This window comes from Bos grunniens, chromosome 20, assembly GCF_055505025.1.
Source record: "Bos grunniens cultivar Pamir isolate PY7600 chromosome 20, Bosgru_T2T1.0, whole genome shotgun sequence".
NCBI lineage: Eukaryota > Metazoa > Chordata > Mammalia > Artiodactyla > Bovidae > Bos > Bos grunniens.
The window spans coordinates 58,808,993-59,962,425 of NC_141184.1; the positions used below are offsets into that span (position 1 = coordinate 58,808,993).

General features: G+C 40.9%; 3 protein-coding genes, 4 long non-coding RNA genes and 1 pseudogene across 39 annotated transcripts; 5 read left to right on the plus strand and 3 right to left on the minus strand.

The window, feature by feature from the left end:
- Positions 1 to 64,474: 64,474 nt before the first annotated feature.
- On the plus strand, positions 64,475 to 680,877 carry MAST4 (microtubule associated serine/threonine kinase family member 4). Of its 22 annotated transcripts, XM_086362014.1 has the most exons (32): positions 73,566 to 73,700; positions 94,760 to 94,834; positions 241,682 to 241,835; positions 269,302 to 269,426; positions 354,130 to 354,204; positions 383,865 to 383,896; positions 397,914 to 397,949; positions 558,082 to 558,170; positions 600,513 to 600,582; positions 605,825 to 605,903; positions 612,355 to 612,512; positions 614,617 to 614,692; positions 616,550 to 616,759; positions 618,758 to 618,859; positions 621,555 to 621,687; positions 625,583 to 625,650; positions 628,022 to 628,107; positions 635,284 to 635,492; positions 637,232 to 637,370; positions 638,662 to 638,794; positions 639,762 to 639,927; positions 641,776 to 641,877; positions 649,583 to 649,705; positions 649,910 to 650,022; positions 651,994 to 652,121; positions 652,765 to 653,000; positions 657,230 to 657,430; positions 659,393 to 659,622; positions 660,145 to 660,267; positions 669,334 to 669,470; positions 672,188 to 672,369; positions 672,701 to 680,877. In XM_086362014.1, the coding sequence occupies exons 3-32, from the start codon at positions 241,709 to 241,711 to the stop codon at positions 678,352 to 678,354; spliced, it is 9,342 nt and encodes a 3,113-aa protein (XP_086218140.1). In that variant the 5' UTR covers positions 73,566 to 73,700; positions 94,760 to 94,834; positions 241,682 to 241,708; the 3' UTR covers positions 678,355 to 680,877. The 22 variants fall into 22 exon arrangements, with proteins under 22 accessions (XP_086218133.1, XP_086218134.1, XP_086218135.1 ...); XM_086362007.1 differs by lacking the exons at positions 73,566 to 73,700; positions 94,760 to 94,834 and adding an exon at positions 64,475 to 65,121; XM_086362012.1 differs by lacking the exon at positions 94,760 to 94,834 and having other exon boundaries at positions 73,496 to 73,700.
- Positions 493,056 to 503,039, minus strand: LOC147350464 (uncharacterized). The gene is made up of 3 exons (XR_015148928.1): positions 502,640 to 503,039; positions 500,945 to 501,013; positions 493,056 to 500,638 (listed from the first exon to the last, which is right to left on the minus strand). It is a non-coding gene; the product is annotated as an uncharacterized LOC147350464 (long non-coding RNA).
- A 10,063-nt stretch (positions 680,878 to 690,940) lies between the features above and the next one.
- On the minus strand, positions 690,941 to 705,527 carry CD180 (CD180 molecule). The gene is made up of 3 exons (XM_086362031.1): positions 705,262 to 705,527; positions 696,889 to 697,055; positions 690,941 to 692,713 (listed from the first exon to the last, which is right to left on the minus strand). The coding sequence occupies exons 1-3, from the start codon at positions 705,349 to 705,351 to the stop codon at positions 690,985 to 690,987; spliced, it is 1,986 nt and encodes a 661-aa protein (XP_086218157.1). The 5' UTR covers positions 705,352 to 705,527; the 3' UTR covers positions 690,941 to 690,984.
- Positions 705,528 to 759,001: 53,474 nt separating this feature from the next.
- LOC147350466 (uncharacterized) lies at positions 759,002 to 766,787 on the minus strand. Of its 2 annotated transcripts, none has more exons than XR_015148932.1 (3): positions 766,519 to 766,785; positions 766,300 to 766,407; positions 759,002 to 765,454 (listed from the first exon to the last, which is right to left on the minus strand). It is a non-coding gene; the product is annotated as an uncharacterized LOC147350466 (long non-coding RNA). The 2 variants fall into 2 exon arrangements; XR_015148931.1 differs by having other exon boundaries at positions 760,225 to 761,665; positions 766,519 to 766,787.
- Positions 766,788 to 769,423: 2,636 nt separating this feature from the next.
- LOC147350467 (uncharacterized) lies at positions 769,424 to 1,048,279 on the plus strand. Of its 5 annotated transcripts, none has more exons than XM_086362032.1 (5): positions 769,424 to 772,423; positions 779,099 to 779,200; positions 984,780 to 984,887; positions 1,044,938 to 1,045,013; positions 1,048,099 to 1,048,279. In XM_086362032.1, the coding sequence occupies exons 1-5, from the start codon at positions 772,413 to 772,415 to the stop codon at positions 1,048,111 to 1,048,113; spliced, it is 312 nt and encodes a 103-aa protein (XP_086218158.1). In that variant the 5' UTR covers positions 769,424 to 772,412; the 3' UTR covers positions 1,048,114 to 1,048,279. The 5 variants fall into 5 exon arrangements, 3 of the variants coding, with proteins under 3 accessions (XP_086218158.1, XP_086218159.1, XP_086218160.1); XM_086362033.1 differs by having other exon boundaries at positions 779,120 to 779,200; XR_015148930.1 differs by lacking the exon at positions 984,780 to 984,887 and having other exon boundaries at positions 779,120 to 779,200.
- LOC147350468 (uncharacterized) lies at positions 793,163 to 797,127 on the plus strand. The gene is made up of 2 exons (XR_015148933.1): positions 793,163 to 796,356; positions 796,454 to 797,127. It is a non-coding gene; the product is annotated as an uncharacterized LOC147350468 (long non-coding RNA).
- Positions 915,383 to 915,785, plus strand: LOC147350469 (cytochrome c oxidase subunit 7B, mitochondrial pseudogene; annotated as a pseudogene).
- A 22,950-nt stretch (positions 1,048,280 to 1,071,229) lies between the features above and the next one.
- LOC147350470 (uncharacterized) lies at positions 1,071,230 to 1,132,355 on the plus strand. Of its 7 annotated transcripts, none has more exons than XR_015149276.1 (5): positions 1,071,243 to 1,071,609; positions 1,072,614 to 1,072,801; positions 1,075,730 to 1,075,864; positions 1,089,237 to 1,089,307; positions 1,132,324 to 1,132,355. It is a non-coding gene; the product is annotated as an uncharacterized LOC147350470 (long non-coding RNA). The 7 variants fall into 7 exon arrangements; XR_015149274.1 differs by lacking the exon at positions 1,132,324 to 1,132,355 and adding an exon at positions 1,102,233 to 1,103,666; XR_015149273.1 differs by lacking the exon at positions 1,132,324 to 1,132,355 and adding an exon at positions 1,124,527 to 1,125,331 and having other exon boundaries at positions 1,071,244 to 1,071,609.
- Positions 1,132,356 to 1,153,433: the final 21,078 nt, after the last annotated feature.

The following is a 1,153,433-nucleotide window of genomic DNA, read 5'->3' on the forward strand; positions in this document are numbered from 1 at the left end:
GGGGGGGCTGTGCCACTCAGTACAGGATATTGTAGTTCTCCAGCCAGGGATTGAACCTGCATCCCCTTCAGTAGAAGCATGGAGTCTTAACCACTGGAGCACTGTGGAAGTCCTAAAATTGCATTCTTTTTTTAATCTTTTTTTTTAATTATGATTCTTTTTAATTGGAGGATAATTGCTTTTTAATATTGTGTTGGCCTCTGCCATATATCAACATGAATCAGCCACAGGTATACATATGTCCCCTCCCCCCCGCCCCTATCTCCTACCCCATCTAGGTTAAAAGCCCCTGATGGCATTTGCTTCAGGCCCCATAAACTGAATCTGTCCCCACAGCACACGAAGCTCTCTCCTTACTGGATGTTCGTTTCCGCTGACAGCACAATGGAAAGGGCGTCCCCTCGGACAGAACTGATGTCCCCTTTCCTGGACCGACACTGTGCTTCCTGCAGGCGCCTTTCCCGCTGCCCATCGCACAGCGGTCAGAACTCACTGTTACCTCCTCTGTGGGCGTCCTCAGGCCAGGAGGCTGGTCTGATCCATCTTTGTATTCCCTGCACCTCGTATTGTGTCTGTCCTGTAACCGCTGCTTCATAACGCTTCTTAACTACAAGAATGAAGGAATAAATGGGTGAATATCTGGATAGACCAGATAGGGCAAAATCAGAGATTCACAGAGACATGGAGTTTGCATGATATCTTGACAGATGAGTTTTGTAGTTTTTTTTGAAAGAGCAGAGAAGTAGGGGACGCTCAAGGTAGTTATATCAGCAGAAAAGGTCTGTCAGGGGTTATGGTGGGATGAAGGGGTGACTAAAGGCAGAGCGCTGTAGATGGAGCTTTTGGGGAAAGTGGAATTGTTCTATATTTTCTTTTGTATCAGTAGCAATGAGACCATAACTCTGAGTCTGAGTCTTGAGGCTCCTCAATTTCATCTGTCTTTTTCATCCATAATTTATTTTTGATTATTCTATATTTTGATTATGGTGGTGGTTGCATGAATCTACACATGTATTGACATGGAGTGTACAACCACACATCAAAAGAAAAAAGTAAATTTTACTGTATTTTAAAAAATAAAATTTCTGTAAAAGAAAATTAGGGCCAGACAAATTGTTTGGTATTTGTGACAGACTATAAAAAATTAATTTGATGAAAATAAAGGATTAAGTCTTTTACTTGCATAATATTAATATAATTTTTAAAATAAAATAGTGCAAATAATTCTTATTGGGAAATGGTGGCAGATAAAAGTGAACTGGCTAAATATTGGGCCTTAAGTTAGAATTGATATTTAGCTTTGATTCAATGCATAACAGTGTGTTTCCTTACAAAGATAGGCAGGTTAGGAGATCAATCAGGGTTTAGAATGGGTGTAAATTATTCATACAGAGATGGCAATAGCAATATATACAGTGAAAGTCAGAGAGCCAAGACAGATTGAAGGGAAGAGTTGACAACAGATAAAACATTTTTTTGGATACAGGAAGTGGAGAGAGTCAAAGATAATTTCAGGATTTCAAATCTGACAGAGGAACAATGAGGCTGAGAGAAATGGTAAGACTGGAAGGAGAAGGTGATTATGGGAAGAATGAAAGGAAGTTCCCAGAAAGCACAAGGTGCCCCCTAGGAGATGGAGGCCCACATGGGAGGAAGACTGGACTTCCTGGTATAGGAAGTACTGGGAGGAGGCACTTCCCGGACCTCCAGACGCCCTATCCACCAAAGGAGAACTGTCACCCAAAAGAGCTGGTTTCTCAGGTAAGCAGAAAATGTCAGTCAGGCTATCAGGGGTTATGGTAGGATGAAGGGGTGACTCTAAAAACATGGCTCTATAGATGGGGTTTTTGGGGAGAACTCCATCTATAGAGCTCTTACTGTATGTCAGGCTCCATGCAAAGCATTTTAGCTACACTCCACCTTCTTTAATTTTCTCAGCAACTCTGTGATGTTAATGCTATTTTATCCTCATATTATAAATAAGGAAATCAATGCTTAAAGGGCTTAAGTAATTTTCCCAAACTTATAACTAGGAAAAAGAGGTGCTAGAGTTAAAAAAAAAAACAAAAACGCTTGAAATCAACTAGTACATTATATTACTTCTCTCCAATAACCTAAAATCACTTTTGGATTCTATTTATTTTACGATATCATTAAGAAAATATGCCCCAAATTGTATTTAACGTTAAGGATATCACAATTTCTACCAAAGTGGCAGGGAGTCTTCATCTATTCTTTTTACTTCATGTTGCACAAAGTGTTGCTTAGTGTAATAAGCTAAGGTTTGAGTCTTTTGGACACACAGCAGACCACAGTTACATCTTGGTGTGTGGTGGAGGCTTTTTTAAGCGCCACGTTACTTCCACTTGAAGTCTCTCTAGAACTGTTGACATTTCTTTTGGAAGGATCCATTTCACTGAGTTCTCTGTAGTTGGTTCTGGAGATGCTGAGCACGCATGCTCTGTTCAAAGTATGAGAGTGAACTGTTTCTCTCTGGTCAAAGTGGACTCACCTGTAACTATGTCTTGCTTGGCTTCATTTCCCCAAGAATGTAGCTCTCTGTCCTCGCCAAACCAAAGATGAGTGAAGCAGTGAGTCACATGCATGATCATCACTGTTTTCTCAGTATTGTACAAGGGAACCTACAGACACTTGTATGTTTTCATTCTTTCAGCTGATCCTTCTTATGTACAGCAAGAGATCAGAGCAAAGGGATGTGAATCACTGGAAATGATGAACAATGGCCTCAGGCAGAGAAAAGTGTATGTCAGGTATGTGGTTTTGCCAACCCTAAAATATTTGCTTTCAATGCACTTAGCAGGGTTATAATTATAGGGTGTTAAACTCTTTGAAGTGCTGTGCCTACACAGCAGTACATTTGAGCATTAAAAAAAAAAATAGCAGCTTTATTGAAATGTAGTTTGTACATGTACCATCACCAATATCTAATTTCAGAACATTTTCATACCTGATGAGAGGTTGTGTACCTGTGAGCTTTTGTTTCCTATTCCTCCCACCCCTAGCTCCTGGGAAATGCTTATCCACTTTTTGTCTCTAGGGATTTGCCTGATCTGGACATTCCATACAAACAGAATCATACAGCGTGTGACTCTCTGTGTCTGGCTTCTTTTACTTAGCACAGTATTTTCAAAGTTTGTCCATTCTGTAGTATGCATTACTTTTCATGGCTGAGTAATATTCCATTACGTGAATTTACAACATTTTGTTTATCAGTTCATCAGTTGATTTACATTTGAATTGTTTCCACTTTTTGGCTATTATGAATAATGGTTCATTGAACATTCACATACAGGTTTTTGTGTGGAAATGGGTTGTAAATTCTCCTGGGTATAAACTTTTGGATTATATGGTAACTCTATGTTTGGCTGTTTGAGAAACTACTAGCCTGTTTTCCAAAGTGGCTGCACCATTTTACACTTCTACCAACAGTATATGAGGGTTCTGATTCTTCCATGTCTTTCCCGATACTTGTTATCTTTTGTCATTTTGATTATAGCTATCCAGTAGGCATAAAATAGCACTTCCTTGTAGTTTCTAATTTTATCATATAAAATATAAATAACATGACATTTACCATTTTAACCACTTTAAGCGTATAATTCAGTGACATTAAGGACATTCTCATATTGGGCAATCATCATCACCATCCACTTCCAGAAGTTTTTCATCATCTCAAACTCCCTGTTAAACAATAACTCGCTACTCTCCTCTCTTTCTTAATTGTGGTTTGTGTTTTTCTAATGGCTAATATTTTTCTAATGGCTGAGCATCTTTTCATATACTTGTTGGCCATGTGTACATCTTCTTTGAAAATGCGTCTGTTCAAATCCTTTGCCTGTTTTTAAATTGGGTTGTCTTTTTATCATTGAGTTATAAGAGCGATTTGTATTTCCTGGATACAAGTCCACTATTAGCTGTATAACTTGCAAATATTTTCTCGGATTCTGTGGAATGTCTTTTGCTTTCTTGAAGAAAGCACAGAAATTTTAAATTTTGATTGTTTCGTTTACCTACTTTTTCTTTTGTTGTTTGTGTTTTTGATGTAATATCTAAGAAACCATTGCCTAATCCAAGATCACAAAGATCTGCCTCTATATTTTCTTCTCATTATTGGATAGTTTTAGCTCTTACATTTAGTCTCTGATTTTCTTTTTTGTACTTTTTTGTAGATGATGTAAAATAAGGATATGTCTTTTGGATATGTTCACCAGGATATGTCTTCCTGGTGAATGTCCTGCTGTCCCAGCGCCATTTGTTGAAAAGACTCTTTTTCCCCACTGAGTTGTCTGGCACATTATAAAAACTTAATTGGCCATAAATGAACATTTACATCTATTCCATTGATCTATATATCTGTCCTTATGCCAGTACCACACTGTCTTAATTACTGCAGCTGTAGTAAGTTTTGAAATTGGGAACCATGAGTCTTCCAACTTTGTCCTTTTTTCAGATTGATTTGGCTCTTCTGGGTTCCTTGTATTTCCCATTAATTTTGTCATAGCATGTCAATTTCTGCAAAAAAGTCTGTTGAGATTTTTGACGAGAATTGCATTGAATCTGTAGATCATTTTAGAGGGTATTGACCTCCTTAATAACATTGTCTTTAGATTCATAAATACAATACCTTTCTCTTTATTGAGGTCTTTAACTTTTTCAGCATTGTTTTATACATTTTCTTTTGTCAAGTTTGTGTGTGTGTGTTGGTTGCTCAATCGTATCCGACTCTTTGCGACTCCATGAACTGTAGCCCTCCAGGCTCCTCTGTCCTTGGAATTTGCCAGGCAAGAATACTAGAGTGGGTAGCCAGTCTCTTCTCCAAGGATCTTCCTGACCCAGGAATCGAAATTGGGTCTCCTGCATTGCAGGCAGATTCTTTACCATCTGAGGCACCAGGGAAGCCCTTTTGTTAAGTTTATTTCTAAGTATATTAATTCATTTTGGTGCTATTATAGCTATAGTTGTGATCTTAATTTCATTTCTGGATAGTTCACTCTAATTGATATAAATACAATTGATTTTTGAATATCAATATTTAACACTACAACCTTGTTGAACTTGTTTATAAGTTCTAATCATGTTTTTAGTGGACTCTTCAGGATTGTCCATAGATAAGATCATGTTATCTGCCAAGAGAAATAGATATACTTCTTCCTTTCCAATCTGGATGCCTTTTATTTCTTTTTATTGCTGGATTTCCCTGACTCTTTGAGTATTTTAAATCCAATTTAAGATGAGTTTGAGAATTTAGAATTTCTTTTGTCAGAAGAGAAAAAGTTCAGAAGGGCTAGGCCCAAGAATATCTAGGAATCCAGTATCTTGCACATAAATCCATTTGTTGGTTTTCTTTTTCCTCATTCCCAATTAAGCCATCTAGAGAGATTCTTCTCTGATCCCTTATTTAGAAAAGAATATGTATTTGAAGCAGAGTACTTTTTTTCCTTTATAAAACTGTATCCTTTGATATTCTCCAGTGTTCCAGAAAACAGCATTCATCTAGTTCTCTTTCACCCCAACCTTCTGTATTATCTTATACCACCATACTGGATACAAAGTTTGGCAAATGTAAACTTTAAACAATAGAAAACATACAAGTAACCAACTTAGTTTACTTTTCATTTATATACCTGGACTGGCACCCTCAAATAACCAGATTAGTGACTATCAGTTTTCCTTTCCTGGCTTCCTTACCCTGGCTTGGGATATCTGATTTTTAAAAAAAAATATTCCCATCTATGTCCATGTTGGGAAATAAACATCTCAACTTAGAGGCTATGTGTATTATCTGGTCTTTGCTGAACATGTGTTATTTAAGCCTCCTGATTACCTGGCCAATGCAGAGAATTTAAACATAAATCTAATTTTAATTTTCTCCCAATAAGAACTGAAAAATATGTCTAATTATAAGAATGCTACATACTACAATGCGAGAATATTCAGTTCCTACTGATAACCTTGACACATCTGAAATCATGTGTTATTTTTGGAATTCCTATATTGCTGTTTGAGCTGTTAGGGCTATTTTTCAGGGAAGCAGCTGTAAAGCAACGGAAAGAACACCGTGCTGAGCCCCAGCCTGGGCTCAGGTTCTTCTTCTACAGTTAGCTAGGTGTGTGGCTTTGACTAAGTTAAGTCACTTAAGATCTCAGGGCCTGAAATGAAAGGATTAGACTAAAGAATCCTTGCAAGCTCGACTATTCTGTGGATGAGAAGTGCTATTCACAAGCTGAGTACTGTGTCATTTCGAGAGCTATGTACGTTCAGCAAGAACATTGCAGATGCAGTGAAATCACAGCTGTTGGTAACAGAACCTCTTAAAGGAGGGCACATATGTGAGATTTTGTTTTTACATTTCCACCTACGATCTTGTATGTATAGTCTTTCCTTTCAAAGACCAAAGAGGGGTGGGTGGGTGATGATATGACAAGAGGGGGTACTGGAGAATGAGTTCTAGGATTGGTTTTCCCAATAGTTAATAAATAAATAATCCTTAAGAACAGAGTTCATCTAAACAGAAGGCAGTATAAACCCACAGTCTCTTTCACCGGCTAATGTACAGGCTAAAGACTTTCCTCTCTGGTGCTCCCCCCTCCTCATCCTTGTGACCAATCCTGAAGTAGGGGCTGGCGGGCCAGGTGCAGAACCAGGAAAGGTCCTCCAGCTGCGGGTTCAGAACCCAGTTCACCAGCATATGACTCCTCATCCTGGTTCTCCCAGGACAGAGTCTGCTTATACCTGTTATTTCAGAATAATTGCTGATAGAACCCTTTTCCTCTCTAAAGTCTCCTAGTTTAAGTAATAAATTATATAGTCACCATAAAAGCATATTTATTCCTGGATTCATGTATTCATTTACTTTTTAAAGTAGTAAAGTCGCTTAAAACATTATCCGGTTAAGCCCCTTCACTTGCTTCATTTTCTTGCCTAAGTATCATTATTAGCTTCCATTTATTCTGTACCCACTTGCAGCACATTCTAGGCCAAAGTTTTATACGTGGAATCTTATCCTCAGCCACTCGACACAATGAGTGGTATTAGTTCTCTTGACAGATGAGAAAACGGAGGCTCTGAGAGGAAAATCAAAGCCAGAACTTGAACCTAGGTCTGTTGGCATCAGTAGTCTTTTGTCATTATTATCATTATTGATCATTGTATGTGTTCAGAAACAAAACCGGTGACAGCAATCTCCTTTGCATTTCTAGATTTAGAGTGCTGATAATAAAAGGAATGAAGCATTTCAAATGGCGTCCACACTTATTGTGTAGGCTTTCTGTTCCTCAGTCTCCTCTTCAGAGAAGCGGGAAGGTTAATAGTTTCTACCCCATAGAGGTGTGGTGAGGATTAAGAGCTGATACATGTAAAGTGCTTAGAACAGTCCCTGGTACATTGTAATCTCTCAGTAAGTGTTAGTGTTACCATCACCATCGATTTAGAGTTGAATTAAGCGCTGCCAGTGCCCACGATGCCTGAAGAAGTTACGAGCCTGGCTGCTGTCATCCTCAGCTGACGCATCCTCAATGACCACACCGTACCCTCTTACCTTGCCATCTGCCTCTGGTGATAGTCATTTTACGGGGAATCTTAGTTCCCTATGGAATCAGGAATTGAACCTGCACGCCTTGCAGTGGCAGCATGACATCTTCACCAGTGGACCCCCAGGCAAGTCCCCTATATTACCTTTTCATTAACATCTCTTTGCTGTTATAATTTCAATGAGTACAAAACATGTAAGAATTTTATGTTTTCGCTATCGGCACATATGGTTTTCCTCTGGCTACCAACTCATTTACCCAGCTTGAAAAAACTAAAGGCCTCTGCAGTAACATTTGAAACATAATTTGAAAAGGAAACTATTTAAAACATCGGTGGTAATTTCTCAGTTTTGCAGCAATTGACAGTATTATTTCATCCCTCAGTTTCTTTACCTCTGAAAGGGATAACTAACAACTAGTTTTGAGATTCTTATTAAAGTTTAGTCTTAAGATGAAGGATTGGTAGTTAACTTGATTTAGGCATCATAATGGTTGAAAATTGTAATATGTTGGGAATCATGTAGCAAGCATACTTTTAAAGTTAAAAATAATTTCTTCCCTATTACCAGAAAGAATAACATGTTCATTGCTGTATAAATTCCTGGTGTGTTCTTTTTTTAAAAAAACTTATTTATTTTAACTGGAGGCTAATTACTTTATAATATTGTAGTGGGTTTTGCCATACATTGACATGAATCAGCCATGGATGTACATGTGTTCCCCATCCTGAACCCCCCTCCCACCTCTCTCCCCATCCCATCCCTCAGGATCATCCCAGTGCACCAGCCCTGAGCACCCTGTCTCTTGCATCAAATCTGGACTGGTGATCTGTTTCACATATGATAATATACATGTTTTAATACTATTCTCTCAAATCATCCCACCCTCGCCCTCTCCCACAGAGGCCAATAGACTGTTCTATACATCTGTGTCTCTTTTGCTGTCCTGCATACAGGGTTATCCTTACTGTCTTTCTAAATTCCATATATATGCATTAGTATACTGTATTGGTGTTTTTCTTTCTGACTTACTTCACTCTGTATAATAGGCTCCAGTTTCATCCACCTCATTAGAACTGATTCAAGTGTATTCTTTTTAATGGCTGAGTAATATTCCATTGTATACCATAGCTTTCTTATCCATTCATCTGCTGATGGACATCTAGGTTGCTTCCATGTCCTGGCTATTATAAACAGTGCTGTGATGAACATTGGGGTACACGTGTCTCTTTCCCTTCTGGTTTACTCAGTGTGTATGCCCAGCAGTGGGATTGCTGGGTCATATGGCAGTTCTATTTCCAGTTTTTTAAGGAATCTCCACACTGTTCTCCATAGTGGCTGTACTAGTCTGCATTCCCACCAACAGTGTAAGAGGGTTCCCTTTTCTCCACACCCTCTCCAGCATTTATTGTTTGTAGATTTTTTGGATAGCAGCCATTCTGACCAGCGTGAGATTGTACCTCATTGTGATTTTGATTTGCATTTCTCTGATAATGAGTGATGTTGAACATCTTTTCATGTGTTTGTTAGCCATCTGTATGTCTTCCTTGGAGAAATGTCTGTTTAGTTCTTTGGCCCATATTTTGATTGGGTCGTTTATTTTTCTGGAATTGAGCTGCAGGAGTTGCTTATTTATTTTTGAGATTAATTCTTTGTCAATTGCTTCCTTTGCTATTATTTTCTCCCATTATTAAGGCTGTCTTTTCACCTTGCTTATAGTTTCCTTTGTTGTGCAGAAGCTTTTAAGTTTAATTAGGTCCCATTTGTTTATTTTTGCTTTTATTTCCATTACTCTGGGAGGTGGGTCATAGAGGATCCTGCTGTGATTTATGTCGGAGAGTGTTTTGCTTATGTTTTCCTCTAGGAGTTTCATAGTTTCTGGTCTTACATTTAGATCTTTAATCCATTTTGAGTTTATTTTTGTGTATGGTGTTAGAAAGTGTTCTAGTTTCATTCTTTTACAAGTGGTTGACCAGTTTTCCCAGCACCACTTGTTAAAGAGATTGTCTTTTCTCCATTGTATATTTTTGCCTCCTTTGTCAAAGATAAGGTGTCCATAGGTGCATGGATTTATCTCTGGGCTTTCTATCTTGTTCCATTGATCTATATTTCTGTCTTTGTGCCAGTACCATACTGTCTTGGTACCATACTGTCTTGATGACTGTAGCTTTGTAGTATAGCCTGAAGTCAGGCAGGTTGATTCTTCCAGTTCCATTCTTAAAAAAACTGGCATGGGTAGCCATTCTCTTCTCCAGGGGATCTTCCTGACCCAGGGATCAAACCCAGCTCTCCTGCATTGCAGGCAGATTGTTTACCATCTGAGCCACCAAGGAAGCCTTATCTAATATATATATAAAGGATTTATATATATATATATATATATATATATATATATATATATGAAGTGAAGTGAAGTGAAAGTTGCTCATTTGTGTCTGACTCTTTGCAACTCCATGGACTATACAGTCCATGGAATTCTCTAGGCCAGAATATTGGAGTGGATAGCCTTTCCCTTCTCCAGGGGGTATATATATATATATATATGTATATGTGTGCATGTGTCTATGAATAAATGTACATATACATACATATGCATGTATACACACATACACACGCGTATGTATACATACGTATGTATACATACATATACATACACACATACATATACATACAACTGTATATACATACGTGAAGTTGCTCAGTCGTGTCCGACTCTTTGCGACCCTATGGACTATAGCCTACCAGGCTCCTCTGTCCATGGGATTTTCCAGGCAAGAGTACTAGAGTGGGTTGCCATTTCCTTCTCCAGGGATCATCCTGACCCAGGGAACGAACGCGGGCCTCCCACATTGTAGGCAGACGTTTTACCATCTGAGCCACAAGGGAAGACACACATACATACATGCACACATATATACATATATGTACACACACGTGTGTGTACGCATGTATGTATATACGTGTATGTGATTGCATGTATATAAGTATATGTGCGTGTATGGATATACACATACATATATGTATACATACATATATAATGTGTATGTATATACATATGTATGTGTGTGTGTATGTATGTGTATATATACACACATTTTTATATATTCTCATATATATATCTTATACATGCATAGTAATAAATAATGAGATGAAACTAGTTTTACAGTATATTTTATTTCACTTCATGAAATATTATAGATATCTTTGTATTTCAGTCATATTCAGACAATCATATTCTACTATTTTTGGCCGCAGAACTAGTTTTTCAAAAGAAGCCGCCCTACATAAAACATAAAATTCAAGCTTTTGAGGGAAAGACACGAATGGGAGATCAGGGCCCCACGCACTCAGGCTCCCACTGGCTTTCTTCCTTCCATGCCTACCCTCCATCCTGTGGGCCCTAAGGCACAAGAAAGGCACCCGTGGACCCAAGAGTCATTAGAAATATGTCATAATGTATCTAGCCAATCTCTCTTCATTTAGGTTATTTCCAAAGGCTTCCTACTATAATCAATACTGCAGTAAACATCTTTATAGTTAATCTTGGCACATATGCTTATTTATATATTTAATTATTTCCTTGGATACTTTATTTAGAAATAGAAAATCTGGATCAAAGGTTATGCCTATTTTAAGGGTCTTTGTTTTTTTTTTTAATCAATGTTGCAAAAGTTGTCTTTCAGAAAGTCTGTACAAATTAACCTGCTAACCCTGGGTATTTTCATTAAAAATAAAATCCTGGCCAAGTATGTTGGTTAATAGCAAAACTTTAAATAAAATTTAGAACCTATACCAGATCCTATTAACTTAATAGAGAAACAGAGACAAGCTCTCCTCCCACCCCCCCATCCAAAGAATTCTATTCTTTAATACTTGAGAGAATTTCAAAGCAAAGACCCTATCCTCAAAGAGCTTATATTTTACAGTAAAAATAAAACAGAGAGAGATAAATAAATGTGGAAAAACTCTTGTTCATGCCTATAAACTGAGCTTAGAATAGGACTAACAAAGCAAATACTCTTGGAGTAGGAAGAACCAAGAGTCAAACTGGCCTCAATAGTAGGAAGCCACAAGAGTTAAACTGGCATTAATACTGTGGGCACTTCTGCAGGCATTGCTGTAAGAGAAGATTCAACCCAACCACACAGTATAGCTTTGTCTGCCACCATGATCGTACATTTTGCCCCCTGGGCACTGGGATTATGAATTTAATGGTCATCAGTGTAAGGGAGAGTTCTTGAAAAAGCCATCTAGAAATCGTTCCATGAAATCAGTTCCAGATACCTGAAAGTGCTGTCTTGCTCCTGATCATCTGCCACTAGACCTCTAACCCTAAAATATTAAGGTGTAAGGAGGTCACCCTGGGTGGGAGCTACAGCCTTGGGTGAAATAGCAGTGAAACATCATCTCCTTCAAATTGGGTAGAATTTCTTTTCCCTTTTTTTCCTTTCAAAGAAGACATTGGCTTAATTTTCCCAGGAGGTTCTTGTGTTCTTGCACTGACTATCGTTAGAAGTCAAAGTTGGCTTAAAGCTCAACATTCAGAAAACGAAGATTATGGCATCTGGTCCCATCACTTCATGGGAAATAGATGGGGAAACAGTGGAAACAGTGTCAGACTTTATTTTGGGGGGCTCCAAAATCACTTCAGGTGGTGACTGCAGCCATGAAATTAAAAGACACTTACTCCTTGGAAGGAAATTTATGATAGCATATTAAAAATCTGAGAAATTACTTTGCCAACAAAGGTCTATCTAGTCAAGGCTATGATTTTTCCAGTGGTCATGTATGGATGTGAGAGTTGGACTGTGAAGAAGGCTGAGCACCGAAGAATTGATGCTTTTGAACTGTGGTGTTGGAGAAGACTCTTGAGAGTCCCTTGGACTGCAAGGAGATCCAACCAGTCCATTCTAAAGAGATCAGTCCTGGGTGTTCATTGGAAGGACTGATGCTAAAGCTGAAACTCCAACACTTTGGCCACTTCATGTGAAGAGTTGACTCATTGGAAAAGACTCTGATTCTGGGAGGGATTGGGGGCAGGAGGAGAAGGGGACGACAGAAGATGAGACGGCTGGATAGCATCACTGACTCGATGGAGGTGAGTTTGAGTGAATTGCAGGAGTTGGTGATGGCCAGGGAGGCCTGGTGTGCTGCGATTCATGGGGTCCCAAAGAGTCGGACATGACTGAGCGACTGAACTGAACTGAACTGAACTGAACGTCTTTGCAGATCTTTCTGCAAAGAAAAGCTAACTAAAAATTTTGGTGTTGGGAACCTTAAGTATATAGCAATGCTTTCCTTTTGTACTGGATGCCTCCTTTTATGGTAGGTTGCTAAAGTGAAGTGAATTGAAGTCGCTTAGTCGTGTCTGACTCTTTTCGATCCCATGGACTGTAGCCTACCACACTTCTCTGTCCATGGGATTTTCCAGGCAAGAGTACTGGAGTGGGTTGCCATTTCCTTCTCCAGAGGATCTTCCCAACCCAGGGATTGAACCTGGGTCTCCGCACTGTAGGCAGACGCTTTACCATCTGAGACACCAGGGAAGTCCTAGCATAGTGCATGAATTTGAAGTCTTTTAAACTAAACCAAGTAAAAGTCTTTTCATAGATAATTTCCTAGATATAAATCATCCCTCAGGTTATTTTACGTCATAGGTTGCTAGAACATTTCCAGGCCCAATGCTGCATGTGAGCAGAGTACTAAACTGACTGCCTTTTTGATGATTTGAAGCACATGTCATCAATGTGACTCAACTCTCCTAAAGATTCTCAGTGGTGGCAATACACTGGAACCTCTTGGAGAACTTTGGAAACAGATCTCTGGATCCAGTCCGACAGACAGTCGCAGATCTTCTGACATAATTGGCCTGGGGTGTCAACTGGGCATGGAACTATCTTAAGAGCTCCCTTGTGATTCCAATGTGCAGCCAGGATTAAAAATCTGGATTTAACCCAGTACTTCTCTGGTTTCTTATTTTTGTCTAAGAGTTGAGTTGAATGGAAAGTAGTCATTTTAAGGAGACTAGAGAAAAAGAGATTAGAGAAGTAATTTCTCTATTTTAAGAATGTCCCACTCTCCAAAGAAAGTGTTAGCCATTCAGTTGTGTCCAACTCTTTGTGACCCCATGGGCTGTAGCACACCAGGCTCCTCTGTCCATGAAATTCTCCAGGCAAGAATACTGGAGTGGATAGCCATTCCCTTCTCCAAGGGATCTTCCTAACCCAGGGATCGAACCTGGGTCTCCCGCATAGCAGGCAGATTCTTTACTGTCTGAGCCACCAGGGACGCCCACTCTCCTGAAATAATGCATAAATATTGGGACAGAATTATTGTTCTCTGACCTTAATTGGCCTGGAAGGAGGTCAGTATCAGGGCAAGACCATGGGCAGTGTGAAAGGAGACAGCATGAAATTAATATTGGTTTAACATAAGTAGCATCTTCTTATGGTGTGTGTGTGTGTGCTAGGCCGTTTCATTCGTGTCTGACTCTCTGTGATGCTATGCACTATAGCCTGCCAGAGCTACAGCGGGGATTCTCCAGGCAAGAATATGGGAATGGGTTGCCATGACCTCCCCTAGGGGATCTTCCCAACCCAGGGATTGAATTCATGTCTTTTACATTTCCTGCTTTGGCAGGCAGGTTCTTTACTCCTAGCACCACATAGGAAGCCCGCCTTCTTAAGGCCTCACTGCTGAATGACCTTTGTGGTTCTAGCCATCATTCCAAACTAAGTTCTTGGCACTTCGGAATAAGGCCACACTTTTTCCTCAGGATCAAGCATTTCATTACTTAATTTGTCTGGGATCTTATTGTGAAACTCATTACTAAATCCATCAGGGCCCAACGGGTGTCAGAATGATTTAGCAGTCTTATAAATTTCTCTATATTCTTTTATAGTTCTCATTGTATGTTAAATGCTTTGGAATGACAGGAAGATGTAACTTATAAAAATGATTTTTAAAATATCTTTTTTTAAAAAAAAGAGGAGAAGAGAATTATGGAAAGAATCTTTTAAATCCCCAAGTTAATATTTAACTACTGCTGCTACTGCTAAGTCACTTCAGTCGTGTCCGACTCTGAGCAACCCCATAGACGGCAGCCACCAGGCTCCCCATCCCTGGGATTCTCCAGGCAAGAACACTGGAGTGGGTTGCCATTTCCTTCTCCAATGCATGAAAGTGAAGTCGCTCAGTCGTGTCCGACTCTTAGCGACCCCATGGACTGCAGCCTACCAGGCTCCTCCATCCACGGGATTTTCCAGGCAAGAGTACTGGAGTGGGGTGCCATCGCCTTCTCCAAATATTTAACTAAGTTAGCATTAAACCTGTTCTCATTCAAGTCCTTGATTGCTTTATTAGAAGTAATTACTTACTTTAGTTTAAGAGGATTGGCTAGGGCAGGTTACTCACTTTCATGTCTCCTTCATACCAACTTTATATTAAGTATTTTAAATGCGTTTTAACTTTTAAAGTTTTGCAAATTAGACAAGAACCTGCAGAAATAAGAGGTATGCTATTTTTTCCATCGATATATTACTCCTATTAAGAATATCATTCCCACTAATGTCAAATGGACTTTGGTACCTAATGATCTTGACAAGAACAAATACAGCCATGCGGATTTGGAATCAGGAGAGAATAGGGTCATTTATCTGTGGTGCTGTGGGAGACACATTTTCTTTTTCCATTTTCTTCCTCCGTTTTCTTATTACAATTACTGTTTGGGTTCATTATGACAACTTTCATCATTATGACTTTTCGAGCTCTCAAGCTGGAGAAAGATTAATGGTAGAAGGAAATACGGTCTTTGGCATTAGAGCTACATCTAGCTGTTAATATAACATAGCAGAAGTACATGAAATCCATTTATTAGATTTATGCTTGTGATGGAGAAAGTTGTATAAGGTATAAAATGTTAAGATGTAGAGCCTGAAATATTGGCAGGTGGCATGTATATTTAATCCATTCATTCACTTTTTCATTCAACAAATCTTAAGCATCAATTATGTGTGCATGCCATTCACTGAGCTAAAAAATAGGCTTTCATAAGACCTAATCTGAAAGGGATGTTGGACAGGAAGGGTGCACAGGGGCAGGGGAATGGGGGGAGCTACTTACCTGGTTTTGCTCATTCTGAAGACTGTTTTGATTCTGAATATTTGGCAAGAGCTCCTGGATCTAGGTGTCTATAAAATTGAGAACTAGAGGTTGTTTAAGACAAGCTTTGTTAAAGATCAGTGAATCTAGATATGAAAACTGTATCTTTACCAATTCATCCTGTAGTATACGGGCAATAAATGTTCCAACAGTGAGTCTGATACAAGCCTCTAATTTTTCCTCACCAGAGAAATTGGTAATCCTTTTTTAATGATCACAACAAAGAGAAAAGTTCTGGTCCTGAACTGGGTTGTTTTCTTCCAGTGTAGCTGTGTATCTATGTGATGTCCTCCTGTGATAGGTTTAGAGATACCTTCCTTGCCACAGACCTCTTATTACTAGCCCTAGAGAGTGATTAATTAGACTTTGTTGCTTAATATTGGCAAGGACTACTCTAGGTCTGTTTACAAGAGCTCTCCAAGTGTTCTCTCTGTGGGATTTTGTTTCTCAGCCCTATGGCTTTGGGTAGGGCATTTAAAAGACGCTTTGAAGCAAAAAGAGTCATTTCCTGCTTGGAGGTCTAACTGTAAAGACCTTTGTCATAGCTCAGAATTAGGGAATCGTGACCAATTGCTGTGCAACTCCATTTGACACTCTCCCTGGTAGAAATAGGTAAGGAGTAGCTCGGGGGTGTTTCCCTTAAATCTCTTATTACTCAGTATCATGTAGGTTAAAGTCAACACTGCTTGGCACAGAAGATACAATTGAAGAGCAGTGTCCCTGTCCCCCTGGAGCTCAGAGTCTGGTGAGGGACTGACACAATTATAAAATGATGTGATTAGTGCCATGATAGAAGAGTGTAGGAGTGTGGGGCAGGGTGGGTAGAGGGCAACGTGTTGTAGGATTATCCAGAAAGTTGACTTAACCCAGAAAGTCTATAAACATTTACAACTTTGCTAAGTATCACAATTTTTAGAATATTGATCACTCCAAAATAGCCTGGGTAGCTCAGTTGGTAAAAAATCTGCTTGCAAGGCAGGAGACCAGGGTTTGATTCCTGGGTTGGGAAGATCCCCTGGAGAAGGGAATGGCAACCCACTCCAGTATTCTTGCCTGGAGAACCTCATGGACAGAGGAACCTGGCAGACTACTGTCCATGGGGTTGCAAGAGTCGGACACGACTTAGCGACTAAACCACCACCATCACCATATGAAAATATAAACTGGTGAATCCTGTACAATGTTTGTCAAGGTAGCATTGTGTTGCTGTTTAATTTTATCAGCTCTTAAATTGTGAGATGTATTAAGGAGTGGTCAGGGTAGATTTTCCACTAAGATCCTACCAGAGCTAGGGTTTAAAGTCAAATAACAGTAAGTCAGAGAAAATCAAGAAGGGAAACAATCTTCTTTGCAGAGGAAATAGCACTCGGAAAGGGCTGACAGCAAGAGGCAGTGGGTTAGGAGAGCTAGGTCTATACTTTCCATGGCAGTGGGGAGGGGTGCCTAGGACTACAGAGGAATGGTGCTGAATGGGTCAGCAGGGGTATGATCATGGAGAACCTTAGGTGCTGAATAATGAGTGAGTTAAAGCTTATCTTGAATGAAGGCAGTGGATGAAAGGGGGATAACCAAAGCCTTTGAACAGGAACGGGACAAAATCAGATTTGTATTTTAAAGAGAACACTATGGCTGTACTTGGATCATGAACTGGAGAGATGAGACTGGAGACACAGAAGACCCTGGAAAGGCTGAGGCAATAAATTAGGGAAAGTAAGCTGGTAGCCTGAACTTGGGCAAGGAAGACTGGAGGATAGAAAGAAACAATGGACTAGATAGGTAATTACTTGGACTGGATTTGGTGAGGAAGGGATAATTGCAGGGGGAACCCTATTCAGCCTGGGTATCAGCCAGTGGGTACTGAATCTGTCTCAACCAATAGTAAGTGTTCAATGAAAGGAAAGAAACTATAACAAACCAAATAAATAGATCATTCCCTTCCTTTATCATCAACACCATATTTTAAGTATTTTTATGTTATCTTCTGTCTTTTAAATTTTTACTATTTGTTTTGAATAAGAAATACATTCATATGTTTCAAAATTCAAAAGCTTCTTAACAAAGTAAACATGAAGCAGTCTCTTTCCCTCTCATCTACTTATTTCTTATGTTTCCTTGCAGGGGTCTTTGTGCAGATACCAGCAAATACAAATACCTATTATCCCTTTCTTCCACAAAAGGCAGAAGCCTACTTGATACTGTGACCTTTACCTCAATCTTTTTTGTTGTTTTGTTTTGCTTTATTTTGTTTTTTTCAACCTAATAGTATATCCTGCGTAACTTTCCCTATCAATATCAGTTCAGTTCAGTTGCTCAGTTGTGTCCAACTCTTTGTGACCCCATGGATTGTATCGTGCCAAGCTTCCTTGTCCATCATCAACTCCTGAACCTTGCTCAAACTCATGTCCATTGAGTCAGTGATGCCATCCAACCATCTCATGCTCTGTTGTCCCCTTCTCCTCCTGCCTTCAATCTTTCCCAGCATCTGGGTCTTTTCCAATGAGTCAGTTCTTCCCATCAATTGGCCAAAGTATTGTAGTTTTACCTTCAGCATCAGTCTTTCCAATGACTATTCAAGACTAATTTCCTTAGGATTGACTGGTTTGTTCTCCTTACAGTCCAAGGGATTCTCAAGAATCTTCTCCAACACCACATCCAAAGACATCAATTTTTCAGCACTCAGCTTTCTTCACAGTCCAACTCTTACATCCATACATGACTACTGGAAAAACTATAGCTTTGACTAGACAGACCTTTGTCAGCAAAGTAATGTCTCTGCTTTTTAATATGCTGTCTAGGTTGGTCATAGCTTTTCTTTCAAGGAACAAGCGTCTTTTAATTTCATGGCTGCAGTCACCATCCGCAGTGACTTTGGAGCCCTTCAAAAAATAAAGTCTCTCACTGTTTTCATTGTTTCCAACCTATTTGCCATGAGGTGATGGGACAAGATACCATGATGTTAGTTTTTTGAATGTTGAAGTTTTAAGCCAACTTTTTCATTCTCCTCTTTCACTTTCATCAAGAGGCTCTTCAGTTCCTCTTCTCTTTCTACCATAAGGGTGGTGTCATCTGCATATCTGAGGTTATTGATATTTGTGCTTCATCCAGCCTGACATTTCGCATGGTAATCTCTGCATAGAAGTTAAATAAACAGGGTGACAATAGACAACCTTGACATACTTCTTTCCCAATTTGGAACCAGTCTGTTGTTCCATGTCTTGTTGTAACTGTTGCTTCTTGACCTGCATACAGATTTCTCAGGAGGCAGGTGAGGTGGTCTGGTCTTCCTATCTCTTTAAGAATTTCCACAGTTGTGATCCACACAATCAAAGGCTTTGGCATAGTCAATAAAGCAGAAGTAGATGTTTTTCTGGAAGTCTTTTGCTTTTTCGATAATCCAGTGGATGTTGGCAATTTGATCTCTTGTTTTTTTGCCTTTTCTAAATCCAGCTTGAACATCTGGAAGTTCAGAGTTCATGTACTGTTGGAGCCTGGCTTGGAGAATTTTGAGCATTGCTTTACTAGTGTGACATGAGTGCAATTGTATGGTAGTTTGAACACTCTTTGGCATTGACTTTCTTTAGGATTGGAATGAAAACTGACATTTTCCAGTCCTGTGGCCACTGCTGAGTTTTCTAAATTTGCTGGCATATTGAGGGCAGCACTTTCACAGCATCATCTTTCAGGATTTGAAATAGCTCAACTGGAATTCTATCACCTCCACTAGCTTTGTTCATAGTGATGCTTCCTAAGGCCTGCTTGACTTCACACTCCAGGATATCTGGCTCTAGGTGAGTGATCATACCATTGTGGTTATCTGGGTTATGAAGATCTTTTTTGTATAGTTCTGTGTATTCTTGCCACCTCTTCTTAATATCTTTTGATTCTGTTAGGTCCATACAATTTCTGTCCTTTATTGTGCCCGTCTTTGCATGAAATGTTCCCTTGGTATCTCTAATTTTCTTGAAGAGATCTCTAGTCTTTCCCATTTTATTGTTTTCCTCTATTTCTTTGCATTATTCATAGACAGTGACTTCCTTCTATTTTGCTTACAGCTGCATAATATTCAATGGTGCGGATATACTGGAGTTTAGTAAACTGGTTACTCACTTAGATTCTTTCCAGTCTGCTGGTATTATTTTAAAAAATGCTTCAAATAAGCATCTTATATTTTCATCATTTTGTATGTGGGTATGTGTATCTGTCAAAATATTTTTGACATATCAAAAGGAAAAACATTTATAAGTTTGATACATAGCAGTATGTTTTAAACATTGATCACTCTACTCAGGAAATTTTCTTGAAGATACCTTGGGTTTACATATTAAAATATGATCTGATTTGGCATGGTATCACCCTATTATTATTCAGTTGTATTAACCTTTAAAGTAGCAGCTGTGCTATACTGATATTTTTGTGTTACCTGAGAGGATAACTTCCAAAGCACCACAAAAACAAGGCTTGGAGTCACTAAGCCTCTATTTGTTAGTAATAATAAATAGGAAATTTAAGTGATCATTTTATAATTTTTCTCCTCATATTTCTTAAATCACTCATCTTTCTAAGAGATGACAGATCCCTGATGCTAGCTGGTCATGGGCAGGCAAGAGGAGATACATTTATTACATGTTTAACATCTCAAGACTGTCTGTGCTCATACTTTTAAAATCAGGTGTTGATCAGAACAAACAAGTCTTTCTTGGATCTGGGCTATTTTATAGGTAAAACTGAGTTTTAGATAAATGTGTCCAATTATACATGTTTTAGGTAAATTTGCAGTAGAAACAAGACAGCTTTTCCGTTTAAATCTCTGCTGCAAGAAACCAGCTTCTAGCTTAGAGCTGACAATACGATTTCCAAGAGGCTTACTACCCATGGAGGCACATCTATTCTTCCTATCCAGAGGTGTGGGCTTTGGACATTGGCAACTTGTGAAACATTTACAGCCCCCCTGCTGCCTGGGAGCACATGATATTTCATTTCTGGCACTCTCAGAGTCAGGGAGTCCTCCCTAATGCTAACTCTAGGTCTGTAAGGTAGAGCCCATTGAGTCTGTTGTAGTTCCATTTACATTAAAGTTTTTGTCAGTAAGGAAGTTGAGATGATATTGAATTTCTCCAAGTCTTACTGAGAGGCAGAGATGCTGCTTAGATCTTGAATACCCTTAAGCCTTCAGCAAGAGAGAAAAAAGAAAATGTTATGGTAAAAGGGTGGGGTTGTCTTGGCTTTTCCTCTGTTTGTAATGTAAGCCCACCTTGCGTGGGGTGCCTGCACACCCACCCAGCATCTGGTATCCATCAACCTTCATTATGCCCAAACTGCCTTCCCCAGATGTTCCTTTATCTGTTCTCTCAACTTTGGACTGAGACTGTTCCCTCCCTCCCTTTTTTTCCCTGCCATAATTCTGCAAGAGAAGGACTCTGACCTGTCCCTACAGTTCTTAAACCTTGCTGTGCTTCAGAATCCCTGGGGGTATTTGTTAAAATCCTGGGCCACTCGTCCTGTGTTTCTGAACTTGGGAATCTGCATTTTAACCAGCAGGCTCCATCTCCCACCCTAGGTCATTCTGACTTGGTGAGGAGATGACACTTTGAACAACCCTGTGCTATTCATCTCGGGGGAGGGTTGCCAGGGAAGGGGAGCGGTATTAGTTTCAGCTCTGCCCACCCACCCCCAGCAGTCCCTGGCCTGGCTTCAAATAAGTCACTCTAACTGTCAGTGCTTCTCTTTCCTTCTCTAAAGCACATGAGAGCAGAGAGGGAATTGCACTGTGTGCTGTGCTTAGTCACTCAGTTGTGTCCTACTCTTTGCGACCCCATGGACTGTAGCCCTTCAGGGTCCTCTGTCCATGGGGATTCTCTAGGCAAGAATACTGGAGTGGGTTGCCATGCCCTTCTCCAAGGGATCTTCCTAACTTATAAATTGAACCCAGGTCTCCCACATTGCAGGTGGATTCTTTACCATCTGAGCCACCAGGGAAGTCCACTTAACTTAAACTCACTTGTCCCCTTGTCTTTCCTTCTTGTCTGGCTGGAAAACTCCAACTCCAAATGGTGCTACTATCTGGCTTCTCTTCCCTGCATCCTGGCTGTTGAGTGTGACTGGAGAAAACCAGGGACTCAGGCCAATCAACCCTGCTTAACCAAGCTCTCAACCCTGCAAATACCACAGTGCCTCTCCAGACAGCTCACTGTCTCATTCTGCATAAGGACAGTCCCGAACGTTCTCTCTCCTCAAACTTCAGACCCAGCCTCTTCCCCTACATCTTAACTGATGAACTTATTTTCCAATTCACAGATAAAATAGAAGCCATTAGAAACCCACCACCAAACCTACAGATGCACCTCTTTCCACATCCGCTTCCTTCTATTGAGTTGCCTCTCCTAGCTAAGCCAGGACCTTCCCAGATGCTTTGGCTCTCATTCCTCAATGTGTCCCTCATCTCCTCCATCTCTTCTCAACCTCTTCCTCTCTGCCATTACTGGGTCGGCCAAAACATTCCTTTTGTTTTTAAGTAAAAATAAAAGACATTTTTCGCTTTCACTGAGAACTTTATTGAACAACATATTCACTGTTTTGTTCCACTATCTTCTGCCATTTTTCAGGCAACTTCATAATTCTGTCTTCCCAAAACTTTTGATCTTTTTGAGCAAAGAACTGTTTCAGGTGCATTTTACAGTCTTTCAGGGAATTGAAATTTTTCCATTAAGAGAATTTTGGAAAGATGTAAATAAATGGAAATCTGAAGGTACAATGTCTGGTGAAGACGGTGGATGACTCAGAACTTCCTAGCCAAGCTGTAAGTTTTTGCCTGGTCAGCAAAGAGACTTGTAGTCTTTCATTATCCTGATGAAAGAGTATGCATTTGTTCTCTATTGACTAATTTTGGATGCTTTTCATCGAGTGCGTCTTTCAGTTGGTCTAATTGGGAGCAGTACTTGTTGGAATTAATCATCTGGTTTTCCAGAAGGAGCTCATAATAGAGGACTCCCTTCCAATTCTACCATATATACAGCATCACCTTCTTTGGATGAAGACTGGCCTTTGGTGTGGTTGCTGGTGGTTCATTTCACTTGTCCCATGATCTCTTCTGTTCCACATTATTGTACAGCATCCACTTTTCATTGCCAGTCACAATTTGTTTTAAAAACAGAATGGTTTCATTACATTTATGTAGAGAATCACATGTAGAGATATGGTCAAGAAGGTTTTATTTTCACTTAAATTATGTAGAACCCAAACATAAAAGCAATTAACATAGCCAAGCTGGTGCAAATGATTTTCAAAGCTTGATTGGATATTTGGGGTATGTTGGCTATTTCCTGTGTGGCATAATACTGATTTTTCTAGTTAATGTCTCAATTTGATCACTGTCAACTTCAGTTGGTCTACCCAACCATGGAGCATTGTCTAGTGAGAAATATCCTGCACAGAACTTTGCAAACCACTTTTGACATGTTTGACCAGTCACAGCACCTTCTCCATACACTGCACTAATCTTTTCTAGCATTTCAGTTGCATTTTTACCTTTCTTGAAATAATAAAGCATATTATGCCCCAAATGTTGCTTTTTTCTTCCATCTCCAATATTAAAATGGCTACACAAAAATTCACCAATTTTGATACTTTTTTTAAATGACAGCTGTCACAATCCAACAAAATTGTTTTGAATGAAGTTTAAGGCAACTAAATGCTACTGGAGCCCTTGAATGAACCTTTTGGCGAACCCAATATATTCCTACCACCCAGAAATTATACTGTTAACATATTGCTATATTTCCTTTTAGTCTCTTTATACATATATAAGCATACATTTTGTACATCATTGGGCTTTTACTCTGTTACAGTTCAAACAGGGGAGCACAGTCACCATGCTATGGGATTTATCATATGAGTTGGACCTTCCACAGTTGTAAGGAGGAGAGAAGTAAAAGTCCATGATGGGGATGTTGGGGACGCAGTGGAGTTGTTAACCAGAAAATGAAGAAGCCAAACACATTATCCTGACTATCCAGGTGGGCCCAATATCATGTGTCCTTATATGAGGGGAAGTAGGAGATTTAACCACAGCAGTCGGAAATGTGATGACAGTTGGAGCCGTGTGAGGAAGGGTCCTGAGCCAAGGAGAGCAGGTGGCCTCCAGAAGCTAGAAAAGGCAGGAAACAGATTCTCCCATTGAGCTTCCGGAAGAAACCCGTCCTGCTGACACTGGGGCTTCAGCTGAGTGAAACAGATTTTGGACATCTGGTTTCCAGAATTGCGAGAAAGTAAAGTTGTGTTGTCTTAAGCCACTAAGTTTGTGGTTCATTACAGGAGCAAGACATAAAGTGAGATCACTAAGGAAATGGGTCTAAAGAAACCTATCCAAAGCTGTTACCTCTGTGTAGCTGAGTTCTCTATGGACCTGCGGATGCATCTAGTGCTGGGCCTGAGACCAATGTTGTTTGGTCAGCAAGATCAGAAGCAAGACATACTGGACACAGAGCAGAGAAGAGCTGGAACCATCCTGGTCACCTCTTGATCTATCCTGTACTCCATCTGGCCACAAAGGCCTTCGGAAAGCAATTGTGGCCTCGTCAGTTTTGCCTTCTGAATCTTACACGAGTTTCTCTCTGGGCCAGATCTAACCCAGGTAGGGAACAGAATTCAGAGTTCAAGGACCTGTGGTTCCCAGCTAAACTAAGGCCACACAGCATATTCCAACCCAGGATCATACAATTCATAGGTTTCGTCTGGCTTTCCCACTCTTCCCACTTAACATAGCAAGAGCATTGTCCAATATCACTGAATACGCCTCTTAAACTAATTTGTAAGAAATTCTGATAAACCATTATTTATTTCACCATCCCTGTATTATTGGTAACTTAGAATGTTTTATGTTTCTCTATATTCCAAACAGCACTGCAGTAACTCTGTGCATGTAAATCTTTGTTGGTATCTCTGACATTTCTTGGGAATGGATTCCTAGAAAGACGGTTACTGGGTTAAAGGAAATAAATTTCTACAGATCATGGTGATTCCTGCCAAGCTGCTTTCCAGAAATGATGTATCAACTTTCGTTTCTACTAATACCGGGCCTTGGCCTGCAGTGAATACTATGTTTTCAGTCCTTTCAGTGAGGCATTTCTTGACCTTTTCTGATGCTGGTGATCATTATTGCTTGAGATTTGGATGTGAGCTGAGCAGGCTGCAACACACACGTCCAACTGGCTGGTTGGGCTGGAGACACCTTCCTCCTTCCCCCTCCATGGACTTTTGTACTTTCAGAAGCTGCACTCATGGGAAAGGGGAAACCTGTCCTGATAGGGAATCCAGCATTTTTCAGTCAATGACTTGGGCGAATATATTACTTAAAATGAAACATGTACTCAGTAAACACTGTGTACAAAGGAAACTGTCACTCTTGTTTCACAAATAAAGAGACAAAAATAATAGGAAAGCAAATGACATCTCCAACTATAGCTGGCAAGTCTCTAGCTGAGTCACAATTAGTACTTACATTCCTAAAGTTTTCATGATTTAAGACATTTCAAAGTCTTATAGTTATTGGAACAAAAACTAGATTCTGTATCAGATATAGGAAAGGAATGATCTTTGATTTAGTGTTAAAACACTAAAGCATTGGGTGATTCCTACTGAAAAGATTTAAATTAATAAGGAATGGTTTCATGGCACACTATTTTAAATAATCTTTTTGATTCTCAGCTTTACTGCAATAGAAATAAAAAAAATAAAATATGATTGTTTCATGGAAGTGGCCCAAGGAGAAAAGCTGCCACTCCAGAGGATGTTGTGTAGGGAGTGATTAGGTAGTCTGCTGCATGTTTTTCCAGATTTATATTTCAGCTGAAATGTAGTGGTTATGTGGAGAAGCAGTAATTGGTACATTGAGAAAAGAAATTAATACTGACTTATCTTTTTCCAAACTGCAAAGTGTGTTTTTTATCTACCACCTCAGAATGTTAATAAAAGAATCTAGTTTCCATTTATCAAAATTAGAGATGTTGACATTTCTGATGACTGGTTTGTATGAAATCCTATTTTAGAGTTATCAGACTGTCTGAGATCTTTAGGGAATTTTGGTGTCAAGTGAGACAACCAACAAACAAACATCCACTTAACATGTACAGAATTATAGAAGGCTGAGCTATGAGGGGCGCAGCAGAGATGATCAGCCGTTCTCAGAGTGGTCTGCAAACCAGCAGTATCAGCATCCCTTTGGAGACGATCAGAAGTGCACATTCTCAGGGCCCACTTAGTCCTGCTGGATCCGAATCTCTGGGGGTTGCGCCGGGCAATTCGTGTTTTAACAACTCCTCTGATGCATGCTGAATTTTATTCAAGAACTACTGATTTAGAATGATGTCTTCATTCTGCAGGTGAGGATGCTGAAGCCCAGCGAGGTTGGGTTTCACTCCCTAAATCATATGAGATGCTAACGGCATATCGGGACCAGACTCCCTAGTCTCTAGACAATTTCAATAGTCTTTATACAACAAGTAGTTTCTCTGAGGTATGCAGTGAGGATGAAAAGTGTGTTAAGCATGTTCTGCCAGTGTAGCCAGGCCAGCAACGGGTGATGTGCTTGGGGAGGAAAATTTAGTGCTATGAGAAGTAACATGTGCAAAGCTTGCTACTGTTGTTTAGTTGCTAAGTCATGTACGATTCTTTTGAAATCCCATGAACTGTAGCCTTGCCAGGCTCCTCTGTCCATGAGATTTCCCAGGCAAGAATACTGGCGTGGGTTGCCTTTTATTTCTCCAGGGGATCTTCCCGACCCAGGGATTGAACTTGCATCTCCTGCATTGGCAGGCAAGTTCTTCACCACTGAGCCACCAGGGAAGCCCATGCAAAGCTTAGCCACTAAGAAAATTCATCTCAGTGAAATAGCCAACCAGCGCTTCAATGACCTAGATGAATAATCTATTACTACAGGGTTGGCTATTTTAATAATAAGCATTAGGGAGAACTCTATATTTAGAGATCACAAAAGTTCTCACAGAATTCTGTATAAAAATCTGCTCAGTATCTGCCTTATAAAATGTAAAAAAGCTGTGTAGCTCTACCTCTTTGTGGGTATTACCTTGTTCAAAAGATCTTATTCATTGGGGGCAGGGGAAAATGTGGGGAAATTACACAAAATTGCATCCACACAGTTTATGATCTCAAATCAAAGAGAATTTTTTTTTTATTATTTTGAAAGAGAAACTCTTATCAAAATACCAACGGGAACAGAATTTGATATAACTGATTTTTGTGGTATGTTAGAATCTCAGAGATGATAAAGAAAAAAATCAAGTAGTTTCTCACTCATACTGTGACCTTACTTAAATAATTAAGTTTCTCTTCATTTAATCAAGTTGCCTTTCACCAGATGGAAGAAGGGATTTATTTGATCGAATTTTTTTCATAGTCAGCAAGAACATCTTAAGTCTTCCAATCATCTAGGGTAGGATACCTGAATTTTAACACTTTCACAGTTCAACAACGATCAGATGACCCACATGGCCTTGTCTTAACTAAGATGTAGGTCTATCGCACATGTATCCAAAAATACCCAAGACATTGACTGGCACTTTTCTTTTAAGTTGTGCCCATGATCTATGCCTTTAGAAAGACTTGTAGCAGATATGTACGGAATTCTCATATAAATTCATAGGTACATATATATGCTACAATGGCATTTAATGAAAATCAGGATGGGACTGTGGGCAGAATATAAAAAACCAGCCCAATAGAAATAGAAATGGAATATGAACCACATATGCAATTTGAAATTTTCTAGAAGCCACATTTAAAAACTACAAAGGAACAGATGAAATTAATTTTAATAATAGTTTTATTTAACCCAGTATATCCAAATATTTTTAATATGTGATCATATAAAAATTATGAGAATTTACATTCTTCCTTGTATTTTTTGAAATCCACTATGCCTTTTATACATATCTCAATTTGATAAGCCATATTTCAAGTGCTCCACCAGCCACAGGTGGCAGGTGACGACAGTGGAGGACAGGACAGGTAGGTATAGACTCACTAATCCACTGACTGTATTTCCAGATGCTTCCCATAGCCTGCCTTCCCCCTAATCCCAATTTTCAAATCGTCAGGCTTACTCTCTGATCTCTATAAGCAACTCTGAAATGCCCCTGGGATTTCATTCTCCACCCTATTCTCCTTTTCTCTCCTTTTTCTCCTTAGCCCCTATGACTTTAAATACTGGCCTTGTGCTGATGACTCTCAAATTTGTCTCCAGCCCAGACCTCTCCTATGAGCTGCAGACAGTCATATCCAACTACGTATTCAACATTTCCTCTCGGATGTATAATTAACACAGAAAATGTAACATGACCAACATAAGTACTGATTACCAACCCCCAGTATAATCACCATATTTGCTGCCCCATAAACCTTTCTTAAGGCAATAAATGGTACCACTGTCTATACAGGGGTTCAGCTAATTTCTTCTCTTTCCCACACACTTAAAACCTACATCCAATCCAACAGCCAACTCTGTTGTCTCTGCCTCCATAATGTATCTGTATTCTAGCTCCTCTTTACTTTGACTAGTATAAGCTGAGTCCAGGACACTATCACCCGCCTCTGGATCATTGCTGCTGTCTCCTAACTAGTCTCCTATCTATAGTTGAGCTGCCATTTAGTGACCAGATTGAGCTTTAATGCATAAGCTACATCATATCTCCTTTTTGCTTACAACTTGTCCATTGGTAATAAGGACAGAAAAAATTCTCAGATTCATTAGTCATTAAGGAAATGTAAATTAAGTCCCCAGTGAGATATCATTTCATACTTATTTAGAATGACTATCATAAAGAAGACATACAACAACAAATGTTGGTGAATATGCTGAGAAATGGGAGCCTCATACATTGCTGGTGGGAATGTAAGATGGTGCAGCCACTTTGGAAAACAATTTGGCAGTTTCTCAAAATGTTAAATATAAAACCATCCCGCAAACCAGAAATTCTGCTTTTAGGTATCTACGCAAGAGGAATGAGAACATCTGTCCACACACAGACTTGCATGCAACTGTTTATAGCAACATCATTCATATCAGCCCCAAACTGGAACGACCTGCGTGTTCGTCAGCAGGTAAATGGACAAACAAACCCTGGTGTATCCAAATAGTGGAACATGTTCAGCAATAAAAAGGCATTAACTATTGACACATGCCATGGAAACTTACAAACATTATGCCAAGTGAAAGAAGCTGGACACAAGAATATACTATGTATTATATGACTCCATTTACATGAAATGCTAGAAAAGGCACATTTCAAAAAGCAGATATTAGATGAGCAGCTGCATGGGGCTAAGTGGGAACAGGTGATAACTGTAAGTGGGCATGAGAGGTTTCACTGAGAGGATAAAAGTATCCTAAAACTAATTTATGGTGATCGTTGCACCCTTTAGTTGAACTACTTAAAAAAATAATAATTGAATTGCACACCTGAAATAGGTAAATTCTACGATATATAAAATGTAGCTTAATAACAATGTTTTACAAATAGCTTCCTATTGAAGTTGGAATAAAACCCAAACTCCTTACCATAGTGCACAAAGCTCTATACCCCTACCTACCTTTCAGAACTTGTTTCTTACTGGCCCCCTCTTGGCTCACAGTATCCCAACTCCACTGGTCCTGGTTTTATCCCTCTAACATGCCAAGTTCATTACTGTCTTAAGATGTTTGTTCCTCTGCTAGGGATACTTTACATACCTGTCATCATCAGATCTTTACATACCTGTCTCCTTCTCAACTTTGGAAATTCAGTCCAGAGAACTTCCCCAACTCCATCAGAGCCGAAGCAGAGATCCCCAACCCGCCATAGCCCATGTCATCTTTTGCAACTTGTTTATCATCCTTGTGGCAGTTACCAGCACCTTGAAATTATATGCACTGCTGTGGTCTGAATGTTTGTGCCCCTTTCCCAAATGTATATGTTAAAATTTTGACCCCTAAAGGTGATGGTATGAAGAAATGGTAACTTTGGGAGGTAAAAGTTACTAGTGTCTTTACAAAAGAGGCTGCAGAGAGATCCCTCACCCCTTCCGCCTTGAGAAGATTCAGAGAGGAATCAGCGACCTGGAACAGGTTCCTTCACCCAATCATGCTGGCACCCTGACCTCAAACTTCCAACCTCTAGAACTGTGAGAAATCCATCTTTGTTGTTTGTAAGCCACTCAGTCTGTGGTATTTCGTTATAGAAGCCCAAAAGGACTAAGACATGCACTTAAGACATGTGTTTGTTTTTCATTTATGAATCTTTATTTTGTATTGAGATATAGCCCATTAACCAGAGAAGGCAATGGCACCCTACTCCAGTACTCTTGCCTGGAAAATCCCATGGATGGAGGAGCCTAGTAGGCTGCAGTCCCTGGGGTCGATAGGAGTCGGACACGACTGAGCGACTTCACTTTCACTTTTCACTTTCACGCATTGGAGAAGGAAATGGCAACCCACTCCAGTGTTCTTGCCTTGAGAATCCCAGGGACAGCGGAGCCTGGTGGGCTGCCGTCTATGGGGTCACACAGAGTCGGACACAACTGAAGTAACTTAGCAACAGCAGCATAGACCATTAACAATGTTGTGATAGCTTCAGGTGAACAGCAAAGGAACTCAGCCATACATATACATGTATCCATTCTCCCCCAAACTCCCCTCCCATCCCGGCTGCTGCATAACATTTAGCAGAAATCCATGAGCTTTATGTGGAACCTAAAAAGACATGATACAAAGGAACTTACAAAATAGAAAGAGACTCACAGACTTAGAGAACAAACCTATGATTGCCAGGGGTGGGTAGTGGGGGAAATAAGGGGGGAAGGGATAGACAGGGAATTTGAGATGGGCGTGTACACACTGCTACATTTTAAAATGACACATGTTTGCTCTCTGCCTCCCGCTGCTAGCCCCCAGGTTCGGTGTTGAAACTTTCCAGCTTTTGGCCTGTGTTCAGAACAGTAATTGCCGACACATAGGAGGTACTTATGAAGCCAGCCTGAGTGACTTGCTGAATGTTCTTTGACGTTTCATTAAATGCTCTGGGCTGAAAATTATCCTTCTCTAAAATAACAGATAATAATTATATCTGTCCTTCCCACCTAACAGGGCTCTTTGTGAGGGCTGAAACAGAATTATGCAAGAGCCCTGTGGACACAAACCTAGCTCTTATTATTTTACGAGAGGCTTACCTTGTGATTCCCTTGGATCACCCTCCTGTTTACGTATTTTGGGGTCGGGAAAATACCGTAAGCGAATGATACTTTATATACACCAGGCTAAGGGAGACATTGTACAAACCGCCATTCTATCTATGTGGTTATTTGAGGAAACTGCTCTATTGCTATGCAGGGCAAACAGTGCTCTTTCTGGGCACCTAATTCCATAAGTAAAAGAGGATCTCATGCAGCCTCATAGGAAGCCAGCTATTCTTCCGGTGACGATGAGGAATCTGTATGGAAGTAGATCTGTGTGCCCTTTTCCTTGCCATGGAAAGGGGACAAGGAGAGAGCACTTGGCATGTCTGCTGAGAATGTAAAACCCCAAATTCCAGATATAGAAAATTGAACTTCAGAACAAGCTCATTTCACATGAGTCACTAAATGGATGTTGGAGGGTGATGACTTTTCACGGCTCTTTATCCAAGCTGCTGAAGAAAGTTGTTATCAACCTTCCCCGTCTTTCTTCCCTCCTTCCCTCCCATCCTTCCTTCTTCTTTCTCCCCTCTCCCCTTTTCTTCCTTTCATTTGCAGTAATCTTTCTTTTAACACTTGATTTTTTAAAGAGTAGTTTTAGGTTCACAACAAGATTAAAAGGAAGGTTCAAGAGTTCTCAGTTGGTAAAGAATCTGCCTGCAATGCAGGAGACCCCAGTTTGATTCCTGGGTCAGGAAGATCCTCTGGAGAAGGGATAGGCTACACACTCCAGTATTCTTGGGCTTCCCTTGTGGCTCAGCTGGTAAAGAATCCACCCGCAATGTATAGTCCATGGATTCACAAAGAGTCGGACATGACTGACTTTCACTTTCAGAGAGTTCTCACATACTCCCTGCCCCGACTCATGCATAGCCTCCCCCATTACCAACACACCGCCTCGCCCCTCCCCCCACCCAGTACTAATTTTTGTTACAACTGATGGACCTACATGAGCACGTCATTATCACCCAAAGTCCACAGTTTACATTACTCTTGGTGAAGATTCTGTAGGTTTGGACAAATGTATATTGACATGTAACATCTTTATAGTATCATACCGAGCATTTTCAGTTCCCTAAAAATCCTCTATGCTCTGCTTATTCATCCCCTCTGATCCTGATCTTTTTACTGTCTCCATAGATTTGTCTTTTCCAGAATTTCATATAGCTGGAACCATGATATATGTAGTCTTCTCAGATTGGCTTCTTCAGTTCAGTTCAGTTCAGTCGCTCAGTCGTGTCTGACTCTTACCCCATGAATCGCAGCACGCCAGGCCTCCCTGTCCATCACCATCTCCCGGAGTTCACTCAGACTCACATCCATTGAGTCAGTGATGCCATCCAGCCATCTCATCCTCTGTCATCCCCTTCTCCTCCTGCCCCCAATCCCTCCCAGCATCAGAGTCTTTTCCAATGAGTCAACTCTTCACATGAGGTGGCCAAAGTACTGGAGTTTCAGCTTTAGCATCATTCCTTCCAAAGAAATCCCAGGGCTTATCTCCTTCAGAATGGACTGGTTGGATCTCCTTGCAGTCCAAGGGACTCTCAAGAGTCTTCTCCAACACCACAGTTCAAAAGCATCAATTCTTCGGCACTCAGCTTTCTTCACAGTCCAACTCTCATGTCCATACATGACTCCTGGAAAAACTATAGCCTTGACTAGACGGACCTTTGTTGGCAAAGTAATGTCTCTGCTTTTTAATATGCTGTCTAGGTTGGATCATATGGTAGGAGTATGTTTAATTTTGTAAGAAACTGCCAAGCTGTCTTGCAAGTTGGCCATATCATTTTGCACTCCTCCTGGCCATGAATAAGAGTTCCCGTGCCTCCACATTCCCACCAGCATTTGGTGTTGTCAGTGCTCCAGATTTTGGCCATTCTAATGCATGCCTATTATGTGTGTAGTGGTGCCTTATTGTTATTTTTATTTGTGCTTCCCTGATGATGTATGAGATGAAGCATCTTTTCAAATGCTTATTTGCATCTGTGTATCCTCATTAGTGAGAGTTAGACTGTGAAGAAAGCTGAGTGCCAAAGAATTGATGCTTTTGAACTGTGGTATTGGAGAAGACTCCTGAGAGTCCCTTGGACTGCAAGGAGATGCAACCAGTCCATTCTAAAGGAGATCAGCCCTGGGTGTTCTTTGGAAGGAATGATGCTAAAGCTGAAACTCCAGTACTTTGGCCACCTCATGCGAAGAGTTGACTCATTGGAAAAGACTCTGATGCTGGGAGGGATTGGGGGCAGGAGGAGAAGGGGATGACAGAGGATGAGATGGCTTGGATGGCATCACTGACTCGATGGACGTGAGTCTGAGTGAACTCCGGGAGTTGGTGATGGACAGGGAGGCCTGGCGTGCTGCGATTCATGGGGTCGCAAAGACTCGGACATGACTGAGCGACTGAACTGAACTGAACTGATCCTCATTAGTGAGGTATCTTTGGCCCAGTTTTTTTTTCGGTTGTTTGTTTTCTTATTGTTGACTGTTAAGAGTTACTTGTATGTTTTGGATAATAGTCCTTTATTAGTTGTGTCTTTTTTCCCCCAGTTTGTGGCTTATCTTCTAATTTCTTGATACCATATTTTGAGGAGCAATAAATTTAATTTTAATGAAGTCGAGCCTACTAATTTTATTTCATGAATTATGTCTTTGATGTATCTTAAAAATTATCACCATATCCAAAGTCATCTAGGTTTTTCCCTATGTTTCAATTTTAGATTTTACATTGAGGTCTGTGATTCATTTTGAGTTAATTTTTGTAAAGGGAATAAGGTCTGTGGGTAGAGTCACTTTCTTTTTTAAAAATTTTTCTTCTTTTTTAGATTCATTTTCTTGAATGTAGATGTCCAGTTGTACTCGCCCTATTTGTTGAGAAGACTACCTTTGCTCCATTCTTTTTCTTCTTTCAGTGTACATCTTTACAAATTTTGCTGGATATTCTTGGGAGTTACTTTAAAGGCTATCAAAATCATGCTTCCTCTCAAAAAAGGAAATACAATTTCCCAACTGCCTTATCATTTAAAAAATTTAATCCCCTTGTAAATTCTTTATTGCAACATTTCTCATACTTAAAGTCATTTTTTTGTTGTTGTTGCTCTTTAACTCGAACGTTAGTTTTTCTAGGATAAAATATTCTGTTCAGAATACTTTTCTCTAAAAACTTTGAGTAGATTTCCTAATGTCAGTTAGCAACCAGTGTTTCTGCTGAGAAGGGTGATACCATATTGACTCTGTTCCAAGTAATCTTTTCTTTCTGTCTCTCTCTTTGGGAACTTTCTCCTGGTATTAGGAAATTTCATCAAGATGTGTCTATTTAAATCTATTTAACATTCTATGGGACCTTTAAATCTAAAAACTAGTGTCACTGTTGAGTTTGGGGAAATTTCTTTGATTTTTATTTTTTTATTCTGTGAGTTTTAGTATTCTTCCATTCTGAAGTTCCTATTAAACTATTCCCACTCCCTTAGTTGTATTTTTCTACATGATTTGGTCATGGTTTCCTGTAGCCAGTATGATTATATTATCCTGAATTTTTCAGGATTTCTTCAAAATTCCTGGATTGATGGTAACACACAATTCTACTTTTCTAGGGCTAACATTTTGTGTGTGTTAGTTTGGGATCTGAGGCTTGGAGTTAAAAATCTGTAATGAATTTGCCATACTGATCCAGGTTATCAAGTGATCATTTTTATAAGACTGGATCCTGCTTATATTACATGTAGAGGTTCCTAGTCTGGGATTTCATAACGCTTTCCTCAGACAAACTTTTGGAAGAAGAATGTTTTTTGTGGATGTTGTTGCTGTTCAGTCATTCAGTTATGTCTGACTATTTTCGACCCCATGGACTGCAGCATGCAGGCTTTTCTGTCCTTCACCATCTCCCAGAGCTAGCTCAAACTCATGTCCAATGAGTTAATTATGCCATCCAACCATCTCATCTTCTGTCGTCCCCTTCTCCTCCTGCCTTCACTCTTTCCCAGAATCAGCGTCTTTTCCAATGCATCAGCTCTTCACATCAGGTGGCCAAAGTATTGGAACTTCAGTTTCATAATCAGTCATTCTAATGAATATTCAGGATTGATTTCCTCTAGGATTGATTGGTTGACGTCCTTGCAGTGCAAGGGACTCTCAAGAGTCTTCTCCAACACCACAGTTCAAAAGCATCAATTCTTCGGCGCTCAGCCTTCTTCACAGTCCAACTCTCACACCCATACGTGACGAATGGAAAAACCATAGCTTTGACAATATGGACCTTTGTCAGCAAAGTAATGTCTCTGCTTTTTAATATGCTGTCTAGATTTGTCATAGCTTTTCTTCCAAGGAGCAAACGTCTTTTAATTTTGTGACCGCAGTCACCATTTGCAATGATTTTGGAGCCCAAGAACATAAAGTCTACCACTGTTTCCACTTTTTACTCATCTGTTTGCCATGAAGTGATGGGACTGGATACCATGATCTTAGTTTTTTGAATGTTGAGTTTTAAGCCAGCTTTTTCACTCTCCTCTTTCACCTTCATCAAAAGACTCTTTAGTTCCTCTTTACTTTCTGCCATAACGGTGGTGTCATCTGCATATTTGAGGTTATTGATATTTCTCCCAGCAATCTTGATTCCAGCTTGTGCTTCAGCCAGCCTGGCATTTTGCATGATGCACTCTTCATATAAGTTAAATAAGCAGAGTGACAATATACAGCCTTGATGTACTCCTTTCCCAATTTGGAACCAATCTGTTGTTCCATGTCCAGTTCTAACTGTTGCTTCTTGACCTGCACACAGGTTTCTCAGGAGGCAGGTAAGGTAGTCGGATATTCCCATCTCTTTAAGAATTTTCCACAGTTTCTTGAGATACACACGGTCAAAGGCTTTAGCACAGTCAATGAAGCAGAAGTAGATGTTTTTCTGGAATTCTCTTGCTTTTGCTATGATGCTGAATTCTATGATGTTGAATTTCTATGATTTTGGCAATTTGATCTCTGGTTCCTTTGCCTTTTCTAAATCCAGCTTGAACATCTGGAAGTTCTCAGTTCATGTACTTTTGAAGCCTGACTTGGAGAATTTTGAGCATTACTTTGCCAGCATGTGAAATGAGCATAATTGTGTGGTAGCTTGAACATTCTTTGACATTGCCCTTATTTGGGATTGGAATGAAAGCTGATCTTTTCCAGTCCTGTGGTCACTGCTGAGTTTTCCAAATTTGCTGGCATATTGAGTGTGGCATCATCACTTAGGATTTGAAATAGCTTAGCTGGAATTCCATCACCTCCATTAGCTTTGTTCATAGTGATGCGTCTTAAAGCCCACTTGACTTTGCACTCCAAGATGTCTGGCTCTAGGTGAGTGATCTGGGTCATGAGGATCTTTTTTTTATAGTTCTGTGTATTCTTGCCACCTCTTCTTTGTATCTTCTGCTTCTGTTAGATCCATACTGTTTCTGTCCTTTATTGTGCCCATCTTTGCATGAAATATTCCCCTGGTATCTCTAATTTTTTTGAAGAGATCTCTAGTCTTTCCCATTCTGTTGTTTTCCTCTATTTCTTTGCATTGATCACTGAAGAAGGCTTTCTTATCTCTTCTTGCTATTCTTTGGAACTCTGCATTCAAATGGGTATATCTTTCCTTTTCTCCTTTGCCTTTAGCGTCTCTTCTTTTCTCAGCTATTTGTAAGGCCTCCTCAGAGAGCCATTTTGCCTTTTTGCATTTCTTTTTTCTTGAGGATGGTTTTGATCACCGCCTCCTGTACCATGTCATGAACCTCCATCCATAGTTCTTCAGGCATCATGTCTATCAGATCTAATTCCTTGAATCTATCTGTCACTTCCACTGTATAATCATAAGGGGTTTGATTTAGGTCATACCTGAATGGTCTAGTGGTTTTCTCTACTTTCTTCAATTTAAGTCTGAATTGTGGATGTGGAAAACAAAAATTATTCCATTATTGCTCCCGTTCCATATAAATCAACTTTTGCCATTCTAGCTTATATATTCCTTTTATCTGTAAATATTTGTGATTGTTCTTAATACTGTATTATTCTATACGGAATATAAATGTAGTCTTCACAGGGAAGAAAGGAAAACTTTGTCCTGTATTTCTTGAGAAGAGATAGTTCTTTTATGTGGTTAAGGGCTGGAGGTAGAGGGCTTTTTAAAACATGCTGCTTGGTGAATTAACCTTATGTCAGTAACACCTTTATAAGTTCTAGACATTTGAAGGGAAGAAAGATCATTAGAGAAAGAAAGTGGTCATGCTTCTCAACTCTGTAGTCTGGGAACCAGTCAAAGGAATAATAATGTTCCAGCCAGAGTAATCAGAGCAGATATGGCTAATAGGTTTCAACTTGAGTTGAAATAAATGATTGATAGGGTCTGCCTGGAGCACAGCTGTGTTGGAAAGGATTTTGAGGCCACATCTGGGTTCACAGGACAAAGTGTGATTAATGATGTCTGCCAAGGTTGTGAGAGGATGTGGTGGTGGTGGTAGCCATGCCATGTATTTTTAATACCTGAATAAGAATCTTCTGATGAATAGAACTATTCATCCATGAGGTTGCCAGATTGCAGTTGGAAGATTATGGGCATTTCTGACAGCGTGGAGATAAGATGCTAATGCTGTTTTACTAATTTGTTTAACTTATAGTCAGGATGATTTCCTGACACCCCAACGCTTGTAAGTTGAAGAATAAAATATGTCATATCTGTATACCCACTGCTTGGTTCAAACTCAAGCCAGGATAACAATGCATCCTCATGCAGACACAAGCATGACGTTACACAGAAAAATGGGATATTAAGCTATTCAAATGACCATTCTAATAAAAATCTTTCTGTGTCCCAGAAAATAGGGGTGGATTATTTTTTTTACTTGCTCTATATTACTACATTCAGTAAGTATAGAAAGATAGAGTATAGAAAGAAGAGACTGATATTTACTGACAATACTTCTGAGATAAATATTGCAAATATTTTGGTTTAGAACCCTCTAAACTGTTTTCTATGTATATGTTTAATAGATCATAACTTTTAATTTGATGAAGTCTAGACCTCTTTCTAAGTTAATAATAAAGATGACTACATTATAGTATCTAATGGACCAAAAATATTTTAGTGTGTGTGTGTGTGTGTGTATACACACCATCATTTATTTAATCAAGCTTCATAGATTGTTTCTCATAGTTTGGTATTATAATAACACTTTGATGAATAACCTTGTATATAAGTATTAGTGAACTGATTATTTCCTTAGAGTAATTTTCTAGAATATTTGCTAGGTCAAATTCATAAATCTTCATTTTCATTTTAAGAGTTTTGATAATGTCTTCCAAAAGGTATTAACAATATACATACTAAATTTTAAAGAGAGTGACACAGAAAACACAATAAATTGTTAGGATCCCTACTACTGAACTATTTTCCACCCACATATTCACATACTCTCTTTTCTTAACTCATAATATTATGTATATTGACTGTGGAGACCATTATAATTCAAAACTGCATCATCGAATTCAGAAGTTGGCACTCGGGCCTGTGGAGTGAAGCCAGATATGCTCAAAGGGGTTTTCTTTATTCTACAGAAAAAATGCTCTATGGTTCCACCTGTCTTGACAGTCTGAGCTCTTGGGAGGCACCAAGCATTCTTCCCTTGTACTTCCTAGGACATGCTGGGCTTGTGTGGACAGATTTTGCAGGCCCTCGGTTCCATTATACTGGTTCATCTCTGAGGTTACCTGCAGGTCTGCAGAGCTTGGGAGACTGGGGACTAGAGAGAGCTGGTGAAGTCTGGAGGAGGAAGAGGCTGCACTTCCCTCGAGGAGGGGCAAGGTGGGATATTGCTCAGAGTGAATGTGATGAGGAGTTTTCAGTTACTGACTTCCTCTTGTACCTAAATGCACTTTCTCTGTTCACGCCCAGACTCCTCTTATCCCATTCCATTGCTTTCTTTGTCCTTGAAGTACTTTTCTACCTTCAGAATGTTTCCTTTGTCATCTGTGGCACTTGAACAAGTATTTGGTGCTGCATATAAATTGTCATTATTGTTCAGTCGCTAAGTCGTGTCCAGCTCTTTGTGACCTCATGGACTGTAGCCCACCGGATACTGGAACAAATAAATCACAGTTAATAGTATCCTATATCATAGGTAACAGTATCTATAAAAAGTAGGAAACTAAACATCACAGAATCATTTTGGAGGAAAATAAGCATTTTAGAGAAGTTGTCTTTATTTAATTTTCAAATAATAGCATGAATATTTAGTGATTCCATCTTCAAAGTTTAATTCTTTTCATAAAATATTGTGTTGTTTAAAAACACAACATTTAAAAACTGGTAACCAGAGTAACTAGGATAACTACCTCTGCTTGTAGGAATGCACAGTGAGTGAGAAAACATGATGGGAAACTGTTAGCTTATCCGATTTGCAGGGCAAGGTTCCAAACACACCCAGTCTGAGTAGGTGTCATGAACAGTCATTATCAGTAATAACAGTTTAGTTTCAGACCTAGAAAATCCTGTTGGCAAACACACACATACACACACGCACACACACATATATTTCCCAGGAGACTAGGAAAAAGTACAATTTTCACATGTCATTTGTTTTCTAAGATGATGTTAATAGAAAATTTTTTCTTTTTGTTTACAAGAAGAGTTACAGAATTTAAGGGTAGGGAAAAAAAACTACAAATGATGGAGAAATTAGATATGTACTGAAACTTAGTTCTGGAAAATTTTCACTCAGTTTTGTATGGGGAATTTGTAATTTTTTTTCTTTGTTTACAAAAGTGATACATATATGCCCATTGCAGAAAATGTATATATGAAAGTTTGAAAAGGGGATAACAATGACTTAAATTCCTACCACCCAGATATCACTCAAATATAAGCAGTTTTGTTTCTTCTTCAGTATGGAGAAGGAAATGGCAACCCGCTCCAGTGTTCTTGCCTGGAGAATCCCAGGGACGGTGGAGCCTGATGGGCTGCCATCTATGGGGTCTCACAGAGTCGGACACGACTGAAGCGACTTAGCAGCAGGAGCAGCAGCAGTATATATATATACATACATATGTATGTATGTATGTATATATATATATATATACACATATGTATGTATGTATATATATATAAAACCAATATATATATATATTGGTATTCTTGCCTGGGAAAGCTCATGGACAGAGGAGCCTGGAGACTTAGCGACTAAACAACAACAATATAATAATTGTTTAGTCACTGAGTCTCCAGGCTCCTCTGTCCACGAGCCTTCCCAGGCAAGAATACTGGAGTGGGCTGCCATTTCCTTCTCCAGGGGCTCTTCCTGACCCAGGGATCAAAGCCATGTCTCCTGCATTGGCAGGTGGATTCTTTACCACTGAGCCACCTGGGAAGCCTTCATGTGATTATATACACACACATAATATCTCTTCTTTATCTTCTTCTCAGTTTGGATCAGATTTTATACATATTTTTGTATTTTGTTTTCTTTATCAGAAGTTTTATCATGACCGTTCCCTCAAATTGTTGATATTTACTTAGCAACTATTGTTTTAGTGCTTACAATGTGTCAGGTATTTTTCCAGGCACTTGGGATATTAATTAAAAATCAGACATGGCCCTTGGTGTTTGTGGTTGATTAAGAAGACATGCGATTAAAAAGCAACTACAATGAAATGAGGTAAGTAGTATAACATGGAATAGAAAATGAGAGAGTAGCACCTATCTGAAGAGATTTTCTAGAAGTGAGCAGGTAGTCAAAAGATTAGTAGAGGCTAGCCTAAAAATATGATTGTTTTTATGGCTGTATAATATTTCATAGTATGCTGCTGCTGCTGCGTCACTTCAGTCGTGTCTGACTCTGTGTGACCCCATAGACAGCAGCCCACCAGGCTCCCCTGTCCCTGGGATTCTCCAGGCAAGAACACTGGAGTGGGTTGCCATTTCCTTCTCCAATGCATGAAAGTGAAAAGTGAAAGTGAAGTCGCTCAGTCTCCTCTGTCCTGGATTTTCCAGGCAAGAGTACTGGAGTGGGGTGCCACTGCCTTCTCCAATTTCATAGTATAAGTATGCCCAATTTAACTAGTCTCATTACTGAGCAGTAAGAGTGTATCTGATTCCTTACCACTATAAATACTATTGTAACAAACAAACTTATACTAAAATCTTTGTCATCATTGCTGATTCTTGTATCAGATTCCTAGAAATTATTAATAAACCACTAGATGAAAGAAAAAAAACCTCTTGATATTTCTTGATGCATATTGCTGAATTACTTTCCAGTTACATTGACTTTAAACCAACACCTGAGAACATGATGGTACCCATAATGCTACTCTCTTGCTATTAAATATTATCATTTAATAAAAGATACAAAAATGATAAAAAAGCAACATATTTAACTGTGGATTAATTGATCTGTATTTAATTACCAGAGAGACTGAATATTCTTTTTTGCATGTATTGGTCTTTGGGGTTCTTCTTTAGTATAATTAAGGGCTTCCTTGGTGGCTCAGATGGTAAAGAATCTGCCTGCAATACAGGAGACCCAGGTTCAATCTCTGGGTTGGGAAGATCCCCTGGAAAAGGAAATGGCAGCCCACTCCAGTATTCTTGCCTGGAAAATTTCATAGCAGAGGAGCCTAGTGGACTACATCCAAATTACCCCTTTATGCCTCTTACCCAATTTTCTTTTGGAAGTTAATGGATTTTTTGTGAAAAATTTTAAGAGCTATTTTTATATTAGGGATTATTTGAGGGGTGTGTGTGTGTGTGTGTGTGTTTAGAAGGGTGGTTTTAGGAATGATTTTCCCTCTAGAGGTATCACATTAGTTGAATTATTTGTTTCCTGTCACCATACCTTGCTATGAACAAGAATGGAAGGTTACTGAATGAACACAGATGCTGAGCAATGTTGATAAAAGGGCAAGCATTCAGGGCATAATCTTGCTTTAGCTTCTCCTGTTCCAAATGAATGAGCATGGGAAGCACTCTAAAAAGAATGTCAAAAGTCTTGTGCTGGACAAATATGAAGGCAGATAGGGATTTAAGATGAAGTAACTCTTAATGTACTGACCCGTTTAGGTCTATTTCCTAACTACACAAAGCCAGGAACAGGAAATGCCCACTGAGAGTAGCTCCCATCTCCAGCAGAGAAGAGGTGTGGGAGTTAAGACCCAGGGCCACATCTGTAGGTCTCTCGTATCAACCATAGAGATGAAGGTTGGGAAGGTAACTTACCTGGGAGGAGTTGCTGTGGGGTTCAAGAAAGAAGTGGAAGTTTCATTGGTCATCAAAATATCTATCACAAGACACGAAGCTTCAGCCTAGGGTTGAGGGCTTTTAGGGACAAAAGAGCTTTTACCAGAAATGCTTCATCTACCTTATTGCCCAAGAGAGAGTGTGCTGTAAAACCTGGACCAGAGAGTCTAATTTGATTGGTCTCATGTGTTTTAGAAAAGACCTTGGAAATCTGTAGGAGTGCTGTTTTTATCTGTGACTTAGTTCTAACCCAAGGCTAAGTCTAACCCAGAAAATTACCTTCTGCTTCAATTGTTGGTCCTACACTTAAATATTTAAAATTCCTTATTACCAAGCTATAAATTGATTTTACTTCTTTTTCAATAAATGTGAATAATGCTATCTATGGAGAAGGCAATGGCACCCCACTCCACTACTCTTGCCTGGAAAATCCCATGGATGGAGGAGCCTGGTAGGCTGCAGTCCATGGGGTCACTAAGAGTCGGACACGACTGAGCGACTTCACTTTCACTTTTCATTTTCATGCATTGGAGAAGGAAATGGCAACCCACTCCAGTGTTCTTGCCTGGAGAATCCCAGGGACGGGGGAGCCTGGTGGGCTGCCCTCTGTGGGGTCGTACAGAGGTGGACACGACTGAAGCGACTTAGCAGCAGCAATGCTATCTATATAGAGTTTGGTATTGTGCTATTTAACTTGATATCATTTCCCGATTTCATTAAATATCTTCAAAAACATCATTTAATGACTGTACATTGTTGTTGTTTAGTTGCTGAGTCATGTCTGACTCTTTTTTGACCCCATGGACTGTAGCCTACCAGGCTTTTCTGTCCATGGATTTCCCAGGCAAGAATACTGGAATGGGTTGTGTTTTCTTCTCCAGGGGATCTTCCCAACCCAGGGATCAAACCCATGTCTCCTGTATTGGCAGGCAGATTCTTTACCACTGAGCCACCAGGGAAGCTAATGTTTGAAACAGGCATATCACATTAAATTGACCAGTTTCTAAATTATCTATTATTTTAAAAATTATAATAAACTCTATAATGAGCACCTGTATACACAACTCTTTTTTATGCATTTCTTATTACCTTTTTAGGATGAAAGTTAGAATTGGGCCAGCCTGGGGAATTTCATCCCAAGCATTTATATGTTAAAAAATGGGTATCATACTGTACATATGGATTTCTACTCAGATTTTTCACTTAGCAGATTGTGAGCATTATTCCATGTCATTAAATATTCATTGAAAACATGATTTTTCTTTAGTGGCTATATGTTAATTTTATGATAATTTAATTTTTTAAAAATATAATCTATCATTTTTTAGCCATTCTCTTAAATAATCCAGTTTTTTCTACCTTTTTGGTGTTATAAATATTATTACTGTGAACATCTTTATGTACACATTTAATTACAAAACCAGAATAGAATAATGAACTTCCCCATCCTATTATCCTGTGTCAACAATTATCAACGGATGCCAATCTCATCTTGCTTATAACCTCCAAATCTCCATTCCCCAGAGGATTATTTTGAAGCAAATAGCCCAGAACATTTTTTGTCTCATAAGACATAATAGGAAAATGACCATTGTGAGGCAGATATCATTTCATGGTTTTTTTGTTGGACATATCTGACATTTTTAGGTTAGTAATTTATTAGAAAAAATATTCAAAGATTCATAAGAAGTAGAAAAGAACACTGTTGAAAATGTGGTTCTCAAACACATCATTTTTCATTAGTAAAATTAAGTAAATTAGTTAAAATTAAGTAAAGCTTAGGTTATGCCTGGCTGTCTGAGAACAAGGAGTCATCACTGATACTTTCCGGCCAAAGACTCTCTGAAATAGAGGAAGTAGGTGCCACCCTTCCTGGATAAACAAATGTTACCTCTAATCTCCACAAATGGTAAAGACAGAAAAGGTTGAAAATAACTAGGAGACATACTTTATAAATCATATACAATTTTCTGTCACTTCATTTGTGCCTTTAGCACTGAAGCTAAAAAGCAGAAGGGTGATGGTTCATATGAGGAACAGATTGTTCAGTGTGGCCCTTCTAAAGTCAGTGAAGGGGCTTTTTAGAGTGTGGTGCACCACTTACCCACCCACTGGGAGCCATGGGAAGGAGACCACAGAGATAAACACATCACTAAAATATTTAAGTACATCATAGATCAGGTACCAGCAGCAGATGTTCCCCTTTTTGTAATCCAGCTGAATTTTCTCTGCACAGAAAATTGTTAGCCACTTCCTCACTCAAGCACTCCAGCTTCCTCCATGAACCTCCTACCCTAGCTTGTGTCAAGCAAGTATGTACAAATAACTCGCAGGGGACCGAATGAGGTATTAGACACTACTTTTTTGTTGTTGTTGCTATAATTCTTTTTTTTTTAAATTTTATTATTATTATTATTTTTTGCTTTATAATATTGTAATGGTTTTGCCATACATCGACATGAATCCACCATGGGTGTACACATGTTTCCAATCCTGAACCCCCGCTCCCACCTCCCTCCCCATACCATCCCTCTGGGTCATCCCAGTGCACCAGTCCCAAGCTTCCTGTATCCTGCATCGAACCTGGACTGGCGATTTGTTTCTTATATGATATTATACATGTTTTAATGCCATTCTCCCAAATCATCCCCCCCCCCCTCCCACGGAGTCCAAAAGACTGTTCCATACATCTGTGTCTCTTTTGCTGCCTCGCATACAGGGTTGTTGTTACCATCTTTCTAAATTCCATATATATGTGTTAGTATACTGTATTGGTGTTTTTCCTTCTGGCTTACTTCACTCTGTATAATAGGCTCCAGTTTCATCCACCTCATTAGAACTGATTCAAATGTATTCTTTTTAATGGCTGAGTAATACTCCATTGTGTATATGTACCACAGCTTTCTTATCCATTCATCTGCTGATGGGCATCTAGGTTGCTTCATGTCCTGGCTATTAGACACTACTTTTAAATTGCTTCACTCACTGTAAATACTACAACAAAAATTTTTTTTTTCCAACCATAGGACCAATATTTCCTTCATTCTGTTTTTGAAATCATCTGTATGTTTCCTCTTTTTCCCTCATTGACTTTATTTACTTTTTGAGGAGATAGTTAAGAATTTTATTAGGATTTATGTTCCCAGATTTTTAAAATATTAATTTAATTTCTTTATTTTGGTTGCCCTAAGCAGAGACTCTAGTCAAAGCTATGGTTTTTCCAGTAGTCATGTATGGATGTGAGAGTTGGGTTATAAAGAAAGCTGAGCACCAAAGAAGTGATGCTTTTGAACTGTGGTATTGGAGAAGACTCTTGAGAGTCCCTTGGACTGCAAGGAGATCCAACCAGTCCATCCTTAAAGGAAATCAGTCATGAATATTCATTTTTGGAAGGACTGATGCTGAAGCTGAAACTCCAATAGTTTGGCCACCAGATGCAAAGAACCAACTCGTTCGAAAAGCCCCTGATGCTGGGAAAGGTAGAAGGCAGGAGGAGAAGCGGGTGACAGAGGATGAGATGGTTGGATGGCATCACTGACTCGATGAACATGAGTTTAAGTAGGCTCTGGGGGTTGGTGATGGGCAGGGAAGCCTGGTGAGCTGCAGTCCTTGGGGTTGCAAAGAGTAGGACACGACTGAGTGACTAAACTGAACTGGGCCTTCATTGCTTTGTACAGGCTTTCTCTAGTTGCAGCAAGGAGGGGCTACTCTGGTTGCAGTGTGTGGGCTTCTCACTGTGATGGCTTTTCTTGTTGTGGAGCATGGGCTTTAGGTGCTGAGGCTTTAATAGCTGTGGCACATGGGCTTAGTAGTGTGACCAGATTTTTAAAACAAATTTTATTGAAATATAGTTGATTTGCAATGTTGTGTTAGTTTCAGGTGTACAGCAAAGTGAATCTGTTATACAAATAAATATATCCACTCACTTTTAGGTTCTTTTCCCCTATAGGTCATTACAGAGTGTGGAGTAGGGTTCCCTGTGCTACAGAGTAGGTCCTGATTAGTTATCTGTGTTATATATAGTAGCATGCATATGTCAGTCCCAATATCCTGATTTATCCGTTCCCTCCAACTCCCTTAATAACATTAACACTTCAACCTCTCCTTAAAGCAATCTGATTCAGTCTTTTTTTCTTTAATAACATTTTGTTTTCTTATTATTTTTTCCCACCATTGTTTTATTTTCAGTAACTTTATTTCCCCAACTTTGCTATATTTGCAGGTCACTACCTAAGATTTGATTGACTCTTACCTCCTCAGTCACCTCTCCATCCTCTTCCTTGTGTTAAACAAAAACAAAAACACTGTCAAGGGCATGTATTCACCCCTAAAATTATTGCCTTGCTTTTCTGCTAGTGGAAAGTTAGCCCAACTAGGATAACATTATTTTTTATCTCTTTTTTAAAAATCCAAGACTCTAACTAGAAAAAGTAACTTTTGATAACCTTTGCTTTGTAAACGTAGCCTATTTTGAAAGCAGTTTTACATATGAAGTCACCATTCAGGATTGATTACTAGATGAAACAGTTAGGTTTCCTCAGGTACTACATGTCTCTATACACATTTCTCTCTCTCAATTTCTGTTAAGATTCCAGAAAAAAAGAGAAAAAGGATGAGGATATATGCTTAAAAGAAGAAAATTAGAATTTATGGGAAATTGCTTGAATAGTACCCTGAAAAAACAAACAGTTACAAAAACATTCCTTAATCAGAAATAGTCAAAGGGGTATCAGTTGGGGAAAGTGGTCCAGAAAATTGAGGTTTGATTTAGGGGAAGATAAAGGGTATGTTATTTCTCTTTAAATTCAGGATAAACCCAGGATTAAATTAAGCAATGATTAACAACACGATTATGAGAAAGGAGGATGTAGTTTTATATTTATTTAGTCTTATATTTATTTAAATTATCTCTTAATTATATGTCCCATTTAAGCAGAGCAATTATGTAGGAATATTAATAAGTATTTGTGTTTGTCTGTTTTAATAAAGAGTTTTACTTTCATGCAAAGAAGGATAATTACAGGGGAAAACACACTAATCTTTATTTCTTATTTAATAATGCCTACGGGACATCATTTTTGGGGACAGCAAACCCATAACCACCAGCAACACTATGATAGTTGATACTATTTATAGATTAAATGTTTATAGTTTAAGTCCTAGTACTGGAATAGGATCCTTTAAAGATTGACCAATGAAATACCAAATTTATAAAAAAGACAGCAAATGTTAGGCTAATTCCGTTGCCTTTCTCATAACAAATAACCATCAACAAATATTTTAAATTACATAATTTAATCACTTACTATTTGCGTAACCAATAGAATTGGGTAATATTTGAAAAAAAATATTATATGTATTTTTTTGTTCCTGGAAAAATCTTAGTTGTCCTATTTTCTCTCTATTGTGTCAATGACATTCATCAGTCAAGACATGGTGAATAATACAGTCTAGAATAAGGCAATTTTTACTTTCAAAACAGGTATTAAAATCCAGAGCAGAGAAAGTCATCTGATAGCCAAAACGTTTTGATTTTCAAGAGCTCTTCAGGGTCTTAAGAGAGAATAGGTTTTGAGAGAGATTTTGAAAACTTGGCTTCATGTATGAAATTCTATGCCCTAAATTGGTATTGTGACATAACATTAATAAGAAATATATAACAGAAGTGGGGGTTTTTTAAAGGTGTAAATTTAAGAGAATGTCTGCCATGAACTCTCAGGAAGCTCCATGTTCATGGGTTCTTGGGAGGTGGAGGAGGAATGACTGAGGGAGATGTCCAGGGCTCCCGGGACTGTGGTTGCTGTAGTGGAGGACAAGGTAACTGCTAAGTAGCAGACTTGAGAGAGAACAGAGATGATTCAGGTTGTCTTGATCAACAAAAGTAGGCTATGATGGGGCCTCAGACATTAGCAGTGGATACAATGAAGAAACAGTTGTGTTTTTTTTTTTTTTTCTATAATGTTTTTTATTTTTGGCTATGCTGGGTCTTTGTTTCTGAGTGGGCTTTTTATATAGTTGCAGCAAGCAGGGGCTACTCTCTAGATGCGGTGCAAGGGCTTCTCACTGAGGTGGCTTCCCTTGCTGTGGGGCTTGGGCTCTAGGCTTTGCAGTTTTCAGTAGCTGCAGAGCCATGGCTCAACAGTTGTGGCCCTGGGGCTCCAGAACACAGGCTCAGTAGTCGTGGCACCCAGGCTTAGCTGCTCCACAGCACGTGGGAACTTCTCCAACCAGGGACTGAATCCATATCTCCTGCACTGGCAGGCAGATTCTCTACCACTGAGCCTCAGGAAAGCCCCAAATGAAGACATAGATTGATGTTCAAAATCTGAGGGGCGGAGTGTCACCCAAGCAGAGGCCAGCACATTCAGTGGACGCTAATGGGAAACAGGCTCTCTGCCAGGACCAAACATCAGTACCCCTGAGAACCCAGATATTCTTGGCTTTGAACATGTAGTAAGAAAAAGGAATGTGTTTCAAAATAGAAATAAATACATTGCAAGGATGATGGCAAGATTAAATCTGCCATCAGCAGGAATGGGAACCAGATAGTTCCTTTCAGTTAACAAAAAATTGTTTTCATTTTATACATCTGAGTCTTGTAACTATGTGAAATTTACAACAGAAACACTTCCTGTCCACAGAGACCATGAAGCTTTAGAGAGACCATAATACCTGAAAGCGTTTTCATGTAATTATCCTAGACCACAATGAAATGAATATCAGAGACATTCTGATTGTCTACATCAACATTACGCTTCTCGGGCCTAATTTAAGTGGCCCTCACAGCATTTTGCATAGTTGACCACCCCCACGCCCAACGCCGATCCTTGAAATACCCATTGACCTTGATCTGAGGGACTCACAGACTTCAGTTCCCTTGCCTTTTCTCTGACCCTTCTTTTCCTTTGAAGGACACTCTTCCTTTGTGTTAAAGTCCTTGCCTGGGTGGGGCTTCCCACTCCAGTTTCTGGGGAACCTCATCCATGCTTATGCTTTCGCCATCATTAATTGTTGGTGACTCCCAAATCTAACTCTCTAGCCCACTTCTCTCTGCAGAACCTCAGGTTCACATACTCAGTTATTTCCAGGATAATTCTGCATCAATGTCTCATAGCCTATAAAAATTAGCATTTTCAAACTCATCTCTTTGTGGTACACTGCCCTGCACAAAATAGATGCTCAAATATTTATCATAGGCGTAAGGTATTACTGCCTGTTTTCTCATCTTTCTCCATCAGACTCTAAATACCTATGAGCAGGAATTGGTGTCTTCCTCAAAATCTGTTGCTTCCCCAGTATCCAGCATATGGGTCTATATGACTTAGTAGATGCTTTAATTAATATTGCCAGAATGAATGATAATAGAGAATAATTGCTATGGAATTTAAAAGAGAGATGACTCTAGAATTGGGAGGTAAGTAAGGGAGAGGATTCATAGGAATATTCTAATTACTATCGTTGCATAGCAAATTACTCTCCAAACTTAGTGGCTTAACACAACCATTTGTTTTGATTTGATTTGAGGGTCAGGAATTTGGCTAAGGCTTGGTGGAGCAATTCGTTGCTGGGATGTTGACGGGGACTCACCTGAAGGCTCTGTGAGCTGGACATCAAAGAGGTCGCCTTCCTTGATGGGCATTTATGCTAGAGCTCAGATGGGCTGTTATCAGAATATTTAGATGAGGTCCTTCCATCATGGTTCCTGATTGTCCCTACAGCAGGCATTCCAAGACAAGCAGGCATCAGGCACATGGGCATTTCTGATGGAGCCTTGAAAATTGTGCAGCCTCCCCTCTGCTGCTTTCTATAAAAAAGAATCCCTAAAGATCAACCCACACTTAAAGAAGGGGACCTAGACTCCAGGTCTCAGCGGGAAAAGTGTCAAAGAATTGGAGGACATGTTTTAAAACTGCCACCAATGGGACTGGATTTTAGTTGAGTTTTGGCAGAAAAATAGAATTTAAGCAGTTGCTGGATTTGATTGGGTGGCTGGTGCTGCTGCTAAGTCGATTCAGTCGTGTTCTACTCTGTGCAACCCCATAGACGGCAGCCCACCAGGCTCCTCCATCCCTGGGATTCTCCAGGCAAGAATAACGGAGTGGGTTGCCATTTCCTTCTCTAATGCATGAATGTGAAAAGTGAAAGTGATTGGGTGGCAAAAAGGGCTAAATAGGCGTCTAGTTGCACTGAAACTTATGGGCGAGAAGATTGGAGCAGAGTGTGCATCACAAATGATGAATTATCCAGTTTGGCTCATGCCAAACTGTAAGGTCTGTGGAGTGAAACTTGGAAGGTGAACCTGGAAAGATATGGGGTCTTGCATGCTAGGCTAAGAATGTTGGCCTTCATTTTGCTGATTTGTAAGAGAGTGGCATGATCAAAGCAGAATTTCTGGAAGATTAACCTGGCACGGGAATATAAGATAAATTGGAGGAGCTGGACTACTCTAAGCTAGAAAACCATTCAGAGGGCTCGTGCTGTAATCTTACTGGTGACAGAAACCTGTGGAAGGGAAGCTGAATTTAACATGGAAAAGAGGCACTGAATGAGAAAATTACATGAAGGAAAAATCAACAAGACTTGATAACCAATTGGTTGTGGAGGGAATCCTGAGAGCTGGGGCATGATCTGTTTCCTACTGAGGCGAAACAATGTGGCTCAGCCTTCCTATGCCAGTGGTGATCTGAAGAATTCCTTACCTCCCGCTCCCGCACTAGGCATCTAGGTGAATAAGTACAATTAAGCTTCATCCAAGTGATATAATATATAATAGTTTGAAGTTATGAGCTACAATAGTTGGAAGAAAGGGCTTCCCAGGTGGCATTAGTGGTAAAGAACCCACCTACCAATGCAGGAGACATAGGAGCCAAGGGTTCGATCCCTGGGTCAGGAAGATTCACTGGAGAAGGGCATGGCAACCCCTCTAGTATTCTTGGCTGGAGAATCTCATGGACACAGGAGCCTGGCGGGCTACAGTCCATAGGATCTCAGAGTCAGACACAACTGAAGCAACTTACCACAGCCTAGCATAGCATAGTTGAAAGAAAACATCAAAAGTACTCTGTTTTCAAAATGTATCCTTTGTCTCTTTTCCCTGCCACCTGCTTCATGAATGTCATATGCTGAATCCTTACATTAGATACCACAAATAATTGTTAATTTATTTACATTTTTTTCTTTATGAAAACTACTCAAGGAAAAAAAAAAGCCAACAACCATAACAGCAAGAACAGCCAGAACCACCAACTGAACTTCCTACTACCTGCCATTTTACCCTGTTTGAGACGAGCTCTTGACTTTCCATGTGATCATCCATATTTCCATGAGTATGAACAGGCTGAGCTATGGAAATCACTCATTGTTTTTATTTATGGCCTATTCCACAGCCTTGAAATTAAGTTTACATCTGGTGTTAGTAGATATTCATTACCTTTCTAAAATGCCATTTAAAAAACTGATTGCTTGGGGACTAGATGGCAAAGAAGGGGCCATTTCACACCCTGATGGTTGACCCTGTTCATAAAATACCACATTTAGACAGTCTTCTATATTTATGGGGTTTACTGCTACTTCTTCAAGTGGGCCAAGCTAACTCTCCTGGGCTCCTTTGCATCTTTCTGCTTTAAAACAATTGTTATGTTATTTCTGGAATAAAGTTTTTGGATTCTGTAAAAATAATACACATGCTGACAGCAAGACATAAATAATGAACCATCCAAAGCAACATTCTAACTAGCTAACACGATTTGAGTGGCTTATTTATATTGGCATTTTAAAAAACACAACAAATGGAAAGAGGAGAAGAGGCAACCCCCTAGAAATGAAAAACTAAGAAGTAAACAAGTCGTTCTTCACAAAGAACTTCCTGCGATGTATGCCTGTGAGGCTCAGAAATCATTCAGTCCTAGAAGTTGTAAGCCAAGCCTTCTCCAAGGTGCTTTTCTTTCCCCCAAAGAAGTCATAACAGGTATATATAGAGATCTATAATGCCTCCCTGTTGGGGAAATGAAAGTACTTTCAAAACAATCTCATAACATTGTGATGGAGGAAATGATGGCAGGTTTTATATTACCCCATTCATACAGGTGATGGAGGCCATGATAAATGGAGTTGGTGACAAAGTCACAAATAGATGCTAGGCCTTCTGATGTACAGCTAGGACTTCAGTAGTTAAATGAAAAATATGTTTCTGTTTTGCTCAGCCCTTTCTCATCTTGCACAAAGAACTTTTCTCTTCAGTTTTAACCCTTGCTCATTCCTACATAGATATGTATTCCTCCCCACCGCCCCCAAGAGATAAGGCTCTTGATTAAAATTTAAAATTTTGATCTCATATTACAAAATTATATCCTAGTCAATAAATGATAAGATCAAAAAAATTAGTTGGAGTGTACCCCCGTCCCCAACAACAGGTTCATGATCACAAACAGATGAATTATACCTTTGGGTAGTACAGTGGTTCATTACTGTTTGAAGGTCATGTGCCCCTTTGGAAATCTGATAAAAGCTAAAAATGCCTCCCCCTCAGAAAGATGCACACTCACAGTTACAAGGGCTCCTGAACCCACTACCACCTCCTCTGGGTTCATGAATGGTCCACATGAGTCCAACATACAGATCTTCCTTGAACTACAGTGGGGTTGTGTCCTGATGAACCCATCCTAAGTGGAAAGTGCATTTTATACACTTACCCTACTGAACATCAGAGCTTAGCCTAGCCTACCTCAGACATGCTCAGAACACTTATGTTAGTAGTTGGGCAAAATCATCTAACATGAAACCTATCTTATAATAAAGTGTTAAATGTCTCAAGTAGTTTATTGAATATTGTACTGAAAGTGAAAAACAGCAATGTTGTATGAGATCAGAATGGTTGTGAATGAATCAGTTGTTTCCACTGGTGATGGCGTGGCTGATTGGGAGGGAGGCACCCAGGCTCATCAGAGAGTATAGCGTGGGGAAAGATCAAAATTTGAAGTATAGTTTCTACGGAACATGTATTGCTTTTGCACCATCATGAAATAAAATTGTAAGTCAAACCATTGTAAGCAGAGGACCATCTGTATTACAAAGAACATAACTGGAGAGAGAGGGACCTTAGATTAAATCCTAGCCCTACGTTACTGAGGGACTTTGAGAAAAACTGTTAACTTTCTCAACACCAAATTTTTATCTATAAAATGATGACTGTACCATTGGACTGGGTTATGGAGTAGATTAAATACCCAGTGCATATAAAGCATTTGGCATAGAGTCACATAGGGCTTCCCTTGTGGCTCAGATGGTAAAGAGTCTGCCTGCAGTGCGGGAGACCTGGGTTCGATATTGGGAAGATCCCCTGGAGAAGGCAATGGCAACCCACTCCAGGATTCTTGCCTGGAGAATTCCATAGACAGAGAGGAGCCTGGCATGCTACAGTTCATGGGGTCACAGAGAGTTGGACACGACTGAGCGACTTCACTTTCTGTCATGTAGAATGTGTCCAGTATATGACAATTCTTTCCCCTGTTGAGATATTTAGCAGGGAAATGACTGGAGTTGCGGGCAAGCCTCTTGAAGCTGATATTCAGGCCCACTTCAAGCTGATGGCTGAAAACATTACGCCAGGGGGCAGATCAGTACAATTAATCAAGAACTGGAGCCTTTTAAATTGTAAACCATTCTAGTTTACCTTGTTAGCCAAATCTTTTGACACTCCTACATTTATAATGGTTCCCTATGGTGTGAATTCCAACCTTCCCAGGATAGAATGCAAAGCCCCCACATTTCTCAGTTTCCTTTGCCTCCAGGGAGCATCATGTGACTGAGGTTCTGCTAATGAGATGCACATACAGAGATGTGGATACAGAAGTGATTTATGTGAGGAAGCAGGTGGGGTGCAGGGCATCTATTTTGTAGGCACAGATGGTGGGAGAGGCAGTGTGGTTCTAGAATCATCAGGACCAGCAATTCCTTCCTCAGCCAGTTCTGCGCTGTGGTTCTGGGGACTGTTTCTGGAAGCTCACTCCACAGACTATTTCTTTATTTCTGCCAAAAAACTTTGTGAGGATTCTAATATTTTTTCTAAATCACTTTCTACTTTAACCACTTTAGAGTAGATTCTGTGGTTGGCAACCAAGAACTCTGAGTTGTACAATGCTGAAACATTCCATTATTTCATTTCATCTTCCTCCCGCCACCACCATCTCCTTGCTTTAATTATACAACACTGATATAGTCACTAAGCCATGTCAGACTCTTGTGACCCCATGAACTGTAGCCCGCCAGGCTCCTCTGTCCATGGGATTTCCCAGGCAAGAATACTGGAGTGGGTTGCCATTTCCTTCTCCAGGGGATCTTCGCCATCCGGGGATAGAATCTGGGTCTTCTGCATTGCAGATTCTTTAGCAACTGAGCCACCAGGGAAGCCCCTGTGAAACACTGGCTAAGTGTAATAATGGGTCTTAATATTCTAAGAATGGAGTTTCTGTACAAATGAGACTTTCTATAAGTAAGGGCACAGACTGTTCCCACCCTGTAGGGTCCTGAGTGGCTGTACAAATAATGTAATAATGGGCTGCTGGCAGGAAGCTGTCTTGCCAATAGGTTAAGTGCTCCTCAAGTGTTCTTCTACCTTATTCACATAACATGCAGGCAGTTCTTATTAGTTTGGCTGTTTTAGGAAGGCAAATAGCTGGGACAGAACTTTGGGGAGCAAGACAGTAACAGTGGTAGTTTGAGCTGAAGCTTTTTATGTAATTATTATTTTTATTAAAGTGAGGAACTCTTTGGGAATGAGGCTACAATTGATCCATTAACAGATTTTTTTCTTCCTACACAACTTTTGGGTTCTTCTAATTGACCTGTATAACTCTTGGATTGAGCAAAATTTAGATTACTGTAGTTTTAATACATTGATTTAAAGTCTGTGGTGGCACACTGTATCCATTCATTCAATAGTTATTTATTATGAGCTATTTTATGTCAGATATTGTGCTAGGTGCTGAATAAATAATATTTGGTTTGATTTTGCCCCCAAGACTTCTCATAACTGGATAGAAAGACAGACAGTTCTGCCACAATGTGTGCTAAGATCTATTTCTGCCATAACTTGTAATGTCTTTTTCTCTGTAAGTGCATTCTTTTTTCACAAGTATTTGAATCTCCAGTAAGACAGATTCTTTCTTCTACCTGAAACATTAACAATGTCCTTAAATTTGACCCTTATTGAGGTCAGGAGTACATCTCTAAATTTAGGACCATGAAGAGCTTTTGGATGGCATTCAGATGTCTGCTTCCCATTTGGATTGGGTGACAAGTAGATTTAGGTCAACAGACCTGTATTTCTTAGTTTCCTGGTATGAAACAATAGCTGATTTTAGATAATTCAACCAGAAGGAAGTGTTGTTGGTAACTCAGAGGATTGAAGGAAAAGCCAGAGACTAGGACTGGAGTACTGGAATCGCAGCAGCTCTAGATATTGTTAACAGGAGTTAATTGATAGCTTTGTCTAGATATCACTGTCCTTGTGTTACTGTTCTCAAGATTCAGAATCCAAGGATGGCCTACTCCTGAAAGGACAAGACCATCAGAGGGAAACAGGCAATACCCGAAAAATGAATTGGGGTGCTCTTATCAAAAGGAGACAGAACAGGTGCAGGGCAGCCAGGTACCATGTGTGTCTATCATCATGTTTATGCCCCAAGCGTGTCTCTGGGTATAGCGTCAGTGCTGCTTCTGACAGTGTTGCCCCCTGTCGCAACCATCCCAAGCTAGCCTACTTGATGAGGGCAAGATAGGAAACAATTATTTTTCTTGTGTAAGAAGAAAGGAGGGACGGGAGGACATGAGCCATTGAGGGTGGAATTCTCAACTTTGGCTATTACTATATTCACCTGGGGACTTTGCTTTTTTAACTTTGTACTTTGAACTAATTTAAGATTTACAGAAAAGTTGCAAAATAGTACAAAGAGTTCCTTAATATCCCTTACTCTGAATCCTCTGATATTACGTAAGCATAGTATAGTTGTCAAGGCGTTAATATTAATAAAATATTATCAACCAAACGGCAGACTCAAATTTCACCATTTTCCCCTCTAATATCCTTTCTGTGTTTCCAGAATTCTACCCAAGAGCCCACATTTTATTTAGTTATTACTTTGTAGTTTCTCTTAATGGTTCCTCACATTTTCCTTACCTTTATCACCTTGATATATTTGAAGAGTCCTAATCACTAATTCTGACCAATGTCTCTCCATTTGGATTTGTCATGTTTTCTTATGACTGGAGTTAGTCATACATTTTTTGGTCAAGAATGCCAGAAAATTAATGATGTACCTCATAGCAAGGGGTTCAGGATGCTGATATTTCCTATTACCAGTGATATTTATATGGTTAAGTTGGTGTGTGTTGGGTTTCTGTACTGTAAAGTGGCTTTAACTTTGTGGTGGTAGATTTCATATTTGTAAGTATTGTGGGGGAAGTACTTCAAGTCTACACAAAACTTTTTTCTCAAACGTTTGCCTTGCTGATTTGAGCACATATTTTTGGATCTTGTCTGTTGCATTTGGGGCTTCCCCAGTGGCTCAGTGGTGAAGAATCCTCTTGCCATGCAGGAGACTTGGGTTCGATCCTTGTGTCAGGAAGATTCCCTGAAGAAGGAAATGGCAACCCACTCTAATATTCTTGCCTGGAAAATCCCATGGGCAGAGGAGCCTGGCCGAGTACAGTCCACGGGCTTGTAAAACAAACATGACTAAGTAGCTAAACAGCAGCAGCAGAAGCTGCTACATTTATTCTCATGCACAATAAATAGTGGTGTTTGCTTAATGGTGATTCTTATTTCAAACTCTTTCTTTCTACATCTGTTAATTAGAATTCTATTGTAAGGAAGAATTATCTCTGCGCACCCATTTACCTTCTTATTTCATTATTTATATGAGTATGGATTCACAAATATTGATTTTATTCTATGGTTTAAAACCCACATCATCATGATTTATTTTGTCACTTAGATTATTCTGGCTTTGGCAATTGAGAACTCCTTTAGGCTGGTACCTGTGTTCTGCTGACAAGGTCCTGTCTTTTTTTTGAGCAATTTCTTCGTTTGCGGCACCATGAATCGTTGTAGGCTTATCTTGTATTTCGCCACTTTGGCCCAAAGATAAACCACTTCCCACTTGGGGAACCTGTTAAATCCTGGTGTCCAGACAACAACCCAGACCAGTTAAATCAGAAGATCTTGAGGGGTGGGCCCAAAGGGTCAGTCATTTCTAAAGTTCCACAGGTGATTCTAACATACAACCACATGTGAGAACCAAACGAAAGTGATGCTTTTCTAACTGTCACATGGATATGAAGTCCCTGGGAATCTTGTTAAGATTCTGATAGAGTGGGTCTGAGGCAGGAACTATGAGTCTGCATTTCTAACATGTTCTTGGGTTGGCTGAGTGGCAAACCACACTTTGAGGGGAAAGGGACTGGAAGGCTTTTTTCTTCAAGTACAAAAACCCTTAAACATTACCTCTAAGGCTGCGAGCTGGCTTATGATTGGGGAGAGTTGCTACTTGCTAGGTTACTATTCCAACCCACCCCAGTACTCTTGCCTGGAAAATCCCATGGATGGAGGAGCCTGGTGGGCTGCAGTCCATGGGGTCGTGAAGAGTCGGACATGACTGAGTGACTTCACTTTCACTTTTCACTTTCATGCATTGGAGAAGGAAATGGCAGCCCACTCCAGTGTTCTTGTCTGGAGAATCCCAGGGATGGCGGAACCTGGTGGGCTGCCGTCTATGGGGTTGCACAGAGTTGGACACGACTGAAGCAACTTAGCAGCAGCAGCAGCAGCAGGTTACTATTCAGCATTGTTTTATCTTCTAATTAGTTGGGGTGGGTGGTAGAAAGAACTATTTGCCATGCAGTGTAGACAGGGTCAAGGAGGTTGCTGTATGAATTGAAAATAGAAGTTTTTGACTCTGAAAGTAAACCACTCCAATGAATAAAAATGAGTAAATGTGTTCACTTTTCTTCTATTTCTAAACAGGCAAAGAGTCCTGAATAAATCTTTTTGAAAAATGAAGAATGATAATAAAAGAACACTTCATGCTGAAAGCATAACAACAACAACAAAAAATCCCAGATGTGAATATCCATCTTATCTATCTTGGAAAGGCAGATGCCAAAGAGTGGAGTCTTCTGTGCGAAACAGGTCACCATTTTGAATTTTATTTAAACAGAATTCTCCAGGGTTCTCTTTGTGTATTAGCTCAGTTTTCCCAGCTGTTTGCAGAATATGCATATTCCTGTCCAGCTGCTAAGCTGCCTTCTTCTCCCCAAGATAGTTGTCCTCCAAGAACAAAGAGGTCCAGAGAGACACAGACTGCAATCCGTCAAGCTTGTTCTAGTCACTTTCTACAGAGCCGTGCACACGTGTGCCACAGAGCAGCTCTCTGATCTTCAAATTAGGATCATCTTCAGTAATCCTCAAGCCTCAGTACTCTTGATACATGCATGGGGCATTCCTTAAAGATGCAGATCCCCAAACCTTTGGCTGGAGCCACAAAACAAGCACCTTGTTCCTCTGTCTGTATCCCGGCCATAGGAAGCAAGTGCCCCACATACAGCACATGGAGAAGCGTTGACCTAAGAGAACAGATTGCAGCATCCTCTTGTTCGGTCCATTGGTGGCTCAGACAGTAAAGAATCCGCCCACAATGCAGGAGACCAAGGTTTGATCCCTGGTTTGGGAAGATCCCCTGGCAAAGGGAATGGCAGCCCACTCCAGTATTCTTGCCTGGAAAATTCCATGGACAGAGGCTACAGTCCATGGGGTCGCAAAAGAGTTGGACATGACTGAGAATAACACACACACAGGCTTATTTTAATTTGCTAATAAAACAGCTTCCCACCCTTCTCGATCTCCAGGTCAGAGACTCCAACAGAGGCAAATCATGATAGTATTGGTCCTCCCCTGTCCTTTTCAACTATCACTTAAGACATTCTCTACTCCTCTTCTGACACCTGTATACTACAACCTTTCCTTTCCTAGCTTCTCAAACACAAACAGAAAGTTGAAATGCTATGAGAGCTTTTTATTCCAGCTGGATGGTCAGAAACCATCATGGTCCATATCATGATACACCCTCTGGTATAAATCAAAAACCCTAGTCGAGGCCACCTCAGTGGCCACATTTTTTTAAAATTTATTTATTTTAATTAGAGGCTAATTACTTTACAATATTGTATTGGTTTTGCCATATATCAACATGAATCCACCATGGTGTACACATGTTTCCAATCCTGAACCCCTCTCCCACCTCCCTCTCCATAGCATCCCTCTGGGTCATCCCAGTGCACCAGCCCCAAGCATCCTGTATCCTGCATCAAACCTGGACTGGTGATTCGTTTCTTATATGATATTATACATGTTTCAATGCCATTCTCCCAAATCATCCCCCCCTCCCTCTCCCACAGAGTCCAAAAGACTGTTCTATACATCTGTGTCTCTTTTGCTGTCTCACATACAGGGTTGTCATTACCATCTTTCTAAATTCCATATATATGCGTTAGTATACTGTATTGGTGTTTTTCTTTCTGGCTTACTTGACTCTGTATAATCGGCTCCAGTTTCAACCACCTCATTAGAACTGATTCAAATGTATTCTTTTTAATGGCTGAGTAATACTCCATTGTGTATATGTACCACAGCTTTCTTATCCATTCATCTGCTGATGGACATCTAAGTTGCTTCCATGTCCTGGCTATTAAAAACAGTGCTGTGATGAACATTGGGGTACACGTGTCTCATTCAATTCTGGTTTCCTCGGTGTGTATGCCCAGCAGTGGGATTGCTGGGTCGTATGGCAGTTCTATTTCCAGTTTTTTTTAAGGAATCTCCACACTGTTCTCCATAGTGGCTGTACTAGTTTGCATTCCCACCAACAGTGTAAGAGGGTTCCCTTTTCTCCACACCCTCTCCAGCATTTATTGCTGGTAGACTTTTGGATCGCAGTCATTCTGACTGGCATGAAATGGTACCTCATTGTGGTTTTGATTTGCATTTCTCTGATAATGAGTGATGTTGAGCATCTTTTCATGTGTTTGTTAGCCATCTGTATGTCTTCTTTGGAGAAATGTCTATTTAGTTCTTTAGTGGCCACATTTTTATAGATGTTTACTTTGTCACAAAATTGTACTTTATTGGTCATAGGGCAGCAGGCAAATTTATTATTAATAATTAAAACTTAAAAAACCTATCTACCAAAGGTGAAATCTTAAAAACCTACCAAAGGTAAAGATGATATTTCATGTTATAATCCAAAGATCATATGGTATTTAAGATTTGGGGACTATTGAATATGAATATGTAACTTTGCAAAAATACCTGTTCTGAATGCATAATGTTCTCATTTTATGTATGTAAGGAAAAAGGACAACTGACTTCAAGTTTATCAAGTGCTAAACTTGGGGGGAAAATCATGACACATGAATAGACTAAGTGTGTGATGACTTGTCCTCAAAAATCCTCCATCTCTTAGAGACAAGACTTGACACTGACAGTCACACTTGGCCCACCCACACTGTAGAGATTGGCAGAGACAACCGAGCCTCTCAGAGGCAATATCTCCCATAACCTGGGAGAACAACACGGAAAACTGACGCCAGTGTCCAGTCACAGAACAAAATGAACACTCAGTGCTTCGGGTGCTTGTTCCAGAGCCAGACACTTGGGAACATGTCCAGTAGAATGCGCAATTCCTGATTACCTTGGAGTAGCCTGACCCTGTCCTTCCCAATCTATAGGCTAATCTGGCTCTGCCTTTCAAGCTACACTATCGGCTTCTCAGGAGTAATGACTAAGTTGTTTTTATTTTTCTTGCCCTTGCTGACAGTGACACAGCAGGAAAAAAAGCCACGCTTTTATAACTATCTCTGGTCCCAAAGTCTCCAACATTAGGGACATTTTATGAGATGTTCTCTTGGAGAGGTGCTTTCCTGGTCATGGAGGAAGGTGTTTATAATTTAATTAATAAGAAAGGTGAGCTTTAGGATTTAAATCAAAACTGGTCAAGTGGTTTGGTTGTACCCTAACATTTGTCTATAGGTCCAGTTGGATTGACTTTGGGGAACTATCCTGACCTTCTGATCATCTTCTATTTATAGAGTCACGCTTTGAGTTTGCATAGTTCTGGTGTGGAAATTCTCAGCCTGAACCTGAGTCGTATTTCCCTCAAAGGTCACTGTGGAGATGATTAAGTACACTGCCTATAACTGCATGTGTCCAAGTGGAATCCATTTTGCTGATCACAACTAGCATTTTTATTTTCAATAAAATATAATAAAAAAATTCCACTGCCCATAGGAAGGGTAAGTATTGTTTCATGAAATTTTATTTATATTTGTATGCATGTACATGTGTCATGAGTTGCAATGTAAAATATATTTCTTATTTGAGCTTAAAAAGTTTAGGAAATATTGATTTAGTACTTGATTTTGATCTGTAAGGGTTAAGAGCATGAATGCCGGGGTCCAATTGCTCTAGCATGAACCCTGGCTCCATTACTTTCTAGCTGTGTGGCTTTAGGAAAATAACCTGACTTCTCTGTGCCATAGTTTTCACACGTATCACGTATTAAATATGAGAATAATATTTAATTATTATATTACCCTTATAGGGTTGATATGGGGATTAAGAAAATTAATACTTGTCAAGTGCTTGAAACCTTGCCTGGCACATGCTAAGTGCCTTATATGGGAGTTTGTGGAGGAAAAAATCTGTTTTGCAAGTATCCTTTTATAACCTTTTGTGTTTTAAATCAAGACAATAGAGTCCCTGCCCTATGGATATTTGTAGTTTAATATATATGTATACTTGAACAAGTCCCCTTCTGAGTGCAATATATTGGAATATTTAAGAACAGGCCTTGGACCAGATTGCTGTTGTCAAATCACTGTTCTGCTACTGACTTGCTGTGTAACCTTTGGCGAGTTATTTGACCTTGCAGATCCTCAGTTTCTTAATCTATAAAGTGGGGTTAACAGACTGTCTCATAAGGTTGTTGCCAGGATTACACGAGACTATCCATGGATGCTTGGGTAGAAGCAATAATAGCTATTAGCATTCTTCCCATTGGAAATTCAGGTCATGTCTTTGCCTCTATTCTGATGTACTGAAAAGTAGCCCTCCTCCTCCTTCATGTGAATGGCTTGCTTAAGTCATCATTTTACTTCAGCCGTGGTGAATCAACCACATAGGGGCTCAGATAAAGACCAATACTCCTGACTAGAAAAGCAATTGTGAGGCCCAGGATTGGATTCAGACTGCCCCACTGCGCTCTCTCTTTAGCCTCGCTCTCACAGCTAGTCAAGGCCCTAGAACTGTTCTTTTACCTCAGCGGGTCTTCACAGCCCCTAGGATAATTCCAAAGTGTCACAATGGAAGCCTGACAGCCCGAGGTGTTTTTCAGTATGACTGTCTGTGGTGGCGAGGTCACATCATATTTCCTTCCCTTTCATCTTGGGGGAGGAAACTGATCCAGACAAAGCTTGCTGTCCAACGTGATGAAGCACTTTGTATGATGTATCGCTTCTAAATACAGTGATAGCATAAAAGGGCTCATTAGCTGAAGGGGCTTTCAGTTTGAGTCCTCCAGTTCTTAAGGACCTTTGGCAAGGCTGTTCTGACAAAGAGAAATCTAAGATGCTTGAGGACTCCCGAGCTTGAGGACCTAAACTGTTTTTCTGTCACTCTCCCCTCTTCTTCTGTGGTACATTGTTCCTGCAGCACAACCATAGCTTTCAAAAATTAATAATGGAGCTATATTATGCAGCATCAATCTCTTGCTTGACCGTAAGCTCCTCAAGGGCAGGAGACTTGCCTTATTCATCTTTGTATCCCCTGCAAGCACTGGGCACACATCTCAATCAACATGTGTGAAATTGAATCTGGTTGAATTTATCTCCCAGGTTGCAGTGCCAGAGCTCAGAATAGGAATGGAGCTGAAGGTGAGTGAGGAATCATTTTTTTCCCCACTGCTGAGCTGCCTGCTGGCTTCTGGGAAATTCAAGTCACCCCATCACCCTGAAGGCTACCCAGGGGGGAGGCTGTTAAGGTGATTCTATTGGTACCCTTGGTGGAAGTTCTTTCTCCTGGTTCTTAGAGGTAAAGAAAATGAATCAACTAGTCCTGTATTTTGTTGGTTTGCAAGCCAGGGCTAGGAGAATGTAAAGTGGAAATGTGATCTCTTTTCATCCTCTGCTTGGCTGATGTGGAAAGACAGGCAATGGTGGGCCAGCACTCCTCTCTAATTTAGCTTTGTCTAGTATCTGGTACAGAGCTAGGCATATTCTTGGTCCTGATTAAATTGCTGTTTAGTTGCTCATTCCTGTCGGACTCTTTTGCGACCCCAGGGACTGTAGCCCACAAGGCTTCTCTGTCCATGGACTTTTCCAGGCAGGAATACTGGAGTGGGTTGCCGGTCTCCTCTCCAGGGGCTCTTTCCGACCCAGGAACGCCAGCCACCTGCATTGCAGGTGGATTCTTTACCACTGAGCCACCATAGGGGCATAATTTGTCATTACCCTCCCTTTCAAAAGGTACACACATCTTTATTCAATTGCCAAACAGAAATAAAGAGAGAAAATAGTCTTTTGAAAACCCTCCATGTGTCTAAGCCAGGCAGTCTGCTGAAGCTGTGTATATATTTGCTCTAACTCTGCTCATAGGGAGACAAGACAGGTGTGAACGTCTTCATTTCCAGTTGAGGATACTGAAGCCCGTGGAGCTCAGGTGGAGAATCCGGGATCGGAGATCAGCTCGGTTTGGACGCACTCACCATACCATGAAGTTTCCCCCTTTCTCCTCCAGCACGCAGGTGGGTGCGTGCGTGTGCGTGACTGTTTGTGTTTCCTTTTACCCCTAAAGCCCCGCTACTTCTCCTTCTGGTCAGTTTCCTGGATTCCACTTTTTCGAAACAAAGTCCAGTTCTCCAAGGCTGCACTGCCCTTCTCGGCCATCTCCTTTCCCCCTGGGGTTCCCAGGACCTCCAGCCACTCCTTGGCTAAATTCAGAGTCCCAGCCTTCGGCTCGGATTCCGGGCTCCACTGCAACCCTCCAGGGCCGGGGGTCTCCCTCGGGTCCCCGGGGCCGGGGGAGCTCAGGCGGGACCCCGCAGCCCGCGCCTCGGCCCCGCCTCCCCTACCTGACGACGGTGCGCCTGAGGCGCCGTAGCCTCCGCCCACCGGGGCGCCTGTCCTGCCATTGGCTCCCCCTACTGCCCGTCTCTTTCGCTGGCCCCGTTCGGTCCCGGAGGCAGGTTTTGCCGGAGAAGCCGCAGTCCCGGCGGCTCCAGCGCAGAGTCGGAGGACTGTGGAGCTGAGTGCGGACCGGGACTGGCATGTCTCCTTGCCAGGGAGCTCCCGTCAGCCGCCAGGCCCGGGCGGCTGCTAACTTGGCTGCAGGCTCCGGCTGTCCGGCCGCGGCCATGTAGTCACCGGCGGGGCTCCCCGCAGCCCGGGAGCAGCAGCGAGAGCAAGCCGGAGCCCAGCAGCTCGCGGCTTCCCCGGGAGGCGCTGAGTGCGCGCCTCGCCCCCGCCGCCCCTCGGGCCGCACTTTGGGTCCGAGAGGGAAATGGGGGAGAAAGTTTCGGAGGCGCCTGAGCCAGTGCCCCGCGGCTGCAGCAGTCACGGTGCTCCGACTCCCGCCCCTGCGGTGGCTGCCGAGTCCTCGCCCGGCGCTTCCTCGGCGGAGTCCTCCTCGGGCTCGGAAACTCTGTCGGAGGAAGGGGAGCCTGGCTTCTCCCGCGAGCAGCCGCCGCCGCCGCCGCCGGGTGGAGCTCGGCCGGCCGCCGCGTGGGCTCCGGCGCTCTCGGTGCCGGAGCGTGGAGTCTCAGCGCCGCCGCCGCGCCCGGGAGGAGCCGCGCCACCCGCGCCCCGGGGCAGCAGCGCGTCCCAGGAGGAGCAGGACGAGGAGGTGGGCCCCGCCTTCCCCACCTCGACCCCTCTGGTCCGGGCTGCCAGGCGACCCCAGCTCTCTACCCCGCACGCGAGTGGTGGGCAGTGCGCACTGGGGCATGGAGCTGGGAAGGGACCCCAGGTGCTGTGCGCCGTGCCCCGGGTAATGACAGTTAGGAGCCTCGCTGTGGGTCATTGGTTTCCCAGTGGCTGTCACTTGTGTGTGTGTGTGTGTTCGTGTACATGTGCTGGCTGACAGTGTGCTTATACAGTATCAAAGCAGCAAACTCCTTCAGGTCTGGATTTGCTCCGCTGGGTGTGTGAATGGATGTGACGCTGACCACCTGGTTTGTCCCCACAACTAAGACTTCCTTCTCCGAAGTGGGCGTTGCTTTGCGCCGTAGCGCTTGGGCACAGGGGAATGGGGCGAAGGGATGGGTGTGAGAGTAGAGTGGGTGTGTGGGGGTGGGGGGCAGTTGGTGGCAGTACCCGCGAAGTTGCGCTGCGGGTTTCGGTGGCATCCGCCCCAGGATCGCGGGAGGGTGATTTTGGCTGTTCTCCCGGCGTCGGTTCTTCGAGAGAGGGGGACTCCTAGCTCTGGGCTGGCAGCGCTGAACTGAGCTTCTGCATCTCCCATTTGGACTCGTTCCGGGGTGTCCAGATGCGTGCCGGTCGCCAGACTGAATAGGGAATGCAGCCCCTTCTTCTGGAGACTGTGTCCATCCTGGTTTATTCGTCCACCCTGGTTTCTTGGAAGAATATTTGTGTGAAACTTGTGGGTCGCGTCCTGATACATCGAGACCGTGACTTGGTGTCCTCCCGCCTGTTTTCTCTGGCTTTTTCCTGTCTTGGGAGGACAATTACGGAAGCATAAGATTCTTGGTATCTTTGATTGTTTGCTTTGGACGTTTCTTGTGGGGAAGTCATCTTGATCAGGCAGGGCCATAAATAGAACATTACCCCAACAGAACCGCCTCCTTCGGAAGTTAGTTCCTCAGAGCCAGAGTTGTATTTTCCTCCTGTCTGACGGGGTTAGCTTTAGTAAGTAATTGTCTTTGCTCCTCAGCACATGCAGACTGAGGCCAGTGGTCTGACAGTAGCCTCCTGGGGACGCCAGCCTGCAGGCAAAGACTGGATCTGGTACAGAATGAGAAGAGTCAAGTCCTAGCCCAGCAGAGATGGAGCAAACCTTAGTGGTTGGCCAACCCTCTGGCAGTAACCAGGACCCATTCCCCAATGCCTGGTGGAGCGTGGAGATCCTGGATGGGGGTCTGGAGGTCTGTTTCCTAGAACTGCCTGTGCTCCTGAACTGTGAGACCTCGGATGAGTTGATTCCTCAGAGGTCAGTTTAATAATCTGTAAAGTGAGGGGTATAACTAGTGAACTTCAAGGTAAAGTTTATTGTCACACAAACACTCCCCTTTTTTGATCAGGACTTTAGGATGGATCCAAAGTTCAGATGGATCCAAAGTTCAGATTGATCCTAAGAACAGAGTACCAAGAGTTAAGCTGAGCACCACACCTGTCACAGAGCTACCTGGGGATATGACCCAACTTAATGATTTATTAATACTATTAGATTCCAATATAGTGTTGCCATTGGTAGAGAAGGTGGTACAATTAGATGCCCTGTGTTTTCTGGGAGGCTGGGAGTATGCTTCATGATACATAACAAGGTCTTGCAGATCCCAGGCAGAGGAAGACGGGAACTTCTTACTTTTGATCGGGATCCTGTAGCTGGTTTATTGCTTGGCCTCAGGGTGACAGTGTTTTATTTTCTTGGAAGTGGATATAATGATAGCTTATTTCACAGGCACTGCAGTGAGGATTGGTTGATTGAAACACATTTTGAAAAGTGGAATGACTAAATAACATTGGTCAGTATTTGTGAAGTCTCAATTGGATGTAAAGTGATACAGTATTGCAATTTATTGTGTAACTTAACCTGTGGCAGGGGATGCTGGAAATTGTCCAGGAGTGGAAATCTTGACTTGCTCTGAGAATTTTAAAGCAAGACTGAAACTGTGGAGTAGAGAAATGATAGTCTTTGTGGCAGGGGTTGAAGTCCAGTGCACATTTTCTGACTCTTACACTGGTGCAGGGGGGCCCCCCTTTGAGGGGGTGCAGTGGGTCTCTTTGAGAACCTAATGAAAGCTCTCCATCCTCTCCTCAGGAAACAGGCATCATTATAAATACCATTCTAGTGGGTTGAGTGAGGAATACTGGGTTACACAGTCCCAGTTTGGTAGCAAGGTGTGGGTTTGATTTCCAGCTCTGCCACCTTAACTGTATGTGGGGTGTGGACCCCTCCACTGATGTAAGGCCTGATTTTCCCCCTCTTAAATGGAAATGATAATAGTAGAGTCATTTGGCATTTTATACATGCCACCTAATTTAATCCTAGCATAGTATCTAGAATTGAATACTAAGTGAATATTAATTTTTCCAGTTCATTTGTGATTAAAAATGTTGTGAAAGGACGTACAAGTTTGGGCTGGCTTATTTTATTTATGCATAATTAATCTGCTCCCTACTTTCAGAGGACCGAAGGCTGTGGCTTTTGTTTATTACCATTGTGTTAGTACAAGCTGGGAAACAGTTTTTATTTGTATCAGATGTATTATGGCAAGGCACTGTTAGTGTAGTGTTAGTTAGGCAGTAGCAAGGTACTGAGTATAAAGCCTTTAAAAGGCTTAAGTGAAACCCATAAAATGGAAGAAGATTCATTTAGATTTAAAAATTGTACGTCTAGCTTGGGATAATCACTGTTTTCCAAAATTTTTTTTCATCACTTATTGCATCAATTTTTAAAAAGCAGCAAAATTAAATTTCTTAGTGTATGATTGCAGTGCTAATTTTTAGTGCACCTTTATTAAAGCTGCTTGCATACACTAGCGGAGAAGGTGATGGCACCCCACTCCAGTACTCTTGCCTGGAAAATCCCATGGACAGAGGAGCCTGGTAGGCTGCAGTCCATGGGGTCGCAAAGAGTCGGACACGACTGAAGCGACTTAGTAGCAGCAGCATACGCTAGTAATATCAGCAGTGTTTGAACTACTTCATATTTTATCTTATTGTCAGTATTTGTGTAAACTTACAAAGTCTCATAGACTTACATCAACCCTTTAAGCTTTTGATGTCTAAAAAACAATAGTTTAACATGACAACAGTTGTAATTTTCATGTATCTAATAATCAAACACATGAGAGAGATGGTGTATGGTTTTTTGTTTGAATAAAGTGCCTTTGACTTTCCCCTTGATTCCCCAAACCTGTGGACTTCGGGGTCTCTGCAAGTTGAGGGTAACAGGCTGTGTTTTGAGTAGTCACAATGAGCGAAATTGGAGTGTCCCTCTAACCACATTTCTGCGATCTGCTCTCAGGCATATCTCTGCCCTGTCCCTTCTCAGAGCACCTGTGCTGACCCTCATAAAGTACTCAGTGCTGCCCGTTGTGTGTCAGTGAACTCCTGAGGCCAGGAATTTTGTCTTTGTATGTTAGCCCAGTGCTTCTTATACATTAGTGGAGGCTCAGTACATATATTTTGAATGAGAGAGGAAAATACATCTTTGAAAACAGTTGCACATTTGACTGGAGTGACCATATGAGTATTCTTTTGTTGTGAATTATGCTTAAACCTCTAGATTTCTTATATATATATATTAAAAAAAAAAGCCTCATGGATCCCAGTGAAAATATTACGAGCAGTTTTTCCAGGTAAATTTTGAAGAAAGTCAAATCAGTGAGGATCCATTCACAATGCCTGTGCAAGGACTTATGCATTACCTCTGCTTTTCACTGTGTGTGTTAGAGCTTGAAATTTTCAGGGATTCTTAGCATGGTAGAAAAAAGGCTTAGTAGCTAAAAGGATTTTCAGCTCAATATAAAGCGTTTCATTCATACTTTGCTACCCTGAAGGATTTACTTTACTGCCAAGCGGGGGAAAACAGTTGCCCCTATTAACAATAGGCACAATTAGGGGCTGTTGTTTAAGTGTTCTATTAATGATCTGAGCTTGAAGACTGCTTTTAATATCATGCATAGATGAATGTCTAGACTTCATTGGTGAAGAGAATAACTAGTAAAACAGCAGCCATGAGTTCAGTGAAGCTTTTCAGGGAATTGATATTTTATGAATCACAGCAGCTACATAATTTAAAAAAAAGTAGTGCGTAAATCTTGACACATTTATCATTGAGTCTTGTCTTTGACTCCCTGATTCAATAAGAGTCACAGGTTTACAGCATCAGACAGCAGACAGCCAACGTATGCTGAGTCTGACGCCTGAGAAGCAGCACCCTGGGTGCTGAAGATATGAAGGTGGGCAAGAGAGAGATAGTCTTGACCTCACGAAGCTTCTAGTCTAGTGGGGGAGATACTCCCAAAACTCATGACTCTTCAGTAATTGATTTCCAAGGTGATAGGTAGATGGGGAACAGGCAGCGAGGGAGTTTATACCTCTTCTCACCTGGGAGGTGGGAACTGCCTTCCTGGGAAGTTATTGGAGAAGGGAAGCGATAGAGTAATGTGGGTAGCAGAGAGAGCTTGAGGGTCTAGGGGCTAAGAGACATCTGCATTGTGTGCATGAAGCAGAGAAGGGCCTGGCATCAGGGCATGTGGGAGAGAGAAGCAGTGGCTGGGTCATGCATGGGCTTTGGACTTTATTCTGAGGCCCTGGGAGCACACTGAAGGGTTTGAAGCAAGGAAATGACTCAATCAGACTGGTATTCCCGGAGGTCAGGCAGTGTGGAGCCCACCTGTTGATGCTGCAGTGCAGCTGGTTGAAATGTTCCAGGTTACCTGGGAGCTGACGACCTAAGAAGATGGCACCTTAGTAAACGGCATGTTGATGGAAAGTGGAGCTCAGGAATCCATGTAAACACACAGGAAATGGAACGGGAAATGAGTTTAGGTCTATTCGAGAGAACACCTTCGTGTCTGCAGTGTTGGCTTAAGACTAGGATCTATTGAAGGAAAACCTTTAGTGATGAATGGAGACTGAGAAGAGGGCCTTGCAAATGCTCGTTTCCACAGTCAGTTGCAGGGGCCATCGACCTGAGGTGAAAATAAGGGGTGATTGCCCAGAGGTGGCGTGAGATTCTCTGGCCATGGGAAGTGCGGTGTCTGTGAGCTAATAACACAGGTTCTGAGAGTCTGGCTAGTTTGCCTGCATGTTCCGAGAGAAGGAAGGGTCAGCGTCAGGGAAACAAGGCTTTTGCCTTTTCCACCCCAGGTCTGAGGTGTTCTAGGAAATGTCAATCCACCAGTGTTTTGGAGCCAGTGACAAAGGCTGACCATCTGTTCGCTCACACTGATTGGATATGGTGTTGCAGCCCAGCGGTTTGTGTTTTTGCCCCTGTGAAGAAGGGGGTGAGTGCGCATTAGAGGGCAGGCTGTGAAGATGGCAAACTGTGGGGAGAATCCTGGTAGAAAAGTTCTCTCAATGAGAAGGATCCGTAACCAGGTGGCTTGGTGTTAGAGAAGACTGAATGAGGTTGTGTGTGTGTGTGTGTGCGCACGCGTGTGCATGTGTGTATGTGTTGGTATACATGCCCTTGTATATCTAAGAATAAATAATTGTCCTTTTGAGATGAAAGATACCGTAGGTCATTTATGAACAAGGTCGCGTATTTTATGGTGATGCCCGGGAAGGACTTGTGCTCCCCTTCACCATCGCTTCAGACCAGCCGCCAGCGTTCCCTGCCCTGGGGTCAGGGTCTGTAGGGCCTAAGGGTATATAGACGAATGACCCGGTTCAGCCACTTCTAGGCTGTGTGCCTTTGGAACAGTTATTAATACCGAGACTGTTTCCTTCTCTGTAAAAGGGACATGCTAGTATTTACTGCAGAGGGTTGTTACGAGAATTTTATATAGGGGTCCCAGCACGATTCCTGACATACAGTGTGCATTCCATGATGGTGTTTGCTAGTATGACTGCGGAAAAGCTGGTTTGTGCAGAATGTCAGCGCCATAGCCAGGAATAATCAGCACCTGGACATCCCTTCCCTGATGGATTGTGCTGCCAGCATGGTTTGCCGATGGTTCTGGGAGGCCCTTTCATTCATGAGTAGGTAGATGTGTAACATAGGGATCACTTTTAATTTCACGGACACAGCGTTTCTTACGATATACTAATAGCAAAGCTTTATGGACTATGGTTCATTAACTCTTCTGTAAGACACGATCTCTCTTTTGCTCCTGGAACCTGCTGTTAGTGATCACTTATTAAATGATGTCCTCAAAGACTCTGTGAACATGTAAATTACTAACTCAGCCCAGGAAGTTAGTCAGAAGGCAGCATGTCAGCCATGTGGTGAGGCTGGTGACATGACCCGGTACTTTGTGATGATTGGGGGCTGAGAAGAGAGTGACAAGGAAATGAAATGATTTTCTGGAAGCCAACTTTGGTTCATATAAGAATTGGGTGGAGGGGCAGGTGTTCCAGGGGCCACCCCCACCCCCAACTTCACAGAGAGGAATCTGTTAGAAATGAGATAGAACTTTTAAAAATGCAAGAACTTAAAAGTCTCTTTCATCCCTTTGGAGCAGTGTAAACATTTCAATTTTTTAAGGCAAAATTGCAAAAACCTAGGATCCACTTTTGCTATAACTCAGATAAATACTGGTGCAGTGACTGCAGGTGGCTTCCCTTCCACCAGCCTGGTGCTCTGCCCCGTGTACCTGTTTAGGTTGACATTTACACAGCTTTCCATCACTTTGTTCAAGGCTGATTGTGCCCTTTGTGCCTCTATTTAGTCTGGTATTAATCAGATATTTCTTATTGGGTCCTATTATTTTGGGGTAGAGCATAAGATCAAATACAGTCAAGCAGAAATCTCTTTCTCCAGCAGCTTGTGGGCACTTATTTCTTCCCCCCTTTTTGTCCTTTTCTCTCACACCTTCAGAATTCCTGGGAAGGATTGGACAGTAGTCACGTGTCAATGCATTTCTTTCCTACGTCAGGCTTAGGAGAGAAATGCATGCATGCATGCTCAGTTTGCTTCAGTCATGTCTGACAGCCTATGAGCTGCAGCCTGCCAGGCTGCTCTGTCCGTGGGATTCTCCAGGTAAGAATACTAGAATGGGTAGCTGTTCCCTTCTCCAGGGGATCTTTCTGACCCAGGGATTGAACCTGGGTCTCTTATGTTGCAGGCTGGCTTCTTTACTGCTAAGCCTCTGGGGAAACTCCTAGGAAAGAACACCCTTCCCTAAATGTGAAACGTCAGTTCAGGACCGTGGTCAGCGGTACACATACACATACATTTAAGTGTATAGAACTTGTGTGGAATTTCTGGTTGCTTCTCCAACTTCTTTTAATGAAAAAGTTCACTTCTTATTTAATGATTTGAATTCATAACCAGGTACATGTGTCTCTGAAACAGCTGATAAATTTGTACCCTATGCCTGCACTCTTGCTGGCCCATCAATTCTCCTGTTGGACACAGTCCATATACTTTTGATTATGATACTACTTCCACTGAACATTTCAGCTCTAATGCTTTGTACTGATATTGGGGGCAGGGTTTGGTAGAGGGGAGGCTGGGGATAATGACAAATTGGCTTTCTTTTCTTAACTAATTTCATAGGCTATGGTGTGGAAAATGAAAACTTAATTATAATGTTCTTGACTTTGTATTTGGGGGGTGTTTTCAGTGGCCAGCGACTCACAGGAATGCCCACTTTAGTGTGGGTAGCAGAATATACGTTTGAAACTCATCTCAGGTGTGGGCATTTTAGCCTCTGACTTAAGACTTGCTCAGCTACTTTTTTTAATAAGCTGAGCAGTTAGGTAGGTAGCTTCTGGTAGATGATTTTGTGCCTTTCCAAGTTTGTTTTAAAAACAAACAAAAAATAATAAGATCATCATACCTTGGGGTTCCAGTGTTAACATTTTTTTTTCAGGCATTTCTTTATGCAGAGATGGATGTACCTTCAAATGCAGGAAGGGTCCCAGTGCCTCACCAGTGATAGGGAAATAAAGTAAAATCAAGTTAAAGTCGGTGGTTAAAATCTTATGTCACTGCACGCTGCCCTTGAGACTTATATTCTCAGAAATTACAGATTCACAATTGCTTCTTAGGGCAATCATTGCTAGGTAAACTGCCTTAAGATATTGAAATAGAATGCAGTTGTGGCGAAGTTCATTTTATGTATAAAGGTTTAAAATGATTAATTTCACAAAGAGGTTCTTGATGAATAAATTGGCTCCATGGGAATGTGTCCAGCTCCTGGACACTCAAACTCACAGAATTTGCTTTGCCACTCCTTTAGTTTTATTTAGCTAGTTTTAGTTTTTCAATTTAAAAAATGCAACTAGAATGGAGCGAGTGCTTAATTGAAAGCACCTGAGTCGTAACTAAAGTCATCTTCAGCCCAGGCTTCTCCGTTTAAAAGGGCAGCTCCCAGGCTCCTCACCTAGATGCAGCCATGAAGAGAGCAGCTCCAGAGAAAAGGGCAATCCCGAATGTTTGCTTGGAGGGAAAGGATCATTGAGAAGTTTTACTTAAGGAGAACTTCTGACTCATCTCAAGTCAGTAGAGTACAAATCAGGAAGACCCAAGAAAATGCCCACCTTCCTGTTCTGCCTCTTATGAGACAAGTAAGTCAGATTGCTAGGTTAAGCCAGCGTGGTCTTAAAGACTCAGCGAGCATATGTGAGCATGAGAGAGTAAAGGAGAACGAGAAAAACTGCTGGTCACGTAAGGAAAGACTTATCTTCTTTCCCTGTTACGTTTTGATACTTTATATATTGTTGAAATTTTACTTTTGTATGTTTTATTTCATGTACCACTTTGAAAATTTTTGCTGTTGTTGTTGTTCTACAAACACTGTTTGCCTATAAGCTACCCCAGTTCATTGTTGGCTGGGAAGAGGAGTATGGTTCAAAATGGCCTCTTGAGACCTTTTGCTGCTGTTGCTGCTAAGTCGCTTCAGTCGTATCCGACTCTGTGTGACCCCATAGACGGCAGCCCACCAGGCTCCGCCATCCCTGGGATTCTCCAGGCAAGAACACTGGAGTGGATTGCCATTTCCTTCTCCAATGCATGAAAGTGAAAAGTGAAAGTGAAGTCGCTCAGTCATGTCCGACTCCTAGCGACCCCATGGACTGCAGCCTACCAGGCCCCTCCGTCCATGGGATTTTCCAGGCAAGAGTACTGGAGTGGGGTGCCATTGCCTTCAGGACTCACTTTAATCCCTGGTGATGGTGGGTCCTAGCCCTGATGCAGAGTCTCTATTAGGACAAGAGAGAACATGGAAATGCTAACTGTGAACTCTCTTAGTTTTCTTTATTATAATGTCAGTGTCACTTTGACTTGTTAAGAATTCCATTTTTTAAATGAAAACATTTCTACCTGGAGAAAGCTGACGGCAATAGTTTTAACATTATAGAATAAGTCCTGTTGGGAAGAGTTAGATTAGTAGAGTAACAGTGTGACAGTTGTGTAACCTGGTACTGTCATGCTGTTTTAAATTCCTTTAAAATTATTTGAGTCATCACTTTCTGTGTGTTATGTTACCTGTCATTCTGTGTTCTAATTCATCCCTGTTTCTTTCAGCCCCTTCCTACCTATAGCTTAGTCATCAGCATTTTAAAAAGAACAGCACAGATCACTTTGGTTGGAAGACTGTCGTAAAACCTTTGTTTAAACAGAATATTTGGGGGAGAGACTTTTTTTGGTTACTCAATCTTATGATTCACTAAAAATTAACTGAAAAGCTCTTTTGTTCTCACTTTGTTGTTTACCTTTTTTCTTATAATTTCTAGATGTGGATTTTCTGCCTTATTTTGTGATGAACAAGCTAGCTTTTCTTTTTAGCGATTAGGCATATTATAATTCTTTAGGGATCTCACTTTGGCTATCAGTAATCTTCAAAGCCTTCTGAAGATGGGAAAAGTGCATAAGAAGTAGTTGAAAGTATAAAATTGAGTGTGCTATTAACAAAAGTAGATGATCTTGATTTCTTTAACTTTAGAAGTTGGAGTTAGCAAAGCACTTTTTCTTCTGAGAGCTTTGCTTCATTATCTTTGCTCCTGGGTTATGCCAGATCATGTATATATTGTTAATATTTGTACAGTACTGAGCAGTTTTCACAGCCTTTCCTGATACTATTTCAACTGTTCTCTCATTCTCATTTTGTACACACAGCTTCTTGTCGTGTAGTTAATAGTTTCTCTGTCTCTCTCCCACTAGACTGTATGATGTTGAGAGGGTCACTTAGCCAGTATGGTAGTGTGGGCCAATTGAATTGTCAATTAAGCTTAAAAAGACTTTGGCAAACATTGAGTAAATGCATGTAAAACACTCAGAATGATGTCTTGACACACAATGTGCCTCAGTGGAAATTTGGGGGCAGTGCTTTATTATTACCCACTATATGTCCTGTGCATTCAGCATTAAGAGTTTAAGTGTCTAAAGAACTTTAAAGATCAGGGTGAAGATTTAGTTCAGTTCAGTCACTCAGTCGTGTCCAACTCTTTGCGACCCCATGGACTGCAGCATGCCAGGGTTCCCAGTCCATCACCAACTCCCAGAGCTTACTCAAACTCATGTCCATTGAGTCGGTGATGCCGTCCAGCCGTCTCATCCTCTGTCGTCCCCTTCTCCTCCTGCCTTAAACTTTCCCAGCATCAGGATCTTTTCCAATGAGTCAGTTCTTCGCATTAGGTGGCCAAAGTATTGGAGTTTCAGCTTCAGCATCAGTCCTTCCAATGAATATTTGGGACTGATTTCATTTAGGATGGACTGATTGGATCTCCTTGCAGTCCAAGGGACTCTCAAGAGTTTTTTCCAACACCACAGTTCAAAATCATTAGTTTTTCGGTGCTCAGCTTTCTTTATAGTCCAACTCTCATACCCATACATGACTACTGAAAAAACCATATCTTTGACTAGATAGACCTTTCTTGGCAAAGTGATATCTCTGCTTTTTAATATGCTGTCTAGGTTGGTCATAGCTTTTCTTCCAATGAGCAAGCATCTTTTAATTTCATGGCTGCAGTCACCATCTACAGTGATTTTGGAGCACTCCCCCAAAATAAAGTCTCTCACTGTTTCCATTGCTTCCCCTTCTGTTTGCCGTGAAGTGATGGGACCAGATGCTATGATTTTAGTTTTCTGAATGTTTAGTTTTAAGCTAACTTTTTCACTCTCCTCTTTCACTTTCATCAAGAGGCTCTTTAGTTCTTCTTCACTTTCTGCCATAATGGTGGTGTCAATTGCCTATCTGAGGTTGCTGATATTTCTCCCAGCAATCTTGATTCCAGCTTGTGCTTCATCCAGCCCAGCATTTAGCATGATGTACTCTGAATATAAGTTAAATAAGCAGGTGACAATATACAGCCTTGACATACTTCTTTCATGATTTGGAACTAGTCTGTTGTTCCATGTCCAGTTCTAACTGTTGCTTCTTAACCTGCACAGATTTCTCAGGAGGCAGGTCAGATGGTCTGGTATTCCCATCTCGTGAAGAATTTGCCACAGTTTGTTGTGATCCACAGAGTCAAAGGCTTTGGCATGGTCAATAAAGCAGAAGTAGATGTTTTTCTGGAAGTCTCTTGCTTTTTTGATGATCCAACGGACGTTGGCAATTTAATCTCTGCTTCCTCTGCCTTTTCTAAATCCAGCTTGAACATCTGGAAGTTCTCGGCTCATGTACTGTTGAAGACTGACTTGGAGAATTTTGACCATTACTTTACTAGCGTATAAGATGAGTGCAATTGTGCAGCAGTTTGAACATTCTTTGGCATTGCCTTTCTTTGGTCTTGGAATGAAAACAGACCTTTCCCAGACCTGTGGCCACTGCTGAGTTTTCCAAATTTGCTGGCATATTGAGTGCAGCACTTTCACAGCATCATCTTTCAGGATTTGAAATAACTCAACTGGAATTCCATCACCTCCACTAGCTTTGTTCATAGTGATGCTTCCTAAGGCCCACCTGAGTTCGCATTCCAGGATGTCTGGCTCTAAGTGACTGATCACACCACTGTGGTTATCTGGATCATGAAGATCTTTTTTGTATAGTTCTTGTGTGTATTCTTTCCACCTCTTCGTAATAACTTATGCTTTTGTTAGGTCCATACCATTTCTGTGCTTTATTGTGCCCATCTTTGCATGAAATGTTCCCTTGGTATCTCTAGTTTTCTTGAAGAGATCTGTAGTCTTTCCCATTCTATTGTTTTCCTCTATTTCTTTGCACTGATCACTGAAAAAGGCTTTCCTATTTTCCTTGCTATTCTTTGGAACTCTGCATTCAAATGGGTTTGTCTTTCCTTTGCCTTTCACTTCTCTTTTTTTCTCAGCTATTTGTAAGGCCTTCTCAGACAACCATTTTGCCTTTTTGCGTTTTTTTTTTCCCTTGGGGATGGTTTTGATCACTACCTCCTGTACAGTGTCACGAACCTCCAGCCATAGTTCTTCAGGCACTTTGTCTATCAGATCTAATCCCTTGAATCTGTTTGTCACTTCCACTGTATAATCGTGAGGGATTTGATTTAGGTCATACCTGAATGATCTAGTGGTTTTCCCTACTTTTCAATTTGAGTCTGAATCTGGCAATAAGGCGCTCACGACTTGAGCCACAGTCAGCTCCCAGTCTTATTTTTGTTGACTGTATAGGGCTTCTCCATCTTTAGCTGCAAAGAATATAATCAATTTGATTTCGGTGTTGACTATCTGGTAATGTCCATGTGTAGAGTCTTCTCTTGTGTTGTTGGAAGAGGGTGTTTGCTATGACCAATGCGTTCTCTTGGTGAAATTCTGTTAGCCTTTGCCCTGCTTCATTTTGTACTCCAATGCCAAATTTGCCTGTTACTCCAGGTATCTCTTCACTTCCTACTTTTGTATCCCAGTCCCCTGTAATGCAAAGGACATCCTTTTTTGGTGTTATTTCTAGAAGGTCTTGTAGGTCTTCATAGAACCATTCAACCTCAGCTTCTTCAGCATTACTGATTGGGGCATAGACTTGGGTTACAGTGATATTGAATGGTTTGCCTTGGAAACGAACAGAGATCATTTTGTCATTTTTGAGATTGCCTCCAAGTACTGCATTTTGGACTCTTTTGTTGACTATGATAGCTACTCCATTTCTTCTAAGGGATTCTTGCCCACAGTTGTAGATATAATGGTCATCTCAGATAAATTGACCTATTCCAGTCCATTTTAGTTCTCTGATTCCTAAGATGTTGATGTTCACTCTTGCCATCTCCTGTCTGACCACTTCCAATTTGCCTTGATTGATGGACCTGACATTCCAGGTTCCTATGCAATATTGTTCTTTACAGCAGCAGACTTTACTTCCATTACCAGTCACATCCACAAATGGGTGTTGTTTTCGCTCTCGGTCCATCTCTTCATTCTTTCTGGAGTTATTTCTCCTCTGATCTCCAGTAGCACAATGGGCACCTATTGTCCTGGAGAGTTCATCTTTCACTGTCCTATCTTTTTGCCTTTTCATACTGTTCATGAGGTTCTCAAGGCAAGAATACTGAAGTGGTTTTCCATTCCCTTCTCCAGTTGACCACATTTTGTCAGAACTCTCCTCCATGACCTGTCTGTCTTGGGTGGTCATACACAGCATTGCTTACAGTTTCATTGAGTTAGGCAAAGGATAAAGATGGCGGAGTAGAAGGACGTGCATTCATCCTCCCCTGCAATAACTCCAAAATTACAACTTGCTGCTGAACAACCATCAATAGGAGAATGTTGGAACCCACTAAAAAGATACTTCACATCCAAGGGCAAAGGAGAAGCCCCAGGAAGATGGTACGAAGGGTGAAATTGTGTTTAGAATCAAACCCCATACCTGCCAGAGACGCTCACAGGGCTCAAACAAACTGTGTGCACACCAGGACCCAGAGACTGAGCCAGAACTGTGTTTGAGTGTCTCTTGCTGATGTATGGGTCAGCAGTGGACTGCTGCAGGGGCTCTGGGTCCAGTAGACCTGGGTATGGCATAAACCCTCTTTGAGGGGGTTGCCATTAACCTCACCATAGAGCCACCAGAACCTACACAGGACTGGGGAAACAGACTCTTGGAGGGCACAAACAAAAGCTTGTGTGCACCAGGACCCAGGAGAAAGGAGCAGTGACCCCACAGGAGACTGACCCAGACTTGGCTGTGAGTGTCCAGGAGTCTCTGGCAGAGATGTGGGTTGGCCGTGGCTTGCTCCAGGGTTGGGGGCCCTGAGGGCAGCAGTGTGTGCATGGGACCTTTTGAAGGTTGCCATTATCTTCATTGCCTCCACCATAGTTTGGCCTCAGGTCAAACAGCAGAGAGGGAGCACAGCCCTGCCCTTCAACAGAAAACTGGATTAAAGATTTACTGAGCATGGCCCCACCCATCAGAACAAGACCCAGTTTTCCCCTCAGTCAGGCTCTCCCATCAGGAAGCTTCCACTTTAAGCCTCTTATCCTTCTCCATCAGAGGGCAGACAAAATGAAAACCACAATCACAAAAAACTAACCAATCTGATCACATGGACCACAGCCTTGTCTAACTCAATGAAACTATGAGCCATGCTGTATGAAGATTTAACTGGTAGCCTAAAACCCAAGATCATAGGTTTAATTTGCTGAGTGGGTTTCAACAAATGAAAAGTTTTTGACATTAAACTGAGTCTTATTTTGCTGTTAGCATTGGGAAACTGTATTCTGCCAAGTTGTTCATTACAACCACACTTGTAACTCTGAGCCATTTTTGGCCAGATGTTTCAAGGAATTATTTTAATTGCTGTTGACATTTTGACAACTAGCCTTAAAATTTTAACAGTGGTACTGGGCTGTACTCACTGGTGCTCAGGATAAACGGCTGTCAGTAGAAACGTCAGAAATTCTGGCGACTTTGTCAGGACTAGATGAGTGTTGGTGGAGAAGTTAGGAGTTCTGAGCTGTGCCTCTGCTCCTGGCTAGGTGAGATGTTAACCCATGGAGTTCACATGGGATGAAAGGTGGTCCTTTCCAGCTCCCATTTTTTTTGTTGTTGTTTCCTCTTACTACAGAAACTTTGATTTAACATTTTAAAGTTGTCATCAGTATATAATTTGTTACAGAACTGTTCATTCACATTTGTCTTTTGACAAATCTGCTTTTGGGCATCTTTTAAAATTATTTGGTATGTTTCTGTTGGTCATCATGAATACATGTTGAGGGTGCTCTTACCTCCCAAGCCCTGCAGAGGAATTGGACTCTGTGTAACAGGGCCAGTCTTGTATTTTTCTTGATGCATTAAGTACCATACTGTTGTGTGCACCAGGAATTACTGATGTAGGTGAAATGATGGTTTTTAGTGCTGACTTTCAGGGGCTGATTGCAGAAGAGCATCTGCAGATTCTTAGTTCAGTAGCAGAATCTGCTTATTACAGTAGGCTCCAAACAGAAAAGACTTGGGTTTCCTGTCTGGAATTACTCTGGGCCATACATCCTGTCACAAGCCTATCTAGACCAGAAATCTTTGGTTTTTAAAACAATCATTCTTAAATTTAAAAGATTTATATGGTCCTTAGCTTCCCCAGCAGGCTTCCCTGGTAGCTTAGCTGGTGAAGAATTTACCTGCAATGCAGGAGACCCTGGATCAGTTCCTGGGTCAGGAAAATCCCCTGGAGAATGGGTAGGCTACCCACTCCAGGATTATTGGGCTTCCCTTGTGGCTCAGATGGTGAAGAATCTGCCTGCATTGCAGGAGACTAGTGTCCAGTCCCTGGGTTGGGGAGATCCCCTGGAGGAGGGCATGGCAATTCACTCCAGTATTCTTGCCTGGAGAATCCCCATGGACAGAGGAAACCATGGGGTCACAGGGGGTCAGACTCAACTGATAAGCTAAGCACAGCTCCCCCAGGCCAGCCAGGGCCCTCCTGTACTGTTCTGGATCTTAGCCACCCACCCCATGTAGTGGACTAAAGTTTGTTTGTGAAGGTAAATTAGAATCTATCAGGAGAAATTACATTTACCAGTGTTTTTTTTATTTTCTTCAAACCAGAGGCTGGCACTTCTAAGCTGTTAGCCTGAGCTTTTGGGATTCAGTTGGAGCTTGGAGTGTGAAGTTCCATAGAGATGTTTTAAATGGTGATTTGGTTTCTAGGGCTTCCCTAGTGACTTAGGTGGTAAAGAATTTGCCTGTAATGCAGGAGACGCAGGTTTGATCCCTGGGTTGGGAAGATCCCCTGGAGTAGGTAATGGCAACCCACTCCAGTATTCTAGCCTGGAGAGTTCCATGGACAGAGGAGCCTGGTGGGCTACAGTCCATGGGGTCACAGAGTCACGACTTAGTGACTGAACATTAGTTCTCAACATCTGATTGCCTGGATGAGGGCCCTGCCCTCCCTTCACTAACTCCCTTCTGTGTTAGTGAAAGTTGAGCTGGGGGAGGGAGAATCCACATGCTCAGCCTCTGCTGTAGCCACTTGGTGGCTCTGGGTATCGTCCTGAAGGTGTGGTAATGATTTCTCTTTGTCTTTAGGACACCCATATGATGCCCTAGACTCCTTCCCATATTGGGGCAGATTATTTTAACCCGAAGCATTATCTCCTGCCACTTTTCAGCTCAGTTCTAATGGAGGAAGCCTGTCAAGGCTCAGAATTTAAGGCAGAAGGTGGTAAATATCATCTTATGCCTGTTAGGATGGCTGTCATCAAAAAGACAAGTGTGGGCATTCTCCCATGCTTGTTCTTTTAGTTTAACTCAGGTAATAGGATTGATACATCTTATAGATGAGGCTTTAAATAATTGCCACATATTCTTGTTCCATTGGAGCTTTACACTTGAATGTGTATTTTAAGGCCGTTTTACCCAGGACCCAAATCCAGAGTTGAGGAGTGGTAGCTGTTTCACGGCACCTGTACGATGGTTTTCTTCATGGTGCCATAAACTGCTATTTTTCTTTGTTTTCTCTCCCCTCCCTTCACGCAAAGGTTAAGACTGAGCTATAGAATTAGTGTGATTTTTTAAAAAGTGGGGGTGAAGGCCCCCCTCCAAATAATTTATAGCCAGGTTCCAGCAATGAGGATAATGTCATCAGAGCCTCTCCAAATGTCCCTTTGGAGGTCATTTGTGGTAATTAAAAGGAAAATGAAACACAGATTTTTGAAAAATGATAAATATAGGTTTACCAGGTGATTTCATGATGCTAGATGGAAGCCCTGCTGAGAAACATCCTGGGTACTCACTTTATACTCCCAAGAAACCTGTAATCAGATGGGCACTGTTGTGAAATTGTTCAGATACCATTACCTGTGGTTTGTAGAAATTTATTTTGACACTTAAGGACATCTAAGGATGTAAATTTTATTACTGCTGCTGTTGCTTTCTCTGTGGGCTTGAATGAAAAGTGGCAGATTATATACTGAAATTGCCACTAAGATGTAGTTTTTTTAAGTTTCGTGGGGGCTTAAAATTTTCTAAACTTGCAATATGGATGGATGACTTTTAAAGCATTAACAGAGTCTTCTTGGGCAATCACACTCATTTGACTTGGAGGGGGGGCAGCTTTCAGTTTGATGTGGTTCAAACAGCTGCTCACTTAGGATATTTTAGAAGAGTAGAGCTTGAATACGGTATGTTTTCTGTGTGGGTCTCCTTTTAATCCAGACTGACAGTGGAGCTATAGATCTGGTATTATTAAAGTCCAGAGTGGCAAGGAAGCTGAGCCAAGTCCATTTCTTCTTAGGTCTCTCTCTTGCGCTTTTTTTTTTTTTTTTTTTTTGCAGTGTGTGTTTCTTTCCTTTGCCTGTTGGCCTGCATCTGTGAGAAGCAGAGAAAGAGGTCTTGTTAAAGTATCGGATGGGTGGACGCAAGTCCTAGAAGAAGTAAGGGTGTTAATGTTAGCATGATGTGGCAACAGTAGGTGCTGGTGAAGATGCTCTTGTTGAAGGTGAGGACTCCTCCCTGGTATCCAGGCTGCAGCTAACCCTCCGTGTGTGAAAATGCAGGGTTTCCTTGGCCGAATCCAGAGGTTTTAGTGAGCCCTGCTGTTCTTGAAGCTCTGTAGGAGTTAGCAGTGGGAGGGACAGGAGATGTAAAAGCGCTAAGAAATCTGGTCAGTGCCTAATGCCGCAGTCAGTCAGGTTAGGAGGCCAAGCACAGGCAGAGTGAGTTCCCCTTTCAGCAAGCGAAACGGTGCACATTTCAGCAAGCAAAAGTGTGAATGGGAAGGGCGCCGAGCACAGAATCAGCAACATGGTGGGATGTATCTGGGAGCGGGCTTTCCTGGTGCCCTTGAAGATGCAAAGGTCGGAAAGAAAAAGTGCTTGTGTCAGATTAAAGGATTTGCCCTGTCCAGTATGTTCAGCAGATACAGCTGTAGTCTTAGGAAAGTCTTGTCTCTTTAAAAGGGGTAATATTTAGAAGGAGTGGTAATTGGCAGTTGATTTTTTTTTTCCCGTTTGTTTATGGTTTACTCTTGCTGTAATTTTAAATTACTGGTAAACATATACTACTGGAATTGTAGTATTTTTCTCTAATATCAGCTTATTTATGGCTTCATAACTTTCTAATCAAGAGTACTAAAAAAAAAAAGTACTTCTTTAAGCTTAATATTTCCCTAGATAACTGAGCAATATTTCCAACTAATACTTTTTTAATAACTGTTTTAACAAGCTTGTTTGTTGTGAAGGAAGTTTAGGGAGAAGGCATGTTGGGTGTGAATTTACCAGGTAAGCCATTTTTGGTGCTATCTCTTGAAAATAGCACTTTCTTTGCTTGGGTATCTTTTGGTTACTCAGTAGTTGAAATTTACCAAGTTTTGAGAGCAATGGCGTTTTGAGCCCAGCTGGAATTGCAAATACTCCTTCAATCTTCTTCTTCTTTTCTTCAAAGTACACTTGAAAATCTTGAAGGATATGCTCTCACCCTCTGGGTCTTTGGCAGGAATCGTGGCCTTAATTCAGAGAAGGCAATGGCACCCCACTCCAGTACGCTTGCCTGGAAAATCCCATGGACGGAGGGGCCTGGTGGGCTGCAGTCCATGGGGTAGCTGAGAGTTGAACACGACTGAGCGATTTCACTTTCACTTTTCACTTTCATGCATCAGAGAGGGAAATGGTAACCCACTCCATGTTCTTGCCTGGAGAATCCCAGGGACCGGGGAGCCTGGTGGGCTGCCATCTATGGGGTCGCACAGAGTCGGACACGACTGAAGTGGCTTAGCAGTAGCAGCAGTGGCCTTAATTGGACCAGAGCCCCCTGCACAGTGGAGGACTTGCCTAATGGCCATGGCAGCTTGTGCCCTGGCAGCTTCCTGAGTCCTTGGAGCCATGTGGACTTGCTTGAGATCCTCAGGCATCTACAGACCAACTGGTCTTATGAGGCGGAGCCTGCGATTTTTATAAAAGGTGGTGTCTCCAAGCCTCACACACCTGTGGGCATGATGACACTGACATGCTGGGTTTCCAGAGCCCTTGGGTGCTGCCAGGGTAACTAGTTCCCCGTGTTTGCAGGTGCGGAGGGAAGTGAATGGAGAAGGAAATGGCAACCCACTCCAGTATTCTTGCCTGGAGAATCCCGTGGACAGAGGAGCCTGGTGGGCTGCTGTCCATGGGGTCGCACAGAGTCAGACATGACTGAAGCGACTTTGCATGCATGCATGCATGCTTTGGAGAAGGAAATGGCAACCCACTCCAGTGTTCTTGCCTGGAGAATCCCGTGGACAGAGGAGCCTGGTGGGCTGCTGTCCGTGGGGTCGCACAGAGTCGGACACAACTGAAGCGACTTAGCAGCAGCAGCAGCAGGGAAGTGAACCTACCGAGGTTAAAGGACACTGTTGCAAAGTCCCTTGGGACTTTATCTGTCTCCTTCAGGAATCTGCAGGCATAGGGGAAAATTCCTTCACCTGTGACTTAATGGGTGCTAGCTAGTCAATGAGGTCTACCAGTGGGGACCATGTGTGACATGGAGGCTGCTGGCAAAAGCTGCAAAGTTGCACGGCTGGGGAGCTGGAAAAATGAGTTTATGGCATTAGTGGGGAGAACTTAGAGGTGGTGTTACTTACGTATGGCCAGGCAAAGGTGGGAGGTTGAGATTAGTTCTGCTTTTATAATTAACTTGAAGCTCCCAGATGAAGCAGCTTTTAGCCCCACCCCCTCTTTCCTGGCCCAGCACATCTTCCCCTTCACTTTTCCCTCAGGAAAAATAACGAAGAAAGCAGCCTGTGAGCCCCGGGTGCCTGTCTGGCCAGTTCCATGATTTCTTCAAAGATTCTCTGTCCCAGTTATTTTTATTCTAACCACAGTGTGTATGCTCTGGACTTTTGAAATTTACAGTTACAACTATGCTATTAATCTCAACTCTGAAAACTAAATATTCACTCTTCACCCGCAGCCTGCAGACAGCCTGGGTGATGCATGAGATGATTGAGAGGGTAGCAGCTAGTCCTATAAACCTTGCATCATCTGGCCGATGAAATCAAGAAGTTGGTTTGCCCTCAAGGAAAGGTGTCTGGGTGTCTAGATTTCTTTGACTCTTAAGGAGGGCAGTGAGATCCCAATCTTAGATTAAGCTATGAAGCAAATCTTGTTGGAGGTTTTCTGTGCTGCAGAAGGAAGACCACGCAAGGGACCCCAACTTTCTCACTCTTAGAGGCTCCTGTTCTTTGAGCTGGCAGACTTCTTTGGTGCCAAAAAGACATGGTACTTCGCACACCTCCAAGCAGGAAGGGGCTGCTGGGACGGTGATATGGGGAGGAAGGAACCTCTCAGGGTCCACAGGTAGGAAGAGACGTGGGGACCTGTCTTGTGGGAGGTGCATCTATCTATACAGCTGAAGACAAGTCATCTTTTGTGATGCTCTGTTAGAGGGGGTCACCTATGACAGGGAAATCTTTTTTTTTTTAAGCTTTTAAACCTCTGTTTTGCTTTTTGCTTTTCTTCTCTGATGTTTTAAGTGGAAACTGGGACAGTGGTAATTCATTGCCTTGGGGATAGAAAACTGAAGCAGTTGGAAGAACGGGTTCTTCTCAGTGTGCGGCTAAGAAATAGAGAACACTGTGTGTCCTGGCCTGGAGGATGGTTTTCCAGCGAGGACAGGGAGACAGGAAGCAGATTGCCTGAATTGGGAAAAGGGGTCAGGGTGGGTGGGGTACCGGGGGTGGGGTTCATGATCTTTGGTGGCAGCCTGACCCACTGGCCCCTGGGTGGGGCCTGGGAGCTCTACAACTTAGACACCTGAGCTTCCTGCTTTGGCAAAGATCCTGGGGCACCTGTGGGCATGGCAGTATGGGCAGGCTGGCTTTCCAGGGCCCTTGGGTGCTGGCCGAGCATGAGCACCCAGCGTGGCAGGCCCCCTCTGTGCCACATTGCAGGAACTGCTCTGAGGGATCAGTTTCTTGACCGTGGGCTTTGGAATTGAAATTAATTTGACTTCAAGAAAAGAGTGGTTGTTTTGTTTGTTTGTTTTGGTACGTCTAACTTTGTAAACTGAGGTCTCAGACCCGCCGTACCCATGATCCAAACGTAGGTTCCTGGATTGAAACGCCGCATGTGTGCTAAGCTGATTCAGTCGTGTCCGACCCTTTGCGACCCTATGGGCTGTAGCCCACCAGGCTCCTCTGTCTGTGGGATTCTCCAGGCAAGAATACTGCAGTGGGTTGCCATGCCCTCCTCCAGGGGATCTTCCCAACCCTGTGAATGAACCCCCCTCTCCTGTGACTCCTGCATTGCAGGCGAATTCTTTACTACTGAACCACTGGGGTAGCCCGATGAGCCATCAGGGAAGCTACTACCCCATATATTTCTTGGTCCTGCCCTTCTGTGTGATTTTACTAAAATAGTGTGAGATTTGTGCAGACAGACCAGATAAGGCATTGAGAGCTCCCTTCGTGGCGTCCCCTTTGCCCTCCCGGCATGTGCGTGGCTTCTGGCACTTGGTGTCACTCACTGGCCTGCACTGTCCTCAACACACTTCGAGCTCCACGAGAGCAGAGGCCCTGCCTTATTCATTTGCACAGCCTCAGCAGCTGCCTCCCGTGTGCAATAAGTCTTTGAATAAATAAACACATGGAGAAAACTTTGTAACTTAAGGGAAGCTCTGAAATGGGTGCTGGCCCTGAAAGACTAATCCGAAAAGAACTCCGGGATAGAACCCCCTCACTTTAGCTTGATGACTGTAGGTGGGTACAGAGCGTAAGGTTTTCACATTCGTTCCATGTCCGCTTGTCAAAGGGGAGCGATTCAGAATGGGGCTCAAAGCAGATTTTTTTTTAACTAAAATTTTTTTTTTTCCATTACAGCGTTGTGTAGGTTTCTGCTGTACAACAGTGAGAATCAGCCATGGTTGTGCATACCTCCTCTCCCTCTTGGGCCTCCCTCTGTTCGCCGCATCCCTCCCCTCTAGGTCGTCACAGAGTACCAGGCTGGGCTCCCTGTGTTACGTAGCAAATTCCCTCCCACTGTCTGTTTTATACACGATCCTGTGTATATGTCAATGCTGCTTTCTTCGTCCGTCCCACTCTCTGTTTCCCCCACAGTGCCCACAAGTCTGTTCTCTGTATCTGTGAAGATCTTAAGGTTTTAAACCATTTTTTAGGCATACATGTTGAAGTTCTATGTAAGAATCAGTTTCTAGAAGGCTGGCAGTGCTGGCTGGCCAGCTGTCAGCAGTCAGGCAGATCTGCCTGGCGAAAGGCCAGTGCAGGCTGGCTGGACCTCCGAGTGGACAGCTCAGGGCTCCCGGTCCTCTTCCCATGACTGCTGAGAGCTGGTCAAGGAGAGCATGAAGCCCAAGGCCGGCCCCCTTGTAGGTGAAGGGCTTCTGTTCTGAATTGACAAGTTCTGTGTGGCCCTGGGGAAACCAGGGTTTTGCTTTCTCAAGCCCCCAGGGTAAGCAGCTGGCAGGGGCATCTGTGTGAGTGGGTGTGGGTGCTCCATCTTCTGAACAGGCAAACATTTAAAAATGTTTGCAAAAGCAAATTCTAGAGAGAAGTCCAGGACTTTCTCATGCAGATACTTGGTAAGTCCTGCTCCTTTTTTTTTTCTTTTGCTAATTAATTTCCCTGACAGCTTTGCTGGTAGCTCTTCCCCACAATCAGTTGCTGAATTGCAAAGCTCAATTATCTGTGTAATAACATGCTATAAAAATATATAAAGCCAGGGAAAAAAAATGATTGCAACCAGAGAGGCTGAGCCTTGGGAATAGACACCTTGTATATTCACATCTGGGCTGAAAGGAAACCACAGGATCTTTCAGTAATGATTTGATAGACTGAATTTCTTTCTAAAATGTAAAAGAAAACACTTAATTTGAGGATGAGGCACTTAAATTACCTTCAAATACAAGCAGAAGCAATATCTCATTAATATATTTGAGTTTTGTGATGCAGTGTATTAGAATTGGCTCCCTAGCTTTTGAAAATGTTAAAGCATTTCTGCACAGGTCTTTTTAGAAGCCTGCTATGTGCTAGGCACTTGTGCTTACATACATAACTTTTTTTTAAAAGAATTTTGATGTGGACCATTTAAAAAATCTTTATTGAATTCATTACAATGTTGCTTCTATTTATGTTGTGGTTTTTTCGCCGAGAGGCATGTGGGATCATAGCTCCCAGACCAGGGATTGAACGCAACCCTGCTGCCTTGGAAGGTGAAGTCGTAAACCACTGGACCTCCAGGGAATTACATTGTGTATTTTTTAATCCTGCTTGTGATTTTACAGGGAAGATAGGAAGATCTCCATCTCTCAGTTAAGAAAAATGAAGCTATTGAGTTTGGTGTAAAAACCAGTGCTTCTCTCACAGTTGGTCAGTAGAAGCAGAGAGGAGCTGATTTTTTAAAAAAAGTTGTTCATGAACAGATTGACCAACCTTTTGTAACAGTTGCTTTTAAAAATATATATATATATATAAAAATTTGGAGCAGAATTGCTGAACCCTATCTGAATTCTTGGCTCATAAAATTGTGAAATAAGATGAAACAGTTGTTTTAAGCCTCTGAGTTTTGGGATAGAATGTACCACATGCCAGATAAGCACCTTCCATGTCTTAGTTCTTTGTTTCTCTGGCTGAAGAGGCTTACTGTTCTGTCATAAGCCATCTCTCCGACAGTAGCACCTTGAGGAAACTTATTGTAGGAACACAAATGTGGAAAGGCCAATGACAGTTAAGGAAATAAATCACCAGGGACTTCCCTGGTTGCCCAGCGGTTAAGACCCTGTGCTTCCTTTGCAGGGGAAATAGGTTTGATCCCTGGTCAGGGAACTAAGATCCCGCAATGCTTCATGGTATACTCCCCACCAAAAAAAGAATTCACCAAAGCAGACTATTAAAGGGGGAAAGATAATGCCTGGGAAAACTAGAAGCAGAATAACAATTTTAGCCTGTGTTTCCGGCAGCCAGGGTGGAATAGAGAAATAGGTGGTATGACAGTGTTTTTGGTTTCAGCTTTGACTGTATTCAAATTCCCTTTGGAGCTTTGACACGCCAGACTCCAACTGGGAGATTGCTCTCTGCCTGCGTGTCTGGTAAAGGCTGCCAGGTGGTTCTGTGAGCGGCCAGGGACGGTAGAAATGTTGGCCGGGCTCCCAGTGGCATATGGAGAAAGGCCACGTTTATTGCAGGTGTATTTACCCAGGGCCTTCATGAACAGGAGCCGTGCTGGTTACTCTCCATACATCCTTTCAATCCTCACCGCAGGCCCACTAGGTTGGGGGGAGAATCCTCATGTTATAGGTGATGGGACAGGCGTGTCTGAGAACGGTCATTGGTGCCCAGTCTTCTAGTTGGTAATAGGGATATGATTGGAACTCATCTGTTTGTCTTTCAACTATCTAAATTTTTACACTTGGTTTTCTCCTGATCTTCATTTTCTTTTCTTTTCTTTCTTTTGGCTGCACTATGCAGCATGCAGGATCTTAGTTCCTAGACCAGGAATTGAACCTGTGCTCCCTGCAGTGGAAACATGGCATTCTAACCATTGGACCAGGGAGGTCCTTCCTGACTTCCAGTTTTGACTTGAGGAATTTATGTAAAGGACACTGACCTGTGTCCTCAGATTAGCAAAGGATTTTGCATACTTGGCACTACTTACTGCATTGTTGATGAATATTTTGTAGCTTTTAGAAGAACTTGAAGAGGGTGTGTGTGTGTGTGTGTGTTTGAAAGCATAGCTCCTTGTAAATTTATATCCTTGCCACAACCTAACTTTTGGACAAATGTTAATATCTCATTACAGAGCTAACTGCTTTTCTCTTCACTGAGGGACAACAAACATGGTAGCTTAAAAGGCCTCAGATTAATTGGATGTAACTCCAGGTGTTTATCCTGATTATCTTTGGGTGGATCCTCAGATAGCAAGGAAATTAAAAAGTGTCATTCCTATTAGGAATGTTGTGCTTTTCATTTCCTGTAGTAGTCTAAGGATTGCTAGTACACATTTCTACAAAAAGAGAAAGGTTTTTTTTTTTTTTTCCTGACTTAATTTTGCTGAACTGTTGGATATTTTGGAATGTGAGAGAGAAGAAACAGAAAAACATGCCTACCTCTCTCCCTTTCTGGGGTGCCAGTGTCTATATTTGGTTGTTAAGCCAGCAAAAGGAGGTTCCAATGGAAACACCATTTATGAATATAGTATTGTCTCCATGCAACATTCTGTGTGCCAACCTGTCGCCCCAGGGCAGGCCCATAACCCATGTGGAGGGCAATGTGGATGGTGAAAACAGTGGCAGAGAGAAGAGTGGTGGTGGTTTAGTCACTAAACTAAAGTCGTTTCTGACTCTTGCAACCCCATGGACTGTAGCCCACAGACTCCTCTGTCCATGGGATTTCCCAGGCAAGAATACTGGAGTGGGTTGCCGTTTCCTTCTCTAGGGGATCTTCCCAACACAGGGATCAAACCTGCGTCTCCCGCATTGCAGGAGGATTCTTTACTGCTGATTCACCAGGTAAGTCCCGATTCACTCGTCTAATAGATTTTGGCCATCATTTGGTTACTTCTCCTGGGGTCTCTAGAGTAGAGGATTTTACCCTTGGGTCTTGATGTGATTCCTGTCCTGAACCTTGGATCCCTGAACACAGTGGGGGCTCCCTGGGTGCTGAGTTAACTGCTGTGACTTGGCAAGTGGGAACACGTGGGTGTATGTACTTCACTTACTCAAAGCTGTCAGGTCTTACCAACCTTTTGTAAGAAATATTTTTTTTTCTCCCTGAAAACTCATAAAAATTCATGTTACAATTTCAGAGCCCACAGGATCCTGTAGAATTTTGTTGAGCTGCTTATCCTCTTTTCTCCTAATAGATACATCTCTCTCCTTATGCACACAGGTACAGATGTGTGCTTGTGAGTCTGTACAGGAGCTCCTGTATATGCCACAGTGGCTTTGCTGAAGGAAATCAACTAATTTCCCCCCACTGGTTCAATGTGACTAAGATATCTTTATGCATATTCTCAAGACTCCATTCCAATGACTATTTTAAATTTCATTAACCTTGCCTACATTTTGCCAGATACCGTTTCAGTATGTCTTATTTATTTTATTATCACAATGATGCTTTGCTTTCTTGTGTATCTAGAAAGAAATAAAATTAGTGGATTTAACTTTTTTTTATGATGAACATAGTGAGGTCACTTTTTGTGTTAGTATTTAAAAATAAGTTACCCAGGAATGATAGTGCATCATTTCCAAAATATTCTCTTGGCAAAGTCATACTTTATCATGCTTAACTCTTTAAGGTGAAACCTTGATACAGAGTAAAAGGCATAGCTGGTCGTTTTCCGCCAGCACCTTGGTTAGAAGGTGATGACACAGTATGGTGTGTGGGTGCATCTCTGAGTGGGAGGATACACGGAACTACAGGACTGTCCTTTTCCACCTCAAAATGATGTAGACTTACACCTGTAACTGTTTCAAAGACTCAGGACAATTGTGAATTGTGCATGTTATATGGGACCTGTGCTTCCCAGGTGGCACAGTGGTAAAGAATCTGCCTGCCAATGCAGGAGACGGATGTTTGATCCCTGCGTCAGAAAGATCCCCTGGAGGAGCAAATGGCTACCCACGCCAGTATTCTTTTTTTTTTTTTTTTAATTTAAATTTATTTTAATTGGGGGCTAATTACTTTACAATATTGCATTGGTTCTGCCACACATCAGCATGAGTCCGCCATGGGCATACATTTGTTCCCCATCCTGAACCCTGCTTCCACTTCCCTCCCCATACCATCCCTCCGGGTCATCCCAGTGCACCAGCCCCAAGGATTCTGTATCGAACCTGGACTGCATGCCAGTATTCTTGACTGAAAAATCTCATGGCTGGCCACAATTTATGGGGTCACAAAGAGTCACACATGACTGAGTGAGCACTCAGTCACATGTGGGTGTGATGTTTTTTATTTTTAAAAAATTTATTATAAATGAAGAAGTTACAATGTGAAATTCAGAGAAGGCAATGGCACCCCACTCCAGTACTCTTTCCTGGAAAATCCCATGGACAGAGGAGCCTGGTAGGTTGCAGTCCATGGGGTCGCTAGGAGTCAGACATGACTGAGCGACTTCACTTTCACTTTTCACTTTCATGCATTGGAGAAGGAAATGGCAACCCACTCCAGTGTTCTTGCTTGGAGAATCCCAGGGATGGGGGAGCCTGTTGGGCTGCCGTCTATGGGGTCACACAGAGTCGGACACGACTGAAGTGACTTACCTTACCTTATGATGTGAAGTTAGAATGGGCAGATCATCCGTGATATTATTACAGCAGTCAGCCTTCATGGACTTTAGAAAAATTAAAACATGTTTTATTTTGTAAAAACAAAGCAATATGTAGCATTCCTGGTTGTAGAGAAGAATTGAGCTCTGTAGGCAGTAGTTTCATTTATGGAATATTAATTATGTATAAATTGTGACTGAACATTCTTATGAGTTTTTTAAGAGAACATAAAAATGCTTTTTTTTTCCTGCTGCTAATGCTTTTTTTCCTTCTGCCTTTCTGTCCGTCCTTTTCTCCTACCTCACTTGAGGACGATTCTGGTTTTACAGATCTCGATTTTTTTCCTTATGTCTCACCAGAAGTGTTAATTCACTTTGCTAGAATGGTAGTGATCTCAAAAGTGGAGGATTATGACTCCAGTTGGGGCTTCATCAGCCTGAGCAGGTGCATTCTAAGTAAGAGAGATACTGTTTTAATGCAAATGTCCGCCCTAATTCCTGGGAAGGGAGATGTGGATAGGAATTGACACAGTGGTTAAGCCAGAATTGTTTCTAAATAGATTGTTTTTTTTCCCCCTGAATTCTCTGGGCACCAGCAGCAGTGTCTTGTTAATGAATGGAAGAGAAATATAGAGGCAGAGAAGTTGAGGGTGACTGTCTTAATTCTTTATTCTGAGGGATCACAAATGCTTAAGGAAAATGAAGTTGGAGGCTCACATAAATACTTGGGAGCCTCAGTGATACATGCTCATATGAGAGTGGAATTGAATTCAGGGACCCCAGATAAGACGGGATGGTTGTATTAAAATGCCGTGAGCCCTACTGGGAGGCAACTTAACATGAGCCTTAACAGAGTGGCTTTAGAGTGAGGGTCCAGAATTTTTCCTGTCCTTCCTTTGTTTTGAAGCGTGCTATTGTCTGAGAAGGAGCCAGCGAACACTAGAGTAGTGTCTAAGAACCAGGGCATGCAGAGTGAACCGGGGCTCTGCTGTGCTGTGGATAGAGTTTTCATGTCAGGTATAACTCAACTTTGCATCTTTCTACGCTGTGGATTTTTAGGGAAACACAATGTTTTGACTGAAAATGCCTTAGCCATATTTCCCTCCTTGGGTGGTAGGTATGCGAGTGTTAATAATTTATTACACTATACTTTTAGGTATTTTTCTGTTCATTTAAAAATCAAAAGGGCTTATGGAAAAGTCATCAGTGTGTCAGCCATGTGAAATTCATTATCCATTCCTCCATCTACTCAACATACATTTATTGAGCACCTACTGTGCCCCGGGGCCTGTCCTGGCTCTGGGAATACAGTAGTGAATAAAAGCAAGTAAAAGTCCCCGAGCTCATTATTTTAGAGAGAGACAGACAAAACATTAAGCCACATGTTAGCGTGGGCTGTCAGCAGCCTTTTTCCATAAGGGACCAGATAGTAAACAGTCTAGGCTTTGTGGGCCAGGGGGCTTCTGTCTTTGGAGCGAGAAAGCAGCTATAGACATTATGTACATGAGTGGGTATGACTCTCTGCCAACAAAATACTGCTTACAGAATCAGGTGGTGGGCTAGATTTGCCCTGCGGCCTTTTGCAGACTCCTGTGTTAGCTGGTAGTATGTCCTAAGGAGAAAATAGAAAGGGAATGTGGAGTGTTGGGGTGTGGGACAAGGTATGTTGCAGTTTTTGACACAGTGGTCAGGGAAGGCCTCACTGAGAAGGTGACTTACGTAAAAGTTTGGGTAAACTGGATTCAGCTATGTGTATATCTGGGGAAAAGAATGATCCATACAGAGGGAACAGCATGTGCAAGGGTCCCGAGGTCAAACATAGGTGGGGAATTCAAGGAGTGGGAAGACGGTCAGGGTGTTGGGAGCAGAATGAGTGATGGGAGAGTGGTGGAAGGTGAGGTCAGAGGCACAGTCTGAAGGTGAAGGATGAGGTCACATCATGGCACCTTGTAAGCCTTTTTTATTTTTCTTTACAAGTCAGTTGGGTAATCATTGGGGGATTTTGAGTAGAAGGCTGATAGAATGTAACTTTTAATAGGATCCCTGGTTTCTGTATGGATAACAGACTGTAGCGGGGCTGCGGTGGAAACCCAGAGAACCAAGAAGTATTCAGGTAAGCAGGTTAGAGGTGATGGTGCTTGGACAGGCTTGTGGTGGCGGACATGGTGAGAAACAGCCGCTCCGCGATGCGCGTTGGCCATGGTCTCAACAGGAATCGCTCACCGTGGAAGCGGGGTGTGAGGACTGGAGGAGGCCAACATGACTCCAGAGTAAACTGGGAGGGTGGGGTGCTGCTCACTGAGTGGGGAAGCTGGTAGGACAGCCAGCAGCCTCCTGCACGGAGCCCTGATATGGCACACAGCCTGAGACTCGAGGCAAGTCTGCCACCGCCTGGATGTGTGTGTGCCGTGGTGGCTTTAAGTGTCCCCGGGCTGAGGTCCTGTGTCCATGCTGAGATGTGTCGCAGGCTTAGCCTCTTGCTGTGGTTCATATCTTGTGCTGGTACGAGTTCCTGAGATTTTGGGGGCAGGTGATGTTTCCACACACACATTCTTTGAGTGAACCCATTTTAATTCATGAAGTTATTGAAAGAAATCCTGATACCCAGTGAATCACTACATAGGCCCTCAAACACAGGGAGATATGTAGGCTGACATCTAGCAGCTGCAAGAGCCAGGGTCTTAAATGAATCGTCGATTCTACACACTACTGATGGTTCTCTGTGCTTTTCATGGAAGGTGTAATACTCTCCCGCTCCGCAGTTGCTGTGCATATAAATAACATATAGAATTCAGTGCCAAAAAGCAATTCAGGAAATCATATCTGTTTAGAGGGTTCTATAAATTGTCTGCTAAAACATCTGCAGACTGGTTTTCAAATGCATTGCCAAATTTAAGACAGTGAAAGTATAATAATGATTTGAAAACTCCAAGTGGTGGTTCTTATTTCTAAGGAGATAGATGCTTTGGCCTTACCTTTATCTTGTTAGGGAGTTGTATGTCAGTGTTTAAGATTCAATGCAAAGAAAATAGTAAATCCTATTAAGTGCTGGTGGGGAGGAGTTGAGATTTCTACGGACATCCAGGTAGAGGTGTGAAGAAGGTAGTATAAATGAGTCTGGGGGTAAGGAAAGACCAGGCTAGAGAGCCAGAGATTTGGGGAGTCTTTCGTGGTAGACAAAGTTGTGGGACCAATGGGATCACCGGGGGAGTTGACATAGATAGAAGAGAACCAAATTCCTAGGGGCACCAAGCGAGGAGACTAGGAGGAAAGGCCAAGAGGGAAGGAAGACCAGTGGTGTCCTGAAAGTCAAGTAAAGATTATGTTTTGAGGAGAATGTGATTAGCTATGTTGAATACTGTTGGCAGGTCAAGGAAGGTTGGACTGAGAAGTGAGCCTTTACCAGGATACAAGACATCATCAACTTTAGAGCAGTAATAGAGAGTGTAGTGTGTTTATGATGGAACATTTGGGTCAATATTGCAAATGAACTCAGTATGTATACAGTTCGGGCAGTTGTGGCCTGTATTAATCATTGCCATTTTTCTTCTAACCACTTACCATTCATCATCATTAATATTTTAGTAGTACTAGTTATAGAAAAACCAAGTCTATAACAAAATTCTTTTACAAAACCTTCACTGGTTTTTCTCAGTTAAGCTATGTGATTTTGGAATCTTGCTTGTTGTCAGTACAGTTTCACATCCTTTTCTTTCAGATTTGCTAAAAATTTGTATGTATTTATTAAATACACTTTAGCTCCTCTTGGGCACAATGCTATCAGTGCTTCCTTTTTAAAAAAAATAAATTTAGGTCACAGTACTATGAAACAAGGGACAAGGAGCATTCTTGTCAGTAGATCAGAGATATAAGGGAAGTTGTAGCCTATTTTGCCAAAATCACATGTTGATTATGTATAATTGCTTCATCTAACATGGTCAGGTTGAATTTCTTCTTGTAAATCATAGAGGAAACTTTTTCCTGTGCTTAGAGGATAAAATTAATAGATTAGAAAATTGGAGCAAAGGGAAAATTAAGGGTAGAGGGAGAAAAGTTATGGAGAGGTTAGCATACAAGAATGTGTGAGGGTAGATCCTATGTAGTTGCTGGAAAAGGGCCAAAATTTGAGTCTGATTTTGATAGAATTATAGCAGTTTAGGTCAAGAAAGAAGCATTATTGTTATGTGGTTTAGTGTTAAAAGAAGGCAAAAACAAACTGGTTACTCGGGTGAAGGAGAGCTTTTCTTGGTCTTGAGGCCTGAGAAATTTCCCCACATCATACGGAATGGTGAATGATGAGAGTGCAGTGTCCTCAACAACGTCTCCATAGTAGGTATTCCAGAGTTACCTAGAATTGCATCTTACATTGAGGGACAATGCTAAAAGCATACTTATGTTAAGGATCCAAAAATTCTGCTTTTCAAAATTTTTATTTTATATTGGATTATAGTCAATTTACAATATGTTAATTTCAGGTGTACTGCAAAGTGATTGTTATACATAAACACATATCTATTTTTTTTTAAATTATTTCCCCATTTGGGTTATCACAGAATATTGAGCAGAGTTCCCGGTGCTATACAGTAGGTCCTTGTTGGTTATTTTAAATATAGTAGTGTGCATATGTCAATCCCACAGTCACCATTTATCCCCCTTCCACCGTTCTCCGTTGGTAACCATTAGATTGTTTTGGTTCTCTAAGTCTATAAGTCTGTTTCTGTTTTGTAAATAATTTCATTTGTATTAGTGTTTTTAGATTCCACATATGTGAAATATCATACGGTATTTGTCTTCCTCTGACTTACTTCACTTAGTATGTGAATCTCCATGTCCATCCATGTGGCTGCAAACGGCATTTTCATTCTTTTGTATGGCCAAGTAATATTCCATTATATATATGTACCATATCTTCTTTATGCATTCCTCTACCAGTGAACACTTAGGTTGCCTCTGTGTCTTGGCTATTGTAAACAGTTGCTGCAGTGAACACTGTAGTGCATATATCATTTTGAACCGTGTTTTTCTCCATATATATTGCCTAGGAATGAGATTGCAGGGTCATATGGTAGTTCCAGTTTTAGTTTTTTAAGGAACCTCCATGCTCTTCACCATAGTGGCTGTATCAAATTACATTCCCACCAACAGTGTAAGAGGCCTCCCTTTTCTCCACTTCCTCTCCAGAATTCAGTTTGCAGATTTTTTGATGATGACCATTCAGACTGGTGTGAGATGATCATGTAATTTTGATTTGCATTTCTCTAATAATTAATGAGACTTCCCTGGTGGCTTAGTGGTAGAGAATCCATCTGCCAATGCAGAAGATGTGGGTTTGATCCCTGGGTTGGGAAGATCCCTTGGAGAAGGAAATGGCTATCCACTCCAGTATTCTTGTCTGGAAGATCCCATGGATGGAGGAGCCTGGTAGGCTACAGGCCACGGGGTTGCAGAAGAGTTGGGCACAACTTAGTGACTCAACAACAATGATAATTAACAATACTGAGTATCTTTTCATATGCCTCTTGGCCATCTGTATGTCTTCTTTGGAGAAATGTCTCTTTAGGTCTTCTGCCCATTTTTTGATTGGGTTGCTTGGTTTTATGATGTTAAGTTGCAGGAGTTGTTTGTAGATTTTGGAGACTAATCTCACGTCAGTCCCATTGTTTGCAAATGTTTTCTCCCATTCTGTGGGCTTTCTTTTTGTTTTGTTTACGGTTTGCTGTGTAAATGTTTTTGAGTTTGATTATGTTCCAGTTGTTTATTTTTGCTTTTATTTCCATAACTCTGGGAGATGGATAGAAAAATATATTGCTGTGATTTATGTCAAAGCATATTCTGCCTATGATTCCTCTAAGAGTTTTATAGGATCTGGTCTTACATCTAGGTCTTTAATCCATTTGGAGTTTATTTTTGTGTACAGTATTAAATAATGTTGTAATTCTTTTACATGTAACTGTCCAGTTTTTCTAGCACCATTTATTAAGAGACTGTCTTTTCCCCATTGTGTAGTATTGTCTCCTTTGTCATAGATTAATTGACCATAGGTGCATGGGCTTATTTCTGGGCTTTCTCTTCTGTTCTGTTGATCTATATGTCTGTTTTTGTGCCAGTACCAGTACCATACTGTTTTGATTACCATAGCTTTATAGTTTAGTGTGAAGTCAAGGAAAGTGATTCCTCCAGCTCTGTTTCTCTTTATGAATATTGCTTTGGCTCTTTGAGGTCTTCTGCATCTCCATTAATGAATTCCGTAAAGTTGCAGGATACAAAATTAATGCACAAAAATCTCATGCATTTCTATACAGTAATAATGAAAGATCAGAAACAGAAATTAAAGAAACAATCTCATTTACCGTCACATAAAAAGGTAGTTTTATCCCTCGGTATTTTATTCTAAGGAAGCAAAAGACCTGTACTCTGAAAACTGTAGAATGCTGATGAAAGTAAGCAAAGATGACACAGACATATGGAAAGATATACCATGTTCTTGGACTGGAAGAATCAATATCGTCAAAATGACTATACTGCCCAAGGCAATCTACAAATTTAGTGTAATCTCTATCAATTTACCAATGCCATTTTTCACAGAATGCTATTGTTTTTTAGGGAAACTTGCTCTACTGATAATTGATGCTGTCAGTTTAAATCATCTCCGTGTTTTTAACAGTTAAGAGAATGAAGTGCAAGCCAGGGACTGACTTTGGTTATTAAGCCTCTTTGGGCTGTTTGCCTGCATGGTTGACCATCCCTGGGGAGGGGAGGCAAGGGAGAGCTGCACCTCTTCCTTACTGCAATTCCTTTAGATAAAGAAAAACATACTTGGCAATTAAAAACATGCCCTTCCTGCCCTCAGACTCCATTAGATGGTCCAGTGTGAATTCTGGTTTTGGTGCTGATGGCTTTAGTGAAAACTGGAAAGGTAAAGAGGTTGCTATAAACACATTTCTGGAGAGGTCCTGCATCTGATACCTGTGAGTCCAGCTGTGTGATTAGCTTAGGCAAGTTCTGATCCACTTATGGACTAGCCTTTCCCTTTGAAAGTCTTTTTCTTTACCGTCCCAGCTGTCTTACACTGTTCAGGGTTTAGCAAATTACTTTAGAACATTTCATATTATACATCATGAGTCATTTCTACCTAGCCCTATATATGTCTCCATTTGTCTCCCTAAAAGATTTTAAATTAAAGCTTCAATGTGTTTTCCAGCATTTATAGCAGCTACTGTCTCCCTGTCTCTTATTGGCTTTCTTTGGTGTGACTCAGTATTTAGTGGAACACTCTGAGATATTGTCAGACCACTGATTGTCTGCTCATTTGCCCTGGATGCTGGTACAGGAATGACTGAGAATGTGCAAACTAACAGTAAAACAACTTACTACAAAGCCAGTGCTTAGTAAGTATAGTCAATGGTAAAGGATATCTGTTGTTGCTAAGTTGCTTCAGCCATGTCCAACTCTTTGTGACTCCATGAACTCTATCCTGCCAGGCTCCTCTGTTCATGGGATTCTCCAGGCAAGAATACTGGAGTGGGTTGCCATACACTTCTCCAGGGTAACATCCCAACCCAGGGATTGAAACCGCATCTCTTATGTCTCCTGCTTTGGCAGGTGGGTTCTTTACCACTAGCACCATCTGCCAAATCTGAAAGATGTCTGCTGCTGCTGCTGCTAAGTCGCTTTAGTTGTGTCTGACTCTGTGCGACCCCATAGACGGCAGCCCACCAGGTTCCCCCATCCCTGGGATTCTCCAGGCAAGAACACTGGAGTGGGTTGCCATTTCCTTCTCCAATGTATGAAGGTGAAAAGTGAAAGTGAAGTTGCTCAGTTGTGTCCAACTCTTAGTGACCCCATGGACTGTAGCCCACCAGGCTCCTCCGTCCATGGGATTTTCCAGGCAAGAGTACTGGAGTGGGGTGCCATTGAAAGATGTCTATGAGTTGTTAATGTGCACATTTAGGTAGAAATTTTTGTGTTTGTTTTGAAACTTTGAAATAGTTGGGTTAAAACAGTTGATTTGCAAATGAGAATGGAATAAGGGGCTCTTTCAGAATAAAGTGCAGGATTGAACACAATTTTTAGCTCATTACATTTGATCTTTATTGATGAGAAACAGGCCATTTTAGGGCAGTGGTTCTCATCCTGGTTGTCATTTGAGTTTGAAGGGGAAAAACAATCCCTGGCCAATTAACAATCCCTGGCCAATCTAACTTTCTGGGATGGAACCTCACTATTACTTAAGTTCCTGAGGAAGAATTGAACTATTTCATACTGACTCAGAAGTAGCCTTACACACATGGTAACCATGCTGGGTCATAGAGGTGCTGGATTTAGAAGCAACTGGGAAGGTGTATAAGGCTATTTGTCCTCTAAGTGCCCTGAGACTGCTGCACTTTGTATTCCATCTTATTTCTATAGTTTTCTATGGTAGTTCCCACTTTTTTTCCCTTTTAATTTGTTGTTTCTATGCCATAGACTTAGAAACCATGTGATCAAATTGGTTAGAATTGTGGGGCAAATGAAGAATCAATAGGCTGTCAGTAAAGATCTAAGGACCTTTTTAAGAAATAAAATCTGTACATTGCAGTGGATAAACCTTTTAGGGGTTTACTTCTGTTCTTTTAGCTATGCTCTAGAGAGGCTTCCCTGGTGGCTCAGATGGTAAAGAATCTGCCTGCAGTGCGAGAGACCGAAGTTTGATCCCTGGAGAAAGGAATGGCTACCCACTCCAGTATTCTTGCCTGGGGAAGCCCATGAACAGAGGAGCCTGGCAGGCTACAGTTCATGGGATCACAAATAGTCAGACATGATGGAGTGACTTTCACTTTCACCTTTCTTTCTCTTTCTAGAAAGGTGAGCTGGATGAGTAACTTCTAAATGGGAGCATGGAAATACTATATGAAAAGAAGCAATGAAAAGTGAAAGTGAAAGGCACTCAGTCATGTCCAACTCTTTGCGACCCCATGCACTATATAGTCCATGGAATTTTCCAGGCCAGAATACTGGAGTGGGTAGCCTTTCCCTTCTCCAGAGGATCTTCCCAACCCAGGGATCAAACCCAGGTCTCCTGCATTGCAGGTGCATTCTTTACCAGCTGGGCCACAAGGGAAGCCCGAGAATACTGGAGTGGGTAGCCTATCCCTTCTCTAGGGGATCTTCGCCATCCAGGAGTCTAACCGGGGTCTCCTGCATTGCAGGTGGAGTCTTTACCAACTGAGCCATGAGGGAGGTTTCCATGTTTCATGTATACATTCACCTCTAAGTCTGAGTCCTGTGTTTCAACATGTGATCTTGGTAAGATGAGATACACATGAAGGAAAGAAGCTGCAATAAGAACACATATCACAGTGAGCTGTGGGAGACCAGAGTGAGGAGAGGGCATATGAGGATTTATTTAATGCCGTTTGTGTGGTAGGCAGTGCTGTAAGTGCTTTACATGTATAATAAATCCCTCAATATGCTCTAAAAGAATGTAATTTTGGAAATAAAGCTATTGGTGACTGTTGGATATTTATGGAGCCAGGATAATGGCAAAAGCTTGCCTTATACATAACCTCACAGCGACTAGATTTTGTATTTTGTATGATTTAATATTTTGTATCCAGCAATTATTTTGTTGCATTAATTCTTGAAATATCTGGTGAGGTATTACCACCATCTCCATTTTATAGATGACGAAGCTGAAGCAAAGAGAATTTAGATAACTCTCCCAGAGTGGGTCAGTCAGTAGTAATTGGCAGGTCTGGGTTTAAGCTGAACCTCAGCAGTCTGCCTTGTGACTCCACGCCTAACAAGCTATGCTCTACCGATGCTGGCATGCATGCTTAGTCGCTTCAGTCGTGACCAGCTCTTTGTGACCCTATGCACTGTAGCCCACCAGGCTTCTCTGTCCATGGAGTTCTGGCAAGAATACTGGGGTGGGTTGCCATGCCCTCCTCCAGGGAATCTTCCTGACCCACAGATTGAATCTATATCTCTTACATTTGCTGTAAGAGACCCTCCTGTAGGAGGGTTCTTTACCACTAGCACCGCCTGGGAAGTGGGGTGTCCTTTCTATTTGGTACTCAGTTCTGATTTTTATCGCAAACAACTAGTACTGAGTATTTCCATATATAAATTTCTCTTATTTGAGTTAACTTCCTAGGGGTAAAAGTCCCATAAACATAATCCTAGGTGTTACGGGTTGAATTATATCTGCTTAAAACCCAGATGTTGAAGTCCTACCTCCCTCATGCCTCAGAATGTGACCTTATTTGGAAATAGTCACAGCTGGTGTAACTAGTTAAGGTGAGGTCATACTGAGGTAGGGTGGGCCCCTTATCCAGCATATATCCATGCCCCATATCCGGCATCCTTATTAAAAGGGGAAATTTGGGTACAGACATGCACACAAGAAGGATACCTTGTGAAGAGTGGAGTTATGCTGCCACAAGGCGAGGAGTTCCTAGTAGCTGGGAAAGGGGCTTGGAATAAATCCATCCCTGGTGCCTTCGAGGGGAGCATGGCTCTGCTGACACCTTGACCTCAGACTTCTATCCTCCATACCTGTGAGATAATACATTTTCATTGTCTGAGCTTTGTTGCATCAACCATAGGAAACAAACATAGATTGCTGGAAAAAAGTTCTCCGAGATCAAAGAGTAATCTTAAACTCACTGATATTCAATAACTCTCTGAAACACTGAAAAATTATAGCATAGATGCCTGTTATTTCTTCATGGCTTCTTTCGTTTCTAGATAACTGTCCCTACCCGTCTGCTGTGCCTTGTTTTCTTTACATGTCATCTTGCTCCACAGCTGATTGGACCAAGCTGGGTACCTGACCCTGGGGAAAACAATTGGATTGGCTCTTCAGATTATCAGGAATTGAGATACAGAGCATTGTTAGGGAGCTGAGTGTAAAAGTCATGAAACTATATAGATGTATTACTGAGTCACTTTGCTGTATAGCAGTAATTAACACAACATTTTAAATCAACCATACTTGAATAAGAAATTAAAAAATCAAGGTCATGTGGACATTCAGAAGCAGTCTTGGAAGAGTTGTAAGCAAGTGAGTGGACAGAGAAAGCTTATCTCAGTGACAGAGGAGAAGGAAGCAGAAGAGGGATAAATATAGAGACCATTGGCTCCAGAGTGCAAGAGAATTCTAGAGCTGCTGTCTTGATTCTTGATGCTGTATGATTTGGGGGTTGAATTTTTTTGATGCCCAGTTGTCCTTATTGCATGTGGACTTGGGCGAAACCACTATTTGCATTTATTAAATTCTTGTGAGTTTCAGTTCTTATAATCAAACAAACCCTGATGGAAATAGAGAAATGGCATGATAGAAGGCTGCCTGAAGGATTGATAGTATCTATGTCCCTCTGTAGCTTCCAGAACCTGTCCCTTAATTCAGCCTGGTCTCTGGAGAGTTTAGAGTCTGGACTCACTGTATTGGTCCTCTTAGAATTTTATTGTCAGACTTGTCTTTCGTTGGGACGCGTTCTTAGGGCTCCAAACTGATTTTGGTAATACCAAAATACTAAAAGGGATGTATCAATACATCCTACAAACTTTGAGCATAACTCTTTTACAGAAACTTACCAGCAATTATTTGCTAATCAACAATTTATATTAATTTTCTTGGTAGCCTAGTAAACCATTTATATTTTAATAGCTTGGTGATTATCTTGCAAAATTGAGAATTTGACTTGGAAGATCTACAGAATTTCTTCCCCCAAGATGATAATTATAATTGTTATCCAGAGAGCACACATAATTTCTGGTTGTTTTATATGAGGAATTGCATATTTAAGAACTTAAAATCTCTGTTACCATCACTTTAGGGCTGGAGGCCTAGCAGGCCAGTTGCATTATGTAAATCAGAAAACAAGTAGGAAAGGAGTTCAGCAAAACTTGGCCTTGGGGGCGACTTGCTGGTCTTGAATTTCCGGTGGACAACACACCGTTTTTCCAGAGGTGGAGCATACCTGGAGAACATCTTCAAAATAAGCATCCACAACCTCAGTCTTTAAAAATATGACTCTGAGTGGAGGGTGCGGGGGTGTGCATAACTCCTGAAACAGTTAAATGCTGTCTAGAAGAAAGGCGTCATGCTTTGACTGGATGTGTATCTTAGTTTGATTTTTAATTTTTATCCTACATTCCTTCCATAGAACCCACATAGACAGAGTCAAACATGACAGGCGTCCATTGCTTTCCTCTGCCCTGGGGAGATTTACTGCCCTATTCCCTCGCGGTTAGAGTTTTCTCACTCTGCCATTGGAAATGTGTGACAGTTGCCATATTTTTAAGTTGTAAACTCTGGCTTCTTGGGCTGACATTGAACTGCAGGCAGGTCTGAGGCATAGCTACGCTGCTCTTGATAGTTGTGAGTTGATTGCCTTCTGAGGAAGGCTGTTGGAAGGAATGCAGATTTATTTCCTTCGTGTTTTTAATTTATTCTTCTGTAAAGTAGCTCTGCTGGGGTGGAAGAGATCTCAGGAGTACTTTTAAATAGCAATCCTAATGACGCCATTAATATTGTGAGTAAATATTGGTAGTATAATTGGTGGGCAGCATGGTGGCTGAGCAGGGACAGGGGGCCAGCAGACCTGTGCTGATATCCCCAGCTGTGAAGTGGGGATGGGAAGGCCTCTCTTGTATGGTGTATATTTGGTAGAAGAGCTTATTAGCTATTACCCTCCCTTGCATCTGTCTGGAATTTACCTACCATTCCTGTGCACATTGTCTGCAGCCTAGCACTCTTTTCTAAAAAGTTTTTTCAGGGAGTTTGTTATAAAGTTCTTTACCCTAATTTACCTTGGTGAAGTGTGGTATGTGTTAGTGGCTGAAAGAGGTGCTTGATCATAGTCAGTATAAAATATTTTCTAGGCTAAAGATTATTCTGGCCTTGAGATGTAGAAGAGTATCTTATACAATTCAGGTATTATTGGTAAGTGAAAAATCAAGTGTATTAAATATATATACATAATGTTACATATATGCATTATGTATATATATAAATATGTATCTATACATAAATGTTATATATGTTCTATATAAATAATAAACTTTTTTATAACTATATATCTTAGTATGGATGAGTTTGAATTTTTTTCTTTCTATTGACCTAATTTTCTTTGTGTGTCTTCAGACTTCCTGAATTAGTGGTAAGTGCTAGTTCCTAGGTATTTAGCAGCATACCTCATAGCAGCAGACTTTTTAAACATTTTGTTAGAGTATAGATGGCTTATAATATTGTTTTAGTTTCTCCTGTACAGCAAAGTGACCCAATTATATATTCTTTTTTCTATTCTTTTCCATTATGCTTTATCACAGAATATTGGATATAATTCCCTGTAGTATACAGTAGGACCTTAATGTTTATCCATTCTGTGTGTAATAGTCTGCATTTGCTAATCGCAAATTCCCCGTCTTTGCCTCTGCTACCCCCCTCTCTCCTGTCAACCACAACCCTGTTCTCTACACCTGTTTATCTGTTTTGATTTGTAGATATGTTGACTTGTATCGCATTTTAAATTCCATATATAAGTGATATTATATGATATTTGTTCACTGATGCTGCTACAAATGGCATTATTTCATTTTTTATGGCTGAGTAATATTCCATTGTGTGCATACACCACATCTTCATCCATTCGTCTGTTGGTGGACACTGAGATTGTTTCCATGTCTTGGCTGTTGTAAATAATGCTTCTGTAAACACAGAGGTGCGTGCATCTTTTTGAATTATAATTTTGTCTGAGAATGTGCCCAGAAGTGGGATTACTGGGTCATATGGCAACTCTACTTTTAGATTTGTGGGGAATCTCCATACTGTTTTCTTTATATTGGCTGTACCTATTCACATTACCTCGAACAGGGTAGGAGGGTTCCCTTTTCTCCACACTCTCTCCAGCAATTGTTATTTGTAGACTTTTTGATGATGGCCATTCTGACTGGTGGAAGTGAGACCTCACTGCAGTTTTGATTTGCCTTTCTCTAATAGTTAGCAACGTTGAGCTTCTATTCACGTGCCACTTGGCCATCACAGCAGACTTTTCTTTCAGATCTTCTCTTTTTACTTTAAGAATCATGTACGTTTTGCATTCTGCCACAAATATAACATGTTAATTTCTTTAAAATGACTACTTAACACCATAAACGGGATGCATTAGACAGATGTCCCGTGTCCATTCTGTGGCTTCCACGTACCCATCATGTATCACGTTCACTTTGGAGTACAGCTGTTGTAGTTTGAGAAGCCTGATTCTGGAGCCTTGGATACCCACACTGCTTGTGTAGAAGGCCTTTAAGTTATTTTTTGAGGGAAATCTGGCCATGCCTATTGCTGCTTCCTCAGCTGACTTTTCTGCAAAGGTAGGAATGCCTTCTGCTCAGGGATAGTTTCTTCTGAGCCAGCACCACCGTCTTGGTTCACATCACATACTGGGGTTTGCACTGGAGGGCAGTGGAAGTGTCTGTTCTCCTCCAGGTTCTTTGTGAGGTGTCCAAACAAGAATCTGTTGCCATTCAATTATCTAATGCTAGGTTGGGAGCATAATAGTTACGAAGAATTGCCTTAAGGATGTGCTGTCAATCCTTGTTCTTCTAATTAAGATATTTTATTATGACCATGCCTTACACGCCTATCATCTGGTCCAAAGTATCACATACCCAGTTTCATAACAGTCTCAGAAGTTCCCAAGATCACTCTGGCATCCTATTGCATTCTGAAGCTGAAAAGATTGAAATTTCAGTAATTAAGATCTTTGAAATACAGTTTCAGAGAATTCAAAAGTGGTAAAGTGTTTATTTTTTTTCACAACCAGGGTGCCTGCCTGTGTTCTTCAATTTTTAAAATACATACATAGCATTGAATTCTTCTAGATAGTCTAAAGTTTGTTACTGCATCACTTCAGCTCACCAGACAGCTGAGTTCCTAAAAGCCTAGGGTTAGACCCTTGGAACTGGCTCTGCAGCATCCCTTGAATAGTGCTGGTTGGAGGCTGTCAGCTTACACTGAGGCACACTGCTGAGAAAAATCCCCTGAAACCCTTATTTACCTTAAGGATCCTGTTACACAGTCGCCTCATTATGAGGCCACAGGGGACAGATTTCTCCCTGGCCTGGGTCCTGAGAATTGTGCTGCTCCCGAGCAACTAGTTTGTTTGTTCTTAGGGACCTTGTTTTTCATGTAACTGATTCTGTTTCTTTCTCATGTTGATGATGAACATGATAAAAAGTCTAATTTGTGGCCTAGCTATAGTGCTCAGAGCTGGAAATCTTTTTCTGCTTTCATTTGCTTTTTAAAAGTTAAACTCATCTGTTCAAAAAAAAAAAAAAAATCTTACCTTTTCCCCCTTGAACTCTTATTTCTTCCTTTGTAGAAATTTGCACACATTTGATGAACTGGTTTAAGTAAATTTTGAACACAGGGACAAAAGAACCCTAAGTGATCCTCAGTGACTGTGGAAGCTCGTTCACTGTAGTCTTGGCAAAGGTCAGCAGAGCTCGATGGAAGGTGTTAGCCCTTTGGCTCCATTAATAGCCACTGCACCGTGGATGTGAGTGTCCTGGCATAGGTCCCAGGGATGGCCCAATGATGGAACCAAGCTCTGCCCAGTGACCCCAATCAAGCCAGCCTGGCCACTCTGCTGAAACCCTAGGCCCCTCTGCTTCCTGTCCTAGGATACTGCTCCCTGTCACCCTGCTGGTCCTGCCCCTTCAGTGCTCTAAATGTGACCAGACCTGCTGAAAACCTGAGCCCGCTTCCAGGATGTGAGCCCTTCCCTCTTTGTGTTTCCACTGAAAATCTTAGGGTCTAAATTGCCAAAAGAGAGAGGTCTATACCTTCTTGTTTTTGTACATCAGGTATATCCATTCACATAGGCAGATAAAAACACCACCAAATCTCTCTAGCTTAGAACAGCATCAGGCTCTTCACAGGTCCACAGGTGTATCACGGTTACCTGGGGACACAGAGTCGCTGAACAGCCTCTGTTTCTAACCTTGCTGGGCACAGTGCCAGAGGAAAAGAGCCCCGAGGGGTTTCCATCAGCAGTTAAATGTGCTGGTCTGGAAATGACGTGTGTTAGTTCTGTTCCCAGCTTATTGCTAGACCTTGTTACATGGTCTGCAACTAGGAAGGGCAGTGCTGTCACGTGTCTGGAAAAGGAGAGGACTGGAAATAGAAGGCCATCACACGGATGATTCTCAGACTAGGTTTTGGAATTAGTGTGATGTTGTTGTTGTTGATGGTCCTTTCCCTGTCTCTGTTCCCTCCAAATCAGTTTTCTGGAATAGGTAAACTTCAGCAGAACAGTAAATTAAAAGTTGGTTAGTACAGGGATGTGGGCTGGAACCAGGTATGCGACTACTGCAAATGCATCCCAAGATAAACTGTGTATTTGCTGAAGGTGGGCATTAAATGAAACTTTCTAGCAGCCCATGTAAAAAGAGAGCTTGTGGGAAGGAAGCTTGGCCTATAAGATGTGAATTCTTAACCTGGAGACAGGGGAGATGTCTCTGCACTCCTTGAAATTGTTTGCAAACTGTAGGGTGTGCATATGGAGAGGAGTCACAGCTTTCATCAGATTCTCAGGAGCATATGTGACCATACCCACCTCCCCACCCCCACTCCCCACCCCACTTAAGGTTAAAAACCACTGCCATGAGATAGAGACCATTTAGTCAGAAGAAACACTACAGACTTGTGATGCTAATCCCAGGCAGGAATTCCTCCTAAGGGGGACAGATTCTCCCCTCACTTACGATGGACACAATGATGAATTTCATAGGCATGTTTGGTACACACTCCATGATATAGACTGATGGAATTCCACAGATGGTCGGTCAGTAGGAACAAGTCTATAAGAGACTGGGAGCGGTAGGTTTAATATCCAGAGGTGATGGTTGGAACAAATGAGGTCAAAACTGCTTCTCTGCTGATTTTGGCTCACTCTAGATGCAGAATAGGAAAGAAAGATGGATTGCATATCCATCAGGTCATGATTCCTCAAACTTGTTTCCCTTCACCCAGCTTTTGATAAGTATTTGGTGGTACTGACATAAGAGAGTAATTATTAATTGTACCTGGGATATTGCTTTCTTGTGTTGAATATTTAGTAAGGCATATGTGGCCAGGGTATGAGGTAAGCAGAAGGGCATGCCACCTTGACTTGAAGATACTTGAAAGTATGAGGAATGTACCACAATTGTCTTTAGAAGTCATCTTGTTTAAGAGGATATTTGCTTTTCATCTTACTCTATAACTCAGAATATTTTAAACAGGGTAATTTCATTTTTAAAGGATACTTTTTATTAAAAAATTAATGTTATTTTGTTAAATACCAGAAAATTAAATTATAAAAAGCCATTTGTATATGACCTAGAGGTGACACTACTCTGGAAATGTTGATAGCCTTCAGGGTTTTATGTACATAAAAATAAAACCAAGATATGGCCCATAAGAGACATATAAATTCATAATCCAGCTCTTCCACTTAACACATCTTAAATACTTTTCCATATCAGAAAAACTAGACTTTTGTTTTAAATGATTGCACATTGTATAAATGTCCCATAATTTCTTCCCTAGTGGCTCAGTTGGTAAAGAATCTGCCTGCAATGCAGGAGACCTGGGTTCGATCTCTAGGTTGGGAAGATCCCCTGGAGAAGGACTGGCAAGCCACTCCAGTATTTTTGCCTGGAGAATCCATGGACACAGAAGCCTGGCGGGCTACTGTCCATGGGGTCACAAAGAGCTGGACACGCAGGAGCGAGTAACAATTTCATTTCACTTTTTTTGTACATGTGTTTTATTCTCATTCATTAAAAAAGTTGTACACCATGCTTTGATCACATACTTTCACATGAATCTTTACGCAGTTGTGTGATCTTCCTCTTAAGATAAATTCCTAGAAGTTGAATTGCTTACAGAAAGAGTTGATACATTTTTAAGATGTTGCATGTGTATGCCATGTTGTCCTTTAGAAAAACAATATAATGTATATGAATATTTATCTTTACTTTTTGCTTGTATTAAGTAGTATTGTTGTTCAGTCTCTAAGTCATGTCTAACTTTTTGTGACCCCATGGACTGCAGCTCGCCAGGCTCCTCGGTCCTCCTGGAGTTTACTCAAATTCATGTACATTAAGTTGGTAATGTTATCTAATCATTATTATTATCTTTCTTTAAGTTTTGTTTGTCTGATAGATGAAAATATCCTATTTCAGTTTGTAGTTCTTTGATTACTGAAGTAGAAAATTATCATATTTTATGGACAGTTTAGTTTTTTTCTAATTTGTGTCCTTTGACATTTTTTTATTGGATCTTTTTCTTTCTGATTTGTAAGAGTTCTCTATATTCATAGGGTACTGGTTCCTTCCTGTCAGTTTTAGTGGTATATGAATGGGTTAAATTATCCATTTTTTTGTGGCTTAAAAATTTCTCTTATTTTAAAACTTTTTTGGCCATATCTTCTGTTTTCTTGGTTAAATTTTCATTGACTTCATTTCTGTATCGAAGATTTTAAAATTAACTACCTAGTCACCTTTATGAATTGTCAAGGGTTGCTTATTACACTATATGGAAGTTCCAGGTCAGGAGTTCTTTAACCTTCTGTGTCGTGAGCCTGTTGGGTGTCTGGGGAGGTCTGTGGTAGTCTAGGTAACTGTGTTCCAAGGGAAGGGTGATGGGAGTGGTCCATTCTGGGAGTGGGTAAAATGGGGATGCATGGTCTGGAGAGAACTTAAAAATAATATGAAAATGGACAAAAGAGCCGGTCTCCTTTTCATTGTCACCATGCACTGGCAGTTCTGAGCAAGTCAATAAATAAATGGATGGATTTCTTTTACCTCTTAGTCCTTCATTATATCACTAGCATGTGGACCCAAGCGAAACTTTAAATGCATAAAACACAAGGGTTACAAAGGAACCAATCAAATTGAAATAGTTACCAAAATATTAAAAATGTATAATACATAAAAGTATTTGCTCCCTTATTAAAGCCCTGACTGACAAGATCTAGCAGTATGTTTAATAATTGTAATTTCAAGGTAGTGATGATGTTAAATGCTATTTCACGATGTTTAAGTTATGAGATATGAAAACATCTGAAGGTTTTCATTGGTGACAAAGTTACAGGTATTGCAGCTAGTTTGCAGTCAACCTTCGTAGTGACAGGGAATGCTAAATTTGAGGTTTTGAACAAAAACATGGAGTTGTTTTCTCATCCCAGTTCATGGCCCTCTGAAATCTATCTTTGGATTCACTGGGAGTCTGTGTACCAAAGGACTCTTTTCTAAATAGAAAAGTCACTGCAGGCTTCATTTTAAGGCCTGTGTATCTGCACATAGTCCAATGAGATAAAACTAAGAAATGGGCTGGGTGTTCTGTAATTCTTGAGTAGAGGAAGAAGCAGAAGGACTCCATTACCAAGTGAGCCAGAAATAGAGAAGGAATACTTGAGGATTAAATCTGCTGATGCTCAATAAGTAGTATATATACATATACATATATACATATATACATGTATGTATATAGTGCATTACATCAGCCAGTGCAGGGAGCAGTATGCAAAACCCTCCCTCCATGAGAAGTTAATGTGGTGGTGATACATAATTAAATGTAAGCTGAAGTGATAGGCGTAGGGTTTGTCAGGGAGGGCTCCTTAGAGGAGGTGACATTGAAGCAGAGAGCTAAAGAATGAGGTGGAGCCAGCCAAGTGAAGATGGAAGAAGAATGCAGTGAAGAGCTTGCAAGCCGATCAACTACCTGTGCAGAGATTGTGAGGCGGAGAGAACAGTCTGGATTGAGAGGAGGATTTCACTTGAGGATTGAGAGGAGGCCCCTGGGGGCAAGCAGAGAGCAGGAGAACATAACAAAAGGGAGTGGAAAGGAACGCAGAGTCGATCATGCAGGACCTAGCAGGCTTTGAGAAAGATTTTAGAATTCAAGTATGAAGGAAGGGCATCGGTCCATTTTACACTTCCAGGTGGTATATTCAAGATAGTCTGGAAAAGGACCACCCTGGATGCTGGGTGATGCCTCGTGTGGAGAGAGGCATGAAGCTTGGAGGCCTGTGAGGAGAATGTAGAGGTTCCTGAGGGGAGAAGGGGGCTGGGTGGGGGAGTGGTATGGGAGATGGAGAAGAGGGGACAGGAAATAGAAGACCTACAACTTTACAACAAGATTGGGTAAGAAGTGTGAAGCAGAGGCAGCAATCAAGGATGATGCTTGAGTTTTCAGTTTGAGTAACCGGGTGCCATTTCCTGAGCTGAGGGGACAGGAGGGCCATGGTTGTGGAAACGGTAGTGATTTAGGGTTCTGCTCTGTATGCGCTTGAGGTGTTTATTAGACAGAGCATCAAAGTTTTATAGATAGTTGGGTACCTGAGTCTGGAGCTCACAGGAGAGCTTCAGGTTGGAGATAGAAATTTGCAGCCATTAGCATAGAGATGATATTTAATGGCGTAGGAACAGATAACTTGCTGGGGGAAGGTGTAGGCAGGAGAAAAGATTCTGGTTTGAATCCCGAGGAGCTCCATTAAGTATATTGATAGGTTCGAGAGAAGGAACAATAGGCGAGTGAGAAGGGAAAACCAGAGAGACAAGGGCAGTCTGCATAGGATGGTGTAGAAACCAAGAGGGAGAGCGGGGTCAGCATGTTGGTTGCTGCTGAGAGGCAGCTTACGTTAAACAGTGCACGAGAAAAACTGAAAAGGAAAAAAGGAAAAGTAAATGTCTTACATAATTAAAAAGCAAACTTAAAGTTAAAAATTGGGCCTAGATAGTTAATAATTATCCCCACTCCAGTACTCTTGCCTGGAAAATCCCATGGATGGAGGAGCCTGGTGGGCTGCAGTCCATGGGGTCGCTAAGAGTCGGACACGACTGAGTGACTTCACTTTCACTTTTTACTTTCATGCATTGGAGAAGGAAATGGCAACCCACTCCAGTGTTCTTGCCTGGAGAATCCCAGGGATGGCGTAGCCTGGTGGGCTGCCGTCTCTGGGGTCACACAGAGTCGGACACGACTGAAGCGACTTAGCAGCAGCAGCAGCAGCAGTTAATAATTATGTATTTGCATTTAAAGCTTTGTTAAGAATAAATCTCATGTTAAATGTTCTTACTACAGTAAACAACAAAGATCCTGAAAAAAGAGAAAAAAACATTTATCCTGGCTCTCCAGTTGGAATTATTCCTCAGGATAACCAAATAATTGGTTTCTCTTTACAGAAGTTTTGTTTTGTTTTGTTTGCTAATAAATGAAGAAGAATTTATCTAGAATATTACTGTTTGCCAGCACTAATAAAATACAGTTAACCCTTGAACAAGCCAGGTTTGACCTGCATGGATCCACTTATATGTGGATATTTTTCAATAAATACTATGGTCCTATAAATTCTGTGGTTGATTTCTGTTTGTGGATGTGGAACTGTGGTTATAGAGGGCCAGTTGCAAAGTTATATGCAGATTTTCAACAGCATGATGGTTAGCACTTGAACCCCTCTATTGTTCAAGGGTCAGTGATAAGGATTTAGGTAAGGATCATTAATAACCACTAACGTCACACAGAGATAACTGAATGTTATGTACCTCTGAATGGAAGTAGACAGTACCACCTGGGATATATTTTAGTGGGAAAAAAAAAAAACACACAAGTTTTTTGTTCGAGTTTTGATTTTGCTCAAGTCTCTGGACCTGTCAGCTTACTTACACGAAATACAAGGGATAAGAGAGACCTGTTAAATGAGACCTTGGGGATACAATCAACAAAATCTGAGCCATGGAAAACTGCATGTAGAACAAACTATATGGCTTTGCCAAGTGGGGTGAATGGGATAAGAACAGAGTAGGAACCTAAAGATTAAAAAATACCTTAAAAAGATATTAATGGCAGTGTGTGCTTGTCACATGCATATCAGTTCAATCAAACGAAAACCATTTTGAGACAACTAGGGAAACTGAGCAATGCCCAGATATTTAGTAGTAAGGAATTAACTATTCGGCTTTTTCAGATGTGATTTCTGTGGTGATGATTAAAAGAGTTATCATTTAAATATACAGATAGAAGTTTTAAGGGGTGCAATGAAATGATGCCTGGAGGGTGGGGAAATGGGTAGGGACAGAGGAAACAAGAATGACCATGACTTGATGATAAGGGCTGGATCATTTTACTCTCCTTTTGTCTAAGTTTGAAATTTTTCTTTTTAAAATGACTCTTAATCTTACCCCCCATCAAGAATCACTAGATATAATTATGGTGTTATTACTCATAATTATACATGCTGAGATACTCAGTTCTGAGAGGAATGAAATTCAGTAGCTGAACACTTTGTCAAATACTGGTTCTTAATTGTATTGCCCTCTTAGGTTGTCTAGTGTTTTTTCTGGGATGGACATGGCACTAATAATACCTTAGATTATGATTTGCTGTGAATTGTGTGTTATTGCTTGTGTTCTTAATCTAAAATTAAATCTGTAGCTTTTGAACATAAACTGTCCCATAAGTGTGAATTATTGAACATGTATCAATTTCTCTTTCAATGAACTTAATGATTGTTAATATATATATTAATAAGCTGACATAGGCTAATGCTCAGATATATTTTATTAAGAGAGGAATGATTTTTGGTTGAGTCATTTATCTGACATTTATAGAATTAAATATGAGAAGTACTTGCAGGATGGACTTGGGCAAAATCCACTTGATACATTTTTGGTTCCTGTGAAATGTCAGGGGAAGTGTATTTTTTCAAAAGTAGGGGCCATTAGGAAGGGCCTTCCTGGAGTGCTGACTTAAGGAAGTCTGTGTGGAAATTCCCTTATTACTGAGGTATTATCTTTTGAAGCTATTGATATGCACTGTGTCATATGGTGTCTCATATTACAATAGCCACACATATCTTCTAAATTCAAAATTTGATTTTCAGCATTCGTTACAGTTGCATGTAAAGTTCATGGTAGCAAAAGGAAATACAAAGGGTGAGAATGTAAAACATAAATGAACTCGGATGGGTGTGTGTAGGCTTTTAATGTGAGATGTTCTTCAGTACTTAATGTTATGCAGAAGGTGGGACTCCATATTCCGTCTCCATCAGACCAGGCATCAGAGTGCTGTTTTTTCAAATTTCTTTTTGGCTTCAGCTGCTTTTTTTTTTAATATCAGGCTTTTTCTTTTGACATTCTTTTTATTTTGCCTAGTCTAAATTAGTTTTTTTCCTCCGCAAAACAACATATTCCTCTGGGTTCAATCTCCCTCCAAAAAATTAAGCTGTATTCCGTCTGGTTAAGTCATCATTAAGTATAAATGCAAACGGAAAATCCATTTACATTCCTAAATTGTTGCCGATGTTTCTAAGGGATTTATTTGGAGGGAAAGAAGAACATGACTTGATTTTTATCATATTCAAGTGACCCAAATAGCTTTCAGAAGTAGAAAATGAATTTTGACAAAGGGTTTTAATAGTATTTGCAGTATGAGTTTGTGTTCTGTTTTATAGAATCATAAAAATAAGTGTTCATTTACAAATCTTTTTTTAAGTTTTGAACTATGCTCTTTGATTTTTTGGTACCTATAAGATTTTGATAGTCAATAAACTGTTGAGGAAAATTTCAGTTTGACTTACTTTTTTCCTTTTTTTCAGATTTAAAAGGAAATGTTAAGATTCCATTAGATACATGTGTGAACAATATCAATAGCTCTTAAATTCTTTATGTACTAAGGAACTACAGATCAGACCTTCATTTCTCCAGGAATTAAAGAGGTTATGGGCATTTTTGCTAGTTTTCATTTAGGCAGAGGAAAGCATGAAAATGGTTATTACATGTTTATTGTGTCCATCAAAATCTGTACTCTGGGTAGTCTTTGTTCATACTTTCCTACCATCTTACTCTACTTGCTTTGTTTCTTAATTCACATTATTGAGAGAGAGAGACAGAGAGGGAGCTCATAAGCTCAGCTCAGTTTATGGATGGAATCTCCTTGAGAGAGACACGCGTGTCTTGGGAATTATTATTGTTCCAGAATGGGGGCATTCTAGGACTGGCTTCCAAGGGCTCCAGGTGGGGATGGTCAAGCCTACAGGAACTGGGATCCAAACTGACACTATGTAATATCCCAAATAGGGGCCTAGAAGAGATGAGCACAAAGACACAGTTCTAATGAGTTAGGGTTCTTTGTTCTGGAGAGCTATAGTTCAAGTAGTTGATTTTTTTTTTTTAATTGAAGTTGAAGAAGCTGTCACTTACAGGACATTTCTTAGCTCTCTGAAATGTACTTGACTGTGTCATAGCAAGGCTCTAACCTCTCATCAAATGGGCATGGCCCAGTATATCCATTTTGAAAAGTGATTTATCAAGGGATGGTATACCCTGATGACAGGGTCAGAATGTGAGAACTAAGTTGGGCCTGAGAAGTCCTGCAGGGTAGGGATTAGAAGTGGGGTTGAGGCGTGGGCTTCAAGACACACAGTGGTCACATATCAAGTGATGAGCATGTATCCTTTTTTAAATTTTTTTCTTGCAGGGGGAGGTCCTGGGGATTTCATTATAAATACCAGGAACGCTTAGAATCACTGTTAACCCACCTTTTTCATGTTACTGATGATGAAACTAAGGCCCAGAGAGTTGAAGAGCCATACTTCATACCATTTTTCTGAGTCATCAGAAAATTCTAGATTAAGACCTAAGTTTCTGTTACTACTTGTCTGGTGTTTTTATGGGCACACAGATTTCATAAACAGTTACCTAAAATGTGGCATCCTAGGCTTAGTTCTTCTAGGCTTTGAAGTGGAAGGGGAAAAGTGACTTCAGTTAGTTTCTCAAGATGAGGGGCAAAGACCATGTCCAGGGCAATTCTGTTTTGAGAATGTAACAACAGAACCAGGGCTTCTGGAAGCTGGTAGTGGTGTTGGGCAGTCTGGGGTTAAAGAATATTTATTTCAGCTTTATGATTTTCAACTACACATGTTCATCATTCCCAGCCAGTGGAAGATGGTTAGGCAAGCTGATTTTTTTGCTTTAACTAACTTACTGTCTACGTGTAAAGGGAGACTTGGATGAAGTTTTTTCTCCCAAGTAATTAAATGTCTTAAAAGTACTCTTAGAGTATTTGCTTGGCTGCCCCTTTATTATTAAAAAAGAGGAATATTGGCTGTAAAGTTATGTGCTTTTATAATAATAAACCACTTTAAACTGCTTGGAATTCTCTAGCAGCCTTTGCGATTTTACTTTGAATTTTAACTTTGTATGTTGCTGCTGCTGCTAAGTTGCTTCAGTCATGTCCGACTCTGTGCAACCCCATAGATGGCAGCCCACCAGGCTCCCCCGTCCCTGGGATTCTCCAGGCAAGAACACTGGAGTGGGGTGCCATTTCCTTCTCCAATGCATGAAAGTGAAAAGGGAAAGTGAAGTCACTCAGTCGTATCCGACTCTTAGCGACCCCATGGACTGCAGCCCCCCAGGCTCCTCCATCCATGGGATTTTCCAGGCAAGAGTACTGGAGTGGGGTGCCATTGTATGTTAGCCTTCTTATTTTGTCCTTCCAATTGCAGTGAAGTCCGCCTTTCCTCCCCTTTCCTCCTCCTCCTGGTAGGGCATTCTTCCCAGATTTGAATCCCACCCCCACCCCACCCCTGCTTTTAGTTTTAGAACATTTTGCAGAGGAGTATCTTCTTTGTTCATGTAAGACCTGAGATAGTTGTATCTTTTGTTCCATATAATGCTAATGGCTCTGATTTTACTATAACAGGTTAACATGTTCTGGAATTGAGATTGGTACCATGAGAAGTTATAAGGCATTTGATAACAAGTGAGACCATGTGCCTTTTTTTGTACCTTTTACTCCCTGCGCCACGCTCTGCCACTGCCAACCATTGCTTCATATTATTTCCCTCGACAACATGCAATGGGTAAATGTCATAAACTCCTCATTTTGTCATTCAGTCAGATATCTGGATGAGAGAACTTTCTGGTCATTAATCACTGATAAAAGATATACTTACAGAAAATGTTTTGTTATAAATCATTTTGACTACTTTTAGGAGCCCCAGATTTATATGGTATGGTGTGGGTTATAGGCAGACATCAGAAATTGAATTGTGACAGTGACATATTTTTAAATCTCAATTATAGACTCTGATTTTAATCCTTTACTTCTTGCTGAAGCCTTGAGCTTCTCTAAGTGCTAAAAATTCTCTTCAACTGCTACCTTTGAAAAAGTAACAGTCTCTTGCTACTTAACTTGTCCTTTTGTCTTATGTAGGAATACCAAAAACGTGGTGATAAAATGTCAATCTTGCACAAATTTTTTTCCAGAAAGCTAGTATTATTTTGGAGAAGGCAATGGCACCCCACTCCAGTACTCTTACCTGGAAAATCCCATGGACGGAGGAGCCTGGTAGGCTGCAGTCCATGGGGTCGCTAGGAGTCGGACATGACTGAGTGACTTCACTTTCACTTTCCTGCATTGGAGAAGGAAATGGCAACCCACTCCAGTGTTCTTGCCTGGAGAATCCCAGGGACGGGGGAGCCTGGTGGGCTACTGTCTCTGGGGTCACACAGAGTCGGACACGACTGAAGTGACTTAGCAGCAGCAGTATTATTTTTGGGAAGAATGCAACATTTATTATCTAAGTTCATACAGATATTATTAATTTCTTTATTAATCTGTTTTAACACCAAGTATTAGAAAATCGTTGTACCCTTTATTTTCCGTTTAATTCTAAGTCAGGTTTCACTTATTTCTCAGCTTTAGTGGATAATGTCAGATATGCTGTGAGAACTTTATGGGACCATTTATTGCAACCAAAGAATAGGCCAGATAACGTAAGACTGCTCTAGCCCCAAGCAGCTACCCTGGCTGATAGAAACCACTGTCAGACTTGAGATTGACGTCACGTTTCTTTGTAACACCTTAGCTTAAAGCCTGGAACTTCTACAATCTTATTGTTATCAATGTGATTGAACTTTTAAATGACTTATTTTTATATATTATATATATTATTTTATTTTTTAACTTTAAATAACCTTTAAATTAGGTGGTCCAACTCAGCTATTTAAGTCATTTCTGTTAATTTCACAATTGGAGATTTGTCCTCTGCCTCCAAATATAATAGAACATGGGTTGGTTTCCACAGGGCATGTCACTGCCATTGCAGGACTTGTGATTATGAATGTCAGTGCTTCTTAAACAGAGTTCTAAATGACCTTCATATGCTGAATCCCTGGCCAAGTAAGCTGGCGGCTCCTAAGCTATATCCCCATTCTCCTCTGAAAAGTGACAGTTTTCAAAAGTTTAGCTCCAGAATCATTGACTGGGACATCATTTAAATATTTTGTATATCTAGAACAATATTTTAAACCTTTAAAGAAAGGGTGAGTTGGAAGAGCTCTCTTCAAAACTAGTTATTCACACCTCTTGAGTCACTCTGTCCTCCTGCTCCTGAATGACTACCCTTTTACCCTTGATTCCAACAGCTAAATAATTCTCTTCAAAATATCTAATAGACTCCCCCCCCAACCGACAAATGACTTAGATATTGAGTAAAAAAATTATTACAATCAAAATCTACATGTTAACTGTATCCTGAAGGCTGGAAGTTATCTAATGTTTTGCATAGATCAGCCAGTTCTTAAGAAAAACAGTACCTAGAATTATTTGCATTGTTTTATTAAGGAGGAGAAACATGAGAAGTTAAAATATCCTAAATCTAATCTAACTCTGCTTTAGGTGCTTTGTAGTTTGATTGAAGCCTTAGTGTCTGTATAACCAAACAGAGACATGGGGTTTGGGCTACCGCCATGCGGTGCAGGAAGTAAGGGCCCATCATGTACCCACACAGGGGGATGCCTGTGTCTTTTGCTGCTGGTGGGCCATTGTCGCTTCTTGAGAATTGACTGGACCATTCAGTTTTCATGCCTTGAGCTTTGCTGCCTTAAACATAAAGGGGAAAAGACCAAGTTTTGGGGATGAACTTTAGAAATACAGAGGTCAAGGCAGGAATGAGACCTAAGTCTAATAACCTGCACTTTAATTTTATCTGATGAGTTACTTTCATATTGTGTGTACAGTTTGAAGGAGATTCTTAAGTTCAAGTGGTTAATGTAGCCCGTGTGTGTGTGTCAACTGCATTTAGTGTTTACACGCTCTTTCAGACTTTGTGGCAGTGTGGTAACTCTGACCATAATATTTTTAAAAATCTTAATTCTGAAGCAGCTTTTTGTTATAGGTCCTAGTTGTTTTAAGGAAGCTTTACTTAGTTATTTTTACCAGAGTTCACTGTGCTATGATTAGAACAAGAAGATTTGGGAAAGTTTAACTTGGTATGGCAGAGATTCAAGCTGAGCAGAAAAAAATGCTTGGTGAATAAAGAATGTACAGGATGCTCAGGAGTAAAGTCCAGCAGAAGCAGAAAAATAAAACAGGGTGACTGTCTCTTGCACAGTTTACATTTTGGTTTTTATGCCAGAAATGCCTCGAGTGTATATTTAAGTAGTAGCAGAGAAAGACAGTAATGAACTGGTAATTTGACTTCATTTTTTTCTTAGATTAAATGAGTCTATCCTGTCTGTGGCATTCCTATTGTGTTTTTAATCCAAATCTCTGAAGGAAATGTCCTGATTAATTTTAATATTTGATTGCAGGCTCACAATTTCAGAAGAGATTGGTGGTCGATTGAACTGTACCCTGAGATATTTCTAAATGAAAGCCTTGTCAAATATTTTATTTTCCTTCTGTGTTCCAATATTTGAATTGTCATCTAGTGAAATGGCTTTTGTATGCTTGATGTGCCAGTGTGGCTAAAATGAAGTTGGTTTTTATATTATTTGCACAATGGTTGTACTTGCAGAATTAATTCTTAAAGTAAAAATCTTAAAGTAAGACCTTCATTTAAAGTAAAAAGTAAAAACCATTTCAGGTTTGAAATCATGATCGTCTAGTATTAATTGAAACTATTTGAATTATAAAGTTAAATTTCAGGATACCTTTACATTTTATTTTTCTATTGAAAATGTCTTATTTTAGCTGGGTAGTTTGGACGTATCTTCATGAGTGTGAGTAATAGATGTGTACATTTTACTTCCAAAGCACATGCAGTAGCACTTGTAATAGTAAAATGCAGTAAAATAATCAGGCAGTTGTGAATTTGAGTAACTTGTAAAATGTTTATCTTTAAATTTATGTAATTGAATTTTCATTAATGGTTTGTTGTGTTTAACAACTGGCCGGTAAATTGCTGAAAATTTAACAAGGGGTTTTCCTGAGCTGGTACAAGCGGGCTGCAGTACATCACAGTGCAACCCAGACACACAATGTGCAGGAAAACCTAGGCTCACCATATGGTCACTTTTGTTCACATCCCATTGATCGAAGCAAATATTGTGGCAGAGATCAAAGTGAATGGATGGGGAAGACTAGAGGGAGGAGCTGCAGGGTCAGCTGGCAAAGGGTATGGCTGGTGATTCAGTGTATCACACATGGTTACTAGATGTCTAGTAACCATTCCATACCAGACAGTGTATCTCCATGCCCAGGACCACTGAAAAAAATATATCTGTATTATGTTAATTTTCATTTAATCATGTCTCTGAAATGCTTAAATCATATTTCTTATGGAAGTAGCCTTGGATATAAATTCTAAGTTAGCAGATTTGCTTAAGATAGTAATCCTTTTCTTTTTTAAAGTATGTCTCATACAGTGTAACAGCTGTTATTCAGGAAAGATTTAGGGATAGAAAAATGAAGTCTGAAATTCTGCTCTGTATGTTGTGAGGCAGTGACAGGCAACCATAGCTGAGGGGTTGTTTTTTAAAGTAGGCTGTTCCTATATCATTTAGTATATTCTTTGATGCTAATTTTTTCCCTCTAAAGACTTTTGTCTGATAGTAATGTTCATTCTTACTCTCCATTTATGTTTTGGCCCCGTGAGTCCCAAGTAGCACAGCTATCTTCATAGAATTTGTCAAAATTCTTCTTTTGATGGCTGATTCACCTCTAATTTGGGATAGGACCATTGATGAATTAATTAGATTTCATATCTGTTATGTTGTTCAGTTGCTCAGTCCTATCTGACTCTTTGAAACATGCCAGGCTTCCCTGTCCTTCACCCATCTCCTGGAGTTTGCTCAAACTCATGTCCCTTGAGTTGGTGATATCATCCAACCATCTCATCCTCTGTCATCCCCTTCTCCTCCTGCATCAGGGTCTTTTCCAATGAGTCATCTTTTTGTATCAGGTGGCCAAAGTATTGGAGCTTCAGCTTCAGAATCAGTCCTTCCAATGAATATTCAGGGTTGATTTCCTTTAGGATTGACTGGTTTGAGATCTTCGCTGTCCGAGGGACGAGCACTAGAGTTGAAAAGCATCAACTCTTTGGCGTTCAGCCTTCTTTATGGTCCAACTCTCACATCCATACATGACTACTGGAAAAACCATAGCTTTGACTAGATGGATCTTTGTAGGCGGTGTAATGTCGCTTCTTTTGAATATGCTGTCTAGGTTTGTCATAGCTTTTCTTCTAAAGACCAAGCGTCTTTTAATCTTATGGGTGCAGTCACCCTCCACAGTGATTTTGGAACCCAAGAAAATAAAGTCTGTCACTGTTTCCATTTTTTTCCCCATCTATTTGCCATGAAGTGATGGGACCACATGCCATGATCTTAGCTTTTGGTATGCTGAGTTTTAAGCCAGCTTTTTCACTCTCCTCTTTCACTTTCATCAAGAGGCTCTTTAGTTCTTCACTTTCTACCATTAGAGTGGTGTCTCCTGCATATCTGAGGTTATTGATATTTCTCCCAGCAATCTTGATTCTAGCCTGAGCTTCATCCAGCCCAGCATTTTGCATGATGTACTCTTCATATAAGTTACATAAGCAGAGTGACAATATATAGGTTGACGTACTCCTTTTCCCAATTTGGAACCAGTCTGTTCTTCCATGACCTATTTTAACTGTTGCTTCTTGAACTGCATACAGGTTTCTCAGGAGGCAGGTAAGGTGGTCTGGTATTCCCATCTCTTTAAGAATTTTCTACAGTTTGTTGTGATCCACACAGTCAAAGGCTTTAGTATAGTCAAGGAAGCAGAAGTAGATGTTTTTCTGGAATTCTCTTGCTTTTTCTGTAATCCAGTGGATGTTGGCAATTTGATCTCTCATTTCTCTGCCTTTTATGTATCCAGCTTGTGCATCTGGAAGTTCTCAGTTCACGTACTGCTAAAGACTAGCTTGAATGATTTTGAGCGTGACCTTGCTGGCATGTGAAATGAGTGCAATTGTGTGGTAGTTTGGACATTCTTTGGCATTGCCCTTCTTTGGGATTGGAGTGAAAACTGACCTTTTCCAGTCCTGTGGCCACTGCTGAGTTTTCTAAACTTGCTGGCATATTGAGTGTAGCACGTTCACAGCATCATCTTATATATTATAGTAATGAATAAAAAATAGATTACTTTTATTCAAGACTAAGATAATTTTAAGAGGACTTTAAAATTGTGTTTGCCATTGTCCCAGGTATAATTTTTTTTAAACTTTATATAATGTACTTTGTTTTATAAATTGTATTTATATTATTATCTATTGCTGTGGACAAATTCCTCCAAAATTAGCAGCTATTTATTATCTCCTAGCTTCTGGTGATCAGGAGTCTAGATATGGCTTGACTGCCTGCCTTGGCCTCAAGGTTTGTCATAAGAGTACAGTTACAGTATCATAAGACTACAGTCAATGTGTCAGCCAGGTCTGAAGTCCCATCTGAGTCCTCATCTTGGAGACAGGCCACTTGATTCATTTCCTGATGGCTGCTGGACTGAAGGTCTCAGTTTTGCATGACGATTGGCCAGAGAACTCCCACAGTGCCTTGCTACATGGGATTTCTCCGTAGGCTGAGCAAAACCAAAGTGACAGTCTTTCCATCATGTGGTCGAGAAGCAAGTCACTAGGTCCAGTCCACATTTAAAGGGAGGGATGACGCAAGGGCATGGTTTTGAGGGAGCGGCAATTGTTGGGTCTTTTCTAGTGGCTGCCCACCATAGTTACACTGTTGTATTTGGTGCCCTATAAAATTCCTATTTTTCAGATTAGGAAGTTAGCAGTTGGAGAGGTTAAATTATTTGTTTCCAAGGCTCAGATGCCAGTATATAATGTAACTGGTTCTTCAGATTGGAATCGTCTCCATCCCAGAAGACCATTTGAAATGCTGAGGCCAAAGCAAATGCTCGGACATAGACATGACGAAGGAGGTACTTGTACTGTATTACCCTCAATGTGCTAGAAATGTAGTCAATATTCCATACACATGTGTAGGGATGAATGATGAAATGGTCATGATAGTGTGACTTTCTTAGCTGTTCCTATTGCTCTGGTTTTCTTTGTGTTTATTTCCTTAACTGTAGACAAAAATACCATACCATATAGCAAACACATTTAAATACTTTCCAAGCCTGAAAACGCTAACCCTTCAGCTTGGGTTATTCATGCTGCTCCAGCCTGTTTAAACATCATTGCTCTCCACTAAAATAATATAGCTAATTTATCAACAAAGCAGTTACAGTTACATTTAGGCTTTATTTCAGAATGAGGTATAAAGAGCAATATGATAACTATCTACCAGGAGCCGTTTATGTCCCTAAATACCCATGTTGCCTGAGAAACAGAATTTAATCTCAAATGCAAGCTGAGAGATAATATAGTTTTCCTACTTTTTCTTTTTTTAAACAGTTCTTTGGTCGTAGTGTTGAGTTGGCTAAAAAGTTCATTTGGGTTTTTCTGTTAACAGCTAATGGAAAAACCAAAGGAACTTTTTGGTCAACCTACTAGATCTTAAGAGTCTTAGAAACATGCGTGGATTTGGGCATAGACTAACGTTACTTTTAAATTTTCTTAATATTTACTTAAGGAAAACAAATTATCTCTTCTACTTGAGGCAAATACTCCTTTGTCTGCTTCTCTAAGTACCCACCTTGAACATTTGAATTAGTGTGATTTTGAACTTTGCCTTGTTAACATGGATCCTGGTTTCAGAAGAGGCCAGCCACGTGGCTCTGTTGTTTTGCACATATTCTGGGAGCAGTTCACATAGGAGTCTATGGTGGTTCCCAGGGGCAGAGCTGTGCTGGGTCCATGATAGATTTTCAGTGTTTCCTTCTTGGAATCAGCCTTGCTTAGCTCGTCTTAAGTGTGACCAGTTGGCAAACAGAGGTGGTTAGGTTCTGAAGGAGTTGCTGTGGAATAGCTAAGTCTTACCTGCTGTGAAGTAGGTAAGTCTCTCTAGGAGCTTCTTGAAAGAACTGGGGACCCAGAGACAGTGATTGGCAGTCAGAGAAGATGCTGGAAGGGAACTTGAAAACAGAGACAGTGCTGCACATGTTGGGGCCTTGCAGTGACTGATTCAGAGAAGAGATGGAGCAGGGAGGGAAATGTCCAGATGAAAAGGGTAGATAGAAAAAAACATTTAACTTTTTAAACTAAAAAGTTAAATGTTTTTATACACTTAAAATACAGAAGCCCTTTTTAGTACAAATTATGTAGCAAAGGTGGAAAGGAGGTTCAGAGGAGAGAATAATCACTGTGTCAATATACCTTTTTTTCCCCTTTTATTGAAGTATAGTTGATTTTCTGTGTTTTACATTAGTTTCAAGTATGTAGCAAAGTGATTCAGTTACACATATATTCTTCTTCAGATTCTTTTCCATTTTAGGTTATTATAAGGTATTTAATGTAATTCCCTGTGCTATACAGTAGGTCTTTGTTGTTTTTCTATTTTATAAATAGACTGAAGCGACTTAGCAGCAGCAGCAGCAGCAGCAGCAGCAGTGCATATCTGATAATCCCAACTCCTGATTTATCATTCACTTCCCCTTTCCCTTTAGTTGCTTTCTGTGTCTGAGTCTTGTTTCTGTTTTGTAAGTAAATTCATTTGTATTTTTCAGATTCCACATGTAAGTGATATCATATGATGTTTGTCTTTATCTGACTTCCTTCATTCAGCATGATAATCTCTAGGTTCATCCATGTTGCTCCAAATGGCTTTCTTCTTTTCTTTTTTATTGCTGCATAGTATTCCAGTGTGTGTGTGTGTGTGTGTGTGTGTGTGTGTGTGTGTGTGTGTCTCACATCTTTATACATTCACCTCTCGATGAATACTTAGGTTGCTTCCATGTCTTTGCTCGTGTAACTAGTGCTATGAACTTGGAGTGCATGTATCTTTTCTTATTAGAGTTTTTATCTTTTCTGGATATATTAAAAAGGTATATATATATACCTGTTTGATAGAATAAAATGGGTTTCTTCAGAATTATGTTCAGATGATTTTTTAGCATGAAACAAGATTCTTGTGAGAGATGAGAGGATCACACAAAAAACAGAAATTCTGCATTGCTGGGATGTGCTTTCTCTTAATAGTATGATGTGTAGTGGCCAAGTGAATACATTATGACGCCCCCCCCCCCCTTTTTTTTAAAGGAGTGTCTAAACAGACTTAGTTCTGCCAACTTACTTACATTGAGATTATGAGTTTTGATGAAACCTATAGAACTAGTTCCAGTTGTATTTGTTTTAATATTGATAGCTGACTTATTTGTTGAGTGCTTTACTGAACACCAGGCATTAAGCAAACTTACGTTCATTACTTGATTGAACCTTTACTACAAACAGCAACACTGTGAGGCAGATGCTGCTTTTAGCCCATTGAATCAGCTCAGACATGTTGTGTTGTGACTGGAGTCTAGAACTTTGGTGCTAAATGCTTTGAAACTCACTTGAGTGTTAGGATATTAATGCTTTTGTTAGAAGATTGCTGTGCTTTAAAATGGTTTTAAAAAAAACATTTTAAATGTAGAATCATGGAACTTTTATGGAGGAGTTAGACTTCAGCATTTTGAAGCTGAGGGAGAGAAGTAGAAGTGATTTACTCCAGTTACATAACTGGATGGTGGCAGAGCTGGAGCGAAAACCCAGGTATTTGGCTCCCAGTCAGCCATAAAAGAAGACAAAGAGCCCATTTTATATGGAAGACTTGAATGGAAAGAACAGTTATCCGGATGTTAAGAAATGTCAATTTTAAGGGCGAATTGGCTGAAGACTAATAATCTCAGCCGTGTGGGGTAGCCTTTGTCCCAAGTTTCTTCTTCAGGAAACCAGCCTAGGTGGGTCCAGCCTGCTCTGCAGCAAATGCTCAAACCTAGGAGCTCTGAGAAAATGTAAAGAAACCACCCTGAGAAGTTTTGCTCTCAAGGAGTTTACACCCCATCTTGGGAAACAAGATGCATCACTTTGCTGTGATGCTGCACTTACTCATGTGTCGAAATGCAGTGTGAAGTGCCTGTGTGTTATCATTTGCACGGTGGAAATGGGCTCATTAATATACAGGCCAACCCAGCTGAAGCATGTAGTACCTGTCCTGAGTGCAAATGAGTGGCATGATTCAGAACTTTTACTGTGTGTGTGTGTGTTTTTTTTTTTTTTTTTTAATCCACAAACCCTTAGTCCTTCTTTTGAATTTGGAAAATATTTTCGAAAATTAAACTCCTTAGTAACTTGATAGCTTTAAAAGTTGAAGAGTGGCATACGAAAGTTGGGGATGGCAGCGTGAAGGCGGTGAGCCAAGAGCCCGGTGATGAAGAAAGGGGCTCGACGACAGGGCAGAGGAGGTGGGAAAGGCCGGTTTTGGGGAGCTGGGAATCCGCAGCGGGGACTCTGTGAGGGCTGGGAACTTTCTGTTCCGTCTTAATGGGCCCCTGCACATCAAATACTGCTCAGGTTGTTGTTGTTTCAAAATAACCTTGAAATGTGAAGGCTGTCTCTCCATTGTCTTTCATGAGATTTATCTTCTCTAGCATATTTTCCTCAGAAATTGCCTGTTTGCTTGCTGATGAGGTTGGGAACGTTGTTAAATCCTATTCCATTAAATTCCACATTTAACCCTTTTCCATTTATTCAGTAATTGAAATGGCTTCCCTGGGTATGTTAACTCTGTTTAACAGTGGAAAATAAGCTTGTGTGTATCTCCCATCAGTCACAGGGTTATCTGGTCTTTTGTAATTGGGGAAGAGGAAGCTGTGAGGAATATTGATGAGAAGACAGTGTGGGTGGGACTCTCAATTCGATTAAAGAAACTCTGATAACCTCACTTGATTAGGTTCACTGGGTTTTCCATGTAATGGAGAGATGAATCTAAGATAGCTTGCTTTATTGGCTAAAAGAATGCTTTTTGCATTGCAAGCCCATCTTTTTGCTTCTGTGATTTGACTTTATGGGAAAAAAAAACGCCTCTCCGTTTTAAAGTACTCTGAAGTGTTAGGTTCACATATGTTTTATAAATTGTTAAATGAAATGTTTTCCTTCTCTAGTGCCTTGGAAAGGCAAAATGCCATTTTATACCTGTGAGACATAATTCTTGGGTATATAATGCAGGTAAGTTCAAATATTGGTTATATCGGTTTCATTTTTCTCAAGCAAAATTGAGTTTTGAGAGCCCATATATCTTACTTTGCCCAGTAGTATCCAATATCTTTCTCTCTTATATCCATTTACTTTTACAGTTGTAGAGTAGATGTTGTTCACTATACTTCTGGGAAGATTCAGTAGAGGTAAGAAACCTACCTGAAAAATATTCATTCCAGAGGTTTTTAAAATTATTTCTACTTTCTGGACTGATTGCTGATCAACTACATAAAATTGATCTGTCTTTTCCTTCCCTTAATGACTGAATTTATTCACTGTTCATTGTTGTTCAGGTTTTTGGATGTCTAGACTGAATCAATAGCCTATCTAGTTTACTGGGTGACAAGCGCAGATAAAAATTATCATTGTTTTAACAGAGGACACTGCCTTATCACCAAGGAGAATATCTTCAGAGTTTCTAATAGTTAAGCAATCTGCAATCTGATGACAGTTAGACAACACCCAGAGACCCTTTAAAACTCCAGTTGTACCCTCATAAAAGGACACTACTCTAACACTGCGTGAAGAAGAAATTGCATATTCTCTGTTAATGTGCTGATATTCATCCCCGAATCTCCCCCCAATTCAGTGGCAATAGTTTTCTTCAGCATCTTATAACAAAGTGAAATCGGTATCTGTAATATAATTCCCCCTATACGTTTCCAGTTAATCGAATTGTGCTTTTGTAAATGTATCGTCCTGATTGAAAGATGTGTGTGTGAATCCTATCAGCAAGGGAAGTTTAATTTCCATTCAGTTTGAGTTGTGCTTATTTCTGTGTGTTCTCTCTTCCTACTTTGCTGCCCGTCATTTTCCTTATTAACCATGAAGATGACTGGAAAATATGCTTTGGTTACTGATGAGTATGTGGGGATATTTAGCTCTGGTAAAATGTGGTAAACCATGAAAACAGTTAAATGAAACCTGCCTATGCAGGAGATGGCAGAGCTGAAAATAAAGGAGGGAGGTAAAAAGTGAAGCATGCTTTCGAAAAATCCTCTCTAGTGCTCCTGTGTGGAGGAATATGTGTGTGTTGAACCGACCAAAGAAGGACTGTATACAAATTTAGTGTCCACAGGTAAACATTTCTTTTCTGGATACTAGTAAGCTTTGGACTATCAGTTTGCCTTTTCCAGTGTAAGCTGCTACTTGCTGCTTCAGAACAGCAGTTCCCCTCTGAAGAGAAGCACTGATTGGAATGTGTATGGTATATAAAGAGAGCCTAGGAATAGATGAACACAGGCTACATTTTTCCATGTTTTCACTTTGCATCATGAAAACACATAGATTAAGTTGGTTTTTAGGCACAATTGTGAAGGTGCCCTTGATTCTCCAGCTGAACATTGAGGTTGGCCTGTCTAGCCTGAAAAGGAATGCATTTCCGTTGTAGAGAAGACAAAGTGTCACAGAAACCAGACTGTTTCCAGCCGAGTTGTATGAAAGCTTAACTGTTCATTGTAAAATGGTTATGGGTTCCTCCCCTCCCCCGCCCTCTTTCCTTTTAAATCAATATCAAGTTAAACCCAAGCATGTGGGATTGTCAAGGCAACATGGCATACAGTCTTTCAAGAAAACACTGAGGGGCTTCCCTGGTGGCTCAATGGTTAAGAGTCCACCTGCCAGTATAGGAGACACGGGTTCGTTCCCTGGTCTGGGAAGATCCCATGTGCTACAGAGCAGCTGAGCCCATGTGCCGCGACTATTGAGCCTGGGTTCTAGAGCCTGGGTGCCCCAACTACTGAAGCCCACACGCGAGCCCGTGTGCTGCCACAGGAGAAGCCATCACAGTGAGCACGCCTGTGCACCACTACTGGAGAGGAAGCCCTGCTCGCCAGAATTAGAGAAAAGCCCACGCGGCAACTAAGACCCAGCACAACCAAAAGTAAATAAACAAATAAAATTTTAAGAAAAGGAAACACTAAGAAGAGAACCAGTAACCCGTAGTTGGAACTCGAAGAGAAAGTGAAGTGGGGTTTTTGTAAGGAAGCATTGTGAGCCTACACGGCGTGGTAGGCAAAGGCCTAGTCTTTGAGGCCAGATGCTGTGTCTTCTCTGGGTCAGTGATTCGGTGACATGTGCCTGCTCCTTAGGAGCCAGACAGCATGCTCTGGCTTGGCAGGAGAGCAGCAGCTAATAAGAAATTTTATCCTCACAGCAGCCTGCAGGGTTGGTGGGAGAGCAATTACTGCCTGGAAGTAGCTGGGCTGGGACTTGAACTTGAGTCATCATATTTCCGGCGTTATCTCTGATACAGGACATCTCCACACAGTCTCCACCTCATCTGGGTGCTGTCGCTTCGTCAGACAGCCTCTGGGCAAACAAACACTCAAGCACTTTTCAAATGTCAGATGGACTTTGATATCCAGGTTTAAAAGATACCTAGGCCAAAAAGTGAACAAAACAAGTCTCTTTTCCTTTAAAACTTTCATCTAAAGTCAGCTTAGCCCTATGTACGTCCTGTAAGTCACAACTTAAATTTTGATGCATTTTCCCATGATATTGGCAGTGTAAACACCATCATGTATTCATTGAATCATTCAATCTGTCATTCAGTAAACTGTGATTATTCGTACATGGGTTTTATGGCTCCTAGGGATGCAAAGATGAAGAGAGTGGAGTCTTGGTGAGCAGTTTATAGCTCACCAAGAAATAAGAAATATCAGATATACAAAAAGACAGTCATAATGCTATGGAGAACGTGCTGATGTAAAGGTGGGAATGTAAAGGACTGAGGGAATAACCATCGTGGAGTGGGTGGTTCTGAGTCTTTGAGGGTTGGTAGTAGTTTGCTGGCTGAGGTGGTGGAAGGACTCTCTGGCACATGGCGGAGTGCTAGTGAGGACGGGGATGGGCTTCACCGCTGAGCATTGCCCAGGGTGCAGGAGTCACTGTGAAATGTGATGTTTATGAGCAGTAGCCTCTCTTCTCCAAAACCAGAGGCTAAGAGTTTGTATAGGCTCCCATCATCTCCAGCCTCCAATGACCTAGACTTATTTAAGAACATCAGTGAGTGTTTAGTAAAACTTCATTGTTTTGTCTGCACAACACAAAATATATTGTCTGCATAACTCAAAATTTGTGATAAATACAGTAAGGCTGGTCTGACTTGCTGACTGTGGTGTAGGAACCATTGGTCTCATGTTGCAAGTCAAGGGTTTTGGGCATGCTTTGGGGAGGGATTTTAGTGTTTGAGATTCAACTGTTTTTTTGATGGTAGCAAATATTTTTGAAATATTCTTTATATACAAATAATCATCTTAATTATCAAGATAAAAAAGAGAAAATTAAATTCTATAATTCAGACATTCGTTAGTGGTGCTTAAATTTCCCAACCCCTATGCGAATTTTTTAAGTTAATTTTATTTAATAAAGGAATGTGCCTTCTTAAAGTTTAATTTCTGTTAGCAACAGACAACAATTAGTCTCTCAATGCCATTGTCTTGCTTAAAATGTGGGAAATCAGATATTAGTGTGTAGTTTGTTTTTAGTTTTATACATGTGTCAAGTTAAGTTTAGGCAAAGTAGTACCAAAAGCTATCGTTTCATTTCCTCCCATCTTCTAGTCCCCATTAATATCTGTATCTGTGAGGATTCAAAGCTGCATCGTGAAATACAACCTGAAAACAGTGGCTTTGACCTCGTGAGAAGTTCTATTTTCAGTGAAGGAAAAACTTTGGTAGGCAGTACATAGGTGGTGTGATAGCTTCTCTGTTCCCTCGGGGATCTAGATGTTTCTTTCCCTATTGTGTAAGCTGGCCTTGGTGTGCGCACGTCCCCTCATGGTCTTAAGACAGCATCTGTGCTTCTGGTATTGTATCTGCATTCCAGCAGGACGAAGGGAATAGGTAAAACGCACGCTCCTGCTGCGTGCCTGACTAGTACCTGCTCTAACCACTGTTTAATTCTAGGTAGGCATGTTGCTATTTGGAAACCAACCTGGAGTCTGCTAGTGAGAAAGAACGAGAAAAGGATACTTGATAGACAAGTATCGTGTTTGAGCTTTCCTGTGGCTCAGATGGTGATGAATCCACACGCAATGCAGGAGAATCAGGTTTGATTCCTGAATAAGGAAGATCTCTTGGAGAAGTGAATGACAACCCACTTCAGTATCCTTGCCTGAAAAATCCCATGGCAGAGGAGCCTGGCAGGCTACAGTCCATGGGGTCACAGAGTTGGAAATGACTGAGTGATTAAGCATGCATGCATAGTGTATGTCACCATACCCAATGTAAGGATCTTCAGGTATGCCTGGTTAGAGCTTGGGTTCTTCATGCATTTGCCCCATCACTTTGAAGATGGAATTAATATTCAGTCCAGGTAGGGATGAACTGAAAAGAAAAAAAAAAAAAAAGCCAAAGTAGACACCTCTATTGGCCACTAATAAATTGAGAAATAGGCTACACAAAGAATTTCTTAATAGTTTTAACTGAAGGGTGTATTCTCAAATATTGAGCAAGGGGGAGTTCCAAGAGTCAATTTTAGGTCCACCTAAGTTTTTATTTTGGAAGAACCTGCAGAATGTAATACTAATCTATTATATAAGCTTGCTTTTTCCCCCCTCTAAAATAATGCTTTTCAGATGCTGCTGCTGCTACTGCTGCTAAGTTGCTTCAGTCATGTCCGACTCTGTGTGACCCCATAGATGGCAGCCCACCAGGCTCCCCCGTCCCTGGGATTCTCCAGGCAGGAACACTGGAGTGGGTTGCCATTTCCTTCTCCAATGCATGAAAGTGAAAAGTGAAAGTGAAGTCACTCAGTCCTGTCCAACTCTTCACGACCCCATGGACTGAAGCCTACCAGGCTCCTCCGTCCATGGGATTTTCCAGGCAAGAGTACTGGAGTGGGGTGCCATTGCCTTTCAGATGCTAGCCAAACCAAAAGGGAGCCATGCAAGAGAGTTGATATTTTATTGATGGTGGTAGTAATCAGAACAAGTCGGTTTGCCTTATACTGTGTCCAGTATTCAGGGTACTACTTAACCCTTCAGTTTTTTTGTTTGTTTGTTTGCTTGTTTTATGAGCACTTGACATAGATCAGACTATATTCTAAGCTCCTGGGATATAACTGTGAAGAACAGAGGAATAAACCTGTACCCTCATAGAACTTACAATCTAATGTTGAGTGATCTCTTCATAATAATTGGGGTTATTAAAGGAAAACACTCTTTGGACTATTATTGGCCTTCCATTTTGTTTTTCTATCTTTGAAACTTTTGTTGACTGAAATGTGATGGTTGATTAATTAAGCCATAGTCTTCCATTTCAGAGAGACCATACGCAAGCAATCAAAAGTCATGAGCAGAAAAATTTCTTTGAAACTGTCATGTCATTTCATTTTAAGCTCTTCATTTCACATTTCCATCATGTAAAGTACCTTAATTACAGAATTCTTTTCTTTTCCTAATTAAATATTGTAATATAGTCAAGGATTTTTGTTCTTTAGGCACTTCTTAATGTGTTCAAGAGCACTTAATATTCTGAACTTTGGGCGTGTAAACAGTTTATTTTAAAATTAAAGGGACAGTGGCATTTTCAGAGAGCTATAGTCAAGTAATTAGCACGCTGAGCGTGCTGGATGCCTTTTATTGCTTCCATCTGTTTAAAGATAATGAAAAGAAACTGGGGAAAAAGTCTTCTAGAAGACTAAAGATTGTTAGCTGCAGAATGTGCTTTTGAAAGGGAAATATTTGGTCTCTCTAAGTTATTTATGCAGTTACAAATTCTTTAATACATTTGATATTTCATTGCTGAAGCCAGTATTGGTACTTGTGTTGTATGCTGCTTTGGTGGTTGTGCATTTTCTAGTATTGAACATAGAAAGTCATAAATCCTTAAAAAGATACCCTTTTTAGGAATGGTCTTCATCTGTTCATAGAAGTCTGACAGGTACAAAGCCATCCATTAACTTGGTTCTTCATTATTCATCATTACTCTCTTCATTGGTTGAGTACCTACCACCTGCAAGGCCCTGATTTCACAGCAGTGAACAAAACAGATGAAATTCCTGCTCTCATAGAGCTTGAACTCTAGAAAAGGGAGGCAATTAAAACTAATAAAACATATGCATGCTCGTGCTTAGTTGTTCAGTCATGTCCAGCTCTTTGCGACCCCGTGGACTGTACTGTAGTCTGCTAGGCTCCTCTGTCCATGGAATTCTCTAGTCAAGAATACTGGAGTGGGTTACCATTTCCTTCTCCAGGGGATCTCCCCAACCCAGGGTCTGAACCTAAAATCTCTTGCATCTCCTGCATTGACAGGCGGATTCTCACCGTGTACCACCTGGGAAGTCCGTGGGAATAAAACACACAATTAATGCTAAATGGTGAAAACTTCTGTGGCGAAAAATAGAGTTAGGGTAAGGGGAAGAAGTGATGGGAGGGGTTATTTATGTACTTGTTTAATCAGTTAATTGTGTGACAGCTCCTTGAGAAGGTGATTTATTTGAATAAAAACCTAAGGGAAGTGAGGGAGTTATTTCTTCCATAGCTGTCAGGGGCTAGAATGTTAAAGATAGAGGGAACCAAAGCACCAGGTCATGAAAGAGAGGGTGTCTGCCTTCTGACCTGTTCAGAGCACATTAAGGAGCCGCTGTGGTTGAAGTGGAGTGAGCAAGTGACAGGAAGCAGATATGCTCAGAGAGATAGCAGGGAAGAGCACAGAGGGGCCTACGCACCATTTGGAGAACTCTGCTGCTTATCCTGCTTGAGAAGAGAGACCAGAGGAAGGCTTTGAACAAAGGAGTGAATGATACTTCGTAAGTCTTCAAGCCAAGATCATGCTGGCTCTTGTGTTGATAGATTGTGGGAAACCGAGGGCGGAGCAGGAAGTGCCCAGCTGGGAAGCCGAGGCAGTAATGCACGGGGTGGTGCGTGGGCCAGGCTGCTGGTGTTGGCAGAAGCAAAGGTGTTGAGAAGTGGCTGCATCCTAGGTTTTGAAGGTAGACCCAAGGATTGACTGATGGACTTGGATGTGGGGTGTCAGGCAGACAGGAGATACTGGTGACTCCATAGTTTCCGATCCAAGGAACAAAAGTATAATTGCCATGTCCGAAGAGCTGAGAGATTGCTAGATGAGGTAATAAAAATAAAGTTTGGTTTTGGACATGTTAACTTTGATGATATGTTTATGAGATTGTCAAGTACAGATATTCAGCAGGCAATAGAGATAAGAATTTGAATTTAAGGGGAGCTGCTGCTGCTGCTAAGTCGCTTCAGTCGTGTCCGACTCTGTGCAACCCGGTAGACGGCAGCCCACTAGGCTCCTCCGTCCCTGGGATTCTCCAGGCAAGAATACTGGAATGGGTTGCCATTTCTTTCTCCAATGCATGAAAGTGGAAAGTGAAAATTGAACGTGAAGTCGCTCAGTTGTGCCTGACCCTTAGCGACCCCATGGACTGTAGCCCACCAGACTCCTCCATCCATGGGATTTTCCAGGCAAGAGTACTGGAGTGGGGTGCCATTGCCTTCTCCATTAAGGGGAGAGATTAAGGCTAAAATACCAATTTGGAGTAATCACCATAAAGGAGGTATTTAAACACAGGGCTGGATGAGGTCATGAAGGAGATCATTGTGGAAGAGGAGAGAAGAAGAAGGAAAAGTTAAGACCTGTCCAAGGAAAAAATAGAAACTGACTCATGGGAAATGGAGAAAATGAATACAAACTTTAAAATAATGTTCAGTATGTTCAAGTATGTTTAAGGAATTAAAAGATGAGATGAAGAATTTTTTCAGAACTAGAAATTAGAAAAGCAAGTGAAAATAGTGTAACCAGAAGATAATAAAAATAATGAACTTAATGAATGGGTTTAATGGAAGATTAAGCTCCATTGAAAAGTTAGTTAATCAAGTATATTCTTACCATGTGATCAAGCAGTTATACTCCTTGGTATTTATAGAAAGGAGTTAAAAACTTATATCTACACAAAGACCTGTATACAGATGTTTATAGCAGCTTTATTTGTAATTTACCAAATTTGGAAGCAACCAAAATGCCTTTTAGTATATAACGGATAAATAAGCTGTGGTATATCCAGAATGTGGAATATTATTCAGCATTAAAAAGAAATGAGCTATCAATCTGTGAAATGACACAGAGAAGCCTTAAATGCATGTTACTAATTGAAAGAAGTCAGTCTTAAAATGTTACATTCTGTATGATTCCAGCTTAGACAGAAGTTTGGAGTCGGTAAGAAGACCAGTGGAAGGAGAGATGAATAAGTGAAGCACGGGATTTTTAGGGCAGTGAAAACACTCTGTATGATACCAGCGATGGATGCTGTTATTGTTTAGTCGCTAAGTCGTGTCTGACTATTTTGTGACTCCCTGGACTGTAAAGGCTCCTCTGTTCATGGGATTTCCCAGACAAGAATACTTGACTGGTTTGCCATTTCCTTCTGCAGGGGATCTTCCTGACCCAGGGACTGAACCCATATTTCCTGCATTGGCAGGCAGATTCTTTACTGCTGAGTCACCAGAGAAGCCCATAATGGTAGAGACATGTTAGTAAATATACATTTGTCTAAACCCATAGACGCTTCCTCGGTGGCTCAGTGGTAAAGAATCCACCCGCAGTGCAAGAACTACAGGGGATGCGGGTTTAATCCATGGGTCAGGAAGATCCCCTGGAAGAGGAATTGGCAACCCACTCCACTATTCTTGCCTGGAAAATCCAACGGACAGAGGAGCCTGGCAGGCTATAGTCCATAGGGTTGCAAAGAGTCGGACACGACTGAAGCGACTAAGCACAGCACACACAGAAGGTATAACACCAAAACTGAGCCATAATATAAACTATGGACTTTGGTGATTGTGATGCAATCAGTGTAGGTTCATTGATAGTAACAAATGTACCACTTCAGTGAGGGATGTCGATAGCAGGGGAGGCTATCCATGAGCAGGGATGGGTTTACGTGGGTGTCTCTGTACCTTCCTCTCAATTTTCCTGGAAACCTAAAACTGCTCTAAAATGCAAGGGTAGGGCCAGCCTTATGCAGAATTTTAAAGAAGTTAACTAAAAGATGAATCATATAAAAATCTTCAGACTGCAGCAGAGAAAAGAACTGAAGAGGTACATGAGGTCTGGTAGAAGGTTTAACGTACAAGTCACTGGGGTCCAAAAAAAAACAAAACAAAACGGAGAATCCAACACAGCAATATTTGAAGAGATTGTGGCTGAGAATTTTTCAAAACTGATAAAAGCAGAACGGAAGAAGCATTTATACGATAAAGGTAGAGAATTCTTTTGAAGAGTTTTGTGTCAAGGGGAACAGGGAAACTAGGTGCTGGCTTATAGAGCATGGCGAAAAGCAAGGGTTTCGGGTTTCATTTTAGATATTGTAATGTGTTTGTATGTTGATAGGAATGATCCAGGAGACAGTGGGTAGAGAAGCGTGGGACCACTGCTTGTACCACATCCTTCAGTAGGTAACATTGACTAGGAGCCAATGGCAAGAGAATTACCAGCATGTCTGCATAGCTGCCTCCAAGTCCCTATTTGGCTTTAAATGATGTAGATAGGAAAGTAGACCAGCTATCACAATATTTCTTAAAAAGCAAAAAAGTATTTTAAATTGTATAATTCTCAGTATCATTGACTTGTTTAGTGTTAATAGCATATTTAAGCAAAATCCTTCTCTTGTCTCACTCTGCGCTCCACCTAAGCCTCCCCTCCCCAAGCCATATTAGATATGGAGGCCTCTACTCGGGACCTCTGGGATTGTTCTTTAGTGGGAATATTTCTACTTCAGAGTTCTTATGAGAGCTGACTTGGGTAGGAGACAACTGAGATCTGAGTTCTATTTTCTTCACTTATTAGATGGGGAAATTGGATAAGTTAGTTAACCTGTTGGAGCCTCAGTTTCCTTGTGGGTAAAATGTGGTGGAATGGTTATTGTGAGTGTTGACTGAGTCAGTACACCTCCCTAGAATAGTGTCTAGCACATAGGAAATAGTAAATGTTTCTTGCTGTCATCTCTGATTCAGGGAAAACCTGTTGGAAGACGAATAGTTCTCATTGGTTGTAAAAGGTTTATAGGGTCTCTTAAAAAAATTCCCATAGCTGGGCTTTATCCCTTGAAGTTGTAATTTAATTGGCCTATGGTCAAGTCCCTAGACCATTAGTGCTTTGTAGATCATTAGTACTTTGTTTAAAGACAAAAATAGTTTTACTCCAATTTGTAGCCAGGGTTGCACTTGTCCTAGGTTTTTGATTCCATTATTCAGCATCCCCTGCCCCCAAGAAACTTTGTATTAGGCTTCAGTTTGCCAAGACCATGTTTACAAATGTGCTTTGGGTTGAGCCTTCAAAATTTGACTTATGTTTTTCATTCTAGGAGACTTTGAAATGTCTCTGAGGGTAATGATGTTTATCTCTACAAACTCCTAACCAGCTAGAAAAAGTATGTATCCTTCTCGTTCCCCATGTCATATCTGGTAATCTGTGTTCTGCTGTATGCTTCCCTTATATGGAACTTTGTAGTCTAGGAGAAATTGCACAAATCACACCAAATGAATTGTGCAGCATGCCAAAAATAAAATGGAGTATTCATTCCTGCATGTTTGCTTTTTATGTGACTTAGAATGTACAGCCTTTGGGACAGTTGTTATCACATTGACTCCATTATGGCAAAGAAAGCTAATTTAGTGGTGAAATTGGCTGGAGTGTCTCCCCTAATAGAAATAAACATGAAACCACTTTAGTGTCTCTTCTTTTCAAGGACTGCTGTTTTTCCATAAAAGTTGCAAGCCTGCAGATTGATACAGAAGCCCCAGCAATTCATGTGGCTGTGACTTTATAATTTAAAATTTTATTTCACCATAAATTAATAAAATTGAGAAATGTGAGGCCATTTTAAAATCACAGCATGCAAATGAAATTTAGGAATAAATTTTGGGCATAGCTGGTAAAGTGGCCAGATGAGTAAACAGACGTTTATAATAAAATGTAGCAAATGCTGGGGTAAGAATAGGTGCTGGGGTGCAAGCAGGCACTTAGCAGGGCAATTGACCAGCGTCTTGAAGGGTGGAGGGAAACAACCCAGGGAAAAAGGCAGCGTCTACACTGAAAGCGGGAGGCTGAGTAGGAGGAGCCAGATGTGAAGAGGAGGGGGTGGGGGTTATTGAATGGTAAATATCACGAGATATTTATGCTTATTAAGTAAAAGTATAATAATAACATCCCTTGTACTCCCTGGTGGCTCAGAGGTTAAAGCGTCTGCCTGCAATGCAGGAGACCTGGGTTCGATCCCTGGGTCGGGAAGATCCCCTGGAGAAGGAAATGGCAACCCACTCCAGTATTCTGGCCTGGAGACTCCCATGGATGGAGGAGCCTGGTGGGCTGCAGTCCCCGGGGTCGCACAGAGTCGGACACGACTGAGCGACTTCACTTTCACTTTTGGACTTGCAAAAATGAATTGATTTGGACGATGTTATGTATATAGTTCCTCTACCCATGGTTAAGCTTTATACCAAGGAATGATACAAGAAAATGTAGAGGCATTTAGCTCATTAGATTCTCTCCTTTCAAATGGCTTATTGTTCATACCTAGATAATTAGTCCTTGTAAAATAGAGGATTGTCTTAAATAATACTACTGTAATATTATCACCAATGTCTTGTTCCTCAGGGTGTGTGTGTGGAGGGGGGGTGGTGGTTGGAATTTCTTGTTTTATATTTTTCATTCTTTTTCATGAAATCCATTCCCATATTCAGAGAAGGCAATGGCACCCCACTCCAGCACTCTTGCCTGGAAAATCCCATGGACGGAGGAGCCTGGTAGGCTGCAGTCCATGGGGTCGTGAAGAGTCGGACACGACTGAGCAACTTCCCTTTCACTTCTCACTTTCATGCATTGGAGAAGGAAATGGCAACCCACTCCAGTGTTCTTGCCTGGAGAATCCCGGAGCGGCGGAGCCTGGTGGGCTGCCGTCTGTGGGGTCACACAGAGTCGGACATGACTGAAGCGACTTAGCAGCAGCAGCAGCATTCCCATATTAGGATATATGATCATCTTACCATGTTTTTGTTGGCCCTTGTACCTTCTTCTTTTCATTTTTAAAAATCATCTGTGGCCTGGTCTAGACTGCCAAATGCTTTTGGCAGCCTTATCCAGTTCAGTGAACCCCCAGTTGCTGCTGTTCTTGCTGTTGAGTTGCTAAGTCGTGGCTGACTCTTTGCAACCCCCATGGACTGTAGCCCTCCATGCTCCTCTGTCCATGGGATTTCCCAGGTAAGAATATGGAGTGGGTAGCCATTTTCCTCTCCAGGGAGTCTTCCCAACCCAAGGATCAAACTTGTGTCTCCTGCTTGGCAGATGGATTCTTCACCACTGAGCCACCTGGAAGCCCAGCCTCCAAGTTAGCATCCCTCAATTCATGGTTTATTTCAAGTTGTCACCTAGTTAGTCTTTGCTGATGTTGATTCCCCACTCCACCATTTATCATTATAAATGAATTTTGTTCTGTTCTTCATTTTGCTGCCCACAAACTGAAATCTTGGTAGCACTGTTTGCCTGATGCTTTTGGTCTCTGGAATGCTGCTGCTAATAGCATCTCCAAGAAATGATTGACTTTTTGTTTTCCAGCAAATGGGAATTGAATTTGGTATTCACATTGTCAAAATGCAACTTGTTTTCATCTAGTTATCATAATTTGAAAGTGTTAAGGACCAGCTCCACTGTCTATCAGTAGTAAGACTGACTTTTAAAAGGATTGCATTTTAGAGTTTGTCGTAATAGTTGATGACTTAATTTTTCCCTCATGCATTGAACTTTGGATTGATTAATTTATTGAATCACTTCCTATTCACTCTATATTACGGAAAATCATCCACTTGAATTCCAACAAGGAGAAAGTAGTTCTATGGGGTTAATAAGTTAGCCCATGGCTTTGCACTGATTGCCAGACTAAGACATGCAATCAAAGTTAGGTGAATTTGGAACAATTTGATTTTGTAATGATCACAATTTGAGATGCAAAGGAAGAACTAGAGTTATAATTTTTATCTTTAGCTTTATATTCTGTAATTAGACATCAATACCCATGGTCAGAAAGCTTAAGCAGTTAAATCTAATTTTAAGTTGATTTTATGTACAGTTTTCATCCTCACAGAGTCTCCATTACAGCCCTTGTGAGTATTAGCTTCACCTCTACTTAATTACTTGCTTTGACATTTTAGTTCTTTTGCTTGTAGCAAGTGCGTAAGATGTTTGAAATCCAGTCTCCAAGCTTTGCTCCCACCTTTTTAGAAAGGATTTGAAAGATGGCTTTTTTGACTTAGGATGGTAATTTGTACCTATTTAAGAAAGGACTTAAGCTGATTTGGGGAGGTCCTGAAGGTGGGGGGTGGGCGGTAATCTTAGGAGTAGCTGAGCAGCTTTACCCCCTATCCTAGTGAGGTCCCCAAAGAGGGTCAGTTTTCTTCCCTGTAAAATGGGGCAGCAGTGGTCCACACCCCACAAGGTGATTGTGAGATCTAAATGTGAATTCCAGTAAAGTGGTTAGCAGTGTGCCCTGCACATAGAAGTGTAGCTATGTTCACTGTTACAGGTTTTGTATAATTTTGTTTCAGAGAATCTTCAGGACATCAGACTTACTGTCTCAAGAAAACTGTCCACACTTGCAAGATATGATTTGCTTAATAACCAGAGGTAGTAGAGAGAAGCTGGTGGGTAGGAGGAAAGCTGGCCTTGGCTGAATTTGATCTCCAGCTGCTGGTTGCTTGGAGACCAGGCGCAGTGGGAATTAACTGTTGTTGCAGGCAGAGGAGGAATCCTGTGCAGGAGAAATCTGAAAGCTACCCTTGATGGGAAAAGTCGGGAAGTGGCCTAAGTTCTAAGAATAAGACCTTAGTGGCTATCGCAAGAACAAGCCATCCATGATACAAGTTCGTTTTTTAAAATCTCAGTCTAGTGCCTGTGTAAGAATTCAATTCAAGGATAACTGTGAATCAACATGAGAGAATTTGCCTTTCACCCAGAATCTATTATATCTCAGGCTTAGGTCTCAGAGAAGCTAGTTGTAGAGAGATACAAGGGAGATGTTCTCAAATAATCTCTAGCTCAGGATGCTCTGGGTCTAGGGTGCTTCCTGCATCCTGACCATCTAGAAATGTGCTCTGTTTCTATAGAAAAGATGCTGCTGATGGGGAGAGGCTGGGGTACCATTTCTTCTTCAGTGAAAATGAGCAGAGATGATGGGTGTAGTGATGGGTCTTTGACTTCAGAGAGCTCAGTTTCTTTGGGAGACTTGCAGGGCTAAAGCTGCCTGGGGTTGTTTGGGTGAGATGGGAGTGGGGAATGAGGGCTCTGGGAGGGAGCTGGTGAGGACCCTACAAACACAGGATTGTAGACTGTTGCAGCCCTTGGGAGATTTTTTCCCCCTGAACTCAGCAGTCGTGGGGCCGGGTGGGGAGCAGAGGTCAGGAAAGCAGAACAGAGCCAGGGTCGGTAGCGCACTGGACTTAGAAGACAGACAGGCAAGGAGAGTGTGCACTTGACCCTGTGAGCTGCAGAGGGTGTTTGAAGCGATTATCCACAGCACCCAGAATGGAGAAAAGGGCCTGGGGAGCTCTGCCAACGCCTAGGGGAACTGTTTCTGGAATGAGTGAGCTAGTTCAGCAGGGAGCATAGAGGAAGGAATTATACTTTTGGCCTGGGTCACTTGGCGTCAGCATTTGAAAAGAGAGTGACATGTGAGTTGCACCTTGAATGAAGAATAGATGTTTGCCAGGAGAAAAGGGGACAAAGGCAAAGTCGGAGGACAGAGCTTATCTCCCAAGTGTGAATGTCTGCCCAGCGTTCGGCAAGTAGGGGAAAGTGACAGGACACGAGCCGGGGAAGCCAGGTTACTGCTGGGACGTGCAGCGCTTTGTAAAGCCCTGTTAGGGTTTGCTGGTTTACCCTGCAGAATTGGGGTGATTCGAGTTGCTGATGGTTTACTTTTCGTGAAACCATGTCTGGACGCGGCAAAGGCGGCAAAGGTCTGGGGAAAGGCGGCGCTAAGCGCCACCGTAAAAAAAAAAAAAAAAAAGAATTGGGGTGATTCCCAGTGAAGGTGGGGCAGTTAACCTTGTGCACTACGTGGGTATAATTTCTGTGAGGCTATTACAGAAGCTTACAGTCACGTGTGTCCTGATCTTATTCAAAAGGAAGTATAAGAACAAACGCTCCAAGGTCAAATATAAATGCCTCTTGGAATTCCTGTTACTTGGAATCAGTCATAGCTCTATAGATTCTTCTCCAGTGTGTCTGCTTGGCTGTTTGTGGGTCTCAGTATTAGGAAAGATGTAACTAAAATATTTTAACTTTCAAAATACTCATTTGAAATAATTTGCCACTACCTAATCTTTGATTTACTTTTCTTCTGGGTTGATCTATTTTTCCAGCGTGTGTGAGCTAAGTCGCTTCAGTGTCGTGTCCGACTCTGTGTGACCCTATGGACTGTAGCCCACCAGGCTTCTCTGTCTTCTCTGGAGAATATGGGATTCTCCAGGCAAGAATATTGGAGTGGGTTGCCATGCCCTCCTCCAGGGGATCTTCCCAACCCAGGGATCGAACCTGCGTCTCTCACGTCTCCTGCTTTGGCAAACGGGTTCTTTACCACTAGTGCTACCTGGGAAGCCCCAGTTTTTCCAGAGTTTGTGACAAATCAGGATTCTGGAAGCCACTTAATTATGTTATCTGATGAATGTGAGTTGTATTTTGGATAAAATATGCTAATTTTCCAGGAGGTTTTGCCTGGGGAAATTCTGAGAAAAATAACTTTTAAGGTTTTCTTTTCACTGAGGATTGCAGGGAGTGTGCACACAACAGCACAAGTTTGGTGCTGACTTCTTTATAAGAACAAGCAGAGTCCATTCCAAAGGAGATGAAAGGCTATGTTTAGGAAGTCCATTAGAGAAGTAAACATGAAGTTTTTGCTCTTTTGTAATCGAAAAGGTGAGATAAAGGTGAACATTTTTGAACAAACTAAAACATTGCTCATGTATTGCATTGCTGCACAGTTTCTGTATTTTTTCATTGCTGCTGTATCAGTTAGGAATGCCTTTAGCTGAACCTCAACTAATAGTGGCTTCCCAGCATGGATTTTGTTTAACTTAAAAAACAGTCTGAAAATAGGTAGTCTAGGGCTGCTCAACGGAGAAGGCAATGGCACCCTACTCCAGTACTCTTGCCTGGAAAATCCCATGGACGGAGGAGCCTGGTAGGCTGCAGTCCATGGGGTCGCTAAGAGTCGGACACGGCTGAAGCAACTTAGCAGCAGCAGCAGAAGGGCTGCTCAAGGATGTTGTTAAGAATGGAGACCCTGTCTTTCCATTCCACCATCTTGGGGGCGTGGCTTTTATCCCTTGCCTCACTCTTGGCATTGTTTTTATGTTCAGTGGAGGCAGAGGCCTTGGTGGTGGGGAGGGAATGGCAAAGAGCCAAAGAGGCCCTGCCAGCTTAGTCTACCCCTTGGTAGAAATTTTTCCCTAAGATGGATCTAGCAATTTCTGTGAATATCATGTTGGTCGAAAGTGGGCTCCATGCTTCCTCAGCTGCGAGTGAAATTTTCAAGTTCTTTGTTAGAGGAGGACTAGGAAAAACCATCTGTGAGTGGTAGCCAATCCATAGCATCTGCCACAGCGATAAGATATTCTTTTGTTTGTAGAAGTGATGATCTTTGGGATAATTCCCTTTAAGAGTTAGCCATGCACCACCATAAACCCCTATAACATCATGACTGAGCAAGGACTATGAGAGGTCAAGTTGAGCTCCTTCAAGTGATGTCTTACACAATGTCCAACTTAATTTTTTCCCTAATATAATTCTGAAAAATCTAACTGATTCACCAACTGCATCGAGTGTTTCATTAGCTTAGATTGTGTTAAGCATGACCAACTCTGCAAGGTACTTAATGTCATTAAAATTTGGGGGGAAAAGTGCTGTGTAATTTTAAAACCATCTTATAATGTCAAGTATTATGTTGGCAAACCAACCTTAATTTTTCCCATTTTTAGCTGAGCTAGAAACTTACCAAAGATGTGCATGAATATTCTAATTCCTTCAAATCTGTGTAAGTGCCTTAATTTTGTTTAAATTAAATATCCCATGTGTTTTATGATGTCTGGTGCTGCTATGAATACAAACCATGTTATGTAAGTGTTGGTAACAAGTAACAAAATGTAACTGAATTATACGCATGTATATATAGGCTTTAGCTGGGCTTACCCAGCTATGCATACTGACCTAGGCTTCCCTAGCTTCCTTTCCTGGTCCCAGTGAAAAATTACCCCTCACCATTGACACCTAGGAAATATTTTTTTTGCAAGTTGAGTCTCATTCCTTCCTTTTTTCTTCTTCCTTCCCGAATCCCATAGTCAATTCTCCTTTCCCCCCATCCCTTATAGGCAGTCAATTTAAGTGCATCTTTTTACTTGAGCTATTGCAAAGTATTATTTGAATGCATTTATATTTTATTATTATATATTTTATGTTGCTTCTCTTTATATTGTTTATATTCCCAGGGATGGTAGAAGAAAGAGAAAGGATACCTAGTATCTTAAAAGCAAGTAGTATAAAGCCTTTCTGCTTTTGTCTGCTCCACACAGTGATTCTCAGATCAGTTCTGTGTTGCTGTGCAGACATGAAATCCATGTATCCACCTGCCACCTGGGCTGCCTCCCACATTTAGTTCTCCACTTTGTCACTGGTCGGCACTTAGGCTGCCTCCTGATCATCCAGCATGTGTAACCCCACAGTGGTGTGGCGGTCACTTCACAGGTCTCATTTCATGAGCCATGGACATCCCCTCACACCTAATTACCTGTTTGCTGATTTTACCCTGGGAGAGTTTCACTCATCAGCAATGCAAGCTCTGTCAGGGTAAGGGGCCACTTTTATCAGAGTGCAGCCTCTCCTAGGCCCCAGGGAGAGGGGACAACACAAATGACTCTCCAGTGAGCATTCCTGTTGATGCTGCCTCTGGTTCTGTAGGGCTTCCCTGGTGGCTCAGTTGGTAAGGAATCCACCTGCAGTGCAGGAGACCCCGGTTCGATTCCTGGGTTGGGAAGATTCACTGGAGAAGGGATAGGCTACCCACGCCAGTATTCTTGGGCTTCCCTGGTGGCTCAGCTGGTAAAGAATCCACCTGCAATGTGGGAGACCTGGGTTCGATCCCTGGGTTGGGAAGATCCCCTGGAGAAGGAAAAGCTACCCATTCCAGTATCCTGGCCTGGAGGATTCCCATAGTCCATGGGGTCGCAAAGAGCTGGACACGACTGAGCGGCTTTGACTTTCTGGTTCTGTGAGAGCACTTTCGTGGACCTTCACACAGAAGCAGAGCTGTTGGGTCACAGGGTACTCAGATACATGGTTTTACATCCCCAGTGCCTGAGTGCGCCCTCTAGTGGTCACCCAGGTGCTTTTCTGTGAGCTTTTCCCCTTTCCCCGCATACCTGCCTGCACTAGGCATTGCCCGCTGGTGGCCACTAGTGATGAAGAACCTGCCTGCCAGTGCAGGAGACATCAGAAACACAGGTTCGATCCCTGTGTTGGGAAGATCCCTTGGAGGGGGGCACGGGAACCCACTCCAGTATTCTTACTTGGAGAATCCCATGGACAGAGGAGCCTGGTGGGCTACCATCCGTAGGGTTGCACAGAGTCAGATACGACTGAAGTGTCTTAGCACTTATGCACTTTGCTGATATTTGCCATCTTGAATGGTGTCAAGTAGTAACTCCTTGTTCTCATAGTTTTTCTCTGATTACCAGTGTGTTTGAGCATGTCATCAACTACATATTTTTTAATGTGTAGTTTTCTTTTCAGCAGATTGCTTGCTCACACCCTTGTTTTTCTAATGAAGGTATCTTTCTTTTGTCGATTTGTCAAGGTTTTTATATATCTGATTGTAGAAACGAATTATCTGTACAGTTGTATACGTATAAAATTATATCTCCCTACAATCCTCAGGTATTTATTGACTTCATTCGTGTATCCTCTATACAGAAATTTTAAATTTTGATGATATCATAGTCAGTGTTTTTGTTGTTCGTATTTATAGATTCCTAGGCCACTAACCTGGCTCATTTCTTGGTGTTATATTTATCTGAAAGTAGGTATTGTGTCTTAATTTTGAAGGAACATCATTTTTACTTTGCCTTTCCGAAACATAAATTGCTGTATTTTATCTATTTGAACTCTTAATAGTCTAGATTTTTTAACTACTCTGTTGACAGACCAGTTTCAACTTCACTGAAATAGTTGAAAGGTTTAGTTTCTTTAATGGCTTTTGAGCCTTTAACTTTTGTTAACATAACAAACTGGTCATCTAAATGAAATTGTACTTTGCATTTTTATGTTTAGGTAAACATTTAAAAGCAGCATTATGTAGTATAAGGCTTCCTAGATTTCACAAAATCTGAAAAGTCATGTTATGGAAAATCTGTTAATCTCAGCTTTGTTCCCCAGAAAAGAACTTAGATCTATAATGTGAAATTAAAGTTTCACAAGAATGTGCCTAGCCATCGAATCATAGCATTTGATGTTCCCTTAAAATAAGAATGACTATGTGATGTGGGAATTTTTATAGTCTAACCTTGGGAAGTGTGACTTGGGAATAAAATTCTTTTATTGACTTGTGCTGGGGACAAAGTGTAATGACTAACTTTTTGAGGGAAGGAGAAAGGTAATAGGTAATAGTTTGGGGGAGAGTGCCTGGCTTCCTTTTGAATACTACACCCATAGGTTAACCCCTTGCTTGCTTTGCCCTCATGGGCAGTCACAGAGATAATGAGAGTATTTCTGGGAGTTCTGGATAGATGACAGAGAAGGTTAAAAATACTAAGGTTCTGTTTTGCTTCCTCCTTAAAGAGAATGTTAAGCTGATTAGGAATGGTAGGAACAAACCTTGGGAAGAGGGTTTTCACTTAGAAACCTAAGATGAATGAAAAGACTGGACAAAGAGCACCTTTCCGTCTAAATGAGTTCAGAGTCTTTGTTTTGGATGAGTTGCATCCCAGTGCACGGAGAAGGCAATGGCACCCCACTCCAGTACTTTTGCCTGGAAAATCCCATGGATGGAGGAGCCTGGTGGGCTGCAGTCCATGGGGTCGCTAAGAGTCAGACACGACTGAGCGACTTCACTTTCACTTTTCACTTTCATGCATTGGAGAAGGAAATGGCAACCCACTCCAGTGTTCTTGCCTGGAGAATCCCAGGGACGGGGGAGCCTGGTGGCTGCCATCTATGGGGTCACATAGAGTCGGACACGACTGAAGTGACTTAGCATAGCATAGCATAGCACTGAGAAAAATGTATGGATGAAATTGCTGAACTTACAGCGGACCCAACCTTCAGAACTCCTAGGGTGAGAACAGCGCCAGAAGTGGAGATGGTGTTGTCTGCTTTCTAAAGGAGATAAGAGGTGGATTGCATGTTGGTGTAGACATTGGGCAGTGTTCTAGCCTGATTGACTGTGATACTGTTAACAGTCCTTGGTTGTAAACAGCAGAGTCTAACTCTGATTAACTTAAATAGAGATGGGTCTTATTAGAGGGATATTAGATATCTTGATGGGAGCATGAGACAACCAGTCTCAGGAAATACCAGACACTAAGGAAGCCAGAGAGTTAAAGCAGTCAGCTTATGCTGAGGGAAAGTTGTCAGAAAACTCTCACTGGCCCTGCTTTTAGACATTCATTGCTGCCTGCTTGGGCTCTTGAGTCTGCCACCAGCATGCGTTGTGAATTGCCCTGGCTTTTTTTTGAGCCATTCCCTGCAAACTCAGAGTCCCAGGTAGGCACAGCAGTTTGCTGAGCTCGAACTACCTGTGTTCTGGCAGGGGATGTGTGTATTTAGCTTCCTTTGTACTGAGGCTCCCTCATCCCCACCAAGTCTCCCTCACTAACAGAACCCTTGCGTGTAGGAAGAGTGTCCAAAAATTGGAGAGCATTCAGGGATGGTGTATCTGAGCCACCACGGCTCAGACGGTAAAGTGTCTGCCTATAATGCGGGAGACCCAGGTTCGATCCATGGGTCAGGAAGATCCTCTGGAGAAGGAAATGGCAACCCACTCCAGCACTCTTGCCTGGAAAATCCCATGGACCGAGGAGTGTGGTAGGCTAGAGTCCATGGGGTTGTGAAGAGTCGGACATGACTGAGCAACTTCACTTTCAGGGATGGTATGTGGTCACTACAGTAGTCATGGAACAGAGATCACCTTTGGGAACCAGCAAGGTTAACTATGGGCCATTCAGAACAAATAAAACTCCTTTTTGTTGGGATGCTTCAGTTACAGTGGCACAAAGATGGTTATTCTGAATTTTAGAAAGATCTTTGCTAAACTCCCCCACCAGCCCAGCGCTTCATGTACAAGTCATAACTGATGGGACATCTGACCTCAGAGATTGTTGGGTAATGTGAGTGATGCCTTGAGGCATCTCTGGAGGGGGTGTCCAGGCTTTTTCACGACTTGGCTGAGAACATCAGGGGGTGCGCATGAGACCCGCTTTTGAAGTTAAGCGGGAATGGATATAGTGAGTACATTGGAACAAAGAGCTGACTCTAACGGGATGAAATTTCATAGGGAATAGATACTATGTCTTATTCTGATATTTGAAAAACCAGCAGTGTTTACGTGTTGAATAAAGAAGTTAGCACTTTACAGCATCACAGGTGGAAGTTCCTTGAACATCCCAGTTGAATGGAAGCCTGTGTGAGTCAATAGTTTGACGTCTTTTTTAAAAAAACAGACAAAACTCTTAAGGTGATCTTACAGTGTTTGTGAAAATAAAGTGTCCATCACAAGGGAGGGATTTCCCTGTTACTTTCCTGGGATCCTGTGACATATGAGGTATTCGTTGATTCTGGCCACAATTAAGAATGCTTTTTGGGGGGCAGAGAGTGACAGGAATGCAAAGGGATATAAAATCATGGCGTGTGAGGGGCAGTTAAGGGGTGAGTTGTTCCCCTGGAGACCTGGGGAGTGTGGCCGCTGCCTGCACATACAGGCAGGCATCCGGAAGCAGGGGTAGGTGGTGTGACCATAGAGGTGAAGCTGAAGCCAGTGGATCTCAGGCTTGAAGATGTGGATTTCTAGGGACTTCTCTGGTGGGCCAGTGGTTAAGAATCTGCCTGCTGGTGCAGGGGTCACGGGTTCAGTCCCTGGTCCAGAAAGATTTCACATGCTAAGGAGCCGCTATTGAAGTCCATGCCCCTAAGAGCCCGTGTACTGCGACAGAGAGTAGCTCCTGCTTACTGTAACTAAAGGAAGCTTCCACACACAGCAACCGAGGCCCAGTGCAGCCAGAAAAAACAGGGGTTTCTAATACCAAGAGCTAGGTGAGTCCACCTTGAAGAGAAGTGTCATAAATTGCCCAATGCTTGTGACCACTCATTGTGACCAGCTAGGTCATGGGTCCGTTTCAAACATTTCACTAGCATATTTGCAAACACTGCTGTCACAGGTTTTAAAGTTGCCTGATGGTAGAAATTCCCCTAAAGCTCTCCTCACAAGGCTATTGAACATTTTTTAATATCTGTACGAGGTTAGCACAAGACTCAGAGTAACTTTCAGACCTGGGAATACTAATTTATCATAAAGCTGGAAGGGAAGTTCTTATAAAAGGGAGCTACGTGAGATGATCAATATTTGATTTGAGAAGATGAGCTCATAAACCAATCAACTGAGCACTTGCTGAGAAGGACGTTTTTCTTAATTGGCATCAGGCTGCCATAGCCCGAGTGGCCACCCTTTAGGGGGCTCGTGGTTTCCCATTAAAGGTGTTTCCTTTAAACTTATTTTCATCCTTCAGATGTCAGTATGTTAGAATTGCCTGGCTGATGAAGTAAATTCTAAAAGTAATTGTTATGGGAGTTTAACTTGCCAGAGACTTCGAGCAGTCTCTTTCATACTTTAAAAAATATAAACAAGTTGCAAAATAATGATTCTGTCAAGAAAATTACATATTGATTCATCATCCAGTATTGGGAATTGGGCTAAAGAGTTTGTTCCTGGAACATGTCCTTTTGGAAGGTCATTTAGTGGAGGAGCAGCTTTTCGGGCTTTGTACACTGTAGGCTGCATCGATTGCCATGCACCTCGGTGGACATTTATTGAGTACCTCTTGCATTCATTATTGCAACTGAGGCACGTTCTAGGGCCTGGCCCCAGAGTGGAAGTTAAAAGTTGAAAAAATGATGTTTTCCAGATTTTTGGCCTTTATGATGCCAGCCAGTGTTTGTGTCTTCAGCAGTGGTATTTATTGAGAGATTAGCATAAAAGTAGTTAGCCTGCAGCACGATTTGAAAATTACAGCCTTGTAAAGGATCCCCAAGTTGGAAATGCACAGTCATGAGAAACCACGCTGTAAAAGTCTGTGCTGATCCCTGGACTCACTCCTCGGGCATTTCTCTTCCCAATCTCTAACCTCTCTCTTCATGTATTGTTCTGGGGCAATGAAAGCTCCTCTGAAGGTAAACATGGCCAGCTCTCCATCACCTGGTGAACGTGCTGAAAAGGTACATTCCTGGACCCAGCTACCCCATCAGCTAGGATTCTCTCAAGGTGGGGCCAGGTTTATCCAAATGTGAAGTCCCACAGAGTCTGAGAACCCTCTGTTGTGAAAATTGAGAGCATTTGAAAAATAGAGAGCTGGCGAGTGCTTTATCTGGTTAGATTTTGGAAAGATTCCTGTGACAGTGGCAACAGATGACGGTGATGTGAGACTCGAGGTAGACGGGATATGGTGGTAGTTCAGAGGGGAGATAGGGCAGGGATTAAAGCTGCCAAGGGGGTTGGTCAGGAGGCGGCAGATCCAAGTTGTATTTCGGAGATAGAATTGACCAGATGTGGTGATGACCGGATGTGGCTGTGCGGACAAGCCCTCCCTTTCTGGCAGAACTCAAGGGCACTCTGTGTTCAGAAGGCTGTTTCAGAAGCACCGCGGTGGCAGCTGTGCTGGTGGCAGGCATGGGCCCCAAGCCTCTTCTGTGTGTGGTGTTTGCTGTCTCTGGTTCCCTAACAGAGGAGAGAAGCCACTTAGGAGCCCTGTGTGTAGACCCCACAAAAGACGGGGCCTGGTGAAATTTTTTTCTTCCCAGCTGCCATAACCTTCTAGCCCTCTTTCTTGCTTTCTGCTTAAACTTGATAAACTTGGTACTCCTAGAGCAACTGTGCTGTATGAAAAGCACACAGAGCTACACCATTATAACAGTTCTAAAGAGTCCCCTGGACTACAAGGAGATCCAACCAGCCCATCCTAAAGAAGATCAGTCCTGAATATTCATTGGAAGGACTGATGCTGAAGCTGAAACTCCAGTACTTTGGCCACCTGATGCGAAGAGCGAACTCATTGGAAAAGACCCTGATGCTGGGAAAGATTGAGGACAGGAGGAGAAAGGGGCAACAGAGGATGAGATGGTTGGATGGCATCACTCACTCAAAGGACATGAGTTAGAGCAAACTCCAGGAGATAGTGGAGGACAGGGAAGCCTGGTGTGCTGCAGTCCATGGGGTCACAAAGAGTCAGACATGACTGAGTGGCTGGACAACAATGAGATGAAAGCTGTGGGCTTCTCGGTGGGTTGCAAGCTTTCCCCTGTGTTGGAGTGGCACTTTTGAGCATGCACACTCTCCACTGCGCTCTGTGCAGGACTGTCACATGGCTTTCACCTGTCCAGTTGTCATCCTCCAAAGCCCATATTCTGAATCGCTGAGAGTTGGTGATGCACAGGGAAGCCTGGCGTGCTGCAGTCCATTAGGTCGCAAGGAGTCGGACATGACTGAGCAACTGAACTGAAGCTCGGTGTAGACTTTTTTCTTCATGTTACAGTTGCTATTACTCAAATAGTATTGTTCTTTAGCACATGAATTTACAAACTCCCTGAGTGTAACTAACTCCTGCTTTCCCCCTTTGGATAAAGGCTGATCTTGTTCACCCTGAAGAATGAAGGAGAATGTGATATCCGTAGCAGAGCCTGGCTTTACTGTTAACATCCGGTCTGTGGCCTCCACTTGAAATGCTGCTCCTAGATTGAAGGTTGAGCCGGGAATGGCTGGAAATACACTTTGTGAACCTGGGTCTCTTTCAATTTTTTAGTTCCTGGCTCCTTTCATACTGGAAAGAGACACCAGATCAAGGCAGAGTTCCATGGACTTTTTTTTTTTTCTTTATAGGATTCACTGGCTGGTAATCTAATTTATTTGGTTGTCTGAGAAGGAAATAAGGGAAGAGCCAGGCAGCGGTTACAAGGCCTGTCTCTGTGCTGTCGTTCATCCCCCTTCAGGGTCCCTCCTGTCCTCGTGGACAGTCCCCTCCGTCCCTGCTGCTGGGCCCCTGCCCTTAGTAATTAAAGAGGAATGAGAGTGCCAGCCCAGCTGTGCGCTCAGTGTCTGCGCTGCCCACAGATCTTATTTTAGGGCAAGGCCTTTCCCCCCAGCTTCTTTAGATCCCCTATTAATTCAGATGCTTTGTTTACTGAACAAACAAGCTGTGGTTTCCCAGAGAAGAGTGAACAAGCGCTGTTCTTCTCAGGGGAGAAAAGCTCTTGGTGCAGGTGTGCCTGTGCTGAAGCGACACCGAGGTCTCCCTCCATCCCTCAGGTGCCATTCTTCCCCCACATCTCCCCCTGGAAGGCAAATCTAAAGTAGGAAAGAGTCAAGACCGCAGTGATGGCCTTTCCCCTGGGCAGACACGGGATTAGTCTTCTTGAGAGCAGCGGTCCCTTGACTTGGAGCGCATACACACGTGGGAGCAAGGTGCTCCATCTGAAGAGCCCAAGGGGCTGGGCATGCCTCCCTCGCATCTGGTCGATTGTTGACACCCTTCCGTGTCACCTGCACCTCTGACCTCCCAGTCACAGGACATGTGCCTTTGGTCACAAGAGAGACTGTGGCAGAGCACGTGTTCAACTCTACGCGGTTTGAACAGCGATGCTCGCAAATCCAGTCTGGTATCACCCCTCACACCCAGATCCATCCCTGTGCACACCGAAGGTGCTAACTTGGAGAGTTCAGGAAGCAAAAATGTGTCAGGCTACCAGGCTTGTTGTCACACACACTTTTCACAGTCACGGTATTTCAGAGCTAGAAGGGAGCCTGAGAGATCATTTCCATTCTCTGTATTTGACAGAAAAAGACATCCAGAGACATCAGATAACTTTGCCCGGGTCCTGACACTCCTGAGCAACAAAAGGTGGGAGTTGAGCCCAGACCTCCAGCTCTTTATCCAGAAGCACTCTTCCAGGTTCTGGGTGGAGATGGCCAAGTCAGCATTTGACCCAGTGTGGCCCAGGCATCTGCCTCAGGTCCCCTGGGGCCCATGGAGGAGGCAGATTCCGGGGCCCTGCTCCAGGACTGCATCAGCATCCAGGCGGGGTGGGTCTCAGCTACCTGCATTTGGAACAGACTTCCTGGGCGACTGACCCCCCAGATGTGTGAACACTGCTGGAGGAGACCCTACTGGTTTAGCTTTGGCCCCATCCTTCCCTTGTTCAACCGCAAGCTTAATTGTGAACATGCCTCCTTAGCCCTAATTGCTTTATAGTTCTTCTTCTCATGCTAAAGGGCATGGCTTGGCTGACAAGAGGGAATTTCTGGGAAGGTGTGGGTAGCTTTGGGACCGTCTGTGGTGGCGACCGTGCGGCTGCTGAGTGCTGACCCACCTGTGTGTCTGTCGTCCTTTGTCTTCTCTCGAATTGCCTATTCATGACGTGACAACAAACTTGCCTTCAATTGTCACCACCGTCCTGCGCACCTCTTCTCTTAACTAGCATTCTCCTCCAGTCCCCACACCGCCAAATAGCTTTACCATCATAAACTCCTCATTATAGGATCATTCTGGGGGTTGGATAAAGGTGATGGATCATTGGTTAAGGTTACAGGTAACTTGGGAGTAGACAAGAGGAGAGGACGGCTGGGCAGTCTAGTGTGTTTGTGTGTATTTTAACTGCTTTAATGTGTAGACAGACATCCAGACTTTATTTTAGATCATAAACACACTCGTTCCCTGACCTGTATGAAGTGGTCTTGTTGGAGGGTCTGCTATCACTTCCTGTGGACATAAGGAAGCAGAGCCAAGAGCCAGTCATGGATAGACCCACAGCCCAGAAATGGATTTGAATGTGTCAGGCACACCTGGCCTTAAGTGCTTGATGCCTAAATTCTGGGGGCATGGAGGTGAATTTCATCAGCATTGTCAGTAATCTCAGTTATAGTTCCTTAAGTGCCTTCATATGCTTGTGAGACCCCAAAGGGCAGTGTGAGGAATCACCTAGACACTAAAAGTTTTCACACCTGAAAGATGCTGTGTCAGTGCTGACGCTGAGAGCAGGAAATTGTACCAAGAGATACGCTAAAAATAAAGCTGGGTTCAGTTTAGTTAGGGCTCTAGAGTCGTGACTGGTTTGAATTCTAGATCTGTTGTTTGACAGCATTGCATCTGGGCAAAGAGGACAATCGTGGGGCCTATCTCTTTAGACTGTTAAATTAGATAATACATAATAGCATTCAGTACAGTGCCTGGCACAGGAGTGAGGGGATAAATGTTACATATTGTTTTTACTGCCTGAGAGGGAGAATGCCATTGGTAATAACCTACTTATCTGAAGAGGTGAAGGGGGTGTGGGACAAATCATTGCATATGTAAGCTAGAAAATCATCTGAGCATTTCTTCCACAAAAGTTGACCTTTGTTTTTCTGTTGTTGTTTTCTGCACTGTTTTTTGGCTGTTCCCTTGGCTGGTGGTATTGAGGAGCTACAGATGGAATGAAAGATGGGAAAGGAATAGAAAGAAGTACCCCCTAGGTGAGGCCCAGCCCCCAGGCTCACCTCTGTTAGAAAGTAAGACCCTGAGTTTTAGAAATGGGTATTCACTTCCTTCTGATTGAAGAGCAGCTCCCTCACTATCCTATATAGCACAAGCTCCTTTTTCTCCAGGGCCTTGTCAACATCATTTTGGCTGCCATTTATGGAGAAGGCAACGGCACCCCACTCCAGTACTCTTGCCTGGAAAATCCCATGGATGGAGGAGCCTGGTAGGCTGCAGTCCATGGGGTCACAAAGAGTCGGACACGACTGAGCGACTTCACTTTCACTTTTCACTTTCATGCATTGGAGAAGGAAATGGCAACCCACTCCAGTGTTCCTGCCTGGAGAATCCCAGGGATGGGGGAGCCTGATGGGCTGTCATCTCTGGGGTTGCACAGAGTCATACACGACTGAAGTGACTTAGCAGTAAAAGATTAAACACCTTAATTCAGCCTCAGCTCTAGCTATGGATATTAGCCCTTTGGCGTCATGTAGACTGAAGCAAGGTACCCTCATCAACACAGGAACTGACAGGATGCCCCTGTCCTGCAGTTATTTTGTTTCTTTGGACCATTCGATGAGTTCTGCTGGCTGCTGACCACCTGCATATAAAAGGTACATGTAATAGCATTTCCCACAGTAACCTAGATCTAGTGTCTGACCTGATGGAGTAGACATCTGTCTTCAAACCGCTGTTCTCTAAGTTGACCAGTCTTCAAGTCTACCAGTTAGGATCAGGGCTGAAGGACCACTTAAAGTAATGAAAGAATGTCCCAAAGCTGACTTAGCTGGCACTCCAGCACCTCTGGAGCAGATTTCCCTGGTCAACATTAATGTTCCAAGGCCTGTTTCAGTTCAGTTAAGTTGTTCGGTCATGTCTGACTCTTTGTGACCCCATGGACTGCAGCACTACAGGCTTCCCTGTCCATCACCAACTCCCGGAGCTTACTCAAACTCATGTCCATTGAGTTGGTGATGCCATTCAACCATCTCATCCTCTGTCTTCCCCTTCTCCTCCTGCCTTCAATCTTTCCCAGCATCAGGGTCTTTTCCACTGAGTCAGTTCTTCACATCAGGTGGCCAAAGTATTGGAGTTTCAGCTTCAGTATCAGTCCTTCCAATGAATATTCAGGACTGATTTCCTTTAGGATGGACTGGTTGGATCTCCTTGCAATCCAAGGGACTCTCAAGAGTCTCTTGAGAGACTTTCAAAAGCATCAATTCTTTTACGCTCAGGTTTCTTTATAGTCCAACTCTCACATCCATAAATGACTACTTTGGGGAGTCATTAAATGTTGTATGTCCTCAGAAGATGACCTAAGACTGAGATTTGGTTTGCCCCAGTTAAACTAGACCCCTGAGACACATCATCCAGCTCCCTTTTTTAGCTTTGAGATAACCAGTGGGTCAAGGTTAAATATTAGTGTTCCCCTTAGCAGTGGAAGGGGGGCTGACATAAGATGTAGAAACTGGTGTTCATGTGGACTTAGAATCCAAGCATGCTCAGAAAGAGTGGAGTGTGAGGGCTTGAGTTGGGAAGACAGGTACTATACCTTAGGAATTACAGTATTGGCATACAAGTCTTATGTGTTTTTCAGCCTAATCTCTTAGATTTTGGAGAGAAGGCCTCACTGTTTTAGGTACTAACATGGGATCTTAATTTAAACGGCACAGTAGGGCGAGTGGATGTGTAAAGGAGATCCGTGGGTTCCAATCCACACTTAAGATGAAAGCCGAGGCAGTGCTTGTTCCACAGAGCCTGTTTCAACATCTTGCCTTCCAAATAGGGCACACATTTGAGTGACCTTTCCCTGCCAGGCCGTGCAGGGCAGTGTGCCCACAGCACTTGAAGTTGACAACGAACCTGGAGAAATGGGAAGAAGTCTATTGTATAACCACTGAGGAAACGTGTAGTCATTTCTTGAATCTTCCAGCTGTACTAGAAGCTCTTTTCCCCTTTTCCTTTTTATGTTCTGTTCTCCAAGAGCACTAGTTAATAATTCACACGCAGTTACCAATTAAGTAGAAACTTCATCTGAAGCAACCGTAGGTTCAATTAAATGTGTTTGGAAATCGGGTGCATAAATTGTCCTGGAAGGCATTTGTTTTATATGTATGTATATATAAATATTCATATATATTCGGGTGTATATCTGTGAATGTGGGTGTGGGTATAAGTGCATGTGTCTTTTTATACATACATTTGGCTAAAAGTTAGTGACAAAAAATTGCCTGAAGAGCTAGTTGCCAGTCACATGTCTAATTAGTCAGTCAGGCTAGTTGTTGTTGCTTTTCAGTCAGTAAGTCATGTCCAGCTCTTCGTGACCCCCTGGACTGCAGAACGCCAGGCTTCTCTGTCCTCTACTGTCTCCCGGATTTTGCTCAAATTCATGTCCATGGAGTTTGTGATGCCATCCAACCATCTCACCCTCTGCCACCCCTCCTTCTCCTTTTACTTCCAACCTTTCCCAGCATTAGAGTCTTTTCCAATGAGTTGGCTCTTTGCATCAGGTGGCCAATGTATTGGAGTTTCAGCTTCAGCATCAGTCCTTCCAATGAATATTCAGGATTGATTTCCTTTAGGATTGACTGGTTTGATCCCCTTGCAGTTCAAGGGACCCTCAAGAGTCTTCTCCAACACCACAGTTCAAAAGCATCAATCTTTGACGCTCAGGCTTCTTTATGATCCTACTCTCACAACCATACATGACCACTGGAAAAACCATAGTTTTCACTATACAAACCTTTGTCAGCAAAGGTTGTTTCAATAGAGACAAACATAGTTGATCATTTGGCTTTTCTTCCTCTCTAGAGAATTTTTTTCCTAAAAGAAATCATTAATAAGAGAGTAGATATGGAAGGATAAAGTCTCCTCAGAATGGTAGTCATTGAGTTATCTATGTATTTCATAGAAACAAGTAGATTCACCATAATATTGTCCTTTGTTTCAGGAACCATGTGTAGGAGAGAGGTCTTCTCTCTGTGTGCGTACTACAGAAAGAGGATGTATTTCCTACTGGAGTTTGCTTTAGAGGAAAGTGGCAATAAATTCCATCAGAGCATAGGGATTAGAAATGTGGGCACTAGAGTCAGACCATCTAGGTTAAAGTCTCAGCCCTGACAGTAGTTCTGTGATTTAGGATGGTAGTAACCTCTCTATACCTTAGTTTCTTTATCAGTAAAATGGGGATAATAACATTCCTTAACCTCAGACTGTGCTTATAGGATTAACTGAGTTAATATATTTCAGTACTTAAATAGTATCTGGCCTAATAATCTGCATTCAGCAAATAACAGGCATTAGTAGTTATTACTCCTACTATTGTTATTATGTTTTTATTATAGCTGTATATGGTGGTTTTATAGAAATGTCTTGTTCTAAGTAAGCAATCTGAAGATTTGAGTTTCCTAATTTGGAGATTTGAAAATTAGATAAAAAAAATCTGTCATGGAAGTAAGACTATTTTAATGAGATTTAAAGGAAGGGCTCCTCTTTGTCTTTCTCAGCTGTCCCCTACTAGGACAAAGTTTTCCTTCATTAGCTCCTCTGCCAGAATGAAGCTTAAAAGCAGCATATTTCACAATATCAAAATTCCGATTGTATGCTTTGAATTGGATTACTTCCTCCCTAGCCCATAATCAGCTCTTTCCCTGTGCTTCTTCCCTACTCTCACCCTTACATTTTTATGCTCTTGAAAAAAATTACTTTCTGGGTTCCAATTTCTCCTCACTTCATTTCTCAACTTCTCCCCCGTCCTCCCCATTCCCCACCCCCTCTTCCCCTTGTAAGAGTGTGTGACGTCTGTGGGCAGGAATTATAGCACATACACTTTTGGTATTGTCAAATACTTAATTTGGTACCTTATGCATGGAAAGCATTTATACAAAATTTACATTGTAAAAGCATAGCCGTTACATTAATATTTTAACCTTACTTTAGACTTTTTATTTCAAGGGGTTTTGAATTGGCTGTTGTTTGGAAAGCTGAAAGTCAAGTGTGCAAAGAATGTTCTTCCTTTAAAAAAAAACCAAACCATTTTTTTTTTTTTTAGTGGATTGGGTGGAAATCCTAACTTCAATTGCCTACCTGAAACTGGTTTCATAACTTTGTTTTCCAGCAGCTGATTTCTTTTTTTTTAAAGGAGAAAATTGATTTTTAAAAAGACATTGGTCCTAAATTCAGTTATTTTCTGTTGTATTTGAACATGATGCAGTAATTCTCCAGGTGCATACATGTGGCATGGAACATTAGCTTGTGATAATGCTGCATAAATAGTTGAACTGTCCCTACATCCAAAACTTAGATCCATGACCGTTGTCAAACTTTTCCACTGTCAAGTAAGCCTTTGGTTTACCAGATGTTTGAACATCCGTATAGCATGATTCACTCTCAATGTAAGGTCATGGTAGCTTCAGATTTATCTTAGCACCATTCCCACTAGAATCAGGTGCTTCTACCTTCGAGCACACCCATGCCAAGTAGATCAGGGTGAGTGATCTATACTGTCCAACATAGGTGTGCCAGGGCACATTGGCAAGGGTGCCAGCAGCTTTGACATGCCCACTCAAATAGGTATGAAGTAACCTTAGGAATGTTCTGGCAATCATACCTCTTGAAGCACTATCTGGAAGCAGTTCTGTTCATGGTTACAGACCAAGTTTGGATGTGCCGAGCCTTTCTGGCCAGGCTGGTTCCCACAGGTGCCCTTTAGTAGAGCTGAATTTCACAGAGGTTGAACCTATAGGGGTGACCTGTGCTCTGGTGAGGAAAAGGATGAAAAGGGGCTGACTTTTAATACCTTACTCTATTTCCTTGGGCAAGAAAAGAACCAGCCTTCCCACAGACTCTCTTAGATGGGTATTAAATAGAATGGTATCTTTTCTAGTACTTCTGGAATGAGACAAAGAGGAAGCATGACTGCTATATTGAATAAGGTTAACTTACAGAAAAATTATTCCCATTCAGTGTTCAGTGATTTCACGGAATGGGAATGAGGGTGATGTTCTGAACTTTTAGCTAGGATAGGGGATAGGTGGGGAGAGATGGGGAAGGAACTTTCTTAGACCAAAACTGACCATTAAGGCCAGGCAGCCCTCCTGGTATGTGGGGACCAGGGATATACCAGGAGCATTTGGGGGAAAATGTGGTTTAAAAGGCTTACATGCAAATTTATCCTGTAAAATGATATTCTCCTCATCAGAACAGAACCACAAAAGGACTTCTTCCAGGCATTTCAGACACTTTATTTCAGGCATTTTATTCTATCCTTGGAGAAAAAAAAATGTTAAAGAAGGATTTGAGGGTCTCCTAGTAACAGTGTCTTAAGTGTCAGTAACTGCTCTGCTTAAACACTTTCTCTTTTTGCAATTTAAGCTTTAGTGAAAATGAAAACAGTTGGTTACTTTGATCTCTGTAAAAATTCTTCATATTCATGGAGACCATTAATTGCTACTTAGTATTCTTTTCTTCAGGCTATCTGATCCCATGCTGCGTTATCATTTTATCTTGGGTCTCCCCTGAAACAGCTAGTGAGCACTTAGAAGAGATTCCAGGGCCAGATTGGATCTGTTTTGGACCCTGATCAGGATTTCTTCAGTCTCAAGGAGAGGAGGAAATGGGTCTTCTTGGAGTACTCACGTCTACTGAACCCGTAGTGACCACTCTGTACTCTTCTGCTTCCTGGATATTGACTTTTCTCCTGGCAATTGACTTTCCCTTCTCAGAGGGTACTCTTTCTCTCTGCTTTCCTTTCTAAACCTACCTCCGCCCCATCCTTCCTGAGAAAGTTCAGCCCAGTGCGTGCTAAGTTACTTCAGCCATGTCCAACTCTTTGTGCCCCTATGGACTGTAGCCAACCAGACTCTGTCCATGGGGATTCTCCAGGCAAGAAGACTGAAGTAGGTTGCCATGCCCTCCTCCAGGGGATCTTCCCCACCCAGAGACTGAACTCACATCTCTTTATGTTTCCTGCATTGACAGATGGATTCTTTACCATTAGCGCCACCTGGGTAGCCCACTTATTGCTTATTTGGTCTATTGTGTATTTGATCTTAAAATCCAATGGCTTCCAAATTGTTGTAAATTCTCAGCCTTGTCAGTATGTGCTGGTTAGCTTTGGCTCTTTGTCCCTAAAGTTGATGAATAACATTTCCAGTGACTAGGTAACCTTAGTTTCTGATTACTTTATATTCTGACACTAATTAAAATGGACGGGAGCTGGTAGTATCATACATTGTGTAGTACTGTCCCTATGGAAAGCATACGTGTTACAAGAGGGCAATAGAATGTCAAATTTTCTACATTCTACTGAGTAGTAACGTAGATCATTTGGGTTTTGGTTTTCTCATGTGACTTGGGTACACCTGGAATAGGCCTCCTCTGTTGCAAAGCTTTAAGTGCATTATAGGCATGTGATGTGGAAACTTTTTAGTCCTTGCAGTCACATTCGTCTCATCTGCAATAATTAATCTATGTGGGGTGAAGGAATAGCTCTGATTTCAATTCAGTTCAGTTCAGTCGCTCAGTCGTGTCTGACTCTTTGTGACCCACATAAACCGCAGCACACCAGGCCTCCCTGTCCATCACCAACTCCCGGAGTCCACCCAAACCCATGTCCATTGAGTCGGTGATGCCATCCAACCATCTCATCCTCTGTCACCCCCTTCTCCTCCTGCCCTCAGTCTTTCCCAGCATCAGGGTCTTTTCTAATGAGTCAGCTCTTCGCATCATGTGGCCAAAGTATTGGAGTTTCAGCTTCAACATCAGTTCCTCTAATGAACACCCAGGACTGATCTCCTTTAGAATGGACTGGTTGGATCTCCTTGCAGTCTAAGGGACTCTCAAGAGTCTTCTCCAACACCACAGTGCAAAAGCATCGATTCTTTGGTGCTCAGCTTTCTTTATAGTCCAACTCTCACATCCATACATGACCACTGGAAAACCCATAGCCTTGACTAGACGGACCTTTGTTGGCAAAGTAATGTCTCTGCTTTTTAATATGCTATCTAGGTTGGTCATAACTTTCCTTCCAAGGAGCAAGTATCTTCTAATTTCTTAATTCAAATATCTTTTAATTCAGTCACCATCCGCAGTGATTTTGGAGCCCCCAAAAATAAAGTCTGACACTGTTTCCCCATCTATTTGCCATGATGTGATGGGACCAGATGCCATGATCTTAGTTTTCTGAATGTTGAGCTTTAAGCCAACTTTTTCACTCTCCTCTTGCACTTTCATCAAGAGGCTGTTTAGTTCTTCTTCACTTTCTGCCATAAGGGTGTTGTCATCTGCATATCTGAGGTTATTGATATTTCTCCCAGCAATCTTGATTCCAGCTGGAAACTCTATTCCTGTCCCCTCACTAACTGGACTTGTGGCCTTGGACAAACTATTTAGCTTTTAATGTCTCAGTTTCTTCATTTTTAGAGAGCCATGATACCCACCTTGAGTGCTTCACAGGATTGCTAATCTCAGTGTTAAGTAATGAATGAAGGAGAATTTGAAAAGCTTTGGAATATTTTGTCAGTGTAATATACTTAGGGCTGCTAGTTCATAAGTATGTATGGGAAGAAGGTTTTCATATTTTGGTAACCACATGAGGAATTGTGTGTTTGTTTTCATTGTCTGGGGTTAGTATTTGCTTTAGTTTTCTTCTAGTTATTGCTTTCTAGTCTTGAACTAAAACTTCATAGGTCATTAGCTGTTAATTTTCAGAAAATCTTCAAACTCCCTTTTCTTGAAATACTAGAATGTTCTGAAAGACATCTGGTTCTTCCCTTCTCTTACCTCAGTTATGATCACTTCATTCAAGCAGTTGACCCTTTATGCGCCTTCTTTGTGTACTTGTGTGAATTTTCAGAGAAGAAAGAGTTAAAGAACTTTTTATCTAGCACTGTTGACAATTCAAAGAGGTGAATTTGAGGGGCACCAGAACCATAGAACTGCTGGTGAAGTTGTTGCCTCTAATGACCTTATTCCTGTAGTTCTGGAAGTGTGAATGTGTCCACTGGTGATTCTGCAGATGATGCCTTTATGAAGGGTGGCTGCTCTCTCCAGCATTATGAAGCCTGTGGGACATCGTGAACTTGAATATTGACAGCCGCTTTCAGTTTAGGTGGTAAATAAGAAACGGGCACTTTCATTTCAACATGCTTATTGTGTGACTGTTACTGAGTCCACTCTGTTAAGTGACATAGTATTGCCTAATTTTATTTTATTCTCCAGGTAACTCTTTTAGAGTGACAGTAAGGTGGTAAGCCAGGTTAACAACTTGCCTAAGGTACCAAAACCTGGTAAAGTGGAGACTGCAATTATTACTGTTGTCAAGCGTTAAAATAGAATTGATTTCCTCTTCCCACGTATATGCTAAGAAATGTTGAATCAATAAGATAAATTTCCTTGGGACAAAAACGGGGAATTTCATATCCATTTGCTGGAGAAATCTTTTTTTAAAAATCATTACTTTTTTGTACTATTGGTTAAGATGGTTTAATTCTAAATTACTGGTTTTTCCAAGTGGCTTAATTTCCCTAGGCTTCTTGCCAAAGCCACAGAAATATAAAATATTAAGGCCATTTTTATGTGTGAACATTAAATTGAGTAAAACCTTTTTTAGAGTAGGCGGGTGATAATAACAAAAGACTACATAGAAAATGATCTAGATAATGGCCATCTTTTAGTTGTTTATGGTAACGATCGTTCATGTCCAAGATTATGGCTTTATTAATAATGTGCAATTAATTAGTGGTACCCAATTTTATTTTGACTACACTGAGGGAGGAACTATGTGTGTGTCTATAAATTATGATAGGAGTTCAAGGACATACATAGGATATCCCTAGTGAGAGTCTGATTTATTTTTGTGTAGCCTTGAAAGATAATTGCTTGTTAGACTACAACCTCTGATAAGTTATACAAAAAGTGCTTTTCCTTCTCTCTTTCTTGAGAGTTCAATTCCACCAAAAAAAAAAAAAAAAAACTTTGCAAGGAATTAAAAGAAAATTCAGCCTTAATTCTAACTTAACTGTGATTGGATCAGAGATTCAGGCACACTTCTTCCTCTTATTACTTTTTCACATCCTCTTTTTCCTATATAAGTGCTTTTGTGCTTATATTCATTCTTCGATCAAGTCCACCCCTCTTTGATTGGGTCTTGCTTGGTCTTATTTTGTTGTTGTTTAGTCACTAAGTCGTGTCCGACTCTTTGGGACACTGTGGACTGGGACCTGCCAGTCTCCTCTGTCCATGGAATTTCCGGGCAAGAATACTGTAGTGGGTTGCCATTTCCTTCTCCAGAGGATCTTCCTGACTCAGGGATCAAACTCATGTCTCCTGCATTGGCAGGTGAATTCTTTGCCCCTGAGACACCAGGGAAGCCCCTGGCCTTACTTTAGAGCTGTCCTTAAATCACATGAGCTAGACCCAGCTTGCAGAACAGCTCATGTTCCTCTTCCATCCCTGAAGGTGGTTTTCTTTTTTTAGTATATTAGAGGCAATAGCTGTTCACCACCAGAACATTCAAGTGGGTCTTTTACTGACTGCTTCCAGGTAGTGGGCTCATTAAACTATTTTGCTAGAAGATAATTAATCAACTCATTTGCATTTCATTCTTCATTTTTTGATTCCCCAACTGTTCTGCAGTAAGTTTCTCAATATGCTTTGAAATAGGTCAGTGTCTGGCAGGTAAGAAGAAAAACGAAAGGGGTGGTATTAGTCTTGTAAAAAAAACTGAAAAATGAAAATCTTTAGCTTACATGAATACAGAATTTTTTTTTTTTGGTGAAGCTTGACTGTATCGTTTTTCACTGGATTAAGAAAGCTCCCAAACAAACAAGCCATGACAGTGTAAAGGTTACAAGATTTCACAAGATTTTTTTCCTGGGGAGTAGTAAGTCTCTTGCCCCATTGAACATGTTCTTGGGACTGAAAGTTAGAAGGTCCTCTGTTGGGAGGTAGCAGCTAGCCTCCCATGGTACCTCCTTACTGATATCTCACATCCTGTGCTTTGCATAGCTTTCAACAGTCTTTAAAGATCAATATTGCAATCATATGAAGTGTAAGAGTTTTACAAATGTTGATGCCTGTAATATAATTTTACAATTGAAATACATTTTAAAGCAATCCAAGATTAAAATATTTTAAAATGTGTGAATATTTTACAGGGAAATGAAAGTTATAAAATAAAGGCTTTATTATTCATTTTCACATTGTTTTAATAAATGAAACCCTTTGAGGAATACCCTAATTTCAGTGAAACCCTTTGAGGAACACCCTAATTTCAGGGAATATCTGAACTACCAAATGTCTGTTTTATTTTCGCTTTGCCACAAGATTATGAAAGAAATCCACTTGCCACAGTCAGAGTATGAGCAAAATGTGATTTTTAGATCATGTATTTTATATGCCCATGATTGTAAAACACAGTGCTAGTAGCTATGAAATCTCCTAAGATACAGCCCCAACTCACCAGGGGCCTTCACTCCAGATGGGACCATAGCATATTTAGAGACAGCACAGTAACACATGCGTGTGTAACTATGGAAAGAGAAACAGGCCAGCAAGTACAGTGGAGGGTAGGAGGCCTTCAAGATTGCGATGATTACAAAAAAGCTATAAACAAGGGAATGGTTTTGCTCCAACTCTGAAGGTATGCATAAGGCTTACATAGGTAGGGATAGAATATTTTAGGTAAAGGAGATGATGTGTGCACGTACTTGGGGGAAAGCTCAAGCTCTTTAAGTTGGCTGGAATAGAGGCTTTTTAGAGGTGAGAGTAAGTTCAAATGGCATTTCTACCACCTACCAATGGCTTTCAACGTGGACTAAGCATCAGAATCATCAGGGAGTCAATGAAAGAGTAAGTTGCCCAGAGTCCACCCCAGACTTCTTGTATTTGAATTTCTTGGTGTGGAGCCCTAAGCTTGGTTGTTTTTTCAAAGCTCCTCAGGTGACTATAAGGTTTGGAACTGAGACCCATGGCATAGGTAAGAGAAGCTGGTGAAGGTGTGCCAAGGGCCTACCATCTCACTGGTTTATGGCAGCCAGTGGTCCTTTTCCCTTACCTGGTCAGAACTTGGAAGCTGGGAAGTACTCTCACTGTGGCTGATGCCACTTCCAAGCTATTGTTCCTTCTTTCTCCTTAGAAAATCTGCACTTGTTTGAAGCATCTGTCATCAGGCTTTAGCAGCCCCTACAGGCTTTTGTGTCTCCCTAGACTCACCTGTTCATTCGTGTCATCTGCTCATTTTTTCCCCCTTTCCCTTAATGCTCCTGTCTTTCTCAGTAACATCAGCACCCATATGATGGTCAAGTCAACATTTGGGTCTCTCAGGTCTTTGGCTTTCTCAGTCCAACACCTTCTTCTCTCTCCGAGTTCAGTCATGCACACATGTTCATGGCCATACCCTGGCGTAATAGTTCTTGACCCATGGTCTGTGGACTTCTTGGGGTCCACTGGACATTTTCAAAGGTCTGCACGGTCACAGTTTTCATACTACTACTAAGATATTCTTTTTACTGTGTTGATGTCTGCATCATCTGTGGGCAAAAGCAATGGTGAAAATTCTAGCACCTTCATACCAAATGGTATAAGCTGTTACTTTTTTCTTCCCTCTTACTTGCAGTAAATAATGCCAGTTGCACTTAGGAATGTTATTGATGGAACAGTAAAATACTATTAATTGTATTATATCTTAGCCCTTTAGAGCACTTCTTTTTATTATTCCGTGTGCTGGAATGGGAAGTAGTGTGAAACATCTCTGCAGAGTGAAGTATGGTGGCTGTCTCAAGGAAAGGCACTTGAGTGACTGTTTGATTTGTAGGGTGAACTGGTCACTTTTTTTCCTCCATGGAACACCATTTTTGTTTGAAAGCATGACTTGGTTATTTGGCAGACATTTTCTTGACAGAAGTCAGCTTGCCTCTTCAGGAAAATAACTGATTGTATTTGTTACCAGTGATAAATTTAAGTCTTCAAGTGAAAATTAGAATATTGGAAAACTTATCTACCATCCTGAGATTGAAGACTTCTTGGATACTTTAAAGACTTTTCTGATGTATCTTTTTTTTTTTTTTTAATCTGTGTAATGTAAGGAAGCTGTACTTTCCAAGTGACTAAAACATGACTTAACAAAATTCTGCGTGGATAAAAGATCCGTAAGATCTGTCCATTCGAAATGCAATTTGGACCAAAGTGCATGATAGACCAATGTGTTTAAGTTATAGAGTCTGAACCGTTCATTAATATGGTTTCATATTACTATCGTAACTAACCTTTAAGAGATTAACACTTGTTGAGGCTTAGTGTGTAATATTAAGGAATAATATTACCAATTATCTGCAAAGCTATTATAATATTTCTCCCTTTCTCAACTACGTATATCTGTGCAAGGTCAAATTTTCTTTATATACTTCAACCAAGATAATATATTGCAGTAGACTGAATGAAGAATCAGATATGGGAATGCACCTTTCTTCTTTTTATATTAGAGATTTGCAAATAGATTTCCACTGTATTTTGAAAACACAGTTATTTGTTTATAGGATTAGTATTTATGTTTACATGTAGTGGATTTAGTTTAAAATGAATTAGTATTTTTTAATTTAATTTTTATTTTTTCTCTTTTGGTCATACCCTGTGCCTTGCGGGATCTTAGTTCCCCGAAGACGGATTGAGCCCAGTAACTGGCAGTGGAAGCACTGAGTCTTTAACACTGGACTCTCAGGGAAAAAACACCATGAATTAGTGTTTTTAAATGTCTGTTTTAATTACTATTGTGGTAACTATTAACAGGTATAACCACAATAATTTGTAATAGACATGATACTTAGTAACTTTCAAGAGTTCAAAGGTACCCTGAAACCAAAGTGTTTAAAAACTGGTATCCTAGGCCAAGGCAACAACCAACAATATACCATCTCCAAAATCTGAATTTCAAATGTTTCATTATCTGAACACCACCACTTCCTATCCTTTAGCATAGCTACACCCTCATTTTCGCTTGGGAGTCTCCAGTTCACTGCCCCTCCTGTTTTGCAGCCCATCAGCCCTCTCATGGCCTGGCTTCCTTCTGAACATACAGTGTATAGTCTGAGCTCTCACCAGTCCCTTGCCCCTCTCTCTGTCTTCCCCAGTGAACTGGCCTTAACACAGCTCTGACTTTGCAGAATCCAAGCATCTGCTCCCTCAGCACCTCTAGCTGAGTATTCCGGAGACAGTCACACAACCAAGCCCATTGGCTGACCTTGGCTCTGCTAGGCCTCTCGCTGCTGTTCCCATTCCCTGAGATGACCATGTCACATCACCTTCCCTTCTCTCTCCTCTAACTTTTTAACCTCCATTGCATTGTCTATCCCTGTCCACCCACCCCTCTTCGTTTGTCTATTGGAACCGCATGTACTCTTGGTTTTTCTTCTCTGTTTTACAGGGACCTCCTCTTTGGGTCCATCTGCAAGGGCTGAAATAGTTTAGAGCTTTGTCCTTGACTCTCTTCTCCATCTGTTGCTAAGTCACTCAGTTGTATCCGACTCTGTGCGACCACAGAGACGGCAGCCCACCAGGCTCCGCCGTCCCTGGGATTCTCCAGGCAAGAACACTGGAGTGGGTTGCCATTTCCTTCTCCAATAGACATTTGCTTTAAGTGACCTAGCTAATTCCTTGATTGTGCACACACCTGTGAGGTGGTGTTTCCTGTCCTGATGTCTCCCGTGAGGTCCAGATTCATAATTCAACCGTCTTCCTGGTGTCTCCACCTGGAAATCTACTAATTAATAAGCACAAGATAGAGTTCTTGGTTTCTCTTCTCAAAAGTAGCACCACCATGTACCTTCAGCCCCCATCCCCCAAAATGTGAATGGCTCTTCATTTCCCCATGTTCTTTAAACCTGCAATCCAAGCTCTGCACATTCTGTGGTCTCTGCCTTTAGACTGCCTCCTTGTCACCTCCTCCAGTGTCACCACCCTTGATCTTTAGGACACCACCTTTTCCTCACTTGAATTCTTGTATATTTCAAATGTTCCATCTTTGGCTTCTCCTTCCTGCAGTCCATCCTCCATTTATTAGCTTGTATCTTGTTTAAAACATATCTTGTTCAAAGCATGAGTCATATCACTCCTCTGCTTAAAATCTGCTGCAGTGACATGTCAGTGCACTCAGGATAAAGCCCAATTTCTTTTTGCCACCTCCAGGCAGCCCTGAGTGATCCGGCCCCTTCTCTCACTCTGCCCCCATCCCCACCCCCGTGCCCCAACCCAGCAAGGTCTCTTCAACCACAATGGCTGTTATTCTTCCCTCATTAATACTGAGTTCTCATCTCAGTCTCTGAAGTTACTCTTGTTTCTTCTCTTAAGTGCTGTCTACCTTAGATGCTGTGGTTGTGTCTTCTCCTCATTTAATTCTCAAATACTGACTTTCTTAGGAAATTGTTCTGATTGCCCTAGCTGAATCAGGACATCCATCCCCCACCCCAGGCCCTGGCATTCCTGAGCATGTTATCCTACTTCTTGTCTTCAGAGGACCCATGTCCCCTGCTGATAGTCATCCATTGCTATTTGAGCAGGAGTTCTGAAGGCGCTTAGCCTTGGTGACGACTCCGTCCATAGTGCTGGTCTTCTGGTAGGAGTTCAACACATATTATTGTATGAAGAAATCAATTGGCAGTGCAGCTGTGGTTGTGAAACTGGAATATGATAGATGCTGCATGGACGCTGTTTGCAGTCATTTTTGGTGTTAGTGGTAGCCTTGTTTCATTTTAAACTTGTTGGCCTTACAGCCATTTCCCTCCCTTCTTTCCATGTAGTATTAGAATGTTGAATGAAAACTGATACTTCTGTGCTTGCTTTATTGGGAGCAGAGAGAATATAAATCATAGTTTAAACGCAGAATTACATTACTTTTGTGTTTCTTAGCACCGAGATATTTGATAAAAATGTGTCTGTTGCTGTTTCAAAATGGGAAATTCTGATAGTTTATCACTCTCCATTCTAATCCCATACACATTTTTGTCCTGTCTCTTCTTTAGTGTTCAGGTTGTCTTTAATCTTGGTAAAAGCCTCTAAGCCTTAGATTGTGATATGATACACATAAATGACTTGTGCTAATCTTGTTAGAACTTGTTAAAATTGGGCAGCCTATTGGAATTTTATAAGCCAAAAAAGGCACACAAGCAGAAGAATATTGCTTATTGGAAAACTTTGCCAATAGTTAAGATATTTCTTTTCTTCTTAAACTTCTCAATGCATTTCTTGTATAGACTATTTAGCAATTTAGATCATTGAGAAGTGTGCTTTCTGGTTGATTTGTCCTGGATTAAAGATTCTCCTGCTTCAAAGTGTACCTTCTCCATGGGGCCTTTTGCTTTTGAGGATTCATCTGTTGTGATGTGAAGCAAAACTGTGAGCAAGTGTTTTCCCTGTATGAAAATAAGGCTATGAAAAAAAAAAAAAAGAAAATAAGGCTATGGGGAAAAAATGTGTTCACACACACATTCACATATATGTGTGTATTTTGCTGTAAGATGTTACAGAAAAACCAGTCCAATGTACACACACACATACAGATACACACAAACATACATATATACACACTAATATATACATACATACACTGTATAGAATTTCTAGATAGCAAGTTCAAATATTTTTAGTTTCTAAAGCAGATTGGCTAATTTATGGCCTTTTAGGTCTTTACATGTTCACAAATAGAACTTGGGAGTGATTTAAGATTGATTAGGAAATATATTTTAAATTTTGGGGATTGCATTGTAAATGCTATTTTCATTGCTATTTATATTGATACTATACTGTACGTTTATTATTAATCATAGTTTATTATTAACCATTAATGTATTATTAATCATACATTAATCATAATCATATATATCATAGTCATAATTACATAGTCATTAATGTAATTAATAATTATTAAAAGGATTATTGATTATCATTAATGATTATTCTATTGAAGTTACTTCTAGTGCATATTTTAAACATTTCAACAAATGGTTTATTTGTTCAAATTTAAATTTGAATTTTAGTGACTAAAACTTGGGTATTTCTGCATTGGTTTGATATGCATTGAGTAATTCACATGGCCTTCGAGATAAATTATACAACTTGCTTTTCTCTAAATTTATCTTAAATGTATTTTGGAAGATGATGACACTATTGTCTGATGTCTGGTGGTGCCCGGGTGTGTTTTCTTTTGTGTTGTTTGGCCTCTGTTCCATTTTATAATTAGCAAGGTGCGTTACTGTGTATCTCCTTACAGAGGTCTGTACCTTTTAGATCTAATCTTCTGTTTCATTTAATGGTTTTCCTGCACCTGTATCTTATTTTAGACAAGTCACTGTGTCCTTACCCCTCCAGTGTCTTGCAGCACGTTAGACCTTGATTTTCTGATCTGGTCGCTATTGGAATTTAGATGTGTCTTCAGTTAGGGTTTCACTTCAAAGATCATTTTTCCTTTTTTAGAACTCTGTTTTCAATAAAAACAACATACAAATAATGGGGGGTGGGGAGTGGATATGAAATGGAAGAACTAAGTCAAGTCCTGATGCTAGAATTTCACGGCCTTGAGCAAGTTGCCTAACCTTTCCTAACCTTTCTGTTCGCTCTTTTACCAAAGGGAAATTGGTGATCATACCTACCTCATGGGTTGTTGTTGGGGGAAAAAAGTGAAAAATGCCTTATAGATATTAGTTTTCGCCTCTCAGAGGACTTTGCTGTACCAAAAACATGGACTTTTCAAGTTAAAAACATGTAAAAAATATTAAATTCACATACAGTTCAGAATATACAAGGCTGTTATATTCATGTTTATTTTATTTTCATTCACTTTTATATGTATTTTTATTATATCTATTTTTCTATCACTGAAAAATATTTCTTTTTGAATATTTCTTTTTGAAGGGTGATGGTTTTTGCCCAGATAATTGTGGGTCTGAGTGAGTACCACTTCCAGGAGCAGGCTTAGAATTTCCATGATCAAAAAAGTCCCTAATGTTGAATTTCTTCTTGGCCCTCTCCTCTCTCCTTCCATAGGAGATGGGAGTGTTTGGCTGCTGGAAATTTGTAACTACCCTTGTATAAAGCAGAACGTCTTAATCCCAAGTGGACTATCACCTTTCTGACATAAGGTTCACTTTTTAAAAAATTCACTCACTACCACCAAGAATTTATGAAGAACTGAAGACAGTCTTTCTTCTCATGGACTGACAGTCAGGTGTAGAGAATGTAAGACATGAGCAACACATGAGTAATTATATATGGTCAGTTGGTGATGAGCGCTAAGACAAGGTGTGTGTGTGTTGGTGGGTGTGTGTGTGGTGGAGGGGGTTGTATATTGATACAGGGAAGGCCTTTCAGGTAGGGTGACATGTCTGAGAGGGCAGAATGAAGTGAACAGGCTGGTTTCTAGGATATCTGTGGCAAGAATCCTTCAGGAAAAGGAATGGCAGGTACAAAGGCCCTGAGGTGGGACTGTGTGTGCATGCGAAGAAAGAGGTTGATGTGACCTGAATGGAGTGAGGGACAGAATGTTAGGAAAGGAAGTCAGAAGTGTCGGGGACTGAATGAGATACAGCTTTGAGGCTATTGTCAGGGTTTGGGCTCTAATTCTGAATAGATGGGAAGCAGGTGGAGGATTTTGATCAGAGGAGTAGCATCTCACTGGCCCGTGTGTTGAGAGTAGACAAGAGGGAAGATGGATGGGAGCAGAGAGATCGGTAAAGAGGCTGAGGCAACAGTTGAGAGGGGACAGAGCCGTGGCTTCAACCAAGAAGTAGTGACATGTGACCAGAATCTGGATTGAGGTTAGATCTGCCAGAAATCAATATGAGTTAGATGCACAGCTTCATGGCTTCCCCAGGGTAGCCACATTGCACTTATCATCTCATTTCTCACACTCTTCAGGAGTGTCTTCTCATAGGTGGTCATGAGGGAATGAAGGGTAAGTTCCTAGCCTTTCTGGAATTCTTTCGGTAACTTGAGGAAGGTTCAATTCCCAGCAAACATCTTTAGGAAAAAGATGGCACTGACATGACAGATGTTCTTAATATTAAGCTCATTTTGTGCAGCATGTATGGCATAAGCCACCTTAAAAATGATACCTTTTAAAAATGTTATTAAAAAGTTAGGATAATCTTGAAGGTATTACATAGTATAATCATTTTCATCTGGAAGGTATTACATAGTCTCTGAAAGAAGGATAATCATTCTCATAAAAAAAATCCCCTTACATTTTGAGTAATATATGAGTTTTATACTTGAATCCCTGGAGGGATTGGGGAAGTGTGGTAGGGAAACAGAACTACTTTTTTCCAGTGAGTAATTCTCAGGGTGAATTCTACAGGCATGTAGCAAAGGAGAACTGTTGTTTCATTGGGGTATAATTCATATACCATAAAATTTACCCATTTTTAGTGTACAATCCAGTGGTTTTTAATAAATTTAAAGAGTTGGATAGCCATCACCATAATCTAATTTTAGATAATTTCTCAAAGATCCTTAATGACCGTTTGCAATCTTTCCCTGTCCCATGCATCCAGAGGAATGGTTTTGTTACTCTTAGGAAAGTCCAGAGTTCAGAAATGGCCGTTCATTTTGTATATAAAAGATCAAATGAAGAAAAATTATGTTTATGCTCTAGTTTGAACTCCTTAGGCAAATAGAAAATACAAGCTGTCTTAAAACACAAAGATAATGATATGTTGAGTCATAAACTTTTATAGGAACATGAAGCATGGACACATGCAAACACTGTCAGCTTATCCATATTTTATACAGAGGGCAAGAATGCTGTAGGTAGGTGAGGCTGGTTGGTGTGTTTTAATGATGAATTATGGTGGAAGAGGCCAGAAGGCTCAAATGGACTAATTTTCATCAACATTATGGTTTGTGTTCCAGAGTTTATGATTAAGACACATTCTTCTTGAAAACCTGATTTTTTTTCCCTGTAACCATTTATATCTCATTATGCCATGTCTATTTAGAGTGCCAAATTTATCCTTCTAAAAGTATATTTCATTGGATCAACTTTGTCAGTGTATTGTGTGCTTATTAAGTGCCATGTGTATTCCATCTGTGAAAGGGGACTCTTAACAACTACCTCCAGGGTTGTTAAAAAAGACTTACTAAGTGTGTGTGTGTTAGTTGCTGAGCTGTGTCTGACTCTTTGCAACCCTGTGGACTGTAGCCTGCCAGGCTCCTCTGTACATGGGATTGTCCAGGCAAGAATACTAGAGTGGATAGCCATTCCCTTCTCCAGGGGATGTTCCCAACCCAGGGATTGAACCCTGGTCTCCTGCATTGCAGACAGATTTATTAACAAGTAGTGTAAGCAACGCATATGGCAATAAAGAAATAACTTTGCAGCAATGTGCTTAGTTGCTCAGTCATGTCTGACTCTTTATGACCCCATGGGCTGTAGCCCACCAGGCTCTGTCCATGAGGATTCTCCAGGCAAGAATACTGGAGTGGGTTGCCATGCCCTCCTCCAGGGGATCTTCCCAAGCCAGGAATCGAACCCAGGTCTCTCATACTGCAGGCAGATTGTTTACCATCTGAGCTATCAGGGGAGCCCATGAGTACTAGAGTGGATAGCCTATCCCTTCTCCAGGGGATCTTCCTGACCTAGGAATCGAACCGGGGTCTCCTGCATTGCAGGTGGACCCTTTACCAGCTAAGCTACCTATTTTCAGCAATAGATTGTCATCACTAATCATTACTCCCATCTGCAGTATTATGTCCAGTCTTAAACCACAAGACTGGACTGTGTGGACCTCCTGCTCCTCTACTTTCTCCTTTCATGTCTTTCCATGCTTGAGAATCCCCCATCTTTCAGAGAAATGGACATTTCATGTGTTTCAGGGGTCTGGGTACCCTGGAGGAGGGATGTCACTCAGCCCAGCTCAAGGGCTCTGGAGTGTTCTGGCGTAGGATAAGTCATGAACGTTTGGTGCCCACCTAGGCACAGACATTGCCCTGCCGTCATCTTTACAGTTCTTCTGGGGTCCTAGTTTTTGGATGGGGACCCATTTGAAAAATGCTCCCGAAGCTAACTCTGGAGAGTGCATATTGGAGGAGCAGATTTCCTGCTTTTTATTTACATGCAGTAATTTGGAATTCTGCTTGCACAAATTCATTTGAGATCATCTGAAGATTAAACTTGCTGTGTGCTGTCTGCATTTCCCTGTAGCTTCCTTTTTTTCTGTTCTTAATGGGGATAGCATGAGCATGTTTAGAATGATAATGCCAGAAGCCTCACCGTAATTAAATACATGTGCCTCTTCAGTTCTGCAGAAGTCCCCGGTGGGTTTCTAATCTCTGCTTTACTAGTATGTAGGGATTTTTTTTTAAGATAAAAACAAAAGATAGAAATGATAAAAAAAAAAAATCTGAGCTAAATACATAATTATATAGTCAAATTCTGTGGTGTGATATTGGACAGCAAAGTCAAATAATGTTTCACAGAAACAGTTTCAGGTTCCCCCGAGTCTGCTGTGACACCTCCATTTGAGATGCTGTGAAATGAGAACCTCTCTGACGACAGAACTGCTTTTTCAGAATGTGTTCTTACAGCCATATGCCTGGCATTTACCATTAAATATTAGTTAAACTGAGTGCTCCAAGCTTTTGGATTTTTAATCAGAAGACATGTTTCCATGGTTCCTTTAGAATATTCACTTTGCTGTAATGAAGGGTTAATGCATCACCCAACCCAAATTAATCAATTCAAAGTCCTTTTGCATACCGTAATAATAATTTTTAGCATTTTTGAATATTTCAGTCGGTTGGACAGTATGTGGCAAGCTTTCTGTAGATTATTGGCTGTTAATCCTCCAACACTTCTCCAAAGTAGAAAATGTTGTGGTATCTCGATTATAGACAGGGGATCAAGGGTGAGGAAGGTGAGTTAACTTATCCACGGTCACACATGCTGTAAGTGACTGTGTCTGATTCCACAGCCCCATGGCCTCAGCAGTTAACTCTCTGCTGCTTTGGATCTTAAACTGCACTCTATATAGGAATCAGTTGAGGGGCTTGATTAATATGAAGATTCCTGGGTGCAGTCCTAAAGTTAATAAATTAAATCTAGGTGTGGCCCAGGTATCTGCATTTTCAGCAAGCCTCCTGCTGTGATCCAGGGACTTCTCTGAGAAATACTGCTCTGCTGTCCCCAGAGTCCTTTCCATCTTCACCAACACAAAGGATGTTAGGGGGACACAGAGACCTTCATGATCTAATCTCTGTGATCGCGACTGTGCTGTGTGCCCAGGGCAAAGGAGGTGAGTTGGAGGACAAAGCCAAGCTCCAAACCTACCTCTTATTCACCATGCTCTGTGAAATGGGAAGGCAATTTATAACTCAAAATTTAACTGAAACTCATTGTAAAAGGAGGTGGCGTTTGAGCTTAATAAGACATGTTATCCTCTATATTCTTTTAAAGAATGTTTATGACTTGTCATAATGAATGTTCTTCATAGCTTCTTTCACTGAATGATACTCTGAAAAGATGTAGAATTTTCCAGGGAAATGTGTGTTCTATGCGAGTAACAATGGAAGAAATAAATAGTAATTTTTTGTTCTTTAAAATAATCAGATAAAGCTCTCAAACTAATGGTTCATAAGCATTCTTCATCTTTGGGTAGTCCATTTCATTCTTCAAACCAGACATTTTGAATAATTGCCATCATGTGAAAAGGGGATTTAGTTCTCTGGGGATGAGCTAGCAGAGTTTGACTTAGATTTATGAAGAGCCACAACTGAATTACTCGTTGTCTAATAAATGTTTTGGCCACAAGAAACTTTGCTCTAAGGCCTCATTTAAATGTCTAATAATCATAGTAATAACAATACAATTTCATCATAATCAGATAAAAGTCAAGAAATGACCAATGCAATGCTAGCCCTGCAAAGCTATTGTGAATTTTCCTTGTGGTCATCCCCACCATAGCTTTGAAACTTGGTGATGCCCCTGGTTGTTAGGACATTGAGGCTTCATTTTTTGTGCCTTCCATCTTCAGGGGATCTTCCCAACCCAGGAATCAAATCCAGGTCTCCTGTATTACAGGCAGATTCTTTATTATCTGAACCATCAGGGAAATCCCTGTCTCCCTTCAGGTCAACCTCATTTCTCTTAAGAAGTTACCAGGAGGAGACCAGGGCTCTCCTGTTCCTGGATTCCAATCCCTCCTCGTGAAATCCTGTGAACTAGCCACTAATGCTGAAAAAGGTTGGTCATTTTGTGGGCTATAAATGCCAGGATGGCTACATAACAGGTTGCCACTCATTGGTGAGCCAGCCGATTTTCTGTAGTGACAGTGGACTCACAGCTGGGTGTTTCTCATCCTGGCTGAGCTGCGTGCTCAGCACGCAGGGGGAAGATGGCACTGGGTGGGTGCGTTGGTCTGCTGGGGCTGCCTTAACAGAGTATCAGGGAGTGGGTGGCTTACAGAGCAGACATTAATTTTATCACACTTTCAGAGGCTGCAAGTCCAAGGTCAAGGTTTCAGCAGGTTTGGTCTTTTCTGAGATCTCTCAGCTTCCTCTTCCATTGTCTGCACATGGTCTTTCCTCTGTGCCTATGTTTTAAACTCCTTTTCTTTTAAGGACACCAGTCATATTGGATTTAGCTTTTCATTAGCTTTTTAAAGACCCTGTCTCCAAATATGGTCACATTCTGAGATAGTGGGAGTTACGACTTAAACATAACGAATTTGTGGGGGATATGAATCAGTCCCCAGCAGTGGGAAAGCTGTTAGATCCTGGAGTGATGGAGACCAAGGGCATATGCTGTGATAAAGAACAGAGCCTTTCAAACTCTTTTAGTCAGTGGAATCCTTTTGTGTTGGTTTCGTAAAGATGATTCCTTCTTGTAGCGTGCTTTATGGAAGACTGACTACGAGGATAGGATCTGTGTTATTGACATTAGCAACAGCTACCATTTGAGAACCTGAAGATTCCAAACCCTTTACGCACGATTCTTCTTCTTCCAGGGAGGGGAGTGGTGCTGGTAGATCTATTTTAAAGGTGAGAAGACTGAAATGCAAAAAAATGAAGCAACTTTTCTTTAAAAAATTTTTTTTCTTGGAGTCAAGTTGCTTTAGAGTGTTGTAGTAACACTGTAGTTTCTACTGTACAGCACAATCAGCTACATGTATACATATTTAAGTGACTTCTCTGGTCATACAACTACTAAGTGGGATTCAAACCCAGTTCTGTAAAGCCCGTCCTAATTTTATCACACTGTCTGGCCTTTGCAGCCTGCTTGCTTCTATTATTTGTAGAAAGAGTATGGAAGATGGAAGACAATTGGAATCTTGGCTCAGCCACTGAAATCTGGCCAGCTTGGGTCACGCATAGCTCTGTTTGACCTTCAGTTTCCTGATAGGTGAAGTGGTGTGGGGGTTAATATCTCTATCACCAGATGGCGGAGAGGGTGAAATGAAGAGTGAATAGACCTCTCACAATCTCAGTAAGCCCTCAGTCATGCTGAATTTTGTTGGTAAGGGCAGAATTGCATCAATGCACAAATATAGTATTGGAACCCGTCTTACCTAACTGACTCTGGGAAGCCACTTGAACTCTGAACTTTAGATCCTTTTCTGTAAAAAGGAAAAAAAAAGTAGTGGCTGGCAAGTGGTAACCATTGTTGAGTGTTCCAAATTCCTTATCAGGATCCTGTTTGCTGTTGGCTTTCTGCTTTGTGTAAACTTGGCCTTCTGTTGGTGAATGGGAAACACTCACTTTTCCCTTGGTGATAGTGAGCTGCACATTTGGCTGTCATTAAAGTTTTAGTTAGGCTGTTTGTTGCAAACCCATTTATTAGCAATTAATCATTTAAAACAGCAATAACATCCCCCAAAGTTCTTTCAGTTTCCATGTGTTCCCTTTGTCCAAAAGTGAATTTATTTCCTGGGGTGGTGGCAGTGTTTCAGAAAATATAAATGATCAGGGGAAACACAACATTAAAAAAATGCTGACTTAAAAATAATGAGAAAAATGAGTAGATATTAGTAAGAATTTATATTGAGAGGTAATTACGGGCCATGCACATGGAAAGCATATTATTTTCCTTATTTGGGCTTTGATTGACTTTCAAACTTAGGGTTCCCCTTCTTTTATATCTGTTACTTTATCCAAAGGCACCTAAAACATTTTTACAGGTGGCTAGTTTATAGAAAATTTCTATAAAATTCTTTTTATCCTTTTTTCTGTTAAAATTATGAAACATTCCACACTTCCAGAAAAGCACCAAAAATGTCACAGACACTACCCAGATTTAGCTGTTTTTGACATCTTGATTTGTTTTAGATGAAAAAAAAAAAATCTCAGTTTTCTGAAGCTTAGAAATCTTTCACTGTGCGACCTTATAAACCAGAGAATGTGTGTTTTGGGCTTAACTGTATTACCTTCAGAGATACTGAAGTTTCAAAATTCATTTTTAAAGCTAAAATGACATTTGGCTCTTTATCTCTTTTTTCTCTTTTAGATTTAATGATCAAACTTATGTTTGATTTTATGAATTCAATGAAAATTCAATGAAATTCAGATGAATTCAGTGCAATGTTGATATTATATCTGAATTTGATAGTTTAGTATAATATTAAAACTAGTCTCAAATCAACATACTAATGCTGGCACTCCTTCACCAGAGGCTGAATGTGGAAAAGAACCACTGCCAGAGTGTTTAAAAATCCCCACTTGGTGACTAGCTAGCTTTGTGATTCCCAACCTCTCGGAGCCTCCTTCTGCTTCTGTGGGTGTTGCAGTAAAGTGATTTTAAGCTTTAGAAAATGAAGTATTTCACCAAAGTTGGTGCCATACAGGTATGTGGACTGTGAACTATTTCAGCCTTGTGACTGCTTAGCTTTTCAAGCTTGGTTTTTCTGTTAATAGTTGCCCACCATATAACTTGATGCCCTTGGCTCCAGAAATGTAATGGAAGGAGAAAGGGCTAGTTTTCTGCTGCCTCTCTCCTTCCTTTTCTGTCAGGCCTCCTCGAGTTGATGTGATTCATCTCTGCTTTGCCCCTGATATAGTGCTTCTAGTTTAGTTTCTTCTACCTCTCTCTAGATTTATTAATTTTAGTTATGGAAGTGATGCTGCTTTCCATTCTGACGCATTCTGATCTGATTTGCCAGAGGAAGCAATGATAGTCTTTTTTTTTCCCAAACCGAAAGAAGTTTGTTTTAAACTCTGCTGTGGTATAGAGTGTTGTTATATTTTATAATATATATCATATCAAGGTCAACAAATTACTGCTTTTATTTTTCTTTCACTTGGTAAGAACCAAAGAGAAGGGGACCTTGTAGCAGCACCTTGACCTTGTTAGACAGACAGGGCTTTTATCATTGATCATTTTCATTCCCTTTCATCTTTCTTCCCTAGACATGAGCCTACAGATGCTTGTGTATCTTCCTGAGCCCAATGGATCCACTAGAACGTCTCTACTAAATTCTTACTCTGCTGTGCTTAATATAAAGTAACAGACCACGTTTTGGGAAAAAAAGAATTTTAGGTATGGAGTCTTTTTAGTTAGAAAAACATATCATCTTCCTTCTGCTAGAAACTTTGGTTTATTTTTGTTTGCTGGAGACCTCATTCTTCCGGTTCCCATATCGACTGTTTGAGTCTAGTCTGTGGCCTCCTTATCTTGGTTCCTTTCCCTTACTGTATGAGAACGGCCAAGCTCTCAAATTGCCCCCAGCCAGTGCTTCCCCAAGAGGCACTTATTTTGTAAGTCATTGGGACCTAATGATTTTTTAAAAACGTAGTTTTTTTTTTTAAAGGAAAAATCCCCTTTTTGTTTATGTATATGGGGATTCCCAGCTGGCTCAGTGGGTAAAGAATCCACCTGCAGTGCAGGAGATCTGGGTTTGATCCCTGGTTTGGGAAGATCCCCTGAAGGAGGGCACGGCTACCCACTCCAGTATTCTTGCCTGGAGAATCCCATGGACAGAGGAGCCTGTCAGGCTACAGTCCATAGGGTCACAAAGACTTGGACACAACTGAAGTGACTTAGCATGCACATTATGTGTATACACTTTGAATTTTCCGGGAGTACATATGCCTGTGTAGCCAGCACCCGAGGGAAGAGACGCTTACTGCAGATGCCCCTTCAACTGCCTTCAAGTCAGTGCCACTTCCCATCAATCACTGCTATCCTGACCTCTAACCCTGTGCATTAATTAGGGCTATTTTTGAACTTTCAGTGAATGCTCTTATGCAGTGTGTCCCTTTTTTTTTTTTTTTAAGTTTTATTTATTTATTTGGGGTTGACCTGAATCTTCATTGCTGCACTCAGGCTTTCTGTCAGCCTGAGCACTTTCTCAGCCTTGCACTCAGCCCCTGCAGCGAGCAGGGGCTATTCTTCATTGCAGTGCAAGGGCGTCTCAGTGCGGTGGCTTCTCTTGTTGCAGAGCATGGGCTCTAGGCACATGGGCTTCAGTAGTTACAGAACATTATGGTTCACAGGCTTAGTTACTCTGCAGCGGCATGTGGAATCTTCCTGGACCAGGAATTGAACCCATGTCCCCTGCATTGGCAGATAGATTCTTATCCACTCTACCACCAGGGAAGTCCTGTCCCATTGTATCTTGTATCACTTACCAAACACTTGTCTGTGAGAATGGTGTTTCTTATTGTGAGTACAGTTTACTCTTTCTCATTTCTGTATAGTATAGCATTAGCTTCCTGTTGCTCATGTGACAAATGATCATAAAGCTAGTACCTTAAAATAACACGCCTTAATTCTTTCAGAGATCTGCTGGTGGGAGTATGACGTCATTTTTGCAGGGCCCTTGTCAAGGTGTTGGCAGGGATCCTTTTTACTGTGGGCTCTGAAGGGAGAATCCATTTCCCTCTCTTTCCCGGCTCCAGTGACCCTGTGTATTCCTTGGCTTGTCATTGCTTCTTCCACCTTCAACGTGCATCACTGCAGTATCTGCCTCCTCGCCACCTCACCTTGTCTATCATCAAATCTCTCTCTTCCTTGCACACATGCGCACACAACACAAGTACATTTCCCTTGTATATATATCTAATAATCAGTTCTTTGGTAAGCTTAAGTTCAACCCTTCAAGTTAATGCTAGTTTTCCAAAGTGTCTGCACCAACTTAGACCCATCCAAAAGTGTAATAGCATGCCACATACCTCTCATAAAGAATAGAGCAGAGTTTGAACCTGACTGTTGTGCTTCAGAATTTAACTTATTGATAGACCTGCATTTTATTTTTTAAAATTTATTTTTAATTATTTATTTTGTTGCTTTTATACATCAGCATGAGTCAGCCAAAGGTATACATGTTTCCCCCCATCTTGAACCTTGTCCCATGTCCCACCCCATCCCACGCCTCTATGTTGTCACAGAGCACCGGATTTGAGCTTCCTGCATCATGCAGCAAATTCCCATTGGCTGTCTAATTTTACATATGGTAATGTATATATTTCAATGCTGCTGTCTCAATTTGTCCCACTCTTTCCCCACTGTGTCCACAAGTCTGTGCTCTATAACTGCTTCTCCACTGCTGCCCTGAAAATAGACTCATCAGTACCATCTTTCTAGATTCTGTATATATATATATATGTTAATATGTGATATTTGTTTTTCTCTTTTTTGATTTACTTCATTCTGTATAATAGGCTCTAGGTTCATCTACCTCATTAGAACCAACTCAAATGTGTTTCTTTTCATGACTGAGTATCTGTTTGCCACAGCTTCTGTATCTATTCATCTGTTGATGGGTATCTAGGTTGCTTCCATGTCCTGAAAAGTGAAAGTGAACATACCAGTTGTTCAGTTGTGTCTGACTCTTTGCCACCCCATAGACTGTAGCCCCGGAGAAGGCGATGGCACCCCACTCCAGTACTCTTGCCTGGAAAATCCCATGGACGGAGGAGCCTAGTAGGCTGCAGTCCATGGGGTCTCGAAGAGTCGGAGACGACTGAGTGACTTCACTTTCACTTTTCACTTTCATGCATTGGAGAAGGAAATGGCAACCCACTCCAGTGTTCTTGCCTGGAGAATCCCAGGGATGGCGGAGCCTGGTGGGCTGCCATCTATGGGGTTGCACAGAGTCGGACACGACTGAAGCGACTTAGCAGCAGCAGCAGCAGCAGACTGTAGCCCACCAGGCTCCTCTGTCCATGGAATTCCCCAGGCAATAATACTGGAGTGGGTCGCCACCTTCTCCAGGGGATCTTCCCAACCCAGGGATCAAACCTGGGTCTCCTGCTTTGCAGGCAGATTCTTTACCATCTGAGCCACCAGAGAAGCTCTGTAAATAATGCTGCAGTGAATGCTGGGGTGTCTTTTAAAAATCATTGTTTCTTCAGGATATATGCCCAGTAGTGGGATTGTTGTAGACCTACATTTTAGACCTGTTATTTATAATCCAGGATTCTCCAAGTGTGTTGATGTGAAGAGTCCTGAGAGATATCCCTGTAGGAGAAATGTTTCTTTTATCAAATGAATTGGTGAAATAGTGAAATCTACTTAGAGATTTACTTTGCGGATGAACATGTGAAATGTTTTAAGCCTGTTTAGTCTTACCTTTGTTTGAATTAAGTCTTCCAAGTGGGTTTAACTTTGACTCAGTTTCCTTCTATTGAGATCTCAAAGAAAAAGAGTTCCAAGGAATACCTTTGAAAATTCAGAATTAAACGATGGTTTCTTTTTAAAAGAAAAGATGTTATTGGTCTTTAAGAATATTTTTTAGGCTCTCAGAAAAGCTGAGAGGAAGATACAAGGTTTCCTATGTGCTCCCTGCCTCCACACATGCATAGCACCCCACCCTCACCCCCACCCTGTCAACATTGCCCACAGGTGATGCGTTTGTCACAGCTGATGAACCTGCTCTGACACATCATAGTTGCTCAAAACCCATAGTTTACCTTAGGGTTCACTCTTGGCCCTGTTTATTCTGTGGGTTTAGACAAATGTATGCAGGCATGCCTTGTCTTGTGCTTCACAGGCACTTTGATTTTTTTTTTTTTTAAACAAATTAAAGAGTTGTAGTATTAAGACCTAGTTCATTGCTAAAAAAGGCCATTTCTTTAGAATATTATGTAAACTTAGTTAATAAAGCAGTGGAAGTGATTGAGAGGATTAACTCCAGTTTTGAAGGAACTTCCAATGTGGGTAAAATGCTATCAAATAGCCTTGCATGCTGTAGAGAAATCCTTCTTAAAAGGACGCGTCCATCAATGTGGCAAACTTTTTTTTTTTTTCTTGTTTTAATTTTTTAAATTAATTTATTTTAATTAGAGGCTAATTGCTTTACAATATTGTATTGGTTTTGCCATACATCAGCATTATCTTAAGGAATTGCCACAGCCACCCCAACCTTCAGCAACTACCAACCTCATCAGTCAGCAGGTATCAACACTGAGGCAAGACCCTTCACTGGCAAAAAGATTGCAACTCACCAAAGGCTCAGATGATGGTTAGCATTTTTAGCAGTAAAGTATTTTTTAAATTCAGGTATGTACATTGTTTTTTAGACATACTTCTATTGCACACTTGATAGACTAAAGTTTAGAGTAGACATAACTTTTATATGCACTGTGAAACCAAAAAATTCATGTGACTCGTTTTATTGCAATATTTCTTTATGGCAGTGGCCTGAAACCAAAGCTGCAAGGTGAGCCTGCAATGACATGTATTCATCATTATAGGATCATATGGAGCGTTTTCATTGCCCTAGAAACCCTTGGTGCTCTGCCTGTTCATTATTCCCTCCTAACCTGTGGCAACCATGAATCTTTTTACTGTCTCCATAGTTTTGCCTTTTCTCGAATATCAGATAGTTGGAATCACACAGTGATTGACTTCTTTTATTTGATAATAGCCGTTTCAGGTTCCCTACTGTGTCTTCATGACCTGGTAGCACATTTCCTTTTAGCACTGAAAAATATTCCGTTATCTGAATGTATCACAGTTTATTTCTCCATTTATCTCCTGAGGGACAGGGTGTTTCCAAGTTTGGCAATTAGGAATAGGATTGCTAAAAACACTTGTGTATGGGTCTTTGTGTGGATGCAAGTTTTCAGCTCCTTTTGTTATATTTATACCAAGGAGCTTGATTGCTGGATCATATGGTAAGAGTTGTTTAGTTTTGTCAGAAACTTCCAAATTGTTTTCTACAGTGGCTGTACCATTCTGCAACCTCCTCACAGTAAATGAGAGTTCCTGTGGCTCCATATCCTTGTCAGCATTCTAAAAGGTGTATGAAAGTGAAGGCCACTGTTGTGTCTGACTCCTTGTTACCCCATGGACTGTAACCTGCCGGGCTCTGCTGTCCATGGAATTCTCCGGCAAGAGTACCAGAGTGGGTTGTCACTCCCTTCTCCTGGCATCTTGTTCTTGTTTGGATTTGCATTTTCCTGATGACATATGATGTGGCGCATCTTTGCATATGCTTATGTGCCACTTCGGAGAAGGCGATGGCACCCACGCCAGTACTCCTGCCTGGAAAATCCCAAGGGCGGAGGAGCCTGGTGGGCTGCAGTCCATGGGGTCGCAAAGAGTTGGACACGACTGAAGCAACTTAGCAGCAGCAGCAGCATGTACCATTTATGTATCTTCCCTGGCTCACGTCTTGGACCTGTTTTTAAAATTGGGTTGTTTTGTTATTGTTGAGCCTTAATAATTATCTGTATATTTTGGATAACATTTCTTTATCAGAACAGTATTTGTTACATTTTGCAAATATTTACTCCCTATGTGGATTTTCTCATTCTCTTGACATTGTATTTTTGCAAACAAGTTTTAAATTTTAATGAAATCCAGCTTATCAATCCAGGTTATCTCTTGGTCTGGCTCTAGGTTTTTTCCTTATTTGCATCTCCTGATGACTCTCTTTATATCATCACAAAGACTCCCTCCTGCTCTTGGCACCTAGAAGCTACTTAAGTCTCCTCCCTCAAACAGCCCCTTTCTTTTACTGCTTAGGTATTAATCTTCTGCTGGTATTGGTCTGGTGGAGAAGGAAAGGCAGAGACTGATATGGCCATGGAAAATGAGTAGAAGAAACCACTTATAGTGGGTAAAGTTTAGTTTGGAATTTAAAATAATCAGTTTTTGTTGAACATTCTCTCCATAATTCCTTCATCCTCCTGCCTTGGGAAATACTAATTACCAAGCTAGACATGATACAGAGTACATTGATCAAATGATAATAATTTAGACTATTAGGTTTGGGGTTAGTTGCTTATTGTCTTTTTCGGCATTTCTTATTCACTTGGATCAAGATCTTCAATAGAATTTTTTATGTTTTAGTTTTGTATTTCTTATTGCAACTAACAGTTATAGGAGAAATAGACCTTTGTGGGAATGTTGTGCTTTTACTAGTGGCTTAGTTGTCTTTACTTTTCCCCACAGAGGCTGGTGAGGCCAGTAGAAAATTTGAACTGAGGTTCTCATCAGAGGTTGGTCATCTCAGTTTTAGATTTGAATACTTAGAAATGGGGCCTGGACCACGTGGCCTCTTATTATTATTATTATTATTTTTTGCAGACCTTTAAATTCTTTCCCCAGTTTTATTGAGATATAGTTGATATGCATTACTATATGAGTTTAGGGTACATAGGTTAATGATTTCAGTCACTTTTTGATGTGGCTTAGTTCCCTCTTGGAAATGATGGTAATCATGATAGCTATAACTTATTTCCATATACCTGTTACTACTAATGCCATATATATTATAAATATATATGTGTGTGTATGTATGTGTATGTGTGTGAGTGTATGAGCTTCCTAGGTGGCTCAATGGTGAAGAATCTGCCTGCCAGTGTAAAATTCTTGGGAGATGCAGGTTCAATCCCTGGGTCAGGAAGATCCCCTGAAGGAGGAAAGGCAAGCCATTCCAGTAGTCTTGCCTGGAGAATCTCATGGACAGAGGAGCCTGGTGGACTATAGTCAAAGGGTCACAAAGAGTTGGACATGACTGAGCGCGTACACACACACACACACACACACACACACATATATATACCTATATACACATATATATATATATTCACTGATCCTCATGATAACCTCATGAGGTAGGTATTTTTGATACCCCCATTTTACAAATAGAAAATTGAGGCACAGAGCCTTAAGATTACTCAGCAAGCTGGTAAGTAGAGGGGCCAGGATTCACATTCAGGAAATCTAGCCCCAGAGTCCATGTTCTTAATCCTTCTGGTAGATGACCTCTCTGACTACACAACTAACCAGTCCAAGTTTTCTTGGTTCTTTCTTGTCCTTGGCGTGCAGAGCATTGTCTTTTGCTGGTAAATCATATTTCTCCAATGAAAATGATTTCTTCCTCTCCCTCTGCATTTTCTTAAACCCTGTATCTATATATAATGTCCTAAGCCTTTTAAGCCTTTGCTTCTTGTGTTTATGTTTTTACTGCTCTTCGCACATAGCCACCCCCGCCCCACCCTCCCGCCCCCCACTAACTTCTTTAAATTTAACATTTTAGGTGGTGTATTTTTTCTTTTCTACATTTTGAGTGGGAGCCCCTGCTCAGATGTGGGCAGTGGAGAAGCACTGGGGTTTGCTTGCTGTACTTTGTGGTGGAGGGGGTGTGCTACCTGTGTCTCTGCTGGGCTTGTTTTGTCTTCTGCTCCACTAAAGAGCTGATTCTCTATTCCACATTCTCTCTTTCTTCTGCTGGTTTTTGTGTCAGTTGCTCAGTCGTATCTGACTCTCTGCAGCCCTATGGACTATAGCCTGCCAAGTTCTGCCGTCCATGGAATTTTCCAGGCAAGAATACTGGAGTGGGTTGCCTTTTCCTGCTCCAGGGGATCTTCCCGACTCACGGTATTTGTATCTATTTTCTCCACCTAGGGATAGACCGCTGGCATTCTGGCCCATGAAGTCAGCAGACTCGGATGTGTCACTTCTAGGGGTACATGAAGACTGTAGGAGGTACTGGGCCCATGCAGGGTTGTGAGGACACTATTCAGACCTTAACCTTCCTGTGTGCATGTGTGTGTGCTAAGTTGCTTCAGTCGTGTCCAACTCTTTGTGACCGTATAGACTGTAGCCTGCCAGGCTCCTCTGTCCATGGGATTCTCCAGGAAAGAATTCTGGACTGGGTTACCATGCCCCTCTTCAGGGGTCTTCCCAACCCAGGGATCGAACCTGCATGTCTTATGTCTCCTGCATTGGCGGGTGGGCTCTATACCACTCGCACCGCCTGGGAAACCCCACCATACCAGTACTAATGGGTTGCCTGACTTTACCTCTCCCAAATCACATCATGATGTATTGTCACAGGAAGTCACCTCCTCTACTTTGTCTGGGGTGTCAAAGAGACATTACTGAGGAAAACAAATAAATCTAATGACTTGGAAATTAATCCTTTTGCAAATCAAGTGGCTTCTTTTTTTTTTTTTAACAAAATTGAGGATGACTCAAAATAGTTTGTCAAGGAATACTGATTATCATAAAATTATATTGAATTATCTATGGTTTGGGAGACATAAATCTCAGAAGGAACTCAAAGAATTAAGTACCACTGGTATAGTAAAACTTTCATTCTCTAAAATAATTCATATGAACAAGGTTTTTTACTTTGTATTTCTAACACAAAAAAATGGGAATAGAGTTGCTGTTGAAACTCTTTTTATTCTGGTAATAAAGCATATTTGTTCATGGATAAATGAACTACTTTGAAAAAATAAACTATCACCATTCATCTCATTAAGAAATGCATTTCCAATAAAAAATGACTTATGCTTGCTTTAATTTTTAGCTATTACAATTGGACATTTGTTTTGGAAAATTGCATTGTGTTAATATTAATAATTGAATCCAGATGAAGTTTTAAAAAATTAGAGCCATTTGGTCACAGGAAATAAAAAATTTAATTTTAATAAGTTTTTGTTGCAGAGAAATATTGATAGTGTGATCAATAAAAACCTCCATAGAAGTATTACATTATGTGGGAGAAATGAAATGGAAATACAAGTTTAAGGGGGGGAAAAATTATAAAAATAGAGGAAAGCAAAAGAAAGGTTGTTCATGTATTTTTAATATGGATCTTGGGTATCAAATCCCTGCAGTATTTAGATAACAATAGACACATTGAAAAGCTTGAAGAAAAGCAGTTTCATTTAAAAATGTCAATATTTATGAAATGCTAGAAATTAGATTCTGTGCCACTATTTAAACCTAGGTTGAACAAGCTTAGATGTCAACTTTAAATTGAGTTAGGACCTATATCATTTTTCACATTTCTTTGGATGAGTTTGGAAGACCAAAATATTTGCAAACCACTTCTCCAAAGAATTTGACTTGGGCAAGTAAGGCTCATGACCTCCTTGTTCTATTTTTCTGGCCCATCACCTTGGTCACATTAATCACCGTAGTAGAGTCCCATGGCCAGAACTGATGTTGCCTTTATCAATTGTTTCTTTTCTTCTGTTTTGACTCAGCCCCGGGTAAGTCAACATTCACTCATTACTCACATGCCTCCCACTGTGTCTCACAGCTGGAGGGGACAGAGTACCCCATCAAGGAGCTGGGGTCTGGAGAGAGAGACGGGCCATTTGATAAAGGTGAGGAGCACTAAGCTAGAGTGAAGCAAGAGTTTTCCATGGTGCTTTGGTCTTTAATAGGAGGCTTTTCTAGCAGAGATAGGACTTCCACCTAAGTTGAGTCCTGGAGGATGAAGACCCAGGATTGGATCAGGACTGTTTCATCAGGTGAGGAAGATGGAAAGGAAGGATTTACTTCTAGTAAAAACACTGCTATTAAGATAGAAAGAAGGCCAACATTCCTGCTCTTCACCTCCTCCCCCCATGATTTTGTCCTATGGTCTTTTAAACATTTTCTCTTTAAATAATGATCTGGGCAAAGGACAAAATATTTTTAATAATACAGAGTCATAGCTTATGCTCCTATCTGAAAAGGAAAGATTCCTTTGGCACTTTTAGTTTTGAATTTTTCCTTGCAAATCGTGAGTAAGTACCATATCCAATGTATTAGTTTTGACATATGGTTACACCCAGTGTAGCCTCAGCCAAGCTGTCTCTGGGGATTACAAAGGCATAGAGTTAAATTTCCCAAGTTGGAAAAGAGACTTTCAGAAATGAATTTCTCGCTCCACTCTGAGTGACTTTGCTACAATTTCCCTGGGGAGGTTGCTAGGCATTTAATAGATCTCCATGTTCAGAAAATTCTTCCTAGCATTTCAGTCTTAGGTGTTTTTTTTTTTTTTTTCCCCCTCCCTTGGCCTCAGTTTTATGTTGTAGAGGCTGCATCTAGTTGCCTTTATGTTCATATTTATAAAATCTCTCTTGAAGGTTATCTCTTAACCTGTTGTCATTCGGATACTCCTCAGGTATTAGGTGTCATAGTCATTGCCAGTTAGCAAAGCCCAATTAACTAAGTGAAGAAAGGGAGAAGGCCATGTGAGAACTGAGTCCAGGCCGGTTCCCACCACCTCTGCACAGCTGTCAGCCTTCTTCCACCCCTAAGCTCTCCCTGGGACGTGAGGACTCCACTTCAGCTGTGACAGTGCCTTGTTGCTCTTGGCACTGCACAGTAGCTTACATCCTGTGTGCTTAGAAAAAAAAAAAAAGTCATTTTTTCAAAGACTCTTTTCAGTATCTATAGGGCTTATATCAGAGAAAGCGATGGCACCCCACTCTGGTACTCTTGCCTGGAGAACCCAGGGACTGGGGAGCCTGGTGGGCTGCTGTCTATGGGGTCGCACAGAGTCGGACACGACTGAAGCGACTTAGCAGCAGCAGCAGCGTTTTTATGGTGTCATACACACACACACACACACACACAAAATTTGAAACCATTGTTAGCTTTGCTAAGGAAATAAAGCATAAGCAAAATGAAAGAGGCCATATTTGAAAGTTTTTTTTTTTTTAAGCAGCCTTAAAGCTTGCCCTTAAGTAAGGTTATTAAAATATAACATCTTCTTACTCGTTAAATCAGACACCTGGCCTCTTTTAACTGCTAGCATTTTGTTAGTTTATAGAGACTTTTCCTAGTGACGGTTTTTTGCATACCTACTAAACCTGAGGGGCCCATGAGGGTCTGGATCCGCTTGAAGTGCCAGGCAGAGCCTGGTCAGAATACGCCTGATTGTCTCACTGTGCGCATGCGCCTGCCTCAGGGCCTCAGGCTCCAGCGAGATCACGTGGCACAATCATGGCTGCCACATCCCCCAGGTGGCTGTTACAAGAGAAGGAGGCTATGGGGTTGCTGGTTAACCTTGAAGATATCAATTACAAGGTTTTTGTGTGTGTTTGAAAATGATTCAGTTTTAACTTTCAAGAAATACCAGTTTTGAGGTTTTCGCTAATTCCTAATGTTCTCAAATTTACTTGGATTGTGCCCTGTGGGTGCAATACTTTTTACTCTTTTCTTCTTCCTTCTGCAAATGTATCCTGCATTTGAGGTCTTTTTCCCTCTTGGTTACTCTCTATGCTATTTTGTTTCTCTTCTTTGCCTCTTACGTGGATGCGTCCAGTTGAGTTCGCCAATAAAGCTTTGCATTTTGCAAGAGTCACCTTGTACTATTCTTAGTTATATCTTTGTATGTTCATGTGTTTAACTGGCTGTGAAGTCCTTCTTTTGGTCTTTAACAGTTAAGTGCAGTTATAGCGTGGCATTTCCCAAGAAACACTGAATTTCCTGAATCCTCTGGAGCAGAAGCAGTAGATCTTTCAAATACAGAGGGGTTGGAGTGAGTTAACAGAAGTCAAGTGCATGTGTTTGGAAGTTATTTTCTTTTAGGAAGCTCAGTATCCAACTGCAGTGGATAGCATGGAGTTGCTTTGCCGTCAGGTGAACTACTACCAAGAAGACACCATATTTACTGATGAACCTATTTGCAGGGAAGTGATGGAGACGCGGACGTAGAGAACAGACCTATGGTCCCACGCGGGGGAGGGGAAGGAGAGGATGAAAGGCATGGAGAAAGTAGCATGGAAGCATATACACTACCATATGTAAAATAGATAACCAATGGAAATTTGCTGTATGACTCAGGGAACTCAAACTGGGGCTCTGTAACAACCTAGAGGGGTGGGAAAGGGTGAGAGGTGGGAGGGAGATTTTAGCGGGAGGGGACACATATATACCTAGGGCTAATTCACTTTGATGTGTGGCAGAAACCAAACCAATATTGTAAAGCAATTTCCCTTCAATTAAAAATAAATAAATTTAAAAAGATGAAGGCACCATCTTGCTTACTTCCTTTTGCTTGATGATTTAAAAAGGTTTCTCAGACCTCAAGAGTTGCAAATAAGGATGTAACTAATCCTTTTTGGAGGAAATATAAACTAATTCGATTCCTAATAAGCCTTCTTCCCAGTGGGAAATCACAGTGAATTAAAGTTGGAAAAGAAAAGCAAGTGTTTTTAAAGTCTTCTTTTCCTCCTTAAGCTGAGAATGTCCTGTTTGTAAACTGTCAGCTGAATAAACATTATGAGCAAATGTTTAGTGGGTTATACATTATCATGAATTATTTACAAAGTGAGATGAAGTAAAATATTCTTGCTTCACTGTTCAGTGTTTCACAGATTTGCTTTTCTTAATTCATTGAAATTTGGGCAAACATCAAGATCTATGACGTTAAGACAAAATGCAATTAAAACAGGCATTTTTTCTTGAAGTATTTGTGCTTTGTGTTTTATTTCAGAAAGGTTTGTGATCAGCCTGTCTGATTTATGCTCAGGTTTTTTAAAAAAATACTGAAGTATAGTTGATTTACAACATTTATGTATTTCTACTGTATAGCAGAGTGATTTCCTTACATGTATGTATATAGGTTTTCATATTCTTTTCAGGTATGACTTATTACAGGATATTGAATGTAGTTTCCTATGATACACAGTAGGACCTTGTGTTTATGTATTCTGTGTATACTAGTTTGCATCTGCCAATCCTAAACTCCCAATCCATCCTACCGCCCACCTTCCACCTTGGCAACCGCAGGTCTGTTCTCTATGTCTATGTGTCTGCTGCTTCCATAAGTTCATTTGTGTTATATTTTATATTCCACATTCAAGCAATGTATTAGTCGCTCAGTTCTGTCCAACTGTTTGCCACCCCATGGACTATAGCCTGTCATGCATCTCAGCCTGCCATGTTCCTCTGTCCGTGGAATTCTCTGGGCAAGAATACTGGAATGGGTAGCCATTCCCTTCTCCAGGGAATCTTCCCAACCCAGGGGTCGAACCTGGGTCTCCCCCACTGCAGGCAGATTCTTCCCTGTGAGGCACCAGGGAAGCCCTACATCTAAATGATACCATATGGTATTTGTCTTGCTCTGACTTACTTACTTTACTTAGTGTAATGATCTCTAGGTCCACTCATGTTCCTGCAAATGGTAGCTTTCATCCCTTTTTATGGTTGAGTGGTATTTCATGGTATATGTACCGTATCTTCCTTGTCCATTACTCTGTTAATGGACATTTAGATTGTTTCCACGTCTTGTCTATTTTAAATAGTGCTTTTAAGAACATTGAGTACACATGTCTCTTCAAATTAGAGTTTTGTTTGGATATGTGCCAAGGAGTAGGACTGCAAGATCGATGACAACTCTGGTTTTAGTTTTTTGAGGAACCTCCATACTGTTTTACATAGTGGCTGCACAAAGTTACATTCCTACGAACAGTGTAGGAAGTGTTAGAAGATTCCTTTTCTGCCACATCTTCGCCAGCATTGTTATTTGTAGGCTTTTTAATGGTGGACACTCTGACCAGTGTGAGGTCTTACCTCATTGAAGTTTTGATTTATATTTCTCTAATAATTAGCAATATTGAGCATCTTTTCATGTGTCTATTGGCCAACCATATGTGTTCTTTAGAGAAATGTCTACTTAGGTCTTCTACCCATTTTTTGTTTGGATTGTTTTATTTATGTCATTGAGTTGTATAAGCTGTTCGTATGTTTTGGAAATTAAGCCCTTGTTGGTCGCATGATTTTATACTCAAGTGTTGTTAAGCTTTGGCTGCCATCATTGGGCCATTACCTTCATTGAGGACTGGGAAGAGTTGCCTTGTATCAGTAAGATCAGATCAGATCAGTCACTCAGCCGTGTCTGACTCTTTGTGACCCCATGAATCGCAGCACGCCAGGCCTCCCTGTCCATCACCAACTCCCAGATTTCACTGAGACTCACGTCCATCGAGTCAGTGATGCCATGCAGCCATCTCATCCTCTGTCGTCCCCTTCTCATCTTGCCCCCAATCCCTCCCAGCATCAGAGTCTTTTCCAATGAGTCAACTCTTTGCATGAGGTGGCCAAAGTACTGGAGTTTCAGCTTTAGCATCATTCCTTCCAAAGAAATCCCAGGGCTGATCTCCTTTAGAATGGACTGGTTGGATCTCCTTGCAGTCCAAGGGACTCTCAAGAGTCTTCTCCAACACCACAGTTCAAAAGCATCAATTCTTCGGCGCTCAGCCTTCTTCACAGTCCGACTCTCACATCCATACATGACCACAGGAAAAACCATAGCCTTGACTAGACGAACCTTTGTTGGCAAAGTAATATCTGTGCTTTTGAATATGCTATCTAAGTAGGTCATAACTTTCCTTCCAAGTAGTAAGCGTCTTTTAATTTCATGGCTGCAGTCACCATCTGCAGTGATTTTGGAGCCCAGAAAAATAAAGTCTGACACTGTTTCCACTGTTTCCCCATCTATTTCCCATGAAGTGATGGGACTGGATGCCATGATCTTCGTTTTCTGAATGTTGAGCTTTAAGCCAACTTTTTCACTCTCCTCTTGCACTTTCATCAAGAGGCTTTTTAGTTCCTCTTCACGTTCTGCCATAAGGGTGGTGTCATCTGCATATCTGAGGTTATTGATATTTCTCCCGGCAATCTTGATTCCAGCTTGTGTTTCTTCCAGTCCAGCGTTTCTCATGATGTACTCTGCATATAAGTTAAATAAACAGGGTGACAATATACAGTCTTGACGTACTCCTTTTCCTATTTGGAACCAGTCTGTTGTTCCATGTCCAGTTATAACTGTTGCTTCCTGACCTGCATACACATTTCTCAAGAGGTAGGTCAGGTGGTCTGATATTCCCATCTCTTTCAGAATTTTCCACAGTTTATTGTGATCAACACAGTCGAGGGCTTTGGCATAGTTATTAAAGCAGAAATAGATGTTTTTCTGGAACTCTCTTGCTTTTTCCATGATCCAGCGGATGTTGGCAATTTGATCTCTGGTTCCTCTGCCTTTTCTAAAACCAACTTGAACATCTGGAAGTTCACAGTTCACATATTGCTGAAGCCTGGCTTGGAGAATTTTGAGCATTACTTTACTAGTGTGTGAGATGAGTGCAATTGTGCGGTAGTTTGAGCATTCTTTGGCATTGCCTTTGTTTGGGATTGGAATGAAAACTGACCTTTTCCAGTCCTGTGGCCACTGCTGAGTTTTCCAAATTTGCTGGCATATTGAGTGCAGCACTTTCACAGCATCATCTTTCAGGATTTGAAATAGCTCAACTGGAATTCCATCACCTCCACTAGGCTTTGTTCATAGTGATGCTTTCTAAGGCCCACTTGACTTCACATTCCAGGATATCTGGCTCTAGGTCAGTGATCACACCATCGTGATTATCTGGGTCATAAAGATCTTTTTTGTACAGTTCTTCTGTGTAATCTTGCCATCTCTTCTTAATATCTTCTGCTTCTGTTAGGTCCATACCATTTCTGTCCTTCATCGAGTCCATCTTTGCATGAAATGTTCCTTTGGTATCTCTGATTTTCTTGAAGAGATCTCTAGTCTTTCCCATTCTGTTGTTTTCCTCTATTTCTTTGCATTGATCGCTGAAGAAGGCTGTCTTATCTCTTCTTGCTATTCTTTGGAACTCTGCATTCAGATGTTTATATCTTTCCTTTTCTCCTTTGCTTTTTGCTTCTCTTCTTTTCACAGCTATTTGTAAGGCCTCCCCAGACAGCCATTTTGCTTTTTTTTTTGCATTTCTTTTCCATGGAGATGGTCTTGACCCTTGTCTCCTGTACAATGTCACGAACCTCATTGCATAGTTCATCACGCAGTCTATCTATCAGATCTAGGCCCTTAAATCTATTTCTCACTTCCACTGTATAATCATAAGGGATTTGATTTAGGTCATACCTGAATGGCCTAGTGGTTTTCCCTACTTTCTTCAATTTAAGTCTGAATTTTGCAGTAAGGAATTCATGGTCTGAGCCACAGTCAGCTCCTGGTCTTGTTTTTGCTGACTGTATAGAACTTCTCCATCTTTGGCTGCAAAGAATATAATCAATCTGATTTCGGTGTTGACCATCTGGTGATGTCCATGTGTAGAGTCTTCTTTTGTGTTGTTGGAAGAGGGTGTTTGTTATGACCAGTGCATTTTCTTCACAAAACTCTATTTGTCTTTGCCCTGCTTCATTCCGTATTCCAAGGCCAAATTTGCCTGTTACTCCAGGTGTTTCTTGACTTCCTACTTTTGCATTCCAGTCCCCTATAATGAAAAGGACATCTTTTTGGGGGTGTTTTTAAAGGTCTTGTAGGTCTTCATAGAACCGTTCAACTTCAGCTTCTTCAGCGTTACTGGTTGGGGCATAGACTTGGATTACTGTGATATTGAATGGTTTTTGCCTTGGAAACAAACAGAGATCATTCTGTTGTTTTTGAGATTGCATCCAAGTACTGCATTTCAGAATCTTTTTTGACTATGATGGCTACTCCATTTCTTCTGAGGGATTCCTGCCCTCAGCAGTAGATATAATGGTCATCTGAGTTAAAGTCACCCATTCCAGTCCATTTCAGTTTGCTGATTCCTAGAATGTCGACATTCACTCTTGCCATCTCCTGTTTGACCACTTCCAATTTGCCTTGATTCATGAACCTGACATTCCAGGTTCCTATGCAATATTGCTCTTTACAGCATTGGACCTTGCTTCTATCACCAGTCACATCCACAGCTGGGTATTCTTTTTGCTTTGGCTCCATCCCTTCATTCTTTCTGGAGTTATTTCTCCACTGATCTCCAGTAGAATATTGGGCACCTACTGACCTGGGGAGTTCCTCTTTCAGTATCCTATCATCTTGCCTTTTCATACTGTTCATGGGGTTCTCAAGGCAAGAATACTGAAGTGGTTTGCCATTCCCTTCTCCAGTGGACCACATTCTGTCAGATCTCTCCACCATGACCCACCCATCTTGGGTTGCTGGCTTAGTTTCATTGAGTTAGACAAGGCTGTGGTCCTAGTGTGATCAGATTGACTAGTTTTCTGTGAGTATGGTTTCAGTGTGTTTGCCCTCTGATGCCCTCTTGCAGTACCTACCGTCTTACTTGGGTTTCTCTTACCTTGGGTGTGGGGTATCTCTTCACAGCTGCTCCAGCAAAGTGCAGCCATTGCTCCTTACCTTGGACGAGGGGTATCTCCTCACCGCCACCCTTCCTGAACTTCAACGTGGGATAGCTCCTCTAGGCCCTCCTTATCTGGAGGCAGTCAGTGATCTGTTTCTCGGCACCAAACATCAGGTTGATTTCTCTTCCTCAGTTCTTGTCACGACAGTTGGAATGACTGATTTTCAAAACAGCTGGACTCAGTGGCTCTAGAATAGCCAAGCTGTCCATGAGCAGCAACAGCCACAGTCCTGTTGGTTGATGAAGTTTCCAAGCTCACTCTGGGGAAACCTCTAGTATAGAGATGTAAAATATCAGTAGTAGGAACTGACATTCTTGTTTTAATCTACTGCTTCTGCCACTAGTACTATAGAAGCTAACGTTAATTGAGCCCTTATCATGTATTTCTGCAGTTAATGAGAAGGCCTTTGGTAGTTCATTGTGAAATAGGATCTCAAATGTTGGTTAGTGGTAGATATTGTGAGTTTACTAAAATTTTTTATTAGGAATTTTTTTTGGATTTTTTTTTTTTTTCAAGTGCAGTTTTGGCATCTAACAACATAACCACATTATAGCTGTATGGGACTTGTGATTATTTTAGAATTTTTGATATACTTAAATATTATATGTATTATAAATTAGATGTTTCTTATAGAGTTTTTTGAAGTTTTGATGCCAAGGTTATGCTGGATTTTAGAAAGTGAAGTGTGAAATTTGGTTTCTTTCTTCTATATCATGTAATGTTTTAAATAGCATAAAAATTCTGTCTTAAAAGTTTGGTATTGCTCCCCTGTTAAATCATTGTCAACATTATTTATTTTTGTATAGTTATTGAATTCTTCAGAGTCTATTTCTTGAGTCAATTTTGATAATTTGTTTCCTTAGGAATCATCTTCTTTATCTGGTGTTTCAAATTTTCAGCATAGAATTGTATATATCCCATTCTACTTGTATTAAATCTCCTTTGTCTCCTTGGTTATATCCATTTTGTTATTTTTTCTCTTCCTTGATGAGCTTTGCAAGAGTTTTGTATATTTTATTCATCTTTTCAAAGAACCAGCTGTTCTACTGTTTGTATTCTAATCCCTTAATTTCTGCTTTTATCTTTTTAGTGATTCTTTTGGTTCCCTTAGGTTTGATTTTTTTCAAAGCTTGAGTTGAATAATTTAATTAAAATTTGTTTCTTATTTAAAAATGACAGTGTCTTTTTTTTCTCCAGTGTTATTTCCTGACCTTGTTTCTCTTCAAACCTTAAGCATCTCTCCTTCCATCTTCACTAGAGGCTGATGATTCCTACGTTGGTGAGAATTGAGAGAGAAGAGAGGTTCCAGACATTCCCTTACCCATCCCCCACCCAGCATCCTCTCTTCTAGGCTCTCTTCCTGCTTGTTGAATAGGGCTTTCCTGGTAGCTCAGATGGTAAAGAATCTACCTGCAATGCAGGAGACCCTGTTTCAATCCCTGGGTTGGGGAGATCCCCTGGAGAAGGAAATGGCAACCCACTCCAGTATTTCTTGTCTGAAAAATTCCATGGACAGAGGAGCCTGACAGGATACAGTCTAAGGGGCTGCAAAGAGTCAGACTGGACTGAGTGACTTTCACTTTAGTCACAATCAACTATTCAGGGTCCTGTGTAAAGGAAGTTTCTCTTCAATGCCCCCATCCTGTCTCCTCTTGCCTAGGCAAATGAAGCTATCCTATGGAGGATGGGGAGATTGGGTAAGTGCTGTCTGAGGGTACAAACTTTTAACTCATGGATAAATAAGTTCTAGAGGTCTACTGCACAGCACAGTGAATGTAATCAACAATATTATAATCTTCAAAGTTGCTAAATGATTGCATCTTGTCTGTGTAAAAAGGAAATGATAATTATGTGCATGACAGAGATGTTCTGTCTTGCTACTATGATAATCATGCTGCAATATATAAATGTATTAAATCAATGCAATATATACCTTAAATGCACACAAAGTTATATGTCAATTATATCTCAAGAATGAAAGAAACCACCCTAGCACTTCTCCCTTCTCTCTTATACCTGAGATATATCCTTCCCTGAACCCTGCTTGTTATAGCCCCATCTTTCAAGAAATTTGCTCTTGCTCTTGCTTTCCCACCAGATGCCTGCTATTTCATTGTTCTATTGGACAAACTTCTGCAAAGAGTTATTTATACACACTGTCTCAAATTGACCTTTCTCTCAGTTCAGTTCAGTTCAGTTGCTCAGTTGTGTCCGACTCCCTGCGACCCCATGAATCGCAGCACGCCAGGCCTCCCTGTCCATCACCAACTCCCGGAGTTCACTCAAACTAATGTCCATTGAGTCGGTGATGCCATCCAGCCATCTCATCCTCTATTGTCCCCTCTCCTCCTGCCCCCAATCTCTCCCAGCATCAGAGTCTTTTCCAGTGAGTCAACTCTTTGCATGAGGTGGCCAAAGTATTGGAGTTTCAGCTTTAGCATCAGTCCTTCCAATGAACACCCACGACTGATCTCCTTTAGAATGGACTGGTTGGATCTCCTTGAGTCCAAGGGACTCTCAAGAGTCTTCTCCAACACCACAGTTCAAAAGCATTAATTCTTCAGTGCTCAGCTTTCTTCACAGTCCAACTCTCACATCCATATATGACCGCTGGAAAAACCATAGCCTTGACTAGATTGACCTTTGTTGGCAAAGTAATGTCTCTGCTTTTGAATATGCTATCTATGTTGGTCATAACTTTCCTTCCAAGGAGTAAGCATCTTTTAATTTCATGGATGCAGTAACCATCTGCAGTGATTTTGGAGCCCCCCCAAAAATAAAGCCTGACATGGTTTCCACTGTTTCCCCATCTATTTCCCATGAAGTGATGGGACCAGATGCCATGATGTTAGTTTTCTGAATGTTGAGCTTTAAGCCAACTTTTTCACTCTCCACTTGCACTTTCATCAAGAGGCTTTTTAGTTCCTCTTCACTTTCTGCCATGAGGGTGGTGTCATCTGCATATCTGAGGTTATTGATATTTCTCCTGGCAATCTTGATTCCAGCTTGTGCTTCTTCCAGTCCAGCGTTTCTCATGATGTACTCTGCATAGAAGTTAAATAAGCAGGGTGACAATATACAGCCTTGACGTACTCCTTTTCCTATTTGGAACCAGTCTGTTGTTCCATGTCCAGTTCTAACTGTTGCTTCCTGACCTGCATACAGCTTTCTCAAGAGGCAGGTCAGGTGGTCTGATATTCCTCTGTCTTTCAGAATTTTCCACAGTTGATTGTGATCCGCACAGTCAAAGGCTTTGGTATAGTCAATAAAGCAGAAATAGATGTTTTTCTGGAACTCTCTTGCTTTTTTGATGATCCAGTGGATTTTGGCAATTTGATCTGTGGTTCCTCTGCCTTTTCTAAAACCAGCTTGAACATCTGGAAGTTCACAGTTCACGTATTGCCGAAGCCTGGCTTGGAGAATTTTGAGCATTACTTTACTAGCATGTGAGATGAGTGCAATTGTGTGGTAGTTTGAGCATTCTTTGGCATTGTCTTTCTTTGAGATTGGAATGAAAACTGACCTTTTCCTGTGGCCACTGCTGAGTTTTCCAAATTTGCTGACCTTCTCTAGTCTCTCTTAAACTCAGTATAGGCTTTCATCCCCTCACTCCATAGACACTACTCTTATCGGGGTTATTGATGCCCTTCATTCGTGACTGAACTCCAGTGGTCAGTTCTCAGACCTCATGTATTATGGTTAGTCCTTCCTTTTTTGTCATATGTAGTTCTTATTTGACCTCCAGGGCTGCTCAGAATCTTGGTCGTCTTTCTGCATCACTAGTTGCTCCTTATCACTCTTCTTTGCTGGTTCCTCCTTTCTCCCCTGGCCCAGAGTATATTCTTAGTATTCCTCTCTTGTCTATTTTTACTCTGTCCTTCGTGATCTTACCTGTTATGATGGCTACCACATCTGTATACGTATGACCTCTGACTTTAAGTCTCTAGCCCTGAATTTTCTCCCAGACTAGATGAGCATATCCAACTGCCTACTTGATGTGTAACTCTACTTGAATGACATATAGGTATCTTGAACTTAACGTGTCTCACACTGAGCTTTTCGTTTGCTTCAAATCCTATTTGACAAGTCTTTCCCATCTTAGTAAATGATTTAATCTTTCTACTTGTTCAGGCTATGCTGAAAGCATCCTTAACTTTTGATCCTCTCTCATGCCATATCCAGAACAGTTCTCTTAGCCTTACTTTCTTACATAGCCAGGATCTGGTCAATTCTCATCTTCTTTTTGCTACTACCCTGGCCTGAGTCACCATGTCTTCTCATTATTGGTACTTCTGTGGTCTCCTAAATCATGCCCCTGCTTCCATCACTGCCCACCTACATCCAAAAGAGCAGCCAAAGTGATCCTTTCGAAATGTGATTCAGATCAACCTGCTTTCCTGCTCAAAACTCTGCAGTTACTCCAGAGTACAGAGGATTAAAGCCAAAGTCCTTAAACATGACTTGGGCCATTACTTCTTAGACTTTCCCAACTCCTATTGGGTTGGCCAAAATTCATTTGGATTTTTCCAGAACAGCTCACAGAAGAATCCAAATTAACTTCTTGGCCAACCTGATACTTTTCCCCTCCCTTGTGTGCTGTCCAACATGTGGCTTCCTTGCTGTTGTTTGGATGTGCCAGCCATGCTGTTGCCTCGGGGTCTCTGCCATGGCTGTTTCAAGCTTCTGTCTAGAAATTCTTCCCCTGGATATCTAACAGGTGAATTCCCTCAACTCCTTTGAGCCTTTACCAAATGTCATCTTCTCCTTGAGGCTCACACTAGCCACCCTATTTAAAATTGAAGCCCCTCCCATCCACTTCCAACTCCATTGACAATGTCTAATTTTTTTTTTTTTGGTTTACATCGTGCTTTAAATTTTCTACGAGATTTCTATATCTGTTTATTATCTGCCTCCCTCATTAGAATGTAAATTCTAGGAGGGCAGGGATCTTTGTCTTTTTATTTTCCACACAAATGTGTCCAAAGCACATGGAATGGTGTTTGGCAAATAGAGGGATCTCAATGAGTGTATGTCAGATGCATGTGAGTGAAGTCTGTAATTTGACTGTGAGAAATATTGGCAGCAGCTCATATACTTTGATGCTAAACATACTCATTGTCCTTAGTTTCTAAATAGCTCTCTGGGATTTGTGTCTCTTTCTGAGTGGAGAGAGATGACCACTGTGGGAGGCAGTCACAGGGGCACTAGCAAGGGAGATGTATTCAGGAAGCAGTGCTCTCCTTAATTCCCAGATCACTGTTTGAAGTGGAGAATGAAGCTGCTGGTGTCATTTTCATTGAAAAGATATGTCCGTGAGTCAAGGAAGTGGTGCTGTGCTGTGCTTGGTCACTCAGTTGTGTCCAGCTCTTTGCAATCCCATGGACTATAGCCTGCCAGGCTCCTCTGTCCATGGGATTCTCTAGGCAAGAATCCTGGAGTGGTTTGCATTCCCTTCTCCAGGGGATCTTCCCGACCCAGGGTTCAAACCCACATCTCCTGTATTGGCAGGCAGATTCTTTACCTCTGAAACACCAGGGAAGCCCCAAAGTGGTAGAAAGGTTATAAAGCCAATTCCCACGTTTAAAAATAGAGTCTAGTAAATGAAGTGTTCTTGCCTGGAGAATCCCAGGGACGGGGGAGCCTGGTGGGCTGCCGTCTATGGGATCGCACAGAGTCGGACACGACTGAAGCGACTTAGCAGCAGCAGCAGCAATGAAGTGAAATGAGGGTGTGCTGTGAGCAGAAGCATGGGGCTATTTCTGTCTTATCATTACAATGGTTACTTGCCAGATTCTGCTAGTCCTTAGTGCTTTCAGCAAGCTTGATGTTGGAGGTACTATGAATATTCACTCCTTTCTAAGTCTTCAGTGACATTTTGGTGAGAAGTTGGGAGAGGCAGCACCAGGAACTTAGATGGACACCCCTTTTAATAAGAAGTCTCCTCTTTTAAGATGTGTCTGTAGAGATCTTTGTCTAGAATATTGGCTGATCATTTCCAATTCCTGAAAGATGGTTCTCTCCATTGGTTATTGAAAAGAATCTTTTGAAACACAATGAAGTCTATTTTAGAGTTCTTGACTCTAGCTGTCCTATTAAGCCTAGTTTATTAAGTGGCCTGAGAAATAGCCCAGAGCCAAGTGTGCTTCCCTACTATATGGCACTGCTGTGGGCTAACATCACTAAAAAGAGCGTTAGCTATTGCATTGCTGAATGTGCCCTTTCAGAGGATATCCTTCTAGAAATCTGGAGAATGACATAGACCTTAGTGATAAGAAAATTGCTAATTATTTTTCATATCGCATAGAGGTATAAAGAATTTGATACATTAAGAGAAATTGCTTAGAAATTGCTTATTCCTTTATAAAAACTTGAGCTTTCTTTGTGGCTGTCTAGGAAAAGGGGAATCTGCAGAGATGGTGCTCGAGTGTTTTTCCCAGGAACGATCTCAAATTGGTTCTTTTTTCCTTTTTAGTCAGATTATTGCATAATACATTTTTGTCACTTAACTAGGTCATTTAAGAGGAGAGACCAAATTACTTAGAACTAAATCACATTTTTATTAAAACCTGATGCTTTATGAAACTGACTTCTCTTAGTTTGTCTCCTATTTTTTTTTTTTTTTTTTTAAAGAATACTTAAGGCAGAACATTTGGTGATGGTGAAACTTAAACCAGGCACTTTCTCCTAAATCAGTCTCAAGAACACCACCCCACATCTCCCTTTGCCAATATGTGGCCAGGATATTTCTGGGGATGTCAAGCTGAAGAGAAACAAGGAACATATTTTGGAGGTTTGACTCAAGGATATAAAGTATGAGATTGTCACTTTTAGTGGAATTACTCTCATTTTATTTCCAAGCAAATATGATGATTGCCTATTGGCTCACCTTATTAAGCAAGGTATTAATTTTCCTCTAGGCCAAGGAAAGAGTTCTTGTTCATTCCTTTTTTTTCCCTTTAGCCACAGTTCTATCATTATTCTTGAGATTTTAGTTGTTGCTTTTAAATACACTTAGAAAGCATGGAGCACAGAAGTACAGGGCAGGGTTTTGTGTATTGAACTGTCTCCCTGGTTAACCAAGCATATTTCATGGTCAGAGCAAGTTTAAAACTCATATACAATAAACTCCCCAACCAGCTGGAACTCTGACTGCTAGTGATGAGTTAGAGATTTGATTTTGGGTCATTCGTGCCATAACTTAGTAACTAGTGATTATTTTTGTATATTATGAAATATCAAACCTTTTCAAGAAATATTAAGTTAAATGGTTCTTCTATAGGCTGTAACCATCCTTTTTTTTTTCTCTCTCTTTAAATGTCCCATTAAAAAAAAAAAACTCAAAAGTGGTTCTTTCCTTATTTACCCCCTACATCTACTTTGCTCTTAATGAACGATTATGTCATTTTTAAGAAATGTCACTATTTTTCTGGTTGTATGATTTCACCTTTTCTTTTTAAATTTCTGCCAGTTGTGTTTAATTTATGTCTTAAGGATGAAGTAATATACTTTTCTTACTAGAACATCTATATTAATCTTTTATTTGATCTGAAGAGATGCTTTAAAAATGGCTTCATATTTTTTAGTTTTAAGTATTGTTCATGAATTTGTGCTTTAACAGAAATCATTACAGTACATGTGTGAGACTTAGTTTTAAGCCTCAAGAACATATGCATATTTTATCATTCTCCTTACATTCTTAATCTGATTTTCAAAATGATTATAAATATTGGATGTGCCCATGACTTATTACCAAGTAAGATCCTCCTTCCCCAAAAAGAATAAGATGCCTGGTGAGTCATTTGCTTCAGATGCCTTCAGAGCTTTAATGATTTTAATATCAACAAATAAGAATGTTGAAAATATGGATATTAAAAGCTTTTAACCTTTATGTATTCATGCCAAATTAGTAAATGTCTCTTCTTATAGTACTGGCTTACAAGATCCCTCAACATTTCTTAGATAGCTTGCTTACCCATTATCCAGGTATGATGGTATTTCAAAATTTGTGCTTCTCTTTTGGTCTGCTAACTGTCTAGCCTTGTCTTTCTGTGTCCTTGTGTCTACTAAAAGGATACAAGTCTGAAGCAAAAAAAAAAAAAAAAAAAAAAGCTTGTACTTTTTAAAATGCAAGCATTTATTATGTATCAGCTCTGCAGTAGGCACAGTGATAATGTGCTGGAGGCTCAAAGTTGACTCTGTTGTGATATCTGATCTTGATGGTATTCATTCATTTATTCATTAAACAAGAATTTATTGAGAACATGTTATGTGTCAGGCATTGGAATATAGCCATATTAAAACAGATAAAAGTGAAGTTGGCATTCCTAATTGGGGAAACAGTAAACAAGGTCTTAAGTTAAAAATATGTACATTGTATTAACTTGTATACATATACCTAGTATGGGCACACGTGCATGTATCTATGTGCATACATACCTAACATGCACACATGTGCACTCAAGTTAGTGGTAAGTGATAAAGAGAGCAAAGAAGCCAGTGGAGGGAGCCAAGATGGGGATGGGAAGGCAGTCATAGGTTCAAATTTTATATAAGGTGGTCAAGGAAGGTCTTACTAAGGAGATAACATTTAAATAAAGACCTGGAGAAAGTGGACAAAAACCTTGCCTAGTGGAAGAGATGAACACATAGGAAATGTTTTGTTTGCTTGCTTTTCGTTTTATTGGAGTATTGTTGCTCTGTGATGTTGTATTAGTTTTCACTGTGCAGCAAAGTGAGTCAACCATATGTTCCCTCCCTTTTGGACTTCCTTCCCACTCAGGTCACAGCAGTGCAGTAAGTAGAGTTCTCTGTGCTATACAGTATGTTCAGATTAGTTTTCTGTTTTACACATAATATCAATACTATATATGTGTCAATCCCTCTTTAAGTAAGAGATTGACAGGGTCAGATCTTCATTTTGAATAGGTCATTCTGTCAAAGGATGTGGATTTAAGGGGATGTGACAATCTGACAATGTAACAGATTGGTTTGGAGGCCATTCTAATGGTTCTGGTGAGAGATGGTGGCTTAACCTAGGAAGTGGTGTGCAGGGAGTTGGGGCTTGAGACGATGTGGTCAGTATATACTTAGGAAGTAATCTCAGCAGAGGATGAAATGGTTGGGTGGCATCACTAATTCAATGGACGTAAACTTGGGCAAACTCTGGGAGATAGTGAGGAACAGGGAAGCCTGATGTGATGCAGTCCATGGGGTCGCAAAGAGGTACAACTTGGCGACTGAATGACAACAGTCTCAGCAGAGCTTGGTAGTTGCCCTGAGGGGTAAGGTGAGAGAAGTCAAGTAATCTTTCTAACATACAATAAGAAATACATTTTGTATCTCAGTTCAGTACACATGCTTATAAATATGCAACTGATTATGGAATATGTTGCTGAAGCAGAGTTACTTAGAACAGTCCTTTGCCCAATTGTCTGTAACAATATTCTGATATTTTCTAATTCATTCAATTTTAATTTCTTTAAAATGTTGACTTTGACTTGTTAAATAGATTCTGCTGATGGATCATGACCCACAGAGTGGAAAACACCTGCTCAGGTTTATTCATGTCATCTTCTAACAGGCAGGATATCCCCCTCGGAGTTCTTTGTGGTCTCGTCTCTAGACACCTTCACTCAGCAGAGTGGGGAGAGGGAGAAGGCAGGAAAAGGTATTATTTCCAAGTGCACTGTGCTGTGGAAGCATTTCCTTTGAGGAAATAACATGCTAAGGCAACTGATGATGTCTCAGCAGGGCAGTTGAAGAGCCATACACAACATGTCCCTGCCAGTTACCTAGGTAACACATCACTGCAGAGAAGGTGGTTAGTTGTGCTGGAAACATCTTTTATGCAGGTTTTTATTTGGTGGAGGGAGTGGAGAGGGAGAGAGAGAAAGTCTTTCTCTATTTTCTTTGCTGCTAAAATTGCCTGTCCTCATTAGATACAGAATGGCAAAATTTGGGGTGCTGCACTTTTTTCTGTGGGACCCTAGGTTGGGCCCATGTTGGAAACCATTGTTGGTTTTCTCCAACCAAATAGCTCAGGTTTTCAGCTACAAAATGGGAGGTAATACTACCTACCTGGTTGGTTCGTTTCATGAAGATTACATGAGATAACATGTAGAAAGTACAGTGAAGTATAGGAAGCATTTTGAATAAATGACCACTGTTATTTTCTTCATGCAACTAAAGTATTATTGGCATTAGACCATTTTGACCATTTTAATTAACACTAGGAAAGATGTGGGACTTTTCTGAGTTTCATATATAGAGTAAGTTAAAATCAAAATTCTTATGCTGGTGTGTGCTGAAATTTTTAAGAGTATAAATCTCCATAAAAATGCATTTGAATTCAGATAGGAAAGACATTAAAGTGTATCTAAGTTGAGATAGTTCTATAGGCGGCTTCTGAAAGGTCTTGGCTCTTTGTAAGAGCACACCCTGAATTTGGAGTAAACAAAGCTTTTTTATGGCCCATAAATTACATGTAAATGCATACGATCTTGAATATTTTAATATTCTTGTTCTCACTCTTTGCATGGTAGGTCTCCAGTGCATTTCAGTTAGCTAAGCTTAGTTTCTGGAATATGAGACTCCTTTGAATGATGAAAAAGTCATGGCTGTAAAAGGTTTGATTTCTGCTGAACAGTAAACAAGCTTAGCTAAAAGATGTCACTGGGAGAATCTATGGAAACAGGCAACAGAGGACACCTCCATCAGAAGGATTTTACTGAGACCAGTTTTCACTTTCCCTTTAAGTAAAATGTAGAAACAGGATGAAGGAACCCTTTCTTTTGGAAGGGGTTGGCAAAATGCTCCTTAATAAAGTCATGATGGCTATCTTTACACCAGTAGGTACTAAATATAACTTTTTAGGGAAGTAACACCGAGAGGTCAGTCCCCAATATTTGGGTCTGATGGAGGTACTGGTGGGATAAGCTAAGGGGAGGAAAGAGAGGGGACTGCTGAGTGCTGTGTGTTTCCTTGCTTTCCTTGAGTTGTTGTTGTTCAGTCGACAAGTTGTATCTGACTCTTTGCAGCTCCATGGACCACAGCATGCCAGGCTTCCCTGTCCTTCATTATCTCCCAGAATTTGCTCAAATTCATGTCCACTGAGTCGGTGATGCCATCCAACCATCTCATCTTTGAGTACTATTTTCTTTTTTGGTAGTTTTTGCTCTGTTTTATAAATACAATACTACATTTTCCATGAAGTTAATTGAAGCAAAAACATATTTAGCTGTTAGATTTGCTTTTTGGAAAAAGGAAAGAATTGGAGCAGCATTTAATTGACCCATTTAATAGGACAGATAAGGTAAATGTGTGTTTTACTTGAGTGAGTACAATGATCATGCAATTAGGGGTGGTATTTAGTTATGGATTTTGGGATGCAGTCTGAGTAAGAATAGTATGGTTTTTATTGCCAGGTTTTGAAGGGAGTGTGTCTGGTAAATGATAAAGTATATTAGGAAATAGGTCTTTGGAATGTGTGTATGTGTTAATGAGGACATTTAAGTTACAAGTGAAATATTTCAAGGGGCTTTGTTTAAGAGAAATTACAGAGATGATGGTGTTGATTAGCTCTATTCCCTGGAATTCTATGTATTTAAGCAGTGTGGTACACAGTTTTCTTGTCTACAGCATGCCCAAGCATTTAGTCTGAAGATAGCATTCTTTTTCATAATGAAATGTACATTAACTATGCAGACCCTTCATAGAGCAGTGTTTTAATCATGCTCTATTGATTTATACATCACTTCAATGCTGCGTATTGAGGGCCTCTTGTTCTGCTTTACTCGGATTCTCATTCTCTCTATCTGACTTGCATAATGCTCTGCGACCCTGTTAAATTTTTTTCCCGTGGGAAGCAGTCATGATTAGGAAGCCACAAAAGGTCAACTGTATTGTCGCTCTCTTTCAGCTTTCTGAGGTGCAAAGAACCAATGATGGGTTTAGAGAAGTGTTGTCGTTGTCCATAATTGATAGTGGGTTATCAGAACTTCCTTCAAATGAATAAATGCTGAGTTTCCAGCTTTGGCATGAACCTGAGTGATTTATTGGAAGCTGCTGATGCCAAGTGGATGTTTACATGTACAGAAGGAGTGGGTTGATAGCTGAAGGAGTGGGGTGATAGCGAGAAGACTGTCAGTGGTTCCTGGTTTCCCTACCAGGGGACCATTCCAGGCAGGGCCATTGTGAGCAGCCTTATGAACAGTGATGGTTCTCGGAAACTCAGGTTGTTGCTACAAGCTACCCAATACAAATGAGAATATTTTATTATTTTTCTTTTGTCTTAATGTTAATTTGAGTGAGAAGAAATGTAGATCTAGTTGGTATGGATTAAGGATGCCTGCATGGACTGGAATAAATACGTCAAATTCCTTGCCCTCCACCTGCAACTTCTAGAATCTCATTTGGATTGAAAGACTAGAGCTAGATTTTACACAGGAATAAAACTCTGCTCGCTTCATTATTATTCATGGTCAGATCCCCAAATCTCCTCCCTGAAGAGATGTATTCTTCCCAGCAAATTAAAACACCCTTTTTTTCTAGAGGCCAAATGATGGTGGTGTCAACTATTGATGAAGATGAATAGGTAATTCTTTGCTCAATTTATACATTCCTTCCCCTGCCCCCTACTGTTCAGGATGTGTGTGTGGGGGGCGGGTGGTGGAAGGTTTCCTCATTTAAACCAAGAGCCAGTATTTCATTTCCTCTCCTCTCCATAGGTTGTATGCATTGTGTTAATCTCCTGGTTAGGTAATGGAGGAAAATATTAGAAAGTGTGATGGCTCATTATAAGGGCATTTGACATAAGCATATTTGCTGATGACGGATTGCCGGTCAGTGGTAATTTAAAGGGATTCTGAGCAGTGGTTAAGGTAGAACATTTTTCTTGCATTAATCAGTTAGGATCAGGATAGCCTAAATTACAGAGATCTGTCAAAGTCTCTAAGTGAAAGGTAGATTTTAGAAGCTGGTTATCAGTTGAACATATGCACATCTTACGGTTACCTGCTGTGTTTCTCCTCAACTTAATCAAATCCTCATGAAAGAAGATCTGGGTTAACAACTTGCTCTTTTACTTTATGTACTGGTATATTAATTCATTCTCTGAAAGGAAAAAAAAATACTTTAAAACACATTTTAGGAAATGAAAACTGGGGCTAGAGTGGGAATATTGACTTTCAAGATTTTCAAGATATTGGCAGTAGAAACACATCACATTCTAACCTAAACAGATCTGGAACTTTAATCAAGTGTGTCTTGAGCAGTGTGACCTAGTTACACATACTCCTTAAAACAGCATTAGTCCACCTCTGAAAATTACTGGAGTGGTTATGTTTTCATTTACGGGAAAATATCTTGCATGTGCCCCCAGGTGAAAAGTAGTGGTTTAGAGGCATTTTGGAGCTCCCAAAGAGATGCATGAGTGCATGATAACACTTCAGTTTTTCATCATGACATGCTTTATGATAAAGCAGCGTTGGGCACAGCTTAGCAATATCCAAAGATCAGAACAGCTGTTATCTGCAGAGCCACTGGGGTGTATCTGTCAGATGTTTGCATATAGAACAAGGTGTTCCAGTTAATATGTCGTGATAGTTTAATTACATCACCTTTCCTGGGAGTTTACTTGATTCCTGGTTCAAGAGCATCCAGTGAGATGGCATTCTATCAAGTTCTCTTCCTTTAACAGCTTTCATTTTTCTTACTATTGGGTCTAGGTTATATGTATTAATTTCTAAAATATATGTTGAAATAAATAAGTCTTATATATAAATAACTTTTTCTGTCCCTCCCTACTAAATTCCTGAATGCTAAGATGTTTTATTGTTTTAGCACTTTCTTTCTCTGCAGAGCATGTATAGATATTAGGAACTCAGGAAATGTTTTTATTAGCTGGTAAACAGGAATAATCCACAGATCTTCCACTGGCTGGCAGCTCCAGAGACACTTGGATCTTAGATGGAGTCCAAGGTACTTTGTGCTGTGCTGTGCTGTGTAATATAGGACCATTTTCCATTGCTCTCAAAATTCTCTATTTGAACAGTTTTCTACCTCCTTTGTTCCTTTATAAATAGAACTTAGCTGAAAATAGTTTGTCTCTGAATCTCTGTACTTTATGTTCAAGACTAATTAGATTCTTAATGTTTTACTTTCCAGAATGGAATGGTGCTATCCAGCAGACCTTTCTGAGACGATGGAAATGTTCCAGACTCTGCAGTGTCCAATATGGTAGCCATTAGCTGCACATAGCTTTTAAGCTCTTGAAATGAGTCTGAATCAACTGTGGAACTAAAATTTTCATTTAAACTGAACTTAAATAGCCATGTGTGGTTGGTGGCTACCATATTGGACAGCACAGTCCTAGAAGCTTGCTGCTGCTGCTGCTAAGTCGCTTCAGTCGTGTCCGACTCTGTGCGACCCCATAGATGGCAGCCCACAGGCTCCCCCTCCCTGGGATTCTCCAGGCAAGAACACTGGAGTGGGTTGCCATTTCCTTCTCCAACGTATGAAAGTGAAAAGTGAAAGCGAAGTCGTTCAGTCATGTCCGACTCTTTGTGACCCCATGGACTGCAGCCTACCAGGCTCCTCCATCCATGGGATTTTCCAGGCAAGAGTACTGGAGTGGGGTGCCATTGCCTTCTCCCCTAGAAGCTTGAAAACAACTCAATTCATGTATCTTTCCTGTTTTCCAGTTGTTCTTTATTTTTTCTCTTAGTTCTACTTACTCTTCATTCCTTCCATCTGAACAACCTGTTAGCATTGTATCTGGGAACATGTTTCTTAGGAGACACTGCATAAATGATGAGAAAAGATTTTCAAAAAATCTCTTGTGCCTTGTATAAATACAAGTGATGTAGAGAAATGGAGCTTTTCTAAGAATTCAAATGTACAAGTGAATTTTTGTACCAAAAGTACAGCAAAAAAATTATTTAAGCCATTGAAACAATTGAAGTGCTCAGCTTGCTATTTTGGAGCTAAAGGAAATGTTTGTATTCAGAATTAATTGAATAGAATAACTACACCGAGTATAAGGATGCAGTTCAAAATGATTTAGGTTTCACACAAAGTTAATTTCATTTTAATTACTATTACCTGCAAACAGTGATGCCAGACATGGTAGTAAATATTACTTTTATGTGGATACATGTATTTGTCCTCTACAGTATCTGGTGCATGATTTTTCCTCCCAGTAGATGAAGAAGTACTTACTGTAGGATCCGCGGACCTTAAGGATTTACAAATAGCCTGAGACTGTTAGCAAAGTGTTGTGTTTTTTTTCGGCCTCTGTGTTTGTTTGGGGAAAAGAGTTGTAATTTTTGTAGAATCTGAGAACTTCAAAGGTCAAGTCACTTATTAGATTGAGATATTCCTGACTGCAGGGGCTGTTTACTTACGGCTTTATCCTCCCATTTCCGTTATAGTACCCTCACATTCAATCAACATTTTTGGAATGTAATTGGAAACCATTTCTTTCAAAGTTGATGCATTGCCTTTCTTTTTATCCAAGTGTTAAAATGAATCCATAATAACTTTTATTTTTTCTTTGCTTCTGGTGTAAGGTTTCTACTGCTCTCCCTCATATGGTGATGTGGAACACTTAATCCTAGAGGAAATAGCTCTGGCATTTGGAGGATCAGGAGAAGTTAACGTCCCCATTTCCCACCACTTGCTTTCTGTTGAAGCTGACTGATTTCACTGCAAACCTTAGCACCATCCTGTTTTAACCTTACCTGACCCTCATACCTCTCTTTCTTTCCTTTCTTCATCCAAGGTGGGTTAGTGACTCAGTTAACTATTTTTTTCAGAAATTAAACCTTAGACTGTTTAATGAGCATCTCTCTGGGCTTGCCAGGTGGCTCAGAGGGTAAAGAATCTGCGAGCAATGCAGGAGACCCGGGTTCGATCCCTGGGTCAGGAAGTTCCCTTGGAGAAGGGAATTGCTTCTCCAGTACAGTATTCTTGCCTGGGAAATCCCATGCACAGAGGAGCCTGGAGGGCTACAGTCCATGGGGTCACAAAGAGTTGGACACAACTGAGCGACTAAGCATGCTATCACTTATATCTGCAATTCGGACAGAGGCACAAGATGCAAAATGCCAGAAGATGGAAGACACTTCAGTAACCATGTGTTTGGTTGCTTTCTGCTCTTTAATGTGTGTGTGCCTTGGCTTATGTGTGCTTCCCAACCTGCTGACACGCGCATGATTTGAGCCATGTTTTTACTCTGTACCACTCACCGAATTACTGTTTAATAAGATGGTAAATAACCTGGAGAATCAAATGCAAGTTCCAAGGAGAGGTAGGAAGGCTGTAACAACTATTAGATAACTGAAGGTGGCACTTGGTTAGTGTCAAAGGAAGAGACTCCTACTGGAGTTATTCTATCAAATTATGTGACTTCTTGGAAAAAAATTAGAATATGAAAAAAGATATGAGTAGTTGGTTTCATAGTCTTATATTCACTTACTGGCAGCAGTGGCCCATTCCTTGTTTTCCCCTCTGTTCTTCAGTAGTTTTTGAGTCATGGTGAAGTGACAGGTCCATCTTGATGATAGATGGTGTGATATATATATACACATAGAGAAGATCTTGATAGCAATGAAGGAAAGTACTATTATATGCTTGAATATGACAAAGGATTAGGGACCACAGGGAGTACTATCCTTGATTGAACATGTTTGCATCCTCTCAGCTATATCTGGGCTATTGGGGTCAATGTGTCGTCTATTGTATAAAATCACTGTGAACATGTCATTCATACAAAATAAACACACAAGCTCACATCAGAGCCAGAGGACATTTGATATATTACTTATCTTTTTCTGTGTAAGATATTATCCCCGAAAACTGAATCTAACAATGCATAAAAAGACTTATATATCATGGTTCATCCCAGGGTCATAAGGATGCTTCATTATATGCAAATTAATTAATGTGGTACACCACATAGACAAAAGAAAAGATGAAAACTACATGATCGTATCAATAGATTCAGAAAAGGCATTTGAATGAATTCAACACCTATTAATGATAAAAAAAAAACCTCTCACCAAAATGGGTATTGAGGAAGCATATGTCAGCATAATAAAAGCTATTTATGACAAAACCCACATCTAACATAATACTTAATGGTGAAAAGCTGAAAGCATTGCTACTAAAATCTGGAACAGTACAAGGATGCCCACTCTCACCAATTCAGCATAGTAGTTTTTATTTTTTTCTGTTGACATATAGGTGGTTTACAGTATTGTGTTACTGTGTACAGCCTATTCAACATGGTATTGAAAGTCCTAGCCACAGCAATCATGTAAGAAAAAGAAATAAAAGGTATCCAAATTGGAAGGAAAGATGTAAAATTATCATTATATGCAGATGACAAGATATTCTACATTGAAACCCTGAAGACTCCATACAAAAACTATTAAAACAGTTAAATGAATTCAGCAGGGTGGCAGAATACAAGATTTAACATACAGAAATCTGTTGCATTTCTTTATAGTTAAAATGAGATATCAGAAAGAGAAAGTTAAAAAAAAATTTTTTTAATTACCTAAAAAAATAAAATACTTTGGAATAAATCTTACCAAGGAGGTAGAAGGCTTATACCCTGAGAACTATTAATATATAATGTTGATAAAAGAAATGGAAGATAATTCAAAGAAATGGAAAGATACCCCATATTGTTAGATTGGAAGAATTAATATTATTAAAATAGCCATACTACCCAAATCAACCTATAGATTTAATGCAATCCCTATCAAATTACCTGTAATATTTTTCACAGAACTAGAGCAAATAATCCTAAAATTTATTTGGAACAAAAGACTCCAAGCAATTCTGAGGATAAAGAACAAAGCAGGAGGCATAACCTTCCCCAGACTGCAGATAATACTATGAAGTTACTGTAATCAAAACAGCACAGTATTGGCACAATGGTGCAAAATAGAGAGCCCAAAAATAAACCCACATACCTACAGACAATTTTCAATAAAGGAGGCAAGAATATATAAAGGAGAAAAGAACATTTCAGCAAGTGGTGCTTGGAGAGCTGGACAGTGCATGTAAATCAATTAAGTTAGAACACTTCCTCACATCATACACAAAAAATAAATTTACAATGGCTTAAAGACTTAAATATAAGACATGGCACCATAAAACTCCTAAGAGAATATAGGCAAAATATTCTCTGACATAAATTGCAGCAATGTTTTCTTAGGTCTGTCTCCCAAGACAGAAGAAATGAAAGCAAAAATAAGCCAGTGGGACCTAATCAAACTTGGAAGCTTAGGCACAGCAAAAGAAACCATAAACAAGATGAAAAGAAAACCTACAGAATGGGAAAAAATATTTGCCAACAATGTTACCAACATGGGATAAATTTCCAAAATATATCAACAGTCTCATACAACTCAAAAAATGGACATAAGACTTAAATAGACATTTTTCCAAAGAAGACAAATGACCAACAGGCACATGAAAAGATGTTCAATATTACTAATTATTAGAGAAATGCATGTCAACATTATAGTGAAGTATCACCTCACACCAGTCAGAATGGCTATCATCAATAATAAGTGGTGGAGAGGGTATGGAAAAAGGAATTCCTACAATGCCTGTGGGAATGTAAATTGGTGCAGCCACTATGGGAAACAGTATGAAGGTTCCTTAAAAAGCCAAAAATAGAGTTACCATATGAAACAGCAATCCTACTCCTGGGCATATATCCTGAAAAAACAAAAAGTAATTCAAAAAGATACATGTGTCCCAGTGTTCATAGCAGCACTATTTATGATAGCCAAGATATGGAACCTATCTAAGTGTCCACTGACAGAGGAATGGATAAAGATGTGGATGGACTATTGCTTGGCCATAAAAAAAGAATGAAATAATACCATTTACAGTACCATGGATCGACTTCATATGAAGTAATTCAGAGAAAGACAAATATCCCATGATACTAGTTGTATGTGGAATCTAAAAAAGTGAGCAGTTCAAGGAAATTGTTCACAAAACAAACAGACTCACACCATAGGAAACAAACTTATGTTTACCAAAGTGGAAAGGAAGGAGGGAAAAATTAGGAGCTTGGGATTAATAGATATACAGTGTGTAGTTGTGCGTGCACACTCAGTCATGTCCAACTTTTTGTGACCCCATGGACTGTAGCTGGCCGGCTCCTCTGTCCATGGAATTTTCCAGGCAAGAATACTGGAGTGGGTTGCCATTTCCTTCTCCAGGGGCTCTCCCCAACCCAGGGATCAAACCCATGACTCTTACATCTCCTGCATTAGCAGGCAGGTTCTTTACCAGTTAAGCCACCAGGGAAGCCCCAAGATATACAGCACTAAATATCAAGTAGATAAACAAGACCCTACTGTATAGCACAGGAAACTATATTCAATATCTTGTAGTAACCTTTAATGGAAGAGAATCTGAAAAAGAATATATACATATATGTATGAGAGAATCACTTTGCCATCTACCAGAAACTAATGCAACATTGTAAATCAACTATACTTAAAAAAAAAGAAATTATCCCCCAAGTTTAGCACTTTAAAAGCAAAACAACACAAAACCAAACCCAGTGAGTTAATACGCCAAAGTTTTTTAGTTAGTAATTCAGGAGCAGCTTATCTGGGCACAGTCATGAGGCTGCAGCCAGGGCTGGAGTCATCGGAAGACTTGACTGTGGCAGGGAGACCCTCCCTCACACTGCTGGCCCATTGTTGCCGGCAGTTGTCAGGAAGCCTCAGTTCCTTACCACACAGACTTCTCCATAGTGATGCTTGAATGTCCTCATGACATGGACAGCTGGTGTCTCCCACATGAAATAGTTGATGTATGGAAGAGGAGAAACAGTTGGATGGACGGGGGCTGGGGGTTGGGGGTGGGCATGGGCGGAGAATGGGAGAACAAGGAGAAACTCACAATGGCTTTTATGGCCAAGTTTTAGAAGATATACACCATCATTTCTGTCCTGTTTTGTTAGTTAGAAAAGGGTCATTAAGTACAGTCTGCTCTGAAGCAGGGAGAATTTCCAAGGTCTACCTCTTAAAGAAAGGAGTACCAAAGAATTCCTGGGCATATAATAAAATCACCACATCTGAGCAACTGAGAGTCCTTTCTGGCCTAGTACTCCTTCCTACACTTTGATTTCTTAGTCCTGCTTCTACTTTTAGACTCTTCTCAAGTCTAAAGTCAGTCCTTGGAGGGGCTATATTTCACCCTTTCAAATAGCCCCTTTGATCTTTTATTTCAACTTGATTATGACAATTATTAATGAATAAATTCTTGTTATAAGGTATTGTGACTGTGTAAGATTCTGAAATGCAAGAATTCTTTAAAGATTTTAGGTAGATCATTTCTCTATTTTATAGCAGTTATTAAAGTCTTGGATGATTGATACCTTCATTGTCATTTTCCTGTAGATTTTCTTTTGATTTTTAACTAGCTGTGGTGTGAAGAGTGATTTATTTAGTAAAAAAAGTCCTTGATTATGTGATTTGTGTAAAGTCGTTTCTAAGTTTTCAAAAATAATTCTCAGAGTTGACTTTCCAGCTTTTTCCTTTGTTTGTATTCATTAGGGAAATATGGAAATGTTGCATAGTTCCACATTTTTAGTATTTACTTGTGGAACATAAAGTGTAAAATAAATTTACACTTGCAGATAATCCTGCTGTTACTGGCTTCCTCCCCAGACAAAAGACACCCGCCTGTTTAGCCACATCTTTCCCCAGTTGTTGGAGGAGAGGTCATCTTATTTATTTTCCTTGACCTTGCTAACCTTCATGGCAGGAATTCTGGGGAGGAAAAAGAGGAGACGCGTAAGACTGGTTTTCCTCAATCAGAGAAGAGTAGCAGGCAGGTGTGAGAAGTGACTGGGCCGCCTCCTAACCTGGCTGTGGGAAACTTCTGTGTGTGGCAAATCCACCTCAGCTTTTACACACAGGGAGACTTTTTAACCTTATTTTAGTCTTATTTTCATTCCTTCTCAATGGTGCATCTTTTAACTCCTCTGGGTAGTTATCATCTAATAATGCTCTCAGGTCCAAAGTAGACGTTTATTCATAGAACTCATGTGCTAAATGTTGATTATTCAGGCCTTTTGCTAAGTTGTGGGAGGCACAGGTAAGTGATTAGGATTCATAGAGGGCCGCAGATATACTAACCAAGGAGAAAATTTGTTTTCCTGGGTATTATGCTAAAACAGAGGAATTGGCAAAGCATTTTTCTAAGTTTTTTCTACTGAGCAGAGAAAGTTATTTTTCATCCTTCTTGGCACTTATCCGTTCCGTGTTTTATTAATTTATTTTTGGCTGTACCCAGTCTTCATTGCTATACTGGATTTCTCTAGTTGTGATGTGCGGGGCTGTTCCCTCGTAGTGGGCAGGCTTCTCACTGTGGTGGCTTCTCTTGCTGCAGAGCGTGGGTTCTCGGGTGCTTCGGCTTCTTTAGTTGTGACACGTGGGCTCAGGAGCTGCAGCTCCTGGGCCTGCTCAGTAGTTGCAGCTCCTGGGCCTCAGAGCGCTGGCGTGATTGGTTGCTCTGCAGCATGTGGATCTTCCCAGATCAGGAATCGAATCCGGATCTCCTACATTGACAGGCGGATTCTTCACCACTGAGCCATCAGGGAAGCCTCCCCGCCCCATTCCATTTTTTATAGGCAGCATTTATTGAGGTGTGTTCCTTGCTCTCCTAGTACAATTTGTCTTAGAACACTATCATGAATGAGTCTTGGTTTCCTAGTAGTAGCATAAATTGAAGGCTACACTGGGGCGTTAGTCCACATACCTGTCTTGGGAACGCTTGGGAAATCATGGTAAATCACCAAGCGTCCTAACTGCCCATGGGCTCCTGCGCCTCTAGGAAGAGGTAAATGTGTATATGCATAAATGGTTGCTTTAGGACTAATCAGCTGTGCCCAGGACACCATCATCACACTTGTGAGCAAAGCATAAAGGCTGACATAAGCTCTTAAAGGAGCGAGGGGAGACAGTAGGGCGTCAGAGAACATGGGCTGAGATAAGAAGGAGTAGGATGTTGCTGTGTGTCTTGTCTCGGGACGCTGGATGGCGAGTGGCCACGAGGAGCAGCGTAGCAGTCCTTGTGGTCCCTAAGAGTTACAGTCTATCTCTGCTGGATCCCCCTCTGGTGACTCCTGCACTGTGGAATGCAGAAATCTAAATGGAAGATGTTGTGTTTTCCTACTTCGATTTTCTCACCAAGCATCATCTCCCAGAAATAAAGTCCACAATGTTTATATCCGTGCCTGGCCCACAGAAGGCCTTCTGTAAATATTAGTTCCCTTCCTCTTTGCTTCTTGTGCAAGTCATTTCCCTAAGTTGGTGAGGCTTCTATAGCTTGGTGACTTTGTTTTGGAAGTGATTTGAGGAGACGTATGTGACATCGGGGATGGAGGAAGGAGCGGAGTTCAGTGAGCATCTGGTCCAAAAACAGAGAGTGGAGAAGGAAGCAGGCTCAGGGAAGCCTCTCCCACCAGTCCAGGTGGCCTGCCCCTGCCACCAGGTACCAGGTGCAACAGTCACAGAAAGCTGCAGGGCCGTAGCTGGGTGGCAGGGCCGGTGCTGCCCGCATGAAGATGGCATAGAGGAAGAGGACGGGTCTGACAACTAGCCGTGGGCTCAGTCTTTGTTGGTCACTAGTTCTGATGCCAGGGGCAAGTCACTTGAACACCCTAGTCCTCACTTTCCTTATCTTTAGAATGGGGATGACAGTAATACCATGTCAGAGGGTTGTTTTAAAGATTAAATGAGATCACTTGCCTAAAGCACTTAGGATGGTGCTTGGCACGCAGTGAGGCTGTGCCTAGTGAGAGAGGGAGGATTGGGTGGACTGAGACCAGGGAAAGGGGGCATGGCCCAGACACCAGGATGCTGTTTCTCACGTGATGCTGTTTCACTCACTCTCACTCAAAGACCCTCAAACTTGCCTTTCTCTTGGCGTGGAAGCCTCTTCATCCTTCACTCCTCCTCCCTCCAGGTCTCTGCTCGAATGGCCCCCTGTCAGAGAGATGGTCTCTAACCACCCGTATCCTGTTTCTGCATCATAGCCCTAATTAGCGCCTGAAGAAAGGGGCTGGGTTTTGCCTGCGGCTCCCTCCACAGAGCCCAGAGAGCACTCAGCACATAGGCAATGTTCAGTAAAGTTACTGAAGAAATCAGTTCAGGCAAGGGGGCCAGATAGTAACTATTTTGGGCTTCACGAGCCATATGGTCTCTGGGACAACTGCTCAGCCCTGCTGATGTGGGCAGAGTGGAAGGTATGCGAGCAAACGAGTATGGCTGTGGTCCAGCACATTCTTATCTGGAGTGTGGGCTGCAGTTGACTGGTCTCGGCGATGTCAATGAATGGTGAAGGTCAGGAATGAACATTTAGTGGCTGTGGTGGTTTGAGCTTATGGGAATGGGGTATCTCAGCAGTAGGGGGTGACTATAATCATGGCGGCAGTTGGGGGACAAAGAAAACCCATAGCCCTGATGGGGAAGCAGCCTGGTTTCTGGTAGCTCTGATGATACAAATGGATGGGGATCATGTACTTCGCTAGCCAGACCAGTCCTGTGGGCGCAGCCTTGGAGATGAGAGCTCTGCTGTCACATTTGGTGAATGAGTTTTTCTTAAACTTTAAATAAGCATTTAAATGGTGGAGAAATTCATTGTTTAAAATCCCCACAAAGGAGAAGAAATCTAATTTATCCTATTTTTAAGTTTTATATATGAGAACCCTAGATTTAGTGAAAGGAAGACTATACATGTAGAGTGGAGTGTTCTGTTCTCAGCCGACATCAAGCTCAGATTTGAAGCTTTCCCTAATTTAGTGTGTTTCTTGATTCCAGTCTGGCACTAGTGGTAAAAGAACCCACCTGATAATGCAGAAAACATACGAGATGCGGGTTTGATCCCTGGGTCGGGAAGATCCCCTGGAGGAGGGCATGGGAACCCACTCCAGTATTCTTCCTTGGAGAATCTCATGGACAGAGGAGCCTGGCAGGCTACAGTCCATAGGGTCACAAAGCATCAGACACGACTGAAGCAACTTAGCACTCATGCATATTCGACATAGAGCCTCTTCCACCAGCAAGTCTCAGGCAAAAAAGGAAAAATAAAGACCTGAGCATGGGAGCCAGAGCTGGATCAAATACTGACTGTTGAAATGTCCCCAGATGTGGGTCATCTCTTTCAGATGTTGGCAGATGTCAGTGTGTTCACGCTTTCTGAGGTAGGACTGGTTGGCTCCATACCTTGTCAGGAGTTTACTTGGAATTCCTGTGTATTGGGTTGGTTTTGTTCTTTCATGGAAGGGGAACAGAATTGTTTCTTCTTCTTGGCTAAAGTGAGTACATTTTTAATAGTAGTTTTAGAATTCTTGTTTATAGATTTAAAAATACCTTGTTTATAGGTTAAAAAAAGAATAGGATCGAACTCTCAATCCTCTTCAACTCTTCTTGTTGCTGTGTCGGTCTTATTTACGCAGCTCTATTCAGTCCTTGGGGGCTGCTTTGAGAACTCAAGGGATTCCTGACAGTGAGTTATCTTCTGTCTGTTTTTACTACTCTGTGGCTTCTGGTGAATGCTTATTTTAGCAGAGTTATGAACCTGTAGCCAAAGGCAAAGTCTTTTCCTGGCCTGATTTCAGTTGGTTGCTGGGAACATCTTGACTTGTCCTTCACTCCTGAAACTTTGAGAAGAGTTTTCTTCCCAGAATGTGTGGGCTGGTGGGGATGGGGGTTCAGAACAGAGGGCTCCTGTTTGGGGGCCAGACCCTTTTGTGGAGAATACATAAAAGTATATGAGCTTCCAGTAATGGTTGGCCATCCGATCAGACTTTTCAAGAACATTATAATCGATAATTGGAAGATCAGAGGGGTCAAGTTACTCATGCACTCATGACCCAACTGAATAGTAGATTATGAAGGAAAGTTAAGATGGAGTCATTTTCTGAGAGTCTATCAAGCTATTCACTGCTTGTGTTTCTCCTCCTTCTTGCTTTTCTCATCGCATTTCCCACCCTCTCCCTCCCGCCTCTTATGTCTTTCCAACTCATTGTCTCCTCCCCATGTTTCTCTGGCTCATATTCCCCTGGGGGCTTGTAGGTTAGGGCTCACCTGACTCTTGAGGGCTGGGAGTCCATGTGGTGGACGATGACTTGGGAAGCAGCCCTGGGATGTTGTGACTGAACAAAGGAAAGCTGGGATGTTAGCACTATAACCTAAAGCTCTAGTGTAGGTCGCTCAGTCATGTCCGACTCTGCAACCCTTTGGACTGTAGCCCTCCAGGGTTCTCTGTCCATGGATTTCTCCAGGCAAGAATCCTGGAGTGGGTAGCCATTCCCTTCTACAGGGGATCTTCCCAACCCAAGAATCGAACCCATGTCTCCTGTATTGCAGGTAGATTCTTTACTGTCTGAGCCACCAGGGAAGCCCAAAGCAAGCCTTAAAACTTCGGTGTGGCTCCTAGTGGAGGTGGGGCAGATGTGTGGCAGTGAGCAGACAGGCACTGAAGCCCCACATCATGTTGGGATCTGGTCCTTAGCAGGCTGCCTTTCAGAGGCAAGAGTCTGTTGGTGCCGGACCCTGGACACAAGGCCTGACCTTGAGTTCTGGGGGCCCAAGCTAGGGATTCTAGTAACTAAGGAGCAGAGACTCAGCCTGGGGATCCAGGGTAGACAGCTGGGCAGACTGGTCAGAGAGAGACCGAGTGGTAAGAAAGATTTGGTGCTGAGCAAGGGAAAGACTGATTGAAGGTCTCATAATTTATTTATTTAGAATTATGGACTATACTCATTTATACATATTTAATAGATTTAATATATTTGTTTCTTTATTATGTGTTAATTTTGCTAAGGCTTCCCTGGTGTCTCAGATGGTAAAAAACCTGCCTGCAATGCAAAGTTCGGTCCCTGGGTCAGGACGATCCCCTGGAAGAGACCATGGCAACCCACTTCAGAATTCTTGTTTGGAGAATTCCATGGACAGAGGAGCCAGGCAGGCTACATACAGTTCATGGGGTCACAAAGAGTCAGACACGACTGAGCAACTAACACTGTCATACTTTTCAATTTTGCTGAGAGAGAAGGTTTTTAGGCTCTGTGGTGGGGGTGGACACAACCAGAGTGAAAGTGTGAGGTCATGTCAGAGGTGGGGGGTAGGGTAGGAGCTGGGGAAGGGGCATGGCAACAGGGCATTAATGTCCCTGAACAGCTCTTGTCAGACTATTCTCCTCTTCCCGTCTCCCTCCCCTTTCTTCCTTGGTCATCTCCTTCTCTTTCTTCTCCATTCCCTTCACATTCTCTGTTACGCTTTCCCTCTTAAAGAAGAAATGAAGCTGATAAAAATAGTTTGCATGGGCTGGCACTACCTCTGACCCCCAGAGCACTCCTTTGAGTTCTCTATTTGCCAATTTCTCAGTGACTGTTTTTCCTGTCCTTCTAAAATATTTCCATTTAACCAGGTGAGGCCCCTAAGCTGCTAAGAACGCGTGACTCATACTTCTCAGGAATGCTTTTCCGAACAGTGTTTGTTTATCTCTTGGGTCAGGGTTCAGTTTGCTACCGCTACCCACAGCAGACTTGCTCAAACAGCCCTTTTTTCCTCTTAATGTAAAATCATGAAATGAATATTAATTTATATGTTTTTCCAGTTAAAGAGCACATTATTTTTATAAGAAGGGCAGGTTTCAGTTTTTTCCTAGACACTTGTGGAAAGTTTATTTTTAGGTTCAATAGATGTTACTGATCAGAAGTTCTAGTGCTTGGTTATTTTCTTTTATGGTTCTGTCAAAATGAACCAGGCAAAGAGGAAATGGAAGGGGGAAGAGAAGAAACATGTGAGTGCTATCTCTTGCTGGGAACTTGATATTTCATCCTCTGTCACCCCCTTTTCTTGCCCTCAATCTTTCCCACCATCAAGGTCTTTTCTAGTGAATCAGCTCTTCTCATCAGGTGGCCAAAGTACTGGAACTTCAGCTTTAGCATCAGTCTTTCCAATGAATATCCAGGACTGATTTCCTTTAGGATTGACTGGTTTTATCTCCTTGCAGTCCAAGGGACTCCTAAGAGTCTTCTCCAACACCACAGTTCAAAAGCATCGGTTCTTTGGCACCCAGCCTTCTTTATGATCCTGCTCTCACATCCATACATGACCCTGGAAAAACCGAAGCTTTGACTAGACGGACCTTTGTCAGCATAGTGATGGTTTAGCTGCCAGTTTTCCTCCTCCATTGGTTTTCATTTAGTTGAAAAAACACCTTGTCTTTCAATGCTTATTTTGTATTAAAAAAAACTTTATTTTATGCTGGGGTCTAGCCGATTAACAATGTTGTGATAGTTTCTGGTGAACAGTGAAAGGATTCAGCCATACATATACATGGATCCATTCTCCCCAAACTTCCCTCCTGTCCAGGCTGCCACATAACAGTGGGCAGAGTTCCATGAGCATACAGTAGTTCCTTATTGGTTATCCATTTTAACTATAGCAGTGTGTACATGACCATCCCAAACTCCCTAACCACCCTTTTCCCCCATCCTCACATTTTTACATGTTCTTTCTCTTTCCATCTCTGGAGCAGCAAGCAAATCTTTCCTCCTGCCATAGCACAAAATAGTCCTGCTCAGTCTTAGACCCTGTAAACTCAGGTATTTCCCCTATATAATGCTTATCTCTGCTGCTGCTGCTGCTGCTAAGTCACTTCAGTTGTGTCCAACTCTGTGCGACCCCATAGACGGCAGCCCACCAGGCTTTCCCATCCCTGGGATTCTCCAGGCAAGAACACTGGAGTGGGTTGCCATTTCCTTCTCCAATGCATGAAAGTGAAAAGTGAAAGGGAAGTCGCTCAGTCGTGTCCAACTCTAGCGACCCCACGGACTGCAGCCTACCAGGCTCCTCCGTCGGAGGGGTCGCTTATCTTAGCAGCTTCTCAACAAAGAGAGATTTCTCTCATAAGTCCTTCTTAGACCACCTTGCTTAGAAAACAGATTTTTTTTTCTGTACTCCATTAAAGACAAGCTTGAAAAGCCCAAGCTAGAAGGAAAATTACCAATGTTGTCAATCCTGAAGGAAATCAGTCCTGAATATTCATTAGAGGGACTGATGCTGAAGCTGAAACTCCAATACTTTGGCCACCTGAGGTGAAGAGCCAACTCATTGGAAAAGACCCTGATGCTGGGAAAGACTGAATGTGGGAGGAGAAGGGGGCAACAGATGATGAGATGGTTGGATGTCAGGATGTCATCACCCACTGACTTGATGGACATGAGTTTGAGTAAGCTCCAGGAGTTGGTGATGGACAGAGAAGCCTGGCATGCTACAGTCCATGGGGTCACAAAGAGTCAGACACAACTGAGCAACTGAACACACCATGCTGTGCTGCTTTCTGCACTGGCTTCAGGGTCCCTGAGAAGATCCTAATCTCTGTGAGTAAATTCTAGTCAACCCCTTCCTGCATTTTAGGCATTAAGTGATGTCAGCATTCCTCAGCCAAAACAGTAAGGACTGGAAATTAATTAGATGCTGGACCACAACTCTGCTCAAGGTTATTGTAGTCCCTCACACCTGTGTCATTTCATGACTCTGCTTTTGTGTCTATCTCCTGCACTGTGGTAGAAGCGCCCTCAGGAAGATGCCTATGTTCATTCTGTTTCCCTTCCTCAGCCCTTAGCACAATGTCAAGTTGTTAAAACAACCATTGGCTGATAAAGCCTGCATGAACAAAACCCATAGAAAATCACATAAGTCAATTATAATGGAGTGGTGGATACCAGTGGGATTGCAGGAGTAGGTAAGGGAGAAAGGTGTGAAAGGTAATAAATAGATGATAGGTCTAGAAATCTGCGTTCTGGGCTGGATTCATGCACCAGCTATCTCTGCGAAGCTTGGTGGTTGACTTGGCTGGACCTCTGTCTTCTGAAAAGCTAGGAATTAGACTACGGGTGATTTTATTTTGTAATTCTGTAATTTTGACTTGAGGATTTTGGCTAAGAAATCCTAGAAACTGCTTCTGTCAACGGCCAGTTAGGACTGAACTAGGTCATTCACTGATTGACACCAGGGTGTAAGACTCCGTTTCCTCTGGGGAGCTTTCCCAGAGCAGGGATGGAAGAGGAAATGAAAGTTAACTTTCTGGGGCTCCACGTGCTCCGTGGCAGTGACCCCTCTTAAGGAGGCTGTTTGAAACAGTGGAAGCAACATGGGCTTTGGAGTTAGGAATCTTGAGCTTGATGCCTTTTGTACCTCCTGAGCTGATAACTTTGCAGGGGTTACTCTTTCCCAATGTGTTTGCCCATTAGTAAAGTGGGCGTAATACTACAACCTGCCTGGGAGTCTACTATCTTTACCAGAGGGGAAGTAGGCGCAGAATGTCAAGTTTTGTGGCCTTGTGGGGACTTTCCCTTTGAATTTAAATGCAGAGACGATGACTGGTGAGGAGAATATTCTCTGCCTCCTTTGTTAACCGCGGTCAGAATCTTTAGTTATATTGCTGGTGGGGACACTATGGTACCAGGGGAATTCAATGTCTTCAGATATGTAAACAACTTCAGGCATAGATCAGATCCCTAACTAAAGGCCAAGGACATACCCTGAATATTAAAGAGACAGAAAAATAGGTGATGTGTATGCAAAGTCAAATCAGTATATTCCTTGTACTTCTCTAGTGTTGTCATTTCTAAACTAAGAAAAGTGCTATGTTGCAAAAACCTGTAATATAATATTAACTGTTTTTTCATCTGTAGACAGTTGAATTTATTGCTTCATGTTCAGATCACAATTAAGTGCCTGCTGTGTGGTGCTTTGTCCTTGGGACTGATGATACTGCTGGCAGTGTGTGTAGGGGGCGGGGGGATGTTCATAAGCAAAGGAATTAACTTTCTTGAAGTTGAGTTGACAGACAACAGCGAGATTGTGGTATCAAAGTGCTAATTTACATATTTCTCTCGGGAGGGAAGAAAGAAAATCAATTCTCTTAAGAGATGGAACCAGTGGTGCAGCTCTGTTTAGGTGAATGCCATCGTAGTTTGATCTACTAACGTATGTTAGGATGTTTCTAAAACACTTTTATATTGCTAATTGAAGTTTGTGATTCAAAGAATTAATTACAAAACTGAAGATGGAAAACGATATTGGTATCTAGTACATCTTTCAGTTTAAATATGTTCTATTGAAGTAGCTTTCAAAACATGCATGTTCATTGAGAAAGTGAAATGCAATGAACAGCTAAATAGGTTGGGTAAATTCATGTAGCTCAGGAAATGGTTTGCTTAACAAATTTTGTTGACATGAACAGTTCTCGGTCAGATCCTATCTATGCTCTCTGTTTTTTGCCTGCTGCACTCTTGTTCTCAGAAGGTTTTAAGATGACCTACAGTAACACATAACTCAGCAAGATGAGTAACTTGAAAATAGATGAAGACAGACGAAAGCAAGTGTAGAGCAGTGTCTTACCAGCGGTATTATGGATGTTTTATGCGGAAATAACCCTGTTGTTGGGGGTTGTCCTGTGCCTTTCAGAGTGTTTAGCAGCATGCCTGGTCTCTGGCCAGTAGATCCCAGCACATGCCCTGCCTGCTTTATGTTGGACAAACCAAAAATGGTTCCAGATGGACATTGCCAAACGTCCCCCAGGCGGCAAGATTACCATGACTTGAGACCACTGGTGTAGAGAGTGTCTTAGTTTGAACCACTGTAACAAAATACCATAGACATAGACTGGGTACCTTAAAAGCAGAATGTATTTCTCATAGTTCTGGAGGGCGAGAAGTCCAAGATGGAGCCACTGGCAGATGAGATCACAGCCACAGTCTGATGAGAGCCTGTTTCCTAATTCATAGTCACACCCCTTCTAGCTATGTTGTCACATGGTAGAAGGGGCAAGGGAACTCTGTGGGATTTCCTGTTTGTGACAACTCTGCCCTCATGAGCCGATTACATCCCAGAGGTCCTACCTCCAAATACAATCACTTTGAGGGGTTAGGGGTCGACATACGAATTTGCAGTGGGGACACAAGCATTCAGTCCAGCAGAGGGTAAGGTAAAATCCAGTGCGGTTATGCAGCAACCAGACCCATGACGTCTTGATAGAAACTGGACAGCCACACTTGCTGATGATGGAATGCCAGCTTTACCCTGTGCTTTCTAGTGGCTGAGTTAGAGGAACATGATTCGTTTTATGGTTCGTGGGCTTCCTAGGATAAAATAAGACCATAGCCCAGCAGAAGCAGAATGGTTTCTAGTGCAGAGAACTGACAGCATTTTTTCCTGGGCTCTGTCTCTCCAACTGGAATGAAGCTCCTAGTGGACAGGAATTTTTCCCTTTTCTATCCACTCTTGTGCCCAGAGGAATATCTGGTACACAGCTTCTTAATATTTTCATAGTGATGAGTCTTGACAAGGACTTGACAAGGAGGATACTGTTCAATATAGGCTGTTATGTTTATAGAACAAAGTGGCAGGATTTACAGAGGGCTGTTTCTTACAATATTATTAAATGGAAGCATGCATTCTGGGTGGCACAATCCAAAATGAATGCCAGCAAATTCAGTTCAATGGGCCCCAGAAAAATGTGGTCCAAGATTGTAGCTCTCTCAGTGTCTAACTCAATCTGTAGTGAGAATTCAGGATGCTGGGGAAGGGAGGTTGTGTATTATTACTTAGCGCTTACATGTGCCAAGCACTCTGTCAAGTCCTTTGCATCCATCTTCCCTCTGCATCCTAACTACCTCTGAGGTCCACGAGGTCCACTCTTCAGAGAGGAGTTAAGTAGCATGCCAGTGGGATTCTGTGCCTGAGAATTCAAATTTGGAGTAGGCTTCTCACTTCTCACATGCTGAGAACCTCATGATCAAGACCCAGGAGTTGTGCTCTAGGGCCCAGCATGAAAATTACAGCTTGAAATGATTTTTATTTATTTATCTAGTTATTTCTTTTTTGGCCTGAAAAAATTTTAAAGTGGTTCATTCAAACCAAGTTCTCATTTGAGTCATAAAGAAAAAGAAAAGACAACTCAGTAAAACTGTAATCAGTTTAATTTCCTTGCAAACCATTTATGATGAAGCACACATGCAGAGATGTTTCCGAATGAAGTGACTTCCTACACGGGGATGTTAATAACCAGCACAGCTAAATTGTTTTAAGTGCATATATGAATTCTTTTAAACTTCATAACCACCTCAGGAGATAGGTAGTATTCCTATTAACATTTTGTAGATGAGGAAACAAGCGTAGTAATAGTTAAATGTCCTAAATAGGATAGCAAGTATTAGCATTCCTAGATGCTGAGGAATTAGTATGAAAACAACAATGACTGTCTTAGCTATAGAACCTTATCAAATTTTAAAATATTGTTTATAGGCTTTGGTTTAAATGTAAATAAAGCCAAATTTTGCAATAAAGTCATTTCAGGTTTTTAGTTTGATTCCTTTCTGGATGGAAGCAACAGAGCAGTTAATTAAGATTACAAGCATAGTCTATGCAGTGGTACAATTATTCATTTATTTTCATATCTATGGTTTCGTAGAATATTTAAAATCAAGAAACAGAATAAGTGAACAGTGTCTTCATAACCCCATGTTACTAGTCACTCTTTCTTTACTGTGAAATCCCATCCATTATGTATGCAGTTGACATCGGTGATCCCTTTGAACTAGTGAATTTTGGCCTCAGGACACATGCATTCTGGATGGGTCTTTAAAATACAGGTCCCACATCTTGAGAATCAATGAGGAATTACCAAAAGGAGGAACTGATAGACACAAGTGATATGCTAGTTCAGTTCACTCGCTCAGTCGTGTCCGACTCCCTGCGACCCCATGAATTGCAGCATGCCAGGCCTCCCTGTCCATCACCAACTCCTGGAGTTCACCCAAACACGTCCATCGAGTCAGTGATGCCATCCAGCCATCTCATCCTCTGTCGTCCCCTTCTCCTGCCCTCAATTCCTCCCAGCATCAGAGTCTTTTCCAATGAGTCAACTCTTCGCATCAGGTGGCCAAAGTACTGGAGTTTCAGCTTTAGCATCATTCCTTCCAAAGAACACCCAGGACTGATCTCCTTTAGAATGGACTGGTTGGATCTCCTTGCAGTCCAAGGAACTCGCAAGAGTCTTCTCCAACACCACAGTTCAAAAGCATCAATTCTTCAGTGCTCAGCTTTCTTCACAGTCCAACTCTCACATCCATACATGACCACTGGAAAAACCATAGCCTTGACTAGACGGACCTTTGTTGGCAAGGTAATGTCTCTGCTTTTCAATATGCTATCTAGGTTGGTCATAACTTTCCTTCCAAGGAGTAAGTGTCTTTTAATTTCATGGCTGCAATCACCATCTGCAGTGATTTTGGAGCCCAAAACACTGTTTCCACTGTTTCCCCATCTATTTCCCATGGAGTGATGGGACCAGATGCCATGATCTTCATTTTCTGAATGTTGAGCTTTAAGCCAACTTTTTCACTCTCCTCTTTCACCTTCATCAACAGGCTTTTTAGTTCCTCTTCACTTTCGGCCATAAGGGTGGTATCATCTTTTTTTTTTTTTTGGTATCATCTGCATATCTGAGGTTATTGCTATTTCTTCTGGCAATCTTGATTTCAGCTTGTGCTTCTTCCAGCCCAGAGTTTCTCATGATATACTCTGCATATAAGTTAAATAAGCAGTGTGACAATATAAAGCCTTGACATACTCCTTTTCCTATTTGGAACCAGTCTGTTGTTCCATGTCCAGTTCTAACTGTTGCTTCCTGACCTGCATATAGATTTCTCAAGAGGTAGGTCAGGTGGTCTGGTATTCCCATCTCTTTCAGAATTTTCCACAGTTTATTGTGATCCACACAGTCAAAGGCTTTGGCATAGTCAATAAAATAGATGTTTTTGCTAGTTAGGATAGAGTTAACAGGTCTACTAATTCATTATTAGGAATTACCTTCAGAGGTAGCAGTGCTCAAAAAGTAGCATATTAGTTTGTATTTAGAAAAGATTCTTTTCAAGATGCCATTTGCTTAAACCTAAGGGTCTTTTTCATGCATATAGTGTTCAACTTTGTCAAAATTCAAAATGTTAGAGACTCCCTTTAGTATTTTCACATTGAGTAACATTTAATATTCGAAGCTGATTCTATTTTTTTTTTCAAGTAATTGAAACCCTTTATTGTGTATGTTTTCATTGTTGTTGTTTAAACCAAATTTAATTTGTTTTTTTGCAATTTGAGAGATTTGCAATTTGTTCCTTCAACCAATATTGACAAGATGCCTTTTATGTAGAACAGTGGACAAAGAGAGGACAAAAGAGTAGTATATAATTTCATGTAACTTACTTTCGAGTGGGAGAAGAAGAAGAATAAATATGAGAGATCTAACATGCCATGTGGCAATAGATGCTATGGAGGAAAAATTGAAAAGGGAAAAAAGTGGTGGGCATGTCCTTTTGTAACCGAGCAAGATCCTATGGGACTTTCCTGGGACAGAACCCTATGGGGCCTTCCTGGGATAGACATCTCCCCCATATTCTCTGCTTTAGCTTCTCTCTGAAGTACCTATATAGTATGCTCAGTTGCTTTAGTTGTGTCTGACTCTTTTGTGACCCTATGGACTGTAGCCTGCCAGCTCCTCTGTCCATGAGGTTTTCTAGGCAAGAATACTGGAATGGGTTGCCATTTCCTTCTCCAGGGGATCTTCCTGACCCAGGGGTTGAACTCACATCTCCTGCATTGCAGGTGGATTCTTTACCACTGAGCCACCAGGGAAGCCCCACCTAGATAGTATCTCATGTATATTCCTGAGTTTTTCTGCAGGAAATGGAAGAAATTCTTGCTTAATGATCATGAGCACCTAGCCCCCAACCTTCTGCTGACTAAGGATTGATCATCATCAACCAGTCAGAGACTTGTGCACGGGCTGATGATAAACCCTGGGATGCCCCTCCCTCATCTTCTCTTTAAAAATGCTTTGCTGAAACTCTTCAGTGAGTTTGGGTTTTTTGAACACAAGCCACCCATTCTCCTTGCTTGGCCCTGCAATAAACCTCTCTCTGCTCCAAACTCTGATGTTTCAATTTGTTTGACTTCACCATCCATGGGGCATTCAAATTTGCATTCAGTAACACATTTACATAGGGCAATTAGAAAACCTTCCCCCTGCCAAAAAAAAAAAAAGAGTAACTTTTGAATAGAGACCTGGAGTATGTGGGGGAGCATGGTAGCTAGTATCTGCAGTGCATCCCAGATATAGGAGGTGATAGGTGTAAAGGTCATGAATGGAAAGATGTCTGGGGCTTTTCAGGTCCAGCAACAGAAAGGAAGTGGAGTGAGTGGAGGGGTAGGAGCTGGGAGCAGAGTGATAAGGGTAGAGGTGTCAGGACCTTGTAGGTCATTGTCAAGACTTAGGATTTTGTTCTGGGTAGAGAGGAAGTCAGGGGAGGACTCCAAGAAGAGGATCTGGAGCATCTGGCTTACGTTTTACAAGGGTCACTGGCTGCTGTGCCGAGAGTAGGATGGAAGCAGAGAGTTATTGGGAGGCTATCGCAAGAGAGATCTGAAAGGCAGAGGTAGGAGTGGCAGGAGTAGAAATGGTGATGTGATCGGGTTCTGGATGTATTTCAGAGGCTGACCTAGGGGATTTGCTCATTGGCTGTGGAGTAAGAAGGAGAAGTTTAGAGCAAGTGTAAGGTTTGTGACTTAAGAAGCTAGACAAAAGGATTGCCATTTACCGAAGTTGGAAAAATCTCTTTAGTTTCCAAATAATGATTGTTATGTGAACATGTGTAAATGAGATATCCCATATGTTTGGGCAGGAAAGTGTCCGGAGATGAGTTTGGAGAAAATTGTCAATTAAGAAGGCTGCAAGTTCAATGTTCATCAAAAGTTGTAATGTGCCTTTTGAGAAAGAAATGGATAAAAAACTATGGTATATAGCCATAGGAGAATAAATCCGTGGTTTATGTTTGGAGGTGGTGGTGATGGTGATGGCAGAGACACTAAACGAAGTGGTAAGACTGAATCTTATAAATAATTTGCCTTTAATTCATCTTTCCTGATGGCAGTAACCATAGTGTAATTGTGGTGGACTCTTGTGTTTTACTCAGCGTAATACTTGTAAAACAGCAAGCAATGGGTGGGGATGCTCAATATAAAAAACTGATGTGGATTTCTGGTGATTAGTGCTTCTATAGGACTGGTAATTTTGGAAACTTTACCCCAAGTCTGTATCAGACTTAGAGTAGTTGTGTATTTGTTCTCTAAAACACTTATCTGTGTCCCATGATAAACGATTAGCAAAATTATTGCTGAAATGCAAATCAAAACTACAAGTGTCTATCATCTCATAGATACATCTCATAGATACATCTCATAGATACAGTCAGAATGGCCATCATCAAAAAGACTACAAATAATATAAGTCCTGGAGAAGGTGTGGAAAAAAAGGCTTCCTACATTCCTGGGTGGAATGTACATTAGTGTAGCTACTATGAGAAACAGTACGGAGATTCCTTAAAAAAACAAATAGTTATCATATGATCCAGCAATCCTACTCCTTGGCCATTATACAGAAAAGAAAAATACTCTTAAATGGAAAAGATACACGCACCCCAGTGTTCATGGCAGCACTGTTTACAATAGCCAAAACATGGAAGCAACCCAAGTGTCCCTTGACAGATGAATGGAGCCTGTTCCTGGAGAATGCGTTTCAATCCAGGATACTTTGTGGCTAGCAGTGTCTTAGGTGAGTATGTGACAGGAAAGAAGGGGCTGGCTTTCTAGGAGTCTACTGACTACTTGGAGAGGGAAATTAGAAATGGTTGGAGCAAGTGTGACAAGTGCAGGCTTAGATGTCCTTGAACATGCGTGAAAGTTGAAAAGACACCCTCTGTTTTCAGTTGAATTCCTTGTAGTATGGGGACTTTTGTGAGTTTGGAAAACATTAAACTGAAATCATTCAGAGGGCAATGTCCAAAGTGATATGTTGAGTGTCTGCCATAAGCTCCAGGGTCTGATGAATTGTTTTTAAAGGGATCATGAGTGTTTGAAACAGGACAAAAATGAAAAATATATTGCAAGGCTGTAGTGGACTGTTTTGAGAAGCTTTGACTAATTGTAGAAAGAAAAGTAGAGCCACTGACAGCACAGCAAGTTTGGAAAAACGATGTATTTAGAGAGAGCCCTGTTGGGAGTGTGATTTGAGGTGAGGAAGGAAATGGGATCCTGGAATATGGCACAATGCTTATAGGTTTTTCTGCTTATACTGTGTTGGAAACATTTGCGGCACTCACCATTCACCACCTAGATTTTGCCAGATTTAAAAAATAATACCCTCCTCTTGGGGTTGTGATTCTGATGAAAAACTTAGGCTTAGGGACTAATAGCTTATGATTCTATACGTGATGAAATGGATTTTATTTGCCTACACTTTCTCCTTGATTTCCTTCTCTTTCTTCTACATTTTTTCATGTCTTTTATGGCTTTGTTGGAAACATGTAAGGAAATCACATAATTCCTCCTTAGGAATTATCTTCTTTCCTCTGCTATTTTTTCACCCTCTGTTAATTGGCGATATAACAGTCTTCCCCAGAGAAATTAATTATAATTCCGCAAGCTGAAAAATTTAACTTCAGGTGAAAAATAAGTAGCAGAAGTTGATGAACCTTAAACAAAAAATACGTGTATTTAATGCAACTGCCACTAGTAATTAAGAGAAAATGACAAAATGGGAGGAACCCTAACTTTCTTGGTTATTCTGAGGGGTTACTGGTGCATTTACACAAAGAGTAGGGATTATGGAGCATTTTGTTGAATGTCTATGACGCATTGCCACCTTGTGGCTGCAAGCTTTGCTTTCAGTGTAAAAGCAGATTTGTTAATATTAAGTCTACATGATATTTTGTCTTATTCCTAGCATTTAAACTTCCCTTAGAAAAGGAAAGACTCGCGACAGAAGAATACATACAATACAAGGCAAGAGAATTTACGAGAATGCCTCTTCTGTTCTTAGAAGAGGTAGACTGAAGTATTGAGGGGTAGAAATTCACGATGTCTGGAACTAACTCTGCTGTGGGATTGGTGCATTAAAGAGAAAGAGAGAGAGGGAGAACAAGGTCAGCAATTCACCACTTGTCAAGGGAATATGGTGTTCATTGTATTAAACCTTTCTGTTGTTGTAGATTTGCTTAAATTTCCCCAAAATATTGGCAGAAAAAAGAAAAAACAACCGGGATGAGGCTACAAATGGAGCTAAGAAGGAGGCAGAATCAACCTCTGCATTGTGTAATGGACTGACTGCATTTGGAACCCAGAGTGGGTTCTGCATTTTCTAGTAGCTGACGTGTTACTGTCCAAGGTGCCCTTGCTACATTTCATCATCCATAAGGTTTAAGGGCAAAGTGTCTAAGACTAGACAGAAATTGGAGTGTCCTTGGAGGCCCTCCAAAGTAGGACACCGATGAAATGAACATTAAAGTAACAAGTATTTCCAGAAATACAGTCTGTAATTCCTTTTCCCTGCTGGTCAGGGCAGATCCTGGAGTGGGTGCACCGCTAGCTTGAGGACCTCTCACTGAACTACTAGGTAGCAATGCAATGCACCAAAACACTGACTGGCAGTGAATTTCAGATGGTACTTATTGACAGGTGCTTGAAATCTAGTTGTTCTGTGTTATCAATGAGTACAGCTGAGCTTGGGGGAGAGTTGACATCATGTAATAGTTGAGCAAGCGTAATCTATGGTTGCATGGCATCACTGACTCAATCGACATGAGTTTGAGTAAACTTAAGAAGTTGGTGATGGACAGGGAAGCCTGGCATGCTGCAGTCCACGGGGTCTCAAAGAGTCGGATACGACTGAGTGACTGAACTGAACTGAACTGAATCGACTTCATCTCAACCAGCTTGAGAGGAGTAACTCATAGGCAAGGTCAGTTTTCTCTGTTGCCATGGTTTTGAATATGCTGCATTGCATAGTCAGACACAGACTATGACTTGACATAGTCCAGTGACTTCACAGATGATTTCATCCCTGATTTATTTTTCCTATGATACATCCATGAGAGTCTTAATCTGAAAAAACTGACAGGTATAAGCAGATGACCTTCTTTCTACCCAAGAAAACAAGACATATCTTAGTGAGTTCAGTTCAGTTGCTCAGTTATGTCCAATTTTTTGCAACCCCATGGACTGTAGCACACCAGGCTTCCCTGTCCATCACCAACTCCCGGAGCTTGTTCAAACTCATGTCCATCAAGTCTGTGATGCCATCCAACCATCTCATCGTCTGTTGGCCTCTTCTCCTTCTGCCTTCATTCTTTCCCAGCATCAGGGTCTTCTCTAGTGAGTCAGTTCTTCACATCAGGTGGCCAAAGTATTGGAGTTTCAGCTTTAGCATCAGTCCTTCCAATGAATATTCTGGACTGATTTCCTTTAGGATAGACTGGTTGGATCTCCTTTGCAGTCCAAGGGACTCTCAAGAGTCTTCTCCAACACCATAATTAAAAATCATCAGTTCTTTCACACTCAGCTTTCTTTATTGTCCAGCTCTCACATCCATACATGACTACTGCAAAAACCATAGCTTTGACTAGACGGACCTTTGTTGGCAAAGTAATGTCTCTGCTTTTTAATATGCTGTCTAGGTTGATTATAGCTTTCCTTCCAAGGAGCAAGCATCTTTTAATTTCATAATTGTAGCCCCACAAGAGACTGACCCAGACTTGCCTGTGAGTATCCAGGAGTCTCCAGCAGACATGTGGGTTGGCGGTGGCCTGCTGCAGGGTCCGAGGCACAGAGTGCAGCAGTGTGTGCATGGAACCTTTTGAAGGAGCTCGCCATTATCTATTTCTGCTTTATTGACTATGCCAAAGCCTTTGACTGCGTGGATCACAATAAACTGTGGGAAATTCTGAAAGAGATGGGAATACCAGACCACCTGACCTACCTCTTGAGAAATCTGTATGCAGGTCAGGAAGCAACAGTTAGAACTGGACATGGAACAACAGACTGGTTCCAAATAGGAAAAGGAGTACGTCAAGGCTGTATATTGTCACCCTGCTTATTTAACTTCTATGCAGAGTACATCATGAGAAACTCTGGGCTGGAAGAAGCACAAGCTGGAATCAAGATTGCTGGGAGAAATATCAATAACCTCAGATATGCAGATGATACCACCCTTATGGCAGAAAGTGAAGAGGAACTAAAAAGCCTCTTGATGAAGGTGAAAGAGGAGAGTGAAAAAGTTGGCTTAAAGCTCAACATTCAGAAAACGAAGACCATGGCATCCAGTCCCATCACTTCATGGGAAATAGATGGGGAAACAGTGTCAGACTTTATTTTTTTGGGCTCCAAAATCACTGTAGATGGTGACTGCAGCCATGAAATTAAAAGACACTCCTTGGAAGAAAAGTTGTGACCAACCTAGATAGCATATTGAAAAGCAGAGACATTACTTTGCCAACAAAGGTCCGTCTAGTCAAGGCTCTGGTTTTTCCAGTGGTCATGTATGGAAGTGAGATTTGGACTGTGAAGAAAGCTAAGCGTCGAAGAATTGATGCTTTTGAACTGTGGTGTTGGAGAAGACTCTTGAGAGTCTCTTGGACTGCAAGGAGATCCAACCAGTCCATTCTGAAGGAGATCAGCCCTGGGATTTGTTTGGAAGGAATGATGCTAAAGCTGAAACTCCAATACTTTGGCTACCTGATGCGAAGAGTTGACTCATTGGAAAAGACTGTGATGCTGGGAGGGATTGGGGGCAGGAGGAGAAGGGGACGACAGAGGATGAGATGGCTGGATGGCATCACTGACTCGATGGATGTGAGTCTGGGCAAACTCTGGGAGTTGGTGATGGACAGGGAGGCCTGGCGTGCTGAGATTCATGGGGTCGCAAAGAGCTGGACACAGCTGAGCGACTGAACTGAAATGAACTGAACTGAACCATTATCTTCATTACCTTCACCATAGTTTGGCCTCAGGTCAAACAACAGGGAGGAAACACAGCCCTGCCCATCAACAGAAAATTGGATTAAATATTGACTGAGCACGGCCCCGCCCATCAGAACAAGGCCCAGTTTTCCCCTCAGCCAGTCTCTCCCATCAGGAAGCTTCCAAAAGCCTTGTATCCTTCCCCATCTTCATGAAGAGGCCCTTAGAATGCCTGGCTTTGAGCAATGCTCCCCAACTCTTATTTGTTTTTAAATTTCTGTGAAGTTGATTCCTTTCTGTGGTGGTTGGGGTATCTGCGAATATTTTTTGTAATTCATGTTCCTTCTTAATAACTTGCTGAGAATATGGGACTCAGGAATATTTAGTGCTCAGGAATATTTTTGTCATTAATAACTATCCAGACACATATACATGCCTGTGTACTTACTTGGAGGAAACCATTTAAAAACACAGGGCACTCACTATTCAAGTGTGAAAGGTTTCCTTGTGAAAGCAGGACAGATCTTGAAATAAGTTTCATGACACAAGGGATTCTTTTGTAGAAAGCTGTCTTTTGAAGTGCCTTTGGTTTCTCTGACTCTTGTGACAGATTTTCTTTTAAGAAGCTATAAAGTGATCTAGGGATGTATTGATTTCCACTAAGGGCTGTGGTGCTTAGAAATTTCCCTTCCTTACATATATTTCTGAGCACCAAAAGCTTGTGAATTTTTTTTTTTTTTTGTGAACAACCGGAGAAGTGATCTATGGATTATCCCTAGAATTGATAGAGCAATATTCTTCATTTTTTATGGGGGATCATGGCCCATGTTTTTGTTGTTCAATCACTAAGCCATGTCCAGCTCTTTGCGACTCCCTGGACTGCAGCATGCCAGACTTCCCTGTCCTTCACTATCTCTTAGAGTTTGCTCAAACTCATGTCCATTGAGTCAGTGATGCCATCCAACCATTTCTTCCTCTATTGTCCTCTTCTCCTCCTGCCTTCAGTCTTTTCCAGCATCAGGGTCTCTTTCTATGAGTCAGTTCTTCGCATCAGGTGGCCAAAGTACTGGAGCATCAGCATCAGTCCTTGGTACATGGAAGTACATATTTTACATAATGACTCTGGATACCCACACACCCATGTATAATGTATGCATTTCATGTAACAATTCTTTTCCTTTCTTCCTTGGACTCTGATAATTTTTGTTCTGTTGCACTAAAAAATACTAGTCACGAACTACTAACTTGATTTCATAACCCACTAATATACCATGGCCCGCAGCTTGATAAACACTATGATGGAGATTGTGCAGCCAGCCAGATACTCTTTCAGAGGGAAGACTCAACAGTGGAGCCCCGGAGTCTCTAAACCAGGGTTGGGAGAGAAGGATTTAGAGAAGGAAAAGAAGGAAGTGTGCCTATGGTGGGGGTCTTTCATTGAGGTTGAAAGTGTCCCCAGCAAGTGATGCCACTGTCCTTCTCTCTGCAGCTTGATCACATATTATCCCCTCCACCTATGCCATTTCGGAAATGCAGCAACCCAGATGTGGCTTCTGGCCCTGGAAAGTCGCTAAAGTTTAAAAGACAGCTGAGTGAGGATGGAAGACAGCTGCGACGGGGGAGCCTGGGAGGTGCTCTGACTGGTGAGTTGTGTGAGTGGCCTGCTTAACAGATGAAATTGTGTTTAGACAGTACGGGCTTCCCTGGTGGCTCGGATGGTAAAGAATCTGCCTGAAATGTGGGAGACCCAGGTTTGATCCTTGGATCAGGAAGATTCCCTGGAAAAGGGAATGGCAACCCACTCCAGTATTCTTGCCTGGAGAATCCCATGGATAGAGCAGCCTGGCAGAGAGTCGGGCAGGACTGAACGACTAAACGACTTTCTAGTACAGTCAGCCCTCCATATCCATGGGTTCTGAACCCACAGATTCAACCACCTGCAGATGAAATATATATATATATATATATATGTAAAATTCTAGAAAGTTTCCTAAAGCAAAACTTGAGTTTGCTGTCTGCTGACGACTATTTACATTTACATTGTAGCAGGTATTATGAGTAACCTAAATGTGGCTTACATTATCCAGTAGGATGCGCGTGGTTGATAAACAAATACTATGCCATTTTATATAAGGGACTTGAGCATCTGTGGACTTGGGTATCTGTGGGAGCCCTGGAACCAATCCCTGTGGATAGCTAGAGATGAGTGTAGAGGGTCCCAATGACAGCAGAGTTCCATGTGTGAGCATCAACCCCTTGAGGGGGTGCCTGCCCCTCCAAAGATGTGGTAAAATCTAATCCAATTCAGAGAGTAGTTAAATTGATGATTAGATTAGTAAATTTTACTGAAGTGTAATTTACATATAAGATGTATTCATTCTAAGTGCACATGTGGATGGGTTTGCTGCTGCTGCTAAGTCGCTTCAGTCGTGTCCGACTCTGTGCGACCTCATAGACAGCAGCCCACCAGGCTCCTCTGTCCCTGGGATTCTCAAGGCAAGAATACTGGAGTGGGTTGCCATTTCCTTCTCCAATGCATAAAAGTAAAAAGTGAAAGTGAAGTCGCTCAGTCGTGTCCGACTCTTCGCAACCCCATGGACTGCAGCCTACCAGGCTCCTCTGTCCATGGAGTTTCCAGGCAAGAGTACTGGAGTGGGGTGCCATTGCCTTCTCCAGTGGATGGGTTTAGCAAATTTATATACCAAAATATCTTGATTTTGGAACTACAACCAAAATCAAGATATAAAACGTTCCCTGCATCCCTTCCCTGGGCCCAGGCCACTCTATCTCTGCTTTTGTCCATATTAATGGAATCATGTGGTACATGTTTTTTTGTGTCTGTCTGCTTTTGCTCAGTGTGTTTTTAACATTCATCCATGTTGTTAGTGGAAAAAGAAATGGTAACCCTCTCCAGTATTCTTGCTTGGAGAATCCCTTGGACAGAGGAGCCTGGTGGGCGATAGTCCATAGGGTTGCAAAGAGTCAGACATGACTGAAGTGACTGAGGATGCTCTCACGCCATGTTATTAGTTGTATCAGTACATATGTTGAATTTTATAAGAAACTGCCAAACTGTTTCCAAAATGATTTATTTTTACTTTCCCACCACCACCAACTGAGCTAATTACTCTGCATTCTTAACCACCTGTGGTATTGCTAGGCTTTTTAATTTTAGCCATTTTAGTTGGAAAGTAGTTCTATCGCATTCTGGTTTTAATTTGTATTTTCTTGATGACTAAGTGATGTCAAACATCTTTTCATGTGCTGATTGGACATTCGTATTTTTCCTTTGGAGAAGTGCCTGTTCAGACCTTTCACCCATATTTTCTTTTCCCCGTTTTGGTGTTGTTAAAATAAATTAATTGAAAAGCTAAAATCCCTAAATCTATAAATGACTTTTGTTGACTTGAAAGATAAATTAAAATTTTTTAAATTAAAATAACTTAAAGTATGTTGTTAAAAAATAACTTGCCACATAAATGTTCATGTTATTAAACTTAATTTTAAATCACTGAAGGTTAGATTTCTATTCATTCTGAGTGCTTTTTCCTCTAAATATAAATATTTTGGGGGAAACTTTGTTTTTGAAACCCTGACACAAAGTTTTCTCTACGAGTGACAGTCTTACCTGCCAGTTCATAAATGACCTCAAAAATAAATTGAGTTGTTTTTTGGAACATTATGAATTTTCAGTTTTGGAGATGAAATTTCTGGGAACAAAAATACTTCTATACCATGATCAGTCTAGAACATGTGACTCAGTGTGGGCACACTGCTGGGATCGAGGGTGAAGCTGACCTCAGACCAAGGAAAAAAAATTCAAAACATTGCTGTACTTCACTAACATTAAGAAAATGTTCACACTGGAGTTTTACTGATGTTCTTCTAATGCATATTAGGACATTTTCCTTGGCTTTCATTTGTATAAATGCACATTTTTTTTTTTTTTTGGAGGATATCCTAAAGGTTTAGTATAACTCTTAGTTTTTTAGGGGGGGATATGGAATCTTATGGGCTCAATAAAGGACAGAAATGGTATGGACCTAACAGAAGCAGAAGATATTAAGAAGAGGTGGCAAGAATACACAGAAGAACTGTACAAAAAAGAGCTTCATGACCCAGATAATCACGATGGTGTGGTCACTCACCTAGAGCCAGACATCCTGGAATGTGAAGTCAAGTGGGCCTTAGAAAGCATCACTACGAACAAAGCTAGTGGAGGGGATGGAATTCCACTTGAGCTATTTCAAATCCTGAAAGATGATGCTGTGAAAGTGCTGCACTCAATATGCTAGCAAATTTGGAAAACTCAGCAGTGGCCACAGGACTGGAAAGGTCAGTTTTCATTCCAATCCCAAAGAAAGGCAATGCCAAAGAATGCTCAGCTACCACACAATTGCACTCATCTCACACGCTAGTAAAGTAATGCTCAAAATTCTCCAAGCCAGGCTTCAGCAATACATTAACCATGAACCTCCAGATGTTCAAGTTGGTTTTAGAAAAGGCAGAGGAACCAGAGATCAAATTGCCAACATCTGCTGGATCATGGAAAAAGCAAGAGAGTTCCAGAAAAACATCTATTTCTGCTTTATTGACTATGCCAAAGCCTTTGGCTGTGTGGACCACAATAAACTATGGAAAATTCTGAAAGAGATGGGAATACCAGACCACTTGACCTGCCTCTTGAGAAACCTATATGCAGGTCAGGAAGCAACAGTTAGAACTGGACATGGAACAACAGACTGGTTCCAAATAGGAAAAGGAGTATGTCAAGGCTGTATATTGTCACCCTGCTTATTTAACTTCTATGCAGAGTACATCATGAGAAACGCTGGACTGGAAGAAGCACAAGCTGGAATCAAGATTGCTGGGAGAAATATCAATAACCTCAGATATGCAGATGACACCACCCTTATGGCAGAAAGTGAAGAGGAACTAAAAAGCCTCTTGATGAAGGTGAAAGAGGAGAGTGAAAAAGTTGGCTTAAAGCTCAACATTCAGAAAACTAAGATCATGGCATCCGGTCCCATCACTTCATGGGAAATAGATGGGGAAACAGTGTCAGACTTTACTTTTTTGGGCTCCAGAATCACTGTAGATGGTGACTGCAGCCATGAAATTAAAAGACACTCCTTAGAAGGAAAGTTATGACCAACCTAGATAGCATATTGAAAAGCAGAGACATTACTTTGCCAACAAAGGTCCGTCTAGTCAAGGCTCTGGTTTTTCCAGTGGTCATGTATGGATATGAGAGTTGGACTGTGAAGAAAGCTGAGCGCCAAAGAACTGATGCTTTTGAACTGTGGTGTTGGAGAAGACTCTTGAGAGTCCCTTGGACTGCAAGGAGACCCAACCAGTCCATTCTAAAGGAGATCAGTTGTGGGTGTTCATTGGAAGGACTGAGGCTGAGACTCCAGTACTTTGGCCACCTCACGCGAAGAGCTGACTCATTGGAAAAGACCCTGATGCTGGGAGGGATTGGGGGCAGGAGGAGAAGGGGACGACAGAGGATGAGATGGCTGGATGGCATCACTGACTCGATGGACATGAGTTTGAATGAACTCCGGGAGTTGGTGATGGACAGGGAGGCCTGGCGTGCTGTGATTCATGGGGTCACAAAGAGTCAGACATGACGGAGCAACTGAACTGAACTGATCTGATGGAATCTCAGAACTTAAAAGACTCACCCCTTGCTTACTAATTTCACTTAGGAAATTTACTTTTGTTAAACTACTTTTGACCAAAAGGAGGGAAGGAGTAAGCGTTCTCTCCAATTTTTGCCACAGCAGTTTGCTTAAAACTTTCAAATAATGCAAAAGTATTATGAATATATGACCTGAAACATGAAATTTTGCTTTTGGGCTTCAAAAAAATACTGAACTTCATTCCAGTTTTAAAATAACAAATCTCAACAGCTCCAGCAATTCTAGCCTTATTTATTTTTTGAAGTCGCCCAGTCGTGTCCAACTCTTTGCAGCCCCAAGGACTGTAACCTACCAGCCTCCTCTGCCCATGGGATTTTCCAGGCAAAAGTTCTGGAAAGGATATGGAGTGGGTTGTTATATCCTTCTCCAGAGGATCTTCCTGACCCAGGGATTGAACCCAGGTCTCCCACATTGTAGGCAGACGCTTTACCATCTGAGCTACCAGGGAAGTCTTATCTATGTAATTTAGCTTGGTATAAAATTAGTTTAGGTAATTAAATCTTTGCTAAGATAATTTTCAAAAATGTTTAGTGGGGGAAAAAATGTTTAGTGATCCTTGGGAGAGCTTTAGAAAAAAAAATCTCTTGAACATCAGCCTGTTTTAAAAAGACAGTCACTTGGAAACTATTTCAGAATATGGAGAAAAAACATTCTTAGTTGGTCTTTTAGATAGCTTTGTTGAGGATTTAATGAAATAACATATTCAGAGCACTTAGCCTAGGGATGGTAGCTATTAGCGCTATGTGCATAGTGAACTGAATTTAGAATTTTTGCAGTTGATGGTAGCTTGGGCTTGGGAGCGTCAGTTTGAAACCTTTATCACCTGAGTTTCTACTTTGCGTCAGGTACTGTACTTGTGTCAGGTGGTAGAGCAGAGAGAAGAAAGGTCATCTCTGATCATTAAGAAAAGTGGTTTCCACCAGTTTTCAGTTCAGTTCAGCCGCTCAGTTTTAGGCAACTGTAAATAATCACATATGATCTTCCCTTGGGATAGACCTTGTTGCTAAACGTAAATTAAGTCAAACTGGTGTTGCCATCCCAAGTTTGTGGTATTAGATACTTACACTATCAGTTTCTGTAGCTTAAACACCAGCCACCTTCCCACTGTTTACCTTCATTTTGTTTACCTTATTGTTTACCTTTGTTTTATTCCAAGGTTTGTTTTCTTTTAGGAGTTTTCTCCTGCTTTCTTTGAAGCGAAGACTTTATGAAAGGTTAACTTTCACAAAATCTGATAATCTAGTTTGAAAATTTTGCTGCCCAATTATCCTTTATAAGTTTCACTAAACTCTTAGGTTGTTGAGAAGAAGGTCTGTGGTCTTCCTCATCTATTCATCCCTAATGACAGCTAACATGAAGGATTTACTATGTGGCAGGCACAGTGTTTAGGGAATTACATTTATTGACTTACATCTCTGTGCTCTTATGAGGGAGGCAGTCTTATCTCCACTTTACAGGTGAGAACACTGAGGCACAGACAAGTTGAGTAAATTGCACAAGATCCTGAAAAGGATGATGCCAAGACGTGAACCCAAGTTTTGTGGCTCACAGTCAATGCTTGTAGCCACTACCCTGTGGCTTGGGTACCAGCCTTGCATAGCTGATACCCAATAGGTCTTTAATATGTTCCAGCAGGATTGATTGGAGTAATTTTTTCCAACTAATTGGACAATTTTTGCTCAGTTTATATCTGGAGCTGACTCAATCTGTACAGATCCTGTTTTATTAATTAGAAAATTAAATTAAAGGTAGGCAATTAACACCTATTGAAAGCTTCATAAAATTTGAAGCTTTAAAATTTACGTATTCCTTAATCCAGCCATTCTGTTCCTCAGATTTCATCACAAGGAAATAAGGGAATTTGCCTTAGTTATGTTTAGAGAGCACCCTTAATAAAAATGGCAAACTATCTAAAATCTAGCTATCTGGCAAAAGAATATTGGTGAAACATAATATGGTATACACATAAAGTGGAAAACAGCCATAAGCATTAAATCATGTTGCAAAAAATATATTTTAACATTGAAAAAGACTCAATATATTTTTAATGTGAAATCTCATTATTGATTGGACTCATTATCTTTTCATAGGGCTTACTATAATTGTAATTATATAATTATATTTTTAATGAGAGGGAGGAAAATAATTCCTATCTTCTAAAAAGTTTTCTCAAACTGCAGTTCGATCCATGACTTACTTTTGCCCCTGAGGTTTTCTGTGGCATTAGGTGGTATTCTGGTAGACAACAATAATGCTGCTGCTGCTGCTAAGTCGCTTCAGTCGTGTCCGACTCTGTGCGACCCCATGGACGGCAGCCCACCAGGCTCCCCCCTCCCTGGGATTCTCCAGGCAAGAACACTGGAGTGGGTTGCCATTTCCTCCTCCAGTGCATGAAAGTGAAAAGTGAAAGTGAAGTCGCTCAGTCGTGTCCGACTCCTAGTGACCCCATGGACTGCAGCCTACCGGGCTCCTCCGTCCATGGGATTTTCCAGGCAAGAGTACTGGAGTGGGGTGCCATTGCCTTCTCCGAACAATAATGCTACATAACCACAACATTTCACTGTAAAACAACAGTACATGTTCCTTTCTTTCTCCCATGACTGCAGGTCAGCTGAGTTTTGGGTGATTTAGCCTGGGCTCTGCTGTGATTGCTTCCTGGGGACAGCCTAGGTCAAGATCTGCTCCGCATGTCTCTCCTCTTCCTTGAACCAGCAGCTACCCAAAATACTATATTCTCCTTCTAAAAGATGAGAGCAAGGACATGTATATCCACTTGCACAGGCAGATTTGAAGTCTCTTCTGGCGCCATGTCTGCTAACTTTCTATTGGCCAAAGCAAGTCACACAATCAAGGGCTGCATCAAGGGTCAGAAGCATCCCCTACCCACCATGACACCTTGGCAAAGATGCAGATATGTAACACAGTTGGGGAGAAATAAAGAATTGGCACCAGTAATTCAGTCTGACATAGTTAGCCTTCCTCTCTTTTTAAACACCATCTTTTAGACTATTTACATTTACCTATTTTTCAATTAAGAAAGTATTATGTGTTCATTGTGGACAGTTTAAAAAATACAGAGCAACATAAAGGAAAAAGCTTTAAGGCCATAATGCTACCATGCAGACACCCTTGATTGAGCTTTTGACATTATCTTCCCCAGCTAAAGCTTTGAATGACTTGAGTAGTAGATCAGAAGAAAAAGCAACCAATACCTTTTACGCAGGGCTGGCATTTCAACAACAGACCTAGAGCTTACCATGCCCATCACTGCCTGCATTTTTTTTTTTTTTTTGAGTCTGATGATGTTTTATATCTTCATGGCCCACAGCTTGCTAAATAGGCACCCAGAAGCATCATGTAAACATTGACTGAGCTTTGGAGCCCCCTGATGAGGAAAAAAAGCATTATTCAAATCGTTATACAGATTCTTAAACCAGAGCATGACTAAGTGGTAATGTGCCTGACAGTTCACAGCAAGGAAGCCGTAGAATGAAGGGCAGAACCTCGGAATTTTGACTCCTGGCTTTTTGCTGTGCGGATAATTGCCCTGAATCCTAGTCCTGCATTCCACAGCTGTGATGTCTGTGTATCACAGCCTTAACAGGCAGAAAATGAGGGAAGGCTTCTCTCTCTTATGCAGAGGTGTGTTTTTCAAAACATAACTTGGGTTGTTTGGAATATAAACCAAGAGGAAACTGTGCGTGTGCATCATGTGTGCATTAAGTAAGATGTCAGCTTTGTAGACAGTATAAACGGAAACTCCTAAAACCGTTAGCATCATTGTATTCTATCTGGGGGAGAAACTGAGAGACTTTTCCTGCTTGGACTGTGGAAATCAGTTGAAGGTAACATCTGAAAATTCAAAAAAAAGGCATTTCAGAATGAGTTTTAGTTTAAGAGGAAAGGGAAAAACAAATCATACAATCCCAGAAAACATTCTTTCCTATAAAATGAACTTGAAGGATATTCTCTTCCAAGCGCTGTATAGGGTTTAATGGGTTTCTCATCCTAAAGGCCTCCTTAGCTTAGTGGGCAAGTCTGAGAAATTTTAGATAGAAGCACATTTACATAAAATATAGCTATGTTTATGTAGCCTTCCTGTTGTTGTTTAGTCAGTTGCTAAGTCCAGTCCAACTCTTCATGGCCCCATGGACTGTATCAGACTCCTCTGTCTGTGGGATTTTCCCAGGCAAGAATACTGGAGCAGGTTGCCATTTCCTTCCCCAGGGGATCTTCCTGACCCAGGGATTGAACCCACATCTCCTGCACTGGCAACCAGTTCGTTGCCTCTGAGCCACAGGGAAGCCCAGGTAGCCTTGGTATTCAGGAAGTATTGCGTCTGAACAGTCTCCTATGTGCTCTGAATTTCTTCATCTTTGTAATGCCATCGAAAGAATGCCTATGTACAAATGGTGTATATTAGGATAATACCATGTGCTACAGCAAGCAAACCAAGGGATTTCTGGGGCTTAACACAGTAGTCATATATTTCTAGCTCATATAAGTTTTTTGGGTTATCAGGCAGCTCTCTCCTCTTGATGAGTTCATGCTCAGTTGTTCAGTTGTGTCTGACTCTGTGCAACCCCTATGGACTATAGCCCGCCAGGTTCCTCTGTCCATGGGATTTTCCAGGCAAGGATACTGGAGTGGGTTGCCATTTCCTCCTCCAGGGCATCTTCCTGGCCCAGGGATTGAACCCATGTCTTTTGCATCTCCTGCATTGGCAGGTGGATTCTTTACCACCATGCCACCTGGGAAGCACCTGTTGAGTCAGGGTCGTACATTCCTTCCACCTTCTGCTTTGTCTCTTCTTTTATGGCCTTGAGATACTCTGTTTCTAGCTGGTAGAAGTGGAACAAAAGAGAAGAAAAACCTTTCTGACTTTTTGGAAGTCCCATCCTGGAAGAGACACTGTATTTCCATTCCCATTCATTTAACAAGATCCCCTTGCATAGGCAGAGACAAATTTCAAGGCTAAGAGTTAGTCACTCAGTCGTATCTGGCTCTTTGACTCTTTGTAGCCTGCCAGGCTCCTTGCCCTTGGAATTCTCCAGGTAGGAATACTGGAGCGGGTTGCCATTCCCTCCTCCAGGGGATCTTCCCCACCCAGGGGTTGAACCTGGGTCTCCTGCACTGCAGACAGATTCTTTACGGTCTGAACCACCAGGGAAGCCTGGGCTATTCGAGGCTAGTACTGGAATTAGGGGAGTGCTAGGAACTGTGGACCTTGCTGGAACTGTTGTCTCCAAGGCCAGCTACACAAGAGGCAGGGGAGACTGAGAAATGGATTTTAATAAAGACATTGAGTGTGATTAACTTAGTTTTCAATACATTAGGTCTGACATGCCTATGAGGCACGTTAAATTGGAATGTCTGGAGAGGATTGTGCGGTAACAGAAGCGGAGAGTCATATTTTGATGACGTGTGGATAAAACCTAGAGCGAATGAGCTTAGGAGCAAATGGCAGTGAAGGATGTTGGGGTAGCCGATGTGTTGATGAGCGTGCAGATAGCTCTTTTGAGAAGTCACGCCGTGTAAGTGAGTAGAGAAAACGGGTGTGACCTGGAAGAATATGAGAGGCCAGAGGGGGCCGTCTTGATGTGGGAACCAGCCAAGTAGGTTTGTAAGGTGTTGAGAATGGTTCAGAAGAGATGACAGTTGGAGAGGTGAAGTGCTGTGAAAGCAGCCGGCAGGTATCCAGAGCATGTGTAAAACGGTTGGCCTTTGTAGAGAGAGAGGTGCTTCCTTCATCGTCATAGGAGGAAGGAGGAGAAAATGGACGCAAAAGCAGGTAGTTTAGGTACATCCATACCATGAAATGGGCTTCCCTGATGGTTCAGATGGTAAAAAATCTGACTGCAATACAAGAGACCTGGGTTCGATCCCTGGGTTGGGAAGATTCCCTGGAGGAGGGCATGGCAACCCACTCCAGTATTCTTGCTTGGAGAATTCCACGGACAGAGGAGCCTGGCAGGCTACAGTCCATGGGGTCAAAAAGAATCCTATGCAACTGAGCGAGCGACTAAGCACAGCACACACACCATGAAATACTACACAGCAATAAAAAGGAACAAACTACCAATTGTTTACTGAAAAAAACACACAACCTGAAAGTTGAGAATGATATTTTCTTCAGTGGACTTGCTGAGGACTTAAACCAGCCTCTCAGACTGCTCCAAAGAGGTAACGAAGAAGCCAGGATATTGAGGAGTTTTTGGAAACAACAACAACAAAATCAGGTAGCAGATACATCAAAAGATTGGTGTTAATTCCAGAAAAAAACACATCAAGTTAATGCATTTGGCACTTGTCTGTGTCTGGGAAGATGCAAGATTCTGGGCTCGTTGAAATTATTCTTTTGAAGTGCACCTTAACTGTCTCGGGCCAGTATCCCCCTTCTCCACCCTGAATTCCCTCAGGGAGCACAGGTGGACGGCAGCTGCAGTGGCAGCTGGCTTGATGTCTGTAATCCTTCATTTACTGATATGGAAGGTGACATTCTTCATGCACATGATGCATGTGACAACCTGGGTGAATCTCCAGAGAATCATGCTGAGTTTAAAAAAAAGAGAGAGAAAACAGAAGAAGGAAATGGCAGTCCACTCTAGTATTCTTGCCTGGAAGATACCGTGGACAGAAGAGCCTGGAGGGCTGCAGCCCATGGGATCACATGACAGCACACGCGCATGAGAGGGGTGGAGGAAGAAGGGTTGATAGCAATAAACAGAGGTAGAAGTAAAAAAAAAAAAAAGAGGTTACATTCTGTGTAGTTTCATTTCTATACGATATTCTTGAAATCGCAAAATGTAGACGTAGAGAACCGATTACCAATTAGAGGTTGATGAGACTTGAGCAGGTCATGGGAGGGAAGTAGGTGTGGCTATGAACTGGAAACATGAGGAATTCTGCAGTGGTGAAGAGGTTCTATATCTTGACTGTATCAATGTCATTATCCTGGCTGTGATTGTACACCACAGTTTTGTAAGATGCTACCGTTTTTTAAATTGGGGTGTAGTTGCTTTACATATAGTGTGTTAGTTTCTGCTGTACAAGGAAGTGAATCAGCTATGTGTATACATATATCCCTTCTTGGACCTCCCTCCCAGCCCTTTAGGTCATCACAGAGCATGGAGCTGAGCTCTCTGGGATTTACAGCAACTTCTCACTACTATTTCACGTATGTGCAGGGCAGGCGTAGAGATGTTACTGTTGAGGGACACTGGGTAAAGACTATCTGGGGTCTCTCTGCATTATTTCTTACAACTGCATGTGAACCTACAGTTACTTCAAAATAGCTTTAATTTTAAAATATGTCCTTTCCAGATAAGTGATTTTAATAAATTTTCTTTTCATAAAAAGCAGGTAGTTTAGTTGATTTAGCGGCTTTTCTTCTCAGTGCCTGATGAGAGATCTGGGTGGGTTTGGAGAGGGTTATATGGGAACTGACAAGAGAAGCAAGTCTGAAATGGTCTCAGAGAATAGGAAGGGGAGCTATAAATGAAGTAGGATTTCTTGGAAGCACTGGCAGCCCATATAAGGTCTTCAATCATGAAAGTGAAGTCTGTGTACGTGTTTGAGGGAAAGTTTAAGGCACCAGGGAAATTTGTGAACTGGGAACATAGTCCCACGGAACATAGCAGAGAGGCCTGGGGCATGGTCACCCAGGAGAGCCATGGGGAGGGTGGAGGGAGCCGAGCTGTGTAAGAGTCAGGGAGGGGAGTTTTGCTGCCCAGAGTGGAATTTTCCAGGGGTAGAGCCAAAGCCCATGGGAGCTTGTGTGATAGTGCTCAGTAGACTGAGCAGTGGGTAGGCTGTTTAACTTAACCAGCTTGTGAAGGATGACTGGTACGTTAATATGCTGAAATCTGGCAAGTTTTAAAATGTTTAAAGGGCAAAAGTCTTTACAGTTGTTGTGAATGACGTTCTCATGATGCTCTTGATTTGAGCTCTTGGCCGCTGGCCAACAGGAAAAGGACCCCAGATAATTCATACTTAAGATTATAGTGGCTTAAAAACATCCTGCTTCTATTTGTTTTACTATTTCTCAATACTTACACATTTTCTACTTAAGGTAAGTCACTTCAGTCGTGTCCGACTCTGTGCGACCCCATAGACGGCAGCCCACCAGGCTCCCCTGTCCCTGGGATTCTCCAGGCAAGAACACTGGAGTGGGTTGCCATTTCCTTCTCCAATGCAGGAAAGTGAAAAGTGAAAGTGAAGTTGCTCAGTCATGTCTGACTCTTCTCGACCCCATGGACTGCAGCCTACCAGGCTCCTCCGTCCATGGGATTTTCCAGGCAAGAGTGGAGGGCATATAACTGGGAGCTGGGATTCTCTTCAGTCGCTCTAGTGCTCTGTTTTAGAGCTTGTAACATTGTGTACTTCATCAACAATGGTTTATGAGGCTGCAGAGTATCTCTAACTATTTTTCTGAGTCCCTGAGCAATCAAAAGGCAAATCTATTAGCATCTTCCTTTTGGTGAGGGTGCATGATTCTCAGCCCTTACAAATCACTTGCTGGTAGTTCTATTTCTGGTTTCTTAAGGAACCTCCATTCTGTCCTGTATAGTGGGCTGGGGGTGGGTAGGAGGGAGGGAGGTCTACAAGGGAGAGGATGTATATACATATAGCTGATTACATATAGCTATATACATACAGCTGATTCACTGCGTTGTACAGCAGAAACTAACACAGCATTGTAAAGCAATTACACTCTTTTTAAAAAACAAATAAACCAAAAATCACTTGCTGTCTTCATTGCCCCATGTCAGTTTGTCTGGATATTTTATTTTCTATCTAGGTGTTCTAACTGGAAGATGGTGATTTCGGTGTATGTTGTGTTTGCAGCCTCTCCATATCAGCGTAGGAAGCTCTCCTGAGACTCCCACTTAATGGGGCACACAGCTGTTAGCCCACTCCTTTGGCAGAAGCTGCCTCCCAGTGGCTGGCTGTCAGCGGCCTTCTGCTGCAGCTCATCATCCATGCAGATGGCCTACCCATGAGTCATTGCTCCTAGTGATGGGCATGGGGGGGAAGCATCACATGGCAGGTCCCAAGTCCTGCTTAGGGTCCCCATAGCAATTTATCTCTCTTCCAGTCTCTCTCCCAGTTATCTGTTTCTTTTTCTCCCTATCTCTCCCCATAATTTCTTGTGTTCAAGTGTGATTCTATAAATAATGGACTTTGGTTATTCCTGCTACCTGGGGGTTGCCAAGCTGCCACCTTGTTCAGAGCCAGGCTGCAGAGTCCTATTTGAGGCTCAGTTTTCTCCCTCAGACATTCTGTACCGTTGACAGCATCACAGGAAGTGATGTCAGGCATGAGAGGAGAACCGAAGGAAGAGCCTACGTGAGGACTTGAGGACTCAAATGTGTTGCTTGTGTACTGAGAGTCAGATGAGAGGCTGAGCTATTTGCTTTTATGTGTGCAGAGGACTCCGGAGAGGACTGGCAGCCCTGCTCCATCAGCAAATCCAGCTCTTCAGAAGTCCTTTGTCGAGTTCTGTACCAGATAGAGTTTGAAGGACTTAAAATTAGTCCCAAGTGTTAAGAACAGATTGTTGCCAGAAGATCTGATTTCTCTTAAGTTTCTTGAAGTGCCTTCTGTGAGGCAAAAAGTAGCTTGGGCCTTAAATCATTGTGACATAGAATTCCAAGACTGTTAGCGTAGGAGCATCAGTTGCATACTGAGAGAGCCAAACTGTGATCACCTGCAAAATGTCATTCTGGGCCTTACTGGGTATGTTGGACGGGATCAAAAACAGTGACTGAAATTCTTCAAAGTAACCCCAAAAAAGAGAGCGCCTAGTGGTCATTTGAAGTTTTTGCTGGCATTATTCTAAAGGTTGTATGTGTCCAAATGTATTTATATCAGGAAGTTCTCTATACCAATTAGACTAATGAAGAAAATTAACAGAAACTAACCAAAGATGTATGAACTAGGTTTCCCAAAGCTGTTTATCTCTCTCCCAATTCCTCTCCCCGTTTTCACTCTCTGTCTTCCCCCCTTATTTCTTATAGTCAAGTGTGATTCTGTAAATGAGGGACTTTGGTTATTCCTGATTGAAAAAATGAATTTATTGAATCCATATATCAAAAATTTAAGTTGCTTGTTCTTAAAAATTTTTTTAGAATAGAAAATTGATTTCAGATTTTTTATTGAGGGATTGAATTTTTTGAAGGGGTATAATCATATTCCCTTTTTTCTCCCCAGTTTTTTTTTTTTTCCAGTGCTCCTCTGAGAATCTGTTTAACTGATAGAGTGGACTGAGGCCTGGGCATGGCTGGACATGGTTTTCCTCTCCTTCATGCTCTGTGTACTTGTAGGTTCTGAGAAGCATGCTGATTCCAAGTTTGGAATATATACAGTTGGAATATATATATACACATACACACAACTTGGATATATGTTTTGTATGTATATTGTTTTTAAGAGGTGAAGTGATTAGACCCCTGTGACTCTTCAGCATATATGAGAAAGTCACAGAAGTTGAATGAATTGTGTTAGTTAAGAATATGAAATTATGAATTTAAATAATGGAAAATTAGTATTGATTATTAAATCCCACATACAGCACTCTTTGAATCAGGGGGAGGTAAGGTTGGGAAAGGCAAAGAAATGGCGGGTGCTGCCATTCCCCGCCACACTGGCACCCAGGTGCGAAGCTGACTCTCGCGGTGATGCTTTCTTACACACAATCTAACTTCAGTGCCGCAGCATGAAGGTGCGTGTGGGTGCTGCAATCAGTAAATTCGGCACAGGTAAGTCCTCTGGAAAACACGGACATGGTAATAGGCTATAATACAGTAGTGACTAGGGGAGACACAGATATGAAGGAGAATGGAATGCCTGACTCACACTGAACGGGGTGTAAAGACGGGGAAGCAAGTGACTTGTCTGGCTGAGGAGTGTCTCAACATCTGTGCTGATTTTTCAAGGTGTGATGAGAAGGGCCTGAAATGGGTGTCTGAGGCTTAGATTCTTGTCCCATGTCAACTGCTCAGTAGCTGTGGCTTCATTTCTGGTTCTCAGTCTTCTTTGTAAAATAAGCACATTGAACCAGATACTTTCAAGGTCCCTTGGAGTTTAAGTAGTAAATGCCTTTAACTCACAAGATGAGGAGTAGCGGGAGTCTTTGCAGACACTGGTTTGCTTCATTTTCTCACTTCACACTTATATCCTGGCTCCACTGTTGAGCGGGGAAGCCCGCCTCCTTCCCTGGATGGCAGTTATGTTCTGTCCTCTGAGACCGAGCACACCAGGCCATCCATCTCCTATTTAAAACTCATTTTCATGGGCTAATCAAAGATCAAGAATGTAGACTTATTTTTAACTTCCTGGATGGAAACTGAAAATGAAGCTGACTTTTTGTCATCTCCACAGGAACAAGAGTAGGCAAAGAAATGCAAATGCCACCAACCGGGATGTTTAAAGATTGATAAAAATTAGTGTTTCTGATGTATTAATGACCCTGGTGGTGGTAGCCTGCATTTGTCATTGTCATGTTCTGTTGTCATTCAAGGACTTAATCAATGCATATTGTCAGGGCTAAATTTATTTTCTTGTGTCTGCCTAGCAAGATCATTTCTCTGGTTTTTGACAGTACTGTCTCAGGCCCCTGCATCCCACCAAGGCCTGAAGGGACAGCTGAAAGTAAGCCTCCTTGTTCTTTAACTCCTTGCTGACTTGATCCCTGGGGGGTAAAACTTTTGAAAAGAGAAAACAGTACCATTTAAAAGTCTGTTTCTCTTTTTCTGAATAAGAACACAGGTGGAGTCCTTACCACTGCACCAAATTAGGCTTGAAAAAGAATTTGTTTAAGGTCCCTTAACTCCCAGTTTACAAGTCCCTGTAAAGGAGACTTAGGCGTTCGCATGCACACGTGTACACACAGCATCGCATCCTTAGTTTTTATTTAGTGCTACATGATGTAAGATGCACCTGCAATTTTGCCCTAAAGTACTCTAGACAACATTGAGAATTACGTATGCCATTGCCCTTTTATTAAAACCTCAGAAACAAATTGCTCTAAGCTCAGAACAAGGAAAAGGGGGTTAACTTGGTCTGATAAATTTGAATTATTTCTTTTGCTGAGTAGTGAGAGTTGGGTTTCTTACTGTGCTTCTCTTTCTGTTTTGGTTGCCAGAAATCTCAGTGCAAAGTATTTTTATTGTTTTGTTTTCACTCCATTTTGCTAGCTTTTGTCTGCACAGGTATGTATAAATAATGGAAAAATAATGGTAGGTGATACATGCACAGACCCGGAGCAATGAGACCTCCATCTCCAGTGTACAAAACAGGGAGATGAAGCTCACAATTCTTTGTTACATTCACATTCCATTTCAAACCCCTTCACATCACTTTCACAGCTACACTCTCACTCTATCTTTTCTGTTACCATCTCACATTGTTCTTTTCTTCCAGGATGGATCACTTTTAATTTTCTTTTATTTGTGTACCTATCGTCCCTTTTACTACTTAATAGATGCCTTTTCCTGTACCCTCATAAAAAGCCTCCTGCCAAAAAGCCATTGCCAATCCTAAGTGCTCAGGAAATAGGGTCACCAGATAAAATACATGACATTCAGTTAAATTTTAATTTCAGAGAGACAAGGAATAATATTTTTAGCACAGAGGTGGCCAGTGTAACATTTGGAGTATGCATATTCAGATTTATTTGAATTCCAGTTTATTTAGGCATCCTATATTTTTCTAAAATCTGGTAACTCTATCAGTAACTACAGCAAGGGTCTGTTCTGAGGCTTTTATGAGAGATGTTGTCTCATAGGTACATGCATGGTAGAAGGGGCAAGAGCCTGGGGCCTTACACACAGACATTAGTACTCTATCCTTTCTCATGCCCCACTTCCCTTCCTTTATTTGGAGACAGGTCACTTGGAGACAGGACCAGCTTTGTAGACAACCATAGGTAGATCTGAGGTGTCAGTGTGTGAAAGTCTGTGTGTATATGCTCACTGCCAATCTTTCAGCAGGCACAGCGTTCTCTGTGAACTCAAACAGCAGGAAGTTAAATGCATTTAATGAATGACTGGAAGAAAATGATCAGGCTCTCAGTCTTGAGAGATGACAATTTGGAGGATGATTGGAACAACCAAATGGCTACCTGAGCCCCAGAGCACAGATTTCCTCATAAGCATGACTGAATTCCCTAAAAAGGAATGTTAAATAGCCTAGTGATACTGTTACTTTAAGACATGAAGCACTGACCCTGGAATTCAGGGCTGAATTTGCCTGAAGTTCGTAATGTCACCTGAACTTTCAAAAGTCAGGGGCTAAATAATTGACTAGAAATATAAAGCCTGAATTCCAACCCTACACTACTCATTAATTTCCAAGCAGTGCTTGAAGCATTCATGAGGCTAATCCTGGCTTAAATTTCTTTCTTCTTAAAAACAAGGGCAATGCCATATTTCGCAAGGCACTTAAGTGACTTTGTTAGAATTTAATTCGGGGTGCAGGGCTATAGTTTGGATAACCGGGTTTCCTGAATCCTATCGCTTTTAAACCAGGTAGAATAGACATTCACTTTCCTAGTAGGGGTTACAGAGTCCAGGGGTCCCCAACCTCCAGGATCTAAATCCTGATGATCTGAGGTGGATCTGGTGTGATAATAGTAGAAATGAAGTACACAGCAAATATAATGCACTTGAATCATCTCGAAACCATCTCCCCAACCTCACAGCAGTCTGTGGAAAAGCTGTCTTCCTCGAAACCAGTCCCTGGTGCCAAAAAGGTTGGGGAAGACTGATTAGTCCTTGATTGAGATCGCCCATCCCAGAAACAGGGCATTTTAATAAATTGTGATTTGAAAGTGCTGGCCGAGATCTACTATGCAGTATTTGGGGGGAAATTTTACAGCTGTGTCTTAGATTTTCTGTTTATTCATTAACCATTATCAACAAAGATTTCTTAAGACAAGAATAGTATATTCTTTAGGAAGCATACATAGACATTCAGGAGGAGGAATTTGAATTCTGTTTGGAAGAAAAGCCAACATAAAACTAGACACTGTTCCAAAGAAATATATTTGGAAATCCACTGGTGAGTGAATTAGATTGAATATAAATGTTTCCTTATAAAAATATAGAACTTGTTATGAAATTTGGACGTGTCTGGAAGTTTTTGCTTAGACTGTCATATGGAGTTTATTTTCTCTCTGTGGCTGCCTTTGTTCTTTTTGTTTCTCTTGGAAAGCTCTCGATCCCCAATTCCTCCTTGGCCTCTGTCATAACTGTTTAGATGTAGGGCAGTTGTCAGAATGTTTACCATCTCAGGATGCCAGTGACATTTGGGTGCGTCAATCAAAGCATCCTAGCATGCAAAGGAATGTTACTGAGTAGGATTCGTAATTTCTCCAAAAAGTAAGTTACTGACTACAAACTGTTCTCATGTGTACTCAGGTTCATCAGTTTGCTTTGGAAATAGACAGTATTTTGTGGTGGTGTCAGATCCTTTTGGAGAAGGGTTTTAGAAGAGAATATCAAAGCCAGGAGAAGTGACACGATGTTTTTGTATCGTTTTAATGCTGCTGAGCCTTTTCACTATTGTTATGGTTACAAAACAAACAGCTGAACCATATTTGAATATTTGAGGCAATGTTGTTCAGTCGCGCCCGCTTCTTTGCAACCCCATAGACTGCAGGCTTCCCTGTCCTTCACCGTCTCCTGGAGTTTGCCCAAACTCATGTCCATCGAATTGGTGATGCCATCCTCTATCGTCCCCTTCTCTTCCTGCCTTCAGTCTTTCCCGGCATCAGGGTCTTTTCCTATTTGAGGCAATAGGGATTTAAACAAAGATGGAAAAATCTGAACCTTGGGAGAAATATAAATGAGAGACAGAATGGAGAGTTAATATGCACAGACATAAGTATGTGATTCTGTAAAAAGTTTAGTAGGTTCTGTGTACTAGGTGCAAGTGGGACTACAAAGACAGATGAGATATGTTTCCAGCTGACACTGAGTTTCCAGTGGAGGAAAGCATATTGTGTACAGAAATAAAGGGCATTCTATACACAGGCAGCCCCATAGAAGCAGGTGGCTGATGGGGGAAGGTAAGGCGAGAAGTGCCCCGGTTGTGGATTCAATGCCAATAATACCAAAATGGGTAAAGCATCTTGGAGGGGACCCTAGCCAGCACTGAATACACCGTGTGTGTGCTCAACACCGCACTGGGCACTTGACACGTGTTACCTACAATCATCCCCACCTGAGGGGATGGACAGGGAAGCTCAGAGAGGGAAAGTCATTCATCAAGGGTTTCCAGCGAATAAATGGTGAAACCAGGGTGCAAATCCCTGCCTGACTGGTTTCCAGCTCTGTGCTCTTGAGCTCACTTGGTGAATGAAATAAGAGCCATGTATCCCAAAGGGCCTTGAGCTGGAGAGTTTTTGATCCAGTTTGAGGATGACACTGAGGAGGAGTGCCCTTCGCAGGAAGAGTTGTTTAGCAACGGAAAGTAGAGAGGGTAATAAGCCATTGTTTATTGTGGGCCTTCTGTTTGCCAGATGGTATGACAGGCTCTCAATTTACATTCTGTGTCCTCACAGTCACCCCAAGATGTTGGTCAGTCATGTCCATTTTAAAGAGCATTTATGGCAACTTGAGGCTTAAGAAGTTAACAAGGTCACGCAGCTACTGCGTGGCAGTAGTCAGGCTTTGAATTTTAGATTTTAGCTTTACGGCTGGGGCCAAAGGCTAGTGGATTTGAATTCAGCCATTTCATTTCATGAGTTTAAAAATTGAAAGTACAGTTGACCCTCAAACAATGAAGCGGTTGAGCATGCCTACCCTCTGCGAAGTCAAAAAGCCTCATGCAACTTAAAGCCAACCATCTCTAACTACGGTTCCCTCCAGCCATGGTTCCATATCTGCAGATTGAACCCTTCACAGTTTGGGCAGAACTGCAATGTTGACCACTGAAAAAAATCCACAAGTAAGTGGAACTGTGCCGTTCCAGCCTGTGTTGTTCAAGGGTCAGTTGTCTTTCCGGGATCCAGAGCAGGCAGCCAACATGTTCGAATGGAATGAAATTTTGGAAAGGGTTGGACTAACTGGTTGAGAAGCCAGAGTATGACAGGGGAGGAGGAGATGGCTCTTATGACTTTGATTATTATTTTAAAAAGATGCTGGTCCTCCAGGAGGGTTTAGAAAGGTGTAGAGAATGCAGAGGAGGGTGAGGAAGAAGAAAGACGAAGAGAGCACCGGGAGCTGACAAGTAGTTTAACAGCTGCTCCACATATCCGCAAAATGACTCTGAGAAAAAATGGTTCTATTTATTTGCCGTTTCCTTCCATATATCTTCCCAACAGCATTCATCAATATCTGTCATTTCCCAGGAGGTTTAGACATGTCTAGCAATTCATTCTGCTGAATTATATTTCAATACGAGGATGGAGGGAGGCTAGATTGCAGATGTTCACTCTGACCTGTGCCCGGCGTCACTTAGACACCATCCCCTCGCGGCTCCCGGGTGTCCTCACTCACACCGACACTGCAGGCAACGCTGCTTGATGTCAGATTCGTATTGCCATGTTCTCATTAGGGTAGCTCTATTTAATACTTCCTTTAAAATCAATTTTAAGTTGTCACGTTAGCCTTTGGTCTGTACAGCTAGAGCTTAGAGTCAAACCATTATGTATTTTTTGATAGCAATTTTATATCCAGACGATCACCCCGTGAAAGGTGCAAGGAGTCGCTGGTGAGGGCTGGTTGTCATTGCAGAATGGGAGAATTTGCTGGGTGTTGGTCCATCAAACGGAGAAGGCAATGGCACCCCACTCCAGTACTCTTGCCTGGAAAATCCCATGGATGGAGGAGCCTGGTGGGCTGCAGTCCATGGGGTCACTAAGAGTCGGCACGACTGAGCAGCTTCACTTTCACTTTTCACTTTCATGCATTGGAGAAGGAAATGGCAACCCACTCCAGTGTTCTTCCCTGGAGAATCCCAGGGACTGGGGAGCCTGGTGGGCTGCCGTCTCTGGGGTTGCACAGAGTTGGAAACGACAGAAGCGACTTAGCAGCAGGTCCATCAAAAGGCAGCAGTCAAGTACTAAAAACAATAGGAACACCAAAGCTTACTAAGCTCTGTTTCGTGTATTAACTCACATGATCCAGATAGCTTCCCTTATTAGAATTTGGTAATCTCACTAGATGAGAAGAAATATTTCTTCTTTCAGAACAAGTTAGGGGAAAAGAAAAGGGACCAAATATATTTCTCTTTAAGTGTAGATCTGAATTGTTTCCACTTAAAAATAGACCACGTGTTGGCATTTTTGCCCTTTTGCCATTCAATGGCAAGGGTAACAGGGGATCTCTCTGTGACTGGGGGTGAAAAGACCACTGTATTGTTGAGTCATCTCGACACATTTTCCAAAGTTACTTTTGATTAAAAACTGCAGTCGGCAGTGGCAGTGGCAGCTTGAGTTGCTGCTCCATAGCCTTGTGGTTTGTCCAGGGGCTTGGATTTCCATAGATGTGTGTTGTTCTGGTATTTTTCTGCGGTCCCTAGCTCTCTCAGGGTATGGAATTAGGCTGTAGAGACGCCTTGACATATTTGTCATGGACCCAGTCAGTCTGGGCTTGCTCTATCCGTTTGCATCTCTACTTGCTCTGCTTGCTGCAAGCTTCCTTTTGAAGTGTCCCCCTAACTTTGTCAGGTTTCCCAGGTGGTGCTAGCGGTAAAGAACCTGCCTGCCAATGCAGGAGATGTGGAGGACACAGGTTCTGTCCCTGGGTCAGGAAGATCCCCTGGAGCAGGGCATGGCTCATCTACTCCAGTATTCTTGCCTGGAGAATCCCAGGGACAGAGGAACCTGGCAGGCTACAGTCCATAGCACCACAAAGAGTCAGACATGAGTGAAGCAACTTAGCATACATGCACCTTGTCACCTCATCAGGCCCATGTGGTTAGTAATTCTGCCTTGCATTTCGTGTTTAATACAGAATGCTGCTGATAATATTCTAAGAAGTGAAATTGGGCATCTCTGGTGGGGTTGAGTCTTAGTAGCAAAACAGGAGTTGACTGCTGCATTGGGAGATTAATTTGAATCAGACCTTGATACCCCATTGGCATCACGGTGCTGTGACAACCAGCCCCCCCAAAAGTATGTGTTCTCTCTTCATTTGGCTTTCAGTTCCTGTCAGTGGATATCCCTGGCTAGTAGGCAGTGATGTCTTCAAGGACTTGGGGTCATGCCTATGCTTTAGACTTTTCTTGTGTGAGTCAACACACACTTTTTTTTTTTTTTTTTCTTTTTTTAAGGCTAGAATAGCAGCTCAATATAGGAGTCAGTGAACTTCAGCCCTCCCTGGTCACAAGTCTGTTGGTTTCTCAAATTATATTTATTTATGCCATTAAGAAGAATGATTTAGCAGCATTGTCAGTGCTGTCTAGGTATAGTTATTCTTTTGCAGTGGGGACAAGAAATTGGAAGTCAGTCACCCATGTGAGAGGGAAGATGAAAGAGACCGTGTCTCTGTGTTGCAGCAGCCCAGCTGAAGATGAATAAAGGGAGCCTGTAATTGCCTGTGAGCACAACAGCCACTATGATGCGGGAACCGATGTTTAGGGCTGAGCAATGGGGCATGAAAGAGGAATATCCTGATGATGATGGAGTGCGCTGTAGGGCGATGGCTGCTGACTCTCAGACTCTGTCCAGGTACTATCAGTGTCTTAGCACGCTCTTTAAGCTCTCTCCGTTTTGAAAGTTTGGAGAGGTCTTGAAAAACTCAGTTCCTCTGACTAGTAAATGATTTGGAGGGCTTAAGTATAATTTGAGTATAATTTGTGAAAGCAGGTCCTGATGGAGTTCACAGTAGATACCTTCTTTTGGACAACAAAAGGATGCCCTCATTTTTTCCTGTATATGGTATGATAGTTTTATCTAGGCAAGTGAGGGTGTGTATGTATATGTGTATGGAAATATATGTAACAAAACTTGGCTATTTTAACCTTTCGTACTTTATAGTACATTAAGTATACAATTCAGTGGCATTATTAAGTACTTTCGTATTGTTGTGCAACAATCACCACTATCCATCTCCAGAAATTTTTCATCAAATTGAAACTCTGTACTCATTAAACAATAATGCTTCATTCCCTGCCGCACCCCTCCCCCAGCCCTCCAGTAACCACTGTTAAACTGTGTATCTCAATGAATTTGCGGAGAGGGCAATGGCACCCCACTCCAAGTACTCTTGCCTGGAAAATCCCATGGATGGAGCAGCCTGGTAGGCTGCAGTCCATGGGGTCGATAAGAGTCGGACACAACTGAGCGACTTCACTTTCACTTTTCACTTTCATGCATTGGAGAAGGAAATGGCAACCCACTCCAGTGTTCTTTCCTGGAGAATCCCTGCTGTCTATGGGGTCGCACAGAGTTGGACACGACTGAAGTGACTTTGCAATGAATTTGACTATTCCAGGGACCTCAAATAAGTGGAATCATATGATATGTTACAATATGTGTTCTTTTGTATCTGGCCTATTTTACTTAGCATGGTTTAAGCTTCCTCCATGTTGTAGAATGTGTCAGTTTCTCTCCTTTCAAAGGCTAAATCATAATCCATTGTTTGTATATGCTACATTTGGTCATCCATCCATCCATCCATCCATAGACATTAGGGTTGTTTTCACCTTTGGGCTAGTGTGAATGATACAAACTTCTGTTTTGAGTCCTTCCGTTCACTTTTTGTGTGTATATACCCCAAAGTGGAATTAGCAAGGGAGGTCTCAGTAGGCAGCCGGGGGTGAAGTGGTAGATGTGAACTTTCTGGGGACTGCTGTGGAGCTTCTGTAGATGCTGGTGACAGCAGAGCCTGCTGACAGCCCAAAAAAGAAAGCTGATGGATGAGAGATGGGAGCCTGTGGCCCCATCTGCATGCTTGTGGCACCAGCACCGTGCCAGCTGCCCACTCTTCTTTTTGTCCCAGCTCTTTCCTCTGTAATGCTCGCCCCATTCTCCATTCCTCCCTTCTGTGGCTCCCCTGCCCCTCACCAAAACCCTTGAGAGCAACACACGGGCCACCCTAGCTTCCCTTTCTTCCTGGTGGCTACCTTAGAGGGATGGTCAAACTTTGCCAGCATTCTTATATATAACTGAGCACCAGAAGCCATTTCTCAAGACTGCTTTGTTATATAGAGTTCCTAGGTCTATTTTCCCTTTACTGTCCTATTTGTAGTCAAGAGAAGTAACCCAAAATGTAAGACCATAGCCTGACTGCTAAATCTGTATTGCATTTCAGGTGATACGGAACTTACTTGAGGCTTTTAAATCTAGGCAGGTACCATTATTCTCTGATGCCAAAGTAGGTTTCCAGAGGCTATATTTAATTCTTTATATAGCTGTTCTGCTGAATTTGTTGCTGACCTGATATTTTCCTACTTCAGAGGGATACTTCAAGCATACATCTTTGAAAGCATGCATCTCATGTTTGAGGACATGTGTTTATGGAGGTCTTGCTTCTTGTTGGTTTTTTTTTTTTTTTTTAATTCAGGATGAAAACAAAGGAAAACTCATGCCAGGAAAAAGACCATATGTAACCTAGATAGAACCAAGGTACAATCTGAGCCTTAGTAATGTACTTATTTTTGTACATAACCTTAAAAGTTTGCAGATCTTTCTACTCTGTTGAGTAAAGACCCTGTGACCAGAACAGTGACAATAATCAGTATAAAAACTCCATTCCAATAACCCATACCTCTGTGGTTGAAGCTGGACAAATTCTTGTTTCACTCTGACCCACAGATTTCAGCTTTAATATGGACCTGTCTTTATTGCCTCTAAATTTCTAGTTATGTCAGTTGCTGCTACTGCTGCTGCTAAGTCGCTTCAGTTGTGTCTGACTCTCTGTGACCCCATAGATGGCAGCCACCAGGCTTCCCAGGGACGGGGGATCCCCCGTCCCTGGGATTCTCCAGGCAAGAACACTGGAGTGGGTTGCCATTTCCTTCTCCAATGCAGGGAAGTGAAAAGTGAAAATGAAGTTGCTCAGTCGTGTCCAACTCTTAGCGATCCCATGGACTGCGGCCCACCAGGCTCCTCCATCCATGGGATTTTTCAGGCAAGAGTACTGGAGTGGGGTGCCATTGCCTTCTCCGTATTATGTCAGTAGACAGTACCTAATAAAGGTTTTAATAAGCATATTGGAATTTTAGCAATGTGTTTCCAAAAAACACAAAGCTGATCAAAGTTCCAGTTGTAACAACAAGCTTGATACAGCATTCAAACAGAGCAGCCAGATTGCTAGGCAAGCTCACCTCTCCTACAACAGAGTGGGAATGGTATTATCCATTAATTTCCACCCTGTGCAGCTGAATAATGCATTGACAGATGCTAATTTTCTTAAATCGTAGGCAGCAAATGATGCATGAATACAGCAGCAACACACTTTGCAGAGGCTCTTGGTAGTCATCAGAAAGAAAATTTGTATAAAGTTTGATGTAATCACTATCAACTATGGCACAATGTTGATGCCTTCTAATGACTGCCTTAAACCCATCTGTTGTTCTCTTTTCCCTATTAACACTAATGGGGGTCCAGGCAGGAATAAAATACTCCAAGTGTTGTGCTATCAGACCCTCCAATTTGTAACATTCCTTGATTCCTAGGATGAGACTAGGAATAACATCTAAAATCTTACCTACAACAGGATAATAAACATTATGTAAATGCTTCCTAATGTAATTATTTGTTCCAGTGGATTAACAAAATTTTATTTCTTCTTCACCTAGCCATCCCTCATGTGTTGCATAGCTCTTTGTGCTTATTTTTTTAAGTTTATTGAATGTTTATTATATGATGTGTTTTCTTTTTTTGATTTTAGCACCACCCTATAAGTTTACCCCGGTTTTACAGCTGAGGAACCTGAGGCTTGAAGAAGGTCGTGAATAAGTGATGGAATCAGTTTGGGGGGTCAGATTGGGCAGTCAGCATTTTTGTATGTAAAAAATGTTTGTCTTGCCATAAAATATGAATTCTCACATATTTAATATGGTATGTGCATACATGCTCAGTTGTGACTGACTCTACGAACCCATGGGTTGAAGCCCACCAGGATCCTCTGTCCCTGGAATTTTTCAGGCAGGAATACTGGAGTGGGTTGCCATTTCCTCCTGCAGAGGATCTTCCTGACCCAGGGATCGAACCTGTGTCTCCTGTGTCTCCTGCATTGGCAGGTGGATTCTTCACCACTGTACCACCTGGGAAGCCCATTTAATATGTTAACATATTTCCATTTATTTCAATAGTTAATATATTGCAATATATTAATACATATTTCAATTGTTATTATATATCAATAGTTATAAACCAGTGGGCGCTTGTGAAGTGCATGCCTAAGGAAAGATATGGGGGTTCTTTTATAAGGAACAGACCTGCTGGGCAGAATACCAGGCACAATGTTGCTTCTGCTGCAGGGTTACTAGCCACTCGGGCCACAGTCCTCATGAATCTTGGAGGGATGAAGCTGGAGTCCCCATACATGCAGCCCGTAGAGGAAAATCTACAGTTTGGTTTCTGTCTTTTCATTGTCTTCATGTGTTTTTTGGGAAAGAAGTGTCCACTTGTTCTTTCATCATTCAACAAATATTGAATGAGTATCTGCTATGACCAATTACTGTGCTACCGCAAAATATCAAACATGGTCTCTGTTTTTACTGAGCTTCATTACTATGTGACTATGCATGCCCATCCTAACAAAAAGGTGTGTATCTTATGTGTTGATAACTAGTCTAATCCGTGTACTGAAGAAGTAATACAATGTGAGTTGGTTCAGCTGTTTGACTTTTAAAGACATACACATATATATGAGTTCAAGGTTGATGTAAATTGCTCATTGAACCTACACTGACATTAATGTCCGGCTTTATGCAAATGGATACCATCATCTGCCCTGTGGACACAGCTGGATGAACACCAGTAGCTTCAGAGACAGAGAAGCTGGGAGAAAAGGGCACCAGCCCCATTTCACCTTGAAAGACTTCCAACTCCTCCTTTTGTCGGTCATGATCTTCGTAGACACTTTCCTAGTGCATTCCTATATCACTTTCCATATTAGCTATTTTAACAGTACATTTCTAAATGCACATGTTCATTTCTACAATGCTGAGGATGCTTTGTGTGTTTATATATATATCCTCAACTCCTCAACATAGTAACAAGACCCTTCCTCTTGCCCTACAAATTTTGGAGATGAAGAGACTTACCTGGGTTTATGTGGGAACTTCGAATCAAAACTTAAAACTGAATCTCCCGACTTGAAACAATCTGCTTCCAGCTGCTATACAATATAATTGTAATGTACGGCTGAAATGGTATATAAGGATTTCTACAGAAGCACTGCCATTCTGCCCACTATTCACACTGCCCTCTTTTTATCCCCAACAGGCAGGTATCTCCTTCCAAACCCGGCTGCGGGGCAAGCCTGGGCCACCTCTGCGGAGACGTCCAACCTCGTGCGCATGCGCAGCCAGGCCCTGGGCCAGTCGGCGCCCTCGCTCACCGCCAGCCTGGTGAGTTGTCATCGGGCTCTGTCTGTGGTCGGTTAGCTTTGCTCCGTGTCACCACCAACGTAGGGACGTCTAAATTTATTGAGTTTATTGTTCTAGATTTGAACTTAAATCTACATTTAATGTTAAGCACAGATTTGACACTAAAATTTTTTGTTTCCAGTGTGCTGGTTTTTACCAGATTTTCCCCTTCAACCTAAGTTGGAATATTTTTGTAAACTTAACTCTGTTTCAACTTTTCCCTCAAAAGAAATGAAAATGGTTCTCAGCTTTTTTAAAGTAAAAAACTTATTTGAAAATAATTTCAAACTTATAGGAAAGTTGCACGAATAAGACAAATACATACAGCACCAGCTGATCCTTTGCCTGGGTTTAAGTATTAACTCTTGCCTATTTGCTGTACTGATTGCTCTCTCTGTGTATATGCATGTACACTCGCATATAATGTTTTGAACTCTTTGAGAATAGGTTATATATATCATGGCCTTTTGTTATGACAGGTAACTTCATTAAATTTATGCATGAAAGAAGTCTTTTATCTGCTCTGCCATCTGTATTTCATTTTTATCAATTGGCCCAATAACGTCCTCTATAGTATTTTCCCTCCTTCAGTAGAGGATCCAGTCTGGGGTCATGTCTTGTATTTAATTATCCTTTAATCTGGAAACTCTCCCCAGTGTTTCTTTGCCTTTTATGACGCTGAGTTTTGAAGACTAAGTGACATCCCCACCCCATTTTTTAAAGGAGTGTTCCTCGTATGACAGTGTCGGGTATGTCTGATGTTTTCTTACAGTGAGCTTTGGGTTTTGCATTGCATCCCAGAATGTGACACTGGTGATGATGTATCCTTTCAGGTCATGCCATGGGCAGGTGATGATATGTCCATTTGCCCATCATTATGATGTTAATTTTTTTCACCCAGACAAGGCATTGGCCAGTTTCTCCACAGTTAGAACTTTTCTCTTGCAGTCAATAAGCCTTTGGCAGGGAGACACTTTGAGGCCATCCAAGCATGTTTCTTCTTATCAAAAATTTCCTTTGGATTCCATATTCATTGGTGATTCTTACCTGGATCCTTCTCTTCTAGAATCATTGAAAATGGTTATTATTTTCAGCTCCAGCACTCTCTCTACACCTACACGTTGGCACATGGCATAAATATTTATGATTTGTTAGCAGCATGGGCTTCTGCTGCTGAAGCACTTCAGTCGTGTCCGACTCTGTGCCACCCCATAGACGGCAGCCCACCAGGCTCCCCCGTCCCTGGGATTCTCCAGGCAAGAACACTGGAGTGGGTTGCCATTTCCTTCTCCAATGCATGAAAGTGAAAAGTGAAAGTGAAGTCGCTCAGTTGTGTCCCACCCTCAGCGACCCCATGGACTCCTACATGCCTTAAAAAAAAAAAAAAATAGACTTTTATTTTTAACCATGATGCTTATGAGAATTTTGTTTTCCAGTGGGCCCATTACTTTTCAACTTTAACCTTTGGCACAGCCTAGAGGGCTATACAGGTTGCTTTTGTATTGGTGTTGGGGTTATATGGTATTGGAATAGATTTTGAAATATCTTTTACTGATGGTGATGCAAATGATATGTCAGTGCCTTATAATTTTATACATTGATAATAAATCATGAGATATTTGAAAATCGTTCAGTAACGTAGAGAGATCTGATTTAGGTCTAACCTCTAATCCTGCTTTTGTCGTTAGGTAGCTATATACGTTTAAGCATATTGCTTAGTTTCTTAGATTTTATTAGCTCTTCAGCAAACTGTGAGACGAAACAACCTATTAAACAGTCTCTGGAATTCAGCGTTGAAACTCACTGTTTCTAGTTTCAGAATCATAAAACTTCTGAACATACTGGATAGTTATCCCTGAAAAGTTTCTTTGAGGATATTTCATGACTTCAAAATTGACTATGGTCTTTAAATCAAAATGTATCTTTTACTTCTCAGGAAAATTTGGGGGCTTATTTTTAAAGGTTCAGTTAAATGATGCGTTTTAGCATTTTCCCCCATCCCATCCCCGAGTTCAATTACTTTTCCTTCTTGAGAAATTTTATTAAAAGCTTATTTTACTTTCGTAAGCATTTACTTTTTGAGGAAAGAAGAAAATTCCTCTCAATCAGTGATTTTATTTTTTTTTAAACAGAAGTGCTTTGGGGGCCACTACAATATTATTCTTACACATAAATAGGTAGTCCTGTATGTTTATTGCCAAGCAAATCATTCTAATTAAAACAACACTGCCACAAAGTAATGTGTCTAATACTGGTAGTTATGTACTCAGACTAGAAACTGATTGATTGATTGATGAAACACATGTCAGGTGACCTAAGATATTTGGAAATAAGATACAAAACCAAGGAGAAGAGCATTCTTATCAGAGAGTCACTTGTCAGCTTATTTACCCTGCAAGTATTTATCGGGTTTAGGAGCAAGACTAGAGAAAATGCTAAAATACCATGAAAAGCAAACTTAAAATAGTACCTGGCACCTAGCAAGCCTCAAATATTAGCCAGCGTAAAAATCACATGTGGCATCAAAGCCAGATGGTGACTGACCATTTACTACTAGAGAGTGAAGGTTTAAAATATCACCCTCATCATATCTTTACTTCAGAGGTTTCCTTGCTTCCTAATTGTTGTCTAAGGAAAACCATTTGCAGGCTGTTTGACCATGTCTTCTGTCCCCCACCTTCTGGCATTTCATGAGCAGGAGCAGCTGGAGGAGAGCTGCCAGGCAGAGCACTGCCTTGATTTCCTCATTGTTCGGCAGCAATTTGCTCAGGTTTCTCTGCCATGTCACTTATTTCAGTATGTCACTCAGTATACTTTCATGACTTTGCCTGTTTTTTTGTGCCCTTTGCAGAGTCATTCAAGTTAGTCTATGTTTCTTGGATTGGCTTATATCTAAATTATGCTGATTACACCTAACAGATTTGATAGAGAATGATGCTGGGGGAGTATTAATGTATATCTATTAGACCTTTTTCTTTTTCCTTTCTGTCCCCCTTTTTCTTGTCTTCAAAATAAGCCTTATATTACTGGAAGTGCACTGTACAGTAGAACATTGTTAGTTGCTCATTCATGTCTGACTTTTTGCAACCCCATAGACTGTAGCCCAACAGGCTCCTCTGTCCTTGGAATTCTCCAGGCAAGAATTCTGGCATGGGTAGCCATTCCCTGGGATCGAAACCAAGTCTCCTGCATTGCAGGAGGGTTCTTTACTGTCTGAGCCACCAGTGAACATGCTTCACTCTCATTCTCTCCTTGCCACGGTAAGCCCCATTGCCCCCATCTTCAAGCTGTAAGTTTACCTTCCTCAGCGTTTATCAAGGCCCACCTTTGTTTTAGTTCTTTGTGTTTATGCCTAATATCCCCTTGCTAGACTGCACGTTCCCTGAGGGCAGAATTCCTGTCTGATCTGACGTTCTGCTCCTCACTGTTCCTAGCACAACACCGTGCATATAGGAGACATTCAGTAAATAATACTGATGGAATGGATAATCTCTGGTGGAAAGTGACAGATTCCTTTAGTTGCAAGGCTGGAGTGATGATGCGATTCTGTATGCTATCTTGGGTGTCTAATTAAGACCATCTATCTAAAGTATTTTTGGTTTTGCTGTCCAGTGCATCTTATAATCGTGATTAGCCTCAAAGTCCATGTAATGGACCAAATCCCATTCAGTTGTAAAGAATGCGCCTGCCAGTGTAGGAGACATAAGGGACATGGGTTCGATTCCTGGGTTGGGAAGATCCCCTAGAGTAGGGCATGGCAACCCACTCCAGTGTTTTTGCCTGGAGAATCCACGGACAGAGGAGCCTGGAGGGCTGCAGTCCATAGAGTTGTAGAGGGTCAGACATAACTAAAGTACACAGGCACGCTATTGAAAGTTCCGTATCAGCTGCTGACAAAATACGGTGACAAAATGAAGAAATTATCACAGCCCATATTCAAGGAAGTTTCCTTAACTTGTTTGTGAGTAGTCATGCAGTCACATTGGTTTAAGTATTTTGTTGATTCTTTGAAGAGGAAAGTTGAGGCAACACATATGTTCAAGTGTGGAGAACTTGATAAAATCAGAATCAACGTGGTTTATGTCTAAATGACAGGATTACACTTGATATCACAGTTTTATGTTCAACACAATAGAACATGAGGGGAAAGTATAGACCCTCAATCTGAGAGGTAGTCATATGTTAGTAAGATATAAATGAAGGCCGTGGTTGGGGAGGTATGAGTTTCAGTAAATGTATGACCTAGTGTGATTTAAATGCCATAGGCAAGCTTCAAGGTAATGCTAACTACCTTCTCAAGGAGGAGATTAATTCCTAGCCGGAAGTATCTAGTTTTCCTTGGCAATGCTAAATGTAGTTGTGTTCCTTCTCCCAGACACATTGGGCATTTCTGATAAATGGCACATTGCCAATTCATCCTAAGCAGCCTGGTAGCTGGCAGAATACATGCTCAGCCAGTGTCCGCCTGCTGGGGCACCAGCCGGGAGTGCTGATGAAGTGTCAGATGTATACCTCGTATACATTAATCTGAAGAGGGGAAAACTCATTTCCCCATTTGCTTCCTCCATCTTTCTGTCCCTCCCCACACACATGGGTAGTTTATCAAAGAAGTCATAGTCGTCAAAAGCAGGGGATTTATACAGATGCTGCTTTCTGGTAAGAAAGATGGAAATTTCAGGAGGCAAAGCAGGACCTAGGGTAACTTATTTTATCCGTAGGAAAATAAGGTTGTAAGCCCTGGTGATTAAAGTTTAGAAATGGTATATGTAACCATCGTAAGAAATAGTCACTTCTTTTGTTCTTTGGAGTGGTAGATGGATGGCAGAAACACAGTGAAAATTAGTTTCCAGTATTTTCAACAGTTTTCTGTTTGATTTGAATCATGTGACTCATCTGTTCTGATTCTTGTGAGCATCCCTGTCATATTCTTTCTTATTGAGCGCTTCCTTGACCATTTTGTTTGAAAGTCTTTCCCTCACTGCATGCCACACACCCCACTTTTCTCAATAGCTTTATCTCCTTCCAATATATCACATAATTTGCTTATTGTTTATCTCCTATTCTGATGAAAAATTCTTTTTTTTTTTTTTTGATGGAAGACAAACCCTTTAATTCTAACATAATAGTTAGAAATATAATGGTTGAAGACAGCTATTTTTTTCTGTTTTACCGAGTGTTTCCCTGGGGCCTAGAACACTCCTTGGCACATAATAGGTGCTCAGTGAAGGCTTGTTGAATGTAAAAGTAAATATATTTCCTTTCTTTACTTTTTAAGTGTCCTAGAACAGACTCTTGTTTATTTTTTGGTTTTAATCTGTATTTTACCCTTTAGGTTTATATTGTTTAGCCTAATCAAGAAGATATTTCTCGAGCCAGAGAGTAGTTAATTTTGGAAACTGTGTTCAGGAATTAAACTATAATTATTCAGTTGGGCAATGAGAAGCAGAGTGTTTTAGAGATCAGCTCAAGTTTCTACCACTTATTGGCTGTGTGAGCCTCAGTTTCTTCATCTGTGAGGTGGGGCTAGTGGATCTATTGCTTCATAAGTTTATAGTGAGGAATAAATGAGCAAATTCTTGTGCGCTACTTCGCACAGCATCTGTGACTCAAGAAGTGCTGATGTCAGCGTTCCTGAGGTTGGTAGAAAAAATATTTCTTGGGGGTTGTCAGCTGGTCTTAGCTGAAGTGGTATTCTCAGAAGGGAGGAAATCAGATCCTTTGATTTGAGTAGGAGTTTGACCATTTGGTCCTTAGCTTTTTGCAGGCTTGTGAATGCTAGTGGTTAAGAACACACGTGCCAGTGCAAGAGACAAAAGAGCTGTGGGTTTCATCCCTGGGTCGGGATGATCCCCTGGAAAAATACATGGCAACCCACTCCAGCATTCTTGCCTGGAGAACCAGAGGAGACTGGCAGGCTACTGTCCATTGGGTTTCAAAGAGTCGGACATGACTGAAGCGAGTTACCACAGGACAGCACAGGCCAGCTTGTGGTTTCTTTCTTCCTTATTTTCACTCTAAATTCACCAACCCCACAAACTGAAAGTTTTTTTTTTTTTAAGAACAGTTAACTGTTTTGAGGGGTGGAAGTACTTTCAAATATTGTTTTTCAATTTTTAATATTAGGTTAAGTAGTATAATTTTATGTTTCTTCAGTGGCCCTCTTTTGACACTGTATCCATTTCTTTTAGTGGAAAAATTATGTTTCATGATGTATTATAAATATTAAAACCAAACTATTTAAACTGTAATATATTCAGAGAGCCTTAATGAATATTCATCTTTTCCATTTGCAAAAGTGCATTATGAAGAATCAGGGAAAATTCACTAAACGTATGCGAAAGTGCATTTTTCCTTTTAAATTCATGCAGAATGTACCAACATAATGTCAGCATTTATTTAGGATACAGACTTTATTTGCAGTCATTTAATATAATATCAATACTTTATTGGCCTTATAACTCAAAAACAAAAACCTGAGCCGAAGTCCAATTAGTTAACTCCGAGAGAGTGTCTGTTAAATATTGATGTAGGAACTATTTGAATGCCCTTGGATAAATTGCTTAACAAAATTTGTAGAATACAACGTGAATTAGCATTTCTCCTTAGCCATTATGACTCAATTTAAAGGCTGTATAATATTCCAGTGTATGGATTTCTCACAATTTATTATACTATTTCCCCCTTTAGGTTATTTCCAGGTTTTACCCATTGAAAATAATGGTAATGAGCAGGCTTTTAATAAGTCTTCGTTCACCTCTGGTTGTTTTGTCAGGATAGATTCTGGGAGGGGATTAATGTGGCAAATGATATGAGCATGATGTAGGTTTTCCATACTCTTGCTAAATTGTTTCTAGGAATACTGTACAACTTTGTGCTTCCATATATTGAGAAATCAATATATGGCTTCCCAGGTGGCTCAGTGGTAAAGAATCCACCTGCCAAGCAGGTGATGTGGGTTCGATCCCTGGGTCGGAAAGATCCCCTGGAAGAGGAAATGGCACCCCACTACAGTTTTTGCCTGAAAAATCTCATGAACAAAGGAGCATGGTGGGCTACAGTCCATGGGCTTGCAAAGTCAGGCACGACTGAGCATAGACATCACAGTGACTGAGTTGAGATTTTACGTCTCTTTATATTCTGGCCAGCAGTCAATATTCCCGAAAAAAACCCACCCTGAACTTCCAAAAAAACCAAGTTTGCTGGTTTGAAAAATAATTACTTTTTAAATGTATTTTTTCTTTTTAGTGAAGTTGATATGGTTTTTGCACGTGTTGAACTCTTACGCCAAAGTCCCCCCAGATAAAGCAAATATGAAATTAGGGTTATCTATGTTTTCTCCTCCAACTTCTTCCTTCCATTCCCTAAATCAACTCACCAGCCCAACTACTGGTACCCTGTATTGCTCTTGGGATACAAGAACTGCTGAGTGTGATTACAATGTATGTAGCTGAAGGCATTATTCCACAGCTCAGAGTTTTTTTCATCTGGAAAATAGTAATCTCAATTGTGAAATAGTGCCTTCAGCTGTGGACATTATAATCAAAGTCTCAGGAGTGCTTGTATTCCAGGAGTAATACATCTCCTAGTTATTACCCTCTGAGCTAGATTCTATTGATAGTAAAGGGATGAATTTTCGTAACTCAGGGCTGAAATAGCAGTAGGGACCCCTAAGCAGGTTCTTATAGGTCAGGCCTAATCCATGAAGATAAATCTCATTGTGGGCTCACCTGAGCCTATCCACAGAGTAACTGGTTTATCAGGGGTCTATTAATCAAAGATCGGCTTAAAAATGAACTATAAAATCCTTGCTGTAATCCAACTCTTGCTTCTGTGAAAAGATACTCTAAATGTGCATCCTTACTCTGAACATGCCTGGGTGCCATGAGAATAATCAGCAGGAAACAGGTGAAGGGTATTGTGATTCAGTGAATGAATGAATGAAGAACTACTAATTATTTGGTGGGGGAGAGTTTTTTTCTGAAATTGAGTTCCAGTCAGAAGTAGTCACTTAAAACTTTCAGCCCCAGTTTGCTCTTCTTTACCTTTTGCAGAGGTTAAAAAAAAATTCATTACTTTATGTATGTGTTGTCCTTCCTGGGAAGGACAGAATGCCTGCCGGAGCGGCTCTCTGCGTGGGTGTGCCTGAACAGACTGGCCAAGTGTGGACTTCTTATGAGAGGTGTTTGAGAGTCCGTGAGATGGATGGCACCAATAAATATTCTATGGGATTTACAGGGTGGAAATGCATGTTCTCTATTAATTACTGACCATCATAGAGGGGAGCAAAGCAGATTTATAACAGCAATGCCGTGTGTGTGTGAAAGAGGGAGAGAGAGATCATAGGTTGTTTTACTTACTACCCACTTACCCAACTGGTATACCTATTTCAGTACCTGACCAACCTGCCTATTAAGAGTGATGGGATGACCCAGAGAATGGAGAGTGCTGGCACTCCAGCTTTCTTATCCTCACTGTATCTTTAGCACTGAGGGTAGTTCCTGGTATGTACTGTTTAGTACTTAGATAATGGTAGTTTTTAAAGAAATGTTGAGGAGGTCTTCTCTCCTTTTTTCTGGATGCACCACATGGCTTGCAGGATCTCAGTTCCCTAACCAGGAATGAACCCAGGCCATGGCAGTGAAAGCCCAGAATCCTAACCATTGAGCAACCAGGAAGCTCCCGTAAGGAAGTCTTAATTCAACTTTTGATAGTTTCTGATGGTGGGAAAGATTGAAGGCAAGAGGAAAAGGGGATGGCAGAGGATGAGATGGTTGGATGGCATCACCGACTCAACGGATGTGAGTTTGGGTGGACTCTGGGAGTTGGTGATGGACAGGAAAGCCTGGTGTGCTACAGTCTGTGGGGTTGCAAAGAGTCAGACATGACTGAGCGACTGAGCTGAACTGAACTGATGCTCCTGTTCTGCTTCCTGAAGCCCAGACTAGTTGAATGGTTGGGCTGTCAAGAATTTGATTGGGTTGTGTGTCTGGGGAGATGATGGTGAAGGTAAAGGCGGTGAGGCAGTCATAGCTGCCGTCTTAGAAGGGTCCCTTGGTCCGCTGGAGGACAGCTGCCTCTCTGCTGGGCCCCTTGCCTTGACCTTTCTGGTGTCCTTTTGCCCCCGTGGTAAAATTACAGCACTTAGCTTTTTGCTATCTTAGTGTGTCGAATGAATTCTACCGTCAGAAACCAAGAAACTCATAGTAATTAGTGCTTTGGGGGAGAGAAGGTATTGGGATGTAACATTTCCTTTCTTGGGAGAAGAGAAAAATTATTATTTTAATTCATGGACTTCTTAGGAAGGTCCTGGTTATTGTGGCTTTGGAAAATCTAACATACTTCAGTATCTTTCCTACCTTATTTTTCTAGAATACTTGGCTGGTTAGCTAAGAATTAGCAGTATTTATAATTATACTTATTCCTAGTTTATTGGCACCCACAGTTTCACTCTGTGGTACTGGATTCTGAATCGGTGTATTCTTTATTATGCTCGTTAATCAGTTAATTGATTATTAGTGGAGTCTCTATTATACAGCTGGTATTAAAACCTTTATAGAAAAGAGGTCACACATGGTCTTGAATTTTAAGCAGCTTGTAATATAGTTGAAATGAGGCTTCTGAGAAATTAGAGAACAAACTAGAAGATGATTACAGGCTGGAGAGTTTTCAGTGTATTCCTAGACTTTCAGGAATGATATGGGCTGCAGGTTCTGGAAGGTTTTGGTTGGGCAAGCTTCAAGGCATCGTGGAACTACATACACAGTAGAATGGGGTGAGGAGTGGTAGATAAAGTGAACAATGTGACATGGACAGTGATTTTTAACATGGACAGTTTCTTCTTAATGTGATGTTTCTAGCGTGGGTAGGGAGGCAAAGGACCGCATGAAAACCGGGAAACTCATGGGTGTCTGTGATAGAAGGATTTCTAATTTAATCCGAACTGTAGGAGGTCACCAGGATTTGTACCATCTTTTAATGAGAAAAATGTCTGCATGAAGTAGCTGGGGAGCCTTCAAAGACCCCATCAAGTGATGCGTTTTTCCTTAGGAAGTTTCTTGGGTGGAAAAGCTGCTACCTTAAAGCACTTTAGTCATAAGGAAATAGTCTTTGTATTTGTTAGGTTCATTGACTGGATGTTAATAATGGCTTAAGGGATTGTGAGACCTATTCTTTGTGATTTGACATACTATTGGGCATTTCATTTTTAAGAGTAGAGCCATGTGACAGGTCCAGCTTAGCTATTTGTGATATAATAAATATGTTATTTAATTGTTCAGGGCAGATCAACCTCCATTTAAAGAAAACACTTAAAGAACAGGTGCCAATAAAATTATACTGAAAAAAAAAAAAGGACTAAACCTGATCAAGGAACTGAAAGACTTACATACTGAGAACTATAAACATTAATAAAGGAAATAAAACAGGATTCAGTGAAATGGAAAGACAACCCATGCTCTTGGGTTGGAAGAATTAATGTTGTTAAAATAACAGTACTACCCAAAGCAATCCATAGATTTAATGTGATCCCAATCAAATTATCCATGACATTTTTCACAGAACTAGGACAAATAATCCAAAAATTTACATGGAGCCATAAGAGATCCATATTTGCAAGGGTGGGATGATTTGAGAGTATAGCATTGAAACGTGTATATTGCTGCTGCTGCTGCTACTAAGTCGCTTCAGTCGTGTGCGACTCTGTGCGACCCCATAGACGGCAGCCCACCAGGCTCCCCCGTCCCTGGGATTCTCCAGGCAAGAACACTGGAGTGGGTTGCCATCTCCTTCTCCAATGCATGAAAGTGAAAAAATAAAGTGGGGTCGCTAGGAGTGGGTTGCCATTGCCTTCTCCACGAGTATATTACCATATGTGAAATAGATCACCAGTCCAGGTTAGATGCACGGGACAGGGTGCTCAAGGCCAGGGCACTGGGACAACCCTGAGGGATGGGATGGGAAGGGAGGTGGGAGGGGGGTTCAGGATGGGGACACATGTATACCCATGACTGATTCATGTCAATGTATGGCAAAAACCACTATAATATTGTAAAGTAATTAGCCTTAAATTAAATAAATTAATTAAAAGAAAAGAGATCCATATTTGCCAGAGCAATCTTGGGGGGGGGGGGGGCGGGGGGTGGAAACAGGAGATAAAACTCTCCAAGACATCAAATGATACTACAAAGCTACAGTTATCAAAACAGTGTGGTACTGGTACAAAATCAGGCATATGCATCAATGGAACAGAATAGACAGCCCAGAAATAAACCCACACACCTATGGTCAATTAATCTATGACAAAGGAGGCAATAATATACAGTGAGAAAAAGATGGTCTCTTCAACAAATGATGATGGGGAAGTTAGACAACCACATTAAATCAATGCAGTTAGAACACACTTCACACCATGCACAAAAATAAACTCAAAATGGTTTAAAGACTTAAGCATAAGACATGATACCATAAAGGCCTAGAAGAGTGTGTAGGCAGAGCATTCTCTGATGTAAATTGTACCAGTGTTTTCTTAGGTCAGCCTCCCAAGGCAATAGAAATAAAAGCAAAACTAAGCAAATGTTACCTAATCAAGCTTACACTGCAACGAGATCAAAACCAGTCAATCCTAAAGGAAATCAACTCTGAATATTCACTGGAAGGACTGATGCTGGAGATGAAGCTCCAACACTTTGTCCACCTGATATGAAGAGCTAACTCATTCGAAAAGACCCTGATGCTGGGAAGGATTGAGGACAGGAGGAGAAGGGGGTGACAGAGGATGAGATGGTTAGATAGCATCATTGACTGTGACTATTCATTGAACATGAATTTGAGCAAACTCTGGGAAATAGTAAAGGACAGGGAAGCCTGGCATGTTGCAGTCCACGGGGTTGCAAAGAGTCGGACATGGCTTAGCGACTGAACAACAACAGCAGAGACCATCATACTAAGTGAAGTAAGTCAGACAGAGAAAGACAGATGCCATGTGATATCACCTGTATGTGTAATCTGAAAGTGGCACAAATGAACGTATCTACACAACAGAAACAGACTCACAGACACAGAGAGCAGACTCATGGCTGCTAAGGAGGCCGGGAGAGGAGCACACTGGGAGTGTGGTGTTGATAGATGCAAGCTGTTAATTTAGAATGGATAAACCACCAGGTCCTACTGTGGCTAGCACAGGGAACTGTATTCACTACCCCATGATTCATCATAATGGAAACGAATATAAAAAAGAATGTATCTGTGTGTATAACTGAGTCATTTTGCTGCACAGCAGAGGTTGACACAACACTGTAAAGCAACTATACTTCAATTGAAAAAAGAAAGAATGGGTTCTGGGTAGCAGACAGCATTTTTACAAATCTCTGAAAAGACAAAGAAGCTCTAGCTTCAGTTTTGGTAATCCTGACCTCAAAGTAGGACTGATTGTCATTCTAAGCCCTAGTGCTCCTGCTGTTTGGCTTCTTTAGGTCCCTAACTTCTGTTTATTCTTTCTTTTACCTGTGTTCTTTCCTTTTTACTATATTAATGAAATATTTCTTTAATAGGAAGTTTTTAGTATGTATATAAAATTTAGTATGCATAGGAAATTTTTGGTACGTATATATGCTCTTCTAGAACTCCTGTGAAATCTCTTCATTACATGAAATCTATTTGTTTTTCTTTCATTATAGATACCTCCTGCTTAACCTATATAGGTGCTCAGTTAAGTAGGCTTCTTTCCTAGTTTAAGTGTAACACATTTGCTTTTTTTTTTCTTTTTTGTTCCTATACACGAGCAGTGATGTTTTAGTCTGTAAATAATATGAACCAGTCATATCATTTTGTCTCCCTTTGTACATAGCTCTGGTCAAAAAACCATTAAGAAACTTCTACACTTTCCGCATTTGCTGGAACATCCATCCCCTTGAGAGATTCACTTGATGGAGGGTCGGGGGGGTTCTCGTCTTCAAGTGCTTCTAAATTTTGGCTAGATAACCAGGGCAGGGGTGAACCACCTATCATTCCCCAAAGGGTATTAGATTCCTCATCTCATGCCCTTCTTTGCTCTAGAAAGAAAACACCTCTCTATGTACCTCCCTTCTTTCTGCCAGGGCAATACCTGTCTGTACCTTAGCATATGCACTTCCTCTTCCAGGAAGCCTTCCCTGATGTCTCTCCACATCCTCACATTAATTCTCCTTTGAATTGTGCATGTCCAAACCAAAGCATTTATCACTGAAACTGTAAGGGTCTCTCTGCTTGCCTTCTCCCACTCCCCTCCTCATCTCCAAATGGTCTGATTGCCTAAAGAGCCCAGGAAAATGACCTATAGCTGATAAAGATGTGAGCCTAAAATATTTCATTTGGTGGGCTATTAAAAATGACACTAAGTAAAATATCATGGGTTTATATTAGGTTTTGCCTGTAGGACCTCTCTACATTTTAATTGACCTTTGAGAGCCTTGCTTCTGAAAATAAATCCTGAAACTGGAGAATTTTATGGATGCAGTAGACCTTGGGTCAGCCCTTTCCCCTTGCCCAGAGAGACTGTGCACTCGGTGGCCTTTATCTAAATTGTGATCAGTTTTTACAAGCACTTGATTCAGAACTTAATTACTGTAGGCAGTTTAGAGTCATGTTTAAGAGCGTGGACTTCAGAAGCCAGGCTGCCTGGGTTGGCATCTGGACTGTACCACCTTGACCATGGAACGCAACTTTTCTGTGCCTCTGAAAAAAAGGAATATTAGTGGTACCTATCTTATGTGGTTGTTGCTAGAATCAAGTGAGATGGTATCTGTTAAGGTCCTTGGAACACACAGGAATAGAGTAACAGTGTTAACTGTTGTTACCCTCTTGTCCAAGAGTAGAAAACTGATGTGTTTATTAAACCAGGAAATTTGAGTTTTATTGAATACATGATGTACAGTTTATGGTTGAATGAATGGATGAGGCTGGACTCATAAAGATAAGTTTCTCTGATTGTTTTCAGATAATTGCAGGTCTACTATGTTTTATGCGGGATAATTTGAAAGGCATGACACTTGTTTGAAATGTAAAGTTGTAGGGAAAGGATAATGTGGTGTTTTCAACATGAAGTACTCTTTTAGGAATGATGTCACTAAACAATTAAATTAAAAAAAAAAGCATCCAGAAAAAGAAACCCCAACTACTTTCCTTTCATTCTTCTCTTTGGATTATACAAAGGTTCATGAGTCATCTTTTTGTGTCAGGCATACAATTTGCGTCCTTTGGGGTTGACATTTTGTGTCCCGTGTAGCACAGCGCCTGTATGTTTGGAGCTTCAGGATGCTAACATCTGCTTTACAGAAAACATGACTAATGTTGCAGTCATTTATTTGCCACTGCCAACCTTTGCTATTGTTTGTCCATGTGTAACAAAAGTCAGAGGATGCCTGCTGGGCCTCTACTATTTTTGCTGATTCACACCATCAATAAAACATTTTGAGTATGCATCCCCTAATGTGTGACTATGTTTAAAAATGATTTACATGTAGGTAGAAGAGGTACTAAAAAATATTTTAACAGACCTGTGAGTTTCCACTAGGAAATCATTAGAACATTGACTGTGGGGTTTCAGCAGGGGCCTGGAGGCAGCTCCCTTTGTCAGATGTTAATCATGTAGCTGCCACATCATGGAGAGGTGCAGGGGGCCCTGGGGTAGGTGATGGGAGAGGTGGAATGTACTTGGAGTGCTTGAGGCAATGGCTACTTGGTATCCTGTAAGGAAGTATTTTAGCCACCAGCACTGGTACATATCAGCTGAGTGTCAGCCTGAATGCCAAATTATGGACTAAAACCAACAAAAAAGAAGAGACATAGAAAACAAACTGGTATTCCATTTTTTTCCCTAAACCCCATTTGATTATACTGTGTTCCCCCTAAGGTGCCCATATTCCAGTTAGTAGATCCTTGGAATAAACTACAAGGTCTGCCCTCTAAGCCTGCCAGGGTAGCGCTTTATTGATTAAAGAGTTTTGAGTATTCATTGAGGTTGCCTTTTCTTTTTTGGAAAGGTTTTTTACATTTCACTTATAAATGAAAGGAGTAGCAGTTCTTTGCGACACATGTCATTAACTGCTACTAAATTGACACAAATGTTAACAGTTATTGTGTGAACTGCTTCAAAGTTAATTATGTTAATTAGAATGTTACATACCAGTAATTGTATGTATTCAAATATTATACCATCACTTTTTGTGTTTTCTCCTCCAGATGTAACACATTCGTTTATTTGTTGCTTGAAAAGCTGCAGAATTATAGCTAAGATAACAAATAATTGCTGGCAAATAAAATTAATTCTTTAGAAATATGCTTTAATTGGTTAGCTGTGTAAAAGACAGAAACAAATGTTAGCATGTGAATCATATAAATTAGAAACATTGCTTATGAAATCCTTACTTTGGGGGCTTTTCATTTAAATAAGCCTTCTTATTGCAATTAATATTATAGTTTGGTTTATGATCCTTAAAAATATATTCCCTTTCAGCACTTTCTTATACATGTTAGATGATTTGCAATTTAGATTTTAATTTGATTTTCATCCTTTAAAATGACATTTTCTTTGGTATTTCATTTTTATTTAAAGCATGATTCCCTCTGTATTCATGGAAGTTAGGCATAAACAAACTCCTAGAAATATGAAGCTTTTAAGTGAGCTGAGAGCATAAAACATTTTAATAGGAATTTCAATAGGAGTAATTAAATAAGTTTTTGAGAGCCCAACCAGAGAATTATGGCTCATCACAAACAAACTTTATGGGACATGATGTTCCTAATTTACCCTCTGTTATAGTTCATAAAAAATAGCATATCTATTAATTAATTTTAAATCCTAACAATTTCTTATATATGTAGAGTGCTAAATATATGCCTCTGCCTGATGATTTGGGGGCCATAACTACTTGAAGACAGAGTTTTGTAGTTTCTTTTAGAGTTTTGAGTTGTTTGGTTTTTTTTTCCCAGTTGAGAGTGAGTGCCTGTCTTTTCATTTGAGTGTGTGTGTGTGTTTTATGTGACCCACATAAATCAGCCCACGTCTTTCAGTGCCATGGCCTTAATTCTCTAGGACTTGCAATTATACCTTTCTCAATTACGTGGACTCATGGTCTGGCTCCAGTGTGATGTGCTCAGTGTGATGTGCTCAGAAGGGCAGAGCATTTTTCCTAACCCCTCTTAACCACGATCACTGCCTAATTCTGCTGGCAGCTGCTGTGTGCTGCCTATTTTTCTGCCAAGAATTTTGTTCAGTATTTGTGGGGCTCCCATCCAATGGCACCCCACTCCAGTACTCTTGCCTGGAAAATCCTATAGATGGAGGAGCCTGGTGGGCTGCAGTCCATGGGGTCACTAAGAGGAGGACATGACTGAGCAGCTTCACTTTCACTTTTCACTTTCATGCATTGGAGAAGGTAATGGCAACCCACTCCAGTGTTCTTGCCTGGAGAATCCCAGGGATGGGGGAGCCTGGTGGGCTGCGTCAATGGGGTCGTGAAGAGTCGGACATGACTGAAGCGACTTAGCAGCAGCAGCATCCTTAGCACACAGGCCCTTTGTCTTGCTTTATTTGCAGACTGTTCTTCTAAACATAGCAGATGATGAAAAGGACTGGTGTGTTTGGGTTTGGGAAACTTAGGAATGAATTATTCTAGTACTGACATTTCTAAGGAAACTTGAACCTTGTTGAGGTTGTAGAATGGAAATGGTTAATGCTGACATCGTTGTCATTAAGTTAAAGAACATAACACATATCAGAGGTGACTGCTAAGTATTAGGCTTTCTTTGTGTTTTTCTTTCTGGACTCTCAATCCTGGATTTGACCAATTTGGCTATTCCATGCCAATATCGTACTTTATTAATTATTGTAACTTCATAAGATGTCTTATTAATACCTGGACAAGAGAACTCCCATATGTCACTGTTGTTCATTGATTGTTGGCTATTTGGGGCTTGTTTATCTTTTCTGTAAAATCACTTGTGACATTCTGAAAGCTGATTGAGATTTTAATCAGAATTTTGTTAAATCTAGAGATGAGTTTGGGAAATTGACATTTTTATGGGGTTTTACTATTCTAGACCATAGTATATTGCTCCATTTACTTAGGACTTTGTTAATGTTTTTAAATAACTTTTTATTATTTTTTCCTGAAAGAATTTGTATATCCTTTTTAGATTTATTCTTAATAAAACAAACGTGTACCTATTTGCTAATGTATGGAAATTGAATAGGTTTTGTATATTTTTAAATTCATCAGCCAGGTTAATTCTTACTGATTCTTTCTCTTCTTTAAATTTGAGGGATGGGAATTTTTTGCAGACAATATAGACAGTGATGATCTTCAAATAAATGCAGCTTTATTTCTTCCTTTTCCAATCTTTTTAACTTTTCTTTTAAAAAATCTTTCTTTATTTATCATGGCTTCTAGGATTATGTTGAATAGAAATGATGATACCACACATTCATATTGTCCTTAAACACGGAGAGAAAATCTTGAACATTTCTACTCTGAGTTGTTGTTGTTGTTGTTGTTGTTGAAGGGGGAGCTCTACATCTGGTGAAAAATTTCTTTTTACATTTTTATAGAAAAATCCTTGTTCTGTATTTGGTATTGGTTTTTTATTTTATTATTTACAAATTGTATTGAGTATAGTTGATTTACAATGCTGTGTTAGTTTCAGGTGTACAGCACAGTGTATCAGTTTTGTATTGATATACATTCCCACTCATTTTTTAACTCTTTTCCCACCCAGGTCATTACAGAGTAATGAGTAGAGTTCCCTGTGCTATGCAGTAGGTCCTTGTTTAGTTGCTTAGTCGTGTCCGACTCTTTTTGACCCTATAGACTGTAGCCCTCTAGGTTCCTCTGTCCATGGGATCTACCAGGCAAGAATACTGGAGTGGGTTGCCATTTCCTTCTCTAGGGCTGCTGCTAAGTCACTTCAGTCATGTCCGACTCTGTGCGACCCCATAGAGGGCAGCCCACCAGGCTCCCCCATCCCTGGGATTCTCCAGGCAAGAACACTGGAGTGGGTTGCCATTTCCTTCTCCAATGCGTGAAAGTGAAAAGTGAAAGTGAAGTCGCTCAGCCAAGTCCAACCCTTAGCGACCCCATGGACTGCAGCCTACCAGGCTCCTCCATCCATGGGATTTTCCAGGCAAGAGTACTGGAATGGGTTGCCATTGCCTTCTCCATTCTCTAGGGCAGTAGGTCCTTATTAGTTATCTATTTTATATGTAATTGTATATATATGTCAATCCAGTCTCCAAGTTTATCCCTACCCCTCTTATCCCCTGGTAACCATGAGTTTGTTTTCTACATCCATGACTATGCTTCTGTTTTGTAAGTTTGACTGCACCCTTTTTTTTAGTCACATATGGGCAATATCGTATGATATTTGTCTTTCTGTGTTTGACTTACTTTACTTAGTAGGACAGTCTCTAGGTCCATTCCATGTTGCTGCAAATGACATTATTTTTTTCTTTCTTATGGCTGGTAAGATTCCATTGTATATATGTGCCACAGCTTGCTTATCTGTTCCTCTGTGGATGGACATTTACGGTGCTTCCTTGACTTGGCTGTTGTAAACAGTGCTGCAGTGAACACTGGGGTGCATGCATCTTTTGAATCATGGTTTTCTCTGGGTATATGCCCAGGAGTAGATTGCTGGGTCATATGGTAGTTCTATTTTTAGCTTCTTAAGGAGTTTCTTAAGTTACTCTTCTCTGTAATGGCTATACCAAGTTACATTCCCACTGACAGTGTAGCAGGGTTCCCTTTTCTCCACACCCTCTTCAGCATTTTTGGTTTGTAGATTTTTTGATGGTGGACATACTGACCAGTGTGAAATGATACCTCTTTGTAGTTTTGGTTGTCATTTCTTTTATAATTAGTGATGTTGAGCATCTTTTCATGTGCTTTTTGGCCATCTGTATGTCTTCTTTAGATCTTCCACCCATTTTTTTTTTTTTTTTGGATTGGGTTATTTGTTGTTTTTTAATATTGAGCTACATGAACTGTTTCTGTATTTTGGAGATTAATCCCTTGTCAGTTGCTTCATTTTGCAAGTGTTTGTTTTTTTTTTTTTTTCCATTCTGAGGGTTGTCTTTTTGTTTTGCTTAGGGTCTCCTTTGCTGTTTCAGTTTAATTAGATCCCATTTGTTTTTTTTTTTTGTTTGTTTGTTTTTTGTTTTCATTACTCTAGGAGGTAGATCAAAAAAGATCTTGCTGTAATTTATGTCAAAGAATGTTCTGCCTGGGTTTCCCTCTAAGAATTTTTATAGTGGCTGGCCTTATATTTAGGTCTTTAACCCATTTGAGTTTATTTTTGTGCATAGTGTTAGGGAGTGTTCATTCTTTGACATGTGTCTGTCCAGTTTTCCCAGCTTTTTGGCGGTGCTTTTTGATGTTACATTTTTTTTGGAAAAAATACATTGTCACAGAAAATAACATGAAAAAAAGAAGTACATTCTTGCATCCAGCTTACTAGCATTTTTGTTAGAATTTTACCTTCTGTGTTTATAAATGGTATTCGCTTAGAGTTTCCCTCTTCTGTATGGCCTTTGTTAAGTTACGGTAGTTCAGCAAAAAGAATAGGAATGTTTCAGTCATCCGTACACTACTTCTATAATGCTGTGTGATAAAGCAGAGCTCCTCACCACAGTCTTCAGTAGTATTTGTCTCTTGCTGTGTATCTGTGGGTTGGCTTGGGGTGGCTGCCTTGGGGCATGGATCTGTGAATTGGCTTGGCTTCCATCCAGACTGGAGGTCTGAGTTCTGTACTCTCTGTATCTTACTCTGGGGTCCAGGGTGAAGAGCAGCACTTACCTGGGGTGTGGTTGTCCGATGGTGGAGATTGGAAAATCCTGTAAGGGGAAGCAGGAACACTGACTTTTTCTTAAGGGTCAGGCTTGGAACTGAGCCAGCATCACTTCTGCCCACTGATGAAGACTGGATGGTTAAATCCAGCATCAGGGAGGCAGGGAGTGTGAAGGAAGGAGTATTTGCTACACAGTGATTTTACCACCACAGGGAAAGCTCCTTCCTTTTCTCATCTCTGAAAGGGTATCTGTAAGAATGGATGGATCTTCTTCTTGGGTCTTCTGAGTTTTGCCTATAAAGTCATCTGCATCTGATACTTTCTTTGTGGGGACATTCTTGACCTAATTGTTTAATGTTTACCAGAATATTCAGATTATTTGTTTCTTCTTGAGTCAGTTTGGTATTTTGTAATTTTGCATGAATTTGTTTACTAATCTGAATTTGAAAATTATGTTCATTCTGTGTGGCATCTGCAGCTTTGACTCCTTTCCTGTTCTTAATATTGTTTATTAGTTGTGCCTTCTTCTCCTTATTCTTTATTTTTTTGCTTAATTTGGACAGATGCTTGCCTATTAATTTTGAGTGGCTCCTGGATTTTGTGTCATGCTTAGAAAGATTTTTCTTCTTCTCAGATTCTAACTATTATTTCTTTTCTCTCTCTTTATGGGTTAGTTTTTAATATTTAAACCTCTAATCTACTTGGAGCGTATTTTTGTTAAGGAGTAAAAGAACAGTTCAGTTTATTATTCTTTTTTCTAAGTGGCTAGACTGTTATTCCAACACTATTACCAAACAGCTTCTTCTTCCTGCACTATCTAATACCACTTTTAGCATATACTAAATTCCCGAGTGTATTTTGGGTCTATTCCTTGACTCCCTTTTGTTCCTTTGGTTTGTCTTTCGGAATATATATATATATAAATAGTATATATATAATATATATATATTATTTATAGTATATTTTATATATAGTATATTTATAGTATATATAATCTAATTTCTATAGTTTTGTGCTGTTTTTAACATCTAGTGTGGCTGGTAGGGGAACCTCATAACTTTTAAAGTAAAATGTATCTTCAGTTACATTTGAAAGACTACCTCTCACTTTCACATTTTTCTATCTTTGAGAAATAACTTCCTCACTTTCTTTGAAACCTAGTGAGGGGAAGAAAAAATCATCCCATGTGAAGTTATTAAACATCTGCGACTTGTATACAATCACAGGGATTTTGGATTGTCATTTCTTCTTTTGTCAGGGTTCCGTGTTCAGCCTCCTGGGCGGTGCCACTGCTCAATGTCAGGGCACCTCTCAGCCCGGCTTTAATGTGGGTTGTTCTCTGGAGTTGTGTAACACTTAACCCTGGACCTCTCTGCCCCTGGAGCGGACTCACCGATTCCTGCCACCACTAGCCTGAGAACCTGGAGCTTGCTGATAGTGGGTCTCCAAGGGCTGGGGATGTGGGGTTTCAGAGATGGGGCGTTGGCAGTGTCAGATCCGGGACCCCCTCTCCATGTGGAGATTAGCCTCCTTAGTCAGTCTCAGGGGCTACTTCTTTGTTCATGATAGGAGTGACCAGGCTTCCTTATTGCTTGCAGCTGTGAAAGCATAAATGTCACCAACCGCCACACTAGCTCTTGAGATGTCCTCTGCTGTAGAAACTTTTTTTGATGGCAGTGTCACAGGAGCCCACAAAGAAGTGAAGCGTTAACGACCTAGCGGTTTGCTGGCATGAGCTGGTTCCCTGTTCGGCCTGTGTTCTGAGTTACTCAGAACATCCTCCACCTCCTGTGCTGATGGAAAGGATGTGCTCACAAGGAGATGGGCCCTGACACCGCACAAGGAGTGATTTTCTCATCCATCGAGCCTGGCAACCCTTGGAATCCTTGTCCTGTCGGAGCAGGGAGAAGCTTGAACAGGACTGAATGGTCCCCACTCGTCTGGCGTTTTAAGCAAATCTGAATTTGGTGTGAAATTAACTAGATGCCACTGAAGTTGTTGGTGGCAACTGTTCTCACCAAAGTCCTAAGCTTATAACCTGTCCCACATGGCTGAAGGATACATCAAACTCTCATCTGAATTGTAACCATCCTCTGAACCTGTCAGCGCAGAAAGCACTTCATTAAGAGGGAAAGATTGGGAATCTGCCACCAGGACAAACACAACCACATGTTTGAATACATAGAACTTTATTTAGCTTTCTATCTCAGGAATCTTGGGCCCAGTCAATCATTTAGGAAATTAGGGATTTGATAAATTCGGTTTTATTTCATTTTAAAAAGTAAATATACATTTTCATCGTAAGCGGGTAGGTTCCCATAGGAATATTAGAAAATGTTCTTAGAAGGTTGGGACAGAAATCATGTATACATACAACCAATCTTAACATCGTTTCTTTAAGTGCATATTTTCTTTTTTGTGCATCCCAGTAATTTATGACAGCGCACATGTATTTCTCATCGCTCACATCTTGTTTCTTTCCAAGCGCCAGTCTTGAGCTGATTACCTGTTAGATTTTAAGGTCTCCCTCTGGCTTTCTTTCTGCTCTTTCCCCTTATCGGTAGATCATAGATCTGGCAGTGGAACTCTAAAGGTTTCTGTGTCTCAGGAGGTGCCAGCCCTTTGTCCAGGTGCCACGTCTGACACATCTTTTATTCAGGTGATCCCTTCTCTCTAATTCTTCTAATCCCTTGTGCCCGCTTTTGCTGTCACAGGAGTTTCCATTTTGACTCTCATGAGAATTGTGGAGCTGAAGCGGCTCTATCTGGCGGGGAATTTCCTCCTTGCACACCCTCTCCTCACACAAGCAGAGGACCCGTCCCTGGACAAGTATATCCCTCGGACAGCTGCTTCCTAAGACTGTGAGGTCCTCCACTTCCAGCATCCTCCACTCTTTTGTGTTGGCTGCACAGCCATCAAAGCCAATATCCCTAACTGCCTCTAGATGGCAGCATTTCCCTCCCTCTGCCTTGAGGCTAGACTCCAGAACAGTTGACTGGAGCCCCAGGGGTGATATTTAGTGCGTCACCCTGGTCTTTACAGCCCTGCCTCCCCTTGCCCTTTCTTCTGTGTCAAGTGCGTTTTGAACTGCAGACAGTCATGAAGTGGGAACATCAGATACGTCCTTACCCTGGGCTCATCAACTGTCTCCACCTTGCTAAGCCAGAGACAGGAATCCAATTACTCAGCTGTGTTTTGTCCAGTAATTTTGTTGTGAGGAGCATTGCTTCGAAATGTAGCCTGGGGTTTTCTGTTAGTAATTTTTCCAAGGAGGGCTCAGAGAGCTGGTGGGGAGTGCTGCTGGAATGACGCAGGAACTGAAACGCTAGATGCTGAGCCCTGTTCTCCTAGTTCTTGGCAGACCCTCTGGCTTGCGAAGCTCAGTTTGTTTTTGAGCAACTCAGTTTGACGTAATGTTGAATATGCAGCCCCAAATCAAATGAATTATGTTTCCTGGTACAGAATACTTTAAAGAAGAAGATAATGCTGAGTTGAAATCAAATTCGGGAGTGTTCAGCTATTTTAAGAAATATGTATTGCGTAGGAATGTTTGGCTGGTTGTAATTTTTTTCACTCACCTGTCTCCCCTGTGAGCTTTGGACTCTCGGAAGCCTGTGTCTTTGTGTTCCCTGTCGTCCTAGGTCAGGGCAGGCACACAAGTTGCCCTGGGATCCTCACTTAGACTAATAGCATTGTCTCTGCCCTACATTCGGTCGTGGTACCTGAGACCATAGCGTAACCCATTTATCTCAGAATATTTAACCATGCATTCTCTCTGCCAGAGCGTCTCTGTTCCGGTGGAGCTGCATTCAGTTGATGTAAACGAAATATCAAACAGCTCAGCGAGCACCTACTTTGTTAAATGCGGAACCTGTGTCCCAGGTCAGCCTTTTCTCTGCCGCTACAAAAATTCAACCCAGGCGAAAGAGACGAGCCCAGGGTCATAAAGCTGCATTTTTGTACTTTATTGGGAAATATGTGCGTTGAAGACATCCTCCTCTTCTGAGGAAATTTTTAGACAACACCCAGAATTTCTGCAGGGTTAGGAGAGAACATTCCTAACTCCAGGCCCTCCAGACACTGCTTATGCACCAGCTAATGCCCCTTCATCCTGTGCTTTTCTTTGCTGGTGCCTTTCTCCAGAGTTTGAGTGCTTTTTCTCCCCACAGAATGTGCCATTTGGACGAATATCACTGGACTCAGAGGAAAAGCATATGAAAGCTTCTGGGAGAGAATTTACAAGAGGCTGGCTCTTGAGGCATTTCCTAGTGATCACTAATGGGAAATGCGATTGCACATGTCACTTTTCTAGTAAACAAATAGGGAGCCCTAAGTCCCAAATAAACAAATAGGAAAGCCTTACGGTCATTCATGACATCAGTACAGATTCACAGCTGTATGGTTATGCTGGGCTATTGATCAGCAGCCACCTCACAGTGTCCTCATTTGGGGGATAATCTGCCTTGCAGGAGGGAGGAGAGCTCATTCCATTTTATTGATAAAATCCTTCCTTCAATGCCCTGATTGACATTTTAATGGTAACCTTTTGTTAATACAAGAATGCATGAAAAAGAGAAGTAACCCAGTGTGTTGCTATCCCTATTGACATTTTTATAAAACTAATACATACACAATATTAAAATGATATAAAAAATGTACTTCTCCTTCTTGTCCTTTTCCCCAAAAGTAACCCATTGATAATTGTTTCTTTTTACTTGTTGCAGAAAAAAAAAAAATTATGTGTATGTCTCTATAAATAAAGCAATAAAAATACTATATATACTGTTGGAGCCTTGCTTTTTGATTTATTAATGATATGAAGATCTCTCATATTAGCGCATACAACTCTACTGTGTCCCTTTTCATGGTGGCACGGTATTTCATCACACGGCTACATCATCGTATAAATTACCCGAGCAGTCCCTTGGTCAACTCTCAAACAAGTTGAAAAGCCCTCCAGCTCTGACCTATATGACATCTGCTGTGTGAATGCTTGCCCACAATTCTTTTTAGTTGGAGGATGATTTGTAGTTGTTGGTGAGGTAAGTTTTCTCCCAGCATTTAATCAGAGTGGCATGGAGTGTATCACGTCGTATAGAATAAATGACTATCATGTATAGAATAAATGACTTGGAAGTTTATTTACTATTGTTATTGTTTATTTCTACAAGCAGTAGTTTTTCTTCCTTGCCTGCAGGCCATTTTGGCAGAGAAATGCTCTGTTCCATGAGATCATTCAGGCTAACAGACGTTCTGCCATCTTTATGTCTTTCCCAAGATCACCTTGGGTGTTGACACCCGGATGTGCTTAGTCACTCAGTTGTGTCCAACTCATTGCGACCCCACAGACTGTAGCCTGCCAGGCTCCTCTCTCCATGGGGTTCTCTGGGCAGGAATACTAGAGCGGTCTGCCATGCCCTCCTCTAGGGGATCTTCCCAACCCAGGGATCAAAGCCAGGTTTCCTTCATTGCAGGCAGGTTCTTTACCATCTGAGCCACCAGGGAAGCCTGCTGACACCTAGATTGTAAATAGTATAAGAGCCGGAATTGTATGGGAACTGTTCATGGACAAATCTTTTTTAAAAACACATTTATTTGGCTGCATTGGGTCTTTGTTGCGTCATGCAGGGGCTTTCATCACAGCACGTGGACTCTAGTTGTGGCGCGTGGGCTCAGCAGTTGCAGTACACGGCTTAGTTGCTGCAGTACATGTGGGATCTTAGTTCCCCAACCGGGGATCAGACCTGCATGCCCTACATTGCAAGGTAGACTCTTAACCCATGGACCACCAGGGAAGTCCCTTCATGGACAGATCTGAAATAATGGCACACATATACACCATCATCCACTGTCTGGAACGTGGTCTTATGGCCACACCCAAGTGTATGAGAGGCTGGGAGATACATCTTCGTACCCAGGATCAAAAGGAAATAGTTTGAACAAGAAAATAGCCAGTTAACATTGCCAAAACCTTCTGAATGGGATGATATACCTAAGCATCAGTTATCACCACAAATGGTGTGTCTGGCTACCTGTCTTCTCCCTTGAACTTCCTGGTATTGAGTCTTCTTGCGGGCTGAGTTGCTTCAGTTGTGTCTGACTCTGTGCGACCCTAAGGACTAGAGTCCTCTAGGCTCCTCCGCCCATGGGATTCTCCAGGCAAGAATATTGGAGTGGGTTGTCATGCTCTCCTCCAGGTATTGCGTCCACTGGCCAGTGAATTCAGAAGAGGTGCTTTCTCCTCTGCTCTGTAATGCTTTCTGCCATTCACGCTTGAGACCTGCACAGTTCTTTGATGACCATGAATGTAGTATTTCTGGCTGTGTACCAAGATCTTAATTTTCAGATGTGTAACTGAACTTGAAGAGAAGTAGCAAAATGGGATGGGAAGGTTTTCGCTGAGTCCCCAGAATGACTTTACTGTGAAAGCAGAAGTTATGGGGATGCTGCTGTTTCTCTGCAGAACAGCCTTGTGTCCATTCCCTCAGTCCTTAGAGTGTCTTTTCCTGATGAACATCACTGGGAGCTTCTTCAGTGATGATATTCTGGAACAGAGGAGGACTAAGCAGGGCTTCCCTGGTGGCTCAGCAGCAAAGAATCTGCCTGCAATGCAAGAGCCGCAGGAAACTTGGGTTCTATTCCTGGGTTGGGAAGATCCCCTGGAGAAGAGCATGACAACCCACTCCAGTATTCTTGCCTGCAGAATCCCATGGACAGAGCAGCCTGGCGGGCTACAGTCGTGGGGTCGCAATGAGTCGGACACAACTGAAGTGACTGAGCACGCATGCGTGCAGGTGCAGGACTTGGGCAGAGGTGGCTCACATTGGTTTCTCTCTTCCCCACCCCGGGCTCCTTGTCAGGTGGTCCTTGAATGCTCAGAGAGAGGGGGCAGGGATGTTCTGCTGTCCCTTGCCTCTGCTGTTGAGGGTTCCCAGCTCAGCTGCACCAGAGTCAGTGGTTTATGGCCGCACACAGCTTAATCGTATATTTCTCTGTATCAGCATTTGTTTTTTGTTTTTAACGATATCATTTTAGGATGAGAGTGAAAGAAGAAAAAAAAAAAACTATGTTCTTGGTATATGGGTCATGTTTTCAAACTGAAAAATGACTTAAATCACAGACTTATCTAAACATGTTTGAGCTTTAACTGAAGATGTGATTCAGAAAATGTTCAAAATTGGTGCTTTGTCCTTCTGTACCCCTCTCCTTTGTCATTTTTTCTTGTGTTTATTCAAGTAAGTTGGATGCATGTCAGACCTTGGGGAAAAGCCTCAGCATATTTCTGATGTCTCCATAGAACATACAGGACTTTCTGAGTTGGATAACGTTTGTTACCTTAAGCATCTTACTAGTCAGTCATGTCAGGAAAAGATAATCTGGTCAGCATCTTGATTTAGTTACGTATTTAGTCCTAGGGGCTTCCCTGCTGACTCAGATGGTAAAGAATCTGCCTGCAAGGCAGGAGACCTGTTTGGTTCCTGGGCTGGGAGGATCCCCTGGAGAAGGCAATGGCAACCCACTCCAGTATTCTTGCCTGGAGAGTTCCATTGGACAGAGCAGCCTGGCGGGCTACCGTCCGTAGTGTTGCGAAGAGTCAGACACGACTGAGCCACTTTTTCACTTTGGTCCTACCACAGTAGTTTGTAAAGGAGGCAAATGGTTATGTTAAAAGGAATAGAAAGACCTGTTTTGTTCCTCTCGACGGATTAAGGCATTGCTTACTGCTTAAATAATGATGCCTGTCAGGTTTTTGGACATTTTTCTAAGAAAGGAGAAAAGATATTAAAAAGATAGCTGCAAATGCAACAGGGACTGACAGAAAACTTGGTGACTTTAGAGATCGATACTGTAATTGTGTACGTGAGCTGTAATTTATCAAAGCTGCTCCAAGTATTTTATGAAGGCGTTTGGGAGTGCTCTAATTTTACAAATGAAGCAATTCATAGACGACTGTAAACCTTTCCAAGTCTAGGTCTGTTTTGAGTCTGGAGTCAGAGAAGTACAAACAGCAGAATAAAGATAAGAGAGGGCCAGCGGGATAATGGTGTGACCTTCTGCATTGGTGCGCCATCAGTAAGCATCTTTATGGCACAGCCAGTGGAACCAAGCTGACCGTGGAGCCACACTGGACCAGGAAGGATGCCAAGAAACAATCAATAGAAGATGTATTTCTGAAAATTAATATTCTACTGCTGAATTAATCTTATTGATTCAGGGATTCTGAAAGTAGCCACAGAAACAAAAGCATATGACTTTTTTGAGAAGGCCAGAATAACAAGGAAATCCCATTTCCACCACCAAACCCAGCAACCTGGTTCAGCAAACATAAAACTTCCTCTGTTCATCCTCCGGAGGCCCCTGCCTATTTGGCTTAGAGAGGTGGTTGACGTGTGAAACCATCTGTGAAGCTTCATTGGTACTGGTTGAATCTTTGTTCCCATTTGTCTTTTGTTTGTTGTTCAATTATGTCCAACTCTCATGAGCTGTAGCCCGTCAGGTTCCTCTGTTCATGGAATTCTCCAGGGAAGACTACTGGAGTGGGTTGCCATTCCCTTCTCCAGGGGATCTTCCCGACCCAGGGATTGAACCCTGGTTTCCTGCATTGCAGACAGATTCTTTACTGTCTGAGCCACCAGGAAAGTTCCCAGAGCCGCTCCCATAGTACCTATATTTAATGATGTTGTTAAGAGAGACAGTAATAGCATGGTGAAACTAAGAGGGAAAATAGTTAATGACCACTGGGGTTTTTCATCTTTCGATTTTCTTATTAAGTTGAGAAAAAGAACAATTTTTGTCTGCATTGTATTTTCACAAATATGGATAGCAAGAAACATTAGGGGAATTGTTTACAATTGGTGAATCAAAGTGGAGACTATGAGGAATGTTGTATTCTTTCAACTTTTTTGTAGGCTTGAAAAAATTTCAGAATGAAATATTGGAGGGTAAAAATGGGCAACTGAGACAAATCAAATAAAGCAATTTATTAAATGACTCCCCCAAGGGCAATCAAGGGTTAAGTGGCAGGACCTGGAATGGGTTTTAGTGGCTCAGTTGCCATTCTAGTGCTTCCTGGGCCCTATCTCCCCCCTAAGGGAAAGACTGGTATAGGAAGGAATTTCCTCCAGGCTGCTGCTTCCGAAGGAAATGTCTCTGAGTCTGGCCGCATTTGTATTTCTACTTACAAATTACCCAAATGGGCAAAGCAGGCGATAAGGACCTGTCGGCTTTATAAAAGTGCTCAATGAATGGCATTAGATAAATAAGTTCACCCATTGAGAAGAAACGGGTGGCTCTAATTCTGAGGCTGGGATTTTCATTACTGACAGCTTTAAACAGAAAAGAATTCCATGCAGTACTTGGTAGTGAAGGAAGGGATGTTAGGTGCACATCTGATAGGAGGGGAGACAAAGTCAAAACCGCACAGTCTATTCCTTCACTGTTTTCCTTGGAAGTACATTGTAACCAGTGGAGCCTCAGAAGATCCTTGCCCTCTTTCTCTAGCTTAGAGCAATTCAGGAGAGGAATGTTGGACACGCCCCAGGCTCCGCCTGAACCCAGGCTCACATGGCTTAAGAGGAAGTAAAGGTGTCTCCAGGGGCAGCTTTACATGAACAGAAAGTGGTATTTGCCTGGCACTTTCCCCCCTCTCACGTATAGCATGTGCTTAATCGTTCAGTCACGTCCGACTCTTTGCAGCCCTGTGGACTGTAGCCCAGGCTCCTCTGTCCATGGAATTTTCCAGGCAAGAAAACTGAAGCGGTTTGCCATTTCTTTCTCTAGGGGCTCTTCCCAACCCAGGGATTGAACCCACATCGTTTGCTTGGCAGGAGGATCCTTTATCACTGTGCCACCTGGGAAGCCCTTAGTAACAAACTATGAAATCAAAATATCTGTGTGTGATGGGTGCACACCTCATTGACATGATGGCATTTGTAAACAGCTGAGTATCACTTCTCTGTGTAGTCGGTGCTAGGAGCTCTGGGTGGATCATCAGCTTGGGTGGCAGGCAGTCACTTTCATCCTGGTCTCAAGAAAGCATCGTCCTCTCACAGGCCTGTCATGGCCTCTGGCTGCCTCCTTTGTGCCTGATCGAGCAGGATGAGCGGCCGTGATAATAGGTAAGAAGCCAGCACTTCCATCGGAGCCTTCAAAACATCATCACCTAGGGCGCCCTTGATGGGACAGACTCTGTGATTTCTGTTAGATCACCTTCATATGAAACATATACTCACTTCATCTGTATTAACTCAGAGAAAATCAAGAGTTTTAAAAGCTGAAAAAAGGAAATAAGATGAACTGCACTGATGCTAACGGTGTTGTGTCCAGTAGGTGGCACCTCAGCAAATCTCATTTGTAGCTGATAGAAGTAAACATCTTGAGAGGATTTTTTAAAAAGATACATTCATATTGCATGTGAGAGAAAGGTATGCCCTGGGCGCAGGGTGGTTCATGAAGTCAACTGGGGAAAAAAAAAAAAAAAAAAAAACCAATTGGACTTTGTAAAAATAACTCTCTCACTGTAAGAAAACTGTTGGAAGAGCTTATAAAAAGCTAGTGTCTGGTTGAAATTAAAATGCTTCATCACATCACATGGAGATTTTTCACAACATTTGGGCTGCAGATTACTGCTGTAAGTAAGACGGTGCTGTTAACCTTGATAGCCTTTTGATCTTTAGAGAATAATATATGATCAATGTTTTGGTATCAGGTTTGTATATTTGAATTATGTTCAGAAAATATTGAATACTCAAGCTGGAGAAATTCCTTCCACTAATATTTTAAGGGACATTTTAGTGCATTGTGTTAGGTGTAATTCTTGAAAGAATAGACTTCGTGTTTCTAGAATGCATTGTTAGAAACTTTTAATGCATGTGCAGTTAAACACCACACCAAATCAGCAGCCTCATGCTAAGAATCTGTTATGGTTTTTATAACATAAACACAACTTTATAACACAAAGAAAGACGCTTCTTCAGGAACACGCAAAGGAAGGAGTATTTTCACTCCATAAATACAAGTGTCCCCTCTGAAAACTGAGTAGTGAAATTGGTAACTTATTTCTTAAACATGAACTTCAGAAGGCAAGTAAGAATTTTTTTTAAAAATCCTGCTTTCCAGTCAAGTATTAGAATTGCATTGTATATTTTCCCCTAAATAAGTCTATATCTTTCCAGATGACTTAAGGCATCTCTGTGTAATGTTTTACAGAATGAAATCAGAGTTAATCTATTTGCATTTTCTGTAGATAAAATGGTCAGGGTACACACTCCTATTGTGTTTCGTTTTCTTCAGAGGACAGTTAAAGAACACAATTAATAGGCGCCTCACAAATGCCCTTTCCTGTCTGTCTCAGAGGAGAGTGGCGACAGCCATTCAAGGTTGTCAGGTGAGGTATAAAACCATCACCCGAGTTCGGGCGGCACTGGGGAAGCCTCAAGAAGGACAAGATGAAGGATCCTGTTTGCTTTTGATAATTGAGTCATTGTAATGTGTTTAGTAAGACCAAGACACATAGGACTTACTCAGTTCACTGGGCTTCAATTTTAGAGAAAGATTGTACAAAAATGCCTTGTCTTTCCATGGAAATACTCATCTTTGATGAAGAGATTAGAAGGCATGTTCTTTCACAGCTAAGGGAATCAGTCCTTCCTTTCCTTGCTATTTCCCATCACCTCTCTCCCCTCGCCCTTTTCTCAGGCTGAATCATCACTTACCAAGTAGATGGCAGGGAATTAGTGGTAAGTAGTGGAGACCTTCTGACCACTGGGCTCCTGTCATCTTCCCCATCTACTCCACTCAGTAGTTCCACTTCTTTCAGACCAGTGGTTACCAAAGCCTGTCTGCACAGTGGAATCACCTGGGGAAATTCAGAAATTACTCATATTTGCCTCCCGCCCCCACTTCCGCCTAAGAATGGGATTTAATTGGTCTGGGCGTAGCTTTAGTTTTTGGAAATTATGAGGGCTCTTTCAGTGATTCTGATGCACAGATCAATCTGGGAACCATCATTTACTTCCTCTTCCCAAACTTCCCCCATTCTCTACCACCCTTCTGTGTTTGCAGCACCTTGAGTAAATATTTGTCCTTGAGATTCCGCCAGTCCCCTTGTTGTTTTGTTTTGTTTTGTTTTTCCTGTGTTTTGAGATCCCTTGACCATGTTCCAGTGGAACAGAGTCTCTTCCCTCTTTCTATTCTCGGCATCCATCTTAATGCCTAATCCCTAGCAGCTGTTTAGAGATTGGTTTTTGAATCAAGTGCATAAAATTGTGTGTGTGTGTGTGTGTATGTGTATGTATATATGGTAATACAATAATTTAAACAAGTTGATTCATGTATTTCTGACTCAGGGCATTTTTACTGCTCAGGTAGATACTTCTCCTTTACTTGAAGAGCTGAGATTTCCTAATCTCCCATCTTTTCTTAAAGTGATGATAAATACATAAAATTAAAAAGGAATATGTTCTCTTGTGTGGTATTAGCTTGTGTCACAAAATTCAGCTTTAGATAAGGGGACAAAAGAAGACTAAGCCAGTGTTCAATGAAACTCAAGGAAATAAGTATACAGTGTTGTCAGTTTCTAGCAGGAGAATTTCCTACTGCCTTCCTTGCGTAAGGAATATTAATTTATCTAATTGATGATAATCTGGTCAATTTATTGTAGCATTAAAAATGAAAATCAGTTATCATGCCAAAATATTCAGTGATGTGCCTGAGACTTTTAACATTTTATTTTATGTTATTAGGTGATAATGGGGAGTGTAATTGTTAATGTTTGATTCTGGCAAAATACAATTAGTTTCTGTGAAACACATTGTGTATTAATGATGTCATTAAGATTAATGAATATAAATGAATGAACTAGGGATTTCAAATAGAACTGAGTGACTTTCTATCAGTCTGTAAAACTTGAGATAGATTTCCTTGATTTTTTTGAGGAGAAAATGCCAGAGCCCCTGCTGCATTTTCATATAGACTGGAGAGAAACTAAATCAGCTACCCAGACAAACCAAAGTTTTAAAATATTTTTAGGAAGACTGTGGTATACTGATTTCAGTCTGTGAAAGCTATCTCTTAATTTTACTTTAAGAATTATTTTCAAGACCAGTTTTTAGAAACTTCTATGTCCTCTGTGTGTGTGTGTGTATACACACACACTGGTGTTTAAGAAAATCAGGGTAATAAATCATTGTTCATTAAATTAGAGATGACACTGTGGTGGTGTCTATTCCAGATGTTCCCCAATAGACATCTATTACATTTATATTTCAAATATTATTAAGAAACCCAGACAAGTTAAGCAGTCTTCTTGAGCAAACAGACGGAGAAAGGAAAAATTGGGAGAGACTACCCATCAACGTTTTAGATGAGAGTCAAGGACTAAATGTATAATAACATGACCCTAAGAATCATGGGTATTTTGAGTGCTGTTGCATGACTCTATGTTCTTGCAGTGTAGAGAGCAACTCTGCCACTGCAAGACAAAACAAAAACCCAATGTATCTGTGGTCCATGTACTTGTAATTTAAGCCCTGTGTTTGCAGTATCCTCTTACTGAGCCAGATAGACAGAGATACTGTGTTATCAGGTGTTCCTGATAACAAGTTATCAAGTTCGTCTCCTTGGTCTGACCTTCAGCTAATGCTTCTGTTTCTCCCTCTCTGCTTGTGCTTGTTTGGTTTTCCTTCTTTCTCTTCTTCATTTGTCTGTCTATTTCAAAGTTTTGCAGGGCAGCCCTTGCCCTTGAATGGCAATTGAAGCAATTTTGGACCACAGCAGTGGAGCACCAAAGTGAAGGAGAGAGGGAGGGTGTTTTGGGAAAGTGGCTGCTGTGTGGGCGCCGGGACCCAGCCTGAGAAGCCCGAATGCTTCCGTTGGCTCTGCCTTTTTGCTGTTTCCTTGACCTTGGGCTCTTCTTTTAACCTCATTGCCTCGCTTTCCTCGTGGGTAAATTGGGCCAGTCTCTTCCTTTTCTCCTTTGAAAGAAGCTGATGAGGATTAATGAGGTAGAATCTGGAGCATGTTTTGTGTTTCTCCGAAGAGTACATTTCAGGGAAGCTGGAAGACAGAGTCGATATAGTAGACAAGTGGAACTCACATTGCTTACTGTGGTAGATGACAGAGTCCCAAGGAGTAACTTACTCTCCGTCAACTGAAAATGAGTTGTGGGCACAGACCCATTTCGGCTCACTTCTAAATCGGATGCCATGTTAGTAGAGGATGATGGAAGGAAAGGCAAACCAATTTGAGGAGCAGTGGAATGACAAACAGGATTCAAGATAGATGTCTGACTGCCACCTGGTTGCCTGAAGGAAAGCAACTTGTTTGTTTTCAATCATTGCTATCTGCACCTCTCCTCAGCATTTTGCAGAAGAATCACCAAAATTGCTTGATTCTATGAACATAATCCAAAAAAGATCAGAATGAGGTTTCCAGCAAAACCTCAGAATTAGTCCAACCTGGAGCCTCAAGGTAGAACAAGGTTCCAGACGTGATTGCTGGATTTAAAACAGTTTGCTCGAGGCTCTTCAGATCTATGTCGTAATTCATGCGGATGCAAACACAGAGACGAAGAAAGACTGGTTACTTCATGCGTGAACTCCCACTCTAATTTTGTTTAGCATGCTGTCTTTGGTCAATCACCTTTTAAATTCCAAGATGACTAGGCTTGGTTTTTCTTCTTAGAAGATTTTCCATAACTTTTCTTCTCTTATAGTTACTTTTTTGGAGTAGTTTAGATAGGTAACAGTACAGTTAACCTAGAACTTAGCTTCTTGTCATTGTAGGACTAAAAAAGAAAAGTTCAATGCATGTGTAGCCTAAAAGTGCATTTATAATCTCTGATTCAGTATATATAATCTCTGATTCCATTAAACTCAGAATAGAGTTCAAAATTTGAAAATAATCTTCATCTTTTATCTCTAGGTAGATCTCATCACTTTAGGAATAATTTTAGAAATCTCTGTTTCAGAAGCTCATAAAATACTTAGTTGATGCCAGGAATATTATCATGCATATAAACATATTGCGGAGAAGGCAATGGCACCCCACTCCAGTACTCTTGCCTGGAAAATCCCATGGATGGAGGAGCCTGGTGGGCTGCAGTCTATGGGGTCGCTAAGAGTCGGACACGACTGAGCGACTTCACTTTCACTTTTCACTTTCATGCATTGGAGAAGGAAATGGCACCCCACTCCAGTGTTCTTGCCTAGAGAATCCCAGGGATGGGGGAGCCTGGTGGGCTGCCGTCTATGGGGTCGCACAGAGTCGGAAACGACTGAAGTGACTTAGCATAGCATAAACACATTGACACACCCATGTCTGAAGCTCATGCAGTGGGTAGGTAGCCTGTGGTGGCAATACAGCCAGTATCACTCCACTCATCTACTCCCGTCTCCATCTATATATTAATGTGACATATAGGAGTTTGCTAAATATTAGTTTATGGTCCCAGTGTTAGCTGTGTGTCATTTAGAGATGAAGGGACATAATTGGAAAAAAAAAAATTGGAGCCATTTCCCATTGTCAGATCTTCATAAATGCCCCTTGATGAAAAAAATGAAGTTGTATTACCCAATTTTATTAGAAATGCTATATTTTGTGGGATCCGTGTGTTCACAAAGTAGAGAATATTTTCCTGCCATGATTGATGTTGGGGCATTTATGAGGATAGTCTGCTATATTTCATATGTATATGAGGGTGTCATTGTTAAAATGTTCAAAAGAAAATTACGTATGTGATTTATATTTTATTATTCCCTCCTAGGATGTAATTTTTTCAATACCATGATTCCCGTCATATTGTCAGTGGTGATTTGATGGCTAATATGCCAGAAATAATTAGATTTTAAAAGGTGATGCAGGCGTCGAGACAATACAGCTTTCTTCATGTGTGTTACATTGTAGAAGTCACCAATTGCACACATTGTAACGGTCTTCAGGGTTACAGGCAGGATGGAAGATGGAGCTATGCGCAGGAAGCGTGGGAGGCAGCATATTTCAGAGGCATATGCTTGCCACTGACCCTACCTGCAGTTTTCGCTAAATGAAACGTGTTTTAGAAAGTGCCACTCTGTGGATAAATTCAGACTTTTGTGTATCATCAGTGGGAAGATGTGGATCCTCTCTTTTCTTTTGAAAGTGAGAAAATTCCTCCTCTCCCTAGAAGGCCTCAAGCCCTTTTGTTTTAGTCTCCTTGACAGGTTTACTTTTTTTTTTTCCTTTGGGGAGAAAAAGACATACAGTATGAACAGCATTTTTTCAACTTTTGAGATTAGAACTTTATTTTCAGTTTTACATGACCATTTTAAAATACAGGGCAAGGTAATTTGTAGTTTCAGTATTTATTCCTGAGCATAATAGCTCCTGGGACTTTGTAGAAGGGAACCTATTTCTGAGTATCTTTTGGGCATTGATGACACTGGTGATCTGTATCACTTGTACGTTACTTTAATGTTTCTGAAGATTAGATTAATGCTGTAATATTCTGGTATTTGACATGGGTGAAGATGAGTGGCCACTGTAGCCAAGCATTTAACAGTTAACATGAAGCCCACAGCGTACTTTTCAGCCCCCACACTTCAGCACATCCCTGGAGTCGGAGCACTGCTTTCTCACTTGGGAAAGTCCCGATGAGCAGGCACTGCTGGGAAGCTAAGCTCCGTCCTCAACCTCTTGCGCGCACTTGGCCAGTCGAAGGAGCCTGAGACCAGGCAGGTAGCTGAGTGGCATGTGAAGCAGATGCTTGATGAGATGCTCATAGCCTGGAGGAGGAAGGGGAGTTTTGAGTCACGGTTGTGGAGTCAGTAGAGGAGGGACCAGGTGCCCAGTGTGAGGGGCACGGACTGCTTCTGCCCGGGGGCACTGGGACCCAGTTTCCCAGCAGGTGGCCTCCTCCTCTTTGCAGTTCCTACTGCTAAGCCTGTGGTAACATCTTAATTTCACAAACTGAAGCTCAAGAAGTGGAAGGACTTTCCCTGGCTTCCTGGCTGTCTTGGTGGAGCCTGCCCTGGGGCACTGGCTCTCAGGGCAGGACACTTTCTTCCAAGGATGCTGGGAAGTCATGACTCCCAGAAAACGGAAGGAAAAGTCAGGGTTGGAATTTCCCCTCCCTTTGAGCTTCTCATCACTGCTCAGGACAGCCTTGCCCTGAGTCATTTCACCTGAAAGGAAAGAGTGATTTACCAAGTGCCTTCGATGGCAGATTCCAGAAAACTGAAGTGTGTCAGTCTGCAGACTGAAGAGCTTTGAAAAGCCCACAAGTTCATGGGAATGTGTAGAATGCTGGCACCCTAAAACTGCAAAGGGAGCCTTGGTTCTGTAGAATTGACTATTTGTACACAAATATATGTTATATTTAGAACTGTGTACTTTGGGAGCCAGAAGGGTGAAGAGTTGTGAGAGTGGAACCTTGGGAGGCCCAGGTGCATTTGAGAAGAAACAGAGGCCACACCCCAGAACTATTCCCTGGCTGCTTTCTCCCTCCACCCAACTCTTGGCGAGGGGCATCGATCTCTCTTCAGCCCTAAAGTAGCCGAGTTGTTGTTGTTCAGTCACTCAGTCGTGTCCGGCTCTTTGCAGCCCCATGGACTGCAGCATGCCAGGCTTCCCTGTCCATCACCAACTCCTGGAGTCCACTCAAACTCATGTCCATTGAATCAGTGATGCCATCCAACCACCTCCTCCTCTGTCGTCCCCTTCTCCTTTTGCCTTTAGTCTTTACCAGCATCAAGGTCTTTTCTAACGAGTTGGCTCTTCACACCCTCCTCCTTTTGATTTTTAGAGACCTGTGGCCATGAATCTGGGATTCCACAAGCTCTTTCTGGTATGTTCTGACCAGGGATAGCTTAGAATGTGGTAATTTTCACTTTGAAGCTAAAAAAATTTGACACCTCTCATGCATTCTTTTCACCTTGAAAACAGGTTTTTCTTCTGTGTTTAAACATTAAGAGTTAGTAGAGTTGTTAGGAACCCAAACTCCAGAGTCAGCCTGTCAGGATTGGTACTCCAGTTCTGCCCTTCCTTAGCTGTGTAATTTTTGGAAAGTTACTTAACCTCTCTGGTCAGTTCCCTTATCTGTATAATGGGGATGATAATACACCTAATTCATAGGGTTGTTGAAAGAATTAGATGAGATGACTTGTATAAAGTACTTCGAGCAGTGATTGTCACATACTGTGTGATCAGTATTTGTTGGCTGTTATTGGAAATAAAACATGGAGGAAAATAAAGTGCTAAAATTAAGAAGGATTATAAATGTCAACACTGAAATGTATATTTTGAGTAAATCTCACAGCTGTATTCATTACTGGTGTTCAGGGCTCTCTTTACCCCTTAAACTGCCAGAGGAATAATAATAATCACAATAATAGATATTTTTTATGCATTGTCATGAATGACCTGTTTCTTATTTGCAACTTTTTATGACCTTTATGTTACCTTTTTAAAATATGACATATGCATTGGCCACTGGCATTTATCTATGAGTAGAAAAAATAATCAATGAATGAATGAAGGAATTTATCCACTGGCTATATTGGATTTCCTCATGAGTGAACAGAGGCTACAAACCCTTGGTCGGTTGTCTCAAAGTAACAAGATGTTGTGGCTAATGCATTTTGTGGATGTTTGTCTTGCTAAGAAGTAGTAATGGCTACAAACACACACAAAAGCAAACGTTAAGGACAAATCCCATCGCAGATTGTGGCAATGGTGCTAGAAATCACTTTCTGAGCACACCATGATGAGGAATGCAGACCCTCCTCCCTCAGGCTGGTCTGGAGGGAGAAGCCTCCTACTCCACCAGGAAGTGATCTCTACACCCCTCATTCACCACCTCCTTGGCTTTTGGGTAGGTGGTCCAGGAGCCAGAGGCTGAGAGCTGCGGGCAGAGAGTGGATTTAGCCTGTGGAGTAGAGTGGGTCAGGTTAGGTTTGGAAACATCCCCCAGCTTTGGTTTTTTAAAAAATTGCTCACAGTGTTCCTCATCAAGGTTTCCTGGTATGAGGTCAGTTGCTGAAGAGTGGGTAAAATCAGAAGCCACATTTACTTTAGAGAAACCTATGTGGATCAGGAGGAGAGAGGTGTACCTTGGTTTTAAATTTGTGAGAAATGCGTGACCGTGTAAGTCAGGTGACACACCTGTGTCCTAGCACCAGCTGACACTGCTGTGGATGTCAGTGATCACAAAATCTCACTCTGAAAATTTGTACAACCAAACTCTTCCCACCCCTTCCTGGGATTTTTCTCCCCTGGGATTTGGGCTTGTTTTTGTTTCTGTGAGCCATTTATTGTAACAATGAATAAAATTTAGATTTGGTCCTTATTACAGTATCCACAGATTTTGAGTATTCTAGGAAGTAAATTATGCCTATGATAGTGTGTACACGAGGTGTACACATACAAATAATTTTTTAAAAAATCAAGTACCACAAAGCCTCTGGCTTCAGATTATAATTAATGACTGAGCCTACCAAATTTTATTTGAATACACATGTAAAAGCTTTACACGTTGAGTTTGGTACTTTGTGAACTGACTCATAATAATATGAACAGATTCCACGAAGGTATAAAATTGCAGGAAAAATGAGTTTATTAATGGAAATTAGGCTGGCTCCTAATTATTACCTGTGAATAGTGTCATCATTTGAAGTTTTTATTGCATTTTAACACATGGCTTATCTTGATGAGAAAATATATAGCAAAGGGTAAATGTAGCAATTTTCCTTTTACTATTCCCTCTGCTAAGCCATTATTGCTTGATGTTATTTTTCAGCAGCCTTTCATTTTTGTCCTAAATGTTTTTGCCTCTGGCTGGTTTTATTTCTTTAAAATGTACGTGTATCACTTCTCAAAGTGATACATTTTGACAGGTAATCGATATTTTTTCATACTAGATTTGATGGTGCAATGGTCATAATCTTCATCGTAGACTTAGTTAATGGTTGAATACTATCCTGGATTTTTATCTCAGAATATTCCTTTGTTAAGAAACATACTATTCACCTTTAGCCAAAATCCCTTTTTATCAACCCCAGCCGCCAAACAGGTCCAGCTGCCGAGTGCCTACGATGCCCACTTATCTGAGACACACATCACCTGACTTTTCATCAGTGTGTCCTCGAAATGTCTTCTGATAAAGCTTCCAACCATCTCACTCGATTGGTCACAGAAAAGATACTTCTGGGCTCTACATTTTTTTTTTTCCCCCTCCTGACATCCTATGATCTCTGCTTGAAGGGGAAAACTCTTTTCCCTTCCTTTTCTTTAGTGGGAACTTGATGTCCTCTATCAGACCCCACTTTCTCCAGAAGGACCAGCGCAAGGAAGATCACAGCTCTCAGATCACAAGCACATATAAGGACACCATGCTCGGCTTTTGCTTTTCCAAGTTCAGCTTCTTGGGTCATGATTTTTTTTTTCTTCTAAATTCAGTTAGGACTTTCTTATGCCTCTGTGGGCAGATAACAATGACATCTAAGTTGGTAAATATATTCTGACCGGCTGCCAAGGTACTTTGTCAAAGCCGGCACTTCAAATTCAGGGAGCTGCTTAAGCTCTTCTCTCAGGAGGGTGAATTGAGGGAGAAAGGGCAACAACTGTCATTCCTTTTGTTTTCATTGAACAGAAAGGTCTTCCTTTTGCAGGAAAAGATTGAAGTACAGGTGGGCCTGTCAAGGATGGGAATCTGTTTCCAACCCCTTTGCAGATTCTCCCACAGACAGCTCACCGATTCCTCCACTCCAGACCCTAGACTTTTTCTTTTCATTTCTTCTCTGTCCCCCCCTTTTTTTTTTTTTGTTACTTCAATTCAAATAAAAATGCATAGTATTTTTAAAAACCTATAGAAAATTGTGCTAGAAGGTTGGAGGTACATTTTGGTTTGAGCAATGACCAGGTTGGTGCCTTTTCTTTGCTTTTAGAGATGGCCTTACTCCTCCACCCAAGAGCAAGAGCTAAAAAGTCTCTGGGGTTTGCTTCCTTTAAGTGGTATCCAATGATCATGCCTCAGTGGTAAAACACCCTGACACCCTTCTCCCTGGATGCTTCTGTGAGGGGTGGGTGGGCGGGGGGCAGTGTTTCTTGATAGAGTTTCTGTTTGTATGTCTAGAGATGTCTGCAAAGATGGTTTGAGAACATAAAATGCAATCAATTTTCCTCAGTGGTTAAATTCATAAATCCCTGAGCTATTTTTAATGACATAATCTAATCAATTGATAGCAAGCCTACGAGTGTGTTGACAGCCAGAAAGAGACAGAAAGCTAGTGTAATAGCAGGTGTCTGGGTAGGAACCACTTGTCATTTCTTCCCCACCCCCATGCTTAGAAATTGCTAGATACCTGCATTAGGTAAAACCAGAAATTACTGATTTTTTAAAAATAACGTATGCATTATGCCTGCCTTCTTGACTATCATTCTTTCAAGAAAAATAGACTATCTAATGGATAAAGTGAAGAAGGAGGTAGTTCTGAGACAAACTATAGGTAGCCCTAGTATTTGCTTCTCAGGACCATACTGTGCTCCCAATTTAAATCTCTTTAGGAAAGAAATCAAGGGGGAATAATTTATTATAGATTGGTAGTATCAGATATTGTTACTCCTGTGCTAGGTCAGTAATGAAAACTTAATATGCATCTCTTCTGTTGCTTTGAATTGAAATAAGATGAGGATGAGCGGAGTAAACAAGCTGAAACAGACTGTGAAATTGCACGTGATGGGTATCTTTCTTTTTAGTTGTTTATGGACTAGAAATAGGTTAATATTCCAACTAATGATGGATCTTAGAATTTCTTCTCCCTTTTTACATTTGGGTCTGGTATCAACAGAGAAAGTTGTCATCATGAGGAAGATTAAAATCTGAACTGTATCTTTGGGCTAGGAATGGGCGGTGAGGTATTTATGTAAATAAATTGGCTTTGGCGCTGGGAGGGGTAAGGGTTCCTCCCCCTGTAAGTGGAAAGCCGCCGCCCTGAGCCCTCGGTTTTCAGGTTTTCCGGCTGCCTGTATGTTCTATTACATTTTTTTTTTTTCTCCTTTGATGCCATCAGAAAAGATGAGCGGCAGGAAGGTGGTGCTGCTTGGCTGGCCAGCTGTGCCCTAGTTTCTCACCGTCCCAATCAGCAGCTGCTGTTTGCAGAGGTGTCTGTCACGCTGATTGACTTAGTACTTTGACCTTATAGTTGCTTCCGAAGGGACTTGACCCGCGACCACTGCCGAAAGCTATTTTCTGGTCGCCTGGAATGCCAGGGCCAGTATTCCGAAGGAGTAGTGAAAGCAGGGCTCCCACGATTTCTTATCTACTAGCAAGAGCCTCCTCTCCCTGGGTGGATGCTTTAGGTGTCTAAGCCCACTTGCTGCGCTTTCCCACCGAACTGCAAGCATCCGTGATCCCCGAAGTTGCTGGAGTGAATAACTAAGCGGGACCAGCTGACTCAGGGCTCCAATCAGCTAGAGCGTGATGTAAGTGTTGAGCAGCTGCCGGGCTCTGAATTAGCGTGCCGAAGTAGCGGTAGTACCGCATGGCTAGGCTGTTGTGAGAGGCTCAGAGAAAGCGGAGGGGGAGATGGATGAGTCCAGCATTCTAAGACGAAGAGGGCTCCAGGTAGGAGATCCTTGCGTTTTTGAAATGTAGCCTTGCCGGTGGCCAGCAGTGGAGGATTTCAAAGTTCCCTTTTCATTCTTTTTCTGGGCATAAATATATGCACAGTTCTTAGTATCCACTTGGCAACGTGATACGCTAAGTCTCTCTTTACAGAACTCAGCGACACATCACAGGGTTCAATGAGAAAGGCTCTATTGTCAGAGACAATAGATCGGACTTTTAGTTTGAGACTTTGTTGCTTGTTTGTTTTGTTTTGTTTTTTTCCTGCTGGTTGTTCAAGAATAGTTAAATTGTGGCTGGCAGTGACAGCTGATGAGCCGGTTGGGCTTTCTGTCAAGAGTCTGGGAAGTCTGTTGAGGGTAGCAACTCTGTTCAGTTTTGGGAACACAGGACTCAGTTTTGTGTCAGACTCAGCCCTTGCGGCAGCAGCATCTGTATGGTTGCCTTGCAGATGTGTGCAGCTGTTGAGAGGTTTCTCCTGTCAGTGAGATGAAAGTTTCTACTAACAGTTCAATCAGAGTCCCCTGTAATTTGTTTATGTTGAGATGAGGAAAGATATGTATCATACCGCCTTGATTCTTTGTGCCCAAGTTTCTCTGATTAAATTACTTTGACTTTAGGATACAAATGTATTCCAAGTTAAAACTTGGCAGATCAGAAAACTTGGAAAAAACATCTGCTTGGCAGTTTGTAAGTTTCAGGAAGCCAAAATATGAGTATGTTCAAAATTAGTTTGTTAACTCCTTGTTAATTCTTTTTTTCCTGTATATAAGGGGCAGTGTTCTCTGTGAAAGAATCTAATCATTAGCCATTGATAAACTCTCATTCATTATTTTTGAAACTAAAACAAAAAGTGCTTGGGAAAACCCACTATACCTTACATGTAGAAATGCCTTTCAATATTCCTTAATGGTCTTTGACTCACGGCCAGTGTAGCTCTCTGTCAATTGCTAATACTAATATTATTCATATTACTCTAATACCATAATAATATTATAGATAAACTAAAGGATTATTTGTAGGTAAACAAAAGAGGGATTAAAAAAGTTGGGGTTAAATGTCATCTATTGTTCCAGACCTAAGTAAACAGACTGCCTCTAATGATTTTCAGTGTGGTCATTGTTTTGAATGTACAGTGTGGTTAGTCACTGCTGTGGATTTCCTTTTCTTTGTTTTCATCACATCTATAAAGTTCTGGTAATGCACAGCTGTTTGTGTGGGTCCATGTCTTTTTTGGAGTTGCTAGTTAAATATGGAAAGGCTCTTTGTTAAAAAGGTGATAAACTCTATCAAACTCCTAATGGTCAGATTATTAGTATGTTGATGACAATTCTCCTGAGAGTTTTCTCTCTCCTTTAATTCATTTTAGATCATTCAAACTGTGTTTTTGATAGGAAACTCCTTTTTGTGATTAATTTCTGTAATATAGATTATCACAATTTCAGAGGATATGATTGAGATATATGGTGCTTTTGAGGGTATAGATTTTGTAGAACTTTTCATTTTAGACATTTTTGTGGCTCTTTAAAATAACCAAGCTATTTTCTACCTAAGATTTGCAACAAAACAAAGGAAACATTGCTGGTTAATATAGTACTTAGACTGTTAGATCTTCATGGTACTTAACATCCTTTTACTATGCCTGCCATCCTCTACTATATAATAGATAAAGAATGTCTGCTTTCTATTATAAATGAAATAAAACTCTCCACATTGTGAGAAATAGTAATATAAAAGTGCTTAAAAGTTCTGCCATCTCGTAGTTACAACTTTATTTTGGCTTAAAACAAAGCCTGTTAATCTTTTACTCCCATTCTGTCCAGTATTTATTTTGAAAGAGATGGCACATACAGGGTAGCTGTTTTAAGAAATTCCAATATTAGGAAACTTTTTACAAATACCAGGTATAAGTATACATTTGTATTACAAAAGATGTCACTGTTGCGTTCTTATGAGCAACGCCACCTAGTGAATTTAGGAATTAAGTTAATTTTCGAATACATACTATATGAAACACTTCAACACACAAACGAGGCACACCTGTGGTGAAGCTAGTCTGAAAGCTACTCTTTAGTATGCTTGATTCTGACTGTGTTGCTAGGTGATCTTGAGCAAGTCACAAACCCTCTTGGCGTCTGCTTATTCTTCTGTAAAAGGCATTCTATAACATGAATTTTGAGTGTACTAGACAGGAGATAAGCATAACTGAATTTTTTTAAGTCAGAGGCTATGTAATAAATACACTATCATATACTTGGTCCTGAGTAAGTATTATGTTGTTAAAGTAAAGATGACTTACATTCTTTATAACAGTCCACATCATTACTAGTGAGATAACATAATTATATTTTTATTCCATAATTTGTTGTTTGAATCTATTTTTAAGTTAGAAGAATTACCTGTAAGGACAGTTATCACTATTTATAGGGATCATATGACAGAATATATTATCTAATAATAAGAGATGAGTAGATGCTTAGTGTTAGATGCTTAGAATTGGAACAGATTCATTCTTTAAATAACTTAAAGTCTAGTGTCAGAAATCTGGAGTATACGAATATTCTAATTCTCTAAAATTTAATTTTGCAATAATGCAGAATGTGTTTAATAGAGAATAATATAGTATGTGTTTAGAACCTGTATTTAGAATTTCAGTACCTCTGGCTCTTAAAACACAGGCCTACTAAGGTGTTTTTAAAATTTGGACTCTGAAAAATTGTTTTTCGTCAGAACACATAATTTGTCAAGGCATGACTACTTCATAAAATGGCAACCAAACTTAGTTGTTCATCTTTGGTGACTGCACGTTTCCATCTTTTCTGTGGACTGTATTAATATTTCCAGTACTACTGATAGCACTTCCATCACTGCCTTTGAAATGAGAATGAGAGAAAGAGGCCCCAGTGGCTTCCCTGGTTAGAGTCTGGGAAACTTTTCACATTGCATCTCCAAACATGGGAAATTCTGACGGATGGATGGGCTTGGGCAGACCTTGGACTTGGGGCAATTTGAATTTCTAGACAGGTCTAATTCGTCAAAGGATAACTGGCTCCTTTTGGTCCTAATATCCCTCAAACACGGGTCATATTTTTAACTGCCAGGGAAATTAATTGTTTCAGTGATTTCTGTTATGTGTTTCCCTTTTATTTGTTTTAATGAAAGTGTCCCTATCCCTAATGTGATAGATCCCAAGGCTGGAGAAAAATGAATGAGCATCATTAAAGCAGGGAGGAGGCACTAAGAGGGGGAGCAGTATCCCAGAAAGGCCTCCTGGGAGCCCATTCCTGCCATTCTCCTGTGCTTTGCTTTGCTTGGTAACCTCTTCTGTTGATTTACCCCATCCCCAGTTAAATCTGACCACTTCCGCCCACTGTCACATGTGGCTGAAATATTAAAATTTTTTTTAAGTATGGTGTGGTTACCAACTAAATGCTTATAGACATCTAGATTTGTGTTTAGGTTTTTGTTTCATGTGAAGACTCTGGGTGGTTACAGGAAAGGAGTCTAGTTAGAGGATTATAATAGAAATACCTATGATAATTACAGTTTGGGATAAGGTACTTTTGATATCCATAAGTTTCCGTAAGGCACAGACATGACTTTGGGACAGAAAGAATCAAAACTATAAATGAACTTTTGGTAGTGATGGGTCCCTAATTAGTGAGACCAGTTGTGGGCATATCTGAATGGTGTTTCTTATCCACTGAAGTGTTGAATTTCTCCCTCTGAAATAGAGATAGAATACTATAGTTTTGGTTTCCTGATCTGCAGGGAATAAGGATGGAGTGCCCTCAAAATCTTATGTCCACTCAAAAGTGGACATAAGTTCTATTTTGTACCCTAAGAATTGTTTTCTTAATTCTTTGCCTTCAAAATCCTGTCCCATCACCCACTGTCCAGACTTGATGTATCTCCTTTGCCTGCCATATCCTGTCCTCCAATTCTCCCTGCTCATTAGGGGCCAAAGTGAATTATAATTCTTGCCTGAAATTTTCCATAATTACTGTGCTCCATTCTGAATCTTATCATTGTCATTGTTTATTTATTTGCACACCTAATCCTATTGCATTATTTTAAAATTATCTGCGTCTTACACTGAAACTGCAAACCCATTGAGGACTAATGTCCAGTGACCATGAGTAGCTCTGTAACTTTGGACCAGCTTCTTCGCCCCTCTATGTCCCCATCTGTAAAATGGAGATAATACATGCTTAAAGATTGAAGGTGGTTGTAAATCTTTAGCGCAGCATCTGACTTGTGGTACTTATTCAGTTAACCTTAGTTCACTGCCCTCTGGGTTGGCACAGAGCCTTGCATAGTGTAATTTTAAATAATTAACTATGGGAGTATCAGGTGGGGCTTAGGCAATAAAAAGATGGGGAGCATGAATTGGATAGTTTGAGACTGCTAAGTTGCTTCAGCTGTGTCCGACTCTGTGTGACCCCATAGACGGCAGCCCACCAGGCTCTGCTGTCCCTGGGATTCTCCAGGCAAGAACACTGGAGTGGGTTGCCATTTCCTTCTCCAATGCATGCAAGTGAAAAGTGAAAGTGAAGTCGCTCAGTCGTGTCCGACTCTTCGGGACCCCATGGACTGCAGCCTACCAGGCTCCTCCATCCATGGGATTTTCCAGGCAAGAGTACTGGAGTGGGGTGCCGTTGCCTTCTCCGAGGAGAGTTTATAAAAAGGGATGCTAATAATATGAACATATTACCTACCAATATTAAAGGTGTGGGTGGGGTATAGAGAAAGTTTAAGGGACTGGAAGCAACAGGATCCACTAGCTTCACTAGATCTGAAGGAATGAGGGAGGGAGCAGTTATAGAACCTGGAGAGAGAGAGAGAGAATGAAGGGACGCAGCCCATGGTGACTCTGCAGGGAGATAGACATCTCAACCTTATTTGCCTCCATCCTTCTGAGTGCTTTCTGATGCTCCTTATTAGCAAAACCCAAGAGAAAGCAGAGGGGCACAGGAGCCCCTGGCTGTGGTCCATGCAGCTAACTCCACAGCCCAGTATAGGGTGGATGATCTGAATTGACAACTGAAGTACATGCAGCATCCTTACAGTGAGCCCGTGTTCAACTGCCCCTTGCTCTTAGCACTTGCCAGTCAAAGGCAATGTTCAAGTTTCACAGCCACAGATCCCTGGGGCCTGATCTGAGCTCAAGCATTTGAACAGATTCAGAGCTGCTTTTTTTTTGTAAAAAGTCATGGCCCCCAACCGTTTCCCACTGTTGAATAATGATGTCTTTCCTATCAGGCTCTTAATCCTCCTGGGAAGATGTTAGTCCTTCCCTTTACACTTTTGTATCTGATACACATGGGCTTCCTTCGAATCGGCCACACAGTGTGCCTGCACTTCCTCCTGCTGTCTCAATCTGGAATCGCTCTGCTCTGCAGGACCTGGCTGAGAAGTGATGGGGGAGAACAGTAGTCCCAGAGCCCTCTTACCATTCATCTCCTGGATCCCCTGAGCTCTGCCCCTTGGCAGATCCTAGCACACGTAGACTGTCCATCTCTGCTCCTCTCCAAATCCCTTTACAGAATTACGACTTCACGTTTTGTCCTTGACTTTTATGGAGGGTTGCTGAAAGAAATGGTTGTGAGAGAACATCTTTGTACTTAAAAAAAAAAATTCCCCTGGAAGCCTCACCGATTATGTTATGTGTTGTCTGTTATATGAGGCTCACAGGCTACTGTCTTCAAGTTCAGTAGTCAGAAAGTTTCTTCCTCTCTAGGTAGACCAGTTAGCTTCTTTTAGTCAATAATAACTGGTTTGGCCTTCACTTTTGCTTTAGCTGGTCAGGACAGGATTTCATACTCAGGGGTAATAGTTTTGTAGATACTCATGAGCCACCACTTCTTCACTGTCTAGGTCTCAGTTCCTTCTTGTTAAGAATTATGTGGTTTTATTTATCGTATCTTTCGACAACCTTAAGTTGCCTGAAAAGATTTCACAAAGTAAAGTGTAATAACATTGCATGTGAAACACAATGAACAGTTTTAGAAGAAGACAAAAAAGACTAAAAGACCAAATTATCAGTAAGCTAGACAAAATTTTAAAATTGAGAATTACATGAACTGACAAATATCAGTATGCAAGTAGAGATCATTTTATTGTTGGTACCAGAGTCAAAATATGGTGTTGGGATTTACTTGAAGCTTACATTGGAAATAAATTATGTGTAATGGTAGATTTTTTTTAATGTCTTGGTAATCATACATTTGCATTGAAAGCAACCAAAAGCATGGAGATTGGCATCTAATTTGTGAAACACACAGGATAGAAGACAGCATTGCCATTAAAATCATGCTTTTGACAAATATTTAATGATATGGGCAAAAGGTTGACAATAATGTCAAGGAAAAGAAGAGGTTTCTATACTATGTACTGTAACATACATAATGTATGTTGTTGTTATTGTTCAGTCACCTGCCCAATCGTGTCCAGGTCTTTGCGACCCTGTGGACTGCAGTACACCAGTCTTCCCTTTCCTTCACCATCTCCTGGAGTTTGCCCAAGTTCATGTTCACTGCATTGGTGATGCTGTCCAGCCATCTCATCCTCGGATACCCACTTTTCCTTCTGCCCTCAATCTTTCCCAGCATCAGGGACTTTTCCAGTGAGTCATCTGTTCACATCAGATGACCAAAATACTGGAGCTTCAGCTTCAAATCAGTCCTTCCAGTGAATATTCAGGGTTGATCTCCCTTAAGATTCACTGGTTTAATGTCCTTGCTGTCCAAGGGACTTTCAGGAGTCTTCTCCAGCACCACAGTTTGAAGGCATCAATTCTTTGACATTCTGCCTTCTTTACAGTCCAGCTCTCACAACCATACGTGACCACTGGGAAGCCTTGTGGTCTTGACTATAGCCGTGGTCTTGACTATACCCATGGCCTTGACCATACGGACCTTTGTCGGCAGAGTAAATGTCTCTGCTTTCCAACACACTGTCTTGATTTGTCACCACTTTCCTGTCAAGAAGCAGTCGTCTTCTGATTACAGGGCTGTAGTCACCGTCTGCAGTGATTTTGGAGCCAAAGAAGAGGAGGTCTGTCCCTACTTCCACCTTTTCCCCCCTGTGTTTGCCATGAAGTAATGGGGACTAAGTACAAGAGCAGTGGGGCCGGATGCCATGATCTTAGTTTTTTTAGTATTTAATCTTAAGCTGGCTCTTTTACTCTCCTACTTCACCCGCATCAAGAGGTTCTTTAGTTCCTCTTTGCTTTCTACCATTAGAGTGGTATCATCCGCATATCTGAGGTTGTTATTTTTCCTACCTATCTAGATTCCCAGCTTGTAACTCATCCAGCCCATGTTTGTGCTCCACATATAGGTTAAACAAACAGGGTGACAGCAGACAGCCCTGTTGTACTCCTTTCTTGATCTTGAACCAATCAGTTGTTCCATACAGGGTTTTAACTGTTGCTTCTTGATCCACATAGAGGTTTCTCAGGAGACCAGGAAGATGGTCTGGTATTCCCATTGCTCTAAGAGCTTAGTTGATGAAACAGAGATGGGTGTTTTTCTGAAATTCCCTTGCTTTCTCTATAATCCAGCAAATGTTGGCAATTTGATTTCTTGTTCCTCTTCCTTTTCTAAACCCAGCTTTAACAGCTGGAAGTTCTTTGCATAATGCTGAAGCCTGCTGCTGCTGCTGCTGCTAAGTCACTTCAGTCATGTCTGACTCTGTGCGACCCCATAGACAGCAGCCCACGAGGCTCCCCGTCCCTGGGATTCTCCAGGCAAGAACACTGGAGTGGGTTGCCATTTCCTTCTCCAATGCATGAAAGTGAAAAGTGAAAGTGAAGTCACTCAGTCATGTCAGACTCTTTGTGACCCCTACCAGGCTCCTCCGTCCATGGGATTCTCCAGGCAAGAGTACTGGAGTGGGTTGCCATTGCCTTCTCCAATGCTGAAGCCTAGCATGCAAGATTTTAAGCATGATCTTATTAGCATGGGAGACGAGTGCAATTGTCCTGTGGTTAGCACATTCTTTGGTACTACCCTTCTTGGGGATTGGGATGAGGATTGACATACATTATCCTCTGGGCCAAAGCAGATAGTGTATGTACAGTTCTGTGTGTGTGTGTGTGTGTGTGTGTGTGTGTGTGTGTGTAGGATAGCCCTATGGGATGGAAGGAAAGCACGTGTGTGGGTTTTGGAGTATTTAAGACCATCTTTGCCACTTCACTGTATGAGTCAGGCTAGTTAATTCTTCACCAATAAAATACACTTATTGGTGGAATTGTTGAGAGTGAATTAAAATGAGGTATGAAAAGGCTAAAATATGTCTATCATATCTAACATTTATTAAGAACCTATTTTTTTCTTCATTATCATCACCTAAAATAGTATGAGAAAGTATACTAAAATGGTAGGTCTTTATATATTGACGGTGATGCCTTAAGAATTTTTTACCTTTAGCTCTTCTATGGTAAGCATGTATTGCTTTTATAATCAGTTTAAAAAGTGGCTTTTGGGGTCACTTTAATTTTTTTGCTTTATTGTCTAAGAAAAAACTTTATTCCACTCAGTACCATCAATGAAAAGCTCTTAAAGTCTGTTTTGTATCTTGTGCATCCTTTTGGAATCGAGAAAAGTAAATCAGTTCTGTGTGTTCCTTTGCTCCAAAACTTAGGACCGCGGTTCAGTGAGGCTGTACTTTTGAACCACCTGGAGAACTTTCTGAACCCTAGGACCTCAGCGCAATCCACATCAGTTGAATGAGCGTCTCGTGATGGTGTGCAGCCAGGCTTGAGACTCACTGCTCCTAAGGGGTCATGTGTTCAAGGAACTCCTAAGTCATGGCACGTACCACTTCTGTATCCCCAAATGTAAGGCTTGACAACCTTTAAGATGTCGGGGCCTTGCCTTCTTTCTTCCAGTGAGGCTGGGTTTTATTTTTATGGAGAGGTGCATAAAATGGGTGTGCACTCATTGTATTTGTCTCTTGACTTCTCAAATAATGGCAAAGGTAGTCATGTGAGAGCTCAGACTATTAACTAACCCACCTTGGGGGACAATTCTTACTGTGGTGTGGCTGGAGGCAACCTTGGATCATTACCCCTAAAGGACCTAGGGCACTGGTGGTATCCAGGTGCAGTTTTACATTTTTTTTAGATTGCTGGCACATGCTCCATGGTTTTGCAATAGGAAACTACCTCCAGGGCATGGTAAGACAGTTGCTTTGCGCCTTGAAGTGTTCTAATGTAGAGACAGCAAATGCTTGTGATTAATCAGAGGCCTTATCATGGACAGATAGTCTTCCTTAAGGTACATGCTTGAGTTCTCAAAATATTTGCTGTTTACTTAGATTGTGAATGCAAATGCTTTTGTTTCAAGCAGTCAAGAAAAATTCCATTCTCTGCCTTCCTTTAAATTAATGTATAATGAACGGTATGCATCATAACAGCAGCAACAGCATATATTGAACAGGCTTGTGGCAGAGAACTGAGTACTGTGTCTTTCAGTTCAGTTCAGTTCATTTCAGTCCCTCAGTCGTGTCCAACTCTTTGCAACCCCATGAATCGCAGCACGCCAGGCCTCCCTGTCCATCACCAACTCCCGGAGTTCACTCAAACTCACATCCATCGAGTCGGTGATGCCATCCAGCCATCTCATCCTCTGTCGTCCCCTTCTCCTCCTACCCCCAATCCCTCCCAGCGTCAGAGGCTTTTCCAATGAGTCAACTCTTGGCATGAGGTGGCCAAAGTACTGGAGTTTCAGCTTCAGCATCAGTCCTTCCAGTGAACACCCAGGACTGATCTCCTTTAGGATGGACTGGCTGGATCCCCTTAAATGTACACAATTGCACCTTTATCACCAGGCTCTACCAGTTCAGAAATGAGTGCAGTATGGTACTGATCTGTGAGGGGTGTATAGCATGGTGGGAGAGATAGACAGCAATTTCTGTAACAGCAAGTTCCATAACCGATGCCAGCTGTGGTGCATGGATGCTAGAGGTAGCGGGTGCCCCCACCGCTGCAGGAAGCTGGGAAGGCTGTGTGTAGACGGGGCTGTTTCTGCCAGATGATGTCGGGTGAACAGGTACCCACTGGGCAAGAAGGGCATTCCAAGCAGGGTAAACGGCAGCGTGTGCAAAGGTGCGGTGGTCATACAAGGTGCATCCTTTTCAAGGGGCTGCAAAATAGTGCATGTGAGAAGCAGGAAGTGATGAGCAGAGTCCCCAAAATGATGCCATATTGGAGGATTTGGACTTTAACAGTAGGAAGCCACTAAGATTTCAAGTAGGGCACAGAAATATTTTACCAACTGTAAGCATTAGTGAAGAATGCTTGGGAAGAAGCCAAGAACAGCTAGGAAGTTAAAAATGGGAGGTGAGCGATGCTGCTCCTGGGTCGAGATGTTGGCAATGGATGTAAAGACAAGGCAACTGAAGATACCATTAACAGGACTTGATGACCTGCTTGAGAGAAAAAAAAAAAAAAAGAATGCAAGGAGCTGGAGGTGACTCCCAGGTTTCGGGCATAACTAGAAGCAAATGATGTGGATGGTGAGAAGATGGTTAGTTGGTTCTGTGCATCTTGAGTTTGCAGCATCTGTGGAAGCTTTTAGGTAGAGAGTCTCAGAAAGCAGATGGATGTATGGGCTGAAACTTCTGGAGAGGTCAAGTCTAGATATAGATTCTAAATTCATCCCCTTTAAATAATTAATTGAACTAGGCTGTGAATAAAGAGAGAAGCCAGTTTCTCTTAGAGTCATAGGTTTCTGTTAGACTAGTTTTCAAGAATTACCACAATGTGTATTTTAACACTTATTTTGCAGGACTGGTTAAAATTACACAGAGAGCAAAGTAGTTTTATGGTTTAGTGTCAGGCCTTGAAAATAATGTATCCAATTTTGAAGATGTGTGTGCTTTTTTTGTTTTTTGTTTTTTTTTGCAAATTGCTTTCAACTTTGACAACTTGCCTACAAGTCTCATTCCAATACAATTTTGAAAAGGCAAAATGAAATATCTCAAACTGGAGGCTGTAATGGAAAAAGCAATTCATTCTTAAATGAAGATGATGAGGTGGGTGCCATATTGCTTGAAACAGCAAGTGAATTTAAAACCTGAGTGAGATTACATCAAATCCAAGCAAGATTTTTGTTACATTTGAATGAAGTATCTGTAATTGAGGATGAGGGTTCAACCAAGAAAGACACAAGGCAAATGTACAATTTTATCAATTTTCTGACACACTGTTTTCAGTTTGTGTGTGTGTACACAAACAAATTAAATCACATTGATTAAACACTGAACTTTTGTTTTTTTCATTTTGGCGACAAATGAAGATCCAGGCTTAACTTTATTAACTGCAACACTTTTGAGTTCCTGCCTGGTAATTTAGTATATTGAAGACATGCAAACTCTCAGTAAAGTGGTGAGGAGTTAGAGGTAGAATAGAATGTATTATGATGAGCTCAAAATGATTGTAGAAAATGTTAGCTATTTTTTAATGGATTTATTTTAGCTTATTGCTCAAAGTTAGTGAGATAACAGCTTGGTCTAGAAATATTTCATTTTATAGGATTTTCATCATAGTGATATTTTTCATTATGAGATATTGATAGCTTTTTATTTTCTAATTGCCTCTTCTCTCAATTTTAGCATTGTCATATAGGTGAAGATGGAATAATAACATTGATTTGGCTATTTACATTTTTCCACTAAAACTTTATTCCAAATATAAATTTTTATGCTCATAGGTTCATTTTCCATTAACTGTTTAGCTATCCAAACCAAAAGGCTTTACGGTAAATACAAGCTGAATTGGGATAGTGTGATAGATTCAATTAAGCTCTTAACTTTTCGCTCCTCTGGAACAGAAGGATACATTAATTCCCTTGCCCTAGTCTCATGGCCTCGTGGCCTGCAGAGATGCTTTCCCTCTCTTAACTTTGGGCTCAGCTCTGTGACTTACTGAGCTTCAGGAATGTGTCCCAAGCAGAGGTTGAAATATACTGTTGTTCAGTGATCTATCAGGAGAGGCCTTGCCCTGGGTAGCCACTGCCCACTTAGCCTGGGTCCCAGAATGCACTCTGGTAGAGTTGACCTATATAAACCTGCAGCCAGAAGCCAAGTCCAGCAACCCCAGAGTTTACCTGCAGACCTGCAAATGGTCATTGTCGGTAGTCACTAGCTGTGCGGGGACTTGTTACCGAGCACAGTGTGGCAATGATGACTCTTACTGGGGGCAGGCTTGTGTTGTGGGGTTAAGAGCGGAGGCGTTTTAGAGTTCTGTGAGAATGTTGATCCACCACCTGCTGGCTCGACTCTCCTGGGCATGCTTCTCACGGTTTTTCTCAGTAAAATGAGAATATCACTTAACTCCCAGGAATATTATAAAAATAAGATGTATGCATGTCAGTTACTTTGAGCAGCTTCAGGCAGATAGTAGTTACTGTGTTTCTAGGCAGGTGAGCCTTCCTCCTCCTCTGTTTGCCTTGCTCCATGTGACTTTACCACATCCTAGCGAAGGACTCTGCGTACTAAGTCACTTCAGTCTTGTCCGACTCTCTGAGACCCCATGGTCTATAGCCCACCAGTTTCCTCTGTCCAGGGGATTCTCCAGGCAAGAATACTGGAGTGGGTTGCCATGCCCTCCTCCAGGGGATCTTCCCGACCCAGGGATTGAATTTGAGTCTCTTATGTCTCCTGCATTGCCAGGTGGGTTCTTTACCACTAACGCCACCTGGGAAGCCCATGTGACTCTGGAGCAGGTTAAATTTTTTCTGAGGCTTAGTTTCCTTTCCCACTACATGCAGATACCAACACCTACCTGGTGGAATTATTAAAGGACTGCAGCAAAGGGAGGCAAGTATCTGTCAGTTGAGGCTGCTCTAACAAAGTGACAGACGGGGTGACTGAGACAGTAGACATGTGTTTCTTATGGCTCTGGAGGGTGGGAGTCTGAGGTCAAAGTGTCATGAATTCCATATCTGATGAGAGCCCTCATCCTGGTATAGAGATCTCGTGTCTCTTCCTCTTTTCTCGTGTCTCTTCCTTTTTATAAGGGACTGTCTTGAGGACCTCACCATCGTGACCCAGTCTCACCCTAATTACCTCCCAAATGCTCTGCCTCCAAACACAGTCACATTAAGGCTTCAACATTCAACAGATGAATTTGTGCGGGGTGGGGGTCGGGGACACACAGTCCATGGCACCAACCATGGCTTGGCAGGTGGGGACTTAGTGCAGGCAGCTTTTCAGAAAATGAAGGAACAAAAGTGCTGCAGTTCAAAAGACATATATTGATAACATCATTCACATATATAATGTCTGTGTTTTATACTTTTGCTCTTGTGGGCATTAAAAAAAATAACTCCTTTAAAATAAGAAAATTTGTAAAGATGAAGGAGTAGCTAATGTGGAGTCAGTGAAGGCTTTGGATGGGAGGATTGAAAAATGCTAATTAGAAGGGATTTAGAATTAGAATGCATGGATTGAGGTGGAATGTGAAATGACAGGGGCGGCTCATTTATAGCATGTCTGTATTAATCAGTGTAGCAGAGCTGGCTTCAAAAATGCCTTTGTTTTAAGTGGACAAAATTTGCTAAACTTAACTTTTTTGCCTTCTGGAAAACGTTCTGATGTGTTGGTTGTAAATCTTCTAAGATGTACCCGTTTTCCCTTGTTTGCTGTGTACTGCCTTGTCCTTTTCATTTCTGTGTGTGTGTTCTCTGACCACAGCAGCACTTAGCTCCTGGCATTGTATGCTTCTTACCCAGAATTTGTTCCATAGGAAGCCTGTGTCCTGGACATTCTTGCTTTGAATCTATTTTGATCTGTATCAGCTGGAATAGGTTTTGAGCTGCTGGGTATTAGCTTCTGTATGCTTCTTTCTCTAGAAGCTAATTGACTGATTTGGGGTGGAGGCGAGATGAGAGTCTATACATTTGACCAATTTCACAGAGCTTACCTTGCAAGCTATTGAAATGCAAATACAGGCTACACTTAGAGGCTCTAAGAATTCACACATGCAGTTCTTTGTTTTCTTCTGAAAAATAAGCATTCAAAATTCATGCACATTCTATTATTCATGTGCTATATATTTAGGTTCTGCTGGTGTGCCTAGATAAATCTTATCACCATTATTTAAAATTTCATGAATGAAACTTTACATCTCCAATGCCACACTAGCCTAGACAACTTTACCCAATCAAAATAATTCGAAATGCAACACTTAAAATGAGTTCTTGTGTGTGTCTGTGTATATGCATTTATATATATACACCTATGTTACTGCCTTATCTACAGCTGTTTTTATTCAAATCTACTCTGTGTAAATGGGTTAAGAACTCACAAGCTCCTTTTAGTGTCTTGCTCCCCAAAAGCCTGAATCTTTAGTATTTGCTGCCTACAAAGCTTCCCTGAGATATAGCACTGATGTCAAAGCATTTTTTCTTTGTTTGATAGCTGTCACACTGGTGGTCCTGAAAACGAGACCTTTTTCTGTGCTGTCCGTTCACCTGTATTTTCAAAGCATTCATCCACCACTTTCCATTTGTCTGGTACTTTGAAAGAATATAATGTGTCAGCAAGGCAGTTACTCTGTCATTTGATCTGCTCTGCATCTTAGCCTTCCTGGAACAGTTAATACTTTCAGTGGTCCTTTATTTTTCCCCTAAGGTGTGGTCACTTCACCGATGACACTGGAGAGAATGATTTTTGTGGGCAGATCCAGAGCCCTCCTACCCAGCTTCCTGCCTGCTGCCCCTCGATGCTGGCTCCAGCTTTTTCTGATATCAGTGTATGAAAGGCTGACTGCCCCGCACTGTGTTTGGAAGAAAGCACATAGGCTTACTTGTAATCCTCATTAAGCCTTGTGTCCTCATAGAGGAATATTGGTGATGGTTAGAATTAAACTGCCACTTTGGGGGAGCAATAAGAAAATGGACTGTATTAGTTCTTTATTCTCTTAGCACTCTTGAAGGTCCTGTAATTTCCAAGCAAGGAAGGTCAGTTCTGGGAAAACAGCAAATGTTCGTGAGAATTTTGACACAAAATTGACCCAGGGTCTATCAGTGTCCATGCTTAGCACAGAAAAGAGTTGCACACGTTACTGTGATTGGATACTCTTTATTTCTTTGATGAGTTATCTCAGTTTTCAGCCCTTTCCCCCAGGCCCTCAGATCCGTTTCAGTGGATATGCTGGGGTGAGCAGAGCTGATGGTGAACAGGGGCTGTGTCATTTCCTGCCTCCGCACCAGCGGAGTGTCTTTCATTATAATAGTCCTTCCCGTCATTGTCAGATGCTTTCCTTAAGTTGTTCTAAACTGAAAACTGGTGTGAAGTCTGACATTCATCTCTAACAACTGGTCTCAGTCAGTCCTGTGTGTGTGTGTGTGTGTGTGTGTCTGTGTTGGTTATGGGCTGTTGGTTTCTGCTTTTCGCAGTTTTCTCCCTGGGTTTTCCCAGTTAGGGACTAGGACCTTTTAAACCTTCAGGCACACACTCAGTCTTCTTTCCTGTTTCCTTAAAAACAGCATCGCTTTGGATATAGTATAAGAATACTGATTTAATTTGAGAAAGTTTCTATGGATTTCTTTATCCAAAGATATTTACTACATACTTTTAATTGGTGCAAAGCTAGGGCACCCCACTCCAGTACTCTTGCCTGGAAAATCCCATGGATGGAGGAGCCTGGTGGGCTGCAGTCCATGGGGTCGTGAAGAGTCGGACACAACTGAGCAACTTCACTTTCACTTTTCACTTTCATGCATTGGAGAAGGAAATGGCAACCCACTCCAGTGTTCTTGCCTGGAGAATCCCAGGGATGGGGGAGCCTGGTGGGCTGCCGTCTATGGGGTCACACAGAGTCGGACACGACTGAAGGGACTTAGCAGCAGCAGCAGCAGGGCAACGCACTCCAGATTTTCCTTGCCAGGAAAATCCCATGGACAGAGAAGCCTGTGGGCTACTGTGGGCTACAGTCCATGGGGTCACAAAGAGTCAGACGTGACTGAGCGCAGCACAGCAGCAGAAGAGTTATAACTGTTATACACATTTACCAGCTTCTGAGTGCTTTGTGTGTCAGTTCATTTCACTTCTACATCGCCCCCTGAGAAAGGTACTGTTATCCTCAGTTCTCAGAGGGGAGCACTGGGTGGTTAACTAACCTTTCTGGCTCTTAAAGTTACTAAGTTGCAGAACCTGGCTTCAAATCTAAATGCCTAGATTCAGTCTAGGTGGTTCAACCCCACTCTTAATGGATTATGACTTTTTTTTTTTTTCGCTTCTCTGAGGTGGGCAAGACAGCCCAAGTATAATTATCATCTACTGTGACAAGTTCAGTAGAATACTGTAACAAGTTCAGTAGCAATTGTACTGAATAACATGATAATATGGAAGCCCAGAGACGGGTGTCCATGGTAAGGTGCTTTGCTGGATAGACATAGTAAAGAGTTCCATTCATCCATACTCTCCAGTGGCTGTGAGGGGCTAGCATTATGTTGTATTTTTGTAACTGTAGGCTTAGATAGCGGTTCTGGGCATTTTATTCATGATAGGCTGGGTGAAATAATGTCCATTGTTCTAAGAGGCAGGCTATCTTGGTCCATGAAATTGTTGCTAGGGATTAGTGAATTGGGTCTTAAAGAAAATAGAGGTAATCCATAATTACAAACTGTATGCTTATATCAAAAAGGTATATTTTGGTTTAAAACCCCCAGAACATTCTTTGGAATCCTAGAAAGATTTCTTAAACTAGTTGATGTATGAAAAATCTGTTTGTAAACAGGGAGAGGTGGATAAGGCAAAACGATAGATTAAAATTTTAGTTGCTATGTAAGGTCATTTTAGTTCTTGGAAGATAGTATGAAAGACATCCAATGAGTTCATGGAGATAAAAGGGTATTTAAGAACAGTTATTAATATTATTACAGAAATAATTTTGAGTTGGAACCTATAGCTTTGTATGACTTACCCAAACTGAGGTCTTCTTGAATTAGAAGATGTGGTACCTCCCTGACATTGGTTCCTCATTTGCTTCTTCTTAGCATCCCCTGATTTTGGTTTTGGAACAGCTGACGTGGGTCCATGTTTGGAGAGCATGTCATGTGGACTGGGCCCATCAGCATACTCTGTTGCGTGGACCGTAGTGAATGCAGCAATGACATGAGGCCTAAACTGAGTCCAGCAGAGTGAACTTCTCTTCGCTTATTGGTTAATGGTGAGGCAAAGATGCTCCTTCTTGCTGGGCATTAATTAGGAAATGCATAGCCAGAGGAGTAGCTTAAAACTCTTTGGGGTGTATAAACAAAGCATGCTTTAGGAAATCAGCTGTACCGTTACAAGTAGGACCATAGGATGCAAAGAAACCAGGTCCTTAACAGTTTGATTCAGGCTGCTGAATCGAACACGGTCTGAAGCAAAATCCCTCACTGGACTTTTCAGTCCCACCGGTGGGTAGCCCTTTTATGTTACTTACGCTGCTTTGAATTGAGTAGTTTGTTACTTGGAATGAAAAGCATCCTCATTACTTGGTGAGTTTTAGTTGCCATTTGCTTAAGATAGCAGTTTTTCCTTGTCAATATTTTGAAACTTTTATTTTGATGCCAAAATAAATTTATTCTCTTTCTCCCCTGAAATATCTTGCTTTCTTTCTTCTGCAAAGATATCTTACTTTTGTTATTTTACAATGTAAATGTGGTTTAATATATAATTTCCTTATGAAGATATTTGAAAATGCACGAGAGATGATACTTAAGAAATGAAAATTTATTTCATTGGCATTTGCCATGACAATGAAATATTTTCTTCTTTGAAGGATTAGTATCTTTGTGTTCTTACTGTGATAACCTCTTAAAAGCAGGCAGGAATTTGTAGTTGTTTAACAACTAAAGAATTATTAGGCATGACTTCACCAATGATCAGTTAACCTAAAAGTTATTTTAATTTTTACCCTAAATGATTTGACAATGATAGATAGCTGATGTGGCAAGTCAGCATAAAGGTTTATTGCCTTTTATCATTTCTGCTGTAAATGATTGTTCACATCTGTTGGTTATTAGATGCAGTTATGAGGGGATTAGGATGTGTGGAACAGGAAATCCTGCCTAATGATGGTTTTTTATTCTCCATTTCTTTTCCATCAGTTCTTCCCAGTTTTCCTGTTTTCGTTAGTGCATAGACTTTATGAAATATTCTCAGATTTGTGCTCATGACTGAAGATCCAACTCCACAGATGCTCTTGCCAAGCCACATGTATGTCTGTGGCTACAGCATTTATACACAGTGCGGGCTGCTGGGGTGGTTGGCATGTTCCTAGCAGAAAGCTGCATCGGAAATGCAGAGTAGAGGTGACTGAGGTTCCTTCTGCCCACCCCAGCTTTGTGGTCTTTTCACATCATGAGTTGATGTGGTGAGATTTGGAGGAGGGTCGATAGCCCCAGCAAACTAAGAAACCTCTCTGACTCGGTGAAAGTAATTGGGGTAGACAGGAGTGTTCCCATTCCGCATTCCCGATTGGTTCTTTTGGGCATCTTTGACTTGTGATGTAGCCAGACGGGGCCTCTGTAGCCTATAGGTTGACCCGAAAGCAGAGTTGATGGATATCTTGAGGGTTCTGTTTAACTTTGCCCAGTTTACTCCATTCTGCTTCCTAGCCTACAGGGGGAGGCTTAGGGAGCAGCAGAAGCCCAGATCTTTTATCAGAGCTTCAGCGGCGAATCACAGCTGCCCCTCTGCCTCTGCCTGGAGCAGACGACCTCTGGCTGCCTTGACTGCCCCGCTCTCCTCCAGCATCCTGCTTCCCCCACCATCCCCCACCTTCCCTTTCCTGCGCCTCCCTCTCTTCTCCGTTCCCCTCCTCCCTGCCCCGCCTCCCTTCACTCTTTCTCATTTAATCCACCTCTTCATTTTTCTAGTTTATTTGGACTTAATTTCTTTTTCCCCCACAGCAGCAACCTTCCTTTCTAAATGCCCAAGCCATGGGTACCTGTGCCTCTGCAGGTCCCTACCTCCTACCTCAGCTCTTGTCGGACCTCATCATAATTCCAACCCTTATTGTCTCTCTCCACCCCACGCGTCTGTAAACTTCTTTTTAAAAATATATATATGTAATTTTTATTTGTTTGTTGGCTTTGCTGGGTCTTTGTTGCTGTGCGGGCTTCTCTCTGGTGGCAAGGAGGGGATCCCTTCTCTGTAGTACGGGGGCTTCTCATCACAGTGGCTTCTCTCCTTGCAGAGCACAGGCTCTGGGGTGTGCAGGCTTTGGGAGTTGCAGCATGTGGGCTCAGGAGTTGCGGCTTCTGGGCTCTAGAGCACCGGGTCCGTATTTGTGTTCCACGGGCTGAGTTGCTTTGTGGCATGTGAAATCTTTCCCTACCAGGGATCGAACCTGTGTCTCTCGCATTGGCAGGCGGATTCTTCACCACTGAGCTACCAGGAAAGCCCTAAACTTCTTGAGATTAAGAGAATTGTTTTGGTCTTCTTAGATCCCCAGGACATGGTCAGACTGTGGTAAATGATCAATCTCGTCTGTTATCTCCAAGGGTTACACACGGTTTTAACTCTTTGTGTTTTTGCGTCATTCTTTTGTGAACCTATTTGATTTTTACCATCAGAATGGGAAGTTTAAAAAAAGAAATAGAATTTGATAAAAGCTATGTGTGAAGTAAAGGAGAATCTTTCAAGATCTGTTCCTATGTTAATGGGGTCCTTGGCAGAAAGCATATGACCTCACAGGCACGAGGTAATTATTTATAGTGGTTACATCATCCTGAGTAAAAACGATAAATTCTAGATTTCTGTCCCTGTTCTCACTGCAGGATTCCAAGTAAAGAATTTGCCTGATTTGCCTTTCACTGCCTCTGACACTTTACCAGGGTCCAGGTTTAGAGCTTTTCTGTTAAAAAAAAAAAAAAAAAGTTTCTTTTTGTTCAACAGCTAATGCATGAGGTGCTTTGAATTAGAGGATCATAGAATTTCAAGTCCAAGAGAGAAAACTTAGATTTAGTCTAGCTTAATTTCTTCATCTTCTGGCTAATAATATTGACTTTCAAGGAAATTAAGTTACTGAACTGAAGTTACCAGAATAGTGAATATCAGAATCAAGGTGTTTTCATGTATAGTCTTCATTCTAGTGTGCTGTGCATAGCAGATGCTTGAGTTCTTTTGTGTGGTCTCCTTGGACTTTTAAATATTATCTTCTTTGTTGGAAGTATAGTTTATTTACAATGTTGTCTTAGTTTCAGGTGTACAGCAAAGTGATATATTCTTTTTCAGATTCATTCCCCCTATAGGTTATTATGAAATATTGAATGTAGTTCCCAGTGCTATCCAGTGGGTCCTTGTTGGGTATCGTGTGTATATGTTAATCCCAAGTTCCTAATTTATCCCCTTCTTTCCCCTTTGGTAACCATAAGTTTCTTTCCTGTGTCTATGGATATATTTCTCTTTTGTAAATAAGTTCATTGTGTATCATCTTTTTAGATTCCACATATAAGCAATATCATATGAAATTTGTCTTTCTCTGTCTGACTTCACTCAACATGGTAATCTCTAGATTCATCCATGTTGCTGAAAATGGCATTATTCCATTCTTTTTAATGGCTGAGAAGGAAATGGCAACCCACTCCAGTATTCCTGCCTGGAGAATCCCATGGACAGAGGAGCCTGGCAGGCTACAGTCCATGGGGTCGCAAGAGTCAGACACAAGTGAGCGACTAAACCAGCACCATCACCAATATTCCATTGTATGTACATACCACTTCTTCTTTATCCTTTCCTCTGGCGATGGACTAAACAATTACATTTTAAATAAAAAGCTGGTCCTTGCCTAACAGAAATGATTCCATTTCAGAAACTTTATTAATATCCTTGAGTGAGGCTTCTGATTTAACTTAAAATGAAAATCTGTCCCAAGGTGTTGCTACCCCTCGTTCACTAGACTTCAAATATGTATGATTTCTTAGCTGTTTATATTTTAGGAGAATAAAGGCAAACCAAAATGCCCTCAGGCAGTAGACACAGAAGGTCCATATGTAAAGGCCACTAGGGAGTCATGGGGCCTGTGGTCAGCACGCCGAGCTTATTCCTTGCTAAACGGTGTTCAGATTCCATTTTCATTTAAAACCCCTAAACAGAGCATATCTGTAGACCAGAACTAACCTTAGAATCTTTTGTTTGTGATTTCTATCAAACCTAAGGCCTCAAAAATTTTTTTTACAAAGAACCTAATATAAGCGTTTTTATTTTTTCTCTTTTAAACACATCACAAAATTGCGTCCAGTGGGAAGAATCTTCTTTTGGAATGGGGAAAGAGTTTCTCTTGCCAGGAGAGGCTGCTTAGGCAGTATTTATACTCAGTGCATGCTGAACATTTCCCCATAGATGGTAACCTCAGTCTTTTATAATTTAGAATGATGTAGCTTCATTCTAAAAACAAATGGGATTTTAGCACAGTATTCCATCTTGGCCCCACTTTTTTCTCTGTAAGAACCATAATCTTGTCTTTCTATTTATCTATCTATTTATATGTATCTACGTAAAGACTTGGCAGAAAGGCTTGGAGAAGAGAAAAAGAACCCAGTAAAGCATCTCCTTAACTAGGGTTTAATAGGAGAGGGGCAGGGGCGGCAGTCTAATTGATGAGGCTGCCAGGCAATTTGAACCAACCCGTTAGTTACAAATTTTTGTTACGCAAAATTTAACACCCCATGGCTGGGGCCATAAGGAGGCTGCAAGTAGGCTTGGATGCATTCTTTTTGTGCTGGCCATTGCTCTTAAAGGACAGTTTAATTTGTGTAAGATACTGTTCCAGCTTGCTGTCTCCTTCATTCCTGGGGAAATGACTCTTTAGAGTCACCATTTTCTTAATGTTTTAAAAACCAGGGCTACATATCTAAAGCCCTTTTGTTTTTATTAGCTCCACATATCACTGGATTATTATAATGCATCCACCCTTTCTCTCTGTTGAGCATCTCTTTGCACAGTCTTACTTTGGTGCAGATTTCCTTCTGAAGGTCGGCATTAGTAACCGTGAATAATTCTTTTTAAGAACAGTTCGTATCTCTACCTTCCTTTGGCTGTTTTCAAACTTGCTAAGTAGTACCTGATTTCATTGCATTGTTTATTTTAGGGCTGGAGAAGTCCTAGAGGACCACCTATTCTGATCCCCGGGTGGCCCAGTGAGGTTATCTGACTCGAGCTACATGTCTCCTGCTTTTTAACCAATAATAATAATAATTTCCATTAACATTTTGAGCAATATCCTCAATGTGGTGAAATATTTTGGAAATACATGATAATAACCTTCCATCGTATAGTGAATGCTACTCAATATTAGCTGCTGTGCCGGACATTTCATGTATATTGGCTATGATCCTTGAGAGGACCTGTTGGGGCATTATTGACCTCATTTTCTAGAAGAGGAGAGTGAGGCTCAGATGTTCAGAAAACATCTGAGATTATGATTGTGCTGACATAATCAGGCTTGTTTTTGTGGGTACAAACCTGTGTTTCTTTGGCTTCATAATTTATACTTATCCCCTAAACTATGGTCTGGTCTTTTTCTTTTTTTAACTTCAAAGTGATTTGGGGAGAGGGACTGGACTGAAAGATATTTTGCATAGCTGAAATACATTAATTTGTACTCTCTTTTTTTCCCCCAACATCAGAAACACAGGAATTTCCTTTTATATGGAAAATATTGCAGTGAAGATTCATAGCACTCAATTATGTGCAGGAAATTTACAAAAGTTGTGAAGATACAGGTTAACTATTCTTTTCAAAAGATACCTAACAAAGTATAAACTATTTTCCCTGTGTAAATAGACTTCCTATTGTATTCCTTTTGATGAGTAAGCAAAGACGTGTGTGGAAAACATGATAAGATGAAGAGGAAGATTACAGTATCATCTCATCTGAAACTGGGAAATGAAATTGAATGACATACTCTCCTTAAGACTGTCATAGTGGGGGCAGCCTCTGGTTGAAGCCCTAAGCTAGTCTAAGAGAGGGTGGTTAGTAAATCTTGAGTCCTTTTGTGACCTTCCTTCCCTCACTGTTTTCTATTTTTAAATTCCTTGGTTTATGGCCTTATCCCACTGGTGGCGAGTCAAGGAAGTGCTTCTAATGAAAGTTAGAACTTGCTCAGGCCATGGCTGGCTAAAGAGGATTGTAGGAATGGGAAGAGAAATAGAGCATGTTGGGAAAGGCTGCTCAACCTGTGTGATCATTAGTTAGCTCTCTAAAAGATCTACCTGGAATTATTCTAGCTGTATGTGTTTGATAGGTCCAAGTGTGTCTGTGTATGTTTAAATTCTTCACTGAAAAATCACTTCCCCTTATCGTTTTCTGCTGATTCCCAGAGCTGTTTGTGATGCTGTGGGAAAGCCAATGGTATTTTTGTAGAAAATAAACAAGTAGGACTAAAGAAATATTTTATGAATGAGAGAGAGAGAACATTCCTGCTTTTTTTTTTTTTAAATCAGTTTGTTTTTTCCTAGTTAGTATCACGTGTAAAGGAAAAGTTCTATTACAAAAGATGGAAGTCTCACAGAAGTAATATTGTTCAGTAATGTTTAAGTGTTTCAGCTGGATTTGCACAGTGGCTACCAAGCCTCATCAGAGAGTCAGAGAATGTAGCCCTCCAAGCAGCTGATTTGGAAAACATTACAGAATGTTTGGATATAAAGGTTTCCAGCACACTGCTTTGTGAGTTTTCTGCCTGTGGGAATAGTGTTTTTGAATGAATGGAAGGAAAAGGCCTAATTCCTGTTAAGGACTTTTGTGCAGAAGAAAATCAGAAGTCTTTTCTAAATATATAGCTTATGTTCTGAGCAGATGTGACATACCTTTGGGTATCTTGCATCGAACACAAAGTGCATTAACACAAAAAAGACATTTAATTATATATTTAGTAAATTATAATAAGCAGAAGGTAAACATTTGTGAAAAGTCATAGTTTAGCAAGTTAGTGAAGTTGCATAAAGAGGTTTGCCACAAACCTTGCAAGCTTGCCTTTTCCAAGAATGCATTGACAGTGTCTTTTTAAGTTAACTTCTGTGTCTGCACTGCCCAGGACATAGTGCATGCTTATTGAATGAGTATGGGAAAGAACAAGAGTTAGGCATCAGATGTGTGTTGAGACTATATCCATATCAATGGTAATTTTTAATCATGGCTAGTGTATACACTGGTATGATGGTATGGCTGTGAAACAAATAGTCCCAAATACAGCATTTTCAAACAACAAACATTTATTATGTCAGTTTTCATGGGTCAGGAGTCCAGGAGCAGCTTGGCAGGGTGATCTAGCTCTTGATCTCCGACAAGGCTAAAATCAGGCTATTAAGGTATTGACTGGAGCCATCATCTCAAGGCTGGATTGGAAGAGGAACTGCTTCCAAGGTCACTCATGTGGTCACTGGTAAGATTCAGCTCCTTGCAGGTCATTGGAACAAGGGCCTCTGTTCCTCACTGAGTGTTGTGTGGAGCCCATCTTCTGTTCCCTGTCACGTTGTCCTCTCCGTAGGTCAGCTCACAATGTGGCAACTCACTTCCGTCAGAGGGAGCAGTCTTCTGAGATCCAGTCTTGGAAGTGACCCTTCTTTACTTTGGTCATATTCTAATCATTCACATTAAATCACTGAGCCCCACTCTGAAGGGGAGGAGATTACAAAAGGAATGAACACCAGGAGCTGAGGATCACTGTAGGTCATTTTAGATAAGGTCTATAGTCAGAAGAGAACACGGGTGGTGTCCTGGGAGCACCTCCACAGGCAGAAGCAGGAACCCCTATACTTCACTACATGGTTACCTTCTACACACCTGGTATCAGCTCATGCCACACTTCTTCCAAGTGGGTTTGTGTGAATTCTTCCTTACGAGACTGAGTTGCTTAATGACAGGGGCCTTGTCCTGTTTGATTTTGTGACTAGTACACAAGCTGTTTGACCCTTAAATATTTAAAGAATAATGGAACCCATGAATTAAAACACTTGCCTTCAGAGCAGGACTAGGTGGTTTTTGTTCTCTTAATTTGGGTTCACTGGTGGGACTAGTGGTAAAGAATCCGCCTGCCAATGCAGCAGACATAAGAGACCTGGGTCTCTTCCTGGGTCAGGAAGATCCCCTGGAGAAGGAAATGGCAAACCACTCCAGTATTCTTGTCGGGGAAATCCCATGGACAGAGGAGCCTGGTGGGCTACAGTCCATGGGGTCGCAAAGAATAGGACATGACTGAGCACTTAACACAGAAAGCAGAGCTGGAAATGTGGAAAGTTAAAGGCAAGTTGTTTGAGAGGTGATCTCAGATTGTGGAAGGAAAGCCTGATCCCTACAGCGGGACCTCAGGAGACACGCATGGAAAGAGCGCCCCCCAGAGTCATCCATTGGAAGGACTCCTACTGGAAGCTGGAGGTATCCACCGCTGGCTTCTGTGCCCCTCTGTTGAAGGTTGTGTCTCAGAAGAATTGATTCCTCCTTACTCTGGGCCTCCCAGGCTCCCCTGGTCTTGCAGAATGCATGGGACAGAAGTGGAAAAATTCTTGATGGATGTGTTTGAGATGGGACAACGTTATTAGCAGCAGGTTTGAGCTTCCTCTGGGTCCCCACTGCAGCTGAGGCTGATGTTGGAGGGGATCAGAGTGGGCCCTGAGGAAGGGGTTGCAGGTCGCCCTTGGGGCCCCTTACAATGGCAGAGGGCAACTGGGTCCATTACACTGGTCAGAGGCCTGATCACACCTGGGGACTGTGGACCTTGATGGTCACAGAGGGAAAAGGAGGGAGCTCAAAGACTCTTTGGCTGCTACCTGGGATATAAATGGATAACTCTCTTTGTACAGGGGTTTCTGGAAGCTTTATGCTATTTTACTTTACTGTTTCCACTTGAACAAAAGGACAACTGAGATGTTGATGTTTTGAAGAGTTATAATTGCCCTCACATATGCCAGTCAATGTCAGTGCTGTCCGGAGGAAGAGATTAGACGTTCCTGTGTGTTGTCTGTATCAGGAAGACGCGTACTGCCTGATTGTCTTCCTGATTTTAAATCTGATTTACTTTTTATCTAATTTTGAATCCAGCACTGTGCGTTTGCACAGGGGGAGCCCTTCTGCCCACATTGTTGTAGGGAGATCTTCTGATTGTGCTTTTTATGAAATTGTCTTTGTTTGAAGTATTGACCTAGACAAGAGTTATGGTTACAGAGTTACATGGCCAGCTGTTAAATGTGATCTTTTAAAAAATTTGAAAAGTTCATAAAGTAACTAAAAGGATAGAGACTGACGTAGCAAATACCTCTATACCTGACATCTAGAATTAAAAAATGTTTTCCTCTTGTCATTTTTCTTTAGTGTTTTTAATGAAAGCAATTGAACATCTTAACAAGCAAAAAACTTAGAATATAAAAGAAGCATGACTGAGAACTCCTCTCCAGGCCTCTGTTCCCTTATCACACTTCCCAGAAGCGACTCCCATCGTCATTTTAGTGTGTATATTTCCAGTCGGTTTTTATTCTCATAAATATTGTGTGGCTTCCCCCACCCCAGAATTTTTTTTAACTTATATTTATCTTGATTCAAATAGATTTAATTCATTCATTTAAAATCCTGACTAGTATTTCATCTTATGGATATACCACAGTTTCCTTTATTCTTTCCCTTCATAAAGATATTAGCTGTTCCTAGTTTTTCATTTGTTTGTTTTTACTATTATAAGAATGCTTCAGTGGATATTCACGTATGGATTTCTTGCTGCCTGTGTATAAGAAGTTTAGGATATGTGCCAAGAAGCAAAATTGCTGGGTTTTATGGTATACATGTTTTCAACCTAATAGATACTGCTAACATTTTTGCTAAAGTGCTTTAATCAGTGTACACTTCTACAACAGATTGCTGTTCTCCTTCACACCCTCCAGTACCTGGTATTTTGAACTTTTAAGATTTTTGCTGTTCTGATTGGTGTAAAGTGACTATTGTGCTCTTTTATTTTGAATTATATGCTAAAGCTGAAGCTCCAGTACTTTGGCCACCTCATGCAAAGAGTTGACTCATTGGAAAAGACTCTGATGCTGGGAGGGATTGGGGGCAGGAGGAGAAGGGGACGACAGAGGATGAGATGGCTGGATGGCATCACTGACTCGATGGACGTGAGTCTGAATGAACTCTGGGAGTTGGTGATGGACAGGGAGGCCTGGCGTGCTGCGATTCATGGGGTTGCGAAGAGTCAGACACGGCTGAGCGACTGACTGAACTGAACTGAAAGAGGTTGTGTATCTTTTTATGTCTAGTGGCCATTAGGTCTCATCTTCTCTAATCTGTGGGTCTTACCTTATGCCCATTGTTTTTATTTCCTTTTTCCTATTTATATATTTTATATATTAGGAATATCTAATTTCAGTCTGAAAGTTAAAGTTGCTCAGTTGTGTGTGACTCTTTGCGGCCCCATGGACTGGAGCACCCCAGGCTCCTCTGTCCTTGGAATTCTCGAGGCAAGAATACTGAAGTGAGTAGCCATTCCCTTCTCTAGGAGATATTCCTGACTCAGGGTGGGTCTCCTGCATTGCAGGCAGATTCTTTACCATATGAGCCACCAGGGAAGCCCAATTTCAGTCTAGCCTTCCTTTAAAAGTTATGACATCATTCAGAAGGCTTAAGTTCTGATACAGTCTAGTTCATCAATCTTTTTGTGAGAGTTTTGCATTTTGTAACTGTGTAGGAAATAGGTTCCTAAAAACAGGTCATAAAAATATCTCATACTTCACTTTTTCTTCTAAAATTTTTAAAGTTCTGTTTTGACATTGTTTCTCATTATCCTTCTTATTTATTTCTTAGTGTGGTGTGTAGCGTGAATTAAATTAATTTTTCCAGGTTGAAAGTGATTTTTCACCATACTGAGTTAATGTATCTTTTGCTCGTGTTGTTTTTTTGCTCCCTTCCCATCTGTGTAAGAGTCTGTTTGGGGGTTCTCTAGCTAACTCCAGTAAATACTATTCTCCAGTGAATACCACATGATTTAATTACTACAATTTTATAATAAATCTTGACTTCTGGAGGGCAAGTCCCCTCTTCTTGTTCTTCTTTTATTCGGAGTTGATATGTATATTTTTTGACTATTTAGACTTCTAGATGACTTTAGAACTCATTTGTGTAAGTCCACCAAACCAAATATACTTAGAATTTTTCAATTAGAATTCTGATGGCTCTTCAGATAAATTGGGGAAGCATTTGAGTCTTCCTATCCATGTATGGTATATGTCTCCTATAATTCTGATATTCACTTGTGCCCATTAAAATATTTTATAATTTTGACTGTACAGGTCTCATTCATCCTTTTCTTTTTTACACTGTTTTTTGCACATTTATTCTCTTTTTAATTAGCATATACATTGCATTAGTTTAAGTTGTACAGCATAATAATTTGATATATGTGCATGTTGTAAAATAATTGCCACCAAAAATTTAGTTAACATTTGTCACCTCACACAGTTACACACTTTTTTCTCCTGTGATGAGAACTTTTAAAATTTAATCTCTTCAGTTCAGTTCAGTTGCTCAGTCGTGTCCGACTCTGCAACCCCACGAATTGCAGTGTGCCAGTCCTCCCTGTCCATCACCAACTCCCGGAGTTCACTCAGACTCACGTCCGTCGAGTCAGTGATGCCATCCAGCCATCTCATCCTCTGTCGTCCCCTTCTCCTCCTGCCCGCAATCCCTCCCAGCATCAGAGTCTTTGCCAATGAGTCAACTCTTCACATGAGGTGGCCAAAGTACTGGAGTTTCAGCTTTAGCATCATTCCTTCCAAAGAAATCCAAGGGCTGATCTCCTTCAGAATGGACTGGTTGGACCTCCTTGAAGTCCAAGGGACTCTCAAGAGTCTTCTCCAAAACCACAGTTCAAAAGCATCAATTCTTCGGCGCTTAGCTTTCTTCACAGTCCACCTCTCACATCCATACGTGACCACTGGAAAAACCATAGCCTTGACTAGACAGACCTTTGTTGGCAAAGTAATGTCTCTGGTTTTGAATATGCTATCTGGGTTGATCATAACTTTCCTTCCAAGGAGTAAGTGAAAGAAAGTGAAAGTGAAGTCGCTCAGTCATATCTGACTCTTTGCGATCCCATGGACTGTAGTCTACCAGGCTCCTCCCTCCATGGGATTTTCCAGGCAAGAGTACTGGCGTGGGTTACCATTTCCTTCTCCAGGGGATCTTCCTGACCCAGGGATCGAACCCAGGTCTCCTGCATTGCAGGCAGATGCTTTACCCTCTGAGCCAAGCATCTTTTAATTTCATGGCTGCAATCACCATCTGCAGTGATTTTGGAGCCCAGAAAAATAAAGTCTTAGCCACTTGCAAATATTTAGTACACTGTTATTAACTGTGGTCACCATGCTGTGCATTATATGCCCGGGACTGATTTACAGCTGGAAATCAGCACATCTGACCACCTTCACCCATTTTGCCTACCCCCTCACGCTCTGCCACTGGCAGCCACCAAGCTGTTCTGTTTCTAGAGTTCCATTTTTTAGATTCCACATGGAAGTGAGATTATACAGTATTTGTCTTTCTCTGTCCTATTTTAGTTAGCATAATGCCTTCCAGCTCCATCTATGTTATCATGGATGGTAAGATTTCCATTTTATGGCTGAATAGTATTCCATTGTAGATATATATCACATTTTCTTTATCCATTTATCTATTGCTAGACACTGGGATTTTTTCCATGTCTTAGCAATTGTAAATGACGCTGAAATGAACATGAAGGTGCAGAAATTCCCCCCCAAATTCAGCATATGCCTGGAATGGGAAAACAATAGATATTAGTTATTAACCGTATCAAGCTGGCTCTCAGGAATTGCTTATTTATTGCACATCTAACGTCCACCCACTTCGCTTCCGGTTTTAAACTCCATGTAGTTGATTGTGTGAGAATTTTGAGCATTTGTGAATGAACACAGCCCGAGAGCCTAGAGCCCAGAGTTCCAGGCTTTGTGGGATCAGCAATGACTCAGATCCCCTGTCTGCACAGAAAGAAATCACCTTTAACAGAAGCATACAATAGGTGCTATCAGTTCCTGCATTCCAAGGCAAATCCTAGACTAACCTCTGAAAGTGGCTGAGCAGTGGCTACAGAGCAGCAGAAGGCCGCGTCGCTGACCCGCAGACCTGGGGCTGTGTTTTGCTGCCTGTTACATCGTGTATCCTGACTGCGTTGCACAAGCCCTGTCCACCCCTGGTGACACAGTGACTTTCCCATGCTGTCAGGGTACTTCCACTCTGATTGTCCCAGTCGCCCAGGGGAATGCAAAATAGGAAGGAAACATGCTAAACAATCAATGAACAAAGTTGTTTTTTTTGAAGTGAGAGGATGGGAAGTGGTAGGAGGGAAGTGCTGAAGCCGGGGGAGAATGCCGGCAGACGACAGAAAGAAGCAGAGGAAGCTTTTGGGAAGAAAAACAAGCAAGGCTGCTGACGAAAAAATACTCCAGCAGAAGAAGGAAAAGGTGCTCCTTGCCAAGGAAAATGTGCTAATCTTATGCAGCTGAAACAGATATTTAAAGAAACATTGTAAGGCTTCTGTCTTTAACTCCTTAATACTTAGGGCTTCCCAGGTGGCTCAGTGGTTAAAAAAATCCGCCTGCCAGTACAGTAGACACAGGAGACCCTGGTTTGATCCCTGTGTTGGGAAGATCTCCTGAAAGAGGAAATGGCAACTCACTCCAGTATTCTTGCTTGAAGAATCCCATGGACAGAGCAGCCTAGCAGACGACAGTCCATGGGGACTCAGAGTCAGACATGACTGAGCCACTGACCTCGCAGGCCTTAATACTTAATCTTGAAAAAAATATGTAATCTAAGGCACTCCTAGAGGAATCAGGGGTCCTCTGGGATTTCCATTAAGAACAACATTTCTCTAAGTGTGAACTTGTCTTCTTTTGCAACAACAGAAAACCAGGGTAACATATTTTACTGTCTATATCAAATTGCAAGGTCCTTAGAGGAGAGGAAATATTTTTGTGACTATACATTTTTAAATAGTTAACAGTTATATGGGGCACTTCCTGTCACCTAATTCTCTTGCATATTACATAAATTAACTGCTTTCATCCTCCTAACAGCTTTATGAAGTGGGCATTCTTACTAACCCCATTTTACAAATGAGAAAATAAAGGTATACAGAGGTTTGAAATGTGTGTGGCTGACATCACAGAGCTTGTAAGACGTGAAGTTGAAATTCAAATCTGAGCAGATTGGTCGTAGTTTCCTTTTATCCACTACCCCAAAGGATCTCTCACTGGTTGTAATCCATCAATAAAATATATTGAACCGTGTATTGAAGGTAGCGCTGATTTATCACTTTGGCTTTTTAAGTTCTGTGACCTCAGGTATGCTGAGATGTTTCATAAAGGATGTGTAAATACCTACTAAAACCAAAACCTTACTGCTCTATTAGTACAATTCTAAGAGATAATTGTGACTTGCAGTCGCACTCACGTCCTGGCTTCCCTTACACAGCAGGGCAGCCTTCTTCCTACCGCCGCTGCTGCCGTTCACTCTGAAGAGTGTGAGACGCTCAGGGGCCATCCTGTCCCCATCAGATGTTCTTCCACTTGCCCTTACATCATCATTTCATGTGATATTGCACTCGGTGACAAGCTTTCACCCGACTTCCCCAAAACCAGTGGCTGCACATAGTTCACTCGTTAGTAGCACTACTTTTCAGTTATCTTTGAATTTGATAAAAATAGATGGCAAGATACAGATACCCTTTGGAAAACTGTTGCATAGTCTGAAGACTTCAGTCTTGTAGAGGCAGCTGTTATGCCCATTTTATAAATGCACACATCTGTGGCTCTTGGGGAACCTTTTCCAGTGTGCTTGGGTGCCTTCCACACTTGCTATGTACCCTGAAAGGGCAAAGCCTAATATGTGGAAACTCCAGTGGAGAAACCAAAATTCAATATTTTACATTCTCCAGATAAAAGTGGGTTTGGGTTCAAGAGTTCAATAAATGGAATTACAGCAATGTAACCTGAACATGAGGCTCTTGCTTTTTTTGAACTTGTTTAAAAAGTTCATGTTTTCTAAGCATCCAGGACCTTATTAATGAGAGCGACAAGATAAACTTTCATCCATATACTGTCCCCCAAGAATTTATAGTGATTCATCTTAAGGTTTAAACAAAACAAAACAAAACAAAACACAGGCTTGTCATTGTGTTACGGGTTAGCAGTGTTACATCGGCTGTTCAGTGTTGTCATTATGATCGGCTATCTATGTAGGCATTTAATCTCTCTCACTGCGATAAGCAGCGACGAGATGAAGGGGAGAGACAGCAGTTAAACTCTCTCCTACCTACATCTACAAAGCCAGGTTGCTGCTTCCCCCTTCCTGGGCCCCTGACCATTCTCCCCATGGCTTCTAGAACAGATGAAACAAATCAAAATGCCTTTGAGGAGTCTAGTGCTTCCCTCGGCTTAATTTAAACCCCAATCAAGCCTAATTATCAGAACCATATTACTTGCTGGCAATAATTCGCTTTGGGTGCAACTCAGAGCTGAGTTGAAAATTTTATTTTGCCTTCAGAAAATTGGTTTACCTTTAAATTCCACCCCCCCAGATTTCCCTGCGGAAAATTGGTCCTCTTAATTTAGGTATCTTGTAATTTTTCTCATTAAAAAAAGTATGGCATGTGATATCATTAAATGAAGTGACTTAAGTGGGTTGACATATGTGCTGCAGCATAATTGTGCTGTGTTTTTGGAGCTCAAGTCAGTAATTACATCCATAAACTTATTGTCACTGGTAGAATATGTTAACTGGTCTTCGACACAAAATTCATTAATTTGAATCAATATGTAATGTTCTGAAATGCTCTAACAAAGGATCGTTGACAGATATAATACAGTCTCAGACCCAAACATTTCTCTATGAATGGCAGTAAATATAAACATTCTCTAACTAGCAGGTCAGTACTGTGATTCCCAAAACACACACATTATGAAGTCTGAAAGAAATCTGAACTATGACATGATGCCAGTAAGTGAATTCACTTGTTTTTAAAACAGGATGTCCTGGATATTTTCGATCTTTACAACATAGGGCTAACTTTCAGAGAAGGTCTTGGAATTTCAAGCTTTCAGATGCATCATGCCTCGTTACAGATGGGGATGCTGGTCCAGGGAGGCTGAGTGACGGATGGGGAGGAGACCAGCCCCCAGCTTGTCTTTTCCCACTACCCCTCAGAGAGTGCCAGAACACCCTTCTCCTTGGAATCGTAGCGGATTAGACACAGACTAGCTTTTCTACTTTCCTAATGTGGAATAACTTTAAAAGGCAAATGGAAATGTGCCAGGGTTGGGAAGTAAATTTGAATTCAAAGCAAGAATTTCATCAGAAATCCAATCCCAGGGTTTTCTTTTGATTTAACACTGCAGACCTACCAAAATTACATTAACGTGAAACCTTGACAAAAGAAAAATCCCCGTCATTAGATATGTGGTGCTTCACAGATAATATCTAGTTCACCCTTTCAGCATTTCTGGGAAACGAAAGCCAGAGAAGATAGGTACCATGTGACTTCAGAGGGGCGTGTCCAGCGTGCCCAGAGCTAACGCACAGCCCAGGTTAGGTACAGCCAGGGCTGGTTTGAAGGCGGAACCACACGTGCTGGGGAATAAACTGGAACTTGGCAAGGAGCAGAGCGAGAAGGGAAGCTGCCCCTGTGGTTGCAGCTGGTAGCTTGTGCTCTGAGATGCAGTGGGAAGCTTTTGTCTTTTCTTTGGCCTCCAATGAGTTTGCACCTCCCTCTCTCCCTTCCTGCCCCCCACTTCTCTTCCTCTCATCCCCTCTCTTCGTCTCCATCCTCCCTGCTCCTTTCTCGCTCTCTCTCTACCTCTATCCCCCTACTTAGGGGGATACCTGCATCTCCCTTCTGGCTTTGGGGTGTCTGGTTCGATTTGGCCCCGGGAAGGAGCAGTGATTGGAGGAAAGGAGGCAGACATAGAAAAAGTGATGGAAGTCACTGTTCTCTGGAGGGATGCTCTTCTGCAGATGACCCTCCACACCTAGCTCTCCTTTCCAGGTTCTGGAAGCAGCGTTCTCCCTTTTGTCTTCTGACCTACGGGAGGTGAAGGAACCCTCCCTGTAAGTAATTCCTGTGTCAGAATTTTCTCAGACCACCTCCTCTGAGGGTGCCCTCTGTTTCCTGCAGAAACTCTGACTGAAACACGGGGTATGGGTGAGCTGATGCTTCATTTAAATACATGTGCTTCATTTGTCATTTTGATAATTATTTAAAATTATTTATCCAGCATCTACCAAGGGGCAGAACTATTAAGACAAAGTTCCTGGCATCACAGAGCTTACAGAAAAAAAGACAAACACATACAAGTTACAGTCAAGCAGTAATAACTGTTATGAAGTAAAGGAGGACAGGGAAAGGGAGTTGTTGACTTAAAAAAATACACAACGTGAGAGTTGCGAGTTCATTTTTATTTGAGGCAGAATGAGGGCCTCAGCCTGAGAGTCGGCACCTCAGATAGCTCTGAGAACCTGCTCCAAAGAGGCAGGTGGGAGATCAGCGTATAAGTGATTTTGGTGAACGGGGAATACATGCAATCAAGCACATATTTTTTTCAGGTTTCTGCTAGTCACAAACAGCAGTCATCACCATGAACGATTTTAGTGCTTTTCCAGATACAAGGCGATACAAGAAATGGGCTCATAACTGGCCCCTTAAAGTATCTGACTAGTGGAAGGACCTGTCCTGCCAGTTCTTCCCTGAACTCCTGCTCGCATGCTCAGTTGCTCAGTCATGTCCAACCCTCTGCGACCCCAGGGACTGTAGCCCTCCAGGCTCCTCTGTGCGTGGGGATTCTTCAGGTAAGAATACCGGAGTGGGTTGCCACGCCCTCCTCCAGAGAACCTTCTTCCCAACCCAGGTCTCCTTCACTGCAGGTGGATTCTTTACTACCCGAGTCACCAGGCAAGCCCTCCCTGAGCGTAGAGTACCTCATTTCTGATCTCCACTCTGAGCTTCTTTCCTGGGGTGTTGAAAATCAGCAGCTGCAGCAGCACGTGATTTAACTCCTTGTAGAGGTAGATGGCAAGTGCCAAGGTGTAGTTGACAGAGTGGTGGGTCCCCTTAGAAGAGGGGATAGGTGAAGTTTGCGGAATTGAGTGAGTAGGCTATAATTTGCAAAAATTAAAAAAAAAAAAAAGTTTTTTTTCAGTGAAGGGCATCTCCAGGACCCTGAGCTGGGAAGGGGCTTGGAGGGCTCTAGGAATAGCACAAAGACCAGTGTGGCTGCAGTGAGTGAGGGAGAGCCGCTGGAATTCAGAAAACATGCAGGGTGGGTTGCCTGCTGCTTTATAGGATCCAGAAGGACTTGGGGTGACGGGAAAGAAAAGGTATGGGGAATTTGGAAGATAGTGATATTATTTATATATTTTATTAGGGTGGCTTTGTCTGCTATTGGGAGGACAGACTCGTCAGAGGCCCAAAGTAGCAGAACACAGATAGGAGTTTAATGCTGGTATATGGATGAGTTGGATGGTGTTATTGGGTTGAATTGCATCTCCCCCACAGATATGTTGAAGTCTTAGAAGACTTAGAAGAGAAAAACATTCTCTTTTTGAGAATGTGTCCTTATTTGGACATAGGGTCTTTGCAGTCAGTGATCAAGTTAGCAAGAATTTTTTGCAAGATCTCTAATCCAGTATAACTAATGTCCTTATAGTTAAGGAGATATTTGGATGTAGCGACAGATGCACAGAAAGGAAAAGTTACGAGACATGGGACGAAGATGGCAGTCTAGAGCCAAGGAGAGAGGCTGGAACAAAGCCTCCCCTCACCGCCCTCAGGAGAAACCAGCCTTGCTGACACCTTGATTTTAGGTTTCTAGCCTCTAGAACTGTAAGATGGTAGAATCTTGTTGTTTAAGCCACCCTGTTTGTGGAATTTTGTCACAGCAGCCCTAGGAACCAAATACAGAGAAATGACTTGGAAGAGATTGATGATGGTCAGAAGGCTTGAATTTGAGATGCATTCTGCAGTTAACACCAGGAGGATTTGCTGGATTGGAGACGGGTGGTGGGGTTGATGTTTGGCCCGTGGGAACTGAGTTTAAGGATGGGATGACCGGTGATGCCTAGGTCATTGGGTGAGTGGTGGTGCCCTTTCCTGGGGATTAGGAACACTGAGGATGATAGACTTGGGGGACAGAGGTCCAGAATTGGGTCAGGGACTTGTGAGTTTGCAGTCCCTGTTTGACATCTTAGGGTAGGCAGTTATAGAGGTAGAGGAGATGTCATAGCAGAGTCATAAATGGTGACCAGTCCCTCCCCCACAAACACTGCAGCACCTGGCCTCTCACTTCCATGAGCTGCAACTCCAGGTGTCATGGACTCCACGGGTGTGCAGAGAGGATTCTATCAGCACACAGGTGCTTTATATGATGTTTAATGTATTTTTCTTAATGTTTGTATGCTCAGTCATGTCCAACCCTTTGTGACCCCATGAAGTGTAGCTCCAAGCTCCTCTGTCCATGGAATTTCCCAGGCAAGAATACTGGAGTGAGGTGCCTTTTCCTCCTCCAGGGGATCTTCCTGAACCAGGAATTAAACCCACGTTTCCTGTGTCTCCTGCATTGCCAGGTGGATTCTTTACCACTGCATCAACTGGGAAGTCCTTTTTTTCTTAATATATACTAGGGAAAAAAAAAAAAAAAAAACATAACTAGCACAACCAAGCCATGATTTCAAGATGCTATTACTTAGGCCTTCATTAAAATTTGAATATATAAGTTTTTAAAAACCAGAGTCATCTTTTTAAAGAAAACAATTAAGAAATGAGTAGTATCATATATTTAGCAGATGTAATAGTATACATTGTATGTGGATATGGGGGGAAAAATAAATGACTAAAGTCTGGGACACAGTCTAAAGCCTTTGTAAGGAGTTACTAGGTGATGCCTACCTCATGACAGTTTTTGTTTGTTTTTTGGCCACATGTCATGCAGGGATCTTAGTTCCTAGACCAGGGATCAAACCTGAGCCCCTGCAGTGGAAGGGCAGGGTCTTAACTGCTTTGTTCTGTTCTGTTTCCTTTTGTTCTAACTGCAAGTCAAATCAGTAGACTTAGTAGTAGAGACCAGCATTTGTTTAAAAAAGAGTTAAACTAGATCAGAAAGTAGAGCATACTGCTGGTGGTATTTGGAGGCATAATTTCATGATGCAAACTATCTTTCTCAATGAACATCACAGTGAGAAGTGAGAAAGTCTCTGGGTTTGCTTCCATAGTTGCAGGTGTCACTTCCCCTGTCCTGTTTTGGCGACTCTCCTCTTGAGCCAACTTGAAAAACTTGGGTTTGTAAGGAGACAAGAAAAAATGATGTACTTTCATCTTTACAAGGTCATGAATAGTTTTCATAACTATTTCATAACTCCTCTTTCATAGGAGGTTTTCATAAATTACTGTGAGATTAGTTCCACGGGTTTTAGAAGCCTATGATATCATCATCGAAAATATATAGCCCATTTCTTCCATGTTCATTTGGGTTTCTGATCCCTATTTTGATACACCTGGTAATTGCTAGATCTCCGAGCTTGCGAATTCTTCCAATCGATTTATTTGCATAGAGTTTTTGACTGCAGGGTCCTAGATTGCTTTATTGACGTGCCTTTACCAGGACCTGTTTGCAGTAGCTTTGTTGTACACACTTAAGTATAATGTTGAGTAAGAACTTTGATTGAAAGTGAAATATATTTATTCAAACCAAAGGATGTCTCAGGGTTGTGTGAAAGTGCTTATTCTTATACAAGAGTGCATGTGATTTTTTTCAGAATTAAAACTCCTTTGAATGGATTTTTAAGAAGTCCTCTAGGAGCCCTTGCAGCAATTGTGTGATATTTCTTCTTTTTCTTTTTTTCCTTATGATGAAATATCTAGGCTGGAGATGTCTAATGAGATATTTCTTTAAAAAATAATGCCAAAATTATACATACACTTAGTTTTAAATTTTCCCTGTGGCTCTAATTTTGAGATAGAGTAACTTATACCTGATTTAAAGAGTTAGGTGTTTAAATAATCTGATGTCAGCCGCTGAATTCATTGGGCACCCATTATTTCACGCCTGATATACTGTTTTCCACAGAGCATTCTTGTAAATTTGTTTATGTGATGCAAATTAGGCTAAGTACTACCCCATCAGATCTGTAATGTTTAGGGAACAATAATTTCTCTAAAAGTATAGTTTGCAGTGTTCAGGGATGTTTATATTTCTAAAATGACTTAACAGGAGAAGCCTTGATGAAAGCATTTAGTATGGAGCTGATAGATGTCTCATTAAGTTTCCAGAAAATGCACATGTAAACACTTCTTTAGTCATCTTTCAATAGTTTATTTACATAACTGAGGGCTGCTACTTTAATTAGTGGTGGTTATCACAGCAAAATGATTTAGTAAGTGGACCTAAGTGAGAGAAGACACTTCTGTTTCTAGAAACTACTGGTGAGGAATCCAACCCTCCTCCTTGGCCCCCTACCCTGGCAGCAAAGAGCCTCTGTTTACATATGTAAATAAGTCATTCAGTTGAGAGTCCCTTTGGATCCAAGGTCCAATCTGTTATTTTGCTGATGTTGATGACATTAGCCAGGAGGTAAAGGGTACCAAGAGACTGAAGTCTCAGCCTGGAATGACAGATACCGGAGACTAAAGTCTATCTTTTAAGAGGAGAAGTGGATTCTTGGGACCAAGAATTTAGGAAAAGAAAATAAAGGCACAAATTTTGTCTTTAATGTTGGCCTGAGTGATAGAATTTAACGTTTCTCTTGAACACAGCCAGCTATACAAATGAATATGCTGTGTAAGGATGTTGGTTTCATGACATCCTATTTTTGAGAGCCCTGTTTCCTATTTAAAGAATATATAATATTTCATAATTGAACTCATGAAGTTGACTTTGCTCAGATATATGTTGTTTGTACCTGTCTTGGATGTAGGAATCTGGCTTAAAATAAGAAAGGAAAACTTTTAAATTAAGGTCTCCCTAAGCAAGACTGCTGGAAGAAATATCAATAACCTCAGATATGCAGATGACACCACCCTTATGGCAGAAAGTGAGGAAGAACTAAAAAGCCTATTGATGAAAGTGAAAGAGGAGAGTGAAAAAGTTGGCTTAAAGCTCAACATTCAGAAAACGAAGATCATAGCATCTGGTCCCATCACTTCATGGGAAATAGATGGGGAAACAGTGGAAACAGTGTCAGACTTTATTTTTTGGGGCTCCAAAATCACTGCAGATGGTGATTGCAGCCATGAAATTAAAAGACACTTACTCCTTGGAAGGAAAGTTATGACCAACCTAGATAGCATATTAAAAAACAGAGAGATTACTTTGCTAACAAAGGTGCATCTAGTCAAGGCTATGGTTTTTCCAGTGGTCATGTATGGATGTGAGAGTTGGACTGTGAAGAAAGCTGAGCGTTGAAGAATTGATGCTTTTGAACTGTGGTGTTGGAGAAGACTCTTGAGAGTCCCTTGGACTGCAAGGAGATCCAACCAGTCCATCCTAAAGGAGATCCGTCCTGGGTGTTCATTGGAAGGACTAATGCTGAAGCTGAAACTCCAATACTTTGACCACCTCATGTGAAGAGTTGACTCACTGGAAAAGACTCTGATGCTGGGAGGGATTGGGGGCAGGAGGAGAAGGGGACAACAGAGGATGAGATGGCTGGATGGCATCACTGACTCAATGGACATGAGTTTGAGTAAACTCCGGGAGTTGGTGATGGACAGGGAGGCCTGGCGTGCTGCGATTCATGGGGTCGCAAAGAGTCGGACACAACTGAGTGACTGAACTGAACTGAACTGAAAGTGAGGAAAGCAGCATGTCCAGTCTGTAATGAATTGAGTTCTTCTCAAAGGTTCCTGTCTAGTGCATAGCTATGGCTACCTTTCTACAAAGCCTTAGTAACTCAATACATGAGCCGCTGATCACCACCAACTTTTTTGTCAACAATAGAATACAGTGTGACTGTTTTTGAAAATTAAGATTAGGTTAAAACATGAGTCATATGGAGAAAACCTTGCTGTGAGCTGTTCAGAATTCCCTTATTTCTATTCCATATGCAGTTCATTAAAATGACATTAATACTCCAGGCTGTTCTTTGGTTTCTATTAAGATGTATTACTGAAAAAGATAAAAAGATGTATTACTGGAATCTGTATAAATATATTGATTATCTCATAGGCCTATTTGTTCACCACAAGCAGACTATTGTAACAGAGTCAGTGTACCTGAGAATAAATGAGGCAAAATGGAGACCAGGTTTTAAAAACACACTGGCCCCCTCCATTCCCCTTGAAGGGTGTGCTTGTGCTCTTTAAACCAGCCTTTCAGTAACTGGGAGTTTAAGATTGAGGTTCTCAGTTTAATATCAGCATCTGCCCCCTGCTGAGTTTATGGTGCAATTAGCTAATTAAAAAAAAAAAAAATAACATTTTCACCTTGAAGTCAGGAGAAGAGCAATAAACTACAGGCTTAGGATTTAGTTAATTTGCACATTGACTGTAACTGTGTATTTAACGCCAAGATTAACTTTTTTTTTCCTGATGAGTGGGAGCCTGGCACTGCATACTGGAACTCTTAAATCAGTTATAATCATTCCACAGGGAGCTTGATAAGGGCAGATAATTCTATAGATATATTAATGAGGATAATTATTTATTTACATCTGGTAACTTTTTTAAGGAGAAAATGCCTTAAAATCACTTTCTGATAAACCATTAAATATAAAGGAGACTTCCGGTTAAATAAATAATCTGTGACTTAAAAAAATACTATTTCTCATGTAAAATCTATTGCTTCTATTGAATAGAAAGTCATACTCAATTTTTGTTTGTTTGTTTTTCCAAATATTCAGGGACTTAATGAGAAGAATTTCTGCTGTCAAAGCTTTTGGTATCTTTTCTAGGTCAACTAAGACTTAAAACTATTGCCTTGCATTTTTTTTTCCGGAAGAGGGTAGGGAAAGAATGCATGTTGGCAGGGCAGTTAGTAGGAAAAACATAATCCTGACTTGCAATCTGCTACTTATGACATTTCCTTTTTGAAAGGTAAGCGTTACGCTTTGGATGCCAAAGCAGTGATGGTTGGCAATTCAAGTGGGTGTGATTGATCCATGTCTTTAAAGTAATAGCACTGTTATTCTTGGAAGAAAGAAAGAAAAGAATTCTCAAGTATGGTAATACAGAGCCTGCATTTTTACTACTGTAGAAGGTCTTTTCACCCTCCTCTGTGAGCAGATGCTAACACTCATCTGACAGATACTTCACTCCCTATGGAGAGGCTCACTTGGACCAGGGGCTTTACTTCCAGGGGTTTACAGACCATCTCTCTGTGGCTTTCATCTCCCTGTCCCTGAAGTCTCTGCCCACAGTGGATTGTGCTTACTTCTTAAATTCTTGTCTACTGTTGCCCAGCTTTGGAAGATGGAAAAGTGAAACTCTATTCCATGCCCCCCATGGGGACCCCTATTCCAAACTTTTCCTTTAAAATACAGTTGCTTGGGTTTCTTTTGGTGTGTGTGTTTGACATGGAATGAGCAGTGGGAGGTGTTAAGTCTTTCTCTGTGGTCCATTTGTCACGTGTGTGTGTGTTTACAAGGGTTGATCTAAGGAAAAGACCACCCTTCTACACAGGTTAGGTTATAAACTTAATTCTCAATCTCTGAGCCAATAAAGCTTAATTGCATTCAGGGATAGAGCTTTTGGTGGCTGCCAGATACCAGGAATTCTGCCAGGATGACGAAGAGAGGAACTTCTAAGCCAAGAGAGTTTTCATGTTTGGGGAAAGATTGTAATTTCTGTATCTTTTTGGTGTTAACCACATGAGTGACAGGTTTAAGAATGTGTTCTGCTACTCTAGGAAGAATGATTTCATGTTCAGTGAAATCATGCTTCAGTTTTCCTTAATATCCTTGATATAATTAGAGACAGTATCAGGTAATAGGAAAATGCACACTTGGTGGGAAATGTGATACTGGCCTGTGTTTATGACATCACACACATGCATAGGCAGGGCTGTTTTTAATAAAATGACTTGCACATGGCATGCACCTTTGTGGGTGAGGTGGCGGGGCGGGGGGGGAGTTGTGTCGTGTGTTTTTATTGCTGAATTTTAGCTGAAAGAGACGTGTACAGTGCTGTTAAATGCTGTCCCTTTCCCTTTTCTGACCATTTCCCCATCATCCCACGCCCCGCCTTCTCCTCTCCCACCTCGTTCATCCCCATCTTCCATTCCCTGTCAGGAAGGGCAGCCTCCGAAGAGTCATTTCAACTCAGCCCGACATCGCCAGAGACTAGTGGACCCCGCTGCTTCAAAAGTGAGTGTGCCTGTCGCATGGTGCATGGCGGAGTGGTCCCTGTGAGGAGAAGGGGGCTGTGGGCCTTTGCTTATGCTGGTGCCTCTCATGGTCTTAGAGGAGGCAAGGTCTTCTCTACTGATTGAAGACCGTCCACATCAAAGGAGTTGTATTGTCGAACCATCAGACCTGGAAACCAGCAAAACCCTGCTAGGTAGCACCTGCTGGTTTCCGTGGTTGTAAACACTCCCCCCACGGCCAGTTTCAAGCAGCCGTGTGACAAAGGTGACCACAGGGCTGGACAGAGGTGCCCCATAGAGCTCTGTTATATCCAGACACAATTGACATACTTCCACGTGAAAATATAGCAAAATAATTAGGAAGTGAACCGTTTGGGTATCTCTTATCTTTATTTTCAATATAATGTATTTTATTGGAAGTTTAGATAGTTTTAATCAACAATAATGGCTGTTTTTAACAACCAGCTTGTAAAATTCCTGAAAATGCTCCCCAGCTGGTGTACCTGGGCTCTAGTAGAGCAGTTCTGCATCTGATATATTTGTTGAGAATAGCTCAAGCCAGTTTCGTCATGTTCAGCTCTGATGGTCTACAGAAAAGTGGCTGAGGTTTTGAGCAAGGATTTGCTCTTCCTACACAGCCTCAGTAAGTCGCAAGTCTGTTCTGCTGCACACAGACTTTTATTAAAGAGACATTTACTGGCAAACAGGCACAGAATGTCTCTGCAGCCTGTCCTGTAAACTCGGCGAAGGGCTCTACGCTCAAGCCTTTTAGGTGCTCCAGCCGATCTCTTTGGAAGGTTCCACTTAACGTGGATGAACTGACAGCTCTCTGGAGACAGGATGCTCTCATTTCTATGGTGGGCATCATTCACTGGAGCCCCTCTACCCCATCTGCTGAACATAAGGCCGTGGCACAGCGGGGCCTCGGTGCCAGACCTCAAGGTCCAATTTACAGACCTTCGTAGATTCTTAGGCTCTGTTCATGCAAGGGTAGAGAGTATCTGTAAACTGACTTTGCCAGGCCACTTACCTTAAAGACCACTAGTGTCAACAATGAAAGCCTGTTTCTAACATCCACTATATTGACCAGGGGACCACTGATTTTGATTTCAGCAATGAAAACCCATTTCAGTATGAGCACACGCGTACACTGGTGTGACTGAGACATGGATACCTCTGATATAATGCTAGTTGACCACCCTGGGGGAGTCAGTGATTCGCATATAATTTTTAATCAATAGATAATATTACATTGCCTATGTGGAAATATTTGGAAGTGGCCCCCAAATGTCATAGCATTTTGTGACATTTAGTTAGTACCTGGGGTGTCTCCTCCCCGCTCCCAAGTTCTAAACAACTCAGTTTGACTCAGGATCCTTATGATGAAGTCATGAAAGTTTGTGAGGGGAGAAAAATAAACTAGCTCTGAATAAGTTGGATGGTTTCATCATGTAAGAGGTGAATCTTGCTAAGCCTAGTTCAGAGAACACCAGGTCCTTCTCAGACCCAGCCTAAGAGTTTTCATCAACGAGGCAGTAAAACATCCTGAGGTTAAGCATAACCCCTGTTATACCCAGCATGTTTCTCTTGGTCAATGGTGTGTTAAGGATCCAACTTGGCACATGCTTTTGTTCTTCCTCTTTCTTTTTTCCTATGTTTGTTTCATTCTGCTGTAGAATTTTCAGAAATACTACTGTGCCTCACCATGCAAAGTGTTGTCTGTTATACTGTAAATTAGACAGGTTTCTTCTATTGAGTCTTTGTTGTTCTGTTTTGTCTTAAGTGAGAATCATGGCTTTTTTTTCTAGATACACTCTAAGAAGATCTCATTAAACTGCTAAAAAGAAGATGTCTGGTGCCTTGATGTGCTGTGTGAATAGGTTCAGCCAATATTCACAAATAGGCTTTAAAGGTCAAATCCTTTCTTCCCCCAAATACTGCAGTACTAGAAATTTAAGAAAGGCCTAAAATTTTTTTCTAACCTTAGGAACTGATGAGGGGAAACACATTTGCCATGTGGATTGGTTACTTGGGCAATGAATATAAAATGGAAATGTGCATTAGTGTGGCCAGTGACCTTTCATTATAAGCACATTGGTGCTTAGACGCTACACTGCATTTGTTCAACTCAGTAACCTGAGTTGTTATAAAAAAAAAAACCCTGGCGGATTCTGGGGTCAGTAATAACTTAGAATAAACCAGCTATTAAAGTTTTTGAGAATATGGATTCTGTTGAGTCAGCATTGCAGTCTGGGGAGAAGTGTGATCAAGCAGAGATACTTGACTTCCCATTAGCAGTATGGAGTGGTGAGGAAGAATATCCTTGAGTGGGATGTGCATTAGGCTTTGTTATAATCCATTTGTGTCTGTGGGCTGCCACGTAACACTGAGCCCCCATGGCTCAAGGTTCTCTCTTCTATGAAATGCGTGTGCATGCAAAGTCGCTTTAGTCGTGTCAGACTCTTTGTAACCCTATGGACTGTAGCCTGCCAGGCTTCTCCGTCCATGGGATTCTCCAGGCAGGAATACTAGAGTGGGTTGCCATTTCCTTTTCCAAGGGATCTTCCCAACCCAGGGATCGAACCTACATCTTTTATATCTCCTGCACTGGCAGGCAGGTTCTTTACCACTAGCGCCGCCTGGGAAGCCTGTAAAGTGAAAGTCACTCTGTCGTGTCTGTCTGTGATCCCATAGACTGTATAGTCCATGGTATTCCCCACGACAGAATACTGGAGTGGGTAGCCTTTCCCTTCTCCAGGGGATCTTTCCAACCCATGGATCAAACCCAGGTCTCCTGCATTGCAGGCGAATTCTTTACCAGGTGAGCAACAAGGGAAGCCCTCTATTAAATGAGAGTTTATTAAATAGTCTCTTAACCAAATTAAGGAATTATGTTTCTTTTTCATCAAGGCTTTTTATAGCTAGATACTTTCCCATTTAGTCTGAGATTTTTGAATGACATTTCTCAGTCCTAAAATTCCTCTAGAAACAGCATCTTTCCTCATGAATTCCAAAGCATTATTTGTGGGCGGTCTTTTATCAGTGTCTTCAATGGATGTTAATTTTTTAAACAGAATTACTTTAAAGCTGTGGGGGAAAATATGAACCAGAAACAAGAGGCTCATTTTCTACTCAGGGAGTTGGCTTTTTTTTTTTTTTTTTAGCCTGAATTTTTTAATCTTAGTCTTTGAAATCTTTTGAAAGTGCTTTGAGTATAGGAAAACAAGCTCTTAAATCTGTTTTATTTGAATAAGAGTTAAAGAGTGAAGGAGAAATCAAAGGTAAGTAATGTACCTCTGATTGGCTAAACTTGTCCACTGGGAATTTCTAAAATATATTTCATTTGGAGAATATGCTCACCTGTCTATCCCCCAGTATGAACCCTTCACACAGTAAATGAACAAAGAAGAAAACAGGCAGCAGGAATAATAGTTCAAAGACCACTGAACAGTTATTTGTGGAGCTGGTAAAGAATTCTGTTAAATAAAAATCAGTTTGATATGGGAGCATCAGGGACACGATCTGGGGAGGCAGGAGGTGGACAGAAAAGAACACGAGAGTGTACAGAGGATTAGCTTTCAAATCTCCTGGCATTTGAGCACAAAAGGATGATGAAGATTTATTCTAGATGAATTGTCATTTTTCATTGGAAGCTTTGCTGGTCCAGAATAAATAGGTTCATAGAGCTCGTATTGAAATTTTGAGCATGTGACAATAGGTAGTGGTGGGCATAGCACCTAATAAATTTCAAAACCAGAAAGTGTTGTAATATTCTATCCTCTTTAAAAAAAAAAAAAAAAAAACCTCCCTAAATGGACAGATATTCCAGCTAACCAAAACCCTGCATATGATTCTAAGATACATCACTTCAGTATGCCACAGGGCTTGAAAATCCTTTATACTAATTCTCAGGGATTTCTCTACCTTTTTCTAATGAGAATAAGGTTTATAAAACCTGGGCTCTCCTGCTGGGAAAATCAGCCCTGAGCTATCTCAGAGCAGACCGTCTTCTTTTCTCACTAATATAAACCTTTTAGGATTGATCCTTTTTTTCATTTTTATCTCTCTGAAGAGTAAATGTCTCTGGGACCTTAGAAACCCATTGTTTGGAGGGGGCAAAAGGCTGCATTGACCAGGGTTCATAGTTGCAAACATGATGTAGAATAAAAGCCATGGAAATCATGATATTGTGTTTCTTTCTTTAATAACAAAAGAAATAGTTTTGTTTTTTTTTTTAAGTACTAAGGGGATAGGCTTTAAAGTATTGAATATCTACATTTTAGAGCCTTATTATGGATTGAATTTTTGGATGGTAATTAACACCTTCCTAGTCCCAAGAGTTTCAAGTGTTAAAGGATAATTTCTGCTTCTTTGGAGGCTGTAATACTTGTTACTATATTTAAGGAGATATTAATAGAAAGATGGGGAAGGGGCTGGGAAGATTGGTTGCCATAATTATTCTGGGAATATTTTAGTTATATAAAATGTTGTTACAATGTAAACTTTTTGTTTGCTTTTACGAAAGATTTTAGGGGTAGTACATTGCTGATAGAAAATTTTGAGGCAGTTTATAGTTTTTGTTTGTACATCAGCTGTCTATGAACTTTTGGTCCTGGCTAAAATGGGTGTTGATCTCATATCTGAAACTTAATAGCTATGACATTGGGGCGGTTACTTAATTACCCTAAGAAAGCCTCAGTTTCTTTATCTGAGAACAAAATAGTATCCATCTCATGGGATTGTTTTGAGGATTAAATGGGAGAATGTATAAAAAGTTTTTACTGCACAGGTAGGGACTTAAGTGAAAGTCGCTCCATCGTGTCCAGCTCTTTGCAACCCCTTGAACTATACAGTCCATGGAATTCTCCAGGCCAGAATACTAGAGTGGGTAGCCTTTCCCTTCTCCAGGGAATCTTCCCAACTCAGGGATCAAATCCAGGTCTCCTGTATTGCAGGCGGATTCTTTACCAACTGAGCTATCAGGGAAGCTCCAAGGCACTTAATGATAACCAAAAAATTGTAGCTATCCTTTAAATTATGATTATTCTTATTATGGATATCAGGTAATCATTATTTAACTTCTCTAAGATTTTTTTTTCCCTCATGTAAAATAAGGGGTTGAGGTAGAATGTCTGCATTGTTAAAAGTGTGTCCAGTTCTCCTTATGTTTGAATGTCTGGTATGTACTCAGCTGTGTGGTAGGCATAGAGGACTATAGCTTGTAGGATTTAGTTCTTACCTTTAAGAATATAATGTAATTGGGAAAGAAATAATGCAGAAACAATAATCAATTATTTGGTCAACATATCCAAGCTGCATTAATTTCAAACCAAAGGACCTCTGTGGCCACAGTCAGAAAAGTCTTCCTGAAGCTTGTAGGTTTTCATCTGGGTCCTGAAAGAAGCAAAGGACTTTTTAAACCTTATGAGTGTGGGCATGAACATTATGAGCATGCGCGAGGTAATGTGATGGGCCAGACTGGAATGGTGTGAACGAGGTGACACGTTCCTGAATGGCTGTTCCTGGTGGGATGCAGACAGGCTTTGCCTCGGGAGGGGTGTTCTCAATGAAGTTCTGTGTACTAGTTGCGTGGCCAAGGAAAAGTCTCTTGTTTCCTCATCCATACAGCTCAGGAATAACAATATCTACCTCATTGAGAATGTTGTTACAATGAAATGGTCTGGTGTCGCCATTCCATAGAGTGATTGTGCTATTTTGGGGACAAAAATGACAGTTTTTAGCTAAATTAAACAGTCTTCTCTATGACCCAGCAATCCCATAGAAAAGAAGTGGCCTCTGTCCAAGGACACAGATGCTTCATGCAGCCTTGTTGTTACACCAGAACATTTGGAGATACTGTGAGTGCACTGAAGGAGTGATTGGGAAAAGAGAGGGCATCGCATAACCCCCAGCAGTTAGAAGCCGCAGCCTTGAAAGGACATGCAGCAATGTGGATGGGACTGAAAACGTGTTACTCTGTGAAACCAAGCTTAAACAAATTCAGTTCTTTACTACCATGCTTGTAATGTCGATTAAAAATGCACATATAGCATACAGTTTATGGTTTCTAGGAGCTCATACAAATAGCTGATTGTCCATTGGGCACATTGCAAGGGTAGGCTGGAGGCAGATAAGAGGTGTGGGAAGGTTCTGTCCAAATAAACTGATGGGTGGGAATAATATTCTCTGTCTGAGGAGTATGCTTACCCTCTCCTGTACCCTTGAATTTCCCCACGAGGAAGTAGATAGGCCAAGAAATAAGATGTAAGGGAGACTTAAAGAAGTCTCCAGAGGTGAAAGCAATGCTCCTATGCATCGTGGAGCAGCTAACACTTAGGCAGCCCCGCAGCATGTCCACCTGCTTCTAGCTGCTGTACGCCTGGGACTGACGACTCCCTAGGAGGGGTACTGCTGATCACCTAGTGGCCGACGAGGCCACGGAAGTTTGCATGAGATCACACAGCTACTAAAACAGGAGCTGGGATTCGAACCCGGGATTCTTGGGCTCTTGGGCTCCCTGTGCTTAACCGTCCTGTGTACTATGGCTGTAACTGAAGGGGTGAGGGAGAACCAGGGCTTTTTCTCCCATGGCGTCCTTGGGCCATGCCTCGCCGTTGCCACTACCTTCTTTTTGTGGAAACTGCCAATTGGCGTGTGTGTGTACTTATATGTGTGTGCATGTGTATAAAACTTTTTGTATGCATTCACAAGTATACAGCTTGATGAATTTACACAAACTGGACAATCCCATACGACCAGCACCCAGAACAGAACGTGCTGGGCAATGCCGAAAAACCAAAACTTCTGTCACTTTTACTGGGCGTGAAGTTCCAGTTGCTGGAAAGCAACATCATGAAAAACCTAAGCCTTTAAAAGCGAAAAACAATAGAAATATCAAAGATTCTGGAAATGGCTGCAGGTTTTGGGTGTTTGTAAGGTGTAGGTAAAGCCTTCCACCTTTTCTCGATTTTTACCACAGTTGCTTCTGTTACAAATAGTGGAGGACACAGACCACTCCTGAAGGAAAGCGGAAGGTTTTCCAATGAGTTTAGGGTCACCTCACATTATCAAAGGATAAAACAGATTGACCTGCAGGCCTTAGACAGAAATACAGATAAACACCTGCATGGTGTGGATCGTAAGATGGCTTTGCAATGGACAGGTAAGTGAATTTTCACTTCTCCCCTGGTCGTTAACTTCCCGGCACCTATCTTTGATGTTCAGCCTCAACTCCTATAGGCTGCATTTGTCAACATCCCTCTCTAAGGGTGATGCTTCCCCCAAATCCAGACAGTTGGCTTAGGTTCAGACTGAGTCTGAAGTTGTGTTTTGGGGTTACATTTACAATGTGATCTGTCCACCTGGTACCCCTGTGCACATTTTGCTGCCTTTGGCAGACAGCACAGAGAAGTGAAATTCCTTGCAGGAGCCCCAGAACTAGTACAAGGTGAAGCCCACTTAGTCCCTGTGCATAGCCACCACGCCATGCCCTTTGTACCGCCATCTCGGAGGGGCGCCTCCCTTTCCCAGGGGACACCCTGTCCTGAGTGGCATTTCTCAAGGTTCAAAAGGAAGGCAACCACAGTTCCCACAGTAGTGAGTTTTCTGCCTCCAGTGCCAGATTCCTCCTTGATCCATAGCCTGCTCTCCTGCCACCTGACTCCACAGTACTGTTGACCTATGTAATGCTGCAAAACTGTCTGGAAAGCTTTCATTTTCCTTACCATTTCTGTGTGTGACTATCCCAGTTTACTGGATTATTTCTCTGTTAGCATTAACAGAATTCTAGAGCCCTAACAATTCAGCTGAAAAAATGGGCAGAGGGCACCCCCATTTCTTCAGCCTAACATCTCTCTAATCAGACACATACAAGTAATTCTACAGAAAGTGGGTTCCAATTATTTATTTTCCATGATTCTGTCTATAATGTATGACATAAACACAGTATTGAAGCACTCAAAATTACAGGGCTGCAACATGCTTTTGGAATTCAGCTCATGTAGTTCATACAGAATGATTTGGGTCTTGTGACCAGGCATTATGGGATTTATTTTGTAGACTTAAAGGTGGGTATAGCCTGCTGCTTTTGAAGAATCACTCTTTAATCTTCAACAAAATAATCTTTTCATTGAGGTATAACATATATACAGAAAAGTACAGATATTTTAAGCTTGCTATTATCCCAAAGATCTTAGTAACTGATTTTTTTTTTTTTTCCTGTAGTAGTAACATATCCCAAAACTGCAGATTTCAGTGAGCTTTCACACACTGACTATGCCCAGGTAACAACTCCAAGGTTTAAAATACAGTGCATTACCAGCACCCTAGCAGACCCCTTGTCCTACCCCTGTAGCAGTTTTCAGAATGTTTTAAATTTCCATTTTTGTTTTCAGAGTCACATTTCTTTCCTGATGCTTGTCAACATCCTAATTGATTGTCCAGGAAAATGATGTTTGTCTTTAAGAAAAGAATGGGACTGGGTTTCAAAATGGAAGTAAAGAATGTGTGAAAACCATTTTGACTTTTAATATTTTAGTTGCTGGAATTTCTATTTTAAGCCCATTTAAATGTTGTGACTGAAAATATTGAGAACTGTTTGACCTGTTTGTCTTTCCTAACACAAATTTTTTTTGTTGTTGTAGCAGTTACCTTTTCCTGTTCTTTGTTTTTTGTTTAACTGACAGCGGTTAAGTAGGCATAGGTAAATTGTTACAGCTCAACCTATCTTATCCTTGGGTGGATTTTTTTCCCCAAGGACTTTAAAGAACTAGTGAATTGCTTTTGTTGACTTTTCTCATAGTTCTCAGAGTAGTGCTTACCAAAGACTTGTAACAGGCAGTTGGCCAAGATGAGATTAGTATTTTATTTGGAGGAAGGGTGTAGGAAGTCTTTTTAATTTAGAGGTTAAAAGCTCATCAGCTGGGTTAGGACTCTGATGATGGGAAAGATTAAAGGCACAAGGAGAAGGAAGCAGCAGAGGATAAGATGGTTAAATAGCACCTGAGGATCGAAAAAAGTCAGACACAACTTAGAGACTAAACGGAAACAATGGACAAGTACAGGTTATCCAGTTTAGCTTTAGATTTATTTATGAAGAATTACTGAAATCATTTCTTTACCTTCAGGAGTCCTGTATCCTGCTGGCCCCTTGTAATCCTCTGCCCCAAGGCAAAAAGAAAAACAAATCAAAACATAGCCAGCAACTCTAAAAGATTAATTTAAACATTTAGCCAAGCAATCCTTGAAAGTGAAGTCGCTCAGTCGTGTCCGACTCTGGGCTACCCCATGGACTGTAGCCCACAGATCCCTCCATGGGATTCTCCAGGCAAGAACACTGGAGTGGGTTGCCATTTCCTTCTCCAGGGGATCTTCCCAACCCAGGGATCGAACCCAGGTCTCCCACATTGCAGGCAGATGCTTTAACCTCTGAGCCACCAGGGAAGGGAATCCCTATCAGAGAAGAGCAGGCTGAGTACCTCAGACACACTTGTTGGCCAATGCTTGGAGACCATGGTATCTTTTTTTAACTGACCTGATTAACTTCATTGCCTCCTTTAATATTTTTATAAGTTAATGGTTTTTTTCCCAAGGTGGGGTAGGATAAGTTCTCCCTTCCCATTATCTCACACACAAATTTCTGCTTCTTTCCTCAAAGAAAGATTTGACTATGATATGGCCAAGTACAGTTTTCCTTGTATTCATTCTGCTTGGAGTTCACAAGTATGTAGATTGATGCCTTTTATCAATTTTTTGGAAAGCCCTTAGCTATTATCTATTCAAATGTGTCTTCTGCCTCATTTTCTCTCTTCTCCTTGTGGTAGTCTATTTGTACCTGTGTTAGGCAGTTGAATATTGTTGCACAGATCTTAGACACTGTTTTTTGTTTTTGCTTTATTTTCCTGGTGATTCATTTTGGATAATTTCTATCATTTTGATTTAAACTTTACTTATTCCTTCTTCTGCTTTGCTCATTCAGCTGGTAAGTCCTTTTCATTCTGATATCTTTCATTCCAGCTTTTCCTGTTGTTCTTTATTATTATTATAGTTTCTATCTCTCTAGTGAAATTTTCCATGTATTTGTTCATGTCAGATATCTTTGCCACTGTATCCCTTTGCATAGTTATTTTTGAGTCTTTGTCTGACAACATCAAAATCTTGGTTATCTCTGCATCTGTTTGTATTGCCTATTTCTTTTATTGAGTATGGATCCCAACAGTACCCAGCACAGTTCAAGTAGACAGCAGAATGACTCAGCACTCTGACTCAAGTGGTATGACATAGAAGAGACACACCTTTTTTTTGGAGCTAAATATTATTTACCTCAATTTCTACTGTTCTCTCACTTAAAACTTTTATATAAACACATGGTAAAGCAACATCTCCTACTTCTCAAGCCTCCGCTTCCACTTAGAATGTAGACAATTACAAGAGACCGCTGTTGTTATGTTCACAATCAAAACAAGGTATGTAAGCTGCAAACCCATACTTTAAAAACTAACTTAAAAAGCTAAGAGCACAGGTAAACCTGGGGCTTCCCACGCGGTGCTAGTGATAAAGAACCCGCCTGCCAGTGCAGGAGACGCAAGAGATGCATGTTCAATCCCTGGGCCAGGAAGAGCCTGTGGAGAAGGAAATGGCAATCCACTCCAGTATTCCTACCTGGAGAATCCCAGGGACAGAGGAGCTTCGTGCGCTACAGTTGATGGGGGTCACAAAGAATCGGGCACAACGGTAGTGACCTCGCATGCATACACAAGAAAACCTTAATAAAGTGAATTCCTGAGTGATAAATTCATGAAGGGAAGGGCTCATGGCTATCATGGTGAAATGACAGCAGGAGGAGAAACCTGCCATAGGTCAGCAACAGAGGAATTAGACCAAGTGAGAACATACTTTTCGTTCCTAGCTTTTCTCCAAATCTTCACTCCTATAGTTGAAAGTAATGGTCTCTTGTGAATGTCTACTTCTTGAATGGAAGAGGAAGTCTCAGAAATAGATTTGTCCGAGGAGATCAGGGAATTTGTGAATAGGGAAAAGAGAATAAAGATAAGCCTTAAAACGGAAACTGAAGTCGCTCAGTCACGTCCGACTCTTTGTGAGCCCATGGACTGTAGCCTACGAGGTTCCTCCATCCATGGGATTTCCCAGGCAAGAATACTGGAATGGGTTGCCATTTCCTTCTCCAGGGAATCTTCCCAACCCAGGGATCGAAGCTGAGTCTCCCACATTGTAGGCAGATGCTTTACCATCTGAGCTGCCTGGGAAACCGTAACGATAAGCCTGCTGCTGCTGCTGCTAAGTCGCTTCAGTCGTGTCCGACTCTGTGCGACCCCATAGACGGCAGCCCAACAGCCTCCTCCGTCCTGGCCATTCATAAATCTGGGCTTAGTTGTGTCATTCTGTCACTGTTAGAAACACACGGCTATGGTAACAGTCCTTAGTTCCTGGCTGTATCTTCCATATAAACTATAGACCTATGGCATGCTAATCATGTGTTCTTGTACTTTGGGTTCATTTCTTTAATGATTTGATCCCTGTTGTGCACAAGGGCTTTGATTATGTAGCTGTTGTTTTCGGTCTTCTCTTGGATTTGTCGAGCAGTCTTTCAAGGTGCACTAGAGGACATTTGATTGAATTACACTGTAGGGCGCCTACCTCTTACATCAGAGTGCAATACCAGACTGTGAAATTCAGTTACTAAATGCAGTTGCTGGTGTATCACATGGCAGTAATTTAGTGTCTGCTTCTCTTATGGCCATCCTATCATTGTACCAAAGTAAAGGCTCTGTGAAATGTACATTTCTCAAAGCATGTTCTGTGTACATGCCTCAGGGATGGTTCTGCCAAAGTGTTTCATGGTCCCATTAATTTGAGAAACACTGCAGATCATACCCTTTGATCTTGTTAAATAAAATGCCTGTAATTTTAAAAAGTCTTGGGGAAATCTTGCAGTGAGTAAATTCTCTGAGATGTATTTAAGTATATTTTCTGAAACTTATTTGAGTACAGAACATTTTACCAAGAAACTTATTAAGTTTTTCTTATCAATACCCATTAGCAAAGTTCACTGAGTAATGTTGAGTTAAATGAACCGTGTTCCTCTTTATTTCAAGGAGCATGAACAATTCGTATTGGCTGACATTCTCTATACCTGGGAAACATCTTCCCCACTGTTTTCTGGTAAGATTACTAGCATTTTTGGAAGGAGGAGGAGCTCTAATCCAGCAGCCTATCAGGTTACAGGATTCTACTTAGGGCCTCCTACTTAGGACAGTGGTAATGTTGAGTTCTGCCTTTATAGGTGTATACTGGTCTCTGCTACCTCACTGGTCCAAGGACTCTGCTAGTTTGCTAGTTCAAGAAAATAAGCTAGGTCAGCTGTCATATCCCCCTAAATGAGAAAAGACAGCTAGCTGCCTGGACTGCAATTGGAAGGAAAGGTCAATCAATATATTACCTCTTCTTCCATGTGTTCCTTGCCTGCCGGCTGAGTTGTGCCTTCTCACTAGCGGTGCTAATCTTTTCTGCTAAATTTTATTTTAACCTTGCAAATAGGTGAAAGGAAGGGCACAGTTAATAACGTCTTCTCTCCTACACCTCTGAGTGTATTATTTGGGCTGACTCTTACTCTCCCTTCCCCCAGCCCCGCCCTGCACGGTCCTGCTTAGATGGAGAGTTAGGCAAGTGGCTGGTGTCACGTACTGTGGGAATTTCTCTGAGAACCCTCTCAGGCTCTTGCACAGACAGAATGCAAGCATGTTTGTGATTTTTGACAGTGCCCAGGATCTAGGTGGAATTAAGTTTTTTCAAAACATTTCTCAGTCAATATGTTTACTCTCCTTCACCAGCCATGCAGTGTGATACGGTGCATCACGGATACTTGAAATAGGCTGCAACAGGAGGTCAGGAGGGGGCATAGATTTTCTAACACGGCATGTTAGATGGAATGATTTTGTGTACTCTGAAGTGGAAAATTCAATCAGAATTTTCCACACTTTTTAGTTAAAGCAACACTGTTGTTTATTGATGAAAGGTAGACTGGGAGAAATATAGAATGAAAATGGAGTAGATGACAAATCTAGCATTATTCCTGGTCATAGCAGGAAATACTTTTTCTCTTGTAATTTAATGAAAGCTATACGAGATAAAAAGGGTCTGCTTAAAAGATACACTATGGAATACTTGGAATATATGCCAGCTTGCTTAGCATGTGTGTGGGTAAAATGCAATCTGGCTTTTTAAGAAGCTTGTGTTTCATTGAGATGGACTTTGTGCTTGACAAAGGGTAGTTAAAAGGCCCAGGTAATCTATTTTGGCTTAGTTTTAATGCAGCAGAACTCATTTGGAAAGCATCTGAGAGAATCAATAAGAAATTCAAGGATAGATTCTGTAAGTTTTCATTCAAGTAGAATATTTAAATGTATTACTAGTTTTCATTCATCTGTGCTTTGGTGCACAAAAGATACATCAGCATAACTACCTATTATGTAGATGAATACCTTATACTTTCAAATTGCAAAACCTTAGGGTTGCTATGTCAGATTTGTGAATGAATATTTAAGAGAGAATAATAGCCTAATACTAGTGTGCTCAATGTGTGCCAGTCAATTTTCTAGATACTTCATGTGTATTCTTTCATTTAATCTGCACAATGACACTATAAGCTCTTATGACTGATCACTCCCAGTGAGGGTATGTCATTTGTCCAAGGCCATCTTCCTAAGCCAGGTTCCTGAGCCACCCTGCCTGGCTGCCCTCCTAGGACTCTGCCATCTCAGCACTTTCATCCTGGTGAGCCTACGGGCACATGGGTTAGTAACTTAATTCAATCCACATAGAGTACTTAGCACTTAGGGTTTTTATATTTAGATTCTATCTTTAAAAGATAGAATATATATAATGTGTGTGTGTGTGTGTGTGTGTGTAATATTTTACATGTAGAATCTAAAAAAAAAAAAAAAAAACTGGACTGGAAAAAATGAGAGTAATGGTGTTACCAGGGGCTCAGGATAGAGAAATGGGAGAGATGTTTAAGGGTGCATAGGAGCTGCCTGCCAATGCAGGAGAGGTAAGAGATGCAGGTTCGATCCCTGGGTCGGGAAGATCCCTGGAGGAAGGCATGGCAGCCCACTCCAGTATTCTTGCCTGGAGAATCCCATGGAGAGAGGAGCCTGGCAGGTTATGGTCCGTAGGGTCTAAAAGAGGTGGCCATGACTGAATGCCACTGAAAGCATACATGCCTGCATGTGCAACTAGCGCATATAAGTCCTGGAGATCTAATACACAGGACAGTGATTATAGACCACAAACTATATTGTAAGCATTAAGCTTGCTAAGAGCCTAAAGTTTAATTTTTTCCATCACTAGAAGAAATGATATTTATATAAGGTGATAGACCAGTTGGCTGACATTACAATGACAATTATATTGCAATACAAATGTATGAGATCAATATTGTATACCTTGAATTTGTATAATGTTATGTCAATTATATCTGAAGAAAGAGACATGTAGTTCTTTAACAATCTATTTTACTTAACTATTAATGCTTTTTTCCTGATTGATATATAATTCTGATGTTTAGTTTCCTTTCTGTTTTTGGTTTTACTACCATTTAAAGTGACAGAACCATTTAAAAGCATTAGTGCAAATTCAGCAACTTATCTGAATTGTGTGACTTTAAAAGATAGTTTAGGCTGCTTATAATTTTATGTTCTTCAGTGTGCTAGAGTTGATTATTTCCCTCCTTTGTTCATACTATGTTATAGTATAGGTCATTTATACTGTTTTTTTTTTTTTAATCTTATAGACTGTGAGTCCAGATTTAACTATCAACTTAAGGTTTCCAAGGTGATAACTGCATAATTCAGTGTGTGAACACACGGTGTCTGTGGAATATAGTAATCATGGCAGTACAGTAAGTCTAGTATGCTTTTTATTTTTAAAAGAAAGAACTTAATTAGTGTAAGTAGAAACCAAAGTCGAAACCACCTTAACTCGGTCCTGAATTACAAATGGCAGCACTCACATGTGATAAGGGGGAAACCTGCTTGCTTGGAAATTACTTAATTTTTTCAGTTAATAAAAATAAGGTGCCACCTTATGAGAACTTTCTTAGGTCTTCAGTTTAAATGTCCACCCATGTTGTAGTCCTTGTGATCCGAAAACCACACAAAATGTCATCCTGACTTTAAGAGAAAGGATTCTGTCTTTGCAATGAGAATAGAATTCAGTCTTAGGGAAGAAACAATTAAAACCCAAAGCCTTTCATTACTTTTGATGCTTAACAAAAGGCAAAAAACTGCTACACTATAATATTTTCTACTAATTAACTGTCACACACGTGATGCCATTAAGTTTGAAGTCACTTCGGTTAACTTCAAAGTCATTATTAACACACACTGCGTGGACCTCCCAAATTGATTTTTGAAAAGGGAACCCCATTGACGGATCTGTAATCAGTGTTTCCAAGAATTTTGCTTCTCATAGAACCTAATCCTAATTTGGGGCTTCTCTGATAGCTCAGATGGTAAAGAATCTGCCTGCAATGCAGGAGACCTGGGTTTGATCCCTGGGTTGGGATGATCCCCTGGAGGAGGGCATGGCTACCCACTCCAGTATTCTTGCCTCGAGAATCCTCATGGACAGAGGAGCCTGGTGGGCTACAGCCTTTGGGGACCCCAGGAGCCCGACCCCAAAGAGTCAGACATGACTGAATGACTAAGCACAAGCACAGCACGTAACTTAATTCTAATTTAAGCAACATTTGGTCATTTCCTCTGGGTAACAAGCACGGGCCCTTCTGATGCTCAGAAATGGTGTCAGTGTTGTCTTCACGCCAGGTATGCTTTTGATACACGGCTCCAAAGCTGACTTGCAAAGTTCATGACTATTTTTGGAGCATATCAGAAACATGTTTAGCTGCCAACGACCAAAAACAACAAATTGCAGCTTAAATAAATAAGGATTTATTATTTCTCATATAAAAATGTTGGTTGGTTGGGCGTCCAGGGCCGGTGCAGTGTGGGAAAGGGTCATCAAGGCTATGTTGTCTTTGCTCTGCTATCCTTAACATGAGACATCTGACCTTGGCGAAATCACAGGGTTACTTTTCCAGGGCTCAATTTCCCCATCAGAAAAAAGTGGTGGTCGCCCTTCCTGTAATTGCAGGGTAGGGTAAGGCTCAAATGAGATCCTGTAGGAAAATATGTGTAGCACAGGGCCTGGTGCCTGCTTGATTACTTATACCACAGCTTCAGCCCCACAGCTCTAGCTTTCATAGTGTGACGGAGGGGAAGGTGTTAAGCGGGAAATAGGGGACCCTACCTTCCTCTCTGTTCGTCTCAGGGTTCCCTATTCCAGCATTCTTTCAACTGATGTTATTTGAAATAACACATTGGACAAATTAACTTCAAAAAAGATCCAGTATCCCTTTAACAAATAGGACCTATTACTTACTAAGTAAAATATATCCTTTATAAGGCAATTGTTTATTTTATTCTGTGACCTCTTTACAATAAATTTCAATACCATTAAAGGCTTAAGACATATTATTGATTATTTGAATATGTGTGTCATGAATCTTCCCTTGCTCTCATACATTTTGTATGTACATTTTAAGTGTCGTCTTTTGCATTTAGATGGAGAAGAGTGGATTAGAAGAAAGCAGACTTGTGGGTATTAGCTTCATATAGCACTTCAAGAGCTCCCTTGCGCTGTTTTGCCTGTAAATTTCTACACTAAGATGGGCTTTCAGAATAGTGACTGTTAGATAAACTATGGAGTGTCTTTAGTAAATAAAAATGATTAATCTCAGCTGAATAAATTCACTATCACTGGCCAAATAGTCTCATCCAATTCCGTTTCCTCATTCTATCAAAAGCCTTTTTCTTTTTGTGTTAAAGTTGTCTGTAATTTTAATGGAACCTTTGAGTTATTATCTGATTTTTAAAAATTGGTTCATAAAAGGATATTGATTCTTTAAATTAGGGGTGGTTGAAATGTTGTTTATGGGCAGGCAGTCTCCTTTGCTGGAACCTGGGACCCTCGGTCAAGAAAACTCATCTTAAATCTGTGTAAAGACACCCTTAAAAAAAAAATCGTAGCTCTTAGAGACCATCTCTGGATTGGACAGTAACGTTGGTTTGGAAATGCAGGGGGAGCCAACAGGTAAAAGAGAAAAACTGTTAAGTACAGTCCTTCCTAGTTGCTTAATTTTTATTGCCTGCCATTGATACTCATTTCTTTCCCAGGGTGTTTTCCTGGGTAATGAGAAGATTCTAAAATCAAATAAGGCTTTTGAACAGTGAAGATGTTTGCACTGTTCTCTTGAAGAATCCTATAGATTTATAGTGATCCTAAGAGGTGTCTCATATCCACTATATTAACTAGCCTTTTAGAAGCTTATGAACATTGTAGCTTTTATTGATTCCAGGGAATTGTACCCAACAATAAGCAATAAAAGTCGATGGTAACTTTCTTCCCATATAGGGGTGTGCCGATCAATATTTTGAATTTACTGTAATTTTCTGGTAATGGATGGAAGACTTGAAAAAATTGTGAAGCCTTGCAGGGCACAGCTGTGCAGTGTTGCCTTTTTATCTAAGCTCACTGTAGGTCACAGGCTTTCCCAAGTAACAAGAAACATAGTTAAGTGGCAGGGCCGATGCGTGTATTTATCACAAGCCTTCATAAGTCTCTTTGGAAGGAAAAAGGAGAATTGCAAAACTTGTCCACAGTGACCTTAATTTTCTAGTCCTAAAGGACCTCCAAAGTGTACTGACTTAAAGGCAATTCAGATGTTAAATATCCAATATTTGTATATGATCTCCTTCTGCTAAAGGAATTTTTTGTCCTGATTAGTGACAGGGTGTGTGTTTTCACTGAAGCCTGCTTTGCCTGGAATCTTCCGATTGTTTGACAGAACTGCGCCCAGTTCTACAGTCAGAGAAGAGAGGAGATAGGCGTCCTGAGCACTTGCTCCTTGCTTTTACCCATTTGTCACTTGTGGCCCAGGTGGCACATCCGATGTGAGTGTCACACTCAGCCACTAGTGCTGGCTGGCGTCTAGGATGCTGGTGTGTTCAGAACTGTGCCACGGGCATCGTGTGTGGTCTCAGTCTTCTCAACTATAATAGCCTCATTTTATAACTTAGAAGATTGAGTCTTAGAGATATTAAAGAGATTTTTCAAGGATGTTTTCCAGCATTGACTTATATTAGAACATAGATATATCTGAATCTAGATCCTGTTCATTTACTCACTATGAAGGATACAATGAGCTTAAATAAGAATTTCTGTTTAACACAAAGTTCGGTTGATCTAATATCCGTTTTCTTGTTTTACTTCTTTTGTTGCAAAGGGCTGTAGCTCCTCTGATTTGATCAAAACAAATTTCTTTAATTTCAAAGATGGTACATGTTTGCTTGAAAGAGATAGTATATTGTTCTTTAAGAAGAAAATGAACACAGAAAATACTGTATGACTGAGGGCTGAAATCTCCTAACCTTGAGGAAATAAATTCACCTCACTTAGTATATAGTACGGAGAAGGTGATGGCACCCCACTCCAGTACTCTTGCCTGGAAAATCCCATGGACGGAGGAGCCTGGTGGGCTGCAGTCCATGGAGTTGCTAGGAGTTGGACACGACTGAACGACTTTACTTTCACTTTTCAATTTCATGCATTGGAGAAGGAGATGGCAACCCACTCCAGTGTTCTTGCCTGGAGAATCCCAGGGACGGGGGAGCCTGGTGGGCTGCCGTCTATGGGGTCGCACAGAGTCGGACACAACTGAAGCAACTAAGCAGCAGCAGCAGCAGTATATAGTAAGCACTCAGTCAACTGAAGGTGTACTAGGGTTCGATCCCTCCCTGCTACTCAGGAAACTTTGCAGAAATGTGGAAACTCAAGAGGCAGATTTACCTTATATCATACTGAATTGGAAGGAGGTATGTATATAAATGTGAGATTCTCAAGCTTGATTTTTTGATATCAAGGGTGTAACATGTTAGGAAGCATCAAAACCCTAGTAATTGGCTGGAAAGGAAGCTTGTTTCATTTGCTCATTTACTTGGGGTTAACCAATAATTTGACTTGCTATGCTTTTTCTATTTTAAAAGATCTGTGTTAAAAGTAATGTGTTTGCAAAGCTTTACTTCAAATAAAGCCAGAGTCTATAAAAATACTTTAAGTGTGAAATTTGCTTAGAAAGAGCTGCAAAACTGTGTTGTAATACTCCTTTCTAAGAGTAATTGCCACTGTGTTATCAAGTTTGAATGCAACTCCATATAGCCTACTTGGGGCGGGGGTGCAGGGGGTGGGGGAAGTGTTATCCCTGGCGGGAGGGGGCGGCGGCGTCGCTAGTACAAATACACCAAATCTTACTTGGTGATGAAAAGTAATTAAAACTGTTCTGGACTCAGACTGCTGTGGATTCAAAGACAAGCTAAGCCATTTACCAGCTCTGTGACCTGTGTCACTACTTACTGCTGTGTGCCTCAGTTCTGCAAAATGAAAATAATAGTGAAAATTAAAGAAGATAATGTACATCACCACGCAGTCCACATTAGGAACTGTGACTAGATGGATAAAGGTGGGCTTAGTAAAGAAATACAATTCCCACCAATTGTGTAAAAAATTTTACAGTGGAAAAGGGGGTTGTGATTAATGATATTTAACTTTCATGCAAGAAAGACTTGGGGGACTGCCTTTGTAGTCCAGTGGTTAAGGCTTTTCTTCCAATGCAGGGGGTGCAGGTTCAAACTAAGATCCCTCATGCCTCTTGGCCAAAAAGTCAAAGCATAATACAGAAGCTATATTGTGACAAATTCAATAAAGACTTAAAAAATGGTCCACATTAAAAAACAAAAAGTACTGAAGACCTGTCCTTTGCTCTAATTTTACTTTGCAAACCTCTCTCACATTCTCTCCCACCAGGGACCCTCTGGTCTAAATTAAATGGTCTTGCATCCCCTCATCCACATTCAGATTTCATGATTTAACTTTTGAACGGCCCTCTTCTTTCGTCTCTGGATGGTGCCCGCCCTTGGTAGTGGTTTAGTTGCCCAGACCTATCTGACTCTTTGAGGCCCCATGGACTGTAGCCCATCAGGCTTCTCTGTGCATGGGATTTCCCAGGCAAGAATACTGGCGTGGGTTGCCATTTCCTACTCCAAGGTATCTTTTCTACCCACAGATCAAACCCACATCTCCTACAGTGAAGGTGGATTCTTTACTGACTTAGCTCCTACATGTTCTAAACTTTCCCAGAAGTTAAGCATTTCTTTTCAGCTCCCATAGATCCTAGACACACATTTCTCTCTTGAATCTGCCCCTCCTCTCTTTCCCCCACTGTCTGTTTCTTAGTCCTGCCACTGAGCTATGCTTCCTGGATAAATTAATAAGCCTCTGAGTTACTTTCCTTTATAACTCATTTACACCCTGTTACCAGAGTGATCCTTTTAGACGTGTAAATTTAACCATCTTATTCTACTTAAAATGTTCTCTGAATTCCTCATTGCCTATAGGATAAAGACAGTCTCTCCTAAAATCCTATGGCTTTCCCTGTGCCTGCCTCCATACTCATGTCCTGTTGTTTTTTTCTTTCTACCTTCTGTTCTGGCCTTTCCAAGTTTACTAAGAGCTATATGCTGTTTCACCCCACCCTGCTTTGCTGCATCCATTCCCTCTGCTGGAATGCCCCTTTCCTCACCCATTCCTGAGGCTGCCTCACCAACTCCCAGATGCCTCTGAAGAAAGGCCAGGCTTACGTATTGCATCACTTGGGAATATTTGATTTGCAAGGAGCAGAAACAGCAAGTTAAACTGGTTTAAACAAGGAAGGGACTTGATTGGCTCCCATAATTGAGAAATTCAGGTAGAGGCAAGACTGGATCCATTAATTCAAAGAAATCACCCAAGACCCAGTTTCTACCTTTCTTCTCTGTCACCTTCTACCCTGCGGCTGTTGTTAGTGTTTTGGGATTAACGCTCCTCCTTTCTTGCTAGCTTTCTTGGAAAAGGGAAGGAGTTCTTTCCCAGGAGCCCAGAACACACATGATTTGGCATCTTATTTTCCCAGATTGAATCAAGTGCTATCTTTGAAGCAATTACTTTGGCTCAAATGATGAACTTTGTCATCAGTGTAACCTAACCTGAGCTAAGCCTGGTGGTCCGCCAGATTTTGTTTTTATTAATGATGGGAAACATCACTGGGAAAGAAACCATCTTGACTCTCCTTAAAGAAAACTGATCACCCCCCTCCCTTGGTACTACTGCGTATTTTGAGAAAAACTCTATTCCAGGCTTTTCCACACTGTATTCTAAAGCAAGCCAAGTCCTTTAACCTCAGCACTTGCCTCATCAGCCTTTACTAAAGAGTGTTCAATGGATTAAAAAACCCAAAAAACATTTTGCTCGCTTTAATCCCCGCATGTGTCCCTTGTTTTCACCTTTGGCAGATTTGCCTTCTGTTTCTGAAATTACAGGACTCTAAGTAAATTGCTTCACTTTCCTTTGTTGTTTAAAAGGTATCTGTTCTTACCCATACTTTTCTTCCTTTTAAAAGGAAAAGCTCCCCTCTTTTTAAAAAACATTTTATTTATTTTTTTATTAAAGCCAACCCTCTCTGCTTATGTACTCATTCAGACCCCCACTCCCCTCCCTGTTGCTCACATCACCACTTTGACCTGCTTTCTGGCACTTTCCCCTTGGAATGTAGACAAAAATTGGGGCTGAATAATGCAGGTTCAGATGTTGTGTCCACCATCTCCTGGCTTTGCAGTCCTGGGCAATCGCTCATCTCTGGACACTTCATGGGAAGGCTGGAGTGTTGCACCAAGCAGCCACATGAATTTGTTAGGAAATCCATAGACTCCATTTTTTATAGAATCTTACAAAACCCAAAGAGCCAGACACCCATATTGTGACTGAGGAACTCGTATATGGAAAGGCATAGGAGGTGAATGCCAAGTCTTGAGGACCATGACTGTTGATTTCAGTTCAAGGCAGAAAAAGCTAACTCAGAAAGGAAGGCAGTAACTACTTGTGTTTTGCCAGAGAAAGTGAGCATGTGGTTGTGATCAAGTAAAATTTACACGAAAACCAAGTAAGCATTTTAGTGTGACTTTTATGGTTTATTTTGTTGAACTTTACTGCCACAAATAAATATGTTAAAGTGCATTATGGTTATAGATACAGAAATAGAATGAAATGAAACCTGCAAGAAAGGGAAATCCTTTAAGATTCTCCACCCAACTCACATTCTCACTGTGAGAGAGATTTCAGTGGTATTTTACAGGTTGGATGGTTTAAAAGTCCAGGCATCTCTGTCGCTTTCTACTGCTGCTTTTCCAGCTTTATTCTACAGTTTGTATTCAGAGAGCTGTGTACTTTATGGGCAATTCACCGGATTTTTCAAGGGTGGTTTGAACATGAGCCACTTTTGAGTATAACTCAGTTTCAGAACCAACCTTTCATGTAAGATCTGGTTCTGTGGTGTGGTGTGTGTATTCTTCTGTCCTCTGTTTCTGCCTTCACAAGTAAAAATGGAGGTCAGGAAAATGGGGCTGAAAACCTTCCTTTAAAAGAGCCAATCCCTGGCTGAGCCTATACCCCTAGTTAAATTTGCACCCCACTGGGTAGGAAGAGTTCCACTTGGGGCACCCTTCCTTGCCCTACCATGCTTCCCACTTGGAAAGGAAATAACAATAAAACCCTCAAACTTCACTACTATAATGACAGCTAGAAAAGTAGTATTCCATTAAAAAAAAACAATCCAACTATTGTGCCTTTAAGGGTACTTAGAAGTGCCAGCCTCGTGAAACAACATATACAAACAACTCTCTCTCCATCTCCAGGGTGGTGTTCAGACATCGATATTTGTCAAAGCTCCCTGGGTGACACTGACGGGTAGCCAGGCTGCATTCAGAACCACTGCTTGAGCTGAATTATCTCATCCCCTTTTATTTTCTCTCCCCTGTTACCATTTACTCATTCAAATTATACTGCATACTCTTGCACCTGGTGATATCTCTCTTGTCCTGGGTATGTGTGTTTCCCCAAGTAGCTTTTAAATCTGTTTTGTTTTCTCCTTATGTGTCCCTAACAGTGCCTGATACACTGCCTCGCACATCTTAGCTCTTTAAACTCTCTCCCTAAATTAATGGTTTGTCAGTGCAGAGTAGTCGGAGTCACCCTTGATGACAGGGTGAGGCCACTGATGACTAATTAAGGGATGATGATATGGAGGAGTATGGGAACTTTAAATCTAATGGTTTCTGGGAAATAGTGAGAAAGTGGTGTGTGCTGGCTATCAGGGTTCTATTTGTTTGCAGGATTTTGCTTTTCTGTTAGGGTTTGCGGGGAGGGTGGGTTACCGAATTCCAAATCCTCTTCCCTTTCTTTCAGAGGACCTCCGGGTTGTGAAGCCTGGTGGAGCTGGCCCCACCTCCTACTGTGCTCAGGAAGGGAGCCAGCATTTCCTTGTTCCTGCCCCCTGGGCAGTTAGGGCAGGGCCCTGGTGTATCATGCTGACACCCACCAGGAATGGGACACTCATGGGGAGTGCCTGCCCCAGTGCTAAGGGAAGGTGCTGGGACCTGCCGAAGGTCCTTCCCAGAGGGAAGCTGAGCTGAGCTTTGAGCAGCAGCGGTGTGGTCATGTTCTCTGGGGGTTCATTTCCTAGTTCCTTCCCATTTTTGGATCTTATCTGTGAAGCTATCTTGTGTGAGAGCTGGCATCTACCCTGTAGTATTTTCACTTGCTAGCCTCTTTTGGTTTGTGTGGTTTGAGGGTTTGCATAGTTTAGCACATCATTTTGCTACCTCATGCTGGAGAAGGCAATGGCAACCCACTCCAGTACTCTTGCCTGGAAAATCCCATGGACTGAAAAGCCTGGTAGGTTACAGTCCATGGGGTCGCAAAGAGTCGGACATGACTGAGCGACTTCACTTTCACTTTCACTTCACTACCTCATGCGAAGAGTTGACTCATTGGAAAAGACCCTGATGCTGGGAGGGACTGGGGGCAGGAGGAGAAGGGGACGACAGAGGATGAGATGGCTGGATGGCATCACCGACTCGATGGACGTGAGTCTGAGTGAACTCCGGGAGTTGGTGATGGACAGGGAGGCCTGGCGTGCTGCGATTCATGGGGTCGCAAAGAGTCGGACACGACGGAGCGACTGAACTGAATGAACTGAACCACGTAGCAAACTTCTCCCCACTTGTAGATTTGAAGCAGCCCTGTGTGAATACTTACATGTGCCGCTTCTCCTTTTTCTGTCTGTCCTCTCTTTTCCTCTCTCTTCCAGGCCATGGTTTTACATACCGTTTTATACATTAATGATTTCAAAGTCTATTCCAGCCCTGATCTCTTTCCTGAACCCCAGGTTCATTTGTCCGACCACCTGTTTGGAAGTTTCTCTTTGTTATTCTCACAGACATCTTGAATGTGACATATCCAGACTGAAATTCTTCCCTCAAACTCCACTTGATCAGGCCAAGAACTGACTCTTTCTGGCTTTCTCTTCCATCTTCCACATCAAGTTCTTTCGTAACTTCTCTGAAAACATATCTCAAACCTGACTTTGACCGTCTTCACTGATGGTCCAAGTCACAATCTTCTCTCATTTAGACTATTCTGTAACCTTCTAAAATACTGGACTGATTGTGACCTTATAGTAAGCTTAGAATATTTTGGTATTTATTAGTTCATACATTCCATGCTCTAACTTAGATGTCCCTAACTTCCAGAGACTGGTACCTCCTGTTAAATCAGCAGCAGCATTAGATTAGAAATCAAGTGCACAGTAAATGAAATGCACTTGAATTATCCAAAACCATCCCCCCTGACACCCAGTCCATGGAAAAATTATCTTCCACAAAATCAGTTGCTAGTGCCAAAAAGGTTAGGGACCACTGCTCTAAAATACACACATACACACACACAGTTTTTCTTTCTCCCTACTTCTCTCCCCTCCTTTTAGAGAACTTTAAAAACTTTTGAAATCATTTGAGATTTGTAGAAAAGTTGCAAGATAGTCAAATTTTTGCATACCCTTCCTCCAGTTTCCACTAGTGTTCACATCTTATGTAACTTTAATACACTTGTCAAAATTATGAAATTGACATTTATACATTACTGTTAACTAAACTACACACTTTATTTGGCTACCACCAGGTTTTCCACTAAGGTCCTTTTTAATGAGTCAAAATCCAGTCTAGGATCCAGCATTGCATGTAGTCACTGTTGATCCTTAGTCTTCTCTGATCTGTGACAGTTTCCCAGTTGTTCCTTGTTTTTCACAACCCTGACAGTTTCGAAGATGTTCTATAGAATGACCCTAAGTTTGGGTTTCCCTGGTGTTTTGTTTCTTTTCTTTTTTTCCAGAATGAAACGGGAGCTAAGGCTGTGGGGGAGAGAATGCCACAGAGATGAAGTCCTTCCCATCACGTCATATCAGGGGCACGTGATGTCTGTGCTTATCATTGGTATCATTAGCGTTGGTTGGTTCAGATGGTGTTGGTCAGGTTTATCCGCTGAGAAGTTGCTGCTTTTCCTTTTCCCTCCTTTCTTTTTGGAAGGGAATCACTAAGTCCAGGGGTTTCCTAGGTGGTGCTAGTGGTGGTAAAAGAACCCACCTTCCAATGCAGGAGATGTAAGACACACTAACACTAGTTCGATCCCTGGATCAGGAAGATCCCCTGGAGGAGGGCATGGCAACCCACTCCAGTATTTTTGCCTGGAGAATCCCCATGGACAGAGGAGCCTGGAGGGCTACATTCCATGGGGTCACAAAGAGTTGGATATGACTGAAGCGACTTAGCACACATGTGCTAAGTACAGACCCTTTCCAGGGGAAGAGAATTAATCCCCACCTCTTGAAGGAGGGGATATCTTATTTGTAACACTATCTATGGACATCTCCTTTCTTTTTTAAATCATAAGTGGCCTATCAGTTAAAAAGAATAGTTCAAAGATTTCATGGCAGATATAACCACGTTATTTTATTTGTGTATGAAGAGCTAGTAAATACTTCAGAAATAGTATATACTGTTAAAGTTGCCATTGTGGATATTGCATACATATTAAACATTGCAGCTATTTCTCAGTTGTCTTCGTGAATAAGACAAGTTATTTTCTCTGTTTGAGGCCAAGGTTGGCCAAAAGGAAAAGAATCACCTCTTTCTGGACTCACAGAAATTCTCTTCACGAACTTGAGGAACCTGTGTGTCTTCAGTCTTATCAAGAGATCACAAGATGAAAACCAAAGTACTTAGGCAGATTAACTTTTCTTCATCTTTATTTTTAGTGTATGTACACTGAAAATATTTTTTCCAGTTGGAATTTATAGAAAAGGAGGCAAAGAAGATCATAATATTAAGCAAATAATGATATAAAGTGATTCTAAAAATATTAGAAGTCACTGAAAAATCAACATCGTTGAAAATAATTTTAGAATTCTAATATTCTTAAGTATACTAAATATGCATTTCTTTAACCTATGATGATTAATAATCACACTTTTTAGTTCAGATGGATGTTTCTTGCCCTTTTTTCCTCTCTCTGCTCTCTTCCCTTCTCTGTTCTTATGCTACATTTTTAACACATGTTCCACGTATACTCAGCACAAGCTTTGGTTTATGACTAGCACTAAAAGGTGGCACAATGGTAAAGAATCTGCCTGCCACTGCAGGAGATGCAAGAGATGCAGTTTCCATCCCTAGGCTTAGAAGATCCCCTGGAGTAGGAAATGGCTACCCACTCCAGTATTCATGCCTGAAAAATTCCATGGACAGAGGAGCCTGGTAGGCTGCAGTCCATGGAGTCGTGAAGAGTCAGACACGACTGAACATGCATACACTTGCATGGCACTACTACCATAATTCTCCAGGCAAGAACACTGGAATGGGCTGCCCTTTCCTTCTCCGAGGGGATCTTCCCAACCCAGGGATCAACCTGGGTCTCCTGCATTGCAGGCAGATTATTTACTGTCTGAGCCACTGGAGAAGCCCAATACCATATGCCTTACCTAATTATATAAGTGTGTGTTAGTGACCTTGTCCTGACACTAAAAGAATACGATGAGGACACGCACGCAGTATCGCTGGGGTTGGGGCAGTAAGTGCCTAATGTTGCTCATTTGCATCCAACCAGTGCAGGTTCATCAGCGTGTGGTCCCACGAGGCAGGGCCATAGCCCCTCGTGGCTCCATCTGCAGTTTCTCAGTCTTCCTGGTATTTGCAGGCTTTTGCAGCCATTGTTCACAAGGTCTTGGACACAGCACATTCATTTCTCTCACTTTATTACCGTCACATCTGATTCCAATTTGCTACCAAATTGAGTTTCCAGTTCCGCGCCTGACATTCAAGCCGTCAGGTGGATTAGCTCCTCAGCTTGTTTAGCGTGGACCCTGCAGGTCAGTTGACAGTGGCCTATTAAATGTCCCCGGCCCCTCTGCCTGCAACCTCGGCTGCCATCCCGGGAGCAGCAGTGTGGGCTTTCCCACTGTGACCTTTCTTCTTGTTTAGAACTCATAATTCTAGAGCTGTTGGAAAGACTTTCTGATTAAAAGCAGAGTTGGCTTTGTATCCCTTATCTTGCCATTTCAGCAGTTTTTTTTTTTTTTCTCAGAGCAAAACAGCCAGCTTTCGGTTGGGTCATTTGGTGGAATATGATTGATTGAACTACTTGGGGATCATTTATTTGGCCCTTCCCCTCTTATCTTCTGAGTGATCTGTTTACCTCAGATGTTGAAACATCTGACTTCTTTTCTGTTATTAATGATAACACCTCAGGTACCCCTCCTTTTCTTTTAAAGCTGCTGTCAGATGAGCTTACTAAACAGAAGTATTTATTTGTTTAATTAAGCTCTAGGCCTTTGTTGTATAGTAGGTCCCAGGGATTTCTTTCTCTTTGTTTATGGAAGCATGGTTGCTTTGCCATAGTCTGTCAATTTCAGGTGTACAGCACAGGGATTCAGTTATATGTATGAATTCCTTTTCAGATCAGTAATTTCTTTTTAAAAGAAACTCTCTGGTGAATGATTACTTCTAGGGAGTTCTTTTTTCTTTTTCTTTTTAACCTAAATACAAAACAGATTTCTCAGTGCTTGTCATAATCTAAGACACACGTATAGAAAATTATTCATTGGTTGTTCTATTTACATTTCAGTTTTCCAGAGAAAACTGTCTTGGTCAGAGATGCATCTCTCCTCATTAGAGGCTTTAGCAAATAAAGGTGTATTTATGTTTTGGAAACAGGGGCCTAAGTTCAGCAAACACTATAATTTCTTAGGGCTAATGAAGGATTAAAGAAAAACTCAAAACAACAAAAACCATTCCGCCACTGAACCCTGCAGCCCTTGAAAAGAAAATGGTTAGCTATTAGGAAAAGGAAGAAAATACTCTGTCCCTAAAATTGTTTTCTTTTTTTTCTTGTATTTAATCATCTGATTATTATAAATCTATATCAAAATATATTTTCCCGTTAATAAGAGAGTAAAGTAATAACTTTGATTAAGTTCTGTTTAAGGCAGGATCCTCCTCTGGGCTGCTACTCTCAAGTCCGTTTTATTTTTTGGTAAGCTGTGCTGAAGTAAATTGCATGGTTTAGAAGTAAGATGGGAGGCCACAGGCCATGACAAACATTTGAGGATCCAATAAGAACAGGGAGCAGGAAAGGTGAGTTTGAAGTTGAAGGGGAGCATCTTTCAGAAAATGATGCTTGAACTCCAGGCAGGCAAAAAAATAAATGATAATTATGGGAATGAAGGCCCAAATTTAGGCAAGCCTTTCAAATTTTGAGTTAAAACAGCCAGATGACTCATTGCTTCCTATTCTTTAGTTATCGTCACCAAGTAATCATTCTCGAATGCCCAGGCTTCTGAAAGCTCCATCAGTGGGTGGAAGTATTTCTGTATCCCTTTTTATTGATTTGTTTGGCTTGTTTGCTGGGTGGTTTTGTTTTGTTTTCCCATAAACACTCCATAGAAAGGTAGATAATGATCTTAATTTGAGATAAGTGTGAGAGCATCCTTTGAAACTATAAAGCAATCTATTAATTGTTGTTGCTGTCTGCCTACCTTTTGAGAGTTTCATTAACCTACTTTAAAAAATATCCTAAATCCTAAATCACATTTTCTTTAAGAAATAACACCAGAAGGAAACGTTTTGCTGTGTTTCTTTTTAAAATTATGATCTTGGGTAGACACAACGTTTTGCGTGAGTTTATTTCTGTTGGGGGCAAATAGTCTGATTTAACTCCCTTTTCATTTCACTTTTAACTTAATTATAATCCTGCAGAATTTCCCCCCCTCCTTCTATTTCCTTTTTGGTTAAGTTCTTTGTTTGCTCAGATTTCCCTTACCCTCAATTATAGTGTCACGTACTCAGTATTTGCCTGTCATGGCTTTGGAAGAATTGATGTCTTTTCTGCTCTGGAATTTAGGTAATCTGTGTTTGAACCTTAAACACAGTGTATAAAAGGGACAATGTAAGACGGGATTCAGTATAAAATAATTGCACTAAAATCTTTTCAGTATAGAAAGTGCCAAATCAAGCATAACAAGGAAGATACATTTTATGTTACCTGTTTGGTTCCTAGTAGTCCAAGGTTAAGGAAGCATCTCATAAACATGTTTTGTTTTTTCTTTTGCAGAAGGAGCTGAGTCTTCCCAGAAGAGGAAGTCTGTAAGTAGAATAATTTAGTTTCCTTATTGATTCATTTGTATTTTGGGATAAAGTGTGTAATGTCATTATTTTCTGACTTGTTAGATTTTCAGTGGCAATCAAAAGATTAATGATAATCAACTGAATTAAGAAAAGACAAAGCTTTGCACTTATTTATAAATGTCAGAATTAATGATTTCAAAATAACTTGAAGAAAATTTCCAGGGTTTGTTCCTCACGCATACTGTTAGCCAAAATATCCCATTATTCCTGGGGTAATCTTGAATTTAAAAATTCTATTATGTAATCAAATACATTATTTGGTCTGCAGATAGTTTAAATTGATTGACTAAAGAATTGAAAGTGCTTTTCTACATGATCTAGAAATCCATGATTGTTCTTTATACTATGAATTTTTGCAGAGTAAATGATACACCTTTGCCTCTGAATTGATGAAGACTTTGCATCCGCTAACCTTTCCACTAGATCTAGACCTTACAGAGTTGATTCATGTATTGCTCTTATATTAAAATAACAAATTTGTGAACAATGACTTGATTTCTTTATTGTGTGTTTCAACCTTTTCTTTTTAAGGCTAATAGTATATTTGCACAAATCGTAGTTTTTTTTCATTATCAAGTTGTGGTTTAAAATTAATTGCCTTTAATAATGCACTAACATCAATTTACTCTCAACTAGTACTGTGTAAGGGCTGGTCTAGAAATATTTGGATTTGATGTCTGATTTATGTTGAATTTAGTGGATGGGGCAATGTCCTTTTAAAAAAAATAAGTATAACATTTAAGATAAGTTCATGCAAATCCCAACTTGGAGAATTAGAAACATATGTAGTGACTGTTGAAAGAATTCATTCTTTTGACTACGTTTTGAAAATTTCAGTCTTTGCATCTGGGAACCAAAACTTCATCAGCCAGGAACATTTCAATACTATCCATTTTGATCTCTACTTTTTTAGTTGCCGGGAGGATATTGGATCATTATTCTTGGAGAATATGCCTGAATAAATTTTCACTGGCTCCCAGCTTATATCTCTGTACGCTACAGGTTGATGGCCTAATAGTTTATCATAGAAAATGCCCTTAGAATCAAAAACCTCCATTCTTCTGCATAATGATTAGGACTTTTCTGCCTAGACTGGTAGAAGTTCAAACTTTCTGATATTTTCCATCATGATGAGAAATAAGGAACAAGAAAAATAGAAATATCTATATAAAATATATTTATAGATAAAAATCTCTTTCTCTCATAATTTTTTTAATCCTTAAAGTATCTTAGGGTTGTCTTTTATATTTTATTTAAAAAGTTTAGAAATCTAGTCAAATCTTCATTTTAGCCTTTATAAAGGTGGTACTTTTTTCTATTGTAAATTATTATGATTATAATGTTAATTAACAAAGTAGAATCTTCATACTTATTGAAAGGCCATATCTCCTTTTGCACTTCTATAAATCTCAAATCTGATTATATTAGCTGATAGCTATCAGTTGGTGGGAGGAATACATAGGAAAATATTTAAATTTCTTTACTTGAGAGAACGGAATCTTTAACAGAAAAAAAAAAAGAATGATGGCATTAGTTTGTTTGGATTATATGCTTTGAATACTTAGTAAGAGAAAAATAAAATTATATATAAGTCAATTAAAAATCCCCTCCTAATAAAAATCAGCTAATCTATTGATCAAATTATATGAATAAAGCATCATATATATATCAACATAAATCTACCTTTTTTTTAGTGAACTTTGAAAAAATTAACAGTTGCAAGTAAAGCAAATAAGAAATAAACATTCTATTTTTAAATTTTCTATTAAATACAAGTATTCCTCAAAGAATTAATGACTTATGACATCTGTGTTCTGGGATGTAATGCCACTCTGAGTTTTCAATACAAATCTGATGAAGACAAGCACGTGTGAGTTTTTCTTAGGTATTGGCGCTCGCCCACTTCATGGTACCTGATCATTAAACCTGTTAACACTTCCTCAGTTTATTTACTGTGCAATTTACTGCACAAATGCTTTCAAGTCTTTTATTACTTCTCCCAGAAAGATTGACGATTTCATCCTGCTCCTCTGTTGTCTGTCTGTGTCAACAGCGAGCACCTATCCAATGGGGTGTATTCCATGTTGTCTGTGGTACCTGGGCATGTGACTGAACTTTTCAGAGGGCATGTACCTTCAGAAAAGCTGTCTTTTGAAAGAAGGCCTCTGGTTTTGTTACATCTGCAACTTCTAATTTGTGTGCATGGGAGGATAATATTTTTTAAATGCATTTTCATCATTCAGACATATAGATATATCAGATTTTTAAAAGCTTAGTATTGTTTTAAGTAAGCTTATAGATATTGCTTGTCTGGAATCAAGTGATCAAAACATACATGTGCTATAATGCATATATATTATATAAAAGTTAAAGCTTTTACAAATAAAAGAACATAAAAGTAGGCTTTTTTAAAATTACTAATTGAAAAGGACAAAAAGCAAACTATATTCTGTCTAGAAAAAAAGGAATACAGATTGCCAATAATGTGTAATTCACGATCATTTTCTCCAGGACTAACTTGAGGTCTGTGTTTCTCATGTGTTTTAAAAGATTGTGAAGACAATGATTGTGACTTCTCTGTTTTTAACAGTGCAAATGTCATCGGAAAGAGAGGTTAAGGGAAATTGTTTCTAGACCTGATATTACTTAATAACCAAGTGACCCCAGATCAGTTTTCCAGAAGTTCCTCCAGCCCTTTACTGACTTCAAGACCCCAAATCCCATCTCTATTCTGACTCCCTGTAGGGTAGATCTTAGCTAGTTGCCTTCTTCTTACAAAGACTAGCCATTTTCCCAGATTCTTCTAGATCATTCCTTCTCTTTGTCCTTGGAACAGAAGTTGCCATACTCTCTGCTCCCCTTCCTCTTAGCTAGTTGTCAAAAGCTATATGTCCTATCATGAGGTAGTCATGCAATGAAATACTATATACCCAATAGGATGACTAAACTAGAGCAAATTCCAGATTCAAGATGTTAATACCATTTAAGTTGTAAAATTTCCAATAACAGCGAACCTAAACTGTCCATATTTATTAAAAGGTTAATAAAAGGTCTGGTGGGTCACTTAACTAGTCTTTTGAACATGAGTCCTAAAACGACAATGCTGAGTGATAAAACTCTCTCTGTGTTGTTTGTTTTCAGACAGGGAGAGTGGGAAAAGGGTAAAAGCCCAAGGTGTGAGCTGATGGGTGGTTCAGAGCAAAAACACGGTCCCCTTTAATTGTAAAGGACCCCATCATGTTTTGTTAATTGATCAAATAAATAGCCCTACAGAATAAAGGGCTGCTTCTTTTTTTCATGGAATTCCCTGGAGAGAGGAGCAGGCTCTCTGTAGTTACTACTTTATTTTAGTTGAAACAGCAGCTAACACTTGGTGAGTTAGTGTTGGCTTTATGTTCTTTTGGCCCCACACATCTAGCAGTAGAAACTCAAAGCAGAAAGCAGCTCCTCTTGTGCACACAAGACCTGGAAAAGTGTTTCCTGCATGCTGAGGAATTTCTGGGAGTATTGAAATTGCTGAAAGCAACTTAAGTGTCTTCTTGGCTTAGTTTTAATTTCTTGATCTAGCGACAACACTGTTCGCTCCATAGAGTTTTGTCCCTTCTCCATTCCTCCTTTCCTTTCATTGTTATTCTGAGATGGTTGAAGTCTAGTAGGATTGGTCATGGAATAAATAGGGCAAGGTGCTGCTGGCATAACATAGTTTCAGGTCTGCTAGGAAATTCATTTTCCTGTACACAAAGAAGCATCTTAAACACACTTATCATAATGCCAGACATCCATCCCGTTGGATCTGAAAGAACTGAAATTCATTCAGTTGGATCTTAAAGGTGTTTTTTCTCTGGCGGGGTCTCACTGAAATGTACATACCTTTGGGCAGGGTGTCTCTGAGCTGCGTTTAGCACAGCAGAAGCTGAGTCATTAATGGGGTGCTTCTGGTGGACTGACAAGGGACAAAACTAGATAGGGAAAGTGCTGTCAAGAACCATTTTGCAACATGTTAAAAAGTACATGAAAAAGGTGATAAGCTTATTTCATGTCTTTCCCATGTTGTATCTCTTGGGCAGGGGCAAGAAAGGATGTTTAGGTATTGGATAGAAGACCAGGGTGAGCAGCAGAGAGGGTGTGTTATTAGAAAGATTAGGACAACAGAGGCAAAAGATCCTGAAAGTTATTGGAAGCTTCTGGGTGGAGCTGGGCCTCCTGGATTTAGAAGACAGCTTGTCTCACAGTAGATAGGTTGAACTGGGTGCACTGGATTAGGACACAGTAGGTCCACTACGTATGAATGAATTCTAGTCTGAGAGCATGTCCGTAAGTCCAGTTTGTTCCTAAGTCCAACCAAGTTAGCCTAGGTACCCAACTAACACAATTGGCTATATAGTTCAGTTCAGTTCAGTCGCTCAATTGTGTCAGACTCTTTGCGACGCCATGAATTGCAGCACGCCAGGCCTCCCTGTCCATCACCAACTGCCGGAGTTCACTCAGACTCATGTCCATTGAGTTGGTGATGCCATCCAACCATCTCATCCTCTGTTGTCCCCTTCTCCTCCTGCCCACAATCCCTCCCAGCATCAGGGTCTTCTCCAGTGAGTCAACTCTTAACATGAGGTGGCCAAAGTATTGGAGTTTCAGCTTTAGCATCAGTCCTTCCAAAGAACACCCAGGACTGATCTCCTTCAGAATGGACTGGTTGGATCTCCTTGCAGTCCAAGGGACTCTCAAGAATCTTCTCCAACACCACAGTTCAAAAGCATCAATTCTTCAGCGCTCAGCTTTCTTCACAGTCCAACTCTCACATCCTTACATGACCACTGGAAAAACCATAGCCTTGACTAGACGGACCTTTGTTGGGAAAGTAATGTCTCTGCTTTTGAATATGCTGTCTAGGTTGGTCATAAGTTTCCTTCCAAGGAGTAAGCGTCTTTTAATTTCATGGCTGCAGTCACCATCTGCAGTGATTTTGGAGCCCAAAAAAATAAAGTCTGACACTGTTTCCACTGTTTCCCATCTATTTCCCATGAAGTGATGGCTATATAGTACCACACTGTAATAGGTTTATAATAGTTTTCACACAAATAATACATGAAAAAATAAACACAAAACAATAAAGACTACATTTTTAATTTCACTACCTTGAAAAGTACAGTAGTACAATAGCTGGCACACAGGGGCACTTTCACATTTTTGAAAGTTCACAAATTAAAGGTTCATATTTAGGGAACTTGCTTTATTTCTCAGATTGAAATTCCTTATTTTGATACAAGAAAGGAAGTGGCCTTCTATATAATTGGATAGACTCAGGTTGATGTCATTGGCATATGTAGGTCTCTGTATTTTTTAAAAAGAAGACTTATATTCAGGCCAATTGTATTTCATCCAGAACATACTGCCTTGACCAGCTGTTAGGAAAAGTAATTTGAGTAAAATGAGATTGTTTCTAGAATGCAAGGAGAGGGAATCACCCTGGTTTTACAACTGAGTTGAATTAGATTTATGAGATTTTCAGCAAGGTGAAGGCAAGATTTTTCTGAAAGAGAGGAAAAGGGCTTAATTCAAGCAAAATAAAGGGCATGTAAACAGTATTTGGATAAGTTTTAAAATGAATTTAGTTTTCCTCTTAGTACTTTCTTCCCTCCCACTCCCACAAATATGGAAGCAAAAATTCAAAATAACTATTGTTGAAGCTGATTGGAAGTCCAGTGTCATTTTGAATGTTAGAAACCAAGAAACAAAATGAAGAAAAAATTGAGTGTTGCATCTGAATTAGCATTTAAAGTGGCATGTTTATATAAAAAGAGAATGGTGTAATATATCCTGAGAGTAAAGAGAGGATTTCAGACTGTGAAAGAATGTCAATTGCATTTATGTATTCATCGAATAGCCAGTTTGGTATTTGGTATGTATTTGCAGCATCCCCTATCACGCCTGCATTTATCTTCTGTGAGGGGGTTGGGGGAGGAGACTTGGGAGATAGAAACAATGCAAGATTGATCTTCCCACCTTTGCAAAATTATTAGGAGAACCTTAGCTTTGCTCCAGGGGAGGGAGAGTTGGGTCACCTAGGGAGGTTTATCAAAATACATGTGCACATTTCTAAACACACTTGGGGGTGCATATCAAAACCTGTGTGTATGTGTGTTGGGTGTTGAGAAAGGGAGAGTGGGGGGCTTGTGACCTTTCAGCCCATTCTCTGGGTCAATCTAAAGTGCCACCCTTGGCTGAGAACTGCTGTTCTTAGGAGAGCTGCAGGGTACACAGCATGCAGAGTGAGCTTCTGGACGTCCAAAGGCATGAGGGTGAGTTCTCTTTCAAATTTACTAGGATGATTTTTTAGCAAGTCTGAATCAGACTGGAATTTGGAGACTTTTGGGGGGAACATTTCTTTTCAGCATGGGCTTCCCTTATGGCTCAGCTGGTAAAGAATTCTCCTGAAGTACAGGAGACCTAGATTCGATGCCTGGATTGGGAAGATCCCCTGGAGAAGGGAAAGACTACCCACTCCAGTATTCTGGCCTGGAGCATTCCATGGACTATATAGTCCATGGGGTTGCAAAGAGTCAGATACGACTGAATGACTTCCACTTCACATTGCTTTTCAGCAAGCCTTACGGAAGATGGTTCACTGTGCTCTTTTCCTAAAAGCCACCTTCTTGGGTCTGTTACTCAGTAGGCATTTCAGAGCCACACTGCCTGGATTCGATTCTACCTCTGCCATTTAACCAGCCTATGACTTGCAGAAGGTTATTTCGACTCTCTGTGTCTTTATTTCCTCATCTGTAAATCATGTATACTATTCTATCCTGGCGGAGAAAGCAATGGCACCCCACTCCAGTACTCTTGCCTGGAAAATCCCATGGACGGAGGAGCCTGGTGGGCTGCAGTCCATGGGGTCGCTAGGAGTCGGACACGACTGAGCGACTTCACTTTCACTTTTCACTTTCATGCATTGGAGAAGGAAATGGCAACCCACTCCAGTGTTCTTGCCTGGAGAATCCCAGGGATGGGGAGCCTGTTGGGCTGCCATCTATGGGGTCACACAGAGTCGGACACGACTGACGTGACTTAGCATAGCATAGCATTCTATCCTGGAATGTTTTGAGGATTAAATTAATAAGTATTTGTAAAATGTTCATAACAGTACCTGACATGCAGTAAGCTCTGTGTTTCGTTAAATAAAACATAAAAGGAATGAAACCTTCCTCAGCCCTCCCATCACTTCTTTCTGTCATGTCAAGTTAAGCAAAGGACTGCCAAGTAAACTGAAGAAGTTCTGTTAAAGCCAGATCATTTGAGTAGCACTTTCTAGAGAGTGACAGTGTATACCAACACTTCCGTCAACGGCAGCTGGCCCTGTATTCTTGGGTAGATTTTTTTCCTTGTTTCCCTCCAATGGTTAACCCCTCATATCAGGAGATTTCTAGGTGTGTGAAGGAGACAGTCCCCACACATGTTCTGGCTCTGTAGCATCAAACTGTGAGGGAACTCTGTGTGCTCAGGGAGTGGCCTATTTCTAGAATAATCCTTCACTTGACACCTGCCCCTCCTTCTCAGCATGGTATACAGGTTACTTCTCCTAACTGTGTTTTGAGACAGATATTGAGGAAAATGAAATGGGATATTAAAATGTACATGCAGAAAAGTTTAATCATAGGATTTTGAAGCTGCTTTTAAATACCATTGTTTGATAAGTGAGGAGCCAGCAACTCAGAGGACATGAGATTTGCGTGTTGAGATTACTTCTTGACCATGGCCAGGATTTAGGGTTCCCACCCACCCAGGACTGGAAAGCAACCTTTCCTTCTTTAGGGAAATAATATTTGAGTTAGAAAGAGATGATGAGCAAGGGTGTGGATGCACTCTGTTCTGTAAAGATGTGAATTACAGCATCTTCATCCACAGTGCGGGTCACATCAAAGGCAGATTTTTGACCGAGTACACTTGACTTCACTGTGCTTGTCATGGTTTCTTTGAAGATTTTTTAAAGTATAGCCTCAAACTCTTCTTAAATATGTGTGCATATAGCTGATTCACTTTGTTGTACAGCAGACCCTAACACAAAGTGGTAAAGCAGTTATACTCCATTAAAAAGAAGAGTTTACACCTAAAACTGCAACCAAAAGGAAAACGTTAAGTCACATACCAGCACTACCAGGATACTGAGTTAACTCAGACTAGTGATGGGACCGGAGAAGGCAATGGCACCCCACTCCAGTACTCTTGCCTGGAGAATCCCAGGGACGGGGGAGCCTGGTGGGCTGCTGTCTGTGGGGTCGCACAGAGTCGGACACGACTGAAGCGACTCAGCAGCAGCAGCAGCAGCAGTGGTGGGACTAGTGATACTACACTGGGGGGGTGTGGCCTTTCCCAAAGCTGCATCATCCAGGAAGCTGTGTGAACGGGGCAGCTGAATTCTGTATTGTTCTCCTGACTCCGTTGCTGTAATAAGTCGGACCCTCTGTGGGGAGCCATTGGTCATATCCATTTGCTCCTATAGAGTTTCTCTTTAGAATCACTGCATTTTCCTCTGCTGTTCTGACTGCTTCTGTGTTGGAACCTAAGACATGTCCACAGAACATGCCAGGACCTGTACACCTCTCTTTCCAGTGGCCTTCTGGGCTCTGCTTTACTTCTGACATCACCCAGGTAGCTTTTGATTCCTACCATAAGGAAATTGTATGCAGAGAGTTCCGCAAATGCAATTGCATGAGAGGAAAGATTTATTAAGCGTATTCTATAAATTTTATTGGCATGTGGAAATGGGTGCCTAGTCTGGAAGGGTAAATTTTGATTTTTTTTAAAGCATAAAAATTCTAATCATAATAAATTTAAATAGGCCTAATATATTGAAGGAAAGGATTTTTAAATGCCTCTTTCCTAGAACTATAATCTTTCAAGAAATATTTGCCTATTTTGTAGATGCTTAGGTGAAAATGTTCTTCCTCTATTAGAAAGTATTAATCTGGCCTAGGCATTATGCTTTTTATTGTGTGGGAAGAAATGATTTTTAATTTCTGCTGTGTCCTACAGATCAGTGAGATTAACCTTGGGGTGACATTAGCCCTGATTGCTGAGCTCTTACTAAACCCTGATTTTCCAATGCTGACTCTACTGTTATTGGTGGTGGTATATGTGTTTTTACTCAGGAAGAGGTTGTCTTTAGCGTTTATTTGTGTTTTTCAAAAACTGAGGAGGGCATTTTCATGGTACCCTCTGAATCCTTGTGTCGCTGCTGTGGGACAGATGTTCTGCAAGGTCAGTGTGGACCGTCCCCAGGGCTGACGTCAGGTCTAGCGAAGGGCGTGGTCTGCTCTCCTGGGCGCCACTCGGCCTCCTGCTGAGAGGATTTGCTCTGTGCAGGGCACAGGAGTGAGGTCACCAGGGGTTTGATATTTCAGGTTGTAAAGCATAGTGTTTAGTATCTCAACAAATCAAGAATCGATTATCTGGGAGAATAAGCAGAAAGTTTTTTAGGTCTAGGATAAATTAAATGCTAAGACTAGTCCTAGTGGGTTAAAGAAGCCTTTGGAAGCCCTGGAGTATATTTTTAAAATGCACTTGACATCATATACTGAAATGAAATTAATAGATCAGTATATGGTTTTATGTCTTAGGGGAACATTGGTGGTTTTTTTAGTGAGATTCTAATGTATTACCAATTTGTATGTAAATGAAGTTGATTCTGGTAGAATCACAGGGAAAAATACTGTCATCAAAAAGTATGTTACTTAATTTTTATCTTTGAGAATTCAAGTCGCTTAGCTCTATCCCACTTTTTTTTTTTTTTTTTTTTTGCTGGAAAATGTTGGTTAGACCACATCCTTAAGACCATAGCAGGGGGTGGTGATGATGATGGTGATCTGGGAAAATCCTTAAAAGGAGAATTAAAACAAACATAGTTTAGACTGTTATTCCTCAAGGCTCTGTGTAGTTTCTTTTCATCCATGAACCTTTTATTTACTGTTTAACATCACCTCCGCTGTTTTATGTTAAGTACCAGGAATTATAAATTCTAATTTTATTAAACCACAGCAGAATTTAAAACAGCACAATGAGACAAAACCACTTCCTGCCATGAAATCCGATGTAGCATGAACCATTTTAGGCTTCCCTGGCTTCCCTTGTCGCTCAGTGGTGAAGAATCCATGGCCAAGGAAGAGACATGGGTTTGATCCCTGGATCAGGAAGATGCCCTGGAGAAGGAAATGGCAACCCACTCCAGTATACTTGCCTGAGAAATCCCCTGGACAGAATGAGGCCGGCGGGCTACAGTCCATGCGGTTACAAGAGGGTCAGACATGACTTAGTGACTAAGCAACAAGAGCAGTATAACCCTACATGCTCACCACATGTAGCATGCTTCCACCTCCCCTTAAAAAAAAAAGCTTTACTGACCCATAATTGTGGGTTAATATTTCCCTAACAGCTAACAGTGCTTCCCCCTCCCCTTAAAAACAAAGGTTTATCGACCCATAATTGACATACCATAAATTATACTTAGAGTACACAATCTCATAAATTGACATGCATACATATATACAGACACTCCTATGAAACCAGCTCCATAGTCAAGGTAATGAAGTATCCGTTTCCTCCAGAAGTTTCCTCTTACAGGTTTGTAATTGCTCCCTCCCCCTTCCCCAACATGCCTAATCAGACAGTTACTAATATTTTCCATTCCTAAAAATTTGTTTGCATTTCCTAAAATTTTAAATAAATGGGACAATACTGTTTTTACTCTTTTTTGTCTGGTTTCTTTCACTCAGTGTAATTATTTGGAGATTCAGTTCTTTTGCAGTGTATGTTAATAGCTCATTGCTTTTTATTTCTAGGTAATATCCTATTGGTGGGCACAGCATAGTTTGATTATCCATCCACTTGCTGATAGACATTTGGGTCACAAATAGTTTGGGGCCATTATAAATAAAGCTGTCATACAGGATTGGTAGATTTTCTCCTGGCTTATGGTTTCAGTTGCTTTACAGCATCTATTAAAGAGCAAAATTTTTTAGTTTTCATGAAATCAGATTTATCAGTTTGTGCTTTAAGATGGTTATGGTGTTGGCATTGCATCTAAGCCATCTTTCCCTGTTTCAGGGTCACAAAAGTTTTCTCCTCTTTTTCCATAAAATTTATAATTTCAGATTTAAAATTTTAGATGTTTATGTCTATGATCCATTTTGAAATAATTTTTGTGTATGGGTGAAGTATGGATTGAAGTTTTAAGTTCTTGCATACAGATATCTAACTGTTCCAGCACCATTTGCTAAACAGATCGTTCTCTGTCCCCTCTCCACTGAATTTCTTTGTAGTTTGGTTGAAAATTGGCTGGCCATATATGGGTGTCTATCTACAGACTTTCTTTTCTGTTTCATGTCTTGTTTGTCTTATATCAGTGTCTCCACTGATTGGATTATTGTAGATTTATAGTAAGTTCAGATATCAGATAGTGTTAATCATCCAGCTATGTTCTTTTTTTTTTTTTTCAAAATTGTTTGGACCATTCTAAATTCTTTAGTTTTGGAATCAGCTCATCATTTTCTGCCCCCAAAAGCCAGCTGAGATTTTTATTGGAATATATTAAATATTTAGAGCAATTTGAGAAGCTATGAAAAAATTTCCAGCGGTTATAAGTCTTAAGGATAGATTAGGGAGAATAGTGTGTCAGTCAATGCAGTGTGGAGAGACTGGGATGGAATTGTCACTCATGATATACTGATGGAGGAGATGGGTAACCCAGCTGTGGTAGACTGAGTTGTGGAATAAGTGACCACAGATAAGCAAACATCCCCTCAGAGAAGCCCAAGAGAAATGGGTGGGTGGGTGGTTCAGGGAGCAGCTCAGGTAATGGTTTTGAGCTGAAGTCAGAGAGTACTTGGTGCATTTCTTCTGGAAAGAAGACCTGCAGTGGGGAGCTCGAGCCCAGCCCAGGCAGAGAATAGAGGAGGAAGAGCATGACCAGACAAGGTTTACACGCTCATGTCTGGTCTAGGAGAGGGCCACGGGCCTGTAAAGATTGTGACTCAGAAAACACTTAGGGGAGGCATTTGTCATAAAGCAACGAAGGTCAGCTGTACATTTGAACTAACTATTGGTCTAGAAGAGTGGCTCTCAACCAGAGGTGATATTGTCCCCTTGGGGACATGTGACAGTGTCTAGAGAGATTTTTGATGTCGCAGTTACTGGGAGGTGGATTTCTCCTCTCATTTATGGGTATAGAGAGGACAGTGTTGTTGCTAAACATTCTGCAGTGTATGGGAAAACACCCCCCTCAACAAAGACTTGTCAACCCAATATGTTCCTAGAGCTAGAGATGGGGACCACTGGTCTAGAGAGGAAGGGCCAGAAAGGAGGGTGAAGTGAGAATGGAGCGACTGATTGTTCTGATGCCTACTGTCTATATTGTCTTGAGGAGAAATACTCTCTTGTGCAGTGACCGTGCAGTTACCCTGCTTGCTCAGAAATCAGTCTCTGGAAATGTTTTTTGGGAGTGTTTTCGGATGTCTGAAAGTGTTATCAAATAAGGACAGTTTAACAAAAGCATGCCTTAACTACAAGGGAAGGAATGTTGAACATTTGAGTTAATTCACATAAGAAGAAAGTATTTGTTTACACATGGCATTGTCCACAGATGAATTTATCAATTGGAATATTTTTGATCGCAAGTAATAAAAGAAAACCTAACTGAAAATGGCTGAAACAAATAAAGGAAATTTACCAGCTAATGTAACTAAAAAGTCCTGGCTTCCGGCAAGGGTTAACCAAGAGTTTCAGTGTTGCCCCAGGGACCCAGTTTCTCCTTCATCCCAGGGCATGCTTCCTTCCTAGCTCATAGATGACTGCCAACAGTTTTCAGTTTGTTTTTTCTTATTTGTCCTCACTGGGAGTGGATTTTTCTTCTCCTGCCATTATGGGTTTCTCTTTGACTGGGCCATCTTAAATTATGTATCCATCCTTGAATATGACAATATTTATAGCATTACCCTCATTAGCTTAGACTGTTCGGTATGGTAACCACTGGCCACATGTGGCTGTTGAGCTCTTGAAATGTAACTAGTCCAAATTGAGACAGGAAACAAATGTGAAATATTTAATAATTTGTGTACTAATTGCATGGTGAAATGGTAATATTTTGGGGTATATTCGGTTAGAACACAAAACCATTATTAAAATTGCTTTCGTTTCTTTTAAATTTGTTTTTAATGTGACTACTAGAAAAGTTAAATTTGTATTAGTGGCTCCAAATTGTATTTTTGATGGGCCAAACTGGCTAAGACTACTCAGGAGTCCCTTCAAATTGAGTGGAGTCAACTCCATCCAAATCACATGGCTGATACCCTTATGGGAGAGAGACGGAGTGGATATTGGGCAAGCAATCAGAAATGAACACTGCAGTGACCGGCACAAGCAGAGAAGGGAATATTTGTTGAATTGCCGCTATTTTACTGCAGGTGAATGTCTGGAAATACTTCTGCTCTACTACCACTAAAAAGTTAATATTTTTTCTTAAATATATTTTTGAAAGTTCTAGAGCAAACATATGGCTCATAGTAACTAGTGAAACAGTACAGATGCACTAGGAGGAAGGAAATAATCCCCATTCCGCTCAGTCCTTGTTTCCAGTCCTAACCCTGGGCGGCCCTTGTTGGTCTGGTGTGTGTCCTTCCATATGTGGGAGTGCCGCATGCCCGTCCTTGTGTTGTGTCTGCTGCTACTGTCATAGTGGAATTACAGCTTTTCACTTGCTTCTCTCACCTTAGCAAGTCACACTCTACAGCTTTATCCCATTCTTTTGAATAATACATAATATTCTATCTTATGGATATTCCAACATTTCATTTAACCATTTCCTCACGAATGGACAGTAGTGTTATTTCCACTCTCCCCTCTTCCTGTGCCCCACAACAAACAATGCTGCAATAAATATCACTGTGCCTGTGTCCTTACGTACTGGTCCTTTTTTTTTTCCCTATAGGATAGATTCCCAGAAGTGGAATTGCTTGGTCAAACGGTATGTGTATTTGTATTTTTAATTTTAATAGATATTTCTCGATTCTTTCCCCAAAGAAATAGCAAATCACATTTGCACATAAGAATGCCCATTTTCTACATTTTCCCAGCTTTGGATGCCACTGTTTCTTTTCATTCTTACCAGTCAAACCTCTGAGCATTGATTTACGTTTCTTCACTGCCTGTCAGTGATGCAGAATATATTTTCATATGTTTATTATACATTTGAATTTCTCTTTTCTTCATTTCCTATTCATTTCCACTACCCATTTTTCTAGTGTGTTTCTGTCACAATTTCTGGAAGCTATGTATTGTTTTAGAAATGTTAATCCAGTGTTATACCCATGTTATATATGTGCAAATATAGCTTTATGATTCTTGTCTATATGGATGAGGTCTTTTACTAAAAGAAAATTCTTAGTTATTATTTAATCCAACAATCTATCTTTTTCTCTATTGCTTCTGAGTTATCTGTTTTACTTAGGGTGGCATTGTCCATCCCATGGTCAAACAAATAGTCTTTTAAATATTCTTCCCTATTTTTAAAAACATTCAAGTCTTACTCCAGTTTTATGTTTTGTACATGATATGAAGTAGGATGCTATCTATCTTTTTTCTCCCCAATGTAGTTAATATAAGAAACCTTATTTTCCATGGGATGGAAATGTTACCCTTGTCGTATATTAACGACGCCATGTCCCCCCGTGTCAGTCTCTGGCCTCTTCATCCTGACCCCTGTCTGTCTCTGCGCCAGCACCATTTTCCTTTGAATACAGTGGCTTTTCTAGTGAGTTGTGATGTCTGGTAAGTTCTTCCTCACTGGTCACTGTTTTCATACTTTTTATGGTTGTTTTTAGCCATTTATTTTTTGTTTCATGTTGATCTAGCTATATTACATTTTAAAACTTAAAGGTGGGGAATTTTATATTTAAAACATTTAAGATAAAATTCCCCACCTTTAAGTTTTAAAATTTAATATAATAATATATGATAAATAAAACTGCAAAATGACTTTGCAGTTTGGGAATCTCTTTACTTGATGTTACTGATTGGAAAATAGTTATTGATAACTTAAAGGATTTTCTGTGAATTTTATTTCTTTAAGTGTGACTTTGTTCCTGTGATAATTGTACAATTATCCTAAGATGCAAAAATGGGGATGCAGGCATGATATATTTTAACCAGTCTAAAAATTAGATTATAATAAAGCTAAAGTGACCTTATAAATAATTTGTATTTCTATTTATATAACGAACTAGAAGTTATATCCATACATGGATTGGTTGAGGGGTGTGTAAATATGATAATATGACAAAGACCTGTAGCTGAAGTTTATGATAAACTATGGGTTTTCAATCTTTTTGCTTTGGATTTTTCTGAAATTTAAACAATGTTGACTTAAGAAGTTATCATATTTGAAGTTTGAGGTAAAGTTGTTTTTAATATTTTATGTTTTTGATAATTTTACATTAAGTTTTTACTAATGTGATATTAATTTTGTCCACTGAAATTCTTGATAGTTTTTTGGAAACTTTAGTTATAGTATTAAGGTAATAAATACTTCTGCATTTCTCTGAAAGCATCTGAAATTCTAAAGCTGCCTGTGATTTAAAATAATGGTTACATTTTCTTACAAATTGAACACATATGCAGATACACATGAGATCTGTATTTTGCTTGTGAAAGTGAAGACAGGTCCTCATGTTGGTCCCTGCCCATTTTCACTTGGTTAATTAGGGAAAAACCATTAGTTTCTTCTATAGCCAAAAAAGGAAATGGTGAAGTAACACAGTGTGATTATTATTGAGTGATATAAATACTTGACAAATTATAATTGTGTTTTTAAAAATGATATTTTTAGTACTTTCACTGAAAATATAATTCAAACAAATAGATAGGTATGGCAATTTTTTACATGTGTATAAATATTAAAGATGATAATTTACAGAAGGAAACTAATTTAAATTGTTTACATGAAAACCAAAAAAGGACTTAGTAAAGTTAAGAGTTCACTTTGAACTTTCTAAATGAATTTATAATTTTATTAGGTCAAAATCAAATATAATTTTCCTGCTCTGTTCTAAATTAGGTAATTAGTAATTACTGCCTGGCTTCCACCCACTACTTACATGAAATCAGCTAGTAGGCACCCCATGGACCCCAGTTTTATCACTAAAACTACTTTCCACTATTCCAAGACTCTGAAACATATCTGGATGCTACAGTTGGGATAAGGGAACACTTTGTTGGTTTCAGAACAGTTTTTTTTTTTTTTTTAACCAAAGAGCAGGAATGCTTTCAGTAGTGTGTGGAGCTATAAAGAGATTAACCCAACTGAAGTAACTTCTGCTGGCCAACAGTGGAAATTTAGGTGACAGAGCAAATGGTAATTATAAGCCACTGAACAAGCTGAGCCTACCGAGAGCCAAGAGCAGTCATGTTTATCAAAGGTTGACAGATGATATAAACTGTTCTGTATTAAAGGCATATCACATTCCTCATATTTCCTAATAAGCTGTATTTTACACCAGCTCAAATTGTGTTTCCTGCATGTTTTTTTGTTGTTGTTGTTTAATTGCTAAGTCATGTCTGACTGTCTGTGACCCCATGGACTGCAGCAAGCCACACTGTCTCCCAGAGTTTGCTCAGACTCATGTCCATTGAGTCAGTGATGCCATTCAACTATCTTATCCTCTGTCATCCCTTTCTCCACCTGCCTTCAATCTTTCGCAGCATCAGGATCTTTTCCAATGAGTCAGTTCTTCACATCAGGTGTCCAGTCCTTCACACCATTCCTTCCAATGAATATTCAGGGTTGATTTCCTTTAGGATTGAATGTTTTGATCTCCTTTCCATCCAAGGGACTCTCAAGAGTCTTCTCCAGCACCACGATTTAAAAGCATCAATTCTTCAGTGCTCAGCCTTCTTTACTACCTGCAATGCAGGAGACCCTGGTTCAATTCCTGTGTCGGGAAGATCTGCTGGAGAAGGGATAGGTTACCCACTCCAATATTCTTGGGCTTCCCTTGTGGCTCAGCTGGTAAAGAATCAGCCTGCAATGGAGGAGACCTGGGTTCAATCCCTGGGTTAGGAAGACCACCTGGAGAAGGGAAAGGCTACCCACTCCAATATTCTGGCCTAGTCACAAAGAGTCGAACAGGACTGAGCGACTTTCCCTTTCACTTTCAGCCTTCTTTATAGCACTTAAGTTTTAATCATCATCAAAACAGATAAAGATGATAACCATAAATATAAAAAGATATTTGTGTTATCAAATATAATATCACTTTTATGTGGAATCTAAATAATAATACTAATGAGCTTATTTAAAAAGCAGAAATAGACTCACAGACATAGAAAACAAAATTATGATTACCAAAGGAGAAAAGGAGAGGGATAAAGCAGGACTATGAGATTAACAGATATACACTACAATATATAAATTAACAAAGATTTACTGCATAGCACAGGGAACTATATTTGATATCTTATAGTAACTTATAATGGAAAAGAATCTGAAAAAGAATTTACATATATATAATATATATACACATATATGTGTGATACTGAATCACTGTACTGTACACCTGAAACTAACACAGTATCATAAATAAACTTTACTTCAGGGGAGGGACCTGGGTCGCCCCACCTTGAGCAGTCCTGGCGTCCTCATCCTCTGCCACTGTCCAGTTATCTTTGACTGCCACATATGGATTCCCACAAATCTCCAAAGAAAACGGTCCTCATTATGGGAGGAGCCTTGGCTGTGCTCTGGACCAGAAGGGCGTCCTTGTGATTCTATTCTGTTTGAGATCAGCCACCCTGCTCAGACCATTCCAGAAGGCATCCGGTTTATACCAGGAGACATCCACTGTCTCTCTGATGTAGAGAACAACTTTCAGGGCGTCAATGTGGCTTGTGTGTCCCATAATATGTCTTACAAGTTAACAGTCCAGCAATGACATGGTGTGTTCATCCAGGAATGTGACTGCAAGACCAGATATCAAGCCTTGAGCCTTTGGAGTGGCTCTGACTGATCAAGCACTGACTCCAGGACCCTAGACTACCAGAGAACTAAACCTAGGGAGCATCAAATAGTGAGAACTCACACAAAGGAAACAACTCGAATACAAGACCTGGCATCACCCAACCACCAGTAGCACCCTGTGCAGGACGCCTCATCTAAACAACAAACAAAACAAAAATACAAATTCAATCATCATCAGACAGGATTACCACCTCACTCAGCCTTGCCCATCAGAGGAAAAGCAAACAAACATACAAAAACTCAGCACAAATCGCACCCTACATGAAGCTTACACAAACCACTGGACCAACCTTACGAGGGCAGAAACCAAAAGGAAGAGAGAATTCAACTTTGAAGCCTGGGAAAAGGAGACCTCAAACACAATAAGTTAATGACATAATGAAAAGGCAGGGAAATACTACACAAATGAAGGAACGAACTAGAAACACAGAAGTCCAAATAAATGAAGAGGAAGTAGGCAAACTACCTGAAAAAGAATTCAGAATAATGATAGTAAAGATGATCAAAAACTCTGAAAACAAAATGGAGAAAATGCAAGAACCAATTAACAAAGACCTAGAAGAGTTAATGAATAAACATACTGAGACAAACAACACAATTATTGAAATTAAAAATACTCTAGAAGGAATAAATAGCAGCATATCTGAAGCAGAAGAAAAAATCAGTAAGCTGGAAGGTAAAATGGTGGAAACAACTTCTGAAGAGCAGAATAAAGTAAAAAGAATGAAAAGAACTGAGGATAGTCTCAGAGACCTCTGGGACAATATCAAATGTACCAACATTCGAATTACAGGGGTCCCAGAAGAAGAGAAAAAGAAAAAGTATGAGAAAATTTTTGAAGAGATTATAGTTGAAAATCTCCCCAACATGGAAAAGGAAATAGTCAAACAAGTCCAAGAGGCACAAACAGTCCCATACAGGATAAACCCAAGGAGAAACACAGCAAGGCACATACTAATCAAACTAACAAAGACTAAGCACAAAGAAAGAATATCAAAAGCAGCAAGGGAGAAGCAACAAGTAACATACAGGGGAAACCCCATGTGCTTAACAGCTGATCTTTCAGCAGAAACTCTGCAGGCCAGAAGGGAATAGCAGGATATATTTAAAGTACTGAAAGGGAAAATTCTACAACCAAGATTACTGTACTCGGCAAGGATCTCATTCAAAATTGATGGAGAAATAAAAAGCTTGTCAGAAAAGCGAAAGTTAAGAGAATTCAGTACTACCAAACCAGCTTTACAACAAATGCTAAAGGAACTTATATGGTCAAGAAATATAAGAGAACAGAAAAGATCTACAAAATCAACCCCAAACAATTAAGAAAATGGCAATAGGAACATATATATCGATAATTACTTTAAATGTAAATGGATTAAATGTTCCAACCAAAAGACACAAACTGGCTGAATGGATACCAAAACAAGAGCCATATATACTGTCTAAAAGAAACCCACTTCATACCTAGAGACATACAATAGACTGAAACTGAGAGGATGGAAAAATATATTCCATGCAGATGGGAAGCAAAAGGAAGCTGGAGTAGCAATCCTCATATTAGACAAAATAGACCTTAAAATAAAGAATATTACAAGAGATAAGGAAGGACACTACATAATGATCAAGGGACCAATCCAAGAGGAAGACATAACAATTGTAAATATCTATGCACCCAACATTGGAGCACCTCAATACATAAAACAAACACTAACAGACATAAAAGGAGAAGTTGACAGTAACAAATAATAGTAGAAGACTTTAACACCCAACTCACACCAATGAACAGATCATCAAAACAGAAAATTAATAAGGAAACACAAGTCTTAAATGATACATTAGATGAAATGGATCTCATTGATATCTTCAGTACATTCCATCCAAATGCAGAAGAATACACCTTCTCAAGTACACATGGAACATTCTCCAGGACAGACCACATCTTGGATCACAAATCAAACCTCAGAAAATTTAAGAAAAGTGAAATCGTATCAAGGATCTTCTCTGACCACAAGGCTATAAGACTAGATATCAGTTACAAGAAAAAAACCTGTAAGAAACCCAAGCACACAAACATGGAGATTAAACAACAGGTTACTAAGTAAACAACAGGTTACTGAAGAAATAAAAAAAAATTTCTAGAAATAAATGACAATGAAAACACGACAACTCAAAACCTATGGAATACAAAAAGCAGTTCTAAGAGGGAAGTTTATAGCAATACAATCCTACCTCAAGAAACAAGAAAAACATTGAATAGACAACCTAACTTTACACCTAAAACAAATGGAAAAAGAAGAAGAACAACAACAAAAAAACCCAAAATGTGTAGAAGGAAACAAATCATAAAGATCCAAGCAGAAATAAATAAAAAAGAAATGAAAGAAACAATAGTAAAGATTAATTAAAAAAAAAAAGGCTGGTTCTTTGAGAAGATAAACAAAATTGATAAACTATACTTCAAGTTTTTAGAAAAGAATAAATTTTAAATATAATTATGCATGTGTGTAAATTCTTTATTGTTAACTATAAACTTATTTTTAAGTGTATGTAGACTATCACAGGATCTTAAAATCACAGTACATAAGCAATGAATAAGCATATCATAAGATTAACAATAAAGGAATGTTTCTTTTATAATATACCAAGTATTTAAGACTTTAATTTGCTCCAGGGCTACCTAAGCTTAGACTCTGAAAGATAGAATTCTTAAATTAGGATGGAGAACCTATCTTTCTTTGTAGAACCAATATACATAATCATTTGTGACTAGGTGTTGGAATGGCTGTAGTAGAGTCCATGGACAAGAAACAGAGTTGTTTGTGTTTGAAGCTAGGAGAACTCTAGCTGCTGCAAGTGCACCATCATAGCCCCCCCCAAAACCCCCAAAACAGTGATTTAGAGGATGTGAAGTGATAGACTAGAAAGATATAAGCACTAGAATAATTAAAATAGTGCTCACAGAACCTAAAGAGTAAGGAAAGAAATGCCCCCTAAACTGCAACCTTGGGTACAAATAGTCACATATATTGATTTAAATTAATTAATTCAGGTTATATTCAGCGTCTCTGCCTTACATGAAGATACAAAGCAGGTGATATTACAGTGTTGACCAAAAAACAATGATGTACCTCCGAAAATAATTCAGGTATTATGTTCAAAGCAATGATCCTTAGGGCCAGAACCCTCCTTAATTCGTAGGTGTTCTTAATCTAGATCAAACTGAAGTAAAAACAACAACTTATGTGGCATTGTACTTTTAAAAGATGAAAAAAATCTTACAACTTACAACTAAAAATTAAAACTGAAACAAGGTAAATATTTTGCTCACATTAGTTATCAATTTAAGACTTGTAAGGGTTGCCTACAAATGATCACAAATGATCACAGTAAATTAGAGCAGTAACACTGTTCTAATTCAATACTATTCTCTTGTTCTTGTTTAAATTACCTTCATTAAATACTACCTTCATGTGTTTGGTACTGTCTTCAGTTAGGTTCAGTCACTCAGTCATGTCTGACTCTTTGAGACTCCATGCACTTGAGCAGCCCAGGCTTCCCTGTCCATCACCAACTCTCGGAGCCTACTCAAACTCACGTCCATTGCGTCAGTGATGCCATCCAACCATCTCATCCTTTGACGTCCCCTTTTCCTCCTGCCTTCAATCTTTCCCAGCGTTAGGGTCTTTTCCAATGAGTCGGTTCTTTGCATCAGGTGGCCAAAGTATTGGAATTTCAGCTTCAGCAATCAGTCCTTCCAATGAATATTCAGGACTGATTTCCTTTAGGATTGACAGGTTGGATCTCCTTGTAGTCCAAGGGACTTTCAAGAGTCTTCTCCAACACCACAGTTTAAAAGCATCAATTCTTCAGCACTCAGCTTTCTTTATAGTCCAACTCTCACATCCATACATGACTACTGGAAAAACCATAGCTTTGACTAGACAGACCTTTTTTGGCAAAGTGATGTCTGCTTTTTAATATGCTGTTTGTGTTGGTCATAGCTTTTCTTCCAAGGAACAAGTGTCTTTTAATTTCATGGCTGCAGTCACCATCTGCAGTGATTCTGGAGCCCCAAAAAATAAAGTCTGGAAAAAAAAAAAGTCTGTCACTGTTTCCATTGTTTCCCCATTTATTTGCCATGAAGGGGCAATGCCATGATCTTAGTTTTCTGAATGTTGAGTTTTAAGCCAACTTTTTCCACTCTCCTCTTTCACTTTCATCAAGAGGCTCTTTAGTTCTTCTCCACTTTCTGTCAGAATGGTGGTGTCATCTGCATATCTGAGGTTATTGATATTTCTCCTGGAAATCTTGATTCCAGCTTGTGCTTCATTCAGCCCGGTATTTCACATGATGTACTCTGCATATAAGTTAAATAAGCAGGGTGACAATAAACAGCCTTAACGTACTCCTTTCCCAATTTGGAACCAGTCTGTTGTTCCATGTCCTGTTGTTCATTCTTGACCTGCATACAGATTTCTTGGGAGGCAGATCAGGTGGTCTGGTATTCCCATCTCTTGAAGAATTTTCCACAGTTTGTTGTGATCCACACAGTCAAAGGCTTTGGCATAGTCAATAAAGTAGATGTTTTTCTGAAATTCTCTTGCTTTTCAATGATCCAACGGATGTTGGCAATCTGATCTCTGGTTCCTCTGCCTTTTCTAAAACCATCTTGAACATCTGTACGTTCACAGTTCATGTACTGTTGAAGCCTGGCTTGGAGAATTTTGAGTATTACTTTGCTAGCGTGTGAGATGAGTGTAATTGTGCAGTAGTTAGAGCATTCCCTGGCATTGCCTTTCTTTGGGATTGGAATGAAAACTGAATTTTTCCAGTCCTGTGTTCCCTGCTGAGTTTTCCAAGTTTGCTGGCATATTGAGTGCAGCACTTTCACAGCATCATCTTTCAGGATTTGAAAGAGCTCAACTGGAATTCCATCACCTCCACTACCTTTGTTCATAGTGATGCTTTCTAAGGCCCACTTGACTTCACATTCCAGGATATCTGGCTCTAGGTGAGTGATCACACCATCGTGATTATCTGGGTCATGAATCTCTTTTTTGTAGAGTTCTTCTGTGTATTCTTGCCACCTGTTCTTAATATCTTCTGCTTCTGTTAGGTCCATACCATTTCTGTCCTTTATCGAGCCCATCTTTGCATGAAATGTTCACTTGGTATCTCTAATTTTCTTGAAGAGATCTCTAGTCTTTTCCATTCTATTGTTTTCCTCTATTTCTTTGCATTGATCAATGAAGAAGGGTTTCTTTTCTCTCCTTGCTATTCTTTGGAACTCTTCATTCAAATGGGTACATCTTTCCTTTTCTCCTTTGCCTTTAGCTTCTCTTCTTTTCTCAGCTATTTGTAAGGCCTCCTTGGACAACCATTTTGCCTTTTTGCATTTCTTTTTCTTGGGGATGGTCTTGATCTCTGCCTCCTATACAATGTCACTAACCTCCATCCATAGTTCTTTAAGCACTCTATCAGATCTAATCCCTTGAATCTATTTGTTACTTCCACTGTATAATCATAAGGGATTTAATTTAGGTCATATCTGAATGGAGAAGACAATGACAACCCACTCCAGTACTCTTGCCTGGCAAATCCCATGGACAGAGGAGCCTGGTAGGCTGCAGTCCATGGGGTTGCTAGGAGTCGGACATGACTGAGAGACTTCACTTTGACTTTTCACTTTCCTGCATTGGAGAAAGAAATGGCAACCCACTCCAGCGTTCTTTCCTGGAGAATCCCAGGGACGGCGGAGCCTGGTGGGCTGCCATCTCTGGGGTTGCACAGAGTTGGACACAACTGAAGTGACTTAGCAGCAGTAGCAGCAGCAGCATACCTGAATGGTCTAGGTGTTTTCCCTACTTCCTTCCATTTACGTCTGAATTTGGCAATAAGGAGTTCATGATCTGAGCCACAGTCAACTCCCGGTCATGTTTTTGCTGGCTGTATAGAGCTTCTCCATCTTTGGCTGTAAAAAATATAATCAATCTGCTTTCAGTATTGGCCATCTGGTGATGTCCATGTGTAGAGTCTTCTCGTGTTGTTGGAAGAGGGTGTTTGCTATGACCAATGTGTTCTCTTGGCAAAACTCTATTAGCCTTTGACCTTCTTCGTTTTGTACTCCAAGGCCAAATTTGCCTGTTACTCCAGATAGCTCTTGACTTCCTACTTTTGTATTCCCGTCCCCTATAATGAAGAGGACATCTCTTTTGGGCATTAGTTCTAGAAGGTCTTGTAGGTCTTCATAGAACCATTCAACTTCAGCTTCTTCAGCATTACTGGCTGGGGCATAGACTTGAATTACTGTGATATTGAATGGTTTGCCTTGGAAACGAACAGAGATCATTCTGTCGTTTTTGAGATTGCATCCAAGTACTGCATTTTGGACTCTTTTGTTGCCTATGATGGCTCCTCCATTTCTTTTCAGGGATTCTTGCCCACAGTAGTAGATATAATGGTCATCTGTCAAAAATCACCAGCTTCTCATCTTTATTTTGGCTTAATCCACTATTAGAAATGTTAAGCCTCATAGACATAGGAGAGAGTACAAAATACTGATGCAGCAGATTCCAGGCAAGGATGAGGTTTCCATATTGCTTCACATAGAGACCTGGTGACACTAGTGGTAAAGAACTTGCCTGCCTACGCAGGAGATATTAGAGATGCTGGTTCCACCCCTGGGTCGGCAAGATCCCCTGGCAGCCCACTCCAGTATTCTTGCCTAGAGAATCCCATGGACCGTCCATAGAGTCACAAAGAGTTGGTCATGACTAAAGCGACTGAGCGTGCATCAGAAGTTCAAGTGTATTATCACCAGGGAAGATAAGGTTCCTTTGGAGTGACGGTCCAACCCTGTCCCTGGGCTCCTTGCAGAAATTATGAATCAACTATAATTGTGACCTAAGCACTTGTCCTTTCTGCTGCCAGCTCTCTTGCCCATTAAGAAATGTGTTGAGACTGCTCCACTTGTTTGCATGAAGCCGCTGGGTCAGTAGTCAATGATCCTTATACTGGGTGCCTTAAAGAGGAATAACCACTCTTTTGAGAAACCTATTGTGAGCCGGTCATATGAGCTTCCAGCCGCATTTAATTTCCAGGTTAGTTAATGTCAGAGGACAGCTTTTTAAAATGGTACATTAAATGTGGGGACCAGTTATTAATCCCTATACCTAAATGTCGATCTGTCAGTCTTATTGAGTTTTGTAATATCGTCTAACATTCAGATTCTGATGAATGAAAGAGCTCTTTGCAAAAAAAGAAAAAAAATACCATTGGTCCCTTCTCCTAGTATTGAATTCGTTAAAAGCCAGCTCACTGTCTCTTAGCAAGGGATAGGATTATTGAAATGTATGAATAGAAAACTTCAAAAGCGAACCTGTCAAAGCAATACAAAGTAAAAATATTTTAAATATAATTGCAGTTTTATTCAGTAGTGAGAAAAAAGAGTCAAAGCATTTCTCCTTAATGCCACACTGAGGCATGGAACATTTTGTGAGAATGAGTAGAATATTCACAGGAAGGAGTGCACCTCAGCGTTCTCCAATTTAGGACGGCTCATGACCCCCAACCTCCCGTTTATCTGACCGGATTCCCAACAGCTCTGTTGAGGCCCCTTCATTTTCATCTTCTTAGACACCCCACCATGTAGCATGAGATCACATTTGTAGGGACACTGGGACTGAACAAACACTTTCTTTTACATGGGGCTTTCAGAAGAATCCTTTTATGTCCTAGATGGCTAGGCTCCTTGGATGTCTGAACAATGAAGAATCGGAGCAAGAAATTTCTACACCAGAACCCTGGGAGCATAACATACTTTGAAGTAAATTTCTCTGCTTTGTGGGACCATAGTAAAAAGTGGGGTTTTTCATGATCCTTACATTGATGTCTGCAAAGCCAGATGGCTTTGTAAAATGAGCCCCAAGCAGTATAACTGATTAAAAGAAATGCCATGTAGTTGAAGGCTTTCCTATCCATTATGAGCCTCGCAGATAGAATTGTTCTCTTGGGGTCCATTAATATTGGGGAATCGCACTCTCTATCTTTAGGGGTCAGCCAGTGACAACTGAGGCAGGTGTTGGCAGCAGAAGCCTCCCAAATGAAGGCTGAAAAAGTCTCTCTAGCCAGCCACCAGGAGAACTTCCTCAAAAAGAAATGAAGCTGGCCACTGATGGGAGTGGCAGATTTTATTTTCCTGGCCTCCAAAATCACTATGGATGGTGACTGCAGCCATAAAATTAAAAAACGCTTGCTTCTTGGGAAAAAAGCAATGACAAACCTAGACAGTATATTAAAAAGCAGCGACATCACTTTGCCGACAAAGGTCCATCTAATCAAAGCTGTGGCTTTCCCAGTAGTCATGTATGGATATGAGAGTTGGGCCATAAAGAAGGCTGAGTGCTGAAGAATTGATGCTTTCAAATTGCAGTGCTAGAGAAGACTCTTTAGAGTCCGTTGGACAGCAAGATAATCAAACCAGTCAATCCTAAAAGGAAATCAACCTTGAATATTCATTGGAAGGACTGATGCTGAACCTCCAATACTTTGGCCACTTGATGTGGAGAGCTGACTCATTGGAAAAGACCTTGATGCTGGGAAAGATTGAGCGTAGGAAGAGAAGGGGGCGAAAGAGGATGAGATAGTCAGATGGCATCACTGACTCAATGAACATGAATTTTAGCATACTCTGGGAGATACTGAAGGACAGGGAAGCCTGGCATGCTGAAGTCCATGGGGTTGCAGAGTCAAACACGACTGAGTGAACAACACCAACTGAGGGGAATAAGTGCTTTGAGGGTTGTAGGTACTTCCTGAAGTTGTGACTCACGTATTTCAAGTTATCCTCTCATTCTTGGCTTTTTTTGGTTGTGGTCCTACGTCTGCATCCTCCTGAGCACCCCAAAGCTTCCAACGCCTTGCACCTAGGGGTGACCCTCACTCGTTCATCTTCTCTGTAGAGTGTAAATGACTCTTTTGAGGATACTCAAGCTCTTGCTTTTGTTGTTGCCCGTATAGAAATCATTCAGCCCATGTTTGTAACCCAGAGCACTGACCTTAATGTAAGAATACAATCATATATTTCAAGTTGTTTAGAGCGAGGGTGGAAAAGGAAGGGGTGCTGATGAAACTTGGCCTTCAGGTAGAGGAATTCATAGATGTAATAAATTGTTCTCTGGCTCTATAACCTACTATTTGATTATTGGGAAATGGTGTTTGTGTCAGAGGAAGGAAAAGCTCATCTTAAGACAAGCTTTAAAACCCTGTTGTAAAAGAGGTAGTTGGTCCTGGGTTTAGTTCTGTTCCTGTCATCAGGAAATATTTCAGTCCTGTAGTGTTAGTTATTGGAGAAGGTGATGGCACCCCACTCCAGTACTCTTGCCTGGAAAATCCCATGGACGGAGGAGCCTGGTAGGCTGCAGTCCATGGCGTCGCTAAGAGTCGGACACGACTGAGCGACTTCACTTTCACTTTTCACTTCCATGTATTGGAGAAGGAAATGGCAACCCACTCCAGTGTCCTTGCCTGGAGAATCCCAGGGACGGGGGAGCCTGGTGGGCTGCTGTCTATGGGGTCGCACAGAGTTGGACACGACTAACGCAACTTAGCAGCAGCAGCAGTGTTTGAAAACCAAACCACCTCATTCTTCCTTTTCTCCCCGTGGCTGTGTCCTCTTATTGCCTCATCAGATGTAGTGCTGACTTGCTCACAGAGTAGCAGCAATGGAGAACCAGGGACCTGTGTCCCATTGAAATAGCTCGCTTCCAAAAAGTTTGTACTTTCTGTCTCTCTGAATTTATAAGAATCCTTTCAAAGAAGAAAATAATTCAATCCTAGAGGCATTTCCAAAACTAGTTGTTAGAGAATGAACTGATGTGTGGTCTCTTATTGTGGTCTATTTTTTTTACTAATAATGTAGAATTTATAGCATCTTAGTAGGTTAGGGCTAATTGGTCTTTGTAGAAAATAATCATTTAAACAATACTTTTATCAGTCACACAGGGGGTCATTATAGAACTAGGAAGCAGGAAAAATGCATTCAAAATTTCCCTATATCTGACTACTTGAAGAAAAGATAGTTTAAAAAGCAGAGCATTTACTTTTTACTTATGTCTATTGATGCATTAGATAATTTCTCCTTTGGTTATTTTTGGTGTTGTAGCCATATAGCTTTTAAGAAATGGGGTAGCATTTTATTTTGCTGTGAAAATTCTTAGATCATAAAGCACTGATCATTTTTCACAATTACTTCCATTGTAGAAAAGTGGAGAAGTATAAAGAAATGTTTTCATCCATAATCCCGCCTTGTAGAGACAGTCCCCACTAGCATTTAGTGCATTACTTTTCAGGTTTTCTTCTGAATCCTCGTTCTTTGATGCTTATCGATTCTTGGAGTCCATTTTCTTTCCAGCTGGGAAGTGCTTTCTGAAGCCCACCAGTCATGTATGAGCTGAGTGACCCACTTGCGCACAGAATTTGCTGTGTCTTCAACCAGGAGAGCGGGGTTCTGGGCTGTTTCTAATGGTCACGTATCACGTTTAGGTTCCTGACCCATTTCCTTCCTTTCAGTAACTCATTTTATAAAGTTCCAAATGATAACTTTTTTTTTCTACAGCTGTTGGCAATATTTGTTTAGGTTCAGAAAAGCTGTTATTTTTTATGTGTGGGAAATCACTCTGAACAACACATTTTAATAGGTTCCACTGGTCAGCAGAGAGATGCTATATTCATTTAGGGAATAGAACAGATTTTCCTTTGTTTGGCTTTAACACTTGGGGCTTTGTAAGATTTCCCCAGAAGCCAGCTCTGCGGCCATTCTTAGCCAAGTTGTGATTTGCAGAGTGATTTATCCATCAGGGAGGGTTTCCCAGAGTTCCTCAGGGTGTGTCATCAGTGCAACTGCACTTGCTGGAGCAGGGCTTCCCCAGAGCCAGGGACTTTCGTTCCCTGCCGTGTCCCCTACGTCTAGAATCATATACCAGCTGTTTTATAATTATGGTCTAATTAAAATCATGGTGTTTTAAAATTATGGTGTTTAAAAATCATTTATCTCCCTGTTTTTTTTTTTATTTATTTTTTAATTGAAGGGTAATTGCTTTACAGAATTTTGTTGGTTTCTGTCAAACATCAACATGAATCAGCCATAGGTATACATATGTCCTCTCATGGACTAACCCATTAGTTAAGTTGACCGAGCGGTTATTGTATTCCTCCGTTAAGTTATTCCAACTTCCAATAAGAATATCCTGTGCTTCAAATATGAATGTAGATGTTGGGCCCTCCCCTTGATGTATTTGAGTCTAGTGCAATTTTATCTTATTGTTTGCGTTTACATCTTTTATGAAAACAGGCAACAGTGATGGATTCATTACTGATTAGTGTTTTTATGTTTTTCCAGTCCTCTGTATAAAGAAGTGTAATTTAAATTTAACCTTATCCTAAATTCTAATTTATTTGTTTTGGTTTATTGTCAAAGAATTTTAAGCATAGGTGATGGAGGCTTTCATTTACCAATAGGCATTGAGGAGTGCCAGACATAGATAACTATTCAAAGCATATTTCCTCTTGGTCTGGCTTGAATTTCCTATATCACAGTTTCATGAAGGGGAGGGAGCAGGTAATGCAGTACATGAAATGAGTATTAGTTGACTGGAATCAGATTAAGCTTTGCTATGCTAAGTCACTTCAGTTGTTTCCAACTCTGTGCGACTCCATAGACAGCAGCCCACCAGGCTCCCCCGCCCCTGGGATTCTCCAGGCAAGAACACTGGAGTGGGTTGCCATTAAGCTTTCTGCAGGTACAATTCCCATGGTTTGAATACATTTATCTGATAATCATTCTTTTGCTAGATGAAGGAGAGAAAGGAAAAGAGACAGTTAAAAAAAAAAAGTAATCAACTGGACTGTGACCAAGGAGCACTCTGACTTTAGGTGCGTTGTTTTTTTTGGGGGGGCGGCAAGGTATAATGGCTTGCATGAAGGGGACTTTGCTGGTAGTCCAGTGGTTGAGACTGTGTGCTCCCAATGCAGGGAACACAGGTTTCATTCCTGGTCAGGGAACTAAGATCCCACATGCTACAACTAAAGATCCCATGTACCACAACTGAGACTCGACCCAGCCAAATAAATAAAGATTTTTTAAAAAGGCTTGCGTGAGAGTAAGAAACATAGAATTCATGTTGGTGATTACCTCTGGGAGGAGACACGGGAGCTGAGATCAGGATGGGTGCTGGGGGTTTCAATGGTGTGTGATTTATCAAGGTGAGCAGCTGATACTCAGGTATAGATGGTCATTCCATTTTTCCTTTCCTAGATTTTTTATTAAAAATAATAAAAGATGGAGAGTGGCTGTGCTTGGAAGGGAGATTTCCCCCAGGCCACTTGTATCTTTGAAAGATTTAGCTTTCTTTAACAGCTTTTCCAGCCCTTGCCATTCTTAGCCTCTTTCAGACACATCCTGTGGCTAAAAAGGCCAGGAGAGAGAAAAAAACGGGAAGGTGTTGTGGACACAGGGAAATGTGTGTGAGAAACATTGACAAGATATTGACAAGCAGAGGACACTTAGACAGTTGACTGCTCGGAAATGAGTGATTGCAGTGTCTCTGTCTGCACGATCCTTTACTCTTCCTCCGCTTCACTCAGTTGTTTCTGCATAAGCCTGGGGCAGCTGCATATGCATGCAGTTCGGTCCTGTGTACAGACTCTGAAATGTAGCTACCCCGTTTGACAGGGCCTGATTTCTCCTTATCTTACACAGTGATGGGTGATCCTTGTTAATGGGGGAGGCCCTGTTAGAGGGAAGCACTCACCCTCACCCCGGCTGTTAGTGAGTATTCCTGGAACCCACAGGGCTGGATCCCCAAGTATGTAATGATGGTGGCTGAGAAACCAAGAGCCTCGAGAGGCCACTCGAAGCCCACAAAGGAGGTGGACGCTTGAGAGACAAAGAGCATCGTGCCCAGCCTGGCAAGGTGGGTGAAGAGGCTCCGCTCACCCCATGAAACTAGTCTGCCAAGGCTGCTGTGACAAAGTGCCACAAGCTCTGGGTGGTTTAAACAGCAGGAGCTTCTGGGTTTGGAAGCTAGGAGTCCAAGACTAAGGTGTTGACAGGGCTGGCTTCTCATGAGAGCTGTGAGGGAGGATTGTCCCAGGCCTCTGTCCTAGCTTCTGTGGTTTGCTGACCCGGTCGCCTAACTTGGCTTGCACACGTGTGGCTCCCATATCTGCCTGCACCCTCACATCCCCCTGTGTGCATGCCTTCTCCTGCATCCAAATCTCTCCCTTCTGTGCGGACACAGTCACAGAATAGGACCCCACAATGACCTCATTTTAACTTGATCATCGGCAAAGATTCTGGTCCCAGATCGCATTCCCAGAGGCTGGGTGTGTGGACTTCAGCATCTTTAGAAGGACACAGTTTACTCTGCAACACCCCCTCCACTTCTCATCCTCACTGCTTACATCTGAAAGGGATATTCTACCTGTCAGCTTAAGCTTGTACTGGTCTATGAAATGTCTTCTTGTTTTCTCAAGAATTCCTCTGAATGGACTCCATCGTCCTGTGACAGAGAGACAAAGGACTGTGGGAAAACACAGAGATAAGACAAGATACCTGTTAGGGAGAGAGCAGTTGAGAGGAGCATTTGCAAGAGAACAAAGCCAGGAAGAAATAAGAATTACTCCTTGCTACCGTTTCCTTTTTCCTTCTATCCAGACTCTTCTGCACACCTCATTAGAGCAAAGACTAATCTATCAAAATCCAATCGATTCCACTTTAGATGACGGCCAATGAATATGGTTTCTACTAGTTACCTGTGAAAAAGGCATTTGTGGATAGCCTGGAAACCTCCCCCACTGTTTGTAATGTTGTTTTTCTGAGAATGCAGTCTGACGCCTTAGCCTGACAGATGCACCTATGGAGCACAGCCTGGCGTATTATTGAGGTGAGCTGGGGAAGTAGGGCTGCCCAGGTTGAGCCGTCCTGACAGCTTTCTCCCTCCCACGTCAGGGTGCTTGGGGGATGCAGAAGGGCACTCTGAGCAATGTTGCTCTTCCCTGCTGGAAGATTAGCACCTACTTGGTGTCCCTTTGGTCAACAAGGCTGGACCTTCATGTGCCTCAAGGATTTCCCCTGGGACCTGGGCTCATGCCCAGAGCTAACACCACTGGGGCACCTACAGAGACTTTCAGCTGTATCCCCAACATCCATGGTGCCCCATGGATATGACTGATTTTTGTCAGGGTGGGGTAACATGCTCAGTTAAAAGACTATGCCTAAGAGCTGCTTTCCCTCACCGCTGGATGTAGTTACGGTATTGTGTTCTGGCCAGTGAGATCTAAGCAGAAGTTTCTTGGAGAATAGACAGCTGGTGAGGATTCTTTTTCTTTTCCTCTGTTTTTGTCTTTCTATATGTAATGCATTTTTGTTGGCCAGAAATCAGGCAGCCACATGGGTCCCTGAGGTAGAACATGAAGGTAGATTACCAGAAGGATGATAGAACTGAAAGGTGGAAGTAGTTTAACCAGATGATTTGGTAGTCACCACATCAACCGTGGATTTCCTGCTTCTGAACCTTTCTCACGTGAGAAAGCAATAAGCTCTTTTGCTTAAACCACATATTGGTGCAGCTGAGGCTATGACCCCTAATCCTAAGCGAGACAGAAATCCTCTCCCAGGAACCCCCATCATTGCTCTTTAGAGTGTATCAGAAAGGCAAGGTTGGTCCAAGGAGAATGAAGACAGGAGAATTCCCCCCTCAGACTTTAAGAAGAACTAGTCTGCTGGGCCCCATGACATCTTTTCCTCAAAGCATTTTTTATGTGAACTGGAGGAGAAGACTCGGAAGCTATGCCCCCTCTAACTGCTCCCTTATTCATTCACAGCTCTCTTTCCTAATACCATAGATAGTGTCAGTCAGTACTTTTCTACCAACTAGCTTGTAGTTTCAGCAGCATCACCATCATGGTAACAAAACACTATTTTGAGTGCTTCATTGCTTTTTACCATTGTTTCAGAAAGTTGACTAGAAAATAGAGCAAGGAACATGCTGATATCAGTGATAAGATATATAGCACTCATAGATTTAGTGCAGCTGACACCAGAAGGCAAGTATTTCTTTCCCAGAAGGACTAATACTTAGCTTCCATCAGACACCCATTGTTCTTTGGCCAATGGTGTATGTATTTGTGACTGAAAAGAACAAAATTAAAGAATGTGGACAGATTTAACATGTATTGATGAAGAATCATTAAGAAATTTGGATTAAAAAAATGCCCTGATTTTATATTTGGCTCTGTGGCATGTTTTCAGGAATGTGTGAGGCAGGAAAGAAAACTGCCTTTCTACCTGGATCCACTATCCGCTCAGCACTGTTCTCTGATATGATGCAGGGAATTGGGAGGAAAGGGGGTGAGTGGGCCTGCTTTGGGACTGTACTTGTGGACCTGAAGGAAGGAGAAGCTGAGATTTATAAAACTGCTGGGGCTGGACCGAGGTTATATGTTTTATGTTGAGCAGGGGGCCCACTCCACATAGCTGTGTAGGATAAAAAAAAGTCAGCCCAAATGTTTCTTTATCCACCTTGAATTATCTTGTGTCTCTGCATTTCCAAATTCACAGCTACCCTCTAGAGATGAAGATTTTCATGGAGGTCCAGACTTAGGGGAAACATAGTTTCCTAGGACTTACTGTATCTGTGACAAGGGGGCAAAAGTGTCTCATTTAATGTCACAGTGGTGTGGGATTCTAAAAACTATCTGCTGCTTGAGGAACTTAGAAGACAGTTAAAGCCATCCATTTATGGCTTATTTTAAGTGTATAAAATGTATTTTCTCATGCAGTATGTTTTTCTTTATTTTATTTTCATGGGGTTTCAAAAACTTAGCAAGGCTTTTAAAGGTTCACTCCTAACCTCAATTCCCATTGCAGTATTTCTCCCCAAACTATTGATTTCATCACTGTGGGTTCACCTTTCTTGGTGTTTATCAGGACCCTGATTCTTGAGATAAGAGATGAATTTCAGCATTGTTTTTGGTTAAGTATTATTATTTTTTTTATTTCTGTAGCTAGCTAGTGAAGATGGGGAAATGATGAAGTTCATGAAAGGAACCCCACTAACTCTGATACAGTTTTCTCTAACACATTCCCAGTGAAGTGATAGTTATCACTTGTAGATAAACTAGGATTGGGCGTGACATTATGCTGGATGTCATTTATTAACTTCTGATGGTCAATCTGAAGCAATCTAGAAAGTTTGAAAATTATTTGTGTTTTGTATATTCATATTTTCCTTGGCCTCCATCACCAAAACTATTCAGATTATATTCAAGGCAGTGTTGCTGCTGAGAAGGCCTGCATATATGAAGATACTGTTAAAAAGGGGCACATCAGTTTCTCAAATGCACGACTCCAGTGACTTCCCACTGAAATTCCAAGCAGTATGGGGATACTGACACCTGGTGACCCTGTTAGATGGTATTACCGGTATTTAAAGGACATTTTGGAGGGAGCCCATGAATCCATGGTATCTTCAGAAAATTATGGAAGCACTATAAAGTGAGATTAGTATCCAGCATTCTTTTTTCTGTGGTGGTGATGGTATGGATGCTATCTTCAAATAATAACCTATCTGGTGAGAAATAGAATGTACTGACAGCTGTGCATTAACTGTCACTTCTGAATTGCTGTACATAAAATCTTAATCAATGAGGGTTTTTTACAGATGGTCTTGTGTCACACTTCAATATGAATTATCTGAGAGGTTTCTGGAGATGAGTAAGTAAGAAGTCTTCATTAGGAGAAGCTCTGTCACCTTCACTGGGAAAGCTGATGAAATCATCAACTTTATAAGAGATTGGCCTTTTCCCTGGGAATTCTTGGGCTCCAGAGAGGAGTGCAAGTCCAGAAATGAATGCCTGGTTTTAACCTCTAGTTTGCTCACTCAGTAATTTCATAAGATGCATTTTCATAGAAGATTTTATTATCTTCTAGTAGTTGAATAAGTATGATTTCAAAAGTGGAGGTGACCAAGAACTCTAGGCCACCCTGCAGGTTGTGTACTTCAAAAATAATAGTTTGTTTTCTCATAAAAATAAAAATGAAAATGTGGAGGAAAACAGATGAAATAAACTTGTATTGAAATTGTGCTTGCACTTTGAATTAAATTCTCTGCATGGCTGGTTTTTATTTATGACCAGAAATGATGAAACCTAGATCTGAAAGTGTCAGTACAAACTGAATAGGCGATGAAGGCTTTCTCTGTTTTGGGGGTGATAATTAGCTATGTGCAGGTCATGGGTTGACAATTAGTTCTGTTCCTCAGAGCATGTCTGCAATCTTTGATATCTACTTAAGCTATGTAAATAATTTGCACAGTTTTTATTATGATTTTTCTGTTAATCTTTGATGGAGTGAAATTTGATGTTTTCTCTATGACAAACCATGAAATTTAGTAATTAAATCCTTTTATTTATTCAAAGTCTGCACTTAGTTAAAATAAATTTCCAGAAAGCATTATGTTGGGGTTTTCAAAATGTTACTTTGTGGTTCTTTTGCAACCAGAAAATGTATCTTTCATAAGCATTTCTAATCTGATAGTTTCATTCTTTGATTCTCATCTAAACAAGAATCATTTAAATTGGGAAGCCACAGATTTCTTTGGCCTGAAAAGAGCTTAATATGACCAATCCTTTGCATGTCTCAAATTTATTATCATTTATTACTACATTTTGGAGACGGAAATGGCGCCGCACTGCAGTATAATGGATAATCTCTTGAACAGAAGAGCCTGAAGGGCTACAGTCCATGGGGGTTGCAAAGAGCCAGGCACAACTTAGCAACTGAACAACGACTGCTACATTTAACCATTCATAGATTTTTTCCATAGTTCTTTAATTAGAGTAAGCAAAGTACTTATATTTCTGGTAACTCCTTATGCCTATATAGTACTTACATGCCCCTCTTATGTAGTAAAACTTCTGATGAAATATTTCAGTGATGATGAGATTTATGTATTTTGACTCCTTGAAAGTGAGATCTTGTGATTTGGAATTGTATATACTTGTGTTTGAGCAATATTTCCCCCACCAAACCTACTAACAGTTTTTCCTAATTGTTCTACTGATCTAGCAAATTGTTTTCAGCTTTTTTGGTCCACACTTATTTTCTTTTCTGGCTGCACGTCACCATCTCTTTTCCACTTATTAAATGGAATAATTTGCCTTTTATAGATTATTCTTATCCTCTGATTATTTAGACTGTTCTCATCTTAGGGGCTGTGAACAGCGTTATGGAATGTATCAACTCCCTGAAGTTATATGTAAACGTGTGTGCCTGTGTGTGTTTTCTAAAGCTTTCATCCAAGCCTCAGAAACCTCCTTAAGATGGCTTATTTTGGAAATTCCCTGGTGGTTCAATGGTTAGGCCTCTGTGCTCTCATGTCAGGGAACTAAGATCCGACATGCTATGCAGCATGGTCAAATGAAAAAAAGAAGAAGGCTTAGTTTATTTTTTTTTTTTCTCAAAGAGACCTTTTTTCTCTACCTAAATTTTAAGCTTCCTGTGGGAAGGCACTTACACTTGTTCCCTCACTTGTTCTGTAAGGAGTACAGACAGCAGAGTGGCAGCTCGTGGAGAATGTTGACTGCTTCTGTGCTTCCCAGACCAGTGTAATTTGTGACCAGGCATTTAGAAGAGCTCCTCTAAATTGAATGGTGCATGAATTTCTTTTAAAAGTGAAACATTTTCACACCTGCATATCGACTTCAGTATACTTATTTTAATGATAATTGTGAACGCAGAGAGAAATCAGGTACAAACTTGTATTTAATGGTTTTTACCACTACAACTAAAACATATTAAAACAGATATGACTAAACTGCAGAGCACCATTTAACGTAACAATATCAATACTGTATATTAATGATGTACATGATATATAATGTGTAGGATATAAAGATATAATGATTTGTCAAAACTAGATCATTCTTAGTAAAACCAATATGCTATTGACTACTATGGCACCTGCTTCCTTCATGTGTGTTTTGAGTTGACATCTTTGTCATATGTAGTGTAAAGCTCAGTTCTATGACTTTTCTGATAAAAAACCTTTAGTGATGGTTCCATGTTACTCCATATTATTTGGCCCTCACTTCACTTGTGTACTTGGGCCTCTGTTATTTTCTCATTAGCTCAGGGCAACTGAAAGAGTAATATTTGGCCAACTTGATCCTTAACACAAATGGAAATATGGCACTGAAACCATATTTAATTAATTTTGAGCAGTCTAAAATTAAAGGATAGTCATTATATAGCATCAATGAAATGTCAATAAAATTTGTAATGTACCATGTATTCATATTTCCCTAAGAATCACTTTTATTTTATTTTTTTAAGTTTTATTTTATTTTTAAACTTTACATAATTGTATTAGTTTTGCCAAATATCAAGAATCACTTTTAGATTGTGCTCTGAGGAACACTGGCACGCAATATATGCAGGGCCAGAATTGGTGCAAAATACTTTTAGTACATTAATGAATATAACTTGATTTAGTAGTCTAATTGAATATTTATAATTAAAATTGGAGAGCCCAGGTTTAATTAATCCTTGTCTTCATACACTTTACTGAAATAATTATTTGAACCTAAGCTTTGTGGTTGCTGATGTTGTATTTTGTATTTGCCTTTGGTCATCTCTTATTCAAAATCCAGCCTTGCTTTGAGTTGTCTCATGTACTATAGATAAACTAACCTGGCAGCTCAGGAGGGGTCCCAATGGTGGAGTAGGGAAAAATATCTGCAAACCAGGAGTTAATGAGTTAAAAGAGGGTGGCCATCTATACTGAGTGGAAACAAGACATGTTTGACTTGGCAATTTCCTGTTTTCTCTAAAGATTTCCCCCCAAAGTCTGCATTTGAAAGCAATAACTGCTATATTTAAGATCATATGCTTTTTTCAGGACGTCAGTGTATCTTCCAGTATAGTTCCGCCGTCTCACAGCTATGTGACTTTGCCTCTGTTAAAATGGGAACGATGGAAATGAGGATTCAGTGAGAGAGTGCATCAGAACTACTCTGTATAGAGTGTGGCTTGTGCAAGGCAGCAATGAATGTTTGCTGACACCTAATAGAAGACTAGTAGGAGAAGAAAGTATTCAGACTAGCTAATTTCTGACTCATTCCAGTTTTCAACTTACTCCTTAGATTTCAATACTCTGCAGTGTTTTTGGAGTCAAAGTTGGTGTACCCTTCTTATTATTTCTTTTAGGAGGGGAAGCGCCGTCTTCCAAGGTGCCTATGGAGCCAATTATATTGTAACCTTGTAACTTTTTACTGCCCATTGAATCTGCACTTTTGCCCTTTTCCAACCTAGTTATCCCTCAACTCCTTTAGGTTCTCCGAGCTATCTTTCTGTCAGTTCTGTGCTCTCTTTCCAGCTCTGTCCTGGGGGACCTCTGCCCCAGCATGCCTTGCCCCCTCCCTACTTAGCATGACGCTCAACACTGATGCAACCATAGCCGTGTTTGCCGCCCTTGTGCCAACTTTGTGCTCCTTAGTTGCCAGGTGCTTCTCCGTGGACATTTTTTTTTTTCTCAGTCCCTAATTCTGAAGGTAAATTGTATCATCTCCATTTAACTGACATGAAAAGCAAGACCCAGAAAGTTTCTTTTACTTGCCCAGGGTCTCATATCTGGTCACTGATAGAAAGAGGATTGAAATATTGATCTTCATCTGTCCTTTGACTGCTCCCTTTATTTCTTGTTTTTCTGTTATTCTCATCTTAAAAGAGGAAATTGTTCGTTTGAGGATCATGCATTTCAGATAAACTTTATCATTGGGAAATTATTAATAGTAGCCTGAATTCAAATCTTGTTTTTACTGCTTAGTAGGTCCATAGTCTTGGTTGAGCAGACATGGTCACAGTTCAGTTCAGTTCAGTTCAGTCGCTCAGTCGTGTCCAACTCTTTGCGACCTGTGAATCGCAGCACTCCAAGCCTCCCTGTCCATCACCAACTCCCGGAGTTCACTCAGACTCACGTCCATCGAGTCAGTGATGCCATCCAGCCATCTCATCCTCTGTCGTCCCCTTCTCCTCCTGCCCCCAATCCCTCCCAGCATCAGAGTCTTTTTCCAATGAGTCAACTTCGCATGAGGTGACCAAAGTACTGGAGTTTCAGCTTTAGCATCATTCCTTCCAAAGAAATCCCAGGGCTGATCTCCTTCAGAATGGACTGGTTGGATCTCCTTGCAGTCCAAGGGACTCTCAAGAGTCTTCTCCAACACCACAGTTCAAAAGCATCAATTCTTCGGCACTCAGCTTTCTTCACAGTCCAACTCTCACATCCATACATGACCACTGGAAAAACCATAGCCTTAACTAGATGGACCTTTGTTGGCAAAGTAATGTCTCTGCTTTTGAATATGCTATCTAGGTTGGTCATAACTGTCCTTCCAAGGAGTAAGCGTCTTTTAATTTCATGGCTGCAGTCACCATCTGCAGTGATTTTGGAGCCCCCCAAAATAAAGTCTGACACTGTTTCTGCTGTTTCCCCATCTATTTCCCGTGAAGTGATGGGACCAGATGCCATGATCTTCATTTTCTGAATGTTGAGTTTTAAGCCAAGTTTTTCACTCTCCACTTTCACCTTCATCAAGAGGCTTTTTAGTTCCTCTTCACTTTCTGCCATAAGAGTGGTGTTATCTGCATATCTGAGGTTATTGATATTTCTCCCAGCAATCTTGATTCCAGTTTGTGCTTCTTCCAGCACAGTGTTTCTCATGATGTACTCTGCATCTAAGTTAAATAAGCAGGGTGACAATAAACAGCCTTGATGTACTCCGTATCCTATTTGGAACCAGTCTGTTGTTCCATGTCCAGTTCTAACTGTTGCTTCCTGACCTGCATACAGATTTCTCAAGAGGCAGGTCAGGTGGTCTGGTATTCCCATCTCTTGAAGAATTTTCCACAGTTTATTGTGGTCCACACAGTCAAAGGCTTTGGCATAGTCAATAAAGCAGAAATAGATGTTTTTCTGGAACTCTCTTGCTTTTTCCATGATCCAGCAGATGTTGGCAATTTGATCTCTGATTCCTCTGCCTTTTCTAAAACCATCTTGAACATCTAGAAATTCACAGTTCACGTATTGCTGAAGCCTGGCTTGGAGAATTTTGAGCATTACTTTACTAGCGTGTAGGATGAGTGCAATCGTGTGGTAGTTTGAGCATTCTTTGGCATTGGCTTTCTTTGGGATTGGAATGAAAACTGACCTTTTCCAGTCCTGTGGCCACTGCTGAGTGTTCCAAATTTGCTGGCATATTGAGTGCAGCACTTTCACAGCATCATCTTTCAGGATTTGAAAGAGCTCAACTGGAATTCCATCACCTCCACTAGCTTTGTTCATAGTGATGCTTTCTAAGGCCCACTTGACTTCACATTCCAGGATGTCTGGCTCTAGGTCGGTGATCACACCATCATGATTATCTGGGTCATGAAGATCTTTTTTGTACAGTTCTTCTGTGTATTCTTGCCACCTGTTCTTAATATCTTCTGCTTCTGTTAGGTCCATACCATTTGTCCTTTATCGAGCCCATCTTTGCATGAAATGTTCCCTTGGTATCTCTAATTTTCTTGAAGAGATCTCTAGTCTTTCCCATTCTGTTGTTTTCCTCTATTCTTTGCATTGATCGCTGAAGAAGGCTTTCTTATCTCTTCTTGCTATTCTTTAGAACTCTGCATTCAGATGCTTATATGTTTCCTTTTCTCCTTTGCTTTTCGCTTCTCTTCTTTTCACAGCTATTTGTAAGGCCTCCCCAGACAGCCATTTTGCTTTTTTGCATTTCTTTTCCATGGGGATGGTCTTGATCCCTGTCTCCTGTACAATGTCACGAACCTCAGTCCATAGGTCATCAGGCACTCTATCTGTCAGATCTAGTCCCTTAAATCTATTTCTCACTTCCACTGTATAATCATAAGGGATTTGATTTAGGTCATACCTGAATGGTCTAGTGGTTTTCCCTACTTTCTTCAATTTCAGTCTGAATTTGGCAATAAGGAGTTCATGATCAGAGCCACAGTCAGCTCCTGGTCTTGTTTTTGTTGACTGTATAGAGCTTCTCCATTTTGGCTGCAAAGAATATAATCAGTCCGATTTCGGTGTTGACCATCTGGTGATGTCCATGTGTAGAGTCTTCTTTTGTGTTGTTGGAAGAGGGTGTTTGCTATGACCAGTGCATTTTCTTGGCGAAACTCTATTAGTGTTTACCCTGCTTCATTCCGTATTCCAAGGCCAAATTTGCCTGTTACTCCAGGTGTTTCTTGCCTTCCTACTTTTGCATTCCAGTCCCCTATAATGAAAAAGATACCTTTTTTGGGTGTTAGTTCTAAAAAGTCTTGTAGGTCTTCCTAGAACCATTCAACTTAAGCTTCTTCAGTGTTACTGGTTGGGGCATAGACTTGGATTACTGTGATATTGAATGGTTTGCCTTGGAAACGAACAAAGATCATTCTGTCGTTTTTGAGATTGCATCCAAGTACTGCATTTCGAACTCTTTTGTTGACCATGATGGCTACTCCATTTCTTCTGAGGGATTCCTGCCCGCAGTAGTAGATATAATGGTCATCTGAGTTAAATCCACCCTTTCCAATCCATTTTAATTCACTGATTCCTAGAATGTTGACGTTCACTCTTGCCATCTCTTGTTTGCCCACTTCCAATTTGCCTTGATTCGTGGACCTGACATTCCAGGTTCCTATGCAATATTGCTCTTTACAGCATCGGACCTTGCTTCTATCACCAGTCACATCCACAACTGGGTATTGTTTTTGCTTTGGCTGCATCCCTTCATTCTTTCTGGAGTTATTTCTCCCCTGATCTCCAGTAGCATATTGGGCACCTACTGACCTGGGGAGTTCCTCTTTCAGTATCCTATCATTTTGCCTTTTCATACTGTTCATGGGATTCTCAAGGCAAGAATACTGAAGTGGTTTGCCATTCCCTTCTCCAGTGGACCACATTCTGTCAGACCTCTCCACCATGACCTGCCCGTCTTGGATGGCCCCATGGGCATGGCTTAGTTTCACTGAGTTATACAAGGCTGTGGTCCTACTGTGATTAGATTGACTATAGTTTTCTGTGAGTATGGTTTCAGTGTGTCTGCCCTCTGATGCCCTCTTGCAACACCTACCATCTTACTTGGGTTTCTCTTACCTTGGACGTGGGGTATCTCTTCACGGCTGCTCCAGCAAAGCGCAGCCACTGCTCCTTATCTTGGACAAGGGGTATCTCCTCACCGCCGCCCCTTCTGACCTTGAACATGGAATAGCTCCTCTAGGCCCTCCTGCGCCCCTGCAGCCACCACTCCTTGGAGGTGGGGTAGCTCCTCTAGGCCACTGCCCCTAACCTCGGACGTGGGGTAGCTCGTCCCGGCCGCCGCCCCGACCTCAGACGTGGGGTAGCTCCTCTCGGCCGTTACTGCGCCGTCGCAGCCTGGCACTCTCGGCCGCTGCCCCTGACCTCGGACCTCGGGTAACTCATCTTGGCTGCCTCATCTCAGGCATTTAGCATGGGCGGCTGTGACCCGTGCATTTAGCGCAGGCGGCTACCCCAAGTCCGAGGTCTGGGGCAGAAGACATGGTCACAGTGGCATCCAAATCATGAGTTACTATAAAGATTAAATTATATAATATTTAGTGATTTTTTTGTGTGTTGCATAAATGAAATTTGTTTTTATATTATTAAATTGTCCTGTCCTTCAATTAAATGCATCTTATGAGCTTACATTTTTGTGAAACGTTTTACTGTGTTTGTCCTCTAGAAGTTTTTTTTTCCTTTTTGAGAGATGTTTTATTTTTTTCCTTCCAGTTTCATTAAGATTTAATTGACATACAGCACTATAAAAATTTAAGGTGTACAGCATGGTGATTTGCATTATATACGTCAGGAAATGGTTACCAAGATAAGTTTAGTGAACAATAATTATTGTATAACTGAAAGTTTGTGCCTTTTGGCTACTTTCATCCTAGTCCCTCTCTCCCCACCCTCTCACTGCTGGTAGCATATATCTAATCTTTATTTTGATGAGTTGTTTGCTTGTTTTTGAAGTATAATTGACCTATGTCAATTATATGTCAGCAGTATGTCAGTTCCTGGTGTACCACATAGTGATTCAGTATTTCTGTACGTTTCGATACATTTCAAAATGATCACCACAATAGGTTTAATTGCCACCTGTCACCATATAAATGTACGACATTATTATCAACTATATTCCGCACACTGTACATTTTATACCCATGACTCATTTATTCTGTAACTAGAAGTTTGCACCTTTTAATCTTCCTCATTTACTTCTCCTTACTCCTTGCCTCCCACCGCAGCACCCACTTGTTTTTTCCCCCATACCTACAACTCTGTTTCTTATTTTGTTATGTCTGTTCATTTCGTTTTTAGATTCCACATATAAGCTAACTCATAAAGTATTTTGCTTTTTCTGATTTGTTTTACTTAATGTAATACTCTATAGGTCTGTCCATGTTGTCATCAATGGCAAGATTTCATTCTTTGTTTTACTGCTACATAGTATTCCATTGTGTATATATACCTCATTTCTTTACCCATTCATCTGCCAATGGAAGCTTAGGTTACTTTCAGATCTTAGTTACTGTAAATAATGCTGCGAGGAACATACAGGGGTGTACTTTTTTTTCACATTAGTGTGTGTGTGTGTGTTTCCTTTGGAACAACTCAAGAGTGGATTTGCTGGACCTTATGATAGTTTTGTTTTTAATTTTTTGAGAAATCTCCATATTGTTTTGCAAAGCAGCTGTATCAGTTTACATTCCCAGCAAACATGTGTGAGGGTTCCCATTTCTCCACAGCCTCGCCAACACATTATTTGTTGTTTTTTTGATAATACGCACTCTGACAGGTGTAAGGTAATACCTCATTGTAGTTCGGTCTGCATTCCCTTGATTACTAGTGATGTTAAGCATATTCTCATGTGCCTGTTAACCATCTGTATGTCTTATTTGGAAAATGTTGATTCAAGTCTTCTGCCCAATTTTTAATTTGATTGGGTTATTTTCATGTTGAGTTTTATGAATTCTTTACATATTTTTGTATAGTAACCCCTTATTCAATATATTGCTTGCACTTGTCATAGTACGCAACCTTTTGTTTTGTTGATGGTTTTCTTTGCTCTGCAAAAGCTTTTTAGTGTGAGCAGTCCCATTTGTTTATTTTTGCTTTTGATTCCTTTACCTAAGGAGATATGTTAAAAAAAATTGCTAAGACCTGTGACAGAAAGCATACTGCCTATGTTTTCTTTTAGAAGTTTTATGGTTTCAAGTCTTGCATTTAAGTATTTAATGCATTTTGAGTTTACTTTTGTATGCAGTGTGGAAAGGTAGTCTATTTTGATTCTTTTACATATAGCTATCCAGTTATCCCAGCATCATTTATTAAAGAGGCTGTCTTTTTTCCATTGTATTTTCTTGCCTCCTTTGTTGTAGATTAATTGACCATATAAGTGTGCTCTGGTCTCTCTCATCTTTCTATTCTATTGATCTATGTGTGTGTGTGTGTGTGTGTGTGGGTGTGCGCACGCGCGCATGCCAGTACCATACTCTTTTGATTATTGTAGCTTTGTAGTATAGTTTGAAACTAGGGCTCATGATACCTCTAGCTTTGTTCTTTCTCCAGATTGTTTTGGCTATTAAAGGCCTTCCATGTTTCCATAAAAAATTAGAATTATTTGTCCTACTTCTGTGAAAAATGTCATTGGCTTTTTTTTTTTTTTTTTTGGTAGTTATTTTATTGATTGTCTTAAGGGGGATGATCATTTTAACAACATTAGTTCTTCCAGTCTGTGAGCACAGTGTATCTTTCCAGTTGTTGCTGTTTTCATTGTCTTTTATAAGTACCTTATAGTGAAATATGAAATGAAATAATATTTGTAAAAACACCTAGAAGAGTTTCTGGTATGTATGAAACATGGTGTAAATGTGTTAAACAAATACAATAAAATGACTTCATATTATAAGCTAATGAGACGTGCTGTGAATAGGACGCACTTAGCACCTGCCAAGTTTTATCAGTACTCAAATTAGCATATTTCCCACTAGAAGGGATTAGGGGGGCTTCCGTGCACTTTCATGCGTACTCCTTCATTTATTGTATTCCTAGTCTGTCTTCATTTTTGAATCTCCAATACTTTTTATTGTACTCCTAGTCTGTCTTCATTTTTGAATCTCCAATACTGTCATGTCTCATACCAACAGTCACAAAATGTTTCTTCTCTAAATGGATTTGTAATCTGTTATGTACATAGTAGGATGACATTTTTCTCCCGTTTTGCTAACCAGTTGTTCCCTTCTCCCATTAGTAAATAATTCTCTCCCTGCTGATTTGTTATACTTCATCATATTTAATATATGCCCTGTAATTTCTCGCTTGTTTCTGTGCTCTGTGTTTTCTTTAACTAGTACCACACTGGTTTTAAAAACTGTAGACATGTATTTTCGTGTTTATTTTTCTTCAGATTTTTATGTAATAGGCTCATCTCGTCTTTTTTTTTTAATCTATTCATTTTTCATTCATTCATCGTTTTTTCTAGGTAAATGTTAGAATTCTGTTTGTGGTTCAGTCACCATGTCAGTTTTCCCCAAGTGGAATATTAAAAATATTTCATTTAGAAGGAATTGTCATCTTATGGTATCTTTTTTTTCATTCTAGTAACATTTATTATTTTCAACTTAACAACAATAATAATAGTTTCTCTTTGTAACGTGTTTTTTTCCTTTTTCTTGCAGATCATAGTTTTCTCTATGTTTAGACAGAACTTTAAAAATCACATTTTCTCTCTGTTAGTAGTAGCGAAAGTGTTGGATTTTGTATATTTATATAGGATCTATCCAAGTTACTTAACTCTTTTATTAACTCTGATTGTTTTTCAATTGATTCTGTTTGGCTTTCTTGACATAACATCATATCATGTACAAATAACAATTTTTTATTCTTTAGTATCTTTACCTCTTTTTTAACTGTCATATCACAATGAACCCTATTCTCAAATAAGCATTACATAGCAATCATGGTGGAGAAGGCAATGGCACCCCACTCCAGTACTCTTGCCTGGAAAATCCCATAGATGGAGGAGCCTGGTGGGCTGCCGTCTATGGGGTCGCACAAAGTTGGACATGACTGAAGCGACTTAGCCACAGCAGCAGCAGCAATCATGGTAGCTGGCTTGCTCCTGGAATGCTTCTAGTGCCTTGTAAAGTAAAAGACTTAGTGTGAAATACACTCTCTAGTGCAAGAAATACTACAATTAAAAGGGATATAAAACTGAATGTTTTTCTTAAGTTGCATAGAAATTTTCTATGTGTTCTGTTCATATTTAGTTAAGAGTTGCTTGCCATCCAGAAAAAAAAAGAACTTCAAGAAATGAGTAAGTTGCCTGAATTTAGCAGACTGATCCCTTTTAATCAGAAGAATTGTTTCTTGTTTGGTTCTACAGTGAGGATGCTCATTTCTGTGTTCTAGTCATGAGTTTAGAGAGGAGTTGAGTCAAAATCCACCAAACCATCAGTTAAATACCATAGAGGGCCTGCACTGTAGAAACAGAGGCAAGTCAGAAGTAGGCTAAGTCATACCAAAAGTGCAACAACTTGGAATTAGCTCAGGCTGTGATTTATCCTTTCTCTAGAAGAGGAAGAATAACCCTTTTAGGTAGAAGATAACGTTATTTAGAGTTTGTGTTCTTAAGGTGGGTAATCTCTCTCCCGAGGGGTTAAACCTTGGTTTTTAAGTGGTGAAAAAGTATTGACTATTGCAGTTTGTGGCTTTTAAAGGTTACAACATATAAAAAAGATACACAGTTTATCTGTGTCATTATAATACCCTGGTTGGGTGAGGGAAACACTGACTTAGATTCTTCATTTTTTTTTACACAAAACCTAATAATCAAAAGTTATAGGTATACTAAGAGACAAAAGCATATGACTAAAATGGAAGAGAAAATAAAGAGAACATAATTTTGGAATTTTGCCCCAGAGATTGAGGTTAGAATGTAGGGAGTTAAAAATAACATGACTAATATTTAAAAAAAAAAAGAGAGCGAGAAAGAAAAGAAAAATTGGAAAGTTTCACTAGGGAATTGAAATTTGTGATAATAAAGGCAATTAGAAAATGTTATGACTGAGAAATACAGTAACCAAAATTAGGAACTCTGTGAATAGGTTTGAAAGCAGATTAGACACAATAGAAGACAGTATTCATGAACTAGAAAACAGGTTGATAGAATATATCCACACTGAACTAGAGAGAAGAAATAATATGTCTATGTATTTCTACTAGCTAGTGGTTTGATGAGAATCATCTTTTTCTATATCCCAATCAGGAATAGGTATCTTAACACTGCTTATATTTTACCACTTTGTGTGTAAAGTGGTATTTTATTGTTACTTTAATTTGCATTTAATTTAGTAACAAAACATTTTATGCTTAATTTTATTTTCCTGTTTACGTGTTATTTTCTGAGAAACATCTATTCATATATTTGCCGTTATGTCTCTGAGAGTGTATACCAGTCTTATCAATCTGTGTATTTTCTTGTATATGAGATCTAACTTTTAAGTGTCTCCATTACAAGCATATTTTATATATATATATATAAAATATTTGTGATTAATATGGTATTTTAATTTGCAGCAAAACTTCTGGATTTGAATACTGACAATTATATTAAAAGAGTATATAACATGATAAAAATTAGCTTTTTCAGGGAAGTCAGAGAAAGACAAATATATGATATCACATATATGTAGAATCTAAAAAAATTGAATGCTTTAGAGGCAAGTGAACTTACAAATGAACTTATTTACAAAAAAGAAATAACTTCACAGACATAGAAAACATTCTTATGGTTACCAAAGGGGATAGAAGAGGGGTTGGGGATTAATTAGGAGCTTGGAGTTAACATATACACACTATGATATATAAAACAGGTAAACAACAAGGATCTACTGTATAGCACAGGGAACTATACTCAGTATCTTGTAATAAGTTATAACCGAAAAGAATCTGAAAGAGAATACTATATATGTATATATCTGAATCACTTTGCTGTACACTGGAAACTAATACAATATTGTAAATCAACTGTACTTTTAATAAAAAATAGCTTTCACAACATGATTCTATGCTATATTCTTAAGTATAGAGTCATTATTTTCTATATTCCAGCTGTCATATATACAAGTTTGTGTGTGCATGTACTTTATAACTGCCCTTATAATTTAGCTTGTATGATGAAAGCGGTTGGAGATAACTTTATAATCTAAGTTAAGTTTCTTAATGATTTTCTTTTTGGCCTTGGATTGATAATATCAGTTTACTCTTTGTTTAGAAATTAATGCAATTTGTCTAATTTGCACATTACACATTTATTTAGGTGTAATTAAATAGCTAGTAACTTTCATGCAATTTGAGATGACACTGTTATTGATTCCAGTATGAAAGTGTGTCTGTGTGAGAGTGGGGGGAGCACAAGTGTGTTGTTTTCTCATATAGATCTAAAACTGTTGGATTATGGGAAAATTTTCCATTGATTTCTCCTGTCTTGGTAAAGTAGCTGCAATAGACGTCACATCTCTATTGTTTCATTAAGGGTCATCGTGTCATGGAAGATGGCTCATCTGGGGATTGCGTGCTTATTTTGGCTGTGCAAACTGGCCATCCTAGTTCTACCACTTACTACTCCACTTAACTTTAAGTAAGTTAAGTAACCTTTCCAGGTCTTAATTTCATTACCAATGAAATAAGGTTGATGGAAGTATCACCTCATGGAATTAAATGTGATAATGCATGTCAAGAGGCTTCCCTGGTGGCTCAGAATTTAAATAATCTGTTTGCAATGCAGGAGACTCGGGTTTGATTGCTGGGTTGGGAAGATTCCCCTGGAGAAGAAAATGGCACCCCACTCCAGTGATACCTGGAGAATTCAGTGGACAGAGGAGCCTAGCAGGCTACAGTCCATGGGCTTGCAAAGAGTCGGACACGACTAAGCGACTAACACACACCATGCATGTCAAGAACTCACCCAGAGCAAGCACTTTTGAATGGAAACTGTAGTTAGCATTTCTGGTAAAACCTGCCTGTTCACTTTTTGGCTGAGATATAAAAATCACTCTCTGAGATTAAAGAATACTTAAAGATTCTTCCTTCTGTTCTAAAGTTGTTACTACTTCTAAAAAATGAGCAGTGACTGCAGGGAAGTTTCACATGTCCAAATAGTTCTTGATGTCATTATCTCATGGAAGCTGTAAAACAACAGCTAAAATATATTTCTATAAAATTAAGAAATTTAATATAAATTTTATATAAAATTAAGGGGACAACAGAAGATGATATGGTTGGATGGCATCACTGACTCAACAGACATGAGTTTGAGTAAACTCCGGGAGTTGGTGATGGACAGGGAGGCCTGGCGTGCTGCAGTCCATGGGGTCTCAAAGAGTCAGACACAAATGAGCAACTGAATTGAACTGAAAATTAAGATAGTAACAAATTCCGAGAAGCATATTGGCTTAATAGGACCGCATGGTGAATTCACTTTGTCAAGTTCTGTCTTTAAGCAAAATTACTACTAATAGTACTTAAAACTTTTTAATACTTGTTTGAATATTTCCATTCTTTCTTCCTGAACAATTAAAATACGGAGAACAACGTGCTTACTGAAGATCAGTGCTGTCTTTTCCCTGTGGTTGCATTCCGAAACATTTTGAGGCTATGCTTAATTCTTACGTTTTTCTTCTTTTTCTCTTTTTAATATTTATTTGTTTATTTGGCCACACCAGTGAGGCACTCAGGATCTTTAGTTGAAGGCATGCACATTCTCATGTGGGATCTAATTCCCTGGCCAGGGATTGAACCTGAGCCCCCTGCATGGGGAGCACCGAGTCTTCACCACTGGACCATGAGGAAAATCCCTTTTTTTCTTTTTAAAGAATTAAAGTTAGAGCATGATGAATGGTAGGAAGGTAAAAATGATTCTGAAGTAGCAAAGGTATGCTTTGCATTCACCAGTCTTGTCTGATAAGTCAGTTTCAGTTTTCAAGGAACCTGAGGGTTTTGGTGATGTTAACTTTACATATCTTGCATAGATGTTGAGGTTTTTAAGGTACAGATAGCCCTCTTCCTAGTTTCTGCGCTGTGGTTGTACATGATTCCTATTTTCAAAACAATGTGAGGTATTTTCTGATTTTTATATTTAAAAAAAGGTCACAATTCATATTTTATTCTGGATAGCTTTGGTATAATTAATTGTTTTTTATATTGCTGTGTATGTTATGTTGCATCTATTTCTAAAATAATGGATTAGTTTGCCCATTAAGAGAGAAACTGTTTCTGAATGACCTATATGATCAGCATAACTTTATTTTGTATAGTTGTTTTCAAGGTTGCAATCACCCGCCCATTGGTTGCTCTGAGAGTTTTTACAATAAAAATGTTCAAAGCCAACTTTGGATTATATCCTTTTGCTAGTTAAGATCTGTATCATGATAAGAAAGTTAAAATGTGTTAAGTTGGTGGTAATTTGGCTTTAATTTGAAACTTTATTTTAGAGTAATAGAAGACACTAGAACGTCTTTCTAAATCAAGAGACATTTGTAAAGCAGCTACCAGAGTGTCTGGCCTGCTGCTGCTGCTGCGTCGCTTCAGTCGTGTCTGACTCTGTGCGACCCCATAGACAGCAGCCTCCCGTCCCTGGGATTCTCCAGGCAAGAACACTGGAGTGGGTTGCCATTTCCTTCTCCAATGCATGAAAGTGAAAAGTGAAAGTGAAGTCGCTCAGTCGTGTCCAACTCTTAGCGACCCCATGGACTGCAGCCTACCAGGCTCCTCCGTCCATGGGATTTTCCAGGCAAAAGTACTGGAGTGGGGTGCCATTGCCTTCTCCAGTGTCTGGCCTAGTAGATCTCAAATCTCTCCCCTCTCTCTTCCTTTTTCATTGTGTGTATTGTGTGTGCTGTGTTACTTCTGATGCCTCTTTTCCCAGTAGTTATGGGAAAAAACATGAATTTATAGATCCGCTCTGTGCCAGTTTTCTATTGTTGTGTAATAAATTACCATAAACTTAGTGTCTTAAGACAACGCTTATTTATTATCTCCTAGTTCTGGACATCAGAAGTGTAGAAAGCGCTCAGCTCTGTTCTCCTCCCAGCTCATGTCGTCAGCAGAATTCAGCTCCTTACAGTTGTCCAGCTCACCCTGTTTTCCATCTTCCTTGGGCTGGGCCAGTGAAGCTTTACTTTACTCTGCTGCTTTACTTTCTTTTGAAGGATTTACCTGGTTAGGTCAGGCCCACACAGGATCATTTCCTGTTGATGAACTCAGAGCCAGCTGTGGGTAATTAGATCATGGGGATGATATTCCATCATCCTGACAGGTCTGGCCACAGTGAGCAGGGGAGGAGTAGTATACATGAGTGTAAGTTACTGGCTTCTCAGAATTCTGCTGCCATAGCCTTGGTTTTTTAAACTTTTCTCTGAAGAAAGAAATACACGAACATGACTACTTCCTGGTAGTGAGGCAGTGTTATGACTTCCATTTTACAAACAAGTGAAACTTAGACTCACAAGAAACTCCCTGACTTAAAGGACCAAACAAAAACCCTTAGAGTCAGAATCTCCATTTTAAGTTGCTTTTTCATCAACAGCTACAAGTTTTCAAGTGAGCTCTTCTTTAACAGTTCACATTGAGATCACTCATTTGAGACCTCTGGACAACTTCCCCAGGGAAGCTATGCCAGAAATGGTGGGTGAGTTCTTAGGCTGCTCCACACAATCTGACCCAACACATACTCTCAGGCAAATTGTTTTAGTAGTCCAGAACCCCTCAGGTCCTAATCCTTGAGCCCCACGGAGGCCACCAAGTTCCGTGGGGCCCCAAGGTCCTGGCACAGTGCAGCTGGTGTCCCTGCCTTGTGTGACGAGGGTCCCGAAGGCTGGGCCACCAAGGTCGGACAGGAGAAGATGCTGTCCCTCATCTCTCTCTGTGTCTACTGGCAGGTAGGTGGGAACAGCAGTAACAGCTGCTTCTTGTCGTCATAGGAAGAGCCTCCAGTGTTGAGTACTGGGGCCATATTTAGCTTATCAATTTGGTTATTATGTTATAGCTTCCCAGGTGGCTCAGAGGTAAAGAATCTGCCTGCCAATGCAGGAGACAAAAGAAATGCGAGTTTGATCCTTGGGTGGGGAAGATCCCCTGGTAAAGGAAATGGCAACTCACTCCAGTATTTTTGCCTGGAAAATTCCATGGACAGAGAAGCCTGGCAGGCTACAGTCTGTGGGTCTGCAAAGAGTCGGACACAATGACACACACACAATTATGTTATACTCTCTCTATAGAATCTTGTTAGTTGAATTATCTTTTGTATAGCATCAGTTACTGAGTGATGTCAGGTTTTTAAATGGGGCAATTAAACTTGTGCAATAGCTTAAGTGTGAAACTGCTTGACAGTCATTTCTACTCTTTGTTTTTCTTTAGCCATCTTGTTTTGGATCTGTATAGAAAGATGGCTTAGGATACTGATGCTAAACTGATATTTGCATGTTAGAATCATTTCAAAATAAGGCACCCTCTCTTTCTTCTTCCCATCTTGAGTTCTATCACGTTCTTCCTGTCTTTAAAACATGTTTGAGGAAAGAGAGAGAAACATGAATGATTCCCAGGGAATCCCCACAGGAAGGAGGAACCATTCTCAGGCTGAAATTATTGAAAAGAACTGAAGTGATGCCCATGACCAGAATACAGGAGGAACTGTGTAAGTGAAGGTCAGCTCAAAGGTGACTCAAAAAAGAAGTGAGAGGAAGGAATATCTGGTTTTATTTTTCTATAACTCTTTTTGTTGCCTTGCCTTTAGTTTTATGGCTCAATGTCATGTTTTGTGATTTAGAGGAAATTATTGGACTTTATGGATCTTCAGAACAAAGTGTTGATATTTGCCTACATTTAAACTGTTTTTTTTTTTAATCCTAAATTTTGCTTTCTTTTCATTCACTGCCTCAGGTAAAATAAATAAATAAATGAATTCTATTCCCTTTTGATCTTCATTTCAGGTTATTCAAAATGTATGGCTGACAGTCTTCAAAGGAATAATGCAGGCATTGGATGTTTTATTCAGTGTATTGCCGCTCTGCCCTTTGGTGCAGCTATTCAAATTGCTACGGAAGTGCCTGAAAGGTTGTCATGGGTTTTGCCAGTGGTAAATGACAAGTCGTAATGTATATGGCAAACGTTCTAGGTGTATCAGAAATTATGGTTGCGGCATCCCTTTCATGGAAGTGTGTTTGTTTCCCATGTAATATGCAAAGTTCAGTCTACATTCTTTAGTTAGAGTCAGGTCTCGTCTCACATGTAATGTGTGGAGTAAAAATAATTTAGAATGCAATTACAAGTAGGAAACACATAAAAGCACACAGTAACTTTTTAAGCAGATTGTTTCTTTAATAATTCCATGCCGTTGGGACAAATGACATTCCCTTTTTATGCCCTCTCCCTTTAAGATGTCCATTTGCTTTTGTATTGGCTGTAGCGAAACCTTCCGCAGATCATTACCTTAGTGCCCCCTAATGAAATGTAAATAAAATGAATGATTGCAGCTTGATTATGGGGCCAGTATTTATGAGGCTCCTGGTATGGTAACTTGCTGTGTAAATTTAAGTATGTGAGTAAATTCTCTCAGGGACAGTCAACGTGAGAGTATTTTTCTTTCCTATTTTTTATGATGTACTAATTCTTTTCACCTCTGATTTCTTTATTGTTGTTTCTGCCTTAGAAGAAGTAGGACCCTGGAAAAACGGATTTTTTTTTTTTTTTCTGGATGACTTTTATTATGGTCCCTGTAGGGTTTGAACCAGACCTGAGTTTCAGCCCTATCCTGATCTGTCAAAGGAATGTTAAAATAAGGGAACACAGCTTTCCTTTTTAATTCCTGTACCATATTCCACTTCCACATGAGGGGAAAAAAATGCATGAGCAATTCTTTTTTCTGCCTTTTAACATATAAAATTTCAGTCTATACGTTCATGGGAATCACAAGGGAGTGGGTTAACACTATTCTCTTGAATACTTGAAATACTTAGGGATTTCAAGTATTTGAAGTTTTCTACTTTGCTGTCTCGGTTACTGGAAGCGAACCTCCATCTCTCTTTACTCTCAGTATCATTTTCCCTGCAGTCTTTTCTTTCTAGAAGAATGGGACAGTCTTTTCCCTCCTGTAATGCTTGTCCATTCTGCAAAGCATTTTCTCTGGCAGGAAACAGAATAACCCATAAAGATTGTACCAACCGGGCTCATAGCCCACAGGAAAGGAAAATCAAATTTTAATTTGGATTTGAGATGATGGGTACATTTTTTTAAAAGTATGTATTTCTTTATTTGGCTGTGCCAGGTCTTATTTGTCACAGGCAAAATCTTTAGTTGTGGCATGTAGGGTCTAGAGCCCTGACCAGGGATCAAACCCAGGCCCCCTGCATGGGAGTACAGAGTCTTAGCCACAGAACCACCAGGGAAGTCTCTCACGGGTACATTTTGTGTCTTAGTATTGGTTCTCGAGAATTCAGCTCTTTTAGAGGCAACAGCCTGTGATGTGAGGAGGCAGCTCGGACTGAAATTGGCAAAGATGCATTAACATTCATTTCATTACGTTGTGCTCGACGTGTGCTCAGCCGTGTCCCACTCTTTGCACCTCATGGACTGTAGCCCGCTACACTCCTCTGCCCATGCAATTTTCCAGTCAAGAACACTGGAGAGGGGTGCCTTTTCCTCTCCCAGGGGATCTTCCTGACCCACACCTTTTGCATCGCCTGCATTGGCAGGCAGATTCTTTACAACTAGGCCCACCTGGTAAGTCCATGTTGTGCTATTTGGGCACTTAAAAAAATTTTCTCCCATGCAAGTATGTAGGAAAATAGAGCATCTACATGACAGACTTCTCATATGAAGTGACTGTCCCTCTCATCCACAAGGCAGGTGTCACAGGTGTCATCCGTTCTGAGCACCACATTTGTAAAGAAGGCGGGGCGGGGGGGGGCGGGTGAAGAAGTCTATTGGCTTATAGGACTTAAACCTGCTCAGAGACTGAGTTCCCAAGTTGGCTGAGCAGATAGAAAAGGAAAGGTAAAGATGAAAACCCATGTCAATTTCTGATTTGGATTATTTGTCTCAGAACCAAAGACTGAGTTCTGTTAGAATGTGAGCATGATAAGAGGTATGTAATCTGATTCCAAGTTTGGGGTTATCTAGAAAGGGGTAAGGCATTAGTGATAGTCACATAAAAATTCTGTCATATAATCAGAGATTCCTCTTGAGCAGTTCTCTGCTGTTTGGCATGACAGAATTATTAAAAATTTGTGGCTTTATACTTTTCCTTACCCACTCCAGTATTCTTGGGCTTCCCCGATGGCTCAGCTGGTAAAGAATCCACCTGCAATGTGGGAGACCTGGGCTCAATTCCTGGGCTGGGAAGATCTTCTGGAGAAGGGAAAGGTTACTCACTCCAGTATTCTGGCCTGGAGAATTCCATGGACTGTATAGTCCATGAGGTTACAAAGAGTTGGACACGACTGAGCAACTTTCCTTTCACTTTCTCACCTTCTGATACCCAGGTCCTTTTTGTTCCCTCTGTCCGTTGCTGCTGCTTGTCTGGGCTAGCCACCCCAGGCTCCAGTTTAGATTCCAGGTTACATGACTATTATTGCTGTTTGTAGTTGATGCCATCTGTATCACTGGCTTGGATGAACTTGAATGGGTAGTTCGAGTTGGCATGCTGGATTTCTCAAGATAGCCCCAGATGATCCTGATAATTCTAGTCAAGAATGATAGCTAAGCCTTCTAGAAATCATCTCCCAGTTGAATTTGATGTCTTAATGCCTGTGACTATACTTTCAGTTATCTTTGTTAACTATTCATTGCTTTGTCAAATATTTATTGAGTGCCTTCTAAGTGTGAACACTGTGCTAAATAAATACTTAGTATGAGGATCTAATTTAGATCAAAAGGGCAGGGGAGACCTTTTTGAGCAAGTAGTGTTTAAGTTGAGGTAAATATTTTAACTTAGCACATTAGCCGAGAGGTGTTTTTTTCTACGATAAATTTGAGTTGTTTTTGGGTCCTTAAAGCCGTTGAAAACATAGATCCTTCATATATATCTAATCTTACAGTACTAACCAAGTAATACACATAAGACGTCACCAAAAAAAATAGATAAATAAAATAATTCAAAATGTATAAAATGTTTATAAATAATAATCATATGAAGGGAAAGAATATTGGGGACAAACAATAAATACTGCAATGAAATAGTTGAATGTGGAAATAATGAGGGTTGGGGCTGGAGATAATTACTTATTTTGGAAATAGGAAAGGTCTGAGTTCATACAACAAATTTCAGTAACTATGATGTGTCAGAATGTGTACTAGGAGACAAGTACTTTGTCAAACTCCACAAGTCAATCATTTAGTTCAGAAACAATGTCCTAAAGTAATCCTAAAAACCAAAAAACGTTCAGTACACTGGTCTAAGAGGCACTTGCTTTTGGAGAGGGAGCAGATGTTTTAACACAATGTTGTTAATATTAGGTCAAGAAAATAAAAAGTTAACTAGGATTTGAATGGATCTCTGTTAAATGTTATATGCTATAAATGTAGACTCTGTCTTCCCACCGCACTCTGCAATACTTAAGGAACATTCATCAAATCGATCCTTCATTAGGCTACAGAAAGCGATCTCAATAAATTATGCAAAGCGGACTGTTAAAGGTCCTTCTCTTCCTAGCTGAGTGACCTTGGATAAGTTAATTACTACTTCTTGGCCTCCTTTCTTCATTCATAAAATGGGGGTAAAAATGCCTATGAGTTTAAGTTTATGAAATTGACACGAGCACTACATGTTAGATAACTTTATAGAATATTAGAAATTCACAACATTTTTCAAAGGTTTTGAGAATAATGTTCTCCAAAATAAAATTTGGAGGAGAAGAAAAGAGCGGCTTTATTACTCTGCCAAACAAAGCGAGAATACAGTAGGCTAGCACCTCAAGAACTGCGGGAAATTCTTAAAGAGTTGGAAATACCAGACCGCTTTACCTGCCTCCTGAGAAACCTGTATACAGGTCAAGAAGCAACAGCTAGAACAACAGCCTGTTTCAAAATTGGAGAAGGAGAATGTCAAGGCTGTATATTGTCACCTTGCTATTTAATGTATATACAGAGTACATCATGTGAAATGCCAGACTGGATGAAGCACAAGCTAGAATTAAGATCGCAGGGAGAAGTATCAATAACCTCAGATATGCAGATGATACCACTCTAATGGCAGAAAGCTAAGAGGAACTAAAGAGCCTCTGCTGCTAAGTTGCTTCAGTTGTGTCTGACTGTGTGACCCCATAGATCCACCAGGCTCCCCCGTCCCTGGGATTCTCCAGGCAAGAACACTGGAGTGGGTTGCCATTTCCTCCTCCAGTGCATGAAAGTGAAACGTGAAAGTGAAGTCGATTAGTCATGTGACCTCATGGGCTGCATCCTACCAGGCTCCTCCATCCATGGGAGTTTCCAGGCAAGAGTACTGGAGTGGGTTGCCATTTCCTTCTCCTAGATGAGAGTTAAAGAGGAGAGTGAAAAAGCTAGCTTAAAACTTAGCATTCAAAAAAGTAAGATCATGGCATTTGGTCCTATCACTTCATGGCAAATAAAAGGGGAAAAGGTGGAAACAGTGACATATTTCCTCTTCTTGGGCTCTAAAATCACTGCAGATGGTGACTGCAGCCACAAAATTAGAAGACGCTTGCATCTTGGAAAGAAAAAATATGACAAACCTCGACAGCATGTTAAAAAGAAAAGACATTACTTTGCCGATAAAGGTTCATATAGTCAAAGATACTGTTTTTCCAGTAGTCATGTATGGATGTTGGACCATAAAGAAGGCTCAGCACTGAAAGAATTGATGCTTTTGAATTATGGTGCTGGAGAAGACTCTTGAGAGTCCTTTGGACAGCAAGATGATCAAACCATTCAATCTTAAAGGAAATCAACCATGAATATTCTTTGGAAGGACTGAAGCTGAAGCTGAAGCTCCAATATTTTGGCTACTTGAGGTAAAGAGCTGATGGAAAAGACCCTGATTCTGGGAAGGATTGAGGGCAGGAGGAGAAGCTGATGACAGAGAATGAGATGGCTGGATAGCATCACCAATTCAATGGACATGAGTTTGAGCAAACTCAGGGAGATGGTGAAGGACGGGGAAGCCTGGTGTGCTGCAGTCCATGAGATTGCAAAGAGTTGGATGTGACTTAGCGACTGAACAACAACAACAAATAAAATTTGACTAGAAGAAAAACATAAAAAGTAAATTAGAAATTCTTTAGAGGATAATAGTAATGATCAACCAAAATATTGCAAATTTAAAAATTCAAGTTCTGCTCAAGAGAAAATCAATAGTTTGAAATGTTTCTCTGCATATTTCTATAGAATGTATTTTGTGTTTTTGGGTAATTCATCTTCATGTATATACCTCAGCAATATATTCTTGCAAAACACATTAATCTTTGATTTTATAAGATGCTTATTTCAACAATTCCTAGTTTTCTAAAACAGGTGCCATATTTGCATTGAAAGATTATAATTTTCAATGGAAGAAATGGGAACTGGAGAAGGATTTTCAGGTTTAAAAAAGATGGTATTTGTGTTTCAGCCTGCATTCTGTGTTTGGTTTTCTTCTTTGGATTCATGATACCATGTAGGCCCAGCTTATTTGTCACTGGGGACAGCTCTTACAAGCTAAAAAAAAAAAAAAGAAAAGAAAAACTGACTGTAAAGGAGATAAGATAGGATATACTCTTTTAAAAACTGTAAAATACACATCAATGAGAATGGAAAACATCACATTAACAACATGTAATTCTCTTTATGCTGCTTGCCCCATTGAAATAGACACTTTCTTTCTTGCTCAAATAAGACGCTTGAAGTCCAGGCAGATATTATGACCACAAAGCCAACATTAGTCTTTCCAGGCTTTAATTTCTACTAAATTGCATTATTTAGTAGAACTTGGAATATCAGAATGAAAATCAGTATAACCGCTGTTGTTAGGGCAAGCAAGTTTGAGCCAGCTTGTCCTACCTTCCCTCCCCTTACTTTTTCATTCCCTTCTTCCCCTAAAATGTAGCCAACAGAAACCTTTTCCATAAAATTCTATTTTTAAACCAAGTATACACTTTATAATAAAACTATGAAATACTAATTTTCTTTATTATTTCCAGTATTGCACATATAATAGGTATTCAGTATATGTTTGTCAAAGGAACGATAGCCATCAAACATGCAATATAAAGAAATGCCGTCTATTTTTCCATTGCTCTACTTGTCTGCATTGTGTGCACTGTGATGGAGACATGTAATTTTGGTGTTTTTGTTACCATGACTTCAAACTGCAGAGCAACACATGCATTTGGGTCATCTGTTACGCATTGTCAGATCATCATAACATTTCATAATAACTAAAGGATATGCTTGACTTGGAATTATGCAAGATATGTTGGGAGCAGAAATTTCAGAGAGAGGAGCATTTTTAAAGAAGACTGTAAATCCTCAGTGGCAATGCAAACATTTGTGTCTCTACTTTATACTTTGTCTTCCCCAGGCTTCAGAACCTGGTGTCCATAAATGTAGATGATAACATTCCCCTGCAGGAGCTTGACTATTATATATGGCCCATTGTCTTTAAAATTTACTGATCACCATCTGAATTTTCACTTCTTTCTTTTAAATGGTTTTGAATTTACCATTCCCCCTCTTTTATTTAAAAAGCAAGATTTTTCTTTGTCAGTCTTCATGTTACCTCTTTTAGGTCTCTCTAGATTTTACATCTATTATTTATAAAAGTTTTCGCAAAGCTCCAGCTGTGGAAAATACCTCGGTTGTGTAATTCACAGTGTGAATTTTTTTTTAAATATTACAAATCAGACACCATTAGGGTAAGCTATTAAAGCAGGCCTTTCTCTAATGAGGAACTCTGCTAATGTGAGATGAGCTCCTGAAAGATGTTGGTGTGGCTGTTAATGGGTCAGGCCACAAGTGATTAAGCAGTTCACAAAAATAGAAAATAGTAAGGATAGTGCTGTCTACTCCATATCCCTGATAATCTATCCCAACAGGAGATAACCATGGCGTTGCTGAGTGTGGAGACAGAAGAGGTCTTTTGTCAGTTATCACCTCCAGAAAGTACTTTGTGACTCTTTTCCCCAAACCCTGTGTCATTTAATATCTTTGTTTGCAGACCATTTTTGACAGAGTTTATCTGTCCAAAAGTAGAGTTTATTAGCTTACCTTTTGGGTTACCTATCCAGAGAATATCTGATTTTATGCAATATATTTTCCAAAATTCTGTTGAAAATCAATTTTTTATGTGAATTAAATATGTTGACTATCTTACCTAGAAAAATGTTCCTGGAATTATTTTGTCAAGTGACTCAATATTTATACTTTATGATCTGGAAAAGTGTAGTGTACTTTATTTAGTAAAAAAGAACAAAGTAGTTGGAGTCAGAAAAATCCAATTTAGAATCCTAACTCAGTCACTTACTAACTATATAATGTTGGGTGAGTAATTAATTATTTTGGTTCCAGATAATGCCATCAAATTTGCCCCTTTACTTTATCAGTCTGCATTTTCTGAATATTTGGTTTCATATTTTCCCATGGATTTGTCCTTTTATTCTGTTTTCTATTTTCTTTGGTTCTGACTTGTGTGGGATAACTCTTTTACTTTGCTTCGTTTGTAATTTACTAAATAGTGAGTAGTATATTCTTGTATATTGCCCCAAATCCTGCATGGAATGATGAAGAGTATGAATAACTTTTTGAAAAAGAGCGAGTATGTTAAAGAAGTGTGTGGTGGTGGTGGTTTAGTTGACAAGTTGTAAGTTGTGTCAGACCCCATGGGCTGTAGCCAGCCAGGGTCCTCTGTCCATAGGATTTTCCAGGCAAGAATACTGAATTGGGTTTCCATTTTCTTCTCTGGGGGATCTTCCTGACCCAGGGATCGAACCCAGGTCTCCTGCATTGCAAGCAGATTCTTTACCGACTAAGCTACCAGGGAAGCCCAAAAGAGAAGTGTATGAGAAAACTGAAAAAGATGTTTTCTTTAACAGGAGATGCAACTTTTTTGTTCTTTTGCAACCGGCTTATGTCACGTAGCATCGTATCTTCAAGGTTTATCCATATTACAGCATATATCAAAATATCCTTCTCTTTTAAGACTGAATTGCATTCCATTCTATCACCTATCGTATCTGGCTTATCTGTTCATCTGTTGATGGACACCGCCATCTTTCTGCTGCAGACTGGTCTGTATGCTCTGTAGGTCTGCTGCATGGCTGTTTCTTGGGACTCCCCTTTATCGTCATTACCCTCCTCCTGGTAATTCACTACTCCTCTCCATGTACTGTACTTGCCTTGATCTCATGCATTTCTCTTAAGTGGCTTACTTCATTATTTAGATGGAGCATATCCCCTAGTAGTTTCTTGAGAAAAGGTGTACTGGTGGTTAGTTTGATACCTTAAATGTCTTAAAATATCTTTAGCAAACTATGTAGGTGTTGGTTATAAGCCTTCTCTATTAAGAAAGGGTTTCATTTTATTTGGGGAAGGAAGAGGAACAGGAGAGGGCGCAAGAAAGGGAAGAGAGAAAGAGTGGAAGATGCTTCTGCTTTGATCTTTCCTCATCTTGTGCCACTAGGAGGGGTCCTATCTTAGCCGTCTTACTTTTTTAATGTCTTGCCCACAGGAAGCACCTGATATATGTCCTTCAGGGAATGGATACATGGCAGTTCCATAATATCTGGTTTATGAAGTGACAGAGAATCGCTGTGAAATCATTTACTGACTTCTCAAAAAGGTCTTCTTGAAAAGCCAATACTCATATTAAAGATATCACTAAAATTAAAACCTGGTTGGTTCTTCATCCCCATGGTGTATACAACATAAAATTGATTCCTCCTTTAATTTATATTCTATCCTTCATCCTGTTTTGCTAAATGATAAAATCCTTAAGAATCAAGCTTGTATATGATTCATCCTTACATCCCACACAATGCCATGCCTTATATAAATGCTCAATGAATGTTTATGGTGTTACTACAATCAGGCACATGGCCCTCTTTAAAGGCCATTAAATGAGCCAGCCTGTCCCAGCTTCAGAGACTTTACGACTGCTATTCTCTCTGCCTGTGGTACTCTTTTCCTGACTCCTCATGAGCTCGTTCCTTTCCTCCTGCAAATGAAGCTTGTACATCGCCGAGTCCTCCTGGTCCCAACCTGAAAGCAGTGTCTGCTCCCAGAGTTACTGATCATCGTGTCACCTGTGAAGGCCCCTCCACAGTACCCATCCTTATCAGAAATGATCTTAGTTATATCCTTATTCAGTTTCCCCAACTTAAATGGGCTCCATAGATGGGTCTTTCTGTCTCATCCACTCCTACATCTCTCATACCTAGAACAAGGACTGCTGAAAAAAATTTTAAGGTTTATTTTGTATTGAAATGTAGTTGATTTACAATGTTTCAGGTATACAGTAAAGTGATTATAAATGATATCAGCTAATGAGAGAGTGACAATGTTAATAGTGTGGTCTAACTATTATCAGATTATGAGTTGTAAAAGAAGAGATCAGACACACACACACAACTTTTTTGAACATTTCCCTCAACCATGCCCACCTTTTAAGAATATATAAATAATTGAACATTCAGGGAGAGTGATGCTGATTTTCACTCTTGCCTTGGGGTTTTCTATCTTTCTTGTGGAAGCCTTGAGTCTAGAGAGACAAAAACTGAGCAAATATTGGATTGGGGAGATCTGCGCCTTGAATTTCATCTAAGAAGTCAAACCCTTCTGTGTAAATCCCGTCTGCCTGAGTACCTCAGGTCAATGTGCCTGGCTGGATGCATGTGCTGCCCTTTCACTCATGGCCTCGGTGTCACCATGGGGCACATTTACCTGTAGTTTGGGTTGTCTTGTTTGCAGATTTCGATGTCTAGGTTACCACTCCGGTATGCTTGAAGACCCTGGTAATTAGGTCTGTGATCTAGAGACACTTCTAGGATTCTGTTTCTAACATGCCCTTCCCCCTGAAAGCAGAATGGAAGAATTACATACACTTAGGTTAGTAATATTGCTGAGAGAGGAAATATTGACTGAGAAATGAAACAATAAGACTGCTCTTTGTTTTTCCCCCCTAGGCTTAGTGCAATAAAATCAGAAGCAAAATATTTGAAACTGGTTAATGAGGCTGAGGGTCCTGCAAAAACTGATACTTGCTTTTACAGCAGGGTTCCTAGAGTAGCATTGTTGATTTGGGGGGGGGGTAGTTCTTTGTTGTGGGGGCCGTCTAGTGTGTTGCAGGGTGCTCAGCAATATCCCTGATCTCTGCCCAGGTATGACAACCGAAAATGTCTCCAGACATTGCTGGCCCTGGTTGGGAATTATTACTCTAGAGAATACATAGAAGAACCCTGCCTTAAGCCATGCCACTGCTGTTGCTGCTGCTGCTGCTAAGTCGCTTCAGTTGTGTCCGACTCTGTGCGACCCCATAGACGGCCGCCCACCAGGCTCCCCCGTCCCTGGGATTCTCCAGGCAAGAACACTGGAGTGGGTTGCCATTTCCTTCTCCAATGTATGAAAGTGAAAAGTGAAAGTGAAGTTGCTCAGTCATGTCCGACTCTTAGCGACCCCATGGACTGCAGCCTACCAGGCTCCTCCGCCCATGGGATTTTCCAGGCAGTAGTACTGGAGTGGGGTGCCATTGCCTTCTCCGAAGCCATGCCACTGGGTTTGTCCAAATCCGTATTGCCACCATTAATGTGGTTGCACAGTGATCTTCACTCGTAAGATGGGAAGGCTGCTTAACTCCAGCCTCTGTGAATGTCTTCTCAGTGATCCCAAAGTAGTTTAAACCAGTTTCCCCACCTACGTACCTCCTGTCAAAACGCAGCACACTAGGCTTGTGTGACCTTGGTTTTCTCCACACCCGCGTGTGAGCACCTGGTCTCTGATGTGTGCCTTGCAGTCAGTGGGGGCTTTTTGGGTCTTCATGTGATGAATGAACATGTCCCAGTTCTCCAGTCTCTTGAAGACAACTCTCTGAGGTCATGGTTCTGACATGTAAGTTCCAACAATTAAGGCTGCAGGAATCTATAAATATGAGAAAGAAGAGGCCGAGTCTCTTTGGTTGGCGGTTGCAGCTATATAGGGAGGGACATTTATTCAGCTTTCAGGAGATAGGTATTGGAAACCTATGTGAGCTGTTCTTGGCACTGGAGATACACACGACCTACTCACCTTCTTGGCGCCTCCCTGCATAGGGAAAGGCAGACAATCAGTCAATAAGTACCAATAACATCTAATGATGATAAGCAGAGGAGAAAAAGACATCAGGATGATAAGGAAGCACTAGGTGTGGGGAAGGCTTCTCGTTCCAAATAGGCAGGATATCTGGACATCTCAGAGGAAAGAGTTCAGGGAGTGGAAATAGTGCAGAGGCCCTGGGGTAGGAGTGTTCCTGGTACATGTGAAGAACAGCCAGGAATGAGCATGGGAGTTGTAGGAGAGGAGGCCAGGGAGATGGGCCTGTACATGTCACATGGATCATTGCAGTCCTTGTACAAACTCTTCTTCAATTTTTGTTACAGAAAATTTCAGGCATGTGCTAAACAGAACAGTATAATGAACCCCCTATCTACCTATCACCCAGGCCTAATAAATATTTACTCAGGGCCACTTTTTTTTTTGCTTTTCTTCTTCTTCTTTAAAAAAAAAATTTTTTTTTCTGTGTTTATTTGACTGTGTCAGTTCTTGGTTGTAGCATGCAGGCTTACTTGCCCCATAGCATGTAGGATCTTAGTTTTCTGACCAGGAACTGAACCCACATCCTCTGTCTTGGAAGGCGGGTTCTTAACCATTAGACCACCAGGGAAGTTCCTACTTTTCTCTCATATATCTTACTCTCTCTCTCTAGGTTAACCTGAAGCAAAGCGTAGACATTTTATCTGTGAATATTTGGGGGTATATCTCTAGAAGGTGAGAAATTAAAAATGATTGATTCCAATATTATATTTAAAGATAAATTATGAGTATTAACAAATACCCAGTATGTGTGCACATATTTTGGTGTGAGGGGAGTCTATTACAGTAATTGTTTTCTAAATGTTTGATTATATGTTTGGTATTAGACTCCCAAAATGTTTATGTGTTGCATTTAGTCAGTATTTCTCAAGTCTTTTTTAAAGTTGAGATTCTTTTTCCATCTTTTTTTTTTCACTATTGCTTTGAAAATGTTTAAGGGATCAGATCATTTGTTCTGGCTTTCACAGTGTAGCTTATGTTCATCTTTCTATGGTGTTAATATGTTCCCTTGTCACTATGATCCCTGTGAAATGGCATTTTGATGTAGTGGTGCAGTTGTATCCAAGAGTGACATGGCTTTGTTTGATGAGAAGACTTCAGATGTTATATCAAGCAGCACATGGTATCAGGTTATCTCCTAGTGATGTCAGCAGTTACCAGTGATTATGACCTAGATCTGTTGATTTGTTGGGGTTTGAAAAATGGCAGTAATCTCATGTTGTCATTCATTCCATATTTACCACTTGGAATATGTCTATGAAGAGAATCATTTTGCATCTATGAGGTTCTGTTCATAGGGAAAGCAGGATAAGTGCTGAATTTTTCCCCTTTACCAATTTTTAAAATTAATGGGATAGTTTTCTAACATCTTCCAAAGATGACCCTGGCTGATGGGCTGGCTTCCTTCCTTTTTTCCTTCCTCTTCTATCTCCTTGAGCTCATAGTTTCAACCTTTGGATACATTTTAACATATTGCTATTGTCACTCCTATTGATGCTCAGTTGTCCCATTTTTTGGCCAAGTTTGCCAGGTTTTTGGCTTTTACTTGGAATAAGAAGGAAACTAGTGAAGAAGTTTGAGCAGAGGAATGATACATTCTGAAAATGAGCATCTTGGAGTCTGTGTGGCCAACAAAGTGTAGGAGGGTGGCAGGGAGAAAGTAGAGAATTCAGTTAGAAGGAAATGACAGTGACCTGGTCAGGACACAGTATGTCTTGAATCAAGGTGTTTTGGGTGGAAAGAATGGTGAGATTCTGGATATTTTACATTGCAAAAAAGTATCCTGGGTGTAGAATGGGGAGCAAAGTTGATCCTTCCTCTTTTGTATTCCATTGTATTTTCATTATTTCTTGTTGTTTTATGCAAAATGCTACTTACGTTTATTAGTTTACACTTTTAGGTGCCTCCTTGCAGTACTAACCAGTGAGTATTCTCTGTGTGAATATGTTGCCTGTAACAGGGCAGAGGATTGGTGAGTTCTGTGAGCTCACAAAGAAGCAGAAGTAATATTAACAAATGCCCAGAACAAGTTGGCAGATTAGGAGGTAAGGTCCGGGGAAGAGCACGTGGACTTCCTCTCGTCCACGTGCACCTTAGTAGGCTCGTAAACAGATGGTCCTCTAGATGGTACATAGCCGAGCGTAACGTTGTAGAAGTGAGGAGACAAAAGAGGTGGAAGCAGCCCAGAGCCTGAGTGCAGGCTTGGCAAAGTGAGAAGCAGGCTGGATTTCAGCCGTGACTTCCCTTCCTGCCCGGCACCCTTGTGCAGGGCGCAACCTGAACAGCTGCACAGGACAGCCCTACTCTGAAGGCCCCTGGGACAGGAATAAACACACCCGAATCTAATCCCGGTTCTACCACCAACTGTGAGCCCTCAGCTTCCTCATCTGTTAAAAGATGGAGTTTGACTTCATGGCCTTTAAAATGTAACCACTTGAACACAGTTGCTGTGGTGAAACAGCCATGACTTGCTAAAGTAAAATACCCAGACTTGCTAAAGTAAAATCCTGATTTATCCTAGTATTTCTTCTCAACAAACCAATGGTTGCCAATTTGTAAATCATTTTAAATTTTGCATTAGAGGAAGTGAGTGAGATAAATTCTTCATGCACAGCGATGGAGGTACACTTAGTCCCAAGTTATGAATACTGTGAAAAATTGTGCTCCTTGAATAAATACAGGATGAAACTTTCAGGCTTCCAGAATATATGTTCTGTTTCCTTCCTTATTCGTATTTGATTGCTCTTGTTAACGTGCTTAGCACTGCGCTGTTCTTAAAAATCCGTTTTCCAAAATGAAAATACAGGCTCCAATCTCTTGTGTCTCCAGTTGGTATTTTCCCAATTGTAGGGTTTTGCCTGTTCACACAAGTCTTTGCCTCACAGCAGAGTTCAACTTCCCCCAAATTAAGGCAGTTAGTTTATTCCTCTTTCTGATGATTGCCATATATAGAAAAAAAATCTAATTATTTTCATTGGGCAACCGTCCCCCGTGTCTTTCTTGTGGAACATGACTGATTTTGTTAACTCCACCAGGGAAAGAATAAGCAGAACTTCCTGCGGGTGGCCAAATTCTATTCAGGAGCATCCCCAGGAGGCAGGGAATAGTTGAGGTTTGCTGAAATAAACTCTTTTATAAGTATGATGCTGTTGCTTTGTTATTATTTTTTCCAGTCTACATGGTGAAGAGGACTTTTCATTTCACTGAGGTGAAAACTGGGTCTGTGAGAGGAGCGACTTTCTTTGAAAAAAAAAAAAATCAGAAACCAATTACTTGATATGCAGAGCCAAAAGCCTCATTCCCTTAACGAAATCAGTGCGGTGTGCACTGTCGTTAACCTGAGGAAAGCGGCTGACATCTCTTGATTACCGCTGGAGGTGGAAGGACCGAAACTTGCAGGATCCCCCTCCCCCTCGAGAGAAGGTTAGTCCAGCCCTTTCTAGAGGTTCATTTCGGCTCTCTGTCATCGCCGGGACGCTGGCAGGGAATGTGTGTCATGGTTACAATAGAGTGTGGTAACATATAACAACCATGAAAGCCCAGCGGGAAAGACTACAGATTCCGGGGCTGACCTTGGAGTAAGTATTGTCTCTCTTTAATATTTTAATGCTTTCTGCATGGCACTCGCTTTCCTGCGACCAATAGCTCTTTAGCATTTGTTTGTACTGACAGCCTCAGAGCACTGCAGTGTGAGCTGGAAGGAACCTGTCTTAAATGTATGGCATTTGATTTCAGCCTATGTGGAAGCCCCGACCCAGCATTTTGCATTGCAGTCAGAGGAAAAGCTGCTGCATATTTAAAGTTACTAAACCTCAGTGCTGGAAACATCTTAACAGCTCATTGTGAAAGAATGTATCAGCAGGCCGTGGTGTGTCTTTTTTTTTTTTTTTTTTCCTTCTCTCTTACTGTTTGTTTATCCCCATGCTGCCTTGTTCTAAAGAAGGGCCTCTGTCTGGCTTGGATAACAGAAGATATTACAATGGATAAGAGTGCAAGAGAAGGGTTATTTGTCACACTCATTAGATGTGATCCATGCTTTATCTGTGCAGCAGAATATTAATGAACTGTGGTACATTTTGCGTCCTTCTGCAGAGTCTCCAGCCACCTCATGCGGTGTGTTTACCTAGTTGAGCTCTGTGTTTGCTTACCTTTTTTTTTTAAACCCATTAACACATCTGACTTGCCTTCTGATTTGATGCAGCCCCGTAAAATGCCCATATCTAATTTGTGGCGCAGAAGTTAAACATCTGTGATGCAGGAAGTGTCAGCAAATTTTTATTTTAAATCTGTTTGTCAAAGACGCAGAAGCTGTGAGTTAGTCTGTGCTGGCACACTTAAAATAATAAACAGCACAATAGATTTCTGCTAGAAAAATATAAATATGTTGTCTCACTTGCCATACAGGTATAAAATTGCATTTTCATTGAAATCTGCACAACCTTGATCACCTCATTGATGCTGGACTCCTTCCAGGAGGAGACTGCAGGGGAGACCTGTGCCCAGTTCTGAGGAGTCGCTCTTCCCCTTAACCCCTGGAGATGCGTCACACAAGGGAAGCTGTTTCCTAGGTTGATAAATGAATGAAAACATGACATTTCTGAAGCGATTTGAGTACTTTCTCCATCAGTTCTTGCTCTAAAATTACACACTGATTTTTTAACTAACAAGTGCTCACTTAGAAAACTTAGAGGGCTCCTACAACCTTCTTGCTAGACATGGCTTTTTATACAACAGAGATACAAAGAGTATTTGCCCAATGCTACTGATTTGTCCCCATCTCCACCCTGGCATTCAGCCCCCCTCATCTGTGTGGAATATTTTAGTGGCATCCACACTTTTTTCTACTTAATCCTCCTCTCTCTAGCATTCTGGCACTGCACAGCTCAGATGCCTGTGGCTCTGTGTTCCAGGCCCAGAAACTTAGTTTTAACCCCCGACTTCACTGTCACCTTTCGTTCTGGTTGTGCCGCTTCCTTGTTATCCCTTTTGGCTTTGGCACGTATCGTTTCACATTACAGTTTTTCTTTCTTTCGATTTTGATGTCTCATCCACATTAACAGGAGATACTTCAAAGTTACTTTCTAAAGTACAAACTCAGTTGTATCTACTGTTTCATATATAATTTGCAAGGCTGAGCTGTGCCACCAATTTTAGGACGTTGCCAGTGCTGATGATGACACACAGGTCAGCTCAACACAGGGGGTTCCCTGCATTTTGTTTTGGTACCGGGGCCATAACCCCTCAGTCTAGCCTCTACCCTGGTACGTGACACTGTGGATCTGAAATAGCTTATTTTGTACCTGAGGAGCTTGAGGCAGTAGAATAGAGGATCACTCTTCAATGTCATTGACAATGACAATAGAAATTCACTTTGAACATTTTGTTTACCTTGAAATGTAAAACTACTGTTAGGTAGACATAGCTTATTTCATATTCATTCATGGAGAAAGCTAGTTCTGCAGTCTTTGAGTAAATTCAGTTTCTTACCACTGCAGAGAATGGTTATAATGAAAAGTCTTATCACTGATTTTATTAAGGGCACATTTAATGTATATAATTTTATTTATTTGGGGACCTTATAACAGACAAACTGTGCAGAACAGCTTTTGAATGTTCTCTCATGAGACATTTCTGTTTTTCTTCAGGAAAGTTTATTCCATAGATCCTGCAGCATGGACTCTTACACTAGCATATTTTACACTCTGTAGAGGCAATTCAAAATTTTCCCATCTGATTTATCAATAACATGAAGTGTTTCTGATTCCTGTTTCAGAAATCGAAATCCTGGATTGAGACAGCAAATATATTAATATTTCAGAAATTAATGGTTACTAATTTATTCAGAAATTTCTCATATTTAGAGAGCCTATGCATGGCTTTCTGATTTCTGAGAAATTGAGTGTGTTTTTTTCATTCCTTTTTTTTCCCCCCCAATTTTACTGTAGAATTAGGTTCATAGACACTTTATAGCACATATGATAACATGTCTCTGCGTGGAGGCAGAGTGGCTCCATTGTCTTTTCATGCCTATTTTAGGACCAGAAGAAAAAGATAAGGCTGTGCTTAGACTAGATGACAGCTCTATCAGTGGGCACTCAGGAGGGCTTTCCAGTGAGCTGCTAAGTTAGAGTACAGTATGTTGAAGAGCAGCAGAATCTGAATGTGCTCTGAATGTATAAGGAAATCAGTTCCTTAGTCTACTGAGTACTGGCACCAAGCCCAAGCGTGGTTTTAGAAGATATAAAATGTTCCTCCTTTGAAACATTTTATTAAACAAATTGGAGCATTGTGAGCAACAACTGACATTTTGGTTTGCATCAAATACAGCCAAGTCTCAATTATCCACATAATGGGAAGCTAGGATGGCGTTAAGAATTTGGTAAGCCTGAATCTGATGTTAGCCACGGCTGCCACGTCTCTGTTCAGTGAAGAGCACAGCCAGCTTGAATTAGCCAGTGTGCAGCTCAGTTCCAAAAACTCTTTGCCTAAGGTAAGAACATGTACAGTGTAGAGTCATGGACCAAAGGACAGGCAGAAGAATGTTCTTGAAGAAACTCATTGTAATGTAGCAGGAGTTTTCAGGGCTCACTTCAGCTTAAGAGTCGGTACTAGAATACTCAGCTAATTCTTATTTTGGTTTTGCCATGTGAAAGTAATTGGAAATCAACTAGTATTTACTTCATATCTTGATAGATCTCTTGGCAGAATTGTTGCAAGTAAATGAGTTGACTAATTTGTTCCCTTTCCTCTCTAAAAGAGAAGAGCCATGAGGCTAAAGGAAAAAAAAGGTAAAGGGACTCTAAGCTTGGGCCCCCATGCTGAATATTTGAGAATTGGCTGCTGAGGGTGCTTGAGGGCTTGGATGGGTTGATGGGAGTAGGAGTTACAATGGTCCATTGATGGATGAATTTGAAGGAAAAAAAGAAAACCTCTTGGAGAATAAAATACTTTATAACCATATATGAGAAAATTTGAAGTTCCTTATTATGGACATAAGCATAAGAACACATTTTACTATGAGACTTAGACAACATATTGCTGAGTATTTTTCATTAAAACGTGCTTAAAAATATAACTTCCTATATGGAAATATTTGTTGCTTTGTTTTTTTTAAAATGGCAATATTTAACCTGAATTTTCATCTCTGTTCTGGTGACTACTTCTCGATGGTTTTGATACAGACTTACCATTAATTCATACTTGGAAATAGAATACACGCAATATAAAAAAAATCACCGACTTTTCTTTGCAAAAAATCACATGTCAAACATATCTGCCAAGTTGCTCTGCAACAAAAGGCATAAATAAAAATGGCAGCGGCAGTTTTGAGAATGTAAATTTCAGCAGGCACCATTGTGCTTGTTCTCTGCTTTAGAGCTGAGAAGGGGCGCGTGATTAGATGGTTACCTAGCGGTACCGATAGGCATGCCGTGATGATTCTGGCCTAAAGGGAACAAAAGTCCCTTCACTGAGCTATGCTATTTTTACTGCCATCATTTCTCCCACTTGGAATGACATTATTTTAACTTTCAGTCTCACTCCAAGGAGCCTGAGTCCAACCCCGTCCAGCCCAGGCAGTCCCTGTAGTCCTCTCTTCGCATTTCACTTCTGGAGGTAAGCGTGCTCCAGTGCCTGCCTGGGGCTGCTTTGTCTTGCCTTCCCATCCCCCGTATCCCACCATGAGTATCTGGACATTGTGGACCACAATATGCAATAAAGTTTTTTTTTTTTTCCCTTAACTATTGTCTTCATGTTAACATATGAAATGAGGAAACTGGTTGAGCTGTTTACCTGATGACTTTACAGAAGCACTGAGAAAATGTACCTTGCTTATTCCACTGGGCGTATGTTACTCATGTTTCACTTAATGTCCAGTGATTAGCAGTTTGTTTGACTCATGTGTGTATGTTACATGTGGCTTTCCTTAGGAAATGGTCTGCACTGAAAGTCATGAATTTTGATTCATCTTTTATAATAATACTATTTATTACAGTTTCTAGGAAACATTTTCTAATATACATTAGACATTATTTTATGTATGCTATACATTATTTTATGTCATGTTATTTCCAGGACAAAGTACTTGACTTGTCTAAAACCATTAGTATTTTTGAATCTTTAGAATCCTCACGTATATACCCCCACCCTCTTACTCATAGGCTGATATAAATTCATTCTTCTCTTCTCTGGAGAGAAACATCTTCAAGGAACTCTACTTGCATTTTAGCCCAGCTTATCACCAGAGTACATAATAGAAAATGTTGTTAGCATTGTATGTATAGTGCATACAATCTATTAGGATTTCCGTGAATTCAGTGTCTGTGAATAGAATTCGTCTCGCTGGATCTAATCACAACCCAACTTCCCCTTACCCATTTTTTAAAAAGTATATATATAATTTTCTTTCCATGCCGCATGTGGGATCTTAGTTCCCTGACCGGGTATTGAACCTGTGCCTGCTGTATTGGGATCATGAAGTCTTAACCACTGGATCACCAGAGAAGTCCCCCCTGCCACCCATTTTTTTTAATCCTAAAGTAGAAGGTAGAAGCACACTCTCAGTTGATGCAAAGAGTGACTCAAATTATTTTCTATTAATGAATGCTTTTTATTTCTTATATGCAAATGAATGAAAAATTTGCCATGCGTGGCCAGTTCCTTAAAAATACTACTCTTTGTGACCCCATGGACTGTAGTGTGCCAGGCTCCTCCATGGGATTCTCCAGGCAAGAATACTGGAGGGGGTAGCCATTCCCTTCTCCAGGGGATCTTCCTGACCCCGGAATCAAACCCGGGTCTCTTGCATTGTGGGCAGATTCTTTACCTTCTGAGCCACCAGGGAAGACCCATCAGTGGAACAATTTAGTGTGTTTCTCTCATTTTTCTACAATAAGACTGAACCAAAATTTGAAGAATTGACTGCAGAAATGAGTGAAAGACTTTGAACTTCGGTTCTACTCTTCTGCTGATGGGATTATGTTTATTATTGTCAAAGTGACTTTCAATATGAAAGTTTCATATAATAACTTTTATAAAGTATCCCCTGAACATAATAGGTCCTAAAGCATAGGAATGATTTTCTCACAATCCAAAGAATTCCATTGCTCTTGTAATTTGTCTATTTTGATGATCCAACCACAAGTAACTGGACTGTCTTCTGACCTTTTTTTCCCTCAATGTAGCATGCCTTTATTAAATACCCACATGGCCTTTTCCTTCCTAAAAACAATAGGCTACTTGAAATAAAGTTGCTATCAATAGTGGAGGAGAGAAATTCCGAATAAAACACTGTGGTAGTGCAGAGGAGGATGAGGTTCTGAAAACTGATTTTGGAGAGAGACGTAGAGATGTCTTTGGAACTGGTGATATTTGAGCTGGACCATGAAAAACTGGAGGGTTTTAATGAGGAGAGTTAGCAGTGAAGGTCAAAACTAAACAAAGAATAAAACAGCAAGAAGGTAAGAGAGTGTGGCACATTGAAGAAATGGGTTTATGGCAAGAAGATAGGGTGGATGAGGTAGGAAAAAAAGCATGGACTTGTACAGAGATTGATTTGGATTTAAACATTAATTTGGGACTATGCTATGTAAGGTCCTAAATACTCAGCTGAAACGTTTGACTTTCATTTTGCAAGCATTTCAGGGTATTAGAAGATTTTTTCTGAATAAAAAAATGACTGAAAAAATTTACCAATCTCCCAATCTGTTTACCAATCTATTCTTTAAGAATAGATAGGACTTTAGTTAGAAGCTCCAGCGAAGGTGCTGGTATGGTAACAGGTCCTGGATAAGGACAATTGCAGTCAATTAAATTAAAATTTGCAGAGTACTTGATAGTTGACAGAATGCTTTCTATCTCTTTCAATTTAATCCACTTGACACTAGGCAGGAAGGAATATTGCTTCTGTTTACAGATGAAGATGCTAACACATTTAGATATTTAAGTGGCTTAACTAGCCTTGGATTCAAAATGAAGTCTCGAATCTTTCCACTGTAACTAATTGAAGACACGCGCATTGCAATGGGCTCGCTCATATGGGGCTTTAATCGTCCAGTTTACATGGACTTTGTGACCTCCTTTAGTGATTTCTATTTCCCCAGTGCCTTTCTCAATTCATGGGATGTAGTAAGCATTTGCAAAGTGTTTATTAAAGAATGAATGAGTGAACTGGAAATAGAAGGTGTATTGGTTACGGTCCTGCTCACAAATCAACCACCAGACAATTGGTTTAGATAAAATGGAATTGTATTTTTCACTCACAGGCCGAAAGTGTGGGGAGGATCCACTCTACATAGTCATTTAGTAATCCAGAGGGTTCTTCAACACATGGGCTTTAGAGTTGCCCTGCGTATCATTCCAGGTGGTGGAAAACGAAAAGATCACAGGAGATGGTGTGATGCTGGACCTGAGAGTGGCAGGCATTACTCTCACTCCCATTCCGTGCTTGGAATTTGGAGTTCTACTATGCCTAATGACAAGGATGACTGGAAAATACAGCTTCCTTGCATCTAGGAAACAGAGGAAGTGAGTTTGGGAAATAGCAGTCTTTGCCACAGAAGGTGGTGAAAGAAAGGTGATGAAAGAAACACCACAATAAGTGTTCAATAGATAGTTCTGAATGAATTTACACGGAGATTTTTAGCATTAATTGAGCAGAAACCAAGAGAGCAGAGTTGGAGAGGGAGGAAAATTAGTCATGATTGAGTTTAGTTCTGAACACACTGAGTCATCTCTAAGTAGAGATTTCTGGTTGATTGCTTGGAGTTGGCTGTCTCTAATAATGTGCCCCCAGATTATGGTCTAATGTAAATCAGAGTCTGTCTAGTCAAAGCTATGATCTTTCCAGTCGTCATGTATGGATGTGAGAGTTGGACCATAAAGAAAGCTGAGTGCCGAAGAATTGATGCTTTTGAACTGTGGTGTTGGAGAAGACTCTTGAGAGTCCCTTGGACTGCAAGGAGATCCAACCAGTCCATCCTAAAGGAAATCAGTCCCGAATATTCATTGGAGGGACTGATGCTGAAGCTCCAATACTTTGGCCACCTGATGTGAAGAACTGATTCATTGGAAAAGACCCTGATGCTGGGAAAGATTGAAGGCAGGAGGAGAAGGGGAGGACAGAGGATGAGATGGTTGGATGGCATCACCAACTCGATGGACATGAGTTTGAGCAAGCTCCGGGAGTTGGCCTGTCGTGCTGCAGTCCGTGGGGTCTCAAAGAATTGGACACGACAGAGTGACTGAACTGAACTGAGATTTTGGAATCCCTGAGATTCCAAATAGATTCGTGCTGTTACCACAGAAAAGCATTTATTGTATCTGCATAGAATTGTTTTTTCTTCCGCTGATTGTGATGGATCAGATTTCTTCTTTGTTCCTTTTCAATGAGTGGGCGTCGAAGTTCCAGGGAGAGCGTGGTGGTGAGCATTGTCGGTTTCTGTGCCCTTTGGAGGTGCTGACACACACAGCTTCTCAATGCTGCAGTGGAAGATGTTGTTCCTTTCATGGTGAAGCCCCGGAGGCAGGCTACGTTGGGACGGGAGTTAGCGTTAGTCTCCATGGACTTCCTGAAAGTTGCCTGAAAATGAGAGAAGCACAGCTTCTGGGGCAGCTGAACTGCTAACCAAAATGTAAGTTTAGCTGAGTATGTCTTGGGGATGTACCCTTGCGCTGCTGCAGGAGGCTATAGCATGGCACACTTTGGCTCCCTATGCGGGGAAGAATTTTCCAAGACAGCCTCACAGTGTAGAATGGATCCTCTCATCAGACCGTCAGTTTCATGCTGCTGGAAATCTCCCAGAAGGCCACTTAATTGGAAAGATGTAGAACAGAGAATTCAAGCATGTTATTCCCAAAGGCCCTTTCATCTTGAAATGCTGATGCCCTTATTGTCTCACAACAGGGCTGGAGAGAGATGGGCAAATGACACAATTTGTCCACAAGCTTTAAAAAAAAAATGGCCCAAATATCTGTTTATCTATACCAATGTGATAGAAAACATTAAAAAATCCTAAGTGGAATTTATATATGCCTTCACTTTCCCTCTTCTGGGACAACTATAACTGCTCAGAATTTCTGCAATCCCCAAGACTTAGCACATTTACCTTAATTTAGTAGCAGTTGATATAATGAGAACACCAGTGCCTCATGAGTCATGTGAATGTGACCTAGGCCAGCTCATAATCTGGACTGTGATTGTTAGATAGCAAGATTCCAGGATTTCCTCATTTTACATTTTCAGGATCTCTCACGGCACCTGGTAGGCCTCACCCTCAATAGTGACTAGTAAATAGGGGAAGGCTGGCTACCGTAACTCAGGGACCACATTGCTGTCGAAAGGAAAATGTTGTTTTGCATTTTAATTGCACGGTCCAACTTCCGAGTGGAGGGCATCCCTTAGGGCATCTGTTGCACTTCCTACATCCCTCCTGTTTTACTTCTTCCATCCTTCTGTTCACCTCCCCATTTGGTTCCTGGAGTCTCATGGTGGTGGCGGACACACAGCTAAGCTGGAGATGGCAATGGAGTGGCTGTTCCAGTTCTTCTCATCTCTCCAAAATCTCACTCCCTGTTTCAGCTGGGACTGAAGCCACACATGCCCCATGGCTGGTAGGATTCAGTGCTAGTTTCAGAGAAAGCTATTGCCAGTGTGCCATCAACTTCCTGAGGATGAGGATTTTTTCCCGCCACAGATGTATCCACGGACCCTAAAATAGCGCCTGGCATATATAGTAGAGGCGCCATAAATATGTATGGGTGGAATGAATGTTGCTCCCGGGGAATCCAGCCTGTCCTGATGTTTTCACCTGTGCTCACAACAGGGCACACCCTTCCTCTTACGTGTGCTTTGCAATTGGTGCTGACACTTTGAGAGGTGGGGCATGCATTTTGATGATTCCATAAATATTAAATTATAACCTTCAAAATTTAAAAACTGACCAGGTATTAATGATAAATAAAGTAAGGTTCAAGAAGGGAGTAGAAAGGGCTTATTACAGAAAAGTTAACGTCAGAGTCTATTAGTGAACGTGCCTGGCTATGGAGAGGGGCAGAGAAAATGGTCTAGAGGTCACAACAGATGACGTGCTGAAGAGCTAAGTCACTTTGATGAAAGGGAGTTAAATGTAAGCTCTGCGGAATGGAAGCTTGTCTGATTTGCTCCTGCCATCTCCCTGGCACCTGTAAGAGCACTTGTTACAGGGCAGATACTTCATAAAATCAATTTGTGTGAGTGTTAGTGTGAAAGTATTAGTCGCTCAGTCGTGTCTGACTCTTTGCAACCCCATGGACTGTAGCCGCCCAGGCTCCTCTGTCCATGGGATTCTTCAGGCAAGAGTACTAGAGTGGGTTGCCATGCCCTTCTCCGGGGTATCTTCCTGACCCGGGGATCGAACCTGATTCTCCCGTGTTGCAGGCAGATTCTTTATCGTCTGAGCCACCAGGGAAGCCCTAAAATCAATTAGCTTTTGTCATTGAAGGTACTTTGAAGCAGCAAACAAGTTCTAACTGGGGACTTTGGGGGCAGCTTTTTAAAAACAAAAGCCCTCCAGTGAGTTAGTGTTCCCTAGTGGTGTGAGTCTAGTCTAGCCTAGAGCTGGGCCCCTGCTGCCCGTTTCCTATGGGGCTCCTATTCCCCAGTGTGCAGCAGACCCCACCTGGCTGGCTCCCTTCATTCCCATTACCTGACCAGCCCTGGAGGAGTCGGATTTTGGGACCCAGTAGACTAGCAGCATGGTGCCTGATCTTGGCCACTGCTCTCACCACACACAAGATTTGAGACTTCGGGCAAGTCATAAATCATGAACTTCATGGACCTTCATTGTCTTCACCTACCTCACCCAAGAATAAGAATAGTAGCTTATAGGTATTTAGGGGGATATATTTCTATTAGCAAGAACAGGACCTGTGATGGTCCTAAAGGCCATGGGAAGGCCAAGTAGACATACTTTAGCAGAAAAGGGCATCAGGGACAATGGGCACCTAATGCAATTTTGCCAAGAGCTTGTCCGTTTGTCCTGCTGCTGCTAGAAAGGTGGGTAGGTGTCCGCAGCTCCCTGAATCCCCCATCACTCCACTCATTGCCATGGTGAGGGGCAGGCATAATAAGCATTTACTAAATACATGGCAGCATGCTGTGAATATGTCTCCTTTTTCAAATGTCTTCTTTTTAAATTTTTATTGAAATATAATTGATTTATAGTGTGTTAGTTTCAGATATATAGTAAAATGCTTCAGATATATATATATATTCTTTTTTTTTTTAACATTCTCTACCATTATAGGTTATTACAAGATATTGAGTATAGTACTATACTTAATATCTTGTGCTATACTGTAGGTCTTCATTGATTATCTATTTTATATATAGTAGTCTGTATATTTTAATCCCAAACTTCTAATTTATCCCTCTCCCCTGCCTCCCTCTGTTTTCTATGTCTCTGAAGAAAAGGGAACCTGCCTACACTGTTGGTGGGAATATAAATTAGTGTAGCTGCCACAGAGAACAGTATGTGTGTGCCTGTGCGTACTCAGTCGCTCAGTCGTGTCCAACTCTCTGCAGCTTCATGGACTGCAGCCCACCAGGCTCTTCTGCCTGTGGAATTTTCCTGGCAAGAATACTGGAGAGGGGTACCATTTCCTCTCCAGAGGATCTTCCCGACCCAGTGACCTAACCTGTGTCTCTTGTGTCTCCTGCATTGACAGGCAGATTCCTTATCACTAGTGCCACCTGAGAAGCCTGGAGAACAGTATGGAGGTTCTTTTAAAAAATTATAAATAGAACTACCGTATGATCTAGCAATCCCACTCCTGGACATATATCAGGAGAAAAACGTAATGTGAAAAGATACACGCGCCCCAGTGTTCAGAAGCAGCACTGTTTACAATAGCCAATGTATGGAAGCAACCTAAGTGTCCGTCAGTAGATGAATGGATGAAGAAGATGTGGTACATATGTGGAATGGAATATTACTCAGCTATAAAAAGGATGAATCAATACCATCTGCAGCAACATGGATAGACCTAGAGATTTTCATACCAAGTGAAATAAGTGAGGCAGAGAAAGACAAATATCATATGATATCGCTAATTGGTAGAATCTAAAGTAGGATACAAACGGACTTATTTGTGTCTCCTTTTCAAGGGACACCTGTAAGTGTGGGGAAGTCACCTGACTGATAAAGCCGTTTAGTTTCACTGAGTTTGTAGGATGAGTGGGACCATTTGTCTTTTGCATTGTTTCTTCTATGTCTGCCCCCCCACCCCCCGCCACTTCACTTTGTGAAGAATATTGAAAAAAAAAAAAAATCTGAAGAAGCTGGTACCAGATGGCAATTTTTTCATAGTCTGCAGACACCAGTTCCAGTGCTTTTGTGAATGTGATGGTTTAATGAACTGCCTTATGCATCCTGAGTTTTGTTTCTGAATTGCTGTGTAGGCCCAGGTCTGTTTAGTACCGGCACTGTGTGGAATGGCTCTGCGAAGCTGAGACGAGCATGACTGAACACTTGGCTGGCCCTGTAGGTGCGGTCCGGGCAGACGTCGGAAGGTTGGCGGGGGAGGCGTGGACAGGCCAGGTAGTGCTTCACTCGGCTACTGTGGTTTCTGCAGGTGCTGGCAACTGGCAGCTTCTGTCTCCTGTAAGAAGGGAGAATGAGAGGGTGTGTGTGGTGGTCCAGTGAGGGGTGGGGAGGGGGCAGAGAGTAGACCGCAATGGGGAAGGGGGATGGAGTAAACTTATTGCAGTTACCGGGCCTGGGGCGTGAGGTTTTAGGAGGTCAGATGGCAAACAGAGCTTTCACATCCCTCTGGGTCCCGGGAACATGTTATCCTCTCAAAGCCTTTGCTCCTGCAGGCCTAGGTGCCCCTGTGGCCAGGCCATGAGAGCCGTTCAGGGGCCTTGGTTTCTGACATAATGATTCTCCTTTTTTCTTATGCGTTCACTTTTTCATGCTAACTTTTCTCTTTGGCTTACTGCTTTGAGCAGGAGGCTCAAATCGCTTAAATATCTGCATGTGGGGTGGCTTAGTTTCACTGAGAGCTTGCTACCTGCCCGGGGCTATTCTTAGTGCTCCCCTATTAACTCCTGTAGTCCTCACAGCAGGCCTGTGAGGCCAGGAAGACAGTTTGACAGAAGTGAAAACTGAGACTCAGAGAAACAAACTTATCTGTAGTGACCACACATCTCGGTCTGCCTAGGTGCCGTTCGGTTGATGCCTGCTGTCCCGTTGTCATTAGTAAAAGGGCCCCCCTTTCACTTTCACACCCCCCAAGTTTGAATAGTAAATTACACCCACAATGTCTGGAAAGTGGCTTGATCCTGTTAAAATTCAGGCCTCTGGGGGAAGAGCCCTCACTCTTATTCTGTGGCATAAAGTCTAAGTGTCTACACTTGAACACACTTCAGTTCCTAGTCATTTCAAGTTTTGCATTCCGAACAGAATATGATATTTACAGGGAGGTGATTTTGTTGCTCTGTCTGAACCTCAGGGCTTCCCTGGTGGCTCAGATGGTAAAAAAAAAAAAAAAAAAAAAAATCTGCCTGCAATGCAGGAGACCTGGGTTTGATCCCTGGGTAGGGAAGATCCCCTGGAAAAGGGAATGGCTACCCACTCCAGTGTTCTTGCCTGGAGAATGCCATGGATAGAGGAGCCTGGCTGGCCTAAAGTCTGTAGGGTTGCAAAGAGTCAGACAAGACTGGGCAACTAACGTGGGCTTCCCTGGTGTTTTGGGTCACCATACAAGTGAATTTTTTAGTCCTCTGTTGAGAGTGTGGTTGTGGGGCTGGGGAACGTGTTTTGAATTGTGGTGCCCTATATTTCTCTTTTCAAAAAAGTTTTATTTTAGACAGAGCCCAAGTGACACAATGAAGGTTAAATTGCTTTCATTTGGAAATCAGGCCATAGGCCCCCGAGGCACTCATTGCTGCTGCTGCTCTATCCTCAGCAGTCTGTACCCAGTTTTCTCGGCCAGGGCTGGCTTGCTGCAGCCCTGGGCTGAGAGTGTGTCCACGTTGCTGTGATGGTCTCACACTTTTTGAGCCCTATTTGAAGACCTGCCTCTTCAGGCCTGAAGTAGGAGCTCCACCTAAAGTGCAAGGAGCCTGGAAACTTCCTTTGTACCACCCACACTGAGAGACTCATTTGGCTTTCATCAATCAGGAGTATTTATTGTTACATAGTTTTTCTGTACCAAATATTGTGTCTTCACTTAACCAAATTTTGATTTTTGGTTCTGGAATATCTTAAAATTATTCAATGTAACGTTTAGCAGTTATCTCTCAGTTATTAGATCATCTAATGAAAAAAAATACTTTGCTGTGTGTATGTGGGGTAGGGTGGCATGGGGTTCTACCGTATATTCCATTTTGTTACTGCATCGCTTTGAGACTAGGAAAAAACATCTCACATCACTTAAAAAACTTATTCCTACACTTAAAATGTGGCTACAGCCATTAACACCCACCCTATTGAAAAGAGAATTAAGTTGTGATATTCTTTGAAAGTAAAAGATGGCAATGAGAATGTGAAGCTCAGAGGTGTCTGAGCAGAGGAGTGATACAAATGCAGAATTTAAGACAAAAAATTATCAAGTTTCTCCAGCAGTAACATGGGGATAATAATACCTCTTGGAGGTGTTATAAGAATTAATTAGATGCCATTTGTGAAGAGTTCCAACCTGAGCATTCTGTTTTATTATTATTATTAGCTTCGTATTGTTCTTGGAAGCCCAGCATTCAAAATGATCTGCAAAACCCGACCTTTGTTATCAAGGATGTTGCATATGCTAATGGAACGTGCCGATGGTGAGATATTATGAAAATGGGACAGCTGTCCTCATGATCTCAGGTGAAGAGGAAATGAGCTAAATTTCATGGACTGTATGCTTTTCTACTACTATTTCCATGACAGTATGCTCAGGTGAGCTCTTCCTGGATCCATTTAATGAAACAGTATGGGGATACTCCAAAGCGAGAGAACATTCATTTTCCTGCAGTGGTACTGGAATTGTTTTTCTTCTCCTCTTCATGTAAAATATCAGCTTGGCTCTAAAGTTCAGAGTCAGAAGTCATATCCCTGGATTTCTAAGCAGCCTCCTAACTTATATCCCCTCCCCAATCCCCCACCCACCCATCCTCACTTCTGTTCACCGCCTGCCCTCCTGTGCTCATTCTTGGTCCAGAGCTCAAAGTGGTCTTTGCTGTGTCCGCCCTTCCACTGCTCAGAGCCTGCCCATGGCTGCCCTGCCATGCTCCATGACCCCTTCCTGCTGTCTCTCACTCCTTTCCTTCTGGTCACATTGGATTCTGATTTTTCTTGACCACTCCAAGAATGTTTGTGTCACAACCTTATTGTCTCCTGTTCCTGAAATACTCTCACGTACCCTTTCACTTAAAAAAAACTCCAAATCTAGAAAAAAAGTTGAAAGAATAGTACAGTCAACACCCATGTTCACCTTAATTCACTGATTAACACTTTCCACATTTGCTTTATCTTCCTGCCTTTTTCCTTTTTAGCTCGTATAAATATTAAATGACTGTTTTTGTTTGTTTGTTCATTGAACCATTTCAGAGTAATTTGCAAACATTCAGACATTTCACCCCAAAATACTCCAACATTTATCTCCTGAGGACATGTGCTTTCTCCTTCATAACCGTAACATCATTACATCATTATTATACTCCCAAGTTGAACCTGATTACAGTAATATCTGATATGCAGTCCATCTCAAATTTCTCCAATGATCCCCCCCAAAGTTCTTTAGAGTTGCATTTTTAAACTCCAGAATCTAGTTTAAAATTACATGTTTCATTTAGTTGCCATGTCTCTTTAGTCTCCTTTAGAACAGTTTAGTTTTTTCTTTCATCTTTTCATAACATTGACATTTATCAGGAATATAGGACAACTGTTTTGTTGACTATCCCACAATCTCAATTTATCTGATGGTTTCTTGGTCATTAGATTCGGGTTAAACATACTTGAGAAAACCAGGTGAAGATGTCTTACTCATAGCATCATACTGCAAAGCCCCAAATCTCGTGCCTGCCAAACTTTTCCCTTGCAGTTTTATGCTTTTGCTTTATTAAGTAATCTCCGGAGCACCGTTTTGAGATAATATGAATATCTCAACAAAATTTTACCCAGTGGTTTTTGCATTCATTGGTGACCTGGCTTGAATCAGTTATTTTGTTGCTATTTGTCAAGTGGCAGTTTTCTAATTCTGTTACTAGCTAGTGTTTTTCTGTTACAGAAGAAATTTTCCTCCTTTCTCCCCATTTTTAGGAATGTTAGTATTGATTCATGCATATTTTTAAAGAATAAAATAGATAACCTGTATTTGGTGTATAAGGATCCGTGACCAGTATTCCTCTTTTTGTTGATCACGTTGTCCCAAAATCCATCAGTGGGAGGTCTTTCCAGCTGACTCCTGGGTCCTTAAGACATGATCTTACTGGTTTTTGAGCACTGCATTTTCTGGCACATCAAGTTATTCTAGCTGATCAGGACAGCTAGAGGAGACTCTCCCTCCTGTTCCTCAGTCATCTGATCTCTTTCACTCAGTGTCCGAACTAAATGTCACTGCAGCAGAGAGGCCTTCCCTGCCCCTCTAGGAGAAGTGTGTCCCCTACCCCCAATCCAAACCTGCTTCCTGATGTTTCCTTTGGTGTGTGCTAGTTGCTCAGTTGTGTCCAACTCTTTGTGATGCGGTAGACTGCAGCCCGCCAGGCTCCTCTGTCCATGGGATTCTCCAGGCAAGAATACTGGAGTGGGTTGCCGTTTCCTTCTCTAGGGGATCTTCTCAACCCAGGGATCGAACCCAGGTCTCCCACATGGCAGGCAGATTCTTCATGGTCTGAGCCACTGGGGAAGCATATCCCCATTCAATATTTGTTTGTTTACTTGTAGTTTATTTTCCCAACTAGCACGAAATTTTTAAATTGACAACGATTCACCTGTTTTGCTCATGACTGGGTCCCTAGTATCTGGCCCATAGTGTGTCCTCAGCAAATAGCTGTAGAAAAAATTGAGTGAGTGGATTTACCACCCCATCTTAAGGTTTCGTCAAGCTCTTCCAGATTAGCTGCTGCCTTTCTTTCCTTTGCATTGAGATGAATCCGGTTGCGTGGAGTTCACGCTCATTTGTCCGGCATATATGGCAGTTTTACTTCTAGCCATTCTCCTGCCTTTGTGTTCAGGTGACAGTTCGGAACAGTTTTCGCTGACAGTGCATCACGTGACCCTCGGTGCGAGGCCCTTGGCTGTAACAGTGGAAGCATCTGCCATGCAGTTCCTCCTTCCCCAGCTTCTCTGATCAGGCAATCTGGGTACTTCAGAAATAAAAAATGAAACACTTGACACTCTGTTAGAATTTTTACATGGGCTCCAATGCTGGGAACTAAAAATTAAGTAGAATAAGGGCTTTATTTTCTATATGAACAAATAACACCTTAAAAACCGTCATGGAGTATAAGAGTTGTTCTTAGCCTCCAAGGATTTCAGTGCTAGTTGTGTTGATGAGAATTAAGAATAGAATATGGAAGTTTTCAACTATTATCTCCTCAAGTATTTTATCATGCCCTTTCCTTTTGTCTTCTCCTTCTGGGATGCCTGTGATTTGAATGGCGGGTTGTTTAACATTGTCCCAGGGGTCTCTAAGGCAATCCTGTTGCTGGCATGTACCCTGAGGAAACCAGAATTGAAAGAGACACATGTACCCCAATGTTCATTACAGCACTATTTACAATAGCTAGGACATGGAAGCAACCTAGGTGTCCATCAGCAGATGAATGGACAAAGAAGTTGTGGTACACATCCATTACGGAATATTACTCAGCTATAAAAAAAAAAAAAAAAAATGTACTTGAGTCAGTTCTGATGAGGAAGATGAACCTGGAGTCTATTATAGAGAGTGAAGTAAGTCAGAAAGAGAAAGACAAACACTGAATATTAACACATATATATGGGATTTAGAAAGACAGTACCAATGATCCTATGTGCGGGGCAGCAAACACAGATGTAAAGAACAGACTTTTGCACTCAGTGGGAGAAGGTTCAGTTCAGTTCAGTTCAGTCGCTCAGTCATGTCCAACTCTTTACAACCCCATGAACTGCAGCATGCCAGGCCTCCCTGTCCATCACCAACTCCCAGAGTCCACCCAAACCCATGTCCATTGAGTCAGCGATGCCATCCAACCATCTCATTCTCTGTCATCCCCTTCTCCTGCCCTCAATCTTTCCCAGCATCAGGGTCTTTTCCAATGAGTCAGCTCTTCGCATCAGGTGGCCAAAGTATTGGAGTTTCAGCTTCAACATAAGTCCTTCCAATGAACACCCAGGACTGATCTCCTTTAGGATGGACTGGTTGGATCTCCTTGCAGTCCAAGGGACTCTCAAGAGTCTTCTCCAACATCACAGTTCAAAAACATCAATTCTTACGGCACTCAGCTTTCTTTATAGTCCAACTCTCCCATCCATATGTGACTACTGGAAAAACCATAGCCTTGACTAGACAGACCTTTGTTGGCAAAGGGAGAAGGTTAGGGTGGGGTGAATTGAGAGAATAGCATTGAAACATGTACATTACCTTATGTAAAATAGATGGCCAGTGCAAGTTTGATGCATGAAGCAGGGCACCCAAAGCCAGTGCTCTGGGACAACCCAGAGGGATGGGGCGGGGAGGAAGGTGGAAGGGGGATTCAGGATGGGAGGATACATGTGTACCTGTGACAAATTCATATTGATGTATGCCAAAAGCCATCACAGTATTGTAAAGTAATTATCCTCCCATTAAAATTAATTAATTTTAAATAAATAAATGAAAGAATATGTGGCAAGAATTGTACTTTAACACTGAATGTATTTGATGGGTGGAGAGGCCTGAATGGTGGCCCCAAAGATATCGGATCCTAATCCCTGGAACCAACAAATGTTATCTAATTTCGAAAAAGAGCCTTGGCAGCTGTGGTTCATTTTAATGATTTTGAGATCAAGAGATCATGCTGGATTATCCTATGGGCCATAAATCCTATCAACAAATGTACTAAGAGGGAGGTTTGACACACAGAGAAACTGGAAGAGGCAAGGAACAGGTTCTCCCCGGTACCTCCCGAGGGAGCATGGTCTGTTGATACCTTGATTGGGGCCAATTGATACTGATTTTTGGATTTCTGACTACAAGAACTATGAGAGAATCCATTTCTACTCTTTAAGATGACCAAGTCTGTGTTAATGGGACAGCAGCCATAGAAGCCAAAGAGAACTGTAAACTATATTCTCCCACCTTTATTGTGATCCTCAAATGACCTCAAATGACCCTGTACATGGGCCCCTTTACCTCTGTTTCATAGAAGAAGGACCAAGGGCTGAAGGGGTCATATGACTCAAACCAGCTTTTCTGAGTCTTAATCCAGTGCTCCGTTCACTCCCAGCACCCTGCCTCCTCCTAGGAACGAAAGCCAGTGAACAGCACAGACCACTAGTCAAGATAGTTCATAAAAGAGACAGACCACTGTGGCTGGAGCCATCAGGGACAGACAGGAGAGAGGTACAAGCCCAAGGGCATCCTTAGGGGTAAAGATACTTAAGAGTTGGAAGATGACCAGCCTCTTCCCCGTGGCCCAGGGCACTTACTCCCTCAGCAAGTGCTGATTTAACCTCCCAGACTCTGGATGCCTTTGAGCATGTGTGCTATCTGTCTATATCTGCTTGGAGGAGAGAACCCCTTGCTATCTGGCTGATGATACGTTTTAGCCCCATCTCATGGAATCTTTGCCTCTTCAGTTCCTCTATGTGATGGCTTCCTGACACATTACAGGCAGTGGGATCTGGGCAAGCTTGAGCAAGGCTCCAGATGAAAGCCACAGAATGACTTGCAGTTCCAGCCCACTGCAGAGTGCTTGCTTTGGCTCACTTTTTCTCCCTGGCAGCTTTTACAGTTCTCTTGTTGGAGGCCCTGCTGTGGACTGTGCTCTAGGCCTCTTGGCGTGTGCGGCTGTTCTGCCACTTACCCCGCCGATGGGGCTCTGTGTGCCCGACTTCACTCACCAGTCATTTTGCTTCTGAGAGCCAGGTGTGGTCTGGAGGAGAAGACAGTAAATGGGATCCCATCCCTCCCCTCAGGGAGCTCTCAGCCGTGTATGAAACAGCAAGGAAACAGCTTGACTGAAGTGTGGTGACACTGATGGGGCGATGAGAACTCCACACGGCTCCTCCCGCTCCCTTCCTAGGGAAAGGTGCTGTGTGTTTAAAAAAGAGGGCTCTGTGGGCTCACTCCTGAGTCCAGGAAATCCTCACAGGGGGATCCGGCAGGGGCATCTGGATGGTTCACATCCCCACAGTGTAGATCCAGATATTTTGTGTGTGATGATTTATGTGCTTTGGTTTATCCATTCATTGTCCATTTCCTTTCTATAACTTAGAGCATGGTCTTGAAACCTTGAATGTATGGGCTTTCGGTTTAGCTCAGTGTGAGATAGAGTGTGGATACATTAGTGACTTATTTATCTTTGCAGCATCCACTGACCACCATCCTCAACTCATTTGCCTTTATTGCCTTTTATCAGTGATGGGAGTTATAAAAGGACCTGAATTTTATAGGCATTGTGTGGAGCCCCACAGCAGCTGGAGAGCTTGAAAAGCCTCAGATCTGTGTGGCATTGGGTGACGTACGGGGTCAGCATTAGGGATCTGGGATAGATGGTCTCACCTTTGTCATTCTGGGGATCCTTTTTAATGTCAGGCTTTGTGTAGAACATCCCATACAATCCCCTGATTGAACATTATCTCTTGATTAAGCAGAAAGGTAGAAAGCAGAAAGTGACTGTGAATTTCAGGACATTTAATATTTTCTAATTTATTGATTTATCTAATAATTTCTAATTTATTGATCACAACAACAACTGTAGACATGTGGGGGGAACATACTAGGGCCTCTGTGCGTGGCTTTGTTTTTTCAGGCGTTGGCAGTATTTGGACTCACAGGTCTCTCATAATAGCTTCACAGTCATGAGTCACTGTCCTCCACCTTAATGACCAATTAGGTTATACTGCAAGCTTACAGTGGCCATTGTCTCTTTCCTAAAGGAAGAAATATAATAAATTATTACAGCTATTGAAATAAGTAAGATTCCATTTGATATTACATTTTTTGTGTGAAAACAGAACTGAAAGACTTTGACAGAAAATGTATTTTATTGTTTTGTGCATACTGTCTTGATGACTGTAGCTTTGTAGTATAGTCTGAAGTCAGGAAGGTTGATTCCCCCATCTCTGTTTTTCTTTCTCAAGATTGCTTTGGCTATTTGAGGTTCTTTGTGTTTTCATACAAATTGTAATTTTTTTTCCTAGTTATGTGAAAAGGGCCGTTGGTAGTTTGATAGGGCTTGCATTGACTCTGTAGATTGCTTTGGGTGGTGTAATCCTTTGGTCAATTTTTGCTTAACTGTGTGTGTTCCAATGAAGCGGCAGTGACTGCAGTGGATTGGAGCTCAGCACTTTGAACTCTATGGTTGTCCTGTCTCCAAAGACATTTTCACTTCTATTCCCTGCTTCTGTGGAGCTTCCAAGTGATTTTATTTTTCACTCTGGAGCCCACTATGTAGGTGGCTGAAAAGCATACACATATTTTTATTGTTTGCTTATTCTGAGACACTGTGTTATTGTATGATATGTAGAAGTTTGTTAGTGTGGTTATGAGTGAACATGAGAGAGGATATACTTGAAATTACTGTCATCAATTTAACACATTATTAAAACCAGATATAATTTTTCCTTTTGTTTTTATAGAAAATAAACATCTATTTTCCTCTTCCCTCCCCAAGTGGAAGTTTCTTAAGAGCTTCCAAGGTTGGATAACCATTGGGTGAGTTGTGGTAATGAGAATAAAGTTTATTAAAGGAAGGCAAGACCTAAAATGCACCCATTCTAGTTTTTCTGTGTTCTAAAATCAGTCCTTAGGAAGTCATCTCTCTATTTGTAAGTTGTAGCATATCAGTGAAGAAGCAAATAGAACCAACTTTGGTTGGTTTGCTCTGCTGATACTGTAAGACATATCAAGAAGAGGAGTTCTGATTTTCCTGGAATTTATTTTGGTTTTGAGTAACAATTTAGTTAAGCCTGGATATCTGAAAAAATAAAATGTAATGGGTTATGTTACAGAGGCCACATGAGTAGCACAGCCAGAGGATTTAGAAATGTAGGAGCATGACTTGAACTGGACCATGAAGGTTGATTGGGGGGAAGTAAGTGAATGAAGGAAGGTCACCAGGGGTGAGCACAGGAGTAGGAGTGAAAGGGATGATGAAGATGTGATCAGAAATGGAAATGAGCCAGCTTGTCTGAGAGCTTGAGTAACCCTGAGTGTGGGCAGAGGGCACTTCATGGAAAGAGTGGTCGGGCACAGACTGTAGTGTCTCTCACATGCCAGTCAATGAGGTTTGGGTTTTATCTTCTCAGGGTGGGGCATGTCTGGGGTTTTTAATTAGGAAAATCTTCAGTAAGGTTTCTGCACTGGAGAAACACGGTATGAATAGAGTGGAGGAAGCAAAGTATAGAAAAGGAAGACAGACAATAGATCTAGAACGATGAGATTGAGAGGGAAAGGAAGCGTGTGACAGGTGCTAAGGAAGAAGAGTCAACAGGACAAGCTGAAGGATGGGAGGCAGGATGCAGACCAGGGGCACTGTGGTAGCTCAGAAAGAAATAGGGAATTAGGAGAGAAATCATCTGGGGGCATAATAATATCCCTTTTAGTTGTGTTTAGTTATGTCAGATCTGAAAATGAGGGCATAACGGCCAAGTGGGACGTCCCACCTGCTGCGGGAGGTGCAGCGTCCTGGAGCTCAGCGCTGTTTCCAGGACTTTGATGTGATGGGGTGGAGGTGCGGGAGGAGCAGCAGCGACACTGAGGCCTCTGCTAGGCTGCTGGCGGGAGGCAGATGCTCTGCAGAATCCGCCTTGACTTGTGCTCCTGTGGTTTGGGTCTTAATGAGAGAAATGCAGCGACTTCTGTGCAGCTCAGAGTACAGGGCCTGGCCTTGAGAAGTGTGTTCAGCTGCAGCCTGCAGCTGAGATTTCTTGAGTCCGTCTAACTGGATCATGAGCCTAATGCTCTGAATGGAGAAACACCTTAATATCCTGAATTTGGGTCATCAGCCTCTATGTCCCCTAGAGATGCCCCCAGAAGCCAGGTGGAAAGGCTCCTTTTGTGATTCAGTGAAGACCTGAGAAATTCTAGCACTCACAGAAGTCCCCCTCTCTCTTTCTCTCTCTTGCTTAAGGAGTTGGACTGTAGGGGTGGCTCTTAGCCCGGCCACTGTTCTTTTCTCAAGAAAGAACCTGAACTATACTCAAGAAAAATGAGTGTTGGACTGTGAAGTTCTGTATGGTTCAGTAGGGGAGGTGTCATTTAGGCACAGAAACTTTAAAGGGAGAATTTTGGAACCTGGTGCCTTTTTCACATAATACAATAACACGATGTGTGACTCAAGGAGCACTGTGTATTTTCAAGCCTTCTAGTGTGAGGGATTTGCAAAAGGTTGTTACCTAGAATAGCTGACCAGATGGTTTAGATGAATGAAATTATTATTTAATATATACTTTTATTTGTTGGAAATTATCAGCCCAAAGTAGAAAATTTCATTTTGGAAAGCCATTTGACTGTAAGTCATTTGCTCATGTCACTATTCTAGGGATGGCTAAGAATAAACACTTTTCACTACTCTTGTGTAAGAGGCACTCAGAACTCCATGTTAAGATGGATTCTGAGGATCAGTTGCGATCTTAGTGGCTAAACACTAAGGAATCAGTCAAATGGTAAGACCAGCTGTGACAGCAGCACCTGCCAATGGGAATTGTGTTGTGAAATTGGCATAGTTGCATTGGATTTATTTTGGTAGAAATTGGCCAGAAGCTTTGGATGCTTCTTAAAAACAAAACAAAAACAACATTCCTAACTTGTATTTAGGGGAAATGCATTCCATCACCCTATGAATTGATTTGGGTTGCTGAAGAGTAATGGAGGCTAAGGCAGCCTTATTTTTTGCCCCAGTTAATTTTGGAATTCCATTTTTCAAGGGACTCTCTGACCCACTTTGGGTCTGAGGGTTGTACTGCGATACTGCTTCTGGAGAAGCATTCAAAACTCTGTGTCTCTGCCAAGATCAATTTGGCTCAGTAATTGTACAGAGCTCTCCAATTTAAGGACATTTCTCACATGCAAACTCTAATTGGTTCCTCATAAAAGCCCAGTGAGGTCACTCTTGCTGTTTATTTGTCTGAACTTTATCCCATCATTTGTTTCTTTGTAATGTTTGAGGCTGCAACTTTGTGGGAAGTAGGCAGAGTAGGTGGAATTCTTTGGTGGTGGTGTGCCCTTCACAGGTGAGGAGATCATCCCTACTTTACAGGATTGAAGTTACCATCCAACGTATCTGAAACTGAACAAATGGCAAAGTCTGGGACCTATTTCCCCTTCTATGACTAGTACATCTCTTTCTATGACTATCTCTAGTACATCTCACCTTTCTATAGGTGAAATGTTCTTTTTCCCTTCACCGCATCTTCTTTACCCCATTCTGTACCAGGACGTCACTGTGTATGTGTCTGTGTGTGCATATCCCCATGTGTACTCACCTTAAGAATCTCCATTTGTCTAGATTCTAACCAATTGATTCTAAACAGCTTTTGGTGTGAGGGTCAATTAGAGAGGCCATAGTGGAAATGGCAACCCACTCCAGTACACTTGCCTGGAAAATCCCATGGACTTAGGAGTCTACCTACATACAGTCCATGGGGTTGCCAAGAGTCGGACACGACTGAGCAACTTCACTTTCACTTTTCACTTTAATGCACTGGAGAAGGGAATGGCAACCCACTTCAGTATTCTTACCTGGAGAATCCCAGGGACAGAGGAGCCTGGTGGGCTGCCGTCTGTGGGATCGCACAGAGTTGGACACGACTGAAGCGACTTAGCAGCAGCAGCAGCAGAGTGATATGAATGTGTCTGGACATCATTACCTGCATAGATAGGAAAATCATGTCCAGAAAAAAGAGTATTTAAGGATGACAGGAAATTTTTATTATTTATCAAAGTGTGTGTTTCTGATGACATCATGACATTCTGTTGGAATCTCCTGTTGCTGATCAGGGAGAGCTAGTGAGTCCTGAAAAAAAAAAAATGACATCAATAAAAATCACTAAAAGGGCTGACATTAGGAACAAAACCCGTGCTCCCCTTGAGAGTGTCACATTGCAGCTTGAGCCCACACCCTGGGCTGTCTTGGCTTCAGTAATGACACCTGGCCTTTTGTTCCCCCTAGCTCATCTTTGGGCGCCAGATACCACCACGTTGGTTCGTGTGCTTCCCCTTCCGTAGGAACTGATTTGACTACAGTTCTCTTAGCTCATATTTTCTCCCTCATTAAAGTGCCTATGTGCAATTTGCTGGAAGGAGGTTGCCAGCCTACAACCACTGTTGGGCTGCAGTGCCCTTTTGCTGGTGATTAATTTCCCCAGCGACACAGGGTTCATTGTCTAGTTAGATTTAGTTTTACAGTCAATCTGCAGTTCACTGGAATATGTATGAAGGAATGCTCCCCCATTCATCAGCGAGTTATGGCTCTGATTTAGCATTTTTATGTAGGGAGTTCAGTGGCATACATTGCTGTGGCCACGTAGCCGACTTCGTTTCAGAGGAACGGTAGAGACGCAGTTTAAAGCTCTAACTTTTTGCTGCCAGTGAGCCCTCCTTCCCGTGTTCTCGACAGCTCTGTGCAGCTTCTTCATTAGGAGGATGTGAAACATCTCCAGGGCTGTCACAAACCGCAGCGTTGGTGGATGAGACCCCAAGTGAAGCCACTGTATGGGTTTGGTTCTGGAGATGTGAGTTAATGTTCCTCGTTTTTTGTGGTGCTGCTTCTTCATGATCACAGATGGCCCCCGCTTAGCTTTGTTCCAGAAATCTGAATGTGTGACTCTGGATCTGATCATTCTCATGATTTTGACAGAAGCTGGGACTTGGGATGCTGATTTAAAGGTGCATAGATAGTTATTTTGTGTAATATGGTGGCTCAGATGGTAAGGAATCTGCCTGCAATGCAAAAGGACCTGGGTTTGATCCCTGGACCAGGAAGACCCCCACTGGGGGAAGAAATAGCAAACCACTCCTGTATTCTTGCCTGGAAAATCCCAAGGACAGAGGAGCCTGGTGGGCTACAGTTCATGGGGTCGAAAAGAGTGACATGACTAAGTGACTAACACATACACATTGCTTAATATATCTAGACCTCCCTCTGAGATGTTTTAACACACCATTTTCAAGGCTCATGCAGCTTTGTCACTTGCTTTAAAGGACTCTGTTCTACTTATATAGTATTTCTGAGCCCAGGTTCTTCATCTGTATAATAGAGAAGTCAATGCTTATCTTTCAATGATGGGGATGATTAAGTACCAGGAACAGAGAAGATGATTAGCAAATAATAGCTACCAAGCTGATGAGGGGAAGCCTGGCTTAGAGTAATTTTTTTAATGTAACTGGCAACTTATTGACAGATGTTCTATTCCAGTGGCATACCTTCCGCAAAATCTTATTAAAGATAGAAACTCTGGAGAAGTACAAAAATTAACTCATGGCATCAGATTATGGAACATAGAGTATAGATTATCATTAAATGTAAATGGAGAAAAGACAGAGACATCTTGGGCTATGCATTCCAAAGTCTTTTGGCCGAAAGTTGAGAGGTGACTCGGGAAACATGAGCGCTGGAATGGACTGACCTTCATTCATACAGCCCTCGTGCAGTTTGAGCATCCGTTACTGCCAGGGCTGTGGGAACAGAGTGGAGAAGGTTTCTGCTCTCACGGAGCTAACAATGGGGACAGGGTTCCCAGGTGGCGCAGTGGTAAAGAATCCGCCTGCCAGTGCAGGAGATGCGAGAGACTCAGTTTTGATCTCTGGGTCAGGAAGAGCCCCTGGAGTAGGAACTGGCAACCCACTCCAGTATTCTTGCCTGGAAAATTCCATGGGATTTTTTTGTTTTGTTTTGTTTTCTAGCAGGCTACAGTCTGTGGAATCACATAGAATCTGACACGACTAAGCAACTGAGCATGCGTGCACACGGGGACAGGGGAGGTGGGGGGCAGGGAAGAACACTTAGCATAAACTACGAGCCAAGAAACCATCAGAGAATAACAAATGATTTGCCAAGAAATTAAATAGGGTGATCTGATGGCTTCTTTTTCTCTGAGGGTGTGACATGCTAGCTGGCCTAGAATGACCAGAATTCCGAGTAGAGAGAACCTCCTCCAGCTAGGGCAAGAGCAGCCTAAGGAAGAGCCACATGGGTGAGGGGGAGAGTGTGTGAGGGAGAGGGGGGGAGTGGGGAGGGGGTGGGAGAGGGTGGGGGGAGGGTATGGGGGGAGATGATGGTGGCTGGCCCAGAGCGGGAGTGGTGAGGTTGGAGAAAAGTGATTGAAGGCAGGCCGTGTTCTGCAGGAGGGTGTGAGGACTTGCTGGCAGGTGAGTTGGAAGAGGCAGGTCAAGGGAAAATCAAGGACAGCTTCTAGACTGTTGGCCGGAGTAAGAGTAGAAGGTGGTTCTGGTTACTAAGGCAAGGAAGGCTTGAGGAGGGGCAGCTTATGGCAAAACAAGGGTTAGGTTTTATGTGAAATTTGAGAAGTCTGTGTAATACCCATGTGGGGTCTGAATTCCAAAGAAAGGTTCGGTTTGGTCTAGAGAAGCCGGTTGGGGACTTCTAGGCCAGAGGGCGTTACATAAGGCCATGGGAGGTGATGAGGTCAGACAGCAAGAAAGGACTCCAGGCCAGACCCTGTGAGGCTGCAGATCTTGAGATCAAGCAGAGGAGCAGGAGGGGATGTGCCCAGGGATTAGGAGGAAAACCAGGTGAGCAGTTTCACAGCAGCAAAACGAAGCAGTTTCAGGCAGCAGAGCGGTCCATCCCCTGTGTAGAGTCATGCTGGTGGGTCCACACTGATCTGGGCAGAGACCCTGGAATTGGGTCTGGGGTGAGGGCACATGGCTGGAAAGTGGAAGACAGGGGCCAGAAGAAACACTTGACAAATGACAAAGGCCTTTGCGATTCCAGCAGCATGAGGGTGTTGGCTAAAAAAAGATGTACTTGAGAGTTGCGAGTTAAGTTTTATTTGGGCCAAAATGAGGACTGCAGCCAGGGAGGCAGCACCTCAGATAGCTCAGAGAGACTGCTCCAAAGAGGCAATGGGAGGAAGATCGATATATAAGGTTTTGGTGAAGGTGGAGTTCAATACTATTAGGCACTCATTTTACAAAAGGTTTTTTGCTCGTCAGGAGGATCTGAGGTCATCATGAAGGGATTTAGTGCTTTTCCAGATATGAGGAGATGCAAGGATTGAGATCATAAAATCTGTTCCTAAAGACCTGTCCCACCAGATTTCCTGGAGCACGGAGTGCCTCACTTCATGCTGAACTCCCTCAGGGGGTGTTGAAGGTGAGCAGCTGCAATAGCTCAGGGCTCAACCTCTGCAGAGGCAGATGGCAAACGCCCTTGTTGTTCAGTTGTAGGCGATGCTCTTGGCAAGAGCCAATTTGTAGTTGACAAGGGGCACTAGAGTCTCCTCTCAGGAAGATCGGGCTCTTGGTCAAGGCATGATCCTGAGCACTGTTTTGAGACCTTTCCCTTCCCTGTTACCAAATCAGGCTTCTGTAGGGCCAGCCTTACGTGAGCAGTAGGGCCTGGAGTGATTTTACAACTTAAAACTATTTCTTTTCCTTCAGCCTGGAGCCTGCCTGGGCATGTCTGTGTAACTGAGAAAGGCCTTCAGGGTGAATGAGATAGGAAGCCAGTCTTGGAGGAAGGATAAGTTTTGGGTAGATGGAATAAGGGTGTGCCAGATGGGGAGGGGAGTCGAAATACTCCAGCTAGGAAAAAACTCAGCACTGTATCAACATGGCAATGAAAACTCCAGTAAGTAGCACAGCAGGAAGGGGAGCGTGAGCCTCACTTTTTGCTTGTGTACCTCCTACTGCTCAAAGAGATTTGAAGCTACTGACGTGTAGACGCACATTGTAGAACCTGTCACTCATCCTGCAAACACGTATTGATTGCCAGTAATGACCCCGCAACAGAGGCTGGGCTACCAAGATGGGTGACCCATGACCTTCCCTCAGGGAAGACCAACATGAAAACCCTTGACTGTCAAATAATAACAGACAAGGGGAGAGAGAATTAATTCTGTCTGACTTGATTTCAGCAGGAAGCTCCCAGAGGAGATGCTCTTTGGCTGTAGAAGGATGAAAAGATATCAATCAGGAAGAGAAGAGGAGTTGGGGGGGGGGGAGCACCTGGGCAGAGGGCACAGCAGGGGCAGACAGAGTGGGATGAGAGCCTGTGTTGTGGTTACACCACCAGCAGCATGGTTCCTGGTGAGCACAGTACGGGGAACAAAACAGAAGGGAAGACAGAAGACGTGTTAAGTGCTGAGCCTGGAGAGAGAGCCTGGACCAAGCTGGGCTTTATTTTTCTGGGCTGTAGGGATTATAGGGTGTTTTGGGTGGGGGGGGGGTTATTTTAGTCCTTTGGCCTAAAATAGAGGCCGAGATTTTTTTTTTTTTTTTTGACTTTTTTTTTTTTAAACAGAACAGTTTTAGGCTCACAGCAAAAAGTACAGACATTTCCCATATACCATATGCCCCTTGGCCTTTACATGAATTATCGTTGTTGTTCAGTTGCTAAGTGGTGTCTGACTCTTTGCCACCCCGTGGACTGCAGCACACCAGGCTTCTCTGTCCTTCCCTGTCTTCTCCCACAGTTTGCTTAGATTTCATGTTCATTGAGTCAGTGATGCTATTTAACCATCTCATCCTCTGCTGCTCCCTTCTCCTATTGCCTTTAATCTTTCTAAAGCATCAGGGTCTTTCCCAATAAGTTGGCTCAGGGCATCAGGTGGCCAAAGTATTGGCGCCTCAGCGTCAGTCCTTCCAGTGAATATTCAGGGTTCATTTCTTTTAGAGTTGATTGGTTTGAACTCCTTGCTGTCCAAGGGATTCTCAAGAGTCTTCTCCAACACCACAGTTTGAAAGCATCAATTCTTTAGTAGTCAGCCTTCCTTATGGTCCAACTGTCACATCCATGTGGAAAATTCTTAAAGAAATGGGAATACCAGACCACCTGACCTGCCTCCTGAGAAATCTGTTTGCAGATCAAGAAGCAACAGTTAGAACTGGACATGGAACAATGGACTGGTCCAAATCGGGAAAAGAGTACATCAAGGCTGTGTATTGTCACCCTGCTTATTTAACTTATATGCAGAGTACATCATGCGAAATGCTGGGCTGGATGAAGGACAAGCTGGAATCAAGATTGTTGGGAGAAATATCGATAACCTCAGATATGCAGATGACACCACCCTTATGGCAGAAAGTGGAGGAACTAAAAAGCCTCTTGATGAAAGTGAAAGAGGAGAGTGAAAAAGTTGGCTTAAAGCTCAACATTCAGAAAACTAAGATCATGGCATTCAGTCCCATCACTTCATGGCAAATAGGTGGGGAAACAGTGAGAGACTTTATTTTTGGGGGCTCCAAAATCACTGCGGATGGTGACAGCAGCCATGAAATTAAGAGATGCTTTTTCTTTGGAAGAAAAGCTATGACCAACCTAGACAGCATATTAAAAAGCAGAGACATCACTTTGCCAAAAAAGGTCCCTGTAGTCAAATCTGTGGTTTTTGTAGTAGTCATGTATGGATGTGAGAGTTGGACTATAAAGGAGGCTGAACACCGAAGAACTGATGCTTTTGAACTGTGGTGTTAGAGAAGATTCTTGAGAGTCCCTTGGACTGCAAGGAGATCCAACCAGTCCATCCTAAAGGAAATCAGTCCTGAATATCCATTGGAAGGACTGATGCTGAAGATGAAATTCCAATACTTTGGCCACCTGATGCAAAGAACTGACTCATTGCAAAAGACCCTCATGCTGGGAAAGATTGAAAGCAGGAGAAGAAGGGGGCGATGGAGGATGAGATAGTTGGATGGCATCACTGGCTTGATGGACATGAGTTTGAGCAAGCTCTGCGAGTTGGTGATGGACAGGGATGCCTGGCATGCTACAGTCCATGGGGTCGCAGAGAGACATGACTGAGCTACTGAACTGAACTGAACTCTGTAAAAGTGAAGTAAACAGAGTGAGTACATAGCACTGACATAGTCCTTTCCCAGTTCTGAACTGGTCAGTTCTTCCATGTCCTGTTCTAACTGTTGCTTCTTGACCTGCATGCAGGTTTCTCTGAAGACAGGTAAGACGGTCTGGTATTTCTATCTCTTTAAGAATTTTAAACAATTTGTTGTAATCCACACAGTCAAAGGCTTTAGTATAGAAGTAGAAGTAGATGTTTTTCTGGAATTCCCTGTCTTTCTCTGTGATCCAACGAATGTTGGCAATTTGATCTCTAGTTCCTCTGCCTTTTCTTAACCCAACTTGTACATCTGGAAGTTCTTGGTTCAAACACTACTGAAGCCTAGCTTGAAGGATTTTGAGTATAACCTTGCTAACATGTTTAATGAATGCAAGTGTATGATAGTTTGAACATTCTTTGGGATTGGAATGAACACTGACCTTTTCCAGTCCTGTGGCCACTGCTGAGTTTTCCAAATTTGCTGGCGTATTGAGTGCAGCACTTTCACAGCATCACCTTTAGGAATTACATCACTGCCCTCACCAAAGTGGTGATGTTACCACAGATGAACCTCTATGGACGCATCATTATCACCTACAGTCCACAGTTCACATTATGATTGACTCTTGGTGTTGTACAGTCTATGGATTTGAACAAATGTAGAATGACATGTATCCATCATTATGGTACCATACAGAGTTTGCTATTTTCATTGCCCTAAAAATTCTGGACCACTGGTTTTTAAACAGAGAGATAATTGAATTTTATTATACAAAGAAGGAGAATACATAAATGTGCATATGTTTTTCTTTTCCACGGCTCATTTCTAGCCCTGTGGGTCCAAATGCTGAGAGAGTATTGCTACTTAGATGAATTGCCAACATAGTAAATAAAAATTTCTAAAAATCGTAACTTCCTTCTCCGACACAGTATTGTGCTTCACACAGATATGCATGCACATGTATGTATTCTTACACACCTCTCATTATCTTAAGTGAGTATGAAATTATGTAGATTTACTAGGTTCTTCATGGTACTTTACATACTAAAAAATATTCCTTGATGTTGGTGTATTTAATAGCATGAAAGAAAATATATACTTTTTGGAGATGGAAGGAAACAAAAATAAATAAAATACTCTCTTTAATTGGGTGTATTTTATATAAAGTTTTTAAAAATCAACTGTCTTTATAAAGTTTATATGAAAAAACAGGAGAGCTTTGTTTTAGAAAGATCTTTGGTGGGTTGACAATTTTTAGCCTTCTTAAGTGAATTTATAAATGAAAACGTAATCACACTTTTATATTTTATTTGCTATAACCTTCCTTCATCAGTATATAGCACATAGCATATGCTGATGAACCACATGCAATGTGTTTTTAAAATCAGAACCTTTCAGAAGAGCTGGTTTGAGTGGCTGATATGATTTAGGACATAAATTGCTAAAAAAGAATTTCAGTACTTTTAAAGAAAATCTGGTTCCTTTTGCTATATATTCCTTATGTAAAACAACTGTAGTGAAAGATGTGGTATTTTTCTTTTTTTTCCCTGCCTCCTCATACCCCTGAGAAGTTAATGGTTTAAGGAAAACACTCCAAGCCCAACAGATCATGTCAAATATTTGGTTTGGTAGGATTAATATTTTACTACAGAGCAACAGTGGGAGCACTGTCCTAGTTTTAGGGATGATTATGTAAACTAATGAGCCCTGTCCATTAAAAAAAACTTAGGGAAGAAAAAGCTATTTATCATGTGGATTACACTGACTATATTTAGAGGACCCTGAAGTAGGTGTTAAATACTTACAATGGGGTTACATTTAATTAAAGTTGCTCTTTCATGATGCTAAGGTTAACAGTTATGATGTTGTACAAATGTTCAATAGTTTTGTGTGAAAAAAACTTGGTTTATGATTTTGCACCGTGCTCTTTAATGGCTTAGAATGGACTTTTCAGTTAAGTTTCTGTGCATGCTTGTTTAGTCACTTGCCAGGCTCCTCTGTCCATGGGACTTTCCAGGCAAGAATACTGGAGTGGGTTGCCATTCCCTTTTCCAGGGATCTCCGTGACCCAGGGATAGAACCTGGGTCTCCTCCATTGGAGGTGGATTCTTTGTGCCCTGAGCCACCACCAGGGAAGCTCGTCACTTAAGTTTACCATCTTCTCAATTATTTTCTTAACAGACCTAGAGTTACATTTGGCTGGAGAGAGTTGTAATTGAATATCTCAGCCGCTAGAGGGAGCTGACTCTAGTATTTATTCTGGAGAGACAAGGTGTTCAACTTCTCTGATCCTGAGCCTGTGTCTTGACCTTTAACTTGGAAAGAATTATCCTTATCATTGGGATCACCGCTGTTCCTAACCCAGAGAAGAATCTCTGGGAAGGAAAAAGGAAGGTAAAGACACTGGTCTAAGACTTGGCATATGGATATATATCTGCCTGAAGTTTGTGGTCCATCCGCTTCCTTCAACATAGTTCCCGTAGATGAGCCGCTTTGTTGGGGAAAGTGAGTGATTCTTTCAGAACCATTTCATGCATTAAGTTTGAAATAACAGTAACATGACTAACACTTCTAGAATATCAGGCACTGTTCTCAATGCTCAAAAAAAATACTAGCATAATCCTGGCAATAATCCTGGAAGGTAAGTACTCTTATTCTCATAGAATAGCAAACCAAGGCACTTACCCAACATCACAGAGCTAGTAAGTATTGATGCTGTAATTAGAAACCCAGACAGTGGCTCAAGAATCTGCATTCTCCAACTTTATGGGAGATTGCCTCTCCATACATACCCAGTTTCCCGAGCAAAAACACATTTGTAGAATTAGGCCACGTTTGTTGTGAAGGGGAAAGTGTTTTGGTTCAAAGGGCACAAAAAGAAAACTGAAGAATAAAAATTTATACCATATTTTATCTATGAAAACATAGATTTTTTTCCACATTTTAACATCTGAAATCAACTTGTGCTTACAGCTTTATTAGAGGAATACTTGCCAGCATAGCATGTCGACTTTATTAATTGTTAAATTTAACATTCATAAAAGTATAATTTTTGAGAGCAATTTCTATTTTAGATCTTCGCACTTCATGAATTCTCAAGTGTGTGATGATTGTTTAGCTTATAAAGCAAAAATGTGAAATACTCAAAACATATCTCACAGAGGAGAAAATAAAGATTCGATTCATGATTTGGGTGTATTTTAATATGTTTGATAGTATGTCACATGGAGCTTCCAAGGGTGAGAGTTCTTAGGACCATGATGTTTTTTAAATGGCCCTGAATTTGACCTCTTCTTAGATTCTTAGAAGCACTCTCTCCACCCTTATTTGTACACAATCTGGTTAAGTCTACTTATTTTTGCTTTCGGCAGCCAGCTCATCTAGGCTTCAACAGCAGTAACAGTATAGACTGTCTGGGGAAGCTGTTTGTCTTCAGAGGGATTGTGCCGTCATTGATCACCTGAGGGTCTCACCATCCCACTGAAGTGTGTGTCAGCCCAGAATTACTCAAGTAAACTGGGCAGAGTCTTTGATGTTTCGGAATGGGTACATGATAGTAATGCAGCTGTGTGGGTTTGGTTAAAACTCACTGGCACACAAGCACATCCCTGTGAAAATGCTGTTCAGTGTGGTGAAGTGTTACTTATCTTCCCCCACTGACATATTGAAACCAACCTCTTTAAGAAAAAAAAAAATACAGTTTCAGATATATTTTTAAGGGCGTTCCCAAGAGTCTGCAATTACACACACATTCACCCGAAGTCGAAGTTTGTTCAACCAAGAAAGAAAGGTTTTTCTAGAATAAGTAAAATATGATCAGTATCTTTTACTTAAAACATAAAATAACCTTTATACCATTTACCTTAAATCTGTTTTAAATGATGGTTGTATTCCATGTCTCCTTTTCATTAACTTTTTATCTATAGTCAGTGCCAGAATAGTCACACTGACTCTCTCCCTCCCTCCCTCCCTCCCTCCCTCACGCATGCGCGCGCGCGTGCGCGAGCACACACACACACACACACACACACACACACACACACACAGACAAAGTAGCTGAGAATTTTGCTTTCACTGCTTTTTTCTAGATCTCTACCTTAGGGCATTTCTCTGTTCTCTAGCAAGCCTACACAGGTTTCATAGGGAGAGGCAGAAGTGAAGTTCAGACTTAGAGTTTGCTAGTTGCTCTCCACTCTATGGAAGGCCCATTGTGGCAAGAAGTTAAAATAATTTCGTGAGCTTGCAGTTGCTGACCACTCTGTGGTAGTGCTTTAGTTGCTAAGTCATGTCCGACTCTTGTGACCCCACGGACTGTAGTCTGCCAGGCTCCTCTGTCCACGTGATTCCCCAGGCAAGAATACTGGAGTGGGTTGCCATTTTGGGAGGTCCGTTGTGGCAAGAAATGAAAATAATTTCATAAGGTGAAATTTATGGATCATTAGTGAGTTTCTGTTCCTCATGTTTTGCGTATTCTGTTTAATCAAAGAAAAATAAAGCTTTATATCACCTTGGAAACATTAGTTTTGTTTTGAGACTATAATAAACTTTAATTAGAAGTGTATTATATTTATGAATTCAGTTTTCATCCTCAACTTTAAAGAACCATATGACCAGAACTATGCTATATTCCTTCATCTCTCAGGTGATGGTAAACTTATTTGGTCATATTTCTCAATGAGATTTTTTTTTTAAGTTACTTAACTACTCTTGGAAACTTCAAGATATGAATCTATTCTAGAAGTTCCAGGAATCTGACAGGTAGATTAGATGTGATTTCACTGGGAAAAAAGGTGTCATTGTTTTATTTACTGGGCTATTTGTAGGAAAATAGCATGTTATGATTTTAGTTATTCCCTTCAGAAATGCTGAGTCTTTGAATGAAAAGTAAAAATAAACAAGGTTCAGAATTGTTGTAGTGAAAGCTTCTGGAGGCACAATGCCTCTAAAATATAGGCCCTTCAATTCCTACTTCATTCAAAAAAGCAGTCATACCCTAGTCTCCTCTGAGATAGCCAGTGGCACAGGAGACGGGGTGTCGCAGACTGCCAGCAGGACACATTCTTGCGGTGCCTTTATATGCTCTGGCTGTCTGGTTTGCATACTCGGATCTGCTCGTTGCTTCCCACTTGCTCTTTCATTTGCTTCCCTGGAAGGAACACACTGAAAAATTCAACAGTCTATGGCGCAGCACGCACTTCTCAGACCTCACAAAGTCTTCTTTCCTCTTCCTTTCCAAAATTGTCCTTGTTTGGATACTTATGTTAACCAGTGGGCTCAACCCACGGATCACCTGTTGGGTGGGTATTTGATCCATCCAGAACTTCCGTTCCTTGACTTGTATTTTTGAAACACAAAAGCCCTTTGTGATTTGTGGGGCTGGGCCAGAGATTTCCATTTATGAAAATTACATGCAGCAGGCTTTGCTTCCCAGAAAAGCTGAAAGGGAGAAACAATATCTCATGCTTGATATACTCTACAGATACCTGATCACTCACTGAGTTACATATAGTCATTCCTCGGTATCCACGGGGCATTGGGTCCAGGATGCCCTGTGGGTACCACAATCTGTAGATACTCATGTTCCTTGTATTAAATGGCATAGGACAGTGGGCCCTCTGTATCAATGGATGGAGGGCCGGTGGTTACGGAGGGCTAGCTGTATCTGTGGAGAAGGCGATGGCACCCCACTCCAGTACTCTTGCCTGGAAAATCCCATGGATGGAGGAGACTGGTGGGCTGCAGTCTATGGGGTCAAGAAGAGTCGGACACGACTGAGCGACTTCACTTTCACTTCTCACTTTCCTGCGTTGGAGAAGGAAATGGCAACCCACTCCAGTGTTCTTGCCTGGAGAATCCCAGGGATGGGGGAGCCTGGTGGGCTGCCGTCTATGGGGTCTCACAGAGTCGGACACGACTGAAGCAACTTAGCAGCAGCAGCAGCTGTATCTGATCCCATTTCTGGGACAGAGTCAATGGATGGATCTTTGAGAGCCATGAATTCTGCAGTGATGTTTTTAAAGCTGTGGTGCTAGATGCTAATAAAGGATAAATAGGAGGAAACGATTATTTCGAAGAGGAGAGGAAGGACTTTGATAATGTCAGATGCCACTCAAGATGTTCAGATGTTTAGTTTTAGTTCAGTTGTAGCCTCGTTTACTGTCTGTGAACAACAGAAGGTTGTCCCTCACTGAGCCCTGAGCAGAGATTGCCCAAGTGCTCCTGCTTTTTTCTATGTGTATTGTATCTGGCAGTGTTATTTAAAGGTGGTTGGTGTTGCTTTGGGGAAGATAAATTGGCAGCAAGGCAGATTGATCCAATCATGGAGCAAGTTACTAAAGACCAGGAAGTAACTGTTAAAATTTACACTGTGCTTTCATATGTATTAAAACCACACCAGCAGAAATAAAAAACTAAGATAAGTTGCTTGGAATGAACTATGTTCAGTTTTCTATGATGCCTATAAATCTTTTTTTTCTATATACATATATGATTTTATATGATTATAATCCTAGTTAAACTTCTTCTCTTGTCTTTTTCAAGTTACATATAACCATGCTTTTCTGTAATCTATAATGACCATGTTTGGTGGTGGCATAATGATTACATTTAAGTCTTCTACCCCTGATGCTTGTGTGGAAACTAGGAGACAGGAGAATCTACATCAGAGATTCAGGGCAAGGGTTCGCATCCTCATGCCTGGTTTTCCGTAATGAAAAGCCGTGGGGAGATGGGATGATGGCTGCCACTCTTTCGGATCCTTGTCTGTGGGTTCTCACTGGCAGCATCGTCCACTGAACTCAGACCCCCACAGCCAGGGGTGGGCTGTGCCCCACACCTACTCCTTGTGCCTTACTCTAAAAATTTCAATCCCCTCTAAAATGTAAACCCAGCTATATGGAAAAAAAGGAGCCTTGCTACACTGTTGATAGGATTGTAAATTGGTATAGCCACTGTGGAAAACCAGTATAGAGGTTCTTTAAAAACTAAAAGTAGACTTTCTTTATGGTCCAGCATTGGCAGTCCCGGGCATACATACGGAAAAATGAAGACTCTAACTTGAAAAGATATATGCGTGCCAGTGTCCACAGAAGCACTGTATACAATAGCCAAGACGTGGAAGCAACTTAAGTGCTCATCAGCAGATGAGTGGATAACGAATATGTAAGATACATACTTATATATATACATATGTATACACAAAGACAAATATATGTTTATATACATACACATATGTATCAGTTCAGTTCAGTTCAGTCACTCAGTCGTGTCCAACTCTTTGCGACCCCATGAATCGCAGCACACCAAGCCTCCCTGTCCATCACCAACTCCCAGAGTCCACCCAAACCCATGTCCATCGAGTCGGTGATGCTATCCAGCCATCTCATCCTCTTTCGTCCCCTTCTCCTCCTGCCCTGAATCTTTCCCAGTGTCAGGGTCTTTTCCAGTGAGTCAGCTCTTCGCATCAGGTGGCCAAAGTATTGGAGTTTCAGCTTCAACATCAGTCCTTCCAATGAACACCCAGGACTGATCTCCTTTAGGATGGACTTGCTGGATCTCCTTTTAGTCCAAGGGACTCTCAAGAGTCTTCTCCAACACCACAGTTCAAAAGCATCAATTCTCTTCCCTCAGCTTTCTTCACAGTCCAACTCTCACATCTGCATGACCACTGGAAAAACCATAGCCTTGACTAGATGGACCTTTGTTGGCAAAGTAATGTCTCTGCCTTTTAATATGCTGTCTAGGTTGGTCATAATTTTCCTTCCAAGGAGTAAGCGTCTTTTAATTTCATGGCTGCAATCACCATCTGCAGTGATTTTGGAGCCCAGAAAAACAAGGTCTGACACTGTTTCCACTGTTTCCCCATCTATCTGCCATGAAGTGATGAGACTGAATGCCATGATCTTCGTTTTCTGAATGTTGAGTTTTAAGCCAACTTTTTCACTCTCCTCTTTCACCTTCATCAAGAGGCTCTTTAGTTCCTCTTCACTTTCTGCCATAAGGGTGGTGTCATCTGCATATCTGAGGTTATTGATATTTCTCCCGGCAATCTTGATTCCAGCTTGTCCTTCCTCCAGCCCAGCATTTCTCATGATGTACTCTGCATATAAGTTCAATAAGCAGGGTGACAATATACAGCCTTGGCATACTCCTTTCCCAATTGGGAACCAATCTGTTGTTCCATGTCCAGTTCTAACTATTGCTTCCTGACCTGCATACAGGTTTCTCAAGAGGCAGGTCAGGTGGTCTGGTATTCCCATCTCTTTCAGAATTTTCCAGTTTATTGTGATCCACAGAGTCAAAGGCGTTGGCATAGTCAATAAAGCAGAAATAGATGTTTTTCTGGAACTCTCTTGCTTTTTCAATGATCCAGCAGATGTTGCCAATTTGATTTCTGGTTCCTCTGCCTTTTCTAAAACCATCTTGAACATCTGGAAGTTCACGGTTCACGTATTGCTGAAGTCTGGCTTGGAGTATTTTAAGCATTACTTTACTAGCGTGTGAGATGAGTGCAATTGTGTGGTAGTTTGAGCATTCTTTGGCATTGCCTTTCGTTGAGATTGGAATGAAAACTGCCCTTTTCCAGTCCTGTGGCCACTGCTGAGTTTTCTAAATTTGCTGGCATATTGAGTGCAGCACTTTCATAGCATCATCTTTCAGGATTTGAAATAGCTCAACTGGAATTCCATATACAAACAATAGAATATTAGTCATTAAAAACAATGAAATAATGCCATTTGTAGGAATATGGATGGACCTAGAGATTATCATACTAAGTGAGGTAAGTCAGAGAAAGACAGATATCATATGATATCACTTATATGTGAAATCTAAAAAAATGATAAAAATGAAAAACAGAAACAGACCCACAGACATAGGAAAAAAACTTAAGGTTACCCCAGGGGAAAGGACAGGGGAGAGATAAATTAAGAATTTGGGATTAACAGATATATACTAAGATATATAAACTAGGTAAACAGCAAGGACATACTGTATAGCTCAGGGAACTATATTGAATATCTTATAATAACCTGTGACGGAAAAAAACCTGAAAAGGAATACACACACACACACACACACACACACGTCTGTATAACTGATTCACTTTGCTATACACCTAAAATGTTATAAATCACCTATACTTGTAAACCCAACTAAATAGTCACATCTTCCACACTAAAACATCAACTGAAACATTTCTTCTTAGCTAAACTCTCAGAAGGGATCGGTTGACTGTGGAAGAGGAGGGACTGAGATGTAGGGGTGAGTATTTGCCAAAGAGGAAGAGAGGTGCAAGGATGGGAGATGGACGGAGGAGGCGATGGTCAGATGTTGCACAGATGTGTCCGTTCACCCTTCCAGGTCCTCCTAAACCGGACGGCCGGATTGGCTGTGGAAGTTGACATAGCTGAGCTGGAGTCCCAGGCTGTGCAGTGGGCATCGGCAGGCTGCTCATCATGAGCATTATGCTGTGGCACTCTCAGTTCTTCTCTGATCACAGCGGTGGGTTGTTTATGCTGATCATGTCCCCAGTAAGACTGAGTTTCTGGCCTCAGGTGAAGGTCACCCTGCCCAAGTTCCAGTTTTTAATCACTTTTTTCAAGCAAGACAAAGTAACTCTTTACTTCAGGTGTATTTGTTGTGAAGTAAAAAGCTACTTTTTACTTGTTGGACAGACTTTAATTTTTTGGGCTCCAAAATCACTGCAGATGGTGACTGCAGCCATGAAATTAAAAGATGCTTACTCCTTGCAAGAAAAGTTATGAGCAACCTAGACAGCATATGAAAAAGCAGAGACATCACTTTTCCAATAAAGGTCCATCTAGTCAAAGCTATGGTTTTTGCAGTAGTCATGTATGGATGTGAGGGTTGGACTATAAAGAAAGCTGAGCACTGAAGAATTGATGCTTTTGAGCTGTGGTTTTGGAGAAGACTCTTGAGAGTCCCTTGGACTGCAAGGAGATCCAACCAGTCCATCCTAAAGGAGATCAGTCCTGAATGTTCATTGGAAGGACTGATGCTGAAGCTGAAACTCCAATACTTTGGCCACCTGATGCAAAGAACTGACTCATTTGAAAAGACCCTGATGCTGGGAAAGATTGAAGGTGGGAGGAGAAGGGATTGACAGAGGATGAGATGGTTGGATGGCATCACCGACTCGATGGACATGAGTGTGAGTGACCTCTGGGAGTTGGTGATGGACAGGGAGGCCTGGTGTACTGCAGTCCACGGGGTTGCAGAGTCAGACATGACTGAGCGACTGAACTGAACTGAAAAAGCTACTAGTGTTTTTTGATTCATTTGTTAATGAGTTTTAAAAATCTGTCTAAAAATCAGAGATATAAATTTCTATTGTTCTTTTCATTAATCATCATGAAGGCTGTCAATAATGGCAGTGAATTAAAAAAAACATCCAACAAGTTGACAAAAACCAAGATTGTTTTATAAGCATCCCTCTAGCGCTTGTGGGTAGAAGCCGATGAGCTTTTTATTAGGGAAAAAGAAAAATAATCAAGTTTTTTTTAAGCTAACTATAGAAAATAATATATATGCATTCACACATTCTTCTGAATACCTAATGTGTACTTTGAGTTATACACAGATGAATAGAAACTGACCTTGTACTCGGAGAGCTTAAAGCCTAGTGGAGAGTTGGACCTACATACACAGACAGTGGTGCACAGTGGAATGAATGATGTAAAAGAGGCATGTATATGCATAAAAATCCATTGGCGATTCAGGAGGAAAAACACTTAGGCCGGCTGGAGAAAGTTAGGCAGGCTGTGCTGGAGAGGTGACCTTAGAGCTCACACTTGAAAGATGAGCACAAGTTTTCCAGGCAGAGGAGGTGGAAACTCTAGAAACAGGGAACAGGATGTGCCCAGGCAATGAGGTATGGCAGAGCTACTGTGTCTGGGGAGCTTAAAGTAATTCAATCTTTCTGACAGGTACATATTTTAGTCTTATTGGAGCATAAACCATGAAGAGGCACACACCAAAGGACGAGGCAGAAGAGATGACAAGAGACTGCACCATAAAGGCTTCCATTTAAAGAGGTTTTGTTTTTCTTAGGAAGAACCTCTAAAACTTCAGTGTATGTGAGAATCCCCTGGGCACATTCCTGGGCTTCACATTCTGAAATCCTGCATCAGTGGGTTTGAAGATGCCTCCATGAATGTGCATTTCTAACAAGCTCTCTAGGTAATTCAAGGATGGTAGGTAGCACAGGAACCAGACTTGAAGAAATGTTACGACATGAGTGGGGAGCCGTTGAACCTTGTTGCACAGGGAGTGAAATGATTGTGTGCGTCCACTGGAGCTGCGCAGTTTTGGAAGAATAATTTGGAGGGGGAGCAGGGAGAGAAGGGTATTAATCCAGGCAGGAAGTAACGGAGGGCACGACCAGGGTGGGGCCAGTAGGGAGAAAACAGAAACATCTATTATTCTTCATCACTTTATATATAATAAAACTTTCCCAATTTATTTTTCTCCCATTTTCTTTTTTTTAATTAGTTTTTTGGTTGGAGTATAATTGCTTTACAGGTTCCCAGGTGGCTCAGTGAGTAAAGACTCTACCCGCAATGCAGGAGAGGCAGGAAACACAGGTCAATCCCTGAGTCAGGAAGATCCCCTGGAGATGGGCATGGCAACTCACTCTAGTATTCTTGCCTGGAGAATCCCATGGACAGAAGAGCCTGGCAGGCTACAGTCCATGGGGTAGCAAAGAGTCAGACATGACTGATGGGACTGAGCACACACATATGCATATTTGCTTTACAATGCTGTGTTTCTGCTGTGCAAGAACGTGAATGAATTATATGTATACATACTTTTCCCCCATTTTCTAATTTTCCAAACTAGTGTATTTTTCTGCCATTTTAAGTGGGGCTTGCTCTTTCCTCTTTAATTTTCTATATCTGCCGTGTATATGTCATCTGGCCTTACTTTTCTTTAACTTTGATATATTAACATTCTTTAGAAGTCTATGTTCTAAGAGTCGCTGGTAGAGATAATTCTTGTTTCATGTTGATAGATGTTCACCTGTCTCTCATCTATCACTATAATGGATGACATGATGGGTTTTTGTTATAGCTCTTATTAACCAGAATAACTTATATTTGAAAGTTTGTTGATCCCCATGAACATTAATATGGTTGTCTTCTATGACATGTATGACAATACATTGGTTCAAAGAATATTTCCATAGTTGGCATTAGAAACTTGGTCGTAGCCTTTCAGTCTTTAGACTCTAGCTAAGTAAAGACAGTAAAATCTGAATTATCTAAGCCTCATTAAAAATAATGTTTGTATGTGTTGGCGAGAGGTGATCCCAAATTATAGCTAATATAATTCTTCGAAATTATGAACATCATTTTTTATGGCACACATATTTGGCTAATATTAAAACTGAGCTTGCTTTCAAGAGTATATGATTTTTCTGAGCCATGAAAGAAAGCTTTTATCTACGGCCCAGTGGAGTGAAGCAGGTCTGGAATTCAAAACTGTTCACATAAAATGCACAGCCTGACGGATCTGCAAGTAATAACATATATATTCAACCCAAAACAAAGCTCTGTATGGATTTATAACCCAGTCAGCTTTGCAAATACCCATTTTCCCAGTTGCCATAGATAGGTAAGAATTTATATATGGAAAAGAGATATTTTTCATTTTTATTTATTATTCTTTTTTTAAGAGCAATTTTGGTATTTATTTATAAGGCTTGTAGAGCTTTTACATAATGCATTAATTTTGTTCATCAAAAATAGCAATCAAATTTTATGAAATTTCAGAGTGAAAGTGTGTGTTTCTTAAATTTGTAAAACCTCAAAATATTTGTAAATTCTCAGTAACTTGAACTTTCAGTTCCTATTAAAAATGGCAATTAAAAAATAATATACATTTTTACTAAACAGTATAAAGAGGAATAAAATCAACCATAATCCCATACTCGTAAGTGTTCACTAAAAATGCTTTGTTTATTTCCATCTCTTTTATTCATGTACATTCATACTTACTATGTTGTAAATAACTTAGCTCATAGAACTCTTGTTTTTTCCTTTTTTAAAATAGACCTATTTCAAGAACATTTCCTATTTGTTACATATTTTTAAAAAGCATTGTTTTAGTTTCCTATGGCCATTGTGACAAATTCCAACAAAGTGGCTTAGGACAACATATATTTATTCTCTTAGAATTCTGTAGATCGTAAGTCTAAAATCACTTTCACTAGGTTGAAATCAAGGTGTTAGGAGGACTGAGATCCCTCTAGAAACAAGGAGGTCAATTCGCTTCTGTGCCTTTTCCAGATACTGGAACTGAATTCCTTGTTTCCTTTGCTCCTTCCTCTGTCTTCAAAACTATCAACATAGCATCTAGCTTCAGTGTCAAATTACATTCTTCTGTAATCAAATCTCCTGCCTCTCTTTTATAAGACATGTGTGATTACATTTAGGGCCCACCTGGATAATATAGGATAATCTCCTTGTTGCAATATCCTTAATTTAATCACACCTGCAAAATTTCTATTAAGGTAACATATTCATAGATTAAGGAATTAGAACTTTCTATCTTTGGAAGGCATTACTCTTTCTACCACAGTGGTCATTATTGGCTTATAGTATTTCATTTTATGACTGTTTCAATATTTATTAACAGTTGCCCTTGTCTTGTACCTTTGGGTTTTTTCCAATGTTGTACTATTATGAGGGATTCTAAGATTAATTTTCATATGCATAGATTTTTGTGTGTTCAATTTTATTTGTATAATTTTTAGATGTGGAATTAGTTCAAATATATGTGTGTATATCATTTATGTGCCTATATACACAATGTACATTTATATGTATCTGTGTGTATGTGCACACATATAAATGCACATGCATATGTGTAGCGTATGCTTTTTCAATCTCCAGATTACTTTCCAGAAAGTTGGTAAAGCATATTTATCTCCATGTGCTCTCACCAGCATTCACTATTATCTTTTTTTAGTCTTTTCCCGTTAAACTGGTAAAAAGTATCTGATTGATGTTTTAATTGCATTTCTATGATTTATGAAAAGTGAAGAGGTTACCACTTTTTATGCTTAACACCATATTTATTCTCTGATGAATTAATATTTCTTTAAAATTCTGTATCTTCACTGACATACTATCCTCTCATTTGTGGAATAATTTGAGTCAACTTTAACAATGGAACAAAATTCTGATTGCCTCAGAAGTTTATGGTTTCTACCTCTGTCTGTATATGCTCCCTATATGGTACTTGAATGGGAAATTCTTATCTCTGATGTTAATGGGATAATTTTCCATAACTTTAGATGTCTGACCTGGAAAAATGTTCAAGAAAAGAAGACCCGATAAATTAACCTTAATCTTATATTACAGAAAGGTCTTAGTGTCAGCTACTAAAGGGCTAAATATAACCACAGTGACCCACTTAATTGACACTTCTTATAATTGCACTGTAATTCATGCTTAGGAGCTGGATGAGAAATGATGTACCTTAGACCAAGCTTCTGGATCAAGAAACACTGTGTCCTTGAAGTTAACTCCAGACTGACAGTCTCGTGCAATGATTAGTATCTAAGGTTCACTGTTACTCAAAAAGCATTTTGCATTTCATACAAACTAGTTACACACATATTTACATGTGTCCACATATATACAACCACATATATGTTAGTCACCTAGTCGTGTCCAGCTCTTTGTGACCCCATGGAGTGTAGCCAGCCAGGCTTCTCTGTCCATTGAATTCTCTAGGCAAGAATACTGGAGTGGGTAGCCATTCCCTTCTCCAGAGGATCTTCTGGACCCAGGGATCAAACCCAGGTTTCCTGCACTGCAGGCAAATTTTTACCATCTGAGCCGCCAGGGAAACTCACCACTACATATGCATGGCCTCTTTTCTGAGATTTTGAAATCTGAGACAGTAGACCTTCTTAACAGGCGCAGCATATATGGATAATATTATGGGCTCATGAAATTCAAAGAATAGTAGGCAAAAAAGGCTTTTTAAAACATAGATGGGGGGTCAATCTTCACAATATCAGGATTCTAGACCTAACGTTGCTATCAAGTATCTTTCTTACTCTGAGCAGATCCTTCTCCTCTTTCTCCCTTAACATTCATTCTAATGGTTGTATCGGGGATTAAAAGATAGCAATACAGCCTTGCCCTCATGGAGTTCTTACTCTAAGGGGAACTCATCTGCAAACGTGCAGATACTGATATGGTGGGGGAACACTTTTTCTGCAGGAGCTCTCAGGAGCAGACCCCAGTAGAGGGATACCTAACCCAGTAGGGGTAAGGAGGCTTACAGGAAGGTTGTCTGGAGTAAGTGGCAAAGAAGTTTGGTCATAAAGTAGTCAAGGAGTTAGCCTTCCTATTTGTCAGATGATGGCCTTGATCTCTAAGCACTACTCTCAGTTCCATAATTGGATTGCTTAGCTCTGTTAGAGGCCAGTGATTTTGAGTGGAGAGACACACTCTTTTCTAGTTTTCTCCCAGTAGTCTCCCTCCTACCGGATGAACCTCTCCAGCTCTGTAAAGATGACACATTTTCTAGCAGCCTAACTCCTCTTCCAGTGGGACTTTAAACTATGGGGCTTCTCCCAGAACCTTCCCTGGCTTGAGAGTCGATGATAGGGTACATAGAGTGCAATCAGTGATTTTGGTCCTGCATGTTCTAATCTCCTTATCTTTCATACAGATCAAGGAGTCACTAATTTGGGAGAAAAGTTCATTTCCCATGTCTATTTGTTCTCTCCTCTTTGATTTTGTGAAGTTATTGGTTATTTGCCGCATTTTCTGAGCCTTTAATTCTTCTGGAATCCAGAGAATACCTGAGGAAAATATCACATTCTCTTCCCAGTCTGCCTGTCTTTCTGTCTTTCCCCTCCTGAACCTTATCCTTTGACCTGCCCTTGGGGATTATGTAGTTCTCCACTTAACCTATCAGGAAAGAGAAATCAGTTTTATTTGGTTTATCTATTGTTTTATCTATTCCTTTTAGAAATCTGAATCTCTCTTACCTTGTGATATTGTTTAAACATGTTTTTTAATATTCCTGGCACTATGTAACCCCGATTATTATTCATCTTGTGGCTTGGCAGCATTCAGATCTATCCTTACAAGTTAATTTTCATTGATCCTTTTATCCTCCTTCATATTTTAGCAATGGAAGCAAAAACCTTTGCTTAGTAGCTCTAGAAGAGCTTTCTTACAACTCGTTCCCATTGATTCAACTTTCTTCACATTTCTGGCCCAGTTTTTAATTTTTTTCTTAAGAGGTACAGTGATTATAAGGATGGCTCATTCAGGATGGCCAATTTGCTCTTCATACTCCTAGACTCAAACTCTTCAAGACAGCATTTAGAAGATGACCAAAGTACACCTGTAGGTATGGACAGTCTTGGGGATGCAGTCACTCTGGGTACTCTGATGCTAACATTGGATAGAGATCAAAGTTAATGTGTAGCAGAATTCCCAGACCAGGCCAAGATCAGAATACATTTGGAAACTCATTAGGAGCTCCACTTGCCTTGGTGTCTTTTCACTGGACATGGCCTTGTGGCAAGGGTGACAGGCTGGGGAGCTAACAGCTTCCTAGCCTCACACCTACACTAGAAAACTCAATCTTCTGTAGGGTCTAAGTTCAAGGTGAAGTCCCAGGGATAGTAGCCTTAATGCTGTTCTATGTAAAGTGGTGGAAACCCAACTGAATGAACATGGGTCAGAGGGTGGGGTTTAGACAGAAGAATTAAGTCTGTGAAAAGGATCTGGACTTTTTTATATTAGGAGAAGGTGAATAGTGAAGAATTTGACCCTTCTTTAAATACTTACTTCATCTTAAACTAGCATTTCAGGAGCATGACAAGCTTATTTTTCAATTTCATTCACCTTTCTCATAAAAACAATGACTGATAATATCAACTTGATTAAATGAATGAGTATTCTGAATCACAAAGCTTGTCCACGGCTGTATAGGCTTAGTTATTGTGCAATAAGTAGAAAATCTTACTGAATATAGGGACCATAGACCAGCTGTAGTCTTAAAGAATTTCCAATAATCTCACTTTGTTCTTAGTTCTGTAGCCAGAGTTTGACTGCCTTTGCAACTAAAGTATACTTTAGTTTCTACGCATGTAATTATTTTGTCTGAATAAAAATGTCAGTAGTTCTGACAATTTTAACTCTTGTATTTGCTGACTGCATTACCTTCTGAATCATAGGTTCCCAAATCAAGTCAAACAGGTTCGGAGACAAGCTACACTTCAGTGTCACACCTACTCCCACTCTTAAAGGAGTGTGGGAATACATTAGCCACTTTCACTGTAGTAACTAGTTCATTTCTGGCTCTTCACACACTTTACCAATTTTTACTTTTCATCTTGGATACAACCCCAATTCTCGAAGACTTTGAAGTGCAAAAAACATTAAAGTATACTTTCAACATTTAAAGTAAACATTAAAAATATTCAGGTCTTTACCTATTTCTTTGAGAATCTGCATGGTGGAGTGCCCGAAATGTACAAGGTGGAGAGAGTTACGACATCTGCTGCCCACAGACCAGAATGTGTGTCCATCAGTCAAGGGAAGAAATTCATGTTTTAAATCACTGATTTATCCAACTTATTGCTGTCATCTTTGTGGTGTTGCCCACATGCGCAGACTTTTCTGGAAGGACCATGGCGGATATGAGAGCTGGTGGCACAGAGTTGCCCCAGCATTGAGCCATTTCGAATTTGACTCTCACCCACTGCCTCTCCTTCAGTTTGCCTCTCCTCTAACACCCACACAGCAAGTCCTTGTTTCAGCCTTTTTCATCTTTGCACTTGAAGATACTTCCAAATGGTAATGATCTCAGTATTCAAGGACAACTGTTGCTAGTTTCTTAAGTCTTTTCCACATGCATCAGGGTCCTTCAACTCCATAATTTATATAGCACAGTTTCAAGTCCCCTTTCACCAGCCTCATTGTTCTTCATTGGGCAGCCTCTGATGTGTAGTTATCCGGATACCTAAAAAGGGAGCACAGAACATTTTGGGGGCTTATCTCTGGGCATGGGGTGGGAGGTAGGATTCAAAGAGAGTTTACCCTGGATTTGATTGTTACATTTCTTAGAGCCATGTTAAGACCCGAAGAATGTTACCCTAACTACTGTTTCCAGTTACAGAATATAGATAAAAATGAGTCAATACGAGAAAGTCTTTAGAATTTAAAAATATCCTCATGGGCTTCTTTAAAATTCAAGATTCTTTGAGTAAATCAATAGACCTGCTAAAACTGATAAATTTCAGGGCATCTTAAGAGAAAGAATAGATACCTGAACATCTGAAGTATCCCCATTCAAAAAGCATGTCTTGAATGCTTATATAAATCAGGAACTGTCAGACTGTAGAAATACAGAGATCAATAAAACATGACGTTAGCCTTGAGGAAGCTCACAGACTAATAGGAAAGACAGCAGTAAACAGTCAATTGTAATACAGTGTGACCAGCACCCCCTGTAGAAGCATGTTCAGAGCACCATGAAAGCAGAGAGTATGCTGTGGTATGCCCTCTGCTCCAGGCTTGCATCTCTCCAGCATGATATTCTTTTGGCTTCTGCAAATTGCCAATATTTATGTGCATTGTGTTCTAGACACTGCATTGAAGGGCTTTATGTATGTCCTCTCATTTATGTGTGTGAACCTCTTAGAGCTTGGTCCTGCCATGGACCCCATACAAACAGGGAAAGTGGGCAGACATTAACTGACTTGCTTAGGGTCATAGTTAAGTGTTGGATCCAGAATTCAAACCCAGAAATTTTGCTTTTAATGAATATTCTATACTACTTTATTAGAGAAAGCTTTTATCTAGAGTGGTGGTTCTCAACCAGGAGCCATTTTGTCATCCAAGGAACTTATGGCAATGTCTGCAGGTATCATTGGACATCACAGCTGCTATGTAGTGGGCAGCAATCAAGGAGGCTGCTAAATGCCCTCCCGTGTACAGGACAGCCCCCCAGACAAAAAAATCAGCCTAAAGTGTCAGTAGTGGTGAGGCTGGGAAACTGCTCTGGAGTATGGTACCATCTCTGTGTAAGCCTTTAAAAGATACTTTTTTGAATATTTAAAACCATTTTTTAAAAGAAGATATGACTTAGTATGGGGCAAAATATATTGGACCAAGTTCCTAAGTATCTGATGAAGTGTATTTTGCCACATAAAATTGAGAAAATATTGTCGTCTTTGTCTCCTCTTATAGATTTCAAGGATCTGAGGAGGCCCTAAGAGTTTGAGGAGATAATACGTAAGAAAGCCCTGGAGGAGAATTATCAGAAATTCTTAAGAGTTCTTGGGGTGATAATATAGCTGTGGGTAACCAGAATTAGATAAAGAATACATCCTAAACCAGACTCCTGTTTTGTTCACCCGGCTCCCTTGTCAGCTGACCACCCCCATGGCCTTTTTCTTCACCTTTCTAAGAGCTGGACATGAATTAGAGACTGAACAACAACATATATTTCTGTAAGCAAGTTTGTTTCAATATTTACTGGATGAAGTAAACCATCTTTTTAAGTGTAATTTTTTCTTAGACATTAAAAAAAAAAATTGGTATTTCTTGCCATATTACACCAAATTTGAGGCAGATAATTTAAATTCTAATGTTTTCTTTATATAAGAAAATCGTAACCATTGGTGGATTTGGGGAGTAATTTGAATACTGTGGCTTTCTTGGAAATGAATAACAACACTGATCCAACCTCCCCTTCATTCCTTCCTTTCAAACTCTTAACATTCCTGGCAGGAAAATGATTCTGGCATTGGTTTACTGAATGCCAGGCAGTGTCTTCACAAGTAGTGGTTGAGCAGTCCCGAGACTGCGTGAAGCCACACATGTGTGCATTGCGGCAGTTCATCAAACGGATGTAAACTCGTAAATTCAATTTACTGAGGTTTTAGGTGAGTGTGGCATCCCCTTGGCGTGCTTTTTCTACGCAACCAACAGCGTCTCTTGGCAAAGAGTCATTACTGACTTCCTCGGAGCGTTTTCTGCGGTGAATCACGGACCAGCCTCCAGGTGTGCGCAGCATTCTCCACCCGGTTCCGGATTGCGCTGGGTTTATTTATGTAGAGGGGAGGACCCGTGACGGCTGAGGGGCTGGGGACGCGGGGGCAGCAGGAGATGCTGGGGGGGCTCACGCTCCGGTCTCGCCTGCCGCCCTTCCCATGAGGCCCCGCTCCTCAGGGGAGTGTCTGCACTGGGACCGGTCCCCTCCGCCTGGCCCCTTCCCGCGGAGGCTGCACAAAGGTGTCCGGCTGGAGTCCGCCAACAGGCCAGCTTTCTCAAAGTGCTTTTAAGTTTCCCTTTTTTCTTTTTTTTTGAGGAGGGGTGAAAAAGAGGAGCTTTTTCCATTTACATTCCTTTCCTTGTATGTAGATACCGAGAGGAAACTCAGCACTGGGCATGTTCGGATGTTGAATGGTTTTGCTGATAAGCAACCAGCGCTCCCGGAACCAAAGACTTAAAATAGTCGTCACCCCTCCCCATCCCCACCCCCCCCGCAGGAGCTGCAAATGGTATCTGCCAAACAGATGACAAAGTACCTTGGACTGAATCACACACAGACAGCATTTTGAGCCGAACACACGGCCAAACTCGTGTAATTACTGTTTATAGCTGGCCGAGGCTGACCAGGAGAGGGCAAACCCAAGAGGAAATAAGTTTTTGAACCTTGGAGAAATGGCTGTGTGTTAATTAAAGGCTAGGACGGGTACTTCTCACTCACGCACCAAGTTGTTCTTGAGATCACACAGTTCGCAGCACGTTTCCTCTGGAGGGAGTGAGTAGATAATTGGGATCTTTTTGTCCTTTTTTTTCCCCCCCTTTTCTTTTTCTCTCCTCTCCGTTTTGGTCTTATGGCCTCGAACCCGCAGTGAATTGAAGCGAGAAAGAAATGGATATGTCTGACCCCAATTTTTGGACTGTGCTCTCAAACTTTACTTTGCCTCATTTGAGGAGTGGGAACAGGCTTCGGCGAACACAAAGGTAAAAACGCGGGGGTTCCTTTTTGCCTTGCAGAGGGAATGAATGCTTTGGCTTCAGAGGCTGCCCGATGGCCTGGGCCCCCCTTAGCAACGGGGGTGTTGTTGATTGGGTAACAGTTTGAGAAGTTTATACTCTGCCAGGGGCGCCCTGGCTCAGGTGTTCCCTCCTCCTTGCGGATTTCCTGGCTCATCCTGATAAATGTGGTTTTTCTGAATTCTCTTTCTGAAATGTGGAGAATCGGGACCTGGATTGTGAGTGGTGGGGAGAGCAGGGAAGCTGGAAGAGATACTTGCTCACTCTCTTTGATCTCATCGCTTGTCCATTTCATTCACTCTATTGTGGGAGCTTCTGCTTCTGTGTAGAGCCTTTCAGATGCTCCCTCCGCTCTATTAAATATTTAACCTTTATACAATGGACATGTCCAATGCAAAGATAGCTCAAGTTTTCCTGTTTCAAGTTGTCTGCTTAAAGAGATAAGTCTGCATAACTTTGCATTTTATTTTTTAAATTGATTTGCTGACATGTATTTCTAGTACAAGACTGGCCTTTTCATTTTGTAACATATATCTATTAGAGTAGGTGAAAAGAAAAAAGATTTTTAAAATCAAGGTGAAGCTCAAGCCACAAGTGAAAGGCAGTTGAGAGTTAGCTGCTGACAGTTGGGTGAAAGAAAATGATTTTAAAGGAGGCGTGCCTCCTCTCTCTGCATTTGTGTCCAGCACAGGCAGGTGGCATGATTGTGGTTTTAGAGGGGCACACCCTCTGAGTTGTGTAAGTACAGATTCTTTGTTTTTCTTCAGAACTTGCCTTGAACATACATGTGAACACACACGAGGCCACGGTGCAGTCAAATAAACAGGATGCTTGGCTATCAGATTGGAGATTCATAATCTCTGTGCTCCAGTGTTTAAAGAACACAGGAAAATGGTTCATTCTCTTTGGTTGTACCAGTAACCCTTTGCAGTGTTAGTGCAGATAGGTGATACTTTGGAAAACTTAGCAGTTTTTCCTTTTGACCTCTCTCATGGTATTTCTTAAATTTCAGAAGTGTCCTGGAATACACTGACATATGCTGTTTATCTATACATGCATATATACATATAGAAAAATACGTGTATGTGTGTGTATGTGTGTGTGAGAGAAAGGGATTGCATCAGTTTGTAAGTCATACCTTTTCATATCACTTGAACCATGTTGGTACCACTAAACCATGTGATGATCTAAAGCTGTACCTTTTGAATAGGATGGCTGTGCTCTTCTCATCCTGCTACAGTGTTCAGAGAGAGAGAGAGACTCTTTTGGTATTGGTCATTTTTGTACAGGCTGTGTCGTCCACACACCAGATACCCCCAAACAATGGATCAGTTGAAGAGATACCTACTGTACTGGAACCAGGCCTCTACTCATGGCAGTAAATCCTGTGACTTGTGTGTCAGGAGTCTTAACCGTGTCTAAGGGATGTAGCCTGGGCTGTGATTCAGCTGCTACTCTCACCTGGAGCCATTTCTGGGCGAGAGAAGTCTGCTCTGGCATCATGCCTGTGTGTCTGAAACTGAGGAGCAACTGGAGTGTTTCCTTCCCATACCTACCTGTTTGATGGTATTATTGAGGCAAACACATAAAGGACTCTCAGGCTGGTCCGACCACGGCCTTAGGGCAATACCTACTCAGCCCGGAACACTCCATTTGAGACAGCTCGCCCTGGCAGAGAGCCTCAGTTCTAAAGAAACTTGGGTTCTTCCCAGCCAGATGAGAGTGTGGGAGGGCTGTGTCCATTCCCCAAGTCATGGGCCTGCACCTTCAGTTTCGTGATACAGAGAGAGAGGTGGAGTTTCTTCCCTCCCTTCTCAGAATAGAGGTTGTCACAGCCTGTTTGTTAACTGGGGATTTCCAGGATTCACAGAGTTTGGAAATGTGTATCCTGAAGATCATCTCTAGATACATCTACTTACAGGTTTCCCGGGGCCCCAGCTGCTTTCTGTTTATTGTGTAGGTTCGGGAAGATGAAGGGCAGGTGTCCCTCTCTCCGGGTCAGTGTATGTGGCTGTTGCCTTCTCTTATCATACGGCGATCAATGCTAGCTCTGTGTCCTCTTTCCTTGTGTAAGGACACGAAGCCTATGCTCGTAGGACGACTCTTCCCCTTCTGTGACCACCCTTAACTACTCTCAGTCCTTCTCCCTATGTGCCACGTTAGTCCTGCTTCTTACCGCACGATCAGCTCCCCTAAGTCTGCCTTTGAAGAGGACCTCTCCATTCCCAGGTTGCCTGACCCTTTCGCCAGCCTCGCCGAGGGTGTGCCCAGTGTCCGGGTGAGGATGCCTTGCCCTCATCCTCAGCTGGACGTGCCTGAGCCCTTGAAACAGCTCTCCTGCCCAAGCCCGGCTGCTTCTCTGTACCTTTGCTTGCATATTTTATTTCAGCTGTTTCTTCTGATTACGTTGTAATCCAAAGGAACTTCATGATAACCTTTTCTTCAGTATTAGCCTCTTACATCTATCAAAGAATAAAATCCAGCTTTGAACCTGTGAATGAGTATCTTGGAGTGCCTCGGGATAGAATGTTTGGTACCACTTAGACAAAAGAAAGAGAAGCTGAATGGTTTCCAGCTCTTCTCCTCAGTTTACATCGTGGTAGAAATTGTCATCATGGGGGCTGTTGGGTTGTTGCCGGATCGCATCTGCTTTGCCATTCACCGTGGCTCTACGTTGTTGGTTTGAGCTCTCATGGGAATGCTTTTAAGGTTTCTCTTCCAGCTCAAAGCTCTGCCTGGCTCATAACTCCTGAATTCTTGGGGAAAGGCAGTTACAGGCTGACCCTCAGGCCTGAACTCTTGAACGGGTCCTGATGCCCTGAAAGCCTAACTTCCCTGTGCTACGTCCCAATGGTGATATTTTGTTCTCTTCGTTGCTTTTTGCCTGGCATGTGGCAGACACTGAGTTGTCTGGATGCAAGCTGATTTTGTTTGCTGTTTTGCTGTAAACCCCACATTTCCATTGGTAATGGTTCCTTTTTTATGACTGGCTTTGCCTACCTATCCACCTCCCTCATTTCCTCAGTGAAAGTGAAGTCGCTCAGTCGTGTCCGACTCTTAGCGGCCCCATGGACTGCAGCCTACCAGGCTCCTCCGTCCATGGGATTTTCCAGGCAAGAGTACTGGAGTGGGCTGCCATCATTTCCTCAAGGTGGTCTTAATACAGCCATTCACCTGCTGCTTTGAGGGTCAGAAATCTAGGCTGAATAAACAGGGTATTTCAACCAAAATGTGTTGTTTTAAACTGAAGTAAGAATTGCGCTTTTTAGAGGCTGTGAATTTCATAGATCTTTGGATTCTCCATTCACTGGAGGATCCTCTGACAGCTTAGAATGGGAATTAGTTTGCCTGCTTTGTGTTACTATTTGTTTGTAACATCTTTTCCTTTCTCGTTGGATTAAAACTTTTGAGGGAGGCGGGATCAAACATCTCTTTGACTTCTATCTTCTCTATGTCACACTGTAAAAAAACACACACCATCTATTTATCAATGTTGCTGCTTGGTTTTATAGTGCACCCTTAGTTTTGTTGAAGTCTAGTGACTCTGGACAATGCTTGAATTTTAACCTTAATGGTAAGAAATCTGTCATGTTTTCTTTGGGCTTAAATGATAATCTCCAACCCCCGGGGACACGTCAGTCAGTACAATCCTCCCCAGGCCATTGGGTAGTTTGTGACTCAGTTCATCATTTTGACCGAGGCTCCAAATGTATTTTTCTGAGAACCCTTGGGGTAAAAGGTTATTTCGGTTTTGCTTTATTTTTGCTGAATTCACATTACTTAGCAGTTGCAGTAAACAGCAGGTACGTTCAGGGATCTTAAACTCACTGCTGTAGTTGTCAGAATGCATTGGACTTTTATGCACTCTGTGTCTTCTCTCCAGAAACATCTAGGGTGTTTGGTGAGTTTTTCTTTTGTTTTGAGCATGAATATGTGTCCTTAAGAAGGATAGAATATGCTTCCTTCCTGCCCTGGCATGTTAGGTCTTGGTTAAACCGTGCCTACCCCTTTGTCAGAAAGCCCAATTTAATCCACATTTATTGTGCATCTGTTGTGTGCCTGGGCACTGTGACTCCAAGCTGAAAGTCGTGGGCATGCCATCAGCGAAGCGGTGCAGGTGAATCATTGCAGACCAGGGCGATCAAGAAGTATTTACCAGGTACACAGGAGCCGAGAGATGTACCATACAGAAAATCGTGTGGAAGTTTTGAAGGGTAGGTTGGCATTTATCAGACAGAAAGACGAGGCCTTCCCAAGGAGCAAGAGAAAGGGTGTGTATGAAGGCATGGTAGCCTCAGCAACACAGAGTTTGAGGGATTATACATAGCTCAGTATTGCTGGAGCATAAAGAACCAGAAGCATAACTTGGTACTGCTGAAGCATAAAGTTTAAAGAGGCTATATAATAGAGCCCAATGGTTAAGAGGGTGGATCTGAAGCCAGTTTACCTGAGTTTGAATCTTAATTCTGTGATATTGTCTATTGAATTAGTTAACTTATTTGGAATTCTGTTGCTCTATCTACAAAATAGGGATAAGTACATTACTTATTTCATAGGATTGTTGTAAGATTAAAATATGTTCATATATGTAAAATGCTGACTGCAATGACTCACATATGAAAACTTTCAATAAACCCCAACTTGTTATGGTTACTATCATTACAACGAGGGGATGAATAGAGGGCGATGACTGAGGAGAGAGTTGAGGCTCTAGGTATTTGCGGGAGCTTGGCCTTTATCCAGTGCGGGCGAGGCACATCGAGCAATACTGGGGAGTCTTAGGTCTGAGAAAGGAGAGTGAGACCTCGAAACCAATGGATAAGTTATTGCAGTAGCCTTTTCAGAGGGTTTTGCAGGCCTGAGCAAAGAATGTGGTGAGATTACACCTTGAGAGCTATTAAGGATATAAAGTTGGGAGAAGCTGATGAGTTGTTGGCTCTGAGGAATGAAGAAGGGTACCACAGTGGCCTTGGGGGTTTTACCTTGGGGAAATGGAGACTCATCTGTACATATAAGACACGAGAGCTGGGACTTGTAGTCTCCCCTTGTGTCCCCAGAGGGGACAGTTCATCCACATTGAGTGAGCACCTGTCCTGTGCTGTACTGTGGAGCAGCCATTCGCTCATTCAGCCAGAACCAGTGGTCTGTGTTGGGCCAGGGATGGAGAGGTGAGCCAGACAGAGGGTGTGGGCCTCAGAAATAAGCCAGCATCTAAGTAAGTCAAGCGCCGTGTGGTGGTCGCCATGTCCTGGACGCGTAAACAAGAGCTGAGAAGTGTGGAGGCTACTGTAGATAATGTGGTCAGGGAAGGTCTTTGAAGAGATGATATTTAAGAGAAGGTCTAAAGGATGAGAAATACATGTGGGTGGGAAGACTTTGGGAGTAGGCATCTGGGAACAGTCAAGGCTTGGCGGCCGAGAAGACAGAGCCCCTAGGCAGGCCAAGTTGGGTTGTAGGTCTGGGGCCCTTGGGGAGGCTGGACCAGAAATAATAGGCTTGGAAGTCCTCATTAGGACCATGAGAAATGTGCTAGATGAATCTGTGGGAGAGCTGAAGATGTCCCCTTGAAGGAAAGGGCAGAGATGGAGATAGGAAGTGGAAAGGAGATGCGGAGGACAGTCCCCTCAGAGGGAAGGGAGCCAGCAGAGTGTTCTCACAGAGATCCCAAGGGAGCGGCCAGCTGCTGCTCCACAGAGATGAACCGAGGTGTGCGTGTGTCTGAAGACTGGGGAGTCCGGGGTGACTTCACCCTGAGCCCCGGCCGCAGAGGGATGGGGTTGGGGTCGGGAACGGGAGTGAAGTGAGGCGTCGGGACCGTGGGTGGCGCACTCTGTGGGTAGCCAGGCCCAGCAGCAACACAGCCCGGCGTCCCAGCCTCTGCATGTTCCCAGCTGGCCTGTCAGTCCTCTTCCCTGAATCATATCCCCTTACTCACTGTTGCTCACTTTACTGTCTGCCTCATCACCCAGATAGGCAATGACAGTTTCCTCTCCCCTCCCCTCTGGAAGCTCAGGTTCCTCCCCCAGCCTCCTGAGTTGTCTCCTTTCTGACGTGTTTTCGGTAGGAGCTGTTCTCTAGCGCCCCTCGGCCCCCTCATTGATTCTGCCAGAGCCTGCACCTGAGCTGAGGGTACAGCCAGACAGAGGGTGTGCTGCCTCGTCCCTCCGCCTGTTCCACAGATGGCTGAAACCTGGTGTTCACGCCCGTGCTCTTGCCCTCTCCACGCCTGACCTGCAGTCCCTGCCCCTCCCTGCGTCTCTGCACCCATTCCCTCCCACTCCTTGCTTTGCCCAGGCCTGTTTCATCACCGCTTCCTCTCATCCTCCTTTCTTCATGCTCCTGACTGCGTTTTCCGCCGGCAGGACAGGCCTGCCCCTCACTGCAGGGCTTGCCCTTCCATCCTCTCATCTTGTCTCTAGTTCTGACATGGACACTGTCTGTGAGGCAGTCACGCCTGCTCCCTTCCCGAAGCCTGATCAGGGGCACCCCTGGGGAAGCAGGGACCACCGAGAGCCCAGGCCAGGAGCTCCTTGCAGTGACTTGTGGGCAGCACCCGGCTGCCCCACACCGGAGCAGCGTGTTCTCGGGTCTTCAAGCTGACCAGACACAAAGGATGTGGGCCAAAATATACACATCTCAGAAATATTGCTTGAAACTTCCAGTGGGAAGTTTACAACAGGAGCTGACCGATCATTTGTTTTCCCCCTTGAATGTGTAGGTCTTTTGTAAGGGGAGAGGGAAGGAGTAAGAGGGAGGAGAGGAATGAGAGCGGGCACAGTGTGTGAGACTGCAAAAAGTAGATTTCAAAAGAAGTTCATTAAAAACAAAGCCTCAGAATATGGAGCATATGTTCCCGGGGGAGGTGTGGGCTGTTGATTGCTGTAAAGAGTCGACTCTGGAAGGGGTATACTTGTGTCTTAGCAAGTTCACAGTGAGGAGAGAGAATGTTACATGCTTTTATGGCTCTGTTTGCTTCTCCTTACATATAGATCCTGTTATCAGAAGCCCAAGTGATACCTTTAAAACAGGGGGATCATAAGCCTCAAGATAGAAACCATCTGCCTTCTGGGCTAAAACCCGACAAATGTTGGGGTTGAAAGATTGCCCCTTCACACAACAGTGTGAAGATGACTCATAGAGGAGAAGGCTTGGGGTAGGGCTTTATTCTGAATAATTTGGGAGAGTCCTCCTTGTATTGGTTAAACGGAAGTAGGCTGGTTTCTCAGGGAGCTCAGGACTTGAGGCTCTGAACCCCTGGCTCACCTCCCCAGCACTCCCATCTCTCAGTGTGAGTAAGCATGCACAAAGCTATTTTTAATCGGAGCTGTCTTCACTACATGTAACCTAGTCATTTGGGAGTGACATCATGGTAACTGAGTAATCCCTTTGAAAGTTTATCAGAGATCCAAGATAATAGAATGGTCCTGGGGCTACCTGGATGAAAGTAGGTACAGTTGTGTGTAAAACCATTTATTAAAAGCAGGCCCAAGCTCTGTTGGTAGAAGCCTTGGATATCTAGCAACACGCTGGGTTTTTATGACCCATGGCACATTTTGTAACTAGAGGACTATCTCTAAGTAAAAGTTCACGTAGTTATTAGTACTTGTTCTGATACTTTATTTTCTTTCCCCTATCTTGGTAATTAGGAAAGTTCCCTTGTGAACTTGGTTATAAATTCTGAAAATATTGACCTTAAATCTTATTAATAGCATGAGAAGACCAGTGGGAATTTTTTTAGCTACACTAATGGTTATTGGATATGCTTGTTAGGGAGGTAATTATAGCAATATCAAACTGAAACATCATGTTGTTTTGTTTTAAAGAAAAAAGGCTCAAGCAGAGAATTTAGGCTTTGATTAGCATTTGAAGGTAAAATAGATGGGTGAAAAGAATAGACAGTCGATGTTTATCTTATCCTAAGCGTCTTTATTGCCCATTTTAGGACTTTATACATTCTGCTGACTTTGGAATTTACATTTACCAGTGATTTCTATTTTGTTAGAGTTTGGAGTTTCTTGGGAAACTAATTGCAGGCAAAATTCACACACACATGTATATGTGTGTTTATGGTGTTTATGTGTGTGTGTGTGTGTGTGTGTATTTATATATATATATATATGCTTAGTTGCTCAGTCATGTCCTCCTCTTTGTGACCCTATGGATTGTAGCCCTCCAGGCTCCTCTGTCCATGGGGATTCTCCAGGCAAGAATACTAGAATGGGTTGCCATGCCCTCTGCCAGGGGATCTTCCCCATCCAGGGATCGAACCCAGGTCTCCTGCATTGCAGGCAGATTTTTTACTGTCTGAGCCACCAGGGAGCCCATATGTATTGTTACTGTTCAGCCACTTAGTTGTGTCTGACTCTTTGCGACCCCATGGACTGCAGCACGCCAGGCTTCCCTGTCCTTCACCATCTCCTGGAGCTTGCTCAAACTCATGTCCATTGAGTCGGTGATGCCATGCAGCCACCTTATCCTGTGTCATCCCCTTCTCCTCCTGCCTTCAATCTTTCCCAGCATCGGGGTCTTTTCTAATGAGTCGGCTCTTCGCATCAGGTGGCCCAAGTATTGGAGCTTCAGCATCAGTCCTTCTTATGAATATTCAGGATTGATTTCCTTTAGGATTGACTGGTTTGATCTCCTTGCAGTCCAAGGGGCTCTCAAGAGTCTTCTCCAACACCACAGTTCAAAAGCATCAATTCATTGGCACTCGGCCTTCTTCATGGTTCAACTCTCACATCCATACGTGACTACTGGAAAAACCATAGCTTTGACTATATGTACCTTTGTGGTCAAAGTAATGTCTCTGCTTTTTAATACACTGTCTATGTTTGTCATAGCTTTTTTTCCAAGGAGCAAGCATCTTTTAATTTCATGGCTGCAGTCACCATCCACGGTGATTTTAGAGCCCCCCAAAATAAAGTCTGTCACTGTTTCCATTGTTTCCCTGTCTATTTGCCATAAAGTGATGGGACTGAATGCCATGATCTTCATTTTTTGTAAGTTGAGTTTTAAGCCAACTTTTTCACTCTCCTCTTTCACCTTCATCAAGAGGCTCTGTAGTTCCTCTTCGCTTCCTGCCATAAGGGTGGTGTCATCTGCATATCTGAGGTTATTGATATTTATCCCGGCAATCTTGATTTCAGCTTGTGCTACATCCAGCCTGGCATTTCATATGATGTACTCTGCATATAAGTTAAATAAGCAGGGTGACAATATACAGCCTTGACGTACTCCTTTCCCAATTTTGAACCAGCCTGCTTTTCCATGTCTGGTTCTAACTGTTGCTTCTTGACCTGCATACAGATTTATCAGGAGGCAGATAAGGTGGTTTGGTATTCCCATCTCTTTCAAAATTTTCCACAGTTTGTTGTGAGCCACACAGTCAAAGGCTTTAGTGTAGTCAATGAAATAGTAGTAAATGTTTTTCTGAGTACTTCTAGAATAGACTTTTATCTCTTCACAGGAAAGAAGGAGCTACATATCTCTGGAAACTTTCTAACCTAACATGGACATTCATATAGGAGATAGCTTTTTCAGAAAATGTATTAGTTTCAGAGTGAATCACTTGGCTCGCAGGAAGAAGGAACTAGTGAAACTTGGTGAAGTCTCCTAGGGTCATAGACTCAGAAAGCGAGGAAAGCTGATGGATCCACCAGGCTTATTTTGCCATATGAGTGTCTGCTGAAGCTATCTTTGCCATGTTTTATTCTGTCTAATTTTAAACATTGCAGTGCTTGTTGATGTCTCAGGACCCTGACTTTGACCTTACGACATGTCTCTTGAGAGTAACTATTATATCATCTAGCCACTGTCAGATTTCTTAGCCACTGGATCTGAAGAATCTGAACCTATGGCTGGCATAAAAATCTCCTATGTCCCTTTAATATACCTATTTTTTAAAGTGCAATATGATGGATATCTTTTAATTAGAAGCTATAATTATTGAATGTTTTACTTTTACAGATAGATGAAGGGGTTAAGGGGAAAAAAGTATGTTTGTCATGGGAAAAACTGCTAGCTGAATAAAACACTCTAGGAAATACGGTAAATGAAACCTTTGTTACAGTAAAACAATGGCCATTAAGTGACTATTATGTAATGTTATTTCTTAAGTCTGATCTGGAATGGCTTGTTGCTTTTGGAACTTGGGATAGAGTTCCTGTACAAATATTACTTTCACTTGGCTAATCTCAAGATTTTTGAAACAAAATTGAAGACTTTTCCCTGTAGCTTATCTACGTCAGACACTGAGCATGAAGATACAGAAGCCATGTCAAATGCATTATTTTTCCAAGTGAAGGTTGGTTTTATCCTCTTTGTACTCTCCATTCTGGGCATCCCATGTGGCTCAGTGGTAAAGAGTCTGCCTGCCAGTGTAGGACCCGCAGGAGATGCTGGTTTGATCCCTGGCTGGAATAAGCCCATGGGTACGGGAGCTTGATGGCCTTTAGTCCACGGGGTCGCAAAAAGTGGGACATGACTGAGCATATGTACAGGCTTACATATTCTCCATTCTAGACCCATCTAGATAAACACAAATTATTTGCTAATCCAAAAAATAGTTCACTGTAAAAGTAGCCTACGCTTGCTTAACTGCTCCAAAGGGCAGACAGGTGGCGGGACAACTGATAGGCACACTCACCTGACTTGGCAGGTTGAATGAATGACTGTGAATTTGCATTTTCCATAAAACGTAGTGAAGTGAAAGTCGCTCGGTCGTGTCTGACTCTTTGCGACCCCATGGACGCTACAGTCCATGGAATTCTCCAGGCCAGAATACTGGAGTGGGTAGCCTTTCCCTTCTCCAGGGGATCTTCCCAGCCCAGGGATCAAACCCAGGTCTCTTGTACTGCAGGTGGATTCTTTACCAGCTGAGTCACAAGGGAAGCCCCCATAAAAGATAGGTCCCTAAGTAAAGGAAATTTTTAATTTAAGATTCAAATGGTCATGGTGGGACAGGTAACATATAGGATAGTTCAAGGATGCTTAAGGTCATAGTTGGTGAGGATTCTGCAAAATGAGCTAATATGTTTATGAGTTATAATTTCCTGTGTGCTTTAGGATTTGATGTTTAGGGTTAGATGTTTGGACCACAGAGCTAGTAAGGAATAAAAATTGCCCCATTTTTATGATATGACCTATAAACTTTGTATGTTTTTCCTCAATAGATGACTTTTCTCATGTCGATTAGAAAAAAGAAAAAAACAACTAACCCTGGAAATCTAGGATTTTTAAGGTGAAAAGTCAATAGTAGTTTTTATAAACCTCCTTAACATGGTAATCCAAATTCAAGATCAGATCTCTGCTTCCTTCAATGTAGTCCTTAGATCTTAGTGATTTTTGTATGTTATTTTTTTACCAGCATTACCCTGGCCAAGATGCCCTCCTGATAGGTTGACTTAAGTTTTTCTTTGAAATTGTTATTGATTACTGATCATTTGATGCCTTCTTTAAAAAAAAAGAAAAACCTGAAACAGAAGAAATTTTGGTTTATTTTGCCTTTCGAGATTTAATGTTATAATTATTCTAGCTTCTCACATCAGACTTAGGGTGATATTTGGATCAAAAGATACAAGTTACTTGAACTGGCCAGATATACTGCAACTTTTTGATGGCATAAAACATTTCATTTCATGGATCCCAGGTTTGAAATCCATGAAGAATAGGGTTCTGACTCTTGGCACAGACAGACATATTCAGAAGTGTTGTATTCAAGCCAGAGTAAACATATATGCCCTTTACACTTTCTTTCGGTTAGCAGAAGTCACTTCTGAACACTTATTTTGGCATTAAGGAAGCTCGTCATGACCTATTGTTCCAGAAAGATTATAGTTCTCACTCTAAGCCAGTTTTCTAGTTCCCATGTAAATGAAATGCCCAGCCGAGAAAACAAGCTTCACTTTTCAAACCTTCCATTCTTTTAGGCGTGTCCTACAGGCAGGGGCTTGTAGCTGCTCCTTCAGCCTCTTAACAGGTTTGATTTCAAATCTATTTAATAAGAAACTAACATGTTTGGAGGGGATTCATGGCCCAACATTTATGGATTTTGTTGGGAAGTTCCAGGTGTGTATATATCTTAAACTCTATGTTAAGGCATGTGAGACTGAAATGATTTTGGCTTGCTTTGTTTGGTTTGGTTGTTGCCTTCTAGTCATAAGAAGTCTTAGGGATTTGATTGGGAGGGGGCAGCCCCCCATCCTTATGGCCATGTAGCTCCTCTGTCAATTTCTTGTCTTTGGCTGCCTTAAAAGCACTAAAGAAAACTCACATGTTCGTAAACTGGGCCAAAAAAATAGAGAATCCAAAAGCCAGGGGGGATTAACCTCTGAAAGATGGGAAGATAATTACATTTAAAGATACTTGGAGGTACTTATTTATGAGTTATGTATCTCGGTATGATCCTTTTTCTGCTTTGGAGCTCATGGATGAGGCTGAATCACCTTCTGAAAGCTGATACTGTAATAACCTAGTTTGACTCTGTCTGACTTCTGTGGGCAAGTCTGAGGATTTATTGCATTGTCTTATTTATTCATTTGTGTATGAAATATTTATTGAATATCTTTCATATGACCAGGACTATGCTTATCACCTGCGAAACAAAGATATGCATGGGTCCTTCTGTTCAAGTAGCTCAATCTAGTGGGGTTAGAAAGTGATGTGGACAGATAATTACGGTAACCTGTAATAGCCAGTAGGAGATCCACCAACATCAGCTCGGGAGGAGGGAGAGGAAGAGTATCTGTTGATGTATGTTGTCTCCTTTAATGCTACCTATAGTATCTCTTATATAGATGAAAAAAAAATTGAGGATTATAGAAATTAATTAGTTGTCCCTAAATTACTAATAGTACAGGGTAAAACCGGATAAAAACATAACTGGCTATCCTGACTCCAAAGGAAATACAGATCCAACATTGTTCTAATTATTGAAAATAGTATTTGTAAAGAAAGATTTTAGTCACTTAATTTTTATTGTATAGCAGCCTTCTGGTAATTCAAAGATATTTGTGGAATACTGAGTGCTGATAATTTTGATCTTTGCTATAGAAATGCCACCTGCTGTCTAAGGAAAGAGAATAAAAAATAGAAGTAGGTTTTACTTTGTTTTAAAATGCCACCTGCTGATTCTCTTTCCCATTAATGAAAATTGTATATGTATTCTCCTGTAATTTCCCCATCGTAAAGTATCACAGTTTCTAATGGTATTTGAGTGGGCTTGTGCTTTTGAAATTGAGGTTTTACTTTATAGTGAAGCTCTGAACAGCTGCTGTCTTACAGGCCTTTTGAATGAATAACACTCTACGACACCCCTGCTTGTATTGCTGAGATTTCTAGGCATTATAAAATCCTGTGCATTCACATGAGTGTATATATTATGGACTTATCTCAAAATCTTTGCCAATCTTGTAATAGAGCATGTAGTTCATTTCATAGAAGGAATGAAAATTCTAACCTCTTACATGGCAATATGTTGTGAATGCCAGGAAAGATCTGTTGGGGTTTTAGAGATGAATTGCTTACAGGCTGCTTCTTCACTTTTAAAAAACATAGTAATTTCTCTTAAGTATGCTAATGCTAACTACATTCTTAAGGAGATAAATTGATGACACTTAAATGTGTATTATTCTCTTTGAAAAATCATTGAATTTAGAGAACTAGGATGTAACTGCTTTCCTGTGCTTAAAACAGTTGTGTAAGAATAAAGTGTGAATAATCTATAACATACAAAAGGCACAGATATTGTGTCCAGTGTTCTCTGAACCCCAGAAATTCTTCATTGGCCATGTCTTCGTTCTCAGTGGTGCAGTATGTGAACTGCTTTTGAGAAATGGCTGTCCCTTACCAAGGATGGAGGGGAAAGAAGTCTTTCCTTCAGGTACATTTTTTTAAATGTTAAAGAAGGTGTCTCTCACTGCCACCGATCCAGGTTCCTACTGACACAGGATCTACGGCTCTAATTTACTCACACTAGAAAAAGAATGTCCAGGCAGCCAGGCGTGCTTTACTTTAACACTGTTTATTGAGACAGAATTTACATGTAGTACAACTGTCATTTTTAGGTATGCAGCTCTTGGAGTTTTGACAAATAACATTCATGTAATTATCACAGTGAAGATACAGAATATTTCCATCACCTCAAAGAGTTTTAGGTACTTTTTAATTGTTTGGTGATGCTAATAAAGGTTTAGAATAGCAGGTTTTGTTCTTCCTTCCCAACCCCCTTTAAAAAATTAGCTCCATATTTTATTATGTCTTGCCTAGTTGTGCTCCAGGGTCCTTTTTCTATTTCAGAATCCCAGCTAGGATCCCGTGTTACATTGTGTCATCCTTTTAAACAATCATTTTGATGAAGAAGATGGTTAACTAACATCGTTTGATTACATGGTTGGTAATGTCAAGTAGATACCAGGAAAATGCATCAGAATGAGATACTCGAAAGAGAAGCTTAAACTACCTAAATTGTGTGGTCCATTATCAGTGTATAATAGGCCCTTTGATGCTACGTAGGTGAGGAAGTTTTAAGAAACCAGGTAAACAAATTCTACTAGCAGAAAATGGTTATAAATAATTTGGTGGTGTTTACTGGGGAAGGAAACAAAGCCATGAGGTGGAAGATTGGAAGGTATGTAATTTAAGACACAGATTATGGCTGTTAGAAAATAAAGAGACCCAGAAGGAAGCATGGAGTTTTTCCATGCCAGTCTCCAGTATTCTTGCCTGGAGAATCCCAGGGATGGGGGAGCCTGGTGGGCTGCCCTCTATGGGGTCGCACAGAGTCGGACACGACTGAAGTGACTTAGCAAAGACAGGCCAAAACATACATTTTGAGAAAGGTAAAATCAAGATACTTTATTTGCTTTGTAAAATAATATACCATGTCTCTGCATGATTTTTATTATATTTTAATTTCAGTGGAATCTGTGTAACTTTGAGAAGAAAATGTAAACTTATGCCTAAGACTGAAAATGGAGAAAATATGAACAACTGTTAAAATCACCCCAAATTCTAGTGCTCAAATATAAGCACTGTGAAAAATATGGTGTTATCCTTCCCTGTATTTATTCTGGGATGTGTGTGCACATGTGCACATACATACCACAAAACTTATTTTATTGAGCTTCCTGTTTGATGAACTACTTCCTGCACCTCTTAAAGAGGTTCCTTTAAACACCCACCTTTACAATGGTAAGATTTCCAAAACTGTTGAAAACTATAATGTACAAGAAGGCATGGGCAGGAGGTTATCTGTAAAATTGAGGGGACGCATTCAGAATCATGCTGTGAAAGCTGGCCTGCTAGTGAACAGTCAGTCTCACCTGACGTGGGAGTGTCCACGCCGGCTCACTGGTGTGCAGAGTTGGGCGAGGCCATGGATGCCCGTGATGTCACCTTGGATGGTCTCACATTTTAGTTTCTGTTTTTCTCCACCTGTATTCAGATCTCTTTTGAAATGTTCCCTTTAAAAATACTCCTGCTAACTCAGAAAGATTCCAATTACCATCTCCCCACAGGCTTAAATGTTAAACCTCAAGATCTAAACTTTATCCCTTATGTGTGTGAGCAGGCTTGCCAGATGGCAGGCCAATTAATATATTTTTGCAAGGTGTAGAAATGTTTTTTCTCCATAGGGGAACAATGAATCCATCTGCTCCACATCTTCCTTTCCCCTCTGTCCTTTGGGGGAAATCATCATTTAATTTTCAGAAATAAATTGTGCAACTCTCTAAGTAATGCTTTCTGCTTTTTAAGGGAGATGGTTTTAAGAATTGAAACTTTTCCTTACTGTAAGGATGTAACAACCCTATGTCATGGATTAAAATATCTGGACATTGACGTTTCATCCAGGGTTCTTTCTTGTTATAAGTTGGACATTACAGAATCATTTATTTAAAAGCTAATTTATAGAAGCCTTAACTTGGAGGCAGCTTCGGAAGCATCTAGTCAGACCCCCTCATTGTAAGATAAGGAAGTTGATGCTTAGGTACCAAAGCTTCAGGCTAGTCTCCAGATTCCAAATGAGGACAATGATGTTGAAAACAAAGTCTTTCATTTCTCAAGGGCAATAAAAGGAGCGAGAACCTTGAGTAAGATTCAACCAGGAAAAGAAGCACATTCATATTTATTGCCTAGTTTTTCTTGAGTTTTAGACAGAGCTGTGTGCATCACCATTACAGTTCTTTTCATACCCAAGTGGCAATTGATATCAACAGGTAATTAACCATTTAGTGTCTGTGTGTTCCCTCCAACTCTGTTAAAGTTCCTGAAGGACCGAGTACCACATCTCTTTTATTTTAAAGTGCTTATAAAGTGTGCTATCCGGGCATGGGATGAATGAATTACTGAGTATGTGAGTATCAGTGGGGTTAGTTTACAAAATCCTTTCAGGGAGTGTTGGAATTCTAGGAGCGTGACCATCTTAGAGCTTTGCCATAATCTGGCACGTTATAATACAGAGTTCGGTTCTTTTTCTCTTGTGGTTATGAAGGTGTTCAGTACTGGGTATTCCAGAAGCTTCCCTTGGGAGGAATGTTTTACCCATAACTCTGGTGGCAAGCACTTTTGCTGTCATAGTTGGGCATAGATTGGGTAATATTAAATGAAAGAAAAGCTTTAGACTTGCCTTCCTATTTTCTTTCTTTCAAGTTGGCTCTTCGTCCTTATCTGCATTTAACCTAAAAGACTGTTCATATAGTAGAAAAAGTTCAGACTTTGGGGCAGGGAGACCTTGGTTGGAATCCTGACTCAGTGACAACCTAGACGTGTGATTTTGGCAGGTGACCTTACCTCTGATGCTTGGTTTCCTCATCTTAAGTAGGAATAAATATTTTTTGTGCCTTAAATAAGCTAAATTGTGAAACATTTAGATCAGGGGCAGACAAGATACAGTCTACAGACCAAATCCGCTCTATTACCTGTTTTTATACATAAAGCTTTATTAGAACTCAGCCACACCAGTTCAATTAGATATTATCTATGGCTTCTGGTAATACAGTCGCATAATCCAGTGCAGATATTCTCATACGAACTGGTTTTGTTCTGAGACTATGTTCAAAAGTCCAGTTTGTTTGTATGTCGAACAAAGTTAGTCTAGATATCCAACTAACGCGATCAGCTATATGGTACTATACTGTAATAGGTTTATAATACTTTTCACACAAATAATACTTTAAAAATAAACTCAAAAGATAAAACATTTTAAATCTTACAGTACAGTACAACAGCTGGCATACAGGGCACGTTCAGATCTTTGAAAGTTCACTACTTGAATGTTCTCATGTAGGGTACTTACTGTAGTTGTAACATGAGACTCTGGTTTGCAAAGTCAAAAACATGTCTGGCCTTCTACAGAAAATCTTTGCCAAACCAGGAGCTAGGGCAATGCCTCACAAATATAGATGCTCAGTAAATATTAATTTGACCTTTTCCATAGATTATTTCAAGCACAGTCTTTCCCTCTAGGCACTCTTAAAAAAAGATGGTGTGGGACAGTCTTCTCTGGTGATTCTTCTAAAGCCCCTGCCCACTTCTGGAGTATGACCAAAGCCTTGAGCCATGACGCAGGCCAGAACACGCCAAGAGAGGTGTCTCCATGGCTCCCACAGCCCTGATGTGGATGGAGCATGTCTGAACTCGCACTGGGTGTCATTCACGTGACAGGAATAGAGTTTGCTCTAATCTGAGTGTAAATAAAGGCTCTGCTCGTTTGTAACATGTCCAGTTTAGTTCGTATTATTTCTCACGGTGAATTAGTAGGTGGGTCCAACCTACACTTCTTCAGAAGCTTCCCAACACAAGTCCTCAAACTGTGGAATTTTTTTCATTTCTACACTAAAAAATCATAGCACATAATAAATACTGTCTTTAGTAAAGGACCTTCTGAAATCTTACAGCAGGATTTTTCTGCAGCAATTGTGGGCCGTTTGAAAGAGAAAGTACTCAAAGGAGCAATAACATTTTTTTGGTTTGTTTATTTTGTTTTGGGTTTTAAGCAAAATGAACTCAGAGTTCTTTCGCAGTTTTGATGAGGGACACCCTGGTGTGTAGTAGAAAATGACGACGGGGAATAGACTGCCAGCATGGGCCGGTGAGGAGTCAGTGATACATGACTACACTCCACCTCCCACACATGGCGGAGGGAAAGATGGAGGGCCTTAAAGAGCTCTTAAAGAGCTCTTAAGGGCTATTTAGACTTGCTTGTCATTTTTTATTTTAAAGAATGTATTGAGGAATTTTTTTCAGAGTAATAAAGTTTTTTTTTTTTTAAACATTTCAGCATTACATTGTGTCTTTAAAAATAAAACTGGGAAGAAATTATTAAAAGCATTACCTAAAATTTTGTAAAGTCCTCCTTGACTCTCTGCCTTTCTGTTCCAGCACATTTTAGTGTTTCTGGTGATTCTGTACAGGCTTGTTAGCATTTATCCCAACATGCTGTGATTCTGTATATACTTCTCTGAATTCCCAGCTGATTGTGACTGCCTTGAAGCAGAGACTTTCTGCCAGCATAGTGCCTGGCACATAATAGGCACTTAATAAAGGTTTATAGAATGAAAGCACTCCACAGTGCGCATATCTGTGCATATAGCTTTTTCTGTCTTTCGGAGCTATTCTGTTAGGATAAATTCCCAGTATAGAGATTTCTAGGCCAAAGTGACATGAACATGTTTATGAATTTTGATACATCGTGCTGGGTAGCTTTTGTGTCTACTTGAGGTTCCTTCCAAGTTTGTGACTCTCATATCACATGTTATGTTATTGCTAGATTGGCAGTCTGGTGGTTCCATATTTTCTCTAGCAAAAAAAAAAAAAAAAATGACAGGAGGGTACCTCATTGCCAGATTCAAGTCTGGAATGAACATTGCATATGCTTTAGGATGAAAAGCTTCTAAAAGAATGAAAATTCCTCCTGTGGAACGTGGGAAATAGAGGGAAGCAAGCAGCAGGGGCAAGATGCAGGGTTAAGGACACTATTATAGGAGCAAATAACTCCTGGACTTTTACTGCTGCTCTGAACTTTTACTGTACTGTCATCAATATTTCATGAAAGCAATTGGCTATTTCTTTTATTTGTTTTTTACCCTCAGCACATTTAATGTTCAAAAGTGAAACATTACTAAATGCAAAGTGCTATTAATGCACATTCCAAGATCTGCTTTTATCAAGGTTTGAAATTGTTTGTCTAATGTATTATGCATCTCCATCTTCAATTGATCTGATTTGTGCGTGTGAAATAAGATTGCGTCTCCACGCTGTGACCTTGGGCAGTGCTAGCTTTTTTTGAGTTTGAATTTCCCCTTCCTCGTCTAGTACTTGGCAGGCTCATAAATGAGCATGATAAATAACCATTCTACCTTTTGGTACAAATATGCTATTGGTGCATACCTGGAGTCACCTAAATGCCACTTCATAGATGGCATACGAAGTTTATGGGGGATAAGCCGAATGCAGCAAGTGTGAAGTGAAAGTCGTTCAGTCATGTCTGACTCTTTGCAGCCCCAAGGACTATACAGTCTATGGAATTTTCCAGGCCAGAATAATACTGGAGTGGCTAGCCGTTCCCTTTTCCAGGGGATCTTCCCGACCCAGGAATTGAACCAGGGTTTCCCGCATTGCAGGTGAATTCTTTACTAGCTGAGCTACCAGGGAAGTCCTGAATATACCAAGGGCATCGTTCAATTAGAAATATCCTGTGTTTAGATTGAGGATTCTCATGAGTACAAAAGTTTAACAGATATTTTAAAGACTTTGTGAATATTCTGTGTTCAATATTCCATTGTGCACATATTCTCTTCCAGCTCGGCTTCAATCTGTTCATACTCAGACCTGTGACTTCAATCTCTGAGAATTAGATGAAGGAATTAAAAAAACTTCCCGTATGCTAGATCTGACTTTCGGGGAATATCCCTCATCTTTTCCAGCAAACTAGAGCCTCTGGGCCTTGATCTAGTTAGACATATGTAGGAGGATCTCTGAGAAGCCAGTAATTATATGGTAGCACGTGACCACAGTTGGGTCATTTCAAGCCGCAGCTGTTAAGGACTCTATGAGCAATGAAGTCAGATGATCTTGTTTTTAGTCACATTTCTGCCACTAACAAGCTGTGTGACATTAGCAAGATTTCCTAGGCTGTCTACTGCTAACCAGTTTTTAAAATCCTGGATTCTATTGACAGTATGGTGAAACCTATGAACCACTTTTCAGAATAGTATCTTTTAAGTGTATAAAATGAAATATATAGAATTATAAAGAAAGCCAGTTATATTGAAATCATCATTAAAACATTAAAAATTGATGATTTTTGTGATTCTTTACTAGTACATCAGATATCAGGAGTTAGAAGCATGTCTCAATTCAGTTCAGTTCAGTCACTCAGTCGTGTCCTACTCTTTGCGACCCCATGAATCGCAGCACGCCAGGCCTCCCTGTCCATCACCAACTCCTGGGGTTCACTCAGACTCACGTCCATTGAGTCGGTGATGCCATCCAGCCATCTCATCCTCTGTCGTCCCCTTCTCCTCCTGCCCCCAATCCCTCCCAGCATCAGGGTCTTTTCCAGTGAGTTTATCAAAACACTGATTTGGGGCACTGGCATAATTAAGGGACTGTTTTGCCAGGAAAGTAACATTTGATTCACCTGGGAAGTTACCTGGGCAGTTAGTAGTAAGAAATTCCCTGGGTTTCATCTATTGCTTTTATCTAGCATGTAACTAGGGCTTCGTGGGTGGCACCAGTGGTAAAGAACCTGTTTGCCAATGCAAGAGACATAAGGGATGTGGTTTTGATCCCTGGATCAGGAATAGTCCCTGGGGGAAGAAATGGCAACCCACTCCAGTATTTTTCCCTGGAGAATCCCATGGACAGAGGAGCCTGGAGGGCTATGGTCCATGGGTCTCAAAGAGTCGGACATGACTGAAGCAACTTAACACACACATAGGAAGCTCAGGAAATAGTAACACAGTAGAAACAATTGTAACCCTGGTCCTTTCCCTTTGGGGGGACCCAAAAATCAGAGCTAATGGGAATGTGACTGTGTCCCTGTTCTATGTGTATTAAGCTATGTCCTTTGCTTGCATTGCTAAGTCACTTCAGTCGTGTCCGACTCTGTGCAACCCCACAGACAGCAGCCCACCAGGCTTCCCCATCCCTGGGATTCTCCAGGCAAGAACACTGGAGTGGGTTGCCATTTCCTTCTCCAATGCATGAAAGTGAAAAGTGAAGTCGCTCAGTCGTGTCCGACTCTTAGCGACCCCACGGACTGCAGCCTACCAGGCTCCTCCATCCATGGGATTTCCCAGGCAAGGGTACTGGAGTGGGTTGCTTGCATTAGAGGAGCCTGTATCTTTCAGCATCTCCCCATCAGAGCATCGCCACGTCTTTGTGATAACCATGCATTTTACACAAAGATCGTGTGCTGCTCCCACCTACTTACCAGACTCGAATTGTATTGCCTCACTGGAAAGTAAGATCTTTGAAGTAAAAAGAAGTTAAGGAATAATAGTGATAAAGCACTACTCATTTACTTAAAGTTGTCTTCTTTCCTATACTTTCTAAGTGTTTTAATTATGGAGGTCTAAGTATGTTCTATGTGAGAGGAGTGGCAGGCTAAATTTATCCCAATTCTTTCAGAAAATGGAAGCCATTTCTTCTCATTACCTTCCTACCCCCTTCAATTTTGCATTTTGGAGAGAAAAAAATTTTTTTTTCTTGAAGAGAACTGTAAATACTTTTAAGTGTCACACCACTTGCCTAATTCAGCGTCACTTCACAATATTCATTGCAAATGGAAAGCAGGATTCCTTTTAGCTTTGCAGTTGCATTATAAATGCCTCCATGTTAATCTGGGTACAAACTCTTAGTCTGATAAATCTGGGAGTGGAGAAGTGTTGAGATTTGATTTGTCCATTTGCTTGTGAAAGGTAGTTCATGTAACCATAAGAATGCTTTGTAAATGTGGACTCATTTTCAGGTTAAAAGATCCTCCGCCAAATTAGACTGGAAGCCTGAAGCATAGGCAGTAAGCAATTTTTCCTCCTTTAGGTGCTGCTATGGATCACTATCTGTTATTGACTCTTCTAGGGTTTTCATGCAATTTTCTATCACGGTCGTTTATGCTAATCAGCATGAAACAGAATAATTGTAAATCATAGCCCCTTAGGCACATTTTTCTCTCCTGTAATACTTGAGACCACAGAATTATGTTCAAAAGAGATGAGAAAAACAATCCATCATTTTTCACTGACTCATGAAGTTGATGCAGATGTGGATGGTAAGGACTCCTTCCATCCTTATATTTGGACTTCACTTTATATTTTAATTCTGAATGCCAGTCAGTGCAAATGAAACTCGCTGTGAAAAGAAATCAGGTTTAAATTAGCCAGTTACCTTTATTTGTGGAAATACAAATACATCATGTTAAATATGGAAGGCAGAATAACTATAATATACCCTATTTTAATGTTTGTGCATAAGATTATTAAAAGTTATCTTCATCAGGATGGCATGTTTATGTAATTATTGTAAATTATCAGAGTTATTGCCTGAAGATGTGTAAGGATATTTATCTACATATTTAATGATACAATTCAGATAATTAGTGCAAAAGACAGCAATTTTTTTACTTTAATGTTATACTAAGATAGATAGCTTGTAGTGTTTACATTTATTTGTGGTATTGAACTCATTAAAATACATAGTTATTACAAAAGCAAAGTAAAATATATCTGTCTTGACCAGTAACTCATACATGTCATGTATGCCTTAGTCTCGTCAGAGTTGCAGCTATGCCGTGGAAGCAGTCAACTTTAGCGGTAACCGTATATCCCCGTGCATACCCGCAGATGAATGCGGATGTGTTGTGTACATAACACAGTCTGGCTGGGCTGAGGATACAATTCCAAAAGGAAACCCTATTCAGTAATAGAGGCTTCAGATACGGTGCCTGGAAGCGGAGTTGCCTCTCCCTGGGGACCTGCATATGAAAGATGGGAACCTTTTTCTAGTTTTCTTTGGATCGTTCCAAGTGAAAACTTGGCTTGTCAAAATGGAAAGCAGAAGCTGTATACTCCCAAAGAAGGATAAGCCTTTTCTGCTTTAGAGTTTTCAGGCTTAAGAAGGTTTGTGGATTGTCACCCAGAAGAGTTGGATGAAGGAGTTGTTTGACTCCCAGTTTGTTTGAAACAATTCAGATACATCCTTACTTCATGGAAGCCATTCCTTAGCATCAGTCTGTTGTCATGGCCACTTTTGAGTTTAAAATGTGCTTGAAAGCAAGGGAGATCTCACTTGGGAGATGAGGCTTGGACCGTGGTGGTGGGCGCAGTCTGCTCCCCATCCTCTGCATCTCTTGGTTCATGAATTCAGTCGATATTAGTTGAGCACCTTCTTTATGTAAGGGATTGTTCTGAGGAGGCAATGGTGAAGGAGACAGGTAGTTCTAGTCCTCTTGAAAGCTTGCGGTTTCATGGGGAGTGCAGTGGGCGGAGACAAGGGGAGAGGAAGACACAAAGGATTAACAAGAATTTACAGCCCTGTGTGTGATTATGTCTGTGCTTACCCACTGTTAGCCATGTTGCGGTGGGGCGGGGGGGTGGGGGGGAGCATAAAACATTTTGAGAGTGTCCCAAGGATTTGTACCAGAAAGTGAGCTTTCAGAAAATTTAAGCAGGTTGGTTTTTCAGATGTCCCTGAAACTGGAGACTCAGGAAGCAGGGCATCTTGGGTGAAGATGATCATTTCAGTTGGAGAGTCACTGAATTGGTGCTTCCTTAAATACCCTCATGGAAGTGTGCTGCTGACTATTGGAAACAAGCATCTGGAACCTGGGAAGAGTTCTGGGTTGGGGAGTAAGAGTCATCAACCCAAAGACTAATGGTGGTGGTTTAGTCGCTAAGTCATTTCCGACTCTTGTGACCCCATGGACTGCAGCCTGCCAGACTCCTTTGTCCATGAGATTCTCCAGGCAAGAATACTGGAGTGGGTTGCTATTTCCTTCTCCAGGGCATTTTCCTGACCTAGGGATCCAACCTGGGTTTCCTGCTTTGCAAGCAGTCTCCTGCCTTGCAGGCAGATTCTTCACCAACTGAGCCACCAGGGAAGCTCCAGTATTAATGACAAGCGCTCAAGTTACTTAGTGTTGAGTATTTTTCTTCCAAAAGTCTCAAGTATTTAGGACTGCCTAGACCCAGGGACCGAATCTAATCTTTTGGACCTTCTCTTTTCACAAGTGAAGTGGAGACGATTTGTACATGGTTTAGGTAGTGTTTTCTCTGCAGGACAAGCTGCAGAAACGTATACCTATCTTGTATGTAAACATGTGCTTTCTTTTACTTTGAAATGGTGTTTGCCATCTAGGTATCTTTGGTCATGGAAAAGCCATAGCTACGGAAGTTTCATGGTAATTTTGGAATTTTCCATATAGTTAAAAAGTATGTTGGGAACAATTTCTGTTGTCTCAAATGGCAAGATTTCATTCTTCTTTATGGTATATAGAATAAGGTGTATATATGTACCATGCTAAGTCACTTCAGTCATGTCTAACCCTTCGAGACCCCATGGGCTGTAGCCCACCAGGCTCCTCTGGTCCATGGGATTCTCCAGGCAAGAATACTGGAGTGGGTTGCTGTGCTCTTCACCAGGGGATTTTCTCAACCCAGGGATCAAGCCCACGTTTCTTTACGTTTTTCTGCATTGGTAGGCAGGTTCTTTACTACTAGCACTACCTGGGAAGCTCCATGTATGTACGTGTGTGTGTGTGTGTGCGTGTGTGCTTGTGTATATATATATATATATATATATATGATCCTGTCTTCTTTATCATCTATTGATGGGCACTAAGGTTGCTTCTACATATTTTTCTTTCATTGAAGTATAGTTGATTTACAACATTATGTTACTTTTACAGATGTTCAGCACAGGGATTCAGATACACATATGTTCTTTTTCAGATTCTTTTCCCTTCTAGCCATAGTTCCTGTGCTATGCAGTCCACAGCTTGACTGTTGTAAATAATGCTGCAATGAACATAGAGATGCACGTATTTTTTTCAAATTAATGTTTTTGTTTTCTTTGGATAAATATCCAGGAGTAGAATTGCTGGATCATATAATAGTTCTTTTTAAAATTTTTGAAGAACCTCCATACTGTTTTCCATGGCAGTTGCACCAATTTACCTTCCTACCAACAGTGCATGAAGGTTCCCTTTTTCTCCACATCCTCACCAATATTTACTTCTTTTCTGTTTGATAATAGCTATTCTGACAGGTGTAAGGTGGTGTCTTATTGTGGTTTTGGTTTGCATTTCCCTCGTGATCGGTGGCGTTGAACACCTTTTCATTTGCCTGCTGACCATCTGTATGTCTTTCTTGCAAAAATATCTCTGTAGATCCTCTGCCCACTTTGCAGTCAGGCTTTTTTTTTTTTTTGGTTTTGAGTTGTGTGAGTTATTTCTGTATGTTGGATATAAATCCCTTATCGGATGTATCATTTGCAAATATCTTCTCCGATTCAGTAGGTGGCTGTTTTTTGTTTGTTTGTTTGTTTGTTTTTGATAGTTCCCTATGCTAAGTGAAATAAAGCAGACAGATAAAGACAAAAAGACAAATAGTATATGATTTCACTTATGTGTTGAATCTAAAATACAAAAGAAATGAACAAAAAAGAAACAGTTATAGATACAGAGAGCAAACAGGTGGTTGCCAGAGAGGAGGGGACTAGCAGGAGGAAAGAAATAGGTGAGGGAGATTAAGATGTAGAATGTTACAAAATAAATGAGTCATGGATATAAAATATCCAGTGTGGGAAATGCAATGAATAAGTATGTAAGATCTTTGTATGGTGACACATAGTAAGTAAAAGTATCATGGTGATCAGTTTGAAATGTATAGAAGTATCTAATCACCATGTTGTATAACTGGAGAAGGCCATGGCACCCCACTCCAGCACTGTTGCCTAGAAAATCCCATGGACGGAGGAGCCTGGTGGGCTGCAGTCCATGGGGTCAAGAAGAGTCGGACACAACTGAGCGACTTCCCTTTCACTTTTCACTTTCATGCATTGGAGGAGGAAATGGCAACCCACTCCAGTGTTCTTGCCTGGAGAATCCCAGGGACGGTGGAGCCTGGTAGGCTGCCATCTGTGGGGTCGCACAGAGTCGGACACGACTGAAGCGACCTAGCAGCAGCAGCATGTTGTATAACAGAAACTAACATAGTATTGTAGGTCAATTATACTTCAAAAGCGAACTCAGAAAATGAGATGAGATTTGTGGTTACCAGAGGTGCAGAGTAGGGGGAGGGTGATTTGGATGAAGGCAGTCAAAATGTGCATCCTTCTGTTATAAGATAAATAAGTGCTCAGGACTTAATATACAACATGATACGTGTAATTAACTCTGCTGTTTATTATATATGAAAGCTGTTAAGAGAGTAAATCCTAAAAAGTTATCCTCACAAGAAAAATATTCTTTTTTCTGTTTCTTTAATTTGTATCTGTATGAGATGATGGATGTTCACATGTTCACTGAAGCTTATGGTGATACTCACTTCATGATGTGTCTAAGTCAAAACATGATGCTATACACGTTACACTTAAACAGAGCTGTGTGTCAATTATATCTCAATAAAACTGGAAGAAAAAACTACATTGGGGAATCTCGCCATCCTGTATGTTCTGTCTCTAAGGAAAAAGAAATGTATGGAATGAAATAATAGGAGTTGAGTAGGAAATTGAAGTTGCAAAATTCTGTGGCATAGCGATAATGGTTTTTGATTGTTCAGTTTTTCTTTGGTATTTCATTGTATTTTTCTTGACAGAAACAAAAAGCATTTTTCATTGAAAAGTGCTCTGTTGGCAGCATGATTTCTGGGTCCACATAGAGGAAGAATGAGGTGGACAGAATGGTACAAATTTTAGAAGGAAAGCATGTTTCCTCATATGGGGAAAAGGTAGGAGTAAGAAAAACATGTTTATTCTTGTTAAGTTTAAAATCTGATGTTGACCACATCATTGAAATGGCTTTACAGTTTGTGTTGTGTATGGATCTGTACAAAGTTCCTAATTAATCTGAAAATTAATCCAGGAAGATCCCCTGGAGGAGGGCATGGCAACCCACTGCAGTGTTCTTGCCTGGAGAATTCATGGACAGAGGAGCCTGGTGAGCTATCATCCATAGGGTTGCAAAGAGTTGGACATGACTGAAGTGACTTAGCAGCAGCAGCAATCTGAAAATAAGACATACATTATTTTTATACATTTTGAGATATTTAAAATTACATATTGCATTTAATTTTTTTTAATGTAGATACCTTTAAAGTGGAATTTATGACAGTTTCACAATTCATTGTAAAATGCTGTGTATGTTTAGGAATAGTATAGCATTGTAAGTCCAAATTTCAAATTAAGTATACAGTTGACTCTTGAACCATGCAGGGTTAGGGGGTAGGGGTGCCCCTCAGAGTAGTCAAAAATCTACCTGTAACTTAGAGTCAACTGTTTGTATCCAAGATTTTGCATCTCTGGATTTAGCCAACTGAAATCATATGATACTGTCGTATTTAGTAAAATCCACATGTAAGTGGACTCGTGCAGTTCAAACCTATGATGTTCAAGGGTCAACTGTGTATTTTTATCTAAATGTTTTGTATACGTGTGGATAAAGATCATTCACTTACTTATAGTTCTTCATTTCACAAATAAGTTTCCAGTGCAATTCAGTATTAAAGCTCAGTTAACTTAGAGGCAATATCTGATGGTGTAGATTTTTTCCTTTTGAATCTTGGCTTGACCCAGGCTAGTACTGATTGAAAGCCCTGAGATGACCACCTGGTTAGTGGATGGAATGACGTGTTTGTCCATTTGCTTCTGGATGAGGTAATCATAGCCCTGGGAGCAGAAGCACATCATTTGAGTGACATTTTACTTCAAAAAATATATGTGATGATTTCTGTAAATCTGCATTCTAGAATAGTCTTGTCAGAGTTCCAGGGATAGTATTTGGGATAAGACCTGTCGTGTGTATGGTAATGCGGTTGTGGTTTTAAACGCCTCCATTCTGTCTTATAGTCTCAGGTGGCCCTAGTTTGAAACATTAAAACCATATGGTCTTTATATATTTAAGTACCTACTGTGTGAGTAAGTGTTCTCTGCCTCAGCCTTTTCCTGTCTTAGGTGTTTGTGTCACTAGCTTGCAATGTCTCATTTTGTAGAACCTTGGATGTCTCAATAGCTCTATTTTAATTTAGTATCTTGGTTCAGTAGAGTATTGTGCTAAAGATGCCACAGTCATGAGTGCTGATTCCATGCCAGTCAGCTTTTACAGTGAAAATTAATTTTCCTGTAGCTTCAACTGGGGTTTCAGAATTGGCTGATGATATTTGATTACTTTTGTTCAAGTATAGATGAGGCTATCTAATTCATTAACTGTACTGGAGAAAAATAAAACTGATGCCTATTGGGTAGAATTTTTCCAAATGTCCCGGGATACTGTTTTTTCCTGTGTGAAGAAAAGCATTTCCTTTCATCTGTGGGTAACCTCCCACTAGAGTAAAATCTCTCTACGCATTATTTCCACAAACTTATTTCTATGTAAGTTCTTGGTGAATGGAGCCACCAGTCTCCTGGTAGTTATATCCCATCCTGCGCCCTCTTCACGGACAGGAAGCTGTCAGCTTGTGGCTGCTCCAGCAGAAAACACTGGGCATATCCTGGAATAGATGGCTGATAAGGGTCATCTCTTGTCACCTCTTTAACTGGATTTATTGCTTTCGAATTTTTTAATAAGGACATATTTTAAGGTCTGTCTGGGGACTGAGAGCTCTGATCATTCATGCAGTGAACTTTGAATAAGTTGGTAAGATTGACTGGACCCTATTATCATAATGGATGGTGACTATTTGACATTTACAGTGGTATGCTCCATTTGCACTAAAATAAGTGAATTTGTATTTAAAAATAATCGACCAATCTGATTTCCTATCAAACCTAAAATAGAGGTTATTTGCATTCAAAGTTAAAACCTGAAAAACTGCATGCAGATTTAGTGACGATTTGCTGAAGATGTCCATTGGTGGAATCCCATTCAACCTGACTGAATCGATCTTTAGCCTGAGAAAGAACAGGAATCACGTTACTGTCCTGGGCCTACGTCTAAGGTGTTAGCTTTTCTGAATGCATGAGGATTTTTATTAAGTGCATATTTTTCATCAAACCTATTGGCCTTCCTGCCTACTGACCTGTTTCTAGGTCAGGATGGCGGTTCTCCCCATGGAGTCAGTGTTAATTCTAGCTTCTTTCCTTAGAGTTCTGATTTGTACAGCTCTTCCAGGTGGAGACTCAGATCACTGGTACCCTTTGCTGCCCATGATACATGTGGAAATGAGTCAGTGGAAAATTCACTTACTCATTGTGACCTACTTCTGTCTCTTGCATTGAAAGTGTGCTAATTTGTCAAAAGCCATCTGTCCCCCTTCCAGAAACCCTTGCTTCACTGCAACTTTAACCCCTTAGCCTACAGATTCTTTTATAATATTTACAGTTACCTGAATATGTTGATTATCCTGTTGTATTTGCAGTCTGCTTTAGATTCAGCCCTAGAGGCCAGGGATAGGATCTGCCTTTGTATAGCTCTCAGTACATCCTGACCCACGATCTCTGCTTTCTAATGAAGATTCTTGGCTTTTAAGGAGAAACTATAAAATGGTTAACTTTTACTAATTTAAGGAAGGTTTATTATGCCAGAGTTTGCTGGGAGCAAACTTCTCACCCATTTTCAGCAAAACTTTCCTTTTCTCAGTTTTATTAGCGTATTCTTAGAGATTACTCATTTATCCAACAAGGTTTAATCAGCTTTTCTGTCAGGTATTGTACGAGGGTCACAAAAACAGTAAGATGCTTGCCTGCAGGAACCTTATAACCCCTAGTAAAAGGACTCCATGCAGTCATTTTAGAGTAAACCAGTTTAAACATCATTTTAACTGAACATGCCACTGTATGTAGAACCATATAGTCCATGGAATTCCCCAGGCCAGAATACTGGAGTGGGTAGCCATTCCCTTCTCCAGGGGATCTTCCCAACCCAGGTCTCCCGCATGGCAGGTGGATTCCTTACCAGCTGACCCACCAGGGAAGCAGAACATTCCATGCCAACACCCAAATTAGGATTACTTCTTACCTGACTTTGTTGCTTTCAGTGTTAGTCTTGCTGCTCTCACTTTATGCAGTCACATATATACTGTCGAACTTCATGGAAATGGTGAAAGAATTTATTGAGAAAAATATGATTCTGAACTCCAAAAAAAGAAAGCGATGTGTCTTATGTATTTTATTAAGCACAGATACAGAAACACACATGTGTAGCAACTACAAACAACATATAGTAGCTCAGATTCATTGCTATTGACTTCATGTCCACTGTTGCACAGACTTCAGAGTATTAAAAGTGATAGAACATATGTACACTTTCAAAAGATATATTTCAGTCTAGCATTATCTAAGATAATCATTGTATGTCTTAGTATATGAATATTTTTTGCCCGAGTCTAACCACATTCTCAGATTAGGAATGAACAGTCTTACTTAAAGTTAATATACAGAGAAGTAAATGGAAACCAGCATTTGACGAGTAGAATAGTATTTTTGAAACCTATCTTGTTCTTGGCAGTTATTTAGTTTTTTACTGTGAACAACTCACCCTTAAAAAACGAAATTCATGCTACTTAATAGCACTTTTTAAAAAGTGGCAGCTATTAACATTAAAATAATAAAGTAGAGTTTTGTTCTCTGCTCACTGTTGGAGTTGTGAACACTGCTTTATTTGGATCTTAATTTCTCTGTGCTTTTTTCAGATTGTTGTAGATACCACTCCTTTTTGGGGAAAACTCGTAGAGAAGAAACTCAAGATCAGACTGGGCTAGTTTGCTGTGATACATTGCAGCCTAGACACGGTGTTATATTCTAGAAAATGTTCTGTGCTTTTTCACCAAGAGAGAGACGCTTCTGGTCAAAGTTGTGAGTGAAGCAGTCAATTCTAAAGTAACTGAGTGATGGTGAAGCAGAGTTGTAGTGCTGCAGCAAAGATGTGTGGTGTCCTGTGAGTTTTGTCACCGTAGAATGATCTAGATTTTGCGCTATGGACGAGTTGATTAACTTTGACTCTACTGTGGAAAGACAGTTTGCTTGTTTTCATTTTCTCCTTATAGTTGTCAGCTTTATCTTTGCTTTTGCAGCCATTTTCTATGATAAGCAAAATAAGTTTGTTTCAAAGGAAAGTATCAGTTTGTTGTCAAATAATATGACATGGTGGATCCTCATCTACATACAGATTCATCTGGAGATGCACATGAACAATGACGTCTGAGAACAGGATTTTGCACTCTATTGCCATTCATTATAGCTGTACCCTCTTTATTTATTTGGTTCTCAGTGAAGGAGACCCTTCATGGTATTTTATTCTTCACACCAGAACACTTTTCCAATGGAGATTAGAACATAAGCCTCAGTTGGCCAGGGACTTAGTATACAATGTCTTATCTGGCTTTGTGCAGTCTCTTCATTTAAAACCACTTACCTGAAAGGCTTATATCTTTTGTTGTGGTGTCATCAGAAGCCACACCTGAGAATTTGGCATTGTTCCTTGGAGCTTATTCAGATGTTTTCTGCTAAGCTGCTTTTTATGTAAGATGTTGAAAATCGAATTATCCTGTCTGGGCCCTGAACTCCTAGCCTGATTAAAATGATCCCTGTCGCCACAAAAGCATGGCATTTCTGCAATCTTTGGAGAAGATTCAGGAGGGGAGTGAATGGGGTCCATGCCCAGTGACACTTGCGGGCATCTGGGTGGGGCTGGAGGGTTATGAAACAGTGATTGCAAAACCACAGGCCCTTCCACCCTCCCTGTGGTGCTGGGTTCCTAATTTAGGTTTTTCTTCCATTGGTTCTATGGCCACGAGTTCTGCGATGAGAACTAGGTGGCCTTCCTAAGATCTCGGGCTGTGTAATAACAGGTGAAATGTTCCACATCACTAACTCCAATACTAAAAGCTTTATGCTTTCTTAACATGTGACAGTATGATTCCAGGTAGTTCAGCATTGCAGCTTCAGCTTTGCAGGTTTTCTGCAAATTTAACGTAAGACAATATTCCAATGCGATATGTAATAATTCCACTTGAATATAAATTCAATAATTAGATCTCTAAGAGGAGTGAATAGATTTAATGATGAATGCTGGGGAAAGATGATGTCTATAGAATTCTTTGTTGTTCTAGAGTAGCTGGTTATGTCTACCACTATAGAAATCGTGTACACTGTGGATATTCTAAAAGGATAATCTTCATTAATGAGTGTATTCCTCTAATGCCTGGGGGGTGAATTTATAAGCAAAAGAAAGATTCCTCAGAAGGTTTGCTGATTTTGACAGAACCATTGTGATGACCTGCATTTACTTTCAAACCTCTGCAACTTCTGAGTTATATGTGGGGCTGTTATTGGCATTTTAAGTCAAGGAGACCTTATTCCTTTTGGCTTTGCCATTTGTTGAGCCAACCAAGCCTGCCAAAGTCTTAGCTGTGTCCTCCCCACATCATTAATAACTATTAAAGTTGGGCCCAGCCCAGCTTTGATTAGTACCAACTGTGACTATGCAACTAGCAGCCATTGGATTGTAATTAAAAGGGCATAAACAGTTCCTGTCCTTAGAAAACTGTATGGTCAACATTCTGTGCTTCATGTTTTAAATCACATTTTGAGGAGGGCTGAGCCTTTGCTAAAACAATAAAATGTCATTTACTGATGATTCCTAAGAGAGACCTTACTGATATTTTGGGTTGCTGTGAGTTAGGACTGGCTGGTACTTCCCAACCAAGGGGATCTGGTGTGCTGTTTTTTCTACTATAGCTGTTGAGTTGTTTCTTTCCTTTTTTTATGTCACTTTATTGAGGTAGAGTTGACATGCAAAAAGCTGTGAGTATTTGATGTATACAGTTTGATCGGTTTGGAGAATTATGCACCCATGAAACCATCACCACAAAAAAATTATCTATGAATCCTGCATCCTCTAAATCTGGGAAAAATATGTGTGCGTTGTAAAGAAAAACAGATGCTTTTGAAAAATACTGCTCACCATGATTCCCAGGAGGAATGGAGAACGGTAGAGACTTGATGACAAAGTACCTATGACCGGGTCATTCACTGAGATACTAATTTGTGGTATTCTTTCTACTGGGCCTTCCCTGGTGGCTCAGATGATAAGGAATCTGCCTGCAATGCAGGAGACCTGGATTTGATCCCTGGGTCAGGAGGATCCCCTGGAGGAGGGCATGGCAACCCACTCCAGTATTTTTGCCTGGAGAATTTCACGGACAGAGGACCCTGGGGGCTATACAGTCCATGGGGGTCACAAGAAGTTGGACATGACTGAGCGACTGACACTTTCACTTCTTTCTTCAATGCCATACTGTAGCTTCTTGGCCTTTCTGAAATGGTCAATTGGAAACCAGCAGGGACTTCCTACTCACCTGTGTCACTTCTAGTTGAAGCCCACATGAAATGGTGAGACCTGGTCTGAGCTGGGGTATGGGTACACGAGACGCCTATACTGGGTAAGAACGTCTCTAACTGGCACCGGCAAAGCAAACGTGGCTCCTGTTCCTAACTCTATCACCATGTACCTCTTGAAGCCCTGCTTGAAAAGGAGTGGACACAGGTCACATGGCCAGATACACCACCAGGCACGTGTGCCTTCTTGCATTCCTGCCTTGGCCTCAGGGAAGCGCACCCTTGTCTTCTAGGCTTGGGCAGCTCCTCCCTGCCCTCGGCCTGTAGGAGCCTCACTCACAGGCTCTCGCATCCTTAGGGAACGGCCACCTGGGGGAAACGTGCCTTCTGGCTCTTCCTGACTTCTACTGCCACTGAATCCAAAACCTGTTAAAGACCTTCTAAGGCATAGGAGCCCACACTGTGAACACAAAGACTTTTTGGAATGAGGGAAAACCTACCTTTCATTCCTCTCCAGTAGAAAGAATACCACTAATTAATTTCTCAGTAAATGACCCTGTTATGGGGTACTTTCTCATCACCCTCTACCCCTCTCCATTCCTTCTGGAAATGGTGGTGAGCAGTGTGTTTCAAAGGCTCTGTTTCTGTTTATAACACATACATATTTTTTCCAGATTAAGAGGTTGCAGGGTTCGTAGTTAATTTTTTTGTAAACAAAAGTGCAAGGACACACGCGTTTTCCCTGATTCCCACCACTGAGAAGTACTCACCATTATTACTTGTGTACATTTCCTTCCAGTCCATGTTCTTTGCTTTCTGTGTATTTTAAGCATATTTGGTGTCAAGCTTTGGACTCTCCACTTTCCACCATTGTAAGCAAGCATTTTGGGAAAAATATCCCATCTTGTGGTTGTAGCATAGCTTATTTAGCTACTTCATTCGGGGTTTTTAGGCGAATAAGGCTGATCATCAAGACTACATCGTCCTTTGTTCTCTGCCAGCTCAGGAAAAGGTCTAAAAAGACACATGTGTCTGGGGTGGGGGAGGAGAGGTGGTGTCTTGGCTTGGTTAGGAACAAAAAGGAACTTTCACAAAGAGGAGGTAGTTAATTCTAGGTGATTGTTAGGGATCTTAAGAGAGAGGTGAGTGGGTGAGCAGAGAGCCTTTGTTGCAGGTCCCAGTCGCCTGTCAGCCTCAGTCCTTGGACCTTCTTGGGCCATCTTGTCTTCCCTCAATTCTGGACTTTTTGTCTTTCGATGCCAGGCTAGTGTGCCTAGGGCAGAAGTAGGTCCTTATTGTGAGGTGGATTCTTTAAAATAAATATTTCATTTAGTACATAAAAAGCATTTGGAGGATGGAATGACCCCAAAATGAGCTGTCCTAAAAAAAGCGGCCAACCCTATTTCTATTTCTGAGTCTTATCAATTTTTAAAAAACATTTTTAAAAGGTTAGGGAAGTAGTTTTCTTCATTTCTCTACAAATTGATTAACTCTTTCACATAGTTGAGTTAGAGATTAATCTTGTTGGGCTAAAATCATATGTTACATGAAGAGGTAGAAAACTAATCAAAGTTCTTTTTCTGAAAGGAAGTTTTAACAGTTGAAAAATGACTAATCTCTGAAGCAAGGCGGTAACAATGAGGATTGGGGGATAGAGTTATTTATAATTAATATACCAGTAATTCTTTCTAACTTTGGGGCCAAACTCATTGCCAGTATATTTTTTTTCAGCTGGAACACAAATATTAATTATTGGTTCTACTGGTCTTTACTGCAATAAAATAATTAAGTTTTTTTAATGGAATTATGCTTTGGTTTAACAGCGTATTATGGACACATTACATAATCTTCCTGGGACCTCCCCTAACCACTCATTTCCTATTTTACATTTCTCAATGATAAAGTTGTTGCCATGTTAATAATCTTTACTGTCTCTACTTACTTGAGAAAATGTCTTAAACTAAGTAATAATTTGCCTACCTGGATAACTGAAAGCGTTCTTTAACAGTTGCATTTCTAATTTAGGTGATTGTATGTTTATTTCATTTTGGTCTTTAGTCTTTTTGTTTTTAAACATCGACTGCCTAGTTTCTGTCAAACCTTGGGTAGGCCTTTTTTTTTTTTTTGGTTCTTTCAAATACACAATGTCTCCTTGTTAAACAATGGAGCTATTTAAAAACTCAGGGAAATGTCTCCCTCCCCAGATTTCCTGATTGCAAACTCATAAGCACATCTTCTTTGGGGTCCTGGTAATTGTCTTCTCTCAGCCTGGGTCAGGGACTCTAAAAACTCTTGGGGTTTTTGATGCTGTGATCAAACTGTGCGTCAGAAAAACAGGTTGAGTTAAAACAAGAAAATCAAGTGGATGGCGGTGTTGTTGGAGGAGGGGAAGGAGGTAACTTTGTCTTGTGAAACTGGTGATCACCAAGTGCTAGTCCCCAGCGTGCAGAAAGGTGATAGGACCTATTGCTCACCACTCGTCTGCCGTTTAAATATTATTTTACACTACTGATGCTTTCAGATGCAAAAGGCATAACTCAATGTGTGATTTTTTTTTAAGTAAAATGAGACACAGTTTTTGTCATTTGAAGAACATCACAGTTTTTATTTATTTTTTAATCGAAGGATAATTGCTTCACAGAATTGTCCTGATTTCTGCCAAACATACAGTTCTGAGGTACTGTCCTTGAGGCTGATTGGCTGATAGTGCAGTGTTTTTGCTCCTTATTCTATAATTGTGTGGGGCTTACCAAGTGGCGCTAGTGGTAAAGAACTCACCTGCCAATGCAACGTAAGAGACTAGGGTTCAGTCCCTGGGTCGGGAAGATCCCCTGGAGAAAGGCATGGCAACCCACTCCAGTATTCATGCCTGGAGAATCCAAAGGACCAGGGAGCCTGGTGGGTTACAGTCCATAGGATCGCAGAGAGTCAGGCTCATCTGAAGTGATTTACATGCACACATATCCTTGGGTGAGTTCATAAACTTTGGGACCTGCTGTACTAAACAGTGTAGCTAATATCTGACATTGAAGCAGAAAACACTCTTGTTATATAAGTGAACCCTACAATTTTATGATTATAATGTAAATGAAAATGTGAGGTGGCCACAAAGTCAAAGGACTGGCTCATTTGGTAGCTATAGACAGATTTTATTTTCCTGATGATTTAGCTCATTGTTTTCATACGTATGTTTCCCTTTCAATAGGATTGAGGGTCTGTTTAGAAAAAAGGTAAGCATAAGTAGCCAGTGGGAGAGTTCACATTCATTTCTTTCTTAGTGTCAATGATTTGTTTTCAGTAAGTTGAAGTGTCTTAATTCTACTCATGATATGCAATTTAATTTCAGGTGGGCAGGTTACACTGGATCCTTTTCAATATGGAAATGTTACACAGTTGGGTGCCATCTCTCTCTACTTTGAATTTCTCCTTTGAAATGTTTTCCTGTAAAGGTCAGGGATTCCATAACTGTAATAAACTGGAGTCCCGGAACACAGTGAAGAGGATCTCTCTGAGTCACTGCGTGCAGGGAATGCAGCATGAGTTGAAGTGGGATGGCTGGTGAATGTGGTGAAGAGGCGGAGCGCCTGTGTTGTTCTGGAGCTCAGGGCACTTACTAATAAGGGCCAAATTCCAGGCTGGGATGATGAGGTCACCTCTTTGAACACAAGGCTGGCCCTGTGAGAAATAGGTGGCCATGCCCATAAGAGGCAGGGTGGTGATTTGAAGGTAGGTGAAGCCAGCAGTAAACTTTTCCTTAGGAAATGACGCTTTCCTGGCGCTCTGCCTTGTCTGAACTCCTGCCATAGTTTTAATGTAATTCACACGATTCACTGAAACCTCTTTCCACAGTCACATTCTCATACATGCTCTCGCAGAGTCTGGGAGGTCTTTGGGAAGCAAGAATGGAGGAAGATGCAGTTAGGAGTTAGGGACTAACAGATACGCACTACTATCTATAAAATGGGTAAGCAGCAAGGACCTACTGTGTAGCACAGGCGCCGATAGTCAATATCTTGTAATAACCTATTAGCACAAAGAATCTGAAAAAGTATATATGTATAAAGTTGGCCAAAGAGTTCATTCGGGTTTTTCCACAAGATGTTATGGGGTTGAATCACTTTGTTGTACGCCTGAAGTTAACACACTTTAATTTTAAAAAATAAAGGAAGATGCCGGACCAAAGGAATGACATCCTGAAAGAATAAGTACAATAGAAGAATCTAAGATTGGGGATCACAGGTTTATAGAAGTCGTAAATATGTACATTTTATAATGTTGAATTTGTTGTATTTTGAGACACATCATTTATAAATCCTTCTTTTTTAAAAAAGCTTATCTCAATATGGTCAATATATGTATGTTTTAGATCTTCTGCTGGCTAAATTCACTTCCTAATGTATATTATAATATCCTCCTTTCCTCTAAGACCAGTACATACAAAGAGGCTTCACACCACAGCTCCTGATTTCTGTGTTCTCTAATCCTTAAAGGGTCAGATATCTAGACATAGAAAAAAAAAGAAAAAAGCCACGCCATGTTAACAAGGATATGATCCAGAAACTTGGATTTAATTTTAAAGTCTTAACTAAGAAACAGTTTAACAAAAGAATATGAATCACACATGCTTAAACACAAGTCCCTTCCCTAGCTGTGTCTGACTAGACCAGCTGGTTTGAGAAGGGATAAGGAGGAAATGCCTGCTTGAAATGGATAGTTTACGTGCCGGTTCATTCATCTGCGTTCGGATCCTTAAGAATACACTGCAGAGAAAGGAATGTCCAAATCGTGACATCTTACTTGTCTGTCTTCTGTGCGCCTGATAACTGCGTGTACAAATATGTGTGTACGTGTGTGCTCAGTCGTGTCTAGTTCTTTGTGAGCCCATGGATTGTAGGCTGCCAGGCTCCTCTGCCCATGGGATTTTCCAGGCAAGAATACTGGAGTGGGTTGCCATTTCCCTCTCTAAGGGATCTTCTCGACGCAGGAATCAAACCCGTGTCTCCTGCCTTGCAGGCAGATTCTTTACCATGAGCCACCTGGGAAACCCCCATGTACAAATATATCACAGGACACACTGGGGTGTCTGTCCACCTGGGTCAGGCTTTCTGCTCCTAGAAAAACTTCACAATCTGAGTATGAAGCTTATTAACTTGATCTACCTCATCTATCTGACTGCCAGGCTACAGGCTCAAAAACCTGGTTTGCTGGTATCCCAAGAGCAGCCCCATGTCTTTGGCGTGGGTCTGTGGTTACTAAGCTCCGTGCTTTATGTATAGGACCAGAAATGCTAAGACATTAATTTACAGCGAGGACAGATAACTGGTACGGGGTTTAGACTCGTCAAAGTTCTTACTCTTTGCTTTATAGAGATTTTTACAAAATGGCTAAAAGCACAGGCTCTGAAGGCACACTGCCTGGGTTTGGATACCTCTCCTACCACTTGTTAGCTGTGTGGTCTTTGGCAAGTTTCTGAACTTCTCAGTTCTTCAGCTTTCAAGTCTGTCGGATGTGGAGAAATGTAAGTCTTGCCTCAGGATTCTCATGCAGATTAAACGGTTGCTTCTTGTCTTGCATTAAAAGACATTTAGTCTAAATTAGCAGTTGTCATTATTGTTCTTGTTATTCACTTTTGGGCAGACCTCTCCCTGAAGTAGGCAGAAGGTGGCGCGGGGGACATGGTAGCAGAGCAAGGCACATTAGCTGGCTTACAAGATCCATGGCATCGAGCAGAGGTGGATGGATGCACGTGATTTTGAGAGTTGATCTGAAATGAAATCTGTGTTGGGTTCAGTCCCTTGCATGCCCTTCGCCTTGAGGGTGCCGATTTGAAGTCCTTGGAGGCAGAGTTGACTTGTTCTGCAGTTTTTGTTTTCCTATGTTTCTACAGCTAATCAATCACCCTTCTTATTGTTACATTCTTTCTGTAACTGTGTTAATATTTACATTTATTGTCAAGTCTGCTGCCTTGGAACCAGCCTCTTTAGCTCTTGCATAATTCATTGTATTGATTTTAGAAGTTAATTCTATGGGCAATCTTGTGCATCTTGTTCTCCAATCCTTGGGGGAAGAGCCTTAATGTAACATTCTATATAGGAAAGCATGTATCCATGAAAGGATGTATTGAAGAAAGAAAGACCAAAATGTTTTCTTTCTTTTTTTTTCTTTTAAAACTTTGTATTTTACATTGGAGTGTAGCTGATCAACAGTGTTGTGATAGTTTCAGGCGGGCAGCAATGGGACTCAGCCATAGCTATACTTGTAACCATTCTCTCCCAAACTCCCCTCCCATTCAGGCTGTCACATAACATTGCAGAGTTCCCTGTGTTATACAGTAGGACCTTGTTGGTTATCCATTTTAAATGTCACAAAATGTTTTCTTTTGACAGCTTATATTTATGAAGTACTCATTTTGCCAAGCACTCTGATACTTTCTTCACATGCATTATCTCATTTCATTTCTACTTAACCCTCAGAGGTAGTTCAAATTTTTACCCCTAGTCTACAGATCAGTAAATGACCTCAATTTAAAACCAGCTCTACCAATCAGTGGCAAGTTCTTGTATTTTATAACTGTACTCTCCTAAGAAATAGAAAATCAGTGAAATCTAAAACCGAACTACCTTTTCCTTTGTGGAATGTGTAATACGTAAGACGTAGTTAAATGCATTTCTGTGTCTAATGCAGATATTTCTAACTTTGAGTGTGCCTTGGTTGTGGGAGCCCACATGACCTCCTTTCCTAAGCCTTATTTGCCACAAGTTGGTGGTGCTGCCTTGAAAGTCATTACATCATCTTCCAGAGGTAAAATTCTGTGGCTCAGCCCACAAATTGCAAGAGCAAGGAGACTTCATTCATTACCCAGACTGAGTACTGAGCAATTTAAAGACCAGCATCTTCTGGTATCGTCCCAGCCCTCCTGTCTTTAGATACAGAATTGGTTCCTTGTGGCCAATTTCATCTTTGCAAGATGAGAGACTGAGAAAACATCAGTGGATGCAAATGAGGAAAAGAAAAGGCATCTGTCAAGTTAATTAAAGGAAAACATTCCCTTGACCTCTTGGTTTTTTTTTTTTTTCTGTGCTTTTCATCAAGTTGGGCTATTCTTTCCTCCTTAGAGATCTGCTCTTCCTTTCATGTTGGCCATGAATAGTAGGGCACTCAACACTTAAGGATGGAAGGAACACGCGACTTATTTTAATATCCATTTGGCAGTTTTCCTGTTGTTTTTCCATTTAGGAAACATTTTCTTCCACTTGTGCCCATTATCACAGCTTTGACATTCCTGTCATTAGCAGAATGTCATTTTGCAAGATTCTGAGTTGGGCACAGCCAGCAACAAAACATACTGAACAGAAAGAGGCTGGCTTTTTGCCACCTGACGTTTCCTCACAGAAAAGCACAAAGTGGAGCTCAGATGTGGGCTTTCCATGTGTGTCTGTTTGTGTTCTGACTGTGGAGGCGCAGGAATCAGAGACAGTTCACTTGTGAGCAAAGCATTATGCCAAATTGCTGTAAATGCAAAATGCTTTCCAGTTGGAAGGGCGTTATACAGTCATGCTGTTCATTCTGGGTTTGACATAAATTTCTATCAAGTGTCATAAAAGGAAATCCAGTGGTTACAGAAGTCAACTCCTCCTCCCTTTTTGTGGGTCAGATTGGAGTGGGGCCAGAATCCTCTGAACCAAAAAGGGGGAACTGATTGTATGGGTCATGTTTAGCTTTGTGGTTAAATTACCCTACGAGAGTGAAACACGGGCTTCGCTGCTGGCTCACATGGTAAAGAATCTGCCAGCAATGCAGGAGACCTGGGTTTGATCCCTGTCAGAAAGATCTCCTAGAGAAGGGAATAGCTACCCACTCCAGTATGCTTGCCTGGAGAATTCCATGGACAGAGAAGCCTGGCAGGCCCCAGTTTATGGGATAGGAAAGAGTTGGATGCTACTTAGTGACCAGCACTTTCACAGTAAAACATATCCACCAAATTCAGTATTTCTAGATGTAGCGAGTTAAACAGATTCAATGTATATATGGAGACCCTGGAGTGGGTAAAATAATAGTGTATCAGTTCGGCTGCTGCATATATGTTCAAGTAAGATTTGAATATAAGAAAATCTTTCAATCCAGATTTATAGAACTGGTGACCATTTCTTTAAAGCCATAAAGCAGGAGGTACTAGGTACAGAGGAAAGAAGTTAATAGTAAAATTTCATTATAGTATTTCCAGAAAGGAGAATGGAACGTTAGATTTAAGCTGTTGTATTTTCTCTGGTTTGGTGTTGCCACCACTTTCTTAATTTTTTTTTTTTTTATTGTCTTTGTATAACACTGGCCAACTGAGAAAAATCCAATGCTATTAAATTCATTAAAAGTGATTTTTGTACTTGGCTTTCTGCTGCTTAGTAAATAAAGTGTATCAAGTTGTGACTTTTATCCATGCTGAATATGAAACATGGAAACTTAAAAAATGTGTCATGTACATCCCCCATCCCCACAACACAAGAGGTTTAAAGGAACATTAGTTTGTGTTTTGTTTATTTTTCCTTAACTCTCAAACATGTCTGTAGACTTAACTTTGGTCCCTGACCAAAGCTGTCCTGAGAACAACCAAAGGCTTGTGTGTCAGTCTTACAGCTGTTTGTTTTTATGACCCTTTACCCAGTTATAAAATTGGGGCCACCACCTCTGTCCCTCCCCGTGCTGACTCTCATTGCCTCTTTGACAGCCCAGTCAGAGGTCAGCCCAGCCAGGTGATAGCAGCACAGATTAGACCATAATTTTGAATGACTCCAGACAATGTTTGGCCAGATCAACCTTTGGACTCTTTGGTAGACTCTTTGGAGCAGTCTCCCAAGATACAGCACATGCTCTTCAACTCTTGACCTTACCTTTGCAGCATTTTCTCCACACCTTCATCTCAAGTACAGTCTTTAGTATGTGCCTTTCGTGAGGTTTAAGACATTACACTCCGTGTGACTAATCAAAAGTCCAGAATTCATTTCTTCATTGACTGTTCCAGGCTTTAAGTGACTTTGTTCAAATAGATGACCTGCCCTGGTGTCTTAGGATTCCTGGGGGACATGAGTCTAGGTATGTCCTATAACACATCCTGCAGATACATTCCACTGCAAAAATTAACAGGTATTGAGAGTCTTCTCACTTTAATTATTTTTTACTTCTAGCATTTTCAGCAGTTGGACTTCATGTTGCTACCATAAATCCCACATTATTATCAGCTCCTGCTTGACTTTGACCATTATATTATGCCCCCCTCTGAACTCCACCGATTATCCCATTTTGTTTTATTCAGAGTGACATGTATGTAGATTTTCTCAGTAAGATGTTTCACATCATATAAAGCTGTCAGTTCTTTGTGTTTTCTCAGTTATACATGGCCTTGATCAAACTAGTAGAATTAACTGTAATATCATCTTGGATCAGTGTAGTCTTATAGATTAGACTATGTGTGTCCTCCAAGTTAAATTAGAAACTTCTTAAAGGCAGGAACTATGTGTAGTTATTCAAAAATATTTACTGAATCTGTATTCAAATCATTTTTATTTTCTGAGTATCCAAAGAGATTTACTATGTATAAAATACAATCTTTGACCTCAAGGAACTTGTCCCCCATCTCTAGACTGTAAGCTCCAGGTGGAATCTCTGGTTATGTTTACTGAATGAATGAGTGACAGCAGAGTGGATGCTCTGCTTGCCAGGGTCACCGGTGCAACATGGTGTGTGTCAGCCCACCCATCCGTCACATGCTGACATGTGACGTCGGAGCTCACCATGTCAGCCACATAGAGTTAGCTGTGTTCATGTATCTTGCTTTGCAGTAGCCGCAAAATGGAATAATTAAGACGAAATAGGTTTAAAATGTTTGTGTCAGGCAGATCACTGAATTTAAGGGGTTGTTTAGGGAAGACCTATGAAATGGAGGGACAGTTTGCCCTCCTGAGTATACACTCTAAAATCCTGAGCTGATGGAGGTTTTATCTCACACTTTAGATAGCAGCATATTTTTGTTTGTACATCTCTGCCAGATTCTGCCTAAGAATACAGTTATCTGTGAATCAGTCTTAGCTCTTCTTTTACACTTTAAACACTTTGAGAGTTTTTCTTCATGTTCTTATTTCCCATAGTACTTGGTACATAGGAATAGACATTCCATAAATGTTTATTGCATTGAATAGCATCTTGCCAATATCTATATATTCAGCCATCTCGCTTCTCCTACAAAGATGGAAAGTTGGGCTAGATCTCACCAAGGGCTTATCTTAATGGATTAGATATATTTCTAAGAAGTACTGTATATAGTAACATATATATATACACACACACATGTACATATACATACTCCTCTTGAATTTCCTAAGAATTTTTGAAAGCTTCAAGATCTATACCTTCCTCTGGGTATGTAATTAGCCTAAATTTTTTGCTCCTACCTGAAAACTGTATGAGCAGTCATTCATTTCCATGATAATTAATGTCTTTAAAAAGGAGTTTTTCTACTAATGGAAAAGTTAAGTTCAAGTATCAAGCTGATAACATCAGTACTAAGTGTTCATAATAATATACCCCAGAAAATGATAAACTAGGTTATTACACTGATGCCAGTATGCAGAGGCCTGACACTATCTGCTCAGCCATCAGCACAGTGCTGGCTACCTGCTCTTTCTCCAGCATTTCGGAGGCTGTATGAAAGAGTATGGCTCACTCTCATACTTGCATTGAACCTTGGAGGTGATTTTTGGCATGACTTTTTAAAACGAAGTGCTGTATGTTAGAGTTGAGGCATGGAGATGAGAAGGTACTTCTACCCCTGCTCACCTGCTTTCTCGCTGGTCTCCCTCCCTCCTCCTCTGGTTAGAATGATTCTCTGAAAACAAAGATCAGCTGGTGTGCAAAACCTTCTGACAGCTTCCCTTTTCGCCCAGAGTAAAACCCGTCTCAGTCGTGTGGCCTGCGAGCTGCCACAGTGGGCCGCATCCTCTGTCCATTGGCCTCTTTGCTGCTCGTCTCTGAGAAGCTCCGCTCCTCCTCTCTGGCCTGCTAGCTGCTCCTGGAGCCCTGCTGCCTCGGGGCCTTTGCTCTCACTGAATGCTCACTCCCTCATCCTTCTGGTCTTCCTCGAATACCACCTTCCCAGTGCAGCTTTTCCTAACCCCCTGTTTGAAACTGTGATTCCCACGTCCACTGCCGTGTCCTACAGTCTGCATCATTCTTCTCCACCGCCATCTCTCGTACTACAAATACCATCACCGTCTCCAATCCTATTCTGCTAATTTATTGTGTTTATAATCTTCCTCCTCTAGAATGCAGGTCTCTAGAGGACAGCAGTGATATTTGTTTGTTTAGAAGAGATGTTGTTCAGTCGCCAAGTCTTGCCGACTCTTTGTGACCCCGTAAACTGCAGCATGCCAGGCTTCCCTGTGCTTCCCTGTCTCCCAGAGTTTTCCTAAAACTCATGTTCCTCGAGTTGGTGATGCCATCCAACCATCTCATCCTCTCATCACCCCCTTCTTTTCCTGCCCTCAATCTTTCCCAGCATCAGGGTCTTTTCCAGTGAGTTGGCCCTTTGCATCAGGTGGCCAGAGTATTGGAGCTTCAGCTTCAGCATCAGTCCTTCCAGTGAATATTCAGGGTTGATTTCTTTTAGGATTGACTGGTTTGATTTCCTTGCTGTCCAAGAGACTCTCAAGAGTCTTCTCCAACACCATAGTTCAAAAGCATCAATTCTGCAGCGCTCAGCCTTCTTTATGGTCCAACTCTCACATCCATACATGACTACTGGATAAAAACCATAAAAACCATAGACTAGACAGACCTTTGTTGGAAAAGTATCTCTGCTTTTTAATATGCTGTCTAGGTTTGTCATAGCTTTTCTTCCAAGGAGAGCAAACGTCTTTTAATTTTGTGTTTGCAATCACCATCTGCAGTGATTTTGGAGCCCAAAATAGTTTAGAATAGTACCTAGCATGTATTAGGGACTCAAAAAGTAATTTGTTGGATGAATTCATGGAAGCTTGGTTGGAGCCCTAATTTCACAGGGCATAGGGAAGATGTTAACAGTGTCTTAACTTTACCTCGGGCTTCCCTGGTAGTTTAGCTGTTAAAGAATCCGCCTGCAATGCAGGAGACCTTGGTTTGATCCCTGGGTTGGGAAGATCCCCTGGAGAAGGGATAGGCTACCCACTCCAGTATTCTTGGGCTTCCTTGGTAGCTCAGATTGTAAAGTTTCTACCTGCAATGCAGGAAACCCAGGTTCAGTCCCTGGGTTGGGAAGATCCCCTGGAGAAGGGAATGGCTACCCACTCCAGTATTCTTTCCTGGAGAATTCCATGGACAGAGGAACCTGGCAGGCTACAGTCCATGGGGTCACAAAGAGTTAGACATGACTGAGTGACTTTCACTTAACTTTACCTAAATAACAGAGTCTATCACAGAGTCAGGAGTATTAATGCTTTGTTCCCTGTTGCCTTCTCAGGGGGACTAGAGCTTATCCAGCTGGCTGCCAGCTATGGCCTTGTTGTGCTGTCCAGGAAAAGGGGCAGAGCTGTAGACTTGAATCAGCCCAGGGGAAGGGCAGATTGATCTACATATGAGAGACAAAAAGTCATTTCTGGTGAAGACAATAGTATGAAGGCAGACATGGAGAGAAGGGCATGGCAGCATCTGAAGGAATTAAGGATATGAGAGAGAGGTGTCCAGGGGAAATTGTAGGAAGATTTCCTTTCTGTTGCGTGTATGATTTTTCTTTCAAATTTAGTCTCACAGATACTTTTCAAGGCTTTTTTGCAATCAGATTTGCAAATACAGAGAGGCCTAGATACTTAATGTTGCACAAAGAAAAAAAGAAATGTCCATGATATATATAATTTTAGTGCACTTCAGTTCAGTCTCTGAGTTGTGTCCGACTATTTGCGACCCCATGAATCGCAGCACGCCAGGCCTCCCTGTCCATCACCAACTCCCGGAGTTCGCTCATACTCACATCCATTGAGTCAATGATGCCATCCAGCCATCTCATCCTCTGTTGTCCCCTTCTCCTCCTGCCCCCAATCCCTCCCAGCATCAGAGTCTTTTCCAATGAGTCAATTCTTTGCATGAGGTGGCCAAAGTACTGGAGTTTCAGCTTTAGCATCATTCCTTCCAAAGAACTCCCAGGACTGATCTCCTTTAGAATGGACTGGTTGGATCTCTTTGCAGTCCAAGGGACTCTCAAGAGTCTTCTCCAACACCACAGTTCAAAAGCATCAGTTCTTCGGCACTCAGCTTTCTTCACAGTCCAACTCTCATATCCATACATGACCATTGGAAAAACCATAGCCTTGACTAGACGGACCTTTGTTGGCAAAGTAATGTCTCTGGTTTTGAATATGCTATCTAGGTTGGTCATAACTTTCCTTCCAAAGAGTAAGTGTCTTTTAATTTCATGGCTGCAATCACCATCTGCAGTGATTTTGGAGCCCAGAAAAACAAGGTCTGACAATGTTTCCACTGTTTCCCCATCTATTTGCCATGAAGTGATGGGACCAGATGCCATGATCTTAGTTTTCTGAATGTTGAGCTTTAAGCCAACTTTTTCACTCTCCTCTTTCACTTTCATCAAGAGGCTTTGTAGTTCCTCTTCACTTTCTGCCATAAGGGTGGTGTCATCTGCATATCTGAGGTTATTGATATTTCTCCCAGCAATCTTAAGAATCTTAAAATCTGCTTCAAATGAATAAAAAAAGCATGAATTAAACCCATCTTTATGTTGCTGTAAAATCTTGAAAATATTATGTTGAGTGAAAAAATTAAGTTATAGAGTATCTATAATATATAGTTTGTGCTAAAGTACCATTTATCCAAAAAGTCAGAAATGTGACGGTCATACAAATATAAAATAAATGTGTTGAGGATTTCATTTGCTTATTAATGAAGACAACAGTAAGAGATCTTGAAAACCATATATATATATGTGAATAAATATGTTAAATATATGTATGACATTATATATATATTTAATAAAAATGATGAAATTAAATTTGACAGCAAATATAAAACTAGCTAATATTTTGTAAGACAATGAAATTAAATGTTTGAAGTTACTTTTTTTATGAATGGATATTAACTGTATTTGTACTAGACAAAGTTCATTTATGTGTAGTAAATGAATTTACTAGACATTTTATGGTCTAGTAATGTGAACAAGAATCACTTGTGTTACTGCTCATTTTCTCTGACTGAACTCCAACCCCTACAGTGTTTTAAGGTAGCCTAGTCACTAGAAGGAAATGGCACCCCACTCCAGTGTTCTTGCTTGGAGAGTCCCAGGAATGGGGGAGCCTGATGGCCTGCCGTCTATGGGGTCGCACAGAGTCGGACACAACTGAAGCGACTTAGCAGCAGCAGCAGCAGTCACTAGAAAGACAGTGAAAGGTATACACCTGAGAGAACCAGATAATCTCTTGGGGGTTCATTGCACAAAGCCCTCCTGGCTACTGAAAGGAAAGCCATTCATCTCTTTTGCACAATTCCAAGTCTTGGTCAGTTTTTCCTGATGCATGGCACCAGTACTGAAAATACAGACACATACACAATTGTTGTTATGCTAAGTCATTTCAGTCATGTCCGACTCTGTGCGACCCCATAGACGGCAGCCCACCAGGCTCCGCCGTCCCTGGGATTCTCCAGGCAAGAACACTGGAGTGGGCTGCCATTTCCTTCTCCAATGCATGAAAGTGAAAAGTGAAAGTGAAGTCTCTCAGTCGTGTCTGACTCTTAGCGACCCCATGGATTGCAGCCTACCAGGCTCCTCCGTCCGTGGGATTTTCCAAGCAAGAGTACTGGAGTGGGGTGCCATTGCCTTGGGTATTTGTATATGTATATGAGTATATCAAGAATGGATGGGAAAGCTACCAGCCACAATTCTTTTAGAATTGCCTGGTTGGGGAGTGGAAAATGTTTGTTTGTTTGGATGTTTTGGATGGCAAAATGTACATTTCCTTCTATATCTTTAGTATATATACATGTAACATTTACTAAATCCTAGGAATAAATATCACAAAATGATAGCATTGATATTCCAGGTGGTAGGAAGTGTTTGGTTATTTTTTTTTGTATTTTTGATACTTTTAAAATTTCATAAACCAAACAAAAATAGGTAATGACGCCTCTGATCTGGTCCAGCCCCTTCATTGTAAAGATGAGGAAACGGAAGCTTGCCTGTTTTATAACATGTTTTCAGCAGTGGCACATTAACTGGATAATTTCTGCCCTCTGGTCACACCCAGTTTTCCTCTGCTTCTGCCTTCCTCTTTGTTTAAAGAGTATTTGGTGTCAGATTCTATTAAGGTATCAGAATATAGTTAACAGACGTTCACGTTCAGTATAGCTTTGGTCTATAATTGGCCTCCTGTGCAAATTTATCAAATTTCCCATCGAGATGAATTAATAAATTATAGCCTAGCTGTTCTGAATTCCTGGGGCCCTTCCGTCTCCTGCCCCACAGCCGTGGTCAGTCCTCTGTCTTACTGAGTGGTGACCTCTCATGTCAGCGGCGACCGTTGGAAATGACTGCCTGTTGGGGTTTCGCTTCCTCAGCTTGTCTCGCCGCCATTAGACACAATCAGCATTCATGTCCCCAGATGATTGTAATTTAAAATTAAGCATCATTTCAGCCACTCAGAGCTGTTGCAGAAGGCCACAGCCTGGTGGGCCTCACAGCTTTTACAGCCCTGTCAGAGGATAATTAATTGGTCCATCTGCCAGGAGAGATGTGACAGATTGAGGTGTGAGACGTGTACAGGTCCCTCCAAAGCCTTCATAGGGAGCTCTGAGCAGGACAGTCTAGGCAGCAACAGAATATGGGTCCTCTGGACCAAAAGTCCATCAGCGCTTTCCCCTTCCCTCAGGTGGTAGCTCACGGTCCTTTGTCCCTCACTCTGAGTTAGGCCTGACTTACACAACAGAATGCATGGTTTTGTCTCTCCATGTTCCTGACAAATGAAGGCGCTGTTGGCAGGCACGGGAGGATTGAGGAGCTCCTTGTGAAACTGCCCTGGTGAGCTCAGGGAGCACCCTGTGTGATCCTCAGGTCACCTGCTTTAGCCAAAACACCGTGCTGACAAAGGAAATACTTCCCGGTGGTGGCCTCCCGTCACGCTCAAGAGTCTCCACCTGGGTGCTCGTCCAGCTGTGACAGTCTTCTCACAGAGCTTGTGTCCCCACCCGACTTGCCTCCCAGCCCGCAGGGGCTAGACGGTCCTGCTCACTTGGAAATACCATCATCACCTTTCCACCTTCCATTCTTCTCAGATCCCAGGTTCCTGGTCAGCAGTGATTGTAGCTTGGGCGTGCGTGTGCGTGTGTGTGTGTGTGTGTGTGTGTGTGTTGTCTGTCAGTAGGCGGGTCTTTCCAGGGAGGAACCAGAGGAATGAGGAATAAGGAAGGCTCACTTGGCACCATCAGCCTCTGTTGTAGTCCACTGTTTACCTTTCCTGTTGTCTCAAGTTGTATAGGGTTGTCTTCTCGGGCTACATTCAGATTTTGCAAGTAAAGAATCTGTGCCATTGTGTCACCTTGCCAGATGAGAGGGCAAACTGAGCATGTTGTCCATAGGCCATGCCCCATGCCTGGTTTTCAGCTGGGCATCCTGAGGAGAAGCAGGCACTCTGTGGGCATTGGCTGTTCCTGGGTTTGGCATTAAGAACCAAGCACCGTCAGGGTGGATGACTTCCATTTCTTCTTAAAGAATGAAATACAGAGATTGTATTTGGGGAATGGATGGCTGGAACTTGAATTCATAATGGTTCTTTAGTTTCACTTTTGCAATCAAATACCTTTAAGATTCCTAAGTCTGAACTGGACTTTACAAGCTCAAGCGGTTAGAGGAAGGTAAATTTTCAGTTAAGATATTCCTGCTGCAGTAGGAATGATGTTCCTATTGTGCCTGGTAGGATGGCACCTATTTTTCCCACCTTGACAGGGCTTGAGAAAAAGCAAGGGTGGTTCAACTTGGTTGTGCTGCTGAAAGGAAAGGGACCTTGATTTGGCTCAAGTGGCGATGTCTCCACTGCTTCATCACTTTATGGGTTAGATGAGCATGATGTGGTCACCAGCTCCAGGGCAGCCTGCCTCACACTGCTAGCCATGAGCTCCTCCCTTTCATCAGGAAAAGAGTGTGATGCCTGGATAAGTAAATAATGACAACAGAGATCAGTTCAGCATTTTGCACCAGTGTCATTATTAACGCGGGTAGTGCCAGGTGCTATGGCAATCTAGGTAGTCAATATTCAGGTCCGTCCACTAGGCGTGCTCTTGTTTTGGGGTTAAAGGCAGATTTTAATTCATTTATTTTGAATCAGATGCTTAGAATAATAAGTGACTCTCAGAGAGATACCAGAAGTAGGTGACAATGAGATTGGATGACCACCCTCCTCTCCAGCTTTGAAAAGTTAGGTACAGAATATCTCAACAGGGTCCAGTATTTTTAAAGTATATACACACACCCACACTTAATATATGGAGAAGGAAATGGCAGCCCACTCCAGTATTCTTGCCTGGAGAATCCCATGGACAGAGGAGCCTGTAGGAGACTACAGTCTGTGGGGGTCACAAGAGTCGGACATGACTAAACAACCACCACCACACATACACTTAATATATACCTATATTTGAGATATAGGCCTGGGTTAGATTCCTGGGTCAGAAAGATCTCCTGGAGAAGGGAATGGCAACCCACTCCAGTATCTTTGCCTGGAAAATTCCATGGGCAGAGAAACCTGGTGGGCTACAGTCCATGGGATCTCAAAGAGTCAGACATGACTGAGCGACTAATACTTTCATATATATATGTGTGTGTGTGTGTGTGTGTGTGTGTGTGTATAATCTCAAGATCTAGGTGCTTTAAGGTTAAATATAAAATATGCCTTTTTACCCTTAAAAATATTAGCAACAAATAAGTTCATTTGAGAGGCCAAGACCCTATTTTGTGAGTGTAGAGATGAGTGTACATATCTAAATTTCTGCTTTGACCTGTATCTTGTAAAGTCTAGTTTTGCCATGCTGAGGAACTTTTCATGTTTAAAAGCTTCATGTTTGATTTTGAGAGGTTCAAAAATTTTACTTCTCTCTCTAGCTTCATGCTAAAGATCAATATAGAGGTTAGAGAAGACAACCTTAGTTTTGATTGTTTATCACATTAGTCAATAAGATATGCCTCAACTATTTAAGGATTTGTGTAACACAAATTCTGAGGCAACTTGTTTTTAACTTCCTCTAACTTGCTCTTGTGTTATTAGGTAAAGAATCCTATTTTTCTTCATCCTTAATTACATTCACAATCATCAATTTGTAAAGATTACAAATCTTTTTAGACAATGGGCAAACGTGGGATGAATGTAATATAAACGTTGTTCTTGTTTTTATATTTTATGTTGTTACATTGACCACACAAGTGGATTGTTGCTATTGTTCAGTCGTTAAATTATGTCTGACTCTTTGCAACCCCAAGGAGTGTAGCACACCAGGCTCCTCTGCCTTCCACTATCTCCGAGAGTTTGCTCAAATTCATATCCACTGAGTCGGTGACGCTATCTAACCATTTCATCCTCTACCGCCTCCTTCTCATTTGCCTCCAGTCTTTCCCAGCACCAGGGTCTTTTCCAGTGAGTCAGGTCTTCGCATCAGATGACCAAAGTACGCTTCAGCTTCAGCATCAGTCCTTCCAATGAATATTCACGGTTGATTTCCCTTAGTATTGACTGGTTTGAGGAGAAACCAGTAGATGGCATCATTTTAGTCAGACATTTCTTTTTGAGATTTTTTTTTGAAATCACATTTTTGAAATCAGTACTTTTTCAATATCCATTTATTCTGGTAGACTTTAAATAACTGATATAATTGTGGGAATTTTTGTTTGTGTTTTTCCTTGTTTTAGATACAAATTGTTGGCTACTTTCTTGCTGTGGTACTGGATTAGTTATACTCTATATATGTCTTAGGAAAATTTAATTAAAATATTTTTAAGAAATATCATTTTCTAAATTTTAAGTCAGCATACTTCACTAATATCCCTATGTAAGTATTCACTAGATTACTGTTTCTGTTGATATATCGATATCAGTAGATATCAATTGATAGATATTTCTTATTCATTTAATTTATATGTGTATAAATTAATAATTGAATGTCAATAGAAAATTTACATAAATGATTTAGATAAAATACTAGATGTAAAAAATAATACATATCCATTTTTGTGCCTGTGTTTTAGCCAGTTTGCTCAAATTAGCAAATGACTTTGGTGAGAGTTCCAGGATATAGATCTGTTGTTTATAATTTCTTTTATTAACATCAGCAAGTTGGTATATTTAATATTCCTATATTAACATGAAAGATATTAATTTGAATTAACATAAAATACAGTGTATAAAATATTTCTTTAAAAAAGAAGCACATGATTTGACTTGATTATGAATTTATTAATAGGTCAAATAATGATTCTTGATAGATGAGTTGATAATACCACATTCCACCTTCATAATTAAGTATCAAGGGCCCATTCTTATGCAACAACTTCTTTAAGGCTGAGTAAACATGATCTTTATTAAACACATAGATAATGCTAAGGGCTGTTGATTGCTCCAGTAAGGAAAGTAAAATGATGTAGCCTGACCTTAAGAAATTATAAATATGAGAATGTTGACAAATGATAATAGGTAGCAAACATCTAAAACAGGATTGGTTCCCCAAGTCAATATTATGGAAAGAAATTTGGTTTGGTTTTGAAATGTGTTATTCAAAAGTATTTAGAAATGTTCCTTTCATATATTTTATACAAACTCTCAAATATGTCCACCATATGTTACTTAAAAGTAGGTGAAAATTCCTGTTTAAAGAGTACTGTAACAGAGATATATTCTGAATTAAGAAGAAATTACAATAAATCTGTAATGGTGGTTAAGGGCAGCTCTAGTGTAGGAGGATGGAATTACAGTGAACCTTATAAGTGAATTCAATGAGGTAACCTGCTGGTTTTTATTATCCTTTTCTAACCATGGTTATGATGTAGCAGTCTGTGCTGCAGAAAAGCAAAGGAAAGTGAGATAATATCCACTTCATCATCAACCATTGTGTTATGCTTTAAGGCTTGTGAAAGCTTGGAGTCAAATTAACCATTTTATAACTTTCTAGTAGCAGAAACAGGAAAAAAATAGTTGCCCTGTAGTTGTTGCCCTGTGCGTATATGTAGCAATTTATTTCTACTCACTGGGCACCAGGATAAAAAGCAGTAGGTAATGTGCCTATGAGAAAAGGGCTTCATTGTTATTTTAATACAAACTGGAATCTGTTATTATGATTCCAAAAATATGTTAATAAGGAATTTGAGTGCGGTATGAAGATGAAAAATGAATGAGTAGTGAAATATTGTACATGTATCTTAGGCATCAGCTGTTTTATTGACAAAAGGCACAAGTATGAAATTTGTCTAAATAATTAGATTTTTAATTAGTGGCTCATTGTAAGATTAATGTCACTGCGCTTCATTGCATGTAATTTTGTATTAGAAATTTCATGTCAACAAAGATGCTACCTGTGGTTTGCTGATTTGAATCCTTATCACTTGTGTGTATGGCATGTTACCTATTTGCAGTCAAGAGCCAAAAGAAGGCATTTGATTATAACTTCACTAGTGGTGAAGAATATTGATTGTGTTATATATGATATGAATATATTATGTTTTCTACTATTCAGGAAACAACCACCTTTCAAATATTAGTGACTGTATATTGCAAAAATTTTAGAAGTAACATGAACAGATAGATTGTTCAGTCTAAGCTATGTCTACTTTGAACGTACTTGAACACTATGGATGCTAGGTTCTCTTGTTTTTTTAAACCATTTTTCCTTTCCTTTTGACAGTTGCCGAACCAGCAACCGGAAAAGCTTGATAGGCAATGGACCGTCCCCAGCATTGCCTCGGCCCCACTCACCTCTTTCTGCTCATGCAGGTAATAAATTACTTTGAGTTCTGTTTTACTTATTCTTGTAGATTTTTTTTTTCTTGCTAGTTTTTAAAAGCTGGGCATTTTGAAATTTAGATGTGTCTCCACACCTTATAATCTTGGTTTCTCTATTGCTTTATCCCTAAGTCGTTCTTTTTGAGAACTAACTCAGTCCATCCTCTCTTTGAGCACGTGAACTCTGAAAGCCAGAATTCCTTTTTATTCCTCATGAGGTCTTATTTCAGTTGTTGTTGTTTTTTTCCATGTCTGAATTTGTGATGATGCAAGTCATGCTTCTATGTTAGGATTTCCTTTTGGACATATAACCATGATAATTCACATGCAGTGGATTAGTGTTAAGAACTGTAGAAAAAGAAAAATAGTTTTCTTTCTCCCCGCCTAGCTTCTCCACTGGGAACCCCGGTAACCAGAGACAAATTACAAAAGAAAAGCATATATTTTATGGAGCATTCATAAGGAAATGAAAATCCAAAGAAACAGTTGAATTAGATTGTTTTTACAGTTTTGATCAAGAATGGGGAGTCATGCAAATATGTATAGCACAAAGGTGGCCTAATCTTAGTAAGCTGGGGAAAACTCATCAAGACATGTTCGTTCAGATTCTTCTATGTCCCTTGTCTTCAGAGATAAGAAGGCTCCTTTCCTCCAGGTGTAGAGAGTGTACCTCTCACATGAAGGTTTTATGACCTGCTTATGGGGCAAGACAGAAAGCCCTTCCTCTATACGTTATTCCTCATATCTCTTCACCTTAAAATATTCAGTGTGTCAGTGTTCCATATTTTGGGGTCTCAAGTCCTAAAGTGTGTCAGAACTATTCAGCATTTTTCTCCCTAAAATTGAACTTACCTGTTATATACATTAATTATCACAAACAGTGATGCTCTGAGTCTAGAACATGTCTCTTATATGTGGGCACGAGTTTAAAGTCTTACCTTCCAGTGGTATATAAAACTTAACTTTACATCTAGACCCATTGCAGGCGCAAAGAAGATCCAAAAGATGAGACTTTTGGCCTCAAGAGCTAATTAGAAGCATGGTAGAGCCACATTACAAAAAGTATCCAATAAAGACTGCTTTTTATTTTTTAAAAAATTCTGTCCAAGGTGGTACAAAAGGGTTAATTCCAAGCAGGAGAGTTTGGGAGCTATTGAAAGAGCCACTTGCACATGATGTTGAACAGTGAGCAAGACTTGGGGAATTCTAGTGTGTGGCTAGAGTGTGGGATGTATGTGCTTGATTGTATGGGAATGTAAAGGTGAAAAGAGATATGAGAATCAAAAAAGGGGAATGAATTTTGACTTTGAGTGCCTTTCAGAGATTTTGTGGAGGATCTGTAGGAAGGTGTACTCAAGATTATGGAGGATGTTGGGTTAAAAGGATAAGTGATTAAGCCCTACCTCTGATATACTCTTATGGAAACTCTCACATATAGGTTTTCAGACAGTGTTGATTTTATATTTAAACTAGGGTATGATTGTCCCCTAGAAAGCAGTCCTTTTGCTCAGTGGGGATCTCCAGTTGAGAGTGGCAGTTATCTAAACATGTTTGGGGATGAAACAGGAGAGAGAAAGAGGCAGGTAGATGGCCCTTTGGAATTAAGTTTTATTTTCCTCATACATAACAGATGGTAAAGTTAAAAAAGCAAAAGATAAGTTCATAAAATTATGATACTGTGTGCAGTAAAACTACTCACGTCCAGAAATACTGCTGCTGCTAAGTCACTTCAGTCGTGTCCGACTCTGTGCGACCCCAGAGACGGCAGCCCACCCGTCCCTGGGATTCTCCAGGCAAGAACACTACTCCTAGACAAAACTTTATAGAAATTTCTACATATATATGCAAGAAGACATGTTCTAGACTACTCATAGAAATGTTACTTGTCGTAGCTAAACATTTAAAGGAATGCAACCCAAATGTCTGTCAGTTAGAAAATGGGTAAATGAACTGGGGCATAGTTATCCACAAAGCATTGTATACATAGTAAACAAATGAACCAGCACTCAAAGATGGTGTTGGGCATAAAAGCTAGTTGCGAAAGAATCATACTTAAACCCTACCTGTAACGTTACCATGATGCTGCATGCAGTGTTTTCTTTAGAGATACGCACGTGCACACACACACACACACATAAATGTGTATCTGTGTATATACATTTGTGGGCTTCCCAGGTGGCTCAGTGGTAAAGAGTCTGACTGCCAGTGCAGGAGACCTGGGTTCAATCCCTGGGTCAGAAAGATCCCCTGGAGAAGGAAATGGCAACCTACTCCAGTATTCTTACCTGGGAAATCCCATGGACAGAGGAGCCTGGTGGGCTACAGTCCATGGGGTCACAAAGAGTTGGACATGACTTAGCGACTAAACAACAACAGCAACAAATACACATTTGTAATAAGAGTCTAAAGGAAAATACAGTCGTCTGAAAGACCCATTTCGTGGTAGCAGTTACATTTGAGAAGGTGTGAGGAGGTATAATTGTGGAGAGGAGTAAGCAGTTGGTAATATGTTTCCAAAGCTGAATGGTGAGTACACAACTATTTATATTGTTACTTTTATACTTTGGAGATTTATATTGTATTATTATCATTTTAGTGAAAGCTGACCAGAGGGTCAAGCAAGATCAAATACTTTACTTAAGGGCTGAAACGATCCCTTTGTTTTATCTTTTTTATTCCTCTGTCAGAGTGCCACCAGTATATACTAGGTTCTAAGTATATGATAAATTTTATTTCTTTTATATAGTTCAGCTATGATTTAAAACATTTAGTCCTGCTTCTCTTTATAGTGTTCTGTATTGATTGCATGATACTGTTGTGCCCATTGATTAGGCTTTTATTGCCATGATTCTCTTCAGTTCTGATATTGAGATTAAAGAATATGCAGTAAGACTTTAATGATCCTTTTAATTATTTTTCTTTTCTGTGTGGAGAATTCTTTCCCCTTCAAAGCATAGTTTTGTATTTAATCAGAGGAATAATGGGCAAAGAAAATCCTGTTTTTCAGGTTCCAAGAGACTTTTTCTTTATGTTACAGAGGCAACAGGTTGTTATTCACTCAGAAACTGTAGAGAAATCTCAGACTTTTTGTGAGAAATGGCATTTATCACAGTCTGGTAGGTTCCTATTTCTCTATAAAAAAGAAGAAAAGGTAGATTAAACAGAGGACCCATCCTCTCATCTTGATAGTGTGAAATGCCTTCTTACTCGCTGTGCTTCTCACCTCTTCCTGTTGCTACATTCCCTCCTATGTATGGTCCGCAGACACCAGGGGACACTTCCTGGATGTCCCCGTGAAAAATGAGAAAAAAAAGTAAGTGCCACTCTCAGTGCTTAGTCACCCAGTAGGTACACTTTCTATTTTTCTGAGATGAGCATTATGGTTCAGGCCATTCATCACTGACATAGGGATTTATGCCTGTCAAATGAATCGGTAGAAATGAAAACATTAATTTATTTGTGTAGATGTGTCAGTAATGCATGAGAAGGTGATGGCACCCCACTCCAGTACTCTTTCCTGGAAAATCGCATGGACGGAGGAGCCTGGAGGGCTGCAATCCATGGGGTCGCAAAGAGTCGGACACAACTGAGTGACTTCACTTTCACTTTTCACTTTCATGTATTGGAGAAGGAAATGACAACCCACTCCAGTGTTCTTGCCTGGAGAATCCCAGGGACGGGGGAGCCTGGTGGGCTGCCGTCTATGGGGTCGCACAGAGTCAGACACGACTGAAGTGACTTACAAGCAGCGGTAGCAGTCAGTAATGCCCTGAGGAAGAAGAGATACTGGCATTGTGTTCTGGAGCTTATCTCTGCAGACAAAATAGTGTTTGTTGACAGATAGGGATTCCTAAAAGAACTATGATCAGGATAGTCCCATTAAAAGAAAAAAGAAAGGTAAAAATCACAAGTTTCTAATGCTAAGTGTGAAATTTAATGCAGAAGCCTCAAAGGAAAAGGCTAGTATGTCTCTCCTGAATTGAAAAGTTTTGTATAACAAACAAAATCAAAAGAAAACAAAGTGTGAAAAATATTTTTAAGCCCGTAACTGAGAGACATCTGATTGCCTTAATATACGAAGAGCTTGTGTAAATTGATATGGAAGTGTTGAATGTACCAGGAGAAAAGTGATCAAAAGATGTAAAAAGGTATGTCACAGGAAAAAAAATTAAATTGGCCAACAAAAATGTGTGAAATGATGATTCATTTCTATTATAAGAGAAATATGAACCAGAATAATGAGACTGTATTGTTCACCTAGCATACTGTCAAAAATTTCCTAACACTGATAGAATTCGATGATAGCAAGGTTGTGGAGAAGCAGCCGCTCTCATCTCACTTAGGTGTTGATGTGAAGGCACAGCACTTTTAGTTAGATTGTAATATTGGTTAAAACTTCAACTACATTTACCCTTTGGCAAATCCATCTCTAGGAATTTATCTTATTGATATCTCACACAGTAACAGAAAAGAGTAAATCTAGGAAAATCCCATGGACAGAAGAGCCTGGTGGGCTGCAGTCCATGGGGTCGTGAAGAGTCGGACACGACTGAGTGACTTCACTTTCACTTTTCACTTTCCTGCATTGGAGAAGGAAATGGCAACCCACTCCAGTGTTCTTGCCTGGAGAATCCCAGGGACGGCGGGGCCTGGTGGGCTGCCGTCTATGGGGTCGCACAGAGTTGGACACGACTGAAGCAACACGGCAGCAGCAGCAGCAGCAGCAGCAGCAGCAGCATTGCTTATAACTAGCAAATGGAAAATTAAGTTGTTACCATTTTATCTTTTATTTATTTAGTATACCCTTTATTTATTAAATGTACCCTTTATTTATTTAGTGTACCTTTTATTTATTAAGCATCAGGTTTAGTAGAAAATAATACAGGTATATAACCCAAGATTTTATGTTTGTTACAAAGAATGAGGTGGGGGCTTTTATATTCTGGTATATGAACGCTGCCCAAGATAGACTATTCAGTGAAAAAATATATTGTGTAATTTTATATGTGTGTGTGTGTTTGAGTGCATGTACACATACATACATACTTGTATACTCATGCATATTCATAAGGAGTTTTGAGAGAGATAAATTTCACAGTTTTTATCTTTGGAGAATAGAAAAGTAGGGAAATTAGTGTATAGTGCTTTTATAATGAAATAAGTTTCTATAAAGACAACTGGTAAATGAAACAAAATAATGTCTGATCTAGTTCTCTATTATACAATAAATTACCAAAAATTTAGAGGCTTAAGAAAATATCCATTTATTGATCTTATAGTTCTGTACAAGTCTGGGTAGGCTTGACTTGTTTGACCTCAGGCGGGCTCTCAGCGTATCTCAATGGCAAAATCAAAGAAAGAAAAGATAAGTTCCTAGTTCTGTAGGAACCCTCACCTTTTTTTTCTGTTCAGAGTTTTATTCGGCCAGAGTCAGTATTGGTTGTTGACCTTAAAAAAAATTTAAGTAATTTTACCAGCAAAATGAGTTTATTTCGGGATGGCAGAAAGTTGTAATTTGGCACAAGCAAATTTACCTTAAAAGGTAAATTCAAGAAACAGAAGAGAGTGGCTTTTGCCTTTACAGAGGAAAAGAAGAAGTTGGGAGGAGAGTCCAGATCTTGGTGGCTTGTTAGTGGCTGAGCTGTTGCTGGGCTTAGAGGAACTCTTAACTCCCTCTGCCAGGGTCTGAGTGGTAATGTGTGAGAGCTCCCCCTTTAGGACTTCCCATTCCATTTAAAACAAGTGAGTGAGTGATGTGAAGTCGCTCATTCGTGTCTGACTCTTGCGACTCCATGGACTGTAGCCTACCAGGCTTCTACGTCCATGGGATTCTCCAGGCAAGAATACTGGAGTGGTTTACCATTTCGTTCTCCAGGGGATCTTCCCGACCCAGGGATCGAACCTGGGTCTCCCACATTGGAGACAGATGCTTTAACCTCTGAGCCACCAGGGAACAAGGCTTCATTTATTTTCAGACTGGGCTGGTCTCTTATCTGTACATTGAGAAGGAATCTACTTCACGCTCATACAGGTTGTGGACAGATTCAGATCCTTGCGGTTATAGAATTAATATCCCCATTTTATCCTGACTGTTAGCAGGAGGCTGTCCTCCTCTGTCTTTAAGCTTGCATTGGCAATCCAGTCATTCTCATGGCTCATATCTGTAACTTACTCTGCTATCAATCAAAGAAAATTATTTTAAAGGGCTTATCTGATAGGGTCAGGCTGAGTCAAATAATCTCTGTATATTAAAGTCAACTGATACGGGACTTTACATCTGCAAAATCCCATCATAGTAGAACCTAGAGGAGTGTTTGCTTGAATAACTGGGGGACAGGTGTCTTGAAAAGACCATTTTTAGAATTCTGCCTACCGCAGTATCACTTATACTTTATTTTGATTCGAACGGCTGAGTATAATCTCTAAGAGATTACAGAGGATGAACCACAGACTAAATGTAGATAAATAAATGAGACCTATTTGACTCTTAGAGTCCCAAGATCAAATGTTGCCCCATTGGTCAAAATACCTAACCTTTTATGTCTTCAAAGATTATTTTACTGGGAATTTGCAGCTGGCTACTTAGATTCATTTATATGAGTGTTTTTTGAAGGAAAGATATAAAAAAAGTCTCACTTTTCTATTGCAACTCTGGAATTATTAAAAACAAAAAAAATATTCTTAATGTATTCTATGTTTTCATAACCTATTAAGTTAGTATCTACTTGGGAAAACTTTCATAAATTGCTGTCTGTCTATCTGTTGTACATATGGACCTTGTTTCTGAAGGATTGGTCACCACACTATTTTCTGTTCTGTTCACCAGGCCTCTCTTCAAAGCTATAACTCAGCTAAAGGAGGCCCCATACAGGTGAAAATAACCAGAGAACTGGAGAGATTGTGTGAACAATACAACTCCAAGTAGAAACTTGCAAAACTCAGAAAAGTATTAGGGTAGGCATGTGACAGAGAAGGCAATGGCACCCCACTCCAGTACTCTTGCCTGGAAAGTCCCATGGATGGAGGAGCCTGGTAGGCTGCAGTCCATGGGGTCGCTAAGAGTCGGACACGACTGACCGACTTCACTTTGACTTTTCACTTTCATGCATTGGAGAAGGAAATGGCAACCCACTCCAGTGTTCTTGCCTGGAGAATCCCAGGGACGGGGGAGCCTGGTGGGCTGCCGTCTGTGGGGTCGCACAGAGTCGGACAGAACTGAAGTGACTTAGCAGCAGCAGGCATGTGAGGTTAGGCAATGAAGCACCCCAAATCTCACTGTTCAAAACACCCTGTGAACATCCTGATGTGCATTTCTTCATTATTTTCCCTTCTCCGCACCTCTACCCTTGGAGCATTGGCTTAACAGACACAACCCAGAGTATAATGTGGTTCCCAAGTAGAAACTATGAGACATCGTGTACATTTTTTCAATACATTTTTATTATTTCAGAAAACCACTAGGACCTTCCTTTTTTGAGCTTGTGCTGGAGTCTCTTTTTGAGCCACACGTTGGTCTTGCCACTTTAAAACTTGCTGTCCTTGTATTTCTGCTGTATCAATTGTACTCATTCACCAGATGTGATGCTGAATAGGATGGGGTAACAGGCACAGGTTTTGCAGACAGGCATGCTGATGCAAGGATTTGAAAGTCACTAGACTAGCAGGGAAATGGAGATAGTGAAAGATACACAAAGCAGAATAATCAATTCAAAGAAGAGCATCTGGGATAGAACGAGACTCGTCAACATTCCAGGGTGCCAGAGACGTACGTGAGAGTGCCCCTGATGTTGGCAAGGAAACTCACGGTAACCTGCTGCCCTGAGAATCTGAACCATAAGCTCTGAAGATATGTAGCTGGGGGGTGAGGGGTTTAGTAAAACCTGAAATGTTGGCCCTCTGTGCCAACCAGGTCCTTAAATCACTTACCAACAGCCCTATGACCCTGTGCCATTTTTAAGGTATGATAAAATCTCATAAGAAATTTTGCAGCCTATGTTCCCATGACTGTGATCTTCAAGGCTGATATGGTTAAAAAATAAAATGTGATACTCTGATTGTGACAGGAAAGCAGATAGTTTGTAGAAAATATGAGAAATTTATATGGAAATATAACCCCCCCTTAAACCCACTATCTAAGAATAACCTGCTAACGTTTTACTGTATCTCTGGTCTTTTTTTCCTATATGTATTGTGTGTGTGTGTCTCTATATCTGTCCGCGTGACTGAAATGCCTATGTTGAAACTATTTCTTTACTCCACCGTTGCCAACACTTGAGTTATAGTTTTTCAGGTTCTATTGATACAGGCCAAACGTAGTACCATAGTGCCAGTTTTATTAAAATATAAATGACATGTAACATTGTATTTAAGATACACAACACAATGATTATATATCTTTTTTTTAAATGACTGCCACAATAAGTCCAGTTAATATCCATCACCTCACATAGTTACACATTTTTTTTTCTTGTGAGGAGAGCCTTTAAGATTTACTCTTTTAGCAACTTTCAGATATTCAATACACTATTGCTAACTATAGTCACCATGTTATACATTACATCCCCAGAACTTATTTATTTATCATATAGCTAGAAGTTTGTGCTTTTTGATCAGTTCAGTTCAGTTCAGTTGCTCAGTCGTGTCCGACTCTTTGCAACCCCATGGACTGCAGCACGCCAGGCCTCCCTGTCCATCACCAACTCCCGGAGTTTACCCAAACAAATGTCCATTGAGCGGTGATGCCATCCAACCATCTCATCTGCTGTCATCCCCTTTTGGATCACCTTCACCCACCCCCAACTGCTGGCAACCACTGGTCCTGTGGCTTTTCATTTCTTCCATTTTGTTGTTCTGTGTTTGCTTTTTGTTTGGGGATTTTTTGTTTTTAGATTCTATATATTCCTGAGATCATACAATATTTATGTTTCTTTGACTTTTTTCATTTAGCATAATGCCCTCAAGATTCATCCATACTGTTGCAATGGCAGAATTTCTTTCTTTTTTTATGGCTGGAGAATATTCTGTTGTAGACACAGACCCCATTTTCTTTATGCATCCGTCTGTTGACAGATGCTTAGGTTGTCTCCGTATCTTGGCTATTGTAAATAACGGGAGTCCAGATGTCTTTTTAAGATACTGATTGTGTTTCTGTCCAGTATGTACCCTGAACTGGAATTGCTAGATCGTACGGTAGTTCCATTTTTTAAGGAACCTCCGTAGAATTTTCCACAGTGGCTACTCCAATTTACATTCCATCAGGAGTGCGCAAGGGTTCCCTTTTCTCCACATCTTCACCAATGCCTGTTATCTCTTATCTTTGATAATAGCTATTCTTTGATCAATAGCTTTGACATTCTAGTATCAATAGTTTTGATAATAGCTAGCACATGTGAACTGAATATCTTAGTCATTTTAATGTGTGCATGTTTTCTTAATCTGTTGTCATTGCACTGAATTTCTTTTCTGATTCACGGTTGACTTTAATGTTGCTTTTTGATTAATGTAAGTTTTTTCTTATTTTTAATTTTGTCATCTAGTTTGTCTTTTTCTTTTTGATTTCTTCCATTTTTTTGTTTTATCTAGTTGTTATAGTTTTTTTTTTTTTTTTTTAAACAAGACCAGTCTTCCTCTAAGAATCTAACAGGGCTATTCTGACCTCGCTGTTTCCCCTGCCTCTTCATGCTTGACAAGCTTACTATCAGTGAAGTGCTCCTTCACCTCCTTGTGTTCTTAGTCTGCCATTTAGGGTGGTGGTTTTCCTAAGCACTGAGTGAATTTTTGAGCAGCAAGAGTTTTCCTGAATTCTTCTAAACTTTATAGGCTAGCCTATGAAGGGAGGAGATAGCAGTTAAAAAAAAAAGGGCATTAAGTCAGTTTCTGTCAACTTGAGACCGTACACATATATATTGCTGCTCAGGTGTTTGTGGCCCCATCAAGTTTGCATGCAGCACACAGAGGGAAAGTTATTACTATGAATTTTAGTTTGCTGGTGGGAACAACCCAGTCAGTAGAGATGGATGATCTTTAGGTATCAGTGAAAGATTTCTCTTTAGATTAGGTTAGACTAGAGACATCACCCTGAGCTTGAGTGCCTTTATTTAATCTTTTTTTGTTTTGTTGAGTTTCACGCTTTCAGCAGATTTTCTGTGCTTGAAACATTATTTGCCAAGTTGTTTAAATATGCTTTGTAGATCTTTAATAAAAATGCTTGATCAGCAGGGCAGTGACCTTCTTGGGCTACACAGACGTGATGGTATAAGACAGATGGCTCCTTTGCCTCTTTATATTTGAAGAGTAGGACAAAGCAAGATTGTGTGCTTCAGAGTCATGGCAAATTGATGGCCAGCCTTAATGGAAATTAAGCTTGCTGATGCCCCATATAACCACTCTTTCTTTGAAGTTATAGAAACTCTTGTTTTACTCAAGAGCAATCGCTGACATGGCCACCTATTATTTTTTTTTCTAATTCTAAGCAGATCTTAACAAAATCAACTGAAACTTGTGAAACCTTGTGTTCAGTTGAGAGTGCTGTAGTGTCCTCCTCACAGTTTCATTTTATGTAGGTCAAATTGGCAAATCATATTGCTAAATCCTTGGGTAGACATTACCTTGGAATCATCTGCTTGTCTGCTTTTATTAAAACCTTAAATGGGCTCAAGACCAGATTTCTTCATCTAGTGTGAGTGTCCACAGTGTACGATATCATGGTGCATTTGTTCTGTGACTTCAAGTATTTCATAAATCAGTTTCTCTGAATTATAGAGAATACATCTTTTTTATTCCATACTGTACCCACGGTTTTGTTTTTTTCTTTTTTGTTTAAACCTTAGCCTTTGTGTAAATACCAATTGTTGGCTTGAGTAATGACCCATCTTGCCCTTCCTGCTTAAGGAAAAGGATGATAAAATCAGATGAACTGACGTCATTGTGTTTTCCTAGTTTGGAGTATGGCTTTGTGTTGAGTCACTAATCAGGGGTATATACCAACATCATTAGTATTTGTTAATTACTTCATGCAGCTCCATCTGCTCTGTGACCTGCATTTATTGTTTTGTTTCTTTGAGAAGAGTGTAATGTTTATATGTTATTTTATTAATAATAATTTAATGACTGGCATGGGCTTCCCTCGTGGCTCAATGGTGAAGAATTAGCCTGACAATGCAGGAGATGAAGATTCAACCCCTGGGTCAGGAAAATCCCCTGGAGAAGGAAATGGCAACCCACTCCAATATTCTTGCCTGGAGAATCTCATGTACAGAGAAGCCTGTACAGTCCATGGGATTGGAAGGAATCAGACATGATTGAGCAACAACAGTTCAATCCAATCCAGTCTTTCCTTAATCTCTAGATAGTCTCCTAAATCTAAATGTATAATTTAACCCAAATGGTCATTGATTTAGCTTTTTGGTTTCTCCTTTATTACAAATCGAAGCTTTTGGAAGCTTACTGCTAAATTTAATGCACCCCTGCGTTAACGAATGTGGCCTTGTTTTGTCTTTGTTTGTGAACTTAGGTCTCTTGGGCAGCACTTAGGAAGATATTACTCCTCCATCCTTTGGGAAGGGCTCTCCCTCTTTTTTTTTTCCCCCCAAATCTTTTTGTGTTTATGCATCTACTATGGATTTTCTTCTGCTTGGTTTCTGAAGTACCAATTGGATCATAATTACATATTTTTCAAGTTAGAATTGACAATATCCATCATTGACAAACTGATGGATTTGTGGGGTAAGATGCAGTTAATCAAAGGTGGCTTCCAGATACCATGCTGAGAATATGGATCAGTGAAAGGGAGGCTTCCCAAGATTCAGGAGACAAGCATAGGTTTGAGTTAGCACTTAAGAGTTCACTTTGCTGCTTATTGGATTTAAGATGCCCATGAGACATCTAAGTGATGTAAGTTAACAGTTGTTACATGGGGGCTGAAACTCAAGAATCTGTACTGGTGAGAACAGTCTGGACTGTGCGTTTATAGATAGTATTAAAAACCTGGGGATGGGATAAAATCATTGAGGGAAAGAGTTTCAGAAGTTTTTAAGATGAAACAGTGAACTGAGTCTATAAGGCCAACATTTAGACGTTCAGAGAGGACAAGAAACCAGCAAGAAACTGAGAAGCAGAAACCTGAGAGACAGGAGGGAAAGAGGAGACAGTGTCACAGATGTCCAGAGAAGACAAGTGCTCCCAGAGAGGGACAGGGGAGTTTTAGCATGAGGTCAGTAATCTCTATCAGGCACATAACAAATACTTGTTGAAATATAAATGAACTGTTTATAAAGAAATACACAGAGGTCTTTTTTCCTCTGTTGACCAAAAATACACCAAACTTCTGATCAAAGGCAAAGTTTATTGCCCACCCAAAGAGAAAATCCTCTTAAATATCAATCTGAGTACTTGCGAAGCCTTACATATTATAGTGCATTATTTTAATAACCATATTTAAAAGTCATTTTAGTAAGTCTTACATTTACCTTGTCCATAATATAATCTGTTTCCACCGTTGCTGAAAGCTGAGAGGGTGCTATTGCCTTTTTTTTCCTGTTTATTAGTTTTGATGCTAAGGTGCTTTACCCCTTCTGAAGTCCACAGAGCAGTCAGACAAGCCAGCATTTCACCGACATTAAGGAGATCTAAACTATTATCTTTCTGAGAGAGAATAGACATTGGGAATTCTTGAAGTTACTATTTTTTTTTTTTTAATGAGAATAGAGATTCTTATAAATTTTAGACGGGTAACAATACTTTAAAAACTCGGGTCTCAAATAGCCCAATTTCTCGAAAGTTAGTGAGATATAGAATCTTCTTAATTTCAAATTATGAAGATTAAAGTGATTAGCTTATCAACTTTGTCTACTCTGAGTTTAGACATTTTCAGATTTAAATTTCATAAGTAATGATTATGTATTTCACTGTTTTAAAATATATAAATGACATGTATTATTATGGCTTCTAAGTCTCTGGGAAGCTTATGTATTCAAGTTGGCCACCCAAGAAACCTTTTTTATCTGCTAGTTGAAAAATATTGGATTGCCTTCTGTTTAGGGTTGCTTTTTTTAAAGAAAACTTTTAATTTTGTATGGGCATATAACTGATTAACAGGATTGTGATAGCTTCAGGTACATAGCAGAGCAACTCAGCCATACGTATATATATGTGTGTGTATCCATCCTCCCCGCAACTGCTCTAGTATCCACACTGCCACATAACACCGAGCAGAGTTCCCTGTGCTATACAGTGGGTCCTCGTTGGTTATCCATTTTAAATGGAGCAGTGTGTACATGTCCATCCCAATCTCCCTAACTATCCCTTCCCTGCTAGGGTTGCTTTTATTCTAAGAGACATGATCAGTAAATGATGACCTAGAAAGTGAAAAGGTACATTTAAAATTCTTGCAGAATCACTTCTCTCCTCACCCTTGAGGTTCTCCCAGCCTGATGGTCTCAGACGGGACAGTCTGCTTTGGCGACCATCACGGTGACGTCAGTTTTCTGGCGCTGTGATGCTTCTGGCATCGGCCTCACTAGCTTCTTCCCAGATTATCTCTGAACTTGAGTGAGAAATTGTCAGCTATATGCAAATACAGACGGTCATCTTCAGCCTGTTAGCTGGTGACAGTATGTGGATTCATATCACAGGAAAAGTAACTCTTCCCCAGAGATAAAAGAGCTTGAGGCAGGGGTCCTGTTGGCCCGGTGATCAGCCAGCTGTCCTCATTACATGCCCAGGCCCTTGGTGGAAGGCTGTGGGCTCCGTCTCAGGCAACCTGTAAAGGGGAGTTAAAGTCTGTGTTTTTAATTCAAGTACCTATACTAAGGAACATTTTCCTAAATATCACATATAGCAATGCCATCTCTGTCTTTGAACTTAGCCTGGCATAATTACAATTTCCGCCCTAATGACGCCTTAATGCAGATTTTTGTATTTACTGCAGTAATGTGTGAGTACTTCTCCACAAAGCCATGCAAATTGTAGGCTTTTTAAGTTCTAAGCTTTGATATTAGGAGTTACAGTGGGTAATTGCAGAGCTTGTCATGGATGTTAAGGTGTACATACACGGGGAATCATCACAAGTTTGGAAGGTTCAGCTGCTGGAACAGGAGCCCATCCACACTCAGATGGTAGAGCTGATAGCAGATTTGGTTTCTGTAGATGAGGGAAGGGAGAGGTGGAGATAATTTAGGAAAGCATGCATACAAGAAGAGTCACAGACTTTTAGGAAGAAGAGATCACTTTTGCTTAAAATATGGAATTTTAGGTTTTTAAAAAAGGTATTTAAAAACCTTCTTTTTCCTGTTCACAAAAGCTGTACATGTTTATTATGGAAAATTTGGAAAATATAGGAAAGTATAAAGAAAAATATCATCATCATTTATATTCTTATTCACCACTCAAAATTAACCACTTAATTTGATATTTATTCAAATATGTAGATTTTACACATCTACCTCTATTATAATGTTTATAACATTTATGTGTATGTAAATTTGTACATACAAACATGTGTTTCCCTGGTGGCTCAGCTGGTAAAGAATCCACCTGCAATGTGGGAGACCTGAATTCTATCCCTAGGTTGGGAAGATCCCCTGGAGAAGGGAACGGCTATCCACTCCAGTATTCTGGCCTGGAGAATTCATGGACTACATAGTCCATGGGGTCGCAAAAAGTCAGACACAACTGAGTGACTTTCACTTCACATACAAACTTAAATTTGCATATGCACACATATCTTTGTGTATATGTGTGTGTGTTTGTGTGTGTATATATATGTATATATGTAAGTATGGGATCAGGTATAAGCTCGTGTCTATTTTCTTCTGGTATTGAGATTTTTACATACCATTAAATACTTTTCTTTGTTTCAAATATCTGGTTTTCAGGAGTAAAAAATATTCCATTTCTTAAATGTGCCATAGTTATCTCCCCGTAATGAGTATTTTGGCTATCTCCAGTTTTTTTTCTTATGAGTAATATTGTGGTGAACGATTTGTAACATGAATCTTTATGATCAACTTTGATTAGTTTCTCAGCCTAATCTGGGAAGGTATTCATTAAAGTACTGGCTTCTATTGTCTTGTATTTGTGTTGTTGAGCCATCCATTGTTGTCTGACTGAGATTTTTGAGTCCTTAAGAATTACCGATTAGGTCCACAGGAAATGCTATTTAATGCTTGCTGCAGATGATATTTAATAAGCATCAAGAATGTGTTGTGTAGGCACCAAAATAATCTTACATGTATCCAAGTACATCTCAAGAGTGTTCTCTTTAGGTGGAACAATAGCTAGCTCTGTAAACTTCCAGGAACTTTGTACCCACTGACATCACGGTGACTTGGCAATGTTGTGAGATAAATGGAAAAGGAACTCTTACACAAAGCTGCGAGTTGCTCCCACTTCACACTGTGTTCCTGATGTCCCAGGTGTTGAGGACTAGACTAGTGTAGAAACCTCCAGCCACCATGTAACTCAGTAATCCTGCTCCCTGAACCCTTTTAATTTGAGATGTCAAACTATTAATAGAAGTACTAAATGGTATATGTAATAAACACTGGACCTCAGCTCTGCCGTGTATCAGCAGTGTTGATTTGGGCAAAGCACTCTCTAAATCTGAACATCCTTATCTGTAAAATGGAAAGAGTAGAACTTTCCCCTTGCAGCCTCAAATGACTGCTTCATTGTATTATAATATTATAAAGAGCCCAACAGTGGGGAGTGTTAGGAAACTATCAAGTATTGTCATAACCAATTTGAATTCACCGTGTAGTTAAAATGCCAAGATAATACAGTGCGTAAAGACAGATCAAATTAGAACACAGGCTTGTTGCAGTCTCCAGGTGGGTTGCTGGCAGTGGGCGCGGCCCCCTTGTAACAATCTGTTGGTGCGCGTTTGTAGTAGTCTGTGATGCTTTCGTTCTGGCATACCAGCCTTTGAAGATCCCTCCCCTGTGTACTGTACTCTGGTTTACAGCTGACTTGGGAAATGAACAGCATTTTTTTTTTTTTTTAAAGCCAGTTCCAGTGGCTCAGAACCACAGCAGTTACAGTGGAGCTGCCTTGGGGTTAGGGAGTGGGAAGGGATATTTGGAAATGAGGTTCACACTCTGCTATTCCACCTTTGCTTCAGCCAGAGAAGATCAAACTCTGTCACATTTTGGGCTAGAAAGCAGTCTTTGGCTTGAGTGAAAGATTTAGCATGTACACATGTTTGCACATGCATTCAGGTTTGAAAACGGTTCTATGGGCATTGAGATGCCATGCAGCCAAGGGTTGAGGATCACATGGCTTGTTGGTGTCAGAGCTGGGTCTGGATCACTGCCTACCATCTCTGCCTCTTGGACTCCTCCCAGTGAGACTGTGGAAGCCGGCCCCGAATATATAATACCTCTGGAGGGATTAGGGAAGACCTGGGACATCCCCATTGTGAGCTTTTCCTCCCCGCCCCGGTTTCAGATTTATTTATTTATTCATTTCATTCCTTTGTTCATTCGTTTATTATTGGGTGCCCAAATAAACTTTTTGGCTAACCCAGTATTTTTTAACCTTAAATCCTATGTTTCATTTTGTTGTTGTTTCTTTATTGGAGGGTATTTGATTTATAATGTTGAATTAGTTTCAGATGTACAGCAAAGTGATTTGGTTATACATATAGCTATTCTTTTCAGATACTTTTCCTATATAGGTTATTATGGAGTGAGTTCTCTGAGCTGTACAGTTTATCCTTGTAGATTAACTGTTTGGTATATCACAGTTCAGTTTAGTTCAGTCGCTCAGTCGTGTCCAACTCTTTGCGACCCCATAAATTGCAGCACGCCAGGCCTCCCTGTCCATCACCAACTCCCAGAGTTCACTCAAACTCACGTCCATCGAGTCAGTGATGCCATCCAGCCATCTCATCCTCTGTTGTCCCCTTCTCCTCCTGCCCGCAATCCCTCCCAGCATCAGAGTCTTTTCCAATGAGTCAACTCTTCACATGAGGTGGCCAAGGTACTGGAGTTTCAGCTTCAGCATCAGTCCCTCCAAAGAACTCCCAGGACTGATCTCCTTCAGAATGGACTGGTTGGATCTCCTTGCAGTCCAAGAGACTCTCAAGAGTCTTCTCCAACACCACAGTTCAAAAGCATCAATTCTTCGGCACTCAGCTTTCTTCACAGTCCAACTCTCACATCCATACATGACCACTGGAAAAACCATAGCCGTAACTAGACGGACCTTTGTTGGCAAAGTAATGTCTCTGCTTTTCAATATGCTATCTAGGTTGGTCATAACTTTCCTTCCAAGGAGTAAGTAAGTGTCTTTTAATTTCATGGCTGCAATCACCATCTGCAGTGATTTTGGAGCCCAAAAAAATAAAGTCTTACACTGTTTCCACTGTTTCCCCATCTATCTGCCATGAAGTGATGGGACCAGATGCCATGATCTTTGTTTTCTGAATGTTGAGCTTTAAGCCAACTTTTTCACTCTCCTCTTTCACTTTCATCAAGAATGTATATGTTAATCCCAAGTGGTGGTGAGCATAGCTGCCTTTCAGAGTAAGCTTTGATTCAGTCTTTTCTAGGGCCAGGCACAGTGTGTAGATCAGTGCTTCATTTCTGATTCTTTAGTCTCTCAAAGAGCTTGGTCCCACACCTGAAGCGGAGGAGAGGAGCTCACTTTTTTTTTTTTAAAGAAACACATAGGTTTACAGGCATTTTGTTGTTACAGTTATTCATGTTGTGTTTTAAGGATAGAGAAAAATGCCAGATTATTTTAGGAATGAACTATTGCTCTGATACATGAAAAAAGTAACTGGTAGTCCGGAGATGAGTAGGATAATGGTATACTAACAACCTTCCACGTGACTAAATCATCAATGACAGTCAGCTGGAAATGGTACCTACCAGGTAAACAAGTGGGCTGAGAGAGAGAAAATCCCCCATTTTAATGAAAACTGTAGACCCCCTAATTACACTGCTGCTGCATCTCATGCAGACATCCTCCTCATTGGTGGAGAATCTCTGATATGGGTATACTAAAGGATTTCCCCTCAAGCATAAATGTTCCAAAGTGGTTCATCTGTTAAGGTATCAGATGTTGGTAAACTAAAAGCCAGCATTTGATTATATGCACTATTTTTCCCTTAGATAAAGAAGCACTGTGTTCATATTTTTCCTTAGATAAAAAGAAGTGATATTTCAGGTTAATTTTCTTAAAGTTTTATGGTAGTCTGCTGTCAGTTAAGTCTCTTTTTTTGGCTTTAATTCTCTTAAAGGAGGAGACTGAATTACATGTATTTTTTTTCTAATAATCTTTTAAAGTATTTCTTTTAAGGCTTTAGTTCCATATTCCTGAATTTTTATTTGTTTGTTTGTTTGTTTTAAAGGGGTTGTTTTCACCCTGTGTTTTTGGTATTGATTCATATTGGTCTTATATTCTTTATTGGGGTCATGCTTTAGGGTCTGAAGGAAAATGTTCTCTCAGCATCTAAAATATTAAGAAAAATGTTGGTTGGGACAGTAGGTTGGCCTCTGCAGATCTACTGGAGGCAGGGGGACATGACTGAACGCCCCACAAGCGTTTTCTAGATATGGTCACTTTTTTTCATCATCATCTGAGAATGGATGCTCCATTTGGACTTTTGATGGGAAAACTGGTTGCCTGTTGCCTAGGCATCCCAGGCCACCTTGAAGGCTTTTCCCTTGATTAATTGGTATAGTGTTACATCTCAGTTAGTGGTAAATAGGTCTATAAACTGGAGCTTTTAGGCTTGAAAACCTCCTTTTGCACATGTGGGAATATTCTGGAACTCTACAATAGTTACCGGAGTGACCAACCAGTCATTAAAGGAATGAATTTCGTTTTGAAGGTTTTGAGAGAGGGAGAGGTGGGGAGTGAGGGGGTGGGAGGGAAGTGTGAGTGAGTGAATGTGTGTGTGTATGAGATCTTCAGGCAAAGAACATGCCCCACTTCAGTGTTAAGAGATGCAAATCATATTAGATAGGCCAAAACAAGGAAATGAAGCCAGTCCCTTAATTGGTTAAAAAAAAAATAATAGCCTGCTTCCTTGTGGAATCAGTAACTTGGCTCAGGAATGGACATAATTCTAGCATTCTTGAAATTGAAAAAAAAAATATGTGACATAGTTCACATTTCTTATCTTTTGTGCCATTATTTCAGTGGGATTCAGGAAATGTGTTTTAAGGTTATCACTAGTCATTTCATTTGACAGTTTTGATTTCAAAAGAAAAAGACCAATGTAAATTCTTCTCCCTCCTCTGGAGACCCAAGCAGACTTTTAACATCGAGAAATGTACACACCTCTCCTGACGGTGAATTTCACATAACCAGAAGCAGTCTGCTTTGTCAGTAGTTCTGTGAAACTTTTTATTTCATCCCTCCTATTCTTACTGTTGATACAAATGATGGATACTTATTTCTTCTGGTAATGTGAGGTTTTAACCACTTCTGTTGTGAATATGTCCTGTCTAACCTGCTTCTACTTACCATTCTGTTTCCTGAAATAGCAAGATATAAGTTACTAGCAAAATAGAAGTTACAAAACCTGATTTTAGTCACTGACTTTAACGTACCTCAGAGTGAATGGTTGACATACAGGTCAACCCGTTTGGTGTTTGGTGGTTAATCATGCTTTTCATTGAACTGTTTATAACAGCCTACCAATCCCAATTTGTGAAACTGCAGTAATACCGGAGATTAAGAATATATCAATGATTGGTCACATCTTTTGGGAAAACACAACATGATTCAAAAATAGTTCATGGCTAGATCTCAGGAACAGTATGATAACTCAATAGGCAGAAGCAAAGGTGAATTTCAGCCTCCTACACTACTTAGCCCTACAGCAGAGTCTTCATTCCTGGGCCAACAACCACAGTATCTGGCAGACACTTCCTACAATACGAAAGCTGCTTTCTGAGCTGACCAGAGACATCTACTGCCTACTTTGCCCCAACAGCCTCATATTTCTGTGTCAGAATTTTTTCTTTTTTTTAACTAAAAAAAAAAAACTTTATTGGAGTATAGTTGATTTAAAATTTTGTGGTAGTTTCAGGTGTACAGCAAAGTAACTCAGTTATACCTGTATTCATTCTTTTTCAGAATCTTTAACGCATACAGGTTATCACAGAATATTGAGTAGAGTTTCCTGTGCCATACGGTTGTTGATCTTATATATAGTAGTGTGTGTTCATCCCAAGCTCCTGATTTATCCCTCCCCCACCCATGTTTTCCTTTTGGTAAACATAAGTTGTTCAATATCTGCATATTTCTGTTTTGTAAATAAGTTGATTTATATCTTTTTTAAAACTTAGATTCTATATATGAATGATATCATGATTTGTCTTTCCCTGTTTTCTGTGTTAGATTTAAGAAACTATACTTTATGGTATTAACATCCATGCCAGATAAGTTGGGGATTCATTAATTAATTTATAGCAGTATCTCCTCTTGGTGGGAGACCAGATAAAATGGCACAGAAGCAATCATGAAAGATACTATTATGGAAGACTTTCCAACTTGGAAGAAAAGTTGAGTGAAAACAACAACAAAAAGAAACAGAGAAATAAAACTGTGCCCTAAATATAGTCCCAAGATTTAAATTTTTGAAACTTTTAAGTAATGAAGGGAAAATATCTGAACGGGGCGGGGGGGGGGGGCAGGGGGTGGGGGGTGGGGGGGGAGACTAATTGCTTACAAAGGAATAAAATTGATACTGGCCTCCGACTTTCCACAAATTGGTTTGTAATGGTGTTGTAGTCAAAGACTTCTATTTGCTAAGATATTATACACATATATTCGTGTATATAAACATATTTGTATTCATGCATTGTCATATGTTTGAGGTCTCATGAAATATACTTTCCATATCTTTACTGAGAAACTCACTTAAAGATGAGTAGAAAATGACTGAGAGTTAATTTAAAATGAAGAACTAAAGAATTGGAAGGATGGAGTAAAAGTGTACAATGGTGAGTATTAATAGCAAAATAAAAGTTTGAAAAGGTTTTTTAAAAGCATAGTAGTATAAATAATGACTCACCAATAGCAATATAGAGTGGAACTAATATCAACTAAAATGAGAGATGAAGGTGTGGCAAAAGTATATATACGCTGAGCTCCTTGATTGATTTTGAAAAGTAGGGTAGGAAACAAGAGTTATACTGCATCCCTTTTGAATTTATTAATCAGTAAAATATGCATTCAGGTATTTGTCTTAAACGCTTAAAGATAACTTTATCTTTAATAGCATGAAAAACAATGATTTCCTGGTACATTAAGAAAATACTCATACAGCACAAAATAAGAAAATCACCAACCCAATTCATTTTTGAAATGTGAATGTTAAAATTTAATAGAACACTGTAAGAATCATTTACTGTAAACTCCTGAGGTTTATCCCAAGAATGCTGATTGTTTTAATAGTATGAACATAACTAATACATCATAATAGTGGGTCAGCAGTTCATCAGAATAGATGGTGAAAGAACACTATAAAATTAAACATCCATTTCAGCTAAAAATTCTTTTGAGAATGAGAATGAACAAAGAATTCTGTAATGTAGTAAGACATACCTAACTTAGTCTTACTTTAGAAAATACTAGAGGCATTCTGTGAAAATCTCTCCCCATTAATATTTAACTTTATCCTAGAGGTTCTTTGCAGACAAGCAGAAACATAAAACTGAAACAAAATCTGTAATTCAGAGACGGTAAAATTTGTTAAATTCAGATGATATAAATAACCTAGACTATCCAACAGGATAAGGTATGTGTTAAAATTAACAAAAGAACTCATTAAATAGATTGTATACGTGATGAATATACAGAAATTAATCTTACTGTATATTGCCAATTGTAACCAGTTAGAAAGGATAGTGAAAGAAAGGCATCAATTCATGATAGCATTCTACTCTCATTCCTCATACTCCCTATTCCCCACAAAAAAGTCATAAAATACCATACCTTTGAATAACTAGAAGGAGATTTGAAAGAGATTTCTATGAAGAAACAACAAAACTTTATTTGAAATGTGAACTATTTTTGCATAATGAAAAGACATGTCATATTTGTTGGAGAAAAGGCTAAAAATTATTTCCCCAAATTATATTACAGTTCTTAGACAGTTCCCATCAAAATCTTCATGTGTGTGTATGTGTGTGTGTGTGCAACTGTTGCCTTTGTTGCAAGCACCACACGCATTCTTATCTAGTTTATGCAGAGGGATATTTTAAGGTGTATTATGTAGCTCACAGAATTGTCAGCAGGGCCAGAGAGTGAGCACTGAAGCCCACGTGGCCTGAAGGCTGAGTCCCCAGCCGTATCCTGGTGCTCAGCACTGGTCGTGGCTGCTGCTGCCCCTGATCTCTGGATTCCAGAAACTCTGACACTGTCATCCCCAAAGAGGGACAACTTTGCCACCAAAACTGATTCCTCCAGCACCTCTGCATTCATACTACCTTCCTTTGAGCTGAAGTTGAGTTTAGACTTCACTTGTGCTCTAGCTACAAGGAAAGCTGGAAAAGTGGGTTGTGGCACCAACTTTGGGGAGACAGGTATCATGATATAGGGAATTCTTCTTATGTAAGGAGGCTGTTCAGAAGATACTGGGTGACCATAAACATGACCAATGCTCACTGTGGTGCTTGGCATGATGATTCTAGAGTACATTTGGAAGTACTTGGCCAATACGGTTGGCCAAGTAAATTCAGTGAGTCAGACCTGACTACCTGAGACTAGTACACATGATAGTAATAACAGTGCGAGCAGCCGTTCACACGTGAAATAAAAGTTGACAGAGCTTGAAGATAGAATGATGAGGGAAACATCACACACCGCTGAGAAAGAGAAAGCTCAATTGGCAAATGGTTTGAAATTGGCTATCTGTATGAAAATATGTGAGGTGAGCTTCCCCCATACTATATGCTAAAATGGTCTGTATGTATGTATCTTAAGTTATCGGTCAAGCATTACATCCTAAAAAGTAAAATTAATATGCAGTTGAATATTTAATATATTTAGAATGGGGAAATAATTTATGAGCATAAAAATGTAGAAGAAATTGCTAAGGAAAAGATTGATAATATGAATATATTGAATTTAAAGTTCTGTAAGTTAGATACCATAAACAAAATGAAAACACTAACTAGTAACAGAAAATACCTGCAACAAATATAATGGGCAGAAGTTTAGTAAAGAGCTCATCTAAATAATTTAAGAAAAAATTCTAATATCCCTCCAAATAAATAGGCAAAATACAGGGACAGACAGCTCGCAAAGGAAGAAATGGAAATGACAAGTAAACAAATGCAAAGTTCATTCACTAATCAAATGAATGCATATCAAGATAACGAAATGCCAGTTTTCCCCTGATTTGCAAATATTAAAAAGCATATGTGGTAATAATTTTCTGGTGATGGTATAGTGAAATGGATATTCTCAATACACTGATATGAATGTATAGTCTTTTTAGAAAGCAGAGTGATATTTTATGTCAAGAACCCTAAAAATAGTTCATATCACTTGAACTATCATTTGCTCTTCATGAAATATAATTTAAGGAAATCCTCAGAAAAATGCTCAGAAATCCATATTTCAGGATGTTAATTGCAGCATTATTTATAATATCACAAAAATAGAAACAGCTTAAACGTTAAATAGTAAGAAGAGTGATGCTTAATTTGTGGTCCATCTGTATAATGAATGGTTTGCAGTCATTAAAAAATCATCATATCTAAAAAAATATTTAATGGCATAGGAAAATTTTAATCACAACCTAATTACAAAGAGCAGGCTACAAAAGCTGAATGTGCTTTATAATCCTATTTTAAAATATGTATGTGTATACATGTACACACTATCAAAAAATAGGCCAAAAAACCCCCACATTACGTTTTTAGAATTACTCATTTCATGCTTGTAATCTTAGGTATTTTCAAGTCCTCAGCAATGAGTGTGTGTTAGCTTTAGAACTGGATTTTTGTAATTTATTTTAAAAATGAGCAGTTCCTTTTCTATGGATTTTAAATGTTCCACCGGCAAGATCCTGTGTGCATATTGCTTCCACCCTCACCATCTGCCTCCAGTTTAAAGCAGTTAAACAGTTTTATGTCTAGCATTTCCCAGTATCAGTAGCACTACTGAAGTTATCCCCTCAGTCTAATTTATCCTTAATCAGCCCCACGGTGGTGATGGGCATATGCTGCTATATGCTCCTGTTTTCTACCCTAACAGCGCCTAGAAAAGCTTGCTACTGCTGGAGGGTAGTGTTTGATCTGGGTGAAGAGTGGACTGGTTTTTTAAGACATACATTGCTGAATAAAAATGTCTTTTCTTTCTTGTTTCCTTTGGTCTGAGTTAATTGCTGTTGGAAGACATTGCAAAACTATTTAGCAGAACTTTTTCATATATTTTCTAGTAAAAGAGCTGTGGTTAATTAAAGATACCCTGGGTAAAATTGTCCTGTGCTAAGGTTCAACAATTAGGTATTCTGGCCTGTAGAGGAAACATTTTAGTTTGCTATAGCTTCCTATCAGAAAATGTGAAAGCCAACCCCTAATTTGATTTTCTGCCTGATAGCACATTTTTAATATTAGGTTTTAAATCAGTCTGTGAAATTATGAGCCATTACAACATTTGAAGTGTTTTAAAAATTATAACTTGATTAAATTAATAAGCAAATGTAGATGTTATATTCGTTTAATGTCACAGTAAAACAAAGCCAAATATTCCTACTCCAGTACCCTTGGAAAACTAGTTCAGGTCCGATATTGACCAAGATTCACCGAGGATTACCCAGGCACGACACCACTCCTGTCCTACGGCTCTGCTAAAATCATGACCTCCTACTGGTCAAATGCAATGGTATCTTTGTAAAATAATATTACTCAATGTGAGCACCCTTGCAGGTTTTGATATTAGGAAGCACTTTCTAACTCTTGACTATTTCTCTTCCCTTGATTCCTATGATACTTCCTTCTATATTTCTGTCTTTCTGTTGGCTCCTTTTAGTTTTTTCATTCATTTAAAAAAACTCTTAGGATCCCTTGGGTGGCATCCTTTGACACCTTTCTACTTGTGACAGTCACTTCTTGCCCACTGTCTTTTGATTCATATGTGTGATGAGTTTTCCTGCAGTTTTTATCTCGGCCTTTCCTCTGAGCACAGATGCCTGTTTATACTTACTAGTACTTTCTCCTTATGAATATGTCCCACCAGCACCTTAAATCCAACTGTTATTCAATACCAAGTTTCTTATCACCAGTTCTGTTTATTCTCAGATATTGGCAACATCATCCATGTGATCCACCCAAGCTAGCAGCTTCAACATCATCTTTTGTTAAACCCTCCCTGCTGAGTTTTCCCTGAAATATGTTTTAAACCTGGCTTCATTCCCCACCCAGTTGCTCAGGGCTTTTGTGGTGAAATGAGAACTGGGCTCCATCTTTTGCAGGCTCGTATTGCCTCTCAAATCTCTCTTCTAATTGAAGCTGTTATTTTTTAAGACATGAACTTAATTATGTCTTTTAACTAAAGAAAAACATCCCATGGTTTGTCATGACACACACGAGTGTGAAATTTAAAAAAATATTAGCCGCTCAGTCATGTCTCACTCTTTGCAACCCCATGGACTGTAGTCTGCCAGGCTCCTCTGTCCATGGGGATTCTCCAGGCAAGAATACTGGAGTGGGTAGCCATTCGCTCCTCGAGAGGATCTTCCCGATCCAGGGATCGAACTCAAGTCTCTGCACTGCAGATGGGTTTTTTACCATATGAGCCACAGGTGATCTGCAGATCAGCAGATCAGCGGCACCAGAAGACTAGTTAGAAATACAAACTCTCAGGCTCCCACCCATCCTCACTGAGTAACCATGGGGATAGTGCCCAGTAATCTGTGGTCCAGTAAATCCTCAACATAATTCTGATGCACTCTGCAGTTTGAGAATGACTGCATTGCTGGTCCTAAAGCCTTGCTGCATATTTTAATAACCTGTGGAGCTTAAAAAAAAGAGAAATACCCAGGTCCCAGACCAATTAAATCAGAAACTTCATCTGTCTGACCTGGCATCAGTATGTATCTTTTTAAGGGCTCCCCAGGGGAATTAGATACGTCGAAAGGTTAGAGAACAGCTTAATCTATACAATTCACTTTCTTTAGCTGAATCTAAAGCAGTGCTTCTCCAACTTGAGTGCACAGTGGAATCGCCTGGGAAGCTTTAAAAATGACTGATGCTTCCCTCACCTCAATCCCCATTCTGATTTAATTGGACTGAAGTGTGACTTGGTCATTGGATTTTTTTTTTTTTTAAGTTCCCTAGGCTATTTGAATGTAAAACCAATATTAAGAATGAATGTTCTAAAGCCATGCTGAAACTCTAGTGTGCCTAAGTATCACCTGGAGTACTTAATAAAAGCAGAGACGCCCATCGTCCTGTCCAGGTCAAGAATCACCTGAAATATTGCACTGAAAGATTTTTCCAGCTGGCCTTCATATTTCTCTAGTTTGATATTGATGCATTTTCTAAGCTCCTCATCATTTACTGCCCTGTCCTAACTTCCTACAGTCACCCCCTTGATGGCATCATGTTACTTGGCATACCTTAAATATACCTTACTTAAAGCATTGGGAAAAATGTAGGTTATTAAGTCAGTAGTTTTGAATCAGTTGAGTAACTATTTGGAAAAGAAGTTACCTGGATTGCTATAGCTTACTCCTTAAATAAATCCCATGTAGATACAGGAAAAAAAAAAAAAAAATTAAAGAACAACCATAGGGAATTCCCTGGTTGTCCATAGGTTAGGACTTCATGCTTTCACTACAGGAGTCATGGGTTTGCTTGCTAGTGGGTGAACTAAGATCCCATAAAATACAGAGGGTATCAAAAAAATTAAGAACGAAAAGAAAATATGGTTGCACTTAGGAAATAATTTGGGAGGGTGGGAAGACCTTTCTGAATAAGGTACGAAACCTTATAAGCCATAAAGGAAAATGATTGTTAAATCTGATTAAATAAAATTTTCTCTGCAGAAGAGTTCATATTAACAATATTAAAAGATAAGCACAAACGGAAGAAATGCCTTTAGTGTGCTCAAAGAATTTCCTCAGTGTACAAAAACTACAAATTAATTGCAGAAAAAGACTAGCATAATAACTCAGAGTAGTCAAGTATGAAGCAGGTAATTTGGACAAAAAAGAACAAATGGTCATGTAAGATTTTAGAAAATGTTCAGTTTCACTTATCCTAAACAAATTCACATCAAAACAAGATGATACCACCAAAATCTGAAAAAAATGCAGTGTTGACAAGATTGAGGGGAGATGGTGTTCCCAATGCCACTAGTGAGAGTGTAAATTAGGGCAGTGTCTTTGGAGAGCAGTTTAGCTCTATGCACCAAAGTAAAAAGTGAACTGACTTTGGGGGCCAGTGTAGTCCTGCTTTTAGGAGTTTAGATCCTGGGTATAATCACCTGAATATACAGAAGGTATTCACTGAATAATCAAAACACTGAAATCAGTCTGCTGCTGCTGCTAAGTCACTTCAGTCGTGTCCGACTCTGAATATCTGTTAATAGTGAGTGAGTGAGTGAAGTTGCTCAGTCGTGTCTGACTCTTTGTGACCCCATGGACTGTAGCCCATTGGCTCCTCCCTCCATGGGATTTTCCAAGGAAGAGTACTGGAGTGGGTTGCCATTTAAGACTGAGTAAATTATGGTATATGACATATTGAAATTTTATTTGATACTAGAGATGACAGATTTAGATGAACTGATATAAAAAGTTGTAGCTAGATTATTAACAAAAAAATCAATTATAGAATGTGCTGTGCTGTGCTGTGCTTAGTCGTGTCTGACTCTTTGTGACCCCATGGACTGTAGCCCCCCAGGCTCCTCTGTCCATGGGATTCTCCAGGCAAGAATACTGGAGCAGGTTGCCACACCCTCCTCCAGGGGATCTTCCCAACCCAGGGTTCGAACCCAGGTCTCCTGTATTATTTACCATTTGAGCCAGCAAAGAAGCTCAAGAATACTGGAGTGCATAGCCTAACCCTTCTCTAGGAGATCTTCCTGACCCAGGAATCGAACGGGGATCTCCTGCATTGCAGTGGATTCTTTACCAGCTGGGCTTAGAACATATATATCTATATATAAACAGTTGACCCTTGAACAACAAAACAGAGATGCCCACCCTCTGTGCAGCTGAACATCCGAGTATAACTTAGAATTGGCCCTCTATATCTGAGGTTCTTCTGATTGGCAGTTTCTCTGTATTTGTGATCCATATCCAGAATCAACCAACTGCTGAACACGTGTGGTGGTAAAGAGTATTTACTATAGAAAAAAATCCACATATAAGTGAACCTGCACATTTCAAATCCGTGTTGCTTGCTCAAGGGAAATCGTATATACGGCACAGCATTATTTGGGAAATTTTTAAAAATATACATTGTATATACTTGTATATCTATATGTATTTCTGGGTGAATCCGTGCATCTGAAGAGTGGAACTGGAGCTGGGGAGACGACATGGAGCCATAGCTTGTTGCAGCATCTGGCCCATAAAGTGTTTGATTGAAGCAACATGAGAATCAGAGCCTGGAAAAGAATTTCACATACCACCTTTAACTGTTTTCTATACCACCTTTATTTTTTGTAATACCACCTTTAACTCTTTGAACGTTTTTCCAATGCATATAATTGTTTTTATAATAAAATGAAGACGTGTAATAATGTGCTATCTGCTTTTGAGACTCTGTCCCTTTCCTCAGTTTCCTCTGCTTTAAGGACCACTTCCTTTCTCCTGCAGTTGTCCTTTGAGGCAGACGAAAGGTTGCCCCTGTGCAGCCATGCATTCTTCTCTCTTCTGCATGTGTAGCTTCCTCGTTTTATGTACACTGGGGACATATCACCACAAATGCAGTACCCGTCATGTTCTGTTGGGTCTTTCCTTCCTGCCTGGTGGGTGAGAGCATTGTCAGGGATGGTGTGATTCATCTAACTTCCTCCAAAGGCTACTAGGGGTCTACCACACTGTAGCCAAAAAGGAGGAAAATATGGCAGTACTTTCCTGTCCAACTGCTTAGTGCTGGTCTGTGTTACATTCACGCTGACCTGAAATCCAAAGTGATTGTCCATTTTTGACCCTTTGAGTATTCTCAGGATACAGAACTCTAGCTTAAACAGTCTCCAGAATACCAGTGTTCCATTTCATCCAGCATCTCTGCCAACATCACTTGAAGGAGTCTCCCAGTATCAATTACTTACTAGATCTAGAAAGGTATCCAGCAGATACTGACTCTTTTCCTCTCTCAAGCTTTATTGAGATATTGATGACATATAACATATGCAAGTTTAAGGTATATAACATGATGATTTGATACGTGTATGTATTGTGAAATTATTACCACAATTAGGTTAGTTAACTCCTATATCCCCTTACATAATTACAATTTTTGTTTGCATGGTGATAACCTTAAAGCTTTACTCTCTTAACAACTTTTAAATATATAATACAGTATTGTTAATTATAGTCACCATACTGTACATTAAATCCCCAAACTTATTTACCTTATAACTAGAAATTTGTATCTTTTAAATATCTCCCCATTTCCTCCACCCCTAGCAACTGGAAAGCAAATTTCTACTCTGTATTTCTGAGTTTTTTAGACTCCACATATAAAAAAGAATATACAATATTTGTCTTTCTCGGTCTTGTTTTGCTTACTCTAATGTCGTCAAGGTCCAGCCCATGTTGTAGGCAGAATATCTTTTTTTTATGACCAGATAACATCCCATGGTGTGTGAGTGTGTCCATTCATCCATCAGGGGACACTTAGGTTGTTAATGTGTCTTCAGTTCAACTCAGTCGTGTCCAACTCTGCATCCGCATGGACTGCAGTACCCCAGGCTTCCTTCCCTGTCCATCACCAACTGTGTCTTGGCTACTGTAAATAATGCTGCATGAACATGGAAGTACAGATGCCTTTTTGAGATGGTGATGTCATTTTCTTCAGGCTAACACCCAGAAGCGGAATTGCTGCAACATATGGCATTTCTGTGGTTAATTTTTTGAGGCGTCTCCACGGTGTTTTCCACAGTAGCTGTACCAGTTTACATTCTCACCAACGATGAATCAAGATTCTCTTTTCTCCACATCGTCGCCAACGCTTGTTATCCCTCGTCTTTTTGATAATAACCTTTCTGACAGTCGTGATATGAAATCTCTCTGTGGTCTTGGTCTGCATTTCCCTGATGCTTAGTGATGGTGAGCACCTTTTCATGTGCCTGTTGGCCATTTGTCTGTCTTCTTTGGGAAGGTAAATCTATTCAAGTTATTTCCCCTTTTTTAATCAGATTGGTGGTTTGCTATTGAATTGTATTATTTTTTAATATTAACCCCTTATCAGAGACATAATTTGCACATGTTTGAGCTCATTCAGTAAGTTTGCTTTTGCTTTTGCTGATTGTTTCTTTTGTTGTGAAGCTTTTTAGTTGGATATAGTCTCATTTGTTTATTCGTGCTTTTGTTGCTTGCTCTTTTGGTGTCATAGCCAAAGAATTATTGCCAATAAAATGCACAGGAAAAGATGTTCAGCATCACTAATTGTTAGAGGAACACAAATCAGAACTATAATGAGGTATCACCTCACACCAGTCAGAATGTAAAAACATCTATAAATAATAGATACTGGAGAGGGTGTGGAGAAAAGGGAATGGTCCTCTGCTGTTAGAGGGACTATAAATTGGTACAGCTATTATAGAGAACAGTGTGGAGGTTCTTTAACAAATGAAAAATAGAGCTATCACATGATCCAGCAATCCCAATCCCGTATGTATATCTGGAGAAAATCATAATTAGAAAAGATACATGCACCCCAGGGTTCATTGCAGCACTGTTTTCTTGCTATAGCCAGGACATAGAAGCAACCTAAATGTCCATCAGTAGAGAAATGGATAAAGAAGATGTGGTTTGTGTATACAATGGAACACTGCTCAGCCATAAAAAGAATGAAATAATGTCATTTGCAGCAATGTGGAGAACACAATGGCACTCTACTCCAGTACTCTTGCCTGGAAAATCCCATGGATGGAGGAGCCTGGTAGGCTGCAGTCCATGGGGTCCCTAAGAGTGGGACACGATTGAGCGACTTCACTTTCACTTGTCACTTTCATGCATTGGAGAAGGAAATGGCAACCCACTCGAGTGTTCTTGCCTGGAGAATCCCAGGGATGGGGGAGCCTGGTGGGCTGTTGTCTGTGGGGTTGCACAGAGTCGGACACGACTGAAATGACTTAGCAGCAGCAAAGATTGTCATACTGAGTGAAATAAGTCAGAGAAAAATATCATATGTTATCACTTATATGCAGAATCTTTAAAAGGGGTACAAATAAACTTATCTACATAAGAAAAATAGTTACAGATATAGAAAACAAACATGGTTGAAAGTGAAAGTGAAGTTGCTCAGTCGTGTCCCACTCTTTGCGACCCCGTGGACTGTAGCCTACTACGCTCCTCCATCCATGGGATTTTTCAGGCAAGAATACTGGAGTGGGTTGCCCTTTCCTTCTCCAGAGGATCTTCCCGACCCAGGAATTGAACCCAGGTCTTCTGCATTGTAGGCAGACGCTTTACCATCTGAGCCACCAGGAAAGCCCTGTAATGGCCCATATGGGAAAAGAATTTTAAAGAGTGGATTTATATATATGGGTAACTGATTCACTTATACCTGAAACTAACACATCATTGTAAATCAACTGTACGCCAATAAAATTTGTTTAAAAAAATTGTTACCAAAACCAATGTTAAGGAGTTTTTTTCTGTTTCTTTCTAGTAGTTTTATTGTATCAGCTCTTACATTTAATAAGATAAGTATTTGTTAAATGATTCATTATACCAAAGTATGTACCTAATTTTTAATTCAGAGGACCTTAAAGACTCTGTTGTGCTTTTTAAAAGAATAATCACAACTTTTTCACCTGCCTCAACACACCCCAGTATGCCTGAAAGGTTCAACACGTTAGAATTAATAGCTGTGGCTCCTTAAGGTAGTGGTTTACTGAAGGTTGATATCTGTGTATTCAGAATCTCAGAGTTGCAAAGAAGTGCCCCTCACTGCATCCATCAGTTACTTGGGATTGTATGCTAAAAATATGGACACATGTATAGATCGTAAATAGAGTAAGGCCCTGAAAGGACACATCCCTATATGGATAAGGGTGAATCATGTTTTCTACAAGAAGGAATGATTAGAATAATTAGAATGATTTTAGTTTTGCTTCTGATAATCACTGGTTCAATTGAGTCCCCCCGCCACATGCCTTGGTTTTAACCTTTCTAATAATATTACATGTTCTAATGTTCAGTTCAGTTCAATTGCTCAGTCCTGTCTGACTCTTTGCGACCCCATGAATCACAGCACGCCAGGCCTTCCTGTCCATCACCAACTCCTGGAGTTCACTCAAACTCATGTCCATCAAGTTGGTGATGCCATCCAGCCATCTCATCCTCTGTCGTCCCCTTCTCCTCCTGCCCCCAATCCCTCCCAGCATCAGGGTCTTTTCCAATGAGTCAACTCTTCACATGAGGTGGGCAAAGTATTGGAGTTTCAGCTTCAGCATCAGTCCTTCCAATGAACACCCAGGACTGATCTCCTTTAGGATGAACTGGTTGGATCTCCTTGCAGTCCAAGGGACTCTCAAGAGTCTTCTCCAACACCACAGTTCAAAAGCATCAATTCTTTGGCGCTCAGCTTTCTTCACAGTCCAGCTCTCACATCCATACATGACCACTGGAAAAACCATAGCCTTTACCTAGGCCAAATATTAGGCATTCTGCTTGTTTAAAAAATGAAAGAATGAGATGTATAGTTTTAAGGCTAATATCTTCTTCATATACTGTTAGATACGAATTATAAAGATAGCTGGCATTTCAGCTTTAAGCAGTCAAATGATTAGAGTTGATAGTAAAAGTATAAACACAGTTGTGGGTAATGAGTGTATTCTTCCCTACGATTTCCTTATACAGAGGCTTTTAACCTTAACCCAGGAACAGAGGAGTGATACACAGCTTAGCTTGGGGTGGGGGTGTTCCTCTTTTAGAAGAGAGGAGAAATTGTGGAAATAATTTTTGAGTTTAGAGAGAGTAGCAATAGGATGCCAGTAGAAGAAGCGTAATAACTTACTTGATTGACCTGTGGCACCTGTGGACAGGTGGGACTTCTAGAGTGTTGACATGGTGGGATGCTGTTTGTTTAGCTGATGGGGAAGAAATTTCCAGCCTTAGTCCAGTTTTGAGACTACTTGGAGGTCAGAGTGAAGTGAATATATAAAAGGGACATGAATTAGTATAGCTGAAATAAGAGGCAGGGAAGTTAAGTTATAGAAAGCGGGCAGTGTAAAAACTTCAAGACTTGAGGGCTCTAAATGGCTAGTGAAGTCTTTAGCTTGATTTACCAGAATACATGGAAATTCTAAAGTTCTCAGCTCTCGCAGCTTACTAGAGTCACTTCATTTAAAAAGGGTAGACTAGGGCCTGGGTATCAGCATTTTTAAACCCTCCCAAGTAATTCTCCTGTGCATCTGAGCTTGAGAACTATTTATTGATCCAAGGGCATGGAAGTGGAAAGTGAGGGGGAAAAAAAGATACTAGAGGAGAGTCTCAGGGCCAGGGTATTTCCGAGATCTTGTATAGTATGGTTTATGGAATCTGAAAGCCAGAATTTTTATTTATTAGATACTTGGTGCATTACATATTATTTTATTATGAAACAGTAGAATAGAATGTATTAGATTCTTTTAAATCTCGAGATATTTCTGGAGTTAGAAACTGAACATAATTAAGTAACTATTTAAAAAATACATAACACGTGTTTTGTTTCCTTCAGATGGAATGCCTTTTAATCAGAAGCCAAAAGTACATTTTCCGTTTGTTAAATTAAACCACCTTAAATTTAGTATTTATATTTTTAAGGGGAGTTGAAAGGAGGAGATTCATAATAGAGAATACATCTAGATTACATTTAACAAGTTATAAGGACATGCAGCATTTCATTTAAATACTTCCTCTTTGACTAGAAATTATTCAGCAATTGAAGGAAACAATCTGAGAGGAACCAATTTCTTGGTATCAGCCACCCTTTTTCTAGGTAAAAATGCAAATTCTTTGCATCTAATTATGTTAAAGAATTAAAATCCCTTCATCTAAGATAGAAAAAAATATGCACACCTTAGGTTACATTCTTTGACTTGGTCTTTTATCTACATTCAGAGACTAATTAATTATCTAAAATTGAGAGGCTACATCACATTTCATAAAGCTGAATGAAACTTAGGAGTATGTGTTATGGTAGCTATGTTCTTATCTCCCCTTTCTTGACCTTACAGACACTCCTCAGTAACTTTATACAAAGGCTAAAAGTAATCTCTTCTCTATTGCTGGGAAGATGAATTACTGTAGATGGCAGGAAAACATACAACTAAAAATCAACTTTCTTCATCACTCTTGACATTCACTAGTCTTTACTCGAGATCACCTTGAGATGTGACATCAATTCAGAGTAATAAGGAAGGGTCAATGAAAAGCTAAAACATTCTTGAAAACCCATTATAACACATCTCCGAGGGATTTGTGTCAATGCCACGGCATTTCAAATACACTACACAAATTTCAGAGGAATGGCTTCATGAAATGGAGACAGCAGGCATCTGTGAGAGTCTTTATGACATAGAAATTGACCTGTTTTTGGGTCTCTCTCTCACTCCCTACATGTTTTTCACCCTATAAACTCATCAGTCCTTCCTTAAAAAAGCAGGGCATGTCCATTTGTTAAGTACCTGTTGTGACACGCTACATCCTCCATGTGGTATCATCATTGAAAGTTGGTTTTTAGTGAGTAATTTTGATACATTTGAGATCCAGAATTGATTTCACAAGATGTGTCTAAAGTTGGTGTTGTACAGATCTTCTATCAGGAGATTTCTAGTACTTTGGGTCTTGTTTACCTGTTTAATTTGTTCAGCAGGTAGCTCAAAGCTCTGTATATAATAAGAACTTAATACATATTTGTTGAATTAGAAAAAATTCAGTACAATTCTCATGTACTGTATAACGGACTACGTTAGGCACTGAAAATTCAAAATATGCTTTTTGTGTATCTATACATATGTATAACCAGAGTTTATCCTTCACCAGCATTTAGAATAAGTTAGTGAGAAGTGGCGAGAAATGAAATATAGAACACATCATTATTCCATTCCATTTTACCTATGGTGACAGGACATAGAATGATTAAAATGATCAATATTCAGACTTAAGTGGTTAGCCTGTAAAATTATCTTTCTCTGCAAACCTTTGACCAGCACTGTTGTCTAGTTTGGCCATATTAAACAGACCAAAGCTATCAAATCTGTTAGGCACTAAATAATGTGAGCTGGAAAAATACTATTTGCTCTCAGGTACAATAAAAAAACTGTAATAGAATTTTTATGTTTAACTGAGTAGTATAAATGCTATGTACAAGAAATGTAACATTGTTAATTGCATACAGTAGGGAACACAAGTACATTTTGGGTGTGTGCATTCAGTTGCTCAGTTGTGTCCGACTCTGTGGCCCCATGGCCTGTAACCCACCAGGCTCCTCTACCCATGGAATATTTCAGGCAAGAATACTGGCGTGGTATGCAATCTCCTTCTCTAGGAGACCTTCCCGACCCCAGAGATGAACCTGGATCTCTTGCATCTCCTGCATTGGCAGGTGGATTCTTTACCACGGGCGCCCCCTGGAAAGTACATTTTAATATATTTAAAATGATTTGAAGTGGTGCCTCCATAAATAAAAGAGCATAAATCCACTCAAATTTTCAAGGGTTTTATTTTGCATTTTTTAAACTAAGTATAATTGATTTATAAGATTGTGTTTCAGGTATACAGTGTAGTGATTTGTTTTTTGTTTGTTTGGTTACTTGTTTTTACAGATTATTTCCATTTTAGGTTATCACAAGGTACTAGGTATACTTCTTTGTGTTATACAGTAAATCCTTTATTGCTTATCTATTTTACAGATAGTACCTAGTTTGTATCTAATAATCCCATACCCCAAATTAGTCCCTCCTTCCTTTCCTCTCCTCTTTGGTAACCATAAGTTTGTTTTCTAGATCTGTGAGTCAGTTTCATTTCTTATGTAAATTCATTTGTATTACTTTTTAGATTCCGTGTGTTATAAGTGACTTCATACGGCGCTTGTCTTTCTCTCTCTGACATACTTCACTATGCATAATGCCCTCCAGGTCCATTCATGTTATTACAGATGGCAGTATTTTGTTCTTCTTTATGGCCAGGTAGTATTCCATTGTATATATGCACCACAGTCCTTAAGCCAGTCATCTATTGAGAGGCACTTGGATTGCTTCCATGTCTTGGTTATTGTTAATTTCTCCTCACATTCCCAACCCTGTCCTCCTTCAGTCTTTTTTTTTTTTTTGTCTCGTATACAGGGTTATCGTTACCATCTTTCTAAATTCCATATATATGCGTTAGTATACTGTATTGGTGTTTTTCCTTCTGGCTTACTTCACTCTGTATAATAGGCTCCAGTTTCATCCACCTCATTAGAACTGATTCAAATGTATTCTTTTTAATGGCTGAGTAATACTCCATTGTGTATATGTACCACAGCTTTCTTATCCATTCATCTGCAGATGGACATCTAGGTTGCTTCCATGTCCTGGCTATTATAAACAGTGCTGCGATGAACATTGGGGTACACGTGTCTCTTTCCCTTCTGGTTTCCTCAGTGTGTATGCCCAGCAGTGGGATTGCTGGATCATAAGGCAGTTCTATTTCCAGTTTTTTAAGGAATCTCCACACTGTTCTCCATAGTGGCTGTACTAGTTTGCATTCCCACCAACAGTGTAAGAGGGTTCCCTTTTCTCTCCTTCAGTCTTTTCCATCTCAGTTCAAGTCACCATCTATCTATCTTGCTTAATCCTAAGATTTAGGAGTCATCCTATATACCTATACATATATAGATATAGATATAGGATATATACATAGGATATCTATATATATATATATATTTTTTTTTTTTTTTTTCACTTTGTGGCTTGCAGGATCTTAAAGGTCCCCTGACCAAGGATCAAATCCAGGCACTGGTGGTGAAAGCTCTAGACCGCCAGGGAATTCACTAGGAGTCATCCTTTCTTCCTCCCTTTCCCTCATTATTCCACTTGGTCTAGTTTTCAAGTAAATCCTTTTGGGTCCACCATCGGAACATACCTGAGCTCTACTTCCGTTCTCTCCAAACCACCATCACCTCTTACCTTGTCAGCCTCCTTTCTGATCTCCCTGCTTCTGTTCATTGCCTGCTTAGAGCCCAATGGACATGGAACAGCATGAGGGCTCTTTCTAAAATGTAAGTCAAATCATACCACTCTTCTCTATTAGGAAAGGATTGATAAGTATTTGTCGAATTAATCAGATGACAATGAGAAGTGGTACTGGGTGAGGAGAGTCAATGTGACAAGGATGAAAAAACCAAAGAGGTTCAGAGAAGCCAGGTTTTAAGAAAGCCTTGATTTATTGTCCGTAATTCTCTTTTTACTTGAAAACCCAGGCATGAAAGTCTATTTATTGGCCTGCTGTACAGGCATGCCTGGTGGTCTAGGTGGTAAAGAACCTGCCTGCCAAAGCAGGAGACGCAAAAAGATATGAGTTCAGTCCCTGGGTTGGGAAGATCCTCTGGAGAAGGAAAAGGCAGCCCACTCCAGTATTCTTACCTGGAAAATTCCATGGGCAAAGGACCCTGGCAGGCTACAGTCCATGGGGTCGCAAAGAGTCGGACGTGACTGAGCGTGCACAGGCTATATACTCTGTTATACTGGCCTGCTGTGAACGCTTAACTGCTTGCCCTAAGAGAGTGCTACTGAAGGCCAATCAAGGTTTTTCTCTGTCCACTTAGAGTCTAAACAGCTGCCCAGGTTTAATTAATATCCCACAATTCTATCTGGACAGTAGCCAGTTTCTGAAATGGCTGAGTGAGAGAGGATTTTTAACTCTCCTATTGCATCAGCTGGATCTGATAGCATAGACATCAGCTTCTCAGGTGGATTTGAACTGTTATTCTTCAAAGTCCGCTCAGCCTGCGGTTCCTGCATAACTGTTCAGTTGTCCCTTCATCTGCTGCCATTACATTTTGCAAGGGAGTCCTCAGTTTGGTCCTGTGAAGTGTGGACTTCAGGTTTTTCCACACTGTCAGTTTATTGCTGAGCATCTCCTGCAGAGCGATGAGGAACACAGTGCTGTTTGTTAGGGTATAGAAAAGTCACAACTCATTTAAGCCGATCATCAAGTAATGACAACAAGGATTAAAGTGGGGGCTTACTCTTTGATCCACCAGGAGTTTCAAATGGCAATTATCATTAATTCTTGGATTCCCTCAGTCCTGATAGAAAATCAAGGCAACCAGAAACTATCATTTTGTAAACAGGCAGCTATTAAAAACACATTAATAATCTATAGTGGGTATAGCATATGCCTTTTAAAAAGATTTGCAGCTTGTTTCTCTGCGGTGAAGACGGAGGACTTCTCCAACCTAATTACAAAGCAATCAAACAATTTAATTAATCTGGAAATCACTTTCTTAACAATAACTGCCTCCAAAATGAGGCACCCCGTGTAGCTCTGTTAGGTAAGTACTGTTTTGATGTACTGCCTGTGTGTTCGCCACGCCGGTTCCCCCTGGGAATCACGGAGTTAATTACCTATCCAGCGCCTGCCCACCCACCACTAAGGCTTCCTTTACCAGGTCAGAAGCAGCGGTCTATAACGTGTCCTGGCATTCAAACATCCAAGAGCCAGCAAATCCCTTTGAACAGCAGGATTTGAGTTATAAGCAAGTGCTGCACATATGGGCAGAGAATTAACTGGCACTGGTTTTCGTTTGAGAGTCTCACAGGTATTGCTTTGCAGATGGGTGGATGAATTCAGAGGGCAGTGCTGTGCGTCGTGAAGGTCAAGTGTAGGACTCTGGTTCCACTCCACCTTGTTTTCCTGTCCTGGGAAAGTGCTATAAGTGTCCAGAGCAGTCTGGTCCTCATCTCCAAGCGAAGAGTGTATAAAGTGTGCTTTATATTTCAATCTGTTCTAAATTAGTGTTGTTGTGTATCACAGAACAGTGTCCCTAAGTCCTCAAACACAACACACAAATCAATGTTTGTTTCAAAGAACAAAGGCCTCAAAGATTGATGTGTGCCTATCTAGTCTACTTATCTTGTAATTTCTCCCTGAGGAAAATTGAGGAATTTTCTGTAACAAATGACACAAAAAGCTCTAGAATACTCATCTATCCTTTTCCTCTACTATTACTACTGCCCCAGTTCTCTCTAAAAGTCCCTGTTAGTGGAGCAGTCATCCTCCCAGTCTGCTAACCTTGGAAGTGTCAGTTAGTCTGTAATCTTTTTCATCACTTATTTTTGATCCATCACCAGTTACACTTGGTTTGGTCACCAGAACATGCTTTCTGTTGGCTTTCCACACCCTAATCCAGCTCCTCCTTCTTGGCAACTCCTCTGTCCACTCAACATATACCAGGTTAAAATATCGAGTGCCTCTTTTGCGTTCAGATTTCTCTTAAGCCTTCCACTGCTGCTGCTGCTGCTGCGAAGTCGCTTCAGTCGTGTCTGGCTCTGTGCGACCCCGTAGACAGCAGCCCACCAGGCTCCTCCATTCATGGGATTCTCCAGGCAAGAACACTGGAGTGGGTTGCCACTGCCTTCTCCCAGCCTCCCACTAGGTAGTTCCAAAGCATGTGGTTCACAACTCATTGACTTGACCAGTCTGAATTCCCTAATAGTAGAGTCTGTCTCTCTACTGCATTGCCTAACTGTGGATTGATTCTGTCCCCTTCCTGAAGTCCTTCCGTTCCTTCTCTTATCCTGAGCTTGCTGAACTGCCCTCAAATTAAGCTGCAGTCTCCTGTCCTTAAGGAATTACCAAGTATTCTAGTTCACACTGCCCTTGTTTTCTCCAGTAGCCCACTGTACATAAGGGCCTTTGTGATAATGTGGGATGTGTGTATTTCTATCTCAACCAGCTCTTCAGTGTGCCCAGAAACAAGAAGAGAGATCTGTGATTAGTAGGAGAATACAAATGGCTATATAACTTGGAGCTGAGGAATGTTTTCAGTGTGTGGGCCTGGAAAGGCCACATAGAATGAGAAGGCAAAACCCAAGATAAGAAATGGTTGAGGGTAGCCCTGATTTTTTCTTTTTGTCCTGTTTTTTTTAAAGAGTGGAGTTAAATTAACCTACCTCTCTATCTCTGTCTCTGCCCATTCATCGTCAGTGTGATGGGCCACCATATATTGTAAGAAGTTACATGGTGTCCTGGGGGGCCGCTTGTTGAAATCTGTAAAAGTGAAAAGGTTCTTAAGATAATTCCTGTTTCTGCCTCCTTCAGATTCTTCAAAATATTTAATAAGCTCCCTCTACTTGTTCTGGTTGATCTCATATAATCTCCAGATATAATGTTCTCTTTACAAAGAACACAGGGCTAAGAATTTGGTGCCAAGTTTTATTGGCCTTATTATTTATTCTCAGGGATTAGAGTAGTAGGGATTGTTCTCAAAATGCCTTGGCTTCAATCAGTTGTTTTGTTTCTCATAATTTACTGATAGTTTGTTCTGTGTGGGGTGTGAACAAACCAATTTTTTTTTTCCCCAAATAAAAACAAAATCAACCCAGAGGTTTCTGGCATTTGACCTGTTTCCCTTTAGAAACAAGATTTCTAGCCATCTTGAAATCAAGACCTTTTAAGGAATATGAAGAGCAATGCGCAAACTAACTAGGGGAGGGGCTGGGGGAATGAAGGCTGTTGGGAGAAGTTCAAAGAATTTAATTTAGCTGTGTAGATAAAGGACAGAAAGGGTCCTGGATTACCGGATGGCAAAAGCAGAATCCATTTCTCTAGAGGCCCAAGAAACAACAGATGCAAAGGCATGATAAATTTCATTGCAGCAGGGGGAAAATGCTTCTTGATTCTCTATCCATAAAGAAAGGGGCTTTTCAGCACTTTCCAGTTAAATGACTTTAATTGTGCTGTCTGTCATAAACTTAATGGCATCTGTTGATGCCATCACTATAAAATCTGCAACTTTAAGTTAACTGAAAAATTTCAGTAGAGGTGCAGCCAGTCCAGAAGTAAAGGTAACACTGAAATTAGCCCCTTCGATGTGTTAATCTATTCTTTTTGCACACAGGTAATAAATTGGTTACCTTTATGGCTAGGTGCCATTTTATGTTCCTTCCACCTAATTACAAATCGTCACTTCCGGTGTGAAATCAGCAATGTGGCACACTGGCTTGCTGTTAAGGATTAAACATGTCTTCTTGATTTATTTTCTGTGTTTCAAGAACATGCAGCATTTGTTTGCAGCCTTTCCTAACCTCCTTGTTTAAACCGGCTACAGTCCCATCCGGTCCTCAGGCCATTCTGCCAGCCTAATTAACCATGCAGAGGGAAGCAGGGTGGTCTGGCCTGCCTTGGGCCTCCCCTCACCCGCTGCCTGTCAAGCTTGCCCAATAATCAGCAACAGGTTGCATGTTCTGATGGGGAAAGTAGCAAGCCTCCAGACGAGCTGTCACCTTACATAAGCATCCATGTTCCACCCACCACGTAAGAACCTGGGGAAGACACCTTCTGCCAGCCGCTGGGTGACTGTGGCTTTCCAGGCAGCCTGGCCAGTCACCCCCTCAGCTGCCTAGGAGCAGAGGGACTATTGAAGAAGATACTTCTGGGCCTCTAGGCTGGGTCGTTTGAGGTCTGAACTGCTGGGGTTCTCCCCAGTATTTATGCCCTGTTCTGACATTTCTGCCTTTAACATGTGTGCTTTGAAAAATGAGGATTTATTGAGAACTCAGACTTTTATTCTGTTTCGGTAAATAAAAATACTGAGGCTGCCTTCCTAAAACGGAAAGCCTCACCCTCCCAATTGAAGCTTATCTTCTCTGTCTATCCTACTGTGGAAATGTTAACATCTGGAAGAGCAGGAACCAAGACATATGTATGTATTCATTATTCTGTGGGACTGAAATACTTACATTATGCAATATATGGACGTCTGCTGGTTGGTGACATGGGTTTGTTTATTCATATATTACACCCTTGGAAAGTTGTGCTGGAACTCAAGCCAATCCCTTCCTCCCCTCCAAATAAAACGCAAGCAGTTTTTGAGGAGATGAACATTTTACAAAGGTGTACAGAAGCCTACTGCTAAAGAGAAGAGTGTTCTGGATGTAGCTAATGATACAAGAATTAAATCTTCATGTCATTTTTTTTCTTCTTCTTTCTCTCTACAGGAAATAGCCCTCAAGATAGTCCAAGAAATTTCTCCCCCAGTGCCTCTGCTCATTTTTCATTTGCACGGAGGTAAGAACTTTTTGTGAGTAGAATGATAAAGTGTTGTGTGGAGAAACCCTCCTCCCTGCCCCAGTTCCTCCACTCCCCATTAGAGTTATGAATGCCTCCCTTGGTTCTTCCCTAGATGGTGGGCTCCCATTAAGAGCAGAAGAAACCATTTTCACCTTTTCTCCCATCCCCAGTGTAGTGTCTCATACATGCTTTTGATGCTCAACAGATTTTTACTGACTTATCTGAGCTTACATTATAATTCATCCATGTGTCCTGGTGCAGTTGTCATTGTTACTGAAACACTCAAAAATAAATAAAAGTAAAAATGGCCTTACTTGGGATCACAAGGTATAAACTCTTAAGATGCCTCTTTCCCTGAGAGCACTAAGCCAGCAATTTAGTGACTTTCCTGAGTGTTTTCTCTTCCTTTCTTAGTTAGAATTGGACTCCAAACTGTTACCAAAGCTTTTATCTTGGGATCACCTACTGTGATTTCTCCCAGTCAGAGATGTCTGCACAGCCTCCTCTTCTGTGTGTGAAATTAGTGTACTTTCCCTGTCACATTCATATCTTCACTTTCCTCCATTCCTCTTCCAGCCAGGGAAAACACACAGAAGACAAAATTGCCCCTTTAGCCAGGTTTCTGAATATTCGGAATGAATTGCTTTTATAGTCCGAATGTCCTGCATATGTATTAAATTTTGTTCAGAGAGCTAATCATACCCTGAAATGAATTAAAGTAACATTTAATCAAGACATACAGGTAGGTTAAAAAAATAGGTTTAACACATTAATGTGCAAACCTGCAGGGTCATCACTGCCATGTGTCATCACGGAGTGTGTTTTCTGTTACTAGGTCCAGAGGAAAGGATCTGCTTACAGTGTATTCGCAATTCCTGATAATTAAGATTCTCTTGTCTAATCACACATTCCCCACCACATGGTAAATGCCTATGTGTACCAGGCCTTCCCCATAGGGAGGACAAGAAGTAATTGAGATGTGATCTCCAAGGAACTTTCTGAGACCCACACCCTGGTTTTCCCCAATTCCAACTTTGATTATTTTAGTCCTCTTACAGCCCGTAAGCACTGTAAAGAAAATGTGACAATTAATTGGTTCCACAAAGCCTGTGTTTGTTTGTCCAATGAATATTAATTCATGATGGTGCTACTATTCTAAATGAAAAGGGAAATCCTATAAAAATTGGTTTAAAAAAGAACACAGCATAGTCCTTAAAATACGTTTCTTTGAAAAAGAAAAAGAAAAAAAAAAGCAGGGAGGTGGTGGTGGAATGCATTTAATTACTTTAAATAAAAAGAAAATGCACATCTCATAGCCTGTTTTTAGATGTGCCTGAAATCAGTCTTTTAATCCTGCCAGATTTATAAAAATGAAGAGAACCTAATAATTGAGTGGCCGACTAGAGGACAGATGACTCTGGTTTCTGTGCTATTAAAAAAAAAACAAAATACACAAACCCCCAGGCATGTTAATTTTTGACAAATAAGCTGTAAACCGTAACAGAAAATTATCACAAGAGACCTCTGGTTCATTTTGCAGCAATTTCCAGATGGAACTCACTGCACAGTCTTCAAAAAGTATTAATTTAGATTAGGACTTGAGTGATCATCTTTTTAAACTTTTATTCAAGTAAACAGAACCTGTGTTTTCTATGAAAACTCAAATTGGCCTGTTTTTAACATCTGGCATCTTTCTCTTCCATTTTAAAGTTGATTTTTCATTCAAGAAACATGGAAATTCAACCCATGGGTCTCCATTCCCTACCATTTGGTATCATTTCTGAGACCTTAGCAAGTAATGCCATTTGGGGAGTCCCACATTTTATTATTTTGTATATTCAGTTCAACAGATGGAAGAGATTGCCCTGTTTTAAAAATTATTCTTGGGTAAAGGGATAAAGGTCGGACTTAGGAATCTTTTCTGACCCTACTTATAACGTGTGAGAATTCCCCTCAGTATTCATCTCCTGGTAATATACTAGTTGCAGTTAAGACTGGGAAATAAGACAACACACAGTTGCTTTCCATACTATCTAGTATGTGTCTGAGAGTGAAATTATCAAGTTAATTTTTTTAGAATTGGATTAAAATACTAGGATGAAAATGCATGTCATAGTGTAGTGGGTTTTGTCTGGAACAAGGAGACATATTTGTATTTTGCTAGTAGCTGTGATTGTTGTTATTCAATTGCTGAGTCGTGTCAGATTGTGACCCCGTTGACTGCAGCACACCAAACCAGTAACTGGGATACTGATTTACATCCACCTGCTTGTGGAGTTACCTAATGTTGTCTTCCTTGGTGGTAAAATGGAGGTGATGACGTTGGTTTGCCTTCCCTAGAAGTTGTGTAGAGGTTTACATGTCATGCATTGCTTTCACATTCTTAGAAATATTAAGAGAGCCCTGAATAAATGGGGATGTCTCCTGGCTGCCTGGTTGTTATTTATCAGGTGAAATATCAGAATGGATCTCCATAGACAAGTTACTGGAACAGATTTGCCCGCTGAGGTCAGGTCATGAGACACTCATTGAGCACAGGTGGGCTGAAGTTACTCTGGTTACATTATATTGGCATAGTTCATCTTGTTCCAGTATCAAGTAGACCATAAAATGTATCATGCCAGATGACTACAACAAACAAATAATGAAATCTGCTTCCTCTTTATACAGTTGTAATAGCCAGGTTGATACTGGAACTTTTCCTTCTTCCTTTGTCGTACACCATATTAATCTAACTTTTTGTGGTTAGTATGGAAATGATGGAGGCTTGGGGGGAGGGGTGGATTTTGAGCCGGTTGTTTTTGTTTGTTTGCTTTGGTTGTTGTTGATTTTGCTAGTCGCTTTGTAGCCTGTGTTCCCATCAGATGTTTTTCTCATGTTACATTTCCATTTAGTTTAACATTGAAATTTCCACCCACAAAGGAAACACACTTTTCAAAAAAAAGCCTTGTGGCTTTGGCAAGAATGTAGTTTTGTTTTCAGGTAACATTGTACTGGTAGCTGCTACAAAGGAAAGAAAACGTTATTAGTAGGATCCAAATTGTACTTCTGTGGATAGCTTTCTTCAAAAAGGGCATGCTGTCTCTTAGAGCATGTATACAGTGTTGTTATATACGAAGTTCTCATGTGCAGTTGTCATGGTAATGAAAATGCAAGGTCCTTTGTGTTCCGTTTGAGTAAATAGACACAGACAACTCAGGGAACTTTGTGAGACATAAATGATTTCTGGTCCATGGCTGTACGGAGTACTGAGCACATTCTTGTTTAAACATCTTTCTAGTCATGTGTTTTCCAGAGTAAGCAAATGTAATTTATGCTTCAGAACTAATAAGCACATGTCTCCTCTTGGAGTTGTTCATTCATCTGAAATATGTTCACTGATACCTGAGGGAAAGGAGAGTTAATGAATCACAAAGCAGAATCATGGTGGGGGAACTTGTGTCCCTCACTCTTTCCAAAGACTAGTTTCTGATAATTGCTATTAAATGGACTGAATAATTCTTTGAAAGCCATATTCTTTTAAAAATTGGAAGTGTCTAAAATAGAGAGTCCAGGCATAGGTTCTTAAGTCCGTAATAATTAGCCAAATAAGCCAGGACCAACCTGTGTCCATTTAATTGATGGTCAGTTGTCTTTGGAAACATGTTATTAGAATTTGTTTCTTCTTAAATCTTTTAACATTTTAAATTGTATAAAATTATTTCTGGAGAACTTGTGGCATTTATTTTCATTCCTTCTATCTGATACATTTACAAACATCTTAATTTGCTTCTTTAAAAAAAAAAAAATACTTGATTCAATTGTACTCCAATCATGGTCACAGAATTGACAGGTAAATTTTACTAAAATCTTAACATTGTACTACTTCTGTGATTTATCCACTTGAATTTCTCATTTTGTCTTTGAGGACCATTTGCGTTTATTGGAGGTAAAAATAACATCCATTGTGGCCTATGATTATATTCTCCCTTGATTATAGTTTAGGCTAAGATGTCAGTTTTCTACATAAACATGTGATTGACACATTTCTCAAATTCAAGTCAAATTCTGAAGAATTCCCTGATGTCCCCTTATAGTGAATGTGTCTGTGGTCAATTTGGTCTACTCTTATCTCTCACTTGGTAAGTTAGTATAAATCATGAGTTACAAAAGGCTACATATGGTCAAAGAATGCAGTATAGCTCTTTAGAAAAGTGTGTTTTTCCTTTTCTCCCCATGGCAAATGTGTGTATATTTGTCTTCACTGTGTTATGTGATTTTGAAGGCATAGTCCTATTCAAAATTGCTAATAAAATAGTCATTTTATTATTTATAATAAAATAATCCTACTTTAGCAACAGGATTGTCTTCACTGCTTTGACAACTCATCTGAGACCTTTGGAATGATCCCAATTAATAACTATAGAGTTCAACCCAGAAGCTATCCATCCTGTTGCCATTTGGAGATAAAAACCATATTCTATTAAGACTCCTGACAGCTTCACCTCTGTGACTAGCGCAGGTCACTCTACTCTGCATTAGCATCTACCACGAGTGGAGAATTTTCTTTCTTCGCTCCCTGTCACTGGCCAGAGCTGGGCCGCATACTCATAAACTCTGAAAGAGGCATTTACTGGAACACTTTGTAAAGCCAGGTCATGTCAGAAGGTAATAACTCTTAAGAGATTGTGAACACAAGGTCAGTCACTTTCTTAGTGCTAAAGTTATTTGCCACTTAAGGCTTGAGCCGGCCACGAGCCCCCTGATCCTCCCTTCCTTTGGTGTTATGAGTAGGATTGTTCTCTTGAAAGTAATAAGCTGGAAGTCTTTAAGATGCGGTGGGAGTCCCCAGAGGCTGTTATACCATGCTGGAATCCAGGCCCTTCCAAAGATCGTGGCCCCAGTTATCAGTTTGCACATAGGAGTGTTTTCCTCCTGCCTTTCTATTTTTATTCATCTGAATCTGCTGAGTCCGACCAATGTAATTATCCCTGGTATTCATTTTGTCAAAGTGTATTAGTGAGAGATCAATAATATGGATCAACCCATTCACTTTCTACTTGTTTGGGTGTATTGATTCAGTTTAAATAAAAGTCAACCTGCTGTATAATGTTTGTTTACTCTGGCCCTTGCTGAACATTTCCACATCCTCATTGACTGCGTTTGCGTCATTTGTTCGACTAAGAACACTCGGTTTCCCTGGGGTTCCCGTGTAACCCTACTCCAGTGTTGGCCTAAGCTAATCGCATTTTCTCCCCAGGACTGATGGACGCCGCTGGTCCTTGGCTTCTCTCCCCTCCTCTGGCTATGGGACAAACACTCCCAGCTCTACGGTCTCTGTAAGTGCCCAGTTTTTCTCTTGTATACCCCAGAGCTCTTGCATGGGCAGCACTTCTCTGGGTGTTCCCTGATGGGGAGGAGAGGATAAATTCTGCATGTCTGCCCCTCCGAGTAGGCTTCACATCAAATGATGAGCTGACAAACACAAAAAGGACATACTCTTTGCTGCAAGCTTTTAAATTATGGTGCACAAATTGAGCGAGTCCCCAGATCACAAGTTGGGAGGAGACTGGGAGCTTTTGTTTTAATACCATTTGGTGTTTGGGGGTAGGGGAGGGAACACAATCTGGTTTTATTGCTTTGGTTCCATGCCAGTGATATTAGTACTGAAAATGCCATTAAACCTTGATGGCCTGGGTCATTTTTTTCTTGTATGGCTTAGATGTAGAGTTCTGTTTTGTTTTGTTTTTTAGTTTTTCTCTTTCAAAGAAAAGAAATGGCAAGCCTTAAATTTTTACCTTCTGGATAAAAACTTTCTTTTAAGGAGAGATTAAAAGAACTTAGCAGTAGGTTGAGATCAATACAGAGACAAGATGAAGCCATGGAAATAGGATAGAGGAAGAAGGATACTGTTGCCGCAAACTACAACATTTCAACAAGAGCCCTAGCAATTACTGAAAGTGATTCAGTGGCTTAGATACATGCCTTCTCCACTTAAATTAGTGATATTGTGGGATATTTGTCTCTACAGAGCTTTATTTTTTTACTTTACTTTTTTATTGAAGTATAGTTGATTTACTATATTGTGTTAATTTCTGCTGTACAGCAAAGTGATTCAGTTATACACATAAAGATATACACATTCTTTTTTATATTCTTTTCCATTATGATTTATTCCAGAATACTGAATATAGTTCCCTGTGCTATACTGTAGGACCTTGCTGTTTATCCATTCTTTATATAATAGTTTGCATCTGCTAAACCCCTGACTCCCTATCCATCCCTCCCCTCCCTACCTCCCCTTCTACAGAGCTTTAGATTTAGAAGCTGGTGGTCATTTAGAAGGACCTAGGATATGGTGTCCCATGGATGGAGGAGCCTAGTAGGCTGCAGTCCATGGGGTCGCTAAGAGTCGGACACGATTGAGCGACTTGGCTTTCACTTTTCACTTTCATGCATTGGAGAAGGAAATGGCAACCCATTCCAGTGTTCTTGCCTGGAGAATCCCAGGGACGGGGAGCCTGGTGGGCTGCCGTCTATGGGGTCGCACAGAGTTGGACACGACTGAAGTGACTTAGCAGATTAGCAGCAGGATATGGTGTAGGTCAATCAATAAGTACCTAATGGAGCAGTCTGAAAGCTCTTGTACCAGCCAGGAACGTGGACCTGATGGTTTTAGAGCCACTTCTGAGTCATTCTCATCTTCATTTTGTCAAAATCTTTGGTTTATCGCAAAGGGGTATCTATGTTTCCCCTCCCCCATAAACCCCAGGACTGTGCTAAGCATATAGGTTCACACTTAATATCGGTGAATTGAAAAGAAGCTGTGATTAAATATATACACTTTAATTGATATCACCAGTGCCTTATATTTTGTTTCCAGAGTTCCAGATGCAATGTAACATGGGTTTTCTAGAGCAAAATACTGGCCTGTTAAAATCTGTTGGATTACTTTTACCATCTTCTTATAATATTTTTTTGAGGAGCAATAATTTATTTTCCTATCCATTATTCCATTGTGTTGTGGTATGTGAGTTAATTGCCCATTTAGATCGTTTTTTGACACATCCTGACAACCTTGAATAGTTTCAGTGGCACTTTAGCCTCACATCCAGGAAAGGATATTCACAACTCTTGAGTGGCTTCAGTGGATAGAATTGTCACTAAATAATGGTAAACAAAGTCAGCCTTGTTTTTTTTGTGTGTGTCAGTAAGTAGCATTGTTTATCATTAGCCTATGTTTTAGATCTTGAAAGCATTAGCTACCACAGTGTGAAAATGATTGCTGAAACTGACTGACCAGAAAGCAAAAAAGAATAAGAATTTTAAGTGGTATTCTTCCCTAGACTTGCGAGCATCTCCAGTTAGAAGCCAACCACCAGTAAGCAGAGTACTTCTCCCATTCTCCTACATTCTCTCATTGAATCATCCCCATGCCTCAGATTTGTATCTTCTTTCTTGACTTCAAATCCTTTTTATTTTAACTATATCACCTTGCTTTGCCCTGCCGTCAAGTCTTATTATAGTTTGGATATAGAAGTTTCTCTTTTGCAAGAAAAACAGGGGAGCATGCAGGATCTTTCTTCTTTCTGTCTGTAGCTATTAAATCATATGTTATTTTTAAAAGTGAATCTAAAAAGCGAGGGTGAGCTACATAGACGTGGACCCCATTTGGTACAAACTTTAGAATATTTTTATAAACACTTATTATGTGCTAGGTCCTAGTCTCACTATTTATAGTGCATTGGCTCATTTAATTGTAAATGAAAAATTTGAAAAAAAATGAAAAAATATAAATTGTAAAATTTAATTGACTTGTTTAATTGTCTCATTTATTTGTAAAAACATACTTTATAATGTAGTTGCCATTGTTTTCATCATTTTATGGCTCAAAGCTCTGAGGCACAGAGAATGAACTGAGGGGCTGTGTACTAACCCCTGTGTTGTAGCAATAAGAATACAGTAAGCCTCTCAACCCTGGGCACCTGACTTTTTAAAAAAGGAATTCACAAGGTATTGCTTAAACCAAACTTGATAATTAATAAATCTGACCTGACCATCTGTCATGATGTCATTGCTGTCCCTGACTTACATATATGCCTGAAGAAGCAGCTTTCTGAGGCAATTTTTAGTCACACACATGTATTGTGTTTCTAACAGCTTCTACCCAGAGGTAAGGCAGCTTTTCTCTTAGGTGTTTATTTTATTGGAAAAGGTGGTATCATATAATTGTGGATCTTGTATTCCTCTTTTCCCCTTCAAAATCAAATTGTAACTTTCAAAATTACAGTCATTTTTGAAATGTATTTTTGAAAATACATTTGAAATAGATTTTTGAAATGTAGGTGCTCTAACAAGTTCAGTTATTTTTTTTCTCCTTATTGGCTATTGATAAAAACAATAATTGAAAATTTGAAATGCTGCTTCTCATTTTCTTCAGTTTCTTTATGTTCTTGCCCTTTAAATGTTAGGACAGAAAATTGTGCAAAGCTGCTCAGAAGTTGCATTTTTTTCTTTTTTAAGTCTAACCTGAATCACTTTTAGAATCTCATTTTCTGGGTTAACTGGTTGTGATTAAATTAATTAGAAATGATTTGGGGTATTTTTTAAATAAAAACACAGAATATATATGGATAAAATCACAAACACTTTGAAAATACAGCTTAAGTTTTACAGATATTTGTTGTTAGCTGAGTTCCAAAGTTGCTAATGCTGAAATGTAAATACCATGTCCTTTGGGTATTATAGAACTGCAAAATTCCCAAATGTTAAAATGCTTCATTCTGAAATTGAAAAGATTTGGTCATATGAAGTTAATCAGTCCTTCCTCAGGATATTTAGTATTGCTGCTTCTCTTAATTTCAAGTTTTGTAGTTAAAATTAATTTGAGAAACTTTTCCAAAGTAATATTCAGATTATAATTTTTAATTTTAAAATAAGTAATATGGAATTATAGCAGTCAGAAGACATCTCCTATATATTTCTCACAGATAAATTATTTTATGCTGGGGGAAAGAATAAAAATAAGAGTATAAATACTTATAAATATGAGGTCTGACTATAAAATAATATTACTTTGAGTGGAAAACTACACATACATACGAATACTGTCCTTTGCAAAATGCTTATCTTGGGAAACTAGTTTATTTGAATATCATTGCTCACAACATTTTGGGGAAACTCTTCTAATTGCCTTGAGAACTAGAAGCACAGTTCTTTTTGTAAATCTTCACTTTTTGAAAGTGGACTTGATTTATGATGTAGTCAGAAGTTATATATGCAAACTAGTTGGGTGATGAGACTTACTGGCACCACATTTAGAGAGCATGCTAGAAATATAAAGTCATGGGACTTAATATATTGAGGAATCCCAAACTAATTCTTGAAACTCTAGTAAAAGTGCTGTTCCAAGGATGTATTGACCAGCAGAGGTATCTTTTCAGTAAGCTTGTGAGGTCCTGGGGACAGCGCCTGCAGCCTCTGTCACAAGCTCGCCTCTGAGTCCCCGATCTTTGCTGGAACTGACTCCTGGACTGACCCTCTGTCGTCCATTAGTGACTCACTCAGGGGGCCCTGTTTGATACCTTTTGAATTCCCAGGCCGTTTGGAGAGCCTCCAGTTGTTCCCTGTTCCATAAACTCATCCGGTGTCACTCGGATACTGTCGCCCTTTTCCCATTCACACCTCGTTTGTCCCAGCTGAGAGGAGGGACGCTGTCTCCCCAGAGAGGCCCTTTGCCTCTCACTTCTCTAATACTTTTCCCACCTCATCGTTCATTCTAACATATCCCCATCAGTAAGCCCTGGGCACATTGCTGTGGAGTTCAGTCACATGGTTGTGTATATGGTATAATGACAAAATTTTCCTGTTGGAGTTAGCACCTGTAAACATTTTAGTACATTTGCTACAGCTATTTTTAACATAAACTTTTATTTTGATTAATAAATAAAATATTAAAGTGGAAATAAAGCCCTTCCTGCACAGGCCTTTTCTCTTCCCTCCTCAGAGGGAATCACTCCCTAAAGTCACTGTGTCCTTCTCATGCAAGCACAGGTTCATAATGCCTTACTCTTTAAGTCTGGTGTGGTTCTGGAATTAATTTTCACATTTGACAAAGTTAACATGGTCCTCCCTGTACTGTACATAACAGCCCAGCCACAACTGGGCCAGCAACTCAGAATCAAATACATTAATATTTCTGTGGCAAAGCTGAATTAACATTCACATCAACTGGATTAAATGCATATTTTAAATGACTTTTCATCAGTTCAATTGATGGTTTGCCACCAAAATGTTATCACTGGGAATTTATGAATAGACATCTGGGTTTTTGAATCTTGGCTACATAATTGTGTACACTGATTTACCTTTGAAACATATATACAAATTCTTAATTCCGGTTTTCCGTTTGCTGATTTCATCATCTTTGCTTTTATGGCTGCTGCTTCTCTCCTGCTGGCATTGATTGTTCTTATTCTTTTACTGATGTCTTGAGTTGACTTTGTGCGTTTTGTTTCTTTTTTCATGGTGACAGTATTTAAGACTTGACTTGTGTTTTATGACTAGAGCTTTGGTTTACCTCAGATGTCTTTCTAGCAGTGTTCTCATTTTTATAGTTTATAAAATAATCTCATTACATTGTAAAAATTCCTCTTTGTCTTAGTATGTACTTAGAAAGCATTTTATAATTTCAAGGTGTAAGGATATTTTAAAGCTTTAGTCTATTAATTTCTAATCACTGCAGTGGAGTGGTGCAGTGTTTATGAAGTGTGCTCTTGATGTGGCAGTTTTTTTTAAATTAAAAAAAAAAAAAACCTGCTTGAATGGAATATTCAAATGAGTGGTATCTTTCAAAATATGCTTATTCTACCTGTGTTTCCATTACTCAAATATTTCTCATTTCTTTTGTTAGAATCACTTAAAGAGTTTACCTCTCAATAAAAACAAATAAGCAATCACATTGTTTAATAGTTACATTTCTCAGACTGATTAAAAGCCATGTTGTTTAGCCATTCTCCTTTTCAACCTTACTTCTCTCTAAGTGCTGAGTGATTTTCAAAGAGCACATCTAGGTTCAAGGGATTAAAAAAAAACTCAACACCACTGAAGCTATTAAAAAAGAAAATAGCGTTAAGTCAGAACACAGAAAAAATTTCCAATTCCCAGTTTTTAAAACAATGGCATTAGTGAGACAAATATTTTCTTTTCCCATCCCCTTTTTACCCAGGACTCGTATCGATGATAATCGGATCAAAGGACAGCATGCTTTGTAAAGACAGATCTCATTGCCTTATTACTTTATGATTATACATCATAGAGTTCACTTACGAATATACATCATAGAATTAATTTTATGTTACTTACCCGAATTGCAAGTGTTAGAAGCGAGGACGTCACACTCAACTGAGAACTCATCTGTCATTTATTGCACCCAAATTCTTACTCCAGTTGTCACTTTCTTGCTCTAGTTTTGACTGGGTCCCGTCCATCTTCAGACCCTGGTTTTTCTTCAGAGAGTAAACAATTTTTGAGTTAATTGTAGACAACCGAGATAAAATATGGTAGCCATCTAGACCTCTGGAGACCACATCAAGGTATACATACCATCCATGGGTCGGCAAAAAGTCAGACGCGACTGAGCGACTTCCCTTTCCACTTTCATTGCCATTATAACATGGAAAGGATGCAGTATAAAATGGTGATATAACAAAATTTAGTGCTGTGACCTAATATTCATTTAAGGCATTTCTCTTTGATGTAGTCATTAAACCTCACTTTGGTTTGTTGTAGTCATCCTGTTCCTCCCAGGAGAAGTTGCATCAGTTACCGTATCAACCGACACCAGATGAATTACACTTCTTATCAAAACATTTTTGTACCACTGAAAGCATCACCACAGAGAACAGATGCAGAAACACACCCATGCGCCCCCGTTCCCGAAGTTTGAGGTATGTAGACCTGATTGAAATTTTTTATTAGTTGGATAACCTCTTTTCAACCATTTCAGGGAAAGACTTTTGGTCCTCTAACTCATATATGTGTTAATTGGTTTATGAATTACTATAAATGTAGTGTGATATTTTTTTTTTTTTTTGCATCTATGGTGATATAGTAAACTGCCTCTTACTATTTTTCTTTTAAATTCGTAACAAGTTACTAATTGCTGTGGTAACAGAAACCATAGTGCACTACAAGGACCTCCTGAGAAACTTCTAGCCATTTCAAGACCATTTAATTATGGTGTTACATCAATTAATATTTTACAAAGAAGCTTGGCTAAAAAGGAAGGGCAGCGTGTTCAGGTTCACATTTGGAATTCAGATTCCTTTTTACGAAAATCCACCCAGGCCTTGGGGTTTTCCTTCTCATCACAAGTCTTACTTTCTCCAGGATTATGAGCTAGCCGTTAGGAATTTGTGTCCCTTGTATTTTGTCAAGCCAAATGTAGTCCATTTGACATTGAATAGGGCTGGTTTTATTTTGACCTCGTCTCAGAAAATAATAGACGTCACTGTTTCGTTCCTCTGGAGTGACTCTAACAGAGAGACAAAAATATTTATTAAGGAGTGCTTGGGAATTACACCTGTCGGGGGAAGGAGTGGGTAGTGGGATTGAGCAGAAGAGAAGTCCAGCCACAGTGCAGGCCTAACAGCCACAGCCAACTCCATAGGGAGTTCTGAGGATGACATGACCCATCAGAGCTGTCCCTCTGGACCAAATGACCCTTCCTTTCTATCTCCACTCAGTCCTGGGATGTAGTACCCTGGGAAGGACTTGGCCTTGGGTGAGGGGGCTCTGCATGCATGCCAAGTTGCTTCAGTGGTGTCTGACTCTTTGCAACCCCATGGACTATAGCCCACTAGGCTCCTCTGTCCATGGAACTCTCCAGGTCAGAATACTGGGGTGGGTAGCCATTCCCTTCTTCTGGGGACCTTCCTGACCCAGGGATTGAACCTGTCTGCTGTGGCTCCTGCCTTGCAGGTGGATTCTTTACCATGGAGCCACAGGGGAAGCCTGAGGGGACTCTGCATCTGAGGCCATGTCCAAGGGGTCTGACAGCTGAAGGCTTCTACAGCCCCAGCAGCTGGGACAACAGGTCCTTCTCTGCAGGGGGAGCAGGTAGTCCATCTCTGGGTCCTCCAGAATATGAGATCTCCATGGTGTATAGAACTGGCCTGCATTGATAGGAGGGTTTATTATGAAACCTAGTTTCTCAGGTATTCAGTTGAACATCAGTTTGCTGAGAAGGGTTGTAGCCACATGATGTAATCATGTTAGATTATTTTGAGATACGGAATAAAATGTTATGAATTCATTTAGAGCCATTGTATTTTACCACATGGGTGCCATTTTTGGTATTATGAAAGGAGTTCACAGGATAGCTAGTACAAGCAGCTATATCTTCTCAGGAATACATAAGGTCACACTGCAGTTGCCCAACCATGTTGGCACTAGGAAGGAGCAGGAGCCTACTATTGAAATAAAAAGAAAACCTCAGAGTTGGGTGCCTCTGTTTGATACTGCACACGGTGCCTGCCTCAGCATCCCAACCCCAGCTAGAAAATGGATTTCGGTGGTGACACCTGTGCTGTGGAAAACTCTTAAATCTCTTCAGTGGTACGTGGCAGAGCGCAGGTGTATGATAACAGTGTGAAATTAGACAGTGCAGCGTGTCCTGGACATTGCTGTTTGTACTCTTTTATATCCCAGTTCATTCAGTGGTTTCTGGAACCACACAAGTACACGCTACATACAAAATGTAATTGCAATTTAAGAATGTTTTATGAACTTTTATATTGCACCTATAGTGAATTTTCAGCATTCTACTTCTGGAGCTTTCTTTTTGAATGGTATTCAGGGCTTCTCTGTGTTTGTGAGTATGTGTGTGTGTGTGTGTGCGTGCTAATGACTGATTTTGTAGTTTATTACCTAATATACTTTTCTTACAAAGGCTGCATAGTACTTTTGTTGCAACCCATTGTTTATAAATAAAAAACTTACTTTCATTTCATGCTGTGGCAAGTTTAAAAGGGTAATTTGCTTTGCTTGCAGCCCTGGACGTTCTCCCGCCTGCTGTGACCATGAAATAATTATGATGAACCATGTCTACAAAGAAAGGTTCCCAAAGGTAATGAATTGAATTGAAGATGTCTAGCATCTAAACGTTGTAAGGTGGTTTTGTTGAGGGAAGTAATGGTCTGGTCCAGTCATGACTCGCATAAAATAGCACTGTAACCTTCTTTAGAAAGGTAACATCACTAAGCATTTTTAAAAGCTGCTGAGAATTAGCCACACAGTCTGTGGACTGAAATGGCTGTAAAGTAAATCCCATTGGTTCACCTGCCCAGTGTGACGAGCTGGTGAGATGCTCCATGCGCGTCTGCTTTGAAAGGCCGCTAGACTCTGGGGCTCCCCCTGGGGCTCCTTCTGCCCGTTCTGGGCCTGCTGCCGTTTGGTCCAGCAGAGACTGTTCCGCTTCCTCAGAAGCCTGTAGATCGGTCTATGTCACAAAAGTCTTTTACTTTTTTCACCTAATTTTTCTTTTCTGTGGCTTCCAATCTCTTCAGCAATTATAAGTCTAATCCTCTTTATTCAGAAGGAGAGTCCAGTTGCAGTGTTCCCCATTAGACGGGCCAGTAGAATTTGGACTGAACCAGAGAGCCTTTGGAGATGGGTTGATGCCAGTTGCCCCGGCTGCAAAGAGCTGCTGTCTGCCGTCCCCATCACCTAGTCTCCATGGCTTTTCCACCAGCGTGTTTCTACGCATTTGGGAGAAACAGTCGCTCCATTCTGTCCCCGTTCCTCCCTTTATCACCTCTGTAACCCTAGGCAAGAGAGCAAAAGGAAATCCTCGGCTTCATAAATCAGGAGTAGAGTACTTATTATTTGTAATGAACCCAACATTGATGTCATTGATTATGGTCGTTTCGGCCATTTATCACATGTCACTTGCTCACCAGGGAAACAGATCCTGACTTTACCAGTGAATACTGGTTAGGGTTTTAGAAAGGAACAGGAGACAGAGGGAATCTCCCAGGATATACAGTAAATGCAAGCAAGGAATATTGATTAGGCAATCGGGGATCCCACAGAATGAAATAAAAACTGAGAAGGAAATTTTAGGCTTATGTTGTCAAGGGAATCCCTTTGACCTTTGTGCCCAAGATGTAGCTTTTTGAGGAAAGGATACTGATGGTATGAGATGCTTGTTCCTGGTACATTAAAATACAGCCAAGAGAGCAAACTGTTGGCCCGTCCTGTGGAACTCTAACTTCAGTTCTGATTTTTGAATAGGTAAAAACAGAGCTGTAAGTATTTGATATTTTCAGCGAACTATCTGAAAGAGCCCAAGATCTGAAATGACAGCACAGCAATTCACAGATCCTGAGTTATTTGGAGAAGCTTACATGGACCATTTTACATTTGATAAGGCATAGAAAATAAGTAATTATCACCCTGGGAGATTCAGTTTCTCATATATACCTCTTTTTCCACTTGGTGAGGCTTATTCTTCCTCTTCTTTTTTTTTTTTTCAAATAGACTTTATATTTTTAAGGCAGTTTTAGATTCATGGCAAAGTTGAACAGAAAGTATGGAGAGTTCCCAAATGCTCCCTGACCCCATACATACACAACCCTCTCTTATCAACAACCCCCTACACACCCCTGGTCCCAGAGTGGTCCATTTGTTACCACTGACAAACCAATACTGACGCATTGTAATCACCCAAAGTCCATAGTTTACATTAGGGTTCACTCCTGCATTGTATACTCTGTGGGTTTTGACACATGTATAATGACATATATGTATGTGGCATTTTATAGTATCATACAGAAGTGAGGCTTCTTTTAAATTTTAATTTCTAGAATTCTATTTGATAACTTGTAGAGGTCTCCAAAAATCCTAGATAAATGTGATGATTGTGCTGTTTACCTATTTGTGTTTCCTTGTATTATGTCTGTGTGTGCATGTCTTCTGAGAACAGGCTACAGCTCAGATGGAAGAGCGCCTAAAGGAGATCATCACCAGCTACTCTCCAGACCACGTTCTCCCCCTTGCAGATGGAGTGCTCAGCTTCACTCACCATCAGATTATCGAACTGGCTCGCGATTGTTTGGATAAATCCCACCAGGGTCTCATCACCTCACGATACTTCCTTGAATTACAGCACAAATTAGATAAGTTACTACAGGAGGTATGGACCTTATAAAGTTTTTTGATTTGTTTTGCTTTTACCCAGAAAAAAGACAAATTTTATGAGTGCATCTGCCTAACAAGTTTCAACCATGAGATGGAGTTCATGTTACAGAGAAGCAAAGAAGAAGAAAAAAATTGATTGCTACTTGCTATAAATTGATTCCAGTCAACATTTAGAGTAATAGAAAGTTAATGTAATAACGTTTACAGGAACCTTGGGACCCAGCAATCTATGGCTGTTGGAGAAGTGGATTGTGAAGGATTCTGAAGCAGTGATTTTTTTCCCCCTCTTTAACCATAAAGTTATAAATTGCCTGAATATATGTGCATTATTTGATGATGCTATCTAGTTCTAATATCTGGAAAAGCTAAATGGAAAATTGCTGGCTTCTTTCAGGCCATATGTCCTATTAATTAACCTGCATGTGGTATAGGGTAGTAAATGGCAACTTACATTTTCATTGGTGTCAATATTTCTTCTAACAAAATATTCAATTTCTAAAACGACAGATAAACACAGGCCCCTTCCAGGCCTAACACTTGCATGCCTAGCTCCTGATAACACCCAAGACAGGAAGGGAGTGTGCATGGTGGGATGGAATTAGTGCATAATATTGCTGTCCTGATTTAAATTGATCATCCCCAGCCTGCAAGTAAAACCTGTTTAGCCTGTATATTTGGATATATTGTATTTTTGTATCCCATAGGCATACATTATGCCCATGTAAATAAAACCGTAGGTGGTTTTCTCTAAGGATGATTATGTAAATAATTGCATGGAACTGAATGAAAATATTGGCATCCTAGTTTTCTAGGAATCCATCTGTCCTTGCTCATACTGAATTCAGTTGTGGCAAGATGAGACAGTCCTCTCTGACAAGCAGCCGCTATTTTTCTTCCCTTTCCCATCTAAACCTCCCAACAGAGTTCTGTGCTCTGTCCCCATTTCTCACATTTCAACCTTTTGTAGCCCACAGAGGCAGTTTTTCTCAGACTATCTTTGTGTGAACACTGTATTCTGGAGTTTTATTGTCAGTTTCCAATGTGTCATAGACCAATTCTACTGTAAATTACGATAAAAATGTATTTACCTCTGTGAGATATTTTTTCCTTAATTTCTCAGTTCTGTATCAGGATATCATTATAATTAGCAGTTAAGTTCTGTGGTTCATTCCTTATAGGCGTTCTCTGTGAAGGCTTGAATCCATAGCCAAAGCTATTTACATTGAAATACCCCACTTAATTTTGTTTCTATATGATAGACTTGGAAAGCCGTTTCATGGCAATTAGAAAAAATCTTAGGGTTTCAAAAAATCATCTGAATGCACCATATAATAGATTAACTGTTGACTTTTAGAGAAATTTTTCTCTTGGGCAGAGGAGTATATATACGTGTAACATAAAGAGCATCATCAGGATCTATAGTTATAGTTGCCAGTTGGTTGTCTTTAAACACATTTTATTTTATAATCATTCCCCAGTGGTCATTTTCTTTGTTTTTTTCTTTTAAATGTTGACTGTTCTGTTATTGCTTGTATATAGTTTCTCAACCTACATTTTGGAAAGTCGCCTTTGATTTAATTATTCACCTAACATTTGACGTAAGCAGCATACAGCTTCTCCAGTTATATGTGGAAAATCAAGGTTCCTCATCAACTATCCACTCTGCTTGTATCATGTACTTGATGTGTCATAAACCTTTAATGTCTCCTTCATTCATGGCTCACATTAAGGGCCCTAATGTTTGATTTTTAACGCAGAGAATAAATCAACGTTTTGCAATTAAAATGTAGCTAATGGAGCCATTTTGTAGATCTAGACGTTTAGTAGTGTCCGTTTATGTAGAGATAATGTCTGCTTATCAATCTTTTAGAAGTATTTTCTAAGTCACTTAGTTTTTGAATATTTTCAGTTATCTAATTAGCATGCTTTGCTGATTTTCTTTCCCATTTAATGGAGCAACTGTCTCATCATTCTTTTCATTGCTTCCTCATAGGCTCACAATCGTTCAGAAAGTGGAGAGCTGGCATTTATTAAACAACTAGTTCGAAAGATCCTGATTGTTATTGCCCGCCCTGCTCGCTTATTAGAGTGCCTGGTGAGTTGTCCCTCGAGGTGACTTTGTTATTTATTGTTAACTGTGGGAAAACAGGGACTACCTGAAAGCTCCAGTTGCATTTGGCTTCAGAGACAGAGCTAAATGGAAAGAGTCAAGAAAGAGGAAGTGAAGTCACTCAGTCTTTGAGAGTGAAGTGACACACCACTCTTTGAGACCCCATGGACTGTAGCCTGCCAGGCTCCTCCTTCCATGGATTTTCTAGGCAAGAATACTGGAGTGGGTTGCCACTTCCTTCTCCAGGGGATCTTCCAAACCCAGGGATCAAACCCAGGTCTCCCACATTGCAGGCAGATTCTTTACAGTCTAAAGCCACCAAAGAAGCCCAAGAAAGGGTCAAGAGGAACAGCAACTCATGAATGTTTATGACAGCATCTGTGCTTTCCTTCCCTGGTTTTCGGTAAAATTCTAGGACTTGTGTTGCATTAAGAGATGGTTGTTATCACATTCTGGTCAAACCTAAAAAACTGATCATGAAATAATGCATTTGACTTTATCTCAGCATAATTTCTGTGTTTGGGCTCATTCAAGACATTCACTGTGACTCACTTTTCTGGGGATGCCAAGGTGCAGAGAAAGGGAAATCAGAGCTAGGATAAATGGTAACCTGTGGTTATAACTCTTACTTTTGAAGTGTTTCATGTTTGAAATAAGGGCTTAGCAGCAGCCCATTTGGAGAATACAGTAGGGCCTTATCCAGACCTCAAGGAATGAGATTTTCCACAATTAGTTTGTTTTATCAATTATACTTTCTTTAGTCAGTGACTATTTTCCTGTTTGAAAATCTTTATTTTACGTTGTTTTATTGAAATGTCAGTCAACACTGTGAACAAAGATGAGGGTTCAAATAAAAGAATAGTTTCATGGGGCTTCAAGTAGTATCAAAACTCACTTTTAAGTTCACAAGGTTGGAGTATTGATATTTATAACATTGTGCACAATACAGCTTTTCAGAATTTTACATGTACACACATATACATACTGGGTGATATTAGTTTGGTTTTACTCTTATTGTAATTAACATGTGTGGGTTTTTTTATACCAGTGAACGTTTACAGCCTCGTAAACTTATACCAGTGCATAGTGAGATGTGGTAGAGGCTAAGTCTAGAGGAGAAAGGTAGGCGTATGGTGGAGGAAGTCTTTCCGTCAATGCAGGGACTCTTAGACTCCTAGACTCAAAAGCACCACTCAGCACTGGAGTGTCTCTGGAAGAATAAAGGGAAAGCAAAATACTCCGGATGCCTCTGGGAGGAGGGAGCCATGTGACTGCCAGATACCGGCAGAAGGAAGACTGGTTTTTTCCCTGCTCTTTGTGTTGTACCTTTTGAATTATGCACCACAGCCTTGTACTTCCTGCAGTTGTTCAGTTTTGGGGGAAATACCATTTAGCATTGAAATCTGCTTCTCTGGACAGCAGCAGACATGCAAAGAGAGATGTTGGTTTAAAGAGGAAATGACTTTTTTTACAGGAATCAATCTTAATCAGAAGAGAAGCTGTAAAGGTCCATGTAACCTATCAAAGATAGAAACAAGTGAGCTGCTTTTTGAGCTGTTTAAAGCTCAGATGAAACTGGAGTTTGAGAATTTTAGGGACTATTTCTCCCAGCCATTCATCTTAGGCCTGTAGTTCCAATCTTGCCTTGCTTCTGGTCTTAGGTTTCTGTAAAGGGTACTGACGGAGAAGGCAATGGCTCCCCACTCCAGCACTTTTGCCTAGAAAATCCCATGGACGGAGGAGCCTGGTGGGCTGCAGTCCATGGGGTGGCTAGAGTCGGACACGACTGAGCGACTTCACTTTCACTTTTCATTTTCATGCATTGGAGAAGGGAATGGCAACCCACTCCAGTGTTCTTGCCTGGAGAATCCTAGGGACGGGGGAGCCTCGTGGGCTGCCATCTATGGGGTCGCACAGAGTCGGACACGACTGAAGCGACTTAGCAGCAGCAGCAGCAGCAAAGGGTACTGAGTGTGGACTTTGTTTGGCTTTACTCCATTTGTAGCGTGCTTTTTCATTTAGAGGCAGCAGCCAGCCAAAGGTAAACTACTTAAGAGAATATTACCAAGTTTTTACACAGAGGTAACTGGAAGTACAAGTTTTGTAATTTTCTTTCTTAATGTTCATATCATGTGAATATTAATAGCATAATTTTAGAGTTCCATGATAGAAGTGGTAATTTTGAGATTTTTCTTTCTAATATTTTTGGACACCTCTACACTAAAAGAGTTTCCTTCAAAACTTTTCCGAAAAATGCGTTCTCATATTGCTTCTTCTTAGGTTCTTTGTGCAGCGAGAGAAACTGAATCTCTTTGGAGGAGATTCATGGATTTTTAAAGCTTTTCTAAAACGGCACAATTAAAAATTCAGACCTGTTCATTTTTAGTAGGATAGATAGCTTAAGTGGAGCCTGGTACCTTCAAAGTCACATTACAAGGAAATTGGAAATGGAAATTATCTTTAGGTTACCAAGTATTTAAATGTCTTAGAATATGATTAGTCTTTGAATATAACCTGAAAATTATATGCTTTTTAAATGAAGTAATCCTTTTGCCTTCTTTCAGTATAAATAACTTACAACCATATGTATCCAGCAATTTCACTGTGAATGGGGTTTATGTAATAAAAATTAGACAATTTTGGCTCAAAGAAGCATACATCTGTGTTTGTCTTCTGTTAGGAATTTGATCCTGAAGAATTTTACTACCTATTGGAAGCAGCAGAAGGCCATGCCAAAGAAGGACAGGGTATTAAAACTGACATTCCCAGGTACATCATTAGCCAGCTTGGCCTCAATAAAGATCCTCTGGAAGGTGAGTAGTACCTGGTTGGGTTGACCTTTTACCTGCTTATGCATCATGGCCTCATTGATGGCCTCATTAGTGGCAAATCTTTCCTTTTTCTTCATGTTTTGGCTCTATCTGGTGAAAAGGCCAAATCTGGGGGCCAATTGTGATCCAAAGGAAAGAGCTCTAAATCGAATTTTGGGTTTACCTAAAGTGGGGAAGAGACCTTGAAATCCTGAAGGCTTCTCAGCCTGAAACTTATTTCCAGGAAGGGTTAGATTTCCATCTTCTCTGGGTGTTTTTTCTCCTGCAAAGCACTACTTGATTCTTCTCAGGTGTGCACATTTTTTAAATGTTGATAAAGAAATTAATTACATTTATTTTAAAAGTGACATTTCACTGTGAGGAGTAAGGTAACTAATCACTGGTGATTAACTTTAAGTAAGGTGCAATGTTCATAAATCTATTTTTACTTGTTTCAGAAAAGTATGAAAAATAGTAATATATATATTATTATATATATACTGGGGAGCCAGTTGGAGAGAGAAGGCTTTCTAGAACTTAAGCAAGGATTTCTGCTTGATTAAAAAAAAGAAAGTCTACTGCTATTAAATACAGAGAAGGGGAAGCACCCTGTTAGTGGGTTGTTTTTTTTTTCCAAATCTGATACTGGAAAACCACTCCTGTCACCACCTTTTCCTGTTCATTATTGTTTGGGATTGTCATTTAAAACGCTTAGGTTATATACTGCCTGAAAAGACTCAAAAACAATCATAGACTCCTTTATTCAAAATTGTCTTCCTGGTTCATTAAATTGATTTTGCAAACAGTGTTTATCTTGCTAAACTGTTTGTGATGATGCTAACTGTTGGCACAGATATGTTCCCATCTACAGCCTGGGAACCTGCTGCTCTCTGCCTGCTCTCCTATTTCCCCCACTTTGTCTGCTCTTATGGCCATCGAATCTTTGCTTCCAGTGAAATGATGCATGCATTACGGGGAGATAATGCCAGATAAATTTATACTGTACTGAAAGCAATACCACAACAGATTCATCACTTATCGGAGACTGGTGCCTGCTTTTCTGAAAAGTTCCCTGGGGAGAGATTTTTCCCCATGGCTTTTAAATTACCATCTTTACCTTTTTGAATCATGAGTCTTCAGAAATGGTTTAAATCAATGAAATAAAAAGGGCAGATGTTTAATGGTATTTAGATGAGTTTTAAAAATCTCTTCAGGCATTACAAAATGATGCCTTAGCTTCCTGCTTCAAAAGCTGACTCTTGGTTCCATTCCATTACTACCCACTGCTTACAAATAATATGTATTTCCCAGATAATAGTTATTTAGCAGCAACTCTATTTAAAACAGAACCATCTTTTAATTTGTTTTTTTATGAAAATAATTGGAGTGGGGGAGGCTGTCAAAGTGTATTATAGTGAGTCTTCACGCTCGTAGAGTCAAGGTTGTGTCAGCCCTTGAATTGTAGACTGAGTGAGCTCTTCACAGTTTTCTTACCTGGCGAGAAATATCGCTGTAGACTGAACCTTTGGTAGGGGAATAATCTGAGGCCATTTATATACCTTTATAGTCTTAAAAAAATGTTTAACACTGATTTTGGACAAGTTTCATGTTTAGTTATACAAATTTATCACTAGGAGTTGTGTTTTTAACTTTTTAATTTTCTGGATTCAGATCCAAGGATAATTTTTAATCTGTTTGCCATAGCACTTAAAACATGATTATTGCAAACTCTGGTCTACGTATGTTTGCCTTCTTGTCATCCTGGACACTGGCAGACCTGAAGCTTGGCTTGTAAGGGTTAGGAGTGAGGGTCTGGTGTGGGACTGCCCAGAGTGTCAGTACTGTAGGTGGATCACCCTGATCACACTGTGAGAGCGTCCTCGTGCCTCAGTGCTTTCTCGAAAACCTGAATAATGGCGCCTCTTCATACGGTTGTTTTAGGGTTATATGAGTTCACCTCTGCACCCAAGATGTATAATAATGCTTAATAAGCTGCTGTTGCTGTTTTGGGGCTTCCCTGGTGACTCAGACGGTAAAGAATCTGCCTGCAGTGCGGGAGACCCAGGTTCGATCCCTGGGTTGGGAAGATCCCCTGGAGAAGGGAATGGCTACTCACTCCAGTATTCTTGCCTGGAGAATTCCATGGATAGAGGAGCCTGGCGGTGTACAATCTGTAGGATTGCAGACAGTCAGACATGACACACAAATGCATACTTTGAGCCTCTCCAACTGAATACATTATAATTTAACTCCTAGTCCATAAATTCACAGTGCTAGCCACATAGGATGTTGACTCATTTGAATGACACGAAGAAAGCACACAGTTTTCACTGAGCTCATTTTTAATTCCTGGATTTCCTCTATAAGTAACCTGGTATAGTGTCAATCTCCAGTTATTTTAATTTCTGGAGTTAATTTTTCTCTAAAGGCAACACTCTAGAGTTGCTTTGCTTCATATCTTTTATGTGTAATCTCTCCCAAGAAAAGGATGATTATATTTATAAGAACATGAATACATGAAATACTGAGAGCATAAGAAATAATATTAGATACACACAAAAATATGTAACTAAATATTATAACTTCTTATTACACTTGTTTGATTTTTTAAAATTAGAAAATTCAAATTATTTGTGATCCTACCACTTAGAGATAACCCCCTATCAAAGTTTTGAAGAAAATTCTTTCATGTTCTTTTTTTTAATAAAATGTGTTTCATTTTTTTCTTCTTAAGTATAAAAATCAAAACAAACCATTAAATGAGTTAGGTTTTCTCATTTACTTATATAAACTCAGGGATGCATTCCAGTATTGGTTGAACAATTAAATTCTTTGTCTCTTAACTAGACCACTAGAGTAGACTTTAGACTGGTGTCAAGCATGTGGCATCCAGCCCAGACCTGACTACTTTACATGATATAATTAATAGTAATAAATAACAATCAACATTCAATAAGCACTCAATTTTTGTTAGTTAACATGCTAAGAGCTTTACATGCATATCACTTGTCATACTCATAAAAAACTGAGATAAACAGCATTGTTTCCATCCTACAGAGAAAGAGCCCAAGGTTAAAAACTCACTAAGTACTCTTAGTGGTGGTAGCTCAAGTCATTTCAACTCCAAACTCTTCTTAACACTTACTGTTGCTTCCTTTCTGACAAATTGCAAATTCTTATGTACTAGGAATGCTTGCTCTCGGTGCATGTGAAGGAATGGAGCAAAGGGTGGCTCATCACAACTTGAGACTCAATCTCTGAGCTACAGTCAGTACATCTCTGATGCCCATCGGAGCCTAGGAAACTTGCCTCTCTTGAGTATCTGTTTACAGGCATAGTCACTGAACCCTCCAAACGCCTTCCAGGCTGTGGTGATTCTGTCAACCTGCTAGTGAATCCTGCCAGCATGAGCAGAGGCCCACTTCTGAGTAGGACTATGTCTAAGTGTTCATAAGGAATGCAGTTCTTGGGAAAAGGGCATGTAATGAACAGTTTCAAAATATCAGTTGTTGGTTCTTGTCATTTTGGATTTAAGGTTTCCCCATGTGTCCCTTGGAGTATAGAGTAAATTTTTCTTTTTTTTAATATTGAAGAAAATAGTTTTTCTTTAGTTTTATTAATAGCATAGTTCAGTTCAGTTCAGTTGCTCAGTCGTGTCTGACTCTTTGCGACCCCATGAATCGCAGCACGCCAGGCCTCCCAGTCCATCACCAACCACCAGCTCCCGGAATTTACCCAGACTCATGTCCATCAAGTCAGTGATGCCATCCAGCCATCTCATCCTCTGTCGTCCCCTTCTCTTCCTGCCCCCAATCCCTCCCAGCATTAGGGTCTTTGTCCTGTCCAATTGCAATAGTCCTATTTCTCTTAAATCTTGCTTTTTTTTTTTTCAATTTAGAAATGGCTCAACTGGGAAACTATGATAGTGGGACAGCAGAAACACCAGAAACAGATGAATCAGTGAGTGTAAGTATCTTTCTTGATGAAACATGATGTTGGTTTTTCTGTCTATGAGCATCTGGAGATTTTGGCTGTGTTAATTACTTTATTTGTTCAACACATATTTGTTGTGCTTCTATAGATGAGGCACTAGGTATACAACTTTAGCCCCTCTCTTCAAAGAAAAACAAAATAATATAAGGAAATCATGCACAAAAAATCAAAATGAGAAACTTGAAGGAGATCGATGAAGAAAAAGGGCCATGTGTTCCTGGAACATAACATAAAGAGATTTACCTTCACCTTGCCAGTCCAGAAAGATCTCCTAAAGAAGGGATGCTTGACATGTGGGGAGTTACTAGGATGAGAAGGAACAGAGGGAACATTCCAGGCCAAGGAAACATCAGGAGACACGTGGTAGGAGAGTGCTTCTGAGGGCTTTAGAGTGACGGTGACCGTGTAGCCTTCAGCTTCATGTTAAAACTCTCCAGCTCTGCTTAAAACTGGACACAGACGTCCTTGCTGTTCATCTGTGTCAAATCATTTCTTTTGAATAATAGTGGGAAGCTGTGGTGCTGTGGAGGAAAGGTGTGTGTGTTGTGGCATGGAGGGGTGGGGAGGGGAGGAGTAGATAAGGAGATGACCCTAAAAGTTATAGCGGGAAGAAAGTCACACTGATCGCAGTGCAGGAAGTAGGTGGGGTGAAGGGAGCAGGCAGGCGGGACCCTGGGGAAGCCATCTGAAAGGCTGCAGCAGTGGCACAGGTGAGAGGTCCTCATGCTGACGCCATCTTTCCTATTTGTGAACAGAGGAAGAGGAACCAGGATGGGCCACCCCCAAGTGTCAGGGGTGGGGAGGAGAGAGGGGCAGCTGTGTAGCCTGGGGGATGAAAAGCCCAGACTCTGGAGTCAGGGTGCCAGATTTCAAGCCTGGCTTCACTTCTCACTAGCTGTAGGAATCTCTCTATACCTCAGTTTCTTCATCTCTAAAATATATATGAAAAATTAACTGAGGTAGTCTGTGTGAAATGGTTAGGACAGCATCATGTAGTAAATGCTAAATAAAGGCAACTTTTTAATCAGTTTCATTATAACTGCCAGAATTTTGAATGTGCTAAAGCTGAAGTCCCTTTGAGCCATTAAGCAGGCAGTCATTTGTAAGGTGTGGGATCTTCCAGCCCTCAGAGGGAGAGTTTCTGGTGGATGGTCTAGGTGGCTTAGGAGTCATTCACGGGAGTAGGTAAGGAAGCATTAATAAGACAAGAGATTGGTTCAGGGTCTTTGCAGCCCGAGCTGTGGAGAGCAGTCACAGTGGGGTGGCTGAACAAGTAAGTGGTCCCAGCCTTGGATTATGTTTCCTGAGGTAGAATGCTGGCAGGGGATGAGAAGACCCAGGTCCTGTGGCCAGAGGCCAGGGAGAAGTAGAGAAGGGAGCTGTTTGAGATGAGGAGGCCAGGTAGACCCAGACTGCATTGTTTGGTGAGCTCTCTGTGTAGATACTGAAGTCATCCAGGACGGTGAGAGAACCCCGGCTTGAGGAAGGTGGGAAGGTCAGTCTAGTCTTCCAAGGATGGTGGGCAGCAGGTCAGCGGGTGCCATCTCTGAGCAGGGGAGGATTCCTCAGAGTCATGGAGGTTCTTCCAAAATTATGAGGGGATTCTGGTCTCTGCAGAGGAAGCAAAATGACTGTTAACTCCCTCCCAGTGCTAAGACACATGGAGTGTGAGACAATTTTGTAGAAAAACAAAACTGTTTATTCTTTGAGCTGAACTTTTAAAAGGGCTGTCTTTTTGAAATTTGGTATCTAAACCCTCGTAAGACTTACAGTGAATGGAAGTAAAGAAAGACAGGCATGCTCTGCTTGGCCATCCCAGTCATTGCCAGCTACCTTCTCCAGACAGGAAAGGTTGCCATAGGAGTGAAATAGACATGCTCTGGGCCAAGGGCAGAGAAGTCACATGATCCACTAGCCTGCATAGATCCACTCCAGCCCATTCTATTCAGATTGACTAAAAGCAGAATTAAGCTTTGGCATTTTGGACTTAACATCTTAAAACTTTAAGATGACTTTAAAGACTTTAAAAGAGCAGGATGAAGTTCACCTGAATACTTTACAGAGGTAAATTAAAATCAGAAATTTTCAAAACCTTGGTGCCTGTATCTCCCGGAAATGAGGTTCACTTCAGTGAAACGGAGCCACTGTCATGAGGAATAGTTTATCGGCACTGCTCTAGAAGATTCATCTTTAAAGTTGTCCCCCAGGTTCCTTTGGCTGTAATACTGCACTTTAACATATTAAACAAGAGAGCATGTAATTCAGATATTAGTTATTTTGCTGCAAAAATCATTTTCTTAAATTCTGTGCTGTGTTTTTTTAACATCCATATTTTGTCTCCAAGAGCTCTAATGCTTCCCTGAAACTTCGAAGGAAGCCTCGGGAAAGTGATTTTGAAACGATTAAATTGATCAGCAATGGAGCCTATGGGTGAGTAATTCAAGAAAACTATTGTGTTTTAACATACCTAAGAAATATATTCTTCACATTGATCTTGTGCCAAATAGATATTGTTGTGGACTTTAGTTTTCAGATCACTGCTCCTTCATTAATGGGTGTAAGGTGAAGCCCAAATCATTTTTCACTGGATACTTCATCAGAAAATATTTCAAGTGACATGGGTGGGAATTATCGTAGAGGGTTGGAGAGAAAGACTTTAGAAAGCAAAAATTTCTAAAGGGAACATATTTTCACATGCCTCTTTGTGTGTAGATATATAGATACATATACACATCTGGCTGTATATTTATATATATATATATATATTTGAATATATATAAATTCATTTATAGCATTTCTTCTTGAGAATTAGCCAATATTTCCTGCCTGACCAGCAGTCAGCATTGGAAGAGAAGTACTTAAATAAGAAGGCTGATTGAAAATATAAAGTAATAAAATTCTTTGTCTTTCTGTTACACCAGAATTTTTTTTTCAGTTGGCCTGTATGCTATAGTCTGATCGTATTAGTGGTGCCCCTTCCTTGACTCAGTTTTATAGACACAGAGTTTCTTTCTCATGGCATAAGGTCAATACTGACAAGATCCTTCTTGAGTTACTAATAATTTAGAAGGATAATTCATACACAAACTGTGTCCTGATCCACTTTAGACAGCCTAGAACTCTAGTTTAATTAAGTATGAATCCCAATTCCATCTGTAGGTAGAGGGCAATAAACCATCCCGTAGACATTTATTGCCATTTATCACACACACGAGCAGATGAGATAGAAATGATTTTTGTTATGCCACAAGGGATGTTTCTTCTTAGAATTTTTTTTTCACCTCTAATATTTTCCACACCATTAACTTAGTGAAGAACTTAAATATTTGTGAGTCCTTTCTATGCTTCACTGATTTGTTTTCAGGATTATGTCAAATGGCATATTTCCTGGTGTGGCTTATAAATGCTTTCTGATGTTTTTGGGTTTTTTTTGCAATGTTTTATTTTTTTCAAGGACCTCACTGAAACTCTTCTGCCTGAGAAGATCGTTTTTAGCATGTGGTTGTGTGTGGGTTTTGTTTGTATATTGTTGGCTTTTAGTCCATTTTCGTTCTGGGGATCCTCTGAGGATTTCTTCTTTGATGAGAAAGAAGACTGAACTTTGATTTAAGGGATCTGTGGGTATGCGCACTGCTTGCTTTTATTGGAAGTGAAATTCTGGCATAGGATTGTTGGTGAAGCACTTTTATAAAATTTGAGCAAATATCTTAGCTGTATATGGAGTTCTAATTGGTTGAGTAAACTCATTTGTAGTGCAATTAAACCACTGTATAGTAAATGAGGTATATCACTCTTTGGGGAATGGTTGGGAATATACAAGAAGTTAAACAAGCTGTGAATCCGTAAACACCCAGGACGCAGGCCAAGTCATTAATGGGCTTACAAGCTGCCTGCGGGAGCCTCTGCTGATCAGCCAAAACTTTTTTTTTTTCTCTTTTACTCTTCTCCAAGTTAATCTCTCGCTATGTTTCTAACAGATTTCCTCTAAGATTTAATTATTTTGAACTTAAAGTTTGAATCAAGCCACACCCATTGGCCCACCCGATCAGGATGCTATGGTGGGCTTCTGTGAACTGGCTGAACAGATGGATCCCTTGTAGGCCATGAATTGAAGCCTTTCAAGGCTCTCTTGGGCATCCTTGTAGCCGAATCCTTGCTCACATCAGTGACCTGTTCTTTGACTTTCAAAAACTGGTTATGCTGGAAACTAACCCTTTCCTTAGAGAGAGCTGTAACAGGTCAGGATTTTCTCAACATCCCTACTTAGTGACAGTTCATGGCATGAAGGGGGCTTCCCTGGTGGCTCAGATGGTAAAGAATCTGCCTGCAATGCAGGAGATCCAGGTTCGATCCCTAGGTCAGGAAGATCCCCTGGAGAAGAGAGTGGCTACCCATTCCAGTATTCCTGCCTGGAGAATCCGATGGACAGAGGAGCCTGGCAGGCTACCGTCAGAAAGAGTCAGACAAGACTGAGTGACTAACACTTTCACTTTCATATGGCATGAAGCCATTTTACCAATTTGATTGATAAGCCCTGAATTTCCTTCTCTGTTGAGTAGGTTTCAGATCCCTGCCTGGAAGCTGAAACTTCCTTCAAGCCACGCTTAGCACTTTGTAGGAAGTGAACACCTCCTATGTGCCAGGCATTGGACTAGTCTGTCTGTATACATCCTCTTCTCACAAGACCCTTTGATGTGAGGAAAGAGGCTTCCAGGCCTGGTCACACACTGCCTGCAAGCAGAGTTCTTGTCTCCCTTTATGTTTTGTTTATAACTTTTAGTCATCTCAATTGGGGTATAGAAGTCCTTCTTCCATTGAGTACATCCACCTAGATTTTGTTTTTCTTTATTTATTTTTAAATATTTTTGACTACGAGGCTTGTGAGAGCCTAGTTTCTTGACCAGGAATCAAACCCAGGCCCTTGGCAGTAAGAGCATAAAGTCTTAATCACTGGACGGCTGGGAAATTCCCTCCACCAGGATTTTTAGATAACAATTTTGAGTGAAAGAATAAAACTAATCTAAAATTTTTTAAAGTAAGTAAACTGGATCTGAGAGGCACAGCTCTTCTCCACTTCACATTCCTTTCTTGCCTTGCTGCCCTTTCTTTTTTTCACCCGCAAAGGACAGTGTCATTTACCTGAGAGACCAGGTGTGCAAGCTGACAGATGCGCCCTCTTGATAGCCTTTCCTCTCAGCGTCTCGACGACACACGCACTCTCCTTCCCACGTGAGGCTGTGCCCACGGGGATTCGTGTATCAGGCTCTCAGATTCATGAGTAATTGTATATGCATGAGACATTCACACTCCCCATAGGACTGATTCATTCTGCTCTAGATCCTGCCTGCTTCCCATTCTGCTTCTCCCCGCCCCCACCTCAGTTCTGCTTGAGTGGAGTGATGCTTGGCTCAGCGGGTTGCCCCTCCCGACGCTTCACCTCCCATCCTTGCCTCTTCCTGTTTCGCAGAGGGGTCAGTATAGGAAAAGAGACACAGAGGCCTTTTCAAAGAAAGCAACCCTTGGGGACAGAAAGCGGAGAAATGGGAGCCAAATCAGTTCAGCCTAGTTTTATAACTAGACTTGGGCGGTTTGCAACTCTGCCTCGCAGTGTTAGATGACTGTCTGTCCCACTGCTGTTTGTCTCTGTTTCTCTCTCTTTTTCAGCCTCTCCCTCCCTGTCTCTCTCTCCTCTCTCTCTCTGCTGACTTGAGTAAATTTTGAACACTGACTTACAGGAAGGGAGGAAAGGAGTATGTGAGAGAACACTTACTACTAAATGAACAAATTTCAGCATTAGAAATAATATTCCCAAAGCAGTACCGAAATGTAAGAACATAAACAAAACAAACCCAGCTGCAGGGGATTCTAATTAAGTCTAAGTTGACTTTTGCAACTTGAACGAGATATGTTTGTCCTGAGGAAATGGTATCTCAGGCTACCTATAGGATTAATTTCAACTGAAATTAATTTCAATTAATTCCTGAGGATTACCTGATTGTTTTAAATAAAATAACAAGGGGAAGCAGAAAATCAAATCAAATTTTACGAACTGAAAATCTGAGGACAAAGATTGAAGGCCTTTATTAACACTGTACCTAGTATAAGTGCTGGTCAAATTGAGCCTGAGGCTTCTTTCTCTTTTGTTCTTTCATAAAGTCATGTGCAATCCTATTCTTTTTTCCTTCACTTCCTGTTGTCTTCACACATACTGAATTTTTTTGCAGTTATTTATGTAAGAAATGGTGGTGCTTGGTTGAAAATAAAAATGGCGACCTAGGGCATTCCCTGGAAGTCCAGTGGTTAGAGTTCATAGCAGAGGGTATGAGTTCAATCCCTGGTCAGGGAACTAAGATCCCACATGCCTTGTGGCATGGCCAAAAAAGAAAAGAAAGATGTAACAGGGAAAAAAATGGCAACCTACTGATAGTCTAAAAGTGAAATTCTCAATGTCATATGTCTGGAGATTCTAGCACTAAACCTACTTAATGTTAAACACTGAAAGAAGAGAGGAACTGAGCTATACTCCAGTTGAGTCTCAAGAATAGGCAAGTGCTTATATAAAGATAATGGCTTTCTCTTTTTAACATTTTCAGTTCTGAGACTCATTTTAAAAAGCAGATTTTGTATTTCAGAAATCCCTCTTCATGACAATATCTGCCAATGCTTGTCTCATATCTAAGCCAAGGCCAAGTTCTTGTCTGTGCTCCCTTTGAGTATGTCTCTTCTACTATCAGCTTCTAATTAGGAGAAGCGCAAGTGTTTTTGAATCTTTTGTTCTACTCTATCCAATTAGTAATCGGAAAAAGGGGGGAATTGGTCAAAGCGTTTGATTCAGAAAGAATGAGTTAAGTTGGTTAATGAAAAAGTTAGTCAAAGTAGAAAATCGCCAAAAAATGATATGTACTTTAAACATTTTAATTTAACTTAGATATATGTAAATTGACCAGCCTTTTGATGTAAGACCTTTATAAGACAGCGAATATAAACCGTTAAATAGTCATTCTTTGGTATTACCTCCCTTGGATACTAAAATCCACAGATGCTCAAGTCTCTTAAATAAAATGACATCCTCTCATATAGTTTAAATCACCTGTAGACTGCTTATAATACCTAATACAATGTAGTGAAAGTCGCTCAGTTGTGTCTCTCTGCAACCCTATGGAACAGTCCATGGGACTCTCCAGGCCAGAATACTGGAGTGGGTTGCCATTCCCTTCTCCAGGGGATCTTCCCAACCCAGGGATCGAACCCAAGTCTCCCACATTGCAGGCAGATTCTTTACCAGCTGAGCCACGAGGGAAGCCCAATACAATGTAAATGCTTTGTAAATTGTTGTCAGTGTGACAAATTCAAGTTTTGCTTTATCGAGTTCTGGAATTTTTTTTTAATGTTTTCAGTCCTCAGTTGGTTGAATCTAAGGATACACAGAAGACAGGGACATGTAGGGCTGACTGTATTATGTTGTTTGCTTCCCATCTTTAGCTTCTTTATAGGTGAAGCAAAAACTGAAATCAATCTGTGTCTAGATTTGTATTATTTTCTTAACATTTAGAATCTTTTCACTTTACTGAATCGATGGGAATTTAGTTACTCACATTTATCAGTACTTTCCCAAGTATTCCATTCAGTTTTCTTATAAACAAGGATGTTTTCTTTTTTCACACTCACTTTCCATCAGTTTAAATATTTGTTTAAATTAGTCAGTTATGGTATCAAGCCTAGTGAGGAGAACAGGTGTAGGAATAAACCCAGCTGGTGGAAGCCCAAGTGTCTGGGCATCCTGAAGAGGACACCAAGCCCACATGGAAAGCAGGGAGCACCCAGCTGGCCAGCCCCTATGCCAGGTTATTGTACAGTGGAAATAGGAACACCAGGTTATTCCTCCAGTTGGCTGTGTGGAGTGTGGTTCAGACAGCTTGTGTGGTTTTGTGAGTCAAGGGAAAATATGGATATAATGAGAAGACAAAGACAAAGATGTACACATTTGATAGAAAGACGAATTCCTAGTTGAGTGCTTAAGAGGAAGATGTGAACCTTGGTTAAATTGAGATTGAATGTACTTAAGATTTACATCAGTGGATCACTCTGACATTTTGGTGCAGCAGGCATATAGGGTGTCCTGGTCCCCTTTGTGTTCATTTTTTCAGGGACAATGAAAATCACCAGTGGGAAATGAATCTCAGTTAACCCTTTGTTTGGGAAGCATCCTACTGGGTAGAGTTTACTGTGACTAGTAGCTCTTTAGGTAAATTATTCCTTAGTTTATCACTGCGTTTGTTTCAGGACAGCCTCATATAACCTATTATACACTTCTGATGATGATGGCTCTTTAGGTACATTATTAAGTATTTGCACATTGCCTCACCTGAGTTCAGACCTGTTCTCCCTCAATAATGGGATAAATGAGTAACTTGTGAGAAAAGGAGCCTGTCCAAGACAGTTTCCTTATTGCTCATTATTTCCAGCTGGGGTTTGAAAGATCTTCCTCCTGATTACTTCTTTTCTGTACATCATTTGAAGCTCCAAGGAGTCCATTGTCTTTTCCCGGACAGAACTGGTGGTGAGGCTTCTGGCAGAAATTCAATGCAACCTGCTCATTTTAGGGTAAAGTTGCTGGGCACCTCACCTGTGGGTCACGTGCACCAGAAATGCCATATACTCTGGACCCCTTTTCAGTTGAGAAATGCATTTCCTGTTGAAACAGGCATAGGTGTAACTCATGCTGAGCTCTGTAGTGAAGGAATATGCTTCTCTTTGTAGCAGGGTGGGCGGCCCCCTATGACCTATTACACACTTCATATTTATCTAGAAATTTATGTGTGTATGCTAAGTCACTTCAGTCATGTCGAATTCTTTGCAGCCCTACGGACTGTAGCCCTCCAGGCTCCTCTGTCCATGGGATTCTCCAGGCAAGAATACTGCAGTGGGTTGCCATGCCCTTCCCAAGGGATCTTCCCAGCCCAAAGATCGAACCGGCATCTCTTCTGTCTCCTGCATTGGCAAGCGGGTTCTTTACCATTAGCACCACCTAAGAAGCCCTGTAAAAGCTAATGTGAAGTAAATTACTCTCAAGTTGGAAGTCAGCTACATTAAGAAGCAATAATCTATGGTCTCTTTTTGTAGATCTCATGTGTATCATACAGAAAATTATTGCTTTAGTCAGTTGTGAAAAAATGCCTAATAGATATCTAATGCTAGAAAGGCTTTAGCTCAGAATATGTATGTACTTTTTTCGTTGTTTTCCTGTTCTAACTTATATTTTGGATTTCGTTCTATTTATGAAAAAACTGAAAACAACAGCTAGCTATTGGAAAATAGCTCACTCTGGAGACTGTCTGTATCCTTCAGCAGTGAAATGAATTTGATGTCTTATGTGTGACCTGTAACCTTATTGAAAGGATAAAAAAAAAAAATCAATCTAGCCAAAGGACTTTGACCTGAAATTGAATGTTGATAGTTGCCAGCATAGCTAATGTGGGCTGAATCCCAGCTGTCATGTGAACTTAAAAAAAAAAAAAGTGGGTGATCATATCCACCTACATGGCTTACTGTACCCAGAAACCTCTCCTCTTCCTTTGAACCCCAACTCCTTGTGCTCCTTTTCAGGGCAGTCTATTTCGTTCGGCATAAGGAATCCCGGCAGAGGTTTGCCATGAAGAAGATTAACAAACAGAACCTCATCCTCCGAAACCAGATCCAGCAGGCCTTTGTGGAACGGGATATCCTGACTTTTGCAGAAAACCCTTTTGTCGTCAGCATGTACTGCTCCTTTGAGACCAGGCGCCACTTGTGCATGGTCATGGAGTATGTGGAAGGTGAGTCAGCTCTGACACCGCGACCATGGCGCTGATGCCCAAGGCCACTGTCTTTGTGTGGCTGATGTTTTCGGTCCCTGTGCTTCACAATGGTTGTATCCACAGAGGAACCGAGGCTGGGCACTGAGATGGCTGTATTCCCAGTCATTACCTTCTGATAATTGCCTGTCAAGTGCCAGCTCTATTATAACAAAGGGAAAATTAGTGCCATTTGAAAAACAGGTTGTTTTCCTTTTTAAACCGCCTTTCATCCTGAGTACCTCCTCTCAATTGGTCATTAAAGTTAGAATATAGGTGATGGGATTTTTCCTACTTATTTTTATCATGTATCATAAAATCATTCATTACAGTGGATCTTCTTAAGGAATGTATTAAAATATGTCCTTTTCAGTCTATGGTATGAAATTAAAAGTGAGTTAGAAGAAAGATACATTCAAGAAAATCTAACTTCTAAAAAAAGTACAAATCAACTTATTTTCAAAAGCGAAATATGCTCACAGACATAGGAAACAAATTTCTGGTTTTCAAAGCAGAAAGGGGAGGGGGAATAAATTAGGACTATGGGGTTAACAGATATACACCACTATATATAAAATAGATAACAAGGATTTAGTGTATAGCACATGGAACTGTATTCAATATCTTTTAATAACCTATCAATGGAAAGAATCAGAAGCTGGACACCTGAAACTAACAACATTATAAATCAACTACAGTTTAATTTTAAAAAGCTTGTTTTTCTTTTGGAAGCTCATGGTCTGTCTTTTAAATACTCCAAGTAATGTTATTTCCATCAATTTTACATGAAATGTTTTTTGTTTCAGTAGCCATGACTTATTAACATAAATAAAACTGTAAAATGAATAGGTAAGCAAGGGCAAAACAGTTTTCAAAGCATCTGATTTAAGCCCTTGTAATTATTTGAACAGAATCCCAAAACTTTACAATTTGAAGAAACATTAAGTAGCATTTTCATTTTGCAGATGAATGAACTGAAACCCAAGTTTCACTAGATATTTAGTAGTAGATACAAGACAAAAACATAACTTGCATGATTTCTACCCAGTGTTCTTTTCACCACACCAGTACTTTAACTTTTGCTGTGGTTATTTTAACAACAATCATTAATGTTTATCACATGTTTAATATGTGTTGCAGCATCCTGAATTCTTTACCTAGATTACTTCATTTAATCCTCACAATAAAAGGGATGACGTTATTCATATCCTGACATAACAGACAAAAGGACCAAGACCAGTTTGCCCAAGATATCCCCACCTGTAAGAATCAAAGCTGGAATTTGAACTCAGGCAGCCTGATTCCAGAATCCATGTTTTTAAATGGTTTATTATATATTTTTAAATTAATTTATTTATTTTAATTGGAGGCTAATTACTTTACAATATTATAGTGGTTTTTGCCGTACATTGACATGCATCAGCCATGGGTTTTATTATATTTTAAATTGTCACACTGTCCCTAAAACACAGCACTAGTTCTTCAACTTTTTGTTTCACTTCAGGTCAAATCTGCTCCCTCATGAGCAGTGCTTCTTAAATAGAAGTCTGTATTTTCTTCACAGCACATCTTAAGTAGAAACATAATTACCTAACACAGTCTCCACTTATGAGCATGATGGACTTTGTGGCCATTCTGTTTTGAAATTCTGCAGTCTAAACTGGTGGTCTTTTATCCCAGCTGATACAGTACTTGCTAAGTCTTTTTCTTGTGTTTTATAGGGGGTGACTGTGCCACGTTAATGAAGAACATGGGTCCTCTCCCCGTAGATATGGCCAGGATGTACTTTGCTGAGACGGTCCTGGCCTTGGAATATCTACATAATTATGGAATTGTACATAGGGATTTGAAACCAGACAAGTATGTACACTGATGCAATATGTCTATTTTTCACATAATACAAATTTTTGTCTTTAAAAAATTTTAGTGCTGCTTTGCACATTTTAAAATTCTCCCATAATGTTCCCCAAAGTTATTTTTAGCAGCATTTATAATTTTTGTATATTCTTTTTAAAGGCTGTGATGTTTATAATGATAGCTTATAAGAAACAAACAGAAGAGTGTAAAGCCAGGGCTAATTTATATTTTTACATTTTTTATTATGTAAATAATAGGTACATAGAATGCCATGAGTTGTTTTCTGGATAGTTTCTGCATTTAGAATCATATTTAGATAATTCTTTTCTCCTCCAAGATGATATCCTTGTAGAATCTATTCTGTTTTATTCATAATTTATTATTTATTATTTAATTTTTAATCTATGTGGAGTTCATTTTGAGATACAGATTTGAGATACAGATACACTGTTTTCCCACCAAAGTCTAGGTATTCTTGACACCATTTATTAAATGTTTCATGCTTTCTCCACTAATTTGAGATACCTCTAGAAGTATTTTTTCAGGGTGCTGAAAACTTTATGATAAAATTAACTCATGCTCATTTCAGAAGATTTGGGAAGTACAAAAAAAACAATTCATTCACAAAATTACCAAACACAACTATTAGAATTTCAGCATATATCCTTCTGCTAGCTTTATTTTTTTAGACTCCTCCTTTAATTTTTTAAATTATTACAATTTCCTATGCTACTTAAAATGAAAACAAATTCATAAAGCTTTCAAATGTGCATTCTTCGCATGTGTAAGAGATGTAGGTCATGTCCTTAGTGAGTAGAAACTTAAGTTTGAGCCAGAAGTTAAAATCTGAAACAATACTACATTTTTCTTCCAAGTTCTCTATCTCATTTGACTCACAGATTGGTAGCTTATCTTAGTCGCTGACGTGTAACATAGGATTATCAGTAGCCCTTTCTCAGCTATTTTTGTATTCTGAAAATACAAAGATGTCAGAGTTCCATACTTGAATTTTTCTGAGTTGCAAGTTGTAAGTGATGCTGTATGCAGATGCTCCAAGGAAGACGCGCGGGTCCCGACCTCCAGCCCTCCAGTGTGGATTACACTCAGCTGCCAGATACATAGTAATATATTTAACATCTTTGTGTGACTTCATCTCTTTGCAGGCTGGATTTTATAATGAGATTGATACCTATATACTACATAATCTTAAAAACTGTCAGTGGAAGGGAGAAAAGTAAAAACCAAAAACTGAGCTTCAAAGGAGTATTGTCATGTATGTTCTTCTGCTTCACAGTTTGCTGGTCACCTCTATGGGGCACATAAAGCTGACCGATTTTGGATTATCCAAGGTGGGACTCATGAGCATGACTACCAATCTTTATGAGGGTCATATTGAGAAGGATGCCCGAGAGTTCCTGGACAAGCAGGTAAGGTTGCACGCTGCTCAGTTCTAGTAAGTGTTAGACCTGTGGTCGGGTCTGACTCTTTGCAACCCCGTGGACTATAGCCCACCAGGCTTCTCTGTCCATGGAATTTTCCAGGCAGGAATACTGGAGTGGGTTATCATTTCTAATACAAAGTACAGGATTGCCAATGAGATTCAGAACCAAAACTTGACTCGGCTGTCTTCATATTAGCGCTGGGGCTTTAGATGTCTTGATAAGCTTCACATTTAATAAAGTGCAAATTGCTCCCATTTTTCTCCCAGGACCTCTTTGAACTATAGGTCCCTCCACATTCCTCCCCTAGCATTATGCTCTATTAGTAAGACGAATGATGTAATTGCTCACAAGTGAGAGTGTGAGAGAGACAAATGGAAAACTGTTTTTGTAAGGAATTCGGGAGTCTCAGTAGAGTCCTCATGAAACTCATGATGCGTCGTACAATCACGGGTGCTAAGCTCCGAGCCATGGACCGTTTCTCTTTAAGCACGCCTCATTGCCATGTGCCCACAATCTGTTCACTGTACAGTTACTTAAGGTGAACATGTCTCAACCATCAGGCTTTTATGAAGTAACCAGGATGTGAATATATTTCAGTTGTATAAATACTAAAACTCTCTGAGAGTGACAGATGAAAAAAAATGCAATATTATTTTAAATTTCAGGGATTACAAATGTTTTTGCAAAGTAAGTAAAGCTATTCAAATTTGAAATTAGATGTTACACACAGTTTTCTGTTAAAGCAGCATTTTAAGCTTTGCTTTTGTTTGGCATTTAAGTAATTCACTGCCTTTGGTATGATAGACAATGATTTAGAATCACTGGTCTTAAGTTCTTTGTCCATGTGGTCGAGCAGGTGCACTCTAGGCAAAATAATTGATATTGAGCCATCTTGCTCATTTTAATTTGTGTCTAATATTCCAATTATTCTAATATTGCAATCATCTTTCAGGTCTGTGGCACACCTGAATACATTGCACCAGAAGTGATTCTGAGGCAGGGCTACGGGAAGCCAGTGGACTGGTGGGCCATGGGGATTATCCTCTATGAATTTCTGGTTGGATGCGTGCCATTCTTTGGGGACACTCCAGAAGAGCTATTTGGACAAGTCATCAGTGGTAAATATTGTCAGGAGTTATCCCTAGGCTCCCGTTGGGAAGCAGCTTTTTAATATAATTCTGGGGAGTATTACTGTTTTCACTACTAAAATGTTAACCTTTATCAAATGGTTTAGCCAACAAATTAAAAGAACTCACTCATCATAGCATGAAACTGACTTTCACAATCTCAGCGGAGCCATTTGTGTTGGAAATTGATCTGAACAAGTTTTGTTAACGCGGAATTTAGTACTAGCAATGTAACTGATTTTTATGGCGTGCTTTATCTGCAAAAGAAATTGGTGTGGGATTTGCAAATGATTTCACTGCTGTCCAGTCTTCCTTTCCATAATAGGAAAGTTGCACCAGGGAAGAAAAGGTTAATGTGGGTAACATTTGCATAAATGCGGAAAATGGCTATTGGCACAGTGAAGAAATTAGCAAAAATGTAATAAACCCTAAAACAAATGTCTACCAAATAATAAATAATGAGAATGGGGAGGAAGCAAATTTAATCCACAGATTGTTAATGATTTCATTGGTGGTTGTTATGGTGTAATGTTATTTCTTAACAGCTGTTCATCTTTCATTTAAATTCAATAACCTTTAGATCTTAACCTGAAAGCTGACCCTAACTATTGTTATGTGGCTTGTGGCAAAACTAAATGATAATTAAATAGGCCTATTACTACCCTACCTGCTGTTTTTATAAATTTTCCTGAAGCAGAGATCAGAAAGGCCTCTCTTCCTCTGAGTTTGTTAGTCATCACTCACATCTTCACCCACTCTTGTCCCTTCTGGACTGTACTTAGAAGCCCCAACGGTGGAAATAGGGGGATAATTCCTTTCGGTATAAGGAGCCTTTTAATCACAGCATTATTTTCTGTCACTGACTTTGCAAGCCAGGCATCTTTGTAAACTTGAACAAAGTAGATTTGTGAGTTGCCTGCGGTGTATAACCCTTTTATACAATATCTGGGCTCTTTATGGATTTATAACTAGACTGTCTTCTGATATACCAAGGCCTGAGTGGCAAGAGGAATCAACTGTTTAATTAACACAAGCAGCAAATGCTGGCTTTGTTTTCTCAATGCCTTGCGGCTCAGATGCATATTCATGTTTTATTTTCCAAATCAGATTTAAACTGCAGCAGAGGAAGCTAGAGGCAGGCACACACAGAAATAACTCATGTTTTTATTGCATTTCCATGCACACAAGCATGCACACCTGTCTTCAGGCCAACTCCTTGAGAATGTAGAACCTATTCTAATATTTATGGCAGATTTTAAATACTTCCATTACTATGATTTCTTTCGGTTCTTCTTCTTCTTCTTCTCCAGTCTTTAGCATTTTAACCTGTCCTTTGTCTCTGGAAATAGTTATTTCACAAAATTATTTTTTACTCCTCAAAGCAGAAGAACTCTAGAGCTGTGGCCAGATTCTCTACTATCTTAAGTATGATAGTAGAAGAGAAAATTTGACTCCCCATGATCATCCCTGGGTGGGTGATTGCCTTAAACACAGGAGTTTAGAGTTTCCAGTATATTGAGGCCTCTTAATATCGAGAGGACTAATTTGCAGTGTCAGTTCTACCAAAGAAAAATGAATCAAAAGGGTAAATGAGAGACACTCATTTGAAATGTTCTTACGCTGCCTTCTTGAAAGCGGTACTATACGTATCTTATGCAACAGTGCTTCTCAGACTTGACTGATCCTAGGAATCGACTGAAGGAATCAGCTGTGGATTCCGATTCAGCTGGTGGAGTGGGACGTGAAGTTCTGCATTTCTGACTCCTGGGTGTTATCCATACTGTTGGGACGTGGACCATTTGAGCAATACAGTCCATCAACTACTTTTCTTCCTTCTAGATGAGATCAACTGGCCTGAAAAGGATGAGGCTCCACCCCCTGATGCCCAGGATCTGATTACCTTGCTCCTCAGGCAGAATCCCCTGGAGAGACTGGGAACAGGTTAGAGCACATATGTTTTAATTTTGCTAATACGCAGGAAATAATGTCAGTGTGGAGCACTCAGAGGTTTGTATTTTTGGGTTTTTTTTTTGCATGGGAAACATCTGTTGATTGATGCAGAATATGACTACAATACACTATAACAATATTTAAATTTTTTTTCTGATTCAGAGCAGCATGCATGCTATGAGGGTTGGTGGCTGTTGTTTTGTTGTTGTTCTTTTTTGGAAAGCAGAAATTTTTCTTACTTTGTTTCAGTCAGTAAAATTTCTCTGGAAGAAAACTTCAAGGGCAAAGGGCATATGTAACTCTTCTGTCTTGAAAAGCATGAATCTTAAAAATTTGAAACAGAAGGTTAGGAATATGGAGAGTTTTTTTTTCCCCTAGAAGGATTTGACCCAGCAGTTACTATCTACAAGTTTTGAAACAGGTTATCAATACTTGAACTAATTACTAGAAACGAGTGCCTTGGGTTGAGCCATGCTATCCTATCATGGTGATGAGCACCATGGCCCAAGAAAGAGGATTAAAAAACATTAACTTTCAAGATAAAGGAGGTAGTAGATTTATTTCTTGCTGATTATTTTTTCTGACTGTACTACTACCAGTTTTTTGTTTTTTTCCAAACTCCTATTCCTTTTCTTCCTTAATTCTTAATAGACAGAGATTGCAAGACAGTCCTAGCCAACTCCAGTATGTGAATGTACCTAGATGAGTCTACATATTAAATACACATAATGCACACACACATACAGCACACATCACACATACACACTGTATTGATAAAAATTTTCATCAATGACAATTGTTGACTTGCTGGGTTGTTTATTCTGAGCTGTTTCATCCTACCCCATTTTACTAGAAAGATAAGAAAATGCTGATGAGATCATTCTCTCACCCAGTTTTTTCTAGACAGAATCATTTGCAAAAACACCAAATATATATATCTTATATTGTGCTCCACTTTTGCTCAGAGCTTCCTCAGTTGGAGAGCTCTTTTCTTGCTTAAGTATGGAATGCTGTGCTATCCAGAGTTTCTGATGATGCATTAAAACCCATGGACCCAATCTTTATTTTGTAAATAAAGTTTTATTGAATCACAGCAGTGCTGTTCAGTTGCACATTATCTATGGCTGTCTTCATGCTGCTTGGCGGAGTTGAGTAGTCATGACCAACTCCATGGCCCACAAGGCCTAAAACATCTACTGTCTGGCTCTTGGCAGAGAAACCTTGAAGACCCTGCCTTAGAGAATCTAAGAAGCTTTCAATGGAGCTTTTTTTTTTTTTTTTTGGCCACACTACAAGGCTTGTGGAATCTCAGTCCCCCCACCAGGGATTGAACCCAGGTCAATGACAGCAAAAGCCAATGTCCTAACCACTGTACCACCAGGGAATTCCCAAGAAATTTTAAAATCAGAACTCAATTAGGAAAACTAATTTGAGTTGAGTTTTGTACTAGAGTGCCTGCCTGCATGCTAAGTAACGTCAGTCGTGCCCGACTTTGTGACCATATGGACTGTAACCTGCCAGGCTCCTCTGTCCATGGGATTCTCCAGGCAAGAAGACTGGAGTGGGTTGCCATGCCGTCTTCCAGGGGAGCTTCCCTACCCAGGGATCGAACTGCGTCTCTTCCATCTCCTGCATTGGCAGGCAGATTCTTTACCACTGGTGCCACCTGGGAAGGCTTTATGCTAGAGTACCATGTGCTTTTTGCTTTCTTCCATGGGTAAGCGGGCCTTTCACTAGGAAAGGTGATATAATGGAAGGTAAAGGCATAAACTCGGTCGTCAGCTTGCCTGGGTTTAAATCTGAAGTGTGTGATCACGAGCAGGTTGCTTCCCTTTCTGTGCCTCACTCCCTCATCTATAAAGTGGAGCTGATGGAAGGTCTACATCCCAGGATTACTGTGAGGATAAAAGATCATCAACACTGTCTGTTGGGACCAGATGTGACACCGCTGCTGCTGTTGTCATTTTGTATTTTTCTTGCCTGTATAATCCCGTGCTTTCCCCTTTGGCGTATGAGACTCAGGAATGGTGAGGGTGCCCCCACCTTTGAGCTGATGAACTCTTTGAACAGAATTCTTTATCTTTCTTTATCACCCTATTTGGATTTCCTTTTGTCTGAAGTGACTAGCAAACTGGTTATTTCCCTCTGTCTGTGATATACAGTTGGATTTGCTTTATGGTTCAAGAGAGAAGCATAGCTGTCCAAGAATGGGAGTCAAGGCTCTGTGTGGTGCAGAGATTTGAGCGGTGGTTTTACCCACTTGAGTCAAATGTGAGAAGCAGAGGCATTTTAAGATTGCCCTGCAACAATACAAATATCTGTTTGTGTAGTCTAATCAACTGTCCCAGGGAAGTATTGTTCTAAGGTAGAGCTAACAAGGTATAGGAATCATATCAGCACTCCCGCTAAAGAGTTCTCTTCAGTGTCTGTGCGTCACTTTGGAGAGTTTTCCTATTTACTCTGCCCATTTCCCTCTCCTCGGAATGTGTGGACTCTTGATTGACCTTCACTTAGCAAGACAGGGCTATGGATGCTGGTCAGAACATCCACGTCTGTACGTTATTTGCTGCAAGTTATCTTTGCACATTTTCTCCTTGACTGCTGCTTTCAGTCTTTTCAGGGTTTGACAGATTGAGAAACAAATCTTCTAGCAGAAACTTGAAAGAGACTTTAAAGGACCCTGCCCAAGCTCTTAGAGTTGTCAAGAAGAGCTTGCCAAACAGGCAGGTCCAATGTGACGGGTCCCAGTAGGGCCCAGAGAGCGAGTCTGAGAATCCTGCAAGTCTGCCATGCTGCTTCCAATGACAGTGGTGTGGATTTGATGCATATTAAGAGGGCAAAATAATGCACCATGAAATGTGCGAATGCACATTTGCCCGGGAGACTAGAGAGGCTGAGAAAAGGAGTGTGAAGAACATAATGGATGTTTAAGAAAATTTTGTGAAAGGAGAGAAATGCTCAAGGGAGAACACTAGTGCCAAACCCTAACTTGCAATTTGGGACCTTGTTGTACTTGAACTTGACTTTTGAACTTGTAGAATATCGAGAGCAGCTGGGCTCATTGGACTTGAGACCTGCTCAGATGTGACTGACTCCCACCCGTAAGCCAGCTGGGAGGTCGTAAGTCATTTCTTCATTGCCTGGAGTCTCAGTTTCCTAATCTCTGGAAATAAACATGTTACACACCTCACGGGATTATTGTAGGATTGAGTGTGGGTGTGTTGGAGGAGGTGTGTGGTTCCATTAATCTGGTGCATAACAGGAGCTCAAGAAATGGTCCCTTTACCTTTCTGGTGAATTGTTATGGTGAGAGTGACATTTGCATGAGTTCTTGTGTCTGATGATTTGTGTTTGGCTCATAAAGCCACCATCTGTACTATTCCAAGAGGTTGCTGTTCAGTCGCCCAGTCATCTCTGTCTCTCTGTGATCCCATGGACTGTAGTATGCCAGGCCTCCCTATCCCTCACCATCTCCTGGAGTCTGCCCAAGTTCATGTTCATTGTATCGGTGATTCCATCCAGCCATCTCATCCTCTGATGCCCTCTTTTCCCTCTACCCTCAATCTTTCCCAGCATCAGGGACTTTTCCAATGAATCATCTTTTCACATCAGATGACCAAAATACTGGAGCTTCAGCATCAGTCCTTCCACTGAATATTCAGGGTTGATCTCCCTTAAGATTGACTGGTTTGATCTCCTTGCTGTCCAAGGGACTTCCAGGAGTCTTCTCCAGCACCACAGTTCAAAGGCATCAAATCTTTGGCATTCCGCCTTCTTTATGGTCCAGCTCTCACAACTGTACGTGACCACTGAGAAGACTACACAGACCTTCGTCGGCAGAGTAATGTCTCTGCTTTTCAACACACTCTAGGTTTGAGGTTGTGCCGTGTGCTCAGTCGCTCAGTTGTGTCCAACTCGGCGACCCCATGGACTGTAGCCTGCCAGGCTCCTCTGTCCATGGGATTCTCCAGGCAAGAATACTGGAGTGGGTTGCCATGTCCTCTTCCAGGGGATCTTCCCAGCCCAGGGATCGAACTCAGGTCTCCCACATTGCAGGCGGATTCTTTGTCTGAGCCACCAGGGAAGCCCAAGAACACTGGAGTAGGTAGTCCATCCCTTCTCTAGGGATGACTTCCCAACTTCCCGACTCAGGAATTGAACTGGGGTCTCCTGCATTGCAGGTGGATTCTTTACCAGCTGAGCTACCCAGGAAGCCCCAGGTTTGAGGTTGTTAGCCCAGGGTTAATTTTTCTCTGGTATGTCCTTTTGATTCTTTTGTTCCCCCTCTCTCCAGAAGTGCATGAAAAACAGGGCTTAGTGATAAGCAGCTGCTTCTCAGTGGGGCACAGAGGCCAATGGGTGAGACCTGGGCACTGGGTCAGCAGTGGGCTGGGCTCCCTGGGGAGGGCCCATTTGTCATTCTCCATAGAGAGCAAGTGAAGGCTCTCACCAATATGTGTCCCAAGGTGTGGGTCAGGGAGCAAACGCTCTGGATATGGTCAGGAAGTGTCTTTTGAGCCTTTGGGTCCAGAAAACTATGCTTTTCTGGGTAAAGTAGAGTGACCTGGATGTTCCAGGGCTGTCACCTGATGAGGCCCCAAGAGTGGCAGCTGAAGTCATAGTCATTGCTGTACAGTGCTTGGTAGGCCGCTTGGTCGGCCACTAGTTAGGGCCTGACTCTTTGGACCTCAGTGTCACTGGTACAGTGAGGGAATTGAATTGATGCATATTTAAGCCCTTTGATCATCTCCAAGCAAAGATCACTGGAAGAAAATGTCCCTGGCAGATGTGTTTGGGGATGTTTGTTGGGGTAGAAGAGAACCAGGCTGCATGGAGGGCTGGAGTTGGACTAGGCAGAGATGCTGGGGAGCTGGGTGTGTGGCTCCCTTCCCCGATATCCACATGGTAAATCCATTTGAAAGTTGATGCGAGAGAGAGGGCAGGGTAGGATCTCAACTCAACCAGGCCTCCCCTTGCATGGCATGTGGTGCTGTGGCCCTGAGGATGGACTGGTGGTCTTTAGACAGACCTCAGCTCAGCCCCTCTAACCCTTACTCACCGGATGATCTTGACCCGTATAGTTTATTGCGTATTTGCTTTTCACATCCAAAAAATGGAGTTGACAATGCCTACTATGAGGCATTACTTTCAGTGGTTTAATTAAAAGAAGCAAGTTGCCTCTTGTCTCTAGTGCAATACTTGTCAAAGTTGGCCCTCAAATCCCAGCTGCTGATGCTGTTGCTGTTGGGCTCAACAGCAGACTTGAGTATCATGCTGTAAACAAGGGAAAAGCCTACTGAATTCTAGAAAAAGATTATAATCAAATACTTTGTAAAGAACCCATTCTCCCTTTTGGGGGGTGATTTTTTTCACTTGGCGTTTTTCTCTTCATTCCATCATTTTCAAAACATTGGTTTCCCTTGGCTGGTTTGGAGCCCTAGCCAACCTGTTCCTTGTGCTCAAGGGAGGCCCAGTGAGGACAGAACGATGACTTTGAACTTTACAGATGCCTCCCCTGCCCCAAGGTTTTTCATTCAGCTTGCGTTTCTCATCCTGTTCCTTTTGTACCCCACTGAGGACAGGATGAGAAGCATGAGTAACAACTCCATTAAAGAGGCATTTGCAACCCGTGTTGAGGGGCATCTCCTGGTTGGGAGACGGATTAGATCCTGGTACTAGTCTTGTGAGAAGTATCTCTTCCTGAAATTGTTTCAGGATTGAATTTTCCTTACCTCCCCCGTCAACAGTGTGCATGTTGGTGGTAGGATGGGGGTGTGATTCTCATGGCGAGATTTTTATAACATGTGTACCTTCTCTTTACATGGGAGAGTGAAAGTCGCTCAGTCATGTCTGACTCTTTGTAACCCCGTGGACTATACAGTCCATGGAATTCTCTAGGCCAGAATACTGGAGTGGGTAGCCTTACCCTTCTCCAGGGGACCTTCCCAACCCAAGGATCGAATCCAGGTCTCCCACACTGCAGGCAGATTCCTTACCAGCTGAACCACAAAGGAAGCCCAAGAATACTGGAGTGGATAGCCTATCTCTTCTCCAGAGGATCTTCCCAACACAGGAATCGAACCGGGGTCTCCTGCATTGCAGGCGAATTCTTTACCAACTGAGCTATCAGGGAAGAAAGTATGCTATACAGTCCATGGAACTCTCCAGGCCAGAATACTAGAATGGGTAGCCTTTCCCTTCTCCAGGGGATCTTTCCAACCCAGAGATTAAACCCAGCTCTCCCACATTGGTGGGATTCTTTACCAGCCGAGCCACCAGGGAAGTCCCTTTACACGGGGGACAGTGTAATACTTTGATGGGGTCTGCCCTTCAAAATCTCTCTTTAAAATCATAAACTGAATTACAAATATTAATTCAATTCACGGAATTGTCCTATCAGGCTCATTTGGTAAAAAGAAACCTAAAACTTAGGAATTGGGATTGCTTTTAATCACATGTATTATAAATCTATCAAACAAGTTTGCCAGTTTCTTATTTAAGAATCTGTAGGCCATAGAATCTAATTCCTACCAATGTTAATGAACAATCCAATGAAATTGAATGATAACCATTATATATTATCATCTTTATTAAAATCTTACCTTCATACATATGCCTATGGCTGATTCATCTTGATATATGGCAGAAACCAACACAATATTGTAAAACAGTTACCCTCCAATTAAAAATAAAATTTTTGAACTATTTGGAGTTCCAGTAGTTAGAATCTGCCTGCCAATGCAGGGAACACGGGTTTGATTCCTGGTCTGGGAATATTTCACATGCCTGGGTCAGCGACTGAACCTGCATGTCCTAGAGGCCACAGGCCACAACTAGAGAGTGACCCCACTCTCTGCAGCTAGAGAAAGCCTGTGTGCAGCAACAAAGACCCAGCATAGCCTGCTGCTGCTAAGTCGCTTCAGTCGTGTCCGACTCTGTGCGACCCCATAGATGGCAGCCCACCAGGCTCCTCCGTCCCTGGGATTCTCCAGGCAAGAATACTGGAGTGGGTTGCCATTTCCTTCTCCAATGCATGAAAGTGAAAAGTGAAAGTGAAGTCGCTCAGTCGTGTCCAACTCTTAGCGACCCCATGGACTGCAGCCTACCAGGCTCCTCTGTCCATGGGATTTTCCAGGCAAGAGTACTGGAGTGGGTTGCCGTTGCCTTCTCCGCAACATAGCCTAGATATATATAATTTTTAAATATATATAATTTTTAAAAAAGAGAAAAGAGAAATCGATTGTGGTAGGTATTCCCCCCCCCAAAAAAAAAACACTTACCTCCAGAGGAATTAATGCCATTACCACGTTTTATACCTTCTTAGAATTTTAGGGGGGTGGTAAGCAGCAAGTCTGCTTTGGGCCAGTGTGTGTCCATGTCCCCAGGTTCAGCATAATGGGATTTTAAGTGGCCGTGTCATTAACCTTTGAAAAATGGAGGAAGTCATGGAAAAATTAACAAAGAAAAACTGTGCCATAGCAACTGCTGTTAGCAAAATCAAATCCCCTGCTGATAAATTATGGGAAAATTTTTGGAGCTTTGGGTTGTAGCATGAAAAAGATTTCCCTGATTTCTTTAATTCTCTCTTGATAATTTTTTTTTTTTTCTGTTGTTCTTAAAAACTGATGCTTACCTTTGTTGGGAGGATAACTGAACACTTTTCCCTCTGTTCTTTCCCTCCACTCCCTACCCTAAGGTGGTGCGTATGAAGTCAAACAGCATCGATTCTTCCGTTGCTTAGACTGGAACAGTTTGCTGAGACAGAAGGCAGAATTCATTCCCCAACTGGAATCTGAAGACGACACAAGTTATTTTGATAGTATGTGCATTATCTGACATAAAACATTATTTGGCCTTTTCTTTGTGGAAAATCAGCTCTGTTTTTGATAGGTACCTTTCAGTCCTGAACCCATGAGTTCTGAAACATAATGTTGCCTTGATAGAGAAACTCATAATTAAAATAGCTAAGTTAAAAGCTGAAATTCTGAGTAATTGAAACTGCTTTCCAAACCTTTTCCTGCAGCTCGGTCAGAGAAGTACCATCATATGGAGACTGAGGAAGAAGATGACACGAATGATGAAGACTTTAATGTGGAAATAAGGCAGTTTTCCTCATGTTCACATAGGTTTTCTAAGGTAAGTGAAATATGGCATAAGAGGGTCTCTCTTAGAGAATTTCCTACTGGTCAGATTTGTTGTTGTTTAATTGCTAAATTGTGTCGAACTCTTTGTGACCTCGTAAACTGTAGCCCGCCAGGCTCCTCTGTCCATGGAATTTCCCAGGCAAGAATATTGGAGTGGGTTACTATTTCCTCCTCCAAGGGATCTTCCCGACCCAGGAATCGAACCCACATCTCTTGCCCTGGCAGGAGGATTCTTTACCATTGAGCCACCAGGGAAGCCCGCGGGTCAGATAGTTGGTACCTTAAATACCTTTACAAGATTGTGAAAACCACCTGTGCTGTTGCGGAGCTTGGAGTCTCTTTTAGGGAGAGAAAAGAGTGACCCCACCATTTTGATAAACCAGCATTCCTACCCCCATGCAGTGGTATATTTCTCTGTTTCCAGCTCCACAGATTAATACCCTTTTTCTTGGAGACAGAGACTTGAGCTCACGGTTTTTCTTTGGGGAGTATCTGATACCTGGTCTAGCTCTTGCTGGGCCATGGAGGCATCTCCCACTGCTTTTATAAGAAGAACTTTAAGCTCATTGTGTGCAGAGCCCTCTTCTAGTATCCCACGGATACAACACAAAGGAGAAGGCTTAGTGCTCGATATAAGCCCAGACTCTTGGAGACAGTTGATTGTGAAATGAGACAATCTCTTAATCAATGATAGAAAGGGTAAGATATATTAAAGGGGCAGTAGGCCAGCCAAGCTAGAATTTTAGAAATAGATAAAAATCAATGTTGGAGAAAGGTGCTTTTTGACTGGTAGTGGGAAGATTTAAAAGACAAACAAACCAAAGACGCACCTGATAGTCCTGAGATAAGCAGGGCCCTGGGAAGACAGAAATGAACCTACAGGGCACCCTAACTTCATTTTGCTATCTTCACTCAAGATATGTTTTCTGTTGCCATGGCATTTTGCATCATTATTGTGCAGCTTTTCTATAGCAGTGAGTGATTTGAGGGTGTTCCGTAGCTTTTTCTAAGTGACTACCCAGAGTGCTCTCAGATTGGCCGACACTGCCCTCCCTGGGTACAGGAATGACACAGAGAGGTAGGGATTTCCCTGGAGGGGAGGCCCAGGTCTAGAGCAGAGCCAGGAAAGAAGCTGATGACAGTTCAGGCTCTCCTGGTGCCTGTTCTCTGGCCCGTCAAAGCCATCCCCTACGCTGCTCCCTCTCTGCTCTCTCCTGCTCTTTCGCTACCTTCCTCCTAATCCCAGGAGACTATAGGAGCTATAAGGGCCATCCCCATGAGACCAGCAGTTGGCTGGCTTGGGTGTAGCGAGTGCTTCCTGGGTTGGACTCTCAGCTCTCTGTTTCTGCTTCCATGTTGCTGGTGATACAGCAGAGACCTCAGTTTGCTTAAGCTATGATCCCCTTCAGAAATCCCAGTATCAATACATGAGGCTGCCTGTTGGTATATGTGATTTATAAGCCAAACAAATACCTCACCAAGTACACACTGCATCTCCCCCCAGTGGGTCTTGAAACAGGTAATTTATTTTTCTCTTCCCTCTCAATTCCAATTCGTTTTTCTACTTCCTGCACCTGACTGGGGGCCATTCAATCTTTTTCTCTGTGATTTTCTTTTTCTGATTGGCTTCATGGTTAAATGTAATCTAATGCGTGCATTGATCCCAGGCCTGGAAACCCCAATGCATCTATGGATTTTGTTTGCAGATACAAAGTCCATAGTGAGATATGGTGAGAATGTGATGAATTCATAGCTCCCCACTCCAAAAGGAAATAAAATTGTACAATTGGCCACTCACCTCAGGACTCAAGTAAATAGCATTGGAAAGTACCTTCTGAATACATGGCCCCATTTCAAACCTTAGTCAAACTCTCAGGTTGTTCTCCCAGGACTTTTTTTTTTTTTTTCTTCTGACAATCCCTTTCAAGAAGATATTAATAAGTACTGATTCTTCGCCTTGCAGGTCTTCAGCAGTATGGATCGAGGTACTCAGAATTCAGGAGAAGAGAAGGAAGACCCTGGGGACAAAACTAAAAGCACAACGTTGCCATCCACGGAAACACTAAGCTGGAGTTCAGAGTATTCTGAAATGTATGTGAAATGCTTGTTAAGAAGCATTGTAAACAGTAGCTACCAGGGCAGTGGTTCTTAAACACGAGCATGCATCCAAATCTCCTGGAGGGCCAGTGGAAGCAAAGTGCTGACCCAGGAGGTCTGAGATGAGGGCTGAGAATGCATATTTCTCTTTTCCTTTTTTAAAAAATACAATTGTATATCCTTTTACATTTTTTTCATGTATTTGTTTTTAACTGAGCTGGGTCTTTGCTGCTGCATGGGCTTCCTCTAGCTGCCCTGAGAGGGGGCTGCTCTCTGGTTGCAGTGCACGGGCTCACTAGTTGTGACGTGTGGGCTCTGCGTGTGCTCAGTACTTGTGGTGCATGGGCTAGTTGCTCCACAGCATATCAGATCTTCCCAGGGATCAGACCCATTTCCCCTGCATTGGCAGGTGGATTCTTACCACTGGACCACAAGGGAAGCCCCAAGAGTGTGCTTCTGACCGGTTCCTGGGGATACCTCTGGTCTGGCACAGTTTAGAAGTCACTGCCCTCAACATGTGTTGGTTAGGCTATCTCAGTTCCATTTTTACCTGTTTTATTTTTGTTCCCTAAAATTCACCTTGCACACAATTTCCTAGTGTCTATAGCTATATGACTTTGTTTTGTGTTTAATTAAGGCAACAGTTATCCACATCCAACTCTTCAGACACTGAAAGCAACAGACATAGACGCGGTGTTGGGCTGCTTCCCAAGCTGGCTGTTTCAGCAGAGGCAGAACACGACGGGGCCGCTCCCCGCCCCAGAGAGCTACACGAGGAGCCGGAAAAGCCAGCCCTGCCTGCTGCAGAGAGTGCTCAGGAGGAGCCCGAGGTCACTACCCCGGCCAGCACCATCAGCAGCTCCACTCTGTCAGGTAAGGCCATGGGCTGGCCCCTTCCATCCCAGCATCGCCCGCCAAGCTGACAAGTGACTGCGGTGCTCGGACAGGCAGTGATGGTGGGTGTTTTGTGTTGCTAGACTCTCTTACAGCCCCACTCCTTAGGGTTGGGCGGTGGACTCCTCAGAGCTGAGATCAGACATCTCAGCCCTCTCCTTAGTGCATGGCTGTACGGCCAGTCTTTCTTGCTTCACCTGAAGCCTTCACGTCCTCTGATGGGTTTCAGCGGCGCCCTTGGATGGTCTTCAGAAGTAGAAGTAGGGGAGCTTGTTCTTCATTGTGGAGGCAAAGGCACAGCACGGGTCTTGTGGAGCTGCATCTAACTCAAAGTGATGAGTAAGCAACCCTGTCAGACAGTCAGCAGGACCCTCAATAGCGTCTTAAATCACCACCTATACAGTGTAAGCCAGTTTTCCCTTCAATGTTCAGATGGGTAGCTGTTTCCTTGAAGGAGCTGGTTTTTGTTGTGGGGCCATGTTATACCCAGTCACCGAATAGTCTCCACTCTAAACCCTCAGTCATTGCAGCAAAATTCTCATGCCATGAGGTTCACAGATTGAAAGGGGAGAGGGGAGTCAGAAATATCAACACAGTTCAAACTGATATCTTGTGTGGCTATGAAACCACTCCACTGCACACAAGTTTCCAGCCTCTAGGTAACTGGTGAAGACACTTCTGAGACACAGTGTGGTGTGTGGGAAGCAGTCCAGGGGGTTAGGCCTTTCCTGGGAGAACTCTTTTTGATGTTACTTTTGTGGGAAGTAAACCTTCCTGACCAGAAGAGCAGTGTCTCCACAGGTTTTTAGAATGCCTATGTATCATGGCAGAGAAGGCAATGGCACCCCACTCCAGTACTCTTGCCTGGAAAATCCCATGGACGGAGGAGCCTGGTAGGCTTCAGTCCATGGGGTCGCTAGGAGTTGGATACGACTGAGCAACTTCACTTTCACTTTTCACTTTCACACATTGGAGAAGGAAATGGCAACCCACTCCAGTATTCTTGGCTGGAGAATCCCAGGAATGGGGGAGCCTGGTGGGCTGCCGTCTATGGGGTCGCACAGAGTCGGACACAACCGAAGCGACTTAGCAGCAGCAGCAGCAATGTATCATGGATACTTGCGGCCCTTAATCACAGAGGTGTCCTCATTAAATGATTGGACTTACTCTTCCCTCAGAGCAAGCCCTTGAGGTGCATTTCAGATGTTATTTGGTTTATAAAAATGTTATTCATAGCACATCCTTCCACAGAGCAATATGCATTTATGCTTTCAAAAAATAAATATATGGGTATGGCTTAAGGTTGCTATAATAAATGTTTTCATTAAGCCATATCCAGGATGCTATATTGATAACCATGAATGATTATCGTGAAATTTTTTTTAACTAACTGAATATTCAGTGTATAATTTTGTTTTGTTTTGAATCATTTCAAAATAACAGCTTTTACAAACAGGGTTTATTTCCGCCTCACTAAAAGGTCTGGTTCTGCAGAACTTCATGTGAGCTGATAGTTGATCATGGGGAAAAATAATGTTGGGTTTTTCCCTTCTCTCTTTTCCTCTCAGTTCTGTTTCCATGTGGGATAATTCCACATGTCCTAACTTGGTAGAGCCAAGATAGTAGCAATGAAGAAGTGTGTGAAAACAAACTAGTAGCCTAGGATTCCTGTTCATCTTGGTATCGAATCAAATGTGGATATGTCAAGTGCTTTATATTTCTGGTTACTAAGTTCTCATGTGTTTCTTAGTTTATTATTTACTCTGAATAGGGCTGCCTCTATTTCACATGTATTCTTAATATGATGAATTGTTTATGATCTCTTGGACTCTTCTGCCTGCTGACTCTCAGACAGTTATAAGGGAGGGGGAGGGGAATGGTGTCTAAGCATTTGATTGATTACTTTCATAATTAAAAAAAAAATCTGTCTCTGTCCTGCCATGCGTTTTGATTAATAGATTCAAACCACCTTTCTCTCTGTCTCCCTCAGACACACACTAAAAATAATCAAAGACCTTGGGGGCCGTACAGAATGGAGAGATGAGCTGGTTTGCTCCTCGCCAAGGGTGATTAGGAAATCTGAAAACCGTGACTGTAGTAAAATTAAATTTGTTGATTTTTATATTGCTCCACCATCAAAAAGAAAGAAGCCGTGACATTTACAGAACATTAAAGGGACATTATCCACCCTTGGCAGGAAAGACTCACGCGTTTATATGCAGTGCTATGAAACGAGATGGCAGAGGCAAGCAGGGGGATGATAGAAGACACGCACTCCAGCACTGAGAGAAGCCCAGCTTTGTATGTGTTTCCTTCTCTCGACTACAATGTATTTGAATCAGTGAGAAGCAAAAGTCTTGAAAATTTAGGTTAGTGCTCGAACGCATCTGGCAAATTATTCATCGTGAAGAGATTCAGCTTTCCAGTGCATACTTGTCAATGATCCCATCCAAACCAAACTAGAAGGGAGGAGTGAGCGTGTAACGTATCCCAGAGCAAGCTGAAGGTTTTTGAGGTGAGATTTGATTCGTGAAGCAGGTTTTGTCTAGTCCCTCAGCAGTTGATTTCTTAATTTAGAGTGAATAGGATAGATACACTGTTAAATGGGGTTGAGTTTGGCATATACAAGTGGAAAGAGGGTTGTTATTTGCCTTGAGATTATCTTCTTTAGTAGATATTTGCTATGAGCAAATCAGCTCATCTCTCTATTCTGTACGGCCCCCAAGGTCAGATGGGTGTCACACAGACGACTGGGAATCTTCTCCCGTGCCTACAGCGCCTGCAGCGCCTGGGTGGCCATGGACTGCGCGGTTCTCAAGCCCCACTGTCCCGGGTCCTAGGCTCCCCTTAGCGTGGACCACGCCTGTGGGGTCATGCCACCTCTGTGAACTAGGACTGTGTCTAGCACTGCAACAGCAATGTGAGTTAAATCCAATTAAGCCTCTTTTCTAGGCAAAGAATGTCATGGTCAGCACTTTACGATGTGCTGGCTGGTCTTCCAAAGGATCATTTATAATGGTATTCAGTTCTCTCTGTGGATTGCATATCTTAATGTGATGATAGTGCTGATGATTTTTAAAGCACAGGGGGCTTCTAGTATAGCATTTAGAAAGAAAAGGGAGATAAGCATTGTTTTTTCTGGACAGACAAATATGTATTATCAGTGATAAGGAAAAAGAAAGGAAAAAAAACCCAAAAAACTGATAGACCGTGAAAGAAAGAATAGGAGAAACGGAAAGAGATGGTCATGTTACTTGTTTTTCACTATGTCACTGCTGACAAGAGAGAGCTGTCTTCACACTGGGCCTGTGCACTTACCAGACTGGGATCAGTGACATATTCTCTTACATTACTCTGCTGAGGGAAGTCCTAATTTTTTAACTTAAAAAAACCCTTCCGGTTTATATTCAGGGTAATAAAATTAAAAATAAAGAAGGCATGTGGCTGGCCTAGAGGGGGACAGATCTTCTCACTGGTCCAGGAATTTCAGGACAGGTCAGCATATGTCTGTGTCAAGACTAAAGCCAAGAAGACGTAGTGAGCCATTGGGTAATGCCGCGGGTAGTGAAGGAAACTCTTGGTCTTGGCTTGTGAAATTTACAAGGAGCTTAGAATGAAAGGAGGTGTGGGAGGTCAAAGGTGACACTTTAGGCACTTTTATGTAAGTTACATCCTGAGCCTAGTGTGAGATGAGTCTTGGAAAGATGGTAGTAGATGACAGGGGCATAAGTCTCTATGAAGTGACTGAATGATGTCCACTTAGCAAAAACCGGTATTAACTGCCTTGCTAATGCTGATCACTAGTATCATAGGATGATCGTGGTACGCTGTGGGCGGTCATGGGGTTCGTAAAGTGACGTTTGGTTCATGGCCTTTCACAGTGGGGTCAGGAGGAGGAATTGTCTATTAAAGTTGTAAATGATTCTAAAACGCAATTGTTCTTCTAGTTAAATGGAGTCAACTAAGAATTAATGGACCTGTGTACAACGAGAATGGAATCTGGATGGACAGCTCTTTCATTCTCTCTCCTCCAACTCACCTTTCTCGAACCAGTCACTTGATTTCCATGTTTGCCTGACACCACGTGGACTCATGCGCCACACGGGCCTCTGTTTCCCCGTGTTCGTCCTTCCCTCTCTCTCCTCCCTCCTCCCCAGCTCTCCTATCCCAAATTCTCCTGAAATGTTTATCCCTTCTTCTTTGCACAGTTGGCAGTTTTTCAGAGCACTTGGATCAGATAAATGGACGGAGCGAGTGTGTGGACAGTACAGACAATGCCTCCAAGCCCTCCAGTGAGCCCGCCTCTCACATGGCTCGGCAGCGCTTAGAAAGCACAGAGAAACAGAAAGCCTCGGGGAAAGTCACAAAGTCCCTTTCTGCCAGTGCCCTGTCCCTCATGATCCCAGGAGGTAGAGACATCGACTCGCATGAAACTGTGTGGCTTGTGCATGTGCCCCCCGCTCCCTGGCATGCTGGCTGAGATGCAAGACTGCTTGAACCAGTAATGGGTGGTGCCCTGGCACAGCCCTCTGAGTGACTCCCTGGAGGGCCTTCAGGGCTCCCAGAAAACAAACGTGACTTACCCCTTCGCACTTCTTTCAGCAGCAGGAGATGAGGCAGGATCCCTTCCCACAAAGGCTTATTTCTTTTGTTTTCTTTCTTTTTCCTTTCTCCCCTCCCCAAGTTAAGTGATAAATTTCCCTCTTCTGAATAATTTTTCTTCCCTAGACCGTGCATCATTTATATCCTTTACAGAGCTGTTTACAGCATCTGTGTCAGAAAGCTAAGTATAGTTTTTCTCATCTAATTAATGAGGAAATCAATACAGAGAACATACGTTTTTCATTTCTGGGGATGCAGAGTGTATCACAGACAGCACTGAAATTACAAGTTTTACCAGCCTTGTCTGTTGGGTTATGCTTCCTCCTACTGGTAGCCTGGTCATTTTCTGCCTTATATTTAAAAAACTGGGCTTAATTATGATTTTGTTGAATTGCGGTATTTTTCGACAACCTAGTTTTGCCTCTACTAATCACAAAGTCTGGTGTAATTTCACTGGCTGAGATGAAAATATACACACTGGTGCTTGTGACTTATCACTCAGATGACAGACAGTAAGAGAATGGAAGCGGCAGTCAAATTATATTGCAGATGGCTTGAAGTTGGAAGAATACAGACCATGTATAAAAGGGATTGTTTACATTTTTGAAATTTCAGATTTGTGCAGAAAGAAATGTTCATTGAGGGGGTAGTGCTCACTGTAGCATGCTCTGTTTTCTGGGAGATGTCCGTATAGCACCTTAAAACAAACACCCTAGTCTGAATGACTATTCACAAGCACAAGGCAATGGCTCCAGTGTGGTCAGTAAGTGGAATGTGGTCCAGTCCACTTTGAGAGCTGGTGAGAAAGCCCACCTCTTGGTGAGCGTGGGTCAGTTATTCAGTTTGGGGAGGTGAGGAAAGATGTATTGAGGAGAAGAGTCAGGGGCATGGCTTTCTTAGCAGTTTGGAGCTGTGTGTCCGCTCAGCCTTCTTCCTGCCTTTGCATGTTTTGAAGTTCCCTGCCCATCAGCGTGGGTCTGTTCAGCTGGCCTTTGGATGAGACAGAAGGTAGCCAGGAAAAAAGTGTCAAGATGCCACATGAAGTCAGAGTGAAAGAGCCTGGACATTGATACATTTAGCTAATTGTTCTCCTTTGGACACATGTAAGATTCTTGCCTGGATAATCCCATGGACAGAGGAGCCTGGCAGACTTCCTGGTTCATGGGGTCGGAAACAGTCGGACATGACTGAGCACGCACACATCCCAAGAGTTACAACAGAAGATAGTCTGGATACTTTGAGCTTGCTGTGGCCACAGTGTTACTCACTGCACCCCGGGAGTCTTCAATAGCACTGGCCTTTCGTAGCCTGGCCCTTACTGAGCTCAGATTTCAACCACAGCATCTTGTTGTAGATTATTCTTTTTCATACACAACACACACACAGGTGTGCGTGCACAATTTCATATGACCAGTTAGGATTTGTTTAGATTCACATAGATGAAACAGTGACAAGAACCATAAAGAAAACGTGTGTTTGTTCATAAAACAAGGAAAACAGGATAGAATTGATGTTGAAGAATATGAAGTGAGTTTGTCTTAAAATTTCTCTATCCACCTGCATTATCCTCTCAGAAACCTTGCTGGAACTGCAGGTACTATTTGAAGAGAATCAGTTCTTATCATAGTAATAAGGAATGATTCTTTTATAGGAAAGTTACCATTACAGTGTTTTCCTGATGCAAATTGTTTCGTCAGTACTCACTCAGTAATGCGGCTTCCCTGGTGGCTCAGTCAGTAGAGCTTTGATGACTGGCTTCTTTGTTGCAGATATGTTTGCTGTCTCTCCGCTGGGAAGTCCGATGTCTCCCCATTCCCTGTCCTCGGACCCTTCTTCCTCAAGGGATTCCTCTCCCAGCCGAGATTCTTCAGGAGCTTCTGCCAGTCCACACCAGCCCATTGTGATCCACAGTTTGGGGAAGAACTATGGTTTCACCATTCGAGCCATCCGGGTGTACGTGGGAGACAGCGACATTTACACAGTGCATCATATCGTTTGGGTGAGACTCTCTTTCTGGCCAGTTTTCATTCCCAGCAAACTAGAGAATGAATGATCAGCTGAGGCATAGTTAACAACAAATGAGTTTCCTGGTAAGCTGGCGTCTGGGACCTGCTTCATATGCTTGCCCTTTATCTGTGTGGGAGGACTGAATTTAGCAAAAGTTAATTCTTTTTAATAATTTTGTTAGTCTTCAAATCTGATTATCCACTCTATATACCAAGCTTGTAGAAATAGTACAAAATAGTCCTATTTTTATCCTTCTTTTCTTAGTCTTTTCCACCTGGCCTTCTTTTTTTCTAAAATACTTTCTCGGGTCACCTGAAATAATGCTAAAGGAACCATAGGAATTACCCTTTTTAGGAGGATGGCAGAACAAAAATAGTGAGCCATATTTTACTGGTTTCCTCTTAGAATCACAGGATCATTTGTTGAACTCAGAATATTGTGCTGCAAGAGAACAGTAGGTGTCAGGGTTGTCATCTGTTTGCTTCCTAATGTATCTTCTCCTCCTGAATTTTAGAATGTAGAAGAAGGAAGTCCAGCTTGCCAGGCAGGACTGAAAGCTGGGGATCTGATCACACACATCAATGGAGAACCGGTGCACGGACTTGTCCACACAGAAGTTATAGAGCTCCTGCTAAAGGTACTGTCTTTTTTGATGTTAGGGCCATCTAGATGAAGCAGGTAGCCAGAAAGAACTAGCACCAAAAGTTCTTCACTCAAGTTCTAGTGTTCTTCTGTAGGGACTATCCATACACACTCAGTCTCTTTGCTGAGAAAGCGTTCAGTGGTCTGTTTAACATAAAGGCAAGAACAACATGAATTTTTTGGTTTTACATCATGAAATCCACTTTCATGTATCTGCCACAGTCACTTCCTAATTTAAGTTTTCTTCTTATCCTAAATTACAAATAGAGTGCTCTTTTTTTGTGTATCACACGTAGTAAAATTTGTTTGGAAATCATCCATCCTCGGTGCGATTTTCTTTAGCAACTTTCAGTACATCTTATTCTATTATGGCAGAAGACAGTGGTATTAAACTGTGAGGTCAGGTCTGAAGCTTGATTTGAGAGTTGGGTTTCTTTGGAAGCTAGAGCTGTGAATATATAATAGGTGGTAACGGAAGAAGGGATGCTAGCAGTCACTAGACCTTTCTGTCCTTGTACAAATAAATTTGAATGTAGATCAGTCTCTACTTGGAATTAAGCTGATTCAAGCCAATGGAGTAGGAAGATCACAAAGAGCATGAATGTGATGAAGAGAGATGATCTACACTCATTCTCTCATTTCTGTTGGGCTGTTTGCTTTGCCACTGCTAGCTAAAGAATGGAGAAGGCAATGGCAACCCACTCCAGTACTCTTGCCTGGAGAATCTCATGGGCAGAGGATCCTGGTGGGCTGCAGTCCATGGGGTCGCTAAGAGTCGGACATGACTGGGCGACTTCACTTTCACTTTTCACTTTCATGCATTGGAGAAGGAAATGGCAGCCCACTCCAGTGTTCTTGCCTGGAGAATCCCAGGGACGGGGGAGCCTGGTGGGCTGCCATCTATGAGGTCGCACAGAGTCGGACACGACTGAAGCGACTTAGCAGCAGCAGCAGCAGCAGCTAAAGAATATAAAGTTATAGCCCCAAATATGAATCTGGTTAAAACAAAGATGAATCTAAGTCTCGATTTTAAGTTTTTTCAAGGAAAAAATCCTATCTGTGATTAAAGAAAAAATACAATCATTAATTGTAGGATTGTTTTACATGTCAGCAGATTTATAGATGACTTCTCAGTGTGAACACAGGGAGGGATTACTAGGGGCTGTCAGAGAGGTGTGAGCCATCGCCTCAGATAGCCTGCAGCCTGTTGAGAAACAAAACATGAACGCATGCTTGTCATTTAAACAACATGCATTCAGACTGTTTCTAGAGCACTTGCTAGGCAGGTACCATGGTAGACACTGGTGACGTGTCTAGACACGGTAGACATTGGAAATCAAGGTACAGTTCTTACCTTGCGGACTATGAGGGACATAGGGGATGTATGCAGGTAGATGAAGTTCAGCTTGATTAGCAGAGCCATAGCAGGGGGAGGAATGCCATACTTCTGCAGAGAATATTCTGAGAATAGGGAGAGTCATCGCCCAGAAGTGACACTGAACTGAAACTTGAAAGAAACTTGGGAATTTGGAATTAGTGCAGGTAGGTGGGTGTACAAAGTCTTTGATAAGTAAGTAAGCCTTTGATAAGTGACTTTTATCCTTCTTTCTGTCATCCCCCAGCCAACACAAGTGTATTCTTCAAAAGATTCAGGGTCTGGCCCACATTCTGAGAGTAGTAATAGAATGTACATTCAAAGGTCCGTTGTGAAGTAACAGATTGTAGGGAAGTTATTGCCATTGATCAGTCCACAGCATTAATGAAATTTTGGTCTTGACTTCAGGCCCCATGGGAGTAGGTGACTGTCTGCTATCCTCCATACCTACAGGTGGTTCCCTTAACTCTAGTCAACTTTCTCACAAAGGCATAGCATTGCTCACTGGAGGAATAGGATGAATATTGAGGGGACATTGCAGAGCCATAGGCAGTATGGGAAGCCAGCCGTGGCCGTGCTGAAAACGTGGCAGGTCTGACGACAGCCCCGCAGGAGAGACATGGAGCTACTATTAAAGCTCCCCACGTCATCCCTGCATTTACACGGTGCCTGGTTTGCAGCTGGGTACTCAGAAAATGGTTGTAGAATTGAGGTGACTAGTAGGGTTCTCCCTCGCTTGCTGTCCAAAAGTCACCATGGGAGGAGCCAAGCACCACACAGCTACTTGTGTTATGTCTTCATGTACGTGCTGTTCAGTTTGGGAGTAAAACCTTGAGATGGCTGGAGTCTCTCTGCACTTTGCAGTATGCCTACTGAGTAGTACACCTGTGCTCAGTCGCTCATCGTGTCCGACTCTTTGCAACCCTTTGGACTATAGCCTGCCAGGCTCCTCCATCCATGGGGTTTTTCAGGCAAGAATTCTGGAGCAGGTTGCCATTTCAAAACAGGTAGCATTTCTGGAACCTACATGGGTAAGACTTGAATTTTTTTCTTTTCATTCACCATCTGTTTCTGATAATATTACTTGTCCAACTGCCATGGAACAACTGTCTCCTAGTAAGTGCCCCCAAAATGGGAGGCAGAGCAGGATTGTGGACTTTTGAGAGTCCTTTGCTGTGAGAGTCCCCTGAAATGACCTCAGACTTCCCAAGACAAAATTCAAGAAGAGGTCAAAGATTCATGAGTCTGACCAGCCTCTTCTCTCGTAGTACCTGACCCAGGTCCAGGGATACCCCATTGCTGGCTCACATCGACCCTTTGTGAGTAAGGGCCCAGGCTCTACCTGCTATAGCCTGTTTGTCTTTCCAGTGGTGTAGGGACTACAAAGGTAGGCGAAGAGGTACTTCTCTCTCCCAAGTGCTCCTTAAGCTTTTCTAGGACCTCCCTTTTGTTTAGATAATAAAGCTATGTTTTATATGTGAGTTTCTTTTCTTTGTCAACTCACCTGACTAGAAGTTTTCCAGGTTTTGGCATCAGCCGTTCAAAGATGGTCGAATGGATTTTAAATGGCAGTAGGTTTGACCTCTTCCGTTCTTTGTAGCAGTATTACGCTACATGCATCTTAGGTCCTGGCACAGTATATCTTTATATTATTTCTTGCATTTGCTCATAAAATCAGAAGAAAAAATAACAAGCTGAAATATACATATCTTTAGGAAATATGCCTTCTGTTTATTTTGCTGAGACATATTTGATCTCTTTCATAATTTATTTTATAAAACATTTTCATATGATTTTGGATTTTAAAATGACTCTTCCTACTTCTGTGAAATTTGAACGTATGTTTCTCCTGAACGTCTCTGGCAAGGTCTCCGAAAAGGGTCAGTCAATTCCATTTATAACGTTTTGTCCTCCTCTGGTTACGGAGTGCCTGCGTTCCTGGATCTGGTTGACCTATGTCCCTGAAATGCCACGAACATGCTGTAACGGAGAGGTTTGGCATCCTCCTGGGCCATGGTGTGCTGTCTCACATCTAAGCAGAGGATCCTGCCTCTGGCTCATAAAGGAAGCTCTCAAAAGAGCAACCCGTGTAAGGAAACAGAGTGGATACAGGGGATTTAATTATCTTCCCAAGGAACTGTGTTATCGTGCATCTTTCTCCTAAATGTGAATAGTGATTCTTGGCAAAGGATCAAGTGACTAGTACCAGTCCTGGACTCCCATGCGCCGTCAGTGGCAGACCATCAGGGTGGTAGCTATATTTTCGTATTCTCACATGCTGTTTACCCTATGCTTTATACTTGCAAACTACTTCACAAAATCTCATGGCATCCTCAGAAAAAGGTAGAAGAGCCATCACATAGGGCTATATATATTTTTAGAAATCCATGTGCGATACTGGGCTTCCCTGATGGCTCAGATGATACAGAATCCAGCCTACAGTGCAGGAGACCCCAGTTTGATCCCTGGATGGCAAAGATCCCCTGGAGAAGGGAAGGGCAACCCACCCCAGTATTCTTGCCTGGAGAATTCCATGGACAGAGGAGCCTGGCGGGCTACAGTCTGTGGGATCACAGACAGACACAACTAAGCGACTGACACTGTGTGATACTTATTTATCTTCTGGATTGTGAACACATTAAGCGTATTCCCTGTGTCAGGGCTTCACTTTTGGTCTCACTTACCCTCAGCTTCAAAGTGAGCGTGCTGTGAAAGCACCAACTTACGTGCACAAAGAAGCAAAGTCATGGTTATTCGGTTCTGTTCCCCATCGGCTCTGTGAATCCCTGAAAATGTGCTTCCTCGGTGTTGCCTCAAACCCCTCCAGCCACCGGGAGTTAATCACCTCCATCCAGATTACAAGTAGCTTGCTAAAAGAACTTTCCCACAGCACCGAAATTGCTCTCTCCCCACTATGGTGGAATGTGGAGGCCACGTGGACCCAGTCATACCCCCTGCTCACATGACTACCTGCCTAGTGTAGCCTCTCAAATGCAGGAAACCCCCTATTCAGCCAGGTTGCTTTCTTAGGACAGCATTAGTTTAAATGCCCAGTCATAAGAGAAGCTAAAATAACACCAGCCGCTGCCTCAGTATTTCCTTTCCTTAAACTCTGGGAACCCCTGGATACTAAAATGGGGGCTAAAAGAGCGTGATTATTGCCAATTTTACATATTAACTGGGTCCCCAGAATGTGCAGAGTTGTGTGAGGTACCAAAGGGTCACACAGCAGATGGCGCGCATGAATAGTAGGTAGTCAAGAGCACTTTGCATGAATAATTCAGGTCATCCTCGTAGCCTGTGCACAGGTGCTGTATACAGAATTGTCCCCATTTTACGGATGAAGAAATTAAAGCAAGGAGAAGCTAGCAAAGCAGCCAAGGTTCCGTGCTAGGAAAGAGCAGAAGAGGATTTGCATACCGGCAGGGCAGCCCCAGAGCCTGAGCTTTCAGCTAGCATACCGCCACGCTCCGGACGTGAGGTCTGGTTGCCAGAAACTTAGAGCTCAGTGTTCGCAGGAGAAACGGTTGCAGTGCTAGGCTACAATCAGGGTGTCAAGCCAAGGAACGGTCTGTAAATAGGGCCCAAGTGCAGAAGGAGAGAGAGCTTTCCACCACGGTGGGCAGGCAGAGAGCTGGGGGTTTTCTGTGCAGGGCTGTGAAGGGTGGGTGGAGGTTCATGTAAGGGAAGCAGTGCAAGATGGTCTAGGCACAATAAAATGATGCTTTAAACCACAAAAACAGGAAACTCAAAGTACTTGAGGTGCATGAGTAAACCAGTGTGGCTGGAGCCTGAGTTCATGGCATCTGGGATGCAGTGTGCAGGTGGCTAGGGCTGGATCGTGGAGAGTATGAATGGGGCAAGGATGCAGGTATGGGAGGAACGCATTCCCCATGGGTATTGTGCAGAGGAAGAAATGCGAAAGCACTGTAGCTCAGAGAGACACCCAAGGCCAGATGATGAACTAATGTGGAGTCAGAGTGAGAGAAGAGGCTGGGCAGCCTGACTTCTGCTTTTGTATTCAGTTCAGCCAGCTTAAAGTAACTTCCTCCCCACCATGCACTAATCACACAAGTGGTTTAAAGTAATGCGTAACTTGATAGAACATTTGACAGTCTTCTGGCCCCATTTTGTTGTTGTTGCTTTTTGAAATAGTGCCACAGAATCTCTCTAAGAGATTGTTCCTTCTTCAAAAGAATTTGTTGAGGTCAAAGGACCCAGTAAAACAAATTGCCAATTCTAGCAACACTTACTATAGCTGATGGGTCCACCAGGTGGCAGGCTGCACAATTCTCACCTGTTCCCCATAAAATTATTTTTCAGTCATTTACTTACCATTTTTGTCATCATTAACTTTTTCAAGCAAATGTTTGCACTCTGCATTTTTTTCTGTCTGTATTTCCTCTTAGGGAAGTTATCTCTTTGTGTATTTCCATAAGTCAAGGGAACTGTCCCCTGAAACAGCCCTATGTAGACACAAACTAAAAACTAGGTTTGTTTGTCTTTTTTGAGTTTTTTCTTTTAATTTTTAAAATTTTTATTTACATTTTAATTGGTGGAAAATTGCTTTACAATTTTGTATTGGTTTCTGCCGTACAACAATGTGAATAATTATACATGCATTCTTTCCCTCCTGAGCCTCCCTCCCCTCCTCCCCACCCCACCCCTTTAGGTCATCACAGAGTGCCAGGCTGGGCTTCTATGTTCTTTAGCAATTTCCCCCAAAGTATTTTACACATGATAGTCTGTATATGTCAATACTGCTTGTGTAAAGGGACATTTGTACAAAGCTTAAGGGTGTGCTCTGATTCAACAAACTCCAGCCGTAACTTTCCTAATGAAAAATGTTAAGCATTTTACTATATTTATCTCATACAATGTATATGATATTTTTAAAACTGGACTGTATTAGGAGGGATGGCAGTGGTTCAGGCTTAGACTGCTCGTGGGCTCCAGCAGCCCCAGTGATCGCTGGGACCCCGTGTCCTCTCTGACGTGATATAGTGAAGGACGGAAGAAGTGCGATGACGAAGCAATGCCCATCACACTGTTGCCCCTTCCTTCCCCTGAGGCATTTAGGGAAAACCGAAGCGTGAGGCTGGCCTCAGTCAAACTGTGAAGAGCAAACCCCGTCCCAGACCCTTTCATCCTTAAACGTGGAGTTTTCAGTTTAAAGAATAAATTGAATGCCAGTCTCTACTACCAGATAAAGGTTTACTTTGAAAGTTTTGGCATCTGCTTATAAATATAAGACAAGTAATTTATTTTTTCAGAATGAAAAACATCTTTTTCTCTTGTTCAAATTCAAATCCCATTTCCCGAAAATATATATATTTTTTACAGTTATGGCACAAAGTATGGGATTATATGTTCTTAAATATATAAAGAACTCAAAAATCATTAATTTTCAGTTGATTATTGATTTTTAGATACAAAATTGGATGTAAGACATGAACAAATCATTATCTAAAGAAATAAAAACAATGAAAAATAGATGAGACGAAATCCAGCTTTGTTAATACCCAAAGAACAAAGATTAAAACTTGATGTAACTTTTTCCTATAAAACTGGCAATTTATTTAATATTAGTATTCAGTTCTGACAGGCGTGTGCTGAGATGGGTACTCATGTGCTGCTGGTAAGAGTTTAAATTGACATGAACTTTCTGGAAATTAGTGCATTAGTGTGTACCACCAATCTTTAAAAAGTTCAACTAGACCCTCCAATTCAGTGTATTGAGTCTAGTTAGATAATCTAAGGAAAATGTCAGAGGTTAGGACACTAATTTATAGATAAAGATACCTATTTCAACTTTTACAAGAATTGGAAAATAGAAAACAAGAGCTATAAGGAAACAGTTAAATTGTGATTTACCTATCTCATGGAACACTTTTTAATAGCCAGTAAAAATTATGTGAAGGAATATTCAGTGATAAAGTGCAAGTTTTTCAAAGTTATGAAATGTGAAGTGAAAGAAAAACTATTAGATTAAGATTAAAATTAATTATAAAGTATGTCTACATATATATATATGCATAATTTTTACATGCTTAATAAAAGACTAGCAGGAAATATACAGAAATATTACCAGCATTAGCTGAGTGGTAGGCAATGGCACCCCACTCCAGTACTCTTGCCTGGAAAATCCTATGGGTGGAGGAGCCTGGTAGGCTGCAGTCCATGGGGTCATGAAGAGTCGGATACGACTGAGCAACTTCACTTTCACTTTTCACTTTCATGCACTGGAGAAGGAAATGGCAACCCACTCCAGTGTTCTTGCCTAGAGAATCCCAGGGACGGGGGAGCCTGGTGGGCTGCCGTCTATGGGGTCGCACAGAGTCGGACACGACTGAAGCGACTTAGCAGCAGCAGGCTTCTCAATGATTTTTTAAAATATATATACATTGTTTCCTTCTAAAAATGGAACGTATTACTTTCCAAGTTGGGTGGAGAAGTGGATGTTGATATTTAAACAATCTGTTCTTTCAGTCCCCTGCCCGACCATACTCAACTCCCCATCTCTTAACATCACTTAGATCTGAGTTGCTAGGCATCTTCCAGGCATAGGCCTTTTAAAAGGTCCTTCTATGTATACTTCTTATCTTTTTAAGGTAATCAGGACCATCTGTGACTTTGAAAGGATATGATTCTCCCTTGGTTATTAAGAAATTCAAGAAGAGATCAGTGAAAGTGAAGTGAAGGGGGAGGGTTCTGCCCACCTGTCCAGGGCACCCCCTCACCCTGGCCCCTGACTCTGCTCTCAAATCCACCCCTAGGGCCTATCCAGCAAGCCTCGGTCCCAGGTTCAAGTCGAGGGGCACAGAAACCCCCAGGAATGACCTTACCGCTCCCGACCTGACAAAGCAGAGGCTGCTTTACACCTGCTGGCATACACTTTCCAGCTCTGCTGGGCTGACAGGTTCTGGTGCTAGAAAAGAAAACTAAAAATAATTAAAGATAAAAGTCTCATTCAGTTGTGCTGCTTTATGATTTCTAGGTCAAAGGAAAAACACAAAAAGGAGAGAAAAGAAAAATAAATCAACCAAGAGCACAGTGTCTCTGGGCATGTTTACACTTAATACATATGCATGAATGTAACTGTTTTTTGTGGAGCCCTTTCCATGTGTCACTCTGGGTGCTAACGGCTTTACACACTATATCCCCTTGATCCTCAGATGAGCCCTAGGAGACAGGTGTGACTCTGCTGCAACGTGGTCCAGAGGAAAACAAGTGCTCAGGTCACAGGCTCAGATTTAAACTCAGCTCTGCTGGGCTTCCCAGTTGGCTCAGTGGTAAAGAATCCACCTGCCAATGCAGGAAACGCAAGAGATGCAGGTTCAATCCCTGGGTCAGGAAGATCCCCTGGAGTAGGAAATTGCAACCCACTCCAGTATTCTTGCCTGGAAAATTCCATGGACAGAGGAACCTGGAGGGCAGCAGTTCATGGGTTGCGAGGAGTTTGACACAACTGAGCACAGCAGCTGTGGGATCCACATCCCGCCACCTTAAGGAGACCTCACATTGTTTATTTCCACCCCATTTACCAGGACTTCACTACCTGAAGGCTCCTTGCCACGTGGTCATGTCCGTCCTTTTTGATGTTTATTTGTCTTTGGATCTCCTGTATCTTTTCTGGCCTTGCTTCATCACAGCATTTCCCTTTAATACCACCTCATTTTTTTATAGAGTGGAAATAAGGTGTCAATCACGACCACCCCATTTGAAAACACATCAATCAAAACGGGACCGGCCAGGAGAAACAGCTATAAGAGCCGGATGGTGAGGCGGAGCAAGAAATCTAAGAAGAAGGAAAGTCTGGAAAGGTGAGTTAGAACCGTCCTCTTCCTGGGTTTGGTGTGTTCCCACACTGAAGGAAAATTACTCCTCACTTAATTTAAATGCTTGCATGTGAGGAAGATCTATTTCTCTGTAAGACATGTTGCCTTGTGGTTCACATGTACTTATACACTAGAGTTTATATTCATTCATAACAGCATTATGTTTCATAATGAAAAGATTTATGTAGTTACACTGTAGAATTTAGATTACTTTTTCTCATGTGTGAGAACCATGAAAAGCTCTGCTTTTTCTTAAGTTTCCAGACTTCATTTCAGTTGGATTTGAAGAACTAAAACTTCAGGTAGCTTTTAGCATTAAATCTATATTTAATATATTATATCTATCTATCTATATATATATATTATATCTATATTTAATCCATCTAAAAACACCAGGGAAGCCGTGATAGCTCAGTGGTTGGTAAAGAATCTACCTGCAATGCAGGGGATGTGGGTTTGATCCCTGGGTTGGGAAGATCCCCTGGAAGAGGGCATGGAAACCCACTCCAGTTGGGTTGCCTGGAGAATCCCATGGACAGAGAAGCCTGGCAGGCTACAGTCCATGGAGTCAGGAAAGAGTTGGACATGACTTAGCAACTAAACAATAGTAATAATAAATAATCCAAAAACATACAGTTGCTATTTTTGAGTGCCAGATATTCTAAGATAACTAGATCTTCAAAGCATCCAAATAAGCCTAGAAATAAAAAGGCTTTGTTTTACTGCCTGAAAGTCTATTACACATTAGCACTATGAAAGGCATCTGAGTATCATTTAGTGCCCTGTGTAGACACTGGTGAGGGGTGTGTCCGTGTGTGTGTATGTGTGTGTGTGTGGAAGTTTCTTCCAAACAATTGTCCAGATGTGCTCCCTGCACGAGGAGACAGTATCTTGACTCTACCCACTTGAATTTGGTGCTTTGGATCACAGTATAAGGACTTTAGTGCGGCTGCTGCTGCTGCTGCTAAGTCACTTCAGTCGTGTCCGACTCTGTGAGACCCCATAGACGGCAGCCCATGAGGCTCCCCCGTCCCTGGGATTCTCCAGGCAAGAACACTGGAGTGGGTTGCCATTTCCTTCTCCAATGCGTGAAAGTGAAAAGTGAAAGTGAAGTCACTCAGTCGTGTCCAACTCTTCACGATCCCATGGACTGCAGCCCACCAGGCTCCTCCATCCATGGGATTTTCCAGGCAAGAGAACTGGAGTGGGGTGCCATTGCCTTCTCCGGATTTTAATGCTAGAAAAGAAAAATATGCAAATGAAAAAAGCAATGATTGTTAACTCCAGGAAAGACAAATTTGTATAAGAAAGGAAAATAGAATTATGCTTTTCATGGCCAAACTAGAACAGTATTTATTGTGTAAAATAAAGTATCGACCTTTTGTTCCTAACCAAAAATTTGGTTTAGCTCAACTGGGAGGAAATGTGCTTGTTTAGAAGGGGAATAGATTGTTATAAGGGCTAAATTTTCATCTTCGGTGGTAGGAAATCAACAGATAATTTCTAGGATTGAAAAAACAGCATAAGCACATTACATAGAAATTTGCAGACAGCTAAAAGAGTAGAAAGAGTTTCACTGGGGATCGGGGACAAGGCAGAACAGAGCTATTTTTCATTATAAGCTTATAAAGCTATCTGACTTTTTGACCCAAGCATATTTATTACTGTGATTAAAAGTACACATCCGTGCACACACACACATACATTGTTATCCTTTTTTTTTTTTTTTTTTAATGTGAGCTTTATATTTTGAGTGTGTGTTGGGTCATATAGAACACACTGCTTCAAGGGATAGTAGAGTGGAAAGTGTGTGACTCAGCCCCTGGAGATGAAGGAACCCTATACCTGCTTTTCAAAGCCATCTGAAGCTGTGCTTTTAACTTTAGGACATGCTTGTTGGCACTCACTACACATTTGCCCTCTGCTGAAGCGTGGTGTCTGCTGCCCTGCTGATACGATAAGCTTCAGTTCACCTTCCTCAGTTTTTCTGTGTAAATGAACAGCCTCCATTGTCCATAGGAATATTCAGGAGTTCACGATGGAATAAGCACAGCAAACAGCCCCTCAAGGATGAAAGCCTCTACCCAGCAGATCACCATTAAAGAATCCAATATTCCAAATGACAGTTTTTCTTACAGGGATTTACTTTGTACTGTCTCTTAATTTAATTGTGTCAGTGTGTTCAGAGCTATATTCTTGGAAGCTTTCAGGCAAAAAACAGTATCCTCAAAAACCTGACATACAAATAAATGAATAAGCATTTATTCTTAGTTGCTCAGTCATGTCCAGCTCTTTGCGACCCCGTGGACTGTAGCCTGCAAGGCTCCTCTGTGCCTGAAATATTCCTGACAAGAAGACTGGAATGGGTTGCCCTTGTCTTCTCGGGATCTTCCGAGCCCAGGGATTGAACCCGGGTCTCCTGCATTGCAGGCAGATTCTGAGTCACCAGATATATTTTCCTATTTTCACAACTTTTCTTAAAGTGCTTGAAATTAAGAGGGTTTCCATTGTGTATTCTCAAAGCCTCTTCCTTTCTAAGTCATAGGAAAGTTTTGAATGTAAAAGTGGAACCCTTCTCTTTAAGAGGACCTGCCATCATGTCACTGTCTCTGGGTGTACTGAATCAGTGCATTGGTGCTTTGGGGAAGGGGGGGTGGTTTTGAATGTAGAATCTGAGCAGTTTTCTCCTGTTTTCACTCTAGGAGGAGATCCCTTTTCAAAAAACTAGCTAAGCAGCCTTCTCCTTTACTCCACACCAGCCGAAGTTTCTCCTGCTTGAACCGATCCCTGTCATCAGGGGAGAGCCTCCCAGGGTCCCCCACTCACAGCTTGTCTCCCCGATCCCCTACACCCAGCTACCGTTCCACCCCCGACTTCCCATCCGGTGAGTGAACCTCCCCTCCTAGCAAGAGTTGAGGGGCTACCAGCTGAGATCCTAGAAGACAAGCTTATTCCAGCTTAAAGAGAGAAGGTGGGGATGTAACTGACAGAGAACAGGATTGACAGGAAGGTCAGAAGATATAGCTATTCGGTCCCTTAGAAAAGACAGGAAGTACTGGGTTAACCTTTGGGGAGGTTTATCTGGAAAGTATTTATTCACTAGACTGAGATGCTGAGACAGTTCACTGCCCTTATCTAAAACAGCTCGGGTCGGAAAGCCTGGGAAGAAAGGGGAAGGGGGCTCTTGCTCACAATGTCCTGTTTCCCACCCACAGGCACTAACTCCTCCCAGAGCAGCTCCCCAAGCTCCAGCGCTCCCAACTCCCCAGCGGGGTCAGGACACGTCCGGCCCAGCACGCTCCATGGTCTGGCGCCCAAACTCAGCGGGCAGCGCTACCGGTCAGGAAGGCGGAAGTCAGCTGGCAGCATCCCCCTGTCTCCGCTGGCCCGGACACCCTCTCCGACCCCACAGCCCACCTCCCCGCAGCGGTCCCCATCCCCTCTGCTGGGGCACTCACTTGGCAATTCCAAGATGGCTCAAGCCTTTCCCAGCAAAATGCACTCCCCACCCACCATCGTCAGGCACGTCGTGAGGCCCAAGAGTGCAGAACCCCCTCGGTCCCCACTGCTCAAGCGCGTGCAGTCAGAGGAGAAGCTGTCTCCCTCCTATGGAGGCGACAAGAAGCACCTGTGCTCCCGCAAGCACAGCCTTGAGGTCACCCAGGAGGAGGTGCCGCGGGAGCAGCAACAGCGGGAGGTGACCTTGCAGAGCCTGGAGGAGAACGTGTGCGACGCGCCTGCCCTCAGCCGGGCCAGGCCCGTGGAGCAGGGCTGCCTGAAACGCCCCGTGTCCCGGAAGCTGGGCCGCCAGGAGTCTGTGGACGAGCTGGACCGAGAGAAGCTAAAGGCCAAGGTGGTGGTGAAGAAACCTGACGGGCTCTCGGAAAAACAGGAATCCCGCCCGAAGCCCCACGGACTCGGCAGTGACTTGGAAAACCTCTGTGCTTTTAGGCTCGAAGAGAGAGACAAGAAAATCTATCCAAAAGCTTCAGAGAGGTCAAATCATTTTGAAAGCAAAGCAGCCGTGCAGGAGGCCCAGCCCCTGTGCAGCCTTTTGAAAGATGCTCTCCACAAGCAGGCCAATGTGCGGGCCAGCGAGGGTGTCGCCTCTGAGGGGACAACGGCAGCTGGGGACCACGGCCAGGGCACCTGTGACCTCAAACGAGCCTCGACGCACAGCGCCCTCCAAGACGGCCTCTGTCACACCACCCACAGGTCCACCTCCGGGAAGGGGGACACCGCAGAGAAGGCCCCCCAGGCCAAGGAGGGTCTGCGGTGTGAGAAGTTAGACGGCAAGTTGGCCAACATCGATTACCTCCGAAAGAAGATGTCCCTCGAAGACAAAGACGAGAGCCTCTGTTCTGTGCTCAAGCCCAAGGTGACAGCTGGTGCCCAGGACTGCCTGCCTGGGAGCCTGGGCCGGCCCGTGGGAGGGCAGCAGGAGGCCCCGCCAGCGTCCGAGGCCCGCACACCGTTCATCGGCAGCGCCCACGCGGCTCAGCTCAGCGCCGTCTCCTTTGTCCCTCTCAAGGCCCTTTCTGGCCGGGTGGACAGTGGAGCGGAGAAGCCGGGCTTGGCTGCCCCAGAGTCGCCTGTCCGGAAAAGCCCCTCCGAGTATAAGCTGGAAGGGCGGTCTGTGTCGTGCCTGAAGCCCATTGAAGGCACCTTGGACATCGCTCTCCTGTCGGGACCTCAGGCCTCCAAGACAGAGCTGCCTTCCCCGGAGCCTGCCCAGAGCCCCAGCCCAGGCAGTGATGTGGAGTCCCCCATGCCCCTCGCTCTCCCCAGCAGTACAGGGAGGAAGGCTGACACTGCGGGTCAGAGAGAGTCCTCCCCTGCCGGCTTCAAGGTGAACAAATCCTACCTGCTTGAGCCCCGGTTCCCACCAGCCAGCCGGGGTCTGCAGAGTTCACCGGTGGCTGCCCCGCCTGACCCAGAGCTGAAGCTGGACAAGAAGGTCTCCCAGGCAGCCCGTGCCCCAGCGACCATCATGGAGAGCCATCCCCAGCGGGGAGAGGGCCACCCCAGTCAACACCAAGACCACAGCCCCGACGTTAAGCTCCTTCCCTTCCCAGGGCAGAACCTCCAAGGTGCCAACACGTCTAGATCCCGCAGCCCACTCTTGCCTGAAAGTGTCCCCCCTAGAGAGAAGCCGAGTGGGAGAGAGTTGTCCGAAAGGGGCCCTTCCATAGTCGGGAGCGAGTGGTCAGCTGCGAGGCCCGACATCCGCAGAGACCCCTCCAAGGAGCTGTGTCCCCCAGAAGCTGCTAAACCCAGCGACAACTCCCAAACCCTCCCTGTGGTGGGGAGGACCCGCCCGGATGTCTCCACCCAGACCCAGGCCTTGGAGAAAGCATGCGGGCCTTGCGGGAGAGCAAAGCCCAGAGACGGCCGAGAGGAGGTGAGGCTGCCGGCCAGAGAGGACTCCTCTTTGCGCTCTGCGGGGGCTCCTTGTGAGAGAGAGCTGGGCGCAGAGAGAGGCCTGGAATCCAAGATGGAACCTGCTTCTACCAGGTGGTCTCTGGAGCCGCCCAGGCCAGAGAGTGAGAAGAGTGGAAGGCCTTCTGGTTTCCAGTCTGTGCAGAAAGACGGTCCCAAGGAACCGGAGAGGAAAGAACAACCTCTGCAAAAGTACCTCACCAGTTCTCAGCCGGGTCCCAAGGAACCGGAGAGGAAAGAACAGCCCATGCAAAAGCACGTCACCAGTAGTTCTCAGCCGGGTCCCAAGGAACCGGAGAGGAAAGAACAGCCTCTGCAAAAGCACCTCCCCAGTAGTTCTCAGCCGGGTCCCAAGGAACCGGAGAGGAAAGAACAGCCCCTGCAAAAGCACGTCACCAGTAGTTCTCAGCCGGGTCCCAAGGAACCCGAGAGGAAAGAACAGCCTCTGCAAAAGCACCTCCCCAGTAGTTCTCAGCTGGGTCCCAAGGAACCGGAGAGGAAAGAACAGCCCCTGCAAAAGCACCTCCCCAGTAGTTCTCAGCCGGGTCCCCAGGATCCGGAAAGGAAAGAACAGTGTTTGCAGAAGCACCTCACCAGTAGCTCTCAGCTGGGTCCCAAGGAACCAGAAAGGAAAGAACAGCCCCCACAAAAGCACGTCACCAGTAGTTCTCAACTGTGTCCCAAGGAACTGGAAAGGAAAGAACAACCTCCACAAAAGCACCTCACTATTAGCTCTCAGCTGAGTCCCAAGGAACCAGAAAGGAAAGAACAGCCTCTGCAAGAGCACGTCACCAGTAGCTCTCAGCTGAGTCCCAAGGAACCAGAAAGGAAAGAACAGTGTTTGCAGAAGCACCTCACCAGTAGTTCTCAGCTGGGTCCCAAGGAACCAGAAACGAAAGAACAGCCTCTGCAAAAGCACCTCACCATTAGCTCTCAGCTGAGTCCCAAGGAACCAGAAAGGAAAGAACAGCCTCTGCAAAAGCACATCACCAGTAGCTCTCAGCTGAGCCCCAAGGAGCCGGAAAGGAAAGAACAGCCTCTGCAAAAGCACCTCACCAGTAGCTGTCAGCTGAGTCCCAAGGAGCCGGAAAGGAAAGAACAGCCTCTGCAAAAGCACGTCACCAGTAGCTGTCAGCTGAGCCCCAAGGAGCCGGAAAGGAAAGAACAGCCTCTGCAAAAGCACCTCACCATTAGCTCTCAGCTGAGTCCCAAGGAACCAGAAAGGAAGGAACAGCCTCTGCAAAAGCACGTCACCAGTAGCTCTCAGCTGAGCCCCAAGGAGCCGGAAAGGAAAGAACAGCCTCTGCAAAAGCACCTCACCAGTAGCTCTCAGCTGAGTCCCAAGGAGCCGGAAAGGAAAGAACAGCTTCTGCAAAAGCACCTCACCATTAGCTCTCAGCTGAGTCCCAAGGAGCCAGAAAGGAAAGAACAGCTTCTGCAAAAGCACCTCACCATTAGCTCTCAGCTGAGTCCCAAGGAGCCGGAAAGGAAAGAACAGCCTCTGCAAAAGCACGTCACCATTAGCTCTCAGCTGAGTCCCAAGGAACCGGAAAGGAAAGAACAGTGTTTGCAGAAGCACCTCACCAGTAGTTCTCAGCTGGGTCCCAAGGAACCAGAAACAAAAGAACAGCCTCTGCAAAAGCACCTCACCATTAGCTCTAAGCTGAGTCCCAAGGAACCAGAAACGAAAGAACAGCCTCTGCAAAAGCACCTCACCAGTAGTTCTCAGGTGGGTCCCAAGGATCCGGAAAGGAAAGAACAGCCCCCACAAAAGCACCTCACCAGTAAGTCTCAGCCGGGTCCCAAGGAACCGGAAAGGAAAGAACAGCCCCCACAAAAGCACCTCACCAGTAGTTCTCAGCCGGGTCCCAAGGAACTGGAAAGGAAAGAACAACCTCCACTAAAGCATGTCACCAGTAGCTCTCAGCTGGGTCCCAGGGAACCAGAAAGGAAAGAACAGCCCCCACAAAAGCACCTCACCAGTAGCTGTCAGCCCCCACCCCCTACCAAAGAGCTCCCTGGCCTGGCTTGTCAGCACTGCATTCTGCCCAGCCACCCTGCCGCCTCTCTGCTGGGGAGCAAGCCCTGTGCTATAGACTCTAGCTTCCAGGATGCTCTCAGGCCCACTGCTGTGCACAGTGACAGCAGCAGCCACAAGCCCAGGTCTGACCCCGACCTGGGCCCTCCAAAGTCTAAGTTCCCAGACCGGCCCCTCTCCTCCCAGAAGCCGAGCACTGAGGCTGCAGTGAGCAAAGAGCCTGGCGCTCCGACCCTCGGCAGAGCTGGGGTGGGGAGTGGTAAGGGTGTGTCAGAGGAGTTCCCTGTCCTTCCAGATCCCCAGAACACAGCCCGTGAAGTGATTGGCCAGGGAGCCAGTGGGTACTCAGGCCCCCTGCCCATGGAAGGGGGTCCTCTAGACACAAAGCTGAGACCCACCAGCGCTCGGTGTCCCCCAGGGGCACTGGAGATGCTTGGACATCCACCAGGGCGAGGACTCCTAGGGGCCAGTGAGTCAGTGGACCAGAAACTTCCCACCTTTAGGGAAAGGCAAAACCTGTCTCCAAAGGCCCCCACACCATCCACTGTGAAAGATTGTCCCCTTCCGTGCAAACAGACAGACAGGAGCCCGAGTCCTCTGGCCACCAGCACCGACGCTGGCAAGTCTGAAGGCAAGAAATGCACTGAAGCACTTTACACCCCTGCGGATGGTGAGAAGCTGGGGGCCGGCTTGTCCTCGGTGCACAGCGAGGCTGTGCCTAAGGGCACAGAGAAGCCGGCAGCAGCCGCTGGGAAGGGCTGGCCAGAGGCCAAGGGGAAAGGGCTCAGTCCCCAGAAGCCACTGACCGAGGCCAGCAAGCCCAGTGGCATGAAGCGGTCACCTTCAGCCACGGTGCAGAGCTCTCTCCGCTGTGCCACCCTCCCAGAGAAGTCTCTGAGCTACTCCTGTGGCTTTCCCGAGGCCAGACCAGCAGTTCCAGAGACTTCTACCACCTCCAGCGACACCTCCTCTGCCAAGGCTGCTGGGCCTGCAGCAGAATCCCCAGCCTCCAGCAGCAGGGACCAGCAGAAACCCCTGCCTGGTGGGGATGGCAGAACCCAAATGACCAAGAGCGACTCCTTGCCATGCTTCCGCAGCTCAGCCATCACTCTGGAGTCCCAGCACCCCAGCCCTGGCCTGGTGGTGGGCACCAGCCACCGGGACAGGGCCCTCTCAGTAACCGCCACCGTGGGAGAAACCAAAGGGAAAGAGCCAGCCCCCACCCAGCCAGCTCAGACCAGGAACCAGAACGTGAGCAGAGAGGCGGCCAAGCCGTCCCCCGCTCCAAGCACTGAGCGCCCCATCGTTCTTCCTTCTGAGAAGGACACTGGGCTGCGACAGAGGCGGGGGAAAGAGAGTTTGCGCGGCAGCCCCCACAAAAAGGCCTTGTGACGGGGCAGGCCCGGGCGGTCCTGGGGAAACCCACCCTGCGTGTGTAACTGCGTCTTGACTACCTTGGAAACCAGCGTCGTGGGACACCACCCCCCCCTGCTATCGGCAGAGCCTGGAGCCTCACTGAAGAAGCGAGGAGACGAGACAGAGAAAGAGGGGACCTTCTTCCAAATGCCTTCCCAAATTGGAACCGGCAAACTGTTACCAGATAGTGTTTGTACAAAATAAAACAAACAAACAAACAAAAAAATTCTTTCTGGTTGAGGTTGAGGGTTGTTGAGGGAAAAGACTTTCTCTGTAAATATCTAGCAATGTGTTTGGTTTGGGGTGTAGAGTTGATACCTTTCTGCTGATGGTGTCATTTACTACAACGTTTGGGTTTTTTTTAAGTAGGATTTTTGCTCTACCATTGATCACGAAGTCATGAAGTGAAATGGCTAAAACTGGGTGTTTGTTAAAATATAGATGCACCCACATTCGTGTATATACACATCCACCCACGTGTTTTGGTCTGTGGTTGAAAAGACTCTTGCAAGGCTACATTTTTTTCTAAGTTAAAACATTCTGAGTAGAGTTGATGGTGAAAGAAAGCCTGAAATACACTAGATTGTGAGTGTGTATGTGTATTTTTAACCAGAAATTTTGATAGCACTGTATCTGGCTACCTATATTTCCAGATCTAAAACTCGAATCACTGCATCTGGAATGCTCCTCCATCAGGAATGGCCACAACAGATGGAGCTAGCCATTTTCATTTCACTAATGGCCATTTTGATCCTGGGCCCAACTGTCTCCAAGGCCAGCTGTCCTTGTGTGTGGGTGTGGGTGTCAACTCTTCACCAGAGGTAGAGCGAGGGCTATACACACACGTTGACTTTTATTTCTGTTCTGCTTTCCCTCCTTCTCATGCTCTTAAATAAACTCAGGCCTTTATGCTATGAGTCGCTAGTCCAAGAAGCACACGTTTTGTAGTAGTTCTGCGCCCGCCCTGCTGTTGAACAAAAAAGAAAATAACTGGCCGTACACGAACCTGCTCGTATTTAGGTTGATGAATAAGCACTAGGCATTGGAAGAGGCTTTCACTTTGCTTTTTTGAGGAAAAGTGGAGGGGGTATGGAGTTTGGCGTCATAGCATATATTTTAAGGAATAATCAGGACATCAGATACATTTTAATACATAGCTGGGGCCTTATGTTGTAGATGAAGCTTGCTGTTTTTAGCAAGTTCCTGGGTTTCACATTCATTCCTGGTGCATCAAGTAGCTCCATACATTTCATAACATGGTCTCTTTATTTGTATGCAAAAAAATATATACTGTATTAATAAAGAGCAGCATTTTTGTAACAAAAAGACTTGTTGGAGCTATTTGGTGCTTGAATGTGACTGTCCTTTTTACTTTTGCTAAGCCTTATTTAAATTTTGTATACCATGGAATATGTAGGATTTGTCCAGTCATTTTAGTGCTGAGGGGGTCTTTGTGTTTTTGTTGCAGTTTTCTTGGTGGCTCATTTTGTATTGTAAGAGGGCACTCGCTGACATAAGTACTAAGGCACTAAGAGAAAATACACACAGATAAGTATTTATAAGATGCTTGGGATCCATAGCAGGATTTTTGTTTTGTTTTGTAAGAGAAAAAAATCACCAGTAAATACTAGTCCAGCACCCAACCCCCCTCCCCGCAGGGATATCTGAGTATCTTCAGGCTATAAAATTGTTCACCGAAGCACAGCATCATCTTACATCCCTGTGGACTGTAAATCATTTAGAGAGGCTGTAAACTCCACTCCAAAAACAAAGGCATAACTTAACCAATTCCTTGGTTGTCCTTCATTGTAAAATGAGTTGACAGTGGCGAAAAAACTCTCTTCCTTGCCCCTAATTTTTTTCCCATGAGGTTCTAGCCATTCCCCATCACTGTGTTGTGAATTGTAGAAGAAACAAATATTTTGAAAGAACTTACATGGATTTCAAAAATGGTCTCAACATTTATAATTCATACCTGCAATCTGCGGCTGTCATAACCCAACCCTTCTGCACCCAGACATCTAGACAGGTCTGTCGGGGAGATAGTGTATGGTTTACAGCCTTTGCTTTTTAACTGTCCAGTTTTCTTTAAAGCACAACTAGCTGCTTGTTTACAAATGATATTTTAAAATGTATATTTTGTATAGTGTATTATCATTTTTGCCAAATATGTTTTTGCATTTTGGATGGCTACCGAGTCCCTAAGATTGCATTCGTGTAATACCTGTCTGTTGTTGTGAACCTCTCCAGTCAGATGGTAGAAATTCTCCTGTGTTCTGTTCGGTCGGTCTCCTGTGATTGTAAGGTGTGCTCCTCGCTAGTACTCCCAGCTGTAGATTTACCAGCTTAAAGTTTGTTAGGATCTGTGCAATAAAGTGTTTGCAGTCTTATTTTCTCTAAGGAATTCCCTATGGATGTCATAATTGTTGTATATTGAACAAATATTTATACTTATGCAGTTGCATAACATTGAAATAAAAATTTAGCATGAAAAGATAATGGCTATTAAGTTTTTTTTTTTCCCCCATCTACACACATGCATAGCATCTCCAAAACATAACTGAATAGAACTCTGTTGTGGAAAGGGAGGTTTTCTTCAGCTCCCTTTTGGTGAGTGGAAAGCGGAAAGGTTTGCTAATTTAAAAAAACTGAAACAGTGTTCCTTCCTTTAAGACTGTCTGCCTTTAAGTAGACTCCGCTCCTCCTTCAGTTCTCCCAAAACTTTGCTCCATCCGTTACCATTGTGTTCTCTCATCTTTCTTTTCCTTCCATCCGATAAGACATCGGGATGGCAGGAAGCAGCCTTACACTGACTGTGTGCACACTTAGTGCTGGGCAACATGGGCTTTATCTGCCATCTCCTCTGAGCCCCAACACCAGCCTCAAACCAGATGGTGATGGCATCCCCATCTTACTGAGGAGCAAACAGGCCCGGACAGGCTGTGTGATTTGCTTAACACACCCTGTAAAGACAGCTTACTTTTGGATGTCGATTTTTCTGGTTCTAACGCTCTTGACCATTCTAAACATTACCAGGTATCATGCACTTGAATTCAGATCCAGGCCCCTCTGAATGATCTAAGCTACCTCATTTTCTCTTTTTAAGTTTATATGCAGAAAAATCATATCATGCAAAATTACAAACTTGATGATTAGTGGGAAGCCATGAGCCAAGGAAGCTAATCGTTCTCTGTAATAGGGATCCTTTATTAGTTGTAATTAATCAGTAGGCAATTTCCCTTCTAGATTTTTGGTTCACAACACAAATGTTACATGAAAAAGTATAGCTCTATTAACTGTGGAAATTTGCTTGTTTCAGTGTAGGCTGGACATTAAGCAACTCAATGGTAGGGCAGTTCACTCAATTTAATTTCCTTCCCACCAGTGTGTTCTTAACACTTTGCTCAATGTCATCATTTTGTGTATTCCTTTCTCTTTCTTCCTCCTTCCTCAGTTAGTGTTGTATGCATCTCATATATCTAGGAAAGCTGGAAATCACCACAGCTTTGTTGAACTTTGGTTTCATTACTTTTTTTTATACTGAAAATCAATCATTTGGCCCAGGTTCAGTTTCTCTGGCAGTTCAGACACCTCAGACCCTGGACTGGAGGCTTTAACACCATTAAGAAAAAAACATGCAGCAGCATGTCATGAATTGCTGGGACCATGCATTCCACAAGACAAGACTGCCCTCTCATAATGTCATAGGCTGCGATGGGGCTGTCGATCCCAATACTTGGATGCAGGCAAACACATCGAAAAGGGACTCTGTTCCCAAGACCGAAGTTCCCTGTATGTTTTGTGACATGCCATCGAGTTTGCTCAGATGTAGGGGAAAAGGAAGAAGACCCATTGCATATGGTTTCTAGGAACTGCTCCACAGAGCTTTACAAAAAGGCTCGTAATATTATAAAGCTGAAAGCATCTCCCAAAGTCATTGGCTGTTTCACTGAAGCACTGAAGAGACGGCTGTCAGAACCTGGAGGTGAAGAAAGAAGCTGTTTGCAAGGCCTAAAGCAAGCATGCTGCCTCTACCCAGCCTTCATATGTGAGCTGGCATCGCCATCTCCTCCAGCTGTAACCTGTCTAAATAAATATCCTTTGCCTGGAAGTTCTGTCTCTTTGGAATACGAATACTGTGTGAAACTGTTGTGCTGCAGTGACTTTCCTCGGCTGGAGGCAGATTTTCTCGTGTGGGGGACTGAGGGCAGCTCCTATGGATGGCCTCCCTTGTCTGTAAGCTCAGTGCCACCCGGTAAGACGACTCTCAGCCCCTTGGCCTGCCGTCCCTTTCCAAAGGGGATCCTTAGAACACCCATGGCTCCTTCTGTTCTCAAGGGAAAGGCGAGAGCAATCCAGGAAGCTTGGGCTTAAGCTTTTGCCTTTGAAATCGCAAAGCTTTAGAAAAAGCCCGCCTCCTTTTTCAGTACTGGAAATCCTCACCATCTCTTTATTCTTGCGCTATTGTGAAAACCAAAAAAGTCTTTAAAAATTCTTATTTTTCTTTATTGTGCAATACATGGTCAAATGAAAGCAAATTACAAATATAGAAAAGCAAAAAAAAAAAAAAGTCACTGCCCTTCCCCAGACACTTTTATTCTTCAATTTATATGGAATTTTATTTTAACCAAAAAAAAAAAAAAAGAAATAATAGAGGCATGATGTTGGGTAACTTCTGCTTAGTATTAAGTCAAAAATAGATTTCAATGTCTCTAAGTATCCTGCAATACTACGTAATGACCACATAGTATTTCATGTTAAAGACGTGACACAGTATTTTCTCTCATGTACACGTGCACAAGTAGAGAACCTCAGACTTGGATGTTTGAGGTCATCCTGCTCATCGAACTTGGAGCCAGGATTCATTTAACTTACCCCTACACTCCCATCCAGCCTCCTCCTGCCCCATAGGCAACCGTTAATTGTTTGTGTTCTTAAAAAATGTAAGTATCATTTTTCTGTATACATGTATTTTTAATTTATGAAAATCATGTTAATAAGTCATTTGGGTGTTTTTTGTTTTTTCTGTTAAGGTCTATATGTTGGTTCACTGGCTCTCATACATGGAAGACAAGGAGAGATCGAAGAGACAGCAGCCCCAAAGTGGTAGGTGGCAGGTTTATAAGCAGGGGAACTCACCGATGAGGCTTCTCTTCAGTGGCCACAGGACAAGGGGATCTCTGCACCCACCTGCCAGGGTCTTAAGAGTTAACATAGAGGCCTTAACAGGATTCAGGCATGTATAACGTACAGATGATCTCGGCACCTTGCTCTCAAGGCCAAGTCCTTGAAAACGACTCCTCCTGTGGGAGCACCACACATACTTTATGAGGACAGGGGAGGGGGATGAGGAGACTCCAATTGATGGGTCCAACTTCAGGTCAATTGGTGATCATGTCTTCTCCATGACCTCCTCCAACACTGTATGCTTAAGATTCAGCTACATTGCTGTAGCTGTGTCTAACTCACCACTTCTAGTTACTGGATGATGCCTCAGGGTGTGCATCTTAGATGTTTTAAATACCCATTTCCCTAGTGATGACCCCTCAAATAGCTTTAAACTCGCCCCTAAAGCAACAATGCTGCACTGAATACCACTGTGGAATTGTGAAATTTTCTTGTCATACATACCCAGCATTGGATTGGTGGGTGATGTATTTAATTTGATGAATTTTTGCCTCGTGGTCCTACAATAGCTACACCAGTCTACACCCCTAAGCAGTGTGTGGTTCCTATAAGCTCACATCCCATCTACACTAGTATCCAGTCTCCCTTTTTTTGCCAGACTACTAGATATAAACCTTATCTTATTTTAATCTGTGTTTCTTAATTCCATGTAGTATCAGCATACTTATGCTCTTATCCCACCCAAGAACATAGAGTGTCTTTCCTTACCTTATTTAATCCTTTATCTCTTGTTGTATATTTAGATCATTTCCAAGAAGAGTAGAAAGAGAAAAAAGAATTCCCCAAGCCATTTAGAAAGCCCATGAACTGACATGAATGGAGAAGGGGGAGACGGATGAATGCTCAGGTGGTTCCCTGTCCTCTGCTTCCCTTTGCAAGATCTAGTATCATGTCTTGAACAGCCAAGTGTTTAGAGAATATTATGTAAAAATGGAGGAAGAGGTGGGCAGCAAGAGGTGAATGTTCAATGTAGTTCACTCTTTAATTTTTCATGAGTAATAATGGCTTTTTAAAATCAAATTTAAAAATGATAGATTCATATCAGTTGCTCAGTCATGTCCGACTCTTTGTGACCCCGTGGGCTGCAGCACACCAGGTTTCCCTGCACATCACCAACTCCCGGAGCTTGCTCAAACTTGTCCATCGAGTTGGTGATGCCATCCGACTATCTCATCCTCTGTCATCCCCTTCTCCTCATGCCTTCAATCTTTCCCAGCATCAGGGTCTTTCAAATGAGTCAGTTCTTCGCATCAGGTGGTCAAAGTATTGGAGTTTCAGCTTCAGCATCAGTCCTTCCATTGGATAGTCAGGACTGATTTCCTCTAAGATTGACTGGTTTGATCTTCTTGCCGTCCAAAGGACTCTCCAGAGTCTTCTCCAACACCACAATTCAAAAGCATCAGTTCTTCAGTGCTCAGCTTTCTTTGTTGTCCAGCTCTCACATCCATACATGACTATTGGAAAAACCATAGCTTTGACTATACAGACCTTTGTTGGCAAAGTAATGTCTCTGCTTCTTTATATGTCTAGGTTGGTCATAGCTTTTCTTCCAAGGAGCAAGCATCTTTTAATTTCATGGCTGCACTCACCATCTGCAATGATTTTGGAGCCCAAGAAAATAAAATCTGTCACTGTTTCCATTGTTTCCCCATCTATTTGCCATGAAGTGATGGGACCAGATGCCATGGTCTTAGTTTTTTGAATGTTGAGTTTTAAGCCAGCTTTTTGACTCTCCTCTTCCACTTTCATCAAGAGACACTTTAGTTTCTCTTTGCTTTCTGCCATAAAAGTGGTGTCATCTGCATATCTGAGGTTATTGATATTTCTCCTGGCAATCTTGATTCCAGCTTGAGCTTCATCCAGCCTGGCATTTTGCATGATGTACTCTGCATTTAAGTTAAATAAGCAGGGTGATGATATACAGCCTTGATGTACTCCTTTCCTAATTTGGAACCAGTCCATTGTTCTATGTCCGGTTCTAACTGTTGCTTCTTGACCTGCATTCAGGTTTCTCAGGTGGCGGGTAATGTGCTCTGGTATTCCCATCTCTTTAAGAATTTTCCACAGTTTGTTGTGATCCACACAGTCAAAGGCTTTAACATAGTCAATGAAGCAGAAGTAGATGTTTTTCTGAAATTCTCTTGCATTTCCTATGATCCAACAGATGTTGGCAATTTGATCTCCAGTTCCTCTGCCTTTTCTAAATCCAGCTTGTGCATCTAGAAGTTCTCGGTTCACGTATTGTTGAAGTCTACCTTGGAGTATTTTGAGCATTACTTTGCTAGTGTGAGAAATGAATGCAATTTTGCCATAGTTTGAACATTCTTTGGCATTGCACTTCTTTGGGATTGGAATGAAAACTGACCTTTTCCAGTCCTATGGCCACTGCTGAATTTTCCAAATTCCAAATTCCTTTTTCAAGACCCACAGTATTCAATAAGTGATTTCCAGTTGTCAGTAGCTGGAATGGAGTGGGGATGGGTAGGTGGCAGAACGAGGTAGCTGAGGAACAGAGGCTTGTGGCCTGGCAGTGATGGCAGAAGAGACTAATGAGCTGCTTGCCCAGGAGCCTCACTCTTGGACTGGGAGCCTCCTTAACCTTTTCTTCCCATTTTGTTGGGACATTTCCTCTTATAGGGTATGGCCTAGTTTTTTAGCTCATGGAACCTGACATGTATTTCTGTTACTGTTTGATAAAGTTAAGGGAAGGATTTTACATGAAATAATTTGGCTAAAAGTCCAAGACCAACCCTAGTCTAACAGAATCCCAATATCTACAGGGTGGGACATGGAAATCTGTTCTGTAAAGAATTTCCCCAATGATTCTGGTGATAAACCAGTGTCTGAGAGCTCTGGGAGTCACACGGGGCTGCTGACTCCTCTGCAGCCAGACTAACTCCCATCGTATTAGGCATCCTAATTCTTAATGTCTCAGGCAGTTGATTCTAGCTCAACACCCAGGACCCCCCTCAGTCATGAACTAACCACATCCTCTCTTGCTATAATTCAAGTTAATTTTCTCTTCAGCATTCAGAACAGATGGAAAGCAATGTCAGCCACCCCTCTTGCATCCTATAGTAATATATGAAAGTATTATAAAGCCATTTATAAACTTCAAAATTGCAAGCGTCACTTATTGGGGAATTAGATGAGTAGAAGTAAAATGACAGTTTCCTGTCCTGAAATTTTACATGGACACATAGATCATGCCTACGTTTGGGTCTGTGCTGTGTTCAGTTAGCAGTCAGGGCCGCTGGCACAGAGGAAAGGTATAATTTGCTTTCAGATTGTGGGAGTTGCAGTTCATTCAGAGCATCCTCTGACGGAGGCCAGTCGGTTTTTATGGACTTCATTGCTGTTTGCTTCAGTACACTTTGAAATGCACGGTCAGCTCAGTGAGCTACAACATGCAATAATAACACATTTTTATAGGAGTAGCTTGTCAGAGCAGCAACAACATGCAATACATAAAACCAGTAAACGCACTGCAGCTGCAGAGTCTATCCTAGTAACTAGGATGAAGCAATAAAATTGACAGCAGCCATCAAAAAGCTCCCTTTCTGACTTTGCAGGGTGAATTTACTATTGCTCAAAACAGAGGAGCTGTCACAAAGCCGTAGATCAGTGCCCAGTTATGGAGTAGCTCGTGGCGTTGCATAGAAGGGCCTGATACAGCAAAGCCTGGCCATTACAGATTGTTAGGGCTTGGGTCCCTCAGTTCACAGCAGTGGCCCCCAACCTTTTTGGCACCAAGGACCAGGTTCCTGAAAAAGTTTTTCCACAGATTGGGGTGGGGAGGGGGGAGATGGTTTGGGGATAATCCAAGCACATTAAATTTATTGTGGACTTCAATTATTATTATGTGTAATTATTATTACATTAGCTCCACCTCAGATCATCAGGCATTAGAGCTCAAAGGTTGAGGACCCCCTGCTGTACAGAATGTTTTTGTTTTTCCAAGTTACATGTTACGGAGGACAGTGTGGCAAGGGAGTGGTTAGGTCAGCAGTTAGTATTTCCTGAAAGTGAAGGTCGCTCGGTCCTGTCCGACTCTTTGCGACCCCGTGGACTATACAGTCCATGGAATTCTCCTGGCCAGAATACTGGAGTGGGTAGCCTATCCCTTCTCCAGCAGATCTTCCCAACCCAAAAATTGAACCAGGGTCTCCTGCATTGCAGGCGGATTCTCTACCAAATGGGCTTTCAGGGAAGCCCTATCTGCAGCTTAAATCCTTAAGGCAGGAAGGAGCTTAAGTTTGCTAGGATACACAGGGAACTGGGGGGTTGGTGTATCAGTCTGAATTAAGAGTGTAGACTTTCATCCTCCCTGATAGGATTGAAGGAAGAAGGGAAGGAGAGAAAGGAAAGCAGGAGGTAAGTAATGAAAGGAAGTACAGAGGGAGAGAAAGAGTTAGGAATGAAGGAGGGGAAGAAGCAACAAAGAAAGAAAAACAGAAAAGGGAGGCAAGGAGCAGTGAGCCTGGTTTTGGCATCTTCAGGTCACCACCAGGAATGTTCCTCAAACTTTCTAGAACTGATCACTGAATTTGCTTCAAGCAAATGAACAAAATCAACAAGACTGTGTGTCCAGCTATCTCCCAGATATTCACCTCAGTTCCCAGAGGTGAATGCTTCCTGCCCCACTAGAGTGGGCGGTGTGGATGGTGGTCAGAGGGAGATGTGCTCCCTGACTTGGGAGGGTCGGCTGCCTGCCTGGCTTCAGGTCCCTCGAATGAGGGGCCTTTCCTGTGGCCACAGCTAGGAGGCTCCCTGGAAGAGCACCCACTCAGCACATTCTGGAGCAGTCATGCCCACTTCTGTGTTAGGTCATCTCTGAGCCTGAAACTCAAGGGGAAAAGGCCTTGGTCACTGCCAGACTCAGGGCAGGAACAGTGCAGAAGGGGCTCAGGCCGGCCTTCTCGGGGGCTGCCCACCATCTTAGGCCTGGGGAGGAATGACAGTGGCCGAAGAGGGGTGTCCCAGGCCCTCAGAGTTCCAGGCACTTTCTCCTTTAACATGTGTCCTTAAATGACTTCCTTGCCCACACTCCCTCAGGAAAGCCGAGGAAAATTCCTTTTCCACACACCTGTTTTCCCAAACGCTGGTGTTTCAGATAATCAAAGCAGTGAATTGTGTGAGTTTTCATTTCATTAGCAGGATGGTGCCCTGCTTGCCCTCTCTCACCAGAGGGTTTTGGTACCCATTCATCTCTGCCACCTCTCTTGGTTTTAAAGGAAGGCTGCAAATCTTTGCACCCAAGAGTTGGGAGGCAGCTGAGGATGAGAACAAGGTATAAGATCTTGAACTCTTCTCCCTGTTTCCAGAGACCAAGGGGAAGGAGGTGGGACATTTTGGAGGAAAACTGAGAAACGGTGCCTGCTAATAGGCCTCCAGGAGATGGTGGCCAGGGAGTTAGATGGGAGTCCCCACTTCTGACCAGTCCTCAGGGCAAGGGACCGGGTAAGGTGAGTGAGGCACCTATTTGGGTGCCAAATTTAAGGGGGCACCAAAAAACTCAGTAACAAAGATACATAGCATTTAAATGCAACATTAAAAGAATCAGAACTAATGTAAAATATCCACAATGAACAAACTATCAAAGTTTTAAACAAAGGCAGCATGGTTACTAACAAGTTTCCTTTTGCCTCAGGCTCTAATACATTTCAGCATGGCACTGGTGTAGATCCTGGCTATGTTTAAAATCTTTTTGTACTTATTGTGGATTTTTGGCATTAATTTAGAGTTTAAAAAATAAGAATTTTTTTTGCCTTGATTACTGAGTTTTTTGGCTCCCCCTTAAATTTTGCACCCAAAGCAAATGCCTCACTCCCCACCCTGCCCCGACCCCCCATTTCCTGGCCGCTGTCTGTGTCCTTAACCAAGAACTCTGGGAATACTTAGGCTCCTATGTAGTATCACACACACACACACACACACACACACCCTAAGACTGGTAAAGCATTTGCAATGTATGTTTATGGCTTTCCTTCACTATTCCCTTGTCTTTCCTACTTTTCTGGAGGTACAGAGATAAAGAAGAGCTGGTCCCCAAGTTTCTACTCTGTTCCAATATTATGCCCCCAACCTAAGGTCAATCAATTCTGATTGACTGTTAACTAATTTTTACTTTGATAGCCAATCAATATTTAATAACTCTGCTATCTCTAACCTAAAATGGTTATTCTACTTAATCCAGACCTTATAAAAGCAACACCTGAGGACAAGAGCTCAGCTCTCTTCTCTGCCAGTGCAGACCTCAGAAGATCGAGGCCTGCGTGGGGGTCACCCTTTGGGCCTTGGGAAGAAGACCTGAGTATAACACTGTTGGCTTCCCAGTTCTCTGTCTGCATTCATTGGCCCTGTCCACTCTCTCTTGCTGGTACCATATTTGCACTATCTCCAGCCTCAACAGAAGCTACTGCTCACTGAGGCAGCTTGTTGGGTTCCCAGTGGCGAGGGTGCCTGAGTGCTTTCTTTCTTCTACTGGTTCTCACTGTAAATGTGCTGTCTCAGTTGCTGTCCCAGGTGAGTAGGCTTTTGAGAGCTGGCTTGGGAACCAAACCACCATTTATCTCATGGTTCCTATGAGAAAGAAGCTTCCAAGGACCAGACATTCAAATGAAAAGAGTATTTTTCTTTTGAAAAATACACAGCTCACCTGTAAGTTAGGATCTGTAAGATCTGTAATGTAATAAGAGTGAGAACACCAGATAGGTTAAAAAAAACAACAAAAAAAAGCCTCCTTGGTTCTGAAATGAGGGTATTCGTTGTGCAGAACATCTCAACCTTGGGGGAGGGGCATCTTGGTGAGGGTGTCTTTTTTTTCTTTTTCCTTGGAGCTATTTGTACCATGGTGGCATTGTAGAATCCTTGGAGATTTAAGGATTAAAGAAATTAATGAAGTCAGTTTGATGGTAAGATTCATTTCTCAGCCTCTTCTTTTAAATTCATTGTGTTTTCTCTTTTTCATTTAAGATATACTTTGAGACTTTATCCCCAACTTGTTTCCCAAATGGCTATATTACTGAGAACTCAGACCCAAGCACAATGCCAGAGCTGCAGGAGAGAGAGATGTGGGAGGGTCAAGGTAGGAGGTGCCTCCGGGGATGCTCATGAGTGGAAGTGATGACCTCCTAATAGTCTCCTGGCCTTTCCCTACCACTGATTCCCCTCAACTTCTACCCACCTTCCACATGAGCAAAAGGCTCTGTGTCTCTCATAGCTGCATCTGACCCTCTGGCCCTAGTCAGTTTACCTTCCTGGGAGGCTCATCAGCTCTGGGACTCCAAAAAGTACAGTGAATCCCTACCCAATCCCAGGAACCAGTCAGAAAAACCTGGTCACTAACAGACAACAGTTTCTTTACCAAGGGCAATTTTGCTAAGCATATTTATTTTCCCTCTCCAGAAACCTTCAGCACTAAATGTGCTGGTATTTCCACCTAAGAATAAATTTAACTGAAAAAATGAGCAGAAGGATGAGCAAGAATACAAATACTACAATAAAGAAAATGCCCACGCCCGTAATCCCACAGTGCAGTTTGACGTCGGACAGTTTCACTCCCCTTAAAGATGGGGGATTTGCACACATAGTCTCCTCCGAGTCCTCAAGTTTATGTAGATTTTCTTTGTACCATGTTATGAAATGAATATTTGAGCAAGTGCAGTCCAGGGGATTGTGACTTAAATTGATGATGCTCTGCTGAGACAAGGCAGGGAGGAGATGAGGTGGGATGATGCGAATGTTATTGGAGGCCATATTGAGGTAGAGCCCCTTAAGATGGCTAAGAGCGTCCATGCTGTCTCCTGTCAGGCTGTTGTGGCTCAAGTCTAAGTGGTTCACATTCCTAAGGCCGTGGAATGCTTGCTGGTCTATGGAGAGGAGATTACAGGAGGATAAAATCAGAATCTCCAAGCTGCCTACCATCTGAAGTAGGTTGGTCTTTGAGATGCTCCCATCTTGAAAGGAATTCCCTTGTAAATTCAGATGCCGGAGATCCCGCAGGCCTGCTAGGAGGTGCTGATTGCTGGTATCAAGGAGGCAGTGAGAGAGATTCAGAACCCGCAGGAGATGGAGGTTTTGAAAAGGGCTGTGTGGAGCCTTAACACTTAGGTGGGTAAATGCCAAATCCAGGAGTTCTAGCTGAGGGCATTCTTTGAACGCCTGATCCTCGAGACCAAGGGGCTCATTGTAGCTCAGGTTTAAGTATTGCAGATGGCGCAGGTTTTTGAGTTGCAGATTGCAACAGTCAGAAGCCTCAATATCACTGTGGCTTAAATCAAGTTTCTGAAGATTTTCTAGTTTTTCTAAACATCTAGTGCCGAGGTCAAGTTTCCTCATGTTGCCTTTGATATAAAGGTCCCTAAGGGACGGGAAACTGGCAGCACTGATTTGACACAATTGATCAAAACTATTTGCATTGAGAACTAATTTCTTGAGAGAGTTCATACCCTCAATCCCAGAAGGCAATCCATTCAAGTGAGCTGCTGTCAGATCCAACTCCTGGACTCGAGTGAAGCACCGAAATGTGGACGATGATAAGTCAGAGAAACGGTGCTTTTGTAAGTTGATGCTCTCAACAGACATGTCACAAAGTCCCTCAAATGTGGCTGAAGTGAGATATTGGTCATCAGTGTCCTCAAATGTCCCCAGCCAAAGAGACTGAAGAGTAGAGTTCTGTAGACCTTTAAATATAATAAATAAGTTGAGAGACCCTCCAAATTTCAAACTTTGAAAGATCTTTGAATTGAAAGCCCCGGGTTCAATGCCTTTAATGTCATTGCCGTTGAAGTTAAGGCTTAGGTTGGTGGCCTGTTCCAGAGAATTGGTGTCTTTTCTAGAGATGTAGTGTATAGCATTATTCTGAAAATCCAGGACTTTCAGATTCTGTGTTGGGAAGTTTTCTGGGAGATTAATGGAGGAAATATGGTTGCTTCCAAGATGCAAACTTTCCAAATTTTCCAGGTTGTGCACTGGGATAAACTCGAGATTGGATATTCCTGTTTGGGTTAAGAAAAGATGCTTCAGGAACTTGGGCCCGGTAAGTGATGTTTCTGCCATGAATATCAGGGGATTTCCAGTTAACACAATGGTGTTCAGTTGATGATGGCTTTGAAAAGTGTCTTCATGTACCCAGTTAATCTGGCACCTTAAAAAGATAAGAGTGTTTAAGAAGAATTAATTAAGGAAAAGAGAAAAATTCTATTTTAAGTTGAATTCTCAGAGATTTGTGTTTGGAACAATTAGTAGTTTGTAGACAAAATCAAACTATTATTTACTGTTACAAGTAATATAAAATATGTCATAAAATACATAATGTATAACATGATATATAAAATATGTTATCTATGCCATCCTGGGCAAGTCACAACTTTTCTCAACCTCTGTTTTTTCTTCTATAAAGTATAGCAAACAATGATTGCTTTGTAGAATGGTTGTGATTCAAATGATGAAAATGGAACTCGAGGTTCAGAGAAAACTCATCCTGATATTATACCTCAAAATACTGCACTATACACCCACACACAGACACACACAGAGCTCCCCTGGAGGTCAGTAAGTGAATGGTTTAGAGATGCAGTGTCAAAAGGAAGCTTGAAACCATAGGACCAAATTCTGGAGCTAGCTGTGTCGTATCTGTCAATATCTGCTGATCCTTGGTGGCCTAGAGTCCAGATTTTAATGAGCCGCACAGCCCAGTGGCAGGAGACAAAGCTTTGGGCTAAGAATAGGAGGTCTTTTCAAAAACCTGAAGACTACCAAGACCCTCAAGGGATCCTTTCAGTGGGTGAACTTAAAAAAGAAAACTCACCGAGGGAGACTTTGAGGATCTATGTTTATCTTTACCTTGCTTCTGGGTAGAAAAACAGGAAGAACAACAAGAAAAGCATCCTCTGAGATTCTCTAACCACCACCAGCTTCCACCTATGAAAACTCTAGCCTGAGTTTGCACTGTCTCTGTGGACTTCCCCACAGAAACCCAAATGGATGATTTAGCTTAAAACAGTTCCAAAATGGTAGTGATTTCAGGTAACGAGCAGGTGAAAAGATTTACATAAAAACCATTCCACTTTACATAAAAGTAAAGGGAATAATACAGTGAATTTCCATATATATGTATCACACAGTTCTCATCATTTTGCCGTAGTCATTTCTTCTTCTATACCTACTTCTCTCTCTTAAATTAAGTCAAATCCTAGGTGTCTATACATATTTCAGTATGCATTTCAAAAAAATAAAAGGCTTATTTTCTTTAGGCATGATGCCATCGTCACACATACCAATATTAATAGTTCATTGGTATTATCTAGTTCAAGGAAACATTTTAAAGAAAGATTTATACAAAGTTCTAAGCATGTGTATATCTGAAATTAAAAAAAAAAAAAAAAAAAAAACTAAGGAGGCCCTAGAATGGCTAAAATAAAGCATAAATAATTAAAAAAAAAAAAAAAATTCTCAAAATAAAAATTAACTAAACACATAAGGAAAACACACTAGCCAAAGTCAGCCAAAAAAAAAAGCTCTACAGAATCAGATTTAAAAAGGCAGCAGATGCCAGAGTTATCAGATATATCTGATAAAGTATACATATATATGTGTGTGTGTGTATGCAATATATGTATAAGATGTATAAAGAATAGATAGCACATTCAAAAGCAGAGACATTACTTTGCCAACAAAGGTTCGTCTAGTCAAGGCTATGGTTTTTCCTGTGGTCATGTATGGATGTGAGAGTTGGACTGTGAAGAAGGCTGAGCACCGAAGAATTGATGCTTTTGAACTGTGGTGTTGGAGAAGACTCTTGAGAGTCCCTTGGACTGCAAGGAGATCCAAGCAGTCCATTGTGAAGGAGATCAGCCCTGGGATTTCTTTGGAAGGAATGATGCTAAAGCTGAAACTCCAGTACTTTGGCCACCTCATGCGAAGAGTTGACTCATTGGAAAAGACTCTGATGCTGGGAGGAATTGGGGGCAAGAGGAGAAGGGGATGACAGAGGATGAGATGGCTGGGTGGCATCACTGACTCAATGGACGTGAGTCTGAGTGAACTCCGGGAGTTGGTGATGGACAGGGAGGCCTGGCGTGCTGCAATTCATGGGGTCGCAAAGAGTCGAACACGACTGAGCGACTGATCTGATCTGTTAAAGAATAGATGATAAAGCTTATATGTATTATCATATCATTATAAATACACTATGTCAAACATGCTTGATATGCTTAAAGGAAATAGTAAGAACCAAAAGTACGATAAATGAAAAAATATTAAAACTGACCTCCTATATTTGTAAAATAAAAAGTAAATGATATTAAAATGAGAAAAGTTAATAATTGAAATTAGAAAACCAATGGATAGCTTATACAAGAGATTAAACACAGCTAAAGAGGATATTAATGGACTAGAAGTAGCCAAAATTAAAAAAAAAATGAGTTAGAAAACAATAAAGAGATACTAAGATATATAAAAGACAGTTAAGATGATGCAATATAAGTCTAATCAGAGATCCAAAGATGATACAAGGGTGAGTGGGAGCAAACCAGAGTTCAAATGGATAGTGGCTAGAATATTTTAAAACTGATGAAAGACACCAAACTCAGATTCAAGGAGCCTGACAATCTACACAACACGTCACTGTGATATTGTAGAATTCCAAGGACAAAGAGAAGCTATTGAGAATATCCAGAGAAGAAAAGACAGATATTCAACATATGAACAATGACTGGACAGATAGATGACCTCCCAGCAGCAACAATGGGAGCCTGGAATGATAATCTTGAAGGGCTGAGAACAAAACTACGGTCAGCCTAGACAGTTGCCAGAGAGCGATGACATAGGCCAGAAAACGTTATCTTGCAAGAATCAGAGTGAAATAAAAATATTTTCAGAAAATAAAGAACTGAGGAAGTTGACTGATAACAGACAGTAACCAAAGAAGTGAAATGTCTAAAAAGGAAAAGAATTCCAGAGAGGAAGCTCTGAAAAGCAAGACAGAAGAATGAGCAAAGGGCAAAGAAAGCAAACTGGTAAAGCTAAGGAAACAGCAACTGTGTAAGGTCATGAAAACAGTGCCTCATTTGTAGCCAGGTACAGGGTGGGGAGGGGAGCAGAGGGAGGAGGACCTTAGAAAGTATGAGGTCCCATTTTTATCACTTTTTGAAAATAGCAGAAGAGGAAACTGAGAGTCGTCTAGTTATGAAAGCTATCCTGGCCTAATACTTCTTAAAAAGTCAAACTCTTCTCATGTGAGAATGAGAAATATTAAAAGAGAAAGTAAATTCTGGACTGGGAGTCAGGAGAGCAAAAGTCCCAGTTTCCTTCCTGTGTGAATTTAAGCAGGCTCGCAAAATCTCCTTGAGCCTCTGTTTTCCCATCTAACGCGGGTGGAATGGCAGCATTTACCATGCCTGCCGCCCAGTAGCGGTCATGCGGATGTGACTGTATAGTCTTATGGATGTGAAAGGACTTTCCTGGTGGATCAGTGGTAAAGAATCCACCTGCAGTGCAAAAGAGTCAGGAGACACGGGTTCGATCCCTGGGTGGGGAAGATCCCCTGGAGGAGGAAATGGCAACCCACTCCAGTATTCTTGCCTGGGAAGTTCCTCGGACAGAGGAGCCTGGTGGGCTACAGTCCATGGGGTCACAAAAGAGTTGGACATAACTTAGTGACTGAACAGCAGCAAAGGATGTGAATATGCTCCTGCTCTGCAGAAGCTTCAGTTGAAGGACCAAGGTAGAAGAAATGGAACTTGGGCAAGAGTAGCAGGCTCCATCCACATACGGAGCCCTCCCCCAACTTACACACATACACACACACCCCAGCTGCATTTCTCTCTTGCTCTATCCCTTTATTTTCTTCTGGCACTTCTGCCCGCTGGCTCAGAAGCCCTGGGTCAGCATTTAGAATCTTCATCCTGCCTCTAAAACCAATTTTCATGAAAAAAGTTAGTAGACGGTATATATATCTCCTCTAACTTTTTTCTTAACATGTCACACCCATTCATAATCAACTCTCCTAAAATATAGTCTGATGTGACATCTGATTTAGTACAAGATTATTTTCAGTTGTGGTATTGATATTCCTTCGACCTTCTTAAACAGCACTGCAGACACAATCTATTTTGAGAATAAGCCACTTTCCTCCCCACTGATTGGTGCTTATTTAAATTATATTTCACCTGTGTAAAAATATTTCATGGGAAGGGGTAAACACGCAGAATAAGCAGGTTGTCCTGCTCCCCAAAGGAAGGTCCTGGAAACAGTTTGAATGCATATTGTGTTTTGACCTAAGTAAAACATCAAGCAAACACAAAAAACTCAGATACAAACCTGGTCAAATCCAAAAAGATAAGATTTATGAGCCTGCTGAAGGTTGTATTTTGAATTGTAGGCAAGAAGTTGAAGCTGAATTCCAGAACTTCTGTTGTGTTTGGTAGAGTGTCAGGAATTTCTCTGAGACCTAAATTTTCACAGTTGTATGTCCTGTTGCCTTCTTTCTGAGAAGAGAACAGTGTGAGCCAATATCAGGCAGTGTATTTACTGGCTTTCTAGTAAAACAACAGGTTTTATCCTTTGGGCAGAGGTCTCACTTCTAGGAATCTTCACCAAATAAAATACTTGGAAAAGCACAAAATGACTATGCATAACATTATTCATTGTGGTATTTTTTACAATAGCAAAAGGTTGGCAAGAACCAGATTATCTATCCATATAGGCCAGTTGAAATATGTACATTCACAAAACGGAACCCTGTGTAGCTAAAAAAGGACTAAGTACAATCTTCATATATAATCATAATGGAGTGATATGCAGGTTAATTGTAAAGTGAAAAAATCAAGATGTAGACATCTGTTAGTATATGGTGCATATAATACGTAGTATACCGTGTGATACCTAGGGAAAGTACGTGTGCATTTTCTTATGTTTACAAAAAGAAACGGGGGAGGTGAACCCTAAACTGGCTATATTTAAGGGAAGGGAAGGAAGCATATTGACGTGTGGTGATAAAAACAAGCCTTTTCTAAACGTAATTTTATAGTTTTGATTTTGGGTGCATAAAAATGTCTTTTTTTTCCTTCATTTTGAAACAAATACATCAACTCTAGTGTCAACAAAAGAAGACAACCAGATATTGCACACTTTGTGATGTGATGCAGCTTGAAGTACGGAGCTTCCCAGGTGGCACTAGTGGGAAAGAATCCACCTGCAAATGCAGGAGACATAAGAGATGTGGGTTCCTGGGTGATCTTCCTGGGTGGGGAAGATCTCCTGGAAAAGGAAATGGCAACCCACTGCAGTATTCTTGCCTGGAGAATCCCTGGACTGAGGAGCCTGGCAGGCTACAGTCTATGGAGCTGAAATGACACGATTGAGTGAGTAATACTTTCTTCACTTCCGGCACTCCTTTAGATTCTGATTCAAATAAGTCATTTGGGAAAACATTGTCAGGGAATTTCAAATGAGGACAGGACATTATAGAATATTAAAGAACTGCGAATTTTGTTAATGATAATGACCTTGTAATTATGTAGGAGAGATGTTCTTATTTTGAGTTACTTTTTGAAGGTTTTAGAGGCAAAATGACATGATGGTGGAGATTTGCTTTGAAATACTTTGGCAAAAAAGGAGAGAGTGGATGGAGGAAATTAGTAGCCAAAATGTTGGTGGTTGCTGAAGGTGGAGCGAGCCTATTCACAAGGTTCCCTATAACTAACCATTTTTGTATATATTTAGAAATTTTCTTAATGTTTTAAAAAGAAAAGAACTAGCAGCATGGCACAGACCTTAGGTCATAAGGTCTTATAATCTTGAAGTATGACTCAGTTTAGGCTCCCTGAACTGCAGGCTGCTGATACCAGACCCAGCATAGGGCACAGCTCTGCACGTAAATTCAGAGGACTTCCTCATGCTGGGTCCCACATGCTAATGTGAGAGTCAGGTGTTCTCACATCTGCTGCTTACTGCTTGCTAGATGTGCTGACTCAAGTTACAGATCTTGGACTAAGCAGGTAAAAATGTGAAGGGGTTCTTTAGAGGCCCTTAGAATTATGGGCTCATAAATTTATTTGGCTGATGCCTTAGGATAAAGGGTGGTGGGACAGGTCTGAAAGTCTGGTGGGGTATATATTGCATGGGGAGGCTCCAGGGAAAGAAAGAAATGCTTCTCCATGAGAAGTACAACTTGGAGACACAAAGAAGATAGACATTCCAGGACCACGGGCCATCTCTCAGCTCATCTCAGGCTCCATGTGATTTCCTCACACCTTTCAGGCACTACTTTCTCCAGGCCACGTGGTGTCCTCACCAGAGGCCCCACTGAGACTGCCCCAGAGAGGGAATGGCCTGCCCCACTGAAATCTGCATCAGCAGCTTTCCTCATGCTTAGTTGCAAACGAGTCTGCTTAACTGCACACAGAAGATGGGACACATCTGCCTTTACCCTGAAGTGCTTTGATTTAGAGGTGTCGCCATTTTAATTGCTTTTTGCCTTACTCACTCTCCGACTTCTGCTTAGCCAGGCCCCTTTTTTAAAGCAAAACTGAGAATGCTCATTTACAGGAAATCACTGGTTTTCTTCTACATGAAAGTGTTAGTCACTCAGTTGTGTCCGACTCTTTGTGACCCCATGGACTGTAGCCAACCAGGCTCCTCTGTCCATGGAATTTTTGAGGCAAGAATACTGGAGTGGGTTGCCATACCTTTCTCCAGGGGATCTTTCTGACCCAGGGGTCAAACCCCGGTCTCCTGCATTGCAGGCAGATTCTTTACCGTCTGAGCTACCAAAGAAGTCCAGTTTTCTTCTATGTTGTGACAATGTTACAAAGTCACCAATGAAAATGCCATATTTATAATCCCTTGTCATCCGTAATTGTTTCATAGACCAAAAGTCCTTCAGGCACTGCCACAAATCCACAGAATGCCCTTGAAATGCACACTTGGCCTTTCAAATATATTTGACTAACTGGTGAGGGAAAACACACGCTGTGAGATCCCTCTTGGTCCCCATGAAGAGAGAAGACCCAGGGAGAAGATGTATGTACACCTTCTGAGGTTCAGATTGGCTTTGAGGAGACCCATTTTTCTTTTCTGATCTCTGGCATCACTGACGTCGTAAATACATGGAGAAATGGGGCCTTCCCTCAGTTGGTCTTGCTCTGTTCTGGCCCTGCAGTAAAAGGCTCGGCATTGGCAATTCCCTCCTTTTCCAGAATATATGCATTTCTGTGACAACTAAATTACTCCTCTTGAATGCTTCACTAAGCACTTCACTGCGTTAATGTGATCCCAAAAGTTGAAAGGGATATAAGCTCTCCTGAACCACTGACCTAGCAAATGGAAAGGAATAGCTCAGTTTCAACCCAGTGAAAACCCGAGAGCCAGGGCACAACCCTTCCCAGGAGGACTGAGAAGCTCACTGGGAGCCTGGGTTGTAACATTCAATAATCTCTAGTTAGGTAAACTGCAATGAATTATCTGCCCTTGATTCCTAAGGAATGAGGCAAATGATAAGAACTCATAAGAAAATTTGAAAACCAAGCGCATTTCAGAGACTATTCTGGGTTCCTCACCATGGCTTTTACATCACATTTCTGTTCAATCATTGTCTCTCATTTCCACATCTCTTCTGTCTCCTTTAATCTGAGCAGATTCTTCAGCCTTTCATGATCTCTACTGACACTGATTAATTTTTTAAAGAATTCTGGCTAGTAGTTTGCAGAATGTTCCTTCTCTGTGGTTTGTTTCCTCATGATTTGATTCAGGTTATACACTTTTTGTAAAACTGTATCAGTGAGATTGTGTCTTTCTCGCTGACAGTTTTCACAGCGAAACTTCCTCACAGTGAGCTCCCATAGCATAGCACAGGATTCCTGGGCAGCAGACTGATACTAGAAAGGAACCTGAAAGGGTGGGGTGTAGAAGAGAAATCCTGTGTCCCAGCTATGTGGTCACTGCCCCTGTGCTCAGGGCTGGGTCACCTGTGAGGACCACATGTTCAGTTGCTTTTCTAGGCAGATACCCACCACTGCTTTTGCAGCCCCTTTGGTTTCTTTGAGCCCCACGTGACCACTTCCTATAAACCCAGACTTTGTTGCTAGACCTCAGTCCCGGGTCAGTTTCTCACTCTTCTGCTTTGGCCATTCCACTGCAGTCTGGACCCTTCTGGATGTGAACTTACGCAGGGCTGAGGCAAAGCCCCATGGTATTCAGGACAACTGACCCATGCCCACCTCTATTCCAGTCACGGGCATTTGCACTGGGACCCACGCCCATCCCTTTGTCTCCAGCTCCACCTCAGAGTGGTGCCATTACACAGAGTGGTGCCATTACACAGAGCGGGGCGCCCAAGTGCTCCATCTGTGTCTGCAATCCCTTTTCCCTCCAGGTACTCATTTGCATTTTTTCAATCATGATCTTATTTTGCTTCTTCCTGCTGTATCTCTGACTCCCTCCCACCCCACAGTATTTCTCTCCTCACAAGTGCTGAGATCATTTCTGACTTCAGATTCTCTGAGTTTCACACACGCACTGATTCCCCTGTGTTTGGCTGCCTCCTCTGCACTTGGCACCTGCAGCAGCAGCCAGCTCCCCCAGACATGGGGAATCTGGGACACTGAACTCCAACCTTCCCTTGCTTATCACTTCTCTCTATCCAGAGACAGCAATTTGACTGAGTCAAATCCCAGAGTAACAGTTACTCTCTGCAAATAAACACTCTGAAGAGGTCACATCCCTAAAATTCTATTGTCAATCTGACTCCAGGCAAAGGGCACTCAGATTAAAAGAAGTTCACTTTCTGTTTGTCTTGAGGCAGACTGCCTGGGTTCACATCCCAGCTCTCAACTACCAAGCTGTGTTCTCTGAGCCTCCTGTTTTGCTCAGCTATGGATTGAGGACAATAACCTCTCTTGGTAGACCAGCTCTGAGGATTAACGAGGTAATATACATCAAGCGCCCACAAGAAAAGTCAGCATTTCCCTGGATCATTGAAACATCATTGTCATTGTCTAGAGTTATGGGAAGCCCCTGTATCATGAACTTGGAGTTCTCTTAAAACAGAGCTTTACTAAGCACTTTCCCCCATACCTGGACATGAAGGATTGTCTCCTACTGTGGGTTTGAGGGGACTGAATAGTCATCTGGGAAATCAACCCTGAATGTTCATTGGAAGGACTGATTCTAGAGCTCCAATACTTTGGCCACCTGATTCCAAGAGCTGACTCATTGGAAAAGACCCTGATGCTGGGAAAGATTGAGGGCAGGAGGAGAAGGGGACGACAGAGGATGAGATGGTTTGGATGGCATCACTGACTCAATGGATATGAGTTTGAGAAAACTCTGGGAGATGGTGAAGGACAGGAAGCCTGGTGTGCTACAGTACATGGTGTCGCAAAAAGTTGGATATGACTTAGTGACTGTACAGTGACAAATAGTCATCTGAAAGGAGCAGGCATCCCTATATTCACCAGCAATGATTCAAGAACACATCTAAAATATCACCTGAATCCAAATCACAGAAGGCTGAATTCCAGCTACGGTTTGCGTATTTACCAACCTTCAAAAGCTTGGTCATAGATCTCATTTTATTGCGATACACACACATCCATACATACATTCCATTTAAACATGGAAGATTCTGTGTGGAGTATTTATTGGCATTCGTTATAATATTTTGAGAATATTTCAGAATTTTTCAAGGTTTGACATTTTTTTCAAACAAAAAGTTTTATTTAAAAATTCATCTTTAATTCATTTAAAAATTCTCTTTTACATCACATGCAAAAGAAATAATAATAAATAATTCCAGATGGACTGTAAATTTACATGTGAAACTTAGAAATACATACAAAATGATAAAACATCCAAAAGAAGATATAGGATAATATTGTCACTGCTTTGGGCTGGCAAAAATTTCTTAAACAAAATAGACATTTCACTTAAAATAAATAAAAGAAAAATGATAAATCAAGCTATGTTAAAATTAAGGACTTCTGTTTTTAAAAAAATACTTAGAATGAAAAGGCAAGCCACAGAGTAGGAGAAGATATTTGCAATCTGATAAAGAAACTGTATCCAGAATACATAAAGAACCACTACCAAAAAAAAAAAAAAAAAAAACCAACCAAAAACCCGTGAACAGTCTAAGAAAAAATGGGCCAAAGACTGGAAAAGGCACTTACACGCACACACACACACACACACAAATACACAAATATACTCAATTTAATTATCAGGAAAATAATTATCAGGGGCACAGTGAAATGCCCCTACTCATCCATCAGAATAGCTAATGTTCTTAAACAAACAATAGCAAATGTTAGTGAGGCATTGGGGCAACCAGAACGCATATCCACTGCTGGTGAGAATAAATGGATACCAACACATTGAAAACTGGCAATATTTACCAAATATATGTGTACCCTATGATGAAATACATCTACTCCCTGACATATACCTAATAAGTATTTGTTCATTTATTTACTGAAGACCTAGATAAGAATGTGGAGCTTCCAAAGAATCTGCCTGCCAATGCAGGAAATGCAGATGATGGGTTCTATCCCTGGGTTGGGAAGATCCCCTGGAGGAGGGCGTGGCAACCCACTCCAATATGCTTGCCTGGATAATCCCATGGACAGAGGAGCCTGGTGGGCTACAGTCCATGGGGTCACAAGAAAGTCAGACATGACCCAGCAAACAACAGTAACGCAACAGAATACCAGTGATGGAAACGAGCCCATGGTGGCTGAACATCGTCGATAGATCTCATATGCTTGATACCGAGCAAAATCAGCCAGGTACAGACCAGGTACTCTGATCTCATGTATACAAAACTCAAAAAAGAGGCAAAATCCCTTTTTGGTGATAGAAGTGAGACTACTGGAGGGTCTGAGGGGCTGGTGATCTGGAGGAGACACGAGAGGGCTTCTTAGGTGCTGAGAAGGTTCTGCTTTTTGTTCTGCAGGCTGCTCACAAGGATGTGTCCTCTTGGTGAAAACTCATTGAGCTCTGCCCTTAGGGGTGGTAGACTCTTCTGTATGTAAATTTTACTTCAGTAAAAAGTTTACTGAACTCAAAACAGAACTAAACCCTTGTTTTCAGGACAGGGCCTGAGAAGAAGGCTGTCAATAAGCCAAGGAAAGGGGCCTTGGCAACCTTGCTGACACCTTGATCTTGGAGCTAGCCTGCAGAGTTGTACCCAAGCAGGTTCCTGTTGTTGGGGCCATCTGGTCTCTGGTGCACTATTGTGGCAGATGGAACAATTTCTCCTGGGCACTGTACTTCCTTTTGGTCTGAGTGTGCATCCTGATTCCATCCCAATATCAGATCAACAATGCTTCCCAGGTGGCTCGGGGTAAAGAATCCACCTGCTGATGCAGGAGACATAGGTTTGACCCCTGGGTCAGGAATATCCCCTGGAGAAGGAAATGGCAACCCACTCCAGTATTCTTTCCTGGAAAATTCCATGGACAGAGGAGGCTGGCAGCCCATGGGGTTGTAAAGAGTTGGACATGACTTACCTTCTGATCATACACACACCAGACTAACAAGGTCCTATTGCTTTCTGCTCCTAGGCCTTCTTAAAGTCCTGGCTTCTGTTCTTGCTCTTGGCTGGCAGGTCCTTGCCCCACTTTCCCTGATTCTCCTGACCCTGGGTCTTAAGCTCTGCCTTTCTCCACTGAGCTAGTCCTGCCTCTTTTTTGGTCATTCAGCTCCAAACTAGGAAAGCAGCCCACTCAGCCACCGAGACTGACGGTCCTTCCTGTCCACAGCCCTTGTCTGACAGGCCATGTGGGGCTGGATACCTGATGGGATCAGAGGTAAAAGGAGGAAGATGGTAAGAAAATGATCCCTTTTTCTTTCTCTATCTCATCACCCTGCCCAAGAACTTCCTTTGCGTGCGTGATTGCTAAGTTGCTTCCAGTCATGCCCGACTCCTGCAAACCCATGGACTGTAGCCTGCAGGCTGCTCTGTCCATGGGCTTCTCCAGGCAAGAATACTGGAGTGGGTTGCCATGCCCTCCTCCAGGGGATCTTCCCAACCCAAGAATCAAACCCACATCTCTTATGTCTCCTGAATTGGCAGACGGGTTCTCTGTCATTGAGCCACTTGGGAAGCCCCAAGAACTTCCCACAGGTCGATAAACATTGCTGTGGTCCAAACAGAAGGTACAATTTGGCCCTGCTCTCAAATGTTACTCCTATGGGTTAGTGAAACAGGTGGAGGGTCTGACTCGAGGAGAAAGCCAGGTTCATTCAGAGTGATCTTTCTCTTCTCTAAAGCCTGACACAGGTGGTCTTCACTTACCTCCATCCTGAATGCCAGGAAACTGAAGGACTCTTTGGGGAAGTGGCCCTGTGGTGGGAGGTTGGACAAACAGCCCCTTTATGCTAGGAAGCAGGTTTGGAGCTCTGCTCTTTGCACTGGGAACCTGTTGACATTTTTATGACCCAACTGGGATTATTTGGGGGAAATTGTGTGCAGAGGAGAACAACTCTCACCTCTTCCTACTCGGAATCGGTGAGTGCACCTCCCCAGCGGAGCTCTTTGGCTCCTTTTTCACAGCAAAGAAAAAGTTCTACACACCGCATTGCCCTTTTAAAGACAGTGGATATTGGAATGCCAAAGCTCAGATACAACTGCATGCTGAATCTCAACATTTCCAGAAAGTTGAATCTGGACAAAGACAAATAAGTTGGACTCACCTCAGTGCACTTCGGATCTGAGGAGGGGATGGCTTTACAGCCGGCAGAAATCAGCACAGCCAACAGGAAGCAGCTGACACAGGGAGCCATTCTCAGGACCGAGGCCACCCAGCCTGGTGTGGTTAGCTAGAGTCTGGAGCTGAGAAATTGAATCAAGCTATGACAATCTTGGTAATCTGGCAGCCAGAGAGGTGCTCAGAGGGTAATCTGGGAATAAGAAATGCTCTTGACTGCTCAGCATTTGGTAGCTTTGCACTGCAAAAAAGGGGAAGTCCCTTTTGCATAGGACTCATTCTTGCCAAAAATAGCTGAGCACCCAACCTCAGAATGGCCCAGGGCACTTCTGGCAAACAGGAACCAGTTGTGCAGTGCCCTTGCTCTGGCCACATGGACACTCGGGGCAATGGTTCCTAGTGACCCTCGGCAAGCTTCCAGTCCCTCTCCATGAAAGAAGCTTGTGGGAGCAGGAGGCTGTCCTCATGGAGGACGCCACCTTGTTAGTTAGCCTGGGTGAGTGACCAGGAAAGGGACTGGGGTGCACTGGAAGGGCAGAGCACTCTGTGGGCATGGATGGAAGTTGCCCTCCAGGGGCACCTGCTGGAGCTGGGAACTAGGGCAAGAGGGAGCAGGGTCATCCCAGAAAGAGGGTGGAGCTGCTGCCTCAGCCTCCTCCATGGTCCCCACATCTAGTCTCGGTATAGGAGGAAGACAAATCCATCCCATGATCTAGTGATTCAGGTTTGCTGAAGCAGCTACCGTGAAATCCCTTTCCAAGGTGACCCAGGGAAGTAAAGGTCACTGCCATATACAGAGCAGTCCGGCTCAGAGAGAGCAGAGTTAAGGATGTCAGCCTTGGCTCTATTTCTTCTTAGAAATAGCCTTGAAATAGGATTGCAGCTACCCTCATTATGAGGCAAGATACAATAGTGATTAAAGAAAGTTCATTCATTCCTCACTGGGCTGAATTCAGCTGCCTCAAACACTGTCTGTTTTCAGTCCTTCGGCATATAAGAGACACTTGGCATTACTGTCCTCCCATTCCATTTCCAAGAGCCAATTCTTAGCATTGGAGTTCACAACACCTTGAGGTACCACCATTACTGCGTTACCACCACTAATATGATAATTATAGTAGCTACCGCTTATTGAACACATATTATGTGTCAGACGCTAAGCAGGTTTTCTTTTGTGTATATCTCCTCATCACATATTCTATCAAAGAGGTGCTATTTTCCCCATTTAATAGATGTAGAAACTGATACTTAGAGGAATAAATGACCTCTCCAAGGCCACATGAGCTTCCCTGATGGCTCAATGGGAAAAGAATCTGCCTGCAGGAGACATAGGAGACGCAGGTTCAATCCCTGGTTGGGGGGATCCCTTAGGAAAGGAAATGGCAACCCATTCCAATATTCTTGACTGGGAAATTCCATGGACAGAGGCACCTGGCAGGCTATAGTCCATGGGGCCACAAGAGTCAGACAAGACTGAGTGACTACACACACACACACACACACACACACGCAAATTGACAGAGGTGGATCTTTCAGATCTAGACAGCTCATTGCAGAGACCGTGCTGTTACTCTGCATAGTTTAAGAAAAAATTCTCTCTCCTGAAAAAGCTGAAATGTGGACAGGTTAAGGAAAGTTCTTCATCCAGAGATTTCAGAGCAGATGTGAATAAAAAGCAAGGGAGGGAGGGTTGGAGACACTACGTACTTGGCTCTGTGCCAGCACTATTACAAATAATTAGACTTTTCTGCCCACCTGTAAAATGTCATCTTCATCAACAGAAGCACCTTCAAAGATGCTTTTGGCAAAATGCCATCCATCCAAGCAAACCCAGAATGATGACAAGCACCTTGCTTTAAAGAAGACATGCATCTAGTGTCATGAAGAGTCTTAGACTGAAAGAAAGTCTACTTCAAAGTCTCAGATCCATCGTTCATCAATGGAGCAAAGCTGGGCAAGTCGTTTAACTTTTCTGAATCTATTTCCCATCTGAATAATAGAACAAGAATTCCAATTCCTGTTCTGCCAATATCACAGGGTAATTATGAGGATCAAATGGGATCATTTACGTGAAAATGCTTTCTTAACCTCAAAGTTCTACATAAATGTGAAGAATGTGAGGCAAAAACTCCTCTGAGTAACCAATTCCAACATCCTGTAAATATCACTCTCAGGAAATTGTCTCCTGCCCCAGAGACATTATTATACTTGCCTTCTTAAAGAAAGGTTTGATGGCTCAGTTAAGACCCTACGATTTTGTCATTTTCTGAGGCCATGCTATTTGCATATGATTTGCATGTGTTTGCATAATGGATTCTAAAGACTCTCTGCAAGTGTATAAAAGAAAATAAATGAATACGAGTGACCTTCTGCCACAGCATTCAAATCAAATATTCAGGGCACAATACCCTGAAATATGAAATAGATTAAAATTTAAACTATTGCAAACAGATAGGAAGATAGGTTTTAGAGCTTGGAGGCAAGAATGAAACCCTTATTTGGTCCCAAGTTGTAAAGAACCACATACTCTTACAGGTCACCCTATCCAAATGATTTTCAGGCCTGAATTTTCTCCTCCACACCCCTTACCACACCCCTTTCTGTGGACAAAACATACACACTACAGTATCTTCCTGTATTTTCTGAAGTTTCTCTGGTGACAGAAAGCTTACTATCCCCCAACAAATTGTTTTGGCATATTTTGACTTCTTAAAGGATTTTATCTTATACTGACCTACTAAAATCATTCCTCTTATCTTCTCATAATTGACCTTGTTTCCTCAGGCTGGGAAAACAAGTTCAAGCCCTTTTACTACTTGTCTGTCCTTCAAGTATTTGAATATAGTCATTATGTCCCTGAACTGTCCCCTTTCTAGGTTAAAAATATCATTCCTTCAACTGTATCACAAGTTCATGCATTACAGTCCCTAACCATCTGTCTATATGAATATTTTCCAAATCTCCCAAGAAAGGCACTAACTTGAATTCTGGTCCTAGCTTTGCCATTAACTAGTTATGCATTTGGGAAAGTCTGTCTTAATTTCCTTATCAGTAAAATGATGGGGCTGGACTATTTACAAGGCATTTCTCCATCTGAAAAATCCTATCATTCTATTTCCAAACAAAGATTTTATTTTACTTATTTAACAGCCATTGGCTTGAGCCAATAAAACAGAGCTGCTACTGCTAAGTCACTTCAGTCATGTCCGACTCTGTGCGACCCCAGAGACGGCAGCCCACCAGGCCCCGCCATCCCTGGGATTCTCCAGGCAAGAATACTGGAGTGGGTGGCCATTTCCTTCTCCAAGGCATGAAAGTGAAAAGTCAAAGTGAAGTTGTTCAGTCGTGTCCAGCTCTTAGTGACCTCATGAACTGCAGCCTACCAGGCTCCTCCATCCATGGGATTTTCCAGGCAAGAGTACTGGAGTGGGGTGCCATTGCCTTCTCCAAAACAGAGCTACACTGGCTTTTTGTTGACAATTGCTCTTTCTTTACTAATGTAGGTAGGTGGTCTTAACCCTTCTGAGAAAATATAAAAAATAGAGAGGTTTGGCTGGAGCTATGCCCATCATGACTGCTGCAAACTCAATTTATTCACAATGCCTTTGAGGGATGGACTGCCATCACCTGTTATAAGGACCAGTTCTTGCAGAGATATGGAGAGCGATATGAGAAGATGAAAAAAGGCACAGGTAACGCACTTATTTCTACACATTGGTACCCATGTCAGTGGAGAAACAATAGATCTTTGGACTGTAGAAATTTTCATAAAATTCAAGTACCCTTATATTACATATTTACATGTAAACCCCAAGCCATTCTTTGTTGTTATTGTATTGTGTCTTGTTTTCCACCTGATTTCCGTGAAGTTCATCCCTTGGGTCAGCTGTCACCCTATGGGTGACTCCCCACTTTTATGTCTGGGAGGCCCGTGTACTCACCTTTGTGTATTTCAAGGCAATTGTAGTCTGGGAAGCCATGTGGAGTTCTTATATACCTTGTCTGGCTCTTTCTACCCTTTCTTAGCAATGACTAGGGCTAATTGCTTTTTTTCAAGGGTGTGCAAACCAAAATGTGCTTTTGTGATTCAATTTTAGCAAAGAACTAGATGTTTAATCTGTTTCAGCTTATGGGTCCCAGTTGGTATTAAACTGTATTTTTTTCCCCTTCTTGTACATTTAGTTTTTGTTCTGCTTTTTGGGGCACGCCTGCTTTCCCCTCTGTCTCCAGATGGTTAAATCTACCTGCATATAAAATTCTCCTTTAACTTGACTATGTAAATGCATTTTATGGTCAGTTTTACTCCTTGTCATTATATTTCTCCGTATTTATTTGTGTTACCAAGTTCTTATGACACACGGTTCAGAGTCGTAATGGTTGTAAGTTGCCCGCCTTGTCTCTGAGAGTGTGAACAGAGCCCGCAAGCCTGTGAGTCGTGCTGCCTGGCTGCTACCTTTGCAGCTGATGGCTCTTGGGAAGCCCCCAGACTAGACAGAACAGGCAGTGTTCGTGGGCCTCCTCCACCTGGAGAGGCGACATGGCTCCTCTTACGTCCTGCTTGACTGCAAGCTCAGTTGTGTCAGAGGCTTCAATATGCCAGCCTTGATCCTGCTGCTCCAGGCTCTTTCTCTGCCATGTAAACTGATGTTACCATTGCCACCACCATGAAAGCAGGCATAGCGTCTTCCCATGGCATTGCCAAGTCCCCTCCATCACTAAAAACACTCCAAGACTTTTCACGTCTCAGAGCCCAAGGCTTCTTGGCTTTGCACTCAGGGAAAGGGGGTGTTCTTCTGCCCCACAATTTCTATCTCCCAGAGATGATCAATATTGGAAATACCTACTCCTGTGGGTCGTTATAACAATTAAAAATCTCTCTGATTTGGTACATTTCTCTAAAACTAGATTTCACTATTCTGTGGTCACCCAGTTATGCACAAGTGGTTCTGGAAATATGTGTAACATAATAGAATATTTGTTCAGCTTTAACTTCTAATTAACAGTGAGTGCCATTTACTAACTTCTCTTTCACCTGGTGTATTTTATAAAGGTGAGGATTTTAAATGCATCTTTATGGCTTTTCTCTTAAGCTTTAAATGAATATGATATTAATAGGCAGTGAAATGTGGGGACTAGAGCACAGGTCTGGGAATTGGAATTCTCAGATAAACACTCTGAAATAAAAGTGATCATAATAGTGGTCCATTAACATCAAAAAATTTAAAGCTAAAAATAAACTTCAAAATAACTTAATCCAACCATGCCATTTTCTTTTTCTTTTAAGAATGTAAAAGAAAACATGAATCTAGCATTCTCAAGAGTTGAGATTATTCATATTATTATTAAGTCATTGACTTTTAGGCCTTCTGGAGCATTTTCCACGTCCTGTCCCTTGAGATGCTTTTTACTGTGAGTGTAGTATTAGTTTAAGTTCCCACAGCCCTTTAGAGTGAAGCATGGGAGGAAAGGAGTTTGTAAAACAGCAAGAGATAGGCCACAATTTCTGTAAATTCGCGCTATGGCCTCCTTTCTTCATCATGGCGGTCCTCAGCGTGTCCTGGCAGCCTGACAGGAAGCATTTGTTGGGGGTGAGATGACCGTGGTCAGAGGGGAGCATGTTCATTCCTCTGCTCCATGTGTGGCACTGACTTCCTCATGTGAGCACAGGATCTGTAGCACGTAGGAGTGTGTGCAGCACAGAGGAGTTCAACAGCCTTTTTCATCCTCAGACACCGCTACTGATGTGGACAAGCCATTGCCCTCCCAGAGTCTCAGCTTCTGTAGAAGAGAAATACTGTCTGCCCTGCTTCTCTCTCAAGGATGCCTGTGAAAGAAAGGTAACCCATAAAGGACTATAAAGGATTACTTATTATTTCTGATATAAAGCTTATGCATGGTCCCTTGCCCTCATGAAAGTCTGTGTTTTTAAGAAGCACCTCCGCAGAAGGCAAAGTAAAGCTAGGAACAAAAACTAGCAAGACTACAGTCATCTCAAAACTCTGTGAGTCACTGGTTCCAAGACCCCAAGGGAAAGCAACATCCGCAGATGCTCAAGTCTCACATAAAATGGTGTCAGATTTGTATAGAACCTATGACATCTTCCTATATACTTTAAATCATCTCTAGATTAATTATAATGCCTGTCAGTTCAGTTCAGTGGCTCAGTCATGTCTGACTCTTCACAACCCCATGGACTGCAGCATGCCAGTCCTCCCTGTCCTTCACTATGTTCTAGAATTTACTCAAACTCATGTCCATTGAGTCAATGATGCCATTCCACTCCTCTCATCCTCTGTCATCCCCTTCTCCTCCTACCCTCAATCTTACCCAGCATCAGGGTCTTTTCCAATGAGTTGGCTCTTCACATCAGGTGGCCAAAGTGTTGAAGTTTTAACTTCAGCATCAGTTCTAACAATGAACATTCGGGGTTGATTTCCTTTAGTATTGACTGGTTTGATCTCCTTGCTGTCCAAGGGACTCTCAAAAGTCTTCTCTAGCACCACACTTTGAAAGCATCAATTCTTTAGTGCTCAGCCTTCTTTATGGTCCAACTCTCACATCTTTACATGACTAACCATAGCTTTGACCATTTGACCTTTGTCGACAAAGTGATGTATCTGCTTCTTAATACTCTATGTTTGTCAGCTTTTCTTCCAAGGAGCAAGCATTTTTTAATTTCATGGCTGCAGTCACTGTCCCCAGTGATTTTGGAGCCCAAGAAAATAAAGTCTGTCACTATTTCCATTATTTCCCCATCTATTTGTCATAAAGTGATGGGACCAGATGCCATGACCTTAGTTTTTTGAATGTTGAGTTTTAAGCCAGGTTTTCACTCTCCTCTTTCACCTTCATCAAGAGGCTCTTTAGTTCCTCTTCACTTTCTGCTATTAGAGTGGTATTGTCTGCATATCTGAGGTTATTGATACCTCTCCTGGCAATCTTGATTGCAGCTTGGGCTTCATCCAGCCTCGCATTTTGCATGATGTACTCTACATAAAAGTTAAATAAGCAGGGTGACTGTATACAACCTCGAAGTACTCCCTTCCCAATTTGGAACTAGTCCATTGTTCCAAGTCTGCTTCTGTTTCTTCTTGATATGCATACAGGTTTCTCAGGAGGCAGGTAAGGTGGTCTGGTATTCCCATCTTTTTAAGATTTTTCTATCTTTTGTTGTGGTCCACACAGTCAAAGGCTTTAGCATAGTCAATTAAGCAGAAGTAGATGTTTTTCTGGAATTCCCTTGCTTTTTCTCTGACCCAATGGATGATGGCAATTTGATCTCTGGTTCCTCTGCCTTTTCTAAATCCAGTTTGTACATCTGGAAGTTCTTGGTTCATGTACTGTTGGAGCCTAGCTTGAAGGATTTTGAACATTACCTTGGTGGCTCAGATGGTAAAGAATCCACCTGCAATGTGGGAGACCTGGGTTCGATCCCTGGGTTTGGAAGATCCCCTGGAGAAGGAACTGGCTATCCACTCTAGTATTCTGGCCTGGAGAATTCCATGGACAGAGGAGCCTGGCAGGTTATAGGCCATGGGGTTGCAAAGAGTTGGACACAACTGAGTGACTTTCACTCACTCTCTTGCTGACATGTGAAATGAGTGCAATTGTGCACTAGTTTGAACATTCTTTGGCATTGCCCTTCTTTGGGATTGGGATGAAAACTGACTTTTTCCAGTCCTGTGGCCACTGCTGAATTTTCCATGTAAATGTTGTGTAAACAATTGCTGGTGTGTGACAAATTCAAGTTTTGCTTTCTGGAATTTTCTAGAATTTTTTCCCAAATATTTTCCATCCATGATTGGTTGAATCCATGAATGCAGTACCTGTGGATATGGGGCTGGTGGCAGGGGGTGTATCTTTATGGTAAAGAATCCACTTGCAATTCAGGAGACCTGGTTTAGATCCCTGGGTTGGGAAGATCCCCTGGAGAAGGGAATGGCAACCCGCTCCAGTATTGTCTGGAGAATTCCATGGACAGAGGAGCCTGGTGGGCTACAGTCCATGGGGTCGCAAAGAGACACGACTAAGTGACAAGCATGCACAGGGATCATTTACTATGTGCTCGGTACTTTTGTAAGCACTTGATGTGCATGATCTCATAAATCTTCAAAGCAACTTGTTGCAGTAGGTCTTTTTGTTATCCCAGGCTTATAGGTGAGTAAACTGAGGTCAGAGTAGCTTAAGGATATTCACAAGGTCACATGTCAGAAAGCGGAAGAGCCAGGTCTCCTACCCAGATCTTGGGTCCAGTCACGGTCTCACCCCTCAACATTTCCTCTCCAGAAATTCTGTTGCTGTAGTAAAAAAAATCCCAGACCCCCAGCCACATGGCAGGAAATTTGCCTGGCGCTGTGTCCCAGGCACTCAGGTTTGCAATTGGGCCCTCTCAGTCTGCCGTCTTCAGGGACTTTTTCTGGCACTGTTTAACAACCCCATTTTCATAGAATGGAGAGGGTATTTGGAAGAGATGTCAGCCTTAGAAATTTAATCAGCTGAGATGAAAGCAATCAAGATGCCATCTGGACAGACTCTGACTTCCTGCCCAGAAGATAAAGACATCTGGACTTAGTAAATGCTAAGGGCGTGCTGACTTGTTCCCCAGGCCCATGGTCCAGTCCTCGTGTTGCACAGATGCGTTTTCTTAATTGTGCAGAACGCAGAGCTCTGAGCTGCTGCTGGCGCCACTGAGTGCCTGATGCTCTCGGCCACCCTGGGCACTCCTGTTCACCTCCAGTGACCGCCGTGAGCTGTGGTGTCTTTCTACTGCTAAGGATATGGACTGACTGCAAAGGCCCCGTAAATAGTCCCCTTTAATGATGGAGCAGGAGGTGGCTGCCCCAGGCCCAATTTATCATTGTAATTAGAGCCCATCATGACCAGTGATTGTTAAGTAGGGCTGAGAGGAAATGTTTGTACATACAAAGAAGCTAATTAAGGTGGCTCACTGGGTTTACATACCCATCTAGGCTGCTTCCTCCTGTGAGGGAGGCTGTCTCGTCATGGGAGTTCTTGAACCAACCTGTGGAGGACAAAGGGCTTTGGGGAAGAGCTGAGGATCAAGGAGTAAAAGGCTAAGATAATGCACAGAGAGCTTTTAATGTGGCAACCTCTGGACCCATTTTCTAAACACATTTCTAGGAATAGCTTGACTCTCACACACCAGCTTGTGTCTGTTTTAAAGCAAAGCAATTCTCTCAATAAGCTGCTGAATTTAGCACAGCTGGAACCGAACTCTTCTCCCTCCTCTTCCCCCATAGAGGTGCCATTTGCCCCAAGTAGACTCCTGAAATCCCAATGCCCCAAAATGGCAGTAATAAAACCTACTCCAAATACTTCTCTTAGCTCCATATAGTTGGAACATACTGAAGGCTTTGGGGTTTGGAGGGAAGATTTGCTAGTCTGGGTGTAATCAACATTTGAGTTTTTAATTTCAAAATCATAAAAATATTGTGTCTATAAATGTTTTCCAAGTTACTATTGTTTCTGACTTAAACACCAAATCAAACCAACCCCAGCAGTAGGAATGTGCCTGTTCAGGTGGACAAAGCTGGAGAAGTGGTCCAAACCTTATCATCTCTCTGGCCTCCTCGCTCAGGAAAAATCCTCTTCTTTCTTCTTTGCTCTCTTATAGGTTGCATGTCTTTTCTTCTTGTCTTGCATTTCACTTCTGTTGCATTTCCTTTCTGAAAATCTTTTTCTTGCCAGGTCTCTGTCTTTTGCTGGCATTTGGTTCTTACTTCAGTTGTGTCTCAGTGTAAGGTTTTCCCCCTCTGATTTTCATATTTTATTTTTGAGCCTCACCTTTAGCAATGGCTGGTCATAATCTTACCATGTCCTTTGTCCCTCACTTGTCAAAACTTGTTTTCTGTAGGATCATTGTATTTCTTGGTCTCTGTAAGGGCCCAAGCAACATGCATTTGTCCTTTCCCCTTAGAACTTTGTTTTGTGGGTGCCTAACCAATAGTATAATTGTCACCCTGCTTATTTAACTTCTATGCAGAGTACATCATGAGAAGCGCTGGGCTGGAAGAGGCACAAGCTGGAATCAAATTTGCCGGGAGAAATATCAATAACCTTAGATATGCAGATGACACCACCCTTATGGCAGAAAGTGAAGAGGAACTAACAAGTCTCTTGAAAGTGAAAGAGGAGAGTGACAAAGTTGGCTTAAAACTCAGCATTCAGAAAACGAAGATCATGGCATCTGGTCCCATCACTTCATGGGAAATAGATGGGGAAACAGTGGAAACAGTGTCAGACTTTATTTTTTTGGCTCCAAAATCACTGCAGATGGTGATTGCAGCCATGAAATGAAAAGACTCTTACTCCTTGGAAGGAAAGTTATGACCAACCTAGATAGCATATTAAAAAGCAGAGACATTACTTTGGCAACAAAGATCCGTCTAGTCAAGGCTATGGTTTCTCCAGTGGTCATGTATGGATGTGAGAGCTGGACTGTGAAGAAAGCTGAGTGCCAAAGAATTGATGCTTTTGAACTGTGGTGTTGGAGAAGACTCTTGAGAGTCCCTTGGACTGCAAGGAGATCCAACCAGACCGTCCTAAAGGAGATCAGTCCTGGGTGTTCATTGGAAGGACTGATGCTGAGGCTGAAACTCTAATACTTTGGCCACCTGATGCGAAGAGTTGACTCACTGGAAAAGACCCTGATGCTGGGAAGGATTGGGGGCAGGAGGAGAAGGGGATGACAGAGGATGAGATGGCTGGATGGCATCACCGACTCGAAGCACATGAGTTTGGGTGAACTCCGGGAGTTTGTGATGGACAGGGAGGCCTGGTGTCCTGCAATTCATGGGGTCACAAATAGTCAGACATGACTGAGCGACTGAACTGAACTGAACTGAACCAATAGTAGGTGGTTCACTTCTGAGAGGGCACCAGTCTAGCTTTTGATCTTTTTTTTGAATGAGATGCAAATATGTGAATTCCTTGGGGGAGGACACAGGGAGCCAAGAACTGGGGTATCTTGAGATTTTCAACAAGGGAGAGAAAATCCATTTTTTATTGCTAAATATATTATGATAAGTCTCACCATAAATTAGTGTGAAGTTAAGAGCAAAATCTCTACATGGAGAGTCAATCAATACTAGCTAAGTATAGGAAAATTTTAAGATTGTAGCTTCAACTGTAGCAGAATCTTCCTCTTTAGAACACAATCTGTTCCTGTTGTACTCTGTTCAGTTCAGTTCAGTTCAGTCGCTCAGTTGTGTCCGACTCTTTGCGACCCCATGAATCATACCAAACAAAAAAAAGAAGAAGAAGAAAGGGGAAATTCTAAAACTTCCTTTCTACTTTATAGATATGGTTGAATTCACTTTAAGCAAATCAAGCATAAAAATTTAAATTTTATGTAGGACTGAGAAAAATACAACCATTTATTTTATTAAAGAAGCCAGTTTGTGACTGCTCTGCATTGTAGAATTCCTGCAACCAAATCTTATGCAGTCTATGATCAGATTTTTCAAAATGTAATTACACATATATCTGCTATGAAAAATGAGGCTCATCTGTAGCTTTTAAATACATGCACATTCACTCTTCAAGAGCCAATGAGAAACTAAACAAATGCCAAACATTTTGCTTTATATAAGCCGATAAGGTCCTAATCAAGGTTGAAATTGAGCTACCTGAAGCTGTGTGTATGAAGTTTTTTTGGGAAAGAAAATTGTACAGCCTTGGTGGGACAGTGCAGTTTTGGAGTGTCAGGAGAAGTTGCCTGTGATGTCAGAATTCTGTTCTCATACAGGAAATGAGAGACCACCACCACAGTCATGACCACGGACAGGTCATAAAGCATCTGCTGGCTCTGGGGTCTCAGGCTATGTTTTTCCGTAGGGAGAGGGATGGGGAGCTAGATACCTGGGGGATTAGATGCTTCCTTGTCAGGAGGTGGCCCATTTCCAATCCAGAATTCTACCAGGAAAAGAGCCTGACTATCGCTCATCATTCTAGAATGGATGTAAATACCTTTTGTTGAGTGGTCACTTTTTTCTTTATAATTTTATCTGAAAATTTGGAACTCAAAGTTGTTTTTTGTCTTTGTTTTAAAATTACAACTTAGAATTCCAACTCCTTACCATCTTCATAAGAAATTGAGAAAAAAGTTCTCTTTTTTACTTAGAGAAAATAATAATATTTAGCACATAGTGCTTACAGGTACTATTCTATGTGAGTTAGAGACTTTACCTCATTTAATCTGTATGACTATACTCTGTCACCCCTGGGTAAAGAAACACAAGGAAGCTAAATAATTTGCTCAAGGTCATTTGGTTCTGTGGCTAAGGGAGGGCTTGAACCTAAGGAGTGTGATGCCAGATAAAGCTGGACAGTGGCAGGGAAAGCTGAAGATGTAAAAAGCATAAGAGCCACTTGTTTCCCTTCAAGCTTTGAAGAACTTGGCAGCCTTTCCCCTGCTCCTCCCGGCCAAACCTCACTCTGAACCTGCTCCTGAGGACAGCGTGTGTACTGAGCCCAGTGCCCCTAGAGCAGAGAAGAATCCAGCTTTAGAAATGAGGGATTGTGTGCAGAGGAAGCTCTGGGCGAGATTTGAGAAACCACCCAGTCATCCTATGTCCCTAGGACTTGGCTCCACTCTCCTTTGGGATAGAAACAAAAAATGCTTCCAGCTAGAATCCAGCTAGTAGTTAACTGCTACTAGTGGTAATTTTGCAAATGTTAACCCTGCCACCTAGTGACCACTTTCTGAATGTCACATGGAGATTGCCACATAGAACATCCTGCGTGCACCTCAGCTTGGCAACCACCCTTCCTGACAGCTGAGACTTTCTCCTGCTTAGACGCCCTGGGTGGCTCTGAACCGCTGACATGTCATTACCGTTTGAGGGCTGCTGTAGTCATACCTGCAGAATAAGAGCTGAGCTGTCATTTCCCGCTCTGTTTCCTCACAATGATAAGGTGCTCTCAAATGTCTCAAGAACGTCCTCCGTGCCCAGTACTGTGATGGGAGGAGGTGACTTCTGTCCCTACAAAGGTCCAAGTCCCCACTACCCCTTGTTCTTGATCCTATTACAGCTCTTGAATCTTCTGTTTACTCCTGTGCTCCTCTCCTCCATTGAATTATGAAATCGGTGAGGCTGGGGACAATGTCTTGCTTATATTTTATCCCCACAGCCTGGTTTGGTGTCTGTCTGATGAATGCCAGTTGAGTGAGTGGATGGAAGGTACAGCTATAAATTAGGGCTTCTGTGGTGGCTCAGATGGTAAAGAATCTGCCTGCAATGCAGGAGATCTGGGTTTGATTCCTAGGTCAGTAAGATCCCCTGGAGAAGGCAATGGAACCCACTCCAGTATTCTTGCCTGGAGAATTCCATGGACAGAGGAGTCTGGCGGGCTGCAGACCATGGAGTCGCAAAGAGTCAGACATGACTGAGCAACTAACACTCACACATAGCTATGAGTTAATAGCCCTTTCCACACCCTTCCTGCATTTTTGAGGCATCTTCCCCTTTCCATTCTCATTATGAACTATGTCATTTTTTTCTTCAACTCTCAGAATCCCCCTTACTCCCTTATATACTGCCCACATGCTTAGCACTTGACCTTGTCTTGAATTTTGGAATTATAAAGGTGAAGTCAGAAACTTTCTAACTCACACCCACTAAACCTCCAGACTTAGTTTCATCCATATCTGATCCTCCTTGGACCCAATGCCACTCCTTCCAGATGTGCGCTGAATCCTACACCCCTCATAGGAATCGTCTGCGAAGCTTTAATGGTGACTAATGCCTAGGTTTCAACTCAGAAAATCTGATGTCTTTGGTTTTCAGTGCAAGCTGGGAATCAGGAGTTTTAAAGTGCCCCCAGGGACACCTAACCTATAGCCAGGCTTGAGACCTGACTGCAGCATGCTCCTCCTTTCAGCCTTCTCAGGCTTCATTCAAAGGTAACCTCACCCTCACATATCGTTTCCATTTGTTTTCATTCTTTCGGATTATTTCCAACTCATACACAATGCCCCAAACTCTTCTATCTGAAAATAAGAGTGAAAAATCCTCCCTGGATCCACTATCCATGGCCACTATCTGCTCTGTTTATGTATGTTCCAAGTCAAACCAAATTCAAGAACAAGGTGCCCACACAGGCTGTCTCTGCTTTCTCATCAACTATTCAATCTTGAATCTATTCCAGACTGCATTCTGCTCCAGAATTGGTTACTCTTGTTCAAAAACATTCACATCTCTTGGCCTCAAAGACCCCAGGTTTTCCTGTTGTTTCCTCCCTGCCTCCCCCTGCCAGGGTGTCTTTCTCCCTGATCTCTCAGTGTTGAGAGTTCCTCAGGACATGGTATTTGGCCATCTTTCCTTTTCACTCTACTTCTGATGCTTTCCGGGCTCTGGGACCTTGGGGCTGATAACACCTGCTCAGACCATTTCCTCCACCAGCACATCCAAATCCCTGTTTGGTCTTCCCCTCCATTAGGTGTGTGATAGCTATCTCAGAGCTCATGTTCCAGACTGAATCATGATGTCCCCCCACCTTAGATGACCCTCTTACACTGCTTCTAGCTGTGTTAGTTTCCTGTGACTTCTGTAATGAGTTACTACAAATGGATTAGCTTAGAACAGCACATACTTAAACTCTCACAATGGGAAGGCCAGAAATCTAAAATTAGTTCCTCTGGGCTGAATCAAGGTGTCAGCAGGTCTATACTTTCTCTGGAGGCTTCAGAGATGAATCTGTTTCTTGATTGTTCCAGTTTCTGGTGACTGCCAGCATTTCTTGGAGTATTAATGAGGTTTTCTAGAGAAACAGGCTTAGCTTGTGGCTCAGTTGGTAAAGAATCTGCCTGCAATGCGGGAGACCGGGGTTCGATCCCTGGGTTGGGAAGATCCCCTGGAGGAGGGAAAAGCTACCCCCTCTAGTATTCTGGCCTGGAGAATTCCATGAACTGTATGGTCCATGGGGTCACAAAGAGCTGGACACGACTGAGTGACTTTCACAACCTCACAACCTCTAGAGAAACAATAATGTGTGTGTGTGTGTGTGTGTGTGTGCATGTAGTTTTATTATAAGGAACTGGCTCGTGTAGCAACGGAGGGTGAGAAGTTCTGTAGCCATCAGGCTAGAGGCTCAGGAGGGTCCATGCTATAAATTCCAGTCTAGGGGCAGGAGAAGATGACTGTTTTGGTTCAAACAGTTAGGCGGGAGACATTTCCTCTCTCTCAGACTTTTTGTTCTATTCAGGTTTCCAATTTATTGGATGAGGAACATCCACATTAGGGAGGACAGTCTGCTTTACTCAGTCCACTGATTCAAACAAATCTCATCAGGAAACACCCTCACAGACACACCCAGAATGGATATTCGACCAAATGTCTGGACATCCCGTGGCCCAGTCAAATTGACACATGAAATTGTCACACTTGGCTTGTGGCCACATCATTTCAGCTTTCAAGGTCAGTATGCTCAAATCCCTTTGTCCCATCTTCACATTGCCCTCAAGTGTGAAATATGTGTCTTAATCTCCCTTTGCTTCCCTCTTATAAGGATACATGTGATTGCATTCAGGGCCCATCCAAATAATAGAGAATAATCTCCTGTCCTCAAGATCCTTAAAATAATCATACCCGTAAATGCATTTTCCAGATAAGGTAGCATTTATGGGTTCCAGAGTTTAAAACATGGATATATTTAGAGGGTCCATTATTAAGTCTCCTACACTAAGTTCATGCAAAGGGCACCTTACTCCAGAAATTAAACTAAAAATTCAGGACTCACTTTTGTCAATAAGATTCTCCCCAACCCCATTTAATCCACTGACAACACCTATATTTTCCATCTTCTAAATAATCTTGAATCAATTCAGCTCTTTCCATTTCTTCTTTTACCAACCTAATCCCAAATAGAATGTCTTTTCTGGACTCTTTTAATAGTACACTTATGTCAATTGTAATTATCTCTTTATTTGTGGATTTATTTGTTGAATATCTGTCTCCATTCACTAAGTTGCAAGATCCTTGACGGTAGGACCATATATGTTTTGATCACCATGATATTTTAGACCCCAGCAAAGTGCTTTGTTTGTATAGATTCACTGTGTGTGTGTATGTGTGTGTATGTGTGTGCGTACGCTTGGTCATGTCCTGCTCTTTGCTATCCCATGGATTCTAGCCCGCCAGGCTCCTCTGTCCATGGGATTATCCTGGCAAGAACACTGGAGTGGGTTGCCATTTCCTTCTTCAGGGGATATTCCTCACCCAGGAATCAAACCCATGTCTCCTGTATTTGCAGGTGAACTGTTTACCACTGAGACCAGAGAAGCCCCATTGATTAGCTGCTCAGTAAACACCTATCCCAGGTATGATGGGTGGATGGTACTTATCCTGCCGTGGTGGAGCTACTAGTCTGGGAAAGGGGCCATTCAGTGGCTTTGACTGTAGATCATTTCACTTGCTTATTTAAGCCATTTGTATTGAGAGCCATCTATAAGATAGATGTTCTAGGAGGCTCAAAGAATTAACATTATTACCCATTAACAAACTACATAAAACTCCTTGCTGTTATGAAACTTTGCATTTTAGTGTGAGGAAAGACAAATAGAAAGCATAATATATGTAAAACAAATGAATTCTGTATATGTATATGTGCCTGTATATCACATTAGACAGTGTTAAATGACATGAAAAAAAATAGAACAATTCAAAGGGGATTTGTACGCCTTTGTAATTTTGGATGGGGTAGAGCTTTCTTGAGAATTTCACATTTGAGAAAAGATCTGAGTGAGTCGAGGGGTGAGTCATGACTGTATCTGGGGAAAGATCGTCCCAGACTTAGGGACATGCATTTAAGGAGGTCCCTGAGGCAGGGGTGGTCTTGGTCAGTTCAAGGAGGATGAAGAGGCCAGTGTGGCTGGAGTGAGTGAGTGAGGCTGAGAGCAGGAGATGAGGGCTAAGGAACCATGGAAACAGACTGCACAGGATCTTATAAGACAGTGGGAGGACTTTGGCTTTTCCTCTGAGTAACATGGGGAGGGTTTCCAGATGAGGAGGGACACTTTCTGACTTACAGATTAAACATATCTCTCTGGCTGCTGTGTGGAGGCAGGGGAGCAAGGGTGGAAGCAAGAACCCTGGGAAAGTTGTTACAGTAATTGAAGTGTTACATGGTGCGGCTTGGACCAGAGTGCTAGATAGTAGCAGCGGTGGTAAGAACTGGGCAGAATTTTGAAAGCAGACCAATAGGCTTTCCTGATAGTTTGGGTATGGGGTGGGGGTCAGAGAGAGAGAGAGAGGTCAAGAATGATGCCCAGGTTTTTGGCCAGAGCAACTGGAAGCTAGACTAAATTCAGTTTTGTCTGGAACTCCTACCCCAAACATCTTAATTCCCTAAAGTCACTGGAACGGCCCAGCAGCCCTGAACTTTGCAGACAGCTGCTCAGAGTTGTCATCCATCCTTCCCTGGAGAGTGTCGGATCCCTCCCCTAGATGGACGCCCCCTTTTCTCTCACATCTGTGCACAGAAGCTTGCTCACTGTGCCTTCAGCTCGATGTCAGCCCTCAGCCTTTATTCCATCCATGACCCGCAGTCCCAGCGCATCCTGGGCCTTCCTCTAGAGATCGGCCTGAGCCTTGGCACGCTGTTTGAGGTATCCTTCCGACCCTAGCCTTTGTTCACACTCCGGACTCGGGTTGGGCTTGTTATTATTTTTTCTCATAGAAGTTTCTTGTCATTCTAGTCCAGAGCAGTTGAGGTCATTCAGTAGTCCCTGGATCTCTGTTGGCCCCGGGAGCCTGGCCAAGGGCCACTTTAAGTAACAGTGCCGTTTATTCAACTTCTTCCTGAATTTTTAATATTCTAACTGACAGCGGCTTTGGGCTGGGCTGGTTCAGTGGAAACGACATTCCGTCAAGAAGCGGTAGCTGTTACGAAAGACAGCTCACCCTCCCTTGCATGTGTGGTTATGCCGGCACGGGTATCGGGTGCTAAGGGCTTTGGGGAATGTCTGGAAAGTCAGTGGCAGAACAGTTGTCTCCGGCTGGCCTGCTTTGACCCAGTCTCTCACCCCACATAAGCCTCTCAGCGAGTAACAAGAAAGGGTCAGGCATCTCATGTTTCTTCCCTTGATGAGAGTCAGGGTACCAGTGTGATGGCATTTCTCCCCACCGTCCGTTGCTGGGAGACCCGGCTAGTGTGTGCGTTCTGTCCTCCAGTCCATAAACCTATGTGTACTTGGAGAGCAAAGTTTCTTGCGGGAGGGAACGTAAATGAACTCTCAGCTCTTTCTTCAGGAGTTGCAGTCGCCAGCTTCTCCCTAAAAGCCAGCTCTCTAAATTCAACACCCACATAAACTCGAGATCCTAGTGGTCTTGCCCTTCCCTGTCCCTGCCTTTCCCCACTGGGTGGCTGCTCCCCCGTGGTGCATGCTGGGTAGGCTGTCAGCGGCAGCGGAAGTGAAAAGCTCCTCAGGTGTGGGAACGGAACAGCTGCAATGCTACAGGCCTCCCCGTGGGGAATTGATAATGGTGTAAATGCGGGCGGTGCGGTGGGTGTGGTTTCGGCAGAGCTTTTGGACAAAGTCATCCAAACCGAAAACTGCTTCTAGGGGAGCAAAGACTTCTCTGGTGGTCTCCTAAGGCCCCTGCAACTCGCAGCCGAGCCCTCGGTTCAGTTTAGTTCAGTCGCTCAGTCGTGTCCGACTCTTTGCGACCCCATGAATCGCAGCACGCCAGGCCTCCCTGTCCATCACCAACTCCCGGAGTTCACTCAGCCTCACGTCCATCGAGTCAGCGATGCCATCCAGCCATCTCATCCTCTGTCGTCCCCTTTTCCTCCTGCCCCCAATCCCTCCCAGCATCAGAGTCTTTTCCAATGAGTCAACTCTTCGCATGAGGTGGCCAAAGTACTGGAGTTTCAGCTTTAGCATCATTCCTTCCAGAGAAATCCCAGGGCTGATCTCCTTCAGAATGGACTGGTTGGATCTCCTCCAGTCCAAGGGACTCTCAAGAGTCTTCTCCAACACCACAGTTCAAAAGCATCAAGTCTTTGGCACTCAGCTTTCTTCACAGTCCAACTCTCACATCCATACATGACCACTGGAAAAACCATAGCCTTGACTAGACGGACCTTTGTTGGCAAAGTAATGTCTCTGATTTTCAATATGCTATGTAGGTTGGTCGTAACTTTTCTTCCAAGGAGTAAGCATCTTTTAATTTCATGGCTGCAGTCACCATCTGCAGTGATTTTGGAGCCCAAAAAAAGAAAGTCTGACACTGTTTCCACTGTTTCCCCATCTATTTCCCATGAAGTGATGGGACCAGATGCTATGATCTTTGTTTTCTGAATGTTGAGCTTTAAGCCAACTTTTTCACTCTCCACTTTCCCTGGTCCTGTTAATTTCTTCATATACACCTCCTGTGAGATCTATTCTAATTAGAGGACTCAGTAAGAGAGGTTGGGGGCAGGAGCTGAAGGCCGAAGACCCCCACATTACCTTCTAGAAACACCTCGTGACGAGGTGCCGAACTAAATCAGCTTGGGCAAAACTTGGGGGTGCTGATTCAACACAGCTCATAGTACACAGGGGAATTTATCTTTCATCACCATGTAATCAAATGAAAGGGCAAGAAGCTGCTTTTTTCTCAGTTTTCTGAAAGGGGTTGCAACAAAACCCGTTAGGAAGCCTTCACTCTTACATGGATTGTTTGGACTAGGTGGGATCAGAGGAAGGCATGTGTGACTACACCGAGGGGACCGGGAGCTCTGGCGGCAGCGTGAGCGGTGACAGCCAAGGCTGCTGGAGCCTGCCTCTGGAACGTGAGCGGAAAGAAGCACTTTTGAGCCCTCGTCCTGCAGAACTGCAGCTTTTTTGTGAGGGTGTGCTCCTGGAGTCTAATTGGTATGAACTTTAGAATCTTGGAATGTCCTCTGCTAGGAACGACCATGTGAAGGGTCGTTTACTTCGCGTTGATGATGGGGCAAGTACAAAGGCTTTCCATGTATGAGGCTTACACGTTACTGCATATTTACAATTACCGAATATTGTTAAGAACAAAAACCACGTGGTCTACTAATGTGCGTTGAGTTCTTTTGTTCTTATACAAAAGTGATTGTCTTTTGTATATATTTGCAAACAAGAGAAAACTTCTAGAAGGGTGCCCACAGAAATGATACAGCAGTTTTCTTTAGGAGACTGAGAGAAGCCTCAACTCGGGCAGTATGATGTGGGAGAGATATTTTTCATTTAGTACACTTTTGTTCTGTTTGAATTCTTTTAACCATGTGGGATGTATTCCTGTTTCAATTTAAAAAATATTTGTTTTTAAAGAGAATGAAATGAAAACGCTGTAGTCCAAGACAACCTTGTGGATCAGATACCTTGGGCTGAGTCCTAGAGGACAAGTCCAGATTAACACAGTGGACAGAGGACCAGGGGAGAGGGTGGAGGGGGGGGACCTTTGAGGAAATTTATTTTGCCACAAAGGAGCTTGCTATCTTGGTGACTGAACAGCTCTTCTCAAATTGAAAGAACTGGAAATGGCAGTTAAAGTTCACCTGATGTGAACCAGTATCAAACTAAAGTAAGAAATATGAAATTGCACCTGTAACTTGCCCTCTGTGCCACTATATTATCATTCTGATGCCCAAGTTACCAGCCAGATAGACAAGGGGTCCTCACTCTCATACTACTGGTTCCTTCCCAGCTGGTGAGAAACTATGATGTGATTGTCACTGTTACATGCAGTCAGGAAACTGGCCCAGCCATCTGGTCCTCAAATAGGGAGACAGAAGTCATTGCTATCATTGTGAGGGGTCCAAGACTAATGAGACCCCAAACCTGCCATGCCAAGGAATCCTGCATCTTACAGAGAAAAGGCATGACCCATGAACCTTAAATAGAAGCTCTACTGTGTAAAGACCATCAGAGGAATAGATCCAGGGTTACAGGATTTCAGGGAAGAGGATGACACTAGCCAGGAGGTAGTCCAAACAATTATAAAGGACTTTGCTTGGCACTTAGAATGTTCATAGAGGGAAGGAAGTGGAGGAGAAGCAGGCTGAAAGTATCAGGGAGGGTCCTGAGTTCCATTCTGGGTAAGCAACAGGTACCACTTTAGTTCTGAGTACAGGATTAGCCAGAACTTGAGTCCTTCAGGAAGATGAACCTGGCAGCAGAGTGGAGGTAAGGAGATGAAGGACCTAAGCCTGGGAGATGTATTTGTAGGCTCTGGGATTAGTCCTTCAGCTGAGAGCTAATGAGAGTCAAGGAGAAAGAAAGAAGAAGTGGAGACATTCATGACCAATTCTTCAAAGGACACAGAAAAGAAGTGATGATTGATTGGGGAGCCCAAATGGTGGAGTTCTGAGGCTGATTGGCTAAGAGGAAAGGGATAGAATCAGTGGAATTGGTGGTACCGATGCTAAGGAAGAGGATGAGTCAGCACAGGTTATTTTGGGGTACTGGTACACATGTACAGAAGTCTGAGGCTGGAGCTCGGGAGGGAAGCTGGAGATTTTTGTGGGGAGTGAGCTTTGTAGTGGAAGTGGTTGAATCCCAGATATTAGATGATTTTTCAATTAGGGGTTTTTGAAAGAAAAGAAAATGATCAAGCTGGATAAGCTAAAGAAAGGTGATGGCAGAATAATAAGGAAAGAATGGAGTCACCGAATTTTGGGTATTGCAGTTTAACACAGGAGTTTGTGATACCACCCCCCACCCCACACACACACAGAAAGGTGAAGAAAATTAGATGAGAAAGGCTATTTTTTATAGCAGCTATGTGGTCACTGATGACTTTTAAAGAGAACTGTTTTAGAGAGATATAAGGCATGTGTGTTATTAGTTGCTCTGTCATGTCCGACTCTTTGCAACCCCATGGACTGGGGCCTGCCAGGCTCCTCTGTCCACAGGATTCTCCAGACAAGAATACCAGAGTGGGTTGCCATTCCCTTCTGCAGGGAATCTTCCCGACCCAGGGATTGAACCCAGGTCTCCCGCATTGTGGGCAAATTCTTTACTGTGGCCACCAGTGATTTAAAGCATAGTTTGCAAATTTCATGGCTATAGGGTGAATCCAGAAGAGGTATTTCATTTCATTCTCAGTGTTTAAAAATCAAATTAAAGGCTAATATTTAGAAATTGTTCAATTTCACTTAAAACCCCAAATTCCAAACCTACATGATCTAGCCAACTGCAGCCCTCATGCCTCTTGGTTGGATGATGGCTGGATGTTGGCCCTGTGTCTGGAATGTGGAATGCGGACTGTGAGAGGTGGCCATGGGGTGGTGGGAATCTCCAGGCAATCTCCAGGTTGCCCCAGCTACATCCAACCTCATTCTGACATTTCTGCTGTCAGTGTGTTTGCACTTGGTTAAAGCATATGCAAGGCTTTCCAGACAGCACTGGTAGTAAAGAAGCAGCCTGCCAATGCAGGAGATGTAGAGACTCAGGTTCGATCCTTGGGTCAGGAAGATCCCCTGGAGGAGGGCATGGCAACCCACTCCAGTGTTCTTCCTGGAGAATCCCCATGAACAGAAGAGCCTGGTGGGCTACAGTACACAGGGTCACAAAGAGTCAGACCTGACTGAAGGGACTTAGTGTACAAGGCACGTGAGACTGATGAGGAAATAGAAGGCATTTACTTCAAGTAGACCACTCCTTCGAAAGCTTGGAGATGACACGCTGAAGAGAAAAGGATGGTTAATCAGGGTAGTGAGGAGGAGGAGAATGGGTGTGTTAGGGTGAGGGAGACGCATGTTCCATTTGGTGTTACCCAAGAGGAAAAATTGAAGTAAAGAATAAGAGACTGAAGAGGTGGGAGAGGAAGTGATTGATAAAACCAAAATTACATGTGGGAACTGAGGAATAAGCAAGCTGGGGAGGAAAAGGAACCTCTCTACTATTGAAATAGGAGAAGCCACATACAGAAATAGCGAGGAGGAGAGGAGGGAGTCTGGAAGAAGAGCTGGGATTCGTGCTATGTGTGGGTGGGCTAATAAAACTGGGCTGAGTTCAGGGCCAGACCAGCAAGTGGGCGGGACTGGAGGGGCAGAGAGGGGTGATTCTCAGGGCAGGGAAATAGTTTGGCAGTCTTCAAGTGGTTATTCCTTAAATATTTGTCCAGTAGTCATGTTTTTGAAGTGGCAAAGAGAAGCTGATTTTCTCTTTTAAAATTGCATGCCTATGTTTATATTTAGAAATTGGAGTTCATTGCAGGCCCGTATGTACCATAATATTTACACTTAGTTGAAATTGTCTCTCACTTCACATATTTTCTGTAGTGATAGGTACTCTTATTTACTAAGTACAGGAAAAACTACATGAATAGTAGGAAAATATTGTTCAAAATGTATTTAAAAGTTTCTTTTTTCTGACTTGCTGCTGCTGCTAAGTCGCTTCAGTCAAGTCTGACTCTGTGTGACCCCATAGACCGCAGCCCACCAGGCTCCCCGGTCCTTGGGATTCTCCAGGCAAGAACACTGGAGTGGGTTGCCATTTCCTTTTCTGACTTACATAATGGTAAAACACATCTCAGTTTTCTTTAGTTCTCTTTCACTCTGTCCTTTCTTTGAGATTTTTTTTTTTTTTCCTGAGCCAGACAACTTCATAGAAGTCTTAGGTCAGTGCTTCAAACTGAGATAACCAGGTGGATCAATGATAAAGGCTACAATCTGCATCCTGCAGTTCCAGCATTCCGTTGGTCACTTGGTGCTGGCCTCAGCTGTTCTATCAGCTGATCTCAAGATCTGTGGCTCTTTGGGCAAACCATCTAACTTGTTAAAGCGAACTGTAGCAAATGGGCAGTGCCTTACAGAATGCTTGAATACAGTATACATGTTGGTGTATACATGAGCTTCCCTGGTGGCCCAGCGGTAAAGAATCTGCCTGCCCATGCATGAGATGCAGGTTGGATTCCTGGGTTGGGAAGATCCCCTGGGGGAGGAAATGGCAACCCATGCCAGTATTCTTGCCTGAAAAATCCCATGGACATAGGAGCCTGGTAGGCTATAGTTCATGGGGTTGCACGGAGTTGGACACGACTAAGCAACTAAACAGCAATAGCATGTTGGTGAGAGTCGGGCGTGGGCTTCTGTCTGGCCAGTTATGTGAAAAGTTTCATGCAGAGAGCTGAATTCACTGGCATCGTGTTGCAGACTTATTCTTGTGCTGGTTCAGTGCACTTTCCTGATGAATTGGTACCTATAATAGGCGCTTGGTTCTTCTTGTGGATTTGGGTAGGATTTAGGCTGCAATATGGAATCAATTTGTGGGGGATGTTATAGAAGATGTGAAAGTAGATCTATTCAAGGCAAACAAAAGGACCACCTAGACTCAGAGAGGGACTTGCCAATTTGTGGCTGAGAGATAAAGGGAGAGGCCAGAATGATTTTCTGGAGGCCAGCAGGGCGTTGCAGTGATGGTTGCTGTGGGCTTGCGTTGGGCAAGTGGGGTCAGAGTTGAGTGTGGACTGACGGTGGCTTGGAGGCAGTGGGGAAGCAGAGGAAGTGAAGGAAACGCTAATTGGATTTCAGAAGTCTAGTCATTTTAGTGAAATGCTTGTTTTAATGAAATACCCTTATGTTGCTTTTAAAAATGCAGCCGTATAAAATTATAATTAAAAATTCATTTCCATGATGTGTGAATTGCTTGGAGAATTGACTGTCACTATAAGCTTCGTGTGACTAAGAACACTTTCTGTTTCACAGTTGTCTTTGGGAATCCAAATTGCAGTGCATTTGTGGCAATCTTCAAAATAATAGATTTCTCATGTGACTGCACATGATACATCACTTTATTTTTCATTTTAGTTTTTCTGAGTTACGCTAGTCATATTGCTGAGCACTGGCAACTTATGTGGATATAGTTAGGTGTCGTTAAAATGATTTGGTGAGTGTTCATGAAGGGATAAACACTAGCATTATTATGATTGTGACTGTTCCTCAATCTACCTGAGTTTTGGTTCCTTTCTTTTAAACTGTGGTGGGGGGAGAGTGGGGGTGGAACGGGCCAGATGATCTCTAAAACACTTTCCCTTTTAAATATCAGAGAACATGACTATAAGCTAGGATGGTAGTTAGGACAGAGTTTGAATGCTGAAAGATAAACTGAGGCATATTAAAATGTTTAAAAGTTTATTTGAGCGAATATGGGCTCTGATCAGGCAGAGACAAACCAGAGGTAGTTAAGAGTTAGAACAAGACTTTGGTAGAGGAGACTTAGAAGGAGAGGAAGGAAATTATATGTTGCCTCATTCAGGAAAGTCTAGTTGGTTAGTTGTGACTGGTTCTGTTTGGTTTCGATTTCTTAACTTCGAGGCTTAGATTTTGGTTTGCTTACATAGGTGCCAAACATTAGCACTGCATTAAAATATTCGAGTCACCTCAGTCTAATGGCCTCCTCACTTAACTAATTTAAAGAATGTGATGAGAGTAAGAAGGCTGTGGCATGAATGTCTTAGTTTTGTTAGGAGAGCTAGATCATCTGTAGCATTACCTCAAAAACTCTTCCGAATTCCAAAAAGACAGTTATGGTCAGTTGCATGTTTAAAGCTCCTTATGGCTAAAATATACGTATTTTGGCTACATGGTAGAGCTGTTTAGAGAACACAGGGAGGCCTTGTATAATCAGTGCATACAATATATTTATTCTTATTTTGTAGGATTTAGGAGATGATGTTACTACTTTAGTTGATTCTGGAGCTTATGGTTTTTGCCTCTTTGTTTCCCTGTGTTCTAGGATGCCACCACTGTTCAGGATCTGGCATCCAGGCCCCATGAACAAGATTCTCTTTCCTGAAATGACTCCACTCTGACCCCTGCAGGAACTGAAATTTTGCAGGGAAATTCTTAAGGAGTTTTGTGGGTCCCCATCATGGTGGTTTTACCTATTTCCCTTGTCATTTGGGAGCAGTCAGCCTCTAAGCGCTGTTGACCTTCTATTGATCACTGTTGTACTGTAGGCCATCGTGGGGCGCTCTGCGAGAAAGAAACCATCTCTGACTCCACCTCCCCATTCCAGCAGCCAGAATCCCATTTTCCCAAATCAGTATTACTCTTCTCCACAGAAAGGGTATCATCTGGGGCTTCTGTATCAGGTACCTACTGAATTTCTTGATTGGCTATCTGTAATTCTACCTTGTTAAGCCAAGCTCTCTTTCTATATGGTTCCACCTGGGCAACTCTGCACTGGAATGTGGCTGCAATTACTAAAAGTGGTAAGGTATGACTGGTGAACTCTTGCTTCCTGATATTTAGCTACCAGGCCTGCACTCATCTCACACGCTAGTAAAGTAATGCTCAAAATTCTCCAAGCCAGGCTTTAGCAATACGTGAACCGTGAACTTCCAGATGTTCAAGCTAGTTTTAGAAAAGGCAGAGGAAGCAGAGATCAAATTGCCAACATCTGCTGGATCATTGAAAAAGCAAGAGAGTTCCAGAAAAACATCTATTTCTGCTTTATTGACTATGCCAAAGCCTTTGACTGTGTGGATCACAATCAACTATGCAAAATTCTGAAAGAGATGGGAATACCAGACCACCTGACCTGCCTCTTGAAAAACTTATATGCAGGTCAGGAAGCAACAGTTAGAACTGGACATGGAACAATAGACTGGTTCCAAATAGAAAAAGGAGGTATGTCAAGGCTGTATATTGTCACCCTGCTTATTTAACTTATATGCAGAGTACATCATGAGAAATGCTGGGCTGGAAGAAGCACAAGCTGGTATCAAGATTGCCGGGAGAAATATCATTAACTTCAGATATGCAGATGACACCACCCTTATGGCAGAAAGTGAAGAGGAACTAAAAAGCCTCTTGAAAGTGAAAGAGGAGAGTGAAAAAGTTGACTTAAAGCTCAACATTCAGAAAACGAAGATCATGGCATCTGGTCCCATCACTTCATGGGAAATAGATGGGGGAAACAGTGGAAACAGTGTCAGACTTTATTTTTTGGGCTCCAAAATCATTGCAGATGGTGATCGCAGCCATGAAATTAAAAGACACTAAACTCCTTGGAAGGAAAGTTATGACCAAACTAGATAGCATGTTCAAAAGCAGAGATATTACTTTGGCAACAAAGGTGTGTCTAGTCAAGGCTATGGTTTCTCCAGTGGTCATGTATGGATGTGAGAGCTGGACTGTGAAGAAGGCTGAGCACCGAAGAATTGATGCTTTTGAACTGTGGTGTTGGAGAAGACTCTTGAGAGTCCCTTGGACTGCAAGGAGATCCAACCAGTCCATTCTGAAGGAGATCAGCCCTGGGATTTCTTTGGAAGGAATGATGCTGAAGCTGAAACTCCAGTACTTTGGCTACCTCATGCGAACAGTTGACTCATTGGAAAAGACTCTGATGCTGGGAGGGATTGGGGGCAAGAGGAGAAGGGGATGACAGAGGATGAGATGGCTGGATGGCATCACTGACTCAATGGATGTGAGTCTGAGTGAGCTCCAGGAGTTGGTGATGGATAGGGAGGCCTGGAGTGCTGCGATTCATGGGGTGGCAAAGAGTCGGACACGACTGAGCGACTGAACTGAACTGAACTTCTAAAACCTCATTCCTTTTAGATACATTGAAACTTTTTTGTGTGTACTATTATTTTCCTTTCTATTTTTTTTTTTTTGGTTGATGTTTCTAGGCTACAAGGATAATTTTTATCAACAAAGTTAACTTATTATAGTTTTTAATGGTTTATACCTAATTGCCAAAGGTATACTAGTCAGCTTCAGTTCAGTTCAGTTCAGTCGCTCAGTTGTGTCCAACTCTTTGCCACCCCATGAACTGCAGCACGCCAGGCCTCCCTGGCCATCACCAACTCCTGGAGCTCACTCAGACTCACGTCCATCGAGTCAGTGATGCCATCCAGCCATCTCATCTTCTGTCGTCCCCTTCTCCTCCTGCCCCCAATCCCTCCCAGCATCAGAGTCTTTTCCAATGAGTCAACTCTTCGCATGAGGTAGCCAAAGTACTAGAGTTTCAGCTTTAGCATCATTCCTTCCAAAGAAATCCCAGGGCTGATCTCCTTCAGAATGGACTGGTTGGATCTCCTTGCAGTCCAAGGGACTCTCAAGAGTCTTCTCCAACACCACAGTTCAAAAGCATCAATTCTTCAGTGCTCAGCCTTCTTCACAGTCCAACTCTCACATCCATACATGACCACAGGAAAAACCATAGCCTTGACTAGACGGACCTTTGTTGGCAAAGTAATGTCTCTGCTTTTGAATATGCTATCTAGGTTGGTCATAACTTTTCTTCCAAGGAGTAAGCATCTTTTAATTTCATGGCTGCAGTCACCATCTGCAGTGATTAGAACAGCATATTTAATACTGTGCTAGAAACTTTATGTACATTAATTCTTTCCCCCCATAATAACACCTCATGAGATAATCATGAGAAAGGAACAGGTTAAATTCATGCTTCTTTTCTCCAATATCTACACTCTTTCTGCTGTACTTAGCTGCTTCTTCACCATGCAGTTTATTTTTTTTTTTTTAAGATTTTTTGATCAGGACCCTTGTTGCTGCTGCTGCTGCTGCTAAGTTGCTTCAGTTGTGTCTGACTCTGTGCGACCCCAGAGATGGCAGCCCACCAGGCTCCCCCGTCCCTGGGATTCTCCAGGCAAGAACACTGGAGTGGGTTGCCATTTCCTTCTCCAATGCATGAAAGTGAAAAGTGAAAGTGAAGACACTCAGTCGTGTCTGACTCTTAGCGACCCCATGGACCACAGCCTACCAGGCTCCTCCGTCCAATGGGATTTTCCTGGCAAGAGTACTGGAGTGGGGTGCCATCGTCTTCTCTGGGGGGCCCTTGTTAAAGTCTATTAAATTTGTTACAGTATTGCTTCTTTTTTTTATGCTTTGGGTTTTTGGCCTTCAGACATTTGGGATTTTAGTTCCCCTGGCCAAGGATTGAACCCACACCCCCTGCATTGGAAGGCAAAGTCTTAACCACTGGACAGCTAGGGAAGTCCCTATTAAGTTGTTTATAATATTAATTACCATATATCTCTGTTATATTAGTGTATAGTGATTAACATTAAAATTTTCTCTGAGTTTTCTTGGTAGAAAAGAAAAACATGTATTTATGTATATACAGGTATATATATATGGTATATATATATATGTAGACAGCTATAGGGAGAGGGAGTAAAGTCTATGTTAATAAAATATGTATATTCTTACACATTTAAACAAATTTAATATGGTAAATTTGATGAGGATTTTTTCACTAACTTAAAAAGTCAGATTGTAATTAAAAGAAAAATAGTTGAAATCACTATAATTCAATTCCATAGTGTTTGAAAAGTAGATTATTTAAAGTACTGAGTCATATCCCACCCCACCTCTGCCCTCTTCATGGATAGGTCTTAAATACTGATCTGAAGATGATCTCAGCCATTTGTAGAAAAGCTTATTGGTCAAAAGGCCCCAAACATGTGCATGCGTGTGTGTGCTAAGTTGCTTCAGCTGTGTCTGACTCTGTGTGACCCTATGGACAGTGGCCCACCAGGCTCCTCAATCCATGGGATTCTCCAGGCAATAGTGGGTTGCCATGCCCTCCTCCAGGGGATCTTCCTGACCCAGGGATTGAACCCATATGTCTCTTGCATTGGCAGGTGGCATTTTTTTTAACCTCTAGCGCCTCCTGGGAAGTCCCAAATACATGCATACAGTATATTGCATATTTCTATTCCATTTTGAATGTTGTCATTTTTATCTCCACCTCTAGATTCTAAGCTCCTCCTGAATGGAGACCCCTCTTCTGGTTCTCTCCTATCTTTTCAGGGAATTGGTCACAGTCAGGCCCATTATATGCTCACTAATTAGCGGTGGACAATCAAAAGTGCCTTGAGACCCCAAGCGCCTCGCCCATGAGTAAACAGAGGGAAAAATGAAGAAGACAGAGATGCCTGGCAGGAGAGGCCGACTAAACTGGATGGGAACTGACCTTGCAGCCTCATTGTCTGCTCCTAGGGCTTCTTATTCAGGCTCCAGTACCCTCAGATGTGGAGATTACAGCGCTTAATGCTGTCGCCCCTTCCTTTCACCGTGAATGGAATGGGGATACTCTCTGGGGTCACAAGGCGTCAGTGATCTGTCATGACTCCAGGCTGGGGTGGATGTCCAGGCAGATATATATATATAGATATAGATATATATAGATATATATTTGAACGAACAGACAGGCTGTCTCCTGAGATCTGACCATGCCTAGAACTTGGAGGAAATTCAGCTGGCTTTGGTTCAAACCAGATGAACTAAAACAATACCAACAGTAAGGGAAGGAGTCTAGACCTCACAAGAAATGCCCCTTCACCTTCAGCCTGAAGTCTGTAAATTCTTAGCATGAGCCTTCTAGCAGCCTGAGTGTCCTTCTTTATTCCCCCCAACTCACCCCGCACAGAACCATGAATGAAGAGCTTTCATGGAGATGGATAACGGTTGAAGATTTCTCAATAATAATTCTAAGTGATATTGCACCCATGTCAATGTGTCATAGGTAGAAACAACAGAAGCTTGTTCACAATATAGAGGATTTTTAGTTGTAGAAAATTAGAGAACTCCTTGGAAAACTCCTAACACTGCTGTTTACTGAATGTTGACCAGGCCCAGATTGTAAGGCCCACCTAATTGTCTCAACTCATTTGGGTGGAAAAGATAGTGTCTCTGAGTCCAACTCTTTGTGACCCCTCGGACTGTAAGCTATCAGGCTCCTCTCTCCAGGCAAGAATACTGGAGTGGGTAGCCATTCTCTTCTCAAGGGGATCTTCCTGCCCCAAGAATCAAACCTGGGTCTCTTGCATTGCAGACAGATTCTTCCCATCTGAACCACTAGGGAAGCCCAAGAGGGAACTAGAATGGAGTGGAGAAGTGGCAAGGATGTTGTCCATATTTGTTAGTGCTTTGGAAGCAGCTGGTCTGCTGAGTCTAGCAGCACCTCAGCGTGGTTCTTTGGGCCTGGTGTCTAATCCTCTGTGTACTCTCCAGGCCTCTTTTGGGTCAGGACATGAGCAGTAGTCTGAAGCATAGCAGCTAGCTAATTCCATGGCTTCTCCATCTCTTTCTGTCTCTGTCTCCCTCTGTTACTGCCTCTGTCTCTCTCAAACACACACTGACATTTGTATGAGGGAGGGCAAAATGGAACACAGAATGCGTTTAACTTTCAGAAGTTTAAACGATAAGCTCTTTGTTAGTGAAAAGCAAACAAAACGAACTGGCCAAGGGGTCAGCGTGCTCTGGAATGCAGAATTGTTTGTCGCCAGTCAAACAGCCGCCTGATGCTGGGTTTACATAATGTTTCAGCAAACCGAAACAATGAGCACATTTACCATTAACTCAAGGCCTGAGCCATAAAATCAGAATGGGGAAAGATGAGGGTCACTGACTATGCTCTTTAAGGCCCTCAGCAAATAGCTCTGCCCAGGGCAAAGTAGCTCCTTAGACCAAACGGTCCAAATTTATTAAACACCTAGTCTTTTGCCCAAGACTCTGAATAGGAAGATGGAAGACCCCAGTCCCTTCATAGGGCCAGGACCATGCTGACATCTAGCTGGCAGACAGAGAACCAAATAATGATGAGGTGACACTGTTAAAGTGAGTTTCATTTTAGACAAAACTCCCTGTGTGAGAAGAACAGAAGGGAGAGCCCAAGTTCTCACAGGTCAGAAAAGGGGCCCAGAGAGATAGCATTTGAATTGAAACCAGCAGGAAGAGTAGAAATTTTTCAGGACTGCCTGGAGGTGTGATGGGGTAGGAGGTACAAGTTAGAAAAAAGGTTAAATAACTGCAAGGCATGAGGAGCCTGGATTATTCCAGAAATGACCAAGAATGACTTAGTGTTGTCCAATGTGAGGAGTGTCAGGAGAAGGGGTGGGGAGGGTGGTAGTCAGGTTAAGAAGGGTCTTGTGCGCATGTGAGGCCAGGTGCTGTGTGGGGAGGGATGCCGGGGACATCTTTTGAGCTGGCTTGGCCACAATTGCTTCTTGGCCATGGCCCTGAGGAGTACAGGTGGGAGGGGGTGGCTGGAGGGATGAAATGGTCCTGTGAGGGGAGGGGAGGGCACTTCTGTGGTGGATGTTCCAAATGGACACACTGAGGAGTCGCCAGGCCCAGGTAAACTGAGACCCGCACAGATAGTGGCGGGATTCATGAGGGGGACGGTGGATGGCAGGAGTGGGCTGGATGGTCAGCGCTAGCTCCAGGCAAACTCCAGGGCTCACAAATGGCTCTGGGGGGCTCCAGGGTCTCACCTGCCCTTTGAGGGCCATTCTCAATGCTGAGACATAGCATCACTACCGACCTGGATTTGTGTCAGCTCCGAGGAGTGCCTCTGAGGTCCTGCTTCGCTGCAAGTGTCTGGAGCACAGCAGTGGGTCTTAATACGTGGTGATTGAACCGAGTTGATGATATTGGTACTAATAGAGGAGCTGGGGTGCAGCCCTGGCACCTTCACACAAAACTCCATCCAGGTGATGAGAGAAGCAATTAACAAAAGAAACAAAATGCATAGAAAGCTAGAAGGTGAAATACACCGTAAGGAAACAATAAGGCAGAGAGCATGGTTTGCAATTTTAAATAAGATGAGCAAAGACCTGGAGGTGGGGAGTACCCCTTTGGATCTGTGGGAGATAGGCATTCCGGGAAGAGGAGAGAGGGCCAGAGTGTGGACTGGGTGTGTGCTTAGTTTGTTGGGAAGCCCCAAGGAGGCCAGCATGGCTGCAGCGAGGTCTTCGAGGTGGAGAAGTGGGGTGAGGGCAGGTGTGCGCTGGGCGGGGCTGCCGCTGTCCTCAGTCCGAGCGAGGTGGGAAGTCCCACGGATTCTCCTGTGCTGTGTCCCTTTCTCCCCTCCTGCCCCTTCCCGTCACGATCACTACTCACCAGTGCACGTCTTATAGACAGCTGGCGCAGACACAGGCAGGAGCCAACGCCGCTGAAGCGAGAGGTAGAGGACTGCTCTAGTTTCAGGGCCCGAGGAGCTACAGTAATCAAACACCGCGCTTTAATTCTTAGGATAAGGAGGACGACTGGAGTGTGGACTAGTATCAGGCGATATTCGTTGCTCTTGATTTGCTTAGGTGTGATTTTTCTACTAAGTTTACAGAGGAGAATGTCTTCATTCTGAAAAGACACATACTGAACTATTTAGGGGGTGCAGTGTCTTTGATAACAGCAACTTTCTTTCAAATGGCTCAGCACACACACACATAGCCACAGTGGAATGGATACAGACAGACAGAATGCCAAAACATGAACAGCTGCTCCGTCTTGGTGGTGGGGATGCAGTTACGAGTTATTCTAGACTATCAGCTTTCACTTTAGAAAATGCTCACGTTAAAAAGTTGGGGGAAACCCCCTCTGCTATGGCCCGTTTCTTTTGACTCTGCCTTTAGTTGCTGTTATTTGTTTTCTTGAGATTCTGCCCAGCCCCCCCGGCAGTTGATTTGCTTTGGGTCAGAAATGCTTGTCTCTGGAGACTTAGGCGCAGAGCACAGAGATTCAGGTGAGACGTCAGAGGGGCGGCATCTACCCGCTTTGGGCTGGCAGACCCCAACAGAACAGGCCCGCAGTCAAAGCAAGGCAGGTAGCCCTGACGATTGTAAGAGACACTCTGCAGGGCAAGAGGAAGACAAAGAAGAAACGCAGCCGTGCAGAGGTCATTTCCTCTCTGGAGCGTGTACTTTCCCCCTGATGTCGAGTTTCTAAATTATTCCACTCTTTACCTGCTGTGTGAGTTGACAAAAGGCTAATGTGATTTAGAAACTCAGCAGTCATCCAGAAAGTCTATTTCCAGTCTGGTGGTTACCAGGCTCTGTCAGAGGATTGAGTTCTGGTGTATTAAATCTCAGATTTAATCCAGGGGCCAATGTGTCTGTGAATATCGGAAAGCTCAACCCCCGCTTTGCATGGGTCACATCAATTCCGTATGGTATTTTCCATGTGGAAACAAGAAATAGTGCACCCAGAAAGTTGGGCTTAGCACCTATGGATCTCCTGATTAAATTTCAGTCTATAGTTAGGATGTGAGGATTTATATACACACAACCTCTGCCAGCCACATAAGACAGAAAAAATAAATAACTCCTTATTATTATTATTATTATTAAGAATAGAGCTCTTTAGAGCTCAGAGAAAAGCCAAATGTAGGTGATAATATATAAAGGACTTCCTAAAGAAAAAGTTGTTTGCAGCCTATTTGGTTTTTAAAAAGTCTTTTGTTTTGCTGCAGGAATTAAAATAAGAGACAAAAATTATTTGAAACTAAGGGAGGAAGTAGAAAATTGGTCACTATTTGTAGATTTGTCTGTTCTCGGTACAGTAGTAATAATAATAGCAATTATAGCAACAGTTAATATTTTTGAACACTTACCATATGCCAGGTATAGTTAGCACTTTTGAAATTTAATTCTGTGACAAACCTATGAAGTAGCTACTACTATTATCTTAATTTTTAATGAGCTGAGGGGCAGAGAAGTTAAATAGCTTGTGTGAAGTCAGGTGACCAGCAGTTACCATGGGTAGTATTCAAGCTGTCTCTTGAAGTGAGCTAAATAAAATTTGATCCTATTTTCTTTTGCAAAATCTTAGTTCCCTGACCAGGAATCAAACCCATGGCCCCCTGCAGTGAAAGCATGAAGTCCTAACCATTGGATCACCAGTGAATTCCCAATTCTATCCTATTTTTTAGAGGTATATTTTTGTTTTTCCCTTTCTCCATGGTAAGGCTTGCTCTGGTCCCTCTGGGGGATTTACTGAAAATGCTAGTCCGTTACATTCCTAGCAAGCCAGGTCTCTAGGTAGCCAGGTCTCACCAGACTGCAAGCGTGGACCATGGCTCCAAAATCGATGGCAGACTTGGCTCCATGACAGAGAGGGGCTTGAACACGAGCTGAGGGGCTCTGGATTACCTCTCTAGAAATGGGTCAGCCTTGTCACCCAGCCTCAGTATCAGTTTTCATGAATGGTCTGGCACAGGGAGGAATGGGTGTTCCTCATTATGGATGGTGCAGAGCTGAGGCCCAGCGACTTGGTTGCTCCTTCAAGCCTTTCTTTTGTCACTATGTCTGTCCCTTCGTCTTTAGTGTCACACCTTTAGCTGCTTCTTCCTCCGTGGACACGAGCACCGTCTTGTATCTGGCACACAAATTCATGTAAAAGGAGCCTTAGAATTACTATTTTTGGCAAATTTATTAAGGTGGCCCTAGTGGTAAAGAACCTGCCTGCCAGTGCAGGAGACATAGGAGACGTGGGTTTGATGCCTGGGTTGGGAAGATTCTCTGGTAGAGGGCATGGCAACCCACTCCAGTATTCTTGCTTGGAGAATCCCGTGGACAGAGGGGCCTAGCAGGCAAAGCGTTGGGCATGACTGAAGCAACTTAGCACATTAATACATTGAGAACGGCGATTTTGTGTATTGGATGCCCGTTACTCATCATCTCAATAAAAACCCCAAATGACTCATTTTCTTCTCGGTGTGGTGGCAAAAAGCTACACTTCTGAATTGAGTCTTAGCAGTAGTCTTCCTGAATTATCACATTGCTTCACAGAGGTAAAGGGCTGGGGGAATGACCAGTGGGTTTAAATTATTTCCAGACCTGATTGCAAAGTGCTGTGAATGCTAAATAATAAATAACAGACTTGCACTGTCACAAAAATCCGATGAAACCTTGTAATGGTTTTCATTTAGTCTTGTTAGTTACAGTCTTAATTTAGTTATAATGTTCTGTACATTTACAGAAAAATAGGTTATGGTGTATTCTATGATTTGAGATGTTTGACAGATCTGCATTATTTTAATCTTGGGATCATCAATAAACATAAACTTTAATCTACCTCTGAAATTCCTTTGAGATAATATGAATTCCCTTCCCTGATGTTATTAGAGTTATCGTTCTTAAAAGCAAGTTGAATAACTCCCTTCTTCTTTTTTTTTGTAAAGCAATCTTTCTATGTTTCTTTATTGTCAGGAGATAGGACTTCAAGATACCTGGGATGGGATCCAGTGTTTCATGGTTTGGGCTCTGCTCTCTCTTCATGGTTGACCGTTTCCCCAGACGTTATCTCTATTTTAACCTTTCTGAAGTCCCTGTATTTTCCTGCATGTATTCTGACTTGTCCAACTTCCATGGCTTTGCATAAGTGATTTGTTCACTTATCTTGCTTTACTTCCTGGAAAACTCCCAGTGGTCCTTTGAAACCTCTCAGGTATCACCCTCTCTCTGAAGACTTCCTTTATGCTGACCTCCATTCCTTGCTACTCATCTGACAGAGTAGCAGAATCTGTCTGTGTTCACATATTAACCGGCAATGTTGATCTGAATGCATTAACATGGTTTATTTACGGAATTGTATCCTTCTTTAAAATGCAATTCTGCTTGAACACAAGGACAGCGTCTTCACTATCCTTCCTTATAGCCTCTTCCGCGACCTTTTGACTCGTCACTGCTGTGCCTGCTCTGTGCAGTTGTGACCTACTGGGTCCTTTCTTCAACTGCCTCACACAATTCTTGCTTTCTCACATGGGGCTTTCCTGAGGCTGTTGTTTCCAGAGGCCAAGTTACCATTCTGCCCCGTGCACACACTGGAAGTGGGAGTGAACTAAAACCCCTTGGGGCAATGATGGGAGCTGGAGGATAAATAATGCCCACGTCCCGTACTATTTAGGGAGACATCAGGGTCTCATCCGACTAGGCATTTCAAAGCGTCTCGGGCTCTGGAGCTGTAGTTGCCCGTTTGAGTGACTAGTTCAGTGAAGAGGCTTTGGATCAGCTCAGCTTCCCTTCTTTCCCTGTTTAAATCTGCCCAGTCCTCTACTCCTGTTCCTTGGAATTACATCCCAGGGTAGATGATCTTGTCTCAGGCTCCGCTTTTGGGGAGAACCTGAACTAAGACAGAGCCCTCATGTAAAACCAGCTTCACTATGTTACACTTTTCTACATTGAGAGATGCTTGGAAACTATTTGCAAGTCTCAAAAAGTAACCCCTAAATAAAGATGGTACCGAATACAAGTAAGTAGGATAGCATCCACCACATAATAATGTTGCAAAGAGTGAAATGTTTTGTGAATTAGGCATTTTTATTCCATCAGTCAGGAGATGGACTCAGACAATTGCTCAGTTTTATAGAAAATAATTCTCCATAATTTTACAGCTGTGTCTTGAGTTGTAACTAGGTAGTGATGTTCTGATCATTGCTTTATAGATGGTGAGGCCCTGACACAGCAGCTTTCCCTGAGCAAGTGGTGAGGCCCGAGAAGACTCATGTCTTTCCCATAAAAGGTCAGTGCAAGGAGCCTGGGTGTGAAATCCTATACGTATACCAGTGGCTTGCTCTGATGTGCGTGACTGTGTGTGTGTGTGTGCGCACACATGTATGTATGTGTATTTGTTTCTTTTTTAAAATACACAAATGGGCTCCAATCTAATGATCTTAAATATTACAATCCTTGGATTACATATTAAAAAATGACATGTTTTGAAAATGAAAAGTATTGGGCAGTGAAATTGACATCTAGAACCCTGTGCATTTCAAAGGTTTAAATCACAGGATTTTAGGATCTTTTACAGCTAGGAAAAAAAAAAAAAAGTTACTCAGGGCAGATGGTTAGTAACAGAACCCAGGCTAGAACCTAGGCCTGGGGAGCCACCTTCTCATGGTCCTTCTGTTACATGACACTGCCTTCTCTTGATGTTCCTTCTTTTAAACCAGAGGTTGGCAGACTTTTTCTGTAAAGGTCCAGATAGTAAGTAATTTAGGTTTTGCAGGCCAATGGTTGCTGTCCCAGCTGCTCAATTTTTATGTGAGAGCAGCCGTAGAGGATACTGCTGTGAATGAGCATGGCTGGGTTCCAGAGCAGCTTTAGTTACAAACCCCAGTGGTAGGCCTGATTTGTCCCCTGTTTCACAGCATTGGTGTCATGGTAGTTTCTGCCTGATGGTCACCAAAAGGCTACTGAGTCCTAGAGAATTAAAGCCACCCCCAGCCTGTTGGTGAGCTGGGCGGTTGCATCAGCGCCCACACACGACTGGGCTTCCTTCCAGGTCAGGGTCTGCTCAGACTCTGAGCCAGCAGCTGAGAGAGTGAGCCTGGCACCCGCAACACTCTGGTTTCCAGAAGGAATCACAAATCCCCTTCCTGTGCAGATAAAGGAACAATTGTACCACAGGAGAACTTACTGGAAAGTAACGCAGGGTCACCAGGAAGGAAAAGGAATTCACTCCTTGGTCAGAGTCCTTCGTCTGGGTTGGGAGTCGCTCAGACTTGGAAAGGTCAGTGAGGATGCCTGTCTGATTTTGGCAGGCCTCCAGGGCTCTGCACTCACGGCATGAAGCACTGTGCTTGGCTGGTTTCTGTGCAGCTTCCTTTGGCTGTTCCAGTGACCCCGTCCTCTTCACAGTCAGGTATATAATTCCCCCCACTGTTTCACCCCCTCTCCTACACTTATCGTCTGCCAGTGCTAAGCTTTTCTTCCTGTTCATCAAAATCTCCAATAGACAAAGATGGTCTCCTCTCAGTTTCATCTTCCACAAAACTTGACAGCTTGACTTGTGAGTCCCAGGTCTGAGGACCTACAGGACCAATGTCTTTCCACAGAAGGTCAATGAAAGAAGCATGGATTAAACCCTATGTTTATGTCAGCGAACTGGATGACTATTTCAGTTCGTGTGCATTAATATGTGTGCATGTGTGTGTATGTGTTCATGTGTGTGCCTATGTGTACATATGTGTGTGTGTATCTGAGTTTGAGCTTTTAATCAGGAGCTCAGCTTCCCTTTGGGCCTCTCTGAGCAGGAAAGACCCTTTGGTAGCTTGGTAAGATCCTTTGGTAGCTCTTGGCTGGACTCATGAGTGGGTGTTCCCCAACCATCATTCTCAAGTCTTCACTCCTCTCTCGGTTTTCACCCTGTGAATTCATACAGCGGTCTTACAGGTGGGATGATGCTTCCAATGGATTTAATCATCTCATCCTGAAAAGAGTACATGCATCACTTGTTTTGATGATCAACTGGTCAGAACTGCTGCTGGGCATAAGCTCCTAATGGATGTCTAAATCCCTGGGCCTAAAATGACTTAGGAAAACAAGGGGCATTATTAGTAGTTCTCCAGGTAGCACTCTAGCCCCTGGGGAAAGGGTCGCTGGTAGTTCTGTGAGAGGAGCAGAAATGGAGAGGAAGGAAGAAAGGAAAGAATAATTCATAAACAACCAATTCCTTTAGCACCTGGCTCTGGTTCCTACTGCTGTGAGAAGAATACCAATGGCTTCGATATTCCATTGTTTGTTTCTGGGAAGCATTTGCTTACTGTGCGGAGCAGCCTGGATCTCAGACTGGCAACAGGGCAGAGAATGTGGTCGATATAAATGGAAAACTCCAGGAAAAATGCTTTAAATCACATTAGTTTTTCCTTTATAACCCACTTTGAAATTCTTCTTACTAAATCTCTGGTTAATTTTTAAACTACACTCCTTTCCTCTGCAGAGTGCCATAGTCTTAAAGGTACAAGTTCTTCTGTTCTCCTCACATTATTGCTATTTTGTTAGTTTATTTAATGGCCTACTTTGTTTTGGTGAAATCTTTTTCATCCTTCGTAACAAATGCTGAGGAATGATTAATGAATACAAATGAAAAAACAGCTCACAAAACAGAAGCGAGGAAAGGTGTGGGAAGAGATATGACTCTGGGAGGGTGACTGTGAAATGGCTCATCACCACAAGGTGGCGCTATTAAAACACCTCATTTTAAAGTCCGAAGAAGGTTGCAAATGAAGGAAAACACAGAGACTTTCACATAGAAAATGCTTAGTATCAAAGGAGTGAAGTGTGTATGTGATTATTTGTGTGTATATGTGTGTGTATTAAAGCTGTAATCATTTGAGGAAGAGTAAATGTTATGGGGAGCAGTGATAGAATTGTGTTTGTTTTTTTGAGGGAAGTGTTTCACAGTTGAACTCTTGTAATTCAAATACTAAATATTTTTTATTAGATAGTCAATACATTTAATTCCAATCAGATCTTTCCTGGAAACTTCTGAAGTGTGGCACTGTAGACACCAGAATGATGGGTTACGCTTCCCATTCCTTAATCCATTTTCATTCTACATGGAGAGCTTGCACACTAAAGGCATTTATTTGAAAACAGCTAGTGCCCTGTTAGGGACACATGAAGCCTGTAGGGCCTCACATGTTCTTGACTGCTTTGGGAACTTGGCGTGTGGAAAGTTGGTAAATGAAAACTTGGAAAATAATGCTTCACTTTAAAACATGTTGTCCATTATGTGACTCCCTCGGTGCCAGGACCGTTGTCATTAAAAGTGAACGTTTTCAAGTTTGCATGTTCTGTGTATGCATGGAGTATCCATTTACTGATGGACAGAGAGATAAAAAGCTGATGTTTTTCAAGTTTGTACATTGCAGGTGGGGTATTGATATAATGGTACAGATAATCTTTCTTGAAGAAAGGCAGGAGTGGCCAGTGTTCCAATGTAAGTAAGTAGAAGCACCCAGAACTTTACACTGATGCTCCTTTATTTTGTCTCCATAGCAACCCTCTGAATCGGATGATGTTAATATCTTCATTCTCAAGGAGAGGCTCTAAGAAGTTAAATAACCTGTCAACAGTCACAAAGCGACTGTGTGGCAGAATCAAGAGGTAAGCCTGGAAATTATTCATGGGAGAACAGTGCAAGGATGTGAAAGGGAAAAAGGGTCTGCGTTGTCTTGCAATTTCTATTTAGATAAAACCTGGGAAAATGACATAGGTCTCTCTGAAAGGAACAGACCTGTTCTGTTCTAATGCCTGCTTCCCATGCAAGCAGATGAGGGATGTATATATTGTAATATGTATACATTACATATATCGTAATACACACACATTGTTTCTGATTCTTTTATATACATTTTCATCAACTTCTATGTCAGCATCACTATAACATTTTCCACCATTCACAGAGCAGGAGGCCTGGAAAAATTGAATTTTTTCTATAACTGGGGAAAATAGTATAAGTTGATCATGGAAATTGTAGCTGTGGTATCTTCCAGATAATTCATACTACAGAGGCATTGACCTAACTGGAAATTCAATTCATCATATAGAAATCAACTGGTTCCTGCTTAGGGAAAACTATGTTAATGAGAATATAAAACTCCAAGGACAGTGATATATATCATGCTGGTGGAATGTTAGCCTGTAGAAATATTTTTTAAAAAAGCTTTTTATTATTTTGAAGTGTATGGAGGAACTTTATATCAATTATTAGACTTTATGGTTGAACTGTAGGGTAGTAATGTTTAGCCTTTATTTTGCAGAGGTGCCTCTGGGTCCATCCGGGAAGTTGTGTGGAGGGAAATGTTGTGTGTGAAGGCACTGATGGTGTGTGTAGAGGGAGTGTAGCGAGAGATATGGGTTTTAGTCATTCACTTCAGTTTATTTTGAAGCAGCTGGGCTATTTCTGACATATACAGTGCTTTTGTACGTGTGGAATATTCGGTTTTGATGTCAAGTCCCATAATATATCAAGGATCTAAGAGGTTTATTTAGGACAGTTTTTCATGCAGTCATACTTAAAATATTCAGATATTTTGATGCTTTTTTAAAAATGAGAAAATATCCCCTGTGTCCTATGGCTGTCACTGTTGGATATGACATAATATTTGAGAAGAAAAGTCATTGTAGATTTTAAAGAGATGCATTGCAAAGGAATCAAGTTCCTAATTTTATACATATGAAAAGGAAAGAATCTCACTCTGTGATGACAAATCTTGAACCAGCTGGAGGCTAATTATCATAGACGTAAGAGCAGCTAAGAAGCCTTTTGATGGAAGCAGAAGCCCTGGGTTTATGTTGAAGTTTTTGACGTGTCCTCTGGTGCTCTGGAGCATTGACAGGAGTGCCATGGATTTCATTGTTTCTTTGCTCGTTTGCTCACAAGTATATGTTATGAAAGGGCTCTCAAATGCCCACTGTAGCAATGCAAATCAGAAGGCTCAGATCCGCTGCCAGCCGCCAGCCTTCTTTGTTTATGAGAAAGGTGTGCTGTTTACATTCTAGCCGATCAGTTGGATTTTCAGGATAACATCTTTGGTAAAAGGGCCACCTGCTTGTTGTTGCAACTGCGCTGTTGCCTTTTGCCTGTTTTGCTAATGATTTGCTGCACTTGAAACATGGTGTGACTTGGTCTGGTTCCCAGCTCCTGCTGCTGCTGCTGCTAAGTCGCTTCAGTTGTGTCCGACTCTGTGCGACTCCATAGATGGCAGCCCACCAGGCCCCACCGTCCCTGGGATTCTCCAGGCAAGAACACTGGAGTGGGTTGCCATTTCCTTCTCCAATGCATGAAAGTGAAAAGTGAAAGTGAAGTCGCTCAGTCGTGTCCAACTCTTCGCGACCCCATGGACTGCAGCCTACCAGTCCATGGGATTTGCCAGGCAAGAGTACTGGAGTGGGGTGCCACTGCCTTCTCCTGAGACCACAGCAAACACAGGCAGGTACCTGCTTGACTCTCCAAGGCTGCAGACATTTCTTGGCCTGTGTTGTGCAGCACAGGCTGAACTCCCTGGGCCATCCCACACCCAGCCATTGGGCCCTCACCTGGAGGGCTTCAGGGAATCTTGGGAAACTTTGTGGATTTGGGCTCAAGGTCAAGTGGTCTGTTTTAGACTTTAGGAAACTTAGCTTAAGGAATACTAAAAGGGCTCATAAAGGATGTTTGGAGGGCTGGCTTGCAGTTGGTTTGTTAATGCAACTTCAGAAGCATATCTTGTCTTGCTATTTGATCACTTAAACAACTATTTTCAACATGATATTTTCTTTTTTCTTAAAAAAAAGTTTGTCCCTGACAGTAAAGCATTGGCAAGAATGTAGTCTTCGGTGACTTCCTGGAATATGCCTCTTGCTTTTCTTTTATTACGATGTCCCATCTCTCCTCAGTGTGGAGAAACAACAGAGGAGAAAGGGAGATCTAGGATAAATGCATTCCGCATCAGAAGTCAGACTGGGATATTTGGATTCCAAGTTCAGTACACTGTTTTAGCATGAATAGTCAACCAAGTATTTAATAGTTAATCAATGAAGACCTGAGATTGTGGCTTCATTTTTAAAGTTAATTAATTTATTTTCATTGGAGGATAATTACTTTACAATATTGTGGTGGTTTTGGCCATACATAGACATGAGTCAGCCACAGGTGCACATGTGTTCCCCCCATCCTGAACCCTCCTCCATCTTCCTCCCCATCCCATCCCTCCACATTGTCCCAGAGCACTGGCTTTGAGTGCCCTGCTTCATGCATTGAACTTGTATTGGTCATCTAATTCTCATATGGTAATATACAATGCTGTTCTCTCAAGTCATCCCACCCTCGCCTTCTCCCACAGAGTCCAAAAGTCTGTTCTTTATATGTGTGTCTCTTTTGCTGTCTTGCATATAGGGTTGTCATTACCATCTTTCTAAATTCCATATACATGCATTAATATACTGTATTGGTGTTTCTCTTTCTGACTTACCTCACTCTGTATAATAGGCTCTAGTCTCATCCACCTCATTAGAACTGACTCAAATGTGTTCTTTTTAATAGCTGAGTAATACTCCATTGTGCATATGTACCACAACTTCCTTATCCATTCATCTGCCAATTGACATCTCGATTGCTTCCATGTCCTAGCTATTGTAAACAGTGCTGCAATGAACATTGGGATATCCGTGTCTATTTCAATTCTCATTTCCTCAGTGTGTATGCCCAGCAGTGGGATTGTTGGGTCATATGGCAGTTCTGGTTTCATTTTGGAGATTCATATACACCAAAAACTAGGGGGCAACGTCTGAGGGCACATTTATCACTAGCTTACTTATGCACAACCTCATTCCATAAAGGGAATGAAGTGTTGTGCAACAATGACATGTACAATAAATAATGGCAAATAGTAAACTGGAGGAGCTGGAAGATCTAGATGAGGACAAAAGACTGATGCAAACTGAACCAAAGGACTTCAAGTGTGCTACGTGAGGGCTCATTGGGTGTTACAGTCTGTTTTCCTCTGTGGCAGCAAGCCAAGCTGAATTCAAGTGTGAAAGGACCACAGACAGAAAAGAAGAAGCTTTCCCTAATAAAAATATCCTCTCTGAGTATTCATCACCACTCAGTTCACTGCACCCTAGAAAGTGAAACAATTTAATGGAGTTAATTTCCCTGGGTAGGAAACCAGCATTTATTGTTAGAGGATGGGGCACGGAGCAGGCAACTTTGTTGGTGAAAGGAGGTCAAGTCGGGAGGTTAGCGCCCTGAGGCTGAGACCAGAGTGGTAATGCAAGGATCTTGGCCCAGGGAGGGTGGCAGCCATGTGCGGATGGGGAGCTCTGATGACAGCTGTGACCTACACCACAGTTAGTTTTGGTTTTTTCCTAGTATTGGTCCTAGTGTAATAAATTACAAAATAAAAGGAGGCAAAGGAGTGCTTGGTAGAGAAATATGCACACTTAGTCCTAAGGAAAGAAAGACAGCTGGCAAGGGACACCCTCTTTCTACAGAGTAATTTGTTGGTCTTTAGTTATAACAGGGTCATTCTAATGAAGCCAAACCAAGGCATGTGGAAGTGAAGAATTTAGGTTAGCCTGATTTTATTTCACAGTCTTTTGCAAACTTTCATGGGTCATATTGTGATGCAAGGCATTTATGTCTGCAGATGACCTTAGGTGCCCTCTCTGGGTGGCCTTGGCAGTGAGTGATTCAGCCAGCCCCCGGGGGGCTCCCCTTGCCAGGGAGAGAGGCTGTAGGTCTGAGCTCAGCTTCTTACCTGAAGCATGGCCTTTCTCCTGAGTGGGGTGGCCTGCAGTCCTGTGTGGATCTCAGATCTCTGGATGCTGGGTGCTGGCTTTCCCTGACAGTTCTAGTAGACAGCTGGCATCTAAAGCCACCCCGCCTCGCACCAGGAACCTGTCTGCTCTTCCTAACAGTGTCACCTTCTCCTGTGTGGCCTTATCAGAGGCAGAGAGGAAAGGGGCTCCATGTCCTCGACTGGGATGTAAGCCGCACTGCTTGTCTAGTAGGATGCCCTGGCCCCCTCTCCGTGGAGACAGAGGGTGACCCCACCTCCTCTTATGTTGTGAGTCTAACTGTGCAAGCCTCCACTTCCCTCAACAAAGTCCTTTCTTTAACTTATATTCTGTGACATTGCCCTTCCCTCTAAGGTCCTTACAGACAGATAGCCATCCATGAGATCCATGTTTAGGACAGTTGTTATGAAGGTAACGAGTGATAGTCCTTATATCCTAGGTTTAAATCAGGACTCAGAGGTCCTTCCAAAAACTTACAGCAAAATGGCATTTGCTTCATGATTGAAGATCCTCTTGAGTGCAGGGTGAACTCTCAACCTGGAGCTAACCGGCTCTTCTTAGGCATCGTTACAGCCTTAATGGTAAAATGCTTCCTCTATTTAAATTCTAATCTCAGCCCTGTTAATGTGCTGCTCTCTGTAGGGAAGTACTAAGCAGGCCATAAAATGAAGTGTTTATGATCAGATTTCATACTAACTCCTGAATGAAAGATGCTGAGCTCTATGGGTGGTCTCGTCAAAGCAGTCACCGTCACTAATGATTATTTATCCATCTCAGACTGGATGCTCTGCTCCACTGGCTGTGTGCTGAGTGGATCCTAGTGCTGGTAACAAATATGAGTTCTAATGTCATGGAAACAGCAAAGTCTTATATGAGTGGAAAGTCATCACTCAATTATTTTTCTTTTTATTGTTGTTAGAACATTAGTTAATTCAATTCTGTCCTCTGAATTGAACTTTAACTATGATTAGTTTTATGACTGTGAAAGACATTGCTTATGAATGAGGGAAAATAGGGATTGAGTTGGTTTTTCACAAGTCTTTAAGCTTTGTGCCTGAACATAGCAGAACTTGTTGTTTTTGTCTTCATTTTTATTAGCATAGTTTATTGTGTAGATTGAAATAGGTCATGAGTCCATAATGTCCTGTAAACAGAACATCTGCTTAAAATCAAAGGCCCCATTATGTGTTTAGCTCACTTATAGATATTGAGCACTGTCTGTCTACCATTTTCAGTATTAACGAAGGATTTTATTAAGCTTTAGACAAAAATATTAAGTAAGATATAACACTGAGTGCTAGTTAAGTTGAAGAGCCATACAAAAACAGAATAATTCTAATAATAGACTGAGGATTATACATTATAGGAAGATTTGCTCTTTTTAGTTTTTTTTTTTATCCCTAGCTGCATTGAATTTTATTGATCATTAATTATAATCTTAAGTTCAAGACATGTGTGGTTCAATATTTTTAAATAAGATGAACATCCAGGAACCCACTGCCCATTCCCTGAACAAGGACATAACTGAAAATAACATCTGTTCATATGGTTACTCTTTATAGTAAAGTAGCCTGTATTGCCTTTATTGGTTGCTTTCATTATTATTATCATACTTATAATTTTCTTGAGCTAAGCAACACTTGCAGATACATTTTAGAACTCTATTGGCTATTCAGTTTTATACCCACAGACTATGTAAACTGCATGTCATAGAAGATTAAACTAATACAACCAAATCTGTACACTTTTGATCTGTCAAATGTTACCATGCTTGTCTGGGGGTCCTCTATTTTCAGTTTCAACATCAACTTCATACTTAATGAGAGAATGGTACTCCTAGCAGGTGTCAACATCCCACGTTCCTAGGCTTCCTAACGGTTTAGTTCCCGTCTTTAGTTCATTCATTTGTTCATCCATTCATTTATTTGGAGAATGTTTCTCGAGAACTGAGAACTGAGCTTGCCTCTAGGGTTTCAGATGCCAAGGTGGGGAGACAGAGTTGCAAAGAGATCACTATACCAGGAAGTGATGCTTCTGACAGAAGCTCTGTTTGGTCAAGGGGCCGAGGGCTGTGCTGTCTGTCCTGGAAGGATTAGGGAATGCCCAAGCAGCTCATTTTTCGTATGGAGAGGTTTCTGGATGAAGAGAAGTGGAGGTTTATGCAACAGTGAATGAAGTTACTCTAATGGAGAACAGGAGGGAGACTTGAAACAACTTTTTAGGCGCCTCTCGACCCAGATAATCACGATGGTGTGATCACTGACCTAGAGCCAGACATCCTGGAATGTGAAGTCAAGTGGGCCTTAGAAAGCATCACTAAGAACAAAGCTAGTGGAGGGGATGGAATTCCAGTTGAGCTAGTCCAAATCCTGAAAGATGATGCTGTTAAAGTGCTTCACTCAATATGCCAGCAAATTTGGAAAACTCAGCAGTGGCCACAAGACTGGAAAAGGTCAGTTTTCATTCCAATCCCAAAGAAAGGCAATGCCAAAGAATGCTCAAACTACCGCACAGTTGCACTCATCTCACATGCTAGTAAAGTAATACTTAAAATTCTCCAAGCCAGGCTTCAGCAATACGTGAACCATGAACTTCCTGATGCTCAAGCTGGTTTTAGAAAAGGCAGAGGAACCAGAGATCAAATTGCCAATATCTGCTGGATCATGGAAAAAGCAAGAGAGTTCCAGAAAAACATCTATTTCTGTTTATTGACTATGCCAAATCCTTTGACTGTTTGGATCACAATAAACTGTGGAAAATTCTGAAAGAGATGGGAATACCAGACCACCTGACCTGGCTCTTGAGAAATCTGTATGCAGGTCAGGAAGCAAAAGTTAGAACTGGATGTGGAACAACAGACTGGTTCCAAATAGGAAAAGGAGTACGTCAAGGCTGTATATTATCACCCTGCTTATTTAACTTATATGCAGAGTACATCATGAGAAACCCTGGCCTGGGAGAAGCACAAGCTGGAATCAAGATTGCCAGGAGAAATATCAATAACCTCAGATATGCAGATGACACCACCCTTGTGGCAGAAAGTGAAGAGGAACTAAAAAGCCTCTTGATGAAAGTGAAAGTGGAGAGTGAAAAAGTTGGCTTAAAGCTCAACGTTCAGAAAACAAAGATCATGGCATCTGGTCCCATTACTTCATGGGAAATAGATGTGGAAACAATGGAAACAGTGTCAGACTTTATTTTTCTGGGCTCCAAAATCACTGCAGATGGTGACTGCAGCCATGAAATTAAAAGACGCTTACTCCTTGGAAGGAAAGTTATGACCAACCTAGATAGCGTATTCAAAAGCAGAGACATTACTTTGCCAACAAAGGTCCGTCTAGTCAAGGCTATGGTTTTTCCTGTGGTCATGTATGGATGTGAGAGTTGGACTGTGAAGAAGGCTGAGCGCCGAAGAATTGATGCTTTTGAACTGTGGTGTTGGAGAAGACTCTTGAGAGTCCCTTGGACTGCAAGGAAATCCAAGCAGTCCATTGTGAAGGAGATCAGCCCTGGGATTTCTTTGGAGGGAATGATGCTGAAGCTGAAACTCCAGTACTCTGGCCACCTGATGCGAAGAGTTGACTCATTGGAAAAGACTCTGATGCTGGGAGGGATTGGGGGCAGAAGGAGAAGGGGACAACAGAGGATGAGATGGCTGGATGGCATCACTGACTCGATGGACGTGAGTTTGAGTGAACTCCGGGAGTTGGTGATGGACAGGGAGGCCTGGCGTGCTGCGATTCATGGGGTTGCGAAGAGTCGGACACAGCTGAGCAACTGAACTGAACTGAACTGTTTCTCTGAAAGCCTGCAGGTCTTCAAGTTGTTTACACCTGCTCGTAGCCAGAGAAAGAAAAAGTATGAAATTGTGCTGGGACCCCATCCCTTGGCTAGGGTTTATTCTGTAGGATACTACTGGAGCTACATTTTGTGGGCAAATGGAAAGATATACTTCCAACTGTCTCAGAATGTGCAATGGGCAGATAGAAAGAGCAGCAAGCATATAATCATGACAAGTCTGTGTGGTTCTAACATCTTTACTAACCCCACTTTCTGTTGAAAGTGTATTGCAATGTCAGTAATATTACAATGCTGACCAGAAGTCATTGCCCTTCTATCTTTTACACACCACTCAATTCTGTGTCTTTTCTCAATGGAAATACAAAGTGCATTTGGAAGTCCCCCAGAATCAAACAGAATACAGCGTCTCTTGAGGTTTCTGCTTCATCTGCTTGTTAGAGATAATGGGAGGAGAGCTCAGTGAATAAAGATTAGGAAAGTATCGTTTGGGTGTACAGTCTACATAATGATGTCGTAGCAACAATCCTTTGTTTCTTACAGTAATCCAGTCAAAGGCTTATCATAATGTGATTCTATAGCCAGACCAGACAGCAGATTTCTGTGGACCTGAGTCTCTCAATTAGATTTCTGTGGCTTTGCCACAGGAAGCCATCAGAGGTTAAAGACTTAATTTTTCTCAATGGTGTGTCCTGAAGAAAAATGATCAGTATGCAGTTTTCCGAACTGCCTCTCTGTCTGGTAACATTTTATTTTCTCTGCTTTCTCCTATCATTGTCATTATGGTTCTTCATTGTTACAATCTTGATGAATGGGGGGGGGGTGGCTGTTGTCTTTGTTCTCACGTTCTAGAATTATCCTCTGGTTAGGAGCATCTTCCCTGGGTGCCAGAGAGCCACAGTTCATCTGGACTGGCCCGGAATCTGTGAAGAGCCCTCTGTGGTGGTTACCCAGGTTGGGTTCACAAATTACACTTCTCCTTCCCCCTCAGAAACATTAGTCTTAAAGCCATCCCCATCTCATGGTAAAGAAAGCTATTCAGAAGTTTTATTTAAACTTTCTCTTAGCCGATGGGCTGCTTTCATGGAATATACTGAAAATTATTTTCAGATTTCAAAGAGACTACCCAGTACTTAGTGGGCAAAGGTAAGACTCAGCAAGGCAGTGAGTGATGAGGAGCAGGGCACGTCAGACTGACACTCTAAAGAGTTTAAAGTGCTCTTTTCATGCTGAAGCTTTCTATTCTCAGGAGTATTAGAATAACGTTGTCTTATTTGACTTCTTTCAACTCCATGGTGGCCTCAGAAGGTGGAGATTTTGATATCCTGTAGTTGCCAATCCTTACCTTCAGGATCTGTGCCCTGGGAACAGACCATGATTTATAATGATGCCTGTAGAAAGAGGCAGGGAGACCTAGAAACCCAAGAACTAGGGTTCCATTTCTGCATCCTCCTTTGATTTTTAAAGTGAATGGGATTGGCTTTTTAAATTCATTTCACTTATAACAGTTTTTCATTTAATAAAAGTATGGCAACTTGTGTTTCCCTCTGACACCTTCTGGGACAAGGTGGGAAAAGGTGAAGAGAGTCCCTGTTCATCACCCCACACATGGTGGGGGTGATTATCCCTTCCCTTCCCTTTGAAGACACATATTCACAGAATGAAAGCACAGAAAATCTTTTTTGAGTTATGATTGAATTAATAAATGCTTTAGCAAGCTTTACTGAGTTTCTTACAAATTCTCATTTACTCCTCATTACAGCCCTACAACGTGGATAATGTTTTCATCATTCTGTTTTACAGACAAGAACACAGAGGCACAGAAAGGCTAAATAATTTGCCTGAGGTTTCACAGCTAGTAAGATGTGAAAAAATACTCAAAGTCTCAGAATATTGCTTTCTTTAGGGCCTTTGGGGCCTTTGTTCCATGCGGAATAGGGATTGAAACTCAGTAGTGTGCTCCAAAGTGCGTGTTTTGAGTCCCTGGGCTTCACTTGCACTCCTGTCTGATGCTGGCTGGCTCTTCTCTTGGGAAAACATATGCTGCATATGTTTTCCCAATATATGCTTCAGCAGCCTATCCCCCAAACAGCAGTAACCAAAATACAGAACAACAGGCTCATACAATCTCTTTGTAATAGCAGATGATATGTAATTTTGGCCCACTACTTTCCAGGTAGTATTTGCAGGTAAAGTGAGCCCTAATCCTAAGTAGGGCCCTCATGATTCAGAAGGTGCCAGAAACTGAGATTATTGGCATTTTTGCTGACCCTTTCTAAGTTAGAAAACTTGTATCCATGGGCTTAATCCCTCAAAATATAAATGAAAGAGAAACAAAATGAAGTGACTTCTCAATTGTAAACTCCAAAGGAAAGTATAGAAAAATCAATGATGGTGTTTAGATAGTCAAGGTCAAAGAATTCATTTCCTTTTTCAGAATGAACCACTTTTACTGTGTCAGACTTTATAGCCTTGTATAATTTATGTACTCCCTTGATGGTGGAGGCATTTGGAAACTTAGTGAACTTGCTCTAGGAAATCATAATCACCAATTTTTTGAATTTTGGGTCCTCCATTGGGGATTATGTTTAATGCTCCTTTTATAATTTCAGTGTACTATATGACATCTTACTAATGAGTATTTTCCTCTTATGTGGCATTAAGATTAGAGACCCATACTATGTTAATTTGTAGCAAAATAAAAGTTTTTGTTGACTTGTTCAATTGTCCGTGTCTTTAATTCCATGTTCCAATTTAAGGCAGGGAATAATTTGCTGAACAGTCTATTCCTTCTGAATCTCAGAGAACTAGTTGGAACAAAGACCTATCCCAGATGGTAGCATTCGCTTTCTTTCTTTCTTTCTTTTTTTTTTTTTTACCCAATTTTAAAGTCTTGTTTAATATTGAGGCTCTCTAAGCACTAAATTCCATAGCTCCCCAGCTGTAATGTAGATAAAGAAACTAGTTGGTGAGTGGAAGTAGCTCAGGAATGGGCAAAGAACTAACATATCTTGAGTTTTGTGTACCGGGAATTGTGCTAATGCTTTATACATTTTTTCATTTAATTCTCAAACCAAACATATCAGGCAGTAACTAATCACTCCATTTTTATAACTAAAGAAAGCAATATTCTAAGACTATTTTTCCCAAGGGCTCAAATTAGCTAAGGACTGAGACTGAGAATCAAACATAGGTCTATCTGATTATGAAATGCATGTTGCTTGCACCAAACTGTTCACCATGATTCACAAGGCCTTAGGTTGTTCATTTATTCATTCAGTTCACACATTTTTACTGCGCGCCTGCTCTGTGCCAGGAATTCATCTAGTCCTTAGAGATGCAGTAGTGGTTAAGATAGGAATTATGACTCTTCTGAAACTTTGCCTTTAAGGTGGGAATGTGGCCAGACAAATTGAGGGGAGAAGATACACACTACACAAATAAATAAGTCAACATTTCACAGTAAATTGGTTTAGAAAAATAAAACTGGAGGATGCGATAAGAGAGTGATGGGGTCTACTTTAAATTGAATGGACAGGGAGGACCTTGTTGAGCATGACACTTAATGTGAGCTTCAGATGGTCAGCAGGAATGGTCCTCTAGAAGAAGAGCTCCCAGGCAGAGGAAGAGCTTGCAGAAAGGCCCTGAGGAGGAGATGGTGACGTGGGAAGCTGAAAGAAGGCAAGGGGGTAGAGAGTGCTGAGAAAGGAGAACAGGTAGGAAGTGCGGTTGGAAAGGGACGTGGGGCCCAAATCCCATAGACCTTGTGGGCCCCAGTAAGGTACTTAGATTAAAGATGCCTGGGCCGGAGTGGGGTGGGGGAAGTGAGTTTAAGCAGGGATGTGATATGATTTGTTCATTTGTGAGATACAAAGAATGAATTAAAACAGGAACTGTGGGGGGCCAGTGACAAAATTATAATAACAATAGCCCAGGTGAAGTTTGCTGGTGCCTTGACCAGTGGTGGTGGAGATGGGGAGAAGTGGACTGTTCAGGGGTGCATCCTGGAGACAGAGTCTTTGGAACTAGCTGATGCCTTTATATACTAAGTTCAGTTACAAATAAAATAGGTGACTTAAAAAAAAAACTCAGGTATCATTATCACATAAAATTATATTATTTTCAGGTGTACAACATGATGATTTGAAATGATCACCACAGTAAATCTAGTTAATATCCGTCTCTACCACACATAGTGACAGGTGTCTTTTTTCTTGTGATAAGAACTTTTAAGATCTACTTTTAGTAAATTTCAAATATACAATACAGTATTATTAACTACAGTCACCACACTGTACATTATATCCCCCAAATTGTTTATTTTGTGGCTATAAGTTTGTATTTTTTCACCACCTTCAGTGAAATGAATGACTTTTAAATGACAATTAGTATTTTTTGGCATCAACTTTACCCTTAAAAGAATGGGAATGGCTTGGAGTTCAGTTGTATAAGTCTGTTTCACAATAGCCAATTGTTAAATGTAATTGGGAGAAGATTCCATTCATATAATAGGATACATTATAATATATGAAGAAAATAAATGCATTATTAAGAAAACCTGAATTAAATAGACATGTTTTGCTTGTTCCAGGAAGGAACAGTTTAATCAAATTGTAAGGCTTCAGTTCTTTCCAATTATTCTAGTGATATAACACAGTTCTAACCACAATCCCCCATTTTTCTGAAACTGAAGGGATGCCTTTTAAGTGCATTTGAATGAATAAACAGTTGGTAATAATGAAGGGAAAATTGCCCTCTGAGACACTGATGTGGCTTATAAAGCTGTAATGACTAGAACAGATAATAATGGCATAGGAATCAGAAGAAAAAAAATCTATGGAGTAGAACAATAATTCTAGACATAAATATATAAAGTTTTGGTATACAATAAAAAATTACAAATGAGGTATGATTTTATAGATCATTTAGTAAATGGTGTTTAGACATTTGGTTTAAAAACTGTAAGAAATAAGCTATATTTTATACCAAGAAATGCTAGATATTAAATATTTAAATGTGAAAAAATCCTTTGAAAGTACAATAAGGAAATTTAAGTTTTTTAAATAATCTTGAAGGAGGGGGAGGTTCTTTGTAAGGATGATGTCAATGACAGAAACCAAAAAAGAAAAGAAAAATTGTGAACATTTTTTATTAAAAAACCAAGAAAATTAATAACAAATGAAAAAATTGGGAAAATATATTTGACACATTATTTTGGCAAGTGATTACTATCTAGTGAGCTGTGAAGTAAAGATTAGCTATTCACATAAGTAGAGATTTCACAAAAGGACTAATACAAATACCAAAAATGAAGAGTGTTCCATCGGCAGAACTAATTACGGAAGAACAACTAAAACATCAGTGAGATCTCTCCATGGGATTCTCCAGGTAAGGGTACTGGAGTGGGTTGCCATTTCCTTCTCCAGGGTATCTTCCTGACCCAGGGATTGAATCCAGGTCTCCCGCATTCCAGGCAGATGCTTTAACCTCTGAGCCACCAGGGAAGCTTTTAAATTGGCAAAGACGATAAAATACCCAATGCTGGTAATGGTGGGGGGAGAGGATGATTTAATACATTTTTGACAGGAATGAAAATTCATACATTTCCCAAGGCAGTTTGGCAATATGTAAAAACTGTATATCTTGCTTCTAAGAATTTATCTCAGAGGTCTAAAGATGTGTGAAGGAGTCATCTATTAGATTATTTATCACAGCATTCTGTATAAGAACCAAAATGTCCAAAAGGAAGATTTATTACATACATTATGGTGTAAGGATAACAATGGAAAACAGTCATTAAATATGATAGGGTAGAAGTGTATTTATTGATGTAAAAAGACCTCCACAATATATTTCAAATGTAAAACACAAAGCTTTTACAGCAGTATGTTAAGTATGATCTCTGTCTCATTTTTTTTTTTTAATTGGGGGTGTATGTACAAAGTTTGTTTATCAAGTTGTCTCTGAGTGTGGTGAAAATTGTTTTTGCTCTCCTTTTTACATATCTAATTTAAAAACATTTCCATCATGAAAGTATTTTAAAGTATTGTAGCCAAGATCATGTTCTCTGAGTTCAACTGAACCTGTGCATATCCACTAAGTGTCCATTGATACTGGTTACCTAATTAAATCTCAGGCTTCCTCTTATAAAATGTACATCATAATAATACCAAGCTGAAAGATGGTTGTGTTAAAGTAATGCATTGAAAAGTGCATACCATATTTTTGTCAGAGTTAACGCACTTTACTTTTTACAGTTGGTATTTTATCAATAATGAAAACTGCTCTTTCAAAATAGAAAGGATTGATTCTACAATTCAATGAGAATTGAAAAAAATAAGCATCAGCTCCTCTTCTTGGAGGGTCAAAACCAGTAAATTTTATTTCTTATTTTTCACCTGTCCCTGACACGGTCTCTGGATTGTGCGAGGCAGGTTGCCACCAGTCAGGGCAAGGCAGTCAGCGCTCCTTGCCAAAATTATAAAACCACCTGGCCGTTACCGTTTCTGGGTGCGATCTCTGAGGGTTCCACGTGCTCTTCAGTTTCAGTTGGTCAGCTGTGAAAGTACTTGATTTTGGAGGAGAAAAATAGACTAAGAATAGCACATGAAAACACCACTAAGTAGTCTTAATGTTTCCCTAAATGATGGGCAAACAAGATAGAGCATATTCAAGCAACAGAGAGCGCCTTGAAAAGTCTGGTTTGGTGCAAAGAGTTTGTGGTACAAGCACAGCGCATGTAATTCCTTCTGAAGCATGCTAGGAAGAGGGCGGGCGCCAGTCTGGGGATTGTTTGTCATGAGAGGAAAGGTGTCTTTGTTCAGACCTGTGGTCATGGCATGCATGTTTCAAGAAATAATATTTTCTAAAGTGGAGCCTTTTCGGCTTTTGCTCGGCTTCACATACAGTCACATGGGGCTTAAGATGCGGAGGGAGGGTCGGTGATGCCTCAGGTGAGTTGTCTGTCGCTGTGCTTTTGATTGCTCACTCTCCTTTTCTTCTCTTGCTCACTTTCTTCTTTCTCCTTATCTGTGAAACACATTCATCCACTGCAATCAGTTTTTCGTCGAGGAATGGTGGATATCCCAGCTCTAAGGGGTGCTTCATCCATGCTCATTAAACATTTTTGATGTATTAAACATATCCGTCCATCTGAAGACTGCAGGCAGGACAGTCGTGAGTTACGGTCTCTCTTTGCCCAGTTAAGGAATATCACCAGCATTTTTAAAGGGACTTTCCGTCTAGTCCTTTATGCTGGAAGTTAAGAAAGTGGAGCAATCCCAGGAACTGGCCAGTGCAGGGTTGTTGTTTTTTTTTTTTTCCATTAGGCATTCATTTGAGTCACAAAAGAAGAGCTGGATTCAATAAGATATATGCAGAATGACAAGTGGCTTATTTAACTTAATATGGAAAAATATAAAATAATGGGAACTAGGTCAAAAATGGCAAAAAGGATTAGAGCTTAAATAGACACAGGCTTCCAGACAGTGAAGGGAAGAGGATCTGGCAGTAATAGTGTCTATAAAGGCCGGCCCATCAGCTTCATGTCTGGCAGTAATTAGGAGGCTAAGGAACACCGCATGAATCTGCTGAGGACAGGATGGAAGGACAAAGGGTTCTTGGGCTCTGTGGAGCGGCATGACTTTCCAGAGGAAGAGGAGAGCTTGCAGGAGACAGTCCCCCAAGGTCAGAGGAAACAGCAGGGGCACCTCCTCTTTGGCTCTTTGTGGGTGGTCAGTTGCTCCACGCATGACAGCAGACGGAGTGGTGAGCGGTGCATTAGGTTTCCTCCATGACCTGTTGGGATTCAGACATCCCAGCCATGATTCTCCAGTATGCCCCCTGTGGGCCTCGTGGCCCACCTCTCACTGCTGATTTCCACCCGTCTCCTTAAAACTAGACTCCAAGAAGGAGTCAGCTATTTAGTAGGGTCTTTCTTAGTTACGACACCTCCAGCTTCCTTAACATCTTGCTACTGAATCTTTCTCCCCGCCATCCTCCTGCCTCCCAGGGATGCCAAACACACACAGACATGACAGCCTTCTGGACTTCAGCACTGAGCTCTCTGAGACTTGCCAGTCTGTTCCGTTATTTAACCAGGACACATACCAGCTGGGTTTAAGAGTGCAGCTGGATGCCTTTCAAGGCTCATCTGAGCCTCAGCTGTGGTGTATTTTTTTGTGTGTTTGTCTACGTCAGGGATGCCAGTTCATGCTGGGAAGCTGAGCAGGGATCCTTTTTCTTGCATTTACTCTGCAGAACACCATGTGCAAGGTGGTGTCCAGTCATCACTCCAAGATGGTTAGGATTGCTACCAACAGCAGGGGAATGAACTGTGCAAGAAGAACCATAGGCTCAGGTAGACACGGAGAGCTCTGGGATTGGAATTAAAATGTGGCTCTCTTCTCCAGATTGGGACAAACACACTGTCCTAGGAAGAGAGGGAAAGGCACAGTCCACATGGGGCCTTTGTTGAGTCAGTCCTCAGCAGGGGTGTGGGAGGACCTGAGGCATCTAGGGACATAAGAAGAGCTATCAAACAGCTGAGCTTAGCAAGATCCATACTAAGGGAGGGAAATTAACTCTTGTGGGTCACCTGAGATGCTTATAGTGTCTGCTACCAGGGAGAACTTAGCATTGGTCTACATGTGTCTTATTTTTAGGACAATCAAGTTTACATGGCAGTCCTAGTGACTTCACATGACTGTTCGATACCCAGTTGTAGAACAATGGATATTGTAATTTGGATATTTCTTTCATGTTTGCCTTTAGGATACTTCCTAGCAATCAAGATATATGAGGATGCTGTGAAAGTGCTGCACTCAATATGCCAGCAAATTTGGAAAACTCAGCAGTGGCCACAGGACTGGAAAAGGTCAGTTTTCATTTTAATCCCACAGAAAGGCAATGCCAAAGAATGCTCAAACTGCTGCACAATTGCACTCATCTCACACACTAGTAAAATAATGCTTAAAATTCTCCAAGCCAGGCTTCAGCAGTACGTGAACCGTGAACTCCCAGATGTTCAAGCTGGTTTTAGAAAAGGCAGAGGAACCAGAGACCAAATTGCCAACATCCGCTGGATCATTGAAAAAGCAAGAGAGTTCCAGAAAAACATCTATTTCTGCTTTAATGACTGTGCCAAAGCCTTTGACTGTGTGGATCACAATAAACTGTGGAAAATTCTGAAAGAGATGGGAATATCAGACCACCTGACCTGGTTCTTGAGAAATCTGTATGCAGGTCAGGAAGCAACAGTTAGAACTGGACATGGAACAACAGACTGGTTCCAAATAGGAAAAGGAGTATGTCAAGGCTGTGTATTGTCACCCTGCTTATTTAACTTATATGCAGAGTACATCATGAGAAATGCTGGGCTGGAAGAAGCACAAGCTGGAATCAAGATTGCCGGGAGAAATATCAATAACCTCAGATATGCAGATGACACCACCCTGATGGCAGAAAGTGAAGAGGAACTAAAAAGCCTCTAGATGAAGGTGAAAGAGGAGAGTGAAAAAGTTGGCTTAAAGCTCAACATTCAGAAAACGAAGATCATGGCATCTGGTCCCATCACTTCATGGGAAATGGAGGGGGAAACAATGGAAACAGTGTCAGACTTTATTTTTTTGGCTCCAAAATCGCTGCAGATGGTGACTGCAGTCATGAAATTAAAAGACTCTTACTCCTTGGAAGGATAGTTATGACCAACCTAGATAGCATATTCAAAAGCAAAGACATTACTTTGCCAACAAAGGTCCATCTAGTCAAGACTATGGTTTTTCCAGTGGTCATGTATGGATGTGAGAGTTGGACTGTGAAGAAGGCTGAGTGCCAAAGAATTGATGCTTTTGAACTGTGTTGGAGAAGACTCTTGAGAGTCCCTTGGACTGCAAGGAGATCCAACCAGTCCATTCTGAAGGAGATCAGCCCTAGGATTTCTATGGAGGGAATGATGCTGAAGCTGAAACTCCAGTACTCTGGCCACCTCATGTGAAGAGTTGACTCATTGGAAAAGACTCTGATGCGGGGAGGGATTGGGGGCAGGAGGAGAAGGGGACGACAGAGGATGAGATGGCTGGATGGCCTCACTGACTCAATGGACGTGAGTCTGAGTGAACTCTGGGAGTTGGTGATGGACAGGGAGGCCTGGCGTGCTGTGATTCATGGGGTCGAAAAGAGTCGGACACGACTGAGCGACTGTACTGACTGACTGACTGAATCATCCCTTAGAAAACTAACGTGAATTCACTCAGTCAGAAATAAGCTTTGCTTTGGGCATGGAGAAGTGTAGCCATCAACAAAAGAGATATAAATTTTTGCCCTCAATGCTCATGCAGCCTTGTGGGTGATCAGGAAAAACACAAAATAAGGTATTCCATATGGGGAATAGATATAGTCAAAGCTATGGTTTTTCTAGCAGTCATGTATGGATGTGAGAGTTGGACCATAAATAAAGCTGAGCGTGGAAGAATTGATGCTTTTGAACTGTGGTGTTGGAGAAAACTCTTGAGAGTCCCTTGGACAGCAAGGAGATTAAACCAATCAATCCTAAAGGAAATCAGTCCTGAATATTCATTGGAAAGACTGATGTTGAAGCTGAAACTCCAATACTTTGGCCACCTGATGCGAAGAACTGACTCATTAGAAAAGACCCTGATGCTGGGAAAGATTGAAGGCACAAGGAGAAGGGGACGACAGAGGATGAGATGGTTGGATGGCATCACCAACTCAACAGACAGGAGTCTGAGCAAGCTCCAGGAGTTGATGATGGGCAGGGAAGCCTGGCGTGCTGCAGTCCATGGGGTCACAAAAAGGCAGACATGACTGAGCATCTGAACTGAACTGGATATAGGGTATGATAGATGGTGATAAGTACTATGTAAAAATAAGACAAGAAGGATATGGGTAATATTAGGGAAAGGACTGAATTTGACATCTTGAAATATCCAAACATCTAATAATACGCAAGCATAATTTTGGATATCTGGGTGATTATTGTCTGTTATCTTATAGATACTCCATTTATATGAATAATATCCTTAGGTTTGTATAGTACAGTATAATTTTCAAAGTATTTTCATATCCACAGACTGGCCCTTTGCCAATTTCACACAGATAAACAATTTGCTCTGGTCAGGCAAAGATTTGAAGTGTATTAAATTTGGACTTTACATTTAGGTAACTTAGTGGGGAAATCAGAGAAGGCAATGGCACCCCACTTCAGTCCTCTTGCCTGGAAAATCCCATGGACAGAGGAGCCTGGTAGGCTGCAGTCCATGGGGTCACTAGGAGTCGGACACAACTGAGCGACTTCACTTTGACTTTTCACTTTCATGCATTGGAGAAGGAAATACAACCCACTCCAGTGTTCTTGCCTGGAGAATCCCAGGGATGGGGGAGCCTGGCGGGCTGCCATCTATGGGGTCGCACAGAGTTGGACACGACTGAAGCGACTTAGCAGCAGTAGCAGTGGGGAAATGCCCTTTTACATCTTTGAATGTCTTGCAGTGAACTGCATCAATCATTCCTTCATGAAACAGAAGAGTGAGACATCTCTCGAGTGGGCTGGTGGACTCTTGAGAAGGCCTGGAATGAGGAGGAGTCATGGAACACAGGAGCATATCAGTGGTCTGTCACACTGCCTTGGCAGTGTGGGACTTTAGTCCCACAAATCCTCCTCTGTCATGTACGTGGAGCATGTACGTGACTGAGAACCCTTGCAGACCATCCCTGTTGGTATGTAGGGACACTCCATGACCACTGTCATGGGAAGGCCCTAGCATCTCATCTCCTACTTGGTGTTCAGTCCTCCTTGTGGGTCCTGCTTTCCCATCAGTACCGTTAGGTCTAAATGAAGCTCATCCTCCCTTGCCTGCCCCTTCTAATCTGGCTTCCCCTCTTGAGTCTTAAGTCTTTGTAGATTCCTCAGCTCTCCTTTCCATCCCCCAGCACACTTAGAAATCTGCCCTTTCTTCCTGTCCTTTTTTCCAGTCGCCTCTGGGCCAGTTCAGGACTTTTAAACTGAACAAACGTCTAAAGAATGGCAGTGGCCCTCTCTCTCTGATCACTTCCACTTCCATTTCAACATTCTCCTCCTTTCCAGCCTCTCATTGTTTGTGAGCACCAACTTCATGCTCTAACAAGACCAATGTGAAAATTCCTTGCAGGTCCTGGTCTCCGTGTACTTGGCTCATCTCCCCTCCCACCAGTCTCCAGTGAGAAAAACCAGTCCCCCTTCTCTTGCCCTTTCTAAATCTGAGTCATCCATCAAGCTCTTGCTCAAAGGCAGCCTCTTCAAAGGTAGGGATACCAGATAAAATACAGGACGCCCAGTTCAACATGCATTTCAGGTGAATGGATATTTGCTTACTATAAGTAATTTCGCAAATGTTGCATAAGAACTACTTACAAAAAAAAAAATCATCACTTACCTAAAAGTCAAATTTCACTGGGCATCCTGTATTTTAATTTGCTGATTATGGCAGCTCTACTCCGAGAAGTCTTCTCTGGCCACTCTGACTTCTGTACTTCCCAGAGCTCTGTGTTTGTGGAAAAGGCTTATAGCATTCATTCACAACCTTGAATCTTGAGGGTAGAGTGTAGCAAATGTTGCATAAGAACTACTTACAAAAAAAAAAATCATCACTTACCTAAAAGTCAAATTTCACTGGGCATCCTGTATTTTAATTTGCTGATTATGGCAGCTCTACTCCGAGAAGTCTTCTCTGGCCACTCTGACTTCTGTACTTCCCAGAGCTCTGTGTTTGTGGAAAAGGCTTATAGCATTCATTCACAACCTTGAATCTTGAGGGTAGAGTGTAAGTAGTAAGTTAAAAACTAGCAGTGTTTATATTCTGTATTTCAGTGACTACTGAAAACCTACTATGTTCCAGAAAGTGTGGGAGGCAATGTGGATTGAAACATAAAAATAGTTCTGTCCTCAAAGGTGCCTGATATAGCAACAGCCCCGCCTGCACAGTTACAAGGCAGCATTTGGTGGCCCCTGTGCTTGCTATGGAGAAGGCAATGGCACCCCACTCCAGTACTTTTGCCTAGAAAATCCCATGGACAGAGGAGCCTGGTAGGCTGCAGTCCATGGGGTCGCTAGAGTCGGACACCACTGGGTGACTTCACTTTGACTTTTCACTTGCATGCACTGGAGAAGGAAATGGCAATCCACTCCAGTGTTCTTGCCTGGAGAATCCCAGGGACGGGGGAGCCTGGTGGGCTGCTGTCTATGGGGTCACACAGAGTTGGACACGACTGAAGCAACTTAGCAGCAGCAGCAGCAGCAGCAGCAGCAGCAGTGCTTGCTAAGGAGCTTCCCTTGTGGCTCAGCTGGTAAAGAATCTGCCTGCAATGTGGGAGACCTGGATTCAATCCCTAGGTCGGGAAGATCCCCTGGAGAGGGGAAAGGCTACCCCCTCCAGTATTCCAGCCTGGAGAATCCCATGGACTGTATAGTCCATGGGGTGGCAAAGAGTCAGACATGACTGCTAAGGGCTGACTTCCTGGTGGAAACCAGGTCTGGAAGGATGGTGGTTGGCAGGGGTGGGTTGAGGGGTGTGAGCATGGGGGAGAGGCAGAAGGAAGGTCTTTCTGGGCAGAGAAAGATGTGCAGAGGCCCAGGTAAGGGAGAGACATGGTTATGGCCAGGGAGTTGGAGGAGCTTCATTGCTCAGGGGGAGTGTGTCGTGTGAGATGACACACGGTGTGTCTGGAAGCCTTGGTTGTTAAACATTTCTGAGTGCACTGCTGAAGATGAGGTTCGGAACGTGGACAAAAGCCAGGTCATGACGGTTTTGTGTGTCATGCTTTGCAGGCTGAGCTTTATCCTGAAAACTGTGGAAGACTGCTGAACCATTTAGAGGAGTGGCACACTCAGATTTCCCTTCAGACCGAGAACCCGGAGCATGGGTCTGGGGGATCAGATCAGCAGCAGCAAGACTGATTCAGGCTAGAGATGCTGAGGGTGATGGACGCGTGCAAAAGATGTGAAGGCATAAATTAGCAGGACCTTCGGCCACACCGGACACGAGCTGAGGGGGAGTAACGACCGTTCATGGCACGGGCAGCCTCAGGGAAGGCGGAAGCTTCCAGTGAGGTAGAGCGGATAGGAAGTTAAGCAGCTTTGGGGTGGGGTGGGGGTTATGAAGCGATCCATCAGAGTGTGTTTGATCTCACATTTGGCCTTTTATTCCGTTCGGTTGTATTTTGTAATTCATCTTTTCATGCGCTCTGTTCTCTCCCCAGATGGACCCTGATCTTTCTGAGGTCCTGGACCGTATTACCCGACCTGGGTGAGCCCGTGTGCCTTTAACTCACAACCACTCCCTGTGCGTTCACCTCCCACACAGAACACGTGGCCCCCGCGCCTCGCCGGCCAGCAGCTGCAGCCAGCGTGTCTACTCAGTTGAGCGTGGCAGGATCTTTGAGCTGGGACACAAGTTCACCAGGGATGTGTTTCTCCTCAGAGGGAAGCTAAACACCCGAGCTGACCTTGCCCCTTTTGGGAGGGAGGGCCCCGTCTCCCAGTGGCAGCAGAGGCTTTGGGTCAGTGGGATAATGAACCGGTCCTGGGAGACCCTGCTGTCTCCTTGCAGAACCCCATAAATCCTTCCAAAGGGAGCAATTCCCTCAGGATCAAGAAGGCCCTCTGCATTCCTGAAACCAGTGAAGGCAACATGGACAGGGATTTCTGAGAAAAGTAAATGTGGCGTGAGCATGATCCTTGGGTGTTACTATGCAGCAGAGGAGTCTTTTTTTTTTTTTTTTTTTTGCTTCCCTCCGCTGAATGGTGTTCTTTGCTCTCCAGTTAACTCACGCTCTGAATTAGGTCCAAGTACATTTTGTTTCTTGATTTCCAGCCAGGCTTCTCTCCGTTGTGGTGCATTCTCCGCTTTGCTCCTGTCCTTCCCCCCGTCCCGTTCTCTCTTTTTATCAGCATTTCAACTTTTCCGCGTGACTGAACCCATACAGAGGCAAACCCCACCGGCTTAGGTGGGGCTTCCGCCCGGAGTGAGGCTGGAGGGACTCTGTGCATGGTGGCCCCTCACCCAGCCACAGCCCACGCCGCAAGGAAGGTCTGCGAGCGGCTGAGGCAGAAAGCGTTTGAACTCTGCCCCCTGCCAAATGATTTCCAGATGTGTAAACTCCAGCCTCCCTCTGTTCTCTGACTGTAGCCCTGCCAACATACATCTGCAGATTGCCAGTGCGGAGGAAACATGAAAGACTATCTTTCACAACATCTGCTCTCTTTCTCTCGTTCTCCCCCTCTGTCCTCTCAGGCTGCCCTATATTTCATCTCCCCCACCTCCGCCCTTAAATAAATTCATTAAGGAATCACCGCACAGCTCTCCTTCTCCCACAGATGCCAGGTCATCTGCCCTCATCTCCCCATCCCCCCGATCCCCTCCAAGTCTGTTCTTGTCTCTCTGGACACTTGACCGAAGCACCACCAGACTCATTAAAGAAGCATATTGGACTTGCGGAGGGAGAAAAGAGCTGAGTTTTCTCCATGGGGCTGGTGCCAGTCCACAAGCTGTAAGGGTGAGTTTGGCTATAAGGAGGACAGAGCAGGCCCTGGAGATGAACACGCGTCTCCCTAGAGGGTTCGCTTGCTGCATAGCCTTGGGAAGAGGTGAGGTCTTCTTTCAGGGCAAAACTTTTCGCATGGACATTCAGTTTCTTGAAATCAACAAAGCAGGCTCCTGTAAAGTTGGAAGTATGTATGTGCAGAGTGAGTTCCTGGTCTCCTCTCATCTCCTGGGGGATGGCATCCATCAAACAAGAGGAGAGAGGAAGACCTATTCTTAATGTAACTCAAAGTGGGAGAAAAGAGTCAGTAATCCTTTTAGCAAAGTTGAACAGAATCTTGTTCCTGAGGCCCGCACTCTCACTGGGAAGACAATCTGATCAATCTGGGTAAGACTGTCCTGCCTGATTTTAAGGACACAGTGGAAAGAGGGCGGCATTTATACTCTGCTTTAGTAGGTCCAAGCACCTCAATCTCTGGCGTCAGATGAAGCCCTAAGGGATTTGTCTGCATTGTTTGCCACCACGGCCTCCCTATTTGAACAGTTAAGAACATCAGCCTCATAACTTCAAATAGGGCTTGTTGTTTTTTTTTTTTTTAAACCAAAAACAGAGGAGGAGATAAAGCTGGTTCTGGAATTCCTCTCCATCCACCCATGTCTTTCTGTGCAGCTCCCCAAAGACTTTGAAACACCCCTGCAGCTATGGTAGCTCCATCCTGAAGAAAGGACAGAATTTGTAGAGTCTGCTTTTTAGCCAGGGTGGCTAAAGTAAGGGGTAAACAAAGCTTTCCCTTCTACATGAGAACTTGTCCTTTGGGTAGCTGTACAGCTATGTTGGGCTTCCCAGGTGGCTCAGTGGTAAAGAACCCACCTGCCGATTTAGGAGACTCTGGTTCCATCACTGGGTCGGGAAGATCCCCTGGAGAAGGAAATGGCAACCCACTCCTGTATTCTTGCATGGAAAATCCCATTTACAGAGGAGCCTGGTGGGCCACAGTCATAGGGTCACAAACAGTTGGGCATGACTAAGAGCGTGTGTGCACACACGCACACACACACACACACTGCCGTTACTCTGGCAACCTTTTAAGGGTAAAAGGCAAACTGTATTTCCAAGTAACACTGTGGATGATAAAAACAACCCTGATTGGTGAGTTATGTTTGGGCTGGGAAGAGCTATGAAAGACTGTGCATTTCTGCTAAGGACACGGTTCTTGAGGCCTCCCTGGGTGTGGTGACTTTTATAGGTATCCCTGGAGAGAATGAAAGCCACGTCCAGGGAGTTGTTACAGGAGAGGCTCCTTTGAGGAGTGAAGATATTCAGCCAGGTTAGCTCCCACACCTGCCAGTGTGGCTCTCACCCTCGCACCTGAGCAAAAGCTGGCGCGGAAGGACTGTGCAGGCTGACACACAGACTTCCACCGAGGGGGACCCCTGGTGCCGCCCCGCTGGCGACCTGTGGACCTGCCCTACACTACTCTGAGCAGACCAGTGGGGGCCTGTGATTATCATATAAGTGTCTAGGCAAGGCCAAGAAGATCCTCTGATGGGTGATAGAGAGGGTATAACTGACTTCCTGTTTCTGTGTGGCTCCCTTTGGGTTGAGTACCTTTTACAGAAGCAAACTAGCGGGTGGAGAGAATACCTGGGTGCCCCGTATGCCGCACATCACCCCTGGGGCTCATTCTGCCTTCAGCACTTTTCATCCCCCCTCAAATGTCACCTGGGAAGAAAATGCTGCTGCTGCTGCTAAGTCGCTTCAGTTGTGTCCGACTCTGTGCGACTCCAGAGACGGCAGCCCACCCGGCTCCCCTGTCCCTGGGATTCTCCAGGCAAGAACACTGGAGTGGGTTGCCATTTCCTTCTCCAATGCGTGAAAGTGAAAAGTGAAAGGGAAGTCGCTCAGTCTTGTCTGACTCTTAGCGAGCCCATGGACTGCAGCCTACCAGGCTCCTCCGTCCATGGGATTTTCCAGGCAAGAGTACTGGAGTGGGGTGCCATTGCCTTCTTCCGGGAAGAAAATGGGTGGTATCTAATTTTGCTTTGCGTGTCCCTATCACCTACAGCTGTTAGAACTGTAAAAAGTCACAATGGCCTTCTACATGACCCTAAAATTCTAACGTCAAAATTCAGGGAGCTGATATTAGGGCTTTCCATTTTCTAAGTTTACCTGTCCCAATTATAGACTCAGTTACTGGAGAAATAAGTACGGATTTCACTGTGACTTGGACCAGGGTGGGACTTTCAATTATCACCTGTCCTCTGTACTTCTCTAATCAGACAAACGGTAGTAACTGGCATTTATGATTTCTCACAGCAGGCTAAGGTCGAAGCAACTCTGTGTTTCCCTTTCCCCAGTACACAGTACTCTGGTAAGTGTCCCTAGGTCACTTTGGAGAAAGACTGAGGGAAAGCTCATTGTTTATACTTGTGATGGACTGCCAGGGCTCCTCTTCAAGGAGATGCAACCTCACCTTCAGTCAGTGGGCTCTGGGTCTATGAATGAACTTACCTGGGAGTCAGGCAGAGGGCCTTATTTTTTTTCCATTATAGCATCTAATTGCAGCTTTCTTTCCTCTAGCTCTTAAGCTTTTATTATTTTTTTCTTATATATAGAGCTCAAGAAACACTCTACTGCTGCCCATCCATGCTACCCCGTGGAATACCATGGTCTGTATCAGACATCATCACAGGCTAGGAGCAAAGCCCTGCCAGGTGGCACCTGTGCAAGGCTAATCAAGACTTGAGGCTTTGCTGCAGCAGGGGCTTGAATAAGAGGTGGGGGTTGCGAGGGTTTGAAATAGGACACACATGTGTCTGATGCGCCCAGGCCTGGGCTCAGAGTCTGCTGGCCCCAGGTGATTTCTACCTTCTGGCGTTGTGGAAGCCACTCCCCTTGCGCAAGTTCAGTTCAGCTGCTCAGTCGTGTCTGACTCTTTGCGACCCCATGGACTGCAGCAAGCCAGGCCTCCCTGTCCATCACCAACTCCTGGAGCTTACCCAAACTCATGTCCATCAGGTCAGTGATGCCATCCAACCATCTCATCCTCTGTCATCCCCTTCTCCTCCCACCTTCAATCTTTCCCAGCATCAAGGTCTTTTCCAGTGAGTCAGTTCTTCCAATCAGGTGGCCAAAGTATTGGAGTTTCAGCTTCAGCATCAGTCCTTCCCATGAGTATTCAGGACTAATTTCCTTTAGGATGGACTGGTTTGATCTCTTTGCAGTCCAAGGGACTCTTAAGAGTCTTCTCCAACACCACAGTTCAAAAGCATCAATTCTTTGGTGCTCAGCTTTCTTTATAGTCTAACTCTCACATCTGCATATCTGAGGTTATTGATATTTCTCCCGGCAATCTTGATTCCAGCTTGTGCTTCATCCAGCCCGGCATTTCCCATAATGTACTCTGCATATCAGTTAAGTAAACAGGTTGACAATATACAGGCTTGACATACTCCTTTTCCTATTTGGAACCAGTCTGTTGTTCCATGTCCAGTTCTAACTGTTGCTTCTTCTTTTTTTTTTTTTTAATTTTATTTTATTTTTAAACTTTACATAATTGTATTAGTTTTGCTAAATATCAAAATGAATCCGCCACAGGCATACATGTGTTCCCCATCCTGAACCCTCCTCCCTCCTTCCTCCCCACACCATCCCTCTGGGTCGTCCCAGTGCACCAGCCCCAAGCATCCAGTATCGCGCATCGAACCTGGACTGGCAACTCGTTTCTTACATGATATTCTACATGTTTCAATGTCACTCTCCCAAATCTTCCCACCCTCTCCCTCTCCCACAGAGTCCATAAGACTGTTCTATACATCAGTGTCTCTTTTGCTGTCTCGTACACCAGGTTATTGTTACCATCTTTCTAAATTCCATATATATGCGTTAGTATACTGTATTTATGTTTTTCCTTCTGGCTTACTTCACTCTGTATAATAGGCTCCAGTTTCATCCATCTCATTAGAACTGATTCAAATGTATTCTTTTTAATGGCTGAGTAATACTCCATTGTGTATATGTACCACAGCTTTCTTATCCATTCATCTGCTGATGGACATCTAGGTTGCTTCCATGTCCTGGCTATTATAAACAGTGCTGCGATGAACATTGGGGTACACGTGTCTCTTTCCCTTCTGGTTTCCTCAGTGTGTATGCCCAGCAGTGGGATTGCTGGATCATAAGGCAGTTCTATTTCCAAAGGAAACTATTAGCAAGGTGAAAAGACAGCCTTCAGAATGGGAGAAAATAATAGCAAATGAAGCAACTGACAAACAACTAATCTCAAAAATATACAAGCAACTCCTACAGCTCAACTCCAGAAAAATAAATGACCCAATCAAAAAATGGGCCAAAGAACTAAATAGACATTTCTCCAAAGAAGACATACAGATGGCTAACAAACACATGAAAAGATGCTCAACATCACTCATTATCAGAGAAATGCAAATCAAAACCACTATGAGGTACCATTTCACACCAGTCAGAATAACTGTTGCTTCTTGACCTGTATACAGATTTCTCAGGAGGCAGGTCAGATGGTCTGGTATTCCCATCTCTTGAAGAATTTTCCACAGTTTGTTGTGATCCACACAGTCAAAGGCTTTGGTGTAGTCAATAAAGCAAAAGTAGATGATTTTCTGGAACTCTCTTATTTTGCTAGCGTGTGAGATGAGTGCAATTGTGCGGTAGTTTGTGTAAGTTGCTTCTAACCAAAGAAGATGGCAATATGGAAGGGCTATCACTCCAAGGACTAGGTTACCAAAATTGTTACTTCTGCCTCTCTGGAAAATTCTCTCTTTTGGCTTTGATGAAGCAAATTGCTATGTTGGGGAGACCCACATGGCAAGAACTGAGGGTGACCTCCAACCTACAGACAGAGAATAACCGAGGGTAGCCTTCCAACAGCCCCATGGAACCGACTCCTGCAACAACCTTGTAAATAAGCTTGGATGCAGCTCCTCCCCTGGTTGAGCTTTCACGTGAAGCCCTAGCCCTCTTTGACACTTGAACGCAGCCTTGTGAGAGGCCGTGAAGCACAAGTTCAGCTGAGCCTTGTCTGGACTCCTGACTCCCAGAAGTTGTGAGCTAAATAAATGTGTATTATTTTAAGCTGCCAAATTTTACAGCATTTTTTAACTCTTTTATTTTATACTGGACTATAGTTGACTAACAATGTTGTATTAGTTTCAGGTTTACACAGAGTGATTCACTTATACGCATATTTATTCTTTTTCAAATTCTTTTCCCATTTAGGTGGTTACATAATATTGATCAGAGTTCCCTGTATTATACAGTAGGTCCTTGTTGGTTATCCATTTTAATATAGCAGTGTGTACCTGTTGTTACTGGGATGACAATCTCAGTTTGCCTGTTCTAGTCTTGGCATTTTAAGGTTTTAAAATTTTTTTATAGAATTGAGAAATAATTGGTATATAACATTATATTAGTTTCAGGTGTACAACATAATGACTTGTTATTTGTATACATTGCCAAATAATAACCACAATAAGTCTAGTTAATATCCATCACCACACATAGTGTTTTTATTGTCATAATGAGAACTTTTAAGATCTTTTTCTCTTAGCAAATTTCAAATATGCAATACAGTATTTTTAACTGTCGTCACTATGCTGGACTTTACATCCCCTCACTTATATTCTTATAGCTGAGCATTTGCATATTTTAGCCCTCTTTACCCGTTTCTCCCCTCTTCCCAGTCTTCCACCTCTGGTGGCCACCAATCTGTTTTCTATATCTGTGAGCTTGGTTTATGGTTGTTTTCTAGATTATATGTGTTAGTGAGTGCTTAAGATATTTGTCTTTCCTTATCTGACTTATTTCACATAGAAATAGCATAATACCCCTGAGGCCCATCCATTTTGTTGCAAATAGCAAAACTTCCTTCTTTCTTTGCGGTTGGATAATATTTCTGTGTGCGCGTGCGTGTGTGTGGCATTTTCTTTATCCCTTCATTCGCTGGTGGACACTTAGGTTGCTTCCTGTTTTAACCAGTGTTGCAATGAACATGAGGACGCATATATCTTTTCAAGTTAGTGTTTTTGTTTTCTTCAGATAAATACCCAGAAGTGGAATTGCTGGGTCGTATGCTACTTCTGTGTTTAAGTTTCTGATGATTTCCATACTGTTTTCCAAAGTGGCTGTACCAATTTATATTCCCACCAACAGTACACGAGGGTTCCGTTTTTCCTGTGTTCTCACCAGTGCTTATTATTTGTTGTCTTTTTGATAATAACCATTCTGACAGGTATAAGGTGATAGATATTTTACTGTGATTTTGACGTGCATTTCCCTGATGGTTAGTGATGCTGAGCATCTTTTTATGTACCTGTTGGCCATCTGTATGTCTTGTTTCGAAAAATATCTATTAGTAGTTGGATCTTCTGCTTATTTTAAAATCGGATTGTTTGCTTTTTTGCTGTTGAGTTGTATGAATTTCTCACACAATATTTTGAATATTGTATGAGGATATTTTGAATATACAATATCTTGAATATTAACCTCTTGTCAGACATATAATTTGCAGATGTTTTCTCTTATTCAGTAGGTTGTCTTTTCAATTTGTCGATGATTTCCTTTGCTGTGGAGAAACTTTTTGGTTTGATGTATTACCACTTGTTTATTTTTGTGTTTGGTGTCAGATAAATCATTGCCAAGACCACTGACAAGCTTACTGAATATGTTCTCTAAATTTTAGGGCAATTTGTTACTAGGATGACCAATAGTCTGAGTTTGCCTGGGATCGTTCTAGTTTGAGTACTGAAAATTATGAGTTTCAGAAAAATCCACAATCCTGGACAAACCAAGATGATTAGTAGCTGTATTTGTGATGCAGCTATAGATAATTAATATACTTTTGCATCTTCAATATATATTCCTGGAAGTGGATTTTTTGAGGTTTAAATGGTAGATTCATCTAGACTTGTGTTAGATATTTGCAAATTCTCCTTTGTAGGGATTGTAACATTTCATAGTCCCATCTGTAATATGAGTGCTTATTCCTCCATGCTCTCCTAACAGTTTGTTCTAATTTTTTTTGATAATTAAATATGTTTGATTATATGTGTAACTGTAAGCTGACTCAAATTAGGATTAAAAAGTACATTTAAACATTAACGCTTATAGAATTAAAGTGCATGATTTATACTTTGTTTATTCCCAGTCATTTCACTGAGTTCCATAGGGAAACGAACCTAACTGAATATAGTCAATCAATCATGGGCTTACACAATGTACGTGTGTATCTGTCCGTTTGTATGTGTCTCTGTGTGTCTTTCAACCTCCCTCCCCCATGACTTGATTTCCTGTGACTCGTTGATTAACCTTTCAATTTCACTTTCAGTCTCTTGCTCCAACATTAGAATTATCCCAAATGGCATGTTTACCTTCAGTACTGGAAGATGTGGTGTGGTGGAGGGAAGAAAAGATGGTGATATGAGCGGACCCCCATGTGATTGCTAGCAGATTTGGCAAATTCAGATGCCTATAAGGTCAGGCATTTAACTCAAGGGAATGAATATGGCTGGGTTAGGAAGCTGATGAGCTGGATAGCACGTGCCTTGTCTAAACAATCAACTCTAACAGTCATGTGGCCATGCAGAAATAGGGCCCACTGTTGCCATCCCAGTTTTTCAAGATAAACTGAAATTGCAGTTTTAGAAAAATATTTAATTGTAATGTCTTCCTAAAATTAAAAAAGAATCAGAATGAAAACAACCCACAATTTGCAGCAAAATCATGTCTATAGGCCAGCTTTGGCTTGTAGGCTGCCAGCCTGGGGCTATGATACTGTGTGGAAGAAGGGGAAAATAAATCAACATTTACTGAACATCTGTGGCTGTTGTTTTTCACCTGATCCTGGGATAAATGTAGTATCACCCTCATTTTCCTGATGAGGACATGGCAGCTCATGGAGGTTAAGTTCATTTAACGGTAAAGCTAAGGTCATTTAACAGAATCGTGTGAGGCGCCTGTGCAAAGCTTTAGATGCCTACATCTCCATTCTTCCCACACCATCAAACTAAAGTCAGTGCTCTCCATGGTGTGAATGATCTTTCAGTTTTCCTCAGATAAGGAAGCTGAAATTAGAGTGCAATTGAAGTGACTTCTTGTTCCTCTCGATTTTGTTACCCAGAACAGACGCATGAGGGTTACAGTTGTTTCAGAAGTGCCCTGGACACTGGACAGTGCACAGTGGAGCTTCAGCCTGTGTGTGTACAGGGGCGTCCTTTCAATGGGAAGTGCACCCAGAAAGAACCTCGCAGTCTTGATTCCCCCTGAACTGGTTTAAACCTCCCTTTTAAGAAACATGGGGTGAAGGAAACACAAAATTAGATTAGGAGCCCAGTGTAGACGAACGGTTCTGCCCTCCGTCCCGTACCTGGCAGGACTTGTGATCTTGTTTATTATGGTTTCTGTTTATAGTTCTTGTTTCCCCAAACTGCTCCCCCAAGACAGCCTGGGAGGTGGTTAAATGGAGGGTTTGTAAGGTGGTGTGAATGGGGCTCTTGTAAACACAAAGTAAGGCCAAGGAGGTTCAGGCCCACAGGTGATCTGTCCTATGGGCTGCTGGTCCTCTTATAAAAGAACCTCCTGAGGTTATAAAACATTCTTATTCTTATTTAAATCATTTTTTAAAATTCTAGGTATCTTTTGTATAAATTTTCTTTCAATCACTTCATTCAGCAATTTTCCCTATTAATTCTCCTTATTTGGGAGTTTACTTTTTTTTTTAAAGATTTTAGAATTTGCATCTCTCTACCTGTTTTGCAGATTTAACTGTTTTTAATGACCAGAAGAATTGTCTGAATTTTTTAGAATCCAGATAAGTCAGCCAGCCTCTACAAAATGCAAAATTACATAGTTTAGTAAGAAAGCGTTTTGGTGCTCTTTGAGTACGCTGTGTGTGGGTTAAGTCACTTCTGTCATGTCCGACTCTTTGCGACCCTATGGACTCTAGCCTGCCAGGCTCCTCTGTCCATGGGATTCTCCAGGCAAGAATACTGGAGTGAGCTGCTATGCCCTTCTGCAGGGGGTCTTCCCGTCCAGGGATCAAGCTTGCATCTCTTATGCCTTGTGCACTGGCAGGTGGGTTCTTTACCACTAGTGCCACTGGGAAGCCTCTTTGCATACACTGGGTACTAATATAAGAAGATGGGAATTAGTAACAATAATTTGGCTCCTAGAGTAAATTTTTCCTGATTTGGAACAAGTAACAGGGCTGGGTACTTTCTTCATGCAGTTTTGGGGACATAGAGTGATGTGACTTATAAGTCTTTTGTACATTTTCATTTATTTTCAGTTTAACTGAAAAAGAAAAAAGCAAAGATTAGCAGATTAAGATAATAGGGATTTTTTTATGAGATTGACACATTTGTCCTCAAGAGAGCTAAATCAGGGGAGAAAAATCAAGCTATCCACAACTTTTCATTTTTAACTTTCTACTTTTTAGTATTATTTAATAAAGCTAATTAGATCTTTATTTAATTCCAGTCAGTTAGGAATTGCTTCTGGCTTCTACTAATAAAGACTCAAAATAGCAATGGCTTTACAAAATAAGGCCCTTCTGCATTTCTTTCATGTGAAATAGAAGCAAGCAGCCTAGAACTAGTACAGCAGCTCCATGGTCCTTAGGAACTCAGGCTCCTTTTATCTTTTTTGCTTTTCTATCCTTAGTGCTTGCTTTCTGTGTTCAAGGTCACTTCACCGTCAAGAGATGGCTGTTAGAGCCCAATCCATCACTTCTGCCTTGCAGACAACAGGAAGAAGGAAAGCAGGGTGAGTAAAGGTACTTGCATTTCAATTGAATCAACTTCTTTTAAAGACCTTTCTCTGCAGCTTTTGCCAATAACATCTACTTAAATCTCATTGGCCGCCTGTATCTAAAAGGGATGTTTGGAAATGTGGTTTGTCTATTGCAGAGTCTAACTGTGTAGGTGTTTCTTACTAAGGACAAAGGGAGAAAGGATAATGGGTGTGCAAACAGCAGCTTCTACTGTAGTCCCTGTGGTTCTACTTCTTTCTCTGGGCAGGCTCACCGCCAGATGTGATGGTGAGGGTAGGGAACAATCGAAGCCACAGGGTACCTTGCTCAGTACAATCCAAGAAGAATCCACGTAGGGCCTGCTTCTTGTGGCTGAGTTGGGCATATGTACTCATGTCGTTATATTGTTGTCGTTCAGTCAATAAGCTGTGTCTGACTCTTTGTGACCCTATGGACTGCAGCGCACCAGGCTCCTCTGCACTCCACAGTCACCCATAGTTTGCTCAAATTCGTGTCCAGCCCTTACATTACCAAGTCATTATGATGTTTATATTCATTTCCTATAGTCCCTGTAACAAAAGAAGCCAGTGAACTCGGTGGCTTAAAGCAACAGAAATTTATTCTCTTATAATTTGGGAGGTCAGAGTCCAAGATCAGTTTCACCAAGCTGAAATCAAGGTGAGAGGGCTGTGCTGCTTCCAGCAGCTCATGGGGAGAACCCATTTCTTGCCTTTTCCAGCTGCTGGTGGCTACGGAACTCCAGTCGTCACATGGCCTCAATCTTCACACAGCCTCTCCTCTGTGTGTCACACGGCTCCTTCCTTAGAAAGGCACATGTGATTGTGTTTAAGGCAGACCCAGATAATCCTCCTCTCAAGATTAGCTTAATCACACCTTCTCCCATATAAAGTAATATTCCTTCTTTTGTAGGTTAGGTAACATTCATAGGTTTTGAGGATTAAGATGTGGACGTATCTTGCTGGGCGACCATTCAGTCCACTCTGATGGTGGTGGTTTAGTCGCTCAGTTGTGTCCGACTCTTGCAATCTCATGGATGGCAGCTTGCCAGGATCCTCTGCCCATGGAATTCTCCAGGCAAGAATACTGGAGTTTCAGTCGTGTCCGACTCTTGCGATCTCATGGATGGTAGCTTGCCAGGATCCTCTGTCCATGGAATTCTCCAGGCAAGAATACTGGAGTGGGTTGCCATTTCCTTCTCTGGAGGATCTTCCTGACCTAGGAATCGAATCTGGGTCTCTGCATTGCAGGCAGATTCTTTACCAACTGACCTGTGAGGAAAGCCTCACTGTATATAGTTTATATCCTAAATCACCTTCTCTGGCATCTATATAAATATTTTCTTTGTTGATAATCCAGTTTAGGATAGTTGGTTTTATTCCAGATATATGAAAACTTATATAAATATGATCTAAATCATACAAAGAGCCAGATATTTACCTTCTTTGTATCTTACAGACATCAACTAGTGTTAAACTGACTTGTCACTTAATAGGACTTTGTGTTTTTGTTTTCTTTCTGTGTTTTGGTGCAAAAAAAAAAATACTTTTTCTCACTTTTTAAAAAAGTAAGGTTTATTGAGGTATCATTTACATACAGTAAAATTCTCCCAGTTTAAGTATATAGTATTGTAAGTTTTGAAAAACATATATAGTCAAAAAAAAAAAAAAAAGAAAGAAAAACATATATAGTCATGTAATTCCACAAAAGTCAAGTTATAGATATTTTCAAAGCTCTTAGGAAAAGTTCCATCATACCTCTTTATAATAAATTTTGCCCCTCCACCATACTCTCTGGAAACCATTGATCTTTTTCTTGTCAACAATGTCATAAAAATGGAATCCCACAGTATTTAGCCTTTTGTATCTCACTTCTTTCACTCAAAACACTGTTTTGAGATTCATCCATGTTTTGCATGTATCAGTAGTCTGTTCCTTTTTACTTCTGAGTAGTAGTCCCATTTATAGATGTACCATAATTTCTCTCTCCCCTAGTTGGCTTGTTTCCAGTTTTTGACAATGATTAAAGATGCTATAAACATTTTTTATGGTTTTATGTGAATATCAATTCTAATTTCCTTTACAAGGATACCTGAGAATGGGTGTTGCTGGATTGTGTGGAAATTTATGTTTAACTTTCTAAGAAACTGCTGAAGAGTTTCCCAAAGTGGGCCTTTTTGTGCCCACTGGCAGTGTATGAGAGTTCCCAGTGCTCTGCATCCTCACTAGCCCATGGTAATGTCACCTTTTATATTTGTCTGTTTACATTCTAATAGGTTTATTGTGTATCTCAGTGCAATTTTAATGTACATTTCCCTAATGACTAATAGTTTAGAGAGTCTTTTTTATGTTCCTGTTTGCCATCCACATCTCTTTGATGAAGTGTTTCTTCAAATCCTTTGCCCATTTTTAATTAAGGCTGTTTGTTTTCTTATTAAGCTTTGAGAGTTCTTTATGTATTCTGGGTACCAGTCATTATCAGATATGCATTTTGTGCATATTTTCTCAAAGTATGCATGCTCATTTCATTTTCACAGCTGTCTTTTAAGCAGCAGCAACTTTTAATTTTGCTGGATTCCAGCTTGTACGCTCATTGCAGAGGTAGCTGGGAATGCACAGCTAACCACATCAGCTACGCACACAGTTTGATTCTTGTCTTTGCCAGTTACATAGGTAATAAAGAGCAGTTTCTTGAATCAATCAACTCGTTAATCAATGAGTGTTTATGGGTCTCGGCTCTGCCATTTCCCATTTGTATGACCTTTGGCATCCTGCCACTTTGACTATAAAAGCAGAATGAGGAATTTAATAGTACTTAAAATTTTTTTATTAGCATACAGTTGATTTTACAATATTGTGTTAGTTTCTGCTGTATTGCAAAGTGTATCAGTTATACATATGTCTTCTCTTTTTTAGATTCTTTTCCCACTTAGGTCATTACCAAGTATTCAGTACAGTTCCCTATAGGTAGGTCCTTATAATAGTACTTTCAATAAAATAGGTACAGTCATAATTGCTTCTTTGCTTTCATGTTGATACTTTTGATGATTTTTAAGTGAAAAACAAAAGGTAAAAATATCTTATAAAACATAAAATAGAATCCAAGCATACTGAGCCCTGTTCCATGACCAGTAATCTTCTAGGCCTTTGGAGGAAGAGGGATGTAAGGAATATATAGAATATAGTTCTTATAACTGCAGAACTATAAAAATTGGTGCTATTCTATCAATACATGTGGCATTACCACAGCAACCATGTGTCTAGGATTTCCTGGAACCATCCTCTCTTCCCCCTGCAAATTCTGTGTCAGACATCATGTCTCAACTTTTGGTTCAGAAATATATTAATCACAGACACAAAGCCTGTTTTACAGGAAAGTTCATAAACCTCATGGAAACTACCAGGGTTTGGGATTACTTCTGTAATAGTCATAATTGTTTTAGTTTTCAAAAAGGCAAAAGGCTTGTTGTGTGAATGTATGACTCCTTTGGCTTTTGATGAGCCTGAGGGGTATGTGTGTGGGTGTTTATATGTTAACCAATATATTTTAATTGGTTTACCAGTTTTTAAAAAATTAAACCTTTCTTTTCAGGAATAGTATTCACATGATCAGTTTCACTCTCCCCTCATTTGATATAAAGTTGATTTTGAATCAACTAAACACAAGGGAATGCTTTGTCTGAAATGTTTTCTTTCTTTCTTTTTAAACTTTTTTTTTACTTTCCAGAAACTTGATCCAGCCAATTAAGAGTCTTAGCCAAAAATTTGTTCCCAAATTGATATTATCCTATAGTCCAATTCCAAGAACTAAGAAATAGTTCCTGCTGAAGATAAAGAACCTTTATAAGATCTTTATCTTTAGCAAGAACTGGTATTTTCTTTTCCTTTAGAAATCATGTTCATAAAGAAAGCATGAAAATACCATTTCTGCACTGTGGCTGAGCAGGTCAGCAAGTGCAGCCCACTGAGGTCCGAACATGCAGGGATGGGAAGAGGAGCAGACACTCTGCTCGCTGATGCTGACTTCAGCCGAGGGCTCTGCTGCCAAACCACAGGAGCTGTGATTGGAACTGTGCATACCGTGTCTTCTCAAGATTTTAAATTAGCACATAGTTCAAAACACACTACTTGCACGTCAACCTCTTCTTGGTCACTTCGGAGGTAAACAGCAAGCAGAGACCTCCTAAGCTGTGTTTCTAAGAGCCTGTTGATATGTCTGTGCCTAACATAAACATAAACATAAACATAAACATAAAATCAAACACAGGCGTTTCTAGCCTCGGGCACTTCCACCTGGATTCTAAGGACTCCCTGAATACAAGTCTGGAAATTGAATGGGGGAGCTGAAAGAAATCGGGCTCTTTCCCATCCCTGCTCACCCCGCCCCTTCTTTTTTCTCTTCTGCCGCTGCGGGGTGCTCTGAGTCCTTTCCTAGGAAATCCAAGGAAATCCAAGGATCCCAGGATGGACCAGTGCTGAAGGCCACACACACCCCTACCCCACCACGCAAAACTATACACTTCTCTGACCCTGCCCTGAGGCCAGTAGTAGTGGTAGGACCCAGATTACTTATTCTTTCTTGATGATTCACTGAGTAGATGAGGAATGTGCCAACTAACAAAAAAACCCACCCTGGTTAGGCCTAATCATTCCTGCTCTGATACTGGAAGTGGGGAGAACAGGCAAAAGCTTGTGCTGAATCCAGATCTAGTGGTATGGCTGCTCCGTCATTGCCAGGTTCTGGCATTCTTCCAGCTGGATATACCTGCAGATGAACAGGTTATCTAGGGAAGAAAAGAAACCGAAGTTCCCTTGCCTACCTTGCAGACGCTCTTGGCTGCAGAGATTTTCATCCTGGGTGTGGGAGGAGGGTAGCAGAACTCTCTAGAGGCTTTGTGAATGCCAGTCTCTGAGTCTTCTGCTCTAGTCTCCTACTAATCCCCTTATTGAAAATCAGGGCCCAAGTGAGCCATGGTTTAGACAGAAAAGTGTCACATCCCTTAGGTAAGGGTGGGGGTACAGCTGGAAAAAAATCAAGAACAACTTTGTTGGTGGACTTGATGATATCACGTGATCTCGTCCTGATTTGCGTGGTTAGCCTTACTTCTTCTCTGTATGAGTCAAGTTCAACCAGAGACCCAGAACCAGTAGGAGATAGATACTGCAAGGAACTGGGTTGCATGACTGTTGAAGCTGGAACCCATGGGCAGATAGAGCTAAGAAGTGAAGAGCAAGAGCAAGCTGGAGCCCACAGGCACAGGCTGAAGCTGTTTGAGGGACAGAAGTGCCGGTGAGGGGAGAGTAGTTAACACCCAGGTGCTACTGGTATGTGGCTCAAGGAATGCCATGCTCTGTTTAAAAGGCATACTCTGGTTAAGTCAGGTCTACCAACATAATTTTATTTAAAAGGCAGTTGATTAAGGACCTTAATTTGAGCCATAAAACCCCTTCACAGCAGTGCCTAGACTAGTGTGTGAATAACTGGGAGAAGGTATGTGTTTTCTGCAAAAAGGCTGTTGTCATCCCTTCCATCCTTATAGTTTACCCCAGTCAATCTAACATTCTGAAACCCAACACACCCTTCCTTCCCTCCCTTCCCTACCTCCCTCCCTTCCTTCCTTTCTAAAGAGTTCCAGAACTCTTTTTCCTTTAGGACTTAGAATTCAAGCATTTCCAAGGTGCAGATTAGATTTTTAGAATGTTTTTTGTTGGAAAAATTAGGGCTGTAAGCTAGAACTATGTCAGCACGTGTCCACTGGGTCAGCGTGCTTCTTTGGCTTCTTCCCCGGCCTCAAGATGCCTGTTCATTCTTGGACTCAAGATGCTGGCTGTCCCATGTGCTACCCCATCCTCAGATTATTCCAGGCTGGGCTGTCCAGTCCAGGAGCATGGTAGGCAAAGATCTGTGTAACTGGAGAACCAACCACCAAGCACTCGAAGAAGAACTTTAATATGGAAATCTCTATCCCTGATAAATCTGCGCACATGAAGCAGCCACAACAAATGCGGCCATAAACAATGCCAATTGTGCTGACTCCAGAGCCTACACAGATGCGGCAGCTTTGTAGATTCAGTTTAACAAAGGGATGAGTCAAACTTGTTGTTGGCAAACAATGCTACATTGTCTTCTCTTCTCTCTCCCCCAAGTGGGGCAACATTCTGTGAGCTCTGGGAAGCACCGCATGCTTGGGTGCGAAGCTCTGTGGGGCAGTCAGTGGAGAAACGCCAACTACCCCAAGATCCCGGATCGCCTGACACTCAGCCTAAGCATTGTAAGAATAGGGCAACATTAAATCCTTCAATCCCAGTGATGCTCATCTAGGGCAGATCCTTCTATCAACAAGGCAAGTCCAGAGTTCTGGCCCCCGGGGTGTGTGTTTGGAATGTCTGATGGATTACACAGTCCAACACCACAAAACGGGGCCTCATTGGCCTCTTTTTCCCTTCTCAGTGTTTAGCTGATGTAATTACACATTTATATGATTACAGTCTGCTGTTTACCACGAGGTAATAGGGAGGCCCAAGGAACTTGAATGCAGGAGCTGAAAACACACAGATCATTGACTTTAATGGCTACACAGCCAGAGGAATCAGAATCCCATGACACAGCAGTTTCTCTCAGGCCTCAGCATCCAAGAGCAGTTTGGCCTCTGGGTTCTCCTCCTTGGTGAAGGAATCTTTAATGGGGAAAACAGCCTCTTTCCTCCTGATCCCAGATAGAAGCGCCCAGAATACTCTCTGCTCTTTACTCTTTCCTTCAGTGATCTTAGAGAGAGAGAGGCAACTTTTCGTTAAAGGCATGCTAAGTTGCTTCAGTCGTGTCTGACTCTCTGTGACCCCATGGACTGTGGCTTGCCAGGCTCCTCTGTCCGTGGAGTTCTCCCAGCAAGAATACTGGAGTGAGTTGCCATGCCCTCCTCCAGGGGACCTTCCTGACCCAGATTGAACCTGGGTCTCTCATGTCTCCTGCACTGGCAGGTGTCTTTTTTTACCAGAAGTGCCACCTGCGAAGCCTTTTTTTAAAGGGCCTGATAGTACATATCTTAGACACTGGGGGCTGTAAAGTCTCTGTTGCAACTACTCAACTCTGCTCTTGTAGTTTTAAAACTCAGCCACAGACAATATGTAAAGGAACAAGTGGGGCCATGTTCCAATGAAGCTTTATTTATGGACACCAAAGCATTTTAATTTTCATGTAATTTTTGCATGTGGTAAAATATTCTTTTGATTTAAATATGTGAAAACCATTCTTGGCTTGTTGTTGTTGTTCAGTCGCTCAGTTATGTCCAACTCTTTGTGACCCTGTTCTTCACCAACTCCTGGAGCTTGCTCAAACTCACGTCCATTGAGTCAGTGATGCCAATGAACCATCTCATCCTCTGTCATCCCCTTCTCTTCCTGCCTTCAATCTTTCCCAGCATCAGGGTCTTTTCTAATGAGTTGGCTCTTCACTTCAGGTGGCAAAGATATTGGAGTTTCAGCATCAGTCCTTCTAATGACTATTCAGGGTTAATTTCCTTTAGGATTGACTGGTTTGATCTCCTTGCAGTCCAAGGGACTCTCAAGTCTTCTCCAGTATCACAGCTGGAGTTGGCCCACAGCTGGAGGTGTTGAATCTTGTCTCAGAGCATCTTCAGATGCCACTCAGAATTCGGAAGGGAGGCAGCTCTGGTGCTCCTTCCAGCCATAAGGTCTGGCATTTGGTCCGAAACCCTAGACTTGCCCTGGGGTATCTCAGCCTTGGTTTTCTCGTCTGCTCTCTGGTGCTGCCCCCAATTCCCTAGCAGCCTGATGCAGGAATGAATGAATGACAGAAAAGCCTGTAAAGAATCATGAATTCAAGTTCAAACATCCTTTTAATTTTGATTTCCATTTTTTCTCATGTTCACTGCGGTTTTGAAACATTTTCTTCCTTCTTAGCCACCTGTGCCAAGGGTCTTCTGGTTTCGAGGATGGCAGTAGTTTTATTGAGATAAGCTTGTCACTTAGATTTTGAAGTGTGAAAAGTCACTGAATGTCAACATGCTGATGAGGCTGTGGGAGGCTCTGCTGGTGCTATTTCAGCCAGGTTGAACGCCCGGTGGAGCCCACTTACAAGCTTTGTCTTGTCCATTTCTCTGAGTAGAAGAAAAGCTTTCCTCAGATGTCTTTTCATTTTAACTCTGATACATTGCATTTGTAAAGCTTTAGATGAAAGAAATGGTTTTGAATATCTATGTGTCAGACTTGACTCTATCTTGAAAATATAATAATAAGCTCTTTGGATACCATTCCTTGTAAGAATTTAAGCCACAACTTGTAATTTTGCTTTCTTTAAGTCTGAACAAGTTTTTACCATACTTTTAATTTTGCCACCTCCTCTTAAAGGATTTCAGACACCCCGGCCTCAAATAAAAAGCCAATATATAGAGATAAGAAAAGTGGCAGTGGTCACAATGGCCACCTTTTCCCTCTGTCTGCATTGATTCTGCCTTTACGGAGGAGCTGGGTGATAAGCTTACAGCACTTTGTCATCTGGCAGAGAAAGAATAGGACCACACCAGCACTGGCCCCTCTGTAATTTTCTTTGGCAAAGGAAGACAGAAGGCAATAATTTTATTCATTTAAATGCACTAAGCTTTGGAAAGGATTTTGAAGTATAGTTTATAGTAAATTATATTGAAAATCACAGTGTCATTCTACACTCAAATGGCACATGGCCTCTGAAATGGTCAAAAGCTTTGCCAGCCACATACAGAACTTTAGCAAGCCACCAAGGCCATATCTGTCACCCTGGCAAGTTCAGACACTGAAGCAGAGTCCAAGGCCAAGCAGAGCTGCCCGCAGCTTCCGTGGCTCCAGAAAGATTCTGGCCCTGAGTGGGCTTTACTGTTTAAGGTTGTTCAGGGCCATTCTCCACACAAGGGAAGCAGCTTTTCTGTGCTCCATTCACAGGCGGAGCCTGCCCTCAGGGCTGGGAAACACTGTGCTGGAGGGCAACACAATTTTTCCCAGCCTTGCTGAAGCATGTGCGGGGTTTGGAATTTCATAGCAGTAACTGAGAGTTTGCTGTTCTTCAATTTCATTTTCACCAGCAAATGTGGAAGGATGGCTTCTGCAACTGTGACTGCCACAGGGACTTGGTGGTGCAGGAATCGCAGCCCTCGGCTCGCACTCCTGGTCTTTTTCACCACCAGCCATCCCTACCTGTGAGAGGCATTTGTTATGTTTTTGCCTCTGCCCTATCTCTCCCCAACACATTGCACGTGTGTGTGTGTGTGTGTGTTCATAATTTCCCATGTAAAACTAAGGGCAAAGCATGGTGTTCATTCACAAACTACACAAAGTGTGACCACATCTCGATGTGCAAAAGACAGAAAAAGTGACCTTCAGAATAGTGAGGGCACCCTCGGATCCTTCGGCTCCAAGTGCCTGGTCTTCTCATCTGCTGGCCAAACGAAGAGTAATAAAGGTGGTTTTCATTTCTCTTCCTTGTCCCACCTCCTGTCAAGAAATAGAATGATCAGTTCCATGGAAGATATGAAAATCATTCACTGGTTATATCAAATAGAGCTTGAGTGCAAACTATATGCCTGGTACTGAGTTAGAGATAAAAGAGTGATGAGAAGAAAAATACTATGCCACTAACCATGTCACTAAATAGCTGTGTGACCTTGGACATGTCACTAAAGTTCTCAGAGCCTGGGCTGCATCTGTCAAGAAGTCAATAAAAATGGGGGAAGGAAATGAATAGCTAGCTTAGGCATCAGTGGCAGAAAGGACTCCTGAAATGATGTTCTGTTTGATGACAGTGCTGTCCAGAGGGACAAGTAAGACAACAGTAACCCAGACAGCAACCACCTGGACACAGGGAGGAAGCAGGCAGGGCACTGTCAGGGGAGTTCATCACAAGTCAGAGTCCCCTTCCAAAAGGGATCGTTGCTGCTTTCTAAGGAAGGGAGCTTACTTGTCACATGGGTCATTTGTAGAAGGGGGAGGAGGAAGAAATTCTCTGCGGTTAATTGCCTTGGTCTGTGTCTCTTTACTGAACAGATTGAGGAATCTCAGTTCCTTTAAGTAAGTGGGTGTCCCTTGAGTTTTGGGGATTTAGAATGTGAGAGGAGTCGAGGAAAAGTGAAGGTCTTGAAGCCACTAAAAGCAACCTTGCTTTGATGTCTTAGTGTGTCTTTGATGTCTTCGTGTATCTGTTTCCTCTCTACAAAGGGGGCTGATAGAATTCTTTCTGTGTGGGTAATGAGTTACACTTTTCCAAATAGCCTCATATGCATGCTTATTTCATTCCTCCGGAGAGCTAGATAGGAAAGCAAGTCTTAATTTGAACAAATCCTTTGATAATGGACTATCCTGTGAACAGTCCATCCACGAGAAGCTTTTGGGCTAGAGCACTAGTCTACATAAAATGTCTTTTCAATTGAGGTTTTAGGAGACCTTCAACTTTGAGGTCCTCCAAACTTAGAGCAGTTACAGTAGTGGTCATTGTAAATGTCATGGTCAATACCAGTTTCCAGGTCAGCACAAAACATAAACTGGCCCTACGTCTAAGGAGCAAGTCACTCTTTTTCTCATTGCTGGCACAATAAGCTCTTAGAATCATTAACTATTCCTGGGGGAGGGGTGGTTGGCTGCACTGAGGTAGTACTTCCCAGGTGGTTGGCTTTGTAGTAAAGCACCCAGTGAATACGCATTTGATTCTTTCATCTAGTCATTTCTAACCCTGCAGGATGAACATAAAAATGAAACAGCAGATTTTTTATTCTCCATCTCAATAGAATTTTGAAGGATTCTTGCTGTATTGTGCATTGAAAGCCTTCATTAGCGATGCAAGCACTTCAGAAGGCAGGGAGTGACTCAGACACGTTCCAGAAATAGTACCGAGGAAAATTGCTTTTATGTAATTCTTTCTCAGAATGTCACACTGTGAATTCTTATCATCTCAGCAGAAACACATGGGAAAGATGGCATCTTCCGGGGCTGGCGGGGATGTTCGCATGCCCAGAGCTGTGTCATGCCTCCCAGGCCTCCAGGAGCCACTGGCAACTTGAGGGCAGCTGCCAAGGCACAATGGGGAAGTGAAATGTGAGGGGAAGCCCAAGAAGTGAAATGTGAGGGGAAGCCCATTGCATTCAGTACATGTGATCCAAAGAGGTGACATTTTGATTTATTTTTTGTTAGTGTTACTTTGCTTCCAAATACAGACTCTTCAGACTTATTAAAAATAATTGGGGCAAAATATATAGAACATAAAATTTATCCTTTTAAAGTGTATAATTCAAAGACATTAAGTTCGCTCTCCGTGTTCTGCAACCATCATCATCCATCTTTTTCATCTTTCCAAACTGAAATTCCACACCCATTGTACAAGAACCCCCCATTCCCTGTCCTCCCAGCCCCTGACAACCACTGTCCTATCTTTTATCTGTATGATTCTTTATACTCTAGATAACCCACATATGTGAAAGCGTACAGTATTTGTCCTTTTGTGACTGGCTTACTTCACTTAGCAAAATGTCTTCAGGGGTCATCCATGTTGTAGCATGTGTCAGAATTTTATTCCTTTTTATATGTAAATAATGCACTATTGTATGTATTAATATATATATATCACACTTTATCCATTCATCTGTAGACAAACTGGGATTGCCTCTATATTTTGGCTTTCGTGAATAATGCTGCTTTAAACATTGGTGTTCTAGTCCCTGCTTTCAGTTGTTTGGAGGTATATATCCAGAAGTGGAATTGCCAAAAAAAGCACTCTTAAAAATGGAAAAGAAAGATCCTGAGGGGAGTAGGCAGTCATACGATTTACGCTATCAACACACTGGAAGAAAAGGGGCAGTGGTAAATGATCCAGACACTGAACCTAGTGGGACTGATGGAAGCAGTCACCCAGGCAAGGAGGCGAAGGTGAGAGGGTGGGTTTGGTCTTAAAGAAGATTGAGCTATTGGCGAATTGAAGATTGGATCTTGAGAGGTTCTTCTTCTTGGTGAGGTTGTAGGTGGCTTAGAGTGAGCTGTGGAAAGCTAAGCCAGGGCCAGGACCTCCAGGAGCCACTCTAGGGCACACCGTCAGGCATGCACGCAGAGGAACCATGCCAGCTCTTCTCCCCTCTCTGCTGGTGAGGGCATGGGCATCTCTGCACTGTGCTCAGTGATGTTAAGCACTGAGATGTCTGCAGGTTCTCCCATGTGAGAAATGGGATGTTCTGGGCCCCAAGCTGCTCTAGGGTGGATAGGATAGGTGTATTTCCTGCAGATTCATGCATTCAAATGACCCTTGGAAGCCAAATCAGACTTTGGGGTTTAACATACGGTTTGCCAAATGTGGGGGCCCCCGAAGTTGGCTCGGCTGTGTGTACCCTCTGGGCTGTGAAAGGCCTTTAGGAGAGAGGACAGATGAAAGGAGCACAAGTAGGGGATCACGGCAAAACTTAGGATGGTCACCTTTGATGGCCTGGAATGATCTGACCTGGCACCAGGGCCTTCCCTCCCTGGGACTGGCCCAGCCGGTACCCCAAGGTCCTGCATTTTTGTTCTATTCTGCCTCTCCCATTAAGCAATGGCAATAGCACCCGCAGATAATAACCAGTCTTGGAGAGATTTACATTCTGCATACTTGGTTAAAAAACTTTTTTATGCAACCGGTGTTCTCCTTTTTCCTAGAATCTTTGCCTCTCTAAGGACTAGTCCTTGCTCTTGCAAAGTGAAGGGAGAAAGGGATCCAAAAAATATTGGTCCACAGTAACTTTCAGTTAGCATCGTTAGCCAAATGCTCTGAAGTTCTGTGAGAGCCCACCCAAACTCCTGCTTCGTTATCTAAAGGGGCCCTTCACAATAAAATAGCTGACATTTCGGGCCTGGATTTCAAGAGGATTTATTAGTCAGGGGCAAGCAGGGAGTTTGGCTCCATGACAACTTGGAACATTTGCCATTTATCTGGAAAGAACGACAGCACACGTTCTGAACAGAGAGTAAAAGGACAGAGTTCTGAGCTGAACACTAATGAGAATAAGATGAAAGTGCTTCAGAAAGATGTCCAGCCTGCAGGTCGTGTGGTGGATGGTTTGAGTACGGAAGCTCACACCCAGGAGGGACTTGTCAGGAAAAATGGGTACTTAAATTAAGACTATCCAGGTAGCTCTCATCAGAACACTCTTTTCCCAGGGTTTAAAAAACAAAATTGCATATAAAAGAATGATGTGCTTGTTTAATTGTCTAGATGCTCTTACATTTCGCCCTGTGGCCCCTTTAGAGTTGAGTGGCATTGGAAGATGCTGATTTTTATGCAAGTGTCTTGGAACTGAGATATAAACGAATATAAAGGATAAAAAAACCTTCGAATGATTTACAAAGCACTGGAAAAATTCTGCTTTAGGAATCGAGGAAGATGGAGCTAGCTTTGGCTCTGCTGCAGCTCTGGCTATTCAAAACGAGAGATTATCTTACCCACTGGCCCTCTGCTGTCTCATTTTATAATGGGGTAGGAAAGGTGGGAGGTGGCTGGATTAGATGTCTTTTGCTTATGATCCAGAGGGCTTCAGAATCTTGTGAACCCTCCAAGATAGGATAGTTGGCAGTGTCTTATATCTTGGTGCACATGGGCATTTTTCTAGGGAAGGCTCGTTACTTTGGTCCTATTCCCTACAGTGGTCCATGGCTTCTCAAGTGCTACCAACTCCTGAACTGGATCCTTAAATACCCTAACAGTCTTTGAATATGCTGTTGCACTTCTGTGATTCTAAAGTTATTCAGGTGTGCTGGAGAAGGCAATGGCACCCCACTCCAGTACTCTTGCCTGGAAAATCCCATGGATGCAGGAGCCTGGTGGGCTGCAGTCCATGGGGTCGCTAGAGTCGGACACGACTGAGCGACTTCACTTTCACTTTTCACTTTCATGCACTGGAGAAGGAAATGGCAACCCACTCCAGTGTTCTTGCCTAGAGAATCCCAGGGACGGGGAAGCCCGGTGGGCTGCCGTCTATGGGATCGCACGGGGTCGGACATGACTGAAGCAACTTAGCAGCAGCAGCAGCAGCTCTGTGAGGGGGCTGTGATTCCCTCAATCTATTATGTTTCATTGTAACATGAGAACATGTTACAATGTTACAATGTAGGTCCGAGCTCTGGTACAGTCCTGTTTCCTGGTCTTGGCTGGGATTTCTGGGGTCAAGTAATTAAGAAGTAAGAAATATGAGTCCTTGGCTTCTCTCATCACTCCAGTTCCTGATTGTGCCTGTTCATCCCGCCCCTGAGGGTCTCAGGCAGCCCCATTGTGAAGCCCAAGCAGGTCTTCTGCTCTCCACCCTCCCTGCAGTCCTCTACCCAGACATGCCCATGCGACATCCCTGTCTTCCAACAGTTGATTCTAATTGAAAAGCTTGATGGGGAGTGATCTCTGGGTGGGTGAACCTTTCAGTGTCCTCTGGATACCCTCTCCCTCTGGTAGAAGAACATCTCTGCTGAATTATTAAGCTCTGCATGTGCAGAAGGAGGCAGAGATGGAGGAATGTGTTCCTTTTGAAGGGGAAAGCTCCTGGGGTAGAATTTCGTACTGGGTGAACTTGCTGAGAACACCCACAGAAGTGGCACATCAGACCATTCTGCCCACAAGCTTAAAAAAAAAAAAAAAAATGAAATCAAAAGATCCTCTGTTTGACATACACAAAATTCACTGTTTCAAAACACTTTCAGCGTGATTTCTGTTTTGTTAGATTTCTTGTTCCAAGGATCTTGCCCCGCCCAGCATGGGATTGCTGAATATTCTGGGAACTGTGTCTCCTGTCCTGAGTGTGACCTTGATGTGATACATGGCACAGCGATGGTCACAGACAGAGCATGGGCACCTTAATAGGAGGGGCTTAGGGCTCTTGAGGGGATATACCTCTGCCTTGATTACTAAGCTATTCAACAGACATCATTAGCAGCTTTACTTTCCTTCAATTGTGGGAATCCTAGAAATGGCACCTGCGATCGTCCAGTTCTCAGACAAAGGCTGAAAAAGCTGACGAAGTTGCTAGGGCACTGCTGTTAAAGGTTAGCTTGTATCTGCTCTGGATGATTTGGGAAAGTACCAGTGGGACCTTTGTGTGTTTCATGAGTGTTTTGATCTTGTTTCTGAGGATAAATTCAGTCCAAGCCATTTGGAATTCTGAAAATCATCGAATTTCTTCTTTCTTTCTTTTTTAAAACAGAAGTCCTTCTTCATTTAAGACATATTCCATACACAACTTTTTAAAAGAAAAATTATTTTCTGGTTATTCAGTTTTACACTTGTTATCCTTAATGTGAATCCGTGTGACCTCACCACTCAGCTCACTGTGCGGGATGGATTTCAGAGATTTTTGAAAGCTGGAAGAGTTGTATCATTTCTCTTCCATTAAATGATTCTCTTTTGCCAGCTTTGGTATTTTCCCTAGAATGTTTTAAGAAAGAAATTGTATAGAAACTTTTCTATTCACATCACATGTCATTAAGGCCCTGCTGTGGGATGAGGTTTGACTCTTGAACAGAAGTCTTTTGATAGCTCAAAATCTGATGTTCAGCAATTATTGCTTTTTGAGAACTCCAAGTACACCCAGCATTGCAGTTTTTGAAACAATCGTCTCTTTTCTCTGGTTTCTCATCTCACTTGGCTCCCATGGAGACATGAGACAGGCCCTCTGTTTCTGTTTAAGTAGAACAACTGACATTTATGGCCCAGCTGGAAGGAGAAGGGTGGGTGGACTGATTCAGGCTTTCATTTTTTTTTTTTTTCCAACTAAAAATGTGATATGAGTTTGTTATATGTTTATTTAATCTTAATTCAGGCTCCTCTATAAAAATCCTGGTGGGAGAAAGAACCCAAAGCCTCAACGTATGTGTTGAACTTGGAATAAGAAACTTTAATCCTTGGAAAAACAGCATTGTGTCAATTGCAGATTGCAACTAATCACAGTATATTCAGACAGTGTCAGGAATATTTTATTTCCCATTTTAATATTCAGTTCATACAATCGTGCATTAAAGTGGACTTTTGAGTGCATATTTTCCCTAAATTTTCTTCAGGGCTATATTTATTTTATTTGACTGAAACCCTGGTGGCCTGTGTGAAGTGAGCCAGATGTTTTCCGTTTGCAGAAGGTACACCTGATGTGGCCTTAGCAGGTTTGCTGGTTGCCAGCTGTTAGCTGGTGTTCTCAGCAGCAGTGTGCATTTTAACTGCAGAGAACAAATGAGAGGCTCCATTTATTGGTAACTTATATGCTGTTCCCTGTGTTCCATGCTTCAGGCTCATTAGCTGATTTATTACTTAGATGACCTTATGAAGTGGGTCTTCTTACTAGCCTACTACTTTATTGCAGATAAAACCACAGATCAGAGGAGATACATAACTTTTCCAAGGTCACAAAGGTAGAAATTATAAAGGAAACCTGGGGTGTCTGACTATAAATGATTATTACGTTATACCCCTTTGGCCCAAATGTCAGTTGGGCCCGTCCTACCGATTCAAATATGAATAAACAAGAAACTCACCGCCATCCAAAAATGCAAGGAAAGTCCAGTAGCCTCTTGTGAGTTCCTGGGGATGTAGGCTGTTTTTGGGAGGGGCAGTTCAGCTTCTCGGAGCATGGGCTATAGAAGGTATGATTAACTCCTCTGTGCCTCTCCTTCCTCCTTTGTAACATGGAGATAAGAATGGTCTCCACCTTGCAGGGTGGGTGTGAGGATTAAACTAGTCCACTCATGCTCACACACAGTAACACTCCAGGCTTGATGATTACCATGGGTGTGACTTTTGGACTTGGGATCCTCCTTCTGCTCAATACATTCAGTCTATTGAGGCTTCATCCTTGGTTTCCCAGGTCTTACTCCCATATCAACCTCATCATAGAACTCAGTCCTCTTGATTTCCGTAAACCTACTATTTCTCCAGACCCTTGAATGTGTGTTTAAGTAGGTTTTACCAAGGGCTCCGAGGGACTCAGAAGGGAATTTCCATATTGAAAGGCATATAATCGCAGTTGAATATTGGGTGCACTTTTTCATAAAAGTCCATATTGTCCACATCATAGCTCTTATTGCCGTGTCTCCTGCTAATTCCTGTTCTCATAGCCTCACATGCTACTGCATGAAGATGAAACAGTTTTCTAAAGAGAATCCCAGAGCTGGCTGTTAAGGTAATTTCTTTTTTACTCTGACACTGATTTTTAAGGGAGAGAAGCCTCTTTTGCTGGTTAATGGTGTTCTTCTTTTTTTCTCCCTTTCTCTCTTTAGCTTCCCTTTGTCCCCACTGCCTGCACAACTTCCGTGTTCCTAAATCTAAGAAAAAGACTGAATTCGCTGGTTAGGTATTTTCTAATATCAAGAACAATGTATGTGTTGAAATGCTACTTTTGTCCCTTTCCAGTTTTATTGACTTTTCCGAGAACCCTTCCTTTTTCTCCTAATTACCTCTTAGAATAGTTCATTGGTCACGCTCACCTCCTAGCTCTCACAGGTTGAGTGAGGAGCCCCTGGGGAGCTGTTATCGAGCATGTTGTCCCCCCTGCTTTTCCCAGCGTGCCGTCTCCCATCCTGGCTCTGTGGTCTCTGGAGCAAGACAGCTGGTTAGGGTCAGGGTGCATCTCTAGATCGTCCCCCTCCCCTCAAGGGAGGAGCTCACTTCCTCAGGGAGACAAGCCAGAAGGTGGTGAGTGGCGATAGGAGAGGAAAGCCTGGGCAGAAGAGAGGACATGACTGAAGCTGAACTGGCCAGCAGAAATGTGGTTAATAGGAAGTAGACGTGTGTGAGTGTGCATACATACATGTGCACATAAATATGTATACCATTATTTTTCTGATTATATAATTACTGCATATAAAATAATTTTGGCTAGGGGATTTGAAAAATGTGGAAAAAACCCAAAGCAAATAAATAAAAATATCCATAATTTCACCATCCAGAGAAATCTCTGCAAAACATTGCTACATTTCTTTCCACTTGTCTTTGTATGACAACATACATACATGTTGCACATATAACATATTTCAGATCAGAAATGACCTTATGCCAGCTCATTATAGATAACTCTATTTAGGCTAAATTAGAATCAATGTTTTTTTTTTTTTGCCTGACGCAGGAAACTTACTCACTGGCCTTCTCTGATCTTTACAGTGTTCTTAGCATCTATGCTCCTTTCCAATGAGCTCATCATTTAATCTGCTTAGCTCAGTCACATGCCTCTCAACATTCTTATTTCTGCCCATCCTCTTGTAGAATGCTTTCTTGACCTTTTGATTACATCTAAATAGCCTCAATCCTCTGTACCTCTGCTGGCCCCACATAGCCTCCTGTCCCATCATAGACAGGAGGACCCATTTGCAAAAGTTTTTATACACGGCTGAGCTGCAGGAGACACCTGTTCCTTCATAGGTATCTATGAAATTTATCATTTCAAAAGCAAAACAGTAGGTATAAACTTTAGGCTTACAGGTATAAACCTAGATTCAGGTGCATTTCTCTAGACAAAGTTTTAGCCTCTGTAAAGTGAAATATTAAATATTAAAAGTGAGCATTTGATTCTGGATTAATTTAAGGGTTCAGTGAGATAACAGGAAATATGCTCAGTCCCATACACATGATATGTGACATTTTCCCAAGGTGAAACTTATAAGGTGGGACTTTTCTGCAAAAAGTATATATTAATTCATTCTCTCTCAGGACAAGAAGTCCAGAATTAGAGCAATCTGTTAAGTCGGTTGATTCATGGATTTAAATTGTCAAGGGCAAGCTTATTTTTTCTCTCTCTCTTCTGCCATCCCTACATTGGCCTCACTCTTGAGCTAGAAGCAAGATGGTGGTAGTAATTTCAGATATCACAGCCAAACACAGCAAAGTCCGGAGTAAGATTATCTCTTTGCATGGCTCTCTCTCAAAAGTGAGAACAATTTCCCTAAATATCTGCTGTAGATTTTCTATTACACTTTAGTGTTCAGAATTTTGCCTGTTTCTGAATCAGTCTTTAGAAAAGCAAATGTAATTATTCTTAGGTCAATTAGGTCTACTCCTGGAGTTAAGGGTGGGAATAGCTGCCCCGAAGGTCATGCCTCCAAGGGAAGAGGTGGATACCTGGCAAAACTGGGGTCTTGTTAAGAAGGGAAAATGGATGCAGGGTTGGTACCCAATGCTGCTAAGTCACTTCAGTTGTGTCCGACTCTGTGGGACCCCATAGACAGCAGCCCACCAGGCTTCCCCGTCCCTGGGATTCTCCGGGCAAGAACACTGGAGTGGGTTGCCGTTTCCTTCTCCAATGCATGAAAGTGAAAAGTGAAAGTGAAGTCACTTAGTCATGTCCGACTCTAGCGACCCCATGGACTGCAGCCTACGAGGCCCCTCTGTCCATGGGATTTTCTAGGCAAAAGTACTGGAGTGGGGTGCCATTGCCTTCTCCGCATCCAGTTAAAGATCACCCCTGTTTTTCAGATGAAGAAACTGGCAATCATAAAGCTTAAGTAACATGTCTGATGTCCTATAGCTAGCAAGGTGCAGAGATAAAAATTATAATGCATGGTTCATCTGACTCCTATGAGTCAGTTCAGTTCAGTTGCTCAGTCGTGTCCAACTCTTTGTGACCCCATGAACTGCAGCACAGCAGGCATCCCTGTCTATCACCAACTCCTGGAGTCCACCCAAACCCATGTCCATTGAGTCAGTGGTGCCATCCAACCATCTCATCCTCTGTTGTCCTCTTCTCCTCTTGCCCTTAATCTTTCCCAGCATCAGGGTCTTTTCAAATGAGTCAGCTCTTCACATCAGGTGACCAAAGTGTTGGAGTTTCAGCTTCAACATCAGTCCTTCCAATGAACACCCAGGACTGATCTCCTTTAGGATGGACTGGTTGGATCTCCTTGCAGTCCAAGGGACTCTCAAGAGTCTTCTCCAACACCACAGTTCAAAAGCATCAATTCTTCAGTGCTCAGCTTTCTTCACAGTCCAACTCTCACATCCATACATGACCACTGGAAAAACCATAGCCTTGACTAGACGGATCTTTGTTGACAAAGTAATGTCTCTGCTTTTTAATATGCTGTCTAGGTTGGTCAGATGGTGACTGCACCCATGAAATTAAAAGATGCTTACTCCTTGGAAGGAAAGTTATGACCAACCTAGATAGCATATTGAAAAGCAGAGACATTACTTTGCCAACAAAGGTCCGTCTAGTCAAGGCTATGGTTTTTCCAGTGGTCATGTATGGATGTGAGAGTTGGACTGTGAAGAAAGCTGAGCACCAAAGAATTGATGCTTCTGAACTGTGGTGTTGGAGAAGACTCTTGAGAGTCCCTTGGACTGCAAGGAGATCCAATCAGTCCATTCTGAAGGAGATCAGCCCTGGGATTTCTTTGGAAGGAATGATGCTAAAGCTGAAACTCCAGTACTTTGGCCACCTCATGGGAAGAGTTGACTCATTGGAAAAGACTCTGATGCTGGGAGGGATTGGGGGCAGGAGGAGAAGGGGACGACAGAGGATGAGATGGCTGGATGGCATCACTGACTCGATGGACGTGAGTTTGAGTGAACTCCGGGAGTTGGTGATGGACAGGGAGGCCTGGCGTGCTGCGATTCATGGGGTCACAAAGAGTTGGACACGACTGAGTGACTGAACTGAACTGAACTACGTTGGTCATAACTTTCCTTACAAGGAGTAAGCCTCTTTTAATTTCATGGCTATAATCACCATCTGCAGTGATTTTGGAGCCCAGAAAAATAAAGTCTGCCACTGTTTCCCCATCTATTTCCCATGAAGTGATGGGACCGGGTGCCATGTGATTACACATCCTTAAAATGGGTAAATATATAGCTGCCCTGTGTCTTTTGCAAATACTCATATCATGAGGGTGCATCTGAAGTAAGATTCTTTTAGGAGATTGTAAAACCTGGTGGAGTAATTGACATCTCACGCTTAGCGATGTGGAATGCTGAGAATGCCATGTGGAGCCAACGTGATTTGGTACACGGCCAGGAGTAGGACGGCACCTCTTGAGAAGCAGTGGAGGTGAAAAGGCTAATCCTTCAGCAGTGACAGGTCATACAAAAAACATGTGTAGTCTTGTGCCAGAGTCCACGCTGTCGAAAGGACAGTGTCCCCATTATACATCATTGGTGCTTCCAATGCCAGCTCCCAGACTCTGTATTCTTCACAAACGTTTACTTAGCTGTTCATCATGAGATCAAATAGGGGTAAAATCCTTCTCATATATGTGATGAGAAAAGAAATCTTGAGGAGTCAGAATTTCACTTGTGGCTACAAAGTTAAAACCTGTGTTCTTCCACGACCAGTGCTCCAGCCACCTTCCCCTCACTCTGACAGCTCCATGAGCTGCCCTTCCCTTTGTGTGCCCATGGACTCCATCCTTGACCTTCCCCTCAATTTACATGCTCTCCTTGACTATCCTGAAAGACAGCCTGAACGCCGGTATTGTTTAGGCCTGTGTTTCAGACTCTTGTCTTTTGCCTAAACTCTAGGACTTTATTGCCTCTACCAATGGATGCCTTTATCTAATCACCTCAGAGTCTCCTCAAACTCAACATGTCCACACATTTATATCTTCCCGTGCCCGCCAGAACCAAAACAAGAACATTTGTTTCTATCCCACAGTCTTTTGAATTGGACACAACCATCTAGCCCATAGTGTGACGCGGAGTCCTTGGGATTATTTTGACTTTTGACTCCTGATATTTCAGTATTCCACATCCTGCTATTTCTGCTTCCCCTCTCCAGTCCTGTCCAGCTCTCCATCTGTATTGACTCTGTTCTAGAGCAGGCTTTCATCCTGTCCTGCTTTGGCTGTTTCAGTAGTCTTTGCCTGTTCTCCCTCTGTCTCTTTTCCACATCCTCCTTCTACCGCTGGAGGTACCCCCTAAAAACATAGGCAGAGTCACACCACTTCACTGAGCAAACTCTTGATGAGTCTGAAGGGTAAAATCCATCCTCTTCAGAATATCATATAAGGCTCTTCACAGTCTTGAACCAATTTGTCCCCAGAGGACTTCCTATCCCGTAGAGAACTAAAGTATATCTTTCAAGACTCAGCACACGTATTCCTCCTGGCTTCCCAAGAGAGAATAATTTATTCTTCAGTGCTCCTGTAGCACATGGCACATGCCGTGACACAGTGCTTATAGCATTACATTGTCATACAGCCTTTCTTTTTAGTCTGTGCCCCTCTAAACTGAGGGGATCATGGTTTTCTTTGTATTTGTAGCTCCCATTCAGCTAGGAGGGCCTGCAAGATGAATTTTGTTGAAAATGAAATAACTGCTTTGAGCTATATATCTACAAATGGTGAATGTTTGTGGTTAAATACTAAACTAACCAATGCTTGTGTATCAGTTGTTGTTGTTTTTCTTAACCTTTACCTCATTCACATAGGTAACATATACTCCTTGTAATAACTCTTATTTTGGAGTGACATGCATGCGCCAGATTTTGTTTAAAGGCATGCTAAGCTGCTTCAGTCGTGGCTGACTCTTTACGACCCTATGGACTGTAGCCTGCCAGGCTCCTCTGTCTGTGGGACTCTCCAGGCAAGAATACTGGAGTGGGTTGCCATGCCCTCCTCCAGGGGATCTTTCCGACCCAGGGATGGAACCCATGTCTCTTATATCTCCTGCATTGACAGGAGGGTTCTTACCACTGGCGCCACCTGGGAAGCCTTTGGGTAGTGACTCTTACTCTTAAACAATGGGGTAGGCGATGGTATTCCTTGCAAATCACTGCTGTATCCCATTACAGATATGTTTCACATGATGAAAGCTGCAAGTCTCAAATTTATACTTTGTGCCAGGCCTTCTTCCTCTTTGATATATGTGTATTAAGTCATTTGTTTAAATTATTTAAACAACTCAATGATCTTGGTACTACCGTTTCCCTGATTTACAGAGAGCAATGCTAAAGCACAGAGAGGTTAAGTAACTTGCCCAAGTCATTGTCATGCGTGCGTGCTCAGTCATGTTCTACTCTTTGTAACCCCATGAATTGCAGCCCGCTAGGGTCCTCTGTCCATGGAATTTTCCAGGTGAGAATCCTGGAGCCAGTTGCCATTTCCTCCTCCAGGGGGTCTTCCTGACACAGGGATCGAACCTGGGTCTCCTTTGTCTCCTGCGTTTTCAGATGGAGTCTTTACCACTGAGCCACCTGGGAAGTCCCACCTTGCCCAAGATCATACCACTTAATCAGTGATCAGGTGGGAAGGGGTCGCAGACTGTCTTGTTCCAAAGCCAAGTGGTCTGGACCACTGATGATCTGGAACCACTAGCAATGACCCATTTCCATCGTATAGTCACAGTTAATCATTTGTTTTACCAAAGATATAACACTTTGATTAACACCATGAATGGTCAGGAGCAAATATGAATGTTTGATTTTTCTGCTTCTGGCTTCTCTTAACTGGGGCTCTTTTCTCATCAACACATTCTTCTTCTGGTGCTTGGAATCAAGATGTTCCTCTCACATTCACCCAGATTAACATATGATTATTCCACACAAAGATGAGCAATAAGAAATCTGAGTCATTAATTTGCCAAAATGTTCCCCCGTTAAACACTTCAGATCTCTGCCTCTTTTACACTTGTGATAACACACTTATCTTTGTCCTACAAACCCTGATGAATAACAGATAATGTTAGTACACACTGGAAATTTGTGGACTTGGACCTTGAAGAAACAAATAAAATGAATAATCTCCTTGCCCACACCCCCCACCCCCCAATCCCTCAAATCAGCAGCCATTGAAGGAAGAGGGCTCTAATTTCTCTGCGAGAATTTGAACCTGTGGTTCCAGGGAGTCTGAGCATTTCACACCCTCAGGCTGAAAATTACCAAACTTTCTGCTCTGTGTGTGTGTGTATGTACATATAAGCAGATGGGGGAAGGGCAGGTAGTGTTCAGGAAAAGAATAAAATCTACTTTCAATGTCAAGGTTAGCCATCCTTTTGCTTATACTTTGGAGGGAAGAATAAGGATCCTGTCACTCCAAACATAGCAAACTGCCCCAGAGGAGGTCTTTATTACCCTTGCGCTTTGTCCCTCTCTCTGCTCCCTCTCTCTCCTCTCTATTCTCCCTCCCTCCCTCCTTCCCTCTGTTTACATGTAATTGGCCGGCTGTTCTTTCCTAGTCAGTGCTGTTGAAGAATCAGTTTGCTGTTCTTTTGCATTTGTTCTGGAGCATTGTGTGCTTTTGCGTGGTTTCTCTTCACCTAGAAGGCCCCACTTCGTCTTAGCCTCCACTTGTTTTTCTCTCCACACGACCTGTTTAGGATGCAGTGTTTCACCTCACATGCATGCAGAGCGCTGGCGAGGACAGGCTTTCTCTGCGGATGAGGAAGTCCTGTTTTCCCACTTGCGATTGCACACTTGTGATAACAGCCCTCCAGGGTTCCTCTTCTGCACGACGGTGCCCGTGCCCTTTCTTGTTCTGTGGGTTTGCATCAAGTGTCCCTGGTAAAATCCGTGACGCTATGTGATGGCTGCTTCCGAGAAGCAAGAGAAGGCACATATGGAAAAAAATCATGAATGTGTAAGGCTGGGTCAACCCTGGGCCTGATTTGCTCCAATTACATGAAATAAACCGCAAGGAGCACTTAGAAGAGACTTTGGGATATTAGGCGCTAACCAGTGATCTCTCCCTTTTTAAAATTGTATCTAACATTTTTCTTCCCAAACATTTGAAGACCTGCTCAGGCTTCCCTGGTGAAAGGGGTGCTTTGGAGTGCCACAGGGAAAAAGAAAGATTCTCAAACTCATTAGAATCCACTTATAATATTGTTTGCTGGATTTTAAGCTGGCAAGCTCTCATTTTACTAGACATCTTGATTGATTTTGGTATACCTAAGGTCATTTTGTCTATGCAAGGCAGAGAGGGACAGGAGGCAAACAGAAGTCACACACGCACAAAACCCTGATGGTTTACTGTTCTCTGGAACACGCCAGGGAAGGGGCACAGAGGTTTTGAATTCCCAGCCGGGTGGATATGTGTTCCTCATGTGCTGAGTTGGATCAACCTTCTCTACCTGGTCGAGGCCCTTTATGAGATTCTGAGTGTTGGAGGATCTTTTCAGGGCTGCCGTCGCAAGAGAAACATCCTTCCTAATGGGCTAACTCTCTAACCCTGGAAAATGGAACTTGGCTGGCCCACTGAAGCAGGGAATGATTCATTTCCTATCATTAACGGAGTGAGAAAGATGTAGTTCACAGAGTTCTTTAAGCTGGAAAAGCACATTATCCTAAATACTCAATTTCCTGGTGGATGGCATCAGCTTTCCTAATTTCCTTTCTGAAGCAGCCTTGCTCTCAGATATTTCTAGATTCCGGGGCTGTTGGAACACGTGCTAAGTGGTGCAGATGCTCGACGTGCTGGGAGGAGAGAGGAGATGACACTAACTCAACCCTGGGTTAAAGCAGTGATATCTGCTTTCTTCTGAATGATACATTGGCGTTTAATCCTCAAGTTGCTATAGAACCTTTCTAAATATTTAGATATAGGATCTCAGGTTAAAACTTTCATGTTCAGGCTCATGTGGGCATAAATCAGTCAAAACAAAACAAACAAACCAAAAACCAAAACCCAACCTCCCACTTCAGTTCTCAGTGAGTATTATTTGTAGGTAACCCCTTCTTGGGAGACAAGTCTTTCATCTAGAAAAACAAGTTTGCATCAAGTAGTCTAAATAGACTAAATAGTTCACTTATTTATATTATGTTGGAGAAGGGCATGGTAACCCACTCCAGTATGCTTGCCTGGAGAACCCTGTGGACAGAGGAGCCTGGTGGGCTACAGTCCATGGGGTCACAAGAACTCGCTCATGACTAAGCCACTAACACACACACACACCCACACACCCACACACAACCACACCCACACACACACCCACACACACCCACCCACCCTAATTATAGGTTTGGATTTATAGTATACTTCTTTTCAAGGAGCTCAAAGAATTTAATCTTCTCTCCTATTTATTTGCAGAATGCCCTCAGGAGAAACAAAATAGTAACTAAATTTCCCTTCTGACATATGGCAAACGGCTTAGAATTCAGAGACATCAAGTGATTTGCCTAGGGTTACACAGCGAGGGATGGGATCTGGTAAAAACACATAAAAAAAAAAATATATATATATATATGCTTACTCACTGTTAATGCTGCCTGCCCATGACATTGATAATGCATTTCAAGTGACTGATAATTTCTGTGTATGGAGTACCTGAAAAACATACCTTGGGCCACAGACTTGTCTCCTTTCACCACCACTAGAGCTTTATGAGGTTGGCATTGTTATCCCTACTTCACAAGTTAGAAAACAAAAATTCAGGGTCACAGAGCTGGCAGAGATAGTGATAGTGATTAGAGTCCACTGTTGCAGCTGCCTGTGGAACATATAAACACAAAGATATCTGAACATGAAGTATTAATAGATACAGTGGGCAGTGGGTTCATTGACATCTGGGGAGTTAGAATTCTGAGAGAAATTGAAGAGTAAACATTTCAGATCAAGTTTGGTTTGCTAGTTCCTGGTTACAATAAACTCGTTAGTATGTGTTTCCCTTCTGACCAGAGTTAATCTTCTGAAAGAGATTCTGAGGGCTGTTGCAAGCAGGTTTTCCCATGAGTGGGGGAAGAAAAGGAGTGTGGAAGGAAAGGAGGGTGATTGAAGAGGACCTGCCCTTGCTGGCCCTGCTTGTCTCTGTAGAGGTCTGACTTGGGGCAAGGACTCTGGGTAGAGAGAGGGAAGGGGCACCACAGGCAGCCGCTAACAAGATGCGATGAGCCTGGAAGGGCCTCGAGGCTGCCCTCCCCTCAGTCAAGAAGATAACACCACCACCCAGAGACAAATATTTCAGAGGGAGAAATGAAAACCCCAGAGAGAGGAGGAAAGGGCTTCAGAGAAGCCAAACAGGGGGAAGAAGACAGTTCCTTGGGGCTCAGGCCCTCTTTGCTGGCCTAGGAATGCCAGGATGCTTGGGTGTCAAGTGCAGACTTGGTATCATCATCGCTAGGGGACTTCTTAGAACTCAGATGCTCAGGCTTCCCCCTAGACCTACTGATTCAGAAATGCTGGAGTGGGGCTCAGCAAGCCAGGCTTTAGCAAGCTGCCCAGGTTTTGAACACACAGCATCTTTGAGAAGTACTGTGCGAAGAAGGATTGGCACTGGATATATAGAGCCATCCAGGTGACCTCTGGTAGCAGAGAGAAGCTTACCATAGGCGCCATTTTACATTTACTAATATGATTATTTGACTAATAGGCATGCATCCCACTCTGAGCTGTAAGTACAGACTGTGTGCCAGTAATGGCTAGATGCTTGTGTACTCTTCTGGGCACCCAGGAAGACTACATTTCCCAGCTTTCCTTGCATTTAGACTGGACAGCCTGTATGGGACTATGAGAACTAGATTTTATTGTAATAAGTAGTTGAGATTTGGGGCATTGTTTCTCACAATGGCTTCTGTTAACTACTCTGATTAATACAGACTGTAAGTAAAAACAGGGTAAGGGCCAGTCCAGTTTTTTTGTTCATGATTATATTGAGGGGTGGTATAAATGTTAATAGATGCTGTAACCCTGGGACCAACCAATGTATGAGGACACAGACTGTAGCACTGAGTAGGGTCCTGGATACCTTCTGCATTTCCAAGTGTTCACCCTTTAGCTGAGGGATTTGGGGGGACTCTAGGGATTCCAAATGGAGAGAAATTGGCTGGGGCAGTATGGAAGAAATTTAGTATTCTAACAGCCCACACAGTCGTAGGGGTATAATTGGGTATACCCAATTATATCACTAATGCCTAGAACAATGATGGCACAGTAGTTGTCCAATAAATTTTTTTGAGTTGTAACCAGGTAATTTGAATATAATATACTTAGGGCCCCGACTAAGCTTTGAGGTTACAAATTATAGACATCTGTTTTGAGTTCTTCTTAGTTTAAATAGTCCACAGAACCTACAGACATCCATGTGGGCTCCATTTGATCTACTTCTTTGCCCTAAAAGATTGCCTAACACTGTACACAAAAATAAACTCAAAATGGATTAAAGACCAAAATGTAAGACCGGACACTATAAAACCCTTGGAAGAAAACATAGGAAAAACAGTCTTTGACATAAACCACAGCAAGATATTTTTTGACCCACCTCCTAGAGTAATGAAAATAAAAACAAAAATAAACAGACAGGACCTAATCAAACTTAAAAGCTTTTGCACAGCAAAGGAAACCATAAACAAGACAAAAAGACAACCCTCAGAATGGGAGAAAATATTTGCTAATAAAGCAAGGGAAAAAGGATTAATCTCCAAAAAAATATACAAACAGTGCATGGAGTGCAATATTAAAAAGGCAAACAATCCAATCAAAAAGTGAGTCGAAGACCTAAATAGACATCTCTCCAAAGAAGACATACAGATGGCCAAGAGGCACATGAAAAGATGCTCAATATCACTAATTATTAGAGAAATACAAGTCAAACCTATAATGAGTTATCACCTCATACCAGTCAGAATGGCCATCATCAAAATAATCTATAAACAATAAATGCTGGAGAGGGTGTGGAGAAAAGGGAAACTCTTGCACTGTTGGTGGGAATGTAAATTAATACATCCACTGTGGAGAACAGTATGAAGTTTCCTTAAAAACTAAAAATAGAACTACTGTCTGACCCAGAAATCCCATTACTGGGCATATATCCCGAGAAAACCCATTTGAAAGGACACACGTACCCCAATGTTCATTGCATACATGGAAGCAACCTTAGTGTCCATTGACAGATGAATGGATAAAGAAAATATGGTGCATACACACAGTGGAATACTACTCAGTCATAAAAAGGAACAAAATTGGGTCTTTTGTAGAGGTGTGGATGGACCTAGAGTTTGTCATAATGAACTAAGAGAAAAAAAAAATCATATATTAATACATATATGTGAAATCTAGGAAGATGGTACAGATGCACTTGTTCCCGGGGTGGAAATAGAGATGCACATGCAGAGTCGGGAGGAAGGCGAAGATGAAGTGAGTGGGAGATGAGGATCGACATATATATACTTCTCAGAGAAGGCAATGGCACCCCACTCCAGTACTCTTGCCTGGAAAATCCCATGGACGGAGGAGCCTGGAAGGTTGCAGTCCATGGGGTCACTGAGGGTCGGACACGACTGAGCGACTTCACTTTGACTTTTCACTTTCATGCATTGGAGAAGGAAATGGCAACCCACTCCAGTGTTCTTGCCTGGAGAATCCCAGGGACAGGGGAGCCTGGTGGGCTGCCGTCTATGGGGTCGCACAGAGTCGGACACGACTGAAGTGACTTAGCAATAGCAATAGCAATAGCAATATATACTTCTATGCTATGCTGTGCAAGTCGCTTCAGTCGTGTCTGACTCTTTGCAACCCCACGGACTGTAGCCCACCAAGCTCCCCTTTCCATGGGATTCCCCAGGTAAGAATGCTGGAGTGGGTTGCCAATACATACACTACCCTGTGTAAAATAGATAGATAGTAGAAATCTGCTTTAAAGCACAGGAAGCTCAGCTCAGTGCTATGTAATGACTTAGATGGGTGGAATTGGTGGAGGGGGAAAGGGTGGGAGAGGAGCCCAAGAGGGAGGGATATATATATACATACAGCTGATTAAGCTAATACAACATTGTAAAGCAATTGTACTCCAATTAAAAAAAAATATATAGATGAGGACCTCTTTTCAAATTATGTCCCTGACCTTTGTTGAGTTTCAAAATCCTCTGGTGTTTAATGAAGTTTATGTTTTCTTCCTAAAGGAGTGCACGTACAGACATAAATGCAAGGATGTGGATACTGTTTAGGGGGGTTCATGAGTCCTTTGAGGTCCGCCTCCAGGAATGAAGAGTGAAACATGGAGGAAAGTAATCCCTGGAAGTGGCTAGATGTGGCCCAGGACCTATTAATATTTGTCCTTGAACAAAAAATACATGTAACTCTTAATAACAGAACTTGGGAGGTTTCTGAAGCGTCTGTAACTTCCAAGATGTTTTCTTTTTCTCAGTTCCTATCCTCTTGGCTGTAGTGATTAGTGGCATAAACTCTTAAAAAAACAAAAAAGGGTTTGTGACTTTATCTAGAACTGGATATTAGTATTCACGTCATCATTTGTAAATTGAATTTGACTTACACACTGGGGCAGTTTATAGAAACTTACATGTTGTGTCCATACACTTCCTCTTCTGTCTCAGATCCTGCCTAGAGAAACAGGAGGTTCTTCACGCTGCCAGAGCCTGTTTATTTTAACATCCACCATAGGGGGACCTGCTTTCCTGTTCCCCCACTGGATGTAAAAACTGTTGGATGGTGAATCCTGCTGATCTAAAGGGAGGAATTTCTGGCGGTTGAATGATTCACTTCCTGATGTTAGTACAGTGAGAAAAATCTCATTCATAAAAGTTCTCTCACTTGTAGCAACTTTAACTTTCATAGGTTTTTATTACTGCATCATTCCAGACCCTGATGCGTCTTTTTGACGTGGTCTGGTGGCCTCTGAGGATGCTTGTCATTCCACACTCCAGGGGCCACTCCAGGGACCATAGGTTGACAGTCATCCTACAGCAGAGGTCAAGGTGATGCTGGACACAAGGAAGGGGCAGGTTTTTTTTTTAAGGTAGTATGGACTCAACTCCTGCCAAGGTCAAAATATATATATATGTAGTGGCTTCCTAGCTCTGTTGCTGTCAAATGAGCCTTCATTTGCTCATGTCTGACAGTTGAGTACTTTAGGGGAAGGGATTTAGAGGGCCTCTGCGTTGTGCAGTTGAGCCTGAAGTCCTGAGAAAGGAATGAACTTACTGAAGGTCCATGGCTGTGCAGAGGCTGGCGATGGTTCTGTTTGGCTGAAGCTGGTCTGGTGGAAGGGTCTAGTGAAAATAAAGCTGAAAATTGGCCAAAGGAAAGGATGGTGGTGGGTTTGGAACGCCTCAGCAAGAATTTGTGCTCGATCCTGTAGGCCATAAAATCATTCTCAAATTCTGAGTCTGAGAGTGAGGGAGCCACCGCCAGGATTTGTCTAGGAGATAAGCCAGGACTGGGACAGGCTGGGCGCGTTTGGGGGGCGTGTTGAGACACATCGCCTACTTAGTAATTTTGCCTTGGACCTGCATGAGTTTGCTGCTCCTCAGAGACATGGTGGTCCCCACCCTGGTGTCCGTGTGGGAGCCCCACACCCACACGGCGGGCTGGCAAGGCTGAGCCAAGGGCAAGGGGGCAATCAGCTTCCAGGAATGAGGGAGGCAAAGAAGAAGCCAGGCAGGGGTGAAGTTATAAACAAAGCTGGAAGCAGAGAGGAGGTCAAAGGTCACAGAATCGGTCAGGCGCTGAGGCGTCTGTGGGATTTGGATGTCCTTAAGTGGAGCTCACCAGAGCCAGGACCTCAGGGCAGACCACTCATCTCCAGAGAGAGGGCAACACGTGTGGGCCTGTGAAGTGGGCGCCGTGCTCCACACCCTTTGGCTGGTTGCAGGCCTGCAGCAGCCCTGTCGCCAGGGAACTGCCTCAGAGAGGTCAGGTTACTCACACCAAATCACACGTCCTGACTCTGCCAGTGTTGGGGCGAAGACTTGGTCTTAGGTCCATTTAGTGGCCATCTGGGAACTGAGGTGGGGCTGGCCTTGTGGAGGAAATTTTGGTTTTAATCCTGGACGAACAGGAACTGTGGCTGGTGTTTCCTTCAGGCACATCCATTACATAGATGTAAATGGAGACCCTGCAGGTCCCAGAGGAGCTCAAGACTGTGAGAAAGCTGGGGTTGTGTCTGCCTTCTTTTCACACGGCCCGGCGGATGACCAGGCAGTGAGTGGAAGAGAGGTGTGCTGGGCAGGGGGTTGGGCCACCTTTTCCCTCACCAAGATCCCCGCCGTCCTGCAAGGTTGGATGGGTTCTTGTGTTCCTCAGCAAGAGAGAAGGAGAAAGCGAAAATTGGTAAGTCACAAGTGATGAGAGCACCCTTTTCTGGGGAAAACACCCTTTTTAGGTGTTTTTCTTTATATCACTTAGAAAGACAGCTGATAAGAGAAGGAGTTCCAGAGTTAGAAGGTCTAAGTTTTATCCTGGCTCTGTCACTAAGGGACACATGGCCTTGGGCAAGTTGCTTACTTTCCTTGAGACTCTAAACTAAGCTAGTGAGTTGTCGCCTCGTGCATTTGTTTTTAGGATTGAATGAGATGATAAAGGGAGAGCAATAGATTAGTGCCTGACATAGAGTAATCCCTCAAAAATATTTGCTGCAACCACAATGGTGATAATGTCCTCACAGTTGACACCAGCGCTTCCCATTGCTGCTTCCCATTTTCATTTCTCAGCCTAACCTGGGAAGGTGACACTGGGTAGGAAGGTTTTGGTGGTGATTAACCCTATAAAGAGAGTGTGTTGGTGGGTTGCCTGGAGGAGGGAGGCTGTACTGTTCCTGAAAAATTACTCTCAGCTGGTGAAACCAACGCTCTTGGGTGACTCAGTGGAGGAAGTGAGCTGCACAGTAGATGATGGGGGAGAACTTTATTCCCAGCTGTGGCACAAATGAAACTGCAGACCAAGTGCCAGCAGTGAAGGTGATGATGGAGGGGCAAGGTGGAGGGAGAAAAAAGGAGATGGGTGTTGGGAGAAAGAACCATTAGCTAGGAACTGAAGCAGAACTTCAACTCACACGGGAGACAGCTCATGAATCAGCAGTAAAAGTCCCTCATAAAGGCCATATGTGCAGTCCCATGAAAAAGTTTATCCCCCAGATGTGACATTTTAATATGATTAAAACAAGCCTTGACAACGTTGAGCCAGATGGGGGTGGGGGCGAGGCGGTTTCTGAAATCCTGCAGATTCATTGTGAGGTGCATAAAATGTATAGGAATTCTCTCCAAAGCCCCGGCAGGCCAGTAATTACAGATTTCGTGTAGTTCTAATGAGGAAGCATTGAAGTTTGGCAAACACATTGGCGCTGTGTGTCCCCAAAGCCCAGTGGTATTTGTCTGCTTGGCTTTTGAACTCTGAGAAGTGGCACAGCAATCTCCAGTAATCACAGGAGATTTCAGATCACCAATGGATTTATTCCAGAAACATCTTAGCACGGAGCTTAAGAAAACCTCACACTCTTAATTATGTGCTGAAAAAGGTCATTGGGTGGAATTTCCTTAAGAAGGATTCCAGTGTTTCATACAGAGAGGCCGGTAGGCTGAGACCATTTTGACATCCTGCTGTAAAGCCAGCTTTTTGCACAATTTCCATGGAAAAGTGGTGAAGAATTCTGTAGCCTTTAAGTCTATGTGATTTTGGAATGCTTCTCCTTCTGGCAGGGGGGCTTTGGTAAAGAGGCTTCTAAGAGAGTGATGTATGTGGGAAAAGTGGGCAGATTTTGAAGACTTAAAAATAACAAATGCATTCTTGGGGTTCATGTGATTAGTGGTCTATTGTGTGGTTTCTTTGAAGCACTGGGTCCTTTGAATTTTCAAACTCATCTCTCACTGTGGCCTTTCGGAACAGAGCACTAAACCCCAGCCGTGGTTTGTGCTGGGGCGAGAGAGGACGGAAGGTGATTCCGGTCCTCAGAATTCATACTGTGCTCGGATTAGAGAGAGTGAGCCCTCACTTGAGAGCGTGTGGACATGTGTGTATGTTTGTGGCGATTGTGTCTTACACAAGATGCAGCAATAGTACAAGAGTCATGAGTTGCACGAGCTCCCTGAGGCCAGGAGAGACAGTAGATGAAAACTTTAGGTGAGCTGCACATGCCCAAGTTTCAGGCAGGCCAGATCTGTATATGCCTAGTTTGAAGGCAAGATCTAGTTGGTCTGAGGATGGAAATGGGTTTTATTTCAGTATTTATTGTCCTAGGGGATGTGTAGGACTGAGTTTACCTGTTTAGACAGCCTTACCTTGCAAGAGAACAGCTCTACAAGATTGGAAATGAGCAGATTCTGTGTCAGAGCCAAGACTCTTTCTGGAGCCAGTCTACCATTGAAGCTGTCTTTTAAAATAACATTAAGACTTCCTACTAACTCTTCCCTGGTGGCTCAGTCAGTAAAGAATCCGCCTACAATGTGGGAGACCTGGGTTTGATCCCTGGGTTGGGACGATCCCCTGGAAGAGGGCATGGCAACCCACTCCAGTATTCTTGCCTGGAGAATCCCCACAGACAGAGGAGCCTGGTGGGCTGCAGTCCATGAAGTCACAACTGGGTATTAAGATATACTTGAAGGTTTCTATTCCTGATAGGATAGGACCTCTTAGATCCAGGTTGCCCAAGGAACTGACCGTCAACTTTCAGCATGCCATTCTTTCTCCTCAGCCAACCGTCCTTTCCCCGTCTCTCCTGCTGACTGCCTGTTGGGTATTTCTCTACTCACCACACTCTCTGGTTACTTTATTCCTGATAGTACTTTGGCTTTTCTAGGATGGAAAATAAAAGGTTTAGTCCTGTGGAGGAGTTTTCTATTTGCTGGTGCAGCCTGTAGAGTTTAGAAGAACAAGGTATAGAGTCTTAAGTTCAATTTGCAGATGTATCTGCTCTTCCTTCCCCTGAGAATATGTTTGTCATATTTGTCATAGCAACATAACCTGGCCTATCTTGACTGATTTTTAGGCAGGTATGTGTCTGATGAAAACTCAGGGTCTTCTTACCCTGTTGTGAAGTAAGTCTGTTGTGATTTATAGGTTCTAGAAAGACTGTTCTACCTTAGCATATCAACACCTCCTCATACCTACACCCCTTTCCATCCTGCCCTTGAGCTTAACATGCCTGAAGTCATGTGACTTTGGGCAAATCACTCCGTCTTTCTGAGCCTTTGTTCTCTGGCTTTAAGGTGAGGGGCTGGATGAGATGACCTCCATGGCAACAGTTGGCTCTCTGTTATGTTTCAATGGTAATTGGTCTCCTAGGCACGTATTCTGGCTAGGCTTACTGCCTAAGATGGGCTTGGAGTTCGTAAATCTTTCTCAGAGACCACAGATGCTTCTGCCCAGTCCATCTACAAGGTCTGTGGGTTTTATTCCTTCTACCGTCATCACTCAGCTGCAAGGAGCTCAGCTGTTATCTCCCAGAGAGGACTTACTTGAAACTCACTACCACACATGTTAGTCTCATGTCACCCAGTTACATTTTCATCAGAATGCTGGCAGTGCTTGCAGTGGTCACATCTAATTATTATTAATATTTAAATAAATTATTTTTGTCTGTCTCCCCTTCTAGAAAGTAAACTGCTTTGGAGCAAGGACCTCATTAATTTTGTTCATTTCTGTATCCTCCGAGCCTAAAACTGAGTCTGACACATGAGACCCTAAGTACTACTGGTTGAATTCTGGCCTCCTACACTAGGGACTGTGGAAGCAAAAGAGAACAGAGGTCTGTGCCATATGGGAGTTGTCCCTGGTTTCACATGAAGCAATCTGCTGCCCATGTGCCTGTCCTTCTGGGCAGGGTGTGCATGCAAGAGCTGGTTTACTGGGGACCTAATGTAAACAGAGGCATTTCCCCTACAACTGGAGAATAAAACTCATGGGTTCCATTACCGCCCAGGTAAAGTTTGAGGATTTGCCAGCAACAACTTGTTGCACAGTCTGTCTGCCTGTGCCGAGCGGGGCAGCAAGCAGAAGAAAGGCAAAGCAGGCCTAGGACCCTGGGAGCCCTGGCAGTCTGTGTGGTTCTCTGCCTCTGGCTACGAACGAGTCCAGAAAAGCTGCTTTATTTATTTGCTTAGAATGATTAGAGCACTTTGAAGGAAAAACTTTTTAAAGTGATGTCTCCATTCCTGAGACTCCCACAGTATGTTCTTGGTAGCAAATTTCCAAGGGGGTGCTTGAACACTGGTTTATAAAATCTTGGTCTTCCTTTCATGATCTACTGTCCCTTAAAAAAATAAATATGTCTACTCAGTGATAGCCAGAAAGTGAAGTGAAATCCTGACAATAGAGTCTCGCTTGGCTTTATATGGGAGAAGGGACTAGCTCTTAAGGGAGCATGTGAATTGCCTTGCAATAATGTGGGAATGTGCAATAATGTGGGCTTATTTGGAAGCAGACAAGTCTGCTTCTTCTGTCACTTCCAAGTGATGCAAAATATAAAGTCAGATCATTGAAAAACTGGTTTTTGGAGTTCTAGAATTTTTCAGAAAGTGTTTATTCATTGCCAAACATCTGGTTCATTGGGTACCATCAAAGTGGTCCTACAACCTACCTGGATGTTGGGCAAAATGCTGGTTAAGCAACTTGGAAGGGAGAGGGCAGGATCAATTAAACTGATTAGGTGCTTTGGTACTATCTTTAAATCTCTGGAGAGTCAATGAATCTGAATGTCTAACTTAAAAATTAGGATTAATTTACCTTTTTTGGGAAAAAATAATTTGGCTTTTGTGTATTACGCATTTTTCGTTTCCTTCTTCCTGAAAATGAAAAGAATGACTCCCTCTTTCATATTCAAACTATCTGTAGCTCCATGAGAGGTCTTCCCACCACCCTGGAATTCAGCCTGCAGATGATATGGCCAGAGAGCAAGCTGGGACTGTTCTTGGCTTGGAGCAGAGAGCTGGGCTCAGCAGACTTTCAGCATAAAGCCAGTTTATTCAGGTCCTACTGTTGGCAAAGCCGCAAATTGCTCTTTTGTGGGCACTGGGGAATTCACAATTGGTTGTCTGTTCCTTGATGGACACAGTAAAGAGGCAAAGCGGCCTCTTTCCCCCTAGCCCGGGACAGGAATTCAGGAGCTTTGCCTCTAGCCTCCAACTCTCCCACTAACAGACCCTGGCCCCTTTGGCCCTCTGAGTTGGTCAGCCAAACCCTCTATGACTCAGCTCCTTTCTTTGCAAATTGGGGGTGGTCAGATTAATTTGAGAGCTGTAAGGCGTTTTTGAAAGGCCTTTGAAAATCCCCGCTCATGTAGAGTGACTGGCTATATCTATGGTTTGGGAACTGGCACCAAGGTTAGGGGAACTTCTCTTTCTTGGGTAGAGGTCTGTCGTGTTCTGTGCAGAAGGTTAAGGGTAATCAGAATTCCTCTCATCTCATCTCTTTCAGCTCAGGACCTGGGCCCCATCCGTGTTTGGGATGCTACCCCAGGCAGTCAAAGCCTATAAGCCCTACTTTGTCCCAATTTTCTAGAAACTCCTCCTATTTCACATAAAAATTCACGTCTAAGAGTCCAAGGATTTGAACAGAGGGTTTACATAGAAGGAAAACAGAGTAAGTGAAACACCACATAGAGTAAATACATAGCTTTGAAAATGACTGAGAAAATGAAAATGACAACTTGAGTTAGCAGAAGTAATTGCAAGTGATCCAGCCTAATGGACTCAGGGCACACATACACATTAATTGTTTTATTAGTGGCTCTCTATTATTCTAGCCTTTATAAACAGTGACCTTGCATGGCACAATAAAGGTTACACACTTCATTGAGGAATATACCCCCCAAAGAAAGAAAGGATGACTTATTAAAACATGTCTACAGCAGTGAGATATACCAATAAGTAGATATGAAAGAGAACAGTCACACAAATGATCAGTAGAGTAATGCTTAAGTGAACTCTGGTTCTTTCATCACTGTGAAATGTTATATTTTGGTGAAGATCAGAATAGGGGTTAGAAGTGAGGGGGCTCCTTGACCACTATTCTAACAAGCTATTGTTACAGGTAGGTGATTATCACCTTCATAAAGGATATTGGGATAGAAAGAATATATATAAATATATATTAATATATTTTGTTTATCCATTCTTCTACTGGTGGACTTTTAGGTTTATTTGTTACACAGTGTTGCTGCTGCTAAGTTGCTTCAGTCGTGTCCGACTCTGTGCGACCCCCATAGACGGCAGCCCACCAGGCTCCCCTGTCCCTGGGATTCTCCAGGCAAGAACACTGGAGTGGGTTGCCATTTCCTTCTCCAATGCATGAAAGTGAAAAGTGAAAGTGAAGTCGCTCAGTCGTGTCTGATTCTTAGTGACCCCATGGACTGCAGCCCACCAGGCTCCTCCGTCCATGGGATTTTCCAGGCAAGAGTACTGGAGTGGGGTGGGAAACTAAAATGGAGGTAGCCTCATTCAGACTTCAGAAGTAGGGGAGCAGGCCTCTGACTAACTTCTGACCTTGCCTGGACTACAAGCCTATTTGCAAACACACCAATTGTTGTCAGCAAGTCAAGCAGCACTTTTGATAAGAAAGGGAATGGGTCTTGGAATTTCTTAAGCCCCTTGGGGCCTGGCCAACACCCTCTGCCACTCAGTGTCTAATGAAATCTTATAATTCAAGGCGAAGCAAACAGCATTATAAAATTTAAAGAAAAACCAGAGCTGCACTTTTGTGTGCAAACTGATGATAATATCAGTTTGTGACCTGGGATTATAAGCAGGAAGTCCCAAAGTTGTAATCTGAAGTCTCACCCTTGAGGTAGATGAACTGCCTAGCGCTCTTTCCCAGTTGGGATTCTAGATTGGTGTTAATGAGGTACTTCCCAGTGCTGTCCCAGTCTGGATATAGGTTGTTGGCCCAGTTTAGTGATGTTACTTCTCTCTATTGTTTCTATCTCTTTTCTTTTAATGACCGTATGTTGAGGTTAAGTCAAATAATCTTCTGTAAAGAACTGAAATTGCGTGTAATGAATAATTTCTTTTGTTAACGAATATTTCAAACCTAAAACAGAAGTAAAGACTTCTGGCAAAACACCTTGGCAATTGTGAATGGTGCTTCACTGAACATGGGAGTCCTCATATCTCCTTGAGAACCTGATTTAAATTACCCAGGTGAGTGATTACTGTATCAAACAGTAATTCCATTTTTAATTTATTGAGAGAGAAAAAACAAACGTTTTCCATCAAAGCTCTACCATTTGCATTCACACCAATGGTGCATGTAGTGGTTGTTTCAGCACCTTTGTTGAAAAGGTATCTTTGCTCCACTGTGTTATCAATATTTCTGTTGATATTTTCCTCTAAGTTGAGGGAATTTCTCTCTATTGTTATTTTACTAAAAGTTTTTTTTTTTTAATCACAAATGAGTATTAGGTTTTGTCCAATGCTGTTTCTGCATCTATCAATAAGATCATGTGATTTTTCTTTTTAGTGTGTTGATGTGATAGATACAGTACAATAGTTGGTTTCTGAATAGCGAGCCAGCCTTGCACACCTGGGATGAATTTCGCAGTGTCTTGGTGTATAATTATTTTTATACACTGTTGGGTTTATTTTCTGGTGAAGGAAATGGCAACCCACTCCAGTATTCTTGCCTGGAGAATCCCGTGGACAGAGGAGCCTGGCGGGCTGCTGTCCATGGGGTTGCACAGAGTCAGACACAACTGAAGCGACTTAGCAGCAGCAGCATGGTTTATTTTCTTCTAGTAGTTTCACAGTTTCAGGTCTGCATTTAAGACTTTAATTCTTTTTGGATTTTTTTTTTTTTTTAGTATATGTATGCTTTGGCCACCTGATGTGAAGAGCTGACTCATTTGAAAAGACCCTGATGCTGGGAAAGATTGAGGGCAGGAGGAGAAGGGGACAACAGAGGATGAGATGGTTGGATGGCATCACCGACTCAATGAACGTGGGTTTAAGTAGACTCCGGCAGTTGGTGATGGACAGGGAGGCCTGGTGTGCTGCAGTTCATGGGGTCACAAAGAGTCAGACATGACTGAGCGACTGAACTGAACTGAACTGATGGTAGAAGATAATGGTCAAGTTCCATTGTTTTATGTATCTGTTCTTACACTAGTACTATACTGTTTTGGTTATTGTAGCTTTGTTATATATTTTGAAATGAGGTAGTGTGATGCCTACAGCATTGACTTTGTAGATTTCTTTGGGCAGTACTGATATTTTAGCAACCCTAAGTTTTCCAGTCCCTGAATATAAATTTTTTTTTCATTAAAAAAGATTACTGAAATGTTATATACAATTATTGAATTATATAATTATTAAATTGTGAACATTTAGGTTTATGCAAGAATATGATACATGCACGCTAAGTCGCTTCAGTCATATCTGACTCTGTGCAACCCCATAGACAGCAGCCCACTAGGCTCCCCCATCCCTGGGATTCTCCAGGTAAGAACACTGGAGTGGGTTGCCATTTCCTTCTCCAATGCATGAAAGTGAAAAGTGAAAGGGAAATTGCTCAGTCGTGTCTGACTCTTAGTGAGCCCATGGACTGCAGCCTACCAGGCTCCTCCATCCATGGGATTTTCCAGGCAAGAGTACTGGAGTGGGGTGCCATTGCCTTATGACATAATATTTAATGAAAAATATTTTGTAAATAATTATTCTACCTGTGTAAAAAGGCATTTATATGTCTATATGATGCTCTAAAATGTTCTCAGAGTGATGGACAATGATATAAATTTCTTTCAAAATTTATTTACTGTAAAATGTGAAGTTTCATGATAAAGTTGATGATAACAAAGCAAGTAAAACAAGCCTCAACCATTTTCCAGTGTGTCCCTCTGGGACAGAGAGAGGGAGTTTTGCCTTCTTTTCCCCCTGGGCCAGGTACAACGCTTGGCACATCATAAGGGCTCATTGTACGTTGGTTGAAAGTTGTTGAATAACATCCAACTGCATTAGGACAAGGCTTCCTGCCAGTTGATCTGTGCAAGTTGTATTGACTAGTTAATATTAAACCATTCCCCTCTCTGCCTTGCCCCTTAATGATTTTATCCAGGTGAGATTCACATGTATCCAGAGGTTTCTTAAGAAACTCAATGCCAGGAATTAAAAAGAACGTATCAGGAAGGGGGAAAGTGATTAGATGGTTTTGGTGAGAAATTCCTTTATTTGCCATTCAAACTAAACCGTAAAGGTAGCTGAATAAATATCACCCAGTAGACCTTGTCCTAGCTAAATAATGAGAGTAGAATGAATTCTCCTGTCATGATTAGCCTTGTGATGTCCTTTTGTGACCCTCCCCTTCCAGGGGAATAGAGAGCTGTGCAAGGGGTCTTACCAAAGTAGCTTTCTGAATGATCATGATTTTCTTATAACCTCTTATAGTAAGCTGAAATTTTCCTTGAAAAAGCCAGTCCTTTTAAGGCAGGAAATAAAGTGTCTCTTAAGACTAGAAGAGGGAGATGCTTTCTCTTTTGCTCTCCAAGGTGGCACCATGGTCATAGGGTTGGGATGGGAGAGGAATGGTTATCTGAACACACTGTGGTTAAGAATTGAAGCCTCTTCTGTCCCCCCTACCCTGACCCTGGGATGGAGGTGTGATAGATTCTTGGAGATAAAGTGAGAGAGAGAGAATGTATACTACTACAAGTACACTGCTTCTAACTATAGTAGCATTAGGAGCCCAGGCTACCATGATGTAGAGTAAATAGTGTTGCATGTAACATATATGGAGAGTTTTCTCCATTTGCTGAGAACCTGAGACTTTTCAGTTTATTCAGTGGAGGTGGAATCTTAGCCCAGATTTACTAGAAAATAGCTTGAGGGAAATGCTTATATGCTTCCCTGTGCTTTATGGAGAAGGTGTCATGTCAGGGAAACCAAGGGGAGGGGAAAAAAGAGGCAAGGGAGGCAGGGAGCAAAAATACAAAGGGATGTGTTACAGAGCAGGGTGTAGCTTTGTGTTCAGTCATGGGAGGTGTGTTCACAGAGCCTTCTGAAGAGGAGTCTCAGAACACTCACACCCTCTCACTCCTTGGCTGGGAGGCTGGTCACTCTGGGAAACAGCTGGAGGCTGTCACTGCCTCTGTGGCCCCTGCCAGCCTGTGCACAGGCCTCTCCTTGTCAGTGGTGGCATGGTGATGGAGTAGCACCAGCAACAGATGTTCCATCCATGGGAACATCTGGAGCTGTTGTAGGAATTCTGTGGCTAGGAATCAAAGGACAAAGCACATGTGTAAAACCTAAGACGCAAGCGTCACAAACTTAGATCAGAATAGGTGGACAGATGCTTGGATGGTCACAGCTCCTTGAGGCCTGTCTGTAGCATCAAGCTGTTGGGATGTCTCAGTCAAGGAAGGGGCAGGCCCAGTTCACTGCACTGTCGCGGCAGTTGCAAGGGCTGTGTTGAGCTGCTATTTTCAACAACACCAAGTAATGGTTCTGGCAGTGACAGCAGCAGAAAAGGTGGCCGTTCCATGGAGGATGCTGATTGATTTTGTGCTTCTCTTTCCATGAGGTGATCATTAAGACTGATTCCCCAGCATCTTGGGGTCTTGGACTTATCACAAGAAGGGAAGACAGTCAGTCATTCATGGTAAGGAAACTAGAAGTCAGTTAATTAGAACATTTAAAGATAAATGATCTCATTTTTATATCCCATCTGAGTGAAAAGGGATCCATCCAAGGTCTATAGTTCCACACCACTTGATCAAGTACCTAGTTATGAATGAATTTCTTTGTCAAGGTATAAAGACAGAAGGCTGATAGTAGAACAGTAAAGGAGAGGGGACTTATTATTAAATCTTCCTTCATAGTACTTTGCTTAAATCAATGCAAATGGATATTTTAAGTTGGGAGGGCTCAGCACGTGTATGAAACAAATGCATTCTGATTGTTCAACTTTTAGCAGCATATGAAAAGCACTGTATCAAGAACACTGGGATTCATACCCTTCCATCTTAATGTCTTGGCTCATATGTGCCCTGCTCATCTGGGGAGCATATAATAATTGGCCATGGAAAATCCAAATAAGAAAATATCACACGGTGTGAATGGCAATTGTATTCTTTCAGTCGGTTACCAATAAATATTTACTAAGCACTAAATTGAGTTTTAAATGGCTTTGGTTTAGGCTCAAACTAGGGGTTTTGCCTTGATGTTATGTATTTTTAAACTTTGAGGTTAGATTCAATCAATGAACTTTCCATTTAGAGTGTTTGGCATTTCTCCCAGGAGCACCATCTGTTAAATATAAGATAGAAAGATTAAATTCTAATATGTCAAACGCTTTCCATCTTGAGGACTTGGTTTGCCTTCTGGGTTTATGATGGCACCAGAACATCTCATTTGTAATCTGTTTAACTGGCCTCATCATCTTGGTGAACTTACAGTTGTGACTACTTCAGAAGGCAATAGCATTAGGCTACAAAATGAATAATTGATTTGACATGTGTATCAATTAGGACCTAATCAATGAAAATAAGAAAACTTATGTTTCTTTTTTTTTTTGAAAACTTATGTTTCTATATAGATAGAAGGAGATTCACATTATATGGAGATAGAATAATAGTCTTCGAGTTTAGTTTGATTTCCTATTTTTCTATGCCTGGACAGGATCAGCATCTATTTTTTGTTGGTATACAATGACATTTTTCACATCCTCCTTCATATGAAGGCTATTCCTTTACATCATTTACTTTTTGTTACCTAGGTTTTAAGCTCCTGGAGGTCAGTGGCTATGTCTTAATTTCCATTGCATACCTCGTTGGGTTTTAATTTAGTAATTCATGTGTCTTGATGTAAAGACTGAAATTTCTATTAAATTATTCAAAATTAGGTTAGAGTGTGTGTTTCAATTGCTAGAGAACTCTGAAGCTTTTTAGAAATATTCTGATACATTGCCTGGAATCACATCTCAGTAAGTTCAGTTCAGTTGCTCAGTCATGTCTGACTCTTTGCGACCCCATGGACTGCAGCACGTCAGGCTTCCCTGTTCATCACTAACTCCTGAAGCTAGCTCAAACTCATGTCCATCGAGCTGGCAATGCCATCCAACTATCTCATCCTCTGTCGTCTCCTTCTCCTCCTTCCTTCAATCCTTCCCAGAATCAGGGTCTTTTCCAATGAGACAGTTCTTCACACCACGTGGTCAAAGTATTAGAGTTTTAGCTTCAGCATCAGTCCTTCCAATGAATATTCAGGACTGATTTCCTTTAGGATTGACTAGTTGGATCTCCTTGCAGTCCAAGGGACGCTCAAGAGTCTTCTCCAACACCACAGTTCAAAAGCATCAATTCTTTGGCGCTCAGCTTTCTTTCACCAACTCTCACATCCATACATGACCACTGGAAAAACCATAGCTTTGACTAGATGGAACTTTGTTGGCAAAGTAATTCTCTGCTTTTCAGTATGCTGTCTAGGTTGGTCATAGCTTTTCTTCCAAGATGCAAGTGTCTTTTAATTTCCTTACATCTTTTACATTAAACATCTTTTAATTTCTTTACATCTCGGTAGAGATTCTTATAAATTATTTCCAAGCAGGTGAACTTCTTTGACTGTCATGTGTGAGGGACCATCTAGGAGCAGCATCAATGTATGAATTTTCAGTGACACTGAAGATATATTCCAAAGGTGTGTGTGTGTGTTCTGATTGCAAAGCACATTGATTATGTCTGCTAATGCCCTAGATTTTTGAGGAAATAATAACCATCTACATATCTGCTTCCTTGGAGCAGACTCTATTTGCTTGGCAAACATTGGTTCTCATGCTACTCTGAAAACTAAGCTGAGCTCAGGAAATAGAGAGGATGCAGAGGTGCTTCTAGATAGAAAACCAAGGTGTCCAAATTCCCATGGAGCCAAGTTTTATATTGAGAAATATTACTGTTCATTTGGTCCTGCATATTCAGTGCCAGAGTTTCAGTTGGCAGATCATAGTAAAGGTCCCAGAAACTATGAATGCTCATGACCTTCCAATGTCATGCCAAGAGACAGGCTTAGCAGACTGACAGTGCTCTGGAATTCTGACAGAGGACTTTTGGAGCAGTTTTTATATATTCTGAGAAGTCATCTTTATTTGGTTCTATTTTTCCTGGTTGCTTTTAGCCATGAGCGTCCAGGTACTCAGCTGAGCCTTGATGGTGGTGTGTGTTTGAATCAAGTTCACACTGGACCCCAATGGTCACCTCTCAGTCCACTGGAGTCTTGGATGTACAGGGCTTGGATGGCTGCATTATCTCCAACATAGTCAACCTTCATGGGGGTGGTGGTGTAGGGATATGTGAAACCACAAGGCACTGCTTTTCTTCTTTTGAATTTGGAACCCCTCAATCCTTAGTGAAGGGCATCCCAGTGAATCCAAGCTACTGTATAACACTTCCCTGGACACTCTCCTGAGTTCTTAGAAGGGTGTCCGGGGAAGCTGTGCATGTCCACCATGCCTGAATGGAGGAAAGAAAGATGGCAGCCATGTCAGAGGGTGTGCGTGGGTGCTCAGAACAGCAGTCTCTGCAGGGGTCTTGTTTAGGACCCTCCTTTAGGGAAACAAGCACCCTCTCCTCCCCTCCCCATCAAGAATATGCACAAAGTTGGCTATAATTAGGTCACAGAGCAGATGCTATTAATCGTATCATTACTAGGGGAATTGATACATGGTACCACAAAACCACAGGTACAGGATTCTCTCCACATTTGGAGCTTCCTACTTACATTTATCAAGGGATTGTACAGAGCTAGTAAAAAGCTGAAATGCCTTCCTTTTACAACAGGGCTCTCTCAGGAACAGACCTTATCTGGTGTAGGGAGGAATGTCTTTTTGTGCCAGTGATGATTAAACAACAGCAACTAGAAAGTAACCTTCGTAGTCGGTGCCCGTTGCCATTTCTCATTATTGTAAGAATGTCTTCAGTTGCCCAGGAGTGTATTTTTTCCTTGTTGTTATTGGTTTAATTATGGCGATGCCATCCTATGGGAGAGAACTAATTAACCTTCTGTCAAGAAATCAACTCTGCTATATTGCATGTGACATTAATGGCTCTGTGTATTTCAGGGCAAGTTCTTAAAGATACTTTGCTGTTTTGTTATTGTCAACACCTTGAGAGGAGACCATTTTCTATCAAATACAGATGTATGTAACTCTCTGAGGCAGATATGGGTATCATATTGCTGTTAATGATTATTAAAAATAAAATGATGACAAACAGAGGGTAATTTAGTGAACTACAAAAGATATCTCACAGGAGTGTTGACTACGTGGGGTAAGTAGAAAACAGAGCCCAGAGTGAGGACAGAGAGAGGGGAGAAAGAAGGGGCAGGGGCCTGTTCTACATTGGCTGCCAACACATACAAGGCACTTTGGAGTGGGTTGGCCAAAAAGTTCGTTTGAATTTTTCCATACCATCTTACAGAAAAACCTGAACAAATGTTTTGGCCAACCCAATAGCTCCACAACCCTGCAAAGTATGATTTACTCTCCTCATTGAAAATTCGAGGTCCTTAGAGGGTGTAGCAGTAGCACCCAGAGCCAGTGGTCCCAATGGGATTGGCAGGGTACCAAAGCCCAGGCTTTTCTCACAGGAACAAGGAGCAACCTCATGGCTTGTGAGACCTTCCTCAGCCCTCTTCTGTCAGTGATGTCACTCACTGTCCTCAGCACTCCCATTTCTGGCTTATCTGCAGCAAATGTTTAGGTCTGTATGTAACGGGCTGTTTTAATTTTATTCCCAGCTCCATTTTATATCCCAAGTCTTGTTTTTTCCTGTCTTAGTCCCATTTTTTTGGGGGGGGGCATTTTATATTCTTACATATTCATGGAGGCTGTCTTAACTCTTTTCTGAAAGAGCACAAGGTGTCAATAAATAAAAGTAATTTTCACAATAATCCTGTAAGGTAAATGTGATTGTTCTCTTTATATGAGAGAAGTCACTTGCTTAGGCCACCCCTCTATAGTGTAGAAGAACGGAAACCTGAGCTTAGCTCTTTTGATCTCATGTTTATTTCACTTGCATTGCGTGGTGTATTTTAAAAATACTAACAAAGGAGAAAAAAAGCACTCAAAGCAAGGACATAATTCAATATTTGGCTTTTACTGAGGGTCCATAGAGTAATATGCTCTTTGAGGAAAGAGAAAATAAGTAAGAAAGAACATTTTCACCTACATGGTAAGCTGAAAGCTAAGCTGGGCATAACAGTATTAAAATATTTCTGTACACTTAAATATATTAATTTTTGTAACCTACTTTGTAGTTTGGGTGTATTAAGTCATACCAGTATAGGAATAAATTGCGTATCTGATTTGGGGACCAAGATCTTATTTCTTTACTGGACCCTTGTGTGAGAATGACTCTATGCTCATTGGTATCCTGGCTAACAGTTTACCCAAGATCTTCTGGTATCTTCTATATCTTCTGAGCTATATACATTTTTAAGGTATAGTATTTTCTCTATTAAGCTTGAAAAGTTACAATAGCCCTATGTCTATTGTAAAACAAGGTAGGGTACAAATAAGTGTTACTTCTTAGCAACTAATACTAGAATCCACATTTATGTATACATACCATTTTTTCCCGATATTTGAGACTGTGGGAAGAAATTTGAGGATTTGGCCAACTCCCACCTTCTCCCAATGCATAAATGAGAAAACTAAAGCAGAGAGAAGGAAGGTGATTTCCTTCAGTTCAGTTCAGTTCATTTCAGTTGCTCAATCATGTCCGACTCTTTGCGACCCCATGAATCGCAGCACGCCAGGCCTCCCTGTCCCTCACCATCTCCCAGAGTTCACTCAAACTCACCATTGAGTCAGTGATGCCATCCAGCCATCTCATCCTCTGTCGTCCCCTTCTCCTCCTGCCCCAATCCCTCCCAGCATCAGAGTCTTTTCCAATGAGTCAATTCTTCACATGAGGTGACCAAAGTACTGGAGTTTCAGCTTTAGCATCATTCCTTCCAAAGAATACCCAGGACTGATCTCATTCAGAATGGACTGGTTAGATGTCCTTGCAGTCCAAGGGACTCTCAAGAGTCTTCTCCAACACCACAGTTCAAAAGCATCAATTCTTCGGCGCTCAGCTTTCTTCACAGTCCAACTCTCACATCCATACATAACCACTGGAAAAACCATAGCCTTGACTAGATGGATCTTTGTTGACAAAGTACTGTCTCTGCTTTTCAATATGCTATCTAGGTTGGTCATGACTTTCCTTCCAAGAAGTAAGCGTCTTTTAGAGTTACCCAATAAGTGATGGTCTCTAAGTGCTGAAAAACATGGGTATGAAGTCTTGGTTATCTTGCAGACATTTTTCAGCAAATTTCTATACCACAAATCCATGCAGAGCTTGTCATTTCAAGCTTGATTTTTGGAAAAATCAAGTAGAGTTGACTGCTGCTTAAGGTCACATTTGCTCAGAACAGTGATGCAAAACAATGTCCCCAGATCATCCTTGGATTACTTTACCTGTCCTAGCTGTGTTATAAAAGACATCACTCATCCCACCTAAGAAGCTAGAAAGCTCCTTCTAGGAAGAAATATCTTCTGAGCCTTGGAGGCAATGCCTAATGACAAATGTATTTCTCTTTATAAGAGGAATTAATACTGAAATGACTTGGTCAGATTTCAGGACACACTGATGAAGTCACATTTTCTAGTAGGAGGAGTCCCACCTACAGGCATGGCTGTGTGTTTCTGCCTCCATCTGAATAATGTTTAGAACAAGAAATTGGCTCTGGATTTCTTTTCTCTTTCTCTTCTATTACCATGCTGTCATCTAGGTAGGATCACTCTCCTTTTTGCACAGAAACATTTAGGTATTTGGGAATTCTCTTTGCATTTAACTTGGTGGCAGGAAAAGAATGACCATAATGCTTCATCAAGGATTCTTGTCATATTTACCAAGGACCTCTGCTTTGTGGGTACTGTGTACCTGGTGAGTGGTAAGGTGGAGTTTTACATCTCAGTTCCCACTGTCCTGTATATACATGTCCCACAGGAAACTGCAAAGCTGGAGGTGAGGGATGCGGATGCTGGTGAGGAGGATGGAGGGCAGTGCTTACTAAGCCAAGACAGAATTTGGACATTTCTGTATTATAGTCTCATATGTCCATGTCACTATCTTCTTTCAATTTCCAACATAGTTCTCTTTGGATGCAAATTAGAAAACATTTTTCCTTGGGAGCTGTGTTGGAAAAGGCTACTCTGTGAATGGAGATAACTCTGAGATGTGGAAAAAAGAAGTGAGGAACCAAATAGGCCCCAGCCCCCTGGTGAGAGCCTAGGACAGAGAGGGCTTGAAACCTACTTTGCTTCTAGATTTTCTAGTAATTGATCTTAAAATTTTCTTCTGCTATCGATTCAAGACATTTTGAGCTGGGGTTTCTGTTAATGAAACTAAAGTAATTGTAAACCTGCAAGGATGATTTCCAAGGCAGGAAATTTTGGATGAGAGGAGAAAAGGAGGAAAGTAAAACAGTGTGGCCAAGCAGAAACTTTCTTGAGAGTTTGCCAACAGCAAATCTTGATCCCAACTGTCTGTCTGCCTATCTGTCTCTCTCTCTCATGTCTTGCAGAGTATTTCTGGCGTCATTGTGGGTGAATGGCAACATATTTTCCAGCACACCCAGAAATGTGACTTTACCTAGAACTTAAGCCCCCACACACTTGGTTACCTTGTGTGTAAAGAAATCTAGTACCTGCTTCACAGGGATGGGGGAGGAATGAAGAAAATGGCACATGCAACTCAGTATACAGTCTGTGCTCGATACTCATGAATCTTTCTCTTGCTTTGGTGGTCTGACAAAGGAAGGCTTAATAATTAAGTCATAGATGAATGTTGAAGCATCTATTCAAAAGTAACTAGATCTATATAAATGCAAATGATGTTTCTAATGTAAATGATGTTGCTGCCAAATTTTATAAGACTTAGCTGCTACTGCTAAGTCGCTTCAGTCGTGTCCGACTCTGTGCAACCCCATAGACGGCAGCCCACCAGGCTCCACTGTCCCTGGGATTCCCTAGGCAAGAACACTGGAGTGGGTTGCCATTTCCTTCTCCAATGCAGGAAAGTGAAAAGTGAAAGTGAAGTCGCTCAGTCGTGTCCGACTCCTAGCAACTCCATGAACTGCAGCCCACCAGGCTCTTCCGTCCATGGGATTTTCCAGGCAAGAGTGCTCGAGTGGGGTGCCATTGCCTTCTCCGATAAGGCCTAGCATTACATATAATTATTTAATCACTTTCAAAACAACTTTTCAACAATAAGAATCTCAATGAGAGAGCAAATATGGCTTTTGAAATAGATACTGATGGATTTCCTGACATTTCTCTTTTTAATTGGAATGGTTATGGTACAGTTATATGGTTTTGCCCCTCTTAAACCTGGTGGGACTGATTGAAGGATAACTAAATTAATTAGAAAAGAAATTTACTATTTTTGATGAGAAAATACTTGAAGATACAGGAAATACTTGAAGTCCTGTGTTTTTTTTTTTTTTTTTTTCCACTCTCAAATCCTAGACATTTATGTGTAGAAGACTCAGCACATTTTCTTCTGGGCGTTTGCGTGAATGGGGCCTGGTATCTGGCAAGATCTAGGTCCTGTGCTGTTTACTCATGGTAAAGCCAAGTGCTATTCTTAAAAATAGTTGATCTATCAAGTTTAATGCAAATTCCCTTTGCATTAAATGGGATTCCCGCTCTGTAACCAGTAGATGGATGCAATGGTATATGTTTAGTTCATTCCAGCTTGAGTTAAATCTGTGGGCTTCCCCCGTGGCTCAGCGGGAAATCATCCTACAGTGCGTTTGCTATAGGGAGGTTTTACAGCTTAAAATTCTATCCCAAAGCATTGTGGTCTCTGTGGTCTGTTTTAGGATCCCTCCTTCAGTTTATTGCAGGAGTTTTATATATGTCATTTGTTTCCTATTTTATACTGTTCCAAATTGTAAACACGCCACAAGTAATTTCCCTTTTTCTTCTTCAAAACCTTGTTTATTTTCTTTGGAATGCTTACAAACACATCTTGATGTTCTGAGGAGCTGTCACTTACATGCTGTCTGGGATCACACTGGCTTTGACCGTGAGAATTGGCATCTTGGAGGTCTCATGAGAAAGGGCTCTCCATCAACATTCCAGACCTGGAAAATGCCATCCCATTGCCCCATCGAGTGAGTGTGGGCCACACTGAGACAGAACGGGGCATATTCTGTGATTCTTTGATGATGTGGATGAGCATTTTTTGAGTAACTTTTTATTTGGGCACAATGTTAGATTTATAGAGAAGTTGCCAAAGTAATACGGAGAGTTTCCGTGCACTCCTCACCCAGTTTTTCCTATTGTTAACATCTTACATTACCACAGTACATTTGTCAAAACTAACAAGCCAACATTGTTACAGTACTATTAAGTAAATTCCAGAGTTTATTTGTGTTTCACAAGTTTCCACATTAATGTCCTTGTTCTGTGCCAGGATCCAATCCAGGGCACCACGCTGCATTCAGTTTCCATCTCCTTAATCTCTTGTCTGTGAGTTCTCCGTCTCTCTTTGCTTTTTAGGATCTTGACAGTCTTTTGAAGAGATCTGGCCAGGTCTTGTACCAGTGTCTCTCGTTTTGGACATGTCTGATGTTTTCTCATTAGTTAGACTGCGGTTAAGGGATTTTGGAAAGAAAACCACAGAGAAGGTACCCCCTCACCAACGTGCATGTTATTGGGGGTACACGTTATCATCATGATTTTTCACTGATGAGGTTAACCCTGATCATTTGGCTACGGGAGTATTAGCCAGGTTGCTCCACTGTAAAGGTATTATTCTCCTTTTCTATACTTCAAACTCTGTTTGTTGGATGCAAACCACCAAGTCCAACCCATGCTCAAAGCGGGAGGGTTTAAGCTCCATTTCTAGAGGGATATCTACTTATAGTTGTTGGAATTCTTCTATAATAAAGCACTGGCCCCTCTCTCCTGAATGATTTTTAGAGATGTCAATGTAAGGGAAGTTTTCTGAAGCAGTGAGGGGTCTAGTGCTGGGTGTTTGGGAGAACTGTAATCTTTGATCTTCCCACCTACTTCGTTGAAAGCATTAGGATACGTGAGAAGTTTGCTCAGGCAGTTACTTCTACATCACCCAGACAATAGGACCACATGCTTTAGATCCTCTGTGGCATTTTTCCAAGCATGTTTCCACCATATGCCCACTTAGAACCTGCATTACCCTTTAAGATCATGCCCCTGGTACCTAGGGCCCTGGACTTTTCTGCTCAAATGAACTTCCATGGTCTTCTTTTCCAAGTCTGAATTCAGAAGTCATCCCGGGTCACTGACATAGAAACTTCTAGGCCTGAAGGGTGGCCAAATGACTGCTGTGGATGGAGCCTGGCCTTGCAGCCTGGGTGTCCACATGTGTGGACAGAGATACAAGACAGAGCTGGATTTGGAGTGACTGAGTTTGGGAAGAGGGAAGTCCACAGGTTAGAGGCTGAAGTTGGTTCTCCCCTAGATGCCATCCTCCGATGTCACGTTCTGGTAGAAATTCTGAGAATTCTACTTTGAAATCTGACCATCCAAGTTGTTGAAAAAGAATATCTGTTAAGGTAGGTAACTAGAACATATCTAATAGCTTGCTTGTGTGAGTGATGATTCAAATATATGGCATGTGGCCCTCTATTTATACTCTTGCCCTAGGCTCTGAAAATATTTGAGGCATACCTGTTTATGCACAAAGTTGCATATGAGAAAATGTTGGAGCTATTGGCTATAATCTGCTCCCCAGCTCCAGCACTCTGGAATACCATGCCCTCCAGAAAACAGCTAGCACTGTGTCTCTGGGGTCTTCCCTTAGGACACAGTTTAACTTCTTTGAAAGGCATGAGTGGAGAGGCTTCTCTGCTGTCATCACAGAGGACTTGTCTTTGATTTCATCTACCTAAAATCCCCTTTATCCACCGACATCTTACTCTCACTCTTCCTCACCTATCCAGCACTCTATTTTCTAAAGTTCTACTGTTTTCCATGAAGATTTCCTTGATTCCACAAATGCCTTCTTCAAAAATATGATATTGTTACTGATTTGTAGCTGTGGGTTTCCACAGGTCACTGCCCTTTTCCTCTGGAAACTTTGAGTGCAGTTCTAACACAAGACTGTCAGGTTTGAATGAGCAGTAGCTCCTGAACTAGGGGTCTGCATGGCCCCAGCTCTAGGGTCTCCCAAGTTTTAACTGAGAACTCAGCATGGTTTTACACTCTATGTGCTAAGTACATTATATTTTAAGAGTCTATTTAAATAAGATGTATATTAGAGCAGGGCTGAGAGAAATGCTTAAGAAAAGTGGAAATAGATGGTTACTCAGTAATCATTATTGATTCTTTCATCAAATCATGATTTTCTCCTAGGTTTATTAGAATATTTTCTGTAATTCATCTGCAGTCACTTATCTGACTCAAAAGCTTGTTGAGGAAAAGATGAGAAGCTCTAGGATTTCCAGTAACCCTAGGAGGTGCAAGAGCCCTGCAGTATTGTCTACTCAAAGAGATTTATTTGCTCTTAGAGGTCACTTTTCTTTTCCAACCATGCATGGCACCTCAGCTCTCCTCTTTCTTATAATCTGTTTTTTTTTTTTTTTTCTTATAGTCTGTTTTTTTTTTTTTTTTTTAAGTACCTATAAAAGAACTGCTTTTCATCGTTGTGATGAAGCCAACATCCACAGAAGGCAAGGGGACCAGAGAATGATGTCCAGGTTGGAAGGGACTTGTCCTCCTTTTGGGCCCCTTCTAACTAATCAAGTATTAAAGGAATATTATTCTTCCTAATTGTTTTTTAACAGTTTTCCTTCTCTAAAGATAATATATTCTTTTCCATGTTTCTAATTGTTGCTTTTGGAAATTAGGTCACCATGTCTATAAAAGAACATACTTAAAGGAGCAGAAAAAGAAATCAGGGTTTTAAAACAGAGATGTGAAATGATTTCATCATAAAAATTCTATAGCAGGGGTCCCCAACCTCCAGGATCTAATGCTTGATGATCTGAGGTGGAGCTGGTGTAATAATAATAGGAATAAAGTGCACAATAAGTGTAATGTGTTTAAATTATCCCCAAACCATTCTCCCCACCCTCCACCCCAACCCTGGTCCATGGAAAAATTGTCTCCCACAAAACCGGTCCCTCCCGACTGCCAGTTTGTGTGGGGGCCTGCGTTGGCTTTCACTCTGGTGAGACGGGAGCTGCCAGAAGGGTTTGAGAAGAGGCATGAGAAGGCATGACTTATGTTTCAAAGGGTTGCTCTGGGTGCCTGTGCAGAAGGGCCCAGGTAGAGCAGGAAGAGAAGCCAATGGCCAGTTAGCTCAGGAGGCTGCCGCAGCACTCAGGTGAGGGGTCATCTTATGACACAGATGACGAGAAGAAGGTAGATTCTAGAGATATAATTGTACATGTGTGTATATATGTACTTCCTACTAAGCAGTTTACTGAGATATACCGTGCAGTTCGTTCATTTAAAATCTACAACTCAAGGGCTTTTAGTATAGACAAAGATTTATGCAACCATCTCCACTATTGACTTTAGAACATTTCCATCATTCCTAGAAGAAATCCTGCACCCCTTAGCCATCATCCCTCAATCTCCCCTCAGCCATAGCAACCCCCCTCATGTTCTGTCTCTATAGATTGGCCCATTCTACATATTGCATACACATGGAGTCAAGCAATCTGTAGTCCTTTGTTATGGCTGGCTTCTTTGACTTAATAATGTTTTCAGCCTGGATATATTTTGATAGTAGCATTGAGAGAATTTGCTGACTAGTTTTTTTTTTTGTTTGTTTGGGTGGCTGAGATGAGGAAAACTGTAGGAGGTACAGGTTTGGGGGATTATCAAGAGTTTAGTTTTAGACATGCTATTTGAGATGTCTGTTGGATATTTAAGGTGAGAAGGTGAATTGGCATTTGATAAATGATTTAGGAGTCCAGGAGAGGAGGTCTGGCTAAAGTTAAAAATTGGAGAGCCATCAGCTCATACATGTAAATTTTATCTTAATGAGATTGGTAGTTCCTGGAGGTGAGAGAGCATTTTATATACTGATGCCCTCCAAGTTGGCCTTCCCAGGTGGTGCTAGAGGTAAAGAACCTACCTGCCAATGCAGGAGATGTAAGAGATCTGGGTTCAATCCCTGGGTCAGGAAGATCCCCTCAAGGAGGGTATGGCAACCCACTTCAGTATTCTTGTCTGGAGAATTTCAAGAATAAAGGAGCCTGGCAGGCTATGGTCCATAGGGTTGTAAAGAGTCGGACACGTCTGAAGTCAGACATGACTTAGCATGCATGCATGCCCTCCAAGTTATAGGGATCTTCCTTACAAACATCTCATGTTCATAGTAGTGGACTATTACACAGAAGCTGGCCCAGTCTCCATTTTTACCAACCCGGAGGCTCAGCCCATGTGACAGACTCATGGGAGGGAGTTGCTCAAGCCAACTCTTTTAAGACTATCCCTTTGTCTACTTCCACAACATCAGGGGTGCTCAGCCTGGAACCCTGGAACTGTTCTCCCTTGCTCATTCTTTGCACCTTGCTTTCCCAACCCATGACTTTCTGAACCACTGACTATTTTTCTGCTTTGTCTTACTCTTAGTATTTGATGGAGCAGATCATCTTCTCAAGTGTACCAAGCCTTAGGTTATCACATTCCAATTCTCCACCTCACTATCTTGTTGTAGAACAACCTGAAATGACTCACTCTAGTCAGCCAGCCTGTGGCCTTCTTACATGTTGCTCCTTTCCTCCAAGGCAGTTTCTCAGTCTCAGCACTATTAATGTTTGGGGCAGCATTTTGAGTTTTCATTATGGGGAGTTGCCTTGGGCATTGTCGGATGTTAAGCATGTTCCCCGGTCCTTAAACATCAGATGTCAGTACTGTGTCTCTGGAGAAGGCAATGGCACCTCACTCCAGTACTCTTGCCTGGAAAATCCCATGGACTGAGGAGCCTGGTAGGCTGCAGTCCATGGGGTCACAAAGAGTCGGACACAACTGAGCGATTTCACTTTCCTGCATTGGAGAAGGAAATGGCAACCCACTCCAGTGTTCTTGCCTGGAGAATCCCAGGGACAGGGGAGCCTGGTGGGCTGCCGTCTGTGGGGTCGCACAGAGTCGGACACGACTGAAGTGACTTAGCAGCAAGCAGCAGCAGACTTAAGATCACTTTCATTTTTCTTTCTCTCTTTTATTTTCTCCTTTCTCTTTTCTCCCCCTTCTAAATTCATCTGTGAGCCACAACAAAAATGAAGGCACCCCTACATGTTTTGTAGTAGAAGGGAAAATGAGAAGTTTTAATAAACTATCATGAAGAATCAATGCTACCCATCTGGAAAGCTCTTAAAAATATACAAAAGGCCATCTCTGCAATATCATCTGTTGCTACCTCCTGACTGTGGCCTGATGTAAACTATTCGTTAAGCACCAACATTGGGTTGGATAAAAACCCATTTGGATTTAATTTAACACTGTAGCTATTGATTAGTAGTTTTCTAAGAGTGTGGCTTCCCACTCTTGAGGTCCAGCCTGGAAACAGTGAGAACCAAAGGGGTTGTTTGGGGATCACACACTTGAAGTTCCAATAAATGACTTTGAAATGAACTCTTGGGAAACAGAGTTCATTCTAAGCTGGTGACAGCATCTGCTTTTTATGACTGACTGACAGCACAGAGTCAGTGTGCAGAGACTGGAAGTGAGATTTGTCAAAGTGAGGGTGTTCCAATGTGGCTTTAAACCAGCTTTGTTTCTAGCACACGAGATGGAGAGTTGAGAGGAACTGTGTTAAAAGTAGTTCCTGGCACTACCCAGCAGCATCCATTACGTTTTTCAGTAAGTGCTGCTTTGCTAGATATTGTGAGGAGTTAAAACAGCCATCATGGTCCTTAAGTAGTATTCTGTTTATTAAAGCAGGCAAGAAAAATAGGAAGAATGTACAGAAAATGCAAATATATGTAACTGCATTGATGTTGCCATCACCCTGAGAGCTGAATAATTGTTGCCAGTGGGGACAGGATGAATAAGGAGAGCCAAGTGGGGTCAGTCAATAACCACCCAGAATGAATTGCTCATCAGAAGCGAAGCTAGCACAGACTGATAAATAACAAGGTTATTTGGTCTGAAGAAAACCTGCTTCCTCTCAAGTCGGTAATTATATCAATACAGAGAAAAAGACAACTTGGCTTTTGCTGGTTTACGGCCAGATGATGTTGTAAATCAATTACATGTTCGCAGGCACCCTCTCCTACAGTTGCCTGGCAGGGTACAGGCAGCAGCTGATCCCCAGTTGCAGTGCCTGAGCAGCTTAATGACTGCCTTTGTACCTAGCGTGTGTCTGTGGAGGAAGCCTGGGCTCATGTCTATGTAGAGCCATGCTTGCAGACGTACCGTGCCCACTAATTACCTGGGGATCTTGTTAAAATGCAGATTCTGATTCAATAGGTCTGGGGAGGAGCTTAGGAATCTGTTTCTAATAAGCTCCCAGGTGATGCTCATCTGTGGAACATGTTTTGATCAGAAGACTACTGGGGAGAAAGAGAGTCTATCAGGGGAGAGAGAAGTGAAATCGAAAGAAGTGAGAATAAAAGTAAGCAATGTGCGGATTTAGTCTCCTCTCCAATCCCTCTTGTTTTGGATTCGTCTCTTTTCTCCCTTCGTGGCTCTTTACCCCTTCCGTGCTTGTAACCCCCTGTATACACACTTGGCCAAGGGATCCTGATTCAGTGGCTGTGGGCTGGAGCCTGGGCACTAGGATTTGTAACCAGATGATTGGCTCCTCAGATGACTCTCACATGCAGATGGATTTGAGAGATGCTGATTAATCATCTTTTAAGAACTACTTACTGAGATTGTCTTAATTCAACACATAGATTTATTATATGCAATTAAATTAATAAATGATTTGTTGTTGTTGATCACCTGCATCTAATATGAACCGGAGTTTGTCTGCGTCCAAATTTGGATGCTCCGTGAGACGCAAGGTGCCAGCACTTCTCTCTTGGGCCCCTTGGGCCTCACAGCAGCTTCCCATTGCTACTGCTCCTTTGGGTTCTCGACAGCCTGTCGGAATCAAGACGCAGGATTCTAGGCCCCTGTTTCAGACCTAAGGAACTAGAACCTTCATTTTAATAGGGTCCCCACTTACATGCTTGAGCACTCCCTTTCTGAGTACCGCCTTTGTCTGTTCCTTGCTATGAGCCACCGGGGCTCAGGGCACCTGTGTGCCACTGGGGAGAATGGAGATGTCTGCTTTCCTTTCACCAGCTCTTCCCTCTGGGCCCATTCTATATTTTTAAGTCTATGAGATGACGGTGCAGCATCTTTCATCTTATGAAATCTTGCGCTTGTGGGGTGGAAATCTTTCTCTTATGAAGTCAAGTTTCTGGTTAGATGAATTTCCTTTTGGGTTTGTGCTGATTTCTTAAATGCCAGGGTTGGTTGGGGGCAAGGGGCATTCACTGAAATTCGCTGTCAGGTGGGTGGGTTCTCTATGTCTGACTGATTCTGGTTCTTATGGGGCATCTTGCATTCTAGTCACAGGGCTTCTGCTCAGAGATGGATGGCCTCATAATCACAACACTTTGAGTTCCCATTGGTGGCTCAGACAGTAAAGAATCTGTCTGCAATGCATGAGACCTGGGTTCAATTCATGGGTAGGGAAGATCCCCTGGAGAAGGGAATGGCTATCCACTCCACTATTCTTGCCTGGAGAATTCCATGGACAGAGGAGCCTGGCGGGCTGCAGTCCATGGGGTCGCAAAGAGTCGGATGCGACTGATCAACTAACACTTTGGGTTTCTGTTACTCCTTTCTAGAATATCATCTTGACAGCCCAGGTTTCATAAGTGTCCCATTGATGAATGGAAGTATCTGTACTTGAAAATGAACACGCCAAAGTCAGCTCAGACTATTTTCCTCCCTGCAGCTTCCTGTCATTTGTGGTGTTCTCTTCATAAACCACAGGGCTCGGCAGTAACTCGCGGCTGTTTACAGAGCTCCGGCAGCAATTAAATCAAATTGGATCTGCTCTCTTAGTATGGTGAGGAAATAGACTGACATCCATTATGTACAGGCTGGATGTTGGGGGGGAACAAAAACAATTCTTGTCAGTTTTGTACATGTTCAAGCTCGGGAACGTGTAAAGGAAGAGAAATCTGGGTGGAGTGAAAACAGAGGGCTATGTCAGAAGCAGAATTGCTGCTGGAACTCAGCGGTGTTGGGCTGGGAAGAGAGGAGAGGAGAGGCCGGATCTCTGTGGTGGGGATGAGGGGAGCACGCGTAAGTGGACAGACACACGCCCCTTGGGGTGTCCCGGCCGGATGGCAGTTAGTCTGCCCTTCCTGATGTCCCAGAGACAGCCTGCTCTAAAAGGTGCCCCTGCCCTGCCTTCCACCCTGGTCCTGCTCCATCCTGTAACTCTCGTGTGTTTCTTCACGAGGTTAATCACATTCTGAATTAACCCTATTTATTTATTTGATTACTTACTGTTTTTCCTTCCCACTGGAGTCTTAGCCACCTGAGAACAGGGATCTTATTTGTCTTGCCCATTGCTTCGTTCACCATGAGTAGAGGCCATTAGGAGCTGTATTAATTTCCTGTGGCTGACATAATAAGCTACCACAACCTGGGTGGTTTCAAACAGCAGAAATTTACTCTCTCCTGGTTCAGGAGGCCAGAAATCAGAAATCAAGGTGTTGGCAGCGTCGGTTCCTTCTGGAGGCTCCGAGGCACAGCTTGTTCCCTGCCTGTCTTCTAGCCTCCAGTGGTTGCTGGCAGCCACTGGAATTAGTTCCTTGGCTTGGAGCTGCATGCTCACTCGGGTGCCCGCCTCCATCCTCATGTGGTCTCTTCCTCTTGTGTATCTCTGTGTGTTGTCTCCTCTTCTTGTTAGGACGTCAGTCATTGGATTATATCCACAAAGAGGCAAAAGAAGAGGTAGCAGAGGATGAGATGGTTGGGTAGCATCACCGACTCAATGGACATGAGCTTAGGCAAACTCTGGGAGATCATGAAGGACAGGGAGCCCTGGCATGCTTCAGTCCATGGGATTGAAAATAGTCAGACACAACTTAGCAACTGAACAACCACAAAAGACAGTCTTTCCAAATAAAGTCACATTCTGAAGTTCTGTGTAGACACGGATTTTTGAGGGACACTGTTCAACCCTCTACAGGTGCTCCACAAACTTTGTTGAATAAATGAGTCATGGGAGGTTTCCATTGACCTTCAGGTGTAAGTCCCAGAGGAAAGAGTGGACAAAAAGAAACAGAGGGGCTACCTGTGATTCTAAACAATCTAGGAGACAGTTCAGTCTTAGCTGCTGAGGACAAAAGCCCAGTGTTCTCAGGAATACTCCAGTAGAAAGACACTGGAGAAAAGACTTCATTTTTTTCCTATGAAAGCTTGGTGGATTTCTAGGTAGGGGCCATCATGACATTCGCAGGGCTCTGGGACTAAGCTCCTCACATGTAATTGGGGGTTCTGACACTGGACCCAGAGCTGTGCTTCTTATGAAACTGAATGACCTGGGGGCACCAGCAGGGAAAAGTTCCAAGGAAAATGGGAGCATCTTGAAGAAGTATTCAAATTTAAAAGTGTTTTGAAAAAGTACCAGAATCATCATGATGAGAAAAATGAGAATGTGCTTGGATTTCATTATACTGTGATTTAAGTTTCCTTTTGAATTTCATATCTGCTGGAGGCACTAGAATATTCTCAGCGCTCTCCAATGGGTTTAATCCAGCCCTTAGGGAGCCTCAGTATCTCTTTCTAAGCGGTTGGCAGTTTCTGCTAGAGCTTTAAGTAGATTCCTCATGTCTGTAACTTGGATCACGCAAGATAAAGCCCAAAGCAGGTTCAAGACACTGAGGAATTGAGAGGCCCTGCCTCATGACATGGAAGTGACCTTTCTTTAGCCAGAATGGCATCTCTGAGGGATACTGACCAGAAAAAGGAAAGAGGAAAATGTGTTCCGGTGGAGACACCAGGGATGCCATACTACTTGAAGTCCAATCAGAGGAGAGCATCATCTCCTTCCCTTTCCCCCTAACATCTTGTGGGGGCACTGAGACACAAGCTGCCCACCCCCTAAGCAAGGTCCTGCTCTGTGGATCTTGGGATGGGCGATGTCCAATAGCCTGCTGGAGATTTTCTTTCTGCATTGTTGTTCCTTTGAGTATTCCCCAGCCTGTCTGTAGTTAGATATTCTATCTTGGTCTCAGCCATTCTTGAAGGCATTAAAGCTCAGCTCAGGGAGTAGTATTTCAAGGAGAAAGGCAACAGTCTGGACAACTGGTAGTGAGTTGGCAAGTAAAGTTGGCAAGCGCAAATGATGAGCTGAGTTGTCGAGAAACAGGAGGCTGCCTGAAGCGCAGGTGACAGTCAGGATGAATCTCTGTGTGACGTGCAGGCATCTCCAGAAAGATTCAGAAACAGTTGAGGTAGGAAAATTCCTCCCCAAAGTAGGCTTCTTAAAGTTCTGCAGAATGGGTTTTCAAGCTGCTGAGTGTTAAAGGTAACACTGACTTGTGACAGTTGAGGAGATAGGAAACCTGGATTATACACTCTAATTTATATTCACCCAGAGTTGTTGGCTTTTAACTTTTGCTATGTCCTGATTGAAGCTGTCTGCTGCTGTTAGATATTTTTCTCTCTTATTGGTATTTAGTGTCCATGGTGACTTTTCAGTTGATCTGCGCCTTGCTTATAAGGTACCACATCACCACCACTGCCCTGGCAGAGTGTGGTTGAGCTGCAGAACTTGGCAGCCAGGCTGAGCAGTGCTGTGCGTGGGGCCTGTGTGGAACTGGGGCTGTGCCAAGTCCTGAAAGGCAGACAGTCGTGTTCACTCACAGAAGTGCCGGCTGTGGCCAAGCATTGCATGGGAGAATCATTAGCATGTGATTTTTTAAAAAAGTGTTCCTTAATTCAGAGTGGCTGTATTTGTTTTTGTGTTAATAACTGACAATGTCCTATTGGGTGGACTCTCGAAATAAATGTTTCAAATCATGTGTCCTCTTAGAAAAATGACTGGAAGCTTGCACACAATTGCATTGTGTGGTTATCATGCTTGGGAGTAAAGTGAAAGCCTGGTGACTGACCTGCTCCCTTGCCTTCACACGAAGACGTTTGCTCTGTTCCGGGACGAGGGAGGTCCTCACCCATGCAAAGGACCCTGTGGATGCCCAGTTACTCCAAAGAACCCCCTCTGCTTCAGAGTTGATGACATCTTCTGCTCCCCAGCAGAGGGTTGAGCTTGAACTTTTTATGGGCCCTGATAGCAGCTGGGGATTCCTCTCCCCCTCTGTTTTCCTGCCACCCACAGCCTCCCGAGAGGCAGGATAAAAGAGAGTGCTGTTGCTTTTCCTTTCTTCTCTGACTTTGATTTTCTATTCCTCCTCTGTGTTTCGGAAAACAGTAAAACAAGCAAACAAATAAGATAGAGCTCAGTCCCCTCTGAGCTTTACTTTCCTTCCTGGTCTCCCCTGCATCAACTGCCCTGCCCCCATGGTTCTGCTCCATTTCCCTGCTGGATTTCTTCTCAGTTTCTCCTCTTTCCTCTTTGTACTAGTTATGATTTGAATTTGGCTGCTTCAAAGCAGAACAAATAACAGTGATTCAAACGAATGAAAGTTTGAATCTCACATGAAAATATGTGCTGGTCGGTGATCACAGGGACCTGGGCTCCTTCTAGCTTGTCCCACCCTCTTGCCAGGGAGTTACCTGGGTTCTCCATTGTTGACACTCTGTGGCCCGCACATCTGAATTCACTCCCAAATAGAGGGAGAAGGAATATATAGGGATACAGCACCACCTGGTAGGTCCTGGAAAATTGTCCTCAGCACTTCTACTTGCATGCTTTTGACTACATCTTTTGGCTACAGGACAGATTGGGAGAGGAAGTCTCTAGTTGGTGACCAAGCATTCCGCTAAAACCAAGGGATTCTGTTATCAAAAGGAGAAAGCAGAGAGATATGAGGGGACAAATACCACTCATGCTGTTAAATTACATGCTGGAAGATGATAGAGGGTTATGATAAAGCAGATTAGATTCAAAGTAGCTAATGGAAAACAAGAAGGAAAAAAATGTTCAACTACTCCAGTAAGTCCAAATATATTAGTCCCCCAATCATGCCCTATAAATATACAGACCCTAGAGCAGCCTCTCAGCACTTCTTGTGAGAAGTGAAAGCGTTAGTCCCTCAGTTGTATCCGACTCTTTGCGACCCCATGGACTGTAGCCCACCAGGCTCCTCTGTCCATGGAATTCTCCAGGCAAGACTCCTGGAGTGCATTTCCAGTCCCTTCTCCACAGATCTTCCTGACCCAGGGATTGAACCCAGACTCCTGGATTGCAGGCAGATTATTTACTGTCTGAGCCACCAGGGAAGCCCCCTGCAGGTCTTACAGAGAGCAAAAAGAATTTCACGGCCATTTATGCTAAACCAACATGGCTCCCACCCAGCTCTCCCTCTCACTTGCTGTAAGACTTTAGGAAGTGACATAACGTCCCTGAACTTGAATTTCCACATCTATTAAGTGGGGACCGTAATACCTTCTTTGCTGTGATAGTTACAGATGATAATACATGGAAGTTGATTCTTATGATGGTTGCAGCAAGGTGAGCTTGCAAGAAATGTTGGCTGGTGTAGTTTCCCACAAGATAAAAGTTGTTTTGGAAGCTGTACTGGATGTCCCTGAATTAGAATCCACAAACAGAAATGGCAATTGCTGATTCCAATGATGGCATTGGAACTCTGTGATGAGGACCTGGGGGGAGCTCCTTATGGAGCCTAAAGGAAGGATTCTTTTGGGTGTGTTATTAGGTTGGATATTTCCAGAAGGAGAACTTGAAGGCAAGAAAATTGGAGGTGGTCCAGGAAACACTGATAGGAAGTGGGGAAGTGAGAGAAGGGAAGGAAACCAACCTCATTAAGCAGATTACTGCTGTGTGCAGTGGGACACAATCTGCTGGGCAATTCTGGAGACAGTGTAGAAATAGCTCAGGTTATCCCACCTGAAGAGCTAGCCATCCACCAGCTTCCACCCGTTATGGGTAGAAGTCAGCTCCAGAGCCTATTAACCCCCTGGCACTCTGCCACTCCCTCTTCTGGCTCAGTAGGCCAGGGAAAGCCACCTGGCAAAGAGCCATAGGTGCATGCAGGTGGGAGCCACCGGGTTGGCTTGTGCTGAGAATATAGGTGAGATTCTCACAGAATGGCTTCTGCTGTACTGGGTGGCCTCACCCGGGGCACAGACCTTCCCCTGTGGTCTGAGAGTGAAGCCTGGGGGGTGAGAAGGCCCATCCTCTTCTTATAGCTCTGCTTCCACTCTGTTCAATAGAGAGTAATTCAGTCATTTTCTGTGTTTAATAAACAACCAGATCCCTCTGGTGACTGCTGTGAATCAGTGCCCAAGGATTTTGTTTTTCCTAAAACAAAGGTTGATGTGCAGTTAAGGTTGATGTACAAGGTTAAAGACCTTGTACCTCATGGATCAGTATAATCCAGCAGAAGGTGTTTCACGATGGTGACGTGGGAGGATTCTGCAGTCACCTCCCGCCACGGCCACACCTAATTTACAGCAAATCTACGTGTGGAACAATCTCCTCTGGAAGAGGCCTGAAAACTAGCTGAGCAACCCCTTCATGTCTGCAAGGAAGCAAATGATGGGGCAGGCTGAGATGCAGTCCTGCCCAAAACACTACCCCGGGCATGACTACCCACCCTGGGAGGAACTCCACACCTAAGGGTTCTCCCTGAGGAGCAAAGGGTTTAGGCCCCATGTCAGGTGCCCCAGCTTTTAAGGCCTGAGCCTGAGGACAAGCCTCCAAACACCTGGCTTTGAAAACCAACAGGGCTTGTGTCCACATGACCAAAAGGGTTGTAATGAGCTGGGGAAGGGCTGGTGCACAGACTAAGTGGCCACGGCATGCTCAGACCACTGTTTGAAAAGTCCTGGACTTTTTGTCAAAGAGCTGCACCCGCTGATCTTGATCTTGGGCAGGCATCATTTTGAATCTTGTTAAACCCCATGGGCTCTTTTTTCAGTTTAGACTTAATGGGCACCATTTTCCCATTCTCCCACAGCATCAGTGGTTCTCATGGGGCAGCATTCGCGGACGTCATTGGGTGCCTTGGTTTCTACAGCAGCTGCCCAGGGGCACCCCTGATGGTCTGACTCTGGAGGTGGGGATCTTGAGCTCCTGGGTCCCTGGGATGGTAACATGCCACCCGCAGGGGACTGCATAGATGGTGGACTGAGATACTCGCAGTCTTTCCGAGAAAGAGGCCTATTTGCTTGTTCTGGAGCTTTGGTTCAAAGGCAGGCTTCTGGCCTGGCACCCTCCTCCTAGGGGCCAGGAGGGGGGCTCTCGGAACAGAGGCAGGGGGATGCCGTCTTTGCACCCTCCCTCTGCTGGGCTCCAGCTTACTGATATTGTCCAGAAAGGCACTTAGACACTTGTCTGGAGCTCTGAGTTTTGTGACTTTCACTCTGGGGACACCTCTAGATCATCTGGCCAGAGGGACTTTTGCATGCATACTAAAGGGTGGTATGTATTTGCATATTTTAAAACCTGCTTCCTGAGAGTCTGGCTTCCAATCAATCTGCGTCTAGGTGCTGACTCAAATCCCTCCTCCCCTGCCTTGGGACAGTGACAGGTCTTGGCATACCCTCAATCCCTGGGAGCGATTAAAACATGAAATAGGCTGCTTGGACACTCAAAAATGTTTGAGAGGCAACCAAGAGCCAGGGCAAGATTGAAGGTTCACTTCCTATAAAAGGCCACTGCTTCAAGACTGAGAGAGAGAATTGTTTCCTCTAATATACAGAATCCAAAAAAGAGGGTCAAGCAAAATGAGGAAACAGAGGAGCATGTTCCAAACAAAAGAACAAGATATAACCTCAGAAAGAAGCAATGAAACAGGAAAAATTTGGCAGTTTATCTTGTCATCCAGGGGTGAGATTCTGACTTTGCTGCTGCTGCTAAGGTGCTTCAGTCGTGTCCGACTCTGTGCGATCCCATAGACAGCAGCCCACCAGGCTCCCCAGTCCCCGGGATTCTCCAGGCAAGAACACTGGAGTGGGTTGCCATTTCCTTCTCCACTGCATGAAAGTAAAAAGTGAAAGTGAAGTCGCTGAGTCGTATCCGACTCTTAGCGACCCAATGGACTGCAGCCCACCAGGCTCCTCCGTCCATGGGATTTTCCAGGCAAGAGTACTGGAGTGGGGTGCCACCGCCTAATCCAGATTCTGACTGCTTAATCACAATTATGGTCATAATGGATTGAGTGCTTCCACAGTAATAGGGACTGTGCTAAGCACATTGCCGTGTAATCTCGTTAACGCTCATGACTTCCCTGTGATATATGCATTATTCCCATTTAGCAGCTACAGAAGTTGAGGCTTAAAAGTTGGGACAGATTATAAGATGGTCATCAGATGGTATCACATGCTTCTTTGCTTTTATAAGACAATAATGAATGCTTATGTCTAAGACTTGGAGTCTTAGGTTGGGTTTGCATGATTCTGCCTTAAACTATTCAGAAGGTAGATGTCACATACACACACCTGGAGCTCTGTCTCCTCTGGTTGTTCCTTAATTTTGCAACATTGCCCAGCTCTTTTCCTCTTCCTCCCCCTGCCTTTTTAATTTTTTTACCTCTCAAATAGCTTGAGCCTGGAAGAAGAAAGAAAACTTGCTGGATGTTACTAGCTGTGTGGTAGGAAATGAGAGCAGAAAGATACAAGGTATTTGGCAAGGGCGACCCCAGTCAAACATTGCTCATCTTGCTGTGTGGCTGCGGTGAGGCAGCCTCTACAGCTTGTATGGGGAGTGCTCTGTGTAGAAGGCCAGCTTCTCAATTTACTTTATAAAATAAGTTTAGTACATCTGAAAGTTCTTCTTCCTATTGTGCAAAATCAGAGTGCAGATTGCTAACGGCTTTCTGGTCAGTCTGCCTTAACCCTGCTGGAGCAAACCTACCTAGGGATGCAGCTAAGTATTAATATTAATAGATATGATGTGTTTTACATTCTTGGCCCTCTTTCTAGGCTGCATTATGAGCGCCAGTGGGGAGAGCAAATCGTATTACAAGGACATATTTCCAATCTGTTAGCTCAACATTTAACTCCTTTTATACAGCCTGGTAAATAGCCCTCAGATGGTAATGAATTCTAATTGTAGCCAAGGAGGAGGAAAAAAGGAATGCAAAGCTCCACTCCCTGCAATCCCTTGGAACAATCTGGTCCTTCAGAAGAGGCTGCTTTCAGAATCACAATTTCTAAATGAAAGGTCTGATTGAATTTGTGCTGGGCAGCCTGGGTGAGTGGATGTGTGGCTGAAAATCCTCCGATGTTCTGCAGGAGCTTGTTAGCAACTTGTTACTCCCCGTGGTTTCTCTTTCATAATTGTGCACAGCAGGCTGGCATGAAGAGTGTAACCTTTCTTTGAAGTGTGAAAATGCATTAACTTATGGTATCATTTTGAAGTCATGACCAGCCTTGGAGTGAGCAATATGGAATAAATATTCACAGGTGACGCTGCACTGTTAAGGGTTTTTATAACTCTTTCTCTCCTTTCCATTTCTGTTAGCACCCTTGCAATTGCTAAAATAAATAAATAAAAGTACCTTTTTAGACTGTAAAGAATAAAATCTATATCTCTACAGATGGTGACTGCAGCCATGAAATTAAAAGACGCTTACTCCTTGGAAGGAAAGTTATGACCAACCTAGATAGCATATTCAAAAGCAGAGACATTACTTTGCCAACAAAGGTTCGTCTGGTCAAGGCTATGGTTTTCCCTGTGGTCATGTATGGATGTGAGAGTTGGACTGTGAAGAAGGCTGAGCACCAAAGAATTGATGCTTTTGAACTGTGGTGTTGGAGAAGACTCTTGAGAGTCCCTTGGACTGCAAGGAGATCCAACCAGTCCGTTCTGGAGGAGATCAGCCCTGGATTTCTTTGGAAGGAATGATGCTAAAGCTGAAACTCCAGTACTTTGGCCACCTCATGCGAAGAGTTGACTCATTAGAAAAGACTCTGATGCTGGGAGGGATTGGGGGCAGGAGGAGAAGGGGACGACAGAGGATGAGATGGCTGGATGGCATCACTGACTCGATGGGTGTGAGTCTGAGTGAACTCTGGGAGTTGGTGAGGGACAGGGAGGCCTGGCGTGTTGCGATTCATGGGGTCGCAAAGAGTTGGACACGACTGAGTGACTGATCTGATCTGATATATATATACACACACACACACACACACACACACACACATTAAGCATTTTTGTTGGTGGTATAGATCAGAATAAAGCATCAACTTTTTTCCCAGAATTACATTTATTTATTCATTAAGTATTAATTGATCTGTGACTCTGTGCTGGGTCCTGACTGAATACAAGGACATAAAGAAGAAGACATAAACCCTGCCCTCAAAAACCTCACAGCATTACTCATAAAATAAATCAATGGCCCATGTTCATTGCATGGCTTCTTGGGTGTCAATCAAGAATGATTAGACAGCTTATAATTCATTAAACATATTCAGATATAAATGATAACCCTTCAAAATATATACGTCAATCCCAATCTCTCAGTCCATCCCACCCCTCCCTCCCCTTCCCCCCTTGGTATCCATACATTTATTTTCTATGTCTGTGCCTCTATTTCTGCTTTGCAGATAAGTTCATCTGTATCATTTTTGTAGATTCCACATATATGAGTTAATGACTGAAGCAACTTAGCAGCAGCAGCAGCAGCGGACAATATTAGTTTTTCTCTTTTTGACTTATTTCACTCTATATGACTAGGTCCACCCATGTCTCTGCAAATGGCGCAATAAGTATAAAATAGATAACTAATGAGAACCAATCATACAGCACAGGGAACTCTACGCAGTACTCTGGGGTGACCTAAATGAGAAGAAAATCCAAAAAAGGGGGGATATATGTATACATGTAGCTGATTCACTTTGCTATACAGCAGAAAATAACATAACACTGTAAAATAACTATACTGCAATAAAAAAAACAAACAAGCTATGCTCCAATATAAAATAAAAACTGAACAAACAAACCAACAAAAACAACCCCCCCCCCACTAATTGTATATATAAGATCTTTTTTTGGCATATGTACTTGCTTTGTACAGTGAAAATATTAAAGAGTAATATGTTTTTATCATAGATATCAACATTCAGACTCTAAATTACTCTGCTACAGGCCTGAAACATGGGATGTAATTATATTTTTATTGCATTGAGGGAAATTTCATAAGTCCCAGATATTGGTGAATGTCCCTGCTAGCAACCCCTCCATATTTATCTGCATTGCCTTGACTCTTTTCTTCTTACTTTTTCTCAACCCGCCCTCCTCCTACTTTTTTTTGAGCAGTGAGAGGGATATCTCTTCCAGTGCAAGGTTAATTCTTAAAACTTTCCTTCAAGTCTCATCCCTTCCTACCTCTCTAAGGTATCTATCTCAAGTCCCTGTCCCACTTCTTGCTTTTGTAGAAGCTCCCTTAATAATGAGGTGAAGTCTATCAAGATGTCAAAGTAGTCTAAACCCAACAGATTAAAAAAAAATCCCCTTCCTGAACTTCATGCCCACTCCTGTAATGGCCCTGTCTCTTCTTATCTCTCTCCTGGTCTCTTGTAGATAACTAATCTTTCAGAATGACTTATCTACACAGATTTCCTCCTAGTTTTCTCCCATTTCAAAACAGCGATCTACGAATGCATCCTCTTCTCCCATGAAAAGCCTTCCATCAATTCCCTAATGACCTTCTAGTTGCAAAGTTAATGAATATTTTCCATTTTGACTTTATTTCTCTGCACTATTGATAACTATTGATCACTTTCACCTTTTAAAATTAACTTAAAATATATACAAATATGGTACACACTCTAGGTGAAATATGACATCAATCCTGGAGGTACACCATGTGGTAATTTACAGGCCCCTTCTCTTGTCTATGACTCTCCAGCCTTACTTTCTTAAGGACCTTTTTTTTTTTTGACAGTCTCTTGTATGTCCTTCCAGAAATATTCAATTCAGATTCAATATGGAAAAAATACAAGGAGATCATGCCACACATATCATTCTTCTGTGACCTCTTTTCATGTAATGTCTGTTAAACATCTTCACATATCAGCACATCGTTGTAAACTCTCTCCTTCTGAAAAGATCCTGCTCACCAACCCACAACAGTGCTCTTTCTTCTCTCTGTAAGCATCTTCTAGTCTCCTCCGCAAGGACCAGTGTCTGAGTCCTGTTCTAGGGTATCTGAGTCTCAGCTCCCACTGTTTCTATGGCAGAGACCATCAAATGCCATTCACTACTGTATGCTCTTTTACTCTAAGCTTTATCTCCTGGCAAGATCACTTTTCTGACTTCCATACTTAATTGCCTATCATATGCTTCATCTTGAATAGACTGCAGAAATGTGGAATGTAACATGTCAGGAACTCAGCTTATGCTTCTTCTCTGTTCTCATTTCCCAACCCTTCTTCTTATCTCTAATTTCCAACCGTAGTGACTGCTGTCTCACCCAACAAGTTGCTAATGTCAGACACCTGGAGTCATCATTCATTTCTCTGTGTCCTTTATCTTCATGTATAATCATCAAGTCTTTTTTAACTCCTAACTGTTTTTTTAACACAATCACTTATTTACATCCCATTGTTATTCTCCTCATATAAGCCACCAAATTTCTCATCTAAAGTGTTACAATAAACCTCTTTATAAATAACTCTTCCTGTAGTCCTATATTCTCCCCACCAGAGTCTTATTTCTAAGATACAAAATAAGACAAAGTTTGAATTTCTTCATAAAGCTAGTAAGAGACTATCCCCCATCACACTCATTACAATTCTTTTTCTTTTATATTCATCTGCCCCTCCCTCTGTACTGTGGGCTTCCCTGGTGGCTCAGATGGTAAAAAATCTACCTGCAATGTGGGAGGCCCAGGTTTGATCCCTGGGTTGGAAAGATCCCCTGGAGAAGGAAATGGCAACCCACTCCAGTATTCTTGCCTTGAGAATTCCATGGACAGAAGAGCCTGGTGGGCTACGGTCCATGGGGTCAAAATAGACAGACATGATTGAGCAACTAACACTTTCACTTTCACTTTTCCCTCTGTACTAGAGACCTGCTGAAACAACAGTTCTCTTATTTGCATCTCTGTTTGTCCCTACCACCTGGCCAGAGGGACAGCATCATCAAATGTTGTCTTCAAGAGAACTGACAGCCCTTTTCCAATTATCACTTTGTTGATTGGGAGGCAGATGTCCATGTGCTATGTTGGTCCTTTCTCCCAATCTCTGCTTATCCGCAAGTTGTTTATTTTTATTTTAATTTCTCAAATAGGGACTGGATTTCTAGATTCTTTGTAGAATTAGGAAATTGGCCACCTCATGCGAAGAGTTGACTCATTGGAAAAGACTCTGATGCTGGGAGGGATTGGGGGCAGGAGGAGAAGGGGACGACAGAGGATGAGATGGCTGGATGGCATCACTGACTCGATGGATGTGAGTCTCAGTGAACTCCGGGAGTTGGTGATGGACAGGGAGGCCTGGGGTGCTGTGATTCATGGGGTCCCAAAGAGTCGGACACGACTGAGCGACTGGTCTGATCTGATCTGAATAACTTTTTCCAGCATTTGCTCTAATGTATATGCATGTCTGGTCTGTGATGTCCTTCCAGGGCTCAGAGGGGCCAAAGCAGTGTCTACCCGTGGTGTTGGAAACCTCTGCATTGCAGCTTAGAAAGTCATAAGGCTGCAGCTAGTAGACAGTGATGGCATTGGCCTAGAAGAGACCTGAATTCTAGAACTCCTGAGAACTGATTATGTGCCAGAAGAGAAATTGGGAGGATTAGAAGAATATAAAATGCCAAAGAAAGTAAAAAACGCACAAGACTTTACTACAGAAGTAAAAATTTATTACTGGCAGCAGAAAATCTATTTGGCTTGAAGGATAATATGTCTCTAGAGCTCTCCTCACAAGAAACCTATATATCCTGGATTTAGTCACTAGGAGCCTGTGGGGCTGGATCTGGGCAGCTCCTAGAAATCCTTGATGCTTTGACTTAATGATGGATTAAGAGGTATGATGGATGCACAAAATATTTGGAATGTGAATATATAAGGTTTCTGATTGGATTTGGGGAATGGGAGTAAGAGAGATTGGAAATAGGTTTCTAACTTGGATAACTAGATAGGTGTGTGTGTGTGTGTGTGTGTGAGCGTGTGCGTGCACGCATGCACATGCGTGCTCAGTCGTGCCTGACTCTTGTGTCCCCATGTCCCTCCTCTGTCAATGAAACTTTCCAGGCAAGAATATTGGTGCAGAAGGGGTTACCATTTCCTACTTTAGGGGATCTTCCCAACCCAGGGATTGAACCTGGTGTTTCTTTTTTCTCCTGGATTGGCAGGTGGATTTTTACCACTGGTGCCACCCGGGAAGCCCACTGGATAGATGGTGGTCCCACAAAAAGTGTAGAAAATAGAATGAGAAGTAGGTTTGAAGGTGAATACTGTGGTTTTAGTTTTGGTTTGAGTTCTCTGGAAGATATCCAGGTGGAGATACAAGGCTGTGAAGCTTGTGAGGAGTATTATGTTAGAGATAATAGATTTGGAGAATTCCTTACCATATACATAGTAACTGAAATCAGTGCAATGGGAAGACTTAGCTCTTCATTTTCTCTACACGTATAGTTCAGGCAAGGCTCTCCCACTTACACTTGCTACGTTTACTACAAATTCCCCCACTAGATCCTCCCCTTTCTTGAATCCAGCACTGTCTTCTGAAATCCCAGCAATCTCAGGAAACCCAAGTGATTCTTTGTATCCAGGAGAGGGAACGTTAACATGAAGAGTGGGAAAAGTAGTGGTGCCCCCACATTTCAGAGTTAAGTGGAGACTGAAGACCTCACTGGGGACTCACTCACCTGTCAGAAAAGCAGGCGGGACCCCCACGAGAACACCAGTCACAGAAGTTAAGTCAGGAGAGCTTCACAAAAGAGAGGTCAAGGAACCACTTATCTGAATTTTCTCCAGTGCTGGTGAACTCCAGGCTGCCTTGGATATATTCTCCAAGAAGCTAGTGACCATAATTGCCCTATTGCTTGTTAATTGCTATGATATTTTTTCAAGGGCAAAAAACTACTTCGAGAAACTACATTTAAAATGAGTCACATATGGGACTTCGCTGGTGGTCCAGTGGTTAAGATCCTGCGCTTCCATGGCAGGGAGCACAGGGTCGATCCCTGGTCAGGGAACCAAGATCGCACATGCCATGTGGTGTGGCCAAAAAAAAGAAGAAAGAAAATATAAAATGAGTCACATACCAAGTCCAGTCTATTGTCAGGAGGCTCAGCCAGCTCTGACTCAGACCCTCATCCTTAGGAAGCTGTCTCATATCTGTTGACCACAAGGGTGGATATGTGCCACTTCAGGATGAAATTTTAAAAATGTGTTTTGCTTAAAATTTTTTTAAATAATTTTTTCAAGCAGTTTAGTGTTCTCAACAAAATTAAGAGGAAGCTACAGAGGTTCCCGTATGCCCCGTACATGCATGGTCTCCTTCATTATCAACATCCCGCACTACAATGCTGCATTTCTTACAGCTGATGAGCCCTGGCACATCATTTACCACCCCAAATCCATAGTTTACATCAGGATTCACTCTTGGTGTTATACATCTTATGAAAGGAGTGAAAGTGTTAATTGCTCAGTCGTGTCTGACTTTTTGTGATCCCATGGACTGTAGCTTGCCAGGCTCCTCTGTCCATGGAATTCTCCAGGTCAGAATACTGGAGTGGGTAGCCAGTCCCATTTCCAGAGGACCTTCCTGATCTGGGGATCAAACCCATATCTCCTGCACTTTAGGCAGATTCTTTCCTGTCTGAGCCACTAGGGAAGCCCCACTGGAACACTGAGTAATGATATTAGCATGTCTCAGGTGGTGCTAGTGGTAAAGAAGCCACCTGCCAGTGCAGGAGACACAAGAGATATGGGTTTGATCCCTGGGTCAGGAAAATCCCCTGGAGGAGGGCATGGCAACCCACTCCAGGATTTTTGCCTGGAGAATCCCATGGACAGAAGAGCCTGCTGGGCTACAGTCCAAAGGATCACAAAGAGTCAGACAGGACTGAAGCAACTTAGCGCACACACACACAAACACACAGAGCAATGCATCTTTTGAACAACATGTTTTGATTAGGTTGAAAAAATAAGCAGTAAAATTTTAGTTTAGAAAAGCTCAATGTGGGAAACATACAACCCTAACCTAACTCTTGAACAAAGGGTTCAGTTAAGATGAAGGTCATGGTTGAAGTACATCAGTTGATTATCTGTTTTGCACATCACTGTAATTTTTTTAGAAAGACATTTCATAGTTTGTTCACCAATGTTTTGATGAGGCCATGTTCTGATATTCTCTACAAACAACAGTGTCCCTTTCCAGCAAAGATGATCCCAAGTACGGGTTGTATTGCTGGAGATTTTAGAGAGGGACTCTGAGGCAGGCGTGGGGTAGACAGGCAGCAGGAGCAGTTCTCTCAAGTATGGAGTGCTTGTTCCAGCCACATGTGTCATATTTGTGTTAAGGCCACTGGAAAATGAGTTCCTGAGTATCAGGCGTTATGTTGATTGCTTCCCACTCATATATTCTTGTGTAGGTACTATTATCCTCATTTTACCCAGAATGGATGAACTTATCCAAGGGCACATCGTGTAAATTGTAAACATTCATGGTTCATGAAGTCCTCAGTGGAGGAAGACTTCTTAAGAAAAAAATGAGGTGTACACTTGATTTGGGGAACACAATGCCCTTATCATAGAATTGTTTTTGTTTCAGGGCCAATAACCACAATATTTTTCCAGCAAGATACTGATGTTTTGTCTTTTTTTTTTCCCCCACTCACTCAAATGAGTCAGAGACTTTTAAAAGCTTAAAAAGGTAATTGAATAAACTGTCCTTGTAAAAGCACTCTGGGTTTAAGGAGGTTTGACCATTCCAGCTTATGTTAAAGATGGAAAATTATGTTTTTAAGATAATTACATGTTCCTTTTGATAAAGCAAAAACATTCACAAACACAGATGTAGTTTCAGACTGGTCTGCTGAGCCTGTTGCCAGCTGTGATTAACTTGTGGTAACGACTCTTCTCCTCCCTAGGGAGAAGCCAGCCGCTCAGGGTGGTGAGGGGAGGTGGTGAGGAAAGAGTAGACTGGCTTAGTAGGGTCACACTTCACATGCAGCTCACACTTTACCTTCAGAGGCCACTGACTTAACTTAGGAGGTCAGGCATGTTACACACTGATGGTTAAGAAAGGACATGTAAGAGGCCTTGGGATACACCAGCTAAAGTTGTATGCTGCTAAGTCACTTCAGTCGTGTCCGACTCTGTGCGACCCCAGAGACGGCAGCCCACCAGGCTCCCCCGTCCCTGGGATTCTCCAGGCAAGAACACTGGAGTGGGTTGCCATTTCCTTCTCCAATGCATGAAAGTGAAAAGTGAAAGTGAAGTCGCTCAGTCGTGTCCGACTCTTAGTGACCCCATAGACTGCAGCCCACCAGGCTCCTCCATCCATGGGATTTTCCAGGCAAGAGTACTGGAGTAGGGTGCCATTGCCTTCTCTGTAAAGTTGTATAGCTACTTGCAATGTAATATTTCAACAGAGTGCTTCTGTAACTTGTATAGAACTCATATCCACTGATGGTTCCTCCTCTGTGTCCTTTGCTGGTTCCTTTGCATCTTCCAGATCTCTTTACCTCCCAGAGCCAGGTCCTATTTTTCTCTAACTGCATTTACCATATTATCTGAATTCATCAAGTACCACCTGAAAGGTGATGAGTTCCAAAGTTAAATCGTCAGCCCAACCTCTCCCCAGACTCCAAACTCATTTTGAATGATCTCCTTAACATTTCCTCTTGATGTCTAGTAAATTTCCTAAACTCATCACGTCCAAAATGGACTGATCTCCTAATCACCAGCCTTCTATCTTCCTTTCTGTATCTTAGTGAAATTCCATCTTTCCTGTTGCTTAAGCTAAAGAACTTTTGAGTCATCCTTGACTCCTGTCTCTCCCTCTCTACATGTAAACCATCAACAGGGACTTCCCTGGTGGTCCAGTGGTTAAGGCTCTGCGATTCCACTGCAGTGGGTTTGGGTCCTTTGTTGGGGGAACTGCTAAAGCTGAAACTGCAGTACTTTGGCCACCTCATGCGAAGAGTTGACTCATTGGAAAAGACTCTGATGCTGGGAGGGATTGGGGGCAGGAGGAGAAGGGGACGACAGAGGATGAGACGGCTGGATGGCATCACTGACTCGATGGACGTGAGTCTGAGTGAACTCCGGGAGTTGGTGATGGACAGGGAGGCCTGGCATGCTGTGATTCATGGGGTCACAAAGAGTTGGACACGACTGAGTGACTGATCTGATCTGATCTGAATATACTGCAAGCTGCACTGGGGGAGAGGGGCAAAAAAAAAAAAAAAAAGAGTATACAAGCAACACAATTGCTCTTGGCTATATCTCCAAAATATATCTGGAAGCTAACCACTTCTTACCATATCTATCTCTGTCCCCCTGGGTTCAAACTACTGTCTTTTCTTATCCCTCTTGTCTCCACTATCTGTTCCTAACTCAGCAGTCAGAGGAATCTTTCTAAATGAGGTTTAAAGACATTCTGTTCTTCTGCTCAAAACCCTCCAGTGGTTTCCTTCTCCTCTTGTTACTCCCTCCCCTCCAGCCACACTGGTTTATTTCTCTGAGGGTCATTGACATGCCAGGCACAACTCACACTAAGACGGTTTGTTAAGACATGGATTTCCGGACCCCGCCCCCGGAGTTTGTGATTCATCAGGGCTGGGTTGTGATTGGTTAATTTGCATTTCTGAAAGTTTCCAGGTGACTTTGTTGCTGGTGTTGCAGGACAACACCTTGAAAACCACTAGTGGTGTGCTGATAAATCAGATCCCTTAGAGAGTGGGTGGAATGCCTGAATAAAGTATCTGCTGCTTTCTCTGATGTGAATACCCCCACCTCAGCCAATTTTAACTTCTCAGCCCTATATCAATTGGCTCACAAAATTCCTAAAAATTTAACAATCGCCTCTCAGAAGCACACCCTTGGAATGGAACCACTGATTTAGGACAATTCTCCAGACCCTGCTTAGGGAACAGGATTAAGGAAAGGAGTGATCACTTATTTTATAATTACAATGTGCAGGTCAGTGTTTTGGTCCTTGACATAAAATGTTTAATTTTGTCCTAGTAACAAATCTGTGAGGTTGTATTTTTTTATTTCCATTTTTTTTTTTTTTTTAAGATGAGGAAATTGAGAAGTCAATTATTACTTTTCTGAGTCACATAACTGAGGTTTGAATTCAGGACTGAGTGAACACAAAGCCCCTCTCCCTCAAAAAAAAAAAAAAAAAAAAGGCCCTGAACCTCTGTGGATGGCATCATATGACTGTAGTCATCAGCATAGGGCTAGGAAATGAAAAAGTGAGACGCTAAAAGTAACCTATGGCACAGGAATAGATGTAAGCTGACCTTAGAGGTGGCTGAATTCTGTTCAACTAGGTTTTTGGAAAAGAGCTCTGGTGAGTAAACTTATATACAAAGTAGGCTAGCTATGTGGGGACTGCAGCCCTCAGAACTGGTCACAGCCCATGGGCCAAGTGCAACTAGAGAACATGTTTCTTCCCCTGGTGACTGCCTGATAATACAGGAACTGGTAAGTGCAGATCAAAGGAGACAGCATAGCTTGTATATTGAGAATTCTGGTGCCAGGTGCTGAAATAACCTTCCTTTGAGGGCAAGTAAATTCTCTCGATGCAACAGAAGTTGCTCCAAGCAAAGGGTCCACTTGCTCCCCTGCTTAATTGCCTCACTAACCCTCATTCTGGATTGAGCTTCAATCCCTTCACTTTCTAAGCTTGGAACCCCTGGGACAGGTTTCCACTGGCATGCTTTGCAAGCAATGGGGGCAATTATCCAGGCATCAGAACTGCTTTCCTCAGGTCTTTTCTAGCCAAGCTCAGCCTCTGTTCCTCCAAATGGCCTGGAACACTGCCCTCTGTCTCAGCATCCCGTGCTGGTGGAGACCTGATCTCAGGCTGGGTAGTCTGGCTCTCTGGCCCAAATGAAAAGGCTTCAGGTCTAAATGTTAATGACCTAAGGCTGACCCCAAAGTCCAAGGCAGTGCAAAGTGAAGTCCAGTGTGATGAAAATCAAGTTGCATATTCTGAGCTAGTTTGATCGTCATACTTGGCTACTGGGTGAAAAGCTTTTCAGCTTCTGTTGTTCCCAAAGCGTTTCAACACGGCTCAAAGTGACAGAGGAAAAGTAACCCCAAAGAAGACTGGAGAAGATTCCATCTCTCATACGGATGGGCAAGCAAGGGCTATTCCATTATGTTTTTTTGAAAATCAGTACCTATTCATTCATCCAAATGCTTTTAGAGCAAGTACAGTGGGAAGCTAGAAGAGAGAGACTAGAGAACACTTCTTAGAAAGCTTTAGGAGGGATTTTTGGAGATGTAGTTATGAGGTCATGATAGTAGGAGGAAGGGGGAGACCTCAGGCAGTTATCTGCCCAGAATATCTGAATGTTTGTTTGTTTGTTTGTTTTTTTCCCACTTTCCCTAAAGGACAAGAATCAAGTTTAAGCCATCAAAGAGTAAAGTTTTCCTAACTTGTTCTGTGCCATCTCAGGGCTTTCTTATACCCCTCAAGATAGATTGAGAAATCTGCCACCATTTCCCTTTCTCCTACAAAGCCATCCTCTACTTCCAGGCCAAAGAGCAGAAAGCGACATAACGCTTTTGTCCATTAAAAATCCGATTGGAGTGAAGTCTGTTTTCTTAGAATTCATATCACTGTTTCTCACCTGCAGAAGGTCTTTGAGAGGACCTAAAAATGGCTAGAGAACCAAAATGTCACCCTTACTATGATAAAACTTAGTTCGGATGGTGGTTGTACGACTCTAGGCAAGACAGCCTATGATGCTGAGCCCATAGATTCAAGCAGACGTGCCCACCTAAGCCAGCATGGAGGGATGGTGGTGCCTTGGCCCCCAGTGTAGCAGATGCTGGGAGAAGCAGGCTCAGATTATTTTTCCCTTTACCACTTCGCTCTCCTGTGGTCAGATGAAGAAAGGAGAGGACAGAGACCAGGACTGTTATCCTGGGGGATCCCCCTCTACCTGGGCCATAAGGAGTTAGGAAGAAGCAGTTATTCCTAATAGTATGCCCTGGTCAAAGAAAGACAAGGTCGCTGGGGCTGTGATTGTGGGGAACGTCCCCAGTAGAGACGAGGTGAACTTCCCCAAAGCAGAACCATTAGAAAACATTGCTAGTGGGCATTTCTCCCCACCCCCTTCCATGAGGTGTTGAGATGGGAAAAACTTACCTCACAGAAACTTTAGTCCCTGGCAGGCCCACCCTGAGTGGGTTCCGTTGACATTCATTTCTGGCAGTCATAAATAAGAAGAGGTAAAAAAGAAAAGACCTGGCTGAGGAAGAGACAGGATTCTGGGGCTTCTGAGGCTTTGGGAATAAGGCAGATTTAACTTGACTCCATCTCTCCAGGACCTTATTAAAAGAAGAAAGGATAATGGGGATTTTGTGAGGCAAGAGTAGAATAAGGCTGAGTTTGTGCTCTTCTGCATTCAAAATAGAAAGAAGGAAAGAAGGACCAAATATGGAGTTGGCCTTCATTTCCAAGCATGAACCTTCATCACTTTCATCAGTAGCCATCTGGCATGCAGTGTTCTGTGGCATTTCTCTAAAATGACTGGCAACCTCCAACAGTTTCCTTGGCACCACCACTGAGAAGCCTCCGTTCTTAGCAACGTGCTAGAAATAGTCAAAGCTCAACACGGGCAGGTAATGATACTTATATAATCAGCACCTTATTCAATTGCAGTACAGTGAAGCCCCCATCCCTGTGTGATATTCCCAGATGCATATTCAGAACTTCTTTGTTTGATTGCCGACTCACATGGCTTCTTGAAAGAGATGCCAGTGATGGGGAAAAATAACAACACACATGTACACACACATATGTACCCATACGCACACCCGAATCCTCCCTTCCTTTGGGTTTCACCTCGCTGTATTCACATATCCTTAGAGCACTTAGTTTAATTATCTGTTTATGTATCTGTCTTTTCCAGTAGATTTTAGCACTGAGAGGAGAGAAAATATATCCATTTCATCTTTTATCTTCATCACTGAGCACAGATGCTCAAGGAGGATTTCAATGGACAAAGGCTTTAACTTTATGCTTTCTATGCCTAGTAAACCAATCACTCATTTTCAGAATATAAATGAAACTCAACTTTTTCAAGAATGGATGGCTTTGAGGAGGATTTTTTTTTTTTTTCATCAGAAGTACCTTTTCTCAAGGTGCTATGTGACAAACCAAGCCAACACCCAATACAAGTCTGGCCAGTAACCCCCAGGATGCTTTCCACAAGCACAAATGTGTTTACTCTGGTGTTCTAGCCAGCGCTTGGAACTGGCATTCTTAATCCAAGAATTTATTCAGACTTTTAAGGGAACAAACTGAATCTCTTTTATTTTGAAAGAAAGAAAATGTACACATAAACCAAGTCACACACATGCATGTTTGAGAGACCCACAAACGTTTGTGGTGATGCTGTAATAAGTTTGCTCTATGCTAGAGAAAAGAGGGAACACACAGGACCAAGATTTGTCAGAACTAACTTCTTTCAGGAGACCGTATAGAGGGGCAAGCTCCTGTAACATTCTATGAAAAAGAAATCGAATTGATCGAATGACTTCTGTTGATTCAGTTTGCATATCCAAATAGAGTTCTATATATTTTTTTATGTCACACCTGGTTTCTATACCTGAGGTCCCTGAATATTTCTGTGGGGAAACATGCATGCATTTTACTCAGTGATACCTGATGATGTCTGATGCCATGCTGAACAAAATAGATGCACCTCTCAACCCTAGGTAATAGCTAAATTGCCTGTATCAGTGTTTGATACGGCAAAATTTCTGGGCAAGTGAAAAACATGGACCATGGAGCTTGTCATTCTGTTTTTTGACTTGTAATTTTCTCATCAGAATTTTTAAACAATTAGTGCTCTAGTGTAGAATAACGTCTTTTGTAGGTAATGTTTCCCAAAACAATAGCTTTGATAATAGTTGTATTGGCTTTTGGATATCCTCCTGCCTACCTTGCAGAGGTTTCATTATTAGAATGTATGTATAAATACCAAGAAAATCTGGACTATCGGTACAGAGCATGCATGATCCACTTTATTGCCCCCCAAACACCAAGGACATTTATTTTGCTGTCTATCATCTTTGGAAAATTAAAGTGAAAAGAGAAAGTGTTATCCGTGTCCCACCCTTTGCAACTCCATGGACTCTAGTCTGCCAGGCTCCTTTATGTATGGAATTCACCAGGCAAGAATACTGGAGTGGGTAGCCATTCCCTTCTCCAGGGAATCTTCCTGACCTATGAATTGAACCTGGGTCTCCCACATTGTGGGCAGATTCTTTACTGTGTAAGCCATTGGAAAGCAAACAGTATTTCTCAAGCTAAGAAACCATATCAGCTCCTTTTAAAGAAAATAATTCAAGGTTCCCTTGGAGGTCCTTGGAACTCAGTTTGATTGGCATTGAATTTAGAAATCAGAGTTTTAATTTATGGAAATATCTTATCTTTTGAAAGGAAATATCAAAGACCTGTGATTCCTCTAATAATTAATTAAGGAAATATATAGCAATCATTTGGTAGAATTTTACAACTGAAGTTATAAAGGAAGTTGAGATCAAAAGGTGGACTTATAAATGAGGTCTCTAGAACTCTACCCTCCAAAGGTCTGGGTGTTTTGAATCTCAATTCAGTAAATGATGGAAAAGAACTAATGATTTCTCACCTTAAAGACCTGAAGATTAAAGAGATGTCAGTAAACTTTTGAACTGAATATAGCTAGCTATTTTAAACTTTCAGAAATATTTTTTAATGTATTATACAGGCATTTCTCTTACATTTCTGTAATCCCAGTTATTAAACTGCAATTCAAATATAATGCTAATTAACTGAAGGACACAAATTGAATGGTGTGAACCCATCTTTTGGAATAGGTTTGGAATTTGTAATTAGCACCACAAAAGTCAATCAAAGAAAAAGTTGGAAGTGCTTTATTTGAATAGCTGGCCTTTGTTTTTCCACTTCTTGCTGGTGTTAGTGGTGGAGTTGCCAGCAACATTGTTTAAGGCAAAGATGACAGAGGAGATGAGGAGTTCCTGAGTGTGAGAGCTGAAGGGCTAACAAGAGAACATTTATGCCTTTGTTCAACCAACTATTTTTAGCTTACAATAAAAAAATACTTATACAATAAAATTGTTTTCATTATTAGAAACCTAAAAGAAAAAAAACCACTTTATTATGCAAATGTAAATTTTTCTTGTTGTTCATAGATTTTCTTTCATTGGAACAGGTATTATTTTAAACATTGTGTGATACCCTAATGTTTTTAAAATTAGAAGTACCATATTACTAACAAACAGGTTGATTTTAATGTTATTATATTTTTAAAATTAAGAGTTTTATATATTCCCTTGTAAAAAATTAACAGCTTTCTAAATCCCCTTGATTAGATGGGAAAAGTTTAAACAACCAAATTATTGTATTCAAATACAGTTGAGTTCCTGCTGTGCATATTGTGGTATCATCATGACAGGAGGGCCATCCCTGTGGTGATGGCAAACTCTGAATTTAAAGCACCCCATACCTGCAAGGAAAAGTTGTATGTAAGAATTTATAAGTCCTGAGCCTCATCTCTGCATTTACTTATCTTTTTTTTTGGCTGCGCCAGGTCTTAGCTGCAGCGTGGGACTCTTTAGCTGTGGCATGTAGGGTCTAGAGACCTTGCCAGGGATTGAACCCTGGCCCCTGCATGGGGAGTGCAGAATCTTAACCACTGGACCCCCGGGGGAGTCCCTGAGGTTTTAATCTTTACACCCTTACATTCTACTATAGCAGGCTACACCCTGGTACTTAAATGCAGGCACTTTCATTTTACCGTACTATATTTCGGATTAGAGTGTTTATTTAGAATCCCCTTTCTCATCATTTCACTGTGGCAACATTTTGCTCACTTGAGCTCGTTTGAGTGTCATGTTCTCCAAATCAGTCATCCTTGTGTCTCTTTCTTTACGCCATGGTGACTACGGCATGACGGTTACTGACAATTATTGGGCCTCTGTTGTGTGATAATTCTACAGTAGAGTGAGGCTTTGGACGCTGGAGTTAGAAGTATGCAGTAATGGATTGATAGTTCAGTCTCTAGAAACTGGCTATGAGATTAGACAAGTTATTTAGCTACTCTCGGACATAGTTTTCTCAAAGTGGGATTAACTACACTTCAGCAAATTTGTGAGGTCTCAAAGTAGTTAATCCCACTTTGAGAAAACTGTGTCTGAGAGTGGCTAAATATATATATACACATATACAGCATGGTTTCCTATCATATGGTAGACCCTTAGTAAATAGTTATGATTATTTTTGCTGTATGGATGCTTGCTTCTCGTGTTTTGACCTACTTTAGGTTAGAGACTGTCTTACAGTAAAACCCTAGAGCAGGGTAGTAGATGAAGAGAGGTTAAGTGATTGAATGCATGAATTGCAAAGTGACTGAACGAATAAATGGTGAAATATCAGAGAAAGTAAAAGAGCCTCCTGACTCCTCATCTTACAAACTACGCATTTAAAGTAGTGAGGAAACCTCACACCCATTTCTTAGGCCTTTTTTCCCCTTAATCATCAGGTTATTCAACGGTTAGAGCCTGATACTAAGGAAGTTGAGATCTTAGATTCCTAAGTGAAAAACTTCCCAATGTCACTGACAGTATTTTCAGCCACAAAGAATTATTTAGAAATGTTTGCCATCAACCTCCTGGCAATTTGGGTGAGAGAGAGCAAGTGAGGGAAAGAAGGGTCATGATTAGCCCCCAAACCACTATAAATAGTCAATAGGTATGTTTGCCTATTAAAGGTAGGACTTTTATGTTAGAAGTTATATCTTAGAGACAACATTAACACTGGAAAATAGATGAATCTTATAATCAGAGAGTTATAGGATTATAACTCATGACTTCCAAATCTCAACCCCTTGTACTAGATTCCCTATAATGTTTAATTTTGTGTTAACTTGGCTGGATCTTCCTGCCCAGGTATTTGGTCAAATATTATTCTAGATGTTTCTTTGAGAATGTTTGGGTGAGATTTCTATTTAGACTGGTGGCTGTTGAGTAAACCAGATTGCTCTCCCTCCATTCAAGCCTCATTAAATCAGCTGAAGGCTTGAAAAGAACAAAAGAATGATCTCTCCTGAGCAACAGCGAGTTCTCTAGCAGACTGCCTTTAGACTTTATCTGTAAATCGGCTCTTCCTAGTTCTATAGCAGACTACTCTGGGGCTTGAATTGCAACTCTTTCCTGAGTTGCCATCCTGCAGAGTCCCCCAACAGACTTTGAAAATATGCAAGAATACACACACACACATATGCACACACACATATGTGTGTGTATGTATATATACATATGTATGAAATACGAATGGTTCTGTATCTCTGGAGAACCCTGATGAATGCATTATAAGATGAATTGTAAGATCTATAATTTTATAAATTATTAGTATGTTATTTTTCTCCTATGGCATCATTAAGCAAACTCAGATCAACTTTTACCCAATGATTTTCAGAATGTTGCCCAAAGAGTCCTCACTTGTTAAACTATGTACCTGTCCAATGAACTTTTTACATCAGAGTCACGAGGGAGCTTTGCTGAAATTCAGATTTCCAGGCTCCACCTCAGACATTGAATCAGAATCTCTTTGAGTGGAACTTAGTGATCTGTATCTTTAACTAGTTCTTTGGATTCTTGTGCACATGAAAGTTTAAGAACCACTGATTTCTATGGTATTTGTTTTAAAATTTGCTTGGACAGTGAAATTGCTGGAGACGAGACTATTATAACTAAGACCAAAACTAGTAACTGAAGAAGGATTCAGCAGTGAGGAAAATGGTAGATGATAAACTCTAAATGGATTATACATTTTCTTTAAAATATGAATTCAGTTCAGTCGCTTAGTTGTGTCCTACTCTTTGAGACCCCATGGACTGCAGCACACCAGGCTTCCCTGTCCATCACCAACTCCCGGAGTTTACCCAAACTCATGTCCATTGAGTTGATGATGCCATCCAACCATCTCATCCTCTGTCGTCCCCTTCTCCTCCTGCCCTCAATCTTTCCCAGCATCTGGGTCTTTTCAAATGAGTCAGCTCTTGGCATGAGGTGGCCAAAGTATTAGAGTTTCAGCTTCAGCATCAGTCCTCCCAATGAACACCCAGGACTGATCTCTTTTAGGATGGACAGGTTGGCTCTCCTTGCAGTCCAAGGGACTGTCAAGAGTCTTCTCTAACACCACAGTTCAAAAGCATCAATTCATTGGCGCTCAGCTTTCTTTATCGTCCAACTCTCACACCCGTACATGACTATTCGAAAAACCATGGCCTTGACAAGATGGACCTTTGTTGGCAAAGTAATGTCTCTGCTTTTTAATATGCTGTCTAGGTTGGTCATAACCTTTCTTCCAAGGAGTAAGCATCTTTTAATTTCATGGCTGCAGTCACCATCTGCAGTGATTTTGGAGCCCTAAAAAATAAAGAAAAATATGAATTATGGGTGGATTATATATTTCTTTTAAATGACAATCTAGTTACTGTTATTGAATGGAGTTATATGAGAGGTTCAAGTTTAAAACATCACAGAAAAAGCCCCAAAGTGTAATTATTTAAAGGGATGGGTAAAACACTAAGAGAATGTAAAAAGATGCAAAGGGGAGTGGAAGGTGACGCTGAGGCCGGTGAAGAATAAACAGGTGCTTATATAAAGCAGCAGGCAGAGACTGATGGTAACCCGGGGCTTGGTTTAGAGGTGCTCCCACAGGAATTGATAGCGCACAGGAAACATTCAACGTCTGGCTATAGCCAGGCCCTAATTCCCTGAAGGAAGGTGGGGGAAAGGAGAAGAAGGATGGACTCTGTCTCTATTGTATAGATGCAATGGCATAATACATAACATATGGGATATGTTTTTCATCAACATTATGCCAAAAAGATTTTGACCCACCTGGTTGTAGAGATGAGTGGGTCCGTGAAACAACTGGCATATGGAATAGATTATGAAGAAGGTCATCTTAGCATCTGGCTTACTGCAACTCCACATTTCCTATAACTCTAGGTCATAAGAAAAGCAATTCCTGTAACAGATTAAGGCCAATAACGTTTGAAGAATGACTTATTTTCACCCGGGATAACCTTTGTATTTATTAACATGCTATTGATTTCCTGTTTGCTTTTTCTGAGTCAACATGGCAAATGATCTTTAACCCCTAAAAAAGTTATGAGAACCAAATAGTCAGACAAGTGAATATTGCTGAAAGAACTTAATTCTTTATATTCATTTTGACTTCTTTGTGTGCTATTCATATGGGCTGATGGATTTTTCAGAGAGATTCTGAAAGAGTCTGGTTAAATTCAATGTGCTGACAAATTGTAAAGTTTAGTCTAAGAAGCTCAGAATCCCCATTTTCTTTTTTTATATCTAGAAATTTTTATAAACAAAGGACACCATATAGAAATCCTTGCAAATTTAGAATACATAAGATATTTTTAAATCAAAGGGTTTAGACTGACATTTTTTACCCTGCATAGAAATATAGTCAAATTATTTAGCTCTTTTAGGCAGAAAAATCATTTAGAGATCTATAAGTTCCAAATTTATTTTTAAAATCTTTTGGAAGAGAATTAACTATGAAAAGAAAATAAAAAATGCTATAATTTCTATGGAACAAACAAACACCACTGTTTTCCCCAAACAAAAATAAAAATTAGTGTAAAACCTGAAGGCATCTTTAATTTTATCTGGTTCATGGGACAGAGTGTGAATGCAAAACTGTTCTAGTACAGAGGTTAACAAATTATGGCTTGTAGTGCCAAATCAGTCCACCACCTGTTTTAATATAGCATGTGAGCTGAGATTTTACATTCTTAAATATAATAAGAATATGCAAAATTAGCCATATGTTGCCCACAAAACCTGAAATATTTACTATCTCTTTTAAGTAAAAGTTTGATGACTCCAATATAGTCTAAGTAAGAAAGAGTCTTACTTACTTTGCATGATGTACAGAGTACATCATGCAAAATGCTGGACTGGATGAAGCACAAGCTGGAATCAAGATTGCAGGGAGAAATATCAATAACCTCAGATATGCAGATAATACCAATGTTATGGCAGAGAGTGAAGAGAAACTAAAGAACCTCTTGATGAAAGTGAAAGAGGAGAGGGAAAAAGCTGGCTTAAAACTCAACATTCAGAAAACAAAGATCATGGCATCTGGTCCCATCACTTCATGACAAATGGATGGGGAAACAATGGAAACAGTGAGAGACTTTATTTTCTTGGGCTCCAAAGTCACTGAAGATGGTGACTTCAGCCATGAAATTAAAAGGCACTTGGTCCTTGGAAGAAAAGCTGTGACAAACCTAGATAGCATATTAAAAACCAGACACATTACTTTGCCAACAAAGGTTCATCTAGTCAAAGCTATGGTTTTTCCAGTAGTCATGTATTGATGTGAGAGTTGGACCATAAAGAAAGCCAAGCACCAAAGAATTGATGCTTTTGAACTGTGGTTTGGAGAAGACTCTTGAGAGTCCCTTGGACTGCAAGGAGATCAAACCAGTCAATCCTAAAGGAAATCAGTCCTGAATATTCGTTGGAAGGACTGATGCTGAAACTCTAATATTTTGGCGACCTGATGCAAAGAACTGACTCACTGGAAAAGACCCTGATGCTGGGAAAGATTGAAAGCAGGAGGAGAAGGGAACAACACAGGATGAAATGGTTGGATGGCCTCACTAACTTGATGGACAAGCTCCAAGAGTGGGTGATGGACAGGGAAGCCTGGCATGCTGCAGTTCATAGGGTCACAAAGAGTTGGACATGACTGAGCAACTGAACTGAAGAAAGTCTAGAGCTAATCCATCATCTCTGTGACCCCTGGTAAATGGCATATCTTCTCTGGGCCTATTCCCTTGTCCATGACTTTAGGATGATTAAACCTGCATGCATGTATGCTCAGTCACTTCAGCCGTGTCTGACTTTTTGAGACCCCATGCACTGTTCATGGGATTTTCTAAGCAAGAACACTGGAATGGGTTGCCATTCTCTTCTTTAGGGGGTCTTCCTGACCCTGGGATTGAACCCATATCTCCTTCACTGCAGGCAGATTCTTCACACACTTAGCCACCTGGGAAGCCCCAATTACCTGACAGCCTCACAAATAGAAAATGGTCAGAAAATCTGAAAAGCTTTCAGACATTCCATACAACTAGACATTCATAGGTAGTACCATCTAAAACTCTGTGGCCTCTTTCCATTGAAAAATAAGAATTTCAATGGAACTGCTTTTAAATTTGGGGAGGGAAAATGATGGACTTATTTTGGACAACTTTGGGGGACTACCCTTTTCATCAAATTATTTGCTTTGAGCACATATTGGACAATGCTCCCAAATATCAGACCTTGGTACTTTGGGTCAAGTCCGAGATGTGACTTATCATTGTTGAGCACATGAAATCTTCCTTCCCAGATTGTGCCAATTATCATGAGCAGAAAGGTGACTGTATTTCTGAATGTAGAAAGGGGAAACTATTTAAAATATTTGAAATCAAACTCCTTTTAAGTGCCTCATTTTGGAACTCTGAAGATAACACAGAGTCCTGAGTGTGGGAGAAGTATTAAGACCAAGACACAAGTGAAATGCCAGTGTCTGAGACAGGGGAACAGTGGAAATTTAGATCAACGTCTTTCTGAGAACTGAGAAAGATGAAAGGAGACCCATGCCTACCAAACAGTGGCGAGGTTATCAGTTGGCAGCGGTGCAGAGAATCGGGCAAGTGCATTATCAAGTCAAAATAATGACAATAATCATGTATCCAACACTTAACCACACTCAAGATCTCAGCTAACCACTTCATGTACATTACCTCATTAAATCGTCACAACTGCATTATGAGGTAAACCTAATGATCTCCATTTCATAGATGAAGAAACTGAGCAAGCTCACAGAGAAGTTACGCAACTCGTATAAGGTCTGCCTGCACCAGAGTAACTGGGAACTTCTCAGGAAGAAAAGCAGCGACAAAATAGCCAGGAAAACAGATGCCTGGTTGAAGCCCTGAAGCTCAATCTTCATAATGAAACATCTGGATTTGACTGCCTTGATTACACTAAGGATATCACCTTGTCACCCTGGTGATATCCGAATCCTAAGTACGTTTAACTGAGGGCCCTGCTGTTGGTAATTATAAACCTGATGGAGTTGCGATTAAAATCTTGATCGTGTAGTGAATTTGAGAAAGGAGTAAGAGACAGGTTTTCTTTTTTTTCTTTCTTTTTTTAATTTTAACTATCCACTCACATGCAAATTAGTGAAATGAAAATAAAAACCACATACTTTTTTCTTTTCGTTAAAGTAGGTTCTTTACTAAGCATTAGCCTAGTTTACTTGAAAGTAACAAAACCTCAAATATTTCATGATCCAGATTGTTGTGAATTTCTGCCAATACATTTCTCTACAGGAAAGAGTCATTCAAGTAATTCAAGGAAGGGCTTACTGTTGTTCAAGGATTTAGGGATTAGAGGAACACCTCCATCCCGGTTTATTAATATCTTATCTTCATATCATAGTATTTCATAGGGTTGATCATAGAAGAAATTTCAGGGAGCATTTAGGGCAACCTCCCTTATTCATAAAAGGAAACTAAGATGCAGAAAGGCTGTGTGACTTGCTCAAGGTTACACAATACATTGGACAGCATAGATAGAGTGGTGGCATGAATGGTGCAGCGCTTGGATACAGTCCCTTCTGCTGTGCAGTGTTCTACCTATCTGCCAAAGAGGCAAAAGTGAGCCCCTAATATACCATATTCCCTTTTTTAAAAAATAGTGATTTTTTGGCTGTGCTGGGTCTTCACTGCTGCACGCAGGCTTTCTCTATTTGCAGCATGCAGGGGCTATTCTCTAGTTGCAGTGCGCTTGCTTCTCACTGCGGGGGCTTTTCTTGTTGTGAGGACAGAGTCTAGGTGCACGGTCTAAATAGTTGTGGCGCGTGGGCTTAGTTGCCCTATGGCGTGTGAGATCTTCCCAGACCAGGGATCGATCCTGTGTCCCCTGCGTTGGCAGGTGGATTCTTAACCACTGGACCACCAGGGAAGTCCCACTGATGGTAAAGTGTCTAAGTTGGGTCTATCCCACAAGGTCCATGGTTCATCTTCACAGAGATAGAAATCCTGCTCTGGGTATGTGCTAGACTGTTCTGTCTGCATAATCTCAGCCAATACCACTATGCAGGGACTTGCAGAAGGCCTGATCCACAGACATGGATCCAACTAGGGATCTGACTTTGCACAGGGACAGTGGGAGTGGGACATGAACATAGGATCTACCACATACTGCACTGCCCACTATCCTATAGGAAATGACTTCAGAAATCCCTCGAATGACCATCTGAAGGCATGCCTGAAACACTATCTTAGAGGCAACATTATGAAAGGATGGAGTGTCATCCTTCAAGAAGCAGTATATGCATTACTACAGAGACCTCTCTACGATGCTGTGTCCCAGTAGGAAAAGTCTGCAAGTCTGGGAAGTAAGGGGTGGGTGCAGGGGCAGCTCCGTTTGCCTTCACTTCCAGTGACCTACTGGAGATTTCCTCGCCCTGAAATTCTATGCTCACAGGGTTGAAGAGGACACAATCAGGTCCTGTGAAGTCCAGGTTACCCCTGCTGGCAAAACATTTTGGAGAGACTGTGTCCAGAGCCCAGCAGCAAGAAGAAAAATTAACTTCCTGTCAGCAGTAACACATTCTGACCAGCAGGAGCAAGCGGTCTGCGTTTGCACAGTGGGCACCATGGGGAGAGATGTTTGTGGAAACTTTCTGATCCACTTTGGTATCTGCTGGTACTCCCTACCCCTATGGAACTGAGAGTGAGTAAGTGTAGCAACTTGAGGCCCAGAAAGGTGTGATTTCCCAGAAGGGATGAAAGTGTGGGCCCACTATTAGATAAGCTACCAAGATTTGCCAAGGTGATAGCAGGGGATGCAGGAATGTAGAATGGACAGTGGAAGAGGGAAAGGATGAGAAGCAGTGGTGGCCTGAGACCTACTAACCTCCTTCAGTAGGAGACCAACCAGAAGGGATGAAGGAGCTGCTCCTAAGTCTGCATATAGAAACCCACCCCCATGCAGCACAAGAGGAGTGTGGGCGGCCCTGAAATGCACCCTCAGATCTCGCACTGCAGGAGCCTAGTTGGCTGATGGCCCCAGATGCTGTCCTTCTGGATCCGCCACCATTTCCCACTGGAGCCTCACTTCCCACAGGCTTCTCTTGGCCAATGACTGGGCACAGAGCGGGGCTCATGCAGGCCCTTCCCTGCCTCTGATTGGTTACTTTGGCTTGAGGACATCCCACTGGGCCAGCCAGGACGTTGCTGGAACTGCACTGCATTCTGGGACTCTTCCTGTCCATCTTCCCTCTTGCCCGCTCTCTTTCCCAGGACTCAGACCTGCATCATGGCCTACAGGTTCTTCCCACCCTTCTCTGGCCCCTTTCCCTGTTCCCTTCACAGGCATTTCCTCCAGTAAATGGTCTACATGGATAACCCTGCCTTGGTTTCTGCCTCTTGGAAGCCCTGAACTAACACAGCGGTGATCCTCACCTTCACCCTGAGTTTCTGGTCACTTGCTCTGGGTGTGAGCTACCTTCTGACCTTCATCTTCTCCTCCAGCAATACTTGTCGGTTCTCCCAACCTAGCATTTCTTCTCCATGGAGTGGACACATCACAAAGGCCCTTTTGTTTCCCTGACTTTCTACCACCACCTACTCCCCCTGCATAGATTTTTATGTCCCAGACCTTGAGTTAAAGTCTATGCACGCTCCTCAGAAGACTACATGCTACCTTATCTCCTTACGTGAAATGCCTGCTCTGGAACTCAGCTTCTCAGTGACTCCACATGCTGAGGGACATTGTCTGAACGTAGTAATCACTCCTTCCTTGCAGACTCTAACTTGCCATGGTCTCATAGCGTCCCTCATAAGTTGAGCACTCTTTCCAGGTATTCAGTCATTCCTTACAACAGCCCCATCAGGTATGGAGCTTTAGTATCCTCTTCTTACCAGATAAGGAAGTACAGGTCATGTAAATAATTTGCTCATGAACAGGTATTAATATTAAATCCTCTAGAAGCAGGATTTGAACTAATGTCAAATGAGAGAGAGAGCAAGGAGATCATAATTAGAGGAGGAGATTGGGTCAAAGGAAGACCTGCTTTGATTTTTCTTTTCTTTTTTAATAAAACAGGCTTGAGTTCCTCCCTCCTTTCCCATGTTTTGGACTTTTTTTTTTTGATCAGCAAAAAGCATGTGTTGGACCAAATGATTTCCTTTCTTTTCTTTCTTGTTTGTGTAATGATAACGAAAGACTCACTGGGTTGCAGAAAGCTCTGTGACTCAGTCTTTCTTACCTTGTCTATGCTTGGACCTTCTTGGGTTGGCACCTACAGCACCACAGCTCCTGGACAGTCTCAGTTTGCAGATGTACCAGCCCCAACCTATAACCCCGGAGACTGCAAAGATCGGATTGCTTTCTTTCTCATTCTTTGTTTTTCATCAAAAATAAAAAGAATATACAAACCGTTGTAAGATTCTGCATGACACAAAGCTGGGACAGACATGATTTTCTCCTCAGTTTCTGGACAGCACGGGAGTCCTCTGACAGTGGCGTGTGTGGGGAGGGCAGGGATGGGCTGTGGAACATTCTCAGAAAAGTCTGTTTGTCACCAGCCTGAGGCACTCCTGACACCCAGCAGAGTTAGAGTTGGAGCAGAGTTAGATAAAGCCTGGAGGATTTGTGCAGGTAGGGTAGAACAAAAGGACAGAAACGAATGATCAGCTTTTAATGTCTAGGCGGCTAAATCAGGATTAACCTTTTTTGGCTTTTGTGCTGATGAGATTTAGTGAGCCCTGCACGTCTCCTGGCTTAGAAGCAGACTTTTTGCTAAATAAGATTTGTACCGTTTCATAAATATTAACCCAGATATACACAGCCAGTTAAAAGTAATAATGCCCCTGAGTTGAAATCTATATGTTAATTTCAAATTCTGTTTGAATTGATCGGATTGATATTAGGAGGATTAAAAATCTTTGTCAATTTATGTTTCAGGCCATGCATTAATGAGAAAGGTGAAACACCACAGGCATTTTCTCCAACTTTGTTTTTCAATTTAAGTAGGGATGATGTCATCTTTCTTTCAACAAAATCATTTAGACCCTGATGGCCCTTTTTTTTCCATTGTCTAACAAGCAGCAAGAGCTCTAAATTTATACATCAAGGGTAAGTCGCTACAGTTTTTTTTAAATAGCTAAGTTTGAAGATCACTTTGGGGAACTTAATATTTGTAAAGTTTTACTACATACCAGGCACTCTATTTTCTGTGTAAACCTATTTAATTCTTAAAGCAACCTATGTTAAAATGAGGATTCTGCCACTCAATGATACTGAAGTAACTTGCCTGCAGCAGGTGGCAGAGCCAGCTTTTAGGTTCATATATTGTGACTCCAAGTCTAGTGCTTATTCCCACTATATGTAATTTATTTATCTATAGATAAGGGCTTCCCTGGTAACTCAGCTGGTAAAGAATCTGCCTGCAATGCAGGAGATCCCGGTTCAGTTCCTGGGTTGGGAAGATCCCCTGGAGAAGGGAATGGCTACCCACTCCAGTATTCGGCCTGAGGAATTCCATGGACTGTGTACTCCATGGGGTAACAAAGAGTTGGATGCGACTGAGCGACTTTCACTTTCACTTTAAGGATAAAAGACCATGGGCTCTGGCAGCAGAAAAACCTGCAATCAAAAGGCATCTCTGTGGCTACTGTAGTTGTGTGACCCTTGGAAGCCACTTAGTGTCTCTAATCCTCTATTTCCTTATCTGTAACATGGTGATAATTTTTAACAGACTGAGTTGTTTTAGTGATTACATCAGGTAAAACATTTAGCATGTTGCCAGGCACATAGCTAGCTCTGTTACGTAGTACTGATTTCAAGCTTTTGTGTGTGTGTTTCCTGTTTTAAGTCAACCTTTTGGATGTTCTTGGTAGAGTAACTCATGGGGAATAATTTTTAGAAACATTACCCTTTTGAAAATATGTTGCAAACCTCCTTATGTTTTTACTGCATTTTTCTCTTGTAATGAAGTTCTGTTATACACAAGAAAGGTTTTACAAGAAAAGAGAAACAAAGTCAATCCTTTATTCTTTATACCCAGGCTGGTTGGATCCTGATGAGTATCCACTAACTAGAGGGCACTGGGGCTTGATTAGTGGGCATATATTAGAGTGCCATTTGAGCTTACCTAGTCATTATTCATTAACTTAAGGATTCTTTCTGTTCTCATTTTTTTGCAGACTGAACCCTAGGGCTCAGTTCAAAGGTGAAAACCATGTAGTTTTAGGATTTGAATATTTTAAGAGCTAACTTGTGGGATGAGATCTCAAGGATAACTTAAAAGGACTGATTCTGGAACTGATGACAGACTCTGTACCCTACGCTGGGGGTTGTGCCAGCAGAGAGAATGGCTCCATCAGGAAGGGCTTCAGCCTTTCATTGATCCACCCTTTGATGGAGCGTTAAATGAACCCATCAAACCTTCTGTCTGTAGAAAAAAAAGGTATGACTAGTTTTCAGGCCAAACACTTTATGAGCTAGTTTATGTCACATTTATGTCTAACAACCGTACATGTTAGTGGCTCAAATTAGACTTGTCCCACGTTAAGGAAGTCATCTGTCATCAGAGTCGGTGAGCTCATAGCTTGATTCATACCCTGCCTTTCATTACTGTTAATATTAGTCTTCACTTTTCTTCAACTTTGTCTTATTTTGATGATTTCAGCTACCAGTTGTCCTAGGATAATCTGTAACTTTATTTCATGAAAAATAGTCCATTTTACTTACATAATCCACCATATGAATGCCTAAGCAATCTGTGCTATTTGCCTAGAAAAAAACTTGTGAATATATAACAGGGCCATTTTCTGGCTTTGTGTAATAACTTTGCCATTTGACTTTAGGGGTGAATTGTACTTATGTCTTTCGTCCTCTGAATCAAGCCATATACTTTACATCATTGTCCATGCTGCTCCAACTAAGTGGAGAAAGAAAATACCACACTGTGCTGACTTGACAACATCAACATTTGGTTCTGTTCACATCATGTGCATGCCATTATATGAAATATATCATATACAAAGGCTTGGCTCTTTGTAACCTGAGGGTTTACTCTGCATGTTTACTTTATTCATCTTTTTTTTTTCACTGCTCAGAGGTTGGCAGTTATGCACAGATTACTGTGAAAAGGCCCATTCGCACATAGGGAATCTGAGAAATGGCTTAAGCAAATGTAGGTGGCTGATGTTGATTTGGGTTAATAACTTCCTTGTGTCAATGTCCACATTTTAGAGCTGATTGGAAATAAAGTTGTCCCATCTCTCACAACTTATCTCTTCCATGCATATATTTTGTGTGTGTGCGATTATATAAGAACCTAGACTAAAATGTAGGATACACAGTCAACGTTTAACATTGATAATCATGGGGGTTAGGATGGGAGTGTTTATTAACTTTTTACATGTACAATTTTATATCATTTAATTTGTTACATGAGGCACATAGTACTTTTAAAAAAAATCCAGTCAAATGAAACAAGAGACAAAATACAGTATTATAAAGAAAAAGTTACAAACTAAATCAGTGTCTAAGATTTAATGTGTGTATAGTTCCCCTATGGATTGTTAAACTGCACATTTTGATTTACTAGTTCTGGGGTGGAGTCTCTGTTGCTGTAGTTGCTACAGGATACTAGGTGGTGTCAATGCCATGGACCAGTCCAAGGGTTTAAGCCTAGAAATAGAAACTGGACTTGGTCCTCATCATGGAATGCAAAGGAAATAGTGTTGTTTTTTAGTTCTGCATCAGTTCATCCTATTAAACAAAAAAGAAGATTCTATTTATTTCTCAAGTCTATCTTAAATTTAAAACACTTTTCAAATCAGGCTAGAGAAATGGCTTAATAGGCAGTTGATATTTCTGGAGCATGGTGCTAGCTCAGAGTGAGTACCCCATATAAACAATTATAGTTAACCCTTGAGCAACATGGATTTGGACTGCGTGCATCCACTTATACACAGATTATTTTTCAGTAGTCGATACCGCAGTAGTACATGATCCACAGTTGGTCGGAACTATGGATACAGATAAATCGTGTATTCAGAGGGCTGACTATAAGTTATATGGAGATTTTCAATTGTGCAAAGGTTCAGAGTCCCTAACCTCCACGTTGTTCAAAGGTCAGCTGTATTTTGTCAATCAAGCATGCATTTGCTCTAAAAGCATTTAGAAGAATTAGATACAGCCTATGTTCTCAAAGGATTTATTCTCTTGTAGAAATAGGACTTAAAAATCATTTATGCCTGGTGGAAAGTAATGTTTGTAGGAATGTGGGAGATAGGCCTGCTGGTAAGCAAATATAAGGTACATACAAGGGCATTGCAAAGAAGGCTGGGATCTCAGGGAGGGAAGCCAAACTAGGACTAAATTTACAGACCCAGAAGGCATGGAAGGTGCAAAAAGAGCATAGGTTGCCTCTTAGCTGAAGTCATTATTTCTAGAAGGTGACTCTTGCATGCTTGAAAGAAGCTTAGAGTTTTTCCTAGCTTCAGGTTTCATGCAGCCGAAGTGGGATTAGCTGCTGATTAGCTAGGAACTGCTGACTAGGATCAGCTCTGTTCAGCAAAATCTCATTCTCCTCATCACATCCTCATATTCAATTACTCTGACTAAAACAAGTATTTGGGTTGTGTCTGCCAGATGGTCAGCTTTCTTTTCTCTAGAAGAGCTGTTCATTAAAGTGGATTAGGGATAAAAAATACTCGGTAGGAAATGTATAAATAAATGAATTACTTATTATATCTTTGTGCTATTATCTGAAGATTCCAGAAGGGAAATAGAAAAGGACAGAAATACTGTTTAACTCAGATTCCTGCTGCTCTCAAAGCAGATTAGGCAGACAGTGGGCCAACCAGCCTGCACCTTCAGAGGCAGGTTTATGCAAATATGGTTGATCCACGTTATGACTTGAAGCGTGGACTTGTTGGTAATATTTTGTCCCTTGACTAATTCAAATGGGTAGCTTTTTATAGATATTATCATTCTCACGTGATTTTACAACATATATTTTGTATGCACATGACTTTATTTCAATTAGAAACCCATTTTTTTCCCCCAGTAAGACAAAATGTAATTTGCATAAAATCCAATAGAACAAAGAACTTCTGTGATGAAAGTTGGGTTTAGAAAAATTTTTCAGAGTTATGTTCACAATATTAGGTGGAGGCTACTCTCTTTACCATATGCAATTAAAACATAGCTGGTTGTCTAACATGGAAGAGATGAATTTTTCACATTTTCAGTTGAATTGATGAGAGTTTCATTTGTGTCCAGTGACAATGAGTATGAGGAAAAAAGTGTCAATATATGAGCATTTGCAAATTAGTGCTCGCCTTAAAAATCAGTGAATTCAGAAGTATTTGAATTTTCTTTGAGTAAGTAATTTTGATCAACAGTATTAACTGATTATATTACTCAGACTTAGCCTTTTAGGTTATATACAGGTGCAGGGTTTCGGAACGTGAAGGAATGAGATTAGGGATGGAGGCATAGAACCAGGGGGAGACAGAATTGTCTAGAGGCTAAGGCCTCAGTTCTAAGGATAGAGTTTATTTCTAGATTCAGATACCAGTTTTACCACTTAACTGTCTCTGTGATTTTGGAGATGGCTGCTTAACTGAATTTTCTTGTCTTTAAAATGATAGTCTAAATGACATTCAATGAGTTTAAAGCAATTACTTGGTGTGAGATATAGTTGTAAATTCTTTACACAGATTGCTTCATTTAATTTTATAAATAAGAGCATTTTCATAGACATAAAATTATTAAGAAGGGGAATAAATGAGTGCATAATAAGGACACCATAAATGTTGGCGGCTGCCAATTATGGGTGTGGTCTTTGTAGTTCTTATCACCAACGTCACCATGATCTCAGATGAAATCTACGTCTAGAGGTGGGTGTCCTCCTGTTCTCACTGAGCAGAGTCTGTCACTGGTTGTGTCTATTAAAGTTAGCAATTTTTAGAGCACTGCTTAAAAGGCTTTTATGTCTATATTGGATATATTTGGAAGATTAAAATTATGTCTTTTACTCTTCAACAGGGAATTGAGAACAAAATGCATCTTGAACTTATCCACCCCTCCAAAATATCTATTGTTCTATTATACATTTTGAATATTGACATAATTGTATAAATGTTTAACAATTCTTCATTTAGCAAGAAAACTTGTATCTTCAAAATAATAAGCAGTAATTGGTAAGAAAAAAAGAAGAGCTTGGCTTCTTTCAGCTCATAGAAAGTTCATTTAAGACCATCAACTAAATATACACATCTAATTATCTAAAATAATATATTCATTTAACAAATATCTACTAATGCCTCTCTATGGCAGGAGCAGTTGTAACTTTTGGGGGTGTAGCAATACACAACAGAAATACCTGTCCTCACTGAACTCACATTCCAGTTGAGGTGACACCCACACAGAAGATCATAATTGCACATGTGTATGTCTTGTTTCTTTCTCTCTCTCTCTCTCTTTCAGTGGAGAGCAAAGCTAGAGGAGAGCAATACGGACTGAAATTTTAATGTGGTCCCAGAGCGAGCTACTTGGAGGGATGACATTTGCACACTGATAGGCTCACTATCGGACTTCCTCCGGTGGCTCAGCAGGTAAAGAATCCACCTGCAACGCATGAGAAACGAGGGTTCGATTCCTGGGTTGGGAAGATCCCCTGGAGGAGGAAACAGCAATCCATTCCAGTATTCTTGCCTGGAAAGATCCCACGGACAGAGGAGCCTGGCGGGCTATGTTTCATGGGGTCGCAGAGTTGGACACGACTGAGTGAGTAAGCGCGTGCGCACACACACACACACACACACACACACACACACACACACAAGCTCACTATGTTAGTTGTCAGTGATACAGCCTTTGCTCTGTTTAAGGGAAATGATGCCCACAGTGTATTTTGGATGCCCTGAAATATTCACTGTCAGCTCCATTTCCCAATATATTAATAGCATGTGAATGTGAGTTAGCTGGAATGAATGACCAACATGGGACAGATGACAGAGTACCCCAGGAGGCTAAATATCTGTCCCTCTCAGCAGTGGCAGGCAGCCAGAACTGGGCAGGGCTGGAGAGAGAGGTTGAGGGTCATGGGTCAGTCAGCAAACAATAAAAATTTCAACCACCTAGGAAGAATTCTTTTTCTTTCTGTTTTTTAAATCTGCCCGTCTTCCTGTCAAACAGTTTGAGTTTCCCCCAAGGCTCCTTTCTCCCAGCTCCTTGGACCTGCTTGCTCCAGAAGGCCCTAGCCCATATGCTGGATGGGGCTCTTGAAATCTTTAACTTTGAGAAAGATGGCAGGAGAGAAATAGCCTGTCAACTCTATTTGGCATTGTGAGCAGATATTGTACCTCCTTGAAGAAGTACTCCAGGGTTGCCAGTTGTATTTAAGTTGTTTACGCGTTCTACTTCTTTTCTACCTCATTTTAATAACCATCTTTTTTTTTTTTTTACACTACATCACATTTTTGGATTTTTGAAATCAGAAGAAGTTAACAACTGGTGGATTTTCTGCCTTTACTTTGCAAAAGGAGAAAGATATATTTATTCAATTTTAGTACTTTTAATTACAGATAAGTCTTAAGGATAAAGTAAACCTAATTTAGGTTAGGGAAAGCGGTGGGAGGAAGTGGCTTTCACCCTTACCGCTTCTCCTACAGATGGCTACATGGGAAATTACCCCATGAATGACTCTCAGTCTTTCCTGTGGCTGACCTAACAGTTTCAAAGGGTTAAAGCACTTTACACACACACACACACACACACACACACACACACACACACATACACACATACACACACACACACACACTCTCTCTCTCTCTCTCTCTCTCTCACACTATTTAGTAGGCCTTTTAAAATATGAAATTACTTTTAGAATCTCTTAGATGTTTTCTTAAAAAGGAAAATTAATATTTCTAATATTTCGAAAAAGAGAAAATCGTCAGCATAGAGAATCTCATATTCAAACTCAACAAATTGAATTACAGATAGTAGAAATCATAAGACAGGGAGAACTCTTTTAAGAAAAAAAATATCTATTTTACCCACTTATTTCCATACTTCAAAGTTTTTTACAAAATTTACTTTTTTATTTACTGATATTGCTTTCAAATTTTATTTTGCAATTAAATAAAATTTGTCTCACTTATTTTCATTTTCTTCTCCTTTGTTTTTAAAGTCCAGGTCGAATCTGTTTGTAGATACTTTTTAATAGTTAGGAGATTTAAGCATTTTTACCTGTATTGAAAAGAATAAATGACTCTGACCTCTGACAAGGGGTCCCTATGTCCAGCTGATGTCTGTTTGCTGCCCTTGAATGTAGTCTTTCCTCAGGAGCACCAGGAGGACCCCTTTGCTGTCCCTCCTCTTCATTCCTGCCCTCACTCTGCTCATGTGTTTTTGGTGGGACAGTCATGTTTATGTATATGACTCACGGATCTACTTCTCTGGGCCTGACTTCTCTCCTGCGCTCCAATTCCATTTCCCTGTCTTCCTGATAACACTGCAGTCCTACCCTGCCTTCAATCAGTACATCTAAAACTGAGCTCCACTTTTGAGAAAGCTCTACTTTCTCTTAAGTCACACGCTAGGTTTCCATATTTCTTTCAATACACCTCCATTCTCACTGCACCTGAAAACTTTAGTCTGCCTTGAGGTCTTCCTTTCCCTCCCATCCCTAACATGTAGCAGTCGTTTGGAATGATCCCATTGGCTCTTCGTTCTACAGCCTTCTCCTCTTCTCACTTGTTATTTCCCGCCAGCAGCACCCCAACCTTAACCCTGCTCCCCTCATGCCTGGATTGTAGCAAAGATTGCTGCACCGATTTCCCCTTCTGTCCATACTCTCTTCTCTTATCTTTTCTCTTTTCATATCTGATTAATATGTACATAAAGGATGGGACTCTACCTTAGAACTCTTATATTCCCAGAAGAGAAATTTCCATAATACAGCATTCAAATTCTGTTTTGTTTGGCTTTTCAAAAGGACAAAAGGTCACTTCTAATATTTGCCATATGTGTCTGGTTAGAAATTTGAACTTCAACACTGTGCAGGTTTCATTAAAAGTGTAATGCAGATGTGTTCATTTTCTGTGATTATTAGTTGACTAAGAGGGTCTGTATGGTTTTTCTCAATTTCTAAATTTCCATGATAATGGTAGAGCAGGTTTTAGAGGTACAGCACAATGTGAAAAAAACATAATTTGGGCTGCAAATACATATTTTTATTTGAAAAAAGATTTAAATTGAGTAAGAAAATCTTTTATCTTCCTAGTAGCAGAAAGATTTTTAATTTATAGTTGTAACTTCAGCTGTAAAAGAGGATAAATAGACTTTTGAAATAGCCATTTTAAGCAAATATTTAAACTCAACAAGAAATAATTCAGTCGGCCAAATGGTCTTTTAAAGAAATCAGAGCAGGAACACCTGAAGTTGACCAATAGGTTCTTAGTCGTGGTGGAATTTAAGTCATTTACTCTGAGGAAAGAATCACAATGTATTTAACCTTTCTCTTCTCAGTGTGAAGAATTTGGGAATAGAGCACATGTATCTTTTAAAATATTTGCCTAGGAATATGATACTTATGCTTTGGAAGGAAAATGGTACAATTTTTCTATGCCACAGTTATAGGCAGATTTAGTTTCAAATTTTTATTTAGTAGCAAATAATGAGAACAGTAACAAAACATCTTAACCCATCATCATCAACTCCACGCAAGCAAACAAGAAATGCTGTACCTTTTTTACAGTAGTTTGGATCCAGTGTTTTCCAATGCTGCTGGGAAGGGGAAGTCAATGCCATCTTATATTTTAGCTAACTTATTTCCTTCATCCGACTCGCTTGTATGCGTGTATCACCCATTGTGAAAGGAGCCCTGGGAAGGCTCCAGGACATATGTCTTCAAAAGTGATTCATTATTTACTTTTTTTACCCTGTGGAAATTTTGGTTGCTTCTTCTATGCAGAATTTGTGAATTTTTCATATTACTCCAGGAAGGCGAATTCCTGTGTCTTTATAGTGGATATCACACACGGCCCTTTGAATCACATAACTGAGCAAATCCTTAAGAAATCTGGCCCATTGTAGTGGCCTGAATTTACATTCAAAATCAGAGGAATCATGTAGTAGAATCATTTTCTCTATAAGTCACTGATGCCTGGATTGTATACCAGTTCCTCTGCAGAAATAATTTTCAGTAACTTTACCAATGACTTCCCAAGTTCCTAACTCCAAAGGATTCACCTTATGTTTTGCTCATAGGACCTGGTTAACCATTCCCTTTCTTTGAAAAATTTTCTCTTGGTTTTCATGACACCATGTTCTTTTGAATTTTTCTTTCTCCTCTGTTGTCTCTTTCTCAGGTTCCTTTGAAGATGTGTTTTTCTCTTGTTGTTGTTCAGTCACTAAAGTCATATCTGACTCTTTGCAGCGCCATGGACGGCAGCATGCCAGGCTGTCCTGTCCTTCACTGTCTCCTGAAGTTTACTCCAATTCATGTCCGTTAAATCAGTGATGTTATCTAATCATCTCATCCTGTGCCACCCCCTTCTCCTTTTGCCTTCAATCTTTCCCAGTATCAGGGTCTTTTTCAATGAGTTGTCTCTTTGCATCAGGTGGATAAAGTATTGGAACTTCAGCTTTAACATCATTCCTTCCAATGAACATTCAGGATTGATTTTGTTCAGGATTGACTGGATTGATCTCCTTGCAGTCCAAGGGATTCTCAAGAGTCTTCTCCAACACCATAGTTCAAAAGCATCAATTCTTTAGAGCTCTTTATGGTCCAGCTCTCACATCTGTGCAAGACTACTGAAAAAACCATAGCTTTGACTATATGGACCTTTGTTGGCAAGTCATGTCTCTACTTTTTAACATGCTGTCTAGGTTTGTCCTAGCTTTCCTTCCAAGGAGCAAGTTTTTTAATTTGTGGCTGCAGTCACCATCTGCAGCAATTTTGGAGCCTGAAAAAAGAAAATCTGTCAGTGCCTTCATTTTTTTCCCCTGCAATTTGCCATGGGGTGATGGGATTGGATGCCATGATCTTAGTTTTTTGAAAGTTGAGTTTTAAGCTAGCTTTTTCACTCTCCTCTTTCATCCTCATCAAGAGGCTTTTTAGTTCCTCTCCACTTTCTGCCATTAGAGTGATATTATTTGCGTATCTGAGCTTGTTGATATTTCTCCTGGCAATCTCTATTCTAGCTTGTGATTCATCCATCATTCTTTCTCTTACCAGCCAGTATTTGTCCTGGGCTCTTTTCTGGTCTTACTCTACACTCTTCTTCTAGGCATTTTCATCCTCGGGTTTAAATTCTAGCTCTAAAAAGACACACCCAAAATTTCAATCTCAGACTCACGTGAAGACCAGAACCACATATTTGAAAGGATATTGTAAAAATCACTCTGATATACCACTGATGTCTCAACAGTCTTTCCCCCAAAGGTGCCCTTCCTCAGTTTTTCTCCTCTCAGTGCACGGTGCTTCTAACAGCCCACTAGTATGAGCTAGAATCTGGAAGCCAGCTTTGACTTCTGCCTCTGTTTCACTACCCACACCTCTTCATGACTCCTTTTCCTAGCCTATCTTGAAACTCCATCTCTCCATCTTTGCCTTCCCTACCCTGGATCAACTCAAAGTCACATTTTCCCTGTAAATGCTTTCACAGCTTCCTGCCTTGAGCTTCCTAATTTTTCCTTGTCTTCCTAATAACTCTTCAGATTTCAGACTTTTGTCCTCTTAATATCCTTTTCCCATACTGCATCCAAATTGATGGCTTACATTTTAAATTGAATTTTACTCCCTTATTTGAAGCTTGCATTGACTTTTTATTAAACTTAGAATAAAACACAAACTTTTAATAAGACTGGTGCACAGGGCACGTGGGATCTGACCCTTGCCCACTTCCTTCTCTGGCCTCATGTTGTGCTTCTTTCTTCTTTGTTTAGGAAAAGTTCTTTTTCTTAGTATCAACTACAAATTGACTCTTGCTGTTAGCACTTGCAATCTGCCTCTACAGGATTAATCATGTTCCTGCTACACCTGCTGATTTTCAACACCCTCTGAGAGGAGTTCAGGGTGGAGAGCAGAAATGAGGCATTCTGGACTCAGGGAAAAACTGCCAGGATGGGTCTTCAGATAGTTAGAGATTTTCAGGAGCTAATTTTATAAGCCCAATTCTTATATCTCCCCCTTATCTAGAAAAACACTAAAATCCTTCATGGTGACAGCTATTCCTCATGATTAGCAAAGCTTCACAAGACTAGTAGAAACCTTCTGAAAAGTATGTGCTTGATTGCATTTATTTCCCCCTTACCAGAATCACATTTATATTAGCCTTTCTCCCTGCCTCTTTGGAGCAGTTTCTCAGAGCTATCTGAGGTGCCATCTTCTGGGACGCAGTCCTCATTTTGCCCCCAAATAAAACTTAACTTGCAACTCTCATGCTGTGCATTTTTTTTAATTGATATTTATTATTATTTTTTGTTGTTGTCAACATTTTGCCCCATTTAATTGAGGTATAATTGACATATAGTGTGTACATTTAAGGTGTACAGTGTGATGACTTGATAAATGCATATATATATTGTGAAATGTTTACCATGATAATGTCAGTTAACACATTCTTCACATCACATAATTATTATTTTTTTGGTATCTGTTATAGTGAGAACAGTTCACAGCAACTTTCAAGTATACAATACAGTATTGTCAATAATAGTCACTATGCTATACATTAAATAAATCCCTGGGATTTATTCACCTTATAACTGAAAGTCTGTCCCCTATGACTATTATCTCCCCCTATTCCCCACTCCCCCCCACCCCCACCCCAGTTCCTGGTAACTCTCAACTTACTTTCTGTTTCTATGAGATTAAGGTTTTAAGATTCCACATTTAAATGAGATCGTGCAGTATTTGTTTTCCTCTGTTTGACTTATTTTGCTCAGCATAATGCCTTCAGGGTCCATTCATGTTGATATAAATGGTAGGATTTCCTTTTTTTATGACTGGATAATATGTATTGTATCCCCTGGAGAAGGAAATGGCAACCCACTCCAGTATTCTTGCCCGGAAAATCCCATGGACAGAGGAGCCTAATGGGCTACAGTCCACGGGGTAGCAAAGAGTCGGACACGACTGAGCGACTTCACTTTCAATATGTATTGTATATATGTAAACACAAGAGTGAGATATTTATCTTTCCCATTTTCTTTATCCATTCTTCTGTCTATGGATACCTAAGTTGTTTGTCTTGGCTGTTGTGAATAATGCTGCTGTGAACACTGGAGAGCAGATATCTTTTTGAGATAGTGACTTAATTTTCATTGGATATATACCAAGAAGTGGGTTTGTTGATTAATGGTAGTCCTGTTTTTAATTTTTTGAGGAAACTGCTGACTGTTTTCCATAGTAGCTGCATGAATTTATGTACCCACTGACAGTGTACTAGAGAACAGGTTTCCCTGTTCTCTGCATTCTTACCAGCAATTGTGAATATTTAAAAGATAATTTTTAGTTAATGGTAAATAATGGCAATAATCATTTGTCTTGTGTTTTTGTGGATAGCCACTCTAACAGGGGTGAGGTCAAAACTATCCTTATGGTTTTGACTTGCATCTCCCTGGTCATTAGTGATGTCGAGTACCTTTTCATGTACTAGTTGGTCATTTGTATGTCTTTGGAAAAATACTCATTCAGGTCCTTTGTACATCTTTTAATTGGATAATTTGCCTTTTTCCCTTTTGAGTGGTATGAGTTCTTTATGTGTTTTGGATAGTAACACCTTATTAGCTGTGTGATTTTCAGACATTTTCTCCCATTCTCTAAGGTGCTTTTTCATCTTGTTGACCGTTTCCTTTGCTGAACAGAAGCTTTCTGGTGTTCCTCACCCCGTTTGTTGATTTTTGGTTTTGTTGCTTGTGCTTTTGGTGTCATTACCAATGTCTAGGAGCTTTCCCCCTGTGTTTTCTCCTAGGAGCTTTATGGTTTCATATTTTATGTTTAGATTCATAATCAATTTGAGATTATTTTGTGAAAGGTCAAAGAGAGTAGTTTGAATTCATTCTTTTACATGTTAAATATCTGGTTTTTCTGAGCACAATTTCTTGAAGAGACTATCTTTTTGGCATTGCGTACTCTTGGCTCCTTTATCAAATATTAGTTGATTCTATACGCATGGGATTCTTTCTGGGCTCTCGGTTCTGTTCCACTGACCTATGTGTCTGTTTTTAGGCCAGTACCATACTGTAACTTTGTAATACAGTTTGAGACCAGGAAATGTGATGCCTCCAGTTTTGTTTTACTTTCTCAAAATTTCTTTGACCATTTAGGGCCTTTTGTGGTCCATACACATTTTAGGATGGTTTTTTGTATTTCTGTGGAAAATGCCATTAGAATTTTGATAGAGATTATACTGATAGCTTTGGATAATGTGGAAATTTTAACAATACTAATTCCTGTCCATTAACACTGAATATGTTTCCATTTATGTGTGTTTTCTTTAGTTTCTTTCAATATTTTACAGATTTGTTGTATATATCATTCACTTTTTAGAATAACTTTATTCCTAATTATTCTATTGTCTTTGATGATATTGTAAATAGTATGTGCTCAGTCTCTCAGTCATGTACAACTCTTTGCGCCCCCATGGACTGTAGCCCGCCAGGCTCCTCTGTCCATGGGGATTCTCCAGGCAAGAATACTGGAGTGGGTTGCCACGCCCTCCTCCAGGGGAATCTTCTCAACCCAAGGATCAAACCCAGGTCTCCCACGTTGCAGGTGGATTATTTACTGTCTGAGCCACCAGGGAAGCCCATAAATAGTATGGGTTTTTAAATTTCTTTTTCAGATAGTTCACTCTTAGTATCTAGAAACAATGAATTTTTGTATGTTAATTTGGTATCCTGAATCTTTACTGAATTCATTTATTCTAACATTTCTGTTGTTCTTTATAATAATTTTCTATATACGAGATCATGTCATCGGCGTGACACAATTTTACTTCTTCCTTTCCAATCTGGAAGTTTTTTATTTCTGGTTTTGGTTACTCTGGCTCGGACTCACAGGACAATGTTGAAAATGAATGTTGAGACTGGGCTGTCTTCTCCTGTTCCTGATCTTAGAGGGAAAGAAGGTGCCTGTGTAGTGACAGGGGCCAGTTGCGGACATACGTATGGTGGCGGGGGCCAGGGCCAGCAGCAAGGGCGGGGCCAGCTCCAGTGCACCCGCAGCTGCAGGAGCCCTGCTTGTCAGTGTGCAGTCCTGTGGCTGTAGGGTCTCACCACTCGTGTTTGGTGAGGAGAGCTGGGCCTACGAGATGCGGGTACACAGCTGGACGAGTGAGCAGCAGTTAAGCCCCACAGGGCAGGCCAGCAACAAGAGTCAGGGTCAGATCTGGGGCTCGTAAGCAGCTGAAAAGGCTCTGTCTGTCAGCATCCACCCCTGTGTCTCCAGTATCTCAACCAGATTCTCACAGGGAGTATTAGAGGAACATTCCTTTCTAGTTCTTGAAATAGACTTTCTCCAGCTCACTGACTTTGCATTCCATTTCCTGGAGCACTGTCCCCCACTCTGCCTGGAAGTGCCTACTAGTTCTTTAGTAATCAGCCTTAAAATCATCTTGTCAAAAAGTTTCTTTAACCAGGGCCCCCTGTTATAACCTCTCATTACTCACTTTATTTTTCCCCTGTAGAAATTATTGTGCATTTATTTGAGAGGTTACCTCTCTCATTTCACACTCCCTAGGAAACCTGAATCCCTGAAGCCCTGACATTTTTCCTTTCCCTCATTCTAGGTTTTGCTTTCTGTTTTCCCAACGTCCACATAAACACGATGGTGCTCGGGTCATGCCCATCTCTTCCAAGCTCCCTGGTTAGTGAAATCATGTTGGAGGCTTCAAATCAGCTGTGATGAGATAGTATGTGCACCATGGAAATGGGCACCTGTTATAAATCAGGTGCCCCTCCTCCAACTAGTTCTTAAACATTTAGCATCAAACTACTGCACATATCTATACATACATATAATTTTTACCGACCCCTTGTGGGGAGGACTGGGGGCAGGAGGAGAAGGGGACGATGGAGGATGAGATGGCTGGATGGCATCACTGACTCGATGGACATGAGTCTGAGTGAACTCCGGGAGTTGGTGATGGACAGGGAGGCCTGGCGTGCTGCGATTCATGGGGTCGCAAAGAGTTGGACACGACTGAGCGACTGAACTGAACTGAAATTAACTGTGTTAGTCACCTTCCTGTTTTAAGATTTATAATATAATAATTACATTGTAGATATTTTTTATCCTCATTTTAGTTATTTTCCATTTAGCTTTGCAAGTGCCAGATTCTCATCACATGCAGCACACACGCATCATGTTGCTGCTGCTGCTAAGTCGCTTCAGTCGTGTCCGACTCTGTGCGACCCCATAGACGGCAACCTACCAGGCTCCCCCGTCCCTGGGATTCTCCAGGCAAGAACACTGGAGTGGTTGCCATTTCCTTCTCTAATGCAGGAAAGTGAAAAGTGGAAGTGAAGTCGCTCAGTCGTGTCCAACCCTCAGTGACCCCATGGACTGCAGCCTTCCAGGCTCCTCCGTACATGGGATTGTCCAGGCAAGAGCACTGGAGTGGGCGCCATTGCCTTCTCTGATGCATCATGTTACCACTTGCTCAATATGCCCACGCTCAGTGGCTTCAGTCGTGTCTGACTCTTTGCAGCCCCATGGACTATAGCCTGCCAGGTTCCTCTGTCCATGGGATTTTCCTGGCAAGAATACTGGAGTCTTTTGCTATGTCCTCCAGGGGATCTTCCCAACCCAAGGATTGAATCCATGTCTCCTGAATCTCTTGCATTGCCGGCAGATTCTTTACTGACTGAGCTATCAGAGAAAACTTAATAAATATTAAATAATTTTATATAGTTGAAAGAATAAATTGGTAAAGATAAGCTTGCAAAAGAAACATTGCTTATCCTTCTTCTATTCTCTTTAATAATAAATAAGTTCTGGTTATTTATTATTGCAACATCTAGGATGTTAATTTTCTGTTTTAAATGTTTTTATTTTATTTATTTATTTTTTGGCTGTTTTTATTTTTTATTTATTTTATTTTATTTTTTAACTTTACAATATTGTATTGGTTTTGCCATATATCAAAATGAATCCGCCACAGGTATACATGTGCTCCCCATCCTGAACCCTCCTCCCTCCTCCCTCCCCATACCATCCCTCTGGGTTGTCCCAGTACACCAGCCCCAAGTATCCAGTATTGTGCATTGAACCTGGACTAGTGGCTAGTTTCCTATATGATATTATACATGTTTCAATGCCATTCTCCCAAATCATCCCACCCTCTCCCTCTCCCACAGAGTCCATAAGACTGTTCTATACATCAGTGTCTCTTTTGCTGTCTCGTATACAGGGTTATCATTACCATCTTTCTAAATTCCATACATATGCGTTAAATTGTAAGACATCTTTATGTTTTCTTAGAACCCTAACTCTTAATACCTTCCCCATAACAACAACAAATAATATAAGACAGTTGAATGTTATCTAGGAAGTTTAAGGGAAATATGAGCTAAAAGCTGTGTAACGAGCTCCGATTGCCTTTCAGGTGTAACGTCAACCGATTGAAAATAAAGTTCTTTTTGAATAACCTATTATAATATGAAATCCAGCCCAGCCCAAAGGTGAATCAAAATAATGAATAAATAGAAAAACTTGTAAAAAAATTGATGTAACTCTTTGAATCTTTTTGAGTTTAAAATGTGAAGTCACTATGAGAATTGTGATTGTACAACTAAATCTAAATATTATAAGCATTAAGCATATGAAAATGATTAACAAAAAAAGATGGGAAGGAAGGTTAAGTAGGAAGATATGTAAGATTAATACTTTATCTCTTACAAGGCATCAGTAGATATTGCCTAAAATTAAAATTATTCTTATTTCTTAAAGGTTTTGTTTATTTTTAAACTTTTTATTTAATATTGAGGTATAGCTGATTAACAATTTTGTGATAGTTTTAGGTGGACAGTGAAGGGACTCAGCCATACATACACATGAATCCATTCTCCCCAAACTCCCCTCCCATCCAGACTCTACATAACATTGAGAAGGGTTCCATGTGCTATACAGTAGGTCCTTGTTGGTTACCCATTTAAAATATAACAGTGTGTACATGTCCATCCCAAATTCCCTAACTATCCCTTCTCCCCATCCTTACCCCGCCATCCCCAGCAACCATAACTTTTTTCTCGAAGTCTGTGACTCTCTTTCTGTTTCGTCAGTATCATTTCTTTTTAGACTCCACCTATATGGGATGTCATATGGTATTCTCCTTCTCTGACTTATTTCACTCTATGACAGTCTCTAGATCCATCAGTGTTGCTGCAAATGGCATTATTTCATTCTTTTTAAAGGCTGAGCAAATATTCCATTGTATTGTATATTATATTTTTAATATGGGAAGCATCTGTCTTTGTTGTTCAGTTGTGTCTGACTCTTTGAGACCCCATGGACTGCAGCACACCAGGCTTCCCTGTCCTTCACTCTCTCCTAAAGTTTGCTCAAACTCATGTCCATTGAATCAGTGATGCCATCTGACCATCTCATCCTCTGTTGTCCCCTTCTCCTCCTGCCTTCAATCTTTCCCAGCATCAGGGTCTTTTCCAATGAGTCAGTTCTTCACATCAGGTGGTCAGTCCTTCGCACCAGTCCTTCCAATGAATATTTAGGACTGATTTCCTTTATGATTGACTGGTTTGATCTCCTTGCAGCCCAAGGGACTCTCAAGAGTTTTCTCCAGCGCCACAGTTCAAAGGCATCAATTCTTCAGCCCTCAACTTTTTTATTGTCCAGCTCTCACATCCATACATGACTACTGGAAAAATGGACCTTTGTAGGCCATGTAACATCTCTGCTTTTTAATACACTGTCTAGGTTTGTCATTGATTTTCTTCCAAGAGTCTGTCTAAAATTTAGCTATTTCACTTTACTTTCTTTAATTTCACTGTACAATTTACTTTAATTTCACTTTACTTTCTTCTGTTAAATTTAGATAAAATTAAACTGAATATTTTTATTCAAAAGTAGAATATATTATGGATCTACTTTAATGAAATTATTGCAATGCATTCATAAGTCTGTCTGCCCGTGTTTTATTTGTCCATATACATTGAGAGATGTCTATAAAGTTGTCTACCAAACATCAGTGGTAATTCGGGAGATTCAGGTGATTTTTAAAATTCTTTATTATTACTTGATTTCTTTGTGAGCAGGATTCACTTTTATAAGTCAACACATTCTTTGTTCTTCAAATAATCATTGAATACTTTGTTTATTGCATTAAATCTGGTTATTAAGAAATTATACTTAGGCAAGATATCACCTAGACAATAGTTTTACTTTGTGTGCCTTAATTAAACATATTGGTGAACAAGGAATCAACTTTGAGTTAGTTTTAAAGACTAAGTAATTTGGATGTTGGAAATTAACTCTCTGTTTTGAGTCCAGTTGAGGAGCAGGGTTTGCACAATCTCTGCTCTCTCTATTAATGAAAAACACTGGCAAGGAATCCCAGGGTTTGTTCCTGGGAAGCAAATGATATGATTTCCCCTTTTAGCCACCTTTGACTAATTATGCTAATTATAAAACAAGCTGTAGGGAGCCAGTAAGCATGACGACTTGAATTTTCTCTAAGAATTAGTTTTGAGTTGCTGAACAGAGGCACAGGATGGACTATTAAAACCATTTCTGTATCTGTAACAAGTATCTATGCAAAGAGAAGAGAAAAATTGTTTGGATGGCTATGGGACTTGATTCTAAGTTTAAGAGAAATTTCTTTTAACAAAAGATTTTAGAAATAAGAGCAGTGTTAACTCAAGTACTTTACTTATGCTTGACATATTTTAAGTGGTGTACCAATACTTTCAGAAATATTTTCCTCATTAATTGATAAATTGTATAATATTCCAAATCTTGCTCCATTCCCCACCATGACATCTTTCCTTTTCTTCAATGCAACTAGCATGCAAAGTCTTTGTGTGGTGAATGAGTCAAACAAAATGAAGATATTATTTATTTGAACTTGTATCACTGGTTTTTAGAAAACTGCTTGTGTTCTAGTATAGTTTTTTAGCATGTGCTGACACACACACACACAAATAAACAATATTTTATATGCATATATAAAATAGTTATTCTAGATGTCTGTTTCTCCTTCATATTATATTTTTAATGAACTCTGTGCAGAATCTCTTTGAGGACTGTTGTGTAGGAGGTCTAAGTACTGTTAGTTCTTTAGAAACAGATAAAAGGCTAAAGTAAGGAAAGGGGACACATAAGAAAGAAAACTTGATGCCAGAGGCAATGAAAGAAAGCTATTAAGACTTTAAAACTCAAAAAAAGCCTGCTTGAATGAAAGATCTGATAAACATTAAGACCTTGACCAACAAATCTTTTAGCAATTTGAGGTTAACTCACTTATTTCTTCTGCACTCAGGGTTGGATCCAAGCCTTTAACTGCCCTTGATCAGCTTTTTTCATCTACCTTTGTTACTAAGGTGTTGAGTTAAATTGTTTTTCTTGGATACAGTGTATCTCAGGTGATTAAAACAAAGTAAATGCTGTTGGTATCTGCTTGTGTTAGCAGGTAACAAACATATCTTTTTATGAGGATGATGATTTTACCATGCCATGTCTTGTGTCTGTGACCTGAAAAAATGGTCAACAGTTACTGTAAGACCAGCCACAACAACCACAGGAGGAATTCCTTGAGAACTACTGTTTATCTTCCTATGGGAGGAAGTCCTTGTGGGAGTCCTATCTATAGTTCCATGCAGTGAGACTTGGATTTTTTTCTTTTTTATCTATCTGAAGCTTTATTGCTGTCATTTCGGCTTGTATCTACTCTAGAAACACATTTCTGAGTTGACCACATAGGATATTTTGCAGTCCAGGGTGTGGGTCAAGAATACAGATACAAAAACAAAACTTCCAATGTTATCCAACAGCTAACTCCATGTATAAGTATACAGAGGAATCTGATGAACTGAGAGTTTAATCAGTTGGAATTTGGTCTACATATGGAGGAAGGTGGGGGGAAAAAAAAGAGGATCAAGTTAATGCCATGGAGCAAGAGGCAGCCTCGTCTGCCTTCAATCATTTTCTCTCTTTTGAAGTCAAAATACTCTGTAAGGATATTCGGGAAAGGACACTTCTGCTGTAGCTCCTTCTGTTCCAGTTGTTTTTGTTCGCTTGTTTTGCTTAAGTAATTCATTATCTCACAGTCTTGGAGTCTGGAAGGCTGAGATCAGGGTGTCATCAGGGTTGGTTCTCTCGGAAGGCTGTGAGGATCTGTTTCAAGGACTCCCTCCTAGCTTCTGGAGGTTTGCTGGCAGTCCTTGGTGGTCCTGATCCCTGCCTTCGTCTTCACATCCCATTATTCTTGTGTATGTGGCTCTGTGTCTGAATTTCCTCATTTTTAAAAAATTAATTTTCAATTTTTTAAAGGTTAAACTCCATTTACAGTTATTACAAAATATTGGCTCTATACTCCATGTTGCACGAAACATCCGTGTAGCCTTACACCCAGTAGTTATACCCTCCAGTCCTCCACCCCTTATTTGGCCTTCCCCCACCACCTACTGTTAATCACTAGTTTGTTTTCTGTGTCTGTAAGTCTACTTCTTTTTTTGTTATTTTCATTAGTTGTATATTTTAGATTCCACATATAAGTGATACCATGCAGCATTTGTCTTTCTCTGTCTGACTTATTTCACTTTAGCATAAGTCCCTCCATCTATGTTGTTGCAAAAGGCAGCATTTAACTCTTTTTTATGGCTAAGCATATATTTGTTTGTATATGTATATAGCACATCTTTATCCATTCATCTGTTGGTTGACACTTAGGTTGCTCCCATAACTTGGAAATTGTTAATAGTGCTGCTATGAACACTTCATTTTTGATGTCTCCAGAGCTGAGAGGTTTGTATTAATTGAATAGTACAATGAATAAAGAGGCTTTGGCTCCTTGAATTTTTTTTCTTAGAAATCAAAATATGAACGTTTTCCCATTATGGATGGTGGTTATGTGAACAGTGTTGTTTTCCCTCAGCACATATAGTAACTGAGGCTGAGACGGAAAGGGGAAGGAAGTGGTGATAGCCCAAGTTCAGTTCAGTTCAGTCGCTCAGTCGTCATCTTTGCGAACCCACGAACCACAGCACACCAGGCCTCCCTGTCCATCACCAACTCCCGGAGTCCACCCAAACTCATGTCCATCGAGTCGGTGATGCCATCCAGTCATCTCATCCTCTGTTGTCCCCTTCTCCTCCCTCCTTCCATCTTTCCCAGCATCAGGGTCTTTTGAAATGAGTCTGTTCTTTGCATCAGGTGGCCAAAGTACTGGAGTTTCAGCTTCAGCATCAGTCCTTCCAATGAATATTCAGGACTGATTTCCTTTGACTGGTTTGATCTCATTTCAGTCCAAGGGACTCTCAAGAGTCTTCTCCAATACCACAGTTCAAAACCACCAATTCTTCGGTGCTCAGCTTTCTTTATAGTCCAACTCTCACATCCAAACATGACCACTGGAAAAACCATAGCCTTGACTAGACGGACCTTTGTTGGCAAAGTGATGTCTCTGCTTTTTCATATGCTCTCTAGGTTGATCATAGCTTTTCTTCCAAGGAGAAACTATCTTTTAATTTCATGGCTGCAGTCACCATCTGCAGTGATTTTGGAGCCCCAAAACAAAGTCTGTCACTGTTTCCATTGTTTCCCCATTTGCCATGAAGTGATGGGACCAGATGCCATAATCTTAGTTTTCTGAATGTTGAGTTTTAAGCCAACTTTTCACTCTCCTCTTTCACTTTCATCAAGAGGCTCTTTAGTTCTTCATCACTTTCTGTCATAACTGTGGTGTTCATCTGCATATCTGAGGTTATTGATATTTCTCCCAGCAATCTTGATTCCGGCTTGTGCTTCATCCAGCCCAGTGTTTCTCATGATGCACACTGCATATAAGTTAAATAAGCAGGGTGACAATATACAGCCTTGACATATTCATTTCCTGATTTGTAACCAGTCCGTTGTTCCATGTCCAGTTCTAACTCTTGCTTCCTGACCTGCATACAGATTTCTCAGGAGACAGGTCAGGTGGTCTAATATTCCCATCTCTTGAAAAAATTTCCACAGTTTATTGTGATCCACACAGTCAAAGGCTTTGGCATAGTCAATAAAGCAGAAATAGTTGTTTTTTTCTGGAACTCTCTTGCTTTTTTGATGATCCAACTAATGTTGGCAATTTGATCTCTGGTTCCTCTGCCTTTTCTAAGTCCAGCTTGAACATCTGGAAGTTCACAGTTCATGTACTGTTGAAGCCTGGCTTGGAGAATTTTGAGCATTACTTTGCTAGCGTTATGAGATGAGTGCAATTGTGCGGTAGTTTGAGCATTCTTTGGCATTGCCTTTCTTTGGGATTGGCATGAAAACTGACCTTTTCCAGTTCTGTGACCACTGCTGAGTTTTCCAAATTTGCTGGCGTATTGAGTGCAGCACTTTCACAGCATCATCTTTTAGGATTTGAAATAGCTCACCTGGAATTCCATCGCCTCCAGTAGCTTTGTTCATAGTGATGCTTCCTAAGGCCCACTTGACTTCACATACCAGGATGTCTGACTCTAGGTGAGTGATTACACCATCATGATTATCTGGATCATGAATACCTTTTTGTATAGTTGTCCTGTATATTCTTGCCCAAAGCTTGTATTTTACCTGAAGGAAGATAATCTCTATCTGCTTGGTCAATAAAGAACAGCTTTCAATTCAATATCTTTTGTTTTATCCTGGTAACTACAGAGGAACTTAGAGTGGAAATGTCTTTTTCTTTTTCCTAAAGAGAATTAAATATAATTTTTCTTATTTATTGAAACTTATTTTAGTACCTGTGATGGGAGCTAGAAATGTACTTGCTAGGATAAGAACCCGTGTCTTCCAAATTCACTCCAGGCTTTCTTTCATTCCTATGTATTACAGTTCTCTACTGTCTCTTACCAAGCGTAGAAAAATGTAGGTACCATGAATACCCTGAGAAGAGTTAGGGGTGTATTTTGTGTGGCACTTGAAAACCTGAAGAAACAGTTTTTAATTTGGCCCAAGATTGAGCTGAAATTTTAAGCATCCATCTTATCAGTTTCTAGAGAGAAATACTTCTCTGGTTGCTGAAGATGCTGATTTTTTTTTTTTTTTAATCTGCCCTGATTAGAAATTCAGATTAGAGTATAAGATGATACAAAGAGGCCTGAGACACTCAGACAGCAAAGCCTATTGCTACTCCCTTAATATTGGTATTCCCCAAGGCTCCACTTTATCACTTCTTTCTTAGCCTAAGGACTCTCCTTGGGCATTCTCAACCACTCCCATGGCCTCAGTTTTCTACTGTATCTGCTTATTATTTCCAAATCTATATCTGCAACCAAGACCTCTCTCCTGAAACCAAGTACTATATATGCAACTATTAATATTTCTTCAATTAGTAATTAAATGCCTCCTAGGACATATCTGGAGAAGGCAATGGCACCCCACTCCAGTACTCTTGCCTGGAAAATCCCATGGACAGAGGAGCCTGGTAGGCTGCAGTCCATGGGGTCACTAGGAATCGGACACGACTGAGCGACTTCACTTTCACTTTTCATTTTCATGCATTGAAGAAGGAAATGGCATCCCACTCCAGTGTTCTTGCCTGGAGAATCCCAGGGACAGGGGAGCCTGGTGGGCTGCCGTCTGTGGGGTCGCACAGAGTCGGACACGACTGAAGCGACTTAGCAGCAGTAGCAGCAGCAGCAGGACATATCTAGGACGCAAGTCATAACCTTTCCCCTTCAACCAGATGCTCCTTCTGTTTTCCTTTATGCTGTTGACATTTACACCATATACTCAAATATTCAATTGTTTAGTCAAACTCAGAAGACTGCCTCATATTTGTTTATTCTCTTCCTTCCCGAAACCACCTCTCTAGCTCTGATCTTAGTCATTTGTCTGCTTGTCTGTTGTCATTATCCCCTAGGTAAATCTTTTCCCTTGCATCTCATTATTATGAACCTCTTTTTTTTTTTTTTTTAGATTTACTGAGATATTATTGACAGGCAATAAATTTCTCATATATAAAGTATACAATTTGAGAACTTTGGAAACTATCACTGCTTGAAAATAATAAACATACGGTCATCTTCAAAACATTCCCTATGTTCCCTTGTAATCTCCCCCTCGTTCCTCCACCAACATAAATCTGTTCCAAGTCAGTTACTGATCTGCTTTCTGTTATTACAGATGTCTGCATTTCCTAGAATTTGATGTAAGTGGAATGTCCTCTCTTTTTCTGACTTCCTTCATTCGGCATAATTATTTCTTCCTTTCTAATTAAGATTCCTTTTGTTTATTTATCTTGCTTTATTGCCTTTGCTTGCAGTTCCAGTTCAGTGTTGAATACAGGAGGTGAGAAAGGACATCTTTGTCTTGTTCTTGATGCCAGTCTTTGATTGTCAAATATAATGTTAGCTATAGGTTTTCCATAGCTGTCTTTATTAAGGTTGAAGAATTCTCTGTTTCTAGTTTGCTGTTGTTTACATACATTTTACTTCTATATATGTTATAAATCCTACAATATATTGTTATTTTTTAGTCAATTCTCTTTTAAATAAATTTTTTTAAAATTGAAAGAAAAAGTTATTTCCATTGCTCTTCATTCTTTAGGTAGATTCAGATTTCCATATGGTATTACTTCTCTTCCACCCATAGGACCTCCTTTAATTTTATTTATTTATTTATTTTTTAGTATAAGTCTATGAATCCTTCAGCTTTTATATGTTATGAGTCTGTATTTAATCTGGTTTTGCAAGAAATTTTGTCTGGGTATAAAATTCTAAGTTGACAGTGTGTCTTTTCCTTCAGTATTTTAAAGATGTTGCTCAATGCCTTCTGCTTTACATTTATATCCAATAAAAACCTTGCTGTTGTCCTTATCTTTATTTCTCTAAATGTAATGTTTCCCCCTGACCTTAACTTTGTTTATGATTTTCTATTTATCACTGGTTTTTAACTGACTGGATTATGATGAAACTTGGTGTTATTATATGCATGTTTCTTATGCTTTGGGGTTCATTTGTTTCTTTGAATCTGTGAGTTTATAGTTTGTATCCACGTGGGGTAATCTGATACATTACTCCTTCAAAATTTTTTTCTGTCCAGCCTCTTTTTTCTTTCCTTCAGGAACTCAGTGCATGCATATTAGGAAGTTTGTAGTTCTCCAGTGACTCACTAATACTCATTTACTTTTGGGGAAGGATATTATTTTTTCTCTCTGTGTGTTATTTTGAATAGTTTCTAAGACTGTGTTTCAGATTCATTGCTACTTTTTTTGGTAGTGTCTAATCTTCTCTTCTGTTAATCCTACCCAGTTTATTTTTCATCTTAGACTTGTTTTGTCTCTAGAGTTCAATTTAGATGTTTTAAAAATACCTTTTAAATCTCTACTTAACAGGCTCAAACATTACTTTGACATTTGAACATTTGGAATATAGTTATAACTTTTAATGTACTTGTCTGCCAATTCTTTAATCTTTGTCATTCCTCAGTTTGATTCTGTTGATTATTTTTTCTACTCATCATGGACTATATTTTCCCCAAGCTATGCTTAAGCCAAAAATCTCTCTCCACACAGGAATCTTGGAAATCATAGGACTCAGCTAATTTTCCCCCTTCTCAAGAGTCAGTGTCTGACACTACTTGTTGACAATGTCTGAAAACCTTGTTTCATACATCACTTTTTAAAATTAATTAATTTATTTTAATTGGAGGATAATTACTTTACAACATTGTGGTGGTTTTTGCCATACATCAACATGAATCAGCCATGGGTGCACCTATGTCCCCCATCCTGAACCCCCTTTCCACCTCCCTCCCCACCCCATTGCTCTGGGTTGCCTCAGAGCATGGGCTTTGAATGCCCTGCTTCATTAATCAAACTTGCATTGCTCATCTATTTTACAAAGGGTATTCAGTGGTTTTCCCTCAAATCATTCCACCCTCGCCTTCTCCAACATAGTCCAAAATTCTGTTCTTTACATCTGTGTCTCTTTTGCTTCCTTACATATAGGATTGTTGTTACCATCTTTCTAAATTCCATATATATGTATTAATATACTGCATTGGTGTTTCTCTTTCTGACTTACTTCACTCTCTATAATAGGCTCCAGTTTCATCCACCTCATTAGAACTAACTCAAATACATTCTTTTTTATAGCTGAGTAATATTCCATTATGTACCACAACTTCCTTATCCATTCATCTGCTGATGGACATCTAGTTTGCTTCCATGTCCTAGCTATTATAAACAGTGCTGCAATGAACATTGGGGTACATGTGTCTCTTTCAGTTCTGAAAATCTTGTTTCCTATATCTTGTCTAGTTTTTTCAGTTGTTTCAGACACAAAGTTAAATCTGGTTCCTGTCATTCTACCTGGGCTCAAAGTCAGAGTTTCTTCATAACTAATTTTTTAAACTATTGCCTGAATTAGTGTTTTGAATCTCTGGTCTAATTTTGTTATTCTCCTACTTAAAAATCTTTGATGATAACTTTTTACCATCAAATCAATGTTCTAACCTTTAATAGAGCATTTAAGGCCCCTCACATTATGACTCTTTCACACTCATTCTGGTGTGTTAATTCTTCCTTTCCCTCATCCACCTGCTAACATATAGACACCCTATAATTAACTACATTCTATTAACCACAATTCCTAAAATATACCATCCTAGTGTTTTGATCATGTTTTTTGTATACCTTCTTGGGCTGATGAGATCTTACTTACTTTGTAAGTCCATATATCCTGGTTCATATATAGCCTCTTCTGTAAAGCATTCTGTTCTTCACTGTTCTTGGTGAGATTAATAGCCTGCAGTTTCGTTGCCGGAATATTTCTGTTCTTTATGGAACTCTTACCGTAGGGCTTGTTAGCACCCTCACTAAACTGAGAGCCTTTCCAGAGCATCACTTAGCAAATTTATTCTCTAAAGGGCCAGGTAGTAAATATTTTAGAGTCTGAGGGCCTTACAAGCCTTTGTTGCATATTATAACTTACTTTTCTTTACAATCCTTTGAACATATAAAATTGATTCTCTGGTTGTCAGGGGGAGTCAAGAAGAAACATGCTGCTAAGGCTGCAGTCTGCTGACATTACCCATAGAGGAGGGAGATTGTATTTCATTCTGTCACCCAGCAGAGTGACTGACCTTGAGATGGATGTTGATAAAAATGGGCAACTCTTTAATAATGAACATAAGATTATCCCATAATATTTAAATTCTTCATCTGTGACAGTAATTCTCTTAGTGTAGGTTCTCTCATTTAGTTTGCACAAAATCAAATCATATTGTCAGCAGCATTTTATTGATGAGACAGTCATGGCATGGAGATACTGAGGGACTTGCCAAAGAGTATGCAGCTGCAAGTCTTTAAGAAGTTAGAAAAGAAGTTGGACTGGGACAGAGGCAATTGTATACGTTCTTCCTGTCTTGGGTTAGACTCCAAAATAGGACATAACGTCCCTGCAATTGATGTATTCAACATCCCTCTCTCTGATGGAAAACAAATGTAGATTGACACGTATCTACAGAACCTTTGAGCAGAGGATTGCATAGTTTTCAGGATAAGTAACCACGCTGGCTCATTTTTATGTTTATCATACAGTTGGGAGAAAATAGCAAAATTGGTTTTCTAAAGACAATAGGTATTGCTTTTTAAAACATGAAATGTCTTGGATGTATTGCCATCATCATATTTGTTTCCTTGAAATCTAGAGAACTTCTGTTCCTTTTTAAATATAATAATGTCCTTCAAACAAAACACTTGGTCTAAATTAGTTTTCTTCAAAGCATATTTAGTTGAATCAGAAGCTAAAGAAACATATTATTTTAAGCCACACACAAATGTTTTGTTTATTTTTTAAATTTCTTGACCAAAAGGAAAAGATAATTGCCTTTGTGCTTTGCAAAGAAAACACGTTACCTCATGGCTGACAGTTTGTGACAGAGCAAACCCATGTGAGCTGATGTTAAGAATTTTTATGATGACTTTTGGAAATTCAACAGACTAGCATTATTAACATAGTGAAATTGGAAATCCAACAATCAATCAAACCACCATCATGAACCAAAATACCCTCAAAGCAGCTGCCATTTACAATTAAGTGATAATGATCTTTATAGGAAAAATTATGGTGGCATGAAAGCACCTGCTGTCAAAATTAACTTTTCAAAAAGCAGAAGCTATTTCACTGCCATAATTTTAAGCAATAGTTGTTATTAGGCCTATTTAAAGCAAATTAGCACGTGGTTTGTTATTAAATATATAACATATTTACCTCAAGAACCATACTGTAAAGACCATTAATTTTCCCCACTGGAAATTGAATATGTTTTGTCAAATGGCAGCTATGCTTTTTCCCGCACTGAATTCTGCCAGCCAGAAGACAGACACACAGGGCTGCAAGGGAATGGAGGCACTGGATTTGAAGTGGGCTGCCTTTAAATCAAGGGCCCATTCTTTGGAATTATGTAACTGGCATTTGTTTCAGCTTCTAAATATGAATCTCTGACTTTTAATCATTGACATTTCTCCTTCCTTCCAGCATTTTATGTTGCTTATGTCATTGTCTTCATAAGCTTTGTTCTTGATGCCCAAACAAACAAAACTAATAAAATGAGCAAAAGAGAAAGTGATGAAGTAGTAGTGTAAATACAGAATGCAGATAGTTTGTTAAGGGTATCATTGAGTATTCACGAAAACTTCAGGGTTACCTCTGAGAATCAGGGAAAATTGGAGTTGTAAATAAAGTTCTATATTCCTTTAAAATAGACTCCAATGCTGTGTCCTTCTCTGAGGACACATCATTCCTAACCACTAGTTCAGCTTAAGCCGGGTCTTGTGGCTGAAAGCTGAGAGAACTAGGGCTGAGTCAGCTTGACTGGTCAGGGAAACTTGGGAGGAGACAGTTGTTGCGTCCACATCCTTGGCTCACCTGGCAGAAAGCCACACACCTTCCCATGGCAAAATCAGCCAACACACAATGGGGCTGGGGGTGGGAACTCTTTCGCTCACTAAATTCGAAAATGAATTTCACACATATTTCATCTGGGGAACAAGAGCACATGCAGTGGCAGGCAAGACTGAGAGGGGCCCTCCATGCTTTAGTCAGTGAGATCATGGTATTACCATCTCATTGGCGAGTTGATCATGTTGTGATGTATGCATTTCTGAAGAGTTGAGCAAATGGTATAGGTAAGTTGAGAATGTTTATTTTGCATATTTTATTTATTTTTAAAGCAGTGGGTCCCTGAAAAGAATCAAAAACTAGGTAATGATTTGTGCATTTCTGCCTTTTTTTTTTTTAGAATGCATTACATTCAGTAATGAATCAAACTTTCTCTGTGTCCTTGATCATTTCCCTGTGGAAATGATGTTGCTGCTGTGGGGTCACTGCTGCTGCTGCTGCTGCTGCTGCTAAGTTGCTTCAGTCGTGAGTTCGACCCCATAGACGGCAGCCCACCAGGCTCCTCCGTCCATGGGATTTTCCAGGCAAGAGTACTGGAGTGGGGTGCCATTGCCTTCTCCCTGTGGGGTCACTATGAAATATTAAACTCACTAGAAAAAGTCTTCTAGATGGCTTCACACATTGCTCTCTCCTCCCCAATTGCATTAACATCTCCCTTTGTTCTCTCCTGGAATCACTTTTTTCTTTGTATTTCATAACATAGGGTCTTCAGGCTTATTCCCTTTGTCTAACGCTGGTTTTTAACCCTTCTCTTCTTCAATTCTTCTTTTTTTCCCCTCATTTAAATATTCCAGAAGGACCTGATCTAACCACATTCTCTGCTTGGGGAATGTCATGGCACTAACTTTCACCTTTCTGAATCTTTGTCATCGGCCCCAACTTCCCCTCGAGTTCCTCACCTTTATTTGTTTGTTATTGCAGACAGTACCTTCATTCATGGCTTCCATCACAAAGTAACAAACCCTAAACTCATAATCTTTCTTTCAAACTTGCTCTGCCTCTTTCCTCTTCCATCTTTTTTCTTTTCTTTTTTTTAAATTAATTTTTTATTGAAGGATAATTGCTTTACAGAATTTTGTTGTTTTTTTGTCAAACCTCAACATGAATCAGCCATAGGTTTACATATATCCCCTCCCTTTTGAACCTCCCTCCCATCTCCCTCCCCATCGCACCCCTCTAAGTTGATACAGAGCCCTGGTTTGAGTTTCTTGAGCTATACAGCAAATTCCCATTGGCTATCTATTTTACATATGGTAATGTAAGTTTCCATGTTACTCTTCCCATGTATCCCATCCTCTCCTCCCCTCTCTCCATGTCCATAAGTCTATTCTCTATGTCTGTTTCTCCATTGCTGCCCTATAAATAAATTCTTCAAAACCATTTTTCTAGATTCCATATATATGCATTAGAATACAATATTTATCTTTCTATTTCTGACTCACTTCACTCTGTATAATAGGTTCTAGGTTCATCCACCTCATCAGAACTGACTCAAACACATTTCTTTTTATGGCTGAGTAGTATTCCATTGGTAGAAGGCAATGGCACCTCTTGCCTGGAAAATTCCATGGATGGAGGAGCCTGGTAGGCTGCAGTCCATGGGGTCTCAAAGAGTCAGACACGACTGAGCGACTTCACTTTCACTTTTCACTTTTCACTTTCATGCATTGGAGAAGGAAATGGCACCCCACTCCAGTGTTCTTGCCTGGAGAATCCCAGGGACGGGGGAGCCTGGTGGGCTGCCGTCTATGGGGTCACACAGAGTCGGACATGACTGAAGTGCCTTAGCAGCAGCAGCAGCAGTATTCCATTGTGTATTTATACAACAACTTTATCCATTCATCTGTCAATGGACATCTAGGTTGCTTCTATGTTCTAGCTATTGTAAGTAGTGCTGCAAAGAACAATGGGATACATGTGTCTTTTTCAACCCTGGTTTCCTCAGGTTATATGCCTAGGAGTGGGATTGCTGTGTCATATGATGGTTTTATTCCTAGTTTTTTAAGGAGTCTCCATACCGTCTTCCATAGTGGCTGTATCAATTTATATTCCCACCAACAGTGCAAGAGTGTTCCCTTTTCTCCACACCCTTTCCAGCATTTATTGTTTGTAGACTTTTTGATGATGGCCATTCTGACTGGTGTGAGGTCCTATCACATTGTGGTTTTGATCTGCATTTCTCTAATAATGAGGGATGTTGAGCATCTTTTCATGTGTTTGTTAGCCATCTGAATGTCTTCTTTGGAGAAATGTCTGTTTAGGTCTTTCCCCTACTTTTTGAATGGGCTGTTTGTTTTTCTGGTATTGAGTTATATGAGCTGCTTGACTATTTTGGAAATTGATCCTTTGTCAGTTGGTTCATTTGCTATTATTTTCTCGCATTCTGAGGGTTGTCTTTTTCCCTTGCTTATAGTCACCTCGGTTGTGCAAAAGCTTTCAAGTTTAAGGAGGTCTCACTTATTTACTTTTGTTTTTATTTCCATTACTCTAGGAGGTGGGTCATAGAAGATCTTGCTTTGATTTATATCCTCAAGTGTTCTGCCTATGTTTTTCTCTAAGAGTTTTATAGTTTCTGGTCTTACATTTAGGTCTTCAATCCATTTTGAGTTTATCTTTGTGTATGGTGTTAGGAAGTGTTCTAATTTCATTCTTTTACATGTAGCTGTCCAGTTTTCCCAGCACCATTTATTGAAGAGGCTGTCTTTGCCCCATTGCATATTCTTGCCTCCTTTGTCAAAAATAAGGTACCCATAGGTGCATGGGTTTATTTCCAGGCTTTCTATCTTGTTCCATTGGTCTATATTTCTGGTTTTGTGCCAATACCATACTGTCTTGATGACTGTAGCTTTGTAGTATAACCTGAAGTCAGGAAGGTTGATTCCTCCAGCTCCATTCTTCTTCCTCAAGACTGCTTTGGCTATTCTGGGCCTTTTGTATTTCTATATGAATTGTGAAATTTTTTGTTCTAGTTCTGTGAAAAATGCCACTGGTAATTTGATAGGGATCGCATTGAATCTGTAGATTGCATTTGGTAGTATAGTCATTTTTACAATATTGATTCTTCATACCCAGGAACATGGAATCTCTCTCCATCTGTTTATGTCATCTTTGATTTCTTTCATTAGTGTCTTATAATTTTCTGTGTACAGTTCTTTCATCTCCTTAGGTAAGTTTATTCCTAGATATTTGATTCTTTTTGTTGCAATGGTGAATGGGATTGATTGCTTAATTTCTCTTTCTGATTTTTCATTGTTAGTATATAGAAATGTAAGTGATTTCTGTGTATTGATTTTGTATCCTGCAACTTTGCTAAATTCACTGATAAGTTCTAGTAATTTTCTGATACTATCTTTAGGATTTTCTATGTGCCGTATCATGTCATCTGCAAATAGTGAGAGTTTACTTCTTCTTTTCTGATCTGGATTCCTTTTATTTCTTTTTCTTCTCTGATTGCTGTAGCTAGGACTTCCAGAACTATATTGAATAATAGAGATGAAAGTGAACACCCTTGTCTTGTTTCTGATCTTAGGGGGAATCTCAATTGTTCACCCCTGAGAATAATGTTTGCTGTAGGCTTATCATATATGCCTTTACTATGTTGAGGTAGGTTCCTTCTATACCAATTTTTTGAAGAGTTTTCATCATAAGTGGGTACTGAATTTTGTCAAAGGCTTTTTCTACATCTATTGAGATTATCATATGGTTTTGATCTTTCAATTTGTTAATATGGTGTATCACACTGATTGATTTACATATATTGAAGAATCCTTGCATTCCTGGAATAAATCCAACTTGCTCATGGTGTATGAGCTTTTTGATCTGTTGCTGAATTCTGTTTGCTAAAATTTTGTTGAGGATTTTTGCATCTATGTTCATCAGTGATATTGGCCTGTAGTTTTCTTTTTGTGTGTGTTGTCTTTGTCTGGTTTTGGTATCAGGGTGATTGTGGCCTCATAGAATGAGTTTGGAAGTATTTTTTTCCTGTGCAATTTTTTGAAAGAGTTTTATAAAGATAGGCATTAGCTCTTCTCTAAATGTTTGATAGAATCCTCCTGTGAAACCATCTGGTCCTGGGCTTTTGTTTTGGGGAAGATTTTTGATCACAGCTTCAATTTTGGTGCTTGTAACAGGGTTGCTCGTAATTTCTATTTCTTCCTGGTTCAGTCTTGGAAGATTGAACTTTTCTAAGAATCTGTCCATTTCTTCCAGGTTATCCTTTTTATTGGCATATAGTTGTTCATAATAGTCTCTTGTGATCCTTTGTATTTCTGCATTGTCTGTTGTAATCTCTCCTTTTTATTTCTAATTTTGTTGATTTGATGATTTTTCTTTTTTTCTTGATGATTCAGGGCTAAATGTTTGTCAATTTTGTTTATCTTTTCAAAGAACTAGCTTTTAGTTTTATTAAGCTTTACTATTGTTTCTTTCATTTTCTTTTCATTTATTTCTGCTCGGATCTTTATGATTTCTTTCCTTCTACTAATTTTTTTTTCTTTCTTTCTCCAGTTTTAGGTGTAAAGGTGTTTTAGGTGTAAAGTTAGGCTATTTGATGTTTTTCTTGTTTCTTGAGGTAGGATTGTATTGCTATAAACTTCCCTCCTAGGACTGCTTTTGCTCTACCCCATAGATTTTGAGTTGTCATGTTTTCATTGTCATTTGTTTCTAGAAATTGTTTGATTTCCCTTTTGATTTCTTCAGTAACCTGTTGATTATTTAGAAATGTGTTGTTTAATCTCCATGTGTTTGTATTCTTAGTTTTTTTTCTTGTAATTGATGTCTAGTTTCATAGTGTTGTGGTTGGAGAAGATGCTTTATATAATTTCAATTTTCTTAAATTTACTGAAGTTTGATTTGTGTCCTAAGATGTGGTCTATTCTGGAGAATATTCCATGTGCACTTGAGAAGAATGTGTATTCTTCTGCATTTGGATGGAATGTCCTGAAAATATCAATGAGATTCATCTCATCTAATGTATCATTTAAGACTTGTATTTCCTTTAATCTTCTGTTTTGATGATTGTCCATTGGTGTGAGTGGGGTGTCAATTTCTCCTTTTATGTGTGTTAGTGTTTGTCTTATGGGTGCATCAGTCAGTTCAGTTCAGTTCAGTCGCTCAGTCGTGTCTGACTCTTCGTGACCCCATGAATCGCAGCACGCCAGGCCTCCCTGTCCATCACCAACTCCCGGAGTTCACTCAACTCATGTCCATTGAGTCAGTGATGCCATCCAGCCATCTCATCCTCCGTTGTCCCCTTCTCCTCCTGCCCCCAATCCCTCCCAGCATCAGAGTCTTTGCCAATGAGTCAACTCGTCTCATGAGGTGGCCAAAGTACTGGAGTTTCAGCTTTAGCATCATTCTTTCCAAAGAAATCCTAGGGCTGATCTCCTTCAGAATGGACTGGTTGGATCTCCTTGCAGTCCAAGGGACTCTCAAGAGTCTTATCCAACACCACAGTTCAAAAGTATCAATTCTTCGGTGCTCAGCCTTCTTCACAGTCCAACTCTCACATTCATACATGACCACAGGAAAAACCATAGCCTTGACTAGACGGACCTTTGTTGGCAAAGTAATGTCTCTGCTTTTCAATATGCTATCTAGTTTGGTCATAACTTTTCTTCCAAGGAGTAAGCGTCTTTTAATTTCATGGCTGCAGTCACCATCTGCAGTGATTTTGGAGCCCAGAAAAATAAAGTCTGACACTGTTTCCACTGTTTCCCCATCTATTTCCCATGAAGTGGTGGGACCAGATGCCATGATCTTCGTTTTCTGAATGTTGAGCTTTAAGCCAAATATTTCTTTCTCCACTTTCACTTTCATCAAGAGGCTTTTTAGTTCCTCTTCACTTTCTGCCATAAGGGCATAGATATTTACAATTGTTATGTCTTCCTCTTGGATTTATCCCTTGACGATTATGTTGTGTCCTTCTTTATCTCTTATAATCTTCTTTATTTTAAGGTCTATTTTGTCTGATATAAAGATTGCTACTCCAGCTTTCTTTTGATTCCCATTTGCAAAGAATGTATTTTTCCATCCTTTCACTTTCAGTCTATATGTGTCTTTATGTCTGAAGTGGTTTTCTTGTAGACAGCATGTATATGGGTCTTGTTTTGTATCCATTCAGCCAGTCTGTCTTTTGGTTGGAACATTTAATCCATTTACATTTTAAGTAATTATTGATATATATATTCCTATTGCCATTTTCTTAATTGTTTGGGGTTGATTTTGTACATCTTTTTTCTTCTCTTGTATTTCATGACTATATAAGTCCATTTAAAATTTGTTGTAAAGCTTGTTTTGTGTTACTGAATTCTCTTAACTTTTGCTTGTCTGAAAAGCTTTTAATTTCTCCATCAATTTTGAATGAGATTCTTGCTGGGTACAGTAATCTTGGTTGTAGATTTTTCCCTTTCAGTACTTTAAATATATCCTCCATTCCTTTCTGGCCTGCAGAGTTTCTGCTGTAAGATCAGCTGTTAATCATATGGGGTTTTCCTTGTATGTTACTTGTTGCTTCTCCCTTGCTGCTTTTAATATTCTTTCTTTGTATTTAGTCTTTGTTAGTTTGGTGAGTGTGTGTCTTGGGATGTTTCTCCTTGGGTTTACCCTGTATGGGACTCTTTGTGCTTCTTGGACTTGATTGACTATTTCCTTTTCCATGCTGGGGAAATTTTCAAGTATAATCTCTTCAAAAAACTTTTCATACCCTTTCTTTTTCTCTTTCTTCTTCTTCTGCTGCTGCTGCTAAGTCGCTTCAGTCGTGTCCAACTCTGTGTGACCCCATAGATGGCAGCCCATTAGGCTCCCCTGTCCCTGGGATTCTCCAGGCAGGAGCACTGGAGTGAGTCGCCATTTCCTTCTCCAATGCAGGAAAGTGAAAAGTGAAAGGGAAGTTGCTCAGTCGTGTCCAACTCTTAGCGACTCCATGGACTGTAGCCCACCAGGCTCCTCCATCCATGGGATTTTCCAGGCAAGAGTACTGGAGTGGGGTGCCATTGCCTTCTCCGTTTCTTCTTCTGGGACCCCTATAATTCAAATATTGGTGTGTTTGATATTGTCCCAGAGGTCTCTGAGACTATCCTCAGTTCTTTTCATTCTTTTTACTTTATTCTGCCCTTCAGAAGTTATTTCCACCATTTTATCTTCCAGCTTACTGATTTGTTCTTCTGCTTCAGATATTCTGCTATTGATTCCTTCCAGAATATTTTAATATCAGTAATTGTGTTGTTTGTCTCTGTATGTTTATTCTTTAATTCTTCTAGGTCTTTAAAGATTGATTCTTGCATTTTATCCATTTTGTTTTCAAGGTTTTTGATCATCTTTACTCTCATTATTCTGAATTCTTTTTCAGGTAAATTGCCTATTTCCTCTTCATTTATTTGGATTTCTGTGTTTCTAGTTTGTTCCTTCATTTGTGTAGTATTTCTCTGCCTTGTCATTATTTTTTTTTTTTTAACTTTTTGTGTTTGAGGTCTCCTTTTCCCAGGCTTCAAGGTTGAATTCTTTCTTCCTTTTGGTTTCTTCCCTCTAAGGCTGGTTCAATAGTTTGTGTAAGCTTCTTATAGGGTGAGATTTGTGTTGAGTTTTTTTGTTTGTTTTTGTTTGCTTTTCCTCTGATGGGCAAGGCCAAGTGAGGTGGTAATCCTGTCCGCTGGTGATTGGGTTTGTATTTTGCTTTGTTTGTTTTTTAGATGAGGCGTCCTGCACAGGGTGCCATTGGTGGTTGTGTGATGCAGGGTCTTGTATTACAGTGGTTCCCTTTGTGTGAGTTCTCACTATTTGACACCCCGTAGGATTACTTCTCTGGTAGTCTAGGGTCTTGGAGTCAGTGTTTCCGCACCAAAGGCTTAGGCTTGACAAATAGCAGTTACAAAATCAGTCAAATAATTAAAATAATGGAATATACACATATACATATACACCCATGAGCAAAGTCAAAACAGTCCAACAAAAGTACAGTACAATAGATTGATCTGGGGAATAAAGGAAATAAAAAATTATATTTAGCTGTTAAGAACAAAACTAACTGAAGCATAAAACTGGAAAGCAAAACTAAAGCAAGGTGCTAAATTGGGAATAAAGCAATGAAAACAAAACTAACAAATATGTTGAGAGGAAAGGAAAGAAAGAAAAGAAAGAATAGCTATGTAAAGTTAAATAGAGGTAGATGAAGAAGATTTATATATCTTAAAGATTAACTGCAAGGGGAAAAGAACAGTAGGAAAGGCAAACAAAGGAATAAATGTAGAGAAAATATAAGGTTAAAAAAAATAAAAGTTTAAATTATAAAAAAGAGAAAAGATTAAAAAAAGAAAAAAAGGAAGAAGAAAGAAAAGGAAAAAAAGGAAAACTCCACAGAACTGCAAAAGCCAAATGTAGATACAGAGGTTTATAACAATAAAAAGTGTGACTAAATATACACCAATATATACACACCCATAAGGAAAGGCAAAACAGTCCAACAAAAATAAAGTACAATAGATTGACACAGTGAACAAAATAAACCTAAAATTATATATACCAGAACAAAACTAACTAAAGCACAAAGTGGAAAACAAAACTAAAGCAAGGTGCCAACTGGGGAATAAAGCAATGAAAATAAAACTAACAATATGTTGAAAGGAAAGAAAAGAAAGAAAGAATAGCTATGCAAAGTTAAATAGAGGTAGATGAAGAAGATTTATATATCTTAAAGATTAACTGCAAGGGGAAAAGAACAATAGGAAAAACAAAGGAATAAATATAGAAAAAATAATACTAGGTTTAAAATAGTAAAAATTAAAATTAAAAAAAGAGAACAGAAAAGAAAAAACAAAACACAACTCCCCGGAATTGCAAAAACCCAAAATAGAGGCAGAGGTTTATAACAGCAATAAAACTCGTGACTGTGGGGTGGGGGGGTGGGGGGAGGGAAGCTCAAAAGCTCAGAAGTTAGATTTCATAGTAATAAAATTGACAACTACAACAGAGAGCAGGGGGAAAGTAAAAAAAAAAAAAAATCCAAAAGAATCTACAGAACAAGTCAAAACGCAAGAATAATCAATGTTTTTCTTGAGTCACTGCTGTCAGAGTCCTTTCCCTCGCTGGGAGTCACAGTCCACCTCACCTCCCTAGGATGCCCTCCAGCACTGTGCTGATCTCTGGACCTGCTGTAGGGCAGCTCACATTCTAATCTGGTCCTACTCCTGTGTGTTCTTGCCTCCAATGTCCACAGCTATCAGAACTAGTGTGTTTTCTTTTGTGGGAGTGCTCAATGACCTTTTATATATTCCATAGACACAGAGTCTGCCTAGTTGATCATATGGATTTAATCTGCAGCTTGTACAGCTGGTGGGAGTGTTTTAGGTCTTCTTCCCTAGTCACACTGCCCCTGGGTTTCTATTGTGGTTTTATTTCTACCTCTGGATTTGGGTCATCCACTGGGGTTTGCTCCTGAGGCTGCCCTGGAGGGCTTGGGTTTGCCTCTGTGAGGGCCAGGTGTGGAAGTGGTGTAGCTGCTTGGGTCGCAGGGGTTCTGGCAGCACCAGGTACTCAGGGGAGTTGGCGGCTGGGGCAGCAGGAAATATAATGCTCTAGAAGGGCATGGCAACCAGTATTGGCCAATAAGCTCCAGTATTCTTCCCTGACAGAGAAGCCTGGCAGCTCACAGTCTGCAGGATGGCAAAGAGTCGGACACTACCAAAGTGACCCTGTGTGCACAGGCGCAAGACTTCTTTTGCCTGTGGCAGCTCTGCCCCAGTGGGAGTTGAGCATGAAGGTGGTGCAGCGGCTTGGCTTGTGGGGACCCAGGCGGCCCAAGTGTGCAGGGGCACAGACTGGTTCCACCGCAGAAGTTATGGCCCTATCAGAGTCTTTTTTCAAGCCTCTTGAAGCTGGTGATCAGAAGGCCTCTTTGGGCAGTCTTTTTTCATGCTCTGCCCATTCAGGCACTTAGAGGGCTTCCTTACCTGGGGTCCTTCTCTGTTCGGTGCATCAGGCGTACTACTCTGTACATAGGCGTGTCAGGCACTTAAGGCGGCATCCTGGGTGGGGTCCTACTCTGTAATTCAGTGCATCAGGTGTTTGATGGGCCAGCCTCTCTATCGTTCAGCTCCCAATGTTGGTGTGTGGGCAAGAGAGGCTATGGTGATGGCTCCACCTCCTACACGTGACTCAGCAATATAGCCTTGCTTCCATGGCTGCCTGGCTTTCTTCCGCAGGAATTTCTTACCACAATCTCCTCCTTCACATCCCCTTGATCCATCTCTCCACCATCAACAGCAGCCCTCGAGCTGGGATTGCTCCAAAATCCCTAAACTCCAGCTCCCAGCCACTGTGCTGTCCAGGGTATGTATGGTTGTGGGAAGGACTGTCTGATTCTCATTCCACTTTGGCTGCCACAGATCAGCTGTTTCCCTCTCAACCTTAAATGTTTCTCCTCTGACTCAGACAATTGCCCTGATGTGGGGATTGGACCCCTGCTTCAGTTCCCCCACCCACCAAGGGCAGGTCCATTCCTACTATCACTGCCGTTTTTCCCCTAGTTCCCTCATCCTACCGAGTTTGGCATGGGCCTATATATTCTCTTCTGCTGTTCAGGTTCTCCTGTTTGCTCTCAGATGGCGTTCTGCATGTGCTTCTGTGTCTGAAGGCGTACTCCTGATGTATCCATGGAGAGAGATGTACTCCATGGCCACCTACTCCTCCACCGTCTTGTTCTTCCCTCCTCTATCTTTTGACAATCACCTCTCCATCTTCCTGACAATCTGGCTTGGGAATCTCTCCATTAATTATGATTCTTCCTTTTTCCTTGCCTCTCATCAGTCAGTGACCATGTTATTTTATTTTTTAATCTACAGGGAAGCAGTGTACCAGATTGGTTAAAAAATAAGGTTCAGGAACCAGAGACTGAAGCCCTAAATGGGTGACCATAGGCAAATTTTAACCTTTCTGTACTTCAGTTTTTGCATCTATAAAGGTGAAAGAACAGAACTTAACTCAGAGCACTGTGTGATTAAATGATTTACTCACTTAGAACAGTGCCAGGTGCACAGTAAGTACCTAATGCTGCTGCTGCTGCTGCTCAGTCGCTTCAGTCATGTCCAACTCTGTGCGACCCCACAGACGGCAGCCCACCAGGCTCCTCCGTCCCTGGGATTCTCCAGGCAAGAACACTGGAGTGGGTTGCCATTTCCTTCTCCAATGCATGAAAGGGAAAAGGGAAAGTGACACGACTCTTAGCGACCCCATGGACTGCAGCCTACTAGACTCCTCCATCCATGGGATTTTCCAGGCAAGAGTACTGGAGTGGGGTGCCAGGGCCTTCTCCAAAATACCCAATAGATGTGAGCTATTGTGATTATTACTACTTTTTGCATGTATCTCCCCCTCTCCCTCCATTCTTCCTGTAATAATGCTAATCCAGGCACTTTTAGTTCTTGGTTGGGCATTGAACTAATTCTTTTTAAAAATATTTATTTATTTATTTTTGGCTGTGCTGGATCTTCATTGCTCTGTGCAGCTTTCTCTAGTTGCAGCAAGCGGGGGCTCCTCTTTTGTGCGGTACGTGGCCTGCTCATTGCGGTGGCTTCTCCAGTTACAGAGCACAGGCTCTAGGCCATAGGCTTCAGTAGTTGCAGCACGCAGGCTTCAGTAGTTGGGGTGCATGGGCTTGTTGTCCCACAACAAGTGGAATCTTCCTGGTCCAGGGATCGAACTCACGTCCCTTTCATTGGCAGACGGATTCTCAACCAGTGGACCATGAGGGAAGTCCTGAAGTAGTTCTTAATTGATCTCCTTATCCTCAGGATCTTCTCAGTCCAATTCAGCTTACATTCTGCTACCAGATTAATCTGACAGATGGCAAATATTTTATTTTCCTGCTCAAAAGGATTTAAATTAGAAAATAAGGTCTTTATCTTCTTTGTTTGGCATAGCGGATTCCCTTCTGTTTTCCACTGTCAGCTGTACTACCCTCTTTCAGGAACCTTCCAGCCCAGCCATGATGAGTGGTTTACTTTTCTCCATTTATGTTTGCAATTGCCCACTTCCTTGCCTTTGCTTACGGTGGACCATCTGGTGGATCACCTTCCTCTTCACACTCTTCACTGTGTGGCTAAGTCTTCCTTTTCTTTAAAGATCTGTTCACAAGGCTCTATCCATGGAGACTTCTTTTACCGGGTCATGTCCCTGGCCCCACAGGAAGAAGTATGCCCTCCTTTTGCCTTCCGTAGAAACTTATCTGTGCAACTCTGATAATTCTTTTTAGCTTTCTGCTGTATTTTTGTAGTACTTAAGTACCTTTATTATTCATAAATTCAGAGCAAATTTATACTTGATACAGCTTTACATTCTTCTCACATCTACACAGTACCTCGCCTATAGCCAATGGTCAGTACCTAGTCCCTGGGTCTGTGGGCTAGTCAATGCCCAGTATATCTTAAAAATATCTTACATGACTTGAAAAGAGAAAGAAAATATTTATTCTTTATTACCAGCCAACATTATTTATTATTCATGGTAAAGGCTGACTCTTTCCAGTAAGAGTTGCATTTGAACTCAGAAACCACAGCATGTGGGAGTCAACATTAACCTTAGAGGGAGTAATCCAACCCACGATGGGAAAACTAAGGCCAGAGGAAGACAGCGACTAATCCAAAATGCAGACCAAGTTGTAAATAGCTAAGTATCTCTGTAGCAGAGGCTGCTGTTAAGTTCTGTACTCTTGGACTAATGTTTTCTTTTTGATTGTTCTAAAATAATCTCTTTGTGGTCTAAGAGTAGTAATCAGAGAGTTCATATAAAGTTTCTTTCAAACTCTAAAATAATTTCCAAACGGAATAATTATTCATCATTTATGAAGAGGTTATAATTAGCATAGTGGCACATCTTGAAGGATGAAACAATTTAGACTGCTGAATATTTGTGATACTTAAATATAAGAAGCATTGGAAACACCGGAAGCAATGAAAATTATTAGTGTACATGGGTGCTTCTTGATGACAATAGCCAACTCAAACTTCTCATGTAGGACTGGTTATTTGCATAGTACCTTTCCTTCCCTCAGGGCTTCCTTGCTGGCTCAGTTGGTAAAGAATCTGCCTGCAATGCAGGAGACCCGGGTTCGATTCCTGGGTGGAGAAGATCTGCTGGAGAAGGGACAGGCTACCCACTCCAGTATTCTTGGGCTTTCCTTGTGGCTCAGCTAGTAGAGAATCTGCCTGCAATGTGGGAGACCTGAGTTCAATTCCTGGGTTGGGAAGATCCCCTGGTGAAGGGAAAGGCTACCCACTACAGTATTCTGGCCTGGAGAATTTCAGTCCATGGGTTTGCAAAGAATTGGACAGGACTGAGCGATTTTTGCTTTCACTTTTCCTTCCCTCTATTACAAAGTGACTGTTTTTTCCCTCTTTCTTCAAATTTCACTCAGAGAATGACTTTGCTCATCTGTAAAATGTAGATTATAATGTTAACCTCATTGGATCCAGGAAAATTTATAGAATGTATATGAAGTACCTAATGTGAAGCAAGTACTTAATTACTATGAGTCCCCATCTCTTCTTTGTCACCCTCCTTGAGATAACAGATACATAGAAATTATGCCCAAATTAGAACATGTCAAATCTTCCTAATACTTTCTGGCTGAGCTCATGGAGAGCCTTAAAATGACTTTTAGCACTCACTCCAGGCTGCTACAATGAATCAGATAGAGTTCACACATGAGGTAGGACTTATTTGTCGTCCTGTCTTGGATAAATGAGAGATGGTTTTTTTCCCCCATTTCTAAATGTGGTTCTGCTGCATCTATCTGCTTCGTTCCCGCACCATATCAGTCTAGCACTTTGCCTTCTGACTTTGTTTTAGAACAGGGCCTACCCACATTCTACCTTGATTTCTGTTTCTTTTCCTGTATTCTAAAATGGTTCTGAGAAACCAAAGGTGTGGCTTACTATGGCTTGGATATACAAAGTTATTCTATCCTGAGTTGATTGAAATACTTTGTTACTTTGGTTATTCCTTCCCATTTGTTTTAGCAAAATATATATATATATATATGTACAGGACTCTGCAAGGGTACTAGACGCCAGATTGCTAGAGGCCAGCAGCTGTAGTTGCAGCTATTTTATGTTCAACCTGAGGATGTTTCTCTTGGCCAAAAACACACTAAGTCGTCTGAGAGTTCAAAGCATTCAGCAAGCAGTGGCAAGGCAGATCCACCAGAAGCGGGCACCTGATTTCCATGACAAATACGGTAATGCCGTATTAGCTAGTGGAGCCACTTTCTGTGCTGCTGTGTGGGTATATACGGCAACACAAATTGGACTAGAGTGACCCCCATCGCCTGTTGGCAGAGTCACCCCAAAGGAAAGGAGAGAACAGTAATCATCCCAGCTGGTTTAATACTGAATTGTTTCAAAATCAACTCATAATTAATTCCAAGTAAAAGTACTATGTACCCATTAAAATATGGCATGTTTGAAGAAATAAAGTATACATGAAACCTTCAAAAAAAATTTATATATATGGAATATTTTAGTCTAAAACTTATTCTTTTGAAAGTTTCAAGACCAGACTAAAAAAAGGGGAAAAAAAAACTTAGAATCTGAATGTAATATTAGGTAGACAAGTCTCTAAAGATCAGAGAAATCCTAGTTTGAACACATTCTGTTTCTAGATTTTCAAAACTCTTTGAGTAATTTCTAGTCCTTAACTGTGTAATCTTTAAAACCAGAATAAAGCTCTCTCCTTGTTATGAAGACTTAGAATAATTCATGAACAGTGCTCACTGAACAGAGGCTGTCACTGAAATAGGGATTCAATTAAAGAAATTATCAATTTATCCAAGTGTACTTTCAATGTAAAAAAACAAAAAAAAATAATTCTGTAAATTTCCCACTGGGAAAATAGCATCTCGTTTCCTTCTTTTGAAAGAATGCATGACCTTTCACAAAAATCTCAACTTAAGCAAAAAATTGCTTAATGAGCTAGTTTGCCAGACTTAGTGAGAGATGTAATAAAAGTTCTTTTACATTTAGATCACCTTTCTTTTTAATAAAATGATTATCTTCAAATATTCTACAGAAATCTAAAATACTTTTTTGAAAAATAAGCTTAATCCAAGGAAACTATAATGGAGTTGATTATAAAAAATTTAAACTCAGTTAGCATTAAAGTTATACTTTAAATATAAATGTACTAAACTGTTAAAATAATGTATCTTGATGGTGATGGGTATAGAATTAGAGATAGAAGTAGAGATTCTTCTTAATATATTTCTGTATTGAATTGTTGCAACAAGCATTACTATTATTTTTGACAGTGAATTTGTAAAAGATAATTGAAAGTGAAGATGAAGTCGCTTAGTTGTGTCTGGACTTCAAGCCCATTGACGGTAGTCTGCCAGGCTCCTCTGTCCATGGGATTTTCCAGGCAAGAATACTGGAGTGTGTTGCCATTTCCTTCTCCAGGGCATTGTCCCAACGCAGGGATTGAACCCAGGTCTCCCACATTGCAGACAAACTCTTTACCATCTGAGCCACCATTTTTACTAAATTACTTTTTAGTTTTGACTCTTGGTAAAATTGTGATGCGGTTATGCTCGTGGTCTCTATTATCTGCCTCCTTATTCTGTAAGATTTTATTCCATTTTCTATTTCCTTATCGTAGTGCTCATGCTATCTATCAAAATTTCCTGCCAAGAAGAGTATGAGAAATCGATACTCTTAAATATATATTATTTCTAAGAGCATATATATTTTTTCCATTGAATATATATTTGTTATTCAACAAAGATCAAAGTCATAAGGTCAGACATAAAGATCACCTTGCTTGAATTTCTAATTTTCATTAGCAAGAGGAGGGTTTTTTGAATGATGGAGACTTTCTGGCTCCATAAAGTCATATCATTAGATGTTGGAATGAGTCTGTTCTGCCTTGTGTATAAACATGGCCTGGTTGCTGGACCATGGCATTACTGACTGACTGATGCTGATGCTTCTACACCAACATGTGTAGACCACATAAAGGTCTTCCTTGTTTTGTGATTGTTGTTTGCTTGTTTTTCAATAAAGTGAGATGCCACTTCCTAGTTCTGAGCAAATTAGTGACAAGATATACCTTCATTGTAAAATGATTGCTCCGGCTGTTGGGTTGAAACTAGGATATAAGGCTATGCAGTAATGTAATTGAGAAATCGTGGTAGCGTGGGTGGGAAAGGAACAGTGGTGGTAGTGTGAATAGTTCGAATTTAACATCTATTTGAGGGTAGAGCAAACAGGATTCCCTGGAGATTGGATCTAAGACACACGAGTCAACAAAGATTCCATGGTTTTGGCCCAGACAATTAGAAGGATGAAGTTGCCTTCATCTCTGATGGTAATTGGTATTAGTTACCAATTTTTAGTAAACAGTTGAAAAGTTTTATTTAGAAGGGGCTGAGACAGGTACTGGACCTATTCTTGATTTTTTTTTCCTCCTCTTTCATCTCCTGGTTCTGAGCAGTCCTCAAGCTTCTTCCAGTTTGTATCTGATTTAGTTCAAATAAATAACCTTCGCATATCATGATCATTAGACTGACTCTTTTTTAATTGCTAAAAAGTTCAAAATTTAAGTTCAGAATCCTCATAAACTGTATTAATAAAGTCACTATGATTTATGTTCTGATTAGTATTCATGCATTCCAATAGTTCAGAATTGAAAGAGATACAGTTTTATAATATCTACAATGCCCACAAATGTCTGTTGCAGAGCTCTGGAAATTTTAGAAGCCTGCCTCTTATCAGTGCAGTGCATCAGTGTTGTTGTATTAAATACTTTCCTGGCCCAAGCTGCATCAGCAGGTTTTTTCCTCTTTTTTTAATTTAAGTATCTCCTGCTTACTTATGCATGGATGGCATCAGACCAATCAAGCCACTGTGAGAAACCTGCCAATTACACATTGTCATTCACTTATATCACCCACACCAACAATAGTACCTATTTCATATCTGTTTAAGGAGAAACAGTGGAGGAGATGTTTGTTCATTTCTCTTTTAAAAATGCTTCCTATCTGGCCAGGACTACAGGACAAAGTTTTTAAAAGAACATTATTATGCTTTCTCCTTAATACCTCAATGGCATGAGAACATTCTGTGGTCATATTTTCTGAGCACAGTCAAAGAAATCAATGGAAACCAAGCTTTAAAATGTTTGGAACATCTGTTAAATAGAATCAAGGGACTAAAGAGAAGAGGGCTGAGGATGCTTTATACTAAAAACCTTTTAAAAGAATATGGATAGAATATTTTTCACAGACTAGGATAAAGCTGATCCCTTTAACAGACTATTTATTTTAGTCCCTGCACCATCTTTCCTTCCTTTTCCTCTTTGGTTAATAAGTATTCCCACTAATCAGAATGAGGTAAACAAGCTTTAATATATAAAGCAAAAGTATAAGATAAAAACATCTGTACTGTTAAAAATGTCAACTTCCCTCACATTGATGTACAGATTCAATGCAATCTCAATAAAAATCCCAGATGCATTTTTGTTATTCTTGTTGTTGAAATTGACAAGCTAATTCTCATGTTTATGGGGAAAGTAGAGCATCTAGACTAGAACAAAGAACAAAGTTGAGTAACTTATATGGCTTGATTTTCAAATGGACCATAAAGCTACAGTTAATAAGGCAGTGTGGCTGAAGTGAGGTTAGACAAATGGACCAATGGAACAAAACAGAGTCCAGTAATAGATTCAGTTGATTTCTGATGAATGTCCCAAAGCAGTCCAGTGAAGGAAGGAAAAGTGGAAGCGTTAGTCCTTTAGTCATGTCCAACTTTTTGCAAGCCCAAGGACTGTAGCCTGCCAGGCTTGTCTGTCCATAGACTTCTCCAGGCATGGAGTGGGTTGCCATTCCCTTCTCCAGGGGATTATCTGGACCCAGGGATCGAACCCAGCTCCCCTGCATTGCATGCAGATTCTTTACCATCTGAGCGACCAGTGCTAGAAATAATTAGATATCTCTAAGGAAAAAAACTCCAGTACTCTTGCCTGGAAAATCCCATGGACGGAGGAGCCTGGAAGGCTGCAGTCCATGGGATCGCTGAGGGTCGAACATAACTGAGCGACTTCACTTTCACTTTTCACTTTCATGCATTGGAGAAGGAAATGGCAACCCACTCCAGTGTTCTTGCCTGGAGAATCCCAGGGACGGGGGAGCCTGGTGGGCTGTCGTCTATGGGGTCACACAGAGTCGGACACGACTGAAGCGACTTAGCAGCAGCAGCAGCAAGGAAAAAAAAAAACAGGGAAACCAAATTCCTATCTCATATCATAAGCAAAAGATATTAAAAAATAAATAGGCTGGCAGAAAATATTCACAAAACACAAATATAACAAGTTCTTATATCAAGAATCTATAAGGATTCCTATGACTTAATAATAAAAGACAAATATCCCAATTAAAAATTGGATAAAAAACTTGAACAGACACTTCACAAAGGAAAATTTATTAATGGCCTACATAAATATGAAAAAAGTGATCAGTGTAGTTATCAGAGAAGTAAAGAGTAAAACCATAATGAGATACCACTACATACCTTCTAAATTGGCTAAAATTAAAAAGACAAATTACAACTTTTACCCATGATGTGGAACAGAAGTTTATTACTGGTGAGAGGGTAAAATGCTGCAACCTCCAAACAAAAAAGGGTTTGCAGGTTAACAAAAATTATTTTATTACAAAGTTAAACTTATAACTGATTTATGATTCTTTTCAGTATTTATTCAAGAAGAATGAAAACAATTGTTCCCAAAAAGATTTCTTCAGGTATATATGTGGAAGATTAATTATTAACAGCCTATTAATTAAAATAACTCAAATGGCCATCAATAGTGTAACGGACAAACAGTTGTGGTATAGTAATGTTATCGGAGAAGGCAATGGCACCCCACTCCAGTACTCTTGCCTGGAAAATCCCATGGATGGAGGAGCCTGGAAGGCTGCAGTCCATGGGGTTGCTGAGGGTTGGACATGACTGAGCGACTTCACTTTCACTTTTCACTTTCCTGCATTGGAGAAGGAAATGGCAACCCACTCCAGTGTTCTTGCCTGGAGAATCCCAGGGATGGGGGAGCCTGGTGGGCTGCCGTCTCTGGGGTCACACAGAGTCGGACACAACTGATGCGACTTAGCAGCAGCAGCAGCAGCAGCAGCAGCAATGTAATGTAATACTACTCAACAGTTAAAAGGAACAAAGTACCAATATACCCAATAACATGGATGAATCTCAAAAACATGCTGTGTGAAAGGAGCCAGGCACGCAAAAAAGTACATATTGGATAACTACATTTTTATGAAATTTTAGTACAGGCAAAATTATTCTATGGAATTAGAAGTCAGTGTTGTTATTGCCTCTTCTGGGGATAGAGAGGAACTGACTGAGAAAGGCTTAGGGACGGTTCTTAGGTGATGAAAATTTTCTATATCTTCACAGGAATAATGGTTATACCAAATTTCGCACTTGTTAAAATTTATCAAACTGCAATTAAAATAAAAAAATAACTTAGTATGAGATAACAATAGAAAAAAATTAATGGACACACAAGGCAAGTCCATTCTCTCCCCAGAGAGTATGGCAAAAGGAAATAACACTTTGCTGTATTTTGAGGGATAAGAAGAGAGGGGAGAGGAATTTCTGCATATCCAAGCAGAAATTCACTGTTTCAGCATGAAAGATGCAAGATCTATGAGATTTCTTGGCCCTTGGTCACTTTGAGTTGGAGGGTGGTGGCTCTGAATTGAGGTGTTTTGGATCAGTTATGAGGTGACTCAGAGTTCATTTCCTTTTGATTTATAGCTCATTTTTGAAAGTGTTGTCCAGAACTGTTTTGTAAGTAGAATGATAGACTGAACCCTGGGCCTGAAATCTAACCTCGTCTCTCCTATCCTGAGTTATTGTATTTGTGTCAAACTCTTAACCTCTGTAGACTTCTGCTGTGGAATAATATAAATTTCATCAGGTGCTACCTGTCAGGGATGTTGAGAAGTAGGAATGAAAAAGTGGTGAGGAAAATATTGGTCGTTACTTTATGGCTGTGAAAGTGTTCTCTCCCTCTCAGTGAAACTGGGCTGCTACAGTGACATTCATACTGTTTGCCCTCCTGTAAATATCTATTTTGCTGGTAATTCTGGGTGTGTTTGCTCAAGTTAACTGTAAAACCACTCACTATACTCTGACTTTTCCCCCACATTTGTTCTTAGGACTTTGAGTTTATCTTTCCTTCTACAGAACACATGCTTTTAATAAACAGTGTTTTCATAAGTCCTGAAGTTCAGATTGAAGATGGGATTTCTAGAACGGTTTTATTTAGAGAGAAGCCCTTAAAGTCCATGGGTTTTATTTAGATAGAAGCACTTAAAGTCCATAGTCAATGTGTTTTGTAAAAAATTTTAGATACTTTGAAGACTCTTTTAGAATAGAAGTTAATATTTAAATATTGGACTTTCCTGGTGGCTCAGACAGTGAAGAATCTGCCTGCAATGCAGGAGACATGGGTTCGATTCCTGTCTCAGGAAGATCCCCTAGAGAAGGGAATGGCTACCCACTCCAGTATTCTTGCCTGGAGAATTCCAGGGACAGAGGACCCTGGCAGGCTACAGTCTGTATATTATTAATAAATTAATATTTAATCAAGCCAAGCTCTAAATATAAAAGTTTCTTCACTGCACTCTCATAAGCCTCTGGGCTTTCACCCTTCAAAATTTACTTGGCCTGGCATGCAAAGAGGTCACCTTTTGTGAACAATGGCTATGTAATTCTTTTTAGGACCTATCTCCAATAGATCAGATCAGATCAGATCAGATCAGTCGCTCAGTCGTGTCCGACTCTTTGCGACCCCATGAATTGCAGCACGCCAGGCCTCCCTGTCCATCACCAACTCCCGGAGTTCACTCAGACTCACGTCCATCGACTCAGTGATGCCATCCAGCCATCTCATCCTCTGTCGTCCCCTTCTCCTCTTGCCCCCAATCCCTCCCAGCATCAGAGTCTTTTCCAATGAGTCAACTCTTCGCATGAGGTGGCCAAAGTACTGGAGTTTCAGCTTTAGCATCATTCCTTCCAAAGAAATCCCAGGGCTGATCTCCTTCACAATGGACTGGTTGGATCTCCTTGCAGTCCAAGGGACTCTCAAGAGTCTTCTCCAACACCACAGTTCAAAAGTATCGTTTCTTCGGCGCTCAGCTTTCTTCACAGTCCAACTCTCACATCCATACATGACCACAGGAAAAACCATAGCCTTGACTAGATGGACCTTTGTTGGCAAAGTAATGTCTCTGCTTTTGAATATGCTATCTAGGTTGGTCATAACTTTCCTTCCAAGGAGTAAGCATCTTTTAATTTCATGGCTGCTGTCACCATCTGTAGTGATTTTGGAGCCTAGAAAAATAAAGTCTGACACTGTTTCCACTGTTTCCCCATCTATTTACCATGAAGTGATGGGACCGGATGCCATGATCTTTGTTTTCTGAATGTTGAGCTTTAAGCCAACTTTTTCACTCTCCACTTTCACTTTCATCAAGAGGCTTTTGAGTTCTTCTTCACTTTCTTCCATAAGGGTGGTGTCATCTGCATATCTGAGGTTATTGATATTTCTCCTGGCAATCTTGATTCCAGCTTGTGTTTCTTCCAGTCCAGCGTTTCTCATGATGTACTCTGCATATAAGTTAAATAAACAGGGTGACAATATACAGCCTTGACGGACTCCTTTTCCTATTTGGAACCAGTCTGTTCAATAAGACTCAAGTTCATCTTTGAGTAGTGATCACTCCCTCTTCTGTGCTTTAATAATTGGACTGTGGGCATTTCGAGAGCAGGGGCTGGGCTTTATTTGTATTTAATTCCAAGTATAGTGTCTAAATGTGTGCTGAGTACAGGAACAAATAATGAATCAGAGAATAAAAGAAATAAGCTTGTAACTACCTAAAGTTCATTTAGGCTTTCAGAAAAAGATAAGGATCGTTTTTTAAGGAAATATACCATGAGATTTTTACAAAGGAAACTCCATTTTACACAGAGCCATAGTATACTTAAAGCTATCTATTAATGAGTCTTTTTATATCTCTAGTGAATGAGTCACCAAGGATAGATATGAATACTTTTGCTTGTGTGGCATAAAAGGAGTCACTTCCTTTCTCACTTGTAGTCCTGGGTCTGTGTCCCGTGTGAGCTGTCTCAGCTACTTGTCACCAACAAGCTGAAGGGTTTAGTATAAACACATAATATGCTTATGTGGCTTTTGTGAAGAGGATTATCATGTCTAATTGAGGAACATTACCTAGGCTACATTCCTGGTCAGCTCAATAACCAAAATACGTTTGACTGCCCTAATTTTAAATATTTCTCAGCAGAAATGCAGTTCTTGGGGGATTAAAACATCAATATTGTCTGTTACTCATAAATGGGCCTTTTGTACCACGAGTGGACATTTTCAACCCCAAGGCCGCATTTTAGGGCTTCCTGACTGGGAAACGGGAAGCACAAGGATATTTTATGAAGGCTGGATGGGAGGAGACAAGACCGCTAGGATATTGTCAAGTTACAAGACCCAGCACATAGCTTTGGTGATCTTGGTGCTATTGCAAATACATGTGTGTGTGTGTGTGTGTGTGTGTGTGTGTGTGTGTAATGTGTGCTTTCCTGATAAGATTGATTGGATCACTGTGTTTTGTCACTCTCTATCCTTTATACCCTTGCACTTTGTGGGCCAGTAATAGGTAATTGTTGAGTGAATGAATGCACTGGGATATGAGATATGATCAAACACCACTTAAAAGTAATCTCTCTATCCTGATATTCAAGAAGCTAAACATGTAGTACTTTATCTGGGCAGTTCTTGCATCACTGTTTTCCACTTACATTGTAGTTATTTCAGTGCATATTTAATCATACTACTCTACTGTCGATGTCTTGTACAGAGGAACCATTTCTAATGTACCTTTACATTTCCTACAGTACCTGCACGTGTTTAGCAGTCAGTTAGATGACTTGTCAAATGGGTGAATACAAGGAGCCCAGTCAAACATAAAGTGATATTTAGTGGTACACACTAATTAACATTCAATGAAATTTTTATTTGGACAGCAAGGAATTTAACCTCCATTGTATCAGATCGATCAAGCTTTTAGTCGATGACCATTGCTTTTTCCCTGGGCATGTGACTGGTGGAGGCTCTGGACAAAGCCTTGTTTAGGTAGGAGACACTGTGGATAGTGTGAGTTCCTAATTCCATTATGCAGAACTTCTTTAATTGCATTGCCTTTCTATTAGATAAATGTGCTGATTCTCAGAGTGCTTACAGGCGAAAGATCCTTTTAATTATATATCAATTTAGCTTATAAGTGATCAGCAACAAAATTCTGGTTATTAGAGAATCAAATTAAATGTGTGGCCCTTATGCTATGAACCTTGAATCCTTGGCATCTGGCCTATATTATTGGAATATAAAATGGCTCACTATTTGCTACCACTTTGGGGAAGACTCTGGCAGAGAGGTCTCTGACTTTCAGACAACTTCATTCAGCTTGAGATTATGAATATTTCAACCCAAGATGAATTCGTTTTTCCTTGCTTTCCTCCAGAGTCTTTTCTAAGCTAAATTCTGAAAACACCTTGTATTTACAAGTAGGAACAAGTGGGCTATCAGACTGAGAGGGTGACACACAGGTTTTGAATCCTTTTTATTGTGGGAATGGGAAAATAGCAAAACAGAATTGGAGATGGAGATTAGCCAAGCATTCTACAGGTAGACCTGGAGAATGCAAGAGAAAAGTAGCAAGGGAAGAAAAAATTAAGAACCTGAACCCTAGTAAGCCCCAGTGCCAAAGTCATGGAGAGTTTCAAGAAGGGAAGTTAATGTTACTGAACCAAACTCAGGTCCACCCACCCATGTCAGTAAGGCCAATCTACTGACACCCGATTGTAGTGAAGGAAAGTACAGTATTGATTATAAGGCACCTGTAAGGAGTTCAGGACATCCAGTGCTCAAAAAGCCTAAACTACCAGAAAGCATTTTTAAAGGTCAGGTGAAGGAAGGGAGTCTCAGAGTAGGTTATAAGCACATGCACAATTCTTTGATTGGTTAATGGTGAGGTGACAGGGTGATGTCATAGGGGAGCATTATCAATCCTTTGGCTCCAGTAGGCGTGCAGGCTAAGTGCTTATGATCATCAAGTAGTTAGCATCTTCCACTGGTAGGGGTTTTAACAACTGTGAAACAACTCAGGGACTATGTATCAGATACTGTTATCTAGGTAAATCAGAGAGGAGCTAAAGCAGAGGATGTGGGACAAGGGTCTGTCCCATAGAGAAGCCCGTATAGAGTCCTGCTAGGTTATATTAACAGAATAAAGGGCCCCCTAGAGTGAACTCCGGGAGTTGGTGATGGACAGGGAGGCCTGGCGTGCTGCGATTCATGGGGTCGTGAAGAGCCGGACACGACTGAGCGACTGAACTGAACTGAACTGAGAGAATGCATAAAACGGAATGAATAAAGAAGTAATTTGACTTGTCAGGAAGGGGCTATTGGAGACTCTACAGTGTGCAATTTCAGAAGAGTTGTAAGGAGGGAAGCGGATTGCAAAGAGATAATAAAGAAACAAGTAGTAAAAAAAAAAAATGGAAGCAATGACTATAACCCACTTATTCTAGAAATGTGGCCGTGTTCTCTGGAAATCATTTTTCATGTCTATTACCTTTCCTTTTCCATTTTGTTGGCCTGTTTGAGTTATAAAAACTTCAAGTCAGGGAGGGAAAAGAATTTCCTGTAGCTTGGAAATTTGGGCAGAGTTGGCAAGGTCACCTCTTTGGCTATCTTCATATTCAACATCTTTATTTTAATAACATTGGATGACGATGAGTGGCTCTGTTTTGACATTAGAACTACTTTCATGGATTCCACATGTAATAAAATGAGATCCAAGTGCCTAAAAGGGAAAATTGGTTGAAATATCAAAGTGACAGTGGGGAGGGGATGGAGAGGAGGAAGCTAGTGGAAGACAGTTGAGAAGATGAAGATTTGGGTTAGATGGATTGGCTTGTGTGTTGATGCTCACACAATGAAAGTCAGGAGAGAAAATTACTGTGTTAGCATTTTGCTCCTTCTGAGTTCCTGCGGCTGTGTGTGGCTCTTACTTAGTCTGGGATGGATATGGGGTGTTTTTGTAGAAACTAATGTTATTTTGTTGAGGATGGTTGGTATGTTTACTATTTGCTTCTTATACTTCTTCAAAGGATAGAGTAGTGGGAAGTTCACTGGTAATCATTCTGTTATTTGCTTTATTACCTTCACCAAAGGAAGAGATGCTACCCAACATCTCTAAATTTTAATTCTTTTTTTTTTTTTTTTTTGGTCTGTAAAATGGCTTGAAAAATAAAATCTGCCTTCTTCCAGAGTGGTTGAAGGGTCAAATGAAATATGATAAAAAGCACTTTAAAACCAGAGTGACTATAAATAAAATGCAATATTATCAAACAAAGAAAGAAGGGAAAGACAACAAAGAATGGAGGCAGGGATAAACATCCCTGCTCTTTCTCATTACCTTCATCCCTGTGGGGGTAGCCGTGAACCAACTGCCTTTGTGAGCCTTCATAACTCAGCTGAACTAACTCACACCGAGCCAGGAAGTGAGAGACAATCTCCAAAGCAGGAAATCAAAGCTCTGGAATTCTGCTGAAACTTTAGTTTGTACAAAATGCCTTTCATTGGGTCTAGAACATGTTTAGCACTCGGTAAATGTTTTATATTATTCATTCTTCTTGGCTCTTCTCCTTCCAACCATATATTGACCTTGTTAATGCTATTCAAAGATAGATCTGGGTTTGTGGGGCCAAAACCGTGCAAAACATTGGACCATCTATTTAAGAAGAAAATTGCAACAAAATCTCCTTTTACATATTTTACTAAAACATTTAGTCAATTGATCAGATTACTAGGACAGCTCAAGGCCTTGCAAGGGATCCACACATGGGAAGGTTCTTGAAGCTTAAATATCAGTAATTGCACATATTTCTGACAGTAAAAATTAAATTGAGTTAAAAATGATTTTGGTTTGAGAGTTATATGTATCTATTGAAAACATTTGAGAACCTTGAGCTTTTAAATTCTTTTTCAAATTTTTTTCCCATTCAGATTATTACAGAATATTGAACAGAGCTCCCTGTGTTATGCAGTAGATCCTATTGGGCATCTGTTTGTGTGTACACGTCAGTCCCAAGCCCCCGATTTGTCCCTCCCACTTCCCCCAATCTGGTAACCATAAGTTCGTTCTCTAAGTCTGTGAGTCTGTTTATATTTTATAGATAAGTTTATTTGTATCATTTTATTTCTTAGATTCCCCATGTAAGTCATATCATATGATATTTGTTTTTCTCTGAGTTACTTCACTTAGTATGATGATCTCCACGTCCACTCATGTTGCTGAAAATGGCATTATTCATTCTTTTTTATTCATTTTTTATGGCTGAGTAATATTCCTTTGCATATATGTACCACATCTTCTTTATTCATTCATCTGCCGATGGACATTTAGGTTGCTTCCATGTCTTGGCTATGTAAACAGTGCTGCAATGAACATTGGAGTACATGTGTAATTTTAAAGGAAGTTTTTCTCTGGATATAAAATATTGCATGAGAGAATTTCTGCCCAGGTCACTTTGTACTTAAAACTACCTTAAAGTTCAACTTATAAAATGTGTCATTTAGGTATCAGAGGATTTTTCAATTTTTCCTGCTTACAGAGCCAAAAATAACTCAAGTCCTTTGGTCTATCCCACTGCCTGCAGCAGACCACCTAGAAATGATCACTGACAGGCAAGAAGCTGCCCCAGAGAGGAGCCTTTCTTACCTTGCTTTGAAAGCTACCACTCTGTCAGGACTTTTTATTTCTGATTGAACAGCCTCAGCATTTAGAGTTTTAAATAGCTCAGCTATTTAAAATAGGTAGTGAAGAGTTCTGACAAAACGTGGTCCCCTGGAGGAGGGAATGGCAAACCACCACAACGTTCTTGCCTCAACAACTCTATGAGCAGTATGAAAAGGCAAAAATACATGACACTGGAAGATGTGTCCCCCAGGTTGGAAGGTGTCAAGTATGCTACTGGGGAAGAGCGGAGGGCAATTACTAATAGCTCCAGAAAGAATGAAGTGACTGGCCAAAGCAAAAATGATGCTCAGTGGTGGATAGATCTGGTGCTGAAAGTAAAGTCCAATGCTATAAAGAACAATATTGCATAGTAACCTGGAATGTTAGGTCTGTGAATCAAGGTAAGTTGGACAATGGTCAAGCAGGAGTTAACAAGAATGAACATTGACATCTTAGGAATCAGTGAACTAAAATGGATGGGAATGGGAGAATTTAATTCATAAAACATTAAATAGTACATAAAAAGATTAATAAACTTTCATCTAATGGATGTGTTTTTGTTCATTGTTATTTTTCTTTGGTCTGGTTCTTTATGTAGGATTTTGTAGAAGTAAATAATAGTTTTAACTAAATCGAGTAATCCTCCTATGTATTTTCATTTTAAAGGCCTCAAATAATTAAGTTCTCCAGTATATCCCATCCTCAGAAATAAATGTTATCCATTTTGCATGTTCCTTCAGTCTTTTTTATGCATTTGTGTTGGTGTATATGAACATCCAGAAAATAGTTTTTCTCGTTTTACTTGCACCTTGCATGTTTGTGTGTTTTAAGTTCTATACAATTTTATCACCTGTAAGTTAGTATATTCACCACCTCAGTCAAGATACTGAACAGTTCCAGCCAACACCCTCATGTTGCCCTTTTATAATCACAAATACCATTTTTTCCCCTGCATTAATCTCTGCAACCACAAATATGCCCTTCATTTCTAAAATCTATCCTTTCAAAGATGTTATAAAAATAGAATCTTATAGTGCATAACCTGGACATTTGTAAAGTTAAAGAAAACTTGAATGTCACATGCCAGCATTTTCTTCTTTTCTCTTTTTGGAGATGAGAGACATTACTCAGCCCCCCTTGGCTTCACTTTTCTCTTCTGAAGCTTTTGGCTTCTAAAGCCCTCTGCTTTTCAAAGACTCTCATTCTCATCTCAAGTGATTTCTGGCTGTTGGAAATACATTTTGAAGTATAGTAAGAGCATAGAGTGGCCGTGGCCAATGTTGAGGAGGAAATGAAATGAAATCTTGTCTTAAATTATGAGAGTGAGAAAACTCCCCGAGCAGTGAGGGGAAAATGAGTATTTCAGGACCATCATGATTCCTTTCCATAATGTGTGCCCAGGGAGAAACTACAGTAGGAATCCAGAATTCTATCTGAGGCTCATTATCAATACAACATAGAAAAGTTGTCAGAAACCAGAAGGAAAGGAAAAGATTCCTTTCTTTCCTATTGGTTATCAAGGAAAGAAACATCATTAGGATCCTATAGATTTTCCAGTTTTCCTGGTTTGCCACTATACCCGGACATCTGGTATGCCTGGGGCTTCCCAAGTCCTACTACGGAATGGATCTGGGAAAAGGACTCCCTGCCTGTGATACCTACCATTTCCAAGGCCCTAGATAGTTGACTTCAGGATGATTGTCATACATTGACATATTAAGGTATTTTACCCATCTGGAATTAGAGTTTTGAAATATGATCAAGCTTAAATAAGTTCATATGAAATATTTGCAATTTGAGTCTGTTTTTGTAGGAAAAAATAGATGAATAGTAAACTACTAAAGTAGATATTAACATAAGGTCTCTGATGACTCAGCAGGTAAAGAATCTATCTTCTATATAGGAGACACAGGAGATGCGAGTTTGATCACTGGGTCGGGAAAATCCCCTGGAGGAGGAAACTTGGAGGCAACGCACTCCAGTATTCTTGCCTGGAAAATCCCATGGACAGAGGAGCCTGGTGGGGTACGGTCCAAAGGGTCATAAAGAGTCAGACACGACTGAGCACAATACTGTTGTTATTATAATGGGTAGCATCTCATTCCACAAAACTGAGTTGAGGATGAAATAGTTTATTTTTTCTAATGATATTATTTTGATCATTTGAGTTCTCATTTCTTTGAGAAGAAAAGATAAATTCCCATCAGTTCTGGTCTTCTTGCTCCTCCATTTTCCCTTAAGTTGCATCCAATTTCCAGGTTTTATCTGGTGCAATGGGTGTGTCAATGGGCATTTAGGGGGAAGGAGAGAGTTAAGTATTGATGAGACTTAAGACCTTATTAACATTAATAAAAAGTTTTCCCTCCTCTTGCAGGGTTATCAAGACTAATCTTAAATCAGAAGTAAAGTAGTTAGTAAAGTGTGTCTTGCAAACCATATGCACTTCTAGAAGGACTCCCTTCTGGTGTTCCTTCTCCACCCTTCAGGGCAGCAGCGATGGGAGGGGTGGGGGAGGGAGGGAACTCTCCTCCTAAATAGCTTTCAAGGACTCATACTTGAAAGAGGCACCAATCAGGCTGCTCTCCAGCCCAAACCCATTCTCTGTCCTCTCTTATTCAGTCTTCATTGGTCCCACCTCTCCAAATCCCTCCTTTCCCCAATGCTTTATCTCAGATATCTATTAGGAAGAAAGGCATGAGAGGAAACTGTGTAGTATATAGAGAATATCTACTATGTGCCAATATTAGATTTTGTTCTCTGTTTCCTCCAATCAATCAGCAAGTCCTATCCTGTCAACCTTGGAAGTGTCTTCAGAATCCAGCCTCTGTTCCCCTTCACCTGCCACCACCCTGGACCAAACCACTACCACCCCTCATGGATGGTCTTCTAAAGGGACTCTGCATCTACAGTTGTTGTTTTGTCTCTAAGTCATGTCTGACTCTTTGCCACTCCATGAACTGCAGCACATCAGGCTTCCCTGTCCTTCACAATCTCCTGGAGTTGGCTTAAATTCATGTCTATTGTATCGATGATGCCATCCAATCATCTGTTATCCTCTGTCGCCCCCTTCTCCTTTTGCCCTCAATCTTTCCCAGCATCAGGATCTTTTCCAATGAATCGGCTCTTTGCATCAGGTGGCCAAATTATTGGAGCTTCAGCTTCAGCATCAGTCCTTCCAGTGAACATTCAGGGTTGATTTCCTTTAGAATTGACTGGTTTGATCTCCTTTAGAATTGACTGGTTTGATCTCCTTTAGAATTGACTGGTTTGATCTCCTTTAGAATTGAAGGGACTCTCAAGAGTTTTCTCCAGCACCATAGTTTGAAAGGATCAATTATTTGATGCTCAGCCTTCTTATGGTCCAACTCTCACATTCATTAAGTGATTATTGGAAAAACCTAGCTTTGACTATATAGACCTTTGCTGGCAAAGAGATGTCTGTTTTTTTAATATGCTGCCTAGGTTTGTCATAGCTTTCCTTCCAAGGAGCAAGTGTCTTTTAATTTCATGGCTGCAATCACAGTCTGCAGTGAGCAGACTGATTTTTTGGAGCCCAAGAAAATAAAATCTGTCACTGTTTCCACTTTTTCTCCATCTATTTGCCATGAAGTGATGGGACAGGATGCCATGATCTTAGGTTTTTGAATTTTGAGTTTTATGCTATGCTATGCTATGCTAAGTCGCTTCAGTCGTGTCCGACTCTGTGCGACCCCATAGACGGCAACCCACCAGGCTCCGCCGTCCCTGGGATTCTCCAGGCAAGAATACGCCAGATTTTTTCTTCTCTTCTTTCACCCTCATTAAGAGGCTCTTTAGTTCCTCTTCACTTTCTACCATTAGAGTGGTGCCATGTGCATATCTGAGGTTGTTGATATTTCTCCTGGCAATCTTGATTCCAGCTTCTACACTTACCTTCCCAGTTTAATCATAACATGGGAGCCAGAGAGATTCTTTCACTACAGAAGTCAGACCATGTGCTCACTCTGCTTAGAATTTCCAGAGGTTCCTGTCTTATGCAGAGTAAAACCCAAAGCCCTTGCATCCACTAGCTTGCAATGCCCCCCCATGATGCTCAGCCCTGCTGGTTCTCTGGCCTCATCCCCCATGACTGATGACCTCACTGGCTTGCACCAGCCACCCTGGTGTCTGCACAGATCCTCTATCAGAGCCTTTGAACCTACTGTGACTTCTGCCAGAACAACTGTTGCATCAATTATCTGCATTACCAGCCAGGGCCATTGTTAATCACCTTATCTAAAAATGGAATGCTCTACAGCACTTACCACCAGTCAGCTACCTGTCTGTTAATCATTTGTTTCCTTGAACCCTGCCCCAGTGCCATACCAACACAAACCATTGTCTGCACCAAGATGGCATGGATATTACCTGCTTTGTGCACTGCCGTGTCCCCAGTCCCTGGAAGAGTACCTGACACAAAGGTCTCAATAAATGTTTTGAAATGAGTGAATGACACTACACAATAATCTGGGAAGGTAATGATTTCTTTTATTTATATGGATGAAGTCAACAGTGCTCAGAAAGATAATTTATGAACACTCACACAGTTGCTAAAAGGTGGAAACAAGTATATACCACAGGAAGCTTTTCTAGTTAGGATAGAAAAAAGTCAGGCCAGTATTTACAAAATGGCCTTGCAGATAAATAATATGTTTTATATTACCCTTCCTAACATTAGACATCGGAGAAGGCAATGGCACCCCACTCCAGTACTCTTGCCTGGAAAATCCCATGGATGGAGGAGCCTGGTAGGCTGCAGTCCATGGGGTCGATAAGAGTCGGACACAACTGAGTGAATTCACTTTCACTTTTCACTTTCATGCATTGGAGAAGGAAATGGCAACCCACTCCAGTGTTCTTGCCTGGAGAATCCCAGGGATGGGGGAGCCTGGTGGGCTGCCGTCTATGGGGTCGCACAGAGTCGGACACGACTGAAGCGACTTAGCAGCAGTAGCAGCAGCAGGAACATTAGGAATTTAATTTAAAAGAAGATTAATTTAAAAAGAGGTTATCTAGGAACAGGCAGTGTCTTAACCTGGGGGAATGTGTTTTTAAGGGAATCTCAGGCACATTGGCAGGTTTTGCTGGTGCTGTCTTGGGGCCAGGAACCAGCTATGCTGCTAGTTCAGTGATTAGGTCATGTGCTGGCGTCTGCTGGGAACTTTGATAAAGTAGATCCTTGGCCAAGCTCACTTTAATATAAAATATGCTTTTGTGGCATTCTGGCCCTGGTTCAATGGACCTTTTCTTTCTTTCATTCAACTTTGGAAAGAAGATTTGGAGTGAGCATTCAGTAGACACACTCTTTTCTGTGTCTAATCTGCTATTAAAGCCCTTTCCATATAGGAAAATGGGAGTATGGCAAGCTGGTTAATGTTTCTATTAGAAAAGTAAGAATTGAAGGCAAGAGTCAATAATGGGATAATTCCTTAGAAATGAGAAAGCACTATAAATCTAAAGTAGAACAAGAGGTGAGCAAGGCTAAAGGGAGCTTCTTTATTTTTTAACATTGGTTTACTTGCCTTATTTTCAAAAACTACTATATTCCTATTCTTTTTCTTTTCTTTTCAAGCACTGTATTTGGCTTAAATGTGCTTTCCCCATTTTATATAGGTGGAGATACATCAATACAATCTAGTGCTTCAAAATCATCCAAGTCATAAAGTCTGTAGCCTGACGTATTTGTCTGGGACTGATCACTCAACTAGATTTTATTATTTTTGTTAATTTTCAAAGAAGTCTTTCAAAGATAGATGAGTATACAACTGTAATTATTTTCTGACTGGAAAATATATCAATTTACACACACATATGCACACTGGGTTGTGGCGGCAGCCTTGCAAAGATGGAACATGGATACTTAACTGTGTATGTATCAGTATAATATTATCATAGGTTCGTGTATAAGGGATGAAAGTGAAAGTTGCTCAGTTGTTTCCAACTCTCTGACCTCATGGACTGTAGCCTGCCAGATTCTTCTGTCCATAGGATTCTCCAGGCCAGAATACTGGAGTGGGTAGCCTTTCCCTTCTCCAGGGGATCTTCCCAACCCAGAGATCAAACCCAGGTCTCCTGCATTGCAGGTGGATTATTTACAGATTGAGCCACCAGGGAAGTCCCTGTATAAGGGATAGGAAATGGTTAAAGATAAGCTAGAGGGAAGAGTCTTAATTGTTCTTCAAACTTCAGACTACACCATAAATGAGCCTGTAAGGATTTAGAAAAGGTATAAGGCCTGCCCCAGACCTGGTGTAGGGATTCTGCAGAAGTCACTGGAAACTTGCCCAGTTTATTTATTAATTTATTTTTGTATTTTGGCTGTGCTGTGCAGCATGTGGGATGGTTCCCCAACCAGTGATCGAACCCAGGCCTCTGCAGTGAAAGCACTGATCCTAACTCCTAGGTCACCAGGGAACTCTCCACTGCCTTCTTTTTTAGTTTAGAATAATTTATATTTTTCATATTTGTTCAGGATGGTGGGGATACCCTTTGAAGCTGTGGAGTAACTAGCTGTCAGGTAAAATAAGGAAGCTGAATGAGCTTTCCGCTGCTTCTCACAGTATCTTGGGTAGCTTGTTTATGAATAAAGAAGCAGTCATATTAGAAATATATAGGCTAAACATATGGGCTATTATTTTATATAATTATCTAATTATAATAGTTCTTACAAATCTATTAAATTCACATTAAAAGCACAAATCATTCACACTAAAAACTTTGGGTATCTTTTCTTGCATAAAGAGATATTTTAAATATAGAACTCTTGACTCAATAGGTGTTTCCAAAAACAGCCAGTGGAAAACTAAACAAATTGTGTACTCTACCAAAGGAAAGATGTCATGGGCAACAGTGCAAATCCTAACTGAATAAATCCTACTATGGCCAATCAGTTGACATGACGGGCAATCTTTCCTTAAGTAGAAACCTGTTTTATGGAAACAGGTTAAAAACATCATTGTAAAAACTGAGAGTTATGGAACCTCAGAAACTTCTCTCCAATGTATTTATAAATATGTCATCATTTCAACCATAAGATCTCTAACTGGCATGTTCTTTCATGTTATAACTGACATGAAAATGAGTAAGAGAAGTAAGTTATCATAGTTCTCCACCATGTGAGGGGCGCTGGACAGAGGTCAAGTCATATATCAAAAGGAACTAACATGGAGAGCCAAGCTGAGCATCAGGGGAAGAAAATTTGTCTCCAAATTCACCACATGCTTTGGGCAGTCATGTTGCTATCAGTCTAGGTTACAGAAGAGCCGATAGAAAAGAAAAGAATAGCACGTTCTCTCTCTGTGTCCATCTCTTTTTCCTTTTCTGGTTCTTAATTTTTCTCTCATGTCCCAGTTATTCTTTCTCCCATTTCCCACTTTGTATTTCACCAGCTGGGTCCTGGAGTCCTTGGAGGCTTTCTCTTTGAGATTTACTATCTGTGTGCAGTCAGGACCTCACCTTTAACTCTACCTCTCCCTGGATCATGCTGTTCCCTTCTTACCCTCTCAGAATCTCCTCCAGCTGAACACGAGAATGATGTCGGTTCTCAGTGAGGAGAATCTGGGCCTGCTGGGAGGTAAGCAAGGCACGATGAAGTGTTCACAGACTTAGCCTCTCTTGTGCCCTACTCTTCTCTCCTCTGCTCACATGATGTATCCTGAGGCTCCAAAGTCCATCCCTGGAATTTATGCAGAGCAGAAAAGTGCTATGCAGGGAAATGGAGGGGATAGGAAATTGTACTGAACAATAATAGGAAAGATCATACCCAGTGGTGTGATAGCAGTGACTTAAATTCTATTTAATAATTTAAACTAATATTAATTGTTAAATATATTGAAAAGAAATTTTATTTTGGTGTTTTCCAGTTTTTCCTCAGAGCATGCATTTTTAAAACAGAAAAGAAATGCTTTTGTTATACTAAGTGAAAATGAAAATTCAGCTTCATGTATATAATCTAGCTACAAATGTATAAAAATTATGGCAGAGAAATAAAACTGGTAGGATATCTACCAGCCAATTAAGAGTAACTGCATTTGGATGGTGGATCTAAGGCTTATTTTGATATTGTTGTTATTGTTGTTTCTGGCCGATATCGTCTAATTTTGCTCAAATGCATGTGTTTCACTTTTACAATAGACTGTATAAAACATACTTCACTAAAATGGTGTTCCTTCTTTTCCTTTTTATGAAGATAAAAAAGGGAGTTTATAAGCAACATTTGTTGTTTTTTAGTTAAATTTGAAAACATGTATCTATATTTAATTAAATGCTAGATATGGAATATAAATTTACTACTCTTTCTTTTGTATAAATAGCACCATGGAGCATGGTATTAGACCAGAGTCAGACAATTGAAACCTCAGTTTCATACTTGTCCCCAGCCATCTAGGTGACCCTGAGTGACACAGATTCCTCCCCCTGCTTCAGTTTTCACTCATTTTGATGCTGAAAAGTTTGGGCCAATCAATGCAATCTGGCGCTTTCTGCCTCTAAAATACTCTTGCAGTATCTTTTCTGGCTTTGTACCTTCCCTGGTGTGTCTCTGCCTCTCTCCTGTGCAAAAGGATATAGTGGCAATGCTTTAAGACATTTTATCCTCAGGGAGTTTAGCAGCAGGTGAGAAAAAAAATTTAATATAAGCAGCATTACATATGAGAGTGAGATCTTGTGGCATTTGTGACTCTAGTATAACTGTATTTTTTTTTTCTCTTGCATATAATGTCATTCTACTTCTAAGCTCTGAGAACCAAAGATATACTTTTGCTACATGTTTTTAAATGAATCCTTTTGTAGTCCATCTGCAAAATGATTGGCCATGAATGGAAACAGTGGTACTGGTGCTTCCAGGGGAACATTGGATTGGATTACACAGGAAGAGTCTTGGTGCTGGAGGTGCTGGATGGATTATTAATCCGAGCAAAGAGTGACTTTCATAACATGGTTGAAAGAACACCCTGTTACAACCTTGGTGAGATCCTTTTAGACTTTTGATGTTTACTCTCTTTGTCTTATTTATTCAGTCAGATTTGTCACTGATGATATAGATGGCTGTACACTTATTAAAATTACTTTCATAAACCATAAAGCAAAAGGATGAATGGAACTTCAGAATGAGTTGGTTTTTGTATCTGCAAGAAAGATGGTTTCTTGTAGTTTATACTCCAGCCCAGGGAATAGATTGCAGGACAAATAATAATGTTAATGATGATGATAATAGTGGTTAACACTTGGCCAGCACTTCCTATGTTCTAGACATTTCTCTAAAACTTTTAAAGGCTTTAAGTTATGTAATCCCTGAAAGTGCCATAGTTATCCCCATGTGAAGTGGAAACAGAGGAAGACTCATTGCCCAAGATCACATACCTGAGAACCTGAACTCAGATAATTCTGACCCTAAAGCCTGTGCTCATAAACATACTGCCTCTCTGCTCAGCAGTGTTCAGCAATCTGTGGAGGACCTTGATATAGATTATACACGTTCCTCACTTTCTGTTCCCCGTACCAGAGGACCCATTCTGCTATCTCCATGCTTTCCTGCCACGTAGAATCATCTTTTCCTAATCCAATATTTGCTGGGACTGTAATTAGAGATTTAGAAACAAATTGAACTTTAGGCCCACTAAAGTTCTGCTGGTATTGCTTCCAGGGGAATATTGGAATTACACAGGAAGAGTAATAACTCCAAACTTTAGGGATGACCAGTAAAGCAACAATCTGTAAAAGAATGCCCATCTCAGAGCAGGGAAACCTGGGCTTGATTCAGTTCAGCTGGGACACACACCTGGCCCCAAGGGAACAGATTCAGATCCAGTGGGTCAGGTATGGGGCCTTGTAACTATGTATTTAAAATATTTCTCCAAGGAATTCTGACACTCTTCCCAGGTTTGATAATCCCTAAACTAGAGCATGTGGAAAGTAAACTATTCTAGGGAAAAAGGACAGTGAATCGCCACTGATTATGTTCATTAGATAAGGTGATAGGGCCCTTTAACAGTCTGATCCTGGAGGGCAAAAGGAAAGAATCAGGATTTAGGGCAGATTTACTCTTAAAACCCCTTTGCTTAAGCAAAGTGTGCTGAGTAGCTCCCCAGCATCACACGATTGGAGCTTTCTTGACACCTTCCTGCGTGCTGGTCATGCTGCTGTCGCATGATGAACCCAGAGGGGAGGCAGCTAGCTAGACCTGAGGAGTTAGAAAGATTTCTTAGACAAGTTGACCTTTAGACAGAAGGCATTTACATGCAAGGTCCTTCTTTGGACCCAAATCTTAAAGCATTTTAGAATCTGAACATAAAGAGGTTTATTTTGGAAGACATGACGGTCGTTCGGTGAGTGGCTCATTAGCCTCAACCTGACCATTCCATTCCGAGGACAATGATGAAAACTGACTGCCTCACCTCACTTCACCCACCCTGACTTGCCTCTTTATTTCTCTTCCTGTCAGTCTAGTCCTCTCAGATGAAAATCCCTAACTAGGAACTAAAACAGAAATTTTATCATAATCCTTGGTGTATTTTAGTCATCTTTACTACATGTGGAGTCTGCCCATTGTGGATTGTGTTTACATTTTTAGGTTGTTCATTTAATTATCAAATATTTGAAACATATAGACAATTAAGGAAATGAAATGATACCCATATTTCTATCTTCCATCTTTAACAGATGTTAATATTTTACTCTGTTAGCTCCAGATTGTTTTCACTTGTGAAGACCTAAAATGTTACAGAGACTGTCAGTGCCTACCCCCATCTTGGGTCTGGCTGCTCGGGACCTCGGGGACCCTATACTTCCTTTGACAGCTGAGTCCTGAAGATTCCAGGAAGCACACAGGATTCTGGAACATGGCAGAGTTGGTCACCCAAAAGTGTTTGTTTGTTTGTTTGTTTTCCTGATAGGCTTCTGTGCTATATCAGGAGTGTTTGCATGAGTGTTGGGAGGATGGCAACATTCCCACTCTGAGTTTTAGATTCTATTTATCCATCTTTATTCCACTGCAACAGGTTCATTCAAGCCCTCATTAACTCTGGATCATAGCAGTGGCCACTCTATGGGACTCCTCTCCTCACAACTTACTCAGCTGTTACCACACACAGTGCACATTTGGATGGCTGGATGTCATCACATTTCTTCTGAAGTGTACCCATTTCCATGAGAGTTTTGGCAAGAAAACACAAGAGAGGAAGAGATTGTCTCTGATATAATAATAATCGTAATAATGGTGCAAATATTTACTGAAGTTTCACTCTGTGCCAAGAATTGTGCTATAAACTTTGCATGAATGAATTTATTAAATTTTCGTAGCCTCTCTATGACATACATATTATAATTATCCAAGTTTTAAGGATGAAGAAACTTAGACACTATTCTAAGTGACTTGCTCAGATTTTCCCAACTAGTATGTGGCAGAGCTAAGGTTTGGACGTGGGCCACCGGGCTTTAAAGCCCACATTATTTATCACTATGCCCACCTGCCTTTCACCGTAGCTCCTGATGACAGTGAATGAAACAGCAAGCCCATTTGGGGCCTTCATATTTTTGCTAATCCTTTATGCATAGTGTACTATGTCAAATCTGTCAAAAGTTGGTAGTATTCAGCATCTTTTGAATGAGTTCTGTTGGGAAGTTATTTTAAAATTGAAGTATCTGTAATGCTAACACATTTCTGCATAGGAACACTTTTATAAGGAGTACTTAAATTTCCAGACAAATCTGTAATCTAGTTAAGCCATGAAATATCTAAATAAGCTCATTTGCAATAAAACAAGAGAAAAATAGCAATGTGGTTAAAATATTAGTAAAAAAATACAAAGCCAAAGTTGTTATATTTTATTCTTAGATGATTGAACTTAAGGGAAAGAAGGATGAAGAAAAAGAAACTTTGGAAAGATTTTAGAGTACTTATAAGGCTTTTGGAGATAAATGTTTATTATATGCAATTTCATTTTAAATCTAAAGGATTTCTTTTTATCTGACACAATTGTGCTAATAGTGGTGTTTTTATACTTCTAAAACTCCAAAACAAGAAGAACTTCTTGTTGTTTGCATACATAACCAAGAAAAGATGAGAGATTTGCTAAAGTAATTATGTAAGAGTTAGAAAAGGGAAAAGAGTTAGAGAGAATATACGTGCTTGTTTTGTAAATAAAGATCCTTTGAACTGCAATTAGCTTCAAGAATAGACATAGAGTGGGAAGTGCATGTACATGCCTTCCAAGTGTGAAACGATTGTAAGGAAAAGATTTTGAGTAACATATTTCCTTCCCGAAGTCAGAGTAGCATCATTGACTCAAACCCTCATAGTGGATGGAAGGAGAAGGAAAGTGTGCAACCAGCTAGAAGCCCATGTTACCAAAGGGCATTTGTAATTTAACACATTTTGTAATTTTCTGATGTAAAGTATTTTCTTTTAGGTTAAAAATGGATTAGGCATGCTTTTGAGAAAATGATGTTAGAAATCTTGTGTTCTTGGAAAACAAAAGTGAATGTACTGTGTGTGTGTGTGTTATATACATATACATATATATACACATACATATATATATATATTTTTTTCATGGCACCATTAATATAGGGTCTCTTGGCACCTACAAATGTAGAGTTTCATGCCACCATTTGCAGAATCTCTTCTTTTACATCTAGTTACTCCCTCATTGTGAGGATTGTAAGAAGCTTTGCAAAAATGGTTTCAAATAATCTGCTGCTTATTGTGGATGAGATAAGCTTGCCCAGTTATTCAGGCTCAGCCCTCTTCCTATCCCACCTTTCCTATATTTTGTTTCTTTGTTTCGTGACATAGTCACTGGGGTGAACATACATTTTTTAGCTACCCTAACAGAAAGCTTGTTTCCTTATTATCCACGGACCTGGAAGTTAAGCTCAACCTTGGCTGCCATGAGAAGGAAGTCCGGGACTTGACATTGTTAAGGGAGTTAGAAACATTGCTGTTTCAAAACATGTCACCAGGTCATTAATTAAGCACTAAAGCAAGTAACTTGAATGGAATCAGTTCAAGAGAACCCTTCCCCCACACTGCTCCCATTTTGACCCATGTAAAATACACATAATTTAAATCTTATTGAATACTTCTAAGTGCTCCACTCTCAATAGTTAGAATCTCAGTAATAGAATTTTTCCAGTTTATGAAAGGAAGAATAATGAACTTGAGAAAAATTGGAGTATTTTCATTTTAATTGCTGAGGTAATGATATTGGTTGGAATAAATGATTTCAGTCACCTACTGATTGGAAATGTTTTGAGTATAAAGCTTTATAAACCCTGCTCATGCGGTTCCTTTGAAGTTAGTCCTGGAAACGCTTTGTTCTTAGAAGATGTTGGAATGAGCTCCAAAATGGACATTTGTTTCCCAGAGGGTATGAAATCTGACTTGTCTAAAATTCTTGGAGAAGTGATAAACACCATGGTATCTTAGTTATTTTTCACTTTCTACTCAGAACTGCAGCTCTGAAATAGTCTAATGAAATTGTTTAATTGCATCAACCAACTGAAATCAGGGATGCAAAGCTTTTTCTCCTGATTTCTGATTTTATAGCTCCCAAGTGGACTAAAATGAGTGATTTCTTTCTGCTGAGTAGCAACTTAGAGAGGGTACTTTTGAAATTTTGTCAAAGTAAAATTTCAGAGAAGCTCCTTTGGATCTTTTTCCTGGAATAAAGTGATCAGGAGGGAAAAACAATCCCTTTGCCAGATAAATATTAAAGCATTCTAATTCAGCACTAATGTTCCTGAAAGTTTTTATACAAAGACCTTGAAAAAAACTGTATGTATATATGTACATTTCCTAATATCTTGTTCAGTTTGAGACAAGATTGAAAACGACCACATTTTTAGTATCTATAGATGGAGAAGTGCAATTTTTAGTCACATAAAATGGTTTATTTTTTTTTAAAGTCTCTTCATGAATGTTCTGTGATATCTCTGCCCCAGTGTCCATGTCCACATAGTGAGCCACAACCCCTACCCCCAGCCCCACCTCCCCAGGAGACCTTGCAAGACCATCAGGTAGGTCTGGTCCAGCTCCTATGAAGTCACTGTGTTTTCTGTGAGTCCTGGTGCCCATGAGACCTTGTGTGCGCCCTCCAAGAGTGGAGTTTCTATTTCTCACAGTCCTATGGCGTTCCTGTGATAAGGCTGTGCTGGCCTTCAAAGCCAAATGCTCTGTGTGCGTGCATGTGTGCGTGCGTGCACACTCAGTCATGTCCGACTCTTTGCAACTCCATGGACTGTAGCCTGCCAGGTTCTTCTGTCCATGGAATTTTCCAGGCAAGAAATACTGGAGTGGGTTGCCATCTCCTTCTCCCCGGGATCTTCCCAACCCAGGGATCAAACTCATTTCTCTTGTTTCTCCTGCATTGGCAGGTGGATTCTTGGCTTCCCAGCTGGCGCTATGTGACATGGTGCTAATTCCTGGTCTTTCTCTGAGGTTTCCTCCGCCCCTCCCCTTCTAGCTAGTGTAATAGTACCTATCTCACAGAGTTACTTTGTGAATTGGATAAGACCCCTCTGCACCTAGTCCTTGACAGATAAAAATGGGAATAACTCATACACACACAAATTACTATATGTCAGCCATAGTTCTAAACACCTTAAAGATATTAACCCACTGAATTCTCACAATATTCCAATGGGTCAGTAGTATTTTATTCCCATTTTATAGATAAGAAGACAGAGGCACAGGAGATTAACTTGCTCAGCATGAGAGATGTGTTGGAACTGAGTTTGAAATTTAGGACCGACTGCTAACAAAGTCTGTGTGCTTAATCATCATCCCAACCTATCTCCCAATAGTAAGGGTCTTTTCTATTAAGAAATACAAGACTTTAATTTGGATTTTTGGAACCTATATTTCTTTCTCATTTTTCTTGAATTCTGCAGAATCTTCTAGCAGAAACTTTTTCCCTAAAATAATGGCTTATGAATAACATAATTTTTGTGAAGTAAAAAGATATAATAGATTCACAGATTTTCAGATACCTGCATACACAAACTGAGAGAAGCAAAATATATTTGATCAAATTAATTACCCATGCTAAAATTGAGTATACTCTTAATTATCCATTTTATTGGAAATTTATAATGACCTGAAATAAAATTAATAAGTATTTTGTATATCTGCAGAAGTAAATTAGTATTAGAGGACCTTATTAATTGTGACTTAGGTAAGTCTCAAAATTCTCTGAGTCCCAGTAGTATTTGAACCTGAAAAGTAAGAAATATAATCCCTCTTGTGTCTATAGTGAGAACCAGAGGAGAACATTGATGAAAATGGCTTTGGCAAACTTCAAAGAGCTATATAAATGCAAAGATCACCATCAATGTCAAAAGAGTCCCAGGATTTCATGTCATTGCTCATTAACATGCTGAGAGAGCTGGGATGTGAAATCCACATTTCTCAATCCAAGACCTTGGCTAATCATTTGAGAGATCACACCATTGGAAATACATGAGTGTGGACCACATTGCCTAACAGGGAGGTGTTGGCTCATAGAGAGAGATGGTTTCTATGAATCTGATAAAAGCTGGCCCAGGTGACTTCCATGACCCCAACTCTAAGAATTTAGAATTCTAAAATTAAAATAGAGGGAATTCTTCTGCAAATTAAAACTTCAAGATTATTTCGTATCAACATTTTATAGTAGAGCATTTGCAAAGCAAACCAAATATAATCATCCCCAGTGTTTTGAGCAGACTCCCATTTTTCACAGGAAGTAAAGAATTCTTTTTCATTTTAGCCATAGGAATTGGTATTGTTTATTTCTTTATCCATATGTTTTGTGTCTGGAAATGTCCAAAGTTCCTCAAGCTCAGCAGATCATACTGACCCCTTCCTCTGATACCCTTGACGTTTACTCTCATCTGCCTCTTCTCTCTACAGTTTCTACAGGATCCCCACCATCTCTTTCTTTTATTCAGTGTTCTTCCTTATATTCTCCCAATCCCCATCTCCCAGTTCCTCCCTCCTCTTCCTCATTTGCTGAGTTTTAATTATGCACATCCAAAAGCCTTAAGAAATAAGGTCAGCAACTATAATTCTATGATCTTTTCTTCCAGCACCGAACAAGCTTTACCTGGGTAAGATGTAGGTTGGGGGACAGGGAAGGAAACATAAGCCTAATCTCAGAGACCTACCAGTTTGATAGAATAAAAAACTTTTTATTTTAAATAAGGGCAAGCTGTCTGCTGCTGGCCTCTTTGGAAGAACTCTTTCTCATCGTGCCTTGCTTTGCACTTTTCTTCCAGAGCAGCTCTGGCTGGCCCTCCTCCCCTCCGGATTCTGGCTGGTGTCTGGCTGTCCTTCAGCCCTCTCTGACCCCCTCCTTTGAGGCATCAGTGCTGGCTGCTGGGCTCTTCTTGTGCTTTTCCAAATTCTTCACACTTCTGCTGCCAATTTAGGAATGATTCATGATTTCTGCATCCAAAGTTTAGTTCTAGAAAAAGATCTCTGGTTTCCCGGTCTTGTTTGGCTGAGGTGTTCACTATCCCAAGCCAGATAATGGGCAGGAGAAAATTTGAGATTCTTGCAGGCCCTTGCTCTGGTTCCCTTATGGGTTGTCACATTAGCTGGGGTTACCAAGCTTGCTGTGAAAGTCATGATCTCAAATATACATGCTTCCTTTTGCTTGTTCTGTTTCTTTCACGTTCTCAGTAAAGTAAACATGCTATTATTTATTTCACAATGCTCTTGCTTTCAGCTGAAAATTGCACTACTGATGTTTGAGGAATTAAAATGCTTCCTTTGGCCTCATGAAATCATTTTTGTCATTGGTTTCCTTCACCTTTCTTTGGATACTATTATGTTAGCTTTTGGTGTTGTTAGAAAAGTTGTTTGCTGTTCACTGATTGTCTGCCTTTCTTCCCCTTGATAATGTCATTCCTAATTAATTATGTCCTCTCCCCCTTTACCAAGACCACCTAGAATTTCTCCCTCTTGGGTGTTTACAGCCTTCAATATCTTGCACATTATAAATGGAAAATGCCTGAGTATATGAACTTTGTAAGCACAAACCGTTAATGGAGAGTCAACACAGCGTATGGCTGTGATGAATGAAACTGTGTTTTTGACATGACTATTTGCTCTGATCAATCTAAGTGATTCTCGATCCACCAGTGCTATAATCTGAACTATCAAAAATCCCCTAAATGTTTGATACTGTCCCATGTCGTTTTCCACCACATGCTCTGTAGGACTTCTGTAGTATCCGTGACAAACTTACAAGTGCTGTATGAATGCAAAGATCATCACTAGTGTCAAGAGAGTCCCAGCATTTCATGTGATTTCTCGTTAATGTGCTGAGAGGACTGGAATGTGAAATCCACATTTCTTAATCCCGGACTTTGGCTAGTCATTTGAGATATCACCCTATTGGAAATATACAATCAAATTTCCCCCTCTTTAAGATGAAAGTAAAAGATAGGCAGAAATCTCCAGTGTGGGATAGCAGTTAGTGAGAGATAGATGAGAATACTAAGAATGATGATATACATGTAGAGAGGTGAACAGCAGTGCTGTTTCAACATTCTGTTTATTTCAACACTTGGGGCTTAAGAAAAGCCAAGATTTTGATTGAGCATTCTCCTGATGCTCTTACTGGGATAGCTGTAGTCTATAACATAATAATTCTGAATAGCCGGATTTTTGTACTATAAAATTTTGAAACTCATGTTTGATTCTCATATGGAGTTTTATGGGACTCCTAGGATAGAGTCTGGTGGCACTGGAGGAGAAGAATGGGGTCTGTAAGTGGGAAAAAAGGTGAGAAAATTATTGAGGTCACATGGACTAATGATTTTAGATTGATTTAGTTCAGGGAAAGTTATTCCTTTGATCAATGACGTCAAAAAGATCTACATTAGGAGAGTTTTTCTGATTAATTGCCTAGTGTCTTTCCATTATATCCTTGGTAAATACCTACTGAGATTATTTGTATATACAGAATTTTTCCTTCTTAAATTCTAGTAATTTACACATTTTTCTGAACAGGCTCAGTAAATGACTTGCAAAACCATGGGAGAATAAACCAGTGCTTTGTCACATTATTATTGACTATCTGTAAAAAACATTGTATTATTTTGTCTTTTTAAATGTCCCATGCATCCTTTGCACATGTAGAAACAGTTGAAATCTGTTCTGTTTCTTTGAAAAGTACTCCTAGAATGGAGGACATTAACATACCCATAAACCATAAGTGCAAAGTGTTGAAGAAAATTTCTTGCTAGTAAATGTCATGGCAAAAGCTTTGGGTCCTTAAAACTAACCATATGTTGATTAGACCATCTTTGGAAATGTGTAAATAAGGTAGAAAGATATTCAATGGGTTCCTCTATGTAAGTAATCTGTCCTACACATGCTATAGGATTAAAAGTTTGTATTGATCCCCTTTGGAAATTTCATTAATAAATTTAGAAGGCTTAAGGTTTTGAAGAAAAAAGTACATGGTTTAAATTGTAGCTTTGCCACAAATCTGTTCAGTTCAGTTCAGTCGCTCAGTTGTGTCTGACTCTTTGTGACCCCATGGACTGCAGCACACCAGGCTTTCCTGTCCATCACCAACTCCCAGAGTGTACTCAAACTCATGTTCATCACATCAGTGATGCCATCCAACCATCTCATCCTCTTTCATCCCCTTCTCCTCCTGCCTTCAATCTTTCCCAGCATCAAGGTCTTTTCCAATGAGTCAGTTCTTCACATCAGGTGGCCAAAGCATTGGAGTTTCAGCTTCAGCTTCAGCTTCAGTCGGTCCAATGAATACAAACGACTGATTTCCTTTAGGATGGACTGGTTGGATTTTCTTGTACTCCAAGGGACTCTCAAGAGTCTTCTGCAACACCACAATTCAAAAGCATCAATTCTTCAGTGCTCAGCTTTCTTTATAGTCCAACTCTCACATCCATACATGACTACTGGAAAAGCCGTAGCTTTGACTAGATGGACCTTTGTCGGTAAAGTAATGTCTCTGCTTTTTAATATGCTGTCTAGGTTGGTCATAGCTTTTCTTCCAAGGAGTAGGCGTCTTTTAATTTAATGGCAGCAGTCACCATCTGCAGTAATTTTGGAGCCCCAAATATAAAGTCTGTCACTGTTTTCATTGTTTCCTCATCTATTTGACATGAAGTGATGAGACCAGATGCCATGATCTTAGTTTTCTGAATGTTGAGTTTTAAACCAATTTTTTCACTCTCTTCTTTCATTTTCATCAAGAGGCTCTTTAGTGCTAATGTCTTTAATAAATTGCTTAACTTATTTTTTTCATATGTGTTTTTGGTTTTTCTTATCTGGTAATGGATTAAATAAGTGATCAATGGAAAGAAATAGAGGGAAACAATAGAATGGGACAGACTAGAGATCTTTTCAAGAAAATGAGAGATACCAAGGGAACATTTCATGCAAAGATGGGCACAATAAAGGACAGAAATGGAATGGACCTAACAGAAGCAGAAGATATTAAGAAGAGGTGGCAAGAATACACAGAAGAACTATACAAAAAAGATCATCATGACCCAGATAATCATGATGGTGTGATCACTCATCTAGAGCCAGACATTCTGGAATGAGACAAGTTGGCCTTAGGAAGCATCACTACAAACAAAGCTAGTGGAGGTGATGGAATTCCAGTTGAGCTCTTTCAAATACTAGAAGATGATGTTGAGAAAGTGCGGCACTCAATATGTCAGCAAATTTGGAAAACTCGTCAGTGGCCACAGGACTGGAATAGGTCAGTTTTCATTCCAATCCCAAAGAAAGGCAATACCAAAGAATGCTTGAATTACTGTACAATTGCACTTACTACACATGCTAGCAAAGTAATGCTCAAAATTCTCCAAGCCAGGCTTCAACAGTACGTGAACCATGAACTTCCAGATGTTCAAGCTGGTTTTAGAAAAGGCAGAGGAACCAGAGATCAAATTGCCAACATCTGCTGGATCATGGAAAAAGCAAGAGAGTTCCAGAAAAACATGTATTTCTGCTTTATTGACTATGCCGAAGCCTTTGACTGTGTGGATCACAATAAACTGTGGAAAATTCTGAAAGAGATGGGAATACCAGACCACCTGACCTGCCTCTTGAGAAACCTATATGCAGGTCAGGAAGCAACAGTTAGAACTGGACATGGAACAACAGACTGTTTCCAAATAGGAAAAGGAGTACGTCAAGGCTGTATGTTGTCACCGTGCTTATTTAACTTCTATGCAGAGTACATCATGAGAAACACTGGGCTGGAGGAAGCACAAGCTGGAATCATGATTGCTGGGAGAAATATCAATAACCTTAGATATTCAGATGACACCACTCTTATGGCAGAAAGCTAAGGAGAACTAAAGAGCCTCTTGATGAATGTGAAAGAGGTGAGTGAAAAATTTGGCTTAAAGCTCAACATTCAGAAAACTAAGATCATGGCATCTGGTCCCATCACTTCATGGGAATAGATGGGGATACAGTGGAAACAGTGAGACTTTATTTTTCGGGGCTCCAAAATAACTTAAAATGGTGACTGTAGCCATGAATTAATATATGCTGCTCCTTGGAAGGAAAGTTATGACCAATCTAGGTAGCTTATTAAAAAGCAGGGACATTACTTTGCCAACAAATGTCCGTCTAGTCAAAGCTATGGTTCTTCCTGTGGTCATGTATGGATTTGAGAGTTGGACTATAAAGAAAGCTGAGCACCGAAGAATGGATGCTTTTAAATTGTGGTGTTGGAGAAGGCTCTTGAGAGTTCCTTGGACTGCAAGGAGATCCAACTAGTCCATCCTAAAGGAAATCAGTCCTGAATTTTCACTGGAAGGACTGATTCTGAAGCTGAAACTCCAATGTTTTGGCCACCTGATGTGAAGAGCTGACTCATTGGAAAAGACCTTGATGCTGGGAAAGATGGACGATGGGAGGAGAAGGGGACAACAGAGGATGAGATGGTTGGGTGGTGTCACCAAATCAATGGACATGTGTTTGAGTAGACTCTGGGAGTTGGTGATGAACAGGGAGGCTTGGTTGCTGCAGTCCATGGGTTCCAAAGAGTCAGACATGACTGAATGACTGAACTGAACTGAACTGAATGGATTAAATAGAATTTCCCTCACAGAAGAGTGGAGGATAAAAAAACCAATGCACCCATGTTGCATATGTAGGAACCACTACTTTTTTTTAAAAGATAGCACATCTTCCTGTATCTGCCTTGATGCATTCTGTGGAGGTTTAGTTTATATTATATAAATATTGGCCTAAAATATGCTATACTTTCAACTGTATACAGAGAATTAGAATAGTCTTTGTGGTCTTTAATTTTGATTTCAAACTGTATGAAGGGAGGCAACACCAAACTGATGGAATTTGAATTGCATCTATTATTGTACTTTAGCGGCTTCAGTTGTGTGCGACCCTTTGTGACCCCATGAACTCTAGCCCTCGAGGCTCCTCTGTCCATGGGATTCTCCAGGCAAGAATACTGAAGTGGGTTGCCATTTCCTCCTCAGTAGATCTTCCCAACCTTGGGATGTAACCCACATCTCCTGCATTGGCAGGCGGGTTCTTTACCACTGAGCAACCTGGGAAGACCCCTGAACTAATGTCTCATCTGAAAGTTTCCCAGGTTTTGATGGGATGCCAAAGTGAACTGATGTACAAAAGAGGAGGAGGGCTGGGGGTAGATAAAGAAAACCTGTGAGCAGGACTGGTCTCTTAGGAATCTCTCTAGGCGGCTCCTGTGTAATTTGCTTTGTTATACAATGCCCCACGCTGTGCCTCAGCTCCAGTCTTTCTCTGAGGTTTTTATTTCACCCCTGGGGCCTAACACCTGACTCACCTTCAGAACCTCTCTGGGAGTTGCAGCTGGAGTAAGGAAGAGGGTTTCTGCCCCTGAACCATTGCAACCTTGCTAGGAGAGGGGAGATTAAAGTTATGGTCAGAAACAGCCAAAGCATTCACAGAATCTCTCGAAACATCTCCTTCTAAAGGTCGCCTTGCTTAATAATGATCTGGAAAAAGAAATTATCAGAGTAACAAGCTTAAATAACTCAGCCCCCACATGTTATTTTTAGGTACTTAACATAAATGCTCAGATTCAGGGTGGGCCCTTCTTTCAGAGTTGGAAAAACCCTGCAATGTGGGTGGTCTTGGGGCTTCCACTTTAGGATGAGAAATTGTCAGTCTGTATTTCTATCAGATATTTACTTTTGTTTCCTCACTTTCGTCTGCTTGGAATTGTAACCTGCAATTTTCTCTGACATATTCAGTGAGTAGCCAGGCCTGAGACCAAAGGGCCTTCTGAGATGTAGACATGAGTTTACTACTATATACTGTTTTTTAAAAAAGGATCAATCTCCTTTTAAGAACTTTAAAAAAAAATTGATTTACTAAAATGGCCATAACTTTATACAGAGTGAAGTAAGCCAGAAGGATAAACACCAATACAGTATACTAACGCATATATATGGAATTTAGAAAGATGGTAACGATAACCCTGTATACGAGACAGCAAAAGAGACACTGATGTATAGAACAGGCTTATGGACTCTGTGGGAGAGGGAGAGGGTGGGAAGATTTGGGAGAATGGCATTGAAACATGTGAAATGTCATGTATGAAACGAGATGCCAGTCCAGGTTCAATGCACGATGCTGGATGCTTGGGGCTGGTGCACTGGGACGACCCAGAGGGATGGTATGGGGAGGGAGGAGGGAGGAGGGTTCAGGATGGGGAACACATGAGAAATAAAGGAATAAATTAAAATAAATAAATAAATAAATAAAATGGCCATAACTATCATTCTCTGACAGCTCACATGGAACCCGAATCCAACACAAATGATTTCAATTTATATTTGGTCCACAGGGTATACGTGGTATTTTTTTAGTGTGCATTTCAAATGCATGGGACTTGTTTCCACATTGAATAGGAGTTAATCAAGTGAAATAAATTTCAGTGGTGCGGGGAAGGTAACAGAATTGCTGTCTAAATTCAATCTCTCTCCCTCATTTCCATCATTCTGGGCAGTTTGACCAGGAACATAATGGGCTAACCAGTTGTTTGACTGACTGGCTGTAAAGTTCCTAGCCATCATGACTAATAGCTCTATAATCCTTTGTCAAAAGTCAGCAGATCTCTGTGGCCACTCCAAATACCTCTGGAACTGAACAAACTCATATACAAAGCTGTTTTCTTGTAGAAAATGGCTAGAGTAATATAACATTTTCCTTAAAGGATGAGGATAATTTTAACCTTCTTATTTTATTTTATTCTTTTTTTTTAATTTTATACAATTTTTAAAGTTTGCTTTCCATTTACAGTTATTACAAAATACTGGCTATATTCCCTGTGCTGTACAGGACATCCTTGAGCTTATCTTACACCCAACAGTTGGTACCTTTCACTCCCTTACTCCTCGAATGCCCCTCCCCCACACAGGTAACCACGAGTTTGTTCTCTGTATCTGTGAGTCTGCATATTTTATGTTAAATTCTGTAGTTTATTGTATTTTTTTAGATTCCACATATAAGCAATATCATATAGTATTTATCTTTCTCTGTCTGACTTATTTCACTTGGCATAATGCCCTCCAAGCCCATCTATGTTGCTGTCAATGGCAATATATCATTCTTTTTTATGGCTGTGTATTATTCCATTGTGTGTGTGCACGAGCGTGCATGTATGTGTGTGTATCACATCTTCATGTCTCAGTGTGTACTTACTGTCCTGGCAAATTTTTTAGTTGTACTTTATATGACTCTAAAAAGTACCTGGTTTGGGACAAGTTTTTTTTAGTCCCTCTCATAATGATGTTCATGGGAGTTAGTATCTGGTTCTGCCTGGCACATTGATATTGAATGAATGTTTGTTGAATGAATGAAACCTTCATACTAATCTCCTTTTATGCCTCCCCACTCACTATCAACAGATAACATTGCCTTTTTTTCATGTAGAAAATAGAAGCCACCCTAAAGACATACATCTCAAACTTCTGTAACTCTCTTCTTCATCACTAACTCAGTGATGCTGCTGCCTGCCAAGTCGCTTCAGTCGTGTCTGACTCTGTGCGACCCCATGGACTGCAGCCTAACAGGCTTCTCTGTCCATGGGATTCTCCAGGCAAGAACACTGGAGTGGGTTGCCATTTCCTTCTCCAATGCATGAAAGTGGAAAGTGAAAGTGAAGTCACTCAGTCGTGTCTGACTCTTAGCGACCCCATGGACTGCAGCCTACCAGGCTCCTCCATCCATGGGATTTTCCGGGCAACAGTACTGGAGTGGGGTGCCATTGCCTTCTCCCAACTCAGTGATAGAGGGATTCATTCATTTATTTGTTCAGGGCCAGTCTCTTCAGCTGTGTTCTGAATCCCTTTGTTGACTGTCCTCCCTAACACTGCCAAGTACACATTCATTCTGTGAACTCTCTGAAATGGTCCTTTCTCTCTTTCAGATCTTCAGTTATTTCATTTCTAAAGGTCGTTACTCTCAGTATATAAGTTTCTCTATAGTTTCAACCTGAACTCCCTCTCTTTGTTATTTTTTGAAATTACTTTTTCCAAATGAACTTAGATTCATTTTTACAACCAAAGTTGTCAAATTTACTGGGAAACTCTTCTACAGTGTTGCCTTCCCTATTGATTATTCCTTCCTTTTCAGTTCTATCCTGCCTTGGATTGTATGACACTTTGCTCCTGTGTCTTGATGCTTCTTCTCAGATGCCTTTATAGATACCTCCTTCATTTATCCACTCTTCAAAGGATTATACTTCCCAGAGTTAAAATCTCTTTCTTCTCCTCCTTCACACTATATCCTCTCCTCCTTCACACTGTCTCCTCTCCTCCTTCACACTATATCCTCTCCTCCTTCACACTATATCCTCTCCTCCTTCACACTATATCCTCTCCTCCTTCACACTATATCCTCTCCTTTGGTGACCTCAGCTACACTTGTAGCTTTAATCATGGACCTTGTGATGATTCCAGAGCTGTATCTCTAATTAAGATTTCTTTCTTGGAATCTCTGATTACTACAAATTATTCATTTTTGCCTGATCCCACGGATGGAAAGAAGAAGCATGAGTGTGTGCTACATCACTTCAGTTGTGTCCGATGCTTTTTGACCCTATGGACTGTAGCCTTCCAGGCTCATCTGTCCATGGGATTTCCCAGACAAGTATACTGGAGTGGAATGCTGTGCCCTCCTCCAGGGAGTATTCCCGACCCAGGGATTGAACTTCTATCTCTTACATCTCCAGCACTGACAGGTGCGTTCGTTACCACTTGTGCCACTCCAATCAAATATATCTTAAACTAACTCATCACATTCTAAATCCCTCTCATATTCATATTTGTGATTGATGTCACTGTCCATCTGCTCACTAAGCCTAGGACCACCCGAGTCCCTCCTTTTCCTCTCATTGTGTCTAGTCCATCTCCAAGTTCTCTTGATTCTTCTTCCTCATTATTGGCCAGCTTCATGCTCTTCCTTCCATTTCTCCTGTCATTATCTTAGTTCAAGCTCTCATCATTTTCTTGCAACAGCTTCCTAACTGGTCTCACTGGCGCTTACGTTCGTTCATCATATAATTGGCAGAATGATTTTTCTAAAAGGAATGTCTGAACACATTAGCCCTCCTTGCTTAAAATCCTTCCATGTCTCCTAAACCTTTCAGGATCAAGTTCAAAATTCTTATTAGGGCACACAAGGCCCATGTTGATGTGACCATTAGCCCCTCTGTAGCATCATTACTGAAGCATAGCAGTATCAAGTACTTGCTATTTCCCTTAGGGTGCCCTCTGCTCTTTACTTCGTGGTCTGGTATAAGATACTCCTCTGTCCAACCTACTCTGTGGCTCAGATCACTCTTCCCAGCTAAACTTTCCCCAACATGTCAGACCCCATAGCACCTTTAAGCTCCTGTCTTTAGATTCTGCATGCTTCTCTGTCCACTACAAAACTGTGGCACCTCAATTAGGAATCATTTCTCTCTTATTTATTATCTCTATGCCACACCTATACCCACTTATCAGAGTTTTCACAGATAGCATTTTCTACTGTGTAAATAGATTCCAGAGACCAGCTTAAATCTTATCAAAAACAGAGAAAAAAAATCCTGCAATTTGAATAATGTGTCGCTGCTACTATTCATAAATGTACACAGGAAGACCTAGAGGGTGGAAAGCCACATATGGGTAGCTTTTGCCACAGGTACACTTTTACTTGTATGATGAATGACCCCCTGATGTATCTATTTACAACAGCAGACACATTGAAGTTTGAGAATACTTAAGGTATTAAGTAAATTAAAATTTTAATTATGTATATTAATTATTAATTATCAATCGATAATATTAATAATATTAATTATTTTATATATAGAAAGATAAAACAGTACATATAGAGTGGTATACTTAACCACATGTTTTTATTATTTAAACATTGTTCTCTATGGAAACTTAAGCCTGACTTTCTGCACAATTATTGTGTAAACTCTAGCAATATCACAATTTACTGTACTGTTGCATGCTAAGTCGCTTCAGTCATGTCTGACTCTGTGCGACCCCATGGACAGCAGCCCACCAGGCCCCTCTGTCCCTGGGATTCTCCAGGCAAGAACACTGGAGTGGGTTGCCATTTGTTAAATCGGTTCCATTTCTCACTTCCTAAATGCACTTTGGCTTGTGTCAGATGAGACTTTCCATTTCCCTAGCACTTCAGTATTTACAGGGCCTACCTATCATGGGAGGATGTGACCCAGGCAGATTGAAATTTTGTTCCCAGTGTCTGTAGCAGGGCAACCCCACCACGTTTAACTTTGGACTAATGAACTTCCCATCTGAGACTCCGAGGCGCTTGATTTGTATCAACTATATACAATCTTGAGCTCTTTGGAAATCCAGAATGGTGTAATCTTGGGGGAAGGAAATTTAGCAATATGCTAATTTTTCATTGTGCATTGTACCTATAGTGCTTTCTTTGCTCCAGCTTTCTCTTCCTTTTTTTCTCTGCTTGGAATTGTATTTCCTGTTTATATGAGCTGTGGTGATCCAGAGGCCTCCACAGGCTATAAATCCTGCAGGGCAAAGGCAGATTGAGATAGGAAAACATTATTCCCCAGTTCAATGGACAAGGCAGTTCTGGAGCCAGCAGTATGTTATATATATATATATATATATATATATATTTTTTTTTTTCTCTTCAAATCCCAGTGTGGGTTGTTCACAAGGAAGGGCCAAGAGCAGCAGACCATTTCTCTTTATTCCAATTCTCACTCAGAACAAGCTCTAGGAAACAGATTGGAGATTGTGAACAGGAATAGAATCACACATGATCTGATGACTACAGTTAAATTATGAATAGAACCAGGGAGAAAGTTACTTCTAAAATCCTTCCTTGCCCCTTATATTTGAATTCTCCAAGATAAAATACAAGAAAATGTTTATTTTTGATCTACAAAATGAGCTGCAGGCAGAGAAGTGATTTTTCTCTGCTTTTCGGATTATTTGCTTAATTTATTAGAGTGGTTCAAATAACAGAATATTGTTGTCTTTGGCTTTCCAGTCTAAACTCTCATTTTATAGATGAAGAATCTGAGGCCAAGAGAGATTTTATTTTCTTAATATACAGTCTCTTCTCTTTCCCAGTCATGTCTAATTCTTTTTTAACACACATTCACACCCCTTGCCTGCTCTCTGCCCCCGCAGACACCTGTGTTACCAACTCTGGTTTTGTTCAGGGTTCTTTGGCATTAGTAGGCTGAGCAAAACTGGGGTTCCTGAAGTGCCCATAAGTAGTGATTAAGTAATTAAATGCAAATCGCTATTTCATAAGAGGGAACAGGGCAAGCATGTTCTCAAGCTCTCTTAAGCACAGGACAAATTTACAAGAAATTACATCTCACATTCTTGAGGCCATCCATGATGCTCAATAAAGGCTGTCCAAGATCCAAAATTTTGGAGAAAAATCCAGGAATTTCCAAGAAGAATTAGATTATTTTTAGCAAGTAAAGAGGTGAGAGGAGATAAGAAGACATAGAGAAGAAAGAGCAAGTATGCACAGAGAAGGGTTAAAAGAGAGGCAACTCCCTCAAGTGACCAAATGACTGAGGTCTGGACAATAAATCCCTTGACAGTTCAAAGTCTGAGAAATCTGTGTTTAGAAGTCCACTAAAATACCTGCTTGAATTTCACTTTGGGGTTACTTATGTTCTGTAGAATTTAGCTTGAGTTTTAAAGGGTGATGAGTGATTAGTGAAGCTGATCCGGATCTTTATTGAATTTTTCAAATCAAATGAATTATACTTTGCACAGATAATTTGTGTGGGTAAAGTATGAGCAATCAGTATATTTGAAGAATAAACAATGGGATGAACTCTCAACCTTTCCATTAACTTTTTATTTTAAGCTAGTTATAGACTCACAAGTAGTTACAAAAAAATAATACAAAGAGGTCTCATGTGCTCTTCACCCAGCTACCTGCCGCATAGTAACATCTTACATAAGTCTAGTCCATTCTCAAAATCAGGAAATTGATATTGGTGTGAAGAGGAACTAAAAAGCCTCTTGATGAAAGTGAAAGTGGAGAGTGAAAAAGTTGGCTTAAAGCTCAACATTCAGAAAACAAAGATCATGGCATCCGGTCCCATCACTTCATGGGAAATAGATGAGGAAACAGTGGAAATAGTGTCAGACTTTATTTTTTTGGGCTCCAAAATCACTGCAGATGGTGACTGCAGCCATGAAATTAAAAGATGCTTACTCCTTGGAAGGAAACTTATGACCAACCTAGATAGCATATTCAAAAGCAGAGACATTACTTTGCCAACAAAGGTCTGTCTAGTCAAGGCTATGGTTTTTCCTGTGGTCATGTATGGATGTGAGAGTTGGACTGTGAAGAAGGCTGAGCGCTGAAGAATTGATGCTTTTGAACTGTGGTGTTGGAGAAGACTCTTGACAGTCCCTTGGACTGCAAGGAGATCCAACCAGTCCATTCTGAAGGAGATCAGCCCTGGGATTTCTTTGGAGGGAATGATGCTTTCTCCAGGTGCTGACTACAAGAAGCATAACAAGAAGGTGTCAGATAAACCCAAAACGTTCCAACATTCTACTCTTCTTATTATGTATCTTGGGTAGACTGAAGAGTATCTTAAAGGTATTTTCTTCTTTCACAGACAGAAGAAAAAGACATTTTTGGAATTTCTTTACTTGAAGGTTAAAAGTTAAAAAGCAGATGGTCTTTAGAGCAGGGATTTAATAAAAACCCTTGCCATGGCTCTACCTAATATTCTGAAGACAGTGTTGTTAGGGCAGAGCTGGTCCCACTAAGGATGTCTTATTCAAAGTTGTACTAGAGTGACAAAGCTTGAATCTCTTCTTTGAAGCCCTTGAAACCAGAAGGTCATCAATTGCTGATATTGGAGCTGTGCTCGAAAACTTTATCATGGATAACTGAGGCTGAGATGATTATTAAAAATGTCTCAAACTAGACATTTCTGTTTAGTGAGGCCTAGGGTGGTAACTACTTTATTCTAACTGAGCCACTTAAGTATTTCTGATGTAGACGATCTTGCCCATAGGCTACATTTGGAGAATCATGTCCCCAGAACAGAGTCTGCCATCCTTACTTTGATGGTAATGCTTACTGAACATGATATCTGGGACTTGTCTTCTCACTTTCAAACTAACTATTGAAATGGCACCCGATAGCCTTTTTTAAAAAGAAAAAAAAAATGCATGATTATAGGCTTAGGAAAATTTTCTATTAAACCAAAAAAAAAAAAAGTGTGGCTGGAAATTATGGAACCTTGGACCAGCATGTCCACACATCAAACAGGAGCAACTCGAGTGGAAAGAATGCACAAGAACATGGCACTGGGAATCACAAGATTCCAACAAGGACAAGGCATCAGAATACAAATGGTGAACTGTGTTTACACAGTTTCCCAGGAGCTCAGGGTACTCGGTAGGCTATTTTTCTTAATTGTGAATAATTCTTATGCTGAACTCATTATTATTGATTCTATCTTGCCACCATGGAGACTCCAACACAAAGAGAAGTGGCTGGTTTGTGGTAATGAAAGATGAGAGTACACATAGCTAAGTGCCTGGGTAACTGCTCCAACCTCTCTTCAGACAGACACCAGTCCTTAATTAGAAGAGCCCAGTGCTGGTTCATGGTTCCACTTGGCACCAAAGAAAACATTTTCAATATGACCTGAGAACACACCTTGCCAATAAAAGTTAAACATTATTTATACTTATTGTTTTAAGGTATTGTTTTGGGGCATTTTTTTTTTAGGGCAGCTGTGAAGCTGAATACTTAAGCAGATTGGCTGTACCTTAGAAGAACAGTTCTCTGGGCTGGGAGTTATAAAAGTGCAGTGAAGAAGAAGAAGGTCTCTTCACATATGAACTCTACTCAACACTGCTAGTGTGTGAAATGCAGGATGCTGAACACAGTTATCTACCTATGCTGCTGCTGCTGCTGCTGCATCGCTTCAGTCGTGTCCAACTCTGTGCGACCCCATAGATGGCAGCCCACCAGGCTCCCCAGTCCCTGGGATTCTCCAGGCAAGAACACTGGAGTGGTTGCCATTTCCTTTTCCAATGCAGGAAAGTAAAAAGTGAAAGTGAAGTCGCTCAGTCATGTCCGACTCTTCTTGACCCCATGGACTGCAGCCTACCAGGCTCCTCTGTCCATGAGATTTTCCAGGCAAGAGTACTGGAGTGGGGTGCCATTGCCTTCTCCGTATCTACCTATAGGACCACAAAAAATAATATTGGAACCCTTGGTCTCATTTTATAAATTGTCTCATTTTGTGGATTAAAATGAGCCCTGCAAAAGAAAGATATACTTTTCTCTTTTGGTTTTTGGTAGTTGGGGAAATTACTGGAAAATTACTCTATAAGGTTAAAACAGTGATTATGTTGGAGTACCTGAACATAACGTTTTGTTTTACTAAGTTATATGCTTTGTCAGTGTGGGCTATAAATTTCTCAGATTTGATTATTTTTCTATAACTAGTCTTATAAGAAATTCCCGCTACTGTGCATTTATTTATTCATTCACTGCTTATTGAGCACCTACTATATACCACCATTGTGTTGGAGAAACAATGGTGATATTGCTCAAAATAACTGAAAGTATTACATAATACGTCAACTTGTCTATTTATACCTAGTTATTGTGTTACCATATAATTATTAGGCAAATAATCATTAGATGAATTGTCTTAACTGCTATAAAGAATTAAAGCCAGATAGTAGTTTTTTGGTGAACTAAAAATGTGAAAAACATTTGTGCAAAATTTTTCTGTGTCCAAGAAAAGGCTCTTTTTTTATTTAGCAATAAATATCTTTCTTTAGTTGTGTGTTTTTATAATCCTAATCTTTAATATTAGACTGAATTATCTCACTAAGTACAGTTTCTCTGTATACTTTTATTGCTATCTTATAAGCCATTAGCTTTTATTATGTTGGAGGAAAGGGGAAAAGTGAGAATGATTGATGACTCCTACTTACCTTAAGCATTGAAATAATTTAAAGCCACATTTGCTTCTGTCTTCAGCCTTAATTTTTCATTCTAACATCCAAGGGGGCAATTTGTGCAGCAATAATTCCATATTATATTATTATTTTTTAGTGTGCATAGAATATTTGCTTTGTCAGAACAACTTTCTGTCCTTTCTTTTTTCCATCGAGCTGTTTGGCAGTTTAGATAATTGTTCAATTTAGAAATGGAGAAAATCAGGTATAGAGAGGTACTGAACAATATTCTCAAGCTGATATATTCAATTTGTAACCCAGATGTGGCCAGAATCAGTGGTGATTTTTTTCCCAAGTCACATAACCATCTGATATGCGAAATAAAGAATATTCAGTGCTGAAATATTCTCTCAGTTATAAAATAATGTGTGAGATGTGTAGGGTCTTTGCAAATCATACTGCATGGTAATTCTACTTCTAATATAGTAATCATGAATATTTGTGTATGTCTGTAACTAGTCATAAATTATTACTTGTGATTACATTGGAAAGAATGAAGCACATTTTTTAGTTGGATGCCTATTTGCAGATTTATTGCCTGGAACATATTTACTTGTTCATTGAAACATCTGCTAAACCTGTTGGTGTCTTATTAAAATAGCAGATCTAGGTATAAAATGATATCTCTGAATATCACCCTTGGGCTGGTCAGGAAAGTTTAACTGGATAAAGGTTTTGTTTGAAACATGTGACACTCACTGCCTTTGTAGGTTGTGTTTGACTCAACTCAGTAACAGAGTTATTCATAATAGCTATTGAGTATTTAGGGAGGAATACTACCTGACCTCCATCTCATATATGTGGATTAATGATGATATTGATAATTATTTATGCTGTTGATCAAAGGACTTTAACAGATATCTAAAAAAAACTGGGTGGATATGTAATTCTTTTCCCTATTGGAGGAAGCTGGAAGACTTGAGAAGTTTTATTCATAAGCCTTCTCTCACTTTTTTCTCAATCCTATTAGTTTTTCACGGTTCAGTTCAAGCCTCACCTTCTCTAAATAAACATCTCTATTTTTTCCAGGGCATTCATTTCTCTCATTTCTGGTCTCCTCCATCATATGTAGTCACTATATCATTACTTTTATACTTATATTTATATTGCCAGTGTGTGTGTATACTTATATATAATATATTATTAATATATATTAATAATTAATAATTATTATTAATAATAAACAATATATTTGCTTATAAAGTCACGGTTCATATGCCCAGTATCACAGGCAGTCTATTAAAGTCCTTTATTTTAAAGGAGCATCAGCTGTGTCAAATTCTGTCTTCTTACAGCCACTACCCTCACACACCACAGCTGCTCTAGTCTCTTGTCAGTGACCCTCCCATTACGCATCCACACAGAGACATATTCATCTAGGATAAGTATGCTTCCGATCATGGTAGAGTAACTACCAACAAACTTTCCCTTCCACTGAGAACAAGTAGGAACTTGGAAGAAACACAAAGCAACAGGTTTCAAACCTCAGACAATAGGCGAACTAGAACTGTTTCCCCTGAGAGAAGAGAAGAAAACAGAGTGAGTCCTAGAGTGATCCAGCTTTCTGCCTCTAGGTGTTCAATAGATGGTGGTCCGGAGAGAGGAAACTCAAGGGAAGCATTGGTGGCTTCACCAAATTGAGGCAATAGATATCAGAGTTGACGGAAGTGGAGACAGCTAGAAGTCGTGGCAGAGTACTAGAAGAAGGGCAGCTTCTCAGAGAAGGAACTCCAGGGCTCTGCATGGGAGTAAGGGGGGGTGGGTGGGTGATTCTGAGTTTTTAAATGAAAACTGAATTGTGTATTACAGGGTGAAACTCTAGGAGGACAAAGAATGACCAAGGAGCTGTAAGTTAGACCATCCTAAGAGCTCATATGGGGCAGAAAGACATTCTAGTTTTAACCATCCAGAATGAAGAGACTCCTAAGGCATTCAATAGAGACTCCTGAAAGATCAAACTTCATAAATATGGCCAAATTAGACCATCCTAACAAAGCCTGGAGAATCCCAGGGATGGGGGAGCCTGGTGGGCTACCATCTATGGGGTCGCACAGAGTCAGACACGACTGAAGCGACTTAGCAGCAGCAGCAGCAACAAAGCCTAGAAGCAAACCCTAAAAAAGATCAAATTGATCCTTTCAATTTAATTGCCTAACAAGTGAAAAGGCAACATTTTTAAAGGAAGACAGTGCAATTTAGATGCACAACAACATAGCATTCATTATGCAGCATCTAATCCAAAATTGCTTAGATATCAAAAGTAGCAAAAATGTGTAATTCATAACCAAGAAAAAATTCAGCCATGATAAATAGATACAGAAATAACAGAGGTGTGGAATTAGAAGACAACGACCTTAAATGAGCCTTTAATATCCACAATTTAAAATAAAACATAAACATAATGCAGAAAGGGATGGAAGATATATAAAAAACAAACGTGAAATTTTTAAATAAAGCACTTGCATCCAGAATATAGAAATAACCCTTATAATTCAGTAATAGTTAATTGAACCAATTAAAAATGAGAAAAAATTTGAACAGCCATTTCATAAATGAAGATCTACAAACGGCCAGTTAGACATGAAAAGTTACTATCATTAGTCATCAATCATTTAAAAATGTAAATTAAAACCACAGTGAGATACCATTGTACATCATCAGAATAGCTAAAATAAACAAAATAACAGTAACAACTGTGTCTAAAATGTAAAGTAACTGGAATTCTCATTCATCGCCGCTGGTGCTATAAAATGGAATAACCACTTTGGAAAATAGTCTGGCAATTTCTGAAAAGATTAAAATACACTTACCAGATGACTGAGAGCAGTAGATCTTAAACCTTGGAAAAATGTTATTGAACATTAAGAAGAAAGTATTCCTTCAGCCTTTGCCACTGTGTGTCCCTTGCCTAAGGGAACTCCTATTCTCCTATTATTTCCTGAATCTGAGTCTCAAAAGTCTGTTAAAAGATAAGTAAAACATATTAATAAATTAAGAGTATATCTGAACAAAAATTGATTCAAATTGAGCAGTGCCAAACTGTGAATGTGGTTAGAAGTGCTGTGGGGACAGGAGTTTGTGAGAGACTTTCATAGAGAAAAGGTGGAAGCAAAATAAGGAAAGTATTGATTGGCTATAGTTTAAAGCCTCATTGACTCTTTGTGATTGGTTGTCCTTAGCTTTTGATAAATCTTAACCCTGAGGCATTTACCAGCTTCGATTCTGAATTGCTTATATACGCTGTCATGGCAGTAGAGCCGCCTCAGTCTAACGGCCTCCTTGTTTAATTAAACAAGTCCAGGTACTTAAGTGGTTAAACAGGTGCTTCTTGCCAACAAGAAGTTGGAAAGACACAGAGTAGACCAAGCTGGAATCATCTCTAGCTGCAAGAGGCAAGCAGAGGGCCGGGAGAACTCATATATAATTATTATGTGTCATAGTTGTAATGTTCTTATTGATTACTCACCGTATGAGTTAGACTCAGGATAGGGCTTTCATGGTGGCTCAGTGGTAAAGAATCTGCCAGCAAACAGGAGACCCAGGTTCAATCCCTGGGTTGAGAAGATCCCCTGTGAGTCAGCTTTGTACCTTAGAGCTTCCCCGATGGCTCAGTGGATAAAGAATCCGCCTGCAATGCAAGAGACACAGGAGATGTGGGTTGGATTCCTGGGTTGGGAACATTCCCTGAAGAAGGGCATAGCAACCCACTCCGGTATTCTTGCCTAGAGAGTCCCATGGACAAAGGAGCCTGGAGGGCTATAGTCCAAAGTGTCGTAAGGAGTCAAGCAAGACTGAACGACTACACACTCTCTTTCAAGAGTTATCCAGTCTTACCAAGAAGGAAAAAATCACATGGAAAGTGGCATCCTAATAGAAGAATAAAGTGCTATGTCAATTCATGTGTATTACTGACAGAAGTGTTGACATGTCATTGTTTTCAATATCAGTTCTATTTCCTTACATTTTAAGTAAGAGGCCAAGTATCAATGTTTTGAATGTCTGCTGTATTAATGGAAGCACCTAACGCAATGTTAAAAGCATAGAGCTCCATCACCATTGATGATTACTTGATCAGTTAGTTAATACTAGGCTTAGCAGAATTCCCTAAATGGAAAACTCAGGAATCTGTGACGTTAAAAAGACACAGATTTTCTTTCCTCAATCCTGCAAGAGGTAGGAGGTCTGGGGCTGGCAAATCAGGGCCATAGTTATCAGGAACCCAGGTTCTTCCTTCTGCTTCATCATCTTTTGTGCCTTTTATTCATCTCTAAAATGATCCAGAATAACTGCTGGAGTGCTGCTGTCCATCACGTGTATGTTCAGGTCAGAAAGAAGTGGTTCACGATGGTGAACACCCTCTGGGAAATTAGCTTCCTTTAAAGAGATTTGCCAGAATCCCCACCCAGTTACTTTCACTTATGCCTCACTAGTCATAACTAGTTGCAGAAAGACTAGGAAATGTACACTTTCGTCCGGGCATATCACCTCCTTGAATAAAATCAGATTCTACAGGTAAGGACGAAGGGGGAAATGCAGACCATGTGGTGGTCAAGCAACCGTCCTTTCCATGATCTATTTTTCAGTCATCTCAAGCTTGTGAAGGCAAATGTGGCTATTGCCAATTGGGTGGTTATGCTTTCCCTTCTTTCTAATTTCAGTGGGAGAAATTGTTGATTCATCCTCATGGTTCTTCAGGTGCTGTGTGTACTTTTCTTTGGGAATGTTGAGATATTTTTCTTAGCACATAGGAGAAAGAGCTTTCATGAAGAGCAAAGCAACATACGAGGACAGAGAAACCTTCCTAATCAAGAGATGGCATGTGGGATATTATGGGTGATGAAAGAGTAAACTGATGACAAATTGGCTTTCAGGATCTTTATGCCAAATGGTCAGTACTGAAGGAGAGAGTTAGGGTGCTTTGAAGTACCTATAAGAAGTGTCAGATGAGCCAAACCTTTTTCTTTCAAAATGTCAGAAAGGTCTAATTCTCCTACAAAACAGACAAATAAACTTTATTTTAATTTACTAGCTTTATTTTTATTCACAAATGCACTTTATTCTTATTTACTAGTTTCATTCGTGCCCTGGCTAGAGATAATAATTAATATTATCTGCCAAATTCCCAGAAAAATGGAGAAAATTGAATTATTACTTTATTGGTCTCTCAAATAAGATGATAGGATATTTTCCCAAATCCTCTTTATCTGCAGCAGGAGGAATGTTGTTCCATTTGAAAGCACTGTTATTATCAACAATAATGGAAAAGACAGTAAATGGCACCCAGAACTAGAGCATATCATCATGATACAATTTTCGCTACATCAGCTTTGTGGCAGGTGCTATGCTGAATGAAGTTTAAGTATAGCTTCTGCCCCATGGCCCAGATCAATTTTGCAGCCATTATTCTGTTTCATTTAGTTTTGAGACTAAATGGTCAATTGTGTAGTTAGGTTCTTGCCAATGCATTTGTCTACAGCAGCAGCATCCATTTTTGAGATGAGTCATAAGTGTAAAATTGAACAAGAGGAGGAAAAAATAAATAAATCACAAAGCCTGTTAGAGGCCCTTGAAAGTCCAGCCCAAGTGCTAGTAAATGGTAAAGGGGAACATGTTTGCTGTAGTAGAGATAGACTAAATGGGTAGCTAATTGGGAAGGGTATGTGGGGACACTGAATGAGTGTAATGGGTGAATAAGCATAGCACAAATGGACAAGTTTTGATGTTGAAACTGAGTACAGCCAAGGCCAGTGCTTACATCACCCAGATGAAAAGACCGCAGTTTGCTTGAGCTAGAATGTTTCTGCATGCCACACACATCTGGGTTGAAGTATCTTTGACTTAGTCATGCCTTCCAGAAAGAATGCTTTAATTAGGCAGAGGAATGGGGCACAGTGATAGATAAAGGGTCTGTGAGAGGACTTAGTAGCCATAGACTAGTGTTCATCCCAGAAAAAAGGTGCAGGGTACACACTCTTAGCACTGAGGTATGCTGCTCGCGATTAGCATTCTCACTGGCACAACTAGGTAGAATTATTTTACTGCTTTATTTCCCCCACAGTGGCTGGTTCTTGCATTCATTCCTTCTTTATTTAATTCAACAAGTATTTAATAATTGCTTTCTACATACAAAATACTGGCAAATGAATCATATTTTTTAAAAGTCATACTTTCCAAAGGGTCAAGACATCTATATTTGGGAAGATAAAATATAAAGAACATTCATAATGGAGGACTTACTATGAAATATGGGTGATAAATGGTAGCTAAGTCACGGGGAGCACTTGCTATTTGAGTTTTTCCCCCAGAAGTTTTAAAAATGTCCTTTGAGGAATGAAACAAAGTGCAGGACTTTCAGATTAAGAATTGCAACCATCAGCTTCCTTCTTTGTGGTTCATAAATACCCATTAAATTTTTTCCAGTCATGTGCTGACAAGGTAATGAAGACTTCACTGCATATTCCTTATGGTTTAGCACTAGTGGACTTTGCTTATTTTGCAAAAGATTGTTTATCTTCAGTGGGACTTCACTTCCAGTTAAGTGAATATTCTGATTAACTGAGGGTTTTGTATATGCATTTGAATTTAGTATAGTACACTTAGCAGTAACACTATTCCAGAAATGATTTAATCTGATTTGTTTCTGTAGATAGTTTAGGAATTTCCAAACTAAAACACAGGAACAAAAACTACTAGGGTCAATCCAGAAATTATTATGCAGGACTGCATATGTGGAAGGTCTGGAGAGTGGAGCTGAGCCCGTACTAAGCCCAGGACACATCCCTAGAGATTACTTAAAAAATAAGTCTCTGATATTAAATATTCACTAGTCTCTTTTTTATGGCAGTGTAATGCAGAATATACACAGAAAGAAAGAAAAAAAAACAAGAACCAAAGACTAGAAGAACTGGGGTAGGATTGTGAGTATATAAGCTTTTATGAAGATGTGAGAACTAGGGAAAGTCCTGTCTCTTGCTTTTCTCTTAACTTATTCTGTGTCCTCAGTCATTCAGTCTTGTCCAATTCTTTGCTGGCTCCATGTAGCCCACCAGATTTCTCCGTCCACACTACTTTACAACTAAGGAAGTGAAGTGAAGTCGCTCAGTTGTGTCCGACTCTTTGTGACCCCATGGACTGTAGCCAACCAGGCTCCTCTGTCCATGGAATTTTCCAGTCAAGAATACTGGAGTGGGTTGCCATTCCCTTCTCCAGGGGATCTTCCTGACCCAGGAATCGAACCCGGGTCTCCCGCATTGCAGACAGACTCTTTACCATCTGAACCACCAGGGAAGCCCACAGATAAGGAAAACTTCCCCTAACTCTTGCCTTAAGCAATATTATTGTGTTCTGTACAATGGCCTCTTCACTCTTCTTCCAGTCTTGATAATGGTAATAGTAGCAGTCTTCTCTTCACTATCTCTGGGGTAGCCAGTGTGACTGTTGGTCCAACGGTTGCCCAAGAAGACAATGAGGCAATACCAGAAAATACCTTGCACAGTAGCTGTAGCTGTATGTCTTCTTTGGTCCTTTGCCATTTTTAAATGGGGTTGTTTCTTTTCTTATTGTTTTTCCTTTTCCTTTACCCAAGAATATGGGCTTAGATTTCATTCTTAGGTAGATTCGCCAATCGGTTAATGGTGCACTGGGATGACCCAGAGGAAGGGGATGGGGAGGGAGGTGGGAGAGGGGTTCAGGATGGGGAACACATGTACACCGGTGGCAGATTCATGTCAATGTATGGCAAAACCAATACAATATTGTAAAGTAACAATAACCCGGTGTACAAGACAGCAAAAGAGACACTGATGTATAGAACAGTCTTACGGACTCTGTGGGAGAGGGAGAGGGTGGGAAGATTTGGGAGAATGGCAATGAAACATGTAAAATATCATGTAGGAAATGAGTTGCCAGTCCAGGTTCGATGCATGATGCTGGATGCTTGGGGCTGGTGCACTGGGACGGCCCAGAGGGATGGTATGGGGAGGGAGGAGGGAGGAGGGTTCGGGATGGGGAACACATGTATACCTGTGGCGGATTCATTTTGATATTTGGCAAAACTAATACAATTATGTAAAGTTTAAAAATAAAATAAAATTAGAGTGAAATAGAATTAAAAAAAAATAATAATAATAAATTAAAAAAAATCACACCAATTTTTGTATCTCATAGTGTAGCATTTAGCTTGTATGAGAAAATAATTTATAAAGAACAAAAACGATATGGGAAAGGGGGTATAAGGCAAATAATTGAGAATGGCTGGTTCACTTAGGGATATCAAGTGACTGAAATTCTTTGTTTGTAGCTTGTAAGTAGATATTTTCATTTGGGAGACATGAAAGTTTGATAAAGATGGATTGAATAGATAAATCTGGATGTAGTGGCATTTCAGAAAAAAGGCATTTATTTTGAATATTTTCCTCAGAAGAGGTGGTTATCAATCTTTCCCTTCCATACATGCACACACTATTAAAATATTGGGGCAATTTTATGAATGAAATAAATGCTTTTCTGAGAGGTGTCATAATTGTTAAGGAGAGTTGCAAATCCAATTGTCATGTATAGCTCCTAAGCTGAAGATATATTCTATTCCCTACCCCCTTCCAAAATATTCACTAGTTAATTCACTTATTGAAAAGGTATTTCCATAGAACTTTGGGTAGTTTCTATACTCTAACAAGAAACATGAGTTACTTTCATCTCATGTAGCAGAAGGATAAAGCAATAAAGAAGAATTTACTTCTTAGGGGGGGAATGGGTTCACAACAGGTAGTCTCTGAGAACTAAATTAAACATGCTGTCTGAGAACTGATACTGACACTATTGCACTTAAAAAGACAGGATTCAGGAGGATAGAAGACTTTGGAGGGTCAAACTGATACATATGAGATTCCTGGATACATTTGTTTATCATGGAGTGTCAAATGTATCACCATTCTTGGGATGTGCTATCATAGAAACTAAAGCTAAAGTTTAAAGCTAAAGCTATCATAGAAACTAAAACTAAAGCTAAAGTTATCATAGAAACTAAAGTTAAAGTTTCTCATTTGAGATTGTGTATGTGTGTGTGTGTTTGCATGATTTTTACTTTTAATTAAAGCCTCAACAATTTGAAAAAAATTAAATTCAAGGATTAGAAACACTATTATTATTCTATTTAGTTTCTTGCTCCAACTAGTAGAGGACACCTGACTTTTACACTGAAATTGTCCACTTGCCTTCCTCCCCTTTTTCTCTCCTGCCCTTCTTCTCCCCTCCCCTGCCCTTCCCTCTCCTCTTCTTTTCCTTTCCTTTTAACAACCTCCAGAAGAAACTTTTTTCCTGGGTGACACACTCTAGTCTCTGAAGATCCACTTAGTAGAAGAAGAAGAAATGCTCATCTTGCCACCAAAATAGCTTAATGGAAAGAATGCCAGAGATGTTTACAGTAGCAGCAAAGTAAATTAACCCCCAGTTATCTATTGTGGTCTTTCACTGGACTCAGTCAACCATAGGTCACATTAAGGTACTATGAAATTTATTAAAAAATAGATTACTAAAAGAAAAACCTGCAGAGCATTACGAGATTTAATTAATGGATTAAAAGAAAATAAATGTACTGTAATCAGGATGAAATTCGCATTTTAATGTTATGAAATTTTGTAGAAACAGTTGATTCTGAAAACTATAGAATTTTATTTTTTCTTCTAGAATACAAAGGATCTTACCTTGCTTTACATAAATGTACTTTTTTCCTATCTAATAACACATTTTATATATTTTGTACCCTTTGCAATTATGTCCTTGTTTTCGTGTGTCTCATCTGTGAATATATGTTTTCCATCACTGTCATATGTCTAAAATTAGAAAACCAACAGGCTCCAACCCCACCCTCATTCAATAACAATATCTTACTATTAACAGTTTTGATTCTTAATGAATATTTGAAAATGTCAGACTTGATAGAGCAAAATTGGTTTAACTATTTCAAGTGTCATGTCAATACTAAATGAGAAGTGATAATTAAATATAGGACTTAAATATAATTACAAATCACTAGCAATATCTTCATGTTTATTGCTTTATTTTGCTGGAGAATTTTGATATCTAACACCAAAGTAGCCTGAAGAAGTTGCTAACCTTCACTCGTTAGTACAATAAATATACTTAGAGTCAACTGTGCTGTTGACGCTTCTATGTACTCTTCATTGGTCAAAGATGAACAAAGCATTATTTCTCTTCAAGGAGCAGTGATGGAACAAGAAACCAAATGAGTATTGTACATGTCGAAATATTAATTCACAGTTATTGAGCTCTTACTATTTGTTCAGTGTTACACTATGTTTCTGGTGTTTTAAATCATTTAACATCATGAAGAGTTTCAATGGTAGATATTATTACTTTTACAAATTCTTTTTTTGGATGAAGGATTTGAGACTTAAGATGCTAAAATCTTGCCATTAGCCTTTCAACTAGAAGAGTAGAAACTCAAACCCATGTATTTAACTTCTGTGTTCATAAATGACTGTGCTGTCCTAATTGCTCAGTTTTGTCCAACTCTTTGGGACCCCATGGAATGTAGCCGGTCAGACTTCTCTGTCCATGGGGATTCTCCAGACCAGAATACTGGAGTGGGTAGCTGTTCCCTTCTCCAGGGGATCTTCCCAACCCAGGGATCGAGCTCAGGTCTCCCACATTGAAGGTGGATTCTTTCCTGTCTGAGTCACCAGGGAATGACTACTTAAGCATAAACCTTGTAACCATCAAACTAATTATGGTCTATAAAAGTACAAAACATAAATGCTTAATAAAACACCACAAAGTGGATGTAATAATGTCTGATAGGACATTAGATTTATATAGTAATTCAAAAGCTATCATTAATAGTCTCCCTTTGTAGATAGTACTGCTAAAACTTTGGAGTGCAGGTATATTTTTGAATTAGTTTTTTTTTCTGGATGGATGTATACTCAGCAGTGGGATGGCAGGATCATATGGTAACTCTATTTTTAGTTTATATAAGGAACCTCCATACTGTTCTCCATAGTATCTGCACCAATTTACATTCCCACCAACAATGTAGAAGTGTTCCTTTTTCTTCACACACTCTCCAGTATTTATTATTTGTAGACTTTTTATTGATGGCCAGCTAGAAGCACTATTTATGATAGGCAAAACATGGACTAACCTATATTTTTACTAACAGATGAATGGATAGAGTATGAATCAACCATAAAAAGAGCGAAATATTGCCATTTGCAGCAACATGGATGGACATAGAGACTCTCGTATTAAGTGAAATAAGTCAGATAGAAAAAGGTGAATGTCGTACGATATCACTTGTATGAGGAATCTAAAAAATGATACAAGTTAACTTATTTATAAGACAGAAATAGACTCACAGATATAGAAAACAAACTAATGGTTACCAAAGGGGATAGTAGTGGGGGGAGATAAATACTCTTGCCTGGAAAATACCATGGACGGAGGAGCCTGGTAGGCTGCAGTCCATGGGGTCGCTAAGAGTCGGACACGACTGAGCGACTTCACTTTCACTTTTCACTTTCATGCATTGGAGGAAGAAATGGCAACCCACTCCAGTGTTCTTGCCTGGAGAATCCCAGGGACTGGGGAGCCTGGTGGGCTGCTGTCTATGGGGTCGCACAGAGTCGGACACGACTGAAGCGACTTAGCAGTAGCAGTAGCATACAAATTACTATATATAAAATAGAAAACCTACAAGGATTTGCTGTATAGCACAGGGAATTATATTCAATATCTTGTAATTACCTTTAATGGCAATGAATCTGAAAAACAATGTATATATTTACATATACATATGTAAAACTGAATCACTTTGCTCTACACCTGAAATTAACACACCATAGCAGATGAATTATACTTCAATTAAAAAAATGACTAAAACATAACAAAACAAAAACATCTCCTAGAATCTGCGGAGTTTTGCAATTCTTTCTTCATTTAACTCTATACCATGAAAAACTAGTTGTTAGAAATAACTCAGACATTTCTTTCCACGTACTACTTCAGCTGCAGTTTCAAGTAAAATGTTTATCATCATTCTCTTCCATTTTGTTATTGTTGTTTAGTCACTAAGTCATGTTCTATTCTTTGTGACCCAAAGGACTATAGCATGCCAGGCTCCTCTGTCTTCCACTATCTTCCAGAGTTTGCTCAAATTCATATCCATTGAGTCGGTGATGCTATCTAACCATCTCGGCCTCTGTCACCCCCTTACCTTTACCTTCAATCTTTCCTAGCATCAAGGTCTTTTCTAATGAGTCAGCTCTTTGAATAGGGTGGCCAAAGTATTGGAGATTCAGCTTCAGCATCACTTCTTTCAATGAATATTCAGGGTTGATTTCCTTTAGTATTGACTGGTTTGATCTTCTTACAATTCAAAGGACTCTAGAGAGTCTTCTCCAGCACCACAGTTTGAAAGCATCTGTTCTTCAGTGCTCAGCCTTCTCTATGGTCCACTTCTCACATACATACATGACTACTGGAAAAGCCATAGCCTTTGACTTTATGGACTTTGTCAGCAAAGTGATGTCTTTGCTTGTCAATATGCTGTCTAGGTTTGTCATAACTTCTCTTCCAAGGAGCAAGCATCTTTCAATTTCATGACTGCAGTCACTGTCTGCAGTAATTTGGGAGCCCAAGAAAATAAAATCTGTCACCTCTTCAACTTTTTCCCCTTCTATTTGCCATGAAGTGATGGGATCAGATGTCATATCTTCATTTTCTGAATGCTGAGTTTCAAGCCAGATTTTCACTCTCCTCTTTCACTCTCATTAAGATAGATATGCTTTAGTTCCTCTTCACTTTCTGCTATAAGAGTGGTATGCCTTGTGCTTAGCCACTCAGTTTTGTCCAACTCTTTGGACCTTTTGGACTGGAGCCCACAAAAAGCTCCTCTGCCCATGCATTTTTTGCAGGCAGGAATACAGGAATGTGTTTCCATTTCCTTCTCTGGGGGATCTTGCTAACTCAGGGATTGAGCCCACATCTCGTGTGTCTCCTGCTTTGTAGGTGTATTCTTTACCCTCTGAGCCATTGGAGAAGCCCAGTTAGAGTGGTATCATCTGCATATCTGAGGTCGTTGATATCTCTCCTGGAAATCTTGATTTCAGCTTGTGCTTCATCCAGCCCAACATTTCACATGATGTACACATGGACATCACCAGATGACCAACACCGAAATCTGATTGGTTATATTCTTTGCAGGCAAATATGGAGAAGCTCTATATGGTCAGCAAAACAAGACTGGGAGCTGACTATGCTCAGACGATGAATTCCTTATTGCCAAATTCAGACTTAAATTGAAGAAAGTAGGGAAAACCACTAGACCATTCAGGTATGACCTAAATCAAATCCCTTATGATTATACAGTGGAAGTGAGAAATAGATTTAAGGGACTAGATGTGATAGACAGAGTGCCTGATGAACTATGGACAGAAGTTCTTGACATTGCACAGGAGACAGGGAGCAAGACCATCCCCAAGAAAAAGAAATGCAAAAAAGCAAAATGGCTGTCTGAGGAGGCCTTAGAAATAGCTGTGAAAAAAAGAGAAGTGAAAAGCAAAGGAGAAAAGGAAAGATATAAGCATCTGAATGCAGGTTCCAAAGAATAGCAAGGAGAGATAAAAAAAGCCTTCCTTGGTGATCGATGCAAAGAAATAGAGGAACACAGAATGGGAAAGACTAGCAATCTCTTCAAGAAAATTAGAGATACCAAGGGAATATTTCATGCAAGTTCAGTCAGTTCAGTCATTCAGTTATGTCCGACTCTTTGCGACCCCATGAACTGCAGCACGCCAGGCCTCCCTGTCCATCACCAACTCCCAGAATCCACCCAAACTCATGTCCATTGAGTCAGTGATGCCATCCAATAATCTTCTGTTGTCCCCTTCTCCTCCTGCCCTCAATCTTTCCCAGCATCAGGGTCCTTTCAAATGAGTCAGCTCTTTGCATCAGGTGGCCAAAGTATTGGAGTTTCAGCTTCAACATAAGTCCTTCGAATGAACACCCAGGACTGATTTCCTTTAGGATGGACTGGTTGGATCTCCTTGCAGTCCAAGGGACTCTCAAGAGTCTTATCCAACACCACAGTTTAAAAGCATCAATTCTTTAGCGCTCAGCTTTCTTCACAGTCCAACTCTCACATCCATACATGACCACTGGAAAAACCATAGCCTTGACTAGATGGACCTTTGTTGGCAAAGTAATGTCTCCGCTTTTGAATATGCTATCTAGGTTGGTCATAACTTTCCTTCCAAGGAGTAAGCATCTTTTAATTTCATGGCTGCAATCACCATCTGCAGTGATTTTGGAGCTCAGAAAAATAAAGTCAGCCACTGTTTCCACTGTTTCCCCATCTATTTCCCATGAAGTGATGGGACAAGATGCCATGATCTTCGTTTTCTGAATGTTGAACTTTAAGCCAACTTTTCACTCTCCTCTTTCACTTTCATCAAGAGGCTCTTTAGTTCTTCACTTTCTGCCATAAGGTGGTGTCATCTGCACGTTTGAGGTTATTGATATTTCTCCTGGTAATCTTGATTCCAGCTTGCGCTTCCTCCAGCCCAGCGTTTCTCATGATGTACTCTGCGTAGTAGTTAAACAAACAGGGTGAAAATACACAGCCTGACGTACTCCTTTTCCTATTTGGAACCAGTCTGTTGTTCCATGTCCAGTTCTAACAGTTGCTTCCTGACCTGCATACAGGTTTCTCAAGAGGCAGGTCAGGTGATCTGGTATTCCCATCTCTTTAAGATGGGCTCAGTAAAGGACAGAAATGGTATGGACCTAACAGAAGCAGAAGATATTAAGAAGAGGTGGCAAGAATACACAGAAGAATTGTACAAAAAAGATCTTCACGACACAGATAGTCAGATGGTGTGATCACTCACCTAGAGTCAGACATCCCAGAATGTGAAGTCAAGTGGGCCTTAGGAAGCATCACTACAAACAAAGCTAGTGGAAGTGATGAAATTTCAGTTGAGTTATTTCAAATCCTAAAAGATGATGCTGTGAAAGTGTTGCACGCAATATGCCAGAAAACTTGGAAAACTCAGCAGTGGCCACAGGACTGGAAAAGGTCAGTTTTCATTCCAATCCCAAAGAAAGGCAATGCCAAAGAATGCTAAAAGTAGTGCACAATTGCACTTATCGCACATGCTAGAAAAGTAATGCTCAAAATTCTCCAAGCCAGGCTTCAGCAATATGTGAACTGTGAATTTACAGATGTTCAAGCTGCTTTTAGAAAAGGCAGAGGAACCAGAGATGAAATTGCCAACATCTGTTGGATCATTGAAAAAGCAAGAGAGTTCCAGAAAAACATCTGTTTCTGCTTTATTGACTATGCCAAAGCCTTTGACTGTGAGGATCACAATAAACTGTGGAAAATTCTGAAAGAGATGGGAATACCAGACCGCCTGACCTGCCTCTTGAGAAACCTGTATGCAGGTCAGGAAGCAACAGTTAGAACTGGACATGGAAAAACAGACTGGATCCAAATAGGAAGAGGAGTACATCAAGGCTGCATATTGTTACCCTGCTTATTTAACTTATATGCAGAGTACATCATGAAAAATGCTGGGCTGGATGAAGCACAAGCTGGAATCAACATTGCTGGGAGAAATATCAGTAACCTCACATATGTAGATGGCACCACCCTTATGACAGAAAGGGAAGAACTAAAGAGCCTCTTGATGAAAGTAAAAGAGGAGAGTGAAAAAGTTGGTTTAAAACTCAACATTCATAAAATTAATATCATGGCATCTGTCTCATCACTTCATGGCAAATAGATGGGGAAACTGGAAACAATGACAGACTATTTTTTTGGGCTCCAAATTCACTGCAGACGGTGACTGCAGCCATGAAGTTAAAAGATGCTTACTCCTTAGAAAGTTATGACCAACCTAGACAACATATTAAAAAGCAGAGACATCTTTGCCAACAAAGTTGCATCTAGTCAAAGCTATGGTTTTTCCAGTGGTCATGTATGAATATGAGAGTTGGACAATAAAGAAAGCTGAGTGCAGAAGAATTGATGCTTTTGAACTGTGGTATTGGAGAAGACTCTTGAGAGTTCCTTGGACTGCAAGGAGTTCCAACCAGTCTATCCTAAAGGAGATCAATCCTGAGTGTATATTTGAAGGACTGATGTTGAAGCTGAAAGTCCAATACTTTAGCCACCTGATGTGAAGAGCTGACTCATTGGAAAAGACCCTGATGCTGGCAAAGATTGAGGGCAGGAGGAAAAGGGGACGACAGAGAATGAGATGGTTGGATGGCATCACCAACTCAATGGCCATGAGTTTGAGTAAACTATGGGAGTTGGTGATGGACAGGGTGGCCTAGCATGCTGCGGTCCTTTGGGTCACAAAGAGTCCAATTCGACTAAGCTACTGAACTGAACTGAATTGACCCTGCATATAAGTTAAATAAGCAGGGTGACAATATAAAGCCTTAATGTACCCATTTCCCAATTTGGAACCAATCCTTTGTTCCATGTCCAGTTCCAACTATTGCTTCTTGACCTGCATACAGGTTTCTCCGGAGGCAGGTAAGGTGGTCTGGTATTCCCATCTCTTGAAGAATTTTCCACAGTTTGTTGTGATCCACACAGTCAAAGCCTTTATCATGGTCAATGAAGCAGAAGTAGGTGTTTTTCTGGAATTCTCTTGCTTTTTCTATGATCCAACAGATGTTGGCAATTTGATCTCTGGTTCCTCTGACTTTCCTAAATCCATATTGAATATCTGGATGTTTTTGGTTCACGTATCTTTGAAGCCTGTCTTGGAGAATTTTGAGCATTACTTTGCTAGCATATGAGATGAGTGCTATTGTGCAGTAGTTTGAACATTCTTTGGAACTGCCTTTCTTTGGGATTGGAATGTAAATTGACCTTTTCCAGTCCTGTGGCCACTGCTGAGTTTTCCAAGTTTGCTGGCATATTGAGTGCAGCACTTTCATACCAACATCTTTTAGGATTTGAAATAGCTCAACTGGAATTTTATCACCTCCACTAGCTTTGTTTGTAGTGATGCTTTCTAAGGCCCACTTGACTTCACATTCCTGGATTTCTGGCTCTAGGTGAGTGATCACACCATCGTGATTATCTGGGTCATGAAGATCTTTTTGTGTAGTTCTTCTGTGTATTGTTGCCACCTCTTCTTAATGTCTTATGCTTTTGTTAGGTCCATACCATTTCTGTCCTTGATTGTGCCCATTCTACATGATATGTTCCCTTGGTATTTCTAATCTTTTTGAAGAGATCTCTAGTCTTTCCTATTCTAATGTTTCCTCCACTTTGCATTGATCAGTTAGGAAGGCTTTCTTATCTCTCCTTGCCATTCTTTGGATCTCTGCATTCAGATGGATATATCTTTCCTTTTTTTCCTTTGCCTTTCACTACTCTTTTCTCAGCTATTTGTAAGCTGTCCTCAGACAATCATTTTGCTTTTTTGCATTTCCTTCTCTTTGGAATGGTTTTGATCACCACCTCCTGTACAATGTTACGAACCTCTGTCTATAGTTCTTAAAGCACTCTAACAGATCTAATCTCTTGAATGCGTTTGTCACTTCCACTGTATACTCATAAGGGATTTGATTTAGGTCATACCTGAATGGTCTAGTGATTTTCCCTCCTTTCCTCAATTTAAGTCTGAATTTTGCAATAAGGAGTTCATAATCTGCGCCATAGTCAGCTCCTGGTCTTGTTTTTTGACCATTTGGAGCTTCTCCATCTTCTGCTGCAAAGAATATACTCAATCGGATTTCAGTATTGACCACCTGGTGATATCCATGTGTAGAGTCATCTCCTGTGTTGTTGGAAAGGGTGTTTGCTGTGACCAATGTGCTCTCTTGGCAAAACTCTGTTAGCCTTTGCCTGTTTCATATTGCTTACTTGAAATAAACAAATTAGAGGAAACAAATTTATTATAACCAGGAGTAACTTACCTCAAGAGGCAATCTGAGATCATTTTAGGGACCTGTGCCTTTTGTACTTTCCTCAGGAAGTAAAGAAATTAAATGGTTGTTGTCCTTCTTGAAGTCTGCTTAATCATTTGGAATCTTGGGATTTCACATGGATGCCTGCTTGATAGAAGCTGTCTAACCTTGGTAATCGTTTCTCCTCAACCTGGTTTGCACTGATTATGCTTTTAATATTTAAGAACATCTTCCTTCCAATTATACCTTTCTGTTGTGATGATGTTGGAGTTGTAGAAGTAAATCAAAGCAGCATGACAACTCAATATCAGTGGGGCTTCACTGAAACTATCTTGTGAAGAACCAGTCTCCTAACACGCAACAGGGTATGTGAAATGGGTCAGCTGTTAATAAACTGAAAAGCTCATTTGTTAGATGAACTCATTTTAAATATGGAAATGGATCTGGAAGGGGTTTAGATTTCTGATATTAGTATCTCGTGTACCTACTTATATGAGAGTATTTCTGGGTCAAATTAGTACATGGAAGATAAGATAGACACCCTGTTTGTGCTGGTTTTAAAGTGTAAATGTCAGCAAACAAAATAGCAGAAAGACAAGGCACAGCTCTGTAAAAAGTCTTAATTGTCTAGGCTGGTTGATGCTTGCTTCTCAGCCTAACATATTTTTCATCAACGTCTTCAGGGAAATAAGACAGTTTATCCACACCAGTGTCTTCCTAGATATGTGCTTTTGTACTCTATTGGTGATGGAAACCTTCTCACTATAGATTACATAAGCGAGTCTCAACATGAGTTCAATTTACTAACATAAAAATTAAGTAAAATTAAAATGTGGTAAGTTTTGATAATTCTAAACTAACTTTTGCTTGTATGAGTGTTCAGCATATTAAAAAGCAGAGACATTACTTTACCAACAAAGGGCCGTCTAGTCAAGGCTATGGTTTTTCCAGTAGTCATGTATGGATGTGAGAGTTGGACTATAAAGAAAGCTGAGTGCAGAAGAATTGATGCTTTTGAACTGTGGTGTTGGAGAAGACTCTTGAGAGTCCCTTGGACTGCAAGGAGATCCAACCAGTCCATCCTAAAGGAGATCAGTCCTGAGTGTTCATTGGAAGGACTGATGTTGAAGCTGAAACTCCAATACTTTGGCCACCTGATGCAAAGACCTGACTCATTGGAAAAGACCCTTATGCTGGGAAAGATTGAAGGTGGGAGGAAAAGGGGATGACAGAAAATGAGATGGTTGGATGGCATCACCAACTCAGTGGCCATGAGTTTAAGTAAACTCTGGGAGTTGCTGATGGACAGGGTGGCCTGGCATGCTGCAGTCCATGGGAGTCACAAAGAGTCCGACACGACTGAGTGACTGAACTGGACTGAACTGATGCAGGTTCAAATTATATTCTTCTTACTTTTTATGGTTTAAAATGTCATTTTGAAAAATAATAAAATGGGGATAGTAGTTAGAAAATTCTTAATGAGCTTACCTAGAAAAAAATAATTTATGTAGCTCCCCTGATTATTTTTTTCTAATTTTTATAGTATTGTGAAATTTAAAAACATGAGATTAATTGACTCAAGTTATTCTTTGATAGTAAAATTAGTTCTTTCAGAGAATAAGCAGATTAAATTCTGTGTTTGAGACTAGAAAGAGTGTATTCCTAACATCTTATGGAATGGATGTAAGTGTGTGTGTGTGTGTGTGTGTGTGTGTGTGTGTGTTTTAGTCCCTCAGGTATGTCTGACTCTGTGTGACCCTATGGACTATGGCACGCCAGGCTTGTCTGTCCATGGGATTCTCCAGTCAAGAATAATAGAGTAGGTAGCCATTTCCTTCTCTAGGGGATCTTCCTGATCCAGGGATCAAATCTGGGTCTCCTGCATTGCAGGCAGGCAGATTCTTCACTGTCTGAGCCACCAGGGAAACCCCATGGACTGGATAAAGGTGCCTAGTTAAATAAAATAAACTTAATTTGAATACCTTGAAAGTGGGTTCTTTTGTTTGCTTGGGGTTTTGTTTGTTTGTTTCCCACTCCCTGCCAGTTGTGCTCAAAATCTAATGCTGCTGCTGAGTAGCTTCAGTTGTGTCCGACTCTGTGCAACCCCATAGTTGGCAGCCTACAAGGCTCCTCCATCCAGGGGATTTTCCAGGCAAGAGTACTGGAGTGGGTCGGCATTGCCTTCTCCAATGCAGGAGAGTGAAAAGTGAAAGTGAAGTCGTCCAGTCGTGTCCGACTCTTAGCAACCCCATGGATGGCAGCTCACCAGGCTCCTCCATCCAGGGGATTTTCCAGGCAAGAGTACTGGAGTGGGTCGGCATTGCCTTCTCCTCAAAACCTAATAGAAATGGATAAATGGGCCTGAGAAGAATTTAGGTTAAAACAAGTTTTCTGAGTCTTGAACAAGATTCAGTAATATGCAGTATTCAAGGAAGTATAAGTGGAACCCTGTGGAATGCCTGTGTCCTTGAGCATTTCTTGAGTGTATTTGTCTTGTGGGAAGGCACAGGGATTGCAGATGCTGTATTGTGTGTTACCTCACGAATTATGTTCTTGACTCTGTGGTCTTTATGATCCTTCTGGGAACTGACATTTACTTGTCACTATGATTTGAGAGAAGAAAGGCTGTAGTAAAATGCTTCTAAAAAGACTACTTTCTAGGAACAGCAGATCTACCTAGCATTGTGTCTGTGTTTTGTCATTAACAGCATCTTTCCTAAATCTGCACAGTTGCTGGGCAAGAGCATTACAGCATTACGTTTTAATTCTGTTATCCCAGAAGAAAAGCTTTTTACTATATTTTTATTATTGTACTAAGTACAAGATAAACACAGGAGGTTATTGAGAAGAGGGGAGGGGAATGCTAAGACCCTGTAGTTTTTTTTCTGCAGTTATTAATAAAGCATTGGCTGCACAGTTATCATTTAAAGGAATTTTAGTGAATCATATACACAAATTTAAGGAATAGGCTCTATAAAGTTATATGTATGTTAGTTGCTCAGTCATGTCCAACTCTTTGCGACCACATGGACTTTAGTCCACCAGTCTCCTCTGTCCATGGGATTCTCCAGGGAAGAATACTGGAGTGGGTTGCCATTTCCTTCTCCACTATAAAAGTAGGATGGTCATAAAACATGTTTGCATGCTAAACTGAGCCTATAATGCTTTATTTTCTTAATATTTACAGAATACCTTTGCTAGGTACTGTACTAACTTCTAGGGATATAAGAGTGAGTTAAATATAGTCTCTGGCCCCAAAGAAGCCTCATTACCAAAGCTCCAAACCTTTGAGAAATAGCCACTGTTTAAACTCAGAACCTAAATATGTTTAAACACAGGCAGTTGATTTCTTATTGATAGGAGACGTGACAGGACCAATTAGTATGATATCATTTACTTTCTGCCTACCTACCTACATGATCAGATTAGATCAGATCAGTCGCTCAGTCGTGTCCGACTCTTTGCGACCCCATGAATCGCAGCACGCCAGGCCTCCCTGTCCATCACCAACTCCCAAAGTTCACTGAGACTCACGTCCACGAGTCAGCAATGCCATCCAGCCATCTCATCCTCTGTCGTCCCCTTCTCCTCCTGCCCCTAATCCCTCCCAGCATCAGAGTCTTTTCCAGTGAGTCAACTCTTCGCATGAGGTGGCCAAAGTACTGGAGTTTCAGCTTTAGCATCATTCCTTCCAAAGAAATCCCAGGGCTGATCTCCTTCACAATGGACTGGTTGGATCTCCTTGCAGTCCAAGGGACTCTCAAGAGTCTTCTCCAACACCACAGTTCAAAAGCATCAATTCTTCGGTGCTCAGCCTTCTTCACAGTCCAACTCTCACATCCATACATGACCACAGGAAAAACCATAGCCTTGACTAGACGAACCTTTGTTGGCAAAGTAATGTCTCTGCTTTTCAATATGCTATCTAGGTTGGACATAACTTTCCTTCCAAGGAGTAAGCGTCTTTTAATTTCATGGCTGCCGTCACCATCTGTAGTGATTTTGGAGCCCAGAAAAATAAAGTCTGACACTGTTTCCACTGTTTCCCCATCTATTTCCCATGAAGTTTATGATTGTTGTATTTCATCTTAAAGCTATCCAAACTTAGACTCTTTGAATGAGATTTCTTGCAGAGATACATGGAAGAGCCTTAGCACTATGGACTTCCTCACATGCATGTGTATTGCTGGTTGGTACCACATGCTAAGCCAGAAGCAGCCATGGTGCCATGAAAGAGACTCAGCATCCCAGAAACCTAAGATTAAACCCATGGGCTATCTCACATGGCAGGGAGAGTTTGGGTTTCAATCTACCCAGCTCAGAACACAGGGTCAAGGAACACCAGGCAGGCCACACTTGCCATAGCAGCTTCCTGGATGCCTGTCAACTAGCCCAAAAAGCCTTTTTCCGGGTTTACTTTTATAAACTTGCATTTTTGGCTCTTAGACCAGATAAGATGTTTCAAATTTATATCCCTTCATTTATTTTAAATAATGAGGAAAAGATCAGTTATGGTCAACAATCCCCAGGGCTACAGTCCTTTTGATTTGGGCAAATAGATAATAAAGCCTATAGATTTTCCTTTGCTGAAAGTGCACTTAATATAACCAATGTAGTAGGAGACTAGCAAGGTCCTGCCTCACAGAATTTTGCACGTTTTTGTTTTGTTTTGTGTTGTACAGCAAAAACCATCACAACATTGTAAAGCAATTATCTTCCTCCAATTAAAAAATAAAGTATTAATAAGAAAAAATAAAACTTCTTATTTTTTTGTGAAAAAGAGAGAGGGGGTCCTTTATGAATGCAAATGATGGCTTGCTTTTGTTCCACAAAATGTTTGAAAGATAGTGTTAGCTATTGCTATATTAAATATCCATGCATATACAAATGTACATACAAGTCTACTCTGTATATTTCTGAGCAAATCAGAGGCATGTATCTTACAAACTTGGATATTCAGTGCTTCCAGGTTGATGGAGACTGATGAAAATAAAAGTCATCTCTAAGTGAAAGACTTTTCATAACTGATGGTTTTGGACTTCAGAGATAAATTGACTTTTTGATCTTTTGGGTATGAGGGTGGACAGGGAAATCAGGCTCTGCCTTTATCTGTCATATGATAAACCCTTTACTTATAGCCTAGCCCAGAATGTACAACTATGAGCTCCCTGCAGGTTAAAACCAAGATCTTGTCTTCATTTTGAAAACAGCATGTACTAGGCCACTTGTTTTAATGTTTCATATTTTCCATTTTATAGTAATCATATAATCATCTTTGGGGCTTTATTTTTAGACCAAGAAAGATTTTAATGATTGGTCTGAAAGCTTCAAGTCTGATAACTTAATTATCAAAATCCATGTACCTGTCAGAAAATTCAACAAAATGTTTTGATTACAGGGATGACTTACTAGGCAATCAGGTAAAGTGTTTTAATGGAAGTGGTATGGTTGGGACTCTTTTTCAACATAACTATGCTGGGTAGAAAGCAAAGCTCTTCTATCAGTGAAAACTCGGGCAAAGACTTTCTTCCTGCAGTTTTCTTACATACTGTGCTAAAGGAAGTATGAAATGCTAAGCAAGCAAATTAATTTTACAAAGCACTTAGAGGCTGAATTTAAAGTTCCAGTGGAGACCACTGGAAAAATATGTTGAGTGCTTTTAGTGAAAAGTCTTCTTGTTGCTCAGTTGTAACCAGCAGATGTAGTGTTATAACTGGCAGGGATTCAGACTGTGAAGAGGAGGACAGCTAACAGAATGAAACATGATGAATCCAGGGCAAACGTGAGCCTCATGTCTTGATTCCAGATCGGGATGTAAAGTACATTATCCAGATCCATTCTCTCAGAAATTGTTCCAAAGATTTGTCCAGAGATATCAGAAGACATCCCACAAACCCACAAGTTGTTTTTGTAAATACTTGACTTATGAATAAAATGACCACACAAATTATTATTCAGAATTTTATTTGGACAGAATGTGGAATCAGGTAAAATGCTGAGACTCTACTGGGAACAATAAGAATGGTGGTCACTGTTATTTATGAAGAACTTGCTCAATGACAGAGAGAGTGACCGATGGTTCCTTCACCATCTCTCGGAGTGAACAGAGCAAGTTGCTTATTGATAGTGTTTCCATGTCCCATTCCATTTGTACATGCTCCTGTCTATCCAGCAACATGCTACCCGAGGCAGAGTTTTTTGAAATATAGATAAAACTAAGCTCAGAGTTTTGCATTCGTTTGTTAATTTCAGGGTTATTTGTTAAATTTTTTTGAAGAAATTTTTACCCCTAAGTGTATCTGAGACAGTACTTTCTAATCTGCATCTTCTTATCACACACTGGAGTGTCATTAGAAGTATGTTATAATGATAGGTAAGGTACCAAAATTTGTAATGTACTATTTTTGCATAAATTCAGGTGAATTCAGCATTATCACTATGATTGGAATAACCCTCAGATATTTCAAAATGCTTTCTGGAGAAATAGAATGAGAGCGAGCTTGAGAGCCAGCCTTTCTTATATTATAAATCTCGTTGAGTTGAACAGTGTCTCCTGTGTCATTGTGTCTCTTACCTGTATTTAACTAGGGAAAATTTGAGAATGTGTCTTCCACTTATCTACTGCTATATAACATTCCAATACATAGATAAAGGCTTAAAGCAAAACAATATGTTTTGCTTTTGCTCATGAGTTTGCAGCCTGGTCCAGGGCCCAGTGGGATTAGCTTTCTTTTCATCCACTCACAAACAGCTGGGTTGACGCTAAGGCTAGAAGTTGGAATTGTCTGCAGGCTTGCTCACTCTCATGTCCAGAGAAGAAATGTAAATTGTTGTTCACCGAGGGCTGTGGCTGTACTGTATTTTGCAAAAGTGGCTGTAGCTTCATTTCTGGTCCTACATGCTTTCCCAGAACCTTGGCACTTGCTCATCAAGAAATGAGGTTTATATACTTTCCCCTGGATTCTGGGAAGGATGGCGAGGGAATGCTCTGACTATTCAAAAATGACAGAAGTCTTGCCAGCCTTGACTTTAGAGGCTGGGCTGGAAAAGGTAATGTGGCTTTTCACCTGTCTTTCTTTCTCAGAGTGCTCACCCTTAGAAGCCCAGGCCACATGAAGAAGACATGGGTGAGTGAGTGGTCAACAATCCCAGCAAAATCCTCAACAAGTGACTGGAATCAGTCATCAGACATGTGAGTAAATGAATCTTCACTCACTCCAGCCCCCAGTGTTAAGCCATACCAGTTGACGCCATGCAGAGCAGAGACGAGCTATCCCCACAAAGTCTTGTGTAAATTGCAGATTTGTAAGAATAGATAATTGCAAGAGATAGCTTAAACACTATGCTTTGAAGATTAAAGAGAGGATACATTCAAAATTTTCTGAGGATCCCAGAATTTACTCTGGAATAGAAATAGCTTTAGTTTTGTCTGCTGGTATATTTTTTCTGTGTAGTTATATAGTTATATTTTCCTGTATAGATATATTTTTCCTGTATAGTTGAAATGAACATGAGGCCCTTATCAAATTTCACTTCCTTCTACCAAAGCATGTATTCTGATTCCCTTTTCTAGAAAGTATTCTTGCTGTAGAATGCAGACTCATAGAGCTACACTGATAATTTGCAGATTTTGCAATGTGTACAATGGCACCCCACTCCAGTACTCTTGCCTGGAAAATCCCATGGGCAGAAGAGCCTGGTAGGCTGCAGTCCATTGGGTCACAAAGAGTCGGACATGACTGAGCGACTTCACTTTCACTTTTCACTTTCATGCATTGGAGAAGGAAATGGCAACCCACTCCAGTGTTCTTGCCTGGAGAATCCCAGGGATGGGGGAGCCTGGTGGGCTGCCGTCTATGGGGTCGCACAGAGTCAGACACGACTGAAGCGACTTAGCAGCAGCAGCAGCACTCTCAAATTCTCCCCTTCTATTTTCTTATATCTGAGCTGCTAAATGAGATAATATTAAACTCTAATTTTTGAGCTACCTGGTAATGATAGCAAAACATTCTTATTGTATTAGTGTTGGTGGATGCCAGGGTTTAGGACTTTGATGTTAGCATGAGTCCAACTTAATGAACATACATGGTGTGCTACATTCCGTGGGGTCACAAAGAGTCGGACACAACTGAACAACTGATCTGAACTGATAGGGTACATAGAAATATTATATGACAATGTGTAATGGAAGATAAACAAGATCAAGGTTCTTTTAGTAGGATTTTGTTATTTCCCCTATGCTTCATGTTAAACAGGAAAACATTGACACATGGTTTTTCTTCTTAAATGGCGCACTGTATTATTTATTCATGATAAGAATTCTGATAAATGTGGAATTTTTACCTTTCAAACATAATAAATGATTAAAAAAGCTCTAAAATCTCCACAAAAACATCATGAGAAAAATATTTCCTATAGCTTTTAATATTGTGTTATTCTAGTCTCTTAAGTAGTTCTCTAAGGATCCATATCAAAGACCACCTGGAACAATCATTCTCAAACTTTATGTTCATTACCATCATCTAGAGAATTTGTTGAATAACTGATTCCAGGGCCCCAATGCCAGAGTTTCTGATTTAGTAATAGGGGGCAGCCCAAACATTGCATTTCTAACAGTGCTGCTACTCTAGGGACCACACTTTGAAAACTACTAATCTGGAGAAAGAGGATAAAGGCTCATTGTGTGTGTAGAGCTTTTTCTAACCACTATTGTCTGGAATACTACTCTAAATATAAGTAAGCTTTCAAGTCACCACATGACAAAGTCATTTTCATTTATCCATGGGTTAGATAAGCCATTTCTCTAAGCTACATTTCATCACATATTGGGGTAATGTTAGAGAAGAAATAAATTGGCCCTTTCAGTCTGAATGTCATCAAGTTCCAAATGAGTTCTAAAACTGAGGATGTGTCATGAGAAAGCTATCACAGGCTTTTCTCACCAACGCACAACCAGAGAATTTGGTTAGTTTTGCCAATTTGATTATAAAATAGCTAGAATTCTGTCTCACATATGTCAGTAATAAATAATGTAGTAGAAAAATGCCATTATTCCTGGGAGCTCAAAGACAAAGACCAAACTCATCCTGGTCTAGATGCCTTGGACATAGGAGTCTCAGGAAAGCATCTGTGTCCTTAAGAAACGTATGAAAGGATCTCTCTCCTTAATTCCTGAGAGAGAAACAGATCTGGCACTCTGAATATATATATTTTTTCAATCTTTTAAATATTCTCAATGGCTACTGCTGCTAAGTCACTTCAGTCATGTCCGACTCTGTGCAACCCCATAGATGGCAGCCCACCAGGCTCCCCCGTCCCTGGGATTCTAAGGCAAGAACACTGGAGTGGGTTGCCATTTCCTTCTCCAATGCATGAAAGTGAAGAGTGAAAGTGAAGTCTCTCAGTCGTGTCCGACTCTTAGCGACCCCATGGACTGCAGCCTACCAGGCTCCTCCATCCATGGGATTTTCCAAGCAAGAGTACTGGAGTGGGGTGCCATTGCCTTCTCCAAAACATTCTCAACTAACTGGACCTAATTGTTATTCAAAGAAATGGCCTAGTTAGCAGTGTTCCAGGTCAACACTGAAATCATTGAGGCCTCTATGTTCATGGATTTTACATTGACTTTTTTCCATTTATGTTCATAATTTAGTTGTTTCTAATTTAACTATCTCATAAATTAACATTTTAAATTACTGCTTTCCATGATGGACTCTCTTGCTTTGCCTGAGATTTATGTCAATTACTATATATTTTCTACTTGTACTTCACTAAAAATTCTTCATTTACTTAAAAAATTAGTTGTTTGTTATAAAAAGAAATACATGTTCTTTGTAGGAAAAAGTGTTAAAGAAAAAATTAATATCCCAAAGTCTATCATTGCAGTAAGTATTGCAGTTAATATTATGCTAATTTTCTTCATAGTCATTTTCTATACACACATTTTCACCTAAATATATTTATAATTGTTAAAAATTTAAATTGAGTCATATTATAGAATTTTTAAGAAATCAAGTAGCTTTTCAAAAACTAAAACACATAAATTAAAAGAAATGAACAAAATTAAAACTTAAACATAATACTACCCCACCCCAGCTATTATCTTTATTATATTTTAGTTTTATCTCTTCTGATATTTCTACATGCATATAAATGTAGTTTTCTGAAAATGAAATTTTCTGCATATATTGCTTTGCTACTGTTTTTGCTAAGTTCACTATAGAGAATACTTGTGCATATTTTTATTTTATTCTTAAGTAAATTCTGGTGAAAAAGCTTTCTGTATTAAGATGAGTATATATCTTTTAGACTTTTGCAAATTGTATCAACATATTTTCTCATCAACAGTATGTGAGAACATTTTATATTCTCACCCTAAAATATTCTATTACCTTTTAAAAAATCTTCAGCATTTTAATAAGCTAAAATGATGCTTTGTTATGTTTTATAATGATTTCCTTTTTTAAATAAGCATAATTTTCATAGGTTGATTTGCCATTTATGCTTTTTAATTTTCTGAATTATCTAGACATTGTTAATGTCTATTTTTTCTATTATTATGTTCATCTTTATGTCTATTTGTAGGAAAGTTATTATATATTAAAGATACGTTACAATGTTTAAAACTAGTGTGGCTTGCCATTTCAATTGTTCAGAGTATTTTTCTCTATGTAAAGTTTAAGTTTTTATGACATCAAATATAATTTTTTAAAAAATTGATGATCTCTGAAAATGGCCAGAAGATATTTGTTACTGTTTTTCACTTGAAAATAACAACCACTTACTTCTTAGTCTTAATGAGATGATTCTCTTCCTTTTGTTCACGTATTTTCACAATCATCATCTGGGTCAAGATACAAATCAGCCTCTCTTAGAATCATCACTGTGTTTCCACTCAGACATCCCCTCACTCCCAAAGACTCTGCTTTTCTATCACAATAAACTATCTTTCTTGATTAAAAAAAATTATTGAGATATAATTGACATATAACATTACATTAGTTTCAGGTACACAAAATAATGATTTGATATTTGTATATACTGCAAAATGACCACCACAATAAGTCTAGTTAACATGTCACCATACATAGTCACAGCAATTTTTCCTTTGTAATGAGGACTTTTACCATATGCTGTTAGAAATTTTCAGACATGCAATACAGTATGTTTGCACCCTGAATCTTCATGAGTTATTTATTTTATAACTGGAAGTTTGATTGATTTGATTGAATGTTAAAGTTAACTCTGCATTCCCGGAATCAACCCTTCTTTGTCATTATGTATTATCCTTTTTGTATATGGTTGTATTCAAATAGCTAAAATTCTGTTAAAAGCTTTTCCATCTATGCTCATTAGTAACAATGGTCTAAAGTTTTCTTTTCTTATAATGTCTAGTTTTGATATCAGGTAATTCTGGCTTCATAGAATGAGTTTGGAATTATTTCCTTATCTTGTTTTCTGGAAGAGCTGGTGATTTATATTGGCAATCTATCAAGTTTTTGCTTTGTGTATTTTGAAACTATACTGGCAAAAAAGGAAAATCTCAGAAAGTATATATATATATATATATATATATATATATATATATATATGCGGGTGAACATAAAAGTCAGTTCAAAAAGAGAAAAGCAACAAAATGACAATGCGTTGTGAAGTTTATAACACATGGAAGTCATATATATGACAACAATACCAAAAGGCAGAGGGGGTGGTGAAAATGTGATATCATAAAATATTCAAGGTAAACTATAATAAATCAAGTGAACACATTTTAACATCTAGTGTAATCATTATAAATAATACAAAAAGATAGAGCTAAGAAAACCAATCAAAGAAATATGAATAAAAACAATCTTTGCTTAATTTGAAAAAAAGTAAAGAAGATGGAAGAACAGATTAGATAATTTGAAAATAGCTGAATTGTAGAGCTAATCCCACTTTATACGTGATTACATTTGCTTTAAGTGGCCTAAGCATTCCAATTAAAAGAGATTATTAGACTGGATTAATACACTTGTGTTCACACATACATGACCCAAATATATACTATTAACAAGAGATACCCTTCAAATATAAAGACACAGGTAGTTTGAAATCAAAAGAATGGGGCAAAAGATGTCATGCAAACACTATCTGAGAGATGTTTTGACTACATCCTTTTCAAAAAGGAAATTTTCTAATAGGAAGAGAGGGAGAGGAGAGACGAAAAATAGAGAAGATGGAAGAGAGAAAGGGTTTGGACATTTAGAGGAGAAAATAATGGAGACGGGAGAAGAAAGGAATAGGAGGTAGAAAAGAAAAGTGAAGGATGTAATAGATGGAGAAAGTTACTGCTATAAATTTCACAAGTAATTTCTCTTTGGGTTCAAGTTTCTAGAAGCCCCAGTTCCCAATTTCTGACAGTTCTTTCTAGCATGGACGACTCCCTAACCCATACCTTTCCATTATTTTATATTTTACATTTTCTCTTAATCAGCAAAAGGACCTCTGCTCAGTCAGGAAATGTAGTATTAAAATGTTTTCAGTGCATGAGTGCCACTAATTACTTCAATTACCTACATTTTCCTTAGGGGATGCTAAGGAGCTTCTCCTTAGGAATGCTAAGTACTCCATTCCAGACCCCATGGCCAACACCGTCTCTGCTGAGGGACTGATTTAACAGGGGACTGCTCCACTACAAACATTTTGAAATGAACTTCATGAGGTTTTATATTTGAAATGACCATGAGGCTTCCATCACTGGCAGCACAAACCTGCAAAAATATGTGACAAGATTGGGTGCAGTTCATCCAAGAACAAGGTAGTCTCAATTTAAGGCCTTAGATGAGATTTATAAACATTTCTACGGAAAAAGAGAAACCGTTTCAGATTGTCATTCCTGCATTGGCCTCAAAATAAAGAAGTATTTTGTAGGGTTTAAAACTATCCTTACAATGGAATTAGTGGCTTGAATTTTGTCTGTTGAATGTTTGGCAATAGTTAGTGGACTTAAATGCACACATTTTTTTTTATGATGACTGGACCATGAGGTGGCTAACTATTTCCCTCTCTCCCTGACAAATATGTTGGAGAAGGCAATGGCACCCCACTCCAGTACTCTTGCCTGGAAAATCCCATGGATGGAGGAGCTTGGTAAGCTGCAGTTCATGGGGTCGCCAAAAGTCAGACACGACTGAGCGACTTCACTTTCACTTTTCACTTCCATGCATTGGAGAAGGAAATGGCAACCCACTCCAGTGTTCTTGCCTGGAGAATCCCAGGGACGGGGGAGCCTGGTGGGCTGCTGTCTATGGGGTCGCACAGAGTCAGACACGACTGAAGTGACTTAGCAGCTTAGCAGACAAATATGTAAATATTGTCCAAGGTTGCGGGAGTTGGGAATAGCATATACATAGTGCACACGCTGTGTTTTTCCCCTTCATGGCCAACTTTGAAAATTAAGCAGGCCCTATGTCCCTAGCTCCTTCGAATCCTTCATACATCACCTGAGCTACACCACCACTCGCATAGGCCTGGCTATGCAGTTTCTTAGCTTTTGAGTGTCTGTGTGCCGCCGTCTCCTTCAATAATCATAGGTTCTCTCTCAGAATAATAGTAATTTATTTGATTTTTCAGAAAACAAACGCATAAATGCATAGGATTATTATAACATGCAATTACCAAAATGTTTATAACTCTGTAACACAGTAATAAATTTGCCCTTTTATTAAGAAACATTAAGAAACTAAAATGACATCTACCAATGAGTTTTCATAAAAGTTACCAGGTTTGAACACAGCACTGAGCGTAAATAATTCCTCTATACAGTTATGACATGATACAAAAAGTCTGTAATTTGTACTGTTGACAAAGTCACAGATACTTTTTCCCCATCCAAGTGAACCCTAGGTTAAGAATCCTAGGAGGGTAATGTGATTGAGGGGTCATGAAATTTGAAACCTACTGATTTTTAACAAAAACATAAGCAGCTTGTAGACTATTAGAGACCAAGGGAATTAAGTGTTTAGGGCATAAGAATTTCTTGTAAAAAGAAATAGGTAAAAAAACAATTGAAGTTCAATATTAAAGATTAGTATTAATGATTAGTGAGATCAGTAGAAATAGGTACATTTCAGGCCTCTATTGCTTTTTATTGTTCTTTACTTTGTTTTTCTTTCCTACTTAGATGAAAGGAGACATGCCTTTCCATACCAAAGTTGTGGTCTTAATAGAAGCCAAAATCTTAATATGGAACATGCTTTGGGATTTGTGGGCACACCGAGTATAACAATAAAAATGACACATATCCTAATGTTGGCTAGATCTATATTGAAAAAAAATATTTTTTTTTCCTTCTTGGCCCTGGAAGATGGTTTCAATATTTGAATTTCTGTGTAGACCAACATCAAGTTGGATACAACACGCATTGTATTATGAGGTCCTTTCTGTCTGTTGGGCATTAACTATCACCTCTCAGAAGGATGGACCTGTGGCCCCTGGGTTTGTATCTCATTTGATCCTTTTAAAGAAAAATCAAAGGGTGAAAACCGCAGAATAAAATTCAGAGTCTCGGCCAGACCTCCTCTGACATCAGATCCTCAGTTTTCTTCTCTCGTAAATTGTTAATAAGGCAATACCTTTTGCTTGTGAAACTGGCCTTTACCATACACCATTAGGCCTTCCCTGGTGGCTCAGATGGTAAAGAATCTGCCTGCAATGTGGGAGACCTGTTTTGATCACTGGGTTGGGAAGATCCCCTGGAGGAGGGCACGGCAACCCACTTCAGTATTCTTCCCTGGAGAATCCCCATGGACAGAGAAACCTGGTGAGCTACAGTCCATGGGGTCGTGACCTCATGGGTCAGACCCAACTGAGCGACTAAGCACAACACAGCACAGCACATACATGATTCAGATGTGAAGATTAACCAGTAGAAATGGTGAAGCTGTGGAGTAGATTGAGAACACCTGACCATTAAGAAAACTGTGCAAAGCAAGGATAATATCCCTTTAAGGAAAAAAAAAAAAAAAGAACTTTCAGAAGGAAGAAATTCAGAAGAGGATATAATTCAGTAACCAAACGAGTCTTGTCAAGTTTTAAAAAGTACAATTTAGAAAATGAATGGTTAGAAATTCAGTTGGGCATGTTCATCAACAAAATGTTATAATGTTTGAAACAGTATCCGCTGTAGGAGCCAGGCAGGGTCTATCATTACCGGTATAGAAGGGCATACTTTCTTAGCTATTTTAATTCTCTTAAAACAAAAATAATTTGTTTTCCACTTTTTCTTTTTTTTTCCCCATTGAAACTGAGAAGATAGTAGATGGAAGATGAGTAGATTCAATTAATTTTCTTCATCTAGGAGAAAGGTTATTAGATGTTATACAGTCATAGCCATAATAAAAATCATATGTAATATGGGGGATTTTATATGATTATTGGTAAACCTCATAGTCTTTCAAGAGAAAGCTGACTCTTGAAATGCAAAATCTGTACTGTTACAAGCCATTTGAGAAATTCTGCTGGAAGTATTTTTTTAATTGAGTAGAGTGACACATATCATTGATTCATATACAGGGAAGCCTTGCCAAGTCAACCACAGTTTACCACACCACACAAGTTTTCAGGAGCCTCTTCCTTCTGCCAATGCAGTGCATCCCCAAGGAGACCCTTGTGTAGACCACAGCGGCTCCCTCAGTTCACAGATCCCAGGCTTCCCACAGGCAGACAGCATGCTGAGGGCAGTGGGCATGATTCTTTGCAAGGCAGCACCCGTCGATGACATTGTGCATACTGACATGACAGCTCACTCCAGTCCACACACCTGGAAAGGCAGGAGGAGGAAGGGCCATCACTAGGATGTGGCTTCTCCAACACCACCCCAGCTCTCTCCACCTAAAGCACTCATTCAAGCCAGTCCCTGGCAACTGTGCTCCAACATTCATTGCCAGTCTCCCAGGGGGCATTCACCTAATTGCCTCATTTTCCATAGAGCATCTGAAACTTTCTCTATAGTAAGAAAAGGGGAAAGTTTCTGCCAGTCCCAACTCAACCTTCCTTCCATGCAGATCTGGAAGTCCTCCCGCAGAAGCTGTTTCCAGCTGGCTTTGCTTTGGTTTCAATCTCTGCAGAGGCATGCCGGCTCCGTACCATTCACACCTGGGTGAGGCCCCTTGACCAGTCGACAGGGTAACCTAGGAGGGAAGTTCAGTGTCGTAATCCGCAGCTTCTGTGTGTGTGTGTGTGCGTGTGTGTGTGATTTGTGAGCAGTAATCCGCAGCTTCTGTGTGTGTGTGTGTGTGTGATTTGTGAGCAGTAATCCGCAGCTTCTGTGTGTGTGTGTGTGTGTGTGTGTGATTTGTGAGCAGAGAGGACGGGCCAAGCTTGTGAGTACAAAGCCTTTCATGAGTCACCCGTCTGTATTGTGCTGCTTGGGCCTTGCCTTGCTAAGCACCACTTAGAGCTTTTGTTGGGGAGCCCAGTTGCCTTCCACTGAATCACATGCTGAGCTTAAGGATCATTTATTCAAGCAGCATGGCCTCTCTTCACTGAGGAAAGTGAACCTCTTAAATTTCAGTAACTCTCCCACCAGCAAAAAGCAAGCCCTTTCACAGGACCAGCGTCCTGAGAGCGGAGAGCCTCACTGCCCTGTGGGCTGTGCTAAAACAGAGGAAGGGATGAACAGGATCCAAGCGGCGTTGTTTCTGGCCTCGCCACAGGCCCTTGGGGTAATGTGATAATCCCCGCAGGCTAGCCTGGGGAGGAGGCCTCTGCATACCTCACTCAGGGATCAACTTCTGACCTCCTGGCTCCCACTCCCCCCAAGCCCCCACCCAAATGATTTTGTTAAAAAACGCTAGCTGCTCTGCCATGAATTATTCTTTAGTTAAGGGGTTTGGCTCCTGTGTGAGTTACTGTGGTTTGAAAAGAGAAAGGAAAAATAAATCAGAGCATCTGGGTTTAGCCAAGATCCCAATCATGGAGAAGTGGAAAGAAGCTGGACATGGCAAATAGAGGAGCAGCGAGAAGAGGTTTATGGATGTGCTCTTTCACACCACCCAGATCATTACTTGTTGATAGTAAAATTGTTTAGAAGTGTTTTTTTGTGTGTCTGAATTTCTCTGGGAGCTGGATAAGAAGAAGATGCATTCTGATGGTAGTCAGCATTGTCTTTTTTGGGTTTTCAAACACCTTTAGGGGATTCTTAGGAGCTCTGGAACTGCTTCTCTGACAATCCAGAAATAGGTCACGGAGCCGAGTTGCCCAGACATGGGTTTAACCTGCATCGCTGCTTGGTTTTGCAGTGAAAATGAATGGTTTTTGTTTGTGATTTAGCTGGCATTTCCCTGTGCTCTCACTGGCTGATTAGCAGGAAAACAAAGTATTAACTGACTGCCTAAAGCAGTTTAAAGTTTTACTTTTGTCCCAGTTACTTACTCTTTTAAGGTAGGACAAAGACTTTTTTTTTTTTTTTTATTTTATGTTTTAACTTTACAATATTGTATTGGTTTTGCCATATATCAACATGAATCAAAGACTTTTAAACAAAAATGCTCAGTCTCTGGAAAGTCTCTTCTTCCCCAGGTTTCTCTCCTTTCAGTGGTGTCTGGCTCTGTGGATCATTGGGAGGAAATGGCCCTGGCCTCTGGCTCACCGAGCAGTGACCTGCTCCTGGGCACCGGCCCGTGGCTCCTGGGTACCCTTTCCTTAGGGGCTTCATATCTGTAGATGGAAAGTGCGTGGCTTCTTGGAGTTTGGAATGCCCCCACAGAGCCAGGGCCACCCTCTGCTTGCTGATTTGGCCTCCCCATAGCTCTCATGGGCGGTGGAGCATCACCCTCCTGCCTCACCCTGCCTCGGCCTTTACAAGATCACCCAGCCTTGTCCCATAAAGTCCCTGGCAGTCCATTCTCCTAGCTCAGTGTAGGGGCCACCTGAGGGTTCACATCAGCTCAGAAGCAAAGCCCAGGGCTTCTCTGTTACCTTGATGCCCTGTCCTGGTGGGGTCTAGCTCAGGAGGTGTCTGGCAGCCAGAGAGGAGCGGCTTGATTTCTGCGTTACCTCGAGTGCCTCCCACCCTTGGGAACAAAGCCTAGAGGGGCAGTCAGGAAACACATGTTCTATTACTACTTTCTCCTACCTAGATTTCCCCTTGTCTTCCTCAGGAAGGAGATGAAAGAACAGGATTTTCCTTTATCCCTTTCTTCCACTTGACTCTAGTTAAGCCTTAAACAAGAGTACTTGGAACATCAACTCATATTTACAGAAAGTCATTAGCTGGTCTTTTCAGGATTGCTCTCAATATATGAAAGGAGAGAAAGTAATTTAGTTAAACTTCTCTTTCCACAAAACCTGATTTTTAAGCCTAAAAATCTCTCTAAGAAGTAAAATTTCACCTGCTCCTGCAATAGGGAGCTTGACCTCCAGGATAAAAAATTGCAATGACATATTCATTAAAGGAAAATGTAAAGATCATAAGTTTAATATTTGCTGATGCATTTTCAGTACTTAAATCTCGTGTGGCCAGGACTGCTGCCCTGTCTACCTCGAGGGGGATGAGATTGGTGCTCACTGGAACATCCAGCATAGAGCTGTTGAAAGGGGAGGATTCCCGGAGGTAGAAAATCTTTCTGGAATGAGAGGTCAATTGAAATCTTAACCATGGTCTTCTAACATTGTTTGCTCCTGTAATAGCAGAGCAACCAGAAAACGGAGAGTTTATTTAAGTTAAATGGCAGAAAGCTACAGGTGAAATATATTTTGACTATCCTGTTGTTTGACCTTCTTCACAAAGAATGTTTTTACATGACACCAGTAACCATAAAGGTTCCATATTTCATCTTTGAGGATAAGCTTCTGATGTACTGTGTTACTGTCCTCTGCTTAAGTGAATAGTCTTTCTGTACTCCAGGTTTCCTTTGGTAGTTTTCCATGAAATTTTAAAATAAAGATAACAATAAATGCTATGCTTAATTGTAAACTTTGAAAAGATGACATGTTCAAGTTCCATTTATGAGATGAACTATCTTTTCCCACTTATTGAAATATCACCTTAGTTATATATTAAATGTGGTTTATATTAGGATTTATTCCTCTTTACTTTTTTTTATTTTTTATTTGTCAATTCCAAGACCATAGTCTTTTGTTAGCTATACCTTTCTATAATGTGTTTGTGTCTGATAAAACAAGTTCCCCCTTCAAAAGTTACAATGACCAGGGAGAAATGTAGGGAAGAATACCTATCAGGCTGTCCACTTTAGTTCATGAGAAGCAAGATGAGGAAGTACTGGAGAGGCAGTAAAGATGGAAAGAGTGGAGAGAAGGAATGGGGGAAAAAAAAGATTCGGGATAAGTACTACCCATGGCAAAAAATTACAGGTAAGATAAAATTCCACCCAGATCCTTTGCTTCCTCCTACTCCATAGAGGATGATGGTATGAATATTAGCAGTGCAATACATACCACCATCATGATCATGTCCAAAAGAACATCACTGCAGACCCGCAGTAGTGGATAAGGCCCTTGAGAAAGTGGCTGAGATCTCTGGCCTAATATCTATGGAGTGAGTTTGAGCACTGAATTCAGAGATGAACGTAACTGGCACAAAATGACCCTCTGAAAGGAGGATCTTATTTTCTCCAAAATGATGGACCATGCTAAATTGTTAACAGTGGTGTTGTACACCATTTTGGAAGGTCAAATATCCTGATCAACCTAACTCACTGTTGCACGTTTGTATTGCTCTCTAAGGGCACAAAGAGAAAACTGTTTCTGGAAAAAACAGAAAAAAACTTTCCTTGAGTGAAAGGATCCTTTCTGCCTCAGGAATCTTTATTTACACCAGCTTTCCCAAAGGTCTCTCCATCTGCTCCTTCTTTCCCACAGAATCAGTTAACATTCTTTGTTGAGAGTACAGATTTACATAATTGGCTCTTCCTGATTGGAATGGATGTATTGTAAACCACTTTGGGAAGCATGTGGTAGAAGACCCACACTGTAGACTTCTAGAAGCTTCATTATTATTTTTTCTTTCTTGTCCCCTCTCTCTTTTATTTCTGATCTTTCTTAGTCTTTATGATTTTTTTTCCTTGTTTAGTTAACTTGAAACCATTTTCTAGAAACCATTATAGACCTTTATCCTGTATAATTAGAAGCCTTTGTTTACTGTATAGATCCTTTGATAAAAGAATTGCATGGGAAAATTTAATGAAGTCATTTTAGTGAAATACTTAGCAGTCATTTTGTATGCAAAGCTTAACTTGGGAAGTTGGGAGATGTTTGCAGAAATAAGATGATGTACAAAAATCCAAATGCCCACTTTTTTTTTCTTTTTTGCATCATCTATTAATATAGAATATCTACATTGCTTCTACTAGGGTATTTTATGTATAGCTTTCCTTGAACAAAAGTTGAGAACATAGACTGTATTAATTTATAATGACTTTTTGAATGTTTAAATTAAAAATCATCAGATTTGCATGAACTAGACCTCTGGATTGTTAACACACACAAAAAAATGTTGAGAATGATGTAAGGGATGAAAATTTGAAATTGTATACATTTAGCTTTAGAGTAGAGCTGCCACCACCTTCTGAAAATACCAAAGATTTATTTTGCCTTCTTGTTCAGCTCACTTCTGAGTTTTCTCACAAAAACTTCTTAATTGGCTATCAGAGAGTAATATCTATGTCTCCTCCTAAGATCTCCTAAGTATTTTACCAGAAGGTTCAGGAGAAACAAGAGAGGCATATACTCAACAATATAATTGTTTTATAGACACAAGATTTGATTCCACATGTGTTGTTGTGATACTAAGGGAAAAGATTCTCATCACTTTTCTTTCATGTTTTTCTAAAACTGATCTCAATTCAAGATGAAAAGACAGTTCTAAAATTTAAGATTATTTTACTATCAGAGAGAGACAAAAAAAACTGCATTTTAATCAAAATTGTAGGCTGTGTTTTCTTTTTAAATTAAGCTTAAAAACCCATTCCCAAGTTTTAGCACAGAAGCCCACAAAGGATAGGGGCAATATTTATTTAGCAAGGGTGGTTAATAATTGTCTTAATCTGACCTTGTTATTATTTTAATGCAAAGTGAATATTGTTATAAATTGAAGGAAAATGCATTTCTGAACACCTTAAAAATTAAAAAAGCAAAAGCAACCTTTTGAATTTAATTAAAAAATCTTTGAAATGAGTAAGACATAGTGAGAAAACTACATGAGAGAAACATATTTGTGAATTTATTATCTATAATATTTTCTTGAAATATTTCCCATTTTTCTCTCCTATCTTTCAATTTGATAACTGGGCAAGGTTCATTGTTTTCTAGATGCTTTTTAGATTGAAAATTCCAAAGGCCCAAGATTTAAGGGAAACAGGTGGTGTGGATTTGAAGATGGTGGTGGTGATTTTCTTGGAAAATAGAAAATACTTCCTTGGTCCGAGGAGGAGAGAGACCCTGTATTCAGGACAGAAGAGCCCTGGACTCTGATTCCTGGATGGCCCCATGAAAAGAGACTCAGGAGACACCAGAGGGGAGCTTTATATCCATTATGGGTACATTCTAGTAAGATCATAGATTGCCACTCCACACACAAGCACCAAAATGGTTCTCATGTCTTTCCCCGAGTAGAGATTCTTCAGAAGTAGTGGAGAACACTCAGTCTTAAAAAAGCCAAACAGATGGCAAAGAGGCTGTCTAAATGACTGTTGGGATCAATCTGCCCGCACCCAAAGATAATGAATAGTTTAGTACATACCAGTTTAGACAAAAATCTTCAAGAATAGGAAGAACTTTGGTCACTCCACTGTGCAGTCATACTTGGCCAATCCTCTAGAGTATGTACGCCTGCATACTCGGTTGCATCTGACTCCTTGTGACCCCTTGAACTGTAGCCCACCAGGCTTCTCTGTCCATGGGATTTCCCAGGCAAGAATAGTGGAGTGGGTTGCCATTTCCTTCTCCAGGGGATCTTCCCGACCCAGGGACTGAACCCATGTCTACCTAAGTCTCCTGCATTGTGTGCAGATTCTTTGTTGCTGAGCCACCAGGAGAGCCTCTAGAACATACTGCTAAAGATGAGAGAGGGAAAACTGCACAGCATACTGTTGGAAATTACCTTCTGTCATCTGACATAATGGGAACAAAATAGAAATTCATTTGAGTTATAGACAATAAAGCTATAATTTCCCACTTATCTCAGTGTGTGGATTGAGACTTATACCCTGTAATGGAGGGCAGGGGAAATGAGGATGAGTATCACAATATCAGGGACTTCTATCACTTTATTAGATTCAGCTGAAGCCATAGAAGGCGGGTTACTCTTTTTCTAGAAAGAACATAGTTTCCTTTAATGACTGTTTAAAGCACCATCAGTATCAGTAGATTGGCAAGAGTTAAAAAGAGCTCCTAAAGGCGGTCCATCTCCAGGTTCTGCTGTGAGATCCCCTGCTGCAGGAAGCCAGTCTTCAGTGAGTGTCAGCCTTTTTTCTTTTCTTCTAACTTTCTTTGTTCTGTTTGTTATGTATTAAGTCTGTCTTCTGTTTTATTGCTTATAAACTAGTAATGCTTTAATAAATGTCTTTGCTATGATAAAGACTGTACAAGATTTCTACTTTAAACTTTCTACTTTAGTTACTTGCTTCTCTAATTTTTAATTTCTTTTTATCCTTTGTTTTATTTCCATGTAATTTTTCTTTTTCCTCTTTTAAATTTATTTTAACACTACTTGCTTTTATTACCTTCTGTTGTAATCCTTTGCTCCTTTCTAGTTTTGTGTTTTGAATATATTGTGTTTTTATCCTTTATCTTATGTATTATTTTTTCTACTTTATATTATTTTTCTTTCTAAGATGTTTTATCCTGCTAGTTATTTGTAACTTTTCTTAGTCTGAAGATTTAATCCTCTTCATCCTCTATCTTAATTATTTTACTTTATTTTTACTTCCTTTACCTCAAAGGAAATAGGATTTAGTTTCTAAATTACAAACAAAAAGCAGGGTTCTAATCATGCCGGTAAGATCTGGCCTCTGAAAAGGCCAGAGCAGCAATATTAACTCTCGAAACTGAAACAGATCTATGAGAAACTGATAAAAAGATAACATAAATTAGGCAAAACAATGATAGTAGGACCAGAAAGAGAAGGTTTATATAAAAATGAAGGGGAACAATGTCAAAAGATTGTAAGAAAGTAAGAGGCTATGTCTTTTAACAATTCATTAAGAGTTCTAGATAAGATGCTAGAAAAACTATTATGATCCATCCATTCTTCCTGTAAGTTAAGGAAAATAATTTTGATTCATTGTAATTACAGCATGTCCCTGTTTCAATTCAGTTCAGTTGCTCGGTCATGTCCGACTCTTTGCAACCCCATGGATTGCAACATTCCAGGCTTCCCTGTCCATCACTAACTCCCAGAGCTTACTCAAACTCATGTCCATTGAGTTGGTGATGCCATCCAACCATCTCATCCACTGTCATCCCCTTCTCTTCCTGCCTTTAATCTTCCCCAGCATAAGGATCTTTTCCATTGAGTCAGTTCTTTGCATCAGATGTCCAAAACATTGGAGCTTCAGCTTCAGCATCAGTCCTTCCAATGAATGTTCAGGACTGATTTCCTTTAGGATTGACTGCAGTCCAAGGGACTCTGAAGAGTCTTCTCCAATACCACAGTTCAAAAGCATCAATTCTTCAGCACTCAGCTTTCTTTATAGTCCAACTCTCACATCCATATGTGACTACTGGAAAAACCATAGCTTTGCCTAGATGGACCTTTGTTGGCAAAGTAATGTCTCTGCTTTTTAATATGCTGTCTAGGTTTGTCATAGCTTTTAAAAGCTCCCTCATGGCTCAGTGGTAAAGAATCTGCCTGCCAATGCAGGAGACGTGGGTTGGATATCTGGATCAGTAAGATCCCCTGGAGAAGGAAAGGGCAACCCACTCCAGTATTCTTGCCTGGGAAATTCCATGGGCAAGAAATATACTGGGTTATGGTCCATGGGGTCATAAAAGGGTTGAACATGACTTAGTGACTAAACAACAATAACAACAAAAGTAATTATAAAAAAGAGGTAATACAGAGCATAATAATGTCCCTACAGAAAATCTAAAGCCAGAAAGACATGCCTACAGAGCAAATTAAAAATATAACCTCATAACCTAACATTTCAAAATAAGTTAGAACTTAATAATAATAGAAGTCAGGAAAGAATTAGTAATCAAAGAAAAAGAAAAATTTCAGAATCGAAGACTAAACTTGAACATACATGAGAATAAGTGAGTAAAACCAATAATACCTGAAGATAAATGGTAAGCAAAAAGAAAAAAAATTCAGGAAGAGAAAATAATTTAAGAAAAAGTGAAAGATGAAGATAAACAAAAAGGTCCAACATGTGTATAATTAGGAATCTCTGAACAAGAAAACCCAAACAATGGAAAACTAGTAAAAAGCATAGCTCAAGAAAATGTTTTTGAAATTAAAAAGACAAAACAGCACGCTGAAAGAGCGAACCATGTATCTGTTGGAATCTGGCATAGAATTGTGTCATTTAAAATATGCATAGAGCAGCAAATCACATCATAGTACAATTACCAGACTGTAAAGAAAGAGAAATTGAAAACTAAGAAAAAAGACCAAGAATGACCTTTTCTTTATCAAGAAAAGAAAATCTGATGTCATCAAACTGCTTGATGGTAATACTTTCTTGCCAGAAGGTAATGGAAGAACATGTTAAAATACTGAATAAGGGAAATATGACCAATAATTTTCTCTCCAGTCAAAGTGACTTTCTGATATAAAAGTTGCATGCAAACTGCTATGAATATGCAATAATTCATGGAATATATTTTTTCCTGAGGAATGTACTAGAGAATGAGCTTCAGGCAACAATGAAGAATGAAATAAAATTGGCAAACATGCTGGTGATGAATACTAAAGATATATTTACATATAGAACTAATACCAAATGGTAGTTATGTACCAGGAAGTATGGTGTTCAGTGACTACATGGTCTGAAAATTATGATATACTGTTATTATTAAAATACAAGAAAAATAAATCACATAAAAGTATAAAAAGCTTACTAAGTAATTTATGGTTACTATTAGGAGTTAATTAATATTATTTCAAGCCAGATGCTGAGATAGAGGCAAGAAAAAGAAGTTATTATCTTGTAATATCCCTATGTGTACATGTGTGCTAAGTCACTTCAATCACATCTGACTCTTTGCCACCCTATGGACTGTAAAACCACCAGGCCCCTCTGTCCATGGGATTTTCCAGGCAAGAATACTAGAGTGAATTGCCATGCCCTCCTCCAGGGGATCTTCTCCCACTGTGTCTCTTGCACAGGGAGGCCAAATAGGAAATAAGCAAAAAAGGGAGGTTGCTAGGTGTCCTATATAACATAAATGACAGAGTTGAAATGAAAATATTGATCATATCACAAAATAAAAAGTTAATAGAATTATAAATTCTTTTTCTGATTGGCAAACAAAGTAACATCCAATGCTTTGTTATATATTATACATATCCAAAGGAAAGAAATTGAGAATGGTTGAAAATAAAATAATTCTCAAAAATATATCAAGCACATACAAATAAAGCACTGGTTAAATTATTGATGTCTTACAAGGTAGAATTTAAACCAGAAAATAATAAAAGAGAGATATTTATATATTTAAAGGCTAAAATTTGCAGTGAAAATATACAAATTATTTATATAGTCACAGATGTATCTTTCATTCTCTGGGAGTTCAGAAAATAGTTGGAAGTTTAATAATATTTGAAAATTTTAATATACTTCAAAAATGCAAAATGGATGAATTAGACTAAAAATTAATGATGATATAGAATAAAGCCAGCAAATGTTTTTTGGAAAAGGCCAGATAATATATACTTTAGATTTTCTGATTCATACTGTCCCTGTTGCAGGTACTCAACTCTTATGTTGAAGTATAAAACAGTCAGAGATAATGCATAAATAAATAGGTGTGGTTCTTATCGAAGAAAATATTATTCACAAAAGCAGGTTAGGTCAGACTATAGTTTGCTAACTAGTCATTCATATGGGAACCTAAATAGCATCATCAGTATATGCGTGTATCTTTCTATGTAATTAAAGATTATATATTGCTGTCTAATCATGTGTATATATTTTTTCTAGTGTGTGAGGAACATTCACAAAAATTAACCCTAATATAGTCCATAGAAAAATCCATAAATTTCAAATATTTGATATATTACAGGAGTATTTTCTGACCATAATGGAATAAAACTAGAAACTGTAAAGACCTAAAAATGCACAAACCATTCTAACACCTGGAAACTTATGCCATTAAATCCTACATTCATAAGACTAAGAAAAATGGAGAATAAAAACTCCATTTTTTGGAGTTAATGGAGTTAAAAAAATTCCATTCAAAATGTTAAAAGTTAAATCACAAAATAAATCAAAATAATCCAAGAAAGGAATTAATTAAAAGCATAAATGAACAAGTTAGGAAACAGAAATGCTATAAATAAAATGCTATATATTGCAAACAGAAATACTATAAAACCAAAAGCTTTAAAAAACAAAGCAAAACAGAAAGCCACTAGGTAATCTGATCAAGAAAGAAGGAGAGAAAGCATATTATAAACAATTAAAGAGGGCAAAATAAATAATCATAAAAAGAGAAAAATTTTAAATAATTGTAAGACACTTTGGAAACACTTTGGAACTCTATGCAAATATTTGAAAGTCAAAACTGAGTAGATAATTAAACAAAAGTTGCCAAAATAACAGGAGAGGCAATTTCTACAGACAGATTACCATCAAAAAAATAGGAAACATATCTAAAGCTACCCCTATGAAAGAACATAATCTCCCAATAGTTTCAAGGGAGAATTCAACTTTTTAATTAATGACATGATTATAATGCCACTTAAATTATTCCAAAGTGTAAAAAAAGAAGAGAAGAATTCAAGTTTATTTTTATGAAGAAGGCATTAAATTCCCATAGCTAACCCAAGACTGCATCAGAAATGATGGACTAATCTTACTTATGAATATTGATACAGACATCCTATATAAATTAAAAAATTAGTATATCAATAAACAGACTCCATTGATACATTTTTTAAAGTATGAATAAGTGGGGTTTATTTTAATAATAAAGGAATCCCTTAGAAGAAATGGAGTAGCCATCATAGTCAACAAAAGAGTCCAAAATGCAGTACTTGGATGCAGTCTCAAAAATGACAGAATGATCTCTGTTCGCTTCCAAGGCAAACCATTCAATAACACAGTGATCCAAGTCTATACCCCAACCAGTAACGCTGAAGAAGCTGAAGTTGAACGGTTCTATGAAGACCTACAAGACCTTGTAGAACTAACACCCAAAATAGATGTCCTTTTCATTATAGGGGACTGGAATGCAAAAGTAGGAAGTCAAGAAACACCTGGAGTAACAGGCAAATTTGGCCTTGGAGTACAGAATGCAACAGGGCAAAGGCTAATAGAGTTTTGCCAAGAGAATGCACTGGTCATAGCAAACACCCTCTTCCAATGACACAAGAGAAGACTCTACACATGGACATCACCAGATGGTCAACACTGAAATCAGATCGATTATATTCTTTGCAGCCAAAGATGGAGAAGCTCTATACAGTCAGCAAAAACAAGACTGGGAGCTGACTGTGGCTCAGATCATGAACTCCTTATTGCCAAATTCAGACTTAAAATGAAGAAAGTAGGGAAAACCAAAAGACCATTCAGGTATGACGTAAATCAATCCCTTATGATTATAGAGTGGAAGTGAGAAATAGATTTAAGGGACTAGATCTGATAGATAGAGTGCCTGATGAAATATGGATGAAGGTTCATGACATTGTACAGGAGACAGGGAGCAAGACCATCCCCATGGAAAAGAAATGCAAAAAAGCAAAGTGGCTGTCTGAAGAGGCCTTACAAATAGCTGTGAAAAGAAGAGAAGCCAAAAGTAAAGGAGAAAAGCAAAGGTATACCCATTTGAATGCAGAGTTCCAAAGAATAACAAGGAGAGGTAAGAAAGCCTTCCTCAGCGATCAGTGCAAAGAAATAGAGGAAAACAACAGAATGGGAAAGATGAGAGATCTCGTCAAGAAAATTAGAGATACCAAGGGAACATTTCATGCAAAGATGGGCTCAAAAAGGACAGAAATGGTATGGATTTAACAGAAGCAGAAGATATTAAGAAGAGGTGGCAAGAATACACAGAAGAACTGTATAAAAAGATCTTCGCAACCCAGATGATGACGATGGTGTGATCACCTACCTAGAGCCAGGCATCCTGGAATGTGAAGTCAAGTGGACCTTAAGAAGCATCACTATAAACAAAGCCAGTGGAGGTGATGGAATTCCGGTTGAGCTATTTCAAATCCTAAAAGATGATGCTGTGAAAGTGCGGCACAAAATATGTCAGCAAATTTGGAAAACTCAACAGTGGCCACAGGACTGGAAGAGGTCAGCTTTCATTCTAATCGCAAAGAAAGGCAATGCCAAAGAATGCTCAAACTACTGCACAATTGCACTCATCTCACACGCTAGTAAAGTAATGCTCAAAATTCTCCAAGCCAGGCTTCAGCCATACGTGAACTGTGAACTTCTAGATATTCAAGCTGGTTTTAGAAAAGGCAGAGGAACCAGAGATCAAATTGCCAACATCCGCTGGATCATGGAAAAAGCAAGAGAGTTCCAGAAAAACATCTATTTCTGCTTTATTGACTATGCCAAAGCCTTTGACTGTGTGGATCACAATAAAGTGTGGAAAATTCTGAAAGAGATGGGAATACCAGACCACCTGACCCTGCCTCTTGAGAAACCTGTATGCAGGTCAGGAAGCAACAGTTAGAACTTTACATGGAACAACAGACTGGTTCCAAATAGGAAACGGAGTTCGTCAAGGCTGTATATTGTCACCCTGTTTATTTAACTTATATGCAGAGTACATCATGAGAAATGCTGGGCTGGAGGAACCACAAGCTGGACTCAAGATTGATGAGAGAAATATCAACCTCAGATATGCAGATGACACCAACCTTATGGCAGAAAGTGAAGAGGAACTAAAAAGCCTCTTGATGAAGGTGAAAGTGGAGAGTGAAAAAGTTGGCTTAAAGCTCAACATTCAGAAAACTAAGATCATGGCATCTGATCCCATCACTTCATGGCAAATAGATGGGGAAACAGTGGAAACAGTGGCTGACTTTATTTTTTATTTTGCAGCTTCAAAATCACTACAGATAGTGACTGCAGCCATGAAATTAAAAGACGCTTACTCCTTGGAAGGAAAGTTATGATCAACCTAGACAGCATATTTAAAAGCAGAGATATTACTTTGCCAGCAAATGTTTGTCTAGTCAAGGCTATGGTTTTTCCAGTGGTCATGTATGGATGTGAGAGTTGGACTATAAAGAAAGCTGGGCACAAAAGAATTGATGCTTTTGAACTGTGGTGTTGGAGAAGACTCTTGAGAGTCCCTTGGACTGCAAGGAGATCCAACCAGTCCATCCCAAAGGAGATCAGTCCTGGGTGTTCATTGGAAGGACTGATGTTGCAGCTGAAATTCCAATATTTTGGCCACCTGATGTGGAGAGCTGACTCATTTGAAAAGACCCTGATGCTGGGAAGGATTGAGGGCAGGTGGAGAAGGGGACGACAGAGGATGAGATGGTTGAATGGCATCACCGACTCAATGGACATGAGTTGGGGTAGACTCTGGGAGTTGGTCATGGACAGGGAGGCCTGGAGTGCTGCAGTCCATGGGGTCGCAAAGAGTCGAACACGACTGAGTGACTAAATTGAACTGATTCTAATAATGCAGGAGTATTTAATGTCAGAGAAACCGTTAAAAATCTATCATAGTAACAGAAAACATTAAAGGTTCACAATAATAATAGAACTACAATATAAAATCATACTAATAGAAAACATTAAAGACCTATAATTCTAATATAACTACAACATAAAATCATATGATCACTTCCATAGATGCAGAAGGGCTTCCCCTGTGGCTCATCTGGTAAAGAATCCACCTGCAATGCAGGAGACCTGGGTTCCATCCCTGGGTTGAGAAGATCCCCTGGAGAAGGGAAAGGCTACCTACTCCAGTATTCTGGCCTGGAGAATACCATGGACTGTAGAGTCCATGGGGTTGCAAAGAGTCAAACACGACTGAGCAACTTTCACTCACGTAGATGTATAAAAGGCCTATAGAAAAATCCAGCTACTGCATGTGCCAAAAGACTCAGTAGAGTGTAATTGATAGATGCATCATTAATAAGGATAAAATATAACTCTAGCTTATAATGCAAGAATTTTTCTCTTAAGGAACTCTGGTACATAGACCCCGAAATGTCTATGATAACATTGTTTATAACAGCAAAAAGCTGGAAATAAGCTAAATAATCATCAAAGTACTACGTTACTGCTACATAACTACTACAGTAGTTAATACAAATTAGCTAGCACTAAATAGATTGGCTGTGCGCCTATCTGCTAATTTCAAATACATGACTTTGTCAAATCTACTTGATTTCCTTGGGCTTTTGGTGTTCCTATCTGTAAAATAGAGAAAATATCTATTCTGCAGTGTTCCAGTCAGAATCAGAGTTAATATATGTGTAAAGCTCTTTGCACAGTGTGACGTAGGCAGTCAGTTGATGATTATCTCATAAGCGCACTAATGCTGCCAAGTGTACTTTGCTAGGTTATAGAAACTGAAATAAATGGAGCTTTAATACTAAGGCAAAAGCTATCAGATCCTTTTCATTATGTTGTCTTAGCTGAGGTCCACCTCTCTTTTTTTGCTTGAATTACTATAATAACCTCCTATCTGATCTTCCTGACTCCAGTCTGTTTTTTCTTATCAAGGGTTTTTCAAACCATAGGTCACATCCCATTAGAGTTCTGAAGTCAACTGAAGGCTGAGACCAGAATTTTAAACAATGAAACAGAACAGAAAATACCAGTGCATCACATGCAGTGCAACTCTGTTTTGCTTTGTGAAACTTCTTTAGTTCTCTTTCTGTGTTTAAGTGTACTATTTGCTATGTATTTCCTATGGGTGATAAAGTTGGATGTATCTCTGTATATGGTCCATTCTCTATGATTCAGCTAAAGTGATCTGCAGTGCAAATCTGGTTACATCACTTTCCAACTTAACATAGCTTTGATGGAAAAAATTAAGCCCTAACACGCAAGTCTCCTGGAGATCTTAAGCTATTTTTCCATCCTTGACTCCTGTCTATGGCCTCTGTATTACCCCATTTGCACCATGGTGATCTATTTGTAGCTCACTGAACAAGTTATACTGTTGGCCTTCTCACCTTAGCACATGTGGGTCCTCCCCTTGGTTACCCATCTCCTCCTTCTGTGACTAAAACTCTTGATTATGCTGTAAAATTCAGCATATACCACTTCTTTCAGGAAGACTTCCCTGTACAAGTGTCACGTTCTTATTGTTACAATAATACTTATGCCGAGTATAACAATTTTAACTTATTAGCCGGTCTTATCTGCTAGAACATAAGTTTCTTGAAAACAAGGACTGTTTTTATTTAACTAAGAATCCCCCATGAAAAGCAGAAAATCTGACATCTCTCAGGACCCCAATATGTGATTACTCGTGCTTACTTGGGTGGCAAGTGAGAGATCATGGTGCACATGATGAAAATCTTAGGAATTTATCTACTTTGTTTTATTTTGTTTTTCATGCCCCAAATTTGGTCTTTAATTGATATTCAGTTTACTTTTTTATAGTAAGGCAAAAGAAAAGACCTTTTGGAGTCACTGATAGAAAAGCAGATTTGAATGTAGTTACCCTTTGATATATTACAATCTTTTGTCTATTAATTTTAACTAGAATACTGTAGTTATGAAACCAGTGCTTTAGTTTCTCTCTCTCTCTGGATTGTTGATGTCTGAAATCAGCTTGTTAAATAAAGTTCATCTGCAGAGCCTCTTTTGTGGCAGCTGTCCCCAGTAAACACATTCCCTGCACTATAGCATGCTAAGTCTTTTGAGCCAAAAGATATGTCAAACCATTAGTTATCAAAGAAGACATGACATGTGAGTAGTGAAAATTCCTTAAGCTAGATTGCATGTGGATCTGATATAAATGAAATATAGCATTACTCTTCAAAGATGGATTTTCTGGGTTTTAGGCTGTTTTTATTTCACATTTTCCCTCTCATTTCCTGTCTTTTGATCGTTTATTTATGGCTAACAGCTTTGTAACAGCACAGATACAGGGAGAATAGAGGAAAATCAAAATGTGTATTAAGCTCCTAATATTCATAAGAATGAGAGTCGAGTGTTCGCCATTCACTGTCTGGCAGACACTATAATCAGTGCTGTTCTGTGCACCGTGCATTAGCTCACACCAGCCCTGCAAGCCTTAGTTTGGGAAATTAAAGTTTGGCAAGATAAAGTAAGCTGTCACAGTTACATAATTAGAGCTGATTTCTCATTCTTTATATTTAAAATGCAAAAATATGATTGGATAGAAGGTAGACATGAGGAGCTAAACTGGGAATTTGAGTTTATGGTTGATTTCTTCAAAGAAACTTTTTCCTGCCCATGGGTTATATAGAATATTCTGGACAATCCTCCTGCACTTCACAGTTTTTACTTGGCTGGTATATTTTGCTGTACCATTAAGAAATTAATAAAAATCAAAAAACAAATCTTATTCATTCACTCATTTATTCATATTTTAGAGTCTAGAGATACAAGCAAAAATAGGAAACTTAGAATCAGTGAAGAATTTAGACATGTAAGTAAAAATTATAACATTGTAATTATAGATATCTATGAACTGATACAAACAATAAGAGACAAATAGAATGAGCACTTAACTCTTTCTGGAGAGATTGGGGAAGACCTTTTGAAGAGGTGACACTTGAAATGAAAGATAAGAAATTTCTGGGTCATTCCTTACATGCATGTTAAAAATAGACGGAGCCTACGGTGACAATGGCCTAAAAAACTGCTGCAGAGAACAAATTTTTAGAAAGCTGATGAAAGCGATTGTCCAGAGTTAGAACACTACAACTTCCAGGACATTTCCTATTCCCCAGGCTTTCAAGTCTGCTGAGATGACAAGTTCAACATGAACCTGCTTCGTGAATTTTATGATGGGAGTTTGATGGTGGAGAAGGAAGGAAGTATTGGGAATGGAGAAGTTTGACAACTTCTGAAGGACTAGGTGCCTCATCATTTTCCTTTGTTCAAATTCTGTTTCTTTCTATGTTGAGTGAGTCACCATCATAGCAATGCCATTAGCCTGAACATTACAGTTCATTCCCAAGTAAAGTGATGGGGACTGGCCTCCTCCTGTTAGGGATTCACCATCCTTAACTGATTCTGCATTCTTGATAATGGTATAAATCAGAAGAAGTATTATTAGCTGCCCTTGAACTTCTTGGAAGTACCAGTTTAAGAGAGGGCCCCCAAAACTCTTTCACTCTTATTTTTTGTACACATGAAATAATGGAAAACAGTAGAATCAAGAATGGAACGCATTCTGCTTTTCCAGATCCACTTGATACAAGTGCAAAAGAAGCCGCAGATGGAAGCACACAGATGGACTCCTGCTGATCATACAGCTGTTTCTTTGTTGGTACAGAAAACCCACTGTGGGCGGGAGCAATGGAGGAAGAGACAATATTAGAATGCAAGGGCATTTTAATTATACTTACCATAATTCCAATGTTTTATTCCGTGGTGAATTGTGTGGGGAGTTGTCTTGAAATTAGAACCCAATCAGGCAAACTTGAATCAATTAAAGCAGTACTGTTTAGAAATATACAGGGAAGTGAATTTGCAAAAGATTTCCCAGTAATCTTGCTTTGTGATGTTTAGACTTCCTCTGGTGATTCTTAGGTTGGAGGGGAGAGGAAAGGCAGAAAAGGCCAAGATTTGAAGGGCCCTGTTTCTGTTCCCAAGGGACTCTCACTGGAGCATATCCTTAGCTCCTTGAACTTTTAAAATTCTAGATACTCTTATCAGAGGCCAGGCCTGCAGGGAGTGAAGCCAACTTGCCTGAAAGAAATAATGTGACTCTAAGCTAGTTCTGCCATTTCTATTTCCAGGAATGGAAACTTGAGAGCCAACTAAGTAAGTTACTTACTAAGAAAGCTACTTACTGAGTGTCAGGCTGAATTTCATTTTATAAATTATTAGATGCCTGCTATCTTCCAGGCACAGGGTTGAGTGAGAGACACAATGTTCTTGTCCTCCTAGAGCTTATGATCTAGTAGGGAAAACATATTTATTTTGGACTAGTGAATTAATTATGTGATGATAAATGGAATAAATTTATCCAAAGTAAAAGGTGAAATGAGACCATGTGCTCAGTCGTGTCCAATTCTTTGCAACCCCATGGACTGCAGCTCACCAGGCTTGTCTGTCCATGGAATTTTCCAGGGAAGAATACTGGAGTGGATTGCCATTTCCTTCTCCAGGGAAAGAATGATAGAAGAGCATATCAGAGTGAAACTAGAAATAGATTGAAGGGACAGCAAAGGCTCTCCTGGGCAGCTCAAGGCTCACATGCTGAACAGAGTTATAAAAGTTAAGAAAGAGGGCAAAAGAGCTCCAAATACAAGGAACAGCATATGTGAAGCCTCTGTGGCTGGAAGGGGATTGAGTTGTTTGAGGAACTGAGAGAAGACCAATGTGCCTGGGGGACAGAGACTGAAAGAAGGCCAGGGAAATGGGCAGAGACTGGACTAAGAAAGCCTTGTAAGCCACACAATGATTTTGTACTGTATTCTAAGGACAATGGGAAGCCAAAGATTTTAAGGAGGGGGGTGACACTTCAACGTGAATATTTTTAAAAGGTCAGTTTGGCAGTTGTGCAGAGGTGATTTGGAAGGTCGCAAGTCTGGAAGCAACCCACTCTAGTATTCTTCCCTGGAGAATCACAAGAACAGAGGATCCTGACAGGCCATAGTCCATAGCGTGGCAAAGGGATGGACATGACTATAGCAACTTAGCACTCATACACGCAAATCTGAAGGCAGATTTAGTCAAGGGGTTCTGGTGGCACCTCTGATGATAAAAGTCTCATAGATCCGAGAAAGATTTCTGAGTCACATCAGTGAGGTTTGGTGAGTGAGTAGTTATAAATTATGAAAGGGGAAGGGTATTATATTTTCTCAGTGAACAAATAGGTATCTGATTGTGTCACTTGCAGACATTAAGACCCAAGAGGAGGATGAGACTTGATGAGTGGGGACAGTGCAGGAAAATTATAAGTTTAAGTTCAGACAGTTGAATCTGGTGTGTCTCTGAGAAATACCCAACTGAGTAGACGATATGGAAATGGAAGAGCGGGGGTGCTGAAGTGAGGTGGACTGACTTTGTATTACCTATGCTGTCATTACCATCAATTACATATTGGACGAATTTAAAAGTAATTTATATATCCTTTTCCCCATCTTTAAAATGGAGACAACTACAACAGCACCTCCCCTGAGTTGTGCAAATTAATGAGAACATCCATCAAACTAACAATAGATACTTGAGGATAAGCAGGAGATGAGGTGGTGCAGGAAGTTGAATAATAGGCAGATTGATATGACTGATCTTTTTTTTTATCATTTTAGTTTCCATAAGAATGTATATCTTATCAATATTATATGTATACTTGAGAACAAATAAAAGGATAAAATATGATAATATATAAAAGACTAAATTAAAAATGTGCATTACAGCACTTGTCAGAGCACTTGGTGAACAGTCACTAAATATTAGCTGTCTGTAGACATTGGGAGCTGGAGCTCAGAGGGAAGTCTGGTCTAGAGGTGTGCCTTTTGTAGTCTTCAGCATTCTGACAGTAACAAGAGCCACAGCAGTTGATGAAATCCTCTGGAGAGACATCTATGTCTTCTGCTGTGTAAAAGAGAACCAAGGGTTAAACTTTGAGGAATTCCACTGTTAAAGAATGAATAACTAAAGGAGCCTTAGAAAAGGAAGCCAGCAAGGCAGGAGGAAAACTGCCCATCCGGGCAAGGTGAGCTTACGTTTGAAAGAAGACATAAATCATATGGCATGTTGTTGCAAGCTGTAATGAGTGGAAAACTACAAAGTGGGCCTTGAACAAATTAAACTGGAGTCTTGAGCAGGCTCTCTGGATAATCAGGCAACAAACTTTGCTGAGAAACTATCTGGTTCTTTATTTTAAATCAAATCTTGGCTTCTGTCCTGGAAACTGGGCCAACCAGTTGGTCATCTGGAAGTTGAATCCATATTTCTTATGAGATTCTCTGTCTATTGGAAGGTGCTACTTAAAACTGAGTCAATTTATATAAAATGAAAAATTATCCTTGATGTCAGAGAGGAAAGCAAAAAGGTACAAAGAGAGGAAGTTTCATTCTTTTCCCTCATTAGTTCTGACCAATGTATAACCTTTAATTTTTTCAACAAAATTTGTTTCCTTGACTTATAATTTAATAGACAGCCATTCCTCTTCTTAAATTTCCTTTTTGTAAAAACTGATACTTTCCTCCTTAATATTTACAAAAGAATGATTTTCTGACCTTACAAAAAAAGAGCTGAGTCTTCATTATACTATATGTGTTTCCAAAGGGAGAGAAAGGTTTAATTCTATGCCCTGTTTTTCAGTTACATAGCATTTTACCTTAGACACTAAAAATGCTAGTATTTTTTGTTTGTTTTATTTTTAATTTATTTATTTTTCATTGAAGGATAATTGTTTTACAGAATTTTGCTGTTTTCTGTCAAATCTCAACATGAATCAGCCATAGGTATCCATATATCCCCTCCTTTTTGAAACTCCCTCCCATCTCCCTCCCCATCCCACCCCTCTAGGTTGATATAGAGCCCCTGTTTGAGTTTTCTGAGCCATACAGCAAATTCCCGTTGGCTATCTATTTTACATATGGTAATGTAAGTTTCCATGTTACTCTTTCCATACACCTCACTCTCTCCTCCCCCTCCCCATGTCCATAAGTCTATTCTCTATGTCTGTTTCTCCATTGCTGCTCTGTAAATAAATTCTTCAGTACCATTTTTCTAGATCCATATATATGTGTTAGAATACAGTATTTATCTTTCTCTTTCTGACTCACTTCACTCTGTATAATAGGTTCTAGGTTCATCCACCTCATTAGAACTGACCCAAATATGTGCCTTTTTATGGCTGAGTAGTATTCCATTGTGTATATGTACCACAACTTATGTATCCATTCATCTGTCGATGGACATCTAGGTTGCTTACATGTTCTAGCTATTATAAATAGTGTTGCAATGAACAATGGGATACATGTGTCTCATTCAATTTTGGTTTCCTCAGGGTATATGCCTAGGAGTGGGATTGCTGGGTCATATGGTGGTTTTTATTCCTAGTTTATTAAGGAGTCTCCATACTGTCTTCCATGGTGGCTGTATGAATTTACATCTCCACCAACAGTGTAAGAGTTTTCTCTTTTCTCCATACCCTTTCCAGCATTTATAGTTTGCATACTTTTTGATGGGGGCCATTCTGACTGGTGTGAAGTGATATCTCATTGTAGTTTTGATTTGGATTCCTCTAATAAATGAGCTATGCTGAGCATCTTTTCACGTGTTTGTTAGCCATCAGTGGTGTGTGTGAGCTTCGTATGGATGAGATTTGTGCTGAGTTTTTGTTTGTTTGATTGTTTTTCCTCTGATGGGCAAGGCTGCGGGAGGTGGAACTCCTGTCTGCTGATGACTGGGTTTGTATTTTGTTTTGTTTGTTGTTTACATGAGGCGTCCTTCACAGGGTGCTACTGGGGGGTGATGCCGGGTCTTGTATTTAAGTGGTTTCCTTTGTGTGAGTTCTCACTATTTGATACTCTCTAGGGTTAGTTCTCTGGTTGTCTAGGGTCTTGGAGTCAGTGCTCCCACTTCAAAGGCTCAGGGTTTGATCTCTGGTCAGGAACAAAGATTCCACAAGTGGTTTGTTATGGCATTAAGGGAGAGTAAAACAAATATCCAAAAATAAGAAACCAAAGATGAACCCCAGACAAATGGCGGTTACAAAATCAGGCAAATAATAATTAAAATAATGGAATATACACATATACATATATACCCATGAGCAAAGTCAAAACAGTTCAACAAAAATAAAGTACAGTCTATTGATCTGGCAAACAAAGGAAATCAAAATTTATATTTACCAGTTAAGAACAAAACTATCTTAAGCACAAACTGGAAAACAAAGCTAAAGCAAGGCAGCAAGTGGGGAATAAAGCAATGAAAGCAAAACTAACAAATATGTTGAGAGGAAAGAAAAGAAGGAAAGAATAGATATGCAAGTTATAGATGAAGAAGACTTATATACATTAAAGATTAACTGCAAGGGGAAAAGAACAGTGGGAAAGGCAAAGAAAGGAATAAAGGCAGAAAAAATATAATAGGTTTAAAACATTAAAAATTAAAATTATAAAAAAGAGAAAAGAGAAAAAACAGAAGAAGAAATAAAAAAGGGGAAAAAAAGGAAAACTCCACAGAACTTCAAAAGCCCAGTGTAGAGGCAGAGTTTTATAGCAACAATAGAAAGTGTGACTGAATATACACATATACATATACACCTGTAAGCAAAATCAAAACAGTCCAACAAAAATTAAGTACAATAGATTGACCCAGTGAACAAAGGAAACCAAAAATTATATCTACCAGAAGAAAACTATTAAAGCACAAACTGGAAAACAAAACTAAAGCAAGGTGCCAATTGGGGAATAAAGCAATGGAAATAAAACTAACATGTTGAGAGGAAAGGAGAGAAAGAAAAGAAAGAATAGATACACAAAGTTAAATAGAGGTAGATAAAGGAGATTTATATACGTTAAAGATTAACTGCAAGGGGAAAAGAACAGAAGGGAAAGCAAACAAAGGAATAAATGTAGAAAAAATAATAATAGGTTTAAAAAATTAAAATTAAAAAAAAAAGAGGAAAACTGGAGAATTGCAAAAGCCCAACATACAGGCTGAGGTTTATGACAACAATAAAAAAAAAATGTGTCTAAGGAAAAATTAAAAAAAAAGCTTAAAAACTTAATTGGATTTCTTAGTGCCAATAAAACTGACAACTACAACAGAGGGGGAAAGAAAGGGAAAAGAAAAAAGAAAAAAAATCCAAAAGAATCTACAGAACAAGTCAAAACATAAGAATAATAAATGTTGTTCTTGAGTCACTGCTGTCAGAGTCCTTTCCTGGGCTCCGAATCGCAGTCCCCCTCGCCTCCCTAGGATGCCCTCCAGCACTGTGCTGATCACTGGACCTGCCGTGGGGGCAGCTCAGATCCTAATCTGGTCCTACTCCTGTATGTTCTTGTCTCCAGTGTCCGCAGCTATCAGAGCTAGTGCACTTTCTTTTGTGGGAGCTCTCAATGGCCTTTATATTCCATAGACACAGAGTCTGCTTAGTTGATCATGTGGATTTAATCTGCAGCTTGTACAGCTGGTGGGAAGGTTTTGGGTCTTCTTCCTTAGCCACACTGCCCCTGGGTTTCAATTGTGGTCTTATTTCCACCTCTACATGTGGGTCGCCTACTGACTAGGACTGCCAGCTCCTGGGACTGCCCTTTAGGGCTTGGGTCTGCCCCTGTGAGGGCGGGTGTGGAGGTGGTGCAGCTGCTTGGGTCGCAGGGGTTCTGGCAGCACCAGGTACTCAGGGGGGTTGGCGGCTGGGGCAGCAGGAAACACAGTGCTCTAGAAGGGCATGGCAGCCAGCGTTGGCCAGTGCGCACCAGTGTTCCTGCCTGGAGACCCCCTTCCCTGACAGAAAAGCCTAACAGCCCACAGTCTGCAGGGTCTCAAAGAGTCCAACCAGACTGAAGGGACCCTGTGGGCATAAACACAAGATTTTGTGTGTGTGTGTGTGCTTGTGGCAACTCTGCCCCAGTGAGAGTTAAGCGTGAAGGTGGCACAACTGCTTGGCTTGCGGGGACCCCGGCGGTGCCAAGTGTTCAGGGACATGGACTGCCTCCATGGCAGGAGTTACGGCCCCATCAGAGTCTTTGTTCAAGCCTCTTGTAGCTGGTGATCAGAAGGCCTCTTTGGCCAGTCTTTCTCCATAGCTCCACCCATTCGGGCACTTAGAAGGGATCCCTTGCCTGAGGTCCTACTCTGTTGTTCGGCTTGTCAGGCACTTAAAGGGGCACCCTGGATGGGGTCCTACTCTGCAGTTCAGTGCATCAGGCATTTGACGGGCCAGCCTCTCTATTGTTCAGCTGCTGATGCTGGCATGTGGAGAGAGAGAGGCTATGGTGATGGCTCCACCCCCTACGGATGACTCAGCAGTATTGCCTTGCTTCCATGGCTGCCTGGCTTTCCTCCACAGGCATTTCCCACCACAGTCTCATCCCTCGCATCCCCTTGAGCCGTCTCTCCACAGTGAACAGCAGCCCTCGCCCTGGGATTTCTCCACAACCCCTAAACTCCAGCTCCCATCCACTGCTCCTTCCAGGAGACCTGCGTTCCTCCCTACCATATGAATGGCTGCAGCAAGGACTGTCTGATTCTCATTCCATTTAGGCTGCCACAGATCAGCTGTTTCACTCTCAGCCTTAAATGTTTCTCCTCTGAGTCAGATAATTGTCTGGATGTGGCGATCAGACCCCTGCTTTAGTTCCCCCACCCACCGAGGGCAGGTCCAGTCCTACTAACACTCATATTTTTCCCCTAGTTCCTTCATCCTACTGAGTTTTATGTGGTTCTATATATTCTTTTCCCCTCGTCAGGTACTCCTGTCCACTCTCAGCTGGTGTTCTGCATGCACTTCTGTGTCTGAAGGTGTATTCCTGATGTATCCATGGAGAGAGATGTACTCCATGTCCACCTACTTCTCTGCCATCTTGTTCTGCAAACTGCTAGTGTTATTGAGGAGTAATTAACCCTAATCACACCATAGAGAGAATGGGAAGTAGAAGAAATAAGTGGGTCACAATAAATTCGAGGTTTTAGATGGCACTGGGATTCCCTGATAGCTCAGTTGGTAAAGAATCAGCCTGCAATGCAGGAGACCCCGGTTCAATTCCTGGGTTGGGACGATCCACTGGACAAGGAAAGGCCACCCACTCCAGTATTCTTGGGCTTCCCCTGTGGCCCAGCCGGTAAAGAAGCCTCCTGCAGTGGGAGACCTGGGTCTGATCCCTGGGTTGGGAAGATCCCCTGGAGAAGGGAAAGGCTATCCACTCCAGTATCCCTGCCTGCAGAATTCCATGGACCGTTTTAGTCCATGTTATCACAAAGAGTCAGACACAACTGAGCAACTTTAAGGCATAAGGCAGATGGCACTAGTTCTAGCTCCCTCTTCTGCTTGGATTCTGAGCAAAGGCAATTGAGGGACTACGAGGAGGATGCTTTAAATAGCCCCTCCCACTCTGCATCAGTTCTGCTTGTTTTCGGTGCAGCAGAGCACGGTGAATATCTTGCCTTCAGCACATTAAATTTCCTACTAGCCTGGTTTTCCTGGTTACCCAGGTGTCTCAGTGGTAGAGAATCTACCTGCCAATGCAAGAGACACAGAAGACATGGGTTTGATCCCTGGGTCAGGGAGATTCCCTTGGAGTAGAAAATGGCAACCCACTCCAGTATCCTTGCCTGGAAAATTCCATGGACAGAGGAGCCTCACAGGCTACATTCCATGGTATCACAAAGAGTTGGACATGACTGAGTATGGCATAGCAACAGGAGCCTATTTTTGAATCCCAGGCAAGTCATTTCCTTCCATGAACATCACTCTCCTAATCTGCTAACAGGAGATAACAATCCTGCTATCCTCATAAAGTTGTTCAGAGGAGTGGGTAAGTCAGCACAGGCAAAGCTCACAGCATACAGGAAACTCATACGTGGCATGACCAACATTCTTAAATGTGAGAATTCCCTCAGTAGAATTGTTAATCTGCTTATTTTCATCTGTCCAAGTTCATTTATGAAATGTCTTTCTACTCCCCCTAGTCACCTTCTCCCAAACTTCAAGATTGTCTTTATAAAGGCAACAGGTTTGGCCCTTCATCAGCAAACTCAGTTACACAAAATAAACTTTTTATTTTCCTCAAACTCAGCCTGATTTTTATTTGAGACCTTATTCTCCCAGGAAGGGTAAAAATATCCTCAATCAATTTAAGGATCTCTCTCTCATCCTTTCCTTCTTTTCCTGGGATTATGCGTAAGTATGTGAAATGCACACGATGCCAGAGTTTGGGAAGAAGGAGCATTTGTCCTTAAATGTGCAAGGAATGGTTGCAGTGTTCATGCTGTAGCCTGGTCCTGAGCATTCATCATCACTGGTCTCACTGGGAGGCCACGGTTCTTTATGTGCATGGTCTGTCTTGTCTGATATCTCCTCTAATTGCATGTGTGCTGGCACATGGAACTCCTTCCCTAAGGTAGAGAAGCTATGCTTTCTTCCCAGATTCTCCTAATTATTTGATCTATATCTTGAGCCACTAAGTTATTCTATGATGTTTTTTTTTTTTTAAATTTTATAAAAACCAAAGACTTGCACATTATTTCTACTCTCCTACCTGACACATTCTTTTTTCACAGCCATAAATGGAAAGCTAATTACCCACTTGATGAGGGAAAAAGGAAGGGACTATCAGAGAAGGAAGGACCAAAGTCAATATCACAAATCTACTGTCTGCCCCTCAGGTCTACAGAAGGTAATGCTTTCTACCATGGAGCACACTGGGGTACTCTGTAGTGAAAGAAATGTCATGCAGAATTTATGATATTACTTCTGCTTGGCAGAAGGACATTTTAAAAGTGCAAGTTTTGTTTTTCTTAAAATGGACCAGGACTGTACATAATGACTTAAGTTTAAAATCTTCTTCTGTGAGTAATACAAGAGGGTTCATTACACAGACTAGTGAGGGGAACCTTAAAGTCAAAATCATCACACCTATATCAAAGAGGCAGATAAGACCTGAAACATTATGTGTGCTTAGAAAAATAAACTCTCTTTCTCTGGTGTTGGAGCCTTGACTGAAGGCCCAATTCCATGCTTTTTTGGCATTTTAAGGATTTTTTCTTGACTTTTTCTGGACCCAATAAATTCTGCAGGATTTAGCAAGAGAGGAAAAAAAAAAAAGTTTGCTGTTTTAATCCGGTCCACTTGTACATGTAGCATTCTTGTTGCCCTTGGTTACCTCCTGTGTTAACAGTAATTGGAGGGAAAACAATTCACAATTTGGTTTTCAAAGAGGACAAAGGGATTGGGAAGCATTATTTACCTACTAGGCAGAAGCAGACCTTGGAGGCCATCTGGTGCGCCATGTTTCTGGGTAATTAACATGCAGCCACACTTCTGTTTTGTTTCCTTTTTGAACTGGATCTGAAAATGTGTGCTAACAGACTGTCTGTAACACAAAGGAGCCAACGCTAAAAAATGATTATACTCATCCTGTTTCAAAAAACAATGAAAAAAAAAAAAAAAAAAACCAAATTCTGTTTTGCCACCAAAGGCAGAAGCTGCCCTAAGGGCTGCCAAAGACTCTGGGTCCTGTACAGAATTGCTTGTTCGAGCCAGTCACCACATTTGGTGAGCAATCTTGGAGGCTCAATATTCCCCATTCCTTTTCATCAGCCTTGTCACCCACAGCCTTAGGGGGAACATGTACACGACCGAATGTTCATGGCCACAGTGGTACAGCCCCTTCATGGACTGGATTTTGAATCTGGGATTAGTTCTCACTGGTTAACAGCTTGAGTTTGTTTTTCCAAATGACTTTATCATAACTATAAAAACGAGTGAGTCAACCTACTGAATGGTGGCTTAATATGTCTGTGTGCTGGCAATGTATATTTGATTAAATCTACAGGGACAAGAAATGACTTTGCTTGGAATAAAGCCAGGTGGGATAATTTAACAAACAGGTAAAATGTACAAGTCTAAACAATTTCTTTCTGGAAGATTTTACTTTATAATGTTAGTGCAATAGCTTCATCCACAAAATATCTGGATGTATTTTAAGTCAACCTGAATGAATAGATGAGAAAATACCGATTGTCATAGTGAATATAAGCAAAAATATATATAGATGAAAATGTGCAGCTGAAAATAGTAGCTCAAGGATAAAAGTGGGGATTAAATGAAACTTCATTGTGGAATATTAATCTCACAGTGTGAAACTTTAAAGGTAAATTAATTTTTAACACAAATTGATATTTAATATTCACTTTTTTAAAATTTAGAAAGGTTAGCTTATTTTGGGTGAATGCAAATTGTTTACTGACCTAAGACCAATTCTACATTTAGATTTCATGTAGAGTTATATGTACTAGAAAAGAAATATTCTAAATGTATTACATTCCCCTTTTACACTTAAGAAAATTGAGTTTTAGAAACAAATTACTTGACTGTGTTCACTTGTATAGGTAGATGTTAAATGTAAATGGACCCTATTTCATTTAGGCCCTCCTCTTCCTTTCTCCTTGAATGATTTGATGAACCTGAGGTAGGTGCTTGAGTACAGTGATGTGTAAGACAACAAAGCCAGAACAATCACCCTAAAAGTGATTATGTTTCATCAGTTCAGTTCAGTTCAGTCGCTCAGTCATGTCTGACTCTTTGCGACCCCATGGACTGCAGCATGCCAGGCCTCCCTGTCCATTACCAACTCCCGGAGTTCACCCAAACTCATGTCCATTGAGTCGGTGATGTCATCTAACCATCTCATCCTCTGTCGTTCCCTTCTCCTCCTGCCTTCAATCTTTTCCACATCAAGGTCTTTTCAAATGAGTCAGCTCTGCGCATCAGGTAGCCAAAGTATTGGAGTCTCAGCTTCAACATCAGTCCTTCCAGTGAACATCCAGGACTGATCTCCTTTAGGATGGACTGGTTGGATCTCCTTACAGTCCAAGGGACTCTCAAGAGTCTTCTCCAACACCACAGTTCAAAAGCATCAATTCTTCAGTGCTCAGCTTTCTTTATAGTCCAACTCTCACATCCATACATGACTACTGGAAAAACCATAGTCTTGGCTAGATGGACTTTTGTTGGCAAAGTAATCCCTCTGCTTTTTAATAAGCTGTCTAGGTTGGTCATAACTTTCCTTCCAAGGAATAAGCATCTTTTAATTTCATGGCTGCAGTCACCATCTGCAGTGATTTTGGAGCCCCCCAAAATAAAGTCTGTCACTGTTTCCCCATCTATTTGCCATGAAGTGATGGGGCCGAATGCCATGATCTTTGTTTTCTGAATGTTGAGCTTTAAGCCAACTTTTCACTCTGTGCTTTCACTTTCATCAAGAGGCTCTTTAGTTCTTCTTCACTTTCTGCCATGAGGGTGGTGTCATCTGCATATCTGAGGTTACTGATATTTCTCCTGGCAATGTTGATTCCAGCTTGTGCTTCATCCAGCCCAGCATTTCTCATGATGTACTCTGCACAGAAGTTAAATAAGCAGGGTGACAATATACAGCCTTGCCGTACTCCTTTTCCTATTTGGAACCAATCTGTTGTTCCATGTCCAGTTCTAACTGTTGCTTCCACCTGCATACAGATTTCTCAAGAGGCAGGTCAGGTGGTCTGGTATTCCCATCTCTTTCAGAATTTTCCACAGTTTATTGTGATCCACACAGTCAAAGGTTTTGGCATAGTCAATGAAGCAAAAACAGATGTTTTTTCTGGAATCTCTTGCTTTTTCAAGATGATGATCCAGTGGATGTTGGCATTTGATCTCTGGTTCCTCTGCCTTTTCTAAAACCAGCTTGAACATCTGGAAGTTCATGGTTCACATATTGTTGAAGTGTGGCTTAGAGAATTTTGAGCATTACTTTGCTTTGTGTGAGATGAGTACATTTGTGTGGTAGTTTGAGCATTGTTTGGCATTGCCTTTTTTAGGGACTGGAATGAAAATTGACCTTTTCCAGTCCTGTAGCCACTGCTGAGTTTTCCAAATTTGCTGGCATATTGAGTGTTTCACATAGCAGAGAGTAAAACTCTGAGTTGTAGAGGTGTGGGCATGGAGAACTTTGGGAATAGAGAAGAGTGCCTGAGTTGTGTGCATATGTACAAGTGCATGTGTGGGGGACAGCATGCAAGGAGTTTGAAAGATCCACAGGAATAGAGAATTCTTAAGTATTTTCTGCAAACAAAATAAGGCATAACTATTGCATTGTTTTTCTCCATTGGCTCCCTTTTCCTTTTTCTGATGGCACCAGAAAAAAAGCCACATTTGGATCTAATTCTGAGTTCAAGATAACTGCAAGTAGAACTAAGGGGAGCCATGGGTGAGTAGGTCATGAGAATTCAAAGCTACAGCTCCTAGGATTGTAATCCTTAATGCTCAAGGATTTCCAATGCACACAAGTGAACAATACAAATCAGGAAGTTGAGACAGGCAAGTGGGTGGGGCCAAAATAGACTATTCATGTTCAAGACAGAATGGAATCAGTGGAACCCGAATTGGGTTATTGGATGAAAGAGGTGGGGTTTGAACTGGACCTTGTCAATGGAGATGATTTGTTAGTGGTCATCCTAACCGGATGACTGCCTAAACAAACACACAGAGCTGAATGACTATGCATTTGTCAAATTCTAACCTCAGAGGCTGCCTACCTACATCATCTCATAGGTGGGGGTGGTGGCGGTGGTAGTGATGGTAGTGGCACATATTAAAGCTACAAAACAGTGGACTAGAAGGCCAAGCACATTTCCAGGGATGGAGGGGAGGCAAGGAAATGGACAAATATGCCATAGGCCAGAAACCAGAAACACGCTTGTTAGGAAGAAGCTCTGTACAAGGTGGGTCTAACTCAAATGTAACTGTTGTCAAGGACAGCGTAAGGATGGGGAGGAATTTAGTCCTGTCTCTTGGAGGAAAAAAGCATCATTGAGTCTTGATTACTTCAGCCATGGGACTTCTCTGCTATTTCTCAAGGGTAAGGGATATAGCAAGAGGAAAAAAAAATGCTGGTAGAATGATACAGGCAGTGACAACGGGATCCAATGGGACTGCCAGGGCCAGGAGGTAAGCAGAAGCAAGTCCCCGGGTCATCTTAAACTCCCCTCCCCAGGAGCCACCCTACCCCACCCCACCCTATTGTTCCTTCTTCCCAATCTATGATGGAGGGTGAGAGAAATTCTCTGTTCTCCTTTCCTTTTTTAATTTTTTTCTCTAAACTTTATAAAGAAAGGGGAAAGAATGGATGGCATGGTAAGGAAAGGAATCCTTTTAAAATTTTTCTGAAAAGGAATCTTTTTGTGGGCATATTTTTCCCTAGACTCTTAGTAAATTTTTGTTTTTTTCTAAACCTCATATACTGTGATGAAACAAAACAACTGTCTTCTGTGCCTGCATATTATGGTGTCCTTAGGAAAGAAAAGAGCACAGAGTGAAGCAACTGAATCTTCTCCACCTCTCTGTGTCAATTGGGTCCCCTGGAGTAGAATACAAAGTAGAGATTTATTGGGGGTAATGATCATGGGAGATAAAAGAAAGAAGGAACAAGATTAAGCAAGGAAACCCTTTAGATCATGCTATAGATCTGCTGCCTATGAAAAGAGAAGGGGAGGGGTGGAGCTTTACATAGGAGGAATTTCAGACTGCACTGAAGCTCTGCTTGGTCTTGGCCAGTCTGCTGGGTGCTGTGGTACATGGAGCCATCACACACGCTAGGAAATAATGCCTTGATACCTCTCCTATGCTGAGACATCGGCTAGAGACTGCCCAGGAAGAGCGCGACCTTGGCGCCAATGTTGCTGATCACTGCTGACTGACAGATTCTGTCTTGAAGGCAGATATGGGCAGTGTACCTCCTTGGCTGCCACACAAGACTGGTAATAGGGTGTGTGGCAGCCAAGGAGGCTGCCCTATAATTGGCCCTGTGGCCATATCCTCATTACAGCCTAAATCTTATATTGTTATGCATAAAATGTCATCAAAGAAAATGTTTAGTCTCCAGTTACTATGAAAGTCCCATAGAAAACTCTCCTATTTTATATAGTATTAAAAAAAAGAATATTTTCCTTAAAAGAAGTAATGCATATTGCTTCCAAATTTAACATTCACTGGGCAAGAAAATTCCTGTGATAATGTTCTTTTTTAAATTAATTACTTATTTTGTTGAAGGATAATTGCTTTACAGAATTTTGCTGTTTTCTGTCCAACCTCAACATGAATCAGCCATAGGTATACATATATCCCCTCCCTTTTGAACCTCCCTCCCATCTTCTTCCCTATCCCACCCCTCTAGGTTGATACAGAGCCCTTATTTGAGTTTCCTGAGTCATACAGCAAATTCCCATTGGCTATCTATTTTATATATGGTAATATAAGTTTCCATGTTACTCTTTCCATGCATCTCACCCTCTCCTCCCCTCTCCCCATATGAAGATTCCTTAAAAAACTAGGAATAAACCACCATATGACCCAGCAATCCCACTCCTAGGCATATACCCTGAGAAAACCAAAATTGAAAAAGACACATTGTAGCACTATTTACAATAGGTAGAACATGGAAGCAACCTAGATATCCATCAACAGATGAATGGATAAAGAAGTTGTGGTACATATACACAATGGAATATTACTTAGCCTTGAAAAAGAACATATTTGAGTCAGTTCTAATGAGGTGGATGAACCTAGAACCTATTATACAGAGTGAAGTAAGTCAGAAAGAGAAAGATAAATATTGTATTCTAGCACATATATACGGAATCTAGAAAAAATGGTACTGAAGAATTTACTTACAGGGCAGTAATGGAGAAACTGAGAATAGACTTGTGATAATGTTTTCAATCTCTCATGCTGCTCTGTTCAACTCATTTTATCTTGGCTTAAATTAGTAGAGAAGAAATGCAGTAATTTTCACCTGCCCTGAAACAAATAATTCTCCTAGCTTTCATTTCTCATTGAGGTTAAGATGGCCCAACTGATTTTAACTTTATGCAGTGGTCTTATTTTTTCAAAAGTATACATACATAAATATGCATTATATTTGCTAGTAAATATATTATATATAGTATAGATTTATATTTATTAATACACACACATATATCCCCTTAGAATTGTAGGCTGTGCTTTGGTTTACTGCTGATGCTTTGCTAATAGAACTAGTTGACATAAGAAATATTCTGAAAGGCATATTAGAAACTATACACTAGTGATTCTCAGTGCTACTTCATTGAAAAATTAAGCCATGAAAATAGACACTCTGCTAAAAATCAAATATGAGTTTTAAGCCAGCAGCAGCAGCCATTAACTAGATGGATGACCATGTCATAAAGCCTTCTCTGTAAAAAGATGAGCTTAAGTTAGATGACATCCAAGGTTTTTTTCTGCCTCAAGAGTCTTTAATAGTGGTTTCCAAAGTGTTCACGCTGTGCAGATGTAGGATTTCATGAAGAAGTTAGTGGGTTGAGGGAAGGGATGTTCAAGGCAGAAATTTCAGTGAACCATGATATAGGCCTCCCATCCCCCACTTCAAACTGAACAGATAGGTTTTTGTTTCCCATGCTGAATTTCAGTGTAAGATAATCATTTCCAGCACTTTAGTTTTTGCAGTTATCTATCTCTGATAAAAGGCAGGATTAGCTAATCAGGGAAAAACAATGTGTTTATTTATTGGCTTAAACATCTTTATTTTAAAATGTGATAAGCAGAAAATTGTGTAAGGTTGTATGTACTTTTTGCCTGTAAAACAATTTTTAACATTTGTACATGGAACAGATACCTATACAACTTCATCAAATCAGTTGCTGAAACCACAAAATTTCCCTTACATCCTTTACCACTCTGATTTCAACGAGTCTTCGTAAGGTGCCTTATGACATCTTAAGGTAACTGTGACCCTGATCTCTGTAGTACTCTTTTCCTTTCCCTACATTTTCTCCCATCTGTGTACGCATCCTCAAAAATTAGATTAGTGCTGCCTGTTCTTGAACTGTCTGTGAATAGAATAATACTGTAATTACTATTTTATGACTTGTTTTCCCTTGCATAAACATTTGTAAAGTTTGTATACTCCTCTGTAGTATATTCAAATATATTTTACATAGTATACCATTGCAAAAATATAAAACATTTTATGTATTCACTTTGCCAAAGGTCAGTATGTGAGTTCTTTCAGAAAGTTTGTTATTATGAGCAATATTATTATAAGCATATTTTTATTGAAGTATAGTTGACATATATTGTTATATTTGTTTCAGGTATACAACATAATGGCTCAGTATTTTTATACATTTCAAAGTGATCACCACAATAAGTCTAGTCAATGTCCACAACAGTATACAGTTAGAAATTTTTTTCTTGTGATGAGAATTTTTAAGGTTTATAGTATATAACTTACACTGACATTTTACTGAATATAATACCCTCAAAATCTATCCATGTTGTCCCAGATTGTGATTTCATTCTCTTTTATGTCTGAATAACATTCTAATGTATATGTGATGTTGATGTTGAGCATCTTTTTATGTACTTGGTAATTTGTGTGTCTTCTTTGGAAAAATGTCTATTCAGATCTTCTGCCCATTTTTTAATTGGATTTATTTTTTTGCTATTAAGGTGTTTGAGTTCCTTTTATTTTGAATATTAACCACTTAGCAGATATACAGTTTATAAATAGTTTCTCCCATTCTGTAGGTTGCCTTTTGTGAATAGTTTCCTTTCTTTTGTAGAATATTTTTAGTTTTACTTAGTCTCATTTGTTTATTTTTACTTTTGTTGCTTTTTGTATCAAATTAAAAAAAAATATTGCCAACACCTATGTCAAGTAGCTTACCACCTCTGTTTTCTCTAGGAGTTTTATGATTTTAGGTCTTACACTCAAGTCCTTCATCCATTTGAGTCACTTTTTGTGTATGGTATAGGATAGTTGTCCAGTTTCATTCTTTTGCATGTGGCTATCAGTTTTTTCAAACACCATTTATTGAAAGGACTGTTTTCCCATTGTATATTCTTGGTTTCTTTGTCATAAATTAACTGACCATATATGGGTGGGTTAATTTTTGAGCTCTCTATTCTGTTTCATTGATTTATATGTCCATGTTTATGTCAACAGTTTACTGTTTTGATTACTATAGCTTTGTAATGTAGCTCAAATCAGGGAGCATGATGTCTCCGGTTTCACTTTCTCAAGATTATTTTGGCTAGTGTGGTCTTTTGGGGTCTTTTGAGGTCCCATGCAAACTTTAGGATTGTTTGTTCTATTTCTGTGAAAAATAGTATTAGAATTTTGATAGAGATTGCATTGAATCTTTAGATTGCTTTGGGTAGTATGGATATTTTTTTAAACATTTTACTTTATACTGGAGTATAGCCCATTAACAATGTTGTAGTAGTTTTCTATACAAAAAAAAAAAAAAAGTAGTTTTACATGAACAGCAAAGGGACTCACCCATACATGCACGTGTAGCTGTTCTCCCCTAAATTCCTCTCCCATCCAATCTGCCACATAATACTGAGTAGAGTTCCCGGTGCTATACAATAGATCCTTGTTGGCTATCCATTTTAAATATAGCAGGGTGCACCTGTCCATCCCAAACTCCTTAACTATCATCTCACCCCATTCATCTCCATGGCAGCTATAAGTTTGTTCTCTAAATCTATAAATCTGTTTCTATTTGGTAAATAAGTTCATTTGTATCATGTCTTTTTAGATTCTGCATGTATAGGGGTGTCCTATTATGTTTCTGTTTCTTTGACTTCAGTTCACTTCAGTTGCTCAGTTGTGTCCGATTCTTTGCAACCCCACGAATGGCAGCACGCCAGCACCCCATGAATGGCAGCACTCCATCACCAACTCTCGGAGTTCACCCAAACCCATGTCCATTGAGTCGGTGATGCCATCCAACCATCTCATCCTCTGTTGTCTCCTTCTCCTCTTGCCCCCAATCCCTCCCAGCATCAGGGGCTTTTCCAGTGAGTCAACTCTTCACATGAGGTGGCCAGGTATTGGAGTTTCAGCCTCAGCATCAGTCCTTTCAATGAACACACAGGACTGGTCTCCTTTAGGATGGACTGGTTGGATCTCCTTGCAGTCCAAGGGACTCTCAAGAGTCTTCTTCAACACCACAGTTCAAAAACATCAATTCTTCGGCACTCAGCTTTCTTCACAGTCCAACTCTTACATCCATACATGACTACTGGAAAAACCATAGCCTTGACTAGATGGACCTTTGTTGGCAAAGTAATATCTCTGCTTTTTAATATGTTATCTAGCTTGGTTATAACTTTCCTTCCAAGGAGTAAGCATCTTTTAATTTCATGGCTGCAATCACCATCTGCAGCCCCCAAAAATTAACTCTGACACTGTTTCCACTGTTTCCCCATCTATTTCCCATGAAGTGATGGGACCAGATGCCACGATCTTCATTTTCTGAATGTTGAGCTTTAAGCCAACTTTTTCACTCTCCACTTTCACTTTCATCAAGAGGCTTTTTAGTTCCTCTTCACTTTCTGCCATAAGGGTGGTGTCACCTGCATATCTGAGGTTATTGATATTTCTCCCAGCAATCTTGAATCCAGCTTGTGCTTCTTTCAGCCCAGCATTTCTCATGATGTACTCTGCATATAAGTTAAATAAGCAGGGTGACAATATACAGTCTTGACGTACTCCTTTTCCTATTTGGAACCAGTTGTTCCATGTCCAGTTCTAACTGTTGCTTCCTGACCTGCATATAGGTTTCTCAGGAGACAGGTCTGGTGGTCTGGTGTGCCCATCTCTTTCAGAATTTTCCACAGTTTACTGTGATCCACACAGTCAAAGGCTTTGGCATAGTCAATAAAGCAGAAATAGATGTTTTTCTGGAACTCTCTTGCTTTTTCCATGATCCAGTGGATGCTGGCAATTTAATCTCTGGTTCCTCTGCCTTTTCTAAAACCAGCTTGTACATCTGGAAGTTCACAGTTCACATATTGCCAAAGCCTGGCTTGGAGAATTTTGAGCATTACTTTACTAGTGTGTGAGATGAGTGCAATTGTGTGGTAGTTTGAGCATTCTTTGGCATTGCCTTTCTTTCGGATTGGAAGGAAAACTGACCTTTTCCAGTCCTGTGGCCACTGCTGAGTTTTCCAAATTTGCTGGCATATTCTTTGGCTTACTTCACTCAATATGACAGTCTCTAGGTTCACCCATGTTGCTGCAATAACATTATTTCACTCTTTTGATAGCTGAGTAACATTCCATTGTATATATGTAGCACAACTTCTTTATCCTTTCCTCTGTTGATCAAGGACATTTAGATTGCTTCCATGTCTCAGCTACGGAGATTCCTTAAAAACTAAAGATAGAGCTGCCATATGACCCTGCAGTCCCATTCCTGGGTATATATCTAGAGAAAAACATGGTCTGAAAGGATACATGCACCCCAGTGTTCATTGCAGGACTGTTTACAATAGTATGAGCATTTTTAACAGTATTAATTCCTTCAATCCATGAACATGGAATATCTTTCCATCTATTTGTATCTTCTTTAATTTCTTTCATTAATGCTTTATAGTTTTAAGTGTACTCTACTGACGTTTTATAATGTGAATCCTAGTATACATAAGCAACCATATATATAAAGTATATAGCCATGGGTGAAATTGCTAAATTAAAGTGTTTACCTACATTCAATTTTACCAGATAAAGCAGTTTTCTAACGTTGCCATAACAATTTACACTCCTACCAGAATAGTTCCTGATGCTTGTATCATTGTCTGTTAACTATTGTAAGACTTTTATTTTTTCGCAATTTAATGGATAAGTAGTAATATCTTATCATGACTTAAATTTTTATTTTTTCCAATGTTTGGAACATTTTCTTTGGGTTACTGTCTATTTAGACTTTTTCTTTAGTGATGTGCCTGTTTAAACCATTTAGCTATTTTTCTATTGAGTTGTCTACATTTTTACAATTGAATTATAGGTGTTTCTTATATATTCTAAAAAATAGCTATATTTTAGTTAATATATGTTTCATGGTTCTTCAACTCCATGATTCTTTTCACTTTTTTGTGATGTATTTCAATGAAAAGAAATTTTAATTTTGGCCATATTTTGGTGTCTACTTTAAATTATTTTCTATGAAAATTTTTGTCTACTTTAAAATTTTCTCCATAGATCCTTAACAAACTAAAAAAAAAAAAAATTACTCAACCTGATAGGGGACACCTATACAAAGTCATAGCTAATCTCAGACTTAGTGTTTAAAGACTGAATGCCTTTTATTTAAGACCAGGAATAAAACAGATATCTCTTTTTGCCACTTCTATTCAACACGAGAGGGTCTAGCCAGAGAAATTAGGCAAGAAAAAGAAGTAAAAACATTTGTATTGCAAAGAAGTAAAATGATCTCTCTTCACAAATGATATCATCTTGTGTATAGAAAATTCTAAAGAATACACTGAAAAGTAATAGAAGTAATACATTAGTTTAGCAGGGTTATAGGACATGGTCAACATATACAATTTTTTTACACTATCAATGAAAATCTGAATGTGAAATTAATAAAATAATTTTTTGAGCAATATTACCAAAAATAAAAGTAAAATTCTTAAAAGTAGATCTAACAAAAGAAGGACAAGATGCACATCTACAAAATTTTATTAAAAGAACTAAAGAAGACATAAATAAATAGAAAGACATTTCACATTCATGGATCAAAAGACAATATTGTTAAGATGGTAATACTTTCCAACTGATCTACACATTGAATTGTAATCCTTATTAAGTTGCATTTTTTTGAAGTAATTGACAAATTATCCTAAAATTCATGTGGAATTACCACAAACCAAAAATAACCAAAGAGTCTAGAAGAACATAGTTGCAGATGTCACACTTATCAATTTCAACACTTACTGCTGCTGCTGCTAAGTCGCTTTAGTCGTGTCCGACTCTGTGCGACCCCAGAGACGGCAGCCCACCAGGCTCCCCCATCCCTGGGATTCTCCAGGCAAGAACACTGGAGTGGGTTGCCATTTCCTTCTCCAATGCATGAAAGTGAAAAGTCAAAGTGAAGTCACTCAGTCGTGTCCGACTCTTAGCGACCTCATGGACTACAGCCCATCAGGCTCCTCCATCCATGGGATTTTCCAGGCAAGAGTACTGGAGTGGGGTGCCACTGCTTTCTGTTGCCACTGCAACACTTACTATAAAGTTATAATAATTGAGACAGTGTAGTACTATCATAAGAATAGACATATAGATTACTGTAATAGAATTAAGAGTGCAGAAATAGAGCCTTACATTTATGGTCAATTGATTTTCAGTATGGGAACCAAGATTAATGAATGGAGATAGACGAGTCTTTTCAACAAATGGTGCCAAGAAGCTGTATTTCTACATTCAAACACATGAATCTGAATCTCTACCTCACACCACATACAAAAATGAACTAAAAATAGATCATAATTCTAAGGAAAAAGCTGAAACTATGAAATTCTTAGGAGAAAGCCTTGGAGCATTTCTTTAAGACTTAAGTTAGGCGATAGTTTCTTGTGTATAATACCAAGAGCACAAATTACAAAAGAAAAAATATATCAATATAAATTAAGCTTCATCTAAATTAAAAACTTTTGTGCTTCAGAAGAAGCCATCATGAAAGTGGAAAAAAAAAAAACCCACAAAATGGGAGAAAATAGTTGAAAATTATATATTTGACAAGAAGCAGATCCAGAATGAATAAGGACTTTTATAAGTCAATAGTAAAGACAAGGCAATTAAAAATATGGAAAAGAAAATTGGATAAGACACTGGTCCAAAGAAGATATAAAAATGGTCAATAAGCACATGAAAATATGCTCAACATCACTAGTCATTTAAAAAATGCAAATCAAAACCTCTATAGGAAAGTGCTTCATAATCACTAAAATGGCTAAAATTAAAAGATAAACAATACCAAGTGTTGACAGGTTTGTGGAGAAAATGAAACCCTCATATACTGCTGGTAGAGATGTAAAATGGTGTAGCCACTATAAAAACAGTTGGGCAGTTCTTCCAAATGTTAAACATAGTAATGTAATATAATACAGTAATGCCACTCCTAGGTAGTAAAGACACAAGAGGAATGAAAACATGTCTGCCAAAAAAAATTTGCACATGAATAAGATGGTGACTGCAGCCATGAAATTAAAAGACGCTTACTCCTTGGAAGAAAAGTTATGACCAACCTAGATAGCATATTGAAAAGCAGAGACATTACTTTGCCAACAAAGGTCCATCTAGTCAAGGCTATGGTTTTTCCAGTGGTCATGTATGGATGTGAGAGTTGGACTGTGAAGAAAGCTGAGTGCCGAAGAATGGATGCTTTTGAACTGTGGTGTTGGAGAAGACTCTTGAGAGTCCCTTGGACTGCAAGGAGATCCAACCAGTCCATTCTGAAGGAGATCAGCCCTGGTATTTCTTTGGAAGGAATGATGCTAAAGCTGAAACTCCAGTACTTTGGCCACCTCATGTGAAGAGCTGACTCATTGGAAAAGACTCTGATGCTGGGAGGGATTAGGGGCAGGAGGAGAAGGGGACGACAGAGGATGAGATGGCTGGATGGCATCACTGACTCGATGGACGTGAGTCTGAGTGAGCTCCGGGAGTTGCTGATGGACAGGGAGGCCTGGCGTGCTGCAATTCATGGGCTCGCAAAGAGTCGGACACGACTGAGCGACTGAACTGAACTGAACACTGAAGTATTTATTCATAATAGCCAAAAGGTGTAAACGACCCAAATCTCCATCACCTGATGACTGAACAAACAAATGTGGTATATCCAAAAATGGAATAGTATTCATTCATAACAAAGAATAAATTGCTGATACATGCTTACTGCAATGTGGATGGACCTTAAAATCATTATGCTAAGTGAATGAAGGCAGTCACAGAGGACAAAATATTGTATGACTCCTTTTAAATGAGATGTCTAGGATAGTCAAATTCACAGAGACAGAAAGTATATTGGTTGCAGTGACTGGGAGGCAGAGTAAAAGGTGAAGGATAAAGGGGGTTTGGGGAGTTAGGAGTTAAAAACATTCTAAGATTGGATAATGGTGGTGATCATACCACTCAGTGAATATACTAAAGTCACTGACTTGTATACTTTAAAGGAATGATTTTTACAGTATGTTATTTATAACTTAATAAAGTTGTTATATAAAAAGAGAATATTTTTAAACCTCAAGATTGAAAGGTAATTTTCATCTAATTTCTTCTAATAGTTTTATATATTTGACTTTCATATTTAATTTTTATCTAGATGAAATTGATCTCTGTATATGGTATGAGATTGGAGAAGGAAAGGGCAACCCACTCCAGTGTTCTTGCCTGGAGAATCCCAGGGACGGGGGAGCCTGGTGGGCTGCCATCTATGGGGTCGCACAGAGTCGGACACGACTGAAGCGACTTAGCAGCAGCATGGTATGAGATAGGTGTTCAAGTTAAATACCTTTTCAAACAGATGTTTACCCTGGAACTATGAAAAGTTGATCCTTGGTGCCAGTTCTCTCATAAATCTAGCATGTATTTATTTCCTGAGTTTTTCCTGAGCTCTCCATTTTGTCCCTCATCTATTTGCCCATTTCTTCTGCCGATACCACAATGTCTTCATTGTTATAACTTTATAATATATTTGACATCAGTAAAACATGTTGTCCCACATTCTTCTTTTTTCTTTAAGAGTATCATTGTTATTCTAAGTGGTTTCATATTATATGCATTTCTAAGCCAATTTAAGGAGTTATCAAGTTAAAAAAAGGAGGCACATGTACATACGCATGCAGATGCCCTAGTATTTTTATTAGGATGCAATGCATTTATAAGTCACTTTGTGGAGAATTAACATCTTTTCAACATCTTCCAAGTTATTTACACGATAGGCCTCCTGTTAATTTAGGTCTTGATATTTTCCAGTAAGGTTTTATAATTTCTCATCTGGAGGTCTGGTCCACCTTTCATGAGATTTACTCCCTGGTTCTCTATAGATATTTCTGATGCTGTGGTAAATTCTTTAAAGATATTTGTTTTCTAATTGTTCCTGGTTTACAGAAAAACAATTGACTTTTGTATATTTTGTATACTGAATTTTGTATCCAAGTGAAAGTGAAAGTTGCTCAGTTGTGTCTGACTCTCTGTGACCAATGAGTATCCATTTGTATTCAATGAACTTGTCAAATTCTATTGTTTGAAGATTTACATAGGATGATTTTGGATTTTCTTAATGCTTGATTCTATTATTGACAGTTTTTCTTCCTTTAAATTCTTATGTTCTCTTAAAATTTCTTAATTTACTGGGTAGGATCAATGTTGTATAGAAGTGAAGACAGCAGGATAGCAAAATAAAAACTTCCAATTTTTCACTATTAAACAGGATATTGGGTCATGTCTAGGTCTTTAAGCCTGAGGAAATAGGTTCTTATGATCCATCTCCATGGAGAGAAATTCTTTTACAAGTCTCCCTACTCTCTACAGGCCTCTGAACTCTATCTCTATGGCCCAGCTGGAAGCAGAGTTCAAAGGCTTGATTTCCAGACAAAAGTACTCTTTGAAACTTCAGCATCCCCCTTTATCCTTTGATTATAGACTTTCAACCAAAATCTGGCCAAGAAGTTCCCCTGTGTCTTTTTAGATTTATATTGAGAAAGAGTCTGAGTAAAGTCAAAATAACACACAGAGAAGATGATAACCTTTAAGATTATTCTAATCTTAATCTGTGGTTTCTGATATTCTCTAATAATGATAAATGAAAGGCCCTCTGGACTTCTACTTTCTTTTTCTTCCTGTGAATGACAGGCTTCATATTCCATTTTCTGGCCGATCACCAGTTAAAGCATTGAGAATTTCTTCTTTCCAGGACATAAGTCCCTTTCAATTGGGAGTGTAACGAACCATCCCACCAGTTACAATTCCCTATGGGAACCATTAAACTTTTCTAGGATAACACTACACATGTATAAAAGTATAGGAGATCTAGGTACACACCTAACCTTTTTTTTTTTTTTTAATTAAGGTTGCTGACAATGACAGCAGTCAGAGCCTTCCAGAAAAAAAGTGCTTAGGGCTGCTATGTAAGGCACCGTTGAGCTGGATAAATCTTTGGCTTATCCGTAGTAGTAGTGTCAGTCTCTCAGTCATGTCTGACTCTTTGCAATTCCATGGACTGTTCCATGGACTGCAGTCAGCCAGGCTCCTCCATCCATGGAATTCTCCAGGCAAGGATACTGGAGTGGGTGGCCATTTCCTTAGCCTATCTGAGGATGGTATTTCTTATTAGAAGCTAGCCAGGTAATCGCCTCCAGCACTGTCGTTATTTTTCTTCAAATGAGGACACTGAGCCTTGCTTGGCCTCCTGGCTGCATGGTTTGCCTTCTTAGTCTTGGCTGTCTGTGCACTTTGCCTTTCCACAAAGGATTCCTGTGTGTTCTTCCCTCTACTTGATAGAGGCTTTCCTCGTGTCTGTATAGAAGCAGCTGTGATATTTGGGGTGCATCGTTTAACATTAAAAAAGAAGAAAGCAAGTTAGTTTAATGAGCAGAGACACTAATAGCTTTCCAGTAACTTGGTAATGTCTCTTCTTTTTCCTAACCGCTATTGTCATGCCAGGAGGCACCTCCAAATAACCATGATGATGACTGATGATATGGCTGTGCCTCCCAGGGCCCATTCATCACCTGCAAACTCAGTTCAGTGTTACTTTGCCTGTGCTAGATGTGGCCTTTGAGACTGGCATTTGGCTGTGCTCCAAGCCTTTTTCTGGCTTCTGTCCTGGTGTTTTTATATGTGATCTGCAGGTGTTACTGATATAATTTGTTCATGGGTTATACATGATATCGTGCTTACTAACCTAGATTTTCCTGCAGTCAGTATAATATAAAGAAAACCTAAAAATGAAATCCCTGATGATTACATAATGTAATGACATCCTAGAAATAGCTTGGTGTGCCTGTGTTTGAGATGAGAGCATATGGTTATCTCTAATTTAGGTTTGCTTTTGAGAATTAATTTAATTTGGAATGAGAGATCCAGACTAACATTTAGAATCAACCATATGATTATAATTTTAGAATTAAAAAGAGACATGATTCAATTTCTTGTGGATTTTGGAGATAAGGTGTTTCAAAGGAGGTAGAGGAGAATCTTGCCTTGAGATGTTCTGATATAAGCAGATGTGATGGATTAAATTTAAGGATGGGTTTTATTCACACTGAATGTGAGTGCATTCTCCCTGGCTGTTATTGATTTGTGCAGTTTATTCTAAGTACTTTGAACATCTACTGTTTCCACCTTCCTCTCCTAAAACTAGTCTAGTTGGATAGAATATACCAAGCTACATACCAGTAAAGAAGAATGACTCTTGGAAATATATCTGTAAAATAGCTTCATTTAAGAATTTCACTGTATCTAGGTTTATAATAAGAAAAATTCCAAAGCAGAATAACAAGTGACCTCAGTGTAAATTTTAAGCCCACCTCTTCAAAGATGTACATATAACAAAACAAAAACAGTGCTTCCCACCTGGTTCTAGTGGTAAAGAATCCACCTGCCAATGCAAGGGATGCAGCTTTGATTCCTGACTTGGGAAGAACCCCTGGAGAAGGAAATGGCAACCCACTCCAGTATTCTTGCCTGGAAAATCCATGGACAGAGGAGCCTGGTGGACTACAGTCCATAGGGTGGCAAACAGTGAGATATGATCGAGTGACTGAGCACACACAAGCAAAAACAGGAGGGAAAAAGAGTCTCTGGGATCCTTGGAGTTAATAGAATGTGTGCCCTGGTTACATAACCTTGCTCTTTTCAATGAGCTATGTATGAGAAGTCTGGTGAAAAACTCAGGAAAGCTAAATTAAATGAAATGTTCTAGAAAATGAGCCAGGACGTTAGACTGAATGTGGATGCTCTCTGTTCCTAAAATATCTCATCTTTATTTTTATTCCTCACATTCTTCAGCTAGTTTTTAGACAAAAAAAAAATTTTTAATACAAATGGCTTTTCTCACTCAAAAAATTAAATATCCCCAGTTGAGCAATAATAATTATATCAATACTATATAATATTGAGTTGGCTAAAAAGTTTGTTCAGGGTTTTCCCTAATATCTTACAGAAAAACCCAAAAGAACTTTTCCATATTTAGGCCAACCCAGTATGTATTGAGCATCTTCTACAACTAGATATTATTATTAAATGTTTTACATGCATGGTTATGAATCCTCACAACAGATAGTAGATTAGCTAGCATTTTCTCTGTTTTATAGATTTGGGAAACAGAGAGGTTAAATGTTTTGCTCAAGTTAATATAGCTGATGAGCGTTAAAGTAGAGATTTGGCTGGAGAGCTGATTGATTCTAATTCTACAATGCTATACTGCCTCTCCTAATAATATATAATACATTTTATTCATTTACAGTAAGCAAATGCATCACACGTTCTTGGTTAATTCAGTAACAATCTTGCAGAGGCTCTTTCTTTTATGTTTCCCTTGGTTCAGAACATGTTGCACAGATTTCACCCTAAACACTTTACGAAACTAGAGAAGTTAAGGGTGTTTTCCATGGCATTGTTCACTTGAGTGCACCGTTTCAAAGGTTGATTTTGACAACTCTTCAAATTTTGCATTTCTATTACTGACTCATTCTTTGATAGCAGACTGATTTACAAAAAAAAAATTGCCTGAATATTGAAATTCTATATTTCATGTTCTCAATTCATCTTTCATCTCTCAAAAGACTATTCTAAATAGAAAAAGATTCTTATAGACCAGGGATTGAAACTGATGTATTTCTAACAGTAGCTGTTTTCCTGCCTATACTTAAATCACAATGAGTTTTATATGTTAGGTACATTTTCACCTTTTTGATTTCTAGCCAAAATCCTGGGACTTAATTGTTAGCTTTTTAGTGAGTGCCATTTATTTGAAGATGTTGACATTTGCACAGTGTTATAAGGAAAGTGATTGCACATTTAACAACCTAGAATTACTTCTTTTGTCCTCGAAAAACTCAGCCAAAAGCATCATCTCACTTTTCACTGTTCAAATCACATGATCTTTTATCACTTAGCAGAGAAGATGTAAGATGTGATTCTTTGTGCCAGCAGTGCTCTATTTTATTCTCCTTGATTCTTTCTAAAATGTATACTAGGTAACTTATCTCTTTATCCCTGCTTTTCCCTTACAAGTTAAAATAGTTCATTTATTACTCTCCCATTTATATTCTTAGGTAGATTTACAACTCAATTTGTATTTTGAGTTTATGAACAAATGCTGCTAATTGATAGAGAAGACAAATTGGTTCCCTAAAAGAGACTTAACATTTTTAGCAATAATCTAGCCCTAAATACCCATAAAATGTAAATTAACTTTTTCACTGCTGTGAGTATACTTCCAAGAAGGAACTTAACCCCTCAGGATAAAAACAATTTGATGATATATATCAGTATAACAAAATATAAGATACCTTCCCCCTATTCTCAGGGAAATTTGTTGAACCTTTGACCATAGGTATTTATTGTTTTTCAGCTTTGATAATACTGAAGATTCATTCTTCTCCATAAGGACATTGCATAGAAAAAGGAAAAAAAAAATAAAGTGCCCAGTTAGAACTCAGTATTCTGAAATACTGTAATCAAAGTCTGTATGGTCATAATACCATGGAGTAATCATTAAGTAAAAACAGGACCTCATTGGTAGTCACTCAGGATAATTCATTCAGGCCTGGGGTGGGAAGGAATGAGAATAATTAGAATTTATTGAGTTTTCTTCTTCTCCTGTTATCAGCGTGCCAGATTACCTGAAATGACTTGTAACACAACACTGAACTCACTTCTTCACATAACTCATGCATATTCAGAATTTCAATTTTCTTAACTTTATATGTCTAAAGAGGAACGACTTGTGATGTCTGAAATCAATGCAGAATTAAGGAACATAATATATATTGTTTGCTGTTGCTGTGCTCACGTTAATGACCATGTTTGGAAGTATTAGTTTATAACCTAGTGGATAGACTGTGTGTGCTGTGTGTTCAGTTGCTCAGTCGTGTCCAACTCTTTGTGACCCCAGTTGCTAGACTAACCATCTCCCCAATCCCCTAAAACCCGTTGCAGACACATAGATAGATACATAATTAGATAGACACATACAACTGTTAGGTAGTTAGAATACGAAACAGGAGTCCAGAATGGCGGTGGCTAAAGGACAAGGAAGGGAAAAGCCTGTGAAAATAGAACAAGGAAGGTCCGAGGACTGAAGTGAGAACCTCAGGTAGAACAAGCAGCACTCCTGGCTAGCCCAGTTTACATAGGGCAGGCCCAGAGGGGAGGAAAAAAATATAAAAAGAGGAGCCAAAGGGCCGAGGCTCTCTCTTCTTTTTGAGTCTTTGGGTCAGCATGCCCTCATGCCTTGAGGATGTATTTTCCTGTTATTTTCTAAATAAAACTGAGCTGTAAAACAGAGCTGTAACACTGATCTGTCTAAGAGCTATAATACGGTCTGAGAGCTGTGACACGCTGGGGGCTTTAACGTCCGTTGCTTCAAATTTTTGTTGAGATGAGACAGAACCAAAGAGGTTACACTCCCCTAACACATATATACATACATAATAAGCCTCCTCTTATCTGGACTTTCCATGAAAGTCCAAAAATATTAAATGGAAAATTACTGAAATAAACTTCGTGAGTTTTAAATTGCATAATATTCTGAGTAGTGTGATGAAATCTCATGCCGTCCTCTGCTGTTCCACCCTGGGTATGAATTATCCCTTTGTCCAGCATATTCCATCCATAAGTCACTCAGTAGCCATCTCAATTATCGGATCCACTGTCAACGTATCACAATGCTGGTATTCAATGCTTATTTTACTTGCCAATGGCCCCAAAGTGAAAGGGTAGTGATACTAGAGATTTAGATATTCCAGAGAGAAGCTGTAAATTGCTTCCTCTAAGTGAAAAAGTAAATATTCTCAATAAGAGAAGGAAAAAAAATCAGATGCTGAGGTTGCTAAGATCTACAGTAAGTACAAATCTTCTGTGAAACTATGAAGAAAAAAATATATATATTTGAGCTAGTTTTGCTGTAGAGCCTCAAACTGCAAAAGTTACTACCATAGTATTTGAGGAGTGGTTAGCTGAGATGGAAAATGGGTTATATTTGTAAAATAAGATATTTTGAGAGAGAGATCACATTAGCTTAATTTTTATTACACTGTATTTTTATAATTGTTCTATTTTATTTATTCATTATTATTGTTAATCTCTTGCAGTGTCCAATTTATAAAGTAAGCTTTATCATTGGTATGTATGGATAGGAAATCAGTATATTCAGGATTGGGTACCATTTGTAATTTCAAGCACCCACTGGTGGGTTTGAATGTATCCCCAGGCTATCTACTGTATGTTTATATCTACTACTTCCAGCAACTCCCAAGACAAAAAGAAGAAAATTAGCCTTTCTAAAATTTTACATTTCAAGAGACTGCATTTTCTAGACTTAAGACTGACTTTGTAAGGATTCAAGGCTTGTGAATATACTCAATTCTGTAACAGGAACTGTGAATTTCTCTAAGTTATACATTGCATAGGAAAAGTTTTTCAAAGCGTAAACATACTCATCAACCTTCTTATGTTTGGAAAATACTGGTAGAGCAAATGTGTTTTGATTTTTTTTTTTCATATGTTCCCAGGAGGCAAAGACCCTTCTTCGACATCTCATTTTCAATTCCTTGGAAAGAGATATTGGAGTCAATCTTTTCCAGGAAGGAGGAATCTCTATTTTTAGCCTCTGTTGATTAAAACCACATTATCTAAATAGGAAGAATGTGAACTGAGCGTACCTTTCAGTCCCAAACAGTGCTCATCAGGTTTCCGTGATACTGACAGGGTATACTTGTGAATAGATGTGTGGACAGTAAATCACCTTTATTTGCATTCACTGAAGAACATCACTGGGTCAAACTGGGTCAGTTTTTCTTTGATTTGTGCTTTTATTTTATGCTTTTCAAGGGAGATTCAGTTAAAGTCTTGTGTCATAAAATTTCATTTTGCCCACATGGTTCTTTGATATGTGTTCACGTAGGAAAAGTGGGATAGAGAAGAAAGTTAGTTTAAGCTAAAAAGAGAAAAACAAGAAATTATAACCTAAGTTTAATGAAGGGCAATTGGCATCCAGATGGAAGCAGATGAGATGCAGGGAGTGAAAAATAGTGAAAACGACAGGTGGAACTGGAAGAGTGATGTGAAAGAAGAATAATGGTTAGATTCAAATCAAGTTTTGTAGAGATGGAAGCTGGGAGGGAATGGGAGCAGAGGAAGATATTCTGATAGGGAAGGGGTCAAGAACCGAAATGTACCAGAAATTAAAAGCAGAGAAGTTACCATTACTAAAATACTGCTGCACCAGAACTTGATAAAGAGAACTTGGAAGAATAAAAATTGTCTGGTCGCAAATTCAGAGCTAGTGTTGGCACTGTATGCTCAGGACAGTAGGAGAAAAATAACGGAGAAACAGCTGTTGTGTAGATTTCAATGGCAAGAGAGAATGATAAGGAATGAGAAGACCCTAGGTCTTCCAAAGAAAAGGCAAAGCAGATTGCCACTCTCTCTGTGTCGAGGCAGGTGGTTTTTACGGAGGAAGAACCACCTTGGGAGAGAGCAGCTGAGTCAGCAGGAATAGCCAGAGCACATGGAGGGCACAGTACCTGATTTTCTACCACATCTGTTGGCTACCTTACATCTTATTTCTTCCTTTTCTCCTAAGGCTCAAAGTGCTCTCTCCCCTCGCTGCAGGTTCTTTAAACAATGGCAACTTTAAAAGGCTCCAGATGGCTTTGAAAAAACTTGAAAGTCATCCAAGGTGCACTGCAAGCCTTTGTAGACACTCCATGAGGAGCCAGTCTGAAAACCTTGTAGTTTTTCTGTTTGGATTTTGTCTTAGGGATGAGCTACAATTGCCAACACACACACACACACACACACACACACACACACACGCACACATTAAAAATTAAGACAACCCCAGCCCATGTGTGCCCAGAAGCAAAAAGGCCACGTGTGCTCTTGCAGCCATGCTGCCTTGGTCCTCATCACTCTGTACCCTGCTTGGCCTTGTTGTGGGCAGAAGGCAGAGGACACAGTAATCATAGAATAACTCATCCCCTACATCTCAGATATCAGTTCGTAACCTGCTCTTTCATTGGATTTATTGTGCTTGCATAGGAAATATAACCCAGCATGGTTTCATTGGAAATATATTAGAAAGGTTCATAGACAACCAATTTTGCCTAGCTTTTGTATAGGACTATTTAAAATATCGTTATGAATTTTCTACAGGAAGTTAATTTCTTTTTTTTTTTATGTTCCTCATCTTTTCTTTTTTTTTTCTTTTTTTTTTAAATTTTATTTTATTTTTAAACTTTACATAATTGTATTAGTTTTGCCAAATATCAAAATGAATCTGCCACAGGTATACATGTGTTCCCCATCCTGAACCCTCCTCCCTCCTCCCTCCCCATACCATCCCTCTGGGTCGTCCCAGTGCTCTAGCCCCAAGCATCCAGTATCGTGCATCGAACCTGGACTGGCATCTCGTTTCATACATGATATTTTACATGTTTCAATGCCATTCTCCCAAATCTTCCCACCCTCTCCCTCTCCCACAGAGTACATAAGACTGTTCTATACATCAGTGTCTCTTTTGCTGTCTCATACACAGGGTTATTGTTACCATCTTTCTAAATTCCATATACATGCGTTAGTATACTGTATTGGTGTTTTTCCTTCTGGCTTACTTCACTCTGTATAATAGGCTCCAGTTTCATCCACCTCATTAGAACTGATTCAAATGTATTCTTTTTAATGGCTGAGTAATACTCCATTGTGTGTATGTACCATAGCTTTCTTATCCATTCATCTGCTGATGGACATCTAGGTTGCTTCCATGTCCTGGCTATTATAAACAGGAAGTTAATTTCTTAAGTGAGTTATGTCAAAAAGACTTTAATAAAAACCGAGAAGCATAAGCAACTACTTTAGAGGATGAGAAGATGGCATAAAGCTGAATTTTAAATTCTATTTTGCAAGGAACAAACTAAGACTGTTTGGATCCACTGGCTTCTTGGAAGGAAATAACCCAAAGTTTTAAGATAATACAAAAACGCAAGAACTTTGATGGGTAAGAGACATTTGCATGTGGACTTACATTTTAGAAAAAGCAAAGGGTGTGTGAGAGAGAGAAAGCGGGATAGAGAGACAGGACAGAGGAGAAATAAAATGTTTATTTTACTGATATGTTGACTGATTCATAACAAGATGATTCATGCTAAAAATGTATTTTTCAGGACATTCAGCCCTTCTATCAGCAGACAGGTTGGCAGGAAAGAACATGTGGAGTGGAGAGAAAGTTCCAGGTGTTACGTGAGTGTTACTTTTGGTCATGTTTAAACTTATGGGGAGTTATTTTACTTTTAACACCATTGCAACACCAGTATATCTTGTGTCCCATCTGTGAACATGAGACAGGAAGGCTGGATGGATACTTAGGGTGACTGGTTCGGTTGACACAACTGACTCAGTTGAAATATCTTTGGGAGAATGGCATTGAAACATGTAAAATATCATGTATGAAACGAGACGCCAGTCCAGGTTCAATGCACGATACTGGATGCTTGGGGCTAGTGCACTGGGACGACCCAGAAGGATGGTATGGGGAGGGAGGAGGGAGGAGGGTTCAGGATGGGGAGCACATGTATACCTGTGATGGATTCATTTTGATATTTGGCAAAACTAATACAATTATGTAAAGTTTAAAAATAAAATAAAATTTTAAAAAAAAAAGAAAAAGAAATATTCTTGCTGGGGTAAATTTGCAATTCCTTCTAGAATACTAATGACAAATGTCAGGATTTTTGTAACAATTCTAGTCATTTAGTCAAATGAAAAATTGCAGTAACATCTTCCAGTCACCATAGAGCCTCTGCACTCCATTTATAAATATTACCAGAAATCCTTGAAACAATTGTCAGGTCACTGGGGAGATACAGTGTGATTGTGAGTGCTGCTTTTTTTTTTCTTTTCCCAAACCCACATGCAAAAAGATTTTCAGGGGATTAAGGGAAGCTTGCGGAAAAGAGGCCTGAAATCACATATTGGATATTGACAGGATACGAGTATTATCAGGAAGATATTTAGACACAGGAAGGAATTTCCATATATAATACAAAGATAAATATCACCAGCATCTATGGCTTTTTTGAGCAACTCACTGTCTAGTGATGTGTGAATCTAATAGCAAGAGAGAAATCAAGAAGTTTGTCTTTGACTTTTGTGAAATATAGTGTTTTCCTAACTTCAGACACTCATGTTCCAACTGCTATTTATTGAATTTTTCTTTAAATAGATTTGCTTACATGACAAAAGAACTGGCCCTCAGGAAGGAGTTGGATGGTGAAAAAGGGATTTCAATTTACCTATAAATGTTGATATTTTTAAGGATCAGATGGCTTCCCAGGTGACTCCGTAGTAAAAAATTTTGGCTCTTGGGTTGGGAAGATCCTTAGAGAAGGAAATGGCAACCCATTCCAGTATTCTCACCCAGAAAATCCAATGGACAGAGAAACCTGGAGGGCTAAAGTCCACGGAGTCGCAAAAGAATCAGACATGACTTAGAGACTAAACAACAACAATTAAGCATTAGTTGAACTACGTTTGTTCTGATATATGATCCAATATGAAAAATGTATGTTTGTTGCCTGAAAAAACAAAGATGTTTGCCCAGAGTTTGTGACAGTATTTATTTAAAGGATAAGGAAAAGGATCTAATGTGTTTATTTAGTCAAAGCCCGTAGAAGAAACCTAAGAGCACATCTCCTAACAAAACTCATTGACTTGTCATGGATTACAGTAACTGATATTCTGGATCCTGTACAAAGGGTGATGAAATGAAAACCTCAAGCAGTAAAGCCCTGCTTACCTGGGTGCCCAAGTAGAATGTAAGCCTTTCTTGGAAAGTGGAATCAAAGCAACAGGATGTACAGAAGTTGTTCCCTGGTACAGGATTCACCAGTTGCTTTCCACAGGATATAACTTTGTGGGTTAAGAATAAATACACACACATACACACACACACACATATATATATATAAAGAAAAATAAAGAAGAGAGGGAACAGTGGTCAAACTCGTTGAGATATTCTGAGTCCAACAAAGTCAGGTAATGGAAGGCATTGCTAGGCTGCATGCTAAGTCACTTCAGTTGTGTCTGACTCTTTGTGACCCCATAGACTGTAGCCTGCCAGGTTCCTCTGTTCATGGGATTCTCCAGGCAGGAATACTGGAGTGGGTTGCCAGGATCTCCTCCAGGGCATCTTCCTGACCCAGAATTGAACCCAAGTCTCTTTTGTCTCTTGGAGTTGGCAGGCAGGTTCTTTACCACTAGCAACACCTGGAAAGCCTATATGCTAGTTTTTCTCTAGAGATGTCGTTTTGTCGCTAAATCGTGTCCAAATCTTTGTGACACCATGGGCTGTAGCCCACCAGGTTCCTCTGTCCATGGGATTTCCCAAGCAAGGATACTGGGGTGGGTTTTCATTTTCTTCTCCAGAAGATCTTCCCAATAAAGGGATCGAACCTATGCCTCCTGCATTGGCAGGTGGATTCTTTACCACTGAGCCACCTGGGAAGCCCTTTCATGAGTATGTTTCATGACAAAATCTCCACCTGGTCAACCCCTCACCCTAGGAATTGACAGGACTGATGATCAGGCAGACTCAGTTTGGAAGCCTTGGTGTATCTCTGTGACCTGCTGAGGAACCCTTCCAGATGGCTTTTCTGGGATGCAACACAGATGCTAGCTCTTTCTGAGCAAAGGCAAGGAGTTAAAGAGAAAAGTGAAGGGCTATGGCTCAATTCATGGGCAGACTTGGCCAGCCATGTCTCTGGGCAAGGACAGGCTTTTCATGCAAGAAGTGCCATCTGTACTGTTGCCTGCTAAAATGACTGATTTATTAACAGTAAAAAGAATAGGGAACTCTATTCCAAATTCCACATTTAAGAGACCTTCAATGGATATTGATACTTTTCTGGATCTCAGTTTCCCTTTCGTCAACTGAGGGGATTACTTAATCAGTCTTTGAAGTCCCTTCCTGCTCCAACACTCAACAATTCAATGGCCTTTGGATGTCTTTTCCAGCCTTATTGTTGTTTTAGTCTAAAGACAAAAAGATAAAACCCAGATGAGGAAAGAATAGCTAATGACTTGAAGATTGGAAGTTACTGACCGAATAATGATTTTCAAACTTGGGACGCAAAGTCTTTCAAAAGCCATTTTCCCTAATAAGTCTGTAAACAGACATGTGCAGGCAAAATGCAAACACCACTGAGGTTTGTGTCCAGAGTGTGAGAGCAGAGCCCCGTAGTACTATATGATGCTTTAATTCTTGTAGTAATTTTTTTGGTTCTTTAGCAAGGACAAAAAAAATAAATTTTAATTTTTCTCATTTTAGTGTTCCTTCGAATGACATCTTTGATCTACAGCCAACGGGATTCTTGAATTTTAAATCGAAGCTACTAGTGACTCAGACTTTAATTGGACACACCTCTTGGCCGAGAAGATTAATAATTAGTCCATTTAACATGAGGAAACTCTGTACCCTCAAGCCTTCAAAATAAATGTTACAGCAGAGATGGAGAGGAAGTAATTTATTATAATAACTCTCCTAAAGTTGCCCAAATGCAAGGATAGCAATTTACCATGCTGTTCTCACTGTCATCTCCTGCTGGCTCTCTATCCTGAACCTCCCTGTGATTCAAACTACAAACGTTCCAAGGAAGTGAGGGTGTCATAAGGGGAGGACTGCTCTGTGCAAGATGGGACAGTGACTCAACTAGAGGCAAAATCAGGCTTGGTTTTCTGACAAACGAGCATTGGAATTTGGAGCACTAGGTGCCAGTGCTGAATTTAGCACTAATTAACAAGAGGATATTACTTGCCTGTGCTTCAGCTTTCTGGTGTAAAATGAAGGAGTTAGAAGAGAAAATCTGGGACATCCCTTCCTGTTAGGAGAAAAAAAGAAGCACATTTATTTTAGGTCCAGGGGGTGGGATTAGGATGGGAAGGAAAGAGTCAATTAAATATCCACAGGGGGAGGCAGGAAATGGAAGGAACACAACCTAGCCTGGGCTCAGCTCTTTAATGGTTGTTTCTGAGCAGGAAAACAGGGCATGACCCTGCGAGGGGCTTTAGAGATGAGAGTAACATCCCTTTCCCTAAAGCAAGTAAATGGGCTTTATTTGTATTGTTATCATTCATAGCTTACCCACATTTTACGCACATGTTTTATATAGTCACTACTTAGTACTCATTAAAGCCAAATTAAAATATATAAATACAAATAATAAATAAAAGACTTTTAAAGAAGAACAAAAATGAAACATCCCTTTACCTTTATGACTGAACTGAGTATTTGTTAGTGCTTTCTGTGGCATATTCTACTGTTACGACTTTTTCTGATCACCCACGTGGCAGCTGCTGCTTACCTGTCAGGCTTCATCTCCCACCCACCTCCCCGTAACTCTCCTCTCAGCAATATTCAATTCTCTGTAGGTTCTCACATATGTTATACTTTCTAATAAATCTGTGTCTTTCTGTCTGTGATCATTGCGTCTGGAATTCCTCCCCTGAGTCTGCTCCAAGAATTCCCACCTATTCGTTCAATTTTATGTCAAATGCTGCTGGTGAAGCTTTTTTGCATCTCCTGCTGGCAGACTTGGATGTCCTTCAGCCCTACTTGAATACACAGTGTATTTCTGCACTGAATCTGTTGTATATTATACTAATTTGCATACCTGATGTCTGATGGATTGTAAACTCTTTGAGGGCAGAGATTGAATTTCCGTGTGTTCCCAATCAACCTGGCTTTCCATCTATCCATATTCATCTACCTGTCCTATTTATCTTTTCTCACTCTTTTTTGTGCAAAAGGAAGAGATGGCCTGGAGGAGCTGAGCAGTGGATAGGGTGCTGCATAAGCAAATGTAAAAGAACTTTTGTTGGTGGGACCTGGGCTGAGGTTGGTGGAGATGGTGGGCAGCCAACTTGGTCACCATTAATATTTGGGGATGACTAGGCTTCCCTGAACTTCCCCGGTGGCTCATCAGTAAAGAATCCACCTGCAATGCAGGCAATGCAAGAGATGTGGGCTCGATCCCTGGGTCAGGAAGATCCCCTGGAGGAGGGCATGGCAACCCACTCAAGTATTCATGCTGGGAAAACCCCATGGACAGAGAAGCCTGGCAGGCTACAATCCATGGAATCACAAATATTAGGACATAAATGAAGAGACTGCGTATACATGCATGGGCTTCCCTGGTGGCTCAGACAGTGAAAAATCTGCCTGCCAATGCAGAAGACCCAGGTTCAGTCCCTGGGTTGAGAAGATCCCCAAGAGAAGGGAATAGCAACCGACTCCAGTATGCTTGCCTGAGAAACCCCATGGATAGAGGAGCCTGGTGGGCTACAGTCCATGGGGTCTCAAAGAATTGGACACAGCTGAACAAGTAAGCATGCATGCGTATACTAGGACTCAGAAAGTATCTAGAAATTATGACTTGGGTACTTGGGCTCTAGCTGTTATCTTCTTTTGATAGAAAAATGCTATTTGTTATACTGCACCAAGTATAAAATTATTAACAAAGAACATATTTAAATCTAGATTTATCAAGACTACAGTTAATATTTAAAGCAATTTTATCTTTCCAGTTTCAGGAAAAATCTCTCTCTCTCTATCTCTCTCTCTCACACACACACACACACACACACACATACACAAACACCAAAATACCCCTGACTTTCTTTCTTTCTTTCCCAGAGGGACTTATTCTATTTTCTTCCCAAGCACTCTCCCACCTTCATTTTCCATTGCTTCTTTCTATGTCAAGTCCCTTGAAGCTAAACCAGGTTATCCCTGGTATCATTCCTTCATTTGTATTGTGCTACACTCCTAGAATTCTGGATAATCTCCTATACAAATCCTATTTGTCCTTCAAGGGGTAGTGCAATTTTACTTCTCCCATCAAGTTCTCCCTGGTCACTGTTGGTCTAACTGAGTTTCTACCAGCATTACTGGCACCCAGCCTCTACATGCTGACTTAGCTCTTTCTTCTCGTTTTCTCCTGTGCCATTTATTCCTGGCTCACTTTCTGTGGGTGATAAGTTGTCAGATGGAGAGCAAGGCCAAGGCTTAGCTCTTCCGTACACATTGCAGTTCCAGTATACTGTTAAGTACATAGTTTTGACTTAATAAAATAGTTATTCGATGATTTGATTAATGACAGGGAAATCACCCACCGAGATTCATTGCCAACATAATTTTCAGTTCAAAGTGAGCTTCACAAAGTGCATTTGTGTCCCATTCTTCAAAATAGGCAAAGAGAAAACTTCTGAAATTCTCAGTTTTGAAAAGTATTCATTTTTAGAAGAAGGCAGAAGGTAATAGGTGAACTCCAAGGTAATCCAGGCTTACACTCTGAGGTCCAGAATTAAAATAGATTCAACACTGTGCATTCTAAGAACTATCCAAAAGTCAGAGGTTTCCTTGTCATTTGAGCTGAGCTGAATATAATTTTGTATTTCTTCACATAGAATTACTTCACGTACTCAGATTTATACAGCATTCTTTTCTTCCCAATTTAGAAAACAATTAATTTCATATTAATATTTATAAGCATTTACAATGTTAATTAGAATTACTTCAATATTATCCATTTTACAATTAATAGTTTTGCTTATAAATCTCCATTTATGTCTTAAATTATTTCATAGAGTTAGATTCTAGAGGTAGAATTTCTGGGTCAGAGTACATAAACCTGATTAAAGTTCATGTTTTGGGAAACAGAAAATTATGATTTGACATGTGATGGCAAGGATCAGGAATATTATGGCTTTATTTTTATAGGCTTTTTAGCCCCAAATCTTCTCACATTTTTAAAAACTTAATCTCCATGTTACATCATTTTACCTTTAGTGTTGTATGTGGAAACAGCTTTATCAAGAAATTATTTGTATAGGATGCTGTGTAACTCATTTTGACTACTCTGGGTAATACTCAGAGCAGTTCAACCCAAGCCACGTCTACATTTTCTATAATGGTTCTTCAATTCAGGATTTTATGAAGATGGAAGTAGAATTTGTTGATGAAAAATAAACCCACAGTCCTGAAAAAAATTTTTTATTTATTTGTTGATTTGTGTCTGTGCTGGGTGTTCACTGCTGTGTGAGGACTTTCTCTAGTTGTGGGAGTGGGGCTACTCTCTAGCTGTGGGGCACAGGCTTCTCACTGTGGAGGCTTCTCTTGTCGCAGAGCATGGACTCGGGGGCAGGGGCTTCAGCAGTTGCGGGACCTGGGCTTACTTGCCCCACAGCATGTAGAACCTTCCCAGACTAGGAATTAAACCCATGTCTCCTGGGTTGGCAGGCAGATTCTTAACCATTGGACCACCAGGGTATTCCATGAACCCACCATCTAATGAAAACTCTAGATCTAACTATAAGCTTAAACATAGCTATTCAGGGTAGCTTGCTATATATATATATATATATATATATATATTTTTTTTTTTTTTTTTTTTTTCACACCAAGAGATCAAGGACAGCTATGAATGTGCTTTCCATCCTCACTAAAAATTGCTGGAAAACTCCAGTCTGGTGCACCTTAAAAAAAGTGATCTCAGTTATCTCCCCAGTATGAGTTCTTTGAGGGCCTCAAGGGAGAAGATTGTGTGGGGTTCACACAGGGCCTAAGCAGATTTAGGCACCATGAGTTCCATTGTTGGGGGGATTTTGCTGCTCTCAGTGAGCTCCTGAAGGGCTTATCTCTACCTCTCATTGAGGAGTGACTTCTTGTCTCTGCTGGGGTATCTTGCACTTCTCTGACTCTGTATTCTGAGTACAATGTGTTCTCTGGCTGGCTTCTCCTGGATTCTGCCTTCATGCATTTCTGGATTAAATTTTGGTTAATCAACAGCATAATTTTCCAATGGGTGTATGAGCTGAAAATGGAGTTTTGCCATGATGCATAAACTTGGTTACCAACCATGACACCCCCTTCCTTGTGCTCCCATAGGACCGAGAGCACGAAGAAGTGTTTGGACATTTCTACTGTCATATCCCTATATCCCTTTAGTGTCTTCCTCACTCATGACCTAAAGTGCTTCTTTTTTGTTTTTTCTTTTGTTTTTAATCCATCAAGCTCTTTGCTCAGTAGATACAAAATTTTGTTAAATTATTTGTTGTTAAGCTATTGTCAAACAGTTGAAATACTTACGTAGCTATTTTTGCTCAGCATTTTGCAGTTTAATCACTTCATCTCCCTCTTGTGGATTGTAACTATTCAAAAATATTAAGTATTCACTCAGTGCCAGTGATAAATTTTGGTGTGCTTGTGTCTTAGCCCATGGAATGCTGCTACTAATCTACATGTAGAGAGTGTGTTTTCAAACTCTAGTTCAGAAATATGGTATCACCATAACTTTTTCAATTAACAAATATATGTTTATAAGTAGATTGATAAGGACTTAAAGATTAATTCTAATTTCAATTTCCACTTAATGAATTTTCACAACGAAATAAATACATGTAATGCTACCTGGATTATATTCATAAGAATGGATATAATTATGCAGTGGTAAAAAATACAAACAAAAGAATTAGCGGTTTAAAACAACAGGGCTTATTTCTTACTACATGCCACATGTCCATTTGGGTTGCTGGGACTCTGTTTCGTATTGTTTTCACTTAGGTTTGCAGGTTGACAGAGTGTCTACCTCCTGAGCATTGCTAATCTGTATAGGAAGGCAGTGGTGAAGCATTTGCGTTTTTACAGGCTTCAACAAAACAAAATACATTACTCCAGCTTATATTTTATTGGTCAAAGCAAGTCACACGGTTTTCTGAACTTCAAAGGATAGGGCAGCATAATTCATGTGCCTAGAAAGAGAAGTATTTGTTATACAAAACTAACAGTTCTCCCACTCTATAGTTTGCAATCAAACATTCAGCTCTTTCCCTCTGCCAAGTGACTTAATAGTACCAGTTCTGGGAAAAGAAAGACCAACCATAAAATTACTCGTAATTTCACAAAAGAGTGCGGATAAACCAACTGTAGCACAGCCAGGAGAGGCTTGAATCCAGTTTGAGAGAGTCTGATGATCCAGTGGACAAGAGGTAGACAGCTCTTAAAGCTTTGGGCTGGTTCTTTGATTTTAGATAAGCCAGAGTGTTAATACAAGAATTCAGACAGAATAAGTATCAATCCCTCACAAACATAATAATGAATTAGAGCAGAATAAGTGTCATAAACCTAAAGTATCACCGAAGAAAACCTGGATCTTAGAACATGCTCATTTGCTCTTCTATATCTTTAGCTCAGGAGGATAAAACAAGGCTCATTGTTTGAAGGAAATAACATAAAACAGAGACTCGCAGTGTGTTTGCTTTGCCTTAACAAAGTCTAGGAATTTTTATGGAGGCTCTTTTATGGAAAACAATTATCCTAACCATTTTGGGTCACATACTCCATTCACAATCTGACAATGCAATTCAATGGAGGAAGGCTTGCCTTTTAAATAAATGAACTGATTTGGACTTTATATTTTGTACAAAAATTAACTCAAACTGGTTCATGTGGTTAAAAGACAAATAAAACTATAAGACTTATAGAAAAAACATAGAAAAATCTTTTGGATCTGGGGTTAAACTTGACACCAAAAGCATAATCTATAAAAGGAAAAAATGGTTAGATTGGAGTTCATCAAAATTTTTAAAAATTTACTCTGCAAAAGATTCTTAAGATAATGAGAATACAAGCGACAATCAGGAAAACATTATATGCAAATTACAAAGGACCTCTGACAAAGGACCATTATCTAAAGTATATAAAGAACTCTTGAGGTTTAACAGTGAAAAAAAAATTTTTTAATCTAATTTAAAAATGGGTTTCAGCATGAAGAGATATTTTGTGAATATAATATATAGATGAAAGATAAATGCACAAAAATAAATTTAACGTCACTAGTTATTTAAGAAGTGCAAGTGGAAACACTAATGAGATATTGCTACATCCGTCAGAATGGCTAAAATGAAAAATAAGACAACATCCAATTCAGGAAGGGGTTCAGAGACTCTGATCCCTCCTACTCTGCTGGCTGGAATAGTATAGCAACTTTGGAAAACAGTTTGGCAGTTTATTATGCAACTGGCCACGTTTATTAGTTAGTTTGGGCTGCCATAACAAAATAGCACAGACAGAGCGGCTTAGAAATACACAGAAATTTATTTTCTAGTAGTTCTAGAGACTAGGAATTCAAAATCAAGGTGTTAGCAGACCTTCTTTTGAGGCCCGTCTCCTCGGCTTGAAGATGGCCACTTTCTTGATATGTCCTCACAGGATAATTCTTCAGTTTGTGTGACACCAGCCATGATGGATTAAGGCCCATCTATGTAACCTCATTTTACTTTATTTACCTCCTTAAATTCCCTATTTCCAAAAAGTCACACTCTGAGGTACTGGGGGTTACATTTGTAACATGAATTTGAGAAAAACACAGAATAGTTCGTAGTGTCATGCAATTACCATGCATGTGTGCATGTGTGCTCAGTGACTTCAGTCATGTACAACTCTTTGTGACCCCATGGACTGTAGCCAGCCAGGCTACTCTGTCCATGGGATTCTCCAGGCAAGAATGCAGAGGTGGGTTGCCTTGCCCTCCTCCAGGGGATCTTCCCGACCCAGGGATTGAACCTACGTCTCTTACATCTGCACTGGCAGGCGAATTCTTTACACCAGCACCACACAGGAGACCCATGACTAGCATATAGCCTAGCAGTTGTACACAACCATTTATCCCAGGGAAAGTAAGATTAATGCTTTTTAAAAATCTGTACTTGAATGTTCATAGTAGCTATATTCCTAAAAACTGGAAACAATTCAGATATCCCTCAATGGGTAAATGGTTAAACAAAATAGTACTTCCCATGCCATGGAATATGACTCAGCAATAAAAAGGAATGAGTTACTGACATACACACAATGTAGAAGAATCTTTAGGGAATTATGTTGAGAGAAAACAAACAAACAATACCAGTTATACTGTATGATTTCATTTATATAATATTATTTACAAGATAACGGAGACTAGTGATTTCCAGGGACTAGGAATTGGGGTAGGGGTGGGGAGAGGGAGGTGGTATGGCTATAAAAAGGATAACACCAGGAATTTTTGAGTTGGAAGTGTTCCCTGTCTGGAATGTATCAATATTAAACAAATAGCTTTTGTTGAGTGTTTTGTTTTGCTAATTTTTACTTAAAGAGTCTTGCTAGGTATTTATTAATGTTTTTGATCTTTGAAAGAATCAGTTTTTAGTTTTGTTGATTTTCTGTATTTGGGGGGTTATTTATTTTTTCATTGATTTCTGCTTTCATTTTGATTTTTCTGTTGAAAGTCTGTCTCTGAGAGCAAAATCTGTGATGGATTTCACATGAGGATATTTGTCAGAGATTAGGTCCCATGGAAGGGAAGAGTCTGAAACCTCATTGGTCAGACAGACAAATCTAACAGTAATGGAGCCTGGAAAATGTCAGACAACCCTATGAAGAGCTGGGTGGGTATTTAGACTTCTAGCAATGCCCTGCATTGGTCAGAAATGGCTGAACTTTAGACTTCCACTGCTACCAGTCACTGGATATGAGCTACCTGAGAAGGGTATAGCCTTGGCCGAGGAGGTTCTCTGTAATTGAGGCAACTCCTGAAGGAGTTGAGAGCCAGAGTCTATCTGCTGATAGCTGAGACAGTTTGTCTTCATTGATACTGATGGGCAATCTGAGTGGCATGTCTCTGGATTCACCACAATTTCCTTCCTGCTTTCTTTGATAATATTTTTTCTTTTATTAGACAGTTGAGATGACCACTAGATCATTACTTTTACCCTTTATTTTTTCTAATATGAGCATTTAAAGCCAGTACATTTTTCTTTTAAGCACTGGTTTAGCATCAGCTCACAAAATTTGGTATGTTATATTCTCATTATTTTTTAAGGTTTAGAACAGGTTTATTGAGATATAATTTACTTAGAATAAAAGTTGCTGCTGCTGCTAAGTCGCTTCAGTCGTGTCCGACTCTGTGCGACCCCATAGACGGCAGCCCACCAGGCTCCCCCGTCCCTGGGATTCTCCAGGCAAGAACACTGGAGTGGGTTGCCATTTCCTTCTCCAATGCATGAAAGTGAAAGTGAAAGTGAAGTCACTCAGTTGTGCCTGACTCTTAGTGACCCCATGGACTGCAGCCTACCAGGCTCCTTCGTCCATGGGATTTTCCAGGCAAGAGTACTGGAGCGGGGTGCCATTGCCTTCTCCAGAATAAAAGTTACCATTTTAGTATATAGTTTTATGTATTTTTAAATTTTTTTTACTTCAAAATATTTTCTAATGCTCATTGTGATTTCTTCTGTGACTCATGAGCTTTATGAAATTATGTTGTTAATCTCTAAATGTTGAGGACTTTCTAGTTAACTTTTTGTATTCACTTCCAATTAATTTCCACTATGGTTAAGAAACACGAATAAGCTAATCATTTGAAACGTACAAAGAATTATCTAAAGGACACATATGTGGTTTACACTGTTATTATTTTATGTATATTTGAAAGGTATGTGTATTCTCCATTTGTTAGCTGTAGTGTATTTGAATATTAATTAGGTCAAGTTGGGTAATAGAGATTTTCAAATCATTTATACATTGCTATTTTAAATAGCTTGCTTCATCTCTGATTGAGGGAGGTGTGTGAAAATCTCCAGTTGTGATGGTGGACTAGGCTGTTTTTCCTTCTAGGTCTGTCAGTTTTGTGTCGTATGTTAAGCTATGTTATTAGCTGCACATACATTTAGGCTCGTCACATCTTTGTGAGAAACTGAGCCTGCTATCATTGTAAAATATCCCTCTTCAGTATTAATGCCTTTATGGTATAACTTCTTCCATCTTTTCACTTTCCTTCTACCTGTATCCTTCTTATATGAGAGTGCATCGTTTGTGGATGACACAGACTGAATCATGGATTTTAAACATATGCATTCTAAACCTCCATCTTTTTTATTTTTTAAACTTTTTGTTTTGTATTAGGGTATAGCTGATTAACATTGTTGTGATAGTTTCAGATGAACAGCTAAGGGATTCAGCCATATATATATCTCCATTCTCCCCCAACCCTCCCATCCAGACTGCCACATAACCCTGAGCAGAGTTCCATGTGCTATACAATAGGTCCTTGTTGTATAAGCTCCATCTTTTACTTAGAGTATTTAGGCTTCTTTGTTTGATATATAATGTAATTACTGCTATGGTTGGATTTAAAGCTACTGTTTTGTGTTTTCTATTTTTCCCAATCTTGCTTGATCTCTTTGTTACTTCTTTCATGCCTTCTTTCGAATTATTATTTTAAGTGTGTTTCTTCCTCTTTTTTTGGCTGTGCTGGGTCTTCGTTGCTGTGTGGGTTTTTCTCCAGTTGCTAAGAGCAGGGGCTGCTCTTTGTTGTGGTGTGAAGGTTTCTCATCGCGGTGGCTTCTCTTGTAGAGCATGGGGCTCTAGGGGCTCCTGGGTTTCAGTGGTTGTAGCACGTGGCCTCAGTACTTGCAGCTCACGGGCTCTAGAGCAGAAGCTCAGTAATTGTACTGCACTGGCTTAGTTGCTCTGAGGCATGTGGTATCTTCCCGGACCAGAGATCGAACTTGTGTCTCCTACATTGGCTGGCAGATTCTTTACTACTGAGCCACCAGGGAAGCCCCTACTATTTTATTTTATAGGTTTTGTTAGCTTTTCAACACGGTTTTGTGTTTCATTTTAGTGTTTATGCTATATATTAAAGTATATGCTGCTGCTGCTGCTAAGTCGCTTCAGTCGTGTCTGACTCTGTGCGACCCCATAGATGGCAGCCCACCATGCTCCCCCGTCCCTGGATTCTCCAGGCAAGAATACTGGAGTGGGTTGCCATTTCCTTCTCCAATGCATGAAAGTGAAAAGTGAAAGTGAAGTGGCTCAATCATGTCCGACTCTGTGCGACCCCATGGACTGTAGCCTACCAGGCTCCTCTGTCCATGGGATTCTCCTAGCAAGAGTACTGGAGTGGGTTGCCATTTCCTGCTCCCATTAAAGTATATATTCTTAATTTAATAAGATCTTGAATTAAAATTTTACCACTTCACAAATAATGTAAGAAGCTTTCAGCCCCACCTTCTCTTTGTGCTACTGTTTCCATGTAGTTTAATTTTATATATACTATAAATTCCATAAAACATTATTACTTTTGCTTTAAACACTCTTTCTTACAAAGTAAAAATTTGTATTTCATATTTACCTATGCATTTACTCTTTTTGGTTCTCTTTGTCTCTTTCTGCAATTCCGTGCTTCCATCTGGGATAATTTCCTTTCATTCTGATGTCTATTCATTTAGCATGTCTTGTAGTACGGTTCTGTTGGCAACAATTATTCTCGTCTTTTCATGTCTGAAAATGTCTTTAATTAGCCATTATTTTTAAAGAATATTTCTCTAGATATATAATTCCTGTCTGACAGTTTTTTCCCCCCTTTCAACACTCTAAAATTTCCATTCCATTGCTTTTTGTCTCCCACTGTTTATGTTAAAACAACAGCTCTAAGCTTTTTATTGTTCCTCTGAAGATAATATTTCTTTATTTTTGGTATCTGGTTGTGGTGATGGAGGGAAGAAGAAAAAAAAATTATTGATCGACTTCTATTTCCTCTTGGGGTGGAAAAAGCCACTGACTAGGTTCAGTAATCTCAATTGTCTCATTGGCAAGAGGAAAGTCCCTTAGAAGGAAGGAAGAACTGTAGGCATGGTAGGGTTGAGGTGGTGATGCTTATGAGCAACAAGAGAAGCCTGGATCAGCAGATGCACTGAGCCCTTTGGTCCGTAGAGATGATGAAAACACATATGACCTTTAGGAGTAATATGAGCATTTTCTAGGGCTTCCAGGAGGGAAGCAGTAAGTATATGGATCTGAATGAGCATAAAGCTAATCTCGAACAATGTATAAGGGAGATATTTCTTTTTTTTTTCGGTCATACAAGTTTTAAATGTGCCCTGCTTCCCTTAGTTTGACATGGTCCTAACAAGACTATAGCTGGGCACATACCTTAGAAGAGATCCCCTGAAGGACAGCTAAGCATAAACTGATTGTAAGAAGAGTTGAAACTGCATATGGAGTGAAGACTATAGTATTCAAATGCTTATTGCATGCATGAGGAATTATGCTTATTCTATAAAGAACCATAGATCAGAGCTAGGACATATGGATAGAACCTCTAATGAGAAAGATTTTCATTTACGATAAGGAAGATATTTGCATGTTTCAACATAGTGAGCTCCCAAGAATGAAAATAAAGAAACACTGGCTGGATGACCATCTATTTGGAATCTGATTGAGAGATGTAGCCATATTTGATGGTCTCTATTGCCTCTTCTCTGGTCAAGTTCTGTGATGGGCAACTGTTGGGATTAGTCATGAAATGACTTTGAGGTGATGTAGATGCAAAAAAAGATAACAGTGGGTATAGAAAGAGAGAAAAAAAATATTTCTTTAGGCAATACACTAACAAAAGAAGAGATGTCTGGTCTTTTTAGTGCCACCCATGTTGGATTGACCAAGTTTGTATTGCTAAAAATAGGAAACATTTTAACTGATTCATAATATGTTAAAGAGCTGACAGTATCCCCAACTGTCAACTAATCCAGCTCTTGTAATTTTACAGATGTGGAAACTGAAGTCCAGAGGAGTTGACTTGTCTAAGGCAGTGATTCTCACTGTGTAGTTAGAAGAATAGTAGTCTCAATTCCTGGGGAACTTGCTTAATGTACAAATCTCTGGTCTCCAATCTAGTGCTACTAACAAAAGAAATCCTTAGAAATGGAATCCCATAAGCTTCATTTTATCAACTATTGCAAGTTATTTTGTGCACACTGGAAAAGTATCAGTCTACATCAGAATGCTGATTACTTACAGAGCTCTAAGAAAGACTCAGGACTCTAAACTTCAAATCCACTATTCTTGTTATTCTAAATTGTCTACTCTTGAAATAAATCTGTCATCATCCCCTACAAACTAACTTCTGAGCCTAGAAACAGCCCTAGAAATTCAATTGTGTTATGAGTATAAAATTATTACTATTTATAAAAGGCAAAAGAATGGTTTGGAAAATACAAACAAAGTTAATAAAATCAGAATGAACTCCAGGATCAGAGGCCATAAATATTATTTTGATGACACACTTAGAAAGCCTTGGAGCAATCCTTTTCTGTCCTTGACAGTGGAACATAGGGAACATATCTTTTTGATCTGATCTAGTCAAAGGCTGTGACCTCACTCTAAAGTGGAAAAAGACATGCTTTGGATACATATTCGTGTTAGACATACTGGCATATTTGTCATCATTTTAGAGTGCAACTGATGCAATTGGACTAAAGGACTTTGGTTAACATTTTGTTACTTAAGCCTAAATCTTCTTATATATACACAATTAAAAGTGTTCTTTACTCATTTTTATAGCTTATATGGTCTGTGGAGATCGTATCATAGAAACAAAGGAAAAATGAAGAAAAATTAGATTTTACACTTACTACTGACAGACTTTATTTTGGGGGGCTCAAAAATCACTGCATATGGTGGCTGCAGCCATGAAATTAAAAGATGCTTGCTCCTTGGAAGAAAAGTTATGACCAACCTAGACAGCATATTAAAAAGCAGAGACATTACTTTGCTAACCAAAGTTCATCTAGTCAAAGCTATGGTTTTTCCTGTAGTCATGTATGGATATGAGAGTTGGACTATAAAGAAAGCTGAACACTGAAGAATTGATGCTTTTGAACTGTGGTGTTGGAGAAGACTCTTGAGAGTCTCTTGGAGAGCAAGGAGATCCAACCAGTCCATCCTACAGGAAATCAGTCCTGAATATTCATTGGAAGGACTGATGCGGAAGCTGAAACTCCAATACTTTGGCCACCTGATGTGAAGAACTGATTCATTTGAAAAGACCCTGATGCTGGGAAAGATTGAAGGTGAGAGGAGAAGGGGGACGACAGAGGATGAGATGGCTGGATGGCATCACTGACTCAACGAACATGAGTCTGAGTAAACTCCGGGAGTTGGTGATGGACAGGGAGGCCCGGCATGCTGCGGTCCATAGGGTTGCAAAGAGTCAGACGTGACTGAGCGACTGAACTGAACTGAGCTATACATTAGGAAGAAATAAGGGATCAAACCACAAAACTGAAAGTGGTAAAAGCCCATCTGATCATGGGCTTTTAAACATCAATTTGGTTCAAATATATAGAGCTTGATTTAGCAGTTATGGTTCTGTATTGGAAGGAAGGCTACTTGAATGTTTACTATTACGATTAAGAATGTTTACTATTAAGATTAAGATGTCCGTTGATAACATAAATGCCAGAAATCAAGAAACCCGTTTTTAAATAATTACGTAAAGTTGAGAAAATCAAGCTTCACCTTTATTACCCATGGCTAGCAGTCCAATCACACTTGTAATTAATTGTTCCTGCAAGTGCTGTATGCAAAATGCTTAACAATCTTAGGTCTCTACTCTAATGGGTTTCTAGAAGCTTCCTGTTGTGTCAGGCTTAGCTCCTTAAAAGCTTCTTTCAGATTCAGAAATCGAGCAGGCAATATGAACTCATTTTAAATGTAATCTGATGGCAAGATTGCTTTAGCAATATGTTTCTAATGGAGTATAGCTGTAAACTCATTGGTGGAAGAGGGATTTGAAGGTTCGAGAGTGAAAAATATTGAATTTTTAAAGTAGAAGATAAAGATCTAAAGTAAGGTGATAGTGTCCACAATAAGATTTAATCATAACTTATGAATGCTTTTAAGTAAAGGATAGAGAAGAATAGTTGAAGGTGAATTTAAAATTTCAAGTTTGGTGACTGGTACAATAGTAATACCATCAATGCTGCTGCTGCTGCTAAGTCACATCAGTTGTGTTTGACTCTGTGCAACTACATAGACGGCAGGCCACCAGGCTCCGCCATCCCTGGGATTCTCCAGGCAAGAGTACTGGAGTGGGTTGCCATTGCCTTCTCCAATGCATGAAAGTGAAAAGTTAAAGTGAAGTAGCTCAGTCGTGTCCAACTCTTAGTGACCCCATGGACTGCAGCCTACCAGGCTCCTCCGTCCATAAGATTTTCCAGGCAAGAGTACTGGAGTGGGGTGCCACTGCATTCTCCGAATACCATCAATAGGTGTAGTAAATAAGGAAGGGGACCTGGATTGGAGTTAAGGATGAATTGGCTTTTAGATAAGTTGACTAGAGTAATTATTGTCTAGAATGCAACTAGAGATAAGACACTAGAATTTGTGAGAGATTAGGGGGCTGGAGATATAGATTTGGGAATTACCTGCATTTATATAATGATTAAAACCACGAGGGATCAGTTTTTACAGGAATGGAGAAAGAGAATACCAGGAATTGAATTCTGGGCAATAGCCATAGCCAGAGAATAGAAGAAAGTTATGTTCTTGACAACAGTGGAAGGGAGTTAGAGGCATGGGGAAGATTCAGAAAAATATATGTTATGAAAGTCAATGTTGAAGAGTTTTAGATAAAAAATTGCATATTGTAAAATTTAAGGGGAATGCATGTGGAGGAAAAAATCAAATATGGCAAGTAAATATTGGGGGGTTTTATGAAGAATTATGATAGAATAAAAGGAAGAAATTGAATATTACAGGGTGAGGAACAGTGTGTGGGGGGTTGGATATAGAACAACAAGCCTCAACCTCTAATTTGAAGTGCCAAAGAGAAAACAATGAATTCTCCCCAATGAGGAGTCAATTGAATTAAACAGAGAGGAAACATTAATAAAAGAATGAAAAGATAGTTGCTGGAAATACTAGAAGACACAAGTTCCTGGAGAAAATGAAAGAAAAGAGACACAGAGCCCAAATGGATGTCTTGGCCATGTTTTTTTTTTTTTTTTTAAAAGAAGAGTTATTTCCCTAAGACTAGAGGCAAAGGTACGTACTGGAGCACAGTGACAGAGACAGAGAAGAGGCTGGGTGAGGGAATTTATGCTAAATGACGTTTATCTTCCTAGCGGAGATGAAAGCCCCAAGACCATAGTTTTCATTTGGCTGAATGTAATATGAACTTTGTGACCTGTGGCTTAAAACATGTTTCTTATTTAGTTAATACCTAATCCAGAATGAACAGGTTTCAAGAAGAATCTGGCAACTCAAAAATGGATCAGACCAAGCTCTTTCTACCCTGCATTCTTAGAGCAATCTTCGTTTTGGTACCCAAGCTATTGCCTCATAGTGTCAAGTTGATAGTGTTGCCGATAACGCACCCTCACGCTTCCTTAAGACAGAAAGGAAGGCTCAAGGCAAAAGGTTTTTACTTTGCAAGACTTTTTCTTTCTAAGGATGTTGCTCCACTATCTTCTAGTCTGCACCGTTTCTAGCTGGAAGTCTGTTTTTATTCTTATTTTTGTTCTTCTGTAGTGTTTCTTGTTTTCCTCTGGTTGCCTTTAAGATTTTTTCCTTTTCATCAGGTTCTCAGCAGTTTATTATGATGTGCTTAGGTGTACTTTTCTTATGTTTATTCTGCTTGGAATCTGTTGCTTTTCTTGGATCTGTGCTATGCAGATTACATTCCACTTGGAAAATCAGCAACCATTATATTTCCAAATACTTCTGCCCCGCACCCTTCTCCTCTCCTGGAGATATCACTTGGTGTCATCTCACAGCTCACTGATGTTTGTTCATTTTTTTCCTCTCTGTATTCTACTTTGGGTAGTTTCTATTGTTCTGTCTTCACAGTTACTGATTTTTCTTCTGGAAAATCTAATTTCATGTTAATACTATTCAGTGAATTTTTATCTCGGATAGTATATCTTCCATCTCTAGAAGTTTGATTTGGGTCTTCTTTTATCTAACATTTCTCCTCTCATCATTCTCACACTTTCTTCTACCTTCATCAGCATGTGAATGTATTTATGAGTTGTACTATATTTTATATCTATTTTTAAAATGTTTGCATTTGTTAAATATTTGGGCATTTTGTTCTGAGATGAAATTACTTGGAATCAGTTTGATTCTTGGTTTTGAGCTTTATTAGGGTGTGTCCAGAACAGACTTTACCCTAAGCCTGATTATCTCTCATTAGGATGGGCTTCCATGTTGGCTCAGACAGTGCAGAATCCACCTGCAGTGCAGGATACCTGGGTTTGATTGCTGGGTTGGGAAGATCCCCAGAAGAAGGGAATGGGTACCCACGCCAGTAGTCTTGCCTGGAGAATCCCATGGACAGAGGAACCTAGCGATCTACAGTCCATGGGATCACAAACAGTCGGACACCACTGAGCGACTAACACTTTCACTTTCACTGCTCAGTCCTTAGTCTCTGGGTGATGGAAAAATAAACGGGTCCCAGCTTTGCACCAGCTGCAGAAATTATTTCATCTGCTTCTTTCTAGTGACTTCCCCTTAGTTTCCCCACATGCATTTATAAGACTGAACTCAGGCAAAGACTTGAGCTTTACCCTCTGTAGGTCTTTGAGTTTTTTTGTTTATCTGTGCACCTCCTTCCTCTTTGGGACTCTGCCTTGCATATTCTAACCATCTACTGAACTCCAAATTCTGTCTCCCCAGTATAGGAAAACCACTAGGCTATGATTGGATTCTTCCTCCATGTTCTACAGTCTGCAAATTTTACATATGCTTCAACAGAAAACCAGAACTTTAATTTTCAAATTAGTCTTTCAATAAAGTTAAATATTAGCTTGGTTCTAAAAGACAATTATTTAATTCAAGCTGTTTTACCACATAAGTTACTGCAACACCCTTCAAGTGTCCAAAGGCAGACGATCTTTTTGAAGGATGTACATTAGATAGCCTTAATCACCTAGAGTCTATAAAACTCTGAAATGATCCAAAGTTTGATCCAAAGTACGAGTTCATTGAAATGACTGGCTAAATAGTGAAGCAAGTCTTAGGTATGCAGTTACTGTGGGCTAAGCATGAGTCACATGGATGGAATTACAGAGAAATGCACATGTTTTTCCTGTCCATTTTACACCTGATCCAGAAAGCATAACGATGCCTTTAATTGCTCCATGATTTTCAAGCCAGCATATTTTCAAATCACTCACTCTTGCTCTCAAAGTAAATTGTTTTGAATTTTCAAGAGAAAAAAAAAAAACCTTCATATCTAAACAAGCTTAGTGCTATGGATTGGGAATGAGTTAGGAAACTAATTCTATAGAATATGCTGTCCATTCTAATCTAGCAATCTTGGGAAGCCAGAAAGGAGCTTAAGAAAATCTGAAACTTTGTGAAGTAAAACTCATTGAATTAGAACTTTAGATCCACATGTTTCTATAATATAATCATTGCTCACATTTATTTACATACTATTAAAATTAAATGAACATTGTTGGATTGCAGCTGTTTAGATTTTGATAAATGACAAACAGCATTTTCTCCTTACAAATAGTGCAAGACATAAAATTTATACTTTAGAGGAAAAAATATGAGATTGAGAGAGACTAACAGGAAGTGGGTTCATTCACTTTGGAATTCTATTTATAAACAGACCAAATCAGATGGACTGTAAGCCAGAGGGTGGCCACATCTTGATCCTATAAACACACACATTCTAATCACCTTTGGACAACATCTTTTTGGCCTTTGTTTGGCTTTATGCATAATAAAGTACATCAGCTATTTATATTCTTGCCAGTTGGAAATGATGGGCCAGGTTTGTGGGAGTTTTTATTTTTAACAAAAATGTTAAAGTCAATTTATCTTGCCCTGATTCTGCTGTCAGAAAGCTAGAACTACTGCAATGGCTGTGTATGAAGAGGCAATTGCCATGGACTTTCAGTGAATCAATGACTTTGTTGCCTAAAAATACAAAAAGGGAAAGAAGGTATTTTAATTTCTTTATTAAAAGTCATTTGTGAAAACATGAACTTTTTAATATGTGAAGGCAGAGTAATACAGTATCCCAGCAGTACTGACTTTTTCTTTTCAAGCTATATGACTTTCATTAATAGAAAAGAATGCAATTATTTTCTTTTTTTCATTTATTACTGGAGATGATAAGCATTGGTTTTTTAGTCATCTCAGGATTGTCACTTCTTTTAGAAATGTCTCTTCTATACACTCCAGTTAGTGGTTCAGAAGAAGCTTCCATATTTTGATATGAGCTCATCCCTCTCAGAGCCTTGAGGCTTGTGAGATTAAATTATTTGCTTTAGTTCACCTATCTGAAACTGGCAAACCAAAAATTTCATCAGTACTTCTCCAACTTGAGAGTGAGCATGCGTCAGCTCGTGTCAAATGGTAGAGATTATAAGTTATGCAGTTTGGTACAGTTGATAGCCATGTCTACTGCCCTTTGCTGAAAAATGGGCTCTGATAAGAGAATGAAGCCAGGGTGTGGTGCCAGGCTGAGCCAGTGCTTTGCATTGGGAACACTGTTTTGAATGGTGCATAGACAAATCACATTGTATCCAAATTTGGGGGCTGATATCTCAGTTATGTAATGCCAGATCCTACATATGTATTTTAAAACCACTTTCACTTACTGTTCTTGAAAACCTATTGTGAGCCATTTATAGAGTCATAAGTATAGAAAACCTCTAAAGGGATGGCTCCTTTAACAAATATTTATTGACTAATTATTTGCATTTAGGGCTTGTAGGAACATAAAACAGCACATAGAACAGTGTCAAGGAACCAATAATCTAGTAGCAGAGATAAGTAAAGAAAATTCACCCTGATCAAATATGTATGTGTGGTAACTGCTAATCTCTGATGCATCAAAGGATATATGAAAAGCACTGGGACCTCTGAACTGTCAGTCATGATGGCATTATGAGTTTATAGAATAAAACTCACCCTTCTATTTCATAAACATACACAGTGGCAATTGGTGGCAGTCCCCCAGACCCAGTAACTGCAACGAGGCAGAGACAATTGGAGATGGTAAATCCGGTCTTTCTTAGGTCTGTCTTACAGTGAGACCACTGAATTTATATCCACCTGGCGGCTTTTTTCCATTTCCCCAATTCATAGTCAACATAAACTGTTTAACCTTCATCTTTATTGTTTGACCTATGAAAAGACCTTAGTCGTCCGCTGAAAGTATTTCCCTTACTGGCCAAAATTGTAAGTTAAAATAAAACAGCAACAAACAAAGAACAGTGCTGTATTTTCAGGGATTATTACACTCTCAAAGACTTAAACAATACAGGGCTAGTGACCCTCATTATAGCCTCATTCCAGTCACTAGTCTTTCCCCTACAAAAGGCTGACGACAGAATACTATAAACAAGTCAGGAGTAATGATGATCACAAGATGTAATCTTGTGATGCTGCACTAGATGTAGTATCATTAACAGAAAAATGAAACAGAGCCTGTGGCACATGGTATATGACTACTGATCTTGCTAATGTTTATATTTTAATACTCATCAGGAGGGTGAGAGATAAGGAAGTCAGGGGAAGAGACATGTAATGAGACCTATGGAAATGGATCCTCAAAATGGTGAGGGTCTTTGTATTTTAAGTTAATCTCTAGAGAACTTTTCTTTCAGAAAAAAAAAAGCTGAACATCCTGTGGGAAGGGGATTCATCCTGTGGATTGCAGCAAGCCCTTACACTTCACCATCCTAAAGCATGCACAGTGGGCCTGTGGAAGGAATAGCCTTGGTAAAGAAATGGAGGCTAGCATTGGCCCAAAGGCATGGACCCCTTGTACCAATAGTGATCAAGTTACTGTTATTAATGAATGTCCAATGCGTTGGCAGCTGAGAGAATTTCTGAGACCATGAAATGGCTCCACACCTTGACAGGGCTAACCAGCTATTTGATAAGTAGATTATGTGAGACCCCCTCTACTCTGGTAGATTCATGGGAAAGGACCCTGATGCTGGGAAAGATTGAGGGCAGGAGGAAAAGGGGATGACAGAGGATGAGATGGTTGGATGGCATCATTGACACAATGGATATGAGTTTGAGCAAACTCCAGGAGATAGTGAAAGACAGGGAAGCCTGGTGTGCTGCAGTCCATGGGGTCACAAAGAGTCAGACAGGAGTAGTGACTGAACAGCAACAGCAACTACCCTGGTAAGGGGGCTTCCCCTTCCTGGTAAGAGGGTACTAGTGGTAAAGAATCCACGTGCCAATGAAGGAGATGCAAGAGATGCAGTTTCGATTCCTGGGTCTGGAAGATCCCCTAGAGGAGGAAGTGGCACCCCACTCCAGTATCATTGCCTGGAAAATTCCATGAGCAGAGGAGCCTGGTGGGCTACAGTCCATGGGGTCAAAAGAGTCAGACATAACTGAGTGCATGCACATGTGCATGTGCACACACACACACACACACACACACACACACACACCTCTCCCCCAGTAAAGGCTATGAATTCTCCAAACCAAGATATACCTGATTTCTAGTTATAAAGTTGTCTTTCCTACCTATTGTACCTAAGCCAGTACCACTGCCCAAAGACACTCAGATCAGATCAGATCAGTCGCTCAGTCATGTCCGACACTTTGCGACCCCATGAATCGCAGCACGCCAGGCCTCCCTGTCCATCACCAACTCCCGGAATTCACCCAGACTCACGTCCATCGAGTCAGTGATGCCATCCAGCCATCTCATCCTCTGTCGTCCCCTTCTCCTCCTGCCCCCAATCCCTCCCAGCATCAGAGTCTTTTCCAATCAGTCAACTCTTCGCATGAGGTGGCCAAAGTACTGGAGTTTCAGCTTTAGCATCATTCCTTCCAAAGAAATCCCAGGGCTGATTTCCTTCAGAATGGACTGGTTGGATCTCCTTGCAGTCCAGGGAACTCTCAAGAGTCTTCTCCAACACCACAGTTCAAAAGCATCAATTCTTCAGCACTCAGCCTTCTTCACAGTCCAACTCTCACATCCATACATGACCACAGGAAAAAACCATAGCCTTGACTAGACGAACCTTTGTTGGCAAAGTAATGTCTCTGCTTTTGAATATGCTATCTAGGTTGGTCATAACTTTCCTTCCAAGGAGTAAACGTCTTTTAATTTCATGGCTGCAGTCACCATCTGCAGTGATTTTGGAGCCCCAAAAAATAAAGTCTGACACTGTTTCCACTGTTTCCCCATCTATTTCCCGTGAAGTGGTGGGACCAGATGCCATGATCTTCGTTTTCTGAATGTTGAACTTTAAGCCAACTTTTTCACTCTCCACTTTCACTTTCATCAAGAGGCTTTTGAGTTCCTCTTCACTTTCTGCCATAAGGGTGGTGTCATCTGCATATCTGAGGTTATTGATATTTTTCCCGGCAATCTTGATTCCAGCTTGTGTTTCTTCCAGTCCAGCGTTTCTCATGATGTACTCTGCATATAAGTTAAATAAACAGGGTGACAATATACAGCCTTGATGAACTCCTTTTCCTATTTGGAATCAGTCTGTTGGAACACAGAATGAATATATAATTTACTGACATTGCTTCCGATCAAAAGAACCATTTTATGGTGCAGGATATTTTACAAAGGGTATATGACCATATGATTTTTTCCTCCCACATATTACATTGCCCAGAAATTGCCAGTTTAAGAGAGCATTGGGATTACTTTCTTGAAAGAACAGCTAAAGTGCCAAATTAGAAATGACACTCTGTGAGATTCAGGTGCTGTCACTATATATATATATATATATATATATATATATATATGTTGATATATGCTGCTGCTGCTACGTCGCTTCAGTCGTGTCTGACTCTGTGCGACCCCATAGACGGCAGCCCACCAGGCTCCCCTGTCCCTGGGAATCTCCAGGCAAGAACACTGGAGTGGGTTGCCATTTCCTTCTCCAATGCATGAAAGTGAAAAGTCAAAGTGAAGTCGCTCAGTCGTGTCCGATCCTCAGCGACCCCATGGTCTGCAGCCTTCCAGGCTCCTCCATCCATGGGATTTTCCAGGCAAGAGTACTGGAGTGGGGTGCCATTGCCTTCTCCATGTTGATATATACATGTATACAAATTAAAGAAGTATGATAAAATATGTATCAGTGTGATTAATGGTGATTTGGTGCCGATTACATAACAGGGTGTAAGATGAACATTTTTTAATAATCCTGTAATTCCTATTTAAGTAAATAAGTATGCAAAAAGGCATAACTTTAATGAAATTTATAAATTTATAAAATGGCAGCATAGTTAATAAATGTACTCTACCTGAGCATTTGAAAGCATCTTACAAAAGCAACTGTCTCAAAGGAGCCTTCTTGGGGGTGGAGATGGTGACAATCGTAGTTCTATTTTCTGATGGAATGATAACCGACACTGGTTGCGGAGCGTCTGTGTGTGCCTATTCAGTTCTGTTGGACTCCTAGCAATCCCATGGAAGATAGCCCTCCAGGCTTTTCTGTCCATGGGATTCTCTAATCAAGAATACTAGGGTGGATTGCCATTTCCTTTTCCAAAGGACCTCCCCAACCCAGGGATCACACTCATGCGCAGACATCTCCTGTGTCTCCTGCATTGGTAGGTGGATTTCCCAAATGGAGCCACCTGGGAAGCCCAAATTTAACATCTGCTCTTGGTTGGTGGTGTTTCAGTGCTAAGCCTTGTCTTACCTTTATGACCCTGTGGCCATATGGTGGCTGAGAATAGTTAAATAGCCTGATATCTGCCTATTTTCTGTTTTGACAGATAAAGGCAAATAAAGCTTGCCAATACAGTTCATACCAGGTAGTTCTGATAGCAACTTAACACCAATTATCTAGTAAATTAATTAGAGCTGAGCTCAATTAACAGCAATGCAAGGGAGTCCACAGTTGAAGCTGGCTTTTTGGGTTTAGGTTCTGGTGAGAGCTGCCTCAGTCAACTCCACAAGCCCCTACTCTGTAGGAATCCCACGCCCTGGTCACTATGTGAGAGCCGGTAAGTTTTCTCCTTTGGGCAGAAATGGGAGGTCGGGGAGAAAGGGCAGGATTTGATTAAGTAGCAACCAGTTGACATTTGGTCTGGAAATCCATTTGACCTCTTCCCCCTTTGTTGAAATCACGATGAGTTTTGCAGACCCATCTCAGTTCCCTCTTCCTGAAACTGAAGTCACTGCTGTAGTCTCTTTAACACTTTTTGTCTGCAGCACAGCTTTTCACTTCCTGAAGACACTGTACCTGTCGTATCTGATTCTCTTTATCCCCAGCTAATATCAGCTGGTAGATGTATATTCCTGAGGGCAGGAGGATGTGCTAAAGTTCTTGCTCTTTATTCCTCTCAGCACCTGGGATATTGGGATTTCAGACCAACTTCTGATGAATTGCCCAGATTTACTTGAACTCTTGAAACAAGCTACTCTGACCCCTCAGCTATGTGGGCCAAAGCTGTGGCCTTTTTACCATGTTTGTTGAGAGGAAACCACTTACAGAAAGATACAGGAGATTTTTGGCCAGTCACACTCTCTGAGCCTCAGCTCCCCACTAATGGGCTAAAAAGACACTTTCCTGAACTGGTGTGAAAAATATTAATATTGTAGCACAGCAATTAATGCTTGTAGCACAGCACTACGTTGTTGCTTAATCTCTCAGTTGTATCTGACTCTTCTGCGACCCCATGGACTGTAGCCCACCAGGCTCTTCTGTCCATGGGATTTCCCAGGTAAGAAGACTGGAGTGGGTTGCCATTTCCTTCTCCAGGGGATCTTCCCAACCTAGGGATTGAACCCATGTCTCCTAGTTGGCAGGTGGATTCTTTACCACTGAGCCAGCAGGGAAGCCCACAGCACTACCTAGGAGGTGATTAAGGAAGGGTAGTAATGATGACCAGTTCCTCTTCTAGAGACAGTTTTCCACACAAAGCTATAACCAAAAAAAGGCATGGGGGTAATAAGTAGAGAAGTGAGATTCCTCTTTGGTAAAAATCTTGCCGTGAAAACTTTGCAGGATGACTGTAGAGCATAAGTTGGATGAGACACCCTGCAGAAGCCCTATCGAAACAGAACTAAGCAAGAGGCGGCATTGAAGCAGTGGTGTCCGTACGTGCAATATTTGAGGAGCATCGACCGAGTGAGACTGGGAAAGGAGGTTCTTCTACTTGTGCAGTAAACCCTCAATTTGTTTGCCATTTCTAAGTAAGGAAATGAAGTGTCTCTTCTAAATAAATTAAAGCACTGAAGGAGTTACCAATTCAAGATTTTTGTTTGTGAAGTTACTTAAAAAGTACAACCAGTTTTCCAACTTCTTGCCGCATGCATTAACTTCATTTGCTAGTTTCAAGTTGGTATGACTTTATGAAGCAAAAACAGGTGTCTCTGAGAAGTGGTGAGAAATCAGCATTAAGGGCGTGCGGAGATCTATTCTGTGTCTGAAAACAAGCTATGCGTCTAAAATCTTCCACTGTGTCTGTGCCACTTAAGTGCTGGAATCATAAAACACAGGAGGAGGCAGAACAATTGCGTGATTGTTTTTAACGCCCTCAAAGAGGATTTCAGAGTACCATAAGCTGCTAATGAATTTCAGGAGGCAGGTGCAAGACACACAATTACGTTTCCATTTCCATCCCTTTTATCATTTGAGAGCACTTACAGATTATTCACTGATTTCCATGGCAGAGGCTTTTTGTGAGAAAGAAATATCCTATCAGAAAACAGCTATTAAACATTGTTCAAGACATCTTTAATTGGAAGGAAAATAAGAAAGACAATGAAAAAAAATGACAATTTCTCAAATTAAAGAATTTTCAGTAGTTCTCCTCAAAAGTTCCAAATGATTACTTGACTTGCTTTTACTCAGGGGTTACCAGGACTCGTGATTCAGACTCCATACAATCTTTTTGCAAGAAATCCAATGTTTTGCTCCTCCAAATCCATCACAGTAATCTTGGGTCTTAGTTGGCATTGCTTCAGTTTTATCTGCTCCTATATGTTGCCCCTTCCACAGTCTTCCTGGATTGCAGCTCCCTGGAACAGTAAGTTTAGACTTTCATGGCCAACAGGAGACTAGGTTGGAAGCACAGTCCTGAGACAACCTTAGAAGTTTAGAGACAGAATTTTCTTATTTCATGTTGTTGTAGTATAGGCCACTTTTATGAAGGTAAGGATGGCTGTTTCTCATGGGATCCCCCATCCTTGATCCATCTACCACCCTTTCTATCATCAATAATTACTTCAGCTTTTAGATCTTGAAGAATTGTAAAAGTCCTAGAATTGTTGGCAAAAGTGGATACCCAAATCATCAAGAGCCCAGTTTGCAAAGTTGAGAGAGCTACTAGCATGTAGAGCTGTCCTCTCAGCCTTAAAAGTGGCCCCAGGATCAACTCCATGAGTCCAGCCACTCATCCTTCTTCCCCTTTGATCATTATAGTGAGAGGACTGGGGGAGAGAGCCTGGTCACTGGTAGGAAGCATAGTGTTCTTGAGAAGAAGCTCGTTTGTTTTCACACTGTGACAGTCAAGTAGGGCTTTGTTTGTCCCTGGAACTAATTCAGGAATATTTCTGGAGACTTACCAGTCAAAGTGGAGGTGCCGTCCTTTCATTACCCTGATAGGCAGCTATGTAACCGGTGCAGTGGAGGAAGAATTGGAGAGTGACTATGGGGCCAAAAGAAGAGGTAAAGGCCAGACAGCCTGTTCTCCTCCTACCACTTAGCTTGGCAGGAATGAGTGAATTGTTTTCAGATTTTGTAGTTTAGTTGGTCAGTCGTGTCTGACTCTTGGCAACCCCATGAGCTACAGCATGCCAGGTTTCCCTGTCCTTCATGATCTCCTGGAGTTTGCCCAAACTCGTGTTCATAGAGTCAATAATGCCATCCAACCACTGCACCCTCTGTCTCCTCCTTCTCTTCCTACCCTCAATCTTTTCCAGCATCAGGTGGCCAAAGTATTGGAGTTTCAGATTCAGCATCAGTCCTTTCAATGTATATTCAGGATTGATTTCCTTTAGGATTGATTGCTTTGATCTTCCTGCAGTTCAGGAGACTCTCAAGAATCTTCTCCAGCACCACAGTTTGAAAGCATCAATGTTTTGGCACTCAGCCTTCTTTACGGTCTAGCTGTCACATCTGTAAGTGACTATAGAGTGGAACAACAAGAGAGAGTTTAGCTGCTCTTGTCCTATCAAGGCAGAAAGATATCGCCAGTGGGTCATAGACCATTGAGGTGAGAGCTGAACGAGGGGTCGATGAGAAAGGTTAAGTTACTGGTTAGGTCAACGGTTAGGTCAAAGGTTTCTTCTCATCAGAAGCCATGCACTGAGGAGACCCCAGCTATTTACCCTGAGGAACACACGAGTCTGGCTTAGGAGACAGGCAGCAAGTGGATGGCTGCCGTGTGAACACAGTGGTGCTGGCGACTGATGGACGACCTATGAGAGGACTTCAGCCTTACCATACCAGTCCCTTAAGGAAAGTTGCCTCTCCCATTTTTTTTTGTTGTTGTTGTTAATCCTAGCTTCTGTACCTGAGAAAGAGAGTTGAGAAGAGCAAGAGGAAGTATGGGAACAGCATACCTGCTCCCTTTCTCCCAGACAGGCCAGACCAGTGCAACAGAGAGGGAAAATGCCCCTGCACTGAGTTTGACATTTTAGTTTTAAAATGAAGAGGATTCAGTATTAGCTGAATACTGAAAGCCATTCATTCATCCCACAAATATTTATTGATCACCTACTATATGTAGGCATTGCTATAGGTGGATAAAATTATTAGTGAAAGACATAAAAGATTCAGAGAGTGACACAAGGGTAATACTGCAAATGATGGGGAAATCATAGAACCTGGGAAACACATGATTAAAGGAACCACTAAGAGTGGGGCGAAAGGCTCAACAAAGCCCATCTAGTTGTCTCATGCTTATATCCCAATGAGCTGACTATTCTAAAAACTATTTACCTACTTTTATCAGCAAGCACATTTCAGTTGACAGCTGCATTTAATGGGCACAAGGTATATTCCCAGAAGGAAGGAAGTTCAGATATGGGAACTTTGCAGCAGCAGTGGTGAAGTAGAGAATGGGCAATCAGGGGAGCGAGGAGGCTATGGAATCATCACACAGTGTTTTTGTTTAGGCTATCATTGCTGGGAAACCAACTGGCCATGAAGACTTGAAAAAGAGAATCTCCACCTTTCATCCTCCGTTCCACAGTGATGTAATGAACACCACCTGCATGCGAGATGCTGTGATGGAGGCAAACGTAGAGGACGTGTGGAAACTGTCCTGGGAGAGTCTAGTAGATGGGGAGGGAGGAGGGAGGAGGGTTCAGGATGGGGAACACATGTATACCTGTGGCGGATTCATTTTGATATTTGGCAAAACTAATACAATTATGTAAAGTTTAAAAATAAAATAAAATTAAAAAAAAATAAATAAAATAAAATTTAAAAAAAAAAAAAGAAAAAGAAGATCTGTACATAAGTTACAGTGGCATTATCTTAGATTTGCATGGGTGCTTACTTTCCTGGTGGCTCAGAGGGTAAAGCGTCTGCCTGCAATGCAGGAGGTCCGGGTTCAATCCCTGGGTTAGGAAGAGCCCCTGGAGAAGGCAATGGTAACCCACACCAGTACTCTTGCCTGGAAAATCTCATGGACGGAGAAGCATGGTAGGCTACAGTCCACGGGGTTTCAAAGAGTCAGACATGACTGAGTGACTTCACTTTATTTCACTTATAATACACAGGGTGTTTTCACAGATGTTTAATTGCAGAATATTGCTGTCAGGTAGAGTACTGTTCTTCAGATGAGAAAATTCAAGTTCAGCTTGGTTAAGTAAATTGACCAAGGTTCATAGCTAGCCAGTAGAAACTTGAGCCACATTTTCTAAATTCCAAGTATTATTTCCAGGACATGTCATCGCATCCTAGTATTTATTAAAAAATAAGTGTGTGATAAGTAGTGAACATACAATACTAAAAAAGGACTGGCAGATGTCTTCAAAAATGTCCAGATAGTATTTTGGGCTTTGCAGGCTGTAGAGTCTCTGTTGCAAATATTCTATTCTGTCATTGTCGTGTCGAAGCAGCTGCAGACAACACATCAGCAAGTGAGTGTGACTGTGTGCCGGTAGCACTTTATATACAAAAACATGCAGCCATCCAACTTCGTCCCATAGCTTGCGTGTCTTTACTACAAGGAGACAGGCTCGTTCTTTCTTGGCAGTAGTGCACTGCTGCTGCTGCTGCTGCTAAGTCGTGTCAGTCGTGTCTGACTCTGTGCGACCCCATAGACGGCAGCCCACCAGGCTTCCTTGTCCCTGGGATTCTCCAGGCAAGAACACTGGAGTGGGTTGCCATTGCCTTCTCCAATGCATTAAAGTGAAAAGTGAAAGTGAATGCACTAGTAAATGTTTAATAATTGTACATCTGGGCTGGGGAGAGGAAACCTGATTTGTAGTGGTTGCCCATTTCTGTGGTGTAAATGTTACCTCCATAGCTGATTTCAAGCTACTAATATGAAGCCACTGAATGAGGATTTGGAAAGAAGTGTATATAGGCCAGCCCCAGTGCATCACTGCCTGAGAAGACCACTGAAGATTGGGCTCTGGGTAGGATATCAACAGTTAAGCCAGAGTATGGAGAGAGGAGAAAGAACAAGAGACACATCATAGGAATAGGCAAATGCAAAGCATGTTCTGGGATTGGTGGTCAGCTCAGCTAGGCTTGAGCATGTGATGAGTAGTGGGTAAAGGCAGATGAGTGAACACCAGGTGTAGAGTGCATACAGCCTTGACTGCCAGCCAAGAAGCTTGGGATTTGTTAAGTAGACACCTCTGGCTTCTGAAGCTTTTTAACCCAAGGACAGTTATGAGGCTATGTTTTAAGATGTATCTAGCAGCCGATGAAATTGACTCAAGAAAAATTGAAATAGGGGAGGCTTATTGAAAGAAAGAGCCGTCATTGAGATAAACAACAAGGCAATGCTAGGCGATGAATAAATCCTGTCTGGTCAGCAAAATAGAAGAAAATCAAATAATTTCATACCCAGAGTAGTGTAGATCTAGTATATTCTTTGTCCTCCTTTTTTCCTTCCTCCAACCCTTTTTTATTGTATTCATCATAGATTGGCTATGGTCCAGTGGCTCTCAAATTTGTAAATGCATCAGAATCACCAGGAAGCCTTGTTCAAGGTGGGCCCTGTGACTCGAACTTGCATCTTCTGAATTCCAAGTGCTCTTATTTTCATAACATCTGAGTGCATCCTAATATTCATAAAAAGCTGTATGCTATAAATAGTGAATTTTCAGTAGAAGAACAATGAGCTATAGACCAGGAGTCCCAGAGGTTCTCCTTTAATAGATCTAGTGAGAGACCTAAAATTGTACATTTCTAAAAAGTTCCCAGATGATGCTGAAATCAGTGGCTTTGTAGCCACACTTTAACTGTTCTGGCAACTACTGTAACTCTTTTTAGTATGGATATTTCTCAATCACCTCAAACCTTAAGTCCTTCCATTGAATATTCAGGGTTAATTTCCTTTAGGAATGACTGGTTTGATCTCCTTGCAGTTGAAAGGACTCTCAAGAGTCTTTTCGAACACCACAGTTTGAAGGCATCAGTTCTTCGGCATCAGTCTTCTTCATGGTCTAATTCTCACATCTATACATGACTACTGGAAAAAACATAGCTGTGCTATATGCACGTTTATTGGAAAAGTTATATCTTTGCTTTTTAATATGTTGTCTAGGTTTATCATAGCTTTCCTTCCAAGGAGCAAATATCTTTTAATTTCATGGCTGCAGTCCCTGTCCTCAGTGATTTTTGAGCCCAAGAAAATAAAATAAAATCTGTCACTGCTTCCACTTTTTCCCTTTCTATTTGTCATGAAGTGATGGGACCAGATGCCATGATCTTAGTGTCCTGAATGTTGAGTTTCAGGCCAACTTTTTCACTCTCATCAAGAGGCTCTTTAGTTCCTCTTTACTTTCTGCCATTAGGGTGTTGTCATCTGCATATCTGAGGTTATTAATATTTCTCCCACAGCAATCTTGATTCCAGCTTGTGCTTCATCCAGTCCAGCATTTCTCATGATGTACTCTGCATAGATGTACTCCTTTCCCAATTTGGAACCAGTCCATTGTTTCATGTCCAGTTCTAACTGTTACTTCTTGACCTGTATACAGGTTTCTCAGGAGACAAGGTGGTCTGCTGTTCCCATCTCTTTAAGAATTTTCCACAGTGTATTGTGATCCACACAGAGAAAGGCTTTTGTGTAGTCAATGAAGAAATAATAGGTGTCTTTTTTTTTTCCTGGAATTCCCTTGCTTTCTCTATGGTAAATGAATACTGACAATTTGATCTTTGGTTCCTCTGTCTTTTCTAAATTTAGCTTGTCCACCTGGAAATTCTCAGTTCATGTACTGCTAAAGCTTAGCTTGAAGGATTTTGAGCATAACCTTGTTGGTTAAATGAGTGCAATTTTATGATAGTTTGAACATCTTTTGGCATTGCCTTTCTTTGGGATTAGAATGAAAACTGGCATTTTCCAGACCTGTGGCCAGTGTTGAGTTTTCCAAGTTTGCTCACATATTGAGTGCATCACTTTAACAGCATCATCTTTCTGGATTTTAAATAGCTCAGCTGGAATTCCATCACCTCCACTAGCTTTGATTGTAGTAATGTTTCCTAAGGCCTACTTGACTCGACACTCCAGAATGTCTGGCTCTAGATGAGTGACCACACCATAATGGTTATCTGGGTCAGTAAGACCTTTTTTGTATAGATCTTCTGCCTAGTCTTGCCACCTCTTTTGAATCTCTTCTGCTTCTGTTACATCCTTACAATTTCTGTCCTTTACTATGCCCATCTTTGCATGAAATGTTCCCTTGGTATCTCTAGTTTTCTTGAAGAAATCTCTAGTCTTTCCCATTCTATTGTTTTCCTCTATTTCTTTACACTGTTCACTTAAGAAGGCTTCCTTATCTCTCCTTGCTATTCTATGGAATTCCTCATTTAGTTCGGTATATCTTTCCCTCTCTTCTTTGTCTTTTGCTTTTCTTCTTTTCTCAGCTATGTGTAAGCCCTCCTCAGACAACCATTTTGCTTTTTTGCCTTTCTTTCTCTTTGGAATGGTTTTGATCACCACCTCCTGTGCAAGGTTAAAAACCTCCATTCATAGTTCTTTAGGCACTCTGTCTACGAGATCTAATCCCTTGAATCAATTTGTCACCTCCACTATATAATCATAAGAGTTTTGATTTAGGTCAAACCTGAATGGTCTAGTGATTTTCTTTCTTTCTTCAAGTTAATCCTGTACTTTGCAATAAGGAGCTGATGATTTGAGCCACAGTCAGCTCCAGATCTTGTGTTTGCTGACTGTATAGAGCTTCTCCATCTTTGGCTACAAAAATATTAATCAATCTGATTTTAGTATTGACCATTTTGTGATATCCATGTGTAGAGTTGCCTTTTTTGTTGTTGGAAGAGGGTGTTTGCTATGACCATTGTGTTCTCTATGCAAAACTCTGTTAGCCTTTACCCTGCTTAATTTTTATTCCAAGGCAAAATTTAACTGTTACTCCAGGTATCTCTTGACTTCCTACTTTTGCATTCTAATCCCCTATGATGAAAATGATGTCTTTGTGTGTGTGTGGTAGTTCTAGAAGATCTTGTAGGTCTTCATAAAACCCTTCAACTTCAGCTTCTTCAGCATTAGTGTTGGGACATAGACTGGGATTACTGTGATGTTGAATGGTTTGCCTTCAAAATGAACCAAGATCATTCTGTTGTTTTTGAGAGTGCACCCAACTACTACATTTCAGACTTTTGTTGACCAAGAGGGCTACTCCATTTCTTCCAAGGGATTCTTGCCTACAGTAGTAAATATAGTGGTCATCTGAATTAAATTAGCCCCTTCCCATCCATTTTAGTTCACTGATTCTTAAGATGTCAGTGTTCACTCTTGCTATCTCCTGCTTGACCATGTCTCATTTATTTTGATTCGTGGACCCAACATTCCAGATTCCTATGCAATATTGTTTTTTGTAGCTTTCGACCTTACTTTCACCACCAGATGCATCCACAACTCATCGTCCTTCTGCTTTGGCCCAACCACTTCATTCTTTCTGGAGCTGTTAGTAATTGCCCTCTGCTTTTCCCCAAGAGCATATTGGACACCTTCCGACCTGTGGGGATCATCTTCTGGTTTCATGTATTTTTGCCTTTCCACACTGTTCTTGGTGTTCTAGTGGCAATAATACTGGAGAGGTTTGCATTTCCTCCTCCAGTGGACCATGTCTTGTCAGAACTCTTCACTGTGACCCATCCATATTGAGTGGCCCTGCCATAGCTTCATTGAGTTATGCAAGACCATTCGCTACAACGTGACTGTGATCCACGAAGGGCAGCTTTGCCACTAGATTAGATTAAATAGCCTCGCTATATTTTCCCATGACAGATATGCTTCTCAGTACCTTCTTCAGAATGAAATTTCTTTAGCGTATGAATTCCCAGGTAGAGGCCCAGATCTCCCAGGAGAGATACCTTATGTCTGGTACACCATCCTCTCCCTAATTCTTAGTACCATGTCCACGGCATAACAGGGACTCAGTTTTGTTGAATTATAGTCCTTTCTTCATTATTTTCTTCCTCTTCTTCATTCTCTCTCCTGAGAAGTACAGAAAACATGAGTAGTTTCTTATCCAATATTTATTTCCCAGCCTTCTTCTCTAACAGAGCCTTGATTTTGTGAAACTTTATGTCTATAATGTGTCCAGGGGTGGTGGAACTGCTTTCAGGAGATTCATGAGGAGAAAATTATTTTCTTTCCAGTACTGATATAGAATCAGAAACAGAAACTAAAACATAACAGTTAAAAACAAGAAAACTCTTGACTTTCCAGTATAAAAGAAACTCTTGCCTCATCTACCCACCCTCTAATACGTACTGCTCTCTGTGAAACTGAGTTCTAGACTCTAGAGACTTACGGTGAGCAAAGCAGATATGATGACTAGCCACCTGAACAAGCGGGAGGTGCAGTGTGTGTGTGTGTGTGTGTGTGTGTGTGTGTGTGTGTTTGTCTTTGTGTTTTGGAAGTGGACAGTGATATTCCAGACAGAGGGAATATCATATGTTAAAACCTGGAATTGAGAGTCTACATGACTTGGAGGAACTGAAAACCATTTTGCTTGGTCAAAGCAGAGAACGCAGTGGGAAACAGGATGACATGTGGCCGACAGTGCACATAGAGGCAGGTCAGGAAGGGCTCTGTTAGCCATATTAAGGGATTTATCATACGAACAATGGACTGTTTTGGAAGGATTTGAACCAAGGCAGAGCATTTTAGCAGGCTCCACCTGGATGTGTGTGGAGATTTGGAGAGGTGAGAAAGGAAGCAGTGAAAGTAGAAGAAAGTCATTAATCCCATCTTTCCTGATGTTTTTCCCAGCATAGAATATTTAAAAAAAAAAAGTTTATGTTTTTCTGCATACTCATTAAACTGAAGGGAATTTAAATCCCCTGATTAGGTTTCCAGCTGTTGGTGGGGACAGGCGTGGGGACTTGGTCCTTCAGGCCAGTAGACTACGCCTACGGCAGAAGAGAATCAGTAACCTAGGTATTTCAGCACACCTGTAAGACTTCTTGCACATTTGTTGGAAAGCTCTAATTCAGTCCTGTCTCTGGTGCTTACATTTTCTCTTTGAGGACATCAATGTGAAATGCAAATAACCTCAACGATAATGAGGCCTTTGGCTGTACTGCCACAGCAGTTCCTTCTACCCATCTCTGGCCCTCTCCTGGCGTCTAGATAGTCGTGGCTTCTACAGAACTTTCTCTACCTTCTTTCAACTCTACATAGCCCACCCTCTGTGCACATTCATTCCTGCAGGGCTCTCCAAGAAGAAGACAGTGAGTACAATAATTAAAGCCAATTAGTTCTGTCACGCTACTGTTTAAGTCAACACAGCATTACCCAACCAGAATAACACATGGGTGTCAAGAAGGCCATTAATGTGAAATGATACTAGTGGGATTTTCTAATGGAAAATTAGAAACAATTGAGGTGAAAAAGTAGAGGAACGGGGAGGAAGTAGCAAGGACAGCCATATAGCTATAAGCTATAAGCCATAAGCTTGCTGCTGGCTCAGTAATTTGCCAGGTGGATTAAGATGTTTAATTTGCATAAAAAAGCAGCTAGGCCTGTCTGGAGCCTGCCATGCCTCCAGGCTGGACCTCCATTTTAAACCACACTTTGTAGTTAGAGTTTGTTTCATCAAAAGGCTTCAGGGAGAGCTTTAACAAGCATTTGGTCATTAAATTTCAAAACATCCTAGGAAACAAGGAGTGCATGACAGTGGATGTCTCAGGAAAGCTAGCCTCTTTCTTTCTGGGTGTCACATAGCATCTGACGTGAAGCAAAAGTTCAGTAAATGTCTCCATGAAAGTATTGCTTAAGTAACTTCTCAGAAAAAATTAAGGATATTGACAGGGTAGCCTCAGGAAACCAGTGGATCTAGGCCAGTGGCTCTCTGGTTTTGTGACATCAAATGTATCTCTTCTGCCGTGTATCTTTTCACATGGCAGAGCCCTAACACCTGAACATTCTCACTGTCTGGTGAGTTAAAACTAGGCCTGTGGATCTTTAAATAAGTGTTTCTGAGTGATTTTTAATAGAGACTGTATGAGTTTGCTAGGGCTGTCACTACAAAATACCACAGACTGGGTGACTTAAACTATAGAATTTATTTTTTCACAGTGCTGGAGGCTTGAAGTTTGAAATCAAGGTGTGGGCAGGGTTGGCTTTTCTAAGGCCTCTCTCCTTGGCTTGCAGATGGCTACCTTCTCCCTGTTTCTTTACACGGTCTTCTTTCTGTGCTTATCTGTTTTTAAATTCTTCTAATATGCCAGTATTGTTGGTGTACAGTCTGCCTGAATAACCTCATTTTACTTAATTACTTATTTAAAACCCTATTTCCAAATATGCTCACATCCTGATGTACTGAGGAATAGGACTTAAACGTGAAATTTTTTGCCAAGGGGTGCACAGCTCGGCTCTCCTCACAGACTGACTGTTTTGGTCCACTGCTGTAAACTGACTCACCAACTGTGAGTGTTAAAAGTAGACTAAGCCTCAGACCAAAGTCCTTGCCCTTGGTTTTATGGATCAAAGAAGCCTAAAGACCAGCACCTTTTTGAAGCAGAGTGATGATTAGCACTTACCTTCCCATCACAATCCAGGAGGGCAGGAACATTCCAGGATCTATTTGTTAATTACTAACAGAGCTGAAGACAGTGCCAGCGGAACAATATCCGTCAAATGAATGAATTCAGTGTTCTTTCTTCAGCATCACTCTTCCCCGCATCATCAGAAGAGGCTGTTTTCAAGTTGTGAAAGGGATAACGCAATGAGAATTCTGGAAATATAAATTATTTTCCTTAGTGGCAAAAATATGAGTTCTTTTCCTGAGCTTAGTGAAAGGAAAGAGCCATTTTCTTTCCTCTGGAATTCCATTTCATTTTCCTGGAGCTCCCTTCTTCCCACAAGTTGACAGGGAATCTTCCCTTGATCAGAATCACAAGGAGAGGGAAGCTTTGTTCTTCTCAATACATCTCCCTATCTTGTGCCATTGGCTTGATACACGCTGTGTAACTTGTGTCTAACTAAACAACAGCAAGTGTGGCTGTGTCCAGGGCCGGGGGAGGTTTCTAGTCTTATTTTCTGTGATACTGAGGCGGGGGACCTACTTGTAGTTTTGCTCCTGGAGATGCCAAACATGTGAAGAAGTGAGTCCAGTTGTTGTCACTGCCAGTCACTTCATGGATGCAGAGACCAGAGTTTAGGAGGAGTTCCAGGGAGATTGCTCCTTGCCATAGAGTGGTTTGTATTCCTAAACTTACACCTACCAATGGTAAGCTTATTCTTTCCAGTTTGATTCAAAAATGAGAAGCTCCAGAATTTCTAATTTATTTAATCTACCCACATCTATCCCTCAGAACTTCCCCAAAAACACAGAAAGTAGCCACACTCCCCCACTTGACCTCCTGACCACACTCCCTGTCCCACAGTATGAGACAGGTGGCCCTGGGGTTTTGAAGAGGTTGTGAGGATCCACCATGTGGCAGGGTGTGGCCTCCTCCACCCCCTTCCCATGCAGTCTTGAAAGTCAGCGGTTGCAATGATTTACTGTAAACATCCCATAAGACTGTTGAACCTAAGAAAGAGATTACATCATGTTAGAAAGGCAGAGATGTGTCAACTATAAACCTCAGCTACTGCAGCATCTGTACCACTGACAAAGATTTTTGCAAAATGATGGCTGCCTTTTGGGGAAGGTAGAGAATGATTCTAGCCAGACCATGTGACCTCCTTGCTGCTTTAAGAAACTACTGAAGAGGGAGGTGGAGAAGGACATGGCAACCCACTCCAGTGTTCTTGCCTGGAGAATCCCATGGACAGAGGAGCCTGGCGGGCTGGAGTCCATGGGGTCGCAGAGTCGGACACAACTGAAGTGACTTATCATGAAGGGGGAGGAATGTTTTTCCAATACGGTTTAGCCCCTTCCCCATTGTTTGTAACCCTGGCTCAGGTTTATATCAGGGTCCTGTGCATACATTCCTCTTTTTCCCAGATGGTTTCACCTCTTAGAGTTTCAGGGCCCTCTGATATGGGAGCAGTCTCCTCACCTTAGTGCCTCCCACCGGTGTCTCAAAGCCAGTGGTTCTCAACCAAGGGTGATTTTGCCTCTGCCTCCTTCAGGAAACATTTGGAAATATCTGGAGACCTTCTGATCCTCACACTTGGAGTATCACTTACTTGTTGTGCTATCAATATCCAGTGGGTTGAGGTCAGGGATGCTGCTAAATGCCATGCACAGAGCAGCTTCCCACAACATAGAGTTATCTAGCCCAGCACGCTTCCAGTGGCAAAGTTGAGAAACTGCACTGTAAGCAATGAGCACACCTTACCTTGCCCACAGTTCACGGTCTGGAATTCTGTCCTGTTGTCCTTCACGCCCTACCTACCTTTTTGAGCCCTTCCTTCTTCTAAGACTTCACTCCATCACACATCACCCTCTTTCTCTTTCATCCATCATTATTCCTCTTGCAATTCCTTTTTTGCCCTTTGTCTATAAATATGGAGCAGGTCTTTCTAATTTAGTAAACATCCCCCGACATAGATATTAAATGTCTGGTGACTCAAAGAGGCTTCTCTTAATCCTTTGAAATGTACCCTCTTTCTTTTTTACTGCAAATTTATCGCAGACAAGTAAAAATATCATCTTCTCTCTGTCCTTCTCCACCCCCATTTAAAAAATTCTGGGTTCTTCTAAATCAGGCTTCATCAAACATTCAGCATCACTGACCACATACTTTTTCACGATGCTTCCTTTTTTCTAACCTTATATGTGTACATTTGTCTACCTCTGAAACTGTTCTGTTGCCTCATTTTAATAATCATTAACTGTTGATACACTGCTAAAATTCAGAAGTTTTTTTAACTGAATTTTTTTTTGCCACATGGTGTCAATAACACAGCTTTCCACATCTGATGTGTGAATACTGAATTGGCAGCAGGTTTTGGGTAGCATTAGAAATCTCTTTCAATAACATCTTTGTAAGTTCCAAACTGCTGTCCCTGCCATTGACCTCCACTTTTTATCACAAAATGAACAGGTGAACGTCTACCGTGGTCAGCCCCCTGTCTTTGACAGCCACCCTCCTTTTTTCCCATATGACTGGCACATATATTACACTGCATCTCAAAGATTTCATTCATCAGCATGGCTTTGGTCGTCACTTTTATAGGGATGAACCCCCTTATCTACGTACCCAACAACATTTTCTCTTAGAATCATAGAATGCTCCCATTATTTATCTCTGAACTTCTTGAAATTATTTTCCTAACTACACACGTGTGTGTGTGCGCATCTCTGGATTTTCCTGGCCTTTGTGATGAGTGGCCAGAAGGGTCTGTGCACATGATCAGTTCCTGCTGATGTATGACTAGTTCTGTACGGCTCTTTGGAATATTCTTACAACAATCAAGGTCCTGTCCACTCACTGCCATCTTGGACTTCCATCCCTCCCTGCACCTTCATCACTCTGCAGGCTCTCTCAGAACCTCCTCATGAACCACACAAGGCCTTCTCGCTCCTTCACATCCTGTGCGAAGTGCAGTGTGCTGAAACGCTCTTGTATCATCTTTCCTCCTTGCTGCCTTCTCCCACATATCATTTCTGTGTTTTATTTGTGTAAGTGTCAAGTCGTAGGCTGAGGCTCCTCTCGAGGGTTACAGGCTACTCCTCGCTGTGATTAGGAAGGCAGGCCAGTACCTCCCAATGTCACTCAAGTTTCTGAAGTTTCTTTCCCCCTATCTTCCTGTCTTCTCCCTCCTTTCCATAAAGTTGAGGCATAGAATGAGAATGGAGATGATAAAATCCACATCTGGGGCTCCATTCCTGATTTCACTCTCTCCTTTTCTCCCTGTCCCTCAGATCAGAAAAAGTGAGCTTCACAAATTTTCTTTTCTGTGTGTGTCTGTGGCCAGCCTGGGGCAAGTAAGTGCAATACACTCCACACTCACCTGGAAGGTTAGGTTGATCAAGGCTATCATAGCCCTTGCGTACTGAATCCTCTCATTTCTAAATGCTTGTAACACTGTAATGAGTGAGTAGTACTCAATGAAGATGCAGTTTTTTTCTTTGGTAATTGTTCATTATACTAGTATTATGTCCACATCCCACTTCCACAACTTGGTTACAAAATGTTCAAGGACTCTTTACCCTGTATGTGGTATAATAGAAATGCATTTGGTCTTCATCCCCAGTTCCTAATTCAGAATTCCGTAAACTTTTTGAATTTCTAAGTGATCAGGGTGATAGGAATGTTTTTTGTCCTAAAGAGCCAACTCTTGGTGGACCCCTAGTTTCAGTATGGGAGCTGGTTATCAGAAAGACCAAGCCTTTAATTTTCAATTGAAGTTTGGAAGTTTTAGCCCCACTCCCTAACCTACAGGGAAGAGAAAGGAGCTGGAGATTGAGATAACTATCAATAGCCAATAATTTAATCAATTATGTCTATGTAAGGGGACCTCCTTAAAAATCACTAAATGATAAGCTCACAGGAAGCTTCTGTGATGACTTAGAAGGCTGGGATGGGGGTGGGAAGGAGGTTCAAGAGGGAGGGGATATAGATATACTTAAAACTGACTCACATTGTTGTACGGCAGAAAACAATACATTGTAAAGCAATTACCCTCCAATAAAAGTAAATAAATAAAAGATACAGGGAGCTTTCAGCTTGTGAACACATTCATACACTGGAGGGTAGCATATGTGAGAACTCGAAAGCTCCCCTCCCCCACCCAATCTTTGCCTGTAAATGTCTTCCATTTTGTTGTTCCTGAGTTGCCCCTATGTGATAAGCCAGTAAAAATGTAAGTTGTATGTTCCTGAGTCCTGTGAGCCATTCTAGCAAATTATCAAACCTGGGGAGAAGGGGTCATGGAAAATCCCAGTTCAGAGTCAGTCAGTCAGAAGAATGGAGGTCTTAGGACTCGAGACAGGCGTCTTATGGCAGCGGGTGCGGGAGTCTTGTGGGACTGAGCCCCTAATCTCTGGGGACTGTGCTAACTCTGGGAAGTTAGTGACAAAACTCAATTGAATTTTTGGTATCTGGGATACCACCCATTTGATATCTGGGATCAGAATTGGTTGGTATGAGGGACACACACACACACACACCCCTCACCTCCCCACTCTTGTTTGGTGTCAGAAGTATTGTGAGTAAAAAATCTCACTGTCATATATGCCTTTGCATTCCTAAGCCCTGCATTTCAGTGTTTTTGATAGATCCTCTGCTAGTGAGAGGAAATGCTTTGAAACCACTGGGGGCAAGTTAGGGGATGACTTTACGGACATTTTGAGTTGAAACTCAAGAAAAGAGTCAGAGATGACTAGCCCAGCTTTCTTCTCACAGGGGGTTCTTTCATCCTCTATTAATGATGGCTGTTGCATTTTAAGTTCAGGGGCTTAGCTGTCTAAATTCCTCAATAAATGGAGGTCATGGAGCCTCAGCCCACCATAATGTTCTCAGGTGCATTTGGCTTATGCAGTAACCGTGAGTTAGGCGTTGGACCTCCATTCTGGAAGCCCAGTGCCTGTGAAAGTAGAGTGGAAGAGGTGAAAATGCAGAGATAGGAGGTGCCCTCCTAAGATGTAAGTAATCTTTCCAAAGCATAATTTTGAATGAAACTTTATCTGACGCAGTAAATTACAACAAAGTACATTGTTTGAGGACTGTTATTGCCTTACACCAATTTTATTTGCCTCATGGTAAAACTCTTTTTAAAAGGTGTTGGTTGATGATGCGTTCAGAAAACTTTCCCACAGAGTGCACTGCAGTGAAGACTCAATACTGAGTCTGAGGTGCGTCTAATGAACTAGCAGTAAGCAGGATGCCACTTGAAATCTCTTCCCATGGGAACCACATGGGCCACAGATTGTTTATCTCTGCCATCCATCTAATGTTCAGATATTTTCGCTTGATTATCCAAAGAGTAAAATATAGAGATAAACAGTCCTGTCTGTTTACTGAGATGGAAAACTAATATTCTCTTTCCTTTTTCTTGTTTCTGCCACCCAGCTATATGTTCCTGTGAGGTCTCCCCAGTGAACTCAGCAGCAATTCCATGTATGGAAGGAAGATAGATAAAGGTAACTGGATTTGGCATAAGTAATTGCATTTCACTTTCTCCTCTAAGTCCCTCTCTATCTGTTAGATCCAAGTGGAATATAAACTCTTTGAATTCATTAGCAACTCCACATGGTGGCCATCTGTTGCAGATACAGCAACCAGCTCACTCAACATCACTCCAACCCCCTTGTAGCTTGCTTTGCATTGGTGGTGTTGTGTCTGCGGAACAGGCAGCTTCAAAATCACCTAAGAACATGTTAGAGACTCAAATTCCCAGGTGCTACTACAGATGCACTGAATCAGAAATTCCGGAAGTGGGACCTAGCTATCCATGTTTTAAACAACCCCTCCAGAGCCAGTGTAACTCTGAGGCACAGTAAAATTTGAGAATCACTGAAGTACCCCTTTGCTACTCAAAGTTTCATCTGCATCAGCCTTAGCAACACCTGAGAGTTTATTAGAAAAGTAGAATCTTGGGCTCCAACTCAGACAGACTGAATCAGATTCTGTATTTTTACAAAGTACCCAGATTATTCACATGAAGCTGGAGAAGCTGGGCTTTGTGTCTGTGGCCCATTGCTAGCTGCGCATTGCAATTGCCTGTGATGTGTTTTATTAAAAAACATATGAAGTCCCAAAGGCTTTAAATTGACTCATTATGAGGTGTAGCCTGGGCATTTGGACCCTAAAATCTTCCCAGGGAGTTCTAATATGCAACAAAGTTTGAGAATCACCACTTAATGCCATATAGAAACTAGGAAGCTAAATATTTGATTTTCCATCTATCTTATGTCTTCACATGACCTGACTTCCTTCAAGTAAATGTATCTGAGCATGATTTAGGAGGCATACATGAAGCAGAGTCTGGCTCTGTGTTGGTATACAGTCGTGGTTTTCCTGTAGAAGCAGTTCAAGGGTCCCAGTGTTTACCCTAGTGTGCTACATATCAAAAGGCAAGGTGACCTTTTTGCTGAGCTGAACCTCAGCAGATGGACCGCAGAACTGGAGCCTGCAGCTGAAACAGAAATGATTTCCTGGGCACCTGATGATGATGGGGAATAATGTCCCCAGTGAGCAGGTTCTGCAGTGTTGTTCTCTAAGCCACTCATGCAGGAATCAGCCTAGAGCCCTTCTATCCATTTTGTAAGCATTTAATTCCTTTTAAATCCTTTTCCACTTGAAACATCTAAAGTGGTTTTGTTATCTGAATTCTGACTTATCCATTTGTGTGAGATTTAAATTCATGTCCATGTCAATCACTGATTGTTCTTAAAGTGGCTGAATTGAGCCAAGTTTCGTTAAATATGAGCACCATTCTTTCCATTTAAGAATTGGCTTTTGTCACCAGAAACAAATATTAGTCATAGGAAAACTACTGCACAATCCAAATTTGTGATCCTGTTGAGAACAACTCTTTTCCTAAATATTATCCTAACCCTTCCCATCAGGACGCATCCCTCCCAGACTTGAAGGTTCAAGTCACATTTGCGATGATTATAAAATCTTGTGTCCTGTCACTTGCCCCATCCGAGTTTTCACTCCTGGCTAAGAAATAGAAAATGATTTTTTTCCCACTTATTTCAGCAGTTCAAATCGGCCATGAGTTTTATCCTATAAATCCATATATCTGCTTTCTATCTACCCCAAAGAACCAAATTTAGTAAGAAACATGATTTTATTTTCAAATAATGTTTGCGGTGAATATAGTCTTTTGTTAGGCAGCTCTGATTTTTCAAGTTTTCCGCACAAAAGGGTGAAAGTGGCTTTTGTGTCAGAAATGGATCGTCCATTCGGGGGACAAATAGGAAGTTACAAAGCAAAAAAGGAGTGAGGGGGAAGAGGAAATCCGGGCACAACTGAAGAAGCCATAGATCCCCACACGTGTTCGTAGTTGCCTGCAGGCCCCCACCCTGCATTTTAAATACAATTTTTAATCCCCCATGTGTTTTGGATGCCCTCCTCCATGTTGGTGTTTGGAAGGTATTAAATCATTCCCCAAAAGCTGTACCATGGAATCTCCTGCATTGGGATGAGGCCATGCATGATGGCCATTCTGTATCGGATTCTCACACAGTGACCATTATTCTAAAGAAGCAGAGTAGCCAGAGTCAGTGGCCCCTCCTTAATAAGACCATCCCAAGTGCTTTTTGCAGACTATATCATTGCCTTTCCCAAAATGAGCTCTGCTAAAGGAAGCAGAGTAGGTAGTTGAAGATAATTCCTTATTTGGGCTCTTCCACGTAAGGAGGCTCCCTTTCCCATCACCTTTGATCTTTCCCTGAAAATCACCGTAGAGAGTATCCCCCGGCCTACAACAGCTTCCCCCCCAGATGGTGCTGAGGAATGTGCAGTTAGAGGTACACTAGCAGGGATGGTAAAAAGAGAAACCTGGCCGCCTAAATTGGACTTTCTGAAGTCACGCTCCCTGGATGGGTTATATAAGCATTACAGTTTCTCTTTGTGGGCAGTGAGTCAGAGCTAAATCCCACATGGAGGTTGACATGTGCTTAGAGACCCAAACTTTACTTACATTCTCCTATTGTGTGGATGTTTATCATATTTAATTTGTTGTTGGTTTAATGCATTTTTCTTTCACTGGTTGTGGAGGTGTGTGGCTTACCTTTTAACTTTGCAAAACTTTGGTACAAAGGAAATTTGAGAACACCAAAACATTTTCCAAATAATCTCAAAATGAACTGGGTCCCCAACTAATTTGATTTGTAGGGAATAAAAAACAAAGGCTTGCTAACAGAGAGCTTTAAAATTTATTTATTCACACATGCTAACATGCTTAAGTGTGGGTTCTCAATGAAGGCATATCAAGCAACACTTTCTTGCTCTAACTGTTGCCCATTAAAAAACTCCTGTGCCATATGCAGGTGTGATTACACAGCCCACTGCCAATTCTGACTGGCTCAAGGATCCTTTTAAAAATGTCCAGATGGATGTGAATGTCAGATTTGGCAGTTAAATTATAGAGCCCAATATATTCCTTTTAAGTACTAAGGCACTGATGCAGAATATCAATGTTCTCCACCCTTTCCCCCAATAGATTTCAAAAGAACAGCTTGGTTTTTAAGCTGGGAATTATATTTCCTCATTTCTTTTGAATCTCAGGATAAACTTTGTTCTGACTTTTTATCACTTTTATTCAATGGAAATATGAACAGTATCAAAACTTTTCTCTTTTTTTGAAGAATTGGCAAAAAAAAAAAAAAGTCAGAAATTGGCTTTTCAGGGGGTGGGGTAGTTTTAAATGAGTACACAGGAAAGGGGAAATAAAGCAATGGTAGCTTAGCTTCCCTGGGCAATTCCCTAGAGCCTGTGATCTGCCCTCCACAGACATGGTTTACAGGAGAAGGACATCAGAATAGAACAGAGAGACAGGAAGGCATTACCTTGGTTCTTGATGTTGTAAATCTTAAAGCTACATGTTTGCTGCCCCCGAGAAAACAAGGCTCAGTGGCAACTTGGTGTCAGCACTGCTGTGCAAAACACCATACAACGTCACTATTACTGTTTCCCTTGCTCAGACTTCAAGACCTCAGTGGTAATCAGGAAACTGTAGACTGGATCCTTCGTCTTTTAACATAATCTATGTGGCTCATAGGATGTGGGGTTGCCTCATCTAATGTGCTGTGTGGGGCTTCCTTCTTGCAGACAGGAGCATCTGCTACACACCCTGATGTGCATGTATTTATTATTTCCACGGATCATTACCTCTAATAGACTGTAAGGCACAGATTTTCCTGTTTTGTTCACTTATGTAACCGAAGTGCCTGGAACAGTGTTAGCACATAATAGGTGCTCAATAAGTATTTGTTTAGAGTGTGAGGTGACCTCCACTGTAATGTTATCAGATTATACCTTCACATCCCAGGCATATTTATAGATGTTTGCACATTTGTGTGAATATCACTTAAGCTGCACAAAAATTATATGTGGTGGGCATTATTATTATTCCAATTTAAAGAATGAAAAACAAAGTCAAGAGAACAATTATTTAAAAAAAACTAGTTTAACACAACCAGGAAGTCTTAGAACCAGAAGTGAAACCTGTATCTCTCTCACTGAAGAGCCCAAACCCCTCCTACATATTCTGCCTCTCAAATCTCACTTACATGAAACTTCTAAGTACTCATGACCCCTTCTGTTGTCATTCTCAATCTCTTTTTCTCTTCTAACTCCAAAGACTCCAGTGACCTTACCCTCTGCTTAGCTCCACCTATCTGTATTTGTTCCATGGTGGTTTTTATTTTTTTAATTTTTTACTATTATTATTTATTTATTTATTTTACTTTACAATATTGTATTGGTTTTGCCATACATCAACATGCATCCAGCCATGGGTGTACACGTGTTCCCCATCCTGAACCCCCCTCCCACATCCCTCCCCATACCATGCCTCTGGATCATCCCAGTGCACCAGCCCCAAGCTTCCTGTATCCTGCATCGAACCTGGACTGGCAATTCGTTTCTTATATGATATTATACATGTTTCAATGCCATTCTCCCAAATCATCCCACCCTCTCCCTCTCCCACAGGGTCCAAAAAACTGTTCTATACATCTGTGTCTCTTTTGCTGTCTCGCATACAGGGTTGTCGTTACCATCTTTCTAAATTCCATATATATGCATTAGTATACTGTATTGGTGTTTTTCTTTCTGGCTTACTTCACTCTGTATAATAGGCTCCAGTTTCATCCACCTCATTAGAACTGATTCAAATGTATTCCTTTTAATGGCTGAGTAATACTCCATTGTGTATATGTACCACAGCTTTCTTATCCATTCATCTGCTGATGGACATCTAGGTTGCTTCCATGTCCTGGCTATTATAAACAGTGCTGCGATGAACATTGGGGTACATGTGTCTCTTTCAATTCCGGTTTCCTTAGTGTGTATGCCCAGCAGTGGGATTGCTGGATAATATGGCAGTTCTATTTCCAGGTTTTTAAGGAATCTCCACACTGTTCTCCATAGTGGCTGTACTAGTTTGCATTCCCACCAACAATGTAAGAGGGTTCCCTTTTCTCCACATCCTCTCCAGCATTTATTGCTTGTAGACTTTTGGATTGCAGCCATTCTGACTGACGTGAAATGGTACCTCATAGTGGTTTTGATTTGCATTTTTGTTTTCAATATTTTGAGTCTTATGAATGTAAAGCCAAGTCTTCTGACTCTGCTTGAGTGCTCTTTCGTGGCACGAGGCTTACTGGCCTACATGAATATGAACTGATGATGGTTGAATTCACATGTCAGAATACAAACATTTGCATACAGCAAAATCCCTGCAAAGAGCACAAGACTTTGTCTGTGTTTTGATTGATGATTCAGCTCCAAGAAGAATTATTTTAACTTAAACTCGACATGTTTTTTTGTTCACTCAGTCATGTCCAACTCTCTGTGACCCCATGGACTGTCCATGGAATTCCCCAGGCCAGAATACTGGAGTGGGTAGCCTTTCCTTCTCCAGGGGATCGTCCCAACCCAGGGATCAAACCCAGGTCTCCTGCATTGAAGGCAGATTCTTTACCAGCTGAGCCACAAGGGAAGCCCAAGAATACTGGAATGGGTAGCCTATCCCTTCTCCAGGGGATCTTCCCGACCCAGGAATCAAACCAGGGTCTCCTACATTGCAGGTGGATTCTTTACCAACTGAGCTATCAGGGAAGCCCTTTTTGTGGGGTACTATCATATAAAACACTGGGAAAAATCAATAATTAAGCTCTGTTGGGTAAGAATTAAGTTCATGTTGTATCAAGGTGTAGATATGTTTACTTCCTTTTGGATCACATTGATCCATATCTGCTTTTCAGTCACTTCAGTTCAGTTCAGTCACTCAGTTGTGTCCGACTCTTTGCAACCCCATGGACAACAGCACACCAGGGCTCCCTGTCCATCACCAACTCCTGGAATTTACCCAAACTCATGTCCATCAAGTCGGTGATGCCATCCAGCCATCTCATCCTCTTGTCCCCTTCTCCTCCTGCCCTCAATCTTTCCCAGCATCAGGGTCTTTTCCAATGAGTCAGCTCTTCACATCAGGTGGCCAAAGTATTGGAGTTTCAGCTTCAGCATTAGTCCTTCCAATGAACACTTAGGACTGATCTCCTTTAGGATGGACTGGTTGGATCTTCTTGCAGCCCAAGGGGTTCTCAAGAGTCTTCTCCAATACCATGGTTGAAAAGCATCAATTCTTCAGTGCTCAGCTTTCTTTATAGTCCAACTCTCACATCAGTACATGACTACTGGAAAAACCATAGCCTTGATAGATGGGCCTCTACTTCTCAGTAATGTCCAAAAGTTGGGTCCGGTCTCATCAACTTAGAGATTGCAACTAAGGGTGTGAGGTGTATTTTCAATCTCACTGTCTGGTAAATAAATTAGTATTGTCAGTTTGAAAATGGAGTCTCTACCATCATGATACGAGAGTGTATTGGAAAGACAAATCCATGATCACTAAATGGGTCAGGCTGTGGGCCTCTCTCTCTGCAGCTTGTTGGCACAGGTGGTGCCCAGTTATGGACATTTGCAAATACTGTTTACCTACGTCACAGTCCTCCAAATGCTGGAAGAACACTTGAGCCTCCCATGGAAGTGACTGAACCCTGCCCCCATCTGCATATTCTTCCCTTGCTCTAGTCTTTCTTTCCTTCTTTATTAAAATCTCTCCTTGAATATTTCCCTGATTCTTGCATTTTTATTCTTTCTACCCTAAAATCTAGTTTTAAAATAACCTATAGGAATAAGGATCAGGAAGACATCAACAATTCTGTTTTCACCATTCTATAAGTAAAACCATTATTATTCACAGAGAACATGATCAACTATGTAGAAAATTATGTATAGTCTACAAAAAAGCTATAAGAACTAATGTGTAAATTTAGAAAGTTTGCAGGATGCAAGATCAGTAAAAAACATTTTATTGCATTTCTATAGACTAGCAAGGGATGATCAGAAATAGACATAAAAATCTCAAATAGTATCAGAAAATAAAATGTTTAGGGATACATTTGTAAAAGATAAGAAAGATCTGTATACTGAAAACCGTAACATTGTGCTAAGAGAAATTAACACCTATGTAAATGAAGAGATATATTCATAAATAACCTACTCCATTTACCAGTTCTTTCAAATTGATCTATAAATGTAATGCAATCTCAATCAAAACCTATGCAGCCAGCAAGCTAATCCTAAAATTACATACAAATGCAAAGGATATAATATAGCTAAAACCACTCTGAAAAAAAGAACAAAGTTGGAGAACTAATAAAATCTGATTTCAAGTTTTGTTGTAAAGCTACAGTAATCAAGGCTCTGTTCTGTTGGTCTGCTGCTGCTGCTGCTGCTGCTAAGTCGCTTCAGTCGTGTCCAACTCTGTGCGATCCCATAGATGGCAGCCCACCAGGTTCCCCCGTCCCTGGGATTCTCCAGGCAAGAACACTGGAGTGGGTCTCCGTTTCCTTCTCCAATGCATGAAAGTGAAAAGTGAAAGTGAAGTAGCTTAGTCGTGTCCAACTCCTAGTGACATGGACTACAGCCTACCGGGCTCCTCCATCCATGGCTAAAGACTGACAAATAGATCAATGGACCAGAACAGGGAGCATGGAAGCATACCCACATATATACGGACAACTGATTTTTGACAAGATGCAATGGCGATTTAGTGTAAAATCATAGGTTTAAAATCTTTCACCATTCTTAACTTCCACTACATTGTTTCAATCTCCCTCTCTTCCCGTGGAAAGAATGTCACTTTAAAATGCTCTCTATATCATTCTGCCTCTGCTGACTCCTTCCTGAAGATGGTTGAATCGCCATGCCTTTTTGTAAACAGTAGAGGAATTGATTTTCAATAAGGTCATGACATTTTCCTTGGAGTTTCACAAGAAGAACCAAGGAACCAGATTCTTCTCACCACTGACCATATCGAGAATGAATCCTCTAGGTTTCCCCTGCTTTTCTTCCACAAAACTGCTGGACTCTGTCTAGGAAAGACTGGGGTCTTAGGAACATGCTGCCTTTGCTGCCCCTGATGTGAAAAGAGCTAGCCTTCCACCCTGCTCTGGTCTCCATCTTTGACATCTTGTACCTTCATGTCACCAGTGGGTGAGGTGGTGTGAGCAGTGAGAATCAGCATTTCTTCCAGAGCAGTTTCTTCCATTAGGCACCAATGAAGCATCTCTTCAAGGCCCTGTATCACAGCTAACTGAGTGGTTAAGGAGTTAAGCAAAAGAGATTTTGCAAGAGAAACTGACATTTAAAACAAAAGCCATGCTAAAAATGATGAATAGGTTAGGCTTTTATTTTAAGCACATGTTTCCTTACTCCTCTCTCTCTAGGCTAGGAAGAAACTAGCAAGGTCATAGAGGTGGTACAATATCATACATATCAAATATTTTAGAATGTTTTAATGTGAGGGCTTCCCCTGGTGGCTTAGGCAATAAAGAACCTGCCTACAATCCAGGAGGCATGGGCTTGGTTCCTGGGTTGGGAAGATCCCCTGAGAAGGAAACTGCACCCCACTCCAGTATTCTTGCCTGGGAAATCCCATGGACAGAGGAGCCTGATGGGCTGCAGTCCGTGGGTTTGCAGAGTCAGACACTCACTGCAGAGTGTGTGTGCAGAGTGACTAACACACACTATATCAATAATAGTCAATAATAACTTATGGTAGAATGCTCTTTATTTTAAGGGATGGTTTAAGGCATCCAACAGTTAATGTGTCTCATAATGTCTCCTAAAAATAAAAGCAGTTCTTCATGTCTCATCTTTCTTGGCACAAGCCACGCATATGATATACTTTGTTGAAAGTTGAGGTCTTACTTTTTGAGTTATAATTTGGGGAAATGAAAAAGAACATGAGCTTAAAGTAAGGTAGATGCATGTCTGTATCTTGGTACTGAGAGTAATTAGCTGAGTGACACTGGGGAATTATTGAACTTCCCTGAGCCTCATTTTTAGGTATCATGTAAATAGGTATCATGTAAATCAGGGGTTGGCAAACATTTTCTGTGAAGGGCCAGATAATAAATACTTTAGGCTCTGCAGGAAAAATTATCTCTGTTGTAAATACTCAATTTTGTAATTATAGTAGGAGAATAGTCACAGGTGAAAAACAAATGGGAGTGGCTGTGTTCCAATACAACTTCATTTACAAAAACAAACCATTGGTTTAAGTTGGCCTATGGATTATACTCTGTTGACCCCTGATATGGACAATGATACCTTCGTCCCAGGGTTGTAGGAAAAAATGGGACATGAGAGAATGGTCATGTCCCAGGTCTTGAGTGAGTCTCTTGTATGGTCTGCAAAGTGAGGGTCCTAGCTTTTGAGCAGGAAAGAATTCAAGAGTGAGTTACTGAAAAGTGAAAGCAAATTTATTTAACAAGTTTATTTAGAGAGAGATACACTCCATTGACAGAGTGGGGGCTGTCTCAGAAGGTGAGAGGCTCAGAGTGTGAGAGTGGTTAGTTTTTATGGGCAGGATGATTTTATAAGCTAATGAGTGGGAAGAATATTCTACCTTGGAGGAGGGATGGGAGTTTCTAGGAATTGGGCTACTGTCCATTTTTTGGTCTTTTATGAGTCGGTCTTGCAATGTCATGGCTGCTGTAGTTGTGTCATTAAACATATGATAATGGACTATAATGATGGTATAATAAGGCTCAAGGTCTACTGGAAGTTGAATCTTCTGCCAACTTGGGCCTATAGGTTCTAACCAGTTTTGTCATATGCTGTTCTTCTTAATGGTTCAGTCAGTTCAGTTCAGTTCAGTCGCTCAGTTGTGTCCAACTCTTTGCGACCCCATGAATCACAGCACGCCAGGCCTCCCTGTCCATCACCAACTCCCGGAGTTCACTAAGACTCACGTCCATTGAGTCAGTGATGCCATCCAGCCATCTCATCCTCTGTCACCCCCTTCTCCTCCTGCCCCTAAGCCCTCCAGCATCAGGGTCTTTTCCAATGAGTAAACTCTTCACATGAGGTGGCCAAAGACTGGAGTTTCAACTTTAGCATCATTCCTTCCAAAGAAATCCCAGGGCTGATCTCCTTCAGAATGGACTGGTTGGATCTCCTTGCAGTCCAAGGGACTCTCAAGAGTCTTCTCCAACACCACAGTTCAGAAGCATCAATTCTTCGGCGCTCAGCCTTCTTCACAGTCCAACTCTCACATCCATACATGACCACTGGAAAAGCCATAGCCTTGACTAGACGAACCTTTGTTGGCAAAGTACTGTCTCTGCTTTTCAATATGCTATCTAGGTTGGTCATAACTTTCCTTCCAAGGAGTAAGCGTCTTTTCATTTCATGGCTGCAGTCACCATCTGCTGTGATTTTGGAGCCCCCCAAAATAAAGTCTGACACTGTTTCCACTGTTTCCCCATCTATTTCCCATGAAGTGATGGGACCGGATGCCATGATCTTTGTTTTCTGAATGTTGAGCTTTAAGCCAACTTTTTCACTCTCCACTTTCACTTTCATCAGGAGGCTTTTTAGTTCCTCTTCACTTTCTGCCATAAGGGTGGTGTCATCTGCATATCTGAGGTTATTGAGATTTCTCCTGGCAATCTTGATTACAGTTTGTGTTTCTTCCAGTCCAGCGTTTCTCATGATGTACTCTGCATATAAGTTAAATAAGCAGGGTGACAATATACAGCCTTGACGTATTCCTTTTCCTATTTGGAACCAGGCTGTTGTTCCATGTCCAGTTCTAACTGTTGCTTCCTGACCTGCATACAAATTTCTCAAGAGGCAGATCAGGTGGTCTGGTATTCCCATCTCTTTCAGAATTTTCCACAGTTTATTGTGATCCACACAGTCAAAGGCTTTGGCATAGTCAATAAAGCAGAAATAGATGTTTTTCTGGAACTCTCTTGCTTTTTCCATCATCCAGCAGATGTTGGCAATTTGATCTCTGGTTCCTCTGCCTTTTCTAAAACCAGCTTAAACATCAGGAAGTTCACAGTTCACATATTGCTGAAGCCTGGCTTAGAGAATTTTGAGCATTACTTTACTAGCGTGTGAGATGAGTGCAATTTGCGGTAGTTTGAGCATTCTTTGGCATTGCCTTTCTTTGGGATTAGAATGAAAACTGCCCTTTTCCAGTCCTGTGGCCACTGCTGAGTTTTCCAAATTTGCTGGCATATTGAGTGCAGCACTTTCACAGTATCATCTTTCAGGATTTGCACTAGCTCAACTGGAATTCCATCACCTCTACTAGCTTTGTTCCTAGTGATGCTTTCTAAGGCCCACTTGACTTCACATTCCAGGATGTCTAGTTCTAGGTCAGTGAGCTCACCATCGTGATTATCTGGGTCGTGAAGATCTTTTTTGTACAGGTCTTGTGTGTATTCTTGCCACCTCTTCTTAATATCTTCTGCTTCTGTTAGGTGCATACCATTTCTGTCCTTTATCGAGCCCATCTTTGCATGAAATGTTCCCTTGGTATCTCTAATTTTCTTGAAGAGATCTCTAGTCTTTCCCATTCTGTTGTTTTCCTCTATTTCTTTGCATTAATCTCTGAGGAAGGCTTTTTTATCTCTTCTTGCTATTCTTTGGAACTCTGCATTCAGATGCTTGTATCTTTCCTTTTCTCCTTTGCTTTTCACTTCTCTTGTTTTCACAGCTTTTTGTAAGGCCTCTCCAGATAGCCATTTTGCCTTTTTGCATTTCTTTTCCATGTAGATGGTCTTGATCCCTGTCTCCTGTACAATGTCACAAACCTCATTCCATAGTTCGTCAGGCACTCTATCTATCAGATCTAGGCCCTTAAATCTATTTCTCACTTCCACTGTATAATCATAAGGGATTTTATTTAGGTCATACCTGAATGGTCTAGTGGTTTTCCCTACTTTCTTCAATTTAAGTCTGAATTTGCAATAAGGAGTTCATGATCTGAACCACAGTCAGCTCCTGGTCTTGTTTTTGTTGACTGTATAGAACTTCTCCATCTTTGGCTGCAAAGAATATAATCAACCTGATTTTGGTGTTGACCATCTGAAGATGTCCATGTGTTGTTGGAAGAGGGTGTTTGTTATGACCAGTGCATTTTCTTGGCAAAACTCTATTAGTCTTTGCCCTGCTTCATTCCGTATTTTAAGGCCAAATTTGCCTGTTACTCCAGGTGTTTCTTGTCTTCCTACATTTGCATTCCAGTCCCCTATAATGAAAAGGACATCTCTTTTGGGTGTTAGTTCTAAAAGGTCTTGTAGGTCTTCATAGAACCATTCAACTTCAGCTTCTTCAGCGTTACTGGTTGGGGCATAGAGTTGGATTACTGTGATATTGAATGGTTTGCCTTGGAAACAAACAGAGATCATTCTGTTGTTTTTGAGACTGCATCCAAGTACTGCGTTTCGGACTCTTCTGTTGACCATGATGGCTACTCCATTTCTTCTGAGGGATTCCTGCCCACAGTAGTAGATATAATGGTAATCTGAGTTAAATTCACCCATTCCGTCCATTTTGGTTCACTGATTCCTAGAATGTTGATATTCACTCTCGCCATCTCTTGTTTGACCACTTCCAACTTGCCTTGATTCATGGACCTGACATCCCAGGTTCCTATGCAGTATTGCTCTTTAGGTTCTATTTTTTTAGCGGTTGTGCCAATCCCTTCCTTCCAGTGTCACTAGTGTTGTCATAGGGACTGCACACTGCATGTCAACTGATGAGAACACTGCCTGGCCTCACGTCCGCTCTGTGACATGGCAATTTCCCTTATCCTGTGCCTCTGGGATCCCCTTTGCCACCACTTGTAACCCAGATTAGAACGTGCTTAGATAAGGGGGTGTGTTTGTCAGTAAAGCATGAGACGGTTTTGGAGAATTTCTCTTTGCATTCTTTTTTATTACTTGTGAAAGTACTTTTAAAGCTCTGAGTACAGTATGAATGCCAATTGTTATTTATTATTATTTTTTCTTTCTGTCCTGGTGTCAGGGTAAGGAGAGAGAAAGCATTTCCAAAAGGAAGTGACCCCTTGGACCAAGGCAGCCTCTTATTAAATCTTCCTGTAGAAGCTTTGGGAACCTGCAGAGCTGATTGGGCAATGCCTTTTCCCCTTTCTGGATAAGTTTTCTAAATTTGCAATAAAGAAGATGAGGGTACATGTAAATTTTTAGTTTGAGGAAAATGTAACATGGTTGACTATTTCTGTTTAGGCCTCATCTCCACATGGCAAGATGGAGATTTATAGAAAAGTATCTGTTACTGAATTGATATCAGGAAATAGAAGCTACCCTCTCATTGGTTTAGAGACAACCTTAAAAATTACAGTTGTTGAGAGTCTTTTTTAATTTTTTAGAAAATAATATATTTCTATTCTAGAAAGTTTAGAACATATAGGAAAGTGAATAGGCCACAAAATTTTTTTTTAAAAAGCAAAAGAAAAATTGACCTTTGAACACCCCTTCTAATCTTGACTTTGAGTCTTTTTTTTTTCTTTTCATCTTTTACATCTTATTTGTTTACAGTATTATAATCATACCCCATATTCACAGGGTTACATTCATAAGCTGCTCTTTTCACAGTACAAGCGTGAGGCAAACACATCCCCATGTCTTTAAAAACCATTAATGACATAATTTTTAATGGTTTGAGAGGATTCCAAACATTGAGATGGCACATTTGGTTGGCGGCTGACCTTTCAAGTACACCTTTAGGAATTTTCACTCCCCTTTATACTTTTGTAAGAAATGGAAAAAGAAAATAAGAGAGAGATTATGATTCAAATCTGTTGGTTTGTCTCTTTTTTAAAGTGGTGAGAGGTTTGGTGTGGAAGGCTCCATAAGACAACAAGATTGTCCTTTCTAGCTGGGTGAGAGCTGAAGTGAAGCAACTGAGCATGAGTCTGATGTGGCAACAGGCTCTCAGAATTCCCCACGTTAGCAGCCAACCTGTTCTGGGCTGGGACCTTGCCTCAGCCACGAGGCTTCATGGTGACAATTCAGGAGCTGACAGCATCTGCTCATACTGCAGAGTCACCACAGGCATGCCCCATCTTGATTAACTGGGTTGTTTCATTTTAGACATTCTCCTGTCACAGAACATTCCATGCTTGTACAAGCGATAATGAGTTACCCCAGGGATAACCTCCTCAGAACCAATAACTCTGTGTAACTCTTTAAGTACTGAATACATCAGCCCTTCTCTAAAGTTAGAAAGCAAGGCATTAATAGCATCTATTAATAATATAATATTTGTGTCAGAGTGGGTCTGAAACATTATGTTAGCAATTAACCCCTTTATTGTGACATTAATGAATGAGATTAGAATTGGATTTAAGGATTTGTTAAATGGCAAAGTCCAGTGACCTTAATTACTCTAATCTTATCTGACCTAAATGAATGAAATGCATTTCTAGTATGTAAAATGGTAGGCATTGTTACCTTATAATGTGTAAGCTGCTCGTCTGATCTGTAATGCTAAAAATAAAAATGGAATGAGAGATAATGAAACAGACTAATTTATGGATACATCTCCAAAAACAATTAAAGGTATCTCGAGACTGAACCACATAACATCTCCCAACAATCCTTTCCTAACTTTTAAGTAAAAATTGCTTTCTTTCCCCGATTATAAAAGTTTTGCCTGCCCACTGTGAACAACAGATGATAAATTTACAAAGAAAAAGTACAAACCACCCATGATCTGACCACAGAGATATAACCAATGTTATATCACTGTGCTCTTGTTGTTTGCCACAGAGATGCTTTAATTTACAAACTGACTATACATCTATATCTATATATTTATATCCATATATGCACACGTGCTTAGTTGCAACCGACTCTTGGTGGCTCCACGGACTGTAGCCCACCAGGCTCCTCTCCCATAGAGCCACCAGAAGCCCAATATATACATATATTAATATAAGGGCATACATATGATATTGCTATAATGTTATTTTCACTTATATTCTTCCAGAGATTTTCTTCTATGCATATATACATAGAAATATATATATATATTTTCTTACATATAGGAATAGGATCATGCTATGCATATTATTTAACACAGTTCTCTTTTTTCATGATAATATGTCCTAGGCTGGTTGTCCCTCTTCCTCCCTGAGACTACAGGAACTTAATTGCTTTTCCTCTTTAGAGCAACCGTTACCTCCTTAGTTTCTCAAGGCGTCTCCCCAAGATGTACTACAGAATGCAGCCTCTTCAGATTCTGCTTTCCTCACTATTCTTGAAGCCTTCCACACAAGTCTTTGTTAAAGATTTTACTGCTAATTGAAAAGGAAAACAGATGACACAAAAATAGCCATGATGGTAGGTTCTGTAAGATTTGACTCACTTCGACCTTCCTGGTTCCCTGGTTGGAAGCACCTGGGTGGCCTGAAATGCTATTGCTTGTCATCTTGAGCTCTGGTAGAAAATTTCATCAAACTTTCCCTCACTTCAGCCTTTTTCTACCTTCAGCCTCTAAAATTCAGTGATTCTCAAGCTAACTGGAGTGAAGATGAAGTTGCTTTTTTATTTTAAGTATTCTTTGTGGTAAAATGCACACAGAGTTCACTGTTTTGCCATTTGTAAGTGTACAGTTCAGGGGCATTGAGTACATTCACATAGTATTTGAGATCGCATAGTATTTGTCTTTGGTGTCTGGCTTATTTCAGTTACAATGTCTTCAAAGTTTGTTCATGTTATAGAATACGTCAGAAGTGCCTTCTTTTCTAGGGCTGAATAATATTCTATTACATGTATATACCGTGCTGTGCTCAGTCGCACAGTTGTGTCTGACTCTTTGTGACCCGATGGACAGAGGAGGCGCCTCTGTCCATGGTGATTCTCCAGGCAAGAATACTGGAGTGGGTTGCCATGCCCTCCTCCACGGCATCTTTCCAACCCAAGAATCAGACACAGGTCTCCTGCCTTGTGGGCAAATTCTTTACCCTCTGAGCCACCAGGGAAGGGCAAGAATACTGGAATGGGTAGCCTATCCTTTCTCCAGGGGATCTTCCCGACCCAGGAGTCAAACCAAGGTCTCCTGCATTGCAGGTGGATTCCTTCCCAGCTGAGGCACCAGGGAAGCCCATAGTATATGTGTATGTCACATTTAAAACGTCTCTTCGTCCTGCCAGCACTTGAGCCGCTCTCACCTTGTGTCTGTTGTGAATAAGACTGCTGTGAACATGGTGTACACATACCTGTTTGGATCCCTGCTTTCAAATCTTTTGAGTATATATCCAGAAGTGAGATGGCTAGATCATGTGGTAATTCTATTTTTAATCTTCTGCAGAGCTGCCATACTATATGCTACAGAGGTTGCACCATTTTACATTTCCATTAGTGATGGACTAGAGTTTCATTTTCTCCCCAAGGTCTGTTATTTTCTGGAGCTTGTTGTTGTCGCTGTTTTTGAAAATAATCTTTATAATGAGGATAAGGTGGTATCTTATTGTGGTTTTGATTTACATTTCCCTAATGGTTAGTGATTTTGAGTCTTTTCATGCATTTATTGACCATTTGTAAATCTTATTTGGTGAAATTCTTTTCAAGTTGTTTGTTCATTTCTTGATTGAATTGTTTGTTTTGTTGTTGTTCTTTTTCATTTATTTTGGTTGTTTAACTTTTCTTCCATTATCGATTGATGGTTTTCTAAAAATAGAGTAAAATTCCTACCAGTGAATTGCTGGATATAAAGATGAAAGATGTTAAGATGAAGTCCTAGTACACGTGTTTCTAGCCATAATGGCAAAGGGACTGATTTGCTCCTCTACTTTAAACGACTAGGAAACCGGAATACTACATGAAACAATGGTTTTTCACATACTGAGCAAAAGTTCCATTAGGAGTATGATCCCTTCACAGAAAAGAAACAGGATGAATCCTACCTCACCTGAGCTTCCTGCTTAGAGGCAGCCCACGAGCATACTCGAGAGGACCAAACTGACCCCTGGCAACACAAGTGCATGCCAGAAAAAAGTCCACAGCTATGTAAGAGAACAAAGCAAAATTCAGTACTCACTGCTGAAGATCAACACAATCCCCAATCCAATAAAACCTTTACCCAATATGTAAAAAAGCAGGAAGCATGATCCTTAAGAAGGAAAAAAAATCAACCATTAGTAGATAAATCATATAAAATAAAACAGAAAAAAAGATGTAAGAATATAAGACCCATTTTTAAATTTTTTAAAAAATGTAATGGACATAAATTAATCTGAGAAATTGCTGTAAAAATTTATAAATGCTACTTTCATGTTCTATATTTATTGTTCCATGACATGGCCAGTAACAATCCATAGACCATCAGTTGGTCTGTGGACCACACTTGATGTAGCCCTGATTAGACTAATATTTTTTTAACCTCAAACAGATTGACTTAAATATGATTACAGAAAAAAAGTGCAAAACCAAAAAAAAAAAAAAAAAAAAAGGCCTTTGAATGTATGTCCATACAATAGGAGAGCCTGTGTCCAAAATGAGCTACGTGTCTCTAGGGATTCCAGTCTCAGCTACTCCCACCTCGGGGGTTTCCCAGCATTGTGCCTGACCCCAAGGGAACACCTGAGGCGAAGACCCAAGTCCTCAGAGTTGAAGTGTGTCCGGAAAATTTGTGAGTCTTAATTAGCACAGTCATTTTAGATAAGCAGAGACACAAGATTTTAAGTAAAACCCTTTTGAGCCTAATTATTTCCTCTGTTACCATGAATTTCAGAGGAAACTGTACTAAATCATTCTGGAAATAGGTCCTCGGTTCACAAGATGCTGAGAACTAATTACTTAATGCATTGGATTGTGTGCATGTTGTAACTGCAAACTGTGGAGACAGGATAAGAAGAGCCTCCAGGAGCTCTTTACCAGCTACCTCTCAGAGGCAAATGTCCATGAACACTTTGTTCCAAAGGAGAATGGAACATTGTCTTCTGGAAATCTGCTAATTGAGTTGCTAAATAACAGCAGGTTTCATTTATAGTCCTGAAGATTGTTGCTCAGCCTATCCAGGTTCTAATCTGTTCTGTGTGATGAAGCTGGGAGGAGAAAGAGGGAAAAAGACAAAATAAGTATGTGCATACACAGTTGTTTGCTGTTGTTGCTCAGTCGCTAAGTTGTGTCCAGCTCTTTGCCACCCCACAGACTGCAGCACACCAAGCTCTTCTGTCCTTCACTATCTCCGGGAGTTTGCTCAAATTTTCATGTCCCTTGGATCAGTGATGCACTCTAACCATTTTTCTTTGTCATCCCCTCCTCCTTTTGCCTTCAATCTTTTCCAGCATCAGGGTCTTTTCCAATGAGTCAGCTCTTCACATCAGGTGGCCAAAGTATTGGAGTTTCAGCATCAATCCTTCCAATGAATATTCAGGACTGATTTTCTTTAAGATTAACTGGTTTGATCTCCTTGCTGTCCAAGGGGCTCTTAGGAGTCTTCTCCAACACAACGGCATGACAGTTTGAAAGCATCAGTTCTTCAGCACTCGGTATACATTGTATACATGTGTACACTGGGGATATGCAAATATCAGAGATGGCATTCTATTTCTTACTTTCATTTGGAACTCATGACAGCCATTTCTCAATCTCTTTTTCTATTCGTTTTCTCATCTATGAAAAGAGTATAATGGTGGCCCGACGGTCTCCGCGCAGCGATGTAAAAAAAAAAAAAAAAAAAGTATAATGGTAAAATATCTTCCTCAAAAGGTTGAAATTATTTGCTGTATATAAACATATTGGCACATGCTATGTGCCCAGTATATATTAAGTGTTTACACCTGAATCTATAATTCTATAATGTTTGCTTCTTTTTTCATTCATTCAAATCCACCCAAGAAATGTGTGGCATCTGAGGGCTTAATCTAGAAATCATACTTTTTAAGTTAAAAGCTCTGATGTAATTTTACAGAATGTAGCACTGTTAATTTCAAGTTAGACATTTTTGTTATTTTCTGTGGCAAAACCACATCACCCCAGGGGCAAGAGCTGAGTCCTTAGGTGTTGGCAGTAGAATCATTATGCAATGGCAGGTTGCCTGGCATCAACTTCATCATCCACAAAGCTTCAGCATCCCCTGTAGTTTCCCCACAGAATCATAAATACCTATTTCTTATGACTATATCCTTTTGGTCTATTGGTAGAAAAAAAATTATGTGGGAGAGCACTGAGGGACACCTGCCTTGGCTAAGCGTTGCCACTCACACCCAGAGGACTCAAAAGAATGACAAAAGTAACGTGTTAACTAGGCTCAGTCAAAAGGAAAAGGTGAATAGTCATTTTTCAGTTTCAACTCTGCATCCCTTTATTCTTCTGTGCAAAATACAATCTCATAGTGATTGCAAAAAGGTCTTGGGGAACACTCTACCAAGACATGTGAAGAGGTGCCCCTGATGTGGGCATTCTGAAAATCTTGATGAGCACCTTGCCTGGCTACGGATAACTGTAGCCACAGCCCCCTTCCTACCTCCAGTGAGGGACCAGTGCTCTGTGGGTTGCTGAGTTGATAGTCTCAGCGTTGCTCCCTATATGAATGTGGAAACTGTTCCTAAGGTGACCAGTAGCCACTAGGGATGAATGTTCTAATTACTTTAAGTGACAGTAAATAAAATTATTTTGAAATGTATCAGAGGTCTTGTCTATAGAGAAAGAACTCTTTTAGTTATGCTTGGCTAAATTGATCTTCTGAAATAAGAATATATTATTTCTAAGAGATTGTATATTGATATTGAGCTATTTTCATTTAAAAATAATTATTTGGGGGTAGAGGTGAGCTCTCATACTAAACTAGAAGTAGCAAAAATTAGATAATAAGAAATGTAGTTTTTGTTCTTCTGATTTCCGGTTTTCTTCCTGACATTCTGTAAATTTCTGATATGGTCCCTTTTTATTGCTGTTTTTCTGTGTCCTTTGTTGATATCCTCAGCCAGTCTCTTGGTTTCAAATACTGTCATTATTTTGTGGAAAAAACAACTGAATCCCTCTTTACAGTTATGGGGCATCTTCCTACATGAGTTAATATCTATCATCCAAGCCATCTTGGTTTGGTGTTCTCCCACTTGTATCTGGAAGTGTGTTGACTCTTTTTCCTCTAAACAATAATGGGAGAGTAGATCATTCTAAAGCCAAGTCATAATCATGTCACTCCCATATTCAGAAATCTTAGTAGTTCCTCACTCCCTACAAAAAAGAAAAAGAAAACTTCCAAATTTATAACCTATCATTTAAATGTTTTCTAAAAATTTCCTCAGCTTACCTTTCCAAGGTATCTCTTATATGCTTCATTTACATGGTCCTTCCAATGATTAACAAATGGTAAGAGCTGCAGTGGGGAGATGGAAGAGGGGAGGGTGCCACCCAGCTCAGCAGCTGTCTGGGCCCTGGACCAAAGCCTGCTTCCCCTTCCCTGTTCCCAAACTGCCTCTTCCAGGGACTAAATGTGGAACTCGCTGGTGTCAACCCAATTTTCACCTGGAAATTTGGTTTAGGTGGCACAGATCATCTTTGGAAAAGTCTTTTGTGTGCCAGTGCAGATTAAAGAACAAGCTGAACTCCTGAAGCCTGAGGGCTGCCTTTGAGAGCACTGCTTCTGGCCCTCCAAGCTCTAGGGTTAGCACTGCAGCATGACAACCCCTGTGAATTGTGTGCCCTCAGCATGCGAGGTTCTCCTCCAGAAGCAGGAAGCACACTCAGAGAATGCTGAAGCTACAACACTCACTCCCAGAACACAGGAAATCTAAGAGGAGCAAGGCAGACAGGCAGCCAATGTGAAGGGACGTGCCCAGTAAGCAGCGGGCCCCTGCCACTGCCTCGGCAACTGTTCCTTCTGCGCTCAAAGCAGAGTTCAGGGAGCCTGTCCCCGTCTATGACTGAAGGCTCAGGCATTCAACCAGCGTGGTCCAGTAACCCTAAAGGGAGGAATTCTATCACAAAAGAGTCAACACCCAGGAGGTGGTGGCCTTTCCTTACAGCGGTGGCTTCATCTGGGCATCCCTAACTGGTTTTCAAATTCTCCAGGCAGAGAGAACACAGGGGCTGGCCAGTCAATCCCAGTCTCTCCTGCTTTATGACTCCAAGAGTGGGAACCATACCCAGCAAGCACTCCTCAGGCCAGGTGAGAGCTGGACCCGAAGAATGGGGCTGAAAATTGTGCCAAGGGAACAAGGTATTGCCCCACACTGCTTTGGTCAGAGAGCTCCTGGTCAGAATTCTGCTGACTGGATAAATTCCCAGGATTCCCAGCACACAACACCCTGACAATTCCATCACCTCATGGGACCCACAGGTCTTCCAGACTTTTAGATTATTAACCAAAGCCCACACCTGCTCTGAAGACTGACCGAATGATGTGTATGTTCTCAAGCTGCAGAGACTGTGCTGAGGGGTCAAATGGAAACTGCTGCCCTTTCACACCCACGGCATCCCTAGCAGCACATCAAAGAGAAGCAAACCTGTCTGAACACATTTGACCTGAAACCTCTCCCAGAAAGCCAACCAGGGCTGGAATTCCTCCCTGGATACCAAACGGCAGCCACCTCCATGTCTTCTGGCACCAGCACCCATACCTGCTGCTCCCATGTGTCCCCTGGCATAAGCCTAGGGTGGAAAACAAACAGATTCCTCCTGCAGGCAGCCCTGCCAACTTACTCTACTCTTCCTCCACGGTACTGTGCCAAACCTGATGCCCCCAAAGGGAGCAACTACCCGTCTCTCAGGGGCAATGGCTCTGGCAGATCCCAGGATCCTCTTGCCTTTCCCTCTCCACTGGTGTCCAGTTGAGATTCCCACACCCTGGGAGAGACCCTAGACAGACTACATCATGAGGAGCTCGAGCAGCAGCAGAACTTCTTGTGTGTGCATCATGTGTTTTCAGTGGCTTAGTCACGTCTGACTCTTTGCAACCCCACGGACTGTAGCCTGGCAGGCTCCTCTGTCCATGGGATTTTCCCAGGCAAGAATACCATTTCCTCCTCCAGGGGGTCTTCCCAACTCAGGGATCAAACCTGTATCTCTAGCATCTCCTTACAAACTCTCAAATCTAGTGTATGATTTCCCCTGATGAAAATACATTCACAGCATCCTGAAGAATGCAAAATGCTGCAGTGTAAGCTGACCCTCCAGGGAAACCAGAAGGACTGATAGAGGCCAGAATGGCTCAGTAACAAAACCGGAGTAAGGGACCTGGGTCCCAGAAAGATGCAGAGGCTCCACTTGTCCTTTTTGGATGTGAAGATGTGCCCTTTTCTTCAGATGAAGTGATTCCTTCTTCCATGAGCTCCAAGTCTGGGTGCCTAGCATCCAATCACCCAGATTATGTGACTCCTGAGCAGGTAGTTTGCCTGAAGTTACAGCAAGAGTGTTTAATCAACAGAAGAAGAAGAATCAGGGACAAGTGGCTATACCCAGTGTTCCTTCCAGGATACTGGGTGACCCACATGGACCTTGGAATTTGCCTTAGGGCCTCTCCTTCGATACTAGATGACCCCTAGTGAAGGCTGGGTGCCTGGGCAAACAACCATATTCTGATAGTATGACTACACCACATTCTCTGCTCTTAGGAGTATGGCCCTCAGCTCCAACACGCCAGGGATCAGATATGCCTTCCTGGATTTGCAAGCATGATAGTCTCTGAAATGAAAGGCAAATGTCCCCAACCCTGCATCCAGACCAGGTCTTACTGAAATCAGCTGGCCAGACAGTATGCCAGGGGGTCTTCTGTGGTTTCGACTGAGGGGATTGCTTCCAAAATCCCCTAAGATTTTCTGCCAAGACGTTTCAACAGCAATTTGCAGAGGAATTTCAAAGTGGTCTTCCTGGGATAAGCATGACGGTCCTAAGGCCCAGCATGGAGGTGATTACCATGATCCCAGGCTTTCATTTTTCCTCTGAGTCTTACCCACATGACTTTCCAAAAACGATTCCCTACCAATGAGCTCTGGTTGAGTTTGAGCTTACTATGACCCTTAAAGTCATGGAAGGAAATATTAGTTTAAATGTCAACATGGGATCCAACTCTCAGGTGCTACATGAGAAGATGAGAGGCTCAGTGGGCCGATGATGAACTGCACTCAGGCAGCTCCAGGATGTTTCCTACTGAGCAGAAGACCGTTCCTCTGCCATATGGAGAGCACCCTCAGCAGGAGTATGGTGTGGGCTTTAGGCCATGTTCTCCGTGTCTCAAAGTCCAGAATGCCATAGCGCTTTGTGGACCCTCAGAGAACCAATCAGACCCAGCAGAAGGACTAATGGTCAGCTAAGTCATAGTCACCACATCTCACCCCTCCTAGACATCCCCTTAGCTTCAACACAGCTCCTTCCAGTTTGAGACGGCCTGGGGCAAAAGCCTTTGAATAAATCTGTGGCAAGCAGCCATGTGCATTCTCCTAGTCTGAACCCTCTGAAACCTCCCATCATGTACCATCCAGTCATCAATTCTGGGCTTGCCCTCAGGAAACCTCTAGATTTCATTGCACATGGCAGGCCCAGATACTGCTGCTTCAATGACAGCCTTCTTAGGGCTTGCTGCCTCTCTGTGCATGATCTGCTTCTGTGAGTATCCAGATGTCTTCTCTCTAGTTCGACTTGCCTCCAGAGCCATCTGTCCTCAGGCTTCCTCTCCATTGTGATGTCTTACATGTTTGAGTTTGCAGTGTCCTGTTCTACCAGATTATTCCATTGTGGAATCAAGAAATCAGTTGGCTTGGATGATAGGTCGCCTCCAGCTCCTTTACTCAACTTCTTATCAATGAGTAACATGCCAGGAATGGGCATTAATACTTACAAATCCTTGAACTTCCTGTTCCAATGCCAACCTTCAACCCCATGGGAAGGCCCTGCCACTCCTCACTCCAGCCAGATGCCCTGCCTGGGTACCCTAGAAAACCCACATTTATTATTGGCATCAAACAAATCTGCCTCATGGTACTTCAGTGGGGCTTGATTTCACGTCACACATTATGATGGGTCTTGGACCCCAGGAGCCTCAGATGGTATCTCAAGGACAGATGTGTCTTTTGCAGGAGTTTCCTCCAGGATAAGTCTCTTCCACAGCAGATATCATTTTCTTACGGTGGCCCCAGTGGAGGTAGAGTAACTTCCTGGGGACATGGTGTCACCTCTCCTCAAAATTCAGCACTTTACAAGCATGGAGGCCCAAGGGGTCCTGAGGCCTTCACTGTGCTGGGGACTAGCATGCCTATAGTCTTTTCAGACCCAGATCTGCAGGAGGTCAGATCTGAGTTGGATCTGTCCTATGTTCTAACATTTTACACTTTATTTATTTATTCTAACATTTGACACTTTATTTCTACTTCCTTTCAAGAATGAATTTTCAGAAGACTTCATTTAAAATTATTTTTCTATTTGACTTGCTTAGATGTCATGATGAAAACACTCTGGAAGTCATAGACCAATGGGGGCAATAAACATGTGCTTTTAAGCAATGTTGTACCCAAGATTCTTAGCTTCTAAATGCAATGACATTGAAGAACCTGCCCATCACCCCTGCCACCCTGGCCTTGCTGCCACAGGCACCAAATACCACCCTAGTTTGTCCACCAGGCATTATGTCACTCTCCTGAAGTTAATGCTCTGTCTGTTCAGTGGTGTGCTCACTTTAAATACTTCCAACTTATTAAAATGTAGACTTGCCAAATAGGAAAGCTGGCAGAGTGATTGTCTGCTAAAGAAGAGGTTCCTTTACCATGTCAATACTTAAAACAAGAAGCTGCTTTTAATACATTTTAATGTTTGAAAGCATTATTTCTTAGGGACTCTGGATTCGCTGGAAATGCAGTATACCTGTATTCTCTTCATTTTCTAGCACAGACTTTGACACTTTCAGAAGCCAGCCAGAAGTAGGACAAACAGCTAATGGTCTGTGTCATGGGCTTTGTGGCTTGTGAATCCAGAATAAGAGGCCAAAGAAGAAAATAACTGTTCTAGCACTGATTAGTTGTGAATCAGTTTCAAACCTCAGAAAGGTCATTTTATTTTACTCACAGGGAAATCATACTAAACAACCTACTCCATGTCAAAACATTTGGATTTCTGCAAAGAAAGAAAATAAGATTGGGATTGGTGGTACAGTGTCTTATATGAAGAAAATCAGATCATCAGAGCATATTGGAGATTTAATGGCCCTTAGCATTCCCTTAATCAGGCTAAATTATTTATATTGTAGATGCAGAAAGCAGAATGGGCATCTTAGTTTTGTCTTCCAAGCATTTCTCTTTTCTCTTTCCAAGCTAACTTTAAAAGATGAATCCACATCCATTGAAGAGTTCCAAAGAAGGATTGAAATTGTTGGCTTCAGAGATGGAGGCCTTCAGAAGTGACTACTCTGAAGTTTCTTAGCTTAGGTCATACTCGGTACATGCAATTTTTCATGTTTAGTGGGTACCAAGAAAAGGCAGCTTATCATATGAATTGAAAGAATGTCCCACATTTATTATTGGCATCAAACAAAGCAGGTTTTGGATTTTGTTTTGTTTTTTTCTGGCCCATGATTGGGTAGAACAGAGAATGAAATTACAAATTATGGAGCATATCAGGCATTCACAAGGAAACATTTAAATGTAGCTTTGAATTTAAACTAGTCTCTTTAGTGTATAAACCTCACAGTTCTTCCTTCTATCTATAGTTCAACCTAAAATATAAAAGATAAAGCATTCTTTGGGTTGAGATCTAGCTCTGTACTCTGTTTTATATTCTGACCTACAAGGATGTAGAATTTGCTGCAATGGCATGTTATAGAGACATGTTCTATCTTGAAAATAAGTAAGATATTTCTGTTAAAAATAGATATGGAGATTAGTGGTGGATAAGTCTCATTAAGTTTGGAATGTGGGTTGATTTTATATAAGGGTTCCAGGAATTCTGGGGCTTAGTGACAGATTACACAAATATTTGGGGATTAAAGAGCTCATCGAATCCAGGGAAAAAAATTCATATCCTTTAAGTATGTCCCCCAAATATATATGTTTGTGTATATATACACACACATACACATATATACTTAGGAAAGAATAATTAATAACCAAAGCTTTATGTTTTCAGAGACATATCTTTTCAACTTCTATTGCAGAAACTAGCATGGACGGAGGAGCCTGGTAGGCTGCAGTCCATGGGGTCGCTAAGAGTCAGACACAACTGCGTGACTTCACTTTCACTTTTCACTTTCACACAATGGAGAAGGAAATGGCAACCCACTCCAGTGTTCTTGCCTGGAGAATCCCAGGGACGGGTGGGCTGCCGTCTCTGGGGTCGCACAGAGTCGGACACGACTGAAGCGACTTAGTAGTAGTAGTAGTAGTAGCTCTATTCTAAACCATGCCCACTGGAAAAAGCAGACCAAATAGGACACACAATCTTTTCTCAGTGACCATATTAAGAACTGATCTATCTTGCAGGTATAAGAAGAGACAGCCTGGCTTGAGTTCAAATCCTGTCTCTCTCAGCTTCGTTGCTATGTGGCCTGTTTAAAGTATTCGCCCTCACAGAGACTCTGTTTCTCAAACCTGAAGGAAGAGGGTGTAACAGTGTGAGGATAGATTTCCGATTACAAAATAAAATGTTAAAACAATGCTTGATTAAAAAATAATGCTCAAGAAAGCCTGAAACGAAGAATCTCCCTTTACATTGACTGTATGAAAGATTTTTACAATTTCTACCAAATGACAGTAGTGGTAAAGTATCAGGTAAATTATCTGCTGCAATGCGGGAAACGTAGAAGACCTGGGTTTGATTCTTGGTGAGAAAATCTCCTGGAGAAGGAAATGCCAACCCACTCTAGTCTCTTGCTTGGAAAATTCCATGGACACAGGAGCCCGGTGGGCTACAGTCCATGGGGTCCGCAGACAGCTGGACGCGACTGAACACATACATACCTCCTCCAAACCTCCAAGGGAGCACTGCTTCAGTATCCATTTATTACTTCCTTCTCAGTAGTTGTTAATCAGTCTAACAGGGTGAGGCACGGATTCTTCAAAGAGAGAGTCTTAGACTTGTGGAGAAAAGAACTGGGCTTGAGATCTGACCTATGCATTATCTCTGACTTTGGAAAAGTAATGTATTTCTCAGACTTATAGTTTCTTATCTGTAAGATGATACTGTTAGACCAAATGCTGATATTCCCCCTAAAATTTGTATATTGAAGCTCTAACCCCTATGTGAGGTGTTCTTAGGTGGGGATTTGGGTAGATAAGTTTAGATGAGGTAGTGAGGGTAGGTTCTCCTGAATGGGATTAATGGGATTACAAGAAGAGACTAGAGCTTGTTCTTCTCTCTCTCTCCACCATGTAAGACAAGGTGACTGTACACCAGGAAAAGGGGTCTAAGCAGAAACCAAATCAGCTGATGCCTTATTCTTGGACTTTCCAGCCTCCAGAACTGTGAGATATAAATGTACACGGTTTAAGTCACCCAGTCTGTGGTATTTTGGTGTAGCAGGCCAAGGAAGGCAGATGGGGATAAAAATACCAAACCATGTTACGGAGTCCTTAGATCACAAATGAAATATATATAATGTCTCTGCAAATTTTCAATCACTAAACAAATTATGTCTATTGTGTTAGGACCTAGAGAGATGTAAAAATGAACCAGGCACAGACCTTGACCTCAAAAAGTTCAGTTTCCTAGGTGAGGTAAGACTTGCTGCTGCTGCTGCTGCTAAGTCGCTTCCATCGTGTCCGACTCTGTGAGACCCCATAGACGGCAGCCCACCAGGCTTCCCCCCATCCCTGGGATCCTCTAGGCAAGAACACTGGAGTGGGTTGCCATTTCCTTCTCCAATTAGAACATTTCCTTCTCCTGTTAGAACATTCTTCTAACAGGATCTGGGAATTCAGAGTTGATGAGATTATTTCTAGCTAAGAGTTCATAATGATATAAGACCCTCGAGATCAGTTCAGAGAAAACAGAGGTCCAATTAAAGAAGAGGTTTGTATAAAAGTACCACACATTTACATAATATTTTATAATTTTCACTCATCTTTTCCTTAGATCATAACTCATAAATTTACATCCATAGGTACATACTATAATTATTATCCAACCTTCAAAGATTCATAAGTGATCATATTTCAGTTTCCTATAAATGTAAGAAATAGACGTGGTTATTAATCATCCCTTTCCCATTTCATATTATTATTATCATCATCTTCAGACACAGGATAAATTGTGGTCAAAAACCTGTACTTTGGAGTTAGGCAGATATAAGTTCACGTACCAAGTTCAACTGGTTACTAGATTTCTGACCTTGAGGATATTGCTTAGGCTTTTGTTTCTTTATTTGTAAAATGGAAATAATCATATTGTAATGAGTCTATTGTGAGAATGATATTGTTGTGGGACTTTACACACACATACACACAGTATTTAGCACAATACATGACATAAAGTAAATAATTCACAAATAGTTGTTTACAAATAAAATAGTGAGAAATGTCTTATTTTTACCCATTGTCCCTCATGGAAGTGGTATTGAAAAATTGCTCACTGATGCTTTCTTTTCAACCCTCTCTTTATTGAAATATTCACAGACATTGAATTATAAAGCAAAAAACTTGCAATCTAAAAGTCATACAATACAGAATGTTTCTAAAATGAATGGAAGAGAAAGTATGAGTGGGAGTAACAAGAATAAGTATTTACAAGACTTTACTGCATAAAAAGGGCTTCCAAAGACATTAATCTATTTGCTCTTTGATAATAAATCTGTAGCCTGAATATTATTTATCTTCTCCATTTTACAGATTAAAAAAATATGACTCAGATAAGTTGAGTGATTTTGGCTAAAATCATACAGCTTGTAAATAGAGAAGACTGGAACTTATATTCAGGTATTCTGATTTCCAGTCCCTGCAGGTAGTTATTGGGGCAACTGAACCCCAAGAAATCCTTACAAGACTGGAAAAACTTCCAAGTGATTAACTGGGTTGGTAGCATTATGGCCCTCCCTCCTATTTGTGGATTTTTGCTTTCTCACTGAGGATTATTAAAGTAAGTTACTTAAGCCTCTTCACAAAGCACCAGAAATTCCTGGTTACAAGACAACTAATGAAATACGTGTTTCCCTTCAAATGGATTTCAGAGGATCTAGAATTTAAACAGCCTCATTGAAGAGGCAGATCTCTTTGTTTTTTGGGCTCACTGGATCACTTTTTTGAGCTCCTCAAGGTCAGGGACTATGTCTTACCCATATTTCCATTTCAGGGCCCAGCACAGAGCCTGGCACCCAGGAAGCACCCAGATGGGGCTTGAGCACCAGGCTGACAGGGGCTGTGATGGTTCATATCAGTTAGGACTACCAGTTCAGCTCCGTTTTTGGCTGCAGTGAATAAAATAGACATCGGTTTTCTGTGTAAAGGATCATGTCATCTGCAAACAGTGAGAGTTTTACTTCTTCTTTTCCAATTTGGATTCCTTTTATTTCTTTTTCTGCTCTGATTGCTGTGGCCAAAACTTCCAAAACTATGTTGAATAGTAATCAGAGAATTACTAGAACTAATCAATGATTATAGTAAAGTTGCAGGATATAAAATCAACACACAGAAATCCCTTGCATTCCTATACACTAATAATGAGAAAACAGAAAGAGAAATTAAGGAAACAATTCCATTCACCATTGCAACGGAAAGAATAAAATACTTAGGAATATATCTACCTAAAGAAACTAAAGACCTATATATAGAAAACTATAAAACACTGGTGAAAGAAATCAAAGAGGACACTAATAGATGGAGAAATATACCATGTTCATGGATTGGAAGAATCAATATAGTGAAAATGAGTATACTACCCAAAGCAATTTATAGATTCAATGCAATCCCTATCAAGCTACCAACGGTATTCTTCACAGAGCTAGAACAAATAATTTCACAATTTGTATGGAAATACAAAAAACCTCGAAAACCCAAAGCTATCTTGAGAAAGAAGAATGGAACTGGAGGAATCAACCTACCTGACTTCAGACTCTATTACAAAGCCACAGTCATCAAGACAGTATGGTACTGGCACAAAGACAGAAATATTGATCAATGGAACAAAATAGAAAGCCCAGAGATAAATCCACGCACCTATGGACAACTTATCTTTGACAAAGGAGGCAAGAATATACAATGGATTAAAGACAATCTCTTTAACAAGTGGTGCTGGGAAAACTGGTCAACCACTTGTAAAAGAATGAAACTAGAGCACTTTCTAACACCATACACAAAAATAAACTCAAAATGGATTAAAGATCTCAACGTAAGACCAGAAACTATAAAACTCCTAGAGGAGAACATAGGCAAAACACTCTCCGACATACATCACAGCAGGATCCTCTATGACCCACCTCCCAGAATATTGGAAATAAAAGCAAAAATAAACAAATGGGACCTAATTAAACTTAAAAGCTTCTGCACAACAAAGGAAACTATTAGCAAGGTGAAAAGGCAGCCTTCAGAATGGGAGAAAATAATAGCAAATGAAGCAACGGACAAACAACTAATCTCAAAAATATACAAGCAACTCCTACAGCTCAACTCCAGAAAAATAAATGACCAATCAAAAAATGGGCCAAAGAACTAAATAGACATTTCTCCAAAGAAGACATACAGATGGCTAACAAACACATGAAAAGATGCTCAACATCACTCATTATCAGAGAAATGCAAATCAAAACCACTATGAGGTACCATTTCACGCCAGTCAGAATGGCTGCGATCCAAAAGTCTACAAGCAATAAATGCTGGAGAGGGTCTGGAGAGAAGGGAACTCTCTTACACTGTTGGTGGGAATGCAAACTAGTACAGCCACTATGGAGAACAGTGTGGAGATTCCTTAAAAAACTGGAAATAGAACTGCCTTATGATCCAGCAATCCCACTGCTCGGCATACACACTGAGGAAACCAGAAGGGAAAGAGACACGTGTACCCCAATGTTCATCGCAGCACTGTTTATAATAGCCAGGACATGGAAGCAACCTAGATGCCCATCAGCAGATGAATGGATAAGAAAGCTGTGGTACATATACACAATGGAGTATTACTCAGCCATTAAAAAGAATACATTTGAATCAGTTCTAATGAGATGGATAAAACTGGAACCTATTATACAGAGTGAAGTAAGCCAGAAAGAAAAACACCAATACAGTATACTAACACATATATATGGAATTTAGAAAGATGGTAACAATAACCCGGTGTACGAGACAGCAAAAGAGACACTGATGTATAGATCAGTCTTATGGACTCTGTGGGAGAGGGAGAGGGTGGGGAGATTTCGGAGAATAGCATTGAAACATGTATAATATGTATGAAACGAGTCGCCAGTCCAGGTTCGATGCACAGTACTGGATGCTTGGGGCTGGTGCACTGGGACAACTCAGAGGGAGGGTAGGGGAGGGAGGAGGGAGGTGGATTCAGGATGAGGAACGTGGGTATACCTGTGGCGGATTCATTTCGATATTTGGCAAAACTAATACAATATTGTAAAGTTTAAAAATAAAATAAAATTAAAAAAAAAATAAAATAGACATCGGCTGTCATGAGAAAACACATCACACAGTAATTTTTCAGGTTTTACTTCTGAATCTAAGGCCCTGACCTGCACGACGAGACAACAGAACCCCTCACCCTCTCTACCATCCATCGTTCCTCTTCCCTAGTCCCTTTTCAGAAAGAGCTTCCTTCACAGAAGCTGGAGCTAGAGCTTGCAGATCTTATTTGCTTCAATAGAGAAAATAAGTTTAAAGCAAGGATATTAAATCTGCCTTCAGCTTTGGAGCCTGAATACCAGTGTTGACTTAGACTTCCCCATGGATAAGTTTGGCATTGGTCAGCAAACTGGTGACGTGGTGGCATTAGCACCAATGTGGGAGGGAGCTGTACTGGGCTGAAATCCCTGCACTGTCAGATAGCAAGGGCTGAATGTACTGACCAGCTCGGGTATTGATCATGTTACACACATTATTTAGTCCTCGATGGAAAATATCTATTATTATTTTCCAGAGGATAAAGTTGGAGCAGAGAGGTGAAGTGACTTGCTCTAGGTCGCAGAGAGTAAGTAGCAGGTCTGGGATGAAACAAAGCCATTGGACTTCACAGCCTGCACTCTTAACTACATGGCCTTGGGCAAGGGAATAACCTTCCCAGTGTCTCCATTTCCCCATTGGTAAAATGAACAGAGAAACAACTACTTCCTCCGATCGTTAGGAAGAGTCATTGAGATCATACATCCAAAGCACCTAACACTTGGTAGGCACTTAATAATGTCAGTTCCCTCTGTTCCCTCAAACAACCTGAGATCGAAGAGTATCGTTTCTTGAGCAACCCTTTAGAAACATAGAGCTAAAATTAATCCGAGCCACATCAGAGCCAACAACAATAAAGCTGATTTGTTCAGACTTATTATTTTGTTTCAAAAAAGAGACCTGTCTCCAATTTCCTGGGCAAACCCACAGAGCCAACCCAAACTGAAAACGCACGCAGCCATTGCAAACTCATTGTTGAAACATGACAGACACTTCAGAAACCAGGAAATTCCTTCTTGAGATGACTTGCTTCTTAGCCAAAGCAGAGATGGTTAAACAATATAGCACTGCAGCTGTGGCCTTCAGGGCGCACAGTGGGGCTTCATGCTTCTGGGGTGAATGGAAACACAGGGACATGCTTGCCAGCTGGCACTGTCACCCCAGGGACAAGATATGCATGGCCTCGCCTTCCAAGTTGAGAGCAATTGCTGGCAGGACACCATGAGCATGTCAAGTTAAGGGAATATTTTTTTTAAAGGCCCATCACTGTTTTTCTTTCTTTAAATGGTAGCCACCAAAAAGTTATGCAAACACTTCAGCTGTGGAATATTTAATCTGACATTTGGCGTGACTCCCTTGTTGATTCAAGGAATGAAGTATGCAGTATATGCCTCGCAGTTGTTTCATTGCTCACTTAAGAAAAAAGATAAACCAGATATAACAACTTAATCTTCCTTCTCCTCAGTTTTAACTGGGTCGCTACCAGGATCCATCCTTGATTCCCAAACAATAGGAGACAATTATGAACCATTGTCCATAAGATGAATAGCTTATTTAATAAAATTGGTGGGTTTAATCCCCCCTCCTTTTTTTTCTTTTTTGCCCTGCTGGAAGTTTTAGGAGTCCCTCTAATTACGGTTTTCTCAAGGGTTTGGCAGTTCTTTTATTCGGGTCTGGTGTTTGGGGTTTCACATGCTCTCATGGAAACATTGCCAGGACTGTCCTCCTATTCTCCTTGTCATTGGGTTTTTAGCAGGGGAACAAGCCTCTTGCTGCTGTCTGCTGACCATTCACGTGGGACATGTGTCCTGGCTTCACCTGTTCATCTGTCTGTGGATGTTTACTTACCCTGTTTCTCCTTCTTTAACTGATGCTTATATTCTCCTAAAAGAGGAATCCCCTCTGGGTTCTCTTTGAATACGAGTCACATGATTTCTGATCCTTAGCAGAAAGGGAACATTGCCACTCCTCAGAAATCACAGGGATCCTTAAAAGCCTAGCTGATGGGCAATTCACACTTTGTACTGTGTGGAGGGAAGGAGACAGGACTGGCCAACATTCCTAAGGGAAGGAGAACCTTTCCAAGTGTTCCTCCACTGATGAGTTAGAACAGTTGCTTAACAGAAACAAACGTATTCCTAAAGTCCCATCCTTCCTGCAGGTGGGCCAGTGGGCTGAACAGCGCTAGAAAATGTAATGAAATGCAGTCCGTTTCTTCTTTCTCTTCCACTTCCGTGCTTAGTGTTATAACAAAGCTGATTTAAACACCAGGTCATTGTCACTTGACTCCAGGCGATGACATAATTCTGCTTCAGAGAAATACTGAAATCATGCTCATCCTGTTTAAAGAGATGGGTTAGGGAGCAAAGAGACTCAAAAAGGGAAACTGGAGACTGATGAATCTGGATGTTTCCTTAGTTCTGATTCGAGTTTCTGGTCTCATTCCCAATAAAAACGTATCTTTGTTTCTAATGGAAAGTCCAAAGAACGCAAACCTGAGTGTTAAACTCCATGTTGCGTTCAATGCCCTGTCTCCGTGTCATGGTTTGAGGCATTCAATTTGGTGAGAAGAGTCTTCTCAAACTTCAAAGAACTTTAGCCAGCAGATGGAATGTGCTTGAGGGTAGGGAAATGCTAAAACAATAGGCCTTTTAAACACATATAAAATAGTTATACATTCTGATTATTAATCTGTATTAAAAATCTACATAAAAATAGCTTTAATGGCAGTGTTTCAAAGAGAGTGGGATAACAGGCAATTTTAACTTTCTGTTTAGATTTCTCTCTGTCTTTCCCTCCCCTTCCTCCCTCCCTCCCTCTCTCCTTTAGTTTTTGACATGGAATATTTGTTATATAAAAGGAAAATGACAGTTAAAAATGCGTTCTTTCTCCAAGGATCTAGTAATGTCCCTTTACTGAGAGTATGCTACTGAGTCCTGAAATTAGGTCATTCTCTATGTCCTCTCTGTAATGAGATGCTTCAGGTCAGGAAACTGCTGTGGAAAGTTTCCAGCAGCCCTTTTACCAGAGGGCAAGATTCTCAAGCTCTTTGCTCACTTTTTTCAAGCTTCATCCGCATAAAAAGGAATTAATATCATATTCTTATAGTGGATTGATCATAACTAAAACTAAGCCAAGAATGTTTCATAGAAATTGCCTCCCAGAGTTTTCTCAAAACGTGTTCCGTTGTGAAGATTCTTCAAGGAAGATGACAGGGCATTTCTCAGTAAATAATTGGCAAGCAATGTAGAATGTTGCAAGTTCGGTCAGGTTTCTGAAAATGGAACTTACTGTGGACATTGAGTAACACATTAGGGTTTAGGATGGCAGAGCAGTGACATCTTATGTGTTGACCCTCACTGACTGGGGGCAGTTTCTGGAATGTTCTACCAAGAGGGAGTGGCAGGAACAGGCTCTTCATGTCTCATACTCAGACATGATGAGAGGTATCTGCTATGAGTCTAAGCCAACAGTACTGGTGACACAATTTATTTTAAATTGTCAGACCAATTCTAGTATTTGACTAAATGAGATGCTAGTGATTTGCATAGTGATCAAAGTGTTTCCCCACAATATTTAGTTGGACGATATCTAAGCATATCCTAGGGGCTCCTGAAACTATTCCTATCTTTCTGCCTGCTTGACTACTTTTGTTCATGCTCAGGAGCTTTAGCAGACCCCTCATTTGTAATTGCACACCTGAGGCTCTTTGTGTTTCAGACTCTGAGAACAGGAAGGAGGCTTGGGAACCTCTAATGTTACCCCCTTATTTTACAGATTGAAAAGCAGATGCCTGGAGAAGTAAAGTGACTCCCTCAAGGTCACACCACTAGTTAAAAGCAAGGATGGAACTAGATCCATGTCACCTTTTTCAACAGACCATATCCACAGACTCTTGTAAGAGACGTAATAATTCAAACAGATGATGCCCTTGCAGAGGGACGCGCTGCAGAGCAGTCCCACTGCTTCTACATCGTTTTCTCTTTTTTTAAGATGTTGAGCATCGAGAGCTTTCAATTCATATCAGATCTTAAAAGAAAGTAAAAGGGGTAGAAACAAGAGGTTTGAGATCAAGAATGCTATTTTTAATACTTTACATGTGCATTTCTCCCAGCCCCACACCACTCTATCATGCAAAGGAAGCTTTAAAGTAAAGTGATTATATGCAAGCACTGTTAAAGTATCTCTCATTATCTTTTGCCACTGGGTTTCAGAAGATTTCTTATTTATAGATTGAAGTGTACTCAATATATGCAGTGGAAACCTTAGAGAAACCAACTAAAACTGAATTCCTATGGGAAAAAAAGCACTTTACTTCCTGCCATATTGCTGCAACAGAAATTTTATTGGCAAAGTAAGTCGCAATATTATTCCCAACAGAAGAATTCTGCATATGTGAAAAAGAACATAATTGCCTCATTAAAAATCAAAAGAGGAAAAGAAAAAAGTGAGCAAATTGGAAAGTATGTTGCCATAACCACAGTTAAGCTCCATACGTATTAAATCTAATTTATGAAAGGCCACATTTATTAAACAGATAAAGAAAGTGGGGAATTGTCCCAGGTTATTACACCCTAAAAGGCTTAGGTCCATACAGGATTCATTAAGATAAAAAGAAAAAGGAAAGATATACAATGTCTAATACCGAAAATACAAGTGCTTAGTAGAAGATAGAAGTAAAAGCAGTTTTAACATTCCTTCCCTTCTAATCATCAAAACCAACTCAAAGACTACAGAGAGTGAAATATATAGTAAACTTACACCAGCATTTAATCTTTGTAATAGTGTCAATCTGGTGCTCTAAGATTTCTAACAGAATAAAAACTGACTTTGAATCCAAGCAGAGAATGATTCAGTGAGTTACCATACAACTGAGAGAATGATGGGGGAGTTTGAACTGTGACGAGTAAGAATAGATCATTCTGGAGAATTCTCCTAAACATTCCTTAGTTTGAAAGGGCAAAGACTGAAAGAATTGGGAGGAACTACTGTAGTTGAAACCCATCTCTGTGCTGTGTTTTGAAGTCATAGATCCCTTAAAGAAAGCAAAGGATGTTTTCTCTGGGAATTCTTTGACTCAGAAGTGTATTAACAATGGTAATCTGGAGAAGTAGTGCCTAGAAGGTGGATCATTGAGGAGATGGAGCTCACTTCACTTGGAACTATTTCTACTGCCACATATTAAGTGAATGGTAATATGTGAAGGGAAGATGCTGGTGATGAAGGAAAAAAAAATACTCCCTTTCACCAAACAAAAAGGATATAGTAGTGGGAATTTCTTGATGTTAAATTTGATCCAGTATGACTGGTAACTAGTGTCTACTGAATAAAACAGTCTTCTTCCAACTCAGTGGAACTAGAACTTGATGAACTAGTTTCAAACATATGTAGAAAAACCTTACAATCAAACATTTTAAAATCATAATGGCTCATGACCCCAACTATTCTCAACCAAAGGCTTCTGGATAACTTAAATGACTGAACAGATTACATTAGTTTGTTCAGCCAGGCGGTCAGACTAGATTCAAAGGTAAGACAGGAAATTGAGTACAACAAGAGAAAATGCAGGACTCCATCTATATTATTTATTGTTTGTTTGTTTAAAAATGACAGAGATAGCCTGTCTCTTTAACTCAAGCAAAGGAATAAACAAAACTTCTGAAAAATTCTGTAATAAAAAAGGAAAAGAAATACTACATTCCAAGAAAGAACATCGTTTTGGAAAATACTTATTCTGGGAAATAGAAAAAAAGTAGGTAATAAATATTTTCACTTTAAAGGAATAATAGAAAAAAAAGAATAACACGAATGAAGGAAAAAAGATAAAAAATGAAATAAAGAGACTGGAAATTAAAAAGTACCAGATTTGTTATAAAAACAAATTTAAAAATTTTTCAAATTTTTAAATGGTAGTATAGGTCAAAGAGACAGAGATATAGATATACAGAAAAGAATCAGCAGTGCAGACAGACAAATCTGTAGCCTGGAAGGTGAATGGGAGGAAATTCTAAAGCATGCAGAGGGAAGCGCAGAAAGCTGGAAATAATAAAGGAGTAGGTAATAGATAAAAGATGCAAAACCAGAGGTCCTGCATAGTAATAATGAGTGTGAATGAAATATTTAAAAAGTTAGAAATATGAAAGAAAAAAAAACACACACCTGTAATTGAATTAAAAGAAACTGTGCAAAGTACAAAGAATTACTTTACTAGGTAAAGTTATTGAAATGTTAGCAACAATTCCTTATGACACTTTGAAATTCAAAATCCAATTCTAAAAGCATTGAGTTTTGCCAAATATCAAAATGAATCTGCCACAGGTATACATGTGTTCCCCATCCTGAACCCTCCACCCTCCTCCCTCCCCATACCATCATAAAATTAAAAAAAATAAATAAATAAAAATAAAAAATAAAAACAATATGCACTAAAAAATAAAAAAAATAAAAGCATTGAGACAGAAGTCACAGATCACCTAAAATGGGAGGAAAAGTCATGCAGGTTTTCAACTTCTATCTATACATGTGATCCAAAGGCAGCAGAAGACTGGAAGCCATTCAGATGCCTATTAACAGGAGAATATATAAATAAGTTTTATATTCACTCAACAAAATAGTACATACCTGTAAGACTAAACTATTTATTACATGCAAAAATATAATCTCACAAAAATGATATTGAGTGAAAGAAGCTAAAAATGAAAGAGTAAATGCTACAAGAAGTCAAAAATAAGGTAAACAAATCTATGCTGCTAAAAGTCAAGTAATGATTACCAAAGGAAGAGCTTTGTGGGAGACTGTGATTCCAGGGTGAGTGGATTAATGAGGATTTGAGTGCTGATAATATTGTTTCTTGATCTGCATGCATTTTATACAGTGTTTTTAATTATTTGTTTTATGGAAATTAATCCAGTTGTACATATGTGATATATATATATTCAAATAAAAAGTTGTTTTTTTTTTTTTAAATGGGAGGAGGCCTTCCCAATAGCTCAGTGGGTAAAGAATCCGCCTGCCATGGAGGAGGCACAGGAGACGGGTTTGATTCCTGGGTTGGGAAGATCCCCTGGAAAAGGAAATGGCAACCGACTCCAGTGTTCTTTCCTGGAAAACCGCATGGACAGAGGAGCCTGGTGGGCTACAGTTCAAAGGTGAGCAAAGAGTCAGACACGACTAAGCATGCAGGCATGGCAAAAATTTTTTTAAATGTTGAAATAAAATTAGAGAGAACAGTTATTAAAGATGAAGAGAGTTCAGGGTATAGATGCTGTGGATAGATGCCTTGTATGCTGCTGCTGCTGCTGCTGCTGCTAAGACACCTCAGTCATGTCCGACCCTTTGTGGACTGCAGCCTACCAGGCTCCTCCGTCCATGGGATTTTCCAGGCAAGAGTACTGGAGTGGGTTGAGATGCCATGTATAGGAGAGGGCTAAAAATAGTTTACTTTGCTAGAAAAATGCTTAGATAAATACTTATATTAAAAATTTTATGGTCATAACTAAATATGTAATACACTGTGCACCTTCCAACTCAGCAGAAGGAAATAAGAGAGTAAATTCCATAAGGTTAATAGCAGGCAGGAAAGATGTAAAAAGGGGAAAGAAAATACATCTTGAACAGAAACTTTTTTTTTAGAAAGATGATAGAAATTACTCTAAATATATCAGTCTTCATAACAGAATGCGTTCCAATTTAACTCAGTTTCTAAAAGACACAGATTAAAAAATAAAATTAAAATATCCATGCTCCAGACCTTGGTTTCCAAGTATCATCTCAAATAAAAGTAACCAGGGCTACTTGAAGTGGTTGATTTCAGAATCAGGAAAGAATAATTAAATATAAATTTGTGATGGTATAAATAATTGAATGAATAAGGATGAAGAAAGGATTACTTTTCCTTACCAAAGAAGTCTAGTGAAACAAACAAAACTTGGGCACGTGCCAAGTTCTTCCTACAGCTAAACTGCTGCTGCTGCTAAGTCGCATCCGACTCTGTGCGACCCCATAGACAGCAGCCCACCAGGCTCCCCCGTCCCTGGGATTCTCCAGGCAAGAACACTGGAGTCGGTTGCCACTTCCTTCTCCAGTGCATGAAAGTGAAAAGTGAAAGTGAAGTCGCTCAGTCGTGTGCGACTCTTAGCAACCCCATGGACTACAGCCTACCAGGCTCCTCCATCCATGGGATTTTCCAGGCAAGAGTACTGGAGTGGGGTGCCATTGCCTTATCCAACAGCTAAACTAATAGAATCTAATTACCGAAATACCAGAATCTTTCTAAAAACCTAAGAGCACACTTAATGATTGCTACTATGTTGACATTCCAGTCAATCTAAGTAAGACTCTGTCTTGTATTAGAGTTTTCAAAATCTTGGGCTACACTTTCCCAGCAGTCTCTCTACTCACGACCTTCTTATCACAAGGAAAGGAGATAGGATGATAAAAGATAAAAATAAAAATAAAATTGGTCTATTTTACTGCTAACGTGTGTGTGTGTTCTAAGTCATGTCTGACTCTTTGTGACCCTATCAGCTATAGCCCACCAGGCTCCTCTGTCCATGAGAGTTTTCAGACAAGGATACTGGAGTGGGTTGTCATTTCCTCCTCCAGGGAATCTTCCTGACCCCAGAATCATAACCCATATCTTGTGTCTCTTGCATTGGCAGGCAAGATAATTTACCTCTAGCTCCACCTGGGAAGCCCCACTTCTAACATAATTACCTTGGGAAAAAAAAAAAAAAAAAGGCACAGAGAAAGAAGCATTTGGCGCTTTGGCCAAAGTGTCATGATTTGATCACCAGCATCAATACAGAAGATTGGGAATTGGATCTGTCTAGTTGATACTTTGTCAGAAAACACATCAGCACATTGAGCTGATAATTGCTCTTCATGGTCTAACTTCACCTTTTATTAAATTATGAAATGTAATTTAATATGACTGTGGTAATGATGTTTGGTATGTCGGTGTGGTACACATTAAAAGATCCAAATGGTTGGCCACCACAATTCCATGTTTAACCCAGCATCCAGGCAGAGTTACCTGCTTTTGCAAACTTTTGTTCTCATTTACGTTCTGGGGTAGTGATTTTCTTTCTTTAGACACATCATAAATTTTCAACTCTATATTTGCTAGAACAATTTATAATCAGAAAAGTAGCCAACTATTCTATGCATGTGTATGTGCTCAATCGCTCAGTCGTGTCCAACTGTTTGTGACCCCGTGGACTATAGCCCAAGGTTCCTCTGTTTATGTGATTTTCCAGGCAAGAATACTGGAGTTGGTTGCCATTTCTTCCTCCAGGGGATTCTTCCAATCCAGGGATCCTCTCGATCCAGGGATCGAGCCTGTGTCTCTTGCATCTCCTGCATTGGCTGGTTCTTTACCTCTGAGCCACCTGGGAAGCTCATTCTTCTATATTCAGTCTCTTTTTTTCTTTGTCAAATAGCCTGGTAGCTAGGAACAGAATCTTAAGCACCCTGTCACCAGAGGTCAAATTCTGGTCTTGCCATTTTTCGTTGTGTGTCCTTGGGCAAGTCAGTCAGCTTTTGTGTGAGACTTTTATTTTTCCCGACCGTAAAATGTTCTCATTGCATTAAATGAATTAAAGCACCTAGAGCACTTTAGAATAATATCTGGAATTTGGTATGTGCTTAATAAATTCTCTTATTAAATATTAATTTCTTAGATGTTTTAGTAGCAGTCCCTGGGGCAATTCTGTTTAGAGTACCAGGCCCCTAAACAAATATAACTTCATTCCTTAACAAATGGAAACCCATCAGCCTTAAAATATAAGCTGGCTGACACAAGTCAGTTATAATATAGAAGCTTGAATTTAGCTTTCAATGTTATTTTTTGTTAGAATGGAAAAATGGAAAATCTTTTAACATTATTTTTGAATAAGTCATGGGTGACTTATGTGTCCACAACGGAGTCTATGCATAGCTGACCTGAATGGTCTCCTATGGCTGGGCTTGCTGAGACCTGCTTGCCTGGAGAATTGCTACTGCTTCCTGGCATGGACACAATGGGGCCTTGATTCTTAGGGGCCTTGTAGGCTGACAGAAAGAGCTCCACCCACCACTTCTGCAAGATCAGCAACTTCATGGGAAGCTCTGTGGGTGAAGTCTTGGCCGTGCAAAAAAAAGAACTCTGAGAAAACTAGTGTTTCATTAAACGAATATATCATGAATTCATTCAGATAAATATTAACTATTTAGTTTCTAACCCTTGTGTCAGATTTTTAAGTTCAGTGACCATGGTTATGGATAGTTTTTCAAGGATACATGAGAGAAAATACCTAACTAAAAAGTTGATTTATTCTTTAGCTTTATTGAGGTTGTAATTGATATATAACATGTGTATAAGTTTAAGGTAAATACATATTGATTTCATATACTTATATATTGCAAAATGACTACTACCATGTCAGCTAACACCTCCATCATATCACACAGTTATCATTTCTTTTTTGCAGTGAGAGCATTTAAGATCTATTCACTTAGCAAATTTCAAGTAGGTAATAGAGTATTATTAATTATAATCATACCATACTTTACATCCCCAGAAATTATTCTAAAAAGAATTTGTGATTTAGAAAAAAGGATGAAGGATTTTCATTTTCTACATTTGTACAAAATCTTTTCTTTCAGCAAATTCATGGCCTGCTAATATACAAAGTGTTATATACTGTTACATTATACATACAAAACTTTTATTCATGTTGAGGTATGACAAAAACCATCACAATATTGTAATTATCATCCAATTAAAATAAACTAATTTTTAAAAATATCTTCTTTCCTTTGCTCAGAAAAACGGTTCTCATTTGTGCTTTAGTTTGCCTTCTTTGATTACTAGTGAGAGTGACTATTTTCTTGTCCCTTCTTTTGTGGTACACTTCCCTGGTGGTTCAGACAGTAAAGAAGCTGCCTGCAGTACAGAAGACCTGTATTCAATCCCTGGGTTGGAAAGATCCCCTCGAGAAGGGAGTGGCAACCCACTCCAGTACTCTTGCTGGAGAATTCCACAGATAGAGGAGCCTGATGGGCTACAGTCCACTGGGTCACAAAGAATCAGACACAACTGAGTGACTAACCCTACTTGCATTCTTTGATTACTAGTGAGAGTGACTGTTTTATTGTTCCTTCATGATTCTTCTTTTGTGAATTTCTTTAAAATTTTTGCCCCTTTATTTTATTAACATCTCTGCTTTGCAAGGGAAAAAACAACTCCATTGTATGTTAGATAAGCATGCCCTTCTGTTTTCTCTTTGTCTTTTACCCATCCTAACATTGTCATTTCGCATTTGCAGACATACGTTGTTTTACAGCACTTTGCTTTCTCGTGCTGCATAGATATTGTGTATTTTACAAATTGAGGGTTTGTGGAAACCCTACATTGTCAGATGATGGTTAGAAGTTTTTAGCAATGAAGGATTTTTTAATTAAGAAATGTACATTTTTAAGACAAAATGCTATTGCACTCAATAGAATATAGCATACTGTAAACATAACATATATACATTGTGAAACCAAAAAATTCCTGTGACTTACTTTATTCTTATATTTGCTTTATTGCAGTAGTCTGGAACTGAACTTGCAGTATCTCTGAGGTATGTCTTTACATAAAAATACATTTTTTATGTTGACCAATTTATTACTTTTCCTTCCTTGGCTGTGCCTTGAATTGTGAGGTTTTTAAAAATTTCCCAGGTGGAAAGAACATGCTATATCTTTCCATCTATTTATATTATCTTTGATTTTTTTCATCAGCATCTTATAGTTTTCAGGATACAGTTCTTTTGCCACTTTAGGTAGGGTTATTCCTACATATTTTATTCTTTTTGATGAGAGTGAATGGGATTTATTCTGAACTTCTCTTTCTGATCTTATTATTGTAGAGAAATGTATCCAACTTCTGTGTATTAATTTTATATCCTGCAACTTTATCTACTTCCTTGATGAGCTCTAGTAGCTTTCTGATAGTGTCTTTAGGATTTTCTGTGTATAGTTTCATGTTATCTATTGCTAAGTCATTTCAGTCGTGTCCGACTCTATGCGACCCCATAGACGGAAGCCCACCAGGCTCCCCCAACCCTGGGATTCTCCAGGCAAGAGTACTGGAGTGGGTTGCCATTTCCTTCTCCAATAAATGAAAGTGAAAAGTGAAAGGGAAGTTGCTCAGTCGTGTCCGACTCTTAGCGACCCCATGGACTGCAGCCTACCAGGCTCTGCCATCCATGGGATTTTCCAGGCAAGAGTACTGGAGTGGGGTGCCACTGCCTTCTCCAATGTTATCTACAAACAGCGACAATTTTACTTCTTTTCCAATTTGGGTTCCTTTTACTTCTTTTTCTTCTGATTGTTCTGTCTAGGACTTCCAAAATGAGGTTGAATAAAAATGGTGAAAGCGGTCATCCTTGTGTTATTCCTGATCTTAGAGTAAACACTTTCAGCTTTTCAGCATTGAGTATAATGGTAGCTGTGGGTTTGTCGTATATGACCTTTACTATATTGTGCTATGTTCCCTATATACCCACTTTCTATAGAGCTTTTATCATAAATGGATGATAAATTTTATCAAAAGCATTTTCTGCATCTATTGAGATGATTATATGGTTTTTATTCTTCAGTTTATCACAATGATTGATGTGAATAATTTGAAAATATTGAAAAATCCTTGCATCCATGAGATATATTTCACTTATCGTCATGTATGATCCTTTTAAAGGTGCTGTTGAATTCAGTTTGCTAGCATTTGTTTAGGAGTTTTACATTTACATTCAGTAGTGATATTAGCCTGCAATTTTTTTGTGTGTGATATCTTTCATTTTGGTACCAGGGTGATGGTGGCCTCATAAAATGAGTTCAGATGTTTTCCTTCCTCTGCAATTTTTGGAATAGTTTCAGAAGGATAGGAATTAAATATTTGGTAGAATTCACTGGTGAAGCCATCTGGTCTTGTTCTTTTGTTTGTTGGGAGTTTCAGATCACAAACTCAATTTCAGTACTTGTAATTGTCTGTTCATGTTTTCTAAAGGTAGGGAATCATCCACACACAAATATGATATTTAAACCAGTAATTGTGAGAGGAGGGGAGTACAAATGTGCAGGATATTTGAAATGCATTTAAAATTAAGTGATAAGCAACTTAAAACAATTGTGCTTTTATTTAAATGGCTATATCAAAACCTTATGATAACTATAACCTCAAATGTATAATTGATATTCACAAAAAAGAAAATTGAATCTAAACGTCACACTAAAAGATAGTCATTAAATCACATGAGAAGGAAACAAAAGGAAAAGGAAGAAAAAGACCTACAAAAATAAATCCAAAACAATTAAAGTGGCAATAAGCACATATATATATATATATATATTAATAATTACCTTAAATGTAAACAGATTAAATGCTCGAAACAGAAGACATATACTGGATGAATGGATACAAAAACAAGACCCATATATATGCTATTTACAAGAGACCCACTTCAGATCTAGGGACACATACACACAAACTGATGGGATAAAAAAAGGTATTCCATACAAATGGATATCAGAAGAAACCTAGAATAGGAATACTCATATCAGACAAAATAGGCTTTAAAATAAAGATAGGTACAAGAGACAAAGGGGGACACTACATAATGATCAAGGGATCAATCCAAGAAGTATGACAATTTAAAAAAGATATATTTCCAACGTAAGAGTGCCTCAATATGTAAGGCATATGTTAACAGATGTAGAAGGAAAAATTGACAGTAACGCAATAATACTGGGAGACTTTAACGCCCCAGTTACATCAATGGACAGAATATCCAGAGAGAAAATCGATAAGGAAACATAGACCTGATGACACATTAGATGGGATGTACAAATTGATACTTATAAAGCATTTTATCCAAAAACAGCAGAACGTGTGGTCTTTTCAAGTGCGTGTGAAACGTTCTCCAGGACAGGTCTTATGGTGGGCGACAAAGCAAGCCTCAGTAGGTTTAAGAAAATTGAAATCATATCCAGCATCTTTTCCAAGCACAATGCTGTGAGAGTAGAAATTAACTACAAGGAGAAAAACTGGAAAAAACACAAACAGGTGGAAGCTAAACAATCTGCTACTAAACAACCAATGAATCACTGAAGAATTCAAAGAAAAAATTTTAAAAATGCCTAGAGACAAATGAAGACAAAAACATGATGATCCAAAACCTACGGGATACAGCAAGAGCTGTTCTAAGAGGGAAGTTTATAACAATACAGGCTTACCTCATCAAACAAGAAAATTCTCAAACAACCTAACATTATATCTAAAGCAACTAGAGAAAGAAGAACAAACAAAACCCAGCTGGTAGAAGAAAAGAAATCATAAAGATCAGAGCAGAGCAGAAATAAATGAAATAGAAACTAAGAAAACAATTGAGAAGATCAACTGAACCAAAGCAGTTTAATGAAAAAAAATTGAGTTGAAATTTTAAAAAATGCTTAACTTCAGCTAAAGATCTACAAGACCTTTTAGAACTAATACCCAAAAAAGATGTCCTTTTCATTATAGAGGACTGGAATGCAAAAGGAGGAAGTCAAGAAACACCTGGAGTAACAGGCAAATTTGGCCTTGGAATACAGAATGAAGCAGGGCAAAGACTAATAGAGTTTTGCCAAGAGAACACACTGGTCATAACAAACACCCTCTTCCAACAACACAAGAGAAGACTCTACACATGGACATCACCAGATGGTCAACACCGAAATCAGATTTATTATATTCTTTGCAGCCAAAGATGGAGAAGCTCTATACAGTCAGCAAAAACAAGGCCAGGAGCTGACTGTGGCTCAGATCATGAACTCCTTATTGCCAAATTCAGACTTAAATTGAAGAAAGCAGGGAAAACCACTAGACCATACAGGTATGACCTAAATCAAATCCCTTATGATTATACAGTGGAAGTGAGAAATAGATTTAAGGGCCTAGATCTGATAGATAGAGTGCCTGATGAACTATGGAATGAGGTTCGTGACATTGTACAGGAGACAGGGATCAAGGCCATCCCCATGGAAAAGAAATGCAAAAAAGCAAAATGGCTGTCTGGGGAGGCCTTACAAATAGCTGTGAAAACAAGAGAAGCGAAAAGCAAAGGAGAAAAGGAAAGATATAAACATCTGAATGCAGAGTTCCAAAGAATAGCAAGAAGAGATAAGAAAGCCTGCTTCAGCGATCAATGCAAAGAAATAGAGGAAAACAACAGAATGGGAAAGACTAGAGATCTCTTCAAGAAAATTAGAGATACCAAGGGAACATTTCATGCAAAGATGGGCTCGATAAAGGACAGAAATGGTATGCACCTAACAGAAGCAGAAGATATTAAGAAGAGGTGGCAAGAAACCTGTACAAAAAAGATCTTCACGACCCAGATAATCATGATGGTGTGATCACTGACCTAGAACTAGACATCCTGGAATGTGAAGTCAAGTGGGCCTTAGAAAGCATCACTATGAACAAAGCTAGTGGAGGTGATGGAATTCCAGTTGAGCTATTTCAAATCCTGACAGATGATGCTGTGAAAGTGCTGCACTCAATATGCCAGCAAATTTGGAAAACTCAGCAGTAGCCACAGGAATGGAAAAGGGCAGTTTTCATTCCAATCCCAAAGAAAGGCAGTGCCAAAGAATGCTCAAACTACCGCACAATTGCACTCATCTCACACGCTAGTAAAGTAATGCTCAAAATTCTCCAAGCCAGGCTTCAGCAATATGTGAACTGTGAACTTCCTGATGTTCAAGCTGGTTTTAGAAAAGGCAGAGGTACCAGAGATCAAATTGCCAACATCTGCTGGATCATGGAAAAAGCAAGAGAGTTCCAGAAAAACATCTATTTCTGCTTTACTGAGTATGCCAAAGCCTTTGACTGTGTGGATCCCAATAAACTGTGGAAAATTCTGAAAGAGATGGGAATACCAGACCTCCTGATCTGCCTCTTGAGAAATTTGTATGCAGGTCAGGAAGTAACAGTTAGAACTGGGCATGGAACAACAGACTGGTTTCAAATAGGAAAAGGAGTACGTCAAGGCTGTATATTGTCACCCTGCTTATTTAACTTATATGCAGAGTACATCATGAGAAATGCTGGACTGGAAGAAACACAAGCTGGAATCAAGATTGCCTGGAGAGATATCAATAATCTTAGATATGCAGATGACACCACCCTTATGGCAGAAAGTGAAGAGGAACTAAAAAGCCTCTTGATGAAAGTGAAAGAAGAGAGTGAAAAAGTTGGCTTAAAGCTCAACATTCAGAAAACTAAGATCATGGCATCTGGTCCAATCACTTCATGGCAAATAGATGGGGAAACAGTGTCAGACTGAAATAGTGTCAGATGGAAATAGTGTCAGACTTTATTTTTTTGGGCTCTAAAATCACAGCAGATGGTGACTGCAGCCATGAAATTAAAAGACGCTTACTCCTTAGAAGGAAAGTTATGACCAACCTGGGTAGCATATTCAAAAGCAGAGGGTTCAGGATGGGGAACACATGTATAATTTTTTTTTTTAATTAAAAAAAAATAAATAAAACATTTCCAATCATATTAAAAAAAAAAAAAAAAAGCAGAGACATTACTTTGCCAACAAAGGTCCGTCTAGTCAAGGCTATGGTTTTTCCAGTGGTCATGTATGGATGTGAGAGTTGGACTGTGAAGAAGGCTGAGCGCCGAAGAATTGATGCTTTTGATCTATGGTGTTGGAGAAGACTCTTGAGAGTCCCTTGGACTGCAAAGAGATCCAACCAGTCCATTCTAAAGGAGATCAGCCCTGGGATTTCTTTGGAAGGACTGATGCTAAAGCTGAAACTCCAGTCTTTGGCCACCTCATGCGAAGAGTTGACTCATTGGAAAAGACTCTGATGCTGGGAGGGATTGGGGGGCAGGAGGAGAAGGGGACGACAGAGGATGAGATGGCTGGATGGCATCACTGACTCGATGGACGTGAGTCTGAGTGAACTCTGGGAGTTGGTGATGGACAGGGAGGCCTGACGTGCTGTGATTCATGGGGTCGCAAAGAGTCGCACACAACTGAGAGATTGAACTGAACTGAACTGAAAGGTTCTTTAACATTAGAGCAAAACTAGAACTTTTGGTTCCTAAAAATTCATTATAAATTAAAAAGTGATTATGAGATCATTAAGATATTAGGGCAATTTTTTAAGCTACCTATTTTTACATGAGGATAAGTTTAAATTTTCCAGAAGATAAAATTTAGTCAGTTTTTTCTTAAAAAAATCACGAGTGAAAGTCAGGAAATATCCTTTATGTAAGCCCTTTTATTTTTTATAAAAGAAAAACAAATCTTAAGATGCAAACATATTTTTGAATGATTTTCCATAAATGATTAAAAGGGAAAGACTGTTGTGTGAACAAATATGCTATCAAAGTGACAAATTACTTTCAAGAAAAATACAAATTCATCAAAAGAAAATGCTTCTTTTTTTTTTTTTAAGAAAATGCTTCTAGTTGTCTTATTATTGGTGCAAAGATAGTAATTACCTCTGAATTCTGAGTGACTTTGGTCATCTCCTCACTCCTGAATTACTTGACCTGTGGGGTTGCAGCTGTGTGCTTCAGACAGTACTTTTCCTTGGATGTCATTTGCTAAATATCATATCATGTTTGGGTGATGATTTTTTTTAATGTATTTCTTCTAGTTGTTTTTCTTTGTTCTTTTTTTGGCAGGTGTGTGTAGCTTCTCAGGAGGTACTAGAGGTAAAGAACCCGCCTGCCAGTGCAGGAGACATAAGAGATGTTGGTTCAATCCCTGGGTTAGGAAGATTCCCTGGAGGAGGGCATGGCAACCCACTCTAGTATTCTTGCCTGGAGAATCCTATGGAAGAGGAGCCTGGTGGGCTACAGTCCATGGGATCACAAAGAGTTGGACACAACTGAAGTGACTTAGCATGCACATGTTCTTTTTTTTTTTAATCAGAAAAGATATATGCCTTTACTTTATCAAGATGATACTGTACTTACAGATTGTATTCTTTGTATGACGACACTTGTCTTCTTATTGAAAATATTTTCCCTGTAACCCTGTTTGTTCTAATATGTACAAACATCTATCAGGCTGCTCCTTAGCTGTCACAGTAGGATTTCTCACATTCACTTCTTCGTTGCATTGTGCACTATATTTCACATTCTGAGTCTTTGTCTTTTATCTATTACATTTTATAGCAGTTTCACTGAGACATAATTCACATATACAGTTCACCCACTCACTGATTTTTATTATGGTCATAGAGTTGTGCACCCATAGCAGCAATCAGTTTTAGAGTTTTCATCACCACAAAGGAAACTTCATACCTATTAGTAGTCATTCCCCATTTCTTTCCACCCACCCCACACTCCAGCCCTAGGCACCACTAATTTATTTTCTGTTGCTATATACTTGCTCATTTTAGGTATTTGATTTAAACAGAATCATCCATTATTGTGGCTTTTTGCATCTGGTATCTTTCATTTAATGATGTTTTCAAGGTTCATCCATGTAGTAATATGTAGCAATACTTCATAATTTTTTGCCAAATAATATTCCATATTATGGATATATCACATTTTGCTTATCCACTCATCAGTTGATAGAAATTTGTTTTTTTCCCACTTTTTGGCTATTATGAATAATGTTACTATGAACATTTATATGCAAGTTTTGTGTGATTATATTTTTTCATTTTTCCTTGGGTATAAACCTATGGATTTGTTGGGCACTTGCTAAGTCTGGGTAAGTCTACGTTTAACCTTTGAGGAATTGTCTGGTTATTTTGCAAAGTGGCTGTATCATTTAAAAATCCCACCAGCAGTGTATGAGAGTTCCAGTTTGTGTACATCCTCATCAAAACTTGTTATTGTCTATTTTGTTATAGCCATCTCAGTTGGTATACAGTGATATTTGATTATAATTTTGATTGGCATTTTCCTGATGGCTAATGCACTATTATTTTTAATTTTGAGAGTATATCTCAAAGTAATTTTTTTCTAGAAAAATATATGTATGGGCCAAAATACCCTTTTATTGGTGGGGGATTATATTTTGCTTTTTATTCTCATCTAATTCATGTATTTAAGCTATATGAGACATATCTTCTTAAATACCTAACTCCCTCTCTGTGGAATTAATATTTTCAAATTCACTTGTTATTTATTATTTTTGTCTTTCTGTAGAATTGTATCAAATAGGAAATATTTGATCGGTTCAGAGGGAAAGCATGGAATGTATAAAAGTCGCATTAGTACATTATACATTTCTTTATTAAATTTGAATTTTTAGGCCAAGATGAAGACACACTTAACCAAAAAATGACAATTTAAAAAAAAATGTCTGGGGCCTGGAGTATTCTAGAAGCTCAGGAAAATAGACTCCCCTCCCTAAAAAAACCTGGTGGTTACCTAAAATTTTCTATAGCGGTTATATAAAAATTTCTATTATTAGAGGCTATATGCAGAAGATAGAACTTCATAATTGAGCAATAACTTAATTACTATTTGCAGTGGTTGAGTGGGAATTTCTAAAATGGTTCATTTATTGGGGATCTTGCTTATGTCAAAGTCTGGGTGTACATGTCAAGGCATCATATACGTATTCCTGGACTACACAAAAGCAGGTGAGTGCTAGAGCAGGAAAAGTTAAAAGATCCTCTGATCTGGGCTGCCCACTTATTTTGTCAATGCAGAAATCAAGGTCTAGAAAAACTCAGGTCTCGAAGCTTGTTCTTAGAAGGAGGAGGCTAGAATGCCAGTCCTCTGACTCTTTACCCGGTACTCGTTGAACTAGCCAGTGTTCAAGGCAGTGAAACACTTCCCATTTAATACACCTATGCACAAATATCTGCTCAGTTTCACAGAAGTCTCTCAAAATGCTGAGGTGCATTTAAAACATCCTCCCCATGAGAACAGTGTAAGATTTGTTGTTGTTGTTGTTCAGTCGCCAGCTCATGTTCCACTCTTTGCAGCCCCACGGACTGCAGCACGCTGGGCTCCTCTGTCCTCCACTATCTCCCAGAGTTTTCTCAAATTAATGTCCATTGAGTCGGTGATGCGATCTAACCATCTCATTCTCCGTCACTTCTATTTCCTTTTGCCTTCAATCTTTCCCTGCATCAGGGTCTTTTCCAATGAATCAGCTGTTCTTGTCACATAGCCAAAGTATTGAAGCTTCAGCATCAGTCCTTCCAATGAGTATTCAGGATTGATTTTCTTTGGGATTGACTGGTTTGATTTCCATGCAGTCCAAAGGACTCTCAAGGGTCTTCTCTAGCACCATAATTCAAAAGCATCCATTCTTCAGTGCTCAGCCTTCTTTATGGTCCAACTCTCACATCCATATTTGACTACTGGAAAAACCATAGCTTTGACTATATGGACCTTTGTCACCAAAGTAATGTCTCTGCTGTTTAACATGCTATCTAGGTTTTTCGTAACTTTCCTTCCAAGGAGCAAACATCTTTTAATTTCATGGCTTCAGTCACTGTCTGCAATGATTTTAGGTGTCACTTGATATTACTTTGTTATCTCATGTTTGCTTCTAGTTATGTTTATATTTTAAAATCTATCTCAACTGAGAAATTTTTGACTTTTGTTCCTCTGAGTGGTGCAAACATTTCATTTTACTTATTGTATTATACTGGGGAAAATCAGCATTACCTGTTTTATTTCCCAATTAATGCAATATATCTTTGTTGAGGACATTCTCTGCCTAGAACCATGGCAAGCACTGTCCCAGGTAGATACTCTCTGGTGAATGTTAGCAGGCAAAATAAAGGTCTTAACTCTTTGTGCCCATCACCATGCTGTTTCCCCATACCTCTGTCTTATTTATCTTTCAATATTATTTCTTTTACATTCCTGAACCACCAGTGAAACCACTCACTAGGTATCCATGTCTGTTTTTTCCTTAGCCATTTCTCTTACCACACAAAGTGGATGACCAGATGCATTGCCCCAAAATCTGCTCATTAGCAGGATTTTTTCTTACTGTCCTTTCCCTGGATCATCCCTGAGCAAGACTGTTGTACAGTATGAATCCACTTACAGCTGTGCCCACATTTGAACTGACTCATCTATGGATAATATCAGTCTTTTTCTTCCTCCTTCAGTTGGTCTGAGGGACTCCCTTGCAGTCATAGATGTGAGCTGGGAGAGAGAGAAGCTGGTGAAACAGGGGTTGATGACATGGCCATCTGAAGCACATGGATTGTGCTGCTTACTTATATATGTGGCCTTGCTCATCTCTGATCCTGGCTGCACCATTTCTGTCTTATGATGTGTTGCTATTGAGGGTGCATGACCTGTGGTTTAATAAACAGAACCCAACTATAATGAACAGCTGTGCCTTTGTGGTCACTTTATGGCCTGGGTCAGAAGCTCAGTCTTCATCAGGGCCTGGTGGCATAGCAAGAGTTTTGTTTTGAACGGTGTCTCTAGACTTCAGATGCTTTGCTCCAGAACCGTGGTGGTCTGCATTGTGATTTCCCTGTAATGAATGGTTGGCTCTAAGAGCCACAGAATGTTTCTTTTTTGCTACCAAGGGCTCTAGTACCCTAGTGTCTTCTGGATTTTGTGGCCCAGGCTCCAGGGATGATTATCTCATGGCCTGCATTTGCTACTTTGATTCTACTTGGTCTCAGCCTTTGTGTCCCTCAGTAAATAGATTGGAGCAGTGTTCCTAGATATAAAATATGCTGCCTCTAGAACATGTGTTTCCTTCTTAGTGACAGGAGAAGCAAGATGCAATAATCTGTCCCTTACTTTAGAGGCATATATGAGCATGCCCAGACCTCTGGACACTTAAAAACCTCACTGACAAAGAGGAAACTCAAATCTTCATAGAGTTTCTCTCTTACTCTTAGGAGCAAAAGTATTTTGGAATGAACTTCAAGTCCAATTAACACGCCATGAGTATAATGTACCAATGTGATGTGATGTGGAATGTCTACGTGGTTCTGGTCCCTCCTATCACACACACTATGACTAGGGTTAGAGAATTGACGGAGCCCTGAGGCACGACCTTAAATACTGTCCTTCTTGCATAAATGGGAATTGCTTCTGATCCTCCTTCCTGCTAAGGGTGGAAAAGAAGGCATCTGCCCAATTATGTTCCTGAGGCTAGGCTGAGAATCTCCTTAAGCAGAAATCCCACATCTGGCCCAGCACCTGCAATCAGGGCTGATGCTTGGCTGACTGAGTGAAAGGCCGCTGTCATCAACTGGGATCCATCAGCTGTGTAGGAGCTGGACTGGTTAACTCATTGGAGAAGTGAAGGTGATCACCCTCTAGGTCTTTAAGGGTACCACTAACCTTTGACAATCTACTCAGGATGCAAAATTTGTTTTGATTCACCTTCTTGGACAGAGGAAGGGGCACTTTCATAAACTACTTCTCGTTACCCACTATAATAGCTATTTTACCACAAGCCAAGGAGCAAATGTACGGTTTCTGCCCACTGCTAAGCACGACCCTCCATGCTGAAGGGTCCACCCACTGGATCCTCTGAGCCAGACACAGGACATGAACCCATTTATTACCTGACACTCAGATAATGCGATTCTAAGAGGGGCTATGGTGATGTTTTAAGTCCTTGACTAACAATGTTAACACAGAACTTTTGACAAGGAGTCCTCAAAAAATTTGGTATCCCCTTTCCCCAGTTATGCAGTTGCCCAAGGAAGTGGATATTGTCTCTATTCGTATCAGGAGACTCATTCCTGTACATTCTTACTATGATGCTGCAGGGTCCTTTCTTATCAGAACATGTCTTTCCTTTCTGTCAATGGGTGCAAATCTGAGATACAGGGCCAAGTTTAGAAATTGATGTTGATGAGGCAGACTGGTTGCGGTTGAGAAGTCAACCTTCTTTGAGCTTTGCTACCCTGCTAATTAAGTTCTGGGCCTGGTTTTCAGATTTTTTTCCATCCTCAGTTATTGGAAATGAATCTCTTCTATGATGCCAATAAGACCCTCTAACTTTCACATTTTGTCTTATGTTGGGGATTAATCTTTCTCAGCACTTTGCTGTCTCTATTCTAATTATATCAAGTGTACCAGGCCAGCCATCCAATTTCGTAATTTCTTTCATAATTTCACAATTTCTTCTCCCTCAGTTCTTTTCAAATACTCCTCAGACCTTGTACCAACCAGTGCATTCTTTTAAATTGGTATCTCATTCCAGTTTGCCACTGGTAAGCTCCAATATTTTGGCCACTTGATGTGAATAGCCAACTCATTGAGAAAGATCCTAATGCTGGGAAAGTTTGAAGGCAAAAGGAGAAGAGGGTGGCAGAGGATGAGATGGTTAGATGGCATCACCAATTCTATGGACATGAACTTGGGCAAACCCTGGGAGATGGTGAGAGACCAAGAGGCCTGATGTGCTGCAGTCCATGGGCCTGCAGAGTCAGACATGACTTCAGTTCAGTTCAGTTCAGTTGCTCAGTTGTGTCCGACTTTTTGCCACCCCATGAATTGCAGCACGCCAGGCCTCCCTGTCCATCACCAACTCCCAGAGTTCACCCAAACTCATGTCCATCAGGTCGGTGATGCCATCCAGCCATCTCATCCTCTGTCGTCCCCTTCTCCTCTTGCCTCCAATCCCTCCCAGCATCAGAGTCTTTTCCAATGAGTCAACTCTTCCCATGAGGTGGCCAAAGTACTGGAGTTTCATCGTTAGCATCATTCCTTCCAAAGAAATCCCAGGGCTGATCTCCTTCAGAATGGACTGCTTGGATCTCCTTGCAGTCCAAGGGACTCTCAAGAGTCTTCTCCAAAACCATAGATCAAAAGCATCAATTCTTTGGCACTCAGCTTTCTTCACAGTCCAACTCTCATATCCATACATGACCACTGGAAAAACCATAGCCTTGACTAGACGGACCTTTGTTGGCAAAGTAATGTCTCTGCTTTTGAATATGCTATCTAGGTTGGTCATAACTTTCCTTCCAAGGAGTAAGAGTCTTTTAATTTCATGGCTGCAATCACCATCTGCAGTGATTTTGGAGCCCAAAAAAATAAAGTCTGACACTGTTTCCCCATCTATTTCCTATGAAGTGATTGGACCAGATGCCATGATCTTAGTTTTCTGAATGTTGAGCTTTAAGCCAACTTTTTCACTCTCTTCTTTCACTTTCATCAAGAGGCTTTTTAGTTCCTCTTCACTTTCTGCCAGAAGGGTGGTGTCATCTGCATATCTGAGGTTATTGATATTTCTCCCGGCAATCTTGATTCCAGCTTGTGCTTCTTCCAGCACAGCGTTTCTCATGATGTACTCTGCACATAAGTTAAATAACCTGGGTGACAATATACAGCCTTGATGGACTCCTTTCCTGATTTGGAACCAGTCTGTTGTTCCATGTAAAGTTCTAACTGTTGCTTCTTCATCTGCATATGGATTTCTCAGGAGGCAGGTCAGGTGGTCTGGTACTCCCATCTTTAGAAGAATTCTCCACAGTTTTCTATGATCCACACAGTCAAAGGCTTTGGCATATTCAGTAAAGCAGAAATAGATGTTTTTCTGGAACTCTCTTGCTTTTTCCATGATCCAGTGGATGTTGGCAATTTGATCTCTGGTTCCTCTGCCTTTTCTAAAACCAGCTTGAACATCTGGAAGTTCACGGTTCATGTATTGCTGAAGCCTGGCTTGGAGAATTTTGAGCATGACTTTACTAAAGACATGACTTAGCGACTGACAACAACAACCGTAGCATTGACAACTGCACCAGTACCACACACTGGGTGCTGAGGCCTCAGCCTATCAGGGGTGATGGGGTTTTCTTTGGCAGCTGACTGGCAGATAATCTAGTTCAAATATTCCAGTTTAGGGGCTGCTTCCTAGGACCACTCTTGGTATCCACTCTCTTTTGTCAGTTCCCCAGAAAATAGACTCTGTGGTAGAGATTTGTATGCAGGGAGTTTGTAGGGGAAATGAGAGAAGCAAGACTGTGAGAAGGAGAAATTGAACTCCAATGTGGTTGCAACAGAGGCTTTTGCAGTTCTCTCTGGGATCCATGGCTTCAGAGTTGGTGATGGTGCTTCAGGGGTTTCCCAAACTGAGGCAAGGAGGCCACCAGAATCAGTCATTAGATGCTGACTGCCTTCAGGGAAGGTATGTTCACTTGGATGAGTCAGCTCCCTTTGTCCACAAGCAAACAGGGACTTGAGACTCAGCTGGTAGCCATCAGCCACCAACATTCCTGGCAGCTGAGGAGATGAGTACCTTGGTCCTGAAGGGGGCATCCGAGTAGTACAGGACAGTATCCACCCCATTGTGTTCCAGATATGAAGATCACAATGAATGCTCCTGCAACTGTAGTCTTCTGTTACATTTTAAGATTAGAAAATTTATTTTAAAAAATCAGTGAAGGACAAAGAACCAGAAATTTAATGGAGCAAGAAAATATCCTTCTGGGCAATGTAAGTAAAATCTTTGTTCAAAGATAGATCAGATTTCTTCTACTTTATCAAAGAATCATCCTAGATTTTTGAAAAAGGAAGTATATAATTGAAATGTTAAATAAACTCTCTGCAGGCTCTGAGGGTAAAGGCTATCAGAAAAAGGCTAAAAGTTTTTTTTTTGGGGGGGGCAGTGTTAATTGTACAATCTCTCAATTATGCTTCAGCAGACATTCCAATTGTATATATTGAACATATAAAGTTTCTATGAATCATGAAATATTTTCCCTTCAATTTTACTTTCCCCTTAGCTTCTCCCTGCCCTATCAGCATTTATCTCCATGTGAGTCTGTTAAGATACTCTCAAGTTTCCTAGCACATTAGAATCCACCAGAGACTGGGGCTAGTCCAGAGTGTTCATGATTTCTTTTTCCTAGGGTGGACACAGGAAAATTAAGAGGCTATCAAGAAACTCTAAGGAAACAGCTGATTAAAGAAGCTGAGGATTTAGATTTTACTGGCATCTTCACACCACGAAAGTCCAGGGAACAGGATGTGGCAGCCACAGGAGGAGAGTTCTGTGGAAGCCTCAACAATTCTCCCCCGGGTATATCAAACAAAATGTTGGTTAGATGCTTCTTTTGCCAAACTCTTGAAGATTTGAGGGGAAGAAATCTTAGTTATATTTCCATGGCTTTAAAAACTGTGAGAGAAAACCTTCTGAGACATTATATGAATGTAGAAAAAATTCTACAGCTACATGTATGTTATGCTAATAAGAAGATACCTAGGTGTAGAAATGAGGAGGGTCATTTATTTCTTTTAACACACACACACACACACAGAGAATCAATTGAAAGGTTGACAGATCAACAACTGACATCTTAAAAACTCTAAAATATATTTAGAATCCTAAAAATAATTATTAGCATAGCATAACATACTCAGTCTCTGACAGGATAGATTTCAATGTTAAGTACCTTGGTCTTTATTATGTAAAGAGTACTCAAGGAAATGAGAACCCAATGATAATAAAGCAGGGGTTGTAAATGGCATTCCATCAACTATGGTCCACTGATTTTTTTCTTTTCTTTTTTTTTTTTTTTTGGCCTCTAGTATCTATTTATATTCTGATAAGTCAGAAACTGCAGCAACATTGAGCTTCCTACATGAAGCATGGCCTTACCATTTCTTTCCAGCCCTTTGCACTCTGTTGAGAGACTTGAATGCAATCTTGGGGGAAAATATCAAAACAGTGAACAAGGTACTTAGGAAACACAAGTTAGAAGAAGTTAAGGATGAATTACAGTTTTGCTTACATAACAGTAAGGATGTGAATAGCTGACTCACTGGAAAACATACTGATGCTGGGAAAGATTAAAGGCAAGAAGAGAAGGGGCGGGCAGAGAATGAGTTGGTTAGACATCATCACTGACTCAATGGACTCATGAACTTGAGGAAAATTTGGGAGATAGTGGAGGACAAAGCAGCCTGTCATGTTGCAGTCCATGGGGTCGCAAAGAATCAGACATGACTCAGAGACTGAACAACAACAAACCCTAAGGATGTGACCAAGAGAAATAACTAAATAAAAACCTTGTCATACAAGGCTTCTTATGTAAAGCAACTAATGTGATCAATTATCCATTACATGAGCTTAATAAATTAGGAAATATGTTCAGCTAAAAAAATACGATGCCCTGCAGACATTCATGTTGTAGATGTTGTCATTTAATGACATAAACAAGTGTAGAACAAGAAAAAAAATAATTAGTATTTTGTTCTATGTAAAGAAAATAAGATAGACAAAACATTCGTAAACAGTTAGAAACAAGTTCCTTCAAGTTGTGAGATTATTAACTGGGGTGTAAAAACATAAATACTAAGGGAATAGTCACTTGGTAATTGTATTTGGAACACTTTGATTCACTTAGAATCAATTCCAAGGATGAGTAGTCAGAACAAGCACAATTAACAGAAAACTAGAGAGCTGTACTTAGGAGAAGGCACACAGGAAACACAACTCTCTAGGATGGTGAAGACGTTAGGGAATCCATGGTGTTAGAACATTCAAAGTTGTTGCTTTTGAAAGCCTGAGAACACTTAAGCCACTGGTGTCATATGTTACAGAGGCAGCATCAAGTTCCTGGCAGGCTGGCCTGGAATGAAGGAAGCAATTACCTCATGACATTTGCCACACCATATGGCAGGTGGCGATATCTCAGAATGTCATCCAACGGCTCCTCCACACAGGAACTCTTCTGGTGAGTGACACTCGAGACATGAAGCTTGTGAAGAAGTTCAAATTCTCACAGATGATATTATCCAGAGAAAATGGCAAGACTACAACCTGAGAACTTTGCAAGAGCCAAGCCAAGAAAGAAATGCTGTACACAGGAAGAAGGAACTGGAAGAAGTTAGAGGCCCAACCAAAGCCATAGACTATGGACAATCGCTCCATATTTACTTATCTCAGATTGAAGTAGCTAAGGATGTAAGACCCAGGTCAGATTGGTGCTTGATATTACTTCTGTCTCTGTTATTATTTTCATCACATTAAGCATGATTACTCTTATCATGAACTTATTATATGTCAGGTACTGTGCTTTCTGCTTTTCCTAGTTTAGGATGTTTAATGGACATTTGCTGAATGAAGGGATGAGTTAATTCTTCCAGCCATCCTGCAGGGATTACAGATGGGAAGTTAAGCATCTTGCTCAAGCTGCCACTGCAAATAGGCCAAAAATAAAAAATAAAAATCTGCCTCATTCCAAAACCCATGAATTCTGTACTCATGGTTTGTGCTAGAAACTGAAGAAAGATTGAAGTTATGAGTCACCAGTAACCCCTCAAAGAGTAGTATTAATGAAGAATAAGAAAGAGAGTGGCTGCACTGGCTCAATGAGAGTCTAAACAAGAGCTAGAGACCAGAAGTGCAGGAAAGGGGTGTGGCCGCTGGAGGCTTAGTAAGGTGGCTGTGTTGGACTTGGTGTCCGGGCTCACCCTCTGATGGTGTGAAGAATCTGCCGGCCAGGAGGCATAGTCTCCGTAGAATTTTGGCTTCACATCTCTGGCCACTGCTCTCTATAGGATGTTCTATGTCTATGGTTGAGAAGGTTGGGGGAATGAATGAGAGGCATGTGCAGCTGTGGTCCTGGTACAGACCTTCCTTGATTCTAAATGTCCATGTTGTTGAGGCTCTCAAAATCTGGGGTTTGCATAAGGTTTTCTCTCACTTTATGCATAGACTGAGCTCACAGGAAAGGGTGGTCCAAGCTGCCAGCATTTTCAATCCCTGCTTCTGTCCCTGTGGACTTTCATCTGTAGCCAGCTGTGGGAATTATGAGCTAGGGAAGTGGGGGCTCATTTGGCATTATGTCTGCAACTCATCACTACTTTCTACCCCTTGCTCAAAGAATTTTCAAACAGCTCTTCCAAGAATAACCCAGCAAATATGTTTATTCTCCAGGAATGGGGGCCCTATCTGTCTCAGCCAGACAGCATTTGCTCCATGCCAGTAGACATCACTGCAGAGCTTATAAATGATTATGTCAAGCAGCTAAGCCATTAGGTAATTGGGCACGAGAGTTGATCTACTACCAGCAATGTTTTCCTAATGTCATCTAGTGTAGGACAAATGCAAAAAGAATTTGAAGCTAAGCTTGAAAAATCCAGCTGATTCTCAATTATCTGACTAATAAGGCACAGAAATTTCCTGAGAACAATGATAGATAAGTCTCAAGCTGTATTCAGCAAAGCACATCACCTATAGAAGGGTTACGACAAAGCCACAGAAAGGGTATGTGTCCCTGGATATAAGCAGGACACCTAGACTGGATTTTGAACTTACATTCTCTGGTAATGCTACTATTAACACTAAACTGCAGCAAAACGGATGGACTTAACATCAGAAAACCAAGGAAGGATTCCAGACAGCCCAACTTTACAGATTGCGATAGCCATAAAAATAGGTCAAGAAGGACCTCATGCATGTTCCAGGGAGATCTCTGAGATTATATGTGTATCAGCTAAATATAAACCACTTTTTGTGAAGACTGTACTATTGTGGCATGGGTGAGACTGAGTATACCAAGATTGTGCTCATGCTTGGAGTAACTGACTCTTTGGGAAGAGGTCTAAGTTAGCCTCAACTATCCCAAATTCCATGCAAGTGTTGCTAGGGTTGTGGAGAAACTGTGCTTTGATTCTAGAATACCCTCAAAGGAAAAGGCAACATGTTAAAACAATTCTGGATGAAATTCCAAGCATGGGAGCATTTCACCTACTTCATCATGGAAATCTGTTGCAATTATTACCAAACAAACCAAGTGTCTTCTGTTAGTTAAGTCCTGTTCCAAAGGAACATACATTGTTTCCAAATTACCATAGCTTCCTCCCCTCTTCTAACCTACTGTAATTTTTTCCACAAGAGTTATTAAGTAATTTTGTTTGTCTAAAGCTGCCCAGAATGTGTCCCTTCCCTTTAAAAGTAACGTTCTTTTAAAGTTTTATTCAGAGTATATTGAATGATGCCTCATCATTAGAACAGCTTTCTTAATCCCATTAAATAATGCAACAATAGTGGGTGGTTAGGGCAATGGGGGAGTGGGGAAGGGACAGACATATGAAAAAGGTGTCCAGATACTCATAGTAGCTGCTGCTGCTGCTGCTAAGTCGCTTCAGTCATGTCCGACTCCGTGCAACCCCATAGACGGCAGCCCACCAGGCTCCCCTGTCCCTGGGATTCTCCAGGCAAGATCACTGGAGTGGGTTGCCATTTCCTTTTCCAATGCATGAAAGTGAAAAGTGAAAGTGAAGTTGCTCAGTCGTGTTCGACTCTTAGCAACCCCATGGACTGCAGCCCACCAGGCCCCTCCATCCATGGGATTTTTCAAGCAAGAGTACTGGAGTGGGGTGCCATTGTCTTCTCCAACTCATAGTAGAAGTGGGTCATTATGGCATCTTCCAAACAGGCAGGGTTACATGTTGATTTTGGCTCTGGCATTGCTTGAATTTGGGCTTCCCAGGTGGCTCAGTGGTAAAGAATCCACCTGCCAATGCAGGAGACTCAAGAGATGTGGGTTCGATTCCTGGGTCAGGAAGATCCCCTAGTAACCCACTCTGGTAACCCACTGAAGTATTCTTGCCATGGACAAAGGAGCCTTTGTTATCAATGGGAAGTACGAATAATTTGTGGTAAATCCATACCAAGAAATATCACACTGTAGTTGAAAGAAGGAGAGATTTCTGTACTAATTCAGGTAAATCTTCCACATTGCTAGGCAAGAAAAGCAAATTGTCAAAAAAAATGTAAATTACCTCATTCATGAGAGAAACTACTTTCATCTACATATTCTGTATATGTAAATACACAGAGAAAGGACTGATGAGCGTATATCAAGCCATTAATGGTTGTTTCTTCTGAGATGAGGAGATCAGGAGGTGGGTGGGGACTAGAACAGGGCAAGTGGAATAAGGGAACTGTCACATTTCACTGTGCAAAGTCCTATTTGTTTCTATCTTTTCAATAATTTGGTATTTATGTATTACTAGTATAAGATAAAAACAAATAGAAAGCTACATAAGATGAATGTAACACATGGACCAAGTCCCAAGGCACTTCATACCATTAAATTGATGCTGACCAGAAAAAACTGTACTGTGAGTATAGGATTCACATGTTGTTGGCTACCTTTGTTAGCATAGAATTACTTTCTGTGCGACATTTACTTTGATAGGATGAGGGAGATCTCATGCTTTGACAAATACTGTGCCTACTGCATTTTCAGGCCCTCACATTTGCCATTCCCACTGCCTGGAACACTCTTCCTACAAATATCCACAGCTAGTCCTCCCACTCTTTAGATATTTGCTCAAATATTTTCTCCTCAGCCAAGTCTTTCCTATCTTCCCTTCTTTGAACTGTAGTACTCAACATATCCCCCAGTGCTCCCCATTGCCCATCCCTGCTTTATTTCCCTCCATAGCCTTTTCAGTCATCTAACACGCTACTGTTTCACTTACTTGCTCGTTCGATATCCATCTCCTCTCCTTACAAGTTAAACCTGTAAAGGTAGAAACATTTTTCAAATGTTTCATGGCCATAACCCTGGGTCTAAAATAATATCTGGCACATAGTATGTGCTTAATAAATTTGTGTTGAACCAATAGAAGAATGAATTATTAATTTCATTTGAGTAAAGGAGACTGAATGTGGGAGCTGTTGCCATAGCCCTGATGAAAAACATTTGTTTCTCTGAACTCTAATCACCAAATCTTGCCATGGAGTAAAGGTAATTTAAAAACTGGATATTGGTGGCAAAAGAGGGTTTCCAAATTTTCTTCTACTGGCGAAAGCATTTGCCCTCATTCACCCACTGTAGTGGCTCAGCTGTAAAGAATCCTCCTGCCAATGCAGGAGATGCAGGTTTGATCCCTGAGTTGGGAAGATCCCCAAGACAAGGAAATGGCAACCCACTCCAGTATCCTTGCCTAGGAAATTCCATGGACAGAGGACCTGGTGGGTTACAGTCCATGATGTCGCAAAAGAGTCGGACACAACTTAGTGACTAAATAACAACCCACTATTCAGCATTGAAACTCAGAAAGAGAGGGAAAATTGGAGCAGAGATACCATTTCCCTTTCTCCCTGCTTCTGGCCAAGCTGAACCAATCATGGAATCACAACTAATCTGAAATTTAATTGAGAATATGAGACGTCAGGCATTTAAAAGCTTAACTGCTAGATCGTTAGGGCAATGTGTTACCTGTCTCAGTTTGGACTTGCTGTGAACATAACTTTATTTCTATACTAAATGGATTTTACCCTCCACCCACTTACATCTCCTTCCTAGTGAGTCCTTATTTACACTCGCATTTTATTTTCCTTCAATATTCCCTGAATATGTCTGAACGTGAAAATACTTTCTTTAATTGACAAGTCCAGCAATCCAAGATAAAATATAGCAACGAGTGGGTTCTTAGATGTTTCTTTGTATTTGAGCATATTAAGCTTAAAGGCAGAAAGTGTTAAACTGTTTTTTGAAAGCATACTGTGTTTTTTTTAATTCTTTGTCCACAAAAGGACTCTCTGAATGTATAATGCAGAGCTAGTTTGGGAAGACCAAGAAAATTAAAGAGAATTAGAATCAAAAAGACCTGAAGGAAGAGCACCTGTGTGTGGGAAGTGAGGTAGGTGTTCATTAAGAGCTGGAAAAACAATTTTCTTCCCTAAATTCCATAAGGATGCCAAATCAACAGAAAAGAACAG

Bases quoted from the DNA above. Each gene is read 5' to 3' on its own strand.
- MAST4 (XM_086362007.1), top strand. From the start codon at position 64,780: ATGGGGGAGAAAGTTTCGGAGGCGCCTGAGCCAGTGCCCCGCGGCTGC. The intron at 600,583-605,824 runs GTAAGAACTTTT...TTTTCTCCCCAG, and splicing joins CATTTTTCATTTGCACGGAG to GACTGATGGACGCCGCTGGT. The intron at 639,928-641,775 runs GTAAATATTGTC...TCTTCCTTCTAG, and splicing joins ATTTGGACAAGTCATCAGTG to ATGAGATCAACTGGCCTGAA.
- CD180 (XM_086362031.1), bottom strand. From the start codon at position 705,351: ATGGCTCCCTGTGTCAGCTGCTTCCTGTTGGCTGTGCTGATTTCTGCC. The intron at 697,056-705,261 runs GTGAGTCCAACT...TTCTCTTCTCAG, and splicing joins CAGATCCGAAGTGCACTGAG to AAAGAAGGCAACAGGACATA. The intron at 692,714-696,888 runs GTTTGTATCTGA...TATCTTTTTAAG, and splicing joins ATCTTTTTGGATTTGACCAG to GTGCCAGATTAACTGGGTAC.
- LOC147350467 (XM_086362032.1), top strand. The intron at 779,201-984,779 runs GTGAGTAAAGGT...TTTCTTTCTCAG, and splicing joins ACAGGAAGAAGGAAAGCAGG to AGTGCTCACCCTTAGAAGCC. The intron at 984,888-1,044,937 runs GTGAGTAAATGA...TGTATTTTTCAG, and splicing joins TGGAATCAGTCATCAGACAT to GACATTCAGCCCTTCTATCA.